At 41.2% G+C, this 1,040,268-nt stretch overlaps 8 protein-coding genes, 9 long non-coding RNA genes and 6 other non-coding genes across 40 annotated transcripts; 12 read left to right on the forward strand and 11 right to left on the reverse strand.

The window, feature by feature from the left end:
• Positions 1 to 11,318: 11,318 nt before the first annotated feature.
• Positions 11,319 to 83,686, forward strand: LOC116676215 (kinase suppressor of Ras 1-like). The gene is given in 20 exon segments (XM_032507485.1): positions 11,319 to 11,617; positions 30,543 to 30,683; positions 64,148 to 64,295; positions 66,473 to 66,821; positions 68,173 to 68,336; positions 68,468 to 68,534; positions 70,254 to 70,337; positions 70,496 to 70,557; positions 71,042 to 71,154; positions 71,340 to 71,514; positions 72,501 to 72,558; positions 72,805 to 72,859; positions 73,589 to 73,816; positions 74,788 to 74,984; positions 76,525 to 76,621; positions 77,880 to 77,967; positions 77,970 to 78,012; positions 78,391 to 78,522; positions 79,666 to 79,801; positions 80,587 to 83,686. Coding segments are annotated over 20 exon segments (2,676 nt in total). The 5' UTR covers positions 11,319 to 11,425; the 3' UTR covers positions 80,734 to 83,686.
• Positions 37,046 to 45,692, forward strand: LOC116676699 (uncharacterized). The gene is made up of 3 exons (XR_004328809.1): positions 37,046 to 37,059; positions 37,184 to 37,185; positions 45,597 to 45,692. It is a non-coding gene; the product is annotated as an uncharacterized LOC116676699 (long non-coding RNA).
• Positions 53,617 to 60,614, forward strand: LOC116676754 (uncharacterized). The gene is made up of 3 exons (XR_004328826.1): positions 53,617 to 53,733; positions 55,731 to 55,732; positions 60,601 to 60,614. It is a non-coding gene; the product is annotated as an uncharacterized LOC116676754 (long non-coding RNA).
• Positions 83,687 to 91,253: 7,567 nt separating the features above from the next.
• On the forward strand, positions 91,254 to 105,482 carry LOC116676455 (galectin-9). Of its 3 annotated transcripts, none has more exons than XM_032507543.1 (8): positions 91,254 to 91,526; positions 94,267 to 94,355; positions 96,608 to 96,815; positions 98,797 to 98,919; positions 99,093 to 99,329; positions 101,083 to 101,171; positions 102,849 to 103,005; positions 104,895 to 105,482. In XM_032507543.1, exons 1-8 carry the CDS (start codon positions 91,488 to 91,490, stop codon positions 105,039 to 105,041), a joined length of 1,089 nt encoding a protein of 362 aa, XP_032363434.1. In that variant the 5' UTR covers positions 91,254 to 91,487; the 3' UTR covers positions 105,042 to 105,482. The 3 variants fall into 3 exon arrangements, with proteins under 3 accessions (XP_032363434.1, XP_032363433.1, XP_032363435.1); XM_032507542.1 differs by having other exon boundaries at positions 98,797 to 98,916; positions 99,090 to 99,329; XM_032507544.1 differs by having other exon boundaries at positions 98,797 to 98,916.
• A 2,395-nt stretch (positions 105,483 to 107,877) lies between these two features.
• On the forward strand, positions 107,878 to 264,932 carry LOC116675997 (unconventional myosin-XVIIIa). 16 transcript variants are annotated; one of them, XM_032507433.1, is made up of 50 exons: positions 136,566 to 136,703; positions 140,132 to 140,240; positions 140,666 to 140,698; positions 141,830 to 142,094; positions 142,170 to 143,059; positions 145,755 to 145,817; positions 147,209 to 147,346; positions 148,755 to 148,820; positions 149,992 to 150,079; positions 153,139 to 153,245; positions 153,727 to 153,903; positions 155,416 to 155,626; positions 155,852 to 155,994; positions 156,461 to 156,561; positions 157,267 to 157,330; positions 158,105 to 158,249; positions 162,060 to 162,071; positions 165,029 to 165,199; positions 166,482 to 166,572; positions 167,110 to 167,302; positions 168,140 to 168,226; positions 174,515 to 174,656; positions 174,791 to 174,950; positions 176,257 to 176,443; positions 177,322 to 177,529; positions 179,164 to 179,273; positions 185,841 to 185,906; positions 192,396 to 192,524; positions 200,609 to 200,752; positions 201,471 to 201,560; positions 204,146 to 204,265; positions 210,738 to 210,849; positions 212,901 to 213,028; positions 213,486 to 213,640; positions 214,116 to 214,239; positions 215,200 to 215,307; positions 215,777 to 215,869; positions 217,687 to 217,797; positions 225,746 to 225,850; positions 227,019 to 227,165; positions 228,776 to 228,889; positions 239,997 to 240,113; positions 242,554 to 242,637; positions 246,924 to 247,061; positions 249,619 to 249,804; positions 249,944 to 250,083; positions 250,923 to 250,967; positions 257,840 to 257,962; positions 259,080 to 260,597; positions 262,013 to 264,932. In XM_032507433.1, exons 2-49 carry the CDS (start codon positions 140,202 to 140,204, stop codon positions 260,587 to 260,589), a joined length of 7,980 nt encoding a protein of 2,659 aa, XP_032363324.1. In that variant the 5' UTR covers positions 136,566 to 136,703; positions 140,132 to 140,201; the 3' UTR covers positions 260,590 to 260,597; positions 262,013 to 264,932. The 16 variants fall into 16 exon arrangements, with proteins under 16 accessions (XP_032363339.1, XP_032363340.1, XP_032363352.1 ...); XM_032507426.1 differs by having other exon boundaries at positions 141,830 to 143,059; XM_032507432.1 differs by having other exon boundaries at positions 141,830 to 143,059; positions 147,209 to 147,277.
• Positions 170,764 to 785,167, reverse strand: LOC116676769 (uncharacterized). The gene is made up of 3 exons (XR_004328828.1): positions 784,959 to 785,167; positions 701,349 to 701,352; positions 170,764 to 170,815 (listed from the first exon to the last, which is right to left on the reverse strand). It is a non-coding gene; the product is annotated as an uncharacterized LOC116676769 (long non-coding RNA).
• On the reverse strand, positions 248,379 to 266,950 carry LOC116676667 (uncharacterized). The gene is made up of 3 exons (XR_004328804.1): positions 266,845 to 266,950; positions 259,342 to 259,346; positions 248,379 to 248,391 (listed from the first exon to the last, which is right to left on the reverse strand). It is a non-coding gene; the product is annotated as an uncharacterized LOC116676667 (long non-coding RNA).
• LOC116676790 (uncharacterized) lies at positions 254,562 to 257,301 on the forward strand. The gene is made up of 2 exons (XR_004328832.1): positions 254,562 to 256,884; positions 256,915 to 257,301. It is a non-coding gene; the product is annotated as an uncharacterized LOC116676790 (long non-coding RNA).
• On the reverse strand, positions 291,808 to 368,304 carry LOC116676439 (peroxisomal sarcosine oxidase). The gene is given in 9 exon segments (XM_032507538.1): positions 291,808 to 293,976; positions 326,353 to 326,370; positions 326,373 to 326,427; positions 335,686 to 335,835; positions 341,836 to 341,988; positions 346,391 to 346,573; positions 354,981 to 355,194; positions 363,588 to 363,736; positions 368,158 to 368,304. Coding segments are annotated over 9 exon segments (1,164 nt in total). The 5' UTR covers positions 368,269 to 368,304; the 3' UTR covers positions 291,808 to 293,845.
• On the reverse strand, positions 380,768 to 385,229 carry LOC116676727 (uncharacterized). The gene is made up of 3 exons (XR_004328816.1): positions 385,160 to 385,229; positions 382,806 to 382,808; positions 380,768 to 380,781 (listed from the first exon to the last, which is right to left on the reverse strand). It is a non-coding gene; the product is annotated as an uncharacterized LOC116676727 (long non-coding RNA).
• LOC116676607 (seizure protein 6-like) lies at positions 428,740 to 746,213 on the forward strand. Its single transcript, XM_032507601.1, is given in 21 exon segments — positions 428,740 to 429,166; positions 510,863 to 511,438; positions 516,685 to 516,818; positions 603,999 to 604,188; positions 666,446 to 666,631; positions 684,393 to 684,444; positions 686,650 to 686,691; positions 686,693 to 686,721; positions 688,217 to 688,227; positions 691,661 to 691,868; positions 694,664 to 694,858; positions 696,445 to 696,583; positions 709,799 to 709,995; positions 713,741 to 713,935; positions 723,672 to 723,863; positions 730,840 to 731,034; positions 737,738 to 737,773; positions 738,022 to 738,130; positions 741,841 to 741,940; positions 742,854 to 742,862; positions 745,738 to 746,213. Coding segments are annotated over 21 exon segments (2,901 nt in total). The 5' UTR covers positions 428,740 to 429,090; the 3' UTR covers positions 745,768 to 746,213.
• LOC116676735 (uncharacterized) lies at positions 504,131 to 507,868 on the forward strand. The gene is made up of 3 exons (XR_004328817.1): positions 504,131 to 504,304; positions 507,304 to 507,314; positions 507,858 to 507,868. It is a non-coding gene; the product is annotated as an uncharacterized LOC116676735 (long non-coding RNA).
• LOC116676199 (PHD finger protein 12) lies at positions 766,773 to 781,841 on the forward strand. Its single transcript, XM_032507483.1, has 15 exons — positions 766,773 to 767,506; positions 767,803 to 767,984; positions 769,721 to 769,793; positions 769,938 to 770,391; positions 771,181 to 771,301; positions 772,992 to 773,124; positions 773,239 to 773,403; positions 773,869 to 774,012; positions 774,445 to 775,189; positions 776,626 to 776,730; positions 776,871 to 777,011; positions 778,570 to 778,665; positions 779,629 to 779,711; positions 779,887 to 780,025; positions 780,660 to 781,841. Exons 1-15 carry the CDS (start codon positions 767,441 to 767,443, stop codon positions 781,118 to 781,120), a joined length of 3,108 nt encoding a protein of 1,035 aa, XP_032363374.1. The 5' UTR covers positions 766,773 to 767,440; the 3' UTR covers positions 781,121 to 781,841.
• A 13,159-nt stretch (positions 785,168 to 798,326) lies between the features above and the next one.
• On the forward strand, positions 798,327 to 799,145 carry LOC116670971 (uncharacterized). Its single transcript, XR_004327158.1, has 3 exons — positions 798,327 to 798,421; positions 798,520 to 798,724; positions 798,923 to 799,145. It is a non-coding gene; the product is annotated as an uncharacterized LOC116670971 (long non-coding RNA).
• Positions 799,146 to 816,208: 17,063 nt separating this feature from the next.
• On the reverse strand, positions 816,209 to 816,280 carry trnah-gug (transfer RNA histidin (anticodon GUG)). Its single transcript has one exon. It is a non-coding gene; the product is annotated as a tRNA-His (tRNA).
• Positions 816,281 to 816,666: 386 nt separating this feature from the next.
• Positions 816,667 to 816,739, reverse strand: trnar-acg (transfer RNA arginine (anticodon ACG)). The gene has a single exon. It is a non-coding gene; the product is annotated as a tRNA-Arg (tRNA).
• Positions 816,740 to 817,674: 935 nt separating this feature from the next.
• trnah-gug (transfer RNA histidin (anticodon GUG)) lies at positions 817,675 to 817,746 on the reverse strand. The gene has a single exon. It is a non-coding gene; the product is annotated as a tRNA-His (tRNA).
• A 381-nt stretch (positions 817,747 to 818,127) lies between these two features.
• Positions 818,128 to 818,200, reverse strand: trnar-acg (transfer RNA arginine (anticodon ACG)). Its single transcript has one exon. It is a non-coding gene; the product is annotated as a tRNA-Arg (tRNA).
• Positions 818,201 to 819,138: 938 nt separating this feature from the next.
• trnah-gug (transfer RNA histidin (anticodon GUG)) lies at positions 819,139 to 819,210 on the reverse strand. The gene has a single exon. It is a non-coding gene; the product is annotated as a tRNA-His (tRNA).
• A 386-nt stretch (positions 819,211 to 819,596) lies between these two features.
• On the reverse strand, positions 819,597 to 819,669 carry trnar-acg (transfer RNA arginine (anticodon ACG)). The gene has a single exon. It is a non-coding gene; the product is annotated as a tRNA-Arg (tRNA).
• Positions 819,670 to 911,871: 92,202 nt separating this feature from the next.
• Positions 911,872 to 944,936, reverse strand: ngef (neuronal guanine nucleotide exchange factor). Its single transcript, XM_032512135.1, has 15 exons — positions 944,452 to 944,936; positions 938,134 to 938,239; positions 934,964 to 935,302; positions 934,448 to 934,512; positions 932,030 to 932,280; positions 931,072 to 931,232; positions 930,795 to 930,947; positions 920,782 to 920,897; positions 920,381 to 920,460; positions 919,023 to 919,175; positions 917,363 to 917,526; positions 916,114 to 916,272; positions 914,116 to 914,195; positions 913,922 to 914,026; positions 911,872 to 913,767 (listed from the first exon to the last, which is right to left on the reverse strand). Exons 1-15 carry the CDS (start codon positions 944,663 to 944,665, stop codon positions 913,547 to 913,549), a joined length of 2,367 nt encoding a protein of 788 aa, XP_032368026.1. The 5' UTR covers positions 944,666 to 944,936; the 3' UTR covers positions 911,872 to 913,546.
• A 6,667-nt stretch (positions 944,937 to 951,603) lies between these two features.
• Positions 951,604 to 961,597, forward strand: mrps23 (mitochondrial ribosomal protein S23). Its single transcript, XM_032510333.1, is given in 6 exon segments — positions 951,604 to 951,797; positions 952,984 to 953,163; positions 957,663 to 957,740; positions 957,873 to 957,996; positions 961,187 to 961,229; positions 961,232 to 961,597. Coding segments are annotated over 6 exon segments (594 nt in total). The 5' UTR covers positions 951,604 to 951,699; the 3' UTR covers positions 961,303 to 961,597.
• A 32,418-nt stretch (positions 961,598 to 994,015) lies between these two features.
• LOC116672560 (uncharacterized) lies at positions 994,016 to 994,621 on the forward strand. Its single transcript, XR_004327588.1, has 3 exons — positions 994,016 to 994,112; positions 994,416 to 994,417; positions 994,593 to 994,621. It is a non-coding gene; the product is annotated as an uncharacterized LOC116672560 (long non-coding RNA).
• Positions 994,622 to 1,040,268: the final 45,647 nt, after the last annotated feature.

Raw genomic sequence — 1,040,268 nt, forward strand, 5'->3', positions numbered from 1 at the left:
CATGTTGGTACTATATTATTGTAATCATTTGTAATTAATTCCTGTTCATTGTTCATGCACTTGTATATTGTTGTTGGTTTTGATATGGGACACTGATGATATGTGAGGGGGGGGGTTACTGGCCAACAGGCTTCAGACTGGTCTGGAATATCAGAACAGCTGTAGTTAATTTGTTTGTTTGTGGTCTTGTTTGTATTTTTTTAGTTTTACACATTTGAAGCCTTTTTATGTGTGTGACATGTTAGTTATGGTTCTAATAGTTGATAATGGTTCGGTAACATCATTATATGTAACGTTTTTGCCTGTTATGTTTAATTTATCGGCAATAAAGACAGATTTTTGTCAACAAAATGTTTTTGTGAACATCAATGACATTCAAAACGGTGATAACTGAAACAGATATACACACACCATGTATACAGGGTGTATATGTATGTATACACCATGTATACAGGGTGTATATGTATGTATACACCGTGTATACAGGGTGTATATGTATGTATACACCGTGTATACAATATGTATGTACACATGATACATGTGTATACACATATGTATTGCAAACAGACCTAAGTACTACACAGATAAGAACATCTGCCTCTGCACCACCAAAGTGAACATAAACTAACTATAAAATATATAAATACATATGTGCATTGTTGTCCAAACCCACACAATCAACAGACAGAGATCTTGGAGGTTTGTGATCAATACTGTATGGTGATGTCACCAAGTGGTGTCCCATTTCATAGGGGTATGTTTTCACCCCTACCACTTACCCCTTGGTTTCAATGGCCAAGGGGTAGGGGTAAGGGCCAAGGGGTCGGGGTAAGGGCCAGGGGGTCGGGGTAAGACGAAGGATTTGGATTCAGCCCAAATTTGACCCAAAGACACCAGGAGGGTTAAGACAAATGACCACCAGAACCTAACGGGACCTAGGAGTCATTTTGCTGGAAGGTTTCCGTCCTGTTTAATGTAATTAACCCTTGAGGCTGATGATAGCAGTGCCCTTCCCCCGCTGAAGGTTTGTTTGACACTTTCAACATGCGGAGGAGCAGGGCGGGACGTGTGTTCATGTTCCTACGTTAGATAAGCTAGAGATTTGATTGGCTGTAGGGAACTAAGGTCTCCTTCTGTGTGGACCAGGGATCTTCAAAAAGGGGGTCTGGGACCCTTAGAGCAGTGTTTCTCAAACTTTTTCAGTATTGTACCCCCTTTGGATTGGTTTTTAAGCCTAGTACCCCCTGACCAACAAAGGCCTATATAAAGAGTTAAACACAGCAGCAGCAGTGATAGATTTACTACACAAACAAAAAGATTTAAATGCTACATTTAAAATGTTTAGTATCCGTCACATCTTTATAATAATATTATAATAATTAACTCATTTTTATAGTATACATTTTTAGCAATTATGCATGATGTATTTTTAAATTAGCATTTTTGCAAAAAATGTCTAATACCCCCTGCAGTACTCCAAAGTACCCCTAGGGGTACACGTACCCCCCATTTGAGAAACAATGCCTAGAGGGTCTTTAGAGTCAATGCAACGGGGCCTTCAAATTATTGTTACTCTTTGAAAGTAAAAAAAAAAAAAGTAAGTCTTTACATGAATCCAACATATTGTTAGCAAATATAAATCCCCACTGCTTACTGGCCTACGGGTAAGGTAGTTACTAAGGTAACCAGCCACAGATATACAGTTCATCCTAAACATATACTGTGACACATGTTTAACATTAAAACATGATTTATAAAATCATGCCAACAGTTATTAGGATCTTTGAATAGCTCATCCTATGCAATAAAGGTATGTACGGTATGTATAAAGGCCTACACGTTATTACAGGCCCAGTTTAATATGCAACTTCATTTTCTAAAATAGAAGTAGTAGATGTCCCTGCTCTGTCTCTTTTTCAGTTGAGTGGTCCTTGGCTTAAAAAATGTTGAAGACCTCTGATGTAGACTAGAACTAGTGGAAGGTTTTCCCTTCCATCATAAGGATAAGGTGCAGCACCCAAGCCGTCATGGGCACCACCTACGCCGAATGAATTTAAAAATCAGTGTGAGCATCAAAACAAACTAAACAAGTTTATAAAATGACTTGAATCTAATGATTGTAGTTGATCCCCAGTGGAGTTTGGTCTTTGGTGATCTGTTGTAGCGTTTCCGTTGTATTAGACACATACAGTATATGGTAATAATAATGGTACAAAATGATGTGAATTTTCACATTTTCTGGAGATAATGCAACTTCACCCCCCACCAAATACATGCTCCCATGTCTTCCACAACCCTAGGGAAAACACTCTAATGGTATTCTGATCCATTAATGCAAAAAGGAATGAAACCAAAACGTGAAATATAAGTTCTGCTTTTTGTTTTTTTCTTCACAGAGAACACGGGATGTGATTTCCAGTGTGTGCTGTTAGCAGACAACAAAATAAAATGTAGTGGAGAGTGTGATTAGATATGTATTTGTATCGATTTAATTGTACACTTACAACTGCTCAGTGCATATTCAGGCTACAGTAAGCCTACGTTATCATATAGTAAAGAAAAGAAATATAAATCTGTGACATGAAAGACAAAAGAAGTTGCCATTATGCAATCATCCTATTTCATTTGTAACATGTCTTTGTGATCTCTGCATCATCATCATGTGGCTTCATGATGATCTCAGAGCCAGTGAAAGAGAGATGTCAACAAACAAACAGAGGAAGTGAGTAATCGCTGTGTTATGGGCTCCCAAGGACAGGAGGGTGGAGCAGGCAGAAAGAAAAACAAGCTGCAGGCTTCAAGTCTTCATTTACTGTTATTTCCAGGTGTTTTGTCCAGTCTTCTCCCACTAAGTCTTTTTTCATGACACATTATCTTCCCAGAAGCAGAACGGTCCGTGTGAGACACGTGGCGAAGCGTTAATATCCCCCCCCACAGATCAGAGGAGCTGCTGTGGACTGTGTGTCAGGAATGTGTTACGTGTCAGACTGCACACAGAATTCTGTTCAAGCTCAGAAACTAAATCAACAAGTTCCTCCTCACATCAACACAAGCTCACAGTCACAAAACACACAACTGTCCAGTGCACACCCCGATTTGTGACAATACGGACATAGCTGACATGCTTACAACTTGATGTTAGATAACTGTTACATAACTTTTTCTCTTACATAGGCAATAAAGTGTGTGTGTGTGTGTGTGTGTGTGTGTGTGTGGTGTGTGTGTGTGTGTGTGTGTGTGTGTGTGTGTGTGTGTCTGTCTGGGTGGCGCCATGCAGGCGGAGCTCTCCTCACAGAAACAACAGCATCAAACATGCCCTGGTGGAAGGCTCTAGAACAAACATGTTGGTAGCTGTTCATCAGGAATACACTGATAACCATATCTAATATAGATTTGGATTCAGTTTCCGTCATGTTAAAGTACAAATGTAAAAACTATTTACAATAGTAATGCACACGCGGAATGTACAGTACCTTGGTGATTGCTACACACAAACAGTACACAAACAAACATAAAGATTGATAACAAAAGAAGCTGTTAGTGTCAGAAAGAGGAGGCTGAGTGGGTTGAGTGCAGATTGCAAAAGAATGCTGCATGATGTGCTAGTTTCAGGGGCTGTGGAGCAGCTGCTTGTATCATTCCACTCCACACCCCTGGCAATCCTTCATGCTGACACCCTGCGGCTGAACACCCTAACCCGAGCATGTACACACAGGCAGCTGCACGGATGCAGTGAGTGAGAGGGCGTTGGCCCAGCAGAGGCTGCAGGTATTCTGTCGGCGTACATACAGTAGCCGCTCATGCGAAAGAATATCGTGAGCTCTGTTGGAGAGATAACATGACCCTCAAGATTGCTCCGTCATAAATAAGGTGGCGATTTGAGCCCGTTTTTCAGTTCTTCTCTAGGAATATCACAACCTTGTGAAACTAAACCCAGAAGCTAGAAGCCTAGATCATTCAGAAAAAAAACATTCAGAGCCATTTTCAGAAAATAGTGCTTGTAAGCCATTGGTCAAAATCTCATAAAATCTAATATCCTGTATAATTTGTATTACCAACTCACCTTAGTAGTAATGGCCCTGTGGCTCGCATTAAAGGAAGGTCATCAGAATGGTTGGTGTCTTTTTCAGTTTCCCCCAGCACAAAATGATGTTAAAATGCACAGTTAGCCCAGTAGAATAATAGAGGTTTAGGTTTAGGTTTAGTCCTTGACGCAGAGGACCGGGGTTTGATTCCAACCTGCATGTCATCGCCCTCTCTCTCCCCCTTTCATGCGGTCCTTGTGATTAAAGGTAGAAAATGCCCAAAGAATAATCTTAGATACTGGTTCCAGGCACGCCTAAAGCTCTGATCCCAGAATAGGCCCCTGGGGGGAAGACAGAGCTACGCAGCTACGCAAGGGGGTTCTTCTCCCACTGGGCACAGAACCGACTGACCATCATACTGCACAATGTGTCACTCTCCACCAGGCTCAGTGATCTCCATGTCAGGTCAGGGATATGAGCCCACGCTGAGCTACAGATGGGTTTAAAGCTCTGCCTGTGCCCCCTGGAGGCTGCACGGTTCATCTGTGTTGAGTACTTGCTGAAGTAGGAGGGTAGAGGGGTCGTGTGGGGTCAGCCTGCAGCAGTCACAGTAGAGGGCGCTGTTTTCCATTCCAACTGGCTCTTTTCAACAGGTTGGCCACCTCACGCCCACACACCTCCAGGACTTCATCCAAAGGGCAATGTAGAGCAAAGCAAATAATAATACCCTGTACCCTACACAGGAATGGGGAGCGTGGCAGAAACCGTGTATGTCCATGTTTTGTCATTTTCATTTCTTTTAAATCAGTGCTATTGGTCTCCCTTTGCATCTGTCTGTGGGTTTAACAAATATTTGAACAGTGACGAGGAAAATGTCATCTGACCTTGTCTGAGGCAAAAATAGCTTTTTTTCATTTCCCTAAAAAACAAGAGTTTTGGACATGCAAGGTTTTGTCCCTGACAGCAATGATATACTTTGTGAATATAAGATTATACTGATGGACGTGGAAACAGGCAAAGGTTACTATATCGTATCATTTAGACAAATACAACGTTTGTTTTTGTTAAGAATATCCAGAGCAGAGGCACAGGGTGCAATAGGACATGGTACCCGAAAAAAAGACATTCTGACAGACTCAAAGATCAACTGTTGTCCAACTAATGTCCAAATTATCTTGAATCAAGTCAGTGTTTCTGAGTGTTATGCATTGTTTTTGTATGACATTATTAAACGTATATGTTGTGGGTCCATAGTGGTGGTTATGTTTATGATTACTTATGTTTATTCACATAAGAGATTGTGTTTAATTATCATAGCAATGTGATTCAAAGTGTTATTAAAGGAAGAGTTACCTGTACACCTACCTGCTATGAGCAGGTTCTGACCGCCTGTTCAAGCCCACTCCTCGATGCCGTGGTTCTGCATATAGAAAACCGGGGAGCAAATAATACAGCCGTCATATTTAGTATGCTGTTTGCAATATGATATAACTTTAGGAGAACTGGAAAATTCCAGGGGCAAGAGGTGGGGTGCAGCTAACACGGGTTAAAAAAGAAATTGTCTTCCAATTACACTTCCGAGATTGCTCCGGTGCCGCAAGAAATTCAGCCGGATCATCTGAGTTTTAAGTTGCGTGACTAAAATAACCTTTGGAATGTACACATGTAGAAAATAAAAACCTACATAAAAAGGCATAATGCAGCCATCATCAGTGTTTGATTTACTAAGCAACAATATTGTAACTGAAAAACACTTAAAAGCTACATTTCAAATATTAAGAACTACTAAATTAATGAATTATAATAGTGTGAGGAATTGCTGAAAAGAATCTCACGTACCCCCTGCAGAGCTCCAAAGTACCCCTAGGGGTACGCGTAGGTCCACCCTAATTTGAAAAACACTGAACTAATGAATAATAATAGTTCTCTGCTGCATCAAACTGTCAGAGTAAATGAAACTACACTGAAAATGCAGATTTAAATGACACAAAATCACAAAAAGTAGCTAAGATGTTATTTTCTCTTTTTCCTGTCTGCAAGTCACATGGGCTCATTGCGATCCAATCAAAGCAGCTCTCTCAGTTTTGGGACAGGTGACAAGCTCTAATTTTGCACCCCGTCTCACGGCAGTTCAAGAAATAGTCTCTTTATTTAATCTATTGATTCATACAAGGACACGTCTATGTTGTTTTTTTTTGTGGTGGTGAGCCCGAATTTGATACTAATGCATTTCAATGGGAAACATTTGTGTGATCCCAGGACAACTTTATGTGTCCTGGGTAGCTAAACGCTCACACAGTGTTCTTGCCATGTTTGTGTGCTGAAGTTAAAAATGACTTCAAGATTACTTGGAGTTGGGGGACTCATGACAAGAGAAATCCGAGTAACGTGGTTTTAGAGTGAGGAGATAACCGAGGAAGGTGCCATAATGGAAGCTGAGCCTTCATCCAGTCAACAGCAGAACAACTCATCTGACATAATGACTCAGAGGCCCACTCTCTGTGCTCTTTGCACCACTTCACTTGGCTAAGTGCATAATTAGGGTGAATGTTCATGGGCATCGGAAAAACATTTTTCCCAGGGAAAATGTCATCATTCACGTCCCTTCCTGTGGAAATCCGAGGTGGGAAACTGGGGCTAGATTTTGCTAACAGAGTTTCCCAGTTGGTGACAACTGCCGTTTGATGTAGGCATCTTTGGTTCACTGAACGATATTTCAGTGACAATAAACAGTCTACTGTGGACAAACACCTCTGCCATGAGACATACACAGACATAACATGTTTCAAATTAGTCATAAATAGGCCTATGTAGAAAAAACAAAACCTTATCCGTGTCCTTTCCCGTTCATTGTCCTGCAATCAACATAAACACCTGTCCATGTGCTGTGTGTATGCTCGCATAAGAAAACAGCAGCAAATCTTTGTTATTGTGGCGTCCATGTTTTCACACACTTGATACTCTAGGCTACGCCCATCAGTTGGCGGCTGTCATGCAACAAGTTGTTATCCCAAACGTCAACATAACAGAAGAAGAACACGCATCATGTGAACGCTGGCAGTCGGAAAAACAACGTAATCACGGGGGCGGTCCCTGATATTCCCAGGTGGCATGAATGCACCATAATACTCTGCGATGACAATGTGATGTTTCACTGAACCACTGTGGTGACATGTCTGTGTTCTTCTCCCCCCTCCACAGAGAAACAGGAAGCAGGTTCAGCTAACAGCAGATGGTGGAGATTTAGGATACTGTACAGCTCATGGAGGGCTTGATCCACCGCTGCACTGGTTCAAGGACATGCCTGGATACGTGTCGTGATGTGCCATTTTAACTCTTAATGTGATTCTCCATTGACCAACTCAGACAGCACATGGCAGTCTATTCTATTTACAGTTTTTCTCAATTGCTAAAACACTAAAACCCATTGGCTGTACAAAGTTCTCAGTACCTTAAACCATTTCACATGGTTAAAACACAACGTGCAAATCTCACTTAGACTTATCAGCAAAACTCTGAACACATTCTTATTCTCAAAACCCATTCTGCATTCCAATGCACATGTCATTCATGTGCATTGGAATGCAGAATACAAATAGAGAATGTCATTGATTGAACACAATCACTCAAAATCGATTTCACTTGTTTCAAATGATGTGAATAAAGTATTTCTGATTCGGATTCTGAAACAACTAATATAAGGCAGTTCAGAGAGCAGGTATAAGGTGGGAAGGAGAAAGTCTGAGAATGGATAGGAGAAACAATGTGAGTCAATAGATTTTGACTGGTTGCAGGTTCATATCAACAAAGAACTCAAATTACAATATCACAAAGGACAAGTTTGTGAGATGCACAAATAGGTGTACAAGGAGGAGGGAAAAAAAGGAGCAAAGCAGAGTAGTAAATTCTGATCAATGAAGAGCTACTCTGATAGAACACGTTTTCGTTCATCAAAAGACAATGACCGAAAAATATGTAATTAGTTTAATTAGAGATTAAAAATGGACTTCTCCCTGAGAACGACATGTTTGTTACTATATGTCTTTGTTTTGTTTTTCCTATATGTGTTTTCTATTTTTTGGTGTATGATTTGAGAGCAGTTTAATGTTTTCAGAAAATGGAGCAAGTTTCACAAACTGTGTTTTAGCAAGTGAGAAAAACTGTAACTGTGTTTGTAAAAGACACATGTTGTGAAGACACGTTGATTTTTATGTTCTTGTCTCTTCTTGTCTCTGTCTGTGTTTGTTGTGCTCTGGTCTGTCTGGTGTGTCTGTTGTCCTATTGTATAATTAGGGAAATAATATGTGGATTGTTACTGTTCCAGCAATGCTGTTTTTGTTCATGTCCACCAAAATATACATGTCTATGCCGTTGCCTTGTTTGTCATCTGGTCTGACAGTTCAGCTGTGTGTATGTGTATTTGTGTTGATCTTAACCAACTGTTCTTGCTGTTCCTCTTTTAGCATTAGTATAATCCACTTTTTAATTGTATAGGGCCAAATATGTATATATTATTGATATCTTTTGTATCTAAAATGTACTATTTTTAAATGCAAAGATGAATTCAGTTGTTGTCACTCTTTTTTTTTAAATGTAAAACTTTAAGTGCATTGTTTCACAAAAGAAGAAAAAAAAGACACGGTATCTTGAAGTCTGGATCAACCAGAGTACATTTCCAGGATAAGTGCCTCACCTTCTGCTCTTTGAGACTCTGTTCTCAAAATTCCAACAAACAACTTAGAGTCTGCAAGCTATACACGCTGAAAATGACAAGTTTTGAAGAATATGAGGACGCTGCAACAAGGCAGGCCTGCTTGGTTCTTTTGGGGAATGGTTGTAAAGATTTTCAAAGAACATGTTTCTGGCTCTCTAACTGGGACCTTTTGGGAGTGATTGGTGGGATTTCTGTGGACAACTTACACACAGCGACACAAACGAGGTTTGACCATGTATTCAGCTAATTTAAAATAGCTCATGGTACTGTATTGTGTCAACAGTTAACTTCATGTAATATTCTATGTGGCGCATATGTGGTGTTTTTTTTGTTCCACCGTAACAAGTTTCATCCCTAGACTCTTTAGCAGAGCCACAGTCGCTGCGTCCGGAGTCCAAAACAAATGTGATTGGTTTAAAGTGGCTGTATGTAACTTTTAGTTGGTGTTGATTCTAGCGGCCGCTTTTGATAAAGAAGCGATAGTGTTTTTCCCACACCTGCTGTTGTTAAGGTCTTTTCTTTATGGTGCTGTATTACTGGTTATGGGAGGTCATACAGTTGCGGTGAATGTTTGGCATTCATTTACAATAAGAGAATAAGTTACAGATGCATCCTTGTATTTCAGGCGTTGCATACTTTGGATGTATCATGTCACTGTGTAACGGGCCAAAGCATTAAGAGTTTGTTGTAGCAACCAATGTAATAACTTAGATTAATATAGTGCATTTCATCAAAACCCACGGACGGTTTGCACAGGTACAGGGGGACGAGGGAAAAGGACATGGCAGCTCAATACGTTCGTACGCACTGAAACAAAATGAAAACCGGATGCTAAATGGAAGGGGGACGTCATTTAATGTTGGCTACTGACTACAACCACATTGTGCATTGTAAAGGTATTTAATGAATGAAATAGCCATGTACCTGAGGGCCAGTTCGGGTGGGTTTTGAATCATTTACAATCCAGTAATTGTCTCCATCTGTCATATTCCTTTTTAGTTATTCTTCGTTTGTTTCAATCTTTTCTGTGATGGTGCTTCTTCAGAATCATAAGCCATAACTACAACAGATAACTTCTAAAATAACATTAGGCCTATTTAAAGAAATCTCTTGCTACCTTTTACCTGGGTGGATACTCACAGGCTTTTCCGGTGTCACGCCAAAATCTGTGACCCATCAGAATCATAGACAGGATAAGAAATGGACAATGTGACGCCGTTGTTTCTAACGGAGACCGGTGGAGTCTATTATAACTTTTCCGGTGATAACTGAGTGTTACTGTGCAGCCTCCAACTGAGCTTGACGACGTAGATGTGACTTGGGCAACCTGTCTGAAAGTTATCTCAAGAAATCTCAATCATTCCCAGTCTTGCAGAGACAGAGAGCATAGGTATAATGAGATAACATAGGCACAGGCTAATTATTGCTAACTACAATGCTAGTCAACATTAGTAATTAAACCTAAACAGCTCATGTAAGTTCAAACAGCCTGCAAGCTTCTACTACTACTACTCTACTATGCAACAGCAAGTTGCGTGGTTATGACACAATCGTTAGCCTATTTTTACAAAAACGGCTGCTACAGAGTTATAACTTGAGATGCGAGGTAACAGAGCCTTTTATACATTGTCGTGTTTCTTTAGAAATAAACGATGGACAAATTAGTTATTCACAGCCAAAGTGATGTCAAACTGAATGGCAGTCAATGGAATGCTAAAGGCAGGTGAGTGCTAGGTCGCATAAAAATGGCGCCGTAGGAGCTACGCTTTGTCGAGGCCGGCTCACCCACTTGATCAGAATGTGTGCTCTGTAGCGCCGCCTACCTGCCGTAAATCATTTTGTAACTTCGTGGGAAAAAAATCGGACTGGGCAGAGACAAGCGTTCTTTTCACTGTTACTCTCTTTTGCTGTTACAGGTCATTTATGATCATCAGATGGAACATTACACAGTTTCAGAAACATATAAAAGTTACAGTCACAGAAATGCAAACAACCCAGAGTGTTTTTTTTCTCTCCTATCCTGTGTGGTGCACCCAGTGCTGTAGAGATTGCAATGCGAGACTAAAGAAGTGAAATTAATGTTTTGAAGATGCCTGCTTTATAAATCCAAGTTGTTTGGTGCACATTTTCACCATATATTATATTGGCTGTAGGCTATGTTGTTTTAAAATAAATTAATCTTATACTTAAAAAAAGAATTCAAACCAATGTTAATGTTAATGTTAATTGCATCAAGATTGCATTAAATTGTTACCCCAACATGGAATAGAGCTCCCCCTCCCTTACCATACATATTCCCCCTCCACTGACATTTTGTTAGAGAATAACAGATACATTCTCTGTTTTTCATTTCTCATGTAGGCTGTAGGCTAGCTCCATTACATTTTTCGAGTATTCATTTCACTGTATTTTTTTGTATCTCTCTGAGCACTTTAACTTTTTTCAGTGCTTCATAAATCTATTGCCTTAAGTTCTACCCTCAGTGTTGCCTCTATACATGTTTAAGTCGTTGGTTACATTTGTAGGTTGCAGCCGTCTTGTTGTGTCTTCGGTTAGCTCGGGGAAGGAGGCTGTGGGAGACCCAAACGCGGAAACGGTTATGAGACGATGCTGGCTTTAGAGGAAGCAGCAGTGTTCCACTCGTCTTCAGGTCGCTGTGTGACACGACCCGCGCCGATGTAGAGGAATGGACAGAGACACGGCCAGTGGAGACAGCATGGTCCACGGCAGGACAGAAACCGAAGGGGCTCAGGAGGCTCTGCAGCAGTGCCGACTCATCCAGAACCTGGTGGACATCTACCTCTCCAGTCTGCGGGCTCTCAGGACCAGTTGCGCCGCATCCAGCGACTTCACCCGGCGGGAGATCCGCACTTTAGAGGTAGGCTACGGTACGGTAGAGGAAACATGCTGCTCGCGCCCCTGCTCTGGTTCTCGAGTCTTCAACAAGTTATGTGATGGTGTTATGGTAGCTAACGGTACCGCAGACGGTGTGTTAAAAGTCTGCCAGCTTCTTGCTTGTTACACTCCCTTTAGCCTACAAGTAGGCTTGATTGGAAACGGGCGTTTCGCCGTATTCTGTCACCCATTAAATTCTGTCACCTGTCACAGATGTTCACTAAACGTTTTTCTCATTACACAAGAGGCTGCACGCATTTTAATAGGCTATTATTTGTATCTTTTGGTTACCAAAAACGTTCTATTCGTTGCTATGGTGCTAACTTAACTTAACTTAACTTTAAACAGAGTCACAAGTCTGAATGTAGGCCCGTTCCAAAGGGAAGGCTTGAGGTATCTAATGTAGCTAATGTTATTAGCTACTGAATAAGCACAGGTGTGACTAATACAATGAAAAAGGGCTGAATTCCATTTCGCTGCTTCAGTTTCAGGGTGCTGGTATTATGCACGCTGCTGGCTCACTCACTGTCACACTGGCCTGGCCTTGTTAATGTTGTTAATATGCCAACACATATTTTGTCATGTCAGTGGTGTAGGCTAGTCTACGTGGTACGCAGGAATACGCAGTATATTTTTGATATATTTTAAATTGTCATCTGTGTTTTTTTCTTTGCATAGGCAAATTAAATGTATTTTAACCGTGAATTGCAGCATAAAAATGTATCAAAATTCAGCAAATGAAGTCTTTGACACTGAAAATGTCCCTGGGGAAGGGCACCCAGACCCCCCCCCCCCAATCATATAAATAGGCTATACAGTAGCCTACAGTATACCCACTCCAATACAATAGACTACACTACTGGATGTTAGGTCTTGTGTGTCGCTTTACACTATTAAAATCTCTCAAAAAAATACTGTGGTTGCTACCAGCGCAACCTATGAACAGAGTACCAACCTTATTTATTTATTTTGTGCGATTTTAGGCCTTTATTGATAGGACATGTTAGACATGAAAGGGGAGAGGGAGGGGGCGCACGCTCTGCACCCAAGTGTCTTTGCTAGTTTAAGACCGACCCAGTTGTCAATTTTCCATCCAGCGCCCGCACCGTTTAAACGGCAAATGCACCTGTGCCCATCTCGGCGCCCATGGGCGTGCTGGTCTTACAGGAAGGTGTGTTCAGGGGTCTGTTTCAGAAAGCAGGTTTAGTGAAAACTCTCAAGTTTGTTAACCCTGAGATGAGGGACGCTCTGGGTTTTCTTTTTCAGAAAGGGAAGTTAATCAAACCTGAGAGAGGTGGATAACTCCAGCCTGTTTCAGAAAGAGAGGTAACTTAACCTCAGAGTCAGTTACTATGGTAACAGAGCCTGTGGACCTAACCTGGTCGGGAGCAGGTTTTCTTCTCTCAGTCTCCTCCCTCTGACACTGCACTCTTTCATTTCTCCATTCATTCATTCAGTCTGTATCGGGCGCATTTTGGCGCAGTTTGTTATCTGCATGGTTTATTAATGTGTTAGGCAGACTATTGAACATTTCTCAAAACATGTCATTTCCTTTTGTCGACGATCCAGTTGATGAAGAAGCTGTATTACTTGTATTACGGCCGTTGTTGAGATAAATAGAAAAGGATAATTAAGTGGCTTGTGTTTTAAATTAAGTCTGCTACTAAGGGCAATATATAAAAAAAGCATTTTAGATGTCGAGGAAATGTAACGTACGGTTTTGCAAACGGCCAACTTCACCAAACTTATTTTTTCCTGGGCGTGCAAACCGGCAAGCCAGCCGAAGGACTCCAGCATCTGACCACCCCGGGCTTTATCCCGAGGCAGAGAGACGCCAGCTCGGCAGGAAAGTGTATTTTTCTGTCCGATACCCAACTTTCGTTTAAATACTCATTTTCCCCGGGCGCGTGAACGGCCAGCAATACGCCCGAGGGACTCCAGCGTCTGATTACACTGGAGAGATGCCGGCCTGGCCGGAGCCGGGAGGGCAAAGAGCCGCTGAATACGTACTCCTGGAGACAGTCAAAACTGTTGTCACGTAGGCTACTTTGTTTGCAACACTGGAACAACAATCCACAGAGGTTGCCCACAGACAGGCTCCTACCTTAACAGGTAAGCAGATTCACTGTTGCAACCCAAACTTCCTGTTTTTCTCTATGAGGTTGTCTGCACACACGTAACCATAATCCTCAGGTGGAGATCAAACAATCAGTGGTTCCACGCCAGAACAGGTGCTTTATAGAAAATAGTATAGGGCGTGGCCGTGCAAGCCGGTACCTGACCTCAGGGGGGATCACCTCCGTACATATGGAATATGTAACGGTGGAGAGATAGTCTTGATACGACAGAGAACAGAAACAGAGTGAAAGAGATATTGATCTTCATGGTTAATTTCCTGAGCAAGATTATATCTTCTGCTTACTTTTAAGGCAAAGAGTACAACTGTTAATTTGTGCAAGTGATTAGTTTCCGAATCATTGAATAGTATGATTATGAGGGTTTCAGTTCAGAGCAGTGGTCAGTTAATGTATATATTTAGTCTACTGACGCAGTCAGTCGGTCTGCGATTGTCTGCCACACTTTCTCTCGCTGTTTTATCAAAGCGGCCGCGTTTCCTTTTTTACAAATAATGTTTCACGTTATCATACTTCCACAAGAAGCTGCTGCTCACTCTGTATGAAGTATGAACAATGCTTATTCTCCATTTTAGCATCAGTAAATCTGTGATCGACCTCGCGGTCTGTTAAGGAAAGTCGTAAATGCGCATCTATCCGAATTACTTCAGCCTGGCTCGACCTAGTCACTCCTCCTCAGACGGGTTTGGCCGTCGTGAAACGCACCAAGCCAGGCCGCACAGATTAGACTAGGTCAATCCTCGCTTTATTGGTTACCCTGGATTTATAAATTCTGCCTTTGTGAAACGGCCCCCAGGTTAAAAAATGTATAAAAATGGATTTCTTGTCTGATTTTGTGCTGGATGCATGTGAAGCATCAGAGCAGTGTGTTGTGACTGCTGCTCACTCACTCGGGCTGAGCCCTTGTTGTGTACGTGTCTGTGGTAAGAGGCTAAATTAAGCCGTGGCTCTCGCCCACGCATTCTGAGCAGGTCCTGTTTGTCGAGAAAATCAAGTGACGTGAAAGACATTTGGAGACATGCATGCTGCTGTGCTGGGGCTCACTTTACAGCTGGAAGAGCGAGGGCGGTTTGATGTACTAACTGTGGTTCATAGTTTTGACAGTTCCTTTTTTTCTTTTCCTGTCCTTTCATTTACCTCTTAATCGGCCTGTCCCCAGTCCTTCTTTGTGAAGTCATTACTGAAACCCACAGAATGTTAATGTCAGATGTTGCGGATTGGATTTTGGATGAAATTGTGGAAAATGGTGCAGGGACAGGGGACAGTCAAAGGTTCTAGAGTTCAGACAGGGGACAGTCAAAAGTTCAAGATGTCACCCATCAGTTATGTTTTTCACCACTGATAACAATAGGTTCCTCCACACTTTCACAAAGTCACAACAGTGTGTCTGTAAGCTGCTCAGTTACACAGTCTGTCTCAGCACACTACAATAAAATGCAGCTTCAATAAAACACAAAACCAGTGGTGGAACCAAGTACATTTACTCAAGTGCTGTTCTCAAGTACAAATTTGAGGTACTTTGCTTTAGTCTTTTTTTCATGCCAATTTCTACGTCCTACGCTACATTTCAGATATAAATATTGTACTTTTTACTCCCCTACATTCCTCTTACAGCTTTAATTACTTTTCACATTATTTCTGCATCACTTAGTTGATCGACAGAACAGTTTTGATCTTTTATTTTCGAAAATGTAAGGATTTTAATGCATTTTTCCTGATGATACTTACATACTTTTACTTAAGTTAACATTTTTAATGCAGGACTTTTACTTGTAATATGTATTTTTACGGTGTGGTTTTAGAACTTTTACTGAAGTAAAAAATTGGAATATTTCCTCCACCACTGCACAAAACCACCAAAAACATATATAAATAAATGTGAAATATGCATGTAGCAAGTCTTGCTGCCACTGTGGGTTACCCTTTGTTCAAACCACCGCCAAGACATTGGAATCACAAACCAAAATATTCATTTTTTGATTTCTCACATATTTACAACATAAACTCGCACCATGCGCTTCTGGTTGACCGGGGAACTCACGCACAGTCCTCTTGCTCAGAGGCATCACTTCCTGCTGTAGGTGGTGTGTGGCAGCCAGCTGAAGCTTCTTCTTCTTCTTCTTCTTCTTCTTCTTCTTCTTCTTCTTCTTCTTCTTCTTCTTCTTCTTCTTCTTCTTCTTCTTCTTCTTCTTCTTTCTTCTTCTGTGTATTTTAATGTCAGTTTGCATCTATTGCATTGCACTACCGTTAACTACTGGTGTCACATTTCAGCAACAGTTGCCAGCTAGTTACTCAGATTCTGTCCAACAACTCAGCTAAGTTAAAAAACTGCTTTGTTCACCTCCTCCACATTCCAGTATGTTTCCCAATCCAGTTCCCCTCAGTCTACATTTAGTTCAAACATGTTGCACAACCTGTTGAATGTTTCCCCGTGATGAAAAGCGTACCATTTAAGTATGCCCAATTCTCAAACTGGTGATGACTGTCTCCTCTTTCCTATTTCCACCTCCTCTCATTACCGACACACAATTGTGGATGTTATATAAATGTCTTCCCTTTTGTTGTTTCCAGTGTTGTTGCCACTTTTTTTGTATTTCCTTCCACGCAATGAATGTACTTCCGCTCAATTTTCATTTTCCTTCAGTACTCCGTCTGGGTTTGCGGTATATTCGCAGGTTTTCTCCGGCGACTTGCCGTTGCATAGTCGACAAATCACTGTATTATCAGGAGAAGCACGCAGACAGTTTTGACTTGCATCAACTGTTTAGGTTTAATTACTAAAGTTAACTAGCATCTTAGTTAGCATTAATTAGCCTGTGCCTATGTTATCTCCTTACAAATACCTACGCTTTCTGTCTCTGCAAGAGGGAATGATTGAGTTTTCTCTTTGCACAGCTACCAGAAGACTTACAACTTTCAGACACGTTGCTCACGTCACATCTACGTCGTCAAGCTCAGCTGGAGGCTGCGCAGTAACACTCAGCCATCACCGGAAAAGCGCTTCACCGGTCTCCGTCCAGAGCAACGGCTTCTGTTGGTCCATATCTTTAACTGTCTATGGGGTGTGGCCTTGACCCACTGCCATGCTGTGCTTATTTGAAAGCCATAATGTCTCTCTCTTTCTCATGGGCGGGCCAAATTCTCCGGGCAGGCAAAGCAGAGAAACGAGAGGTAACCTTGCTCCTTATGACGTCATAAGGAGCCGATTCCAGAGCGGCTCATCTGAGCTTTCATTTTTCTCAAAGGCAGAGCAGGACACCCAGGACTCGGTTTACAATTATCATCCTTTCTAGCCACTGAGGGACCATAGGCAGGCTGGGGGAACTCATTTTAATGGTAAAATAAAACTCACAAAAGGAACATTTTCATGCCATGGGATCTTTAATAACTGTGTCTATGTTTCCCCTCCTCACTGCTTGCTTGCCTTTCTAGTTCACCCTCTGATTACCCAAAATGCCTATGTGAGCAGGAACCCACATATGTACAATATTAATACCTTGTCTTCTTGTTCTTGCATGTGCTGTTATGATTTCCTGGAGCAAATCCTGTTGACTAGATGTTCCGGATATTAGACTGTACAGGGCAGCTAGAGAGTCACTACAGACTAAGGCCTTTGTTGGTCTACATTCTCCCACCCATTCCAGAGCCATCAATATAGCTCCACTGTAAATACACCTAAAGGTCCCATGACACGGTGCTCTTTGGATGCTTTAATATAGACTTTAGTGGTCCCCTAATACTGTATCTGAAGTCTCCCAAAATTCAGCCTTGGTGCAGAATTACAGCCACTAGAGTCAGTCCCACAGTGAGCTTTTCTTGGTATGTGCCATTTCGGAGTCTGTAGCTTTTGAGGAGGAAGGGGGGGGGGTTAAGGTGGAGGCTGGGGGTGTGGCCTTGACCAACTTTCACTTTGCTCATTTCAAAGCCATGATGTCTCTCTCTCATGGGTGGACCAAATTCTCTGGGTGGGCAAAGCAGCGAAAGGGGACCCATCTGAGCTTTCATTTTCCCAAAGGCAGAGCAGGATACCCAGGGCTCGGTTTACACCTATCACCATTTCTAGCCACTGGGGGACCATAGGCAGGCCGGGGGAACTCATATTAATGTTAAAAACCTCATATAATTTAAGTTTCATGCCATGTGACCTTTAACAATTTTCATGTTCTTCTACAAACTTCCCCTCTGTAACTCAGGACTACAATAGCAGATTTCTTGTTTCTGGATCCTTTGATCCAACTTTGAAAATTTGCACACACTCCTTATATTTAATTTCTTCATATTCATAAAGTTCACACACTAGATCTACTCTCTTTTATTGTCTTGATTTTAACCCTTGTGTTGTCTTCCCGTCAAAATCAAAAATCAACACTTTTGTTGACGCTTTTTAATTGATGTTTTAAACTTTTTCTTACTTTTTTTGTCCCTTTTTTCAACCCTTGATGCTTTTTTCACTTTACTACGTAACACTAACTTATTAACTTTAGTTTTACAGTTATGTTTAGGTAGAATTTATAGGAAATTATACCTATTGTTTGAGTTCGAAAAAGCAGAAATTTAAGAATTATTTAGACTAAAAGTAAAGGAAAGTATGTTGATGGATAATCACAGACTGGAATACTCTATGTCAACTTTTACTCAATACTATTTTGAAACCACTTCAATCTTTTTTTCATATGCTATGAAATTGAATAAGACACCACAAAATGAATGATCTGTACTTGCCAAAGAGCATTGTGTGGAATCAATCTTGTTATTTTGTGAAATTACAATTAGGTAGTTAAAAAAACATCGATATAGGAAAACGGGTCAATTTGACCCGAGGACAACATGAGGGTTAAGCAGTTCCACATCCACATCCTTTATCATCCACACAGGCAACACAGACCAGATTACAGGTTGAGCATATTACAGGTCTCTTGCCTGCCCCGCCCAACCACAACTTCATTTCTCTTCTCTCTCTTTCTCCCAGCAGTTCTGTCATACACTTTTTGCTGGATGAGCCCCTTCATGTCCCCTCAAATGTATCCAGTAATTTGCCCTCAGTTGATGGAGCTCTAATGGCATTTCACCTGCCTCAACTTGCAAGGCACACACTGGTGATGTTCTAACTGCCCCCGACAGGCCCTCAAAGCCCGAACCTGAATCCTATCCAGGCCCACAAGCACAGATTTGGCAGCTGACCCATATACTAAACTTCATAGTCCAACCTGGACCTGATTAGAGATACACATATCAATTATATATATCATTGCTTCAAAGTCAGCTCCCCATTTTACCCCTTACATTTATTTTCCACCTGACTCATGTTCTCTACATGTCAATTCATTCAAAATCTATTCTTAAAAAACGGAAACTCTCTAATTTCTTAAATTAACTTCTATACAATTTAACCTCATTATCTTCTTTAATTCTCTTTTTTGTAAAAAGCATGAACTTTGTTCTCTCCACTGAGAACTTAAATCCCCATTTAATGCCCCATTGTCAAACTCCTTCCTGTATTTTGTTGACTACATGCCCCACATTTCTCCCAGAGTGTAATTAGTCCAACAAGAATCAGTTGAGACCACAAACTCACCTCGCGCTGCTCTAATGAGCTATCCCCACACCTCTCTCCAATGCAGCTGATTTCAAACCACGCTCACCCCCACGATACACTTACACATATGAAGTACACGTGCATACACATACATACAAATTTCATCTAACAGTTGAGAGGGACAATAAACATGACATTTCTCAAGAGCAATTTTATAAAGAATATTTTTGGGGCTTTTCCGCCTTTAATTTTTGACAGGACAATTAGGTAAGAAAGGGAGGGACAAAATACAGGAAATTGTCCCAGATCAGATTCAAACCTTGGACCTCTGTATGGAGGAACAAACCTCTCAGTACCTGTGCGCCTGCTCCACAACTGAGCCAATCCAGCCACACGAGAGCATTTTTTTAGAAGTGACACAGTTTATACATTTAAAATAATACGGTTGTAGGGAATATGTGTAGTTGTGGAAGTCAAGTAAGTAGGCTGGCAAACGATTTTATTCACTTTAAACATTGGATAAAGCTAGTGATTATTTTCTCTAACACAGATAATGCTGAACTAACAAGCCAGCCAGCTCATTGTCTGTGACCAGTGAAGCATGTTGGGTGGAATTAGCAAGTTAGCTAACTAACTATCCAACAAGCTATCTAACAAGCTGCTACCAAACAAGCTAAGTAACGTTAACATTATAATTGCTAAGAAAGAAAATATGGAAAAATATGTTGGCATGACTAATTTATTAATGACACACCATCTGTATTAGAGAAAAGAATCACTTCATCCAATGTTTAAAGTGAATAAAATAGCCTTGTCTACTTAATGGAGTTCCACAACTAACGTTACTAAAGTGATTCAAACTTTGTTCTCTCCCACCCACCCAGCGCCGCCCCTCTTAACCCTTCTGTTGTCTTCCCGTCAAAATTGAAAAGCAACACTTTTATTGATGTTTTTTAATCACTGTTTTGTCATTGTATGTCTTTTTTCATCACTTTTTTTATGTTTGTCACTTTTTTTACGTTTAACACAATGTAACACAAACTTATTAACTTCAGTTTTACAGTTATTTTTTTTGGAATTTATGGCCAATCAGCCTCATTTATAAGAAATTATACCTTATGTTTGAGAAATTAGGAATTATTTAGACTACAATTAAAGGAATGGATGTTGATGGAGAATCACAGACTGGAATATGTCAACTTTTACTCAATACTATTTCAAAACCACTTTTTTTCAAATGCTGTAAAATTAAATAAGACACCCTAAAATTAATGAAAGTAGAGATTTGTACTTGCCGAAGAGCGTTGTGTGGAATCAGTCATGTTATTTTGGGTAATTACAATTGGGTAGTTAAAAAGATCATTGAGATACGAAAATTGGTCAATTTGACCCGTGGACAACATGAGGGTTAACAGCGCTGCTCCCACCGAACTGACTTGTATGTGTAGCAGGCAGCGGAACAAACCACTGGGAGGTGTGGTAGAAATTCTAATACCAAGGTGAGATCTGATATAAAGCTTAATTCAACCTTTCAAGTCTTTTTTAGTATTTATTATTTGCGTAAAGAAGGTTCAGTTCATCATGAGAGCTTGAGAGAATGAGCAAAGAGTCTTGGAGAATCACTTGCTTATTAACCCCCTACAAGCCGACAGCAGCAGGGAGGAGGTAAAATGAAGAGCCCTTCGTAGGTATCTGACTATCAGTCCATCTGACCTCTGACCTCCAAGATCAAAATCAGATCAAAATAGGAGTTAGAGAAAAGCCAGTCTCTGCACTTTAGATAAACAGAAGAACATAACGTTAGGCCACCAGGGTCCAAAACAGAGGTAAAGAGTTCACACAGCTAAAAAAAACAAAAACAAAAAGTCAATAGTATGATATGTTAATAGACAAATGTGTGATTTTCCAGCTGACTGCTTCTGCTGCTATTGGATAGGAGGTTGTTGAGCGTGGAGTTGTGGGCGTGAAAACCAAAACTAAAGCTTGGAGCACTAAAGAAACCTTGTTTAGTGCAACTTTATCACAAGGATTTACTCTAACTGAACCCCAAAACTGAGCTCAAACCAAAAGGTTGTAATGGCAACTTTGTGTTATATGACAAAATTATCTATTTTTTAGTATTGCTACAAAACAATGGTGTCACTAAACATAGGATAGAGTACATACATATATTTGCTGTAGTTCATTTATTGACTACTTTCCCTTGGACTGAGTGTCTACTTGTGGCACTTGGCACGCACTGACTCAGATGATTAACAAGTAGACACAAATAGAAATTTATTAATAAATAAATAAATAACAAACGCACATTTTTATTGTTTGTAGTAATTGCCATCATTATACAAGTGTTTCCTATACATATATTCAATTCAAAAAACATATCTTCAATTGCTGCATTCACACCTGCCCAAACGAATTGCAAGGGGGAAATATACTACATCTAGAACTAAATGAGGCAGGTGTGAAAGCACCCTTAGTGTATATTTGTGGTGTTGTATTTTTGGGTTTGAGTCATGACTAGTTGAGCAGAGTTGGCACCCCTGTGCTCATAATTGTTGCAGCGCCATGTCTCCCTGCTTGGCTTCACAGCACTGGGTGCTGACCCTGCTCTGTGCACCCGTCTTCTGTCAGATGTAGCTCTTTGTTCATGCAGACATGGATCCAGAACCATCAGGTTTGGTGCTAAACAGCTGGTCCAGTGATACCGGCAGTGCAGTGAAGATGTAGATGAAATGACAGATGAACGTAATTTATGTGAGGTTCCAAGTTCTGCAGAGATGAACTAAGCTGAGTGAATGGGACTAACAGATGAAGCCAACATTACGGTGGAACCTTTTCACCATGTGAGGCTGTTAACGTAGGAAGGCAGTCTATGCAAAGTGTTGATCATAGTCAGGAAAACCCCATGTGGTTTCCTAACTGCCTGCTTTTGTTTTCTCTCATCTTATTTTCCTCTCTCTCTCTCTCTCTCTCTCTCTCTCTCTCTCTCTCTCTCTCTCTCTCTCTCTCTTTGTTATAGCTGTAGTCCTACACAAAGTCATGTTGATGATTAGTTTAGACAACTGTTGATGTATTTCAAACAAATAAATGATGAAGTCCTTAATTAATTGTGAATATGACACCTGTTTGTAGTTGTTAACGTTTAAATGAGAGGCATGTTTTTGGCATTTATGTTTTCCATTGAATACCTTGGGTCTAGAGCCACACTACGGTTACAGGTTGTATGGTTATTGGGATGACAATGTTTTAAGTTGTTTATTGTCATATGCACAACAATTACAGTAAGGCATACAGTGGCAATTAAACTATTTGATCTCAGGCTCTTAAGTTAGTTAGAACATAAGGCAAAATAGTGCAGCAGCTACAAAATACGAATATTCTCTCTCTCTCCTCTCTCTCTCTCTCTCTCTCTTCTCTCTCTCTCTCTCTCTCTCCCTCTGTGTCAATTCCTTTTTCAGTTCAATTAGCTTTATTGGCATGTTTTAGTATTTCTGCATTTTGCTGGAAAAAAGTTTGTGAATCGGTCCCAAGCTTAAAAATAACTGTTTTTAGCCAGCCCAAGAATTCTAGCAACCTGTTGTTTAATCCATCAAAGATCCATCAGCATTTAGACCTTCATGTGTAGTATGGTTTCGAGATGTTTATCGTATCCAGCGGCTAAAAGACAACTGCTAACACTATAACTGAGGCTCGTTGAGACACAATGTCAAGGAGACCTGGACAATAAGGCACTGAGATCTTTTACAGCTGTTCAGAAAAACCACACAGCTGCTGTGAGAGAGCACAGCAAGCATCGGTGTCTGTTTAGAAGGGCCCTCCTTTTAGGCCAAGCCCTCATGTGACCACAGGGTTTCCACGGTGTCTGTCACTATAGCAGTGACAGGCTGATGCTGCGGTGAGAAAACAGTCTGTGTGTTCCCCCAGACGAGGAGTATTTATAGAATACACTGTCAGCTGGACAATAGATGACAGTAAGCAGAGCTGAGGGTGACGTAAAGGCACAGCAGCACACCTTTTAAAGTTCTGAAATGTATGTTTGTGTGTGTGTGTGTGTGTGTGTGTGTGTGTGTGTGTATATATATATGTGTGTAAATATACACAGTTGTGCTCATACGTTTACATGCCCATGTTTAAGTTGACTAAAAAGAGGAATAAAAAAATCATGTTTTGGAAATTAATCTTAATGCCTTAATTAAAAATTAGGTAAAATCCAACCTTTAAGGACATCGATTTTCTCTGTGAATGAATAATGTATTGTAAATAAATAAATGTTCTTCCTTAAAATAGAAGGGGCATAAGTATACACACTCCTATGTTGAATTCCCATAGAGGCAGGCACATTTTTATTTTTAAAGGCCAGTTATTTTATGGATTCAGGATACTATGCATCCTGATAAAATTCCCTTGGCCTTTGGAATTAAAATAGCCCCCCCCCCCCCACATCATCACATACCCTTCACCATACATAGAGATTGGCATGGGATACTTTCCATAAAATCATTTCTCAATGCAAACCAAACCAACTATTAGTCTAACTGAAATAACACCATGCCAATCTCTGCCAAGAGATTCCCACCCCTAATTATCGGCCGTTTTTTGGCAGTTTGCAGATTATCTGTATCGGCGTTTTATTTGCCTAATAATAAATAAAGTCAATTAAATAAAAAATGTGCTACTTAGGCTCGGCTATAGCTCTGTGACTGTCCCTCTGCTTCGGTTTCACTCACCACTGAGTCTGACTTAATGTCCCCCCCCACAACACTATCTGACTCTCTTTTAACGGGCATGATGTTGAAAGTTTTTAATTTGTTAAATAATTGCTTAAAGCATTTAAACAAAGTTTTGTGTTGAAGTTTGTAACATTCCAAAATCTTAATTTATATTTAAAGATTTTCATTTTTACTGTAAATGCATATTGGTTCCAAATATGGGTTATCGGTCTCATTAACTACTAACAAGTATCGGTCTTGAAAAACCAGTATTGGTCAATCCCTACTTATAGCACATATATAATAATGCTAATATAATAATACTGTATTCATATAGTATTTTATCCAACTCCTTAGATGTTGGGACATCAAGTGACAATGCCACATACTGATCTAGATATTCACTCTGTATTGACCACAGATGAAAATGTCTCACATTGACCAAGAATTACATTTTTTCCTAGTCTTTTAGATAGTACATCTCTGTGGTGAAGCCTGAGCGTTTCGTTGCTATCACATGTGTTAATTATTTCAAGAGTTTTCTGAGAAATCATTTCAGATTAGTGTGGAAGTCTTAGACCAAATCTGAAATCTGCAGTGAAGTCTCCTCACTCTGCATTAAATGACCTGCTACAATATTTATTAAATATTCTATTTGTGTAGCCTACATGTCAGTAAAGATTACTCTTAGTGCCATGATAGTCCTAAATGTTGTCTAAAAATGACAGGTTTCAAAAGTTGTATCAGGAATGATCAGCCTCAGTGTCAGAATAGCATCCATCAGCCTTCATAAACGTACATGCAGTTTCAATCCGGCTCATGAGGCGGCGTCACACTTACTTTGACAGTTTGATTGACGGTTTAACAGCAGACTGATGTAGACCACCACAGTCAGGGGATTTCCTCACACTGAAGTCTCATTTCTCACTACTGCTTTCTCACGCTACACTTGACATTTATGGTTTATATAACAAGCAGGGCAAGGTTTGTTTTGAAATGATGTGTCCTGTAACTTAAGTTAGTGTCTCACACAGAGCTTGAAATAAAGACCTGAGCAATTAGTTACAGAAGTAGAGACCCTCAATGAACAAAATGGAAAATACATCACCATTGTATTGATATATTAGACTAGATATCATCTTAAATTATGGATATTCTAATTTGTGATATGACACAAGTGTTGTCTTTTCCGTGGTTTAAAGTCTATATTATAGTGAAGTGATGTGATTTTCTGAACTTACCAGAATTTTCTAGCTGTTATATTGTTTTGCCTTTTCACATTATTGATAATTATTTACCTAAACTCTCATTGTGTTAATATTTTGTGAAAGCACCTATAGTCAACCCTACAATATCACTGCAATATTGACATTGATGTATTTTGTCAAAAATATTGTGATATTTTCTCCATATGGCCCAGCTTAAACAATACCAACTGTTAGGGAATACATTCAGTATGTAACAACACTGAAGTGTGTCTAATTTCTGTCAAGTAACTATACTCCTACTTGGGAGGAGATTGTAGTCAGACAAAGACATGGAAGACAAAGACAAAGGAGTCATCTCAGGTGTCTTTGTGGGAGGCTACGCGGGAAGTTGACTTGATATCCTCTTGATATCAGATATCTTACATACACTGCTCAGTGTTTTAATCTGGAAATGTGCTGCTTCTCCAATCCTGTTTGTGTATCCTCTCGGAGATACTACAATCCACTCATAAGTTCGCAACCATTCCGCAATCCAACCTTTCTTAACCATCCCACCCGTTCCACTCACACTCAACACATTGTTGGAGGTAGCCTGTGGAACTGCCAGTCTGCTACTTGCAAGACTGAGTTAATCTCTGGCTTCGCCTGCAATCCCTTAACTTCCTTGTTCTCACTGAGACCTGATTTACACCAACCAACAGATCCACCCCTGCTGCTCTCTCTTCCGCCTACTCTTTCACCCACACACCCAGACCTACTGGTCGGGGTGGGGGGACAGGCCTACTCATTAACCCAAAGTTCCACCGTTCACTCCACTCTCTTTTGAACTTCATGCTGTTACCATAACTCATCGGGTACAACTGATCATTGTTGTTACCAACCATCCACCAGGTCCTCTGGGAGAGTTTTTGGAAGAGCTGTATGTCCTTCTTTCAAACATCCCTGAAACTGGCCCTCCGCTGGTACTTCTGGGCAACGTCAACATCCAGACAGAGAAGTCAGCTGCCTTTTTACATCTTCTATCTTCTTTTGCCCTCTCACTCTGGCCTTCCCCACCCACTCACAAAGCTGACAACAATCTAGATCTCCTATTCACCAGAAACTGCTCTACATCCAACCTCGCTGTTACTCCACTCCATACCTCAGACCAGTTCTTCATCTCTTACTCTCTTCCAGGCTCACAACTATATCTCAAGCAATATTATACCTGTCCACCGCAATATTAGTTCACTCTCTCTTTCTTCTCTGGCATTATCTACTTTATGAACCCTCCCTCCATTTGACTCTTTCTTACTCATGCCAATGCTGCCACAAACTCTCTTCTCTACTCTATCCTCCTCCCTTGACTCTCTCTGCCCTCTTACATCACGGCAGACTTGCAAGTCCTCCCCAGGTCCGTGGTTATCTGACTCAGTGTGCACTGAAAAGATCTGTATGGGCAGCGGAAAGGAAATGGGGGAAATCTAACCACCCAGATGATCTGCTTACAATCTCTTCTTTCCTCCTTCGCTGCCTCTATTTCTGGAGCAAAAAGCTCTTTTTATCAAACCAAAATTTAATCTTCTTTCTCCAACCCCCACATTTTTTTCCCATCTTCTCTAACCTCTTAGATTACCCCAGTCCACCTCCCTCCTCCCTCCCACCAACCCACTTTGTCAACTACTTTAAAAAAAATAATAGATGACATACACTCCTTATTCTTCACCACACTTCCTAAAATCATCTTACCATCCACCACATCCAGTACTCTTACCACTTTCACCCCTCCAGCTCCGAATCAAATTCTTACTTTGATTACCTCCCCCGCCCAACCACCTGCCCCCTTGATCCTATCCTTTCTCACCTTCTCCAGTCTATTGCTCCTGACCTTCTTTCTTTCCTTACACATCTCATCAATATCTCCTCATCAACTGGCTGTTTCCCCAACACAAGAGTGACACCGCTACTAAAAAACAACAACACTTGACTCGTCTTAGGTAAATAACTACAGACCCGTCCCCCTTCTTCCATTTCTATCCAAAACTCTTAAGCGTGCAATTTAAAATCAACTCTTTACCTATCTCCACCAGAACAACCTTCTTGATCCCCACCAGTCTGGCTTTATGGCTGGCCACTCGAGAGAAACTGCCTTCCTTGCTGTCACTGAGCAACTTCACATTGCCAGAACAACCTCTCTCTCTTCCGTCATTATCCTTCTGGACCTTTCTGCTGCCTTCGACACAGTGAACCACCAGATCTTTATTTCGACACTCCAGGATCTGGGTGTTTCAGGCTCTGTGAACTCTTTGCTTGCATCTTACTTGACAAATCGAAACTACCGGGTAACTTGGAGAAGATCTACCTCAAAACTGTGCCCACTCAAAACTGGGGTTCCTCAGGGATCAGTCCTGGACCACCTCCTCTTCTCTCTCTACACCAACTCTCACAGCTTCTCTTATCACAGCTATGCAGATGACACCCAGCTAATTCTCTCCTGTCTGGAGTCTGAAATGCAAGTAGCAGCACAAATCTCAGCCTGTCTGACTGACATGACCACACACCATCTGAAACTCAACCTTGACAAGACTGAGCTCCTTTTCTTCCAGGGAAGGGCTCTCGTACCCAGGACCTATCTATAACAAATGGCAACTCTGTGGTAGTCCCCACCCAGACTGCTAGAAACCTGGGTGTGACACTTGAAGACCAACTCTCTTTCACTGCCAACATTGATGCAACTACCCGATCGTTTAGATACATGCTGCATAACATCAGAAGGATCCGGCTCAGGTTCTGGTTCAGGCTCTAGTCATCTCACATCTAGACTACTGCAACTCCATCCTGACTGGCCTGCCTGCATGTGCCATTCGGCCCCTGCAGCTCATTCAGAAGCAGCTTGTCTTGTCTTCAACCACCTTAAGTTCTCTCACACTACACTACTTTCTTTACTGGTTACCAATTGCTGTCCGCATCCGCTTCAAGACACTAGTACTTGCATACAGGGCCATGAACGGATCAGCCCCAGCATACATCCAGGACATGGTCAAACCCTATACCCCAACCTGCCCACTAGGGATGAGCCGAGTACTCTGCTGAAACGAGTATCCGGTACGGATAAAGCACTTTTGCCGAGTACAAGTATTATACGAGTAATGCGAGTCAATATCTGTACTCGGATTGGATAAAACTCCTCACTGACAGTGTCTGCGTTCTGTGATAGGCTAGTCACAGTGCTAGTCACAGCGCCCTCCCCTACACTTTTCTGTGATAGGCTAGTGCCAGCGCCCCTCCCTACACACCCAGATTCCTTCTGATGCTGTGTGCCGGTCCGCTCACTCGCACAGAGAACACGGAGAAGTGAACAGCTCTCTCCCCTTCAGGTCTGCGGGGCTTTTCCGTTAATATTTAGGGTTTCTTCAGCTTCAGGTTTGTTTTATACTTCGGTTTGAACTAGTACCTAGTAACCAGGAGACTTCTGGTAACGTGGGGTTTGTTCAGACATGTTTTTTTTTTAAACTGCCTGCTGGCTCTAACCAGTTTTTTGAGTGTCTGAAACTTTCTTGCTGTGTTTTGTAAAAAAAATAAAAGGTAGTTGTGGTATAAATAAATAATATTACAAATTAAGATACCCACACAAACACATTCCAACCCCCCCGCCCCTCTCTCTCTCTCTCTTTGTTTCTCTCTCGCTCTCTCTCTCTGTATCTCTTACTTACTCACAGACACACAGACACACACACTCACACATACTTGGTGTGAAAATAAAAAAGAACCAAAAAAAAAAGGTTATCACACTGATCATGGAAAAATTAAAAGTTAAAAAAAGAAAGTTATATTGAGTATGAAAACTCTTGTTCATTACATTTTACTTAATAATTGCAACCGCATTGTTGTATTTATTGTTGCAAAAGTTATATAGTTTGTTTGTTACCATGACAACACCATTGATCTGAAGCTTGATGCTGTCATGTAAATAGTTTTCTAATCAGCAATAAATATAACAGTTTCTGATCAACCCATATCAATTGCATGCTTAAAATAACATACCGGTTAAAGCCCCGCCCATTTCAAGACAACCCGACCCACTTCCGGGTTAAATCTGCCCACTTCCGGGTTAGGCCCCGCCCAGTCCGAGTACAGATACGGATACAGATAATTCATGTGGTAAACAGATACAGATACAGATACAGATAATGCTGTACTCGCTCATCCCTACTGCCCACTCCTCTCTGCATCAGCCAACCTGCTTGCTGCCCCCTCACAGCGAGGCAGAACTAATCACTCAACGGAATCCCTACTGTTTGCTGTCCTGGCTCCCAACTGAGGAGGAAAAAAACAAACAACAAAAATGTCTCTTTGTAGTTTTGTTCATCTAAAGCTAATATACTTGCACTTACTACCTGTTGTCTGGAGTTTGCTTCTGGGTTGAAAGCACTTAATCGGAAGACGCTTTGGATAAAAACGTCAGCTAAATGACCCATCCATCCATCTTCGACCGCTTATCCGGTATCGGGTCGCGGGGGCAGCAGCTCCAGTAGGGGACCCCAAACTTCCCTTTCCCGAGCCACATCAACTAGCTCCGACTGGGGGATCCCGAGGCGTTCCCAGGCCAGGTTGGAGATATAATCTCTCCACCTAGTCCTGGGTCTTCCCCGAGGTCTCCTCCCAGTTGGACGTGCCTGGAATACCTCCCTAGGGAGGCGCCCAGGAGGCATCCTTACCAGATGCCCGAACCACCTCAACTGGCTCCTTTCAACGCGAAGGAGCAGCGGCTCTACTCCGAGCTCCTCTCGGATGACTGAGCTTCTCACCCTATCTCTAAGGGAGACGCCAGCCACCCTCCTGAGGAAACCCATTTCGGCCGCTTGTACCCTTGATCTCGTTCTTTCGGTCATGACCCAGCCTTCATGACCATAGGTGAGGGTAGGAACGAAAATTGCCCGCTAGATCGAGAGCTTTGCCTTCTGGCTCAGCTCTCTTTTCGTCACAACGGTGCGATAAACAGAATGTAATACCGCACCAGCTGCTCCGATTCTCCGACCAATCTCACGCTCCATGGTCCCCTCACTCGCGAACAAGACCCCAAGGTACTTAAACTCCTTCACTTGAGGTAAGGACTCCATCCCTACCCGGAGAGAGCACTCCATCGGTTTCCTGCTGAGAACCATGGCCTCAGATTTAGAGGTGCTGATCCTCATCCCAGCCGCTTCACACTCGGCTGCGAACCGATCCAGTGAGTGCTAAATGACATGTAATGTAATGTAATGGTGTTTCTGCTAGTGAAGTGCTGGTTCCATGACACCAGTTTGTGAAGCTGTCTATGTTGTGTTGGCCTCCCCTACAGGTGAAGCTGACCCACTACATGTGGACCCAGCTGCAGTGGAAGCAGAGGGTACCAGAGAGGGAGAGACCTGAAGCTCTGTGTGGATACCCGAGACTGGAGGACTGGCTCCTAACAGCTGATCTCACACCACAATTCATACAGGTGTGTGCGTGTGTGTGTGCGTGTGTGTGTGTGTGTGTGTGTGTGTAGATTTGTTTTGCTTGTCTGCATTTTAGCGGAACAGTCTGTCCTTTATAAAGAAAACATATTCATTAGCATCGACCCCCTCTTGCATATATTTAGTTTTATATTTAATATATAATATTTCAAAGCATTTCAAATATGAATATATTTGATTGAAATGTAACTGCAATTTTGCATTGAAACGTATTTAAAAAAGTGAGAAAGCAGCATTCCAAGAACATCTGCAAACATTACCTGCACTAATCCACCTTCCACCTTCCCTTCCTCTCTCTCTGCCACCCTCAAACACACACACGCAAGTGCGCACGCACACACACACACACACACACACACACACACACACACACACACACACACACACACACACACACACACACACACACACACACACACACACACAGACCACAAACACATGCATGCCTCACTGCTGATGGCAAAGCAACCAGGCTGTCAATCTCACGCTCAAGATATCATGATTAGAGGCCTTCACACCATTTTAAACAGACCAGTGGAAATCCTACCCAGATTATTTCACTAAAAAGAGGACCTGATCCGATTAGATCTGAGGATAATTAGTCCCAGTCCATAATTTTTAACACTTTATCACTGAGTGTTAGACAAGACTCATATGCTGTACATCACAATGCTGCACTAAGTGCAACTTGCACAAACAAAGGTTTTACTTTTACTTATTTATATATATATATATATAAATATATATATACACAGTATATATATAACTTTACTTGTATTTATACATACTATTTAAGTAGTTAGAACTTCTTTTGAACATAGCCATGCTGAGAAATCCAGAGAGAGTTGTGAAGCTGATAGTCTTAATTAGCTTTGTAGCAACCCATTTGGCAACGGCTTTAATGTAACGGATGTTTATTAATATCAAAAAGTTAAGCACTACAGCTTTAAGTAGTCTGATCACACTGCCATACTTGCATTTCTTAATGAGAATAACTCTACTTATCAATTAATGTTAATAAGACAAAGGAACTGACTATCATCACACACACACACACCACATTTCCTTCAATCCCATTTCCATCAATGGGGAGACAGTTGATTGGCAGGTTGACAGTTTCAAATGCCTTGCACTTACACTGGACAATACACCCAGTTTGGACTCACACACCACTGAGACAAACACTGCCAACAAAGATTCTCTGCCATTTACAAACTTTAGGCACTCTGTTGCCCCCCCCCCACCACCTTCTGTTACTGCTTTACAAAAGTCCATAATACTCTACTGCCTACTCACTGTTTTCTCCCCATGCTGTCTGTTTCCAAAAAGGAACAAGTTGTTACATATTGCTTAGGACCCCAGTTTCTGGTTTTCTCCCCTCTGTCATAGTCATAATAATCATAATCATCTGTTTTCTGTACAAATGCATTTATGTTGTATTTAAATGTATTTTTGCTCTGGAGGCATATAAGGTGCAATCTCTGGAAACAAATTTTACTTTTTCGGATAATGAAATCCATCCATCCACCCTCTGGTTGGATCTGTCCTCCAGATATTTACAAATCCTAGTCACTTTAACTGTATAGATGAGTGCTTGTGTGGACCAAAAACATGTGCATCTTCAAAGGTTTAGGAAGGAGCAATTCCTCCTTCTAAAAGACTTTGGATACATGTTGATTAGAAATGGAATGAAAACTCAAAGCATCTCTCTTTGAATAATTAAAAGGCCTTTGTTGTGATGGGATAGTCTTGTTAGACCTAAAAACAAACTTTATTCCACAAATGGGGGATTTTTAACATATGACATGATGTGTGGCATAAAGAGGGTGTACATATTTAAAATCACCAGTAGAGGGTGTTTATTTGCCAACAATATTCACCAAAGCTGAATTAAAGAGCAACATAGTGAATGGAAACCATAGCAATGGTTACAGAGCCCAAAAACAAAAGAAGCAGTAAAATCTAGGTCCTTGTTTAGGCCTGGCTGTGTAGCATCCAAAAGTCTTCCTGTTGATTAAGATTCTTTTGTCTCTACCTATTGTATGGAAGATGGGTTGTGGTCAATGCAAAAAGGCTTCTAGTGTGTATGGTGTCCAGATAGTGTCTAGCCATAGGGTAGTTTACAATCCCTGTGCCAATGGAATATTTGTGTCCTGCCAGAATGTTCTGCAAACGTCTTTGTGTTCTTCCAGTGGCGACATTCTAACCTGTACATCACGAAGGAGATTTTACAGTTTAGGAAATTAATGGTGAAGCCCTTCTGCAACGTAAAATATATAAATGTATTGGTCTGAATTACAGTTGTGCAGTGGTAACGATGGTTACGCTTATGGGACCCTTGGGTTTTGGCCCAACCTTGTTTGGTTTGTGTTAGGTTGAAGATGGCTGTGTACCAGTTTATCTTGCAGAGTAGAGCATCTCCTGAGACACATTTTTGGGGGTTCAGGGAAGGTCTGACTCAGGCTGCGTCTAAAATTCCACACCAACAAACTATTTAGTAGCTACAATAGTATGTGAGATTTTTTTGTTGACCAAAACCTATAGTACAGTATGCAAATTACATACTATTTTCTGTAAAGTATTACAGTACGCCGGCATAAATATCCCACAATGCAATGTGGTAGTAACAACAACGTTCATAACAGACAAACAGAGAGAAACCAAGGCTCTCTGTAACGTCAAACAAACTCTGATTTACATTTATACATATTTAAAAAAAACAACTGTTGGTCTAGTTATTCACCTCATTCAGCAAGTTAAGCGTTATCTGGCAATGCCGCAAGGGTTACCATGGTTGAACGTTCCCAATGGCAAGGGGGCTCTCAGGAAGTGATGTTGAAAATTACAACTCAGTGCGTCCAAAAGATAAACACTACTGTTTATTTACACAAAAGTACAGTATGTGGAATGATAGTATACATGTTGAGTATATAGTACAAAGGAGGAGATTTTAGATGCGACCTGTTTCTCAATAACAGCCCATTTCCTAGTTCTTGGCATTTTGATATCGGTTCTAATTTGGAACCAGGTTTCAATTCCCAAAACGGTTTTTGAGTTATTAAGTTATTTCCAGCTTGTAATATGCATTCTGACATCTTTCACTGTAATAAATGTACCTACATTTCCCATATGAAAGCAGTCCCTAATCCAAACTAGGATAGAATGTTTGCAATTTAACTTGTTGTTTTTCATCTTACATTCTTACACAATCTTACATTCTTTGACAGTTGTACGACTTAGATGACCTGACTGTTATGTTGACAGTAGTGTTGGTTGGACAGAGTCCTGCGGTGTTTGGAAAAGCAGCAGCCAGACCGCTTTTTGTGATGAGCACTCACCCAAACTAGAATGTGTTGAGTCAGCTGCTCTGCAAGCCTCTGTCCCTCCCCACTTTGCTATTTATACACACCCAAACCAGCCTCTGCACATACCAACACACACACACAAACACACACAAGCGTATGCGCGCACACGCGCGCGCGCACGCACACACACACACACACACACACACACACAGCTCGGCAGACTTGAAAGCGCGTTGTAAACAATAGTGAAGACAAACACTGGAGGCAGGGGCAGAGTCGTGCCTCAGGCTGACTCAGTTTTTTTTCTGCCACTGTGTTGAGGAGGAAATGACAGGTGGGCTCAGACACACAGCAGCACACAGACGCTCAGGCTGACGGGAGCCGCTAGGCTTTCACCAACCTCACAGAATCACATGTAGGACGCTGAGGTAAGACTATCGGGCAACGATGAATTCAACTTTTTTCGGTTGCACTTTTCTTTGGATGCATACTTATTTTACCCTAGTGCCGACAGGTCTTACACCAAACAAACTTTTAAGGGATTCCACTGTTGCAGACAAATTTCCAATATGGGAATGAAATCATGAGTGTTCTGCCAGAGTTGTGTCGCTCCCGTTTCAATCGTTTGGTGCAATATGGTCATAAACTAGTCAATGTTTTCCCCGTCTGGACGTTCTGACGAAATCCAACATGTTGGATATTAGTTTGAAGTCTTGGTAGGAAAATCTTCTGGTATGTGACATTATGCCAGATTTTCTTTGGATGTGAGATGGTGTCAGACTTTAGTTTTTTCAGAGTTGTGTAGTGTATGGTAGGCATTAGGGGGTTAAAAACTAAGTCCCAAGGAGGGAAGTTTATTGTTGCTCTGAGAAAAGGGCCTTGTTTTTGTGTGGTCCTCTGGTAAATACACCATATACTAGTAAGGAAGTTCCCATACAAAGAGATGGATCATTTAAAACCAGTTGTTGTCTTCCATTGTCACCATGCAGACCTCAGTCCTTCTGTGAACTTGGCGTCTATGTTCTAATTGCATGTGTCTGTCAAAGTGACATTGTTCTGTTTCACCACTAGTTTAGAGTGATATATGTGTTGTTTTGTTTGGATGACACATGCTTTATGTATTATAGGCTTCTGAGTTGCATGCAGGTTGTTACAGTGCCTCAGTCTGTGAAACATCTGGCCACTTCCTAAACAACATTAAAATATCAAAATTTAAATTACAAATGCAGTTCTTGTTACTGTGCTGTACTCTATATTATGTTATTGGATCATTATTATTGATTGAGTAATGTGTCTCTGAGCGCTGCCAAAATGCTTCTGACCTACACTCAAAACTGTACATGAACGCATCCTGTGTAGACACACACAGAGCAATGAAGCTGCTGCTCTGCTAACGTGCTGTTCACGCTATGCCTGTTATGCTCGCTGGCTCACATATTCCAAACCTTCTCAGATTTTTTGTGTGAAATGTTTTTTTTGTTTGTTTCAAGCACTGGAACACATTTTTATCCGTAGTCATAGTGGCAACTCTCAGACAGCTTGAGAGGATATTTAACTGTTTACGGTTGGCGCTGCAATTTCAGACAGGAGAACCAATCAAAAGCATCAAACCAAGCCTGGGTTGCACACACATACAGAGGCTCAGTCCTCGACACAGTGTTCGCGGGTTTGGTTCCGACTTATGGCCCTTTGCTGCACGTCGTTCCCCCTCTCTCTCCTCTTTCGTGTCTTAGCTGTCCTATCTAATAAAGTCCTAAAATGCCCCCAAAAATTATAAAAGGACAAAAAAATAAAAAAGAACAGCACCACAGTTTACTAAACAGCTGTGGCTGGAAATGGCAAAAGAGCTTGTGCACATGAAAAACATGCAAAGCAACAAAATGAATGTTATTCTACATACAGTATAGCCTAGCTTTTTACATTGTGCATATTTCCTATAAAACACTCACTGGCACAGAACAAGCAAAAACCCAGAAGCAGAACTTTTAAATAACCCTAAGTGTTTATTTACTCCATTATTACCGGCAGAGACGAGACCAGAAGGCAAACTTAACCAACAGGGACCAGGCAGGGAATCAGAGGTTCAGTCAGGCAGGATCAGGGATCAGGTTTGAATGCTGGAGAGTTAGCGGAATGCTGAAACACAGTCTGGCAACTGAGTAATGAAAGTTGGCTGCTATAGACTACTGAAGAAATCAGGGAAATGGAAGTAGGTAAGCTAGGAACAGGTGGTAGCAAGTAGTGGAGCTAGTGGGAAAGAGGCTGGGTCTGAAATGGAAAGAAAACCAAGCCGAATGGTGGCGGATCAGGGAGGATTCCTGACAACGCCTCCTGTGTAGACACATAGATACTTTCCATCGCTCAACCTAAAGCAGCTCCCTCTCTAATAAAGCGGATTTTACTTTTCCAACACTAACACTTACTAAGTTATGTGCAATGCTGGGAAGGTTACTTTGGAAATGTCTTGAGTTAGGGTTAGGGGCTTACAAGTAAGGGTTAGGGTTAGAGTTAGTGATTACAAGTTACCCTATTTAAAATGTAATAGTACTGTTACTATTTCAATTAACATATTAAAGCAATGTAACATATTGCATGTAATTACTTTTAGATTACTTTTTTAAATTTCTAATGAATGTTTCTAATGTTCTCAGATTTTTATATGAAATGTTTTTTTAATTCTTCCAACACTGGAATGCATTTTTATCCATTGTGGAAACTCTCAGGCAGAGAGATATAACACAATAAAGGAAAGGGAAAAGCCAAAAAGAATAATATGAGCATTTTATGCAAAAATACTAATACCACACGGTAAAAGTACTCTTTTATAAGTAAAAGTCCTGCATTGAAAAAGTCTGTGAAGTAAAAGTACTCAATGCAGAAAAATCCTCACATTTTAGAAAGTGTAAAGGATCCAAACAGTGTGTTTAATGGTCCAGTCATCTCAGCTGGACTTGTAGGCAGTTATATTATTGTCTTGTTTCATTTATAATAAAACAAAAGATTTGATAAACTACTTGTGTTTTGTGTGCACAAATCGTAATGTGAAGAGTAACTAGTAGCTAAAGCTGTAGTAGAATTAGAAAGTTGCATGAAAAGAAAAGACTCAAGTAAAGTGCAAGTACCTCAACATTTGGACTTTCAACCACTGACTCAGAACAACAGTATAGTTGATGTGTCAGTGGTCTCAGTTTCCCTGGTCCAGGTCAGAGCCAGGACAGTGTGTCCTGGTCCCCAGTAGCCCTCGCTGTCCTGACCAGCAACAGCAGTCATTGTGTGAACCGTGGCTCACTTCACACTGTGAGTCACTCTGCAGGAATGTTTGGTCACTGAGCAAAATAAGTTTATAATAGGTGTCAGCGGTCGCTGTCTGTTTCTGTTGACCACGTCTGCTTAGGCTTAATTTGTCAGCATCTATAAATGTGTGTAACTAAGCATCAGTTTATACCAATCAAATGCATTATACATGCATGCATAGGCGTAATTTACAGAGGGGATGGGTAATGGGTGATGAAGTCATTAAAACCTGTCAGTGCAACCCACCTCAAAAACCTATCACAATTTCCTTTACATAAATAAAGACATTTGCACCATAAATTGTTGCAGAATGCAAAAAATGAATTTCAATTTTGCTCAAAAGTGGAGATCTCAACCTCCCAAATGTTGAACCCAAACTTATGCCCTTGTGTACATATTGTGTTTGTACTGCTCATGGTGCGACCTAATATTTATGACCTCCCGGGGATTTTTTTTTTTTTAACTCCATGAGCTTTCCTCTAGCACCACCATAAAACCAAAAATGTAATTTCTACACAAGAAAGAGCTGAATGTAATGTTCTAATCCGTAGACTGTACAAAGGTGAAGCCAAAATATTCAGATACAAGTACAGCCATCATGTAATTTTGAAGCTAGAGTCTACGCAGCGGTGATTGGGCGGTGGGGCCGCGGAATCAAAGTCACCATACACCTGCCTGACCAATTGAGAGTCAATCACAGCTGTCAATCATGGTGCTTTGCTCTGTTTTCATAGCACCAAATAACTACAAAAAACCCACATTTATGAGATAAATGAACACTTGAACAAACATCCAATGACAGAACTTATCTTTTGGAAAAAAATGTATTTAGATTTTTCAGGTTATGTCCCATCCGCTATCATGGAGGGGGCCTGGTTTATGACCTATACTGCAGCCATCCACTAGGGGGCGAGCCAGATGTTTTGGCTTCACTTACCCAGTCTATACATTAGGGGTGGAATGGTTCATGTATTCCTATTGAACCAAAACGGTACGGGCGTTACGGTTTGGTACATGAATTTACACTGAGAATACGCAGTATAAAAATAAATAAAACTTGCGCGCAAATTACCTAACATAATGCAGAACTAACTGTTAGATACACAGGTTCTTCAGGAACACCTACTTTGTAGCCCCGCCTTAGCTCTGAGGCTTTTCGCGCCGTATGTAGCCGAGCTCCGCCCATGTATGCAGTTTTAGTGAGTCAGAGATTGCAGCACTAACTGTTGCCATCCTAATGACTTTGTCGCTAGATTTAGCGACTTTTCAGACCCCCCTTAGCAGTTTTTCATTTGAAGCAACTAGTGACATATCTGGCAACTTTCTGTAGAAAAGATGCAGGTATTGTCCAGCGAGCATGCAAGGTATTTCTCTCTTGTGGACGCCAAAACAGTCTTCTGAAAGACACCGCAATGCTGACCTGGCCCTGGGCAATATATACTATATATTACTATATTAGCATTAGCATTAATTTAGTTTATCTTTGCAGATAACAGAGATGCTGTTTTTTCACTTTTATAGCTGATTGTCTTCTTTTGTTTACTAGTTCCAGATGGAGTCTGGAGATGATGATCTTACACACTTCAGGCTGTTGCAGCTAGCTCACTGGAGAGACTTTATGACACTAGGTGGTCCAGCCTGAGACATAAACAATAAAAAAAATTTTTTTTGCTTTTCCCTCTGTTGTACGGAATTTGTACCAAACCGTGATGTCTGAACCGATGAATGAACCAAACCGTGACTTCTGTGAACCATTCCACCCATACTATGCTATAAACCCTACAGACCCCTGGTCTGATCTCATTCGATTTTTCAGCTTATTCATGCCAAGTTTCAATGCTCCTTTTAATCTTTACTCATCCAGTTATGTTTCACTTAAAGCAGTTTCAGGAATGCCTTGCAAAGACACAGAACAGCTTAGACCTGGGTAATATAGAGAAAAAAAATTACATTTTTGAACAAATACATGGATGTCTATAGTGCAGCAATAATGTAGGGTTGATTATTGGTGCTTTTACTAAATATTAACACAATGAGTATCGTCATAAATAATCATCACTAATGTGGATACACTGACTAAATGGGTGGAGGCAACCATTAGAAGCGCTAGAACAGTCTGCAAATTCAGAAAAAGACACCACTTTACTGTTATGCAGCCTGTAAAACACTTTTGTCATATCACTATATTAAGATATCCAAAATTTAAGATGATATATAGCCTCATATATCCAATTCAGTTTTCAATTTTATTTATAGTATGAAATCATAACAAAAGTTATAACAATCATAACAAGAGGGGGGTTGGGACCACATGGATGCATGGTGGTAGCAAATGACGGGCTAGGGCTGTTCTTTCACTTTTCCCAATCTGATTCATGCTCCATCTAACTGGTGACCTTCCAAAGCAGCAAATGTTCAGATTTGAGAAGGTGGAAGCAGCAAGTGTTTGCCTTTTTTGCTTACAAAATGACTAAACAATTATTTGATTATCAAAATAGTTTGTTGATATCAAACTGGTTTGGAAATGTTTTTACATAGGCATGAGTGGGGGATATAGTCTTCTTCATCAGTTCTTACTAATTTAAAGTCACTGTGTTTCAGTCACAGTTGTTTGTAGCATCAAGTTTCTGTTTACTACCTTTCCTCTACAATATGAATACTTAATTATCAAAACAGTCAGTTTGTTGTTTGTATATTTTTTCATATCAGTATGCAGATGTCCCTGGTTTCTGTCATGTGTAAGTGTAGAAGAGCGGAGCAGTTCCCACAACAACATGGGTGTGACAGTAAAATGCATGACGAGGCAGAGATAAAGAGAGCTGGAGGCTCATCTGCATGATAGCATGATAAGACTCAGGTACTGCACAGTGTGTTCTACCCTTTATTTGAATACATGCCATGCATTTATTTAGATAAAGGCTGTGATCACAGTCTTAGCTAAAACAAGCTGAAACAATTATTTGATCAACCAAAAAATAATCAACAACAGGGTTTCACCCAGAAAAGTTGTTAGGTCTGGTGGCAATTATCTTTTTTGATGAGGGCCTGGCTCGGACCAGTCACAGACTGATCGAATGTAGAGCCCAGTAGTTTCTGTCATAGACAAATTAACAGAATTGCGAAATTGAGAATTTAATAAAGCTACAAGATGGATTCCATAGGGCCCTAGATTAAGTCAGTGCTAAAAGCTAACTGGATATTTGAAAAAATATGACTAGGTCTAACCGAGCCGCGCAATATGACTGTAGTTTAAAAAAAACGTCAAGTACGTAGGCCTCGTGGGGGGCATTTAAGCATGGTAGGCCACTTGGCTTGGAGCACATCGAGGGAAACCTTGAGCAACTATTTTGATAATCGAATCATTGTTTTAATCGTTTTTCAAGCAAAAATGTCAAAAGTTCTCTATTCTTTAGCTTAATGGGAATTTCTGCTGTTTGTGGCATTTTAGGCCTTTATTTGAAAGAACAGCTTGGACTCGAAAGGGGAGAGAGAAGGGGAATGACATGCAGCAAAGAGCCACAGGTCAGAATTGCACCTGCAGCTGTAGCAGTGAGGACGGAGCCTCTGTACATGGGGCATTAGATCTACCAAGTGAGCCACCCAGGCACCTCGTGCTGTTCTTTCTTTAATAGTAAAATTAAAATATTTATATATTTTACTGTTGGTCGTACATCATACATACAAATCAACATACTTGATTCAACCTACAGATTAACCAAGTATAAAAAAATAATTGTTAATAATCGTTACTCACAGCCCAAATGGAGAAGTCACTAGTGTCAAATCTGCAAACCTAACTCAAAATTATTTTCACTCATTAAAAGAAACTTCTAACCCGGAGTTCCTCATCAGGGCCTCCTGGCCTTCTGTCTGATGCTTCTTCTTTTTTTGCGATCAATTTTTTAATTTTTTTTATTCAAGCAAAAGTGCAAAGCATTGGTCCAGATAACAATAAACAGAAAACTACACTACACATACTGAAGAAGGCACAGTGCCCCTCCTACACAATCCCTCCTACACAACAAAAACAAGAAATGGGTCTCGCTGTTGTGTTTTTGTTGTGTCTCCCTGTGTCTGCAGCTTACAAACAAGAAAAACACAAAAAAACAAGAGGCATTGACTGGGAGACCGGCATAATACAAAAGGGACCAAACACACACACAGACAGAAGCAAGAAGGCTATAGCACAAGTCTACAGCATGGATTTCAATGCTGAGCCAAGTCTTCAAAGTCTTTCCAGGCACTCCATTTATGCAAACCCTGCAAAGCCTTATATATATGACATCCAAAAAGAAAGGGTCCATGTACGAATAGACAAGTCATGAGGTGGTTTCCAACGGGTTACAATCATTCTCTTGGCCGCTGTAAGTCCAGCAAAAACATCACAGTGCAGAGTTTTAGTGAGGTGAAGGGCTGACAGATCATTCAGAATCAAAACATTGACAGTAACAGGTACAGTATCATTAATCAGGGCAGATATTTTGGATGCAATAAGGTTCCAGAACTGACCAACAGGAGAGCACTCCCAGATCATGTGAAAATACAGTATGTACCTTTAGCTTTTAGTGGGCGGAAAGTGCATAAAGGGCTGTCAATTATTATCATGTGATGCATTTTCACAGGGGTGAGATGAAATTGAATAGTGAATGAAATTGTAGTGAATCTGCTGATGGTCTGGATTGCGAGATACTTCTGGAATGTTAGACCATACATCATGCCAGTCAAGATCGATACTCAGGCCTGGGCAATCGCGTGCCCAGATCCTCTCAATAAGAAGGGCAGAGAGGCCAGATAACACCAAGAACTGATGAAACCTAGATACCATACCAAAGGTTTTTGGCTGCATAGTAAATAACTTCCGGATAGGATGGATGGGAAGAGACCTCTGCCAGTGGACACTCTATGCCTAGAGTGCTGATCTCAATTGAAGCTAAAAAAAGAGGAACGTGGTAGATTGAATGTGTTTTGTAAGTCAGAAAAGGGTAACAAGCCAACTTCGCTAAAAATGTCTTCTAGACGATGATCCCCCTATGTTACCACTTTGAAGCTGTTAAAGGCATCCCTCCAATCAAGAGAGCTGTATTTTTGAATAATGGAGAAAATGTGTGCCAGTTACAAGCTATATGGCACTATGTTTCATCTAATTTCCAAGTTTTGATAAGATGAGAGATAATGGAGCCAAAGCATAGCTGGCACTGTTTGTTAGAGATATTGGCAAAAAGAACGTCATGGAGTGACCAAGGCTGTGTTGTAGCATTAAGGTATGCCAGCAAACAGACATATCTGGGTTAAACCAGGTAAGGAGGGTTCTTAACACGAAGGACCAAGAATAATGTTTAAAGTTGGCAACTGAAAGGCCACCATCCTCTTTCCCCCTCTGTAGAGTAGACATCTTGAGTCACGGCTGTTTTCCTTTACAGATAAATTTCAGTACTGCTGATTGTAATTTATGCCATTAACTAGAAGGAGGGGAAGAGAGGTAGCATAGAGCTCACAAAATGAATCCTGGGTGAAACATTAATTTTAACCACGGAGATACAGGCTTAAATAGACATGGGGAGACCGATCCATTTCTCTATATCTTTCAAAACGTTCAGAGTAACAAAATAGTTATGTTTAACAATCTGGTTTAAGCAGGGGAAGACCTCATTGGCTAAATATTTAAACTGCTTAACAATGGGGATATTAGCAAGGATGATTGAATTGCGAGCAGGATCATTTAAATGAAGCAGTGCAGACTTTGACCAGTTCATTTTAACGCCTGATAAGCATTCATACTCCTTGCAAAATGATAGAAGGTAAGGGGTTTTCTAAAACAAAAACAACAACATTGTCGCAAATAGTGAGAGGTGATGCTGTGTATTACAAATGCATATTGGTGACACCATAATCCACTGGCGAATGGCTTGAGCCTGAGGCTCTAGAGTGAGGACAAATAGTGCAGGACATAAGGGGCAGCCTTAGCGGGAGGATCTAGAAACTGGAAACAAATTCAGTACTGCCAGTCTTAGTTCCTCTAAAGCAGTGATTCTTAACCTGGGTTCGATCGAACCCCAGGGGTTCGGTGAGTCAGTCCCAGGGGTTCGGCGGAGGTCAAGACACACACCCGACTCATATGATTCGTGATGACACGCCCCGCTTGGCCATCATCAGAAGGGTTCGGTGAACGCGCATATGAAACTGGTGGGGGTCAGTACCTCCAACAAGGTTAAGAACCACTGCTCTAAAGTGATTAATTTGTGTAAGTTAGCTGATTCCTCTGCTGATAGTTGAGGCAAGTCGAGCTGATTCAACCAGCTGTCACAGTGGATTTTATTCAAAGTAACTTCTGATTTATACAAATTGGAATAAAATTTCTTAAAAGATTTATTTATTTCAACAGGGCCCTGATATTACCATTTGAGGATTAAATAGCGCTAATATCTGCGAAATGGTCACTGGATCTTAATCTAATGTCAAGTAGATGACTAGGTCTCGGTCCCTGAAAGTAATAGTTCCTGTCTCGTTATATGAATTAGAAATTCAGATTTCTGTTTCAGTGATCATCTAGTGATCATTCTAAAGCTATTTGGTCTGTAAAATTTGCTTACTAACCCTAACCCTAAAACCCTAAAAAACTTCTCGTCAACAAAAAAAGGAAACAGAAAGCACAAAATAGCAAGCAGGTTGGAAAGGGGACTCTAACCTAGTTGTGGCCTAATTAACTATCTGGAGCGTAGGCTATATTACAGGACAGATATGTCATTCAAAAACACAGTTTCTGTAATCATATTAGAGTTTGAACCATATAACACAACTATTTGGTAAAATTGGGCCAGGAGGTATACCTTAAGCCACCATCTCTGTCAAGCCGTGTTTTGAGGCAGTGGGAGAGTCGCTTACAGGAAACAGGAAACATCACTGCGTCTATTGCTGGCACAAGAAAGTTTTAAAACACCAAACCCATGCAGTGAACTGCCCTGGAGTTAGTGGACGTTATGCTGGGGAACATAATCGTGGGTTAGCCCAGTGCTTTTTGATGTTAACTTTTGATCAAAACAATTATCCTTAAAATTACTTTAGGAATGTGTTGAATGATGTTGTAACCTCATAACGTTGACGTTCCCTGCCGAGCATTAGCATGAGCTAACGCTAACGTTACTTGTCAACGTAGCACTATAAGCTGGATCTATCAATATTGAAATGTATCAATAAATAGGATCTCTGCTGTATTACTGTGTTGTAAGTGGCATGTAATCAATGACAAAATAATACAGTGTGGCAGAAAACCAGCTGTATCATGGTTACTTATGGAGTATTAGACTTTTTGTGACATTGTATGATTTAAGATGACTCTCAAACGTATCATGTGGGTGCCCGTGTTTTGAAGGAAGTTAGAGTAACGAGAGGGGTCAAAGGTTTAATGAAGCCACTTACAGGCGGCTAAATGGACTGTCCCGTCATTAAAACAAAATAAGAGATTTATCAGGGTTTGAACGTTGGTGGAAACATTTAGGATAATGGAAGTACACAACTCAACAAAATAGTATATTACAAACGTACTATAGTCGTTTTTAGGAATTTTAATGCAGAAATGTAACATATTGCTCCTTTAATAGGGGTAAAGGCAGAGGAAGTGGAGGATTTTCTCGGAGTAGGGTGGGGTGCATATGCACTTAACAACATTCCAGAAATGTGAACAGGGTAACTACAACAACTGTTTCAAAGCTTATCACTGCGACAAGAAACAAGACATTGTTTAGTTATAGTTGTTGTGCATTCCAAAATCCCTATCTCACTATCAGCTATCATATCTAGTTAGAGGCCAGCTCATTAAATAAACTGAACTTCACACCCAGCTGTTAGCAGTGTTCTGAGTTACAAAAGTAACGCAATTACAGTAATGTAATCCTTTTGTCTGTAACGCAGTAATATAACGCATTAGTCTACTAGTTAAATTCCAGTAATATTGTACTCGTTACAATCTCAGTAACGCGAGTTACAACGCATTTTAACGCAGCATTTAGTGGTGTTTTTTTTTTTTAGACTTTACCAAAGCCGCGAAACAAACTGTGAGTGTTATTTCCTGCTGCTGTATTCCATGAGGTGACTGCAGAGATACATTTGAGAGATAGATATGGTTTTCTGGAGTTATTACACTGCTTTGAAGCAAGCTGTCCGTCTCTGTGAGACGGTACGGACAACATCTGTGTCCCAACAGGTGACGGTACGTCCGCGGACAGCAGTGTGTCCGAGCTGCTGACAGATAGAAACATAATGCTGAGACTTGCTACACGTAATAGCATTGAATGTTATCAGCCTGTTGTGGAATGGCTTTGAATGACGACCAAAAACTCTTGTCTTTTACTGCGACCATTTACTGTTCAATATGTTGCAGTTTTACAATCAACAAAGTGAGCAGACCATAGACAGTTAAAGAAAGCACATGGACATGTTTTGCATCTAGCGTTTCATGTTTGTCTCAGTAACCTAGCAAAAGTACACAACAGACAACTTCCGTGTAGGCTACTTCAAAATAAAAGCACTTCCTGTGGCGGTTCGCAGTAAAACTAAATTAATGTTAAATAAAGTTGTGTACCTTTTTACATATCAGCTGTAAATCAAGTACTGTGCATAATGTAGGTGGTGAGTTTTAATCACACTATAATTGACTATTTCCTTCTGTTTTAAACTTAACACTATGTTTTTTTTTAATTCAAGTGCTTTAAAGAAACATTTTACATTACAACTGTAAGGTACTTTTAATTGAGTATTTTCATTCTCCTACTTGCCTATTGTACGTTTTACCTATCTATTTTTATAGCTGTAGTTACCTTGCATATTCATATTAATTATACAAAATATGAATAATCTATGATGTATTAAAGTGAATAAATAGGAGACTTTATTCATCTGGTGTTAAAATTCACAAACTAGCTGCAGAGTCATACTAGTAATCTATAATGTATTACATTTTGGAAGTAACTTGCCCAACACTGGCTGTTAGACTGAAATAGGAATTCAAACTAAATGAAAATGAAACCATAATGGTTTTCCCTGCTTTTCCCAGGGGAAGATAGATGTCCCACGACCTGTCGCTGCTAGTTGCTGATGCACACCATTGGCATGTCAGAAAAACAGACTGGCTGAGAGAGCGAGCGAGAGAGAGAGAAGGGGAGGGAAGTGTAAGAAGGAGGGAGGAGAAAAACAGGGAATGTGATAACAGCGCGCCGGGAAGATTTGTTGGCTCTCTGACAGTGTGTTTCCCAGCAGCCTGCTGCACTCCCGGATTATTCTACTACACAGTGCCTGGATTATGAGAGCAGGAGCTCTAATGTTCAGTAGATACGGTCAACCACATGGTAATGTACAGTAATGACCTCTGGTGTGTCTGTCTGTCAGCTTTCAGCGTGTGTAACCTTTGATAGAAGGGTTAGGGAAGGTGTTTTCTTCATTTCCTTATTTGACAGAAGTTCCGTTGGAGAGAGTGTTTCAAGTAGTTAGTGTGTGTGTGTGTGTGTGTTCTGTTTGTGCAGCTGTTTGCGTCTTGTGTTTCATTGTATGGACAGCTTTTTATTTGCTTGTTAGGTGGAGGCATATATCCAAACCCATGTGCCTGTTAGTGTGGACTTTAGGAAGGAAGTACTTTACTCAGATGTTTCTGTGTGTTTTTTGAGAAACCAGTAATACGTGTCAGAGGAAGATATTTCGATAGAGGAGGTTGGCTGCTTTCTGTGTGAGTTAGCGTCATGGGGTTAAAGGAAAGTCTTTCTTCCCTTCTCAGTGTTACCCTGTCAGTGTTCCTTCCTTTCCTTACATTTCATGCGTTCGTCACCTGTAAACACAGGGAGCCGAGGCATGCCCAGGCACTGCCCAGGTATCGGTATGCGTCAGCTTTGCAAAGTGCGAAGTCTGTTACTCCAACCTTCCTTTTTGACCTTTTTATTGTTTATGAAAGGGCAGGAAACAGGAAATCATCCTCACATTTACTGAATATGAATAGAATGCTGTCAGTCAAGTAACAATTTCACTGCAAACGATCACTTATATACTGACTTGACAGAATGAGCTCTTGCTGCTGACCCTTTATTGCCCTGAAGCACGTGTCAAACTCAAGGCCCGCGGACCAAATCCGGCCCCTCATAAATTTCAGCCCACCTACTTTTTTTTCCTTTGCTTTTTCAAAATTGTTTTTTCAAGCTTTGTTTTTTTCTGATTTTTTTCTATGATGGCTACCAAACTTCTTTGCTGACTTTTTTGGCCTTTATGTTGACTGTCAACTATAAATGAGAAGACTGTATGAGACATGCAATCATAATGTCAAAGATATTTGACTTTTTTGGTTAAATAAAAGCATGTTAATAAACTCTACATGTCTGGCCCTTGCTGGGTTCTTATTTCCAATGTGGCCCCTTATTGAAATTGAGTTTGACACCCCTGCCCTAAAGTATCATTCTCACTGAAATATCAGTTGCTACATTCTGCTCCAACGATGATTTGATGATTTTGATAATTTTTTATTATTTCTGCAAGCTTACTTTTAAGACGTGTGACTGTTTTAGGATGAACTGTGGGAGAGCTGTGTGGAGTATTAAAGTGGAACTTTATTTCCACCATTTCCAGGTGTTGGAGAGTACTGCAGCATATGTTTATGAAGTAGTATTTTCCTTGAGTGTCTTCAAAGGGAGCAGTGTGAAGTCTAATAAATGTCCTCAAGTGATGTCACGTGAGTCAGCGTTGGTTTGGGCTTAAGACTACAAATTTGAAAATGAAAAATGTTTGTGGCTGTCGCCTGCTTGTCTTCTCTGCTGCAGGTTAGCACTCTGCTCGACGCTATATTAGCTGCTACTAGCACAACAGAGCCCCTGCTTACTGAGAACATACCATGCACATAAAGCTGCTAATACTGAGCATCCATGAAGCTAATCACGGTTAGTGTCAGTTAAACTTCTCATCTCCAATCCTATCTGTACTTTTGAGAAGTGGAGCTGTCCTGTGTTGAAAGATATGCAAAGTTTCAGAATCTTGAACACCCACGGAGGAAAAAATAAATCAGCGCCTATGTTGCTGGTTTGGACTGCTCTCAGGATTGCTCTTACTCTGCCAGTCACTGTGGAAAGGAGAGAAGAGCTTTTCAAAACTAGAGTTGATCAAGTCATACCTGAGGTCCACCATGTCCCAGGAACGGCTCATTGGCCTTGCTCCATCAGTGTCAATCACTCAATAAGGGAGCAGATTTCATACAATGACATCATTCATGATTTTGCATCAAGGAAGTTTTACTTTTAGTTTGTGTTTTCTGTTCTTAGTGCAGTAGTGTAGTAATAAACTTCTCTTTAGTGTGTTTTCACATTTGTGGGATGAAGGATTTGTGCTATTTAGAATATTTATAGAAGAAGAAGAATATAATTAAATAAGAATATAAAGAAGAATAAGATGCACTAAAAATGTACTGCATAAAGGCTTGAGGTTGCCCACACATTATTGCAGGTCCAGGTTAATTGGTGTAGGCCACTTCATTTTATACACCATGTAGTAGGGGGTCCCTGCTCAGTGTGTCTCTCAGTTAAGGGATCCTTGGCTTAAAAATCATTGAAGACCCGTGGTCCAGAGGATTTAGGCCAAGCCTGATGGCTGTAACAGACCATATAATAAAGTGCTCATTTAAGTGGTCACTTAGAAATTTCCATTGCACTCCATTATAGACAGAATACCAGCTGAGGTCAGTTGCATTGTTTTTTTTAACCCGGTCAGCAGTTTTGAAATTACATTATGTGCTTACATAATTGCAAAAGGATTCTCCAGTGTTTTCTCAGTTAGTTTTTTTAAATGTTATCAGATTAGTAAACAGAATGTGCCTCTGGAACATTGGATGAATGGTTGCTGATAATGGGCAATGTAGATATTGCATTAAAGATCAGCCACCCACTCAGATCAGCTATATGTCTTTAATGGAGTGGCATGGAAATTTGTAAGTGACCCCAAACTTTTGACCGGTAGTGTATGTATTAGTCTAGTAGCCAGCCCATAGAGCCCCATTGTGAACCCGGAAATGTTGAGTACACCAAAGTTTTATTGCAGAAGTGTGAAGTATGGGTCCCCAGCATACGGAAAATGACGGATGCTAATTTGCATATGTTGAGCAATTTGCATAATTAGCATAATTAGCATATTAGCTTAATTGTCCAGTTTGACCACATATTTTGCACTGTATGGCCAATTTCTACAATATGTGAGTGGTTTTAGGGGTTTTAGAGGATGCTGATTTCTTTTCTGGCATTTTCAGATTTCAAAGAGGTAATTTTAGTACTTATTGTGATTTATTTAGGTAAGTTCCAATTACTTCAGGTGTAATTATAGGTTATTTTCATGGTAAACACAATCTTACATTTCAGAATCATGAGTGTTTTGTGAATGTTGATGCACTGTTTTAGGTTTAGTTAAGCTGAATCCCCTCCTGACACTTTTGAATATCCAATGCTTTTGGATAAATGAGAATCTTTGTTCATTAGCAAAATTTGCAGAATTAGCGGAATCGGCCAGATCGACAATAGATTTTGCACTGTGCCATCAGTTTCTACAATATTGGAATGATTTAAGAGGTTTAAGAGGATGCTGAATTCAATTCTGTCACTTTTAGACTTCAAAATGGCAATTCTATAACAAATTTGGATAATTTAAACACATTTTTTATTAACTCTGGACAAACGTTTAGGTTATTTTCATGGTAAACACTATAACCTTACATTTCAACTCTTGCTCTTTGATATAAATGTTGATAACCTAAATTTGTTGACATTTTTTGAGGTTAGGTCATGTTTTCCTGCAAATAAGATGTGGCAGCTAGCTGTTGTAGTTGTAATAAGTATGTAGTAAAGCAAGGGAGCATAGTCTAGTTTTAAAGTAGTTGAAACATTTATTATATGGAAAACTTAATCATTAAAGAAAGTAGTTTGACCAAAAAGCATGTCTTCCTTAAACAGAACGCCGGCGTTATTAACTCATAGCCATATCGAACAATTCAATTCATTTCAATTCAATTTATTTATAGTATCATTCATAACAAGAGTTATCTCAAGACACTATACAGATAGACCACACTCCAGAATTTACAAGGACCCAACAGTTCTAGTAGTCTCCTCCAGAGCAAGCAACAGTGCGAGCTAATCACAAACCACCAAACTTTAAGGAACGATAATTTTTGGTACAACATAACTTAAGTTGTGTGCTCCGCAATAGAGCTTGTCGGTACACGACTGTCCTGCGCATGTGCAAGATGTTCAAGCATGCGCAGATGATATCATGATGAACGCGGATTTATGACCTTACGATACTGCACAATCTGTTCCCGTAGATAGTTAAAGAAAGTCCGTTCACCGCCACTGGAAAGCTAACTTTCGTTAGCTGACAGCTATTCAGCTAACCACCAGCTGAGACCGCATGTAAAAGACCCTCAAAACTAAATAACTGTTGAAATATATAACAGCTGTTACGTCAGTTTTACTTTACTTGTGCTCATATAAAATACAATCACTCAATACTTGTCTTTATTATTACTGTAAAATCTTAATTTAGCTGTTGCTGCTTTCGTACTGTTTACTTTGAATAACGTTATTTTAGGCTGAATCAAACTGTCAGCTAGTGATTAGTCAAAATAGCTGTTAGCTAAATTAGCATCAGCTTACCAGTGGAGGCTAACTGTTCTCTTAGCTAATTCATGGTTCCAGTCTGCCATACCCAGCCACCAGATGTTGTCATTGCGTCCCAGCTCATTTATCATGGTTTGGCCATTGTCTGGGACAGTGGCAGATCTTGCAGCCAGCATGGGACGTTGGCTTAATTGTTACAACACCCAACATTTGTCATCTTTGACAGATATTTGCAGGTGTCTGCAAAGGACCATGAGAGACATAGAAGAAAAGGACAGAGCTCCACAGAGTAGCCTACATGCTCTCATTGACTTCACCTCTACCTAGTCGAGACAAGTCTTGAAAAACAAGCACAACAAACAAAGGCTGAGAAAACTCCTGTGTACTTTCAATGTAGGAAGTAATATCATGATGGTCAGTAAAGCTGACAGCATTGCCACTCATGATGAGGCGGATATATCACTTATAACTGTCTTTGGCTTATGGTTTATGGTGTTAGAAGTCTGGTATAATAACTAACCTACAGATAAAATGGCACAATTCTCAGCATAAATGCAATTGCAGAGAATCTGGGTGACCAATGTGGTTCCATTCTGGCCATGCATGCTCTTTCGGGATGTGATTCCACCTCATATCCTGTTGGGGAAGGGGAAGGTGACTGCACTCAATGCCATAAGAGTCGTTCCTGGTAAGCTTCTCCACTGCATTAGACAGGCAGAAGCCCCAAAGTTACAGATCACAAAAGCAACAAGGGCTTTCTTTCTGGCTCTGTACAATCAGAGGAACTTTGTAACCTTGATGCAGCCAGGTATGGAATTTACCAAAAAGCGCCTAAGGTCCCCAGCACTGAAGTCACTAGCTGCCTTCATGGAAGACGTGTCCCCCTACAGGCACTGCTATGGAAAGCAGCAGACCATCTTTACTATCCTCTTCTTTTCTGTCATCATCTTCTCCAGACCCTTCATCCCTCTCTTTGTGCTCTTGGTGTTGTATAAGTATGATGCAGCATATACCATCATTGCCTTTGCAGAAACACTAACTGGTAGGCCTACAGGCCAGACCTACAGCTGTACAGCTGCGCTTTGCTGATGTGCAAGGTTTCAACCCGGCTTTGCAACCACAGCTGACAACAAGTAACAAAGCAAGAGGAACAACTGGACTTGAATCCTGGGTGGGCATAATCAGTTCCTCTCCTTCCTTTAGGCCCGTAGTCTTGTCCCATCCAAAATAAGGTGATATCCACAGCTGGTGGATCAGGCTGATGAGGCTGCCTTTTGTTAATTCATTGTGAGTCATAGCAGTTTGCCTGAAGGTGGTAGCCAATGTGTGCTTTGTGTAGTGCGGAGTAAGGCCCTCTTGGTTAGCCTTGCGTCTGGTGGCTGACTCGGTTGGCCCAGACTCAGTTTTAAGTCTTGCATTTGGTGGAGTTTTAACTGGGCCCTTGTTGGATCTTGCAACTGGTTGACCAACATGGGCAGCCATTTGGAGGTTGCCCTAGCGACTTACAGGGTCTGTCTTGAATGGCATATATAAAGTGTATATTTGCACATAGTTCTTAAAGTCTTAAATAGCTACCCTATTAATATGTATCGTACAGTTGCAAGATCAGAAGAAGTTATTTCAAATACTTGCATTGCTTTTTCCTCCAGAAATGCATAACATTCAGCCAAACAAAGATTCATCATTTATCCAAAAGCATTGGATATTCAAAAGTGTCAGGAGGGGATTCAGCTTAACTAAACCCTAAAAACAATGCATCAACATTCACAAAAACACTCATGATTCTGAAATGTAAGATTGTGTTTACCATAAAAATAACCTATAATAATTATGCCTGAAAGTAATTGGAACTTACCTAAATAAATCACAATAAGTACTAAATTTACCTCTTTGAAATCTGAAAATGCCAGAAAAGAAATAAGCATCCTCTAAAACCCCTAAAACCACTCACATATTGTAGAAATTGGCCATACAGTGCAAAATATGTAGTCAAACTGGACGATTAAGCTAATATTGCTAATTATGCAAATTATGCAAATTGCTCAACATATGCAAATTAGCATCCGTCATTTTCCGTATACAGGGGACCCATACTTCACACTTCTGCAATAAAACTTTGGTGTACTCAACATTTCCGGGTTCACCTAGTTGGCTACTAGACTATATATATATATATATATATATATATATATATCATAGTATATGTTTGTGCTTGTTATAGGTTTATATAGGCTCAGTTTCTCGCACGTCGACAGATTCGCTACATATTCATAAACAGTTTACTTGCTTTTACTGGCTCAATATAAACTGTACTGAACTGAACTGAATATCTGAGCACGACATTATTGCAATATTCTACCGTGGGAAAAATGTGTTTTAAAAGGATGATCCTGGTCGCACTGGATTCGAACCCTCCTCATGAAAAATAATACAAAGCCGCTTTGCTATCCACTACACTATCAATAATCATGTTAATTTCCAGGTTATTACTTTGTTTGTTCTCAGTAGTAGGCCATGAATCACTGTTCATCTGAGTACTAAAACAACAGGTTACCTTGATTTAGGCTTAAAAACATAACTATATTGTGCCCTATAACCTTCTGCTACACCTCTGAGCTCTGAAACATTGGGTCTGAAACAACTGGTTACCCTGGGCTAGAAACGCATGATCTCGAAAAAAGTGAAAAAGGGAAAGTGAAAGACGATCAGCAAAACCGAGTCAGTCTTGGTCGGGCTTTCAATATATGGAGACAATTACGGGATTGTAAATGATTCAAAAACGTCCCAGAATTGGCCCTCAAGTATATGTCTATCTTATTCATAAAATAACTAGATTGCGTGATGTGTTTGTATGTCAGTAGCCAACATTAAATTTTGTTCCACATTCCATTTAGCGCAGACATGTTATGTCTTTTAGTCCGTGTTTGTGTTGGTTTACTCTTTTTTTTTTCTTTGTCCCCCTCTAAAGCGTCCTTGGGTTTTATTAATGCGCTAAATAAAACAAAGTTATTACTATGTTTGTTGCTACAACAAACTCTTAATGCTTTGGCTCGTGGCACAGTGACATAATACCTGGTCCAGCTCACGATACATCCACAGTAGGCTAAATTACCGTATGCAACACTTGAAATGCAACAATGCATCTCTAAGTTATTCTTTTATTGGAAATGAATGATTTTCTGTCTGAGCAAAACATTCACCGCAACTATATGACCTCCTAGTAACGCTAACTAAATAATCTGCCGGCTGTGACGTAGTGGTAGAGCGGTCTCCTGCCAATCTGCAGTCCCATGTCGAAGTGTCCTCGGGCAACACACTGAACCCTGAGTTGCCCTGAGTGTAAATGTGTGTGAGTGTTTATCTCATAAGCAGGTGGCTCCTTGTACAGCAGCCTTGGCCACAGTGTATGGTGTATGTATGTATGTGCGTGTGAATGGTGAATAGTTCCTGTGCTATGTAAAAGCACTTTGAGTAGTCGTTAAGACTAGAAAAGCACTAAATAAGCACAGTCCATTTACATTTAATCTACAGTAGTTAATACGCACCTTAAAGAAAACACCTTATGGGCAGGTGTCGTTAAACACTAACACTTTAGTCCAAAGCGGCCGCTAGAATGAACACAAACTGAAAGTTTGAGCTACTTTAAAGACTTCAGCCCTAGGTAGGCTGTTCTTGAGCTTGGCGTGGTTAAAATCACCTGCAATGATGAAGAACTCTTTGACCTGTAGTATTCCACTGCTGCAGAACAGTAGCCAGAAACATCATAAATGTCCGTGCACCAACCTTTGTTCACATAGACTCCCAGTCCCTGCCCTTGAGTTTCCCAGAGATTTAATTCCTGTCAGAGCATTAAAAAAACGCTTATCCATCCAGTTGTAATACAAAACCAGGTATAAAGCCCAGTCTTAACTGGTTCTGGATAAGTTATAATCATTGACTCAGCGAACATGCCTCACATGCAGTTTTCATTTTCTGGTATTCATTTTTGTATAAAGTGGAAAACAGTTGGAAAGAAAAAGCACAATGAGTGTAGTGCTTTATTTATTATTATACTTTATTAATCCCACAAGGGGAAACTACACTTTACACTCTGTGTTGTTATTAAACACAGCATGCTCAGGACCTATACATGCACTAATGGAGAGATGTCAGAGTGAGGGGGATGCCCATGGAAAGGTGCCCCAAGCAGTTGGGGGTTTGGTGCCTCGCATTGGTGCCTAGGAGGTGAATTGGCACCTCTACAGCCACCAGTCCACCACAATACTTTGGACCGTACGGGGACTTGAACCAGCGACCCTCCGGTTCCCTGCCCAACTCCATACAGACTGAGCTATTGTCACCCAGTCTATTACATTTAGTAATTATTACATTGGCCACCCAGTCTATTACATTGGCTGCATCAGCTTAATAATACAGACAAGTATAGAAATCAACAGAAATAAATAATGAGAGCTACAGTACTTAAATAAACTGAGAATAGAATCAAAATAGAAACTAAATAAGAGCATTGGGTGATAAGACTAGGGTGCACACCAGACTAATATATGATATGATTGAGTAATAATACGCAGTGTTTGTCTGTGTAGCAATAATATAATATAAGTTTGAAGTTTAAAACAATAATATTAAAACAAAAATGAAAAAGTAAGTAAAAAACGCATTTTGCATGATGAAAGAAATCTATTTCCTAGCTGCTAGTTAACTAGCTAGTGCTAGCTGTGTCCATTGTCAGCGTAATTTCCCTGCTTCCCATTCATTTCTGTAGAAGCCGCCGTGCAATGCGTTCATTGCGGGGACTTTGGAGAAGTGGGGCGTCGATTTGCCCGGTCCTCATTTGCATAAAGTTGAATTCAGCCATGCAAATAAAGCGCGTCCGGCTCTCGAAAATCTTTTAAACTAACCTTTTATTCATCTAAAATAAAGACAGATTCAGCAACTGCATGGCCTATCCTTTTCAGAAATACATTTCGGTGTACTATTTTCATAATAATAAGAGATCTTATTTCAAACGAGCCACCATGTTGGTCTGTTTTGATAGATCCGCAGATAGCAGACAGCCCCACGTGACGCGTTTGTCCAAAAGGTGCAGACATCTGGCTTGTATGAAGTGGTCAGGGAAGAATAACTGATTACTACCATGAAAACAACGCCATGAAAACAACGCCTATATGAACACATACCATAACTTAAGGTGACATTACATTACATTACATGTCATTTAGCTGACTCATTTATCCAAAGCGACTTACAATTGCTATATACTTCAAAGGTGGTGCTTTTTTTTTATTGAAAACAACATGTGGCATATAACCTACTGTAGTGTTCAATATCACACGTAACATTCTCTCTTGGAGCAAATAATCTCTCACACAATGTAACACTGTCCATCAATAAAAGGGTAAAAAAATACTTTGACAAGGAGGGGGGTAGGTGGGGGAAATCAGCGTACGCTGTGTGCTTGGTCATCAGGTGGTATTTCAGACTGGATGTGCTGCGATGATAGCTCAGTTCACAACGATACAACACACAGATCACTTTGGTCTTGTCAATGGAACCATTTGGCAACTTTTAAAAAGTAAACTTTCCATTCAGAATCTTAAAAGCATTTTGGCGTCTTGCGTTCGCCATCCACTCAAAACTACTACTCTTTGGCCGACTCGCAAGCCCAAAGAAGTGTGTGTGTTTGTTGCAATGAAGTTGTGGGAGACAGTGAAAGTTGCAAAAAAGTTGGGATTTTGTTTTTGTATAGTTCTTTAAAAATAAAAATAAAACCTGTTTTGAGGAGAATAAAATTACTCTAAGCTGAGTTTTTCTAGTAACCTTACCAATAAGGCTTAGAATGCTGCAAATGAAAGTGGCTGGTGGATTTAAGACAAAAAATAATAATTTATTGAATGAATTAAATTTAACATTTCTGTCAGTAGCTTGGTGATCTTTATAGTGTTAGTTCATTTCCTATTCTGGCCTGGGACACACATACGGTTTAATAAAGTACTTTTTGGACTTTGCCTTATCATTGCACTTACAATAGCGAGCGTAGCTGTCCTCAATTTAGGTCATCCTGTACGTCTCATCACCGTTTTTTCCTGCATCCACTGTGTGTGTGTGTGTGTGTGTGTGTGTGTGTGTGTGTGTGTGTGTGTTTGTGCGCGTGCGCGTCAGTCGCTGGGGGAACTGAGCAGAACCGCCCGCTGCAGAGACGGTCTGACATGTTTTGCACGGCCTTTCGCTGTACATTTTGTTGGTGAATCTGAGATATTCGAGTCACACGCGTCTCGTCTTCATCTCAAACACAAGAAAATTAATTTGGCGACGTACCTGTTTTGTCAACCAGTTCTCACTCCCGCTTAGTCATTGGTTCTCAGAGTCACATACTGATACAAAGTCTGGCACGTGGGAGAAGTCGCCGAAAACTCTGGTTATTGGTCAAATTTGCGTAAAAGTTGCAGTGATTGGTCAAAATGGCTGGTTGCACCAAAGTCGTGGTGATTGGTTGAATTCGCAATTGGTGCAATCGCAACATCACGAAATCTTGGAGGGACTGTTTTTCTAACGTTACTAGTTGTTGCAACAGCATGTAAAAAAAACTAGAAAGTAGTCTAGGCCAGAAAAAAAGTTAATCTCCCGGGGAAAAAAAATTGACGGCGTTAAAATGGGTTTGCGTTAACTACTGGCCGTACAGCTTAAAGATTCACTTTGCCTTCCAGATGTATGTTTAATGTTAATACATGATGCATAAATATTAACAATAATATATTTATTTTTATCCATTCAACCCAGTTTAATATGCAACTCAGTTGTATACAGTGTATGTAGAAGGGGGACCCTTTCAGCTTAGGGGGTCCCTGGCCTAAAAATATATAGGACAGTTTGTCATGTAACAGGGTTTCCGTGGGGTCTTAAAAAGTAAAAAAGTCTTAAATCTTAAAATTTCTAAAGTGTTGTTTTCTAGGACTTAAATTAATTTAAACAGGTCTTAATTTCCCCTACATCCATGTAATGCTCACTGAAATGTTTTGTTTTATTCTGTGGTGTTGTAGATCTTTCTTTTGCTCGTACGAATATAACTTGCTGTACATTCACAGATGATTATTTGTATCGCTTTTATTCAAATTTAATAAGTTTATTAACTAAGTACTTTTGTGACTCTGTATTTGGTTGTACTTTTGTCGGGAAATATATATCAAATTTCATATAGAGGTTTACTCCTTGACGGGTTCGACTCTGACCTGTGGCCCTTTGCTGCATGTGATTCTCTTCAGCTGTCCTATAAAACAAAAGCCTAAAATGCCCCAAAAATAATCTTTTAATAAAGGTCCTAACTTGCAGAAACCCTGTGGAAGGTGACCAGGGCAGTGTAGAGGCACACTGTAGAGCAGTGTGTGTGTATATATATATATATATATATATATATATATATATATATATATATACACAGTATATTATATACTATACTATATATATATATATACATATATATAAATGGGGCCCCTAAATCAGTTATATTAATTGGTTTTACGTAGATTACAACACTAGTTGGACAAACGGCAATCACGTGACCTAGTACAGGACAATAGAAGCACTCGCGGTTCTCATCCATCGCTGGCGGTGCGTTTTTACACGTGAATTTTGGCAACTATAGTTTTCCTTCAGACACTAACTTTAGGCCGGCACAGAGAACACGCCTTTATGAAATGAAGCCATCGGCCAGGACCGTTGCTTTACTTAACATCAACACTTTTTGAATTTCCAGCAAGATAAGCTCCCTAAGCTCCTCTAACATTTTGACCTCCCATGCCTTACACCATTAATCAAAGTACTCTTCTCTTGCGCATTTTCCAGATATTGTCTCATTAATTCTGTTGATAAGCTTCAGGGACCAGGTCATATGCTTGCAGAACAGTTTCTCTGTTGACTGTGCTCACTCGACCAACTAACAAGTTTACACTGTGACAAAAGTGATCAGAACTCCTCAGGCCAATGTAATGCAGCAACTGAATGCTCGAAAGCGCTAAAATAAGATTTAACTTGACATATGTTTACTTCAACCTGCAGAAACAGAGATGGTGGATAGACACAGGCGTAAACTCATTGGGTGATCCTTTCAAGCTTAAAAGTCCTGATATGTCGATGCATTGCTTGAACTTTAAGCCAGGGGTCTTCAACGTTTTCCAGGCCAAGGACCCCCAAACTGATGGCGAAATGGAGCGGGGACCCCCTAATTATATATATTGTATAAAATTGTGTTATGTCAAACTGGTCCTATAGCGCCATGTGTGCATTGATGACTGAAAGACATCTTCTGCCTCCATTTATCTGTTTACTACAGTGTGTTGAATTCATGTTAATGTGTATTTAAAGACATTTCAATTAGTGGGAAAAATTGCAAGGGGGGGGGGGAATATAAAAAAAAGTCTAATCAACCAAAACTTTCGCGACCCCCATGCAGGACCCCCTGTTGAAGACCCCTGCTTTAAGCTCTTTATTTCTGGTGTCCAGGGAGGGTTAAACAAAGCTCCTTTGCGGACATACTTGCATCAGGATCTGAGAACAGTGCACACCAGCATTTTTTGCCACTTTTGTATCCGCCACTTGCACAGCGCCCTCCAATCCAAAACCTTTATTACGTGCGCAAGGGAGAATCGGCAGTGTTCCCTCCCGTCCCGATCGATTATCTGTCGTATATACAATCTAAATCTAAAATCCACCAAAAGGAGAATAGTCTCTGTCCTCAGACAGGAGGCATTTGAGCCATGCATATTATTTGAGTTCTTCCTGAAATCACAAGTCATGTTACTGTACTTCAAACATCCCTTTGTAGTGTTAAAGAAATTGCTCCCCTGACACTGTCTTCTGACCATTTGTATGGAGAACATGACTCTGTGATGCTATGTGATCTTCTCACACTAATGTAATAAGCTACAATCTATAATTCAAAGTATTTATTTCTCACACACCTCTTTTACACCAACTTCTCACACAGTTCATACCTAACTCTGCTTTATGGGCGCTATTAGGCGCTTGAACGTCATAGCAGTTATGTCAGTTAACTAAATCTTTTTTGTATTTTTCTCTTTCCCATGAGAGGTTGGTCAAAAAATTGTCCAGTGAAAAATCTATAATTATTTCCACACACACTAAAGACAACTGCCAACCAGAACAAAAACAACATACCTAACTAACCTCGAATAGAAGCGAGAAAACACTGGTTTAGTCTATTGTACACCTCTGCAATGTATTGCCTTGTATGTGTTTTCATGTTGCACTATAAGCAAATCAAAAAATAAATAGAAATGCAACAAATACCTAAAGAAACAAGATAATTCAATATACACTAATGTCATTACAATTACTGAAGATTTGACTTTGGGTTCCACAATGGTAGCAACAGTCCTGGCAGTGATATTGTCCCAGCAACAAATCTACATGGAACAACCAGGACAGATCTCCCTGCTGCTGCTCAGTAAGGAACCACTTTCTGTGGGAACATGACATAGGGAATTCTACACTGAAAAGATGCCCATGTAATTAGTTAACTCTGAAGCCTTATATTAGTTTCAGCTGAATTTAAAGATTGCATTTTTGCTCAGAAGTTAGTTGGGAAAGCCTCAAATTCAGTCTCAGCATTGTCTCTCAGATTCATCACATGCAAATACTGAGCCTTTGTTCCCCAGCATGTCTATTTCACCTAGCCTGGACACAATGCAGGAAACAGCCAGTTGCCAGGAGATTAAGCCAATCCCTTTCCCCCATTCTCTTCATCAAAAACACACATACACACACACACACACACACACACACACACACACACACACACACACACACACACACACACACACACACACACACACACACACACACACACACACACACACACACACAAACACTAGAGCTGAGAAAACATTCCAGTAAAATAAAGCAGTGTAGGGTAAACCTTTTTTTCACAGTTTGCCAGCAGATTCCAGGAACCAGCCTTGCATCAGGTCTGGCATTTAAGAGCAATTCAGAAAACAAACTGACAGTAGGCTGCTTTTTAACTGAGCAATTTAGACCCACAGGCATTTATTGCCCCCCAAATGCCCTTTAAATGTGGTGCCTCATGCTGCTTGATACTGACTTGTTTTTATTTCTTGGTTTTGTTTGCTAAGGGCCCACTTGTTCCTCTATGACAGCCTGGCTTTTGCTTTTAATTTACACTGAATAAAAAGTTGACAGGTCCATGTTCCACAAATCCAGTCAGGTGACCCAACTTTTCACAGAATACATTCCCTTCTCCACTCGCATAATCTCTGTTGAAGCTTGTCCTGCTGCCTACAAAGAAAAGTGGTAACATACTGTATACTATAGAGTTAAATTGTCAACTGTGCCCATTTAGACCCAGTGATATACACACTTTTCTATGGAATGTAACTGGAATATGGATGGAAGCTTGACATTCAGCAGAATTAAGATTAGTAACTTTTAGACAGAATGAGGTTTGAAGAAGCAAATGCATTTTGTGGTCTACACCACACAGGAGCATGACATGACATGAGCAAGCCTGTGAAGAGAATGCCATGCAGTAAAAAGACTAATCACTTAATACTGCTGAATATATCCTACTAATGTCCTCTCACTTAACCTAAACTTCCTCCAACTCCATTCAAATGCCATTATGATGATGAGGTCACTGTTTTTCTGGTTTATTTTGGTTTTGGTACCAAATGACCTAGGTATCCATTGTATTCAACAACTACATTAAAGTAAACTCACATGGCAAGTCAGGGCGAGACTCAATTTCCAACGAAGGTATCACACATTCTTCTTCTAGAACTGTAAAGAATTACTGTTCTGTGTGTGTGTGTGTGTGTGTGTGTGTGTGTGTGTGTGTGTGTGTGTGTGTGTGTGTGTGTGTGTGTGTGTGTGTGTGTGTGTGTGTGTGTTTGTGACATTCTCACACAGTTCTGTTCTCATACAGTGATGCTAACTGAGGTAAGTAAAATGACATGTACTGAAGGTTCTCAAGTTGAACACGCTGGCATGTCTCACAGACATTTTCAGAAAAAGATGGACTTGAAGATAGAATGGTTAGCAGAATAGTTGTCCTTCACAGTGCTGTGTCAGCCTGGCTACACCACCTATTTATATTTGGAAAAAGGGGAAAAAACAGTTATTTCTTTAAAACAATCACAACCGTGATTGGTTAACCTGGCGATAAACCCAGACAGTGGAGATAGTGAAAGGGTGGGAGGGACATCCGCTGCATGGGAGTCACGGCGGATGTCAGGCCAGCAATGTTCTGTATCTGTTGAGTTAGACTAGTAGAAGAGTAGTCGGGATCAATGGAAGTACATTTCCAGGATAAAGCCTGACACCCAGGCTTTGCCCCTCACCTTTCTCTCTCTCTCTCTCTCTCTGTGCCATTCTCAAAATCCCTTTGCTTTGGGAAACAACAACAAATTCTGTTCAAGTGTGCTACAAATTGCATATACCAGGTCATTGTTCACCTAGCCTCGCTTTGTCAGACCTTCCAACACAGCGCTGCGGAAGAGGGTCTGGCTAGTCTTCACAGCATTCCGGGATGGCAGAAAAACGTGCTTTGTTTTATTTCCATTTCTTTAAACCAGTTACAATCGTCATGGGCGGTGCTCGGCTCGGTGTTGCTGCAGAGCCTCTGAAAGGAACTTGTTTTGGTGGAACGTGTACGTTCAAAAGTTATTTTAGTCGTGCAACAGAAAACCCAGATTGGATAGTCTAGCTAGCTGTCCGGATTTACCCTGCAGAGATCTGAGGAGCAGTTAACCATAGTCCTCAGAAAGCCCCCAGAGTTTAGAACGCCAACACAAAGATAGAGGAAGGTAACGGACATCTGACCAAAAAAGAGGGACATCCAGCGGAATTTCTGGCGGCAACAGAGCAATCCAGTGAAAGTGAAAACGTCATGGCTATAGACTACTGTACACCCAACTGCTCTACTTCTTTTATCATTTCTCTGCTGGACTGCTAAAGACTTTACACTCTTGTATATCTGTAGACATTTAAATTTAAAGGGGTTTACAAATAACCAAAACACCTGATGCTACATGGTATTGTCTTTTGAGATGCTCCTTGTGCTTTGTTGTGGGTGAGACTGTCAGACGTCCTGATTCCACTCCAATGATGATTGTTGAGGTTGGAATTGTAAAGCAGACATGCATGTCTTTATGTCTTGGCAGGCATGGTGAAAGTCTACCTGAAGGATACTTATTGATGCCATTTTCCTATGAATGGAAAATGTCCTCATGCTAAAAGCAACACTAGAAAACTTTTCCCGCTTCGGTCCCCATACCTACAGGTTGGCAGCGTAAATGTCCCCTTATGTCTCATTCAAACTACAGATCCACTACCCGACCTGACAAACTTGCATAGTGCGGTTTTAGCCGGTAGAGAGTGCCGTTCACCCTGTGACGAGTTGATGAACCACTGAAACGACATTAGGAACATTATTTTAATTTACAAAAAGTTCTCTTGTGTTGCTTTAAGACTCCTCACCACATCTTATAATTTCTCAATGTTCATTAATGATGCATCAGGCGTAGCTATAATTTCCGAAGTGAGAGGGACAGATTGTTCAGGAGGAGGATTTTTATTGAAAGATCCTCTCCCATTTGTCTCACCAAATCACAGATTCCAAGTAGCCTACATCTCTCATTCATGATATATAGAAACACTGATATTACCATAAACCGTTCCACACTGATTTACTGCTGCGCCTTGAACATTTTGGCTCTAATAGCCCAAATTTGGTGGCCTCTGGCGCATTTTAATGCCACTATTCTATCATATACAGTATTGCATATTGTAAGAAGTTTTCTTCCCTATATTTCTTTGTATATATTTTGAGTACCGTATATATTATTTAATTATTCCCTATTTCTATACAAGTCTATCAATCAACTGACATAAAATGAGTAACATGCATGTTGCGTAGCACACATGTTGTAAATGCGGGGTACAGAGAGCACCAACAAGAAAAGTGCATGTGACATGACATGTCCCTCGCGTACAATGTGTCCACCAAGCCTTAGCAGATCAGAAAATGGATCATTAAGCTGATTGCAGGGACAGCTACAGATGGGACAAAGATAAGAAACATACAGGAACCCAGACAAACACTCATAGTAACGTTCTATATATGCTACATATACTGCTGATCAACAGATTTTCTGTCATTAACAGAGACATCCTCCTTGTCCCCTGCAGGCTGCAGCGGGGAAGCTCTCAGTGGACGGGTTGCTGCAGAACTCCAGCTCTGAGTTGCAGGACATGATGAGACGCCTGGGCTCCAATTCAGAAGACCGCTCTCGCCTCACTGCCGCCCTCTCCTGTCTGAAGAGTGCAAATGACACAGGTCAGGGTTTCCACGAGTTTCACCATGTCAAATTTAAGATTTTTTAAAGACATTTTTAAGACCATTATGAATGATATTTAAGACCTATATCTTAACAACCAATTGTCCAAAACAATTCCCCGATTTGCTCACTGGTATTGTAGGACTGGTGTCTAGATTGGCTACAATATACTGTACGTTGTTGCATGTTTGTGGTCGTAATACAGCACATTATATTTGGACAAGCGACAGAAAGAACTAGAAGACCACAGAATAAAGAAAAAAAAACATTCTAAAGCGCTGCACGAGCATTTGAGTCAGCATTAGAGGTAGCGTTGCATTGATGTAGGAAAATGAAGACCTTTTAAAAATGATTTAAGACCTAGAACATAATGGACAGTAAGCATGATCGATCCGCGTACAGTACAGGCCTTATTTGATAAAAATCTATGCATTTTCATGTTATTTCTGACAATTTGATAAACAAAAACATATAGTATGCTAGAGTAAATGAAACCCCAATTTAAAAAAAACTGGATAAAAAACAATAATATTTAAACACTGTAGTAAAAATCACTGACTCTGTACAGTAAAACTGAGATTAGCAGTTATATTCAAGTTGATGTTCTGCTTGTTCAACGGTTGTTCGATGAATTGCTTTTAACCACATTCGAAGAGGATTTAAATAGTTATTTTTATTCTAAATTCTTATCATTTTGCTGCTGGTGATTTACCTTTGGGGCTGGCGAAAACCACTTCATGGGGGGCGCCAAAAAAAAGCCATCTTGGTTTAATATTTTACAGATACTTGATTTAAAATCAGAATAGGATTACCAACCCAGTATAGCAGCTACCAGAATGCCAGGTTCCCTGTGTGCGATTTATAGTAGGTTTATAGAAGTTTGAGGAACTGAAAATCCTGACATAATACTAAAGTCAACTAAAGTGCATTGTTTGTTTGATTTTTAAAACTGATGACACTATTCCTCAGCTGTTTTTCCAAACCTCAAAGCTGGATTGCACAGAACATTTAGCTACGAATGAGTAAGTGTCTGTAGTTATTTTATTTGTGCTACCCTGCTGGACGGCTCCTCTCCAACACAATCAACCACAACTGGATTGTTGCTTTATCGTCTGGCAGTAGTAAGGGGGGGAGACATGCAGGAAATCATCACAGGGCAGATTTGAACCCTGGACTTATGTATTTCTCAGTACATGTGTGCCTGCTCTACCACTGAGCCAACCTGGCCACAGCGCAATTTGTATCTTGTCTTAATTAATCTTAATTCATGCTATTTCAAAACTTGCATCTTCTATCTAATTTGCTACTTCCATCCATTCTAACAATGCTTTTATTCCATCTTTGGTTTTATCCTTATGTTTCTTCCCGCTTTCATTCTTTTATTTTGTATTCTTGTTTATTTTACTGTTAAACACTTTGTAACAATATTAATAAATAATTATTTTATGTAGTACTAGTACAATGACTCTTTAGTGTTCTATGCACATTATACTATAGCGTGTACTACACTTGAACTTGACTACTAGAAGGTATTTACCAAACTGTTGTTGTTAAAGGTAGCTGAATTAAATTCAGATGGGGTTATAGTATATTTAAATTATGCATTCGTTTAATACAGGTTTTTGGCAGGGTTTGAAAATAGTCAAACATTTCTTAATTAAAATTCTAGGCCTCAAAAAGTCTTGGCCTAAGAATTGTGTTCTAGGTCTTAAATCATTTTAAACAGGTCTTAATTATCCCAGGTCATGCAACACTACCTCTAATGCTCTTTTTTCATTTATTCTGTGGAGTTGTAGTTTTTTCTTTCGCTAGTCCAGATATAATTTTGCTGGGTTATGACTAGAAATGACACCAACATGCAACTTATATTGCAGCCAATCAGCTTTTGCGTTATTGGTGCGAGTCTCTTTTGGATTGTACCACAGACATAAAACCGATTTTGTTCTTTAGGTTTGGGGAAGTTTAGCGATACTTGGCTTGTAAACAACTGAATTTAGGGCTAAGTTGATGTTGTGATAAATGTCTTAAATTTAATTCATAATGGTCTTAAAAAGTCATCAATTTCACTTGTTAAAACTTGCAGAAACCCTGTAATAAAATTGATGTTATTTCACAAGTAACCATCCCAACCATGTTTACCACTCTCTAATTTGGGATCTTGACTCTTTGACTCCAGGAGTTGGCCCGAGGCCTGACTTTGGTTCCTGCAGCTCTGAGTCCCAACACGACAGTGATGCCTTCTCTCCCATCAGCTCTGGTAGTCCCTCCACCCCCCTGCCGCCCACCAGCACCCACGGCCGCTCCATCTCCATATCGGTGCTTCCTTGTTCAGATGGCGCCTTCACCCTGGAGCCAAGCCCCCCTCCGGCCACTCAAGCCTCAAAAACACGCACTACCATGCCCTCCCACACTCCACCCCAACCGTCCCGAAAACTGCTGCACCTGCTCCCCAACATCGCACTGACAAGGAGCAAGAGTCAAGAGTCCCAGCTGGCCAACCGCATCGAGGAGCCTGCTGCACACAAGTGGGTCTTAGAGTTGAAACTGCAGTCATGTGTATATGGTAAAGATGGTAGAAGTTCTGTTCTGCGTCCTTTCGCCTACTAAATATCAAACATTAATAAAAGAGAAGGACTGTTAAGACATGCATTATTGTATTCAGGTATAGCCTGTTATAAGGCAAACTTCCCTAAAAATGTGAATGTGTGACGCATGCATGTAGTATAGACTAGCTGACAAGTTCAGCTTTTAGTTCATTATTGTTCTTAATGAACTAGGAAGGAGAATGCTGGAGAAATTATTCCATATTATCTTGAAAATGTGAACAAAGTTTTCCCCATCCAACATTTAAACACACACATTCTATGATAAGCTTAGGGTCAAATGTGGATTTATAAGATGGGTGCTGGCCCCCAGTAAGAGGGCTCAGCCATGCAGCCAATTTTGTCCAGTGGCCACTTGCGGCATAACAATATCAAAAATTCCCCTGCAACAGGGAAAGGATTTTTACCCAAACAGGGAGTAGCGGAGTGGTAATCGGGAGAATCGTGACTTTTCCCAACAGGGCCGGTCTGATAATAGTTGTACATTGCAAGTTCTTAGCAACACCATCCGGCGGTCTGGTGTGCGGCCGCTAGAAAAATTGTGTAGCCTCTGCTTAACCCGTACTGCGGGCCACAGCAGCCTCTTATTTCAATACAAACAGGCTAATCAGAAAGTATGAACAAAGTGCAGGTCACAACCATGTCTAGGATTTTCAGAAATATGGGGGGATCAGTAATCGCCCCCTCCCCAAATGGCATGGCCCTGGTTGGCCCATGACGTAAAGCCATTGAACACCTTTTTTTTTTCCACGTCACGTTTGGAAGTCTGGTGGTAATGTTAACAGACAGTGTGTGAGTCTAAGGATGGAAAGGCAAAAAAGAAAAGGTAAAGGTGGCCCTGAAAAGGTCAGACCTGCTAGACCCTGCCTAGCGGGTAAAAAACACAATGTATGAGGTAGGTAGAAATGATGCCACATGTCCACTTTAAAAGTTTGTTTGGATCCTGGGAAAGTTCTGTTTCGGTACTCTATTCATATTTCAGATTCTTTTGGTTAAATCTGTAGCTGTGTGTAGCCAACTGTCTTGAGCAACCAAAGCTAGAAGTATACATTCTGGCGCAGTAAACAGCTTCAGCGTGCGGGCGTTTTTTTGTGTGTACTTAAATAGAATAGAAATGGGATCCTGCCGGCGCCACTGTCCCAAACTATATCACTATGGTTTACCTGCTTCCAATGACATGACAGTTTTTAACCCCACACCTTCGTCCTGTGCAGTGTGCCAGGATGACGTGGACTGTTGTACAGTAGTTGTGAGTTGCTCTCTGTTCTTTCAGAGCCTGTAAGAAGAACAAAGTGTTGGCTGCTCTTCATATCAACGGCTCTGGGAACCCACCGGAGGACTCGGCGCTGCGGTCACCCCTGCTGTCTGCCCGGACACCGGGCCCTGTCCCGGCATCAGCCCCATACACCATGCCTGCCGCCCCCACCCAGCTGGAAAGTGAGTCCCTGTCACAGATACTGGCTTGGATTCCTGCTCTTATTGTTCTTTGGCGCTTCTAGGATTGTTTCAGTTTTCTCCATTGTCTCTTTTTGTGTTTTTGACATACTACTTTCTGATGTTCTTCATAGATGTGACCATGCACAGGAGCTCCCCTCAGACAATGAGGAGGGACATTGGCTTGGCTGTAACACACAGGTCAGTTACTGTCGCCCTTATACAACTGTCCTGTTTAGAATCAAGGAGTTTATAGTAGAATGTGAGAGTCACTATACTTTATGCAGTGAAGTGTTGGCTCATGTAACACAAGCTGTTTGGAAACATTTTATAGACACTGAAAGGGGTACTCCAGTGATTTAAAGAGAATTTATAGTTGTATGTTAAGAGTAGGGTTTCAAAGGATCAGTTTCCAGGAGATTTTTTGACATTTGACCAAAGGGAGCCTGGGAATTTTAGAACTTTTGCATCATTTTAAGTTTATTAACGATCTTTTAATAGTGAACTCTTATTGTAGGGAAATACACAAAGGCTGCAGGCAGATAGCCAAACATAGTTTAGGAAAATAGAGTGCCCACTCCCTGGACACAGCGCTGCAAAGTGTCTGGTTGTCGCCATGAAAATAGGGCCTCCTGTGTTTGAATTTAATATATCTTTATTGTCATTGTTTTCCAACAACAAAACACAGTTTACGAGCTCACTGTCACTGTGGATGTCATTAACTGAAACGGATGGCTGCTGTTAGTTTCACTCTGTTCTTTACTCCGTCAGAACACTGGGACCCAGAATAGTGTTTTACCAGAGAGCAGTAGGGCATGTTGACTGCTAGTTTACCCAGATAGCAATGGGTTACTTTAAAACTGCAACGAAACACCGCAATTCTAATCTTGTTGTAAGAGAGATATTTCCTTCCTTATAGAGCTGTGTAGATTGAATTATTACTTTATGTTATCACTATTATTATTACTTCAACTTCTAAGAGAGATATTTAAATATAGCAGCTTTCCCATCAGTGCAGGACTCTAAAACATGATCAAGGTGGGGAGTGCTCCATCTGATGCACTTCAACAGAAATACAGAAAGTGCAAATTAAAGTACTCTAAAAGGACCGACACAACTAAAAGCCTAATTTGAAGAAGATATGCGGAGCATAGTCATGGTCCCCAGAGGATCAGCTGACCTTCCCTATTGTTCCCCTGTCACACAGGCCTTTCTGCTAGATTACTTTTTTTGCCTCAGAAGTGGCTCTAGGAATAGCTTAATCCCCTGTATGTTTTATTCTGCCCTGGGTTATATTAAACATTACAGCCTGTGGGGTCCACTAGTAGTTCCTATGTTCCTGGATTCAGTATGTAAAATATTTTGATACTACATTCATTACTACAGTGACTGAATTTAGGGGCAAATTGCCATTACGTGATAGTCTGGCCAAGATCAATAGATTTGAGATTAAGTGTTGGTCTGGGGAGTCTGCTCTATATTTTCTCTGCACAAGAGGTGTGACCAACGGGCATAGTTCCATTGACTCTGTACGCAATTGGAAAGTCCTTCAGCCAATCAGACCAACGATCTGGGGGTCGCAGAAGCGACAGCGGCATCAACGGGTTGCTGCGCTTGGTTGCACTTTGGTGGCGTTTGGTGGCCGTCGCTATGTTGAATGTAAACAAGAAGCTGCTTGGTCACTTCTCTATTGTCATGTTGTATTAAACCCGCCAATAGCACGCCAAGTAGATAAGCCAGATTGTGATTGGTCCTGAAGCAGGAGAAACATGCAAGTTTCCAGACCGAGCTGCAAGGCAAAACAAATCACTGGCAGAGTGGGTGGGGTTTACCCAGTCTTATTACGTGAATTATTCCGAATCAAATGTTAGAAGATAGGGATTTGAGTTATGATAAAGATTTTTTTTCTTTCTTTTGTAGGTTTTCAACCAAGTCCTGGCTCTCCCAGATGTGCCAAGTGTGTCGCAAGAGCATGATGTTTGGTGTCAAATGCAAACACTGCAAGTAAGAGAGTGTAAAAAAAGTATAACCTCCCCCACTCTGTTTCATTATACTTGTCAATGTCAATGTCAATTTCATTTCTATAGCACATTTAAAAACAACAACAGTTGACCAAAGTGCTGAACAGTATTTGTTATGGTCTCATATCCATCTGTTCACAGGTTGAAGTGCCACAACAAATGTACCAAAGATGCTCCCTCATGTCGGATATCATTTCTCACATGTAAGCCATGCTCAATGACTTTTCTTAATTTGACTTCACTTTTTATTTTTGCTAAGACTCTAGTAAATTACTATATGGGCTCATAACATCTCAAGAATGCTAGGAACACAATTATGCCTATAATTATCCGGGTGATTTATGTGTCTGTCTAGTGAAGCTTCCATTACTACATTAGTGAACATTTCCAGTGACAGTGAAAGCACAAATGGTTGGGTTGATCCCAATAGAAAGAGATAATAAACATATGCAAGGTGTGTGGTTTTAGATGGAAAGTTAGGATTTGATGGAGATTGATTCAAATGAAATGACATCATGGATAAGAGGCTTGTGTGTGTGCGCTTCCAGCTCCACAATGATTCAGTTTTATAAAACTATGGGAACAGGCTCTTGTTTATTGTTTTCAGACCGACTTAAAAATGTGTGAACCTATCCTTTAAGATACAATGTGATATTAAATTAGCAAATGTTTTCATGTGATTTGTAGTACCAAGGATACGGAGGGCAGAATCAGTGCCATCTGATATCAATAATCAGATTGATCACACAGCAAAGATCCCACTGCAATTTGGCACTTTACCAAAAGCAATAAATAAGAGGGTAAGTACAGGATTATTTTCTGTTAGAATATGTTTGGAATTATGTTTGGACTGCTGTTGTTAAGTTTATTCTCTAGGTAACTGTAGGAAAACATAAGAAGAAAGTGCCAAGGTTGGTGTGTAGGACATAATTGCTGGCAATGGAAGGTCCTTACTCTGTGTGTTTGTGTGTGTGTGTGTTAGCAGGAACCTCCCCCCAGTTTAAACCATCTGGACTCAAGCAGTAACCCATCATCAGCTACCTCCTCCACACCTTCTTCCCCAGCACATTTCCAGCAGAACAACCCCCCAAGTGTCAGCGCCACACCCCCACCCAACGCTTCGCCGCAGAGCTCCCGGGACAGCCGCTTCCACTTCCCAGGTCAACACCCTGTCACTGGTATCACTCACGTACACACACGTGTCTTGTGTAATGTAAGCACACTTCCAACAGTACAGGTTCTTCTTCACAACAGTGTGTCACAGCTGAGGCAACCGACAGGACATAAGTTGTTAACCCTTGGGGTTTGTGGCGCAGTGTGTACAGGGCAAAAAGAGGTAAACCCAGTGTGTGCCAGTACCCTCTGTGCGCTTTCACTGTAAATGTCAGTGATACGTTCATTTTTTTTAACTTTGCGAACATAAAGTAATGATTTAATGAAAGTAGTGTAGTACCTTAAGAATGACTACTGGTTAACTGGTAGTAGGTATTTGATACTAGTTTCATTGCCTCACAACAGACAAAAAGAAATATGTAAATGAGAACTATGAAAAAATAACGGACTTAATCAAAGATGTGGCTGAGATTCCTGATGTACGAGTCAACTCCTAAAACACTGGATCCTACATTTCCCAAAATCATAGACTGTAATTATGGACGAAGCTTCTGGGCCTAAAAAGTGAAGCCAATGCGGAAGTGCCTTAAAGCTGCGATCTCTCCCTAACATCCAGCAGAGTAATTGGTTGCAAAAAGAAGTCTGTTTTTATAGAAGTCTATGAGAAAATGAGCCTACTTCTCACTTGATTTAGTACCTCAGTAAACATACTGTGCGTTTACATGCAGTTTAAAAGAACAGTTAAATTTGGGTTAAGCCAATACCCCGATTTCTCATAACCCGGTTAACCTAAAGAACTTCAGGCAATATTTGGGTTAAAGCATAACTCTCGCCATGTGAATGTGAATGCACCCGAGTCTTTCGTTTAAAGTATAATTAGGACGGAAGCGCCACGTTTACGACTTACCATATTATCGTTTTTTGGTCAAATGGCCTTTTGAATGGGAGTGCTAGGGGCACTTCTTTGATAGCATCAAAATCACTATTTTCAAACACTAAGAAGGCTCGACACAACATGTAACTTTTCCAACAGATGTTCCTGCTTCTACATATACTGCTGTTCAACATCCTGGCAACCACTATGAGTCTGGGTAAGAGATATTTAACAACAACTTACCATATTTCATACACGTCTGCTGATATGTATAAAGGAATGTCATGTCTCAATATAAAAAATCCAGTGTTGGTCAGATTTGTATGTATATAGCATACGCAGTAGATAAATGATGATACATAGTCAATAAAACTGTAGGCTACTCTACAGTAGCCTACAGTATCTGTACAGTATGTACAGAGCTTAAAACCCTTGAAAATAATGAATGTGGTTCTTCCCTCAGAGTGTCCCAGGTGGCCGTCGCTGAGAGGCAGCTGACAGCAGCAGAGCCAGCAGGGGTGAGTTACAGCACCATAAAGAAGAAGTGAAAAGGCTTACTTATTTCCCTGTGGTATTGATAGAAATGGTACGCATATGTGGTTTACAGCACTTGTAAATGTACTGTTTCTGTCACTGCCGTATTTTGTCATCAGTCTCTGAGGGAAAGTCCCTCAGTAGTAAATTACTTTTGAACAGCCAAATATGACAACCTGTTTGGCTGTGATATAATGATGCATATAATAATGTATTTAAATACATTATGAAATAAAAAATAGAAAAGACCCATCAGGGCTGTCACATTGCGCCCAGTGAGCTGCTATAAATCCAAGTCCCAAGTCTCTGAGCTAGAGTATTTTACATATTTTATGGGAGAAAAACATGCTCTGGTTTATTGGCATTTCTTTAAAACAATCACAATCGTCTTGGGCAGCGCTAAGTGCTGGACGGAGCCACAATGCAAAATTGTCCTGGGAAGGAACTTGTTTTTCTTTTTGTTCAAAAGTTGTTTTAGCCGTGAAACAACAAACTCAGATTGGACAGATAGTCTTACCCAGTAGAGATCTGAGGAGCAGTTAAACATAGTCCTCAGAAATCCACCAGAGTTTAGGTGGCGAAGGTGGCGGACAGCTGGCCAAAATGAGTGACATCTGGCGGAATTTTTTTTTTTCCTTAAAGCACTTTATAAAGTGAGTTTTACTCCAATCGCTCACTAACTAACAGTCCATGATGGCTTCGGTTGCTTTCAGGGTGACGAGGAGGACGAGGAGGAGGAAGCAGCTGACCAGGGCGACAGTGCTCCCACTGAGCAGCCTGAGGAGGACGAGTTGGACGAGCTGCCCTCTTCCATATGCCGCCGGGGGGCCGTTGGCCGCTGGAGGGGCCCGTTCAGTCGCATGGCCAGCCAGACCAGCATCTACCTGCAGGAGTGGGACATCCCATACGAGCAGCTGCAGCTGGGGGAGCTCATTGGCAAGGTGGAGACAGAGAGGAAATCCAGACACACTAGGGCTGTCAATCCATTCAAATACGTCACCGTATGCGATTAATTGCATGATTGTCCATAGTTTAATTGCAATTAATTACAATACTCAAGTGGTATTTGAGACTGGACGTAATGGTGACTCTGTTCACATCGACCTTACATGCAAAGAACTTTAGTCTCGTCGAGAGAACCTTCTGGAAGGGCTTTGAAACTCAACTTACGGTTCAATAGACACTTTTCTTAATTTCTCCTCAAGGAGGTTTGTATATTTAGCCTTTTTGTGATGGTCTGAATAACAGGGTTGTTAAAATGAATCACTGCATCGATGCATCGCAATGCGGACTGAATGTTTCCGCATCAATGCAGAGACAGACTTACGGACAGATTATAGCCTGCTGATGTAACTTATTGATTTTCTGGGCACTGCTTTTTAGTTTCTTCCTTTTTGTCGGTTGTCAGCTGTGTTCAGACTCCGCTACATTCAGGAAGTGTCTTTTTTAAGAGCAGATACAATAAAAAGGGGAGTTCACATATGTCTGACTGTTTGAATTTGTTGATGAAAACCATGTGTAGCAATATATAATAATACTGAGGAAGTGACACATCGGGATGCGTTGTGATATTGAATTGATTTGAGTCGTTGACAGGGTAGTCGTAATCGAATCGTGAGACCAGTGAAGATTCACACCCCTACTAAATAAGTGTTAGCTAGTTGTTTAAATAAATAAAATCGGTAAGAGGTTCTAAAAAGTTGAAAAATCTAGTGAGAAAGTTGCCAAGTTGGTAACACTGTCCACAACTTTACTGCTGCATCACTTCCTGATTTCCCAAATTACGGAAATTGCGTCAAAATGTTTTATGGCGTTACTTGTTATTATTGCATTCATTTGACAAGACATACCAATATGAAATATCAACATTTGTGTGGAACACAGTTGAATTTTTTTGCGTTGTGATGTCCAGGGCCGCTGGGGCAAGGTGCATAAGGGTCGCTGGCACGGCGAGGTGGCCATCCGCCTGCTGGAGGTGGACGGCAACAACCAGGACCACCTGAAGCTCTTCAAGAAGGAGGTGATGAACTACAGGCAGACACGGCACGAGAACGTGGTCCTGTTCATGGGCGCCTGCATGGCTCCGCCACACCTCGCCATCATCACCAGGTACAGCTGCATGACTCAGCACATCTCACTTCTGCTCTGGTTCACCTTATTCCCAACACAGTTCCAATAGAAACACATGCATGGGGATACTTGTTTTTCATATTACATTGTTGTCAAGTTCAGGATTTATTTTAAGGCCCTGACACACCAAGCCGACGGCCGGGGACTAGGGGTGACAAAGGCCAACTGTGGCGTTTTTTTCTGCCCTTGTCGCCCCTGTCTGGGCCAAAAATTAGCACTGGAACGCACCATAGAGACTACAGCTGACGGCCAAGTACCACGTACGTTCTGCGCCTGCGTGAGAAATAACTCTCCATACCAGCAGATGGCGGTAATCTATTTGTCATTCAATAAAGGAAACCTTTGCTATGATACCTACAACAAACAGCGTTTGCCTGAATTATCAGCAGCAGAACCGAGCAGAGCCTACGGTCCCTCTGCTTCACTCCTTGCCGGGAAGACAGCGGGAGATGGCTAACCAGATTGTCCCTCTGCTGTGCTTTAATCTGTTCTCTCAGCAAAGAAATACAGTGGGAGCGGAGTGGAGGGACCTAACAGCCGACTGCTGGCTAGTTAGCTAACGTTACCTTGCTAATTCCACCCACACAACATGCCTTCATACACTGGTTACAGAAAATTGGCCAAAAAAATTGTGACTCAATTGGGCAAAAAAAGGCAGACAAAAGCCGAGGCGTGGCGACGGTGCGGGACACACCACACAAACAGTCGCTCACCGTCGGCCCAACTAGGACTGACGGCAGCCTTGGTGTGTCAGGGCCTTTAAGGTTTTGTTCTGACATGTAGAGCCTTGCGTGCTCAGGCTCCTGACCTGCTCCGTCCTTATATCACCAGCAGGTCCCTTAGGTTCTCTGACCGGAGGTACTGGTCATACCTTGCGTTTGATTCAAATCAAAAGGTGACCGTGCCTTTAAAGTGGATGCCCTCAACTCTGTGGAACGCCTTTCCTATTGTCATACTTTATTGTAGGGGGGCCACCAAATTATGAATTTATCTTTTTTTTTTTTTTTTTTTTAAGTTTATTTTTCTTCTAAAAATCAAAGTAGGTCTTAAGATATACATTAACATGAATCCAACATATTATTAGCGGAGATAAATCTGCTTATTAATGAAAACAAAAAGTATTTCATTTACATAACATTGATAACAGGCTTACTGTACTATAGGTATGGTAGCCATCCCCAGATACAGTTCAGATTAAGGATTTACTGTGACTTCAAAACGTTATGTACAAATAATACATGAAGATCTATACATCCATCTGGCCCAGTTCAATATGCAACTCAATTTGATACAGTATATAGTAGTTCCTACTCCGTTTCTCTTTCAGCTAAGGGGTCCTCGGTCTAAATGCGTTAAAAATTTGTGTTTTTACATTTTATTTTATTCCTCTTGTGAAGCACTTTGTGACTTTGTTCTGTAAAATGTGTTTTACTAAATAAACATATTATTATTAATACATGTGATTTGTTGATTTGCTAGTGTTTTTTTTGTAACAATGATGCATGTGTTTTCTCTACAGTTTCTGTAAAGGCGTGACTCTGTACTCTGTTGTAAGAGACAGAAGTCATATTCTGGACATCAATAAGACCAGACAGATTGCTCTGGATATTGTAAAGGTAAGCTGTGTGAGATGGACAGAATAGTTAATACGAAAGATAATCTAACATTTCAATATCAATATATGATGATTTTCAAGAATCTATTACTGTCTTGTCCTGAATGTAACCCTGACAATAGGATTTTTTTTAAGACTCATCATTTGAAATAAGACTTTATGAGGACCAAATCTTTAAAGAAAGACAACATTTGAAATAAGTCCCTCGTTTAGTTAGTAGCAGTAGCAGATGTAATTTTGATCACATATTTATCTGTCATGGAATGTAACTAAGTACATTTACTCCAGTACTGTACTTAAGTACAAATGTTGAGATACTTGTACTTTACTTGAGTGTTTTCTTTCCATGCCATTTTGCACTTCTGCTCCGCTACTTTCACATCTGACAGCTTTAGTTAATACTTACTAGTTACAAATTAAGATTTTTGCACAAAAAACACATGTAGTTTATAAAACCTGGACTTTTTCTCAACTAGGCCCATCCTCCAGCCATTAGCCCCTAGCCGTGCGCAACAGACACTAGCCAGGATGTCCTGCTACTATGCCACAATACTGTAGCCTATCAGACAAGGTATTCACAGCAAGTAACATCTCAAAACCAATGATGAGAATTGTGGTTGTGTTTATTAACTCAGCCGTCAAATAAAACAAATATCGACAATGCCATTACATCTGCATTAAAAATAAAATACAAATAATAAAATCTCACTGGCTACAGAAACCCCAAATTACACAAACTTGTAATTATAAAACATTACTGACAAATATTACTGACAACACTTCTAGAGATAAAGTAGGCTACTTGCTGTACCTGAACATGGGCATTAGATATACTGTAGGCATATACTAAAACTACACTGAGTGGTAGTTACTACCCTGTCATCTTTTGAGCTGCAACTATCGTCAACCTGAATAAACAAATGATTTTAAAGAAAGTTATTAGCTATAATTGATGACATATTATTTGTTGCTTTGTGACAAAAGAATTAGCATTGAATAACCTATATAATATAATTTTTCAATGTCAGTATTACACTTGTGGTTCATATTAAGGCTGCGAAATGATGAAAATGACTAGGCCCTATCAATTTTGTCTGTAAAGCTTTTACAAACAACCACCAGGTCTTTGCCAGTTCCACAATAGTAAACGCAAATATGAAAGACAAGGAAAAAGTGTTCAACACCATGCTCTGGAAGCTCCATGTTTACACAGATATTAAATATATCCTGCGCTCCACCTGTCCTTCACTCTTTTACAGGGAATGGGTTATCTGCATGCCAAAGGCATCATTCACAAGGACCTGAAGTCTAAGAATGTGTTCTATGACACAAACAAGGTGGTGATTACAGATTTGGCCTGTTTGGGATGTCTGGAGTGGTACAAGAAGGCAGGTAAGAGAAAAAGAAATGATCCTCTGAGCTGCGTCTCTCTGTCTGAATGATCTGGATCTCTGCCAGGGCTGCATAATATGAGGAAAATATCTAATTGCAATGTTTTGTAGTCTGCAAGATATGACTTGTAGGCCGGGACGTCTCTGCAGCACCACAATACTTCATTCAGAATGGCTTGACACATGTTTTGCCTTTGACAAATCTCCCCCCCCCCCCCGCGATTTGAATATTGCACTAGTCCATATTGCGATTTCGATCAATTGTGCAGCCTTAATCTCTGCTAAATCAGGTTTATTTTCTTCATTAGTATTGCAAATAGACAGTGTGTGTGTGTGTGTGTGTGTGTGTGTGTGTGTGTGTGTGTGTGTGTGTGTTTAGAAGACAAAATGTGTTGCGGATACCTCAGGGCTGGATCTACTACCTGGCTCCGGAGATCGTTCGACAAATGAGCCCAGAGGTCGACGAGGACCAGCTGCCTTTCTCCAAAGCTGCTGACGTTTATGCGTTCGGGTAATGACTGATTCCACTTAAACAGCCAGCTCAGGTTAATCAGGTTATATTCTAAAGTAAAAGTAACACATATTTTGTGTCTAAGTGACTGATAGGAACAACAATCTTTGACATTGGTCCAGTATTAAGTGAGATTACTGCAGTCGGCAGACAGTGAAACAAGCTACAGTGTAAGTTAATAGTGCAATTGTGCAGCTTGTATTTACCTTCAATAAAGTGCTGTTTGGCCACTGACAGGCTCGGATTAATATTCTAAGTGTCTGACAACATTATGGAAAGGATTTGTAAGGAGGTTGACCTTTCTGTTGAAGAGTAAGATCCTTTTTTTAAACATAAAAACATCAGTAAAATTGCGTTCGCTATACCCTCCAGAATCCACGTAAATGAACATTTACTTTAGCATCACAAAATAAAACTATGAATGACCTTTTTGGGTTGTTTTTCCACTTTTCTAACCATCACAACTCTTGTTTTGGTTGAAATAAACAAATAGTTTACATGTGAAAACATGTTGGCTAGGGTTAAGGTTAGGGCTAAAAGTATTGTTTTTTGAAATGGAGTCTGGTGGTTTTAACGCTAGCAACCTCAGAACTGTTTCTGGTTAAACAGAAAGATCTTTTTTAAAAGGTCTATCTCTGAAGGGATCCTTTCCACAATGTTGTCAGACACTAAGAATAATAATCTGAGCCTGTCAGTGGCAAAATAAAACACTTTTTGTGGACCAAACTGACAATGCACATTTTCCCCATGCTGCTGATTGGCTGTCTAAGGTTACACGTCACAGAGGCAAGCAGGAAAAACTCTACGCTACACAGAGACAAGGCTCACGTAGTAGATACATAAAAAGATTTGTGCTGAAATGTGTAATGCTGTCATTTCTTTTTGTTTTATATCATTGGTATTGAAAGGAGTGTTGTTCAGGAACCGGTATTGAAGTCCCCGTATCAGCACTGGTGCTGTTATCGAATATTTTTAAATGATACCCTGCCCTATACTTAATGTTCACATTTTTTGAAAACTCTTTTTCCATGAGCTTCCTACACCACTTAGCATATTTGCAGAGACTCCCCTGACATGGACAGAGATTAGGAGTAGCATATGAGGCAGTTTCCTCATCTCATCTTTGTGTTGTGTACCTTTCAGCACAATCCTGTATGAGCTGCAGGTGGGAGACTGGCCAATCACCAACCAGCCTGTGGAAGCCAAGATCTGGCTGGTGGGCAGCAGCAAGGGCATCAAGAAGGTGCTGGCAGACGCCAACCTGGGCAAGGAGGCCACGGTGAGTCTGTTACAGAGATCCTAGGTCACCATGGCTACGGCAACATCCATACGGGAAGGGAGGGATTAAACCTGGATGTGGATTTTAAGGCTGCAACCAAGGATTATTTTCACTCTTGATTAATCTGCGGATTATTTTCTGGATGAATGGATTAGTTCTTTGGTCTATAAAATGTCAGAACATTGTGAAATATGTGGATCAGTGTTTCCCAAAGCCCAAGATGATGTCCTCAAATGTCCACAAATGTCCACAACTCAAACGATATTCAGTTTACTTTCACAGAGGAGAGAAGAAACTAGAAAATATTCACAATATTCAACGAGCTGCGATCAGAGAACTTTTTTTTCATAAACTTCTAACTGAACAATTATCGTCCAGATGTCCGTTAACTTCCTCTTTCTTTGTACTGGCGTTCTAAATTCCGGTGGATTTTGTTTAACTATGGTTAACTGCTCCTCAGATCTCTACAGGGTAAATCTAGAAAGCTAGCTAGACTATCTGTCCAATCTGAGTTTTCTAAAACAACTTTTGAACGTACAAATATTCCACCGAAACAAGGTCTTTCCAGAGTCTATTTAGCGGCACCGCGGCTTCATGCGTAATTTAGCACCACCCAAGATGATTGTGATTGGTTTAAAGAAATGCCAATAACCCAGAGCAAGTTTTTCTCCCATCCCGGAATACTGTGTGTACTAGCCAGACCCTCCTTTGCAGCGCTGTGGAGGAAGGTCTGACAATGAGACGAGACTACTGTTGTATTAATCCTCCTGCTTCCATCCCAATAGGAGATCCTGTCTACCTGCTGGTCCTCGGGGGCCGACAACAGGCCCACTTTCACCCAGCTGGCAAGCATGCTGGAGAGGCTCCCCAAACTGAACCGCAGGCTGTCTCACCCCGGACATTTTGGGAAGAACACTGAGTACGTATCATAGAAAGAGGAGCTTTAGTTATGATGCAGGGTGGAGTGGCCTACAACACCCATTTACACCAACATTCAAAGAGAGTCTGCATCAGTTCGTTAACGTCATATCCATCTACATTTCCAAGTCATATAAGAAGAAATGTGATGGAGCCAAAGGATCCAATACATCATCAATCCAATGAAAAATGTTGTAAATAGGATTTTTGTAAAGAAATGTGAATATTATAAAGCTGGCCTGCTGAGTATCAACTAATATGAATGACCTTTTCTAATGTGACTGCTATTTTGTATTTTGAGAAAAGCTCTAGTAAGACTCCCACGTTGCTCTGCCAATGGATGGAGTTGTTGCTCCCTCTATGCTTCCTTCCTAACTTTTTCTCCACACACTTTCATAGGGTTTCTCACAGTCAACAGTAATATCCTCGCTTGTGTTTCCCAGTTTTACTTCAACTTCTTTCTCCTCTCTCTGTGATTTCCTCTCTTCTGGGTGCCGACCAATCCGCGTCTGCCTGTTCCTGTTGTATCTGATCTCCACGGCCTTCCTTCCATCGCGTTTTCCCCCTCTGTCCATGCCTCTTTTTCCCTGTCTGTTTATGTGCACACGTGTTTTCCACCACTCCTTTATTTCACTCTGTTCTTCTCCTGGCGAAGGCCGTGGGATCATCATTACTGCCTGAGAGATCACTGCCATCAGGGTATACACGCCCACTGTCCATACATGTACAAATACAGCAGCTGAGAGGAAAAACTCAAACTTTCTTTGGATTTGACTCTTAATATTGGCTTGAGAAAATATTGACAACACCACTTGAAAGAAAAGTTCTTATCTGGAGTGGCATGTCCGACTTGTCTTCACCTTGAGTTCAAATGTGATCTGTGTCTGAATTGATGAAGCATTCTTGTTTTCTTGACGTGTGAGCAGATCTAAAGGTATGTAGACAGGTTCTGGACAAACATTGTGTGATAGATGACTGGGTAACAGGAAGGGGAGGGTCATGAGCCGAGGGAATAGATCTGAGGCACCCGTGCGCTACTTCTCTGCACTCTGTCCAAGTAGGCTGAACTTAGAATGTTAGAACTATTGTAGCACACATCAGTCATATACCTCTTTCACACCATTGACCAGGGTTATCTGACCATTGTCCAACCCTTCTTTTGTCACTTCAAATCAAGCCAGTCAACACGGGCTGATCTCTGGTCATAACAACTTAGGTACAACCTGGGTCTCAACCCAGGAGCAATTTATACTAATTCTTAACATCTGTCTGTATGTCAGTGGACAATGATGTATCCTCATCGCAGGAAGGCTGCTGGTTGTTAGTAAGCTACAACTCTACAGTAATTCAAGTGTTGCCAGCACTCTATCCTTGCAGATTAGTTTTTATCATCCCCGGTTTTGAGATACTGGATGTGTGTCTGAGATGTAACAGTGTTTATTAGCCTCACTAGCAGCGCAGCTCCAGGAATGGCAATGCTGTGTCTTCAGACTCAAATATCTCAACAACTTTCATTTGGATTGCCATGACATTTAAATCACACATGTATGGTCCCCATATGATGAATTGTAATATTTTTGGGGATTGCTTGACATTTTGCATCTGTGGTTCACAGGGTGGGTTCCGGGGACCCCCGGGGTCCTTGAGGGGGTGCAAAGCAGACAGATAAATCATTAATTTCAGTAGTATCCAACCATAAGTAAAACAATGACAGAATGTATGACTATTTGGTCATGGAATTTATAAACGTTCTGTAATAAAACGCAAAAATCCAGTCAGATGGGTCCATTAAAGACTGATCTAGCACCATCATCGAGTCAAAATCCAGTTTCTTCATTACTTTGCTTTATGTCCAGATACGTGCAGAACTAATGACATTCCCAGCAGCCCCATCTGTACTTTGTTCCTGTCAGCTAATGTTAGCATGCTAACACACTAAACTAAGATGGGGAACATGCAACATACTTGCTAAACAATCGCATGTTAGCATTGTCATTGTGAGCATGTAGCATTCTGTAATTAGTATTGAGTAAAAATTCAAAACCTCAAAGTACAGCCTCACGGCCCTTCCAGCCCGGCTTGGACTTGGTCTGTAAAACCGTAACGTTCAGTGTCGTGATCAATACAAACAAATATGCCACTCACCTCCAAAATACTGGGATGGATCTCCAAACTTGGACAAATAAAAAAACAATATCTGAATGAAGAGGTAATGACATAATATGTGCATGGGTGTTCTGACCCTTTGAAAATTGTCCAAAATATGAATACTTATTGTATTTTGATAACCATGATCTCAGCAAGATGAGAGAGATACAACTGTCCCATGACATCATGTTTCAATGGGTCATCTTTAATGGATCATATAGCAAACAACTGTGTAAAAGCCCCCACACTGAGATTACATGAGGGGCTATGTGTTCAGCCTTATTTTGACTCCTGAGAGAGAGCAATGAGCTGAAGACAATACTGGAAATAATGCTAGAAAGAAACCTGTGATCATGCCACAGGTATGTGTCTCTCCTGTGTGCACTCTGGTACTGCATGAGGTTAGTGAACTGTGTGTGTGTGTGTGTGTGTGTGTGTGTGTGTGTGTGTGTGTGTGTGTGTGTGTGTGTTGTGTGGTAGTTTCCTCAGGCAGGAGTACAATGTATGATCTGTGAATGTAATGGGCTTCACCAGCATGATCATGAATATGATCTTATACATATATGTATATACACTGCTGGAGGTTATATTTAATATACAGTGTTTTACAAGGGTTTTAATTTGGAGCATTTTAATTGGTACTTGAGTCAAATTTGTGTATAGTTTTTTAGACACTGTGTAAACTGTTGTTGGATTGGTGTTTTTTTTTGTTTTTTAGGGTTGAGGTTTGATCTGTCGAGTATTTTTGTACATGATGTGTTGATACGTTGTAAGCTTGTGTTCTGAAAAATTGAAGATATTAAAGCTGATCTCCAGTGACCGTGTGTTCCTTTTTGTAATATTGCTATTGTATAACAACACTCTGTGTTATGTATCAGGAAATCATGATGATGCCAGCTAAATGTGCAGTACATGTTGATGCAATATTATCATATACAATATAAAAACATATAATAAGACTACTTACATCAAAAACAGTACCAGGATCAGATCTAGTTTTTGACATTTCTTACATTCAAGACCAAAATAGGAAGTAAGCCGTAAACATATCAAAATGAATTTAAAAAACATTGGGCGGTTGTGCCTCAGGTTGTAGAAGGTTGGTGGTTTGATCCCTGGCCCTGCAGTCCCATGCTGAAGTGTCCTTGGGCAAGACACTGAACCCTGAATTGCTCCGGAATTGGTGTGTGAATGTTATTTGGAAGTTTGAATAAAGTGTAAATGTAATGTAATAAGTATTTAAGGTGTAATAACAGGAGCTGTGCAGTTCATAATTCAAACCCAATGAAAGTACATCAGTATCAATTATCCAGTTGTATTTCTACATAGGAGAATGTAGGTAATATCTAGGTAAACAGAGAATGTGCCCTAATGGGCTTGCATGAATAATTGGATGGTATTCCATGCCATGAATCAATCCATATTTACAATGTGCTCGATTCCATTGTATTTATAGTGTCAAATCACAACAGGAGTTCTCTCAGGATACTTTACAGATAGTGTAGGTCTAGAACACACTATCATTTACAGAGACAACAATTTCCAACATGTGAGCAAAGTGTGAGCGGCCCACACTGGACAGACCGAGACACATTGTGGGCCCATACAATACACACACTGTGGGCACTTTATTTTTTTGAACACAATGCGTGGCTTGAAGTTTATGAGCCTAGAGAGGCTGTGTTATATTGGGGTTTGTAATTTTTGGCGTCATTGTTGTGTTATAGATATATCTTTTTATGCATGTTACAGGCTTACAAAGTGAAAAAGCCCAAAGTGCCAAAAAAAAAAAAAGCCCAAAGGGACTCACCCTCTCCAACAGAAACCACTGTTCACAAACAGCTCTATTGTAGTCCAGCCGTTGCTCCTGTGATAAACAAGCGTCACTTTGTAAAACACTTTATAGTGCTCGCCTAGTTGCTAGCGTGGCACGCCCTAATTCTCCGCTTCTGACTGGCTAGTAGTCCTTACCTAGCTACTGCACACGTTTGACTCCCAACAAAGATGGAACCGAAGTGAGATGTGTCACTCTGTAGCTAGAACAGAGAGCTCAACACACAGGGTGAAAAGAGGAGCTGCAGCAATGTGCAGTACAACCAAAACTTGGTTGTTGTTTTTTTGTTAAATTAAACCATGTAAACATGTTTTACAAACCTATTCTAGTACAACCTCAAATACAATTTAAACCTGAAATAGCGTATATGGGTGTTTAGCAAACTTTTTAAACACAACGTTGAAATATTAAGCAATCAGACTCTGCTACCAATTATTTGTCAAGCTCAAAGTTTAACTCCCGATGGATAATTAGATTTGTTGATTCCATAATAATTAGTTACAGAAAGCTGTGCGGGTAAACAGTTTATATATACAGTTTCATTATTTAAAATGTATTTAAACTGCAAAAACCCAGATTTACGGTAATCCTGAAGTGCAAATACCCAGAGTTAGACAATCCAAAATTATAACTGAACAAATACACGGGGAACAAGCAGGAAACACTCGACAATAGACGACAAACCTACACCAGACAAAGGAAGCACACAGAGACTAAGGGTACTTCCTATAGCACTTAAATTGCCTCCTCACAGCCTCCACTTGCCTTCCTTCCTCGCGTCTTAGACCCTCCGACCGAGGAGGCACGGGAGTGACACGAGGAAATCATCTAAGGACAGAGGAAAGGAGCAAATGTGTTTTGGAGGGTTGAGACCTCCAATCCTCTGAAGCGTGACATGAATTCGTCAGCTTTACAGGCAGAGTTAGCAACTCCTTCAGATGCACGGCTTCCAGGAAGGCTCGTGTTCCCTCGCCCATATCTCCTCGTTGCTCGCTCTCCGGTCCAGAAATAAGAACTTTGAGACGGCCTTCACCAAGGAGGGACAGAACAACTTCTGGTTCAGCCAAGGACCGAGGAGTTGAGGAGCTATCCCATAAGGATTATGAGATTCAGCATAAATACACAGGGTGACGAGGGACAGGTGACATGAGGGCTGATGAACAGGCAGACAATCACAGAGGCGGGAAAACACAAAGCAGGACAAGAGAAACTACAACTACAAAATAAAACAGGAAAATAAAGCAAGAAAACATCAACAAGAATCGGGGGCAAACTAAATAGAATACAGCAAAATGAACAAATGACAGGGATACAAGCAAAGCAAAGAATGAATTAACACAATAAAACAGGAAAAACTAAAACAACTGAAAACCGCAACAATGACATTCTCCTCCTTTGCACCGGGCGGCAGCTGACTGGGAAACGGTAACGTTGGCAGGGCTCCTTCCGCACGTCTGTCTTTGCTTTTAATTAATAAACTGAATGGACAGCTGTTTAACAAGCGTCTCCCGTCCTTCCTTCGACCACTTCACATCAGTTGTGGCTCCCTAGACCCTTTCGGCTATCGGGACTTAATAGGCTGAATTCATTCACAGACAGACAAGAGTTAAAAAATCTAAATTATTCACATGCACTTACAGAACATTACTGCCATACTGTATATGTATTATAAAATGACAAAACATTTGGTAACAAGTCAGGATTCACAGAGAAACACTTTCTTGGTAATGAGAGGGAAATCTGCCTCAAGAGGGAACCTCCAAATACGGGTGTATGCTCTACCGGGTGAGCTACCCAGGCGCCCGTGGATTACTTATTATATTCCCCGGTGTGTGCTATATTGCTCCTTCTCGCTGAGCCGTGGCGGCTGTGCCTACATGCACCAGGATGCATTGCGTGTGCGCAGCAACTTCGCCAAGCTGTTTCAGTTAACAAAATAAACTCACAAAATGTCAAGAACAACTTCTGAAATCACCTTTGTCGCCCCAATTCGCCGTCACCAGATGCTTCTTTTCACCTGGCAGTGAGCAGCTTCATAAGAAGGAAGTTGACTGCATCACAAATATATTTATTTATTTATTCCTCCCATAGAATCCATCTCCTTCCAAAGGGGTGCTGACAAGTTGTTAGTGCAGTGACAAAAACGAGATCCAGATGTGTTCCAGTGGAGATAATCTTAAACTCTAATCCTGGGATTTGAACCTAGATGGGTTTGGCGAGCGCTCTCCGCTGCATTCCTTTGTTCCCCTGCACTGCTTACTCCACTAACTGTCCATTTACAGTAAGAGAGTCTTTCTCTTTCGGTAAATCTGCACAGATTTAAATCTGACGTAAATCTGCACAGACTTACAGAAAGTGAAGTGAGCACCGATTGACAAAGGACGAGAAAGTTTCCCGAGCTTTGAAGCAAATTTGACATTGCAGCCAAACAGTGAAATTACAACTTCACAGACTCACTGTACACGGTGAAAGAAAAGTCTGTAAATCAGTGGGTGCGTTATTCCGAGCATCACAAACAGAACTGACTTGTTTCACTGTCAGAATTTGAATTTAACAATTAAATTCACGTGAATTATATGATTGGTTTTTGGCAGGTATTGAGTCAGTCATTATCCATGATAACCTTTTAAATGACCATGATAACTTTTAATTGTCCCTTGGCAATGGAAACACATTTTGCGAAGATTGCATTCAGCGTCTTCAGTATGAATATTTACACCATAATCACAGTTTGAAGAAATGTCTGCATTAAACAAAAGTCAACATTTCAAAAATCGGTTCACTGCATCCTTGCTCTACGCCTCTGATGTGATGTCCTCAGAAACACTGTTAGTTCTGATGTTTTTCAATCAGAAAACAACTCTTCATAAATCAGCTACATAAATATATATATTTTAAACATCCATGTGCTAGCCCAAACCATGAATGCATTCCCATTCTAAATTTCCCTAACATTTGCTCTTTTAAATCCATAATTTTAATCTGCTATCTGTTACTGTTTTATCATTTATATCATAATGTCTATCTGCATTTTGTAAATAAGGGCTGGAACCAAAGAGAATATGAGAATGTCACACGGATTTACAGTAAGAGGAAGTCACAAGAGGTCAGGAGGACTGGGTTTCAATAGCAGAAGTGTTTCAAACTGAAGTAAGGTTTGCTTTATCATTCCTGGGATTACCACTTCGCCTTTCTCGCTTTGTCACATTTGACGAGGGTCATAAAAAAGGAAGGTTTCACAATTCTCAAATGCTTGTCGGTCTTTCCTTGACCCTCACTGACCCTGTGGATGGTGATGAAACACGCCACAGTATGTCTGTATCTTATCTGCAGTCACGTTCCAGTCAGAAACATGACTGGGAGGCACATGACACTCATCAACGCTTGCAATGCTTATGTGTAGAACTGCTCTTTTACAAGTAAAAGTACCACAAGTTTATCATTGATTTATGTGCAGTTATACATTTAAACATTTTAGACAAGGTTATTTTTGCATATTCATGCATGTTAGTGTTCTTGCTTTCTTATTACTTCTTTTTAAATGTGGTTATCTACTAAAACATAACCTGATGTTACCATTGCTTTTATCATCCCAAACGTTTTGAATACTTTTTGGATAGTTTGGATCCAAAGTCCCCACATGTAGTTAATCTCTCTGAGTCAACATTCCCTGCTCCAATGACTCACTTCCTTTTCTGGCATCCTGGTCTGTCCGGGCCAGAAACCGTTGTGCAAACTGACTTTAAACTTATTATCAGACCTGCAGTCAGTGTGAGTGTCTGATAGCCTCAAACATCACACACATCTCATAGTGGGTTCATAACACGCACATGATCACTAATTACTCAAACTTTTGCCAGTTTCAATTGTTGACATTTTATATTTGTTCTGCCTTTTGATTCCTTTCCTGTTTTTGTATGTCATCATTTAAGTTCCTCCAGTCTGTGCAATGAATGACTAGGATTTCAGGGGAAACGAACAGGATGTGGGCAAGCATTGCAAAACCTGCAGCGAAAAACAAGTAAATACTTGCCCGAGTTGGGTAATCACTTACAGCAAAAATGTGTGCTTTTAAAGATTTATTTGGGCCATGTTGGCCTTTAATGGATGGGACAGAGAGAAAGTGGGGCCTTGTGGGCTTTTAAACTTGTTGCTATAATTCTTGTGAATGCTGGCTTTTTATATGGATCTATTTACAGTCTGCATGGTCTTTCAGTGATAATGTTACTTTGACAACAATACAAAGTAAACATGATGTCCACTCACTGTGTGTCATATGGTCTATGCTCATTTATTGAACATTTAATTGGATATATGCACTTTTGCACATGTGCACATTTTTATGAAGTATTATACAGTATGAAGCTGCTGTTAGGGCACCGGAGCAATGCATCCATGGGAAGTACATTTACATATAATGCAGTCAACAAGCTGCTCATTACACATCTATGCAAAGTGACAGCTGTACTGTAGAAAAGGTGTGTAGCTGAGCTCCGGTTCCCTAGAACTGTTGCACCACATTCTGCACCACATTCTGCACCACGGTTATACACCCTCTTGTTTCCAAGCCCTGGCTCAGGCGACATGCAGCAAAGGGCCGCAGATTGGATTCAAACCCGGACCACTGCCAAGGACTCAGCCTACATGTGGCACACACTCTGTGCCACCATATCTGGAGATTTCAATCTATGTAAAACACCTGACGCCTGTTTTCAAACCAACAGCCCACATAGGAAATAAATATGATGCAATGTAAGAAAAACGCAGCATCAGAGCCATTAACAGTATGGCTAGTTCAGAAGGTTCCCAAACCTTTTCATGTTAAGAACCCCAAACTGAAATAAATTAGGCCACGGACCCCCATCTGATAGGATTTATGCTTTTCCATGTTTTCATCACAGTGTATGAAACCCATGACCAAAACAGCCTTACATTCATCAGTCGTCGTGTTACTTATGAATGTAATAATAGTGATTAGAAATGATTGCCCTTTTTGCCGGGGACCCCCTGCACCCTACTTAAGGATCCCCTGTGGGTCCCCGGACCCCACTTTGAAAACCACTGGGATAGTTGCTGAGATTTCCTAGAACTGATGAGAAGACCTGCCTTTAAATTAAAGTGTGAATGCAAGGAACATCATGACACTGTGAGATTGAGTATAAGGTGACACAACTACTACCGCCACTGAAGTTTGTATGGTCCATTAAAGCTTTACATCTGGAATGACTCATTGTGGACGACTGGGACTGGGACAGTTGTCTCGGCTAATAGACACAGTAACTCCAGAGAAACACTGAGAATTACGTTTTTCACAAAGATGGACCAACAGCAGTCTTGGAAGAAGTATTCAGATCCTTTACTTAAGTAAAAGTACTAATACCACACTGTAAAAATATTCCTTTACAAGTAAAAGTCCTGCGTTGAAAATGTTACTTAAGTAGAAGTATTATCAGGAAAATGTACTTAAAGTATTATAGTGGTCAATGCAGAAAACTCCTCCCATTTTAGAAAGTGTAAAGGATCCAAACAGTTGTGTTTAATGGTCTAATCATCCAGCTGGACTAGGCAGTTATATAGATTTTTATTTTATCAGATTTTATAAACTACATGTGTTTCTTCCCCTCCGCATCAGCTCTGCCTACATCAAGCGACTCCAACTGGTCCTCACCCCCCCCGCTCCAAATCCTGGCATCACATCACTGCAGTCCTAAAACAACTCCACTGGGTCCCCATCTCCCACCGGATCACCTACAAAATCCTGGTCCTCACATTCAAAGACCTCCACCATCTGGCCCCCTCATACCTCACTGACCTCCTCTCTCCATACCCCCCCTCACGGTCCCTCAGATCTACCTCAGCCGGTCTTCTCTCCATCTACAAGTCCAACCTCCACAGTTTCGGGGACAAAGCCTTCTCCAGTGCAGCTCCCAGGCTCTGGAACTCCCTCCCCCAAGAGATCTGTGACTCTGAGTCCCTCACCATCTTCCAGTCCCGCCTCTTTACCTCCGCCTAACTGTAGCCACACTCCAAAGGGAGGGGCCCTTTTCATCTGTGCCTAAATCTGGTTTTGTTTAATTTGTCTTGTTTTGTTCAGCCTTGTTATGATTTCAACCTTGCCCTGGAAAGCAAATTTGGGTCCTTGAAAAGCACTATACAAATTAAATGTATTAATTATTATTTATTATTGTTATTATGTGTAAAGTAACTTGTAACTAAAGCTGTCAGATGAATGTAGTGGAGTAAAAAGTACAATATTTCTCTCTGAAATGCGGAGTAGAAGTAGAAAGTGGCATGGAAAGAAAAGACTCAAGTAAAGTACAAGTACCTCGACATTTGTAGCCTACTTCAGTACAGTACTGGATTACATGTACTTGGTTACATTCTACCACTGAGCCTCAACAAGCACCAGTTATCTGAAAGGCTCCAGCAAAGTAGAAGCAGGCAGAGCCAGACATGAGGATGAAGCCACAGGAAATAATGAGGAATGAGGAAACGGAAGCACAACCCTTCAAGCTGTTATGAAGTCGACCGACTTAACTTGATGAGATGCTGTTTTACCAAAAGATAACACGTTGACTCAATCAGTGCAGCCTGTGTGTAGCGGTTCTCTTGTTTTTAGCTGCGTTGCTGGAAGTGTAGTTTCTTAAACACCGCCCACTGTGGGGAAATCGAAACCTAACTGTGCATTAAAAAAAGCGCTCCTTGTAAAAGTCTCCCATTTTCCATTAGAGTCCGCTGCGCTCATTCCGCCGCTCAGCAAACCTGCGCAATTCAGTTTCGGACAACATGGCCTACAACCAGCAGCAGACACCTTTTTATAACCCAGTAAGTGATTCAAACTTGTCTTGACGTTCGTGAGGAGGCGATGTGATGATGTGTGAAGGCGCTGCTCTGCTCGGGCTGTGTCAGCTCCGCTGTCCTGTTATCGGCTGGCTGCAGGAAACAGCCGTTAAAACTCTGGGTGATTGTCAAAATGTCGACAACTTTCAGGGCCTTTTTATGCATTTACGTCTGCTCTTAAATTCGATACAATACCTATATAAACAATTAGAATAGCTTAGTAATAAACTTTTTTTGTTTGTTTCCCAGGGTAGGCTACTTATTAACACATTTTTGTATTTTGTAGTCTAAATAACGAGTCTATAGACTGCTGCCTTAACGGAGAGAAGGAAACAGCAGCTTTGCCTCACACAAAGTGTCATTTTGGCTTCAGGTGTCTGTTTGTACTTCTTTTTCTTTAGTAACCCCCTGGCTCTTTTAGAACATAGACTTTTAACATGTACAGAAGATGTTCTTTTCTACTGCATGTCCATATTCTTCAATAAAATTTGAATTGAAAAAGAAAAGGGTGTCTGGTTGTACTAACCGATGGTTTGTTCGCAGACTGAAGTGTGTCAAGGCCAAGCACTTTCAAAATAATACCTGTAATTGGATGAACCCTTTGTCTATCACATCTACCACTTACGTAGTCTACTGCGTCAGGCTAGTGAGATATGCATCCTTCCTGTCGCCATTTTGGGACTGAAGTCTCAGAGCATCATGAGCTAACATGGCAATTGTTGCCTTCACTGCCATAGTGGATTATTCCACGGATATATTAACTTACCACAGCAGCATGCCATCAGGGGCGTAGCACACATTTCTGGGCCCTTTTTTTTTCTGGGTGCTCCGTCTCCTTTCCCCCCCCAGTCTGACGCCCCTGCGGGCCTCCAGGCACCGTGGCCGGTTGGTGTAGTGAGCGGCCGCCGGCCAGTGCCGCCAAGGATCAGTTTCCATAGTGGGATATGCCATCAGCCACCGGCAAATGCTGCTGTTGTGAGCTGCATGTGGCGCCAGGGGATTACTTTATGCCCATATCACCAATATAGACTGTATATAGACATATATTTGTATGTTTATGCATGCCACCATAGCCAGTCTGACTAATCAATACCAGAAATAAGTTAACCATTTGAAAAGCATGTAACATTACACCTTTCTCTCGTTCGTTCTGTTTCTGGGATATGAGTGATGCTAAATCATTTTATATATCATCATAAACAACGTACCCTAAGCCTAAATTAATATTACAGCTATAGCTAACAGTCTGACCAACATTATTCCATAACTGAGATTTAAAGCCAACAACGTTAGGGCAATAAAATGTATGGCTACTTTACACCATAATAAACGAAAAATAAAATTACTTTTGGCATGTTTAATAGAATGTGATCACACATGTCATCATATTAAACTTAACTTCAAAAATTAACCAGGCATACGCAGCCTATGGCATGCCATTATTTCTTATTTGACATAAAGCCATTTTGAATGACTTATACTAACGTTACCTTCCACCTGCCGTCAAACGCTTGGTGTGTTGAGCGGCCAGTTCCACCAGGGGACCGGCATGTACCACAGTGGCTGACCATATTAAGCAAACACTTATGTCAGACAAAGTATATTTTATTTAAGTAATTAGTATGTATAACTAAGATGCTGAAAATTATGTATTCATTATTAGGAAAGCTAGGCCCACATAGCATAATATATGGCTTTATTAATGATTTTGTCACTTTTTCAATGTTTTTTGTTGCTTATTCTGACATTTTTGTTGCTTTCTGCAGAGTTTAGTTGCCTTTTTTGAGTTTTTACCGACGGTTTTGGCACCTTTTCCAACATTTGTTGTCTTTTAACATTCCATTCTCTTTTAGTGTTTTTTCCCTCTATTTTTTTTTTTCAAAATGTTTTTGTCGGTGTTTTTAATACACAATCTCCCTCCCCCATGATAAACCCAAAGTTGGGCCCTTGATAGGTTATATTTCTGGTGCCAAAAAGGTTTTCCTCTACAGCAGTTTCACCCTTCCTACCACTAGTGACATCGGCCACAACTCGATGTTAGTCTCACTCCTCGCTTGTTTGTATTTCCTCAACCAATCCCAGCTCTCCTGGGCAGCTCTAACCAAGATGCCCCAACTCAGAGTCATTACCTGTATCTGTGTCATGTGGGTTTCTCCACTGCTAGCAGCTGGTCCTGAGTGTATAGTTGAGTCCAATGGGAGGAGTGAAATATAAACACAGATTAGAAACGATTATGTCGCCCCATAGTCACCCAAGTAAATATAACATTTGTACACTGTAGATAGTAGAAGTAATAATGATACAACAGTGAAATGTATAAGGCTAATGACACAGCACATGGTAATAAAACAAAAGTATGTAAAAAAGGTAAAGAGATTACATAAAATTGTGAAGCAATTAGGAACCAGGTTGCTTGCCACGTGGTCTAGAACCAGCAGTATCCTGGCCATCTAGAAGCAAGAGCATGCCACAACTGTCCTAATGTGCTACGTTACCAGGAATCACATTTATTTTCATTTTTTACTTTGTTTACCAACATTCTGTGGTTGATGTTAACTTAACCTAAGATATGTACAGTAGGAACCATGTTTATCCATTTTATCCCAAAAGTTAAAGCATCGGTCGCAAATCCCAAAATTGCCTCAAGCGGCTTTATGCTAGCAGTAACAAGTTTGCAGTTAGAATGAAACCCAGCCATTAACCTGTAAAGTCCTGTTCTTTGTAGATAATCCCCTTCACTGGATCAATCCACGGTGGTCTGCAGGAGGGGAAGTCCATCAACATCAGTGGACGAGTCCTGCCTGGAGTCGATAGGTCAGACTGCTTTTCTCATCTTTTATCCTTCAGCTCTTAGTCCTTATATATGGTTGCAGTAAAGTACAAAATTTAACATCTTATAAAATATTTTAATCAAAACAAACAACCAAAACACATTAATTTTTCAGAACAATAACTTTTATTTTTGTTTCCTGAAATGCTGTGTTTGTGGTTTCCTTAATTTGATAAAATGATTCCGTTCTGATTCTTTCCTGTACTCCTGGTCCGAGCGCCGACTGTGGCGAAGGCCCTATTGAAACTGAAGGAATCCTTCCTTTCCTTTCTTCCAGCAAATGAATTGCCTTTTAAAGGGCTTACCATACTCAAAAACTCACCCAAAATTGGCGGTTGCTTCAAGTCAGAGTAAAATTTACCTATTTTAAGTGTTTCGGGAATAGGCGCACAAAAATGGCTCGCTAGCGCCCCTTACAAAGTAAAAAAAAAAATGGAACCCCTGCAGTTCGTTTAACATGGACTAACAAATCTTGGTACACATATGTAACATGTCAAACCGTACAAAGCTTATTGGAGCAATACAATAAACCCAACAGGAAGTCCACCATTTAGAATTGAAAGTTTGAAATTGCTGCGATTTTGGCCATTTCCACATGTCGTACTTTAATAAACTCCTTCTAGAGATTTCATCCAATCAACTTCAAATTTGGTTTGTGCCATCTTAAGACGTTAAAGATGAAAAGTTAATTAAAGAAAAACTATAAGTAATATGGCATGACTATGGCAGGGCGGCCATTTTGTGCAATTCACCATCAAAAGTGGGTGTAACTTGAGTGTACATTGTTCGTATGGCTCGAAACCTTTCAGGATTTGTAAGAGACCAAGCCTGACGACATATACACGTATTGGCTCAAATTCATAGCACCCCCTAGTGGCCCCCCAAACTCCTCCTAGAGATTTAATCCAATGGACTTCAAATTTGGTCTTTACCATCTCAACACCTTAAAGATGAAAATGTATTAAAAGAAAAACTTTTTGTCAAACGGTGTGAGCGTGGTGGCCATTTTGAGTATTTAGTGATCAACAAGAAAGTGGCCGTAACTACAGTGTACATTGTCCAATCTGCTTGAAATTTCCCACAATCAGCAAGGGTCCAGGCCTGAGGACATCTACATGCCGATATTGACTTTTGGTCATAGCACCCTTGGTAATAATTTTTATTTCATTGGGATTTTCAAAAGAATGAATGTAAAGACATGTTAAAGGCGTTGAGTTTCTTGTAAACTGAGTTTAAGAGAGAGTTATTTGCTTCATCCTCCAACATTTGGAAAGCTGTTGAGAAGACAATCTGAACTCATTGCCTCTTTATCAAGACCATGAGATCCAAAATATCAGGGATCCACTCATCTTAACATTGCTCCAAAACAAAACATGAACAGATTTCCCTAACATTAGTTATTTGTAGTTATTTATGAGTTCTCACTAAAATAATATGATAATAATTTGTTTTATTGTCACAACAGAGGAACATCAAAATATATTAAATTTCTGATAAAAGTGGCTCAGTGGTAGAGCGGTTGCCTGCCAATCGGAAGGTTGGTGGTTCGATCCCCACCACTGCAGTCATTGTCGAAGTGTCCTTGGGCAAGACACTGAACCCCAAGTTGCCCCCGGTGCTGCACATCTGAGTGTGATGTGTGTGAATGTTTATCTGATGAGCAGGTGGCACCTTGTACGGCAGCCTCGGCCACAGTGTATGAATGTGTGTGAATGGTGAATGTTTCCTGTAGATGTAAAAGCGCTTTGAGCAGTTGTTAAGACTGGAAAAGCGCTATATAAATACAGCACATTTACATTTACATAAATGAAATGTATAAAAATACAAACCTAAAACCCTTTCATCAAAAACACAATTACAAAAAAAGAATCAGTGTTGCCAATAGGGCTGTTGTAGAGCGCCCTCTGGTGGACAAACTATGCAACGCCAATACTCAAATGATTGATCGTTTGTTTTTATTAAATATTCAAATGATTCAGATAAATGAATATTGAAAAAAAAATGCTGAGAACGATAGTTGGGGAAATGCCTAATATCGGCCCGCCGATATATCAGTCGGGCTCTACTCCATAGTATCATTATTTTTGGTTCTATTTACTATTAGGGTAGCTTGCAACATAAAACAAAAAATAACTAACCATATTTTGGCCATTTACACAAAAATTCTTATAATAAAACAGTTTAATAGTGATAATTTCTTGTAGACCATTAAATGAGGACTTCTGCTTTTTTCCAGGTTCCATGTGAATTTACAGTGTGGTTCCAGGACCAATGCGGACATCGCTGTCCACATAAACCCACGATATGACAGCCACCCCGGTTATGTTGTTATCAACTCCTTACAGAATGGCAACTGGGGGCCCGAAGAGAGGAAGCAAAACTCGCCGTTTCCTGCTGGCTCTAACTTCAGCCTCACCGTCACAGTCACACGGGACTCCTACCAGGTCAGAAGGGTCAAAACTGTTGGAAATGAAAATGATCCACTAAAGCCGTTTTCACATACAAACTCTGGCCTGTGAATGTCCATGGCAACGGGTCCGTACATTGTCCGTAGTTCCCATTTCACACATGTAGCACACAACAGGAGATGTCTGTATCAGACGGGTTCTCACTGGAAACACTCTGGTTTAGACCAGGGGTGGCGCCTGGTAGAGCGTGCAACAGACAGGGTGCCATTACACTGCGTTACAGAGCCGTTTGTAATTTGGTCATAAAGTCTCTTGGTGATGCTTAAATGCATCTGACGGTTTAAGCATGTATGTAAATCGCCCTTCTTCTTCACCCTCGGATATTTGTTTCCCTCCTGGTGTTGTGATTGGCAGTAAATATCATCACAACAGCCACTTGTTTACTGTGAATTCTCTAGGGCCTTTTAGACCAAACGCTCGCTAGCCAAAGTTAGTGCATCTACAGCGGACTGTGCTCAAGGTTCATTCAGTTTGAAACACTGTTGTTGGGCAGCAAAAGCCAGAGGCGAACTTACCATTAGGCAAAGGTAGGCAATTGCCTTAGGCCCCAAGCTACCAAGGGCCCCGTAAAACGCCTCATAAACTTATGGTTACGATTTGTTGTCTTACTTTCACCAATTCATTATATCTCTAAACATTGATACGCTAAAGTGCTATCCGACTGTTTAATTCATGATGAGAAACTCCCCCCAGTCCCCACTACATTGGACTATTCCATTATCCTACTGCGCATCTGCGTGTGTTTGTGAACAAACGGCTCAGCGCGTGCTGTAAGCGAGGCTACAGACAGTTGAAAAATGAAGCGAAGCTACCAAAGTAGTTCTGAAAAAAGGAAGAAGCGGGAAGAAAGCAGAAAGTTTTTAGCAAAACTTCCAAAGGTATCAACCTTTTTCACGACGGCTACTGACAACACTAACATTAACGTTACTAAAGAGCATCAAGAAGCCGCGGTGCTTGCGCCAGCAATGCTAACACTGATGAAGAGTAGCAGTCACCCTAATCAATGTGTTATGATTGAAGATGATCCAGCGCTCTGGCCAAAACAGCTGTCAGACAGAGAGCGCTGCTCAATAGTGGGGACCACAACAAGTCAGGGACAGAGTTTTTTCCAAGAAATCAAGAGGGGCGCAGATTTACAAGCAGTAACAATTACATGCAAATGAAAAATGGAGAAAAGATAAGCAGGTTTTGGCTCCTATACAATGAAAAAAAAAAGGATTGAAAAGGGTGAGAACAAGGGTTGTGGAGGGCCCCATGCCTGTGTTTGCCTTAGGCCTCAAAATGACTAAATCCGCCCCTGGCAAAAGCCTTGGAAAAAATTTCAGGGTTTCAGAGCGCAGTGGCTGCGTTGCCGCTTTTGGTCTGAAAAGCCCAACACACTCTCGGCTCTATCTGAGGGAACTCGGATTTTGTGATTGGGAGCTGCACGATCCGATCTGACTGGTTTGGACATTTGCATTCCCACATACAGCTCCTCCAGGTAATGTCTAGATAATTACAGAATGGCAGTGCTTGTGTGAAAGCGGCTTTAGTTTTGTCCGAGATTTAACTACATTTACAAATCCTGTGTGTTTCTCATCTGTGAGTGCACAACAGATCTTTATGAAGTGCAGTACACAAAATTATCTTTTGTACAGAAATGACCATTCAAAGAATAATTTAAAATAAACAGAAAACATAATAAACTCTCAAATTTGCTTGCACTTATTCTTCGCTCAATCGGAGAGTTTGACAATCAGCCACAATTTCGGCCCCTTTTTCTGAGTTGCAGTCTTCAATCCGGTTGCTCATGGGATTATTTGGGGAAGCAATCAGAGATGGTAACTGGATGGAGTAAAAAACATACACTCTTTTCAGGTTGTAATTATTTCTAGAAAGATCTTATTTACGTGCAGGAAGAAATATCTTTCTTTGCTCAGAAATGACACCCAAATAAAGTTCCATATTTTCTCCCCAGCTGAACGTCAATGGCTGCCACTTTATGGAGTACAGACACCGTATCCCATTTCACCAGGTGGACACCATCTCAGTGGGCGGGAAAGTAGAAATTTCCTCCATTGCCTTCCAGAACCCTATGGTGAGGATGCTGCCACTATAAGGCATTAATGGTGTTTTATTTATGTCAATACTCTCATTACAAATAATCACAAACCTACTAAATGAATCAACATGTAGAGAGGACATGAACAGCATAACAAAAGGGGAAATGAGATTGAAGTTGTTTCCTTTTGTCTTCAAATTCCTGGACAGCAGGCATTTCCTGCACAGCCTGCATTTGCCGCTCAAGTAGCCTATCCCACCCAGGCTGGCTTCCCTTCTTATCCAGGGTTTCCCCCGCAACCTGGATTCCCATCTCAGCCTGGATTCCCATCTCAGCCTGGATTTCCAACTCAGCCTGGATTCCCATCTCAGCCTGGATTCCCATCTCAGCCTGGATTCCCATCTCAGCCTGGATTCCCCTCGCATACTGGATTTCCTCCAGCAATGCCTGTGAGTATCAGGCAGGGTGAAGTTACAGTTCCGCGGACATTTTACAGAGCTGCTCTGGGGCAGCAAAAACCTAATTGCTTAAGTTAAAGTGGCCATGCAAATAGTTTTGGTTTTATTTGTACAGATTTAGAGCATTCTGTGTCTGTATTTCCTCCATTCCAATACAGTAGAGGTGAATGGAATTTTACTACTGTGGTAGATGATTAATCCTAAAATGTTAAACATACCACTAATCTATGTTGGCTTGTCAGCTAGCTAAGTTTGGTTCTATGTGTCAACAGAGATATCAGCTTTGGGACACTCCTAAAGAACCCAAGGGCAGGTACACAGAACACAACACAGGGCATATGGTTTGGGTGGGCCCCATTGGAAGGTGTAGTGAAAAGCCTTTCATTTGAGAGGGGAGATAATGGTGCATAAATACACCACTTTCAGACAGTCTCAGCTTGAAAGCATTTGTAGTTGTTTACATGGAAAATGACAGAAGTAGTTTTATCAAGTAGAGCTTCAAAAATTAAGCGAGAAAACTATCGACAGATTAACCAACAATGATAATAATTGTAAATTGCAGCCGTAGCGTCAGGAGTGAAGAAAGAGAGCTAGAGAGATTTAAACCCTGGCTCCTGTCTCACCCCAGCACAGCTGACCGGAGTGGGAAGTGGGTGTAAATGAATGTTGGTTTCAGAAAGTTACAGAAATTGTCAGACAAAACCTGTATGTTAAGACATAGTAAAGGTCTTGAGTTTCTTGTAAACTGAGTTGAGGGGGAAGTTATTTGCTTCCTCCTGTATGCCATGGTCTTTCTCGATTGCACATGATTGTGAACAACCACATGCTTTTGCACGCTTACATGTAATAGTGCCATCAATGGTCAAAACTGTTTGGTGCTATTCATTAATTATTTGTTGATTATTATCATAATCAACGGATTAATCGACAATGAAAATAATTGTTAGTAGGCAACCCTAGTAAAAAAAAAAAGAAAAAAGAAAACAGAGCTAGATAGATATAAGCCCTGGCTCCTGTCTCACCTCTGCACATCTGACCAAAGTGTGAAGCCGGTGTAAATTGGGGAACGCCAGTTTCAGAAAGTTACAAAAAGGAGAGATTCTGAAAATATTTGACCATCTGCCTAGCAATTCTGAAGAAGCATACTGGTAGTGTTACGTCTAGGGATGCAGACTTGGACCGAAAAGTGCTAAGGCGTGAAGGCAGTGGAAGATTAAATTTTTTTTTAAATATAACAGCTTACAACAAAGGGAGTCCTGAGGCAGGCAGGCAGGCAAAAGGAGTTCCAAAACAATCCGAAAGCTGGAGAGAAGGGAATCAGAAACCCAAGGAAAGGAGAGACGTAGGGAGTAACAAGCAATACTCTGACAACAGACAAAGGACGCACAGAGACTAAATACACGAGGTAACGAGGGTGGTGACAAGGGAAGAAGAACAGGTGGAACACATCAGGGCAGGGCAAACAATCACAAAGGCAGGAAATCAACAAGACATGACACAGGAGAAATAGAGACTACAAAATAAAACAGGAAACTAAAGCAGGAAACATACACAAGGATGGAACTAGGAAAACAAAACACAGAACTAACATGAACTAACCATGGACAAATAACAGGACATTGCACCACTGTCAGTTTCTTCATCTTTGATCTGTAAATGAATGATCCTCGTTGTTAATTTAACTAGAATGGATAATAAGTGTGTTTGTCTAATTCATTCATTTTCCCATCGGGTCTCTGTACAGGCTGTTCCATACCACAGCGTCATCAGCGGTGGACTGAAACCTGGCAGGACCATCACTATTCAGGGGACTGTTAACCCCAGAGCCACAAGGTATGACTTGATTACTTATTGTTGCTGGATCTTTAAAACCAACCTTGTAGAAATGAAAAGACATCATCCCACTGAGGATTGTGTGTGTAGACTAGTTGAGTTCTTGCAGTTTTAAACTGTTTGACTATGTAGCCCCAGGCCACACTTTTACCTATACGCCAAATATGTGCAGCCACAGTCTGTCACTCCTCCACACCTCACAGCTTACCAATTACTACCCTAGTTTCTTTACTCAACTCGACAATTTCAACCAGAGAGTTTATGAGAATTTAATGGTGTCTTCCATTCATTTAAGGCAAACTGCAGGAGTGAAAATAAGGCTTGTGTGCACGCTGCTCCAGCACCGCAATAATTGAGATTCATAAAATGTTTAAGAATCTGACCCAAAAAAAATAAATATGCATATTTCTTGTAATTCTGTCTTTGTCTCAACAAAAGAGGCTAAAGTGTATTGACAGGAAAGAAGCAGAGGAGAAAACTGTGAAAACAGCTGGAGCAGGGCACATCATTTTTTGAAGGGCATAAGGCCAAACTGAGGAGGCACGATATGAAATTGCCTCAGACTATATCCTTATTATTTACAGAACTCCCAGACCACAGCAGACTTACTGTATCATGGAATACATAATGCATATTGTCAGGATCTGGTTTACCCTTCTCATGCCGTGACTGACTTGGTGTATGAACTCTGCTTTCCTTTCAGTGTTTCTGTGTCAGGGTTAGTTCACTTGCTGTGTGTTTCCTCATTCCAATAACTAGTTTTGCCAGTTTTCCAAATTTTACTGAAACAGTTTTATAATCATCATTCCAGTTGCTGCCCAGAGAAGGAAACTCAAACTTACATTTCTGTCTTGGCAGATATGTAATGAAAATTAACCAGTTCTAGGCCGGCACGATTCAGGGAAAAATATGAAACACGATTTTTTAGCTTAGAATTGATATCATAATTCTCTGCTACGATTTTTTTGACCACGATAAAACAAAACAAATTGTCAGTACCAAACAGATTTTTTTGGCACCTATAGCACATTGCGCATCACCACAAGCCTGTAAACAGAGGCTTCAATGAAGAGAAGGGAAAGCATTGCAGCGCTTGGGAGCACTTTAAAACCTATTTTATACAGTCTATGTTTAAAACTCACGGAAGAAAGCAGTAGTGTTTGTGATGCTGTCGGCTCGTAAAATTGAAAAAAGTTATTTAAAAATTAAATCGTGAACAGGATCAATCCAGATCGCGATTTTTTAACGATTAATTGTGCAGGCCTAACCAGTTCTTTTTCTATGTGTGCAGTTTATAAGACGTGTGTGAGGCCAGAGTTGGCCAATATGACAATATATACTACAAGAGGATTCAAATTTCTTAAATGTAGTATTTGCCAGATATTTACTATATACTGTAGTTGTTCTCCCTTTTCAACACCTCTGGGTGTATCTGGCCATTGTGGGCAATTCTGCAAATTAATGGGCAAGACTAATCTATATACAATGTTAAATCATATGATTTAAGCACTATTGTTATGAAGTATTTTGAAGTATAGACAGATATTGCTATAGAAAACTACATATACTAGTGCCTCAGATACACCGCAGCTCATCAGGCAAATCATACATATTACTACATACATATACTCCTGCAAAACCAGTGAAGACATTATACAACTCTGTGTTTCCTCTCAGGTTCAGTGTGAATCTGAGCCATCCCTCTGGCATCGCTCTGCATTACAACCCACGTTTCAACGAGAACGTTGTGGTTCGGAACACCAAGCAGGGGGACCAGTGGGGCGCCGAGGAGCGTGCCGGTGGGATGCCCTTCCACCAGGGGAAGCCTTTCACGGTAACACTGCAAACACTTCACTGACTGCACACACTGACCAGGTGGATGGGGAACACTGCACTGTTGCTTGCTCTGGAGGAGACTACTAGAACTATTGGGTCCTTGTAAATTCTGGAGTGTGGTCTATCTGTAAAGTGTCTTGAGACAACTCGTTATGAATTGATACTATAAATAAAATTGAATTGAATTGAAATTGAATCACTAGTGATCGGCACAAATGCGACGGGGCCAGGAGAGAGTTTGGAACAGATTTATTAACAGAAGGAGTCCAACCTGCATTAGGATCACAAATCCAAACACAAATGACAGAAGGGAAAAAAAGTCCCAAATCCAAAAGGTCAAAAATACAAAAAGAAGTCTAAAGAGAAAGCTAAAACAAGGAACAAGGGGAAAGAAACTCACAGAAAAACCTCAGGGAAAAAAATGCAGAAACACCAACAGGAACAGCAAACAACACTCGCTAACACACACAGTCACAAGACAATCTGACAAGATACGAGGGAAGCACAGACACTAAATACACAGGGTAACGAGATAACGAGAGGTAGGTGGCAAGAGGGCTGGAAAACAGGTGACATCAGGTAATCACATGAGCAGGAAAACGAAAAGGAAGTAAAACTAAAGACAGGACAAGACAGAGGCCCAGCCCTCAAAATAAAACAGGAAACAGAACATCCAGACACTCAAGGGGAAACTTAAGACAAAAACAACACAAGACAAGGGAGACAAGTAGGATACAAGCACAAGGAGACAAGATGGAACCAAATTAACGAATAAGGAGGAACAAAAACAAAGCAAAACACCCAAACCATCACAATCTTGCATCAGTAGTCCAAGTTTCAGTAGGAGAGATTCATGTCTTTTGTGGCACGCTGCTTTCCAGACTTAAGCCAGACAACACCCTATATATATCTTTGGAAATGTTGAACTCAACCCATTCAGCCTTTTTTCTTATGCAACAGTTGTTTTATATGTATATTTGCTTTTTTCTGTATTTGTTTATTTAATATTAATGTTTAATATGTTTGTTTATGTAAGCACCTTTCACCCTGGCAAATTCCACATAAGCCTACTTATTGTGGCAATAAATCCTTTTCTGATTGTGATTCTGACATGTCTACCTATCAACCCATGGGCTGCTTTTACACTTTTTGGGAATTCATGATCAATAAACCTTATTTATAGGAAATTATAGACGACCTGTTGTAGCCAATTCTGCTGTGTGCGTGTATAGCCATGTGTGTGTGGTAGGATTGTGTGTATGGTTTGTCCACTACGTCGCCTGCGCACCTGTGTGTATGTGTGCTAATCAGAGGTTAGAAAGGAAATTACAGGTAAGGGGGATGGAGGAATTAGGATCTGGGAAGCCACACGGTTTTTCAACCTCAGCAGTGTGCAAGCGATGTTTTTAGATCTAGTCTGCTCATTTTTAATCTTTCACGGTCAGTCTTTTTGTAGGTGTTTTTAAATGCGTTTATAAAATAAAAGGTAAACTTTGACATGATGGCAAACTTTATTATTTGCACCAGCAAGCGTTGGAAATGTTTTCAAATTCCCTACAGTGGCATTATTTTGTGGTCCGATTGCCACTACACTACCTCATTTTCCCAGTCAGGTTACTGTTTTATTCATTTTTTAAATGTTTATAAAACATCCAAAATTCAATCAAATTGTAGTATGGGTCTGTTCTTGTTATTTTTGGGCAATTTGCTTGAAAGAAACCAGGATTTCTGGAACTTTTGATACGGGTTAAATGACAACAGGAGGGTTAAAACCCCAATGTGTGGGACCTTGGTACTCCTAGTGGTAGTATCAAAAAAGACACCATGACGAGTTCAGGGACGCTCTTTCAAAGATGTGATTGGAAAATGTTCTCCCTTTTCTTTCAGCTGACTATCTGTTGTGAGAAACAGTGCTTCAGGATCGTGGCCAATGGGATTCAGCAGCACATCTATAAGCATCGTTTCCCTCACTTCCAACACATCACCACGCTGGAGATCGCTGGAGACATCAGTCTGACCTCTGTGATGGTGTAGAGACCCGGCACCACCGGCTGCTCTGGATTATCTTACAACAGAAAAAAACGCTTGCATTTATTCATGAATCCGTCCTAATCGATTACTTATGGCATTTAAGGGAGACTGTTAATTAGTGGATGCTGTTTATTTACCTCATGTGTATTCATGCTACAAATAATCGTTTTTTATATTATTATATGCTATACATATTCTGAAAACATTGTTTTTTAAAGGAAAACTCCAAGAAGGATTACCAAGTCCAGTCAGTTCAGGAATTAAGGAAATTCTGGTTGAATTAATAAGACGAAGAATTCCGAAGACGTTCTGTATAATGAAGTCTCAAAAAATGAATACTGTGATCATTGTTTAATTTTTGTGAAACATTCAAATTAAAGTATAGTGTGATGTGGTTTGTGTGAGGAATTCTTACCTGCTGGAACATGACTACATAAAAGGCAAGCAAATTAACATTTCTTCTTTTTCAACTTTTCCTTGATTTCTAGATTTTTATCTATCAATATAGATGGTCAACAAATTCACTGTAGCCTGTCAGAATGTAGTCTACCTTGCTACTGAGGCACAGCGGGCTTTGAGCTAAATGCTAACAAATCTTGCTATAGTGTGGTAGCATGCTAACATTCGCTCCCTAGAAACTGAGGCTGATGGTAATATCAATCATCTTGCAGGTATTAAAGCAAAGAATAAGAAAAATTGACATTTGGGAGCCTGGGTAGCTCACCTGGTAGAAGGGGGGGGGGGGGGGGCGTCCGGGTCTCCACCATAAAATATTGAGAGTCAAACACTTTATTCTGGTGAATTGTTATGCTATTTATGGTGCAAACGTCTTTATGTAAGAGAACTTAATTATTGTTCAAAACATCACATCTTCTAAGATGTTTTTCTTTTTAGGAATCATGTACCTCTCGACAACAAATCTGTTAGAGAACGAGACCTTGTTAAAGCCAGAAGCTTCAAAGCTGAAATCCATCATTATTTCTCACTTTGTGTTGTGTTCTTTAACCCTCCGAAAAGTAAAACACAAGTAGTCACAGTTCTAGTTTTCCTTCAATTTTGAGACGCCTGAATGTTTATTTTCTACCTTTTGGGGGGAGTGGGTTGTCTTTCTTTTTTGTTTTTGAGTGGGGACAAATCTACCTCATCTACATATTGGGGGGGGGGCATATCCCCCTATGCCTAATCTATGCCTATGCCAAATATCAAACGCTATGATAAGCCAATTAATAGCTCAACCTTATGCTCAAAGCATGTCCATGTCCTGGTGGTGCTAGAGGGAAAGTCAGGGGTCACCAAAGTCATTAGGGTACAACATCTAAGAAACAACAGTTTGTGCCAACCCATCTGGTAGAAGTAGAGTTATTAAAAGCAAAAATACATGCTGGTAAAATATTTACCTGCTGATGGAGCTGCAGGAAAATTCAGAGGATTACAAAAATCAGTAGGATTTATCCTCTGGGGACCATGAATAGCTGCACAGTCCTTGATCTTAATCCATCCGGGAGTTGTTTAGATGTTTCTGTGTGGACCAAAGTAACAGTGTTTGTTGTGTCAACTCTCATTCAGAGGAATTTGAGCTGAAGTCTATTTCTGAACATATGGCTACTGTACTCACACCACAAATCTCGAGGAACTAAGATCAGTGGTTGCCAAACTTTGTTTGTGTCAAGGACCCCTAAACTAAAACTTAGAAAATTAGATGTCAGACCCCCATCTGACAAGATTTAGTCCCAAGGTCCCCCATCTGATAAGATTTTGCTTTTAGATTTTTTATTACAGAAAGTGTATGAAACCCCTGACAGAAAAGGCATGCATTCTGTCATTGTTTACTTATGGATGGAATTATAGATAAAATAATTGTTACCTTTTTTAATTATATTTAGTATACCCCAATTTGGGAACCACTGGCTTAGATATTTTGGTTGAAAACTCCTTTCTGTTTTTGTGTGGGATACGAATGAGTTTGGGGAACTGTTTGAGAATAGTCTGTATTACTTCTTTTATTTTTATTTACGTAAATTTTGTTAAATAATGTTTCAAAATAAAGTGATTGACACATTATCAATTCCAAAAACGTTCTACATAAAGTATATTTTATAGTATTTTTTGCGTTATTTCCATCAGTTTATTAAATAATATTTCATGGGATAGAGCAACAATCCACAATACTCTTAAAGTTAGTGCAGGGGGACAGCCAAATTATGTAGAATATATATATATTTTTTGAAAGTTTATTTCAAAAATTAAAACAAGTCTGACAATATACATTAATATGAATGCACAATTGTAATATTAAAGATGAATTGGCCTATTTGTGAAAAAATATTGATATAGACTTCCATAAACTGTACTGCAGAGATCTTCCTTAGGGTCATTGCAGGGGGGCCTCCAAATTATGGTTAATAAAAAAAAGTGAATCCAAAACATTGTTAGCAAATATAAATCCCCACTGCTTACTGGCCTACGGGTAAGGTAGTTACTAAGGTAACCAGCCACAGATATACAGTTCATCCTAAACATTTACTGTGACACATGTTTAACATTAAAACATGATTTATAAAATCATGCCAACAGTTATTAGGATCTTTGAATAGCTCATCCTATGCAATAAAGGTATGTACGGTATGTATAAAGGCCTACACGTTATTACAGGCCCAGTTTAATATGCAACTTCATTTTATATGATATATTATAGGTGATCCCTGATCCGTCTATCTTTCAGTTAAGGGTCCTGTGGCTTAAAAAAACGTAAAAGACTCCTGCTGTTGTGTATGGAGCACTAGCATGGCTTTTGCTGTGTTGGTCTCCCAACAGCCAGGCTGTGGCTCCAGTGTATGTCCAACAGGGGCCGCTGTTTGACTACCTTTAGCTGCTGTACTGACCCTTCAGAGCAGGACTGGGAGCAGCCAGCTATGGTAACGTTAGCTAAAAGCCAGTCTGCGGCTTCTGTATCCTACGAGACGAGCTGCACCCAGCCAGTAACACCAGCGGTGCTCCATTTGCTGTAACGTTACTGGAGAACAGTGAGTATTTCTTCTTCAAATAAACATGTGATATGAGAGTGAGGGGGCACTTTTTTTTTTTTTGAAGGCAGCGCTGTTGAGACAGAAAGCAAGCAAGGCGGTCCGGCTGACTGAATCATTTTCACAGGATCCGAATGTGTTGTTCCAGGATTTGCTTCACCAAAAATGAGGGCAAAGAACTAAGGCTATGGCTTGAGACAATTGGGCTATTTAGCTAGGTAAATGGCTCGCTGGAGAGTTAAACAAAATGTTTATGAAAAATTGTTGGCTTTTGTTTTTGGAGCTTTTTTGTCTGCGGTGGAAGAAAAACGCAAAATATTTGTTATTAGGTAACGTTACCCCCACCTACGAAACGGTAGCTCAGCTAGCTAATGTAGCCCACAAGCTACACCTATTTTAGCGGTGTCATGCTTATTGTCCCCTGACTTCACATTGAACGCATAGTGGGGCTAATACATGTTGCTTTGTGTAGCTACTTTAGTTAGTTTGCCAGATGTTCCCATCGTTTTACCCTCAGCAGCCAAGAAGATAAACAGCAGAGAGCATGAAAGAGACCCTTACTGTTCCCTAACCCTGGTCATTGTAGACTGAACGTGATGCTAATGTTGATACAAAAGCTGTCCATTCACGGTGGCCCTGGTTATTATTTTTTTTTAAAGATGAATTAATGGCCTAAGAAGACCTTTTTAGGAAACTATTTGGTGTTCTAGCAAACTGGTTTGTAGATAATCCGTTAGGCAGCACTAACGTTATATTTAAAATGTCAACTTGATTGTAAGGCACTAGGTTGTCTTGTTTTAGCTACCAGAGCACTGTGCTTTTACTATGTTATTATCATCGGTGTGTTGTGCTTGCTGGGCTGAACTGTGACACCTTCTAGCTGGGAGTACGGACAGCTCCATGGCCAATATTACCTGTTCTATAATTAAAGTAGGAGGCGGTTGTTTGTTTGGGACTCCAGCCTGGGCTGCCCTGTGGAGAGCGTCACTCTGCAGCTAATGAGAAGCAGGCTGACGCTTAATATCTGCCTGTTGGCTTGTGTCAGTTTGTGGCAGGAGGAGTTCCTGATTTTTGAGGGTTTGGAGAGACTCAGTTAAAAATAAGACCAGGAATGTGTTTTGGTCCTGCCAAGCTCCTCCAATGGGCCTCTGTAATGTGTAAGAGTGATGGAGGTCTGGCTTTAACAGGGCAATCTACACATGTGGACAGTTACATGCTGTGAGACTTCTGATGTTGTTTTATTGTCTTGCAAAATTTGAAAGTGTGCAAAACATACAATACCCAGAGGCTCGTGGTAAGTTGGATATTTTATACCCTAATACGCTTGCCACTTATGCCAGTAGTTATTGCCCATTTAAACATTTGTATAACTAAAACTGGCCAATACATTGTCATAATACTGATATTATACTGACATTTCATTTCAACTAATTTCCTTTCTGAGTAAGATATCTATTATAGTTTTAAATATAAAACCCTTTTGGAAAAAGAAACCATGGTGAGGTCTTTTAAGTAGTTTAATTTAGCTAAAAAAACATCCAAAAGCAAAACCTACAGTTTACAAATATATCAAATAGAAAACAGCACCATAACCCTCACATTTGAGAAGTTGGAACCAAAGACTTTTTCCATTGCTTGCTTGATATAGCGATGAGATTCATATAACAATACTATGGGACAGTATAGGCTTCATTTGTAGGGGTATACATATGATCCAGATCGATGTATCGATTCAATGATCCATTCTCCAACATTATCGATGCAAAGTGAAAATATCTATGCCTACCTGTTTTTAGCGTTTTAACAATACATTTTGTCTGCCCCTTTATTTTAGATTCCCACTTCAAATGTATGCTTTTTATTAAAAAATAATAGTTTGTTTTTAATTTAAATGTCTGGAAGAGCTTAGTAATACAATTGTAAAATCATTTTTTTGTTGCTTTTTGTGAGTTGCTATTAATGTAACTCTGTTAAATGGGTTTATGATATTGTTTCACACCAATTGCAGGCCCCTGAAATGAATCAAATCAAAATCATATGGTGACAGACTTACCAGCAAATATTGTATTGCTGTCTAAAGAATAAATGTAATATGGTATTGTAATAAAACATATGATTTACACCCCTATTTATTTGTTGAACCTTATGGATAATTCCCTATATTTTATACAACGGTAGCTAGTCTAGTTTATTGCCTCTGGGTACATTAGGCCACATTTTTGCATAAATGCGAAGAAGTACATTTATCTATAAGATCTTTAATTCACTAGATTAGCAAAATGTTATCCATATTATCATGAATACTAACATGTTCATATTGCATTATTTATAATAGGTGGAACAACGATAAATTATTTAATCCATATTGCTCACCATTATCTTGATAAATGACTACAACAAATAAATCATTCTAAAATGATTGTAGATATTTTTTGTGGATGAAACTAGATAGCTGCAATTGGGTGTGTCTATTATTATGATATAAAGCTTAAATGTTTTCTTTTTAAATGAAGATGGCATTGCAGTCAAGAGACACAATGTCTTGACTTACATGTTTCAGTTGAGTGGATAATGAATCATCATGTACTAAATTATTGTTTCTGATTAAAATATTTTTTTTGAAAATGCCAAAAGTAACTGTTATCCCACAATATTATCATATCAATAACAATGAGGTTTTTGATTTCTATTTGAAAATAGTTTAATGTAGACTTTCATATTATAGATTTAGCTTTATAATGAGATACTCAGCGTCATGTGAAGTCAGTAGAATTTTTTCATTAAAGGTACTCTAGGCGATGGAGGGTGACGTTACTTCTTGTTGACGTTCAACGTATTTTCAAACACAACAAGACTAGCTTGCCTCTCTCTCCTCCTCATCCCGTCCCCTCTCCCTCCCTTCCGTGCACTAACCCTGTACGTGACAACAAATGTCCTAACCTAAAAAAACGTGACATCTCTTAGAGCACCTTTTAATATTTATGAAGAATGAAGTTTGACCCAGTTTGTTCTTCCTGTCTCTTTCCGCAGGGGATTCGTCCCTGTCGGTCACAACAAAGGGCCCTGTGAACTGGATCGCCTGCTCTGAAGGGAAAATAGAGACACGGTGGACGGAAACGTAGCGTCTAGTGTGTCACCATGTTTAACTTGATGAAAAAGGACAAGGAGAGGGACGGGAGTAGGAAGGAGAAGAAGGATAAGAAGGAGAGGATGTCTCCGGCAGAGCTGCGCAGCCTGGAGGAGATGAGCATGCGGCGAGGCTTCTTCAACCTGAAGAGGGAGGCCAAGCGTGAGTCCAAGAACAAACTGGAGATCTCCAACCCCATCCCCATCAAAGTGGCCAGCAGCAACGAGCTCACCCTCACGGACATCGAGTCGGACGGCTTGAGCAACCGTAGCAGCATGGTTCTGGACGAGCAGCTGAGCGCCGCCAGCTCCACTGACGACCTGAAGAGTGATGGCGGGGGAGGACAGGATGGACATCGCAGCTCAGTACGGGATCGCGTGGCTCACTTCGGTACACTTGCCAAGACCAACTCCTCGCAGATGGGTCAGATGATGAAACGCTTCTCCTTTTCCCAGAGGAGTAAAGAGGAGAGCCCTTCAGAGGGCTCCACCCCCTCCGGCCAGAACTCTGCTGCCCCATCCCCGCAGGTGGAGAGTAAAGTGTTCAGCATGCTCCGCAAGCACAGCCTGAAGCAGCAGCCTGAAGCGGCATCGGACACCAAGAAAGTCTGCATCCCCGAAGTGGTCCACAAGACCTTCCCTGCACAGCTGCAGCTGCCGCCCGTGGTTGCGCCGAGTGCGCCCGAGATCCGCGAGTTGGAGCTGCAACGCCGCAACACCGGCGACTTTGGATTTTCTTTGCGTCGCACCACTATGCTGGACCGCAGCCCCGATGGAGGCGTGTACCGGCGCGTGGTCCACTTTGCTGAGCCTGGTGCCGGCACCAAGGACCTTGCGCTGGGGCTGGTGCCGGGCGACAGGCTGGTGGAGATAAATGGACGGAATGTGGAGAACAAGAGCCGGGACGAGATAGTGGAGATGATCCGCCAGTCGGGAGACACGGTGAGGCTGAAGGTGCAGCCCATCCTGGAGTTGAGCGAGCTGAGCCGCTGCTGGCTGAGGAACACCGAGGGGCTGCGCAGAGAGGCCAGACATGTAAGCAGCCTGTCCGCTTTCTAAGTACAAACCGATAAAGCTCACTGTTCCGCTCTCTTTGCCATGAGTGGCGCTCTTGTGTTGATATCTTGGTTGAGTTTCTTTCAATCTAAAATGTTCAACGTTTTCTCACAATTGTTTTAGAGCCTAGTTCCAGAAACCTCTTTTGACAGGCAGGTTTAATTATATATTGAGGACCGGGGATCGATGCCAGTACTCAGCAGCAGAAACAACAGTGTCCCAGATTGTCAGGGATGCAGCATTTGGGTAGCTTTATTGACAAGCTGTTGTCAGTAAAGTCAGGATGTCCTGCTTACTATTTGTGACTTATATTGGTTTGGAAAGAAAGCTTCAAGACTGAATTGAGAGAATAGTCTGGTTTTATAAATTCACATTCTAGGCTAACATTTATTACAAAAATACTAACTCAGTATGACTTGTATGTTCAGTCATCTGCTGCAGCCTTGGTTGCTGCTACAGGTACTATTTCCTTTTCAGCAGTTATCATAATTCCATCTAATGTGCACTCAAAACTTACTAATAGTTACTGAACCATATAGACAAGTGCAGAAATGATTAGCCTAGTTAATTATTGAAAATGAATGTGAGTGTTTATGCTGCTTTATATTATTGTACACTATTATCTTTGGGTTTTGGACTAATGGCTAGACTAAACAAGTAGTTTCTCTCTGATCTCTGGAAAAAGTGGAAACAATTTTCTATTTGATCAATTGATTAATATTAGTGTTACTATAGAGGAACCTAGTTTTTCCTTTTTGAAGGTATTGAAACAGTCTTAAAGCCATGTAGAGTGTGGACTATCCCCGCAGTAACAGTAGCTGAGAGTCCTCCTGTAGGGCCTGCTGCCTGGCAGCATCAGAGGGCTCTGTTTGTTTGCCTCTATTGGCTTTGGTTCAAGGGTCCTTGTGACACTATCCGACTGAAAGTGACACCCCCCCCCCATTCATCACAATTGAATGAATCTGCTCTGGGAAGCAGGGAGTGGCTCGCTGTAGCCCATGTTGTTCTTCTCCTTACAGGAGACGGAAGCAGAACTGAGTGTAGAAGTTCTTTCTTTTCTCCACTCTGGCTGTTTGTCTCTCAGATAAGAGGATAACGTGTTATTGTGTGGAGCTGCTATAATGATTTCCATTTCCATGGTCTAAACAGGAAGTGCACAGCGGCGGGACCTTTGTTTACGTGTATAGGTAGGGTTGGGTCAAACAACACACACACACACACACACACACACACACACACACACACACACACACACACACACACACACACACACACACACACACACACCACCCCACCCCACCATTCCCTCCTTTTTAACTTCATGAGCCTATCTCTGCCGCTGATTTGTGTGTGTGTTAAACAGCAGGCCTGTCTGTGTCTCTTTGTCCACTTTAACAGATTTCAGCAGCTCGACTATTGGTTTAGATAAAGGAGAGCCAACAGAAAGGCCAACAGAAAGGCCATCATTCATTCCCGACTGCATCTGCCAGCTCGCATAATTCCCAATGCCAACAGCAGCTGACTGTTTTGTATTCCCGATAAAGCAATGATGTATAGAGCTGTGTATCAATCTATCAATCAATTTTTACATGAAATTGTTCCAGGTGCTATTCCAGTGTTATCCCATCAGCTCCTTAGTCGTATGCATGATTCATCAATGTGGCCATCCGATTAGCACACATGGTTTGAAATGCTGCAGTATAAGTGCCATTTTGATACTTTACTGAGTTCGGTACGGATATTAAATATGATAGAATCATTCTTTTCAGCAATAATAATAGCCTGCAGCTAGCATTTGTTTGTCATGATCTATTAATAGACAGGGCACAAAAACCTTTTGGTCCACCTGCCAAATGACTAGTGAATGTTCAAACTTTACCAGCCTCATTAAATTACCATGGTTTTTTGTTTGGACAAAGTAAAGGGCCGCGGGTTGGAATCAGACCACTGCGGTAAGGACTGAGCCTTAGCACGTGGGGTACATGCTCAACCAGGTGAACTACCAGGGAGCCATTTTTCTTTTAGGCCTTTTAATTGACAGGACAGCTGAAGACAGGAAAGTGATGAGAGAGAGAAAGAAGGAGAATGACATGTTGCAAACTGCTGCGGGTTCAAATCAAACTCGCAGCCACTAGGATAAGGACTGAGTCTATGTCCATAGGACACACATACACTCAACCAGGTGAGCTACCAGAGCATTCTAGAAAAGAAAAGCAATTACTTTTGTGAGGACAGTGTTATCATAACTAATAGAAATAATAGAATGTAAATATTAGTCTCATTGTAACAAACTGGAATATTCCTGTAAAATAAGCAGGATTGGGTTGGACAAAGCAGCATGATGGCGGTTCCCAGTAAACTGCAGCACTGTGTCAATCCACCTGAAGCTGGTGCCAGGAGTGTTCCACACAAACATGAACACAGTAAGAAGGAATTCAGGTTTAGAAGCAGACAGACCGGATGCACCAATTCTTTGAGCTATGACCAGTATGAGCAGGATGTTCTAAAAAAAGCATTAGGAAGTCTTAGGAAAGAAGGAGACATTTTCACCCTGAACCAACAAGTAAGACATTTACTGGCTCAAGTGGAGCTAGATGGGACAACACATTTTTATCAGCTATTTTCAAAACCCTGTCCATTGATAATTTTCAGCATTAAGTGATTGGAGACCTTCAAAGTTAAGATAAGAGATACTAAGGGCCCGCTGCTTTTTTAAAATGAATGACTGGTGTCCTTGTCCAAAAAATATAACAATGATTGAAATTATTATTTTAAATTAAATAATTGATTAAAAACAACATAATGAAGATACCAGAGGCAATGCATAAGCAGGAACGGTCTGGAATTGGTTGCGCCTTGGAAGGTCAGTGGCAACTAGGTCAAAGTTGATAATAATTTGAACTTTGAGTTGGGTGGCACCGCTCTCCCTCATAGGAACACATTGGAGCGGCCAGTGCAGAGCACTTTTACCATGGATCATGTGTAGGTGGCTTTACGCTGCCTGAAGGGCTGAGCATTCCCCGAGCAGAGGCCTGGTCCAGTCAAACCTGCTGGGGAGCATTCAGCTGCTGTAAATGCAGACAGAGGCCGAAGCTTCTTGAACTTCACTTCTGTCTACTGCCTCTGTTGTTTGCTCTCTCTCCTTTCTTTGAGGATTCAGAGCAGCAGGCTTTACTGTGTAGAATGCTGGTGCTTCACTCGCGTGCTTCCTGCCTCATACCTGCTCTTGTTCCTCGTGTTTGCCAGCAGTTTATCTGCGGGTACCTTGGCATTGGCTCTGTTTATAAACAGGTTAAATCATTTGAAAATTTAATTTATATTCAGTATACAGTATTTAATCAATTTAATATGTAATCAGTCTTTAATGTAGACTCATAGTAACAGAGCACAGAGCCAGAATAACCACAGAGAGTTCTTAAAGGTCCCATATCATGATCAGTTTCAGGTTCATATACACTTTTATATTTTGGATTTTCTACTAGAACATGTTTCCATGCTTTAATGTTTAAAACAACATTCTTTTTCTCATTCTTTTAGTCTGAATACACCCTCTGTCTGAAGTGTTTTGTTTTGGCGCCTGAAACAAGCCCAGTCTGCTGTGACTGGCTGGTGTTTCTGCGTCTTCTTCATCTGCACTCTCGGAGTCTGCACCGTCAGTGCAGCCGGGGAATAACTATAGCGGCACTTTCTACCTACATATAGTATAGGTATGACATCACAACTGTACAGTAGTCCTGACGGCTCGTTTAAAGGCCCCGTTTCTGAGTGGATTGAATGTTTTGAAACTTTTCAGTATTTATAGCGCTCAACCTGCTTTATAATCACTAAGACATGGAGGCTCACTTTTTACAATATAGGACCTTTCAGGTCATTTGTGGGAACTAAAAATGTAGGTCTTTTAATAAAAATATTGTAGTAATTCAAGTTGATTGAATGGTCTATTGACTAATATGTAGACATATTACTTCTGTTTATATCTAATGCTGTTGTGGTGCTTGCAGTAATAACAATCCAGTATTAGTAATAGTAGTAGACACTTGAAAGCACAGCCATACTTTCCTCTCACCCCCCACTTACCGACTCTCTTTCTCATTCACCCTCTATGCTGTCCACCATGGCGTACCCTCAACAGTGCCTGTTAACTTTGGCACAGTTATTGTTATCTCGACCCATTCAGGAAGCAATTGTGACTTAACTCGCTTCCACTTTGATTCAGACCCTCTCTCTGCATCCAGTGCTCAAACTAATTACTTAGACATCCATTTAAAATTAGACTTTAGTCATCTTTTCCAAAGTGTTAACATTTTGATGGTAAATAATAGGAGAGTGGAATTCTTTAAACGTGTGTGTCATTGTTCAGTTATGTAATAGATACTCTTCCCAAGAATATGGCTGGTAAATTCCTTTTAGGATTCTTGACAAGTAAAGCCTTCCTGCACAGATATAATATGTTAGCTTGCAGTTAATAGTTTATACTCATTCTTCTGGTTTAAACAAATCTGGAAAAGGTTTGCTGCCTCAAAGCACTTTGTGCTTGAACCTTTTAGCGATTTTGCTTCACAGCATTTCTGCCTTTCTATTTTGTAGTATAACAGGGGTGTGGTGAGCCAGCAAACACAAGGAGAAAGATAGGGGCTGATGGACCCGGGAAAATTGCGGTCATGCATCCTAAACCACCCAATCATCAGGACTCCCCTATTGAACTTAGATAGATGTAATAACTTGTATATCATTCTCTGCTATAACTAAAACTCCAGATCAGCATTTCTTCCAGAAAAGTTATTTAGCCTGGTGGCAAATTTCTTTTATGATGAGTGTTTGGATTGGACCAGTCACAGACTAATGACAGTATTGATGTAGAGCCCAGTAGTTTCTGTGATAACGGAATCTTAGATGGATTCCATAGGGCCCTACAATCAGTCAGTGCTAAAAGCTAACTGACCAAAGTCAAATATGACTCAGTGGTCCACCAAGCTTGCGGTACACTTAGGGAAACCGTGCAGTTAGTGAAGTCTACAGATTTGGAATATCTTAAAAATGGATCCCAGGTTGTGATCACTGAGGATATCTACACCGATTCAGTGGCAGAAATGCCTTGCTCTAGCTTGAGCCACCGTTTTTTGTTATGCAGAGAGGGATGATTGCCAAAGTAAGTGGCAGAACTACCCTGGGCATGTGGCACCTTTCTGATTTTACACCTAGCACCTGTCTTCAAAGTTCACATTATCTTTTTTAAGACCTGTTCAATGTCGACCTTTCACATCTCTAAACCATTAGTAGCTACAGCAACTTTATCCATATAACTCAGTTAGCCTGCTCGCTGTAAAAGGGCCCAAGGGTCAGTCTAATGTCCAGGTCATCAAAAGGGGTTGATAGGTGGGAGTCCTCATTAGCTGTTGATACATGTATATGTTGTGTTTCCACTGTATGGTACGGGCCTGCTAGACTCAATTCACTTATTTGGTACCGGTACTTTTCTCTTACTTTCAACCCCCCAAAATTGCCAATGGATGGGGTTCCCTGGTGTAATTTGTGTCAGTTTAGGGGTCCTTGATGTGAAAAAGTTTGAGAACCACTGGCCTAATATTCCTAAACTTCCCATGCAATTGATTGATTGATTGATTGAACACATACTGTGTGAATTATTGCTCAGGAAGCCTGCTTTGCTTTATATGATATATTCTTTCAATCACACTGATAACAAGCCTGTTAATTGGGATAATACAGTGGGGAAATAGTTAAACTTAGCTTGTAAATCTGCAAGAGCTGTAGACTTCTGCCCCAAACTATCTGGGGGGAGAGAGCGAGGGAGAGAAAGAGAGAGAGAGAGAGAGAGAGATCTTCACTTGTCTTAACAGGCTGACTGAAAACAACGGGAAGCAGGCCTCTCCCTTTAGGTCTCACTCTGGCATTTGTGGAATCTGCTTTGGAACAAATAGGCCACTTCCTGACCCTTTCCCCCGGGAGTTTCTTATGGAGGAAGAGGAATGAGGTTCTGAGGGCTGATGGAGGCGGGAGGGAACTTATGTAGTAGATAAAAATATTTTTTTCTAAAACATATATACATATACACACAATGTGAGGTCGGGTGACTGTGCTGCACTGTTTCTACATTATTCATCAGTTGTTTTTCACACATAGTGTGGTGAGAGTTATGTTTAAGGCCACGTTCAGAAATCACTGCGGCATTAAACAAACCCAGCATCCTCATTCATTTCGATGAGACCCGAGCACAGAAAGGTTGAACCTGGCTTGGCTTTTGTCAAGACACAATGCAACATCATCATGTTAGCCAATCAAAAAGGATTATATTATTGTCAGTGTAATAGGTTTTTTAGAGTAATAAAATTTCGGTCTCATAGAAGAAATAACCAGCAATGATTTGGTGGTCTCATGGCATTCATCTTTTGTTGTGTTGCACCCTTGCAATGTTTGTGATTTAAAAAACAAAAGACAACTACAGAGCATATGGACGGGGTATTTTGAGACCTGCTCTCAATATGTACTTTACTGTATGTACTTTAATATGTACTCAATACTTACTTGAATCTCCCATTTTTTCTGCTTCACTTTGAGACTAAATATGAACAGCATAAGCTGACGTCTCGGCATATTTCGAGCTGAAATTTGTTTGTTATTAGTGGCAGCTGGAAATTAAACAATTCTTCACATTGTTTTAAGCGGGAAATGTCACACATTTCCGAGCAGAATTGCCAACATAAAGATTGTCCTGGCTTTTATGATTGGACACAATTCATTTCTCATATGCACATCTAGGAATAGTTGACGTTCTTCCAGAATTTGTAAGCCTCTCAGTCAAACACATTTCCTGTAGCCCTTTAGCTGTGTCTTTATGATTAACTCTATCCTGTTGATCCTCTTTATTTTCTGCCTTCAGTCTGAGAGAGGAAAGGAAGTCTGAGTAATGTGTGCCCTCATGTTTAAGACTGAGTGTGCCTTTGGCCACCATTTAAATTTAAACATATTATACAAGGCTTTGGTAAAAACTTATTTTAATTACTCACAAATCAACCCCATGTCCAGTTCCTGTTCCAGTTTTCAGTCAAGACTGGACCCAAAGGGGGTTCAGACTAATTCATGACAACAACTAGAACCCTGGTGTCCAACTGTAAAGATGTAGAATGCAAGGTGCAGTGTACTTGTGTGTAGTGATGTCAATGGACATGCTAACAGACCTAAGGCTTCTGGGAATGACAACAAACAGGAATTTATGTAACCAGTAGACTGGTAAGAACGAGCCAAACCACACAGGAATGCATGGGTGTTTGTGTGGGAAAGAGCTAATATGCTTAATCATACATACTTAACCTTGCAATCAGTGCCACCTGATTCTTGTCAGTAATTTGACCTGAGTATTTGGAAAGAGAAACACTGAAGAGGAGGACATGGTTTTATTTGCGGCTGAAGCTCTACTGTGTTTCTCTATATATCGTGATTACAGTGAAATATAGCAGTTTTTATTATTTTTTTGCTTTTTTTGTTTGTTTGAATGTCAGGATTATTACTGAGAGTAAGAACTTCTTTTTCAGGGAGACTTGACCGAAACTCCTTAATCATGATCTAATATCTTTGAAAAAAATGTTTTTCAATTCATTTTTGTTTTGTGTTTAAATATTTTTATTTTATTTATATTTAAACAATGAAAAAGCAGTACACTGGGACATAGGAACGCGTCCCAGGACCAAAGAGAAAGTAAAAAAAATACACAGAGAGGAAAGACGGGGTGGGGGGGAGACCTAACAATAACACAACAGCAGGAATGGAGCTCGCCGTTCACCAGCAAGATTCCATTTTATTTATAGTATCAAATCATAACAAGAGTTGTCTCGAGACACTTTACACATAGAGTAGGTCTAGACCATACTCTATAATTTACAAAACCCCAACAATTCCAATTCCAACCCCCCCAAGAGCAAGCATTTAGTGCGTCAGTGACAAGGAAAACTTCCTTTTAGGGAGAAACCTCGGACAGACCCAGGCTCTTGGTAGGCGGTGTCTGACGGTGCCGGTTGGGGGGTGTGATGAAGAGTGGCAATTATAGCAACAAGAAAGATAATGGAACTATGACTAGAAATAGTAGTTGTAATATTTAACGGTGTAGCAGGGCATAGCAGAGTGGAGCAGGGCGCCGAGCTGCAACCATGATTTAGGTGCCCCACTAATCCAAGGAAAACTGCGGGGCAAGAAAGTGCTTTAAAGTCCACCAGTCAAGTGTCAAAACAGCTGAATACTACTACTGCACTGATGAGTGTGTCTTTTTTTATATAATGTTTGCATTGTAAATGAGCAGTAGTGTATTTTTGTAAAATTATTTTTGGGGGCATTTTTAGGCTTTTATTACATAGGAGAGCTGAAGACAGGAAAAGGGGGTGAGAGCAGGGGAATGACATGCAGCGGCAAGGACTGAGCCTCTTTACATGGGGCGCTTGCTCAACCAGGTGAGCTACCCAGGCGCCCCGAGCTTTACTGGTTTTTATGTGAGAGTTCATGGAGCAGTCAGGACGGACCAGGCAGGAGACAGGAATGCAGTAGAACGGATTGAAAGGAATGCGACGAGTGACACACACCCTCGATTTGTTTAAATAACGTCAATGCAGAGACAATGTGCCAAGTGAGGATGTAATTATCGGTAGACAGAGCAGTGGCTGATAATCCTCAGAGTGGTTCTAAAAATAAGTGTCTCAAAAATATCCACATCAAGAAAGATCTGTCTCCATTTCTCACAACACACACACACACACACACACACACACACACACACACACACACACACACACACACCACACACACACACACACACACACACACACACACACACACACACACACACACACAGGGCCAGAAATAGCTGTATGAGAATGTACCTGCAGACTAAATGTTGATAACAAAAATGACACAATGAGTGTGATTGAGTTGATGAATACACTTCTATTCTAATGAATATCAATATGCAAACAGAATAAATGGTGACATGTTTGAGGGTCCCACTCTCTCGGCAGAAAACAGGCGAAATCCTACAACTCTCACAACTGAGGAGTGAAATCCTGTCTCTGTGTGGCTGTCTCAGGCTTAGTTCAGAGAGATGGAATCAAACCAACAACAGATTAAATAAGCAGTAAGAGAGCATTAGAAATAAGTCAGAAGGGGACATGAACGGAGCCATGTTTAAAAAGAAAAAAATTTAAAAATTAAAGAAAGATTTAAAGGCGCCAGATGAAATGTTAAAGGGCCAGCAAAGTTATCACAATTCATCCTGACTCTTGAATAAATGCATAACTCCTTACTCCATAATTTCTTACACCAGTGTAGTGTTGCATGATACTGACAAAATTTGATATTGCGATATTGATTATTAATTTTGACATTTTGATACATATGTAAAATTATGGGAAAACACATAAAAATAGATTTATAAAAATACAACACAAGGTTTGCTTCAATTGACTGTCATATTGGACTGGTATAACATGAATAAATAAATAAGGATCATGTCTACTGAACAGGGCATGTTTTACTGGTTGGACAGTATAAAATAAATAAATAAAGAACCGCAACTTTTCTTTTGCTTCTCTAATTTGTTCCGTTTTTTTCTATCTATTAGTCACTCTCTCAAAATATGTACACACGTGGTACACTAGGTTCAGTCACGTAGTGGCCCTGTGCCCTGATGTGCAAGTGGCACGGTGACTGGCCAATGAAACATGATCATCATAGAGTTTCAAGCGGGCTTTAAATTAAATCACACAGCCAACGAACGGGACGCAGTGCCCCATAACATAAACAAAATATTTCATAATTATTGTGACACTTTGGATGTAATATTGTGCAACGTGATATAGCAATAACGATATTGTGTCGATATACAGTATCATGCACCCCTACTCCAATTCTTGAAGAAACTGGCTGCACCACACATGCATTCTGGGATAGGAGAGAAAACTTGTCTGCATTTCTGTAAACCAATCACAATCGGCTTGGGCGGCGCTAAGCTCCAGCCGCAGCATTTTCTTCCGAACTTGCCGTTTTTCAGCATGGAAGCTGTGGTAGCTCTGAGGTCCTGGTTGTTGTTGTTGTTTCTGGATTTGATGCAATCATCCTGGAAATGTATAGTTGATCCAGACTAGATTGTTGCATCCCTAGACAGCGTAGATAAAGCCAGTAATGTTACAGATTCACTGTCTGAAAAGGACTACAACGTACTTATTTGACATATTTGACCATCACTTGGATAATGGTAAGTTGTTAGCCTGACTTCGTCCAGAATTTTAAGTATTTGTATTCACGACAAATTGTAATATCACTGGCTGCCTCTCTTTCTATGATTGGTGAGCCAGTGTGTGATACTCTTAGTCACTAATCAGTCAGAGGATTATGTGTGCCTGATGCTTCTGATTCACCAAGCAAGAAGGCTAACACCAACACTGTTTGACTCTTAATCCTCTCTCCTACTTATTTGCTTCCACTTGCTCCCTCATAGCCTCTCGGAACCAAGTAGCCAGATCAGGGTCTCCTACCAGGTTTGACACTGTGGCTGAACCGGCTGTCCCGCTGGGAGCTAATCCTCAGGTCTTCCAGAGACAGGGATTAACCAGGGCAGCTACTGTAAGAGGGCCGGGGTATTGTTAAATGAAGAGGAGGATGCACCGGGCTAAACAGAGCATTTGCTGCCATTGATGAGCAGTAGGAGAGGAATCGTCACAAATATAATAATATCGTCATAAATATATATATATATATATATATATATATATGTACATGTATGTGTTTCCCTGGGATTTCTTCCTGCAGTGGTGCTTAAGTGTGTTTTGAAGTATGTTTTATTTAGTGCCGCCAGAAAATATTGAATGCGTTTGCTGAGATGAGAACCCATGAGACACAGTTACAGTACACAGATGTTGAAACATTTGATGAAGTAGGACTATCGGCTGCTGGCTCATTACAAACAAGTTTAGTTTAATCAATTGGTAACAGAACACATAGCATTGTAAAATCCAACCCTACTAGGCATATGCCTAACGTTACATTTATTAATTAACCGTGAATTTGACCTGATATTTACTCCTCACGTTTATACCGTGGAACCACCCCCCACACGTGCCATGCTCTGCGCTATCTCTAAGGCTTTGCTAAACTTGGTTGGAATTTGGAGAGATTTAAATCCAAGCACAGTAAACCCAATGTGACAGTGAAAGTCTGCATGTATGCCTGTTTAGGTCCCATACATTTCAATACAGAAAGGTGAAAGACTTCATATGAAATAGACAATGCGTTACGGCCATATTGACTTTTTATAATTTTTTTTAGGATGTATTTTAAACTAATATACAACATTAAACAACATTATGCAGTTAAAGGGTCAAAGTACTGCACAGGGAAATAAAATGAGTGCAACACAAATGAGTCCTGGCTTTTAAGCCCGTCAGAACATACTGTAGTGAGATTTACATGACAACATGCCCATAGCAGTTCCTCTATCAGCCGAATGTCAACATTTCACTTTCTACTTAAAGCACTTTACTCCTTATAGCAGTTACTGCCAACATCACCAAATCTCTCTGCACTTTGTTCATACACTAGTCTGAGCTTTACTCTCCAGTGTTTACCCTAGGCTCGTGGATTAGGTGCACATATGTCTTTAGGAGTTTCCTCCCTCAAGAAATTTCACATCATTTGGGACCAATATTATTCCCATATCTTTGACTAAAACATTGGAAAAGCTAAGGCAGATAATACATAAATTGCACTCAAAAATCTTTCAAAACTTGCTAAAGAAGTCTAGGTTAGATCTAAGAAAGATAATTTAGTTTTGATGCCGACAGGGATTTTACATTCTTTCGGCATAGGTTTGGGTGCTGATAAAACGGCTTGGGTGCTGCACCTAAACCTTATAAGGGAGAACCCTGCACTCATATAAAGTATGTGCCTTGAGCGTGAGTGAGATGTCAATCTGAGTTATAATATCTTCAGCAGTGTCACAAGTCATACTTCTACAACATGTCTGGACTTGGACACATGTTCTTTAATAGCCTTTCTCTTTCTATAAGTCAAGGCTTTCCCTTAAACAAACCTTGTGGTGAGGGCTGAGACCTGGTCAGGGCTCCAAGGACATGCTGCTATCTACTCTGGGAAATGTCGATGTACAGTAGGTTTCTCAGATATTTCTAGTGTGTTTCTAGACAAGTTGATTGTGTAGGTTGGTTTGAATGTGGCATTTGTCCATCTTGCTGTAACCTTCCTGGGGGCTTTGTGGGAATTTTTTCTCTGCTGCTGTGGTGTGTCACCGTTGCTCTTTTGTCTGCAAACTGAATTATTTACAGAGATGCTGCAGGACCCATGAATAATACAGAACTCTACTGAAGGAAAGACTTGTCGGAGTAAAGAAGGGCAGTCTGGAAAGTCCAGCCGCTGTTCTCTGAGAAATTACAATGAGCTGTTTGGTTTCAGAGTCAGAGGAAGTGATAATGAGGAAAGTTTCATTAAACTCAGTGTAAAGGTTGTATTTTTTTCACAACGCCCCTGTGTTGAATTTATCAAGTAGGTATTGTGTGTGTATCTTCTTCCTCTGTGCCATAGAGCACTATTGTTGTTGAAAACACATCAGTGAGCCCCACTGTTGCTCTGGGTGACAGGTTCCTTCATTACCTTTCTAGTGACAAAGCAATGCCTGGAACCATGTTGCCACACATCAAAATTATTCTTAAGAGTTTTGAGTTTGTGAAAAAGGGAGCACTTGTAGTGGATATACACTCGGTAGTGGCAGATACCACTGAAAACTTCAGTTTGATACCTAATGATTAGAAGCCCCCTGGAAGTATTTTTATTGCTAATGTTTGTGCGGAAAACAAGACCACATTTCCCATAAACGCAGTTGCTTCTTTTTCCTGTAACCCTTTCAGGAAGTAAAAACTGTGTGAGGTGTGTAGTGCAGTAGCACAGTGTCCGATGCCACTGCTCTCTGTGCTGACTGCTGCTCCCTGAAAACCACACCGTCAGCAGTCTCCTTTCTCTCCGCACAGTGACACAGCATTACTGTTAATGCACGCTGCCTCAACAGAAGCACCTGGCTGTTTCCATGGTACCAGAACACAGCCCTCATGTTTGCAGTTTGATTTGGGGGCAAACTCCATTAAAACTGGTCATTAGAAAAAGGGCTTTGTTTTTGTATAAGATAATGTATTTAATAGTAAAAGTGTAGACTGATTTTCCAGAGTAGTTGCGTAGTTATGAGGGATTCTAAGTAATGACAAATAACTAACGGCGCATCAACATGATACGCCACACACACACACACACACACACACACACACACACACACACACACACACACACACACACACACACACACACACACACACTGCTGCTGGTAGCCAAGGAGGACAAGGAGAATTAAAAACAACATGATGGGTCGCCCGGATAACTCAGTTGGTAGAACCTGCGCCCATATATAGAGGTTTACTCCTCGACGCAGCGGGCCCGGGTTCAACTCCGACCTGCGGCCCTTTGTGTCATTCCTTCCTCTCTCTCCCTTTTTGTCTTTAGCTGTCTTGTCAATAAAGAACTAAACATCCCCCTAAAAAAATCTTTAGGACATATAGGACATGATGTACTCTTCAGAAGAGGAAATTATCTTTACTTAAGTTTTTACGCGCCATAGTTGCCGGACGACACAATCTTCTGAGCATGGTCATACTGACAAATACAGAGGGTTTTGTGGAGCTTTGTAGCAGCTCATTTGGCAATGGCTTGAATGTAATGGACGTTCATTAATATCAAAATGTTCTGCCCTGAAGCTTCAGGTCTTTTAAGGTTAACCAGTAGCACCACGTCATGAAAACATGGCTGTTGTCCAGTCACTTTACCTTTGAGATGATTGCATTGACAAAGTTAAATTTACAAATAAGAAAGTCAGTTCAGTTTGCAAATAACAATAACAAGGTCCAAAACTTATATTCACAAAACCCTGTAGATTGAAGACAGAAAGTTTCACGTATGAATAGAGTGAACATTGCTGAGATTGATGCCATTTGGATATGAGACACTTTTGGTTAGTTTATAAAAATTCCTTTGGGACGCGGGGAGCTTCTCTGTCTTCTGCGATAATTACAGGCCTGCTCTCAGCCCGCAAATATCACAAATACATATATCTCATGCAAGGATCGAGCAGTGGATCAGTGACTCAATTTATTTTATCAGCTCATGGCCTACTGTTCAGAGACACGAATGAGCAGTGTACTGAGATGGCATGTCAAGTTACCCAAAATCTAGATACTGTAACTGGGATTGTTTGCTGAATGACCTAGAGACATTGTGCCCTTTCTTAACATCTTATACTGTTGTTTGACATGTCACAATACATAAATCATGCATAATCAACAGTTCCGATGTCAAGTCAACACATGTTTTGTGTTGGCGTTGTGTACCATGAGTCATTAGCCCAGACACGGTCACATGTTGTGCAGCTTTGGGATTAGTCATTGAGAAAAAGGTACCTGGAGGTAAATGTGATGTGCAGAGGTGAAATTATTACCCAGCACCACAGAGAGGGTTTGGTTCCTGGCTCCAACTTGGTTGTAGTATGAATCATTCCTTGAAGTCTTCTGTCATTTGTTTTGTAGGGGATAGAGGGTACAGGAAGTTCCATTTGCACTCCCCTCTGAACTTTTGGAAGAAGTAAATTGCAGTTTAGGTGTATGTACACCAGCCTTTCTGTTGGATAAGTGAAGCACTTTTTCTCTGATCTGGGCTTTAGAAGCAATCTGTTTTTCCTGCTACATTGCTCAACAGTACAACTGCCAGTGGCAACTCGTCAATCTCTCAACTATCCCGGTTATGAGTCTTATGTTGTTCTTTTGTCATATTTGAGAAATACAGTTCTATTTTCGTGAACCCTGCAGTTCAAATGCTCATTTTGTACTCGCCTGGCGAACTCATGCATCACTTGGATACAGGGTGGGATCAGGAAAGATACATAATCCTACATAATAGGGTGTGTTTTAGAGCCTGTGACAGTCAAGTCCAATCACATTCTCTGCCCTTAAACATAGAGCTCTCCCCGTCATGACACTCTGACAGTGTAGTTTTCACCACAGGAAACGTCTTGTTGTCTGAGACATATTACTACAGTAGTATTTGACTTGTTTAGATGTTTTGTGTTTTTTATTTGTATTTTAGGCTATACATGTTTTGTTAAATGAAAAAAAGGAACTCATCTTTATACCCCTCAAAGTAGCCCATGTGTAGCAAACATGTATGCCAAGGAAATAGAGCAGAAAAAGGAAAAACTTTCCCGTAAGGCAACACAGCAAATCACGTGATATTTTAGATGAATTGCAGGCTAATAGTAGGCTGCTGGTGGGTGAAGAATTTAGCCCTGCCAGCAAGCTGCTGAAGCCCAAAGCCAATGGACTGCTTGGTTGTTTCCACTCATGTTTTTTTTCTTCACATCAACCTTCTAAAATTCATTGAAGCCCCAAACATATAATCTTTAAACATACAGGCAAGTTAATGCCAGTCTTACGCAATCACTTACTCAACATTTACACACTCAAATCAAAAGCCACACTTCAGCACATGTCCAGTTCTACTCAGCTTATCTGCTGTGTTCAGTTTTGTTTGAGCAGGGCAGTGAATGCCTCTGTGTTTTATCTACTACTGCTCAGCTGACCTAAGCCCTGGGGCTTCTGTCACACTGTAGCAGGCTCATGTCACTGCTTTGTGTGGGTGTGTGCATTACTACAGGCTTTAATATAGCATTATAGTTATTGACTCATATAATAACCTGTCAAAATGCAAAATACCACTCTGACTCTAAGGACAGCAATGAAGCATCCCTGTACCATTTTGGTCCAAAATACTCAAATATGTTTACATCTGCAGGATGGACATGATTTTGACATTATGACGTTGTTCCTTACAGGAACTAACTGCTTGCTTGCTAAGCTAATTGCTTAAAGTGTTAAACTAAGTTTTGTGTTGTAACATTCCAAAATCTTAATTTTTACTTAAAGATTTTCATTGTTACTGTGACCGTACATACACACCGCCACCAACTTGAGCTGCAAAAAAGCTCTGGCCGCCCCGCCAAGGATGCTTGTCAAAAAGTACAGGGACGCTTTTTGCCGCTTTGACGTGTTCTCTGTTTGACCGGGAGAAGCACACACAGCCATGGCCAATACACTGACACTAGAAACCTTTATAAATTACATATATAATGACAGAAGTTGTGTTGTTAATTGGTTGCAGCGAGGTCTGTTAGCAGTTAGCTTGCTCGTTAGCCGCTGAGCCATAGAGCAGCCGCCAGACTAAACCTACTGACCCGTGCAGGATTCACTGTAAGCGGACCGTTAGAGACGATGTGACCGACAGGTAACGCTAACTGGTCCCTATGTATAAACAACGTTATATTATAAACGATAAATAACCCAGCAACAGCGATTATGAGCTTGTCCTCAGAATAAATGTTTTGGTAGGAACCAAAGATTACATCGTATGTTTCTCCGGGATCAGCCAGCGCGAAGGACGTCTATATTCCGATTGGCGGCTGGCGTTAGCCGCTGCTTGCCGCTGAACCGCATCACAGCTCATTACCATAAAGTTTTTTGATTGACGCTCAACATGCTCAAAACGCGACGCCAACAGATTTGCCGCTCCTTGCAGCTGAGAGAAGCCGGCTTCCATTGAAAATGAATGACTTCCGGTAACTTTAGACGCTCAAGTCGGTGGTGTTGTGAATGTCCGGTAAATGCATTTCGGTTATTGGTTTCATCAACTACTAATAATTGGTATTGGTATCGGCCTAAAAACAGTTCTTAATAGTCTTTTTTCAACCATGACATCATCAGGGCTATTTCTTCTGACTTGACAAAGCTTTTCCAGATTCACAGAAGACTTGTTTGTGTAGAATCTGATTAGTTTCCTTTTCATGTTCATACACATCTCTGAAGTGATAGAATTAAATCTGAAAAGCACAGGATCAAACCCTCTCATTTAAGTTATTTAGGTTAACTGAATGGTAGCTGTGTGGAAGTATCCACAGTATTACTGGAAGATGAGTTTGACACTTCTGCTGAATCCATTATGGAGTTCAATGTGTACAGAAGCTGCACCCTCATGGCTGCTGACACACATTGTCCCCAATCAGCAATACAGTCAATACCTCACATGCTTTCAGCCACTCTGTCAAAAGGGTTTTAGTCAATAGTTTGCAACTGAATCTGGCTGCCTCTGTTTGGTTTTTGAAGCACACCCTGCTCCCTTGCCCTTTGACCTACGGTAGCATGTGAAGTCAGAGGAGCTGGATTCGTAGGAGTCGCGTAAAAAAGCATCTTCCTTGTTTCGTTCCGCCGGCGCATTCCAGAGAGATTACTGCAGCCAGACAGAATTAGCATGCTTGGAGGAAACAAGAGATGACTGTGACGCTGATAGCCGTTCAGTCCGTTTATCATGTTGTGAGATGAGAGTTGTTTCTTGTTCGCTGTCCTAATCTGGTGAAACTCAACCAATCCTTAAACCAGACCTATAGCCAGACCACAGAGCTACTGTAGGGGGTTCCTTAAGGTTGTTTTTGCAGGGTTTATACTTAAATCTAAAAAGATTTTATTCACTACAATGTGTGTGTGTGTGTGTGTGTGTGTGTGTGTGTGTGTGTGTGTGTGTGTGTATATATTGTTACCAATGATTCACTTCAATATTTAATGTTTATGGAACAGCAGACGGTGACTATATCATGTCCGTTTCCAGCAAAACAGAGCGTAAACAGAAAATGCAGAAAATCCAGTTCTTGTGACATGTGCATTCTTCTAAGAAACACTTTTTGTTATATTGTCTCTAGAGCTGTTTAATTGAACTTTTGTTTTTGTTGAAGAAGGAAAAGAAATCTCAATACTATAGAATCACAATAAATGAAAATTGCAACACAAATCAAATTGGCACTCTTGTATCTTGAAAGAATCAAATCTGGACAACAGCATTTCGTCCCTGCCCTAATTCTGACTCCCTATTGAAAGATGTGAAATGCGTGCGTGCGTGCGTGCGTGCGTGCGTGCGTGCGTGCGATTCCTCATGCTAGCATCGCATGTGCACTTTTACAGACAAATACACCATGCCCCCTCTCTGACCTACATCTGCCACCCTGAACCACAACTGAGACATGAAGGAGCTCTCTCAGGCATAACACACACACACACACACAGTCTGACTCCTTCCACACAAGGTTAGTGTTTAATACACTTGGCCTTTAATTTCACTCTAAACAGGCTTTGTTGCATTGTTTGCATTGTTGTCCTGTGTAAGCCACTTCAGGGTTAAGGTAGGAGAGTCTTGAATATGCTCATGAATAGGGGTGTGATTTTGATTTTAATAAATTTTTCTCCAGCACCTTTTACCTGTGCATGTCCAAAGAAAATAACAACCTTAGACACATCGGAGCTTACTGGCTGGTTGCATGCAGATAAAGACACAAGGTTGGCAAAGATCTAACCAACAAAACTTTATGCCTCCGTGAAGTCACTGGTGTGGCAACGTGTGGGCTCCGACAGGACTCCATAGTGCCTTCAGGTGCACCTTGTTAAAGTAATGGTGCATTAAGTTGCACCATAGGAAACTCAATCTGTTGCTGCAAAGTACCGTTCTGCAATCTAGTGGCTCTTATTGTGGCATTGTTGTCCTGAAAATTAAATCAAATTGTGGATTTGGAGAATTGTGACACCCCTACTCGTGAGAGGTCCAAATAAACAAAAATGAAATCCAATCACACAAAACACATTTTGATGCCAGGTGTAAAGGGGGCCACAGACAGATGAGCAGGTCTGTATCGGTTTCATCTGTGAGCATCTAGTACAGAGATAAGCCGGGGCCATGTTTAGTCTACTTTAGGACAAAGCTTAATTGCTCCAGGTTTTGCCGGCAGCCACACACCGCAGCAAACTCTTTGTGACAGACGGTGGTAAAGTTGGTTTTCTATTGGACGTTGGAGATTGGAAACATTTGAAAAACCTGTTATGCAGTTTGACCTTCAAAAACAGCTCTCATCCTCGCTGTGCAGGAAGCTACAGACATTGTTTTTGATATGATTTAACGTAATATTTTGATTGAACGAGTTCCAAAAATGTTATTTTTAGACGCAAATTATTTGTGTCATCAGTGACATTGACTACGTCAACAAATCGTCCCAGCCTTACGACGCTGATTGGTTCGGTAAGCTGCTGTTTGGACACATTAGCGCACCCTGACAAGATGGATTTTTGTATTTGTTTATAATTTATAGAAATGTAAATGTGGTTGTTGGATTGTTGTTTTAATCAACAACCTCTGGGCAAAGTGTCTGCAAAAAAACATGTCAACGGTCATCCTAGTGGGGTTGCCAGGTTTGATCTGCGCCCTAACTTAGAAATAAGTTTTACTATGTGTCTTTCCTTGTTCCACCAGCTGCTGGTGTGTCATTCCAAAGCCGTCTACGGAGAGCCTGTCCACTCCCCATTTAGCACCATTGTACTGAATTTGGTCGCAGTTCCAGGTCGAAAGTTGAATAAACAAGTACTTATGTCCTTTCAGATTCTTACAGGTTGAGTCGTTGTTGCCCATAACACGCTAGCATTCTGCTAATGAATGCTGATTGGTCAGTGACGGACTGATTACGACCAGAGATCCCGCACAATGGCATCCGAAGCAAAAACCAGAATGTCAGAGTTAATATTTCGGTGTGGTTTTTAAAACATCAGCAGACCTCTTTCTAGCCCGTGTATTGACAGGGAGAGCCTCACCTGTCTGCTGTGTTGTCGATGCCTTGAGAGAACAAAGGAAGTGACTCGGAGCTTGTCATAAAGCATTATCTCTGGCCGTACGATGTGTGTGGCATCATTTACATTTCAAAAGGCTTTTTAGAAAAATAAGTGACTTTAAGAAAATCTAACTCCCAGTAGTGTGTATTTTCTTAGCCTCCCAACGGTCAGTTCAGGGACTGTGTTTCCATCACAACCCCGTCAACATGGGAATGGACATAAAGTGTGTGGTGTGTGTGTGTGTGTGTGTGTGTGTGTGTGTGGTGTGTGTGTGTGTGTGTGTGTGTGTGTGTGTGTGTGTGTGTGTGTGTGGTGTGTGTGTGTGTGTGTGTGTGTGTGTGTGTGTGTGTGTGTGTGTGTGTGTGTGAAAGACCGTTTGTAGAATCAAACCATTGAATTATAGCCATTTGGTAAACATTTATGAATACATTTTTGAGGAATTTGTGAATAAGTAGTCACTTAGCAGATTGTGACAGTGCTAATGCAAATTTCAATAGTCAGTAAGAAACATTATATATTGTTAGTATTCTCCTGGGGATCAGTAGATGGTCACTGGCCATTGAGGAAATGTACATTAGAATTTTGTTAGTCGTGTTGTGGCTGTAGCTCTGCAGCCTGAAGGCTGTTTTCAAACTATGTATCTGCAAACTAAATAGTTGTGACTTAGGAAAGTCGGAAGTGGGCCACTGACTTGCCTGTCCCTCAGTAATAAACCCGTGCCATGTTAAATTGAGGGATGAACATTGTCTGCGTGCAGTAGGTGATGAATTTAAAGTAAAATAAAGTATTCTCAGTTTGACACAAACTGTCATGAATTCCAAGACGACTAAAGGAGAACTCCTATAATTCTACAAATGAATATGCTTGTGATGGTGAGCACTTAGCACTGCGTAGCTGTATAACATCTAGTCTAACCATCAGACTTGGTATAATAGTTGGATGTCAACAAAGGAGACATTTCAGGTTCCTTTTTTCAGTTGTCTGTTTCGCGTGCGGAGGCGTTTCTGTTCTGTCAGCCGCACGCGAGACGGAACAATACGCCTCTGTTTGAAACAATCCAGCTGTAGGAAATAGTTGTGTCGGTATGGGAAATATTTTAGGAATAATAAGTGAGTAAATACAAAAACTGTCACTACTCAGCATACAGACATAACACAGGGGCTACAGTACAAGAAAAAACACTCAACCCCATGTTTTTTATCAAGCTGAAACTTCTTGAGCTTATCTGTGTTGTTGATCCATTATCAGTGCAGTGCTTAGTAGCCTCTACTATATGATTATTACAGAGGCGACCATCACCATACAGTTAGTGCATATCTGTCAGAAACACTAATCGTCCCCAGAAATCCTTTAAATATCTGATAGTTTCTCTGTCTGTGTCTGCGTGTGGTGATGTCTTAACACAGAGCCCTTCCCTGTCTCGACATGATAAATGCCTCTCTCAGCTCTTTTCTCTCTACACTATGCAACAACCTTGCCTTTCAGGGTGCTATTGAAGAATTTGGAGTGACGCCTAATAGGCTATTTTCAAAAAATATAATTGTGGAAAGTTTTTTTCTCTTCTGACAGCTTGTACACATGACACACTCCCTTTCCATTCATAATACTTGCAGTCACGTTTGAACACACTGTTACATCACTGCATTTCTCTCCTCGCCCTTCTCACCCCACCCTCTTCTTTAAGCTACACTCTAATTTCCCAAGACGGAGCCGTCTGTACACTGTCAGCTGAACTAAAGCTGTCACTCATTCTTTTCACGGCACAGTTTGTTGACCACACTTGATCTATATCACTGTGCTGCTCCCTCCCTTAGATTACTATGGCAGCAGCTGGGACATAATGGATAATAATGGAGGCTTTGTGTGGCTGCTGGATTCTAAAAGCTCATGGAGCTTTTCTTGGTTCTCTGGCTCCATCTTGTGGTCCATAAGTAGAGATGGTGGGAATCAAACGGAGCTGCAGTGGTTGATATCAGCTGTCTGGGGATATGTGTAGTGGGTGGATACTGCTGGGATTTAGTTTTGCTCTAGTAGTGACAGATGGAGAAAAGCTCACTGTGTTGCTTGTCTAGGAAAAACTAGTCTTGCATTGCCAGACCTTTCTCTACAGCGCTGCGGAGGAGGGTCTGGCAAGTCCATACACACCAATCTTGGATGGGAGAAAAAACTTGCTCTGGTTTATTGGCCTTTCTTTAAAACACCATACACCTATCACCATTTCTAGCCCTCAAGTAAATTGTGTGCAAGGTTGAAATTGCAGGTTAGTAAACGCTCTGTATTTGGTTTACTTCCTACATTTGGGTCAGTTTGGCAGCATTTGGGGTTCTGACTTAATGAGAAGGAAGAGGTGTTTCAGTATAAGTGCTTGGTATTCAATTTCTGAACGTTGCAGCCATTACCCAACAGTTTGGCAGTTTATGAGCCTTACGTCATAATTTTTAATTAGTCATGGTAATATCGTATACCGCGGTAAAATAGGGAGGAGGTTTGACAGTATCAAAATTTGGATACCACCTAACTTTAATGAGAATAAACCTTTTTTATATGAGGTTTTTAGTCTGCTGTAGTAGCTAAGTGTTGAGAGGCAGCATCACAAGCAGATGGTGAGCTGTTTTTTTTTCATTCATCGGCAGCAGTGAGGAAAGCCTGCGTATTATTTCCGGTAACACGTTACCATCTGCTTCTGCTTTTCTTTGCACTGCCACGCTTTAAAGGTTCAGACTTCTTCCTCTCTGCCGCATAGAACAGTTTCACACAGGAAGATGATGCAACTTACAACACATTCAAATGTGGACAATAGAGTATTATAGTCCTGTCTATCTACTTAAACACATGGTAGAAAAGCAGAGCGAGGAGAAGGTTTCATATGAGTTGTTCAGACAGCTGAGGTACTAGACGTGGGATTGAACTGCCAAATGATGACTGGACATAATGTAAAGGTACGTTGCTAGCAGCTGATTGGACGGCGCATCATAACTCTATTTCTAATTAGAAGAAATAGCTATCCAGCTAGCTGACACAGTTGTTGAGCTACTGCACTATAACTTCAGGCTGTTAAACTACAACAGTGCAGTTTAGCTTAGCCGATTTATGGGTAACCATCATTGGTAGATGAAGTATTCAGATCCTTCAGTGAAAGTACTAAAACCAAACTTTAAAAATCTTATACAAGTAAAGGTTGAATCTATAACAGCTAGTTTAATTTATAATAAAACATCACATTTTATAAACTACATGTGTTTTGTGTACAGAAATCTTAACGTGTAAAGTAACTAAAGCTTTCAGATGAATGTAGTGGAGTAAAACATATAATATTTTTCTCTGAGTAGTAGAATGTAGTAAAAGTCGAAAGTGGCATGAAATGATAAGACTCAACATTTGGGCTTAAGTACAGTACTGGAGTAAATGTACTTACTTACATTCCACTACTGGTGGTAACCATGATGCAATATATAAACACTGTCTATGAACACTGTCTGCATCTTATTCTCACAGTGTAGTGTCTTCCGTTTCCGTGTCTGTCCTTCTCCGTGTTGTTCCTTTGCATCTTGTCATTTCCCCCGTGTGTTGCCTCTAGTGCTCAAACAATTAGTCCACGGTCTTATTGTTATTTATCAAACAAAAATGCCAAACAATTTACGGTTCCAGCTTCTCTTAGCTGTGAAGATTTTCTGATTTTCTTTTGGATGTCATTGTAAATGGATTGTGTTATCTATAGGATTGTGGACTGTCAGGTCCCACAAGACATTTCAAGCATAATTTTGGGATGTTGGAAATTGTGGCGGTTACTTTTTAGCCACACTACTGCTGCTTTGTGATGCACACAGTAGAAGGAGTGAATCCAAGGGTTCACTGTGACACATGTAACATTAAAAGATGCTTTATAAAATCATGCCCACAATTATTATTATAATAGCTTAGTATTCAATGGGAAAATAAGGTATTAATGAAGGCTTTAGGCTGACCCAGACTTTACTGTAGGCCCAGTTTAAGATTATGCACTGTAGGGGGCCCCTGCTCCGTCTCTTTTTCAGTTTAAGTCTTTTTTTTCTTGATTTAAAGACCCCTGTTACAAAGTGGAGTTTTTCTGCTGATAATTTCTTTCAACTAACAACAAAAAAAAATCTCTGAGGGTCTTTCAACCTTAAGCGATGTTTTTATTGCGCCAGTTGATATCGCGATAAGGATAAAAAGCGATTAATTGTACAGCCCTACAACATGAACATTGATTTCATTGACGTTAACAGTCCCCTCAGCTGCGTTTCCTTCGGCTACACACACAGAAGCAGCTGAGATGACAGCAACTGCAGCAGCATGTGTGGGGAGCAGTGTGGCTGCTGATTGGATGGTGGAGATGGTGGTGGTGGGTTGAGGGGGGGGTTCATGGCAGACCTGTCCAGGCTAGAGAGCAGAGGCTTCTATTTTTACCCCTGCTCAACACCCTCATATCACAACAGCTGTCCCCACATCTCTTGTCTGTCCTCTGTCAGGAATAGCCGGCCTATCAGAGCGCTCCCCCTCTCCTCGGCTCTGCTGTTTCCCTTTCCACTGTGTCTCCAGCCGGTTGCTAAGATCTCCTCGACTCTGGACAGTTTTTGATTTGATCGCTGACCTGTGGGAACGATTTGGATACAGGAGTTGTGGAATTACTTCACGAACAGGTAGAACAGTGTGTGATAACTTGACGAGAAGCGGAATCTTTCGTGGAAAATAGCGTGGGTCCCCCGAGGTCCCACAGCCGGTGACACTATTTTTAGACTCCAGTTAGCTGAGGAGGCAGCTTGAGTGGTTTTTTGAAAGTAACATTTTACAATAGCAACTTTTGCGCCATTGTGACAGTTCCCCTTTTTCCTAATCGAGGTGTTAATCATAATAATTAAAAATGTGATGTAGTTTTGAAGAGGAGGATGGTTGGAAATGCAGTTGAGACTGAAATTCTAGCGTACTTCCATGTTGTGTTTTCAGTTCATCTTGAAGATGTGCAAGAACGGGCCTAACTTTACCCCCACTGGGAATTTTTGTTTTTTTAAACTACAGTTAAAGTGGGCCGGCTCGATTGGAAACTTAGACGTAGTCATAATTCCATAATTAGCGTTTAGCACTGACTTAATGTAGGGCCCTATGGAATCTGTCTTAAAGCTTTTTTTAGACTCTCAATTTCAGGATTTGGTCGATTATTCTGTTATCACAGAAACTATCTGCATTAATGCTGACATCAGTCTGTGACGGGCCCCAGCCGGGCCCTTGTCAAAAATAAAGATACTTGCCACCAGGCTAAACAACGTTTTGGGGGAACCACTGGTTTGTATGTTACTTTGACTTTGACTTTGAACAGACTTACTGTTTTTTACGAGTAGCGCTGGGTGATATGTCTGGATGATTGTTTTGGGACTTTAGGGCACATTGTACTTTAATGATTCCTCATTATCATCATCATTCTACTCATTTCTGTTGTTGAAATGTCTGATCCTAAGCTGAAGGTTTTGTTTTATAGTAATAACAAGTTTGGTGTCATGTAATGCCATGGAGCACAGTTCTTGTTTGTAATATCAGTTTGATTACTCTATGCTATTTTTCATACATCCACTATGTATATGTGATAAATCTAGGAACAAATTATTTCAGCCATATTGCCTTGTTTTCATAACTCACAGAATTATGGCCTGTTGTAACAGGACTATAATTTATTAATTAACTTCCACGTCTGCCTTTTGTGCGTTCACATTGAATATTTTTTTTTTTTCAGAAAGACAGTTAACATAATTATTCACTCTGAGATCAATTGTGAGCCTCATAAATGTGTAGCTAAAATATTATTGAGTTATCGTTAACAATTTCCACTTCAGCCTTCATAAATGTGGGACAAACCACACACTCGTTATAAATATACAATATACTCCTTATATATTCTTAACGTGCTAACTTACACTATAGTAATATTATCAGATGATCAGAACTCTTCCATTGGGTTCCCAGCATCTGAGACCTGACCCAGGACCAGGACAAATGTCCCGTTGTTTTGAATTCAGTTCTGTGTGTCGATATGTCTCACACCTTCATCGGGCTGGGCGATATTTTTGACCAAATACATCAATATCGATACTGCAACGATATTGTAGGTTTGACAATTGGTGCTTTTGCAAAAGATTTTTCACTGTGATATTTTAGATAATCATCAATAATGTGGTAAACAGTTTCAAGGAAAAAAAAAGACAAAGTAAAAAAAATATTTTTTCCAGCTTTATACTGACTGTGTTTACATGCATACAGTAAAATAGCGTGATGTTAAAACAAATTCTTCAAATTATGTTCCCTCCCTAAGTTAGTGTGTGCTTGTTCTTATTAATTTAGACAAGGTACATCAAGATATCTGAGTATGATTTCCTCTTAATATAGTGCTATTGAAAGACGATAAATTATCATACTGAATTATTGCTCAGTCCTATGCCTGAGGAGTCCCAAGTGGGTTCTCAATCATCTCTGACATGGTTTCTGCTTGGACTGTTCAGTTTGACCATGTTTTGGATCTAATTATACATACTTGAATATATTTGGGTCTCTTTCAGATGTGCCTCCTTTTTCAGGTCAGACCTCTACCCCAAATATTACCAGTCCACTACCAACTGGGATTTAGCCACTCTGCTGTTAACACTACTAAAGTAAGAAGCAGCTGCTTGTTTATGGTGGGATGCTAAGTGTGAGCTTGCTTTTCGCTTTATAGACATGAACTCTGTTGGCTCCATTCCAATGAAATGCAGTCTTCTCCTGTGTGCATTTGCTATGTGAAGTACACACTTGAGGTCCAACAGATATATATCATTCACATGATGGCAAGTAAAGCAACAGAAATGGTAATTATGAAATGTTTATATATTCAATGATTTCCATGGAGACAGTAAGGTATAATGGTTTGGTAATAAGTGTTGCTTATTTGGACATATTAGTATTAGAAACAGGAGGTTTGGGATGTGTGACTTCAGCACTGCCTTTGTGGGTAATATGTGCCTTGTTGGGTTTTCTCTAAGAGAGTAATCTAGCCCCCAGCCCTGTCTAATCCAAAAATAAACATGTTAGTCAGTGTGCTAATTCAGTGACCACTGATAAACGCCACTGACCGCGAGCCAGGCCTGGACACTGTCCCATACCCAGTGAAAGGCTAAAGGCCTGCAGTCCAAGTTGGACTTTTAGAGACCAGCTCTGCTCTGTTTTGTGTAAAGATGAATAAGATACATTAGACTTGGCAGAAATCATTGACTTAACATTTTACAATTTAAACTTCAGGCAAACCACACGTATCCTGAAACACAGTGTGACTACTATTCCTGAAATCACACTGCCTGTTTTTAGATTGTGATGAATGTATTTGTCTACTGATAGGGAGTTCAAACCTAGGAAGGACAGGACTGATCACATCACAGTCTCATTTTATCAAATCCATACTGTGCCTACTCATCAGACAGCAATTGACAGTGGTAGTTTACATGAAAGACCTTTTCAAGTTCAAAGTTGGGCTTATGTTTGTAGTTTTCTTTTTAGATGGAGATTGGAGGCTGTAGTGGGGAGGGGGCAATATGGATGAAATCATCCGCCTATGCACCTTTATTCTGTATGTTGATAATATGATGATATAGTAATTGATCTGGAAAATCATTTGAGAAACAGTTTACAGATACAGTATTTTTAATAATTAATTAACGGCAAATCCAGTTTTTATGAATATCTGACAGGTCAAAATACTTTCTTTCATTGAACTACAAATGATATAGAAACACCCAGTTATACAGTTTGGCTAAATCTATGACTGTAGACAGCTTTATTTATTGTCTAATGGTATATATCATCATGTCGGCCAACCCGAAGCTCAAGTGACATCATTTCATGGTAGTTAAAATGTTTCATTCGTAATCCCTGAGCAGGTGCTGGCGTTGGTTTGGTTAGAGCTAATGCTCCTGCTCTAATCTCCTGTTCATCCTCCACTTCTCCTAGCCCCAAGCACTGCTTTACCATCAACATGTGGCTCTGCTCACATTGAAAATGCAATGATTCTCATTTCTATTCATCTGTCTTCTTGACATTCTTCCTCTCCTAGCTCCCTTCCACCTCCTCTTCCTCCTGCTCTCATCTCATCCGTCACAGCCCATGACAGCAGATCAGCCAACATGGCATTCTCACATCGCTTTTCCTTCTGGGAGCAAAAGGGAAGTCTCATTTGGACATTTCATTAAGCACTCTCACACTGCATGGAATTACAGTGTTGTACACTGTGCATTAACATGTGTGTCTTTAGATGCGTGTGCCCTTTTGCTTGTATCACACTAAGAATATGATAGCTTTCACTCTCATCTTGTTATATGTTATAGTAGCTGGGATTCTGTACCACCTATGCCATTTTCTGGACACTTAACCAAAGAACTTCCAATTGCCCAGAGTGCATCAAATTATTAGATCTTGAAATAGTTGGACATACTGTTACAGCATGTCCAACTATTTTAAGATCTGATAATTGATGCAGTAAAAGATCAGAAAATGTGCATGTTTTGAGGTTTGCACGGTGTGATGGACAACAGCTTCATGTAGTGTTGAGGTTTTGATCTAGTTCTCCTTTTTATATCAACACATTTAGATTAAAGAAGATAACAAGCCAGGAACCAAAAGTGTAAGTCAAACTTGTGGTCGTCAGATTAATGTTAGAGCTTTCTTAGTCTGCCAGGATCAATTCAGCTCACGTGATATATTTGGAGGGAATTATGTCAAATTTATTGATGTATTGTATACATATTTTTAGGTAGACGTTGACTCATTAGGATTAGTTAGGATCAAGCACATAAGTAATTGAGATCAGACTTTGCAAAACATTACATCATTCGGTGAGGTTTGCTTACATTAGTGTTTCTTGTGGGATTCAGAAAACCCTTCTTCATACACACACAGCCGTTATAATGCACATTTCAACCTGTACATGGGTAGGTGGTTGTTGATGAGATTTGATCATAGTAGTCCAAAATGCTACAAAAAGTTTCATTCATTCACAAAAATGTTTCCCAGGAGCTAATTAAAGAACTTCATGATGCACAACAGGATGTCCTGCTTTTGGTCAAAAATAAAATACAATTTAGGAGTGTCAGCAGTGGTATTGGGTGTTAATGCGTTGCATAAAGGACCATTGACTTTGAGGATAGAAAAGAAGCAAAACTGTTTCAAAGCATATTTAAACAAAAATCATCCAGGCCTCCCTGCACCCTGCCTCACTAATAGTGGTGAAAAAATAATTGATTCTTAGGTGCATCACGATTCTCTCTAGAACGATTTGATGCTTGATTCTGATAAGTTAATTGATTATTAAAAATATTGATTAAAATGTGATGTTTTTTGTTTTAAAGTTACTGTCTCCAGATATGTACAAATCAGATTGCTGTGACTGAGAGTTAAGGAAAGGTTTTTATTTTGTAGTCATTCCATTCTTAAGCCCTAAACATGCTTGTGAAAGCCACCTTCTCTCTCAGTGATCTTCCATGTCAGAGGCTCCGTTATGTTTAAGACAGTGGAGAATTGGCTTCTTACAACATGAAACATGAGGTGGTCAGATAACATATATAATATAATATAATAATCAATTATTAACTTCAAGCATCAGGCATTTAATTGTTCGAGAGAGAATCGCGATGCATCTATGAATAATTTTCCTCCCATCCCTAGTGAGGAGTGTAGTATTTTGATGATTAAAAAAATGATGCCTGGATTTTCTTTCAATATTCTCGCTTATACCTCCTCTCTTTCCTCTGAGTAGTCTGACAGTGAAGGGCTGCCCAGCCGGGCCAAGTCTGTGCCAGCTCTAGACCCTGGCAGGGGGTTATTCCGGGCAACAAGTCCCCCATCAGTTTCCCATACTGAGTCAAAAGACCGGGTCAGGAGTCCCTCCCCACCTAAAGTCAGGACACCTGTTAAAGTACCAGAACGCTTCAAAAGCCCTGAGCCACCTTCAAAGAAGGCAGAGCAAATTAGGAGTCCTGAACCACCACAAGCTCCTCTGAGCCCACAGCCAGTTATGAACAGTGAGCGAGAGCAAAATGGCATGATGGGCAAAAGCGTGGCCAATGGTACAGCCAATGGTGATATTAACGTTCCAGGCAGCGGCACCAACCAGATGGATACTACAGAGGACAAGGGTCTGACACGTAAGAAAGTAGTGAAGGTGGTTCGTCGAGTGGTCAGGAAGGTCCTACCCGCCGAAGAGGACGAGACCACTGTGCCAACACAACCAACAGACAGAGCACCACAAGCAGCCAGGCCTACTGCTGAACCAGTTAAAGCAGTGGCAGCACCAGCTTCAGTGTCTAAGGCCCCCATGACGTCAGCGTTCTCTTTTAAACATGACGCCGTCAAAACGGAAGACGACATTTCACGAGGGTTGACAAACCTCATGGTCAGAGGCAGGACAAGGGAGCCCCGGCCACGAATATGCAGGGATGATCGACCAGAAAAAATGGAGTTGGAGAAGATAAATGAGAAGAAAGTTGTTGAGCCGCAGGAGATAAAAGAGAAGAAAGAGGACAAAACCACCGTAAAGCCACAGGAGGTCAATTACAAACCTACAAGCTCTGGTCCAGGGATACCAATTGCCAAATCTCCGGTGGTTGCTGTAAACCCAAACAGTATGGCTTCCGAGAAAGTGGCTCCAACATCTTCCAAATCGACTCATTCCAGACCCTCATCTCTCCCACCAGTTGTTGGCTTTATCCCAGCTCCTAAGCCCTCACCCTTGTCACCGCCTCCTGGCTTCATACCTGCACCAAAACCAACTGCTGCAACAAAACCCACCCCTACAAATCGTCCGTCTACCACCCCAGCGGCCCAGAAATCTTCCTCTGTCTCTCCTTCATTACGTCTCATCCCAGCTCCTAAATCCTCTCCACTCAAAACTCCTGCAAGCCCTGATCCTCCCCGTCCTACTCTTAGTCCTCTGTCTCTCCCTCAAGGAGTCATTTCAGTTCAACAAACTGCCGTCAGTCAACAAGAGGTACGCAGTCCACACTTTGCACGTCTGGTCAATATGTGGGACATTGGTGTGGAAAGCGCATGGCCAATTGAATTGCATGTTTGATAAATAAGAGCACTTTAGAGTTTGCTTACTGACACCACGTTTGTGTGTGTAACCTCGGTGTGGCACGGTTTTAGAGTCACTTGATAGCCATCGTAACCTAGCTACGGAACATGAAAAAAAGAACACAATGTATTGTTAACCTTTCTTTAGAATAACTAGGGAAAAGTTTGACACTAAAAGAATATTTTGCTGGCCTTCTATTCAACACAAGAAAGGGTTACAACATCCAGGAGTGTTACAAGTTTCTACTCAATCCCTGGAGGAAAAAAGACTGAAATTAATTTCCTCTTGACAAGTGTTTTGTAAAGTTACCGCTGGGACGCATTGGTTTTCTAGTGTGCATGCTGAATAAAGCTAGCCTGGCTCCGCCCTCCGCCCTACGTACATCCACCCAATTTTCATTTCCCTTCAGTACACCGTTTGGGTTTGCGGTATATTCTTGTGTTTTCTCTGGCCCAATTTTAACCGGTCCAATCAACGGACAGAGGGAGTGGCTGAGAACGATGACGCTTAGGTTGTGTGCTGGTTTGAGTTGTAGATCCGTAATGGCGGTGGAGAAAGATGCGAACGAAGCCATTCAGTCCGTTGTGGCAACGCTGCCGAATATCCAGAAGTTAAAGCCTGAGCAAGAACCATCTTTGCTGAGTTTTGTTGGTGGCCATGATGTTTTGGCCCTTCTCCCCACGGGGCTCGGGAAAAGTTTGATTTTTCAGCCCGCTCCGTTAGTGGTGGAAGGACCAAACGTTGGTTGGTTATGGCAGATTCAGAGTGGCTCTGGGCAGATCCAATAGTTTTAAACTTCAACAGAGTACCCGCCTTCAAGGAAGTTAACACTTGTCAATGGAGAGTGGCCAGACTCTAGTCCAAATGAAATGGACTAGAGTCTGGTAGGACCAGGCTAGAATAAAGCACCTTTGGGCATTTACTTTTGGAGTACTACGAACATGGTCTTTTCAAAACAGATTCCACCAAAACCAAGATACTACATTATGTAATAATGAGTGTTCAGAGTGTACTGTAGGAAACAAAAGTCAAGACAGTGTTTGATTTGTAAGAAGACATTACATTTTGGTCTAGAACAAGTAAAGGGTTTCAACATCAATGGTTGTTGTGTGTTGAAAGCTTGTGCTTAATCTCCAGCGGGAAAGAGACTGTAGTGGATGTTGTGCATAAGCCTGGCAAGCTAAACGTCAGTAATGAATCTAATAAAGCAAAATGAACGGTTCAGGTTAGGTCCAGGTCTCAAATTTTGCGGAACCACTTGGGCTTACCGGAGTCTTGTCATTAAGATGCAGGTTTGGGTCTCAGCTTGGTGCACAGGCAGAACAAGACATGATTAACGGACTGCCATGGTTTGTTGGTGGTCCCCAAAGGATGCTTTCTTCATGGTTTTGATAGCTCCCTGACCTTTTCTGTGGTGCCAAGACCAGATCACCATTTCCTCTTGACCAGTGTCTCGTGAAGTAATGCCATGAACTTTGTTGATAACATTTTAACTCCTAAGGGGATAAACCCTTTAGATTGTAATGACCTCATGCCTTTTTTGTATTACAACCCTTAAGACAAACTACATACAAATAAAATATATATATGTCATCTTATATGTTGTGTCTGACAGTCAGAAGATTTTAGTCTTTTGTTTCCTGGGCACTGAACAAGTCAAGTCGTTTTATTTTAGTGCTCTGGGCAAGAGTAGGAAGAATTTGTTTACTTCCTGACCATTATTTCCCCTTCTGGTGTCCTATCAGTCACAGACAATCTAACTTCCTCAACAGACTTGGTTTGGCTGTCAAAATAGCAAGTTGTTTATTTGTTACAGATTATGGAGGTTTTTGTGATTCTGCAGATTTGAGAAGATTGCTCTTTTTGAGATCTACAGACCTTAAACCACTTTCTGTTGAGTCTACAGTAACATCAAAACAGGGAGGACAGTCACCACTTTTTTCACCCATAATCAGATTTTTACAAAGGCACAGTCCCACCAGACACTGCCGCTAGATGCTCAAAGCATACCATATTTTAGCGTATCATATTTTGGGATTAAGGGATGTATTAGATAGGAAATCCATTCTTTTGCTGGAAAGATATTAACAACTGTTTGAGAAATAATTATGACACAAAGCCAACGTCCATGTTATACTTATTGTCATGATAAATATTTTTGTTGCATTAGGGTCAGGGTTTTCCCCCACAGAAATACCAATATTATATTTTCGTGGTACATTCCTTGCTGGGTTGGAGCAATTTATGTCTTGCAATTATTCTTCTCTTAACCAGAAAATGGTATTGTTGTGTGTGTGTGTGTGGCATTGGTTTTCTAGTATGCATGCTGTTTGAAGCACCTTTTGAAGATTAACTTTGAGCGTACTACTAACATAGTTTAATTTTTTTTTTTTAAAGAAGTCCGATTCCACAATAAGCTGAAATACTATGTTATGTTGAGTGTGCAGAGTGTCCTTTTTAGGAAATGCTTGAGCCTTGAGGAATACATCACATATTCACGTTTGTGACTTCTTGTTTATATGTGTGTGTGTGTGTGTGTGTAGTTATGGGCTTTGCTTCAGCTCTACCAGTGGTCTGAGTGTCTATGTGTTGCTGCTTTGACCTGTAGGAGGAACCGCTCAGTCCCACCGAGGAAGCTCAGAGACGCCTGATGAGGATCTTCAATGCCCCTGTAAATCCCCTTGCTGTCCATCTGAATATTATTAATGTCTTGTCTTAGCTTCATGTCTCTTTGTATGTTCATGTCAGCTCTCACATGACCAAAAATTGAAAAGCAGAAAATTGTGGTGCCAAAGTTTAATGTAATGTGAAATTGTAAAATTGAAAGTGTAGTTTAACAGCTCTACCAACAATGGCCTTAGACTGAGTCAAATCATACTGCTGATGTTCCCCCTAAAGAAACTGCATTACGAGCTTCACCCTATAGTTTTACAGCACGGTGGTTGTTTTGTTGTATTCTCCATCTCAGAGTTAGCTGGCAGAACGTCAGTCCCCCTAACTTTACCAACAATTGCTCCGTTGGGCTGTTAGCATTATCACCATTCCTAACATGCTTAGTTTATTGGTGTGTATTTACAGATGCTCACAGCAGAGGAAAGTATTAGCATGGCGTCTCTTGCCCTACTGACTGGGACAGAACAGTGACTCATGAGGGAGTGAAAATATAGTCCCCTCTGCTGGTGTCTGTCTCCAACGCTCTGCCCCTTACTTCTCCAGCTCGGTCTCTCTGGCTTTCATCGTGCACTCGTTACTTACTTGCCTCTTACTTATCTATTAACTATCGCTGCTCTCAAAAGTCTAATCTTAGTTTCCCAGTTTAAACTTTTTTGACTCTGCTTGCTTTTGTAGACTTATTGGAAAGTTTTTTTATACACACTATTGATGTCAGGATCCGAGCCCTGTAATATGGCGTAACTGCCAGTATTGAGTTTGGTCCAATAATTTCTGACACATGGACACATTGTCAAACTATTAGGTCTTGAAGCTTAAATTATTGTTTTGGAATGAATGAAAGCTGAACTGGACAATGTCACTCCTGAAATAGACGTGCAATCAGCTGGTTTAACTAGAGAAGATGCATCACTCTGTCGGAGATGTTGGAACTACCAAAACACTAACGTTTGTACAGTCAGTGCTGTGTTCCTAGATGTTCCTAGGATGAGTACAGACATCAGCTTGCAGGGAGAATACAAACCTGACAACATACATGTTTGTCGGTTATGTGAGTTAGTTTCTCACAGAATGAATGTCAGTTAGTGACAGCAGATATGACCTGCTGGCTACCAATGTGCTACGTACTATTTGTTTGAACTGATCTACACATCCTTATCTCCACCCAATGGTTAGTCATTGCAAATTTTCACTTTTCCATTATTCTGTCAAGTGTCCATTCTCTTTTTCTTTGTTTTTATGCACTACACTGCATTTTATTCATCCAAAGTTCCATGTTGACCTTGTCTTCTTCTTCTCCTGTTCTTCCCCTCATTCTCTTTCCTTCTCTTCTCACCTTACACACCCTGCTTTTGCTGGTTGTTGTCTCGCTGTGGTTGCTTTGTGGCTAAGCTGGAGCTGGCTGTCAGTGTTTCGTCTTCTGTCCAAGCCCCCGCTCCCGTGGCCCCGCAGCCCCTCCAGGTACCGCGGCCCTCCAGCCTTCCTCTGGGCCTCCTGGCTGGTGTTTGTACTCGTGTGACTTGTCGGAGTGTAAGGCCTGGAATCCTTCTAACTTTTCCTAGTTTTCTCATTTCCCTTGTCTGTTCTACAGTATTTCCAACATGCTGAGACCACTACAAAAAGCTGAAAGGCTATACGATTTCTTGTAGTCAGCATCCTCTTTTGATGTAGTGGATACTATGTGGATTGATCCAGCCCTTTACAATTCATTGGTTCCAGAACCACTGTTTAACTGATCAGATTTGATTATGTTTTATTGTTAGCCTTACTATGACTATAACCCTACCTGTCAATAGGAGAACTTTTTTGTAAATTTGTTGGAAATTATGAGAGAACCTGGATCTTTTCATTATTTGGTATTAAGGGAACCACATTTTAAAGAATAGTCTGAATGTTACCTTTATCAGTGGTCTTGGAATAATGATACTAATTTCATGTCTGTTAATCCAGTACAGAGATAGATCTAGGATATATTTAGCAGTGGAAAAGTATAGTAGTATATAATCCTAAGATTTTTCATTTAATTGTAACCTGATGTGCCAAAAAAGAAAGGTGAAACCACACATTATTGGTTTGAGAGCAGTTAAACAAAGACAAACAAAGACATTTATAAGTAATGGATGTATAGGTGGTAACTTTGTTAGGTAACAGTACAATGCCTAAATAAAATACCTGCTTCCAGGCTTGGTGCTAAATTACGCTAAACATGTCCTAAACATATGTTTGTTCTGGAAACAGATATGAAATTGACAGTTGTTGACTCATCTGATGCAGGGTTTGACAGCAAACCTTAACCCCTGAAGTCTTTTTGTGTCTCATATGTTACATAAAGTGAGTGTGACTTATCCAGTCAAAAGCGTTTTGGCAGATCTTTCCTTGTTTTATCATTGACATGTCAGTGCAATTTATAATGGCATGACGCAGCTTTCTCTGCACGACCCATCAGGCTGATAGAAGCAACCTGCATGGACTTTGTATCTTCTATTTTGACAGTTGGCATGCATGCGTGGCGTGTCCACACTGTTGTGTGGCTAATTGTGTTCAGCTGCTCCTAGTTTTCACTTCATGATGAATCTTTGTTCATGGGCCCAATTGTGTTTGTTGTCATGCAACCATTTCATTCCATGAATCTGTAAACATTTCACCGGTGAAAGTGTATTGTTAAATATTAAAGCAGATGTAGGATAAAGCCCATAAGTGGATCATAACAGGTCCGGACCACGCTTAAGTATAGTGAACTTGATTTCTCTGTCACAGGAGTGCCGGATAAGTAGGATGAACTACACTTTGTTAAGATGCAATGCCCGCCTACTGCTCTACATTTATCCGTGTGCTTATCTATGTTATCTAATCTCTTTGTGTAATAGTGTGTCTGTACAACATTTGTTACTCATATCTAACTGTGACCTTTGACCTCTTCATGCTGGCCAATCCCCAGGGATCAGTGGAAGAGGACCCTGTGGCCCTCCTTCTGGCATCTCATGCTGCAGCTCAGCAGCCCCAGGTCTGGCCTGCACCGTGCCTCCAGCCTGTCCCATGATCCCCTGCACTGTAGAATGCTGTGTGTGCTATGTTGTGCTCTCTCCCTTTGCTTGTGAATTGCAGTGTGTCTTGTTCACTTTTCCCATGCAAATGATGTGACATTTAGGCAGTCACCAATAGTTAAGACTCAATTGTTTCTTTTGGTTTTCATCCAAAAATATGTAGCTTTTCTTTACTTTTTTTGTGTGATGTGGTTAAATTAGGGCTGTCAAATGATACAAAAATGTATTCTGTATTGAAAGCAAAGTAATCGCACGTTTAAATGTACTTTTTAAAGGTGTTTTTTTTGTACGTTTTTAATGCTCAGGGGGTATTGGAGACTTGGCATACTCTGGTTGTAACCCAGTTCACATCGACAGTTCAATGCAGATAATTTTAGTCACGTGGAGAGAACCATCTGGAAGTAGCCTGACGTCGTCACACTCAGATTTTACTCCGAATATGATGAACTTCCCAACCTCCAATGTTGTGGGTGGGGCTAAATTCTGCTGACATCCAGGCTAATCTGGAAGGACTTTGGATCTCAATTTTCCATATAAAACACCCTTTTCTTTATCCATTTCTGCTCAAGGAGTTATTTTCCTGCTAGCCATCCCAAAGTATTGTGTGTGTGTGTGTGTGTGTGTGTGTGTGTGACTTACTCACGTGCAATAAAAAGTAGATGAGTTAAATTGTTTATTATCCAGTTCATTTTGACAGCCCTAGTTTCTTATTGTTTAGTTGTATTTTTGTACTGTTTTCACTTTTGTCCCCGTTGTGTCACTGAACTGAGGTAATCCCTGGTATGCTTCTTACCAGTGTTCCTTTTGAACCCCCTTCACACACACCCCTGAGGCTTGTTATATTGACATCTGTGTGGTTGGAAGTTTCTCACACACATGCACCCAGCACCCTGAAGGAGCAGCAGTGCTCACTAGACAATGAGACTTTTGAGTCCACCGTCATCCACTGCATGGCCATCACCTTGGCAACCTTTTTCTTTCATAACCTTTCAGAATGTGCTGGGATCAAACTGGAAGTCCTGGGGGCTTCAGAAAGACCCAGCGTGACTATGAGTGATCCAGTGACATGACAATAATTGTGTCCAGATACAGTTCAGTCATTTCTTTCTCTTTGTTGTTTGTCTACCCCAGGTGAAGACAGAAGAGCAGATCGCAGCCGAGCAGGCCTGGTATGGATCTGAGAAAGTCTGGCTGGTCCACAAAGATGGCTTCTCCCTAGGTGAGATGGGCATTTCACCGCAGAACATGTTTAACCTTTTTGTCGGCCATTTTTCTCTCACTGTTTAAAATGTGGGTTTCTTTATAAAAACAAAAAAACTGTGATTAAAACAAATTACATTTGCAATACTGACAATGTAATCATAATAAACCAACGTTATTACATTTTTTACATTACATTGTTTGTATTGGAGTTTTAAACTCCAGTGGATTTACGAGGACTATGGTTAACTGCTATTCAGATCCACCAAAACAAGTTTCTTCCCGAGCCTATTTATCAGAGGCATCGTGGCTCTGTCTGGCCCTTAGCACCGCCAAAGACGATTGTGATCGTGAGCTAGCACTAGCATGTGCTACGGTTAGCCACCTCATCTCGGCTAGTGATGTAGAAAGCCGTGGAGATTTTGAACAGCTCACTCAGAGACTGAAGGCAGAGGAGATTCAGAAACCTGTATCTCACTCAAAAAGGCATGGCTGTTTGAAGTGATGATGATGGAAGATGGAAGTTTGTAGAAGCACCAGAGACACAAAATAACACCCCCCCCCCCAAAAAAGAGGGATTTTTTTCACACTATGGGCACTTCAAGTGTAATGTTTCCCTGGCTGTGTTGTGATTCAGTTTCCCATTGGTCTTGCATCATTGGTAGATTGTAATATACTAACTTTCTTTGAAGTCTGTGTATGTTATCACTGGCGCTACCCCGAGCTGGTTATGTACAGTATTACGGTAAGAGAGTTGCTTCAACCTTTGGTTTTAGTTCAACAGATTTATTGACATCCAGATTCAACATTGAATACAGTGCTTGTTGCTTGCATTACATGTTTGTGTAGGTACATGTGTGGTTTTCTCTAACATAAAGAAATACAGAATATATAAATATAAAATGTTAATAAGGAATGCACATGTATACAAATAAAGAACAATAAGCAACTCACTCTGCAATATACATAATTGATAGGTAATAAATAGTTGCTGTGCAAACAACTAGACAATACTGGATAGTAATGAAAATTATCACAATCCAACGTAGTAAAGCATACAGGTTTCATTGTGTAGTTATATCTATTGGCCACTAGATGGCGCTCTAATGCCATAAATGAACATAACAGCAGCATGTGAATGATGCAGTGAAATGCGCTTCGACAGTGAAACCAGCAACACCATCGCGAGTGCAACAGCTGAACTAATGCTCAGCCGGATTGTAATTAACACATGTAGAACGCTGTACTGTAATGCATCCATTAATAAGCATCAACTATTGTTTTTGAATGGTACAATCTGCAGCACGTTCTTAGCATTATGGTAGACATTAGCATGCTATCCTGAACTATAACAAGAAAGATACTATCATGTTGACTTACACAAACTAAAATACATGCTAAACTAGCATGAACATAAAATTGGGCACTTACGTTCTCAATAACGCACACGGCAACACATCAGAAGATTTACACAAATAACGTGCAACTTTTAGAGCAGCTGTACTCATGTCCGCAGCAAACTACAAAAGGAAATGGCGAAGTTGCGCATGTGTGCAAATGCGTGAGTCCAAGGAGTACCGTATGCTCATCAGTCCAGCAGGGATTTTTCTACACTTTCCCTTTTAATACATCCTAACATGTGTCAGTGAGGTAGCACTGGGCGGCTGCCCCCCCCCCATCACTCCTCTGCTAATCTAAAATCTGAGAAATGTTGTGATTGGAAGGCGTGGATTGCAATCACAATCTTGGCCCAAATCCTTTTTATCTCAGTATGACAATAACAGACAATAACTAAAATGATTTATGTGGTTGTTACGGATTACTTTTCTGTTGATTGGCTTCTGTCGACTTTGAGTAATCAACAACTTTTCAGCTCCAGCAAATATAGAGGAGGGGAGCTGCATGAATGAAACGGTTTGTCCATCTGCCCAGCACTTCTGTGCAGTGTGTGGCTTCTGCACCAGTCTGTTGTTTGCTGAGAAACGCTTCCAGCACGTAACTGCCCCTACAACTACAAATCTGTCTTCACATTTTCTCCTTTGTGTAGAGGGGAACAAGTGTTTGCCGTTGAAGTTCCAAAACTTTGGAATTGGCTGCCTCTGCACATTAAACAGGCCTTCTCTCTGTCTCAATTTAAAATTCTTCTTAAAACTCACCTCTTTTCTTTGGCTTTTAACACCAGGTAGAGTGTTGATCTTATGTGTATACTTGCATATGTTTACCGTATGCTGGCAGTGCATTTGAGTTATTTTACTTTTTCAATTTATTTAATTTTTATTTTATTGTTTTTATCATTAAATTGGGAACTTAATCTTTTTGTTGTGCATTTATTGTGTTATCTGTTTATTCTGTATTATCTTTTTGTGCAGCACTTTTGTTAAAATCGGATTGGAATAGGTAAAACTGAGCCAGGCTAGCTGTCTCCCTCCATTTCCAGTATTTATGCTAAGCTAGACTAACCATGTCCTTACTCCAGCTTCGTACTCAGCACACAGACATGAGAAAGATATTAGTCTTGTTGTCTTACTCTCTAAAATAGTAAATAAGTGCATTGCCCAAAAACTGATTTCAAAAGCTTTAGGCTACATTGTGTAGTCGTCATTCGGTCTGTCTTTAGGTTTGTTGCTTGTCTCCCTTTTGGCTGTGACTTTTAATCATTTGTAAGGTTTTAGTTGTATACTCTGCTGTGCATTGTACCTGAATCATTTTTATGACCACATCCAAAACAAAAAATAAATGACAAAATAACCAAGGACTAAATAACCATTCTAATCTGTCAATCCACACATTACATGTTTTCACAGTGCTAGACACGTGTGGGATATAAAGGTAAGAAGATAATATTTTCAGTCAGCAGAGGGAAACGGTTGCATCGTCTCTTGTGATTGTAAGTGGCCTGGGAAGCTGTGCTTCCATCCATGTAGTAGTCTGCAGGCTTCAAAGTTTAAAACATGAAAATCAGGAGCTTTTCATGCTCTGTTTTTGCCTTTTTAGTTAGCCAGTTAAGATAAAGGGATGAGTGTGAGCACTTCCAGCAGGCTAACAGCTGTCCGTGTTTCTTGTCCTTTCTCTTGGCAGCCACCGTGGTGAAGACAGAGGCTGGCTCCCTGCCAGAGGGCAAGGTGAAAATCCAACTTGAGCATGATGGGACAATACTGGAAGTGGACGAGGACGACGTCGAAAAGGTGAATGGGGAGATGGCTCCAAATTGTAAATGGTGTTGCAGCAGTAGGACTCTGGGTGATCCTAAAGAATAATTTGATACACACAGTTCCATACCATGTTTATGCTCAACAAAACTTATAGCTTAACATTTCATATATTTTCAATAGACATCATCATAGAATCAGATCTCACCATGTCAAGTGAGAATGTGTATTATAACATTTCTATCAATGATCACTGTATTTTACAGTGTATCACAGTATTAGCAATTGCAAGAAATTGTATATAGAATTGTATGTACTAGTGCAGTGCCTGTTTGGAAAGGGCCGATTGCTTGGTTCCCAGTTTTTTTCTTTCACAACGTTCGATAAGGCTCGGCTGCGGCTCCTCTAGAGATGCGGCGTACCTGTTTTTTTTGCTACTAATTAATCATGGTTATATCTCTCTCTCTCTCTCTCTCTCTTTCTTTCTCTCTCTCTCCCTCTCTCCCTCCGTGTGCAGGCCAACCCTCCATCATACAACCGATCAGAGGACCTGGCTTCACTGCTCTATCTGAATGAATCCAGTGTGATGCACTGCCTGAGGCAGCGCTATGGAGGCAACCTCATCCACACCTACGCTGGACTTAATATGGTCATCATCAACCCGCTAAGCACACCCTCCATGTACTCTGAGAAGGTAAGTTTAATGATGACGGGCCAGCTGACGTAGACCCAATCACAGTGTTTGTTTACAGTAACTTCCGGGTAAAAAACCTCCTGTCCCGTTTAGCAGCGCTTAGCCAACGGAGACTAGGAACAACTGGATATACTCTCATCTCATTAATCTAAAATGCATGTTTGATGCTTTCATGTAAAACTTTGCCTAACGTTAGCTTGCAGAGCTAATTCACCTGTTGGGCCACAGACACCACCCAAACTAGCAGTCAGTCTGACCAGCGGTGACAAGTGGCTGTTCCAATACAGGGCAGAAAATAAACACATCATAAACGTCAGACAGGTCAGACCTCCGTGTTTAACTTTACATCTGTCAACGTTACAGTTACCGCTGAAAATGACAACAGAAATAAACAAGTTTGCCAAATTCACATATCTCCGCAGTAAAAATCAACAGGCATTTGTCAACCTGGAAGTCATTTTTGTGTAAGCGTGACGACGTGGTGATTTGGTCCCTAGCCCATGGTATTACAAGACATGTTCACCTATTAACTTTGAGTGCCCATGTTGTGTGAACAACACATGCAGAAAAAGTACAAAACCTTTAACTCTTCCTTCTTATTGAGCCAGTTTAACAGTTTAATGTAATTAGAAAGTTCCCTGTCATTCTACTGTGTGTGTTATGAGTTCTACCTGGCATCAAACCCATATGATAATGTCTTAATCCCATGTTGATAAAGCTTGTGGACCAGCTGTCGGGCGTGATGATTGTCCCTAGGGCTGAACAATTTGGGGGAAAATGTTTTTGAGATTTTTCTGGCAGATATTGGGATTATGGTTCAGTTTGTGATTATTTGTCTTTAGCTAAACTATAGCTAAAGTTAAATATTCACTGTGTAACAGATAAAACACCATCTGTGTTCTTGGCCATCAGGTGATGCTTCCGACTGGACGTGCTGCGATGATAGCTCAGTTCACAACGACAGATCCCTTTGGTCTTGTCAATGGAACCATTTGGCAACTTTTAAAAAGTAAACTTCCCATTCAGAATCTTATTGGCATCCATTTCTTTGGCCGGCTCGCAAGCCCAAACAAGTGTGTGCGGCGGGCCTGTTGTTTTTGTTTCCGGTCTAGCTAGATTCGCTGTGGTAGTTTTTCCAACGTTACTAGTTGTTGCAACAGCATGTGAAAAAACTATAAAGTTTGCTAGGCCAAAAAGAACGTTAATCTCACTCAAATTTACGCCGTCAAAATGGGTTTGCGTTAACGCCGTTAATAACGCCTTTAACTGACAGTTCTAATAATAATAAAAAAGAGAAATAAGATTAAATATATTTAAACTTGTTATTTTACATTTGATTAACTGCGGTCTTATTAGCCAATCGCATTCTTTCAAATCTCAATTTAGATTTGAAAACCGTTAATTAAACAAATTGAATATGTGGCTCTGTGTGTGTGTGTGTGTGTGTGTGTGTGTGTGCGCGCGTGCGTGTGCGCGTGCGCGTGTGCGTGCGTCTTTTTCCTCCCCCATCAGGTGATGCACATGTTCAAAGGCTGTCGGCGCGACGACTCTGCACCTCATATATACTCAGTGGCACAGTCGGCCTATCGCAACCTGCTCACCACCCGGCAGGACCAGTCCATTGTGCTGCTGGGCAAGTCCGGCAGCGGCAAGACCACCAACTGCCAACACCTGGTCCAGTACCTGGTCTCCATCGCCGGCAGCACGGGCAAAATCTTCTCCGGTGAGCCGGCAGAATCATGACAAAAACACAGGAACAGACACAGTAGAGGAAAAGCTAGATCTACAGTAGGCTGTGGCATGTCTCTGACATTTATGCTATCGCTGCAGTGGGAACTGATGTTTTGACATCTGCAAACTTCAAATGTCTTGTCCTTGAATATAATATAAAAACATAACTGATCCCTCCAAAACAAAAGATGACATCCGATTTGTTTTGGTGACACAGCTGAGAAGTGGCAGGCGGTCTACACCATCCTGGAGGCTTTCGGCAACAGCTCCACCTCTATGAACACCAACGCCAGCCGCTTCTCCCATGTAGTGTCCCTCGACTTTGACCAGGCTGGCCAGGTGGCCTCCGCATCTATCCAGGTAACACACACAAAGACAACCAGACACAGACACAGACCACACAGACACACACACACACACACACACACACACACACACACACACACACACACACACACACACACACACACACACACACACACACCTTGGCCCTGCAGTCCCATGTTGAAGTGTCCTTGGGCTAGACACTGAACCCCGAGTTGCCACCAATGCTGCGCCTTTGGACTGTGAATGTGTGTGAGTGTGTATCTGATGAGCAGCTGGCACCTTGTGCCTCAACCACAGTGTATGAAAGTGTGTGAATAGTGAGTGGTTCCTGTACTATGTAAAAGCACTTTGAGCTGTCGTTAAGAATAGAAAAGCGCCATATGACCAGTACATTTTCACACGCGCACACACACACACACCCTCACACACACACACAGGCAGACAGACACACAGACAGATGAAGAAACTGTGAGTGTACTGAGGGTCTCCTCCGTGTTAGACAATGCTGCTGGAGAAACTGCGAGTGAGCAAACGGCCTGAGGCAGAGTCCACCTTCAACGTCTTCTACTACATGATGGCCGGAGCCGACAGCAGCCTGAGGTGAGTCCTCTACCACTTAAAAGAATGACAGCAATACTATGAAGTCTTATCCAAGTTTACAGAGATTACAGAGGTGGTGTTGTTTTCAGTTCAGCTCTGATTTAGTTTTTTTTTAAATTTGTGTCCAATTCCAGGGAAATATTTGAGATGATTTTTAATCGGCTTTGGGCATCACAACTCATCCGACCAAGTTGGATCAAGTCTGTTGTAGTAGGGCTGAGTTAATCGATTCTCCAATTAATCAGTTTGGTTGAGTGATTTGATTAATGAAATCCTACAATTGATCTTTTAATACCTTCATTATGTTGATATTGAGTGGCTAGGTTAGATCAGTCGGTAGAGCGGGCGCACATTTTTAGAGGGTTCCAGGGTTCAAGTCCAATCTGTGACGATTTCCTGCATATTTTCCCCCATCTCTCCCCTTTCATATCTCAGCTGTCCTATCCCTAAAGGCGGAAATGCCCCCAAAAAATGATGTTTACTATAATGTCCTAATGTCAGTTTTTGTCATGTCAGGCTTTTAAAGTGTTTCATTTTGTGTCACAAATGTCAGATAGTGTTGGATAAACTGAATCAAAAGACAGTGTTGTTGAAACATGGTCAGCAACATCCAGAGGTATTTCACTGGCTCATCCCACAATCTTTCTTCTCTCTTCTTCTCTTCCTGTGTACCTCTCCCTCTCTTCCTCTCTTTCTCGCTTCCAGGACCGAGCTGCACTTTAACCATTTAGCTGAGAATAGTGCTTTTGGGATCCTACCACAGTCTAAGGTAATCACGTTAGAGACTTTTATTGACATCTTTCTTTCTTTTGTTTACAGTTTGTTTTCATTTTATGTATTTCTCTGAGCCTTATATTACAGCCTGGTGAAACAGGAGTTTTAAGGGGATATTTATATTAATATTTAGTATAGTTTAAAAAAAACGTATGAATACATATGCAAATTTTGGATGAGGTTCGTTTTTTTATTTAATTTATTTACAATTGCAACCAAAAAAGGCACTGTACTGGGCCAGACCTAGTGATTATATTACCCTATTATATTGGGCAGTAAGCCTATTTTTAATGTTTTTTCACAAATAGCCTGATTTATATTTGCTAATAATATGTTGGATTCATGTTAATTAATTCATGTATTTTTATTTTCAAAAGTTACAAAGGAACACCCTTCATTAATTTTGTCAGATGAAGATCTAGTAATATATTATTACAATATTTTTTAGCAAGTTAGACAGGCTGCTGGAGTGTCTTGCAACCGTTGACCTACCAATCCCCCTCCGCAAGCCTGTCTGACGTTGTACTGTAGAAGTGCAAAAGTATTTTTCTGTACTGTTTTTTTCTTTTTTAAATAACAATAATAATCCATTTAATTATAATTCCCTTCAATAACACTGAGGACCCACTAGGGGCTCCGGACCCCTGTTGAAGATCTCTGCTCCATTGTATCTATGGATGAACTAAATGAATGGAAGTAGGTTGCTGCTGCAACATTTCCACCTACTGTCGGGGATCTCTAAAGTTTGATGTGATCACGTCCTCTCCAGCCTGAAGACAAGCAGCGCGCCTCGCAGCAGTTCACCAAGCTGCAGGCGGCCATGAAGGTGCTGGGCATCTCCGGGGAGGAGCAGAAGGCCCTCTGGCTCATCCTGGGGGCCGTGTACCACTTGGGGGCCGCAGGAGCCACTAAAGGTAGGAACTCCCTACTAATTGATTGCACATACATCCCATCTCCCGTACATCACAAGCAACTCTGGAAGATTACGCTTGTAGGTGGAGTAAATCATCCACAACTAGCCCTTCAATCCCAACATAATGAGAACATAGACATCAGAATCCTGCTGTAGCTTCAGGTACTCCACAGCAGCCCTGTAGTATGTACTGTCTTGCTGAGGTTTAGAGGCCTTCAAGTCCAGTTAAGAACAAAGATTTGTCATGAGACGAGTGGAAACTACTTGGAATGTGCCAGTCGCAGGAAGTTACAGGCTTTTTTTTGTAGCTGGATATCATTTTAGCATCTTAAAATATGAATGAAGATAGTGATGGTGAAATGGTGCCAAAGCTGCATTTCTAGTAGAGATGAAACGGTGAAAACATTTTATTTCTCTGAATCACTACTTTATTAAAACGCTGCTCGCTCTCTTCAGTCACTCTCTACCTCGCGCCATAACATACGGTGTTCTGCTCGAGGCTGCTCGTTGATCCTCCGTCTAAAACTCTGCCATTTTAGCCAGCTGACGGTTTGAGGCTGACTCGACCAGCTGACTTCTCTATTGGCCGTTGAAACAGGTGACGTCTCTTACATTCAAAAACCAGCCTCTGGAGACTCGACCGGCTGAGTCGCAGCAACATCAACTGCAACTTTTCCCTGCAACCATCTAAAACGTTTTCGACTTGTAGCCAATCTTTGGTCTTAACTGGGCTTTAGAGAGTGAGAAAACAAACCAGAAGAAAGTCCCACTTAGATGGGGACAAACCTACCCAGAATCCTTCAGAGGACCTTGTCCGCTCCTCCTCCGTAAATGAGAATACAAAGTGTGTGTTCTCATCTTGTAATGGTGAATCCGAGTAATGACTTAATCTCTTAAACACTTTGTTCATTCCTTTTACAAAACTGATACTGTAGACTAATCTTGGGTTTTCACTTGAGTGTTGAATGTAAAGTTTGTTAGATGAACTAATACTTTATATAGACTAAAGAAATGCATGTCATCTCCTTTGTCTTTCTCTAAAAGATATAACCTCAACAACAAAAGTTGTTAAGCCCGGTGGCAAATGTCTTGTTTTCAACGAGGGCCCAGAGTCACAGACTGATGGCAGCATAATTGTACAGCCCAATAGTTTCTGTGATAACAGAGTAATGGACGGAATTGGCAAAATTGAGAATTTTAAAAGACAATAAGACAGATTTCAAAGTAAGTCAGTGCTAAAATCTAACTGGAGATTTGGATATATGACTATGTCTAAGTTTCCAAGTGAGCCGCCCCACTGTAAATGCCGTTGAAAAAAAATCAACGTCATGAAAATACAGTACAAAATAATTCCCAGTGGTTTAGGCCTGGTGGGGGGCAACCACCAGGTTTGGAAAACACTGGGGGAAACCCTGCCTCACCTCTTGATTTTTATCTCCATGCTCAGTAAACTTAACAGATTGATGTCCCATTGCCTTTTGTTAAATGGCTGGGCATGGTGCTTTCCATGAAAGGGAAAGACCAACTGCACTGCAAAATCAATTTACTCTGCAAGCTGCAAGGCTTTCAATCAATTAAAAGTTCAAAGATAGTAGACATTAGTGCTCACTTTACCATTTATTAGGCATGTCAGCCTCTTGCTTTTTGCAGAGGAGCATTAGATCAGCTGAGGATTCCAGAGAAGGGCTGGGTGTTCAGTGGATGAGTCCAATTGGACCTCACCACAAACCAAAGGGTCATCAGAAAGGGAAAAACATCACTTTGGCACTGTGACAACAGCAAATCATTTTATACCTTGTGGGTGGTGATACAATTTAATTTGGAACAATGGATCCAAGAGACAATAAGAATTGTTTTTTTACATTGTAAATGCAACTTAGTACAATTTTACCTATTATTATATGTTTTGGAGTGCAACACGTTCTTACTCTTCCTTTCTTATTGTCATACATCTGTCTCTGGGCACTCAGTTTATTTATTTCCCCCAGCAAATTGCTTCTCTGTCCCGCCAACCGTGTATTCATTCCCCTCAGATCATTACTTCAACATTAATGAAAACATGGCCCTGCTTAAATGACCAGAAACTGCTAAAAATGAAATGTAAATCCTTCTCATATCAGCAAAAAAACAGACTTGAGCTGACTTTCTTCCAACTGCCACTAGGTGTCAGGCTTGGCATGTGGATGAACACACTCTCAGCTGGCAGCACGCCGACTGCAATAGCAAGCAGGACTATGTGTTTTTCCATCAGATGCCGTTAACCTCACACAGAATTTTCATTTTGTTGAGTGGAAAATTCTGGTCACTAAATTACAAATACACATGTTCTCACTCTAGTGGGATGTAACCAAGCGCATAGTTTTGGTTGTATTGTTCAGGTTATGTCAGGGATTTCTGAGAAGTATTTCCAGGTTACTGGCATTTCCAGTAAACGTTGGAGCCTGGCTGCAGGGATTTGTGCACATTCAGCCACAAGAACATTATGGATGTTTTAGTAATTCAGTGTCTTCAGTGTTTTCAGTGTATCCCAGAGGTGTTGAGGTCACGGTTCTGTGTAGGCCAGTCAAGCTGTTCCACACCAAACTGGGCAAAGCCTTTGTTAATGGATCTGGCTTTGTGCATGGACATTCTCATACTGAAACAGGAAAGGGCTTTTAAAGTGCCACAAAGTTGCAATCCCAAAGTGTCAGGCTAAGACCATACCAAGAAAAACAGAACCAAGCCAAAAGTGTGGTAGACCACCCATATCCTGATGCATCTCATAACACAGGCTCTTTAATTAGTAAGTGATGGCCTAAACTATACCCACACTAAATTCAATGTTTTTTGCTGTATGGAGGACTGCATTTTGTCTTTCCCCCTAAAGGCTAATGTTTTATGTTATAAAAGAGAATTCATTTTTTTATGGTCTGAAGTCGAGGTGGCACACCTCTGCTATAAAACACTGCAGGGAACTCTAAGATCACACTTTGAAACATGGTGCAGGGAAGCAGGAAAGCGGGGGACAAACATGCATGGTTTTGTTGAATGATATTGGCTCAAGTTTTCTATTTTTCAAACTGGAATAATCAACACCTCGTCCAAGCTTAGATGTGTAGTTCATGTAAAACTGTCAACATGAAAACAGTCTTAGGACAGGAAAGTAGCTTGAATTTCAACAAGCAATTTGTCATATTTTTGCATATGCTGAAAGTAGCAAAAGTGAGTACACTTTAAAGCTATAGTTTGTAGTTACTGTTGCCCCCATTAAGAATTCAAAGTAATGACAACAAAACTGTTGGCGCGTCCACATGACATAAGCCTGGATATAAGTAGCCAAGGAGGACACAGATGAGAAAAAAACAAAACATGATGGCCTCTTCAGAAGAGGTCATTATCTTCCCCTGAGTTTCTGTGCTTGAAAGTCTCCGGACGACACCGTTCTCTGAACATAGCCATACTGAGACATACAGAGAGAGTTGTGTGAGCCTTAATTAGCTTTATAGTAACTCTTTTGGCAATGGCTTGAATGTAACCAACGTTCATTTATATCAAAAAGTTACGCACTAAAGCTGTTTATTTATCACAAGGAATATCTGTAACGCACATTTTCCTCATATGGTGCGGCCCTACCATCAACTGATCTAAGCCAGGGGCTTAACCCAACAGTGACATGCCTAACCTCTTCCAAAGCATGATGGTGTTTTCAGTCTTGTTTAATGGTCATGTCATGTTTTCCTGTGTCTGTGAATTGATGAATCTGTGACCTGTGTTATCTCTAACCCTCCTCTCTCTGCTTGCATGTTTGCATGCTGTGCCCTATCAAACGCAGACGGAGATGAAGGTAATGGAAAAACAACACATGAGTTGTTGACAGTTTTCACTTAAAAAAAAAAAAAAAAAACTATTTCAGAGGCTCTCTTGTTTGTATTTTGTCTTAATGCCTTTATCGTTCCTTCCAGGCCTTAAGACATTAGCATTTTTATTGTTTCAGCTCCTCCCTCCCCTCCTCTCTTCATCTCCTTTCTCTCTTGTGTTTTCGTGTTTGCTTCATGACGACTCTCCGCACTCCCTGTCTCAGCCTTTTTCTCTTCCGTGAGATGAAAATCACGGGGATCAGAACTTTGCTGTCCCTTTAAACGACAATGTCTGATGCATCCCAACGTTGCCCACATTCTACTCCCGATTCAACACATTCTCAAAAGCAAAGTAAAGCTTATTCATTTCCACTTCTCTAGTTAGTGCTTTGACTTTCTACCACAGAACTTGTATTTCCCAGTTTCCCTCGTGTATCCCCATGAGGTTTGTGCTTGGCAGGGGCTCCTGTTGATTTGCTAGCTGTGTGTCTCACCGCTTTGATTGGCTGGCTGTGCAGGCTGTCATGTTGCCTTGTGCCATTTCAACACATGGGCTTTGAATCTCATCCAGACCAAATGGAGAAGCACTCCTAATATAGACTGATAGTCAGGGAATGATCAACAGTAATTAGCAAAAACCTAAATCTGAGTTGTTAGATTTGTAATCAATGTGTTTTCCACCACATACACTACCGGTCAAAAGTTTGGGGTCACTTAGAAATTTCCATTGCACTCCATTATAGACAGAATACCAGCTGAGGTCAGTTGCATTGTTTTATTTTAACCAGGGGAGAGTTCTCCAATGTTTTATCAGATAGTTTTTGTCTTCTTCTTTTTTTTTTTATTATATCAGATTAGTAAACATAATGTGCCTTTGGAACATTGGATGAATGGCTGTTAATTAATGGGCAATGTAGATATTGCATTACAGATCAGCCACCCACTCACATCAGCTGGTATTCTGTATATAATGAAGTGGTATGGAAGTTTGTAAGTGACCCCAAACCTTTGACCGGTAGTGTATGTCAGAAAACACCCAGTTTAGCTATACAGCTTTTACTTAGTTTGCTTAAATGCCTACAGTAGTAAACATACCATGGCTTTTGATGGTTGTGACCATTTATCAAGGGGCTGATTTCCCCCTCACGGTTTAGTATTGCACTTCCATAAGTTGGGACAAATGCAAGAACCAGATGTAAAAAAAACAACAACTAAGATATGTCAAAAAACAACTGTACATGCCCATATCTATACAAGTAATAATGTGGGTTAACCTCCAAAAATTAGATCCTACACTTTTCATAATGCTGCACGATCTGGTACCAGTCAAAAGTTTGGACACACTTTCTCATTCAAGTGAATGGAAAAGTGTGTCCAAACATTTGACGGGTGCTGTATTTTGTCAAAACTGTCCCCAAGCCCAGATATTCTACTAACTTCACCCAGTCATCTTCTCAGACTTAACCGAAAAGAGTCACAGAAAACATTAAACAGCTGTTTTTACAGGCTGAATAGTCATCCTCATGACTAGTAACTTGACTTTGACTCAATCATTACATAACAATTGTAACCTACAACATTTCCAATTGCCTCTTGACGTAGAATCTCTGACTTAGTCAATATAGAAATTGACAGGATAGGGACTAAAAATAACAAGATTGAGGCATTATGGTATTGACTTTGGAAAACATTCCAACAACGCTGGATCCTACACCGCATATTGTAACGCAATGGCATCTTTCATTAGACTTTCTTTGTTTGGTAAACCCACTCCTGTGTATTTCAAAATCCACACCTCCAGAATGTAAAAAGTCACAAACTGGGATTTAAAAGAGATGTATGGGTGGGGTTTGAATGTTCTTCCAATTTTCTGCCACTTTATTATGGGTGTATCAACATTAATGTGCAGCATGGCTAAATTGGCTTTAGTTTAAAAAATTAAGCACAGACAAATTAAAAAAGAAAATGGTCCTCTCCATTTAGGAATCATTTCCCAAAGCAGGGTGAGCATCAAAGTCTGTCAGTCGGTCATTTGTAGTACACTCCTCTATACATGGATGCTATGTGATGGCATCATGATGTACAGTACGCACACAGTTAGAAAAAGAACTAAATGTTCTATGGATGGAATCTCAACACATTAGCTGTCAGTTTTCACACAACTCCCACAGTCATGACAAAATACCTTCCACTCCTGTCAGCAACAGACAGAAAACATCTCTTCTGGATACACACATGCTGTGAGGAATGCCTATCTGGGTTAAAGGCTAAGACTATGGTTGATGCTGATTTGTACTTTTACAGTGGGTTTTCAGTTCCTGTTAGCTATAGCAAAGAAAAAAGCCAAAGCTTTCTGATTTCAATTTAAGCATCTGTACTAGTGCTGGGATGTTATGTTTTATGTCCCGACTAGATTTATTTCCCGATACTTGGCTGCCGATTTGTGTTACGATTTTCATTTATTGCGATTCTAGAAGTACTGCTACTCGATAGTATTGAGTATTGCAATTTTTTTTTTAACAACAACAAAAGTTGAATAAAACACTTCTAGAGACAATGTATCATGAGACATTTTCTAAAAGCCTTTTCTAAGGAAAATGCACAGACATTGAGTCTGACATCTATTTAATTTGTAAAGAAGTACATACCATGGATTTTCTGCATTTTCCGCTTTTGCTTTTGTCACCGTCAGCAGTACCGTATAAACAGAACATATTTAGGACATTTATGGGTAAACAACCTATTTGGTGGAAAAGAATTGTCATACAAAAAAATCAAGATGCAAATGATTTTTTAATTTCTTCCCCCACCCCTACTTTTTTCCCTATTCATCCTCCAGCCTCTCTATCTTTCTATAGCTTTCATCTTTATTATCTTTCTTCCTCAGGTCCGTGTTGCATATCTTTTTTGTATTTTAAACATTTTTACTTTTTCTTTTTTTTAGCGGGACGTAGGCAATTTGCCCGTCATGAGTGGGCCCAGAAGGCGGCCTACCTGCTGGGCTGTACCTTGGAGGAGCTGTCCTCTTCCATCTTTAAGCACCAGGCCAAAGGACTGCAGCACTCCACCTCCTTCAGAGGGGGGCCAGACGAGGCCGGCCAAGGCGACAGCTCAGGTAAAAACCCAAACTGAGTCTGGGATCTCCTTTGTAAGATCATGTGCACACTAGCCTATATTGACCACGTTTCATTTATGAGATAGTTCCAGTTCGGCCGATGTCCCTCCGAGTTAGAACCGACAATCAAAATATATTTATCTTTTATTTTTGAGTAAAATTCTCATCGCACAGGGAGCTCGCCTCCCTATGTGCACATGTTCCACCAAAACAAGTTTCTTCTCAAGGCAATTTTGCAGTGGCACTGTACCTTCTTAGCACTGCCCAATGATGGTGACAGTGGTGATGGGTTTAAAGCAGGGGTCTCAAACTCAACTTACTTGGGGGCCGCTGGAAGTAGAGTCTGGGTTTGGCTGGGCCGCATCAAGTATTCCAAAAAAAAACTATTTCCTCCAAACAGGGCGTGGAACTGCCGGTGCTTTAAACCCCTAGATCTGATATGGTTGGTGCATTTCCCAACAGAGTTCACATTGTCAAACCTCAGGCATTTGCCGCAAAGAGTACTTAGCTAGCTTGACAACCGTTACGCCGCTGTCAGGAGACTACTACGGTAGCCCATAAGTGACAAGCGCAATGAGAAAAAGTTTCAGAACGCGCGGGCCGCACTAACACTTAACTTTGATGTCAAGTAGGGGGCCACAAAATATCTTCCCGCGGGCCGCAATTGGCCCCCGGGCCGCGAGTTTGAGACCCATGGTTTAAAGTATGCAAATAAACAGAAAAAGAGCACGTTTTTCTCCCATCCCAGTGTGCTGTGTGGACTAGCCAGACCCTCCTTTGCAGGGCTATGGAAGAAGGTCTGGCAATGACAGACTATGTGCACACTGACATGTTGGCTTTTCACTGAAAATCTGTGGTCAGTTGTGGTTTCCCTACCCCTGGTATGATGAACACTTTAGAGAAGTGCAGTTTAACTGAGATGATATTTCTGCACCCGTGATGAAGGATATGGGAAGCTCTTGTTCTGATAAGATCTAGTCTACAATTAGGATTTAAATCTGGGAAAGGCTTGTTAAAAAAAAAAGAAAAAGAAAACTATTAAGAATGTGACCAAACTTTTGATGCCAGCATTTGGTAATGGGCCATTCTCTGTACTAAACAAATTATGGTCCGGACCCAAAATAAGTGAGGTTTGATTTGATATTTTTAGTTAGAAAAAGTAAAAAATGTAACCATTAAACACATGTACTGGCCCTGAGCAATATCAGGTGTAGACTAGGGGATGATTAGAAGTGACTTGATTTGATGTTGTTCATCCAGACTCTGATCTGTTGTCTCTCAGGCTCTAAGGTCACAGCTCTGGAGTGTTTGGAGGCCATGGCATCTGGACTCTACTCGGAGCTCTTCACTCTCGTCATCTCCCTAATTAACAGGTAAGACCAAGCAAAATTTCCCCCCAAATATATTACTTTACTATTTGGATCCTATTGGGATTTCTTCTTCAAAAACATTCATGATGTCTATGCCATATACAGTATGTCTGTTTATTACAAACAGCTTCTTACTCAAAGTCTCTTTCTCTACAAACATTGACATAGGATGCAGATTCATACCTACTTTCTTCCCTATGTGAAGTCTTTTTTTCTCTACCTCCATTTGTCCTTTTTAGCTTTAATTTCAACCCTCCGTTCTTTCTCTCTAAACTTCTTCACTCCTGTTAAGGAATGGTTATCAAGAGCCAGTGACACTGCCGCGTCTAGGCATCTGGGAATGTTTTTGAAAGTTTTTGTGCTCATATTATGCTTTTTTTGGCTTTTTTTCCCTTTGCTTTATTGTGTCATATATCTTGTTGTGCATGTTATAGGTTTACAAAGTGGAAAAGGACTAACAGTGTTTTCCAAAGGGACTTACCATTTCCATTTTTATATATATGTCAAATCTTCATCGCATGATCTTTTTGTGTCCCTCAGGGCTCTGAAGTCCAGCCAGCACTCGCTGTGCTCCCTGCTGATTGTGGACACTCCGGGTTTCCAGAATCCCCGGCTGGCTCAGCAGCAGCGGGGAGCCACGTTTGAGGAGCTCTGCCACAACTACACCCAGGAGAGGCTGCAGACCCTGTTCCATGAACGCACCTTCGTCCAGGAGCTGGACCGATACAAGGAGGTGCTGCTGAGCACAACACTAAGCACTGGCGTGCATGGACAGAGCATACACATAATAGCACATTAGCTTTATTCTATCCTAAATGGTCGGATCGTTCGTGTTGTAACATGAACGATCCGACCAATGTAAATAGTTTTTTTTGTTTTGTTTGAAGAATATTTTTTGGGTATTTTGGCCTTTAATCGATTAACAACTGTAGACAGAAAAGGGGAGAGAGAGAGGTGTAAGACATGCAGCAAAGGGCTGCAGGTTGAAATCAAACCCTGGGCCGCTGAGGTAAGGCCTGAGCCTTGGTACATGGGGTGCACGCTCTATCAGGTGAGCTACCAGGACAACCCATTTCTGTTTTGAGATGCTCTCCTCCACCCCAATACAGTTAAGGCCAATGGAAATATATTGGTCCACGGCATTGGGAACAAAACATTTGGAAACTGGATAATCAACAGAACACACAGTGTTCAAAGGTTTTCTTATGGACTTTTAGTTCCAATGAAAACTGTTTCCATCAAACTTTTATGATTATCCTAGAATCCAGTCATCTCCATTGTTTTGGGTGGATGCTAAAATCTCAGAGTCATCGCAAAACTATGTGCATGGATAGATACCATCAGAGGCAACTTAGAAAGTCACATTCAAGTCAAATTAACGGAATTATAGTGCTCTGCATAATCCAATGAGATATATTATAGATATTTTTGCTGATTATGCGCTTATACAAATGTACACTCACACAACCCAATCTACAGTATTGAATAGCTTCAGTTGTGATTTATTGATGATCTCATCTTTTGCTGGTTAATCTTACTAACCTAAACCTTTATCCCCTCCTGCGTCTAGGAAAACATAGAGCTTGCATTAGATGACATAGAGTCCAGTACCTCACTGTCTGTAGCAGCTATTGACCAAGCCTCAACCCAAGCTCTGGTAAGCACAAGAAACATCACAACACTGTCTCTGTTTCAGGCATCTCTGTGCATGTGATGTCTTTGTGTTCTGTTCCTATCTGAAACCTGTCATGAAAGCAAGTGATGAGCTCCACAAAAAAACAGTTCTACTGTTCATCTGCTAGTTGTTTGTTGCTTACAAATTGTGACATTTTATCAAATTCAATTCCCCTAAACAAAAACAAAAGCAGGCAATGACCTTTTACATCCTGCACCTGATGCCTCCATCCAATTAGTTTGGCTCCTCTTGATTCCTTTTGGAATTCGTCCTACATAAGTGAAATTTATTGAAACAACTTTGTGATTTGTTTCCCTCTTGTTGGCTTGAAAGGGTCCCTCTCATCAGTTACTTACTGCAAAGCTCATGCAATTATTAGTGGTACAATAACACAGTATGTGTGGCAACTGGCCTTGGCAGAAAAACTTGCAGCAGTAATGGTGTATTGGCTTGAGCAAGAGCCATCACCAAGTGTTTCATAATGCCTGGGAATAGATTTTTATTGAAGCTAGTCTATATCGACAACGTCGTCATAGCAGGAAACTGCCGTGACCTAACGCAACACACACACAGAACATCAAAGGTGTGTTGTTTTTGATTCTCGGCATGTGGTTGTTGCCACAGCCAGAAGACAAATTTAGTTTCAAAAGAAGCTGGAGGCAAAAAAAAAGAAGGAAAAAAAAACGCTGGCTAAACTACTTAAACACGGCCAATCAGTAGTCTGCAGATTTTCACGTCACCTTTTGATATTGCATAAGCACGCTTGGAACCTCGACTGAGGTGGTACTATAAAAAGTACCTGTTAGCAGTAATGGAAAACCATAAAAGGTGAGTAGAGTCGTGGGGGTACCATGCAGTGGAAAAACACCAGTAGTTAGGGTTTGGTTAGTTTTAAGCCGTTTAAGTATCATGGCTCTGTGGATGGCCCTGTCGGTCTGTTGGCCAGTTGGTCCTCCACTTTGGTCTGAAATATCTCATCAACTATTGGATGGATTGGATAGATATTTGGTTCACATATTCATGGTGCCAAGAAGATGAGACATACTGACTTTGGGCTTCCCCTGATGTTTTTTTACAGCACCACCTTGAATTGCATAGATTAGCACACATAGTCATGATTTGCATAAGTCAGTTTCTACTATTGAAACCCTTACAACTATTGGATGGATTGCTGTGAAATTTGGTTCAGACATTTAATCAGGTGACACTTTCAGTTTGGCCAAAACCTTGGTGACCAATAACCTGCAAGACTAATGGCATTCCCATCAGCCAGGCTGTCCTTTGTGGTCAGTACTAATTAAACCCATTTCCACCATATGTATAAATGCGTGAATAAGCAGTTTTTTAACACAAGTAAACCTGCTTAAATTTTGCGATTGACCTTATTACCAGTGGCAGTAGATGAGTATGCCTTTCTGTTTTTTTCTGGTGTGCCAAGTTTGATGTCACGAAAGTGCCGGAAAACGGTAGAAAGCAGCATGGAGGCCAGCAGTGTTGGGAGTAATGCAATGCAAGTAACGACAAATTAATGCATTACTGTAACTGCATGTAACTCAATATTTTTTTAAATCAAGTAACGCCATTACAATTACTGAAATGTAATTGAGCTTGTTACATGTTACTCTCATTTGTGAAAAATGAACAGAATGAAGAAGACAGATGCTACTTTAGCTGCTTCTGAGCTAATGTCGCAAGACCTTATGGTGACGAAATGATACACCAATGGAACAATGAGCATTAAACCACAGCATGGCACAGTTATTCACACAGAAAATATTCTAAAAATCAGGTGGAGCTAACAAAAAACATTTGAACGTCTCTACCACAGCGTTTGTTGAGAATCTCATCTCTTATCTCTATTTAGCTCTGCCTTCTGAGGCATGTTTGTTTAACCACTTTGTTAAGCTTTTGTTAAGTCACATATTCAATTATATGCAGCACCTTTGTTTTCTCTTTTAATTAGTGTTAACACGGTAGGCCAATCATTTTTATTTAATTGGGCCTAATGCGGTAAAAAAACACTGTTAAATGACTGAGACAGTTATTTTGTATTAAAAGGGACTGTTGTACTAGTGTTTGATTTGAAGGCCTGTTGCCCTGTTGATTACAATAAATAGGTCTAAAAATTATGTTTATTGTGTTTGACTATTTAGTACTGTTCAGATTTCCATTTAAAAAGCAGACATAAAAGTATCTCAAACGTTACTTTCCATAGTAACTAATTACTTTTGATATATACAGTAATTGGTAAAGTAATTCAATTACTTTTAAAAGAAGTAAATAGTAGCTGTAACTAATTACTAATTTTCACTGGAGGCCAGTGACAATTTTACGGTATTTACTTATTTTGTACTTGTTACGCACCCAGTCTCTCTTTCAAACTGGGTAACTACTTTAATTTGGAATGATGTCCAAGACAACGATGAGAGACGTTACCAACGGAGGTGACGCGTGTCACAGCGTTGGAAAAGGGGCAAAAGTTTGTGTGTCCCCTCAGGTGTCATGTTTCCATTACTGGTGATCAGAGCTGGAGCCAATTAATACCTGTGCCTACTGCAGAGTCATTTGTCCCTGGAATGAATGCCGATTGTAACCTTTCCCACTGCAGACAAAGCCAGATGTTAGTGGGTGTAAGTGGGTTTGGCCGGTGGGAAGGGAGGCTTTAGGTCCTCTAAACCAGGGCTCTTCAATATTTTGTAGGCCAAGGATCCCTTAGCTGAAAGAAAGACAGAGTAGAGACCCCCCTACTACATATTTTGTATAAAATTACGCTGCATGTTAAATTGGGCTGGAATAAATGGATATTAATATATCAGATATGCATCATGTTTTAATGTTAAACATGCATGTAAAAGGCACAGTGAACTATTTGGCTGCCATAGTAACTACTTTACCTAGAGTAATCTTATCTTCAAAGTGTACTGTAAGTTAACTGTTTTTTTCTTTTCACAAATAGGTCAATTTATACAGTATGTGTTATAGTATAGTGGATTCATATTATTGTATATTTTCAGACATTTACACTTTTGAAAAGAAAAGATTATAATTTTTTTTAACATAATTAGGCCGGCCCCCCCTGCACTAACTCTGAGGACCTCCTAGGGGTCATGGACCCCCTGTTGAACATTTGTGATTAAACCTACGGGAATCACATTCACAAGGTTTTGGAAGCCATTTACAAATAATGTTTTCCTGCTGATGAAGGCAGACAGGTCAGAAAAAGGCTCCCATAGGTCCTTTTTTAAAGGCAACAAGAAACAAAATAGTTAGTTTTAGTTTGGAGGGCATATTGGCAAATGATTTATACAATTTCTGTGACACAGAAAGTACAACCAGAAGACAAATAGAAATGAAAAACACCGTAACTCACATTACAAAAAACAGGCAGCAAAGATAAATGTGTGCCTTGTGACTTCTGGTTAAATGACGGCAAGCTTGTTAATTTCTGCAAGGGACTCTGCACCTCACTGCTAATTAGGTTTCAGCAGCACAATACAGCCTCTCCTTATTCATTTTGAAATGCCTTAAGAGTCAGTTGACATTCATTTTTTTGTTGAAGGGTATCTATTTGCAGAGGTACCACCTCCCTATTTAGAGAGGCTGATATCTGCCAAGCACACACATTTAAGAATCCCAACAAGAGAATGGGGCCAGCCACTCTACGGTGAGACTCGTTAGAGCAGGGTGCTAGATTCAAACATTTAGACTGGCGGAAAGAACACTTTTCACTGCATTAATCAGCTGTGTTAGTGAGTAAGGGCCCACTGAATACGCATTTCCAAGCATCCAAACCATGTTTATCAAAGTTTATTGCATTTTCTGTTGTTAAGTTGCATTTTTAGACCTCCACATTTTCCAGATAAAACATTCAGGATACAATACACGTGGTGTTACCATTCATCTAAGTTTTACTATCTACAAAAAAGTATAAAGCGGGATATACTTAAGAAACTATAGACTAAACACTATACTAAACACCTTCTCTAACAGCAGTAATATAGCCTTAGAAAGTTGGATCATGTTGAAGCCAGCGGTTAAAAACAGTTGGTGTTTTATGGAACTCGGGGGAAAAACATGTCATTTCTTTAAAATGAGATAGCAATACCTAGAGCAGGGGTCTTCAATGTGTTGTAGGCCATCAACCCCTCCGGGGAAAGAGATACAGACTAGGGACCCCCTACTACTTTACATTTAATTTACATGTATTGTATAAAAATATTGTGCATGTTAAACCGGGCCATATGGATGAATATGAATGGATATTAATATATTATTTATACATCATGTTTTAATCTTAAACTTATATGTGGAAGGCACAGTGAACCCTTAATCTTAACTGTTTGGCTACCATAGTGACCACTGCACTAACGCTAAGGACCCCCCAGGGGTCACAGACCCCCTGTTGAATGTCTCTGGCCTAGATAATTAACAGATGACATGTATATCACATGTAAATGGCTTGTTGGAGTGGTGCATTTAAATCTAATCCAGGACCAGGGGCACACATTTGTTAAAGCACATTTTAAAGCAGCAAAATAATCACAGTCCTGATTATGGCCTTTGAAGAACAAATGTGTTGGCTGACAATTGACTCATTACTCGTCTACATGTGCCTAATGAAAATTATTGTATAAATTATTGTAATATAAACTGACGACATTTGTTTCTGGCACAGTTCCTGCGACAATACCAGTTCAGCTACCGAAGACACTTCTTCCATCCAGATTTCTAAATGTCAGAAAAAGATAGTTCTTGCTTGTCTTACAGCTGCAAAAGAAAACGGTAGCAGTGCGCTGGAAGCCCCCCCCACACACTTTAACCATTAAGCAGTGGCTTCTGACCTTTCTGACATAGTTAAATGAAACTTTCAACAGCCCGCATCAATGGCGCTAGACAAGGTGAATGTGTATGTGTGGCAGGTCCTGGGCAGGGCGGGGTGATATTGTTTAGCGTATATATAGTCCTTATTTCATTTTAAACCATTATAAATTTAAATTTGTCTGGGGGGGGGGGGGATTGTTACATGTATGTTCTGTTACCTGTAACATGCTGCTGATTGTGTTTGTGCTGTTTGTTGAATTAAAAAACAACAAACAACAACAACAACAACAACCAAAAAAAACCTGGGGACCCAGTCTGAAATCTACCGGAAGATAATTAGACCTGTTCCAGAATGTGGTCGACCCAAACCGACCCAAGTAAAGAATCAGTCTGATATAATGATACGTTTTAATCTTTGTACAGTGAAGAATATAAAGGTTAAGTAATTCAGCATCGAACAGAAATAAAATGGGGGAAATGCAGCACCCTTTGCCTTATTAACACTACTACTGTAGAAAGCACGAGCTAATTTGGAAGCATTAATTGAAAATAGATTGGGAAAAAAAAAGAAAAACTGCAGCATGATTTATAAGGGGGTGTTATTGCAGAATCTTAATTTCATTCTAGGAAAAGAGCTGCTTGTGAAATACAATGACATCAGTCGGTAAAGAAAGAATTGTTGAAATCTCGTCACAGTCACTGTTGATGGCTGCAAGCTGCAGAGATTCCAGCTGTGGCCAATTACTGTGAGCCTGTTGAGTGTGTCAGCTGTCCACACAGTTTGCCAGCTCACTCAGCTCTGATTTAGTGACTTGTGTGTCTCACAATGTTAGAAGTTATTAGAGCGAGGCAGTGAGAATCCCTGGCTACAGTTGGTTATATTTGCCGACATTGACTCAAATGAAGTGATTGAGTGAGGTAACTTTTAGATGGCAAACAGAATATGGCATATTCTAAAGGGAACATATTTGACTCAAGAAAGCAAAAGGGCAAAGATATCCAAAAATATATAGTAAGTAATTGTAAAGAATATTAACATGGCATAATTTCATCCTTTGGCATCAGGGCATCTGAATGAACTTGTGTACTTGAAATATGTGAATGTTTAGAAATTATCTTGCACATCATCCCTGTATACAAGAAAGATGTCAGGCTATGATTGGTCAGAGTCTAATGTGACCAAAATGAAAGGTGAAAATAGAATTAAATATGATATTGACTCGTAGTCTTTGCTTTTAGCTTTGTTCTTGCTTTTTCAATAAAACTGTTTAGTTAAAATGTATAATACCATGTCACATTTACTGTTTACCTGCTCATTATTGTATTATCTTAGGTGATAAATAATGATTTTTATACACATCTTACCTTGATTGTTTCCATTGCGTTCAAAGAGAAGTGATTGTGAAAGACAAAGTAGGGGACATTTCTGAGTGTTGGTACCCATCACAGGTACGCACACTGGCCAGGACGGATGAGGCTCGAGGCCTTCTGTGGCTGATGGAGGAGGAGGCCATTCAGCCTGGAGGTTCAGAGGAAACCATGCTGGAGAGACTCTTCAGCTACTACGGCTCTGTACAGCGAGAAAACAAAGGTGAGCGCTCAACCTGTCACCACCGGCTAAAGCAATCCACAGAAGGTTTCCTGGAGGCTGCAGGAACAGCAGACCGCACTGCTCATCCTTGTGACATCATGGAGACAAACGGAAATGTTTCTCATTTGTTGCAGGAGCCAGTCTGCTGCTGCGAGGAGACAAGCCCCACCTCTTCCTGTTGGGTCACAGCCACGGGACAGACTGGGTGGAGTACAACGCTCAGGGCTGGCTGAGCCATGCCAAGCACAACCCTGCCGCCCAGAACGCTGCCACACTGCTGCAGGACTCCCAGAAGTACGATCACACACGCAACATTCAGTTATTAGAGACCGTGGCAACAAGTAATCAGTGCTGGTCTGTTTATATACTGCACATGCATGTTTCAAAAAGTGCCCCCTAAACTGTGCTGCTGTTAAATTAAACATAACTGAAAGAATAACAAAAAAGTCTTTCTGTGCACCAGATGACTTTCCTGGAAAAAACCTGACAGACATTGAAGCCCTGTAGTATCAGTCTGACCAGCTGAAGTAATTGCTTGTGGAATTAAAAAGGTTATAGTACTAAATCATTAAAGGAGCAGTTCACCCACATAGCAATAAAAACATCTTTCACTTACCTCTAGTGGTATCTATACATGCAGATAGTTTTGGGTTTTACTTTGACTGGTTTGGACATATCTGTCTCTGAGATTTCTGCTTCCACCTTAATACAGTGACGGTGAATGGAATTATTACTATACAATAATTCAGTGTTCAACATTTAAACCACAAATTCCATTTATTTGTTTAAATAACAAATGCAAGATCATTGTAGTATGTGAAAACGAAGCTACTTTGTCTTAACTTAAAGGGAACTTATCATAAAAAATTCACTTCATAGAAGTCTACTAGCAACACCGGCACCTCCGCTTAAGTCCACTTTTCAGAGTTCAGCATTCCGTTCATTCTCGTAGTAATTCACGTAGGCAAGTAATTCAAGTATGTTTTGCTAAAAAATACAGTATGGCTTTTACAGATGGCGGGCTGTGGGGGGTAACTATGTCGTTATTCGGAAAAGGTAAAAGACCCTGCCTTGAGGTAGAAGCTAAAAGAGTTAGAGGAACTGCGGTCAGAGGAACTTAATAATCCCCAAATTTTATATGACACTATATATATGACACTATATGAAATCATTTCTTCATTTTTTGTATATTACTATATTGCTATTACTTACAGTATAACCAAAAGTTTCCAAAGTGACCATGGTGCCAGTCACTGTGCTGTGCCAACGCTGAATACAATATGTATTATACATCGGTCATTACTTAAAATTGTTAATATAGCAAAAAATTAAAAAGCAACTAATGAAACTGTACTAGCAATTAATTCTAATCAAGTTCAGACCTTTCAGTATCCATAATGAATGAGAGGTTTGAGAGCAGTAGGCTACAGTGTGGGCCAAATGATGCAGGGGGCATCCCAACAACAGCAGAATATGCCACTAAAGCAGTCCGAATAGTTCCCTGTATATTGTAGTATTAATAACTGCGATAAGAAAGAAACATGTCCTGTAAGTAATGTGCATGCAAATACAAATGCAATTCATCCTTCTGCCACAACAGGAAGAACATCAGTGGACTGTTTATGGGCCGGGCCAGCGGGGCCACAGTGTTGTCAGGCTCTATTGCTGGTCTGGAGGGCAGCTCCCAGCTTGCCCTGCGACGAGCCACCAGCATGAGGAAAACCTTCACCACTGGCGTGGCTGCTGTCAAGAAGAAGAGCCTGTGTATCCAGGTTAAACTCCAAGTGGTAAGTGGAGGAGACGCTGATTAAAACTTGTATTTCATTCCTAATAAAGGCGCTTTTTGGGTATCGGTGAACAGCAATTGCAAACTGGGCTTATGTCATTGCTGAAGTAATATACTGTGCACCTAAAATGCCCTGGATTCTTATATCCATCTATTCATACAATAAATCCCTGGTTGTGGTACATCATCCAATAAATCCACCAATCCCCAGGTTGCTTTCCTCACTGTTAATGTGAAAACTCAACCCTGTTCACAATTGGGTTTTAATACAGTACCTCAACATTCATCTGGGTGGAGGTTTAAGGATGTTAGTTTTGGGTATCAGTGCCGATACTTGTTGGATACTGAGTCTTATTCACTTGAACTTGTGCACTCCTTTAATAGAAAACAATCTACAGAAAACAACAAGTACAGTACTGTAAATGTTCATGTCATTGTTTCATAAAAGCACTACTGTAACTATAATAGAAATGTACGTTGATAAATTGAGTATAAGCATTTCAAGAGGTTTTGTAAATATACCTTGTCCGTACCCTTCTGTTGGTTTTGCTGTACCTGTTAGGGCGGGACAACCTACTCCATCTATGTTTTGTATGAGTACATAGAGCTTAGTGTGATTCCCAACATAGCTCCACCCAATTTAAACCCGACGAGATGTCTAATCAGCCAGAGTAATTGACGTGTGTGTGAGTGTGGGTGTGGGTGTGGGTGTGGGTGTGGGTGTGGGTGGGTGGGTGGGTGTGCATAAAAATACTATTGAGTCAATTTAATCAGCTGCTGTAGGTTGCATGTAGATGGTGGGTTAGTGGTCTTGCACAGACTGCCACAATGTTAGATTACACTACTCATATCTAATTTTTATCTGATATCTTTTTTTAGGACGCTCTGATTGACATGGTGCGTCGTTCCAGGGTTCACTTTGTTCACTGCCTGCTGCCCAAAGCAGAGGCAGTGAGTGGTGGAGGTGAACCCCGTGTGACGCACGGAGAGAGCCCCGACTCGGGCCTTATGACTTTGGATGTGGGCCTCCTGAGAGCTCAGCTCCGAGGATCCAAGCTGCTGGATGCACTGCGCATCTACAGACAAGGTAATAAAGTACTTGTGGAAGCCTTGCCATTTATTTTGTCTTTACTCTGAATAGTAGAAGAAATTAATGATTCTGTAGTGATGCCATCAGGGGTATCTAAAATGGGACCTGGGGTACAAACCTATAGCATACCATTTGAAAGATGTGAACCTTTGCAGGCAGTAAGGTCTAATGAAAAGATGTTATTGGTTGCATGCTGGTATATGTAGGATCTGGTGAATCTAGCTTTAGCAGTACTAGGGGTGTGGGAGGGCCAAAATGGAACTGCTATTAGTTGATATAGTGGCAGTAGTCACAGTAGCAGTAACTTCATTTATTCTTTGAATCTTATGACAAGGTGGGGTCCCACAAGGCTCTTTACTTTGCCCGATTTTATACCATTAGAATCCACCACCCCTTACCATATTATAGGTAATTTCACTCTGTGGTGAACTATTGTTACGCCCTAACCCTTTGCCATCAAAAACTGGACGCACTTTGTCTTCCTACATTTGAATTCTGATAAAGCTAAAGTATTACTCCTCATCTTGGACCATTGCCAGCTAAAACATGCACCCTCAAACTTAAGTTGTTTTGCTTACCCCTAACTACAGTCAGCAGATTTTGAGTTTTGTTTAGTCATGCTATTTACATATTAGAATTCAAACCACCTTTCGCCTTGACTTTTGCAAATCATTTACTTTCCTGAATGATGCTGCAGTTGCCCATCTGCAGTTTGTGCACAATGCAGGAGCAAGGCTTCTAATTAACACTAAACACTGAGAACATATCTCCCCAGTCCTGGTCTTTCAACTCCTTATCCTGCATTAAGATCCCACAAGTTCCACCTATGACTCAAATGTATGTTTTTTGTATGTTCTTTTTTATTCAGTTAAATTATTTTATGTTTCACCATTCTTTATGAATATTGTTGTAGATTTCAAGGTACTGTATTGTGTGTACACCTGTGAATTATGTTGTTATGATTATGATAGGTGCTATAGAGATAAAGCTTACTGACTTACTTGGTACTACAAGTCAGGATGTTTGGACCTCTGCTGCTTTGATTTCCACCATTCCACCATTCTCTTGTGAGTCTCCAAACTTAATGGAAGTAGAATCCTAACCCTATGTTAGGGTTAGGATTCTAGGTTGGATGTCCAAAGTTCCTCAAACTTAACATGCTCTCATCTGTCTTTCTGATGATGACAATAAAATATGAACTCTATACTTCCTTCCTTTTCTTGCCCAAATCATTTGAATCCAGTGATAAATTAAACATCCAGAGATAGAGTATCTGAAAGGGTTCCAATAACCTGAACTATTGCTGTCACTGTATGTCTTCATTCAAAAGTGCATGCTTTTATATCATTTAGCCCTTTTTTCCCCAATGTGAACCTCTCTTCCCATAGGCATTATTACTGTTCGTGCCCCTCTAAAAGCTTGAGAACCCCTAACATTTCCACCTTTCAATCCTTTACCACTTTTTTAATGGTCTTACATTTTTTTAAATGTCTTTTGGCTCTTTTTCTTCTGAAAATAAACGTTGACCGTTGACACGTTGTTGGCTCACCACTTGCTGCCAACACTCCTCTAACCTTGGTGTTGGGTGTTTTTGTGCTCTTCTCTCTGGTCTGCTCCCTCCCTGGCTCCAGGATACCCAGACCACATGGTGTTTTCTGAGTTCCGCAGGCGCTTTGATGTCCTGGCACCACATCTGACCAAGAAGCATGGCCGCCACTACATTGTCACAGACGAGAAGAGGGTGAGTGTTTGGCTGGGTTAGCCTGATGCTTTGAAGTACTGTTTTGTGTGGCTGGATAGTGACTGTTGATATGATGTAAACAAAGAAGTTAAAAATACACACAGGTATGATTTTGATCGTTATCTTTGATGTCATGGATGTGAAAGGATAAGGTTTTTATTTCATATTTTTCTTGTTGTCAACGAATCTAATGAAAGCCTAAAACTAACAAAGTGCTAGGCTGTAACTCAGCCCATAGGCCCGAAAAACCTGCCATGTGACATACCATGTCATCTTTAGCAACAAATGTTGCTAGACATGACAAATGCTAAACGCTAAATGCTAAACAGACAAATGTTAAGCTGTTTAAAAAAAAAAAAGCTTGTTATTTTGTTACTCTACCAACTCATAATCTGTTGGACTAATATCCCAGTTCCAGTTTTTTTTTTTTAACTCAATGTGTTCATTCTGTATGCATTTACAACATCAGATACAGATATATTATTCTGATAAAATTCCAATAAAATTCAAAATACTAAATCAATCTAACAAAGTGATTGATTGAAGAAAGATCCACTATTCTATACTGTGTTATTAGAGCTGAATAATTTGAGAAAAAATTGTAGTATTTTTTGACCATTATTGTGATTGCGATTCAGTATGGGATTTTTTTATTTTTTTTCTCCAGGTTCCTTCTGTATTATTCACAATACACAAGCATTACATTATTATATAATGCAACACAACATTGGATACAGTCAAGATTCAAACTACTCCTTCATGTAGGTCAGGCCTACATTACATGTTATGAGATGATTTCATGCATGAATTGAAATGAATAACATATATTTATTTAGCTACTGAATGTACAAACCTTCAATCACAATTGAATATCATAACTTACTAGATTCTAAGCTTTGTAAACTAAAATAAACTCATCATGACTGAACTTTAATAACATCTGAAAAAAGACAGCTAAGCACTGCAGAACATTAAAATGAAAATAAATATGAATCTTACAGATCTCCAGTCAGGGCAGTGAGTGTGTAAGTGGAGCCCAAGTTTTTTTTTTTATTGCAGCTTTTGCAATACGATAATTGCATTATATTTGAATGTGATTAATACAGTCGCGGATGAGGTTTGGGTGGGCTAATATGGGATGTAAGTGGATTATGTTATCCTATGGCCTATTAAGGTAGGTCTGTTCACATATTTTTACTAGGATAGGTTTCTGTAACATTGCCCTGACGAGCCTATGTTTTGATTCCACAGCTGTTTAGAGATAGATGGATTATAATGGTGATCTTAATTAATTTAATGCAGTAGCGGTTGGAAATGCACGCAGACCCGCCTTTTCTTTTGCCATGGATTGCGCTTAAAATATGCAAATAAGATGAATGGACTGATGCACACACGTCACACAAATATCCTTTTTGTGAACATGAGCTGAATTGATTGACTTGCTTGCTAGAGATCAAATAATTCCAAATTCCAAAACGTGCTGGTGTTATGCTAAGTTCTGCATCCTCAAGGGAATGTAACAATTTTTTGGGAAAAGTATACTATTTAGTTAATTGAAAGTCATGCTCACAGTCAAACAACTGAATAAAAGCAGAATTCACATTGGTTTAAAACATAGGAAGTCCGGCCCCATATAGATAAAAAAATAGAAGATAAAAATACTAAATAGAAGTTTGTAAATAAATAAATAACATATATGCACATGCATATTTATGATCACACTGCATTTAGGGCTGAGCTGTACAATCTCACTACCGTGGCCAGCGTTTCTGTCTTCAGTCGGTTGGTTCTGGTCACTGAATGTCTGTAAGATGGTCTCTGTTCTGCAGAAGCCTGTTAGTATTTATGGTTCTAGTCAGTGGAAGCAGGTCATGAAGAGGATGGTGTTCAGAAGTCATGTCTTTAACCAAGCCGTACTGCTGCCTGCTCCTTCATGCTCTGAAGAGACGGGAGTTGGGGATTTAAAAACTATGTAAACATCTTTGTAATCTTCATCACTGTTAATAAATCATCTTAAGGCTATTATTTTTAGAAAGTTTAGAGTAATAAATGTTTTATTTGACTCGGTAATAGTTGCATTTCCTTGTTTCCCAAGTGTTAAGGGACATGCATTATTCGGCAGAAATTACCCGTCACAGCTAGAGGCGCGTTCACAAAACGTAAACGAACTGTGAAGGTCGTCATAGGGACGCAAACGGTAGGCTAATGCAGGCAAAACACGGAAGACACAGGCATTTGTTTTCTTTAATGTAAGCCTAGTTGTGTGCACAATACAATACCAAGGACATCAGTCTGTTCACATATATTTTAGGAAGAAATGTTTGGGTAGGTTTGAGCCTACATTACCCGCCGCCCTTGGTGATTAATCATTCAGCCCTAGTGTTAATCACAGGAAGACCTTGTTCTTATGAACTGCGGTTTATAATATCTTGTCACAGAAAAAAACTAACAATTTACAGGGACATAAATCCAATTCCAAATCTGTTTAAGCCCTCATGCTCCTTAAAAGAAGCAGTTTGTAGTAAAAAAACAAAAACAATAAAAAACTTAACAATGAGCTTTAGTTGCGACATCGAGTTCTATTATCAGCTGTAATTGATAATAAATCCACCCTGGTATGAAGATTGATGAACCCTTTGTTTGAGAATTGTCAGTTGGTATGAATGTCCCAAAGGATCATCAAGAAGCATCAATTATGATTATGAAGTTGTTGTTCATGAAAACGCTAACTCTTCAATTGAATTTTATTTATAGTATCAATTCATAATAAAATTTCTCTCAAGACACTTTACAGATAGAGTAGGTCTAGACCACACTCTATAATGTACAAGGACCCAACAGTTCTAGTAGTTCCCTCCAGAGCAAGCAACAGTGCGACAGTGGCGAGGAAAAACTTCCTTTTAGGCAGAAACCTCGGACAGACCCAGGCTCTTGGTAGGCGGCGTCTGACGGGCCGGTTGGGGTTAGAATGAAGAGGGGCAACAGTTACAGTAAAAGATAATGGAACAGTGACTAAAAATAGTTTGTAGTAGTTCATGGCATAGCAGGGCACTGCATGGCATTACAACATTACATCATCATGGCTTTTACTGTACTTCTCAGCCTCTAAAAACATGTCTTCTGTGGCTCTGGAGGATCTGGTTCTACAATAATAAACTAACTCTGATGATGTCAAAACTGTTAGAATGTTGAAAGTATAAAGTCTGGAGACTCAGTATTTCTCTCTCCCTACCCTCTACATTCTTCCGGTGTGAACAGAATCTCTTTATTCCTTCTCTCCTCTCTGCGCTGTCCTCTTCCTGTTCCAAGAGCGCTCTTGTGTGTAATTAATTATGATTGCACAGGCTGGCAGCATACGGCTACTGTACTGATTAATTACCGGTAGTGGGAAGAGCTCTTTCTTTCCTCCTCGTTCTCTCTCTCTCCCTCTCCCCTCCCATTCCCTTGTCTCTTTCCACTTTTTTTCTAGTCTCATTATCTTTCCATTTCTTTTGTATTGGAGGCAGAACAGTTTAGGAACATCCCTGAGCATTTGATTAATGTCTTCTCTACATTCTGTTCAGGCAATATATAGTAGCTTTGCACAAAGGTGTGATTAGCCTGTATGAGTGGGAGGTATGGCTGCTGGAGGAAAACATCGCTACATTAAGGCCTTCTGTACCTGATGTGCAAAAATGTCTTGTCTTAAAAAGGTAAATAATGTTTTTCAGGTTATTTAGGAAACTAAACATCTGATTGGCTATGTGCCTGCCTGTTTGTGTGTTTGAGTTAAATGTGGAATAAAAAAGAATATTGACATGACTAGCTGCTGTCAACAGAAGATTTAACTGGATTAATTAAACAGATGAGTGAAATCAAGCTCCCCTCTCTTTTTCACAACACACTGGCAGCAAAGTGGCTCACAAGATTCCTTGGAGATGAGCTTAGAGAGGATAGCCCACTCAGAAAGAACTAATGGTACCCAGTTCTCTGGGGAGTCGGGAATCAACAGAGGGGAAGAAAGAAAGCAAGGAAGATGGATGAAAGGAGGCCGTCTGAGACAGTGAAGGGCGTATAATTGGAGGAATAATATGAGCAAATTTGTTTTCAGAGAAAGTGACGAGAAGAAAATATTGGTTTGCTGAGCCCGTCTAAGAAATTTTGCCAAACAAAAATCCCTGTCTTTACCGCCAACAGCCCAGTTCTGTCAGTTCCTCTTAATACAGAGTGATGCAGCCATGATTTTAGTAGCCAGATGGTGTACCCGCCAAGAGCTTTTCACACTAACCATGCAACACAGGGGAAATCCACCACTTCATATAGCATTCCTGTTGGCATCCAGTCCTCTGTGGAACCTGACATGTAAAGTTCCAGTTTGCAGTGGAGAGTTTTAGTGGTCCTCCTGCTGTGTAGGATGGCCTCTTAGGCCAGTGGTTCTCAAACTTTTTGTCCGACCAAGGACCACTTACCTAATTAAAAAAAAAAGCTCAAGGACCACCGTCCTGCGTATTTCCTTCCAATATTACACTGATCATTTGTGACGTAAATTGGAGGCATTGTCAAAAAATTCATTGCTGAAGTCCGACAACACACATCTATGCTCCTCACTATTTGGCTTTGGAGTCGCTGGCAGACAGTTTGAGAAACACTGTTTTTATAAAATTAAAAACATGATATTTTACCAAATCTACTCGCGGACCACCAGGAGTCGCTTGTTGACCACCAGTGGTCCCTTCAACCAATTTTTGAGGAATACTGTCTTAGGCTACACCTAGCTCCAGTAGCACAACTAATCCTCCGCCTTACTAACACGCCTAAAACGTATATCACGTGACCATTCAGGTATACTGGGCATGCCCCTGCTGGTGTAACAGGAAGCAGCATATACAGAATACTCAGCCAGGTTGGTGGTAGTTGCTTAGTGGCAGAAAAGACAATGGAGAAACAGCAGCAATGGCAAAAAATAGGAAGAGATATTTCTTGGATCGCCATCAAAGTGGAACTGTTACTGAAAGTAGCACATGACTACAAAGTCAGAAATGGCTGTAATGTTGAAATAATCACCAATGGTCAGTCCAGAGTGTAACTTGCTTGTTGTTTGTTTTCTTCAAGAAAGGGTCATGTGATAGGGGCATGACTAATCAGGAAAGGGCACGTCATGACTGATAAGATCCCATCAGGAGGCAAACACTGGCGTTAAAGCTATAACAATTATTGTCTTAGAAATAATTGTGATTACCAATAAACTTGTTTTTTTCCTGTTAAATTTAGAAAAATGTATTTATTATTATAGTCTTCTGGAAAAAAAGGTGGGGGTGGTTAAATCGGGGGGCTTGTTGGGCAGATTACAGGCCAGTAACACAAGCATGTTCAAGTCCTCTGCCTTGAGGCAGCTATAGCCCAAGATGTTTGGAGTTGCTATGGCTACAAGTGGCAGTTGTCACCAGCATAGAGCTCAACAGTGACCGCCCACTTTTTTAACGACTCTGGTTGCCCATTCAGTTGTTTCATTGACTTTTCAAAAATTGTTAATATAAAGAGTTTTAAATCTGGAACCAAGCCAACCAGCTACGAGATTAATGCGCATAAAACATTTGATGCTGCAGAATTTTTTGTTGTTGAAAAAGTATAGCACCTTGACCCTAGGCCTTATTCCTGTTGCCACTAGGGTGCGCTATGACGTTGGGTCAGTATCAGCCTGTAGCTGTCGTCAGGATTGAACTCTTATGAATCCTGAAAAGTTTCAAGACAATTGGACAATGTACGCTCAAGTTACACCCACTTCCTGTTTTGATGGCGAAACTTACAAAATGGCTGCCCTGCCACGGCCACGCCCTATGATGAACAGTTTTTGAATTGATTGAATCTGAGCAAGATATCTCAACAGGTGTACCAGGGGACTCACAAGAGACAGTAAAAACCAACCCTCTTAATGTTTTTGACCGCCTTTTTTAGTGGCTCCATCAGGACGTTTTCACTTGTACACATTAATATCATAAGAATACCATAAAATATACTGAACACATTCATGCCTCTCAGAGCACAAATCCTTTCCCCTTGGACACTCCATGAGCTGTAACGTAAACGTCCCTTAGCCTTTCCTGTAGCACTACACCAGGGAAAACTTTACATTTTAAACCTTACGCTCTGAGAATAGCCAGATTCAACACGTTCCTTTTGTGGAATATAATCTATTGCAGCATCAAGAAGGCTTCTGGAATGTAAGGATTAGTCTTTTTTCTCCTTTTTTAAAGGCCAGCTTTAACACATATTTATCAGAAAGTGAGATTCTTAATCCTTCAGCATCAGCCGCAAAGAGTTGAGCCCTGACAGCCAGTTTGTCTTCTAAAGGTTGGGTTGACACGATGGATGAAACCTGACAGAAAATGGACCTGAGAAGCATCTCTGTCTCACTTGTTTTGTCCCTGGAGGCAGCTCGGGGGCGGAGAGGTGTTTGTGTGTGTGTTTGTGTTTGTTGCTATAACACCAAGCTAGCATCCTTTGGGCAACCAGGTCATGTGTTCTCTCAGAGGCAAGGCTCGCTGGTTTGTCTTTATCTGTCTGCTGACTGTTTGTTCTGGGTTCCAGGCGGTGGAGGAGTTGCTGGAGTCCTTGGATCTGGAGAAGAGCAGCTACCACATGGGGCTGAGCAGGGTAAGTGAAGTCACACACGTGCACATGCACACCTTTCTACTCATTATTCAGATAAGGACTTTTAGTGTAGTGCTGTAACTTCTCCAATGATGTGATGATGTGAATGATGTTCATTAACCGTACTCTCTGTGCTGTTGATGTTCTCTTGATGGTGTTTGGTTCTATTGCAAACTCAACACTTCTTCCACAATTCTAATACCTGGCATACCAATTGTACCTACTTTGTTGCCTTCACGTTCTGTGTTAAGATACTGTCAGTGAAACTCAACACTGCACAGTATTGTTTATTCATTTTTTATGTCAATCATGCAGAAAGTGTTCGATTGACGGCAGACTAACAACAATGAAATGTACCGCAACGTAGAATCAATTGGAAATAAAACATGGATGAAAACAGAGGGGTATCACATGGAAAGCCTTCTTGTGACTCAAAGGATAATGATAATAATTTGGTGGTAGGCTTTTAATGTAAAACTTGCGCAGTGCTGTGCTGTGTACAACCGGAAATTAAGTAGTGAATGAAAGTATCCAAAGTATTTTTCTTTAACAAAAGAAAGTCGCAGAGTGCTGAGTTTGACAGTGTAGTCCTGATGCAATCAGTGCATAGTTTAACATGTGAACTGTTATAGCACATGCAATTCCATCCCAGTCTTTTTTATTAAGTACTTTTTGTGCTGGTTTCATTTGAATCCTGGTTTTAATTTTAGAAAGGTACAACCTTGAAGCCAAGTCTTTTCCTGTACCTGGCGTCAACTACTTTCCTAGTTGAATCATGTTTCTTACCTTCAAATTTAACCCTAGTTCTCGAAAATCTATGCGAGTGCATACATACTAGAGTGCGGATCGGGCCGGATTTTTCTGTCCGAGCCCGACCCAAGCCCGACAGGCATTAAGATATTTGTGTCCGAGCCCGACCAGAGCCCGACACAGTTAAAATCGCATTTGTTTCTCATAGGCTACTTATGACACATGTACGTTTGTTTGTGTGGAAAGCCGCTTTTATTAAGCAATTGTAGGAAGGCATTCGGAAATGTCAACAGATGAGCGCATCAATGCACACGGGGCAACAAGCCCCATTACCTACATAATAAGCTGTTTTAAATTCTAAATGTCCAATGCCTTATCGCGCTGATGTGACCGAGCCCGACCCGAACCCGAGCATCCTTTCTAAAAATCTGTCCGAACCCGGCCCGACCCGTCGGGTCCCGTCGGGCTCGGGTCGGGTATCCATCCTCTAATACATACCTACTAGCCTGACATTGCCAGACCAAATCGAAGTAGTTCAGGAAGCTTTCAGTTCATTTTCAATTTTAAAATGGTGTTATCAATGGCCGTAGAAAAGAATGCCTCTGGAGGACATCAAACAGAGGAAGGAAATGTGACGTAAGCGACCAACAAATGTAAACAGACTACAGCGTGCAGACATGAGCTGTGGGGGTGTCTGTGAAAGAGTGTTGCCGTTTTGCCATCAGAATAGATAGTAAATATTTAAAACAGTTCCATACCATAATCAGCCATGTTGGTTGTTGCAAAATGTGTTAACAGCGCTCCTCTTTACTAAGTTAAGTTTATGCACGCTGTAGTTTCCCTGGCGTGAGGGTGTGCGAGCCCAAAAATGACGTCATTATGTATTTTGTGTGAAGTGCCAAGGCGCCACAAGTTGTCAGTCATAAACGGTTGTGATTGGCCGGCTTAAAATCTGTTTGAATGGGAGGTCGACCAATATCTGCTTGAGCTAATTAAACATGAGCTAGCAGATTCCTATCCATCAATTAACTCTCTATAGGAATGAGCATCCACACGTTATTACTTGGAGGCAGTTGTCTGTTCATTGCAGGGAGTCCTGAAAACTGACACAAAATACTCCATGTCACATCCAATCAGGCAGACGCTGTGGCGCGCTGCATGGGCAGCTTGTCCTATCCAGACAGTTTTGGCAGTTGCATCTTTGTTGTTGCCATCAAGGAGTGTTGGCTCCAAGTCCCAACGTCTCTTTTCACTTGGTGACACTCTCAATTAAACACACAATTAGAATGTGTTTTTCCACTCTATTCACCTACCTTTCTAGCAAGACGTGTGGTGGCCATGGAGAAGTCGGTGCTTGTTTTGTTCCTGTGCAATGACAAGACTTCACACTTTCGTTCTCACTTTTAGCTGTCCTGGTGTGTTTTTGTTTTGAATCTTTTCATTTCATGATCGCTGTTGCTCTCTGTATCTGTGACCTTTGCCAAGCAGCAGTCAGATACTGCCTGACTCTAACTCTTTGAGATAAAAAACAACCTAGCTAATCACAAGTAAAAAGACAAGCTGATGGTTTTGTTAATTAGATCTTTGGATGTCTGTGGAATAAAGAACAGTAAGCGCCTTGAGCTGTCAATTAGAGAAGTTTCTTGGCAGATATCGCTGGAAGTTTAACCTTGCCTTAGTGTTGCTGCCTGTCAGTCTCTACTTGGTCTGCTACTTTTTCCCAAGTTCAGAAAAAAAATTCAAATCCAAACTTTTTTTGTTCTGTGGTGTTCATATTACTAATTTTACTAATGCCTCTTGTTTCACTTTTTTTGTACTGGCAAACAAGACAAACACAGGTCCAACCAACCCATGTGGAAGGCAAAGTGCCACCAACCCACACGCTGGGCCACTTACTCTGTCTAATTATACTGCAGTGTGGGAATCATTTTGAATAATGAATAAATGAGCTGCATCAAAGTGGAGAATGATTAATATACTGGCGCTTCACATTACTCTGAATCAGTTACAACTCCTGCTACAACTGGTACCTGCCAAGTCAGGCTGGGCAATAGTTACATACTGTATAGGGATCAACTGATACTGTTTTTTTAAGGCCGATACCAATTATTACTAGTTAAGGAAACCCCTAACCCATATTTGGAACCAATATGCATTTACAGTGAAAATGAAACTCTTTAAGTCGAAATTAAGATTTTTTGAAAAAACAAACTGTGGTTATCGGCAGCTCCATTTGAGAAACGTGGAGTTAGCAAAGCAAGCGGCCATAGTTAAGTGCATCCCGGGGGCCAGAGCGGGCAACATTGAGTCTTATTTGAAACTGCTGGCTAAGGATAAACGTAAATACAGTAAGATTGTTATTCATTACTCCCGGTTACGCCAAACGGAGGTCACCAAGATTAATGTTGAATCGGTGTGTACATACGCAAAGTCAATGTCGGACACCATAGTTTTCTCTGGACCCCTGCCAAATCTAACCAGCGATGACATGTATAGCCACATCTCCTCATTTTGCCGCTGGCTATCGAGGTGGTGTCCAGATAATGATGTGGGCTTTGTGGATCACTGGCGGTCTTTCTGGGGAAGACCTGGTCTGATTCGGAGAGACGGCATTCATCCCACTTGGACTGGAGCAGCTCTCATTTCTAGAAATCTTGACAAGTTTATTAGTGGAACTAATCCTTGATAATCCAGAGTTGGGACCAGGAGGCAGAGTCGTAGTGTACACACTTGTACACATACACGTACACATATACACACACCCACCCACACCCACCCACACCCACACCCACACACACACACACACACACACACATGACTGCCAAGATTCCAATCGTCCGTTATGTAGTTCGACCACAAGTCTGTTATATTAATTATTATCTGTTCTACTTAATACTAATTGTCACCTATGACTATTGGGTACCTTACACATTTTACCGATTAATAGGAATTGGCATGACTCAAAAATAAACTGCAGAGGCAATGTATTCTTGCTCCTTCTTCTCTGTAGCTGAGCTCCACTCTCTGTGAAACATGCAGTGGAGAGAGAAGCTCTCAGGAAATCTAAATTAATTTAATGTGAGTCAGTACTCGGTAGTACCGACGTAATTTGGTCATTACCCTAAAAGGTGTCACGTTTGGTAACCAACCCTACCCATGACTGTTCAGGTGGCTGCCAAACTGGCCCTGTGGTCCACTGCCAACTTATCTGTGGCTCTCTGCCTGATATCAATAGACGATCCCTACACTGACAAATGGGTGTCCAGGGAGCACAGCAGGTCATGTTAACCACATGTGTCTCCTCCAAGGGTAGTTTGATCATCTGCCCACAGCACTCTCTTGTTCTCCACCATCCATAATGTACTCCTAACAAGGCCTAGGTTACATTTGAAATGTTAAGCCACTAGAGCCTCTACCATATTGGAGTTCCGTTTTGACAATTCTCTTTTGGAAAACTTACTTTAGAACATGTCTCTGCAAAATGCATGCACAAAGAAGAACCTGATGTTCTTCTCAAGTAGAAATACAAGTAGCTGCATGAGAAGAAAAGCTAATTTTAATAAAGAAAAAATATAAAATTGTTACAATGTTTTTCCTTTATACAACATTGTATAGTGGTAAAGTCACAAGGTCTGCGTGCCATCTAAACAGCAATTTCTGGCCGTATTCCAAACTATACATTCTCCTTTGCTATGCCATTTTGAAGATTACAGAGTTAGGAACAGTCACATCCTCTGAAGGACAAAGGGTCAACTCAGATTCTGCTTAATGGATCTACTTCTACAAAGAGCTGCCAGCTAATTCAGGGCAGAGGAACAGAGCAATGTCTGTCCCAGAGACAAATTATCTAGACAGAGTTAGAGCCATTATGATTGGCTTTTACAGGGGCCCAGTGTCACCCCGCCGTGGCTTTTTACAGTCAAAAATGAAATTGTGCACTTATTGGCATTCAAGAAGAAGCACTACTGCTGCCCAAACCATCAGCAAAGGAGATGAAAGACGCAGAAATATTTCTGGACAAGACTATAATCATCAGGCCAGCCAAATCGCTGAGCAAGAAATTAACAAATAATAGAATATAGAATATAATAATAATAATATATAACACTTTGCAGCATTTTTAGGTGGCATGTTTAGCAGGATGGAACAATGACCTGGCTGCATGAACGGGTCTGCAGTTTGTCAGTTAGCTTAAATGTAAGATCATGCTTCGACACAACAAACACATACACACTACTGAGCCCACCTATTGGTCACCATTTGACAGATAATCTGCGTGGCATCTCTAAAAAATAATGTAACTAATCAAATTCAAGTGATTTTGCTTCACTCTGTGCTGCTGTGCTCCCCCATCCCGGTCACAACATTAGGTAGTCTCACGCTTTCATTTTAATACTTTATTCTCTCACGTCATCATTGTATCATTAAAAGACAATTTCAGAAGGGACAATGATCGTATGTTGGCCGCGTGAAATGGTGAACCCCAAAAAAGCTACTAAAAGCTTTTCAGAGAGGGCCTGATAACTATAAACATACAGTAAAACAGAAAATATACAGACACTTAAATCTCAATACACAATAGACTCAACACAGACAAATCCCATAAAATACAAACTATCCCAGTACATAGATAACCCTTAAAGGATATTCAACAATCCTATGTTATAAGCAATGTTTCCTTCAGACTTTTCTTGAAGATGTAGACAGAATGCGACAATTTCAAGTTTTTATTAGGGTTGTTCCAGATGTGTGGTCCCCTACACACTTAGGCTTGTGCACTTCAGCCTTCACATTTTGCCAGTTCAAATAACGCACTACGAAGTCTTAGCTGCTTCTGCTTCTATATTGCTGTCAGCCAAAGTGTTGTTCACACTGGGCAGCAGTAGACAAAGCATGGCCAGAGTCTGACGTGGTTCAGGAGTTCAGGAGTAGTCTAGTAATGAATCCCAGAGCTGAGAGCATCAAAGGGGCAAGCTGAAATGTCAAATCACCCACACCCTTTGTTTTCTACATGTATGTGAGCTAGTCACCGGTGGTGTCTTGATGTCCGTCATTGCGGGCTGGACAACCCGTCATGACATTTCTGTTTTGTTTCTCAGCAGGAATTGCACGTCTTGCAACTTCAAAAGAGCAGCAATTTAATCACTTTCACTTCCTGCATTGGTAAATTCCCACCCTGTTGTACATCTTCAATCTGTGTGACGCGTTAAGGATGTAAAGGATATAAAGTTATGGTATTCTGAAGCTGTTGTATACATGAAAGTGATTTAATATAATAAGTTTCCCTAATTAATAAAAAGAAGTTTGCAGTATGTGGCCACAGTATGTGTGTCTTAGTCTACATCCGCGACGTTCCACTTCCGGGATTGCTCCCGTTCCACCGGATGCCGCTCTTTTCACCTGAATGTCCTTCACCTCCCTCTTTCTCTTTGTTGGCGTTCTAACCTCCGGTGGATTTCTGAGGACTCCTCAGATCTCTGGAGGGTAAATCCAGCTAGACACACGTTCCACCAAAACGAGTTCCTTTCCGAGGCTATTTTGCAGCAGCGCTGGGGGCACCGTCAGGCGCTTAGCACCACCTAAGACCATTGTAATTGGTTTAAAGAGTTTCCAATAAACCGGAGCAAGTTTTTCTCTCATCCCGGAATTCTGGCAATGCAAGACTAGTGTGAACTCTACTTAGCATTTCTCCAAAGAAAAGAACTGTGGGACTTTGCCTTACCTCTCCTTCTCCTCCCGCAGGTGTTCTTTAGAGCGGGGACTCTGTCCAGGCTGGAGGAGCAGCGAGACGTTCAGACCAGGAGGAATATCTCTCTGTTCCAGGCTGCCTGCAGGGGATACCTGTCCAGACAGGCCTTTAAGAAGAGGAAGGTAAGGCTGCTGCATACAGTGGCTAGGCTCACAACACATCTGAAGAATCCATCATTGTAGCCTCATTTGTACTGCAGTTTAAAAGTAGGCTCATTTCAAACAGGAACACCTGTTGGGTTGTGGTAGCTGTATAGGGGAAACATCAGATACACAGGGAGACTGGGTGCCTTGCGAGCTCACCTGGTTGAGCGTGTGCCCCATATACAGAGGGTCAGTCCTTGTCGCAGCGGCCGTATGTTTGCTTACAACCTGCAGCCCTTTGCTACATGCCGTCGCCCTCTCTCTCTCCCACTTTCATGACTTAATCTGTCGTGTCAAGAAAGGCAATAAATGCCAAAACAATAATATAAAAAATAAATAAAATGTGAGACGTCTCAAAATACAAACCCATTCTCAACAAAAACAAACACCATGAGCTTTATACTGTTTTGGAGGGGTATCTTTTTAAAGGCAGTTTAGTAACTTTCTGTCTATCCTTGGTATGTAATCTGTGGCCCTAGCTTCATACATGGAGAACTCAAAGGTAGTTTTACCTGCTGGCCCCATGCAGTTAACATGGTTAACAAAATACCAGAGCTTTGCCACGTTGGATTTATATACGTTTTCTTGTGTCAAGTGCGGCTCTGTCTCAGGGGTAGAGCAGTCGCCTAACAATCGCAAGGTTGGGGGTATGATCCCTGGCCCTGCAGTCCCATGTTGAAGGTTTCTTGGGCAAGACACTGAACCTGAGTTTTTACACTGGAATGTAAACGTGTGTGAGTGGTATCTGATTATCACCTTGTACGGCAGCCTTGGCCACAGCGTAGGAAAGTGTGTGAATGGTGAATGGTTCCTGTACTATGTAAAAGCGCTTTGAGTTGGTGAGACTAGAAAAGCACTAAATAAAAAAAAGTCAGTTTACAGTCCATTTAAGATGTAAGACAGAGCTGCTGTGGAATTTGTTCTCAATTAGCTATTAGGGAAAGCACTTGGGAACTCTTCAGAGAGCACAATGCTGGCAGTGGTAAATAATTCCATCTGAGATGAACTGAGCCGCTTATTCTGTTTTTACTGGTGAGTGACTCCTTGTCATTTGCCTGGCTCCCCTCCCTGCTCAACTGATGCTTCAGATCACAGTTCCCTGGTGATCAGCCGTCAGTCTGCCGAAGCAAAAGAGGCCTGATTGGTTGGACAGATGTCAGTCTCCTCTCCACCGGGATTCTACCACTGTTCTTGTATCTTCATCAACCACTTCAGTATTGTTCAGTATTTGGCTGTGGGAAAATCACCCACCTCCCATTGTCAGTCTTATGACTGCTCATCCTTCCACTTCCTTCCTGCTTTATTGACTTGGCCATATTCAGTAACAGAATACTATATACTATTTGCAATAACATTGTTACAAAAAGGAGAGGTGTCTTTTTGCTGCTGAGCATTTAGTGTAGCATGACTTTTTACAACGCTGAGGGGGAAGCAGAACAGTAAAGTTGTGGACAAACAGATGAGCTGAAACTCTTTATAAAGCTCCGTAAATATTCAGATAATAATTCCCTACAGGTTCAAGGTAACGCTAGAAGAATAGTTGCTAGGCTATTATCCCTGGTCTCCGACATCAGCAGTGACATCACCCATTGGTGTGTGGATGGCTGTTTTGAAGCCTTCAAGAATGTGGACGTCACCAGCCTGATTGTTTGAAACTAGACGTGACGATTTTTGGGTGGAGCTGGGGAGGATGACGCGGCCAAGCCAGTGGTGTTGCAGTGGTGCTGGGCTAAGCTAAAAGAGGGAAAGCGAGTCATCTAGTGGAAATTTACTGGCAGGTAAACACAGACCTCCGGGTACTGCCACCAATAATTCATATCCTTACGCTAGCACTTGATAGCTAGCTTGGTTGACAGAACACTAAACAAGACATTTTTAGGCAAAAAAATGTTCAAGTTAACTTTGATGAAGTAAAAGCGGGTCAAAGTTTAAGATGAAAACATGGAAAACAGCCAAAAAACACGTTGAGGTCTATTTTAATGTCCACAGTGTTAGCATTGTTAGCATTGCTAAGCCTCTTGAAAACTTGAAAGAAGCGATTGAGACCATAAACTCATTAAGAAAATGTTTACAGAGTCAAGTGAAAAGTAGGCTCATTTTCCTATAGACTTCTATAGAAACAGACTTCTTTTTGGAGCCAGTGGAGTTTCCCCCTGCTGGAAGTTAGATACCATTCAGGTTTAAGGCATTTCTGCATTGGCTTCACTTTTAAGGAAAGCTTGGTCTATTATTGTTACAGTCTGTGGGTAGTGGGCGAGTGCTGTATCCTGTGTTCATGTGTCCTCTAAAGACCGTCGTGGCATTTCAGACACTACACAGTGAAATGAAATCAAATGATGTTTGAACCCATGGAAATGCATTACATCATAGCCAAATGAGCTTTCTGGGTGCTTCACATCCTGCCCTTGTAAAGGATTTTGCGTGTCTGTGTTGTTCCACCAGAGTGAGCCTGACAAGTGGAAAACATTGCTGCTGTGGGCTGACTGAAGGTGCCAGTATGTTGACTCTGTGTGTGCATTACTTCACAGAGGTTTTGATGTTACTTGTGACGGTTTCTTCATGTGAACACACCGTTCATTTGGTGCTCTGTGTGGTGTGTGTGTGTGTGTGTGGTGTGTGTGTGTGGTGTGTGTGTGTGTGTGTGTGTTGTGTGTGTGTGTGTGTGTGTGTGTGTGTGTGTGTGTGTGTGGTGTGTGTGTGTGGTAGAGATTGAGCTTTGGATCCCCGTTCTCCTTTTATTATCATTTCAGTTTATTCTTTCCTTCTGCACTGGGCTCAGGCCTGCAACTAAAATGACTTTCCAAGGGTATTTGGGTTTTTCTTCTCTCTGTGTCCTCCAGAGAACTCACTTTGAGCCTCATCTCTCGGGGTCAATAGTAATCTCATGCAATTGATGAAGTTTGGAATTGGGTTTCTTTCCTTGTGACCGTAATGTGTATTTTTTAGGGATTCAGTTTCAGGAAGATAAGAAGACACTCACACTTTAGTGGCTTTTTGATTGCACCTCTGCATACCTCACTGTAGTCATTTTACTCTCAAGGCTCTGTGGATTTTGCCCTACAGATTTTCACTTCCTGATCTCCTCACTGAGGTGAGAGCTAATTATGTAAAATGTAAACATATTGAAGTGATAATGCGGTAAAATGCTGACTATAAATAGAATTACAAATTTGCTCAGACCTAATCTAATGGCTTTATGTTGAGGCACTATGAAGAGGCATAGTGCCTCAACATAAATCCATTAGTTTGTTCCCCCATCTCATCTGTATTATTCCTGCTGCGGGGAACGTCTCCCACTTCCTTCCAAGTTCTCTCTACCGGTCTGGGTTCAAAGCACTCCGGGACATATGTGAGAGGAAGGATGAGAACAAGTAAAGGAAGAAAGGAAGGGAAGCTGGGGAAAGAGAGACTGCACCTCGCCATGGGGGAATAGACAAATAGAAGAGTTGCGCTGGCTTCATTGAAGCCCTGCAGTCTCTCCTCTCTCTGTCTCTTTGACATTCATGGGGAATAGTTGAGAGTGGAGGAGCATGGGGGAATCCACTGCCAGCCAACCAACACTGAGCCTAATTAAATAGTTGCCCAAAGACGGAACACCCCCCCCCGGCACAGGCTGCTGCTGTGCGTGCGTACTTGTCAGGTGTAAAGGAGAGGTAGAGGACATTGGAAGACACACACACGTCATTACAGTTTCTTCTTCTATTGCTTAATGTGACTACTGTTTAATTCTGCCACAAGATGCCCAATCTTTATGGTAATATTATTCATGTAAGTGTTAATGAGTGATTAGCAAACTGTGCAGTGTTTATGCAGGTGGCACCTTGTACGGCAGCCCCGGCCACAGTGTATGAATGTGTATGAATGGTGAATGTTTCCTGTAGATGTAAAAGCGCTTTGAGCAGTTGTTAAGACTGGAAAAGCGCTATATAAATACAGCACATTTACATTTACATATGTTATCATTGAACCATTCCTAGTTATTACCTTGGTAATTGCATGGTATTATATCTGTTACCTTTTTATCACCTTATTACACCAGTATTAAATCCTATTACTGTGAGTTATTACCCTGTTATTACCTTGGTAATTACATGTTATTACCTTTATATTACCTCTTTGTTTTTGTACTGTTACCCCACTATTACCATGTTATTACCGTGGTGGAATTTAAAATGCTACCAAAAAACCTTAGTGGAAAGTTTTTAAAAGGTTTTTTTTTTTTTAAATGGCAGAAACATTGGTATGCCTGGCTGATGTGGAAAGGTTGGTGCATTGATAAGAGCACAATGTAATTGTAAAAAGTGCAACGGAAACAGACTTGGCGAACAAATCGTGACATACATTTGACTTGATTGTCCACTGAAGCTTTCGCTCTATTCAAGAGACTGAAAGTAACGGAAGAAGAAAACATCCGATACAGAAACGTTATGTGTGGAGTGATTGATACATGAAACAATCCGCATCATCATAGTTTGAGCCAATGGTCTAGTAAGTTAGTAAGTAAACTTTATTTAAATAGCACCTTTTACAGACAAGAGGGGTCACAAAGTGCTTTACAGTAAAACAAATAAAAACAACAACACATGAAATACAAGCTATATTTAAAGAGGTGTGTCTTTAGGTCTTTTCTAAAAGTTTCCACAGAATCCAAGGCTCTCGGGACTAAAGGGAGAGAGTTCCAGAGCCTCGGAACCAGCACAGAAAAGACATGATCACCTCTTGTTTCAAAATGTGTTCTGGGAACAGTTAAAAGGTCTTGGCCTGAAAACTTCAGAGAGTGACCAGAAGTATTTGCATTTGTATTTTGTATTATTATTTATAAAGGACAACAAACATTGCCAGTGTTGTGCCAGTCGGCTAATTTTAGTCTTTTGGTCAGATGATTTTAGACCATGGCAGGAAGCAATAATAAAAAAAAAAAAAAACACATTAATACAGGTTAAAATATATACATAGTAATCAAAAATACACCATAGTGTGTGCAATAGATCCTGGATGTAAGAGGGAGCTTGACCTTGCAAGGCTCTATAAGTAATGATTCAAATTTTAAAATGGACTCTAAAACCAATCGGTAGCCAATGAAGAGCCTTAAGCACCGGAATGATGTGCGATCTCCTGCTGGTCTTAGACAAAGGTCTAGCTGCTGCATTCTGTACAACTTGCAGTTTGTCCATGGATGATTTGCTTAAACAAGTGTACAGTACATTGTAATAATCCAAACGTGAAGAAATAAAAGCACGAACAAGCATCTCCTTCTTTTTCTTTGAAACCACTATGTGTTACGCAGGTATACGCCTTAAGAAATCTCCAGGATTTCCATATTCCCACCTTAAAATATGCAATAATAGACAACAACATACTTTTGTGACAGAACCTTCACTTCTGATATTTGTAATCACAAATACGGGGTTGAATAATGTGACAGCAAACTAAACTAACGCCGCAGAAAATGAGAGATGCATCGACCTGCTGAGCGCGGTGCGTAGTGTGTACGCAGCAACCGGGCCAGAATGCTCCCTTCACTGCACATTTTAGACGAGTGTAAGAAGCCTATTTTATTTTGTCCTCATTGCTTTGTAGTCAACAGTGAAACTGTGAAAGCACTCTTACTGCTTTGTTTTCGATGACATTTTTTATATATTTTTCTCAAAGGATAAATAAAGGTATTTCCACCATAAAAATGTATTCTGATACATTTTCATGAATAAATGCATAAAAATGTATCAGAATGAAGGTAATGAAGTCTTTATAACCCTAGGGGAGCGCTTTCAGGCCAAAAATGAAACAGCTGCAAGCTATATAATTTGTAAAAAGGATATCAGATACGGTGGTAACTAGGGCTGTAACCATATGAAAATGAAACCAAAATCGCGACACGCAGCTCCACGAACCTGTGGGAGAAAGAAGACTGGGATGTAATCAATGACAAAACGATGCCATCTGGCAAAATGTATTACGACACCCCTCCCCCCCCAAAAAAAAGTTAGTTACAGCCCTAGTGGTAACAAAACAAATGTATACATGCATATGGAAATTCTGTCCTTGGCTTTAACTTATTAATAATCCAAATGTACAATCCTAAAAACACTTAGGCTAAAGGTCCTGAAAATTCATCCATCTCAAAGTATCGCTATCAGTGATACTGGCCCTGTATTTATCGGATCAATACCAGTATCGCAGTATAACACACAACTACCACCCAGCGGCATCTCTCTGAACAGCGCTGCTCCCACCGAATGGACTTGTGTGTGTAGAAGGCAGTGGACCAAACCACTTTACTACTACTACACAGTTTTTAAAAATGATATAATATTTCATTATTTACAATACACAGTGTGTTTTTTTAATGTTTTTTTTAAGGAAGACAACCCTCAGATGGGCTAGATCCTGACCCCCCTGGGTCTTTCACCTGCAGTCTTTCACCTGCAGTGTCTCCCGTAAATATAGGACCGTCCCGCTGTGAAGACTTCGCCTTTAAAGCAACACCAAAGATTATTTCGTACCTTAAAATAATGTTTCCAAAAATCGTTTCAGTGGTTCATCAACTTGTAACAGGGTGAACGGCACCTCTGCAAAAGCTTTGGGGCTCTCTACCGACTATAACCGCGCTATGCAAGTTTGCCAGGTTGGGAAGCGGATCTGTAGTTTGAATGAGACAATTCCGCTTCCAACCGTTTGGTGGGAACCAAAGAGCGAGTGCAAAGCTTTGGTGTTGCTTTAACCAGTCCACCAAGATGTAAAAGTAGAAGACAGAATATTAGCTGTGCAGTTTTAATAGCCAAGTTTTAGGATATCTAGTTTTCTCTGAATAGGTGGATATTACAAAGGCAACCCTCAACTACTTGTCAGACTTCTCGGACTTCTTCTTACCTCCAGCTGAAAAGTAGATTGAATATCATAACTTGAAATAAGTTTAATACTTTTTACAGCAACAACTGCTTGACAAGATTATTTATCTTGGATATAAAAAAAGTAAAATTGAATCAACCTTAAATAAGATAGGTTGCCTTTTTTCTGAGTGGAGGCCTGAGGGAAGAGTGTATTCCTGTGCAGGTCAGGGGGAGTGTGGGAATGGGACATGAAGTGTTCAAATGAAGATTAGAGTGAAATGGCCCAGGTCAGTGTTTCTCATGCTGCTCTTCAAGGTTGCTGATCTTTCCTTTCATCCTGCCACACTGCTGCCCACAGATCGTTCCCCTGCCCACCGTCGTCTCCACAGGCTTTTAAAGCAGTTACTGGTCAGAAGTTTGGCTCCGGCTACAACTGGGTCAGTTCTAATCTCATAGCCTGAAAATGAAAGCTGATTGTTCCAGTTACAAGAAAATTTCTAAAATAAATTTTAAAAAGGAGAGAGGGGTTTTCTCTGAGGAGCAACATTTCTGTATCAGGACCTCCCAGTCATGCCTGCCTTTTCTGTAGAGAGCAATTTGTCCCAATTGTGCGTTATGAATGGCTCTGACTCAGATTACCTGCAGTTAGAGAAGAATCCTCTTAATGCCTCGTCAACAAGCTGCCAGTATAACATTGATGGTTTCATTTGTGCTTGAAACGTTAGCAGTCTGTCTGAGATCCATCAGCCAAACCACATATATGTGCATGTGGTTACGTGTGTGTGTGTGTGTGGTGTGTGTGTGTGTATATGAAAAATATATATACATACATACATACATACATACATACATACATACACACACATAAATGTTTATGTCAAAGTAAAAGAAACTACTGATCATTTTAGGCATGTGTGATGACTCATCTTTCACCATGTTGTCAGGCCTCTCCTGTCTCAAAGAAAATTACTTGTGTTGGTTTGATTCTATAAAGGGCGGCTGTGTTGGAGAGTCCAAATCAAAGAACAATCTTGATTTTCATGGAAGTAGTGGATTTGCTCCACGTGTCTTATTTTGGAGGATCCCGTGGTCAGCTCAAACATTTTAATTGTTTTCACGTCCCTCATATTTGAGGGGAAAATTGTAACATTCAACAGAACACATTTACAAAAGTATAAGTATGAGATACTTAACTCTTCCTTATATTGTTGCCGGTGTGTGTGTGTGTGACAGATCCAGGATCTGGCCATCCGCTGCATCCAGAAGAACATAAAGAAGAATCGCGGTGTCAAAGGCTGGCCATGGTGGAAGCTCTTCACCACTGTCAGACCTCTGATAGAGGTGCAGCTCACCGAGGAACAGATACGTGGCAAGGATGTAAGTACACACACACACACACACACACACACACACACACACACACACACACACACACACACACACACACACACAAATAGTCACAACTGAAATAGACTTATAGAAGTCAGAATTATTGATTTTTATGTAAGTTAGTAAAATTAATTATAAAGTGCTTTTCACAGATACAATGAAACCTTGTTTTAATAGGCATAAAAAACACATAAGAGAACACAATACACAATTCAAAGTACAATTATACATAAAGTGCAGACAGGTTAACCGAACGCCAGTCTAAATTGGTAGGTCTTCATCTGACTTTTTAAAGAATCCAGCAGCGGGCCATAAGTGTGGAGGCAGAGCATTCCATAGTTCAGCAAATTATTGGATATCATCTGCATATAAATGGTATCAGATATAACATCTGTTCTTGATTTGTCCCAAGGGCAGCAAAATATAAAGAGACCCTGTGCGATCCCACAAGACCCACCCTCAAACACATTGAAACTTCTGTCAGTAAAATACAATGAAAAGAAGCGAAAAGCGTCGCCGGATATATACACCCAATCATGTAACCTTTCAATAAGGATAGGGTGGTTTCCAGTGTCGAATACAGAACTGAGGTTAAGAAGTACCAACACAGAACCCTTTTCCACGTCATATTAATTCACTTCATCTGCTGTGTGTCCCCACTATAATGTGTGTCTGTCATTAACATCCTTTGTCTTCTCCCTTTCAGGAAGAGATCCAGCACCTGAAACAGAAGCTGGAGAAGGTGGAGAAAGAGAGGAACGAGCTGAGACTCAACAGTGACCGCCTTGAGAGCCGGGTAAACACACACAAACAAACAGGAGTTGTCTGAAAATAAAAATCCATATTGAATCGTGACATTTTCTGAATCATGCACCCGTATGATTAAAGAAAGACAGATTTATAGACAAGAAGATTTATATTGTTAGTATGATATTTCAGAATGTAGGAAGACAACAAAAGCTAGACACATTACACTATAAAGGCATTTCTCAGATTAAGGGCCAAATTGGGTTGCTACAATTTTGAAAATTAAAATTCCAAATTGACTAATTGGTATACATCAAATTATCAGTCCTTTAGTCAGAAGTGACGTTTTGAGCTCGGTTGAGACCATAAGATGAGGTAATGTATCATTTTTTTTCCATTTTGTTTACTAGGTCAAGTAAATGTGGCATTTCCATCACATCATCAAATATATGAGAAAAATAAAACTTAAATAAATAAAAAATAAATCGGTACTTTTTAAAACATGTGGTGGTTTCACATGGAATATATTTTATCTTGAACTCAATGGGATTGCTGATTTTTACTTGCAAGATGAATTATAGTCATTTATGTATCTAAATTTCTGATTCATCAATCCAGCCAGGATTGGAATATAAACTTATTTTAGGTAAATGCCATATAGTATATCAAAACTGTTTTAATACAGTGATCATTTAGACTGTCCAACGTTGTCAAAAATATACAATTGCTGGATGCTTTTGTAATTTAAACAAAATGATTGACAAAATATATATGGTGATGGTGACATTACAATTCTGGTAATGACAGTTTGTTGCAGTGATGGCAAATCACTGGTCATAACCTAATGTAATTTAAGAACCTAAGTGACTTCAAACCAAAGAAAACACCAGCTAGTAATCTGTTTAAACATCAAAACATAGTTTAATCTGATGTGTTCCCTGTGAAAATGATTGGTTCAGTATAATTATAGTCTAAATAGAGTATTTAATCATTTCATAGCTATGTTGAATAATAAAAAAACATGAAACAGGAGGGCAGTTAAGAACAGGCATCAGTCTTGCAGCATGAAATCCATGTGCCCCACAATATTAGGTTACCATGGCTAGCAAATAACTTTTGATGAAAAAACAGTAGGAAAGTGGCTTTCACAAAAACAATAAATACGTATATATTTTAATATAAAATATAGTTTAAAGAGCAACTTATTGCCATCTGTTTCTGCTGACCTTTAACTTTTCACCTTGCTGCAGTGACATAGAAGTGTACTTCATGCAGTGTGTCTGTACACAGTGATAGATTGGGTGCTTCTCATTTGTCTTAAATGTTACCTCATGTCCTTACAGAAACACATTTTTAGAGAAATGTGACATCCTCTCCTCTGAACCGTCATCTAAAATTACTTTTTAAAGATATCCTCAGATTTAACTCCAATTGGAGAGAGCTCCAAAGTTTAAGAGCTACAACCTCAAAAGCCTTTGCTATTTTTGGCTTGAGTCTACAGCGAGGAACAACCTATAAACTTTTGATCAGAGGACCTAAATTTTGTAGGGCGGTTTTAACTCAAATGTTTGATTAAATATCATCTGTTTAGCAGTGATATGTCCAAGAGGAAGCATATACAGTACAAGGCAAAAATGATGGGACCAAGGACCATTCCTTGCAGAACACCACAAATATATTCCCAGATGCTGTATACCTTACAGTTTGTATTTGCATAGGTAATGTGATGTGATGTGCTGTGCACGTTACTACAGCAGCATCGGATGAATTATGAAAGTTGTTTTATGCTTCCTCTATTTGGCAGACATACAGTTACTACATATTCAATTTGAACAAGATGGTGAATCAGAACTCAAGTATAATCTAAACTGGGTAGAAGTATTTCACCTGAATTGAATCTGTTGTTTGTCAGAGCAGTCTGATCAGCTGCAGGCAGCATCTAATCACAAACAGATTTCCAATAAAGGGGCACAGTAGTCCTTAAAAGAGTTCAGAAAAGGATGATCTCTTTTATCCATGCTCAAGCTCACTCCTTCGAACAGAAATAGGGAAACTGAGACATCCTTTAATGATGCTGGACCAGATTGATTTCTGGGTCACCCAAGGAGCAAGGACACATTAAATAAGGCAAATGAGAAGCAACCCTAGTTGTATAAGGGAATGTACGGGTATTGGTAGGAGTCAAAGAGTAAAACAGATATTCTAATGGTATTTTATGTCATGTCCCTGATTATCTCCTGTATAACAACCAATATAATTTGCATATGAATGAAATGTGATTGCTCCCCGAACCTAAAACAAAAACACCCAATTTCTGACAAAATACATTGTTGCAAGCTATGCACAATAATGATAATAATCTGGGGTTGCTGGGGCTCACTTGGTAAAGCTATCTTCTACCAATCTAAAGGAGTAGTCATTAAGACTAGAAAAGCGCTATTTAAATACAGTCCATTTACATAATAAAACAGTATAAACATGCTTGACTCCTGCTGTGTGTGTGTGTGTGTGTGGGTGTGTGGGTGTGTGGGTGTGTGGGTGTGTGGGTGTGTGTGTGTGTATATGTTTGTTCATATGGATGTTCATATGTATGTCCATATGTATGTTCATATGTATGTTCATGTGTTGATCCAGATCTCAGAGCTTTCATCAGAGCTGGCTGATGAGCGGAACACTGGGGAGTCAGCCTCCCAGCTGCTGGAGACTGAAACTTCTGAGAGACTTCGCTTGGAGAAGGACACAAAGGAACTGCAGGTATATACACACACGCACACGCACACTCTCACGCTTAAGTTTAGGTTTGCCTAAAACGGTCACACACCAGGGGCCTTATTCCTCACTGTGTCCATTAAAGCACTGACCCATTCCTTCACTTGATGCTTTTTCCCCAGCAGAGTTCTATTAAGGCAAATGAAAATGGAACTACTTTATTGTGATGGCAAATAGAGATGGATAACAGTTTATTGCCCAATTAGCGCTTTATCAGTAAGGTAATAAGATTTTCTACCAAACAACCACATTCTCCGACTTCACAATGACGTTTGAAGTTAAGGCACATTGTAAAATGTAGTTTAATGTCTGCTCATCTATACATAATTTTAACATTAGCACATCAGCTTGAATTATTAAAGAGCAGAACTGTCAGCCACCCCTGCCTTTGCTCCTGTGGGGTTTTATAGTCTATAGTAATGTTTCAAAAGGAGTAGTAATGTTGTAAAATGTCATACAAAATTAAACTTGGATAATTGAAACGCTGTCTTATATTTAAACATCGCTGTTTTGTCAAGACATTTAGGCAGTAATTATTGAAGACCCAGGAGATGCTAAGAAGCTTCTCCTTCCCAAGTGTAGGACCAGCAGATTCAAGGACTCCTTTGTCCCCCATGCCATTACACTCTACAACCCCTCACTTGGGGGGAGGAGGAAATAGAGTTAATATGGTAAAGAGGACAGTACATACACAGACATACCTGGACTCACATAATTACCTGGACACTTGAACACGTGACTTGACACTTGACACACTGATAATTTATGGTCATGTCTTTATGTCTTTTTATGGCCAAATGTTTTATTATTATTATTTATCATTATTATTACTTTTATTATTGCTAACTTTATACTATCTTCTTTTCTCTCTATGCTGTATTTTCCTTTTTCTTGCTAAAAACTGCTGGTGGAAATTTCAAGTTCCTTGCAGGAGTCATCCCAAAAGGATTAATAAAGAGAAGTCTAGGTCTAAGTCTAAGACACAGTTCATTCAACTGCAACAAGGTCTCAGAGGCATACAGAATGGCCATTCAGTTGAAATGAACAGATTTCAGTTGGAGATGTTACTGTTATAAAGGCTGATGGTAACCTTTTTTTCTTTTAATCTTTTAAAATTAACAACATTACTACAGTACTAAAGCACCACAACCCAAACAGTGCTCCATGCATTTAGTGCAGGCAATCCTTGCAAGAATTTTGCAATAAATGTATGTATAGATTCTTTTCCTAATCAGGATCAGTCAAATTCTAATGGAATTGTTTTATCAGAATTTAATTGCGCAATGCAGTTGTGTATATATAATACTTAAGGCATGGGCAACAGTGTTTGTGGACTAGCCAGGGTCTGGCTAGTCCACGCATTCCCGGACGGGAGAAAAACTCAAAAAATGCTCTGGTCTATTTTTTTTTTTTTTTAACCAATCACAATCGTCTTGGCGGTGCTAGGCTCTGTACAGAGCCGCTGCAAAATAGCCTCGGGAAGGAACTTGTTTAGGTGGAGCAACGTTCAAAAGTTGTTTTAGTCGTGCAACAGAAAACTCTGATTGGACAGATAGTCTAGCTAGCTGTCTGGATTTACCCCGCAGAGATCTGAGGAGCAGTAGTCCTCATAAATCCACCGGAGTTTAGAATTCCAACACAAAGAAAGCGGAAGGAAATGGATATCCACGAAAATACATGCCAGCGGAGTAATCCCGGAAGTGGAACATCTTGGATATAGACTGCTGTGCACACAAAGTCACATAATAGTTCTGAGAAACATTTTGTGTCATTTTCTCCCATTTGTACATCTCATAAATCAATGGATTCTTCTGAAATTGTGTTGGCATTCATTCATATCCACTTCAACATTTATGTACAGTATTCTTATCCTGACACTCTACTTTTTTTCTGTAAAAAAAGTCTCTCCTACACAAACTTGTTGTGAATTCCTGGTTTCAGCCTGTGATTGCCAGCTGTTCATGAGCAGTGGTGCATTTGTGAGATTTGATCGTCAGCATAATCAGCACCTTTAAACCGCCTTAAGAGGCTTTCTGCTCCGCTTCGTTTGCAAGAGGGTTTCGTTCACAAAAAAGTTACCAAAGAGTAAAAAGAAGAATTTCAGGCCACTGAGCTTCAATTACTGCTGGCGAAAAACCGGCAGACAAAAACTCAACAAATTCAGAAATGATTAATACAGCTACAGGTGGAGCGGCACTGTATTGTGCCTGAAATACAGAAGGAACGGTTTGACATGAAGTGAGATGCTCAAAAACATCTTTCTAAATCAAAGCTGTCCCTGGCTATAATGTGAGGAGGTCAAGGGGACCTGGAGATATTAGACGAGAGAATGTTATAGCTGCCGGTAAGTGATGTTACACTGTCAGGTTTAATGGAATGCATTAAGACCCTGAGGCAGCTATGGGAGAGAGATCATTTCCCAACAACTACAAATGCTGCCAAAAGATGCCAATAAAAAAAAACTCTTAGTAAATTGGCAAGCGATGATGATGGTGAACAGAATATTAATTTTGCATTAGTCTGTGTGTGTGTGTGTGTGTGGGGGGGGGGGGGATGCGTCAACAGTTTTTTTGCCAGTTACTTAGAATTCCTCATGCAGAAACTACGCACTATAGCTTAAATTTTTTTGAAATACAGTATATTATGTATATTTTTTAATATATTTTTATATATAACAGATGTTTTGGACCCCAGGAAGACTAGCTGGTCATCTAGGTGTCTGCTAATGGGGAGCCGTATAATAAATACAAGTACAAATACAGCCCAATATCAGAAAATCATTCATTCTCTCCATACTGGCTGTAAAGGGATTCCTTCATAGAGCTACAACTACATAGTCAGAGACGGTCCATAAATGAGTTCAGCTGAGGCTAAAATTAGGCTTCAACAAAGTTCATTTTCAACAACTTTTTTTCTTCTGAATTCTCTTTTTAGTTTCTCCAGACAATGTTTCCTTGCTGAGCCACAGAGGAGGGAAATGTCCTGGTAGTTGCATGTCTGAAACAAAACACCTGCAATGGAATAACTAATTCTAACTCAGACTGCCAAGGTCTCGTGTTAGCTTCCGTTGAACATCAGAATGTAGTTTTGCAGAGGACTGGAGATTCTGTCCCCCATCTTTTACAGTGCAGTCGCTCTGAAGGGATCCCTCCAGTTGTTATAGGGAGGAGGAATGATTACACCAACCACTAACTCTTTCAATGGACTGTATATATGGCATGAAAATTTACTATTAAGATAGGCTTGAAAAACGTCTGAGCCTTACTCTAAATCCTTAAATGCACTCAATACATATTCTACCAAACGGCCAGGTCAGCCAGCGTTGCATTGATTGTTTCTCTTCTTCTGCTATCTGCCCTTCTGCTCTCTGCCTGTCTCACACACACACAAGCACGCACACACACACACACAGGCACACACACAGCGACGACTGTAATTGTGAAATGATTTTTTCAGGCCATTTCTCCACCGATGCCCTCCCCCAGCGCCCTCGATCCATTTAGTTCGGTTATTTGACATCTTTGACATGATATCTTTTTCTATTTTTATTGGGCGTTGTTGGAATAGATTTTTTTTCCTGTGACTGCTCAGATAGCATGGTGAGAGGCTGCCTACAAATAGCCAAGCTGATAGAAATGTGGGATAGATTTTATTTTCTTCTTGTGTAAGTGAGGAGAGGCACAAGGGAATGGACCAGTAACATATTTGGATAGTTCTATACAGAGTTATTGCATTGCGTCTTCTGGAAAATAAGAGCTAAAAGTTACAGTTAATGTTATCACTGTAGCATCAAAGTTTCCATTCACTTGTAAGGGACAAGTATGTCATGGCCTTTGGGATTACAGTTATTTATGTTGGTTCCAATCCTCTCAAAACAAAACTTCGCTAAAACTTATACACACATATTTTGAAATGTCACATCTTGCAGTGCCAGTTCACCATTCTAAGCTCTGCTATAGTATGGCACAGTGTGTGCCATGTTTATGAGGTTATAGAAGTTATTCAGTCACAAAGTGATTGAAAATGCACAACCAATATTGAAATAGGAAATCTAAATATCAAAATCTAAGGGGTCTAAAACATACATTCTTTAGCCCTTTTCACCTTAATCAACTCATTTTGGCTGCCACATTGCACAGGCTGACAAGGGATCTGTGTATATTCAGTCCTGTGGAACACTACTTCAGTTACTACTTTACATCAAACATGGTCACCAAATATAAAAACACCACAATATGACCATATGGCACAAAAAATGGAGACATAAAGAAACAAATATAAATCCATTAATTGTCACTTAAATTTAACCATCATTGTTCAAAACTAATAAAGCAAATAAAATGTATTTATACCTAATACGTCTCTTCTAGTTTGATATTTATATTATCTTACTAAATTAATGTTATATTTTTTACATGTATAAGTGTGAGTAGACTCTTAACGTGTTGGGCGTATAGGTCCCGGCACCGGATTTATCTTCGCCGTTTTTCGGAAGTGCTGACTTCCGTCATAAATTGCAAGCATTTAAACCGTCATAAACACGCTCAAGTCATACATCGTTAGAAAGCTTAAAGTCTCATGATTCCATCGAGCCACACACAAGCAATAAGGTGACTCACAACGGTTACAATCATGTTCTGAAGTACAGCAAGACAGACATATTCGAGTCTAAATTGAGTGTGCTTTCCTACCTGTCTGCTCGTGTCTTTATCACAGCGGTGAAAGATCGCCGAAAACGTGGTATTCCTCCTTCGTAAACATGTAAAACTATTAGAATATCCAAGCCTTGTAATCCATAATTATCTGGTCCCCTCACAATCTTGTAGTTTTCTGGCCAAGTTTCGACATTCAAAAATCTAGGTAGTGCATCATTTCTCGGTTTTGATGGCGTGTAACTTTTTCCCCTGTGCGCGCTAGAAATCATGTCGACACATCATTGTAATCTGTGGTGCCAGCACGTTCGAATGAACCTGGTTGCCAACCAATAGCATGATTCTATCAAAAGATACACTCAAACTAAACCACCCTATCGTTCAGCTCCCATTGGGCCCTCGTGGGAAAGAATGACAGTTGAAGCCACCACTTAGAAGGACCGGCCATAAAACTGGCATCGCTGTGTAGCTAGTAAAAAGACGAGTTGAATGGTACCAGACATGGCCAACAAAAACCTATCCCTGAGTTCACTCCAGCTGTCTGAAAGCCAAAAATAAGGCTGTCTTATGGCATTTCACCATTTCATCAAATTATGATTACTTATTCCTATAAATCTATGTATCTACTTATTTAGGAATGTGTGTGAGTGATGTGGATGTGTTTTTGTATTTCAGAAGTTATGTATTTAGCACTTTTTGGGCTTTTTTAGAAATAAGAAATTAGACAAACGCACAGACATATCTGTAGAAAAACATTCATATAAAATCCATTTTATAAGCAATTTTCTTCTGGATTTTTTCTGTTCAAAGTTGAGACATGTGGCTAGGTACTATTTTAGTATATAGCAGTTGTAATATGCTTACAGTAGTGATTTTTATTAATTTTTTAGATGATTTATTGGACGGAAATGAAATTCTGTGTTCTAACCTCTGTAGCTCTGTGTCAATAAGGCCATAGTGTCACAATGCCACTAGAAACAACAAGCTGAGAGTGTTAGCTTCACAATGAACTCAGGGTCATCACAGAGGGCCAAAGCATTGGAAACTGCAGCATGTTTTAGGGGGTAAAATTTAGGCGAGAAAATCATATATTTTCCAGTGTGCTTCAAGAGGTTAAAAAAAATTGGAAGTCCATAATAATAACTGGCTCCTTCACTAGAATGAAACTAGAAACTAGAATTTGCAATGAAACACTGCTGTGGCAGAAGAGCACAACCAGCATCATCATCATCAAGAATAAAGTTTGCAAGCATGACGATGAGGTCACATGCATATTAAGTAGCCAAATGGATTTGTTTTGGTCTTATAATACATCCAGAGATTTACTTCCTGCGGAGAGGATGGTTTGTTTAACCAGCAGCTAAGTTTACAAGAATTTGTCGAAATTTTAAGATTAGTGGCAAACTAAGATAAACAAACAGGCCTTTTTTGAATTCATCATTATTCTGCGGGCCATGACTGGAAGCTTTGGATGTGGCCTGCAGGCCGCCGGTTCACGATCGCTGCAGTAACGCATTAGCTGAGTGCTTTATACAATCAATTTTTCCCAAGACTTATTCTCCGAAATTCATTGGAAAAATAACACTAAGGGACCCGCCACCTGTTCAGGGCCGCATCCTCTCCTGCTGATGGGACCCACTATGATAGTCAGTTAGATTTTACTCTCAGCAGAAGACATTTCAATCCTACATCAGCAACAACCAAAGCTTTCCTCTGTGGGCCCCTGACACTTATGTGTGCTTTAATGTGCTTCGACAGATGTGTTCACGTAGTCATAGAAACCTTTCTTCTCTCTCATCCACCAGGCCAAGTTTGACAGCATGAAGAAACAGATGGAGTCCATGGAGATGGAGGTAATGGAGGCTCGACTCATCCGGGCGTCTGAACTCAACGGAGAGATGGAAGATGACGACACAGGTCAGACACAATGTGGACAAAATAACAGAAATGTCCCAGCACAGCAGAAATCTGATGAGACTTTTGATTTATGTTGTGTTGCTTAAAAAAACTCAATTCTAATTGTCGGCGAAAGCTGCTGGACACCCGCACAGGTGTTTAACTGATTAGATGTCTTCTCAAGACTGTGTGGGCGTGTACAGATCCAGCCTGAGTGACAGTTCTGTGAGTTCTGTCACATCTTTTGACAGCTTTAGCCTGAGTAGGTGTGTTACGCCGGGAACACGCTGCCCACAAAGCCTAGATTCAGCCGTGTGTGTGTGTGTGTGTGTGTGTGTGTGTGTGTGTGTGTGTTGAAAATAGTTTTTAAGTATCAGGCTGTGCTGTGGCTCTGTATTTGATTACCTACCTGGCTTGACACATTCTCTTGTGGAGATGCTGAAAACGATCACTTCAGTGCGCGGGGCCGGCCCGGCTGCTCCACTCCTGTTGCAGCTGGTGTGTACTGACAGATTGGATAACAACAATGAAATGATTTCTCAGCTTTAAGGCGCTTCCTCCGCCCAGTGTGTTTTTGGCATTACATATCCTGCTGGGGCCTTCTGCTTCGGGATCCTCACTGTGCCACCCAGTGGTCTCATTGAAATAAATGAGGAGGCTTCGTTTTGAACGCAATGCTGATGTCGCCTAATCTTAATCCTAAACAGAACCATTGCAGCGCTGCCTGGAAGGAGATGTTCGGTGCAAAAAACACCAAACACCGCTGATGTCGGTCTTAACAGACTTACAAGCTAATTGTAACCATGTTTTGGTTATCTTATTTGTCCATACTAAGAAAAATGATGCCATAATTGCCACATTTCCTGCCAGCTCAGAGTGCATCTGCAGCATGACAAATTATGGGATGGTGGTGTGACGGCTGTAAAAACTGCTCAGACAATACTCTACACTACTCAGTTGGTGATAATCTTTTGAGAGTTTTGAAAATGTTTGTATGATGTCCGACAATGCACACCTTTTACTGTTAATATGGACATGAACATATTTTCAGTAAGGGAAGTTATTTTCACTATCCAAATTAAATCTGAATTAATATTGATTAATTTGTAGATGTTTTTTTAATGGCCTTAGTAGGAAAAAAGTTTAAGAACTTGACCTGACGAGTTCTTTTCAAGTGAAGCTATATATTTATGCATATTAAAAAGATAAAAGAGGCAAATCCTTGAATGCAGAGAAAGTTTGGCATTCCTGCTTAAAAGTTTCAATGAATTGATTTTCAAAATTGCTGTTGATCGAATATCTGTCAGCCAACTAACTACTATCATTTTTATTAAATGCAACTCTACAAACTGCTGGCTCAGAAACAACCACATAGTTAAATATAATCTTCTCTGGCAGTTTCAAAATCAATAGAAATTAAAAAGGATAAAACTCTTGAATTGTCTTATCTAGGTGTGTGTTTTTACATGTGTTTTAATTGTGCATTATTTGGTTGTTGTTCAGCCTTTGTTGTTATTGTCTGTCACATTGTGACAGACAATAACATTTCCATCCATCCATCTTTCAATCAGTGAAATGACTATATTCAACACTCAACACTAATTCAATCAATACATCATCAGAGTCATGTAATACTCACCACTCTGCTGTTTCTCTGTGTAATTCCAGTCACATCTTCTTTGCTGCTTCTTTGAGTGCCGTTATATTAGTCAACTCTTTCTGCAGACAATTTAATGCAAAAGCCTACCAGGAAGGGGATTGGTTATAAGGCTTCTAATGGGAACTTCCACAACATAAAAGTGTTTACATGCTTGGCCATTTAAAATGTCCCGGAAAATCAGGATATGCAACCCAGGAAACGCATTATTCATGCAAACGTCTAAGTTTGGTATGAAATTGTCACTAATATATTTTATGACACACAGAAGTTTGGAGGTATTTATTTATTCACTGACATCCTCATTTCAAACGAATACTGTACGTTTCTGACCAATGTTTGCATTTAGGTATCTATTGTAAGCATATTCAGATGAAACACAATGAAGTTGACTGTTAACGTGATGCTGTGACAGGCGGAGAGTGGAGGCTGAAATATGAGCGAGCCATCAGGGAGATTGAGTTCACCAAAAAGAGACTGCAGCAGGAGTGTGATGACAAGCTGGAGGTGGAGCAGCAGAACAAGCGGCAGCTGGAGAGGAGGGTGAGTCTTTCACTCATCCCAAACCACTGGCCTCCATCTCTGATATAAGGACCACCATTAGCTTGATATTGTGCACTGTAGAATTCATCAATTTCTTTTTTTAAGTAGTAAAGCTGTAAATAGTATGATATAAGGCTCTACCAAAATTAGACATCGCCAAGCTACTTGTTTTATTACACCAATACAAATATTTTCACTTATATAATATGACGACAGGTTTATGTCATATATCAGATATAATGAGCTGATGATGCCAGTGATGTACTGTATGTGACCACAGTAAATTACATAATTACTAAAATTACAATTATTTATTAAACGGTTGTAATGTGAATGTAGTGTATAGATTATCTTTCTGCCTGGATGCCTCTCAAGTCGTTTGGGAACAACAGGCTTTTCATCGTGTTGAAAAGTTTTCGTCTCCAGTTCTGATTTGTCGTGTAAATGTCTTGTTCAGATCACCGACCTGCAGGCCGATAACGAGGAGTCCCAGCGAAACATCTCGCAGCTGAAGAAGAAAACCCAGCGGCTCACGTCTGAACTGCAGGACACCAAACTTCACCTGGAAGGCCAACAGAGCCGCAACCACGACCTGGAGAAGAAGCAGAGGAAGTCAGTACACACACACACACACACACACACACACACACACACACACACACACACACACAAACATGTACACGCACGTAGTATTGCATCATTCTGTGTTGCTGTAGTAACAATAGTAGCTGTAAGGAAAGAAAAACTGTATTGTGTTCCAGTATGTTTATAGCATCATGCTCCGCAGACAGAACAGACAAGTATCCAGCTCATTTGTACTGCTGCTAAACTGGACGCAAGTGCGTGCGTGCGTGCATGCGTGTGTGTGTGTTGCTACTATTGAGGGACATGCTCCTTAGCTGTATATGTGTTGCTGAATATGCATGCTGTATTTAAAGCATGTAAGATCTTCTTTGTTGTTTTCTCAGCCCATTTAAAGTTATTAGAATTTTCCAGCAACTTAGAATTAGATTTTGCTTCCCAAGTGTCATTAGAGTAGCAGTGGTTGTTGACAGTGCTGATTAGAAGAGTGTGTGTTGGTGTGCAGGTTTGATGGCGAGCTGAGTTTGGCCCAGGAGGAGGTGCAGAGGGAGAGGAGCCTGAGGGAGAAACTGGCCCGAGAGAAAGACATGCTGGCCGGAGAGGCCTTCAGCCTCCGACAGCAGCTGGAGGTTTGTGTCACAAATTACTGATAAGATGTTTTTTATGTAGTAAGGGTTTGATTTTCCTCTCTGTGGTGTTGATTTATAGTTTATTTTCCTGCCCGGCTGGTGACAAAAGTGGAACCACCCATTGATTTACTCTTCCAGCTGAATCAAAGTAGTTACATGTTATAAAAATAGGAACTATCATTATGCCTATGTAAGTATTTTAAAACAGCCTAAGGTGTAAAAAGGCTTGTTAAGATGACTTCCAGTCACTCTGTTCTGAAGTGACATTGAATTTTTGCATCTTGGTGCTCATCACATAATGTTCCACAACCAGTTAGAAAAGAAGTTTAAAGAAACTCCCTACATGTCCTTATATGACACTTTCAATATGCACACACAAATCATCAAGTTATGTAATCTCTACAACACTTCCTCCCACCCTCTGTGTTTTTAGCCCGACAGCTAACAGCTGGGCCATTCAAAAAAGGACCCATGTACGATCGTAGGCCTTCCTGAAACTTTAGTGACTTTTCTGAGACTTAGTCCAGTAATACCAAATCAATAAAACCACAACTGAATGCCTACTCTTTATTTTATCTTTATAGTCATTTAACAATTCATACATTCATGTGACATTGCTGCATACTGATAGCCCAGCTTCTCTGAAAAAAATATGTCTATAACTTGATTGTGCATAACAGGGTTGAGTGTTATACAAGCATTATTAAAAAAGGAGACCAGGCAACCCAAAGATTGGGAAAAGTGGCTTAGACCCCTAACCTCTTTTATTTGTCAGTGGAAACTTGTGGATCTTGATTACATCTATGATATTTTTCTGTGTGTGTACACCTTGTAGCTACCTGCTAAGCTGAGGAAAGAATTCCTCATTCTTCCCTCATCATGTGTATGTGTGTCTATTACTGTTCACACTGTAACCCCCCACCACCACTCTGTTGTGACTGTATTATTCTGGGGGTTCAGGACAAGGACCTGGAGGTGTGTGCAGTCAACGTGAAGCTGGAGCAGCTGGATGCCGAGCTGCACGACCTCAACTCCCAGGAGTCCAAGGATGAGGCTTCTCTGGCCAAGGTCTCTTTCTTTCTTTCTTTCTTTCTCTTTTATAATTCCTCTCTGCGTGTTATTGCGTTTATTGCTGCCTATTGCATTTTGCTATAAATCTCTTTGTACTGAAACTATGTACAGAGACTTGAAGAATGATATCTCTCAGTGCTACAGCAGCTCTATTAGCAACACAGTCAGTCCAGACAGCCAGTCTGTTATACTAATACAGGTGTACAAATACATACAATATGTCAGGTTCTGTCTGCGGTTTCTGCCTGTAAAAAGGAAGTTTTTCCTCGCCACTGTCACACCAAATGCTTGCTTTTGGAGGAATTGTTGGGTCTTTGTAAAAGGATAGTCTGGTCTAGACCTACTCTATCTGTAAAGTGTTCTGAAATAACTCCCATTTGACACTATAAATACAATTGAATTGTATTTATGTAAAATTTTTGTAATAATCATATTTACTATTTGTGTACTATTTGTAATGATCAAGGTGAGGAAGCAGCTCCGCGACATGGAGGCCAAGCTGAAAGACCAGGAGGAGGAGCTGGACGAGCAGGCCGGCACCATCCAGATGTTGGAGCAGGTACAGCCGGAGCAAAGTGCTCCTCTCACAATGTTACCTTGGGTTTCCACAGGCAGCAAAAGTGCCCCTATGTTCACCACTCTCCCAAAGTTGACTCAGAGTCAACTTTTGCAGAACGGTAGCCAATGAGAGTGCAGACTGGCAAACCTCCCTTCAATATATTGTCATTTTCCTACAGCCTACTTCATGATATGTCTCTGTATGACTACAGGGATTCTAACAGCTAGCTTGACAAAAGGTTGTCCAGGCAGTTGGTACTCCTGGTGGGGAGATATATATATATATATATATATATATATATATATATATATATATCCAAGTAGACTAAGCCAAGTATTACATGTGCTGTAAAAATGTCTGTAGAACTGAGGGCAACTGCAGAGTTGTGGATAATTCTCTTTGGGTTTGTCCGCTATAAGCAACAGCTTTCCACATTTGATTCAGTGGTATTATAAAACATTGATTATCGCAGCTTTAAATGAATATTTTACCTCAAAATGATGATTGACTACATCCACATAACTACACATGGCCTCTATTTGATAGAAAGCTGAGTGTTTTCTCAGAGTAACACACAAACACTGACAAAATGTCCTGATAGTGCTTGGAACTCTACACCACTGCTGGCTGTGATTTAAGGCTGTTGTGAATATTTATACTTATGTATTGAGTTCAAGTTTGACTAAAGCATCCCAGCCGTCGCCAGCTCTTTCTCCAGCCCGGTGTCTCTGTGTTCACTGAGAGTTAGACTACTAAAGGCTTAATCTGCTTTACTATATGTTCAAGTCAAATACTTATATTATTTACTGTATGCACATGCCTACTCCAACACTTTAAATTCATTTTGGAAATATGCTTTTATTATAAATATATGTTGTTGTTTTTTTAAACTCTTAAATATCTCATGTATGTTAAGAACGGAGCTGGAGTCTTGAGAGGGTTAGCCTAGCTTAGCATAAAGACCAGAAGCAGGGGGAACTGGCTACTCTTACTAACAACTCTTAAGATGACTAATTACCACACATTCAATATATTAAATCTATACACAAACAGAAATGTGAAAAAATGATCAGACCCTAAACTACTGCACAGCGTGGTTAATAATACTAAGAGGATTTAAATGTCTGGAATATTTTTGCACATGTTCGATTAGAGTTGGACACTGTGGTTGGAATTTGAATCATACCATTAATAGTATTTCCCTGATTTCTACATTTGTCATGACATGGCAAATATATTGCCGAGTCACATATAACATGGTCAAATGGGTTCACGAACCCAGGATGCACTGTTAAAACGTCTGTAGAACTTTACTTGGAAAATTCAAATCAACAAAGGTTTATGAAGCAAATAAACACAAATATGATTTTATTGTCCCATTACCATTCCTCTGAAAATTGATAGATGATAATGATGATTTCTCACCCAGCTTTATATTGGTTATGAACATAGTGTGAGTTGAGGGATACAGGACAGAAGCTCAGAGCAATATATTGGCTGGACAGCCACCAGCAGCCACCAGAGCATTACACAGACTGGTTAGTTATCCATGATCACCATTTATACTGTAGTTGTATTTATATATAAAAACCAGTCCTCCACTCCAGCAGCAGTCTGAGCTGTAGCCATGCTCCAACACAGAAACAGAGAAAGCCCTGTAGACCTTCCCCTATGAGAAGATGTCAGAGTTTGTTAGCAACAAAGAGAACAACAGCAAAGCACTGTGGACATATGCACATAAATTAATAATATATGAAAATAAGGTTTGAAATCAGAAAAAGGGATCCTTTGATGTACCATGCGTGTTTCTCTTTCAGGCCAAGCTTCGTCTGGAGATGGAGATGGAGCGCTTGCGTCAGACTCATTCCAAGGAGGTGGAGAGCAAAGACGACGAGGTGGAGGAGATCAGGCAGTCCTGCAGCAAGAAGGTAGGCAGCTTCATTACATGTACATGCACACATTTAAATACTGGTATTTAGGTTTGCAGTAGAGCAACAAATGAGATGCTGAATACAAAGTCACTTTAGAGCAGAGGGCTTTTTAATGTTTTTTAAGCCAAGGACCCCTAACCTGAAAGAGAAACGGAGCAGGGACTCCCTACTACTTCATATATTGTATAAAATTGATGAAACAACATTGATGAAAGGCTTACTGGCCTACAGCTTAGGCAGCCATCCACAGATACAGTTAAGCTTAAGAATTCACTGTTCCCCATTTTAACATTAAAACATGTAAATATTGCAACATTTTTATTAATATAATAATAATAGCTTAGTATTGTTTGTACCATACACAGTTATGTGTTAAGCTTTAGGCCACTCTACACATATTGTAGACACAGTTTAATATGCAACTCAGTTTTACGCAGTATTGTCACAGTATGTACAGTCCCTGACAAAAGTCTTGTCGCTTGTGTAAAAATGACCTGAAGTGCCGCTGAAATATATTTCAATCAAGATTTATTACAAGAATGGCTCATTTTAATCCCAACAGCTTTTGTAATAATGTTTCAGTGCAAAAAGAAACTGTCAAAAAGTATTCTAATATTCACAGTTTGGTAAAGCCCATTGAGTCAATTTTTGCAAAGACATAAGTGTTGTCGCCTTGTCATATGAGCTTCACCTGTGACTAATAATGGATCAATTAGGTCTCAGGTGTGTATAAAAAAAAACCCCAGTACACTAGACCTTCACATCAACTGCAACTAGACCTCTGCAAACATGCCTAAGATTCACCCTGAGACTAAAGTTTTGATTATCAAGAGGCTGAAGACCAGATCCACTGCTGATGTGGCAGACACCTTCAATGTGTCTCAGCGTCATGGACAGAGGATTAAAAAAACATTTGAAGACACTGGAGACGTTTTTACAAGCCCAGGTCAGGCAGACCCTGCAAGACAACTGCTCGAGAGGACCGTTTGTTGGCTCGAAAATCCAAGGCCAGCCCATTTTCCACTGCAGCAGAGCTCCACCAGACCTGGTCCCCTGAAGTCCCTGTGTCAACCAGAACGGTTTGTCGGATTCTGTCTTGAATTGGCCTCCATGGTCAAATCAGTGCCCAGAAGCCAGCACTAAACAAAAGACAATTGAAAAACCGTGTGGCATTTGCCAAGGCCCACAGCCTGCTAAAAGGATGGATGCTGGAGAAGTGGAAGAAAGTGGATTTTTCAGATGAATCTTCTGTTGAATTACACCACAGTCGCCGCAGATATTGCAGGAGACCTACTGGAGCCCGCATGGATCCAAGATTCACCCAGAAAACAGTGAAGTTTGGTGGCGGAAAAATCATGGTCTGGGGTTACATCCAGTATGGGGGTGTGCGAGAGATCTGCAGGGTGGAAGGCAACATCAATAGTCTCAAATACCAAGAAATCTTAGCTACCTCTTATATTCCCAACCATAAAAGAGGCCAAATTCTCCAGCAGGATGGTGCTGCATCGCATACTTCCATCTCCACTTCAAAGTTCCTCAAGGCGAAGAAGATCAAGATGCTCCAGGATTGGCCGGTCCAGTCACCAGACATGAACATCATTGAGCATATGTGGGGTAGGATGAAAGAGGAAGCATGGAAGACCAAACCAAAGAATATTGATGAACTCTGGGAGGCATGCAAGACTGCTTTCCTAGCTATTCCTGATGACTTCATCAATACATTGTATGAATCCTTGCCAAACCGCATGGATGCAGTCCTTCAAGCTCATGGAAGTCGTACAAGATATTAAATTTGGATCTCACAGCACCGCTATTTAATTTGCTGACATATTTTAGTATTTGCAGTAAATTTGTTCGATTTCTGTATAGGCGACAAAACTTTTCTCTTGCCAAAATTTGACCTTTCTGTCTTGTTTAAATGATAAATCTTGTTTCAGTGAAACTAATTTATTTCAGTGCATTGAACATCATTTGGGAGGGTTTTAGCTTTTCATATGAGCTATTTCTTACACCAATTGATTAATTAAAAGTCAGGTTAATAGCAGGGGTTTCTACAAAATAGATAAGACTTTTGTCAGGGACTGTATAGTATGCTCTATTTTCAGCTAAGCCTAGGCCTAAAAAACATTGAAGACCCCTGGAGTAAAGCCTTTACATATCCCTTTTAATGGTTCCCTACAATACTAGGTTATTAAAATTATGTTTTACATATTGATATATCATCATGTTTTAATGTCAAACACAAAGTGAATCCATAAGCGTAACTGATGACTACCATAGTGGCAACCTTACAGGCCAGAGTATCATCGATGTTGTTGAGGTTGTTGTTTTGGGAATAGGCCAATTTAGCTTTGCTAATATGTTGGATTAATTTTGATATTTTCAGATATACAGTATTAAAAAAAAAAATATGGGGGGGGGGACGTTCAAAAAAAGTGCTAAACAATAATTTGGTGGCTCCCAGTGACTCTAAGGACCCCAAGATTACTGCTATCAGGATCCCCATTTTACCTAGCGGTTCCCCTCTGATGGCTTCTGCTTGAATTTTTTTTTCTTCTGAATTGTAATGGTCAGATCAACAGGTCCAGATCACCACGCAGTGACTGAATCACCCAATTAAATGCTTTCTAATGGGCAACTCACAAGAGAGAGAATAAAAAAGAATGGTCAATATTGAAGTAGCATAGGCTGTGATATCCTGACTTTTAGTTTCTAGTATGAGTCAGAAAATGCTGCAATAGTGTATTTATTCTGGTTTGAAGAACCACCCAAAGCAAGACTATTTTTATTCAATTACAGAACTTTTTGTTGAACTGACATCATCCTTTAACTATTCCTTCACATATGTAGAACAGTCCCCCACCTCCTCTGAGAGACCTTGGGTTCCGGAAGTAAATTTCCCATTCATTTCTTCTATTGACTTCTGGAAAAATCTGTATATAAAGAGTTTTACACCATGCCTTAGGCTAACTAGCTACAGCGTGACTCATAAGCACAATTATATAATAACATATAATTTGGAGTGAAAAAACAAATTCCAAAAAAAAGTCAAAGGTACAAGACTGTGTACATATTTTCATTATTGAGCAAAGGAACTACTTATCCCATAAACCACCGCGCACCACTGAATAAAGAATGCTAACGTTTGTTTAGCTAACAGCTAATTTGGCTAACCGCTAGTTAATACAGAATATAATAACTTTAAAAGACCCTCAAAATAAAACCTGAAAACAACCATTAAAATATATAACAGCTGCTACGTCAGCTATAGCCTGCTCTTCCCTGTGTTTAGTTTGAGTTAACGTTATTTTAGACTGAATCAAGCTGTCAGCTAGCAGTTAGCCAAAATAGCTGTCAGCTAAACTAACGTTGGCTTCCCGGTGGAGGCAAACGGCAGAAGCGTAGAACAGATTGTGATTTATGCAGTGTTGTAAATCCTCGTAAAACAGGAATATCACCTCATGCATGACGGATCGTGCAGGCAGCACAGATCGGGTACCGACAGCTCCCTTTCCTCACCAGCATGAGTTCCACCAATCAGAGAAATCACTGTGGGATTGTTCAGGATTGTGGGTAGTGAAGTACTTATCCAATTTATCCCGTCTAAAAGACATTTATCTCAAAACAGGGTTGGTGCCCCATGAACTTTTGTCATCTATATGAGCACATACAATTGCTTAGTAATGTCGTAGCTGGTGTTATGTGTAGGAGCCACACTTTGGTTATCAGGGTGTTCAACATCATTGTCCTTTAATTCCACATATGGGTGGCCAGCTTCAGTACACCAACTCGTTACCTCTTCAGTAAAGTCATAAAACATAGTTATTTTCTCTTGAAAATATTTCTTTTGTCTTTCAACCCCATCCTCTGGTAAATTCAGATTTAATATGGATTCATGCATGTTATTTGCTTCCTCGTGACATTTGATGAATTTAGCCAGCTGTGAATGCACACATTTCACATTGTCAGGGGAGTCCATCAAATCACGCGCTTGTTTCATGTACCTCTTGGCTTGTTTGCATTTTAAAGATCTCTTTTCTTGACACGTTTTCACATAAAATGCCAAGCCTTTTATTGTGAGCTTAACGCCCCACTTTCCAGAGCGTGCAGACGCTGTTTCACTCATTGCACCCGCTGCAGTGTCGGACATTATCTCCTTAACTGGGAACTTTAAGACTTGTTTAACGCCCACACTTTATTTAAAGTATTTCAGAAAATACAGAGAAACATTTTTTAATTCATGACATGCCTCCATGCAGGTCGAAGATTTTATGAATGCTTGCAGTTCTAGTGAGGATTGCGCAATCTGACTGTGCGCTTTCACCCAAAAATACAAATTTCCTTTTCTTTAAAGTCCCAATGTTTCATCAGGTCAGAGAAACCAGCTGAGGATTCAGATCTTTTGAGGTTTTTTTGGTGGCCGAATGGAGACCATAATCAAAACCCTGGAGAGCATAAAATGGTTGCGCATCTGTTTGGAGCAAACATTTTCACCAAGTTGCGCAAGCTTTGCCTCAGGAATGTCGGAGGATCTCGGGAAAAGTTCAGCCCCAAGGCAATTGAAACAGTTTCTGCACAAATTTTTTGGTGGATGACTGCCTTACATCAGTAGCATCTGAGGAGGAGGCATTGAAACTTCCCAAGACCTTCGTGCCCTTTGTGCTAGAGGGGGCTTTCGACTCATGAAGTGGATTAGCAACAGACGTTCTGTGCTGGCGGCTATACCTACCGCGGGAGAGAGCAAAAGAGTTAAGGATTGGGATTTGGAAAAGATACGGTTCTTCCTGTAGAAAAGGGGACTGGGCATACAGTGGTGTTTCAGTCCGATACCTTTAAGTTTAAGGTTCGTATCCAAGAAGCAACCCTTAACAGAAGAGGGATCCTCTCCAAATGTCGTTCAATATATGACCCTTAGGAATCTTGGCACCTTGTCTGTCTGCCAAAAGATCCTTCAAGATTTGTGCAGAAAGAACTTGGTTGGGATGATGTTACCTGACTCGGCTGCACAGAAGTGGAGAAGTTGGCTGAAGGAGCTCTGTCAGCTTGAAAGTTTTTTAAAGGGTTTACAGATGTCTGAAACCTGTGGACCTTTGGGGAGGTACTCTCGGCTCGTTACACCACTTTGCAGATGCTGTGAGAGTGGCTATGGAAAAGTTACCTACCTGCCTTACACAACATTCACAGACAAGTTCACTGTGCTTTCATAATGGGAAAGGCCGAGTGGCCCCATTGAAACCAATTACCATCCCTCGTATGGATGTTGACCGCTGCCATGGTTGCAAGTCGAATGGATGGGTTGTTGGAGGAAGGAATTGCAGATGAAACTTCAGGATTCCATTTTTTGGACAGATAGTATTTCCGTACAAAAGTAATTACAATGAGACCTCAAGGGTTCGGACCTTTGTAGCCAATCGGGTTCAAAGATAATCAGCATATCAAAACCATCTCAGTGGAGATACTTTAACACCACAATAATCCTGTGACCTGGCTTCGAGGGGGTAAAGTGGCAATGCTTCTCAAGGAAAACGTTTGGGGTGTCGGGACCTCATTTTTCTTGTTGGACCGGAAGAGTGTGGCCTGAAAATCCTGATGGCTCTGGGAGAATCTTCCCGGACGCCCCTGAAGTCAAGAGGGAGCTTGTGGTGAAACGCTGTACAGGTGAAGAAAGATGGATGCGTCACCTGCTTGATCAATCACTTTTCCTCCTGATCCGTCTAAAGGGAAGAGTTTTTGGGTTTGGGATTCTTAAGCTTAGGAGCCCTGTTCTGTGCTTCAGTGGGAAGAGAAGGAGTTGAGTGAAAACTTTACTCAAGGTGGCTTGGTATAAGGACCAACAGGAGAGGACAATAGTAAGGAGATGCAGAGTATCAAGGCTCAGACTGTCTGTGATCCTCTTTAAATTGAGGATTTAGAAAGGCTGAGATGGGGGGATTAAAGGGGTTTTGTCAGAAAAAAGAGTTTTCCAGGGGAAAACTCATTATTTTGGGCCAAAGGGAGAAAATGTGAAAGGACAAGCCACATTTACAAGTTTAAACCCAGTACTTGAAGATGGTATCCTGAAGTTGGAGGACGGCAAAGCGAGCAGCTATGCCGAAGAATCTAAGCTCCTGCCATATTGTCAAAGGATTTACATATTTCTGACTCATTCTTTCAGCATATACATCGAGAGGTGGGGGCATGGTGGCCGCAACCACATGCTAGCTAACCTCAGCAAAAAATTGGATCCCAGGGGCTACTTGGCTCCACATTATGTCTACCATGAATGGTTACAATTTTTTGGCTTGTACTCCAATTGTCAATGGAGAAATTGCTTCCGGAACACGCTGTGGGCGGGACTGTTGAGCTCTACTGCTAACATGTGCAACATGTGTATTTATTGTCTTAGTTGGCTGTAGTTCATAAAACATTTTGGATCTGATGGTAACGATTTATCCTTTAATAGTCACTGGGGCCTTTATTTGAAACAGGCTTATATTAGAGACAAGCCAGTTTTTCTAATCACGCCTATGTAATAACTGGTCATATTTCCTTGAGACAAACACATCCCTGTTTTCTGACCCTTTTTTGTCTTGGTAAATTCAGCATAACGCACATTTCCAGAGATATTTCATATTAAAAGCCTTCCAGCACTTTAAAAGGCATTATGTCTCCTTTTTCCTGAAGGCTTTTAATTTGAAAGCTATACAGGAAGTGTAGGGTTGAGCTGACAGTAGCTCAACAGCAACTGTAACAGAAAGGTGAACAACTGGAAACACTAAGTGAATTCAAACACCAGTAGTGTTAAAAAGAAAACCTCATGTCATGCTGATGAATTAGTGCTTGGGAAATGTATGCTATGCTTAATGAGCCATAGCGACTGACCTTTTAGCCGTTAGGAATTTACAGCATTTGTGGTAGATTTAGTAACTGACCCTCCTGGTACACACTAAGGCATGGATATCCGACAGATTGGACCGATGTTTAGAAATGATGGTCGGTCACATCAGTGCAATAAGGCATTTGTTGTAAAATGGTGCTGCGGCTCCTTTAAGTGAGCTCTGTGTGTGTGTGTGTGTGTGTGTGTGTGTGTGGAAAGTGGGCAGAAGAGAGATCAAGAAAGAAGAAACATACGTGTAGATGTGACCGGAGCAGAGTGTGTGTGGTGTCTGAAATAATCACCAGACTGAAAGCCAAGTTCACTCATTTGCTCACCAGAAACAGGATTTTAACCCCGACGTTATTCAATTTATTACGTCAGCCCTGGAGGTAGAGAGTCTCCCCTGGTTTTCTGATCACGATCGGAGACGAAGCAAGCGGGAAAGGTTGACACATTGAACATTTTTAAATTAAACAGCTTATTAACGTGCACTTGTTGCCCCATGTGCGCTCATCTGTTGACATGTCCAAATGCCTTCCTACAGTCCTTAATAAAAGTGGCCTTTCAACACAAGAACGTAGCCTACATGTTAGGGTGACCATATTTTGATTTCCAAAAAGAGGACACTTGGCCAGCCCCGAGACACAATTTCTGACAGGCTTCTCAGAGGTTAATGAACATGCTTTATTATGCCTCAGTGTTATAAAATAACTTATGTAATAAAGTACAATTTGTAACAACCTGAAACAAAATAATATGTCTCTTTTCAAATAAATAAATAAATGCGAAATAATGTTCTAAATATGACCTATTCTGTGTCAGCTTCAAAATCCAGCTTCAACTAAATATCTCTTAAAACCTTTTCAATGTAATAAGATAAGGTTTTTCGGTGTTGATGTGAGTTTTGAGATATCCAGCACCTTTATTAGATACTGAAACATACGTGCTAGCTTTGCAGACGGTGCCCTCCGCCTCCCACTTGTCCCAACCGGGACGGTACGTGGAAGTGTTTTTTGCTGCCATATATGCTCTACTTTCTGTACTCCCGTGGGATCAGACAAAACTCTGGGTGTTTTTGTGTGTTTCCAGCTGAAGCAAATGGAAGTCCAGCTTGAAGAAGAGTACGACGAGAAGCAGAAAGTGCTGAAGGAGAAGAGAGAGCTGGAGTCCAAGCTTCTGTCAGCGCAGGACAAGGTAACTACACGTTAGAGATGTTCACATGCCACCAAGATAGCAATCATATCACAGCCATACAGGGTTAGTAGTATAGCGCTGTTAAAACATAATAACATACCGTACCAGTGTTAAGTTTGGACACGTTTTCTCATTCAATGAGAAAGCTTATCTAAACTTTTTACTGGTACTTTATATGTATTTTTTAACACACTGGTATCAGATCGGTACCCGGCCGACACGCAAGTCCAGGTATCGGAATCGGTATTGGGAAAGTTAAAATGGATCGGACTATCTCTACTACACGGTGTGACGGCTCTCAGATTGAACACTCTAGATGGTGGAATGTGAGGTGAAGTCTGAAAGCTAGAGCGCTGCTTCTGTTGCTGCTGCTGCTGCCGAGCTGTGTGGGTGGAGAAGTGGCCGTTTTATGTGATTGAAGTGAGTTATTTCAACTGACTGAATCAAATATTTATCTGACTTTGCTGACTGCAATTAGAGAGCCATCAGCCGAGTTTAGACTGACATGGAGGGAACCGAGGAGGAGCATGGCCCGCTGCAACCAAAGCAGTCACAATACATAAATATAAAACATCATGATCACAGCCCAGAGAATATTCACTCGTTGGTCACGTTGAACCCAGTGTGTGCACTTCCCCAGCAGAGTTTTGTGTAGTGACGCACCCTGACATGAAGGTCCTTTTAAATATTCAACAGAAATTGTTTCCCTGATAATTTTAAATAAATTTTCATGAAACAAAATAGTTGCCCAATTCTCTTACTTTTAAATGAATTCACAGACTTAGTCTTTTTCAGCCATCTAATCTTTCCAATCACAATGAACATTGGAAATATACATTGATAATACTGATTTGAGTAGAGGTAGTACATAAATTAATACACACACTACTGTTAAGTCAGTTAACAGTTATTTTTAATTCAGTTAATGTTTGCTGATGCTGTTTTGTTTACATTGTTTACATTTGTAACATTAATCACAATTGGTTGACAGAAACACAAAATAATGTCTTTCCATCTATATTGTATTTCCATCAATGTGTGTAAAAATATAAATCAAGTGTATTGGTGTATTTGTACAGAATGTATTTGGGCTTTAAATGGTAAAAGGATGGAGTCAGTCCCTGATGTATCAGTTAAGTCACAAAGCCTAACTGTGCGCGTTTCCCAGGTGAGGACTGGTGACGTAGATGCTGAGAAGCGTCTGAGGAAGGACCTGAAGAGAACCAAGGCTCTGCTGGCTGATGCCCAGATCATGTTGGACCACATCAAAAACAATGCACCCAGCAAGAGGGAGATCGCCCAGCTCAAAAACCAGGTACAACGAACCAAAATCCTAAACATATAGGCTTTATATATACAGTATATAAAAAGTTTGGGGACATTATTTTGTGTACTGTAAATAATGTCCCCAAACTTTTGACTGGATATGTATATACTGTATATCCATCCATCCATCTTCATCCGCTTATCCGTATCGGGTCACGGGGGGCAACAGCTCCAGTAAGAGACCCCAAACTTCCCTTTCCTGAGCCACATTAACCAGCTCCGACTGGTCTTCCCCGAGGCCTCCGTCCAGCTGGACATGCCTGGAACACCTCCCTAGAGAGGCGCCCAGGAGGCATCCTTACCAGATGCCCGAACCACGTCTACTGGCTCCCTGTGATGCGAAGGAGCAGCGGCTCTACTCCGAGCTCCTCTCGGATGGCCGTGCTTCTCACCCTATCTCTAAGGGAGACATCAGCCATCCTCCTAAGGAAACCCATTTCGGCCGCTTGTACTCTAGATCTCGTTCTTTCGGTCATGACCCAGCCTTCATGACCATAGTTGAGGGTAGGAATGAAAACTGACCGGTAGATTGAGAGCTTTGCCTTCTGGCTCAGCTCTCTTTTCATCACAACAGTGCAATGAATTGAATGTAATACCGTACCTGCTGCGCCCATTCTCCGACCAATCTCCCGCTCCATTGTCCCTTCACTTGCGAACAAGACCCCAAGATATTTAAACTCCTTCACTTGGGGTGAGGACTCATTCCCTACCTGGAGAAGGCACTCCATCAGTTTCCTGCTGAGAACCATGGCTTCAGATTTAAAGGTGCTGATCCTCATCCCAGCAGCTTCACACTCGGCTATATAAATACATAAATATTAGAGATGATGTTCCTATACCGATACCAGTATCAGAAAAGCCTAATTCTTTGATTCTGCCTAAAATGCTGGTATTGGTATCAGTGAGTATATGCACCGGAGTGTATGCACCTATCTGATGTCTACTAAAGTAGTTTATTAATGTACTTTTTCTGTTATGACTCGCTCTCAAACTGTATTTGTTTTTGTTTGTTCATGTTTCACAAAGAATTTAACAACAATAAAAGCAATCATAACACATCCATACAGGGATAGTAGTATACAGCTGTTAAAACATAATAAAATAACATTGGTAATGGATCAATACTCTGTATCTGCTGATACGCAAGTTCAGGTGTCGATTTTATCAATATTAAAAGTGTGCTGAATGGTGTAAGTGTACGGTGTAATGGATGTATAGACAGCTGAATCCCTGGATTATGTTGATGATTTTCCGGATTTAAAGTTAGTCTTTGATTTCTTGATTTCTTAATGTTTATTTGCGATGGACATCAGAATAAGGATATGCTCGGGGAGTGTAAGTCATTAAAATATGTGCATTATGTCTCTTTGTGTGGATTTGACAGAGTTCTAACTTCAAGGAGGAGTAAAAATGTTGATGCAAAGGTGGCACATGATTCTTGGGGGGCTATCACAGTGGAAACCTCTAAATGATTGTATTAGAATCACTTTTACACTATGGACTAGGACAGAATCCATTGATACTATAAAGTGAGTGTACATTTTAGTACTCTGAGCCTACTAAACCTATACGTTTCATCCATTTCTGTGTCTCTTCCAGCTAGAGGAGTCTGAGTTTACCTGTGCGACGGCAGTTAAAGCTCGTAAGTCCATGGAGGTGGAGATTGAAGACCTGCACGTTCAGATGGATGACATCTCCAAAACCAAACAGGCGGTGAGTACAGCTCTCTGGATCTTACTCTCAGCATTTAAACACGTTTCCCGCAGTGACACAACCACAGGGGGCAGTTTTGATTACAATTGATTTATGATTAGGTTTACTGCAAGTGGATGTTAAAGCAACTTGGGAAACATTTTATTTGCGCCCCCACAGTTCCACAGTGTAACTCACTTCTACACCGCTGTGGTAAATATAGACAGCCGTACACAAGCATTTGTTATGATTACACTATTTGTGATCAAAAAATAAACTTAAGAGCTAAATGTTGGACATCAAAGAGAAAACCAGAAAACAATTACTCCATGAAATATAATCCAGTTTCACCAAATTAAGAGCCACTGCCGTAAAACGTTACACACTTCTCCTAGGAGATGGTACCTGCTTGCGGTAACAGGGCGTGCATAGCCCTGTAACAGTTATAGGCTGCATAGCTATGATACTATGACAACACTAACTTTGCCATATCTCAGCCAAAATAAATGCTATCAATGCAAAACTTTAGATTCTTGTTTGCCATGATCTTCTGGAGGTCCCCAACCCATTTTACCAAAAACAAAATATGCATAACTTATGAACAGCACATCTGATTTTTACAAAATTTGGAGGGTACCATCTAGGGCAACTCCCCTAGTACGTAACATTTACAGATGGACCTGACCAAAATTTATGGAAAGAATTTTGCTGCAGTTTTTTTTTTACAATCAAAAATTGACTTTTGGTCATAGCGCTCACCACTGGCAACAGGAAATCAACCTCATATGACAAACATAATCTGATTTACACGCAACTTATAATGCGTGGTCTACATTTGGTACTGAGCTGCATCCCGTACTTTAAACATGCCCCTGTACTTAGGCCACGCCCCCTTTTATGGCTTTTGGCGGCAGTTTAAGGTAGAGTCTTGTGTGAGGTGTCATTGAACTTAGAAGAGAGTTCCTTGTTTATTGGTGATGGTTTGACCCGTCTTCTTTGCTGTATCCGCGGCTCCTTTAATAACTTATGACCCATTTGATGTAGACCCTTGTGTGAAGTATCATTGAACTCAGGAGGGAGTTCCTTATTCATTGGCGATGATTTGGCCCGCCCCACTATGCTTAAGCCAAGCCCTATTTCATAACTGGTGACCCGTTAAAGGTATAGTCTTATGGGCACCCAGATAGCTCAGTTGGTAGAGCGGGTGCCCATGTTTAGAGGTTTACTCCTCGACGCAGCCGGCCCGGGTTCGAATTCGGCCTGCGGCCCTTTGCTGCATGTCACTCCCCCTCTCTCTCCCCTTTCACAAAAACTTTACCTGTCCTGTCCATTAAAGGCCTAAAAATGCTTAAAAAAAAAAAAAGGTGTAGTCTTATGTGAGGTATCAATGAACTAGCAGAGATTTCCTTTTTTATTGGTAAAGGTTTGCCCCGACCCCTATGCTTTGGCCACGCCCCTTTCACAGCTAATGAAGTGTATGACGTAGAGTCCTGTGTGAGGTATCTCATAGGGAGTTCCCTTTTCATTGCTGATGACTTGCAGTGTCTGAGTGTCGCAAGGAGCGGTGTCTGCCAGTAACCTCGACGCATGCAGAGAAGGGAGGGCTCATCCAAGGCTGCTTGCAGCTTTAATTTAACATGTTATTTGTTGGCACTTGACCCTATACATGTTCATAGCAACAAAAATGGCAAGGCGTTTTATGATAAAGAGGCATGGTTTACTTCCTAGGCTATGTGTTTGTGTTATTACCAAACATGGGTCACATGACAGTGATATAACCAAAATATGTACCCTGGAATTTGTTTAAATCTTTAATTTTGACCAAAAGACACAATTAGATTGTAAATGGCAATTATTTCTCAGGCAACTAATTGTTTAGCAAAAATGTTGAATTGTTATAGCTCTAGGCTTGCAGTGAAAATTCCCTGTTACATGTCAGTGAAGCATCCAAATGATTTTAAATCTGGTACTTTGAGGTGAAATAGTTACATAATGTTGCTTAAAATAGGATCAAACAAGTCAAAGCTATCACAATATTTGGAAAATATCCTCAGTGGCGATGACGTAGGTTGTGTTTTTGAGGCTTTTATAAGACTGCACCATCTGTGGTGGTAGCAGGGCAGCAGGAGATATGTCAAATCCTTGCCTTCAGCCACAGATAAGGGGTTGGAGGGCACACTGGTTCCTCAGAGCCCACTTCCTTCTTCATTTTATGCTTTTTTTTTTACCATACTCTACTCTGAGGAAGGGGTATTTCTCTGCAAAAAATATAGTTTTCTCTCTTTATTCTATCTAGGCTGCTTTCTTTGCATCTCAAGTCAAAACTCAGCCTCTCCTATTCTTTTTGGACTTATATATATATATATATACACTACCGTTCAAAAGTTTGGGGTCACATTGAAATGTCCTTATTTTTGAAGGAAAAGCACTGTACTTTTCAATGAAGATAACTTTAAACTAGTCTTAACTTTGAAGAAATACACTCTATACATTGCTAATGTGGTAAATGACTATTCTAGCTGCAAATGTCTGGTTTTTGGTGCAATATCTACATAGGTGTATAGAGGCCCATTTCCAGCAACTATCACTCCAGTGTTCTAATGGTACAATGTGTTTGCTCATTGGCTCAGAAGGCTAATTGATGATTAGAAAACCCTTGTGCAATCATGTTCACACATCTGAAAACAGTTTAGGTCGTTACAGAAGCTACAAAACTGACCTTCCTTTGAGCAGATTGAGTTTCTGGAGCATCACATTTGTGGGGTCAATTAAACGCTCAAAATGGCCAGAAAAAGAGAACTTTCATCTGAAACTCGACAGTCTATTCTTGTCCTTAGAAATATAGGCTATTCCATGCGAGACATTGCTAAGAAATTGAAGATTTCCTACAACGGTGTGTACTACTCCCTTCAGAGGACAGCACAAACAGGCTCTAACCAGAGTAGAAAAAGAAGTGGGAGGCCGCGTTGCACAACTGAGCAAGAAGATAAGTACACTAGAGTCTCTAGTTTGAGAAACAGACGCCTCACAGGTCCCCAACTGGCATCTTCATTAAATAGTACCCGCAAAACACCAGTGTCAACATCTACAGTGAAGAGGCGGCTGCGGGATTCTGGGCTTCAGGGCAGATTGGCAAAGAAAAAGCCATATCTGAGACTGGCCAATAAAAGAAAAAGATTAAGATGGGCAAAAGAACACAGGACAGGGGAAGACTGGAAAAAAAGTGTTGTGGACGGATGAATCCAAGTTTGAGGTGTTTGGATCACAAAGAAGAACGTTTGTGAGACGCAGAACAAATGAAAAGATGCTGGAAGAATGCCTGACGCCATCTGTTAAGCATGGTGGAGGTAATGTGATGGTCTGGGGTGGCTTTGGTGCTGGTAAGGTGGGAGATTTGTACAGGGTAAAAGGGATTCTGAATAAGGAAGGCTATCACTCCATTTTGCAACGGCATGCCATACCCAGTGGACAGCGCTTGATTGGAGCCAATTTCATCCTACAACAGGACAATGACCCTAAACACACCTCCAAATTGTGCAAGAACTATTTAGAGCAGAAGCAGGCAGCTGGTATTCTATCGGTAATGGAGTGGCCAGGCAGTCACCAGATCTGAACCCCATTGAGCTGTTGTGGGAGCAGCTTGACCGTATGGTACGCAAGAAGTGCCCATCCAACCAATCCAACTTGTGGGAGCTGCTTCTGGAAGCGTGGGGTGCAATTTCTCCAGATTACCTCAACAAATTAACAGCTAGAATGCCAAAGGTCTGCAATGCTGTAATTGCTGCAAATGGAGGATTATTTGACGAAAGCAAAGTTTGATGTAAAAAAATCTTATTTCAAATACAAATCATTATTTCTAACCTTGTCAATGTCTTGACTCTATTTTCTATTCATTTCACAATGTATGGTGGTGAATAAGTGTGACTTTTCAGGAAAACACAAAATTGTTTGGGTGACCCCAAACTTTTGAACGGTAGTGTGTATATATATATATATTAAGGGTGTGACGAGATTAAAACGTGACGAGATTTCTCGTCAAGGTGAAAAGTTGTCTCGTGAGGCGATGTGATGTTGGATGATGGAGCGTGAAATTACTATTGAAGATCCCCCTGCCACTTTTAAATCATTTGTGTGGCAACATTTTGGTTTTCCTGCGGAAATGATAAACGGCGAAAGAGTGACAGACAAGACAAACACAATATGTAAACATTGTAAGAAAAAAATGCCGTATACCGCGGCTAACACAAGCACTATGCAAAAACACTTACAGCACCACCATAGCTCTCTACTAACTTATATAATAACTTATACTAGCTTATATTCTTGAAAAAGAACATGACCATATCTTAGGCTGTTCCGTGTAGTTTCTCTCTTTTTCATGCTTGAAGAAAAAAATTGTTTCTGTTTGCACTTGTAGTTTTGAGAGAGCAGTACTTTGGTTATTGATACACTCACTGTTTGCATTTAAAGTGTTATTTTTCTGTTATTTACACATTTATTTTATTTATACTGTTTATTTTTTTATGTTCGGTTTGTGGAAAGGAGTTAGATTTCTCGTGTGAAATTGTACAGGACAGAAGCCAGTTGGTAGAGTTTATACAAAACATTTTGCAGTGTTTGCACGTCCTTTTACTGCATATAATTCATTAAAATAGTAAAAAAAAAAGTTAAATAACATTCATCATTAATAGTTGATTTTCAAATGCACCTAAATTGTTTTGCATTTTGTGATTTTTCAGTTGATAAAAAACTATTTTCCATTTATATATTTCATCGAGGATTTCTTTAAATTTTTTTTTAAAATCTCGTCTTGTCTCGTTCTCGTGAACCCAATCTCGTGATGTGTCTCGTCTCGTGGAGTAAGCGTCTCGTCACACCCCTAATATATATATATATATATATATTTTTTTTTTTTCTGTCCTTTTGGCATGACTTTTCCTCTTACTCTCTGTATCAGTGAGGTTTAGTCTCAAATTACCAGACCTTCCTCCACAGCGCTGCCGAGGAGGGTCGGGCTAGTCCACACAATAATACGGGATGGGAGATAAACGTCCTCTGGTTTATTGGCATTTCTTTAAACCAATCACAATCATCTTGGGCGGCGCTAAGCACAGGAGAAAAGCCGTCGTGCCGCTGCAAAAAAGCCTCAGGGAGGAACTTGTTTTGGTGAAACATGTATGTTTAAAGGTTGTTTTAGTCGTGCAACAGAAAACTCCGACTGGACAGATAGCTAGCTGTCTGGATTTACCCTGCAGAGATCTGAGACCAGTCCTCATAAATCCACCAGAGTTTAGAACACCCAGACAAAGAAAGAGGAAGGTGACGGACATCGGGCTGAAAATGAAGGACATCCTGCAGAATTTCAAGCAGTCCCAGAAATTAAACCCCGTCAGTATAGGATAGTGAGTTTTTCTCCTGAAATTACTGACTGTTGAAAGTGGTTTGAACATATTGCCGGATGTAATTTGAATTAGACAGGGCACCTTGACATTTTTAACTGCATGTTTTGGAAAGGTGAATATTCTGTCGACAATGAAGGGAAGGGTACAGGTAATTGAGTTGACACAGCTGCTGGTCAGGAGAGGAGGAATGGATGGATGGATTTTGCGTGCCCTCAATCTCATTTGTTTTTCCTTTTTACTCTCTAAACTAAGATTCCTCAAAGAAGGATGCATATATACACTTACTAAAAATGTTACTGTCTTTTCTAAAAGTACTTCTGACAGAAACAGTACTCCTGTTTTTTAAATGTTCTGGAGATAAACTAACTGCTCCTTGGAATTTCTTAGTAAAAGTCAACTTATGAGTATGAGAGTATGCTTTTGCCACAAGAATAATTACAGACTTTGTTGGTTTTCAACTACAGTTATGATTCACTAATACATTTCATCAAGACTTTTAATCAAGTTGTAAGCAAATGTTTAAAACGTTTTTCACTTCCAACTGGTTTAGAGTGAATAAACTAGACTCCGCAAAGCGTAGTTTCCCCAAGTTGACGTTACGCTTGGTTTCAGATTGCAAACTGGCATGCTAAATCAAAGAGTTTAGGAGAGAGGTAGCATTGTATAAGTTAGCTACCTGTGCAGTATACAGGGTTGTGCCAGAGACATTTGGTGTCAGCAAGACAACGGTTCACCGCTGTGTATACACGGTGTGCAGGGCCAAACGATTAAAGCTGTTGAACCTACCCAACGTGGCTCAGGTACAGTCGGGCGCTTTCCCCATCAGATTGATACCGGGACTATGGTCATTTTGTAGTTATAGTCATTTTTTGAATGGTGCCGTTTCTATCAACATTTTCTAATGCAATACTTCAAGACGTGCATAAAAATACGTTAATAGACCTAAAAAGCTTGCGGGCCTAGCTCTACCTAATTTTATTTACTATTATTGGGCATGTAATCGAAAGACATTGTTACACTGGATTGGAGGAGGTTGCCCCAACGGGCATGAGGTCTGGATGCAAATGTAGCACGCCTCTAGCTCACTTGATTTAGGTTCCATACTATGTGCCCCATCTCGGGCCCCCTTTTTAGAGTACTATGAGAGCTCGCAAACACCATTAATTATGGATGACTAAGGTGTTATTATAAGACTGAAGCTGCAGCGTCAGCCCCCCCCCCCCCCCCCCCCTTTTTTTATTTAGTTTTTCCTTTTCTTTATTTATTTATCTACTTATTTATTTTTTCTTCTTTACTTATTTCATTTCACTTGACTTATTAACTGAGATATGTTACTTTTACTATTATTTTGTCCTCTACCCATTCTTTTCTCTACTGGTATCCACTTATTTGGAAACTTGGTGCTAAATTGAATATTCTCCTTCTCCAATCCCTCGTTGGACAACTACTTCAATAGACAATTATTCTTGTGAAGATCTGGACTCAAAGGGACAAACTGGGATGGAGGGGTGGGTGGGTTGAGGTGTGGGGTACCTTTCATGTTGGTTAATTTCTGCATAACACAGCCATATATTGTTTGTACATATTTGGTCCATTATGTGCTGTGGAAAATGCTACATTGTTTATGGAAAATCCATAAAAATTGTAAAAAAAAATAAATAAAATAAAAGTTAATAGAAACATGACTAATGTGTAGTGATTTTCCACGTACACACGTCTACAGTGGTGGAGTGTAACTAAGTACATTTACGTCAGTACTGTACTTAAGTCCAAATGTTGAGGTACTTGTACTTTACTTGAGTCTTTTCTTTTCATGCCACTTTCTACTTCTGCTACATTTCAGAGAGAAATATTGTACATTTGTACATATTGTACAGCTTTAGTTACTAGTTACTTTACGCTTTAAGATTTCTGCCAACAATATAACGGCCTACAAGTATTGCAGCTTGGAAACGCTTCTTGTTTGAGGTATCTTCGCCCATTCGTCCTTACAAAAGTCTTCCAGTTCTTTGAGATTTCTTTGCTGTCTGTCGCACACTGCTCTTTTAAGGTCTATCCAATGATGTTCAATTATGTTGAGGTCAGGAGATTTTAAGGGCCATTGCAAAACCTTCAGTTTACGCCTCTTAATGTAATCCACCGTGGATTTTGAGGTGTGTTTAGGATCATTATCCATTTGTAGAAGCCATCCTCTTTTTAACTTCAGCTTTTTCACAGATGGCATCAAGTTAGCATCCGAAATTTGCTGAAATTTTATTGAATCCATTTTTCCTTCTGCTTGTGACATGTTCCCTGTGCCACTGGCTGCAATACAACCCCAAAACATGATTGATCCCCCCCCCCATGCTTAACAGTTGGACAGAGGTTCTTTTCATTAAAGTCTGTGCCCTTTCTTCTCCAAACATACCTTTGCTCATTCCAGCCAAAAAGTTATATTTTAACCTCATTGGTCCACAGAACTTGTTTCCACAATGCATCAGGCTTGTCTATATGTTCATTTGCAAACTTCATACGCTGATTTTTGTAGTGAGGACGTAGAAGAGGTTTTTTTCTGATGACTCTTCCATGAAGACCATATCTGTATGAGTATCTCTTTATAGTGGAATGGTGTAGCAAAACTCCAGTGTCTGCCAGGTCTTTCTGGATGGATCGTGCAGTCAAACGTGGGTTTGGACTTGCTTTTCTCCCAATCCTGCGAGCTGTTCTGTCTAATATTTTTCTTGGTCTTCCAGATCTTGCTTTAACTTCCACTGTTCCTGATGAATGCCATTTCTTAATTACATTCCAAACAAAGGATATTGGCATCTGAAAACGCTTTTTTCAGTTTCAGTTTTCTAGACAAGTGCTTAGAAGAACCCATGGTGCTGATTGTTGGGGCAAGGTCAGATGAGTCTGGGTATTTAAAACCTTAAGACTGACATCACCTGGTCTTTCCAGACGATGATTGAGAACAATCCATGACACTGTCAGGTCTCAGCTTTCCAAAGGGGGGGGCATGCTACAAACTCTGCAGGGTGCCCAAACTTTTGCAGACGCCATTTATTTGTTTTCTGTTATTTTGAAAGTGTAAATGGTGGAAATAAAATTTAACTTTTTGTGACAAATTATACGAATGTCTAATCTGTCATGTGATGCCTTTTGGATATTTTTCCATCTTCTCTTGGCTTCTTTATGCACATTAATACAAACAAACAAATGCCCAAACTTTCGACCCCCACTGTATATATACCTAAAATAGAAGTAGTCTATTTTGAACTAAATAAAGCACTGTAAATATCTGAGCAGCAGTTGCTGGTTGTCAGATGACATGTGGTGGAGTTTAACCAGAAAAAATGAGCGCCGTGCAGCATTAACAGTTAAGTTTAGGCACCAAAACGACTTATTAAGTTTAGGGAAAAGATTGTGGTTAAACACTCCTGAGGAACAATTTAGCGCTTCTGGGATCGAAGTATTTTGTTTTCACCACAACGTGAACCTGAAAGTGCTGTGTTTTATATTGACGTCACATGCTATTTTTAAATTTGGGATTTTCCATTGAAGTTCATAAATAAGTGTTTTTGATTTGGCTGGCTGAGTGGCTTTATATCCATGGTATTGGAAGGGTGATTTGATTCTTGCATGTTTTGTTGAGTTGTGCATGATCAATTCGAGACAAACGAGACCCACTCATTAGAAAACAGCGCCATAGCATGAGTAGAGGTCAGCTTATGGTCCTGTATTGTTTCTTGTTGTTGTTTTTTTCTCAAGCCATGCAGGGCTTCATCTCAGCTATAATTTTGGTGTTGTGTGGAGAATTTTAGAATCGTATTTCCCTTTTGAAAATACAGGCTGTTAAAGACGTTTTACCAGCTGCTCTTTTTGCAAAGGTGTGTTTGAGGACAACCTCTGCAGCACACACCCAGCCTGCTGGGAACTGGTGACAGAAATGGTTATTACATAAATGGAGGCTTTTTTGATGCCTCCTCGGCCACATCATACACTGCAATTCAACAAAGGTAAAATCATGCAAATGACATTTCTTTCAAATGGTTTGCCATTCTCCCGCCGTTCTGTCGCCGTAATTGCAGTGTTTTGAGAAAATTGTCTCACATGTTTTTCGACAGCTTTATTTTTCTAAAGAAGGCCGTGGCAATCTGAGAGAGAGAGAGAGAGAAAGTCAAAAACAAAGAGCCCAGCCACGTAATTGGGTTGAGATTGCACTGACAGCCTATTGTTAAATGTGTTAAATGAAAGTTTGATGCTTTTCACTGTCCCCATTTTATTTTATATTTTTTAGTGCCCATCACAATATTTTCCCCTATGTTGCAGAGCCACAGACGCTTTTATCAGTACTTGGTGAGGCCAACTGTGACTTTAAAAAGGAAAGTGTGATATGTAAATGAATTTGCCCCAGATTCCAGACGGATATTTTAGTTACTGAAGTACACCTTGTTACGTCTCAGCAGTGGGTGGTATTAATAAAAATAGATAAGGAATAAAAAAAATTGTACCCTTACAATCCAGATCCTTAATCTTTTGATTCAGTGATTTGGGTTCATTCTACGTCCTGTTTGGACTGTTTCTTAATGCCACAGTGTCAGCACTGCTCATCTACTCGATATGGCAAATTGCTTCCTTTTTTTAATAACTCACATTAGTCATCATTTATTAATACATAGTCCCGCACCGCCAACCTCTCTTCCTCCTTTTGTGTATTATCCCAGTAAAATACAGAAATAATTAAGTGCAGTGCCTCCCCTCGGCTAAAGGTACAAGGCAGTTGCTCCCAGCTTTTAGCCTCTAATTCTATGACTGGGACCTTAACCCTCATGTTGTCCTTGGGTCAAATTTGACCCCTTTAAAAAATGTCTATTTCTGAAATGTGGGTTTCTTTTTAACCAAATTATTACAAAAAAATGGATTGGATTTCATACAACGCTCTTTGCAAATACCACTTCATCACTTTTATTCCTGAAGAAACTCATCTGTACGTTCCTGTGATCTTAACTATTAGTCAAAATAATTCATAGTTTCTGCTTTTTTAAATCAAATATTTCTATATAATATATATAATATTTCTAAATTCTATATAAATGAGGGTGATTGATCATGAATTCCAAAAAGTTCTGTAAAACTAGTGGTAGTAAGGTGGTGTCTGAAAAGAAAAAATAAGTCTGAAAAAAGGACAAAAATGTCAAATATTTGTCCGTTTTTGAACCGGGATGACAACACAAGGGTTAAATAACCGCTGTCAGGCCCTGTCATAAGAGTGGGGCTGTGTAGGGGCTAATAGAGGCACTTCTCAGAGAAAAACCTCTGCTGTGCATAGAGTGATACATCTACAAAGTCAAAACACAGCTCCAGACTAGTGTAGTGAAGACCACCTAAACCGAGACCAATTCATCACCAAGACCAGTAGGGAGACCGAGTCAAGACCAAGACTTTGGGGGGTTGAATTGCAGCTTCTTTCTGCCAGATATTGCGATTACAATTCGATTTGCGATTTATTTATTTTTAAGTTTAGCTGAAGTTCAATTTACGGTGTAAAAGGTAAAGCATGTCATGGATTATTATAATGTTCATGTTGCTAATTGCATGTTTTGTATACCTTTTAAAATAAAATAAAAAATCACAACAAAAACCCAGTCTTGTCTTGCTGGGGCAGTGGCTGTCATTTAGAAAGAGAATAGCCAGTAGAGTGTTTCCAGCCCAGCGTGGCTGATTGCCTTGCTGTGTGTATGTTCCAGCTGGAGGAGCAGCTGAGTCGTCTGCAGAGGGAGAAGAACGAGCTGCAGTCCAGGATGGAGGAGGACCAGGAAGACCTCAACGAGCTGATGAAGAAACACAAGGCCGCTGTGGCCCAGGTCTGCTTTCAACTCTTTCCCTCTTTCATATTCTGCAATTATGGCTTGGTATCAGTCAAATATTTTCAATACTGATACCAATAGTGTAAATTTGATACCGGTTCCTAAACGATACTTTTTTCAATACCAGTTTTCATAAAGATATTACAACATTATGTTGTATTTTTCAGCTCCTACTACGTGAGCCTTGTCTCTATGTAACATAGAGTTTTTCCTGCGTTTCTCTGCGAGGTGTAACGTTAGACAGCCAATCAGCAGCATTATTTAGATCCTGGTTGGAGCATGTTGTATGCTGATTGGTGCATTGATGCTGATGAGATTTACTCTTTAGGTATTGAGTGACAACCTATTTTTCGATAAGATACTGTATACTTGAGAGGCGATTTAGAGTCTGGGCCTAAAAAGGATTGAATTCAGATCCCAGCCTTAACCAGAATAACTGTATCACCTGAAAATAATGTTTGCCAATGACTGCTACCAAGCAGCTTTATTCTTTAAATGATCAATTATTAGATTAAAAATGGAACCACAATTTATTTTTATTTTCACAAAAAACTGTTAAAAAAAGGTTTTAAATTTTACCTTTTGTTAATTAACTTGGTAAAATGTTTGCCTATTATACAATTCATTTACTTGCTTCTACATACATTTACAGTTTCACCAGTTTTCAACATCTTTAAATCGTTTTAAAGCAACACTGCACAGCATTGAAATTCATTTTGTGATTTAGCGCCCCCATACAGTTTCAGAGTGTGATTCAGGCGTCTACACTTATTGGTATTTTCCACCGAGCGCATCCGCACTGCGTTCCGGAGGCGTGCAGGGAGTGAACCATTGCAGCCATTCAAGTCAGTGCTTGATACTCCACCAGCCGCGACCCTGTGCGTCCTAGAAGCGTGCGTGAAGCGGATCTCCACTCCATTAAAGATACGCGGCAGGATTTTTTCACGCGGGCCGTGGACTGTTTCTTTTGACTGTTTTGACTATCCAGTCAATTTACCAAAAGCCCCCCCCCCCCCCCACAGTAAAATCTGCAAGTCAGTCAGACGCTCCTGGTGTTGTATGCTGTGTGGTGGAGGACAGTAAAAAACAGAGGTGCGGAATAGACACGCCCGGTGAAAAATCAGGGTTAGGTTTCCCATACTTCATTGCAGCCGAAGACAGAATATAATGGCACACTGGTAGAAATCACAATTACATGCTTCTAAACCCAAACTACACAACTGGACATGTTCCAGAACCAATGTGATCTGGAATTGGGGAGAAATTAACAACATTGGAAACCGAGATAACAGTTTTCCCCGACAGCATGTAGTAGTGAAATGCCTGTTACGTAGCTTGGCAGCAAAATCCCCAATAAGGATTCTTAACCAAAAACTACACAATCAAACATGTTCCAACAAGAATATGATCTGAAAATTGGAGAAAAAATATTAACATCGGCAACCAAGAGTGTATGTGAAGTATAAATACTGTAGTAACGTCTGTTGACTGGTGTTGACACCTGCGTACACGGTTTGCCTGTGTTGACCTGTCTTCGTCTCTGCCAAAAAGTCCATACAGGCTGCTGAGCCTTTGCCTGCTCATCTGGCTACGGTGGCGGCACGACACTGGTGCGCCTCGCTAGAATGAAAGTAATCTACGACTAATACTGTACAATGTAACGTAAATAAAACAGAATCATCCATCATGTAACAGATGGATGACTTTGACTGGCTGGTGCATCAGCAAGCGGATGTTTCAACATTACCCCAATTACACACACACACACACACATACACTAACATACACACACATACATAGTCAGGCCGGCATGTTCCACATACTGTATCATGTCAAAAAGCAATCCCAAGTTTATTTGTAAAAGTTAAAATCTCTGGCTCAAGCTTTACATTGAATTGTGTCAACACGTCCATCCCTGCCGATTGAGACATTTTTGAAAAGCGGTAGTATTTTGCCAGCTAGATTAACTTAAATATAGCTGTATATGCAGGTGAACAGCAAATGGAAATGAAAGTGGAGTAAAAGCGCTTCCTTTCCATTTCTGATGGAATGATGAATGATGTGCTTTCACTGGCTCCAAATGAATCCATCTTTCCTTCCTGTCTAAATTGAAGCAGCTGAATTCCCTGTGGGACTCGCTGTAACAGAGTGCTTCATATACCGTGGAAAAAAAGCACTCCTCTCAGATATTTCACACAGGTTACATTGAAATGAGATTTACTGATATGCTTTTACCAGACTAGAAAAACCTTCCCAGCAGATTTATTTGTTTAGGTTAATGTCACTGTGATGTCATCAACGTTTACTTCATCAACATGCTATATTTTTATTCATTCTTCCATCAGATGGAATAAAAAAACTAAACATGTTTAATATCTACCCACATTATCTTGCTACTCACTGACTTTGCTTTTTTTCTGTTTTTTGGTGTTTTCAGTCAGCCCAGAATCTGGCTCAGATCAGTGACCTACAAGCCCAGCTGGAGGAGGCCCTCAAAGAGAAGCAGGAGGTTCAGGAGAAGGTAGACTCTGTTTTTTTGTTTTTGTTTTTGTTTGTTTTTTGCTCTTAGAATACCCCTATGACAAGGACAACCAGTTCAAATCTGCAGTTGGTCAGAAAGCACAGTAACATGGGCAGGTAGAGATGTGTCAGTGTCGAACGAGTTGGAGTTCAAACCCAATGTCATCTTTAAAAAGTATCCTTTACACCAGAGGAGGGAATTAGTAGGACTGGACTCCAGATATGAAGTCATTTCACATAGGGCTTTTGATTGATGCTCAGTAACTTTTTTAATTATAAAACAAAATATTTATATTTATATAAGATTATTTTTTGGGCATTTTTAGGCCTTTATTGACAGGACAGCTGAATAAATGACCCGCTGCGTCGAGGAGTAAACCTCTTTGTATGGGCGCACCATCTACCAACTGAGTAATCCGGGCGCCCAAATGTGTTGGTGATTTCTCATCTTCTTTCCCATCTGCAACTAACTTATTTTCACCGTTGATTAATCTTTTTTTTTCTCAATGAGTGTTTCCTAAAGCCCAAGATGACATCCTTAAATTTCTTTTTTTGTCCACAACAAAGATATTTAGTTTACTGTCACAGAGGAGTGAACAAGATATTCACATTGAAGAAGCTGCAATCTAAGAATATTTGTTTTTCAAAATAGTTGCTGATTCATTTAATAGTTGACAACTAATCCATTAATCTAGTAATCTTTGCAACTTTAGTTGCTGAGTTGCTAGGTTCCCAACCAAACCAAACTGACCACCAAGATAACATGCTGTCATGTAAAAGAGGGACATTTCTTTTTGTGAAACAACTATGCCATTGTTAGACTATGGAGTCTTTATTTGTAAAGATTAACAGATAATTGGTATTATGCCCTGACAACTGTCATTTACATTTTCCAATTCGTCTTTAAAAGATAAGCTACATGGTATGAAGTTTAATACAGATGATCAAATTTAAATAATCTGGTTAAAATCGAATAAAAATAAATTAAAGAAATGGGAGAATCACCGATCCTACTTTTGATTTAGAATCAAAATTTTGTGATACCCCTACTTTTCAACCAAGCAGGCCAATCATTTGCTGTTTCCAGCTTATTAAATGTGAGTATTTGCTACTTTTCTTTCATTTGATGTTAGTAAACTAATTATTTTGGGGTTTTGGACTGACCGAATCTGAATATGTTGCTTTGGTTTCTGGGGAAGTGATATGGGCAGTTTTCACGTTTTTTTTGTCAGATTGATTGCAGAAAGAGCTCAGATTAAAAATTGTCAGCATATGATGACCCCATGATACTTTCATTCTCATAATGCAGGCTAGGGCTGCACGATTATGGCCAAAATGATAATCACGATTCTTTTGATCAAATTTTGATCGCGATTATTCTCACGATTATTTGTTGATTTTAACCAAAACAAATTTTATTGTCACATAGGCTATTTATAACTGGGAGAGGGAGTGTGATGGACGCTACTCACAGAGAGACGGCTGACTCATTATGAACGGGTCCAGCACGGGTTGAATGGCGGATACACACGTCCTGTGTATGAAACGTCTGTACGTCACTGCGCTGCATTTTTATGAACTATGATATTCTGGCCATGGGTCACATCTCTGGTCCAGGTCCAGGTCCCGGTCTCGGTACAGTAGCTGCGTCTCACGCTGTTACTCTACCAACTGAAGTTAGTTGCATTCAATAACTTCTTCTGTGTTCTTCGCCGTAGCGGCCGCGATAGCAGAGTTACTATGGAAACACTGGTGCAAATACAGGTTTGCCCCTCATACTTAACAATACACAGCTGTGTTTAGTAAAAAATTAAAACTGTAGACAAATATCAGCAGTGTGGACCGGCGGCCGCTGTGTGGCGGGGCGCGGAGAGTAAGAGGAGAGAGAGTAGGACGAGAGAGCGTAGAAAGATACAACACAGGCACGGCATTACAGACGAAATGGGTCATGTAACGCAAAATTAAACCATATCCATATAAACAGCATTGCAGCGGATGCGAGGACATTAGTACCGGTGCGTCCTAGAGGAGCTAACAGCTAACAGACGCTACTAGCACCGACTAGCACTGCTCACTGCTGTTGTCAGAAACACAACAGACGGGACAAAATGTTGCGTTTACTGGTAAACTGGTAAACCTTAAGACCGACGTATAACTGACTGCTATCTGTTGAGTTTTCCTCCCGTTACTCTGTCCTCTGTGACTGTCTGCATCTAGAAACATAGCTGCACGGGGTGCAGGGAACTACTCTGACTGGCTCATGAGCAGACGGCTTTACGGAGCGGGAGATGGGCTTTGCAAAAAACACGGAGCGTTCTATGAAACGACGCTTTATAAAAAATAATCGCTCGATCACACAAATTTGATCATGGGAAGTCCAAATGGTGATCGCGATTAAAATTCCATTAATTGTGCAGCCCTAATGCAGGCCCTTCCATTCCACAGAGAAGTTTCTAAAGGTTCCTCTGCTGCAGTGTCAGTGAAGAATCCTTTTTACCAACTTGCATGAATGCGTAGCGCTGCCTCAGCCCATTTTCTGTCTTTTCACAAATACAACCCTCGATGTAATTGATGTGTCATTCAAGCGGGATTGGCAGTGGCAACATGTGACACAGATGGCCAACTTGGTTTCCCAACTCAGACAAGCAATAATGCTGAACATGCTCAAGCTGTCATCCTCGTAACAACTGCTGTAGCATAAATCTTTTTCTCCATCAGACTGTACCGTACAAATCTAACCCAGTGAAGAAGAGGGGGACAGTATACTCTATCCCCCCTTTACCTGAACAGGGGATATAATGTCTTTGTATGACCCAAGCCCTGCATTCTCCATACAATGATACTATCTAAGACCTCAATTCCAAAACAATTATCTCCACTGAGAGCAAGAGCCAATCCTGCATCTTCTCTAAAGCTAGAGAGTTGTCAACCATACCTCTGTATTCATTACAGACCTCGCCGGTTGCCTTGTGTTATTTTAAAGTAGCAATATCATGGATAGTAATTTATGAGAATCTATCACTAGGATTGGCTATCGTTATCCATACAGATACCAAATTTAAGATCCTAATGTTTTTTTGTAAATTACAGATCTGGAGTCAAGATGGAATGAGCCTAGCTTAGCATACAGACTGGAAATGGGGAAAGAACTAGCCTTGCTCTGTCTGAAGTTCAAAAATACACTAGTTGAAGTGTAGTATCTTGTTTAATTAATCTGTACACAAACAGAAATGTAAAAAGGACAATGGATACCATTGATCATCAAGAAAGTCCCGTAGCATGGACCTGTCACCATGTCCAAGTTTACTATATTTGTCTTGGGGTGGTTTTGCTTACGCTGATTATGTGCAGTTTACGTGCTGATGAACTAATGTGCCAGATCAAAAACCTTGAAATTCAAAATACTTCAAATGTTCTACCTTGGGCCATTGCGACCCAAGAGGCTTAAGGTTTCATAATACAACTAAACAGAGCAGGGGCGTAGCTCCAGCAGTCAGAGAAGAAGAATTCATAACTCAATACAATTTCCAGAGTGACTGTTTGGAGTAAAAAAAGACTTAAAACTCTGTGTGGTGAAGTGCTGGGAGTGTAGTCAATTGTGTGCACAGTTTTCTTTTTTGGACAAATAATTACAATTTCCATTTCTTCCTGATTTATTTGGAGGAAATTTTGGGTCTTCAAAAGATTGATGTCAGAGATGCAGTTTTTAAGGGAATAAAGGGGCTCAGGTCATAAGGATTAACAGCCGCTTGGAGTTGGGTTTTTATCTGTATAGCAATAGAAATTGATACAATAAAAGGCTGGTTGACATGGAGAAAATCGGAAATCACAATATTGTTAAACCAAATTTTGCTTTCACAAAATATTTTCATATCTAGATTTTAGATAAAAAATAATGTGGTGATTATTTATTTGGGAGAATCAAGTAAGTGGTTCAAGGCAAATAATAAAACAGCTAGTAAGTCTGGTAAGTAACATCCCTTTACTGTAATGCAGCCTTTAAAATAAGGAAAATACTAAACTGAAGCCATTTACAACATTACGATATCCAAAATGTAAGACAATATCTAGTCTCATATTACAATATCGATATAATATCAATATATTGCCCAGCCCTAATACAGTGCTTTCAAATGATGGCAGTCGCAACAGAAAGACAGTGCACCCAGGGCAAAACCTTGAGGCACTCTACTTGGAATATCTACTTAAAAAGCTCTGCTTTTATTCTAGCTAACAACTGGTACTAACAAATATAGTAACATAAATACATGTATGTTTTTGTCGTAGGTGCAAGCCCTCCAGAGCCAGCTGGAGTTCCAGGAGCAATCAATGGTGGAGAAATCCCTTGTCAGCCGACAAGAGGCCAAGATCCGTGAGCTAGAGACGAAGCTGGAGTTTGAGAAGACACAGGTCAAACGCCTGGAGGTGAGAGCTAAAGACAGGTGGAGGAGTGTCTGTGTGGGTAGGTGGTTGGTAGGGGAAGCTCCAGCATGTGGAAAACATGGGAAGAAGTTGGTGGGAGGGTGAAATGTGCTGCTGGGGTCAGAGATTAACTCAAGAGACAGAAAGATTATCATAAACCAAACATATATACATGTACTGTAGTCAGATATAACCATTCCTACGTTACTTTGTTCTCTAGCTTGTGTTACTCTCACTTGACAATACCATTTGTTATTGTGTAATTTTTCAAATTATTTTCAGATTTTGACTGAGACAAAAGCACAAGTGTAAGATAAGGTTACCATCTGCACACTCCCAGGGAGAAATTGAAATCCTCTCTCGCCCGCTGATAAAATGACCCTGCTCTCAATTCCGCAGGTTCAGTTTAGTAATTACTAGCTGTGCAATGTTCTCACCGCCAGGCACACTCCCTCTGCTGCTTGCCCTCCAAAGTCCAAATTTTTTGTATTTATTAAATGTGATTTTTAGCCTGTGATGAAATGTTTAGAGTTAGGAAAATACATACAAGGGTTAGACTCTGGCTTTTGTTGGGCTTTTTATGGCTTCTCACCAGCATTAAAAACTGCAGCAAGTGAATATTTCAGGTTGCCTGTGTAGTCCAAGTCATCAAAGCTGGAGGTAGCAATCAATACCAATGTGAGGAGGCATAGTACAATACCCACTCAGGATGTGAAATATGGACAGGGCTGGTGGCTAATGCAGGAGATAACTCACTGACGATGTATGCTGCTGGCATTGATGCACAGACTGAACACAGAACCACTGCAGATTTACAAGAGTCATGGAGGAGTCACTCCTGAAGACTAACATATATGTGATTAACGTCTGCTGCACCACTCCAATGCATCACTGATACAGATAAGCCATTGCTAACATTGTTGTCTGACTGGGTTTTGTGGAGGTGAAGTGTTTGCTCTTATTGTTCAGATTGTTTCAAGGCCTTCTTGGGATGTATTAGGGTTGTCCTTTACTACAGAAATTCTTAGTTGACTAACAAGCCGTTTTGTTGACTATACGCTATCTGATTTAATCACAGATCTATGAAACTGAGTTTCTCCACAAAAGAATCAAAGCACCACTTAAATCTGGTGTTTACCAGGGATTTGCTTTCTTGGAAATAAGTAATTTGGCATAAAAAAAAGCATCAAACATGACTAATTGACTAAAGAAATCTTATTTTTAGTCAACTAATCTACAAAAAGGAGGCAGCCCTAGAATGTCTCAGCTTTTTTATTTGCCCTGATTCTCATCTGGTACAGCACTGAGGTCTGAGCTTGAACTTAAAGGTGCTCTCTAAGCAATATCACACGTGTTTTAGGCTAAATTTGTTGTCATACAGCAAACATCTCCTCACTATCCACAAGCTGTCTGTCCCCAGAACACACTGTAAAAAAAAAACTGCAGCCTCTGTAGACAGCCCAGGGTCTACAAACGGCAACAAAAACAAACTGTAACTGCCTGCACCACGAGGCATACACAAACAGTGTTTCAGCGTTCCAGCCAATAACCAAAAGAAGGATTTGGGGGTGGGGGTTAGTGCGCGGAAGCACAAAAGGGAGGGGACAAGATGATGAGGAGGGAGGTGCAAGCTAGTCTCATTTTGTTTGAAAATACTTCAAATGTCAACAAGAGGTAACGTCACTCTACATCGCTTAGAGCACCTTTAATGCGAGCAGTAATAGGGAGCCAGTGGAGAGAAATGGAGAGTGGAGTGAAATGAGCTGTTTTTGGCTGGTGAAGACCAGACGTACCGCTTCATTTTGCACCACTTTCCGTGGTTTATTTTTAATTTTTAAAGTTATTTTTTTGGGGGGAATTTTTAGTCCTTTTCGACGGGACAGCTGAAGAAATGAAAGGGGAGAGAGAGGGGGAATGACATGCGGTAAAGGGCCACAGGTTGGAGTTAAACCTGGGCCCGTTGCATCAATAGTAAACCTATATATATGGGTGCCCGCTCTATCCAGGCCCCCACTTTCCGTGGTTTTACTTTGCATGCTAGCAGCCATGCCAGAGAGGGCATCTGAGTAGTCATGGCAAGAGAGAATCAGTGTACAAGAGTTGAACGGCATGCTCAGTTTGATAGGAACTGATGTTATTTGTATACTGCAAAGAAACATGGCCAAGTGACAGATGCAACTTGCTCAATGAAAGTTAGTTGGCCATCAATGGTGTGTGTATATATTATATATGGGGTGTGAATCTTTACTGGTCTCACGATTCAATTTTGATTATGATTATCCTGTTAATAAATCAAATCGATATTAAGATGTGTCTCCTCCTTAATATTATTATATACACATGGTTTTCATCGACAATATCAAGGAGTCAGATATATATCAACTCCCCTTTTGATTGTATCTGCTCTTAAAAAAGACACTTCCTAAATGTGGTCTGTTACTGCATTGATGCAGAATCGTCCCGGTCTGCATCACGATGCAATGATTCATTTCAACTACGCTAATATATATGGTATCAATCTGATTATATTGTTGAACCATCTCCCTGTATTGCTATGCAGAGCCTTGTAGCACGTCTTAAGGAGAACTTGGAGAAGCTGACAGAGGAACGAGACCAGCGCACCAGCGGTGAGAATCGTGAGAAGGAACAGAACAAACGACTGCAGAGACAGCTCCGCGACGTCAAAGAGGAGACGGGGGAACTGGCCAAAAAGGAAGCCGAGGCCAGCCGCAAAAAACACGAGCTGGTAAGGATGTGACAGCTTACTAACAATTGTCAATGAGCAAGCAGTCCAGTCAATTTAGGAGAGCCTGCATAGTATCCATCAACAACGATCAAGTGATCAACCTTTGGTCACGGTGTGCTGACTCTCATCTCATTGACAGGAAATGGACATAGAGAGCTTAGAGGCTGCTAATCAGAGCCTACAGGCAGACCTCAAACTGGCCTTCAAAAGGATCGGCGACCTGCAGGCGGCCATCGAGGACGAGATGGAGAGTGACGACAATGAAGACCTTATCAACAGGTACAAAAACACAACTCCTAGATTTGGAGTTTTTTGAAGGGCTTAGTATGAGTATCACTTGCATTTAAGGGCACCAGTGCATTAAGGGCTCAAAAAAAAGAGCTTTGAGCAGAATCTCACTGTCTACATCAGCAGATGGAGTTTGCTTCATCATGAAGATGGTTCAACTGTCATCTGAATGAAAATCAGAATTCAAATTCCCTCTCAACCTATTTGGAGAACATTAATATGATAGAACTAAAAAGTCATCTTGACTTAAGGTTGAGCTTTCAACCACATCTCACCATCTTCATCAGCAGATTGAATTTGGTCAGACATGATGATGAGTTGTCATGACAACTGAAATGATCCTTCCATAAAGCAACCCGAATTTAGTTCTGTTTTTGACTCTGAGTGTTATTATTTTCAACCAGTATAAAGTCCAGTCCTCTCTCTGGGGCTCCTTGGTAAGAAAAATGTGTACACTCTCTGAGATTCCTGCTGAACATAGTGAGAGGTCTTATCACACAGCAGCAGTAAACAGCTCTGTGAGTCATTAGAATACGCTCTGTAAGTCTTTCTTCTCTCTGTATGCAAGACAAAAGATCCGGATGAGGTGGCATGCTGAGTCAATGCCCCTACAAACATGCGTACCAAATAGTTTGCCAAAGGGAGAAAAAAAAAACTGGGTCATCCCAGCATCTGCCATGACACATATATTTAGTGAGATATTTTTATGCATCATTCTCGTTTAATGGATTTTTTTTCATTGAATCTTATTTCCTGTTCTTTTTTTCTATTGTCTTTTGTTTTTCTGTTTTGATTTCTTCTTTCCCTCCACCCATCATCATCACGACCAGTTTGCAAGACATGGTGACAAAGTATCAGAAAAGGCAGAACAGAGCGTGAGGAACCTGTGTTTTATTCTTTTCTTTTTTTGCACCACTGGGAATGATGCAGTATCTTTGAGCACTTAGTGGAGAAGTTGATAGTGGAGAAAAAAACGTTTTTCTCTGGGTTTAGTTTCGGTCCAGTTAGTCCAATCACTTCTGGCTGCCACACTGTAGAAAAGAGCTGATATTTGATGGACAAATCCCCCCTGACAGAAAAAAAAATAGAAGCAATATTTGGAATGCACCTGGCATTCTGGGCCAACTTTGTTGTTTGGTGATTTCCCTTGATTCCTGAGATGATTTTCATCTAGTATTTCCAGACATTAGCTTTTGGTGTCAGGCCCAATCTGAGAGCAATGGCTCAGTTCCAGATCCACACATGTTTAAAAATTCAAACCAGAAGAAATGTCTCATGGTAGACACAGAGATGCAGTTAATCCAAGGGGGGTGGGGGTTCCTTTGAAAGCGTGAAGGTTTGGGGATAATGCATCATCAACAGTGCTCAGAGATTTGCTCACAACCCACATTTTACTCCAATCTTCATTGCATGGCCTCACATGCTGAGATGCATGACTACCACTGACAAAATGTTACTTGAGCCCCAGCATGAAACAAGCCTCCCTCCTAAGATTCCCTGTATGGTTAACCGCTTTGCAAAGCTACGAATTGAAAGGTACAAGTGTCATGATCTCTATGGTTATCCCCCGCAGCCCAAGGTCTTCCTTACACAGCCGGGGGGGGGGGGGGCTGTCTTGAACAGCAGTCTACAACCGAGTCAGCCTCTCGCTTCCTAGGCCATCTAATTATTTCATCAGCCCGCTCTAGGGCTGGATGTGACTGTGGCTCGGTGACTGCCCTCACTGACAGGAGAAAAAAAAGGGTGTGTTCCTCATCAATCTTTGACTCGCACTTACTTAATAATGCAGAACCCTCAATGTCTTACAAAAAGCTGTGACACACACGCAGTGTTAACCTCTGGCTCCCAGCCATCCCAGTGCCCTGTCCGTGTCGAGGGATTACTCATCCGAGCGGGAGAGTGCAGACTTTTGTGTTTTGATTTGTAATGAGCTGTTAGCACTGCCACATTTGAATGAAAAAAAGCTAAGCTTTCCTGGTGTTTGAAGAAGACACAACATGCATTTCTATTTTTGTGAAATATAACTTATGTAGCTGTACATTTGGCAATGTAAATATTAACTCAATTTGTATTAAGCCAGTCCAATACATACAATCCAAAAATGCATTTATCTAATGCTGGAGCGCTTTGGGTTTAAAATATTACTGAAATTATATTGGGGTTTGGCAACAACATAAATACCTGCTCTGTAAATGACATAACTAGTCTTCTCTTGCGAGGACTTGTCAGAGCCCAAAAGGAAGACATTTGTGTTTAAATGTTTAAGCTCCACGAAAGCACCCTGTGTCTGCAGATTTCAGTCAGAATGTTGTTTCTCACATTCCATAACAGAATGTATAACTATTTTGGTAACCCTTACCCCTAACCCTAGGGTTAGGGTTAGGGGGTTAGGGTTAGGGGGTTAGGGGTTAGGGTTAGGGGGTTAGGGTTAAAAGGGTCACTTTTTATGAAGTATTCCAGTAACTAACAGTGCAGCTAATGAAAACATCTCATCAGCTTTAGCTAGCTAACATTGTTAGCAACATTATTTGCACTGGCTGGTTTCCTTTTTATAAAGAATGTTAGCTTCAGCTCGATAACTAGCTGAAAAGGACTAGTTTTATAGTTCTAACAAATTGAAATATTGGATGTAATCAGTTTTCGATTATTTTTTGACTTGCTTATAATATATATTGACTTTAGTCAGTTTACGTGGACGGATAACATGCGTTTGTCTTGTCTTACACCATAGCTTGTTGTATGGTCTTCCATTATCCAACAAGGGAAAACTGCAGGCTAGAAAGCTCATTAACTAGTCAGCTCCATTTGATATTCATGTGACTACAAAACACACCAATCCAAGAAGGATAACATGTTGAAGTGGCAACACTTATTTCCAACATAGAACATAAATTCAAACAATAGAAAATATAAAGACATGAATACAAACTTCTGCAATATATTTTATTATAATTTTTTTTTACATCAAATTACCTAAATCTAACAAAATGGCTTAAGTAAAATTTCAGTAATAACCAGCATTCATGTTACACTAAAACTCTCTACCTCTAATAGTCCCGCTTGCTTTTGCAAGGGCTGATCTACAGTATCTGTAGCACAATAAACAGCTGACAAATGTACCTTTAAATGTCAGTATTGGTCAGTATAGATGCTAAATGTTGTGGTCCGTATTCTTCAATACCAATGCTAGCAATATACTGCCTGTCCTAGTGTTTTGTGCCACTGCTGGCTTAGCTGGCAATCAAACATGTTCTCGGCCTGCCAACTCTGAGGCTTGGAGGATAAAAAAAAAAACATTACCAATGTATCTCCAAAGACCTTCTTTCTAACTTTTAAGTATTATAAAAAGGTCACTCAAAATGCAAATCACTTTGGCCCAGATATTTGGATCCACAAATGGGGATGGCTGTTGTGAGTTCAGTTGGCTTTTACTTTAGATAATATGTGCAATTCATATTGTACTGAACTCACTGCTAACTGCACTGGATGTTTTGCAGCACAGATGAACTGTGTTACCTTGTCATGTGACACTGTGTATGAGAGAGTATGAGTTTTCCAAGTGTATATTTGCTGATGGTCTTGGAGGGGATGCATATGGTTGTCTGTGCTCCAAAGCCACAGGGACTTCACTGGCTCGACAGTTTCATATACAGTGGTGCTCAAAAGTTTACATACACATGCTTAAGTTGACTAAAAAGAGGAATAAAAAAATCATGTTTTGGAAATTTATTTTAATACCTAAATTAAAAAATGAGGTAAAATCCAACCTTTAAGGACACCAATTTTCTTTGTGAATGAATAACGTATTGTAAATAAATAAATGTTCTTATTTAAAATACAGGGGTCATAAGTATACATACCCCTATGTTAAATTCCCATAGAGGCAGGCAGATTTTTATTATTAAAGGCCAGTTATTTCCTGGATTCAGGATATTATGCATCCTGATAAAGTTCCCTTGGCCTTTAGAATTAAAATAGCCCCACATCCTCACATACTCTTCACCATGCTTAGAGATAGGCATGGGATACTTTCTATAAAATCATCTCTCAATGCAAATCAAACCAGGTATTAGTCTAACTGAAATAAAACCATGCCTATCTCTAAGCATGGTGAAGAGTATGTGATGATGTGGGGCTATTTTAATTCTAAAGGCCAAGGGAACTTTATCAGGATGCATAATATCCTGAATCCAGGAAATAACTGGCCTTTAATAATAAAAATCTGCCTGCCTCTATGGGAATTTAACATAGGGGTATGTATACTTATGACCCCTGTATTTTAAATAAGAACATTTATTTATTTACAATACGTTATTCATTCACAAAGAAAATTGGTGTCCTTAAAGGTTGGATTTTACCTCATTTTTTAATTTAGGTATTAAAATAAATTTCCAAAACATGATTTTTTTATTCCTCTTTTTAGTCAACTTAAGCATGTGTATGTAAACTTTTGAGCACCACTGTATTGGAGGTAAAACAGTGGTATCTATAAGACCCAGGGACATAGAGGAGCAACGCTAAGCAGAGCATAGCAGGGCGGGAGGATCCATAGAAGCTAATGATGAATGTAATAGTGTGTAACAGAGATGTACAACCAATGGCGGCAGAATGTCACAGACAATTAATGTCTCCTCAGCACTGTGTTTGTTTGCTTCCCCCAGGCTTTCAGCAGGGCTTAACTAATGGTATGCTGGTCAAGGACATAAATTGTGTTTGACACCATGTGTGAAGCGCACAATTACATATTGCCCACAAATGTTTGGCTATAGACCTGAGAGGTATTTCTCCATGTGCTCTGAATGTGTCATGGCAATAATGTTTGTAGATGAGAGTTTTGCAGAATAGAAAATCATCTGCAAAAGAACATCTGCAACGTTTCAAAAAAAGTTCTTACTGAACGTAGCTGCAAAACATTAATTGTCAACATGTTTCATTTATTGTACTCCAATATCTGGTTGTAGCAAGGGAAAGTGTTTTAGTACAAAGTCTGCCCCCTGACCCTAGATTGCCCCCCCATTAAATGGTGTTTATCCAATCTTTTCTGAAAAGTCCAAAGTGCCAAAGACAAAGCCATTTGGCTGTTATATCGTCATAACAGTAGGCAGCACCAAATCCCCAGATTGTGTAATAGTTTTGCATGGCATGTTTTGCAAAGCTAATTACAGCTTAAGAGTCCGTCGCCCTCATCCTTCCTCCCATCCCTCCCTCCTCGTCTCTGACATGAATTCTGCCCCAGCATTACCATCTAAGGTTATTGTATTCCATAAAACCTAGCAGGCTAGGCATTTGGATCTCACTGGGCAAGCCCGTATTTGAAGTCTCCCCTTTGATATTCAGGGAGCTTTTTTCTCTGACTGTTAATGATTTTAATTATAGGTGGTACTGGGACTTTCTAAGCTTTGTGCTGCAGAACATAATGTTTTTTCCTCTCTCTTCCTTGACACGATGGGAGGCTTTCTGAAACAGATGCAGAGATGTTGAGCCACCCCTCTGATGTCTCTGTAGGACTATTAAGCTGTAACAACTTAATTTCACAGCGCCACACAAGCACTGGGCTTTGACGGCACTTAATGAGTATTACGGTCTTTTCATCCGTGTCAAATTTTATGACAAGCCCTCTATTTTACTCCATGGCTCGCAGTGGGTTTGTGAATGTGTAATGATAATTGAGAGGAAAACGGTGCAGTGCCCAGCTGTGTACCAAATCATTCTGTCAAGAACTGAATTTATGAGTGTATGCATATGGCTGTGTTTCTGTGCAGGACTGGTGATGAAAATAATTACCAGGTGAAAGAAAAATCTGGACATTTTCTGCCACTTTGCTGTGCAGTTCAAAGACATTTAGTTTTTGCCAACATATGTTTTCACTGGTTATGGTCTAAAAACAAATAGAAATAGAACATATTCTCACCCACTTTTACAATGTGTTAATCTGGTGTTGGTGGTTTCAGTCTAATCTTTATGAGCTACATGCAAGTATATCCCGATGAGGGCTGTTTAGACGGAATTATTGCAGAAATACAAGCATAAACCAGCAAGTGAGAAAGTGTGCTACACAGCTTTTACAAGTTTTACAAGAAAGTATTTGCTAGACACATAAAAACATTTGTACAATGTCCAGCGAGCGGCACTTCCTCGAAGTGAATGGGTTGATTTGTTTATGAACTAATATAGTGGTACTCCAATAAAACTCAATAAAAATCTCAATACCATTCACCTAAGTTTCCATTTTTATTACACACATACATATTCCCTTATACCTATGCATTTTAGCAAAAATGCATCATCAATACAACTCCACAAGAGTAGTATCCTCAAACACCAAATCCTATTCTGAAGCTACATTTAATCGAACACATTTGTGAATGCAAATGTAGAAAAGATGCACACAACTTCAACACAGTTGGATAGTTTAAGGCCCTAATTATTAATGAATTGTAAACTAAAACATACTCACAATACAAGGTAGGCTTGAGGAAACCCAACAAAACATGTCTAAGAGATGATTTAATGTGCAGGTGCAATGTTCTTTGGTATTACTTTGAAACTGCATTGCATATCATTGCTTTTATTGTGGCAACAGAAGGCTACGTTCACACATACTCAGGTGGTCCAGCGAAAAAACGCTACTCTTTCTATTCATTCTTTATTTTACATAGGGGTAAAAGGGGGAACTGATCAAGTTTGTTTTTCCAAAACGCATCAGTATAAGAAAATGAAATGTTGAATTGAGGCCATAGTATTGAGATTGCTTTTGTGTTTTTGGAGTGCCACTATGTCAGTTCATAAGTTGTGCAATGTCTTTGAGAGAATTAGTTTGAGCTTGAAGACTACAAATCTATAACAGAAATTCTGCGCTACAAACTGCAGGCATAGAGGGTGTGAGGGTCTAATGAAAGAGGAAGTGTAGGATCCATTGATCTTGGGGTTTGAGATGTATCAAGATAGCTCCCGGATATCAATCTGCTACACTTTCACCAAATTATTCAACCACTTACTTTAAAAAGATTTATTACACAAACCACAATTCATATTCACTTTTTTCCTTACTTTCAAATAAGTAATTTAAATAACAAAGCTGTGGACTTGTAAACCATTCAGCTTGGATGGTTGATTGGTATGCAATGTAAAAGTGTCTAGAAGAGATGCTTCTTTCCAAGATCTCAGCAATACATTTGGTGTGTATTATCAAATCAAACAGAAGTGATAGCCAAAATTATTAAAAATAAAAGCCAGTTTGTGAAGAATAAACCAAAGTTCCTGTTATTCAAGCGCTATCGTTAGATTTTGTTCCTGTCATGGTGCTTCTACGGCACTTGCAAGAGTAATGATAGAATGTTTGTTGGATGCCTGAGTGCCAGCTAACCGCAGGGCCAAGATAGCACTCCTCTAACAGTGACAACAGGAAGAAGTTGCTGTGTTGTGTTTACATCTATACAACCTCTCGTAGGCATGTTTGTGTGCTTACTGGGGCTCCTTGAGCATGTGCTGTCTTTTATCCAGAATAAATGTCACAATCCTTGTTTGCTTTCACACTTACACTTCCAGTCTGTCCTTTGTGCTCTGCCTCCACAGCTACAGAGAAATACAGGAACAATTTTACCACTGTTGACTCTCCTTACACACTAACATTGCTTTTACCTTATTTTCTCCTCTCTGAATGGCCACAATTGACTTTTTTTATTCATAACTTACTTTGGTATCTCATCTCTCCTAACTTGTTGTCCTACCTCTGACTCGTCACCAGTCCGGGGGATTCAGACACAGACTCGGAGGTGGAGGATCGTGTAGATGGGGTGAAGTCCTGGTTGTCTAAAAGCAAAGGTTCTGCCAAGAACCTCTCAGATGACGGCAGCCTCAAGAGCTCCAGGTCAGTACAAAGGCTGCGGCTATTACTACTACTACAGCAATAGTTAGTAAGCAGTCCACCTACATTTTTGACTGCTTTTGCACTCTGTGATGTAATGATTTACATGATTCGACCCAGAAGAAATAAAGCAGTCGGAGCGGGGTACGTGGCTGAAATGAGGAGGCTGCTACTACTTAAATGTATTTCAAGCTGCTTTGTCTTTATTGTCGCCCACTCTGTGAAAAGGGAACTTTTTTTTTCTAAAAACAATCCACCTCCGTGGTAGATTTATCGACATGCCCAATGGCCAGCTGGCATAGTCTACCTGAGCCGCTTGCTGAGATTAATGAATGTGTCTGCCAGCTGACAGCTTCGATTGCCCCAGATTTGTCTCCTTACCAGAAGATTTAACTTCCCTCCCCCAGTTGAGCCACTCCCAACTTTTAAAACTTTTGAGTTTTTAAGTCTCCCTTAGTTGCATTTCCCCACAGACAAACAATGACTGATTCACCGAGCTAGCTAACACTGTCCCTTGTAGTAGCTTAAAGTTCAATTGACTTTAATGGCCATTTGCACAGGTACACAAGTACATTGGCAAGAAACAAAATAGCAAATAGTCTCTTTTCTCTAAGCTGTAGCTGTCTAGCAGTAGAATGCTATTCTTGCCTCTCAAATTCTCAATAATTTGTAATAGGTTTTCCAGATGTATCGTTTATGTTCCTGCTTTTTAGCTAAATTACTATACGAATGTTTTGTTGCCATAATACATGTGGCCAAAACATTTAAATTGCTTTAAAGTTAGTTTGTAGTGGGCGGAAGCCGTGATGATTCCCATTCTTATCATTACTGTGGCCTCATCTGTCCTTGGTGGGCGATACAATGATGTTGGTGTCTTAACATTTCAGTGCAGGAAAAAAAAACCTTGTTAGTCAGTTGTCTCTAGTTGCACTCTCCTTAAACTCCTCTTTTTCATTGCTGTGCTCTCATTTGGCTACATTTCATGACATTTCTGTTATATTTGTCAAGTTTCATTCTTTTGTTTATTTTCTTCCTTCACTCACCTCCACTTGACCCACTTTGTCATTTTTGCTTCCACTGTCTTCATTCCTCTGTCCTTTCCATTGTTGCTTCTTTCTAGATTTGCTGTAAATGTAGACGCAAAGGAAGGGAAAGAGTGGCAAGAGGGTAAGGAATGGAAAGAAGTTAATAAAGAGGGCAAAGAGGTAGATCCAAGCAGGCCGATGTCAGTGATGAGCTCGCTCAGCTACAGAAAACGCTCCAACCTTGATTCCATCGGTGGCAAAGGGGGTGCCCTCTTGAGGGGGCTGAAGGAGAGTGCAGAGTCCGAAGACGCTCTATCCTTCCATAAGGCTAAACCCAAAAACCCAGATTTTCAGCACGACACCTACTCAGTCAGCTCCAGGAGGAAGTCCCAGGCAGGGGATGACATGAATGACAGAGAATCCGTCATCTCCCAGGCCTATTCAGAGGCCAACAGCCGAGCCAGGAAAGGTATGGACAGCCGCTGGGGGGACTTTGACAAAGAATCAGTCATTTCATACCCTGCACCAAGTCGAGCGTCCACACGTCTTGGGTTGAGCCCAGAGAATGATGCCAAGTCTACCATCAGCTTAGATCTGTCAAGCCCACTTGGACGCCGCCAAAGCACCTCACGCTTAGATGAGGACAGAGGCAGGCGGTTGCTGTATGGCAGCAGTCCCAGCAGCCCTTGCTTTAGCAGACGGTCTGGAGGACGCAGTCCTGGAAGTGTTAGCCGAGCTGATTCCCATATGTCGCTGGGACGCAGCTGCCGCCTGAGCGAGTTTGACGTTGATATGGATGATAGTCGCAGTGTGGCCTTCACCGAGAGGTCAGCGTACAGTCCTCACTCGTCCACTGGCCGCAGTATCTCCATGCCACCACCACGGGCCCGATCATCGACTTCTGATAATGACCCGATTGATACCTTGGATATCAAACCAGTCAGTCATCGTAACTACCTCGACCCTGACCTGGAGAAAGCCATCAATGAGGTGCTGAATTTCAAGCCGATCAAATTCAAGCGGAGGAGCTTGGAAGACTCAGAAGGTGAAGAAGAAAAATCCAAGAATGAGAAGGACAACAGCAAAAGTATCGAAACTGGAGACGGACCTCGCCCTGCTAGCAGTCTTAGACGCTCTGCGTCGGCAGTGGACTGCATGAGAGCGTCCCGCAGCGGCAGCAGCTGCAGCAGTCGCCATCGCAGCAAGAGCAAAGGTAAGAGCAAGAAGAAGAAGAGAAGCCACAGCTCCGAGTCTGACAGCTCAGGAGACAACCGTCGTCACAGCAGCAGCTCCAAGAGCAGGTCCAAGAAGTCCAAGAAAAAGTCCAAGAAGAGGGACAAATCTTCATCATCCTCCTCGTCTTCATCCTCTTCGGATTCCGAGTCGGACTCTGAGTCAGAGTCTAGCTCCGGGGCTTCCACCATTTCTTACAGAAGCTCCAGCAGTGTGAAGAGGGCACCTGTTCGAAAGGTGTCCAGCCCAGAAGATGAAGAAGAAGCTAGGCCACAGAGTGAGAGCCAAAGACACCCAAAGGACGATAAGAAGAGGAAGAAGAAAGTGGACAGCCTGGTGATGAAGTACCTGTACCGGCCGGACAGTGACTGAGGCAGGCAGTAGGTGTTTGCCTGAGACGGACTTACCTTGTTTTTGAAGCATGATGTGACCTAACCAATGAAATTGGATCCCACTCTTATCAAGCAGCGCATGAATTGTTGCCCATTCAGTCTGACGGCGATTAGACTTTTACAGTTTAGAATGCTAATATTCTAATTTTCAGGTTGCATTTTGCATTGATGTGTTTTAGGCATGCTAACAATTTGTGTTCTTTACTACTGCACCTTTTCAGTTTCAAGCCAAACATTAGTGACCACAACCTCTTTTTCTGTCTTTCACTAGTTTAGTGAGGCTTTCATTGAGGACTCTTTGGGAGCTGGGGTATTGTGAATCTTTTCACACCAGTAAGTGCAGTTGGTGAGAAGCTGCACTCCACATGAATGTTAACTCAGCCTTGAATCACTTCGAGATGTTGACTCAAGTAGAACTTTATTTTTCCCCAGAGGGGCAATTGGTTGGGCACTTTGATTTACAGCCCCAGAAAGGTAAAACTAACAGGAGTCAAATAAGAGAGGCCAAAATAAATTTCTCCTTCCAGCCTTATAACTGCAGGTATAATTAGACTCTGAACATTGATTTACACCAACTCGAAAATTCATTTGAGATGCACTGTAACAAACCCTTTGAAGTATTGACGCCATTTGAATGTAAGATAATGCTAAATGTAGACTGGTATAGGGATTGAATTTTTAATTATTTAAGTAATAATGATTATTGTAGATAATGAAAAAAATATTTGAATTATGTTTACAGGTTTAGGTTTCTATTTTAATATAGCTGATTGACTTTACAACTCTAACATTTTGAGAGGAGTCACATGTGTCACAGTGCTCTGTATTTGGTAGAAATGGCTTTGATTTAGTCCTAACCCTGATAACACAAAACAGTTCTGCATTGGTTGTACCACATTGCATGAGTTTTTGTGCCCACTGTTTGCAGGCTAACCTCACAACATGGTTAAATGTACAGATAGCGTGTGGTGGCTGTGATAGCTTAACACGCTGTAACACAAGAAGACAAAACAGACAAAACGCAGGCAAACAAAGACATGCATTTAGAAAACACAAGCAAATGGGGAAGAATTCCCAAATAGACAAATACAGAAACAATGCAACAAAACCAAAAACTCTTGGGGTCACTAAAAACTAATGAACTAGTAGATAAATGCTAGTTGTGCTAATATATCCAATAACATCAGAACCACACTGCTCATTTACAACTTAATTTAAAAGTGTCTGACTTCATCAAACCACGTGTTTGGGCTTTTGGTGTCCCCTGGAAATTTGTTCCGATGATGATATCTACATTTGCTTGTGTTTTTTTTCATTGCAGTGCATTGAGCTCTCTTAGACAGTACTGTTCGCTCACTTTTTCGATAATAACATCATCTGCTACTTGTTGTTTCCTGCTCCAGCCCCCCTGGCCGGAGACACTGCTTTGATAGATCTGATGAAGAGGAGGAGGAAGAAGAAAAAGAAGAAGGAGGGGCAACCCAGGGCTCTTACTACGCCCGATAAAGACGTGGCAGCCAAATGAAAGACGACGGCGGCGCTGTCAGCATCCACCCTCGTTACACCGTGGCAGATTGTCTGGCATGCAAAGTTGACCACAACTGTGGCCAGCTGGACACAACCACACAGTTAATAACCCACACCCTGCAGGGAAACGTGTTCCAAACACTCAGTCGCAGCTTCCTATGGCAGTTCCTCACAGGGTTTGGTCATAGTTTGACAAACTGTATAGTGTAACCTGACTGCACACACAGCTGCTCCGTTATTAACCACTTGACTTTGCTGGTTGCATGCACGCAGCTGTTTGGCTTGAGCAGCCACCCTGTTTGGTTGGAACTGAGCCAAAGAACGTGAGGTTGCAATGATAATAGATTTTTTCAGCCTCTCTCTTTGTCTTTGTCACTCTTCCTCTCTTCTTTACATATAGTACACCACAATGATATGTATTGCCATAGTACAATGTATTGCCAAAAAGCATTTGTTCAAGTATGTGTGCACACTGTTTTTACTTATTGCCTATTGATGCTGAGTCTTGACAAAAGTCCCAGCCTTTTCTTTCTTTTTTTTCCTTCTCGTCCTTCTTTCCATTTCGGGACAAGTGCCATTTGATTAAAGTGGGCTCCTCTGCAGCTTTCTTCTCTGCAGCTGTGGCATTTCATGAACTGCTACGCTGTAAACCGAGGACTCTCATCATCGTCATCTGCTCGCTCTTTGTTTGCCTGAAAAGTTTTTCTGCCTTTTGCTGGCTAATGATCTCTTCCTCACAGGGGAGGAGGGTTGCACCACTAACTGTGCCGCCATGAAAAGCAAAGCCTTTTTTTCCCATTAAACTCTTTTGTTTTTGAGGTTTGATAGATTTGTTTTGCAGAGCAAAAAAAAAAAATTAAAGCAAATTTATTTCCATGAGTTTTGAGCTTCCCTCTACAAAAGGCCTCGTCTTATGTATAATATGACTTGGTTTGAGCACTTGCCAGAATTCTTTAGTAATGAAGACACTCTGTCCTTGTGCTTGCCGTCTACACGTCGTCTGTGTTTACATTGAAGTTTGATGTGCTTTCTTTTTTCCACGGGGAATGTACTTAACTTTGGGCGGCGGCCATTTGTATTGTATCCTCAACCAGCATGTTCAAGGAAAGAATTGCTGTTATTCTATATTTTTCACAACAGAAAACATGGAAGGACGGAAACCAACGATGTGTTTCTTGACCTTTGGGAAAACTATGTTTAAATAAATACTCAAAGCTCAAAAGTCATCTTAAAAAGCTTTTTGGAGCTTTCACTTACATCTTTTAGTCTTCTTCAGTGAATGGAGCCGGCTCGAGTGTCATCACAGCTTTTAGCAGCTGTAGCTGATGGTGGTGGATGGTGCCACACCGCACACAGGACCCAAATGCTTCTACACGTCTCAGATGGATTTTTGTTGGGATAATTCATTAAGCATAGTTATACTGCGTTCGGATTTCCGGGTTTGGACTTCAGAGAACCACCGAATTCCCCGAGTTCAAGATCCAACATGGCTGCCCCGTGCATCAACAGCAGTGAAAGCTGTAGGAACATACAGTTTATTAGCACTTTTTTGTTATTTGTGTCTCACTAAATCAGTCGTACACACTCCAACTTCAATCTGTGGACATGTTGCTACGCTGTTTGTATACACAAAACAGCATACTGCGTTTTTATCAACTTGTATAGCTAACAATGGCTAACCTGGCTAGAGCTAATGAACAATGATAATCTGACTTGTAAATGGAAGTGAATGGCCATTCCCAGCTTCGGCTTCTGAGTTCAGAGGTAAATGAAATGCACTATTAGCTAGTTTTCTCCATTTTGCGCTAGCGACATCAGCACATGAGAAAATTAGCTTAGTTTATAGTTAGGGCAACACTAAGAATATATCATCAGCAACAGATCCCTACAGATTAAATATTAGACTTGTTTTCCTATGTCCTGCAAATTTTAAATAAACGGTGACCAGTGCTCAGCCAGTAGGCTCTAATGTTGTCCGGAGGAGGTCTTGTCAGTGGAGCAGTTTATGTGTCATAATTCACCAAAGTGGAATGGGAATCCTGCTGGCAGATCCACTGGTTGCAGCAATTCCCTTCAAATGAATTGACTTTCTAGGATGCGTGTCTTTTCATGATATTAGAAAAATGTAGAATATCAGCAGCCTTCTCCTGTAAAGCCTTTTTGTGTACATTAACTGTAACTTCATTAACTGGACACACGACAGCCTGTATGACGAATACTGTGAAATCATGTCCATTGTCTTTGAGGCCTGTTTGTTTGTCAGGTTGTTCTCTTCTTTTTTTAACCCAATGATGCCTCGAAACAGCAAGAAAATAGTAACTTGTATTTTCATGGTTGCTCAAGTGTGACATCTCACCCTTTGGTCATCTGACTGCTCTCTACCGAGCAGCGTTAAGATCTGTTTGAAAGCCATTTAGAGTCCAGAAGAGCTTGACATGGCGAATAGGGTCTGGGAAGAATGTGCGGATGTTCCTGATTGTGGGAGAAGTCGGGTGTTATTCTACTATACATGCTTTAGACTCGTGTCTTCATTTTTATTCTCTATGCAGTCAAGACAAGTGTGGAAATGTGTTTTTTGACCTTATTGACCCTGATAAAAGTGTCTGGCTTCAGCAGAAAACAATAGAGCAGGCATAATGCTGACTGCACAGCGTATTTATATATAAATATGTGTATGATTGATGCTAGCATTGAAAATAGTTCATGTTTATTTTCATTATTGAACAAATTGACCACTTGTTATACATTTTGCATTACAGTTTAATATATTGTAAATAAATGATGGTGATTGTTTAAGACCGTTTAAAGACTGCATTTGTCTGAGTTAAAGTGTTTTTTCTGCTGTGTGTCTGCGGGTCATGTTTCTCCATTTTCACTTCAACATGCACTTTTGCACATGCAGATAAAACAAAGGGAAATGAATGCCAGCCTAAAGGGTCACAAAACCCACTGGTTTAGTTACTTCCTTAGTTTTTTGTCATTTAAGTGACATTTTGCGCTTGAAAGCTGAGCTAAAAGAACTAGCTCAGTAGAAATCAACACATTCAGCTAGAGGCAGCAAGGTTTCTGTTGAAAAGAAATCCAGTTCACATTGTTTTTTTTTAGTTTAGTTTCAACACGTAAAAAAATAAAAGACAAATAAGGACAGGATGTACATTTCAGCAGAAGCAAGAAAACCCAACAAAAACAAAATCCTCAATCACATCTTTCAAAATTGTTGTAAAAGAAGAAGTTAAAAATAACTTCTGGTCCCACCCCCTTTTTCTACTTTTGTACTTATAAACAAACTATTTAATTCTTCACTTCTTTATAAACTGTATGTATACATAAAAATACATGCATATGCTTACATGCACATATACACATACATACATACATACATATGGTTATTTTTTTCCAGCTATCACTATTAAATCAAACCAAACAACCTATCCCAACATGATGCTGAAGGTGATTCAAAGTGCTTTCATTTTTTAAAAGCACACATCAAAGTCATGTGACAAGAACTTGTGGATGACTCCTGTGGTTATGTTCATAGATGAAATTACTATCAAGTGGGTGCCTGGATAGCTCAGTTGGTAGAGCGGGCGCCAAGACGTAGAGGTTTACTCCTCAGTGCAGCGGGCCAGGGTTTGGTTCTGACCTGCAGCCCTTTCCTGCATTTCATTTCTTCAGCTGTCCTGTCAATAAAGGCCCAAAATGCCCAAAAGATTATCTTTAAAAACAACATTTACAGGGGTTGGGGGTGATTGCTTGTCACAGCTCATAAAATCATGTGATAAATGAGGTAAGTTCTCTCTTAAAGACTTCATGTAGGATGGAAGGGAACGTTTAAAGCAACTTCTCTGGGCTCTGCTTCCTTTGAGAGCAGCTTTTAGCCATGCTAGCAGTGTGGCTCTTTGGATGGATATGTCGTTCCAATGCTTCAAACTGAAATACCTCAACTATTGAACGGATTGCAAGTACAGACGTTCATGGTCCCTAGAGGATTTAGACATGATGATCCCCTGGACATTTGTGTTTTTGACCAAAATGTCTACTACTCCTAGCCGATAGATTGCAATGACATGTGGTTCAGACATTCATGTCCCCTCAGGATCATTTGCGATATGTTATGTAATCCTTTGTCTTTTCATCTAGCGCCTTCATCAACTCAGAATATTAATTTCTTCGAACCTTGGTTTATAAGCCAATACTTGCAAAACCAACGGCATCCCATCAGCCTCAGCTGGACTTTATGTCCAGCTGCTAATCAGCAAATAGTTAGCATCTCACACACTAAACCGACATGGTAAGCATCATGCCTTATGAACAGCAGCATGGTTACATTGGCATTGTGATCATGTTAGCGTTAGTGGTGGAAGAAGTATTCAAATCCTTTACTTTAGTAAAAGTATGTAAGTGTCATCTTGAAAACCTACTTAAAGTATTAAAAGTAAAGAAAAGTCTTCCCATTTTAGAAACTGGAAAGGATCTAAACAGTTGTGTCTAATTATTTCAGCTGGATTTGCATTGTTGGGTAAACATGTGTTTTGTGTGCAAAAGTCTTGTGCCCTATCTTGCACCCGGCGCAGCGCGACACCAACACCGGCTTTGCTATTTTAACACCGACGCAGTTGTTCATTTTCCATGTGCCTAAATCGTTTACATAGCAAATGCACCTGCGCCCATCTTCGCGCCCATGGCGCTGATCTTAAGGCCAGGATACACCAACCCAATAATCGGCTGTCGGACAGTCTGACGAGGTCGGTGACTCAAGTCTGTTTGGTGTGTTCCGTGCCGTTGTCCGTCGGCCTTCATTTTGGCCAACCTGACTTGCTGGGGCGGACGGCAAGTGGTCGGACTCAAATCTGATTGGTGGAGTGCTGAACGGCTCTCAAAATCTGACAAAAATCTTTTAAACTGACCTTTGTCAATCTGAAATGAAGACAGATACAGCAACTGCATGGCCTATTTCTCTCTTAAAATGTCTTCAGAAACACATTTTGGTGAAATATTTTCAATAAATATGAGATGGTATTCCAAAGGAGCCGCCATGACAGTCTTGCTTTAAAATTCCGAACGACGGACTAGGAGCTTTGCAAAGATTTTTATATCAACGTTAAACAGGCTCAGAGGTTGATAGCTAGAACACTCTGTCGGATCTATATCCTTTTTCAGGAGTAACAAAATTAAAGCTGTATTAACATCCCTTGAGAATTCACCCTTTTCAATAGAGACATTAATCATGTCAAGAAGGAAAGGGCCCAACTGTTCCCAAAAAGATACATAAAATTCAGGGGGAATCCCAACCAATCCTGGTGATTTTCCTTTTTGCATACTCTGTGCTGACAGTTTTAATTCTTCAATAGTAATCATTATGATGAAGTTAGCTGAATCCTCTGCTGATAACTAAGGCAAGTCAAGCTGATTTAACCAGCTGTCACAGGTTGGAACAAAATGTCTGAATTTATTTATTTCGACATTGTCAGTTCCAGTACCATCTGAAGATTTAATAGCGGGAATATCTGCAAAATAATCACTGGACCTTAATCTTGTAGCGAGAAGGTGACTAGGTCTTTCAGGATGTTGTTTATTTCTTTCTTGACTAATAATTGTTCTCAGTAAAATTAGTTTGTAACAATGAGTCCAATCTGGTGAATTCTGCTTCAAGGTTTTGCAGTTTCAGTGATGTAACTTCACGTGCATTAGAGCAGAAAAGTATTGTATTGCTCCTAATAAAACCTTTTTTTGCATCCCACAATATCCTAGGGTCTTCTACAGAGCCAACTTTAATGTCTGCAAGTATCTGGAATCCTGCTATTAACTGAGTGATGAAGGATTCATTTTTCAGTAAAGAAGTACTGAAGCGCAATCTAACTGCACGTTGAGACAATTGGACAATTGTGGTGGTGCAAAGGACCCTTTTATGGTCAGACAATGCCATTAGGAATAACACCACTTTATCACTTGAATGAAATAATTGAGGGGATGCAAAAAGAAAATCTATTCTGGAAAAAGATTTATGTCTACCTGAGAAAAAGGAATAATCCTTACAGGTGGGATTAACTGCACACCAAATATCTATTAAGCCCCAAGCTGCTGGCCCATGATCTTTGCATTCGACCGATCAATGTTTAGGTCCCACACAGCATTAAAGTCTGCACCAACAACAAAGAATAGTCCATTAACTCCAGCATTTCATTGGTGAGCATACCATAGAAACTGCCATCAAAAACTTTCGGCGCATAAGCTGACACAAGGACAATTTTCATTAAACAACTACTCTACTCTACTACAATTCTGCTTGTATTGTCTGACCAACAGGATAAACCTTTAAGCAGAATATTCCGTTTGATAATAATGGCTACTCCTTTTGTTTTTGAACCTGCCGAGAAAGCAGCTGTATAATAGAATGTGTTGGCTAAATGGCCGGTATCAGTCTGTAGCAAATGCGTCTCCTGTAACAACGCAATGTCAACATTTCTCTTTTTAAGTAGGGTCAGGGTGCTGACTCGCTTGTGAGGGGCCTTCAGACCTCCACAGTTCCACTCAAAAAATGTAAGATCAACCATTATCAAAAAAGCTGCTTTCTAAATGAAAGTAGATGTGGAAAAGTATCATGCTACTGCCTTTCACTTCATTAAATCCTAACAATAGTGCATCCAAAATTAAGTCCCAAAACAGAAAGAGACAAGACAGTGACACACCAGGGAAGGCAAGAGGAGGGGGGGGGGGATATAGCCAGAAGTCTAACACTCAAAATAGGTCTGTGATCAAGATTTGACACCAGGCAGTATCAAGTAACAGCAGCCCATAGTTACCTGGTTGCAACAGCAACTGGTTCCACTAAATTGACTTTGAAATAAAGGCATTTCTTGTCTACAAAAATAGGAAATAAAAAACACAAAATAGCAAGCACATTGGAAAAAAACCTCTAACCCAGAAGTTGCCTTATTAACCTCTGGAGCGTAGGCTTTATTAAACAGGACAGATAATTTAAGTCATTGATAACAGTCTGTTATCATATTAGAAAACAATACAATAAAACTAGGACACAACAAGAGATTAAGACAAACGAAGAGCCCGTGTTCAGGCAGTTGTTTTAATCCTGATGTTCATCCACGGCGCTCTCCGTGACAGAATCCGAGGCGCCGGCTCGCGTAGTCTTCAGAATCCTTAGCGGAGGTGAAAGCCCTGTACTGGGAGCCATCCTTGATCTTCAGTGTTGCTGGGTAAAGCAGGAAAAAATCAAGACCCTTGACTTGTGCTGAGTCCATGGTTTGATAGAAGGCTTGGCGCCGCGTGACTGTGACGTTGCTGTAGTCCAAGGAAAGCGAATCTTTCTGCCCCCGAACCATGGGCGGAAATTTCCAGGCAGCCTGTAGGATCGCCTGCCTGGATGTGTAGCGGAGCACGTTGGAAATCACCGTGCGATTAGTAGTGGTGTTTTTCTTTGGGCTATCACTGTAAATTCGGGGGGTTCTCATAATCTCGATCTGAGCATCTGCCAGTTTCGGGAGCCACTTAGGCAGGGAACGCGACAGATACTGAATAGCATCAGCACCTTCTAGCCCCTCTTTTATCCCAACGATGCGGATGTTGCATCTTCGGTTTCTGTCGTCTCCAGCTCTTGAAAAACATGGCCATGACTGTCAAGAATACTTAATTTGCTTTCCACATAGTTTTTGGATTGTCCACATCAGATCTGATAGAGCCAATGTGCTGTATTTATATAGCACTTTTCCAGTCTTAACGACTACTCAAAGCGCTTTTACATCTACAGGATACATTCACCATTCACACACATTCATACACTGTGGCCGAGGCTGCCGTACAAGGTGCCACCTGCTCATCAGATAAACACTCACACACATTCACACTCCGATGCGCAGCACCGGGGGCAACTCAGGGTTCAGTGTCTTGCCCAAGGACACTTTGACATGGGACTGCAGGGCCAGGGATTGAACCCCCAACCTTACAATTGGCAAACAACCGCTCTACCACTGAGCCACAACCACAATCTGGTTTAAATGACTCTATCTAGCACAGAGTGATAGAATACTGGAGTTGGAACCATACAACACAACTATTTCGCAAAATTGGGCCAGGAGCTAAACCTTAAGCCGTCATCGCTGTCGAGCCGATCACGTGACTCTAGTGAAAAGAAAATGTGTGTGCTCTTCACAGAAAATGAGCCAACGCCAATAAGTTCAAGTTAGAAGAAATTATAAATTGCATACATTTTCTTTTAGCAAACAATGAAAACGGGTACAACAGACCCAAAGAACACACAAGGATTAATTACCTTGATGGCACCAATATGACTCCAATCCACTACCGGTTTATTGGACAATAACTAAAGAGCCCTACAGTTCCAGATGGCCTGTGTATTGCAACCAAACAACAGCATGGCAGATTTGGCATTGCTCGAAGACTTAGCAAGAACACCTTAATCTCACAATCACTGAAGCATGTCCCCCCCATTTTTCCAATTAATGATTGTTCATCAAGGGCTCCTTTAAAAGGCTGGAATATCCATTGATTGATTGACATGTACCTTATTAGGACAAATATGGGACGGCCTTGGGAGGAGCGCATAAGATAACGCACGTCCATATTCATAAGAGTCTGTGCAGGTGTGCGCCGCATAGTGTTCATCAGAATGTTTTTACGTAACATTCTGACTTTGTGGTACACAAAATCTTTCAGAATAGAATCTACGCAGAGTTTTAGAAATGAGGCCCCAGGTTTTCATAGTTTCATTGTTATTTTAACAGTGCATTAGTAAAAGGTGCCTAGACTCGCACACACGCAGGGAATGTCAACAGCACACACACATGCAAAAGATTAAGATAAAAATATTACAGTGCAAATCTGCCATCAGAATAGCAAAACGCCAATGTACAAATGCGCCTGGTTTTTAAAGGGAACGGGAGATGACACTCTGATTGGTTTATTGCATGTTATGCCCAAAACACATCTATGAATTAATAACGACACTAAGTACAACCCTTTTAACCATGCGCCTGGCGCACAGACCCTTTTTTCCACCTTCAAACTAGTAAAAGTGGATTTGGACACGCCCTAAATGCACATGAGTCATGCGCTTCACGCCGTCTGCCTAGATTGCTGAAATAGAGCCCATGATGTGTAAAGTAACTAGTAAATAAAGCTGTCACATGGATTAAATATAGACTATTTTTCTCTGGAATGTAGCGGAGTAGTAGAAAGTAGAAAGTGGCACTCATTTGTACTTCAGTAAAAGTACCTTAACATTTGGACTTAAATACACTGAGTAATATGAGTAAATTGACTTAGTTACATTCCACCACTGGTTAACATGCTGAAATAATTATTTATCTCATTTCCCCAGTGTGCCAGAGTCCAGCCTCAGAGCTGCCAGCCTGGCTGTAGACTCTGGAGTTTTAGGAACTCTTCCTGTGCCGCAGAGGGAGGAGAGGATGTAGTAGCCGCACTGACAATCCAGCACTGCTATCTGACAATCCAGCACTGCTATATTGGGCCAAGATCTTTGTGCTGTGCAACACTGCAGTACACAGGGTCATTTCCCATCCACTATGTGTTGAACCTCTGTTGAACACAGCATCGTTGGAAATCAATGCAACCAGTTCTATTTGTTATAGTGTACCGAGCACCTGGTCCATACTCTGAATTTTTATCCGAATTTGCAGAGTTTCTGTCAAACTTAGTGCTAAAAACGGACAAAGTTATTATTCTGGGGAATTTTAATATTCATGTGGACGATGAGAATGATAGCCTTAGCACTGCGTTTATCTCTCTATTAGATTCCATTGGCTTCTCTCAAAGTGTTCATAAACCGACTCACCGTTTTAACCACACCCTCGATCTTGTTCTGGTATATGGTGTTGAAATTGAACATTTAATAGTGTTCCCACAGAATCCCTTCCTATCTGACCACTGTTTGATAACTTTTGAGTTTATACTGCTGAACTACACGCCATTAGGCAAAACCTTCTATACAAGATGTCTATCTGATAGTGCTGTAGCTAAATTTAAGGATGCGATTCCGTTAGCATTTAATTCATTACCAAGTCCCAAAGTAACGGAGGACTCCTATGCTATTAGTCCCTCCCAAATCGATCATTTTGTTGATAGTGCAGCAGGCTCGCTACGAATGACTCTAGACTCTGTTGCACCTCTAAAAAAGAAGATAATAAAACAAAGACGGTTAGCTCCATGGTATAACACTGAAACTCGCAAATTAAAGCAAATATCACGGAAACTTGAGAAGATCTGGCGCTCCACCAAACTGAAACAGAAAGGATCCCTACAGGGATCGACCTTCTTGTTAAAGAGCACCATCCTTGATGTTTAACCCAAAACAGCACCGAAATCACCACCGCCAAATTCACCTGACTCCATGTAAATAAACAGTACTTTTAGCGTGTATAGAGCCAGCATATTTCCACATGTAAACGAGGGAAAAACAAGATGGTTTTTCATAGTTTTATTTAGTTTTTGTCGACTTTGAATGAAGTGTGTTTTATGATGATTATTTGCTATTACGTTGCCAGACACCTAGAATAATAATCAGAGCCTTTCCGAATACCAAAGTTACTCCTTAAAAACTGCCTCTACATATAGGACACTCTGCTCTAGTGAACATTAGTATTGAACGTAAATCATAAGTGGCAGAATCATCAAAGATGTTTGTAATTCCTCGGATCCTGGGCTGGGTTAACATTCTCAAAACCATGCAAACCCCATGTATTCATGATTTGCTTGTCTGTTGTCAAAGAAAGACATTTATGTGATCTATAATGATGGCTGTAATACCAGTGGGTAGTGTAGCAATATATGTCATTGACTGACTGACTGACTGATTGACTGACTGACTGACTGACTGATTGACTGACTGACTGATTGACTGACTGATTGACTGACTGACTGACTGACTGACTGACTGACTGATTGACTGACTGATTGACTGACTGACTGACTGACTGACTGACTGACTCCTGCCAGCATGTGTATTTTGCCGACCCACTTTTGTTACTTTTGCCAAAACTTCTTTAATGTTTTTTTTATGTTTTGTTGCTTTTGAGACCTTTTTAGTTGATTTTTACTATGATTTTACTATTTCTGACTTTTTCTTCTTTATGTCCACAAAACTGTAAGTGAGAAGACTATAAGACATGCAATGATTGATAAGATTCTCATTTTCCAGTATGGCCCTGACGTGGACTTGGGTCGTGGGTTGGTAGAATTGCATTTCCCCCCCGACTCATTTCCTGGTTCTCCTTCTCTATAAACAACATTAAATCAAGGAGAGGCTTATCTTTTCCTGCTACAGATTTCCCACCGTGGTCGGAAAGCACAGGGGAGACACTTTGTTTCTCCCACAATGCCTGTGTCAAACTGCGATTAAGCATGTCCGATGGTTATACATTAAATCTTCTACACCGGCATCAGACTTGCCAAATGACATCACATTCTCCTCTACTGTGATATACATCACACTGATTGGTTTGTCCTGCAGAGAAATCAAGAAACTGTGACACACTGCACACACACCGTTTTCACAGGAAGAGTGGAAACATGAGACTATTAAAAATCTCTTCTCAATATCTCAGTCACTGAAACCCCTCAGGACAATCCATTCCCACCAAGCATTTGTCTCGGCCCCCTCAGCCAACAGCTGCCGGGTGGGGGTGTCTGAAAGAAGTAGACGGAGGCAGCACATTCATTCTCTGCGTGGGCCTGTGGCTGGAGTGAAGTGACGTGATGCGGTAGAATCATGGGCTCATCAGTATGTGATTTCAAACAACAATGAATTGAAACAAATCACAATTATTTGAAGATGATTTGTCAGTTCATACCAGTTGAGAAGCCAGGATGTCTTTTTCCTCCTATAGGTCATTCCCCAAAATGAAATAAACTGTACGAACATACCTCTCCATGTACTCCTCATACACTGTAAGCTTTTGCCTTTAATCTGCATATTGGCCAGGTCAAACATTTTGTAATGAGCTGTTTTTGTGAAATAATGAAATATAGTAAATATTCTCCCAATTAAGAGAAAATATTCCATATTGTAAATACAATAATATATCACATATTGAGTGAAGGCCATCATGATGTTCAGTTACACCCTGAGGCCTGAAGAGAGTGTGATACCTTATTGGGTCTTAATTTAAAAAATATATTTTTATTATTATTATTATTACCCACAACCACAGACACCGGGAATCCTTAAACACCCAGTGTCAAGCTGTGCTGTCATAACACTAACATCTTCTCTCTCTCTCTCTCTGTGTGTGTGTGTGTGTGTATATGTGTGTGGACAGCTCAAAGTGTCCTTGAAGGCTAGCAGAGTGAGACCCAAGATGTAATCTTTCTTTGCTGATCAATATTCAATCTAGTATTTTGATATGTGTGAGGAATGTTCTCTGCATTTCGTCCTTCACTCAACTTCTGACTTCAGGGAGCAGAGAAAGTCCTTCTTGTGGTTTAATCAGATATGAGCATCAGGACATCTTACACTGCATCAGAAAATGTCAAAGTATACTTATTTAGAAAAGTAGTATTTTACAAAAAGTATTTCCAATGGGCATGTGCAATACATTCTTGTGTCCTACCAGCGCCACATTAAGACAGTATGCAGTCTGGGTTCAGTCTGCTTCAGTTACCTTTACACTTGCTTTGATTATGAATATCTTTTACCTGCTTTTTTTTTAATTTCTAATGGACAAATGAACGCATACAAAGAGTTTGATAAGAGTTTGACAAGCATAGAAGAATATGATAATGCAGACTCTTACGTTACCATAGAAACAGGAATACACAACTCCTGCTGAGTAGCAGCTGTCTGCCAGCTGTAAGTACATGCAACACACACAGCACATGACACAAGTAGCATATGTTTAGCTCGCAGTGCTAACTTAAGATATATTAATATTTCATATCCAGATGAAAATCCATCCCGATGGGGAGGGGGATTTGGTTCAATATGTCTTTTACTATGAGGTCTACTATTCTGTCATGACGTGCTATGTACATTCCTTTGTAGGCATAGCAGCCATTTAGGATGTGTGACAGTGTTTCAGTGATATGTTCTGAGGTGTGATGTGAGTAGAGAAAGGTTGAGTCTGGTGGGGAAGACTTGTAATTCTGGCTTCTACTGTAAATGTGAAAATGTCCTCATTGAGTGCAGAGTTCTTGAGAAATAAGTGAGACACAGAGTGATCAGCAAAGGGAAGATATGCAAGTTTTCCGTGAGGTTTCAGTCCAGTCCAGTCTGACCAGACCCCAAAACCAGTAGAGTGCGTATAGAGTTTCCCGCTGTTTTTTCTTTTGAATCCTAGGCAGTGGGGCTCTGACTCCCTGGCCAATACAACCTTGCATCTTCTTAGGTCCAGGAACAGGGAGGATCAAGGATGAAAAATAATGTCACGGGTTCTGTGTGTGTTGAATCTAAACCATTTTCGCATTGAGATCACTGTTTTGTTATTTATTTCACTTAGGACTTTCTGCTGGATGTGAGTTTTGAAGAACAGATGTTGCACTTTTGACAGTGCTACCTGTCTGATAGCCTCCAACGTCATAGTCAGAGGAAGTGGGCAAACCTAGATGTAAACTGGGATAAATATGCTGTTTACTTGTTCCTTCCATTCTCCTGCAATGTTTATCAACAGTGACAAACAATTATAAACAATACAATGAGACTAGAAACGCGTCCCAGGGCCGAAAGATGGGAGGGAGGGAGACAAAACAAACAGCAGAAACAGACACACACACAGACAAACACAAAGACAAGGGACCAAACACCTACGCAAGTTAAAGCAAAGACTGTAGCACAAGGCAACAGCCCAGACCTCAAACATTCAGCAATGCTCAGCCAAGTGTCAAGAGTCTGTCCTGGCGTAGAGAGTTCAATAAACACTACATCCAAGAAGAAAATGGTCCATGCATGGATAGACAAGTCATGAGGTGGTTTCCAGCGGGTTGCAATCATTTTCTTCGCTGTAAGTCCAGCAAATACAGCACGTTTTTGAGTTCCAGAGAGTTGAAAAGCTGACAGATCATTCAGAATAAAGACATTGACTGTAACAGGCAATGCTTAGTAACATTAAACAAGGTGGGATTTTGGATGCAACATTGTTCCAGAACTGACCAACGGGAGAGCACTCCCAGTAGGTTGGGAGCCAGAGCCTACAGCTATCAGGCTCCTCTCCTGTGGGACCAGCTCCCAGTCTGGGTTCGGGGGGCAGAAACCGTCACCACATTTAAGAATAACCTGAAATCCCTCGTCTTTGATGAAGCTTATAGTTAGGGAGTGAGAAACTGCAGCATCCGCCTAGCCAGACCCACCGGCTTCTCTTCATAGTTGTCAGATTCATCTACCATATAATCAATAATATCATAAAAGTGGGGGAGGGAGGCAGGCCAGTAAAGCCCAATCCGATCCTGTCTCTCCTAGTTGGGTTGTTATAGTTCTGGACTGCCGGGGGACTTCCTTTGACACACTGAGCTCCTCTCTCCTCTATCTTTCTATTTGTGTGCATCCCTTCCCAGAAATGCTTGTTATAAACCTATTTCTGGGGAGTTTACTCCCTGGAGTCCTTGTGTTTTCTTTTTTCCCAGCATATTTCCTTGGATTAGGATGGCAACAATATCTTGGTTGTAGCCGTGGTCCTGCTGAACTCCCTGCTACACCCTGCTACGCCCTACGATGCCCTGCAATGTCATGCTATGACATGAACTACTACGACTACCATTTGTAGTCACTGTTCCATTATCTGTATTGTGCCTATTATTGCCACTCTGCATCACACCCCCACCGGCACCGTCAGACACCAGCCACCAAGAGCCTGGGTTTGCACGAGGTTTCTTCCTAAAAGGGAGTTTTTCCTTTCCACTGTCACACTAATTGCTTGCTCGTGGGGGAATTACTAGAATTTTTGGGGCTTTGTAAATTACAGAGTTTGGTCTAGACCTACTCTTTCTGTAAAGTTTCTCAAGATAACTTTTGTTATGATTTGATGTCATAAATAAAATTGAATTGAATAGATCATGTGAAGATATGTGCCCTGTGCTTTTATTGAGCAGAAAGTGCATAAAGGACTGTTAATTATTTTCATGTGGTGCATTTTCACAGGGGTAATCTATGTCCTATGAATGAAATTGTAGTGAATCTGCTGTTGGTCTGGATTGTGTGATCCTTCTGGAATACTCCACTATCATGCCAGTCGAGATCAATTCTCAGGCCTGGGCAATCCCTTCCGGATAAGATGGATAGGCAAAGGGGTCTGCCAGGGGACACCGTATGCCTTGAGTGTTGATCTCAATTGAAGGTAAAAGAAGAAAAGAGGAACGTGGTGGATTGAATGCGTTCTGTAAGTCAGAAAAAGTTAATAGGCCAACCTCGCTAAAAATATCTATTAGACAATGAAGCTCCCTTTGTTCCTATTGTGGGACAGTTATCGACCTCCCATCAATCAGGAGTGCTGTATTAAAAAAAAAAGCCAATTAAAAGCTATATGGCAATATGTTCCAGCCGATCTCCAAGTCTTGATAAGATATGAGATAATGGGGCCAAAGCATAGCTGGCACTGTTTGTTAGAAACATTGACAAAAAGAATGTTGAGTGACTAATGCTCTGTCATATCACTTCGTGAGGTACGCAAGCAGACACATCTGGGTTAAACCAAGTGAGGAGGGGGCTTGAATCGACATGGGGAGACCCATCCATTGTTCCATATCTTTCAAAATGTTGCTTAGAGCAGCATAATAGTAATGTTAAACAATCTGGTTTAAGCAGGGGTAGATCTCAGTGCCTAAATATTTAATCTGCTTAACGATGGGGACGCTAGCAGATTATGCATTTAAATGAGGCAGTGCAGACTTATTACTTACTTATATGACCAGTTAATTTTAAAGCCTGATAAGCTTCCATACTCCTTGCATAAAGATAGAAGGTAAGGAAGAGACTGAGATAGGCTTTCTAAAAAGACCAAAACATCGTCCGCTGTGTATTGTTTTGTATTACGAAAACATATTGGTGATACCATAATCGATTGGCGAATAGCTTGAGCCAGCGGCTCTAGAGAAATGACAAATAATGCAGAACTCAAGGGGCAACCTTGGCAGGAGAATCTAGAAACTGTAAATAAAGAGGAGGAGGTGCGTCCGGTTAAGACTCGGGCTGAGGGATTATAATAAAAAACTTTTATTCAATTCAATTCAATTCAATTTTATTTATAGTATCAATTCATAACAAGAGTTATCTCAAGACACTTTACAGATAGACCACACTCCAGAATTTACAAGGACCCAACAGTTCTAGTAGTTTCCTCCAGAGCAAGCAACAGTGCGACAGTGGCGAGGAAAAACTTCCTTTTAGGCAGAAACCTCGGTCAGACCCAGGCTCTTGGTAGGCGGCGTCCGACGGGCCGGTTGGGGCCAGAATGAAGAGTGGCAATAACAAAAATAGAAAAAATTAGTAGTTTGTAGAAGTTCTTTGTAGTAGTTCATGGCATAGCAGGACGCTGTGCGGCATTACAAGGCACCAGCAGGACGTAGCAGGACGTAGCAGGACGTAGCAGGACGTAGCAGGACGTAGCAGGGCACTGCAGTGTAGCAGTTGAACATGGCATCACAGAACGTGTAGCGGGACCATGGCGACAGCTGCTACCCTGATTTTGGAGCCTCTCTGATCCAAGGGAACATGCTGGGGAAAAAAGAACATAAGGACTCCGGGGAATGACTCCCCAGAGCTAGGTTAGTAACAAGCATTCATCATACCAACATAAGTTTTACCAAGGCCCATCACCTCTAAGACTGACCAAAAATGGCCATTCAAGTCTCTCAAAGGCTTTCATTGCGTCAAGAGAAATGTAACAGTCTCTATCTCTTCATGTTGTTGCAGGAAAGAACGTTGGGTTAGGTGGCGGCATGTCCAGGTACCAGGGTGGGGGTGGAGATCCTTGTTACGACTTTGATTTAGGCGTTTCTTATTGTAATAAGTCTGTATGTCTGTTTTGTTGTCTTCAGGGCAGGGTGGAGGCTCAGGATTGCCACTGTTATTGAGAAGGACTTGAATCGCTTTAGATCTTTTATGCTGCCAAAGATATTTATTCCTGCTCACCTTCTTGCGCAGCCGGACATAGGTCACTTCTGTCTCCAGGGAGGGTAAGATGGTTTCACACAAGTAACTCAGCTGTTCGCCAATTCAGTCAGTTGTTGAAGCCTGTGTTAAAATTACGGGATCTCAGCGGAACGTCTTCAGGACTCTTGCCTCATATTTCAGAATTTGTAATCTGAAAGGTTTACTTCTGTGGCTTTCAGCAGTAAAAACCTTAGTTCTTGAAGAATCTTCTGCAAAGCAATGTCGTGAGATGGTGTTCAAGCAATCCCTGTAGGTTTTATCATGGATCTGGAAAGCCATCCAATGCTGTTCCGACAGCGAAAGGACATACTGCTGGAAGGCTTGGAAGCTCCTCTACCGGTAGATGTTCACGGAAAGGATAATAAGGTGGAAGCGGCAAGTAGGTACTCCCTGTGAGTAGTGCTTTTTTGTGTGCATGCTTGAGTTTCTCGATCAAACATATAGTCCACAGAAGTTGCCAATGTATCATAGCCACACCTATTTCATTAACGATGGCAATTACAACAGGTGTGGTTGTTTAGATTTTGCAAAAAACAACAGTTTGGTGTTAACCTGCACACCACCTGCAACCAGCTGCCATCTTGGCACACACACACACACACAGGCTAAATGCATGGGTGGTGTCGACCAGGGGTTTTTCATGTCAGCTGTTTATATTCGCCTCCCCCTGCTTATTTTGAGTGTTAATTTGATTAACTAATTCTATGACAGATTAGTTTAGTTTTAATAACACAAGGTATGTACTAAACTCACTCAGAACGTAAAAACTATTGCTGACTCTAGAACATGTTATTTCATTTTTTTTCTCCCCAACCATCTGGGGACCACCAGGAATTATCTTGCAATCCCCAGGGTGAGAAACACTGGTATAGAGTATATGATAGCCATTCCCATGCTTACTTATGTCACAAACGTTGTTGCAGCAATTTTTGGGGTTGATTCCCAGTTGTTACACAGATTCGGTGTTAAATTTAATTTCTTTTTACTGCTGCAGAATAAATAAAAAATCTTTGGAAATTCCTCTAAAATACCACATTAAAGCGTAACTCTCGCCAGAGAAAAATCCATGCTGGAATTTTATATCAAAACCTTCTGACATTTGGAGATTTCTGTAAGCACTGCATTTATTGGCAAAGGCCTACAATGGGGACTTACATCATCATACATGAATATCAATGAGCTCACACCCAATTTATGCAACTCAAAGACTGTTTAGGGCCCCTGTATGCATAAATACTCAAACACCATTTGAGAATAGGCGGACACATTTTTGCTGCAATGTTTTGCCTCAAACTGAATGGGAATAGCATAAAGTTGGCATGTGTGTAAGGGTGGAGATAAAACCCATTTTCATTGTAATATCTTGAGATCAGAGGTGAAATAACCATGGCAGTATTTCACTGGACTAATTAGTCTATATACACAATGTTCCACTTCCCTAATTGCTCTGGTGCAGCTGGAAATTCCACCGGATGTCTGTATTTTCGGCCGGATGTCTTTACTGTATGTACTTTCCTCATCCTTTGTGATGGCCTTCTAAACTCCGCTGGAATTATGAAGACTATGGTTAACTACACGTCTGCAAGGTAAATCCAGACAGCTAGCTAGACTGTCAAATCTGAGTCTACAACTTTTGAAAGTACATGTTCCACCAAAACAAGTTCCTTCCCGAGGCTTTTATGCAGAGGCACCGTGGCTCTGTCTGGCGCATAGCTCCACCCAAGACGATTGCGATTGGTTTAAAGAAATAAACAATTGCAGAATGCTGTGTGGACTATCCAGACCTTCCTGCACACAGGAAGGTCTGACAAAGCAAGATTATGGGCCAATCAACTGGGAATTCTCTTGGGCCTATTCCGTCCAGTCTGAGATTTGCTAGATTATCTAGTGGCCAGTAGATAACCTGCAGTTTTAAAGCAGCTCAGTAACTTCAGCTTGGTTTAAAGACATAAAACCGACAAAGAAAAAGACAGACATCTAATTTTTTAGGTAACACATTAACATCACATCACATTTACAGAGGGCTACTTCCAAGCAGTTTACTACACCATCTGGTAATTAGCAATAATCACAGCAGTAGATGGCCTGGTACGCAGGGAGTGATAAGAATGATTGCACAAAATTCATAACTAACAACTAAAAGAATCACCAGACCTCCATTAGATATAAGTTCATGTAAATACAGTGGCATCTGGCCAATGCATTTTAATAGTTATTAAGCATCCATAGTAAGGCAAGATGAATTCTCTTCTCCTCTCTCTCTTGTATTCTGGAAAATACGTAGGTACTGGATGGTTGGTCTCATGCAGTTTTCTCTTCATGGGTCAAACACGTTGCACTCTTCATCTGTGGCTCCCTGCCTGCAGTACAGTCCCACTGACAAGCAAAAGCCAGCAGGAAGCAACCAGAGGAAAAGTCAGATCATCTGTGGAGCTGGTAAGTGAGAGTGAATTCTCCCTCTGTGGCTCACCTATAGGGAAACCTCCCCAAACAGCAGTTGGACGGGCGGCTGCTCAGCTCCACCTCTCATACACCATCAGCTCAGCGGCTTGGCGTGTCAAACGCTGCTGTGCTGCCTCAGCACTTCCAGAACGGGGGAAATGGCAATTTCAGGCAATTCTCTCGGGTGTTAATACCTTGTATTTCACTTCTGTCTGGAATGAAATGAAAAAGTCCCCTTCCCTTAACGGCCTTTCTCTCTTTGAATTAGTTTAAAAATGAAACATAAATTATTCCAATCTATCTTTTTTTTCTTCTTTATCCTCTGGCTTGTTTTCCTAGAAATCCCTCTGAAAGATTGCAGATTACTGTCTGCAACCTTTGTCCCTTCTTAATCAAAACTACTTGCAGTATTCATGAGCTGAATGATAGAAATTGGCCTTTCAGCCACTACAGCACATCTCTGCTGGCAGGGAGGGAGAAGGAGAGGGAAAGGTGTGGAAAGACAGACTGAGCTGATGGAAGGAGGGAGTAATGACGGGAAGGCTAGCATAGCTTATCCCCAGAGAGAGACAGTGACAAGAAGATGCTGTAAAAACACGCAATGTTTCAATGTTTCCTCCTGGCTGCCTTGTAACCGAGCTCATTACCCTTCCAAATGCGGCTGCTGTTTCCCTCTTTCCCCTCGGGCTCCAATGCTGACAGGCCATCTTGTTTTTTGGCTGACTCGCAGTCGTTGCCTCTGACCTTGTGTCAAGCAAACGGCTGACAGCCCTCTGAACTGTCATCTGCTTTGGAGGGTGAAGCTGCTCAATAGTGAGGAGGGATGGGAGCATGGGGAAACTGGTCAACCTGAAGGCCTGAGGCCACAGCCTGCAGCCAGGACGCATCACTGAGAACCCTGAATGCTGTTTCCACGGGGTCTGGAATCCTCCAGTGGCACTCCAGCTCCAGGAATGGAAGGGTTGTTGTCATTGTTTCTCTCACTGTGTTTGCAAATCTCCTTTCTTTGTTTTTGTGATGTATTGTGGGTTATTGAATCTTTTTCAAATATATATATACCATTAGTATTTTTTGACGATGTTTGATTTCCAGGATTGTCTTTCTTTGTTGCTGTCTTAACCTCCGGTGGATTTCTGAGGACTATGGTTACCTGCTCCTCAGATCTCTGCAGGGTAAATCCAGACAGCTAGCTAGACTATCTGTCCAATCTGAGTTTTGACTTTTGAACGCACACATGTTCCACCAAAACAAGTTCCTTCCCGAGGATATTTTGCAGAAGCACCGTGGCTCCGTCGGGAGCTTAGCACCACCCAAGAAGATTGGGCACTGTGGAGGAAGGTCTGGCAATGCGAGACTGCTGAGTCTCTATCCCCGCAGTGCTGGGGAGACTCGGTAAAAGCAGCGTGCACACAGAGTCCTGCAGTGTAATGTGCTTTAGAGCAGGACAGGTAGAGCAGAGTCTGGAGGGCTGATGCAGGCTGACCTCATGTCAAAGCTCATCTCTGGGGTTGTGTACAAGTGGAAAAGGTCTCAGAGCTACACCTCTGCCCTCAGAAGGTCACCACGGCTCTCCACACCACACTGGAAAGTTATTCACACATCTCATCACTCGGGGGTGCATATTTACAGCTTTGCCTATTGTAAGTCATGCTTGGAAGCTTAACATGAAGTACAGTACACAGCCTTTTCGCAGTATTTAAGGTACTCTGTTCTGTGGGGAAAAAAAAGATCTAAATATTCCTGAGTACCACCCTAATGCTTGATTCTTTAACTGAAGTTGAATTTGTGCCTCTAATCCATATCAAGGCACAAGTTTGTCAGTTTGAGAACATATCTAACAACAGTGTGTAGAACATTTTCTACACTTTCTCTGGTTTCCTTATTTTTGTTTGTTTTCCATCAGCATGGGGATAAACCCACAGAGACTGTTGCGGAGGGTCAGTTATCATTCCATGATAGCATGATAGCGAGGTTATCAGAGACATGTTGTTTCCGGTGATCTATAGTCTAACTCAATTTTCAATTAAAATTCTCTGCACGTTGATTTTCTCATGCAATGCTGATATGAACAGAAAGTAGTTGTTTTCTAAGGTGGGGAAATGCATTTGCTTTGTAAAATGGTCAGCGGTATTGAATGGTGTTCTCAACAGTAAATGGTGTTTAAAAAAAAAAGATAAAGTAGATACCCTACCTGGGGAACATCTAAGAAGAGAGATAGAGACAAAACAAAAACACAGTTTGGTAATTCTTTTTATGGCTTTGCTTTAATCTTTTTTTCTGGTTTGTTCTCTTTAGTTCATAATGCTCCACTATGTTGAGTTAGTAAACACTGGCTTTGTGTCTCTGTGGATTCATTAGTACCAGCAACTCCTTCACATTGCACATGTGATCCAATATAAAATAAACCATTCATCATCATTTTAAAGATTTACAAGCCATAAATATGCCAATTTCAGAAAATGTGTGCAGTTTCTCATGCACTTAGTTATAAGAGTGTTGTCTGAATTTAGATTGATAATCCTTCATATGTGATTGGTAAATGTACATTTCCATGCTTTTTCATAAATGCTAACAAGAAACATTAATTTGTGATCTAAAGACTTGTGTATGACATTAGATGGACCGAATCCTTCTCCTGACAGTACTCTGCCGTACAAACTCAGCTAACACTAAAGGAATCCTTGGTGTTCACCGTGTACATTGGTGCAGAGCAGGAAAACCAGACACGAAGCCTGTTTGTTTGAGCATTAACGGTGATTGCTGCTAATTCAATTTAATTGTATTTATTGTATCAAATCATAACAAGAGTTATCTCAAGACACTTTACAACTAGAGTAAGTCTAGACCACACTCTAAGACCCAACAATTCCAGCAATTCCCCCTAGAGCGAACACTTAGTGGCGAGAAAATGTCCTTTTAGGGAGAAACCTCGGACAGACCCAGGCTCTTGGTAGATGGTGTCTGGCGGTGCTGACGGTGCTGCTCATGTTCACTGCTGCAACAGCTGGTATTTGGTGAAAAGGCTAATGCAGAACAATGACTTTTCTCAGACAGGTGCCACGCTCATGCACAGTCCATGGCCTTTCACTGAACTGCCAGTGAGTACAGCTCCTCCGCATACATTCCTGTCCCACTAATCAGACCTCGCCAAGACAGGCAGGAGTTACATCCTTAGGCCTAATATTTTCCTTGGAAATTGTGTATTATTTCTCCCGTCTACTATTAATCCGTTAGATTAACCATGGGGCCGGGGATGTTATCGTTCTTTCTCTCCCTTTCTTTCCTTTTGCTGTGGCACGCCTCTTCGTTTATATGCCACGGGTGAAAAGACGTCAGTGATGTTTATTTTAGAAAATGGGACGTCCTTCAACATGATGCGCTGAGTGATTTCTGGGTCACAAACCGGTGGATCGAGGATTTAAGGAGGTACAAATTTGGGCAATGAAAAGGCCCAGTTTAGCAGCGCTGAGCAAACAGGGATGAGGAACAACTGGCTATACTGTACTTTCATCTCCTTCATCTATAATGCAACGATGTTTTAATATAAAACTTTGATGGTAAAACTTTATTTGAAGAGGTGTTCACAAGACTGACTTGGCACTGTCATTATTACGGCACGACATCTGTCATGAACCTGAAGGAGTCATTTGGAATGTTCATGTTCTTATCATCAAATGCTTATATGATGGTGTTATGAATAATAGCCACAACCTCAAGTAAAGTGGAGTCTTAAAAGTTATAAGACCAGTTTGACAACAGTGAATGCAGTAGGGTGATTTAATACATTTTGAAGAGATAGTGTTAGCTTTGGGCTAACGTTTCTTGTTGCTAAAACTAGCTTACAGCAGCTTAGTAAAGTAACCGCTAACTGTAGTAAGCTGCCGTTAGCTAGCTAGTAAATTCAGTCCGCTGTATAGCTGTTAAATTAGCTGACTCAGCAATAATACTACGATTCACCATGATAACAACCACAAACAAAATGGTGGGGGAAATACTCATGCGCACATACGGCGAGTTTGAACATATATTTTGTTCAAACGCAACACAACGGCTGCTGCAAAACAGAGATAATTTGCGTTGGAGAAAACTGCTGTCTAAGTAAATGCGTGAGTTCCAATATAGTGTATTATTATCAAATTTAATAGTAAGTATAATATTACTGGTAAAATGGTATTGAACCTATAATCTATTTCATTTAGGTGCAATCCTGCCGGCAAAAAAGTACTGGGTTTAATAATACCATTCTAAGGCTTCAACACCATCATTAACAGAATTAAAATTCATAATCTTTTATTTCAAAGGGTTTACATCGTTCACCTGCAATACTGTGGAACTCCTTTTGAATGGCTCTTGCTGGTTTGTGTCCATAGAACACTACACAAATGTTTCAAACACATTTCAGAGCGAGTCACACTCTTCTGACGGCGCTTTGCTACAGTGGCTTTACTAATATGCTCCGCATCACAGGCTTAGTTACCATAGTAACTGGCGAGTGAATTTGATGGTGAAGACACGTCCCGCTCTACATTGCCTCTGATTGGCCAACCCTGGTATTCTTATACTAACCAATCTCAATCCTAATGACAGAGATAAACAAGTTTGCCGATTTCACATACAGTATCTCCAAAATTCAAATCAACGGCCATCTGGCTACCGGAGAGATTTTCCTGTTAGCGTGACGTCATGGTTCTACTAATTCTCATTAGCAATCTGGTGACCTTGCATAATTCCAGTGTAGCTCCGCCCATTATGTGTACATGGTGTTAATAGTGGTGATTCTTATTGTTTCCTACTGTATCTAATGGTGAATGAATGAATAAACCCATTGGAAACCCATTTAAATCCAAAAAGAATTAGAATTAGAATATTATTAAAAATCTTTTAGGAATTTGAGGTTTAGTCTCTTAGAATAGTATAAAATGGAAAAGTGAAAAGGCACAATTAATCCTTAGTCATTAATGTAATCAATAGTCACCCAACAAGACACAAGAATAAAAACCTTTTACTTCCAGAGTGATTGTCAGGTCTTTTATATACAAATTTATACTAGAACAGATAGCTAAAGTCAAAACATGGTTTTATCATCAGATGGGATCAAATAAAAAACACAAGCTGCTTTTTTACATCTTAAGTCAAACTATAAATATTACATATACAATTAATAAATGGACCAGTTTATATTATTTTACTACAATATTAAAAGTAGCCTAACTATTGTTTATCAATCACAGTCTCACAGAACAATAATTTTCTACTCTGCTTTCTCAATTGCAAAGCACCAGTCCATTCAGCATTTAGTGTCCAGAAATAATAATAGTTAGCATTAAATGACTCCTATATTACTCCTCATTGTCCCGGAGACCTGGTCTATCCCACCAGAGCTGTCCTTAGGTGTGCAGCAGTCGGATAACGTCTTAGCCTGTTCTGTTCTGTCCTGTGGAGTCCCAAATCCCCCGATGAGTGCACTAGTACATACATGAAGGGCCTCTGATATAATATAGACAGTTGACAATTTCAAAAAAGAGGTAGCTATTTAATCAACTTACTTTAGAAGTTACTCGACGGTCAGCAATGGAAATGAATCATGTCCAAAGCCGTAGAATGGATGTTTGGAACTACGCGAGGCTGCATACCCCTGAAGTAGGCAGCAAACAACGGACTCCAATGGGAGTGTCGCCACTCTGTCTTTCTCTATCACTCTGGTAGGCATAACTCCTCTGGGCACACCTTAAGGTTACTGTAAATATTCATCACAGCATCAACTGTGTTTGCCGTTTACTGTGTGATCTCCAGCATGTGTTTGTCTGAAACCTCCATGACAGCAGTGGCAGATTTCCCACACAACAGTGAGAAAGAATAGTCATGACACTGCGCTGTAAGCTCTGCCGAGTGAAAAATACTTCTGCTGTCTTTTTCAATCTCACTGTTGTTTTTTTTCCTTTTCCATCATCCCAATGTCACAGCAGCAGTGTGAGAGATGGTTCTAACGGTTGGCTTCACCCCCTCTGGGACAATCTTTAGCTAACCACTGGTACTCTGGTTTGGCTCTCTTTGGTCTCCTATGTACAGAAGAAAAAGGTCTGTGTATGCAGCTGCAGCACCTTGTCTCCACTTCTTCACAAATCGGGACATACAGCAGCGGTTGTCACACATTCAATTCAATTCAATTCAATTCAATTCAATTTTATTTATAGTATCAATTCATAACAAGAGTTATCTCAAGATACTTTACAGATAGACCACACTCCAGAATTTACAAGGACCCAACAGTTCTAGTAGTCTCCTCCAGAGCAAGCAACAGTGCGACAGTGGCGAGGAAAAACTTCCTTTTAGGCAGAAACCTCGGTCAGACCCAGGCTCTTGGTAGGCGGTGTCTGACGGGCCGGTTGGGGTTAGAATGAAGAGTGGCAATAAAAATAGAAAAAATTAGTAGTTTGTAGAAGTTCTTTGTAGTAGTTCATGGCATAGCAGGACGCTGTGCGGCATTACAAGGCACAGCAGGACGTAGCAGGACGTAGCAGGACGTAGCAGGACGTAGCAGGGCACTGCAGTGTAGCAGTTGAACATGGCATCACAGAACGTGTAGCGGGACCATGGTGACAGCTGCTACCCTGATTTCGGAGCCTCTCTGATCCAAGGGAACATGCTGGGGAAAAAAGAACATAAGGACTCCGGGGAATGACTCCCCAGAAATAGGTTAGTAACACACATTTCTGGGACATGGATGCACATAAATGAAAAGATAGAAAGATAGAGGAGAGAGGAGCTCAGTGTATCAAAATAAGTCCCCAGCTGTCTAAAACTATTACAGCAAAACCAAGAGAGACGAGGTAAAGAGAGCTCCAGCCCGGCCGGGCTAGAACTCTCCCCAACCGGATCGGGCTGTATGCCAAGTCTCCCTTTAGTTCTATTATATTCTTGATTATATGTTAGATAAATCTGAAAACTATGTGACTAACTACTACTCCCTAACATATTCGATTCTATGCCCTAACTAGTGTATCAAAATAAGTCCCAGCTGTCTAAAACTATTACAACAAAACCAAGAGAGACAAGGTAAAGAGAGCTCCAGCCCGGTCGGCCAGAACTCCCCCAACCGGATCGGGCTGTATGCCAAGTCTCCTTACTTTATGATTATATATAATTGAAACTATGTGACTAACTACTACTCCCTAACATATTCGATTCTATGCCCTAACTAGTTTATCAAAAGAAGTCCAAGCTATCTAAAACTATTAGTCCCAACCAACAACTCCAAGAGAGGACCTGATAGCGAAGCTCCTGCCCGTCTCTGGCCAGGAACCCCCCCAGCGATCGGCGTAGCAGTCTCCTTTAGGTTGTAGTATATAAGCTTTGATAAATGACTCTCCTAACAATATTGTATTCTATGGTAACACTATACTGTATCACCAAGGAAAGTCTTGCCTTTTAGCATGTGGAATGACGTGTGACCCCCTGAACCAGATCTCACACATGGTTCCAAAGTAGGACATGCATAGTGAACCGCATCTGCGCTCCTTTACTTTAGACTTAGAACTACCTATAACCTGCATTGGAGCTTAGTGTCTCTGCCAGGTTGTAAGGTACTATAACTCCTTAGAATAAGATGGAGCCTTCATGTTAACATCATCTGTTACTTTTGGAGACACATGCACCATGTCACCCTGGGAATCAGTTCAGTTTTTTTAGCATGGTGAAATGAGTGACAAACCATGGAAGCCAATCTCTACCAAAAAACAACAAAATGTTAAAAAATAGTGACAATGCAAATAAGTGAAAATGTTTACTCATTCATCTCCCGCCCGCTCATCATTTTAACTTCACTTTATAAAATTACCTTTTATAATCTAAATTGTGACTTAGTATGTCATAATATTGACCAAGTCGAATTTATGAGCTACTATTTCATACTTTTGTTTCAGAAATTCAAATGCATGACTTTGTATCATATATTTGACCGTGAGTCCATTACCTTTACATTATCATTTCATTAAGTTTTCTTTTCCTGGTGGAAAATGGCTTTAAAAAAAAATCAAAATAACATAAAAAACATAAACTGGATGTATCCTTTCATCCTCACTTTATACACTACTCATGTACAAATGTAAACAACAACAAACTAAAGTGTGTATCTTTTTTAAAGAAATAATGCAAATGTTTCTCATTTTACTGCTTTTATATCATAAAAGTAAAAGCCATAATCCCAATTCCACTCGCTCTCATTCAAGTTGCGTAACTATGTCTTTAAAACAAATAATTAAAGACAGTCTTGGGAAATCTTACAATTGCTATTTTTGTGGGTATCGATTTACGGCTCTGACACTGAAACAGAGGAGTTTCGTATATTTTCTTCTTCAGTTTGGACACGCACTTCCTTGATGTGAATCATCTGTTTTTCTTTTTGGCACTGTCAAAAATATGTATACATGTGGCACTCAAAGCTGTGTTATTGATTTTGACACCTTGGGGCGGTGAACACACTATCAACCTTTCAAAGATGATGTGCATGTTTGATTGTTGTAGTGGCAAGGTTATTATAGTTTTGCATTTTTCATAAGTTTTTATTCTTCTTTCGTTTTGACTTTTTGTTTTCAAATTCAGTTTAGTTTTAATTAGTTCTTAAAGCGGGTTTGCTAGTTTAGTTTAGTTTTTGAAAATGCTTAGTTTTAGTTTAGTTTGTTTTAGATGCAGTTTTTCTTTGTAATATGGGTTATTTATCGGGGGATTCGAAAAGGTCAGAAAAAGTATTGTGTATTAATAACAAAAACAAATTATACAATTATAGAAATATGTATTCACAATGTATTAAACAATAACAGGTTTGTTAAACCTTCTTCCTGATACGGACCCCGGGACTCGAGTACTCCATCACTGCCGTGTTTGCAAAACATTGCCTATATTAACATCGAGCAGACACAAAGCAAAATTAGCATTTATTTGGAGCCATGTTTGTGCCCACCTGATGAATGTCAGTCCAATATTCTCTCTTCTTATAGCTCTGATTGGTCTACTTCAGTTTCTGTGATCAGGCAATTCTCGCAACTGCAGTGCATGGCAACTCCACCAACTCCTGAGAACAAAATCTGACTCTTAAGTTGCTAAATGCTAAGCTATGATCACCAGCCTGTCTCTAAATGTGTCCCTCTGCTGTTTGCTGCTGAGCAGGTAGAGTACAGAGGGTTTATCAGAGTTTTGTCACCGAAGAAAGAGCTGGAAACCAGGCTGACGAGTGCATTTTGCAATTAGAAAACCAAAACAATGAACTAAGCTGCTAAAAAAAAGCCTCTGTAGAGTTGAGGCACGCTGCAGAGTTCGACACGATTCTCTGCGGGTTTATCACTACAAGCAACCCCTTTCACACTACACATAGCGATGTGAGTAATTGTTAATATAAAAATGATTAATGCAGCTTCTTTATGAATTATCCTTGCCAACCTGTGCTCTCGGAGCACCAAGCACTCTCATTTTACTTGAGACATGGCCATTTTTCTTGCCTCTGCAGTGCTTCTACTAGCTACTGATGTACAGTATGAACTCTGGGTTGATGCCATAGTACAATAAACGGATGCCATTACCAATTATGAACCTTGGAGAATCATGTGCAGAAAAAAGTTTGATTTGTGCAAGGCTTTGTGGGATTTTACAAGCTAGAAAATGTTCCACAGAGGTTTTTCAGTTGGCCCTGCTTGATGATTATTGGTGGTTGAATATTTGCATTTGCATGTTTAATGTAATTCTAATTTTTGCAATTTGCATAATGGCCCTTTGCTATCCATCTGAAGTCACTTAGAGGCAAGGGAGCAAATGGCTCACTGATCTCTGCCGTTTTGCTGCATAATTTTCCCATTCCCGCTGATGGCCGTGGTTGGCATCCATTGTAATAGGCCGTCTGATTAGTGATTAAAATGTTTACCGGTACATGGGGAAATAGATCCAGGCAATAGGCCACCTCTGGAGCCTGAGCACGCAGCTGGCTTCACATAGACAAATGGCTCAACGGCTGATGTCTTTTTAACCACGTACTTAGTTGGCAAAATGGTGAATGCTGGGAAGGCAGCGAAAGGGAGGTTTACTGATGCATGAAATCATACAAGCCAATAAGATTATAGATATTTTATTACCGTTTATCACAGATGGGGGAATTTACAATTGCACAACGGTGTTAGATTTGGTCAAAATCAAGGCAGTATTAGTTTATTACTAGTTCATTAGACAAGGTTCTTCTTGCTTTGGAAAACAACTAGACTTCTTATTATCTTCTTTCATTTCAAATGCAAATTTGTATGTTGGTTGGATGTCATACCGCACTGCATACTAAGCATACCATGGTGAACTGTGCAGTATTAAAACAGTGAACAAAACTATTTGGTATGCAAGTGATGTAGCTCCATATGCAGCAGCAATAGACTGCTCTCAGGTGACAGCCTGACATCTTCACACATGTTCATGTTTCACCACTATCGTACAAAGCCTTTTCATGCACTGAGAGGGATGGCTGTGCAATTTCTTTTACAAATTTACAGAGTCCAAAGCTCACATTTGGCAATGGGCTTATTTAGAATCTACTCTAATCAGTCAAAATTGGAGTTAGTTTTAGTCGTCTTTAGTAGTCTTGCATTGCCAGACCTTCCTGCACAATCCTGGCTCTGGCTAGTCCACACAGCATTTTGGGATGGGAGAAAAACATGCTTTGGTTTATTGTCAGTTCTTTAAACCAATCACAATTGTCATGGGTGGCACTGGGCGCCAGACGGAGCACCCTGCAGACATCTGATGAGCAGTTACTCATTGTCCAAACACGCCAACATAACAAAGACATCTGGCCGAAATTAGGGACATTTTGTTGTCAAATGTAAATACTTTGAATATAAGTTTATAGCAGCAGTCCTTCCCCACTCTGGCTTCCAGTGGAGGCTGGAATCTGATTCAAGACACTGGTGAATGACTCAGCCCCATCCTACATCCATCCACTCCGCTCTGCTACTCCCTAACTAGGAGGGGGGCCCTAGTACCGCTCTAAGTCTTAAATGTTAGCTGTTATGACTCCAAAATTGGGGAATGTGCTCCCTGTGACACATGTTCAGACTGAAAAAAAACAAATCAGTTCAAACTGCACCTCGGCCCATAAACAAAAAAAACTACAAACGGGACCCGTAACTATATATTTTGTATAAAGATGAGTTGCATATTAAACTGGGTCAACAATAATGTATAGGGCGGCCAAAAGCCTATACACATACCTTTTTGTGGTGCATACTATCTGTGTATATATATATATATATATATATATATATATACACATATATATATATATACACATACATACAGACACACACGTTTTAATGTTAAAATGGGGCACAGTGTATCCTTAAGCTTACTTGTATCTGTGAATGGCTACCGTACAGGCCAGTAAGCCTATCATGAATGTAGGTTTTATTTTTATAAGATACATTTATTTTTACATATTTCACTTTTTTTTTTGAAACCATCAAACAATAATTTAGTGCTTTAGTGATTGCATTCAACAGCCTAGGGCTAAAGGTATGGGGTAGATATGTGCCACCAGAAACTGAATTTGAATCATGTATATTTGAATTGCTAAACTTTAATCACTGCATTCAAAAACGGAATCTGAATAGTGCAATTCAAAATTGAATTTATTTGTTTGGAACTGAAGTCCAATAAAATTTGATCCTCACTGAAAATTCAACTCTCTATATATCTTCACATTCAGTTCTCACAATTCAATTTCAAGTTACTGTGACAGACATCAGGGTAGTTGAAGGATGAAGGGAGAGCAATTGAGCGCAGATTAATTCAGTTGCGCAGATCCACAGGACCTACGTTTTGGAGCACAGTAACCACTATGAAACGAGGAAGAAGTGCTTGCCTTGCCCAAGCCCCAAGGAACAGCGACATGTCTTAAAGAAACCATGGGCTTAGCGGTTAACGGTGAAACTGCACCCTTCTGGCCCAGAAAGACTTCAAATTTAAATACACATCATTCAAATATAAATGATTCAAATTCAGTTTCTGGTGGCATATATTTCAGCCCATGTAAAGGACCATGACGATCTCAAATCATTCAGTTACAATTAGATAAGTCTGTTAATGCTCTGAGAACCCACTCCCAAATCTATAAAGCCGATTTGGTCTTTGCCTGGAAGCGACTGATTTGGAAAGGTGAAAGGTCATAGGAGGGCACATCTCCCAGGCTGAGTTCACATAGCAGCTTGCCAATGATTGGTCCAAACTTGAAGCCGTGACCTGGAGAAAAGAATAAGAATCAGAATCAGTTAAAGGCTTTATTGCCACAATAAGTTACAACTACGTGGACTTTGCCGTGGTGCAAAAAACAGAAACAAATACATACAAAATAGCTGGTATGCATAAGAAAAGGAGGCCAAATGGTATAATTATTAACTTTATTGGTGTATTGGTTTATTAGTGTTTCTCTTCAGTTATGTAGCCAACATAACTTTATCCGTCCTCATGTCACTAACGTCACCCATCGTGGACATGCTCTTACATCAGCAGATTCTTTGAGTCGCATTGTGTTTTTTTTGCAGTTTTCTTTACAACATTGGTGATGCGGAGCCACTGTAGCAAAGCGCAATCTGAAGAGTGTGACTCACTCTGAAATGTTTTTTAAATGTTTTTGTAGTGTTCCATAGACACAAACCAGTAAGAACCATTCAAAAGGGGTTTCATAGTATTGCAGGTGAATGATATAAACCCTTTGAAATAAAAGATTATGAATTTTAATTCTGATATTTAATGATGGTGCTGCAGCCTCAGAATGGGATTAGTAGACCTACTACTTTTTGCCAGCAGAATTGCACCGAAATGAAATAGATTGGTCAACACAGACAAAAAAAGGGAAACATTAGTGTGGAAAATCTCTTAAGTGCCTTTAATATAATGTGAATTCAAGTTTATAGTAATGTACATTTCTACTAATTTAATTTAACAGATTCAATAATATATTCATGCTTTGTTTTTCTGGGTTACGGTAAAGTAAAGTAAAGTATTACTTTCATACTGGTATTTTAGTTATTGCAGCTGTATGTGTTACTCAGACGAGTGTAGTAACGTAAAGGTGCTGGTAGTAGCTACATCGGATGTAACACGGGTCTCATTTAGTGACCGCAGAGAATGACTGCTCTGGTGCTAGTGACAGACTTTTCAACAACAAAACAAACAGAGTTTTAAAGTATGCGAGGAAAACTCAGCTGAAAAAGCTGCAAGACAGTTCTACATTGACCCCAGATGAAATCGAGACTGGAAGAAAAAGAAGAATGAGCTGATGAGATAGAAACAAAGCTAGCAAGCTACCGTCTGTAACGTTAATCAGATACTGGTGTGCTGCAAAACAGCAACTTACTACTTACTACTGTATGCTCTTATGGTACCGGTACATTTACAGGGTTCAAACTGACACAGTGGTGGTGTTTGATTATTTCTGACCCAAATGGCTCTGTTGCCCTTCTGGCTGTTGTTGTATAGAGGGATATTTTTGCAAATGTTTCTTTAAAAAGTGAATGATCTGTGTCCACTGGAATGCTATGGCTTTTCATTTAAAACAGTTTATTTAAAACAATTATACTTATCAAACAGATGGTATTGGAAATAAAGGCCTGCCTCTTATAGAACCCTGCTTCAAATAAAAGCCGGTTACCTTGTGCAGTTCAGGTAAATAAAGGCCCCGGCTTTTATTTGAGGAATTACAGTATTCCATGTTTTTTTCCCAGCAAATGAATCAGCTTTTTGAGAGGCTTATCATATTCAAACTCACCAAAATTGGTGGTCGCATCAATCCTGGTGAAAATGTATATTAAGGGTTTCGGAACTAGGCGCACAAAAATGGCTCGCTAGCGCCCCATTCAAAATTAAAACAATTTAGCCCCTACAATTTGTTTAATGTAGACTAATGAAACGTGGTAGACATATGCACCATGTCGAGACGTTCAAAAAAGCTCATTGGAACTGTAGCCTTAATGCTAAAGGAAGTTTGCCATTTTGAATGAAAACTTTGAAATTTGTGCAATTTTACACGTCATACTTTAACAAACTCCTTCTTAAGATTTCATCCGCTCAACTTCAAATTTGGTCTGTGTAATCTAAAAATGTTAAAGATGAAAAGTTATTAAGAGAATAGGGCATGGCTATGGCAGGGTAACCATTTTGTGCGTTTTGCCATCAAAACAGGAAGTGGGTGTAACTCAAGCGCATATTGTTCACTCTGTGCATGAATAGGTCCTGAATATGTGTGTGTGTGTATTTCAGGCCAAAAACAGTTTAAATTAACTTATTATTATTAAACATTTCATGATTCATTAAACTCTAATCCTGAGGCTATCTAGAGACATCTTTACTCAAAATCATAGCGCCTCCTAGTGGCAACAGGAAGTAGGCCAAGTCAAGGTGCTTTACATTAACTACAAGAAGTGTCATAAGTGGTCAATTTGACCGCCAGATTCCAAACTCTATAATCTCTCATGATAAATACCAATTCTAATGCTTGTATTGTGATATCTTTAGAAAAACGAAATAACACCAAAATGTACCTCTGCCAGTTGCTACATGAACTTCCTCCGGACAATTTTATGCTGGTGTACTGGTATAGGATGTCTCCAAGAAGGATTGTATTTTTTTCTCCAGCAAAGTTATTACATATATAACCGTCATGGCTGTTCTAGTGTTAACCAACTCCTCCTAGAGATTTTATCCAATTAACTTCAAATTCGTTTTGTGCCATCTCAAGACCTTAACAATGAAAAGGTATTAAAAGCTTGAGTTTTTGTCCAACAGTGTGGGTGTGGCATGGCAACCATTTTGAGCCTTTATCGATCAACAAAGAAGTTGTTGTAACATGAGTGTACGTTGTTCAAATTGGCCGGAATTTCTCATGAATGACAATGGTCTAGGCCTGAGGACATCTATAAGCAAAAATTGACTTTTGGTCATACAGTCCCCTGCTGGCAACAGGAAATCAGCCTTATATGACAAACATTATCCAATGTACATGAAACTTACAGTATGTGTGGTCTTTGTGTGATACTGAGCTGCCCCCTATACTTTCACCACGCCTACTTACACAGACCACGCCCCCTTTTATGACTTTAGCACCGTTTAAGGTAGACCATTGTGTGAGGTATCATTGAATTCAGCAAAGTGTTGGCAGCAATGGCAGCAGGAGGAGCTGTGGGAAGTGTTATCTGACTTTATAGATATTTTTCAGGCAATGAAGTGGGCCTGACACACCTGGTGCAGCACAAAATAGACATCCCCGGCGCCTCCCCATGGCTCACCGGGAGGCTGCAGACAGAGCAGTGGAAGAGATGCAAAGAGCTGGCATTATCGAACCGTCAGATAGCCCGTGGGCCTCGGGAGTGGGGATGGTTTTGAAAAAGAGGAGCCCCAAAATGAGATTCTGCGTGGACTACAGGCCACTGAACCATGTGACCAAAAAGGACGCATCCATTACCCAAGGTCCATTAGTCACTGCACTTGGTGTCTGGCTCTGCCTGGTTCTCCTCACTCAACCTGCAAAGCGGATACTGGCAAGAGCCACTCAGCCCTGAAGTGAGACCAAAGATTGCCTTCTGTATGGACAGGGGGTTGTGGCAGTTCTGAGTCCTCAGTTTTGGCCTGTGTAATGCCCCAGCCACCTTTGATACCCTCACGGACCGGGTGCTGGCTGGCATCCCCCGTCATGACATCATGGCCCATGGGAGCTCCTTCCAAACAGCCTTGGAGTTGCTGAGGCTGGTGGCCTGAAATTACACCCACAAAAGTGCCGCTTTAGAAGGTGGAGTTTTGGGGTCACAGGCTGGGTGGAGACGGCATCAGCACATTAGAAGAGAAGGTGCATGCAGTGAGAGACTGGCCCCCACCCGCTGACCAATGACAACTGAAGAGCTTCCTTGGCCTGGCTTCATATTACAGGAAGTTTGTGCCAGGCTTCTCCTGCACAGGCTGCAGACAGAGCCCCCTTGTATCACCTGCTGCAGAAAGGCAGGGGCTTAATCTGGATGCCACAGTGCCAGCAAGCATTCAACTCCCTCCAGAAAGCACTAACAGAGGCACCCATTCACACCCCCCCACACCCCAGTTTACCGTTTATTCTTGACACAGACGCCAGCAACGTGGGCATAGGTGCAGTGCTAGCCCAGTCGGGGCCAGACGGAGAGAGAGTAGTGGCAAATTTCAGCAAAACCTTCAACACTGCGTCACACGCCGAGAGCTCCGCGCCGTGGTGGCGGCAATAAAACACTTTAAGTACTACCTGTGTGGCCGCCTCTTTACCGTCAGGACAGATCATTCAGCGCTTCAGTGGCTGATGTCCTTCATAGAACCAGAGGGCCAAGTTGCACGCTGTATTGAAATGCTGCAGTCCTATGTTTTCACAGTGGTCCACAGGGCAAGAGCTAGCCATGCCAACGCAGATGCCCTTTCCCGCTGCCCTTGCGCCCTGGGCGGGTGCCGATATTGTGAGCGTAGAGAAGCGCGTGAGCGAGAGCTCCGTATCGAGGAGGAGGCATGCCCCATGCACGAGGGGGCCGGACCAGTCTGCCGGGGAACAAGGGTGGTTGACGTGGCTGAGTTGCAGACACAACAAGAGCAGGACAGAGACATACAACCAGTGTGACAGTGGCTCGAAGCAGGACAGAGACCACCCTGGGAAGGGGTGACAGGGAGCTCCAATGCAACAAAAGGACTGTGGACAATTGTTTGATGCACTGAGAGTAAGGAATGGGGTACTGCAGAGAGCCTGGAAGGAGCCTGCCACGGGAGAGAAGAAAGGTGGCCCCAGTTCACTGAGAGACGCAGTACTGAGAACATCACACGGGACCACAGAGGCAGGGCACTTCGGAGTAGCCAAAACACTCCGCCGGCTTTGTCAGGGATTTTACTGGGGACGGGCCAGGCGGGACGTCGAGGACTTTTGCCGCCGCTGCGACCTCTGCACGGCCTATAAGGGCCCCCCGGACCAGTCTCGCGAACAACTACAGCAACAGGCAGTGGGGGCTCCCATGGAAAGAGTAGCTGTGGATGTCATGGGCCCATTCCCCCGCACGGAAACAGACAATCGGTACGTTTTGGTCGCCATGGACTATTTTACAAAATGGCCTGAAGCGTACGCAATACCAAATCAGGAAGCAGAGACAGTGGTTGACGCTCTGGTAGAGGGAATGTTCAGCAGGTTTGGGGTGACTGAAACCATCCACAGTGACCAAGGCAGGAATTTTGAATCACAGGTCTTTGCCCCCCTATGTGAGTGTATGGGCATGCATAAGACCCGGACCACAGCGCTGCACCCCCAGAGCGACGGCCTCGGTCAATCCTCACAGCGGAGCATCAACGTGACTTGGACACACACCTTCCCCTCGTCCTCATGGCCTACAAGTCTGCTGTTCAGGAGTGCGCCTCATGCACGCATGCCCTCCTCATGCTGGGGAGTGAGTTAAGGACACCAGTGGAGGTGGCCTTTGGCCAACCTTTTCCTCCAGGGAGAGACTACGCCAGGAGGCTCCAGGATCGGATGGAGTCCACCCACAGCTTTGCCCGAGACCAGCTGGAGAAAGCGGGCATGAGACAAAAAAGGAACTACAATATAAGGTCAAAGGGGAGACACTTCCAAGCCGGAGAGCTGGTTTGGGTGTACAGCCCACGTAGGGAGAAGGGCCGGTGCCCCAAGTTGGACTGTCATTGGGCGGGGCCTTGTCAGGTGGTAGAGCGACTGGGTGAAGTAGTGTACAGAGTCCAGCTGCCAGGAAAAAGAAAAAAAAAGGGGCAACGGCACAACCACTACACCCAGACACACGCGCGAGCCCTGTCAAAGCCCCATTCCCCCTGCAAATACTTCCCCAGAGACATGGACTGTCCCCCCTGTTGACACCCCTCCTCCCCCCTTCCTACCCCATGCACCTTTTTTACTGCACAGGGGCGCAGCACCCCCCACAAGGCAGAGACGCCCGCGTCCCCCACGCGGCCGCGGAGGCAGAGACGTCGGGACAAAGGACTTTGTTGAGGGGAAGCTGTGTAACGAGCTGAGTTAATGTGTCCCTGTTATTAGGAGTTCATCAGTTAAGCAAATGCTTGTGTGTGTTAGTGTTATGCACTATTTTTACCAGCAGAGGTCAGTGTGGCTCTATTGGGGGGGGGGGGGCAACCCAAGTTTGGGCCGTGGAGGAAGGGCGTTTCTTTCCGTTCTTGTGGAGTGAATGATCCATGAACAAAGAAGTTGTTGTACAGTGACCAGAGTTGAGCTGTGTTTCTAAAATAAATGCGCAGAAGTGGCAAGCCAGTCATCGCCTCCTTATTCAACGCTGCAACACAGGGGCGAGCGTTACAATATGTTCATACTTGCTGTATGTGCGAATGAGCATTTCTGCCGACCAGTTTCTTTGTGATTGTTACCATGGTGAATCATAGTATCATTGCTCCATTAATGTTGCCTTTTTATTGGGGTGGTGCACGCACTTCCCTCTGAGTAAAAAATACTCAGAGTTGATTGCAACTCAACTCAAATCAGCTGTTCTGGAACCAAAAACTTAGAGTTTCCCATCTCAGAGTAAATACACTCAGAGTTCAGGGTTAGACTCAGTTTGTCAACCCTCCATTCTGCATATTTTATATTATCGAGTTGCGTATTATACTGGGCCAATAATGTGTAGGTTGGCCAGAAACCTTGACACATATTGTTTGTATGGTCCATACAATGCTAAGCTACTATTTACATATAGCATAATGTTTTAATGTCAAATATACAAGTTGAAAGCACAGTGAATCGATTAGCTTAGCTATATCCGTTTTTTTTTTTTTTTAGCAGTCCCCCTGCAGTGACTCTGATGACCCCCCAGGGGTGGCAGATCCCCTGTTGAAGATCACTACTGTACAAGGAAGCAGCCAGCCTAACTGGATGATTGTAATACTGTAATTGACATGAGTCAACACTATATATTAGTTACAGACATTTTCACAATTGTCATTTTAATGTATGACACACTGTAGGTTCAGGTTTGCCGCATACACTTTTTATCCCTTTATACAGACTTTACACAGATCCCTTAAACCGTTTCAGAGGAATCAGCACCCTAATGTGAGCAGATCCATGCCCAGCACCTGGTAGTTGGCCTATAAATAGCCTGTGTCTCTGGGCATGTGTCTGCGCCAGGCGATGGGTTTGAGTCCCCATGTGAGTGAATATATAAAAGAAGAGCAAAGCAGTTGATGTCGATGCCTGTCACTGAGCATCTATTCACTTTAGTGAACTGGGACTAAATGATAAATTAAGGTGGATTTGTCCTTTCTCTGTGTAATGGCTTCATGTGCTCAAACCCAGGAGTTAGACAAGAGAGTTCTATTTTCTAAATGCAGCAGTCTGACCCAATGTCCTTGTTGCTAAGGTCTGAGAGGTAAATTGCAAATGTCAACAGGGCTTGAGGAATGCAGCACATTGCCATCTGACAAAGGTCTCCGAGCTCCTGTGGATTCTGCCTGGCTTTGAAGTCATAAAAGCTTGGCTCTGACAGTTTTGACCACGTGAATTTTCATCTCACCTGAGAAGGAGAACGAAAAACCTCAATAGATGGCCAAGCACACAGGGTGACTTTGTAGCCATAGCAACCCTCCCAGTATTTTCTTTAAAGCACTTGTGTCGGGCTTTGATGACAAATGCACGTAGTGAAGGCAGAGTAAGGCAACCCATTTTTTCTGTTCTCTCAGTGTCTTTACTGCTGGTGGACAATGGGCACAAAGACTTCAGATCAGCTTTAACAATGGGAACAAAGACTTCAGATCATCATTAACACTGACTAATAAACAGAATAAACTCTGGAGACATTATGATAAGAGTAAAATGCAACATTCATGTCATTTGAACGTTATCGTAAATACCAGTTTCTGATTTAAATGGTGGTCATCATTTTCCTTACTAGTTACTATAATTGCCACTGTTTATCATACCAACTGCTATAATTATTATGAATTATATTTATCCATATCTGTATATCTGTATCAGTGCCTCTGTCCCAAACCAAGTCATAATTACACTGGAAAACTTGGAGCTTAATAAGAGCTTTTAAACGAAAAAGCTAACAGACATGGATGCCTGACCCCAGGGGGTGGAAGTAACAAATTACATTTACTCTTGTCAGCTTTTACTGAGAAATGTAAATGTTATAGTGCTTTTTATCCACAAGAAATGCAGGCCCCTTGTTTACTTGTATGCTTCTTGGATACTCAGTGGATGTAACCGCTAGTGTTTTATACATGGCCACCTGCTTTACTGCAGGGGAATGCAGCAAATACATGAAAGTAGTAACTAAAGCTGTCAGATTAATGTAGTGGAGTAAAAAGTACAATATTTCTCTCTGAAATGTAGCAGAGTAGAAGTAGAAAGTAGCATGAAAAGACATAAGTAAAGAACAAATACCTCAACATTTGTACTTAATTACAGTACTCTGAGTAAATGTATTTCCAGCACTGCTGGTATGTCCTCATGCTTCACATCCTTTTTTCCACTTTTTGTATTGCAAAAAAGTGGAAAAATTTTTATTCTCTTCTTCTTTCACACGTGCAACCACCAGCACAAATAGCCATAGTGGCAGTGCATGCTGCACCCTCCAATCAATCAGCTGATTCAGAACGCTGCTGCTTGGGTCCTCACTAAGACCAAGAGAGTGGATCACATCACTCCAGTTCTGAAGCCTTTACACTGGCTTTTTGTACCTCAAAGAATTGATTTAAAAATACTTTTGTTAGTTTATAAATAACTGAACAGTTTAGGGCCAAAATACATTTCTGATCTGAGCTACTACAGTCCCTGACAAAAGTCTTTTGTAGAAACACCTGCTATTAACCTGACTTTTAATTAATCAATTGGTGTAAGAAATAGCTCATATGAAAAGCTAAAACCCTCCCAAATGATGTTCAATGCACTGAAATAAATTAGTTTCACTAAAAAAAGATTTATTATTTAAACAAGACAGAAAGACAAATTTTGGCAAGACAAAAGTTGTGTCGCCTATACATAAATTGAACAAATTTACTACAAATACTAAAATATGTCAGCAAATTAAATAGTGGTGCTGTGAGATTCAAATTGAATTTCTTTTATGACTTCCATGAGCTTGAAGGACTGCATCCATGCGGTTTGGCAAGGATTCATACAATGTATTGATGAAGTCATCAGGAATAGCTAGGAAAGCAGTCTTGCATGCCTCCCAGAGTTCATCAATATTCTTTGGTTTGGTCTTCCATGCTTCCTCTTTCATCCTACCCCACATATGCTCAATGATGTTCATGTCTGGTGACTGGGCCGGTCAATCCTGGAGCATCTTGATCTTCTTCGCCTTGAGGAACTTTGAAGTGGAGATGGAAGTATGCGATGGAGCACCATCCTGCTGGAGAATTTGGCCTCTTTTATGGTTGGGAATATAAGAGGTAGCTAAGATTTCTTGGTATTTGAGACTATTGATATTGTCTTCCACCCTGCAGATCTCTCACACACCCCATACTGGATGTAACCCCAGACCATGAATTTTCCGCCACCAAACTTCACTGTTTTCTGGGTGAATCTTGGATCCATGCGGGCTCCAGTAGGTCTCCTGCAATATTTGCGGCAACTGTGGCGTAATTCAACAGAAGATTCATCTGAAAAATCCACTTTCTTCCACTTCTCCAGCGTCCATCCTTTTAGCAGGCTGTGGGCCTTGGCAAATGCCACACGGTTTTTCAATTGTCTTTTGTTTAGTGCTGGCTTCTGGGCACTGACTCAACCATGGAGACCATTTCAAGACAGAATCCGACAAACCGTTCTGGTTGACACAGGGACTTCAGGGGAACAGGTCTGGTGGAGCTCTGCTGCTGTGGAAAATGGGCTGGCCTTGGATTTTCGAGCCAACAAACGGTCCTCTCGAGCAGTTGTCCTGCTGCCTGACCTGGGCTTGTCAAAAACATCTCCAGTGTCTTCAAATGGTTTTTTAATCCTCTGTACTTGACGCTGAGACACATTGAAGGTGTCTGCTACATCAGCAGTGGATCTGGTCTTCAGCCTCTTGATAATCAAAACTTTAGTCTCAGGGTGAATCTTAGGCAAGTTTGCAGATGTCTAGTTGCAGTTGATGTGAAGGTCCAGTGTACTGGGGTTGTTTTCGTTTGTTATTTTTACACCTGAGACCTAACTGATCCATTATTAGTCACAGGTGAAGCTCATATGACAAGGCGACAACACTTATGTCTTTGCAAAAATTGACTCAATTCAATTCAATTCAATTTTATTTATAGTATCAATTCATTACAAGAGTTATCTCAAGACACTTTACAGATAGAGTAGGTCTAGACCACACTCCAAAATTTACAAGGACCCAACAGTTCTAGTAGTTTCCTCCAGAGCAAGCAAGAATGCGACAGTGGCGAGGAAAAACTTCCTTTTAGGCAGAAACCTCGGACAGACCCAGGCTCTTGGTAGGCGGCGTCTGACGGGCCGGTTGGGGTTAGTGGAAATAACAAAAATAGAAAAAATAGTAGTTTGTAGCAGATCTTTGTAGTAGTTAATGGCATAGCAGGGCACTGTGCGGCATTACAAGGCCCAGAAGGATGTAGCTGGGCACTGCAGAGTGTAGCAGATGAACCTGGCACCGCAGAACGTGTAGCAGGACCATGGCGACAGCTGCTACCATGATTTTGGAGCATCCCTGATCCGAGGGAACACGCTGGGGAAAAAAGAACATAAGGACTCCGGGGAATGACTCCCCAGAGCTAGGTTAGTAACACGCATTTCTGGGACATGGATGCACATAAATGAAAAGATAGGAAGATAGAGGAGAGAGGAACTCAGTGTGTCAAAGGAAGTCCCCAGCTGTCTAAAACTATTACAGCAAAACCAAGAGAGACAGGGTAAAGAGAGGAGCCTGGTCGGGCTAGAACTCTCCCTAACCGGATCGGGCTGTATGCCGAGTCTCCCTTTAGTTTTATTACATGCTTGATTATATGATAGATAAATCTGACAACTATGACGAGAAGCAGGTGGGCCGGGTTAGGCGGACGCTGCGACTCCTCACTCCCTAACAATATTCAATTCTATGCCCTAACTATAAGCTTTATCAAAGCATAACCAAGAGAGACAGGGTAAAGAGAGGGGCCTGGTCAGGCTAGAACTCTCCCCAACCGGATCGGGCTGTATGCCAAGTCTCCCTTTAGTTTATTACATGCTTGATTATATGATAGATAAATCAGACAACTATGACGAGAAGCAAGTGGGCTGGGTTAGGCGGACGCTGCGACTCCTCACTCCCTAACAATATTCAATTTTATGCCCTAACAATAAGCTTTATCAAAGAGGAAAGTCTTAAGCCTACTCTTAAATGTGGAGACGGTGTCTGCCTCCCGAACCCAAACTGGAACCTGGTTCCACAGGAGAGGAGCCTGATAACTGAACGCTCTGGCTCCCGTTCTACTTTTAGAGACTTGAGGAACCACAATTAACCCTGCATTCTGGGAGCGTAGTGCTCTCGCAGGGTTGTAAGGTACTATGAGCTCTTTAAAGATAAGATGGTGCCTGACCATGAAGAGCTTTGTAGGTGAGAAGAAGGATTTTAAATTCTATTCTAAATTTTACAGGAAGCCAATGCAGAGAAGCTAAAACAGGAGAGATGTGGTCTCTTTTCCTGGTTCCTGTCAGAACACGTGCTGCAGCATTCTGGATCAGCTGTAGAGTCTTTATGGATTTTTTCTAGCAGCCTGATAACAGAGAATTGCAGTAATCCAGCCTAGAAGTAACAAATGCATGGACTAGTTTTTCTGCATCATTTTTAGACAGGATATTCCTGATTTTTGCAATATTACGTAGGTGAAAAAAGGCAATCCTTGAAATTTGCTTTATGTGGGAATTAAAGGACATGTCCTGATCAAAGATGACTCCAAGATTCTTCACAGTGGTGCTGGAGGCCAGGGTGATGCCATCCACAGTAACTATCTCTTTTGATAGTGCGTCACGGAGGTGCTTGGGCCCCAGAGCAATAACTTCAGTTTTATCTGAGTTTAACATTAGAAAATTACAGGTCATCCAGGTTTTAATATCCTGAAGGCACATTTGAAGTTTAGCTAACTGATTAGTTTCATCTGGCTTGATTGATAGATATAATTGAGTATCATCTGCATAACAATGAAAGGATGTGGAGTGGATATGGAGTGCTTCCTGATAATATTGCCTAAAGGAAGCATATATAAAGTGAACAGGATTGGACCGAGCACAGATCCTTGTGGGACTCCATGACTAACTTTGGCGTGCACAGAGGATTCATCGTTAACATTAACAAACTGAGATCGATCTGATAAATAAGACTTAAACCATCTTAAAGCAGTCCCTTTAATGCCAATTAAATGTTCCAATCTCTGTAATAAGATTTGATGGTCAATGGTATCAAATGCAGCACTAAGATCTAATAACACAAGTACAGAGATAAGTCCTTTGTCTGATGCAATTAGGAGGTCATTAGTAATTTTCACAAGTGCTGTCTCTGTGCTATGATGAACTCTAAATCCTGACTGAAAATCCTCAAATAAGCTGTTGCTATGCAGAAAGTCACACAGCTGTTTGGCGACTGCTTTCTCAAGAATCTTAGAGAGAAATGGAAGGTTGGATATAGGTCTATAGTTGGCTAAAACATCTGGATCAAGGTTGGGCTTTTTCAGAAGAGGTTTAATTACAGCTACTTTAACGTACTGTGGTACAAAGCCTGTTAATAAAGACAGATTGGTTATATCTAGTAGAGAAGTGTTGACTAATGGTAAGACTTCTTTAAGTAGCCTAGTCGGGATGGGATCTAAGAGGCAGGTTGATGGTTTAGATAAAGAAATAAGTGAATTACATTGATAAAGATCAAGTGAAGCAAAGCAGTCTAAACATATATCTGGTTTTACAGCTGTTTCTGAAGTCAATGGGCTTAACCAAGCTGTGAATATTAGAATACTTTTTGACAGTTTCTTTTTGCACTGAAACATTATTACAAAAGCTGTTGGGATTAAAATGAGCCATTTCTTGTAAATAAATCTTGATTAGAAATATATTTCAGCTGCACTTCAGGGCAATTTGTACACAAGCGACAAGACTTTTGTCAGGGACTTTACACTATGACCCCCCCATACCTCTCAGGTCATCTGGGACAGGTCTACTTTCTGTCCCCAGAGTCAGAACTAAACAGAGGGAAGCAGCGTTCAGTTTCTATGCCCCTCATATCTGGAACAAAGTCCCATAAAACTGCAGATCCGCTGCTACTCTCAGTTCTTTTAAATCAAGGCTGAAGACCTTTCTCTAAATGGTCGTTCATTTCTTTAATGTTTAATTTCTTATACTGCACTGTAACTTGTGTTTTATCTGTTTTTATTTTTAATTTTTAACTGCTTATTCTTGAGTTTTATCTGTTTTTATTTTTTAACTGTTTAACTGTTTTTATGTAAAGCACTTTGAATTGCACTGCTGCTGAAATGTGCTATGCAAATAAAGCTGCCTTGCCTTGCCATTGAATAAAATAGCCTTACTTTGTTTATTATGCATTTGTGCATTTGTTGTGAAAACAGGGCGGTGCAAAGATTCTTTAGCTTCACTGCTCGTATGGCTGTGAGAATAGCAAAATCATTGGTATGTAATTCATTTGACCAAGAGTTTAGTATTATGTGTCCTTGGATTTATAGTCCCTTTATGTCAGTGAGCTCCCCTGAAAGCAGGAAATTGTGAGCAGGATATTAATTAAAGATATAATTAGTAAAGTACATGACTGCATGAAGAGATGGAAAAGTGCCAGGAGACAATGGAAGTAACTGTAGAAGAGGAGAGGTGGAGCCATGTTAATTAGAGGAGAACAGGAGTGGAGACCCAGAGCACAATGGACGAGACATCTCATTAAAAGTTAAGGATCTACTGTATGTCCCTAAATGCATTGGTGTATCCAGCTGGACTGGAGTTCTGAACACTCACTGTTTAAACACATATCTTCTTTCTTTTTTTTGCATTTCCACCTTTTAATAGATAGGACAGCTCAGATATTAAAGCGGAGAGAGAGGGAGAGACAGGAAACAGTCACAGGGCGGACTCAAACCCTGGACATGCTGCATCGAGAAATAAACCTTCATATACAGTATGTGGGCCTGCTCTACTAACTGAGCCACATGTGCATATATTTTAATACTATGTTTAATTGCTAACGTTTTTCAGTTTATAAAATGATTTGCATTTGAGGCATTGTCTTGACGTAACTTCTATCAACACTGAAAGCTTGTTAGTAACTGTTGATGGTACAGGATATATTTTTGTGCAATTCCCAGCAAAACCTAAAGTTTTAAACAAGTATCAACCAAAAAACACTAACTCAAGCAAAAAAGTATCACCTCAAAGGTAAAACAATATGTTCTTTTGTTTACAGTTCCCTCTGTTTTTTTCTCAATGATCAGTCTTTTGCTCTCTCCCACACATTTGCAGTTGTGCTCCCAGCTTTCTCGTTTGTGCTTCCAAAGTCTTTGTTTTCAATTCTGACACAAACATCTCATGTGGACGGGTGTTACAGGGGTGCGCCCCCATTGGCTAATGAGTTTTAGGGGGAAGTTTGAGTGACAGCTCAGTGCAGCTAACCTAACATTAGAGAATCTGAGTCTGGAGGACACACAAGCCACTTTACAGCTGATTCCTACAAGATTAATATGTATTCATCATATGTAGTGTTGATCTACGTTACAAGCATGGTTACTAGATGTTGGTTGTTTTGTTGTGTCTGCAACACTTCTGAGGGTGGTACAAGAATATCACACACAACTCTTAGACGCCTGGGATCATCTGGTCTCCTGAGCTCAATGATGGCCAATGATTGGACAGTAGTAAAATTATGCATTAATTCTAAATATTGTTAAAATTTAGATTTCAGTTATCTGCTATCTTGCAGCAGTGCAATAAAAGAAGAAACTGTGTACAGATGGAACATTATCTCATGTATGTGTCAATCTTAGATATAATCCATTATATTCACAGCTTCAACATTGTACAACCTACCCTAGCTGGATAATAATTTATCATAAGAGACCATATAGCTACATTACTGACTTACTGACTGATAGCATTGTTGCTTTGCTCGGGTCCTGCAGGCTCCACAGAGAGACGAGGAGGACTAGTACAACTTCATTGAGTAAGGCCTCGTTAAGCCTACATGATTCACATAGCAAATTAGCTCAGTAATGTAGCTACAGTAAGTCAACGTTAGCTACTTGGCCTGGCTAGCATTTCTGGCTAGCAGTTAGCTAACGTTAAATGCTAACTTACACAGCTTTAACACAACAAACATCTAGTAACCATGCTTGCAACGTAGATCACAGACAATCTATATGATCAATACTTACACTTTATTAATCTTGTAGGAATCCGCTGTGGAGTGGTTTGTGTGTCCTACAAAGTCTAGCTGCACTGAAATGTCAGGTGCAGGCAGGCACTGAGCTGTCACTCAAAAACACTCAAAAAAACTTGTTAGCCAATGGGGACGCACCCCTGTAAGACCTGCCTACGCAAGATGTTTGTGCAAGAATCGCAAACAAAGAGTTTGGAAGCGCAAACGAGAACGCCGGGAGCAAAACTGCAAATCACAAAAATAATCCCATATGATGGAGGACACATAAAAAATAGGAAAAGGAAAAAATGCAAACATTTCAAAACTAACAGAAATTTGGAACTATAAATGGAACTATGGAACTATAAACCATAGGTGGCTGCATAGGGCCCAGTGACCACCAGGGGCCTCATAAACAAGCCAATTACAAATGTGACATCCTCTTTTTCATGTTCCATAAAAGGTTCAGTTTGCTGTAAACAGATACTGTTTAAGGAACAGCCTGACATTGCCATCTTACCCAGCGTTAGATGAGATGGTAATATCAGTTTCATCTTTCTGCAGTTAGTAGAGAGGTCAGGAACATCTTTGGTCTACCTAAGCAAAAATCAAAGCAAAATCCCTGCTAGTCTAACTGTAAAAACGGAACAATATGACTTCCAGTGACTTCACAGCTTTTTATTGTGGCGTGTTTATCACTTCTTAAGTCAGCAAGGTTGACATGTAATCCAGAGCTCAAATCTGACAACCCCACATGAGGGGAGAGGAACTTTGAGATGATGCATACAGTCAATATATCCAGCAGTTGCTGGAACTACTTCTAAATCATAAATGCCTGGATTTTACATTTCTGTTTGCAGACATGTTGAATCAAAAAGATAGGGTGAAATGGCAAATGGAGTTGTTAGAAGGTGGATTTTGCGATTTCCTGCCTCTGGCCTTTGTGCAAATATAGGATAATCATGTCCTGGGAATATCTCTGTAATGAATTCATGATGAAACTGATATCTCACTTGATGCTGATTTGATAAGGCGTCAGATGGTTTGTTACACAGAACCATCTGCCAATTCATCGCAAATGAATGTCCATAAATATGCCTAGAAATCATAGAAAAAAGACTTCTTTTAACTCCAGAGAAGTTTTATTTAGTATCAAACACACACACACACACACACACACACACACACACACACACACACACACACACACACACACACACACACACACACACACACACACACACACACACACAAACAAACACAGCTAACACACTGGATCCATGGCAACATTCATGTCTTCTCGCTGTCCTGTCAATGAAAGGCCATAAAAGTAAAAAAAAGTATAATATTTTAATATATTAAAAAAGTTTATTCCAACACATTGCTTGAGGGACAAGGGTTGAGTAATAGTTGCTTTTGATTACTGAATTTAGTTGGTGTTTAATTTAAGGTTCTCACTTTAGGATTGGTCAGCTCAAACACACACACACACACACACAAACACAGAGGTAGTATACGCTAATTCTTATGGCAAACTTAAGACGATGGACTCCTTAGAGTAAGGCCAGATTTTATTCCTCAGGCCACAATGGTCACAAAGATGTACATGTGTCTGGGCCACACACACACACACACACACACACACACACACACACACACACACACACACACACACCACACACACCACACACACACACACACACACACCACACACACACACACGGATGCTGCTCACTGAGCGCTGGGCTACTTGGCTCTGCCCTCCCCCTGGGTGAAGAGAGAACAAGTGATGCTGATTCATTTGGCTGCTGCTGTTTCTGTGCTGGCACTTATCAGCACACATCTGCTGCACAAGGTGCCAGATCTACACTACTTTCTGCTCTTTAACTCGTTGAGCTGTAGGGGGAGAGAGGGCGGATGAAGGTGGCCATGAACTTGCGGGTTGGACTCGAACCCAGGCAGCTGCGGTGAAGACTGACCCTTAGTCCATGGGGCGCACTCTCAACCAGGTAAGCTACCAGGACGACCCAAAGCATTTAGCCTTTAATAAATGATTGAAAAAACAAGTGCGTCATACAGTTCACATGTTAGTAGTTCTTGAGCGGGTCTAAACATGGAGTGTTTCTCTCATGTGTATTGTAGCTTGCTCCTCGGGGCCGGCTCTGCTGCTGACCATGTGCTCCCCGTGTCCAGTGTGTTTGTATGTTTTGTTCAAAGTAAAACAAGATTTACTCAGATCTGCTTGCTTTCATTAAAATACAAAACTGAAATGAAATTTCCCCGAAATGGGGAAACTTAGGTTTTTTCAACCTGGACCATAATTTCCCTTGTTTTTGGGTCTAAGTGACAAATGAAATTTATTTTTGATATCAAGTGAGAGTTCTGCAGCAGCCACAAAATGAGCTGCAATCTAATCCTATGGGCAGTGCCTGAACTAGATGTGTTATGTATATATTTACATATCTTGGTAATATATCACTTCAAATGTATTTTGTATTTTGCATTTCATTACACACATTCAGGGTTTGACATTAACTTTTTATGTTGGCACGCAGCATTTTCACTAGTAACTATTTTGTCAGAAATTCCGCTTCATTAATTGTGGTGTGATCAGAGGCAGGGGCTAAAAGGGAGGCATGCCCCACTGCCCCCCTCCCTAAAAATTTATAAAAAAACTAGTGAAACTTGTAATGAATGTGATGTTTTATTTAGCAGAATTACATGATGTTCTATACTGTCATATATTTCTTATTTTTCTACGCAGATTTTGCAACCCCACTTAAAAAAATCGTAGGAATGGCCCCTGGGTTTGATACAATTAACTTAAATAACTAGATTTACAACCTAAATCTAGACTTAATGAAATGTCGGCTCCAACACTACAGAGATGTGGTTGTCAGTGACAAACATTCAACTGTGATAAGGTGTAGAGCTCCTTTTGTTTAAAAACAGGCAACTGATTAAGATGCAGACAAGGAAAGAGCTTCTTGTTGCATAAATATTGCAGTGGCTGAGAAGATGAATTGAAAGTGGTCTGGAGCGATCGGCGTGCTGCTCCAGCGGAGTCAGCAGCTGCTACGCGCCCCGGAGATGAGAAGCCGAGCGCACAGTGGGAAATACTGTTGCCCTGCTGTTCATGCTCTTGAATTTTTTTACAATCCTCTTGTCAACGTGTTTTTCTGCCACAGACGCCCCGGCTCTGCTTCACCCGTCGTATAAACGCTGCGGCTTGCTGATCTAGTGTGCAGGATTTGGTGATCATTAGGGTTGGGTAGCTTTGATTTGATTCCAGTTCTTGGAGGGGTGGGGTTAAAACAGGTGAAGTGCTTATTTCACAGATAAGAGGGAATTTATTTTGATTGTTTTACTGGGCTTTTTCAAAACACAACCTCGCTGTCCTCTCCGCCCAACAGACAGACACACTTCCTATGCTTAGAATGACGGTAGGACCGGGTAAAAATAACCCTGCGATGAACCCTACCTCGTCGTCCTCTGCACCTGACTGAACACACTTTATTGCTAAACACACTGCAAACTCTCTTCCTCATTTACAGCCCCTCTCTTGGCTTAAAATAGCTCAATGTTGTTGGCCAGGCCGCCAGGGGCGCAACTACCCAGTGTCAGAGGGGTATGCAGCAACAATTTTGAAGCCCCCCCCAAAAAGCAATAACAAACAAAGCCATCATGTACGGTCTTTAAATAACAAAGGTTTATTTTAAAGTATATCAGCCACTGTAGGCCTACCATAATTATGAATAACATTCATTAAATATATATATATATATATATATATATATATATATATATATATATCTTGTCGTCCTATAGATCTATCTATCTATCTATCCACATACTGTATATAAATATATATTTATACACATACTGTATATATATAGCAATACTAAAAAATTAAAAGTCATTTTTAAAAGATGACATAAATAGCTCTATTTGGAAATAAATCATTGTCAACTACTGCGGTGATTTTGTAGGGGAGTGTATCTACATAGAAGTAAAAAAGGATCTTTTCTAATGTGAACCATTCTTTGTTAAACACCAAAGCATGTTTTAGCCAACTATAGACCTATATCCAACCTTCCATTTCTCTCTAAGATTCTTGAGAAAGCAGTCGCCAAACAGCTGTGCGACTTTCTGCATAGCAACAGCTTATTTGAGGATTTTCAGTCAGGATTTAGAGTTCATCATAGCACAGAGACAGCACTTGTGAAAATTACTAATGACCTCCTAATTGCTTCAGATAAAGGACTTATCTCTGTACTTGTGTTATTAGATCTTAGCGCTGCATTTGATACCATTGACCATTATATCTTATTACAGAGATTGGAACATTTAATTGGCATTAAAGGGACTGCTCTAAGCTGGTTTAAGTCTTATTTATCAGATCGATCTCAGTTTGTTAATGTTAACGATGAATCCTCTGTGCACGCCAAGGTTAGTCATGGAGTCCCACAAGGATCTGTGCTCGGTCCAATCCTGTTCACTTTATATATGCTTCCTTTAGGCAGTATTATTAGGAAACACTCCATAAACTTTCATTGTTATGCAGATGATACTCAGTTATATCTGTCGATCAAGCCGGATGAAAGTAATCAGTTAGCTAAACTTCAAATGTGCCTTCAGGATATTAAAACCTGGATGACCTGTAATTTTCTAATGTTAAACTCAGATAAAACGGAAGTTATTGCTCTGGGACCCAAGCACCTCCGTGACGCATTATCCAAAGTTATAGTTACTCTGGATGGCATCACCCTGGCCTCCAGCACCACTGTGAAGAATCTTGGAGTCATCTTTGATCAGGACATGTCCTTTAATTCCCACTTAAAGCAAATTTCAAGGATCGCCTTTTTTCACTTACGTAATATTGCAAAAATCAGGAATATCCTGTCTAAAAATTATGCAGAAAAACTAGTCCATGCATTTTTTACTACTAGGTTGGATACTGCAATTCTTTGTTATCAGGCTGCTCGGAAAAATCCATAAAAGACTCTTCAGCTGATCCGAATGCTGCAGCACGTGTTTCTGACGGGAACCCGGGAAAAGAGACCACATCTCTCCTGTTTTAGCCTCTCTGCATTGGCTTCCTGTAAAATCCAGAATAGAATTTAAAATCCTTCTCTGACCTACAAAGCTCTAATGGTCAGGCACCATCTTATCTTAAAGAGCTCATAGTACCTTACAACCCTACAAGAGCGCTGCGCTCCCAGAATGCAGGATTACTGGTGGTTCCTAGAGTCTCTAAAAGTAGAACTTTTTGTGTCTGCTGCCTTCCCCAACCTGTTGTGTCTCCCCTTTTCTTCCCTGTGTGTTGTCTGTTGCCGTGAGGGCGTTTCCGGGAGAGTTCAGAGGCGTGGCTTCCATCAACACTCCGTCTTCCACTCAGCTGTTTCCCATCACTCATTATCCCACTGCCTTTCATAAACCCGGCTGACCGTCTCCTCAGCGCCAGATCGTTACATGCATTACTGTGGTAACTAGGCCCCCAGTCGAATCCACTCGGGGTTTTCTTGTCTGTGTTCTCTGACTTACCTTGTGTTTCCTCGCAGATCCGTCCGTTTGTCCGTCAGTGCTGCCTACCATCATCTCTACCTACCACCCTCAGTCTGCGTCTTGTTTGTCATCCCCCGCTCTAATTAACCACCTAAACTGTACTCAGTCTTTGTACTTTCATTACTCTGTGGTTCGTCTACTGAAACGTTACAGAACGATCTGGCCAATATGGACGCCACAGAGGTACCGCAGCCCCCGGAGACCGACGGCATCCAGCGTGCTATCCAGTCCAGGGGACTTTATTGGGTCAACATAACCAGCTCATCCACACGCTTCTGGAGAACAATCAACAACTCTTTGCACAGGTCGCCCAGTTAACGGCAAAGTTCACGGCTGTCTGTTTCCTCACCTTCCCTTCTGCTTCCTCTGCTTCTCCGACTGCTCCCACAGACACGGTGGCTCCCTCCTCTCCTCGTGAACGCCTATCAACGCACCGGAACCTTTCTCTGGTGATTTGGACAAGTGTCGTGGGTTCCTCCTCCAGTGTGGGCTCATATTCCAGCAACGGCCACAGTCATTCCAACGGAATCATCCAAGTACACTATGCCCTGGGGTTGCTCAGGGGGCGTGCTCTGGCTTGGGCTGAGGCGGTGTGCTCCAACCGTCTACCCTCAGTATCACTTTTGACACTTTCTCTGCGGATTTGAAAACTGTGTTTGACCATCCGGATCATGTTGGCAGCGCTTCCAAACACTGTTGGCTCTCAGCAGGGAACTGAGAGCGTGGCTACATACTCCGTCGACTTTTGGACACTAGCGGCGGACTCCCAGTGGAACGAGGAGGCATTACGGGGGCATTCCTGAACGTTTTGAGTGACGTTATCAAAGACGAATTAGCTGTTCGGGATGACCCTGTAAACCTTAATTCTCTCGTGTCTCTTGCCATTACACTGGACAACAGGTTGCGGGAGAGGAAGCAGGCGAGGAGCGGCCGAGCTCACCCTCCCGGCCGGGCTGCGGCGCTGTCGAGGGGCCCCTCCCACTAACTCTCCGCTGTTACCCTCTGCCTCCCGGCTGGTACATCCAGAGAGGCGGATGAGGCCATGCAGCTGGGTCGGACACGGCTCTCTCCTGCGGAGCGACAGCGTCGCATGTTGGCTGGTGAGTGCTTGTACTGCGGCGATGCATCTCACCTTGTTGCCACCTGTCCCGCTCGGCCAAAAGGCACGACTCGCTAGCTTACGTGGGCGTTCTAGCGATCCTGTTGAAAACATTATGCCCACAGCACCCCGGTTAAGTCCTAGCCACATTACAGTCAAGACTCTCTCTCTGCCCCTCTCCGCCCTCCTTGACTCCGGTGCGGAGGACAATTTTATGACGCTAACCGGGAAACCCGTCCTGGTTTCCCCTTTTAGCCCGTGACACCCACTCCGCGCCCGCCTTTAAACGGCGATACACTCGCTAGAGTTACGCATCGCCGGCCTCTTCCCAGTCTTGCCCGGTAACCATGGGAACTATCACTTCAAGTTTTCCCTTCCCCCAAACCCCCTTTCCCTCGGTTTCCCTTGGTTAAGCCCCATAATCCCCAGATAGATTGGCAGCGACTGCTATACTAGCGGGAGTGACCGCTGCCCCGGGTTTTCGGGGCTCTCCGTCCCCCCTTTGGTGGCGTCCCCGCGTCCGGGGATCCTCCTTCTGTTTTTTCCCTCCGCCCCCTCCGTTTACTCTCCCCCGGGCGGGGGGTTTTAGTAAGGACGGGACCCTGCCCCTACCCCCCATAACTTACACTGTGCCATAACCTCGGCCTACCCCCGTACCCTGGAGTCGGCGTAAAATCTTCCCCCCGGGAGAGAGAGACATGGACTTTTATGGGTGACTCCCCTCCCGGCATACCCCGCCCGTCTCGTCCCCCTTGGGGGGCGGGTTTTTTTTCGGGGAAAAAAGTAAGGCTGCGCCCCCGATAGATTTCCGGGGCCTTTAAAAGTTTCCCCTTTAAAGAAAAACCCCCCTGCCTTCTTAACCCATTTCGGCCCCGGGGGGGGCGCCACGGTTTCTCCAAGCTGGACCTTCGAATGCGTATCACCTTCCCCGTGGCCCACGGGGGGAGGGAAGACGCTTTTAAAATACCCCCCTTGGGACTTTTCAAAATATTAGTTATGCCGTTTTTGTTTTCAACCCCCGGGCCGTTTTTCAAAATGGTAAAATGAGTTTTGGGGGATTTTTTGTGCGTTTTGTTGTAGTGTACCCGGACTTTCCGTTTTTCCTCCCCCTGTCGGACCACGTCGCCCACGCGTCAGTCCTGCGCGCCTTTTGAGAAAAAACTGTACGCAAAGCCGAAAAAAGGAGTTCCCACCGGGGCCTGTTTTCCCTTCTGGGGGTTTTAGGAGGGGGGGGCAGGGGTCAGCGGATCCGAAAAACAAGGTGTTACAACGCCCGCCCACTACCCCCAAAAAGCTGCAGGTTTTCTGGGCTTTCCCTTTTACGCGGTTATCGGAAATTTTTTCAGGTAGCGTCCCCTTTTTACCAAACTCCTCTCCCAAAGGTTTCCCTTTCTTTTTGTCCCCGTTTCTGGCAAGCCTTGGGGGCTTAAACATCTTTCTGCTCCCCCCGGGGTTAAAAAACCCGACCCGTCCCTCCTTTGGGTGGGTTACCTTCGGCCCCTTGGGGGTGCCGTCCGGGCCCAAGTTCCCCCCCCCGACCAACTGCTCACCCCTTTTTTTTTGTCTAAAAAATTTAACCCTGCAGAACGAAATAACGTGGGCAACCGGAGCTGTTTCGGTCATGGCTCTTGAGGATGGGGCCCCTTTGGGGGTGCGAGCAAAATTTTTGGTCTGACCGCCACAAAAAACCCGGCTTCATCCAGTCACCAGGGGCTCTCACTCCAAGCCGGGGGTCTGTTTTTAAGGTTCGTTTCCCTTTAGTACCTCCGGTTCACGGAACTGAACCGGACGCCCGTCCCGGCTATTCCGGGCCCGAGACGGTGCAATCCGGCGGTGTTCCTCCTGCTTTGGGGGTGCTTTCGGGGGGAACGGGCCTGGTGAAGGCTGCCCAACCTCAGGAAACCCCACCCCCCGGGGGGGGCCCTGCTAACCGGATTATTCCCGATCGGCGGGGCACAGGTTTCAGTGGATTCAAAATCACTTTCTCCTGTCACCCGGGATGCTCGTACATCCAGTGTTGAACGCCATTCTGGTGGCGTCCTGAACTGACGTTCGGGGCCCACTTTCTGCCCTTTTTTGGTCTGTGCCGGGGGAAAGGCCTCTATCGTCCGCCGCGGGCTGCTTCTACCGCTTTCCGGGTTTCCCCGTTTGCCCTGGGGCTCCGGGGGCGGCTTCGTCACCGGCCGCCCAAGTTAAGGGAAGACCCCCTTTTCTCACCGTGGTGGACAGTTCCTAAACGTCCCCTATAATTCCCAAATTACCCAGCCGTAGACGGCTGACCTCTTAGTCCAACATGTATTCCGTCTCCATGGAATACCTGTGGACATCGTTTCCGATAGAGGCCCACAGTTCATTTCTGGTGTGTGGAGGGATTTTTGTTCCGCTCTGGGTGCTTCTGTTAGTCTGTCCTCAGGGTTCCATCCCCAGACGAACGGTCAGACGGAGAGGGCAAATCAAGACCTGGAGACGTCCCTCCGCTGTGTGGCAGCACAGAACCCCACCACCTGGGTCGATCATCTACCCTGGATCGAATATGCCCACAATTCTCTGGTCACCTCCGCCACCGGTCTCTCGCCCTTCGAGGTGGCCCTGGGTTACCAACCCCCGTTGTTTCCAGCCCAGGAGAGGGAACTATCTGTGCCGTCCGTGCAGGACAACCTCCGCCGCTGTCACCGGGTGTGGTCCGAGGCCCGGGACTCCTTGCTTCGGACGTCCGACCGCAACAAGACTGTGGCTGACAGGCGCAGGTCCCCGGCTCCGCCCTTCCAACCGGGCCAACGGGTATGGCTCTCATCCAAGAACATCCCTCTTCGCACGGAGTCTAGGAAGCTCTCCCCTCGGTACCTGGGTCCGTTTGAAATCGAGGCCATCGTGAACCCTGCGGCTGTCCGGCTCAAGCTGCCTGCCGCCATGCGGGTCCATCCCACATTCCACGTCTCACACCTGAAGCTGGTGTCCTCCGATCCCCTCTGTCCTCCGGAGGAACCGCCCCCGCCTGTTCGTCTCATCGACGACCAGCCGGCCTACACGGTCCGCCGGCTCCTGGACGCCCGGAGGCGTGGGAGGGGCCTGCAATATTTGGTGGACTGGGAGGGGTACGGGCCCGAGGAACGGTCTTGGGTTCCCCGGAGATTCATCTTGGATCCCCAGCTGGTGAGGGACTTCCATAGGGACCATCCTGTTGGGGCGCCTGGAGGCGCCCGTTGAGGGGGGGTGTTTAATGTGTGTCTGGCCTTCCCCCAACCTGTTGTGTGTCTCCCCTTTTCTTCCCTGTGTGTTGTCTGTTGCCGTGAGGGCGTTTCCGGGAGATTCAGAGGCGTGGCTTCCATCAACACTCCGTCTTCCACTCAGCTGTTTCCCATCACTCATTATCCCACTGCCTTTCATAAACCCGGGCTGACCGTCTCCTCAGCGCCAGATCGTTACATGCATTACTGTGGTAACTAGGCCCCCAGTCGAATCCACTCGTGTTTTCTTCTGTCTGTGTTCTCTGACTTACCTTGTGTTTCCCTCGCAGATCCGTCCGTTGTCCGTCAGTGCTGCCTACCATCATCTCTACCTACCACCCTCAGTCTGCGTCTGTGTTTGTCATCCCCCGCTCTAATTAAACCACCTAAACTGTACTCAGTCTTTGTACTTTCATTATCTCTGTGGTTCTGTCCTACTGAAACGTTACAAGAACAGGAGCCAGAGCGTTCAGCTATCAGGCTCCTCTCCTGTGGAACCAGGTTCCAGTTTGGGTTCGGGAGGCAGACACCGTCTCCATATTTAAGAGTAGGCTTAAGACTTTCCTTTTTGATAAAGCTTATAGTTAGGGCTGGCTCAGGAGAGTCCTGAACCATCCCTTAGTTATGCCGCTAGAGGCAAAGAGATAACTGTTGTTGTGATTAAGCACTAAATAAATAAAATTGAATTCTCTCTCTCTCATAGCCATCTCCGCTAGACAGTGGGATGGTCATCTCTCTCTCTCTCTCTCTCTCTCTCTCTCTCTCTCATAGCCACCTCCGCTAGACAGTGGGATGGTCATGTCTTCTCTCTCTCTCTCTCATAGCCACCTCCGCTAGACAGTGGGATGGTCATGTCTCTCTCTCTCTCTCTCTCTCTTCATAGCCACCTCCGCTAGACAGTGGGATGGCCATGTCTCTCTCTCTCTCTCTCTCTCTCTCTCTCATAGCCACCTCCGCTAGACAGTGGGATGGCAGTCTTCTCTCTCTCTCTCTCTCTCTCTCTCTCTCTCATAGCCACCTCCGCTAGACAGTGGGATGGCCATGTCTCTCTCTCTCTCTCTCTCTCTCTCATATAGCCACCTCCGCTAGACAGTGGGATGGTCATGTCTCTCTCTCTCTCTCTCTCTCTCTCATAGCCACCTCTGCTAGACAGTGGGATGGTCATGTCTCTCTCCCTCTCTTCTCTCTCTCTCTCTCCTTTTAGACTGCTGGGGACTTCCTTTAACACACTGAGCTCCTCTCTCATCTATCTTTCCTTTTGTGTGCATCCATGTCCCAGAAATGCTTGTTACTAATTAGCTCCGGGGAGTCTTTCTCCGGAGTCCTTGTTCTTTCCCCCCCCACGTTTCCTCGGATCAGGGAAGCGCCAAAAATCAGGGTACAGCTGTCCATGGTCCCGCTACATGTCCTGCGATGCCATGTTACATCCTGCTACGCTCGGCGGTGCCAGCTCGCCCTGCGTGCCTTGTAACGCCCACAGTGCCCTCTTGCTACAAAGAACTACTACAAACTAACCCCTTCATTCTAACCCCAACCGGCCCGTCAGACACCGCCCCCCAAGAGCCTGGGCCCTGACCGAGGTTCTGCCTAAAGGAATTTTCCTCGCCACTGTCCACTGTTGCTTGCTCTGGAGGAAAAACTGGAACTGTTGGTCCTTGTGGATCTGGGTGTGTCTAGACCTGCTCTATCTGTAAAGTGTCTTGAGATAACTTTGTTGTGATTTGATACTAAATAAATTGAATTGAAATTGAATTGAAGTAAGCGCTGTGTCTAACGTTACTCTTCTGAAGTGGTTTTGGAGAGGAACATCAGGTATGAATACACTGGTTGACTAGCATGACACCATTGTATTCATATTCACATTTGACTAGCGGGACCAGCTCGTTTGATAAATTGATCTGACCTGCATGTCACACGCACAAGTAACAAACTCTGTGTATCCAAGAACAATTAAATCAGTATAAATTATGTTAGATCAGACACAAACTTCTGTAGTAGATTAGTGTTACGTTTCCAGTGTCGTGGCTCCGAACCGTAACGTTAGTTGACAGATGGACCCCTTGTTTCTTTAGGCTAACTATATTAGCTTTAGCTGGGCTGGTAGCAGCTTTCTGCGGGGGGAAATGGCCGGGAGACTTTGTGATTATGTTGCATTGATCAGGTGATTTAATTTGCATTTGCAGCGAACATAAGACACTGACAACTGTAGCTTCACTGACTACCCATCAAAACTATGCGCATAATTGTGTCAGCGGCAGCTGCTGCCTACGGTACCTTTCTACACCCGGAGAGCCTCACTTCCCATAACAATAACACCCGACAGACTAACGTCACATACACACATTGCCCAGGTGGCTACCTGTCTTAAAGGGGAAGGGTCGGTCGGTAATAATTATGTAAAAGGAGAACGGTGGAAGTTTACTTTTCTATCAAGCAGCAAAAAGGTTTTAGCGTCAACATCTCAACGTCCTCCGATGTGACTATCGCGCATGCGCACATCTCAATGTCGATACTAAAACACAATATCGTTCAGCCCTAATAAATATATATATATATATATATATATATATATATATATATATACATACATAAACGTAAAGTGCTGCAGTAACATTTCAATGAGAACATTAGACCTATTTAAAATTATTAACACAATTCTTCAGCAAATTTAAGATTTTTTATGGCCTAAAATTTCTATTCTTAGCTTGGCCGCATGTGAAGACCACATGAAGAGATAGTGCAGTATATGACAGTAGCAACAGCTGAAAAGATTTGAGTCTGTGGTGACCAGGTCCACCTCACACAAACTTCCTTCTCCCATTCTCTGTCTTTACTACAACACACAGACACACACACACACACACACACACACACACACAAACACAAACACACACGCTGGAGATGTGACGGCAAGGACCAGTTCAACGGCTTGCTCAGCGACATTAACTTGTAGTGGCCATTGTAGCTTACGGGCACCAGGCTTCCACCGCTGTGAATGGAATTTTTAGCTTTAGGAGAAGGAATTGTATCTGTTAATCCTACCGACGTAGATACTTATGCATTATGTTGTTGACCCACAGTGGTAAATTGTCTTCAGTGCTGTGCGGGTTGTTGCCGTGTTGTGATTGTTTATCATCTCAGCTCTGCTGACACAAAATAGACATGCCACTTCAAAAATGTTTCATTCATTGTCTAATATCATGTTTTCAAAAGTATGACTTTCCTCAAATTTGATGTGACATACATTTCAAGTAGGCAAGCAGGCCCATCCGGACACAAACGAGCAGGCGTATTTTACCAAGGCTGAGCCCGGGAGAGCCCCGGCCCAATTTAACCACTGCTTGTTAGATATTGTTTCATTACAGAGTCACAGCGTTTGTCGCTGTGTGTTAGTAGCGGAAAATGATAATAAACAGTGAGCGGCGTGTCGGAAATGCAATGCGCTGTGACGTAGATCCCCTTCAAGGCCAGGCTATATTGGAAGTCCCTCTAGTGGACAGAATGTGTAACAACAACCACATGCTTATAGTGGCATTGGCAATGAATAAGCCTAAGTAGCGTAGTACATCTTTATAACAGGCTGCATTTGAGCATTAAATATTAGAATAACAATAAGAAGAATATCTTTTTTTCTAAAGCACCTTTCATGACACCCAAGGTCACTTCAAAAACAAAGAAAGGACATCAAAGTTATAGTCATCTCATAAAGGAGCTGAGGTTCACACTATAGGGGTTTTTCAACTGCTGGTAAAAGCTCGACTCGACTCGCCTCGACTCGCCTTGACTCGACGCATTCTGCGTCCGTTTTCCATTGCAAAATGAGTAACGCCTCAGCGTGGCTGGTCACCATAGCTACGCGTGATGATGTAATTTTCAACGCGACTCACAACAGCACGTCGGCCACTCGCCACAGCCAGAAGAAATGTTTTGTTTCAAAAGAAGCTGAAGGAAGCAACAAAAATCACCGTTGAAAAAACAAAAGTTTGGGAATTCTGACAGAGTTCAGACGTCGATATGACGGTTGTTCGCCGACACAAAAGGGTAAGTTAAGTTTCCTGGTAACGTTAGCTAACATTTGCATGTGTTCGGGGCCCCGGTCAGTATTTACTATACGTTAGCATTATATAAAGTACATGAACTTTAGCAACCACGATTACACACCAACATGTGTGCTGTGTACTGTTTGTGTTTCCGAGCATTCACGCTTTGCAAAATCGCCGCCGCAGACCGTCTGGTGGGCAATGTCCGACCGGTGAGATCTCTGGCTCTGACCTGCTGGGCTTTGTGTAATCTTTATGAGAGTCACAGAGAGGCTTATGACAACGACTGGGATGCATCTGGGACAGCAGAGCCGGGGGGGGCACTGTCACAGGGTGCAGAGGAAGAAGACCGGGATGTGCTGGAGGGTTTGATGCGCTACTTGAAAAGCTAAATAAAAAACTTTTCTTTGACAAATTCTTGTTTTTTTTTTAAATAACAGTTTGCAATATTGGAAATGACATAAAGCCCCTAATAGCCCTTAATATTGAACAGTTGAAAAGTGAGAATAGTGCAGAGAGTAGATAATCTGTCGGTGTCTGGCTAGATTTTTTTTAAATGTCCCGTTTGTTCTGGACACACACTCCTCACTCTTGTTGCTAACAACGTAGTGATCCGACCAACCAGCAGTCTGCAGGTTTCCACGTCACCTTTTGGTATTGCCTCAGCACGCTTGGAACCTCGACTGAGGTAGTACTAAAAAAAGTACCTGCAGGTCCCAGGGACTTTTTTTTGTAATGGAAAACCAAAAAAGGCGAGTAGATCCGAGGCGAGTCGAGTAGATACCACGCAGTGGAATACCGCCATATGACATGCAGTAGGCCTGCTGAGAGGATCTCAGGGAGCGGGCTTCCAGTTCTCACGATAAAGCAGTGCAAGACCCCCTCTCCTCCTGGGTGAATGGGGCGATGCTCCTTGCCCTACAGCACTTTGATGTGTATGTAGGATGCAGTTCGTTTACAGTCACTGTCTACACTGACCATAACCCACTTGTCTTTCTGGCCCAGATGTACAACAGCAATCAGCGCTTGATGCGCTGGGCACTTCTGGCCCAGGGTTACAACATCTGCATCAAACACAAGAAGGGAGCCGACAACATTGTCGCTGACGCACTGTCCCTTGGGTGAGACTGGTTTTGGGGGTCTTGAGTGTGTTTAACTGATGGTTGTGTACTTTGTGATTATGCTCCATAGGTGTGTAAAGAGGAGGGGTTCCTTCTTATGGGAGAGGGTGTCACGTGCAGTGTTGTGCTTTGTGATTCTCTGCAGGTGTGTGTGTGTATGATTCTCTACAGGTGTGTGCTGCTGATGATGGTGCAGCTGAAGCTGATCAGTGTCCCACAGCTTAAAAGAAGGCATCATGGCTGTGTGCAGAAGAGAGAGGCTTCAGTGGAAGCCAGTATAGAGGGAGCTGCTGTGTGACCTGCTCTGATCCAATCCTTGCAATACCTGTACTTGTTGCTGTCTTCCTTTTGAAGCTAGTTTTTAGTTGCCCTTTGTTGTGCGGACACAATAAATATGCCTTATTTAACCGTTTGCTTTCTGTCCCGGGGTTTTATTATTTTAAGTTGTTTGCGAACTCCACCCTAGACTACTTTGGGTCGTAATAGGGGTTAACTGATGTAAACAAATCCATACATGCAGGACTGCTTGGTTCAGGTGGAAAAAATCATCGCCCCCGCTGTCACACCTCCGCGAGACACAGAAAGCCCAGTCCATGGTCCACAGCAAAGTCGCCAACGAGAGAAGATCTTATGTTGGCCAATCCAGCTTTCGTTTGGTTTGACTGACCGTGCATATCCAATGTGGGCAGACAGGGAAGCACAGTATAGTCAGTCCAGAGATGGGGGAATATTTTGCCATCCTTGTGAGCCATGTAGATTTTTTGGGCATATTATGGGCGTTGGAGAATGTCGCGTTGACGCAGAAGCTCCGCAGAAGTTGCACAGCTTCCCCATAGCCAGGAAAAATTCACTTATTAAGTATTTCTTCATCCTCCAGCAGATGTAGGCTATGCATGAAGTTATTGTGGGTAAGTAGTCCTACAGGTCTGGGCTGTGGGCTTAGGCTACTGCGGTAAACTTAACTTGAATCCTCCGGTCACCATGGCATCCTCCGGTCACCATGGCATCCTCCGGTCACCATGCCATCCTCCAGTCATCGGGCATCATGTCAGACTCCAACCCCGTATAAAAACAAAATACGGTGGAGAGATGATAAAATGCGTCCCTATATATAACTGTAACTATTGAACTTGAACTAAGTATGAACATCAACTAAAATATCGACGTTTTGTGAGAAAAAGTAAAATTACTGAAAATAAACAAGCCAGACGGGGCGGCGTCAATCTTGCCAGCTTTCCCGTTACCAGGCAACTTTTTAAGAATACCATTTGAATATTTAAAAAAAAAAATGCAATTCAAATGGTAATATAGAGGAGGATTGACAGCGCTAGTGTACATTATCTGTTACACACCAGCATGTTACCATTGGCATAGAGAGCGTGCTCCAATTGCATTTAGCACAAAGCACCTGTATGCCTGGTTCAGCCTCACAGAGCTTTTAGCATGGCTGTACACACTTGGTCTGCTTTATATGACTGTACAGCACTGATACACCATCTTCATAATTGCTTCAAATACATTCTCACAGTTGGAAGGCTGCTGGCATCAGCTGTTACTAGGCTACAGATTCTACTAATAGCTAGAGAAGTAAAGGAACCTTAATTCCATAGGCATAGATGGATGTAAGGGGTATTTCCCCCCCACCCCCCAATATAGAAATCTTCCCCCTCAAAAAATACAAAAGGCAACCTACTTACCAAAAAGATGTAAAAATAACCATTCATGGGGCTCAAAACATGTCAACTTTATTACAGTATTGAAGGAAAAGCAAAAGAAAAAAAGGAATATTGAATCCCAGAATTGACAAACACCTACCCAACAAATCGATATCCATATTGTCAAGTATTAGCATTAAGCCCTACGGCTTACCAGTAAATATGTTTTCCAACAATTTCAGACACAGGAAATGAAGTGTTTGACGCTCAAAAGGTTTTTGGGGGAGGACCCCCAGACCCCTGGTAATAATGGGTTAATGTGTAATGTTGAAATCTGTACAACCTTGCTTAATTCCTATACTGACAAAGACAAGTTTGACATGTTTACTTCCCCAAAATATGTATAAACCGTAGTCATGTGTTGTTGTCTGGCAAGTGGCTCTGTTAAAAGTGGGACACCGGTAATTCATCCTAACAGACATATGGTCTGGTCAAAGACAATCCTTGCATAGATTCTGTCTTTAGTTGGAGTTGTTTTTTTACGTGCATTGTGCTGTACCTGAGAATCCTGCTCCAAAACACAATGTTGCGGTAGAGGGTGGCAGTCCAGCACAAAATGATGGTCAGGAGTTAGCTGCAAAAAAAAAAACATGAAGAGATTTAAAAAAAAAAAAAAAAAAAAAGGCCCACTGTGGTCAGAACGTGCAGGGGAGAGACTTTGGCTGTTTTGAAATTGCGTTTATTTTCCCAACATTTGTTTAAATGTCTGCCTTTTGTAGTAATAAGCTCCACAAGAGATTGTGGGAGTAAATTAAGCTCACCGACCAGTCTGTCACTCTCACACAAAACACAACACACACACACACACACACAACACACACACAACACAAACCCACACACACACACACACACACACACACACACCACACACACACAACACACACACACACACACACAGCCACGGAGCAGGCAGATGTGAGGGAGTGCAGCGACTGACAGGGCAGACAGATACTTGTCTCTCTTTGACAGTCTTGTAAATGAATTATAACATGTATAAACAGTTCCATTATTTCAGTTCATAATTACTGTTGGATTTCACAAAAATAAGACATTAAGTTTCAGTTTCTTCAATTTTCAGCATCTTATAAAGTAAACAAACTAAAAATGCAAAGCTCAACAAGTTATTGTTTTCGTGATGGGAGTTCTTTTTTTTTTTTTTTTGCCCAGTGCTTTGAGAGCTTGTTCAAAGGCTCAGCTTGGCCTAGCATATTGCAGAAGAAAACGGTTTAGCTGTTTCATAGTGCATACTACCGATGGACGCAGTATGCAGTAGGTACTACCCCCCCCCACACACACACACCCACCAGCCCTTCTATTCTCTTAAAGAGATCGACACACACACCAACTATGGGGAAAGGTACGCGTGGAGCGTCTGTAGAACCAGAAATTTGGCTTTAGAAGCGCAGAGCCGAGATGGACTCTCACAGACGTACTCTTTAGCCCAAAGTTCTTGTCTGATAAAAGCACTGCAGATTGTGGACATTTAGTCAAGAGTGCTGCAGCCTTCCTTCTCCTTCCCCATCACTATATGGAGACATGACTAGTGAACTGTGCAAGTGCAGATTGTCCTAAAAACAGATTTGACAAGGACAGACATGCTCCCTCTCTACTCCTGTCAAAGTCTTTGTGGAAAATGTGTTGGAGGAGGAAAGAGTCCATCGTAGAATACATAATTCCCCCTGACAAAAGGCAACATTTTACCGAAACGTTACAGAGACATGTAATTTAACTGTCTGTCATCAGTGGTAATGGAACAAAACACTTGCTGTGAAGTAAGAAAAGAGCGTGACTGTCAGGATATTCAGGGGCACTGGACAAGGTCACAGAAATGTTTTTCCTTTAGCTTCGGTTTGTGATCATCGCGGGGAAAGCTGTCTCGCTGTGTTGCCGGAGGGCACAGACAACACACACAGACACACACACACACACACACACACACACACACACACACACACCAGAATCTATCACCTGAGAATGGCATTCAAGTATTATTTAGCAATACACTGACTACAGTCAGTCAGCAAGGTGTACACGTCATTTTAACAGTTTAAAGGTTAATAATAAACTTACACACATTATTGCACAGCTATTTTATATTAGTCAATGTCCGTTTCATTCAAGTCATTGCCTAATCTAATGTGTTAATACAAAGCTATTTAGCTCCACACCACTATCTGTGTGTCTCAGTACAGCTATGTTCAGAGGATTGTGGCGTACGGTGACTTTCACACGCTGAAACTCAAGTGACGATAATAACCTCTGCTGAAGAGTCCATATTTTTTTAATCCTCCGTGTCCTCCTTGGCTACTAGCGACTGTTTGGAGGAGGGGTGGGGGTGTTGCGCAATCACCAAAGGCTTGTGTCATGTGGATGTGCTGACGTTGTTGTTGTCATTATCTAGAATTCCTCATGGGGGAGACAGAAATTTCTCACTATGGCTTTGACTGTGTTGTTGATGATGCAGTCCTGTTACTGGCTGCTGACATCCATTCATCCATTCCAAGAGGACTGTGTTGGACCCAACCAGCAACACACTGATCATTTAGTTATTCTTAGTCTCAGCAGTAATGGGGTTAAAGCCTTACAGACTCAAAAGGGATTTTTGCACATTAAATGTTATATCTATCTGGTCATTTTGCACCACAGGTAAAGGTTAAAGGGTGACTAAAATTCCCCTCAGGGGACCATTGATATTCACAGCAAATTTCGAGTTTTTTTTTAGGGCTATCAATCAAATCAAATATTTAGTCGAGATTAATCACGATTCCATTGTCCATAGTCAACTCGCGATAAATTGCAAATTAATAAAACTTTTTGTCTGTTCTTAATGTACAAAAGTAAATGTGCTGTATTTATTTAGCGCTTTTCCAGTCTTAACAACTGCTCAAAGTGCTTTTACATCTACAGGAAACATTCAGCATTCACACACATTCATACACTGTGGCCGGGGCTGCCGTACAAGGTGCCACCTGCTCATCAGATAAACATTCACACACATTCACACTCAGATGCGCGGCACTGGGGGCAACTCGGGGTTCAGTGTCTTGCCCAAGGACACTTCGACAACGACTGCAGGAGCGGGGATCGAACCACCAACCTTCCGATTGGCAGGCAACCGCCCTACCACTAAGCCACAGCCACCCATTAACATTCAAAGTATCTTACAAAGCCTCTGAACAGCCACATAGGTGTTATCAGGGTGTTATCAGTTATTCCGGCTGATTAGACTCTGCAAAGGTTGATGATTGGAACATATTACATGAAAAGAATTCTTTCCACCAATAAGAATATTAACGCTGTCATTTGTCCCCCCTCACAGGTTAAACAATGCTAACAGGAGATTCAGGAAGATGTCAATCAATCAGTGTAGTCACCCCCACACAGTCCAGGGAAGAAGTCCAATCAACCTGAATAACTGATAACATCTGTATGGGTGTTCAAGGTCTTTACAGTCTCTATCCACTACACTGCACTTAAAGAAGAGTCATCACTTTTAAAGAACAACCTGGAGAAGAGTTTTCATTCAACATAAATTAAGACTGGTGTGTTAACTGCATGCCAAATTTATCAGAGCGCACAAGGCCATAATATCGGTTGCTGACAAGCATTAAAAGGCTATTTTTTAAACGGAGTCCGACCATAGACTGTATATAAACACAGTCCGACTCACATAACCACATAAAAACACACCAGAGCTACAGTAACTTCCAGCTTACTTCATGCAGAACAGCATCCCTGATCTGTTTGTACTGAATATTCTGACTAACTAATTAAAAACACCAGATCTGCAGCTCATTACCGTGGCGATCACTACCAAGCCTGTTTGTAGCCGGTAGGCTAACAACGTGAATTATAGTGTCGTTTTAATATGCTGCTGGTAATAGGGCGAAGCTATTCTTTTTGTTGTGGCTGTAACAAAAATTATCACAATTGCTGAATTGACAAATTGGATTGAAGATTGAGTATGAAGAGGGTACAAATGTAATTTATATGTGTATGTACAATTTATATATGTATGTACAGTTTATATATGTATTATATGTAATTAATATATTTTATATTGTTGGAAATTTTTAGATAAGGTGCTTCTGTTCACAGACATACATTGTTATTACGTTGTAATTATTAGAAAACTTTAAAAAGTGAGTGTAAAAGGAGTAAGTGCGGGTGTGCTCCTTTACCACAAAACACTTTAGGGATCGTTGCTACCCATTAAAAGCAACTTTTCAATATAGTAGGTATTTACGGAGACTGAAGATGTAAATGGAACTAGCCTCAATTGATCTGTGTTGCATAAAGTGTTGCTCAGTGCTGTTTCGACACGTGTTGTGCATGTCTGTAAAGTTAAGGACCAAAAAGCAAGGGATTTCTGCTGCAGAACTGAAGAGACGACACTTTTGGAACTTTCATCTGTATATATTCTTCCTGTAACAAGGCAGCCATATGCAATGACGTAGTTACCAGCCTGATGTTTAATAGAGTAAAAACCCTGCTGGAGTTCTGGAGCCATTTATGTTCCATAAGATTCTTTATTTGTTCTTTAGATAAATGTATCTTTAAAGGTGCAATATGTAATATAGTTACTGTATTAAATCCAAAAATGACCATAATATTTCATAAGATGTGAAGGAAACATGCTAAATTGAAATATTATCTTTTCTACAATGCTGTAGCCAGCATTTTCCTCTTTTAAAATTTCCGTTCCGTGAAGGAATATCTGTTTGTGTTTTGGCCTGTGTGTTGGTATCAACTGCCAATTTTGACGGGCCAGGTTGCCAGATGTACACTACCGGTACAAATTTCCCTTCCACTCCATTATAGACAGAATACCAGCTGATCTGAGTGGGTGGCTGCTCTTTAATGCAATATCTACATTGCCCATTATCAGCAACCATTGATCCAATGTTCCAAAGACACATTCTGTTTACTAATATGATATAATAAAAAAAAAAACTAGAAAAACATTGGAGAACCATTTTGAAATTATGTAAGCACATAACGTCATCTACAAAAACTGCTGCCCTGGTTAAAAAAAACAGTGCAACTGATCTCAGCTGGTATTCTGTCTACAATGGAGTGCAATAGTGCACAACTGATATAAATCGGAGGGCCGATATTAGACATTTTCTAATATCGGTATTGGCATTTATAATGCCTGATAAAAAAATAAAAAATGTATTCAACAGAATCATTTATAATGACAAATAAATGATTCTGATAAATAAATATTTAAGAAATAAAATAAAAATGGATGATCAACCATGTTACGAATGATGGCTTTGCATAGTTTGTCCATCAGAGGACACTCTACAATGTCCCTGTTGGCAACACTCATTTTTAAATTTTTTTAAGTTCTTCAGTTTGTATTTTTATACATATTATTTATCAGAATATATGTTGATGTTCCTCTGTTCTGTTGTGACAATAAAACAAATTAGCATATTTTAGTTAGAACTCATGAATAACTACAAATAACTAATGTTTGGGGAATCTGTTTATGTTTAAGTTAGACGTTTGTTTTTTTGTTTTTTAAATATATATCAGCTGATATATCAGAATCTCATTTTTTTAATAACCAAATATTTTAAATATTTTAAATCTTAAAAATCCTTTATCGGCCAAGCTCTAGAATGCAATGGAAATTTATAAGTGACCCCAAACTTTTGACCAGTAGTGTAGGGGAGAGCCGGGACAGTTGAAACACTTTTTAATTAAACGTAATTTACAAAGCGGTCGTATCGTACTGAAAGCTGATATTTTGTCACTAGCAACCTACATGTGTCATCTGTCAAATACAGTTGCATTTTCAGCTTTGGACAAAACCGTTCAGGAGTTATTACCGCAAGAGTGGGACGTGCGTAATGTTTCATCCGTCCCTCCTGGAGAGGACGAATGAAACAGCATGCGGGGAAAAATGAAACATACAGTTTAAGCCATATGAACTTCCCACAACTTTAATATTTTACTGTATATCATGGATGGTACTTCCAAAAGGTGTTGTTATAGATAGATTGTTGCAGGACTATGCGTCTTTGTGAATGTCTGTTAAAAACTAATTGCCGTCATCCTGAAGCGCGTATAAACGGTTATTGAAATATCATACACTGTGGATGATTGTGCTATTTTTATAGCTAGAACAGTAAGCTTTTCTATTTATATCATGTTTCTATTGTAGAAAATGTCATTTCACTAGGTTTTTACATGGGTTAGACCACTGGACATCCAAAAAATGCCTCCCAACCCATCAGTCTCATCAGGATAAAATGGGAAAACTCAACCCCCCCCCCCCTACCTGGTGGGCTCAAATATATTTTCATCTTTCTAAAACTGCTTTTCCATGTCTCACCTCCATAAATGATTGTATGAACACAGATATTTGTGCATTAACTTAAAATCCATGGAGTAACAGTCAGGTCGGGGACAGTTGAAACAGCTGTTTCAACTGTCCCGACGTAGACATATGCCATTACAGCCTGTTTTGCTTCTCATGTAAACAAGCATGAAATATGAAAGTCTGGGATTGTGGAGAACACTAAATGGTCTACCGAATAAGCATGTAGTCAAAACTTTAAATGAAAAACCATCGTTAATAATCGAAAAAATGTGACCGCTAATGAAGTTTACTAATGACCATCAAAACTCGTTTATAGGCTGTAACGCCGTGATAAAAAAAACAAAAACAGGAAGATATTTGGCTGATAGGAGGTAAACATGCTCTATGTTCAGACCTAAAGAAGTCTGTCTATCATCATTGCACTCGGAGAAAACTGGAATGTTTCATCCGTCCCGCGTTTCAATCGTCCCGGCTCTCCCCTACCTGTAAAAACGTAAACCCATTAATACAACCATGAAAGCAGCATACAAACAATGGGGACAGACTCATTCTACCTGACATGAAAAAACCTCAGTGATTCCAAACAGCTGCGTGACCTGAGATGTAATAAACCGCCGGTAAATTCTGGAGATATATAAAAGATGGAGACAGCTTAGAGCCCAGAGGACGCTGAGTTGGCTAATTTCCTCCTGAACAGGTAAGCATTCGCTTCATGCTAATTCATGACATCTACAAGGGACGGGCATTTAATGTCATTTCAACATTTGTGTACTCACATTGAATTAGTTAGAGTACAAGTTAGTTACATTCAAAAATAATTGAGATAAAGCCAGGGAAGTGATCCCAACTGTTCTTGGCTAACAATGCCATGTTAACACTGTCTTAATAATCATTCCAGACAAACACAGCCTATTCCCCCAGATCTTTACCAGGTTAGGATAGAACGTCACCCAACGGCAGTGCAATGAGTTACATGAACCAATCAATCATCATTAAAGTGTCACTTAACACAACTGAGCTTGAAGACATTGATGTGATGTTGGCAGCCTGTCTGAAAGTTGTAAGTCTTCTGGTAGCTGTGCCAAGAGAAATCTCAATAATTCCAAATCTTGCAGAGACGGAGAGCGGAGGTATATGTAAGAAGATAACATAGACACAGGCTACATATTGTTAACTGAAATGCTAGGTAACATTAGTAATTAAAGCTAAACAGCTAATGTAAATCCAGACTGACTGACGCACAGTAGAGGAATCAACGGTTATGACACAATTTTTACAAAAACGTCCGCTACGGAGCCATAACGTAAGATTAAAGGTAACGGAGCCTTTTATACTTTGTCATGTTTCTTTAAAAATAAAAAATGGATAATTAGAGTCTTTAAATGCTTTAGATTTAAAGTAATTCACTGTCAAAGTGACGTCAAAATGAATGGCAGTCACTGGGATGCTAATGGAGGGTGATGGTAGCATCAAATGGCGCCACCACACTCTACAATTTACAAAGCCCCAACAATTACAGTTGTAATTGGCGCCTTGCCCGGCCCCATTTCAAGTTCTGCTGCCAAGCGGAAAAAAAAAAACATGTCAAAGTGCTGCGGGTCAACATTACAGCCAGTCAAAATGCAGGGGACCCTCAACAGAACTTGTTTACCATTGCACATTAGCCTAGCAGCTGCTTATAGCCTAATTCCAACATAACCACACGGTTGAATTAAAGCCTGCATGTACCCTAAACAGAGCAGCTTAGGTTTGTTATATTAGAGAGAGCAACAAGTTAGCGGACTGCCGCTATCCTCTCTGCGCTCTGTCTGCTTAGCTGCTGACCGCTGTGCTGTGAGCGCCTGCCTCGGCATTGTCGGCAATCTTTTTTTTTTTCACTTTATTGAAAAATTGCCAAGTTTCCAATTGAGTGTAGATATAAGTTATTGTTAACCTGGAAATCCAGCGATCTTGTGAGAGCATAATTTGAATTTGCTCAGTGAGTTACTCTGGCATCAAGTAATGCTGCTCATTATCTATGCCCTTGTAGCCGAGCTGCACCAATCACATCGGTATATCTGATATAGGCGGGGCCAGAGGCGAGCTGAACAGATGACAGTTTAATCTACCAGTTAGCTCCGCTGGTAGCTAAGCGCATGGGGCTCCGGATACGTCATCCCATGTGTTGTTTTGATTGGTCGTTGATTGGTCAAGATTTTCAAATGCATACTTGGTGCTGCCCCTCAAGATGGGCGACTGTCATTACTCAATGCCAGACCCTTAATTTTTCAGATTTGGGTCTTGACTTCCAGGCTAATTTATTGTTACATTATGTTGTTAATACATGTTTTAAATTTGACAATGTAGTGGTACATTGCGGTCAAAGGTCAGATATTATATTGCATAAAAGTCTAGCCTAAAAATTGCATAGCAACCTTTGCTTTAAAAATATAAATGTGAAAATTGAGAAGCGAATCAAACCGTGACCGTAGAATCAAAAATGATTTGGAGAATTGTGACACCCCTAATTATAACATTGCATTATTCGATTTGGTTTAACTTTTCAGCAAACATAAAATACTGACTACTGTAGCTTCCCTACCCATGGAGAAGCATGGGCATCACTGTGTCAGCTGCTGCTACACACGGGAGCCTCACTTCTCATAACAAACCCAGTTGGACTAATGTTACGTCACATACAAACGCTGTCCACATGGCTACCTGTCTGAAAGGGGAAGGCTCGGCTGGTAACAATCATGTAAAAGGAGAATTGTGAAAGTTTACTTTTCTATCAAGCAGCAGAAAAGTTTTAGAATCAACATTGTAACGTCCTGCGATGTGACTATTGAGCATTTGCACATCGCGATGTAGACAATGAAACTAAATTTTGTGCAGCCCTAATAAGAACTCAAGCAGATATTTAAAAAGCAACGTACATATTACTTTCCTTTGTAACTAATTCATTTATGTGCAGTAATTGGTAAAATAACTAGTAACTGTAAATAATTACAAAGTGTCGGAAACACTAGCGATGACCTGCAGATGTTTTTGCTGCTGTCTTGGTCAGGACTCCCTTGTTATCCTGAATCTCAATGGGAATATTCCTGGTTAAAGAAAAGGTTATAAAATAACTAAATAAACCATATTGAACACTACATTACTTTTGCTATATAACATTACATATCCAAGATCAGAAAAGAGCTGGATGATGACAAAATCGTATTTTCCCAGCCCCTTTTCTTAGATAATACAAAAAACAGAAATAAATAGACTGAAAGCTAACAGTTGATTTTACATAGAAAAGAGAGAGTGAGACCAAAAACGAAATGAAAAGAAAATAATAATAAATAATAAATGGACTGCATTCATATTCCGTGTTACTAGTCGACTACTCAAGGTTCTTACATTTTACAGGCACCATTCACACACATTCATACACTGTTTGCCTAGGTAGCCATATAAGGTACCCTTCGGGGTTTGAACCATAATAATAATAAAAATAATAATAATAATGCTGACCGTATACATGCAGCTCTCCACCACAGCGGGTTCTGGGACCAGGCCAGGTAAACAGCGGGTGATGTAACGCTGGAGGATGTCAATATCAGACCGGTCAGTCTGCCTGTCCCTCTGGTCTGGGTCTGTCTCAGCACCCGCATGGTAACATATCTGCACACAGAGTCAAACATCATCAATATTATGTCTATATGAAACATTAAAAGCTTGGCAACCCTGCACACTTGTGTTGTCTTGTGTTTTTAAAGTTTTTTTTAAAACATTGTGGGGTTTTTTTCTTGACATTTTGGTCACTTCAACATTTCATAGTTTTTCTGACGTTTTGTCATTTTTTGAGCTTTTTCCATTGTTATAATATAGTTATAGTCAGTAAACGTAATATTACTTTTCTTCTGCCACATGGCATTGTTTTGTCATTATTTACGACCTACTTTGCAACACAGTAATACAACAGAGACCTTATTTATTGATTGATTTCAATGTTGATCAATTCAACACCAAAGATTCTTTTGTACCTTAAAATAATGTTTCCAAAATTGTTTCAGTGGTTCATTAACTCGTTCGAATGTAAAATAGGAATAATGGTAATGGTGACAGTAATGGACAATTCCTCTTCCAATCTGTAGGGGAACTGACGAGGAAAAGTGCTTTGGTGCCTACTATAAAGGTGTTGGTTGACAAGCAAGTAGCTAATGCTAGGTCTATAACATTAGCTAATTCTTGGTTGGTAACATAAGATTACGACACACTCATTTATTCTTAGTACGATTGTTTTGACCACGCTTCACAACTCAGGTCCCCTAATACTGTATCTGAAGTCTCTTTCCCAAAATTCAGCCTCGGTGCAGAATTAAAGCCAGTAGAGCCAGTCCCATAATGAGCTTTCCTTAGGACGTGCCATTTCTGTGTGTGTAGCTACTGAGGAGGAGAAAGGGGGGCCAAGGTGTAGGGTGGGAGTGTGGCCTTGACCAACTGTCATGCTGTGCTTGTTTGAACGCCATGATGTCTCTCTCTCATGGGCAGGCCAAATTCTCTGGGTGGGCAAAGCAGAGAAAAGGGGAGGTAACCTTACTCCTTATGACCTCATAAGGAGCAAGACTCCAGATTGGCCCATCTGAGCTTTAATTTTTTCAAAGGCAGAGCTTGGTTTACACCCATCGCCATTTCTAGCCAATGGAGGACCATAAGCAGGCTGGTGGAACGCATATTAAAGTAAAAAAACTCATAAAGAGGAAGATTTTCATGCCATTATATATATGTGTATGTGGATTTGCCGGAATGGGGGAATTCAAATATATCAAAATTAAGTGTTGTTTGTTGGAGCTATTCATTGTTTTGTTATATTAAATAGTTAAATATGTATTTATTTAATTTCTGTTTTACTTGACTCACACAGCTACATAAGCTCGTTTATCTCATTAGTATTTTATGTTGGTTATTTTAAGTATCTACTAGTGCTTTTGTTTTGAATGTACCACGCAGCCTTAGCCACCAGGTGAGTCAACATTTAGGGGCAATGAGGTATGTAGGAGGTAGACGCCGGCGAGGGCTGATTGTTTTTACCAGAGCCTAGAGACGCCATTGTTCCTCTGTTAAAACTTTTGCTGAGAACTGGATAGATAAACATCACAAAAGGCCACCTCTACCAGGACAATGAATATATATGAAATATGGAAATCTTGGAGCTTTCTTAGTGGGTCTACTGCGTATACCTGCGTATCACGTAGGATACACCACTGGCTAGAGTACATAGTCCCACCAATGATGCATCCTCCCCAATATATAATGCCCACTTGCAATGCTTCTTCAAACCTTAAGCAGGGAATAGCAAGAACACAAATCAATACATGCAGACAAGAGGTGTGACAAGATCTCATCCCCACGAGATCTCACAAGATTAAATGTGAGATTTCTCGTCAAGGTAAAAAGTGTCTCACGAAATCAGCAAATACAAGTGCAGAGCAGCAGCCTCGAAATTAGCAGAAGATCCCCCGCCTGTTCTCCAAAGTTGACTCTGAGTTTACTTTTGCAGAGCAATAGTGGAAGAAAAAGGCTGCCTGTAAAACCCAGCAGAAGAACATTAGAGAGTACCGCTGTGCTCCGTCTCTCCTTCTTGGCTGAGACACACGCGTCCGCAGCACGCATGGCGCTGTGGCGCTGTCTCGCACAGACCAATCTCTTTTTAAAATGAGTTGGGAAGCAGACAGAAAAACCTAACTTTACTTTTAACGATATTAAACAAAGAGAAATGTTCTCTTTTAGCAATTAATAAAATGCAAAAGATGAGAAAAGAGCACCTTCACAAAAATTGATGGTAGTTTATGTGTGCTTTAGAACGTAAACAATGTGAAACAATAGTAAAATAAGATTTATTTCTCTCTGTCTACTGTACAATGACATATTAGTACAAAACATTTGGTCTCAACTACTGCCAGAAAACGCTTGGTTGTGTTGTAACCTTGGTTCTCTGAGTGAAGAGACTCTCTCCACCTTCATACACATTTAATAAGTAACGGTGTAACTGTTTGTAATACAAGACAGAAGCCAGTCATTTGAGTTTGTGGCAAAACCATTCAGTGCTCTGTTTTCATTTGTGACTTTCAATTGAATAAAGGACAATTTCTTTTGTTATTTCTTCATTGAAGTTTTCAGTAACATAGGTTTAAATCTTGTCTCGTCTTGGTCTCGTGAACCCAATCTCGTGTCTCGTCTCTTGAGCTGGGTGTCTCGTCACACCCCTAATGCAGACACATGGTACACGTACAGGGCTGGGTATCGTTCAAACCATTTCAATACTGGTAACAATACCAACACCATAACTTTGAAACCGGTTCCTAAACAATACTTTTTTCTATAACAATTTTGTAAGACAAAAATAAATTACAACGTTACAAGTTACATCACAAATCTTAAAAACAAACAATTCTGTTCCTACTATGTGAGATTTTCATGTGTGTCTCTACGATGTGTAACATTAGGCAGCCAATTACAGACAATATTAGATATCGGTAGAAGCCTGCTGCATGCTTATTGTCTCATTGACGCTGATGAGGACCTGAAATTTGGTATTGAATGACGAGGCAATTCGGTTGGTGTCCAAAAAGTATTGAATTTGGTACCTAGCCATATACACGTATAGCTCATGCCTACTGCAAGTCAAAGAAATACAAATAAATCCAAAATACGATCCAAAGCCAAATTCCTTCAACAAAACGGTTATGAAATTAAACTGATACTTGTAGTTGCCCTCTAATCTGTGCTAAAATGCAAACTATATTTGATGCAAGGCTTCAGTAGCTTGAGTCCGACAAATTCCTCTGTCAAAGTACATAAAGAAAGCAAGTATTGTACTAAGACAGAGTCCCACAGCTCTGTTCATGCAATGCTGAATGGGATTATTTTAGTCATCTGGTAATATTTCATGTAAAGGTAAGTAATAAGGCAGAAAATTACTTGATTCATATGTCTACATCACCTTTAGTGCTCCTATCGCAAGCTTGAAAGGTAAATGACAAAAGGGGTGACTGTCATACACACACTTCCAGAGCTGCTTTTGTGTGCTGCTCCCGTCAGCCGGGTTTGACACACACTGTCTCACCAGAGAACAGAGGCACAGCAAGGAGGGTGGGGAATTAAAAGAGTTGCAGTTTTTATTTTATTCCACAGGATTTTTCTGATTTAGAAAACATTCTGTCAGGTCCATGCATGTCATGGTTCATTTCTGCTTCATTGAGGGATATTTTCCAAATTATGTTCAATGTTCCAAACATTGGACATACAGTAGCTGAGGTGACAGTGTCTCAGAGTGAATAATGTGACGTGGCATCACCATCTGTCCACTCCTCTCCTCTATGCATGTGGTCTGCTATTAGGCTGAGAACTCCTGCTGGCCCGCCATACTGCCCAAAATAGAGATGTGCCATCAGATGACATCAAACCCAGCACAACTCCCACATCTGATCTGATGTTGAGGTAGGACAAATCACATTTTAGAGTTGACTTTGCACCATTATTTAATTTCAGAGTGGACCACAATTGTACCACCGTGGCAATGTGGTTCTCAAAAGCACCATTCTAGCCGAATGATATGCTTGAATGCCAAAGCAGGGGGGTTTATTCGAAACCTGGGCTAGCAAAGTGGCTACTTGGACTGGCAGAGGACTTAAAATCAGCTCTAACCTGGTCTGCTAGCCTTTAGCCTACACCCCTGCCTTCGCTTTTGAGCCTGATCCCCAGTCTGCGAACCTCTAGTCTGCTAGCAACTAGCCTCCATTCTGATCCACTGGCCTTGGCCTTCCTGTCCTGATCTGGCTGTCTGCCGGTCCATACCCTCTATCCCCTGATTCCTCGGCCTGCCTCTTGACACGTTGAGGAGCCACCCTGATGTCTGGGGCTCATCTTTTGCGGGGAATCATCTGGCAATTTTTACGGGGTACCATTGAGCCCCAAGGAGGAGACATAGTCCCCATGGCTGCTGACACGTTGGCTCGCGCAGCATTCCAGTGCCATGGAAATCCCAGAACCAACATTGGCTGCCCATGTCAACGCTGAGCCAGAAACTCTGTTGGTCATCCCAGCCAGACATGTTACTAATCTGCTGTTCTGCTGGCAGCCTCATGCTCTACTGTCCAGTCGCCAGACTACTGCTTAACTCTCCAAAGATATGGTTAATTTCACTACAATTTTTTGATACTGAAATCGAAACATAATCAAATGTTTGTAACACACAGCTGACTTCCTGTTGCCAGTTGGTGGCGCTATGGTGATTAATCTATATTGCCATGTAGATACCCTCAGCCTGGACTCAAGGATCAAGCATGAGAAATTTGGAGCAGATTGGACAATGTACATTTGAGTTACAACGCTTTTCTGTTTCATGGTGAATGCACAAAAATGACCACCATGGCATTAGGCAAATGCTTAAAACATGATGTTGCAGCTGTTAGCCTTAGCAATAACCCCTTCAGCAACAAGTAAAGCTTTCTGTCAATCAGAAACCACTGTAAATCACAGAGAGTTGAGGCAGAGCAGCCGGAGGACATCAGAAGGAAAACCAAAAGACAGTGCCGTAAAGGGTTTCCCACTTCTCCCAGGAGATCGGACCTGCTCGCCAAAGTTACATAGTGTGTGAAACAGGTGCTTGGGGTGCGCAGTGGGAATGACACGGGCACCATTCTCCCTATTACAAGTCAGTTGTTGCTCATAAATTCAACTTTTCGTAAAGCTTTTTTTTTCCCTTCAAAAGCTACGTAGGGTCACGTTGATTATGAAGTACATACAAATGTGGCTATAATAACGAATTAACACAAATTTGAACTGATAAAAAAAACAGGAAGTTTAATTAAACTTTTACAAATGTAAAGTGGAACATTACATTGTGTTAGTATTACCAAGTACTGTTACATTCCCTTGCCTCTGTTGCCTACTGCCTGCTCTTGTTTTGGATGTTGTTGGGTTTCTCTAAATAAGATCACAGCGTATAGTCTAGACCTGCTCTTAACTGTTGTTGTGATTTGGCACTATATAATTAAAATTTAATTGAATTGCCCATCTGTTGTTGATGGGCAAGAGTTGAGTTTGCCATGTTCTGCTTTCAACGTATTTCTTTATGCATACTGTAGCTTTGAGGTTATTCTGGAGAATATTCTTGACAGTATTTGCCATTGTTTTGGATTGTTGCAATAAATAAATATTTGCATTAAGCAAGCATTTGTCTACTCCCATGACGATTAAGCACTAAAAGCTTTAATTTGCGACTGATCGTGATTAACAGCCGTAATAAAAACGTATTCTTACAATAAAAAATGTAACTATATGCTGGTTAGCAAACTGAGTTAATGGTTATAAGACAACAAATGTTTTGGTATTCTGTAATAAGTCAAATCATAAGATAAGCAGTGCTCCAGTGTGTGCATGTATCTTAATTTAATAAAAAGCTGTTTGCTTCAGTGCACACACAGCATGGGTTTAGATACTAATGTTGAATAATGAAGTCAAATGATCAACTTGAAAAGCAAATAGATGTGATAGATGAAATCACATTAAAACATAATAGATCATTAACAAAGTCTACTTTATATTATTACCATGAATTATGGGGGTCTGTACAGGATCTAGAGCTTCTCAATGTAGAATCACACTACTGTGACATACCTTCATCAGGCCTGGGTACTCGTTGGATGGGAGGCCGTAAATTTGCTGTTTTGACTCCTCGCCCTCAGTCTGCAGGAAGCAAGGAAAGCGCTGCTTCACATTGTATGAACCAGGAACCTTCTCTCTCCAGTAGCACACATTGATCTTCACCACCTACAGTAGATAAAACCAGGAAGACCATTAGTACCAGCCAAGTCCTCAGAGATCTGGCACTAAAGACCTAATGATTGACCAGAGTGTATGCCATGCATTCGTTTTGATGCCCAAAACTCCTTGATTGAAATTCAGAGGGTTCATATATATATTTATATAGATAGTTGTTGTTGTTTGTCAGTGTCTACCAAAACTGTTAACATATGACCATGACAAAAATGATTCCAATTCTTTTCTTCTGATCTGTTACCTCTATGTTAAACGATAGGCCCACAATTTTCAAGTCTGTCTTACACCACCTTATAACATTAGCCAGATGTCAATAGGTTTGCTGTAATAATTCCTCTTGTTCACACTAGCCAAACATCATCAAGTTACAAGTTACAAATGTGTGACGTATCCACTAGGCAACTCTGTTTAGTGTTCAGGCTTTTCTTGTTTTTTAATAACACAGACATACACATATCCAGTATATACATACACACATATACATACAAAAGTATTTGATCCCCTGCTGATTTTGTGCATTTGGCCACCGACAAAATAATTATCAGTCTACAATTTTAATGGTAGGTTAATTTAAATAGTGAGAGAAAGAAAAACAACAACAAAATCTGAACGCAAGTCAAAACACTTAATAAATGGATTTGCATTTTAATGAGAGAAATAAGTATATGGCCCCTCTCAATCAGAAAGATGTCTGGCTCACAGGCTGGCTTACTACAGGTAATAAAATGAGATTAGAAGCACCCTCGTAAAGGGAGTGCTCCCAATCTCAGCTTGTTACCTGACACCTGTCCACAGAAGCAATCAATCACATTCCAAACTCTCCACCATGGCCAAGACCAAAGATCTCTCCAAGGATGTCAGGGAAAAGATTGTAGAACCACACAATGAACATATGAATGATTCAGAGAACTGGGTGAAAGTGATGTGGTCAGATGAGACCAAAATCAAGCTCTTTTACAATAAATCACAATATTTCAAGCATATAATTATAGGCTGAAATTAGGGCTGCACGATTATGGTCAAAATGATAATCACGATTATTTTGATCAAAATTTTGATAACGATTATTCTCACGATTATTTGTTGATTTTAACCAAAACAAATTTTATCGTCACATAGGCTATTTATAACTGCAAAAGGGAGTGTGATGGACGCTACTCACAGAGAGATGGCTGACTCATTGTGAACGGGTCCAGCACGGGTCGAATGGCGGATACACACGTCGTGTGTATGAAACGTCTGTATCTTCACTGCGCTGCATTTTTATGAACTGTGATATTCTCGCAATGAGTCAAATCTCTGGCCAAGGTCCAGCAGCTCCGTCTCACACGCTGTTACTCTACTAACTGAAGTTAGTTGCATTCAATAACTTCTTCTGTGTTCTTCGCCGTGGCGGCCGCGATAGCAGTGTTACCATGGAAATACTGGTACAAATACAGGTTTGCCCCTCATACTTAACAATATACAGCTGTGTTAATACAAAATTAAAACTTTGGACAACTGTCACAAGTGTGGAGTGGCCCCGCTGTGTGGCCGGGCGCGGAGTAAGAGGAGAGAGAGTAAGAGGAGAGATTCAACACAGGCACGGCTTTACAGACGAAATGGGTCATGAACGCAACATTAAACCATATCCATATAAACAGAATTGCAGCGGATGCAAGGACATATAGCACCGGTGCGTCCTAGAGGAGCTAACAGCTAACAGACGCTACTAGCACCGACTAGCAATGCTCACTGCTGTTGTCAGAAAAACAACATAGACGGGACAAAATGTTGCGTTTACTGGTAAACTGGTAAACCTTGAGACCGACGTATAACCGACTATCTGTTGAGTTTTCCTCCCGTTACTCTGTCCTCTGTGACTGTCTACATCTAGAAACTAAGCTGCACGGGGTGCAGTGAACTACTCTGACTGGCTTATGAGCAGACGGCTTTATTGAGCGGTAGATTGGCTTTGCAAAAAACCCAGAGCATTCTATGAAATGGCGCTTTAAAAAAATGGATTTGTGTATTTTTGTTCATTGTTCAACACGCTCAATCATTTTTAGTATAATTGTTTTGACCACTGTTAACAACTCTTTGCTAACCCACGAATTCATCCGTAACGTTAACGGTATAGATAGCCGACTAATCTAATGGTAAAATTGTGTTAGTATTGTGTTATTTGAAGTACTAATAGTGATAACATAAAGTAATAATTCAGTCTACATAGCTCTATAAAGAAGGAAATATCTTTCCATACGCTATAAGGCTTCTGTCAAGATGAGATCTGATAACAGCTCCGGGGACACATCCACAGTCAGCCCCCAGCCAGCTAGCAGCCAGCCCGGTCAGCACTTAACTCTGGTTCTAAGGACGCTAACGGCAGTTTACTAAACCGTCCAGAAACAGACCCAGGCACCCGAGTCAGAACAGCGGCCATTTGTAACGTTACACCTTTTATAACGTTGCCTTCTCACTCCGCGACACAGGTTCATTGAGCGGAGTGTCATGATTTTGGTTTTATTTTGCATATCGTTACAGCCCTAGTTACATGTTTATAGTACAACAGATCAATACTACACCTGAATGAAAACAAACTGGCACAACATGCTGATTAAAGACTACCATATAAACCTCCATAACACCTACTCCATCCTCCTCTGGTCTTTTTTCTGTCTAATAGAAGTTCAATTACAAAAGCAGCCCTGCAGTGGTGAAGGGAGAATTGGAATTTAATGAAACGTACACATTGTTGTACAAATGATGAGGGTGGCAATAATAAGGACACATTGTTCAAGAGCTTCAACGTAATGAACTAACCATCCGTGCACTCAGTCCCAGGGACTATACAAATTCATACAGAAGTGCTCTGTCGACTCTGTGAGCTTAGAGCTTTTCTACCAGCTCACTCAGGCATGCCATTCCCCAGGCCCACCAGCCTGCTGCTAGCCTGAATCATGCAATTCCAATATCAAACTCCAATTCGCCACTCTAACAGCTGCCTGCTTGTTTTCCCATCACCTTCTCTTTTCAGGCTGTGTGGCATATTGCAAGATGGAAAAGACAGCCTTGCTGACTAAGACCTCTGAGCTGTTTAAATATGGAGGAGTAACGCTTTTGTTTCTGTGGCACGTTCAGGTGGGTATTTAAAAGGTAGGCAGTGCAAGATTGCAGTGGTGAAAGGAGAGTGAAACTGGATTAGGGATGGACAAGAGGAAGTTGATAACAAACGGAGTCTATCAAAGCAATAAGCCAGCATTTTTGTGTTTTTTGTGCATTCACTGAACAGTACAGTGCCCGTTCCAACGGGCTGATTGCTTGGCCCCCTGTACAGCTGCTTGTAACTTTCTCCACAACCACTGTACTCCAAAAAAACTTACAGAGGGACCACAAAGCACTTTGAATGCAACTAACTGTATACTACTGCCAATTGGTACTTCAGAGGAAAACATTGTAATACTACATTTACCTGACAGAGAAGTGTCAGATTCATATTCTACTCACAACATATCACAAATAAAATATAATGCATTAGTATTTCTTAAACCATCCAGCACACTGATAATGCCTCTCTTTTTACTTTACTTAAACATTTGCAGCAGAACTTTTACGGGCGGTTAGGTCTAGTGAATGTGTGTTTTTGTGGAATTGTGTGTGTGTCTGTGTTTGTGTGTTTTTGTTAGATTAATCTGGCTATAAAATTGTGAAAAATGTCTTGTTTTTTCAGTCCAAAACCCAAAGATATTTTATTAAAGATGATATAAAATATATTTTAATATTTGATAGACTGAAAACTGTTTTCTGCCATTTTGGGATGAAAAATCAATTTAACAATGAATCAATTATCAAAATAGTCTGCGATTATTTTTCTAGCAAACAACTAATTGATTAGTCGACTAATCATTGCAGCTCTAGGTATCATACATACTGTATATGTTAACCTCTTTAATTTACTTTAATTTAAACAGTACAATATTAACAAACATTTGCAATAACAAATATAATTTCAATTCAGAAGAAATCCTAATAAAATCTATTTTCGGGTGACATTTTGAAATAGAAGTTAAATTTGTATGGGTGCACACAAACAATGTAGTGGATGAAATACTAAATATTTACCATTCTTTTGTGGTTCTACCACTTGACATTTTAAGTCCATTTGGCCCTACCTTTTGTGAAAAAAAAACCTAAAAAAAACTGAAAAACGAAATGGTGCAAATCCTATTTCAAATAGAATTTACAGTAACACAAAATATACATTTTAACAAAACTCAAGGATGCTTTAAAACGCTTTTTCAAGTTGTTTTTTTCTCATCTTGCAAACCCTTATTCCTCATTGACATATACAAACTGCTGTTTGTAACAAGCTTTACAAACATTATTGCATGTGGGACACCAAGAGTTTCAATACCTCAAGTGGCAACTGTAAGCCAATGTGGGCAAGCAGTCTGTTAGCCCAGGGTCCAGCGGTGATCACCACACTGTTGGCTCGATAAACACCAGCAGAGGTTGACACTGTCACAACAGGGCCAGGCTTGATGTCTGTTACCTTCTCTTTGTCTCTTATGACCCCACCCAACTTCTGAAACTGCCCCTGGGAAAAGAAAATGACAAAACAGTGATGCAGAATTACTTTACCTCGCCTATTTATGTCAATTTATTTATATTTCTCACCGTTTATCACCGGCTGCACAACTGTACAGCATCAACAGGGGTCGCCATTGTTTTTTATGTGTATGTGACGTCAAAAACTGTAACTGGGAGTACAACGATCTGCTACGTGTTCACGGGTACCAAGTTACAAGTTTGACTGCCGTTCCAGGGAACTTTCACGGGTAGAAGGTAGTAAAACATGGGTTACGGGTTGCGCAGCATAAGCCCCCTTTCTGTTCCCAGTCTGTTCTGACTGGCTAGTGTATCCTGGTATCTGCACTCTGCTCCGCAGCCTACGCTGTTGTTTCACTAGTTGTCCTATCAGCTGGAGCTACTGCAACAGAGTATATAGCAGGACTTTGTACGCTGAAAAATCAAATAAATAAATAAATTCTTCTTCTGTCCCAGCAGTAAAGTGACCAGAAATTGGGGAGAAATGACCAACATTGGCTGCCAAGGATTAGCTAATACTATGTGGCGTTAGCATGCAGCTAGCTAATATTAAGCAGTAGGCTAACGTTAGATTATGGAACGAAGCAGCATGTTCTACTGTCAAGAATTGCAGTAAAAGGCTTCTGAACCAAACACTACCCAATCGCACATGTTTCACACATGCCGTAACACGACCCTACCCTGGACACTAATGAAATATAGCAGCACTTTCTACAGTAAAAAACTGCAGATAAGAAATACTACATAACCAAACATGTTTCAGGAGTAATGTGACCTGGAATTGGGGAGAATTTAACCACACTGGCAGCCAAGATGACATTGTTTACTGTCGTAGCATGTAGCTAAAATTTCTCTACAGTACGTTTATCTCATTATTTGAAATGTAGTTTTGACCACGTTTAACATTAAAATCTGACATAACATTGTAAGGTTGGCAGAAAATATTTAAAAGCATAATATGTCATAAGTATTCTTCCATTCATGCTACAGCCATATCGTACATGGTGGGGGGTGCCATTTTCAGGACTGATCCAAAACTTTCAGGAAACAAAAAATGGACACACTTCCACCACTCGGTGGCTCTATAGCAGAAAAAAACGTGTTTTGCCCTATAACTCCCAAACTTTATATGCACACTAAAAATACTGATATCCATGCGTTCCCTGAATTGAGCTGAATTTCCTGATATAGGCCACACCCATTTCCACCATCGTGAAAAATCGTAATTTATCGAAAACCTACTTTGCCCATCTCCTCCTAGACCGAGCAACTGATCTGCACAAAACTTGGCAGGTAGCATCTCCAGACCGACCTGACAAAAAGTATTCAAAAGCATTTTTATAGGATAAAAATTGAGCATATTACACACAAACAAATTTGTGTAGCTAACTATGAACACGCAAAACTTTAGATTCTTGTTTGCCATGACCCTCTGGAGGTCCCCTAAACATTTTATAAAACTGGCCACTAGGGAGCGCTACAAGTACAAAAAGTTTATATTTCAAGAACGGCTTGGAGGGTACTATCTAGGGCCACCCCTACAGTGGGGTACTGATTGGTCAAAGTGGGCCATGGGACCCATGTTTGGATTCACCCTTACACTAATGTGAACATCTTAACATTTACAGAGTAGATGTACAATGTGTCATAGACCTTGCCTACTAGAAATTTCACATGTGGACCACTAGGTGACGCTATGACATCAAACGTGTTGTTGCCCCACATTACAAATCACACATTAGAAAACTTTACATCCACCTGTTCCTTGACTCAAGCTGAATCACATGATATAGGCCAGGCCCATTTCTGATACAAACATTTTCTCGCTATATTGCGCAATGTGCAAAACCAACATTTTTGAATTTTGTCTTAGGCTGTGCGACCAATCTTCACGAAACCTGGCACATTGCATCTCCTGATTGACTTGACCAAAACTTTTGGAAAGAATTTTGCTACATTACAGTATGCGCAATTTGACAACAAATTTTCCACACACACATATCATATTTTATCTTGGCCAAATGAAATGTTATCAACACAGAACTTCATTGTTCAACAACAACACTATTATCCTCTGAACCACATTTGGTGAAGATCAGCCAACAGGGGGGGGCTCTAATCAACTTTTATTTGTTTTGGCCAATAACAATGCATTAAATGGGAAAATTGCAACTGCAATATCTCTGCCACAGTAAGTGCTATGATCACGAAACTTGTGAGGCTTGTTTGCCATGCTGCTCTGAGGCTTTGAACCTAATTTGATAAAGATCGGCCATTAGAGGGCGCAATAGTCAACGTAGACTAGTTTGGGCAATTTCTGGAGTTTTTTCTTCTTCTGGCACCCCGGAAACTACTGCATTGAATGATGGCAGCACCAGTTTGTCTTCACTAACGCTAAAATCACAAAAAGGATGGAGATGGACAAGTCAGACACCAGCGGTGCAGACCAAGCTAAATGCAAAACCCCACTAAAATTTGCTAAAGTTGAACTTGAAGGAAGTTAAGTTAACCCCTGACCGTATTTGAGCGACCACTTGGGCAGCAAGTGCAGGAAAAGCAACAGTTTTACTATGCAGTGTAAGCTGTACATTTTAAAGGAGCTACTTTTTTACTTTTACCTAAGTAGATTCTTTAAGAAATATATACAGAAAAGTACACTACACATACCGAAGAAGGCACAGTGCTCAAAATAGCAAGAACATAAGTCCGCGTTTTGAAACATGGCTCATACTGTATATCTTTAAATGTTATAGTTACAGATGAAAATGACAACAGAAATAAACAGTTTCACACATCTACGCAATTCAAATCAATCAATTGATTCAATTCAGACATTTGTCTATGAAATCATGTCGGTGAAATAAATGAATGCACTCATTTACAGTTCCCTCTTAAATTAACCAATAGGTAAAAAGGGCTTTTGCATCACAATGTAATGTCCAGTTTTGCCAGCCTACATTACTGCAGTGACTTGGATCAAGAATGTTATGTGGTCATCAAAGCTGGCCCCGCATACAGTCATGAGGGGGAATCAGCAGTGTGTTTTGAAAGGGAGAGCAAAAGAAGACATTAAGAAATGTGCCACTCTCAGATACCGTATTGGTCTGAATATGAGACAGGGTTTTTTTTCCTAATTGGGGTCTAGACTTTTAGCTGTTCAAGTTGCAGAATGTAAGGGACGTTATTTTAATGTTAAACAGCTGGTTCAAAAAGCAGAATTTTAGACGGAACATCAACGAGCGCTCAAGAGCATGGCAACGTAATACGGTGGAGAGAGATAGGGAGTATCTGAAGAGAGAGAGAGCCCAGCGACGTTAGAACAAAGCAGTGATTCTGAGAAATAAAATGGTTTTGCCAATTCATCACTAGAAGTGTAACTGTAGCAAGCATCTCAATATCACTAACGTTATCCACATTCATACATAGACGTAACAAATGATGTATCCAGCTACAAAAAACCTGGAAGTCGAAAGTAGAAAGGAAGTACAACAAAGCTTTGTCATGGAGATGTTACACAGTGTAAAAATGCAAACAGCCGAAGAACATACTGTACAGTGGTCCTCAAAGCGGCTGCTTCCAAGAGATGACAGGAGAGTGTGTAATTATGTGTATGTATGTAACGTAATGATGGGATGCCCATTACCAGAAAGTCATTCAGCTGAAGGCCTTGGAAATACTTTCCATTAATTTGAAAGTGACACTTTCATCTAAAAAGGATATTGAAAACGTTATTCAAAAGATGTTAAAAACAACAGCCTACCTTGTTTTGGTCAATGTTTTTATTAGAATTATTTTCAATTAAATATATTTTCTTCACGAAAACCAAAATTTGGCTTTTGTAAAGTATTTTTCCCAAAGTGAGTCTTGCAAAGGGGGAGGGTTGTCTAATAATCAGGGTCCTCTTATATTTGGACCAATACGTTAGTTAGAGGTAGACCAATTGCGACATGTATTATGATATAACACTAATGTCAAGGGGCTGTTAAAGAGTCATGGCATGCCAATGCACAAAGCAGTATTCCAGTGATGTATTACACATCTATTTCAAATTTATAATTGACTGCTGCTTCAGAGAAAAGCGGCTGAACAATCCTTTCAGTCAATTGAGAATGGCACCTCACTAAAATAACAAAGAAGTGTTTTGTGCTTGACCTGGCAGCAGCCATGGATGATTCTGTTCTCCTCCAGTGCCTTTTCTCACTGCTGATAGAGTCTAGTAATGTGGATTTATTGCTCAAAGATATTCCTGGTGTGAGCTATTATTAGATTAAAACAAAGGGCAATAAATATGTTCAGTTATTCACATATTGGTATTTTACAACCCAATTATCCAGTTATTTTGTGAATGTTGTCAAGAACCATGGGACAGACATAAAAGGTCCATTTATGTTTTGTTGGAATTTTTTTTGAATAGCATCCTGCCTAATTTGCTATTAATGCATTAAATAATGCTGGCAAATTTCCAACAAAATTGATCTGAAAGGGCCATGCCTTTTTATTTTTGCACGTAAAAGGATGTAGACACCGTGTTTCATCTAAAGGAGGAAAAAGACCTTAAAATTATTTTTAAAATCTGGATCGTTTCTGGTGAAAGAACTTAATAAACCTTTATGAGAAGCCTTCTCGGGAACTATCACCTAGTGGCCGGGTTGGCCACGGAGCCCTAAGTGGCACCTATCTCTCCATCCCATGGGCCTACCACCTGTGGGAGGAACTGCTGGGGATGGGTGCGCTGCCACATGGGTAGCGTTGACAGTCAGGGGCCTCGACCGACCAGACCTGGACGGCGGAGGCTGGCTGCCAGAGGATTGTCTATAACAAACACCATGTTCAAACCGGGAAGTGTACATGGTACCAGAGCACCCTAGGTCGAAGGTCAATGATTGATTTTATAATCATTTCATCTCATCTGAGGCCGTATGTTTTGGACACTCGGGTGAAGAGAAGGGCGGAGCTGTCAACTGATCACCATCTGGTGGTGAGTTAAGTCAGGGGATAGGGGAAGACTCTGGACAGACCTGGTAAAAACAAACAGTGCGGGTAAATTGGGAACGTTTGGAGGAGGCCCCTGTCCGACAGACTTTCAGCTTTCAACCTCCGGCGGAGCTTTTTGTGCATTCCTGTGGAGGCTGGGGGCATTGAATCAGGGAAGCCGTCCAACTTAAGGAGTCTTTCAGGGATATGCTATGCCGGAGGGATCCAGAGGCAGTTGCAAGGTACCGAAAGGCCCGAAGGGCTGCGGTCTCTGCCGTGATAGAGTCAAAGCAGTGGGTGTGGGAGAAGTTTGAAGAAGACATGGAGAAAGACTTTTGGTCGGCACCAAGGTGCTTCTGGAAAACCATTTGCTACCTCAGGAGGAGGAAGCAGGGAACCATCCAAGCTGTGTACCATAAGGATGGGATGCTGTTGACCTAAACTGAGGAGGTAATAGAGCGGTGGAAGAAACATTTTGAGGAACTCCTAAATCCAGCTTATATGCCCTCTATGGTAGAGGCAGAGCTGGAGGATGATGAGGGATTGTTGTCAATTTTCCTGGTGGAAGTCACCGAGGTAGCTAAACAACTCCACAGCGGCTCCCAAAGCCCCAGGGATCGATGAGATCCGTCCAGAAATGCTGAAAGCTCTGGGTGTGGAGGGGCTGTCTTGGTTGACACGCCTTGCATGGAGGTCTGGGATGGTACCTAGGGAGTCTCAGACCAGGGTGGTGGTTCCCCTCTTCAAAAAGGGGGACCAGACGGTGTGTGCCAATTACAGGGGTATCACACTTCTCAGCCTCCCTGGTAAAGTCTACTTCAAGGTGCTGGAAGGGAGGCTTCAGCTGATAGTCGAACCTCGGGTTGAGGAGTAACAATGCGAATTCCGTCCTGGTCATGGAACAACGGATCAGATCTTCACTCTCGCAAGGATCCTGGAGGGAGCCTGGGAGTATGCCCAAACAGTCTACATGTGTTTTGTGGATCTGGAGAAGGTATATGACCGGGTCCCCCAGGAGATACTGTGGGAGGTGCCTGTTTGTAGTATTTGTAGAAAGGAAATGGAGGCGTGGTCAGGGTGGGGAGGGGTTGCAGTTCAGCGGGCTGGGGATCTCATCGCTGCTTTTAGGAGATGATGTGGTCCTGATGGCATCATCTCTGACCTTCAACACTCACTGGATCGGTTTGCTGCTGAGTGTGAAGTGGCTGGGATGAGGATCAGCACCTCTAAATCTGAGGTCATGGTTCTCATTAGGAAAGCGATGGAGTGCCTTCTCCAGGTAGGGAATAAATCCTTATCCCAAGTGAAGGCGTTAAATACCTTGGTGTCTTGTTTGCGAGTGAGGGGACAATGGAGCGGGAGATCGGCCGGAGAATCGGTGCAGCGGGTGCGGTATTACATTCCATTTATCGTACCATTGTGATGAAAAGAGAGCTGAGCCAGAAGGCAAAGCTCTCGATCTAACGGTCAGTTTTCATTCCTACCCTCACATTGGTCATGAAGGCTGGGTCATGACCAAAAGAACAAGAACGAGGTTTCCCTGCCTCTGAAGGACCTGATGTGGAAAGACCAGTCCTACCAAAGAAGGATCCTTGACTTTGAGAAACGTTGTCTATCTATTGATCTGCGCTTGAATGCTCTTCCTTCATCCTTCAAGTACCCGCATGTCTGTCACAGTAACTTGAATTTTGTGATCTGAATTTGAATTGTGAGAACTGAATGTGAAGCTATATAGAGTGTTGAATTTTCATTGATGATCATCTTTTATTGGATTTTAGTTACAAACAAATAATTTCAGGACTATTAGCACCCCCCGTACCAGCTACCGGGGCTCCCAAACAAACTGTGTAGGGACTTTTTCAGTTTATAAAAAAATTAAAAATTTAAAAGGTTTTCATTTGAAACCTCATTGAAAGGAATTGGGGGGAGTATGTGAGTTTTTTGATGGGCTGTGGGTTTACATAAACCCAAAAAAGGTTTTGGAAATCACTGTGTAAGCTGGGGGTGGGTGTTTTGGAAAGTTTGGGTAAAATCTTTAATACAAATCTATCATTCACCTTTTAAATAGGTTTGACTAACCTGTGCAACAAATGCCACTGTCCCCTTTTTCCAAAGCTATAATTTTATGATAAATTTCTCTAATCTGTATTTAGTTTCTTGTCCGAACTGGCAGCGCGATCCGCCCCAAAGGGATTTTTATTGTGTGCTTCTATTGACTCTATGCCCTGTGAAACGCATCTTTTCTGCCAAAAACCCTTTCCCCAATACTAATTTGTTTCCTAAAAATTAATATTTCCCGGAAAAATTTTTGAACAGCATTTTACTGAGATGCTTTTTGGGAATTTTTGGAACTTTCCGCACCCGTCCCCAAAATTCATTTTGGGATTCAACGAGGTCGGGTTTCTGGTCATAAAAAAAACCACAATGGGACAAAGTTATTATTTTTTTTTAAAGGTATTTTTTTGGGGATTTTCGGCCTTTATTTTTGGCAGGGCTATGAAAAGTTGAAAGGGGGAGAGAGAGGGGGAAGACATGAGGGGGCCGGTTCGAGTTCAAACTTTTTTTGGTGTGTTTTTTTTGATTTAATAGAAATTTAGTTTCAGTCTGTATGATAATTGTAGTGTAAAGTTTAAAAATGCTAGGCAGTTTTGCGACTAAACGGAACCCAACCCTTTTAAAATTTTAAATGTAAATTTTTTCGTTGTCCCAATATACATGCACAACAATAATATAGAAATGATAACTCCACATCTAATTAGGGAGACGCCAGTGCATAGGCCTACTTCTTTTTTTAATTTAAACGGACTTAAACTACTACAATAATAATGGTAGGGGTCACGTTCCACTTTTTTTAATAAGGGGAATTTGAGCTAAACCATAAACAATAAAATTAAAGGTCAATACGTTTTATTTCTCAATATTATTGCAATAGTTATTGTAATAATAATTATTGCATTGTGAGGTTTTCTTGTCCGGAGACGGTTTTTATTTCTAGCTGTTATTTTGGAGCCCTGCAGGTAACCTCTGTGCTGGGGGTGTTGCAGAAAACCAGCAAGAATGCATTGTCTAAAACTGTTAACTGCGTTTTCTCTGCTTGTGAACTTGCGAGGTCATTCTTCCAAGAGCAACCAGCAACAACGTTCTCCCCAAGAACACAAGTTCGTTGTTTCCGCCTAAAAAGGACATTTTTCCTTGCCACTGATGCACCAAATGCTTGCCCGTGAGAAATTGTTGGGTCTTAGTAAATTATAGAGTGTGGTCTAGACCTACTCTATTTGCCAAGTGTCTTGAGATAACTCTTGTTATGATTTGATACTATAAATTAAATTCAATCTATAAGATAGAAACCTACAAAACATTTTTGGGCAAAAGCTGCAACCAAGAACACATGATTGGTCCTATCAGCAGTATCTGTGCTGTACCTGGACAGTCTTGAGTGCACGGTCAGCATACAAAACTCCAGCAGTGATGTCCACCACAGCTCCGTCTCCCTCAGCCAGGTTGACATGGGGGATATGCTGGCTGAAGTTGTCCCGGTTTAGGATCACCATAGGAACCTTGTTCCTCTGCAGGGTGTTCTTAATCGCAAGGTAACTCTGACTGCTTTCTGGTCCCATCACCAGAAGTCCTGTTTGTCTGAGAGGGAAGATCAGTGGAGATGAAGGGGGCATCTTGGCAAGAAATGGTCACGACACATTTACAAATCACAGATTGTGCATCATTGTTGGTACTAATATTAAAAGGAAAAATTTAATTTTAATTCAGGGCATAATATTATATTACAACAGTCAAACAGGGCAAATACTAAAAGAAGTGAACTTCACACTGGTTGGATACAAACATGTTTAATTCTCACTGATTAAAAGACCTATATGCATGCACAAGTGCAGTATGTATGGAGGGTCAGAGCTGAACTGGGAAGTCAGTCAGCAAAATATGATAGATGTTTCCAACAAACAGATGGGTAAAAATGGTAATATTTAAATCTTTCCTGATGTAAGCCCTGGTGTTAAAAACCCAGAAAAAGGTATTTGGAACACTACGTTTATGTGTGTGTGTGGGGGGGGGGGGGGGGGGGACATGTTGCTTACTACCTTTTACAAAGCTTTCAACCACATATCAGGGTTATGATCTGTGAATGTAAATGGCTCATGTGTCATTACATATTAGTTAATATATATTTGTTATATAACTATAAAATTACATCTACATTTCTTCTAACTTAGGTGACATTATGACACCTGATGAAGACCATGGTGAAAGCTATAAGAAAAGGTAGTAAGTGAACCTTGACTTTAGAATATGTACTCCTGCATTGAAACTAGATTTTTGGCAATTGTCCGTGTCCTGTTCCCTTTGTTGTTTCCCTTCCCTAACTTTAAACGATGTGTTGGAGGAAGTTTTTCTATTACCCCATGATTTGCTTTTGCCATTAAAGCTTTAATTAGGGCCCGAGGGCCGACAGCCGAGAATTGAAACTGAAGGAATTCTTCCCTTCCTCTCCGCCGCCAAATTAATTGCCTTTTGAGGAGCTTAGCATACTCAAAAAATTACCAAAATTGCCGTACGCATCAAACCCTGTGAAAATGTACGTTGTTTAAGAGTTCGGGAATAGGCGCGCAAAAATGTCTCACTAGCGCGCCCTACAATATTTAAAAGATTTCAGCCCTTGCAGTACGTTTGAAGTAGACTAATGAAACTTGGTACACATATGTGGTATTTTAAGATGTACAAAAAAACGTCATTGGAACCATACCCTAAACCCAACTGGAAGTCCGCCATTTGGAATTGAAAGTTGTAAATTAGTGCTAATTTGGCCATTTCCACATGTCGAACTTTAATAAACTCCTTTTAGAGTTAATCTGATCAACTTCAAATTTTATCTGTACTATCTTAAGACGTTAAAGACAAAAAGTTATTAAAAGAAAAACTTTTCATAGGGTCATAGGGCATGGCCGTGGCAGGGCGGCCTTTTTGTGCATATTGCCATCTAAACAAGAAGTGGGTGTAACTTGAGTGTACAAGTTGGGTCTGTTGGGTCTTTGTAAATACAGACTCTCCTAAAGTGTCCTGAGATAATTCCAGTTAGGATTTGACACTATAAATAAAATTGAATTGAACTGAATTACAATAGATGGCGGTCAGCACACCCCCAGTCTGAAGAAGGCAGGAGTACTTACAGACATGGAAGCTAAGCAACGTCATGCTGTGGACGGGGGCAGCAGTTAACCGTATTTTAGATGTCTGAAAAAAAATCAATATCAGTTTGTGGATGCTATATTTAGAATATTTTTAGCATTTTATCTTGCTGTCATACAACCCTTCACAACAGGGAACTGAAGCCATTATATTTGCTCTCTTCAAAGCCACCAGGGTCCTTTGACAAAAACAGTTTTTTTAAACTCGCAGAACATGGGAGGCTGCTCTACTGCTGCCTCCATTGGTAAGTTAGTTTGTGTTATTGTGTGACTGGTCGGTTTGCATTCTATCCCGTACCTATCCAGTCCCATAGCGCACCTTCTTCCAAGTCTCTATTGACATGAGCATAATTCAAACCTAACCGAAGTAGATTTGTTTGTTTAACTAATAGTGGTTAGGCTATAACCGGAGGAATAAGGAAAATAATGGCTAATTAAAACTTGGGTTTTAGGTTCCCTGCCCTCTTATATCAATAATAACAGTGAGGGTACTCAACAAATTAATAACATTACTAAAAATCAATCAAACAGGGCAAAACGTGGTTAAATAGACAGGTTGTAAACAAAGCTCCAGGTTAGTCAAACATATTTGAAGATAAATACCAATGTGAAAAGTAAAATTATCACACTAACTGTTCGCTGTAAACATCAATCAACTTGATCCTCTGCACTAGCTCTTTGCACTTACTGTTTTCTTGTGTAAAAATGAATTACTAGCATCACAACTTTGACCTCCAAATCAAGTGTTTCAGATCATCTGGGTGAACTGTTGGTTCGTTTCCATCATGTGAAAGTCTGACTGCGTTACTTTTCCCATTAAAACGATTAGTTTACTAGGGACAGTCCCCCATTCTTAACAGCTCTTTTGGTGTATACAATGTTATAAAAACTAATAGAAATTATGACCAAAGCTATAAAATGCAACCCACATTTTATGAAACTGTAGTTTTTCCTTGACCAAACCTTAACCACTAAGGTTATTAGGTATGGCAGTGTGGGTTGGTCCACCACTTTCTTCCAGACTGAAATATCTTAACGTAAGATCGATTGCCACACAATTTTGTACCAGCGGTCATTGTCACCAGATGATAAATCATTGTGGTCTGCTACTTCTGGATAGTTGATTCTGCTGTGAGAGGTATGTTGTTAGCTGGATAACACAGACTGACTCCATCCACCCTCAAGGTTTAACATTGGTTTTAGTTGTCATTTTACGACACAGGGTTACACAGTGAAATGTAAGTTGTAGCCTTTTCATGCTACACATAGTGCTGGACAATATATTGATATTGTATCAATATCAATATCTGAGTCAAGATATTGTCTTAAATTTTAGATATTGTAATATCGTAACATGGACAAGTTCCCAGATTTCTTAGAAATGTTGCTGAAATAATCACTCCTGTCATAACCTATCTTAATTTATGCATTGAAAATAACCATTTTCCAAATAAATTTAAGGTGGCAAGAGTTTATATTTATATAAATAGGGGTCCAAATCTGATCCTGGTAATTTCTACCCTGTATCTATCCAGTGTTCAATATCAAAAATTGTTGAATTTATTTATGAGCTAATAGACAGTTATTTTCTTCCAGTCAGGCTTTAGAATACCCCATTCCACAAATACCTGTCAGCTTTATCTTTCAGACTTTATTAGGAAACCGGTAGAAAAGGGGAATCTTTGTGGCATGGTGTTAATAGACCTTCAAAAGGCCTTTGATACGGGTCAGTATGATATCCTTTTGAACAAACTCAAAGCTCCGGGATTTTCTCGTACATCTCTTCAGTGGGTGAGGTCATAACTGGTTGGTAGAGAACAGGTGGTAGATGTGAAAGGGACCTTATCCTCCCTACTTAAATTAGCTTGTGAAATTCCCCAGGGGAGTGTTTTAGGTCCTCCTTTTTTTTGTATGTTAATGACATGTCGTCAGCCATAAATTGTAATTTGTTTTTATTAACAGATGATTCAGCTATTCCAGTCTCTCATAAAAGAGAAATCAGAGGTAGGAAAGGTTGCTTAGTTTAAAGCGCCTTAACCTCAGTGCTTGGTTAACAGACAACAAGCTGTGACTCCATCTTGGCAAAACGTAGTTCTTAGATAGATTCTTTTTGGGTCCAGAGTTAAACTGAAAAAATCTATGGGGTTTAGGGTAGTTGTAGGTAATGTTGAACTTACAGTCAAAGAAGCGGTCAATTACTTGGGCTGTATACTGGACAACAATCTATCAGTAGGGTTTATGGCCCAAAACATTAACTCAAAAGTAAGCCAACGAATAAAGTTCCTGGCAACAATATCCAGCCTCTTAGATAGAAACACCTTGAAAATCTTGGCCAATGCTCTTGTTCAATTCCATCTTGACTATGCCTGTTCATCTTGGTACACGGGCACTACTAAAGGCCTCAAAGACAAGCTACAAATCTGTCAAAATAAACTGATCAGAGTGATCATTAAACTCCATCGTAGAACTCGTCTTCTTCCTGACCTGACCAGTCTTAGGTGGCTCAGAGTGGAGGAGAAATTTTCCCAATTTAAACTGGGTTAAGTTAAGATAAGAATTGACCTGGCACTCAAGTATTTATGGAATTACTTTTATATAATTAGTGATACACACAGCTATTCTACTAGGGGGAGTTCCACAGATTACAGGCCCTGCCGTTTTAAAAGATGTGAAGGGGGGGGGGGGACACCAATTACGCTAACAGAGGTGCAACGTTACGAATGGTCCCTGTTCTGACTTGGATGCCTGGGTCTGTTTCCCAACTGTGGAGTAAACTGCCGTTAGCGTCCTTAGCACTGGAGTGCTGACCGGTCTGGCTGCTAGTTGGCTTGGGGCTGACTGTGGATGTGTCCCCGGGCCGGGGCTGTAATGATAGGGGATGGTTGCTAGCTGGCTGGCTGAGGGCTGACTGTGGATGTGTCCCCGGGCCGGGGCTGTAATGATAGTGGATGGTTGCTAGCTGGCTGGCTGAGGGCTGACTGTGGATGTGTCCCCGGGCCGGGGCTGTAATGATAGTGGATGGTTGCTAGCTGGCTGGCTGAGGGCTGACTGTGGATGTGTCCCCGGGCCGGGGCTGTTGTCAGCTCCCATCCCAACTGAAGCTTTGCAGTGTTGGGAGAGTAGGGCAGACAGACAGGCATGTGCTAGTTAGCTTTACCAATTAACATTAGATTAGTCGTCTATTTATACAGTTAACGTAACTAATGAATTATTGGGTTATCCCAGAGTTGTTAACCGTTGTTAAAACAATCAAACTAATAATAACAGTGTGTTGAACGATGTTGTAAACTTATGTTACCACCAATAATTAGCTAATGTTACAGACCTAGCATTAGCTACTTGTTTGTCAACCAGCACCTTTACAGTAGGCACCAAAGCACTTTTCCTCTTTGTTCCCCTTACATGAATTGTCCATTAGTGTTACAATTATTATGTCTCATTCAAACAGTGGTTAATGAACCACTGAAATGATTTTGTAAACATTATTTAAAAGGTACAATAGAGTCTTTGGTGTTGGATCAATCGACATTGAAATCATTACCAATAAATAAGGTCTCTGTTGTATTACTGTGTTGCAAACAATGCCATGTGGCAGAAACAAAGTTGTGTTATGTTTAAATGTTAAATTTTGAGGGAGGGAAGAAGATCGATAAATAATTCTCAAAGAAGACTGGCTTGCCCAGGGCCAGGCCAGCTCAGCAACGTCTTTCTCCTATCGCGTCCTGCTGTCTCTCCTTCCTACACCGGCCCCCGCACCCTGTCCCTTTCTACCTGCCTGGGCACAGTGCGGCTGCACAATGTGCACAAAGGAAGGGGCTGCTCCTCTGCTCCTCAGTCACAGAACAGAAGACAGAAGTGACTGTTTTGGTGGCCACAGGAGAGAAATACCTTGCGTGCTCGCTGGACAATACAGGGGACAGAAATTTTACAAAAATTTGCAGTCTTTTCTACAGAAAGTTGCCAGATTTGTTGCCAGTCGCTTTTGTAAAAAAAAGTAAATCTAGCAAAAAAGTCTCTAAGTTGGCAACACTGGAAACAACAGCGGAGGCTGCGATGAAGCGGAGCGTAGTTTCCAGGAAACACTCCGGCCAATCAGAGCAGACTGGGCTTTTTTTCTCAATCCGATGGTGAATACAGGTGCAGCAGCCATGGGCAGTATGAGAAAAACAAAGTGTGTTACATTAAAGCATGTAAAGATGTCCTAGTACAAACACATAAGGTTTTATCCTGAAAATGCTACATATTAGTTGCCCTTTAAAATACGGTGTGGAGGGTGAAGTGGAGTTGAAAAATGAAGCAGCTCTGTAGTCTTGTGGTACAGCAGCGGATACTTGTGTATCTCTTGGCAGACGGAAGCAGGTGGGACCGGCTGTGGCTGGGTGTGTATTGTCTTTAATATCCTTTGGGCTCTGCGCAGCCACCTCATCTCACCTATAGCACTGATGCTCAGTAGATGGGTATCAGTGATGTTCTGGGCTGTCATCCAGTCAGGATGCTCTCTATTCCTCCTCTGTGAAAGTTAACTATAACTTAACGTGGGGATTTTTCCTTCTTAAGGTTTCCTTTAGAAATAAATCTGAGCTTTCTTTATCAGGGTATTGACGTTAGATGACCATGACCATAACAAGTTCTCTGTGATGCTGAATCCAAGAAAATAATTTCCTATTAGGCTCAGTTTTGTCTTCCAAGTTACTTTGGCTAACCCAGTAATTTGCAAGCATTCAGTTAAAAATTGCACTGCAGAAGTGGCTGTGTGGTTGAAAATGTGCCATGTCAGCAATGTGACAATTACTTCTCCATCAAGCAGGTATGGGCGACTGAAGAAGAGCAATGCCAGCCATTTGGAGATTTTTGGCTTGGCTAGGTTCTTGCCCAATGCATGATTGCACTTGGCGATCAGCCATTGTCAGTGGTTAATATTACTGGGTTTCGACGTCTTCTCAGTGTACTGGAGCCGAGAGATTACCAGCCGCCACCACATCACAGAAACAGTGTTTCCAAAGCTGCTTTGTGAAAAAGCACATCAGCAACCTGTTGCCCGTAAACTTCACCAGTGTTATTTGGAGTAGCAGTGTTAGCCCCGTGTCTCTCATTAGCTTAACGGGCATAAACATAAAGAAAGCCATATTTCAATCTGCATAAGGTTTTCATCACAGTGCTGTTTTACCAACCACAGTGCTACTCTGTAAATAGAGATTTTTTTCTCACAAACAGGCTAAAAAGAAAGCTCTTGGTGTGTAGTCTAACTGTTTTAACTGTTATAGTTTGCCACAAGTCTTAACATTTCAAAATCTTGTGAACTTAGCTGCTGGGCTAAACCAACCCTCCTCTTCGCTGGATTGATAAATCCACATCGCTACTTAATATGCACGTGAATGACATCATCAGACTTGCAGTTGTTCATTCTTTCTGAACTTCACTCAGTATTTTGATATAAGGAATGATGTAACTTGTTTTGTTGACACTAGTCTGGGGAAATGTCAGGGCCCAGGCACTGAGCTTTGAATAGAAAAAAGTCATGGTACTTTGAAAATACTGCTTTGATCTAATTAACAACAATATCAGAGAAGGCCAAAATCCTCTGTGTGTCTGAAAACACCCTTGGACCACAGAGGGATTATTAAGCACGTGTATCGGTACTCGGTATCGGCAAGTACCCAAATGTAAGTACTTGTGGTATCAGTGCATCCCTATAAATTACAATTAAAAAAGTCTAGCTCATCAAAACCCCAGTGTTATAAATGGGAATGAATCTATAAAACATTTACATCTGACTGGACATGGTATGACCAGTGGACAATAATACAGCCGATCACTGCAGCTCCGGTGTTAAGTTATTGAGTCCCAGAGGGAGAGGTTGTGAAACACAGGCTCTAATTCATCTGCCTGATAGGTGGCTGACTCGCCCTCTGCCAGCAGTGCTTTCTAAAGGCTACTCCGACATCTGTCAGGAGCCATAAGGCACACACAACACCAGCTAAAGGCTTCAGCCATTCATCAGAACATTTTATGACTATGTCTCCCTGTGTGCTTGTGTGTTTACGAGTGTGTGACGGGGGAAGGAAAAGCCACGCGAATGTAGGATCGTAAATATGATACCTCATCTAGTCTAACCTGTCAGACTTGGTGATTGGTGGCACTAGTTCAGCAGCTGGATGTGCACATATGTTGCCATGTATGTGAAGAAAATAAAAAGGTTTCAGCCTTGCTCCAAGCCTATTTTCTATGGCTCCATCTGTCCCAGAGGCAGCAGCAGAAGCGGGAGGCATTGCTCACACCAGCCTTGTCTGACCATTTCTCATTGTGATGCCCAAGGGCACAGGTGGCCTTCAGATGCGGACCCATCAATCATGAGCGGCGGCTGGGTGCACAGGGCACGGGGAGGCGCACTGTCTTTCTAGGGAACATAATGTGGGCGTGGCTTGGTACCATAAACTATAACCCTGAGACATGAATAATGAATCAATGTGTTATTCAGCTCTATCGTATCAGGAAACTCAAAGTGCTGGAGGAGGGTTTGCTCACAGTTTGATAACACTGTTATATTTGTAAACACACAAATTCCTCTACGTTTTCCGTTTGAAAATCTAAGGTATAACGTGATGAAAAAAAAAAACTGCTCCACAATCAGAGGCATGGGTGCTGTCAAGGGGTGATTCAATGACGCCAGAGGTAATGAGAAAGTCATGCATTCATGGCTCCCGTAGATTGAGTTGCTGCTCTTGTGCGTACATAGCACCTTGAATGTGACAAATCCCCGTGTTCTGGCAAAGCTTTTGTTATGTTCCGTTTAATGGGTTTTCTCTCTGTGTGTTTCTGCTGACTGCTTACCTGTACAGTTTGACACCCGTCTCCCTCTCCAGCTGGGCCCATAGCTCGTAGCACTCCTCCATCATGTGGATGTAGAAGTCTTGCTCGTAGGCCTTGCGGATTATGCGGGTCTGGCCATGGGAGCTACCTCGGCTGTGGGGCAGGACAAACTGGAAAAGAGATGAACAATGGAACTTGGTTCAAATTAAATAACTTGGTTTGGGAATAATTTACACCAAAGTGGCCAAATGTCTGTGGACATCCAAAAATTTTACACACGTGATAGTTGATAGATGTGTAGGGGTGCAACGAATCACAAAACTCATGGTAAGAATTGGATCACGGTTTTGAGTCACGGATTGGATCAATTTTGGGATAAGCACAAATAGGGGGAATTTCAATGATTTATTAAAAATGTTATAAAAATAATTACTTATTTCACCAGTAAATTATTGTGGTGTAAAATGTGGTGTATGCTTACACTGCAATATTAAGCATTGTAAAGTATGTTCATTCTAGTTTTTTTAAAGTGGACATATTATGCTTTTCATATTTTCTGCCATATCTACAATGTTATAATGTTGGATTTTCATGTCAAACATTTCCATAACTTACAATAATGAAACATATTTTAGAGAAATCCCTTTAGTTAAAATGTTCATATTTCCAACCAAGTGTTACGCAACTCTAAACCGGCCTGCTAGGATTGGTAATCTGCTCCAGGTATATTGGACTGGAGTGGGGTTTTTTTTTAAGCTACTGCAGTGTTAACATTGTCGCGTGTAGCTTGATGTCAACTGCAGTAAACCACGTCATCTTGGCTGCCAGTTAGGCCTGCACAATTTGGGGGAAAATATGAATCACGATTTTTTAGCTTAGAATTTATATCACAATTCTCTGCCACAATTTTTCCTCACAAAGTGTCATATTTATTGCACACATGAACCATGAAGCATTACTGCTGAAACATTTCTGATTGGGTAGTGTTTGGTTCAGAAGCCTTATCTGCAATAACAATCTAACATTAGCCTAGTAGGGCTGCACGATTATGGCCAAAATGGTCATCACGATTATTTTCATCAATATTGTGATCTTGATTATTATCACGATTATTTGATGATTTTAACCAAACAACTTTCATTGTCACATAGGCTATTTATAACTACTTTCACATCCTTATTATGTTACATTCTTCTTATGTTGAAGTTGTATGTTGTATAGACATATTGCTACAACACATGGAAATAAAAATTGGCTATCTAAAATAAATAGCATAGGATATATATATTTATAGTTTTTTTTTAAATGTATCTCTGGGAAAGCTCTTTCACTTGTTTTCAACTATAACTGATTAAAGGAGCTAGGGAGAGAGAGGGAGTGCTACTCACAGAGGGTCAAGCACGGATTGAATGGCGGGTAAGCAGAGTTACACACGTTGTGTGTAGGAAATGTCTTTATCCTTCACTGCGCTGCATTTTTATGAACTATGATATTCTGGCCATGGTTAACATCTTGCAGGTCCAGCAGGCTCTGTCTCACACGACCTGAAGTTAGTTTCATTCAATAGCTTTTTGTGTTTTGCGCCGTGGCGGCCGCGAAAGCAGAGTTACCAGCGGAAACAAGGGTACAAATACAGGTTTCCCTCTCATGCTTAACAATATACAGCTGTGTTAATAACACTAAAATTGTGGACAAATGTCAGAAGTGTGGAGCGGCGCCGCTGTGTAGCGGGGGCTGCGCGGAGAGTAGAGAAGGAGGGTTAAAGGAGAGATCCAACACAGGCACGGCTTTACGAAAAATGGGTCAGTAACGCAAAAAATAAACCATATCCATATAACAACATTGCAGCGGATGCAGGACTTAGCCCCATTTAACCTAGAGGAAAAATTTACCGTGTCCTAGAGCTTGTGAGCTAACAGACCTAACTAAACACCAACTAGCACTGGTCACTGCTGTTGTCTAAAAAAAACACAGACGGGACAAATTTGCGTTACTGGGAAACTATAAACCTTGAGACTGAAGTATAACCCGACTGCTATCTGTTGTGGAATTTTCCTCCCATTACTGCGCGATGCAGGGAACAACTCTGACGGCACATGATCAGACAGTGGTTTACGGAGCGGTTGATTGGCTTTGCAAAAAACCCGGAGCGTTCTATGAAATGACGCATTTAAAAAAAAAAGCTCAATCACGCAGATTTGATCGTGGGAAGTCAAAATCGTGATCGTGATTAAAATTTGATTAATTGTGCAGCCCTATAGCCTAGTGCTAAATATTAAGTAGTTGCATGTTAACACAAGATGGCTGTAATCTTGGGGGTCAATGCTGGTCCTTTCTCCCCAATTTTGGAGTCAAATTACTGCTGGGACATCTCCGGTGGTGTAATATTTGGTTGAGAAGCCTTTATTGGTAATTTTTGACGGTACAAAGTCGTGCTATATACTCCGTTGCAGTAGCTCCAGCTTCAAGTACTGAAACCATACATTTAATGATCCTGTTGTTCTGGACGGAGACCAGTGAAGGAAAACAGAAGCACTTTTCCGGTGATGGCTAGGCGTTATTGCGCAGCCTCCAACTGAGCTTGACAAAGTAGTTGTTACGTGAGCAACGTGTCTGAAAGTTGTAAGTCTTCTGGTAGCTGTGCAAGAGAAATCTCAATCATTCCCAATCAGCAGAGATGGAGAGTGTAGGTACATGTTAGAAGATAACATAGACACAGGCTAGTTATTGCTAACTAACATGCTAGTACACGTTAGTAATTAAACCTAAGCAGCTAATGGAAGTCCAAACTGTCTGCGTGGTTATGACGCAATCGTTAGCCTGTTTTTACAAAAACGTCTGCTACGGAGCCATAACGTGAGGTACAAGGTAACAGAGCCTTTTATACATATGTGTTTCTTTAGAAAAAAACAATGAAAAAATGAGTCTTGAAACGCTTCAGATGTAAAGTTGTTTGCTGTCAAAGGGGCACCAAAATGAATGGCAGTCAATAGGATGCTAACTGCAGGTGATGTCTTTGTAACATTAAAATGGCATCATGGGAGCTACGCTTAGAGAGGAGAGGCTTACTCCCTTGGTTGCGGCAGAGCGCAGATTCCAGGAAATACTCTGGCCAATCAGAGCAGACTGGGCTTTTTCGGGAGGAGGGCTCAAAGAGACAGGCGCTCCCACAGAGCATCACATACACAGGGTGAATCCAGGTGCAGCAGCAATGGGCAGTATTAGAAAAATAGTGTTGTTGTTTTGTTTTTTTACATTAAAGCATGTTAACATGTTCCAGTACTAACACAAAATACAAGTATTATCCTGAAAATGCTATATAATAGTTGCCCTTTAAATCCCAGTGATGCTTCAGCCTACACCCATGCAGTTACACATAGCTTAAATTAGGGGGAAGAGCAGCACTTAGTAACACTGAGCTTTGACAGGTCAGAAATAAAACAAATCACACTACATGTGTCTTCTTTGTTCCACTACATAGATGATGATTATTTAATTCATGCACGCACACCTGTACATGTATATAGTGTACACTGTCTGAATACTTCTGTGTCCTGCAGTCAGTGGTGGAGGAAGTATTCAGATCCTTTACTTAAATAAAAGTAAATCAGAACAAATGTACATAAAGTATTAAAAGTCGATAAAAATCCTCACATAGTAGAAACTGGAAAGTTTCCAAACAGTTGAGTGTTTAATGGTGTTCTAATTTCAGCTGGACTTGTAGGCCCTTATATTGTTGGCTAGTTTCAACTATAATAAAACATCAAAGTTTATAAACTACATGTTTTGTGTGCAAAAATCTTAATGTGTAATGTAACTAAATCTGTCAGATTGTTGCAGTGGAATAAAAAGTATATTATTTCTCTCTGAAATTTAGCAGAGTAGATGTAGAAAGTGGCATGAAAAGAAAAGACTCAAGTAAAGTACAAGTACCTCAACATTTGGCCATTTGACCCACGTCTCCCCCTACTATACTTAAGTATAGTAGGGGGAGACGTGGGTCAGTTATAAGTTGTCCAATTTCTTAAATCAATCAAATTTAATTTAATTTTGGGATAGCAATGCCAGCTTTGTACTTAAACTCAACAAAACTAAATCATGTTCATGTGGGTCTATATGGATATCTTTCACGCAGGTTGTTAGCGCTTGGTTCTATTTATGTTTTTTCCTTAAAATTTTACTGAATGAGGTCCTGCCTGTCTCAATCTCAATCTCAATCTCACACACACACACACACACACATACACACACACACACACACACAATGTTAAACATTCATTTATATGTTGAATAGAGTTTCAATTTTTTTTGTCATATCTTAATTTTATGATGTAACATTTCACCCCAGGGGATGGTACAACTAACCCGGACTAAGGGGTAGAGTCCAACATTTTGCTCCTGGTGTCTGGTGTTGCAGAGATAACAGCTATACCACATATAAGCAGACACATGTAATTAGTTTGTATCACATTTTTCACGTTTATACACTATCCCCGGTCTCCCTTACTGGAGCAAATGTACATGGTTACATTCCACGACTGTCTCTGAGCAGTTCACTGAACTAACAAACAAAGTTGTGCGTGGGACACACCTGCTCCAGCAGAAGAGTCTTCTTGTTCCTCTGTGCCAGCTGATAGGCCGTGAAGGAGCCCTGCACCCCGGCCCCGATCACTATGACCTCATACTCCCTTTCAGTCGACATGCTGCCTGGATTTGTTTTCAACACGCAGGAACAGACTGTAGAAAGGATCCGCACCGGAGGGGGTGGGGTTAAAAGATAAACCATCCATTTGGGTCCCGAGTAATTCCTGATAGGGGCTGAAATCTGTGCGCCACACAGAACAAGCTTCATCAGTAAATGCCTGTGTGAGGCTAGATTATTATCCATGGTTAAGAGTATTGCTGGCGTCAGACAGTCTGATATGATAGAACCATAGACTGTATATTTATACATAGGCTACGGTCAATGGATAGGACACAAGTGCCTGACAGTCTCACCGCAGGGCAGAAAGGGTAAAAAGGGCGCCAATAGCCAACTTTTATGTGTTACTTTGTCAAACATTTTAACCCTTGTGTTGTCTTCCTGTCAAAATTGAAAATCAACACTTTTGTTGACGCTTTTCAATCGATGTTTTCAACTTTTTTCCCCCTTTTTTCAACATCCACAAGAGTGTTGAAAACACTACATAACACTAACTTATTAACTTTAGTTTTTACAGTTATTTTTTTACAGTTATTTTTTAATTTATGGTCAATAAACCTCATTTATTGGAAATTTTATCTAATGTTTGAGTTAGAAAAGCAGAAAGTAGGAATTATTTAGACTAAAATTAAAGGAATGGGTGTTGATGTCTAATCACAGACTGGAATATGTCAACTTTTACTCAATACTATTGCGAAACCACTTCAATTTCTCTCTCCAGATGCTATACAATTGAATAAGACACCCCAAAATTAATGAAAGACAACATGAGGGTTAAGTCACTACAATGTATGGAAATAAAAAAATGAACAGCAAGAAAAAACTGTATTCTAATAAGTCTAAATCCTTGCTCGTTTAATTTAATAACTCTTGCTTTGTCTTTTAGTGCTCTATCACTGTTTAGAGCTTTACTTCTCCTATTGTTTTAGCATAGCTTTCCACTAGAAATTCACAATCAGCATTGTCTATATGTGACACTTTGTCATCATTCATCATTGTGATTGTATTAACAGTTGTATACAATGCTTTCCCTGTTTGTTTTGTAAATTGCTTTGTGTGAATAAAAAACCTATAAAAAATATAATATAACAAACTTACCCTGACCCCTTCGGCCTGTTACTTTATGCTCCCCTTAGACAAAACTAGCCGTGGTGGAAAATGTTGATTGAGTAAAAGTAAATCCTCAATGGGAAAATAGTTTATTAGTTGTGAAATCAACTTTTATTTTATTTCACTCTAATATGGCAATGGGCATTAATAATAATGGTTGAAATAGAAGTTTAAAAAGTAAAATATTAAGTTAAATCAAAACAAATGCAATACTCATTGGATGTTCCTTTGTAGAATGATATTGATTTAGCATTGCACAGCATTGAATGATTGCATGTTTCTCAGTATAAAGTATTTGGGGTGGAGAGAATGTTAAAGAATGGAAGGTACAATTGAAAGAGCATTTTTATTAAGGCTGTGACTGCTAGGTTATATCTAACCGTTCAAATGTGGTGAACAAAAACAAAATATTTCAATATAAAAAATGACAAGAATTAAGTAAAGTCAGCTTTATTAATAAACCAATAGCCCAATGTATTTCACTGTCAACAGAAACCAAAAGGTCTAGATGTGACAAGCAAGACCCTGATCTATTATGTGATTTCCCACTAACAGAAAACAGGGGGGAACTGATTTATGAGTAGACTCTTATAAGATGCAAATAAACCTTCCCCCAAGCCTATGTAGTCTATAGAGCGATACATGCAGTCGGCCCAGCGCTGACACAGAGGATCTTCAGTGGTACGGATCCTCCCGTTCCATCTGACCATTTCCAGCTCTGCTGTAACTCTGCTGTGAGTGACCAAAGGGCACCTGCTACACTTACATAACCATGAATAGCCAGCTCAGTGCAGAGGTCACTCCTCTGCAGTCTCAGTTACACACCTGCACACAAAGAGGATATTATTACAGTCTAATTTGTTTGGCACAGTAGGCTAAACATGTTAATTCAAACGTGTCAAAGTTCGCCCTGCCAACTGGAGGTGTGCTGATACTGGGACTTGAGTAGACTCAAGCCCCCATTTTCATAGTCTTGCTTTGCCAGACCTTCCTCCACAGCGCTGCAAAGGAGGGTCAGGCTAGTCTGCACAGCATTCTGGGATAGGAGAAAATTCTGCTCTGGTCTATTGGCATTTCTTTAAACCAATCACAATTGTCTTGTGAGGTGCTAAGAGCCTCACGGAGCCCAGGCGCCTCTGCAAAATAGCCTCGGGAAGGAACTTGTTTTGGTGGAATACGTTGTGTTCAAAAGTTGATTTAGTCGTGCAACATAAAACTCTGTTTGGACGGAGAGTATAGCTAGCTGTCTGGATTTACCCTGCAGATATCTGAGGATTAACAATAGTCCTCAGAATTCCACCAGAGTTAGAACGACAACACAAAGAAAGAGGAAGGTAACAGACATCCGGCTGAAAAGGAAGACATCTTCAGGAATTTTAAGCGGCACATAAACAGTCCTGCAAATGAAACGTTGTGGATATGAACTACTGTTTTGATGACTTGCGACTTGACTTGACAAAAAAATAAACAGCTTTAATGACCCGACTTGTCAGTGAATGATTCAAGACTTGACTTGAGGCATGATGACTTTTTAAAGATATTTTTTTGAACAATTAATGCCTTGATTTTATAGGATGGCTGAAGACATGAAAGGGGAGATTTCCTGCCAGATGTCTAGCTAGACTATCTGTCCAATCTGAGTTTTCTGTTGCAGGACTAAAGCAACCTTTTAAAGGTACACAGGCTCCACCAAAACAAGTTCCTTCCCCAAGGCTATTTTGCAGAGGCACAGCTGCTCATTCAGCGCTTAGCACCGTACGAGACGATTGTGATAGGTTTTTAAGAAAAACAGCCATTTTTCTTACATCACAGAATGCTGTGTGGACTAGCCAGACTTTGCAGCGCTGTGGAGAAGGGTCTGGCAATGGGCCCGTTCTACCCCTTTGATTATATCTCATCTGTGTTCTCTGAGATTTGGAGGAGTCGTGGTATTTTGAGAAAAACAAAGTGATAGTACAATAGGCCATTACAAGAATAAAGTTTACCTGCACCATAGTCTGCTATGCATTACGTAATTGCTCTGCTGACACGGTAGATCTCAGACCTCTTGACAGACAACGAGCCCCGTTTGAGACACTGGTCTCTGAATGAGACAGCTGAGGGAAGTGGGTAGCACTTAACATTCCACCACTACAATAAGATGGCAATAGTGGGGTAACAGTGTGATAATAAAGAGGTGATATATAAGTAATAACTTGTGATTACCAAAGTAATAACTGGGTAATACATCACAGTAATGTAATACTGGGGTAATAAGGTGATATGAGATGTAATAACTTAAAATATGCATATTGCACGTTAAAATTTCTGACAATAATTAACATAGATGTCAGAATATTACAGTATGTCAACCTCTATTTCATATACCTAGAAGGCTACCAAAGGCATGTAACGTTGAAGATTGAAGCGAATAGTATGGAGAGATGATAACGCAAACCATGAGGCTTCCTGTTCACATTCAAATTGCTGACTAAATCCCAGGGTGCAAAGCTCCTACAGTTCTTAAAAGAACACACACACTCATGTGGGACGAACTATATTCGATATCTGGGTAATGGTAATATAGTTATATTAATGTTGTAATGATATGATAATAATGGGGTAATACATGTAGCAATCTATGTTGAGTTGGGTCTAATCATGTGGGTGTCAGGTTTTGCTGGTGGTGAACCCTTACAAACAGGATAACAGACATCAGATGAAGCCTTGTGGCCAGAAGGCACAGTCACACACAGTCACACAGTCACACACAGTCACACACAGTCACACACACTCACACACAGTCACACACACTCACACACACTCACACAGTCACACACAGTCACACACACTCACACAGTCACACACACTCACAGTCACACACAGTCACACACACACACAGTCACACACACTCACACAGTCACACACAGTCACACAAAGTCACACAGTCACACACACTCACACAGTCACACACAGTCACACACACTCACACAGTCACACACACTCACACACACTCACACAGTCACACACACTCACACACACTCACACAGTCACACACACTCACACACACTCACACAGTCACACAGTCACACACAGTCACACACAATCACACAGTCACACAATCACACAGTCACACACAGTCACACAGTCACACACAGCCACACAGTCACGCACAGTCACAAAGTCACATGCAGGCAAGCTTAGACACAGCAACAACCTACATCTTGTCCGTCTCAGTGGTGTTAGAATTGGCTCTCTGCATACAATTAAATACCTTTAAATCTTAACCAAAACTGGTTAATCCCAGACACAGGAGCTATCCCTGATGGGGGTTGAGAGATTCAAGCATTCATTCATTGATTGATTTTGTTTTCTCTCTCTCTCATTCTTTGGACAGCTGGCGCCTCAGTCTGAACAGCTCTCATTTGCAATCGATCAGTGCTGAGATAGCTCATCCCCATCGACCTCTGCAACACCAGAATACAGAGGTGAGGCTCAGTCGTCTCTGACAACTACAACGTGACCTAAAGTGTTATTCATATAAAGTACAGGACAAAAGGTTGGACACACCTTCTCATTCAATGCGTTTCCTTTATTTTCATGACCTTTCATTGGCCTGTACTGTATATATATATACATATATATTTATACACTGTATGCTGTACAATCGCTCTGCACTTTATATTTGAGAAGTAATGTTTTATTCTTCATTTGTATTTGTATATAACAATAATAAGTCTTGATGTAGTGACCTTTATTGACATCGGTCACGCATGTATAATTGAGTGAGGCTTTTATGAATAAACATGGACATAGCCCTTGCTTATAAGATTTGATTTGGTGAATATGAACCAATGCTGATCTGATAAGTGTATTTATGATGGAAATAGTCAATGCTACCTTGCTTGGACAGTGTACAATCTGAAATGACGCCAACAAAATAGATAGTTTGTTGAAATTTGAAGCTATCCCACATAAGTAGCAACAGTCAGCAGCAGCTTCAGCCAGACCCACAATGTTCATTACCTCCCAAAGTATATAAGGAGGGATATCCAGGTCTGATCATCACTTTTAATTTCTACAATGTAAACATACCTAAACATTGTTGCAATCTTGGACATTATTATATCATTCATGTTGAGATCACATCAAGAAAAATGTTAGTGTCCATAGAACTATACACATGGGTAATTGTGACCCAACTGGAGCATGTAAGGTAAACTTTTCCTACACAGGTAGAGTGTGTGCCCCATGTAAGAGTGTGAGTCCTTTTGCAGCAGCCCAGGTTTAACACCAACCTGCATCCCTTTGCTGTGTGTCGTCCCCTCTGTCCCCCTCGTCCCCTTTTTTTTATCTGTCTATACCAGGGGTCTTCAACGTTTTCCAGGCCAAGGACCCCCAAACTGATGGCGAGATGGAGCGGGGACCCCCTATATATATATATATATATATATATATATATATATATATATTATAAAATTGTGTTATATCAAACTGGTCCTATAGTGCCATGTGTAAATGTACCTTGTTATTGTGCATTCAATACTAAGATACTCAAATAATACACAGGTTCATATATTCATGCATTGATGACTGAAAGACATCTTCTGCCTCCATTTATCTGTTTACTACAGTGTGTTGAATTTATGTTAATGTGTATTTAAAGACATTTCAATTAGTGGAAAAATTGCGGGGGGGGGGGGGGGGGGAATATAAAAAAAGTCTAATCAACCAAAACTTTCGCAACCCCCATGCAGTACTCCGCGGACCCCCTAGGGTCGCGGACCCCCTGTTGAAGACCCCTGGTCTATACTATCAACTAAAGAAAAAAAGCCTCCAAAAATAATCTTCAGAAAACAAATATTTCCTCCATTGCCACTCCTCCATTGGATAATTCAAAGCAAGACACCCTTTTCACATGGTTACATTGTTCTCACATTGTCATTTGAGACATTGCTAATATCTTGGAAACAAAGGAACCTATCCAACACTCTGCTCTTGCTGTCACCAGCGTTAAAAAAAATAAATGTTTTGGTCTCTCCGGACATTCATCAAGAGTATTTCAAACACCCCCAGGTGAAAGTTTAAATATTGGTGATTCTATGGGATCACCAATTCTATTGTTCCTTTATTTCCAAGTTATTTTTCAACTTACCTGTACAGAAGAATTTTTAGATGTGCAACCTGTTTCTTAATAAAAAACGTTATTATAAAATATCTATAACAGCCGCTTAAAAACTGTAAACTGTGTTTTCCATTATTTTGAGATTCAACAAAAATTAGGTTTTCAAAGTCCTAAGTATCAAATAAAGGGTCCGAGACCTCCCAGAACCCCTATCCTTCAAACACTGGAAAGCATTATGCCATTTTGAATGCAAATGGGGGAGTTCAAGAGCTCTAAATGCTCTTAATGGGGCAAACGTCCAAGACAAATACAAGGTACTAACAACTTGTACGCCAAAGTGTTAATCCACTGCCTGGGTGCCCTTTATTGCTGCGTTTGATGAAGGAAGTTTTCACCACACCTGGAGCTGGTTATGTTAGATGAATTGTGGGTACAGTTGGCATAGTGGGAGACAGCTTCTGTCCCTTCTGTAGACAGCAGGCCGAGCAGATGGATGGGGAGGCAGGATAGACCTGCAGAGGGTCATCTGGTCAAACACCCCGCTGTTCCACCATGTCACACACACACACACACACACACACACACAGCCTCCACCCTGCTACACCACGCCACAGAACATTAACCTCACGCATCATATTCATCCCCTCTCTGTACAGCTCTACCTTAAAGGACCAAACCAGTAATGTTTCCGCACACTTTGTTCAAATTGCACATGCTTCTGTACCGTCTTCAAACTATGGAGTAGTGTTTTATGTTTGGTGATGTTTCAAATATCACATACAGGGCCTAAAATCAACACCTGACCACCCGCCAAATGCAGGTGGATTTAGCAATTGGCAGGTAACACTGTCAATCTACACATTGGCAGTTAGCCAATGACAATTGTGTGATTTATCACTTTTTTTGCAACTGTTGTTCTTTTACACTTCAAAGAAATCAGATTTTTTGGGGCTTTAGCTAAAGCTAAAAATGTGGCTGGGGTAACTGGGGTAAAGAGGCCAGCTGAAATGAACAACCAACAAAAAGATGATCATGAGTCAAAGAAAAGTAAAAGAAGATGTTTTAATACAAAGTGGATCATTGAAGACAGCAAGGTTTGTGAGTGTCTAAGCAATACAAAACAAATGTACTACAGTAATTGTCGTGTGTATGGTTCAGAGAAAGCAAAGTCAAATCCTTTTGTAATCAAGACTAAAAACTTAAAATTAGAAGTAATTAAGGACCACTGTCATCAAAAAGCCCCCTACACACGATAAATTGTAACTACCAAAGACTGCGCTTCCGGTGGAGACCGCTGCGGTCAAGGGACTGACATCCATAAAAGCAGTGCAAGATGCGACTGCTGTTTCGGAACATTCATGTGATCTCTGTTTTTCACCCTTATGAGGCAAAAATCCACCTGCCACAGTGGTTGGTCGTCAAAAATGTTAACTTGAGGCCCTGGTCACATATTACGCTTTTCCGTGTTTTCTGTCAAATCTAAAATGTTATAATGTTGGATTTTCATGTTAAAGAGGCCAAAACTTCACATGATGTGGTAAACGTATTGTAGACAAATCTCTGTGAGCTAAAACGTTATATATATTAATGTGTTATATAGTGCACATCTTTCCAACGTGGCGTAATACGTGGCGAAATCATGAACTCACGGGCCCAGGAGTTTTACGATCCCTGTGTTCCTACGCGGTAGAAGCCCAGGCTACTATTTCAGAGGATTATCCTGTACTGTGGTCATAATGTCTTCACACAGCCAGGACACTCACTGCAGGTGAAATTACAATATCTTTGAAGGATTGATGGACTACCTGTTGTGGACTATAGCTAGTATGCGTTTTCTTTTCTTACATTTGCTTTTTTAATGCATTTAGGCTATTGTTTTAGAGTTATAAGTTCTCTTCTATATGGCCTGTTGGATATGGCCCCATGTCAGATTTAATTAGCCTAGTTGTTGTGTAATGCTGGCTGTTCACTAAGCAATCTGAGTCGTCACATTGAATGTGTGCATGTATATGCCTTGTTTGTATTTGTATGTTTGGGAATAGCCTAATATACAGTATGGCGATAGCACAAAAAAGACTTCTGGAAGTCTAACCACATTAAAGCTGCGGTTTGTCATAGTTCAGAGGATGAACATAGGGTTTTTCATTTGTTTTATAACAGGGATGGGTTGCCAGGTTATGTTTTTTTAGAATTTGTTTTTATTGTATTTTTAATTTTTCAAATTTTTTTATTGTTATTCAATCTTTGTCAATCTCATAGCTTCTTACAATGCCTAACTGCTTACTCTACCACCCATATAGTTTGAGAGACGACTTTTAGGCAGTGAGTGACACAGAAAGTAGAAATATGGCAGGAGGGTCTGCAGTATGTTTTACTAACTGGAATGTTAGAGGTATGACTGGACCAGTGAAAAGAACATTGATATTTTCACATCTGAAAAGAATACACAACTCCGTGTTCAAGACCATATTTTGCTTAGAAAGGCATGGGTAGGACAGGTGTACCATTCAAACTTTAGCAGAAGACCCAGGGGAACGGCAATAATAATTCATGAAAATGTATTATTCACTCCCTCAGAAATAATTTCAGATCCTCAAGGGCGTTATATTATAGTATCAGGTAGTTTTTTTCACACCCCCGTGGTCTTAGTATGCATTTATGCCCCCAACTGGGAGGCTGCTGACTTTTTCAAGAAAATAATGACCTTGTTGCCTGATTTAAACACACATCATTTAATATTTGGTGGAGATATGAATTATGTGCCATCTGCCTCAAAGGATGCTTTCCGATCTATATCCCAAATATTACATGAAATTAATGACTCTGAATTTATCCTTATGGGGGATATGAATTGGGACTGGCTTTCTGGGAACTCTGATTGTTTTAAAGACTTGTGTAATGACCTAAATTTAGTGCAACTTATTAATGAACCAACAAGAATAAATCCCAAAGCAGAAATAAAATCTACTCTCCTTGATTTAATCATAACAAACTCTGTTTATAAATATTGTGTTTTATTATCATTTCCTTGCTACCTGGATGCCATTCTTGGCTGCAGCGAGGGTTAAGAGATGCATTATTCAGCAGAAATTACTGATGCTGCCCAAGCGTGTGCAATTTTTGGCAGGGATGCAAAATGTGGGCACAACATTAGCAAAGCAAGCTCTGGTCATGGCCGGGGGATGTGCCGTTGCTACCGGGTCTGGAGCTCTCTTCAAAGACTTAGGTTTTGAGGTTTGAGATTTTTTTTTTGAGAGGATTGTTTTTCAAACTAATAGCAAAAATTATACATTTGAGAGTTTAAAAAAGTACAGTATTTTGAGAGAGATTTTTTTTGCTATTGGTATGAAAACTTTTTCTCTCAAATATTTTTTTTTCTCATAAAACGTTTTTTGCTATCAGTGTGATAACTTTTTCTCTCAATTTTTTTTCTCTCTTGTGTAATAAAGAAACAATTCTAGCTCCATACCTCTTCTTGGGCATGTTTGAATTTGATTCAATTTAAAGTTCTTCGCCATATGCACTATAGTAAGGTTAGGTTGGCCAGGTTGAGAGAGTTTTGAACATCAATATTTAAGGTGATAAATGAAGCCCTTGATTTCAATTTACAACCTAGCCCTGCAATGGCTGTGTTTGGGGTACAAGGAGGTGATTTTGTAATGCCCAATAGTAAGGAAAGCGTTGTTGCTGTTGCAACCTTAATAGCACGAGGAAGAATACTTATAGAATGGAAATCATCTACACCACCAAAAGTCTCCACATGGCATTGTGATATTATGATGTTTTTAAAAATAGCAAAAATTAAATACTCTCTTAGAGGATCATCCAGAAATATTTACAAAAATAGGGACCCTTTACTGTCTTACTTAGAAAGACTTACTTCACTTCCCTCTTAATAACTGCTAGGAATGGTAAAGCCCAATGATTACACTAAACACTATCATGAATAATAGAAGAAAGGTGTTTTGATTTTTATTAATATTTACTTTTTCCTTTGGTTTTTATTTGTTTCTTTATCTCTTTATCTGTCCTTTTCTCAGCACAAGGGTTAGCTGTGGGTGGAATGAGGTTAATAGAAAGATTTCTTGCTACAATTGACATTGTTATGTTGCTCTGTATATTGTACCTTCTCTAAAACAATAAAAATACTATACCAGCTATGTTCTCACCAACTTAATTTATTGCATTCATTGGTTGTGATAAATTAAATAAATATGTAGACGTTGCATAAATGTATGCTAGGCTAAACATGAGCATATGCCCAGAGATTAAGGTGACCAGATTTCTCAGACAAAATCCGGGGACATTTTCAGCTCAGAAACGTATTTACCTCCAAAACAAGTAATGTTTTTATTTTTGTAAAACTTAAAACGGGGACACTAGACCTAGAGCTGTTCTCATTAGGGGCTGAGCACCCCCAAGGTCTGATCCTAGACCCACCTCTGCTGCTACTTCATACTCCACTCCACTACACCTCAGAGGGGAATGTTTCAAGATAGAAAGTCCTAATATTTCAAGATAAAAACTCTTAATATTTCAAAATAGAAAGTCCTAATAGTCCTAATATTTCAAGCTAGAAAGTCCTAATATTTCAAGCTAGAAAGTCCTAATATTTCAAGATAGAAAGTCTCAATATTTCATAATGTTGTAATGTTTACTGAACTACATTTATCTGACAGCTTTTGCTTTATTGCTCAAGGCTTGTTTCTGCAACAGCTCATTGAGTATCGGATACAATAAAAACTATTGAGGACATATTTTCCTTTGACATTGACGCAGTATTAAACGAGATCGCTCCAGTTGGCAGAAACAAGCTACAATGTAAGTTAATAGGATAATTGTCTAGCTTGTATTTACGTTCATAAAAGTTCTTGTTTTGCTGTTAACAGACTCAGATTAATATTCTAAGTGTCTGACAACATTATGGGAAGGATTTCTAAGGAGGTCGACCTTTCTGTTAAAGATTAAGATCCTTTTTAAAACATAAAAGTCCGCGAAATTGCGTTCGCTAAACCCACCAGACTCCATGTAAATAATCAGTAATTTTAGCATCGTAAAACACGGCTTCTAAAATCTCTCTGAGCACCGCTGGCTCTGGCTGCCTGGAGCCTGCGTGTGTAGGGTGCGCGACCATCGGCTACGTTTTGTCAGTTTTTTCTTTCATTCATTCCAATTTCGGGTCTGTCAGTCACAGTGAAAACCGGTGACATTTCTGGGGACAGATCCAGCCGGGGACAGGTCGCCAAAATCGGGGACTGTCCCCGGAAACCGGGGACGTCTGGTCACCCTACCAGAGATACACACGTAAAAATAAATTGAAAGGAGCCATACAGCAACCAGAAGCACCCCCTTTCCTCCTCATTTGAATTGCTGCCCTCAGGACGACAATACTGTGCTCCTTTGTTTAAAAAACACAGATCCAAGCTCTCCTTTGTTCCACAGGCCATTAAATTCCTTAATAATGAAGGTCCCGTCCGATGAATGATATATATTTTTGTGTATCTATTTTATTTTTTTCTTTCTCCCAGCTGGTCTGGAATTCTACCCCCCCCTTCATATTACTTTGGTTTATGGTATGAGTGGTGGTGTACATATGTTGTGTTTTTATTTTTTATTTTTTCCTTCCTCCTTACCTTATCTGTGTTTATGTTTGAATACTATGTGATGTGATCTTTTACTGCAACCTAATTTCCCTATGGGGACAATAAACATGAACTGAATAAGTTCATATTATTAACACAGTAATCGTTACTCCAAATCCTTTATTCCTCTCGCCATCAGGTTATTATATTTAGACAGTGGCCACTTTAAATATGATCCCTATCAATAGCTTTATTAATATGAATAATTTAAATCATACATTGTATACATCATTTGGCAGAATATATTATCTTTATCTGTATTTGAGAAACGCTCAAACTTGTGATGTGAAATTTCACTTTGACCTTAAAATTCTGGTTCTTGGGTTATAGGACTGCATGCAAGCCAAACTACACAGCAAAATGACACTATGACTGAACCAATCCACAACACAGTTATAGTAATTAGTGTAATTAAATAGCATTCTTTGGACAGCTTATCTTATAGAGAGTGGAATTTGATATAGTATGCTATTACTTTATCACACATGTACATGAGCAGAAAGATAATATTTAAGTCCTTGCTTACAGAAGAACTCATCAGGAGCAAAGTCTGGCCTGAGTAAATTCCCCCCTGCAGCTTTGATGTGTCTAAAAGCTAACATGACAGAAACCTTTGTTGAACAGAGTAGAAATTGAAGAAGAGTATATGTCTGTCACCTTTTACTTGTTAACATCTTAGTTTCTTGATTGGTTGTTGACCTGAGTGTAGCTCTAATACAGTAACAATAGATGTGAGTGCAAATTAAAGAAGTTTTACCATTAGTCAACACTTCGCAACTGGACATAACCAATTTGTCTTTATTAACAGGCTATGCACCACAGCACTTTAAAGTTGCTGTAATTAAACCTCTTCTGAAAAAGCCAAACCTTGATCCAGATGTTTTAGCCAACTATAGACCTATATCTAACCTTCCATTTCTCTCTAAGATTCTTGAGAAAGCAGTCGCCAAACAGCTGTGCGACTTTCTGCATAGCAACAGCTTATTTGAGGATTTTCAGTCATGATTTAGAGTTCATCATAGCACAGAGACAGAACTTGTGAAAATTACTAATGACCTCCTAATTGCATCAGACAAAGGACTTATCTCTGTACTTGTGTTATTAGATCTAAACGCTGCATTTGATACCATTGACCATTATATCCTATTACAGAGATTGGAACATTTAATTGGCATTAAAGGGACTGCTCTAAGCTGGTTTAAGTCTTATTCATCAGATCGATCTCAGTTTGTTCATGTTAACGATGAATCCTCTGTGCACGCCAAGGTTAGTCATGGAGTCCCACAAGGATCTACGCTCGGTCCAATCCTGTTCACTTTATATATGCTTCCTTTAGGCAGTATTATTAGGAAACACTCCATAAACTTTCATTGTTATGCAGATGATACTCAGTTATATCTATCAATCAAGCCGGATGAAACTATTCAGTTAGCTAAACTTCAAACGTGCCTTCAGGATATTAAAACCTGGATGACCTGTCATTTTCTAATGTTAAACTCAGATAAAACTGAAGTTATTGCTCTCCAAGCACCTCCGTGACGCATTATCCAAAGATATAGTTACTCTGGATGGCATCACCCTGGCCTCCAGCACCACTGTGAAGAATCTTGGAGTCATCTTTGATCAGGACATGTCCTTTAATTCCCACTTAAAGCAAATTTCAAGGATCGCCTTTTTTCACCTACGTAATATTGCAAAAATCAGGAATATCCTGTCTAAAAATGATGCAGAAAAACTAGTCCATGCATTTGTTACTTCTAGGCTGGATTACGGCAATTCTTTGTTATCAGGCTGCTCAAAAAAGTCCATAAAGACTCTTCAGCTGATCCAGAATGCTGCAGCACGTGTTCTGACGGGAACCAGGAAAAGAGATCACGTTTCTCCTGTTTTAGCTTCTCTGCATTGGCGTCCTGTAAAATTTAGAATAGAATTTAAATTCCTTCTTCTCACCTACAAAGCTCTTCATGGTCAGGCTCCATCTTATCTTAAAGAGCTCATAGTACCTTACAACCCTGCGAGAGCACTACGCTCCCAGAATGCAGGGTTACTTGTGGTTCCTAGAGTCTCTAAAAGTAGAACGGGAGCCAGAGCGTTCAGCTATCAGGCTCCTCTCCTGTGGAACCAGGTTCCAGTTTGGGTTCAGGAGGCAGACACTGTCTCAACATTTAAGAGTAGGCTTAAGACTTTCCTTTTTGATAAAGCTTACAGTTAGGGCATAGAATCGAATATTGTTAGGGAGTAGTAGTTAGTCACATAGTTTTCAGATTTATCTATCATATAATCAAGAATATAATAAAACTAAAGGGAGACTTGGCATACAGCCCGATCCGGTTGGGGAGAGTTCTAGCCCGACCGGGCTGGAGCTCTCTTTACCTTGTCTCTCTTGGTTTTGCTGTAATAATAGTTTTAGACAGCTGGGGACTTATTTTGATACACTGAGCTCCTCTCTCCTCTATCTTTCCATCTTTTCATTTATGTGCATCCATGTCCCAGAAATGCTTGTTACTAACCTAGCTCTGGGGAGTCATTCCCCGGAGTCCTTATGTTCTTTTTTCCCCAGCATGTTCCATTGGATCAGAGAGGCTCCAAAATCAGGTAGCAGCTGTCGCCTTGGTCCCGCTCCATGTTCTGTGATGCCATGTTCAACTGCTACACTGCAGTGCCCTGCTACGTCCTGCTACGTCCTGCTGTGCCTTGTAATGCTGCACAGCGTCCTGCTATGCCATGAACTACTACAAAGAACTGCTACAAACTACTAATTTTTTCTATTTTTGTTATTTCCACTCTTCATTCTAACCCCAACCGTCAGACACCGCCTACCAAGAGCCTGGGTCTGACCGAGGTTTCTGCCTAAAAGGAAGTTTTTCCTTGCCACTGTCGCACTGTTGCTTGCTCTGGAGGAGACTACTAGAACTGTTGGGTCCTTGTAAATTCTGGAGTGTGGTCTATCTGTATAGTGTCTTGAGATAACTCTTGTTATGAATTGATACTATAAATAAAATTGAATTGAATTGAATTGAAATTACCAGTTACAAATACCCTGTGGGCTAAGCATCCTCTGTCTGTAAATCCTAGTGATGTCCCTGTTTACAATACGTTATTCATTCACAAAGAGAATTGGTGTCCTTAAAGGTTGGATTTTTTTAATGGTAGTTTTTTTTTAATTAAGGCATTAAGATCAAGTTCCAAATTGTTTTATTTTTTAATTTTGTTCTTCTTTTTGTCAACTTTAGCATGGGTTCCTAAACTTATGAGCAGCACTGTATGTCGCTAGCTATAGTGTTACCATCTTCTTAATATATCCATGTTAGCAACTAATTGATAGCCCCAACATGATGTTTTAAACAAGGACCCTTTAGGTGTTCTGGCTGGTAAGTTGAGGTACCCCACAAAATAATATCTGAAAAGATATATAGAAGTTTCTCTTGCCATGCAAAGTCTATGGGAAAAGTCTTTCTGGACCAGAAGGGTGCAGTTCCACCGTTGGCCGCAAGCCAGTGGTTTCTTTATAACTTGCCGCTGTTCCTGGGAGCTTGGAGAATACAGGTGCAGCAGCCATAGGCAGTAGGGGAGAGCCGGGACAGTTGAAACACTTTTTAATTAAACGTAATTTACAAAGCGGTCGAATCACACTGAAAGCTGATATTTTGTAACCAGCAACCTACACCTGTCATCTGTCAAATACAGTTGCATGTTCAGCTTTGAACAAAACCGTTCAGGAGTTATTACAGCAAAAGTGGGACGTGCGTAATGTTTCATCCGTCCCTCCTGGACGGGACGAATGAAACAGCATGCGGGGACGAATGAAACATGCAGTTTAAGCCATATAATCTTCCAACAACTTTAATATTTTACTGTATATCATGGATGGTACTTCCAAAAGTTGTTATTATAGTTAGATTGGTGCAGGACTATGCGTCTTTGTGAATGTCTGTTAACAACTAATTCCCGTCATCCTGAAGCGCGTATGAAGCGGTTATTGAAATATCATGCACTGTGGATGATTGTGCTATTTTTATAGCTAGAACAGTAAGTTTTTCTATTTATATCATGTTTCTATTGTAGAAAATGTCATTTCACTAGGTTTTTACATGGGTTAGACTAATGGACATCCAAATAACGCGCCCCAACCCGTCAGTCTCCATAGGATAACATGGGAAAACTCAACCCCCCCTACCTGGTGGGCTGAAATATTTTCATCTTTCTAAAACTGCTATTCCATGTCTCACCACCATACATAATTGTACGAACACAGACATTTGTGCATTTACTTAAAATGCATGGAGTTCCAGCCAGGTCGGGACAGTTGAAACAGCTGTTTCATCCGTCCCGACATAGACATATGCCATTATAGCCTGTTTGCTTTTATGTAAACAAGCATGAAATATGAAAGTCTGGGATTGTGGAGAACACTAACTGGTCTACTAAATAAGCATGTAGTCAAACCTTTAAATGAAAAACCCTGGTTAATAATCGAAAAAATGTGACCGCTAATGAAGTTTACTTTTGACCATCAAAACGCGTTTATCGGCTGTAACTCCGTGATGAAAGGAAATAACAGGAAGATATTTGGCTGATAGGTGGAGGTTAACATGCTCTATGTTCAGACCTAAGGAAGTCTGTCTATCATCATCGCACTCGGAGAAAACTGGAATGTTTCATCCGTCCCGCGTTTCAATCGTCCCGGCTCTCCCCTATAGAAAAAAAGAAGTGTTTTTTCAACATAAACCATAGTACTTTCATAGTACAAGCACAAAATGCGAGTATAATCCTGAAAAGGCTAAATAATTGTTACTCTTTCATACCTTCCAGGCTATCATTGATTTCCAATTATTCCACTACAGTGTGACACACAAGATGGGTTGATTTGGCAAAAAAATACTTATACTTAACACTGGTTCTTTCATTTTGATGGTCTTTTCAGGCAAGTCATTCAATCATGTTCTAGTCAGTGTTTAAGTTCTTACTCACTACCTGTTTTAATATAGATTATATGTGTAGAACACATCCAATCACAAATTTGGGAGAAAATAACATCTGCAACCAAAATCACATGTTTCCCTGACGTTAGCATGTTGCTACATGTAGCAGTGTATGTAGTGTCAACACTGCAGCAGTGGAGAAGATGACTGTGTAAAGAAACCGGTCATTTGATTCACACGGATTATATATTTTTTTACCTCATTATTTGAAGCTTGCGTGTGTTTAAAATGAACATTCAACATTGTATCATTATATATGTGAAAGAAAATAACAAAAAGCATAATAGGTCTCCTATAAAAACGACACTGACTCACAGTTGAAAATGGGAAAAGAACTCCTTTAAAATGTGACATTTTGTTGAGATATCCATCCACCCTGTCCCCCTCCCCTCTGTATGTGGACTTTGTTGCTCTTAACGTAACCTGACTTCCTCCTTTGCTACCTTCCTGATTACTACAGCCCCTAGAGGGCTTTGTCACTTATTTCAGACTGGGGCGACATGATCCCCTATCCCCTGCAGCCATGATGTGCCTGATTTAAATGGCTTAAATAGGTCCATACATAAGGTCAGCTGAGTAATGGCAGTTTTTTTGTAAAAGGCCATTTATTATGTATGTGTCAGATTTTAGCTTTAGTCTTTTGCATTGTCTGTATCGTAGAGTGTCAGCGTTTGACTTGCCGCAGTCCACTCTGATTGCCCCTGTCTGTTTTCATCAAATCAAACTGCATGCAGAGAGACAGCTCTATTCAAATTAGAGAAACTGTACCTTTGATCTTTCTTCCCTGAGATACTAGAAAGGCTCATTACTGTACTTTCTAGAACACAACAGAGGCACATTTGTTATTACCTCCAGTAAAGGGGTCATGTTTTTGGCTCGGTTTATCTGTTTATTGGTCTGTCTGTCAGCAGGATTACTGAAACAATGCTGGCCAGATGTTGATGAAAGTTGGCGGAAGGGTAACATTATACATTATGGAGCGGATCCAAAACACGTTTATTTTTCACTTTCCTTAACATTGCAAGCTAGGGCATTTGTGCTGTATGTGGTGTCGTAATAATCTGAAAAATGTGTTCCTGAAAGAAAAACTTCACACTGCAGTACCACTGGTAGACAGGGAATGCCTTGGCGGAGGTCAGTGCTGTCTTGTTGTCCTTCTAGTTGCAGATGCATTATGTTAACTGTGCCAAAGGTTGTGTGCCCTTCTCAGGATAACCAATGTTCAGATCACTCAAAAAAAACAAAATGCTTCCATATACTTTGTCTATACCCAACATTGCAAAACCAGCCATTGTGCGTCATTACGTATGGCATGCCTTTTTATACCCATCTATTTGATTTTATCTAAAGAGCTAAAGGTGTCAGAATGAATAAAGTAGCATTTAATTGGTAAAACGTTCTATTGCACCTTTCCCAATGGTTAAAACATGCTTTAGACCTAAAAACAGAATACAAAATCAAAACATTTGATAAAAACATTAAATAAAAACAAACATTTGAAACAAAAATAAAACAATCTAAAGCCATAAAATTAAACCCTGTATAAGACATTGTGATACTGTATATGATGACCATATCAAAATGTGCTACGCCAGACGGAAGCATCAAAAACAGCATCAGTGTATAGATTATTTGTCCTGTTTATCGTATTATTCATGGGAATAAATTCCATAAAATGCTGATGTTTTTTTTGCAAAAATTTTTTTTTAACGTAGATCGATCAAACAGGTGTTTGTGTAGGATATTCTTCATATCATCATGAGAGGCAATATTTGAATTTGTTTTACACAGTGGTCTCAGTTTCACGTGTTTCATCCATATGCTGCCTGTGTCTCCGTTTCTCATTTACCCCGTTTCTGTGCCTACGCCTGGGTCAGAGTGTCTGTGGAGGACCCACATTTTCCAATCAAGTTTTGGAAAATGGGAAACTTTTTATGAATCCAATTATTGCGTAGAGAGTGGCTGAAGTCTTCTTTTGTGCGTACGCCACGGTTTATTAATGAGGCCCCGGTTCTATAATCTATGTTTATGTTTTTGGTCAGTTAGGGTACAATATAATTTTCATGCTTCTGGTGTAACGAGTCAAGGCAATCCTTTTAAGGGACTCTACAGAGACATCAAATGAGACATCAGTGTGCTGTTTATGATGTGGGAGTCATACTGGGACACTGAAATCACCATCTGCTGGCTGTAAAAGTTAATTCCCTCTGTGCACGTGGCAGAGGCTTGGTGCTGAGGCCCCAGCAGTCCACGTCCCTCAGCTGTGTGTTATATGATGAACGGTGTGCCTCCTTGCTTTCTAAAACACCTTTCTGCTCTGCAGCGGGGAAGAAAATGCAGCGTCAGGGCATTTCCACCAAGCCCTGCAACTGTCCCTGACTTCAGGGTTCCTGGAAGCAGTCTGTAAAAAAGGATGCTTTGGAAATGTCCTATTGAATACTGTTACTGAGTAGTTATTGATTTTGTAAAAAAAATGGTTATAAAGTCATTCCTTTGAATTGCTTTGTAAAGCATAAGTCCGTAGGTTTTCAAGTGTATTTAAAAAAAAAAAGTCCAAATTTGTTATCGGTTGCTGTAATTAATCGTCCACACCGGAACATCCCTTCCCAATGCCTTTTCACTGTAAATGAAAAAATGACCCACAGTCTGGAGATAATCTGAGGCTTCAGCAGGTTGAGTTAGACAAATCAAGTTAATTGTTGTGTTTCCATCAATGTATTTTAATGCGCATTTTGAAGTATTGCATTAGAAAATGTTGATGGAAAAGGCCAAATTACAAAAAAACTGGCTTGAGGTGCTTTATGCCTTTTTCAAAAAAGAGTTAAGGGAGATGAAACAGCTTTGCCTAATATGTTGTGACTTAGCAAAAATGTTGGTAACTTACATGACTATAGTCCATCGGATGGGGCAAGGTTCGGGACATGGGTCTCATCCAGTGGGCCGTACACTTGTGGCTCAAGGTGCGTAGTAGAGTTTCTGTGAGCCATTGACTGTACCTGAGCCACGTTGGGTGAATTGGCGAGTTGCATACACAGCGGTGAACAGTTGTCTTGCTGACACCAAATGTCTCTGTCACAGCCCTGTATTCTGCACAGGTGGATAACTTATACAATGCTACCTCTCTCCATTTAGCCAAAGAACTTAACTCCTAAACTCTTTGATTTAGCAAAACGGTTTGCGATCTACAACCAAACGTAACGTTCATTCGCTCTAAACCTGTTTGAAATGCTTCTAATTCGCATTTTCTTTTTTGTGACATTTTAACATTCACTTGACAGTTAGATGGAAACATGGTTATTGACTACATTTACACTGTACATAATATTCCTGGTTTTGCTCTTATTCCAAAAAAAGACCAAAACAGCCTCTAATGTATGTGGTAGCCTCCATGGACGTCATTAGGACTAACATTCAAATGATACATTAAGCTACTAAAAAGCTGGAAAGTTGGAAGTTGTACTCATATAACATCCGAGTACGTATACTCGGATGTTGGATTTTCCAAGGTCAAAGTCAGAAACAGTCCCCCTGAGTCCTCTGAGGACCCCAGTGCTGAAACAGCCCTATAAAGGTCTGGCTCTGCGAGACTACTTGTTGTATCACTACCACCTTTTATAGTTTAGTGATACCGGCAAAAATGTTCTGAAACGTTTTGGATTTGGAGCATGGATTAGAGTTTTGAGACGTTGTACATACAGTATGTTAATACCACTCTTACTGACAGACAGCTCTCTCTGCCATTTGACTGCCTAAAATAGATTATTTGGCAGAAAACCCAACTCAGTGACATAAGCTTCATTTGAGAAAAGGTCATACAACAAAAGACTCCACTGCTATTTACCTGCCATTTATGCTGGCAATGTATTCTAAGTCATGTTTAAATATCAAGAACCTCTTGTAAATATTCATGACGACAGCCCATACCAACAGGACAAGAGTATGCTCAGGAAGATCTGATTAATAACTGAAGCTTTATGAATAATGAACAGCTTCCCCTCAGTTCCAGGTAGAGAGTCTGCAGACAGCGGGGAACGTCATCTTCTTTGCTGTAGTGATAATGCAGTGGCCACGGCAGACATATGCCTCTGACCTGAAGAATAGTCCCTCCACTTTGCCTCTGCTGTGTTAATGGCCCTGTTTGACCGCTCTCTCCTGTACATGAATGAGGATTAGCTGCATCATTTTCCCTCTGTGGTGCCTATTGCTGCCAACTTTAATGGCTACTCTTTGCTCGTCAGATAGATGTGGGCTCACTGAGGGGGAACAGGATTACCTTTGCTTCAGGAGGGTGTTTATGGATAAAAGCTCAAACTGCTCAATTCACTCCCTTTATCTGTTTGTACAATAGATGCTGGCATTAAGATGCATTTCTCTGACTTTAAAGTCATAACTATATGGTTATTCTTGTATGCATAGGTTATCAATTGTCTTGCATTGCCAGGCGTATATCTCCACAGAGCATGGAGAGGAGGAGACTTGCAATACCACAGATTGATTCTGGAATAAGTGGAAAAAACTCTCTGGGTTTTTTAAACCACTTACACTCGTCTTGGGCAGCGCTAAACTCCTGACAGCAACGATAGCTCTGCAAAATAGTCCCCGGAACAAACTTGTTTTGGTAGAACATTTACATGAAAAATGTCACATATGATATTAGATAAAGTTAACTGTTCACACAATCCAGTAAAGTGAGCTATTTAAATTAAATGGATACATGGTTAAACCTCATTAGCTCTTACCAGTATATCGCTGTGTGTACTTCGTCCAATGCAATCCCACCGATCGGTCCCAAAACGTCCCAGATAGAGAGCCCTAAACATAGTCTTTGTAAATCTTTATGATGATTTCCTGAAAGAACCGAGCAGGCCTGTCTTGTTGAACCATCCGAATTGTCTTCAAAACTTAACATTTTCAGTGTGTAGCTTGCTAGCTCAAAATCAGTTTGCTGAAGCGAAGGGATTTTAAGAACGGTAGCACACAGAGAGCAGAAAGTAAAGGGCAAAGCTGACATGTAAAGTACTTCCATTTGAGGTGTGAGAGATCTCGAGATCTCGCAAGATTAAAATGTGACAAGACTTCTCGTCAAGGTAAAAATTTGGCTTGTTCGAGATAAACTGTACCTCGCCTGTAAAGTGGACAAGAGCAGGCGGCAGCAGCCGGGGGCGTTGACAAAAATCTTCTGTCAAATCGGACAGATTACAGTCGTTTCCTGCAGCCTTCAGGCTCAACAGGAAGTGACAGAAACACTCACATCCTGTTTGGTCCAATTTACTGTAACAAAATATTATCAGACCCATATATCAACTTGTACACAGTTTCGGGATTAAATTAAATGCTGTTGGAAAAAAAAAATATTAGAAAACAACAACACATGAATCGATTCTTAACCAATCAGTTGTTAGGTCAGCCGAGAACCTGGCTAAAGTCGAACGGGCCTAATGTCTCGCAATATCGGTCACAAGTGCAGCGCAGCCGGCAGACGCTAGGAGACGAGTCCAGGCATGGATTGGCCATCAGGAGTACCGATAGATCTATTTATCTGTCTAGTCGTTCTCTTGAATCAATTTGCGTGGGCTGAATGGACAGCACTTTTTTTTTATCAGCCCATAGAAAGGAGAGATATCCCATGATTGGCCCACTGGTTTGTCTCTCATCTGACAACTAGCCAATTGCATCTTTCTATGGCCCACTTCCATCAAACCATAGAAAGAGAGCGCATTTAGGTCCTGCTCACGCTGGCGGCGAAAATAACTTCTCAAACTGATTCATCTTTGATGAAACCGCAGCAGTGCATACTGGAGAGAAACTAAAACTGAAGTATTGATTTCATCACACTGGTATTGATCAATATCAATACCAATGCTGGTATCAATATTTTTGATATTTGGATCGATCGGCCCACCACTACCACAAAGAGCCAGTGGCTAGCTAAAAACACAAGATGTACACATGGCAAAGGATGATTTTAGCACCCTTGTCTAGCAGAGAGTTTAGAAGTTAGCTGTTAGTAAGCTAATGTTAGTTATGTATTAGCCAGCTAAGGCACTTGCAAACAGTACTATAGCATATTTATTTATCAACATTTACAACAACACAAGTTTTACATACTGTGTAAAATGCAGCCTTAGCTTAACTTACAGACTTATCACTAGACATCTTGATGACAGCTATGCTCCACCTTTAACCTTTAGCCATCTTGCCATAAACACAGGCTGTTATGGTTGGGGTCTGGCTGGCCGTGAGTATTTGTTCTGTTCACTATTTTTCTTAGTTTTCTGTTGGCATGCTCTGTTTTGTCCCTGCTGTTTTCTTTTTTCCTCACGCTCCCTCCTGCTGAAGCCAGCTGACTACACACACCTGAGTCTCATCCATAATCACCTCCCGCCGCTCACACCTGCCTGCCATCTCGAATCAACGACAGTATATCTACCCTGGCTCTCCATCCACTTGTCGTGTGATTGTTGCTCTATTCACACTGGTGGAACGTGCTACAAGCGTCTTGCCTTTGAACATTTTTTATCTCTGTGTTTCTTGTTACTTGCTTCTTTTGTTCTCTTCCCCAGAGTCATCACCTCCACTTCTGTTCCCGTATCCGGTCAGTTGACTTCTCCTCTCAGTTCCCCTCCCACGGCATCCTGCTTTAGCCTGTCTCCGTCTCCGTTCCCAGTTCCTGAGTCTCCTCCTCGGCTCCTCGCTCCAGTTCCTGTGTCTCCCCCTCGGCTCCTCGCTCCCGGCTCTCCCAGTTCCTGTGTCTCCCCCTTGGCTCCTCGCTCCCGGCTCTCCCAGTTCCTGTGTCTCCACCTCGGCTCCTTGCTCCCGGCTCTCCCAGTTCCTGTCTCCTCCTTTGTTCCTCGCTCCCGGCTCTCCCAGTTCCTGTGTCTCCCCCTCTGCTCCTTGCTCCGGCTCTCCCAGTTCCTGTGTCTCCTCCTCGGCTCCTCGCTCCCGGCTCTCCCAGTTCCTGTGTCTCCCCCTCGGCTCCTCGCTCCCGGCTCTCCCAGTTCCTGTGTCTCCTCCTCGCTCCCGGCTCTCCCACACTTCTCTCCCTTGTCTCCTCCCCGAGACTTCCCCAGCCTCCCGTCCTCTGCGTCCCGGCCCTTGGTGCCTGCCTCCCCCACTTCCCTTCTCCAACTTTAAAATAAACCCTTTTACTTTTTGGTGAACCGTGCATTTGAGTCCTTCTGTTCCTATCATAACACAGGCAGTCATTTTAACTCAATGAGTACATTATCATCTTATTTAGCCCAGCCTAGCCTAGCCTCAACCCAGCTAAGTATTAGGGGCTGGTTAGATAGATCGATCTCAGTTTGTTCATGTTAACGATGAATCCTCTGTGCACGCCAAAGTTAGTCATGGAGTCCCACAAGGATCTGTGCTCGGTCCAATCCTTTTCACTTTATATATGCTTCCTTTGGTCAATATTATCAGGAAGCACTCCATAAACTTTCATTGTTATGCAGATGATACTCAATTATATCAATCAAGCCAGATGAAACGAATCAGTTAGCTAAACTTCAAATGTGCCTTCAGGATATTAAAACCTGGATGACCTGGATTTTCTAATGTTAAGCTCAGATAAAACTGAAGTTATTGCACTGGGGCCCAAGCACCTCCGTGACGCATTATCCAAAGAGATAGTTACTCTGGATGGCATCACCCTGGCCTCCAGCACCACTGTGAAGAATCTTGGAGTCATCTTTGATCAGGACATGTCCTTTAATTCCCACTTGAAGCAAATTTCAAGGATCGCCTTTTTTCACCTACGTAATATTGCAAAAATCAGGAATATCCTGTCTAAAAATGATGCAGAAAAACTAGTCCATGCATTTGTTACTTCTAGGCTGGATTACTGCAATTCTTTGTTATCAGGCTGCTCAAAAAAGTCCATAAAGACTCTTCAGCTGATCCAGAATGCTGCAGCACGTGTTCTGACAGGAACCAGGAAAAGAGACCACATCTCTCCTGTTTTAGCTTCTCTGCATTGGCTTCCTGTAAAATCTAGAATAGAATTTAAAATTCTTCTTCTCACCTACAAAGCTCTTCATGGTCAGGCACCATTTTATCTTAACCCTTGTGTTGTCCTTGGGTCAAATATTACCAATTTTTAGATCAGAATTATGGGTTTCTTTGAACCAAATTTTCCCAAAATAACTTGAAAGCGTGGATGTACGTTGTATGGAAGCCACGTAAAATTTTATATTTCAATTTTATAGCATTTGAAACAAACTGCGATCCACTCAACATCCTCTGAGCTTAACTACGAGTCAAAATAATCCATAATTTCTGGGGGTTTTTGGCAAACAAAAAATAGGTATTATTAAAAAGTGACAAACGTTTCAAAAAGCGTCAAAAAACATTGGAGAAAAAAATAAGTTAATTTGCAATTTTGACCCGGAAGTACAACAAGTTCACTCTCTGGTAGGGATGCGCGAGTACAGCATTATCTGTATCTGTATCTGTTTACCACAGGAATTATCTGTATCCGGATCTGTACTCGGACTGGGCGGGGCCTAAACCGGAAGTGGTCAGATTTAACCAGGAAGTGGGTCAGATTCTCTTGAAATGTGCGGGGCTTTAACCGGTATGTTATTTAACCATGCAATTGATATGAGTTGATCAAAAATTGTTATATTTATTGCTGATTTGAAAACTATTTACATGACAGCATCGAGCTTCAGATCAATGGTGTTGTCATGGTAACAAACAAACTATATACAGAACGTTTTGCAACAATGAATACAACACATGTGGTTGCAATTATGAAGTAAAATGTAATGAACAAGAGTTTTCATACTCAATATAACTTTATTTTTTTAACTTTTTATTTTTTATGATCAGTGTGATTTTTTTTGTTTTTGGTTCTTTTTTCTTTTTATTTCCACACAAGGTGTGTGTGTGTGTGTGTGTGTGTAAGAGAGAAACACAGAGAGAGAGGGGGCGGGGGGCAGCTGACAGTAAAAAAAAAAAAATCTCCGATGGCAGAGACGCAACTGGAGTTGCATTTAAACCAAGCAGCATGTCTGAAACCCACGTTCACCAGAAATCTACTGGTTACTATGTAAGGACTACAAACCCCACGTTCACCAGAAATCTATTGGTTACTATTAGGGGTGATCCGAGTATCCGGCAGAAACGAGTATCCGGTACGGATAAAGCACTTTTGCCGAGTACAAGTATTATCCGAGTAATTTGAGTCAATATCCGTGCTCGGATTGAATAAAACTCCTCAACTGGCCGCGCAGCGCTCTGTGATAATCACAGCGCCCCCCCCGCCTACAAACACGCTCGGATCAATCACACACACACACAGAACATGGAGAAATGCGCTCCCTCTCTCTCTCTCTCTCTCTCTCTCTCTCCCTCTCGCGCGCGCGCTCCCGCTCCGTCAGGCAGGCAGTCGGGTCTGCGGATCTGTTCCGTTAACGTTCAGGGTTTCTTCAGGTTTGTTTTTAACTTCGGTTTATAATACTTACAGACATAGCAACCAGTAGATTTCTGGGGAACGTGGGTTTCAGACATTCTTCTTGTTTTAAATGCAACTCCCGTTGCGTCTCTGCCATCGGAGATTTTTTTTTTTTTTACTGTCAGCTGCCCCCTGCCCCCTCTCTCTCTGTGTCTCTCCCTTACACACCACACACACACACACACACACACACACACACACACACAACACACACACACACACACACACACCTTGTGTGGAAATAAAAAAATAAAAAAGAACCAAAAACAAAAAAAAAATCACACTGATCATACAAAAATAAAAAGTTAAAAAAGAAAGTTATATTGAGTATGAAAACTCTTGTTCATTACATTTTACTTCATAATTGCAACCGCATGTGTTGTATTCATTGTTACAAAACGTTCTGTATATAGTTTGTTTACCATGACAACACCATTGATCTGAAGCTTGATGCTGTCATGTAAATAGTTTTCAAATCAGCAATAAATATAACTATTTTTGATCAACTCATATCAATTGCATGTTTAAATAACATACCGGTTAAAGCCCCGCACATTTCAAGAGAACCTGACCCACTTCCTGGTTAAATCTGATCACTTCCGGTTTAGGCCCCGCCCAGTCCGAGTACGGATCTAACCGAAGTTAAAAACAAACCTGAAGCTGAAGAAACTCTAAACGTTAACGGAACAGATCCGCAGACCAGACTGACGGAGTGGGCGCGAGAGCGGGAGCGAGCGCGCGAGCAAGAGAGAGAGAGAGAGAGGCCGAAGGAGCGCATTTCTCCATGTTCTGTGTGTGTGTGATTGATCCGAGCGGGTTTGTAGGCGGGGGGGTGGGCGCTCTGATTATCACAGAACGCTGCACGGCCAGTTGAGGAGTTGTATTCAATCCGAGCACGGATATTGACTCATATTACTCGGACAATACTTGTACTTGGCGAAAGTGCTTTATCCGTACCGGATACTCGTTTCAGCCGGGTACTCGGATCACCCCTACTCTCTGGTAAGACAACACAAGGGTTAAAGAGCTCATAGTACCTTACAACCCTACAAGAGCACTACGCTCCCAGAATGCAGGGTTACTTGTGGTTCCTAGAGTCTCTAAAAGTAGAACGGGAGCCAGAGCGTTCAGCTATCAGGCTCCTCTCCTGTGGAACCAGGTTCCAGTTTGGGTTCGGGAGGCAGACACCGTCTCCACATTTAAGAGTAGGCTTAAGACTTTCCTTTTTGATAAAGCTTATTGTTAGGGCATAAAATTTAATATTGTTAGGGAGTGAGGAGTCGCAGCGTCCGCCTAACCCAGCCGACCTGCTTCTTGTCATAGTTGTCAGATTTATCTATCATATAATCAAGCATATAATAAAACTAAAGGGAGACTTGGTATACAGCCCGATCCGGTTGGGGAGAGTTCTAGCCTGACCAGGCTCCTCTCTTTACCCTGTCTCTCTTGGTTATGCTTTGATAAAGCTTATAGTTAGGGCATAGAATTGAATATTGTTAGCGAGTGAGGAGTCGCAGCATCCGCCTAACCCGGCCCACCTGCTTCTCGTCATAGTTGTCAGATTTATCTATCATATAATCAACAGAGGTGGGTAGAGTAGCCAAAGATTTTACTCAAGTAAAAGTACTGTTACTTCAGAATAATATGACTCAAGTAAAAGTAAAAGTAGTCATCCAAATAATTACTTGAGTAAGAGTAAAAAAGTACTTGATGAAAAAACTACTCAAGTAGTGAGTAACTGTTTAGTAACGTCTGATTTTTTCTTAACACGAGCATCAACCAGACCAAAAATACAAAATAATCATCTTTAGGCAAAGTATAGTTCATCCAATCAATAAAATAAATTAAAATTAATTTATTAATTTCAAATAGCTTTCTTGAGAGACTTGTCACATCAAATTTGGAGGATACTGCATGTGCAAAACATACTGTATGTAACCTAAAAGACAAACATCCACCTCTCCACAGCAAAAACTAAACCACCGCTACGTCTCCTCAGGTTAGATGTTGAGTTTTGAACGCTCACAATGTCCGTTTGTTTTGGTCGACACTGACGCATAACGCATAATGTAGCGCTGTTTCGCACTTTTCCTAAAAGGTAACCATGCTTTCACTATGAGGCCGGGGGGGGGGGGGGGGGGGGTTCCTCCTGGTTGCGTTGCCTTGGCGACGTATGATTCTGACGTCTTTGCTTTGCTACGACTGTAAAGCTTACCTGTCGCGCTTCTGAAACGAGTACGGTCACGTGACTGAACAACGACGTGTGATTGGTTAAGCACAGTCACGTGGTAGAGCCTTCAGCGGAAGACTCTCTCTCTCTCTCTCTGTCAAAATAAAACATTAAAATGAGACGTACGCTGCGGTAAAAACAATGACGCGTAGTAACGAGTAACAACTCATTGTAGCCTGATGTAGCGGAGTAAGAGTACAGTTTCTTCTTCACTAATCTACTCAAGTAAAAGTAAAAGTATAGTGATTTAAAACTACTCCTAGAAGTACAATTTTTTCAAAAACTTACTCAAGTAAATGCAACGGAGTAAATGTAACTCGTTACTACCCACCTCTGATAACAACATAATGATTCATTATGAATCCAGTCATTCCTGATTCATCCCTCACTCGTTCCTTAGTAATTCACATTTTTGTGCACTGTATTGTAAAGTGCTGCCATTTGTTTTCATAGAAAAAGGAAACAATTGAAAGAAAAAGCATACCCAGTCATTCTCACTGGATACCGTAGCATGTAATAGTCTCTGTTGGGGGATGGTGAGGCAGCTGTCGATATCCCTCTCTCTGGAGCTGGCAGACAGGCATAGTCTCTACTGTGGCTGCCATCCCATCAGCTTGCAAATGAAATGAACAGTATCTCTCCACTGTTTTCAGATGAATCAATTCCCATGCACTTTTGAATACATTTTCATATTTATAAATGGTTCATGCCTAAATGTTCAATAAAAATACTGTATTTATTACCTCTATCTAGCTTATTTTTCACATCTTTCCTCATCCAACATCACATTTTATACATTCACAAAAAGGGACTTTATAACAACATACTGGACATGCTTTCACCATCCTCACATAAAAAAAAACGTAATACTGACACAAATTTCTCTAAACATTTTCACAGCATGATGATATTGTTTGTGAGAGACCTTTATTCCGACACCACCATCTGGCCAGTTTACATTTACATCCCCATGTCTTCTAAAGAAGGACCTCCACTTTGAGCAGAACAGCCTCATAGAGTGTTAGGGGGGTTCTAGACTCTTAAAACCCAGTTCAGACCAAAGATTTGCATCAAGACGAGTTGAAACTTGCAACTTTTTCCAATGTGCCGGTCTGCAGAGTTCTGAGTCCTGCCAGTTCACACCAATGAAACGAAACGAGACGGTGTATCATCTCCACTACTTCTGTTCTAACTTCCGACTTTTGGGCTTTTTTTAGCTGGATATATCATTTGTTACATCTAAATATGAATGTGGATAACGTTAATGATATTGAGATGATTGCTATAGTTACATTTCCAGTGGTAATTTGGCGAATACATGTTTTATTTCTTTGATTCGCTGCTGTGTTTTAACGCCGCTGGGCGCTCCCTCTCTTCAGTCACTCTCTATCACTCTCCACCATATAACGTTACAGACTAGACTTGAAACTAGCAATTAAGACCATAAACATAAAAATGTTTACTGAGGTAATAAATCAAGAGAGAAGTAGGTTCATTTCCCCATTAGTCTTGCATTGTCAGACCTTTCTCCACAGTGCTGTGGAAGAGGGCCTGGCTATTCAACTCATCATTCTGGGATGGGTGGCTCTTCCAAATAGCCTTGGAATGGAACTTTTTGGTGGAACATGTATACATTCAAAAGTTGTTGTAGTCGTGCAACAGAAAACTCAGATTGGACAGATAGTCTAGCTAGCTGTCTGGATTTACCCTGCAGAGATCTGAGGAGCAGTTAACCATGAGAAATTCACCGGAGTTTAGTCCAACGCACAGGAAGCGTTTGGTACCAAGAATCGAGTCAAAAAAAAGGACATACAGCGTAATTTCCAGCGGCATTTTCTCATAGACTTCGATTAAAGCTTTTATAGTTTCAATGTTTTGACCAGTGGAGTCGCCCGCTGCTGGAAAGTAGAGAGAATGATCTTTAAGGGTCTTCCGCCTTGGCTTCACTTTTCAGGCCCTGCTCTACCAGCAAGGCCTGAAGACTCCACCTGCCACAGTAACTTTTTAACAGGCAGTTTTTTTTGCCTAGTGAAAAACAGGAATTGCTTCTATCCTGTCCTATTCATGGTAGCCTATTCATGGACATTGCGCCGTCATCACGTGCTGTAGTAGGGGGCCCGCCTTGATAATCCAGCATAAAGGCATCATTTCCTATCTTGTGCTGGGACACACATTCCTACGGTTTGATAAAGGACTTATTGGACTTTAACATTGCACCTACAATAATGTGCTGTCCTTAATTTAGGTCATCCTGTACATTTCCTCTGTGGTTTTTCCTGCATCCAACGTGACTGTGTGTTTGTGTGTGTGCGTGGGGGGAACAGCCGCATTTCAGCGACTTTATAGTGAAAAAACGTTACACATGTACGATGATGTTAAAATGTAAACAGGTTGGCAGGACTGTCTGAAATGTTTTGCACCATCTTTGGCCTCTACGTTTTGTTGGTAAATGTGAGATGTTTGAGTCACACATGTCATGTATCAGAAACCCGTTTGACCCGTTCTCACTCCCGCTTGGTCAGTGGCTGCACATGGGACCGCTGGGAATGGGGGGGGCCCGGCTGTCAATCATTGTCTTCCAGTGATGCGGGCCCCTGGTTAGTCCAGGCCCATAAGCAACTGCGTACCCTGCTTATTGATAGTTACGCGTCTGAATCACTCAATTCTTATTGGCTACCCGACAATGTGGCAGGTGGAGTGACAGTGTTCCCCGCCAATTGCACCCGCATATGGCAGGTGGTCAGGCCATGTTTACCAGACATACAGTCCATTTCTAGCTAGCTTACAGCTAACTTTTGTACATTTCTGTACAAATTGGCTGTATGGGAAAAAAAACTGACTGCCTTTTCTGCCTGAGCAAACCTATAGGTTGTAAGTTGTAAGATGAAGCATGTGTTATATCTTCATTCACAAATTACACAGTATCTCTTTAATACTTGCAGTGGAAACATAGAATTTTTTGTTTACTATTGCAGGCCAGAGAGAAAACGTATCAATATGCTGGTCACACTGATCACAAACAGATCAGTTCTGTATCACATGAGGGGGAAAACAGCTACACAGGAATATTTTTCACTGCACTGTGAATGTGACCGTAGAGAGCCTCGGCTATGCAGGTCACATCACATCTGTGTGGTGCATATAGAGAGAGAGAAAAAGGGCAAAATTGGCTGACCTCCGTTCACTGAGCAGTTGCATGACAACAGGATGCATGCAGTGGATACATTCAGTTGCATACCACATGAGCCCATTTATTAAAATAATTTATTAGACCTTCTTTGAAAGAACTTTGAAATCACTCATTGAACCAAAACTAACTCAGTGTCATGTCAGATATTTCGATATGTTACACACACATGAAGAAGAGATTTGACGTAAAGTTTTAATCTTGTGATGTGATCAGGCCTACAGTTACTTTGTGATGGTCTGTTTATGCGTGTCTTGTGTTCTATATAACAAGACAGCCGTGTCTACTGAGGCAGAACAAGAAACAACTATGAATAAGCAATGTGCCTATTTATACCCTGAGCATAGTGAAAAATAAAGCCTTGATTTTTCTCAAATTCCCTTGTCCTGGCAGACAGGTATGAACAACCAGAATAACTTCAGGAAGAGCTGCTGGGGCAATTTATCCTAGGTTCTGAAGGGAAATGCATTCAGCCTGACGGCATGTGTAATAGAAGCAGCCTCGACACTATAGCTTATTAAGACAAATAAGCCCCAGTGCCAGAGGAAAAGTGCAGGGGAGCCTTAACGTGATGCTGTTATTAGGAGGCAATAGAACTGAGCCACTAGCTTTACACCACACCACATCCAATAAAGTTGCTCTACTCTGATCTGAAGGGAATGGAAACATCTGTCAAGATCTGTGTACTGCCATCTAAATCCTGCTAATTGTAAAGTGAAGCAGGTCTATTGTTAGTCTAAAGCCCTGCTAGAGTCCTCTGGAGGTTGAAGCATTTAGTAGTAGTGTTGGACAGAACTAACAATATCTTAACGGTTATATTTAGAGATCTAAAGGGGCTGTACTCCAAATACTGAAAAAAAACAGGGATTGCCTCCACATGCCTTTCCCAAACCATTCCTCAATACATGAAATGCTGATGTTTATTCACGGACTCATGCACTAACACTATCAAAACAAAGAACAGAGAAGCTCAGATTACAACACACACAGAGGGAGTGTGATGCACTCTCTGCTCGGGACAACATTACTCTACTTCAGTCAGACAACTCACGATTGAACGTTTATATTGTGTTTGGCGGCCAGACTCCAACCTCATGATAAAGTAGCTTCCCCCTGGCTGGAACCTGTAGGTGGATGCTGGGGTGGGGGTGGGGCTTACAGAGCAGTCAGGTACGGGTACAGGGCGGCAGCGCCATTGACGAGCAAATTAAGTAGACCGCCAAACTGATGGGGTGTGTTTGGTAAATGATACAGAGAGTGAAACATGTCACACGTGGGCTTGATATCTAATATCTTCCTTACTTACTCTGTGTTTCTCTCTGGAAATCTGCTGCTTCTCCATTTCTGTTTGTCTATCCTCTCGGAGATAATACAAATTACACATAAGTTTGCAACATTTCCGATACCCGATCTCTCTACATTTCCGCATCCATCCGCATTTTGTCAGGTGGCCTGTGGAATTCTGTATTGTATTCTTTTCTACTACTATGGGTTGACATAGAAACGGTCAGACATACATTTAAATGCCCTCTGTAAATAGAGAGTTTTACATGCTGCCGCTTACCAGGGCAGTACATTACAACATACTTTCACTTAACTTTGGTGCAATAAAGTCTAGACTCAATCAGATGTCTGTGCTCTGCGTAACAACAGTACAGTGGAACGTTTGCCTTTAACAGATTGACAGTAATAACCTAATATACCATCATTACGGAGATTAAACTACATTCTCGGTTATATTTGTATTGAATAACGCATTCCATAAACAGAAACATGACTCTTGCAGCACACATGAACAGATGTGCAATATTAGCTCACACATGAATTAGCATTCTCGTGAATTTACCAACTGTTACTAATGTACATTCATAAATCCTACATAACATAATCATCAGACTTACTTATTGATATACGCACACAGTAGTATCCACAAAGTTAGTCCAATGAGGGGATGAAGGAAAGTGTGATAGCATTCCACGTTAATGCCCTTTTCTCTTTCGCTCCATACCTCTGTGTCCATGCCAAGGCGCAGAGCATGACCTTACCGCATGCTGATATGTTACTAGACCAGGTAGAGCGAGATGCTATACTGACAGTGAGAGAGAAAGATTGCATCACTACAAACAGGTTGCAGGTGAGGGGGGGGGAAGTAGCTTCCACTTAAGGGGCAGCACAGAACAAAGCCCGACGTAAGTGTCTTTGCTAGTTTAAGACACAGCTGTCAATTTTCCGTCCACTAGGATTAGCGTGTGTCAGACGGGGGGGCATCTCCTTGTCAACTGGCTGACACCCTCAAAGAGGCAAGACTGACCCCACTACTCAAAAAACCAACACTTAACTCGTCACTTCTGCTCCAAATCTCCAAAAGGCATCAAATGACAGATTAGACATTCGTATAATATGTCACAAAAAGTTAGATTTTATTTCCATCATTTACACTTTCCAAATAACAGAAAACTAAAAAATGGCGTCTGCAAAAGTTTGGGCACCCTGCAGAGTTAATACCTTGTACTGCCCCCTTTGGCAAGTATCACAGCTTGGAAACGCTTCTTGTTTGAGGTATCTTTGCCCATTCGTCCTTACAAAAGTCTTCCAGTTCTTTGAGATTTCTGGGCTGTCTGTCACGCACTGCTCTTTTAAGGTCTATCCATAGATTTTCAATTATGTTGAGGTCAGGGGATTGTGACGATCATTGCAAAACCTTCAGTTTACGCTTCTTGATGTAATCCACCGTGGATTTTGAGGTGTGTTCAGGATCATTATCCATTTGTAGAAGCCATCCTCTCTTTAACTTCAGCTTTTTCACAGATGGCATCAAGTACGCGTACATAATTTGCTGAAATTTTATTGAATCCATTTTTCCTTCTACTTGTGAAATGTTCCCTGTGCCACTGGCTGCAATACAACCCCAAAGCATGTTGATCCACCCCCATGCTTAACAGTTGGACAGAGGTTCTTTTCATTAAATTCTGTGCCTATTTTTCTCCGGTGGTCCATTCCATAAATACTGAACGGTCCCTAACCAATCATAGAAGTCCTGCTTAGAGTTGTGTAACACTTAGCAGAGAGTAAAAAGAAACTGTCGAAACCGGAGAGTTCACAACAGTTGGCAAACTGAACCTTTTTGCTTGCACGGTTTTCTCTAAAATGCATTTACCTCATTGTTTGAAGTTCTGGCCACGTCTTACGTGAAAATCTGACATTATAACATTGTAGATATGACAGAAAAAACAAGCACTAAGGGGTGGCATGAATCTGTAGGGATTTGGCTTATGAACCGGAGGGTCACCAAGTCCCAGTAAAATTTTAATAATAATAAATTGAATTTGTATAGCGCTTTTCCGAGCTCAAAGTCGCTTAACAGAGTAGAGACAGTGTTTAAAAAAAAAAAAAAAAAACTAAGGATAGGCAGAACAGAAAAGATGGGTCTTCAGACGGGACTGAAAAATGGTGAGGGACTCAGAGATGCGGATCTCATGGGGGAGGGAGTTCCACAGCCTTGGAGCTGCCCTGGAAAAGGCTCGGTCCCCAAAACTGCGGAGCTTTGACTTGGGGACATAGAGGAGACCGGCTGTGGTGGATCTGAGGGCCCGTGAAGGTTGGTAGGGGGAGAGGAGGACAGTGAGGTATGACGGGGCAAGGTGGTGGATGGCTTTGTAGGTGGGACCAGGATCTTGTATGTGATCCGGTGAGAGATGGGAAGCCAGTGAAGCTGTTTTAGGACCGGAGTGATGTGGTGCCAGGATGTGGAGCGGGTGATGAGACGTGCAGCTGAGTTCTGAACCAGTTGGAGCCTTTTGATGGAGGTTGAGCTGATGCCGAGGAGTAGTGAGTTGCAATAGTCGAGTCGTGAGGAGATGAAGGCATGAATAAGTCTTTCGGCAGCAGAGGGAGTGAGTGAGGGTCTGATTTTAGCAATATTTCGAAGGTGAAAGAAGGAGGTTTTGATGACTTGACGGATGTGAGGCTCAAGGGAGAGGGTTGAATCAAAAATCACACCAAGGTTGCGGGCCACCAAGTCCCAGTAAGATTTTGTGTGTGTGTGTGTGTCGGACATGTGTAACAACAAAGTGTGAAATGTAATATCTCACTGTGTATTAATATAAACATGTATTTGCATTCTAGATAATAATTAAATGTACATTTAAATTGTTGCTGATGGTATTAAATGTTTGTTTGAATAACAATCTTTTATTTATATATATATATATATATATATTATATATATATATATATATATATATATATATATAAATATGTTGCAAAGTGGGCCTTTAATGCAATGAGTGAAGCCTGTGCATGACTTGCGTTTTACATACAGAGTGCTGAATCTATGAATAGCTTATCTGCCGGGAGGCAAAGGTGCGGAAATCACAGCGAATGTGTTGAGTAGATACAACACTGTTTCTGTGTTGGAGTCTTTCTCCCGCTGTGACGTACTGAGTCATCTCCTAGTGAGGTGAGCAGCAGCTGCAAGGTTGGACACACACTGGAGGGATGTGCTGCAAAAGCTTCACAACGGCGAGCTGAGATCAGCTGCCCGAAGGGCTTCATTGGCTTCTGAGTAGCCACAGGTGCAGCAGCAGGATGACTCAAAACCAATAGATGGAAAAGACTGATAGAAGCCGGCTAAAGCTACACTGGCAAAGCAGGGAGGATGCAGATTTCCAGCACACGCTTACAGATGAGAAACTTACATATCATTCAGTGGAAAACATTTTTGACACAATGAAGCAAAAAGTGTGTTCTGTGTTCACCTTCACTTTTCAGTGTGTGGACATGCCCCTCAGTGGATTCTCCCCACACCTGACACCCATTCCAAATCAGCGCACCTGCCATTCATCACATTCATCTGCCTTTAAAGACAAGTGTGACTTTACACTCCATGCCGGATTGTTGCTTACCACCAAACTCAATTTCAGAATTATCTGCCAACCCAGCCAGACGGAGATCCAGCACCCCTTCTGCCAACCCAGCCTTCTTCAGACCCAGTACCCCTACTACCCGCTCACCCTCACTATCTCAAATAAACAAGATTCTTTTGCACCAACTTCAGTGTGCGCCTGAGTTCTGTCCCCAACCCTGACACAAAGACTGATTTAAGCACTTCATTTCCATTCTGTTTTTTCCTTTGACATGAGTTCAATAATACATATGCAATGTTAGATATAAAATGGGCATAATTTGCATACTGACCTCTTAAGAATATAAAAAGAGTTTTGTATACACAGTTTGGAGGTTTCTACTCAACAGAATGCTAATTGCTCATCAAATTTAGTTCACATGATCAACTTTACACATCATGGGCTCATTTCTAATTTTAAAGCCAGAAGAGCATAGAAAAGGGATTTCTCCGGGTGCTTGGGATTACTTCCACAGTCCAAGAACATGCAAGTTAACATTATGACATCTCTAAATGGCCCGGCCGCTGTTCAGGCTTTCTGTTTATGCTTTCTGGCCCCTGTGGATTTTGCTAAAATTAAAACTGTTAAAAAACTCAAACTAACCCAATGAGGCCCATGACGTCACATTGCGTCCACATTTGAGTAGGTTTACATGACTACATATAACCCTAACCCTAACCCTAATTTTATTTTTGAAAATATGTTAATTGATTTTCAAGAAAAAGAATAAGGAAAGAGGAGAGGGAAAAAGGAAAATAAAACCTAACAAAGAATTCTAAATATACTGAACGTTAAGAACACAGCACATCTTGGATTACAATAATATTCCAAGGTCATGGTAAGGATGGATACTATAAACAAAAACATCTTAAGATAAAAAAGATAAATGAATTTGACATCTACAAATCACATACTAATTTTCACAGTGAGGTCTTATAAATAGCCAACGTCTATGGGTTCACATTTTTAAGATGATTCAGTATTGGGTCCCATGTCTTGTCTAACTTGTCTCCTCTGTCTTCATTATAAAATCTCAGTCCTTCCAGATGCAAAGTATTTGACAGTTCTCGCCGCCACAAACTATATGAAGGCACAGAGTCCATTTTCCATACACTAAGATTAACTTTTTTGCAATCAGTCTTTTTATCCTTCTCGTACAATTTGTTTTTCAGTTTCTCTAACTCTGAGTCTCTGTCCTTTACCTTTTCTTGCGGAACGAGAAGCTTGTCTTCTGTTTCATTTCCAGGCCAGGTCTTAATGAACTTCTTCTCCAGTTTCTTCCTCTTGTCCTCCATCAGTTAGACTTTTGTCACCTTGCTGTCTTCTTTTTTAGCAAGGTCCTTGGCAAACTTCTCCTCCAATGCAAAAGAGTTTGGCTTCTTTGCTCTGCAGCAGGTTTGTGGTCTCTTTGTGCATCTGAGAGAGACTCCGTCACCTTGCTAATGTCCAGGGTTATAGTGTCCATCTGGTGGATCTGTGCCTCCATCCGGTCCACCGTCTTCTGGTATTCAGTCTGGTATTCACTCTGGCTCGCCATAGCTTTGGTAGCCTTCTGATGAGTTTGTTTGACCGTGTTGTTGTACTCTTCTATCTTCTTCTGAGGAATTGAAGACTTTTCTTCCATTTGGAGATTTCTGACTCCTTTGAAATGATGGCAATGTTGCTGTAGAAACTTCTCCAGATGGCTTATTTTCATGTTGCCTTCGTGCTGCCTGTGGCTGAAATTCTCCCTTTCTTCCAGTATTTTTTATTGCTTTGTGCCAGGCTGCGTATCTCAGCTCTCATGCGGTAGATCTCATTGTAAGCAAGATTAAGAGCATTTTGAGGAGGAGATGGATGGTGCTGAGGACTCTCTGCAGGTCTATCCATGGCACTTGAGTAGTGTGAATAAGACTTTGGTTTTCTGTGATCTGGACTGTATTTGTCTGTACTTGTCTGTATTTTGTGGATTAAATCATCTCTGTAGTAGATCAGGCTCAAGTGTAATACACGGACACTTGCAGCCCTCAATGTGAAAGGTACTTATATGCTTTCAGACACACTGAACAAAGTTCTTGAATTCTGCATACATACATGTAACGCCCTACAGCGCCTTTCTATCACATGAACTACTGCTACTACTAATACTACTACTACTACTACTAGCATTTTTCTAGTCACTGTTCCATTATCTTTATTGTGACTGTTATTGCCACTCTGCATCACACCCTCAACCGGCACCGCCAGACACACCTACCAAGAGCCTGGGTCTGACCGAGGTTTCTCCCTAAAAGAGAGTTTTTCCTCGCCACTGTCGCACTATGGTTGCTCTTGGGGGAATTACTAGAATTGTTGGGGCTTTATACTTCATAAATTACAGAGTGTGGTCTGAACCTACTCTATCCGTAAAGAGTCTCAAGATAACTCTTGTTATGATTTGATAATTGAATTGCATGAAATCCTTTGTAACTCAATGAACACAAATATTCCAACAGCTTGTTTTTAAATTCCCTGTAGAATTAAAAGTGGCAAGGCCATGTCATAATGACTTAGGTATCAGGCAGTGCATCAATAAAGGCGAAACACAAAATTTCATCAAAATCAGAGTTTTGTCAGAATTTCATCTCTATTTTTACATACTATGCTTCCCTCAATACTTATTATAGATTAAACCGACCCACCCCTACCAACCCACACCCCTACCATCCGCCCACCTCCCCCACCCCCATCCCCATTTACCTGCCTACCCCGCTCATTGCTGGTCCTCATTCACTACAGGTCGTACAAACACACACAGACACACCACACATAACCACAACAACAACAACAAATAAATTAAATAAAATAATAAAATAAAATGAAATTCTAAAATTTTAAATAATCCAACTGGAGGTCAGAACATAAAATTAAAAAAGACCTGAAAACGTACCTGTACATGACAGCTCTCTGTTAACTCATTTTATTTTGTAACACTACTCTTTTAGATTTTCTACAATGGATTGCTGCTGTTAAAGCTGCAACCAGCCAGAAGCAGATGGGCTCCCCCTATTAAGTTGGGTTCTACTCAAGGTTTCTTTTGGGAATATGGGAGTTTTCTCTTTGCCACTGTTGCCATATGGCGTGCTTATAGGGGGTTTAGGGTTAAGGCTGCCAATTTTCCGGTTGTTGTGTTCCTTGTGTGAGTGTGTGTGTGTGGTGTGTGTGTGTGTGTGTGTGTGTGTGTGTGTATATATATATATATATATATATATATATATATACACATATATACATACAGTATATATGAATTCAAATGTATTATTATTATTTTATTCTCTATTATTGTGTTCTTCCAAATCTTCCAAATGTAAAGCACTTTGAGCTGCATTCTGTGTATGAAAGGTGCTATACAAATAGCACGTGTTATATTATTATTTTTCTCCTCAGCGTAGGAGAAAAATAATAATAGGTTAAAAGGTTAAAGATATTTACTGAACTCGCCTGTCTGAAGTACAGGGGCAGGGTGTTCCACAGCTTCGGTTCATAATGGATAAAAGCAGCTTCTCCACTTTGCTTGTGGCGCACTTTGGATACAATTAAAAGATTAGCATTGGAAGATCTACGTTTTCTTTGTGGTTGAGACGATAATAAAGGGGCTATGCCATTCAGAGCTTTATTATAATTAACATAACCTTAAAATAAATTCTATAGGAAACAGGGAGCCAGTGCAGTTCAGCTAGCACGGGGGTGATGTGCTCTCTCTTCTTGGTCTTAGTTAAAAAACCCACATTATGCTCATTTTCAGGCTCATAATTGTTTTTTGAGTTTGTACCAGAATAGGTTTACATGGTTTCATTTTCAAAAAACACCATATTTTTGTTGTACCGCACATTGCTGCAGATCCTGTTTTCACCCTGTGTGTTTAGGTCTCTGTTTTAGCTACAGAGTGAGACATCTCACTTGTTTCAGCTACAGAGTCCCACTTCCCACATCCCACTTTGTTGGCAGTAGCACATGTGCAGTAGCTAGGTAAGATCACATCAGCTACATAACTCTTTCTCCAACTTTGGTCAGTACAAGGCAGGATTAGCTGGGAGACTTTATCTAGACAAAGGGCACTTGTAGAATACCTGCAGAACAGGGACATGGAAGTAGTTCTTTTGGAGATTATGATGAACAAGCTAGCATGCTAGCGCTAGCATGTGCTACAGTTAGCCACCTTGTCTTGGCTAGTGACGTAGAAAGCCGTGCAGATTTTGATCAGCTTACCTAGAGACTGAAGGCAGAGCACATTCAGAAACATGCATCTCACTCAAAACAGCATGGATAGTTTTTTTTCTCCAGGTTTGTATGTGTGTGGAAGTACCAGAGACACAAAATAACACCCCAAATCCCAGAACAAGTATTTTTTTCATTATATGGGCATTTTATAAGTCTTTAATTTCTTTATATATTTTTTGGGAGACCAGTAAAAAAATGCATGGAAGTAGTTTAACCTACTAGTGATAAAGGCATGGATTAGTTTTTTCTGCATCTTGTTGAGTTAACAAAGGCCCCACTTTGGCAATGTTTCTCAGGTGAAAATAAGATGTCTGGGTAACTTTACTGATATGGGGCTTTAAGCTTAACTCTGTATCTATCGCTTTTTGCTCGCAGGTTTCTCTATAGAGCTCCCCCTACAGCTTCGGGATAGATATTTGGCAGCTCCCATGTTTACTCGTATCTGACCCCTCCCTTGGTCAGTCTGCCGTTTCCTCTTTCTCTGTTCCTCCGAAAATGCTTTCCTAGGTTTCTTTTTCTTTTTTGCCGGCTCAGCCATGACGATAGTGTGAAAAACTCCACCACTACCTTGTTAGCCGGTTCCTGAAAGCCCGTATGTGTGCAGTGCCGTGAAGCAGTCCGTTACATCGCGAGACCTGATATCACACAATCCTTCGTGATGCTGAGGCTGGCGGTTCGCCGGCCCAAAGTTGGTTTTTCTGCTTACAAGTGCTAGTGTGAAGCGAAACAACCATCCAATGTTTCCCATGGTTCAATAAAACTGCTGTTCTCATTCCTTCGAAACTGCTTCGTAGGTTAAATATTTTTTTTGCGGCTAGCCATGGATTGTGTTAAAAATACCAAACATTGTAGGCCGATATGGATGAGCCATTTGTTTGTAAGGCTTGATAGAAATCAAAATTTAACAACAGAAGAACTTGATTTCACAATCTATCGATGTGCTTAAAGGCAAGTTCGCCGGCCAAGTTGGTTTTGCCGGTTACGGTGACTTAAACATTTAGAGGGAGCAACCATTAATGATCCAGAGCGTTCAAAGGGATAACTACATTAGTTTACATAAACTGAAGGAAACGTAAGTATTAAAATAATGTCCGTGGTGTTAGATTGTTTTAAATCATGACATAACATATGTGGAAGCGTCACAAGGATGCCAACTTTTTTTAAACCTTGGATTAACAAGAGAATAAAATTTAAAAACAAAGAAACATCTATTTTTCAATTTCCTTTCTGGCAAGTATAGACTGAACCAGAACCCAGTGAAACAGTTTTTTGCCCAGGCGGGCATCAGAACTTTATGATCAGTGGATGGCATCGCCAAATAAGCACCATTTGCACACTGAAGTGCATTTGCCTCAAACATTGAGTTTTATAATTTTTAATTCTGGACATGAAATTTAACTGATTTTAAATTTGTGTACCTTGTGACATTTATATGGGTAACGTTCAACTAAGATGTAATTGCATGGTGTCTAAATATTCAATAAATATCTATATCTATAATATATAATATTCCGTATAAATCACAGATTACCCAATGTCCGTTATAAATCACAGATTACCCCAACGTGTGCGTACATGAATCAGCCTCTTATCCCGTCCTGTACGTGGCATTTTTAACTATAAATATTCAGTCCTGACCTATAGAATAAGATTTAACAGAATTATATTATATCCAGACAAGCCTTAGTGATGAAGTTGAAGATTGTATCCCTATTGCAGACGGCAAAGCAGACGCTGTTGTGACAGCCATCAAGAATGTCATCTTAAAGAAGGATCTCCCAACAGATAAACTCTGCTGTCTCGGGACTGATGGGGCAGCTGTTATCACAGGTGATTGTGTTATTCCTTTATGAGTTGTATCCAACGTTTGTCACTAAAAATTATATTTTAATTCAAGTCATATGAATGGAGTTGCAAAGCAACTTACAGCTTCTGAAAGATTGTGTTTGTTGCTTGTTCTGTCCACTGACTGGCCCTCGCCTGTAAGGACTTATTGAATGATATGAGGTACATGGCCATTTTTTCAAGAACTTCATATATATTTCAGGAACAGTGCAAATCGTACTGCACACCCTGGGCAGCATTCACAAAAAAATAGGCCGGTTAAAGTGACAAAAACACAGAAAATAAAACATGGAATAAACGCAGTGTGGTAAATATGCAACCAAAAGCATCAGAAAAAGTTTCAAAACTAGGTGGGCCAAGGATGAGGATGCTATTTTGAAAGCGAACCCGTGTCTACTGAAATGATTTGCCCAAAATGAGTCAAACAAACTTTACTGTGTGTGTAAGACAGATAAGCCAATCAGGCTTATCTTTCCACGCATTGCTAATTTATGGCACTTTTTACTGAGCTTTGTGTCCGAAGTCTGTAGAAATAAAGTGAGTGTACGTGCTCCCTTATTGACTTTAAAAGAATAAAAAGAAGTTTATTTTTATTTTTTTAACAGGGAAAACAGACTGAGACCTTGATTTCTTTTACGGCTGTGCCCTGTGTAAACATCTCAACAAGTACAGTTTTTCAAACATACACAAACAAGGGAGGTCAGAAACATTAAAAACAAGTAAAAACAAAACAAACATTGAATTCAACAAAAACAGACAACATCATAATGATTAGGGATGAGTGAGTACAGCATTATCTGTATCTGTATCTGTATCTGTTTACCACATGAATTATCTGTATCCGGATCCGTACTCGGACTGGGCGGGGCCTAAACCGGAAGTGGTCAGATTTAACCCGGAAGTGGGTCAGGTGGTCTTGAAGTGTGCGGGGCTTTAACCGGTATGTTATTTAAGCATGCAATTGATATGAGTTGATCAAAAAAATTTATATTTATTGCTGATTTGAAAACTATTTACATGACAGCATCGAGCTTCAGATCAATGGTGTTGTCATGGTAACAAATAAACTATATACAGTACGTTTTGCAACAATGAATACAACACATGGGTCGCAATTATGAAGTAAAATGTAATGAACAAGAGTTTTCATACTCAATATAACTTTCTTTTTTTAACTTTTAATTTTTTTATGATCAGTGTGATTGTTTTTGTTTTTGGTTCTTTTTTATTTTTTTAATTTCTTTATTTCCACACAAGGTATATGTGTCTGTGTGTGTGTGTGTGTTGTGTGTGTGTGTGTGTGTGTGTGTGTGTGTGTGTGAGTAAGAGAGAGACACAGAGACAGAGGGGGCGGGGGGGCGGGGGGCAGCTGACAGTAAAAAAAAAGAAATCTCCGATGGCAGAGACGCAACGGGAGTTGCATTCAAGCAGCATGTCTGAAACCCACGTTCACCAGAAATCTACTATGTAAGTATGTTACTATGTAAGGACTACAAACCGAAGTTAAAAAAAAAAGCTGAAGCTGAAGAAACCCTAAACGTTAACGGAACAGATCCGCAGACCCGACTGACGGAGCGGGAGCAAGCGAACGAGAGAGAGAGAGAGAGAGAGAGAGAGAGAGAGAGAGAGAGAGAGAGAGAGAGAGAGCATTTCTCCATTGTTCTGTGTGTGTGTGATTGATCCGAGCGGGTTTGTAGGCGGGGGGCGCTGTGATTATCACAGAACGCTGCGCGGCCAGTTGAGGAGTTTTATTCAATCCGAGCACGGATATTGACTCATATTACTCGTATAATACTTGTACTCGGCAAAACTGCTTTATCCGTACCGGATACTCGTTTCAGCCGAGTATTCGGATCACCCCTAATAATGATCCTCAATAACATTTTTTAAATGGGCAAGGGACACCAGAGTATCTAGCTTAAGTTTAAGCTGCAGTTTGTTCCAAATAAATGGTGCAAAAGCATTGAATACCTAGATCTGTGAAGACTGCAGGCGTTTCTAATGTCATCCACATCTGTGATCTGGTGTTAAAATGTGGGTGAGATGGTATACATGGAGGTTTTTTTAAAGAAGTGCTTTGTAAATAAACAAGAGAGCATGTTGGTCTCGCCTCACAGATAAAGGGGCCCAACCCATATGTTGGTAAAGGCAGGGCCGGCCTGTGGCTTAGGCAGTATAGGCAAATGCTAAGGGCGCAAACCACCAGGGGGCGCCCGGCCTGTGCTGTACCTGTAACGTAGGGTGACCAGACGTCCCCGGTTTCCGGGGACAGTCCCTTATTTTGGCTACCTGTCCCCGGCTGGATCTGTCCCCGGAAATGTCCCCGGTTTTCACTGTGACTGAAAGACCCGAAGTTGGAATGAAAGAAAAAACGTAGCCGATAATCGCACACCCAACACAGGCTCCAGACAGCCAGAGCCAGCGGTGCTCAGAGATGTTTTAGAAGCCGTATTTTACGATGTTAAAAATCACTGGTTATTTACATGGAGTCTGGTGCGTTTAGCGAACGCAATTTCGCGGACTTTTATGTTTTAAAAAGGATCTTAATCTTTAACAGAAAGGTCGACCTCCTTAGAAATCCTTTCCATAATGTTGTCAGACACTTAGAATATTAATCTGAGTCTGTTAGCAGCTAAACAAGCACTTTTATGAACGTAAATACAAGCTGGACAATTATCCCATTAACTTAACTAGCGATCTTCTTTAATACTGCATCAATGTCAAAGGAAAATATGTCCTCAGTAGTTTTTATTGTATCTGATTCTCAATGAGCTGTTCCAGAAACAAGCCTTGAGCAGTAAAGCAAAAGCTGTCAGTAGTTCAGTAAACATTACAACATTATGAAATATTGAGACTTTCTATCTTGAAATATTAGGACTATAAGGACTTTCTATCTTGAAATATTAGGACTTTCTATCTTGAAATATTAGGACTTTCTATCTTGAAATATTAGGACTTTCTAACTTAAAATATTAGGACTATTAGGACTTTATATTTTGAAATATTAAGACTTTCTATCTTTGAATATTATGACTTTTTATCTTGAAATATTAGGGCTTTTTATCTTGAAGTATAAGGATGGATTTTTTATCTTGAAATATAAGGACTTTCTAGCTTGAAATATTAGGACTTTTTATCTTGAAATATTAGGACTTTTATCTTGAAATATAAGGATGGATTTTTATCTTGAAATATTAGGACTTTCTATCTTGAGGTGTAGTGGAGTGGAGTAGGAACTAGCAGCAGGGGTGGGTCTAGGATGATACCTTGGGGGGGGGGGCTCAGCCCCTAATGAGAACAGCTCTAGGTCTAGTGTCCCCGTTTTAAGTTTTACAAAAATAAAAACATTACTGTTTTGGAGGTAAATACGCTTCTGAGCTGAAAATGTCCCCGGATTTTGTCTGAGAAATCTGGTCACCTTAATATAACGTCACCTTAATTAAAAAACAAGCCCGACTTCTTTTACCTGCATCTAAATCTCATAATGTCAAGCGTCCTAAACTGTCTGGTGCCCAGGGGAGGAAAAAAAGAAAAGTAGAGGAGGAAAAACGTGACAAAGACAGAGGTACATGTACAGTAAAGGTGATGATGATAATGATAATATTTTGCTGTTGCAGAACAATGATTGATAATAGCATCAGCCGTTAGCATGACATAGTTGGCTAATCAATAAATAGCGAGCGCTATCTGTTAGTTTTAACATCAGTTAACTGTACAGTGATGCAAGGGGGCGCCACCTAAAATCTTGCCTAGGGCACCAAATTGTTTAGGGCCGGGCCTGGGTAAAGGGTACAGTGATGAGTGTTGTGACCATCCCCCGTGATAAACCTTAGTGCACAATGGTAAATAGCATCCAGTGATCTTAATGTGATAGCTGAAACATGCATAGAAATAATATCACAGTTATCTAAAACTGATAAAACAGTAGCATGAACAATTTGCTTTCTCTTCACAGACGACAGACAAGCCCTGTTTCTATAAAGGAACCCTAACTTGAGTTTTATCTTTTTTCCTAATTCAGTAATATGTTTTTTAAAGGAGAGCCTATCATCTAACCATACACCTAAGTATTTATATGCAGGGACTTGCTCAATTTGAATACTATCCAAACTAGTAATTGCAAGAGTGTTTTTAACTGAAAGTTTAGATCTTAAGAAAAACATAACATTTGTTTTCTTAACATTAAAAACAAGTTTAAGCTGTAAAAGTGACCCCTGTAGTATTTTAAAATCAGTAACAGTAACTGCAGAAATGCCAGGTCAGCTGTTCGAATGCACCACTGTGTCATCTGCGTGTAAATGGAATTTACAATGTCTGATATCATCACCAATAGTGTTAATATACAGTGAGAACAATAGAGGGTCAAGTATTGAAGCCTGTGGTACCCCTTTAGGCAAGTGTAAGTGTTCGGACTTGACCCCATTATAATGGTTGCCGATGTCCATCTTCGGTACTGGCTATTTTATGTATGCATGAGTGTATTGTTGTTTTTTCCATGTAGATAAAATATATAAGCTGTGTTATCAGAGGCCTGGATTAGTATCACGGATTGTGTATGGTCTGAATTTGGTGTATTATTCCCTTCGTTTGACTAATTGATGCATCTAATTGATGCATCTATAAAATGACACTGGGTTGTGACAAAATCATCATCAGCTGATTAATCGGACTCTGCATATCTTTTTTGGTGGATTAAAAGTTGGGATTTCTCCTCGGGACTACTGCAGCGACCCTGGAGCTGAACGGACCATGACAAGGTTGCGTAAGTTGCCCGTGTGGACAGTAATTAACTGCGGCTTCACGCTTCTCTATGGGGGCTTTTCTGGATCCGGACTATTTAAGTTTAAGTTTACTGAATTAATTTGTTTTGTTGGGATATTGGGGTGTTTGGGGGGAAACGTATTTAAATGTGTGGGATTCTTTGAGTGCTTTAATATATTTGTATAGAGTGGGTGTGCCCGATGTTTAATTCGTGGTGTTTCTAATAGATGCAGTTATATTCGATGATCTTCTTTTTGTTTTATTGACATGTTTATTGAGCCAACATAAAGGCAATTAGGGTGTTTGTGGTGTTGAGGGTGTTCAGGTGTTGTTTAAATAAAGTAGGTAGGACTAGACTATAGCTTTTCTTTTGTAGATTTCAGGGATCCGCCCATTACCTAAATTTTTATGCGTTGTACTTTTCCCTTGCCGGGTGAGTAAGGGAACTGTTACACTATCAACCATGACCGCCTGAGTTCTCTCTTGAAGATAGTTTTTAAACCATCGGCAGGCATCAGAACCCAATCCTAAAGCAGATAGTTGGTTAAAAAGGATAGCGTAGTCTACAGTGTCAAAGGCTTTTGACAAATCAACAAACACAGCACAGTATTTTCTATCATCTAAGGCATTTGCAGTATCATTCACAACAAGCATAGTGGAGGATGTGGTACTGTGTTTGGATCTAAAACCAGATTGATTGATGCAAAGAATACATGTTTGCAGAAATAAAAGTTTGTAACTGTTTGCTGACTAAAGATTCTAAGATCTTTGCCAAAAAGGGGAGCCTATAGATGGGTCGATAGTTATCTAAATTACTACAGTCACCTCCCTTATGCAGTGGTCAAACAAAAGCTGATTTCCACACCATAGGGATATTTTCCGTACTTAAGGTCAAATTGAAGACGTGTGTTACTGGACTAGCAATGAGAAGTGCAGTGCACAGTTGAGTAAAAATGTATCTAGATTGTCAGCGCCAAGGATTTCTTGGTGTCAATGGCGCACAGGGCAGCTGTAAAGACAGTATAATTTCTCTGTTTAAGTGAGTTAACGGTTTTCCTAAATTTTGCAGGATCTCTGCAGAGTCTGTCATAGCACTTAGAAAGTAGTTTGATTTAGCTCTTTTGACAGCTGCAGTACACTTGTTTCTCAGTTGCCTATAAAACAGCAAATCAGCTGGGGCACCTGTTTTCCTCACTAAGGCCCAGGCTTGATTCTTTTTCAGAAAAAGACTTAGATTAGTCAGATTTTTAACTCTGAGGTTGTTGAGCGGAGCATGTTTACAAGACAACTCTGTAAAAATCAAAGAGAAAAAAGCAAGGGCTAAAACTGGGTCCAGATAGCAGCATGTGGATAAAAGCTCAGAGTGATTTAAGTCAAGAATAAAAGCTTGCTGCAAGAAATGTTTAAAATTTTTCTTAGAGATTATACGGGGGCCTGAGCGTTTTCAGGCTGGTATCTAATACAAGCAATAGGGCAGTGGTCACTGATATCATTTGCAAAAAACCCACTGGCTGTGTATTTATGGGGGTATTAGTTAGAATAATGTCTAATGGAGTAGATCTTTCTGTGTTCTTTAAGTTGGGACAGGTTGGCTTTATCAGCTGAGTTAGATTTAGCTCATTACAAATGCCTTTTAATTAATCCAGTGAAGATACCAGTGAAATCCAATCCAGGTTAAAATCTCCCAAAATCAGTAATTCTGAGTTTGCATAATTAGACAAAATATCAAGGGGGCGGCGATATACCCCTGCTAGAGTTAAATGAGCGCTATTTTCAAATACCACATTCAAAACTAGACATTCATATTGGTTTGGGACAGAGGTTGACATGTACGCAGAAGTATTGAAGCAGTATTTTACATAAATCACGATTCCACCACTTCTGGTCACTAAGACCAAGAGACTGGATCACATCACTCCAGTTCTGAAGTCTTTACACTGGCTTCCTGTGTCTCAAAGAATTGATTCAAAGTACTCTTGCTAGTTTATAAATCACTTAACGGTTTAGGTCCAAAATATATTGCTGATCTGCTACTACACTATGAACCACCCAGACCTCTCAGTCATCTGGGACAGGTCTGCTTTCTGTCCCCAGAGTCAGAAACTAAACAGGGTGAAGCAGCTTTCAGTTTCTATGTCCTCATATCTGGAATAAACTCCCAGAAACCTGTAGATCCGCTGCTACTCTCAGTTCTTTTAAATCAAGGCTGAAGACCTTCTATTGATGCTGCCTTTCTTTAAATGACTAATCATTTCTTTAAATTTCTTATGCTGCACTGTAAATTTTATTCTTGTGTTTTATGTTTCTTTTTGTTTTTAACTGTCTATTCATGGTTTTTACCGGTTTTTAATGCTTGTGATTTTTAACTGTTTTTACTTGTGTTTTATCTGTTTAACTGATTTTGTGTAAAGCACTTTGAATTGCCTTGTTGCTGAAATGTGCTATACAAATAAAGCTGCCTTGCCTTGCCTTGCCTTCTGCCAATTCTATCAGCTCTAAACATATTGTAAACAAACAAATAAAAAATAAAACAGAATTACACAGCCATTATTCAGATACAACCAGTAAGTCAGCATTTGATTGAGTGACCATAATTTCAATAAAGTCCAACTTTTGGATCAGGCTTCTAGCGTTCAAAAGAATTATTCCAATGCCATTTTTAAGTGAATGCCTATCAGATGGAGAAACCAGGTTGGGCCTTAAAGCAGCGCTAGATGAACGATGGGCTTAATTTTATTGGGACAAGATTACAACTAGCAATACCTCTCTGCATGCGAGAGGACCTATTCACAATACGGTGAGTGGAAAATAATTTAGGAAGTGCAGAGAGGTTTTTAGTTTTAGTTTGTTTTATACTAGCAAATGAGGAAGTGATTAATGAAACTGGGAGAGGAGCATTAAACACGGGCTGAGTACTCCCAAAAATCCGACCTCTGAGATAGTACACATCAGGTAGTGAAGGCTCTGCATGAAGCGAGAGTCAGAGACTTGTTTGTTGAGAGAATGTTGGAGCCACACCTTTTATTATCCCAAAGAAATAGTCCTGGTCGATTTGTAAACACTAAAAAGTTATCCACAAAAGGAACTCCTTTCAAACAGCAGTAACTCTGTAGCCAAATGTGTAGTTGGCGTGTACAACTGAAGACCATATCCGTGTAGCGTGGTGATGGAAATGGGCCGGAAATAACCCACTGCTTTTCAGATTCCAGCGTTTTTATCAATGTTTTAAAATAATCCCTTAGTTTCTCAGACTGCTGGAGCTTAATGTCATTTGATCCAACATGGACAAGGACAGTTGAAGAGGCGGGTTGTTCCTGATGAGCAACGGCAGTATAAAGTTTACGTCAAGGATCCTAGATCCAGGATAACAGTAAGTTTCAGCATTTCTAATTGAAACATTCCGGACCATGGACGAGCCCACCACAAGAACAGACAGGTTGCAGATGGGATTTTTAGGTTGATGGCGGGGCCTCTCCCGTGTGATCAGCCTCCTAGTAGGTTTAGGGGGGATACCCACAGAGACCCTAGGTCTGACGGAGGGTAAGGGCTGAGACTGCAGCAGTGGCAAATTGGAGGTGGGTTCCTCCAGTTCAATCTCTTCCCCAGTTGAAGAACCTCACAAACATCTGAACGATTCCATTTTCTGGAGTAATTTTGTCTCTCTACAGCGATCCAAGCATCCTGGGGCGGTGCAGAGGGCGTGGAACAGACCAGGCCATTTGTATCACCTAGCCTGGGCCAAGGCTCAGTAGTGTAAACCGACTGTGGTTTCAACACCAGAGGCTCAGAGGTGGAAGTACTGAGCCAGGGACAGGTGACGTTGTTTTCTTGACCTTCCTTATTTGGCGCAGGACAGAGACTCTCCCCTCAAGATCAGCAATCTTCTGGCTCAGATAAAAACAGGATGTACATCCTGGAGTGAGCTTAGCCATGAACAGATACTTAATTTTTAATTTTCTCCTCCGAGTTCCGCTGCTGTCTTGTGGCTCTGAATCCCTCTTTTTCTTCATTGTTGCTTCACAGGGTTGGGGACGGCACCACGCAGATACTGGTAACAGGAAATCAGGAACTCAATATGCAGATGGCTGCACCTGGGCCTGGTGGTAGCTGGCTGCTCCTGAATTTCCAAGCAGTTTACTTTAATGCAGCCTTTAAAACCAGTAAAAGACAACACTAATACTACGATAGCTGGCTGCTCCTGAGCCTGGTGGTAGCTACTCCTGTAACTCTGCTCCACTGCTCTCCACTGCTGTCCAATGTCCAAGTTCAGGAATACAAAAGGGAAAAGGCAAAGTCCAAATCCATCGGATTTCAGATCCAGGATACAGAGCGGGAGTGGTACCGTAATGTCCAAGTGTCTCTGTCCAATAGTCCGGAGAGCCAGTGTAGAGAGCAGGAATGGTGGGTAGCAGGAGTGAAGTGGCAGCAGGAGTCAGGTTCACAGAACTGTGGCAGAAAGAGACCAATCAGAACGAACAAAAAATACAAGCGCTAGATCCAAACAGGAGGAGTCAGCAGCGAGACTATCGCCTTATTAAAGGGCAGTTTCTCTCGAAATGGCCAAGAAAGTGTTTGTGAAACTTCACTTGTTATCAAAAGTTTAAAACATAGCATTTGTTTTCATCATGTGTGAAATAAAAACTTTGGGGGAAAAAGTGCTGAAAATAAGCACTGAAAAGTGTCAAAAAAAGTGCACAAAAAGTCTGAAAATATGCCAGAAACATGGAAAAAGCACCACAAAAGCGTTGGCAAAAGGGATTAAAACTTGAAAACTTGTTTTTTATTAAAAATGACTCAAACCGATTAATCAACTCTTTTTGGCGTCCTTTTGATGCTTTTCTTAAAGTTTTTAAAGATTTTTTTTGGAACTTTTCAAAACTTCTTGATGCTATTAAAAGGTGTGATGCAGTAGTGTTTGAGTAGTAGAGCTTGTAGGCAGTGCATGCTACATGCTACATGTTGCTTCTGCTCCCCACTCTCTGCTTCCAGCTACTGCCTCCGGACAGCCCTTTGTTTTCAGGGGCGGAAAGAGGAGCCGGGTGTGTAAGCCTCCTCCGCCGGTACATAGCCTCTCAACTGCCAAGACCTGGTACACGCCTCCCCGTGGCACAAATGGTAACTGGTCCCTTGTGGTTCCAGGCTAAGTTGTACAGAATCTCGGAGCAGCAGTGGGCCCCAGAGACGCGGCATGCAGGCCCATCGATGAGTGGAAACACCCTGATCCCCGTCAACCACTGTCCCAGTTATGGGTAAATAGCCCCAGCTATATGTAAACAGTTTGTTTGCATCATCATTTAATAAATGTCACTTTATTATTATATGTTGTGCATCTCCCTCTTTTGTTGTGGCCTGTGAGCCGATCATAACAGGTTGGGGGCTTGTTTGCCGTGAGCATAAAACCAGGACATTGTTTGTGGTTTTCTTTAATTAATCTAGTTAGTTACTGGTGAATTAATTTGGTTTAGTTGAGCTAGTCTATTGTTGTTTAAATGTTAAGTTGCACTACAGTCATGTGTAATATAGTTTGATGTATAAATCAGGGAAACGCTCATTTCCATCCTAAACCCCCAAAATATAAATTGGCACAAATTATATTATATGTTAATTATAATATACTAAATATAGGTTTTTGTCCGCAGGTACGCATTGGTCATCCAAAGAAAATAATTATCTTACCTCCTGCTGTCTTTGGGGTCAAATTTGACCCATTTTTAAAAAGTTTCTAAATCAGAAATTTGAGTTTACTTCAACCAAATTGTAAAAAAAAAAAACGTAGATGGTTCCATACAACGCTCCTCACAAGTTAAATAAAGGATCCGTTCACTATTTTCATTGGAGGTGGGTGTTTTAATTTCATACTATTTTAAGAAAAAAAAACATTTAAGAACCCTGAAAAAAAGTGACAGAAATGTAGGGGAAAACAACAAAAAAGTCCGAAATAAATCAACACAGACATCGTAAAAAGTGAGAAAGTGGGACACATTCTTGATATATCCAAGGTTTGATCAAAATCTGAGACAGTAACAACGACAACCTGTAATTCCATTTTAACCCAGAAGACTGACAGCGCACAGGCACCTGCCTGAAAAATAGCCAAGACATACAGTGACTTGAATTGAAAAGTTTACACACCCATGCTAAAGGGAACTTTGCCAGGATGCATAGTATCCTGATCCATGAAATAACTGGCCTTTAATAACAAAAATCTGCCTGCTTCTATGGGAATTTAACATAGGGGTATGTATACTTATGCCCCCTGTATTTTAAGGAAGGACATTTATTTATTTACTATATATTATTTATTCACAAAGAAATTAGTGTCCTTAAAAGGTGGGATTTTCCAAATTTTTTTGAATTATTGCATTAAGATCAATTTCCAAAAGATGTTTTTTTATTCCTCTTTTTAATCAACTTTAGCATGAGTGTGTAAACTTATTCAAGCCACTGTACATGTATCTATGTACTAGAGAAGTGTGAATATTATATGAGGCCATCCTCAACCTTACAGTGGGATACTAGCTACGTAGCTAGTAATGATCACTCAGCGTGTTGTTGTTAAACTGTGTGTAAAAAGAGCGGAGCCGTTAAATCACCGGTTTCAGGTACGCACGGCACCGTCTGGATGGTTTCAAGGTAACGGTAGGTAGCTAACAGTAGCAGATCAAATCTAGAAGAAACACTGCAATACTAACATTACATTATCACACCAAGCAGAGCCGGATTAACCATTTCATTTGCCGTGGACAACAAGAGTCAAGACTAACGTTACTAACTGCGTTACGTTTTTCAGTAACAAGTAATCTAATTGATTACTCTTCCCATTTTAATAATGCTGTTGCCGTTACTGCCAAAACATGTGGCGCGTTACTATAATTGAAGCTGTTTTTTCTTCAGACCAACTTAATCGCTGAGCCGAGAGGCAAAGACTTTCTTTCTTCCTTGGTTAGTGGGCTGAGACAAGCGCATAAATTGGCTGAGGTTGAGTAAAATATCATAGTAAACCAATCAGAGGTAGAGTTGTGCAGGTGTTAAGCACGCATAGTCAGACACAACGAACAACACCAGCAAGTTGATCAATGAGAGACAGGTATGGTGTTATTAAATCGAGGGGGGGGAGGGGGGACTTTTCCAGTTAAAGATTTTCCACCGTGGTCAGAAACACTGACTTTAGAGTGGCTACTCGCTCCGTCGCTGTCACTTTCTCACTTATCCCTTGCTCTATTACCCACACACACACACACACACACACACATCCACACACACTCACACACGCCGGCTCGACGCACACACCAGCGCAAAAGAATAAACATCATGCCACTTATGTTATTTTACACTACAAAGAGTGTATATATTTGTTATTTATTTTGCTATAGTGTTTAACAAGCATTAATTAATTTTGCCCAGTTGTGGTCTGGTGAGTGGCAATAAATATCAAAAGTTCCAAAACATCTATGTTGTTATATGTATTGATCCACTAGACATAATATCAACAGACATGGCATCTGATTTGAGGCTGGCCTCACTTTGTCCCACAGCAACATTAAAATTGTTTAGATGTGTGTACATTGTTTCTGTTAATAATGTATTGTATTAAGTGTCCATTTCATTATAATATTCAGATTTATCAGAAATAATTGAACATGCACATGTATTTTAAGTTCCATTAAAGAGGTGTGGACTGGGTCACATTTGAGCATTTAAAATGTTTTAATATTTTAAAGTAACACATTAGTTACTTTCTGAAGTAACAATTAAGAATTATTAAAAGAAAACTTTTGGTCATAGGGCATGGCCGTGCGGGGCGGCCATTTTGTGCGTTTTCTTTATCAAAACAGGAAGTGGGTGTAACTTGAGTGTACATTGTCCGATTGGTTTGAAATCGGTGTAAATCAGTGGTAAAGGTGAACCTTTCCTTTCCAGGCAGCAGTTAGAAACCGTAATCCATGCCTTCATTTCTTTACGGCTGATTACTGTAATTCCCTGTATTTTTGGACTCAGTAAATCCCTACTCGCACGTCTGCAGCTAGTCCAGAATGCTGCTGCACGGTTTTGACTGGAACCCGGAAGAGAGAACACATCACTCCCGTCCTGGCTTCACTTCACTGGCTGCCTGTGCATTTTAGAGTCCATTTTAAAATCCTCTTGATTACTTTTAAGCTTTAAACGGTCTTGCCCCGTCTTATTTATTCAGCTACTCAACCGCTACACTCCCTCCCGTCCACTCCGGTCGGCTGACCAGTTGCTCCTGGTCGTCCCCGATCCAGCGGAAGCTTAGAGGGGACAGGGCCTTTTCTGTTTGTGCTCCTAAGTTATGGAATGCCTTACCTTGACCATTCGTCAGGCTTCCTCAATACCGATTTTTAAAACTCTTCTTAAAACTCATTTCTACACTTTGGCTTTCAACCCAAACTGAGACTTGATCTTATCTGTTTTTCATATAGTGTTATTGGGTAGATCTTCACCCCCAGTTTATTATTTTATGATATTATGATTGTTATTTTTATCTGTGTTTTGCTGCCTTCATGTACAGCACTTTGTTCAGCTACTGCTGATGTGAAAGCGCTTTATAAATAAAGTGATGATGATGATGATGATGAAACTTTTCAGGATTCATCAGAGTCCGCCCCTGACAACATCTACACGCCGCTATTGGCTCAAAGTCATAGCGCCCCCTAGTGGCAACAGGAAGTAGGCCTAAAAGATAAGGTGCTATACTTTAACAAACTCCTCCTAGAGATTTCATCAGATCGACTTTAAATTTAGTCTGAATCATCTAACGACCTTAACTGATGAAAAGTTATGAAAAGAAAAAAATTTTGTCAAACGGTGTGGGCGTGGCATGGCAGCCATTTTGAGTGTTTAGCGATGAAGGAGAAAGTGGCTGTAACTACATTGTACGTTGTCGTATCTGCTTGAAATTTCCCACAAACACCAAGAGTCCAGGCCTGAGGACACCTACAGGCCAATATGGACTTTTGGAGATAGCGCCACCAACTGGCAACAGGAAATCCGCCTTATATGACAAACATCATTGATTTACACGAAACTTCAAATGTGTGGTCTACATGTGATACTGAGCCGCCCCCTATAATTCGGCCACGCCCCCTTTCACATATAATGAAATGTATGACGTAGTTCCATCTTCATTGGTGATGTGTGGCCCGCCCCCTATGCTTAAGCCACGCCCCCTTTCATTACTGCTGACCCATTTAAGGTAGAGTCTTGTGTGAGGTATCATTGAACTCAGCAGGGAGTTCCCTTTTCATTGATGACGGTTAGAAGTGTCTGAGTTTCCTGCACAAACGCACGGTCGCAAGGAGCGGTGTACGCCAGTAACCCTGATTACATTTTGTGTCTGTTAATAGGCACAAAGGCACTCAAAAACTGGCCCAACCACTGCTGTATTAGCTAAGCGGAAGCTCCAAGACATAGCTGCAGCTACTCCAGTTTGCTAGCAGCAATTTGTTTTTGTTTTTGTTTTTTCTATTGACAGTCCTCGCATATTTATAGCGATCAAGATCAACGTAAACATAGTTCTCCTTTAATCGGAGAATGTTATATTTGGAGAAAAAAAGGCCTTATTCTGAATGTCCAAATCGAATATACTGTTTGCATGACTTGTATTGTTATATTGGGAATATGTATATTTGTGTGCATTTAAACATACTCACCTTCATCTTCATTCTCTGCAGACTGTCAGGATTTCTCACAGACGTGTTTGACCGAAGAACCCCAGCGGCGCCTGACCCTGTAGTAGCTTCAACTTCACCCATGGCTCAGACAAAGCAACACCAACACACACACACACACACACAACACACACAAACACACACACACAGACACTTCCTGTGTCAACAATACAGACACGTAGGGATGTTTTGATACCAATATTTATTTACCAAATCAAAGCCAGATATCACAAATCTGCCTCAGTTAGTGAGCAGTAAATGGCGAGAACTCCTTATTATATTTGTTGTTTTTTACTGAGCTCAGGACCATATTCTAAATTTTTCTCTGAATTCTCAGAGTCGTTATCAAGGTTATTAGACTACGAGGGGGTGACTGACCCTTTGGAAGCACAGAGGAGCGCATTGCACTGCACCTTTAATTACTAATATCAGACTTGGGTTGTCATGGTTCATGGCCGATTCGGTCAGATTGAGAGATGAGAGCGGCTCCGTCCAAAGTGGGATGAATGCCATCTCTCCTAATTAGACCAGGCTTTCCCCAGAATGCACTCCAGTTATCTACGTAGCCCACATCATTAGCTGGGCACCACCCTGACAACCAGCGGTGGAAGGATGACATGCGGCTGTACATGTCATCGCTGATCAGATTTGGCAGGGGTCCAGAGAAAACTACTGAGTCTGACATTGTCTTGCATATGCATATGATTAATTAATTTTACTCACCCGCTGTCGATCATCTAACAGAATTGCGACCCCACTAGTAGAGTGCTGGCTACTACGAGCTTGATTTTGATCCATGGTGCGGAGCCAGTAAAACTCTACTGCCTACAGTGGCATGATAACTAATCATAAAATCTTTCTCTAGGAGCAGAGAAATAGCTAACTTGACACACAGAACAGCAGCCTCCAGGAGACCAGGATAAGCTTGTAATGTAACTGGATAGCAACAGAACATGTGCATATTGCATTAAAGATCGCCACCCATTCGATAGTATTTGTCTTAAGGTATGAATTTTAATGGCATACTAAACACTCCTGATACGCAACAGTTTACCCCCCAGCACCTCAATGATCCAATGTGACCTTTAAAAAACTAACATGTCATTATATTAAATGAACATTATAAATGGGCGATATTGCATGATGAAGATTACGACATGTGGACCTTTAAAAAATATAAAGGATGGGTATTTTTACTTTAGATAGCTTAAGTGGCAACACTTTATAATACGGGACACAAAAATGTTACTTAGGAACAAATGAGGAATAAATGAGTAACAATTGGTTAGTTCATGATTAGTTACTGATTGACTCTGATTTAAGCACTAATGATTAGTTACTGGTGAACAGACTGGTAGCTACTGTTAAATCATTGAGTAACAAATGGTTGATAAAACGGTAGTTACCCTTTAAGTACAGTGTTTAATGCATGTTTTCTACTTGTATTTTTTATAATGTGGTACTACTGCTTTTACTTTATATTAGTAAAGCATCAGAATATCCATCACTGGGAAAAATGAATGGCACTCAACGGTTGCATGAATACTGAGAAGAAGAAAGAAAATAATTCAATTGTATTTATAGTGTCAGATCAAAACAGGGTACAAGCGGCCGAAATGGGTTTCCTCAGGAGGGTGGCTGGCGTCTCCCTTAGAGATAGCGTTAGAAGCTCAGTCATCCTTTGCGTCAAAAGGAGCCAGTTGAGGTGGTTCGGGCATCTGGTAAGGATGCCTCCTGGGCGCCTCCCTAGGGAGGTGTTCCAGGCACGTCCAGCTGGGAGGAGGCCTCGGGGAAGACCCAGGACTAGGTGGAGAGATTATATCTCCAACCTGGCCTGGGAACGCCTCGGGATCCCCCAGTCGGAGCTGGTTGATGTGGCTCGGGAAAGGGAAGTTTGGGGTCCCCTACTGGAGCTGCTGCCCCCGCGACCCGATACCGGATAAGCGGATGAAGATGGATGGATGGATGGATGGATATCAAAACAGGAGTTATCTCAGGACTCTTTATAGCTAGCGTAGGTCTAGACTACACTCTATATTTTACAAAATCCCCCCCAAGAGCAAGCATTTGGTGCAACAGTGGCGAGGAAAAACTTGAACCTGACTGTTGGTCAGCAGGTTGACCAACAGGTTGGGAACAGAGACACTGATACAGATGAGAAATTTGATTAATCATACTTATAGCAGTTGGCATGATGCACAGTAGATAGATAGATGATAGATAGATAGATATTTAATGATCCCAAAAAATGGGAAATGACAGTGTTACAGCAGCACACAAAAAAATTATAGTATCAAAACACGCAAACAAATGTATGCCTTTCTGAGAGTATTCAGTTTATGTAACGGAACGGCACTGCAGATTGGACCCAAATGCAGAGAGGCGAGGAGATAGCAGCAGTTTGAAATGAAACAAATTTAATCTGAACAAAAAGAGTCTTACAAACAGGTAAGGAGCAGGTACGTAAATCCAAATACACAGGAAACACGAGGGAGACCTGACACAAGAGAAAACTACTACAGTACAATGATCTGACAGCAGACAAGGGGAACACAAAGGCTAAATACAGAGGGTAACGAGGTAACAAACAGTACACAAGCTAAAAATAAACTCAACAATCACAAGAGCGAAAATATAACAAAACACCAAAAACCACTATCATTTATTTTTATAAGGATATAACTTTATGAGTTACGCAAGGGGAGATGCAATTATAATATTAAAAAACAGAAAAGATGACATACAGACACTCCATTAGACATAAAACCCATTAGAGCACAAATAAAACATCAACAGATACACAATCTACAGGGGTAACATGCCACCCAAAGTATGTTTTAACATTAAAACTAGTTGTTACTGCCTCCAAATTATTACTTTTTAAAAGTTTTTAGATACTAAAAATGTAATCAACAAAAAGAAATCCTGACTGTCTGGGTGGGAATGGGTGGCCATCGTCATTTACATCACTGCCACATATGTTTGTCAGGTTAAACTATGTGGGGTTTCCCTGCCACATCATTGTTTCTTTTTCAAAAAAGAAAAAAAATGTGAGGATAGGGGGTCTTCTAGTGGGGGTCGGCCTCACTTTTAAAACTTTTGTAAGGTCAGCCAGTGTTGATATGCAAATTCATTTTATACGATATATGTAGTAAGGGGTCCCTGATCAGTCTTACTCTCTGTTGAGGGTTCCTTGGCTTGAAAAACGTTGAAAACCCCTGGCCTAGTTAAAAGGCCAATTGTAATGTTTTTTTTAGTTTGGTGTGTGCCAAACTTTGAGCTTCATGTGGTTCCCGTGTGTTCCGCCGGACGACGCTAGGAGCTGTCCGTGGTGCTGAAAGCCTGAAGCACAGCCTCCCAGCGCAGAGAGAGCAGAGAGAGCAGCGTCAGCGGCTCTACAGTCCACAGGCTTCAGCCACTGGAGTCACACATCTCCGTAGTCTGTAGACTGTAGTCGTGTTGGCGGACCGACACCAAGAGCCCATCGTCTCTGTCAATGAATCCATTCAGACAGCGGACCCGGGCTGGAGTCACCGAGAGCAGCGCTCGGTGTGTGTAGTCGGTGTTCGGCGGAGCTCTCCGTATCTCAGTGCGCCAAGAGGAAAAGTGTTGATCCCAAGGACGTTCGCTACCCAAATCTCGAGAAGCGCAAAACAGAGGGGGGGAAACATGATGAATGCTATCAGAGATTATTTCCCTCTCCTGCTTGTTTTTGGGGCGGCGGTGACCGACACAGGCGCCAAAGGTAAGAATTGTCAAACATATTTACTCCCTGTTTTTTATTATTATTATTATTTTTATAATTGTTTAGTGTTCAGAGTGTTCAGAAAAGCTCTCGACCTCATTACTCCAAAATGAGCAGTTTCTGTTTTTTTTTATTTTCGCCTGGGAAGCTTTGCGTTTTCACCGTTTTCTTTTGTCAGTCCGTCCATGTGCTCACACGGCTGCTCTTCCTCGGAAAACACAAACACTTGAACACTAACAGAGATGTGCTATTTTTTCTTACATTCCAGTCAGATAATATACGCAAAGCTCACATTTAGTACCTGTCCTCAAAGCTTTTAAAGTTATAAGTCAACAATAATAACAACACATTTTATAGAATGGAAATCCCTGTCTATTACCCGTTAAAACTTCTTATATGATGCTTCTATGGTTTAGTTATCCCTGCCTCCAGTTTTTTGTTTTTAATGTTCAAGATGAAAAAAAGGAAACTCAAGCAAGCAAACAGACTGATAAAAATGGCATTTTCCAGCGTTAGAAAAAAAACTACAAGTGCTCCATATGAATGCAGCCTATCTCCTGGCGCTCTTGTCTCAGTAGTGGAATGGCTGATATTGTTTTTTGCAGCCTCCCTGCATTATTCATATCCCCTGACAAAATAGAGAAGGCTACAATACATGGGTGATGCTACAGAGTTGACTCCCTGGATATTTTGCAGCAATTTGAACAATCACTCAGCATTTTCTACATCTTTGTACTTCAAATAAAGTCCCAGGGATTATTATTAAATCAATTCTCACACTGCATAGTCTGTGCATCATAACATATTATCCACATTTTATACAAACCCCTCTTTGTATTGGACAGATGACAAGAAAAAAACGTGAAAGGAAAGAAGTTATGTGAAGACAAACTGCGGCTCTGTCAGGCATCTTTTATGTGTTTGTGTAGACACAGCTGACACCAGCTGACTCCACAACCTCGCAATTCAGCTTGTGATGGATGCTTACGCCTGTGTTTGCATAATCACCGGGGAATGTGTTGACTTGTTTTGTGCGTTCAAGTCTCTAGTCTGGCTGCTGGCGTGTTATTGAGTAGTGTGTGCAAAAAAGCAGCCGATCCGACACTTAAAAGGTTTGATGATTTTGAAGTTAGGAGGCAAATGTCATGTATAGAGTCAGTCAGTCAGAAATGCAATTCTATAGTGAAAAGTTCACACACACACAAACACACACACCTTATCCGTACATTTCCACGAAAATAGCTGTCATATTTCAATACTACTGTACATGCAGATGCAAAGCAGTAGTTTGAGTCTGTATTGTGTTCCCAGGAGAAAATTAAGTATTGCTATTGATGATCAAAAATTTAATTATGTAAGTAATTTAAGTATATAGACTAAAAGCAAGCAAGCAAAGTTTATTTATATCGCACCTTTCACAGACACCCGTTACAAAGTGCTTCACAGTCAGAAAATACAACAAAACAAAATGACATCCAATATTTTCAAGCAACAAAGCAAGGAGAAAACACCACAAGAACAAATTAAACACCAGGTATAATAAAACAAAAAAAAACTCACGCCACAAGTCTGCACATGCTACCTAAATGCCTGTCTGAACAGATGGGGTTCTAGCTTTTTTGCTCTTTAAAAGACTCCACAGAGTCCAATAACGTTAGGCTTATTAGAAGAGCATTACTGACTGAAAGGCACGGTCTCCTCGAGTCTTAAAACAAATCCAAGGTACCCTCAAAAAAACACTGAGCGGACGACCTGAGAGCTCGGCATGCTGAGTAGGGATACAAAAGAAGAACAAACATTTGAAATATAATTCAGAAATTAAAAGAAAGCCAGTGCAGGTAGATTAAAATAGGTGTAAAAGTGCACTTTAAGAAAAGTTATAAAGGGCAGAATCAAAAACAGTTGTATTGCCAAGTAGTGCACGTACAATTTGCCTTGGTGTAAGGAAGCATAAAAAATAAACACAATCCACAAGTGAAGACACATTGATTATAACATACGAAAAATATAGGAACTACATAAAAATATATTTTTGTGGGAAAGCTGTACAGTTTAGTGCAGAATGTGCAAATGATTGCTTGGGGGTGAGCAAAAGTTCACAGTATAATCTGAAGTACAAAGAATCTATGCGTGTGGGGAGATAGAGATGTAGGATGAGATGTATCTTACTGTCACCAGGGGAGATTTTGCATGGGCACAGAGTAACGCATAATATCTGACGTAGACACATGCATTAATGTGTGTGTCATGTCGGAAGGGTCCCCGGCCTTATTAATGGGGCCAGCTGCAGTTGGGAAGAACCTGTTTTTGTAATGTGAGGTTTTGGTCCTGATGGACCGCAGGGAGGTGGTTCAATCTGGTGTCCCAGAATGCAATACAAAAGGAAATTGGAGAAGCTGCTCGCAGTTGGTAATCGTTTTTTTTTTTTTTAAAGAAATTGCAGATGGTGGTGGACAGCTCCAGTCTATAAAGTATATAATAAGGCTGAGATGTGGGAAAAGAGAGTTAGAAGCAGGATCACTGGATAAATAAATGGAGTCTTCAGTTCCGGAGTTCTTCAATTACATTTTCTTCTGTTACTAGTCAGAATAGAGGAACATGGTAGTACAGAGAGAGAAAGATAAATTGACACACATACAGAGAAAGAGATTCAACAACTTTTATGTCCATCTTTTGTTAAAGTCCCGTATTTCATTTTTTGTACATTTACATTTTTAATCACTTACACATGAAGTACACAATGTCATCCGTGACAAAGAACAGATTTGCAAATTATGCACATTACATAACGGATTACATGAAAAAGCAGGGAGAAGAAAAACTTGCCATTTTCTCACTAGACACCCATATCCAGGATCTATAAACTGTAACTAATAATGTTATATATATACAGTATATCATTTTAGTTTGAAGATATTAGATAGAAAGTCTTGTGGGTTAACAGGTTGGGAAAAACCTCTCTGGCCAGTGAGTTATCAAATCATTAATAATGGCTGTTAAACAAACACCAAAAGCCAGAATGCTGTTTGTGAGTGTAGAAGGTGATTAACCAAGGGTTGTTACAATAACAGACCTGGTCTGCAGGAGTAAATGTTAGTCTGTCAATAGTCTCGCTTTGCCAGACCTTCCTGCACAGCGCTGCGGGGGAGGGTCTGGCTAGTCCACACATCATAATAGGATGGGAGGAAATTGCTCTCTGGTTTATTTGCATTTCTTTACAACCATCACAATCGTCTTTGGCGGTGCTAAGCGCAGGTGCAAAATATCCTCGGGAAGGAACTCGTACGTTCAAAACTCGTTTCAGTTGTCCAACAAAAAAACTCAGATTGGACAGAGAGTCTAGCCAGCTGTCTGGATTTACCCTACCATGATCTGAGGAGCAGTTACCTATAGTCCCTGTAAATCCACCGGAGTTTAGAACACCAACACAAAAAAAGAGGAAGGTAACGGACATCTGGCTTTAAAGAGGGACATCTTAAAATGTACTCTAAAGTTTAGCTGAATGTGAGACGTCAACAGTCTGTTAGATGGATCCCATACATATCTTTACACCTGACTTTTTTAGTATATAACTCCCTCTCTGCATTACTCTACATCCACCACACTTCAGCAACGAAACAGCAAGGTATTTTATTAATGACTAAGGTATTTTATTTAATAACTAAGCTACAAAGCATTATTACGTTATGCATTAACCATGGATAATAAATTACAACTTCTAAAACATTTATACCACTGTAAAAGGTTAGGGTTATTGGAAATCTCAAAACTAAATAACAAGCATATACGGTTTGGAAATACAATGCATAACCAAACATGCACCTTAACATTATTCATTACCAGGCCCAGTGCTGGCCAAGGGACTGCATGGTCAATCACATTGTCGGTCACATCAGTCACATTGTCCAGGCTTATTTAATATATATGATTCTCCTAATGAGTGACATTTTGAAACCCCTGTGTGTTCTAGCTTCACCGGTCCATCCAGTGGAAATATTCTCTCTGCCCAGTGTATTATTTTAGACACATTTCCACATAACTCAGCCTAACATTTTAGGTATCACTGGAAAAATTGGGATCTTGATGATAATGTGAAAAGAAATGTGGGTTTGAACAATGCTTGGCTGCGTACCACATCTTCGTACTAGTGGCTGTGACATGATTGTGGAGGTTAAGACCTAACCAGCTGAATAACTTGCTTTTCACCACATTATTTTAACATCAGCCCCCTCTGATTTAGTAATGTTCAGTGACATTTATTTGATCCGTCACTGGTGAACTTAAGTTAATAGTTATTTTACTGTTAACACACAATGGAGTGATGATTAATAACATTTACTTGTTGCTCACATCATAACATATAGTACATGAAGTATTTGTTAATGAGATATTTGGATGGTGTTTATAAAGTTGCATCTGCTGATTACAACTTGTTAATGATTTGTAAATACTTATATTTGACTGTTGTATAGATCACCAAGAAAAGATTTAATGTTACTTCATGCCTTACAAACCACTAATTAAGCATTAACTAATTATTATAAGAATTAGTTGCAACTTCATAATAGCATTGAAATAATGTTTACAGGTGGTTTACAACACAATTATTAACCATTGACAAAGTATTAACTATCTTTATACACTTTTTATTTTATATTACACGACTAAAATAATGAGGAAAATGTATAACATCATGGATCATTCATGTGGTAACAGTAAAATAACTTAACTTTGCTATCAATTTACCAATTTTATAAACCATCTAACTATGTCATTTTCAGGTTTGTGCATGTACAGAAGGCGTTATGATTTTCATCCCATCATCAGCACTGTGAGAGGCTATTCTGGCTCTAATAGACAAGTATCACCCAAGGCATGTGATACTTAGCATTACCAATGGCAGTCCTCCACCCTGCTCCCTGATTAGCCTGTAATCAGCAGTGCCAGGACCCTGCAGCCTCTTCATCTGGCTGATACTTCATGCTATGATACTGATTCAAAGCTTCGAGTCCTCACTGTCACTGATGCACAAAACAGCCTATTCTGTTAGAGCTTAACCCATAAAACACCTAGTGAACAGCATGTCTTAGACCTCTGACCTCTCTGAAAGGCGGACCGTTTCTCCGCCGGACCACAGAATTTACCAGGGGATTCTGGTGGTGCATGTTTCATACCATTATTATATAGGAATACTGGGATACTGGATGTTATATATTACCTAGTCTCACATTGCCAGACCGTCCTTCACAGTGCTGGGAAGTAGGGTCTGGCTAGTCCACACAGCATTCCTGGATGGGAGAAAAACATGCTCTGGTTTATTTGCAATCCAATCACAATCGTCTTGTGCGGTGCTAAGCTCCTCACGGAGCCACGGTGTCTCTGCAAAATGGCCTCGGGAAAGAACTTGTTTTGGTGGAACTTGATTAACCCTTTGAACCTGGTTGGAGCATTTTGCATAAAAAATGCAACCCTTTACAATCCAATCCAGTACAATATTTTTTTGGTTATTACATGTCTGCAACACTGACACTCTCCTCGGCCCGTTCATATATAGATAATTTTGTTGAAAACCTGTGGTTGTGCAGGGAAATTCTTATATCACATTGCAACAACTTTTTCTAAGCATGTTTTTAGTAAACTGTCCTGTATGTATGTATTACACTCAGAGTAGCCAGACTTATTATATACATAACAATATGACACTGAGCTTGAAGCTTTATTATTGGTATTAGAAATACATAATATATTTAGTACATAGTCATTTCCCACAGCTTTCAGCCACATTGCCTTCATCAGCAAATGCTGTTCAGCTTGGTTGTCATGGAGATGGATCAGTTGTTATACATGACCTAGGGTGGTATTTTGGTCACTGGTAAGTAACCTTGTGCTATAATTTTAGATTATCTTGTCAAAAAGATATGGCATACCTGAGCTAAGACATGTAGAGACTGTCTGAAAAAAGGAAGTGAAAATGGAGTAACACAGCCTAGGGTTTAAGGGCACCATCAACCAAACTAGTGATTTCTCATTCTTAAAACATAAAATGTTTTGATTAAACAATCAAAAGGCAGTTGCGGTCTTGACCGGTCTTGATATAAAATCCTGAGACCTCTTTAGTCTGAGACCAAGACAAGACCTAGTGAATATGCGATCGATTCCCAGACGAGACCGAGGCTACGTTTACACTGCTAGGTTATGAGCCCAAAAGTGATCTGCGTACAAAAAAGTGTTTTTATCTCCGGTAGAATAACTAATATCCGTTTAAACTAACCCTAACCTCATATCTCATCAACATTCTTCTATACTTGGCATAAACAGGAACCGCCTGTTACTGGTAGTTGCCATGGTAACGCTAGTGGCTCAAAGAAGGAGACTCCATGACCCAATCAGGCAGAGAAACATTGGCGTCGGTGTTGCCAAAGGTCTCTATTTGCAGCCTTTGAGACTGCAACACTACCCCGCAGATTCCAAACCAAAACGGGTCAGAAGTGTTTCCAAATGTCTCCGGTTTGACGCCTCTGAGACGCCAGAGCAGTGTGAATGTGAGGTGTAAACGTAGAAAAAAGGTATTTGTTTTTTAAACCAAAACGTCGAAATGTAAATGTAGCCCGAGATCTCCAAAAGTTATCTCAAGACTAAGACTGATCTTGAATACTACAACGCTGGTGCAGTGTGCAGGGGATCACTGTGCCGACAGAGTATGTAGTTAGTTAACATTGTTGCCTATTCAACTCAGATTCATGAGTGAATGCTTTACCTTCACTACCACACTCACTGCTGATTGCTGCTCTGTTACTTACCAGTTTGGCCCTCAGCAGTCATGGAGCGACTCTGCCAGTTATTGTGGACCTGAAATAGGAGCTGATGATGTCCCTAAGGTTTTGAGGTCAGACATTGGGTCCTTTTTCCTTCAGATTACTGTCCAGATAAATACGTTGGCCCTGGCTGACCCGGAGCAAGCGATTCCTCCGGAGTCCCACCCCCGGGGCCCGCTTGCATTGCCGCTGCCTGTCATCATTGTCAGTGCACTGCTGGGGGAGGTGTCTCAAACTAATGGCTGCTTGCAAGGCTGACTGGGCTGAAGGGACTTTCATTTAGGCCAACAGCAACACCTAAGTACACCAGACGTACATACACACATCCCAGGCTTCAGATTCTAAAAAAGGGGCTTTTCAGTACTGCTGGCCACAGTAAGAAATGTGAGCTTCAACAACGCAAGCACACACATTGATTTGTCTAAAGCCCTGCTTCTCTTTTGGCATTTGTCACCACACTGCTGAAGGTTTCCAACCTCAAACTGATGATTGATGAACTCATTCATTCTTCTCTGAGAGGATGCAGAATGTTCTTGAGTTGCACACACACTATACAGGTGCAAGGTTTTTGTCAAGACTTAACACCAATTTCAGTCTACATTTTTCATGAGCAATTGAAAAATTCAACATCACATGTGTGAAGAGAACAGTTCTGGAGTTGTTGTACAGTAAGCAAGGCCACTTGGGGCAAAAACAAACTGTCGTCCCCCTTTCTCACTTTGTGCATTGTTGTGTGTTGATAAGCATGCTATGTACTGCTGCATATGCCATTTGTTGTCTTATATTTCTTTATTTTAATCTTTATTTTAACACGTAAGCCAACAGAGAACAAATTCTTATTTGCAACAAAGACCGGGCTAAGATAAATCATAAACGTGCAAGACAACATACCAAAAATACAGATCAAATAAAGAGTTGATTTACATTTTTTGCAAGCTAATGTCTAAGTGGTATGGCAGTAACACAATACTTATACCACAGTCCAAGTATAATTACTTAATGTAGGACAGAGTCTATATACAGTTTGTGCAAATGGAATAGTGCAAAAGAACATTAAACAAATACGACAGCAGTGCAGGTAAGAATGTGCCACAATTCAAGCAAGAATAAGTGACGGTGCCGAAGAGAAATATACATTTTATGCAAGTCCAATGGGCAGAGGCAGATATTAGGATACTAGATACAAACTAGACGACCAATGGCATCCATTGGTGCCAATCATGTCATGCTCGTCGGCTAAATATACATAGATATATATACAGTACATTCCAAAGTAAAATAAACAAAGCAAGAACCAAACTTCTTTTATATTGCAGATATATACTGCCAGGCTGATTTAAGACGCTCAGAAAATGGAACAAAACTGGCACACCGATATAATAGTCAAAGCGTTGTCCATAATGACGGCGTTTAATTTCTGGGGTTGTTCCGGTGCTGCCGGATGTCCTTCACCTTCCTCTTTCTTTGTGCAGGCATTCTAAACACTTTTTTCGAGTAAAATTCTCATCACACACGTACGTGCACATGTTCCACCAAAACAAGTTCTAGCACCGTACATGCGTCTGGCACTTAGCACCGTCCAAGACAATTGTGATTGGTTTGCAGAAATGCCAGTAATCCAGACCACGTTTTTCTCTCATCCCGGGATGCTGTGTGGATTAGCCAGACCCTACCCCGCAAGGCTATGGAGGAAGGTCTGGCAATGTGAGACTGGCAAAAGCCGGGTGTGTGCTGGTTAAAACCATAGGCAGAGTGAGAGGAATCCCTCTGCAGTTTTGAGCCTGTCAATCACTCTGTACTGTTATTGATCAGCAGTGGAATCGGAACGGACTTCCTCAATTAGATGCTCCTCTTGGGGCATGTCAGGAGGACCTACACAGGCATCATTTCTCCTGGCTTTGTTAGATTGTACTCAGTCTAGCCCAGAACAGCAACAATGTTTGATTAGGCTTCTGTACTGAATGTACAGCCTCACATAAATGCCAGTAGTGGAAAAAGTATTCAGATCCTTTACTTCAGTTATAGTTCTAATAACCACATTAAAGTCAATGTGTGTATTTCCACGGACTGCAGAACGGCTGCTTCCTGACTCCGTCCATTATAGAATAAAGTGTCAAAAGCCTTAAAATAAGCCAAAAAATATAGTAAAAGGCCAAAAAAAAAAAGTCTAAAAAAGCTACAAAGCTACAAAAACATCAAAGAAAAGTGAAAAAAATGCCGGAAAAAGCAACTAAAACGTAGACAACAACGACAACAACTAATTAGGCCAAAATGTGTTGTGGACCTATATTGAAATTCGAAGTCCACTACATTGTTCATTTAGGGTCAAACTGAGCTGAAGTTCTGGCACATGTCTGGATTATAACCTCTATGGCCCCTTGAGGTGTTACATGTCAGGGCCCCTGTATGTTCTGTCCCATCTTTCATTTCATTTGTGTTACCTTTTCTCTTCACAACTTGTAAAACCTGACTGTGTGCAACAACACAGATGCAGAAAGCCTCCTAGACCTGAATAAATAAAGTTAAAATAAATAACATTCACTCACCCTACGATCTTAAAATAACCCACACACCAGCTGCTCGTAGCACCTGTGTTGATAAATCAACCAATGGCCCGGATGTTTACTAAAGATGGCTGGATATATTTTACACTTTTGTTCATTTTATCCTTCTTTTTACAACCAGAACACCTGTTGAAAAATCTGACAATGGGCACTCTCAGTTTTACCTGTAAATAGTTTTATTCTGTAATAGGTTTATTTACATCCAAAGACTTGTTTGTGGATGTATTTCATCACACTCCATTAGCGAGGATTAAACTGGAGATAAACTGCGGTGGTTACTTCACAGAAACTAGTCCTGGCAACAGCTTTTAACTAGACTCTCTGACAGAACAAATATGATCATTTCATAACACATTTACTGTAAACGGTGAAGCAAAAGTGCTTAAAACTGTTTTACCAAGTCACTGGGTGTGATACTCTGGCTAGATGAAAAAGGGAAAACTTGAAATCCTCTATTCACAGTTTGAGATGATTTTTGCACAGTAAGTGTTGCATCATCTTCAGATTAAAGTCACCATTGTGCCGCTCCTGTGATAAGCAACGCTCTCTTCCTGCCCCCCCCACCACACACACATGCACACCCTGTTCCCACCCCTTTCAACTGTGGTGAAGTTAGTTTGATGTTGGATATTTGACAGCTATTCGCATATTGTGCTTTCACTCAGGAGGTTGTGCTTTCAGTCAGTCTTGACAGAAAACAATACAACACCCATTTGCTAACTGCTTGGTTTTCACCTAGGGACCGTCAATAAATTACGTTCTGAACTTCATTTATTTCCTATATTTTCAATAATTTCCGGGACAATTCATTGCCCAGCAAAATTTGCTATCATGACAGGCCTAGTCTTCCAGCCTATAACCAACAAAAAGGAGTTGGTTGAGCCATCACCGCAGCAGCGTTAGCACGTAGGCTACTTCCACAATGCGCGTTCATGGCTCCAACAACTCCTTCTTGTCGGTTAAAGGCTGGAACACTGTCAGGCTTTGTGGTGCAGGTTGGCACAGTTTTTTTTTTTGTTGCTCTTTGTGGAGCCTGGGCTGTCTACATAGACCTCGTATTTTTGACAGTGTGTTCAGGTTACAGGCAGCTAGCGGATAGTGAGGAGATGTTTTCTACATGTGACAAAAAATGTTGTAGGGGAGAGCCGGGACAGTTGAAACACTTTTTAATTAAACGTAATTAACAAAGCGGTCTTATCACACTGAAAGCTGATATTTTGTCACTAGCAACTTACACGTGTCATCTGTCAAATACAGTTGTATTTTTAGCTTTGGACAAAACCGTTCAGGAGTTATTGCAGAGAAAGTGGGACGTGCGTAATGTTTCATCCGTCCCTCCTGGACGGGACGAATGAAACAGCATGCGGGGACGAATGAAACGTACAGTTTGAGCCATATAAACTTCCAACAACTTTAATATTTTACTGTATATCATGGATGGTACTTCCAAGAGGTGTTATTATAGATAGATTGTTGCAGGACTATGCGTCTTTGTGAATGTCTGTTAATAACTAATTGCCGTCATCCTGAAGCGCGTAAAAAGCGGTTATTGAAATATCATGCACTGTGAATGATTGTGCTATTTTCATAGCTAGAACAGTAAGTTTTTCTATTTATATCATGTTTCTATTGTAGAAAATGTCATTTCACTAGGTTTCTACATGGGTTAGACCACTGGACATCCAAATAACGCCCCCCCAACCAGTCTCTCAGTCTCCATAGGATAACATGGGGAAAATCGACCCCCCCTACCTGGTGGGCTCAAATATATTTTCATCTTTCTAAAACTGCTTTTCCATGTCTCACCTCCATAAATAATTGTACGAACACAGACATTTGTGCATTTACTTGAAATCCATGGAGTACCAGCCAGGTCGGGGACGGTTGAAACAGCTGTTTCAACTGTCCCGACATAGATATGACATTATCGCCTGTTTTGCTTCTCATGTAAACGAGCATGAAATATGAAAGTCTGGGATTGTGGAGAACACTAACTGGTCTACCGAATAAGCATGCAGTCAAACTTTTAAAGGAAAAACCCTCGTTAATAATCGAAAAAATGTGACCGCTAATGAAGTTTACTTTTGACCATCAAAACGCGTTTATCGGCTGTAACTCCGTGATGAAAGAAAATAACAGGAAGATATTTGGCTGATAGAAGGAGGTTAACACGCTCTATGTTCAGACCTAAAGAAGTCTGTCTATCATCATTGCACTCGGAGAAAACTCGAATGTTTCATCCGTCCCGCGTTTCAATCGTCCCGGCTCTCCCCTAGTCTAAAAAACGCGTGACATCGCTTAGAGCACCTTTATATAGCCTGTTAAAGCAGTCAGACATACTTGTGACAACAGAGAGAATGCAAATTGATCTAGTGGTGGGGCCAGAAATTAGACTCATGTTGAAAAAAAAAGCTGAATTCTATCCTCCCCTTCTGTGACATGTTGTAAAGCTGAATGACCAAGGAGACAAATGACATTCTTAGTCTGTCTGATGAACATGACAGTGACAAAAGTCTGCTAATGAAAATGCTCTTCTGTTGTGTAGTCGGTGACAGTCATTATCAAGGATTGCCAGCATTATGTTCAGTGTCGTTTTCTCTGCTGTTGATGTGATGCACTCTAGCTCCATGCCTACTACAGCTCTCGTCACCAGCCTGTCAAGTCACCCAACATCCCTCTTCTTTATGCTGCCTCCCCGGCACAACACAGCGTAGGAAAGGACCCTGGCAAGGTGGTGTGTCGGATTTGTACGACATAGCAGAACAGATTTGCATTGGTGGGGGGTGTTTGGGTCGCATAACTTGGAAGCTATTAAACCAAAAAAAGCTGTTTTCCACAGAAACTTAATGGGTTCTTAAAAATATGTAAATAAAATAGGAGGTGCAAAATATTAATTCAGAGTGAGGTGTGGCTTATTAGTACCACATAGCAGAACAGATTTGCACTGGTCTGGGGTGTTTAGAACATCTGACATACAAAAAATAAATGAAGTTCAGAACGTAATTTATTGACTGTCCCTAGGTAAAAATAGGTAAAAAAACAAGCAGTTAAGAGCAAATGGGTGTCTTATTGTTTTCAGCCAAGACTGAGAGCGAGCATAACCCGAAATGAATATCCAAATAGCTGTCGGATATCCAACATCAAACTAACTTCACCACAGTCCCCTTTCATCATTCCTGCCACAGCAGAAAAGCAATTTGTTCTTGGTGTCACTGATCTGATGCAATCAGCGCTGCTACACACTTCAAGGAAAAGTCAGCGGGAAAAGGACACTGTGTTTAATTAAAAGACGAACATTTTGTGAATGTGACAATCATATCATTTGGGGATGGAGGATTGTAAGGTTGCGTGTTCGGCACCTGCTTTCCGATTACGGCTGATTAACCTATCCAAACTCGCCCGTTGCTCTCATCAAGGGCTTTTCAGGGAGCCGGGGCTACGCTCTCATTCTAATTGTCTCCAAGCCTTTTTCCTCTTTAAAGCTCTCAATTGGAAATGAGTGTTATCAAAATTCAGCGCTACTCCCTCTCCCTCAAATGGGGGGCGGGGGGGGCTGGGTCCTTTACACACAGCTCCTGACACCTCCTGAGAGGAATGGAGGGGTGGAGCACTCTCATTTCCCTTTTCTCCGTCTATCCCCCTCTTTGCATAACAGTCCCTCTGAAGCGAGCGCCGTGCATGTGAAGTGTTTACCCTTGTCTCTGTCACTCAAAGCTTGTTTCATGAAGGCTGCATTCATCTTCTTTACAATAGCTCCTTCTCCTCCCCTGTTTGAGATTTCTCATGACAGATCCGCTCTGAGTTAAATTACAGAGGATGCAAATCACATTTGATGTGCTTCGAGCCCCACCTGCTTCATGTGTCACCGTCACATCCCACACACTGTCATCTTTAAATATCGTTTCGGCTCTCTGGTGCATTGGTCTTTGAATAACACGCCGTGATGCCAATAGTTGCAGAATGAGCAGAATGTCTCTCATTTGGTTCTAAACCTGACAATGAGAACATTCTGGGAATCCAGACACACTTGTACGTACCTTAATTCTCCAAATCATTCTGAGGTTCCCGGCTGCCGCGGTAACACTTAGAGCCAATTTTGTCGCTTGGAAATACTTTTTGGAGTTGTGAACAATTCCTGTCTGTATTCATTTTTTTTATTGAGAGAAGGTAATTATAATTTAAGACGGTTCTCTATCTTTGAAACTGCTAAAGTGAGGACTTATGTAAAGTATAGTGTTTGTGTATTTCAGTTTTGGGGGTTCAATTATGGAATGAACTGAAGGAGTTTAAAATGTGTAAGTCTCTGTTGAGTTTCAAAAAAGCTTTAAAATCTAAAAAATAATTAATAGTTATGAAGTAATGGGGTGAGGGGGTGTTCTCAAACATATTACAACTTTTTTTCTGCCACATGGCTGTTGTGTGTGGAAACTGCAAATGAAAACCCAAATGCAAACAGAAACGAAGACCAGAATGATAGTCGAACAGGTTTATTCCAGTGTCCAATGTCGGGAATGCAATGATGAAAAACCAAATCCTAAACAAATCTAACGTAATCCAGGGTCCAGAACGGGAGTGGTACCATGTCTGATAATCCAGTGATCCAGGGTGGAGAGCAGGAATGGTGGATGGCAGGAGTGAAGGTGGAAGCAGGAGTTAGGTTAACGGAAACTGTGGCAGACAAAGAACAACAAGTACAAGAAAGGAATACAAGCTAATCCAAAGGTAGCGTCAGCAAAGAGCCTAACGTCATTGTCTAAACTGTGATCTGACAAGGAGTGGTAGGTTGACCGGGTATTTGAAGTAAAGGTGATAAGATGTGATGAGCTGCAGCTGGAACCCTGACTCCTGCACACCAGGCCTCACTCCTGCAATCAAGGACAGACAGAGGGGAGGAGAGCAGAGACAGGGTGCAACCAGCAGCAGACCTAACATTAGGCTCGTTCGAGATGAGCCAGGTCTGCGCAGAATCGATCACCGGCGATCGGCGCCCGGTGCATGCCGGTTAGATTTGTGTCCGACTTGATCCCGACTTGCTCTGACGTCATGCACACGTGGGCAACGGAAATCTCACGAGAGCAAGGCGGCCGCAGTTCTGAGACGCAGGCGGCGCAGTTGCTTTTCACCGACTGCAAGAGCCAGGCGGACCCAGAGCATGCTGGGAAACGCCGGCCTCTCAGCTGATTTAACAGCTGATTGGTTTACAACATGATGACGTTTTACATAAACTTTTTATTGTTTTTGAATCGGAGGGATTTTAATTGCTATTTGTCTGATTTAAAGACTTATTCTGTCCAGAACACATGTTGTGTGACTGATAGAGACGTTTAGAAGTCAGACAGACTAATCTGATCAGATCACGGATCATCTACAGTGTGTTGTTAATTAAAATCAGCAACAGATCGAATGTAGAGCACTTTGCCAGCTACTCTGTCATAACTATAACAACTGGAGACTGTGTACCAGCTGATGTGTGGGTCTGATTATATTTTATTAAATCGGAATCGCACCACAGTGTTTTCATCACTTCCTGTCCAGCCTGAAGGAGCTGGAATCGGCTGGAAACTGTCCGACTTTACCGCAGCTTTCTGTCACCGCCCCCCGCTGCTACCGCCTGCTCTCGTCCACTTTACAGGCGAGGCGCAGTTCATCTCGAACGAGCCTAATGGCATTGTTTTGTCATTGATTACATCCCACTTTGCAACACAGTTATACAACATAGACCTTATTTATTGATATTGATTGATGTCAATATCAATCGATCCAACGCCAAAGATTCTTTAAAAATAATGTTGCCCTAATTTTTTCAGTGATTCAATAACTCGTTGGAATGAGAACTAAGAATAATGGTAATGGTAACAGGAATGGACAATTCAACTCCCAACCTGTAGGGGAACTGAAGAGGAAATGTGCTTTGGTGCCTACTGTAAAGGTGCTGGTTGACAAGTAGCTAGCAAATACTAATGTAATTCTTAGTGGGTAACCGTTCAACACGCTCATTTATTTTTAGTACTATTGTTTTGACCACTGTTAACAACTCTCGCCTAACCCAAGAATTCATCAGTAACGTTAACGGTATAGATAGACGACTAGTCTAATGATAATTTAGCTAGCTAGCTGAGCACACCCCTGTCTTCTGCCTCAGTCTCCCGGCGCTGTAAGGCTTCTGTCAGGATGAGTTCTGATAACAGCTCCGGGGACACATCCACAGTCAGCCCCCAGCCAGCTAGCAGCCAGCCCGGTCAGCACTTAACTCTGGTTCTAAGGACGCTTACGGCAGTTTATTGAACCGTCCGGAAACAGACCCAGGCACCCGAGTCAGAACAGCGGCCATTCGTAACGTTACACCTCCGTTAGCTTTGCCGGTGCCCTGCCTTTCACTTTTAGCCATCTTTACAGTTAGCTAAATTTACAAGACAAAACAGGAATAAGGCACCAAAAGGACTAATACTAATAGTAATTTAAAAGACGTGGTAGCATTGGATCTGGACGGGAAAGATAACTCTGGGAGTTGGAAGGGGTGTGTCGCGATTCCCCCTTCTGACACCGTTTGTCGCAATTTTGGTTTTATTGTGCATATTGCTACAGCCCTAAAAATCACTAGGCTTGTACTCACATATTTCAATTTAGTTTTGTTAGATTTCTGGGTGATTCTATAGGGATTATCGGATAGGCAAAAATAAGCCTTTAGGTCAGCCACAATGGCAAATTGTTTCTTTCATGTATGTTATGCAAAAAAACAAAAATTCATCATTTAATTTTTTTGCACACTAACACTTGACACTATAATTTGATTTTGTATATTTACATTTGTGTATTTACTTTGGTTTTGGTTTTTATATAAGACGTTACAGGTTTTTACCACACCCTCATATTTTTTGTATTTATTAAAAATTAGTCGTTTATGCTCTGTGAAACAAAAAAATAATTACTATTGTAGCTGGCAAGGCTGGATTACCAAATTAGTAAAATAACAACAGCCCCAGGCCCCTGAAGGCCCCAGGCTGTCAATATGGCATTTCGATCATTTACAAATGTGTTTGGTAGTATGCCACTAAAGCACAATTAATAACACTGGAGGTGTACAGCCATGCTAGCATCTCTGTGAGGCTTTGCCAAGGCATCTGTAATTACAATTCATCTGGAGTACCACAATTTATGGCAAATCCATCCAATATGTGGGATGGATACAAATTTAATCAAAACCACACAGCTCCAACCTGCTGGTGGCTCTAGAAGAAAAGTCAGAGGATCACTAAAGTCAGTTGGACAGTAGTCTCGCATGGCCAGACCTTCCTCCACAGGCTAAGCTTTGGACGGAGCCACGGTGTTTCTGCAAAATAGTCGTGGAACGTTTGTTCATTCAAAAGCTGTTTTAGTCAACAGAAAACTCAGATTGGACAGAAAGTCTAGCTAGCTGCCTGGATTTACCCTGCAGAGATCTGAGGAACAGTTTACCATAGTCTTCAGAAATCCACCAGAGTTTAGAATTACAACACAGAGAAAGAGGAAGGTAACGGACGTCCGACTGAAATGAGTGATATCTGGCAGAATTTCTGGCGGCACAGGAGCAATCCCAGATGAACAACAGCATGAGTATGAAAGTAGCCTACTAAGGAGCGTTGTTATGGTGATAATACACCGTCTCGTTTCATTGGCATGAACTGGCAGGTGTCAGAACGCTGCAGACCGGCACGTTGGAACAAGTTGAAAGTTTCAACTTTCCCTCTTTAGCACTTAGCTTAGCAACATAGCAACCATAAGCAACACAGGCTCGAGCTGTTTGCTGTATGGTACACATTGGTTGTTGACAATGTTCACATGACTTAACTACACTACCAACACTTAAAAATAGATTTTGTCAATAAGATTTTGTCAGAACAAACAACAGCGTGTGCCCCATGTACAGAGGCTCAGTCCTTGCTGCAACGGCAGTGGGTTTGATTCCGAGCTGCTGCCCCCAACTCCACTCCCCCACTCTCTCCACTTTTGCAATCCTATCTAATAAAGGCCTAAAATGCCCAAAGAATAATCTTTTAAAAAATAAATAGAAAATGCCTCTAAGAGTCACAAACATTATAAATATACAGTTTGTTGGTGTTAAAATACAAAAAAAACATGCTGACTAACATTCTGAGCAATCGTTTGACAGACATGAGAGATTTCCCTCCTGATGTGATAAAAGTGTCGGTGTAGCAGCTACAGAAGCTGTCTCAGCTCTCCTCGTGGCTCTATATATTTACACGCTCCTTTAGTGATGGAGCAGACTGTCATCTTATTATGTACTCACTGTCACAATGTAACTTGGGAAACAACGGTTCAGCACCTCGGCTTTGACAAGTTGGGTTTTGTAATCGACATCAACCGCTCCTCATTTCCCTGACGATATCTATTTCCTCCTCTGTCAACATCTCATCTGTCCTTCAGGCTTATTTTCAGCCACAACCGCACAACCCGGTCTCATGGCAATTCGTGAAATGGTCACGTTATTTTGATCTATTGATTCGTCAACAGGGACTGGTTTTCTCGTTTATGGGAACGTGACCATTTCACAAACTGCCATGAGATTGGGCTGCAGCAGCCTGCTCTGGGACAACAACGGCTGCCAGGACACGATCCGCGGTCTCTGGGGGACGCAACAACTGGGAAATGAAACGCCACACGCCGACAACAACAACGGGACAGACCGCCACACTCGGGGCGCTCTACAGCAACGGGATGGTTGTGAAAGGGGTGAATGTCCTGTGTTGTTTGACCCATCCACCACCCTAACCAACCTCGTTATGGGGATTTTTGGCTTTTCAGTAATACTCGCTACCATAATCGTGCTGTTATCACAAAAGCTGCTTCCCATTAAAATATATTAGTTTAAAATTTGTGCTCACCACCACAAAAAAACTCGAGAAAATCGTGTCCCTGTACACGAACCAATAGATTAAATAACATCACCATTTTACGGACTGCCATGAGACTGGGCTGGCTGCAGCACAGCCGCCTGCAGCACAGCCTCCAAACTCAGCTCTCAGAGCCGCATCGATCCAGCAGCATTGCTGAAAGAACCAGTGTTTGTTCAGAGGATAGGGCCTGTCCGCTCTCCTCTCGTATCCTGGCAGACTGTATTCACCTGTGTAATTGGGGCTGGCGTCTGCTGTGCATACAGAGCCAAGGGCCTCTCCACAGTGATTAGGACTCTGACAGGCCTGGCTCTCTTTTAGACTGCCGCTTGACATCCGCAGGGCGGTTTGGGTGAGGGAGGGGTGGAGGGTCATACTCTGATGCTCAGCCGTGGCAGCTAAGGAAGTTGCTCTTTCTGACTGTGTCTCTGTAAGTCCAAGTGTTTGTGAGGAAGAGAGAAGACTAACATGTGTTATTAAAGGCTGTGATTTCCTACTGTCCACGTCAAATGAACAGTTCTATAAGCTCAATGTTCCAAAGATAAGCCGAATGGACCTAGCTCAGCTGAATTCTAGCAGGGAAAGCTAGAATTTAGATTAGGGAGGAATAGGCCTGTAACAAGTGTTTAATATATTGTTTAATTGACTTTTTTTTGTTACATACTAGCCTTTTCCTTGTTTAACCGCAATACTTGAGTAAAGGTATCTTACCAGAGATCTGAGGATTTGTTCATACAATGGTAGAAGTGAGAGTCACCGTTCAGGATATTATTTAAGTAAAAGTATTAAAGCATCTGCTATTTACTGTACTTAAGTCTCAAAAGTAATTTTATGATATGAAATGTACTTAATTCTAAGAAGTAAAAAGTAAACATAATTGTTTTTTTTTATTATGAACTTTATTGTGGCTTCCTATAGTAAAGCATACTATTCAGGGTTTCCACACCTTAAACATCTAATTCAAAATCTGACATCAACAAAGAGAAAAACAGAAACAGAATATTACTTTTGTGTTCACTTCAACTTACAAAACCATGTGTTGCAAGTAACTGAGGGGATATGTAGTGAAGTAAAAGTATTTAGAAAAAGTAGTAGAGTAAGAGTTAAAGTTTCCAGAAATATAAATAGTGAAGTAAAGAACAGATAAATGAAAATTCTGAAAGGTACAATACGTAATGTATTTACTGTAAAAAATCCAAAAATGACCCTAATGCGTCATCAGATATAAAGGAAACATGCATGTAAATGCTATCTTTTCTGACAACAATGCTAATCCGAATTTCTGTTTGTGTTTTGGCCTGTGTGTTGGTATTAAATGCCTAGTTTGACAGCCAGGCCTGGTTGTCAGATATACCTGTAAAAACACAAAGCCAGCGCGCTACAGCTGTGATGTTAGTACAGCCATGAAAGCAGCAAAAAAAAAAAAAAAAGTTATAACAGTTGCGTGACCATAGATGTTACAAACCCTGGGTAAATATTGGAGATGTATTTGAAAGATGGAGACAGCTTAAAGCCCAGAGTTGGCTAAATTCTTCCATAACAGGTAGCTAAGCATTAGCTTCAGGCTAATTTATCACAGCTACAAGGGACAATGACTTTACGTCATTTCAACATTTGTGTACTCAGATTGAATTATATAGCTAGAGTACTTGAGTTGGTTACTCGCAAAAACAATTGAGACACAGCGAGTAAAGTGATCCCAACTGGTCATGGCTAATGCTGCCATGCTAAACCTGCTAACGTTCAGCTGCCGTAGCCGACAAGAGTGAGTTTTTTTTAAGCCAAGGGGTGGGTGTAAATTGGGACGAGAGGAGCATGAGTTTGAAGTGTGTTAAGCGATTGTTGCAGGAATTCTAAGCCAATAAAATGTGTTCAGTCGGGTGGAGAGGACGACAAGGTAGTGTTATTTTTAACAATTCCTACTGTAATTCTAAGCCGATGGAATGTGTTTGTCCATCAAATGCAGAGGACGGCGAGGTTGTTTTGTTTGTAGTGGTTCCTAATTCTAAGCTGAAAAAGTTTTAGACAGAGCCTCAACGAGCGCTCGAAAGCACAGTAACGTTATATTGTCAAGCGAGATGTGTGATGTGCAAGAGTGACTGAAGAAAGAGAGCTCCCAGCGGCGTTAAAACAAAGCAGTGAATCAGAGAAATAAAACGTGTTTTTGCCTATTCATCACAAGAAATGCAACTGTAGCAAGCATTTCACTATCACTAGTGTTATCCACATTCATATTTACGCAAAACAAATGATATATCCAGCGACAAACAAGTCTAAAAGTCCGAAATTTTAACAAAAGTAGCCTACAAAGAGGCGTTGTTATGGAGATGATACACTGTCTCGTCTCATTGGTGTGAACTGGCAGGTTTCAGACCGGCACGTTGGAAGAATTTGAAAGTTTCCATTTTCCCTCTTTAGCACTTAGCTTAGCAACATAGCAACCATAAACAACACTGGCTCCAGCTGTTTGCTTCTTCCTGTATGGCACTGAAGGGAGTGCACACATTGGTTGTTGACAATGTTCACATGATTTAACTTCACTACCAAGACAACGTCAACACGAGAAAGACACTGTCTATGACTGAGTGTGTATGTTTTCAAATAAATACCTTACATTGGGCTAGATAGATTAATTGCATAGATATGTGTTGAGAAGTTCAGATACGTAGCGGCTACGTGTCCCATAGATTTGATTCATACACTGTAAATAAGCGAGGGGACTGAGCAGCCTTGTTGATTACAGTACAGTGCATGTGGAATGGTGATATGTGTGATGCCCCGGAGTGTGCCGCTTTACTGTAATGCTCTCATTAGTACAGAATGCACTGCAGATGATCACAACCAAGCTGTTAATACTGAGCCGAACCATTTGCTATAAACTGTGCATGACATGAAAGCTGAGACTCTTGCAAGCTATTGTTGAAAAACAATGACAGATGGAGGAAAAATCCCGTCCACACTGACGTGCGAAATGGTGTCATGCTCCCATTTTGCCCGATTCACAACTTTTCTCTTGATGTTGTGTTTAAAAAAATATATTGTCAAAACAAACTCGAAAAAGCTCAATCAAACGTCGTAAGGCGACAAATGTTGGAATAGCATCAATAAATTCTAAAGGAAAACAAAAACATTGTCCGAAAAAAACCTTGAAAAAGGCACCAAAACACACCAAAGATTTGTCAAAAAAATAAAAGCGGCGACAAGACACTGAAAATGTCAACAAAAATGTTGAAAAAGTGGCAAAAGAAAACAGAAAAAAAAAGCAAAAAAAACTTTAGGAACGGAATTAATACTTATGTCGTATGGTTGGTGCGGGGAATTGGTGGCTTTGTCTGCTTAAAAGACATTCGGATCCAAGTGCAGGAAGGCGAGGAGAATGCAGCAGGAGAAAAATATACAAATTCAATCCAAACAAAAAGAGTCTTACAAAAACAGGTAAGCAGCAAATAAATAAATCCAGAGACAAGGGAACCACGGCAGCAAGGACCACAAATGAGACCTGACACACAAAAACACTACAATGATCTGACAAGGGGGACACCAAGACTAAATACAGAGGGTAAGAGGTAACAATAAGCAGGTGACACAAGGGCTGGGAAACAGGGAAAAGACATCAGTTAATCAGAAAGGCGGGAAAACACAGGAAGTAAAACTAAAGACAAGACAGCACAGAAAACCAGACTATCAAAATAAAACAGAAAACAGGACACAGACACTCACAAGATACCACAAGACAGAAACCACAACTAGACAGGACAAGGGAGCAACCAAGGACTAAAACACATACAAGAGCAACAAATAACACAATCACAAGGACGAAATATATAACAAAATACCAAACCATAACATTCTTTAAAAAAAATGAATGTATCGGTGCAGACTGAGGTGCTGGATGTGTTTGGGGTAAATTATATTGTTAACATTAATTCAGAACCTAGATGTTTTATAATGGTGGCTTTTTTGTGTTAAATTATAATTCATAAATTCAATATTGTTTCATGGAAATAAAGGGTGGGGTCAGTAATGAACTGACAGAATAAAATACCCCTGACAGTACACTCCAGGCTTTACTTTTTGCAGTAATAAACATAAAACATGTAAATGCAGAGCGAAGACACAGCCTCCTGTCAGAAGAAATCAGCTGCATCATTATTTGCCACAGGAGTTGTCAGGTGAGCTGCAGAGCAGCGCCTAGAGTGAAACAAATGACAAAGGCTCGGCCTTGAGAGTCTGCACTCAGACAAATCTGCAAAGTAAGACGAATGCCTGAGTCCCAGAAGAGTTTTGAGTTTTCTTACAAATGTAATAGGACTGCACAATTTGTGGAAAATATTGACGTAGGCCTACCATAGATGGAGAGAGACTGGATTAGTATCTTACCTTCTATCCGTTGACTCCTCTGTCACTGATTTTTAAAATAGTATCCTGTATTGTTGTTGTTTGCCCACTTTTTTCCACGTCTTTTTTCATCCACGTCATGAATGGACTTGACTAATCCCACTACTACCTAACAAGTATTAAGCTACACGCTTTTTAACAGTCGGCTGTTACGCCGCTTAGTTTCCCCAGGTGGCGTAGCAACAACACAAGTTTCAACTTTGCCGGGTAGACCTGACAGGAATTCAGACAAACCAAAGATAGCGATCTATTACTGCATTTTGCATTGAGTTAACAACACATAGGCCTGTTATAGCCCTAACTTAGTCTCTATGATTCAATAATGACACTGTGTAGTTTCATATTTATTAAAAAAAATATGTCGCAAGTCTTCGGCTCCTTTCTGCTCCCATTGATTTCAATGCTCTAATCTCTCTATCACGTTACCAACAGTGAGATTAACTCCCGCGGGAATCACGCGACCCATCTACTGGTTACTATGTAAGTACTACAAACCGAAGTTAAAAACAAACCTGAAGCTGAAGAAACCCTAAACGTTAACGGAACAGACCCGCGGACCTGATTGACTGACGGAGCGGGGGAGAGTGAGAGAGAGAGAGAGAGGGGGAGAGGGAGCGCAGTTCTCCGCGTTCTGTGTGTGTGTGATTGAGCCGAGCATTTTTGTAGGCGGGGGGGGGGGGGCGCTGTGACTATCACAGAACGCTGCGTATTCAATCCGAGCACGGATATTGACTATATTACTCGTATAATACTTGTACTCGGCAAAAGTGCTTTATCCGTACCGGATATTTGTTTCAGCCGAGTACTCGGATCATCCCTATGTGGCACCTTGGGGAAATGAACTGCCCACCCCTGCCGTAGGACAACCTTTGTAGGAGACTGGCTAAATTAATTCACATACATCTAATTAGCTCATACGGGCTACTTAGGTGTGTAGAAGCTAGCTGCTAGTCGGGGCTGTGAACATTAGGGTCCTACCCATTAATGGACTCAAACACTTGATTTGGCCTTGATTTGTATTATAACTCTTGTTTATGTTTGTGCAGAAAAGAATGATGGCCCTCAGAACTAACACTGTATGGTACTTTCATTTTAATTTAATTAGTTTATTAATCCCTAGTGGGGAAACTACAATTTACACTCTGTGTACACACTTTGTTAGTAATCACACACAGGCCTGAAATACACACACATGCTCACAACCTATACATGCACTTATGGAGAGATGTCAGAGTGAGTTGGCTGCCAGCTGAACCAGCGCCCTGAGCGGTTGGGGGGGTACGGTGCCTTGCTCAAGAGCACCGGGCAGTGCCCAGGAGGTGAAGTGGCATCACTCCAGCCACCAATCCACACTCTGTACTTTTTGGTCCATGTGGGGACTTGAACCGGTGACCCTACGGTTCCCAACCCAACTCTTTACGGACTGAGCGACTGCCACAAATTTATTGGATGCTCTGAACTAAAATTGCGCTTTATACCTTTTTAAGGTTCTTATATGTAATGTGTGAAATGTGTTATGTTGTTATTACATGTGTATACATTTGTATAGATTTTTATTTAATTAAAATCTAAATAGTTTTGGATTTATGATCCATCTCATCTATTTTCACTACACGGGAGAGATCCCCCCGTCCTGTTTTTTTTATGTAACTAAGTAGCTTTTACTTAAAGTACATTTTAAATGAAATACTTATTACTTTTACTTGAGAAATTTTTCAGGTATTAATTTCACTTTTATTTCACTATTATTTCATTGAAGTATTGGTACTTTTAAATGAGGACAATATTTTTGTTTACTTTTTCCACCTCTGCTAGCCGACTCCCTCAGCACATGTGATGCTCAGTGTTCAGAACCCTCAGAAACAGCCGTCTCTCCATGACATCAGTAGTTGTATTTGTTTAATTTGCAATCCCCCTTGACAGATTACCCGGCTGAGCCCCAAAAATCTCACAAGGGCAGCATGGGGGCCTTTGGGGTACCTGATCAGGGATCCTGACAAATGGAAATTCTGGTGATATTCCTCTAATTGTCATTCAGCAAAACACAGAAACGTAAAGCATGAACGAAATATTGACCATGGCTTCTTTTAAAAAAAACTGATGAAAACAGCGTAATAAATCGCAATGTGTGTAGTATTGATAAAGTAACGACTTGCTGCATTGCTGCTACAAAAAGTTGTTCTCAGTAGTGGGCATATGTTGAACAGTAATGATCTATTTTTTACAATTCTGCTTTCATGTAAATATATAATTGACTTTAATTCTTGCTCCTTATGAGGTCATAAGGGGCAAGTTTACTTCCCCTTTCTCTGCTTTGCCCACCCAGAGTATTTGGTCCACCCATGAGAAAGAAACATCATGGCTTTCAATCGAGCAAAGTGGCAGTTGGTCAAGGCCACACCCCCCGCCAAAAGCTACAGACTCAGAAATGGCACATCCTAAGAAAAGCTCATTGTGGGACTGGCTCTAGTGACTGTAATTCTGCACCAATGCTGAATTTTTGGAAAGAGACTTAAGATATGGTGTTAGGGGACCACTAAGGTCTATTTAAAAGCATCCAAAGAGCACCATGTCATGGGACCTTTAAACACTTAGTTGATCGACAGAACAGTTTTCATTGTTTTGAGTTTCCAAAACATGGAGTACTTTTACTTTTAACAATTAAGTACATTTCCTGATGATACTTGCATACTTTTACTTAACTAACATTTTCAATGCAGTACTTTACTTGTAACACAGTATTTTCAGTGTGGTATTAGTGCTTTTACTTAACTAAGGATATGAATAATTCTTTCACCTCTATCATTATTAATTCAACTTCCAATGCTACATCATGCAAGAGAATATTGTATTGTGAATGTTTCCCCTACAGTTTTGTTGACAAGGTAAATACATTTCTGATACAAATAAATTTGATTCTTTTGCTTCTTTTACTTAATAAATGTTAAGCAGCAAAATTACTGCTACGGTCCTTTAATATTTAGAATTAAACATTTGACTTTGTTTAGACATGAACAACATTTATTAGGTTATTTTTTATTATGATGAATTATGGATCATGGAATTTGAGGTAATATTTACACAACTAAAGCAGACACAAACCCAGAAAATAACAGCGTTGTTTGTCATATGACAAAATGAAACAATGCAACACGAGTCCCGCTAACTTCTCTCAGGAGTGTCATCTTTGTAAATGTGCCTGACAGCAGCCAAGAAAACCATCATTAGCACAAACTATGCAGCGAGGCCGATGGCGCAGATAAAAAACACACAATTCCTTCTAAACCGCCGTATTGCATCTGAACACCTACTCATTTGACTGCTGCCGCTGCCCCTGTTATGGGTTATTCTGGCTCATTCTTTTAACGGAGATACTAGCTTTTCATACATTGATTGAAAGCCTCATTCTCAAAGGAGCTGATGCTGAACGGCTGACAACACTATAGCCAGTAATGGCTTCTGCTCCGTAGTGCAGATGGAAGGTGCTTTCAGTGTCATTCTTCTTCAACCCTCGCATGTGTAGACCCCAACAAATTACACTATGGATCAGTGCCACTCTCTGCTTTTCATTTCCACATGCAAGAGGTCAACCGCTGAGGTATTTTTTCCGTGGGATTTTTTTCAGCTGAGCCACCATTGAAGTCTTCAATATGGAATGGAGTACAAGGCCAATCATCATTTCATCTCTGAGTATTCAATGAAAATGTGAATACAAGTCACTTCCCTACAGAGTGCTGCTCTCTCTTTATTTCTTGGTGCATTTTGTCACGTGTTTACCTTTCTTGGTTTGGTGCAGTGCACTGCAGCCTCAACCAGATTTTAATGCATATCAGCCAGGTGTCTCAATGCACTCTTTTTCTTTTCCTTTGGTTCAGTTACATGGATGGTACAATCAAATATTTAACAGTGTAGACCTGATTCTGTTAGTTTCAAAGTGAATGCCAAGAGCACTGGAGAGAGAAGTGCCTAGTCTGCAGAGGCAACATACACTGAGCAAGGTTACACTCAGCTCTGCCTTATTTTCAATAAAACATTGTATACAATTTGTACACATGCAACATATGGTTAGAATTATCATCCGTACATATTGAAGTCTATTTCAAATTAAACTGTAGTCTTGATTAACGGACATACCTTGCCAGGATAAGCCTGACTAGGCCCTTTCACAACAAAAACAACCTCTGAGCAAGCAAGCTTAAATTACACGCTGGACAATTTGGATGGTTCTTTTGGGGACATATACTGGTAAGAGCTAATGAGGTTTAACCATGTGTCCAGCTAATTTTAATAGCTCACGTTATCGCATTGTGTGAACAGTTAATTTGATATTGTATGAGGTTCTGTCTTTTTTCGGGGTGCAAATGTTTCACTAAGTTCCTTCCAGAGACTATTTTGTAACCCAGGGTGTTTCTTTCAGACATGGGTCTGGCAACGCGAGACTAAGAGGACTCTATACATGATTGGTTGAAGACTACAAGTTTGAAACTTGAACAACAAAAACAACTAATCTGGAGGTGTGTAGTTGGAAAGAAGTGAGCTTACCAGACCTGTGTAGCCTCAGGCTACATTAACTGCTGCTAGCACAATCTTTGACTGAGAATTTTTTCTAAAATGGGTTGTATGTAGATAGTAGTCTTGCATTGCGGAGGAAGGTCTGGGAAGTCCATACAGCATTCTGGGATGGGAGAAAAATGCGATCTGGTTTATTGGCAACCGGACAACCTATTGTAACAATAACCATCAGCGGCCAGTGCCTAACAACCATCTCGTGAGAGTTTGGACCATCTGGGTTTACCTTCTTGATGCAACCATAAAAGTGACTATATTTCTGGTTCTGCTGCATACATGTTTACCCTTATGTTCTTTTTAAGCTGTCTATTGGGAGTCGGACAGTGTTATTAAAGTGCAATACTATATCTGGGGAGTAGTATTTTAAAAACGGCCATATCAATATTTTTTATAATAAATATAAATAAATACAAATAATGTAATGTTTATGAGTTCATCATGGAACACAGAGAAATACTCAACAGGGACTTAAAGCGTGAGACAGAGCATGTCAACTTAACTTAACATGTAACTAAAAGCACTATCTTTCCCTAACTGTAACCAGACAGGACTCTGGTTTCAATACTTTATATGCCCGCCATCCACCGGGCAGTAATTATTATAATTATGTGTTCTTAAATGTAAAAAGGAATACAATTTAGTAGTATAAATCAGGGAGTATAGTAGTGTTGCTTAGGAGCCTGCTTGCCTGCCAATAATGTAATTTGGCTATGTTAAAAATTCAAACAATAAATACATTTGATCAGTTACTCTTCTAAGCATAATGCAAGAGATTCACTCAAGACTAATGAAATAGGAAAAACATATGAAACAAACCCCTAAAACGATGTTCAAATGAGTTCTAATATCACAGGAAACAAGCAAATACAGTATATCATGTCATAATTTAATGACTTTACATAAGGCTGAACTTCAAATTAGAAAATGTTTAGTCTCCTCACGGTTCTTTCCTCAAAGACCATTTCTTTCATTTCTGAAGGCTTTGGTGCTTACTTTTCTGTTAGAATGGAACACAGCAGATAATGGCGCAGCCTGCCGAATACAGTTCATTGTCACAAGGGTTGTAAGTGGGGTGATAGTCGGCATAGTGGACATGTTATCTGCCTTGCATGTGCTTCTTTCAGACTCCCAACCACTTCCTTCACCCTATTCCTCACAGCGTGACCTTCCCACCTTTCTCAGGTGTCTCGATGGGGGCAAATCTCCAAGGAAAGGCAATTTAGAGCAGCATTACCCGCAGCCTAGCCTCTGACCCCACACCACAGCTTTAAGCTTTTGACAGAACAGCCATGCTAACTACTGTTGGTCGGCTGGAGAAAAGAAAAGAATGCTGAAACACCAGCAAACACACACACACACACACACACCCTGGGGACTCCTTCACCTGCTGACCTCTTACAGAAAAGGGGATTATCACAGGCTGTGCAGTGAATGCTAGAATTCCATGTTGACCTTGCAGTAAAACTGCATTGTGCTTGAGATACATTGGTATTGTGCAATAACTATTCTAGTGCTGGATCCAGTCAGACATGACAGGACTGGTCCAGTTTTAAGGTTTTTCTGTAGTAGACTGAGTAAACCCCACCCACTCTGCTGGCAATTTGATTTTGCCCTGCAGCTCGGTCTGGAAACTTGCATTTTTACTTCTCCTGCTTCAGGACCAATCACAAACTGGCTTATCTACCGGGCGTGCTATTGGCGGCTTTAACACGATGTTGATAGAAAAGCGACCAAGCAGCTTCTTGTTACATTCAACATAGCGGCGGCCACCAAACGCCACCGAAGTGCAGACGAGCGCAGCAACCCGTTGATGCCGCTGACGCTTCTACGACCTCCAGATCGTTGGTCTAATTGTTTGAAGGACGATCCAATTGCGTACAGAGTCATTCGAACAATGCCATTTGGTCATGCCTATTGTGCAGAAAAAATACAGACCAGACTCCCCAGACCAACACTTACTCTCAAATCTACTGAGCTTGGCATGGTCTGGTGAGCCAGGCTATTTATGTACAACATGCCTGTAAGAATAATGTTCTGACTTTCAGTTTTTATGTGCTTACTGAGGTCTGACTGGAAGAATCAGTGGATCTCTGAAAATGCAATGACTTTGTCTTTGAATATAAAGGACCATTTTACTGTAAAATTGCCTGGCTTGCTTTCAAGCGGGGGAGTGGAGTTCATGCCCTGGGGAAAATACAGTACTTCCATCCAGGAAATGCGTGCTCATGTCCCGGGAGTCCTTCTAATCTTAAAGCGTAACGCTTTTTTCAACCTGGACCCTATTTTTCCATGTTTTTGTGTTTGAGGGACTGATAGGAACAATAATCTTTGATATTGGTCCATAGTTTCATTTTGTTTCTGTCTACTTTGAATGAATTGTATTTTACAATGCTAAAATTACTGTTAATTTACATGGAGTCTGGTGGCTTTAGCGAGTGGAATTTAACAGATGTTTTTGTGATATATTGTCAGACACAATGTTAATCTGAGCAATCTGGCAACAATTGCCCTCTCAATATTGTAGCTTGTTTCGCCACTGCCGACTGCAGCAATCTTGCTTAATACTGGACCAATGTCAAAGATTGTGGTTCCCATCAGTCACTAACATACAATAACATTGGAAAATAGGGTCCAGGTAAAAAAAAACGGTATTTAACATTTAGATAGTCATTTCGGTTCCTAAACATAACTGTTGCTGCAAAACGGTCACCTTTTGTCAGCTAAACTTAACTGCATCAGCCATTGAAAAGCCCAGCACCTTGAGGTGCACTGTACCAGGTTTACACTGGGAGCCCGGCAGTTGTAGGATATTATACGCATTGTTTTGCATAACGTTTTGTGCAATATCATATGAACCTGTACATGAGAATGCAATGGCCTAGCAGAACTGTGGTGGATACAGGGTCAGCCAACGTGTTCCAGATTGTAACAACGATGGCCAATCACATTTATTACTTTTGTCCTCTGGGCTCTGCATTTCATAATACACTGACAGTTTGGGATCCTTTGCACTTTACAACAATAATATGTTTCCTCTAAGGTGAAACTCTGAAAAGTTGCAAAATGAAAATACAGCAGCTTCAAATGCTCCTATAAGAAGATGTCAAGTTTTTGGACGTGTTGAAGATTTGACAGTTGAAATAGATGGTCCTAAAAGAGTTATTGAGCTTCACTTCTCACGGTAGGCCCACAAATAGAGCCCTCCGACTCAATACTGCTCTGTGGGAAAAACCACCCCTTAGGGAAATGTCATCCGACAGGAAGTTGAAATAGCCACCTACTTTTTTCTGAGTGTCTGCCATTACAGATGCTATTCACTTCCTCTTAATCATAATTTTAATCCTTCCATTCAAACAAATTTAACTAGGTCTTCATAATCCAATAAATTACACATTTTTCATTCATTTGATTGTTGTTAGGTAAACACTGTATATCCAAAATTGTTTTTTTACAGGAAATTTAAAAAAGGCTAATTTAAAAACATTTTATCAAGCAATTTACATGAAAGTATTATATTCAGTAGATGCAACATAACATAATAATAACATGTTAATGCCAAGATGAAAAGCTTGTAATTAGAATGGTTTTAGATCTGCCTCACCATCCACAAACATTAAACACAATTGTTGTATTACATGTAGTAAACTTTAATCTTGGCATCCATGAGCACAGCCTTGCACAAACGAGCATAAAACCTCAACCCGCTGCAAAATACTTCACAGAGAGGGCCGAGCAGAACAATAACTGTTTTTATACACAGCCTTTATGAAGCAGCAATTAGCCTCTTTCTCATGGCTCATTGAACTCACACTGAACCCACTGAAGTCTGTCTGCAGAAACCCCCATTTGTTTCTCATTAAAATGTCATTAGAGCCAAGCCACTGATTTGTCTCACCTGGGTCACTATCGCTTATCATTTGCAGTAGGAGAAATTTTGAAAGCACTGCAATACCGTTGTATTGTTGATATCATCATAGAAATTTTGTACCATCAGTTTACATAGGACCATGAGCTGTAAAACTGTAAATAAGCCTTAAAGAACAACACAGAAAAGCAATTAGACAACCAAACAGTTAGCAGAGTTAAAATGTAATATCAATAATATCTATATAAGAAAATGCTATGAGCAGGTATATATAGAAAAGAAGACAAAAGCACAGAAACTCACTTTCATTTCTCCACTAAACTTGTTCCACAATCCTGATGTCCTTAAGGATAAAACCAGTCTGAACTAATCAGTCCATACGGTAGCATTTCAGGGTGCAGCCCAGTTTATAAAGGAATAAAAGTCAAAATCTTTAAACGCAACTGCTGCAAAACACAACAACCCATTAATAAAGTAACAGCAGTTTCTTAGAACAATGGACCTAGAATCAAACCCTGTGGAACACCAGGCACAAGTAGACAATATCAACCTGAATGCTCTTGGTATTTCTGGTATGCTTATTTTATATTTTTACTTACCATCTTATTTTGGGATTGGTCTTGGATGCGCAGATTGAGTAGGCATGACCAAACACCAAATACAACAATAAACACATGACACTTTTTAGAAGACTTGGTCAAAAGCTTGGCAGCAGCATTTAGACCTCTTGTAGGCAATTCAGGGAAGTCTTACTGAGGAAAAGAAGATTGCTGTAGTCAAAATGGGAAAAAATAACAGCACAATATAATTGCATCATAAAGTATAAGGCTGTGGACAACAGATAAAGTAAAATTCACAAATGTTAATCATGTCAAAAATCAATACAGACTGATTTCTAACAAAGACCCAATTTGAGCCAAACAAGAAACTTGTGCTGCTTTATTAGAATGAAACTACCACACATACAATTATTGGACAGATTGCCTTAACTTCTCGGAAAAATTTGGTAATGGCATGAAACATGCATTTAAGGTAATGTCAATTGTAACATATGCAAGTAGTTATTGCTACTGCATTAGTTTGCATTAGTGTACGCCTTTCCTTAACATTTAGCATAATCAGAAACCTTTCTTTTCCCGCACCTTTGTGTACAGGTTTCTGCAAATTTGTGTCTCTTTTGTGAAGGAGTTCATTATCGTTAATAATTCATGTAAGGTATAACATTTGTGTTAGCAATGCATTTAATGTTGTATTAGGCTAAGTGTGTTAGCGCTCTCGGCAGCACTCTTTGCAGCATATGTAGAAAGCAGTGCTTCTTTAAACACAGTTCAATTTAATGCTCATATGGGATTCTCAACATGTTTGAACAACGGCTCTCAGACTAGAATAGTTTGCAGTGGTAATGCTGGGAGACAGTGGAGTACAGAGGTGCTTCTATTTACAACTCTTCCAGCATGACAATATGCTGTGTGTATAATTCATATATCCAGATTCATTCTAGAATAGGGGTTTAATTTTTTTTTGCTTTTGTTGTTCACCTGCTCTGATCAGAATACAAACCCGCTCTAACTCCCAACTTGTAAAATACTGACCCTTGGGCAGTGTCTCTCAGCGCCAGATACGACGCAAAAAGCACCCTTCAGCGTCTGTATGGAACTCACCAGGCAGAGCAGCAGCTTGACTGAGGCACTGTAAGATGACGTAGTATTCGGAGAGACGGTAGCAAACAGTATGAAAGCCTGAAAATCCAAGTAAAGAGGTTGGTTGGGGTGGTGGATGGGTCAAACAACACAAGACTTTTACCCAGGAGACCGGGGTTCATGTACTGTGTCATGTCCAACATGGCATAGAAACCAACATTTTATAACAGTGCATGTCAGTCAGTACGTCCCAACCCAGTGCGTCAAAAGGGATGTCAAGAGGCCCGCAGCTAAAGAAGACTATTAGCGTGAATTACAAACGCCAAAGGACGCACTTTTAACATGAATAGCAAACACCAAAGGACACAGTTTTAGCGTGAATAGCAAACGCCAAAGACACGTCATCAGTTGCCTTTTTTTTACACTATTGAAGAGTGATATTGTGATGGTATAGTTGACTTAAAATGGAGGTCAAAGGTCATTCCTTTTCAACAGTGAACAGTGCTGTCAGATTGAGTTGTTTTTTTGCATTGCCTTATCCTCTAAAAGGCTGTTTTTGCAGCAGACTTAATGCAGCTCATCTATCATGCATGAAGTAGAGCAAGAGTAAAATGATTTCAGTCAATTGAAGTATCAAAAAGAGTAAAAACAAGAATACAATTTGGTTTGATACAAAAATACAATAGATCCGCTAACTTAAAATTCCAAAAATGTCATGAAGCACAGCAACAGAATCAATCCTAGTGAGTATAATTGTTATTTAATGCAGAGTTCTTTCTGTCGTTAGCCAACACCAGGGTTTGTTTATGCAGGAGCACAGCATGTTAATCAGCGCCGTCTTGATTATGATTGGTGGGGCTGCGGGTAATGCCGTCACAATCACCATTAGCCATTTGCTTTATCATTATGGAGAGGCTTCAAATAGCTTTACTGCACAATGTTTCGGGAAAACATCATCAGCCCTGATGGAAGACTAGATTTACCCAGCCCCGAAGCAAAAAGCTCTGTAGAGATCTTCAGCATTATAGCTGCAAAAAGAGTCATTGTATTGACATCAATATACTTTACAGTCAGCACCATCCAGGTTTTTATTTCCCTCTAGATTCGAGTTTCATAATGGCTGGAAGCAGAAGATATAAATTAAATAGACTCTTCCTTGAGATGTCTGCTTTGCTTATATTAATAGCGGGGAGACCTATCTTTGCTCCAGGCAGTTATACTCGTGTCTGCTTTGCATTCATTTAAGAGCTTCTTTTCTTAGCTCACATATACTGTACGTCTCTATTGATCGGGTGAGTCAAACCTATTAGGGCTGATGGATTGCTGTCTCGGTGCTCTACCTGTCACTGGAAACGAGCTTGGTGTCAGTTAGAGGGCGAGACTGCAGTGTCAGCTGCTCGTGCTACTCGGGTCTCCTCCGGCCAATTCATGGGTCACATTGACTCCAAAGACATTTAAGCTGTAGAGAAATCAGGAAAGGAAGCACACTGAAATGTCTGCATCAAGTTCACTGAATTACAGATTTTTTTAGTCATTATGGTACGGTTATCAGTAGTATGGTGAAGTGTTTGAAATCTCTAGATACAAGAATCCCAAGTGATCATACTGTCATACAGTCATTAAATCTGGCATTCAAAGCAACTGATTCACCTTTCATTTGGCCTCATCTTTCACTGCAAGACCAATGTTTTCCACTAAGTTTCTGGTGAAATACAGTAAGTACATTCTTTTAGTTAAGTAATTCACCAGTCACTTAGTCCAAGACCAAACAATGCTGTTGTTTTAAAAATGACCCTTTGAAGTGTTAAATGTGATCTGTTTGCTTCCCTGTTTTCACATTACAGTGGGCAAAAATGTACATTACCGATCAAATTCAACGATTTCAACTATTTCCATAGATCCTATCCTATAACCATGAAAGTGATCAAGCATTGATGCAACAAATGTTTACTGTATTGTAACATTATGTAAGGTTTTGTCTAATCAAATGTTAAAAACATAAAAGAGAACAGAAATTGTTTACCATAAATACTGCAAAAGTTTTCTGTAGTACACACTACAGTAATCTGTATCCATTTGGTCTTCTAGATTTGGCCATAAGTTCTCGCCTTCATCACAATGTATGTTTTCATAGTTCATGCACCTTGGGAAAAATCTTCTTGGATGTTGAATCCAAGACATTGGTCAGCAGTGATGTCATCACAATCCTCATCCACACTATTGTTTTGTACACATTGTAATACTTGCAGTGGTTCTTTGTGGTCCTGGTGGTTTGAGCACTACTGTAAATTACCAACACCAAAGTTGTGGGTTCAAATCCCACTAAGGTCTCATAAAATCTCCCATCTTAGGGTGGTGACTCTGAAGTCTAGCATCGGACTATGATAGGCAAAATAAAAAAAAAAAGATAGTGTATTAGGCAAATGTTTCATTGACAGTTCAGTTATGAACAATGCACATAGTGTTAGTAAAACATATTTTAACAATAAAGAAAAAAATCATACACAAAGTTATGCATACTTTGTATGACCGTGGTGTATTTTATAGTGAAAGTGGTCATTCTTGATGTGTTTTTTTATACACAGTCATTGTCTGATGTACTTCGAGTTGTGAAAAGTTTAGAACGACAATAACGCAGAAAGGAAATGCAACACACGGGATCCCTGGTTACCGGGGTGAAAGTCCTGTGTTGTTTGACCCACCCACCCGACCAACATTACTCAATACCGTGATCGTGCTGTTATCACAAAAAAGGCTTCCCATTGAAATACATTACTTCAAAATTTGTAATCAAAACATAAAAAAAGGACATTTACGTGACATGTACACAAATCAATAGATTAAAGGTGTTCTAAGCGATGTCACATGTGTTTTAGGCTACATTTGTTGTCACATACAGCAAACCTCTCCTTGCGATCAGCTAGCTGTCTGTCCCCAGAACACACTGTAAAAAACACGGTCTCTGTAGACAGCCCAGGGTCTACAAACGGCAACAAAAACAAAATGTGCCCACCTGCCCCACCAAGCATACACAAACAGGGTTCCAGCTTTCCATCCCTATAACCGACAAGATGGATTTGGGGGTTGGGGTTGGGGATTGGTTAATGCACGGAAGCACAGAAGGGAAAGGACAGGATGACGAGGAGGGAGGGGCGAGCTAGTCTCATTTTGTTTGAAAATACTTTGACCGTCAACAAGTAACGTCACCCAACATCGCTTAGAGCACCTTTAAAATAACCTGACCATTTCACAAATTGCCATTAAACTGGGCTGAAACACAACACTTAATCTGCCAGCACGTTTCATCACCAAGCCTGTTGGGAACCGGTAGTCTACCGACAACGGTATCTTCACTGCACCTGGTTAGCTGACTTTAGCAATTCAAATAGGCTGCTGTTGCAGACGTGGACTAACCACAGACAGTTGCTTCATTCATGGGCTCACGGCAATGTGACGCTGTAGAATGAACATAGGGGAACGCAACGGATATTTTGCATTATTTTTGGCATTACATTTTTTTTCTGTACAGTTTTAGGGGAAACTGTATTTTAGTATATTGAAGTATATTGTGAGTGAAACTGAGAGTGCTCTGTCTTCAGAGCAAACCAACAACAACCTACATTGATAGAGGATTTAAAAACTTGTCTAGTGTCTTTCAGGCTTTGAGTGTGTGTGTGTGTGTGTGTGTGTGTGTGTGTGTGTGGTGTGTGTGTGTGTGTGTGTGTGTGTGTGTGTGTGTGTGTGGCTGCTGCTGACAGCTGTACACAGGAGGAGAGGCCATCAGCCTCATTCCTAATGTCTCAGGGTTTTATTAATCCAAATAGGTGGCACCTTACGTCGAGCCATCACTCAGCCGGCTCTCGGGAAGCTTTCCATTTAGACGGTGAAATCCCCGCTCGGCCCTCAGCTGACATAGTTCACTCTACTCTCTCAAGGTCACATCATTGCAATTGGCCTCCAGAGAGACTGTGTGACAGCTGCACGATCTCTGGAGGACACACACACACACACAGAGACAGACAGACAGACTGATGCTGAGGCAGGGATGAAGGAGACAATGATATCTGGTGTTTATCCATCACCCGAGGGTTGATGAGTTTATGCTGACTAAATCTGCCATTCTTGTCTCTGGCTGGATCTTACTTCCCTTATTTGATAGTTTCTCGCTCCCTGAACAGAAAGTTCTGGCCCTGCTTTGTGAAGGCTGTCTCAAAGTTCTTATTTATACCCAGAGGAGGGAGCAGGGAGGACGTAGGAGGGATCTCCAAAAGAGCTATGAGCGAGGATACAGAGAGCAGCTTTCCTGGAAATCGTGCAGCATAAGGAGTTATTTACTCCGCCCAAACAGCTGACAAATTCACATGACGCTTCAGAGGAAAGGACGTCTCATCCCTCTAAAAACACGTTTGCTTGTTTCCTCTCTCCTCGCATGGTTTCCTTGTGTCTCTCCCATGTTTCCTGTCCTTTTGTGTCTCCCAGACTCAAGAAGTGGTAACAGCAGGGCCACAGTGTAGATAACTCTAACAGGCCTCAGACTGAATTACAACACCTCTCCACCCATCTGAAGAGTTGTTTTCTGATTACATTGAAAGGTTTTCTCAAAGTTACTGCCAGAATGTGGGAGCCCTGGCACAAATGGGCTCATCTAGACACAATTTGAATTTCTGCTTAATCAAAAGCAATAAATAGTATTCATCAGATTTGAATTGGATTCTGTGTCTTGGAACCTGACTTGACTTAGTACTTTAATGACTTCAAATATCCCCGACTCCAAGAAATGCTGTTCAAATACTTACATACTAATTAATGTGCAACAGAATACATGTTTTGTAAGAAAGGTAAGGTTGCCTGGAATACGTTTTTTAATCAACACAATAAGGAACATCATTACTAATCATAATTTGACAAATTGTAAAATGTCGATCCTGAAAGGATCAGTGAAGCTTTCACTGACAGCATATTGTGTGAATGCTAATCCAGCAGCATTCACAGTATTGTTTTCTGATTCTTTATTCTTCAAATTTCTTTGGTCGACAGTAACTTCTGCATACGTTCAGCTACAAACAACTTTAAAATACGAAAATGTTAAGACATGATGATGGGTATTCTTCAACATTTGTTCTGCTATTAATACTTTTTAAAATATTAAGCTCATATTAAAGTTTTTTTTACAGTTTAAGTCAATGTGAGCAGGCTTCAAATCCTCTTCTACTTTAAAATGCTACTCCTACTTCATACTTTCACCTACAGACACCAATGACACGTTAAACCATTCACAAACCCTTCAGCTATTATGCTCTATTTCAGCAGTTTGATATCTTTAACAGTTTTGTGAAAATTAAGTTTAAGTTTAGTTTTCCTTTCAGGAAGTTTACAATGGGTGTGTATTGCGTGACTTACTGTGGGTGATGTCATCGCTAGAGCACAGAGCCTTAAAAAAATCCTCTCAGTCCCTTCTCTATTTTGTCACATTTATTTTGAATGTGCTCATTTAAACAGCAGGACTTAGCTTCCAAATGACAACAGTTCCAAATCGGCTTCCAGTCACTGTCAATGTTAAACATCCTTGACATTTCCACACATGCCAACAGTTTTTTTTACACATACATTTTATATCAATACGAACATTCTCACACATTTTCTGCAGAAAATGTATTTACATCAACATGTACATCTTCTCTTGCAATAAAATATCCAGTTAAACATTTTTAATAGTCATCTTTGGTACTCACAACACTTTGGAAGTGCAACGCAACAAAATGGTTAAATATCACCTCATCAACACCAGAAGTGACTCGAAACATGAGACCAGGGCCGTATTTGTCAAGCTTCTCAAAGTGCCATTTTAGTCTTAAGTGTTAAGAATTCATGAAATGTATTCCTACTTTCAAACTTAAGTACAAAAGCAAGTTATCAAATTTCTTAAAGCCAAAAACCACCCTTACTCCCCCAGTTTTTTAAGACACTCAAGAGGTTTTGCATAGTGTTCTATAGTATATTGTTAATATTGAGTTTGTAGGAATGGGGCCTTTTTTTATTCATCGCGCTCACTCACTATAAAGTCTTCATCACTCAGCTGTACCCTGAAAGGCTAGATGCAGAGATCACCTGGTGATTTAATGGAGCAGATATTGGAGTCAAGAGAAGCTCTACCTCTCTGTGAATATTTCCGGTTCAATATTGCTTTAGGGAGTACTGGTCAGCCCAAATCCCTTTGGGTCCCCCAGGGCACTCCCAGTGAATTGGTTGTGCTAGATTAATGAGCTTTAAAGCGGATCTTCGACTTGTGGCAGTGTTTGGCTTTTTGAGCGGACTGTGACCAGCTGACTCTCCCCTGAGACCTCCAGTCGGCTCAGTGCACTCTTTAATTAAAGGGAATCATTGCACAGTGGACTGATCCAAAGGGCTTTACTTAATACTTTAAACACAGCTCAATAACACTGCTGGATTTCAAGCAGAGCTCCTGAAAAGTCTACAGGTGGGACAAACATGGTACACCTTGCATATTTAACACTTAAACTGTAACAATCTTTCCTTAATTTTAAGTATGGAGTTTGTATGTGTGTTTGTAGCTGTCATTTTGGAATGAATTTTTCTGGTCCAGAAATGCAGTAAATAAGCTCCATTCAATGTCTGGACCACCCTGGCTATGGCCTTGAGAGTTGATGTTATCTGGCTATACTTACTCCACATTCCACCTTCTCTTCCCATATCTCTCTCAAACCACAGCACTCTGTCGCTATATGTGAGAATATGCCTAGACGCAAGGAAGCAGTGAAAACATGTTATGGAGTTTCACTGATTTAGGCATCCTCGAAATAAGCAAGAAAATCTGATATTTTAATGAAGCATTGTCACAGCGTGAGGGAATCATGCAATGAGAAAAACATGGTAAAACTAACCATTTTAAAAGGGGGTGTGACTTGACCTTCATATAATAGAATGCGCAGTGTGCATTCACATGTTGGTGTTATGGGTCTCACTTCCCTTTATATGCAAAGAAACTGGATGCTAAACTTTTCTGACTAAACTGTGAGCTTGTTTACAACCTGTCTGAACACCTGACCGCTGCTCCTTGCCCTGTTGAATCTAAATTGGCAATACTGCAGTTTTCTGAAATAAGTACAAGCATCACTTATAGAACAGATTGCAAGAGAAGTTACAGAAATGCCCATATACATTTTTGTGATGCTCATACTGTATGGTTTGTTTGAAAAGGAACCACAGAAATAATGAACGTAGCATTCATTACGTCACCCAATGGTTTGCCGACTGCTGTTTTGAAGCCTTGAGTTTGGCGATATGGAATTCGCCATCATGTTTTTTTGGGAGGAGTTGGGTAGTGTCACTGCCAATGTGAGTCAAGTGCAGATTTGAGTTGCGCATACTCAGACTTAAACGATTTACGGCATAACGCGTCATACCCGATGTGAGTTGAGTCAGACCGGCTTTGGTTGAGTACAGATGTGAGATTTAAAGTGCAGATGTGAGATTTAAATAGTTCACAGCATAACAGCCTTTGTTGTGTTTGATGCTAAGTTGTAGCCAGCAGTTATCAAACTTGGTTACGTAGGTCCATTTTTACTGTATTGACATTATAGAAGTCTCTTGTTAGCATCTTGTATGCTACTTTTTGCAAAATGATGGATGCTCTACTCAAATCTGCACTCAACTTACATCTGGCAGTGACAGTATGACACCACCAAACTAGTGTTGTTAATGGTTTCAATGGCGCTGCACTAAACTAAACGCTAAAGGGGAATGTTGCATGTATGGTACATCTGCATGTATGGCAGAATAAAAAGTATACAAACTTTCTCTTAAAGGGAAACTTCACCAATTAGCATTAAACTGACCGTGCTTCCCTCCCTCATGTCCCCCTGAGACTAGATGTCTCTTTATTGTGGGTCCAGAAAAAAGCCTCTGATGATGCCTCTGATGGTCATTTAGTGTCATCAGAGGCCTTTTTGCCCAGAGGCTATGAACTACAGCCAGCTAGTTCTACATGTTTTCAATCTGCCCATACGGGATGGGACTGTCACTGGCTGGTACGAGTCGAATGTCAGCCATCTTGAAGCTATCCATTGCTAACAGGCTTTCACTTTTCAGCAGCAAACTTACAAGTATGTCTATTCAAACTACTGAATTATAGGGAAGCAAAGCAAGGGCATTCTGGGAGTGTGTTGTCTTTCATACACATGAGCCAAAAATACTTTTTCTGGCTTTTTTTAGTCTAGAAGACACCAAAAAATCACATTTCTTCTACATAAATGATCCGACTTAATACTTATATTTAATTTTTCCAGCGGTAAAATATCCCTTTAAATTACCAGCTAATGCTAGCAGTAGCCAGTAGCTTGGTTGGCAGAACGCTGACATTTTTAGGTGACCAAAATGTTCCAATTAACTTTAAAGATGTGAAAATACACAGTGAGAGGGTCAAAGCATAAGATGGAAACATGAACAACACTTAAATACAAGTTCTGGTTATTTTATTGTACATAGTACACAGTGCCATGGTTGACAGTGCTGAACCTCTGTCCTGACTGACAGAAAGAAGGGGTAATGTCCCCAAAGAAGTCTTTGGGGACATTACCCCAAAGACTTCTTTTTTAAACCAGTGGAGTTGTGCCCTGCTGGAAATGTGATAGAATCCAGGTTTAATGCAATTCCGCAGTGGCTTCACTTTTCAGTCCCGGAAGCGTTGTTATTGTTAAAGTTGATGTACTGATAAGAGATGTCCTACAGATATAGGTGTCACATCAGAATGTTTATGAGTGGAAGATTTATTTTTGATCTTTGATAATCTGATGAGTAGTTTTGAAAGGACCAGAACCTATTTAATTAATTAGTTTGAAGGACTTTTAAAAACCGCATTGTTCTGATTGTGCACTGATGTTTTGTATGTGTAAACCAATTTTGTGTCAGAATGGCCTAACCTCTAGACCATTTCAATGATGACACAACGATTGCCATTGCAAAAGCCATTAACTCAATTTCCCTGATATATGCTGGAAACCCAGCATTGGACTCACAACTCTTTTGAAAACTCAGCAGGGTTAAGTAGCTGCGGCAGGGTAAAAGTGCCATAACACAGCAGCCCCTCCAGAAGTTGCTCCCTCTGTTAATCCCAGTGTAACAAGGAAATGCCAGCGTACACAGAACTGTGATCTAAGCAGCCAGCACCAAAGACATTCAAGATAAACTACTTTCTGACATTTTCAAAATCCCCGCTATATTACCTTTTTAGCAAGCGTAATCCTATGTATCAACCATGTATCAACTCACGAACAGTTGGGTTCAATATGCCACCTGTAGAGATAGCAAACATCTGCTCTCATTTTGATTTATATTGTTATTTCTAGTCATAGTTCCATTATCTTTATTGTGACTATAAATGCCACTGTTCATCACACCCCAACTGGCACCGTCAGACACAACCTACCAAGAGCCGCTGTCCGAGGTTTCTTCCTAAAAGAGTTTTTCCTTGCCACTGTCACACTGAATGCTTGCTTTTGGGGAAATTTCTGGAATTTTTAAGTCTTTGTAAATTAAAGAGCGGGGTCTAGACATACTCTATCTGTAAAGTGTCTTGAGATGACTTCTCGTTATGATTTGAAACTATAAATAAAATGTAATTGATTTGAATTAATCTCCAACAAAACCGTACTACCGATATACTTTGGCACATGTCGGCTTCTTCTTCATTTACCTGCAAAGAGTTTTTAAATGAAATGACAAACATTTAGCGTGATCGATGTATGGTTCAGAAGTCTCCAGAATGTTTAGTTTTGTAGTTGTTGAATCTGCCCACAAAAATCAGCCAGAGCTGCCATTGAATGCCTGAATGTAGGTGAAGCTAAAATCGATTATCAAGGCAGCTACTGCTGAAGGTCAGCTGCTCACAGACTAACAGTGTTCAATGTGTGGATCCTCTAGCAAAGTAAATTATGGCTTTGAAGAATTAGAGCAGCCAAGCTCAGATGAATGAGATTAATAAACAGATCAATCTGAGAGCCCAATTTGAGTCAATCTGTCTCAGTTTGTCTCAGACATTTTTATTTTTTACTTTATTTCATTTGTTGCAACACTGTAACGAAGCTTTGAAAGGTCATATTGTATGGTTATGATTGTTTTTTTATTTCTGTGATTGGAGTTCCTGCATGTTCTGCGCATCCTATGCATTGCGTTTATTCGGGAATATTCCATTGAGGAAGGTGGATGTCCTGCATAGAGCTAAATCTTTGGTTATAACAAACCTGTGTTGGGAAAGTTACTTAATATAATAAATAATATAATAAATTGCTCATCATGAGTAATTGCAAAAGTAAATGCATTACTCCTTACTCAACAGCAGAGTTATAGTGATTAGTAGCATTATTGCTTACTTTACTTTTCCATATTCAGCTTTAAGGAACACATGTAGATGTAAAAAATGAGACAGTGTGGTTCAACAAGCAGCCAGCAGCGATTTGAAGGTTTTAGGAAGGTTAGCCTCTTTAAACAAAGTGATGTCAGGTTTTTGTAGACCGTTTGAAACCCCTGCGTACGACCACTGTTTGACTCTGAAATTTTGTGGACTGCATCACGACAACTTTTGTTACTCTCTGAAACCAACAATCTGACAAACCAGCCCACTTTATGAAGCTACTGGCCAGGTGTGCATATGAGTGATATTAGGCAGAATTTGAACTTTTGTCACAAGCTATTAGTAATTCACTGCATCATTTGTCACATTTTTATGTGTGACTGAGTGCAACACAAATGTCATTGAAAGTTTAAGCCATTATCCCAATGTGTACAATCGAATCCAATGTGTACGAACATTGTGAGCCTACACAAAACCCACAGAAGCCAATATGTGCACATGTAACAACAGGGATGGAGCTCTTATACCGCTCAGCCAATAGCATGATATATAACAACAATAGTTCAACCAATGGAAATATGCTTCTCGAGGAAATCAATTTTGTGTCTGGATGACAAAACCAAAAGTATAGGGTGTGGATGTTTTAATTTAATTGTAAACATGAAGCATGAAAACAATATTGAAGAAGCTATTTATTTGACCATGTTGCACCATTATGGATTTCAATAATAAATCATCAAATGCCACTTTTCTTAAAAAGAAAGTTGGAAGAGGCAATTACACCCTGAATTGGAGAGTGCCTGCATTCCGGCATGCAAAGTAGAACAGTCTGACGTGTGTAGAAGTGTGTGTGCTCATTCTGCAGCAGTCTGGTGTCATATAATGAAGTGAGGGACAGTGGACTTGTGCGTAGTGTCACTGTGCTCTGATGCAGCACTTCTCAAATCAGAGGCTGCTCATTCATCAACATGTGTTCTGCTGCATTCTGATGTCTGAAGGGATTTAATGAACTAAAGGAGAAACATATCACACAGTTTGACGCAACTGCGGACAACAGATACTGTAATTAGCATCCATATTTATTTATTGATCAAGCAGACTGATTTACTGACGGTTATTAAAAGTCATTTCATATGCTGATTTTACAGATGGACAAGTGATTAGTTAATACCGTCAATACCGTCATTACTGTAAACTTGCACCAAGTAGGATAAAATAAAATCACCAGCAAAGTCATGTTGAGACTGAAACAGATGTGGTTCTGAAATTCTTCAGTGCGAAGTCAAATACCCAAAATCCACCCAAATACCAACTCACTTTGCATTAAAATGAATGAATAACAATTTTTAACCTGCTGGCACTTTTCCACCCACCTGTGCACCAAGCACCCGGTGGTACACAAAAATACCTCACAGCGAGGAAAAGCAAATGTTGTAGTCAGGAAAATACCAAACTTCTGGAACATTGCTTAAGCTGGTTGTTATGGTGAAAATAGAGTGCCCTTAGATTCCACAGCCATATCTGTGAGGCTGCACAGTGGTGCTCTGAGCTACATGCCGTAGTTGGCACGCTTGCTTGCTCGCAATTACAATGCCAACATGCTGATGCTAAGGACACTATAGCCAGCAAGCGTCCATCTATCACGTTGTATTGGATGGTCCACGCTGAATAATGTGTAGAACAAGCGATATGCTCCTGAAAAGTGACCACATTTCCTGTGCACCAGCTGATTCCCAATGTGGTTAACAAAGAAGGCGTCTGCGCCATGACGTGCCATACACACTCATTTATTCCAAGATGCCTCTGGTTTTACATCCATTCTCACTCCCAACTTGTCACATACTGACACTTGGTCAGTGGCTCTCAGCGTCAGATACCAACGCTAAAATCACCCCAGCATCTGTATGGAACGCACCAGGCAGGGCAGCAGCAGCTGTACGATGACGTAGTATGAAGAGAGACAACAGTAGCAAGTAATGTAAAAGATGAAAATCTGCATAAAGAGGTTGGGGTGGATAGGTCAAACAACACAGGACTTTCACCCAGAAGACTGGGGTTCATGTCCTGTTTTTGTCTCAGGTGTCACTTAAATGTACAGTTTGTATTCCCACCCACCATATTTCCCTTACCCTAACTAAGTGGTTTTACCCTGCACGTTGAAAACAGATGCTAAATCAATAACGACCAAGCTTGTTGAAAAAATACGCCAAAGGGGTACCCAGATCGTGAAATGTCGCCACGGATGGGATTACATTGGAATTAGTTGAAAGCTACCTGCATCTGACTAAAGAGAGACTTTTTGCGTCAGTAACTGACACCAATGGCACCTGACCAAGCGTCGTTGTGTTTAATCTTATCTGGCCATAGTTTGACAACACATTTATTTAGTTTTTTGTAGTGAAAGTATTGTATACATCCTCCTTTCAACTTTACAAATTAGCTGTTCCTCATCCATTGCAACGCTATCAACATGGAATAAATAGAAACAGGGCGTCCAACATTCCAAAAGAAAACAATGCAATGAAAAACTGATTTTAATTTTGAACGCTCACTCGCTTTGCTTGCTGTTAGGACACCCTGTTAGTTTGTGTGTGTTAGAACATTTGATAACTAGCACTTAACACAATGTGTAGCTTATGGGAAAGTCATTAGTTTGGAAGGCAGCGATAGATATAAAATCATTGGGATCTGTCCTCTATCTACTATAGATATCTGTATCAAATATCATAGTAGTTGAGTAGCTGTTAGTGTAAGTATTTTTACTAAAAATCCAGAACAGAACAAGGACCTCACAATTCATCAATTCATCTAGGGCAGTGGTTCTCAACCTGGGGGTCGCAAGATATTTTCTGGGGGTCGCCAGATGGTTGGGGAGAAAAAAATCAAATACCATATTCTAGACTGGGGAAGGTTCATTGTTACATTACTGTCTGTATTTATTACATTTCATGTAGAGCTTCACTTGTAAATACTTTCTGTGTTCTAGAACACAGAAAGAGGTCTAAGGACAAGTCAGAGCCTGAAGCAGATTGGACAAGGCTAGGTGCAAGCTGCTAAAACCAAACTGTAATTAAACCAAAGCATTATTTGTTTACATATATTAATCATGGCATTCATAAAAATTCACTCAAAATCAGCAGGGGGGAGAGGCATGTAGAAACAGCTGTATACACTGGATTGCAGCGTTCTTTCTCACATTGCTCCAGGATGATCAGTGGAGTGGTTTGTAATGCCCACCTCTACAGCAACAAGCAGTCTCGGAAACATGGCAAAATGGAGGAGGCTTACATGGATCTGTACTGGAATGTACAGCGCAGTAATAGATAGATACAACCAAAACATAGAGTAAATATATACACATATGGTATCCCACACAGGATCACACTTGACACAGGCAGATAAAAAAGAGGGCACACTGCTTAGCACATAGCTGCATGAGAGTCCAGGAGGCTAGAGTGACAGATCCGCAAAATCCACAATAGTAATAGTAATGTATAGTAATAGCCAAATTTCAAATTGTAATCCTGTTCACTACTTGTAAATTGAAATAAAATCTGCAACTAGTAACTCATTACTGCCCAACAAAGAGGGTAACTACATAGTTATTACTGTCACTCTCGATTTCTTCAGATGTTATCAAAAGCTCTATGAGGCCCAGTTGAGCTAAATACCTTCTCTTTTCTTGTTCAGTGGCTAAAGAGAATTTGACCCTTCAGCAGTGTCTGCAGCAAGACATTTGGCTTTTGACCAGATCTGCAGTGAACGTATTCAGCCTACCTAGCTTTCATTAAAATTCTCCACCTGTACAAAGGGATGTGTGGTAGATTTGCAATATCTAGCCTTGGAGGATAATCGTGAAATCCCATTAAGCCTCTTGTGTTTACTGAGACAAAAGCGCAGCCTTGCTTAATGCCTCTCCTGTTAGGAATCCTGTGTTTCCTGTATAGCTGTGAAAGACACGGAACTGTTGATTACCTGCTCGGTGCAAGGCCCTCTCTCTGCCATGATAAAGAAATCCTATTTTATTCCTGTAACTGTTCTTGTCAATCAATGGAAATGAAATGGTATTTTTGAAGAAAAAAATTCCACTACATATATATTGCATTATAAGGGCATTAATAAGAAATGTCTCATGCCTGGTCAAGGTATTATGCACCTGTCATGCTTTGACATATCAGCATATCAGCACAGCCATGCATGGTCATAGGGCATTGTGACTGGTCTTTTAAGTGCCCATGTAATACATTATGAATAAATATATAAATAATAAATACATTAAGCCTGTTACCATATAGCCATCATATACTTGCTAGATTAGTTTCCTCACTGGAAGTGCTAATGCTGCAGTATTCTGTTGATTTCACCCTGTTCTTTCTGAATTTTAAATGACTGAAGTGAGCTCAAATGTCTTAAAATGCTGTTCCATGTAGGAAAGGTGAGAGAAATACAATTCCCTTGCAAAAAATGATGTGGGGGAGATGCCGTAATATTTAGGTGCAGGAGAGACATGTGAGTACGAGGATGGAGGTTGTGTGGATGTGTGAATTTCTTATTTTTATTGTTTTACTCATTCTGGAAAACATCAACCCTGATCCTGACCAAATGCATGTACTTGCCTTACCAGAATGAATGTGCTCTGTACAAAATAAAAAAAAGATTTACCCATTTGGTCGTGTTCAAAATGCAAAGTGAGCCTACAGGGAGCATGAACGCCCCAATTCATCTGCATCAGTTAGATATATTATATATATATATATATATATATATATATATATATATATATATATATATATATATATATATATATATATTATTTCTGGTGCACACAGACAATTTAGCCCAATGCTGGAACTAGAGGGAAGGCCAAATCCACAAAAATTATTAGGATTCATCATCTTTGCCAGTATGGACAGAAGGAACTTACTTATTTATGTTCACACTGCTCTACAATAACATTTGCACACTCCATTGCATTAGCAACACACTCTTTTAACCCAATCTTACTTTTAAAACTAATCTTACTCCTACCTAACTTTTTACTTCTTGCACTGTAACTATGCAGGGAGTGAATTTTTTTAGACACTTTTGGACGCATCCTGAGCACCACCATCAGTTTGATGAGCACATTTGTATTGCTATGGTGATTTGATTGACCACATTACTTCTCCTCTACCACATGATCACTTCTTCTTGCTCTTAGAACATATTTTATATTTTATATGTTGTGTTATATGTTTATTTTCTCAAATTAATGAATTCTGGGAGCCTGAACATTGTAATGTACAGTACTTACAAATACACTTGTTTATATCACACATGTCATGGTGCTTATTGGTTTCATTATCTAAATGAATAACACAATTCAAATGGATAGATGTTTATTGGGAGATCTGGACAGACCATTTCGTGAAGTTTAAGTTGTTTCTGATGGCTGGAGGCAGTGTGGTTATTTCGGGGTTTTCTGAAGCTATTCGGCTGATGTTAGTGTAGATGGATTCTTGTCAGCAAAGAAAGCCAGAAGTGTTACAGGTCACTATTTTGATATTGTCGGGCAGCTAGTAATGCATGCAGGCTTTAGATGAGCCAACAGTGTGTGTGGTGCCTGCCCAGACAGAATACCAAGGCCCGGTGTGGATGTCTGAACCTGTTAGTCAGGTGATAGGACTGGGATGGACTGGGAAAGACTGGGATGATACTGGATCAGCTAAGAAATAGATGGCTGAAGAATATGACACAGCAAAAAATGCATATACTTTAAATTCAATTCTTTTGGCCATAGTTGTGGACTCAAAATACTTCACTGTTCAAGCGTTTTCTGTTTTCTCTTCACTGTACGAGCATTGCTGAGGTGTGGTGAGCTAATGGAGATGTCTTCGAGATGGGCAGGTGATGGAGTGGAGGAGCCCGCCGTGGCCCATCACTCACAGTAATGCCTCCATTACCTTGGTGTGTGTGTGTGTGTATATGTGTGTTTAAAGCTGTAAGCGTGCCTTATTCTAAAATAGACATGCTCCACAGAGCCTGGAAGGCAGCACTGCAGCCAGACTGTTTAACCCTTATTCCACTCTTAAATGTTAACGTTGTTGTTTTTTGCTTTTTAAAACCTTTGCATTCTTTGGGTATCAGTTGAATAAAATGAGTTAGAAATTAAAATCCTAAAAGGCAGAATAGAAGAAATTGTCCAGTGTTTGTTATGATGGCACTACACTACAGAAGGGTTTCCTTAAGAATGTATATGGTCAAGCCTAAACTTGTAGAAATAAGTTGATATAGTTTATGGCGAACCATATAACTATGTTGCGATATACATTTTGTGTGTGCAATATAGTTGTTTGGTTTCTCTTTTGAATATTTAACTTTTGTATATCCCTGTCATTGAAATGCTTGCTTATGAAAGACAAATGAAATGACCTTGAAATATTCATGGTGCCCAGAGGATTAACCCTTATGTTTTTGGTTTCTTCCCAGAAGTCAGCATGTATTTTATAGCATTAGGAAAATTAATATCAAGTACTGTCATGATAGCATTTAACTAGCATGTACTTTTCCAATGAAGGAAAAAACATTTACTGTTCATATTTACATTGTATGTTTACCTATTTGTCATTTATTACTGGAAAAATACTATATACACTATATACTCTTGTTTTTTATTGCAAGACAATAGACCAAAAATTAAAGGCCAAAACACAACACAGCCGAACGGCGAAAGAGTGGCCCCTAAAATTTTCCACACTAGCAGTGGCTAAACTTTTGGACTGTGTTACAATCATGTTGTCCAAAAATATACACTACCGGTTAAAAGTTTGGGGTCACTTACAAATTTCCATGCCACTCCATTAAAGACAGAATACTAGCTAATCTGAGTGGGGGGGGGGGCTGATCTTTAATGCAATATCTACATTGCCCATTATCAGCAACCATTCATCAAACGTTCCAAAGACACATTCTGTTTACTAATCTGATATCATTAAAAAAACTAACTAGAAAACATTGGAGAACCCTGGTTGAAAAATCAATGCAACTGGTCTCAGCTGGTATTCTGGCTATAATTAATTGCCATGGAAATTTCTAAGTGACCCCAAACTTTTGACCGGTAGTGTGTATATATATATATATATATATATATATACATATCTTATTAATACTATTAGTAATAAAATAGTAATTTGTGTTATTTATTTTATCAGATTGATCCAGCTTTTGGGTCCCTCCAGACCCTCACAGGAGGCGGGTGGCCTATTGTGGGCTCGCCTAAACCAATTACTCTCAAAGTGGGATCCATGGCACTCTGCCAGGGGTCTGTGAAGAGATTTTAGAGCCATCAATTTAAATTATCATGATACAACACTGTTTTTTTTTTTTTTTACAAATGGCTTCATAGTTTAAAAAATAATATAATTATTAAAATATTTAAAAACATAACAGTTCAAGGATTCATTTTTAATACAACAAATCTATAACTTCTGCCAATACGTTGAATGCATGTTTAATATCTTTCCTGTTCACAAGTGTTAAAAAATAGGCTACGTTATGTTATTCCAAGGGACATACATGAGGGGTCATCCCAGTCCAAATTGTTTTATGAGCTGATCAAAATCACCCATTAACATGTGTTTCTGATTTCTAATTCATATCTTGTAAATCTTCTTAATTTGGAAAGCACTTTGTGCTTAATGCTTGAAAAGGGCTATATAAATGAAATAATTTAGTCACAATGTGGTTTGCACGGAGTGCTGCTCAGGTGTGTAGAGAGTTTGTCCCTCCGGTGCTCTTCAGCTTGGGATCCAAGGGTTCAAGAACACTAAGGCACTCAGGAGGGTAAAGTTTAAAAGCCTTTCTTTTATTTAGTATTTACATGACAAACCATATTCTCTATGGGTGTGTAAATCAATCAGCAATAATCAAACACAATGTAAAGAAAAAAGAGCAAAACAAAATACATACCAAACATTTAAACCTCTTCGGCAGATCAGGACAAATAGATAAATATATAGTCAAAACTTCTCCATGTCTCTCAGCATTCAGACATGAGACACACCGACCAAAACAGAACAAACAGAGGCCAAACTCAACAGAAAAGCTTTTAAAGTATAAATCCAAATAAATTATGATTATGCTTATTATTATTATCATTATTATAAAGCTCTATGTTTCGTATCTAAAACATCCAAAAGGTTCTTCATATGAGCTTCCCCTGCTGTACAGTAGGTCATCTCAGTCAAGTATTCTCTCCAAATCAATCAGCTTCTCCCATCTCCCTCTTTATTTGATGTGAAGAGCTCTTTGATCTAGATCACACAAAACTGCACAGCTGGACTGCCTTCCATTTCATATTAACACGTAAGTAAAAAATAAGAACACATTTTGGTATGAAGTTGGCAGTCCTCTTGGTGCTCATGCGACCTCATTTTGACTGTATGTATTAATATATTTTTGACAGAGAAATACAGAGTATAAAAATAAAATATTCTGCTGCTAACTTTTCCCCACAAACAAAGGAGACAGCACTGTTTTTTACTCGCAGGTGTCACCTTGTCTTCTGAGGCTTCATAAAAATCTGAATTATTTATTCAGCCTGTAAGTAATCTACTCTTCTCCTTCCCCTTTCACATTCTCTTCTGTGACTTGTCATTGACGAGGAGGCAGAGATGGCAGAAGTACTCACTTCCCAAGCCCTTAAGTACAAGTACAGATACTTGTGTTAAAAAAACACTCTGGTAAAAGTAGAAGTACTGATTTAACTTCTTCACTCAAATAAAAGTAACCAATGCCAACCAATTTTTATGCAAAGCTACCTGGACCAAACAAATGTTACCAGAGTGCACGCTGAGAAACTTTAGTGGACATGGAAAAAAAGGCTCTTTATATGCCATTACCTACATTTTACATGGGTGTCTGCCAATAGGCCTAAAACATCACATATTGTATATGATTATCGTGACAGAGACTGGGACTCCAGGTTAATAAGATTTGGACTGAGTAGCAAGATGAATTCAGTTGTGATTCTGTGAGAATCCACAGATCCAGTTTCTTTTTTTTAATCTTCTCCTTAATATTTAAAGGAGTCTGCATGTGTGTGTGGGCTCAAATACGGCTTTTGGAAAGAAAATAAAGGATAAAATATGAATTACTAAACAGACTCCACAGCACATTGGCCAGGAATCATTCTTGATGCCTACTATCTCAAAGATCTCTCTCACATAAGGCCAAGAATGATTGGGAATGTCTGGCTGCTTGTCTGCTCAATATCTGTGATCTTTTTTTTTTCATTTTCAATCATGTCGCCCTCCATACTATGTGCTAACGTTACCGCCATCAAGCCGCAGTTATTTGCCGCAAATGAATGCCGCCGAATCTGTCGAGTCGTCTTAGTGATGCGCCAAGTGTAACGCACAGTATAGTCCCATCCAATAAGATTGAATTCGGTATTGATGACGCAAACAACAATTCCAGTGAAATTATTTGAAATCTGGTGAGGACTAGATTAGGACTGTTTTTAAAGCTGATTCTGGTTTTCAACTTTGCCCCAGGTGTGTCTGTTAAAACACGGACGGAGACAACTTCTCTCTTTCGAAGCTTTACTACAATCAAGCAACGTGCAACCTAGCTAACAAGTGAAGAGCACAAACAACTAAATCACTAGCTAACTTACTTTAAATGTGCAAGAACCATAGACCACAACAACAGGCGTAAATGAACTGACAACATAAGTTATACGACTTACAGTTCTCAAAGACCCACACAAACAATCTCAACTGATTCTCCTCCGGACAGCTACTCTCTTTTTCTTTTCGCTCACTTTTTTCTCCGTGTGGCGCGCGCCCGGCTCGCAGTGTGAGACACGTGGCCGCGCTATTCTCCAACATGACGACCTCTTGTACAAAACTAAAGTAACGAGCCAATTTTTTTAAATGTAACGAGTAGAACATAGCGATATTTGTGTTAAAATGTAAGGAGGAAAAAATAAATGGTAAAGTAAAAATATCAGAAAAATCTACTTAAGTACAGTAACAAAGTATTTATACTTTATTACTTCCCATCCCTGCGAGGAGGACTGTTGGTTTTTCTTTCACGTTCTCAGTAAGCAGTTTAGCTGTGAACAGCATTAGTCGTCAGATGTAAAGTTTAAGTAACAAAACTAACAGTGTTTGACCTAATTTTGTGCTATTTTATGCAATGTGGTTGGATGGTAATGTTGTAGCTGAGGAAGATTGTATGGGTTTATTGCTAAGTGGATGAGCAGCATGAGGCCGGTTATAGCAACACAGCAACATGCTAGTTATATTAGCGACGCAGTAAGCTATGCTGTGCAAAGATTGTTGACCTTTGAACTCAACTGCCAAACAAATACAAACCTCGAATTAAAATTGTTATGAATTAATACTATAAATGAAGTGGCATTGAATTGACCATTCAAATGTTTTGGAGAGATAACAATGTAAAGGTTGAATGTAGTGATGCCGGTAGATTATTAGTCTTTCTTATATTAGTCTAATGTTTCAAATGATTTTCAGCACCTTTTTCTGTCAGCAACTCTGCAGGCAGCGCTATGTCTAATGTTAACGACATCTGTACTCGTTGACTACCCATTAAGGGTAGTTGCCATGTAACATTTGATTAAGCCAAGAGATTCCAAACCAAAACGGGATCCAAAGTGTTTCCAAATGTCTCCAGTTTAGGGGCTCTGAGACAACAGAGCAGTGTGAATGCAAGGTGTAAATGTAAACCAAAACGTAGCAATGAAAATGTAGCTATTAGTGGCAAACACAGGTTAGGCAAACACAGGTTTATTGATAACAGTCCAAAGGGATAAACACAGGGCGAAGAGGAACGGTCACAGTCTCAGAATAATCAAACTTCAAAAGTAAAACTGTCCACCATCAGGAAGGAGGGAGGAGGCCAGGTAAAACAGGATAAAAGGGATGGGGGAAAAACTCATGGGGAAGAACAGGGCAGAAATTCACGAGGCAAAAACAGGATCACAGGGAAAGGGAAAAACTCACGGGGATAATTGCGAAGTTTACACAGGAGGCACAAAGACTCAACACATCGACACGACAGTAGGATCAGGCACTAGACAAAGGGAACACAGAGGTTAAGTACAAGAGGTTATTATGATCATCATTCATCAGTTAAAACAACAAAGTGTTTGCTGCAGTTATGAAGCATGCCTCCTACTAGGCTTTTCCCTGAGTGAATGTTGCTGTGTCTCATGTGAAACCGAATATCCATCAAACCAAACTTTAAAAAAAACTAAAAACAAAGTTTCTTATAAACATACTTGGAAAAATTGTGAACGAATGGCCATAACATTAACATTAAGAAAAACTGCATTGTCATATTGCAGGTATTGGTACTGAGTAAACTGACCTATAATATAAACATGGTATAGTATAAATTATCCTGGAAAGTCCAGTCTCAATCCACATAAATCATGTAACAATGCTGCTCCTTTGAAGTGCTGGATCAATTCTCTTATGTGCATTGGGCTGAGTTGTTCTAAATGCTGTTCCAAAGGTGTTGACGGTAAAGATGTTGCAGCTTATGCTATTACATTTGGACCTGATATATTGGGTATCAACATCTTGATTATACAGATAACATTGAATTCCATTAACCTACATCAGCTAAAGGCTACTCTTAATGACTCTCTGCTCCTATAAGAAGCTGGTCTAAAGCAGTGGTTCCCAACCTAATTGGTCCAAGGTACCCCACCAGCCCTGTCAGATGAACTTGGGTAAACCAATGTATGTTCTAAATGTATAACACTATTTATTTATAGAACGGTGAATATTGTGAATTATTTCATACGATTGAACTGTTAATATAAGGTTCGTTTACAGCAATCATACTACTTCTAGGCTACTACAACTAGTAAAGCTCCATGTTTCAAGATCATTAATCCATTACTTTTAGCCTACTATTTTATCCTTAGGCTTACCAATTAACTTTTAGCTATCGATTTCTACTTTTAACTATGTTAACGGTTTCTCCATTTCTTTAAGCAAGTTATTTCTACCATTTATCCATTACTTTTAGCCTACTATTTCATCATTTAGCTTACCATTTTAACTTTTAGCTATTTTAACAGTTTCTCCATTACTTTTAGCTAGTCATTTCTCTTTATTAATTTATTCATTACTTTTAGTAAACATTCTGTGCTTGCTTGCTAACTAGTTTTTTTACACTCTTACATAACTGTAACAAGTTTAAGTGTCACAGTTGACTTAATGTTAATATGTGGATGTATTCTTCCAATCAAATCATAATTACATTTTTTTAATTAGTTGAGCTACTCTACAATCTCTCCACGTAGCCCTTGGAAACTGCAGAAACACCCCCTGGGGTACATATACACCTGGTTGGGAACCACTGGTCTGTAGGACTCTCAAGCCGCAGGGCCTGGTTTTCTCTCGTCACATATGTTGCTCATGTTCCTGCTGCCCTGTGGCTTCTATGTCCCACTGGGAAAACCTCTGCTTTTTTTTAGATTGCCTGTCCATCCCTGTGAGTTTGTTTAACATGCCTTATTGTCAGTGAGACAGGAACAGAGGCCCAGGACCTGCACCTGCACAGCCTTCCATCCCCCAATCAGACTCCACACGCCAGTGCTATGCACTAACAAGCTTATTGAATTAATGTTGAAAAGCAAAGTGGGCCCCGGGCTCTGTAATTATTAATCAAGAGTAATCAGCGGAACATAATTGATTTGGTAATTGTGTTTGCTTTCTTGAGCTAGACCCTTAACTTTGCTGGCATGAATTAAGGACGTTGTTATTGCAGTTGTAGCACTGCAGAGTTATGTTATGCAATGTAAAACGGCTGCTGTTAGTTTGTAAGTTGGATACAAAACAGTTAAAATAACACAATAAGGGCATGCAATGGTAAAAGACGAAAACATACTTTAAATACAATAAAAACCTAATTACTAGCCTTGAGTGGCTTCTCGCTATTTTAAGGCACTCAACTACAGAACAGATACCCAAATATCATCAAACTCTATGAGTCTACATACAGATTCTAATATTAAACTCATTTATTAATTTGTTTTTCATGTGAAATCATAGAAAATACATCCAGTAAAAAAGTAATCCTGTCAGTTCCTTAAATGTATGCATCAAGAACCATACTAATAGTGATAAATATAGATGTGTATGATGTATGATGGCTCAGAATTTGAGGGGATACCTGGAATTTACATCAGGTGTCTGAGGTGAAAGTCTGTGCTTTGCCTTTCTCACCTCTGAGTCAGAATGCAGCGTCCAGGTCAGACCCTCGCTGCAAGTACAGCAGGAGACTTAGAATACAGCAACCTGGTCTCACAGAATTCCGTGAAATGATCATGAACGGTTACCACCGCATTACGTGGTGGTGACACGGAATACGTCAACATTCCGTGTGACCCCACAGAAAACAAGTCTATGAGAAGATGACGTAGCATTAAGAGTGATGGTATCGTGGCGGTAGCAAGCAGTATAAAGCCCAAACGTCCCGTTCTTCTTTTCCTAAACCCAACCCGCTGTTGTCCTGCCAACCCACAATCTTTTCCCTGACTTTAGGGGCCGTGTTTATTTCACAGAATTCTTCCGTGGGCCTATCATGAACTTTTCAGCCATTGAATACAGCCCTGGGGTGCTCCATTCTTAAGGATGAGGGGGGAAGAGGTGTGTCCACCACCCCTTCTTCCCACCTTGGTTCTGGGACCTGAGTCCACCTGGTTTTAACATCTGTCCTGAGTGATCCGGTAGTGAGTGGACCACTCTAAGTACTCTGGCAGTAGAATGTGTCTTCACATATGTTGAGACCACTTCTGATCGGATCTCACCTCCCCGCTCTATACTCAAACACGTACAGCATGTCCATTTGCATTTGGGCTGGTTGTGAGTGAGTGTGTTTATAAATGTCAGTCGGTCCTCTCCATAAATCATACATACATACATACACATAGAAACGTGCAATGACTAACATTAATGAAAAAAGCTGCCCATATTAGGGTATGAGGTCTACTGATGGAGGTGGGACCTGTGCAGAAGAGAAAGAGGTTTTTAAAAGGTTGGTTTGAAGTTTAACTTCTATATTACATTTGCTTTATTTTACATTTCATGTCAGCTTATAGGAGTCATGTTAAGTAACTGCAAATAAAAACCCAACATTTCCTAATTTGGCTGCTTCATAATAAAAGCATGCAAATAGCAAAATAACAAAGGACTTTTATTGTGACGAATTAAATAAGGTGTTTAATCTCCGGTCCTTGAGCTTTGTGATAATTCGGGTGGGAACTATGGTGTTAAACACTGAACTATAGTCATGGAACAGCAATCTTGCATAGCCTCCCCTCTCTCTAGGTGAACTGGCATCATTTTGAGAATTGCCTTGTAAAGAATATGTATGTGCTCATCTACTGTTATGGTAGAGTATGGTGTAGTACTTGCTTGGAGTAAAGTTGATGTCCTAATTATCTGCTTAGGAGAGTAAATGTACTGTATATCATTTGCCCGCATCAGAAAACTTCATTTTCATTGGTTCTTGTGTGCTAGTGGTGATCCAACAGGCAAAACAAGCAGCACATCCAGCTGTCACCATCGCTTGGTACTGTACTTAGTACATTTTACAGAAAATGGGTCGGTTTACATTTAAAATTCAGTTGACATTTCAAATTTAAATTCAGATTTAACATTCTGGGACACAGGCAGAGGAAGTCTCAACCCAAATTTAAACATGACTACACCATAGGACACCTTTGTCCCAATTACTCACCAGAGCTCCAAATGTGTATCTCCTGTTTGAGTGCCATTAGTTTGAAACCACGATTTCCAGATGTTTAGATACTATTGATTACTTATTCTTTTTTTTAAATTGACTTATTCAGTAGGAACCAATGGGCTTGGCCCTGAGAGACACAGATGAGGCAGGGAACTCGGAAAGTATCAAGAGACCTACTAACAGACTTTTTGTAGAATAAATAAATGTCAAAACATATACAAACTCAAAATCTCAAAATACAGCACCAGCTGCTCACAGAGAAGTTTTACAACTCTGAAAACATAGACATTTCAATCAGGAGAGACGTGTTTGCAGATATGCAAATAAGGTTAATTGTACGGCTTAATAAAATGCACAAAGTCTTTGGCAATAAGACTCATCACTATACGAATATTTCGTATATCTATATAGGGGTAGAGATCCATCAGACCCCCAATGGAATCAAGACACCGGTGGTGGCGACCAGACCGAAGGAGGCTCCGGAACGGTCAGCTGGAACAAAGGACTGGAGGTGGAAGGGGGGGTGGAGGGTTGCACTCTTTGCCTGCTGCGACAGCTGAATAGCAAAGGGACAAATAGATTTTTTAAAGCAGGGTTGTGACTCTATGATTGGCTCTTGAAATTAGTGTATGATTCTGACTGGTTTAGCAGGAAGGTGAACACCTCCAACAGCTGATTAGAGTTAGGTAGAGCATTGGTTAAGAGTTAGGTCTTCCTGATAGGACTCACACTGAGCTACATTTCAATCAGGAGAGAGTAGTTGCAGAAATGCAACAGTTATACACGCATGAAAAAATATGCATTTATTTAGATAACAGATAAATTGATTTAGGAGAGCATCGATTAAAAGTTAGGTCTTCCTGAAAGAATTTCAAAGTGTGGTGAGAAAAATAACATTCAAACTAGAAAGACCATACCGAGATGATACAGAAAGATGTTTCTTACTAAACAACGCAGACAGGAGCTGCTCATTGCTACATATGATATATATTTTATTATGACATTATATGTATACAAGTTGTCAGTGCTGGTGCATCTATTCTTCATCTTCCTGTCCTTTTACAGCTTTTTGTTTGCGCTGCAGTTCTTCCCTGTTTGATTAAACTGGCGTGCAACTGTTTTGGGAGAGAAATGTATCAGCACAGACCGCAGCAGGGTTCCCCAACTCTGCTTTCCCTTCCTTTTATCTGTACCTGGTGTGGCTGCCTGTCGCAGCCAGATGAGAGACTCGAGGGGGCAAGATTGCCTTCCCATCTCCGATTGAATCAGCGGTTGTCTGCTGTCAGTTATCTCCCATGCGTTGGGGGAAATTGTAAGGTAGTGGTGCTCGGACAACCCGATAAGACAGACAGGAAGCCACACACTCCATCCTGCCGCTGACAGGTTCCTCTAAGACAAAAGGCAAATGAAGCGTCCTTCTTTCCCCTTCCCTGCTCCTGATAAATCAAAAGCAATTTCCACATGCCGCCCACTCTTTGTGCCTAATTCAAATATTTGAATTATTCTGGTCACTGCACTGATATGCAGATTGCTTAGTGGGGGAGTATTTTAATCAGACCAGAGAGAAATACTTCCTCTTTTCATTCCACTTCTAAACAAACTCCTCTAATTGCTTTACTGTTTGAGATGATAGTTAAATTCACCCCTGAACATACAGCCGGTTTGTTTATTTGTTTTCCTCTCAGATTAATCCATTTGGCTATCCTTCTCTCACACTTCAGTGATTAAAAATTGCACTTGGGAAATCAAGGATCGCTTCCAATCTGGCTGGTGAAACAAGACTGGAACCTTGTAAGACATCAGCGCATGGCTTATTTTCCCGCTGAGTGCCCTTGTTGCCGCCAGAGTCCCTTTCTATCTTAAGTTCAAAGGTCTTTACAGCGCCAGCGTTTCATCTGGGCTCCCGCTGCCACTGGATGTTGACAGTCCTTTCCGTTCCACTCCAGTGGCTTCACTCAAATTTCACACTTGTCAGGCTGCCTGATTCCTCAAACAGCTACAAGCACATATGAGTATAACCCCCCCCCCTGCCCCCACATGCCCTATGCTGTCCCCTCTACGTTCTGATGGCTTCAGGTTAAAGCTGGATTGGTCACAACTGATCCCATTCCTGCTCATCTATTTTTAAATAACCCTATTTCAGTAACACTTTGTTTTAAGGTCCTTGTAATAAGCATTAGTTCACAGGTAATCGGCCTTTTGATTTAGTGATAGCCAAATGAAGCCTCATGGAGCTTAATGAAGCATTTTCTTTTTTTTCTGAGCCCACTAGATGGTGCTCTGTATTCAACATTAATTATCGTTCCTTAAGCCTTTTCCTTTTGACCAAGAGCGCCATCTAGTGGCCTCAGAAAATACATAAAATGGTTGCCGAAGCTTCATAAGGCTTCTTTTGGTCATCACATCAGAAATCCTTATAAGCTGCTAATTAGCATACTGATGTGTTAATAATAGCATTATAAACACATGTATTGTTAGATGAAAAGACATTTATAAGCATTTACAAGAAATGCATTTTTATGCTTTTATTAGCATTTAACTGTGCGTTCTGCATCTTCCCAATCTAAAGAATAATGCCTTGTTAAGGTTAATAAATCATTTATTATGCACTTATCACCAGTTTTTTAAATAGAAAGAGGGGAACTCATGTCTGTGCAGGAGACCAAAGACAAAAGCTGCAATGAAAAGTCTCTCTGCGCACTCAGCTCACAGTAGTTTAGTAGCTTCTAACTGAATCTCTGGGATTTGAAGTTCAGTTTCTCTGCTGCGTACTTTCAGATATGTGCTTTATTTCAGTAATCAGTATTACATGGGAGGGTGTGCTTTACTTCAGTTTTATGGCTGCATGCTTTGTAGAGATTGTGCGATCTTCAAAACTGCATAAATACCACACATAGAAGTACCAAACTGCTTTGCTAGCTCAAACTTGCTGTGCCAAAACTTCACCAAACCTCTGCAATTGTGTCTAAAACACCTTTTTCTAAGCAGTGCTTTTTTTGTGAAAGTCCAATTCATGTTGCATGATGTAGTATGTACAGTATGTTATGGGGATAGTGTGTGGCAGTGGTGGTGTATTGCAAAAAAAAAATGGAATTGGAGCACTCCGTGGCAGATAATGTTGATACCGTACAGCTTGCCTGTGATAACCACGTATCGGTCAGAAGCACTGGCACCATGTTGAACTGGTTCAAATGTTGCTTTCCAAATCTTCATGTCTGTCCCCCTTCCCTCCGCCTCTTTATCACCCTGGCCCCCCTCATCTCCTTCATCCAGCCTCCTGCCACTTTGAGATGTCTCTCCTCTCTACCTGTTGGATTGGAGAAGCCCATGGGGGGCTTATCTTGTTTCACCGGAGAGCAGTAAACACTCATTTTTGTGGTTGTCAGTTTGGTGAAGGCGGGCAGCCGTGTGGAACACAGCGCAGCATCAGCGGCATTCCCAGCAGTGGAAATAGAGCTGGCTTCCTCTTTTCTCCCTCCTCTCCCGGGGAACAATGGTGCTGCATCTAAACCTGCCACATATTGATTTAGGGGTTATGTTTTGTGTGATTTGCTAGTTCACTTTCATTTTTGAGAGTCTGTGTCTATTATCTTGTGCTCAAGCAGAGAAACGTATTACTGTACACTCTGTTTCCTTTTTACTGTTCAATAACTACACACATGTGAATACTGTACAGTACAACCTTCAAGTCATAACATCACCGATACAAAAGACATTTCTTTTTCTTCTTAACTCAAAGAAATTAGTTTTTTTTTATATGTATTTATTTTGAACATGACATTCAGATGAAAAAAGTGGATAATCCAGAAACCTTTTAATACTGAATACCAAAAATGTTACTGCATGACTTCAGCATGGGTGGAGTTAGTACCATTTACTGATGATCACCGTGAAATGTGGTTGAAATCTCTAGTGAAGATTCATTTTGTCCATGTTCCAAAAATAGGTATTATTTTCAAATTATATAATTATAATGTATTTCTTTTCACTAAAGTAAAGACCACTTAAATTTCACTTTGACTTTAACACTACGTAATTTACTCCATTGGGGGCAACATTTTACAATGATGATGATGATAAACACTTGTATGTTACATATTTGAACAGTGCAACGGTTCACCAAAAATTTGCTTTGGTGTGCACAGTACCTCTGTTTTTGGGTCTGGTACCTAGTATTTATACTTAGTGTACACAGTTTCCCAGATTTGACTCCGATAAGCTAGTGAACAGGTTGTCATTACACTAGTCTATATCAACAACGTTTCAGTTCTGGGATTGCTCCAGTAACCTTCCTCTTTCTTTGTGTTAGCGTTCTAACCTCCCGTGGATTTCTGAGGACTATGGTTAACTGCTCCTCAGATCTCTGCAGGGTAAATCCAGACAGTTATCTTTCCAATCTGAGTTTTCTGTTGCACGACTAAACAACTTTTGAACGTACACATGTTCCCGTCCCATGATGATTGTGATTGGTTTAAAGAAATGCCAATAAACCAAAGCACGTTTTTTCTCCCGTCCCAGAATCCTATGTGGACTAGTCAGACCTTCCTCCGCAGTACTGTGGTGGAAGGTCTGGCAATGCAAGACTTTGATAACACACACCACTGCCTGGAAAAAGGGTTCAAATGTGTCTACAAATTGACTTACAAAAATGCAGGGAAATAAAACCCTTTATTGTCCGTGTCACTGGATAGTTAACATAACAATCCCATTCACTGGCTCACAACCTTTTGCCGAAATGTGTATCCAGCTTCCACTCATTGGTTTTCAGCCAGCTCGTGAGCAGAAAACACTCATGCAGGTGAACGCCTCAGTACCATACTATAGGCTTTGATGATTCAAGGCTAACAGGTCCTCTGAAGGACCTCATTTCAGCTCCTAATGGTACAGAGAAATGGGTTTCAGGCATAGGAGATAGTATCTTTGTGTTTTTGTCTGGGAGAGATGAAAGGAGGCCAGGCTCCATATATGTGTCTGTGGAGATTGTGACTCACTGCCTTTTTCATTTTCACCCTATTCTACAGAATTAATGACAGCAGCTCTATCATGCTATGGACTGGAGGGTGGCGAGACAGTGGGGGTTGTGGATGAAGGAAGGGCGATTACTGTGTTGAATCCCCAAATGGAATTCTCTTCTCTTCTCTCTTTGGAATAACTTGGCGGGATTTCTCTCTCTATACACGTCCTGTCATGTCCTTTTCTCTACTTCTATTTCTAAACTCTTTACCCGAAAATCTTATTATACAGTCGGTGTTCTGAAGATTGTTTTTTTCTGCTTTGGAGTATTTAACATTAAATTAAAATGGACACTGGAAAGTACCAGGAAAGACAGAAGATGGAAGAGGACAACGACATTCAACCTGTCAAAATGCTGGCTGACATTCACACATGCCCAGAAGTTGTTTGTTCATAGTGTGTTTTGTGTATATAGTTTAAATGAAATATTTTATATTAATGAACATGCTTTACATTTAAGCCAAATGAGTTGGTGCGTGGTCACCAAAAGCTTGTATCATGTGGGCGTGCCGGCAGTTTTGCTGTCATTACTTAGAATTCCTCATGTGGGAGACAAGAATTAGGCACTATAGCTTTAAAGCAACATCTTGGGTTAGCCATCAACTAGCACATACGCATGGGCCTGCATTTGAAAAACTGCATGAGCCATACTAAGGCTAAATGTAGTTTAAGTAGGTCTGGGCTGGAACAGAGAATGTGGCAGACATATGGGGTCAGTAACATGTTAACACTGTCAGTGTAAGGTCACTGGCATTATCCTGAAATCCCAATTTCACTTTATCTCATTTTAGTGTCTGGATTTTTACATATCAGAGCTGTGGCTCAGGAGGAAGAGCCATTGTCCTGTAATGACAAGGCTGGCCGTTGGCATGTAAAAGGGTTCTTGAGCAAGAAACTGAGTCCCTAATTGCTCCCCGGGTGCTGTACATCAGCACACAACTCCTAAAGCTAGAATGGGTTAAATGCAAAGGTTACGTTTCCCCTAGTTGTGTACAATTTTCTTTCAAAAGCCTTTCACTTTAAGTAAAATAAGAAAAATAAGAAGAGTTGGCTATTATAAAATCATTAGAGGACATTACCTAATGTTAGCAAGCTAATATTCTAAATGCAGCAGTTTGTTGTCTGCTAAACAATAGCATGTGTGCACAAGTTAGCATGCTGAAATTAGCATTTAGCTCAAAGCACCGCGGCATCACAAATACACTATAGTGTTGCTGTAGACTGTTAGTATGAGTAGAGAGGCTAATTTAGAGTTTTTTTCTGACCGATAGCCGACCCTCGTTAACTGATCATAAACCAACCAGCATGCTACCAAGTTCACCCGACAAGAAGGCTTGGATATACTTTCCACGGCCACTGACAGCTGCAGATGTGCACCAGTCACGCAGCCACAGTGTTTCGTGCGTTGTCGTGGACACGCAGCCACTTTCTGAGCCGATCTCCACTCATCCACCTACAAGGTTGTCAGCTGTGTGTCTGCCTGTCTAACTTTTTTAGTCTTTGTCTTAATAGCATTGTTTTAACTGTTTAACTGATAGTATTAATCGGTCAAAATTGGTATTGTCGGTTAACAGTTAACGGGTTAATCACTAACATCTCTAATATGAGCTGTCCAAAGCTCATATTAGACCAAACCTAATGACTAGACTGTATTTATATAAATACAGCACATTTTATATAAAAAAAACTGTAGTTACCCTTTGAAGCACAGCATCAAGTGTGTATAATGACTTCATTTGAACCGTTTTGAATAAGTCTCCATCATGTAGATAATGGCCACCACGGCCATATTACACCACTATTCATGATCACAACAATAAAAATGGGTCTCAGGGTTGTGATGTATATAACTGTGTGTATGTGTGTGTACAGCATGCGTGTGTGTGATCCATCACGTTTGCCAGCAGTAAGCAGCCAAGGTGGTGAAGTGCTTGATCTTCCCCACGGCTGTGAGCTGCTGATAGGTCCCACATCCCAGCACACCACCCCTCATATTTCTTCATCTAATTGGATTGCAGCTTGTCAGCGTATCATTTGTATATGGCCACCACATCCCACCACATTTTCGGCATTCTGCCGCTGATTGCTTAGCTCGGGGCTAGCCGTAACAGCCTAAGTAATTACTTTGCTTCGTAATGTTTCCTTTCCATTCGTATTTGTCCCTTTTTTATCTTTTCACTCTCTGTCTTTATCTGTCTGCCTTTTCTCTTCCTGGTGGTTGTTTTCTTTTGCAGCCTTACTCTTTTCTCTCACTCTCTCTCCATCCCCTTCAGCCCCTAACAAAGTCAAATAGTCTCCGTCTGTCTGTCCTCTGGTGAGGCTGTCACCAGGGAACATCTTGTTCAGAGATGCTGCTGGTTTTCAGGACTGATGGAGTCGGTAGGTGGACAGATCCGAGGTGACAGATGGGCTGTGGCTGCTGGACACTGGACACAGTGCAGAGCAGTGGAGCTGACAGACAGTCTATTACATCAAAACTCCAGATCAGCACAGACTGTCAGTCAGAATAAGTCAGATAATATCTTTCATTTATTTCTAGCCACGCAAAAAGTTTCACTTTTATGTGACAAGGTTTTCAGATATCTGTCTGAACCTTTAGTTTTCAGACCAACACAATGGAGGTGACAATAATTCCCCCATGTGTGCGTACGTTTAAAAAAAGCAGTGAAAACATGTACTTTTTCTTCTTCTATGTCAATAGTCTTCATAACAACGATTTATTTAGTAGAAAGTATTTCCAGTAGATTTTTTTTATTTGAGTAAACTGACTCTTTAATCATACTTTGGTCACATGGTGTAGAAATAACCAATTGTAAAACGTTAGGAACAAATTGAAACAATTGCTTTTTTTGAGCTTTTAAACCATAATCCACAGCCTTCATTGGCCGGCTAATGAAGACCATGGTATCTGGTTAAAGCTCCAGAGCTTGTTAGTGCACCATTAATTGGGATTTTATTATCAAAACTACTACTTCCAAATGACTTTTAATGTAATTTATTGATGCAATTAGCAGTAATTATTTGGCAGATATACTCTGTATGAAGCTCAGAGTAAGTGAAGGAAAACATAATTCAGGTGGAACTACATTTCCCCTAAAACCTGGTAGGAACAGATCCAGCTTGTCGTTGGGTCACCTATTTTGATAAAATTGAAATTGGGTTTGGAATGACCAGCAAACAGAAACTAAGCAAATGATCACATCCATAGAAAGTTGTACTCACAATCAGTAGTGAACCTGATAGATTTCTTTGATCATTGTCTTTCACTTCCATTTGAGGCCGCTAAAGTGCCCATTGAGCCTTGGCAAGGCTGAAAGGATCGATGGCATAGTAACTGTTTCGTTGGATTTTTTGTAATTTCGTGCTGCCTCAGCCAAGTCTTCCTTGAAAAAACACACTCTAAAAAATATCCATGTATTCACAGTGTTTGACTTTATACTTCAACAGAAAATATACACAGAACGTGATTCACGGTTGTTTTTCTGTTTATTTACATTTCAATATCAGCGGTTAGGGAGGTGTGCCTATCAATTTAGGTTCACAATAAATGTTGGTCCCGCCTAGTTGTGCACCAAACCAAAAAGACAGGAAACTGTTTGTAAACTATTATTACACGACGCTCAATGCAGAATATTGCTGATTTGACGAATTTGAGAAATCCCACAGAACCAGAGTTTTTATATATTCAGGCTGTGAATCTTTGTTTTTCAGGATTTGCTAAAACAAGAGGCAGGGAAACTTTTTGACTTTTTAGCGCTTACGTTTACAAACTGTCAATAGAAAGCTACATGGACTCAATATACAGTCAAAATATTTGACTTCGTTTAAATGAAAACATGTCATAACTTTACATTAATGTGATCTTATTGTCCCGTGTAAACGAGTTTGCACCCCGTTTTATTGGAGTATAGTAGTTTAATGTTGTCTGTGTTGGTCATGTGTTACCCATACAGTTGGTTAGTCTAGTTTTGTAGTGAGTATACTGGTTTTTTGTTTTCCTCCGTGCTTCATACCGACCGTCCCAGAGGACCCAACCGAAAGTTTTTGTAACGTTACTGTTGTTCAGCCTCATCTGGTGATTTTTGTAGTTTCTTAAATTAAACTTCTGCTGCATGGTCACTTGAACAGCAGTAAAGGCTTCAGGGGAAAGCTTCCAAAACACTGAAGATTTGTAGTTTATTGCTTTGTCACCTTCCTGTAAGGATTTATATTAGTTAATTTCACATTTCCTCAGAGAATGACCCCCAAGCAACTGTGCTGTTGTCCCTAGGTGACTGGCAACACAGACGGGGTGAATTTATGAACGAGAGTGTGAAAGATCTGTCTCAAAACAATCATTGTTACATTTCCTTGCACGTTTGTAAGTGTGTATATGGAAATCCTTGACCTTTCCTTTTGGGTATACGGTGTATACCTGCAAATCATGTAGACTTCACCACTGGTTACACATGTACATTGTTTTGGTATATAACTAATGCTTGGTAAAGTCTAATGTCGTACCTGAATAACCATCCCTAGGATTAGTGACCGTCCCAAAAACGTTTTTAAAGTGATAGAAAAAAGCAACAAGCTTAAATGAATTAAAAACAATCTCATTGCGAATTCCTCACTGAGCAGTTGTATGGAAAGACCTTTCTTGGAATAACGGAATGTTCTGTATTTGACAGTAGTACACAACATATATAACTGTCTTGTAAGAATGCGCTGTGACATCCCTTAGCCCCAAACGGTGTTAAGGATGAAGCAGAGAGCTTGAATAATTAAAGACATCAGCGAAGTTTCAATCACGAGAGCGAGTTTTGGCCGATAAAAACGATTTCACGTAGTACAACAAAATGTTTTCTCCTGTAGACTAGCTTTAGGCACCAGTGTTTAAGAGCAGGCCATGATCTGTTCTAAACTAACGGGCTTCACATGAGAGCAGTTTTTCCTGCCAACTCACCTGTAAACAGCTGTTTGTTACTGTAGACTAGTTTCGGTTGATGTTTAACTCATGCAATTCTTTTCTATCTGTACTGTCGTCCCCAAAGCTGTCATTTTTTGCCTCACTCAATGAGCCGCTAAAGGGACTGTCCCCTCACGGTGCTCTATACCCAGCTCACAGTCACCTTTTCTCGGCTAAATGTAACTGTAAAGGCGGTAGCCTATTTCGTAGGACATCATAAGAATTTATGATATTTTACGAAGCTGTTTATGAAAATGTGTTGCCTGGGTGATACAGATAAAATTGTTTTAATCTGAATATTTCCTGATATTGAAAAATCACACAATTACATATCAAAGATTGTTTGGTTTGTGTCAAAACATGCTTGGCTTGCTCAAAATCATTCATTTGGACGAATATTATAGGATGACTCTATCACCTTATCATCAAAATATGATTTTTGCTGACATTTGATAAATAATTTAAAAAAACAGCCATACAGCGTGCTATTGTAACCCGTTTAGAGAACATACTGTATCAACACAATCTCACTCGCATCACTTCAAAAAGTGACACTTGGTCAGGTGCCGTTGGCTTTTGTTACTGATGCAAAACTACCCCGGTCACTGGGTGAAAGTCCTGTGTTGTGTTGACCTTCAGAACCCCAACCATCCTCTGTACGGGGGTTTTTGATTATTCATACTTCTCGCTACCATTGTTTCTACGGGATGGTTGATTGTTTCGTTGGTGTCAGCCGCTAATTGAGACTCTGACCAAACGTCAGTGTTTGATGAGTTGGGAGTAAGTGGATTGTATCCACAGTTCTAATATGTTAGATATTAAACATGACCATCAGAGAGCACAAAGGCTCTGGTCCATTGGAATTATATGCTTATTGTCCGTACAGTTTACACTTTGCATACAGTACATACATAGAATGGCAATGCTTTCTGTATGTAAACATACTTGTGTTTTTATGTATGGTTTTGCAGAGGTGTTTACAACCCTGCAGCTTGTGTTCAGGGCTTTGAAAAGTGCTTCTACAGGTTTTCTGAAGACCATATGAATAGAATTTCTCCCTGCTTGCTATCTGTACACACAGACTGCAGACGGCCACTTCTACTTACCTCACCATTAACCCCCCCCCCCCCCCCCCCCACACACACACACACAACACACACACACACACACACCCACCAACATCCACTTATCAATCTGTTCTCCGTTACAATTCAATCATTTCCACAGATCTGGATGGATTTATGCTAGGTCACTCATATCCAGCATGGAGAGCATTGCTTTGCATTGTCTCAAAGTACTTTTCCCCTAAATCACAAATTCTGGCATTGCTGACTGAGGCGGAAGGCTGCCAAACAATTTCCATTTGCTGTTGTTTGATAGGTGGATCCAGGCTTCTCTCTAGGGCTGACTTGTTTTTTTACATTCATTTGTTTGCCGTCGGTGGCTGGGGGAAGTGACAGATGCCAGAACCTGAGCGGAGTCTGGATCCTTGCTGATTATTGCTACACTCAGAGCGAGAGCAGGGTCCCCGTCTCTCAGCGTTTTTGGCACAAGCAGCGAGCAAAATCAAATGCAATAAAAGCATGTCTGGATTAGAGCTTGTTAAGCGAGAGAAGAGCCTTTAATTGCTCAGGCTTTGTATGGCTTCACAAAGAGCCGCTATTGCTAATCTGTAGCTCAAGGGTGAATGTTTGTGACGAAACAAGCAAAGATGTAAAGAGAGGTGAAGTAGAAAGGAAGGCATTTCAGGAAGGAGGATTTGAACAGAGTTGGCAACAAAGACACAGTTTCATTTAGCTGATGGCAGATTGTTTCATTTTCTTCATCATGACAGTGTGTGAGTTTGAGTCAGAATGCCTAGATCACACGTCAGTGCTTTCCATGGTTTGTGGAGAAACTACAGATGCTTTTACAAGGTTTTTGATTCAGTTTAGGACTTATTTTCATAGTTTTGACTGTCATACCAATCAGTTATGATAACATTGTACTCACTAAAGTAATGGCTGAGATCCACTGATAGAATATAATTAAGTACATTTACTCCTGTACTTCTGGACAAAGTTAAAGTGATTTTACTTTACGAGAGTATTTTCATTTTATGCTACTTTCTGCTTCTTCTCCCCTACATCTCAGAGGTAAATATTGTTCTTGTTACACCACTACATTTGTCTGCAGCTTTAGTTACTTTTCCTCTCCTTCCTGTCCAGTAAAAACAACGTATCGCCAGACATGTTGATGATGAATGTTTGTCAGGGATCTAGGATCACAGCTTTTAAGTCACCTTTTTTTGTGCCCTGAGGGGCAATCAATTTTTTGCAGTGGGAGCAGTAATCACAAAAGATCAATATATTACAACATTTGTCAGGATAATGGCAGGTTAATATCTGTCATGTCTCATCATTTCCACACCATGCTTGTGCTTGGTATCAGTAACTTGAGAAACTTAGAGATTTAAGCAATTTTGACTGATGGCTGACAAGCATTATTTTCTTGGTTCAGAATGTTTTTCTGAATGATCTCGGCATCTAGATTCTGGGTTTAGTATAATAATGTTGTGATGTTCCTAGAGCAGAACTCCTTCGCTCATGATAGATTAACAAAGACTTTTTTTAGGGGTGCCAGGATTAAGTTTAGGGAGGCTTTTGCACCCCCTAGAAAAGGGCTCAAAACACCCCTGATGTTTGTATGAACTGAAGGATGAAGAGTTCCTTTGTGTGTTGAGAACATTATCCTCCTTCTTAAGCTTAATAAAGTCTTTAAAAAGCTCCCTGGTTTAGCTGGAGCACCTTACAGGGCTGTTTTTCTGACACTATGAAATGTTTTTACTTTTTAGATATATGTGGTTCTCACAGGATGGCACAAACATATGATGATCTTATAGAATATGATGCATTGCTGTAGATTAAAGTAGCCAAAAGTTTATAAAAGAGTTAAAATGAACTCAACCTTAAACATCTACAGCAGTAAACTGCAACATACACATTAATACAGCGGGGAAATGAATTTACAAACAGCAGATAGAAGAGGAAAACACTGACAGGGAACACTTTACTGAAACATACACACTTTTACTTAAGTAAGGTTTTGAATGCAGGAGTATTTTTACTGTGTGGTAGGCCTATTAGTACTTCTACTGCAGCAAAGGATCTGAATACTTCCACTACAATCTGGGAGCACGGTGACATCACTACAACAAAGTGTGACAGGGCAGTGCAAAAAGCAGCAGTCCCCATGTTCATAGGGCTGTCAACTAATATTCCAAATCCAATTAATATTTTAATTGTAAAAAAAAATTAACATGAAAATAATTTTCGATCTAAAATGATCCTAAAAACAGTTGGTTCAATTGTCTCGGTGGTGGGTAATCCCTACGTCCTGTAAAGCTTAAAAATGAATTTTAAAGAAGTGTTATATTTACAAAATGATGAGGAAAATCAGCTCCTCCTAGACTTGGAATACCTAAATCTTTGTTTTGAAAACCCCCGATTTTTTTACGTGTGTCACTGCCTCTCTTATCTGCGGAGAGAAAAGGCGTCCAGGCAGTTTGTTGGCACAGACCATCGCTCCTCTTCTCTCTAAGCAGCAGATCAATGCATCTGCACTGATATGAGCTGGAGCTGCCTATTGATCCACCCAGCTCGTCTTTGTCCTCCGTCGTTATGGAGATGAGACAGTGACCTTTTTCAGAGGTGTCACAAGTGGAGAGGAGACTGTTTAACAGCTTTCAGAAGAATAGGAGCTGCAGCCTTTCAGTGTTGCTTCCAATGACTTCTATGAGCCAAGACTGGCCACAAACACTGTGTACACCATTTGTGTATAGAACAAGTACTGTGTAATGTCACTCCACTATAGTCCAAGCAATTTGAGAAATATACATTCAAATACATTTCAACTCAAGTAGAACTTTATTTTTCCCCAGAGAGGCAATCAGCAGTGATTTTTTTTCTCACTTTTTCAGCAGTAATCACAAAAGATCAATCTATCACAACTTATGATAAAAAAAAGAAAAACATGTCAGCATGATGGCGGGTTAATCTCTGTCATGTATCATCATTTCTACATCAAGCTTTGGTTTTTTATCTGTGGGTAGATCCAAGATGAGTTTGATTGTTTGCAGTAGTAGTAGTAGTAGTAGTAGTTGTACCTAAAATAGAAGTATTTTGATCTAAGTATAAAGTATCGTTCCATAGATAAAACAAAGTCAAAGCAGCAGTTGCTGGTTGTATTTAGCGGCTACCAGCGGCAGTTGTTTAGTTTGTTTGTTCAATAGATGACTGTGAGCTGGCTCACAGTCATCTGTGTCCTACTGGCGGCCAGGTGCCGATTCTTTCAGGGGCCGTTTTAGTGGAGTTTAGACGGAAAAGTGAGCGTCATGGAGTGATTACAGTTAATTTTAGGCCCCAAAATGGAGTTTTAAGTTTCGGAAAAGGATTGTTTCTTGGGTGAAAGTATTTGGTTTTTGCTGCAATGTGCAGCAGAGCTACAAGAGTTCAAGAGCTATAGCACATGCACATAGGTAACTAAGCAACAGTGGGCTCTTGAACTCCTGGCTTCATTTATTTTTTAAGCAAATAAGGACTTAATATCATAAAGATAATTTACATAGAAGCACCTTGAAATGTGATAATTTGTTGGGCTTTCACTTTTTAAACAAGGACAAACGTGCTGCGTAACTAACAGAATACATTTGTCATGAACATATTTGCTGCATATGTTTAAGATAGAAGAGATTCAGCAGCTTGTTCCAAAACCAACTTTGTCACTGTTGGATTTGACGGCTGTAATGTTTCTGTTGTTGAGTTTGCCGCAGGGAGGCTGGGCGCCTTGTGTTGGGATATATAATGCTGGTTGCCTGTACCTGCTATTATTAAGAATGCATGAATAAGTGTCCCTGGCTGTGGGTGTTAGGGGCAGAATCAATATGATGAGGGAAATTTGAAAGTGGGTAACATTTTGCTACAGGCAACACTAGATTAGGACTCCGGTTTTGAATGCCTTGCAATCAATTCTTCCTCATATACAAATCAAAAACGTGATGTGTTTATACATGAACCACATGGAAAATTCTTCTTATATTCTTGCTCCATTCAATTCTAGCTCATTTTCCTCAATTGCAGAGAGAACCACCTGTTTTATGAGCACATTTTATTGAGCATAAAAATGTACTAATGACCGTGGAGACAGTCTTTTCATACCATATATTGGCTCAAGATTCAGCTGATTTCATAGTGCTCAACAGTACCATCCACTGATAAAGACATGTGGTTGAAATCTCCTGAAAAGCTAAGTCCATGCATTTAATTATATTTTCATAGAATTCATGATAATAATTCATTCTGATCTTTGCTGTCAATTCTAGTATACAGTTATGGGCAGGGTGCAATTTGTGAAAATAGCAGAGAGGGGGATTCACACAATTCATTCCCCTTTCCAATACAGTGGATATAGAGCTACCTGGCCATGCATGCCAAAACACTTATTTATGAACTTCAATATTCAATGAAAAATGATCTCAAAATAAAAAATAGCCCAATGTGGTGTCAACACAAAACACAGAGCTTTCAAGCCGGAGAGCGGAGTCCACTTCACCGCGAAAGCAGAATACTTCACCCAGGAAAGACTTTGACTAAGACTTCTCTTTATTAATCCTTTTGGATGACTCCTGCAAGGAAATTTCAATTTCCAGCAGCAGTTTTCAGCAAAATACAGTATAGAGAGAAAGAAGACAGTGTAAAGATAACAATAATTACAAAATAACAGTAAAACCGTTGGCTATAAAAAGACATTTACCATAAATTATTAGTTAAGAGCAGTTGGAGATCCAGGTATTTATGTGAGTCCAGTATTTGTGTGTATCTACTGTCCTCTTTTTTCACCCTATTTATTTCCTCCTCCCCCCTAGTGAGGAGTTGTATAGTCTGATGGCATGAGGGACAAAGGAGTCCTTGAGTCAGCTGGTCCGACACTTGGGAAGAAGCAGTCTTCCACTGAACAGGCTCCTCTGGGTGCTGATGACGGTGTGCAGGGGGTGGCTGGCGTTGTCAATAATGTCCAGCAGTTTGTCCAGTGTGAGTGAGTCCAGCTTCATGCCGACCACAGAGCCTGATAAGTTTATCCAGAAACGCTCATTCATTCTCAGGTGTGGTTTAACCCCGATCATTTTCCTAAACTTAACAAGTCGTTTTGGTGCCTTAACTTGACGCATGACACTCACTTTTTCTGGTTTAGCTCAACAACCATGGCCCCTGAAAGGACCGTCATCTGGCAGTGCCTGTAGCCGGCTCACAGTCACCTATTGGCGGCTAAACAACTGCTGCTGGTACCCGGCGTCCAGGAGCTGGAAAATCACACCCTGGTTATGAGTATGAGGTTAATGAAACCAAATAAGATTATAATTGAATTTAATGTATTACATTAATCATAGTGCAAAAAACTTAGCATTTAAAAAAACAAACATATTAGACTACCATTTATTTTAAAAAGCTTGATAACCAGTTTCATCATAACCTTTATCTGCTACATTTATAGATGTAGAAAGAAAAAACGAAAAGAACAGCATTCAGACGTTTTTTTTCTTTTTCTTTGTTGGTTCAAAGAAGATCTGACTAAAAAGGGGAATTTTGTTATTTTTCAACCCGGACCCTATTTTCCCAAGCATTTCTGACTGGTGGTGGTCACCGAAGTTGCTCACCGAATGCTGTACTGTATAGCTGTCCACTGCTCCTAACACTCAGGATGGGTTAATTGAACAGCTCAACTACATTGTACTCTCAATTGTATGTGACAAATGAGAGTGCTCAGTGTGGACCGGAGTGCTATAGGATCCATTGCTAATTGTAGCATAGTAACCTCAACTTAAGCCTGTCCATATCCAAAGGTAACGTCTATGAAAGCTACAGGACATTTTGTTGGCTCACTATAGAAATGTGCAATTAATAAATCTTTCAGACAAGACAAAGCTAAGCTTTGTGTACTCCAAAACAATGAACTCTCTTTAATGGCGCTCCACACCACTGTCTCCCAGCAACAACTCCCCTCGCAAGATTTCAGAACGAGACTTCACCATCTTCCCATCATGCAGTCAGACATTTAAGATAACAATCTGAGCCTTAAATCCACCTAAAGTGGATGTACATTGACAGTGAACATTTGTCCTATAGGGTTACGTTGCAGCCCAGTTCACAGCTGCTGGTTCCAGTGTTCTCACTCAATACTGGACCAATTCCAAATATTCTTGTTCACATTAGTCACTTAGACACACATTCAATGGGCAAATAGGGTCATGGTTGAATCATACACAAAAGTCCCCTTTAATTAGTGATTTCCAGAGGAATTGCTCAATTCAAAATAAATAATATGTTGGTAAAAGAAGGGATGGAATCATTTCAGACTTAGTTTTTTTTGCCAGGGGGCCATTAATTGCAGTCAGCTCTTTGCCATTGTTTTTGGTTCATCAATGAAGCTTGACATGTGATGCAGAGATGTTTCACATTTCCAGCCTCACGGTGGCTCAAAAGGCAAAACTGTCTTTACGTGGGAGGCTTGTAGTGTGACACATGTGCAGCAAGTGTTGCGTTTCATTGATAATAGCTTAATAGTGATTGAAATAACAACAGAGTAGACAGAATTGAATTGTTAATGAATGAAAACAGTTTTTCTGTTAGAGACGAGTAGCTCAGAGTAGCACAGTGGTATGACACAACTCTGTTGTTGCACTGATAGAATTAGTGCTGTGGAAATGTACTCATTATATTATATTGACCAGTTAAGCCATTATTGTGTTTGTACATGTGTATGTTCAAAAGTTGTTTTAGTCATGCAGTAGAAAACTCAGATTGGAAAGATCTAGCTGGCTCTCTGGATTTACCCTGCAGAGACCATGAGGAGCGGCAGTCTTCGAAAACTGCATACGTAGACAAGTTGTGTCACAAAGTCTGTCCAATTTTTTTTTTATTTTTTATTTTTTGTCTATTTCATTGTTAAATCCACTTCTGAGAATGTTTTAGGCAAGAAATTAACTGCGTAGATACAGGCAGTGTAATAAAAATGTATGGCAAAAATTTGCTCTAAATTTGCTTCGGAGTGTAGAGGCTCCATTAACCGCCTGACGCCTGCTAGCTCTGCAGGAGTAGCTAGATATCTGGCGGCCAGTCACGCTGTGCCGACAGGAGCTCTGGGTCTCAGAGACAGGAGATGTTCATGTGTAGGCTACATGAGGGTTTATTATTTATTCTTCTCTCTCTGAGACACTCGACCAAATGGTAAAATACAAAGAACAACTTCTGGCACTGTTTCGGCGCTACAATGTTTTGATCACTTAAAAGCTACAGCTGTTAAGGTTGCTAGGCGACAGGAGCGGCTCTTCGACGCAAAAAAAGGAGAAGCGCTCGGTTCAGTATTCGTGGGCTTCACAGGCTGCAGCCGAGTGAGACTACTAAGTCTCTGGCCTCCGAAGTCTAATGCCAACACAAAGAAAGTGGAAGACAACGGACATCCGGCCGAAAAGAAAGACAATTTCCAGCAGCACCTCAACAATCTCGGAAGTGGAACGTTGCGGATATAGACTATAGTTTTGTCAATTTCCCTCATGGACTTCATGTTTCACTATTATTTGATTTAATTTTTTTTGGCATTTCAGGCCTTTATTGGATAGGACAGTTTAGTCATGGAAGGGGAGTGAGAGGGAAAACCACATGTAAAGAGCAACAGCAAAGGGTGGCAGGTTGGAATTGAACCCTCAGCCGCTGTGCCGTGGACTGAGACTCTGCATATGGGGCAAACACTCAACCAGGTGAGCTACCTAGAAAAGCTACCTAGACTTCTTCCATGTTCCTCTCTGGTACTGCACACAAAATAAGTGGTCAGCCAATCAAAATCAAAGAAATCCTATTTAAAGGCACAGGCGTTGGCTTCTTTTCCCTTCTTCCTTTCATGTCAGCAGCAAGATGCTGCTTTATCCAGTTGCTCCTCGCTAAACAGACAGAGGCTGAATAAGTGCTTTATTTTGTTCTTTTGGGATGAATAAAAGAGAATATTCCGGGGTGGGGTGATGTTGGTTACTAAAATATGTATGTGTATTTAAGCAGGACATCCAGACCAATTATTTTCACCTTCATGTAGAGCAATATGAATGCTTATTAAGTCAGACGGGTGTTTCATTTATACTGCAGTTTTCAGCCGAGTGACTGTGCATCCATGGGGAGAGTTAAAAATAATCCAGTGATCAGGCTTTGGATCCTCTCTTCCTTGCCATTCTGTCTCCTACTGTAAACTCCTCTGAACTGTAATGACTGGGATTTGTATTGGGCTCCTGGTTTATTCAAGGGGAGGCTTACATTCGGCCGTGGCTCTCTGACAGCCCAGGGGAAAGACATCAAAGTGTCCCTTAAGGTGCTTTGCCCCTTTTTCACATTCTCCCTCTCGCTGCATCACAAAGACTAGAAAACTGCTCCTGAAGGAAAGAAAAAGCAAAAGAAAGGAACAGACATAACTGTATCCTTTGTGGAGATGAACATTTACCGGGCTGAGGCTTGGACGCTGTGTCCCTGTGAGAGAGAGAAAGAAAGAGAGTACACACTGCCACCAGGATATCAAAACAGAATTACATTTCCTATGTACATGTCCCAAATATGAAGACTTAAGAACCAAATATTTCCAAAAAATTGAAAACATATACCAGGCTTTACTACCTACACTGAGGACAAAAAGATTCTGTTTTTATTATGGGAAGATTAAATCACGGCATGGCTAGCAGCTAAATATGTCTTCTCCTGCCACACTACAAGGCAAAACAAATCTTATTTTACATATTATCATTTTTATTTTTACATTATTTTTTATTATTGTTTCAATGTACCCTTTGAGGGAAATGCACATAATTTGTTTAATATCTACAATGATATCATAAGTGTCCCGTTTACTTGTATTATTATATCAGATGGATTTACTCCATGTTGTTGTTTATATGTATGTGTGTTCTTATGCTTTCAACACAGATGTATTTTTTGTCATGCCAATAAAGCAACATGAAATTGAAATTAAAATTGAAATTGAGAGAGAGAAAGAGAGAGAGAAAAATAGTCTATATGAGATAACTACGTAAAAATCCTAATTTTCTACACTCCTTTAGTTACTTTAGGGTTAGAACTTTAGAACTTTAGTTCTTAAAGGAGAATTCCGGCCAATTTTTACATTAATTTTAATCACTATAATTGTGCGGTACTTTCGATTGAAAAAAAACCCGACCTGAATTGTGCAGGCAACACGGAGTATCTGCAGCTACATATACAAGCTTCCACTGAGCTAAAACAACAGTGAATGGGGCAGGTTTTAGAGTGCCTTTGTGCCTCCTAACAGATACAATTAAAAAGTCTGTGCAACATGAATAGGGTCTTTACATGACAATAATATACGTTTTCAACTCAGACATTGTTTAAATTCGTCTCGATCCTCATGCATTTTGTGTGTGATCGATCTGGTGTTGGTGAGTAGGCTTTGCAGAGGATATGCCGATTTAAAACGTAAAGTTTAAAGCTTATGGCTTTTATGATACCTAAAAAAAAACAACCCAAAACACGTGTGATGATTTGATTTTGTGGAAAGTTTTAAACAATACAGGAAAATAATGAATAATAATAATTAACGACACTTGCACTTTAAATTGATGCAGAAAAGACATTAATTGTTGCAAAAAAATCATCAGAATGCAGAAAAGTGTTCAACGCTCAAAATTGTCTGGGGACGACAACCACACCCCGGTTTTAACGTCCCCCCCCCCAAACTCATGTGGTGGTGTGTCTTAAAGGGTGACTACACCTGGACCCTAATTTCCTGTTTTTGTGTCTAAGTGACGGTAGTTACCCTTTAATGCAAAAATTTGCATTCACATTTTTAGGCTGGTTAAAGAACCCCTGACTTTTTTATTTCCCATCTTTTTTGAAAGCAAACAGACACCCTTGACTGTGGACAGTTCCAGAGCTGTCTGCTTCCACAGCATCTGTCATGTTTCATTCACTCCTCTGATTTACTTTTAGCCAAAGGAACTGACAAAACACACTGCTCACCCAGAGATTACAATATCTTCCACCTTGTGGCAGCAGGTAAAGGCAGACCTCCAGTCAGTCACTTTGGGATTCTGTCTCGTTCATTGTAGTTCTTGTACATTTTTCTACCAATGTGTCTGATACTGTGCAAAGAGCCAAGTGTGTTTGAGAAGAGAGGTGCTGGGTGGGAAGTGGCTCAGCTACGATAAACCCTGATTGTTTGAAGCAGATAGCTATTAGCTGGCGGAGAGTGGGAGCTATTATGGTGGAAATGAAGCATTGTTAAAGAAACATAAGACTTCCCTCAGCAGATGATAGCCTCCTGAAGGGGTCTCAGATTAGATCTCACAGGTGCACTTGGGAGGGGAGCGCTGATCATTACACTGGGAGAATTATAGCGGCTCATCAAATCTCCTCAGGAATGAATATTAAGTCTTATTATGAGGATGGAAGAAGCCACTGATGTGAGCAATTCACCAGAATTGTTTGGTTTATGCGGTTTGGTTTTTTACAAGACGTTTTCAGTCTACCAATTACACAGTGGTGTAACAGCACTAATGCACTGCTCCACATAGAGAAGTGTTGGAACTAGGAGATATGGCTAAAATCCAGCTTTTAAAGATGGAGCGACTTTGCTTTGGGGAGTGCAGAGCTGTGTGAGTGAATGTTCCTGTCTCCATCCAGAAGCCCCAGACAGGTTCTCTGTGCCTTGATGTCAGAGTGAACGGGGAGAGATAAAGAGGGTGACTGAATTTCAGATTTATTCCCTGGCTATGAAGTTATACTTTCTGCTGTCAAAATCACTGCTGCTCTGTGAAATAAAACGTACATTTCAGGACTAAGATACATCAGTGACTTATTTTAAGGAGGGAAACAGAGATTTGGGGCAGGAACTATTCATTTTTATACATACTCATAATGTGGTTAAAATAAACACTACACCGCAGCAAAGTAGGAATGTCTGCTCAGTCCTTCCAGTTTTGCTGTTGACAGCATTAAGTCTGCTAATTTCCACACTGAGTTACTAAAATAATGGATTTCTGTACAGTGCGACATAATGTGCTATTCCATCACATCTAACTTTAACAATATTTGTTTGGTAACATGGACACCAAAGCACAAAAACTGAGGGGCCTTGAGGTGGCTTTTGCATTATTACACAATTTTGAAGCACTGTGTTTCAGGTGGGCCTGAGTCGTAATGCTTTTATTATTTACTTTTATTATTTCTGCAGGTATTATGCTCGCATGTAGCATATTCTTTTTAATACTTTGTAACTTAGAGACCACCTGGGACCAGTTTTCTAGGAATGAAGCTCATAGCAAAATCTACTGGAACTCAGATGTGTATCTTTTCATGTAGTGTAAGTCTATTGTGTGCTTTTTACCTGCGCTGTTCAGAATGCAACAGGATATGTGCACACAAAATGTACAGAGGGCAAGAAAGATAAGTAGCGCTAGGGACCACTTAGTAAATTGGAGGCTAGAGTTACGAACAAACTAGTTTGTGTGACGTGTTCTTCGACCACATCTAAAGATCGGTGTACAGTGGCTGTTCTGAATGGCCACATTCAAAGGCAGGACAAAAGGCCTGCCATCATACAGAGCAGGGAGACATGCTCAATTGAACGAATAGGGATAAGAGCGCATAATTTCGTCTTCTAGAAGGCATTCATGCTGTTACACCCAGTTGTTCACAGAAAGTAATATAAAGAGAACACATGAAGAGAGCTTGAAAGAGAAGTTCAAGCCCTGCTGACTGTCTTACCTCCACACGCCTGACCAATCAAGCAGGCATGAATGTGTGATTGTTGGTTTCGGAAAGTTACAGTAGTTTTTGGATGCAATCAAGCATGTGCTGTGCCCTGGCGCCTTCAGACATGTATAACTCTGCACTGCCTGCAACAGTTCTACTTGTTAAAAAGCATCAATGATAAACACACAACAAAGCTCAATGCATTATTATATAATATTATTATACAACAAGCAAACGCCATGTTGGAAAAATATTCCTGTTATAGGGTGGGAAGACCTAATTCAGCCCATTTTAGAAAATTAAAAAAATCCTTGTTTGTCCAATCACTGGAATGCATTAAATTTTATATTCCTATAACAAACAACAAAAATCCTACATCTGCCATTTTTATTTTGACATGTAAAATATGTGTGATGAGGAAAGATGAGAAAGACTATTTCATTGCCATTTTCAATTTACAAATTTGAATTATTGCCCCAGTCCAGAAGAAAAGAAATTCAGGAAAATAAATGCTGCTTTGACTTTTAAGTAAAAAAGTGGCATGTCACCGTGTTAATCTGTTAAATATTGCTGGAATGAGTTGGCTTTGGCACACTGTGATTTGGATTGAAGGCTTCTTGGCCTCTGTTGCAGATATGTGTTATGACACAGGCTGGTTGCTTGCTGTAGCATCATGATCCATCATTAAACAATTAAAAATGGGATTGGCAGCGTGTTAAATGGCTGTGGATGGAGAGGTTTGGAGCCAAAGCAGAGAAAAGGCAGGGAAAGTGAAGCCAGGCGTCTCTGCACCTGCACGGCCAAAATCTCCAAAAGGGAAAGCCTTTTCTTTACAGACACCGACTGACAGACAACCTAGTTATTGCATTAAACAAGATTAAAGAAGTACATATCAAAAGTATATTATTTATATATATATATATATATATATATATATATATATATATATATATATATATATATATATATATATATATGTATCCAACAAATTATATTTCAATTCCTTTTCAGACATTGACAACAAATGCAGCATTTGTTATCTGTTATTCTCTTTTTATTCTCAGCTGCGTCTGCCTCTGAGGACGTTCTATCTCTGACCCCGGGGGGCCCTGCGGAGAGCGGGGCCAGGCTGTACCCCACCACCCAGGACACGGGCAGGAGGCCCCCCGTTGTCACCACTGCCCCACCTGTCAATGTTCCCAACCACCACCCACTCTACAGGAATCCCCGCCAGCGTCCTCACGGTCAGCCAAACTACTTTGAACACAGTGGGTTATCCAGTTCTCAGCCCAACTTCCCCCCTCTATTATCCGGGACTCCCCTGGATCCCGATGAGAAAAGGGCTTCAGATGAGAATGCTGGAAGCGCCAACATGCAGACGACCCTTGTAAAGCACGCATCTGCAGCCACTTCTTACTCCATCACCCCTGCTACAGTCACCAGTGTGGGTTTAATAGATCCAGAAGATGCTGCAACCGTCCCCTCAGCTGCTGCTGCTGCTGCTGCTGCTGCTGCCAGGGAGGGAGATGTAGAAAGGCCTGGTCAGCCTGGGCTGGAGCAGAATGGAGAGGAAACTACCACTACCACTACCACCACCATCACCACTACCATCACCATCACCACCCCTGTGCACAGTCCAGGTAACATTAGTAAGCTTTTTTAAATATACCACATACATAAGAATCACATTCCTTAGGATAATTGGAAAACAATGTTAGGGGAACATGATTTCTGTTAAATAAGCTGCTGGTGTTTGCATGCAGTATGGGTGTGCATTTGGGTTGTGAAGTAAGCGGCCATTAAATCAGTATTCAATATGGGAAAATTAAATGATTAATGAATAGTATTCAGATTGATTGGTCTGTTTTAGTGGGTTTCATTGTTCAATAGTCTGACAGCAGTGGGGACAAAGCTGTTCTTGAACCTTGCAGTTCTTGTTCTCAGACTGCGGTACCTCCTGCAAGAGGGGAGGTGGGAAAACAGTCTTTGGTCAGGGTGAGTGGGGGTCCTTGATGATGTCCTTTGCTTTTGACAGGCATCTTTTCTTGGCCAGCTCCTGAATGGTCGACAAAGTAGTCTTAATAGTCTGCTCAGCCATCCTCACCACTCTGCTCAGAGCTTTTCTCTCTGTAGCGTTACAGTTCCCAAACCAGAGAGAAATGTTGCTGGTCAGAACACTTTCAATGGTGCCCCTGTGGAAAGTGGTCAGTATGGATGGACTGAGGTGGGCCCTCTTCAACCCCCGCAGGAAGTGCAGACTCTGTTTTACAGTCTCCCCAGCAGTCCTGTTGATGTGGATCGGGGCATGCACGGACCGATTTCTCCTGAAGTCAACCACCATCTCCTTGGTTTTCTCGACGTTCAAGGCTAAGTTATTTGTCCTGCACCAGAATGCTTAAATTCTGACCTCCTCCCTATATGCCCTCTCATCTCCGTCCTGGATAAGACTCACAACTGTTGTGTCGTCCGCATACTTTATGATGTGATTGGTGATTTTGCAAAACAGTCATAAGTCATCGGTGTGAAGAGAAGAGGGCTGAGAACACATCCCTGCGGGGAGCCATTGCTCAGTAAGATGATGATGGATGTGTTGTTCCCTACCCACACAAACTGAGGCCTGTCTGTGAGGAAATCCAGTATCCAGTTACACAGAGGACAACTCATGCCCAGTGCATCTGAGCCCATCTTGTTGACCAGATGCTGAGGAATTATGGTGTTGAATGCCGAGCTGATACCAACCAACACAAGAGAGTTCTTGTCGTCCAGGTTTTCCAGGCTAAAGTGTAGTGTAGTGGATATGGCATCCCTAGTAGAGCGGTGTGGGTGGTAGGCGAACTGAAATGGTTCCAGTGAAGGGGGAGGGCAGATGAGATGTGGTCCTTTACTAATCTCTCAAAGCACTTCATTAGTAAGGAAGTGAGTTCTATGGGCCGGTAGTCATTCAGACTAGTGATGGTGGGGGTTTTTTGGAACAGGGATGACGGCTGAGGTTTTGTAGCATGAAGGCACATCAGCTTGACTCAGGGAGATATGAATATGTCTGTGAAGTTGTCTGTGAGGACATGAGACAGTTGGGCTGCACGCTCCCTAAGCAAGAAGCCCAGGATTTGTTGTGCCCTCTTTGCCTATCTGATTGCTTTGCTCAGATTGGCTCTTGAAGACCTCAGAGCAGTGACATCCTCTGATTTGAAGGCAGAGTTCCGGGCTTTAAACAAGACTTGGACCTCTGTCGCCATCCATGGTTTCTGGTTTGCCCGGACTGTGATGTTTTTTGTGACACAGACATCACCCATGCACTTGTATCTTATGAGTATGTATCCTGATACGACATCAGCATACTCCTTAATGTCTGTGGTATGGCCTTTGGTGGCAGCTGACTGGTCTGTCTCTGAAGACAGACCAGTCAGATCATTCAAAGCAGTCCTGCAGAGCCGACACGGCTCCCCCCGGCCAGACTTTCATCTGCTTTAAGGTGGGCTTTGGTCTGACGAGGGGTCTGTATGCTGGAATTAGCATGACAGAGATGTGGTTAGATGAGCCAACGTGGAGAGAGAGAGACGGACAGACGGATGGACAGAGAGAGAGACGCACGCACGCACGCGCGCACACACACACAGACACACGTGCACACACATTCAAAGGCTACAATTACCAGTTTTCCCATATCAACGCTACACACTTAAGAGCATTTAATGAAATCTCAATTGAGGAGAGCATTAAGCAGGCAGTACAGTCTGACCACCATGGGCTATTGTTCCAGTGCTGTTCCAACTCTCTGAAGTTCCTGTCTTCCTAAAGGTGTATTTAAACTCATGCTTTAGGCGTCAACGTTTAGTGGAATCTTCAAAGTAAACAAAGATATTGCGGGCGCCCAAAAATCTCAGTTTAGACTAAATGTGTTATGTGTTTCCTTTCTCTACTGCCTTGAAAGGGTGAGCAGCACAGTTTTATCATACAGCTGCTACGTCTCCGATCATATATGGAGACAGAAAGTTGAAGTACTCCTCTGCCTGGAAAGGTTATGAGGTTATGTTGGACACTGACCTGATTGACACCTGGGTCCCACTGTCTCAACTTACATAGCATGAGTTCATAAGCTGGAAATTCCACTACACACATTTGCCAAGTACTTACACTAAAACAAAACAAAACATATTTGTGAATTTATAAGGAAAAATATGCATTTGATAATCTCATATATCCTTTTACATTTTTTAACCCCATATTTATCCCCAAAGACGGGATATTATTATATATCTACAGTGACAAATAAGAGTTATCTCGGGACACTTTACAGATAGAGCAGGCCACACTCTAAAATTTACAAACACCCAAAAATTCTAGTAACTCCCCCAAGGGCAAGCATTCAGTGTGACTGTGGCGAATAAAAACTCCCTTTTAGTCAGAAATTGTTGATATGTAAAAAATATATTGGCTCTACACATGCTAAAAGTATTGTTTTTTTAAATGGAGTCTGGTGGGTTTAGCGCTATCGACTCTAGAGCTGTTTTTGGTTAAACAGAAAGGTCTTTTATTTATTTTTTAAAGATTGTTTTTTGGGGCTTTATCCTTTATTAAAGTGACTTTGGATAGTCATGAAAGGGGGAGAGAGATAGGGGGATGACACGCAGCAAACACCCAGGCCGCTGCACAACGCCAACATGGGGCAAACGCTCTTACTGGGGGAGATAGAGGTTTTAAAAAGGCCCATGTGTGTAGAGATCCTTTCCATAATGTTTTAAGGCACTTAATAACAACTATTAACAATAATGATCTGAGCCTTTTAATTGCAAAAAAAACATTTGCCCCATAGGGTTACAATGGGGCTCGAAAGTTTGGGCACCCCAGGTAAAAAACTGTATTAATGTGCATAAAGAAGCCAAGAAAAGATGGAAAATTTTCCAAAAAATATCAAATGACAGATTAGACATTCGTGTAATATGTCACAAAAAGTTAGATTTTATTTCCATCATTTACACTTTCAAAATAACAGATAACCAAAAATGGCGTCTGCAAAAATTTGGGCACCCTGCAGAATTTATAGCATGCACCGCCGTCTTTGGAAAGCTGAGACCTGACAGTGTCATGGATTGTTCTCAGTCATCGTCTGGAAAGACCAGGTGATGTCAATCTTAAGGTTTTAAATGCCCAGACTCATCTGACCGTGCCCCAACAATCAGCACCATGGCTTCTTCTAAGCAGCTGTCTAGAAAACTGAAACTGAAAATAGTTGACGCTCACAAAGCAGGAGAAGGCTATGAGAAGATAGCAAAGCGTTTTCGGAATCCAATATCCTCTGTTCCGAATGTAATAAGAAATGGCAGTCATCAGGAACAGTGGAAGTTAGAGCAAGATCTGGAAGACCAAGAAAAATATTAGACAGAACAGCTCGCAGGATTGTGAGAAAAGCAAGTCCAAACCCATGTTTGACTGCACATCCATCCAGAAAGACCTGGCAGACACTGGAGTTGTGGTACACCATTCCACTATAAAGAGATACTTGTACAAATATGTTCTTCATGGAAGAATCATCAGAAGAAAACCTCTTCTACGTCCTCACCACAAAAATCAGTGTATGAAGTTTGCAAATGAACATGTAGACAAGCCTGATGCATTGTGGAAACAACATTTTGCCCTAATAGGTCCACAGAACTTAAGTATGGGGGGGGGGGATCAATCATGCTTTGGGGTTGTATTGCAGCCAGTGGCACAGGGAACATTTCACGAGTAGAAGGAATAACGGACTCAATACAATGTCAGCAAATTTTGGACGATAACTTGATGCCATCTGTGAAAAAGCTAAAGTCAAAGAGAGGATGGCTTTTACAAATGGATAATGATCCTAAACACACCTCAAAATCCACGATGGATTACATCAAGAGGCGTAAACTGAAGGTTTTTGCCATCGCCTTTGCAATCGCCTGATCTCAACATAATTGAAAATCTATGGCTAGACCTTAAAGAGCAGTTCGTGACAGACAGCCCAGAAATCTCAAAGAACTGCAGATTTTTGTAAGGACAAATGTGCGAAGATACCTCAAACAAGAATTAAAAGACTCTTGGCTGGCTACAAGAAGCGTTTTCAAGCTGTGATACTTGCCAAAGAAGGCAGTTCAAGGTATTAACTCTGCAGGGTTCCCAAACTTTTGCAGACGCCGTTTTTTTGTTTTATTTTGAAAGCTTAAATGATGGAAATAAAATCTAAATTTTGGTGACATATTATACAAATGTCTAATCTGTCATTTGATGCCTTTCGGAGATTTGTCCATCTTTTTTTGGCTTATTCATGCACATTAATACAACTTTTTACCTGGGGTGCCCAAACTTTTGAGCCCATCTGTACATAGCAGCCCGGTCGGTGGCTGCTGGTTACTGCGTTCACACTTAATACTGGACAAATTTCCAAGATCGTTGTTCCCATGAGGAAAATAGGGTTCAGGTTGAAAAAAGCAAAATTTTCCATTTGATACCAATTCCCTAATAGTGGTAGTAACACCCAAAAATTGAAATAGTTCTTATTAATGACATACTGACATTTCTGTTGTTCCTAATAGTCATATTGGAATAGATTAAAATGTGAAATTTGGCTTTAGGCTTTTAGCCAAGACCATAATTAGGTTCAGCTACTTTGTGTCAAAAGTTAACCTTTTGGCCTGAGTGTAGCCCAACAAGGTATTATATCTTACTCTAACAACAAAATAGAATGTTTATCTGTGCACTACAAAAGGACACATGTGATCATTGCAACAACTAAATTGATATGTTTAAGCTTAGGGAAAGATCATGGTTTAAATAAGTTAATAGCTAAGAGGTTTTGTGTGTGTGTGTGTGTGTGTGTGTGTCCATCCGAATCATTTCCATGCTGCTGTTCTTTTGGTCCCTGCAGATTCCTGCCAACTGAACCTGACTGGGCCAGAAGGATACATAGAGGCTCCACCACAGTCCAGCTCTGCTCTTCACTCCACCATTGACTGCAGCTACATCATCACTGTCTATATGGGCTATGGTGTTGAGGTCCAGGTAAGAGCAACATTCATACATTCAGCATATGATGGTCTCTTGATATTCCCCAGCAAGCCTGATGTCTCAACCATAGCAGTTATCTTGGCTGAAATGCCAGTTACATACACAAGTATGATATCACTTTTGAAATTCATGCTGTCAATGCTAATAACGAGACTGTCGGATTTGTATTCAAGGAAAACTTCTGGTTTTCATAGGAGACCTCCTTGGCTGGAGGCATGGGAAGCCTCAAGTCAAGTCAAGTCTAGCATTGTCAGACCTTCCTCCACAGCGCTGTGGTGTAAGGTCCACAACTAGAATAGGAGAAAATAGAATGCTCTGGGTTGTTGACATTTATTTAAAAGCTCCGGACGCAGCGACAGAGGCTATGCTAAATAGTCTCAGGAAGGACATTTTTTTGGTGGAACATTCCGCAAAAGAAAATACAATATACAATATAAAATGAAGTTAATTGTTCACACAATACAGAAACGTGAGCTATTTAAATTAACTGGAAACATGGTTAAACCTCATTGGTGTGACAGAAAGACTGAGTGGACTGGTTATAGTGGGACAGAGAGACTGAGTGGTCTGGTTATACTGGGACAGAGAGGCTGAGTGGACTGGTTATACTGGGACAGAGAGACTGAGTGGACTGGTTATAGTGGGACAGAGAGGCTGAGTGGACTGGTTATAGTGGGACAGAGAGACTGAGTGGACTGGTTATACTGGGACAGAGAGACTGAGTGGACTGGTTATAGTGGGACAGAGGGACTGAGTGGACTGGTTATAGTGGGACAGAGGTACTGAGTGGACTGGTTCTAGTGGGACAGAGGGACTGAGTGGACGTCGACCTTGCAAGGTAACTTAGCGCGTGATGCTGTAATATTTGTATTTGTGGCTGCAGCCGCATCAGATTTATATTGTTTATACATCTCTGTGCTGTCTATTTGGTGGATGATGTTTTTTTCTACTATTAAATCTATGAGAATTGTCAGGCTATTTAATTTAAGTGGCTTAATAATGCTTGTTGATCATGCGGTGTCCATTGCTCTTTTCATTTATTGACGCGTCACTTTTGTTTAATTGTCTGAGTCTTGCCCTGTTTTCTGGGTGTTATATTGATATTTGATACCATGTGTGCACGGGCTGACTGCTGTCTATAGAAAGGAATATATCGCTGGTTTGGACATGGTCTAGGCTTTGTGGTCTGATGTGCATGTGTTGACACAAAGAAAAAAGCCTTTATTTTGTAGCATATATATATATATATATATATATTATATAAATTATATATATTTATATATATATTATATATACACTACGTTCAAAAGTTTGGGGTCACATTGAAATGTCCTTATTTTTGAAGGAAAAGCACTGTACTTTTCAATGAAGATAACTTTAAACTAGTCTTAACTTTGAAGAAATACACTCTATACATTGCTAATGTGGTAAATGACTATTCTAGCTGCAAATGTCTGGTTTTTTGGTGCAATACTCTACATAGGTGTATAGAGGCCCATTTCCAGCAACTATCACTCCAGTGTTCTAATGGTACAATGTTTTGCTCATTGGCTCAAGGCTAGTTGATGATTAGAAAACCCTTGTGCAATCACGTTCACACATCTGAAAACAGTTTAGGTCATACAGAAGCTACAAAACTGACCCTCCTTTGAGCAGATTGATTTCTGGAGCATCACATTTGTGGGGTCAATTAAACGCTCAAAATGCCCAGAAAAAGGAACTTTCATCTGAAACTCGACAGTCTATTCTTGTCCTTAGAATGAAGGCTATTCCATGCGAGACTTGCTAAGAAATTGAAGATTTCCTACACGGTGTGTCTACTCCCTTCAGAGGACAGCACAAACAGGCTCAACCAGAGTAGAAAAAGAAGTGAGACTGGCCAATAAAAGAAAAAGATTAAGATGGGCAAAAGAACACAGACATTGGACAGAGGAAGACTGGAAAAAGTGTTGTGGACGATGAATCCAAGTTTGAGATGTTTGGATCACAAAGAAGAACGTTTGTGAGACCAGACCAAATGAAAGATGCTGGAAGAATGCCTGACGCCATCTGTTAAGCATGGTGGAGGTAATATGATGGTCTGGGGTTGCTTTGGTGCTGGTAAGGTGGGAGATTTGTACAGGGTTAAAGGGATTCTGAATAAGGAAGGCTATCACTCCATTTTGCAACGCCATGCCATACCCAGTGGACAGCGCTTGATTGGAGCCAATTTCATCCTACAACAGGACAATGACCCTAAACACACCTCCAAATTGTGCAAGAACTATTTAGAGCAGAAGCAGGCAGCTGGTATTCTATCGTAATGGAGTGGCCAGCGCAGTCACCAGATCTGAACCCCATTGAGCTGTTGTGGGAGCAGCTTGACCGTATGGTACGCAAGAAGTGCCCATCCAACCAATCCAACTTGTGGGAGCTGCTTCTGGAAGCGTGGGGTAAAATTTCTCCAGATTACCTCAACAAATTAACAGCTAGAATGCCAAAGGTCTGCATGCTGTAATTGCTGCAAATGGAGGATTCTTTGACGAAAGCAAAGTTTAGTAAAAAATCTATTTGCAAATACAAATTTTTCACCTTGTAATGTTGACTCTATTTTTCATTTCACAACGTATGGTGGTGAATAAGTGTAACTTTTCAGGAAAACACAAAAGTGTGTGTGTGTGTGGTGTGTGTGTGTGTGTGTGTGTGTGGTGTGTGTGTGTGTGTGTGTGTGTGTGTGTGTGTGTGTGTGTGTGTGTGTGTGTTCTCGCATTGGCCTACTGCCAGATGGATTAGCATTTACATTTTTTCACCAACAATAGCTCTCCAGTCGTCTCTGTGTGACGTCCATGACTGACAATACCAACTCTGGACATGTTTAAATGTATTTCCTTCCTAGCATGGCGACATGCTGACACCATAATCAATAGTGTGTGTTTGACCTATGCCTGGCTTAGTTTTTATTTATATAGACACTGTGTTGTCCCTGTGGGTGTAATGGCTCTGGACCCATTTCAACATTGTCCATTTGTGTTTAAATCAATGTCCTAGTTTAAACTGTTAAAACACTGAGCATGGTGTTGGCCTAATGTCAGATGGATAGTCTCAAAAAGCATTTTAGTTTTTCATCAACAATAGTTCTCCAGCCGTTTCTGGGCCAGCAATGCAGAGATATACAGCTTACATAGCAGCTGCTCTGACAGGAGAGCAATTAACTGTGTATTTGAAAAATGCAGTTCCACTATGCTCATCTCCCTTTTACCTACCATATGTTTAGATTTTATAAGAATTTCACCAGAAATATGTCATAGATATCCTGAAACGTTAAACATGCTTTCATAGTCACAACCAATTCGGATAAAACCAGCTTATGTTACCTCAATTGTATGACAAGATAAAAAGGCTTTGGATTTTGAGGTCAACAGGGACATTTACCTCCCGTTTAGATTATTATTTTTCTGTCAGAAGATAACATTTCATGAAACTATACGCCAATCAGTTCCTAATACCCTTGTGAATTCACATAATACATAAATTGAAGGGCTCATCTTTGACACTGGCTATTGTGTCCCAAGACCAAACTTGTTTCAAGGTTTTGATGTTCAGCACTGTAGCATCAGAGCCAGTAGAGCCAGTAGAATGCTAGCGAGAGCAATAAAGTCCAAATGATAACATCTCAATTCACATTCAGTCTGGGTATATTTTTTAGCTGAGCATCAATAAGAATCAGATTGGAGTTTAATGCCGCAGTTACTTTACATGGAATTTGCCTTGGTGATTGGTGCATGCATACACAAACAAACATATTAAACATTAATAAGAAAAAACAACAATTACAGAAACAGAGACAAATTTATGCAAAATAGCTGTTTAAGTAGTTTTAGCACTGTGTGCAATGGGCAGATGTATAGTCCAGGATGGAGGTTAGTGCAAAGTGTAGTGACTAGGGGTTTGAGGGGTGGTGGTGTAGGTGGTTAAGTATCAGTGGGGTCTGAGGCCTTGTAGGGCCTTGTTTTTTTTGGGGTGAATTTTTGGTCCTGATGAACTGCAGCCTCCTGCCAGAAGAGAAGGGTTCCAACAGTGTGTGTATGCGGTGACAGGGATTGGCTACAGTCTTTATTACCCGACTCAGTGTCCTGGAGGTGTACAGGTCCTGGAGAGATGGCAGATTGCAGCCAATCACCTTCTCAGCAAAGTGGATGATATGCTGCAGTCTGCCTTTGTCCTTAGCAGTGGCAGTAGCGTACCAGAGGGTGATGGAGCAGGTGAGGATGGACTTGATGATGGCAGTGTAGAAGTGCACCATCATAGTCTTTGACAAGTTGAATTGCTTTTATTGCCACAGGAAGTACATCCTCTGCTGGGCTTTTTTGATGAGAGAGCTTATGTTCAGCCCCCATTTGAGGTCCTGGGAGATGATGGAGCCCAGAAGCGAACAGGCTCCACATTGTTGACTGTTAGCCAAAGGAGAATTAGCTTGCAGGAGAATTCTGGTCGATTTCAACACGTAGCTCTGTTTTTTTAAAATTTGGAATGTGTCAGTAGAGGGAAAAATTAAAACAACCAGTGCTGCCTACACCGTGTTATCCTTCTGCTAGAGTTACCACCCAACAGACTTGAACAGGGCAAGTTTTAAATGTTGTTTTAGCCTCTAAACCTATTCAAAATGTCATTACCAGTGCCTACCCATGTGCAGTTATTCATTCTGAGTGAACACAGTGAATCTGACTGCTGTAAAGTGACAGAAATTTCCTGTTTCCGGTGAAGTCCAGTTGATTGTCAATCTCATACAATCCTCAATTCTTGATTACTGCAGTTTTAAAGACCTGTGGGAAGATACCTGCTTGAAGAGACATGTTTAAAATCTGCAAAAGACCTGAGGCCAAACAATTCGAAACATTTTTGAAAAAGCCAGTTGGTAAAATATCAAGTTAACAGGAAGAGGTTTTCAGATGTTGTATAATATATACCAGGTTAATTTGGTTATTTGTTAGACACACATATCCTGTCCTCGATATGGAGGCACTGACTGTTAGTCTAATTTTCTGAATTTTTCACTGAAGGATTGCAGGATTTGGTGGCTAAAATTATAGATACTACTGGTACTGGAGGGTTTGTTAATACAACAGTAGCAAACAAAGCATGTGAATTATTAGTGTTTTTAGAAATAATCTCAGAAGAACGACCGCCTTGCATTCCTCAATTCCAAATTGTAAATGTGAAGTCTCTCTTTGTAGTTGTCATAATGGACCTGGAGATTAGTTTTTTGCCACCTGCATTCCACTTGTCGACACTCTCTTTTTTTTGGATCTTACAGGTGTGACATTTCTGCATGGAGATTTTCTTTCTTGCCAGAGATAGTTTTGACCTTAAGGGGAGCAATGGTGTCAATAACAGTTAATATTCTACAATTGAAATGATCTACAAGCTCAGTTACTGAGGATGTGGAATAGAAAAACTGAATGAATTTTTCCCTCATCCTTTCAGTGATGTATCCTTTTGTAATTACCTCTGTTTAAACAACTTTGTTAACAGATATAGAGCTGTTAAAAAACACAGGAATGTCAGAGAGAGCAACATCATTCACCACAACTTGGGAAATGTTCAGACCTTTAGAGATAATTAAGTAAAAGATGTAACCCTTGTTGTGTGTGGCCGTAGTCACATGTTGAGTTATTCATTATCAAAGCCATCAAAGATACAGTACAGTTCCTTTGCACTTCTATCTTCAGGGTTGTCGACGTGACTGTTGAAGTCACCAGCAGCAATTATACAGTCTTTGATCAAAATAGCGAGCCCACCTCCTCTCGTATTAACTCTATTTTCACTCATAAAACGGAAGCCAGTGGGGGCTGACTCAATGAGAACAGCAGTGCTGCTATTCAGATCCAGCCAGGGTTCAGTTAAAAACATAAAATCAAGATTGAATAATAAAATCATTGATTAAAAATGATTGTGATTGTGATTGTGTGTTAAGAAAATTATCTGCGTCGTTTTTTGTGGCAGGCTGTAGGGGAATGAGTGATAAGTTGACTGTTAGCAGTTGAGTGTTTATTGTATTGCTGCTTCACCACTTTGTGGTCTGTTTCTAATAATAACTGGAAGGATGTAACTGTTTTGTGGACAAGTAGTGTTAATTGTAGAGGAGGAGGAGGTTATGGAAGAGTGCATCTGGGAATTGTGTTTGAGCATGTGTTTTTCAGACTGTGAAACGTCAGTTATTCCTCTGCGTTTGCAGGGCATGCTGCATATTTCCACAAAGCATCTGGCTGCCCTGTGCGTTAGGATGAATTCTATCCCTTCTAAACAAAAAGCCACGTTCCCAAAACAGATCAAAATTGTCAATGAACCCTACATTGTAAAGGTTGCAGGTAGTCTGAAGCCAGGTGTTGAGGCTAAGGAGTCTTCTAAAAAGGTCTTTTACCACATTTTCAAACCTTAAAAAGAGGAAAACTGTGAGAAGAAGACTTTTTGGAAGAAAATCATCATGAAAAATAGAAGAACAGGAGCAAGAAGGATATGCTAAGCTAAGGACAAAAAGGCTCCAAAACAAAGAAAAAAACACCAAAGGCTAGCACCGTCTCCTTCCCACTCAAGAGAAGCTGTAGTACATTAGTAAGGTGAGCTTCCTTCATACCCACAATAGTTTCGCTTCAAATTTCTACCTCAAGAAACTTGGCTTGCTCTGTGCTAACTTAATATAGCCTGGTAAGAATCAGCGGAGTCGGCAGCAGAGCGGCAGTTAAGAACTGAAACAAATATCACTGCCCGATGCGAGTCGAGTGCAGATGGGAGTTGCGCATGCGTCACTTTGCGACAAGTAGTTTACAAGATGCTGACGAGAGACTTCTGTAATGTCAATACAGTAAAAATGGACCTACTTAATTAAGTTTGTTCAGTGCTGGCAACAAGTTAGCATCAAACGTAATAAAGGCTGTCAGGTGAATGGCGTTTTGAGCTAACAGGCAATCAAACAACAACAAAATTTAGTATAACACGTTATGCCGTAAACCGTTTAAATCTGAGCATCCGCTACTCACATCTGCACTTGACTCACTCGGGCAGTGACAACGTTGTTGCAATTTCCCAGGGGAAAGCCCTGCCTCCTTGCGATTGGCTACTAAAAAGAAGTTAAAAGTGAACAAGAAAGCCTACAAACACAACAAACTTAGAGAAAACCCAGAGGCTTTTACTGCAGATGAATGCCACACAGGAGAAAGAATTAACCTATTAGCGTACACAGACAATATCGATACTTGGCATGAAGCTATCTGTGCCCACCATGACCATCATAAAAAGACAGACATGTGCAGTGGGAGACAAGGGTAGCCAACCTCTTACTGTCAATATCTACCACAATAGGGCCATGTCATTGCCATGTTTCAAGGCAACGAGGCCAGTTTCAGCTCTGTCCAAGGGGATTTCAACACCATCGAAGGGCTCTGGCAGAGAATGAGAAACAGAGACAAGACAAGATCAGAAGTGAGGAGAAGAGCAACATCAACCACACAGCGCAGCCACCAGGCGATGAGAAGAAGAACAGTCCTTAGGAGATCATTAAGGGCACAACAGTCAACTGGATAGCATTGTGCCAGATGAGAGAGTCTGTCTCTGCAAGAAGTAGAGCTGGTGGAACCAAAGGAGCTACTGCTCTCCAAACAGACATCCAGTGAATCCACATAACAACTAAGGAACAAGTTCAGCCAGGTGAGGCAGCACAGAGAAGCTCTGAGAACAGAGCTCACTGCTGAAAGAGAGGAACTGCACCTGAGAGAGAAACCATCCTCAGCCTCAAGGAGCAGCGCCACAGTCTGATAGCCTGCCAACACAAACCACAATCCTCCATCACCATCAACAGCCCCCCTCAACCTGAACCACAGCCAAATACCTCCAGCCTAACTAACACAATACCATTACAACAACCTGCAGTAATGCCCACCCTGTCCACCACTGACCCATACAGAGAGGTCACTACCAACGACACTGGGATCTCTTGCGAGCAAAAGAAAACCAGTGATGTTGAGATCATTATCCTTATAGATTCCAATGGGAAATTTGTGAAAAAGACCAGCTTTTCCCTGGACACAAAGTAACCAAAATCCACTGCCCCAGGACTGACAATACCCTCCAGCTGCTCACTGAGCCCACCCTCGGTCAGCTTAGCCACATTATCATTCAAACAGATACGAATGACCTGAGACCACAGCAGGAGAAGGTAGCAGAGTCTGTGAAGAGAATAGCACAGAGGGCTACACAGACCTTCCCCTCATCATAATCTCTACCATCCTCCCACAAAGAGACTTCCAACCCAACATCATAAATGCTGAAATCTCATGCCAAATGTCCACCACTCTACCCTTAACATTCACAGCCTTTACAGTAATGTTCACCTCTGCAAAGATACCGTCAACACTTTCGTAAAGACATTAAAAGATGTGGCTTTAGGAAGCAACCCACAACAGATGGAGCAACAGATGGAGCAGCTTCCACCCAGCCAGCCTGCAGCTGTCACCACCTCACAGACCCAGCCCCCACCACCCTCCACCTTCTCATGCAAAGGCAGCCACCCCAGGACCAGAGGAGCCCCAGCCCAACAGAGACCCACCCCACCCATATTCCCTAGGTCTCAACCTGGACCCCACCCTGTTGGTCCAGCCCAACACCACACCCAGCACCTGGGGCAGAGGAGCAATGCTGATGGCAGCCCTGCAGACCTGGGGGAGATCAAACACCTGCTTATTTTCCATATGTTGAGTATGTTGATTGTTGACAACTTTAACCAAAGATTATAATTTGTTTGACAAAGAATGTAAAGAAACTAGACAAAAGCACAGAGAAACGATTACTGTCCCACACTTGGGCAAGGCAGCTTTATATGTATAGCATTTTTCCATTTTTTGTGGAAACCCAAAGTAGACATTCTATACAGCCAGAACCACGTGTCTTTACCATCCCCACGGGCCCGCAGGATCATGTGACTTTGTGCTCTGGTTACCCACAGCCAAGAGTGGAAATACTTCTCTTTACACTACAATATAGTCGTCACTATAAGGCTTAGTTTACTCACGCCAAACTTTGCAAAATCCTGAACAGCTCCAACTGTTTCTTGTAGATTTTACCATAACACCCACGTCACACCCCTGTTGGAGAAATTCTCAAACAGATATTTGTTTCTTGTGCAGAAATATCCCCAGAATGGCTACAACCCTAATCTCACAAATTGTTAACAAAAATACCCCAAAACGCATTAAGTTACTCAGTTCACTTCATTATTTGTTTCAGCCAACAATGATAAAAATGTCCCCTGTTTTGTCGCTTAATTGTTTAGAAATGTTCATCAGAACAGTCAAATCACTGTCTAATCTTACCCTTGATCTTACCCTTGCTGATTGTCATACAGTTCCAACAAAAAACTTGAAATGAGCAATCATTTAAAGAAAGGCAACATAAAAAAGGTCTTCAGCCTTGATTTAAAAGAACTGAGAGTTGCAGCGGACCTGCAGTTTTCTGGAAGTTTGTTCCAGATATGAGGAGCATAGAAACTTAACCCTGCTTCCCCCTGTTTAGTTCTGACTCTGGGGACAGAAAGCAGACCTGTACAAAATGACTTGAGAGGTCTTGGGGGGGTCATAGTGTAGTAGCAGATCAGAAATGTATTTTGGCCCTAAACCCTTTAGTGATTTATAAAAGTATTTTGAAATTAATTCTTTAAGGCACCAGAACCCAGTGTAAAGACTTCAGAACTTCACTTAAACACTACAAACGTACACTAATAATCAAAAAATCACAACACACAAAAACAACTAACATTAATTGAGGAGTCCATAAACACAAATCAATTCTGTGAAAAATAGAAAAATATTTTGAAACACTCTATGAGCTATTACCAATCAACCCAGACCCAAATAAAACCAAACAATGACAAAATTGAATGAGCTACAATCGGCTGTAAAAGACAACCAGAATCCTCTCGACTCCATTTATTAATGAACAGGAACTAAGAGACAAATTCTGGCCACTAAAACATAAAAAAAAGCCAGTGGGCTCGATGGCATCATGAACAAAATGCTGAAATACACAAGCCCATAATTCAAATTGGCCATCCTTAAACTCTTTCATTTTATTCTGAGTGTAGGTTACTTCCCTGAAATCTGGAATCAAGGTCTCATCACACCAATATACAAATCTCGAGGTAAATTTGACCCAAATAATTACAGAGGCAGCTGTGTGAACCGTAATCTGGGGAACCTTCTTTGTGGCATTATAAACTCCTGACTCATAAACTTCCTTACAAAACACAATGTCTTGAGTAAAAGTCAAATTGGATTCGTACCAAAACGACGCACTTCAGATCATATTTATAGCCTACAGACCCTGATAGCTCAAAAAGACATTCAACGTAATTCAATTTGGCACAGTGGTCTATTCTGCAAAGTTATTGAATCTGGTGTAAGGGTAAAAAATATGACATCATTACATCAATGTACACTAACAATAAGTTAAATTCTAAATTTGGCAAAAAAAGTGAAAACAAAAACTCTGTGAAAACATTCTTCAGTCAGAAAGGTGCAGTGAGACAGGGCATCTCACTCTATTCAACATCTCTATTAACCAACTGGCAATCATCCTAGAGAAATCAGCAGCATCTGGTGTCACACTCTGAGATCAAGTTCCTGCTCCACGCAGATGACCTGGTTCTGTTGTCCCCTACAGAACATGGCTTACAGCAGAACCTGGACCTGCTGGAGCAGTACTGCCACACCCGAGCACTGGCAGAAAACACTTAAATGACAAAGACAATGAGTTTTCAAAAAACATCCAGATCTCCAGGAAATGCATACAGCTTCTCATTAGGAACACACAAATTAGACAACTCCACTGACTAAAATTATTTAGGACTGAATATAAGTTCCACTGGAAGTTTTAACCCAGTGACAATGGAGCTGAGAGAGAAAGCATGCAGGGCCTTTTTTAGTCAAATCTACATTCAAATTCCAATTAAAGTCTGTCTCACATTATTTGTATCTGTAACAGAACCAGTTCTCCTCTATGGTAGTGAGGTGTGGGGTCCTAATTCCTACCAGAATTCGGCCCATTTCGACAAAAAAAACATCAGCAGAAAGCCCTGCAATACCAAGAGCTGAGCAAAGAGAAGCGTCCTGACACTCAGTTCACTCCCTGACCCTGTTCTGCCTCAGGACCAGTCTCAGAACAAACCAATTAGAGTTAACCAAAATATAACGACATAAACAAAACTACACACAATAAAAACACAAAACAAAACGCAGTGTTATCTGGCCCTAAGGAGACAGTACAGTGTGGAAAACTACCTGACCACAGTTACTGATATTGAAGTAAGAACTACATTGACCAAGTACAAACTCAATGAGCCTTATTATATTCTTGTTTTTCTGTTGTTGCTGATATCCATCAGTTTTGTTCTCATTGTTATATTTTGTTGACATGATTGTTGCTTTTGCGCAAATGGTAATATGTTTTATTGTCTGCATTCTACTGTACAACTGTACGTTAATGTGTTAAATGTTTCCCAGTTTGTGCTTTAACAATACTGTGTCAATATGGTCATTCTAATAAAGCCTCTTTGAATTGAAATCTTAGAGAGAGAGAAAGAGAGAGAGAGAGAGAGACATGTGTTTATTTAATTCAGTATAATTGAAAAGGAAGACCATTGTCCTTCATGGCGGTTAAGTGGCCAATAACCATGCAGTATAATTCCCCACTGGACACTATCTGCCACAGTAGAGGACTCCATTGATATTTAGGCTTAGTGGCCACAACTTTACTGTCTGTCTGTGCTCTCAGTTCTTCTTCTTCCCTGTCACAGGGCAGTTTTGGAGAACTTGGGGCTCCTATTAGATTCTGTTACACTTAATGTCATTCTGTTTAGATGTTTTTCACTAAACCATACCCTCTATCACTGTTAGCTGCGTAGTACTAATTTGTGTGGTACTAATGTGCGTCGTTCCATCAAAATATCTGTTTAAATACAAATAGAAATGATCTGGTAATGTTTTCAGTTAATTTAAGGGCGTAAAACTAACTACAGTATAACTTCTTACCTTTCTATCAGTACATCTTTTTACTATTTACTTAGCTTTGTCTTTACGAGAGTTGGCGACAGGAATCTAACACCGGTTAATTAGCCGTGCGCTACCCTTGGCCATACTCGGACGCCCCTTTTTCCCTGCAGTAAAAACGCACCGCTATTAACTATAATAACAAATTGACCAAATTAACATCTATGCTGAACACATTCGGGTACTTCACAATAAAATGGCATGGTTCTACTTATCCAAATTTATGCAATAAAAGCACCTTAATGTAAAGTCATTCCACCACATAAGCGTCGCCCAAGTGTTCTTACTGCTCTCCACTCATCAAAGTCACTTTCGTACAGTAACTAAGGACTCAGCAATGCTGTGCCAAGTCTCCAAAGTCTTCCCCTGGGCTTCCCCCCACATGAACCTTTGAAGGTTCCATATACATGACATCCAAAAAAGAAAGGATCCATGAACAAACAGATAAGTCAGGAGGTGGCTTCCAATGGGTTGCAATCATCTTCTTAGCAGCTGTAAGTCCAGCAAACAGCACGTTTTTGAACTTTAGAAAGCTGAAAGGCTGACAGGTCATTCATAATCAAAACATTGACAGTAACAGGCATAGTAACATTAATCAAGGCGGTAATTTTAGATGCAATATTGTTCCAGAACTGACCAACAGTAGAACACTCCCAGAACATATAAAGAAATGTACCTTGACTTTAATTGGGCAGAATGTGCTCAAATAGGATGGATGGGCAAAGGCCACTGCCAGGGGACACCCTGTGCCTTAAGTGCCGACCTTAACTGCAGGTAAAAGAAAAAAGAGGAACATGGCAGACCGAATGCATTTTGTAAGTCAGAGAAAGGTAACAAGCCAACCTGTGTTGTTGAATAATTGGGGAAAATAGTGCCAGTTACAAGCTATATGGTAGTATGTTTCAGCTAATCTTCAAGTTTTGAGAAGATGACTCTCTACCATTGTTGTTATGTCATCTTACAGCGAGCGTTCGAGCTGCTGCTACGCCTTTGACTTCCATACTGATGCTAAAGGAGGATTTTACGAGTTGGGAGTGAGAACGGGTTGTTCTTGTACTAAACTAACTACTGCTAGTTGGTCGAGGCACCACAGTGTGGGTAAAACGTGGAGTAAAAGTGTGAACCTCCCGTGCCCTCCAGGTGAAGCTCATTGAATTGATGAGAATATTTCTCAGCATAGAAAACCAGAAAACAGGTGATCATGCACATGTGTGCGTATCAGTGTCTCTTTGCTCGTTTGTCAATTTTGCGGTTCTTCCACTAATCACGCAAACAGTATTCTAAACATTGTTGATGATTATTTTATAAAACTAAGGTTCATAGTACCTAAATTCTGAGTTGTTTACCAAATTGCTTCTGGTCACTTAGAAGGTTGCCATGGTTTCGCCATAGCAGGAGAACTGGCTTGAGACTACATGTTGTGTTGTGGTCTTGTTTAATATGAATTACTATTATTAGCTTTAGAGCTGCTGCAATATGTGTTAAGGTCTTAATGTTGTCACTGTGTGTGGCCAGCTATGGCTCACCACAGTGCACCCCCACAGTGTTAGCATACAGCACTTTGAGTCAACAGTCTCCTGTAGAAACACAGATGCATCTGTATTCTCATCAGTAAATGGCTCCAATTACTTAAATAAGACATTGAATACAGGGGTGAAGGAAAAAACTATTTTAACCTATTTTCCTGAAATGGCCCATACTATAGTAGCAAACAGCGGCCATGGGAATGCACTTTAGATTCCCAATGTCACCTCCACAAATGTGTTTGGCACATAGACAATGGCAGACGCTCCAAATGATTACAGCCACTCAATCCACTCTTGGGCATTCATTGTCGTTTTGAAGTGTCTGACCCTTTTGAGGAGGCTTCTGTGATGATTTAAGTAGTGTCCTTGTCTCTACCTGAACACCCCCCCCCCCCCACGCACACACAACATGATTAACTCCAAGAGCGTTGGTTCCTGCTGCTCATAAAATATACAATGGTCATTACGCCACTGACCTTCCAGATGCCTGGCCTAATATATTTAGGATAAAAAATGAATATGTGGTTGCAAATCATCGTCAATGATGTCTGCCAGCTCCTTTTGCTTTGGTCTGTACAGTACCGCTGTTTTTGCAGTATGGTACCTTATGAGTCATCTAGTGTTTTATATCAAGTATACAGAGTTTGCCATTTTAGGAAGAAATACATGATTTAATTTGTGTCTCATAATCCAGTATAATTACACTGGATTATTACACATCACTGTCTGAAAAAGGGGTTCAAATGCTTTCACTTATTAGTTTACAAAAATGAAAATAAAATCTTTTTGTTGTCCTTCTCCCTGGACATTAAACAAACCAATCACATCCACTGGCTCAAAACCATGTTGCTTATATGTGTATCTAGTCTCACCCTGTCTCTTTAAACTCTGGGTGCTCTGCACATTGTCCATCCTGGGACCTTCTCTTTTGGGTGTCAGTGCCTCAGTCTACATGTTGGATGTCCATCCTCCAGGAGGTTTACTTTCAGGAAGGGCAAATTCTTCAGTCAAGTAAAAAAATGTTTCGTCATGATGATTAAGGACTCAACAGTGCTCTCCTCGCAGGGACTACTATCTTTTGATTCCTGTGTTGACCAGCGTCCCCACTAAGTAAGTAGAGAAAGTCATTGGATTAGATCATCCAACAGAGATGTTTCACCCACTGTAGCTACTGTAACTTAAAAGTGTTTGACAAATTATCCTTGTGTATTCAAACCGTCCTGTCAGGTTGCAAACAGGCCAATAAGCTCCAACCATCAGAAGAGAAAGACAATACAGAACCTACGTGATGCCTAAGTACAAACACCAATTCCACTGAAGTTGTTACGTTATGTAAAACGTAAATAAAAACAGGGTAAAATGATTTGCAAATCCTTTTCAACCTATATTCAATTTAATAATTAAATAAAATTTTATTTACAGTATCAAATAATAAGAGTTATCTCCAGACACTTTACAGATTACAGACTAGATCTAGACCACACACTGTAACATGTATGTAGCTGTGACTGTGGCTACACAGCCTCCCCCGCCGGTCTAGGTGAACCCTGCAACTCCTCACTCCCTAAATATAAGCTTTCCATGATTAGAAGCAGAGATAGGGAGGGGGTGCGCCATGACTGTGGCTACATACCCTCCCCCACCGGCCTAACGGAATGCTGCAACTCCTCACTCCCTAACTATTAGCTTTATCAAAGAGGAGAGTTTAAAGTTTACTCTGGAATGTGGTGACCGTGTCTACCCCCCAAACCCAGACTGGGAGCTGGTTCCACAGGAGAGGAGCCTGATAGCTGAAGGACAAAAATTACTCTACAAAGACAAGATATTTAATAGGGATGAGCGAGTACAGCATTATCTGTATCTGTATCTGTTTACCACATGAATTATCTGTATCCGTATCCGTACTCGGACTGGGCGGGGCCTAAACCGGAAATGACCAGATTTAACCCGGAAGTGGGTCAGGTTGTCTTGAAATGGGCGGGGCTTTAACCAGGTATGTTATTTTAAGCATGCAATTGATATGGGTTGATCAGAAATTGTTATATTTATTGCTGATTAGAAAACTATTTACATGACAGCATTGAGCTTCAGATCAATGGTGTTGTCATGGTAACAAACAAACTATATACAGAACATTTTGTAACAATGAATACAACACATGCGGTTGCAATTATGAAGTAAAATGTAATGAACAAGATTTATTATACTCAGTATAACTTTCTTTTTTTAACTTTAATTTTTTATGACCAGTGTGATTTTTTTTGTTTTTTGTTTTTTTTTTTTTTATTTCACACCAGGTACAGTACGTGTGTTGTGTGTGGTGTTGTGTGTGTGTGTGTGTGTGTGTGTGTGAGTAAGAGAGAGATGCAGAGAGAGAGAGGGGGGGGGGGCAGCTGACAGTTAAAAAAAAATCTCCAATGGCAGGGACGCAACGGGAGTGCATTTAAACCAAGCAGCATGTCTGAAACCCACGTTCACCAGAAATCTACTGGTTACTATGTAAGCACTACAACCCGAAGTTAAAAACAAACCTGAAGCTGAAGAAACCCTAAATGTTAACGGAACAGATCCGCAGACCATTGACTGACGGAGAGAGAGAGAGAGAGAAGAGAGACGAGAGAGAGACAGAGAGAGAGAGAGAGAGAGAGGGAGAGAGGAGGCCGAGGGAGCGCATTTCTCCTTGTTCTGTGTGTGAGTGATAGAGCCGAGCGGGTTTGTAGGCGGGGGGGGGGGGGGGGGGGGGGGGGGCTGTGACTATCACAGAACGCTGCGCGGCCAGTGAGGAGTTTTATTCAATCCGAGCACGGATATTGACTCATATTACTCGTATGATACTTGTACTCGGCAAAAGTGCTTTATCCGTACCGGATACTCGTTTCAGCCGAGTACTCGGATCATCCCTAATATTTAATGTCTCAACATGTTCCAAAAAAGCAAGGACGGGGGCATGTTTACTACTGTGTTATCATCACCTCTTCTTTTATCAACACTCAATAATGAAGGTCACGAGAATTCAGTGTTGATTTTTGGCGTTGCCTCTTACGTGAAGAGATTTCTCCAGATTCTCTGGAACTTTTGATGATGGTATGGACTGTAGATGATGAAATCCGTAAATTCTTTGCAATTGTACGTTGAGAAATGTTCTTCTACTGTTGGACTACTTTGCTATGCAGTTGTTCACAAAGTGGTGAACCTCGCCCCCTCCTTGCTTGTGAACAACTGAGCCTTTTGGGGATGTTCCTTATATACTCAATCATGGCCAGTTAACCAGGTCACCTGTGGAATGTTCCAAACAGGTGTTTTTTAGCATTCCTCAACTTTAACAGTCTTTTGTTGCACCTGTCCCAGCTTTTTTAAATGTGTTGCAGACATCAAATTTAAAATCAGTGAATTATTTGCAAAAAACAATAAAGATTATCAGTTTGAATTTTAAATATCTTGTCTTTGTAGTGTATACAATTGAATGTAGGTTGAAAAGGATTTGCAAAATGCATTTTATTCACATTTTACACATAACATCCCAACTTCATTGAAACTGGGGTTTGTACATTATATGTGATATGTATATCAATCCTTAGTGAACTGCTTTGGCTAGAACATGTTTTTTTTCATCCCAATAAAGCAGTTCAAATCGAATTGAGAGAGAATGGGGTAGCTAAAATATTGTCTTAATGTTTATATATTTAATAATAATATTTGGACAAGTTTTATTTTGAAACTTCAATTCAAATAAAGCCACTTTGAATTTGAGAGGGGGAAAGTAAAACATTATTTTCTGATTGTTTCATGGCGGTTACATTCTTAAGCACAAATAAAGACATAGCTATATGACACATATGAAGACACATATACTGTTTTAGTGATTAGTGATAGTGTTTATCTGATTAGCAGGCAACAGAGGCCAGACCCTCTTCCCCAGAAGATAAGTAGGTAAGGGGTAAAAGGAGAAGAATGCAAATGAAGAAAGAAAGAAAGAAAGAAAGAGAAGAAAGAAGAAAGAAAGAAAGAAAGAAAGAAAGAAAGAAAGAAAGAAAGAAAGAAAAGGTAAGTGGAGAAAAAAGCCAGTGGATAAAGAGGAGGAAATCAAAAGATAAGATGAGGAGAAAGAAAAGGTCAGCAAAAGAAGGGAAGAGTGTCAGGAGAAGGAAAGAAAAGATAAGGAGAGCAAAGAAGAAGAGAAGGTGATAAGCTGACACCTGAGAAAAAATAAATGCATTTCACTCTCATCTTCTATTTACTCATTACTGAAAGTGATTCCAGTGTCCGGATGTGGCTGAGCTGCCGTGGTTAATGAATTGCTCATGGATTATCTGTCCTCTCCTTTTGTTTGTTTACGGACATCTTTAAATGTCTCTTGGCTAAAAGGTCTTATCGGCTTCTCTTAACTAAATTGAAAAGGTTCCCTCCCTGTATAAACAGATGTGCAGTTCAAATGATGTTGGCCAAGCATCAAAGATGTCAAGTGGACTTGGTCAATCAGAGCTTTTCATACACTAATTCTAATTTGTCTTTATCAAGAAATCACACTCCTTAATCTACTACAGAGTTCTTTTTTATCCTTGTAGAATCACAGCAACCTAATTTGATTGTCTTTGTGTACAAGATAAACCAGATTTTACCCTGATGCAAGACTTTGATAAAGGGGTTTATGGTTCCAGTTTGGATCCTTTTACCAGGTAAGACCCCAAACCCTGCAACAGGGGCAGTACAGTAAAGCTCTGATATCTCCCATTTAGGTGAATTGTGGAATTACCAACAAATCCTCCAAACCATACGACCATACAGGATGTTTGGTCCTACCCAACCCATAGGTTCAAGTTCAAGACCTTTATTTGTCCCAGAGGGGCAATTAGTTTTGCTGCAGTAGCAAAGAAGTTGACATACAGTACATGACAACAAGTACGACAACATCGATTAAAAATACAGGATCAGACCAAATGGGTAAATTAATACCACAACATTAAAAGTTTAAGTTCAAGTGTGCCTTATGTGCAGACGTTACCTTTTCTTTACAGAGTTAAGCAGAGAGATAGCAGAGGGGACGAAGGAGAATTTCTATCTGTTTGTTTTGGCTGGTGGCTGACTGAAGGAGGAGCACTTCATAAATTAGATTAATTTTGAACACGTTGTTAATAGGGCTGGGAATTTCCAATGATTTTCCGAATCCAATTGATTCACAAGGTCACAATTCAATTGTATTCCTGATTCACTTTTGTTTTCAATTTGATATTGATTAGATTAGGAATATTTCAGTAACCATACCAATTTAGCTTGGATAGGAACAAGATTCTACGACTGTACAAGGTTCCCTCTAACCTGCTGCATTCTTAAAAGTATCAATGTTTATATTAAGAACTAACCACAAAGCAGTTACATTAATGCCCTTTTTATTTAACTTGAACACACAACCAACACTTCAAGTTGGTACCAATGGATTCCTTAGGTCTTTTGGTTTCATATGATAAAGACAAAGATAAATTCTTAGATTTTATTAATCAATTCTGGATCGTTCAAATGAAAATGGATTTTAATCGGAAAATAGATTTTTTTCAACCAAAACGTGCTGGAAGGTTTAGGCATAAAAACTACTTAAAAAGATTGTCATTTGGGTTAGAATTAAAATCACTACAATTGTTATGCCAGTCCACTTCTATGCGTTTCCATACATGACAAAATGATGCATGTGACGCAGAACGTGACATGGTTCAGTTTGGGTTTTTACCACGTTACATGACTTCCTACTTTGCTCCCGTCATAATTATTATGTCCACTATAGGTAGTTGCCTAACGTTGAGCTTAAATATGGGTTGTAATTGCAACGTGGTCCTCTTTCGAGGAAGGATGGTCTCAGAATTACAGACAGCAGAGTTAACAGGATTCACCGGTCTAAAGTCCAAGGTTATCAGGTTCTATTTCATACTCTCCCTACAAACAGATCAGTATCTGTTGCTGATGGTTGAAGGTTGGTTTCAGAAATTGAAATACTTTTTATTTTGGTGATTCCAATGTTTAAAATATCAGAATAATTCTTAAATTCTTATCTTAAAAGTCCTCCTGTTCTTCCATTTCTTTTGCTTAAAACAGCGTGTAGCTCATCATCTCATAAACTGTGTTACATATAGATTTTCAAAAGAAAGTAGTGGGTGTATAAGTGTGTATTTAGCTTCACTGGTCATTGTTGTCATTGACTGTTATGAGAACCAGAAAACCTGCATTCTGTCAATAAGGAAGAAGTCTGAATGGAGTTAAGGAAAGTTGAGTAGAGCACGACAGGCAAAGATGCTTCATCAAGCAAACATAAGGACATATGTCAATGCCCTGCATAGACACCCACAAGACTGGTAGGAAAAGGACTCAGGTATGAGTGTTTTTGGATCTGCCTCCTCTATGTTTAAGGCTTGGCTGAGTTTAAACAAATAAAACTACTTTAGTTGAGTACAAAAGTTGGTGGTCATGGGTGAAAGAAAGCAACTGTCCAGACAAGTCTTGTACAATCGACACGATTGTGCCAAACACCAGGCTCATAACCAGAGGCTTTGCTTTACCCGCCCCAAACTTGTGCAACAGTTTAATATTTCATATTAGAAATACAAATATAAATATTTGAATACTTCAAATCACTGATTACAAATATAAAAACAACATTTAAAAAAAAATCCTCTGTAGGTTCCCCACTCTAAGCCATCAGTGTTAAAGGACATTATTAGGACGTCGGTGGTCAAGCCCTCAAGTGCACAAGTCTTCCATCATTGTAATTTACACAACAGGTATACGTACAGTATGTTACGTAACAGGTAACACGCATTTTTTCTTTGGCCTTTTCTTCCAGTTAAGGAATGATAATATTACCTTTTATTCGTTTATAATTTTCCTTTGTGATGTACTCTGTATTCAACTGTTGTATTATTTTTGTTTTTACTTTGTAAATCACTTTGGTCAACCCAGTTGCTTTAAAATGTGCTATTTAAATAAATTGACAATGACATTTGAACAAACAACCGAAAAGGAGAGTCTCAAAGAAGTAATTATCAAGACCCTAACGTCTTGTGGAAATAAGGTCTTTGTATTCTATTTAAATAGCATTAAATATTAAGAGACGTTGTAGCAGCCATTATGGTGCATGCAATGATTGTCTACTGGGAGATATGATTAAAAAAAAGACCATGGTTTTTTGGAGATAACTTTTCATAACAGTGGGGTATCCTGTTGACTCATTGTTTAGCAATGATCACAGTGGATGATGGTTCAATTCCTGATCTGTTATTTGTTGTGATGGATTCCTCCTTTGTGACCATCCAAAGGAATGAATGTGTTTCTGTCCATGTCAGTCCTGTGATAGACTGCAGATCCAGTAGCATACCTTAGGCTTTCAGTCAGGGCCTTCTGTAATGACCTCCAACACACCAACACCCCCCCCCCAAAAAAAAAAATCAAACAACCACACCGCTCACACACAGCACTGTGCATTAAACATCTTCAACCACATCAACACAGCATCACCACCTATACCCAAACAATAGCAATACAAATGTAAAAAAATACCGCTCTAACTTTATCTCTCCTAAACAGTAAATGTGCTGTATTTACATAGCGCTTTTCTAGTCTTAACGACTACTCAAAGCACTTTTACATCATACAGGAAACATTCCCTATTCACACACACTCATACACTGTGGCTGAGGCTCGTACAAGGCCGTACAAGGTGCCACCTGCTCATCAGATAAACACTCACACACAATCACACTCCGATGCACAGCATTGGGGTCAACTCAGGGTTCAGTGTCTTGCCCAAGGACACTTCAACGTGGGACTGCAGGGCTAGTGATTGAACCACCAACCTTCTGATTGGCAGGCAACCGCTCTACCACTAGCCCACTAGCTCTAGCCGCCCAGTAAGAAGTAACACCCACGCATTACTTGTAAATTAAATTCATCCTCATCGTCATAACACTGAAATTCTTCCAGATGTTCCCGTTTTTTCTCACTCTCTCATTGTGCAGGCTTGTCTCCCATCTCCGCTACTCATCCAGTTGCAAATCCACCCCGGACTCACCAACCATTGTGGGGTGTCGCTCGGATCCCTGATGTTTGCTAGCTGCCTTGGTGAAGCTATTAAGGCTGTTAAAACCTGTGGTGTTCCATGTTCCTTGACTGGTATTAAAAAGCAAACACAGCCAGCAAAATAGCTTGTTCTGCTCGGTGCTAACTGTCAGCCAGTCATAGCGGTCGTAGTTACCCTCAGTGAAGTCCTGCACAAAACCTTTGCCAGTCTTGGTCAGCCCATCCAGCTCAGGTGTAGGTCTTCATCTTAAAATAATTTCTTTCTTCTCTCCAAACGATCGTCTTGAAAAAGACACAGGATTGTTAGGAGGTGTGAAGGCAGTGGCCATAGCTAGTTCACTCTGGTTCACTCACAACCCGCTAAAAGGTTCACGCTTTGATGACATCAACGGGGGCTAGCGCCAACACAACGCTGGGCCCCTAGAGAGTTCTGTCACTACACATCAAAATTTGATTGGCTGATACACACGTCACTCAAAGCAATAATCAAATCGGAAATGGCAGCTTCATTGGAGGGCTAGCAATGCTATTAGTGCTGATCCACGGAGCTGTGATGCATTTAGATGACATGGAAAATCCAGCTACCATATTCTTTCTGGAAATATAATCGTAACGTACTGAAAAAGTAATTGATTTTTCGACACATTCATTTAACTGTGAAAAATTATATTTTTGATTTTGACAGGGCCAGCAGAGAAGGCCCTATGGCCCTGACAGCCCACCACTGTGCAGATCTAACCAGGCTGTCTGGTGAACTGCATTTATCAGTAAGAAAGTCATTTCTTATTCCATTAAATAAGAAATTAGTAGCTTCTCACTGTGCAGGTCCTGAAGTGCTGAACTCTCAGTGTATGAATCTGGATTGAGGCTGCACACAAAATGTGAAAAGTGCTGGTGGCAAAGGAGAAACGAGAGTTCATCACCGGGGGCAGTCCCGGACCCAGCTTTGTTTTCCGTCTCCTTTACCTCATCTGACCACGCTGCCCAGAAATGTGAAGCAGCTCTGGGGTCGCTATTCAATAAAATAAAAAGTACTCCAATGTCATCCGTTTCCTCACAGAATCATCCAAATAGATTAATTATCCCTTACACTTCATGAGTTCTATTATACACTAAAATAAGAAATATTACACAGGAAAACCTAGTGGGACATTAGGCCAACGTGGCATAATAGAGCCTGCATGACATCTGATAGCTGAGACATGCACTGGGACTGGGAGAGAACACCATTTCAAACACTTTCAGGTGCTCTTTCCCACTCTGAGAGTAAAGAAAATAGGCTCGTTCGAGATGAGCCAGGTCTGCGCAGAATCGATAACCGGCGATCGGCGCCGTGATGCCGGTTAGATTTGTGTCCGACTTGATCCCGACTTGCTCTGACGTCATGCACACGTGGGCAACGGAAATCTCACGAGAGCAAGGCGGCCGCAGTTCTGAGACGCAGGTGGCGCAGTTGCTTTTCACCGACTGCAAGAGCCAGGCGGACCCAGAGCATGCTGGGAAACGCCGGCTTCTCAGCTGATTTAACAGCTGATTGGTTTACAACATGATGACGTTTTATATAAACTTTTTTATCGTTTTTGAATCGGAGGGATTTTAATACTATTTGTCTGATTTAAAGACTTATTCTGTCCAGAACACATGTTGTGTGGACTGATAGAGACGTTTTGAAGTCAGACAGACTAATCTGATCAGATCACGGATCACCTCCAGTGTGTTGTTCATTAAAATCAGCAACAGATCGCATGTAGAGCACTTTGCCAGCTACTCTGTCATAATCAAAACAACTGGAGACTGTGTACAAGCTGATATGTGGGTCTGATTATATTTTCTTAAATCGGAATCGCACCACAGTGTTTTTGTCACTTCCTGTCCAGCCTGAAGGAGCTGGAATCGGCTGGAAACTGTCCGACTTTACCGCAGCTTTCTGTCACCGCCCCCCGCTGCTGCCGCCTGCTCTCGTCTACTTTACAGGCGAGGCGCAGTTCATCTCGAACGAGCCTAATGTGTCTGCATGTCCAGATACACACTCTTTTATTGTAAAGATTAAGTGTTCACTCAGAATCCTACAGAGGAAGTTGTCACAGCAGCAACCTATTAATAATTAGCAATATGATAATGATTATGAGATATTAATGGAGCCTGTTCAGGAGCACAGTCAGGAATCTGGAAAATGTAGTCAGAGCTATACATTTTCCAGATTCCCAGATTGCTTAGGTCTAAAATTCCTTAACTCAGACTATTTATATTCTAAGTACGTATTCTAGCTTACCTTGTCACTTCTGAGGGTATTGAAAGATAACTGGTATCTTACAGTCTGGATCTTACTTTTGTTGTTTTGACCATAGGTTATATCGGTTATCATACTGTACTTGTACGTACATAAACATGGCAACATTGTTCCAACAAAGTTCAGAAACACAAGCAGTCAGATGATCAGATTGTAAAAAAGCCAACTTTAATCAGTTATCCCTGTGTTGCTCATATTCAGCCCAAAAACTAGGTGTCCAAAGTTGTGGCCCGTGTCAGGGTCCTCCTTCTATTTAAGGTGCAGTAAGCGACAAGCGAAATCCAGCGACTAGCTAACAATAGGCTAATTTTACCTGCTGATAAGTGTATTGTTACCTAGCATTACATCCAGAGATGCTTCTGTTGCCTCTAACGTCCATTTCGTAGTGTCAGAGAGCAACGCAGGCATTTCAGTGGCACCGAAATGAGACACTAAATGTTTGCAGTTTTAGCCAAGCAGCCTTCTGTCTCTTGAAGGACCCCTCAAGTGGCACTCAGCTCATATTTCATATGTTTTACTGCTGCTCCACTTGGTTTTAAGCATTCATGGTTGAGCACCTCTTAATATTTTGGGTCTTGTCTGCACTCTTTCCTTCTTCACATCTCCTCCCCATATTAAGAGTGGTAGAACCTGTGAGATAGTTTAGGTTTTCTTGTTTGATGGATGTTTTTTTTCTTTGAGTCTCTGTAACAGAGTGTGTAGGTTGGCTCAGTACAGGAACAGTTTGACATTTTGGGACATATGCTAATTTGTTTTCTTGCCATGAGTTATTTGAGATTGGAGATAGCAAAATATGAAGCTACCGGTTTTAGACTGCTTTGAACAACTAGTGTTAATATTAAACTAGTGTTTATTCTGACTGTAAGCTGTAATGTGCACGTTTGTGTTTTCATCTAATGCTAAAGCCATAGTAATACAAAGCTTTAATCAGTGTTGTAGTACTCGAGACCACTTTTTAAAAGACTCAGTTTCGTCTCAGAATCAACCACATTTTTACCTGGTCTCGGACGAAGAGGACTCTGGATTTTATTTCAAGACCGTCAATGTAGGTGACAGGAGAAGAAGCTCTGGCTGTCTGGGAGCTGTCAGCTAAATTGTCGGTTAGAATATTTTATTTATTACATTTTTTAGGAGTTCATTTGCAAAACAACATCTAAAAGAAAATACACAGCAATGTGTCAATTCTGCAATGTAACGCTAAGCGTCACAGCTGAGACCACCTACATTTTTATCTGCACAGTAAGGAACCATAAAAAAGGTAGGCTGAGTGTAAGTGACTAAGCTAAAGTTACCAGTTATCGGTTGAGTATATACTTTATGGTCTGGTCTTGTCTCTGTCTCGTCCCCTCAAAGTCTTGGTCTTGTTTTGGTCTCAATACACTCTGGTCTTGGTAATGACTACAACACTGGCTTTGCGTGCAGTTTCTTTAATTTTAAACCCACGCAACAATGGAGCAAATTAAAATATTGCTTTCTATGTGGAGAAGCTCAGCTCCAAAAATATTTAATATTGCTTTAATAAATGAAAGCAACACGTTAAACAGTAGCCTAATACTTATTATGTTTTTTACTTAGGGGTGCAGGTATACATGGCGTTAATGGGGGAAGCCCCTGTGCCTTGTTATGTACTGAACTATGTCTTGGTTGGGACAGAAGGTGAGTCTCCGCTGGTTGCCTGGCAACTGGTCCTAGCCAACAAATTCCTTAGTATGGTACATAACCCTGGCTCACTAACATGTTAATTAGTAAGCTTTACAGTTGCTGATAGATGGACGTTGTTCCCTCTGAACAGAGCCAGGTTAGCTGAATGAATAAAATGAAAGAAAATGACAATTCATTTCACAGAGTGTCTTTTTATTTGTGTTTTTAATGTGTTTTTTACCATTATTTGAATTTATTTGAGATATTTCAGTATCTTCTCTGTACAGCAATTTGGTCAACATGTGTGGTTTTTAATTGTGCTTATAAGTAAATTGGCCTAAGTACTGCTACTGCTTTGAGCTTGGTCACTGCGTGCGGTGATTACTTTGACAGTCTTTTTGTTTAATGAGAGCCTCCCTGGTGTGTGCAGCCTGAGCACGAATCCCATCTGACCATAGAAAGATGAGAGCCAAGGCCAAATCTCCCAGAAGAGAGCTGGAGACAGATCCAAACAACAGTCAGCAAAGGTATAGCGGGGATAGTGCACGGTATCGACTGATGGATCAATACCCTCAACTGCTTTAGCTGAGCCAGACTCCACCTCAGTTCAATAAAGGACAGTTCTGTCTCTGTCTGGACTGATGGCAAAGATTGATTTCGAAACATTTGTCAATGCTGAGACAGTTTCCATTAGGAATATGTAACATTCACATCCTCACATCCTGTGGGCGCAGCAGCTGCTACATCACTTTTACTTATTTTCCTGCTCATCTGCGATGTGTGCAGGTTTCTTACAGGTTAAGTGTCTCTGCTTGGTTGTAAGCTTGTAATAATGAGCCTTCACAGTGTATTATGAGTGGTTGAGCTTGCATGCTGTTTCTGTAAAACCACCTAACCATGTTTGCATACCGAGGCCTGTAGGTTTATCGTGTTGTCACCTAGACTAACAATCCCATGCATGCTAAATGACAGAGGAGCTATGTAACAAGAGAAAAATGACATACTTAGAAAGGATACCTTAAGCAGAGGATAATTAATTCAACCTAAGCTGCATGCCAATGCTACATTATGCATGAGCTTCATTACCATAAACATGCATATCTCTACCCTTTGGCTCGTCCATTACTTTGTGCACTGTCAGAGAAGGAGAGGTCGACTTGGGTTTCCTCATTTCCTTTCCTTGGAGTTAATTGCATTGGTAACACTTTGAAAAAATAGCTTAGCACAAATTCACAAGACTGTAGCCACGGGCTAAACTTTGTTTGCAGTACAGGAAGGGCACATTTTATTGCCTCATTCATTCTGTTGCTATGTGTGTACAGCAGAGCATCCAGTTGCGTAAAGGAAAGCTGTTAAGTCATTGAAAGCTATTAGTGGCTTACCCGTTCTTGGATTTTTTTCCCCCACCAATACTACATCAATCTCTACCTAGGCTTCTAGAAACTACACTGATATGTGGTTATTCTGCATTTGAGATTTACGTTAAATTGCAATGTTCAGTGGCAAAGATCAGTGTGACCTTCATACAGTGCAGTTTAAAGTAAGAGGGGGAGGGGGGAGGGGGTATTAGGCATGTGAAGTGTTTGCCTTCATCAGCATCCTAGCATCCTGGGTTTCTGTCACGCCTCAAAGTCAGCAGTGACATTTAATTATTTATCTATGACCACCATTTTCAATGACCTTAAAGAAAAGAAAAAAAAAATGTCATTCTCTGTCCAATCTATAATGTAACAATTTGGGATATTCATATTAAATGTGGCCAAAGTTTCAAATAATAGGTAAACAGTTTCAACATTTTTTTCTAGCTGACTTTCTCTGTGTTCATCTTCCTCAGGCAGGGACGCTACTGCTGTTACGATGGGTGCAAGGAATGAAGACCAAAATTCAGGGAAAAGCAGGCAGGCAGGAGGAGGTTAATGTCCTGTATTTATTGACAAAAAGTTCAACCAACAGATTATGCAAAATGCAAAAACACAAAGTCCAAGAAATCCAAGAGAATACAAAATACAAAAATAGAAAATGTTCCAGGCCAAAAAACAGAGACAGGGAAAAAACTCATGGGGGAAACACAGGCCACAGGAACAGCAGAATGCAGACACAAATACCAGAGGTAACGAGGTAACAAGGAACAGGTGACACATCAGGTGAATCACATTAGGGCGGGGCAAGACAATCAGACAGACAAGAAGTAAAACTAGAGAAGGATGAGACAGAGGCCAGACTTCAAAATAAAACAGGAAACAGAACATACAGACACTCACAGGAGAACACAAGACAGAGACTACCACACAAGACCAGGGAGGAAACTAAGACACAAACACTAGGAGACAAGACAGGACAAAAAAAAAAAAACGAGGAGGAAAAGAAAACAAAGCAAACACCCAAACCATCACAACTGCAGTGTTTACATTACACAAAGTGCTGCATGCAGCTACATGCTAACGTTGGAGGAACATGTAATCGTAGCAACTGATGTTGTTAATTCTCCCCAATTTAGATCACATTCCTGCTGGAAGAGATCCGGTTGTGTTGTTTTTTGTTTAGTCTACTGACATTTTTTTTTTTAAATAACTCCACACCATACCAGAACACAGATACAGTATAAATATAGGCTATTGTATGTACTATATGTTGTCTGTGATGTCATGGATGCCCTGCACTTTTTAAGTGTGCAACAAATGTACTTATGGGTACAAATAAAGTAACCTGAACTTCAATACCTCTGAGAATATGTCAGCAGCAACATTTGGACTTTGGACTGATTACTTATCGTGAATGAGTCTATTAGGTGCCAACAGCCAAAATTCATCACAAAGGACATTCTTGTTAGAGTTGTAGGGTCAGTGTGAGTAGGCAGATAGATTGAGTTGTTGCAGTTATCCATTGCGGAGATATAATGCAAGCAAGGTCACCGCTCTACCCTCCACTTCATTGCCCCCCCCCTCCCCTGCCCCTGCGTTTGTGCCATCCAGAGTGCTTCACATCACTCAAAGATGACAATCTAATGAAAGATCCTTGTACTGAGCATGGTGCCTTCAAGTGCATTCTGCCAAATAGCTATTAAAATGCCCTACACTCTGTGATTGCCTTTCAGAGAGGAGGAAATTGGAGAAGGCAATAGATTGGGCCGGAGGATTAAAATGGTGGAAGGGTTGATTAGATAGCAGCAGCCTGTCAAGATCTCAATGACCAGAGGAAACGGGCCCCCACACAGGCTCACTGTATGAATAGCTACACTTCCTTTTCCAATGGAGCTTTTGTCTCTGTGTGTGTGTGTGTGTGTGTGTGTGTGTGTGTGTGTGTGTGTGTGTGTGTGTGTGGTGTGTGGTGTGTGTGTGTGTGCACGCGCTACAGAAGATTGTATGTATTTTTTTCTGAATTGCTTCATTGAGTACATGGCAAGACACTGTAATAGCGTTGAGAGTGAATTATGCAGTTTAAGACTCATTCACACCTGGTGTGACCAAAATGGTCTGTATTTAACAATAATACAACACCCAGTGAGGCAGTCCATCACCTTTGTCAGGGACGGGGAGAGGCTGCAGCCGCGACCATGGCAACCAGTATGTGGCTTCCAGCCACAGTTTAGACCAGGCATCTGAAGGGCCACCTTGGACCAGCTTAGTACTCAAACCCTTTTTTTCTAAAGTTAAACTATTAACTATCAGTCATGTATTTATAATACAATGTTAAGTGTTTAAAGGTTAAGTTAAAGGGAAGAGGCAAAGAGCGCCATTGTCGGCACAGTGTTCTTACATTTACTCCAACTGTTTCAGGTGGAGCTTTAAACTCTAACATGCTGGATAGGTTAATAAATAACAATGCATCATATTTTAACTGCAATATTCTGTGAGTAAAATCTGAATCTGCAACATAACCAGTAACATTCCTCGGTCAGGCAAATGTAGTGTCACATTTTCCTGAAGTATAATTACCCAGTAAGTCAGTAGTATACAGGTTAGGTTGTGTAAGCGTTTTGAGGGCTTCTGTAAGTTAAGTTATCATTCTAAATGTATAGCTGTTTGGGGCCTTTTTAGTTGGGGGCCCCAGGCTGTGCCTAATGGTGAAGTCTGCTCTTGGTGTTTTTTTTCCAGTGGACCAGAGTGTATTTCACTGGTGTTTCTGACCACGAGTAGCTGCCAATTGAGTGTATGACGCAACATGGCAGGTGTGTGGCAGGTGTGTTGCTCAGGACCCAGAGAGTGTGATGTTGTTTGTATGAGCGGTTCAGAAAGCTGAGCAGCAAACCCACAGGCCAAGAACATAGCTGACCAACTGGCTCTGTACTCTACCATCAACTTCCAAACACAACTATAGAGACAACCAGGGCTTATTTCTCGGCTTATAGAGACATTATCTGACATTTTCTGACATCACATTTTATCCCTGTGTTCTCATCTGCTGCAGTTTTAAAATAGCTGTCAAAGCCAACTCAAAAGTTAAGAAAGTCAGCAAGGTTGGTCAAACCAGGACTAGACATCTTCCCGGGTGGAGTTGAGTTTGCTGAGGAGGTATCATTGAACGGGCAGACCATAATGAGCCCAGGAGCAGGTTGAATCGATCCACACCCAGACTGGTTATCTTCCAAGTCAGAAAATGGGGTTGAATGGGGTGCAGAGTAGTCCGTCTTGGAAAAGCTTACATGTCTAGAGTTGCAGAGTTCCGTAGGCCGCAGGAAACAGGGCCTGTGCAGCAGAGCAGAGAACCAATAAGCAACAAATAAAACTAGAACTAGATTTGGATAGAGCAGTGAGACACTCGAGTCAACACCCAGGCTAACACTCGAGTTGACAGTAGGATCTGGCGACCGTGAAGTTTGGTTTGGTTTAGTTTTTTTAATCAACTTCACAACATCACATGCATAACATAAATGGTATAAAACAGACTCTGATTGGCTAACAGCTAACCAATGAGAGATTGGCCATCAGTTTCCTTTACCCAGCGCAACTTGAATAGTATGAGCTCAGGCAGCATGACATCCGACTGACCAGCTTTTGTAATTGGCCTTATTTCTCCGCTTATTTCTTTTCTGCCTTTCATCTTTACATTCACCACATAACACAAACACATATGGACCTACCATTTCAAAAAAAGGCAGTAAAAACAGTTGGGTGTGGCAGGGCACCTTTAAACATAGTGTTTTGTGTTCGAGTTTGTGACATTCCAAAATCTTAATTTTTCATTTTCACTGTAAGTGCATATTGGTTCCAAATTATCGATTATCAGTTCCAAAAACCAGTACTGGTCAATCCATTCAAGGATTGAATGAGGGTAGAGTGAAGTGTAAAAACTCAGCAGAATAAAGTCATGGCAGATTGATAGAAATCTGATGCATCACCTGCATGAGTGGAGTCACTGGTGTTATTTAAGGATCTTTATAAATTCAGCCATATTGTTGAGGAATGTCTCACAGTAATAATCACTCCGTACACTACTTAGTGTGACCTCATTTTGACCGCCCACAGTATTACATTATCCTGAATGTATTACATCACCAGTTGCTTTCAGAGAGCCTTGGTGGTTTCCATCGCAGCAGAATACTGTATCAAAGTCCCACGATCCATAGGCCAATCTCCCTTTCATCTGTAGAAACGCTGCCTGGGCCTCTCCCCCATGACTCCAGTGTTTACACAGACAGTGAGCGACTCAATGAACAGCTGTCAAACAGTTCTATAGACAGCAGCATTCAATAAAACAACCTGTGCCACTGCTCTGGAACAAGTCTATTGTAGTGGCAAGTTTATCTCTCACTCTCTCACTCTGCTACACACACAACTGTTACACATTTAACCTCTCACAGTTCTCTCTTCTCTCTCTTTTGTGTCATGGCTCCAATTAAGCAAGGCGATTCTCATGAATGAGTTTGTATAAAATTTGTAAACAATGTTTTTGTACTTAACTTTGTTGCAAAAAAAAGACATTCAAATATATAACATTAAAGACACATACTCAAAAAAACACTCCAGGGACAAAAAATAATAAATTAAAATAATAAATAATTAATCATTTTAAATAGATGAAAAGTGTTAATAACCAAATATAGAGGATGATTAAACAATATAAAATTACAATGGGACAAAATTAACATACATTGTTCTTCAGAAAGTTCACCGTACAACATGAAAGCTTTTGTGTCTATAAGAGACTTAATATAATCCTTGTATTCCAATTTATTAATTTATGTAAGTAAGATTTGCCAGATAAATCCAAATAAGTTGACAATGAAGTCAATGTTAAAATTAAAAAGATATTCTTACATTCAATATTGATAGTATAATTAGTTTTACACAATACATAATTCATAATTTGAGTCCACAAAGTAATTGAATGTATAGGATGAAAAAAAATGTAATGCATGTGTTATAGATTCTGGTTCATCATTGCAAAAATGCATTTGTTTTCAATATTTAAGACTTTAGAAAGATATAGATTTGTAGGACATATATTGTGTTCAATTTTGACATGTATTTCTTTAATTGTATTGGTAGTCTAACGAAAATGTATGCACACCTGACTACGCGACGGCATCTACAGAGCTTTGTAAGCTATCGGCGACACTTGTTAGTTGAGTTTAGCCGACAAAACGTTAGTGGGAGCCGGGTACAGGGCACAGCGAGAAGGCGGTCCTTTCAGCAGCCGCTGCAGTTGAGTTTAACTTGTTTGGTGACAACAGTAAAAGATATAGTGCGTAGTTTCAGTCGCGCCATGAGGAATTCTAAGTGATGACAACAAAACTGGCGGCCCGTCAACATGATACAACATGATGGACTCTACAGAAGAAATAATTGGCTTCACTTGAGTTTCCGTGCTTGAAAGTCGCCGGAAGACACCATTCTCTGAACATAGTCATACTGAGACATACAGAGAGAGTTGCGTGGAGCTGTCTTAATTAGCTTTGTAGCAACTAATTTGGCAAGGGCTTGAATGTAATGGATGTTATTATAAAAAAGTTAAGCACTAAAATTTATATATATGTATATGTATTTATACATATATATATATATATATATTATGTTTAGACACTAAAACCAATTAAAATATGTTTAGGAAAAACATCTCGGTTCTAGGAGAGAACACACATTTCCTGGGTGAAGTCTTGTGGAGGGGAATGCCGTTCCCGGGCTTGAAGGCGTTGTGTTTAAGGACCCACTGATATGATCCACCCCCGACATCCTACCGACGTGCTCCATAGTGGTCTTATACAGAAGCAGCCAATATGGTGCATACAGCAAAAATGTGCGTAATACATAGGAATTACAATATATATTGGTCATTGCTATATGTACAAGCGGTTCATGAGAACAGGCTTAATAAGAAAACCTTCACCAGCATGAGATATAAGCTCAGGAGATTACATGTTTTGTCAAAAAGATGGACTACCAGCCTAATATTCAAAATCTCAACAGCAACTAGACAAAAACAAACAAGAAAAATGTATTAATAATGATAAAAAAAAAAGTTATTTAATTATAAACCTGTCCCATCAGTGTTTCTCTGGAATTCAAGAGTTCTTTGCTTTCCTTAGAAGTGTATTTTGGTCAGGGTAGAAAAGCTGCTGAGATACTATTTTGGTCTTGTTGTGAGCTGAAATATGGATGTCAGATGTTAGATGTTAGATGTTTTAAATACATATTTTGATAGTGTTGCTGCTTACATAGACTATGCTCACATAGACTATGTGACTGTAGATAGCAAGGAATCCATAAAAAAACATTTGAGACAATAATGAACAAAATATTGTACATTATGTCACAATTAATAAAAATGTAAAGTACATGATGAATAAACACAATGTAGTGCAATGCGATGTCATTATGAATAAACATAATGGGTAACACTTGACAGTATTGACAGTATCAACATAATTGTTACATGACACTGTCATAGATATGACATGACACTGTCACAAACTTGTCAGAGACCTTATGAACAATTCATGAAGGTTTATGACTTCTGTCATTAAGTGTCATTCAGTTTTTGTCATGACAAGTTGACGTTGTTTGGATTGTCTTGATTATGACAACTTGACTTTAATCAAAGTGACATTACCAGAAGTTATCTCGGTCGTGACAAGCTGACATTAAATTTGTCTTTGAACAAGATAACATTACTAGAGGATGTCTTTGTCATGACAACTTGACATAAACAGAAAATCCACCTCTTTTTGTATTCATGACACGTTGACGTGTATAATTTGACACGATATTGACACTATGATTAAAGGGATATTTTACAGATTAGCATTAAGATTTGTATCAGTAGAAACCCGGTAGTAATTTCAAATGACTGTGCTTCCCTCCTTCATGTCCCCCTGAGACAAGATTTCTCTGTATTGTGGGTCTGGAAAAAAAGCATCATTTAGCATCATCGGAAGCCAGCTAGTGCTACATGTTTCCAACCCGCCCATAGGGGGTTGGACTCCTCACCTAAAACAAGCCAAAGCGAGTCGAGTGTCAGCCATCTTGGCGCTAAACCAACTGAACAAATATCACCAGCTTTTTAGGGTTTAGGTTTTTTTTGGGTTAGGTAACATAAGGTGTGATGTCACAATGTTAAAACAAAATATAGCACAACCTGATGTCACAATAACGAACAAATAAAGTAATGCAGTCTAAGTGGCTACGTGAGATGAGCACGCCAAGTGCTTATTTTTTATGCCATAATGAATAAGCATGCAGCTCAAAGCGATGTGACGATGAACTAGAAGCCGCCAAGGCTATTCTCTAGAGGCTCTAGTTCTCAAGTCTTAATTCTCCCATTGGTTTTAGTGATATTTGTGTTTTGATAAAACAGCGCCGGAACATCAGTAACAGTTCAAGCAGAGACTGGTACTGAGCACGCTAGACACCCAGAGGAATTCCAAATCAAGACCACTTTACTACAAATGATAATCAATTCAGATGAAGTTCTGTGAGAAGTTGATGTGGGAGAAGCTGCTTACATCAGACAGACACCACAGTAACTGTAGAATGTGCTGTGTAGTGTGTCAACGTGGTGAAGAGAATTTCACTCTAACCGGGCTGTTTTTCTTTTCTGTCCCTTTCACATTAATGAGAAACCTGTTGTTGGCTGATAGGAAGAGGGCTAAATACCTGGATAGGATCTTAATAAAACAGGCTCTTTGGTGGATTGTGTTTGGCAGATTATCAATCAATCACATGGAATTGTACGAGTTACAATTCCAGTGAAATGTAATCCTATCAGCTCCTTTAACCCTTCAGCAGAACCCCAGTGTCCTGAAGGTAGCGCAAAGGTGTGCTGGTCAGATTTAAGGCTTACCTGGCATCCACCTCTGAGACGTGTCCTCATGATTCCTGCTGCCAGGCAATCGCTGGGGATGAGATACTGCTGGCTCCGTCTTGTTGTCCCTGGCTCACCGGTTATTTCCAAGGCCATCCTGTTGATGGCACCTGCTTCTCCCCTGCGGGTTTGGAACCGCGAGGTGGTGTGGATTTTTCAAACCTGCGGACACTAGATTGGGCGGCGCCTTCAGCCAGTGAGGTTCAAACTCGTTGCTTGGCTTTGATTAATGCTAGATCACTAGCCAACAAGACTTTTCTCCTAAATTACTTATCACTTCACGTGAGTTGGATTTTATGTTCTTGACAGAAACGTGGCTTCATGATGATGACTTTGCGCCTTTCTCCGTACTTCTTGGTGTCTAATGATGCCGTTCAACAGCAGCACCAGCTTTGAGCTGCAGAAGTTTGAGACAAATTTTCCAATGACATTGCTGGTGGCTAGGAAGGTGGTAGGTAGGCAGACTCAAACATTTTATGCTCCCTTATTTTATTTAGTACATACACACATAATTCAACAATCAAAAAGTCCCAAAAAATAACGCATTAAACTTGTAGCAACACTAACAAAAGGCCCATGTCTATAGCGGCATAGTCTCACCTCTTTTTCCCTTGGGAGCGCAAATCCCACCTTTTATATCGGGTGGTCATTTCACACCCAGCTGCTTCAGCTCATCCCATTCTGATGCAGGTTGATCTACTCAGTAACATTAATACCTAGAAATCTCTTAACACATGGAACTTAGTTACCAGTTCACTCCTCTCCCACTGACCAGAAAACAGGTCAGGGTTATTCACACATGTATTCATAATAACCAAAAACAACCAAAAGAAACATTCCTATGAAGAACGAAAACCCTCTACTTGGTTTGGCCTGGTGATGTCATCCATGACCACCCTATTCCTATAAACAAGAAATGCTTAGGGCAACCCCTTCCCAAATAGTTGGCCTGCATGGTGGAACTGATCAAGGAACAAACAATTGTAAGTATTAACACAGGAAACCCATTAAACCATGTTTAAACTTGCAACCTAATAAAATGGAACTGAAACTTATAACTTATGACTATGTGTTTACTTTGACTTATCATATGCTTTTCTGTAGACTAACATAATGCAAACACAAACAACCCAGGATAGTATGTGGTGCACTTTTACACAAGCTAAGATAAATTACAAAAAATAAAAACTTGTATAAACTAGAAGGTGTACTATAGTTAATGACCTGTGTGGGACAAGTAGTGAGCAAAACCACTTCATCACAACCGTGTTATGTGCGGTGGTGTATCGACCTCCACAGTTTAATAAAGATTTCATCCTGGATTTTTCAGACTTTGTGGCTGGGATTGCGTTAGGATCGCTTTTTACAGTTTTCTCATTCGATTTGGAACATTTCTCCAAACTCAGGTAACTGCTCTCAAAACAGTTAAAACAGCAAACTAACTACTTACGTTGGCGAAACAGTTAAGTATTGACTGCACAATGAAACACAGCATTTTATTCTAGTACTGTATTTATTAAAATTCAATATTAACATCAAAACTAAAAGTGTGTTCTGTTGTTTCAATAACATTCAAGTGAAGATAAATGAAAATACATGTTTTTCATTAACTTATTTAATGAAGAGTTAAGGTGTATAACAATGAGTTTTCACCCCACAAAAAATAGTATGTAAATAAGTACATAGGTAAATAAAAAATGAAATAAAAATGTACTGCATTCATTGAATTAATTAATTTATTGGTCATGCCGCTCAATTATATCTGGCCAGAGAATTTCATCAACATCACAGCAAATATTTTCATAAGTCATGCATTGTGTGGAAAAAAACCCACCTTGAATGTTGTATTCATCCTTGACATGCTTATGCCCCAATATCTCCACAGGCCTCTTCCATCGCTCGAAGAAGACTTACTTGGTTGTAATGGTTGCGATCATGTACTTTCCATCTCCAAGAGGAGAAGAATTCCTCAATTGGGTTCAGGAAAGGAGAATATGGTGGAAGAAACACCATCCGGAAATGTGGGTGATTCTCAAAACACTCTCGCACTAGTGCTGAATGGTGGAATTGGACATTGTCCCAAACAACTCCAAAATTCTGCACCATTTGCTCCTGATCACTTTGCGGAAAGAGGATTACAATGAGGAGGTTTAAAGAATGTAGGAGCCTTGTTGTGTTGTGTATGATTCCAAGACAGTATGCGGGCCACAACACCAGTTGTAGAAATTGTGGCAGAGAGAGTGATGTTGCCTCCTCGTTGTCCAGGGACAGTGACTGTAGCACGATGGCCAATCACATTTCTCCCTCTTCTCATTTTTTGTGAATATTGAAGCCTGTTTCATCAATATACAGATACTCATGAGTTGCACTGCTATCCAACTCCACGATTCTCTAGAGTAAAAAGAACACAAGGTACAATACAGTAAGTTAGTGTTTTACAGTAATGGCGTTGATTGCAGTCAATACTGTGAAACTGTTAAAGTTCACACTTTGAAGCAGCAGTAGACATAGATATGCCTAACTCTTTTCACTTACAGTAGCATGGAATAGTTTATGGAAACACACTTCAAATTCAGGAAAAGTTATATATTTGTGTTGACAGTAAAAGTGCAGTAATTGGGTTGCATACACAAACTGGAATCGCAACTTCTTCACTCTAACGGAGTTCCTTTTAAAGGGCACTTTGTATACTTGCTTCATTTGGATTGCGTTTCTCCTTAGAACACAATCAATTGTGGAAAGGCTGCATTGGTGGATGTTGTTGAACAGTTGATTGTCCTGTGTTATTCTTTGTTAAATTTCTTTGAGGCGGAGGGTGTCGTTCTGGACCACCATGTCAACAATGGCATGGCTCTTGTTCAGTTGAAAGAATAATTGTTTGTCCACCTGAATGTTCTCTAACTTCAATTGTGAAAAATGTGTGGACAAGCAGGAACATTTACTGTAGAAATCTAGACCTATGTCAAACAAGACTACATGGACTCCCATTGTAGAAGTAAAATTACATAGTTACTGACCGGTTTTCCCTTTGAAATGTGTGAATAATTGAAGCTGTGGATCTATTATATATTATATATTGGGTTGAACTCTCTGCCCAGTTTCTCTCAGAGAGAGACCATGATTTATGACATGGTCAATAAGTGTGGCTCTGATTTCATTTTAAACATGTGTACCCTATTCTTCTACCTCTCCTCCCTCCTCTTACACCTTGCTTACTTACTTACTTATCTTCTTTTTGTCTTTTCTCCTCATATGTCTTCTTTGTTGATTTTTGTTCTTCATCTTTTTTTGTCATTGTTAGGAAATTGCCGTTTTCTGTGTTGAGTGCATTACTTATTTGGGGTTAATTGAGGACATAAGGTGTGCAACTGACTATTTTACAATTTAGAGTTTTGTTTGTTGTGTTTTGAAAATGGTACAGAAATGCTTGTGATCTTTCTGAAGACCAATGAAAAAGCTGCAAATGTTTTGTTACGGTAGCACAGAAGGACTCAAGTGCACAGCTCAATAAAAACAGGATTTCATAAGGAAACACGAAGGGAGTGGGCAGATGGACGCCAGGAACAGGGAAGTGGAGGACCAGAGGTTGGGCAGGAAATTCGGGACGTGAGAATATCTGGAGACCAAGAGCAAAGGAGACACGGAAGGTGGAACGTAGGAGAACCGGGAGCATGAGCCGAGGAGGAGACACGGGAGGTGGAACGTAGGAGAACCGGGACCATGATCCAAGGAGGGGACACGGACACGAGGAGCGGAGAAGGAGGCTGGTGGAAGCGGGACGCCGTGGGAGGAGGACCAAGGTTTGAAGCCAGCTGACCAGAGGTAGGAAGACAAGATGAACAGCAGGGAAGAAAACAGAGCGGCGAGTACAGGAACAGAAGGAGGTTCACCAGTGTGACTGGAGCAACAATCAGGTGAAGAGTGGATGAAGAGCTGGGGTAGATATACCGTGGGAGATGGTTGATGACAGGCAGGTGAGGGCAGCGGGAGCCGTTGATGATTGATGACAAGCAGGTGTGCGTAGTCAGCTGGCTTCGACTGGAAAGAGGGAGAAACCAAACAAAACCGGGGACAGGGCAGGCCCACAGAAAATGCAGAAAAATAGCAAACAAAACAAAAACTCAAAAACAGTTTTTCCTGATATCTTGAAAATTTGGTTGGCTGTTAAACTCCTGTGATAACATTAGGGAATTTTGTGCACAGTGTTTTGAGAAAATTGTACTTTTTGTTTTGAATTTTTAATTGTTGGTGATTTTAATATAGGCTACATGTGTGCTGCGAACCCAGACCTATGTCTAAGGATTTTCTCAATCTTATTGACTCTTTTAATCTCACAGAGTCTGTGATTGGCACGACACACGAAAAAAGACATACTTTGGACCTCATGCTGTCATATGCTTAATGTCACGTCTCTTCCCTATGTCAAGTTTCTGAGTTTAGTTGGTTTAATGTTTCCTGTTGGTTTTCCATTTCCTGTTTTATTTTGTAGTTTCTCTGTTCCCTTATGTGTTGTCTTGTTTTACTTACTGTCTTTTGGTTTTCTTGCCTTTGTGATTGTCTGTCCTGCCCTGATGTGTTATACCTGTTCACCAGCCCTTGTATCACCTGCCCCTTAACCTTTGTTTACTTGTGTATTTGATCAAGGGGTCATAAATCCAAAACTATATTGTTTTTAATTAAAGAAAAATCTATACAATTGTATAAACATCTATACAAGTGTATACACATGCAATACCAACATAACACATGTCACCCGTGATATTTTATGTTACAATCCTCTCCAAAAAACTGAACTCTCTCTTTACCCTTCACACTGCTGATACAGTTTGACTAATGTTCACAGCCCAGACTAGCAGCTGGTTTCTGCACAAGTAGCCCTAATTAGCTACTTAGATGTTCATTTAGCCAGTGTCCTACATAAGTTGTCCTACAGGTTGCTAGTGCTACACAAAAATTAGCAATGCCACAAAACATGTTGTTTTGTGACTGGTAGGCAGCCTAGATGCTGATCATTCATCACTGTAGTGCAGGGATCATCAACTACTACTGTTACTGTTACTATTCTCAATACCAAGTAAGCAAAGAACGAACTTGTGTTCTTGGGGAGACCGTACTTGCTAGCTGTACCTGGAAGACTGAACTCGCAAGTTCAGAAGAACACAAAACGCTGTTGACAGTTTTGAGACGAAGCGTTCTCCCTGTTATTGCGCAAAACCCCCAGCGGCTACCACTTTATAGTTAGCATTGATGTGTGTATTCATAATAAAGCAAGGACGGTAACCCTTCACACCGCCTTGTTGTTTTGTTTTTCAGTCTTCCAGGTTTTCATTTCAAGTGCTATTAAGTATCACGGGCCAATAACTATATACATAACGACACAACGGCGGGGAAAAAATCCTTGTAACATTGTTCGGGATTCAATTTTAATTGAAAGCAGAAAAGAAACGTTAAAATAGGCATTCAAATTATAGATGGACCGGGTAAAGTTAGTCACTGCCGTCGGTTTACTTTACCGAGAAGCAGAAGAGGAGCCCGAGAGGGAGGAGAGCCAGGATGAAGAGGACAGATATATATATGACAGCGGAAAAAAATTGTTTAAAATATCTTACAATTGTGGACCTGGCTTTGCTGCAGTGGTCTGTCTAAATGTGGGGCCAGAGGGCTCTGTCTAAATGTGGGGCCAGAGGGGTCTGTGAGCTGACTGACCGGCTCGCGAGAGTCATTCCCGGCTGGCGTAGCAAGCTCGCCCGCCGGGGTTTGCGGAGCTTTCAAACTCCGAAGGCTTTTTTATTTCACCATCAATTTTCGTTGAACTGCCTATATTCAAAATCCACACCGCTGATTTCTCGCCTTAAAACATCTTAAAAATGAATTATTGATTTAATAATAGACGTAAATTGTGAAAATATGTGTACCGGAAACCATAAGCGCTTTACACCCGAATTGAATGCTGGGATACCTGCCCGGCCAAGTTCACACAAGTTACCATCCGATGTATCCTCGGTAAAATGGGCGTGTCGAGATCACATCCGGGGATTTTAACTGTTCTTGGCGAAATGTTAACTTGTGTATTGGGTCAGTACTTTGGCCACCAAACATGACGTTTCACAAGGACACAAGGACACAAGTCCATAGAAGAACACGTAGCAGGCAGCGTCCTGATTGGTGGAAAATGCTTGCAGAAAGAAACGGCTGTTGCCAGGGAAAAATGACACTGTCAAAGAGGCTGAAGCGAAAGGTTGACGTGGAAAAGCCCATCTTTAATGATGCATTAGTCATGTATGCCTCATTTGCAATGAAACGATGCTGGTGCAAAATAACAGAACATCATCAAGAATGAAGAAGCCAAATATAACATTGCGTCATTCACATGCATATTAAGTAGCCACTGCCATCTGTTTAGGTCTTTTAATGCATCCAAAGATGTACCTCTCCAGTGAAGAGGATGGTTTGTTTAGCCAGCAGCTCAGTTTTATAAGAATTTGTCCAAATTTCACAATTCCTGGCAAACTAAGAGAAAGAGTTAGACTACAAACCGACAGATTTTGTTTTAGCTTGTTTGTAAAAATTTGCTATTTACAGAGTAGAGCTGTGTTAGTGTAAAACAGCAGAGTGGATGAGCGGACTGAGCAGACAAAGCAGATTAAAACATGGCTTTCTACAAGTTTATGCCTGTCTATGCAAGTGAGTGCATTGATAAGTATTTGCTTTTTTCTCACAAAGTTTTTACTGTATCCTTCTTGTGTGAGTTCACCTGCCCCAGCGGCCATTGGTAATTAATTTTGTATCGTTCCCCATCAAGTAGGCTAGTGCATGTTTTAACGCACACACATCTCGGCTCAGCTCTGTGAGCAGGCATCATTGTAAAGAATCCCGGCATGTGAATAGAGAAGCAACTACAGGGGGGTGGATTTTTGTTTTACCTCTGGAATGTTACCTGCTGTAAATGCTGTAAATGCTAAGTGCCAGAATGCGTTTGACGATGAGTAGTGTAGTGGTTCCGGGAGCAATTTCTTTTCAAATAATAGCACCAACTGTTGTCACCTTCTCACCAAGCTGCTTGGCAATGGTCTTGTAGTCCATTCCAGACTTGTTTAGGTTTACAATCTTGTCCCTGAGAGCTCTTTGGTCTTGGCCATGGTGGAGAGTTTGAAATATGATTGAATGATCGCTTCTGTGGACAGATGTCTTTTGTACAGGTAACAAACTGAGATTAGGAGCATTCCCTTCAAGAATGTGCTCCTAATCTCAGCTCGTTACCTGTATAAAAGACACCTGGGTGGCAGAAAACTTCCGGATTGAGAGGGGGTCAAATACTTATTTCCCTCATTAAAATGAAAATCAATTTATAACGTTTGTGACATGTGTTTTTCTGGATTTTCTTGTCATTCTGTCTCTCACTGTTCAAATAAATTTACCCTTAAAATTATAGACTGATCATTTCTTTGTCAGTGGGTAAATGAAAAAAATCATCAGCGGATCAAATACTTTTTCCATGACTGTAATCTACTGATTTATGTACAGATCACATTCAATGTTGTTATTATTGTGTGTTGATTACGATTTTTGAAGTACTGTAAGTCAAGGGGAAGTCTGTTTCGTGATCACAGAACGATTACAATAGAGAGTATTCTTGAAAAGCCAAAAATCCATGCAGGGAGGTTGGTCGGGTTGATGGATGGGTCAAACAACACAGGACTTCACCCCGTGTTACAGTTCCTTTCCGCATTATTTTCTCCCTAACCACAACCGTCCCAATGTTGTCGCCGTGTCGGTTTCTTTCCCCGTTTTTTTTTTCCTGACCACAACCATCCCGTTGTTTTGGCCAGCGTGTGGCGTTTCATTTACCGGTTGTTGCATCCCCCAAAGACCGCGGATCTTATCCCAGCGCGAGTTGTTGGCACCGTCCCGCGTGTTGTGTTTCATTTCCCCATGTCCCCCAGAGCTGCTCAGTGTCATGGCAGGTTGTGAAATGGTCACAAAATTGTGACATGTACACGTAATAAACAAGAAAGTCGTGACGTGCACACAAATCAATAGATCAAAACAACGTGACCATTTCACAAACTGGCATAAGACCGGGTTGAAATACTTCAAAAAAGTCATACATGCATTTATTACATGTAGATTAGACAACTGTGACTCTTCATTTGTTGGATTGGATCAGTCATCCCTTCCTCGGTTACAGTTTGTCCAGAATGATGCACCTTGACTTTTAACAGGGACCAAAAACCGTGACCACCAGTTTTGGCCCCACTCCACTGGCTTACTGGCTGTTACAGGTTTGATTTTAAAATTGTATTGCTTGTATTTAAATTTTAAATGGGTGCCTTCTTACTTTTTTAGAGCCTTTACATGTCCAGACACTTGTCAAAGCACTGAGGTCTTCCAATCAGATGCTCCTGGATGTGCCCAGATCCAGGTTAAAAAATAAAAGCTTGGACCTTTGAAACAATCAAGTCCTTGCTTAAGACCCACTGTACTATTACCACTATTCGTTGCCTTTCAATTAAAGTTTAGCTTTGACACCTTGTCATTTTTTTCTACTGTTGGTTATTTTGTATCGTGTATTGTTTGTGTGTATTATCATTTTGGGTTTTTTAATTTGTTAAGCACTTGCTTTTTAAATGAATACAATTGAACGGAACTGAACTCTGCATGGCCTTGCGGTCCTGTTTGTTGTTCAGCCGTACCTGGCAGTTATGTTATTTGAGGGGATATCTTGAATTTACATCAGGTGTCTGACACGGTCACAGTCTCTCCCTTGTTTCAGTATGCAGCATACAGGTCAGACCCTCGGTAATGTGGACACCTAGGAAGCTGTCCAACCTCTCCGCTGAGGACATGTTGATAATAAAGCGCATGTAGTTCCATCTCTGTTTCTTGCAAAGTTCACTATCATCTCTTTAGTCTTACTGTCATTGAGGAGTAGGTTGTTGTCCTGACACCAGCAGGTCAGGTCCTACTTTGCATCAGCACTTGACAGTTCTTAGACCTTGCCAAATGCTTCTTGGGTTGTCCTACTGAAATTGTAATTTGACTTTCTTCCGGTAGTTCCTTTAGCTTTCTTTCCCGCTCTTTTTTTATTATAGGCTCCTGCTTACAACTGTCCATGCTTTCTAGACTACAGTCCTACTTTATAGGCAGAGGTGTGTGTGTGTGTGTGTGTGTGTGTGTGTGTGTGTATGTTATGGCCTCCCGGATGGTTTTAGTAATCCATGGTTTGTGGTTGTGGAATGATTTAATTTTAGTTTTTGGGTCCAACAACGCAGAGTCTGTACTCCCTTGTGGTGGGATGTAAACCTTTGTGACGGTGGCCCATGTAAATTCCCTTGGTAGAAAGTTTGGCCTGTATTTCATTGACTATAACGCCAGCTTAGGTGAGGAAGAATGGGATGTTATTTTAAAATTTCTGAAGTCACATCAGTCCATAAGACCATAAATCACATTTCTTCCCGGACTCTTCAATTCAATTCATTCAATTCAATTTTATTTATAGTATCAATTCATAACAAGAGTTATCTCAAGACACTATACAGATAGACCACACTCCAGAATTTACAAGGACCCAACAGTTCTAGTAGTCTCCTCCAGAGCAAGCAACAGTGCGACAGTGGCGAGGAAAAACTTCCTTTAAGGCAGAAACCTCGGTCAGACCCAGGCTCTTCGTAGGCGGTGTCTAACGGGCCGGTTGGGGTTAGAATGAAGAGTGGCAATAACAAAAATAGAAAAAATTAGTAGTTTGTAGCAGTTCTTTGTAGTAGTTCATGGCATAGCAGGACGCTGTGCGGCATTACAAGGCACAGCAGGACGTAGCAGGACGTAGCAGGGCACTGCAGTGTAGCAGTTGAACATGGCATCACAGAACATGGAGCGGGACCATGGTGACAGCTGCTACCCTGATTTTGGAGCCTCTCTGATCCAAGGGAACATGCTGGGGAAAAAAGAACATAAGGACTCCGGGGAATGACTCCCCAGAGCTAGGTTAGTAACAAGCATTTCTGGGACATGGATGCACATAAATGAAAAGATGGAAAGATAGAGGAGAGGAGCTCAGTGTATCAAAATAAGTCCCCAGCTGTCTAAAACTATTATTACAGCAAAACCAAGAGAGACAAGGTAAAGAGAGCTCCAGCCCGGTCGGGCTAGAACTCTCCCCAACCGGATCGGGCTGTATGCCAAGTCTCCCTTTAGTTTATCCAGAAGAAGAGTTACCTGGGCACCTGGGTGGCTCACCTGGTGGGGCGTGCGCCCATATGTAGGGGCTGGCTCCTCGACGCAGCAGCCGCTGGTTCGGCTCCGACCTGTGGCCCTTTGCTGCATGTCATTCCCCCTGTCTCTCCTCCTTCATGTCTTCACCTGTCCTATACAAATAAAGGCCATAAAATGCCTCAAGAAATCTTTAAAAAAGAGTCACTTGGATTGGGCTGTCTGGTATTCCAAGATTAGACCGTGTGTCAGTCAAAGAAGAGACATTACATTTCCTGTTATCGTGTTGGAAACTTCCAATGGCACGAGGATCATCCAGTCTATTATCCAATGTCAGGACATTGTCTAGGATAGGGTGACCATATTTTGATTTTCAAAAAAGAGGACACTCGGCCCAGCCTCGAAACATAAATTCAGACAGGCGTTTCAGAGGTAAATGAACATGCTTTAATATGCCTCAATGGTATAAATGTTCTAAATATAACATTCTGCGTCAGCTTCAAAATCCAGCTTCAACTAAATATCTCTTTAAACCTTTGCAATGTAATAAGATAACATTTTTTGTTGCCCATAGACAGCTTTGACAACTCTCGCCCATTTTATAAGATACTAAAACATACAGTGGTGTGAAAAAGTGTTTGCCCCCTTCCTCATTTCCTGTTCCTTTGCATGTTTGTCACACTTAAGTGTTTCGGAACATCAAACCAATTTAAACAATAGTCAAGGACAACACAAGTAAACACAAAATGCAATTTGTAAATGAAGGTGTTTATTATTAAAGGTGAAAAAAAATCCAAACCATCATGGCCCTGTGTGAAAAAGTGATTGCCCCCCTAAACCTAATAACTGGTTGGGCCACCCTTAGCAGCAACAACTGCAACCAAGCGTTTGCGATAACGTGCAATGAGGCTTTTACAGCGTCCTGGAGGAATTTTGGCCCACTCATCTTTGCAGAATTGTCCTAATTCAGTTACATTAGAGGGTTTTCGAGCATGAACGGCCTTTTTAAGGTCATACCACAACATCTCAATAGGATTCAGGTCAGGACTTTGGCTAGGCCACTCCAAAGTCTTCATTTGGTTTTTCTTCAGCCATTCGGTGGTGGACTTGCTGGTGTGTTTAGGATCATTGTCCTGCTGCAGAACCCAAGTTCGTTTCAGCTTGAGTACACAAACAGATGGTCGGACATTCTCCTTCAGGATCTCTTGGTAGACAGCAGAATTCATAGTTCCTTTTATCACGGCAAGTCTTCCAGGTCCTGAAGCAGCAAAACAGCCCCAGACCATCACACTACCACCACCATATTTTAGTGTTGGTATAATGTTCTTTTTATGAAATGCAGTGTTCCTTCTACGCCAGATATACTTGGACCACACACCTTCCAAAGAGTTCCACTTTTGTCTCATCGGTCCACAGAATGTTGTCCCAAAAGTCTTGGGGATCATCAAGATGTGTTGTGGAGAAATTGAGACGAGCTTTGATGTTCTTTTTGCTCAGCAGTGGTTTTCTCCTTGGAACTCTGCCATGCAGGCCATTTTTGCCCAGTCTTTTCCTGATGGTGGAGGCATGAACGCTGACCTTAACTGAGGCAAGTGAGGCCTGCAGTTCTTTGGACGTTGTTGTGGGGTCTTTTGTGACCTCTAGGATGAGTCGTCGCTGCGCTCTTGGGGTAATTTTGGGCGGCCGGCCACTCCTGGGAAGGTTCACCACTGTTCCATGTCTTCGCCATTTGTGGATAATGGCTCTCACTGTGGTTCGCTGGATTCCCAAAGCTTTGGAAATGGCTTTATAACCCTTTCCAGACTGATAGCTCTCAATTACTTTCTTTCTCAATTTCTTTGGGTCTCGGCATGATGTGTAGCTTTTAAGGATCTTCTGGTGGACCTTACTGTGTCAAGCAGCTCCTATTTAAGTGATGCCTTGATTGTGAACAGGTGTGGCAATAATCAGGCCTGGGTGTGGCTAGAGAAATTGAACTCAGGTGTGGACAACCACAGTTATAGTATGTTTTAAGAAGGGGGGCAATCACTTTTTCACACAGGGCCATGATGGTTTGGATTTTTTTTCACCTTTAATAATAAACGCCTTCATTTACAAATTGCATTTTGTGTTTACTTGTGTTATCCTTGACTATTGTTTAAATTGGTTTGATGTTCCAAAACACTTAAGTGTGACAAACATGCAAAGGAACAGGAAATGAGGAAGGGGGCAAACACTTTTTCACACCACTGTATGTGCAACCCACTTGTCCCAAATTTCTTTTGCAGTTTTTTTTTTTTACACTTTGGCATTTTGTGTGCAATGCTGTTCCCTGCCTGATCTGCTCCCTGTATGTGCTCGTCTCAGAGCAGCGCACAAGGCAGCCTCTTGGCAATTATGTCTTGCAACAAAGTACCGTAGTATTGTGTGCAAAGCACCAGTCAATTTAAGAACACGCTTAATGGTCCCATGAAAACCAGTGAAAACTGGACATTTTCAGAATTTATAAAGCCCCCCCCCCCCCCCTGTCAGCTGGTGTTTAATCTCTCCACACTTGCCTTGATGCCTCTTACAATGCAGAGATGGACACAGAGATCATAACTGAAGTTCATCTTTCCTACTTTTTCCAATTTTTTTCTCAATGTTTTTTAGAGGTTCACATTTCAAAATCTCCACTGGCCCGTTAGCAGAATCAGCCCGAGGAGAGTTCACCCAGTGGAGGGTTGATTTTCCTATCCTCATTAGTGTCATGTGTTCGCATATTATCATCTTGTCCGAAGAAATACAACAACTGTACGATTGTATACATAAGTTTTTTAAGGAGCTGACAGGAAGGCTGCTGGACAGATCTGTGTCCTTCTAGAACATCACACTGTTTATAATAACAGAAGATGGTTGGACAGATTCAGAAAAGATGGTGAATATAATTTTAGTAGTACATCTGGTCGGTAATAAGAGCTGTGATGGTATTTTAATTAGAGAGCAGCATTTGAATGGATCTGACAGTGAAGGGTTGAAAATCAGAAATGTATGAACAATGCTATAATCATGTAAAGATTATATATTTAGAAACCTTAATTATCAAATGGCATTTCATATTCCGAGAATTTACATTTATCTTCCCACATGCTTTTTGTCTGACACATTGTCTATTCTCTTCTTTCTCCAACAGTAGTTTTTTTGGACCACTGAAGTCTGTTGACCATTTTCCATTCTGTTGCTATTAATATAAAAATTCCCTTTTTGTTTCCTTTGAATTATGGATTTAAATTGCCAAAGAATTAAAGGTGCACTATATTAAGGTGCTGTACCTGCTGGGCACTTGTGTTGACGTTCCAAGTAAATTCTAAACAAAACAGAGCAAGCTTGCCCCTCCCCCCATGTTTCTGTAACTGTCATGACTAACTGACCAACTGCCACTAACGCACCTCCCCTCCCCCAACCATATTACCTCTAGTTTTTGTTTGACGTTTACGAACCCTGTGTTGTCTCCCGAGACCGGATTTTTTCACAGTGTATTCAGGGGCAGAAGGAGAGATTCCTACGATGTGAAACAAAAATTTAATTGTTCTGAAACCGTGCAGGAACTCATAGTGCACCTTTAAATATCAATTAAGTCTGAACCTGTGTGGGTAGAAGAGAGATCAGTCGCAAGTGTTCTCTCTGTTTTTTTCTCACTTGTTTGGCTGCAACTTATAGTCCTCAGAAAAAACAGCAAAGACCTAAGAGAGGTTCAATTATAAGATTTTCAAGTGAAGCCTCTCTTAACATCACTCCGGAGAGTAAAGAAATATGGAGTTGCACTTAATTTGGCAGCGAGGGAGTCATGATTGTATCATCTGGCTGTGATAATTTGTGCCACCGCCAACCTGGGTGAAGGTGTGAAAAACATGCGCCACCATTCCTTGCTCTGAATTCACTACTCATCAGAAAAAGCAAGTGGGTCAAAAGCTAGATGTGTGTAAAGAAACTGCTGTTCTTCACTTCACTACAATTGGTGAATCTGATAAATCACAGACAAAAGTATCCACATAAAATAAATTGTTTAATGTAGATAAAATAAAAATGTATCGGAAAAAAACTAAACATTTCGGCCCCAAACGAGTGCAATGAACAGCTGTGCTCAAAATAAATACTGAACACTTACAGCAGGATTGCAGAACTTGAGCCTGAGCATCTATGTCACTAAATCATAACCATTCCATGCAACATACAGTATGTCTTTTATTAATTATATAACATACAATATTTAAAAAATGCACCACAACAACAACACCACTGTGGTTTTAATCTATAACATGTAGCCTACCTTGGTCTCTCAGTCAGTGGGGGTCCGGGACCTTGTTGGTGAAGCTGAGACTTTAGAAGGGAAAAGACTCTGCTCTACAGTCTGCTACTTTTTATTTTTATACATTGAGAATGTTAATGATAGTGTGAATCACGCTCATAATTCTCCAGCAGCGGTGCCTATGATGGAAGTTTTACGACTCTGTCCGTCAAGGGAGAAAGTGTAATGCAACCACTGACAGGGTTAGTATATTACCTATTACCTTTGCCTAAAGAGTGACCTTTTTGTGATGTTGGCAATTCTGATCTGATTTATGCATCAAATGAAGTGTGTCAATTATCAGTTTCAGTGCGTTTGTGCCTTAATCAGCGTAAGAAACACAAGGTGTGGTGTGTGAACTGGTTGAAATGTGCGTGTCTCACTGTGAATACGTGACACTTGAGAGCCCTGCTTAGAGATGCACTGTCAAACGTTAAATTAATTTTCCTAAATTAAAATAGTAATAATGAAATACATAGAAATATGATTATTTTGAATTATTTTGTGGACGTTGAACTTGACAGTGCTTTAAACATCACAGATAGTGGGGGCTTTGACCTTTACTCCTGACAACCTAGAACACACATGTGTTGCTGACAGGAAGCATGAAAGGCTGGAGATTGCAGAGTGAAGGACACAGGTCTGCTCTCCCCAGTCTCTAGCACGTCCATTGTTGGCTGAGGATTTAAGACGTGTGTTTGTGGCTGAGGTAGGCCTTTTAGATGTGCACAGTGCAGCGCTGCACTTTAGAAATTCTCTCCGCCGGGGCTTTTACTGATGTGGGTGTTTTTTATTCTGCTTTCTGTGGGCCACGCTTGATGCGTCAGCTATCAGCTCTGTGCAGCCCTGCACATAAGGCCTTTGATTCACCACTCAAAGACACACACACACACACACACACACACACACACACACACACACACTTACGCTTAATCGCACACACATGCATATAAACATGTACAGCTGGCAGAGTACGCACACCTTTGTACAGTGTCTTCTTCTTGCCCTTGACTCTTCACTGGGCTTTTTGTAAACCCCAGCCTCCTCCTCAGCCTTGCTTAAGAGAGAGGATCCTCTATGCATAAGGCATACAAATCATTTGTATGGTGACAGAATGATCATTAATGGCATGAGGAAAGGGATAGCTGCAAAGCTAGCATCAGTCAGAAATCAGGACTGGAGGTTTAGTCAAACTCTGCAGGCTCCTCTCTGCTCTGAGTTGTTTAATCAAGTCAAACTGCTCTTGTGTTAACATCTTATTAACAGACAGAAAGATATGGCAGCTCAGCTAACCTCATAGAAACATTGAGGAGAAGGGGAAAACAACACAACAAATGAAAGTTTTTTCTGTAAAAGCTCAAACACTGTTTTAAAATGAATTAAGATCTTAATGGATTTGGAGTAAATTGACTTTACAAGCTGTTACAGAACTGGAACTGGATTCTCTTACTGATACAGCTTGGAACAGTTTGAGTAGTTACAAAAGAATACGTCAGAAACAAATCTGCAACTAACTGAAAATGAATGTCTCACTAAATAGTACTCTATACTGTATATCAATATTCACATTTGCATTCGGCACCTTCAGCTCAATATTTCACCGTCTACTGTAAAGTCGCGTGACACATTGGGCATTAATATGAGACCATAAGGTAGAAATACCACCTGAGTAACATCAGTACTACAACTCTGGTGACTACTGAAGGTCTTAATTAAAGGTTGTTGAGGATTACGCACACTGAATATTGACTTTAAAACTATCTACTTTACCTTTTTATTTTGTTTTTGGCAAATGTTCACCATGGAAACTCATTTTGTAGAAGCAGACAGTCTCCTAATGTATGCCACAACACATGTAACCTTAAAGGGCCCATATTATAAAAAATATTGGGATTTGTGGTGTTATTTTGTGTCTTGGTGCTTCCACACACATACAAAGTTTGAAAAAAAACTATCCATGCTGTTTTGAGTGATACAGGTTTCTGAATTCAATTCAATTTTATTTATATAGTGCTAAATCACAACAACAGTTATCTCATTGTGCTTTCCATAAAGAGCAGGTCTAGACCGTACTCTGACGTTGTTTACAGAAACCCAACAATTCTCACAAAGAGCAAGCACCAGGCGACGGAGGCAAGGAAAAACTTCCTTTAAGAGGCAGAAACCTTGAGCAGAACCATGGCTCAGTGTGGGCAGTCATCTACCTCGACCGGTTGGAGGTGAGAGAAAGAGAGAGAGAGAGAGAGAGACAGACAGACAAACAGAGAAGAGACGAGAGAGACATGGAGAATTGTAGCAGAGGGTGTCGAGCAGGAACATGGAGGCAGCAGGTGACTCCAACCACAGATCCAGACTGCACAGCTCCAGAGCCAGAACCACCTGCAGGAAGTGATAGGAGGTGAGAGGAAAGGGGCGAGAGAGCACAAGACTCCGGGAAAGGGAAGAAGTCGAGTTAGTAACATGCATTAATGGGATGAGGTTGCATACAGATGGAGAGAAGGCGGAAGAGAGAGGTGCTCAGTGCATCATGGGAAGTCCCCCAGCAGTCTAGGCCTTAAGCAGCGCAACTAAGGGATGGTTCAGGACTTTCCTGAGCCAGACCTAACTATAAGCTTTATTAAAGAGAAAAGTCTTAAGCCTACTCTTAAATGTGGAGACAGTGTCTGCCTCTCAAACCCAAACTGGAACCTGGTTCCACAGGAGAGGAACCTGATAACTGAACGCTCTGGCTCCCGTTCTACTTTTAGAGACTCTAAGAACCACAAGTAACCCTGCATTCTGGGAGCGCAGTGCTCTAGTGGGGTAGTAAGGTACTATGAGCTCTTTAAGATAAGATGGTGCCTGACCAGGAAGAGCTTTGTAGGTGGGAAGAAGGATTTTAAATTCTGTTCTAGATTTTACAGGAAGCCAATGCAGAGAAGCTAAAACAGGAGAGATGTGATCTCTTTTCCTGGTTCCTGTCAGAACACTTGCTTCAGCATTCTGGATCAGCTGAAGAGTCTTTATGTCTTCAGTCTCTGGGTGAGCTTTTCAAAATGAAACCATGTAAACCTATTCTGGTACAACCTAAAAATATAATTATGAACCTGAAAATGAGCATAATATGGGTGCTTCAAGGTTAAACTTATTTGCCAGTTGTAAAACTGTGCCACTGAAAGTTACAGTACGGTACCAATATAGACATACGTTATAATTTGCTGTACAAAAATCATTACTGACTGCAAAACTAACCAAATAAACATACAGGGGGCTATTCAAGTATAGCAAAAAGACCCATGTATAACTTACATTTGTATTGCTCGGTTGTGAGAATTGCCACGGGGTCCATGGCAGCTATTTTCGCAAGTTTTGGAACCTTTGGTGGCCCTTCCCCTTCCACTACGTAACCAAGATGGCGACCGTTGAAGGTGGAAAGTGTCCATCGTTCCATATTCCCTCATGAGTTCACCTTTCGGGTATTCAAAGTGTTGCATTTGGCCACATTTTGAGAGTGTGAACGTACTCTGTTCTCAAAATAGCAAGTGTAAGTAGAGTAGGGCATGGTTTGAGACACAGCACTACATTTCTATTGATATTAAATTTAAAGTCTGAATCTGATGATCATACGACGAGATCTGAAGTTATGAGATTTTAAGCAGATTTATGATTTTAAATTAAAGCAATGTCCTACCAAACTTACTTACTAAAAACCTCAGAACACAAACTCTGCAGTAGTGTCCAGTGGCTTTATATGAAACTGGCTTCTGCCATTGTGAACACTGTCGATGAGAGAAGTAAGACTGAATCAAAACAACCCGTTTTCCCTCACAACTCGTCAAATACTGATGCTTGGTCAGTATCTCTCAGCGTCAGATACCGATACCAGAATCCTCCTTAAGCGTCTGTATGAACACATTGGGTGGAGCAGCAGCTCAATCGCAGCACTGTAAAATAACGTAGCATTGAAAGGGTCAACGGTAGCTAGATGTATGAAAAAATGTGTATGAGGACCCAGGTTAGGGTGGTGGATGGGTCAAACAACACAGTACTTTCACCCAGGAGACCGAGGTCCGTGTCCTGTTCATGCTGAACCCTCCTCAGAGATGTGGGGAGCTCCACAGTCTGATCATTATTTGTTGGTTTGCCACTAACAACCCTTTTCACATTACACATAGTTAAATATTGATTAGTGCAGCTTTAAGTAGTAATTTTTTTTTAATTTAAAATTTTGTTAACTTTTCATAGTTCATCAAGAATGTTCTTCATATGTATAGATATCAAATATACCTATCTAATTCTTACATACAGTTTTATCAACATAGCTCAAAGTACTTTCTCATGTAACTTAACATTGTCTTTATCTGTTTAGATCTTGATTCAGTGTTGCTCAAAGTACTTACTAACCATCAGCTGGTCCCTGTTTTTTTCCTTATTCATCCACTCATAGTTAGTTCACATTTGTATTAATTACTGTATTGTTAAGTGTTACCCTGTAATATCATTAAGGGACCCTGATATGAAAGACTCATCTGGTGAAATATAATCTGTCACTCTCTGCCTGATGATGTTAAATCTACCAGAGACATGATCAGTGCTTGGTTTACTGTGATTATTCCTTGTACTTACAGCATTCCCAGTATGGTTCCTATAACAGTCCTAGGTATTATCATACCATCACCATGTTTCTCAATTTTGCTTCATTTTGGTATCCTAGAGACCAATTTCTGCATGCAGTTCCCTGGAGAACACATATTGTATTTCCCCTCTATGTAATTTATTCTCTTCAGCCCTATTTCCAATGACACACAGGCCTGAGAATGTAAATTCCATTCTGTTTTGGTTCATACATATAGTACACTGCAGTGGGCCTAAAAATATTTTTCATTTACACCTCCACCTTACTTACTCATCATTTCTTTTTCATTCCTCTCATTCAGGCGTGTTGCACAAAACCAATTTTCTGACAGGCATGTAGGGATTGTGCTGATAATGAAACTGCAATAGGTGAGGTGAATTTTAAAACAAGACAACTGCAGACCCATAAAGTGAGTGGGTGTTCTGTTTCTTAGGAAAATGAGGTTTTAATCCTGCTGGTAAGTAGAGTATATTGAACTGGATGTAGTTCTATACATATACTGTATGTAAATGTATAAGAAAGGTTTTCCATCCCTGCAGTCAAACAGGATCGTCACTACATCCGCACAGCTCTATTTCAGTGCCTTGCTCTCAGGCTAGCTTTAGGATAGCTTTATATATTTACCTAACCAATTTCAACATGCCCCCTTTCAGTTATAAGCCAATGCTTTACAGTCCATTTCCCTTTTCCCAAGTCCTCCAAACATATTGCCAGGGGCGATTCTAGGCTCCCACCTTTAGGGGGGCTCAGCCCCTCATGCAAAAGTGTAGGTGTAAATAAAAGAAATAAAACAGTATTTTGTGATTGTTTCACAGCGGGTACATTCTAAAACACAAATAAATAACCATCAGCCACTCAACAGAGGATTTTGTAGAGATCCTCTTATGCCTACCTTAACACTAGAAGACTCTGAACAGACTCTGGCCTGAAGGCTACAAGATTAAAAAGTAAAAAGGTGGAGGTGTGGAGTTAGAAAGAAGTGAGTTTCCCAGACCTCTGTAGCCCACTGATCATCTCTGCTGCTGGCTAGAGGCTGCAGACTAATAACTGCTAACATAACCTCATTCTCCGTTGATTGGAGTTGCATTATGTCCAAAAGTGTAACATGTTTGCAATGCTAAATCGGTGGAGTATTTTTTTAATACTGTGTCCATTCCAACATTTTTCTAGTTTATTCAAATTGGGTAAACGTAACATTCATATAGACCAAATATTATTACAGCCCATGTATCAATAGCAAATTAGCAATAATTCCCATCCTCGAAAAAACGGCAATACTGTAGCAGTAGAAACTGCAGTTACAGGTCGTAGTGTCCAATGTTCTTTTAAAAATTTTCCTTGCAGTTTAGAATTTTTTCAAGATCTCCTTCATTATTTGTGCAACTATGCAAGGTTACTCCTGTCTTTGTGAAGGCAGTCTGTACCCTGAGCTCCTCTGTTCCGATGACCTTTGGCCCATCTGCATTCCTGCTGTCCATGAAACAATGATTACCTGGCTGTCCTGAGGGAAAAAGGGAATAAAACAGACAGATAGAACTCCTCTTGCCTGGTTGCTGTGACACAATGTTCAATTTCCTTTCAAACAGCCAGCCTAATCTCGAGCCTTCCTCCTTTGTGTTTGTAGCTATGGTTCTTGTGCGATAGCAACTTGAGACTGCAGGGCGACTCAAGGACAGGGTTGTGAACGCTGGCTTGATATTTTTCTGCAGTTTTTCTTTCATTCTTTCACAAAGAGAAGGCCATGTTCACTTTATGTTGTCTTTATTTCTACCCCATTAGCATAAATGCTGGATTCAAAACTATTTATTTAACTGCAAAAACCCACAAACACAAAAGTTTTTCAATGCTGACAAAAAAGAAACCTGTGCGAAAAGAACACAGTTGTTATTTCATGTTTAGCCAGATTAAATAATGCCAAAATGGCATGGATTCCTTCAATTAACTGGAGTGTCTTTCTACATGTGGAGGTGTTATTTCTGTGTGCAATGTTAAAGTACACTGCTGTTTGTATAGACTAACAATTTTCTGGCCCTTTGCCTGTCTAGGCTTTGCCTATCTAGAACCAATTAGGTAGTTGGTAGCAACAAGAACAACCTAAATAACTAGAGAAACTGGGCATGAATAATGCAATAATAAACAATTCCTCCAAACCATACAATGACATATGTAATTGGTTTCTACCCTTTAATACATCTCATTGGAGCGTTTCATAAATTAGCACAATTAGCAGTGGCAGGAAATATGACCCACAGCAGCGCTTTCCATCCTCATACCTAAACTTAAAGGGATGAAGCTTTGTATCAGTAGAAACCTGGTAGTATTTTCAAATGACCATGCATCCCTCCCTCATGTCCCCCTGAGAATAGATTAATCTGTATTGTGAGTATGAAAAAAGCCTCAGATGATGCAAAAATCATTAAGCATAGGTTGTGGACCAGCTAGTTCCGTATTTTTTTACCCTGCCCATAGGGGGTTGGACTCTTTACCCGATGCAATTCGAGTGTCAGCCATCTTGGAGCTAAGCTACAGCTCTCTCTTTTCTGCAGCAAACTTTTACTAATTTAAGAATTAAGAATTATGTGCATTCAAACTACAGTACATGTGTACAACCGATACATAGGTACAGATCAGAGAATATGCAGGAAACTTTGTTAGAGACGGAATACTCAGCAGGGTCGCCCGCTGGCTGAGAAGTCCCCTCTGGACCCCCTAACTGTGGCAAATATTTCAATGCATGTTGATATTATTCATCTGCATTGATAAAGCAAAATGAACATTACTGTCAAGCTAACAGAGAGATGGACCCCCAAAGTAAAACTCAAGTAGCAAAGTTCAATGGTTTTATTAGCATGCTAACAAACTCAAGCAACAGTGTCCAACAATCGGAACAGGAAAACATGCAATGGTCAAAATCGCAATTCACTGGTAACAGTATCCAAAACGTCAGGCAGAAGGAGGAGTCCAAAAAGAGCCAATGGTCGGAAACACACAAGGAATACAGGGAAACGCTCAAAAGCTGACTCAATGGAACAGACGAGCTTGCCCAGGGGTAAGGGGAAGACTACACTTAAATACACCAGACAGGGGAGACAATAGCTATCCATCCACACGTTTTTATCCATATTAAGTGATGAATGAATGAAAAATGCCTTATGGAATGAATGAATATTTACTCAAGTTAAATGGGTTCGGTCTCATCGGATTTTCTCTTAATCGATATACGGCTTATGCGATAAACGCTGATGGAAACGTTATTTGCCGAATAAATAATGAATTGCGATTAAGTTTTAGGACATTTTATGGTTGCATCTCGCCACAAAACAAAGAAGAAGAAGTTTTAGTTTATTTCCGCACAGTATTTCTGCTCTGTTTGCACACGTGGCGGGTGTCAACAAAGATAGATGTAAGTGGACAAACGAGGAGACAAGAGACTTTCTGAATTTAATTTATCAGGAACTTGCAAAGGAAAGGGCCGAGAAAGGTTACGACAAGCTGTGGGACATCCTGCGGAGTAAATGGAAAGAGGTCAAACAGCGAGACATGTCTCAATAAAGAGTTGTCTCGCAGCGGTGCCGGAGGGACAATAAAAGGCAATTTGGGTCATAGCAATGTGTTGATAGCGTCATTGTTTTCTTATTATAGCTTGATATGTCGCTATCAGCTGGCACATAAGCACTATTACAACTTGTGCAATATTGATCATGTGTTGGTAGACGGCGCGATCCAAAACTTTGTTCACAAAAGTTTGCTGGAATGTTGTGCGAAAATGAACGGAAACACCTTAAAATGTCTCAAATCAATTTGATATACCAATTTGATCGTAAAACAGCAGGTGACGTCAGTACGCACAGGTTTTTATTCGCTTTAAAGCCGTTGGATGGAAACACACTTTCACCAGCTTTATTCACATTAGTTTTTTTTTACCAAACTTCAGATAATTTGATTGACAAGTAGATGGAAACTTAGCTAATGACAGACATGGGAACAGAGAACACAGATTTGGTACACCTAAAATGGCATGTGGCGCCAGCCTGACCCCTCTATTTGAGGCTCTATGATGAGGCTCACGATTGGTTGTGATGGCGAGAAACAACCCACGCATCTCATTATTTTTTATTGACTCCACCTTTTCATTGGTCTAGCGCTAGCTTTCCACCGCCAGGGCTTTTTCTGCCAGCTCATACTGCCGTCAGGCCTCTGTCTTGCTGAATAACTGATTTGATAAAGAAATACAGTGTATCCCAATAAGGACCACTTGAGTCTCTCATGAATCAGGCTCAGCATTGTGAGGGTACTCACCAACTTTGCAACAAGAGCTATCTATGCACTCTGGTAATCCACAGGTTAATGATCAGGAGAATCTGTTTAAAGAATAAAAACCTAAATAATAACTTGGTTTCAAATCTTAAAAATGTCTCTATAACATGAAACATCACTGAATCGATTTGCTTAGAAGTGAAACACATCTGTAGGTGTTGTTTATGGAGCGTTCCACACTGGTTTGAGTAGATTTGTGACCAAACAAGTATTGCTAAATCCTGATTTGTGCACAGTAGAACATGACATCACCCTGTCACAACTAAGCCTGGCCCACTTCATACCAATGGGAAATAGCTGGATGAGAAAGTATGTCTTCAGGGCTTTAACAGTAATTAAATACTATAGTCTGCTATATTGAGTACAGTTAAAATGATAAAGCTAAATATGGGAAGTCATGGATTAAGCTGTTAAAATGTGTGTACTTGTGGAAAACAAATTAAAATAATTAGAAAATACAAGCACTACAATTAAAGGTAACTGTGTTGCTGTCGTGGTTAAAGTGGATTAGTGAAAGATAACTGCAGACAGTGAAGGCTACATTAATAGTTTTATCTGTGTCTGGTCATTAAGGCAGACTGCTGCACACTTCTCACTAAGACGCTGGCATGTCTCACACTGAGGCTGTGGGGAGAAATGGGAACATTTGTGCAATCTATTGCATCAATCCCTCTTGGGGAAATATGAAAGAATTCATTATTGAATTTAGTTTATTCATTATTAATGAGTAGCATACAGTCCACTAACGTAAGCTACTTGCTAGTTGATTGAAGGCCTTCCTTTTTTTACATAGCCGGAGGGTAAAGTGAAAATTGTCCATTTCTGACTGTACATCTGATATAATAAATGTTTGTGATCAAATCATTGTGATGAGCAAAATGGTTCTGCTGGTCTCTTAGCAATGCATACTTCCTTTATTTAAATTGTGTTTTATTTGATCTTAGCGTTTTGTTGTTGTTGGAAATAGGAACATTTCACAAGAAAGGTTATTTGGTCACGTGATCCTTTGGGAGCAGCAATTTGGTTTAGAAGTGATGTGACTTCATATACACAACCGTTTAAAGGTTTTCAGTCCCCTGTTATATTGACGTTTTTTCTTCTTTTCTTTAATAATAGCTATTTGAATAGAGATTTAAAAAATAGTTTAATTCAGGACCAAATGTTTTATTTATATTTGAAACAGTTTTGACCGCAATTAAAGGAGAAGGAAATGATTCAAACTTCCAAATGTCCCTACAGTGTTGCATGATGGGAGAGTACAATTTGATGCTTTGATGTTGAATGACCCTTGATCATTATTGAAGCATAGCAGTGAAATGTGGCTTTATATATAGTTTATAGTCTCCTCAGTGGTTAGATTGAAAAAGGTTAAACTGGGAACAGTTCATAGTATGTCCAGCTGATATTCCAATAGTGCTTACTCTAGACTAGTCTAAATCCACAATGTTCCACTTTTCGACCACAGGTTCGTCACCTTCCTCTTTCTTTGTGTTGGCGTTCTAAACTCCGGTGAATTTATAAGGAATATGGTTAACTGATCCTCAGATCTCTGCAGGGTAAATCCAGACTGCTAGCTAGACTAACTGTCCAATCTGAGTTTTCTGTTGCACAACTGTCGCTTAGAGCCACCCGTGACAATTGTGATTGGATTGGAAGAATTGCCATTAAACCAGAACACAATGTTCTTCCTTCCTCCAGAGCGCGGTGGAGGAAGGTCTGGCAATGCAAGGCTATACACACAAACTTACCACCTTGTATTTTACTGTAGACAGAAAAGAGGACACCCCAAATTAATGCTTCTGTTCAAGCCATACCATCTCCTGAAAGAATTGTTTAGATTTATTAAAATCTGGTCTTTTTTTTACTACAGTTATATCCGTTATGATAACATTATATTCACCAAAGCTCCAGCAGGAGTAACGTTGATGTCATTTGCTTTCAAATAGCGCTAGCAACTAATATTTGCAGACGGATTAACAGCGCACAGTGTAGCCGCTCCATTTGTTATTGCTGGCCTGAAGTCAGTGTATCAGAGAACCCTGCTGACTCTGATCTGTCTATTGTGTCAATGCTAATAAGGTTAATGACATACAAATCATGCTTCAAAGCCTACTACTCTGCTTTCTGTTGTAATGTTAAAGGTCTCATGACATGGTGCTCTTTGGATGCTTTTATACAGACCTTAGTGGTCCCCTAACACCATTTCTGGTGTTAGGGGACCATTTCTTGGTGCAGAATCACAGTCACTAGAGCCAGTCCCACAACGAGCTTTCCTTAGTATGTGCCATTTCTGAGTCTGTAGCGTTTGAGGAGGAGAGGTGTGTGTGTGTGGGGGGGGGGGGGGGGGGGTAAGGTGGAGGCCAACTGCCACTTTGCTCGTTTGAAAGCCATGATGTCTATCTCTCATGGGTGGGCCAAATTCTCTGGACGGGCAAAGCAGAGAAAGGGGAGGTAACCTTGCCACTTATGAGGTCATAAGAGGCATAGGTTACCTCCCCTTTCTGATCATAGATCGGCCCATTTGAGCTTTTCATTTTTTCCAGAGCAGGATACCCAGGGCTCGGTCTACACCTATCACTATTTCAAACCACTGGGGGACCATAGGCAGGCTGGGAGAACTCATATTAACGTTAAAAAACCTCATAGAATGAAATTGTCATGCCATGTGACCTTTAATATCTCAGTGGTTTGCATTTAACCCGTCATGCTCACTGGTGTAGCCTGATGAAGAGATGGAAAAGAAGAAACCAAATTATGCACAAGAAAAGACAAACAGCTATTCTTACACATGGACAAGACTGATAGAAGGTTTGAACCAGAGTAAATAAGTGACCACACCTGTATTTAACATGATGAAACACCACAGCATCATCTCCTAATTAGCTTAAATGAGTAATCTGATATGACACAATATGAAAGATAAGAGACGGATTCATCCACTTCTCTAATCTTTGTGTCTTCATATGATGACAGAGAGCTAACACCTGATTTGTGGCTGTCTATGATGGCAACTGGGAAATCTATACACTGCATTTTTTAAAAATGTCTGTAGAAATACGGGCTTATACACAGTGTTAACATGAAGGAATTCTCAGTTATTATTTTTCACAGGTGTTTTTCTGTATTTTGACTTTTGGAATTATAGAAATGTCTGTTAAAAGTACAGAGGATATACTGTAATTGTACAGTATATTCCATTTTTTAGATTAACACAAATGTGCGTAAACTTAACGGAAAAGGTACAGGTAATTTTCTGCCGTTTTTACACAAATTGTTTTCTTACAGTGTGTAACATGTTGACAATTTGGCCCCTATCGTTCACCTGGTGCAGCACAGTGCAAAACCTGATGCAAGTGTCTTTGCTAGTTTTTTATTTAAATTTTATTTCTAGACCGATGCAGTTGTTAATTTCCCGTCCTGCGCCCATGTTATTTAATTAGCAAATGCACCTGCGCCCATCTTTGCGCCCCATGGGCGTGCTGGTCTTACAGGGAGGTGTGTTCAGGTGAATTCTTGGCCTACTGCTATCTTGCTGCAGCAGAAAGTGATTGCGCAGTCAGTAATGCAGCATTTCATTGTTATTTTAACATCACATTAGTAAAATGCACCTAGGTTTATGCACAGTGCGCGCACACCATGCTTGTTACACACACACAGAGAAGCGCAGCAGCACACAAACATGCAAAAGATTACATATAAAAAAATATTTTGGTGCAAATCTGCCATCAGAATAACAATACGCCAAGGTCAAAACATGCCTGGCTTTTAAAGGGAATGGGAGATGACTCTCTGATTGATTTATTGCAATTTTATGCCCAAAACACACCTGTGATGAATGAAGACAGTAAGTGAAACCCTTCCGTTGTCACACTAGCATAAGTGGATTTGGACACCCTAAACGCACCTGCGCCATAAGCTTCATGCCGTGCGCCTAGATCGTTATTAACTTTTTATATTAACTTTTTGACAAAAGCGACACTGCTTATTATCTACATGCACATATACATTGCTAATTTATTTGCCAAATTAAAATATAATATAGGAGACAGATCTTTACTTATTGGTGTACTTAATGGAGTATAATATGAATGTAACATGTTGTGATCACACAGAGATACAGACTGGGGATACATTTTTTTTTTAATAAAATGTTACTCGAACAGGAGCAAATAGTGCAGTTGTTGGGTACTATTTTTAGCGGTGGATTAATCCACATCAGTATATGTGACAGACGGTGTGTGTGGGTTTGAGTCTAAATAAACCACAGTGTGTGTGTTGATGGTGATGGAGGAACATGTCACCCAGAGCAACAGTGTGGTTCATTGATGTGTTTTAAAAGAACAATTGAGCTCTATGGATCAGAGAAAGAAGATATATCAGGCTGTGATACACACAAACACACACAATACCTTTTAGATACATTCACTGTTGAGTCTGCACATGTAATTTAATATCTAAAAATAGAATGCACAAAACAACACATTCATCTTTTGTTGTTACTGTAACCAAAGATGGAGAAAATCATCTATGAGATTTATGAGAACTGTCATTAATAATTAGAGGGGTGATTAAAAGAAAGAATTTAGTTTTTCTGCAAAGTAAAAACTCTACCTGATAATATGATCTTGACTGTGGTCTTCACTTTAGCGAGACAGTTTGGACAGTAAAGTGTGATTTATGCTTCTGCTTTAAATCTAGGCTGTGACTATGTGCGTAGGTACGTGGAGATACCGACCCTACGCTGTAGCCCGTGCACTAGTGTTATTTTGTCACCTATTTTTAATTTAGTCTTGGTCTCAGTCTGGTGCCAAATGTCCTATTAGGTTTAGTCATACTCAGTCATTCACATGTGTTTTTTTGTCAAGTTTTAGTCGACTAAAAGTCTCGTAATTTTAGTCTAGTTTTAGCCAAAAGAGAACTCAGGTATCTTAGTCAAGTTTTAGTCAAAATATTTTGGTCTTTTTTTAAATACATTTTTTGTGAGATTATTTCTGATAACCATTTCGGTCAAATTGTGTTTCACACATCTCAGATATTGGTTGATTGTCATAATCACCTGACAAAATACACTTGTTGAATGATTTTTGTTGAATGCAACTTTGCGTTTTACACATGTTAGATAAGCACCAGGGCTCCTGGGCTCTACAGCACATTGTTTTGTTTTCAGCTGTTTTAGAGCTGTAGCGTGTTCTCCAGCAGGCTGAACCGGGTTTCCCCCCCCCCCCCTGCCCGGGCCACATCGCTACCTGGTTGTGTGACGGCTAGATAATTTTAAGGGGACACGCCAAATCTCTAGATGAGCCGCGGCCGAGCCACGCCTGATTGAACCACACTTAATGGGGGGAAAAAAACTGGGAACCAAGCCATTGGCCTGTTTGGAAGAGGCACACGCTCCGAATGGGCAGTGCACTACTTCTATCTCACGGTGAACAAGTAGAGACAATTGTAGATGAAAATGAAGAGAGATTTTATCTTAGTTTATATTTCATGCAAAACATTTTAGTCTTGTCTTTTTTCGGCAACAACAATGCATGTTAATTTAGTCTTAGTCAACGTTTTTGAACATTTCTGCAGTTTTGTCATCGTCTCGTCTTCCTCATGGAAAGAAAGGTTGTTGACAAACATAATTAATCTTGTCTCGTCTGATGCAATTAACACTAATGTGAATCTCTTGAAAGATGAAACTACACGTTGTGGCTATGCACGCCGCGCGGTCGTGGCTTGGTGGTGTTGCATTTCCCCGACTCATTTCGTGGTTCTCCTTCTCCATAAATAACATGAAATGGCAGTATAAACATCAGACCACTTATGTAGGCTACGGTATAATCTCTGCGTTGAGCCTCCACAGAACCATAAATCACACTTTAGTGAGGAGGACAAAAACAGGATTTTGATTGTGGCCTTTCCTGACGGGTGTGGGACGCCTCAGTCTGTCTCTGTTCTCTCACCACTGTGACCCACTTCTCCTGCTGAAACAGATGTTCCCTCGACTCCATCATTTACTCACCTCCCTCTTAATTACCGCTGTTAATTAGCAGACACACACAGTCAGACACATACTACGCCTCATTATAGGAACACACAGGGACTTTATAGTATTTCCATCTCATTATAGGGACGGTGATGTTACTTGAATATGTATAACACAGCAAGAGGCAGGTTCAGCAGATTATAGAGCTGTAATTGTGGATGGATGGATAGATGGAGAAAGTGTGATGTTTTCAAGGAGGAGAGCAATTAGAGGTATAAAGTCCTCTTAGTCCCTGCTGGGCCTGGCTTTCTGCATGCGTCACACAAAAAAGCAAGATCAACAAAGAGTCTCAGAGGAGAACAGGAGAACATGTGCCTATGATTTTGCATTACAGTGTGGCTCCCCTTCATTTCTCTCCGTCTCTCTCTCTTTGTGTTGCCGTATTTTGTTTTCACCTATCTGTATACACACACACACACACACACACACATGCACACACACACGCACACACACACGCACGTATAGATAGACTTTGATCCATTAGTCAACACCATATCCCAGGGTTCCATCTGTCCCTGTTTTGCTCTCATCCTCCATGCTGTCCCCCAAAGTTGTCAGCTTATATTTAATGAGGGAGTGCCAGTTGAATTATGCAGTTGTCTTTTGTTGCTTTTTTATTAAGTAAATTGATGTCAGAGAGGCTTTTTACACCACAGCACACAGTGTGCTCTATTCTCTGCTGCGTCGCTGCATGATATAAGAGTTTTAGTAAGGATTTTGTTATTCTGTATGTAAATATATTCGTTACATGATGGAATAAAGAGAACTATATTTCAATAGAGGGTCGTTTGGTAGTGTAACACACCCTGTGACAGCCATATTAGAAGCCCTCAATTTAGTATAGAGGATTTTGAACAAGTGATTGCACTCAAAATATACACAGCTTAACTCCTTTTGTTTTCAGGAACGGTCTATTTGGCCTTTACATAATATATATATATATACATGAATATATATATATATATATATAAATATATATACTGTATGTAAACAGTATGTATACAGTATATATTTTTTAAGCAAAGCCATGATCTGTATTTCTTGGGTAATATACTTTTAATTAATCAAATCCCTTATGTTATCCCAGCTCCTGAAAGGCCTCATAACCACATCCCTAGCCAACATATTTCTGTGCCATTTAGTTTGTTTGTTTTATTGTAAGAACTAACAGCACCCATTGAGCCACATTTTCCTTTCACAAGACTCCTACCTGAATTTCTGCACCAAATCAACCACACATTCCACGTAAGTCTTTGTCATGTAAATCTTTTGTCTTTATGCTGTGCATCAGAGTGTAAATGTGTGTGAGTGTTTATCTGATGAGCAGGTTGCACCTTGTACAGTCTCATAGGGTTAGAATTTAAACTGCATTTTCTATAAGTGTGTTAGTTGTTATAGCTAATGCATGTTTTGGTGACTATTGAGAATCACTTCTCCAGTAAAAATCATGATCATGTTGGCCTTTTAAGAGGTGTCTCTGGTGCAATATCAGCTGATCACAGTCAGCAGTGGGGGTCACCTGTTCATCCATACACCCAGACACATCAGGAGCTTTTACAGTAAACTGCACTCAAAACTATTGTAGCACATGATTTACTTTCACTTTGATCTTAGGCTGTGTCTCAAATCGCGCACTTCTGTACTAAATACTAACTTTTTGAGTACATAGTGCGTTCACATTGTCGAAGTGCGGTCAAATGCAGTGCACTTAAAATACCCGGATGGTGCACTCAAACCGGTCTCAAAGTTAAGTGTAGACCGATGGACACTTTCCACACTCAACGGTCGCCATCTTGGCTACGTAGCGGAAGGGGCGGAGCTAACAACCGTTGGAAAAACTTGATAGCGGCGGCCGAAGACGCGATAGCGAGATCGACGGAGCAATACAAAGTTGAACGTGTAAATGTATATTTGGTTAATTTTACAGTCGATAATAATTTTTGTTCCACGAATTATAACGTTTATTAGTACCGTAATTTGACGTGCTAGCAAGCCAACCTTAGCTAGCTAACAGCGGCAGTTTAACCAGATTGGCAAATAAGTTATAAGCTAACGTTACATGTGTTGTAGTATATTGTTGTTTGCGTTAAACTTTCGTCCCATTGTAGACGATTTTAGTGTTAGATGTATGATCTTAACAAGTTGTACATAATCCGACGTGAGCGTTAGCTCAGCGAAATAGCGATCAGCTGATTGCCAGTAACGTTAACAGTAGCTAATGTTAAAACGTATCCACTGTTTCTGCCTCCACCTGATGTATATCCTGTTTATACTGCCTCCCCCTGATGATTATCCTGCATAACCCGTCTCTTCAGGGACCAACGAGGAATAAACGTCCGTCATTTAGGGGCGATGATGGCCATCAGACCGTAGAAGGATCCCCTGGAGAGCCTGAAGTCCCCCCTCAGGTCCCTATCCCCATCAGACTAGCTACGGCCTGGGGGGAGCCTGCAGAACTACAAGCACATTTTTAAATAAAATTATATTAAAAGTATTTAACTTTGTCTCTTGTATTACACGTTGCATGACTGGCCAGGTCATGTTTGTAAATGAGAATTGGTTCTCAAACAGTTTACCTGGATAAATAAAGATTAAATAAAATTAAATAAAATAAATGACTGTAGCAAACATATAATGAATATAAAGGAATGGGTCTATTTAAATGTCAGGTCTGTTCCCTCTGCTTTCACTGTTGTATTGTCACTGTATGAAGACCATTTAGAACAAAAATACAACTTATATAAAAGATGTAATGATGGTTTGTCTATTAGGTAAGTTGTATGGGTAATGCTTCATAACAACAGTCTTATCTCTGGGCAACAAGAATGTCCTCATGAAACCGTTGAGCATTAAAATGAACAGTAACGTAATGAATGAATATTTACTTTACTTATTTTTAGAGCAGAAACATAAGCATATACATAAAAGAGTGGACTGCAAAGAATAGGTATAATTAATGAATTGAGAGTGCAGTAACAAGAACGAATATTACGATACAGTTGTGAGTACTGTTTGAAGCTAATGGGGGGGTGACATGACGGCGGTGTCGCAATCGTCATCCTGGCGTGACACGGAGCAAATATATCACATTTATTTTTGTTAAAATATCAAAAACAAAGCAGGAATTATTTTTCGCGAAACACAATAGCAGTCTGGAACGCTCTCCCGAGGTGAAATTCACAATTGTACAGAAGAAGAAGGGATTAAATGTGATCGTCATTTCCGGTAAGTGCACATGGAAGTGCGCGATTTGAGACAACACTCCTCTGTCAAAATTTACGCACTATGCAAGATAGTACGTAGTGCACGAAGTGTACTTCTGTAAGTGCACTAAGGGAAGTGCGCGATTTGAGACACAGCCTCAGTCTATATCAACAATGTTTTATTTCTGGGGTTGTTCCGTTGCTGCCCAAAACTTTTGCTGGATCTCACACTTTTTGGTCAGATGTCCCTCACCTTCCTCTTTCTTTGTGATGACATTCTAAACTCTGGTAGATTTCTGAGGACTATGGTTAACGGCTCCTCAGATCTCTGCAGGGTAAATCCAGACAGCTAGCTAGACTATCTGTCCAATCTGAGTTTTCTATTGCACGACTAAATCAACTTTTGAACGTACACATGTTCAACCAAAACAACAGTTTATGTGCTTCACAGCTTTTGTGCTATTGCTCTGCTTTTATAAGAGGGTGAAGCTGATGGACTGCAGAAAGTGGAATTGGCAACTATTAGAAGAAGAGTGCAAGACTGTTTAGTATAGACAGACATGTCAACTGCAATCAGTTCACTAATCACACTGTGATCTCAGCTGAACTGCAGTACAACAAAAACAACATCAGCAACCACTCCTGGAGCTTTCAAAAGGTTTTACTTGGGAACTTGTTGACATATCTCAATTTACTGCAGCCAATGGTTCAGATTTGAAAGTGTATTGTGAGCCATTTTATTATCAGAGTAATAGCTCTTTCCAGACGTGGGTTCACCCCTCATGATTATGTTATGTGAGGTACAGTTATACAGAAGAAGCTGGACTGGTGCCAAGGCAAATTGGATTACGTCTCCCAATGTTCCCTCAAGTGTTTTATTATCCCTGAGCTAAAGGCATAATGTGATTACTTGGCGATGCCCTTTGTTCAGCGCACTATTATCCTGATGCTGTGTCCATGAGTTCATTAACGGAACATTATGACTTGTTATACACAAGCACGCCGCAGAGGCCGCTGAGCTCGTACGCTATGAGTCATTCATGTTGCACTCAGGCTGTATGGACTCTTGCTCTACGTGGGTTGCAAGTAAAGTTTCACTTTTAAACAAGTGCACTGTAATTGAATAATAGACTGTACGTGTTGTATATTATATAAGCAGTATTGAGTGGGTTTAAGTGATGACAGTCATGAATTCTTCCCTCATTTTACATTTAAAACTAAAACAAACAAAAAAAGTAAAAAAAAACTTTCTAACACAGTGCCAATTTGTAAAATAAGGATGACTACCGTACATGTGAATAATATGATGTTTAGTTTGACAAATTAATCTTATTTTAAGGTTCACTTGCTAGATTTTTTCATCAACTGGTCTTCATCATTGCGGTTTGGTCAGGTGTCATGGAGATTTCCCATGCTTCATTTCCACTGCATGGCTGGCTCAACTTAACTCACTTTTGGTACCAGTATCACCTCCACATAGGCGGGATCCTCAACTGATCGCCATAGTAACAACATGTGAAACTGCAACGACAACATATTCAACGTGACACACCCTGAATCCTTCCATCTGTCTGCGTCGTCAATTTTCATGTTTACTTTACGACGTAATTTTGTGGGCTGTCATTGTGTCCAGGGCTTTAAATTGACACGCGCCAGCGTGCCAAATGCCAATAAAATGAACTTTGGCTTGTATAACGTTGTAAAGTTAGTAGCCAATTTGGCCTGTGATGAATGATGTGTCTGTTTTTTATTGGTAAGCTGCAGAAAACAATCCAAAAAGTCAGTGTGTACAGATTGGTCTGTTTTCAGGCAAGAGATATTAGCAGTTTTATGTGTTTGCCTTGAAAACTAACGGAACTGCGCAAAACAAACCAAAGTAGCTGAAAAGAATTAGTAAAGGTAGTTAGGATAAAAAGTAAAGTAAATGTTTATATTTTAATGTATATCTGCCGACCAGCAACCCAAAACATGGATGCTTAACTGTATTCAGCGATACTCATACATTTTTCCTGGAGTAAAAAATTGCCTGATGGAAAATCTGATTGGCTGCTACTAGCTACTACTACTAAAATCTGCTAGCCATGTTGGCTGGTGATCAAAAAAGTTAACTTACAGCTCCTATTATTATTTCTTAAGCTTATATGGAGATGATTAGTCACGCTTTTATTTCCTCCATCCTTGACTTCTACAATTCCCTTCTCACCTGCCATAGCCAGACTTAACTGCCAAGCTTCTGACCAAGTCCTCCAAAAGGTCTCATGTAACACCAATTTGGATTTCTTTACAATAGTTTCCTATTAAATTGAGAATCCAGCTCAAGATTCTTGTGATCACATTGGAACTACGACTGGGCCATGTGGCCAAACTGTTCTATCCCAATATAGGTTATTTATGTTGCCATAATGATACATACAGCATGTGGAAATTCTGGTAATTCAAAAGATGAATGGTCTATATATAATAATCACATAGTAAAGCCTAAGTTTGAAGTTATAGAAACTCAAAATGAAACTGGCATTCACAGACATGAAGTCGTTTTCTGTATATCAGTAGATTTATTTTAAAGAAATAATAACACTTTATGATCCAAAAACACACACCTCATATAAAATATATGAATAGAAGATTGTCCTATTTTTACGCCTGTAGAGGAGATCTATGCCGAGCATACGCACCACTACACGCTGCTCTGTTGGTTTCATTGATCATAGTGAAAAGCGTAGTGTTGGAACCATCGCTCCGTATACAGTGCGTTACACATGCAATGTAGCCAGCCCGTAACATGAACCTTTAAGGTGAGGAATGAAAAGCAAATTGCCTGTATGTGTGAAAACAGCTTTATCTTTTGTGGATTATATAGCATAATTATATCATTTTGTCATTCTTTTAGGGGGAGCACAGGGGTCACAAAAGACAGCTCAAGACTCATTCGTTCAGACTTGCTTTTTGTTTAGTTTTATTGTTTTATTCAATCAAACAACAAATCAAATTGTATTTAAAGTGAAAATTAACCATTTGACATTGTCTCAGTGAACTTTACAATTAAAGGAATACAGAAACAACAGACAGCAACAAGACAATTGAACAGCATTAAAGCAGGAGAAATAATAAACAATACAAAACCAGCAACATACGAGAAGAAGTGGAAAATAGTTGTTTGTGAAGGATGCAGAAAGCATGGTGTCTTATGGTTGGCTGTAATATAGTGGTCTGTTGATGTGGGGCTGCTGTGGCTCATTGGTAGAGTGGTCGCCTGCCAATCGGAAGGTTGGTGTTTTCACCAAATCACCACTGGAAATGTAACTAAAGCAAGTATCTCAATATCACTAACATTATCTTATTTATGGACCGTGAGTCCAATAATAAAGGCTATCGATCTATCGGTCTATCGATCTATTGATTTATCGATCTATTCATATTTAGACAAAACAAATGATATATCCAGCTACAAAAAGCCCAAAAGTCGTAAGTTAGAACAGAAGTACAAAGAGGCGTTGTTATGGAGATGATACAACGTCTCGTCTCATCTTTTTGGGGTGAACTGGCAGGTCTCAGAACTCTGCAGACCGGCACATTGGAACAAGTTGAAAGTTTTATCTTGACGTAAAATCTTTGGTCCGAACTGGGCTCAAGTGGACTTTGTTTAATCTACTGTTTCCAAGGTAAAGAATGGACCTAGACTGGACTGAGTAGCAGAGTGGTTGCCTGCCAATCGGAAGGTTGGTGGTTCGATCCCTGGCCCTGCAGTCCCATGTCGAAGTGTCCTTGAGCAAGACACTAAACTCTGAGTTGCCCCCGATGCTGCGCCATCAGAGTGTAAATGTGTGTGAGAGTTTATCTGATGATCACCTTGTACGGCAGCCTCGGCCACAGTGTGTGAATGGTGAGTAGTTCCTGTACTGTGTAAAAGCGCTTTGAGTAGTCGTTGAGACTAGGAAAGTGCTATGTAAGAACAGTCCATTTAATCTAGATTTTAATATGTCAATCTGTAACATGTAGTAACATGGTACTGTAACATGGTCTGTGACCCCTAGGGGGTCCTCAAAGTTACTGAGTCTCTTAACATTAAAACATGATGAATAAATAATATTCATTTTTTTCATCCATTTGGCCCAGTTTGATATGTAACTCAATTGTATTTATGCACAATTTATGCAGTATGGGGTCCCTACTTGATCTCTCTTTGATCTAAGGGGTCCCTGGGATAAAAAACGGTCTGTAACCAACTCATTTTGCTTTACTAGAGGAATGACCAGAGACGAGTATAAAGGGAGCGGAGAGAGCGTGCTGGTGTATATGGTGTATTAAGCTCAGATAAATAAGGTAGTGTGAGTCCATGCCGGTATATGTTAAAAGAAGAAGCTTAAAATCAGCTCTAGCTTGCACCGGGAGCCGGCGAAGATAGGCGGGTGTTATGTGATCATATTTTCATAGTTTTTTTCAGGATTCTGGCTGCAGTTTGGAATCATATTCTTTTCATGTTTTGAGCTTGATGTCCGTATTTCATGTCTGTGACTCTTGTCTTTTATTTGCACTTTCGTCTTTTATTGTGAAGCACTGTGACAAGGTGCTATATAAATAAATGTACTTAGAGCTGAGATGTCTGAGCTCCTCTTCCCATCACCTAGAGTGCATACACTTCATTTCAAAGTTGCAGACATAGAGACAAGCGGGTGCAGCTCACACACTCGCCTGCTTACTTTGTGTCTGCTTTTTGGATTCAAAAGTGTACACTATAGAGCCAGATTGGGACTAAACGTCTTTGTTGTCTGAGTTCATGAAATCCTGAGAAAGAAGCTTGTTTCCACAATCAGTTGCTAACCAAAGCTGACAAAAGATTTGTACAGTAACTGGTCAAATCTAAATCTTCGGACAGCTGCTTCTTTTACACAAAACTTGAATACAATCTGTAACAATCACTGACAATCACTGAGATCAGGTAAGAACCGACAAGCACGACTCTTAAAGTCCACAAAGGTTTATTTCTAAATTACAGAAGATCAGATGGCAAACTAACTGGCAGGGAGTCAGAGTTTAGAAACAGGATGAGGTTCAGACAGGATCAGGAATCAGGTACAAAATGCTGGAGAGCTTAGTGTAATGCAAAAGCCAATCTGACACTAGGTACGGTGCTGAATCTAATCAGAGGGAATGGGAAGTAGGTGGGTAATTGGGTGATGCAGAGCAGGTGAAGCAAAGTGGCTACTGGAAGGCAAGAGGGAGTGGCAGGTTCTGAAATGACAGTAAGAAGAAATTAGTGTGCTTTTCATTATGATAAGGTGTCTCCTCGCTTCCCTCAATCGCATATGTTCCTTGCGTCTCTTATACTATATTAGGTATTGAGTAATGATTAAAAATACAATTGTAAACCTTTAAGAAACCATTTTTAAAACATCTATAAACATTAAATGACATTGTAAAGCAACCTGTAACCATCCAGACACTGTTTATAGACTGTTTACAAACCAACTAGTAACCCTTAACAAAGTGGTATGTGAGTATCTGGTCCATCTATCGAAGGATGTTTTAAAAATGGTTTCTTAAAGGATTACAAACCTATTTTTAATAATTACCCGGTACCTAATATAGTATATGAAGGATATAATGTGTGCAACAAGAAACTGTTAATTTGCAGCACTACTAAAAATTAGTAAACATTATTAATTATAATTTAATTGTTTGTAAATACTCATGACAATTTGCTAACAGTTAAATGAAAATTAACTACAGATTAATTAACTATCAATTTACCATCCATTAATCCATAATTTATTATAAAGTGTTACCCACCATTTTAATAAAAACAGTCCCTTGTCTGAAATACAGAGAGAGTTGTGTAGAGACAGTAGTCTTAATTAGCTGAGTAGCAACTCCTTTGGCAAGGGCTTGAATGACATTGATTAATTAAAAAAAGTTTAATTGCTGATCATCTTTTTCAACTTGCCTCTATTTTCCTATGTTTTTGTGTCTAAATGACTGATGGTGTAATCCAGACATGAACTGATTGACACCTTCCTGCTCTTCATGCCCTGTGACATGTAGTTTTACAGGGCACTGTTTGTAAGAAGAAGAAGCACGTGGATGTGCATTCAGTCAGGCGGGGAGGGTGTAACCCACAATACTTTGGGGTAATGGAATTAACATGTATAAATATATATATATGTATGTATTATTATTATTAGTATAATGGTTGAATTAAATCACTAAATGCATGCATATAGACAAATTGCTAGAAAATGCATGTAAGTATGTGGGTTTGAGTAAGTGTCCAATCACAGTGAGCAAACTGAGTGACTGACATGTCTATTTAAGCCAATCAGGCGCAGTTAGGAATAAAAGCAAAGCCTACCTTTCTGAGCTGAAAAGAGCTGCGGAGAGAGACTAGCGTGACGATCGCTAACGGGTAATGGAGAAATCCTGCCGTTTTTATTGTCAAAAGCTTGAGACGTAAAGTATTTTGGTGTAAGATCTAGCGGACATAGTTGACGGTTCTTTAGTCGACGGGTCTTTGTATCCGCGCGGCCTCAGTGGAACTTGACTGCCTCGTTATTGAACCTGTTTGGCAAAGAAATGCGCCAGGAGTCTCTTCTGTGTTATTTCTTCAAATAGTTCAGCAAGTAAGGTAAAAGACCTACATTGTGAATTAAGATACCTTATCAAGTGTTGTTCGCTATATTTCTTCTGTGAAAGAGTGCATATATTAAGTACCTTTATTTTTATTTTGCTACTTGTGGAGATCTCGTGGTTGTGCTGGGTACCGCCATTTTGGGTGTGTCCAGGCTGCCCCACGGAATCGGTGAGAATATAGATGCTAGCAGACATATGGCTTGGGAAACGAAAAGAAAGAAGTCTGGGGGGTGGTCATATTGTATTGCCTCTGGCTGCAGTAAGGAACTGTATAGAGGTAAGGCAGCTGGGGTTACAACACATTTTCTCAGGCTACCTTTTGACAAGGAAAAAAACTGTCCTCAACTCATGGCTAGCTGCCTTAAAACGGGCTAGCTATGGTTACCTGTTGTCAGCATACTATCAAGTCTACTAGGCAAAGGGCTGGATGTAACGTTGTTGTCACATACACAAAACACGAACATATTCACTTACAATAATAAAGCCCAACGTTTAGGCTTTATAGTGTTCAACAAAACAGAGACTGACACACTGGGCATTACTTGAAATTGAGACTCAACACCATGCTAGATACCAAACGATCCGACCTAGGGAAAGGGCAAGTAGCTAAATACGTTGGAAGCACTCTTATGACAAACTCCCCAAGCTAGCACTCCGACCATAGACTGTATAAATAAACCAAGACTCCAATATCACAGATCGATAATAATGTGTTTAGTAGCCGCTAGCTAAACCACAGAATCCAACGTTCCTCTCTACCCCACCTGAAGCTAACTCATGTTCGCCGTCTCAGCTAAACCTCAGAATCCAACATCCCTCTCTACTCACCCTGAAGCTAGCTGATGTTCACCGTATCAGCTAAACCATAGAATCCAACGTCCCTCTCTACTCCCCCTTAAGCTAGCTGTTCGCCGTCTCAAGGCACATTGTTGATGCAGAAACAGCTGCTAGTTCTATAGTAAAAATCAGTTTAATTAAAATTTTAGTGTAATTCATTTGTAATTATCATAACCAACAAGTTATCAAAAGTTAGTTTTTCAGTTCATCTTTGAGAATTTGTAGGGTTTGATATTGAAATCCCAACTTTGGCATTGATTATTCCCCATCTTCGTACTGCATCTTCGTACTTTTATATCAAACCGAGGCCTTATGAATTCCAACCTTCCCTTTACGGCAGGGGTCTCAAATCAACTTACTTGGGGGCCGCTGCAAGTAGAGTCTGGGTTGGCTGGGCCGCATCAAGTATTCCAAAAAACCCTCAATTTCCTCAAAAAAGGGCGCGGAACTGCCGTTGCTTTAAACCCTAGATCTGATATGGTTGGTGCATTTCACAACAACAGACATCACATTGTCAAACCTCAGGCATTTGCCACAAAGGGTACTTAGCTAGCTTGACAACCGTTACGCCGCTGTCAGAGACTACTACGGTAGCCAAAAGTGACATGCGCAATGACAAAATTTTCAGAATGCGCGGGCCGCACTTACACTTAACTTTGATGTCAAGTAGGGGGCCACAAAATATCATCCCGCGGCCGCAATTGGCCCCCGGGCCGCGAGTTTTGAGACCCATGCTTTACGGTTATCGCGCGGTGCTTAAGATTCTTGAACTGAGAAAGAAGAGACACGCTAGCTGTAGTCTGGGATGGGCATCTTTTGTTCATGTAAATTCTTCCAGACTTCAGTTAATTTTCTGGGCCATGTAGTCTCTGAGCATGGTGTGGAAACAGACCCAGAGAAAATAAGTGCTCTGACCACCTGGCCTTTTCCCACCAATTTGAAAGAACTCCAATCATTTTTAGGTTTTGCTGGATATTACCGTGTCAGGACACCGCAGTGCCAAGAAGCCTTCGATCTAATCATTCAAAAGCTCAAGTCGGCTCCCGTTTTGTGGTTTGCCGATCCCAAGCTTCCATATATCCTCCCCACAGATGCCAGCTCCATTGGTTTGGGAGCTGCTTTGGATCCGATCCAAGACGGCCTACAGGAAGTTATAACTTTTGCAAGCCAAGGTCTTTCCAAGAGTAAAAAAAGGGTTTATCCTGCTCATAAAAAAAATTTTTGGGGCTCTTAAGTGGGCGGTGAAGAAATATTTGAGTACTGTTGGCCCCAGATTCCCCCAGGGGAAACTGATAGAAAATCCCACCTAAATTTGGGACCCCCGCAAGCTGGTTTTGCACAGATACAGAGGGCCCATTTTCCCCCGGGCCCACACTTTTTCCAAAAGGGCTTTACTGAACAGGGAAGCAAAATTTTGGATCCCTGATGCTTATAAAGCCGCCCGCCCCGTACTTCAGGATGACCCCAAATTTTTCCAAAAGGGAAAGGTGAGGAACCCAAAAATTTTGGGTAATTCACCATCTGCATGTGCTGACCCTGTGGTAACCTACCCAAAAATGAAATCCGGCTTTTTTGTGGAGGTATGTCCTGTTTTTAAAAGATTGTTTGGTAAACCCCAAAATCAATCTAGGGCTAAGAGCCTTTGCTCCCATGTTGCTATTCCAAAACCGTTTCAAAAAAAAAAAAGAAAAGGGTTACCTGTCTTCCTTCCGTTTAGGGAAGGGGGGGGAAGGGGGGGGGGCCGCGGGGGAAAAAGCGGGGGGAGGGGAGAGAGGAGAGGCAATGACCTGTTATTAAGAGGCCCTTTTTTCATTGGAGACTTTTCAAAGTCGCCCCAATCTCAGGACAAAATTTTCCTGAATTTAGAAATATTTTTTTGCGGGGAAGCGGGAATCGGTGGGGCCCCGAAAAATAGAGTGTTTTTCCGCCGGAGGAAAGGAAGACCTAACAGTTTTTCCCCGTAGAAATTTCCCTTACGGGCCCTGAGACCTCTACCCCTTTTGAGATTTCCCGTAAAATTTGGGTCCTAGGGGAAGGGGAGAAAACGGGGGTTTTGGAAAGCCAGATTTTAAAAATTGTCCAAAAATCCCAAAAAACCCATTAAGACAAGTTTGGCCCCCTTAAACGTTGGATCCTCGAAAGGTTTTGGCCCGAGAGTTTGCTCCATAGGGAATAAAAGCCAAAGGAGGCAATTGGGTTTGGGTGGGGGGGTTTTTTTTTCCTTGGCCCCCGATTTTCCAACCAAAGGGAGTATAGTTATAAAATTTTTAAAATTTAAACCCCAAAGTAAACATTGGTGTCCCAAAAACTCCAAACAAACGAAAATTACTGTGGAAAAGGGACCCCTTGGGAAAACTTATATTTTCATTTGGTTTGATCCGGGTGCTGATTTCAAACCCAACCCCTTTAAAAGGAGCTATCCAAATTTCCCACTGGATTTGATGAAAGTTAGAACCCCCCCTTCCCACCCTTTTGAGGCAACCCGGTGGGGGGTTTTTAAAACCCGGGGCCCCTTAAAGGGTTTGGGTTAATGCTTACAAAAAGATAAGATGCTTTGGGGAAATATTTTGTAAAGCCTCTTGTCAGCTTTACAAACGGCACAAAACCAACAAAGGGAGGGGAATTTCCCCTTTTTAAGTTAATTTTTGGAAGAAAACCTGTCAACCCGGGGCCTTTGGTCTCCCGTTTCTAACCCCAAAAAAGACCACTCCCAGTATGTTGCTGCCCTTGAAGTGTGGACTAGGGGGAAAAGCTATAAAATACCTTTTTCCAAAGGGCGGGGAAAGGGAATGCACAGCATAACAAGCCCACGGTTCGAAAAACCGTATGACAGAGTAGTTTTACACTTTGGGAGACAGAGCCCCTTGTTGCAATAAAAAGTTTTTGGGAAAAGCAAAAATTGGTGACCGGGGGAAAAGGCCCTTTTACATTGTTTCAAGGAGCGGGTTAAAACCAAAGCACCAAAAAAACCCTGAAAGCAAGGAGGGCCCCGGTGCGCACTCAAAAAAATTGACCTTCCCTGCTTTTTCCTCCCCCGGGTAAAAAGGGTTGTTTTTTCAATTATTTGAAAGAAGAAGAAGCACGCAGATGTGCACAGTCAGGCGGGGGGGGGGGTGACCCCAAACTTTGGGTAATAAAATTTGACATACAGGGTTATAAATTTATATATTTTAAATGATAAGGCCCTGAATTAAATCACTAAATGCGGCATATAGACAATGTGCTAGAAAAGGCAGGGAAGGTATGTGGTTTGGGGGTAAGTATAAAATAATAGTGAGCAAACTGACGGGCGCCCTTTTTTAAGCCAATCGGGCGCAGTTGGAAAATAAGAAACAGCCCACCTGCCTGAGTTTGAAAAAAATTTGGGGGGGGGAAGGAGACTAGAGGGACGATTTTTAAACAAAATTTCGGAAAATCCTGCCGTTTTTGCCCCAAAAGGGTTTTAAGAAAAGTATTTTGGTGAAAATTTTCTCGCGGAAAATAGTTGAGGGTTCTTTAGCGGGGGTTTTTATATCCGCGGGGCCCTTTCAGGGGAATTTTGATCCCCTTTTTATTGCCCCTTTTGGGCAACAAATGCCCCATGGTTTCCTCCGGGTTTTTTCCCTTAAAATTTTTGGACAAGAAAGGAAAAACCCCACCTACATTGTAAATTAAATACATTAAAAAGTTTTTTTTGGCTATTTTTTTCCCGGTTAAAAAGATGCATATTTTTAGAAAGGATTTTTTTTCGTATTGGGGGATCTCGTGGTTGTGGGGGACCGCCTTTTTGGGTGTGCCCAGGGGGCTACAGGGAAAGGGTTTGAGAATTTGTTTCCCGGAAAGGGCTGCACGTTTAGGGCCAAAAATGTAATCCGATTTTTTTAAAAAATTTGTGATCAGAAATTAGGGTATTAAATTTAAAAATTTCTAAGGGGGTTTACTTAGAGAAAGATTTTGCAAGCAAAGGCCCGCAAATCAAAATGACTATTTGGGTTATTATTCAGTCCCCACATCCAATATTTGCATAAAAATAGAAGTACCTAGTCAAAAACTACTTTTTAAAAAAAAAAAATTAAAATTCAATAATTTTAAACCCCTATTATTTCTTTTTAATATTTTTAAAACTGTGGGAAATCAAAAAAATAAGAAATTCTAAAATACATTTAAATTTAAAATTAAAAAAAAAGGGCTGCATTTAAAAATATTTTTAAATAAATAAAAAACAAAAAAAAACAACGAAACAAAATGAGCTGGCCTGACAGACAGGGGTTTAGGAAAGGGGAAATTTCGCTATGCAAAAAAACCCCCCAAAAGTAGCGTTCTATAAAATAAGTTTTTTAAAAAGCACAAAAAACGCTGCGGGCCGTTGAGGAGTTTTATTCAAAAAAACCGGGGCGGATTTTTTAACTCGATTACTCGTAAAAATATTTTTACTCGAAAAAAGTGCTTTTTTCCGTCCGGATACTCGTTTCGCGGGTTTCACCCCTATTTGTTACCATGGAAAAACCAATTTTGTAAATTTTTGGTCTAGTTTAAACCGAGACTTTTGCGGGTCGGCTAAAATGAAAGGGCTTGTTGGTCAATTGCAAACCTTTTTGTGGTCGCTAAAGTGCGGTGTGTTGCCGCGGGCCCTGTTTCCCGTACATGGTTTTTTGAAAAAAAAAATTTTCGTTTGTCGTCCCCTTTTTTTTTTACACCAAACGGAGAATTTGCCTCAACCGTCTACACACCCCCAAACCGATTTGAGTGCAAAAAAGTCTGGCCCCCCCCGCCAAAGCCCCCGGCTGTCAAAAGTAGGGGGAAACCCTTGGGGAAACGCTTTGGCCCTCTAAATTGGCGGCGACCCTCTGTCCAAACCCGGAAAGGAAGCCCCCAACCGCACCCCCGGGGCCCCAATACACGGGCCCACTAAAAACCCTTTAAAAATTCCTTAAAATGCAAAATTTGTTTTAAATTGGCCCGAAAGGGGTCTGTTAGCATTTAGCTCGCTCTTAGCCGTGAGGTAGCGGCATGCAGGCAGAGGGACCCGCCGGAGGGATTTAGCTAGTGACCCGACTAACCTAGGGCCCCGGATAATTGGGCCCGGTGCGGGAAATTCACTGGGGAGGGGTTTGTCCCGGGCAGGTAGCTTTAATTTGTTTCCTAGTAAAAACCCCCAACGTTTTTTATAAAACGAAAGGAAAACCCACCCAGGGGCGTTTAAAGGTTTGGCCCTCAAAATTAATTTTTTGGAGGAACAAAAAGATTAAAATGTATTTTTCTCCGGACCCGCCAGGGGGAAAGGAAATCTATATTCCGTTGGGGGCTGGCGTTGCCGGTCCCTTGCCGCTCAACCCGTTAGCCCCTTACCTTTAAATTGAAAAATTTCAACTTTTTTGTTCCACCCCTCAAACCGCTAAAAAACCCAAACGCCAAACGGGTTTTGCCGCCCCTTGCAGCTGAGAGAACCCGGTTCCTTTGAAAATAAATGATTTTCCGGTAACTTTAGACGTTCAAGTCGGTGGGGGGTTTGTAAACGAAACGGAAAAAGGGGCTTTCAAAAAACCCAAAAAAGAGGGGAGTTTTTGGGAAATTTTTGTTTGCATGAAAAGTGAGAAAAATGGAGGGGGGAACCCAAGGGAATGAGGAAAAAAAAAGAGAGGGGAAAGGGTTTTTTTTTTGTTTTTGGGCATTTTGGGGGATTTGGCCACCTCGTTAAAACCAAGAAAACGTTTGGGTTTTTTTGAAAATGGAGGGGGTTTTTTTAAAGGGCCTTTTTAGAAAATTTTTGGGGGGCCGGGTTTTTAAAACTTAGCCTAAAGGGCCCTTGATTAATTTTTTAAAGGGCGGGACAAAAATTATAAAAAGGACTCTACTTTGATGGACGTTTTTTGGACACCACCCCAAAACCCCCCAACTTCATTTAAAAAAACAGTTTTCATCATCATAAAAACATTTTCTTTTAAATTACAGAACCAAAAAATAAAAAAAACTACCCAAAACCCCGTTTGGGTCTACTGTTCCCCAAATAAAACCATTGGGTTTTGGGTTTGAAAAACCCATAATTCCCCTTTAAAACCAGGTGGAAAAATTTTGGCTCAAACCACGTAAAAAAATGGTTTTTAAAATGGTTTGGGGATTTGGTGAGGGTGATTTTGGATTTTTTTGGTTTTAAATAAAAATATTTTACTTTAAACCCAAAAGGTCATTCCTTGGGGACCCTTTTTTAAAATAAAAATTTAAAGCCTGTCAGCGCAAAAAAAAAACACTTTTAGTGAAAGGAAATAGACAATGCCCATTTTCCTTTTAGGGTTACAAAGCGGCCCCCTTTTTGGTGGTTTTCCCGGTTTTACAGTTTTCCCCGCTCAAACTGGCCCAAATTATTTGCCCCCTTAAAACACTGGTGCATGCCCAAAAATAGGTCCTGGTTGAAAAAATAATGTAACAATTTAAAAATTCCCCCCCCAGGGTTTGGGGACAGGAAGGCTTAAATGTTTATAAAAATGCACCTTATTGGGGAGCAGTTTTTCCCACACTCCCAGGACATGTCCCTCACCAGGGTCATAGGAGGACCCCCCCCATCAGTAAAAAAACCCCAACATTTAAACACAGTTCTTCCACCAAAAAGGCCGTCCCAGGATTGAAAGCACAGCCCCAACAAGCCCTCCCAGTTTCTACCACAGGCCGGCAATCCAAACGAATATTTCCCCACACACCACTCCATCTTCCCCCAACTGCGTGTATAAACCCCCCTTTCTACTTTTTAAGGGCCCTTTGCCCCCGGGCAGGGTTCAAAAGGGTTGAAATTAGTCCCTTTAATTTTCTTAGGGTTTTTTTGGCATAACGTGAAATAGGGCTGCCCTTTTAGGGCCCAAAAATGAAAATCACGATAATTTGACCCAAAATTTTAAATCGCGTTTATTTCACGTTATTTTTTGGGGATTTTAAAAACCAAAACAAATTTTAAACGTAAAATAGGCTTTTTTAAAAATGCGAGAGGGGGTGTGAGGGAAAACGTACCCCCCCCGAGGGGCTGTTGTTTTTTTTTAAAAAGGGGTTTTCCAGAAAGGGGCGGGGGGGCGGATACACCTTTGGGGTGTAAAAACCCCCCCCTGTATCTTCACTGGGGCGGCTTTTTTATGAACATGATTTCCCCCTGGGTCAACTCTGGACCGGTCCGGGCCCTTTGCCGGCCCAGGCCCAGCAGCTCCGTCCACGCTTTTTACTCTACCAAAATGAATTTGTTGAAATTCAGGAACTTTTTCTGTGTTTTTTCCCCGTGGGGGCCCCGCGATAGAGATTTTCCCCCGCGGAAACACTGGTCCAATTTACGGTTTGCGCACATATTTAACATATACAGCTGTTTTTAAAAAAAATTTAAAAAAACTGTAAACAAAGGGTAGAAGTGTGGACGGCGGGCTGGGACGCGGTGAGTAAGAGGAAGCCCCACACAGGCAGGTTTTTCCCAGCCCAAAGGGTCAAAAACCGAAAAAATTAAAACCCCATATCCTAAAACAACATTGCGGAAAAATGCAAGGAAATTACACCGGTGCGTCCTAGAAAACCCAAACAGTAAAGGGGTACAAAGCCCCGACTACACGCTAAATCTTTGCCCCTAAAAAAAAAACAGACGGGAAAAATGTTGCGTTTACGGGTTAAACTGGAAAAAATTTGGAGCCCCGGCGTTAAACCGAGTCCTTTTTATTTTTTCCCCCCTTTAACTCTGTCCTTTGACTGTCTGCATCTAGAAACTAAGCTGCGCAGGGTGCAGGGAACTACTCTGACTGGCTCATGATCAGACGGGTTGACGGAGCGGTAGATTGGCTTTGCAAAAAAACCGGAGCGTTCTATGAAATGACGTTTAAAAAAAATGAATCGCTCGATCACGCAAATTTGATAGTGGGAAGTCAAAATCGTGATCGCGATTAAAATTTGATTAATTGTGCAGCCCTAACATGCAATTAACCAATCAGTCTTATTTCCCATTCCCTTTAAAAGTCAGGCTTGTTGCTATTACGATTTGCACTGTAATATTTTTATTCGTTTGCCTTTTTGTGTGCTGTGTGTGTAACAAGCATAGCAGTTGCTATGATCTGCTAAGGCTCCCCCTTCCTTTTAACGCCTGAATAAAGACATACCCGCTGTGATAAAAGCGGAAATTCTCACCAGACATGCTGTCAACGAAGGAGACAAGCTGACAATTATCTGCAGTGTAATCACTACATTGTCCTTTTGGCTTTTTCCATATTTTTTCTTCTTTTGATTTGTGCCCGAGCAGACTTCTAATGCCATTTCTTAGTATACATGCTGATATGATGTTAATGATAAAATGTTTGTCACTGGCTGCACTTTTCTTCACAGAGATTGCTTGAACCACTGAGGTCAAGTTTTTCTACTGTGTACCTCAGGTCAACCGTTTTCACTTCACCAGAGTGCTGAATTTTTATTTATTTTTTTAACTAGGTAATTCGTGCAAGTTTAAGTGCAAACAAGCCCTTGAACTGTGCAAGTAATAACCTTTTCCTCACAAATTGTAAGTACAAAAAGCTTCACATGTCAACTTAATCTATGCTGGCTGGCGCTCCTGCACCCTGAAGTCATTTTATATAATAGGAGCATTTGATTATCTCATCTAAAATTGGAAAACTCTCTGTTTTGCTTTCTCACTCTCTGATGACTCTCTGATGTGCACAGTGTGGCAAAAATAATGGCTGCCACTCAATGGATAAACTGTGCAGAGCCTTTATTCCACTTTTGTAATTATCCAGAATAATGTGTTGAACTGCTGTTGCTGGGTGTAAATCTGATGAAATGGCTATGGCGGCAAATACATATTATGTAAATAATGGCATTTATATATGTGTTGCTGCAGCAGGCAGACGGCGGCTCTGTTTGGCATTGTATAGGGTTAGTTAACAGCATTTCTTTCTGATATGGTCACTCGTGGTGCTCTGTAATCAGAATTAAATACATGCATTTTCAAATTCAAAATCAAATTAAAAAAAAAAAAATCTTTTTTTTAAAGCATGTAAGGATTGAACTCTGGTTTTCGCTTGCTTTCAATCAATTTACAAACAGAAAAATGTAAAAAAAGATAAACCCTAGTATGGCTATGACAAAGATAAACCAACATAACTATGTACAAATAGGAAAGAAAATAAACTGGGTTACAAACAATAATGCAAACATAATTCTATGAGTGTAAAGAATGGCAAAATAAATATGGAATAATTAGAAATAACATAAAGGTAAATGTACTATTCTTAGAGTTTTTCTAGTCTCAACAAGTGTTAAAAGCGGTTTTATATAGTACAGGAACCATTCACACACTGTGGTCAAGGCTGCCGTACAAGGTGCCACCTGCTCATCAGATACACACACACACACACACACACACACACACACACACACGCATTTACACTCCAAAGGCGCAGCATCAGAGGCAACTCGGGGTTCAGTGTCTTGCCCAAGGACACTTTGACATGGCACTGCAGGGCCAGGGATTGAACCACCAACCTTCCGATTAGCAGGCGACCGCTCTACCACTTAGTCCAGTCCAGGTACATTTTTTACCTTTTTAAACAGTAGATTATACAAAGTCCACTTAAGCCCAGTTCAGACCAAAGATTTGGGTCAAGACGAGTTGAAATTTTCAACTTTTTCCAACGTGCCAATTCTCAACGGGACGGTGGATCATCTCCATAACAATCCTTCTTTGTAATGTTCTACTTCTGTAGAAGTTTTAGGCTTTTTGTAGCTGGATATATAATTTGTTTTGTCTAAATATGCATGTGGATAACGTTCATGACATTAAGATGCTTGCTATAGTTACATTTCCAGTGGCGATTTTATTTCTGATCCACTGCTGGGATTTAACGCCGCTGGGCTCGCTTCAGTCACTTTCTATCTCTCTTGTACATATAACGCCTTCAGGCGCTCCGTCTAAAACTCTTCCAATTCGACTACCTAGCTGTTTATAACATAAAGATAACATGGATTTTTGATCATTTGATTATATTTCTATAGTTTATAGCTGACTTTACAATCTGACTTCTCTATTTGCCGTTGAAACAGGTGACGTCTCTTACGTTCTAAAACCAGCCTCTGGAGACTCGACTAGCTGAGTCGCAGCAACACCATCAGCTTGTTTGAGTCAAGCTGAGAAGGGCCTATTCTCCAATGCTTGGAATCAAACATCCCTTTTTCTCGAGCCACATTAAGCAACTGTGCCTCTGAAAAATAGCTTCAGGAAGGAATTTGTTGTTGTGGAACATGTTCAAGTTCAAAAGTTGTTTTAATCGTGCAACAGAAAACCCAGATTGGACAGATAGTCTAGCTAGCTGTCTGAATTTACCCTTTAGAGATCTGAGGAGCAGTTAACTGGAGTCCCCATAAATCCACCTGAGGTTAGAACGCCAACACGATTTAAAAAGGAATGTGAAGGACATCAGGCCAAAAATGAGGGACATCTGGCAGCACCAGAACAATCCCGTAAATGTAAGTTTGTTGATATAGACTAGTCCAGGAGCTGACTGTGTAATGAGATGCTATGTTAGTAAATCAGGCGATCAATATATGCTGATTGTTCAGACTTAGTGAAAACAGCAATGACATTTCCATAGTAAATTACATTACATGTCATTTAGCTGACGCTTTTATCCAAAGCGACTTCCAAAGAAGTGCTTTCAACCTTTCTAGAATTATTTTTCACACACAAAAAATGGAAGCCATAATGTGTCTCTGAATATTCCTGACTTGATTGTACCAGCATATATACGTAAAGGTCCCATGACATGGTGCTTTTTGGATGTTTTTATATAGGTCTTAGTGGTCCCTTTATACCATATCCGAAGTGGGCGGGCAAAGCAGAGAAAGGGGAGGTAACCTTGCCCGTTATGACCTCATAAGAAGCAAGATTCCAGATTGGCCAGATCTGACCTTTAATTTTCTCAAAGGTAGAGCAGGATACCCAGGGCTCGGTTTACACATGTTGCCATTTCTAGCCACTGGGGGACTGTAGACAGGCTGGGGGAACTCATGTTAATGTCGAAAAAACTCAAAATGAAATTTTCATGCCATGGGACCTTTTTAAAGCATTAAACAGTTTTGTATTTGCAGAAAGTTACAATATAATGGAGGCACAATTGTGTCTCACAATCCTCACTCTATTGTACTGATTGAACTTTTCGTTAGGTCTTCTCTCTCAAGGTCTTTTTGCCCCTTCGCAAGGACTTTTTTGATTAAATAGGGGCCTTAAAAAGCCACCATACAGTTCTCAACTGTACTCAACTTTTTACACTCAGCCTTCTTTATGTTATGAAAAAAAACCTTCCAGTCACCAAATCCTCCCGCCAATTATCGTCTGGTTCTGGCTCATCTCCTCTCATCTCATCATATCAGGGTGTCATCAAAATGTAGAAAGTCGAAGAAAAAAATACTGGCTCAAAGATCTGACTCCAGTTTAACTCTACACTCTAATTCTCGCGTGTTGGTTGATGACACAAACGATACCAGAACTCAGAAATTAAAACTTAGACAATACATTAAAGTCAAGAACATTCAGTGAAGTCCAGCATTTAAGTTTAACATTTGTGGTTACACAGAAATAGATCCTAAGTATCCCTCATCGCAGACAAACGTTTACGAGGTACCGTTTACCCAGACTCTGTGCACCTCGACGGATCATTTCCCCTAATGTTTTCTCCATCTTTGGACACACACATGCCCTCCACCCCAAAAGGTACATCAGCCTCAAATAAGCCAAACTACAAAGAGGCATGTGAAAGGGCAGCTGTAAAAAAAAGAATTATTTATCCAAGGTGTAGATGGAAGAGATGTTTTTAGCCTATGGCTGAAGATGCGTAGGCTTTCGGCCGTCCTGATGTCAATGGGGAGCCCATCCCAACCTTTTAGGACCCAGGATAGCAAACAGTCGGGAATTCATTAAGTGATTAGTTTTCCCTCACTGTGAAGGGGCAGCAAGCAGGTTGGCTGAAGCCGAGCAGAGTTGACAGGCTGGTAAATCTGCTCCTCTGTTATGCTGCTAGTATTTTTTTGATAATTTGGTCAATGTTGGTCTCCTGCTTCAGGTCCTGAGAGACTTGGGATCCCAGAATGTGGATCTTATTTGTTTTTATATGACGCATAAATGGTCTAATTCTTACTCTGCTTTTTGTCAGGTGATGAATGTAAATCTATCTGAGGGAGACAAGGTGGTGTTCGAAGATGTGGGCCACATGGAGAACACCATGCTGGCCAATGAGTCCATCCTGATGAGAGGATTGGTTGTACGCAGCCACAGCAATCAGATCTCCATCCGCTTCCGCAGCTGGAGGTCTCAGGGTGGATCAGTCCTGCTCAGGTACCAAGGTAAGAGTGTCTTACAGAGCACATCCCACCTGCATGCTGTCAAAATAGACACAAGTAGAAAACTAGAAGTTTGAGGAAAACAACCAACCTGACATTTAAATGATTTAATGCTTTTTGCTGATTTGACATTTTTGTGACTTTAAGAAATCTTGTTGTAACTCATGGTCATGGATTTGGTCTCAGGTGTCCAGTATAATCATATATGGAATCATGTCAAACATACAGTCGCTCTGGTGATAGGTGTAATTTACGAGGGGGATGTGGGGGCTTCAACCCCCCAATAATCAATTAGAGGTGTAATGAGGTCAAAGTTTTAATGCTGTGCATGGGCAAGTTTGGACCCTTGAGAGGGGGCTCAAGCCAGGTTTAGGACCATCATAGTGTAAATAGTGTCGAAAAATGTTAGCTGACGTTGTTCAGTAGCTAGCTCAGAGATTATCAGATTTAGCAGGGAGGGTTAACACTTTTGCAAGGCACTCTATGCCTGTCACATTCTCATCCTAAAGGTCGGATCCTAGAATTGCTCCTGATGCAGTGGTAAGCAAATATTTATTGATAACGTGTATAATTTCTAAAAAAAACAAAAAACATCCCGGAATACATTTAATGTTTTGAACCTGTAGATAGTTTTGAACAATACAGCAGGTTCTGTATTCTAACCCCTTAGCCCGAGTCTTAACCGGACGCACCTCCTCCTCTTCACTTCCAGTCTCTAGACCTTCTCGCCAAGGTGGCTCCTTGAGTCCTGCATTATTTGTCCTCTCTCTAGAGCCGTTGGCTCAAGCTATTCGCCAATTGATTATTGTGTCACCAATATGCATTTGTAGTGCACAGCATCACCTCTCAATATTTGTGTACAATGTTTTTGTTTTTTTAGAAAACCCCTCTCTTCCTCACTTTCTGTCCTTATGCAAGGAGTAAAGATGCTTATCAGGCTTTAAAATGAACTGGTCAAAGTCTGCACTACGTCATTTAAATGTTTCTGCTCGCAATTCAATCATCCCCATTGTTAAGCAGTTTTAAAAATGTAGGCATTGAGGTTTTCCCCTGCTTAAACCGGACTGTTAAGCATAACTATTCTGTTGCTCTGAACGTTTTGAAGGATATGGAAAAATGGATGGGACTCCCCATGTCAATCCTGAATGTCTGTGGTTACAATGAATATTTTAACCATTTATGGTTAAATTCATTTTGTGAGCGCTATGCTACCTCTTTCCCCTCCTTTTGGTTATTGGCATAAATTACAATCAGCAGTATCTACATTTATCTGGAAACGAAACAGCCGTGACTCAAGATGTCTGTAGCTTACGCTGGAAAATGTTTGTATTGTTGCCATGACAACACCAGACGTTAATATAAACAATCTTACGATTGCTAGGTGTTTCAGTTTTATGTATTATTATAAAACATTTTTCACAGAATTTCAGGTTCTTTATTAGTTAAAGTGAGTTGTATTTTGCCCTTTAGTCTATTCAGCACAAACAAGTTTTATTTTGGTAAGCTACAAGATCAGGACCGTAAGTTTGGGACGGTAGCGCAAATGGAGAGAAAATTGGGACTGTGAAGAGCAAACTGTTAAGCTCCTGTTTTTGTTTAATTCTACTGCTGGTCTACCAGGCAACACGTTTTCACGGTGTTCCATCATACTTACACTACCGGTCAAAAGTTTGGGGTCACTAAGAAATTTCCATTGCACTCCATTATAGACAGAATCCCAGCTGCATTGTTTTTTTTAACCCGGTCAGCAGTTTTGAGATTACTTTGTGTGTTTACATAATTGCAAAGGGTTCTCCGATGTTTTCTTAGTTAGTTTTTTAAAATGATATCAGATTAGTAAACAGAATGTGCCTTTGGAACACTGGATGAATGGTTGCTGATTATGGATAATGTAGATATTGAATTAAAGATCAGCCCCCCACTCAGTTCAGCAGGTATTCTGTCTGTAATAGAGTGGAATGGAAAATTGTAAGTGACCCCAAACTTTTGACCGGTAGTGTATATAAGGAATAAAGGTAAAAAATGGACATCAGTATGACCAGGGTAGTTATAATGTCTACTCTACAGAGGAGGAAAGAGGATGGTGGCCTCTCTGTTCCCAACTTTAAACATTATTTTTGGTCATTTGTTTCAAGACCCCTCCTTACCTGGCTTAACCCAGATATGTCTGTCTGTTGGCGTACCTTATAAATGACAGAGCCTATGACAGAGCCTTGGTCACTCCATGATGTTCTTTTTGCCAATATCTCTAACAAACAGTGCCAGCTATGCTTTGGCCCCATTTATCTCTCTTTATCAAAACTTGAGATTATCTGAAACATATTGCCATATAGCTTGTAACTGGCACACCTTTTCATTATTCAATAATACAGCACTCCTGATTGATGGGAGGCCTATAACAGTTCCACAGTGGGAACAGAGGAAGGTTCATTGTGTATACTGCCATTACAACCCTGAAACTCTGGGTAGAATCTTCATGCTTACATTGTTTGCTGCTGAGACTCTTTTCACAACCCCAACCTCTTCCTTATGTGCTTAAAGGAACACGCCGTAGATCGGTGGGTCGCATTTTTTGTCTCAGTGCATGCATTGTTTTAGTCTGGTGCAACACCGGCAGCGCCACCGCTAGTTGGCGTAGCGTAGCAAATGGAATCCTATGTTGCCGGTTAGCACATTGTCAGTAAAAGTGAGCAAACAAAAAACATAAACCTAATTACTTCTTGTGGCCTCCGTTTTCACAACGAGTAAAAATAGCAATGCAGATTAACGCTGGACTATTTCCAAAGCACTGCTATATGGGCGCAGAGATCACACAGCTCGATGACAGAAGGCATCCTGCAGTCTTCAACTTTTTTCCGCTGTGATAAAGTCAACTGGGATAAACGCCAAATGGACCTATTGAACAGCTGTCCACAGAGTATGTCATTACTGTAAACATGACGCATGGTTACTTTACGGGATAGATCAACCCTTATTAGACCTTTACTCACACAGAGTTTTGGGATAGCTCAATGACTAGTAGCAGGGCTTCGGCTGTGCTTCCACCCAATATAGTCCCAAAACAATATCTGCCTAGGAAATTGTCTGGTTGTAGTCTGCATTGCTGTTTGTACTTGTTTTTTTTGTTGGCTCACTTTTACTCACAAAATTCTAACCGGCAACATAGGATTCCATTTACTACGCTGACTAGTGGTGGCGGTGCCAGTGTTTCACCGGGCTAAAACAATGCATGCACTGAGACATAAAATGCGTTGGCCCCCCAATCTACAGCTAGGGATAATAATAATAATAATACATTTTATTTATAATGCCCTTTACATTTTAAAAGGAAATCTCAAAGGGCTACAGTTAATAGGGAGTTAAAAACAGTTTCCAGAGTACGATAACAATTGACAAGCAATAATAAAACACCATAAAACTAAAATTAAGACAATGACTGTTTAAAGGAAGACCGTGACAAGCCCTTTGTCAACAAACGGTGGCGTGTTCCTTAATGTTGGTACTGTTAACCAAAATAACTGTTTTCATGGACCCTGCGGGGTGACATATAGATCCCAGTTAAGTGTGCCCCGCCACTTGATATCTTCACCGCCAAACATTAACTCTCCTCTGCTCCGATCACTCTCTCTCTCTCTGCTCACACAGCATCTCCATCACTTTCTCTCTCTCCTCAGCAGCTAAGCTGTAGATGAACTGGCGAGAATATCCAATTTTTTTATCGAAACGCAACTTTGCATGGCTGCCTGTATTGACGCGAAATATTTGCATATTGATTATTTTGCTTTTTCGCTTATTGGCCTCGCCCCCGATGGGTTTCTGACCTGCCTCCTGACAGGAGTTGGATCTACCAATCAGGTTTCTTGACCCTTGGCTCCACATGACACGCTGTTGATATTAATCTTTACAAAATACTTTGTATAAGAATATTCAGGACTATTCAGAAAAAGGGAAAATTCCTGCATTACCCTCATAAAATAACTGTCAAATTGTCATAGTTTGTAAAGAAATGGATGTTTATAAAATTGTTGTTAAATGTAGTTGTTAAATATGTGTTTGTCTTCTTCTTTCAGTCCGAGTCAATTTAATGGATGTAATCCCCCCCCCCCACACACACACATATATAATAGGGTTAAGCCTTAAAGAGCAGGTTAAAACCAGTAATAACTGTCAGCTTCTTCCAGCCTCCCTTAATGAGTGTGTTTTCATGGACCCATTGATTGGACCCCAGGCAGAACAATACAAGTTAAAGCTCCCACACCTTGAGCACAAACTTTCCACAGATGTACAGTACACCACAAAAATAAACAATTTTTGTTCACCATTAAAATCCCTCCAAAAGCTGTCGTTCCCTGCCTAGCTTTTTGTCAAAAAAACTGAAAGAAAAGGCCTGTTGATGAATACATTCAATGTTTGGCATTGCAATGTCTTGAGCAGTGAGGAAGTGCATGTGTTGGCTGCGATAGGATTCATCACATTGAGTTGCTGTTGCAACATATTGTTCCCAGGCAGAGAAAGGAAAGTGTAGGCCAGACAGCAATGGAGGAGAATGACAGACAGGCACTGTGGATATGAAACTGTGTTCATGGTTGAACATGCTCAGTACATGCTCACGCTCACTTCTGACATGCATAAAATGTTTTTGTTTTTTTTTCTAACCACAACCGTCCCGTTGTTGCCAGCGTTTGGCATTTCATTTCCCCAATGTGGCGTGCCACAGAGACCTTGGATCATGTCCCTGTGCGTCCTGTGTGTGGCGGTGTGTGCTGTTTCATTTCCCTGTTGTTGCATCCCCCAGAGCTGCCCAGTGTCATGGCAGTTCGTGAAATTGTCACGTTCGAAAGTCGTGACAAAATGTACACAAAATAAGTCAAAATGATGTGACCATTTTAGGAAATGGCGTGAGACCGGGTTGAGTTTACCATAAGGCTCATAAATCCACCACTGTTTAGAATGCAAACACAAAGAAAGAGGACATCTGGCGGAATTTCCAGCAGCACCGGAGCAATCCGGAAAATGGAATGTTGTGGATATAGACTAGGGGAAATGCATTGCTACCAAGCCATGGCTGAGTTAGCAAAGTGATGATGTTATCACTTAAAGAAAGATGATGAGGGTTAGTGAAAGGGAAATTATTTGATCTGGACTCCAGTTAAAATGTCACAAATCGATTCTTATTTCCGACTAATGCTGTAAACGCTTACCTTGTGTGCCAGCTGCATTTATGCAATATGACAAGATCATGCAAGAACCCTTGGGGTCACATATCGCACGGAAATCCTTTATATCAGGTTTCAAGCAATGAGATTGCACCACTGTCACCAGTGAAGGCTTGTCAGGTTCTGTGTAACAAACCATCAGCTTTGGTCAGACACAAGACAATGCAAGAATGCAGACCCAGCTACAGTCCGATGTATAGGAGTGCACACCACATGGAATTTCTTTGTGAAAAACAAGTTTCCACAACATCTGCATGACATTTTTTATGAAAATAATATAGTCCTTTTGAATGTAAACAAGCTGTTTCAGAGAATGGTCCACCCTGATAAAAATATGAGTGGTCTCTCTTAGTAATAAGAGGGTCAAATATACATGGTTACTATTGGTATAAAGTACCAGCGATCAACTGCTTGAGTTTAAAATTATTGGTATCAATATCTCCTTTTCAGAAGCCCACAAAAACCCTACAAGACAAGACAGTTGATGTAGATATTGTAAATTGAATTTAGGAACTGCATGCTTATTTAAATTGTTTGATTGAAAAAGCACTCAGTAGTCTTCCATTTGACTCTTGCACTGGAGGAGTGCTGGTGCGGGGATATCGTGCTAAATGTTGAGCAGCAGATGGGCCAGCTCATTCTGTTCCTTGGATAATTATAAATCATTGACATGCTGACAAATTAATTTAAAATGGGCATGTATCTAATATTTTTTTGGTTATTATGGAGATGTAATTGCAACAGGATTTCTGCATTAATTAATTATGGAAGGGAGTCAAAATTACTTTTTTATTCCTGTATTTAATTACTGCCATATCAGAAATTAGCATGAATAACAGCACACACAAATAGGTTTGGCATTCAGTTAGGTCCGTCAAACATTAAAAAGACATGGGGTGATCTCTTTAGTATCAAATTACACAGTGTTTAGGTGCCGAGGGAAGAAAAAAAAAATGTTGTCACTCAAAAGGCCGACTTTGTGTTTCAATCTTTTACATTTAGTTAGCACTAGTGATGGCTATTGATGGTCAAATGATGCTTTGTGAACCATTTTATTTATTTTATGAGGCAACTAAATGGCGCTCTTGGTTTAAAGAAAAAGGTTCAAGGAATGGGAATTCAGTATGCTTTCAGCCTTTGGTTGAACAGAGAGTGTCATACAGTAGTGGGCTCAGACAATAAAGAAAATGCTTCATGAAGCTTAATTTGGCCATCACTAATATTCACACATCAAGCAGACACCGAGCAATGCAATGAATCATTTGGAGCCATGGTTCTGGCCACTCGATGAATGGTGGTCTGGTGATGAATCCAATATTCTCTCTCATATATGGTCTCCACCATCTCCTTGGGAAAATGTATGGCACCTATATGTTCCACTTTCCTGACCAGATAGTTTGGTGCTGGGCAGATAGTGCCGTTTATCAGACCTTTCCCCACTGAAAACAGCTGTCATTGTTAATCTAAAATTACAAAAAACACTTTGTGTAGAACTTTTAAAAAATTCCAACTTTGGCTCCCCTATTAGTAAAAAAGACACTGCGGCTGACACCCACACAGAAGTTAGAAGTGCATAGACTGCACAAATTTTCAACATTGTTTTTCTACATGCCAAAAAATATCCCATTTTAATGACCTCAAAGATGTTTTGATCATAAACAAAAATGTAATGGCATTCAGGAAATGTGTTTAGCCAACCCGTTCTCGCTCCGAACGCGTAAAATATGGACGTTTGGGCAGTGGCTGTCCGCGTCTGATGTGCAGCATCTGGACGGGGTTTAGAGAGTAGTATGTAAGAGGGAATACAGGACTTTCACCCAGGAGAACGGGGTTCGTGGCTCACCTGTGTCCTTAACCATTCCGTTATTGCTGTGTGTCAAGGAAACCGCTTTCTTCTTTAACCGGCCCGTTATTCTTGCAAGTCCAAAAGTCCCCACCAATCGCGTGTAATATGGCGCTAAAGGAGACCTTTTGTTATTGACGCGAAGGACCCCTTTAGTATCAATAACGTTAGTTACTTTGGTAACTCCAGATTCTATTAGTATAGAAAACTAATAGTAGTACGCTATTGGGTTTATCCCTTCGCGCATGCGCAGTCGTGAAGATTTTCTTTCCCGCCCTAGCGCCCAGCGCGGGCCTCAACTACGTCCGCATTTACTGCATATATACAGAGCGGACCCGTTGTTCGACTCCCAAAAACATCAGCTTTTTCTTCAACCAATGTTCTAGGAGCAGGTGGCCCGGACCTTAGAGGGCTACGCCTATACTAATAGAATCTGGAGTTACCAAAGTAACTAACGTTCTATTTCGTATAGGCTTCGCCCTCTAAGGGCTACGCTATTGGGTTAGGGCGAAGCTGATGTAGTCAATGCCACCTGCGGCACAAGGTCCACAAGCCGAACATACCCCACATTGCCCAAGCAACAATGTACAGAGGCTAGTCAGAGTCACTCTTCTGAAAAAGCCTGCCTACCAAGGGCGGGGCCCGGAAAGGTTCATGTGGCCCGCAAAATGATGCGTAGTACAATGGATTAAGGGGGTTAAGCGTGATGACCCGTGCGCATGCAACGGAGAGACATGATTACCTCCGTGCATGCAACATGATTGACAATGTATGAGATAAGAGCTGTGTCTCACAAGAAATACCCAGATACAGGAGAGGTGAGACAGCAGACAGGGTCATGGCAGCATAGGTGTGAAGGAGATTGGCAACAATCAAGGCATCCTTTTTTTTTTTTTTTTTTTGGCACATTCAGCGCGGCATAAGCGTCACTGACTGTGGACGAACGCATGAGACAGGGAAGATTCAGACATATCTCGCAGATAAAACGGATAAAGGGGCCGGAGAAGCCCAGGAGGCTGCCGCGCAAATGTCGGCTACTGCCATCCCTTTAAATAGAGCCGCAGACGCCGACAGAGCCCTCGTAGAGTGCCCCCGAATGTTTTGGGGGGGGCTCTTTTCCTTTCCCGAGCTATAAGCCTGGGTAATAGCCTCGCACAGCCAGTGAGACAGACGCTGTTTTGAGAGGGCTGATCCTTGGGAGTGTTTCTCTAAAATGCACAAACAGCTGCTGAATTTTCCTGATATTTGCCGTGCGTAAAATGTATTGTGACAGAGCGCGACCGGACAAAAACCGGTGGGAAGCCTCCTCTGCACCGTTAGCGTGAGGTGGGGGGAAAAAACACCTCGAGGGAAAACACCCTTACCGAAAAGAACTAGTTAACGTCTTCGGTGTGAAGGAGGGTTTGGCTGTAAGGTGGCTGCACTCCGCCCCCCTCATGGAGAGGCAGGACGGAGAAACTGACAGTGCACAAAAAAATCCTCACTTTTTTGGCCAAAGTTAGGGAAAGGGAGAAGTGCTGTTTTAAGCGACAGCATTCTGAGCGAAGCCTGTCCCAAAGGGCTCAAAGGGGGGCTTCCCCAGAGCCCGGAGCACCAGAGCTAGGTCCCATTGGGGGGCGAGGGGGGAACATTGGTTTTTGCGCCTAACCCCTTCAGGAAACGTTTCACCAGGGGATGCGCAAAAACTGTCCTTCACCGAAACCTTTGTGACAGGATGAGATGGCTGCTGCGTATGCTTTGACTGTAGATGGAGCCAAATCATTACCACCAGAGTTACAGTAGTACGTCAGCACGAGAGGTAGGGACACGAGGGTGGGGTCTGCGTCCCTCTCTGTGCACCACCCGCTGGAAGGCAGACCAGCGGCCCTGCGTAGCCTGCTATGGGTAGAGGGGGTCTGGAGCCTGGATATGCTACCAGGCGGGGGCAAGCCTAACTTGTAAAGGTTCCCGCTCAGAAACCCAGCCCAAAGCCTCTGATTATCATGGGGGATGACTTTGGGGCACGTTCAGTGCAAAGTCGTTCTCGCCAGGATCTCCCAGGGGGAGAAACAGCAGCTGAACGAGGGGGAACCAGGACGGTCGTGCGCTCCGGGACCACCAGAACAATAACAGATCCTCCCGGGAGGGCTCCAGGAGGCGAGTGATCAGGGGCGGGGAAAAGCATATAGGAGTTTTGGGCCAGGGTTTGGTGGGAGGCGTTACGCGAGGGGAGGTTGCCCGCGCGCTCAAGGAAACCCAGTGTCACTGTGGTTCTCTCGTGAAGCGAACAGATCCACCTCCGCTTCCCCAAACCGCTCAAACGTTGAACGATAGTGGGTTTCATCTCCACTCCGTGGGAGGGCCCCCCCTCGCATCAATCGGCTGCCCCTGTTCAAAATCCGGGATATTAACTGCTTTGGAGACGCAGTGGCTGTGGCCCACAGAGGGCTTTCGGCTATTTCAAAACAGCGGCTGAGGTATCCCGCCCTGGCGGTTTATGAAGCCGCGGTGATGTGGTCCGTCCTTCCTACAACATGCCTCCCCTCCCCTGGTGTAAAGTGTTTTCAACTTCAACCCCGTGGACAGCTCCGGGCAGTTTATGTGAGGAGGGGAGGGGGCCCGGCCCCTCCCACCACCTGTGACCCACTTTCCCCCCCAGCCAGTGAGGGACGCGTCTGTGACACCGTCACATATGACGTCACTTGAGGGGAACCCGGGAAAGACGGGGTTTGGGGGACTCCCCAGTATGCCAGGTCGATTGGAGGGAATGAGGGAGGGACGCATTCGCCTTTTGTGGCGAATGGGATCGAGCCGCTGGCGGTGAAACAACCTCTGGACTTTCCTCATGTGGAGGAGACCCAGGGGCCCACCGTGTGTGCCGCGGACATCATGCCCAAGAGCCGCATAACTGCCCAAGCGCTGACACTGTCGTGCGCGGCCTGAAGCGGGACAACAGAGAAGTCAGGGCTTCCTCCCTCGGTGCTGACAGCCTGGCTCTCATGCTGATCGAGTTCATTCTAGCCCAGATAAAACTATCGATTGTGCGGGGAAAAAGGGCTCTCTTCTTCCAATTTATGGCAAAACCCGCGTTTTAGGTGCTGCAGAACCTCCATGTGTGCAGCGCCCCCGCTCCCGAGATGGGCTAGAATGAGCAGATCGTCCAAGTAAAAGAGGACTCTGATGCCCCTCTCCCGTAGAGGCTGGAGCGCCGTTTCCATGCATTTGGGAAAAGGTGCGGGGGGCTAGTGAATATCGGCACCGGTGAACTGGAAACGGGCCCCTTGGAAGGAGAAGCGCAGGAATTTCCTGTGCCTGGGAATGATTTTTGGGTGTGAAAGTAAGCGTCTTCAGATCCACGGATGTAAACCATTCGTTGGGGCGCACACATTCCAAACCCCTGCCTGATGGTGAGCATGTGGAAGGGGGCTCCATGACATACCGGTTGAATTTTGACAGGGCGAGGATGGGACGCAGTCCTCCTGATTCTTCGGGGTGAGAAAATAGTGAGAGTAAAAACCCGTTTTCCTCCCCTGGAGGGACGCGGGAAATAGCTCCGCTCGTCAGCAACCCTTCTAGCTCTGACGTCATTGCGTTGGACTTGCCCGGGATGACAAACCCCGTCCCAACCACCCCCGAAAAGGGGGCGGGGGGGAGGCGAACTGGAGTGTGTAAACCCCGTGTTATCAGCTTGACATCCACGAGTCCATGTGTTCAAGCCCAAACCATGCCGCGCTGCCACTCTGACAGTGGGCGAGCACATGTCTGAGTGTTGTTCAACCAAAATGGCAAGCGGGAGCGCAGAGCCATCCCGCCGCTGGGCGAGACGAGTGATCGGTCGCCAGCCCATGGTAGGGCTTTTTCGAAAAGGGCAGTGTGCCCCCGTCCGCCGCCGTGTGGGCGGGAGCGGGTCACTGGGTTAACCCGACCCCCGCCCCGCCGGCATCGCCGTGGGGAGGTGGTGGGACAAGGGGTCGTCGTCACCGTGGGAGGACGCTCATTCCGGTGGGCCCGCGCAGCGGGGACGCAATGGGGGCCCCGCTCGCGGCGACGGCCTTGGTGTGCTTGTGTGGGGAACAACTTCCATAACAGTGCCATGTTAGAGCAAACAGGGACCCGTTCGGCTGAGGGAAACAGCTCTTTGATGGGAGGGAGTGGCCCTTTAAAGGCCGGGTTTGTTTCCCACTCCCGCTTAAGAGGGACAGTCGATCCCCACGGCCGGTCATTCCACCGCCGTGCGCTTGCTGGGTGGCCTCGGGAGGCGGGTTGGACCAGGGGGGCCGCTCTCATGGTCCCTCCGGCCTCGGCAGGTGCGGCGGTGGCATCGTCTGGCGCTGCGGAGGGGGACCGGGTGGGGCCCCGCCGCCGAAGTTGGGAAGAGCCCGCAGGCCGATGCTGTGGGGCGCTTCCGCTGTGACGGTTCATGGCGCGGGGGTGCTGTTGAGGAGGAGCCTTCCACGAGCCGGCCTCCGAAGCCGCTCGGGTCCTCGCGCTTGATGGGATGAGACGTGGCGTCTGTAGGCGCGGCCCAATTCCATCGGGGCTATGGGACCGTACGAAGCTCGCGTCTAATGCCGCTGGAGTGAGAATGTTTGGGGCCAGATGTTTCGCGGGCCACCGTCGCCAAAGCCCTCCCACCCTTGGACAGCGCCACCGGGAATGCCGTGGTCAGGGGAAGATGGTGGTCATAGCTTACCAATCTCGTGGCAAGCCCGAGGGGAGGGCGCCGGGAGTGTGGCATCGCGGAGGGACGGCGGAGGCCATAAGGCGATGTTGTTTTGTGCCCACATTTGGGGGCCGGCAGTGACTTGAGGCGCACACTTGATCCTGGGGAGTGGAGGCGTGGGCTCCGGTGGCCGAAGAAAGTAGCTTTCGGAAGCAAATGGGAACCCCCACAGGGGAGGGTGAAGGAAAAACTGCGTCGTATCGCCTGAACCGAGTAAACGGGGCATGCGAGAGACGGGAGCCTTCAGTTCCCCCGGGTGGAGAAAGCCTCCTCCAAAATGGCCGAAGCTCCGCAAACGCGGCCAGAGTGGGGCCCGTGAAGGCGGCCCCCGGGCATAAACATCACCTGCTCAAAAAGGCCGCGGCGGGGGCTGGCAGCCCCCCCCCCGCCGGGGAGGCTATGCCTCTCAGCTCCGCCGCCTTCTTTTGATCCTCCCGGGAGGTCGGCGAAGAGAGCCTTAGCGGTGGAGGCTGGAGCCGGGTGAGGCAAAGGGGAAGGCCCCTCGGGCGGTGCCCCAGGCCGTTCGGGAGACGGAGAGAGCTCCAGCGGGAAGAACAATCCCGTCCGAGGCCCAATCCCCCCAAGGGGAAGAGGGGGACCCTCCCGAGGGGAGGAGAGGAAACCTGGGGATGGAGGCGCTGTCAGAGGGGAGCGGAGTCAGCGGACTCTGCCTTCGAAAACGCCGTCCGCCAGCGGCTCAAATTGCCGCCCGGATTCCTGTCTGTTGCCCAGCTGCCCACTCCGTCCCCGCTAGCCTGGCAAACCAGAAAAGCTTCCGCCCGCGAGTTAGCCTTAGACGACAGGCGGGGCAAAACTGGCAGGAGGCGTGGGGGTGAGGGGCCTGGCCGGCGTGAACGGCACCAGGCAGGCCTCGCAACGGGGGGGGAGGTCCGGCGGGAAAGGGTGTAGCCGGTCGGCGGAGGGGCAGACACGGGCACCCGGGGGAAGGTCTTGAGCTTGACTTCATACTGGAAATTGAAGAAAAGGGGAGTCGAACAAAAGGGTCCGCCTTTTATATATGCAGTAAATGGGACGTAGTTTAGGCCGCGCTGGGCGCTAGGGCGGGAAAGAAAATCTTCACGACTGCGCATGCGCGAAGGGATAAACCCAATAGCCCTTAGAGGGCGAAGCCTATACGAAATAGAACGACCAAAGTACCTGACCAAGCATCGGATGTTACGAGGGGCGAGTGAGAGTGTTCGATGCTCATTGTTTGTGTGCATGTGTTCTATTAGCGGTACTGCTATTTCTTTTCTTCTGAAACTGATAATCACCAGCCACATTCTACACACTAGAAATTAAATAAGTGAGTGAAATGAAAAACCCATTTCAAGGTAACAGTTAGATGTAAAGGTGCAATATGTAACACTAGGGCTGTAACGATATGAAACTGAAAGTGCAAGAAGCCAGAATCGTGACACACCCCTTCCAACACCCCTTCCAACTCCCGGAGTTATCCTTCGCGTACAAGATCACATTGCACGTTGCATTTTAAACGCTCCTCTTTTTTTCATCTCGTGGAGAGCTACACAACACAACTATATCAATATAGGACTGGCGAGTTAAATAGGCTCGGACATACGTGCTGCGGGCCACTGTGGACTTGCGTCAGTAGCGGTAGTTGTGAAAGCGGTTTCAGGAAAGTGGCCGCATGTGTCCAACAATGCACAAAACATCAACACAGGTACAAGCCGACAGCTGTCCGCGGAAACATGAGTCAGAGCCTCCCTGACGGGTGAACTGAGAGTCCGTTTCCTGTGCTTTCTTTTTTCTTTTGGCTGCCAAAAATGTACATTACTACCTAATTAATTAATTAACCTGAGTTAAACACTAGCGATCAGTAAACGGAAGGTAGTGTCTGGTGTGTGCACCAGTGTTTATGCGTTTGTGTGTTGGCCTGCCACCACATTTGGCGAGTGTTAATTTCGGACACTGCACAGTACTGTGAAACAGTAGCTCCTTAATTTATTTTGTAAATGTAAGAAAACTGGATTGAAGAATTTTCAACATGCTCAAATCATCTCCACAATGGAGTTTTGTTTTGTTTTTCAACAGTGTTTTGATACAAAGAAAACAGAAGTGTTATAGCTTTGGCTATTACTTATTTTAAATTAGGTATAGGGGTGCCGATTATGGCCAAAATGTAATCACCGATTAATTTTATCAAAATTTGATTGCGATTTTTTCACGGGTTATTTTTTGATTTTAGCCAAAAAAAATTTTATTTTCACATAGGCATTTATAATGCGAGGGGGTGTGTGATGGACGCTACTCACGAGAGACGCTGACTCATTAGAATTTGGGCCAGCACGGGTCGAACGGCGGATACACACGACGTCTGTATGAAAGTCGTATTTTCACTGCGCTGCATTTATGAAAATAGATATTCTGGCCATGGGTCACATCTCTGTCCAGGTCCAGCAGCTCCGTCTCACGCTGTTACTCTACCAACTGAAGTTTGTTGCATTCATAACTTCTTCTGTGTTTTTCGCCGTGGCGGCCACGGTAGCAAACTACCCGCGGAAAAAACTGGTACAAACACAGGTTTGCCTTCATATTTAACAATATACAGCTGTGTTTAAATTAAAAATTAATACGGAGGGCAAATGTCAGAAGTGTGGACACCCGCTGTGTGGCCGGGCGCGGAGTAAGAGGAGAGACCCCACACAGGCACGGCTTTCAGAAGAATGGGTTTTTAAAGTTAAATTAAAAACCCAAACCATTAAAGCATTGCACGGGGTGAAAAAAATTCATGGTCGTCCTAGAGGGCTGCCAACCCGTTTCTCACTCCGAACGCGGAAAATATGGACCGGTTTTGGGGAGGGCGCGGGCCGCTCTGGGGCAGCATCGGAAGGGGGGAGGAGTAGTAATGTAAGAGGGCATACAGGACTTTCAACCCAGAAACGGTTCGTGGCCCCTGTGTCCCTTGAACCTTGTTCCCGTTAATTGCTGTGTGTCAGAAACCGCTTTCTTTCCTCTTTAAAACCTCCGTTATTCTTGCAAGTCCACAAGTTCACCACCAATCGCGTGTAATATGGCCGAAGGCCCTTTTTGGTTATGTACGCGAGGACCCCGTTTACAATACTTAGTACTTGGTTGGACTCCAATTCGAATTAGTGAGAGAAAACTAATATAGGACGCTAGTGGGTTGATCCCTTCGCACGCCTGCGCAGTCGTGAAGATTTTTCTTTCCCTCCCGCCCTAGCGCCCGCGCGGGCCTCACCTACCTCCCGCATTTACCTTTACTGCATATCACCAGAGCGGACTCCTTGTTCGACTCCCAAACACATCAGCTTTTCTTCACCAATTTTCTAGAGCAGGTGCCCCGGACCTTAGGGGCTACGCCTGACTACTAGAATCTTGTAGTTACCAAAGTAACTAAATTCTATTTTCGTATAGTCTCGCCCCTCTAAGGCTACGCTATGGGTTAGGGCACCTGATGTATCATGCACCTGCGGCACAAGGTCACAGCCGAACGATACACCACATGCCCCAGCAACAATGTACCGAGAGGCTAGTCAGAGGCACTCTTCTGACACAGCCTGCCCGATACCAATGGCGTGGCCGGAAAGGGTCCTGTGGCCCGCAAAATGATGCAATAGTACAATGATTCATGGGGTGTTACGCGTGATTGACCCGGGTGCGCATGGCACGTAGAGACAGGATTAACCTCCGTGCATGCACATTATTATGACAATTGTAGATTACGAGCTGTGGTCTCACAAGAATACCCCCGATACAGATTTAGACAGCAAGCAGGTCATTGCAGCACTAGGTGTGAAAGATGGGAACACTCAAGGCAGCGCGTTTTTTTTTTTTTTTTTTGCACATGCACGCGCATTAACGCGTCACTGACGGTGGACAGAACGGCATGAAGACAGGGCAGATTCCGACATATCTCGAGATAAAGCTTATGACGGGGCACGGAATAAGCCCCGGGAGGCTCCCGCCAAATGGTCCTACTGCCATCCCTTTAATAGAGCCACAAAGCCAGACTCCGACCGAGCCCTCCGTAGATTGAACCCCGAATTCTTTGGGGGTGCTCTTTCCCTTCCGCGCTATAACCTGGTAATACCTCCACGCCATGAGACCGACGCTGTTTTGAGAGGGCTGATCCTTTGGGAGTGTTCTGCTATAAGCACACACAGCTGCTGCCATTTTTTCCTGATAGTGCCGTCGTAAAATGTATGTGACGAGCGCGCACCGAGAGACACAACCTTGGACCCTCCGCGCACCGTTACGTGAGGGGGGGGAAAAAACCCCTCGAGGGAACACACCCTTGACCGAAAAAACTAGTTAGTCTTCGGGGTGAAGAGCTTTGGCTGTTAAGGGGGCTGCACCTCCCGTCCCCTCTAATGGATGAGGCAGGACCGGAGAAACGACAGTGCACATAATCCCTCACCTCTTTTGGGCCGACTTAGGGCAAGGAGGAAGTTCGGGCTTAAGCGACAGCATTCTCGAGCGAAGCCTGTGCCAAGGCTCACGGGGGGCTATTCCCAGAGCCGGAGCACCAGAGCTAGGCTCCCATTGGGGGGGCGAGGGTGCGAACATCTGGTTTTTTTGATCACGCCTAACCCCTTCAGAAACGCTTCACCATGGGCTGCGCAAAAACGTCCTGCCTCACCGAACCTTGTCAGGATGAGATGCTGGCTGCTAGGCTGACTGTAGATTGAGCCAATCAGTTCCCCACCAGAGTTTACCAGAGTACGTCAGCACAAGTAGGGGACTACGATGTGGGTCTGCGTCCCCTCTCTGTGCACCAACGCTGGAAGGCAGACCAGCGCCCTTCGTAGCCTCTATGGTAAGGGGGCCTCTGGAGCCCTGGATAGTGCTTGCCCACTTCGGTAGGCAACCCTATCTCGTAATCCGGTCCCGCTCACACCACCACCATAAACAGCCTCTGATTATCACTGGGGAGACTGCACCATTCAGCTGCGTAGTGCGTCTCTCCTCTCCGCCACGGCATCTGCCAGGGGAGCCCACCATCACTAACGGGTTGGGAACCAGACGCGCTCGTGGCGTCCGGTCACCACCAACAATTACAGATCCTCTCCTCCTGGACGCTCCAGGGCGGCGAGTGTCAATACCGGTTTAAAAGCATATAGATGTTTGGGCCAGTTTGGGGAGAAGGCGTCTACGCCGGGGGGAGGTTTGTCCCGCTCGCTCAAGGAAAACCACAGTGTGCACGTGGGGGTTCTCTCCGGGAAAGCGCACCGAGCACCTCCCGCGGCCCCGGACCTGCGCAGACCGTTGTGACCAGTTGGGATGCAATCTCCAATCGTTGGGAGGCCCCCCCTCGACATAAGTCGCTCCCTGTTCAAATCCCGGGATAATCTACTGCGTTGATAGCCCGCGTGCGGTGCCCCACAGCAGAGGCTGCTGCTATTCTAACACCGGGCTGAGCGATGCCGCCCTGGCGTTTATGAATCAGCCGCCGTGCTGTTGTCCGTCCTTCCTACACATGCCTCCCCTCCCACTGGTAGAAGTGTTTGGCAACACCGGGCACACCGGGGACAGCTCCCAGTCTGTATTGAGAGAGGGGGAGGATGCCAGGCCCGCCTCCCACACCTGTGACGCGGCACATGCCCCCCAGCCATTAGGGACGCGTCTGTGTACACGTCACAGATACGTCACATGCCCAGGGGAACCCCGGAAAGACAGGTTTGGGGACCCCCCCGTATGCCCAGTCCCTGGATTTGGGGGAATGAGGAGGGGACAGCATTCCCGCCATTTGGTGGCGAATGGGATCGAGCCCTGGCGGTGAAACCAACTCTGGACTTTCTCTGTGGAGGAGCCCATGGACCACCGTGAGTGCCGCGTAGAACAGTGCCCAAGAGCGCTACTGACAGCGCTGACACTTGCCGTGCCGGCCTGAAGCGGGACAACAGAGAGTCAGGGCTTCCTGCCTCGTCTGACAGCCTGGCTCTTCATGCTGATCGATTCATGTGCTACGCCCAATAAACGATCGATTGTGCGGGGACAAGAGGCTCTCTTCTTCCAAGTTATGGCAAAACCCACGGTTGCGGTGTGCCAGAACCGCCTAGTGTGCCGCGCGCCCGCCCCGAGATGGGCTAGAATGAGCAGACGTCCCAGGTAAAATAGACTCATGCCCCTCTCACCGTAGAGGCTGGAGACGCGCCTTTCCATGCACGTAACGTGCGGGGGGCTAGTGAATATCGGCACCGCCTTGAACTGGAACGGGCCCCTTCGGAGGAGAAGGCGCAGGATTTCCTGTGCCTGAAGGATTTGGATGTGAAGAGCGATCTTTCAATCACATGTAACCCATCGTGGGGCGCACACATTCACACGTGCCTGATGGGGAGCATGTGGAAGGGGCGCTCCATGACATACCGGTTGAATGTTGACAGGTCAGGATGGACGCATTCCCTTACTTCGCGGGGTGGCAAATAGGGAGATAAAACCCTCGTTTTCCATCCTGGAGGGACGCGGAACTAAAAAAGCCCGCGCGGCAGCAACCCTGCTAGTCTGACGCCTTGCGTCTGCTCGTCTGCCAGGATTGACACCGTCGGCTCAACCACAACCCCTAAAAGGCGGGGGGGAGGCGAACTGATGTGTAACCCTGTGGTTATCAGCTGACAGCAAACGATCCATTGGGCAATCCCATCCATGCCGCGCTGCACTCTGACAGTGGGCGAGCACATGTCTGAGGGGGGGGGGGGGGGGTGTTGTCACCAACATGCAGCAGACGCCGAGCCCATCCCCCGCTGGTGAGACGACTGATCGCGTCGCCAAGCCATGGTAGGTTGTTCGAAAGGGCAGTGCCTGTCGCCCGCCCGGTGTGGGGCGGGAGCGTCACTGTTACCCACCCCCGCCACCGCCGGCATCGCCGGGAGGTGGGTGGACAACGTCGTCGTCCAACGTGGAGGAACCTCATCTTCCGGTGCCTGCCTCAGCGGGACCGCAATGGCGCCCCGCTCGCGGCGACGGTCCGTGGTGTGCTTGTGTGGGGTAACAACTGCAGAACATGCCATGTTTAGAGCAAACAGCTTACTGTTTCGGCCTGAGGGGAAACAGCTCGTTAGGATGGTAGGAGTGGCCGCTAAAGGCCGTTGTGTTTTTCCGAGCTCTCAGCTAAGAGGGACATTCGCTCCCCACTCCCTCAGGTGCAACCGCCACCGCTGCTGCTGCTGGTGGCTCGGGAGGCGGGTTGACCAGGGGGGGGCCCGCGCTCCTGTCCCTCCGGCCTCGTGCGGTTGACGTCCGTGTGGGCAATCGCTGTCGCTAGCGAGGGTACCGGTGTGGGCCCCGACGCCGAAGCTTGGGGAAGACGGCAGCCGCAGAGTCCGATGCTGGGGGCGCTCCGCTGTGACTGTTTTCATGGGCGACGGTGGGATGTGAGGAGGACCTTCCACAGCCGAGGCCCTCGAAGCCGCTCGCTTCCTCCGCCGCTTGTAATGGATATGAGACTTGGCAAATCTTTGGCCGGCCCAAGTAGTCCCATCGGGGGCTATGGACCGTACCTAAGCCGCGTCTAATGTCCGCTGCGCAGCTGAGACATGTGGAGCCAGATGTTTTCGCTTGGGCCACATCCCTGCCAAGCCATCACCCTGGACGCGCCAAAACCGTGGATGCCGGTTGGCAGGGGAAGGATGGTGGTCATAGCCTTCCATCTCCGTGCAAGCTCCGAGGGGAGGGCTCCGGGAGTATGCCATCGCGGAGACGGCGAGGCCATGAAGGCGAGATGTTGTTTTGTGCCCACATGGTTGCCCTCTTGACTGACGCACCTTTTCCTGGGAGAGGGGAGGCGTGGCTTCGTGGCCGAAGAAAGTGCTTTCGGAAGCAAAATGACTGAAGGGGAGGGACTGAAGAACACCTGCGTCCTTATCGCCCTTACCTAGTAAACGAGGCATAGCGAAGACGGGGAGCCTTCAGTTCCCCTCTGGAGAAAGCCTCCTCCACAAAATGGCCGAAGCTCCGCAAACTCGCCAGAGTGGGGCCCCCGTGAAGAGGGCGCTCCTGGGCATAAACATCACTGCTCAAACCGCGAGCTGGGCTGGCAGCTCCCGGGAGCGCTATGGCCCTCAGCTCCGCCGCCTTCCTTATGAATCGCCGGCCAGCTCCGCATGTCTCGAGAGAGCCCTTAGCGTGGGGCTGGAGCCAGGGTTAGGCAAAGGTGAGCCGCTCAGTGGGCGATGCCCCAGGCCGTTCGGGAGCCGAGAAGCCCAGCGGAAAGCATCAATCGCCGTCTCGAGCCCATCCCCCCCAGGGGAAGGGGACCCTCCCAGAGGGGAGGAGAGGAACCGTGATGAGCGCTGTCAAGAGAGCGGAGTCAAGCGGGACTCATGCTTCTTCGAAAACGCGTCCGCCACGTCGCCAAGTTGCCGACCGGATTCCTGTCCTGTCTCCCGACTCCGACTTGCCGTCCCACGCTAGCCTGGCAACCCGAAAGCTTTCCGCCCGTCAGTTACTCTTTAGACGCAGCGGAGCGCAAAACTGGCATGTAGCGTGGGCTGTGGAGCCTGGCCCGGCGGGAACGGCACCCAGGCATTGCCTCGCAACGGGGTGAGGTCGCGGACGATTTAGCCGGTCCCGGCCGTAGGGGAGATAACCCCGGGCAAAACCGGCGTAAGGTCGATTGAGCTTGGACTTCATCTGCGAGTTGAAGAAAATGGAGTCGAACCACGTCCGCTCTGTATATATCAGTAAATGTGGCCGTATTGAGGCCCGCGCTGGGCCTAGGGCGGGAAAGAAAATCTTCCGACTGCGATGGCGCAATGAAAACCCAATACCCCACCGCCTCCCGCCCCCCCTTAGAGGGCGAACCTATAACGAAATAGAACGACAAAGTCCTGACCAAGCATCCGAAGTTGTTATAGGGCAGTGGAGGTCGATGCTCAATTGTTTGTGTGCAGTGTTCTATTACGTACTGCTATTCGTTTCTCGAACTGATAATACCAGGCCACATTCTCCACACTAGAAATTCACTACGGAGTGAATAAAAACCCCTTTCAAGGTAACGTTAGATGTAGGTGCAATATGTAGCCACGAGTCGTACGATATGAAACTGAATGCAAGAAGCCGAATCGGACACACCCTTCCAACATCCCCTCCACTCCCGGAGGTATCCTCGCTACAAGATCACATTGCACTTGCATTTTAAGCTCCTCTTGTTTTCAAATCTCGGCGAGCTCACACACAACAATCAATATAGGACCGGCAGTTAAAGGAGCTCGGACATACGTGCCTGCGGGCCCACTGTGGCCTTGTGCGTCAGGACAGCGTAGTTGTGAAAGCGGTTTTCCAGGAGAGTGGCCGCTTGTGTCCACTGCACAAAACGCAACACAGGTACAAGCCACGCTGTCCGCAGGAAACCTGAGGCAGACCTCCCTGACGGTGAACGGAGAGTCCGGTGCCTTGCTTGTCGGTTTCTGTTTTGGCTGCCAAAAATGTACGTACTACCTAATTCATTAATTAACCTGATTAAACACTGCGATCATAACCGAAGGTAGTGTCTGGTGTGCACCATGTTATAGTAGCGTTTGTGTGTTGGCCTGCCACCATTTGCGAGTGTTATTGCGGACACTGCACATACTGTGAAACAGTACGCCTTAGTTATTATTTTGGTAAAGGTAAGAAAACTGAGTGAAGAGTTCAACATGCTCAAGCATCGCAATGGTTTTGTTATGTGTTTCAAACAGTGGGTTTTGAGACAAAAAAACCGAAGGTAGAGCTTTGGCTATTTACGTAGTTTACCTTAGGTATAAGGCTGACGATATGCCAATGAGAAGCACACGCTGAGGGGATCAAGGGGAGTGCGAGGATGCTCACATGTGGGGGGATTGGGACCCAACCAAAGGGTTATGGTCACATAGCCGAGGTATAACTGCGAGGGGGGTGTGATGGCGCTACTCACAGAGAACAAGCTGACTATTATGAGTGGTCCAGCACGGGTCGAACTCGGATACACACACGTCTGTAAGGAACGTCTGGTCTTGCCCTCTGCGCTGCATTTGCATAACTAGGATTTCCTGGCCATGGGTCATCGTGTCCAGTCCAGCACTCCGTCTCACGCGGTACTCTACCAACTGAAGTTAGTTTGCAGTTCAATACTCTTCTGTGTTCTTTCGCCGTGGCGGCCCCGGAGTCACAAACGTACCCCGCGAAACACTGGACAAACACAGTGCCTTTCATAGTTAACACTATACAGCTGGCGTTCATTAAAAAATAATACTGTAGACAAAGTCAGAGTGTGGACATCCCGCTGTTGCCGGCGCGGAGTCAAGAGGAGACCCCACACAGGCCCCGGCTTTACGAAGAAATGGTCATGTACAACGTAAATTAAACCATATCCATATAAACAGCATTGCAGCGGAATGCACGGACATTAGCACTGGTGCGTCCTAGAGGAGCTAAACAGCTACCAGAACGCTACTGGAGCTAACAGCTAACAGACGCTACAGCACCGACTAGCACTGGGTCACCGCCGTGTCCTGAAATATAACAGACGGACAAATTTTGCGTTTACTGGCCAACGGGTAACTGAGACCGCCATATAAACCTACTATCTGTTGATTTCCTCCCGTTACTCTACTGTCTACATCTAAAACTAAGCTGCGCGGTGCAGGGACAACTGACTGTGGCTCATGAGAACACGGGTTTACGTATTGTTAGATGGCTATGCAAAAACCCGAGCGGTCTATGAACGGAAGCGTTAAAAAAATAATCGCTGATCACCCAAGAGTTGATTGGGGGAATCAAAATCGGGATCGCGATTAAAATTCAATAATTGTCACCCTACTTATGTATGTTGTTAATAATTTGCATAGTAATTTGTTCTTGTGGTGTTAGCTTTAAACCACACTCAGACGGAAAAGAGGCTGGTGTCAACCAGCTAATTTCAAATAGTTACTGCGTAGCAAATTTAACATACTGGAGGAAGTCATCTGCCCCGCCTCCCCAGACTCGTAGTTTCACTGAGGTTGCCATGCTGAGGTTTAATGCACTCAAAGCTTGCAGGTTAACCAAGACACCAGGGGCTTTTTAATTGATCTCTGAGCGATTTGCACTGTTCCATTGCCTCATTCAGTAGCTGGTGCGCGGTTTCCAATTTCCAATCTACCGATTCTCTGCTCTCTCCGGTATCCCTTTCCGATTCATTCTAACCACCCTCCAGCGGAGGCGCTAAGGAGGGTAAAAAAAAAAACAGGAGGGGTCGCTTTCTTTGACTCACTGCATCGATTCTCTCGTTTAGGGAAATTACATTAGAAACCGCTAAAAATAACACTACCCTTGGTGTTCCCTCCACCGGACTTACCCACACTCCATTGTCGTAGAGATTCCTGCTCACAATTGCTAACGCACAGTCCAACTCACCGCCTCTCTTCCAATTGGTGCAGCCCCCCCTCTCTTGCTTGAATAACTCCGACGTTGCACGGCCGCTGAACAAGCGACAAAGGGTAAACGCCGGCCCCACGATCCTCGGCCCTCCGTAACGTTGCAGTTAGCAGGGTTCGCATGGCAGCGTTAGCAACCACCAGTCAGATTACTTACTGGCTGTGTCTCAATTGGTTTTTGCGGGTAACCAACTCAAGTACTCTAGCTATATAATTCAATGTGATCGACAATGTTAAATGACATAAATGTCCGTCAGTACAGTCAAAAAAATTACTGGAGCTAATGCTTACCTGCTCGGAGTAATAGCCAACTCTGTGTCCTTTTGGCTCTAAGCTATCTTCCATCTTTCAAACCTCCAATCTTTACCCGGGTTTTTAACATCTATGGTCCGAACTGTTAGAAACACCGGTTATTTTGTAGGTTGGAAGAATCCTGTTAATCGTGTTCGTTGTTTTCTGCTTTCATGGTTTTTGCATAGTGTTACAGATGTAGCGCGCTGGTTGAGTTTTTAACGTATACTGACAACCAGCCGCTGCTGTCAACTAGGCCATTTAATACCCACCAACACAGCCAAAACAGCAAATTCCGTAACAGAACCACTTATGTCCGTTAAAGAGAAATGCTGGCTTATACTTGTCAGTAAGAAAGTAGTACACTTATGATGGTCCTAATACCTGATTGACACTGGGGGGCATTTTGGATTTATTACAGTAAAGTATATTACAAAGTAGACCGTTAGTGTTTGACCCAACAACCTACCAATCAAAATGTCACTGAAAGGAAATCATCACCAACTTTAATTTTGCTTAAGAGTGTCATTATGTAGTCATTTAATTAAATCAGTTATAGATGTCCCAGTTGAAACTTTGGGCCTAACCCCACAGTACACAGCTCGGAACGGCTGGGGACCCGCACCCGAACGGCGTTGGGGTAATTTGGTTTCCATTAAAGTCAGGTGTGTACTTCACAACCGAACGGCGGCGTCCCCGCAAGATTGGAAGTTACAAAGTACAAATCTTTTTTACTGTAGCTACCAATAGATTGCTGATATTTTTACTTTACTATTATTTTTTTTTGTGGCGACTTTTTACTTCTACTCCTTACTTTTCCACAATACGGTACGTTCTACTCCCTTACATTTGACAAATTGGCTCTTTACTTTCGTTTTGTACAATCGTTGTCATTTGGAAAATAGCGCGGCGGCCACGCGCCACACACACGCGCGCGGTGCGCGCGCCACACAGAGAAAAGTGAGAGAAATGAAAATAGACTAGCTGTCCCGGATGATAATCAGCTGATATTGTGTGTGTTGCGCTTGAGAACTGTACTTCGATACTCATTTTTCCATTCACTTTTTTTAAAGCCTGTGTTTGGTCTATAGTCTTCACTTTAAAGTTATTACTATGTTTTTGGTGGGGTCTTCACATTCGGCTAGTTTGCACGCGAGCTTAATGAGCAGCAACACTTTCAACACCATCTTTATTCTCATGAACTTTGTTTTTTTTGACCGAAACTGAGATTACTGTAATTTCAATCGACAATGTGAAACTTAGCTAGCAAGAGAAAACGTTCCCGTCTTTTTTTAACAACACACCTCTGGGGCCAAATTGAAACCAGAATCAGCTTTAAAAATCCGTCCCTAATCTCGTCCTCAACTTCACATCATTTCACTGGAGTTATCCTTGTTTGTTTACATCCAATAGCCCAGTTCAATTAAATGGATTGGGAAGACATCACTGTAAACGTTCTTGACGCAAACGACTGAAGACAACTCAACAATTCCGACCATTCTTCACAGCAAATCATTGGGCTTGATGGCCGCTAATGTTACACATAGTAGTATGGGTGGTGCTAATGTTACACATAGTCGTATGGCTGGTGGCTAATAGTAGCATACATAGTATCAGGATGCGCATGTTACACATAGTACATGGATGGGCGGCCTGGATTGAAAATGAAAAACGCAAGACATCCCATCACCGCAACCTTAGCTAGAGAGATGTTTGAGACAGTAGACATCACGAGATCCTGGCCACTTGCGGGGAACTTCTTCCTTAATGTCGTGTTAAGTCCTTCATATTTAATCCTCTTCCTTTTATTTTGCGAAGCCTATTTTTGAGCACACACATAAATGTAGAATTCATTTTTATGTTAGGGAAAGATAATTATAATCAGAATCTTATTAACCTGAGTCTGAGTCCCAGTCTCTGTCCATATAATCGTGATTTTTTTTAGGCCTATTGGCAAACATCCATTTAAAATGTAGCCCTTGCCATATAAAGACCGGTACTCTATTTCCACTGAGTTTCTACCGTCTCTTAGTAACATTTGTGTGCTCAAGGTATCTTTCGCAAGGCTACTTTTACCTTTTAAGACTTTAATTAATTTTCCAGCCTGTAACTTTGTTACTTTTAACTTGACGTAAAGAAGTTATAATACTCTTCCACTTTACCGGATTATTTTAAAACAATATCTGGTCTTCACTTAATTACGGAAATGAGTACTTTTGTTGGGCCATCTCTGTTTTGTACGCATAGATAGACAAAAGGATTACTATTGCTACCTGGGGGCAATGGGAGGGGGGGCCCCTGCCATCGTGGCTCGCAGCACTCGAAACAATCAGACATTTCCATTTTGGACCATTCATAGGTACATATCTATGCACACTACATTTGTCTGTACTTCATTAATTATGTGGACCATACCATGATCACAAGTCTATTTGTTCTTTAGTGTAAACTGTACCTTAGTCAATGAGCTTTGTCTGCTACATTCGCTCTTAACCGCTGTCAAGCGGCTAAATCAAAATGTTTCAATCGTCATTCTAATATTTAAAAAAAAAAGCGTTCACAAAATTTGACATAAACCTACAGTGACTACAGTGATGAGACTAAATGTCCTCCAGTATATAAGGACTAAAGTTCACAAAGGTCCTCCTGATCTATTAGTAACAAATAATAAAAATGCTGTTGGAAGATCTTCTCTTACATTTAGCTATAGCACTGGTCAATAGGCCATCTGTTCCGTTAACTTCATTTTCTTTAAGCTTCTAGTTTGTTTTTAAGCTTCGTATTTGTAGTCCGTTACATATAACCAGTATATTTCTGAGTGACGGGGAGTTTTGTAGTCCTTACTCGTGACCAGTAATTTCCTGGGAACGTGGAGTTTTGTATCCTTACCCGTAACCAGATATCTGGTGAACGTTGGTTTTCAGACAATGCTGCTTGCTGCTTTGGTTTTAATCAACTAACCTCCCGTTGCGTCTCTGCTCTCTCTGCCATCGGAATTTTCTTTTTAACTAGTCATGTCTTAAATATCCAGATTGGTCGTCTTAATATGTTTGTGTGCATGGTCCCGGCAAAAAATCGGCAATCTTTTTCAGATATTTTTGTTTTTTTCCGTTAGCGTTGCGCTTGCGTTAAGGTCCGCGGTAACCATACCCTTTGTACAGTCCCCCACCCTCCCCTGAACCAATCGCTATCCAACTTTAACCACTTCCTCCAATGCAAGCTTGCTTCGCGGGCCGTTGTTGGCGTGGCCCGTAAAAGTCAGTGGATTGTATTTCGGCAGGGCTTCGTAATTTAATCAGCATGAACCTTCAGGTGATACAGTACTGTTGATAGCCGTCTAAAACATGGGGAAATGCAATTCCAGTGACCTGCCTTGAAACAACGATATCCTTGTTAAGGTCGTTGCCCGTGAAAATGCTTATGAATCGCACTGCTTATGTGTCGAAGAGTTTCACACTTGGGCCAATGGGGATCAGAGCGGGTGGATTCCATGTACAAGCAAAACATAGACTTCACGTAAAGCACGCCAGCAACCCGCCACGCTATTTCTGCTCCACCGTACTAGCAACAATGCACGCTACAACACTAGATTTAACATGGGAAATCGACAGCAACAACCACGCCAGCTGACCTATCGACCGTTTGTGTCTTCTAACTCTACTACACCAACACTCCGTGCTGAAGCGACCGTGACAAACAACAATTCATACAGTCAATGACGGTACTGAAGAGTTTTTCCAGACATGCAAAATAAATCCAAGTCAGGCGTGTACATCATTTACCTTTGAAGACCAGACCAGATAACTTGGCTAACTTTGGATGGCGCCATATTAAATAAAGCCTATCAACAGAAGTCCAAAAATGGCGTGGTTTTGTAATTATGTGCGAGACGATACACTGAACCAGACAACAACTCAAACAGCTGACTTGCATGTGCGTGTATCGTTATAATTGTAAGGACACTCCTGCTGTAAGGCCTTTCTCCTCCTCAATGCAAATCATGTTTTGTTTAGTTTAGATAAGAATTGTTTTCCAAGTATAATTCAAAAAGCTCATGATAACACAAAACTGAACAAAAATTGGTCCCTTTGGAAGACCTGAAAATACACACATAGATACACCACACCAACCCAACCCACCACAACACACACACACATTCCCCAACCCGCAAAACACTCATACACACTGCTGTATACTCTCTCTCCATGATGAGTCCTCCACAAAACTGACACCCATCCATCTAGCATCGCTTCTCTCTCCTCTCTCTCTCTCTCTCTCGTTTCTTTGTCTTTTTGGTCTGTTTTTAACCGACTGTTAATTTTGTGTTTACCTGGAAGATTACTGTATATTTCACTTTTTTTGTCCATCGTAAATTTGGTCTTCAATTTAATTTACATTGGTATAAAATAAAGTCTTAAATTTAATTGTTAATCCCTGTTCCACCTTGATCAGATGCAGATAATTCTGTACTTGCTCATCGCCCTAGTGTAAATGTATAGGTTAAAACAAGCGCTATGCAAACCAGCTGAATCTAGTAGTAGTGGTTGAAATGCGTACTAAGGGACTATCGTTGTCAACGTCCCATGGATATTAAAATCACCTATAATCAGTATTTGTCCTGATTTAAGACTACAACATACAACCAAAAAAACCCTGTGAGATTCAGATAAAACTTCAGACTCTGGTCCTAGAGGCTCGTTTAATTACACAAACAAATGTACTTGGCTGTAATTTTTTTTTTTGCTTCCATTATGTATTTGACGATAATCACAGGAGCGTTCCAACATTTGGATTTAAGTTTTAGAGGAATAATTAACACTGAATCAAAGATGGCTGCCGCCCACCCCCCCCCCCCGCCCCCCCCCCCACCCCCCCCCCCCCCCCCCCCCCCCCTCGTCCTATCCTCTATGAATTGAGTATTATTCTGCCTGGGAGAGTGGCCTCTTAAGACTACATGTTTCTTCATGCCCAGCCAGGGTTTCATAAAGACCACAAACAAATAGATCAGTTTTGTTATCTGATATCACAGAGATCTAATATTTACTATCCACATCTAATTTTCTTTCGTTCTAATCTTGCAGTAGGCCTTTAAGGCATGAGGAGGTTGTTAGGACAGCCCCTCTTTTGTTTCCTTGCTTTAACCAATCGGAGTGGGGGTGGGGGCGCGAGACTTGTCACCATAGTTTCTAGTACTGGACCCCAAAGCGACCAAACAGTAAGTTGGAATACAAGGGGATAATTTATTTGTGTATGCCTATGGAAGTGTTAAGTCCTATTCCTTGGGCATTGGGTGAATAGGCAGGCTGGAGGGTGGTGCAGATCCCAGAATGCATCTGTGAAGTTGTCGCCAGCAGCGTGTTAGTTTTCTATCCAGAGGGGGTCAACTGTACAACAGAGGACAGGACAGTTAGCCGACCCGCATAAGACTTTCAAACCTATAGACACAATAACAAGAGTCCTTCCCGGTTAGGCTAAGGTCCGCAGGGAACGGAGGTCTGGTCACGGCTTTGTATTGAGCATGGGGGATCCTCAGACCGGGGGGGGGGCTGATCACAGATACCAGCAGATGTGTAGTGGGAATCCAGCAGGATGTGTTTCAGGAACTCAGGACCCAGACTTCGGTTATTGCAAAATCAAAACAGGATCCAGATATGGAGCATGCAAAAGACTCAGGCATCAATACAACCAAAACTACTGGAAATCAGAGGATTTTAATGATTATTGCTATACCAAACGTAAACTGATAACGGATCTGACCAATAATGCAGACCTTCACTCCTACCAGATAGGACCTTACATTGGTGAGGAAAACCCGGGGTGGGTGCAGTTTAGACGCCACACTGTCCCCTGTCTCCAGTTTTCAGGTTTTGTCTTTGGAGTTTCCCTCCCCCAGCCACTGTAACCCCCCCATTACAAACCCATGAGCTGTGGGTTTCATTCTTCCTCCGTCCCAACCGTTCTGGTGGACATCCACACCTCCACCTGCGCCCCCCCCCCGTTGGGGTCTTCACGATTGACCTATAGCTGGGGCTATTACCCAAACTGGGGGCATGGTGACGGGCACAGGAGGCGTTCCACGCACCCGATGGGCCTCATGGCCGCGCGCGGGCTGCGGGGGCCCACTGCCTGCCTCCGGATCCCTTACATCTTCGCCTGGCACCACAAGGGACCAGTGTCCCAGGTGCCACGCGAGGCGGGGGTACCAAGTCTTTGGCAGTGGGAGAGACTTGTGACCGGCGGAGGATCCGAACACACATCGCTCCTTTTTGTCCTAACACGGCTTTCCGGTGGCAATCTGGCAGTAGCATGTTACATGTATCATTCCAGCTCTAACACTCCAACACTACGCACTGACCATCACACACGCCCTGTGACAAACATAACACACACACCCAACACACACACACACCACACACCGCAAAACGCAACACATTCACACAGACATACCGCAAACAAACACACGAGACAAGACCACCTGTACCCAACACACATAGACTACCACAACCATAGTCACACATACACCAGAAAACACGACATACAGCACACAACACATAATATACACACAACAACACAGGACAGAACACACACACAAACAAAAAAAACACGATACATCCACACACAAAACCAACTAGACACACACACCACAACACTAGACAGACAGACACACACCACCCCCATATCCGAGACAGACACACACACCGATACAAAGAGACTGCACACAACACGCAAACACACACACACACACCAACAAAGAGACTCCAAATCACACACCGACCGGATGCCACACACCAAACACCACCACAAAACAAACACAGACACAAGACAGACACACAACAGGTTGTCCGCGGGTCCTTAAAAGTCTTAAAAGTCTAATCACGTTTCCTAAAATTACGGCTTCAAAAGCGTAAATTGCCTTATTCAGATGGTAGTCTTAAATAGTTTGGTCATGTCACGTGCGAAAATGCAGGCAATCTTTTTGTCGCATATTTTTTCCCGTAAGACGTTTTCGCTGCGTTTGTCGCGGTAACAGACCCCATTACATGTCCAATATCCCTGACCAATCGCTATCTAACTTAACCACTCAACCAATCAAGCGCTTCGTGGCGGGGTTGCCGTAGCCGTATCAGTGGATTTTTAATTTTGCGGGAGTCTAATATACAGCATGGCGGTGATACCTTAACTGTTGATAGCCTCTTAGAAACATGGGGACTGCACTTCAGTGCCAAATGGCTTGAAAACAACATATTCCTTGGTCCCGCCGTGGGCGCTGGGGCCTAATATTCCTTCTTCCCCAATGGGGCCTTCGCCCCCTGTCGGCGCTCGGCCCTAATTACTATTGCTTACTTCTGGGGGCAATGGGGAGGGGGGTGCACATGCCATCGTGGCTCTCAGCACTCAAAAGAATCATACATTTCCATTTGGGGCCATTCATAGTTACATATCTATGCCACTGCTGTGTCTGTACTTCATTAATTGTTGGACAATACCATGATAAACCCAAGTCTATTGTTCTTTAGTGTAACTGTAACTTAGTTAAATGACTTTTCTGCTAACTTAGCTTTTAAACCGCATGTCAAGGCTAAATGCAAAATAGTTTCAATCTTCATTTCTAAGATTTAAAGCGTTCACAAAAATTTGAACATATAAACAAAAGTGACTAAAGTGAATGAGACTAAATGTCCTCCAGTATATTAAGGACTAAAGTTAACAAAGGTCCTCTGATCTATTAAGTAACAGAATTAAATTAAATGCGTTGGAATATTTTCCTTAAATTTAGCTATAGCACGGGTCAGATAGCATCTGTTCCGTTAACGTTCAGGGTTTCTTTAGCTTCAGGTTGTTTTTAACTTCGGTTTGTAGTCCTTACATGGGGAAAACCATTAGATTTCTGGTGAACGTGGATTGTATTCCTTACATAGTAACCAGTAGATTTCTGGTGAACGTGGTTTCAGACATGCTGCTTGGTTTTAATGCAACTCCCGTTGCGTCTTGCCATCGGAGATTTTTTTTTTTTTACTGTCAGTCTTAAATTCAGATTGGGGTAGGTCTTAAATATGTTTGTGTCATGTCACGGCAAAAATGCAGGCATCTGTTGTCGAATATTTTTTCCGTTAGCTTTGCGCTGCGTTGCCCGCGGTAACATAAGCCCATTTAATGTCCTATCCCCCGACCAATCGGCTATCCTAACCTTAACCACTTCAGCCCCAAACAAGCTGCTTCGTGGGCGGGGGTTGGCGTGGCCGTAGTCATGAGATTTAATTCGCGGGGTTCGTAATTTAGCAGCATGCAGGTGATACAGTAAATTTTTGATAGCCGTCTGAAACATGGGAAATGCAAGTTCAGTGACAAGGCTTGAAAACAACGAGTATCCTCGTTAAGGTCGGTGCCTGAAAATGCTTATAAGCGAACTGCGTATGTGTCGGAAGATTTTCAAACTTGGGCCAATGGGGTCAGAGCGGTGGGAATCGCATGTACAAACAAAAAAACAAGACTACGTAAAGGCACGCCAGCAACCCCCATCGCTAGTTTTTTGCTCCACCGCTAGCAACGATGTCAACGCTACAAAAACTAGTGTAACGATGGGAAATCTACAGCAACAACGCCAGCTGACCTACGAGCAGTTTGTGGCTTAAACCCCCAAAACCCCCCGGGCTGAGGACCGTGCAAGAAAACAATTCATACAGGTCAAATGACGGGACTGAAGAAGTGTTCCAAGCAATGTTTCCAGATCAAAGGCTTGTACAAAAATTTACCTTTGGAAAAGACAAGCCAATACGGGCAAATTTTGGATTGGCCAATAAAAAAAGCCCATACAAAATCCAAAAATGCGTGGTTTTTTAATTTTTCGCAGCCTAAACCCAAACAACCCAAAACAAAACAGCTGGCTTCTGTGCGTTTCTTTAAAATTGGGGTAAGGACACCTGCTGGGAAGGGTTTCCCTCAAATGCAAAGTCACTTTTTGGTTTATATTATTTATTTAATTTTTTTTCCCAAATTTATTAAAAAAGCTAGTAACTAAAAACTTGAAAAAATTGTCATTTGGGGAACCTGAAAACACACACATAGATACACACCACAACACACACACACACCCCACTTTTCCCACATTCCCCACCGCAAAACACTCTACACACTGCTGCTACCCCTCCATGGTCCTCCAAAACGCAACCCACCATCGAGCTCTCCCTTCTCTCTCCTCTCTTCTTCTCTCTTTGTCTTTTTTACCAAGGTTAATTTGTGTTTACTAAAGATTCTGATATTTCCACTTTTTTTTTTTCCATCGAAAATTGGTTTTAAAAATTTTAATTTAAAATTGGTATTAAAATCAAATTTAACTTTTAATACCTGTACCCCCCGATACGATGCAGATAATGTTTTACTTGCTCCCCTAGTAAAAAGAATGATGGGGGGTTAAAACGGGGCTATGCAAACCAGTGATCTAGTAGGGGGTTAAAGCAGACAAAGGCTATCGTTGTCAACGTCCACATGGATATTAAATCACCTAAAATAAGTATTTTGTCTGATTTAAGGACACACCAGAAAACAACTGGGGAGAATTCAGAAAAAACTTCAAAATCTGGTCCTAGAGCTCGGTTAATTAAAACAAATGTAATTGGCTGAAATTTTTTTCCATGAGGGGAGTTAAAGATTATACAAGGCTTTCAAACGATTTAGATTTAGTTTAAGGAATATTAACAAGCTTGAATCAAAGATGGCTCCCCCCCCCCCCCCCCCCCCCCCCCCCTCGCCCCTTACCTCTATGTTTAAAGTATTATTCGACTGGGAGGAGTGGCCTCTTTAAGACTAACATGTTCTTCATGGCCCAGCCATGTTTTCGAAAGACACACATATCAGTTTTGAGTATCGATATCAGACAGAAGCAATTTAATAGTCCACACTAATTTTCCTATTCTGTTCTATCATTGGGCAGTAGTAGTTTTAAATTTCCAATTAGGTTTTTAAATACAGCCCCTCTTTTGTTTACCTTGTTTTAACCATCGGAGTTGGGGGGGGGGCGCAGACTTGTCACCATATGTCTATACGGGAAACCCCCGAAGCAGACCAGGACAAGTAAGTTGGAATAACAGGGGAGAATTTATTTGTATATGAATATGGAAGTGGTAATCCCTATTCTTGGCAGTGGTGAAATAGCAGGCTGGAGGGTTTGTGCAGATCCCAAATGCATCTTGAAGTTGTCGGCCAGCGGGTTGTGATTTCTATCCAGGGTCAACTGTAACAGGGGAAACAGGAGGCGGGTTTTAGCGCACCCGCAGAAAGACTTTCAAAAACTAGAGACACCCAAAACAAAGCTCACTTACCGGTTAGGCTAACGGTCCGCAGTGAACGGGGGTCTGGTCCCGGCTTGTATGGAGCAGGGGGGTCTCAGGACCAGGGGGGGGGGGGCTGATCACAGATACCAGCATATTTGTTAGTAGGAAATCGCAGGGGGTGTGTTTCAGGAAACTCAGGACAACAGACTTCGTTAGTGCAAAATCAAACAGGATCAAGATGATGGGGGCCATGCGAGAAGAGACTCAGCATCAATACACCAAAACTACATGGAATCATAGATTTAATATTTTGCTATAAAAAAAGTAAACTGATAACTGATCTTACCAAATAATGCAGACTTCACTCCACCCAGATAGACCTTCAGTTGGGATGATGAAACCCTGGGGGGTTCTATTAGACTCCACCTGTCCCTGTCTCCAGGGGCAGGTTTGGGCTTTGGGTTTCCTCCCCCAGCCACTGTACCCCCCCGAGTTTACCCATGGGCTGTTGGTTTTTCATTTTTTTCCTCCTTCCCCAAACCCTTGTGGTGGGACCCACCCTCCTCCACCTGCGCCCCCCCCTTGGGGTCTTCACTATTACCTATACTGGGGCTATTTACCCATAACTGGGGCAGTGGGTTTTCGGGGATCAGGGCGTTTCCCTCAAACCGATGGGCCTGCATGCCGCGTCCTGGGCCCACTGCTGCTCCGAGATCCTGTACATCTTAGCCTGGAACCACAAGGACCAGTTCCCATGTGTGCCACGAGGGGGCGTTTTACCAGGTCTTGGCAGTGGAAGGCTATGTACCGCGGAGGATCGACACACACCATCGGCCCTCTTTTAGTCCCTAAAAACAGGGCTGTCCGGTGGCAGTAGCTGGAAGTAGCATGTACATGTAGCATTTACAAGCTCTACACTCCAACACTACTGCACACTGACGCATCACACGCCCTGTGAGCAAACACAAAACACACAAAACACCCCCACCACACACAACACCGCACACCCACGCACACATGCACACGACAACACGCAAACAACAACACAAGCAGACACACTGTCCACACCCCACATAACTAACCACAAAACCCTATACCCCACAACACACAAAAACAAGACTACATGCACACATCACAGATACACACAAAAACACAGACAAACACACACAAACAAAAAACACGAGACCCCAACACACACAAAACCACAGAGACACACACACACATCACTAGACAGACAACCCCACACCCCACAGATACTAGACAGACACCCCCACAGATACAAGAGACATGCACACAACAAACGCACACACACACACACCACACCAACAAAGAGACCAAAAACACACCCAGACACGAGAGTACACACACTCAAACACACACCCACAACCAAACACAGACACAAGACAGACACACAACAGGTGGCCGCGGGTCCTTAAAATCTTAAAAGTCTTAAATCACGTTTCCAAAAATTTAAAGGCCCTTAAAAAGCATAAATTGTCTTAAATTCAGATTGGGTAGGTCTTAAATATTTTGTGTCATGTCACGGCGAAATGCAGGCAATCTTTTGTCGAATTTTTTCCCGGTAGGCTTTGCGCTGCGTTGTCGCGGTAACAAACCCCATTTTACATGTCCTTTTCCCCTGACCAATCGGCTATCCTAAGTTTAAACCCCATTTCAACCAATCAAGCTGCTTCGTGGCGGGGGTTGGCGGTAGCCGTAGTCAGTGAGATTTGTAATTTTGCGGGAGTCGTAATATCGCATGGCAGGTGATCCCAAACTGTTGATAGCCGTCTAGAAACATGGGGAAAGGAAAGTTCAGTGACAAATGGCTTGAAAACAACGAGTATCCTGGGTTAAGGTCGGTGCCTGAAAATGCTTATGAAGCGAACTGCGTTATGTGTGGGAAAGATTTTCAAATTTGGGCCAATGGGGATCAGAGCGGTGGGAATAACACGTACAAAGCAAAAAAAACACAGAGACGGGTGTAAGGGCACGCCAGCACCCCCCGCCATCGCTAGTTTCTGCTCCACCGCTAGAAACAATGCAACGCTACAAACGCTAGATGTTTATGCGGGAAATTTACACAACAACGCCAGCTGACCCTACAGCCCTTTGGGGCTCTACGCCAACACTCCGAGCAGAGGGGACGGGGGGGGCTGAGGACCGGACAAGACATAATTCATACAGTCAAAGACGGGACGGAAGAAGTGTTCCAAGCAATGCTTCCAGATTAAAGGCTTGTACAGTCATTTACCTTTTGGAAAAGATAACCAGATACGTGGCTAAATTTGGATTGGCGCCATATATCAAAAAAAGACCTCATCACAAAATCCAGAAATGCGGTGTGTTTTTTTAATTATGTTTCGACGAACCAGACAAACCAAAAACAAAAAGCTGACTTGCATGTGCGTGTATCGTTATAAATTGGTAGGACACTCTTTGGGAAGGCTTGCTCAAGGGCAACGTCCTGTTTTGTTTATTTTTAGTATATGAATTGTTTTCCAAGTTTTTCACAAAAGCTCAGAGTAGACATCAAAAATTGACAAAATTGGTCACTTGGAGACCTGAAAACACCCATATGACACACAACAAAACACACTCACTTCCCACCCCGCAAACACTCTTAAAACCCTGCTGTCTACTCCTCTCTCCATGATGAGTCCTCCACAAACCCGCAAAACCCCTCCATCTGAGTCCTCTCTCTCTTGTCTGTTAGGCCCCAACATATAAGTCTTTTCATTTTCAAAACAGCTGGAATTGGCATTTAAATTTTTATTTTGTTTTAAAAGGAACAGTGTTTTTTTAATATTCACTTGTTATTTCACTTGATGTTATAACAATTTGTTCAAGGGACCCAAATGTTCTGAAATATTGTAATATATAAATTAGGACAGCAATTACATTTTTGTGTTATGCTTTCAGATTACACACATTAAGTCAATGTTCTTAAACTCAACCGATTATTGTCCTTTTACCATACTGTTATTTTGTGTTTACTTGGAAAGATTACTGTATATTTCCACTTTATTTTTCCATCGTAAATTTGGTCTTAAATTTCATTAGAATTGGTATTAAAAGTCTTAAAAAGTCTTAAATTTAACTTGTTAATACCTGTAGCCACCCTGGACCACAGATACAAAGAGAGACACAACCACCCCACACACACACAGACACACACACACACAACACACCAACAACACACACACACACACACACAACACACACACACACACACAGATACGAGACAGAAACACACACAGATGCAAATAGACATGCATACACACACACACACTTTCACACAAAAATTTTCAACCCCACAAGTACAAATACCCCTTTCCTCACCCAAAAAAACCCCCCTGTACCCTTTTTTCCCCCTCCCCCGTTTTTTTCCCCCCTGGGCTGGGGGGATCCCCCCAACGGGCCCCTCAGGGGGGGGCCCTGGGGTCCTCTCCCCACTCCTGCTCCCTTCCCCCTTCTAGTCCCCTTCGGGCTTTCTGGGGGCCTAAAAGAGGGATGACTTTCCTCCTTCCATTTCGGGGGAAGTTCCCTCTCCAGCGGCCTGTTAAAAACCTTCTCTAAAGAGAAACCCCTGGCCCTTTTGGGGTTTCCCGGGTTCCGGGAAAATCCCCAGCGGGGGCCTCTGGGGTTAACCAGGGATTTTTTCCATTTTTGTTTTTCCCCCCTCCTCCTGTTTCCTGAGATTTTCCCTTTTTCTGGCTCATTTTTAAAATTCCTTTTTAAGCTCGTGACCCCTTGACCCGCTCCCTCTCCAGCCAGTTTCCCCCCAACTCCCCTCCACTTTTGGCCCACTTACCTTAGGGGCATTTTCCTGACCCCCCCTTTCCCTTTTTTTCAGGACCTCCCTCCCCCGCTTCCCCTGCCCCAAAATTTCCCCCTTCAGGTTTTGGGGAAAGGGAAAACAAAGGGTCCAGATCTTTTAGGGCTTTTTGCGGGTTTTTTTCGGGTTTTTTTGACCATCTTGGTTTCAGGTCTGTGTTTCCCTGGGGTTTTGGGGAAACACTTTTAAAAACCGGGCCTAAATCCGCTGGGCCCCAAAGGGGGAACCCTTTGGAAACCCCTTTCCCAAGTTTTCCCCCTTTGGGCCTTCCCCCCCCTGTTTTCGGAGAGCCCCCCCATTTTTCTCAGTTTACCTCCCGCTCTTGATTTTTGGGCCCTTTTCCACCTCCGGGGCCAACTTTCCCCCCTCCCAATCCACGGGGGTCTTACCTACCTTGAGCTTCGTCCCTCCTTCCGAATTTCCATCTTCTAAATCCCCATTTTCTTTTTCAGACCCTCCTTTCCTTTTCCCTTCCAACCTGCCCCTTTCCATTTTCCCGGCCCTTTCGGGAAATAAAAACCCTAAAGGGGTCCAGACTTTTTTTGGTTTTTTCCCGCAGCCTGTTGCGGGTTTTTTGCCCATCTGGGATTTTGGGGGGGCCTTTGTTTCCCTGGGTGGGTAGGGGAAACCCGAGCCCAGACCTTTATCCAGCGGGGGCTCTGTGGGAAGCCTGGGATTTTCCCCCGGGGCCTCCCCTTTGGGCCCCCCAACCCCTCCCTGTTTTCGGGAGCTTCCCCTTCGGGGCTCATTTTAAAACCCTTTCCAACCCTCCTGAGTTTTGAGCCCCTTTCCTCCCCAAACCCTTTTTTTCCAAACTCCAACTCCAGGGTTGGTCTTACCTACCTTGACCCTTCTGCCTCTCCTTCGAAGCTCCATCTTCTGATCCTCCATTTCCCTTTTTTTCAAAAGGCCTCCTTCTCTCCCCTTCCACGCCCCAAATTTCCCAAACTTTCCGGTCTTGGGAATAAAAAAAACTAAAGGGGGCCAGATCTTTTATGGTTTTTCGCAGCCTTTTTCGTTTTTTTCCCCACGGGGAATTTCGGGTGCTGCTTTCCCTGGGGGGGAAAGGGGACACACTGAGCCAAAACCCCTTTATCCAGCGGGGCCCTTTTGGGGGGAACCCTTTGGGTTTTTGGTTTTTTCCCCCCGGGGGCCTCCCCCCTTTTTTAAAAGGCTTCCTCCATTTTCCCTTCTCTGCCCTGCGCCCCGTGGGGCCCTCTCCATCCCCGAAACCTTTTCCAACCCCCCCCCCATTGTTGGTTTTCATTTACCTTGAGCTTCTTCCTCTCCTTAAAAACCCCAAATTTCTCTTTTTTCCCACCTTTTTTTTAAAGGGCCCCCCTCCCTCCCTTAAACCCCCTTTCTTTTCCCCTTCGGGTCGTAGTACCGAAGGTCTGCTTTTCCCGATCAAAAACCATCTCCCCCCTGAAATTTCTGTGTTGGGGCCCCTTACTTGCTGCCCTCTCTTGCTGTTGGGCGACCCTAGGGGCTGGGCTAGCGGGTCCTCTCGGAGGGTAAAGTAAATTTCCCCCCCTCAGTTTCCCTTTTTGGGGGGAGCGTCCCCTCGCCGTCCTTCGCCACGCCGAAACCTGTTCTTTCAAGGAAACCCAAAGGTGGAAACCTTCGGGGTTTCCCGTCTCTCCGGATTTAAAGTCCATGTTTTTCCTTTTTTTTCTTTCTCTTGTTGCAATGTGACCTTTAGTTTGTCAAAGCCCAACTGTCTCTGTTTACAAAACTGCTTTTTGAGTGAATTTTCAGAACCCCTGGTCCCAGAAAATTTCATGGTCTTTATAACGACCCCCAACAGTTTTCTTATTTTTTTCCCCCAATCTAAAGGGGTTATAATTGTTTCCCCTTTTTGGCTGTAAATTCTATTGTTTCTAGGGGCCCAACCATTTTTTTTTTTTAAATAAAATATAATTTAATGATTTCTTGTTTAATCCCAAAATTTTGGAAAAGAAAAAAACATTTTAAAATAAAAAAAGGAAAATTAAAAAGGGAAGGTTTCCCTTTTTGGACAAGTCTTTTACAAAAAAAAGTACCGCCAAGTGGGACCCTTTTTTTTCCTCTAACTGCTTTTATTTAAAAATTTGGGCTTTTCCAAAATAAAAATAAAAACATGGTTTGCCCCCCCCCCTTTTCTGGCATTTCCAGGAAAAAATGAAAAAGTGGGGAAAAAACTGCAACCCTGTTTTTATCCCTCCCAAAATTTAAAATAAAAAAAGGAAAACTTTTTGGGACCCTACGGGGTCCTCTTCCGGGTTTTAAACAGAGAATTTAACAAAAAATTTTTCAGTTCCCCCCCCCCCCCTTTTTCCCCGGGCTACACCAAAACGGTCCCCCTAAACCCCTCTAACGGGCAAAATTTGCCTAGCCCCTGCGGGTTCTCTAGTACAAAAATGTCTTTTTTACCCAAATTAAATCCCTTGGGAAAGGCACTGACTCAGATCTGGATTTGGGTTTCCCCGTCATTTGTAAAGGCTCCCCCCCACTGCTCCCTTGGTTCATGGGTTTTAAATGAATGTAAAATAAAAGTCCCAGGGGGCCCTTTACCTTTTGAGGCAGTGATTTTGGGGATCTTTTCCCAAATATGTTTTCAGCGGGTTTGGCACTCTGAATTGCCCCCCTTTTTACTCAGGGTACTCAATGAAAACCCCAAACTTTACTCGGGGTCTAAAACTGTACTCATTTTACTGCTTGATAATGGGAAAAGATTTGGGGATTTTTGAGCGCTGAATGGTTTTTCCCCTGAAACAAAATGGAAATAACGGTACAAATCCTTTGTTACTGTACCCCGAAATTTTTTCCCGGATATTTTTACTTTACATTTATTTTTTGGGGCAATTTTTTACTTTTCTACTCCTTCCCTTTTAATAACAAAAATATGGGTACAAAATTTCAAACCCTCCTTACATTTTACAAAATTGGCTCGTTACTTTCGTTTGTACAAGAGGTCGTCATGTCGGAAAATAGCGCGGACACGCGCCACACTACCGCGAGCGGGTCGCGCGCCACACAGAGAAAAAATGAGAGAAATGAAAAGTAGACTAGCTGTCCGGAGGATAATCAGCTGAGATTGTGTGTGCGTCTTTGAGAACTGTAAGTCGTATAACTCATGTTTTCAGTTCACTTAAGCCTGTTTTTGGTCTATAGTTCTTCACATTTAAAGTAAGTTAGCTAGTGGTTTGGTGTGGTCTTCACATGTAAGCTAGGTTGCACGTTGATCTTAATGAAGCATCAACACTTTCACCAGCTTTATTCGCATGAGTTTTTTTTTTTTTGACCGAACTTGAGATACTGTAGTTCAATTGACAAGTGGATGGAAACTTAGCTAGAGAAAAGTCGTCTCCGTCTGTTTTAACAGACACACCTGGGGCCAAGTAGGAAACCAGAATCAGCTTTAATCCAGTCCTAATCTAGTCCTCAACCTTCACATCATTTCACTGGAGTTATCCATGTTATTGTTTACATCATCAATACCATATTCAATCTAAATGGATGGGAATACATCTACTGTACGTTGCATTTGACGCACGACTAAGACAACTCAACAGATTCAGCATTAATTCACAGCAAATCATTGAGGCTTGATGGCGCTAATGTTAGCACATAGTAGTATGGATGGTGCTAATGTTAGCACATAGTAGTATGGATGGTGCTAATGTTAGCACATAGTAGTATGGATGGCGCTAATGTTAGCACATAGTAGGATGGATAGTGCTAATGTTAGCACATAGTAGTATGGATGGCGCTAATGTTAGCACATAGTAGTATGGATGGCGCTAATGTTAGCACATAGTAGTATGGATGGCGCTAATGTTAGCACATAGTAGTATGAGGGCGACATGATTGAAAATGAAGAAAACAGCAAGACATTCCCATCATCCTCGAACCTTATCTGAGAGAGATGTTTGAGACAGTAGACATCAAGAAGGACTCCTGGCCAATGTGCTGGGGAACTTCTTCATTAATGTCTGTTTAGTCATTCTATTTTAATCCTTCATTTTATTTCCAGAAGCCATATTTGAGCACACCCATAAACGTAGATTCTTTTTATGTTAGGGTGGAAAGATTAAAAATAAAACTGGATCTGTGAATTCTTACAGAATCACAACTGAATTCATATCTTGCTAATAAGTCAGAAACTTATTAACCTGAAGTCCCCAGTCTCTGTCTAATAATCATATATGTCAGGGGTCTTCAACAGGGGATCCGCGACCCCTAGGGAGGTACTGCATGGGGGTCGCGAAAGTTTTGGTTGATTAGACTTTTTTTTATATTCCCCCCCCCCCCCCCCCCCCTGCAATTTTTTCCACTAATTGAATGTCTTTAAATACAACATTAACATGAATTCACACACTGTAGTAAACAGATAAATGGAGGCAGAGATGTCTTTCAGTCATCAATGCACACATGGCGCTATAGGACCAGTTTGACATAACACAATTTTATACAATATATATATAATTAGGGGGTCCCCGCTCCATCTCGCCATCAGTTTGGGGGTCCTTGGCCTGGAAAACGTTGAAGACCCCTGATATATGTGATGTTTTAGCCTTGGCAGACATCCATTTAAAATGTAGCCATTGCCATATAAAGACCGTGTACTCTATGTCCACTGAAGTTTCTCAGCGTCTCTCTAGTAACATCTGTGTGCTCCAGGTAGCTTTCGCAAGGCTACTTTTACTTTTATACTTTAAGTAAATTTCCAAGCCTGTACTTTGTTACTTTTACTTGAGTAAAGAAGTTTAATCAGTACTTCCACTTTTACCGGAGTATTTTTTAACACAAGTATCTGTACTTCTACTTAAGTACGGAAAGTGAGTATTTTTGCCATCTCTGCGTCCCAGCTGCATCTCAGCTCCGGAGATACGCAGCAGATACGCAGAGCTTGTAATTTTGCCGGACGCTGGAGAGTTCCGTAGCAATCCGGCACCCGGCAGATAGTGCGGGACAGGAAGTTGAGCATGGAAACAAATAAAACATCCGGTTGATTTTCAAAATAAAATAGACCGTGCTCACAGCAGATCATAGTTTGCTGCACTACACGTTGAAAACAGCACAGAGTTGTTTCCTCTCTATTCCTCTGGATGGAAACAAACTGCTGTTGGTTTTAGGGTTCTATTCTACGTTAATTTGCGAGATCTTGTGCGTCCTCGTGACTTTAGGTTTTGGTCATGGCCGCAGCCGTTCCGCAACAGATCCGGACCTGGTGAATGTTGACGGACTGCAAAGCACGGAGCCGACAAGCAGCGGAGCTGAGCCGCAGCCATTCCGCATCCTTTGGAATTTAGGGGTTAATGTTTTAGGGGTCAATGTTTACTAAAGCATCAACGGTCCGTTGATGCTTTAGTTTTATGTGAATGACATTCACACTTGTCTTCTCGTTATTCTGTCTCACTGTCCTCCATTCCAACTCACACAAAGCTGCCTAGCTTTGTGTGAGTTGGAATGATGCATTTCCTAGTTCTCTTTAAATGATACAGTTCAGTTTAAGCCATCAAATTCAGATTACTTGAAATATGTCCTGATGGGTTTTATAATATATAAACTCTTTGCAGCGTTTTGCAGTCCAGAGTTGGCTGTACAATAAAGCCTCCCTCCCTCCATATAGACAATGCCCAGTCCCACAAAGGACATGACATTGTGTGTGAAATTGGATCACTCAGTGAAGGGTATTTCCCACCCACAGTGTCCTGTCCTGTAAAAGCCTGTCACGCCCAATTATTCTCAATGAAGTCTGATGAGCGAGGCGTAGATGAATCCACTCCAGTGGTTTCTTTATTGATGTCCAGGCAGAGAGGGAGATGTATGTATTTTTCATCAGTCCATGTAAAATGCAAGACTGCTAATAGACCATTTGTCATTGTTAGCAAAAGGAAATTTCATTGTGTAATAAATATAGAACATCAGCGGGGCTGTCATGACGCAGCACAGGATTTCGGAGCCTGGTACTGGAAACTGGGGCCAATGTCTGCCATAGCAACATACTTTCCCAATGTATTATGAGAATATTTGAATGCTTTTACCCTTGCGTTGTCTTCCCATCAACCATGAAAAAAACACTTTTGATGTCTTTATCTCAATGTTTTAGAAGCTTTTTAAAAGGTGTTCTTTTTTTACGCATTTGTTGGGGTGGGGGTTCATTGTTTTGGTCACTTTTTGCATAAAGGTCATCGCTCCATCTGATGTTTTGTTGCTTGTTATGACATTTTTGTCATTTTTTGGCGCTTTTTATTCTTTTTCTTTACATTTTTTGACGTTTGCTGCTCGTGTTTTTGACAGGGTTTTTTATTGTAGTTTTTGTTCCTTTTACCAATGTTTCTTTTTTCTTTTACAGTTTCGGCACTTATTTCAACGCCCCCATATCAACTTTTTTTTTTTTTACTTTGAAAATATGTCATCTGACCTGAGGACAACATGAGGGTTAAGCTTATACAGCATAACCATAGAGCTTGACACTTTCTTTAAACAGAAGTAAAAAGAGAAAATATGAATGTACTGCTACAACTACTACAAGACCAAAAGGTTATTAAAAAGGCTACTTCAGTTTTGACAATGGAGGCATCATTCTCTCTATTACATATCAGTGTATATCAAAATTATTTGGTAACTGTTATTACACAAGAAGATAATTGCATAACATTTTAAATTAAACTGTTCAGAGAATTAAGAACATTGGAAAGAGCAGTGAAATAAAACAAAACTAACTCAAGCTCTACTTACTGGCTTTAAACTTCATCACATGAGTTGTGTTTGGACCCAAGGCACTGTGGGTATTTTAAGTCCCCAGAACTATTGTTTAATTTAACTAGAAGGCTCCTTCAGCTCATTGTTGTCTGTGTTTTCCACCATGGTCTAAAGACCCGTGAAGATTAAATCAACATGACAGGCGGCTGTTGATCGCAGGGGGTCTTTTTTTAAAAAGCCAGTCAATGTTATCAAATAAAGAGAAATGCTTTTCCCTTGACCTAAAATGGTCATAATTTGATATGACTACTTCCTTGTTCTATGAATGAAACTGTGTGAAACAGGGTAATTGAAGCAGCCGTGACCGTGCGTGTTTGACCAATCAGCGACGGTCATCCCTACAAACCCCACTCTGAAGGTTCCTCCATTACCCTCCAATCCGAAACTTTTGGGTGGATAAAAAAAGCGCAGAGAAATAGAAATAGGGAGTTTTCACACTTATAGTTTCTTTGCTCTGGTCTCAATCAGTTGATCACTTCCCCTTGGTTCGGTTTCATTTCACACATCCATCCAAGCGTACCAAAATGGGTCATTACAAACCAGGGAAAGATGTTCACTCCGCTTATTCATCATAATTGTCTGGGGCGGGAGCAAGAAAGTAAATACAGGAAGAAGGTCCTGTGTTCTGGACTAGTGCTTGTTTCTTGCATCTCCATGGTCAAACCAGATCATTTCATTTAAATAATCAGACATTGTTTTTACAGAGCGACGTTACCATGTCTGCTCTGGTCACCGAGACTCTGCTCTGCCGGCGTCTGTCTCCAACTTTAGTGGCGGCAGCTACAGTTGGCATGCTCAGCCGCAACACAGAATGCAAAGCACACCTGACTACAGGAGCCACTTAGCAAACAAACCACCTCACCTAAATGAACCGCACCAAGGATGGAAAACCAACAATTGCAATTCAACCAAACTAATTGAGGCAGGTGTGAAAGGCCCTTTAACCTGATCCATGTGGTCGAAAAGCAATGAGTTCCTCTGGAGGTTGCCAGTTTGGAGAAAGGTTCTTGAAGTTGAAAAGTATCAAAGGTCTTCATCAGCGGAAGGCATTTGCAGAGGGGTCTGTGCGATCAAAACACACACACACTTTGATGTCTGTTGTGGTAACTGCACAAACTCTGTCCATTTGACATGATTATAACACTCCAGATAGTGCTGATCATTTGTGGGTCGGGGTTGTTTTTCAATCCACTATTTTCTCAATTCAAAAATGACAATTTGAATTACAAAACCGAAAAAAAGAATGTGTGTCTCAAAGCCCCAGCTGATATCAGCCTGATGATTACAAATTCAAGCAGAAAGAATGTCAGAAAAAATGTGTGAGAAATAATACAGTGCTGTTATTGCATGGCTGGTCTTTTGTCTTCTGTTAGTTCTGCAGCTCCTGCAAAGTGACTTTTTAGCAGCTTTTAATTTGCTGCAGTATTTGTCTCCTGCTGTGTTGAGTGGCTTCATTGTAATATGGTTATTCATGAAATGGTGATAAGCGGGGCCTTATTGCATAATCTCTCTCTCTCTCTCTCTCTCTCTCTCTCTCTCTCTCTCTCTCTCTCTCTCTACTTCCTCTTTCACACACGGACAATTCCTGCTACAATTTCCTCAACAGCAATTATAAATTAGTTCAGTATGGCCATTTCTTCACATTTATATTTTATTTCTTTACTACATTCAAGACATATTTAGGCACAGGGCCGGAGTGGGGCCACTTTTCAACCAGGGAGTTTTAGGCCCAAGACCGGCCCACTTTTTCCATGGTGGTGTAAATTGAATAAATGAGGCAACAGTTTTTATTAATACCATGGTTCAACAAATAATGTAAAGGTTAAATTATAATTCACTTAAGCTGAGAAGGTAACAAAAATATTTCACAAGAATACGTTGATAAATTAACAAAAGCAGAAAGAAAGAAAGCATTTCAAATGTATCCTACTCTTCCACAAAGAGGGATATTGAACTAATGTTTACAGTTCAATTCACAGTACAGTTAGATTGTGAATAGCACCATCTACAGCATCAGTAGCAGTGCAATGGTTTCTTTTATTGTCATATACTGCTCTTTCTTTTTTCAACAATGTGTTTATTGAGTTTCATTTTAACCAAGACATACATGTAAAAAAATGCTGCTCTTTCTTACATTAAATAACTTTAATTCATATGTTTTACTCTGGTATCCTATCTACCTGTCCCTGTAGTCATGGTCTTCTCATTGCAAATTTCGGGCTCATCATTTTCAGCGGGGGACTGGCTTATCTGGTGCTCAGAAGCTACAAAATTGTTTTTACAGGACAGCGAGGGGGGAATGAAATACAGCAAAGGGCCACAGGTCGGAGTCAAACCCTGGCTGGCTGCATTGAGGAGTAAACCTCTATATATGGGCACCCACTCTACCAACTGAGCTATCTGGGTGCCCTGACAGATCATTTTACTGCATACACAGACCAAGCTTGAGTTTTGTTATCCATATTTGCATAATATTTGCAAAGTTTGCTATGAATCACCATATATTGGGTGATACAAAAAGGCCACTATTTTAATTAAATTAAATATTTTGCTTCATTAGCCAAATAATTATTATGCTAATGTTAATCATTAGTCCTAGGCCATGCCTCTCTTTACCAGTTACGACTTTGAAAATAAATCGGTAAGCTTGGCACATTTGGCAGCATCCTCAATGCCTTTTTTTTCAACCCCTTTTGGCCTCTTCCCCCCATCCATCCTCCCTGTCGAGTATTGTTACGGCCGGGCCGGCCCAGCTATATCTGAGAAAGCGTTTTGGAAAAGACGGGCCATGGACTCACCCAACTAACTCTCTTTGGGAGGGGAGAACTCACCCACATGGTACAACTTGTGCAGAAGTTACCGTGTCAGACTGCAGAAAATATGTAGCTTATTTTGAGAAAAAATAGACTAACGTGACAAATGTCAACAACAAAAAAATACCCTAATGCCGAAGAGCCTTCTCTATAGCTGTAGTCAGTGCCAGTTGGGTTACAGAGAACTAGTGATAGGCAAATGAAGCCTCATGAAGCTTCATAAAGCATTTTCTTTATTGTCTGAGCCCACTAGATGGAGTACTCAGTTTAATAAAGGGTTGAAAGCACATTGAATTGCCATTCTTTGAACTTTTTTCTTTAAACCAAGAGTGCCATCTAGTGGCCTCAGAAAATAAATAAAATGGAAAGTGAAGCTTCATGAGGCTTCTTTTGGCCATAACTACAGAGAAGGTGACATTTACATATACACATGAGGTAATTACACATGTGCTATTTTTTTGTACATGGACTTTATTTTCGTAAATATGTTTGCAAAAATCTGCTCACCATATCTGTGACTATCTGTATGCCTGTGTTCCAGGGTCAAACCCTGTTACCCAACGTTATTTGAATGAATGTTATTTGACAAATGATTAGTGATGGCCAAATGAAGCCTCTTGAAGATTCATGAAGCATTTCCTTTACTGTCCGAGCCCTCTAGAGAGCGCTCTCTGTTCAACAACAGGTTAAAAGTCGTGATCACTGTGCGATTGCTTGTATAAGAGACACAAAACTACCTAAACATAAACCTCGTTATGTTTTTAAAAGGTGTTTTAAAACTTTTAATGAACAGCTTTTATTCATGATCTGTACAATTGTAATTTGGAAAATGTCTGTCAGATACCTGATGTGGAACTTGCCTGGGAATATTTTATAATGCCTTTTCAGCTATCTGTAATAAGCATGCTCCTGTAAAGAAATTTAGGATCAGCGGAAGGAATAACCCATGGTTTACTGAAGAGTTAAGTCATATGATCAGAGAAAGAAATGTTGCATGGGAAAAGCTCAAGCCACAAATTCTACTGCTGACGGACTGCTTTCAGAACTTTAAGAAATAAATGCCACAAGCATGACCAGAAAAGCTAAATCAGATTACTATCTAAAAAATGTATCTGAAAACCTCAATAACCCCGCTAAATTCTGGAAGCAAATTAATTCTCTGTCTGATTCCAATTCTTCGTCTGCAGTCTCCCACAACATATTTTTGTAGATTCAGTTGAAATTAAAACAAAATTGACATAATTGGACATTTTAACAATCACTTTGTATCAGCTGGCTTTATCTTAAATGAGTCCAAATCAAGTTATCAGTGCTCCGACTCCAGCTCTGAAACACCACCGGAAACCTTTGTTTTTAGACCCATTTTTAAAAAGGATTGTGTATTGCTCTTAAAGCTATTGACCCAAAAAATCAGCAGGACCAGACAACCTAGAACCTTTCTATTAAAGTTGCAGCTGAATTTATAGCTAAGCCTATAGCATACATTTTATTGTAGTCTGCAGACAAATTCAATTCCTAAAATAGGAAAGCAGCCTATGTGCTTCCTTTGTTAAAGGGTGGCGACCCTTCAGATCTTCACAATTATAGGCCAATTTCCAAACTCTCTATTCTTGCAAAAATTTTGGAAGCTCAAGTAAACTGTCAATTAAAAGACTACTTGGCAGAGCACAACATTCTAACTGATGTCCAGTCAGGTTTTAGAGCTGGACACAGCACTGTTTACAGCAACTTTGCTACTATTAAATGACATCATAAATGCCTTGGACCAGAAGCAACACTGCGCTGCATTATTTGTGGATCTGTCCAAAGCATTTGACTCAGTTGACCATAACTATTACTAATAGATTAATTAACATTGGCATAGGAAACACAGCTATTACTTGGTTCAAAAACTATCTTACAGAGCGAACGCAATGTGTTTCTATAGATGGTCTTAAATCAGACTTTTTAGAAATTTCTATGGGTGTTCCTCAAGTTCGATTTTAGCCCCCATTTTATTTTCTATATTCATAAATACATTGGAAAAGACGTGCAAACTGCTAACTGCACCTTTATGCCGATGATACTGTGATATATTCAGTTGCCTCTTCACTGAATCAAGCCATGCATGACCTTCAGTTGGCCTTTCAACAGCTTCAAGTTTCTCTACATGGCCTTAAGTTAGTGCTAAATACTAAGAAAACCAAATTTATGACGTTTTCAAGGGCTCGTTCCCAATCCCCAGATAATATAACTATTAACACATTAAGCGGAGACTTAAATTTAAATGTTTCATCATATAAGTATTTAGGTTTTTTGGGTGGACAACAAACTTTCTTTTAAAGTTCATGTTGAAAAACTTGTAAAAAAGCTGAAACTAAGGCTGAGGTTTTATTTTAGAATAAAAATTGTTTTTAACATGTCAGCCAGAAAACACTTGTTCAGGCTACTTTTTTTTAAATGTTTTGGACTATGGTGATGTTGTCTACATGCATGCTGCCTCTAGTACTCTCCACCTGTAGACTCTGTGTACATAGTGCTTTGCGCTTCTTACTAACTCTTATGCACGTACTCATCATTGTACGCTGTATGAACTGGTAGGCTGGCCGTCACTAAGTCTACGTAGAACTTCATTTTTATATTTTTCTATACAAGCCATGTTGGGTAACTGCCGGCATATTTTGTAATCTCCTCAAGCTAAATTCCAGCCATTTTCTCTCCGTTCCACCAGGGGGCGCTCTTACCAGGTTCCAAGGGTTTTTACTGAGCTGGGGAAGAAAACCTTCTCTTACTCCGCTCCTTGTCTTGGAATAATTTGCAAAACTTGATCCTTTAAATAATAAGTCCCATTGAATGAGTTCAAGGCCATGTTAAAATGTCATGTAATTCAAAAATGTAACTGCCCTATGTGACCTGTCCTTTCCTCTATGTGAGATTTTGTCTGTGCTGTATTTGTTTAAATTGTAACTGGTGTGCCGTCTGGCCAGGTCTCCCTCGAAAAGAGATTTCAATCTCAAGGGACTTCCTGGTTAAATAAAGGTTAAATAAAAAAATAAAAAAAATAAAATCCCACTAAATTGCCATTTCTTGAGCCTTTTTCTTTAAACGAAAACACCATAGAAAATATGTAAAACTTCCGTGGCAATCTGACGGGTTGTTGTTGTTGACTGTCTCTCTGGCCAAAGCGTTAGATTTACAAATTAACTAGCAGCGTAATTCCCATGCTTGCAGGGCCAAAAGACTCAGTCCTTTTCATCCCCACCTCTCTCTTCCCTTTCCTGTCTACAGATGAAAAGCCCAAAAAATATTCTTAAAAAAACACTTATCGTACAACTGGATTGTCCGTCATATAAAAATCCTCAGTGGGTTGCAGGGAAGACATTATCATCAGCTTCTGATGGTTCACCTTAGGAGTTCTTCCAGTGTCCCTATCATTACTAACCCCACGTGTCCTTTCATTGGTCCGTAGAGCAGCTGGCCATCAGTGGACGAGGGCTCTAGGTGCTGCTGGGTGATTTACCTCGGGGTGGGAGGTTGAGTGCTCCACCATGTTAGGCTAATTGAAAGAGAAATGGCAGGGTGATCTTGCTATAACAACATGTCTACGTACTGCAGCCGCAGGCCGGTGCAGAGCGGAGAGGCTGCTGCTGTACAGCATAAATAAAATGGATTGCAGGGGTGGAGGGTGGGTGTGGGGATGCTACTGTATATGTCTATGGCTCATTGAGTCTCAGTGAGTGGGGGAATAAAGAAGAGGGCTGCATTTTCACTGCAACATAGATTGGGCCACAGTCTGCCAGCACTTTGTTTCTTCCCCTGTTCTTTTCCATTTGGCTCATCCTGCATCATGGCGGCCCTCTGCTTTATGTATGATCTATAGGCTCTTTCTGTGCCTTCATCTTCTCCTTCCTGCTGGCTATTTATCATTGTTGATGGCCTCTTGAGGATGGAGAGACACGAGGTGCAGCCCCAGTGGATTCTCCTCAGAGTAGCTACTGTAGGTCTTCTCCACCTCTCTCTTTGTTTTACTCTGCTCTTCTCAGACTGCTCTCCCAGTGGATCGCAGCCAAATTAGGACAATGCAGAAAACGTCTGCAATAAATATTGGCCAATTATCGGCCTGGACGATTATTGGGGCAGATACTTGGCAATTTGCAGATTATCTCTTTTCTGTGTTTTATCTGACTGATAACTGATAAAGTTATTGAATTTAAAAGTGCACTACTTTTGGTTTTGCTACAGCTCAGTAAGCAGTCTGCAACAAACTGTAATACTTGCTTTAATCATTTAAACAAGTTTTTGTGTTGAGTTTGTAACATTCCAAAATGTTAACTTTGACTTAAAGATTTTCAATTTTACTGTATATGCATATCGGTTCCAAATATCCGTCCTCTGTTTCATTAACTACCAATAATCGTTTTCAGTATTAATGGTCAAAAAACAGTATCATTTGACTCCTACTTAATATGATACACTAAATATGATTTTGAAAATGCCGTGTAAAGCTGGATGTTGTGCAATATCAGATTGCTATAGGGTTAAGTATAGCTTGAGGTGAAATGTATGGAAAATGTTTATACTAGGTTGGTATTTGCATCTGTGTCTAAGTGACCTTTTCAGACAATATGTACCGTAAATGAAGCATGACACAGATCATGGTGTCTTTTGCCCACAAACTCTGTGGCACAGAGATTCAGTTACTCCGGAGTGAAGCCCTGAAACCAAGACGATTAATCTCTGCAGTTTGTCAGCTCCTCAAAGTAATGCGAGGCCGTTGGTCAGCAGAAGAAAATGCTCTGAGGGAGCAAACGAGATTAGAGATAAAGTTTGATCCGAGCGAGCTTTTTCACATCAAAGCCATATCACAATGCGAAAAATACATAAATTCAATTTACATCCGCTAGCTACAGGGGACCATTAAACATCTCAAATTATTGCTCTTTCCCTGTGATCTACATCTGTGGCCATGAGGTGTGATGAGATACAGTGCAAGCCAACGTTTCCTCTCAGCAGTCGTATAAAGCTGGCGTTTGGCCAGTCTGGGGCTCGTGTGTTGGTTTAGCAGCTCAGAAGCAGTGGAGGAAACGGTGAAAAGCCTACTGCTGAGATTTGCACCTACTCCAGTTACTGCACTTATATACTAGGTCATTTGCGAAAGAACATTTATAAAATGTGCACGTTTATAATATAAATCACAATAGTTCCAAGCATGTAAATGTTGATAATGTTAAGTGTTAATGTAAAGATATAGTGGTACTATAAAGGTATAGTGTAAAGATAATGTTAACAGTTTTAATCTACTGTGTATGTGTTGGAAAGCAATGACCTACATTGTTACATACTGTATGTGACTGCACATTGTGTCAATGACAACAAAATTGAATTCTAGCAGTGCTATATATGTACAGTACATATTGATGATAACAAAACATTCCATTTCCTCCTGTGTGAGTAACGTTTGCAGTGACCAGCTGTTTTAGGAAATAACTGAGCCTTCTTTAAAAATAAAAATATATATTTGTGAGGTGTTTTTTAGGAATTTGATTGCACACAAGGGGTGGAGGGATTGGTTTTAGGATATGGGAATGACTGTACCCATGATCATTTTATTGATGCAACCTTGCACATATTTGCGTATTACTGTAAATTGGGTGTGAATGTGTTTGCAAAATTTGTATATTTTGATGTTTTGTACTTCACATTGAATATTTAGTGTTTTACCTACCTAGCCAGGGACTCTGGGTGGAAAATACCAGGTGTGGTACAACCCGGTGAAATGTCCAATTTTACACTGTCCCTGTTTAAATGAAATTACATTACATTTTTCAGAATGGGCTATGGCCTCTCCGGGAACCATCACCTTATCGTGGTGGAGAGGTTTGTGTGTCCCTCTGAACCTGAGGGCTGTGTTGTCTGGAGCTTTGTGCTCCTGGTAGGGTCTCCCATGCTGGTTGATGTGGCTCGGGAAAGGGAAGTTAGGTATCCCCTACTGGAGCTGCTGCCCCCGCGACCCGATACCGGATAAGTGGATGAAGATGGATGGATGGAGAATGGGCTATGGGCTTGGAGCTAATACACATGGTTGTTTTTTGACTTTTTGTGGTCCTTGTTGACAGTAACTTACATTATTGTCAATGTTTGACAGTATCGTCAACCCTGTAAAGCTAAATTAATTGTTTTAAAAACCAACACACACCACGGAAATAGTGTCTGTTTATATAGTTGATATGGTGCACTTGTCAAAAAAACCGGCTTTTTAAGACATTCAGCAGGCCAAATGAGTCCAAATGTGAAGTACTGGCTTTCATAGGTCATAAAGTTGAGTTTTTCCTGTATCAAAAGATTGTGTTAAGGAAAAACTCAGAAGCCGCACAACCCAGTTCACACACTTTAAGAAGGTTCAGGACACTTTGATGAATTACACAGGAGCATTTAATGAAACTTAACTGAGTAGAGTTTAGGATCACACAGCACAGTGTGGGTGCCATTCCAACTCTCTGAAGTTCCTGTCTTCCTGAAGATGTGTTTGACAAACTTTTTTTAGGATAAAGAAAGTAGTTTGAACTGAAGACACACTTTGTACCTTGTAGGCTATTTGCAGTATATTAGATATTTTTTTACCTAATTATTTTGCACTGAAATGACACTTGTCTGTTGGCTCTGACAGCGCTGCATCAAAGCTCTGTGCATGTCCTCACACGGAGCGGCTGAACATAGGAGCTCGGCTTCGCGGCTGAGACATGAATAAACTATTAAAGCTTTTACTCTTAAACACAAAAGGCACGTCCACTTTAATATATACTGTATATTTAAACATATCTGTGGTCAAGCTCAGTGCCACGCTATGTTACATCAACTCTGAAACTTTCTCTTTGAGTCCCTCAAATTTTGCGGTTAGTCCATGCATGATGGTGTGGCATGCTGGCGCTGTACGTTAACAAGTTCTTAAAACCTCAGCAATGGGCCTCATATCCTGAGCAATAAAGTCGACAATTCCTTTTGTGATATTATTTTTGCCTTTGGATGGTAGAGGCTTAACATCCAGCGTGGTCTGGGTGTGTCTGGGAAACGCTACCGTCGTTACGGGCGGGTGCGCCTGTAGTTATAAAACGATTATTAGATTATGAAATATGCCAATTCTGATATGTTCATAAGCCTACTCAAAACAGACAGGGCAACCTAACGCAGACAAGTTAGCTTACCGTTTTTAGGTAATATGCCATGTTTGTAGTTTGTCCTGCAATGTGCAAACTGTTGCATGCAAACATTGCATTCAACATTTTTCCGTTATCTATTTTTGTAAAATGCTGCCACACTGCCAAGGTCTTCGACATGGTAGAGGAGGACTGACTGTAAATTAAACACTCACAATTAAATAAATATTCAGCAAACCCCTAAACAAAGGCTTTCTAGTTCTTTCTTCAGTCTGTCTCCAGTGGGTTGAGCTAATCCCAAAAAAGTGAAAACAAGGTGGGGGTGTTCTGAAGACAGACTGGTCTTACAACACCCCCATTAGCAATTAGTGCTTTCCACCCATAGAACGTAACGGTCTATGCTTCCACGTGTTGAAATTAACACGTCAAAAAATTGACCAATCAGAATTTTGGTCGAGCCAGAACGGATCGACCAATAAATCGACTAGTTGAGTGGGAGATTACAGCCCTAGTAAACAAAGATATTGTGGGCGCCCAAATATCTCAGCTCAGACAATTTGTGTTATGTGTTAACTTCCTCTATGACATTGGCAGGATGAGGCAGTACAGTCTTGTCATACAGCTGCTACGTCTCCCGTCATAAATGGAGACAGAAAGTTGAAGTACTCCTCTGCCTGGAAAGGTTATGAGGTTATGTTAGACACTGACCTGGGTACCACTGCCTCAACTTACATAGCATGAGTTCATAAGCTGGAAATTCCAACACATATAGCTAATTTGTGCTTAAAAAAAAAAACAATACCTTTGGATCTTATTTTACTGATTGAACGTAAGGAGCTTTGTTCTGCATCAAGAACATTTGTAGTTAATATGATGCATGTTCAGCATCACATGATTGCAATTATTCAGTGAAGTGAAACGTGTTGACTGTCTGTTTACAGTTCGGAACATTACGCCAGCAATTTTCCTCTGAGTAAATTAATTTTTTTTTTTATCTTAATACGATCAGTTCATACGATTTATGAGTCTACAGACAAACACTTTATCCAGTGATTTGTCAAAAGAAGCTTCATCAACCATTTCATTTATTTTCTAGTGGTCTCAGGCAGTGAAGAAAATGCTTCATGAGGCTTTATTTGGTCATCACTAGTTATTTTACAATTACTAACTGTAACCAAGACAGAGAGCTTCATTTTATGTATCACTTTTGTCCTAAAACATCACATCAGCCCGTGTCATACAGAACTGTCAGTCTCTGCTGTGTGCAGTGACGTTTACTATTTACTGACAGTGATGAACATGTTTTGATATTTTCTCTTTTTGGCTCATGTTTCAGTCACGGGTAACACATCAACACTCCATAGAGCCTGAAGCACATTATACAATGCCAAGGAGCCAACGAACTAAACTACAAACTTATCACAAACAAAGCATTATTTATCTAAAACTAAACTACAAACTTATCACAAAGCACTAATTTACATTTATTATTTATATACATTTATTATTAAGAGCATTCACAATAATCCCTCAAAATCAGCAGGAGTTGATGCACTGAAACAGCTGTTCACGTCAGTTTGTAGATCTGTCTCGTTGTCCCTTCATGTCCCTGTCGCTTCCCTTCAGTTGGTGGATGAAATGGAATTAAACCCAAATGTTCTACTTCCAACCACATACTAGCAGGCCAGAGTGAGGCACGCGACACTGCCTCTGGCTCTTTTCTGCTCAGTTTAAATTTGATCAACTCGAAGCATTCAGGGCGTTACTGCAAAAACAAGGTGCTCAAAGCTTCACTGTCATTGAAAATAATTATGATACAAAGAGCTGCCCATCTATCGATTGCTTTGCTTTAGTAATATGAACAGCCCTGTTCCCATACACGCACCGTTTAATTTAGCATACTCATTTCAACATGTCACAACACTCACACCTACTTGCTTGGCTGCGGGGCTTACAGTAATCTAATGTCAAAATATTTAGACAGACAAAAAGCATTGACCAGCATTCAGTTCACCTGCTGGTATATGTGGGGTAACATAAGAGCACCCAGTCTTTCTGAAGCACACCCACAGTTTCTTTTCTGGCTACACTAGTGCTCTGGGTTAAGTTTTTAAGGTTTTCAGTTTTCAGTAGGGAATTAACCTAAAGCTAGACTGTATACTATACTGTATTACTTAAACAGTATTACTTAAACAGTTGCACATTTTGTTTTTCCATCTTGTATATATTTAAATATTTGTTCTTATATTCTTATATTTTATTCTTATATTTTGTTATTATTATTATTTCATGTATATTGTATGTATGTATATTTTGTGTGCTGCTGTAACACTTATTTCCCATTTTTTTGGGATCAATAAATATCTATCTATCTATCTATCTATCTATCTATAATCTATTTTTGGATTGCGTTTTAGGAGTTGAGCATAGCCATGGTACATCGGCAAGACATTATGAAGGACAGCAGGTGTTTCCTTTTAAGTTATTCTGCACACATTCAGAGCAAAAGCAGATGGCTTGACGGTTTTTTCTATAAATGATAAACATAAAACTACTCAAATTACAATACAGTTAATCAACATAACAAACTTAACAAATACCTAATAATACATACAAGTACTCTAACCTAAGGTTTGAGGGTTAGGTCCACCAATTCAATTTTATTGATAGTATCAATTCATAACAAGAGTTAAGGACCCAATAATTCTAGTAATTCCCCCAAGAGCAAGCATTTACTGAGACAGTGGCGGGGAAAAACTCCTTTTTAGTTAGTTCGCTAATGCTAGCTTGCTATTCCACCAACCACTGGTGGTGAGCTCCAGCAGGGTTGTGCCGTTGCTACCGGGTCTGGAGCTCTCCGTGTCCCGCTGGAGATCCCATCAGGTAACTTTTAGTGGCAAAGCTTTCAAGCAATGTTCCCACGCTGGCCAATCCCCACTGATGACGGCCCGTCTGCGGCTGCTCACCGCCAGTGTTTCAGTTGGACTGTTAAAAAGTGTTTAGATAATTAAAAGGTATTTATTTTGGGTGTGCTGCTGGTTATCTATCTATGGTGGTGACAATGGTGTAATGATTCAGATGGACTCTGAAGACAAGATGGTGCTCACCCAACTGGCCAATAGGAACGTGGCCAAGCCCATGACACTATTTTCACATCAAGAGAAAAATCCTTAGACTCAAACAAAAAATTGAATCAAGACTTTTTGAGAGCGAGAAGAACATTTTTTTCACACTGATAGCAAAAAATATATATTTGAGAGTTTAAAAAAGTTGTTTGAGAGATTTGTTTTGCTATTGGGATGAAAGCTTTTCCTATCAAATTTTTTTTTTCTCATAAAATGCTTTTTTTCTATCAGTGCGATAACTTTTTCTCTCAAACATTTTTTTTCTCTCAGATCATTTATTTTCTTGCATGCAATAGTAATACAAATCTAGCTCCATAGTCAAGCTGACAGTCCAAAACATTGCAAGCTCGTCTCAGCTCGCGACTCGGGCTCGCCTCACAGACATCTCACAACTCCTCGGGACTTGTGAACTCTCACGCGAGTCAGTCAATCGCGCAAATCAACCGGCTATGAGTCAATCTGTAGCAGACGAGCGCGTGAGCGAGCTTAGAGTAAAGCAAATCAACAACAAAAGCTATTCTTTCACTTCTGAAATAACATAGTGTTCTACACGTAGCCTAGCTAGGCCTACTGTAGGTTTGATGTATAAATGTAATGTTAAAATGCAATTAAGTCGAGTACACAGTGGATTTAAGAATAAAAGTTCTTATTCCTAACAATACTGACTCAATCGATTCAAGTGACTCGCACAACCCGATTCAGTTAAGTGAGTGACTCGGAGTAACCCGAATCCTTAAAAGGAACCGGGTTTGCCAGGCCTAACATCTACACGTCTGCTTCCTTTTTCTCTATCTCTTTTCTGCCCACTATCACAGACACAGACCCGCACTCACTGAGCTCTCTTAAAGGAGCTATTTAACAACAAATGCCTTATCGCGCTGATGTGACTGAGCCCGACCCAAACCCGAACATCATTTCTAAATATCTTTTAAACCCGGGCCGCCCCGTTGGGCACTGTCGGGTCCCGTCGGGCTCAGTTTGGGTATCCATCCTTTAACTTAAAACTAGAGCAGACTTTATTTTTTCAATCTATTATGACGTATTAGGCTCGTTCGAACTGTGACTCGTCTGTAAGGTGGACGAGAGCAGGCGGCAGCAGCTGGGGACAGGGACAAAAATCCGATCTTAAGTTGGGCACGCACAACAATAAGTGACAGAAACACTGTGGTCCAATTCCGATTTAATAGTGTTATCAGAACTATATATCAGCTTGTATACAAGTCTACAGTTGTTTTATTATTACAGAGTAGGCCTAGCTGTCTCTACATGCAATCTGTTGCTGATGTTAATTAACACACTGTAGATGATCTGTAATCTGAACAGATTTAGTCTCTCTTACTTCTAAACGTCACTATCAGCCACAAAAGATGTGGTTTGTACAAAATAAGTCTTTAAATCAGACAAGTAGCAGTTAAAATCCCTTCGCTTCAAAAATAATAAAACGTAAAATGTCATCAATTTGCGTTATTTCTGAACCAATCAGCTATTAGATCAGCCAAGAGGCCGGCATTTCCCAGCATGCCCTGGATCCGCCTCGATGAAAAGCAACTGCGCTGCTTGTGAGGTTATCGTTGCCCACGTGTACATGACATCAGAGTGAGTCGGGATCAAGTCGGAGACCAATCTAACCGGCATGCAACGTTTTACTTTGAATTCAGTCTTTTCATATTTTCATATGTCCTGTAGTCATTTTACTGTTGGTCCTGCATTGGACTTTTTTGTAGTTTTAAACTTTGTCCAATTAGCGCGAGGGTATGGCAATCAAACATGGTTCATGAGGGTTATTGTAACATAACCATCCCATTGCTCTATGCATTTTCAGCGTTTAAATGTTGCTACTTGTCTTTCTTTTTTAAGACACAAACTATTAGTGATGGCCTCATAAAGCATTTTCTTTCGTTTTGAGCAAATGTGAAGCCCTGAATTCTCTGAATTCCAACCACGAGTGCTTGTAGCCCCAGAAAACAATGAAATGGTTTAGACCATTAAAACTGTGTGTTCAGATCGATGGTGGTTTTTTTGGGCCCAAGTATCCTCACAGACAGCGGGGCAATGGTTGTTTAGGGTACCGTACGTTCACAACCCCAGAATTGACGTCTAAGTTACCGGAAGTCATTCATTTCAAGGGAAGCGGCTTTTCTCAGCTGCAAGGAGCGGCAAAACTGTTTGGTCGCGTTTTGGGCTTTTGAGCGTGTGAAGCGTCAATCAGAAAGTTGAAATTTTCAAAATTAGGTAATGAGCTTTTGGCGGTCACGGAAAGCAGCGGTACGCCAGCCGCCAATCGGAATATAGACGCTTCCGGGCTGATCCTGGAAAAACATACGAGGGATCTTTCGTTCTACCAAACATTATTCTGAGGACAAGCTATAATTCGGTCGGGGTACCTTTTTTAAATCAACGTTGTTTGGTAATAGGAACCGTACGCACCTGCCGGTCACATCCGCTAAAAGTGATCCGGCACAGTCGCTAGGTAATACCGGCCCTGCTTGCTCGCTGCACGCCGCTCGGGCTCAGCGCTAAAAGCGAGCATAGCGGGCATGCCGCGCTCCGGCGAAGCTAACTGCCCAAAAGACCCGTTTGCGACCCCAAAAAACAACTCTGTCAAATATATTCATTTATAAAAAGGTTTTAGATTGGCCGTGGCTACGTGCGCTTCTCCGGTCGAAAAGAAAGCCGCCACGTTCAGAGCGGCCAAACATCACAAGCTTCCCCGTCTTTTTGACAAGCGTCTTGCGGGGCGGCCTGAGCTTTTTGCAGCTCAAATCGGTGGCGTGTGTATCGGTAGGGTTAGCCGCCTGGAGGCAAAAACCCATTGAGCGTTTAGATCAGTCTGGGACTAAGTAAACTCGTGCAGAAATGATCGTATTAAAATAAGAATTCATTTAATCAGAGGGAAATTTCCAGCGAATTTCCAATGTGAACAGCCACAGTCAACGTGGTTCATTTTATGATCAGAAGAACAATTTTCAACGTGTGATGTGAAATCATAAAAAAAGTCATACTTCAACAAACTCAATGCAGATAAAGTGATGCTGTATACACACTCCTTTAAACTATCCATGTTTCCAGTAAATCAGGCTTTAATTCCCACTGTAGATCCCCAAAAATAAAACCCGTTATTCATAACTTCAGTAAACCAAACATGATATTATAGGTACCCAAGACAAGGGAGCAATGTAGCCCAGCAGGGGATTTTACTGCTAAGGCCAAAGCTCTGTAAAGCTCCTGTTAGCACCAGTGTTAGGATGCCAAAGTGAACCCTGATGGCTTTTTATCTTTTTGCTTTTTTTTTTTTTTTTTTCCCCCAGTAGCCATGAGTTTCCCATTTTTTTTGGGTTTTGGCCGGGAATTTTAAATAGAAACACCCCCATGGAAATGACTGCCCGGGGGATGTGGCCCAAGTCCAGCAGTTTCTGCAAGGGAGGGCAGACAGTTTTGGGAGGCTCTAATGAGAAACCTTTTAAAGGGCCCAAAAATCCCTTATCTCATTTCTGGGGGACCCATAGAGGGGGGGAACCCCCCTCAGCTCAACAAGTGCCCGGAGGCCCCCGGGGGTCCCGATTTTGGTCATTTTTGGCCAATTTTTTTTCCCAATTTTCCCTCGCCTGAAGCACCCCCTGCCCCCGACAGCCAAATAAATTAGCACATTGGGCCAAAGGGCCTTTCCAAAAGGGAACAATAAAACTAGGACTCCCCAGTGAGATGGTCAGAGTCTTTAGCAAAAAAATTTTATTAATATGTTTGGTAAAACCGCCAGGGGGCTAAAGGAAGACAATCATAGGCAAAAAAACCCAGATAGTTATGGTCACCTGAGACCAAACCCTTCAAAGTTCTGTGTGTGTGTGTGTGGGTTTTGTGTGTGGGGGGTGTGTGTTTGTGTGTGGGTGTTTTTGGGTGTTGTGATTGTGGGGTGTTGGTGTGTTGTGTTGTGCGCGTTTCCTTATTTAAACCTTAAAACCAACCCAGGGGGGAACCCTGGCCCCACAAAAACCCCCGTAGTGTTGAAATGTATTGTCCCCGGGAGATTTGTTGTTTTTTTACCTTCTTTAACCCAGACCGTTTTAAAAGAAAATTTGCCCATAAACAATTTTTTTGAAAGCAGGGCCCTTTATAATTTTTTTGGCCACATTTACCTAAATGGTCCTAAAAGGCATTTTTGGAATGTATACATGGCGGGTCTATTAAAAAGAATGCAAATAACCTTTTTTTGGGGGAAAAACAAAAGGGAAAAAAAGTGTCTCCCAAAAAACTAAATTTGTATGTTGAACGGAATTCGGGATTTTTTATAGTAGGCATCCCTTTCCCCCTAATTTGGTACAAATTTAAAACCATTTTGGTCGTTTCACAGTAAGATTTCTGCATTTTTTCTCAGGGGTTAAAAGTTTTGGGGGGGCTCTGTTCCCCGGGGCCCCCGGGCGTGAAGTATAGGAGCCCTTTTGGGGTTTGTGATTGTTCATTAAGTCAAAGAGAATTCAAAAGTTTTAAATTTTTTTGCCGGTGATTATTTCAAAATTGAGGATCTTAAATTTTTATGTTAAAATATTTAAGTTGGGGAGCCAAGTTTTTAAGGGATTTAAAACAAAAATAGGGTTTCCCCAAACATATACTGTTAAACTAGCCCCCATCAACCCCCCAAAAGATTTCCTATTTCCTGTTTTTCATTGAGAAGTTTAAAAAGGGGTTAAAAGGGCATCTTTCCTCTTTTTCCCCCCCCCCCCGAAATTTTTTAGGGTGAAATTTGCCGAAGGTTTGGGTTAAATTGAAAAGTACCCCCCAATGGAAAAAAGGGGAAAGAAGATGATTAAAATTTTTCTTGGGAAATGAAAAAAGTAAAATGGTTAAAGTGAGTGAGGCAGAGTAGACTCTTTCATTTCTCTGTTTCTATCTCTGTCTCTCTGACTCTTCCATATCTGTGTCTCTGCAGCCTTTGTGTTGAGCTGTGTCTTCCCCCGACGGCCTCGCTACGGCGATGTATCAGTGAGCAGTCTCCACTCCGGAGGCGAGGCTTTCTTCTCCTGTCTGAGCGGCTACATGCTGCAGGGCTCCAGCCTGCTGACCTGCCGCAATGCTAGCACCCCCTACTGGAGTGGCGCAGAACCACACTGCCTTGGTAAGGTCACCAGAACCGGGAGAAGAGCCAATCAAAGCTCATCCTGGATGTCCACAGCCCTCAGATAGGAAGGACAATTTTAAATTCCTCACAGAGATGTAACGTGATTTCAATAACAACACAGTCTATTCATTACAAATCTGTGTTTTCTGATCATTTGAGTCATCATTTAAAGATGACTCAAAGTAAATGCCATGAATTCCAGCTTCTCACTCAGATCTCTGATGTAATCTCACCATTGTCAGAATAATAATTAGTAATATTTTAAGCATTTTTCTTTTTCCAGACTATTGTATTCCGTTTTTATCAAATATAAAAAAAACATCTAATACAATGTTATAATGTATTACTCAGTGATGTAATACATACAATAAAGAAATACTAGTTTTATTAATACAACTGTTTATAAATTATTAACAGTATCAGCATTGCAATCATTGTGAACATAATGAATATTAGCAGTAATATTAGTGTTTAGCGTTGCTATTAGCGTATTATGAACTGTTACTTTCTTTACAATATTAGTGTTAGCATTATAATTCTAAACTAGGCTATTTAAACATATTAAAACGAATGAATGAAAATTAAACTTGAAATTGATTTTAATGGTAACAAACAATGAAATGATTATTAGCTTACATTATAATAAAAATGCTATAATTTATGTAATGTTAACAGATTATTGTTGCACATATCGTAACATTAACCTAATGTTTGTTAAAGATTACCAAAATGGTTTGCAAACCGTCACTAACATTATTTGGACGGCAATTATAAAGTTGCAACAGATGATTATAATATCAGGGTAATGGTTAACATACTTTAAAAAGCATCTACAAACATGTTTTAATTAGTTATCAGTGCACAAATAATCAATGATCATGTAATGATGGAATGGCAAAATGAATGTTACCTGATGTTTTATAAACCACTTTTTAATTATTAACTAATTAATATCAGCATTACTTTATAAACCCATGCAAACCATTATTAACCATTGACAAAGTGTTAACCATCTATCTTAATGCATGAACTAATTATTTATACTCAATAAATTGATAAAATAAAATAGTAATTGGTAAAAATAAATCATTTAATTGTTTAACACTAAAATAACTATTGACTCAAGCTTATTCAACTATAAATTTACCATTTAATAATGATGTCATAAAGCTACTACACAATACAAAACAATTATTATTTGAGTATAAATGTAATGATAAACTAATGTTTTGATTATATTGTTATATATAGCATTAGCACTAGGCCTACTATTACCATAAATATTCATAGCATTACCAACATTTTCATTGCTATTATATCTCTTTACCGTGATGATAATACTTATAACATAGATGTATTTAAAGAAATGTTTACAATATTATAATATTCATGTATATTAACGTGGCTATCATTAACAGAACTTGGCATTAGCTTGGTATATTCATGTCAGTGATGCTGACCTCTGCTTTGGTTAAGACTTACTGAGGCTGTACTGTTACTGTTCAGTATTTTCTCATTCAGTGTTGACTGTGCGTCAGTCGTTCTCTACCAGATTTTCATTTCCCACCCGCAACCACAGCATTTGGGAAATGTTTTAGAAGCTTGTAAAAACATTAGGTATGGATTTGGGGCCTTTTCATCGGTGAGACGCCCCTGGAGTCCCACGGGATGGGGGATGGGGAATCTTTTTTTCTTGTCCTATAGGCGGGGAGGGTAAAAATGGATCAGTTTCCCCCCCTGTTCCCTGACAGTCGAGAAACGGGACGGGGAAGTTTTTTGAAAAAATTAAAGGGGGCATTTTGGGTGAACCGATCTCTTCCATCGGGTTTTGTGGTTGTTGTGTGGTGTGTGTGTGGGGGGGGTGTGTGTGTGTGTGTGTGTGGTGCCTAGGGTTTTTTATGAGGACTTTTTTGCTGAAAACGCCACATATAGGACATTTTAAAATTAACGGGAAGGGCCGATGTCCTCAAAATTCGACAACGTAGAAGTGTTTCTAGAACCCTAAAAAGTAAATTCCAAAATTTCAGAAAAAAGTTTCAAGTACACAATTATTGATTTTGTTTAAATTTGTGTACGAAAAAACCCCCAAGGGGTTTGGTCTTGGGTACTGCACCCCCTCATTAATAATTCACACAATGTGAAAAATTCAGAGCTTTTGATTGGCTCCAGCCGGAAAGGGTCACATATACTGGTTTTCGGAAAGCGTGTATTTAAATTTAACAAACAGTATCATGATAAACCCAACGCATAAAACCTGCACCTGCCTTGGAAGGGGGAGAAAAGGGGAAAGACTCAACACAGTCATTTTGGTCCAAAAACCCTAGCAAACTTTTTTTGGTTGGTGCTGTTTAGGGTTTTTAAGTAATTGATAAAAATTTATACTATTTAGCTAACGAGCTAACGCTAGCTAACGTAACGGGTTGTAATCCTTTAACCGCCCAACAAATTTTTCACAGCTAGCTTAGCGCACGAAAAAGAATTACGTAACGCTAGCACGCAAGCTTTTTTGTTTGGGCAGTGTTAGAAAAGCTCTTAGTTTGGGCAGTTTTTATCTGGGAAAAGTTTCTTTAAAAGTTTGTGTTCACAAAACTATAATGTAAACTAACCCGGGAAAGGATTTATAGATTTAACCCTTAAAGAAAACATGATTTCCCGTATTTGTCTTCAGAAGCTGTATGGGCCTGTTTTAAATGAGATAAGTGTGCTATCATATCAAACTGGGGCAGAAAAATTAATGCATTCTTTTGTGTTTTGGGTGCTGCATTTGTTGGGAGGGATAAAAAAAGGCTCCAAATTTTAGGTTTTTTTTTGTTGAGGGAACCCCAGAGTTAAGAAAAAGAAGGCATTTGATTGTAGCTTTTTTTTGGGTACGTTCCTATAAGGCTGTATTTTAAAGACAAAGTCAACCAAATACTATGTCTGCAAAAGTTTTAAAAAATTATGATTTTTCTTTCTCGTCTTTTTTTAAAGGGAGTCAGCGTCGAAATGAGCCACAGAGAGCAAGTTTAAGCCTAAAGAAGGCAGTTATTTTCATCAGGGAAAAGGCAAGGTGGATTTACTATAAAAAATTAATCATTCAAAGGGGGTTTGCCGGGGGAAAAAAATGTTTCACCCTTTTAAATTGTATTAATCTATCCCACTCACAATCCTCTGTTTTTTTTAGGTCGAGGGGGGTTTTTAGTTCCCCCCTTCAAAAAGGAACTTTCTCATAGAATACGAGGGGGAAGTTTAGAAAAAAGGAGATGATACCGCTAAGACTTCCCATGATCTCTATGGTTGATTATACTACAAGGGGGAAAAACTATGGTATGTGAATTGCACATTTAATTCGAGCTTTTTTGCAATGAATTTTCTCAAAAAAACAAACTATTTCTAAAATCAATTTCAGTAGTTGTGTAGTAGTAGTTATTGTCTGGGGTTTTTATTTATTCATTCGCATAGGGCTTCTGTATTACTTTTACCTTTTCACCTTTATCTTTTCCCTTTCAGTGTGGATGCAGAAAAAGAGGGCCCCTTTGGCAATTTGAAAATGAGACAATTTAGCCCCAAATTTTTTAAGGAAAACCTCATTGGTTTTTTTGCCTAAAGGACATAGGCCAGGGGGGGAGATCACATCAACTATGGAGACTCAGATGGCGGGAGATAAAAGGGACAGAAAAAATTATAAGAGAGGTTTAGTTTTTTCTCTCTCTGCAAACAATTGGGGTTTTGTAATCTCTGATCAAAAAAGTTTGGGATTATTTGGCTTTCAGCTTGCCTACACTTTTTTCATTGAATGAAAGGGAATTTTGACTCCTGTCTGTATGCAGGCACTCAGTGTAATGGCCCAGACCCTATGTTTGGTTTCCCCCTTCCAAATTAAAAAGGGGTTTGGGTGAAGGCACTTGTAAATGTAAACAAACAAAACCCAAAATTTGGGAAATCATTAATCCAACATTCCTTTAAAAACATTGGGATTGAAAGACAACTCTTGTTAGAGCATTAAAACCTTCAACCACCCTTCATCATGGATAAAGTCTCCCTTTTTGCTAGGAAGGGGAATGAGAAGACAAAAATTCATTTGATCATGTGGGGTTTGTCAATCTCCCCAATGTATGAACAAGGGGAGCAGGGGTGAAGAAAATTGGGAGAGTTGGGGATTGTGTGTGGGGGGTTCAATTTTTTCAGAGTAAAGAAAACATTTTTTGAGGTTTTCCAAACGGGCTGCGTAAAATATGAAATTAAAAAAAGAGACAAACTCTTCCACTCCCACTGTTTTCTGTCGTCATTGATGAGGCAGAGGGTCACCAATAAGCCAATTTGATAAGTGTGGAATTTTGTTATGATACGATTTTTCAGTTTAAAAACTTTTTTGACAGGAATTTTGGGGGTACGACTAGGGCTGCCAATTGGGGCCCAAAAAATGAAACCCCTTTATTTATCAATTTTCAATTATTTGGTGATTTTTTAAACCAAAATGTTTTTGTCAATAGGATATTTAAACTGGTTTTAAATCCAATTATGCTACTTCTTATGTTAAAGTTGTTTGTATAGACCCCCATCTGCCACGAAAAGAAAATAGCCATCTTAAATAAAAACCCTAGCATATTTTTAAAAAAAATTTATTTGTGAAAAGTTCTTACTTTTTTTAAACAATAATATTAAAGGAGCGGGGAGGGGAAGGGGGTGCAATGGAGTTTAGCTACTCACAGAGAGAGGTGATTCATTAGGTGGTCCACGGGTTTTCAACGCGGGTCACGAAATTACGGTTTGGGTTTTAATAAAATCCCGTATCGTCAGGCGCATTTTTAAAAACTATAATTTCCCAGGGTCACACCCATTCAGGTCCAGCAGTTTGTCTCAAAGCATTACTCTCCCAAAACTAAAATTTGGGTTTGCGTTCAATAATTTCTCTGCGTTTTTGCCATGGGGGCCCGGGGATAGAAGATTTTACCACGGAAAAAATGGTAAAAATACAGTTTTGCCCTCATATTTAACAATATAAGGGGTTTTAAAACAATGGTCAGCTTTTGCTGAATAAAACAGACGGAAAGATTTGGGTTTTAGGAAAAACTGGAAAAACCTTGAGACGAGAAAACCAATGTATCGTTGGGTTTTCCTACGCCCCCTTGTCTTGTGTTTGTCTACATCTAGAAACAAGCTGGCGGTGCGGGGAAAACCTGACGGGTCTGAGCAGACCGGTTTACGGAGGGGGTAGAAGCGTAGAAAAAAAACTAGCGTTCTTGAAAGACGTTTTTAAAAAAATCGCTCGATACGCAAATTTGATCGGGGCAAGTAAAATTGATATTGAGATTAAAATTGTTTTAATTGTGCCCCCCTATAAAGATAACCACCTCCCAAATAGTCTAAAGTGGTTATTTAAGGGAAACATCAGGGACAGTGTATTATAACTGTGCCCTTTATAGTATGAGGAAATGGATTTATAGGGTAAATGTTGAAAAAATAACGTCTCAGTACATTCCCGGGTTTTAGTTGTGGGACCCATCTGAGGGCCCGGGTATTTGGGAAAACATTACCTCAAATAGTTTTTTTTGGGGCGGCGTTGGCTCCAGTGGGTTAGAGCGGGGGGGCCCTGCCAAAATCGGGAAGGTTGGTTTTTGGTTCGATCCCCGCCCCCCGAAAGTCATTGGGCGAAGTGCCTGGGCAAAGACACGAACCCCGAGTTGCCCGGGGTTTGTGCGCACGGAGTGGGAATGTGTTGAATGTTATCGCTAGCAGGTGAAAACCTTTTTTACGGAGCCCCGGGGCCCGTGTAGAATGTGTGTGAAGGTGAATTTTCCCTTTTAAAAAAGGAAAAGCGGCTTTGGCAGTTTTAAGACTGGGAAAAGCGCTAATAAATAAAAAGCACATTTAAACATTTACTAGTTAAAGGATTAGGGGAAAATGAAACTCCGGATATTGAGGGGTTAGCTTGTGTATAATTAGTAGTATCAACATTTCCTTAAATTTATATCCACAAAAATGAAGTGGAAAAAAAAAAAATCACAATTTGGGGGTGTTTGGGAAAATCCAAATTTTTAAAAAAACCAGGCATTTTTTTATCCCTGTGTGGATGGGTTTATCGGTTTTAATTCAGTGACAAAAGAAGACCTTTTTTCAAAAGGGGGGGGAATGAAGAAAAATAATATAACACAAGAGAAAAGGAGTTGGATGAATAGAAACTAAACGGAGGGGGGGCTTTAGGGTTTTTACCTAATTAAAAAAAAAATGAATTAACAATTTGTTAAAAACACTTTTAGTTAATTGGGGTAGTGTTTTATTACCAGTAAAGAGACAGAAAATAGTGTAATTTGTAGGAGTGTAAAAATCTCTTTGCATAAACCCCATAAAAAACTTAATAGTTTCCCATCACAGTCCCTTTTATGTGACCCCTGCCCAGAATAACCCCAAGGAGTATGTAAAATGTAAAAATGACTTGCATAACCCAAACAAACGAATAGTATCCATACACAGCCCTCTTAGGTTAACGACAGTACAAAAAACAAGGATGTTAGTATAAAGTGAAAAACCGATTGGCATACCACAAACAAACAAATAGTATCCAACCAGTCCTCTTATGTAACCCGACCAGCCTAAAAAACTGGGGAATGTCGTAGGGAAGGGTAAAAATGTTTTGCTACACACAATACAAACTTAATAGACCCCTACACAGTCTCTTAGTGTACCCGCCAGTCTCAAACTAAGGATGTTCGTTAATGTAAAAACAGCTTTCCCAAACAAATACAAAAAATTAAATAGTATCCATCCCACACCTTAGGATTCCCCTGACGTACATGCCCCAAAAAGGAATTTTTTGTTAAAGGAAAAAAAATCACTTGTTAAAAAACAATAAAAAGAAGATCCAAAACAAGCCTTTATGTTAACTGCCGAAATCAAACAAGGACTTTTTCATGACAAAGTTAAAAAAATTCTTTGCATAACAAAATCAAAAGTAAAAGGTTTTTACACAGTTCTTGGGTTACACTGACATACATCAACCATAAGGACTTTTTGTTAAAAAGTGTAAAATATTTTGCATTACCACCAAATCCCAAAGGTAATGTATCCAAAAAAAAGGGGTTTAGGTATACATAATAATGAAAAGGAGTTTTGATAAAGTTAAAAACAACTTTCAAAAAAAATACAAAAAAGTAATAACCCATACACATTTCTAGGGATCACCAAGTACATGCACATGGTTTGTATAAAGGGGGAAAAATCGGCTTTGCAACCAAAAACAAAACGTAAATTTCCTCCCAGTTTTAGTGAAATAACCTGCTAATAACCAAAAGGATGTTTTGAAAATGTAAAAAACTTTGCAAACACAATACAAAAAAAAGGGAAAAAGAGGAAAGAAAGAAGGAAAAAGGGGGGGGAAAAGTGAAAAAAGAAAAAAAAAAAAAAAGAAAAAGAAGGAAAGAAAAGAAGGGGAAAAAAGGAGGAAAAAGGAAAAAAAATTTGAAAAAAAAAAAAAGGGAAAGTAAAAAGGGAAAAACCCCGAAGAAGAAAAGGGTGGGGAAAAGGGGGAAAAAAAAGAAAAAAAAAAAACAAAGAAAAAGGGGGGGGGAAAAAAAAGGAAAAAAAAAAAGGGGGAAGGGAAAAAAAGGAAGAAAAAAAAAAAAAAGAAAAAAGGGAGAGAAGGGGGAAAAAGGAAAAGGTAAGGGGGGGAAGGAAGGGGGGGGGGAAGAAATAAAAAAAGGGGGGAGGAAAAGGGGGAGAAAAAAAAAGGGGGAAAAAGGAAAAGAAGAAAAGAAAAAAAAAGGAAAAAAAAGGAAAAAAAGGGGGAAAAAAAAAAAAAAAAAAAGGGAAGAAGGAGGGAAAGGAAGGGAAAAGGGAAAGAGGGAAAAAAAAAAAAAAAAAAAAAAAAGAAAAAAAAAAGAAAAAAAGGGATTTAAGAAAAGAAAAAGGGAAAAAAAGAGGAAAGGGAGAAAAAGGAAAGGGGGAAAAAGGAGAAGGGGGAAAAGAAAGGGGGGGAGGGATTAATATTTTTTTTTTTGCAATTTTCCGGGGGGGCCCCCGGTTAATGTGCACCTCAAAATTTTTAACATTTTTCATTAAATGAAGTGATATCTTTTTTCTGTACAAAGTTTTTTTTTTTTAAAGGTAATGTATTTAGGGGTTCCCGATAACAGTCTCGCTACAGGATTTTCGGGGTTAAATTTATAAAAAATGGTTGGAAAATTTTTTAGGGTTTTCTTTATTTGGGTGTATGTAAAGAGGATTCTTCACTTTACTATCTCTTTTCACAATTTATTTTTTATCAAAACCTTTTATCATTTCTTAAATATTTAATTTTTTTATTAGCTTTTGGATACAGTAACTACGTTTTGTTTACAGGATTAAATGTGCGTATGATTAAGTTTCTGGGAATGACTGTAAAAAAATATTCAGTGAAAAACTGAAAACCGGAAACCCAAAAATCTTACCCTTTTAAGAAAAATTAATTTGGGGTTCCCTCACTAATATCAAAACATAATTTATTTGCCTTATGGTTAATTAATGATATTTCCCCCCTTTTTATAAAAAGATAAAACGGCAGGGGGCCCCATTTGGTTGGGGCATTGACACCCTCAAAGTGTTGAAAAGGGACTTAATCTCATTTAATGTTATATTGAATAGTTTTTCTTTGCCAAAGCAGTTTTCTAGAGTTGATATTTGGGGGGGGGGGTTGGGAAAAATATCTTTTTAGGTATCAGAAAAAAGTTTAAAATAGAGTCACTGTGCTTAATGAATACATTTCTGAAAATGTTTGACAAAATTGTTGTGAAAACAACGAAAAACCTCCCCTTTTATCTGCTCCCCCTTTTTTAAACAAGTTCAAGGGATGTAGAGGTTTCCCAGGGGGGTGGTAGGACAGACTCAAGTTTTTGAAAGGGTGATTTAATCTCCAAAATGAAAATTTTAACCATTCACTTTTCACAGCAAAAAACTTTTGTTATTTAGGGTTAGCTACAAGGCCCAGCCCCCCCTTTCGGGTCAGGTAGGCAAAAAAGGTGGGGAATGGAACACCCTTTTTAAATATAAAAGAAGGGGACTTTTATGTTGGGTTTAAGGTTTTTTAATTTTAAATTTTAGTTCAATTTAGATCCAAAATAATTTAAAAGTGGTGATTTTTTTTTTTACAAAAAAAATAAAAATTCTTCTTTAAAAAAACATGAACGGGCCCCCCGGATATTTTGGAGAGCAGGCACCCATTTTAAGGTTTATCCTTCATTTTTCGTGTTTTCTTTAAAAAGGCCTAAAAAGCCAAAAAAATAACTTTAAAAAAACCCGTTTTTTCTTTGTTGTTTTTTATTTAGGTATTGGAGAGGAGATCCCCTCCCGTCCTTTCCTTTTGTCCCGAATGAAAATTCCCGTTTGTCCTCGGACAATTTATAAGTAATTTCTTAAAAAATAGTTATTTATAGTTTTCAATTATTAGGAGAACAAGGGGATTCTGTTTTCCCTGGTTAATGTTTAATTTTTAGGCCATTTTTTTTTAAATTTTAATTTTTGTCGCACTAAAGGAAAAATTATATTGGATTATATCGCACACATTAAGGTTGTTTTTCAGCAAAATTTTTTTCAAAACCTTTATCAAAACTAAACAAAAAATTTTAAAAGTTTCAAATATAATTTTTTTCAAAAACTGCAAACCGATGTGGTTTTTCCCCTAGTTCCAACTTCGAGAAAAAGTGCCGGTGCAAGGCCCCTTTTTTTTTGAATGGCTTTTTATTAAAGGGAAGCGAGTTTTGCAGGGGCAGGGGGAAAGAAAAAAACGACAGAATTTAAAACACGGATACCTCCAAATGGTCAATTGTCCTCACACGCTTGACCCCCTGAAGAGAAAAACTTAAAAAGCCTCTACCCTGCCTTAAAGAAGACTGCATTTCCATTTAAGGCCCCCTGGGAGGAACCCCCAGGCACCTCAGACGGTATTCCCTTCAAAGACGTATTTCCTCTACCTCAGACTGTAGTTTCCCCTTTCCTCGACGTATGTTCCTTCCACTGACTGTATGTTCCTCTAAACAGAGTTGTTCCCCTACCCCAGTGTTGTTCCCCTACCTCAGGGGTAGTTCCTCTGCCCCGATGTATTTCCTCCCACAGACGTGGGTTCTTACTCAGATGTTTTTTTCCCCTTCCCAGACTGTATGCTCCCAAGACTTTTGTTTCCCCTTTCACAGATGTATTTCTCTGCCCCAATGTATGTTTCCCACACAGACTGTTGTCCTGCACAGGCTGTAGTTTCTTACCACAGACGTATGTTCCTCTGCCCCAGACGTAGTTTCTCACCTCAACGTAGTTCCTTCCACAGACGTATTTCCTTGGGCCAAAAAACGTATTTCCTCTGCCCCAGACTGTTTGTTCCCCTACCCGACGTATTTTTTTCGCCCCCAGACTGTATGTTTCTTACCCCAATGTAGTTCCTCTGCACCACGTGGTTTCCCTTTTAGACGGGAGTCCTTACCTAACTGATGTTCCTTACCCCAGTGAGTCCCCTTTCCACAGACGTTGCCTTACCACGACTGTAGTTCTTACTCAGACTGATTTCTCTACCACGACTTATTTTCCCCTACACAGATGTTTGTTTCCTCTACCCCGACTGTATGTTTCGCTTACGACGTAGTTCCTCTACCTCAGACTGTTGTTCCTTACAAGACGTATTTTCCCCACCTCCGCTTTGTTCCCCAAATCGACTGATTTTTCCCCTTTCTCAGATGTATTTCCTGCCACAGACTGATGTTTTTCTACCTCAGCTTTTTCCCCCTAACCCGAAAATGTATTCCCTAAACCCGACGTATTTTCCTTACCTCAGCGTAGTTCCTCTAACACTGACTGTTGTTCCTCTACCTCAACTGTATTTCTCTGCTACAGACGTATGTTCCCCTTTCTACGCGTATTTTCCTCTAACCCGACTGTATGTCCTTACCACGAGTATTCTCTGCCTCAGACTGTATGTTTTTTACCTCAGCTTAGTTTCTTCTAGACGTATTTTCCCCTTTCCCAGACTGTATGTTCCTCCCCTGAGTAGTTCCCCTACCAAAGACGTTGTTCCCCAAAACAGATGATGTTCCCTCTACCCAGACGTATTCCTTACCCAGACTGTTTTCTGCCCCAGACCCGTTCCTCTACCCCAGACGTATTTTCCTCTACCTCGACGATTTCCCCGCCCAAACGATGTTCCTCACCCTGACTATGTTCCTCTACACCAAAATTTTTTCCTTAACACAGGATTTCTTACCCCGGGGCGTATGTTCCCCCAACACTGATTATGTTCCTCTATCAACTGTAGCCCCTTTCTAAGACTGTAGTTTCCCTTTCTAAAGCGTTTTTCCCCGCCCCGACGCATTTTTCTCTAACACAGACGTTGTTCCCCTACCTAGACTGTATGTTTCTCTACCTCAGACTTGATTTCCCCTAACACGACTGTATGTTTCTAAAACGCGATGTTCCCCTTTCCTCAGACGTTTTTTACCCCAAAGTAGTTCCCCTTTAAAACGACTGTATTTTCTCTACCCAGACTGTTGTTTCTTAACACAGACGTACGTTCCTTACCCAGACGATTTTCCTCCCCTCAGACTGATGTCCTCTGCCTCGGGCTGTAGTTTTTCTGCCCCAGACTGTTTTTCCCCTGCCTCAGAGTATGTTCTCAAAGATCTATGTTTCCCCTTTCTCAGCGTTTTTTCCCCTCCTAACTGATTTTTCCTCGCCCAGCTGTAGTTTTCCCCTTCCCCAACTATATGTTCCTCTAACACAGACGTATGTTCCTCTAACCGATGTATTTTCCTCAACAGATGTAGTTCCCCTAACACAGACTGTATGTTCCTTAAACGACTGTAGTTCCCCTCCACGACGTTTTTTCCTCAACCAGAGTAGTTCCCCACCTCGCTGTAGTTCCCCAACACGCCGTAGGTTCCTCCTCAGACTGTATGTTCCCTGTACAGAGATGTTCCCCTTAAACACGACTGAGTTCCTCACCCCAGACTTGTTCCTCAACCAGCGTAGTTTTCGTCAGAAGTAGTTTTCTACCCCAGACGTTGTTTCCCCACCCCAGCTGTAGTTTTTGCACCGATTTTATGTTCCCCTTTCCCAACGTATGTTTTCTAACAAGACGTAGTTCCCTTCCACGAGTATTTCCTCAACCGCTGTATGTTCCCCTGCCCGAGTTTTTTCTACCCAGATGTATTTACTTCCCAGATGTAGTCCCCTTTCCACAGATGTGTTCTCTACCCCCAGACTGGTTTTTCCTTTTCTGGTATTTTTTTTCCTCAGACCCATGTTCTCTACCCCGAGTGTTTCCCTCCCCCAGACTGTTGTTCCTCTACCCCTGACTTATGTTTTTCACCCTAGACGTATTTCCTCAAACAGCTGTATTTTTTTTTATAGAGTATTTTCCCCTTTCCACAGACTGTTTCCCCGCCAAGACGTATGTTCCTCTACCAAAAGACTGTTTTCCTCAGACGAGTTTTTTAACATGATGTTTTTTCCCCTAACCGACGAGTTTCCCCTTAAAAACAGACGTATGGGTTCTTACCCCAAAACTGTATGTTTTTCTACCTCAGTTTTCCTTGCCCAATGTATGTTCCTCTCCCAGACGTTTTTCTTACCTCAACTCTTTCCTCACCCAGACTGTATTTCCCACCCAGACGTATTTCCTTGCCCCGACTGTATGTTTCTATCTCAGAAATGTCCCCAAAAACAGACTGTATGTTCCCCCCAGAGTTGTTCCCCCTAACCAGAGTATGTTCCTTACCACAGACTGGAGTTCCTCTAAAAAGGGGGTGTATGTTCCTTTCTCAGACTGTATGCCTCTAAAATGACTGTGTTCCCCTGCCTAACTGTTGTTTCCCCTGCCTCAACTGAGTTTTTTTCCCAGACTGATGTTTCTACCCCAACTGAGTTCCCTCGAAACAGATGTTCCTACCCAGACTGATGTTCCCTTCCTCGATGTATGGGTTTTTTTGCCCCGACTCTAGTTCCTCTACCCAATGTTTTCCCCCTTTCCTCGACTGTATTTTTTTCTGCCCAATGTTTTCCTCAACATGACGTATTTTCCCTACCCAGACTGTTTTTTCCTCTCCTCAACTGATTTTCCCTTAAACCCAGACTGGTTTTTTCCCCTTCTCAGACTTTTTTCCCTTTCCTAGCGTATTTTTTCACCTCAGACGCGGTGTTTATTGAGTTTGATTTATTGCAGAGACTTTGTATGAGTTTCAATAATTCCAATTAATTTTTTATTTTTCATTACGATATTTATTTCCTAGAGGACATTCAGGTACGAAATTGAAGGATTTTAAAAGGTCCCCAATGAAAAGACCTCTGTTTTTTGTCCCCCAAAACAGGGGTTTTTTGGTGGATCTCCTCTTTGCTTTAAATGTGTTCCATCAAGCACCTCCTTTTTTTCTTTACCTAATATTTTTTTAGATTACTTCTATATTTAGTTGCCACACTTTTTTGACTCCATCTCCTCCATTTTTGTAGAAAGTCCAAAACGTTTTAAAAATGAAGTTTTCATTGTTTTTAGATTTTAAACTTTAAAAAAAATTTCAATTGAAAAAAGTTAAATTTAAAAAAAGGGTTTTGTTTAATGAAGTATTTTTTCTCTTTTTGCAGTTTCAAAAGAAAACATACGGGTGAAAAAAAGAGCATGGGAGGACGAAGGAGCATGACCAACCCGGTGTGCAACACCAAAACCCTATAGTTGGTCCCCTTTTTAGAGTAGTTTGGGTTCCCCCTCTGCTCTGTCTGAAAGAAAACTATTGATGATGAAATTTTTCATTCCTTCAGGTTCACAAGAATCAGTAGTTTTAAAAGGCGTGGAGGATTTTTTTTAAAAAAGAATCCATTTGGGTGTGTTTGGGGTGTTATGTAAAAAAGATCTGATGAAAACCCTCTAAAACCGATTTCACTTTTTTTTTTTGGTGTTGGTGGTGTTATGAAGAAATTTTATTTCAGGAGAAATCCCTTTTACTAGTCACAAAGTTTTTTAATAAAGAGCGCCCCAAAAAAACCTTAAACATAAAAATGATTAGAAGCCCAACCCGGAGTTTTTCAATTTTAAAAAGGGCAGAAAAAGGGGCCTTTTTCACTAATGGTTTTCCAGTACCAATACGCAGAGGGGGGAAACAAAATCGGGAAAAAGTCAGATTGGCAGGTAGTTTACAAAAACCTTTAAGTGTTGATTTACTAGGTAAAAAAAATTTTGTGCAGGGTTTTATTTGGCAGTGGATTTCCCTGAAATTGTTTTTTTCCTTTTGTTGGCTCCTGGGATTTCCCGGAGAGACGAACAAAGAAGGAAAAGGGAAAAGCAGTGGGTTCCCAAAAGAGGTTGCCGTATAATGAACTTTTAAAAGCACATTTCCCAAAGGAAAAAAGGGCCCAAGAGCATGCAAGAACGCTGAAAAATCCTGATCTGATAGCGGTCACTTCAAAAAATTGGTCTTTTTTGAAACGGGGCTCTCGAAAAGAAAACCAGCCCAAAAAGTGTTTGTTGCGTAGATGCAAGAGTTTTGTTCTTGTCTTAAAAAAGGGCAAGTTTTTGGTGCCCCAGTTTTTTTTTTAAACGCGTTTTTATTAAAATGGCATTTTTTATGACTGATGCTTTGGTTGTATAATCGTCTTTCGGGTAAAAGGATGAGGTTACCAGTCATATCCCACTAAAAGGATTATTTTGGAGACATGGCTTTTAAAAGGGGGCCCGCCTCAGCCCTGTTTGTCTATGTTATTGCTGGGCCCCTTTTTAAATCCATGTTAGCAAGACTTTGAAATTTGAAGAAAAGAATAACCAAAAAATTGGGGGCACAAACATCTATATTATTGGGATGTAATTTAAAATTTAAAAATAAAAAAAGAGAGGTTTATCTTGTCTGTTAAAACGTCCCCCTTTGTTGGTGTGTCCTTTAATGCCGGCCTTCACTTACTGGTTGTGTGGACTTTTCCTTTTAACGATTGCCCTTTAAAGCCCTCAAAGCATTTTTGGTTGGGGGTATAGTGATGTCCCCCACAAAGGGGGTATTTATAAATTTCGATTGTGTCAGGGGGGGGGGCTTTCCCTCATAACTTGTCCTCAGAAGCCATGTTGGGGTTTCTTTTTAGTTTTTTTGTGTATCAAATTGAAGTGGATTTGGTTGTATGGGTTAAAAAGTTTTTGATACCAACCCCAAACTTTTTGAACAAGTGGGAAAAGGGGGGCCCCCCCCAATGTACAAAAAAAATTTTTTGGGGGGCAGTTTCCCTTTGCAATAAAAACCCTAGGTGTGTGTGTGTGTGTGTTGTGTGTTGTTTTTGGGTGTTGAAAAAAGGGGTATTGAGGTGGATTACCGAAAAACGGGGAGGGTGCCCCCTGGGGTTTTTTCTTCCCGCCTGCTTTAATTTTAAACTTGTCTGCAAAGGGAACCCCCACACTGGACACAAAAAACACCACACACACACCCCACAACCCCACACCACCCCACACACACACAACACAAAAAAATCTTTCCCTTTGTCTAAAGGATTTCTGATTTTTGATGAAATTTATTGTTCTTTATGATGATCTTCTCCCTAATTTTTGATTCCCCTCTGCCTTTAATTAAAAACAAAGGTGATGAAAAAAGAATACAGTGCACTGAACACACTCCTGACAGGATACCCTATCTTTTTGGTTAAATTTTTAAGGCGATTTACATAGTTCAATGACATCTTTTTTCCAAAACTTTTTTTTAAGAAAAATTTGACATAAGCTACTAAAGTAAACCGTAATTAATGTTTCCAGGTTTATTATTTCTGCAACGACAGCCTTCAAAAGGGCCCCCTTGGGCTAGGGAGGAGGTAGGGGTTTTTGGGGTATAAAAACTTTTTTCAACCGGGAAGCAAAAAAAGATTAAACGGGGAAAAAGGTGTTTATGTCCTTGGGGAAGGTTTTTTTGTTTTATTTTTCATTTGTTTTTTTTTTTTGGGTTTTGATTTTTTTTTTTCAAAAATTTGTTTAGTTTGAATTGTTTTTAAAAAGGTTTCTAATTTTCCCATCCACCCATCATCTTGTCCGTTTTCGGGTTTTGGGGGGAGCAGCTCCCCCAAAGGGGGCCCCCCAAAATGGGGGGGGGGGGCTTTTTTTCTCCTTTTTTGTTAGGAAGCTAGGTTCCCCCCTTTTTCCCCCTTAAAGTACTTTTTAAATTCCTTTTAAATTTTCCCATTTTTTTTTTCCCCTTTTCACTTTCTTTTTTTTGACTTTTCATAATCAAATGGGATTCTGCTGCTTTCTTCCGACTTTTGGTACCGGCATGATGCCAGGCGAGGGGCACGGAGTGGACTATGTTGTGTTCAATTTACATGGGATGTCGGAATTCTGGGTTCCTAACTGGGTTGATAACTATATGTCAGTGGCATAGGCAGCATCCTGAAGGACTCCTCTCACCCAGCCCACAGACTGTTTTCTCTCCTGCCCTCCGGCAGGCGTTTCAGGGTCCTCCGGACCAGGACCAGCAGACTAAAGAACAGTTTTTTTCCCCAGAGCTGTCTCTTTATTGAACTCTAATCCTCATTGATCCCACTCCCCTCATATACTGACAGACTCTCCTCTCCCTCCTCACACCTGCCTCCATTTTGTTATCTGCAATATTATAATGTTCATCTGCACTGCTGACTGTTACTATAGTAACGACTGTTTACATCTGCATCTTTTGCACTACTTACCTTTTTGCACTACTTACATTTCATTTGCACTGCTGACTGTTTATTTATTTACAGTACCAATTGTTTACATTTACATCCGCACTACCGTACTTAACTGTAATATGCAATTACTTTCCACCGCACTTTAATTCGGATAGTTCTGCCCAAACTTTACCTTATTTCATTAGTATATTATGCTGTTTGCACATATCTGTAAAAAATTTGCAATTATAGTAATATCCACCAAATTCCTAGCTGTAAATCTTGCTCACAACACCTGTTATCTATATTTTGTATTCATAGGACAAACCCATCTGTAAAACTCTGTTTATAATAGTATTCTTTCTATATTTATTCATTACATATCCATGTCTTGCACTTACGGAACCATTGTATATCCTGCACTTACTGCTATTGCACTTCTGGTTAGACCCAAACTGCATTTCGTTGCCTTGTACCTGTACATGTGTAATGACAATAAAGTTGAATCTAATCTAATCTAATCTAATCTAATCTTATAAAACAGCTTTATAGTCGAAAATGTCAACTCTGAAATATATAAAATGATTTGCTCTATGAAAGACATTGACAAAGACAAAAACAAAAAGGGCATTTACTCGTTGAATTCATTTTAGTTAGTTTTGCAAACAGACATTACAGTTTTAGTTAGTTGTCGTGTACTTCCAATGCCTCGTTTTTATTTTTATTTCAGTTAACGACAATGTTTTATTTGTTATTTTGTTCATTTTTGTGTGTTTGAACCCAACCCCAATCTATTTTTTTCTAATCCTAACTTGTCATTTTGGTATTTAAACTAACTTAAATTACAGTCCACTTGTGTCGGCTAAACTCAACTGTAACAGCTCCTTATAAGGATTGTCCCCTCACGGTGCTCTGTGCCCAGCTTACAGTCACCTTTCCTTGGCAAAATGTTACTCGAAAGACCGCTAACCTTAACTGTCATGAAACCAGCTAGCGGTAGCCTATTTTTGTAGGATTTCACTCAAATTCTTGTGCATGCATTTTGGTACGATTTCATACCATACCCATTAATGAATGCGTTGTTGTTCACCAGTCTCTAATGGTATTGAGCATGCATACACTGTCAACAGTTTTCTTAAGTATGTGGTGGAAAGCAGTTTCAAAGAAAGATGTGGATTATTCTGTATCAGCGACATTATTTTTGGAAGGATATGCAGAACTATTAAACAAATAAACAGTCCTCAGTTACATCCTCCAGAGGTTTTTGAGCTTTATTAATCATTGTGAGAGACAGTGGGGCCGTTGCCTCTGCAGATGGCGCATGAGCTACAAGTTTACAGTTTATATCTGCTCCACGTGTATCCGTTTCGGAAACGCCAGACACAGAACTTCAGTATTTTTTTTTAAATTTAAGGTATTTGCTTTTATCAATATGTGCAGCAATCATGTTCTCAGATGTATTATAATTAACTAATGTCATGTTCTACAGGTGCCTGTTAGAACTATTGTATTCAACAAAGTGAAAGCTTTAAAGTCCGTCTTTGATTATAAACTCAAACATGGCTGTGATATGCCGATTCAGTTGTCGAAACAAAGATTTCTGGCACATTCCAGAAAAGTGCAGATTAACATTTAGTATTCAAGAATTTATATAAAAACACCCCTTTTTTAAACAATTTGCCCGAAATTTAGACCAAACAGTACTTGTTGTCATCCCCCTACCCTTGTATTTTAGTGAGATTTTTTTTTTTTTCTGTTATTTTCTTGCTTTCACGCAACCAAAATTTTTTCTTTTTACCGTCGCTTTGTTAAATTTCTAGGGTTTTTTTATAGTTCCACAGAAATAATCAAAGTGAGAGGGGAACACAACTCAAAAAAATCTCTAGTTAAACAAGCCTTGTGAAACCTAAATGTAAATTGTTTGGGGATTTTTGCACCTTTAATTACCCACAAAAAAGCTGTTTTTTCAGGAAAGCTCGATTGTGTGCCAAAAAACATTATGGTTGATCCCTACAGAGGTGCAGTAATTTTTTTCATTGTAAAATCAATCAAAAATTTCCTTGGTTCACTTTCCACTGTTCCCCCAATCCCCACTCTTTTTGGTTTGGAAAAAAACCCTAATCACCCCTTTACTGGAAATAGGTGGGTTTTATCCCCCTAAAAATCAATTATTTATTGGAGTTGGGGGTTTTTTGGGGATGGTGATTTTGGGGGGTGTTTTTTGTCAAAAAAAAGGGGCTTACCTTAACAAAAAAATCTCTGTAGGGGCCTTTCCATAAATTTTTCGAATTTTCAATTCAATCTGGCCTTTAAACGGGGACAAAAACACTTTTAGTGGCCCTAAATTTCCAATTTCCCTTCTGTTACCTTACAGTTTTTTTGCCGTTTTTTCCTGCAACGTCTCCTTTTTAAAGCCCCTGACACCCCAACAAAAAGGCCAAACCCCTTGGCGAAAAGGCAGTTTAATATCGTCTCCTCCCCTTGCAAAAATGCCCTTGGAACCACCAAACGGCGAATGCAATACTCTCCATCACAGGCACGGTAAACTGATTGTCCCCTAAAAATGAAACCACAGTGATTGGAGAACGCGCAGGGGTTTTGGGTTATTCCGGAAAATTTAGGGTTCTTGTTTAATAATCTCAATTTTCTAAATTAGTTCACGAAAATTTTCTGAAAAAATTTAAATGGAAATAGGCCCCTCAGTTTTAAAAATGTCTTCAGCGACAAAGGGCAGTTTTTAAAATTTTTTTCCGTTTTTTTGAGACTCTAGTCATGCTCTCCCGTCCTTTTTTTCTGGTTAGCACTTTAACATCAATTGATCATTTTGGTCCCACTGCCGGCATGCCCAAATTTCATGAGCATGTCAGGTCGCCAAAAAGAAGGCCTCCCCGGAACGGACGGAACCACCAAAAAAACTCAAATCCCCAACCTCGCCCCGACTGTCTGACGGCCCTATCGGTTTATGATCACGCCCTTTAAAACATACCAAAGTCAAAGATTTTTGTTCCACATCACTTAGACAGAAAAAAAAGGGGAGGGAAAAAAAACTGAAATCCCTTTTCCCTGGGCAAATAAAGTTTCTATGGTGATATTGTGCCTTAAATTGCCCATTTTTATCAACCCCCCCCCCCCCTACAAAGAGCCTTTTCTGTCCAAAAGGGTTTAAAACTCCCCAGGTTTTTCCTAAAAGTTTTCCCTCACCACAATGCTTGATCTTGGGGGGGAAATTCCTGAAATTTTTGGGTTTTTTTTAAATTTAGTGTGGCCAGACCCTCTACCCAACTGCCGAGAACTCTTTTTAGATTTTAAAATTGAATTGAAGTTTAATTGATTTTTTGAGTGCCTTTTTCTTCCTTCACATTCCTCCTCCCCCTCTCATTCATGGGTGGTTTTTATAGGAACGTAAGTTGGTCATCGTCCTTTCCGGGTTTTCCCCGCAACTACCAACAAACCCGCCCCCACTGGTCTGGAGGCCCCCGAGGGGCCCCGACTACTACCCCTTTGGGGTGGCGCTGGCGGGAGATGATCGGGGAAGAGGACATTCAAGATTTGTATTACAATGGTTGGACATTATAAACATAAAAAACTGAGTAATAAACTTGCAATGAAATAGTATTTTATTGGAAATAACTTAATCTGGACTGCTCACCTGGTAACGGTAAATTAAATTAATTATTTTCAGCTTTCACTGATTTTCATCTAATAAATAACCAGAGGAGAGAGAGGTGGAGAGTATTTGATTTCAAGTTGAATTATACATTTTCGGGCTTAAAAAAGTATTAGTAGGTATTAGTACTTTTACTTAAGTAAAATGATCTGAATACTTCTTCCATCGCTGGTAGCTGGTCTTTCACTTTCCCTACACAGAGATGTATCGCCTCCACCACTGCCCCATTTCATTCTTTCTCAAACAACATCATGTAGCATTAAGTATCAGGACCTGTGTTGAAAGATATTCCCATTGATAATCAACCAAGAGAGGGTTAAAAGCTGTGGAAAATAGTCTACAGTAAATGGTATCAGTGGAGAGTTTTAGTGTGACATAGGCTCACATTGCCAGACCATCCTCCATAGCGCTGTGAAGGAGGATCTGGCTAGTCCACACAGCATTCCAGGATGGAAGAAAAAAACGTGCTTTGGTTTATTGGCATTTCTTTAAACCAATCACAATTGTCATGGACGGTGATGAGCACTGGACGCAATGACGGTCCCTCTCCAAATTAGCCTCGGGAAGGAACTTGTTTTGGTGAAACGTGTATGTTCAAAAGTTGTTTTAGTTTAATTTAGATTGGAAAGATAGTCTAGCTAGCTGTCTGGATTTACACTGCAGCGATCTGAGGAGCAGGTAACCATAGTACTCAGAAATCCACCAGGGTTTAGAACGGCAACACAAAGAAAGAGGAAGGTAACGGAGAACCGGCCAAAAATGAGTGTGACATGGTCAAAACTTCACTTCAGAGCTGTACACCCTGACAAGAATCTTATTCTTATGTTTTAGACATGAAATGGTTTGATTGATGTCAATAGATAATGTCAGATTCTTCTTCTTTACTTGGGCATGTCCCTTCACTTATTCTCAATCAAGCCGCTCGTGTGTCGTACCCTCTGCTTTTTCTGTATAACATAATTTCTGAGGACTCTGCAGGGTAACAACTTGCTGTCAGCGCAGCTCATAGTGGTGACAGCAGAGTGTCATTTTAGCAGCATGGGGCTCTCGTTACAGAGGACTGAAGGAAGAGCCATAGGGGGGAAATTAACAGAATAATCCATTTTGTATTCCAGCCAATACCTGCTCCGGGCTGCTCTTATACTCCTGCTACAAATATAGACTTCATAGATATGAACAGACATCTGGACAGCTCTGAAGAAACGGAAAAGATCAGAAAGAAGTGATGATGAGGAAAATATAGAGAATTGGCACGTGGTAAAACGTGTTAGCGAAATGAGCCGACGTCTGCTGGCATTTTTAAAGCAAAGCCATCTGCTTCTATGTTCATTTTGTACATACACTCACCAAAAGGATTATTAGGAACACCTGTTCAATTTCTCATTAATGCAATTATCTTATCAACCAATCACATGGCAGTTGCTTCAATGCATTTAGGGGTGTGGTCCTGGTCAAGACAATCTCCTGAACTCCAGAATGGGAAAGAAAGGTGATATAAGCAATTTAGAGCGTGGCATGGTTATTGGTGCCAGACGGGCCGGTCTGAGTATTTCACAATCTGCTCAGTTACTGGGATTTTCAAGCACAACCATTTCTAGGGTTTACAAAAAATGGTGTGAAAAGGGAAAAACATCCAGTATGCGGCAGTCCTGTGGGCAAAAATGCCTTGTTGATGCTAGAGGTCAGAGGAGAATGGGCCGACTGATTCAAGCTGATAGAAGAGCAACTTTGACTGAAATAACCACTCGTTACAACCGAGGTATGCAGCAAAGCATTTGTGAAGCCACAACACACACAACCTTGAGGCGGATGGGCTACAACATCAGAAGACCCCACTAGGTACCACTCATCTCCACTACATATAGGAAAAAGAGTCTACAATGTGCAAGAGCTCCCAAAAATTGGACAATTGAAGACTGGAAAAATGTTGCCTGGTCTGATGAGTCTCGATTTCTGTTGAGACATTCAGATAGTAGAGTCAAAATTTGGCGTAAACAGAATGAGAACATGGATCCATCGTGCCTTGTTACCACTGTGCAGGCTGGTGGTGGTGGTGTAATGGTGTGGGGGATGTTTTCTTGGCACACTTTAGGCCCCTTAGTGCCAACTGGGCATCGTTTAAATGCCACAGCCTACCTGAGCATTGTTTCTGACCATGTCCATCCCTTCATGGCCACCATGTACCCATCCTCTGATGGCTACTTCCAGCAGGATAATGCACCATGTCACAAAGCTTGAATCATTTCAAATTGGTTTCTTGAACATGACAGTGAGTTCACTGTACTGAAATGGCCCCCAAAGTCACCAGATCTCAACCCAATAGAGCATCTTTGGGATGTGGTGGAAATCTAGCTTTGTGCCCTGGATGTGCATCCCACAAATCTCCATCAACTGCAAGATACTATCCTATCAATATGGGCCGACATTTCTAAAGAATGCTTTCAGCACCTTGTCGAATCAATGGCAATGGCATCAGCTGTTGATCCTAGATTTAAAGATCTACCCTTTCTCTCCGAAGCAGAGGACAATGATGTCTACAAGGGATGTCTACAAAGGAAATACACACATTAGCCTAAAGTGTGATTAGTAATATAATCTCCATTTAATTGGACTTGTATCTATGTACTAAAATAGTGTCAAGCACACCAGGAGATTGACCCACAATGGACATCTCAGAGGAGTAAAGTTCAATGGTTTTATTAACAAACGACAGGCAAGGAGAAATCCAAAAAAACAGGCAATTGTAAAAAATTCACGGGAACAAGGAACTATTAACACAGGAAAAAAACTCTTAAAGCTGCACACTAGGAAAACAAACGGGAAGACTGAACTTAAAAAAGCAAGACAGGAAAGACAATGAGACACAGGTGCAACACATAAGGATGGGGACAAGTAATCAAACAGGCAGGAAAATAGAAGACAGGAAGTAAAACAAGACAACACATACAAAATAAAACAGGAAATTAAAAACTAAAAGAAAACCCACAATCATGACAGAACCCCCTGCCCATGGGACGGTTATCAGAGGGTCCATGAAAAAAGAAACGTCACAGAATAAAGCAAAACAGCCCAGGGAAGGAGGAGGGGGTCTAGAGGAGGGACAAATACTGGTGCGACACAGGCGAAAGCGGGACCCAGGAACCGAGGACAATGGGACTCTGTGACAGTGACAGGCAACAAGGAAACACGAGCAGCAGTCGGCAGGTCCACCATCACGTGTCTCCGGGGGGTTGGACAATGGCAAAGTCTCTGGGAGCACGGTCAATGAAGACTCTGGGAAAACGGTCAACTGAGACAGGAAGTAAAATAAGACAACACGTGGGAGATCAGAGAGACTACAAAATAAACCAAGAAATGGAAAACTAACTGAAAACCCACAATCATGACAAATAGGATGAATTTGGGCTAAGATTTAGTGTTGGTGTACATTATACATTTACTGTAAAACTAATACTAGTTAGATTTGATGTTTTTCAGCAGCAAGGGGTGGTAAAAAGTCCAGTGGAGGAAAATGGAGGGAACTGGCTGGTCAGAGGAGGTTGATCAGACAAACTACAAGGATGGCCCTGTATCTACCCAGTCCCCCAGCAAGAGACCAATGAGCTCACGTTCTTTGGCAGACTTGCTTGGACCTACTTTTGCCTCTACCAAAAACAATGCAACGCCAAAATCTGCACATTACACTGCAACAGCTGAGGTTAAATGTTTTAGGGAAGAACCCCCTTTGCCACTTCCAGAGAATCCTCTGTTGGTGGAAGGTCCATTAACATGAGTTCTTTCAGCCATCCAAAGTAGCAAAGCGCTTTCTTTGCATTCCCGGTACTAGTGTCTCTTCGGAGAGTTTTTTCTCTTCTGCGGGAGATATTGTTACTGCACAGATAAGTGTCTTAAAGCCTGTTCATGTTGACCAGCTGGTTTTCCTTCACAAAATCCTTAAGATTAAATAAGCTTCCCTTTTCATTGATTTAATAATTAGTATTACATTCCTCAATATTTCCTTTATGAATCATGTTTTTGCGACACAAAGGGTTATGTTGGATGGATCCTGTGTATGAATAATAGTGTAAGCATTTTTTTGATGACATAGACAAATGTCCTTTCTTTTCTTCAGATTGCACCTAATGTGTTATACATTAGCCTAGATGTTACAGTCAGGGGCCATCTATTGTCTTTAACTGATTGATTACATTTTTTCCTCAATGTTTCCTTTAGGAATTGTGTTTTTGCACGTGGATGTGTTGGATGTTTTTTTTTTTTTTTTCAGATTGCACATAATGTGTTATGTATTGTGATAGGGGCTATGTATTTTCTTTTATTATGGCCCACTTAATACCTACCTGAGAACTACAATCCCCAAATAAATTTGATTTTGTTTGTATTGAATTGTTTATCTAAAGTTAATTCCTTTCACTTTTAAATCATCATCATCGTCATCAACATCACGTCTTTTTTTTTTTTAAATATTAGTTTTTCAAAATTTTTACTTTAAAAAAAATCCCAATATATGACCTCACGCACAGTTTTGAAATATATTGCAACATATCAAATCGTGACCCATGTATCGTGATACGTATCGTATCATCAGATTCTTGCCAATACACAGCCCTATTCATCACTATGAGAAACTCCTTTCACATTAACACAGCCATTTGATCAACTGGCAATAATAATAATAGTGCAGCTTTAGTATAAAGACACAGTTCTTTAATAAGTAGGAGTGGTCCTTTAAATTCCAAAGTAGCCCTTGGTCTTGATGTCATCAGCAGAAAAAACTCTGCTAAATGATTCTTTGTTCCCGTTCCTCTAGGCTGCTGATCAAAAATGGTAACAGCATAGATGCAGCTGCCCTGTATGATTCATATGAGGTGGAGTATCTTCCCAATGAAGGTCTACTCAGCACGTCCAGGCATCTCTTCATTGAGCTGACTTCAGATGCTACTGGCACATCTACTGGGATTGCCATCAGGTACCAAGGTAAGCATCAGAGCTATGGATAGTTCCAGTATAGAACAAGATGACATGGTGTTTGTCATGCCAGCGCCATGTGGGCCCTTGCTTAATATCAAAAATTGTGAAAACCTGGAGAAAACATGGCAGCAAACCCGTCAGAAAGCATTCATTATAAAAACACACAAAAGGACTTCATATAAAAAGATGTATGTTATCTCACTAATTGCTTAAGGCCAAGAACAGATTAGCATCAGTCAGAAACTTTGGCCTTCTGTGGATTCTCAGTGAATTATCGATTTAAAATATATTGAACAAAGACCTTCAGAATATGCAGTAGCTTGCTGCAGAGTGAATGGCTGGAGAGACTGACTTCCAGCTAAGATTAACTTTAGGTAATCAAGGGTGGTACAACCACAAAAAGACTGTGTACTGTAAACTGAAATAAAGAAGTAAAAAGCTCCAAACCCTTTCAAACAGTGAAAAGATAAAAGGCATTAGTGGGAGGTATCTGAGGACTGGAAGAAAACTGTTTTTAGAGAGTTATTGGCAGGTTTCTAAAAGGTGGAACTTCTGTATTAATTAAGGCAGATGTTACAGGTGTCAGATTGAGAACCCATAAGTAGAGACGAATTCCTGTAAAACAGGAGAACAATTAGACAGGAGACAAGTGCTTGCATTCAGTGCAGCTTCGCTCAGAATCTTTATTTGCTAATATGCAAAAATATCTTTTTGTTTCTCTATTTTGCTGTTCTACATTTAGCATCAACACAAAATCCAAAACAAAATACCTTAGGTAGTTGGCTTTCTCCTTACCTTTCAAATGAAACACATTCAATTTACAATTTTCAATATGTCCTTCTACATTCATCCTCAACCACTTATAAAAAAAATACCATTCAATAAACTGTTCTTCACCTCTTAATATGTAAAATAAAGAAAACACAGCTTATTCATTGCCACTAACGGTTGTACTTTGCATTTTTCAAATTGCGTGAGCTGAAGACTGGTAATGTTTTAGCTAACATATTAATTTAAAACGAGCTGCTATGTTATCACAAATATGTATTTCCACCAACCTAAAATGTGCTGGAGACAAAAATTAAGGAATATTTAAATCTTTCTTCACTCTTATTTTGATCTCAGTCCAAAGTTCACTGCCGGCGTCATCTTGAGACAACCAACAAAACGTTTCTCTACTTGTACACAAACCATATAAATGTACCATGTTCCCTCCACCAAACCAATTAACATTACAAATGTAACTGTTAAACAATATCTGTATAAGTATACACGTTTTAAAGCTTCACAAACATGTAAAACTGGAGAAAATATTAGACAGAAGACGAGTGCTTGCGTTCAGTGCAGCTTCACTCAGCTGAATGACAAAGCACCGAGAGTCCGAAACAGCGCCGCACTGCTCCTGCCGGCAGCAATGTAATGCTGTATTATAAAGAACCTTTAATTAATTAAAAAAAATTACGATTACCCACTGTGGCTCTTATCAAACATTTTTCTCTATTCAGGCTGACGAAATGAGTAGGATGAATCTTCTGAGGACCCTGAATCTCTGTACAAAATTGCATGGCAACCTAACTTTTTGTTACTGAGATACTCAGTCTGGAGCAGCGTGGTGGACCAACAGACTGACCAACACACCAACCCACTGACGTTGCCATCCCAAGAGCCGAACCACTAGCATGGCTAAAATCCTAATTTGGTCAAAGGGGACCTGGGGAAAAGCTGAAGGGAGTGATAGACAGAAACGGATGCCGTGAAGCATAGCTCAATTCAAACTTCAATATCTACTCAATTTAGGTGCAGGAGAGAGAAAAAAACTAATCTGTGTCAGAAAAGCCCCATTTCTAATATACTCTTTAAATGATCAGAAGCCATTTTCACTTTTAATTTGGCCTGAATTGCGCTTTTTTGCATTAAAACATTATTGGATACATTTAAACGCATCCATATAATCCATACATCTCTTTATATTTTTGTCTTTCCAATATGTTGCTTTTGTAGCCATTTAATGAAGGAAATCTTAGAGCAACTCTCAGCTGTTTAGGAATCTTTTGGGAATACATTATTAACTTGCAGCTTCTACTTTCATAACCTTACACGTTAGAATCTATACGATGTACGTTTTTATTTCATAGTACGTTTCATCTAATGGCTAGGGTAAGATATTGCTTAGCTTCTCTTATCTTTTGCCCTCACATTTGTCTCAGCATTCTGATCCGCAGCTCTTCTCTGGTCCACGAGGACCAAAAGAAATATAATCAGTGTAATCTTCTTAGGCCTCTGCTTCGCTGCCACAAATGAGATTAAGTCCAAAGGGAGCAACGGACGTCATTATGGCCATTAACAGGGTATAATGCTGTTTAGCGAGTCTCTAACAGATTTGATGGTTCCTCCTTTTATCCTGACAAACCATTTCCACCGTGGTGAACAGCTATATTTAAATTTTTTATAGCTGTACCAGTTAGATTGAATATCTAGATATTTTTTGCTTTCTGTCTCACAGCTGATATACATATTTGTTTTATTAAAACTTTTCCTTACTGTACCAAACAGGAAACCAGATGCCTAGAAATAAATCTGATAATAAGCCAATTTTTTTTAATAAATGCAAGATTAATTCAAGAGAAATAAATGATAAAATAACAAATTACCAACACGGCAACTCATTAAGGACTTTTATGAAAGTCATGTGGTCTCTTAGTCATATAATTGATGGGGATGTTAACTTATCAAGCATAGCTCCTCACTTTCTTTCTGATAGCTCAGTCCTTTCCACCACTGAAAATGTCTTTGTACCACAGGCTATGCAGCAGGCCACTGCTACGAACCCTTCGTGAAGTACGGTAACCTGACCAGTAGCGACAATACTTGGGCAGTGGGAGCTGTGGTGGAGTTTGCCTGTGACCCTGGCTATACTCTGGAACAGGGATCTGTCACCATTGAATGCATGGACCCCAACAATCCCCAGTGGAACGAGACCGAGCCTGCCTGCAGAGGTACGTATGTATGTGTGCGTGTGCGTGTGCGTGTGTTTGTGTATGTAAATTGACCGTATTTATATAGCGCTTTTCTAGTCTCAACAACTACTCAAAGCGCTTTTACAGAAACCCTTAACACACATTCATACATTGGCTGAGGCTGCTGAGACCACAAGGTGCCACCTGCTCATCAGATAAACACTGACACACATTCAATCACTGATGGCGCAGCATCTGGAGCAATTCAGGTTCCTGCCCAGGGTCCAGGGATCAAACCACCAACTTTCCGATTGGTTGGGGACCCCTCTACCACCTGAGCCACAGCCGGCTTTTGTATAGCTGAAAAGAAGTGACAAATCTACACTAAACACATCTTGTGTTTAATCGTTTAGGTTATACATTTTTTATTTTAGACATTTAGCTGACAGGATTTACATAAAATAAGTAGATTGGGGGTCAGTACCTCGCTCAGGGATATTTCAGCAGTACTCAGGGCTGTTGATACTGTTGTTGCAGGTTGGATCCAAATTTACTTATGATGGGTGTTTGGGTCTGTAAATACACAAGCATACAGTAAGATTTAATTAGATCAGACGGGACCCATGAACAACTTTTGCTGCACTTTTAGTCCGCCAACAAACATGCAACAATGTACCTGCTGAACTCCTCAGAGTGTTAGTAACTTCAGGACCATTAGACGTAGGTCCCATTTGCTTTAGGATCTTCTGGCTCAGGTTAAGTTGCTGTCAGATGACATGGCATGGGGTTTATTTAAACTGTTCGGCCCTCCTTGGGTACAGGTAGGTAGTCAACAGGAAAATCATCTCTGGAATTTCCATGAATATAGTCTTGGCTTTTCTACAGATTAGTTTGACCTGTTCTACATTTATAAATTGTGTTTATGATATATTATGTTATTTATCTGAACTATGATTTGATTTTAAACCCATTAAGGCCACAAGTCTCTGCAGCCAGTAACCCATCCTGCTGCCATGTAGTGCTGGGTATTAAAACCTTTTGTTTTGTTATTCCTTGTATATAAAGCTCCTGATTGAAATTTTTCAGTTTTGGACTGTGTTTTATTTCAGCCAAACTATTGTGTGGCTGCTTGTGTTGCATTCAATATTTAAGAGTTTTAGCCTCTTTTATTTAAACCTTTAGTGCGTAATTTTTTTTTATATTAATGAACATCCGTTACCTTCAAGCCATTGCCATATGAGTTAATACAAAGCTAATTAAGACTTTTAGCTTCACAAAACACTCTGTATGTCTCAGTATGGCTACTTTCAGAAGATTATGGCGTCCAGCAACTTTCACACGCATAAACTCAAGTGAAGATAATTACCTCTTCTGAAGAGTCCATCATGTTTTTTAATCCTCCTTGTCCAGTGGTGTGGTATTACTTAGAATTCTTCATCGGAGGGACTAGAATAGCTTTAGAAATATGGCTTTGCTATATTAAGCAAAGTAAGACATTAACAGTTTTATTGTTTTAATAATGGCATTGACAACCAGCCCTATTGCTCTGTGTGTTGATTAAATGAACTGTACCCTCACCATTGCCCATCTTAATACCTATGGTTGTGTATGTGTGTGTTTTCCAGCTGTGTGTAGTGGCGAGATCACAGACTCCGCTGGAGTGGTGCTGTCTCCTAACTGGCCTGAAGCCTACGATAAAGGCCAGGACTGTATTTGGGGAATCCATGTTGAGGAGGACAAGAGGATCATGGTGGACATTCAAGTGTATGTATTCAGCTTCCATATGTGCAGTTTGATCCACCGCCTCACCCTTTGCCCTTTGATACGCATAAATCTGCATAATGACAAACCTTTTTTTTTTAATCAAATCATCACCAAACCCTCTGCGTATACGTACACCAGTCCTTGGCTTCAAACAGCGCCACAGAAGCAGTTTGAAGATTACAAAGAGCTACCTCACCATGACTGGTAAAACCCATTAAAAACACAACACGCTGCTAATGAAAGAGCGCTCGGCTTGTGAATGAGATGTGTAAGTGCCACACAGAAAAAGGTTAATTAGGTGCGGCGAAGAAAACTAATTATATCAGGGAGGGTTTGTTTGGCGGTCCCCCACCACCAACACTCTCACTCCTCCCCCACTCTTGTAATGGCTGCTGTGAGGAGTAGAGGGTGCAAGTGTACAGCATGGGAGTGTGTGTTTTCTGTGATTGTGATGCCAAGGTGAAGACACAGAGCAACACACGTCGCCGTGTCAGAGCCCGATAAGTCAGTCAGCCGTAGAAAATCATTTGCCATTTGCAAGCAAATTAAGGCAAGCTCATTTGCATAGGTCTTATGCTCTGTTTTCTCTCTGTCTGTCTCTCTCTCTCTCTGAACAGCACCTGGGCTGTTGTTGTACTTTAAGAAGCATTGATTAATGGCTTCCTCTGGTTTTTGAAAGGAAGTCTGTCAACATAAGTAATTGCTGCTGTTCATGTAGCAGAGCAGGTGATTTCAGTATAGGTATCCTGTGAAAACATTTAGACAATACCACAGCCCAAAAACCAAACTCAAAGAGAAAACGACATGTGTTGTCCTCCTACTACCTGCATCTTTTTTTACCTACGTTACTTTAACTTCACAACTTCAAGGATTTGTAAACCCCCCATGACATGGTAAAGTAAATGTGTAAAAGTAAATGCACATGATCCAAAAAGCTCTTCTCCATCCTTACATTAAGTTTTAACCCTATCCCCAGACAGAACACTGATATTGGACAATTCTCCAAAACCATGACTCACATTTGGTGACAACAACTTCTTATTGTCAGCTGCATTAGATCTAAGGTTAAAGCCTTTTCTTTTATAAGTTATGTTTATGTGTAGTTATGTAAGTGTAGATACAGACAGGAAACACTACCTGACTCTCATTTTTTGCTCAAATTGGATTTGGCCGTTCATTATGAATAGAATCCACTATTTAGATCCAGTATATATATATTTTTTCATATAGGTAGACTCGTGGTGTAACCGACCATAGTTCATCCATGGTCCGTACGGATCAACACTCACAGTTTGGAATGCATGTCAACCGCAGATCAATTGCAAAGTTTTGCAAAATCTAGACATGCAAGATCCCGAGAGAAAGACTCCCAAATCCCGTACCGCTCCCGTTTTGTTCCTTATGTTGTCTAAGCAAGTTATCAGACTCTGTTGCCACCCTGTAGCAGGTTTTTTTGTTTTATTTTTTTTACGTATTTGAGTCTGGAGAGACTCTGGATTAGTATCTTACCTTCTATCCGTTGTCTCTTATGTCACAGAATTTTAAAATATTATTCTGCATTGTTGCTGGATACCCACATTTTTCCACGTCTTGTTCCATCCACGTCATGAATGGACTTGACACATCCGACTACTACCCAACTAGTATTAAGCTACACGCTTTTAAACAGTCAGATATCATGCCACTTTCCCAGTTGGCGTAGCAACAACGCAGGAGTTTCAGTTTTGCAGACCTGACAGGAAGATAGCGAGGTAACACTTTAATTGACAGTATTGACATAATCTTGACATGACACTGTCATGACCGTGTCATAATCCTTATAAACAAATCATAAATGTTCTTCGTCTGTCATTAAGTGTCATTCAGTTTTTGTCATGACAAGTTGACATTGTTTGGGTTGTCTTGATTATGACAAGTTGACATTGTTTGGGTTGTCTTGATTATGACAAGTTGACATTAAAGCTGCAGTAGGGAGTTCTGAGAAAACGTGGACTTAGCCTAAAAATTTGAACAAGCACACCTTACAGGTCCCTCTCCTTGCCCTCTGCTGCGCTACAGCCCTCCGTGAACACACAGGCTAGTAAGCAGGGCCATCGATGCTTTCCACATCCTCACGGACAATACAGGGGATTTATTCTGAGGAGGGTATAGCTGTTGTGTGCTGTGCTTTTAAAACTTTGAATACGTTATGTAAAAAAAAAATTGCTTATTTCAAATATTTCTATTAAAAGTTTTGTAAGTATTTTTCAATAAAAGGGTTTAAAATTATTTTTTATGTAATCGCTCATTTGTGAGAACAAAAGCAGCACTTTACTACACAGTACATTACTGAATTACCTTTTGGATCAATTTAAAACAGTAAACTTTCAGTAGGAATGATGAATCACTGAGGAAGCTCACTAAGCCAAGGAACAACAACATCTTAGAAATATGTCTTAGGTTTTATTTTGCATATGGGTAAAATAAATCAGCCTTTTTTGCAAAGTACTCCTGCACAAGGAAATACTGAATATTTAGATTTGGACTGAAAGACGATTCCTTCACGTGCCTCTGTGTCTGGGCCATGTCTGACCTGTTGAAGGAGCATAAAGAATTTGTGTCAGACATTTGATTTACAAATTACATCCTGAGGGGGAAGAAAACGTGTTTAAAAATAATCAAAAGTAGAATTCTGCCTTGCCAAGCATTGACAGGGACAGCGCACAATTAAACTAGTTTCACCAGAGCTACATCTATTGTGATTGACAAAAACACATTTTGGCTTACTAAATGTAGGTATCAAAACAATATTACTTATACTGAGAGTGAAGTCGTTAGCAGGTAAAGTTAAACTTCACCTGCTACAACATTCCTGCTATGTTACAAGCTAACAAGCTAACTGTTAGACTTAGCAACAAGCTACAGAGTAAACTGAGATTTTTGCTATCACCAGTGTACTGAAAGTGTACTGTAACCATCGATATCTTAGTTGTGTAGTTCTTAAAAAATGAAACAAATCAAGCAGGGATACTTACATGTCAAGCAGAAATGTGGCTAACGCTAGCTCTGAATCCGTGTTGAATCCTTCCAGGAGGCGTAGCTCCCTCCACCTCTGAAAAGCCGCTCCGATGTTGACCCTCGTTTTATTTCGGGCTCGGTTTAATTATTTCTTTTTAGCTCGCTTTTGTCATTTCTGAGTAGGTGTCACTCGAGAAATTGGCAGTTTTCCTGAAAAGTTGTTTCTCCGCGATTAGCAGAGCTGCAGTACACTGGCAATCTTGAGCTTGAACCATAGACCGTTAAGTCTATGGCTTGAACACGGTACGCGTTGTGCGGGGGAGGGGTATGAACAGTGCGTACACAAGAGTAATCGACACTGCTAAGACACTCCTCCTGGCTCTGATTGGCTGTTTCTGACCGGGAGCGATGTATTTCTCCAAGTGGCAGTAGGAGCACAGGGAGGAGCCACAGGAGCTTGATTTTTTTCACATATTATCTGTCTCATATTCTACTGTCAGTGACAGTTTTAACAAATATGAAAAAAATACATTTTTACAAAAGTTACCTACTGAAGCTTAAACCAGGATGACATTATCAGAAGGTGTATTTGTCATGACAACTTGACATTAAATTTCCTTGCAGTGTCCTTATTAAGACAACTTGACAGAGGTTATGTGTCATGACAACTTGACATAAACAGAAAATCCACCTCTTTTTGTATTCATGAAATGTTGACATAATGATTATTAAAATTAGGTGTGCAAGGTTAGACTGATCTAATGTTTATTGTCATGACAAATACATCTTCTGATAATGTCATCCTGGTTAATGTTAAGCTGTCATAATCAAGACAACCCAAACAATGTTAACTTGTCATGACAAAAAACAATTGAAACTTCATGACAAGTCATAAACGTTTATGACTGGTTTCTAAGATTGTGTTTGAACATTTGTGTGTCCAGCTGTAAAAAGTCTGCAGCTCAAGGTGTCAGCAAACTGTGGTCCAGTTTCCCAGACAATGCTCATGGGAATATACCTACACAGATGTCCACGGAGAGAAGCATTCTAATCCAGCACAAGCCTTTTCACTGTCTGAACATATGCCTAGCAGGTGTCTGAGCATGTACATGAAGCTTATCAATAGCAGCTGTTCTCCCAGAGCCCTCGGGGTTAGACAGTGTACAGAGATATGTGAGGCCTTTAGCAAGGCCTGGGTATTGGTTCCTCCTTTTGCACACAGAGACCTGTGCTTACATATCTCCTGCTCCATCTGTGTAATGGCAGGAGGGACATTATCACTAGGGTGTATCAAATGACTTTTATGGATGGCCTTCAAATGAAAGAGGAGGGAGTGAAAGGTGTAATTAAAGGGAAAGTGAGGGAATGAAAATCCCCATCTCTCCCACAAAATATGACTACTTTCCACTGCTTGTCCACAGCGACAGCCGTGGCCAGAGGCATTATGTTTTCAGGCTGTCCCTCCCCCCCATTCTTGTGTTGGCAATATCTCAATATAACCTGACACGCCAGATGGTTTGGTACACAGAACCATCTGAGACGCCGTCATTGGAAACTGTTTGGAAAAGGGCAGGTATTTTCAAAAAATAACTTGGGATTGGATGAAACATCTGTCTTTCACGTTTGAAATTGTTGTTTTTAACGAACACGGCCGTCACAGACACCTCATCCACGCCCGTAGCTGCCAGTAGTAGGTTCAATCCACTGCTGTTCTGACACAAACACGTTACTTAGACTGACAAGGATTTCATGTGATATGAGATCCCACGGTTCTTACTTGGTCTTAAATCATATTGTGAGAATTCAGCTGGCATGCAAGGTAATCTCATGAATGCCTTGAGGGAATTCCTTCACATTTGGCACAAACATCCACTGGTTAATAGTCCAGGTCACCTCATGTCTGTCCATCCCAGTCTTTTGAACCCGATATCTCAAGAATGCTGGGGGAATTGTTTCAAATTTGGCATAAATGTCCACTCAAGTATAAACTCATTACCTGAGGATGAGTCCGCCTACAGGTGAGAGATTGACCACCTAATGACCCGGTGCAGTCAGAACAACTTGGAGCTAAACGCTCTAAAGTCAATGGAAACGAATGTGGATTTCCGGAAGAACGCAGCCCCTCCCACCCTAATCACCCGGGGTGACTCCACAGTCAACACTGTGTAGTCCTGTAGCTTCTGGGCTCCATCATGTCCCAAGACTGCTCATCAAAAAAAAAAAACAGCAGAGGATGTACTTTCTGTGGCAGCTGAAGAAATTCAACCTGTCAAAGACTATGATGGTGCACTTCTACTCTGCCATCATCGAGTCCATCCACACCTGCTTCATCGCCATCTGGTACGCTGCTGCCACTGCTAAGGACAAAGGCAGACTGCAGTGTATCATATACTTGAGAGTATTGCTGCAATCGCCGTGTCTCCAGGCCTGTTGCTCAGACCGAGCGGGCATAAGATATGCCATTCCTCTCCCTTCCCGGCAGGAGGCTGCAGTCAAATCAACCAAAACCTCCCCATAAACAGTTTCTGCCCCTTACAGTCAGCCTGCAGTCAAGCCACGACCCACTGAACAAACTTAGCTGGTGTTCTACACAATTTAAAAATGTGGTGTGGGTTGTAATATCTTCTGAGCTGCTGTGTTGAAGGTGTTTGTGAAGCATCCATTTTTTCCCAAAATATACACTGAATACTTTCACATATGTCTTTACTACATACACTCACCTATAGGATTATTTGGAACACCATACCAATACTGTGTTTGACCCCCTTTCGCCTTCAGAACTGCCTTAATTCTACGTGGCATTGATTCAACTTCTGAAAGGTTCTGAAAGCATTCTTTAGAAATGCTGGCCCACATTGATAGGATAGCATCTTGCCGTTGATGGAGATTTGTGGGATGCACATCCAGGGCACGAAGCTCCCGTTCCACCACATCCCAAAGATGCTCTATTGGGTTGAGATCTGGTGACTTTGGGGGGCATTTTAGTACAGTGAACTCATTGTCATGTTCAAGATACCAATTTGAAATGATTCAAGCTTTGTGACATGGTGCATTATCCTGCTGGAAGGAGTCATCAGAGGATGGGTACATGGTGGCCATAAAGGGATGGACATGGTCAGAAACAATGCTCAGGTAGGCTGTGGCATTTAAACGATGCCCAATTGGCACTAAGGGGCCTAAAGTGTGCCAAGAAAACATCCCCCACACCATTACACCACCACCACCAGCCTGCACAGTGGTAACAAGGCATGATGGATCCATTTTCTCATTCTGTTTACGCCAAATTCTGACTCTACATCTGAATGTCTCAACAGAAATTGAGACTCATCCGACCAGGCAACATTTTTCTAGTCTTCAACTGTCCAATTTTTGGGAGCTCTTGCACATTGTAACCTCTTTTTCCCATTTGTAGTGGAGATGAGTGGTACCCGGTGGGGTTTTCTGCTGTTGTAGCCCATCCGCCTCAAGGTTGTGCGTGTTGTGGCTTCACAAATGCTTTACTGCATACCTCAGTTGTAACGAGTGGTTATTTCAGTCAAAGTTGCTCTTCTATCAGCTTGAATCAGTCGGCCCATTCTCCTCTGACCTCCAGCATTAACAAGGCATTTTTGCCCACAGGACTGCCGCATACTGGATGTTTTTCCCTTTTCACACCATTCTTTGTAAACCCTAGAAATGGTTGTGCGTGAAAATCCCAGTAACTGAGCAGATTGTGAAATACTCCGACCGGACCTTCTGGCACCAACAACCATGCCACGCTCAAAATTGCTTAAATCACCTTTCTTTCCCATTGTGACATTCAGTTTGGAGTTCAGGAGATTGTCTTGACCAGGACCACACCCCTAAATGCATTGAAGCAACTGCCATGTGATTGCTTGATTAGTGAAATTGAACAGGTGTTCCCAATAAACCTTTAGGTGAGGGTATATCGTATAAATCTGAACAGATATGGATCTAAACTGAATCTTGACTGGTCAGTGGGGACATACAACCGCAAGTTGGTAATTCTTGTCCTACATTTTCCCGGATTCCAGTCCGTATTTGTAAATCGTCTAGAAACAGCAAAGCAAGTGTGATAGCAAGTGACTCCAAACGTGTGTAAGGCTATTTAACACAGTCATACATTTATCATGCAACAATAACACTGATAAAGGTGTAATTTGTCCTGACCTAGAAAGGCTACAAAGCTAACAGGGCGAAATGTCAATTCAACTAATTGACAATATTTTTCACAATGACAGTTCATTTAGTTTATTCTATTTCAGTAACTGATTGTCCCTATGTTTGAGAATATATTGTATTGTAAGAATGATCACATAACCCCAGGTCCCAGGGGTTTCTCAACCCTCTGAAGACGAACCAATGTTTGAAAACACTCTTATCTCAAAAGAGATTTGAGGAATTTCAAAAAGCAAACATCAACGTTTCAACTTTAGCGCCAAATTATCTCTTTACACATTGCTCTTGAAAAACTTTTGGCGTCACTAAATGGAAAGCTGAGTTTGTTCTGAACATTTTAATATGACACACATGGGGATCGTTTTAATGTAATTACCCTAAAAAAAATTAAGAATATATGTGAAAATACCCTTGGGCTCAGATAAAGATAATGTTCAGGACAGCAATAAATTACATTATTCCAATTTTGTACATTCTGTACAATTTAGGTGGTTGTGATTTGGTTTAAAACAGTTATTAGTTATTGTTAAGCAATTTCATTAAACACTTTAGAATATCAATATTAGATATCTGATAGATTTAAGCATTTTTCATCTAAACATCTTTTAAAAAAGTGAAATTGACATAATTTTACCACTGTGTCCTGTAAGACACTCAGATATTCAGAAAAGCTATGTAAAGCTGCCAAGAATAGTTCCAACAATTCTCTTCCGGCATTTCAGACTTTTGGAGATACCTAAATAGCCAATCATAAACTGAACAGTTGGGGTAAAATGTGTTGCCAGTTTTCTTTGGTACTAAATCAAATTAATGTCAGGGAATGGAGGCTGTGATTTATTTATGTTTTCGACAGATGCACTGCAGAGCAACACAAAGCCTTGTTTAGCTTAATCACAACAAATTTGATGCCAGCCAATAACAATATTTCTCCATTTGCCTTGCTCCTGGAGCAGGTAAGAAGCTTTATCCGTTAGCAATGAAAAAAATGAAAAAAAACATGGAACACAATAGCCCTCATTTATCAACCTAATGAAGAAATCAGCGCAGATATGAGCGCAGAAATACTTTTACGACAGGCTTCACGTAGGATTCATGAACCAATCAGAGCGTAAGAATGGTTGTACATTGATGAATGCAGCTGCTGGAAACAATTGTAATTTAAATATTACGCCCACATATATTCAAGGGTTAGAGGCCTCGCCCTTAGAATTTACAACATGGATAAGCGACATCCGGCAAAGAAAAGGAATTTCTCTGAGGCAGAACAAGAGAAATAGAGCAGAAATGCGGTGTGGACTGAGGTTACTGCTGCAGTCAACAGTGTTTCTGCAGTAGATCGGGCTCCTGCAGAGGTTTGAGTACTTAATTATCCAATAAGTAATAAATAATTAAATATAACTTGTTGTATTCTGATTTCCAATAAGGTCAAGAAAAAATGGTCCAACATGAAACTGGCCACAAAAAGACCTCTTGCTTCAATGAGGCACAGCCAAAATCAGATGGGAGGAGGCTAGTCAGACCTCGGAGTGATATTAACGCCAGCTGAGGAGCGAGTGGCCTCACTCATCGGGTCTCCCTCCGTTAGTGGCATTTGTGGTGGGGGAGACACTGATATACCTGAGTCCGACCAGGGAAATGGTGAGAAATAGCCACAGTACACTGATTTGTTGCTTGCCTAAAAAAATAACACAAATGAAGTACATTGAATCTTTTATTTTGTCTTTTCAAAAATCAGTCAGAACCAAGCACCAGTGCTCAGGGTTCCGCAGAGCAGTATCCACACAGCCCAATGGAAGAGGAGCGCTTGTCTTCGCCCCGTCCTGGTCCATCACCATGGGCCTCAGTAATAACTGCTGAAGTCCTGGAGAGACGGGCAGAAATTTGCAGATGGATGGGTGAAATAAATCGTTCAGTTCTGGCCATTAATGACACAAAGTGACAAATGAGAACCTGAAGTGCATTTCAAATAAATAAATGATTCCCACTAAACGTTCTATAAACGTATTTTTTGTAATAGTATTCTGCTTACTATATTAGATGCCAAGAATTAGATCCTGTCTCCTTTGTAGAGCCCCTAATCATCTGGCTGTAGTTCATTGAATGGCACCCCGTTTTCCAGCACAATATAATGAAGAACCCAGCATGCCATAATTATGTTTCAGGCAGGTGTTCTCTGGAGTGTATAGCAGAGTCCCCCCGCTAACCCAAGACAGAGCCACCTTCCCTTGAGTAAACCTATGCATCTCTCCACTGTAGTCTGTGCATGTGTGCGCACTGTTGAATCTGCTCGGTTTTGGGAGTTGCAAGTGGTGATAACCTTTGTCACCTAGAGGAATCACATCCAACCGTTTCACCAAAGAACTATGTACAGCTTTTATAGTAGTAATTGTACGCAGGCTTAACTCACAGAGGAGATGACTCCGGCCATGCAGTGCGCCCTCCTGTAGATTTGTTCCAAAGCTGTTCTGAAAAATAAAAGAGTTGTGCGTTCCCCCAGGCCACCGGGCTACCATAGTCAGAACAGACATCCTGGCATCACATATGATCTGAACGTTGATTGAAGGAACGTTCTTACGATTGATAAATGCGTAATCATTCATGGATGATGGCTTCAGACGCACATGAGTACAGTCAATCGCCCCAATCACATTTGGAAACCATGGGGGTGTTATACCAGACCTGTCTCCGATCTCCCGCTGAAAGCTCCCGGTAACCAAAAACCCCAACGTAGAGAGCAACTGCATTGGCACAGGGATGTCACTGGACCGTGCCGTCTCTCTTTTAACCAAGGTTCTAAATTGTGGCAAAGCTGCAGAAGGACATGCCTCGGAAGACAAAAACCACTCATTAGCCATTGGTCACTCTCCATAAAAAAAATCAGCGCGGTCCCAAAAAACCCTCTCGCGTTTTTAGCCCGTATAGAGGTTCTCTAACAGAACCAGATCGGCCATCACTTCGGCTTCAGGACTGCAAATGCACTCGATTAAACAGGCAACTGAATAAACATGTCACCAATAACAATTCACTTAACCGGGTGGTTACACCATGAACCATTGCTAGTCACACTGGAAAACTTGCGTACACGAGGTCAGACCAGACGTGAGATTTTTTTAGCAGCCTACGCTTACATTCAGATTGATAAATGCCGAGCTTTGCGTAGGTATCGGCTTACGCCCATTGTAGGCCACGCCTGTTTTAGGTCGTACGCATGTTTCATTAATGAGGGCCAATGACTTTAGAAGACGGCACACTTCTTTTACTATGCTTGGGAGGACCAGCTATAGACCTACAGAACAATAAAATCTTTATCAAGGCAATGCCACTTTTCCAGGTCTCAACTCTCATGATGTGAGTTTGAGAGTAGGAAAGAAAGTTAACATTATGTTCATGCAGTTAAGGTTTAGGTTAAATCTGTTTTAGGATTATAGTGTTTATGGAGTTATGATTTTCGGAGACTGCATTAACCAAGCATTAACACTGTGCTGAAATACAAGCTGACAATTGCCCCATTAACTTTCATTGTAGCCCGCTTCCTTAATATTGGACCATTGTCAAAGATTGTTGTTCTCATCAGTCACTTAGACACAAAAACATAGAAAAATAGGGTCCAGGTTGGAAAAAAACAATATTTACCCTTTAATACGCCGTTTAACAAAATAATTAACAAAATAAATATATATAATATATATATATATATATATATATATATATATATATATATATATATATATATATATATAAAATATATGTGACACATTTTTAATTTAAGATTTACATCTTAAGTTGTAGGAACCAGTGTGCGTGGAGCTGAGTGCTACAGAGTATGGATGTCATAAAATATTGAGAAACAGACATTACACATGGGATTTTATGTTTAATTTTTAATGTTTAATTTTTGTGTCATTTTCACACCTGCTGAGAGTCCCTGAGCCCCCCCCCAAATTAAAATAAATTCCCTTTTTGGAGAGACATAGTAAATACTGGCCCTTGTTTATATTTGCGTCAGGTAATGTTCAGATTAGAGGCTTACAGTTCAGAGTCAATTTATTTAGTGGAAGATTCTTTCTTACAAGGGTAGGAATACAAGTGTGAGAGAGCGTGAGCGTGCGGCTATATGTGCGTCTAGCTGACAGAAGATTTTGCCTGTGGAAAGACAATCACTCCAAACTCCAGTTCTCATCTGTTAACAAACTCACTCATATTACCTTCCAGATTTTGAAATAAATAAATAAAAAGAAGTCAAAAATAAACATTTCATGCTCTGTCAGGCTTTGCAATGTGTCGATTCAATACACGCCTCTTGAACCTTTGATTTTACAGCATTCCCATAGTGATTAATAGCTCAATCTCAGGCTGGCTAATGAGTTTTATCAGAAGCCGCTGGTGATTAATTAGCGACAGCAAAGAGCATGTCACTGCTTTATTCTTCTGAGCTTTCTGCTTTATAGCTTCTATAGATAGCTTAGCCCCAGGTGACATTTTTAAACAGCTTTGAGCTTTGTAAGAGTTCCAGCTTTACAGTCTGTGGTCAAAACAGCACAAATACATGGCACTTTGACAGTTGAATTGTGACAGTAAATGTGGTTATTCAGTATGATGGTGATTCATCCATCTCATAGACAGGGATGTCTATGCTAATCACTGTCAACATCATGATTATTGTTCTCCTCGTCAGTTTGAGTCAGCCAGGATATAGCATCTCAGATGATTTAGAATATTGAGTAAATATTAGTGATGGCCAAATGAAGCCTTTTTTAGGCTTCATTTATTTTCTGAGGGCACTCAATGGCGCTCTTGCTTTAAAGAAAAAGGCCCAAAGAATGGCAATTCATGTGATTTCAAGAGGGTCAGAAAATGAAGAAAATGCTTCATAATTTTTTTATCATTTTGCCATCACTAGGAAATATTAAAGAGAAATTCTGTTTTTTGTCAAGATTATTCTGATATTTTGGCCATTAGAGGGGGCTATGATCAACGTTTCTTTGTTTTGGCCAATAACTCAATGCATTTAAATGGGAAATTTGCAATTGAAATATCTGTGCCACAGTAAGTGCTATCAACACAAAACTTGTGATGCTTGTTTGGCATGCTGCTCTGAGGCTGTGTACCAAATTTGGTAAATATATACATATAGGGCGCTATAGTCAACATAGACCAGTTTGGGCCCTTTTACCCCTTTTGTGTTAATAACTTTATAATTATAACTAGTAGAAACATACAGTCTTTTGGAGCTAAAACCTAACAGTCCAGGTTTTGTAAGAAGTCCAGAGTTTTTTGGGGTCTTTTTGCCATACTGCTACATCCAAGATTGATACACTGTGTGTAAGAAATGTAAATAGTAAATACGAGTTATAATGTTCAATATGTTTATTTTTGCACTGGATGTCTCCAAATATATATAACTGTAGATGATGTGGTGCTTGTTCGGCATGCCACTCTGAGGCTCTGTACCAAATTTGGCAAAGATTGGCCAGGGGGCACTGTAGCTAACATAGACCAGTTTCTTCTTTGGGTCCCACATTCGCGCGCTCCCCGGGTCATCGGGGGCGACTTGCTCGAGGCTCGGACCCCGTGATAACTGCTTGCAGTTCTAGTATAAACATTGCTGTCACCCTGAACATCCCAACAAACGCCCCGCCCAGGCTTTATGATTGAATTACCAATAAGTATAAGGTGATATGAACCACAAGATGTCCCCTTGTCGATAATCACATTATTATCCTGGGAATTGTTTTCTTGGTTTCCTCAGGAACAAGAAAACATGCTTCTCCTCATGAATTATGTATCAGTCTTTCTCAGTAATAAGAAACTTGGTTGAACCATGAGATATCATGGCCTTTTTGTAATTACTGATTGTGAGGTATATTATGCCTTCTTGCGTTCTGATGGGCAAAAGAGGTATGTTTATATGTAGTGTGTGTACAAAAGTGGTGTTGGCATACGTAGGTGTTACCACGTCACCTAACAGTAAAACCATAAAAGTCACTGAAATGGTTCTAATTTTTGATAAGATTTGATTCTTTGTGTCTCCTGTTACAGGTTGAACATTGGGAAGAATGACATGTTGACCTTTTATGATGGAGATGACCTCACAGCTAAAGTACTGGGTCAGTATGGAGGATCAAAGTCACGATTTAAGCTCTACACCTCCACCGCAGACGTCACCATCCAGTTCCAGTCAGACCCTGCCACTAACGTCTACGGCTACGGCAATGGCTTCATAATCCACTTCTTTGGTAAGCCATAGAACCAGTGCTCAGAGATAACTCAGCCACATAGAAATTAAAACCTCATTAGACTTTATCAGAAATCTACTGTTTTGGCAGTATGAACAGTTTGGCTTATATTCAGAAACTTTAAAATTGACAATTCCAAAGCCAAGTATTCAGTAGCCCTAGGAGTTTAATCACTGACTGTATAAGGCCCCATTGAAATAAGAATTGGCTAAGTTACTTTCAAAATGTAACATATTCAATATTACTAGTTACTTTCAGTTGAAAGTAGCCCAATAGTAGTGAAGGCAAAATTAAGCCTCATGAAGCTTTAAGAAGCATTTTCTGAGCCCTCTAGATGGCACTCTCTGTTCAACAAAGGGTTGAAAACACACTAAATTGGCTTTTTTTTTAAACCAAGAGCGTCATCTAGTGGTGTCAACAAATATTACTAATGGTTCATGAAGCTTCATTTAGGACATCACTACACAGAAGTAGTTCTGGTAAAGCACACTGGCTGCTTTACTGCACCCTTTCGTTTGCCAATAATTTCTTCCAGCACATAATTGACACAGACAAATGAGAAACAAGATGTTAATGAGCTTTAAAAGGTGTTGGAAGGAATTTCAGTTTTTTGTTTGTTTTTCTTCAAAATGCAGGGCAAGGCTAGCTGTTTCACCCGGCTTCCAGACCTTACATTAAGCTAGGCTAACCAAATCCTGACTTGTCTTTGCATCTCGATGACGTATATTTTCCAGAATGCTGAACAATTCGAAAATTTCTTATAAGTAAAGTCTAACACTTTTCTGATGTACCAGCAATGTATCATTGAATTCTACATTGGAACCCAGCTACAGAGAAGTTAGATAGATGGAGTAAGAGTTAGCAAAGCTGTAATTTGGAGAGTATGAATAAAAAAGTAAGTTAGGCAAGAGAGGGGGAGGGAATTTGGTTTTTGCAGGTATGGGACCTAAAAATGGAAGCAATATGAGGCTGACCCTTGTGTTGGCAGGGCTTTCCATCAGCACCATGATGTAGCCGGCACACTATATCTGATAGGAGTTAATGAATTCAGAGGGAAGGAAAGGCTACAGAATACAGATGATCGACAAAGAGGAATAAAGGAAGGGAATTCTTTTATTATAGTTTCTTCATGGCATTGGCAATGACAGAGATTGTTCCTTTTTTTATTGCCCAAGTGAAATTACTTTGGTGTGTTTCTCCAAATAAACTCTTAATCAGAGGGTCTGAACATGCTGCTGTGTGCCAGGGAATGAGCAGAGCAAAGCCAACAAGCCTGGCAAGTTACAGTTACCCCACAGGAGAGCTTATTTTGCTGGACAAATAATGTCCCATGAAGGTATTCCATGGTTTCAAGCTCTAATTAAAAATGTATCTTTATGGAACATTTACGCTGTATCTAGGCAGATGCCAATTATAAAAAGGTAACAAAAGAACATTAAGTCTAATTATTAGGACCCAAGCACCAGTGGCCGGCGGTCAACAAAGACCTTATTGAAACTCAAGGAATTGGTATTACTCTTAACAAATCAAATCTTTGAGGGGCTTATGGTGCTCGAAAAGTCACCAAAATTTCCACACATCATGACCGGTGAACAATTTGATATTGTATAGCTTTCATGCTTTCACAGCTTTCACAAAATGGATCAATAGAAGCTTTCAAAGTAAAAGCAGCCTACTTTAATTTTCACGTAGACTAACAAAAATTGGTACACACATCATGTAACATATTAAGACGTACAAAAAGGGTGTGTACCCTAAACTCGACAACTAACTTTTACTACAGATGTAACCCGATCAACCTCAAAAATGAAATGCTATTAACAGCGTGAGTTTTTGTCAAATATTGCAACCATGGTGTGGTGGCCATTTCAAGCATTTCACCTTGAAACAGGAAGTCTAATACTTGATAAGAATCCATGCCTGAGGACAACAGCATGCCAATATTGATTCATGGTCAAAGCGCCACCTGCTGACAACAGGAAGTCAGCATTATATGACAACGATCCTCCGATTTACATGAAATTTACAATGTGTAATATATATATATACTTGATATTAAGCAACAAAATGCATGTCTTATGCTGCCCCCATACTTTAGTTAAGGTCTTGTTCTTTACCCACATCTCCTTCCATAACTAATGATCCATTTGACATAGACTCTTGTGTAAGGCACCATTGCAATATGCAGTTCTTTTTCATTGGTGACAGTTTGCCACGCCCCTTTTATAACTCATGACAGAAGAAGTGGGACAACATTTACAAAGCCACAGAGTCCACGACGAAAATTAAGTCTAACTCTTGTGCACCGGGTCTGACGGTCGTGCAAATTTAAGGCAGCATCAACTGGCATATTGCAGTACCCGGATCCACAGGAAGGTGTGTGGGGCCGTCCATTGCTGCTTGTAGCTTTAATTATTAGACATATAGACAAATATAGAGTAGAGCAAGAGAAACGAGAGACATCTTTGGTCGTTAATCAGTAACTATGATCTTGAGAGACATCAAGTGACAGCTGAGCTTTGCAGACATTGTCCAAATGTAAGTACAAATTCTCCTAGGAAAGTCCCATTTTAAATACATTTTAAAGAAACAGTGCAAACAACTATGTTCACATTTTTTCATTTTTTAAACGCAAAAAATCTGTGATATCACTTTTAGTGCACTGTATGTAAGACCCTTTAAGACAGGCAGGGTGTGCTTGAAACAAAGTAATTTTAAGTACAATGCGGAGATGATATTGGTTACATTAGCGACTATGTGTTTTAACTCAGGGCATCTACAAATAAGTTACAGCTCACAGATATAGTGTTTCAAGGCTGCCAGGCAATCAGGGTAGCACTTGATAATTAACTGTGTAAATCAGTAGGTCAGTTCTAAAAAAAATTATGGAAAAAAAGTCAATTCGAGAGAGAAGCCACAGTCCCCCGATTCTGTTGTCAGTAAAATATTGTTGGAAAATCTGACAAGCACATCATTTTAAGCGGATGTTGGCCATTTTAGACTAGTGTGTTTGTTTGCTGAGGTGTGAGGTCAAATGATCTATCACTGTCATAACCAGTCCTTCAGTCTTTCATAACATTGTAATTGCTATTTCAGAAACCTCTACAACATTTTTCCAACGTAAAAACAGATATAAATGAAAATTAAACAGATTTTGTTTATATTTGAAGAATGAATGACAGCCCGAACTACCATCTTTAGGCTGCATCAGTGTAACACAATTGAATATCTAAAAACAGATTATTAAAACAGAAGATTTTAGGATAATCAAGATCACAAAGCTTCATCCTCTAAAGAACATTAGTCAGCTGAATTGCATGGCAATCTGAAAATGACACAAGAGATACTTTCTTAGAAAAGCTGATACTTTGGCATGAGAGTGGCTCTGAAGGAAAACATTCACAGAGGGGTTGATCCTTTGAGGAGCATGAATAATAACATCATGTAATGCATAAAATGCCAAATAACTTTCATATTAATGTGACACTTAAATGTAGATGTTCCTTGTTCACAAATAGTAAAGGAAATGACAGAGAGTAATGATCAAGGGGACCCTGAATACACAGAAATGTCCTCACAAATTAGCCAGCGATCAAGATTGCTTGCTATGAATCACAGTGTTAGGTAGATATTATTATTATTAGTAGTAGTAGTAGTAGTAGTATCTTGATCCACTCAAGCCTTACATTAATTTCCTGTCTTCCTTGCTTTCTCTCTCCCACCCCCCCTCCCCACAAACCTGCAGAAGTAGCTCGTAATGACACCTGCCCTGAACTTCCAGAGATCTCTAATGGCTGGAAGAGTACATCTCACCCTGAGCTGGTTCAAGGCACTGTGGTGACCTACCAGTGTTACCCTGGTTATCAGGTGGTGGGCGCCGAGCTGCTCATGTGCCAATGGGACCTGACTTGGAGCGGCGACCTTCCAAGCTGTGAGAGGGGTCAGTATACAAAAACACTGCCACCACAACTGAATCATGCACCTAAGATGGGAAAGATGGTAGATACTAGATCAGAGAGTGTCCATCTTGCTTTAAGCACCAAAAAGAAATCTTAACCTAAGCTAATAATTCTAAGCTAAAGAATCTTATTCTTGAGACTTCTGAGACACGTCAGGTAGCACTGACATTAACACTCATAGTGAGAGACAATGCCATTGGGCATTCAGAAATGTAATTTACTCCATTGTTATTGCTATGTTTCCCTCCTGCCCTGATTTTTACTAAATATCAATTCAGTTCAGAAGACGAGCACTGAAGCACTAGACAGTGTTAGAAATAACAGATTTTCTTTTAATTTAGCACATTAATTCAGAAAGGTTAGATAGATAGATATTTATTGATCCCAAAAAAGTGTTACAGCAACACACGTACATTAGTCACACAACACAGAATGTAAATATAAATGAGATACTAGGAAAAAATATACATACAGTATGCATGAAATAATAGGAATAAAATTTAAGAACAAATATTTAAATATATACAGGATGGGAAAACACAATGTGCAACTGCTTAAATAATATGCTAAATGTATGCTAAAATGTAAATGAACCAACTGTGCAGGTCGCACTTAGTGCAGTATTGTGGTGTCTAAAAGTCTTGTCTATCACCCAGTGATGACATGTTAAGAGTTTTATTGCCTGTGGTAGGAAGGATTTCCTGTAGCGGTCCGTGCGGCATCAAAGCTGTCGGAGCCTCTTAGAGAAGCTTCTCCTCTGTTGGACCAATGTGGGGTGGAGAGGGTGGTCAGGGTTATCCATGATAGATAACAGTTTGTTCAGTGACCTCCTCTCCACCATAGCTTCAAACGTGTCCAGTTTGCAGCCGATCACGGAGCCAGCCTTCCTGATCAGTTTATTCAGTCAGTTTGTGTCGCTGGCTCTGATGCTGCTGCCCCAGCAGATGGCGGAGGAGAACAGAGCGCTGGCCCCAACAGACTGGTAGAAGATCTCCAACATTCTGCTGCACACATTGAAGGATCTCAGCTTCCTCAGAAAATAGAGTCTGCTCATTAGGCAGGACGTCTTCCACAGCAGCGGCACCCTCTGCAGGCTCAGGTTAAAGAGGTACTGGAGAACACCAGACAGCTGACTGCTAGCAACAGACGGGGTTGTTCTGAACAAACCTCCCATGTTTATGTAGTTTAGCCAGCATTTTTTTTGCTGCTTCCAGCTCCTTTTTGAAACTGTCTTTTGGCTGTGACAAAGCAGCACACCTTTGCTAACACACACACACACACACACACAAACACACACACACACACACACACCGCAAAGAAGGCCTACAATCACTCTTACTACCTGAATAGATTACCCAAAGGAAATACACCACATAACTTCTTATTAAGACTCATTGAATAGACCTTTAATGTTTTCTTTCTCTAAAAGATAATTATTAACTGACAGGCAATGTAAGCTTGTTATGCTCCGAGCCTTGGCCTATGGGAGTAGTAGTACAGTATATTCTCCCCACAACCAGTTTTTAGGCCAATATTCCTTTTCTCAGGTACTGTTAAGAATGTTATTTGATTTTGACAACCAGAAACTGAGTTTACAGTACAACTTGAGCTGGTTACTTTTTTTAACCCAATCATATTGAAGCACAATGGAAACCTCCATACTGTCATGATTCCAGACCAGGCAGCAGGATAATAACCCAGATGCAGACAAAAGGACTGATGCATTGAAATTTAATAACCCAAAGAAACAAATCATAATGTCTTTATGATTGAGGTCGATCAAACCTATCACGGAAACACTCCTCATGCACTGGACCCTCTAAGTCCCGTACAATGGCATACACTCACCTAAAGGATTATTAGGAACACCTGTTCAATTTCTCATTAATGCAATTATCTAACCAACCAATCACATGGCAGTTGCTTCAATGCATTTAGGGGTGTGGTCCTGGTCAAGACAATCTCCTGAACTCCAAACTGAATGTCAGAATGGGAAAGAAAGGTGATATAAGCAATTTAGAGCGTGGCATGGTTTTTGGTGCCAGACGGGCCGGTCTGAGTATTTCACAATCTGCTCAGTTACTGGGATTTTCACGCACAACCATTTCTAGGGTTTACAAAGAATTGTGTGAAAAGGGAAAAACTTCCAGTATGCGGCAGTCCTGTGGGCGAAAATGCCTTGTTGATGCTAGAGGTCAGAGGAGAATGGGCCGACTGATTCAAGCTGATAGAAGAGCAACTTTGACTGAAATAACCACTCGTTACAACTGAGGTATGCAGTAAAGCCTTTGTGAAGCCACAACACACACAACCTTGAGGCGGATGGGCCACAACAGCAGAAGACCCCACCGGGTACCACTCATCTCCACTACAAATAGGAAAAAGAGGCTACAATTTGCGAGCGCTCCCCAAAATTGGACAGTTGAAGACTGGAAAAACGTTGCCTGGTCTGAGTCTCGATTTCTGTTGAGACATTCAGATGGTAGAGTCAGAATTTGGTGTAAACAGAATGAGAACCATAATGAGATCCATCGTGCCTTGTTACCACTGTGCAGGCTGGTGGTGGTGGTGGTGTAACGGTGTGGGGATGTTTTCTCGGCACACTTTAGGCCCCTTAGTGCCAGCTGGGCATCGTTTAAATGCCACAGCCTACCTGAGCATTGTTTCTGACCATGTCCATCCCTTTATGGCCACCATGTACCCATCCTCTGATGGCTCCTTCCAGCAGGATAATACACCATGGCACAAAGCTCGAATCATTTCAAATTGGTTTCTTGAACATGACAATGAGTTCACTGTACTAAAATGGCCCCCAAAGTCACCAGATCTCAACCCAATAGAGCATCTTTGGGATGTGGTGGAACGGGAGCTTCGTGCCCTGGATGTGCATCCCACAAATCTCCAGCAACTGCAAGATGCTATCCTATCAATATGGGCCAGCATTTCTAAAGAATGCTTTCAGCCCCTTGTTGAATCAATGCCACATAGAATTAAGGCAGTTCTGAAGGCGAAAGGGGGTCAAACACAGTATTAGTATAGTTTTCCTAATAATCCTATAGGTGAGTGTATATCTACAGGAGATGCCCACTGATCAATCATAACACAGAAAGTCAATAAAACCTCTTAGTATTAGATGATTAAACCCTGGCAAATGGAATCACCAAATAACTATGCCCATTATTAAAAGACTTTTTGGAGAGCAATGTACCTTGGAATTTTTGGGTTGTGACTTATTGATCAAAGCTAGATAGAAAAGTAGTTTGCAAAATAAACAGATGGTGGAACAGTGGTATAAAAAACAAAAGCGGTAAATATTGATATTCCAAAAGATAGGATCAGCAATTGCTTGCCATTTTGCTCGATAAATTACATAAAATGATTAACAAAAAAGGTGTTACGTGTGAAACTAAAGTTGAACCCAAGCGCAGACAACAACGCAGAGCCAAACAGAAGTTTAACAGGTGTATTGCAAATGTCCAGGAATGCAACAGGGCAAAGTCCAAATTCAGCAGATTTCAGATCCATGGTACAGAGTGGGAATGTACAGGTGTCCAAAAGTAGAGAGAGCAGAAATGGTGGCTGGCAGGAGTGAAGTGGCAGCAAGAGTCAGGTTCACAGAACTGTGGCAGAAAGAGACACGCACTGGCTCAAAGCCATAGCGTCAGCAGCGAGCCTAACATGGTTGTCTTGACTACAATCTGATGAAGAGTGGTAGGTTGACCGGGTATTTGAAGCAGAGGTGATTAGTGTAGATGAGCTGCAGCTGGAACCCTTACTCCCGCTCACCAGTCTTCACTCCTGCAATTAAGGACAGGGGGTAGGGGAGGGGAGGGGAATCAGAGAGCTACCTAGCAGCAGCCACAGCCGCAGTAGGCCTAACAAAAGGGAGCTGTGGCTCAGGAGGTAAAGTGGCATGTTTGAGGAGTGAGAGTGAACAAAAACAGTAAAAGTGTGGACCTGTACAGCTAAATAATGAGCTGCTATTATTGGTGAATTACAGTTATGTCTAAAATTACTCCTTTTATGCTAGCTACTGTATTTACCATTTGAGATGTGTCAAAATTATCATTGAGAATTACATCTAGTATATAGTAAAACAGTTCCCTTTGCATGTACAATGCAATTCACAAATTATAGTCTTGTTTAAGTGAGGCAAAAGGATTATTCATGAGTGTCCAAATTCACTCAATTCAATTTACTACTCACTATATATACTTGACCCATCACTTTAGTATTTTTTGATCACATTTTTGACTGTACGCTCAAGGACCTCTTGTGGTTGTAGTTATTCCAATTTGACTGCTATACCCTCATTGACTGCTAACTCATTACTCATTTTTCACCGGAGCATCTGCAAATTAATCCCATACCCAATATGTTATAATCCACTAAAGTTAGACACAATACAAGAGATGAAATCTAAATTTTTGCTATTGTTGCTGCCATCTTGACTTTAGTCTGAGAGGGAAAATTGAGTGAGGTTTAACTCTTCTTTGTTTGAGAGGTAAGAGGGAGACACCTGGAGGAGATCAGCACTCGAGTGCACTTTTCTAGTTGATGATATGAATTATATTTAACAGCCTTACACAGATTGTCTCCATTTTATAATGCACATTTTGAACATGAACTGGATTGCCACGGTACACCTGCAGCGCCACACAAGAGCCAGTCTGCATAGTAGCTGCTATGTAATGAATTAACATATATGAACATCTGTGTAGTGTCATATAAGGTGTGTTGGCCACAATGAAACTATTAAATCACACCTTCATGGAGAGATGTGACATTTTGTATGTCCAGGAGACATTTCTGGCTAAACAAGACCTGGAAGGACTAAATTCTATACATAGACTTTCATGGGGCAGGTGAATCAACAACTGACCTAAATGCTAAAGTTGTCCAAGGGAGAATTCTAGGGGGGGCAACCACGATGTGGAATAAAAAATATGACCAGTTGGTTAATGTTACAAGATTGGGAGTTGACTGGGCTACTAGGCTTGAGCTGTGTTGTAATGATAAGAAGATAATAATTTTGACTGTCTAAAGGCCATGTAAGGGCATAAAAAATGAGGATGAGTACCTCACTAGATTGGCATTTATCATGTGTTTTTTCAAGACAATTCTTCCACCTGCATCTATGTCGTTGGTGACGTGAATACTGATGTAACTGATGTCAACTCTTTGTTTGGTAATCATTTAATGCAGTTTTGTACAGACAATGGATTGATTTTATCTAGCAAGGTGCTGTTGCCAAATGATAGTTATATCAGCAAGGCCTGGCCCTCTACTTAATCTCTACTAATTAATCACCTTATTTACGCAGATGATTTGGTCATTTTTAGCCCAGATAGTGCTGGTCTCCAACAGCTTCTGAGAATATGCACACAGTATGGTGCTGATTTTTATAAAAAAAAATACAATGATTAAAAGAGTAAAATGATGATTATCAGAAGTAGAAAAGACAGGCAACCTTCCCTGACTTCTATCTGTTTGGCACTGCGCTTGGGGTGTGCAGTGAGATTACAAATTTGGGCCATATTATTGCAAATGACCTTTCTAATGATAAGGATGTCTATAGGCGGCGTTGGAAGCTGTATCCTCAAGCAAACATGCTGTGTCTTAAGTTTAGCATGTGCTCTGTACCTGTGAAGATCTCGCTCTTTAGAGCGTATTGTACACCTTGGTATACGGCCTACCTGCGGTGTCGTTATAAGCAGGGCAGCATTAGAAAACTCAAAGTGGCTTATAATGACAGCATGAGGCTGCTGCTGAGACCTCCAAGAAGCCTCAGTGCAAGCCATATGTTTGTCAGTGTCGGAGTACCTGCCTGCTCTGCTGTTTAACGTAACCTGATGTATAGATTTATCTGTAGGGTATCTGAGTCAGAAAATGACTTAATTGCTATCTGGTTAACTCTGTACGCTGTTCTGTCATATTTTCTTCCAGACTGTGGAACCATTGGCAAACATGTCTGTAAGCTAGACACTGAACATTGTAGAAGGCTTTTTATTTTAGTATTTTTATGTTTTACTCTTTGTGTTTTTGATTGTGATATGAGTCATCGAGTACTCATGAGTCATCATGACTCATGAGTACTCAATCGCGCAAACCAGCCAGCTACATTGTTATGAGTGGGTCTCGAGTCAGGGAGAAAAACAGATCCACAACAAAAGCCATTCTTTCACTTCTGAAATAACATACAATGTTCTACACGTGGCCTAGCTAGGCCTACTGTGGGTTTGGTGTATAAATGTAGTTAAAATGCAATTAGGTCGAGCAGGCAGTCTGAAACATTGCAATATTGCCTCGGCTCGCCTTGCAGACCATGGGACTCATGAGTTCTTGTGTGAGTCAATCAATCTCGCGAATCAGCTGGCTACGTTGGCATGAATGGATCTGTAGCAGACGAGTGAGTGCAGTCGCTCCTCGAGTCAGGGTAAAGCAAATCCACAGACATCCACACATCTACAGCAGATAACTTCTAAATTAACATTAAAATGCAATTAGGCCTATATAAAGAAATCTCCTGCTACCTTTTACATGGCTAAATATGCTAACACAGGCTTTTCCGGTTTTACAAAGAAATCTGTGACCCATCGAATATCTTACTGTAGCAGAATTGTATGTAAAAATAGCGTTTCTTTCACTGCTGTTTGCTTAAAGATAATTTAAGATAATTTTATGAAAAATTGGTTTTAGAAACACTAAAAAAATTCTTTTAGTCAGTTTAAATGCATGTGAGTTAATATTGGCATGCAAACCAGCATTGTCTCAATGTGCTGTATAGCCATCATGCCAAATGTGTCAATTCGACTGCAGAGGAGAGATGTACCAATGTTAATAGTACTTTGCCTGGCCCATAAAAGGGTCGATATTTGGTTTTCTTAATGTTACTCCATCATTATGACAGTCTGTGTATGTGCAGAATGGGTATTTAGGAACCAGGAGGACATAGCAATAACAAGGACAAAATCATTTAAATTTGTTAATCACAACGGTAAATGGTCTGGAACGTGAGCGGGTAATGGCAGCATTGAGAGAGAAATACACAATTAAACCAAAAATAACATGACAAGGCTTTCGTTTTCCCCAGACCTGTCCAAAGATGGGGCTGACAGGAGCAAGAAGTTCACCAGAATTCAGAGGAAACTACATGCAATTGATATTCACTTTACCCTTGCCTTCAAATGTTTCATTTGTGTTATATTATAATGTTGGTTTTGTCTTGTACACTTTGATAATGCTGCATAATGTTTGCTCATACACTGGTACATCTTTATCTCTCTGATCCCTTTTTAAATTCTAACCAGGGATGTAGTGCTGCCCGAGTGCAAGTGAAGAAATGGAATAGTTGAAGTTTGCATAATCGGGTTGAAATTCATACTTTTTTAAGAAGATACAAAAGTTACTAAATCATACGACATGCAAGAGAAAAAACAAATAGTCAAATTTTCATGTTGACATTTAAGCTGCGATAATTAATTCACAATGTCAATTCATGCATTGAGTAACATGCAAGAAAATATTCTACCTTAAAATCCACATATGCTTTTCTAACCTGACGTCGATATATTCAATAACCGACGCGATGGCGGAATCTACACATCACAATTCTCTGAATTCAACCCAAACGCTCTTTGGTGACGTGGTGGATTACGTTATTGTTGAACATCTGTCCATCAGCGTATAGTTTTGGTTGGAGCATAGTTGCTCCATAACGGATCAAATCCAGACTGAACTTACCAACCTCAAATGTTGTGGGTGCGTTTAGCTTCGGCTGGCATCCGGGCTACTGATTTTCTGTATTTTCTGTCATATCAAAAATGTTATGTTGGATTTTAATGTCAAACATTGCCAAAACAAATAATGAGGTAAACGTATTTTAGATAAATTGTTGTGAGCTAAAACATTTAGATTCTATGATTGGTCATCTTCTGCAGGTGGGCAGGGCGTCATAACTTTTCACCATCTAGTTACTCGTAACTTCCATCCGAGCACTGGCACGATGATTCGCTCGAGAGTAGAAAATCATACAATGTCCCAGACAATAAATCGAATGCTAATTTATCCAGCTAGCACACCCTGGTCTCTCTGCCTCACTCCCCCGATGCAGAGAGACTTCAGTAAGGATGACAGCCCCTGGACATATAGCTAGCTAGTTACTGTTAGCTCCCAGTCAGTTAACAGCCAGCTACAAATTACTATTTGTAGTCACTGTTCCATTATCTTTTATTGTGACTATTGCCACTTTTCATAACACCCCCAACCGGCCCATCAGACACCGCCTACCAAGAGCCTGGGTCTGTCCAAGGTTTCTTACTAAAAGAGAGTTTTTCCTCGCCATTGTTGCAATAAATGCTTGCTCTTGGGGGAATTACTGGAACTGTTTACTGGAAAGTAAATTATATAGTGTGGACCTACACCATCTGTAAAGTGTCTTGAGATAACTCGTTATGAATTGATACTATAAATAAAATTGATTTGAACTGAGAGTGGAGCCGCCTGTGGCAGAGGGAAAGGTTGCTGCGGCGATGCCCCTGGCCATTCTGGGGAAGGGGAGCGCTGCAAAGTGAGGACGTTCATCCCTATCTCAAGATCCAGTCTTCCCAGGGGGGGAAGAGGGAAAACAGGAGAGAGAACCATCTTCCGGGGGGGTCGAGTCGTCGGAATAAAGCCAGTTGAAGGGGTCCCCTCCCTGCGGATCCAGGGTGTCGTGTTGCCGGTCTGCCCAGCTGCCATCTCCCTTACCGTAGATTTGAAGCACCAGAGCCCGCCGTTTTAGCTCTTTAGAAGGTAGACGGACGCAGAACAGGCAAGAGGGCTGAGAGGAGAGCGCCGTCATGGCATTAGCAGGGCTGAGGCAGAACTCACAGCAAGGGTTGAGGTACTCCGGCAGGATGTAGCTGGTCTTGCAGCCGGGGAAGAGGTGAAAACCACTGGAAATAGAATTCTTCATTCTGCTACCGCTGAATAAAAACTGGGAGATGAACAACGGGTCCGCCAATGTTATATGCAGTATCTGCAAACAAGTTGATGCCCGTGCTGGACGCAAGGGTGGGAAAGAAAATCTCCATGACTGCCCATGCGCAAAGGGATCAACCCAACCGTGTCATCTCTTAGAAGGTGAAGCCTATACAACATAGAACAGAGAGTTTGCCTGAAGTTTGCTTAATGAATCCACCCAAGTATCAGTGCTTCGGCTTCTGTGACTAGTACCCAGTTTGTATACGGTTAGAAGATGGCCTCATGGTGTCTCATGTGACCTTGTTATTTGTACACGCTGTGACTATACAAATCAACATGTAAATAGGAAAATATTGGCGTTATTTTGTCACTTATTGGGAGCAGTAGGCTAGTTGGAGCCGGTTACCTCAGGGATCTGTAAGCTAGGCTAGCGGTGACTGTGTCAGACAGAGTTACGGCACCCACAGAGATAAGAAGGGCATGAATGGACTTATATAACTCTGGGGGATACAGTGAATAAGCTAAAGTCACAATAAGTTGGCAGGTTCTTTTAATCTTGCTATCGTAAGAACAGTGGTTTGAAACAAGGCACAACTTTAACAAACAGCGAGGTGCTGACTAGCTGGTAATATTAAATATATATATATATATATATATATATATATATATATATATAAAAACGAGGTGAGACAAAGAAAGACAGATAATGTTGTTGACAATAACCAACCTTTTTTTTTGTATTTGTCCATCTAGTGGTGTCTTGCCCTGACCCTGGAAAGGTGGATCACAGCAGACGGGTGCTGTCAGGTTCCCATTTCACTGTGGCTTCAACCATCCAGTACATCTGCAACAAGGGCTTCATTCTATCTGGAAACAGCCTGCTCACCTGCTTCAACCGAGGCTCCTCGGGCCCCAAATGGAATCAGAAACTGCCTAAATGCTTGCGTACGTACATGTTTAATTGTTTCTCAAGGCCTACGTAGCTTCACCAGAAAGACACTAAGATTCCATGTAGTTGACAGCCAGGATTTGCCTGTCTGATTAATCCCGGCCACTTCATGCAGGGATAGGCCAGGTGTAAAAGTAATAGGCAGGATTGGAACTTTTCTCTCAGTCTCTCAATTACTACATAATCACTTTTTATGTGTACAACTGAGTGCAACACCAGAGTGACTCTGTACCATTGGACAATTAGCAGTCATGTAAGCAATATAATATTAAAATTGTTTTCTTTCACATACATACACACAATTTTCAGATACAGTTTATTCAGTGTAGTACCTCTCCATCATCTGCTGCTGTCTGCAGCCTGAGGTCTGTCACATAATTAGGAAATAAGTTTTATAGAAATTAAATTCAGTCATGTGAAAAAACTGCTAAAAATACATTTTTTTTTAAATTCTGCAGTGGGATCAGACAAGTATGGCCCCTACACACTGCATTTATTTTAATTTACTGGTGACGGATGAACCCTTTCCCTCGTAGTCACTCCATGACATTTCCCTGAGTAAAATCTGGAAAGGAAATGGCAAAATAATCAGTACGTTTGTTTATTTCAACCCCTATGAATTTAAATATACTTATCATATAGTCGCTAGAGGGACTTTGGAATTTTAATGTGGTTCTGGTACTGATACTGTAGCAACAATTTTCTCCTACAGTTTTGAATTAGTAGAATAACACAACTAAACTATGTTATCTTACATCTGTCAAGTCAAAGATACTGAATATCAGCACAAAATATGAGCTTATATTGGCTTCACTTAAACATGTTTACATACACATCTTATCATCTTACATCTACATGCAATGGTTTTGTGTTGAACGTTATGGTTTATAATTTAACTGTACATATTTGACTTATCAAATGAGTCTTCCCTAATCCGTTAATTTATTTAATTAGTAACTGTGATGGAAATGTTTTCAGTCTTTTAGTGATTTGAATGTGCACCAGCTGTCCGCAGTGCCTTGACCTCTTGCCACTCCTTTTTCTGATAAAGCTGGCAAGCTAAATGTGCGTCAGTCTGATCAAAATATAATTTCCTCTTCAAACAGCCTTGAAGGCATTAACCTCATTTGCATGGATGTCTCATACTCTGCCTCACCTACTTTCCAAGTGGAGACATTTGTTTGATGGCACTGACTAATAATTAATTTAACCGGACAACGGAAATTACTTTGGAGAAGACAAGTCAGGTCATTGTTATGCATGAGATCGAGATAATGAGCAAAAGACAATTATGTCTAAAATATGGAAAATTGTACGTTTTAAAAATTCAGGACAAAACGGCAAAGAACGAAGTGTCATGATGTGAAAGTGGAACTGTCTCAGATATCACAGACAGATTTTCATTCCTAGGACTATGTTCACACTTGGTGTCTGTTTTACATCATAATCCTATGGAGTAAATCGTGAGCGCTTTTTTAAACGCCACCGCAATTTTCGCGTTTTTCTGAAAAAAAGTCCCTACAAAAAGGTCTTTTTTGAAGGCCGACCAATGACAAGCTGAGTAGCCAGACCTGTCATTTCCAAAAGAAAAAATGGATTAGGAGCACAGTGAGTTATACGCGTAGGTTCTCTTATAGTAATACATCCATGGATATGACCTGGTGCTCTCTGTACAGGGAACTCTCTTTGTTTTATATAATGTTAGCAGCACCCCTCTCTCTCCCTCTCTCTCTCTCCTGCTTAGTTAACATTAGCACCGCTCCACGTAGCGCTCTAGCTATTTAGGACTGTCTAGGCTATCTAGGATTTAGGACTACTACATTACACTCATTAAAAGACAGCTTCTCCCTACTACTTTGAGCTCTTTAAAGACTTGTAAGTACACATAATATTATTTCATTTCCTTCTATGCTGATCACTATTTAAGTTAGGGCCCCATACTGACTGGCACAATAACATTACGTAACAAATCTTAGCACGTTTTGGTGATTTTGAAGGTCAAAGAATTCTAAGTGTCTTGGTTAAAACTGACATCTAGGTATTACATTAATTATTTAATTTCCCCCCCTTTTATGTGCTGATCCAAAAATTGACCCGTCCGTGACACAATCCATGAATTCTGTTCACTTCTATTTTAGAACGATGGGAAATCAAATTGCATCCATTGTCTCATCATTAACGGAGTGGTATAGTTACATAAGAAATTAATTGCTCCAAATATAGGCAGTTTAAAACATTGTAACCATATTGTCAATTTCGGCAACCATAAGCTGATGCCTGGTAGCCATGCCAGCAACCACTTAAAAAAAAAAAAAAAAAAAAGTTGGCGTTTGTGAAAATTTCTCAGGCTCAAAATCTTATTGCTCCTGACTTAAGCCCATATTTATTCTCTGAAGAGCCTGAAAGGGGCTGTACTCGAAATATTGGAAAAAGAAACAGCAGGCTGGGATTGCACCACGCAGGTCTTGCAAACTGTTCCTTAATATATGAAATACCAATGTTTTTTCCTCGGCCACATGCCGATCTGGCTTTGATCGCCGGATCGGTTATCAAATCAAAGAACAGAGAAGTTCAGATTACAACACACACAGAAGGTGTGTGACTGGACTCAGGACTGACGCTGGGATATGGAACGGAACCAAATGCAAGGCTAAACAATAATCAGGTTTATTAAATAACAAAGAGGAAGGGAGGTGTGTGGAGGCAGATGCCAAGAACAGGGATGAGGGCAGGAGGCTGGGGTAGGATGGTGAGAGACCTGAGGACTGGAATAGGAAGACAAGGAAGCCTGGGCACGAATTGACAAACTCTCGGAGGTGCCTGACAAAGGCAAAGTTTCGGGGGGTGTCTGACAATGGCAAAGTCTCAGGGGTGTTGGGCAACGGCACAGTCTCTGGTAAGAAGGCATTGGGAGACTGGTCAGCTGACTCTGGAAAGCTGTACGTCATCTGGGAATCTGGCAGGCTGCACGTCAGCTGGGACTCTGGCAGGCTTCACGTCAGATTTTGGAAAGCTGCTAAGGACGGGCTCTGGCTCGCTGCACAGCAAAGTATCTGTGGTGAAGAGAGGTTGAAGCGGGGCATGGTGACGGGAGCCATGTTGTCCTTTTCCCCATCTGTGACTTTCATGGGACCCAGAAAAAACAGCCAGGCAGGTATCCTCAAAAAGGACTGCTGGTGGTTGGGGGTGCCCGTCAAACAGGTAGCAGTTCAATCAACAACCAAAAGTTCTGTGGAAGCAAGCAAGAAGGCAGGCTGGGATAGGGACAGAAAACCTGTAGCCATTATGCTAGTAGGCCAAGAAACAGGCAGGCTGGTGGGTGAGTCTTTAGGCTCTGGAAAGCTGAGTTCCGCTTCACATCCCACCAGCAAACCCCCAAGAGATACCTGGAAAAAGCAGGATCTTCCTTATGAAGGGAGCAAAAAGTCATCAGCTCACCATCTGAGTCCATAGGGTGAAAGAGAGGCTTGAACTCTGCTGGGTCCATTTTTTGGCTTGAAGGTTTTCCAAAGAGTTTAAAGCAAGTGTCACCAGGGTGGCTGAGACAATGATCAAGTAAAGATTGTGAGTGGATCTGGGGTTGGAATACTGGGCTTGATTGAAGAAGACTGGCAGGTGTGCGGCGGGAGAGATGATGGTAGAATGACAAACAGGTGTGTGTAGTCAGCTGGCAGCAGTAGGCAGGAGGGGAAAGGGAAACACTGGAGACACAGAGAGGCAGGGCCAACAGAGGAACTAAATGTGGAAAACTAGAGAACTAGAAAACTGGACACAAAACCCCAACCACAACAAGGACACCATTACTCTAATATTTTTACATAGCAAATGTTTGCTTATTTTTGGACATTTGTTCTATAGACGTGGACATTTTTACCTTTTTTTTTCTTTCTTCTTTTTTTATAACGTTTTTGATTCCACAGGAAATGTTACAATTAACATAAAGGGCTTATTTTTTTACATTTTCACCCCAACCCAAAGTCGCACATAGATTGTGAATTATTTGTAGACTCACAAATTTCTGTAACACATAATGCAATTATATGAATATGTGGGCTAAATGTACGCACATATGTACATATCTATACAGGGACATATACAGAAGAAATGAGAAATAAAATATAAATAAAGGAAATAAAAAGCAAGGAAAAAATTAAGGGAAAATTAAACTAGAAATCCCTTTCCTGTCAAAGCACAGCGACAATGGCACACCAACAAGGATGCAAATCGGCGCCACTATAGATCATATATTGTTTGAATTTATTTAAAGTTTACTTAGGAGGAATCAATGCTGCACATGTCCTTCATGCTGTAGTGACCTAAACTTAGTAATGTAATTAACCATGGGCCCCCAAACAGACTTGAATTTTGTCAATGTCAATTTTATTTCTATAGCACATTTAAAAACAACAACAGTTGACCAAAGTGCTTAACAGGGTCAATGTCAAATACATGCCGTGAACGCGCAGGCTAGTAAGCAGGGCCACCGATGCTTTCCACATCCTCTTGGACAATACAGGGGATTTATTCTGAGGAGGGTATAGCTTATGTAAAAAATTTGCTTATTTAAAATATTTCTATTAAAAGTGTTGTAAATTCTTTTCAATAAAAGGGTTTAAAATTATTTATGTAATCGCTCATTTGTGAGACCAAAAGTAGCATGTTACACAATACATTACTGTATTACCTTTTGGATCAATTTAAAACAGTAAACTTTCAGTAGGAATGATGAATCACTGAGGAAGCTCACTAAGCCAAGGAATAACAACATCTTAGAAATATGTCTTAGGTTTTATTAGAATATGGTCAAATAAATGAGCTTTTCAAGTACTCCTGCACAAGGAAAATACTGCATATTTAGATTTGGACTGAAAGACGATTCCTTCACGTGCCTGGGCCATGTCTGACCTGTTGAAGGAGCATAAAGAATTTGTGTCAGACATTTGATTTACAAATTACATCCTGAGGGGGAAGAAAACATGTATGTTTAAAAATAATCAAAAATAGAATTCTGCCTTGCCAAACGTTGACAGGGACAGCGCACAATTAAACTAGTTTCACCAGAGCTACATCTATTGTGATCGACAAAAAAACATTTTGGCTTACTAAATGTAGGTATCAAAACAATATTACTTATACTGAGGGTGAAGGAGTTTGCGAGTAAAGCTAATCTTCACCTGCTACAACATTCCTGCCGTGCCACAAGCTAACAAGCTAACTGTTAGACTTAGCAACAAGCTACAGAGTAAACTGAGATTTTTGCTATCACCAGTGTACTGAAAGTGTACTGTAACCATTGATATCTTAGTTGTGTAGTTCTTAAAAAATGAAACAAATCAAGCAGGGATACTTACATGTCAAGCAGAAATGTGGCTAACGCTAGCTCTGAATCCGTGTTGAATCCTTTCAGGAGGCGTAGCTCCCTCCACCTCTGAAAAGCCGCTTCGATGTTGACCCTCGTTTTATTTCGGGCTCGATTTATTTTTATTTTTAGCTCGCTTTCGTCATCGGTCTTCTTCTGTTTGCCCGTCTTTGTTTTCTGAGCAGGTGTCACTCGAGAAATTGGCTGTTTTCCTGAAAAGTTGTTTCTCCGCGATTAGCAAAGCAGCAGTGCTCTAGCAATCTTGAGCTTGAACGGTGGTACGCGTTGTGCGGGGAAGGGGTATGAGCAGCGCGTACACGAGAGTGATTGACACTGCTAAGACAGTCTTCCTGGCTCTGATTGGCTGTTTCTGACCGGGAGCGGTGTATTTCTGCAAGTGGCAGTAGGAGCACAGAGAGGAGCCACAGGAGCTTGATTTTTTCACATATTATCTGTCTCATAGTCTACTGTCAGGACATAGTGGCAGTTTTAACAAATATGTAAAAAAATACATTTAAAAAAAAGTTACCTACTGAAGCTTTAAGCAGCGATTTAAACGTTTGTAAGGTCTGTGCAGCTTTAATATGCATGGGGAGGTTGTTCCATAGGGTGGGGGCGCCCACTGCAAAGGCTCTATCGACCTTATTTTTTAGCTTTGATCTAGGGACATCTAAGAGCAGCTGATTTGTTGACCTCAGCATTCTGACTGGAGAATGATGGCATAAGAGATCAGCCAGATAAGATGGCGCCAAACCATTTAAGGCCTTAAAAACAGGCAAAAAACCTGAAAATCTATCCTATAACGGACAGGTAGCCAGTGGAGGGAGGCCAAGACCGGCGTTATGTGTTCACGTTTTTTTGTTTTAGTTAAAAGGCGAGCAGCTGCGTTTTGGACTAACTGGAGGCGATTTAAAGATTTCTGATGTAGACCCATATATAAAGAATTACAATAATCCAGCCGAGCAGTGATTAAAAGCATGGATGACTTTTTCAAGGTCTTTGGATGGAAGATAGGCCTTTATTTTAGCTATAAGTCTTAACTGGAAGAAACTGGTCCTGACAACTGCACTGATTTGTTTACCAAAATTAAATAAGTGGTCAAAAATAACACCAAGAATTTTTATACTGGATCGATTTTGGGAGGCTAAGGGGCCCAAAATAACAAAAGGGTCACCCAGTGCGTCCGAACGTCCAAACACGATGATTTGTTTTATTTTCATTCAGGGTGAGGAAGTTTAACTCATCTAGGTTTTTACCTCCTTTAAGCAGTCTAACAATGGCTCCACAGAGTCTTTGGTTATAGATTTCATAGGCAAGTAGATTTGGACATCATCAGCAAAACAATGATAGGAGATGTTATGTTTCTGATTTTTGGACATGGAATTTTGGACATTTTTATCTTGATAGAGAGATGCTAATCACTCTCAGTAGATTGGAATAACTATATGTAATTTGAAGGCAGTCTGAACAGTAGTATCCTCTTCCACTGCCCCCACTGATGTTAAAAAAAAGATTTAGAAATATTGATTGTACATTAACATATCTGACTCCATTTCCTTCCGTTTTCATTTTCTGTCTTGTCAACCTGACATGTTTCTCCTCTTCAACTCCAGCGGAGACTTTCGAGCCCTGCAGTCATCCAGGAACACCTACCTATGGGATCCCCAGCTCCAACAAGCTTCATTTCCAGGCTGGAGAGAACCTCTACTACTCCTGTCTGATTGGCCATCAGCTGCTGGGTGAGCCTGTTCTCCACTGTGTCCCTGGACACCCATCCCACTGGAGTGGGCTGCCACCTGTCTGCAAAGGTGAGGTACTGCAGCCTGATGTCTTTACTACATTGTCAGGTCAACTTCAGTTATACACAAGGCCAAATGTCCTTAAAAACCTGTTTCTTAAAATACATGATCTAACTCAAGACCATAAAATATATGAAAATATATGAAATCCTAATTAATTAATAATAAATAAATATACATAAATGTTGCAAAAAGGAACTGAGTAATTCAAAATTTTGTCCCTTAAACTGGTTTTAACCCTACCTAACTGGTAAGAAATTCTGTTAGACTGGGTAAAGGAAGCGGTCTTGATCCCCTGGTACTCTCCTTATATATTCTTCCATTAGGTCACACCATCAACAAGTTTGATGGAAATTTCCATAGTTAAGCAGATGATACACAATCATACAATCATACATATCTGTTGAGCCTCAAAACCTAATAAAAGAATTCAATCCAGAACCAGACTATGAATTCTACACGTCATGAAGTGTAAATTTTGAAAATAATAAGTTGTTAGTGACGTTAAATATAAGTTTTTCCTCGCCACTATCGCTTGCTCTGGAGGAAACTACTAGAACTGTTGGGTCCTTGTAAATTCTGGAGTGTGGTCTATACCTCCTCTATCTGTAAAGTGTCTCGAGATAACTCTTGTTATGAATTGATACTATAAATAAAATTGAATTGAATTTAAATATAAAGATTATTCAAAGTGATCCTGTCCTGAGATAAATGTGATTTATTATTTCCCTTAGCATAGCCATGGTAATGTTAACTGCTGGAGAGTGTTGAGTGTTGTTGTGCCATTCCACCAAATGGGTGCCATTTGCTTGGGTAACTCTTACAAAATAAACTTCATTTAAAAAAATCTTTTTTCAACACTGAATCTAATAACACATATTTGCCTATTCAAAATGTGTAATGGTCAATCTCAGGCAACTTTATTTGCACTAGTTGCATTTTTTTTAATTTGAGTAACTGGACTGAAAGTAACAAGACTGAGTTTTTAGCAAAGACTTGGCAAATACTTAAAATATAGCCACATGGCGTCCATGCTAATAGCACAAGAACAATGAATACATTCAAGTGATATACCAAAAATTTGTATTTTTAAAATAAACAAATGACTAAGAAGTAATAGTTTTGGTAACAGGACAGTGTGTTGAGATTTAACTTCTCAGTCATAGGTACAATATCATCAAATATACAAAAAACTAAATGAAAGAACCAAGTTTTGGTCTTCCCATGGCATTCAATAGATCCAAATGATGCATCTTTGTGTTGAACATGTCAGTAGTGGAATGAGTGAGTGAAAACCTGGGGATACACCTAAAATTAACTAACAATCCATGAACTAACTAACTAACTTTAGTACATGTATAGGTACTGAGCATGTATTTGTAATTCAGGTCTGTGTGTAAGAACAACAGAGTGTAAACTGTAATTTCCCCTTGTGGGACTAATAAAGGATACATTAATCTTAATCTTAATAAAGCGTAGTGTTGACATGTAACAAAGATAAAGATCTAAAATTTGTTAGTAGATCAATGTGCAGGAAACTTTACTAAAGACTGTCTTTTACAGTTACATTTAATGCATATTTATTAGGGCTGTAATGAACCAAAAAAAAAGGCCACTGACCTTTAATAAAATCAGATGCGGACCTTTGAGTAATAAGTTTCACGATAAAACAATGGATGTGTGACTTTTTTTTTTAAACCCAACAAATTAAAACCGAGATACTGCTGCTAGGACCTAAATGCAAGAGAGACACACTTTGTAATAAGCTTGGGGATCTGGCTCACCAGACCAAATCAGAAGTCTTGATGTCATTTTGGACTCTGATTTAAGCTTTGAGGCCAGTATTAGTAAAGTGACAAGGACTGCTTTCTCCCACCTCCAAAATATTGCCAAAGTTGGGCAATTCTTAATATAGCAGAGTGCTGAAAAATTGATTTATTCTTTCATTACTAGCAGGTTGGACTGTTGTATTTCACTCTTCACTGGCCTACCAAAATGATATGTTAGGAAAACTGCAGGTGTTTCAAAACTGTGCACTGGCTCCTAAGTTCTTTAAGAATTGATTTAAGGTACTTTTAATTTTCAGTGATTTATGTTTGTATTTGTAGTACTTTTATTATTATTATTATTATTATTATTATATTATTTAGTACGCTACATTTTTTATTATATTGTCTTTTTCAATTCCTATTAAAGGAGAATTCTGGCCAATTTTTATGTTAATCTTGATTGCTATGAATATGCGAGTATTTTAGATTGAAAAAAACAACCTGAATCGTGTGCAGGAAACACGAGCACCTGCAGCTACTTGAAAACTTCCCGGAGCTAAAACGGCGAAAAAGGGGGCCCTTTTTTAAAAAGGGTTTTGGGTACGTCAAACAGAAAAAAGGGGTTTCACCAGGCTTTTTTTAAACCCTCATAGCAGCATTCCGTGTGAAATTTGTACTCATCCCTTTTGTGTTGATCGAGGTTTGGGGCAGTTTCAATTGGGTCTATTTCCCTTACCCGGGGAAAGCCTTCCTTCCCTCCCTTTCCCAAAACAACAACCCCCAACCCGCCAGGGGGGGTGTGCTCCACCCCTTTTGAGGGAAACCCCTTTTTTGTTAAAAAATAGGTAATTGACCCGGTAGTGGTAAGACCATTTCAGCCCAAATATGTAACTACAGGGGGGGGACTAAATTGAAATGTGGCTTCACAGTAAAAATTTGCAGCTGTCCTCGCTTTTGGAGCCCCTGTTTCCCCTCTGTTTTTTTCACCTCTCGTGTGTTTCCCCCCAAACTCTTGTGAGGGGGTTTTATCGTCTGTATTCCGGTTTAAAAAAATGGGGGATGACCAAAACCCTCAAAATTAGGGATAGCCGAGTACTGGGCTAAAACTTTATCCGTACGGATAAACATTTTTTTGCCGAGTACAATTATTATCGAGAATGCGATAAATATCTTCCGTTTCGAAATTCTCCTTTGACTGTGCCCTCCATTCGGAAAAGGGCAAACACAGTGCCAGTCACAACCCGCCTCTCCCTTACACTATTCTATGATATCAGTCCCAGGGGCCCCTCCCCTACACTATTTGTGTTTGGGCTAGTCCACGCCCCCCCTACACAGACGACTCCTTCTGTTGCTCGTCCCCTTTTCGCCCCCCGTCGCCCCCGGACACGGAAATTGAAAGCTCTGCCCCTGGGTCCGGGGGGTTTTTTCTTTTTTAAAAAATTTAGGGTTTTTTTCCCAAGTTTCCCGGTTTTGTTTTGTTTTTTAACTTCATTTTAACATTTCCCTTTAAAACCCAGGGCTTCGGAAACCCGGGGGGTTTGGTTCGAAAAGTGCTGGGAAAAAAATGCTACTCGTTTTTGAAAATCTCTGCCCCCGGAGTTTTTTTAAACTGCCCTGCGGTTTAACCATTTTTTTTGAATTCTGAAATTTTCTTGCTGTTTTTTTAAAAAAAAAAAAAAGGGCAGTTGCGGTATAAATAAAAATTTAAAAATTTAAAGATAACACACAAACACATTCCAACCCCCCCCCTCTCTCTCTCTCTCTCTCTCTCTCTCTCTCTCCTCTCCCTCTCTCTTCCTCCTCTCTCGTCTCTCTCCTCCTCTCTCTCTCTCTCTCTCTCTCTCTCTATATAGCATACACACACTACCGTCAAAAGTTTGGGGTCACTTAGAAATTTCCATACCACTCCATTATAGACAGAATACCAGCTGATCTGAGTGGGGGGGCTGATCTTTAATGTAATATCTACATTTCCCATTATCAGCAACCATTCATTCAATCATCCAAAGGCACATTATGTTTACTAATCTGATATCATTTTAAAAAACTAACTAGAAAAACACTGGCAAACCTATTTGCAATTATGTCAGCACATAATGTAATCTGAAAACTGCTGACCGGGTTAAAAAAACAATGCAACTGATCTCAGCTGGGATTCTGTCTATAATGGAGGGCAATGGAAATTTCTAAGTGACCCCAAACTTTTGACCGGTAGTGTATATATCCTACTCACTCACAGGCACAGACACTCACGCATACCTGGTGGGAAAATAAAAAAGAACCAATAAAAAAAAATTGATCACACTGATAATAGAAAAATTAAAAGTCAAAAAAATTAAGTTATATTATTGAGTATGAAAACTCTTGTTTATTACATTTTACTTAATAATTGCAACCACATTGCTGTATTTATTGTTGCAAAACTTGTTATACTGTAGGCCTATATAGTTTGTTACCATGACAACACCATTGATCTGAAGCTTGATGCTGTCATGTAAATAGTTTTCTAATCAGCAATAAACAATTTCTGATCAACTCATATCAATTGCATGCTAAAATAACACCGGTTAAAGCCCCGCACATTTCAAGAGAACCCGACCCACTTCCGGGTTAAATTTGACCACTTCCGGTTTAGGCCCCGCCCACTCCGAGTACGGATCCGGATACAGATAATTCATGTGGTAAACAGATACAGATACAGATAATGCTGTACTCGCTCATCCCTACTCAAAAGGCTCTTTCGTGTGTTGTATATCTGCTATATTCTCCTAGTTACGTTACTCCAAGCTTCTTCCCTTGTGAACAACTCCATGAATAACTCAGAGTCCACTCTTCACTCTTCACACACACAATCTGCACACTACTATGTAGCTTCCTTTTTCTGCTGCATCTGAATTCACAGGAGACAGTGCGAGGCAACAGCTAGCCTTCAGTGCTGTTATTGGCTGTTAGCTGCTATGTGAGCGTGTTCAGCTAGGTTTTTTTGAAAATCATAACGCAGCAGTGTCGATCTGTGTGGTAGATTACTTAGCCGGGTAGGCAGCCTTCATTCCCGCCTTCCTCGCCTCCCACAGCCGACAACAATTCACCAATTGCATTGTATGCCTGTTAAGAGGCAGAAAGGCACTCTAAAACCTGCCCCGTTAACTGCAGTTTTAGACTTAGACTTAGACTTAGACTTAGACTTAGCTTTATTAATCCCTTTGGGATGACTCCCGCAAGGAAATTACAGTTACCAGCATCCGATACAGCATATGAAGGAGAAAAAATAAGAATACAATAAACACAAAGTAATACAATGATGCACAGGACAACACACAGTACATGTGGTTACATGAAGGGATTATTTGAGGTGACTGGGGTGGGGGGTTAAGAAACACAAAAAGAAGGTCCCCGAGGCAGTCAGTTTGGAGGCGGGTGGGGATAGGGACGGGGTGTGTATGTGAGTATGTGTGTGTGTGTGTGTGTGTGTGTGTGATAAGGTGTGAGGCGGCAGACTGTCTGTGTTGTTGTTACAGGAGTTCAGTTCAGTTTGGCCTTGTCCTTGGGAGAGATAAAGACAGCACAGGAGGAGAGGCCAGCTGCAGGTTGTTTTCCCGGACGGGTGAAGGGGTGGGGGGGGGCAAAAAAAGACAGTCAGTTTAAATCCAATTTAGGTCGATTCGGTGGTGTTTGTCCGAATCTGTGTCCATCAAATTTCCTCATCCTCAGCGTCATCCGTGCATCCAATTCATGTATTGTTTTCGACAGTTCCCCTATCTTCATTGTCAGTCCGGTGGTTGCACAAAGCAGGTCCACTGACTGAGCCCCGATGGCATCCATCCATCTCTGCGCTTCCACAGCCCGGTCTGAGATGTTATGAGACAGTTCACCGGTCTGATCAGTCCTCTGATGTAAAACCTTCAGCTCCTCGTCCAATACATTCAACCCTTTTTAATTCCCCAGACAGCATTGAGGCAAATTTTGTGGCTGCTGCCCTACCAATTTCACGATGATTTAGGGAGATTCCAAGTCCCATGGCTAAAAAAACCTCCCAGCAGAATTCCAATTATCCACAAATCTTCTACAGCTCCCACGTTCAGAACATCCAAGCAGACCGCTCGCCAATTCTCCCAAGAATCGCGAGTGTAGCCCGCAGCGTATGTTCCACCCGGTGAAGCACACTTGGTGAGAAAAACTTTCCAATAGCGCTGAGTGACCGCATGATCAATTCCATTTCGAAAGTTTCCCAGGAAAACAGCAGGCAGGTGGGAGAGAGAAAGAAAGTCTCCACACAACAAAGTAGACAAAATAGGAGATAGTAGGGGAGAGTAGGAGAGAGACTGCACTCGAATAAGTAAAAAAGAGCTAGAAAACCGGAGAGCTACTGGAGAGGCAGCCGTCTTCCACAGCGCCTACATGATGTGTTTTAGCTCAATGGAAGCTTTTACACATAGCTGCAGATACTCAGTGTTGCCTGCACCGATTCAGGTCGTGGTTTTCTCAGTCAAAAGTACTTGCATATTTCTAGTAATCAAGATTAACATAAAAATTGGCTGGAATTCTCCTTTAACTTATTTGTCTTGTGAATGTTGTTTTTTCTCTATTGTGTTGTGTTTTTAATGCCATACTGTAAATCACTTTGACAGGTGCTATACAAATAAAGTTATAATTATGTGGATAATAGCAAATGTATAAATCAATGGTTTAATGAATTATGACACTAATTTTACAACAAAATATATTTTGTGTGCTTCAAAATGTCACACTGTGCTCACTGAGTTTACTGAAGAAACCTTTCGATTAGAGTTACACATGACCTTTTGGTTCAACATGTCATTCAACAATTCAAGGGAATGAATTTTTGGGGATTTTCATCTGTGGATAATGGACGGAATAAATCAGAACAAATGAGCCAATAACTGCTTACTAATTAATTAATATTTCTACTGTATTCTCCTCAGCCCACCCAGCGGCGTCAGATCAGCACAGTTTAGATGGTAAGTTATGCCAAGAAGTTAATTTTGAAAGATATTTGTGCTAACAATATTTAATGTTTTCAGTAATTACAAAAACTAACCTTACTTTATTTTGCACATTTAAAGCTAGCTAATTGGTTACTATTGAGTAAAATCTGGCGGAGAGTTATGAAACATGATATATATACAGTAGAAGTGTTTGTTCAAAACAATACATTTTACTTGTATGAAAATAATGTATTGAAATGTCCCCTTTCTTTCTTTAAAAGTGTCTACTGCATACCTAAGAATGGAGGGGGCCCAAGTAGCATTTGCTGTCTTCATCCCCATCGTCGTCCTCCTTGTACTCGTTATGGGGATCTACCTATACTTCTCAAAGTAGGTTCAAGTGATCAGTAAAAACGTAATTCTTTTGGCATTTTATTTAAACTAATGCGGCCTCAGCTTCTCTTTGTCACTGATATAATACAAAAGATCTTGATTTTATTAATTGTCAATTTGATAGTTCCCTTTGTAGTACACTTTAATTCAGAGCATTGTTTTTTAAGTGATGTTGGAAAATAAAGGCACAAACAACGGTCAAATATTTAGGAAAAAGTTAGCATGATAGACAAAAATAGAAGAAAAACAATAGTTCTATTTATCATCCATAAAATAAATGAGATGCCTATAAATGTGAATATTTATATGGCATGCCATAAATGCTAGCAATGCACTCATTTTTTTTTTTTTTTTTTTTGTTTTATCCTAAAGAATGCAACCTGACAAAGCACCAAGCCACTGACAACATTAGCGATTAGCAGTGCAACACAGTGGGGCATTTAGGTGACAAAGAGACAGATATTTTTCTCAGGAATTGGTGGAGACCAAACCAAAGCTAAACGGGGAGTGAATATTGGACAGGTGCACAGAAGCATGACTTCAAATGAATGTTAATAATGCAAATGCACAAAAAAATTACACATACACTTACACCAAAACAATTCAATGAACACAACGTCAAGGCTCTTGACGTTCCAAAAACATTGTAGCCACATGGCCTGGTTCTGCTGTTTCTTCTCATATGCTACTAAACAGACACAAGTTTTGATACATGTCTCGTTAATTAAGTTTTTGAAAAGTTGGCAGCATTTAGATGCGGTGTGGTACGGACTGCTGATCTCTCCCTTTTGAATCTATGCCGTTCATCTTGTGATAGAGCACGCTTGTCAGTTACCACATCAAACCCTCTCCGTCTTTCTGAAACATACAAACTTGGAATCTGGCAAGAAGTCCACAGCCTGTTCTTCATACTATTGCTGTTGATAGCGTTTGCACTGCCGCTGCAGGTCTGCCTGTGCAGGTTGGTGCAGGCGGATCCCCTGGGCTCCAAGAGCCAGTGGAAACAGTGGCTGTCTCGGTCGGATGTACACCGGCCATTTACTAACTTTGCCGCCAGCTCTCATGACGAAGGTGCAATTCATAACTTGCAGGGACTCTATGCAATCTATTCATCTGTGTTGCGCTATGGTCGGGCTAATGTTAGCCTATTTAAACAAATTACCAAGCAGAAGCGGAGACTTACCATTCCGTCTCGAGGGATCCATGGCATTCCACTTCTCATGCTGGTGTTATCAGGGGATGTTCAGTTAAATCCAGGAACAGTTACTCAAAGTGCTGTGCAGGACGCCGGTGCTAAACTCCCTCTTAGATCCAAGGTAACGTCTCCCATGGAAGTGAGTAACTGTGCATTATCTGTACCTGGCATTCTCCTAAATGGAGTGGGCTCACATGTAATCAGGAACTACAGTGTTTTAAACGCACTTTCGGCACTCTCTGGGCAACCAAACGGGCCCATTGCCTCGGCCAGAAACGTCTCGAACTGTAGAAACCCTGCCGTTAAAAAACAAAAACATTTCAGACTGTCAATCATGCAACGGTTATATGGGATCCAAAGCTGAAACCGAAGAGGACTTTTTGCTGGACACTTTAACATCAGAAGTATCGTTTCAAAGACTGCGCAGCTTAATAATTTATTATCGAACTTAAACCTGGACTTTTTGTGCATATCTGAAACATGGCTAAAACAGTTAACCCCAAGTAACGTCTTTACAGTTTCTGGGTATCAATGTTTCAGACTTGACAGAACTGTGGGAAAGGGAGATGGGTGCTGTTGTATGTGAAAGATGACATCAAATGTGAACATATTTTCTTCAAAGCAGTGAGCAAACTGGAGGATGTGGCTCTGAAAATGGGCTTGTCCCAGCAAATGTTGTTCACCATAATAGGTTTTTACAGACCCCCTGCTGCAAAGAACACTTTTTATGACCAACTCAATATTCTAAAAGAGTGCAATCACAGCAAAGAGTTAATTATCATGGGTGATTTCAGTCTAAACTGGGAAGACAAGTCAAAGAGAAATAAACTAAAAACCAATATAAATAAATACCATTTAAAACCGTTAATAAAAGGTCCAACAAGGGTTTCAAACAATTCAAGCACACAACTAGATTTTATATCTTCCACTAAACCTGAAAGGATAATAAAAGAATACAATCTGATCACTGGCCTGTCTGATCATAATCTAGCTCTGGTGGCTAAAGGCAAACAAGCCACATTTGATCATAAAATCACGAAAAACATTAACCATCTCACAGGATGAGATCAATGTGTCTCTGGGGATATCCATCTTAGAATTTAGGGCAAGTTAACAGAAGACACTGCCACAATTACCTCCACTTTTTTATTGAGTCAGCCCATGAGTAAGGAAAACGTTTTACAAACGGAATAGAATATACAGAATATTACAGACCGAGGCTTCCACCTAGCTACAACCAACAAAGAGGAGGTAGAATAAGAAATTTTCTCCGTAACTCTTGAGTTGTCCTCGGGTCAAGTTGACCCGTTTTTCTATGTCAATGTTCTTTTTAACTACCCAATTGTAATTACTCAAAATAACATGATTGATTATACAACGCTCTTTGGGGGGATTTTGATGGGTAATTTTGGGGTGTCTTATTCAATTTTATAGCATTTGAAAAAAATTGGTAACAAAGTCAGAAGTCAACTGCATTGTTAACTGCATTCTGCTGGACCGTAACTGCTGGTCCAAGCCTTGCCTTCCTTTGCAACAGTCCCTGATAGAAGCCCTGTCCTGAAAGATGTTCCGCCTTCGCCGGCCTGCCCAGTCTCCAGAAGGAGTCAGCCGTGGCCGGCCTGCGCGGCCTCCAGAGGCCGCCTGAGGGGTATCGCCTTCACCACCGGCGGCCAAAGTGATTCTGCCTTTGTGCATCATCGCCAACCTCCAGAGAATGTTTGGCCCTTAGCGTCCTCCCGAGGGATTCAGCCTTCACCATCTTGGTCGGCCTCCAGAGGGGCTTAACCTTCGCTGTACTGCTCCTCCTCCAGAGGGCCGTTGCCATCCTGCTCTGCTGCCAGAGGGGTTCTGTCCTCGCTGCCGGCCTCCTGAGAGTCTTCGGGGTCCTGTCCACCCTCCAAAGAGTTTTTGCCGTCATGCTCGGCAGCCAGATGGATTTCGTCTTCGCCGCCGGCCTCCTGAGAGTCTTTGACCGCCTGCTCGGCCTCCAGAGCGGTTCCGTCCTTGATGCCGGTCTCCGGAGAGATTCCGCCCTGACTTGTGACTTTTGTTGTTCTCTCAGCCCTCCTCCAGGCCCCCTCTGCTCTTTTTTTTTTTTTTTATGGGCCGTCTGGTAGCCGTCCCATGTGGGAGGGGTACTGTCACGTCTAGTCCCTGTGTCAAGTTTCTGTGTTTAGTTGGTTAAATTTTTTCTGTTGGTTTTCCAATTTCAGTTTCAGTCTGGTTTTCTGTCTTGTCTAGTTTTACTTCCATCTGATCGAAATGACCTCAAAGAGAGGCTTATGAAACTATATTTAGTCATATGCAATTTAAAAATAGCAATCACAGGATTAGGATGAAGGATTTCATCAAACTTTGACGAAAAATAGAATTCCAAAGAGTGACCCAACCAGCAAAAACGTAAAAAATATTTGTCCTTCTGTTTGAAGAAGTGTATTTACTACATGCATGTTTCTGCCATTATTCCAGGATGATGACTTTGTACATGAATGTATTCTCTGTCTGTACTCAGGGTTCAGAGGAAGCCACCACATCTCTCCCTGTCATCCAACCTACCATATAAAAACATCACTGGAGAATCTACGTTTGACAACTCCGTTTATGAGACAACGGTGAGTCAACATACTGTATGTCTGACTGTGAAATGGTTGGCATACGTTTGCATATGTGTTTGTGTGATGTGATGAAAATAGCAACATCTGCAACTAAGATTACAGGTTTCCCTGGCATTAGCATGTAGCTACATGTAGCTGTGTATGTAATGTAAACAATGCAGTAGCGTGCCTAGAATCTGGCATGAGTTGACATCAGTTAACTGTTCAGAACACTGAAATTTGAGGTTGGACTCACAGGGATTCTTTTAAATACCTTTACCTCATTATTTGAAGCTTTGCTCGTGTTTAATATGAACATACAATACAACATTGTAAATATGACAGAAAATAAGGAAAAGCATAATAGGTCTCCTTTAAGAACTAGGAGTCTATTTTTTATTTTATTGTACTGAGTAAATTGTGATTTCCCCCTCCCAGCTCCATATCCGCCTGTCAAAACATTGTTGTTACCATGTACAGCATAGCATCCGAGCTTTCTGTAAAGTTAACTTCTGCTGCAGTGTCCCTCGAAGCTGCAGAAGCTTCAGGGACAGGCTTACAAAAACACTGAGAGTGTAGTTTAAATTTGCTTTTCATTCTCCTTTTAGTGATTTACATTATCAATAATTATGTAAAAATGTCATTTGCGCAAAAGCAACTGTGTTGTTTCCAAGTGACTTACAACACAGACAGGGTGAATTTATGAACTTCTGTCATAAAACAATCATTGTTATGTAATGTTATCCTATACATATGGAGTGAATATGTACGCCTTTTCTAGTGGGTATACGGCGTATACCTGCGGATCCCGTCGACTACACCACGGCTATACTGTATATAATCATTAAGGTACAGCACCACTCCAGCTGATGACATTCTTTCTTTGTGTTGAGTCATTCTTTTTCTTCTTTCAATGCTGGCCATCCTGAAGAACAATGAGGTGAGTTAGTCCTGAATCCTGAGACACAAAGAACAACAAACATTGAATGCATTGCGTAAACTGCAAGTTGAAGTTGATGTAAAGGATAAGCCTGTTAAAGCGTGTGTGTGTGTGTGTGTGTGTTTGTGTTGGTTGTGTTGTGTGTTGTTGTGTCTGGTGTGTGTGTGTGTGTGTGTGGGTGTGTGTGTGTGAGTGGTTGTGTGTGTGTGTTGGTGTGTGTGTGTGTGTGTGTGTGTGTGTGTAAGCCTGATATATCTTCTACCTCTGTGCCATAGAACTCAATTTTTGTCCAAAAACATCAGTCAGCCACAATGTTCCCTTATTACCATAAACACTGTAGTTTACCACAAGAGATGATAATAATAATAATAATAATAATAATCTGTTAAGTCACTATTTACTATTTATTGACGTTTCTTTTAACCAATCACAATCTTCATCGGCGGCACTAAGCTCCGCACGGATCCACTGCAAAATAGCCTCTGGAAGGAACTTGTTTTGGTGGAACATGTGTACGTTCAAAAGTTATTTTAGTCGTGCAACAGAAAACTCAGATTGGACAGATAGTCAAGCTAGCTGTCTGGATTTACCCCGCAGAGATCTTAGAAGCAGTTAACTATAGTCCTCAGAAATCCACAACATGCATCCGGTGGAATTTCCTGCAGCACCCGAGCAATCCCAGACATGCAACATCAAGGATATGGACGTTAGTCCGACAGGGTTTGTTATGGCAACTAAGGCATTCCTGTTTGTAGTGAAGTACCGTAAGCGGCAGCTGCCGTACACACAGTGATGCACCTGCTTTTCCATGTGTAGTGAACCTACTGTAGCTAGTGTTTTATGTTTGCTGCAAACAAAGCTGCTGCCAGCCAGGCTAAAACTAATATAGTTAGCCTTTAAAATCAAGGGGTTTGTCCCAAATAATGTTACGATTCCGAGCCACGAAGCTGGAACATAACACCAATCCACAACAGCAGTCTGTGTCTGATAGAAAGTACTTTACACTGATTGTGTTCTTAGATACACAGCTTGTTGCTAGTGCATGACAGCAGGCTATGCATGTACAGCCAACCACCAATCACAATCAATGATGATCAATTTATTTAACAACACAAGGCCCCGCTAGTCGACCACAACCTGAAATTTAGATGAAGCAATGTGCATGCATTACTTATATTGACTTAAGCCTGGATTAATAGTAGTATATGAATACAATCATGAGTCAACCAGTGTATTTAACTACTCCAAAATCACTTTAGAAGAGTAGTCACAGCTTACTTGCTTTGGTGTTTGGAAAGCATTAAAGTTTAACAAAGAATGGTTCTCTTAAGAAAAGTTACTTTTTCAGTTTTATTTTCTATGTAGATGTACTCTCCTACAAAATCTTCCCAGTAGTCAAGAATGTTTTATCATATCCTAATTGAACTATTTCTATCATCTTGTATAAATGAGTGTTTTTTTCATATCGCAGTATGTATCGCAAGGGGAAAAATCTAATAACATTTAATTTAATCCAAACAAAGAACGAAAAAAAGCAATATCTACTACAAAAACAAGTGAAAGTGAGATCCAAAAAACACAACTTCAATGGTGATTGAAGGTGTGTTTTTTGCTTATTGCAACTGGTGCTGCCAATGAGAATGAAACAGAGATAACAAATCGCCGACTACCCATTCATTTTAATTAAAAAAATTCCAGGCTCAGCCACTTGAGATCATGTTGCAGCTTGTATGCTGGAAAATAGCAGCAATTTATAGCACAACCTAAATCAATGTTAAATGTTTTCTTTAATTAAATGAAAGTCAGCGATTGTTGATGTATGATGATCAGAGGTGGGTAGTAACGAGTTACATTTACTTGAGTACGTTTTTGAAAAAATTGTACTTCTAGGAGTAGTTTTACATCACTATACTTTTACTTTTACTTGAGTAGATTAGTGAAGAAGAAACTGTACTCTTACTCCGCTACATTAGGCTACAATGAGCTCGTTACTTTTCTTTTTACCTCTTTGGTATTATACGCGTCATTGTTTTTACCCCAGCGTACGTCTCATTTTAATGTTTTATTTTGACAGAGAGAGTCACACAGTCACGTGGTAGAGTCTTCCGCTGAAGGCTCTACCACGTGACTGTGTTTCACCAATCAAACGGCGTTGTGCAGTCACGTGACCATACTCTATCTCAGCGCCGGGACAGGTTAGCTTTACGGTCGTAGCAAATCAAAGATGTCAGAATCAACCGTCGCCAAGGCAACGCAGACTTCTATTCTGCGCCTTCTGTGTCGACCAAAACAAACGGACATGTGAGCGTTCAACAACTCAACCTCTAACCTGAGGAGACGTGGCGGTGGTTTTAGTTTTTTCTGTGGAGAGGTGGATGTTTGTTTTTTAGGTTACATACAGTATGTTTTGCACATGCAGTATCCATCCAAATTTGATGTGACAAATCTCTTCACTTAAGCTATTTTGTAATTAATAAATTAATTTTAATTTATTCTATTGATTGGATGAACTATAATTTGCCTAAAGATGATTATTTTGTATTTTTGTCGGTCTGATTGATGCTTGTGTTAAGAAGTAAATCAGACGTTACTCAACAGTTACTCACTACTTGAGTAGTTTTTTCATCAAGTACTTTTTTACTCTTACTCAAGTAATTATTTGGATGACTACTTTTACTTGAGTCATATTATTCTAAAGTAACTTTAGTACAATTTTTGGCTACTCTACCCACCTCTGATGATGATCACACATTTCTCTTTTCAATGACCTATGATATGACATTGGTATTTCATGCTGTGTTTGGGGGAAATGTTTGACAGCCCCTGTTGTGTATGCAGCTGTCTCTGTGACCTCATGTGCTCATTCTCTTCACAGGAAACAAGAGAATACGAGGTTTCGATCTGAAGACGACAGTGTATGTTTTTCAGAATGGACGGAGAAGAAGCCTGCTGGCCTTTTCAACGTCTGTCAGACTCACACCTTTGGTGACTCCCTTCACCCTGTTCTCTATACACCGTATATATGCCTCCCTTTATTTACCCAACAGAGGATACCACACTTCCCCTGGAAAGGCTGGGCCACCGGATTATTTTTCTAGCTCTTCAACAGGAACCGTCCAGCAGCAGCAGTTTGTACAGTTTTTAATCCTGTGCTTGCATCCTGGGGACTTCTAGTGCAAAGTACCATCTCAGAAAGAAAGGAATCAATGTGAAGCTTGTGCCATTAAATGCATAGAACCACAGATGTTACATTGTTTTATCTACATTATACGTCATGTCTCCTGTCACCATTTAAAGACCAATCCTTCGATTTATGGGATGTCTATTAAGAGTGAAATCTTACAATTGAAACAACAGCATTTGCTTTTATCAGAGTATGCCAAAACACACTGACCAAAATTATAAACGCAACACTTGGTTTTTGACCCCATTTTTCATGAGCTGAACTCAACGATCTAAGATCTAAGATTTTTTCTATGTACACAAAAGGCCAATTTCTCTCAAATATTGTTCACAAATCTGTTTAAATCTGTTTTAGTGAGGAATTCTCCTTTGCCGAGAAAATCCATCATGGCATATCAAGATGCTGATTAGACAGCATGATTATTGTACAGTTGTGCATTAGGTTGGCCACAATAAAAGGCCACTCTGAAATGTGGGGGGGAGGAGTCAGAAAACAGTCAGTACAGATACTGACTGGTTGTCAGACCACCATTTCCCTCACGGAGTGCAGGACATCTCTTTCGCATAGAGTTGATCAGGTTGTTGATTGTGTTCTGTGGAGTGTTGGTCCACTCCTCTTCAATGGCTTTGCGAAGTTGCTGGATTTTGGCAGGACCTGGAACATGCTGCCGTATACTCCGATCCAGAGCATCCCAAACATGCTCAATAGGTGACATGTCCGGTGAGTATGCTGGCCATGCAAGAACTGGAATGTTTTTAGCTTCCAGGAATTGTGTTCATGCTGCAACATGAGGTGATAGTCGAGGATGAATGACACAGCTCTGGACCTCAGGATCTCGTCACGGTATCTCTGTGCATTCAAAATGCCGTCAAAAAAATGCACCTGCGTTCGTTGTCCATAACATACGCCTGCCCATACCATAACCCCACCGCCACCATGGACCACTCAATCCACACATTGACATCAGCAAACCGCTCACCCACATAACACCATACATGCTGTCTGCCATCTGCTCTGTACAGAGTAAACTGGGATTCATCCGTGAAGAAAACACCTTTATGGGTGCCAGATGTCATCAAATGTGCCATTCAGGTCGGTTACGGCGATGAATTGCAGTCAGGTCAAGACCCCGATGAGGACGACGAGCATGTAGATGGGCTTCCCTGAGACGGTTTCTGACATTTTGTCCGGAAAAAACGATTGTTGCAGCAGCTGTCTGGGTGGCTGGTCTCAGACAATCTTGGAGGTGAAGATGCTGGATGTGGAGGTCCTGGGCTGGTGTGGTGTGGTGTGGTTGCGCGTGGTCTGCCGTTGTGAGGCCGATTGGATGTACTGCCGAATTCTCTGAAACGCCTTTAGAGATAACTTATGGTAGAGAAATGAACATTCAATTCACAGGCAACAGCTCTAGTGCACACTGCTGCAGTCATCATCTGTGCCATCTGTGGCACTGTGCTGTGTGATAAAACTACACATTTTAGAGTGGCTTTTTATTGTGGCCAGCCTAAGGCACACCTGTGCAATAATCACGCTGCCTAATCTGCATCTTGATATGCCACACCAATGAGGTGGATGGATTATCTCGGCAAAAGAGAAGTGCTCACTAACAGACTTAGACAAAAAAAATTTTTGAGAGAAATAAGCCTTCTATTTATGGGTATTTTAAGCCTTTATTTATAGAACAGTTGAAGAGGGGAGAAAGAAGGGGAATGACATACAGCAAAGGGCCGCAGGTTGGAGTCAAAACCGCCGCCGCTTCGTCAAGAAGCAAACCTCTGTAAATGGGCGCGCGCTCCACCAGGTGAGCTCCACAGACACCCTAATAAATTAGCCTTTTGTGTACATATAGAAAAAAATCTTTGAGTTCAGCTCATGAAAAATGGGGGAAAAAAGTGTCTGATTTTGTTCAGTATATGTTGCTCTTTGAATTGATGTAACCTTCAGAGATAAAAAAAATAAAAATAAGAATGTGCCTTAAATAAAAAGGGCCTTGAAGGCATATCTATCCGTCTGAGAGTGACATGAGAAGTTTGATATCCTTATTTGTCTGTGTGTTAAATACAGAGCTGGACTAGAGAAATGCTAGATTGTAGTTACCAAACATAGTTTAGGGTTCTCAAGTCTCACGCATTCACGTGAGAGACATATTTCAACCAGTTCCCAAGCCACACTTATTTCTCACGCTGATGAAGTCACAAATGCACTGAAAGCGATAATTGATGCACCTGCATCAATCCCTTGTTTCACATCATTTATGAAATTTTATTCCAATCATTATTGGGCATTTTAAAGAAACTTCGGACACTCAATTGCCGTTACAGTTTGCAATATATACGCACCGGCGCTGCGCTATTCATTAATATCCTCTGCTCTCATGTTTCAACGTAACAAAAAACTAATAGAATACTTGTATTTATTTGGATAAATTTGTAATGTATCAAGATTAACCAATTGTTATAATTTCTAGTGCTGGTCAGTTATAAACGATGGTAAAATGTAACTGCTTGCAAAACCCTTGAGAGAATTAGACATTGGAAGGAGGGTGCAATATATAAAGTATTGTAATTTTTATTATAAACATTCTGATCAGTCAGGAATAGTCGTGTTTTGAAATATAAATAGCTATTTATGAGTTTTGTGGGCTAATGCACAAGAAGCCTAATTCTCTTTTACAATAATTCACAACATTTACAATCTTGGAGGCAAACTCATAAAAATGTATACTAATTAAGATCAGTTTATGTGATGGAATAGGAGCATTAAAATGTGTCAGAAGTCACCAAATTTGTGCTTTTATGGCCAAAGAAATTGGCAAATTAGGCATTTTTACCAGAGTGGTGAACCACAAAGAATCCCAGGCAACATAAGTTTTTTATTGATATCTTAGAATGACAATCTTTGTTTCATTTGTATCCAACATGTAGAATTAAAGAGACATTTTTATTTGTACTTAGTTTACCATCTTCAGTTTTGTGTAACACCTTTAATTTAAAAACATTTAGCGACGTCACATGCGTTGAATTTTTTATGAAGCAAAAGGAATATGTGCACCAAGGTAAGCTGTTGTTCACATTGCCATCGCCTGTTTGGAGATTGCGTCTAAATTCAGACCTTACTGTTGTTCACACATTCAGTATGTATCCCAGCTCGAGTGATGACAATATTAACCTATTTTTGATTCATTGTAAGTACTGATTAAGCTACTTCACAAGCATCTTCAATAAAAGTTGTTGTTCAATAAAACAATGAATATGTTGACAATATTTCTTCTTTGCTAAATCATTTGCTTGTTTCCTTGTTTGCAATGTAGGTGAGTGAATGGTTTGGATCCATTTGACTGTGTGAGGCTATTGATTCGCAGAAAGTTTAAGAAGAAGAATTTTTAATTTTTAGCGACTGTTTACTTGACAATTTTTGGTAAGTAAAAGAAAATATACACAAGGGCTGAGGAGGACATGTAATCTATCAAAGCAGATTTGAGAGTATAGAGAGACAAATTTCTATTTTGGTTTTGGCTGATTCGGAGCACCTTATTTTTAATACTTGTTAATAATGTAACCTTTGGCTGTTAAAGTGTTATTTATAGAGACAAAGCGCATTAAGTTCCACCCCCACTAAAAAGGAAAACAACTCTCTGCTCTCCATTGACTTGATTTGCGTGAAGGTGTCTCCTCGTCAATTTGGTCTGCTAGCAGACAACAGAAGAATGCCTGAAAGCTACTGTGTGGGGATATTCCCTACTAACGATACCAACAGACGAAATTGACAAGGCGGTCAACGGAGAGCTGTTTACCCCTCCAGTGGGTGTAGCCTTCAGACTATGATGCAATGCGCTCTGTCTCTAAATAATTTATGAAGGACAGATTTAATAACACTATCCCTCTTAGAAAGTCAAAACTTCCATCTTCTCAATTTGTATGCATACTGGAGAACAGCTCGTTTGGATTCTGTTAAGATCAAACCGGAGTGAACCCACACAGAGACAGAGCCAGGTCCAAAAGTTCCATGCAGACGTAGCCGTACTTTCCGGTGTACGTGTTCGGTTTGTAGTGAGGTCCATTTGTAGCATGCAGGAATGGGAGGGCAGAAGTGAAGTGATGAAGAGTCAGGTTCCAAAGTACTGAAGCACAAGAGAAAACAGACAACAGGGAAACAAAGCGTAATACTAGCGGGTTGAGTCAACAGCGAGACTGTGATCGTCTTGACCATGATCTGACGAAGAGCAGCAGGTTGACCGGTTACTTGAAGCACAGGTAATTATGGTAAATGAGCTGCAGCTGGAACCCTGACTCAGCACACCTGACTTCACTCCTGCAATAACAAACAGACAGAGGGGAAGGGGGAGAGGAGAGACAGGAAGCTACCTGACAGTAGCAGGCCTAATGGTACCACCCCAAACAATGCACAGGGGTTAACGGTCAATAATTTTAAACTGTCCGAATGTAGTTCTCCAAAGCCTCTGTCTCCGGGTGAGAGAGATTGTACAGGCAACTGGTGGGAAGAGGGGCTCCAGGCTGGAGATCAGTGGTGCAGTCGTACAGCCAGTGAGGAGGAAGACAGGTGGCTCTGTGTTTGCAGAAGACTGACACCAGGCCATGATACACATTAGGTACAGCAGAGAGATCCATGGATTCCGGTGGGGTTTGAGCAGAATACAAACAGTTAACATTACAAAACGTGCTCCAGGAAACAATTCTACCTGTAACCCAGTCAATGTGTGGATTGTGTTTTATGAACCAAGGAATACCAAGCACCAGGGGAGTCTGAGGACAGTCAATTGTGTGCAATCTAATTCTCTCTTGATGGTTACCTGACACTTGGAGACAAACAGGAACAGTCTGATGAGTAACACGAGCCATTAAAAGGCCATTAAGGCCTTTAGCCTGTAGCAGAACGTCAAGAGGAACAGTCGCTAAATCCATTTGTGAAGCCAATTCCCGATCCATTAAGCTTTCGTCAGCACCACAATCAAGCGTGCCAATAGGGGAACTCTAGGACTGCCACTGGAGGGATGCCTGCAGTTGAATGCGGGAAGAAGAGGGAGAACCCACTGCATGGCTCACTAAAACTTCTCCCATTACTGAGTCAGCACGAAGAAAAAAAATGTCCAGCCTCTCCACAATGTCCTTATTGCATAGGGTGACGAAATGTCCTCTTTTGCCCGGACATGTCCACTTTTTACGTACCGTCTGTGGCGTCCGCGGGGGGGATTTATAAGTTCATGAAAATGTCCAGTTTTCACTGTTTTTCATGGGGCCATTAAGCGTGTACTTAAATTGACTGGTGCTTTGCAGACAATACTACGGTACTTTGTTGCAAGATGTAATTCCATTTTTGGAAATCAAAATATGGCATGGAGGACAATCGTGCACGATCCACTTCCATGGCTTTGGGTTCGGCGCTCCTCTTAGTGTCTCAGGAAGTCTCAACCTTCTCAATAGGCAAGTGGCAAGGAGGAGTTGTTTGACAATAGACAGGTACCTGGAATTGACAATCCTCTCACTCTCTTCCCAAATCCGATTATTACTATTAATTAGCGTTAATGAACACTACTTGCAATGCCTCATCATTCCAACCACTCACCGCTGCCAAGTTCCAAAACTCCACCGCCATCTCCGCCATGCTGCGACACCCCTGCCAAAGAGACAACACTTAGCAGCGTCTTTGCCCCAAACAGGGTGGCCGAAAACCTTCATCTATATGGTGCAGGCAAAGTAAGAGTTGTACACGTCCGACCGTCACGTTCCCCAAGAATGGATAGAATTGATAGTAGAGTTGAGCAGGTAAGCATATCAGGATAGCATATCAGTGGTGTAGGTAAGTGGCTGTTGTTCAAACAGTAATGAACTTTGAATCTAAAAATCTAAAAAAAGTACCCATGTTTCCACCAACGCTCGGGAGCAGGAACAAAAGGTTCCCTGATCTGTGCTGGTGGATCAGAAAAAACAGGCGGGACGGGGGGCGGAGCAGCTTGTATGTCATGAACAGGAGGGTGCAGCATTATTTTGGGTGGTGAAGGGCAAATGCTTGATTAGTGAGAAGTTGCACCCGGTGGAGCAACATCTGACAGAATTTGTTTTGAATAGAATGTCATGTTGGCCTAAAATGATGCCCTGATCAGCTATGGCGGATCAAATCTGAGTGATATCAGGGGTGGCCTCTCTGTTACTGTCTGCGGTGGTTATATTTGGGTCAGATCATCCTGTGACGATTGAAGTGGAGTAACCCAAACACAGACAGAGACACTTAATTGTCAAAGTTTTTAGAAAGGGGACGCAAGTCCAGACTTTCAGAGGGGTACAGGTCCAGTAGTTCCGAGCAGACGTACCCGTACTGCATTTGTAGCGAGCAGGAATGGGGAGGGCAGAAATGCAGTGGTAGCCGGAGTCAGGTTTCAAAGTACTGAAGCACAAAAGAAAAGAGATCAGGACAGGAAAACTAACAAAAAGAGTAATACTAGCGGGTTGAGTCAACAGCGAGACTGTGATGGTCTTGACTATGATCTGATGAAGAGCAGCAGGTTGAGAGGCAGAGATGATTATGGTAAATGAGCTGCAGCTGGAACCCTGACTCAGCACACCTGACTTCACTCCTGCAATAACAAACAGAGGGGGAGACGAAGACAGAAAGCTACCTGGCAGTGGCAGGCCTAACAGATTCTCATTGCCTGAGTGGAGGACACTGAAAGCATGATTACTGACCACGGTTAATTTTTTTTCAAATATCAATTTAGCAAAAAAAGAACAAAGCAAAGGTCACAGTAAGTTTATATGGATTTTTTTTCCATGTTACATCAATATAGAAATAAATAATCCTATGAAATACATCCTGAAGTAAATAAGGCAATAAATATCGGAATTAATTTATATATATATATATGTGTGTGTATACAGGGATGTTTTTTGATCATGCACAACAAAGTTTGTTTGTTCCTCAGGATTGTTTCATTCCGAACCATGATCCTTTTCCTTTTTAAGATTATGTTTTGGGCATCTTAGCCCTTTTTTTTATAGGACAGCTGAATACATGAGAGAGGGAATGACATGCAGCAAAGGACTGCAGGTCAGAGTTAAACCTGCAGCCACTGTGTCAAGGAGTAAACCTCTATATACGGGCACTCACTCTACCAAGTTAGCTACCCAGGCACACACCATGATCTTTTTCCTAAACTTAATGAGTCTTATTTGTGCCTAAACTTAACCGTCATTGCTGCATGATGCAAATTTTTTGGGCTTAACTCCCACACTCCTGAAAGGACAGTCATCTGGCGCTGCCTGTTGCCGTCTAAACACCTGCCTCTGGTAGCCCGCGTCCCGGAGTTCTGTAGCAGCTAAATACAACCAGCAACTGTCAATCGGACACTATAGACTATGGCACTATAGACTGTTCACGTTTTACTTAGTTTAAAATAATTATATTTTAGGTATATAATAGTCTATTGGTGAAGGAGGATACATTTTGTGCAATAAAAATAATTCACTATAACCAGGGGTATGTAGACCAGAAAGGGGGAAATCACATGCATCACCCTGGCAAATGGCACCCTGTGCACGGGCATGTTCACGCACTACATGCAGATGAACAAAGCCGCTGCTGGATGTCCTGAATCGGACCTTACAGGGTGTAAGTTTCTGTGACTCACTGTACAGAGTGACGATTACTTAAAAATAGTCCTAAAAAAAGACCTTCCGCCACAGCGCTGTAGAGCAGGGTCTGGCTAGTCCACATAACATTCCAGGATGGGAGAAAAACATGCTCTGGTTTATTTGCATTTCTTTGAACCAATTGTAACATTCTTGGGTGACGCTAAGCTCCACACAGCACCCTTTGCAAAATAGCCTCGGGAAGACTGACTTGACACTGGCTTTTTTCCTGCTGCTGCCGACTGCTCCAGTCCACTTTACAGGCGAGGTGCGACTCAACTCGATGAGCCTAATCACCTTTATCATAGACCAAACATGGCTGCACGCTCTGGTAAATGGCTCCTAAAAAAAAGTCCTGACATATATTAATAATACAAGTTCATTACTTTAGTCTTATGCTATTTATTTTTAACAATATTTGTGGCAGTTATGTTCTACAGATGCCTGTTTGAACTTCAATAAAGTAAGGAAAAAAAAGTAGAATGAAATTATAAAACTCTGGGGGAAAGGAGCCATACAATTACAATCACACCATTATGTTTTTTTGTGGTGCCACATATGGACCGCATTGTTCATGACAGTAGTCCCTAATGATGGACACAAATTCCGCATCTCACAATAGTGTATTCATGCCATGTTTTGAGTATGTACTGCATTAGTCTATATCCTTAGTCTATATCCTTGACGTTCCACTTCCGGGATTGCTCCGGTGCCGCCGGAAATTCCGCCGGATGCATGTCTGTTTCCTTCCGCTTTCTTTGTGTTGGAATTTTAAACTCCGGTGGATTCATGAGGACTATAGTTGACTGCTCCTCAAATCTCTGCAGGTTAAATCCAGACAGCTAGCTAGTCTATCTGTTCAATCAGAGTTCTCCTTTACTATTTTAAAATAGCTCTGTGCAGAGCTTAGCGTTGCCCATGACGATTGTGTTTGGTTAAAAAAAAAGCCAATACACCAGAGCACGTTTTTCTCCCATCCTGGAATGCTGTGTGGACTAGCCAGACCCTCCTACGCTCCGCAGCATGGGATGGTCTGGCAAAAGCAATACTAGTAGTTTATTAATGCTGGACAATAATGCTTTTTGAAATGTAGTAACGAATGCCAATATGCTCATGCAGTTGACAATGTGAGAGTCAACGCTTGAATTAAACCAGGACTACTTGATTTTTCATCAGATATGTTGGCAGCAGCAGGTTAAGAAAAGGTCTTCAATGCCTGTCACTAATGTTTTGCTTCAATCAACAGGAAACTGAAAACGTGTTCAGTGTTTCCGCTTCTGTAGGACTAACAAGCTTGAATTAACATTGGTTTCCACATTCACAAAGCCGCCTTAAATTAAATGAGTGTCTGAATGGTAAGTTTCCACAAAATGTTTATTATAATTGAACTTCTAAGAATTGAAAATTCCAGTTTCAACTGTAACCCTTGTCTCACTAAGGTTCTGCCATCTTGTGTGGGGCATACTGGACATAGGTTTATGGAGGCTTATAACTATGATTATTTTTAATTAAAATCAATTAAAGCCAGCATAAGAATATCTGAATGTATCTATGTACACAACTTACCTGAGCAAGCTTTCCTGAAGTGATCATATTCTAATAGAACATTTCAATGTTGAGAAACCATTTGGACATCTGGTCAACACAACAGATCACTGCCTCCCTCTGCTGGCAAGGGCTACAAACTACCCATCAGCCATTAGGCAGGGATGTGCTTTGTCTTAAACACAATTTTGACTCTTACCTAAGTCTCTTACCTTAGTGCAGACCATTAGACTATTGGACAATGTTTCATCTTTGCTGATTTGATACACAGGGCTTTTACCAATCCCCAGTTTTTGTGTCCCCTATTAATCTCCTCGTGGTCTATAGCCACGGTTGTCCACTTCTGGGCTTGCTCTCGTTCTGTTGGGAATTCCGCCAGATGTCACTCTTTTCGGATATAGGTTTTTGGATGTGCGTTACCTTCCTCTTTCTTTGTGTTGGGGTTCTAAACTCTGGTGGCTTTCTGAGGACTATGGTTAACTGCTCCTCAGATCTCTGCAGGGTAAATCCAGACAGTTAGCTAGACTATCTGTCCAATCTGAGTTTTTGGTAGCACGACTAAAACAACTTTAGAATGTACGCAAGAACAAGTTCCTTCCCGAGGCTATTTTACTGTGCCACCGCAAACAAGTTATTCATTGTATTTTAGCAGAATATCAGAAGCAACATTAGGGAATAACTGAGTACGCTTTAAGTGCACTGTTTATGTATTGCTAGTAATATTGTTATTGCAATACGTACACGTTGTCACATATTTTCCTCATATTGTGCAGCCGTATATTTAACACACACACACTACAGATGTGTGTCATTCAGGTAGAGGGCTTTGGTATTCTTGGTGACAGGAACAATTGGGGCTCTTCTTGAAACATGTAGGGACTACAGACTGGAGGCGTGAGAGGGTTAGGGTAAACCTGTTCTGATGAACCATTTATACAATGTGTGAATAAATGAATAAATGGTTCATTTTTGTGTCTGACCACTTATACGGCCAATCCATTATAGGACACATTTTAAAGAAACACGTTTTAATCGCTTGACAGCCCTACTTTATATCATTGATTGCTGCTAGAGTTGGGTTGATAAACGTTTTGCTGGTCCTGTGTACAAGCTTAAACCGGTTTGATTTCATGCCAGCTGGCTGAACCAGCATTTGTCATTATTGACACATTATGGCAAAAAAGTAAGACAATAGCAACCTGTGCTGATGGCATTATGGCACTATTGGGTAGTAGCAGTGCTACATACAATACTGGTTTACTGTACTCACATCTCAATAGGGTCACTGTTATCTAAATCAAATAGCTATTTGGTAGCTTAACTCTTTTAATGATTTACTGGTGCCGTAGTCTCCCCACCATCTACATTTCCTCAAGCATTTGTAAAGCTCAAGTGCAACTGCTGAGGATCACTGACACTGTAAATACTGATGGTTATGTAATGTAGGCCTACATAGCTGTACAAAAAACTAATAGCAATATGGAGGGGACCAAAAATTCTCAAGAGCAAGTTATAAAGGGGACACAAAGATTACAGAAAATATAAAAAATATTCTAAACCTAAAACACTTTTTGTTTTTGCCCCGTTAGCGTGTGTATTGTTTTACCATTTGCCGTTAGCATGTGTATTGTTTTAACATTTAGACAGTTATTTAAAAAGATATATTATTCACAATACGCAGTGTAGATTTTAAAGATTTTGTTAGCATTGCAAATTCTTGTGGAAATGTAGCAAGCACCTATAACCTGTCACACATATGTCTAGATGTCCTTTGTAAATCTCAAACTGTTCATCTGATCTTTTTCACACTTGGCGGGTGTATTGCAGGCATAGATACATCTTTATATACAGTCTAAGATTGCAGGGGACCCAAGGGAGTGCAGTGTCAAATGTGATTGAATTTGGCCTGATGGATGTGCTAAAACAATGAACTTTGCGTTTTGGCCTGTAACTTTTTAACCCCGTGTCTCAGAAACAAAATGATTTTTTAAATGCGGTTGAATCTATCCATATAGCATCCATATAGGCATAGCAGCTGTCGCCATGGTCCCGCTACACGTTCTGCGGTGCCATGATCATCTGCTACACTGCGGTGCCCAGCTACATCCTGCTGTGCCTTGTAATGCCGCACAGTGCCCTGCTATGCCATGAACTACTACAAAGAACTACTACAAACTACTATTTTTTTCTATTTTTGTTATTTCTACTAACCCCAACCGGCCCGTCAGACACCGCCTACCAAGAGCCTGGGTCTGTCCGAGGTTTCTTCCTAAAAGGAAGTTTTTCCTCGCCACTGTCGCACTGTTGCTTGCTCTGGAGGAGAACTGTTGGGTCCTTGTAAATTCTGGAGTGTGGTCTAGACCTACTCTATGTAAAGTGTCTTGAGATAACTCTTGTTATGAATTGATACTATAAATAAAATTGAAATTGAAATAGATATTACACAGATATACAGTACACATAAAAATCATTCTGCATTTAATTCAATTTAATTTATGGTATCAAATCACAACGAGTTATCTCAAAACACTTTACAGATAAAGTAGGTCTAGACCACACACTATAACTTACAAAGAACCAACAATTCCAGTAATTCCCCCAAAAGCAAGCATTTAGTGTGACAGTGGTGAGGAAAAACTTCCTTTTAGGGAGAAACGTCAGACAGAACCAGCTTCTTGGTAGGCGGTGTCTGACGGTGCCGGTTGGGGGTGTGATGAACAGTGGCAATAGTCACAATAAAGATATTGGAACTATGACTACAAATAGTAGTTGTAGAACATCCTGGTGTAGCAGAGCACTGCGGGCCGTTACAGGGTGTAGCAGGACATAGCAGGGCATAGCAGGGCATAGGAGGGCGCGGAGCAGGACCACGGCAACAGTTGCAACCATGATGGTGCCACCCTAATCCAAGGAGACATGCTGGGTGAAAAAAAGCATAAGGACTCTGGGGAATAAGATCCACAGAACTAGGTTAATAACAAACATTTCTGGGACATGGATGCACACAGATGGAAAGAGAGGAGAGAGGAGCTCAGTGTGTCAAAGGAAGGAAGTCCCCTGGCAGTCTAGAACTATAACAGCATAATTAATAGCTGGTGCAAGGCAGACCTGCGCCAGTGCTATAAGGGTTGGTAGATCAGTCTTACAACTATGAAGAGAAGGGGGCCGTGTCTGCAGCTATGTTTATTTGTAAATTGTACTTACAGATACAAATGAATCTGCCTTTATTTGTGCATTGTTTTTCACGAGTTACAAATACTTATGATACTGTTTTAGCACCATAGATATAAGCCACGCTCATTTGTGTGTCGATCCATTTTGAATTGCGTTCAAATCAGTTTTTTTGCCACTCCTTTTACAGATTATGAGCAATCATCACCAAATTTGGTACATAATATCTCTTGACCAAGCTGGACACAATTATTTTTGGGGGATTTTTCATATTCCATACAGTTTAGCTATAGTTGGCCCTCAGAGTTGGCTCATATGCAATGGGCATGGTTTATATTATATGAATATATTCTAATTTCTAAACACTTGGTAAAGTAAACTGATCGGATTGGTTAAAATCTTGAAAATGGATTGATCAAAAGGAAAGAAGGAATCTGAAATCAGATTAGATCACAAAATCCAATCCTAGTTTGAATCTGGATCAAACCTTCAGTTTGTGTTGATCAAAACTTGTCAGTAGGATTTGGATAACTTTGATCCAAAAAAACAGGATTATCCTGAACCCAACGGGGTAGGATTTCAAGGTGGATTCCAGAAAGAAAATGTAGTAAAACTTTAAAATTGGTCAAATAATAAATTTGTATCATTTAGTGTATATACCTTTTATTTATAGTTTTGCACTTGACTTGTGTAACCGTTGTAACGGTGATGAATTAGACATAGTAGACATAGGCTACCAATTAAGCTATTCAGTATAGTAAAATAAAAATGATCTTGTCCCCATGAAACTATCCCCCAAACAGATTTCAATAACAGACTAAAATAATATATTCCATTTTTCTGTCATTCATCACCATATATAAATTTCAAAGAAAAAATCAGATGAGCCTGTCAAATATAATTTCTGGTCTCTCCTCCTCAGATGATGAAAAACCTTGAACAATCTTTATTTTGTTAACTAATGGACTTTTAGCCTTTTTTTTATCTTAGACGTTTACAAAATAGCCACAATGTATTTGTTAATGTATATTTGTTTTTTTTATTTGTTGTGGCTCAGATGAGGGCTCAAAACAAAATTATGAATGGAAGTGGGTGTTTGTGTTTTTTGCGTTTTGTCTCAAAATAAGAAACACTTGCAGTGACCCCATGTTGGCTCTTCTACCTGTTCTTACATAGCTGGTAGCCCACACTGTGATATGTTGTCCAATTTAGAAAACTGGTAATCTGGATTTGGCAATCTTGAAAACTGTATCTGGATCAGGATGATTCATATCAATGTTGTTTTGAAAAACATGATAACCTGATCCTGAATAGCAAAAAATGGGATTTCCGAATCTGGATTATTTTGATCCAGATTCAATGTTTTGACAACTGACCCTTAGTGCTATTGCAACCACATGGGTGGGAATGTTAATATGTCTGAGTGGCCTTGATAAATTTGGTGCCATCTGGTCAATAGGTGGCACTGTGGCAGCATCAAAGGAAGGAATCTGTTTGTTTGTATGTATGTGTGCATTCATCACTTGCTTTTGTATATCACAAGAGACATCCGGGGCCTGTTGCAAACTAGGATAAGGGATTAAGCCGGGATATTCAAGATATCCTGGATGAATTTAGTTTTGACTCGGTTGCACAAAACCAGATTGAATGAAACCCAGCCAAGTAACCATGGAGATTTATTCTTTGCTGGTAGCCTGGTCCAGGGGCCTGTTGCACGAAACTAAGATAAAGGATTAAGCCGGGATATTCAAGTTATCCTGGATGAATTTAGTTTGGACTCGGTTGCACGAAACCAGATTGAATTAAATCCAGCCAAGTTACCATGGAGATTTATTCTTTGCGGCTAGCCTGGTGCAGAGCAGGCTAACAGCCGGGCTAAGATTAATCCTGGAGTCTCATGTGTCAAATCAGCTGCCGCTCTGATCCGAAATAAACGTATTTAACAGTTATTCCGTTGTCTTCTGCATGTGTTCTGCTTTATTTTTATTAACATCCATTAGCCTGTCACTATTGTTTTCGCGAGTTTGATTTAAACCCTACTACAGCTGTTTAGATGGTTAGAAATGGTTGCACTGGCACCCTGATGCGGAGTGGGACTTTTCCCGGTGGGACGGTAGCCTAGTGTGTCGAGGCCGCCTGGCGTGCGGCCGCTGCCCGGTGGCCGCTGCCCGGCGGCAGACCTGCGAGTTGTGTCAGTGTCCACTCTCTCTGTAAAAGTAGAGATGAGCAGCGCAGCGTCCGTGGTCTCAGCTTCAGGTTTCTACAGGACGCGCTCCGAAGATTAAGTGTGACGATATTAATGTAGTGATGTTCTCAGATGATATTAATTGCAGACTGGTCAGAGACCAATACATTCATGATGCTTGCCCTTCTCTAGTAAAGGTTAGTTTGTGTTACTCCTTAATAAAATAAGTTGCCTAGGCCTAATGTTTTTATTATAGCTTACATTGGTTTCATAACCTTCTCAATTAGTCTCCCATCCCTGGACCAATAACGTGGCCTATATACAGCACGTATGTAGTGTAGTTATCATTCATCACACAAGGAAAACCACAATGCTTCTTAATCTTTTATTTTGGTGCGGTCACTTGTCAGAAGAATAAAAAAACATGAATATTGTTTTACATATGCTCACAGCGTGTATTGAAGTCACTTACTACTTTTTCTAGTTGTCGCTTTCTGATTGTTCTGTATGAACATTAATTGTACAAAGAATTAGATATAGCTTACAGAGATGTGTGCATATGGTTGTAAAACATATTCTCGCGTTTGAATAAGGGTTTGAAATTAAGCCTAGAGTCATTAGGGTCCATTCCCCCAGGAACATTATTCTCTCTGCTCACTTTTAAGGCAAAGGCCAAATAATAATACATTTTAGCCATAAGTGCACGTTCACGGCTTTCTCAAATAGACCACGATATCGATCACAGATTTATAAGTGCCACTTATCCCAGCTATCTCCACCTGGCTCGACATAGCTCCACCTGTTCATCCTGGCTCGGCAAACGTGCAACCGATTAAGCCAAGATGAGCAGGTCACACTAAGTCAAGCTGCGCTTTTTCACTTATCCTGGATATCTTTATTCTACTTTCGTGCAACAGGCCCCTGGAGTCTCATGTGTCAAATCAGATGCTGTCTGATCCGGCATTGGCCTACTCACTATTGTAGTCGCGAGTTTGATTTAAACCCTAGCCTACTACAGTTGTTTAGATGGTTAGGAAGGGTTGCACTGGCACCCTGATGCGGAGTGGGATTTTTCCCGGTGGGACGGTACTGTGTCGAGGCCGCCTGACGTGCGGCCGCTGCCCAATGGACACTGCCTGGTGGCAGCTGCCCGGTGCCTGGTGGCCGCTGCCCGGTGGCCAGTTCTGCGAGTCGTGTCAGTGTGCACTCTCTCTGTAAAAGTAGAGATGAGCAGCGCAGCGTCCGTGGTCTCAGCTTCAGGTTTCTACAGGACGCGCTCCGGAGATTAAGTGTGACGATATTAATGCAGCAATATTCCAAGATGATAATAATGGCAGACTGGTCAGAGACCAATACATTCATGATTCATTTTCTTGTTGCTTATCCTTCTCTAATAAAGGACAGTTTGTGTTACTCCTTAATAAGTAGGCTTAATGTTTTTTATTATAGCTTACATTGGTTTCATAACCTTCTCAATTAGTCTCACATCCCTGGACCAATAACGTGGCCTATATACAGCACGTATGTAGTGTAGTTTACATTCATCTCACCGGGAACACCACAATGCTTCTTCATCTTTTTATTTTGGTGCGGTCACTTGCCAGAAGAATAAAAAACATGAATATTGTTTTACATATGCTCACGGTGTGTATTGAAGTCACTTACTTCTTTTTCTAGTTGTTGTCCCTTTCTGATTGTTCTGTATGAACATTAATTGTACAAAGAATTAGATATATCTTACAGAGATGTGTGCATATGGTTGTAAAACATGTTCTCGCGTTTGAATAAGGGTTTGAAATTAAGCCTAGTCATTAGGGTCCATTCCCCCAGGAACATTATTCTCTCTGCTCACTTTTAAGGCAAAGGCCAAATAATAATACATTTTATTTATAGAGTGCTTTACATGGTAAGCTAGTCAAAGACACTTTACAGTAAAACCAGCACATGTATCACATAAAAACAGAAACATGAAACTAGCATATTTAAAGCAATTAAAACACAGTGTAGCCTACAACTCTGTAAAAATACTATAGACTGTAAGCTAAGTTAATATGTTTACACCCTCACACATTCAGTCTGGTCCGCTATGTTGGGCTTTTTCTCTCCGTTTGACAACAGCCGTATTTCCCTTTTTGCATATGTTGGGCGTTTCTTAATACCAAGTAGGCTACGCAAAGAACGGACTTGTGTTCTTGGGGAGACCGTACTTGCAGGTTGTACCTGGAAGACTGAACTCGCAAGTTCAGAAGCACACAAAACGCTGTTGACAGTTTTGAGACGAAGCGTTCTTCCTGTTATTGCGCAACACCCCCAGCAAAGAGAGCGCTTTACTTTGATGTGTGTATTCATAATAAAACATGGACGGTCACCTTTCACACCGCCTTTGTTGTTTTGTTACGTTTTCATTTAAAGTGCTATTAAGTATCACGGGGCAATAACTTTATAAATAACGACTCAACGGCGGGAAAAAAATCCTTGTAACATTGTTCGGGATTCAATTTTAATTGAAAGCAGAACAGAAACGTTAAAATAGGTATTAAAATTATAGATGGACTGGGTAAAGTTAGCCACTGCCGTCTGTATATGTTACAGAGAAGCAGAAGAGGAGCCCGAGAGGGAGGAGAGCCAGGATGAGGAGGACAGATATATATAACAACAGCGGTAAAAATTGCTTAAAATATCATACAATTGTGGACCTGGCTTTGCTGCAGGGGTCTGTCTAAATGTGGGGCCAGAGGGGTCTGTCTAAATGTGGGACCAGAGGGGTCTGTGAGCTGACTGACTGACCGGCTCGCGAGAGTCATTCCCGGCTGGCGTAGCAAGCTCGCCCGCCGGGGATTGTGGAGCTTTCCAACTCCGAAGGCTTTTTTAATTCACCATCAATTTTCGTTGAACTGCCTATACTCAAAATCTTCACAGCTGATTTCTCGCCTTAAAACATCTTAAAAATGAATTAATTGATTTAATAATAGACGTAAATTGTGAAAATATGTGTACCGGAAAACATTTATAAGCGCTTTACACCCGAATTGAATGCTGGGATACCGGCCCGGCCAAGTTCACACAAGTTACCATCCGATGGATCCTCGGTAAAATGGGCGTGTCGAGATCACATCCGGGGATTTTAACTGTTCTTGGCAAAATGCTAACTTGTGTATTGGGTCAGTACTTTGGCCACCAAACATGACGTTTCACAAGAACACAAGTCCATAGAAGAACACATATTGAGAAACGCCCTATATTCTTCCCCCTCCTCGTTACTTTCCATTAGAAGCTGCTGCTCATTGGGTGAAACATTTGGCGCATGCGTCTTCTCCTTCTCTGCATCAGTAAATCTGTGATCGATACCGTGGTCTATTTGAGAAAGCCGTGAACGTGCACTTATCCTGGCTATCTCCACCTGGCTCGACATAGCTCCACCTGTTCATCCTGGCTCGGCAAACGTGCAACCGATTAAGCCGCGATGAGCAGATCACACTAAGTCAAGCTGCGCTTTTTCACTTATCCTGGATATCTTTATTCTACTTTCGTGCAACAGGCCCCGGATCGACTTCGCAGTGTATTGCTGAGGACCCAAGGGAGTGCAGTGTTGTGTGTGTGTGAGAAGCAGTTCTTGAGAACACCGCAAGCAGTAAGCCTACTTTGAAGGGTCAAGCAGAGCCCAGTCTCATGGCAGTTCGTAAAATGGTTACATTATTTAATCTATTTATTCATGTAGGCCTACAGGTCACGTTAATGTCATTATTTTTCGTGGGTTGATTACGACTTTTGAAGTCATGTATAGCCTACAATGGGAAGCTTATTTCGTGGTCATAGAACGATTACGGTAGCGTGTAGTAGCCTAGCCTATTGAAAAGCCGAAAATCTGCGCAGAGAGGTGGGTCGGGGTGGTCGATGGGTCAAACAACACAGGACTTTCACCCCGGAGACCGGGGTCGCGTCCCGCATGTTGCAGTTCCTTTCCGTGTCATTCTCTTCCTAACCACAACCGTCCCGTTGTTATGATGTTGCGTGCCACAGAGACCGCGGATCGTGTCCCGGTGCGAGTTGTTGAACATGAACGTCTGTCTGTGTCTGTTATTCTTATATAGTCAAACTGTTAGTCTGATGGATTTCAAACATGACAGGTGTCTTGCTACGGACATGAGTAAACTGCAGTGCCAAGTCTGATGGGGTTTGTCAGACAGAGTGCGATGCTAGGCCTACTTATAGGCAGGCTACCAGACACTGTTTTTGAGTCACATCGTTGCATATTATGATGATGCATCAGTCCACAAAATGGTTTGTCTTTTGTATCATCAAATTATTCAATAGGAAATCTATTAGGCTACAGGAACGTCTATATGTCAGTGGGTTTTTTATTCGCATAACCGTTCAAACTTGACAATTTCTTGCTTGGGGCACGAGTGTGTGCAGTGCCTAGTTTGACGTTGTTTGGATAAGAAATTAGAAATCTATGATTGAAAGAACCACAAATAGCTTATTGCCACTCTAATTACTCCCTCCCATCCTAAAGTAGTAACTACTTAGACCTACTCCAACACTAAAACTTTGCTCATTGCGTTTTGTGGATGTTCACTGAATCTGTAAATCAACTACAGTGTTTAATTCTGAATGTAGTGTAGGATAATGTTCTGTTGCGCTTAATGTATTGTTTTCTCTGAGTTCACTGTGTAGCCTGTTTGCTTCTGCCTGATGATCTGGCCATGTCCATGGCCACTTTGACAGGGACATAAGCAGGTGGCCATCAAGTTTGTGGTCTCCTAAAGCACCAGCCCCCCCCCCGACAGTTGCACTACCCTTTCCCACCACCACCCCTTACCACCCATAGTATTCTATTTGTACATACTTTAACTACATTTATGCATACCCATATTCCACTGCTCTTCAAACTGCATATAGTTATTTTTCCTACTCTGTTACTAAACTGCAAATATCTGTCTATTGTTCATACTCTGTATCCATATTTATTCTGCTCTTATGTTACTGTTGATGCCACTGTACATATCCTTACTGTATACCATACCACTTCATTAACTGTATACTACTGTCTACTTTGCACTATACTGTTTATTCTATACTGTTCACATTGCACTTTTCAGCATTTTTGCACTTTTAGATGTTAGATGCTTATATTGTCTCTAATTGTACTCTGCATAATGACAACAAAGTTCAAACTAATCTTGATCTAATCTAAACTCCTGCTACCTGTACACAGATACCCAAATACATGTCCACTACTATCACTATTATAAATTGTTATACTACCATGCACAAATAAAAATGTCAATGAACTTTTGCTGTGTAACAATGAGCACTTACTAAAAACACACAAAAACGATTTTGCATGGGTAATGCACTAGTAATATATAATACATATAGTTACATTAAATTCATTTTTTTGCTTAATCTGTGGTTTGTGTCCTTTTCATATATTTACACAGATATGGCCCCATTGCATTTGAAGGTTTGATACTGGCTGCACTAGTTACCTGTAAGGGGCTGGTGGCGTCACAGGGTAAAGTGAATACTCAAAAAAACGAATTATATTTTAAGATAATAGTTTTTGATACATAAAAGTCCGATTTTTTTTTTTATTGGTTTCCTTACTTTAATAATGACATACCTTTTGGATTTTTAAAATTATTTTCGGTTTAGAGGAGGATCCAAAACATCAAATAAATATAATTTTGCTGTAAAACATTTTTTATACAAACATCCATTGAAAAAAAGACAGGTTTGGGTGTGCAAATGGTCACTTCAGGACGTAGAACCAGCGAAGGAACAGTAACACTATGGAAAATTTGCGAGGTGCAGGCAGAAGCTGTAGTGATTCAATTGTAGAAGCAGAAGTGACTTAAAGTAACGTTAGTCAGTATTCTGGTTCAGTGGGCTACACTACCAGTAACGCTAACGTTCGTTAGCAATAGGGCTATCAATGCAAGTAACGCTAACGTTAGCAGATATCTTCTCAGTCGCAGGGGTATGGATATAGTAAACTTAAAGCTAGTAATGGTTAGTAAAGAAGTATACCGTGACAGGAATGGTGATGTATAATATATTAGTGTAATCATAAACGGTTTAGAGAATATCTGGTATAATTCTAGTAGTAGCCGGATACAATGTACAAAATATTTTCGCTCCTTGTTTCCTCGCAATTATCTATATCCGTTCCAATGCGCATGCGCGTCCGGTGGTTCGCGGTTGCGCCAACTGGCAGAGGATGTTGCTAGCAGCCAGTGTGTAGATGTCTTTTTCACAACAATAACATCAACCAAATTTGCATCTCCGCATACGTGATTTAAGGATTATACATTCCGAAAGCTATTGGAAACCGTGCATTGGACCGCGCCACGACTATTTTCCTTCTGTATTTTTTGGCTACATCTTCTGTTGACAATGGGAGCGCAGGGGTTTGCAGATTTACAAGGCTCCTTTTTGCAGGAGCAGAAGCAAGAATCATGGCTGGCCAGCTAGGCCGCATATGGATTTTGTAGCTAACAGCAACAACCTATTGATATAAAATACTGTATATAGGCTTGGCGCGGCTCAAAAACAGTGGTATAAAGAAGCTAGTGTCTCACTTGCAAGATTATCGTTGATTTTTGTTGTCTTTTTTGGGCCCACAACACAAGCTAATGAGCTCGCTAGCTTCACAACCTTGACTGTTTAACGTCTTGCCTTCGTAGTTAGCTCCTTTAGCCAGCTAACTATAGCTAGCATTGCTTGACTAGCCACCCGCTGGTCAAAACATTTGGAAAAAGATATTTTCTACGGGATATACTCTGTGTTGTGTGGTCGGTAGGCATTTGTATTCCAAATTCCTTTTGCAGCGTCTGCATCTGGATGAATGTGGGACAAAATGGAGACCCCAACGATTGTGTACGATTTGGATACCTCTGGGGGCTTAATGGAGGTGAGGTTGCTCTGCTCAAAGGCCTTTATTAAGTGGAATATTCCCATATGCCAGTGCGTTAATGCCTTTTTTATTATAATTAATTGTAATTATCATCAGACCACCAAAGCTAGCTGTCCAGCATTTCTCGGTTAGCTAACGTAATAGTTTTGGCGGATAATGGAGGCCACAAGTAAACGTTATCGCTCTCCCCGAATGGCACAGCGGGCACAAACCTTCATATTTGGCAAGTCTTTAGACAAACAATCTGCCGGGCTCCCGTTATTTTATACTAAAGAGTTGAACAACTTTTACAGCAAATCCAAACACTGCTGGCGCCCCCGAAGTCCGAGGACGTAGAGAAGAGGAGTCGGAAGTTGGTGAGAGACGTCCGGAGGAGCGGCAGGGCCACCAACCACGACACCTGTGATAGTTGCCGGGAGGGAGGCGACTTGCTGTGCTGTGACCACTGCCCTGCAGCCTTCCATCTCCAATGCTGGTAAGTTACAGAGGCAGAACGCAAGGGGACACGTTATGCATGCATGCATACTAAGTTTGAAACAGACAAGGGGCTGCAATTCTGAGTCTGCGTTAGGTGCATGTACATGTTAACGTTAGCTAGATGAAGACTGCTAACTACTAAGGGTTATTTTTCTGATACAATTATGTTTTGCTCTTATTGATGTTGCAGTGGCATGCCCATGTAACATTTAACTGATTTTTTTTTAATTAAATCCTGCCCCTGAAGACATTTACCACTCGTTATTGTTCAGTTATTTCAGTGACATTTCAACTAAACCCAACGGTGGTTCCCCCCATATTCACACTGTAACGCCACTCCGTGCAACAGAACCGGGGAGGGCGGTAGCGAGCCTTGTGTAGCCCTTTGTAAAGTTGATTTGCAATTTACTGTGTGGCCCAGGGCTTCAAGCTTATATGCCGAATTCAGCACATATTAAAATTAAACGTAACTTGAGGTTTATTGAAGGGGTTTTGGCGAGCAAATACAACAACTGTCAACTAGATCTATGTCGGTTGACTTAAAGTAGCCAACCATTGTATTTACTTGCTCTTTGGAGAACGTGTGCCGTCAGATGTGGTGCCTCGTCCAATGTGGTTGATTATATAGTGTATTAGGGCCTCTGTTATGTTGTTACGGCATGTTAATACGACGTGCAGGGGGTAAAAGAAAGAAGTCTAGTCACGTCTGTGAAAATGGCTAGATTAAGCTTGCAGTCGGTCCTCCCCTCCTGTCGCGGCTGCAGCCAGTGGAGCCGCTGCTGCTAAAAATGGAGTCGGGACTGCCTCTGTTTACAATATGGCGACCTCCCTGCTCTTTTTCTGTATTCCACCGCCATCTTACCAACCTTTTAAAATTCAGCTAAGAGGAAAATGGTTTTAAATTCCAAGGACGAACTGTTATGTGATTTTATAAGATGAAGAAGCGCGATGGCAGTGTTTGTTGTGGACATCCCATTGTATAATTTCTCCGGTCCCGCTAAGCAACGCTCCCCGTTAAACATCTGCTTGCATGATTAATTTTAACTTTGGCATTTGGAACAGTTGAATTTAGACTGTCACTTGAAAACGGTCATGCAGAAACGTTGATCTAAATATGGTGAAGTCTGTGAATGCCTTCATCCTCACAATTTGAAATTACACTGCATATTGTGAAGAAACACGTTACTTTAATGTGTGTGCTATCTTTAAGTTAGTATTACAGAGGGTAACTTTAGATACATTTTTGCTTATGATTGTGAGATTTTAGGCTGTCTTTTATAGTCTTGGCATCCAATGTGTATTCCCCCCATGAGCATTTTTTTTTTACTTTAAACTATGGTCAACATGTTTACTTAATTGAAAACTGTGAAATTATTGAAGTTGATTAGACTATTTGGAATCTTCACACATCAATATTAACAAGTCATGTTCCAACTGTTAATAACACCATTTTTAAATTGAGATTATTTTGCACATAATTGGCATGCATTTTTCTCTGATGTAATGGAATTGTCATTCTAATCTAGATGTCACACTGGAATGTTGGATAATTAGGTGGGGAATAGAGTAACCAATACGCAATTACAAGATGTTGTATTCAAAATCCTGGTAAATAATCCATGCAACATCATCATGAAGCATAATATGTAGTCTGTATAGATGAATGTTGAATGCTAATGTTAATTAATTTCCCTGAATTATGAACCAATTCACTAAACATGTTTCTTACCACAGTAACCCACCTTTAAGTGAAGAAATGCTACCCCCAGGGGAATGGATGTGTCACCGCTGCAATGTTCGAAAAAAGGTGGGTAGCAGGTCTGCTCTATCACACACCCAATCCTTCACCAATGTTACTGTTATGCCACTGGCAATACAAAAAGAAAGGTATTTGCGTGCATGCTATTCGGACTGATAAATCTGTCTTTTGGTCTTTGTTTGCTGGCATAAGAAGCGAGAGAAGTCAGAACAGACCAACGGTCTACCGGAGAAGTCCTTGTCTAAGCGCTCTGTGTCCCCAGCCGTGGAGCTGGAGCTCAATGCCGGCCCGCTGCGGCTTGACGGCCTGCCTCCGGGGGCTGGAGCAGCAGGGCCCGGTCTACGAGTGGCTCAGGTACGCCTCTTGGACCGCCGGACCAGCAGCAGGCCAAGCAGCCGTCCCGGAACGCCCACCTCCAACACTTCATCCACCCCAACTCCCTCAGAGGAGCAAAACGATGGGGAGGAGGAGGCAGCAGAGCCCGAGGATGAAGTTCAGGGCTCAGAGCTGGAGGGTGCTATGTTATCCACTCCGGCGCCACGGCTCCTCAAGAGGCCATTTCAGCTGCTAATAGCAGCCGCTATGGAGAGAAACCCTACGCAGTTCCAGCTACCCAGTGAGCTTACCTGCACCACTGCACTGCCAGGTCAGTCAGCCATAATGAGTTCCCAACCATTAACAGTGAAATTGTACTGTATTAATTCCAACAAGTATTCAAACGTTAAAAAGTGAAGAAGAAAAAAACACCCTAAAATATTTGATGTACTTTTCAAAATTACTTTATAGAAAAACAAATGTCTCTTCCATTTGGAAACTGTGTGTAAAACTATGTTGTTGTTTTTTTCTATTTCTATATACCTCTATGACTTACAAGCCCAATGTAGATGACATTCCATTATAATAGGGTTAAATATTAAAAAATTATTCTGGTATCTTAAATGTCATGTAGGCCTGCACGATTAATAGCAATCTCAATTCACCCTGTTCATGATTTCATTTTTAAATAACTGTTTTTTTTGTTTTTATGACTTTGATTCTCATTTAATTTACGAGCCGAATGATCACAAACGCTACTACTTTCTTCTATAAGTTTTAAACATAGACTGTATAAAATATGTTTTAAAGCGCTCCAATGCTCTCCCTTCTCTTCATTGAAGCCTCTATGTTTACAGGCTTGTGGTGATGCGCAATGAGCTATAGGTGCCAAAAGGAACTGCCAATTTGCTTTGTTTTGCCATGGTCAAAACATTGTGGCAGAGAATCTGATATCAAATCCAAGCTAAAAAAAATCGTGATTCAAATTTTTCCCTGAATCGTGCAGGCCTTATGTCATGGTAAATATTCCGTTTTGTTGACTTCTCTGGCACATTGGGGAGCGTAACGATATCTGGGTTGGATTGTTTCTCAAATGTTCTTACTTCATTTGGATTTCTAGGCAGCAGTAAACGGAGGAGAAAAGAGGAGCTACTAGGGAAGCCATTCAGGAGGCCTCAGCATGAGCTGGATCCCAATGGTCTGGTCCCTCTACCAGTCAAAGTCTGCTTTTCATGCAACAGGTCAGTGCCAGATTATAGTATGCCACATGGGTGGTGGTGAAGGTCAGGGGCCTCGACGGACCAGACCTTAATTGGAGTCCAATATGGGGTTCCAGTGGGGAACTCCATAGTTTTGCCTGGGTACTTCAACGCGCAAGTGGGCAATGATGGAGATACATGGAGAGGCGTGATTGGGAGGAACAGCCTCCCTAATCTAAACCAGAGAAGTTGTTTGACTTTTGTGCTAATCATGGATTGTCTATAATAAGCACCATGTCCAAACATAGGAATGCTCATAAGTGAACTTGGTACCAGAGCACCCTTGAGCACCCAATGATCGTTCCAAGCTGTGTACAGTATGGAGGATGGGAAGCTGGTGACTTCAACTGAGGAGGTAATAGAGCGGTGAAAGGAGCACTTTAAGGCACTCCTAAATCCAGCTAATACTCCCTCTATGGTAGAGCTAGAGGATAATGGGGGATTGTTGTCAATTTCCCTGGTGGAAGTCACTGTGGTAGCTAAACAACTCCACAGTGGCAAAGCCCCAGGGATTGATGAGATCCGTCCTGAAATGCTAAAAAGCTCTGGGTGCCGAGGGGCTGTCTTGGTTGACACAGTTCTTAAAACTTGCGTAGACATCTGGGACGGTGCCTAAGGAGTGGCAAACTGGAGTGGTGGTTCATATATTCAGAAAGGGGGACCAGAGGGTGTGTGCCAATTACAGGGGTATCACACTTCTCAGCCCCCCTGGTAAAGTTTACTCCAAGGTGCTGGAAAGGAGGGTTCGGCCAATAGGAACATTGTGGATTTTGTCCTGGTTGTAGAACAACGGATCAGATCTTCACTCTCACAAGGATCCTGGAGGAAGCCTGGGAGAATGCCCACCCAGTCTACATGTGTTTTGTGGATTTGGAGAAGGTGTTTGACCGGGTCCCCCAGGAGATACTGTGGGAAGTGCTGCGGGAGTATGGGGTGAGGGGGTCCCTTCTCAGGGCTATCCAATCTCTGTATGACCAAAGCGAGAGCTGTGTCCAGGTTCTCCACAGTAAGTTAGACATTTTTCAGGTCAGGGTTGGCCTTTGTCATGGCTGCACTTTGTCACCAATCCTGTTTGTAGTATTTATGGACAGGATATCCAGTCAGGGTGGGGAAAGGTTGCAGTTCGGTGGGCTGGGGATCTCATTGCTGCTCTTTGCAGATGATGTGGTCTTGATGGCATCATCTGCCTGTGACCTTCAGCACTCACTGGACCGGTTCGCAGCCGTGTGTGAAGCAGCCATGGTTCTCAGCAGGAAACCAATAGAGTGCCTTTTCCAGGTAGGATATCAGTCGTTACCCCAAGTGAAGAAGTACCTTGGGTTCTTGTTTGCAAGTGAGGGGATAATGCAGCGGGAGATTGGTCCGAAAATCGGTGCAGCGGGTGCAGTATTACATTAAGGAAGCCTCTGGGAAGACCCAGGACTAGGTGGAGGGATCATATCTCCAACCTGGCCTGGGAATGCCTCGGGATCCCCTAGTTGGAGCTGTTTAATGTGGCTCGGGAAAGGGAAGTTTGGGATCCCTTGCTGGAGCTGCTCCCCCTCAATACTGGATACGCGGACACAGATGGATGGATGGATGGATGGATGGATGAATGGGACGGACAAAGATGTGCACAGAGACCTGACATAGTTCATATTTTGTACTGATGTTTGTGTATTTTCTCTCACAGGAGTTGCAGGTTGGCTCCACTGATTCAGTGTGACTATTGTCCCCTTCTGTTCCACATGGACTGTCTGGACCCTCCACTCACAGCTCTACCTGCTGGCAAATGGATGTGTCCAAACCACGTTGAACACTTAGTGGTAAGAGAAGTAGTCTTGGCTCAGAGCTTAACTAACTTTTGTTGTTGTTGTATTAGCCAAGGTGGTGGAACAGAATGATTAGTTTCCCATTTAAAATGTGTGTCTGATGTCCAGCTGAATCAGAGAAGCCTGAGCCTGTCCAGCCGCTGTCAGCTCTTTGACCATTTCCAGGACAGGATGTCCCAGCACGCCGTCAAGTTGGACTTCCTGCGTAGAGTCCATCGGCAGAGTACACCCAACCGTCGCAAAACCCACCAGCACAATAGGAAGACCATCAAGGTAGACTGGCTGCCTTAGTCTGGGGGTTGGGCTTTTAATGGATATCCCAAATAGTTTTTTGTGTGGTCAGCTTTGAATTGCTAAGTTAATGATGCACAGGTGGTGATGGGGAAGTTGATGTATGCAATAACTGAGAATTGTCTTTTACAATTGCCTGAACACGCCTGAACTAGAATGTTCAGGCGTGTTTTGGGTTCCTATTGTTAAATGCTGACCGAACAGAAAAGTTGGAACAACAGGCAGCTCTGAACATAACACTACAGAAAAAAAATCTTAAAATTAATTCTATCATAGCATCTGAAATGAAATTTGAGCAAGATTGTATTCATATGTTATCCTACCTTTCTCTGCGACAGGTTATCCAAATACAATCAAAATGTGAGCTACCGTGTTCATTCAGAGAAGACACAATTGATTAGGACAATTTATGGTAATGCAATTTTTAATAATGACGTTTGGACTCAGGTGCCAGATGCCATCAAGTCCCAGTACCAGAATCCTCCCCCCATGCTGCTTCCTGCAGAGGTGCGGCAGTTGGAGCTGGTTTGCAGTGGTGTGCCTGACCGTCAGCCCTCAAAGCACCTCACCACAGAGACTGAGCAGCAGGAGGTAGGCAGGCAACAACATGACAAGTTTTATCGAATACGAGCCACCTGCAACAATGGCTTAATGAGTATCATGTGTGCTCCGTATGAAACAATATGTTAATGATTTTGGCAAGTGTGTTCACCTGGTCATAAAAGACATAATTAATGTGGATTGTGAGCTGGTATGTGGAGGATGTCAATGTAAGGAGAGACATTCATCACTTATTGTTTTCTACAAGAACGGTCACGTAAAGAAATTGTGATATTTAACAGCAAAATGGTTTGAAGGTGATATTTGCCTTTATTATCGAGTCTGTGGATTCAAATCGCAGTAAAGAAAAATCATTGATTCTGTCCTGTGACCAAAATTTCTTCATTAGATAGTATAGTATTCTAAAACAAATTGATGTTTTTTTCTTATTTTGTGTATGCGTTGTTCTGCTGTGTTGAATAGTGGCTTCAGGATGTAATCGCCCTCCAGTGCAGCATCATGCGACACCTATCCATCAAGCAGAAGGCTTCATCTACAGCATCCACCTTGTCATCAGTAACATCGTCAGCAGAGTGGGTTTCTGAGCAAAAAGCCAGTCCTAAAGCATGTGTCACATCAGAGAATATGAAAACTCAGGCTTCTTTAGGAAGGACTTCTTCCCCCGACCCCTGCTCTAAACCCTGCAGTACACCTGATGACCCACAGGGGCCCCTTCTTTCAAGGGGCACCCTTGCCGTGTTGGGTGTTTGTAAGTGCAGCACAACATCATGTCAAAACTGTAGGAAACCAAACGGCCCTCTGGTAGTAGAGTGTCAGCCTCCGAAAGCCAACGGACCTGTAGACTGTAACAATGCCTCGGACTCCTGCAAGCAGGCTGAGCTGCAGCAAAGACTGAAGCCCAGCACAACCCCCCCGGATGCCGCTCCTTCCTCTGGGCTGGTGAACCACATAGGAGCAGAAATGGTTAAAAAGGAGCCTGAGAGCACTTCTGAGGCCTGTGCTCAGAAAATCTGCCCCACTGCCCTGACGATATGGCCCCACAGCAGCCAGCAGAACCACAGGAGCAACACAGAGCTCCAGGAGGAGTGTATAAGCAGCGATGAAAAACCCAGCTACACCATCACCAGCAGTGCTCGCTCAGACACACCAGCTAAAGGCAGCCAGGAGCACGATCCAACCAAGCTGGGGTCATCAGTACCCACTCCAGGTACACATTCTTGATCCAATAAACTGTTCACCGCTGATTGGCTTCCCAGGTTCATTTGAGGTTCTCTAGGAATTGCAAAAATAATTGGTAAACATTTTAGCAGCCTTTATTGATTAACACAACTAATTAGGTATTAATTTATTATTCTCACACAGCCAGACCTTCCTCCACTGCGCTGCGGAGGAAGGTCTAGTCCACACAGAACAATCTAGGATAGAAAAACGTGCTCTGGTTTATTGGCATTTCTTTAAACTAAACACAATCGTCTGGTCGGCCAGCCAGAGCAACTATGCTGCTGCAAGCTAGCCTCGGAAAGAAACTTGCTTTGGAACATGTGCACATAGGGAGGCGAGCTCTGGCTGTTGTGATGAGAATTTTACTTTAAAAAAAAAAAAAAAGGATAAGTATAATTTCATTGTTGGTTCTAGCTCAGAGGATGATCCCCAAATCAACTAGATTAGAATGCCAACACAAAGAAAGCGGAAGGTAAAGGACCTAATGAGGGACATCCGGCTGAACCTTCCGGCAGCCCCGGAGCAATCCCTTAAATGAAACATTGTCGATATGACTATGACTATTCAACTCTTCAATTGCCTGTGGAATGTGGAAAGCAAATGCATAGATGGGGCAAATTTAAAACTCAGACTACATTTTATTATTATCATAATTATTATTAATGTTGGCTTCTTCTCATAATGTTGTTGTAGCAGTACTTTGGTCATAGTTTTTCAGATAGTTTATATGCTCTATCTTGAATTTATTATACATTTAGCCAATTCTTTCTGTTGGTATGTGCTTGAGGTCATTTTTGTGTGTAGGAAAATTTAAAGTCTGCCTGAACAACAATAATGGGCCAGTCTTAGGTTGTCCAAATGACTTAATGATGGTAAAAAACATTGTCTTTTAATTGGCAAAAGCATCTACTGAGGGGTGGATTCCATATCCAACACCTGTACCTTCTGAAACACTGTAACAGTGAGTCTTGACATGTTGACATGTTGAATGGTGTTAAATGAAGTCTGTGGTCATTTTTACACCATGTTAGTGTTGACACATTTACAATATACCATACTTATACCATACATGGCACATGGCATTCTTTATAGCAGCCCACAGCCCAACAGCTCCCTCATGTGGTCACTGGCAAAAACTCCCCACCTGTTTCAAGTGTCAAAGCAAAACAAAAGTGTGATATGACAAACAAGTGAACAAGAGAAAGTGATTCAGCTGAATGTGCTGAAGTTGAAATGAGATTTGGGAAGGGATTTAGTTTGTATACAAAAACACATTAAATTGCTAAATATATACTTTAAAATGGACTGTTCAACGTAAAGAATGAATCGATAAAGTTCCCATCCACTCAAATGTACTTGAGCAATCCTCTAGATGAGTCTCCGTTCTTTGACCGCACTCTGTCCCGGCTTTCTCCTCCACAGACATAAAGGCTGGTCCTGAACTGATGGGCTCACTGCTACCAAGCACGCTCTCCTCCATTGCTAACCTGGCCAGCTGCATGAAAGATGGAAAGGATGAGGAAAGAGGTAACTACTCACCCAACAGTGATATCTGACGATACTGAATCGTGTGTGTGCGTGCGTGTGTGTAAATGTCATGTCTGTGATCAAAAGCAAAGTATATCTTCTAAGTGTGTGTGTGTGTGTGTGTGTGTGTGTGTGTGTAGGGATTGAGTTGGACAAACTGGATGCAGAGATGATCAAGCTCTTGGCCTGGCAGAGGATCCAGCAGCTCTTCCCCCCAAAAGGACCCAGCCCTCCCCCGACGACCAGCGTTGCCCCCAAAACCCCATCACCCTGCCTTGACAGTAAGACACTAACTTACCTCTGACCCTGCTATTTGTAATTAGGGCTGTAAATCGATAAAAATATATAATTATTGTCCATAGTTAACGATAATCATACTTTTTTTTTTTTTATCAGATCGAAATGTAACAAAGGGTTATTTGTCAATTATATTTGTCAAATATTTATTATATCAACATGGGAGTGGACAAATATGCTTGCTTTATACAAAAGAATGTATATTTGTCATTGGAAAATTAATTAACACCACAAAACAATGACAAATATTGTCCATAAACCTGTAGTGGGGGGGGGGGATAGTCCAATTCTGTGGTTTGGACATTTTTCACGGTGCCAATTGCAGTATGCAATACTTGCAAGGTTTTAATAATCAGAGGAGGATGTCATGTCAAATCCTTAAATACCACCAATTTGATCACTCATGTGAAGAACCGCCATCCGGAAGTTCACAAACAATATCAGGGGCAAAATACTAGTAAGCAGTCTAAACGCCAGCAGTGGCAGCAGGTGTGCGGTAGAGAGATGAAGAGTGAACATTAATAATGTTAGCAGTCCAGAGTGTGTATAGTTTATCTCTCTGTGAATAAATGCTACAACTTCTCAAGACCCATGCCACATACCATGTCTTGCTCGCTACCTGCAGCAACAACTTCAGCACAGGCTCACTAACTTAAGGTGGGCTCACTTTAAGGTGGACCAGCTATTCTCACATGTTATTTCTCCCCCTCCAACCCTAGGAAAACCTTCATTAGTCAGTCATACAAACTAAACAGGATATTTTGTTTTATGATCCTTAGTTATTGATTCAAGATGCAAACTTTTTCCACAGATGTGAGTTAAACTGGACTTTCATTAAGTTATACACTTGCTAAAAGTTATAAAAGTAGTTTGAAACTAACACTGTTAGTTTTTCATGCTGGCCCTTTAACTTGGTGAAACGCAACAACGCAGTAAATCTGTGATTTATGGGCTTTTCCAAATGTTTTGCAAATACTGAAATTCTCCTTTCAATTTTGGTGTTTACACGTGTTTGTGTGCACAAAATATGATCATCATAAAAACTTGTTCATACAGATCATATTGACACTGTTAATATTGGTAATTGGTATCGGCCAACCATTTCACATCAGTCTATTCCTAAAAAAACACGTAGTGTTCCATTGGCAAAAGAGGAAAAATCACAAAAGGCAAACCGTAGTTGCTGATGTTCAGAGTACAAGAGCTGTTAATAGAGGAAGAGGGAGAGACGTCGGTTACGCCAGCGAGGGATTACCGTTTATAATAAATGCAGCACAGTGAGGATACATACATTTAATGCACCAGACTTATTGACATGGACCTGGCGATGCGCATTCAACCCTCTATTGGACCTGTTCAGAAACTCCAGTCGGCAGCGTAGTTCATACACTTTAGAAATCATATCAGACCGTTTGCTTTAACTTGTTGACTTTGTCAGCCCTCATTTGAAGTAATTTTAATGGAATTTCATGTCTAATTTAATTTATAAATATTTTTGAAATTTTTGTTCTGATGTTTACTACCTGAACCTCTTCCTACCAGGTCAGAAGAAGGTGCAGGCCCGAGCTGTCTTTTACTCCCTGACAGGAAAAGGAGGAGCTGTCAGCATGTGCTATAGGACATTGTACATAGGATCGGGTAAGACCTTGCTCATTGAATAAACATTCACCCAACTGCATTTTGTGCACAATGGGCCGTTGTATGTGCTTCTGAAAACACTTTTGAAACAGTGCCTGAACCGAACAGATCACAAAAATACCATTGCCGATGTTAAAGAACAGCTTATTTATTGCTAAAGCCATATGGTCAAATTAAATAACTTATTTTACCAGTCAGTTGCTGTTGAAATACAAAAAGAAGAAACACTAGATGGCAGAAGGGTGCGCTTGACTTTTTCAAGGTGCACTTGAAAATGAGTTCACAAGATGCAGTTCAGTGCTACATTAGGTACCGCCAGTGTTGTTTGTCTCCAACAGGGTCCACGGTTTCTCAAAGGTCAGCTAGTCTGCTCTGTGTCTATTGTTACAGACTGTTGGGCGAGATAAAACTCCAAACCCCATTATTTTACAATAAAAATAGAAAAGTTTCCAGAAAATATTGTAAAAATTGTTGTAGCAGAATTGTGTATTGTCTTGTGACCTCCCCCCACGTTAGAAAACTCTGATTGGTACAACATTTAACAACTTTAGCTTTTTGTTGAATGAAAGAGAGGTTATTGTTGTTTTTTTAGAAACGTGTTTGTATTTCTCAAATGAAGGTATCCCAGTAAGTATTATTTTGGTATGTACCAATACTTGGGTACTGTATTGGCAACAATATCAGACGATATCCATCCCTGGCGTTGAACTTGCATTTTGGTGACAGTTGATACCTTGTATTCAAATTTTCTTTTTTTTCTTCTTTTCTTTTTTTTCTGTTTTTTTTAGACAAAAGACATGTTAAGTGTCTCCTTTTTTTTTTAAATGGCGTTGACACAAGACTTAAACTGGCAGCAATGATTTCTGTAGAGGTGTAGCATTGCATAGAAAGCCTTTCATTTGTTTCAGATTGTCATTATTGAGTTTTTTTAATAAAACTTAAATCCACACCGTTTTTGTAAAGGTGCTGACATGGACGTGTGCCTTACAAACTATGGTCATTGCAACTACATATCGGGGAAACACGCCTGCATTTTCTATGATGAGGTATGGACTTTTAAACTGCTATACTGCTTAAATGTAGAAATATGTTATTGTGCTGTACCATAATTCTCCACCTCTACTAAATAAATGGTGTTGTTGCTGGACATGGGTTAATTTGTGTGTGTGTGTGTGTGTGTGTGTGTGTGTGCGTGTGCTCGTGCGTGCGCGTCCTTTTCAGAATACCAAGCATTATGAGCTGCTCAACTACAGCGAGCATGGCACCACCGTGGACAACGTCCTCTATTCGTGTGACTTCTCTGAGAAGGCCTCGCCATCTCCACCCAGCGGGCTGGTTGCCAAAGTCCAAGGCATCATACGTTAGTAGTGTATCTTATCTCAGGATTGAAGCAGCAGCCGCTTTCAGCGACTTCAGAGTTAAAAATCATCACAGCGTACATTGATGTTAAAATGTATACAGGCTGGCAGGACGGTCTGAAATGTTTTGCACCGTCTTTTGCTATACATGTTGGTAAATGTGAGATGTTCCAGTCACACACGTCTTGGTAAACAAGGAAATTAATTTGGCCACGTATGTGTGACGTAAACCCGTTCTCACTCCATTCATTGGCTTTTAGAGTCACATACTTATACAAAGTCTGGCACGTGGGACTGCTGGGATTGGTTGAAGTCGCGGGAAACTCCGATTATTGGTCAAATTTGTGAAAAAGTTGCGGTGATTGGTCAAAATTTCGAGTCTCACTAAAGTCATGGTGAAATCAGAAAATCCTGGAGGGTTGCATTTGTACAAAAGCTGATTCTGTTCAACCTTCCGCTCCAGTTTTTTCCGGTATACACTGCGATCACCACTGCTGCAGCTTAAATGCATTACCCACATTCAGATGAATGGTAGGACTGACATCTGCTGTTTTCTCCTTCCTTTCTAAACTGGTGTAATAGTGTTGACATGTCACAGATTGTGTGTCAAATTTTCTCCCTGTGTTGTCGGTGCAGGTCGCAGTAAGAAGCGTGAGAATGACGATGGTCCCAGCTCTGTGGTGGGTGTGTTGCCGGCTGGTGGAGTGATGAGCAGCCAGCCTCAGGGTGGCTCGGAGCAGTCGTGCAGCTGTAAGGCGAGCAGCTCCAGCCTAATAGGAGGCAGCGGGGCAGGTTGGGAGGGCACCGCCCTGCTCCACCACGGCAGCTACATCAAACTGGGTTGCCTCCAGTTTGTCTTCAGCATCACAGAATTTGCCAGTAAGCAGCCCAAAGAGGAGCCGACTACAACGTCTGCCGCCAGTTGCACCACCAGCAGCAGTAGCAGTAGTGCAGCCAGCACCACTACCAGCACCACCACCTTCACACCACCACCACCCAACACTGCCACAGTGAGCATCCCTACCAGACAGGATGAGACCAACACAGAGACTGTCCCTGCCCAAGTGCCCGTACTGCGCTCCAACTCTATTCCATAACCTGCACAGGAAGTCCCGCCCTCCTTCCTTTGTTTTGCACCTTCCAAGTCACAATGAAGGGAAAGCTGCACAGCTGGTTGGTCAACAGGGAAAAGTTTATTTTTTAATGGTTTATATCTTTGCATGAACTTGAAGTATTTTTGACAATCTCTTCTGTTTTTGAATGACTGACCAGTAACCCTCTGTTCACTTCAGACCGGACTTTGAGCAAACATTATTTACCTATGCTCAAGTTTTCTTTTGCCAGTATATTGGTCATGTATGGTGTAACAATTTTTTGTCAACCCATTTAGCACAAACCTTTTATTTTGTAGTATTGAATTCCATACATTGTAATTTCTTTTGCTGCTTTTGCACCATAGGTAGCTATATATGTATGAAAACATACATGCTTATACACTATAATATGTATATATAATGTAAATATATATAATTCAGTGCTTCTCAATTGGAGAAACATTGGATTTCATGTAGATTTACCATTTTTTGGTTTTTAACTGTACAGTTCATGGAATTTGTGATACTGTGTAGAGTACCAGAAGTTTTGTGATAAAACTTGTTCTTAGTCTGTACTTTCCGCTGTAGTCCATCTGTAAATACTGTATTGTTTTAGCACTCATTTTAACATCTTGTGCTGCTCTGTATATAAGCACTCTTTGTCTGTTCCTGCTTGTCTGTTCAAACCTGTAAATACAGAAAGATTTTCTAAGAACAAACTCAATGGATTTGTGGTCTCTGTTATTTTTCGAGCTATTGTGGGTCCACTTTGGACTTTGACTTTCCACATTCAGCCTTAAGTTAAATTTGAGAAGAAATTAAAAAAAATATATACTTTCACGGCCATATTATGCATCTATTTCACAATACAACTTTCAAAAAATACATTTCTTTGTATTTTTATATCATAATCCAATGAAGTTTTCTTATTGTAAAAGAAGATATGTCATGCTTCCCTTATCTGGTACCAACAAGTAATATGACAGCCACTCGTCAATCAAATTGCAACCGTGAGTGGCATAGAGCTACCAATCATTACAGTAGGCCACATACTGATGAACGGCGCCAGATGATAAAAGACTTTTGCCAGTAGGGGGATACTGGCGGACGATTTACACTCAGACACTGCAAATCGTCACCAATGAAAAGGAAACTCCCTGCTGAGTTCAGTGATACACGCCATATACCCACCAGGAAAGGTCAAGGATTTCCATAAACCCACTATCAAAAGGGCCAGGATACGTAACAATTTTGTCATAAATTCACCCTGTCTGTGTTGCAATTCACCTAGGAACAACACACAGTTGCTTGGCAATCATTCTCTGTGCAAGCATGAAATTAACTAATGTGAATGACTAAAGTAGATATGAAACGAAAGCCAACTCAAACTAAACTCTCAATATTATCGTAAGCCTGCCGCTGAAGTCACTGCAGCTTCGGGTGACACTGCAGCAGATGGTTACGTTACAGTAACTACAGAAAATGAGCCATATGAGGCTGATGCTATACACGGTAATGTTACAAAAAAATGGATGGGTTTATCGCTGGGAGGCTGGGAGGGAAAATCACAGTATACTCACTAGAAAAACACTAGACTTCACCACTCGGCATACCAGCTGCGATAACAGGGGCAGCAACTGAAATGTTGCCTAGGACGCCAAATTGGTTAGGGCCGGGTCTGCTGTAAAGGTGTCACAGAGATGACTTCTGGAGAACCACCATAGGCATAACTCCAATATATACCTGGGATACACATGTATTCTTATTTCTTAGCATAACATTTCAGAATTAATTTTTAGGGGCCGAGCGCCGACAGCGGCGAAGGCCCTATTGGAACTGAAGGAATTATTAGGGCCCGAGCGCCGACAGGCGGCGAATAGTATTATTATTATTAGGGGTCCAAGCCCGAGGATGCGTGCACCGCGATAATCGCAAGGCGCAACCAACACTCTCCTGAGGAAGCCAAACATTTGGCGAAACGTCGAGACCGCTACTTTTAACTTCTTTGTTTTAAACCTTTTTAAGGAACCTTTTTACTGTGATTTTAACCTTTTTTAAAGCAGTGATTGCTTTTAAACTCACAGGAGGATTTTAACCTGCAAACAGCACAATTTTAAGGAGGATTGTTTTACAACCAGCCGACCAGCCAGGACACCTAAGGGGTGAGTCTTTGGAAGGTAACCATTTTGTGTGTGCACACCGAAGATCTCGGGCTCACCACCGACATAGGATGGCTTTTTATGAACTTTCAGTGCGGCTTTTTATCCCCTTTTAATTGTTTAAAGACTGTGTGAACCCAGGGGGTGTCCAAGGGGACACCTCTGGACTCGGAAAAACGGCCTAAATAAACACAAGGCCTCCAAACCTGTGAGTTTTAACTTGTCTTTAACCTCATTAACATTTTTATTCCAGTTTTAAGGAACCTGCCCCTCTCTTTCTTTCTCCTAACTTTCTTAATCCCTTTCTCCTGTCACTTCATTGTTAATCTTTATATACCAGGGTTTTATGTGGCCTATTTGAACAGGCTTTTTTATTTTTTATTTTAACAGGTTTTTTTTCCACAGGTGGTTTTCCTCCATTTTATTAGCCTCTTTTTTTATGTGCAGCCGGGTCGGCCATTTTGCGGGTCCTGTGTGGGTGATTTTATCGGCTGGGGCCATCCTGCAGCTTTGTGGCTAAATATGGCAATACCACTACACAACAGGTTTACACCGCTGGCGTTGGCTCCGGGGAGCGGGGCGGTGGGGGGGGCGAATCATCGCTCCCTTCCTGCCCTTCCCTCGGGAGCCAACAGCCAGCCTGCACCCACTACAGTTCACCATAACTATCTTCACACCAAGACATACTTCAAACTGTTACAGGCCATTCATCATTCCGAAATCATCAACCACACACTTAACACGGGCACTTTTCCTCAAGGCATGATCAAACACATCACTAGACTCACCTCCTTTATTAAACCCTCCTCCCCCAACAATAACACACTGGACTTGGTTAAACTCAACACGGACACATGGATGAACAATAACATCAGCATACTTAGGGAACATTATGATACAGTTATAGCCACTCTGCTGCAGGACCTCCCACCATTTACACAGGCATCCTTCACCAAATCCATCCAGTGGGGGAGGGCGAGGTACAGGAGGAAACTTACGACCTCCTCTGTCGCCACGCTGAGGGACCTGATCTCTAGGGGTCCCCAGACGGGGGAGGTTCCTCTTCCGCCACCTCAGCTCTCCCCTAACCACTTCCCACCACTCCCAGAACCAGCAGGTCCCCCCCTCCCCCAACACTCTTCCTCACTCCTCCCCCCCTCCCCTCCTCCTCACTCCCCGCACCTCACCCATCCTTCCTCCTCCCCTACCTCCCCTCTTTTTCCCACCTTACTTCCCGAACCTTTTCCTCCCCTTCCTTCCTCTCCCCCTCCACCAGCTCTTTCTGTCGCACAGCCCGGTTCTTCAGGCCTCTGTACGTTGGAGGTGGGGGAGTCCGGGGGGCCCGGCGGGGTGACTCGGCCTCCAATCCAGCTGCCCAAACGGAACCCGAGACGGCAAGTGAGGGTGGAAATTAACCCGATGTCCGTTAAGGAGCTCCGGCGGCATGGATTGGCTTGGGCTGGGTCCCTTGCCTGCCCCCCTGCCTCCTCCCCTCCACCACCTGACACAACCCACACTGTCCACAGTAATGTAATAACCAATGTTGCTCTCCCATGCAGTAACACCATTTCACCTCTTTCACCTACAGGATCCACTTCAGCACACATTCAGCAGAGGGAGCCAGAGCTGTTGGCTGCAGGGCCCTGTGGGGGAAACCCAACCACTGAGGTGGATGTGAAAACTATGATGAGAAAGGGACAAATGAAAAGCGAAAAGCTGATTACACCCCAAACATCTGAGTTATCCACCTCTACCCCAAACAGGGCCTCTGCAGCGGCACCTGGCTCCCTAGGGCGCCCGGAACCACACACACACCCACGCACTTTTAGAAAGATACAGGACTGGTCGCTGGAGGTGGGGAAGCGGACCCTCTTTTTGGGGGACTCCAACCTCTCACGCATCCCGTCTTTCACAGATCCAGACATACAGGTTGACAGTTACCCCGGAGCCACCTTCCACCACATAACATCCATCTTAAAAAAACTACACCCACAACCAGACACACAGCACGTCATCCTTTCAGCCGGACTCAACAACTGCCTTTCAGAACATGAACAGACCACCATATTCAAACAGCTACAGCAGATGGTAAAAACTGGTCAAACTACTTTTCCAAACGCCACCATCTACATCCCTGTAATAAACTTTTCCAACAGGTTGAATCCACGCCAGCAGGCACTACTAACCACCCTCAATAATGCAATAACCTCAAAATACACCTTCCTCGCAGAAATCAATCCACTTCTTTTCCAGACAGCCAGAGACAATATCCACTGGACAGCAGACACGGCCGAGATGTTGTTCAAGTACTGGAAACAGCAATTAAACTCATAACGGGGACCAACTGTCACAGTACAACCCCCCAGTCAAACATAACTAATCTTTCTGCTGTTTTCTCCCTCACGCCTGCACAGCTGGAGATCCTGGAGAAGGGCCTCACCTTCATCCCCACACCCAAACCTCCCACCCGGCCGGAGCTCAGGGGGGACCTACATACCTTTCACAGGAGGCTTAAACTCCTGGATCACTTTCAGGGAGGACAGAGGCGGGAACCTGTGCTCTTCACCGGACCGTCCCATTGGGAACCACACCTGGACACAATATCACCAGAAATAGCACAATTAATCAATAAAAACAACCAAGCACTCACACATTGGCGCCCCTTTCCACACAAAGCACCCAACATTAGTCAGGAACACAAACAGATTATTAATTCTTTAGGTAATAACAAACACATAGTCATAAAACCGGCAAACAAAGGGGGCCAAATAGTTATTCAAGACAAGAACAATTACATTTTAGAAGCCAACAGACAGTTAAATGACATCACATATTATAGACCACTGACTAACACATTACAAATAGAAACACAAACACTTATTAGGGATATTACAGACAAACTTTACCAAAACAAATTCATTAACTTTAAACAGAAGAAATACCTGGACGGTCCGGATGAGCCCAGGTCTCGCCTCTTTTACCTCCTCCCAAAGATCCACAAGCCTCCTGAGACTTGGACGGTCCCCTTTGTTGTTCCGGTCGGCAGACCAATAGTCAGCAACTGCGGATCAGAATCCTACAACATCACGGAATACATAGACCACTACATTAACCCACTTTCTAAACTGCACCCCAGCTACGTCAAGGACACATATGAATTTGTTAATAAAATAAAGAACCTCCAGGTACCCGGTCACACTCTCCTCTTTACAATAGATATAGACTCACGGTACACCAATATTGAAACTTCACTTGGCCTCTCTGCCATAAAACACATCTTTAATAAACACCCTGACCCATCCAGACCAGACAGCCAGATTTTACAGTTACTTCATCTCACACTCACCCGGAACGACTTCACCTTTAACAATAAACACTATCTCCAGCTGTGCGGGTGTGCAATGGGCCGGAAGTACTCCCCGTCGTACGCAGACATCTACCTGGCCCATTGGGAGGAAACAGCTTTCCATCAACTCACCATCAAACCCCTGCTTTATTTCCGGTACTTGGACGACATCTTCGGCCTATGGGACAACTCAGAACCGACTTTCCTGACTTTCCTGGACACCCTCAACTCACATCACCCTAAGATAAAACTTAAACACACCCTTCAACCCGTTACAGTGGAGTTCCTCGATACGAGGGTCTTCTTCCACAGCCCCGGCGTCCAGTCAAAGACAATAGCCACCAAGGTTTATTTCAAGGACACAGATCGCCATGCACTCCTTCATAAAACCAGCTATCACCCCAAGCACACGTACAGAGGCCTTATCAAGTCCCAGCTGATACGCTTCCACAGGATCTGCACCTTCCCGGAGCACGTGGAGGAGGCCACTAGGATACTTTTTAGTGTGATGAGGGTAAGGGGTTACTCGAGGCGCTTCCTTAGAGAGATCAAGGCGGAGGTCAGCGGCGGTCTCACAAACAGAGACCAGACCAGCACCAGTCAGCCGTCTGGCTCGACCCTCGTCCCTTTGGTCGTCACCTACTCGGAGAATCTGAGAAGCTTAATGCCAACAATAAAGAGGAACTTCCGGGGGGCGGGGGAAGAGTGCGACGTGCTGAGGGACTGCCGCATGATCTCCGCCTACAGGAGAAACAAAAACTTAAAAGACATGTTAGTTCACACGAATTTAAACAAGAACAAGGACCCTAGGGAGGCGCTTCGAGGTTCGGATATTGGTTTTATTCATCTCCCCCACATTTTTAACCCCCACAGCCGAGCTGGTTTTAGCCCTTGGCAGGTCCTGCAACACACCACCATTAATGTGGTCTATGCAATTAGGTGCAGGGCCTGCCATAAGTTTTACGTGGGGGAGACAAGAAATGCTCTTTATTTAAGGATAAAACAACACCAATACATTTTAAATAAGGGCGATGGCACAACTGTTTTATATGCACATTTTAAACTCCACGGCCCTCAAAATGTTCAGAGCATGGGCCTGGAGAGCAACAGAACCTGGACCACGGGTCAGCGTCGGGCAGCGGAGAGGAAGTGGATCCATTTTTTAAAAACCATAGACCCTTTGGGTCTGAATGAAAAGTACTTACATGGGTCCACTTCTCTTTTTAATTAAGTTTTTAGTTTGCAGAAACCCTTCCCTCCCACTGTTCTGATCTCCTCTCTCCTCAGGTTTTATCGGGACCTCCGCTGCAGTACACTAGAACCAGTCTTTTAACCCCCTTATATGTTCTCCTTCCTTTTCCTTTCTTTCTATTTTTATAACTCTCTGATTTTATGTAATGCCTTTCAGATTTTATTACTATTTTTTTCTTTTTTTCCTTTTTAGGTAACTGATTTCTGCCTGCAGGTTGGTTCCGACCTAAATATAGACAGACCTTTACATGTTCACTCTTTTAAATAAAGCTATTTACTAGATGCCTTGGTGATCCTTTATAAATTTTCATTTTTTTGGGCTTTTATATGTTATATTTTTTTATGTTATATTTTAATGATATTATTAATATTTATTATCTTGTTTTGCAACATGAATTGCTTGCCTCTGGATTTTAGCATGATGATACACATACCATTGGTTTTATGCATGCTTCTAACTTACACCACTTCTAATTTTATCCTATGATGTATTTTAAATGTTTTATTGTTATTAATTATTTATTTATTTATTTATTATTGCATGGCACTTTTTATCTTTATAAGCACTTTTTAAAGCACTTATTTACTAATTTTAATGGTATATGTACTTTTTAGCCTTAGGGGCAAGTAATTCAAACAGTATTTTAGCACTTTTAAATGTGGTTATGTCAAAAGAATATTTTAATATATTTTAATTGGATCTCTTTTAAACAGGACACCGGGCATTACATTTAGTAACACAACTTTTATTTATTTTATTTATCTTAACTGTTCTTTTCTTCTTTCGCCCCCCCCCCCTTCTCTTTTATCTATTTACAATGTATATTATATATTTGAATTATTGTAATTTTATTTATTATGGAGGGGAGAGGAGCTGAGCAGGAGTGGAGGAGACCTTTCATTTAAAGTTTTATGTTCCCTCTGTCCGTCTGATCCTGTGGTCCTTTGGCCCTGCTCTGAGCATATGGCCTTCTTTTAAACAGTTTTTTAGAACCAAATCAGGTCTTTTAAGGAAATTTTAAGTGTTTTAATCACACCGGGGGTCCCCTTGTGCCCGTGCCCCTCGCAGTGCCCATCTAGGGCGCTGCGCTCTACTCTAAACCTAACCCCTAACCCTAACCCTAACCCTAACCCTAAACCCCTAACCCTAACCCAACCTTCCCGTTGTTGTCCCAAGTCCCTTTATTGCTGTCCTAAACCCAACCGTCTATTGCTTTCCTAAACCTAAACCCTAACCCTAACCCCCTAACCCTAACCCTAACGCCCCTAACCCTAACCCAACCTTCCCGTTGTTGTCCCAAGTCCCATTATTGCTGTCCTAAACCCAACCGTCTATTACTTTCCTAAACCTAAACCCTAACCCTAAACCTAAACCCTAAAACTCTAACCCTAACCCCCTAACCCTAACCCTAAACCCCTAACCCAACCTTCCCGTTGTTGTCCCAAGTCCCATTATTGCTGTCCTAAACCCAACCGTCTATTACTTTCCTAAACCTAAACCCTAACCCTAACCCCTAACCCTAACCTTAACCCTAACCCTAATCTTCAGAGACCGCCCCGCCTTGCCGTGCCACTCTGGACACCAGCAGCCCTGTATCCCAGACTGATGCTCCTGCCTCTATTCCCCCTTCCCCTCTCTTCTGTTCCTCCATATCCCCTCATACCAAAACATTTAAACCTAATTATCATATGGCTCGCCCCACCCGGAAGGCCACCAACTGGTCGTTCCAAGGCAAAAAAGAAGTTCTAATTCTCTGCGACTCAAACATCAACAGGATCTCACCTTACACTAACCCCAAGATGCAGCTGGACAGTTATCCGGGGGCCAAACTCTATCATTTCATCGAAGTCTGTAAGAAAACTGCCCCCAATCCACATCCCAAAATAGTGATCATATCCGTTGGAATCAATAAAAAAGATGAAGACCCCAATCATGCAAACAACTCAAAATCCTCTATAAACAGGCCACAGAAACATTCCCAAATGCAGACATTTATTTCCCCATCATTAACTTCTCACCTCATCTTACCAGCACACAACAGGACAATCTTACACTCATCAATAACACCATAGCCACACATTTACCGTTCCTGGCAGAAATACCACACAACACATTCACCACACAATCGGATAACATTCATTGGACGACTACTACAGCACAGACAATCTTCGAGTATTGGTGCGAACAGCTAAATTTATAGACCAACCCAAAACCAACCCGGCCATGGCTTGCACTAATATAAGCAACCCATCTGATGACCTGATGTCACTGCTAAACGTGATCTGGACTGGACCTCCTCCTCCAACATCTTAAATTTATCTACACTCTTCAACCCATCACTTATGCAGCTCTCAGTTTTAGAAAAGGGACTCTCTTTCATTCCACAACCATCACATTTCGATTGGGAGGAATTGCACAGGGATCTCCACAAATACCATAGACGGATCAAGTTAATCAGCCATTTTCACGCCCATAACCAACCACACTCAGCTCACCCATTTACTCAACCGTCCAACTGGGAACCACTCCAGCATCAAGTCAACCCTGCAATTAAAAACCTTATCCGGAATAACAAGCAGACCCTCCGTTCATATCAACCACCACCAAAGGCCCCCGACAACTTGTCAGATGACGAGCGTCGGGCACTATCACAAATCCGACAGAACCCAAATATAATCATCAAACCGGCTGACAAAGGATCCAAGATCATCGTCATGGACAGAAGCCAATACCTCACTGAAGCCAACAGACAACTATCCAACACCGTACACTACCAACCCATCCCATCAGGTATTCAACTACAAACCCAGGCACAACTGAGGGACATTATCCAATCACTTTACAACAAGAAATTCATCACAGCAAAACAGAGAGATCACCTCTTCGGTCCAAACCAACCACGCCCTAGATACTTCTACCTTTTACCTAAAATCCACAAAGAGCCACACACTTGGACCATTCCCTACACGGTACCCCCTGGCAGACCTATAGTTTCCGATTGCAACAGTACATCTTACAATATTTCCACGTACATTGACCATTTCCTTGGACCCCTCTCGAATCAACACCCAAGCTTCATAAAGGACACTTATTATTTTCTGGACATCATCAGACCCATGTTGGTTCCCCACTGTTCCCATCTTTTCACCATTGACATAGACAGCTTATACACCAACATAAACACCGCATCAGGACTACAGGCAGTACAATCAGTCTTCAAAAAACACCCTAACCCAAGGAGACCGGAAAAAGAAATCATACAACTCCTGAAACTGTGCCTCAACAATAATGACTTTGTATTCAATAACAAGCACTATTTACAGATCCATGGGACAGCTATGGGACAACGATTTGCGCCATCATATGCTAACATTTATATGAGCAAATGAGAGAGAGAAGCACTAACTAAATGCCCATATCAACCCCTCCTCTACCTCCGCTTCCTGGACGACATATTTGGCATCTGGACACATGACATCACTCTCTTTCCGGACTTCATCAAAACTCTTAACGACCATCACCCCTCTATTAAAGTCAAATACATATTACATCCAACACAGGTTAACTTTCTGGACACCACAGTGTTTCTACAGTTAATCAATCCATTGCAGAGCTGTCTCCTCACAAAAGTTTTTTTTAAACCAACAGACACACATGCACTACTCCACAAAAAAAGCTACCATCCAAAACACACATTTAAAGGCATCATCAAATCCCAAATCATAAGGTTCCACCGCATCTCTTCTCGCCCACAGGACTTTCAGACAGCCATCACCACCCTTTTCAAAAACCTCAGATCCAGGGGTTACAGTAAAAGGTTTCTCCGCTCTGTTAAGAACAACACAATATCCGCCCTCATTCCCAATAGTTCTGCTCAACCCCCTACAACCCAAACTACACTTCCCAACCCTTAAGTAGACTCTGTTTCTAGCCCTCATCCTTTCTCAAACTTCAAACACCACCATGGGGGCGTCTGTCCCAAACCCTACCTCTTGCCTAATCCTAACCCTTGTCTCAACCCCCACCCTAATCAGGGTTTACGTCCCACCACCCTCCACTATGACTCCTTCAATCACAACCCTACTTGTCTCTCCCCTAACCCCAACCAGGGGGTGTATCCTAACCCTAACCCTAAGCCTACCCCAAAACCTAACCCTAACCCTAACCCCAACCCCCTACCTGAAAGTGCACCCTTGTCCCAGAACCCACACAAAAAATTGTCCAACCCATCAGTTTCTAGGTCTTCAATCACCCAAAACATCATACCGCTTGTGTCTACCTATTCTCAGCGCACAACCAGGTTACACTTCCATATCAAACAGAATTACACCAGCTTAAAATGGCAACATCAGGCCTTTCAGAATTACAATACCATCTCGGCTTACCGGAAGAACAAAAATCTCCAAGGAATATTAGTCCGTTCGCAGTATACAGACCACAAACCAGTCACAACCATACAACATAGCACCCTCTATAAAAACCGAAAATTCATCTTTAACCCACATGGCCAGACATCCCACCCTGTTCTTCAATCATACTCCCTGAACACCAGCAATGCTGTTTACATCATTACATGCACTATCTGTCACAAACACTACATAGGGGAAACAAAACACACCATACTCACACAGCTTAAACAACATCTATATAACATTGGGGAGGGAAAACTTGCCACACCCATTGTTAAACACTTTCAAGAACATTCCACCAGCCATCTCACCATCTCTGGACTGGAGTCCAATGACCGCTGGACCGTGGGACAAAGAAAGAGAGCCGAAAAAATCTGGATCCACCTTCCCTACAGGTCTAAATGACGTTTAGTCTCCCCAACCCACTATACCCTGTATGTTTTTTGTTATTTATGTTGCCGTTGCATGTCCCCACCTCCGCCTTCCCTGGCGGGGGCTTGAACCCTGGTCTTCCAGGGGAAAGGCATCGGAGCTTCCTCTACCTTATCTGTTTTCCTTTCCCATTTCTATATGTTCTTAGATTATCTAATTTAATTCACATATATTTAAGCATGTTCTTATCTAACCTTTTACTTAATTTGTTATTATTTAGAATTGTGTTGCATGCCCTTCATTGCCTGATGTACAGTTTTTTAAGCACTTATGTAACCCATTGTCTTTGCATGCTTCTTATCCAAATTTTATGAATTGCTTGTGTTAATTTATTATGTATCTATTTATTTACTATTCATTATTTATTCCAGTACCTCTGGAGGTGTGATATGATTTTACTGGCACTTTTATTTTGCCTAGCACTTATATTTATTAAACTTTATCAGTGTGCATGCTTATGTTGTATTACACTTTGTTTAACTTAAAACTGGAGCACTTATCTTAACTCTTCTTTTAGACCTTTTCATTGTTGTGTTGTTTCAATCTTTTTTCTTATTATATGTACTTCTTTCCCCATAAAGTAAATTCCATTCCTAACTAAAAAGACACCTTGCTTCCCTCATAATTGTACACGAAGGCCCAACGTGGTCCTGTGTCAAGCACTACCCTTTGTCCTGCGGTTCACTGGTGTCACCATGCCTGGGTCTCTTACCCTGCTCCCCTGGGTCCTGGGGTCACCAGTCCTACCCCCAAACCAGTTCGTCTGCTAACTTCGGATACACAGTCCATCTCATGAGGTTATTTATTCAAAACCTTTTTTTTTTTTCTTTTTTTTTCTTTTCTTAGATCAATAGGCCAGTGCCAAAAAAATTAAAACCCTTACAGTGTAAAACCTAACCCTAACCCTACCCTAACCCTTACCCTTACCCTAACCCTTACCCTTACCCCTAACCCCTAACCCTACCCTAACCCCTAACCCTAATCCCTAACCCTAACCCCTAACCCTAAACCCCTAACCCTAACCCAACCTTCCCATTATTGTCCCAAGTCCCTTTATTGCTGTCCTAAACCCAACCGACTATTGCTTTCCTAAACCTAAACCCTAACCCCCTAACCCTAACCCTAACCCCTAACCCTAAAACCCTAACCCCTAACCCAACCTTCCCATTATTGTCCCAAGTCCCATTATTGTTGTCCTAAACCCAACCGTCTATTACTTTCCTAAAACTAAACCCTAACCCTAACGCCCCTAACCCTAACCCTAACCCTAGCCCAACCAAAACCATCCTGTTGTTTTTTTTCCTAATCCCAACCTTCCCATAGTTGTCCCAAGTCCCGTTTTTGCTTTCCTAAACCCAACCGTCTATTGTTTTCCTAAACCTAAACCCTTACCCTAACCCTCTAACCCTAACCCTAACCCTAGCCCAACCTAAACCATCCTGTTGTCATTTTCCTACACTCAACCTTCCCGTTGTTGTCCCAAGTCCCGTTATTGCTTTGCTAAACCCCACCGTCTATTGCTTTCCTAAACCTAACCCCTAACCCTAACCCTAACCCCTAACCCTAACCCTAAACCCCTAACCCTAACCCAACCTTCCCGTTGTTGTCCCAAGTCCCTTTATTGCTGTCCTAAACCCAACCGTCTATTGCTTTCCTAAACCTAAACCCTAAACCCTAACCCCCTAACCCTAACCCTAAACCCTAAATCCTAACCCTAAAACCCTAACCCCTAACCCTAACCCTAAACCCCTAACCCTAACCCTAACCCAACCTTCCCATTATTGTCCCATTATTGTTGTCCTAAACCCAACCGTCTATTACTTTCCTAAACCTAAACCCTAACCCTAACGCCCCTAACCCTAACCCTAGCCCAACCAAAACCATCCTGTTGTTTTTTTTCCTAATCCCAACCTTCCCATTGTTGTCCCAAGTACCGTTTTTGCTTTCCTAAACTCAACCGTCTATTGTTTTCCTAAACCTAAACCCTTACCCTACCCCTAACCCTCTAACCCTAACCCTAACCCTAGCCCAACCTAAACCATCCTGTTGTCATTTTCCTACACTCAACCTTCCCGTTGTTGTCCCAAGTCCCGTTATTGCTTTGCTAAACCCCACCGTCTATTGCTTTCCTAAACCTAACCCCTAACCCTAACCCCCCTAACCCTAACCATTCCGTTGTTATTTTCCTACACCCAACCTTCCCGTTGTTGTCTCAATTCCCTTTATTGCTTTCCTAAACCCAACCGTCTATTACTTTCCTAAACCTAAACCCTAACCCTAACCCCCCTAACCCTAACCCTAGCCCAACCGAAACCGTCCCGTTGTTATTTTCCTAAACCCAACCTTTCTGTTGTTGTGCCAAGTCCCGTTACTGCTTTCCTGAACCCAACTGTCTATTGCTTTCCTAAGCAGTCGGCTGGGGGTCCGCTTCGTCGGCGGGAGCCGGCGGCTGGGGGTCCGGGTCGACGGCGGCAGCAGTCGTCGGCTGGGGCTCCGTGGCGGCAGTCGTCGGCTGGGGCTCCGCGGCGGCAGTTGTCGGCTGGGGCTCTGTGGCGGCGGCAGGCGGCGTCTGGAAATCCGCGGCGGTTTCCAGGGAGGACCGGTCGGTTACGACTCCCCGGGAATCGGTCTCAGAGGGCTCCGGGAGGGGACCGAACTCCGCGTCCACCTGTTCCCACCGCACCATCATGAGGTGCCAAGTCTCTGTGGAGTCCACCTCGTGCATGCGACAAAACGCGGCGGACATAAGGTCCGCCAACGGGTCGAGTGGGTGGAGGAGCGGCTGAAACCGATACTCCGCTGGGTCCATATTTAGGCCAGATCGTTCTGTTACGGGACAGAAAGAGGACCCAAACGCAGAGTAGTAGAATCACAACAAAGGGATTTATTGTCCACACACAGGAGAAGAACGGGGGAGGTCCAACAGAATATCACAAAAAGGCACGTGGGAAGATCAAAACTCCAAACAGGGAAACCAGGGGACACTCACGGGGGATCTGCCGGCACACCAACGGAGACACAAGGGCTGGGTAGGCAGACAGGACGGCAGGCAGATAAACTGGCAAGCAAGAGGCAAACTAGACGTCATGAAGCACAGGACAAAGGAAACACAGAGGTTAAGTACAAGAGGTAACGAGGTAATGGGGAACAGGTGAGACGTCAGGTGAATCACATTAGGGTGGGGCTGGACAATCAGACAGGCAAACGTAAAGCTAGACAAGACAAGACAAGACAGGAAGCTGACTACCAAAACAGGAAGCAGAACACACAGATACAGGGAAACATAAGACAGGATCCATAACACCAGACTAGGGAGAAAACCGAGACAAAAACACAGGGAAGGCCAAACGGGGAAAATAACCCCCAACAAAACCCCAAACCACAACATCGCCAAACAGCTGTGTGACTTTCTGCATAACAACAGTTTATTTGAGGACTTTCAGTCAGGATTTAGAGTTAATCATGGTACAGAGACAGCACTTGTGAAAATTACTAATGACCTCCTAATTGCATCAGACAAAGGACTTATCTCTGTACATGTGTTATTAGATCTTAGTGCTGCATTTGATACCATTGACCATCATATCTTACTACAGAGATTGGAACATTTAATTGGCATTAAAGGGACTGCTTTAAGCTGGTTTAAGTCTTATTTATCAGATCGATCTCCGTTTGTTCATGTTAACTATGAATCCTCTGTGCACGCCAAAGTTAGTCATGGAGTCCCACAAGGATCCGTGCTCGGTTCAATCTCTTTCACTTTATATATGCTTCCTTTAGGCAATATTATCAGGAAGCACTCCATAAACTTTCATTGTTATGCAGATGATACTAAATTATATCTATCAATCAAGCCGGATGAAACTAATCAGTTAGCTAAACTTCAAATGTGCCTTCAAGATATTAAAACCTGGATGACCTGTAATTTTCTAATGTTAAACTCAGATAAAACTGAAGTTATTGCTCTGGGACCCAAGCACCTCCGTGACGGACTATCAAAAGTGATAGTTACTCTGGATGGCATTACCCTGGCCTCCAGCACCACTGTGAGGAATCTTGGAGTTATCTTTGATCAGGAAATGTCCTTTAATTCCCACATAAAGCAAATTTCAAAGATGGCCTTTTTTTCATCTACGTAATATTGCAAAAATCAGGAATATCCTGTCTAAAAATGATGCAGAAAAACTAGTCCATGCATTTGATACTACTAGGCTGGATTACTGCAATTCTTTGTTATCAGGCTGCTCGAAAAAATCCATAAAGACTCTTCAGGTTATCCAGAATGCTGCAGCACGTGTTCTGACAGGAACCAGGAAAAGAGACCACATCTCTCCTGTTTTAGCTTCTCTGCATTGGCTTCCTGTAAAATCTAGAATAGAATTTAAAATCCTTCTTCTCACCTAGAAAGCTCTTCATGCTCAGGCACCATCTTATCTTGAAGAGCTCATAGTACCTTACTACCCTACAAGAGCACTACGCTCCCAGAGGGCAGGGTTACTTGTGGTTCCTAGAGTCTCTAAAAGTAGAACGGGAGCCAGAGCGTTCAGTTATCAGGCTCCTCTCCTGTGGAACCAGGTTCCAGTTTGGGTTCAGGAGGCAGACACTGTCTCCACATTTAAGAGTAGGCTTAAGACTTTCCTCTTTGATAAAGCTTATTGTTAGGGAGTGAGGAGTCGCAGCGTCCGCCTAACCCGGCCCATCTGCTTCTCGTCATGGTTGTGATATTTATCTATCGTATAATCAAGCATATAATAAAACTAAAGGGAGACTTGGCATACAGCCCGCTCCGGTTGGGGAGAGTTCTAGCCCGACCAGGCTCCTCTCTTTACCCTGTCTCTCTTGGTTTTGCTGTAATAGTTTTAGACAGCTGGGGGCATACTTTGATACACTAAGCTCCTCTCTCCTCTATCTTCCTATCTTTTCATTTATGTGCATCCATGTCCCAGAAATGCATGTTACTAACCCAGCTCTGGGGAGTCATTCCCCAGAGTTCTTATGTTCTTATTTCCCCAGCATGTTCCCTCGTATCAGGGATACTCCAAAATCATGGTAGCAGCTGTCGCCATGGTCCCGCTACATGTTCTGCGGTGCCATGTTCATCTGCTACACTCTGTAGTGCCCAGCTACGTCCTTCTGTGCCTTGTAATGCCACACAGTGCCCTGCTATGCCATGAACTACTAAAAAGAACTGCTAAAAACTACTATTTTTTCTATTTTTGTTATTTCCACTAACCCCAACCGGCCCATCAGACACCGCCTACCAAGAGCCTGGGTCTGTCCGAGGTTTCTGCCTAAAAGGAAGTTTTTCCTCGCCACTGTCGCACTGTTGCTTGCTCTGGAGGAAACAACTAGACCTGTTGCGTCCTTGTAAATTCTGGAGTGTGGTCTAGACCTACTCTATCTGTAAAGTGTCTTGAGATAACTCTTGTTATGAATTGATACTATAAATAAAATTGAATTGAATTGGACTTTTAATTGGCACTTTAGGGATTTATGGCTTAGACTAATGCTGTTTATGTGTAAAGGTTATATTTTTTTTTTCTGTGATTTGTCCTCAGACCTGCTGTACTTTCCTATTGACTATGGGATCAGGTCAGAGTTGACTGTGGGAAAGAGTTTTATTTGGCATTATTTATACAGGAAAAGCTGGCAGAATACAGACACAATACGCAAAGGCAGCCTTACCTTCAGACTCCTTCTACAAGGGTGAAATAAATGTTTTGTTAAAAATTAATCCAGGTTTCTTCCAATCGTATTTCAAATGAGGGCTGGCAGACTAACACTATCCTTAAAAACCTCCACAGAACCATGTGATCGAGAGAATGTGGTCAGAGGTGAATGCCAGAGTCAACTACCCTTTAAAGACAGCTTTGGTAGAGATGGTGGACCAAGAGGACGTTGATATGGAGGACAACACATCAAAGTATTGTGTGTCAAACCTGACATGCCAGCTGGCTAGGATTGGCATCACAAAAGTTACAGAGGCATGGAATGCACACAGGATCCCGGGTATAATTAATTTATTATTACTGGCTACTTTACTGTCATGATTTATTAATTAAGCAGTTTAAATCAGTTTTGCTGTTCTATAATAGATTTCAATTTGTATTGGATTAATTCATTTGTAGCTCAAATTAAACTGCAAATATATATTGAAACTACAGTACATGGGCGGATTCAACATGTAAAATATGTTTTGTTTTGCAGGAAAGGGAATACCAAATGAACTGGCTAAAGAAGGGTGTCCTGCAAAAATTCCTGCAGACCTTCTGTCTGTTGGTTCCGTTGCAGCTGACCCGTATCAGCAGGAAATGGGATCCACGTTGAAAAGGGAGTCCATTTTTGGATGTGATCCTTTCCACTCTGAAGAGGCACAACAATGGACTGAAACTGAGTTTGGTTCTCAATTTGACATGTTATCACTGTATGAAAAGGTGGTTCACTGTTACGGGGAAGGACGGACCCAAACGCACAGCTCAAGGTAACGGTATTTATTAAGGGGAAAAAGAGGGAAAGGGGAGTGGGAGGACAGAGGTGCGAGACCCGGGGATGGGAGCCAGGGAACAAGTGAGGGCTGAGGGATAGTGCGGGGAATGCCGGTGTTGAGTCCTGAGGGGACCGGGAGCGAAGGCAGGGAAGGAGGATGGCAACACGGGGTGAGGCAGGAGGACGAGTCCGGGGAGTAGGTGGCTCAGGAGGAGGCAGTGGGGGTCGGAGACTGACGCGTTGCAGCAGATGGGATGGATGAAGAGGTAAGTATAGGGAGTTAACATGCAAACAGATAAGATGCTAAGCCTTAGAGCTGTCGGTACAAGAAGTTCACCCAGGTAGTTGCGACAACGATCAGGTGAAGACTGGAGTGAAGAGCCGGAGTAGATATACGGGTGGTGATGATGATGGCAGACAGGTGTGGAAGGCGGGAGCGGGAGCAGGCTGGCAGGTGTGGAGAATAAGCCGGTTCATTGTACACGGGAAACAGGTGTGGGCGGTCAGCTGGCATCGGAGATGAGGGAGAGGGAAAAAAAAAAAAAAAAACAGCAGGCAGAGAAGCGGGAACAAAGACAGAAAAAAAAACATAAACACAAGAAAAACAAAAACAAACAAGAGGACAGACTCACGGTCAGCCGGGCCCCACCACGTCAGTTCACCATAACTATGGCCCTTTTAAAGATGCAGTTAGGTCTCTTATTGATTTCACCAGAAGTTGTGTGTGACCTGCATTGGTCCATAAAGAAGCAGTATACTTCCAAAAATAACATTTATTACAGAGGAAACTGTAAAAGTGGTTTCAGCCCATAACATAAATTCCACTAACAATGCAGTAACTCTGATTGTTTACAATGAATACACAGCACTTACAATCTTTTTCTTTGTAAATCTCTGTAAAGTCTTTGTTTTAAATGTAATTGTTATGTAACAAAGTTGAGCTTTTATCTAAAAATCAGGCTCATCAGATCACAAAAAAGAACATAACATCAGTTAATTTGTTTTATATGATTGCCATTACGAATAACTGCTCCATTCCAAATTGTGTAATAAAACAAACGACTTTATAACCTGTATTGAGCAGATGTGATAACAAAAAATGCAAACCAGAGATGGTTCGAAATGTTCCTGGAAAGCTGCAGGTTGTCATTCCAACATAACACCACAACAGATTATTATTTATTAACAAGTTAATCTTCCTCTAAGAAAACAAATTAATGAAATCAACAGCTGTGGTGTTTGCTGAAATGCAAAATTTGCAGCTTCTATGGCTTTCTAGTAACATGGATGCCATCTTGCTGAAACAATGTTACATGAGTTACTCTGTTTGTTACTCTGTTTGTATCTCCTTGAAAGAAGACAGGAAAGCAGAGAGACCCTTAACATGGTGCACCTTGGAGTCAAACTCTTGAGCTCTGCATTTCAGACATTGCTCTGCGGTTAACAGCCACTGCTCCACACATGTTCAGCACCCAACCAGAGACTCATGGGGAAAACATGGGCTCTTCCGTTAGAGCTGCAAGGTTGTAATCGGAGAAAAAAAATGCAGAATGCTATTTAACAGTTTATTTCAAAATAAAAAAAAGAACTGTATATGTACCTACTGTTAAATAACTTACACATACCTTTACAAATTAGACAGGTGAGGGCGTCCTTTAAAGTCTGCAGACAAGCATTTGACATTACTGTTGTGGTTTTGGACTTTGCAACCGAGACAGCTGGTTTATGGTTGTAGTGATGTCTTCGAGGCTCTCTGCAGCTTGCTTTAGTTGGTCAATTTTACCAATGACCTCTTGTGCACCCAAACTGTCTTCAGCACTTCGACTTAAATATAGGATCAGAAAAGGAATTATTCAAGATGTATTCAAACAGTTTAAATTTTATGAACAAATGATTGAACATCTTTCTGAATATTTTACTCTGTAATAGTGTCCACCTAAAATACTTTCTCGTAGTTTGTGAAATGTACATTTCTGTTGAGTAAATAGTCTTATAATTAAATCATAATGAATTAATTCATGACCAAGACTCAAAACAGATTCTTGTAAATTATTTTCAAATAATTATTTATGTAATGAAAAAAAAAAGCACTGGCGCACAATGTAACTCACATACCTCAAATCTGTATTTAAATTTTTACTTTCATATATGATTTGTCTTCACATGAAATGTTGTATTACCATGCTTTAGCTCTTCTTCCATTCTGGAACTCCACAAAGTCATATTCAGAGATGGCATAGATTTTTCTGGAGTTCTGTTTCCAGTATTGGGAACCTTAGGAGTCAGAAAATATTTACTTCACTTTTGCATTTAAAACAACAGTAATTAGAAAACACAAATTAGAAGCAACATTCTGATCATAAAACTTTCTTCTTGTGCCCTCTGAGTCCACTATTTCATTCCCTTGGCTGTCTGTCAGGGTAATTGGCTCATCACAGCCTAATGCATCCTTCACCTTTGCTGTTATTCGTTCAACATTTGCATCAGCTTTCAAAAAGCGAATGACCACTGTCCTGGAAGTACTGAGCTTGTCATTCACTATTTCAGCAACATGGATTGACCTGTGGATAAATCAGGTTATTTAAAATCCCACCTGTGGGCCTAAAATTATATTAACATTTTAGCTATAGAATGAAATTTTAGCAGCAGAATTCAGTTGCACATTTAACAAGTAACCTTTGGAAGGATCTTGCAGAGAACAGGCCAGTAGCTCGTGGAGTTCCAAGGGAAGGTTGTGGTATTTCAGGGGAAGCAGAAGCGTCAGAGGCAGAGCGGCGCATGAAGGCAAAAGGAACAGCAGCCGTGGGTACGACTCTGCTCGCAGGAAGCGGACTTTGATCTTGTTCCCCGTGGAACTCGTAATGACTGCGATGTATAAGATTGTGGGTGCAAAAACGTCCAGATGGCTCAGGAAATGTTGCGGTGTTTGCAGCATCTGTAATGTACAGACTGCTGCCATCAACCTGTTTAAGTGCGTAGATTAAAAAATACCATAACCTTAAAGAACATTTCAAATAAAAAGACAAATGCTAATCAGATTCATTGTTAGCTTAACAAATATTAAAACATTTAAATAAAATTTCTGAAATCAAAAATATCATAGTATGACATATTTAAACAAATGAAGTTAGATAGCTAGAAAAGTAGTATTGCTAACAATAGCATTAACTCATTCTAACTTTAAAGTTATCTAGAAACACATGCCACCAAGCTAACCAAGGCTCTGTGAACTCTAAAATAACGTTATGTTCATACTGCAAAACTAAATGTTAGATACTTATATATTGTGTAATATGTTACATAATGAACAATAACAGCACCTGAAATATCCTGCATATCTTGTCCACAGACATGTCATCATCTTTTAGTGTAACCCGTTTGCCTTCTCAAAAGAGAACATAACTTTCCATTGTTGTTTGCGCAGACATCCAAAGTAGAGAATGACAAACGGCAGCGCGCCCTCTGCTGACCGCCAAGCTTGCAGGAGTAACTTCCGGGTCACAAAAAAAAACACTGTGAAATTGAGGAATGAGACGTATACACCCGTATTTTGTTTTTTACGGTTTCCATCTATAAACTCATCAAAGAAAATCGGATAACGAGGTTGTTTTTCGTTTTCTGTTTTTTAATATCAAAACAAAAAAACGAAAAACAGGTTGTTTTCCGTTTTTTGTTTCTCTATTTACAAATGGTAATTGGGAAACTGGCTGTTTTTGTTTTTTGTTTTTTTCATTTCAAAACAAAAACCCGTTGGCCGCTAAGTACACGGACCCTGAAGGAGGCTGTGCTCAGTCTCTCCGGAGGCCGTCTCTACCCTGCACCGTCGGGTAGCCCTTCTCTCAGGTCTGTTACTGATGTTACTGTTGTGTTGGAGTAGTCCAACACAACACTCGGCAGCTCACACACTCCATCCTCAGTCCGCACACAGTGTTGATGCTGATTCTGCTCAGTCCTGCTCTGGAACCTCACAACAGGCATCTCCTTGTCCTCTTTTCTCCCCACCCACACTAATAATTGGTGACTCCATAACCAGAAACATCCGTTTCTTTAACGCTACCATTCACTGCTTCCCTGGTGCCACCACGGCTGACATTTAAAAAAAACTCCAGGACCTAATGTCGTCGCTCCCGTCCTCCATCACAAGAGTGATAGTCCATGTCGGAACAAATGACACAGCTCTTCAGCAGTCTGAGCTGACAAAATCAGATTTTAACCGTCTTTTTAACTTTTTAAAGCAGTGTGGAATGTCCGTTTTTATCTCTGGTCCCCTTCCCACAGTTGGTCGCGGTGCTGGCCGCATCAGTAGGCTCCTTGGCCTCCACGACTGGCTCCAGTCTGCCTGCAGGGCTCATCGTGTTTGTTATGTGGATAATTTTAATATTTTCTGGCAAAGAATTTCTCTGTTTACGACAGACACCCAAACAAACGGGGCTCAAAAATGTTAGCTGCGCACATACAGCATGTTGTGTGGTCCACACATGACTTACGTGAATCACTAATCATTAATGCAGCATACCTGGACACACCACCGCTCACTGAACACATCTCTTCCTCACTGCCAAAAACAACTGCCTCCACCTGCTGGCATGTAAAGCCGTCTGCTCCCAGCACTGTTCCAAAGACTTCTATTCCTGTCATCATCACGCATAGACCAGTAAACCAAAATGTGATCATCCCACACAGAAATATTAGTAATCGATTAAGAATTAGGACAACTTCACCAACTCCAGCCCCAGAACAAACTCATTTACAATGGCTCTCTTCAATGTGAGATCACTTTCAAGTAAGACTTTCTTCTTAAATGATTTTATCTTGTCTGCAAATCTAGATTTTATGTTTTTAACTGAATCCTGGTTGCAAATGAATGACTATAGCCAGCTATCTGAACTGTGTCCGCCTCAATATGATTGTTTTAGTCAACCGAGAGTCAGTGGTCGTGGTGGTGGGCTAGTGAGCGTGTTAAATTCAAAATGTCATCAAGTACGCTGTGATGAATTTAACTCCTTTGAAGTTCTCACTCTTAAAGTTGGAGGGCTGCAACCTATCATACTTGTTATAATTTATCACCCCCCAAAACAGCCTGGAAGATTTTTATCAGAACTTTCTGAATTTTTATCTACTCAGGTTTTAAATTATGACAGAATTGTTCTTTGTGGTGATTTTGACATTCATGTTGATGACCCCAACAATGTTAATGCAACTAACTTTTTAAATATGGCCACTTCTTTAACTTCAAACAACATGTAAAAGGGAAAACACATAACCGTGGTCATACACTGGACTTTTTTACCTTGGGTGTCAGCATTTCTTCTGTGGAATTAGTGGACATGACCATATTTGACCACAAATGTATGTTTTTTTAGCTGCGATTCGCCTGTTACTCAAGCCGCCTCACTAAGCTCCTTGTGTTCTTCTTCTTTAATGAACAAATTGTTTCAAAGTTTTGCGCATTCTTTCAGAGCCAAAGCCAACACCTGTCTGATTCCAAAACCAACAATCTGGTTGATCACTTCAATCATATCGCTTATTGTCACTAAATATTACTGCTCCTCTAAAGGTTAGGCCTACGTCTAAAGCTAGTAAGCAACCCTAGATAAATGACAGCATTCGCAGGCTAAAAAGGGAATTCAGGAAAGCAGAGCGCAGATGGAAAGAAATCCAGTCCTCTAAGTCCATTACCTCAGTCTGAAGGATTTATTAATTAAATACAATAACATGGTTAAGGAAGCGAGAACACACTATTTTTCTGAACTCATTACTACACATAAACACAATCCCAGTTTCTGTTTAAGACTGTGGATCAGCTGGTAAACCCACCCCTCCTTGTGTCTCAGCTAGAAGTAATGATGACTGTGAATTGTTTTTATCTTATTTTACCAATAAGGTGGTGTCAATCAGAGCCTCTATTACCCCCGCGGCCTCTTACTCAGAGGTTCCTCAACAACAACAAGAGAGTTTTAACCAGTTTTATGCCATCGACTTGTCTTAGCTTTTAAAAATATATCACAAATGAGAGTGTCCTCCAGCCCACTTGATGTAATACCTACAAAATTTTTACTGAAAGTAAAGATTCTGTTGGGCCCCCTTTGATCTCTGTTTTCAACAGCTCCCTATCTATTGGTTGTGTCCCTGATTATTTTAAAAACGGCTTGCGTGAACTCACTTTTAAAGAAACCTGGTTTAGATCCCTCCCTCCCACATAATTTTAGACCAAATTCAAAACTGCCTTTTATTGCAAAGATTCTAGAAAGAATTGTGTCCAAACAGCAGGTCACTGTACTGGAAAATAACAAAATATTTGAAAAGTTTCAGTCTGGTTTTAGGAAGTACCACAGCACTTTGCAAGACGTCCGCGCACCATGACTATTAACGGTAAAACAAAGTTACATAAGTTAATTCATAAGTACTGGCGGGCCTTCAAAGGTTACGGCCTGGTGCACTTGTGCCTGAAACCACCACAGGTGCGTTAAGTAGATTTTGTTAAATATTGTTAATACAGTTCTTTAAGGTTTTTCTGCTGGAGCAATTATATCGTTCCTTTTTTTTTTATTGAAAAAAGGTTCTCTGCTGGGGATGCCAACTGTTAGAAGCGGAATTATCCCACAGTTTGGTTTTTCTTCCTTTTCGGGGATTATAGTGTGGTTTTTTTTTTTCCATTTTATTTTATTGGGATTTGTGGGACACTCTCTCTATGGGTTCATTCTGTGATATTGAAAGCAGTAGTTTATGGCAAAGGGTCAGAGTTTTCTTTATGTGCAAGTTAGGTGCATTTATGTTGTCACTTAACTAGAAATTTCTTCCATATTACTAAAATTGAGTAGGACAGGACTACTAAACTGTATTTCATTGAATGTTAGAGGGATTAACAACCCTATTAAAGGAAAAGTTTTAACATACTTTAAGAAACAAAGCACAGACATTGCCTTTATTCAAGAGACCCATCTCACAGATATAGAACATTTAAAGTTGCGCAGAGACTGGGTTGGTCATGTATTTTATTCTTCCTTTTCATCCAAGGCTAGAGGTGTAGCCTTGCTTGTCAATAAAAATCTCAGATTTAGGCTAAATTATATGGAAAATGACAGATTCGGCAGATTAATTTTGGTGGACTGTGTAATAAATACAAACAGGGTAATACTTGTATCTTTGTATGGCCCAAATTTGGACAACCCAGAATTTTTAATGACTTAATTCTAAAGCTGGCAACGATTGAGCTCCATGTATACTGGGAGGCGACTATAACCTAGTTCTTTAATCCATTAATGGATCGTTCCTCTCCTAAACTCGCTACACTGTCCAGATCTGCGGTTGCTCTGACTCGGGGTATGAAGGAATTAGGATTGGGGGATGTCTGGCGTTTACGTAATCCATCTAGCAAAGATTACTCATTCTACTCCAATGTTCACAACACTTATTCAAGAATAGATATGTTTTTAACCTCGTACCCACTTTTGTCACAAATTAAAACTTGTTCTTATTTAGCAGCTACGATTTCAGATCATAACCCCATACAGATGAGTTAGAATTGCATCAACCTGTTTTCTCTTCTCCTAGATGGAGATTCAGAGAATATCTTCTTAGAGATCCAGAATTTGTCACTTTCATGAATACCAAATAGATAGTATCTAGAAGTAAATTTAAATACCTCCTCACACTCAAATATATGGGAAGCGCTCAAAGCTTATATGAGGGGCATTTTATTCATATATTTCATATAAATGCAAACAAAAAAGGGAACAGCTTTCTCAAATAGAAAAAGATATAAGGACTTTGGAAATTGATCATTCAAGAACAAAACGCCCAGAATTACTTAGTGCTTTAAAACAAAAACGGATTTTATATGACAACCTATATACAAGTAAAGCTGAGGCAGCAATGGCTAGAACTAAATATCATTACTACGAATTCGGCAATAAAACAAGCAAGCTACTGGCGTGGCAGATAAAAAAAGAAGACAATGAAAAATTTATTCAGAGTATCAAAACAGATGATGGTAGACATTTAGAAAATACAAAAGACATAAATTTGGAATTTAGAAAATATTATCAATCGTTATATAAATCCGAACTTCACAAAGACAGTGTAGATATAAAACAATTTTTGAATCAGTTACATTTACCCAAGATTAATATAACCGACAAAGACATACTGGACGGTGAGGTAAGTGAGGAAGAGGTCCGCCTTGCTGTTAAAGCATTACAAAATAATAAAGCCTCAGGCCCAGATGGCTTCCCAATTGAATATTTTAAAACTTTTTCAAATAAATTATTAACTCCCCTTACAAGTATGATTAAGGAGGCATTCCAAAAGACAGTACTTCCTCAATCTTTAGAACTTGCAACAATAACATTGCTTCCTAAGCCGGGAAAAGATGTACAAAAGTGCGGTAATTATAGACCCTTGAGCCTTCTCAACTCCGACTATAAGATCTTGTCTAAATTAATAGCATCCCGACTGGAAAAAATAATCCCAAAAATTATTCATGCAGACCAAACAGGCTTTGTTAAGAACCGACAGGGAGCGGACAATATTCGGAGGTTGTTTCATGTTATTGATGTTGCTAAAAGACAGAGGTACCCCTTAGTAATACTTTCTATGGATGCTGAGAAGGCGTTCGACAGAATTGAACCTGATTTTCTTTTTGAGACCTGAGAGCTATGAATTTTGGTGAAACTTTATTAGATATGTAAGAACACTTTTTAATAGCCCTAGATCACAGATCTTGACTAATGGGGTTCTGTCGGACGCTTTCTCGCTCTCTCGAGGTTGTAGGCAGGGCTGCCCAAGTTCTCCTAGCCTATTCTCCATTGCTATAGAACCATTAGCAATTGCTATCCGCTCTGATTCATCCATTACAGGTATAAATGTAGGTACAGAAGAACATAAAGTGGCGTTATATGCAGACGATCTGTTAGCATTTATATCTCAACCGTCTAAATCCTTTCCACCTTTACTGGCATGCCTTGGGACATACAGTGCAGTCTCTGGCTACAAAATCAATTACTCCAAAAGTGTAGCGTTTCCACTCAATATTACAGAACAGGAGACACAATTGCTGCCTGGTTCATTTAAATGGTGTATAGAAGGTTTTACATACCTTGGTGTTAATATTTGTTCCTCGTATGATCAAATTTTCCGAAAGAATTACCTACCATTACTTAATAAAACCAAAACAGAGCTGGACCGATGGATGGATCTCCCACTATCTTTGATTGGCAGAGTTAATTCAATTAAAATGTCTATATTACCTAAATTTATTTACTTATTTCAATGTATCCCCTTAAAAGTCCCAATGACATTTTTTAAGGATTTGGATAAAGCAATATCTCTATTTTTATGGCAAAAGAAGGTCCCAAGAGTTAAGCTTCTTACTCTACAGGCTCCCTATGCTAAAGGTGGATTAAATCTTCCAAATTTCAGAATGTACTACTTAGCCTCCCAGTTCCGTACTTTATGGATGTGGATTTATTCTAATGGTAACGATGTGAGGTGGGTCTCGATAGAACAACAAGAATTAAAATCCATTTCATTAGCAATCATCCCCTTTTTGAGTTCAAAAAGCAACTTTCTACAATTACATCAATCCTTTAATCTTAGCTACCTACAATGCATGGCTTCAGTTACACACTCTCTTGAACATTAAGATACAACTGTTGATTAACACACCACTTAAAAATAACCCCAGCATCCCCCAGCCTTTAGCAGATGGTATTCTACAAACTTGGGTCAGAAAGGGTATTAGGTCAGTTGGCGACCTTTATACCAATAATGTCTTTGCCAGCTTTGATCAATTATCTGAATTATTTGACTTGCACAGGCACAATCTTTTCAAATATTTGCAGATCAGACATTGGATTAAGAACCAAACAGTAGAAATATTTCCAAATAAACCAGAGGAAACTCTGCTTGAATCATGTTTATTGGATCCCAAACGTACTACTACAAAAGGACTTACTTCCTCTGTTTATAAAATTGTTCTTGACTATTCACCAGCTTATGACAAGCACTCAAAACAATCTAAATGGGAGTTGGACTTAAAGTGCAACTATGATGACAAAAGCTGGAACAGATTACTAAATTCTTCTCAAACTATATTAACATCAACAAAACATAGACAAATTCAATTTAATATTCTTCACCGCATATATTATACCCCACATAGGCTGAATAAGCTGAATGCTAGTATCTCTGACAAATGCCAGAGATGTAAGATGTCTGTAGGGGATCTTCTTCATATGCTTTGGAATTGTGTGCATTTGCAAATCTACTGGAATAATGTAATTCAGGCAACTTCATCAGTTTGTGGGATACCTTTAGAACCTGACCCTAGGATATGGATACTTGGAGATGTTATGTCTTTGAAATTAAATTCCTGTAAGAAATACTTTATTTTAATAGCATCATCTGCAGCAAAAAAGTGTATACTTAAAAATTGGAAATCTATGGAGCCTCCAAACCAAAAACACTGGATCAACGAACTGTTGTCGTACTGCACGCCTGAAAAGATTCTCCATTCAATACGGGGGACATTGGCTGAGTACGACCAGATATGGACTCCCTTCCTGGACATTCTTACCAGCCTAGATCTGAGAGACTGATCTGGAGTGATCTATACGGTCTTGTTTATTTCCTCTATATTTCTGTTGTATCCTTTACTCCTTTATCTGACCTTTTAAGCATATGGATAGTGCTAAATATAATGTTATTAAGTGTGTTGCTACGCATAGAGAGAGTGGGTGGGGTGGTGTATTTTTTTTTTTTTTTCTTTTTTTTTTGGTGGGGGGGGAGGAGTGGAAAAAGGAAAAAAAAAAAAAAAAAAGAAGAATATTGTATCCTTGATGTAGATTCTGTATGGACACATATTCTGAATAAACATATATATACTAAGTAAGACTTTCATCTTAAATGATTTTATCTTGTCTGCAAATCTAGATTTTATGTTTTTAACTGAATCCTGGTTGCAAATGAATGACTATAGCCAGCTATCTGAACTGTGTCCGCCTCAATATGATTGTTTTAGTCAACCGAGAGTCAGTGGTCGTGGTGGTGGGCTAGTGAGCGTGTTAAATTCAAAATGTCATCAAGTACGCTGTGATGAATTTAACTCCTTTGAAGTTCTCACTCTTAAAGTTGGAGGGCTGCAACCTATCATACTTGTTATAATTTATCACCCCCCAAAACAGCCTGGAAGATTTTTATCAGAACTTTCTGAATTTTTATCTACTCAGGTTTTAAATTATGACAGAATTGTTCTTTGTGGTGATTTTGACATTCATGTTGATGACCCCAACAATGTTAATGCAACTAACTTTTTAAATATGGCCACTTCTTTTAACTTCAAACAACATGTAAAAGGGAAAACACATAACCGTGGTCATACACTGGACTTTTTACCTTGGGTGTCAGCATTTCTTCTGTGGAATTAGTGGACATGACCATATTTGACCACAAATGTATTGTTTTTTAGCTGCGATTCGCCTGTTACTCAAGCCGCCTCACTAAGCTCCTTGTGTTCTTTCTTCTTTAATGAACAAATTGTTTCAAAGTTTTGCGCATTCTTTCAGAGCCAAAGCCAACACCTGTCTGATTCCAAAACCAACAATCTGGTTGATCACTTCAATCATATCTGCTTATTGTCACTAAATATTACTGCTCCTCTAAAGGTTAGGCCTACGTCTAAAGCTAGTAAGCAACCCTAGATAAATGACAGCATTCGCAGGCTAAAAAGGGAATTCAGGAAAGCAGAGCGCAGATGGAAAGAAATCCAGTCTCTAAGTCCATTACCTCAGTCTGAAGGATTTATTAATTAAATACAATAACATGGTTAAGGAAGCGAGAACACACTATTTTTCTGAACTCATTACTACACATAAACACAATCCCAGGTTTCTGTTTAAGACTGTGGATCAGCTGGTAAACCCAACCCCTCCTTGTGTCTCAGCTAGAAGTAATGATGACTGTGAATTGTTTTTATCTTATTTTACCAATAAGGTGGTGTCAATCAGAGCCTCTATTACCCCCGCGGCCTCTTACTCAGAGGTTCCTCAACAACAACAAGAGAGTTTTAACCAGTTTTATGCCATCGACTTGTCTTAGCTTTTAAAAATATATCACAAATGAGAGTGTCCTCCAGCCCACTTGATGTAATACCTACAAAATTTTTACTGAAAGTAATAGATTCTGTTGGGCCCCCTTTGATCTCTGTTTTCAACAGCTCCCTATCTATTGGTTGTGTCCCTGATTATTTTAAAACGGCTTGTGTGAACTCACTTTTAAAGAAACCTGGTTTAGATCCCTCCCTCCCACATAATTTTAGACCAAATTCAAAACTGCCTTTTATTGCAAAGATTCTAGAAAGAATTGTGTCCAAACAGCAGGTCACTGTACTGGAAAATAACAAAATATTTGAAAAGTTTCAGTCTGGTTTTAGGAAGTACCACAGCACTGAGACTGCCCTGCTTAAAGTCATCAATGACCTTTTAATGTCTGCTGATGAAGGCATGTGCTCAGTCCTTGTACTCCTGGACCTTAGGGCTGCTTTTGACACCATTGATCACAACATCATGTTAGACAGACTAAGGCACTGGGTGGGGATCTCTGGTACTGCCCTGGAATGGTTTTCATCCTACCTGTCAAATAGGAAGTTTTGTGTGTCTGTAAACAACTATGTCTCCTCGTTCTGTCCAGTTAAATATGGTGTGCCTCAGGGGTCGGTCTTAGGACCCATTTTGTTTTCCTTGAATCTACTTCCCCTTGGACATATTATCCATTAACATGGCATTTCTTTCACTTGACAGTCAGATCCACAGACCCTGGAATGTGAGTTCACTTAACACTGCCTTTGTGAAATTAAAATAGATGTCAAATAATTTCCTCCAGCTGAAATCAGACAAAACAGAAAACCTGGTATAGGGTCTTAGCAGTGGCAAATCAAATACTGCCATCTGCCCGGGGTTTTCTAGTAATCCATTAAACTTGGAAAGAACCTTGGTGTTTTTTTTGATGGTAATTTAATTTCGAGCAGCACCCCCACAAAACTTTTTCAATCGTTTTTATTTTTAGAAATTCATAACTAATATTGCGTTCGTTCGGATCTCTGAGGAAAAGGAGGCTGAAGGTGAAATTGAGAATTAAGAAAAGGTTTAATGCAACAGCAGTGATGAAGCTGATAAGACAAAGACAATAAGACACAAACAAACACAATAACACTGCAGCTGACAGCGGACTGATCCACGCTTCCCCTGATGGAGTCACCTGAAAGCAGTCCTGAATATCCCTAAAACACTCTTATTTATGTCCTGCACCTTGGGGCGGTTCCTTTTCACCTGGCACATTCAAATCCATTCTCATTGGTCCACTGTTGTCATGACAACATGCCGAGTGCATCTTTGCTGTCCAATGAGAACTGACCTGCCTGCAAACTCTGCACCTTTGGGGGTCGTTTTGGTTACAGAACAAAAGGTTCTGTTGTGTAAATGTGAAACTCTGACATCAACATAGTCCAATCAACATTGTATTGTCTCAGCCTAGACTAAAACCACAGGGGACAGGAGACAGAAGACCACCTTTTGTTGCATAGCAGGAAGCCCCTTTCCATATGTTAAATGCTAGACTTGACCTGTGGTTCTTTACAGTCAGAGAAAAAGAGGGGGAAGGTGAGGAACAAATGTATGCATAATTTTCTAACCTGGCTCCTTCAGACATTTTAACTTTTCTATGTTAACTTTAATGACCCCGAGACACGCCTTCATCTCATCACGCTTGGATTATTGCAATAGCCTTTTCACCTGTTTAACCCAAAAATCTATTGATCGACTCCAAACTGTCCAGAACTCAGCTGCCAAACTTTTAACCAGACCAAAGAAATATGACCACATTACATCTATTTTAGCTTCTTTACACTGGCTCCCAGTATGTTTAAGAATTGACTTTAAAATTCTATTGATCACTTTTAAAGCTCTTCATGGCCTCTCGCCTTGTTATATTTCGGAACTTTTGGTCCCATATACACCAGCACGCACCTTGAGATCCTCGGGCAGAGGTCTGCAATCTGTTCCAGAGTCTCGACTGAAAACTAAAGGGGAAAGAGCGTTTGCTGTCAGGCCCCCGAGGCTCTGGAACAGCCTGCCCGAGGAAATCAGGTCTGAGTCACTGAACTCTTTTAAGTCCCTTCTTAAAACATAATTTTATAGGAGAGCCTTTCTCGATCTTATTTGACTTTATTTTATCCCTTTTATTTTATTGTATTTTACTAATTTTATATTTATCTGTATTTAGTCTTTTCAATGTTTTCATGCTTTTATCTTTTTGTATTATTGTCTCTTGGGTATTATTGTCTTTACACTTGTTAAAGCACTTTGTAACTTGTTTTTGAAAAGTGCTCTCCAAATAAAGATTATTATTATTATTATTATTACAGAACACTTTACGCCAAAACCAACAGAGTCAGGAACTGTTTCTTTCCACAAGCAACACTCTGATAAACAGCTGACTTCTTACTCACAGTGCCAGGTTAAATTCCTGTGCAATGACCCAGCAAAAATGTCTCTAATCAGTCTGTTTACTGGTTCCACTTATTATTTAAGCTGACAGCGATGCAGGTGGATCCCCCCCTCGTGTCCTGGATTGTTGACTACCTGACTGGCAGACCACAGTATGTGCCCTGCAAACACTGTGTGTCAGACAGAGTGGTCAGCAACACCGGGGCCCCCGCAAGGGACTGTCCTTTCTCCCTTCCTCTTCACCATCTACACCACAGACTTCAACTACCACACAGAGTCCTGCCATCTTCAGAAGTTTTCTGATGACTCTGCTGTGGTTGGATGTATCAGCGAGGGGGACGAGGCTGAGTACAGAGCTGTGGTGGGGGACTTTGTCACGTGGAGTGAGCTGAACCATCTACAGCTCAACGTGACAAGGACCAAGGAGCTGGTGGTGGATCTAAAGAGAGCCAAGGCAGCAGTGAGCCCTGTTTCCATCCAGGGGGTCAGTGTGGACATTGTGGAGGATAAAAATACCTGGGAGTACACTTAGACAATAAACTGGACTGGGCCAAGAACACTCAAGCCCTCTACAGGAAGGGCCAAAGCCGTCTCTACTTTCTGAGGAGGCTGAGGTCCTTCAACATCTGCAGGAAGATGCTGAGGATGTTTTGTAAGTCTGTGGTGGCCAGTGCTATCCTCTTTGCTGTTGCATCCTGGGGCAGCAGGCTGAGGGTAGCGGACGCCAAAAGACTCAATAAACTGATTCGCAAGGCCAGTGACGTTGTGGGGGTGGATCTGGACTCTCTGTCGGGTGTGTCAGATAGGAGGATGCTGTCCAAACTACATGCCATCTTGGACAATGTCTCACACCCACTCCATGGCTTGCTGCTCAATCACAGGAGCACTTTCAGTGATAGAGTCATTCTCCCAAAATGCACCACAGAGCGCCACAGGAAGTCATTCCTGCCTGTGGCCATCAAACTTTATAACTCCTCCCTCTAAGTGTCTGACACAAGGACACTTAGAGAGGTTGAAACTGGACAATATTATCTGTTTTGTGCAATAACACTGGCTTGTAATGTGTACAATACTCAACTGCTACTATTATTATTATTTTTATATATATATTATTATGTCACACTGATCATAAAAAAATTGAAAGTTAAAAAAAGAAAGTATATACTGAGTATGAAAACTCTTGTTCATTACATTTTACTTCATAATTGCAACCGCATGTGTTGTATTAATTGTTGCAAAGCGTTCTGTATAGTTTGTTTGTTAACATGACAACACCATTGATCTGAAGCTCAATGCTGTCATGTAAATAGTTTTCTAATCAGCAATAAATATAACAATTTCTGATCAACCCATATCAATTGCATGCTTAAAATAACATACTGGTTAAAGCCCCGCCCATTTCAAGACAACCCGACCCAGTTGCAGGTTAAATCTGACCACTTCCGGGTTAGGCCCCGCCCAGTCCGAGTACGTATACGGATAAAGATAATTCATGTGGTAAACAGATACAGATACAGATAATGCTGTACTCGCTCATCCCTAATATTTACTCATCTCTCTTTATAGCTGTTAATCTACTTTGATAGCCAGTTTGTAGAGGTGTAAAGTTGGAAATGACAAACAAGGAATTTAGTAGCCAAAGAGCAGCATGAGCTAGCCAGGAGTCATACTTAGAATCTTCTGATCGTAATCAGACGCGTTATCCATTGTGCCACTAGCCCTACGTTCCCCATAGAGAATAGCTACGTTCCCACGCCATTGTATGCCCTTACGTCTTGTGAAATGTAATCAGACACATTACCCATTGCCCCACAAGCCCTAGGTTCAGAGAGCATTGGGAGTATCTGGGTTCTCACACCATTCTATGCAAACAGTTGATCTTTGTTGCCAATTGTACAGAAATCCAGTCAAATCTTTGTTCTAATCCAAAACGTGGGGCCTCCTGCAGGACCTTTATCCTGATCTGTCCAGTTTCTATCATTGTAAAATGAAGCAGAGGATGGAACAATGTACAGTGATCCCTCGCCACTTCGGGGTTTTCACTTATCGCGGATTCGCTATTTCGCGGATTTTCATAATGCATTTTTTTTTTTTTGGTGCTTGTGCTCTGCATTCTGATTCGCTAAAAACTCCCCTCCCGCTTCTTGTAATTTTAATACGAATGCAAAAGGGTTGTAACTGTTCGCAACAAGACCATGTACGGATGGAGACGGCATAGCTCTGTGGATTAAGACTGCAGAAAAAAAAACATAACCCGGATACAAACGTCAGAAGAAGAGAACACTGCAGAGCGCAGTCAGGATGCAGGGGCCCAGTCTGAAGAGCAGTGAAACGGCCTACACGTGAGTCACTGTATTTGTATACATGTAATAGTTGCTAATTGTAAAAAAAAATTTTTTTTTCTATTTCGCGGATTTCACTTATCGCGGGTCATTTTCGGAACGTAACCCCCGCGATAAACGAGGGATTACTGTAGACGCATAACAGAGATCAAGCTTCTTAAAGTTGCCGAGACCCGGATTCGAACCGGGGTTGCTGCGGCCACAACGCAGAGTACTAACCACTATACGATCACAGCCACTTGGTAGCAGTGGGGCCTTGTTTTTGTGATAGCATAGTTGGAACTCTGAACTTCAACTCTACTGATATTTTCCCGCTTTCTCTAATTGTTGACTAACAAATGAAAATTTCATGGATGGTTTATCTAGCACTGCTGATTCTGTCCTTCAGGGACAAATTAGTTTTTTCAAGGAAAGATGATTAGCAAGCAAAAACAGGAAAACATCAGCTTGATTATTGCTGTAGTTGACTGACACCAAGGGGCTTAGATAAATTTACACACATGTTGAAACAATGAGAACACATCATTTGGCTCTTCATATATGTCCATTTTCTTTGTAGTGTTTGTGTTGGGGGGTAAAGTTGGAAATGACAAACAACGGATTTAGGTGCTAAAGAGCAATCCGAGCTAGCTAGGAGTCGAACCTAGAATCTTCTGATTCGTAGTCAGACGCGTTATCCATTGCGCCACTAGCCCTACATTCAGCATTGGGAAAAAAGCTACGTTTCCTCACCATTGTATGCAAATAGTTGTGATCTTTGTTGGCAAACGTAGAGAAGGCCAGTCAAATGTTTGTTGTTGTCCAAAATTTGGGGACTCTTGAAGGACTTTTAGGCTAAGCTGTCCAGTTTTTATCAATGTAAAGTAAAGCAGAAGAAGTAGTAATTCAAAGGAACAACAGAAAAGTAGCTTCTCACAGGTTGCGTGACCCAGATTCCTAGGGGGGGTTGCTGTAGCCGCCGCAACGCAGAGTACCAAGCACTATGAGATCACGGCCATTTGGTATGAAATTGCCACGTTGTTGTGATAGCATAGTCGTAAATCTGAATCAAAAATATGCTGCTATTTTCTAGGTTTCCCTAATTGAAGAGTAACAACTGATAATTCCAGGATAGTTTATCTAGTGCTGCTGATTCGAAAAAACAAATACAGAGAAAGCTTGATGATAGCTTTGCTGAGTTAAATTGAAGGATTTAGGGCTGTTTTAGCACATGTTGAAAAGCTATTTACGCATCATTAGACTGTTCATACGTATAAATTTACTGTGATAGACAGTTTGTACCGGAGTAAACTTGGAAATGAGTATCAAGTAATTTAATAGCTAAAGAACAGAACAAACTATCCAGGAGTCATCCCTTACGTCTTGTGAAATGTAATCAGACACATTACCCATTGCCCCACAAGCCCTAGGTTCAGAGAGCATTGGGAGTATCTGGGTTCTCACACCATTCTATGCAAACAGTTGATCTTTGTTGCCAATTGTACAGCAATCCAGTCAAATCTTTGTTCTAATCCAAAACGTGGGGCCTCCTGCAGGACCTTTATCCTGATCTGTCCAGTTTCTATCATTGTAAAATGAAGCAGAGGATGGAACAATTTAGAGGCATAACAGAGATCAAGCTTCTCAAAGTTGCCGAGACCCGGATTCGAACCGGGGTTGCTGCGGCCACAAAGCAGAGTAATAACCACTATACGATCACGGCCACTTGGTAGCAGTGGGGCCTTGTTTTTGTGATAGCATAGTTGGACTCTGAACTTCAACTCTACTGATATTTCCCGCTGTTCTCTAATTGTTGACTAACAAATGAAAATTTCATGGAGGTTTATCTAGCACTGCTGATCTGTCCTTCAGGGACAAATTTGTTTTTCAAGGAAGATGGTTAGCAAAACAAAAAAAGGAAAACATCAGCTTGATTATTGCTGTAGTTGACTGACACCAAGGGGCTAGATAAATTAAACCCCATGTTGAAACAATGAGAACACATCATTTGGCTCTTCATATATGTCCATTTTCTTTGTAGTGTTTGTGTTGGGGGGTAAAGTTGGAAATGACAAACAACGGATTTAGGTGCTAAAGAGCAATCCGAGCTAGCTAGGAGTCGAACCTAGAATCTTCTGATTCGTAGTCAGACGCGTTATCCATTGCGCCACTAGCCCTACATTCAGCATTGGGAAAAAAGCTACGTTTCCTCACCATTGTATGCAAATAGTTGTGATCTTTGTTGGCAAACGTAGAGAAGGCCAGTCAAATGTTTGTTGTTGTCCAAAATTTGGGGACTCTTGAAGGACTTTTAGGCTAAGCTGTCCAGTTTTTATCAATGTAAAGTAAAGCAGAAGAAGTAGTAATTCAAAGGAACAACAGAAAAGTAGCTCCTCACAGGTGCCGTGACCCAGATTCCTAACGGGGTTGCTGTAGCCGCCGCAACGCAAAGTACCAAGCACTATGAGATCACGGCCATTTGGTATTGAAATTGCCGCGTTGTTGTGATAGCATAGTCGGAAATCTGAATCACAAATATGCTGCTATTTTCTAGGTTTCCCTAATTGAAGAGTAACAACTGATAATTCCAGGGATAGTTTATCTAGTGCTGCTGATTCGAAAAAAACAAATACAGAGAAAGCTTGATGATAGCTTTGCTTGAGTTAAATTGAAGGATTTAGGGCTGTTTTAGCACATGTTGAAAAGCTATTTACGCATCATTAGACTGTTCATACGTATAAATTTACTGTGATAGACAGTTTGTACCGGAGTAAACTTGGAAATGAGTATCAAGTAATTTAATAGCTAAAGAACAGAACAAACTATCCAGGAGTCATCCCTTACGTCTTGTGAAATGTAATCAGACACATTACCCATTGCCCCACAAGCCCTAGGTTCAGAGAGCATTGGGAGTATCTGGGTTCTCACACCATTCTATGCAAACAGTTGATCTTTGTTGCCAATTGTACAGCAATCCAGTCAAATCTTTGTTCTAATCCAAAACGTGGGGCCTCCTGCAGGACCTTTATCCTGATCTGTCCAGTTTCTATCATTGTAAAATGAAGCAGAGGATGGAACAATTTAGAGGCATAACAGAGATCAAGCTTCTCAAAGTTGCCGAGACCCGGATTCGAACCGGGGTTGCTGCGGCCACAACGCAGAGTACTAACCACTATACGATCACGGCCACTTGGTAGCAGTGGGGCCTTGTTTTTGTGATAGCATAGTTGGAACTCTGAACTTCAACTCTACTGATATTTTCCCGCTTTCTCTAATTGTTGACTAACAAATGAAAATTTCATGGATGGTTTATCTAGCACTGCTGATTCTGTCCTTCAGGGACAAATTTGTTTTTTCAAGGAAAGATGATTAGCAAGCAAAAACAGGAAAACATCAGCTTGATTATTGCTGTAGTTGACTGACACCAAGGGGCTTAGATAAATTTACACACATGTTGAAACAATGAGAACACATCATTTGGCTCTTCATATATGTCCATTTTCTTTGTAGTGTTTGTGTTGGGGGGTAAAGTTGGAAATGACAAACAACGGATTTAGGTGCTAAAGAGCAATCCGAGCTAGCTAGGAGTCGAACCTAGAATCTTCTGATTCGTAGTCAGACGCGTTATCCATTGCGCCACTAGCCCTACATTCAGCATTGGGAAAAAAGCTACGTTTTCTCACCATTGTATGCAAATAGTTGTGATCTTTGTTGGCAATCGTAGAGAAGGCCAGTCAAATGTTTGTTGTTGTCCAAAATTTGGGGACTCTTGAAGGACTTTTAGGCTAAGCTGTCCAGTTTTTATCAATGTAAAGTAAAGCAGAAGAAGTAGAAATTTTAAAAGGAACAACAAAAAAGAGCCTCCCATTTGCCGGCCCCAGATTTCAAAAGGGGGGGTTTGCGTAGCGCCCCCAACGCAAAGTCCCAAAGGGCCCTATGAGACAGGGGCCTTTTGGGTTTTAAAATTTTCCCGCTTTGTTGGTAGTGTTGAAAATAAAAATTTTTTAAATTTTTTCAATACTAGTAATTTAATGTTTCAGTTTTAAGAGTATTGTGCAGTGGGTTTGAAAAGATGATTTTAATCAGGGGGTGTGGGCCCCAAAATTTCCCTTGCTTTTAAAAATTTTTTCCATTGTCTGTCTCAAAAAAAGGTAGAAAAAAAACCCTTTTTTTTCCTCCCCCTCCCCCCCTTTTTCCCAGGGTTTCCCCCTCCCCAAAATTGGTTTTTAAAAACCAAAAGACAATTAAAAATTTAAAAAGGGAAAACTTTTGGCTCCACAAAAAGGAAGGGGGCCTCCGTCTTCACCCCCGGGTTGTCCGGGGACTGAGGGGGACGCGGGAAGGGTTTCGTTTGTATTGGGGTTGGCTTCCCCCTACAGATAATTCACGTTTGATCTATGTGTGTAAAAAACTCCCCCAAAGGAGGGGGTTTTAGAGCATTTTCCCTTCCCGATTGGAAAAAGAAAAGGGTGAACTAGATTATGTTGCCACAACAAGGGAAACCAATGAGAAGGGATTTAAAAGCACAGGGGGGGAAAAAAAGGAAACCCCCCCAGGTGCGGGGAAAAAAAGGGAGTTTTTTAGGATTTTTTCAAAAATGTTAATGGGGACCCGTAGGAGGAGCGTGGATCAGTCCGCTGTCAGCTGCAGTGTTATTGTGTTTGTATTGTCTGATTGTCTTTGTCTCATCATCTTCATCACTGCTGTTGCATTAAACCTTCACCAATTCTCAATTTGACCCCCAGCCTCCTTTTCCTCAGAAATCTGAACGAATGCGATGTAAGTTATGAATTTCTTACAATTGGTGACCCCGACGTGATTTTCTGAGGGAAAAGGACGGACAAATTCAAAAAGACTGGATCATGGTGAGTTGCTGAATTTTCACATGGGCCCGAAAAACTGAGAGGTGACCAGAAACCCTGTTTTATCAAAACACTGCATAGGAAATGTAGACGTGACTATTCAGCAGCCATCACCGCCGTAAGTCTGTAAAAGTAATGCGCAACTGAAGCAGTGTCAAGGATGAGTTTAAGCAAGTGTGTGTGTAATTGTGCATGATTGTTTGTATGTGATATATGTAATGTTTTGAAAAAAGTCCGGAATTTACGTGCACATTAGAAGTCCAATAGACGGCCAGGATTAGAATCCCGTTAAATTTTAGATTAAAAGACCGGCAAGGGACGGCGACAGAGTGGTAGTCTCTGTGAGGGGCAATTGTGAGAACAAGTCTTTTTATTAAAGCCAGTTTAACAGACTGTGAGATTGTGGGAGCTGGATTAACCGGTATTACTGTGACGATGGGTGCTGTGTCCCAGTCTAACGCGTCTTAGTTCTTGATTTGCTGCCTAATGTTACAAAAGCCTGCATCAGAGGGTTCGATTCTGAGCCAGTAAGACGGCGAATCGAGGTCACAAGAGCGGAGCGCTGTTTTGTTGTTTCTGTAACTGAGTTTAGTAAGACCTGCAACAGAGGGCATAAAAATTACAGAGCAATTGACACGTTTTTGTTTTTTGTGTACCTTAGTCTATAAGACCTGCACAAGAAGGCACAAAACCTGCGTGAAGGTTCGGTTCTGAGCCAGTAAGACGGCGAATCGAGGTCACAAGAGTAGACCTAGTCGATGAAAAATAGGAACAATTAAAACTAGGGATGTGAAACTGTAAATAAATACATGGTGCAGGTTGGCTGTGCTACTGGGAGCTTGCAGAAGGCGTTCCAAGTTGATTGATGGTGGCTATAATTAACTCTGTGATTTGTTGAACTGGAGCCATGAATGCTCTGGCAGTGTGTTTTTAAACAGGAAAGCGTTCATTGACCCTGTCCTGTAGTGACTGGGGAAAGATTTTGTTGAATAAGATGAAATTGAACTGTGAGTTTAATTTCTGATGAATTGCGGTATGAATGTGTCCTCTTGAAATGTTCAACAGAAGGTGGCTTGGTGTTGTGGGGAACTGTGAAAAGTGTGAATTGGGAGGGTTTTTATTTGATTTGGGGAATTTTTTGTACAGCATCCAGTCAATCTTTGTTCTAATCCAAAACGTGGGGCCTCCTGCAACCTTTATTTCCTGATCTGTCCCTTTTCTACATTGTAAAATGAAGCAGAGGATGGAACAATTCGAGGCATAACGAGATCAAGCTTCTCAAAGTTGCCGAGACCCGGCTTCGCACCGGGTTGGCTCTGCGGCCACAAAGCAGAGTACGAACCACTATACGATCACGGGCCACTTGTAGCAGGTGGGGCCTTTATTTGGATGCAAGTTGGAACTCTGAACTTCAACTCTACTGAATTTTCCCGCGTCTCTCATTGTTTGACTAACAAATGAAAATTTCATGGCGGTTTATCTAGCACTGCTGATTCTGTCCTTCATGGACAAATATGTTTTTTCAAGGAAAGATGATAGCAAGCAAAACATGAAAACTCACTTGATTTTGCTGTAGTTGACTGACCCAAAGGGTCTGAATTAATTTACACACAGGGTTGAAACAGGAGAACACAATCTTTGCTCTTCATATAATGTCCATTTCTTTGTAATGTTTGTGTTGGGGTAGTTGGAAATGACAACAACGGATTAGGTGCTAAAGAGCAATCGGCTAGCTAGGAGTCGCACCTAGAATCTCTGATTCGTAGTCAGAACGCGTTAGCCATTGCGCCACTAGCCCGTACATTCCAGCATTTGGGAAAAAAGTACGTTTTCCGTCACCTTGTATGCAGTTGGATCTTTGTTGGCAAACGTAGAGAATGCCATCAAATGTGGGTTGGTTTGTTGTTGTCCAAAATTGGGACTCGTGAAGTGACTTTTAGAGGCAGCTGTCCCAGTTTGTTATCAATGTAAAGTAGCAGAAGAATATTAATTCAAAGGACAACAAAAAAGTACTCCTCACAGTGCCGTGACAGATTCCTAACCGGGGGTTGCTGTAGCCGCCGCCACGCAAAGTACCAATCCCTCGATATCACGGCCTTTGTTATTGAAATTGCCGCTTTGTTGTGATAGCATAGTCAAATCTGAATCAAAATATGCTGCTATTTTTTCTAGGTTTCCTAAGTGAAGAGTAACAACTGATAATTCCCAGGATATTATCTGTGCTGCTGAAAGTCGAAAAAAACAAATACATAGAAGGCTGATGGTAGCTTTGCTGAGTTAAATTGAAGATTTAGGGCTGTTTTAGCACATGTTGCAAGCTATTACGCATCATTAGACTGTTCATACGTAAAATTTACTGTGATGACAGTTTGTACCGGAATAACTTGGAAATTATTATCATAATTAATAGCTAAGAACAGAACAAACGTCCAGGAGTCACCCTTAGTCTTTGATGAAATTATCAGACACATTACCATTGCCCCACAAGCCCTAGTTCAGAAGCATTGGCGTATCTGGTTTCACACACCATTCTATTCCAAACAGTTGATCTTTGTTGCAATGTACGCTCCTCAAATCTTTGTTCTAATCCAAACCGTGGGGGCCGCCTGCAGGACCTTTTCCTGATCTGTCCCCAGTTTTCTATCATTGTAAAATGAAGCGAGGATGGAAACAATTTAGAGGCATACCCGAGATCAAGCTTCTCAACGTTGCGAGCCCCCGATTCGACCAGGTTCTCGCCACAACGCAGAGTACAACCACTACACGATCAGGGGCCACTTGTACAGTGGGGCCTTGTTTTTGTGGATAGCATAGAGTTGAAACTCTACTTCAACTCACTGTAGTTTCCCGCTTTCTCTAATTGTTTGACAACCAATGAAAATTCTGGATGGTTTATCTACACTGCGATTTGTCTCAGATGGACAATTTGTTTTTTTTCAAGGAAAGATGGTTAGCAGCAAAAACATAAAACACAGCTTGATTATTGCTGTCGTTGACTGACACCAAGGGCTTCGATAATTTACACACACATGTTGAAACAATGGAACAACATCATTGCTCTTCATATATGTCCATTTTCTTTGTAGTGTTTGTGTTTGGGGGTAAAGTTGAAATGACCAACGGATTAGGTGCTAAGAGCAATCCGAGCTAGCTAGATCGAACCTAGAAATTCGATTCGTAGTCCGACAGGCTTTATCCATTGCGCCACTAGCCCTACATTCATCCATTGGGAAAAAAGCTACTTTCCTCCCCATTGTATCAATAGTTCTGATCTTTGTTGTCAAACGGTAGAGAAAGGCCAGTCAATTTTGTTGGTGTCCCAAATTGGGACTCGTGAAGACTTTTAGGCTAAGCTGTCCCAGCTTTTTAATCATGTAAAGTAACGCAGAAGAAGTAGTAATTCAAAGGAACAACAAAAATTGTATCTTCCCCCAGTGCCGTGACCCAGGACTCCTAACATGTTGCTGTGCCGCCGCAACGCAAATACCAAGACTCTGAATCACGGCCATTGTAGTGAAATTGCCCGCGTTGTTGTGAGAGCATATCGGAAAATCTGAATCACAAATATGCTGTCTATTTTCTAGTTTCCCTAATTGAAGAGTAACACTGCTAATTCCAGGATGTTATCTAGTGCTGCTGATTCGAAAAAACATATACAGTAGAAAGCTGATGATAGCTTTTCTTGAGTTAAATTGAAGGATTTAGGCTCTGTTTAGCCCATGTTGAAAAGCTATTTGCGCTCATTAGACTGTTCATACTAATAAATTTACTGGGATAGACAGTTTGTAACCGAGTAAACTTGAAATATTAGCAAGTACTTTATAGCTAAAGAACAGAACAACTATCCAGAGTCATCCCTACGTCTTGTGAATTCATCTACCCTTACCCATTGCCCCACAAGCCCTAGGTCAGAGAGCAATTGGAGTATCTGGGTTTCTCACACCATTCCTATGCCAACGTTGATCTTTGTTGCCATTGTACAGCAATCCCGTCAATCTTTGGTCTAATCCAAACGTGGCCTCCTGCAGACCTTCTTTATCCTGATCTGTCCATTTCTTATCATTGTAAATGAAGCGAGGATGGAACCATTAGAGGCCTACAGAGACAAGCTTCTCAAGTTGCCGAGACCCGGATTCGAACCAGGGTTGTGCGGCACAACGCAAGTACTAACCACTATACTCTCAGGCCCCTTGGTAGCAGTGTGGCCTTGTTTTTGTGATAGCATAGTTGGAACTCTGAACTCACCTTCCAACTCTACTGTTTTTTCCCGCTTTCTCTACTTGTTAACTAACAATGACAATTTCATGGCTGGTTGATCTTAGCACTGCTGATTCTGTCCTTCAGGACAAATTTGTTTTTTTCCAAGAAAGATGGTTAGCAAGCAAAAACAGAAACATCAGCTTGATATTTGCTGTAGTTGACTGACACCAAGGGTCTTAGATAAATTTAACACACATGTTTGACACATGATAACACATCATTGGCTTCTTCATCATATGTCCATTTGCTTTGTAGTGGTTTGTGTTTGGGGGAAGTTGAAATGACAAACACCGGATTTTAGGTGCTAAAGAGCATCCGAGCGAGCTAGGAGTCGAACCTAAATCTTCTGAATTCGTAGTCAACAGCTTATCCATTGCGCCCCTAGCCCTACATTCACGCATTGGGAAAAGCTACGTTTCTCACCATGGTATGCAATAGTTGTGATCTTTGTTGTCAACGTAGAGAAGGCCAGTCAAATGTTTGTTGTTTGTCCAAAAAAAAAAAACATATTGCTGAAAGGCATGTATGAGGGATTCATGGTGATTACGGTAAGCGTACCCTGACTTCATTTTCCGTTTTTTCCTAGGCCTTTTGTGTTGTTTGCGTGTTGGTAGCCTGCTCTCACGACATAGCCAGTTTGTTGTTCGAGTTGCTATTACAGCGGCTAACTCCGCTAAACACGTATTCTTATAGCAGTTCTGCCGACTCACTCACATATTCTTCTCATTTTTTTTTAGCGACCTTTTGCTACTAACAGCTGTTTTAACGCTTGGTAGCTACGCTACCATACTTTAGCTTCAGCCGCTAACGACTTTAGCCTAGCATTTTTGCTGCCCCCCCTCCTGACTTCTCCTGCGCGATTGTAGATGTTTAGTTACTCGCGCATTCTTTAGCGGTGTCACGTGTAGTTATCTTTGGACGTGGAGGCGAGGCTTAGTGAGTTAAAGCCGGATCCGCACCATTACAGATCATTCCGTCATTACTGGTAGCTAACCCCCCCCCGTATCCGGGCACGTGCCTCCTGAGCCGGAGTTAGCCTCTGGTATCCGTTCCTCGCAACTCCCGGAGCAGTCAGGACAGTGCTGGTTTCTGTGCGAGGACAGTAAGAGACAGTCGTAAGTCTTTCCAGAGTCCGACCGCCACCAAGCCTGTAGCGTTTCTACATATCTTCCCCACTCGGCAACCACCCCCGCTAGACACCAACCTCCTGGTTAATCGGCAGCTTCCATTCTGGGAAACGTGAATTTAGCGAAGCCCGGCAGCGTATTAAGTGCATCCCTGGGCTAGAGCGGCGACGTTGAGTCCTTTCTGAAACTGCCTGCTAAGGATAAACTTAAATACAGCATGATTGTTATTCACGAGGCGTTAATGACTCCCGTTTCGGCAATCGGAGTTACAAGATTAATGTTTGAATCGTTGTGACATCCGAAGTCCATGTCGGACACCGTAGTTTTCCTCTGACCTCCTGCCAAATCTACCAGCATGACATTATATGCCGCATGTCGTCATTCGCCGCTGGCTATCGAGTGGTGTCCAGATATGTGTGGCTTTGTTGATCACTGGCAGTCTTTCTTGGACTGGGGAACCTGGTCTTATTCGGAGAGACGGCATTCACCACTTGGGCTGGAGCAGCTCCCTTTCTAGAAACTTGACCTTTTATGGTGGACCTATCCTTGCCACTCATAGTGGGACAGGAGGCAAGTCCAGTCTAACCACACTTCTCTGCTCCTTATTTCCAGGTGTTACTATAAAAAATCATCCCATAGTGACGGTGTCCTGCCCCCGAGCCATTAAAATTATTTAATCAAAGGTAAACAGAAGAGGACATGCTGAAACCTCATAAAACTTAAAACCCACTGCCTAGTTCAAAGATAGGAGAATTAAATGTGACTCTTAACCAATCTCTCCTTCTAAGGGGTGACTAAAATGATTTATATCAATTCTAATATGATTTATTTTGTCTTACTGCCCTGGCTGTGTATGGAGAATCGTTAGTCTAAATGATTCCACCCCCCAGCATATTATACTCACATTCCTCGCGCGCAGCCGAGAGGTGGAGTTGCTACTTGTTCTAGTCTACTAATTAGCTCTAACCTAAACTAATTAACTCATTGGAAAGTCTTGGTTCCTTAGTCTTTCAAACCCAGTGGAAATCAATGCAACCAGTTCTATTTGTTATAGTTACCGAGCACCTGTCCCCTACTCGAATTTTTATCCGACTTTGCAGAGTGTCTACGACTTAATGCTACAACGACACATTTATCTTGTAGGGGATTTTAATATTCATGTGGACGATGAGAATGATAGCCTTAGCACTGCGTTTATTCTCTCTATTTAGATTCTATTGGCTTCTCTCAAAGTGTCATAACCCGACTCACCGTTTAAAACCACCCCTCGATCTTGTTCTGGGGTATGGGTTGAAATTGGAACATTTACTAGTGTCCCCACATTCCCTTACTATCTGACCACTGTTTGATAACTTTTGAGTTTTCTACTGCTGAACTACACGTCCGTTCGGCAAAAACATCCTATCAAGAGTCTATCTGATAGTGCTGTAGCTACAATTTTAAGGATGCGATTCCGTTCAGCATTAATTTCATTACCAAGTCCCAAAGTAACGAGGACTCCTATGCCTAGTAGTCCCTCCCAATAATCGATCATTTTGTTGATAGTGCAGCAGGCCTCGCTACGAATGACTCTAACTCTTTGCCCCGCTAAAAAAGAAGATAATAAAACAAAGACCGGTTAGCTTCCATGTATCACACGGAACTCGCAATTAAAGCAAATAATCTCGGAAACTTGAGAAGAGCTGGCGCGCCCAATTCACCCAACTGGAAATTCTCGTTAACCTGGCAAGATAGTCTTAAACGTAGAGGAAGGCCTCCGTACTGCCAAGCAAGCGTACTACTCGTCATTGATAGATGAAATAGTAACACCCAGTTTCTTTTCAGCACTGTAGCCAGCTACAGAAGGTCCACAGCTCTACTGATCCGAAGTATTCCCATAGCTCTTAGTAGTAACGACTTTATGAGGTTCTCAATGATTAAAATTATAACTATTAGAAGCAAATTCACCAAGACCTGCTTTACCTGCTTATCTCGAAACTCAGGAACGTTAGAAACGCTGTAAAACCAATACATGGTGTGACTGCTTTGCTTCACTTGATCTTTATCAATTTAATTCAATATTCCTTTCCTCTAAGCTCACCCTGCCTCTTAGATCCCATCCGACTGACGGCGACTTAAAGAAGTTTTACATTATCAACACTTCACTACTGAATATAACCAAACATCATGTCTTTATTAACGAGGCTATGTACCACAAGTACTTAAAGTATCTGTAATAAAACTCTTCGAAAAAGCCCACCTTGAGCCAGATGTTTTATCCACGATAGACCCTATATCCAACCTTCCATTTCTCTCTAAGATTCTTGAGAAAGCAGTCGCCAAACAGCTGTGCGACTTTCTGCATAGCACCAGCTTATTTGAGGATTTCAGTCAGGATATAGAGTTCATCTAGCACAAGACAGCAACTTGTTAAAATTACTAAGACTCCTAAGTGCATCATACAAAGCGACTTATCTCTGTACTTGGTTATTAGATCTTGCGCTGCTTTGATACCATGACCCATTTATATCTTATTACAGAGATTGAACATTTAATTGGCATTACAGGTACTGCCTAAGCTGTTGTCTTATTTATCATATCCCGAAATCTCAGTTGTTAATGTTACCCGTGAATCCTCTTGCACGCCAAGGTGTCGGAGTCCCCACAAGGATCTTTGCTCGGTCCAATCCTGTTACTTTATATAGGCTTCCTTTAGGCAGTATTATAGGAAACCTCCCATAAACTTTCATTGTGTATGCAGATGATACTCAAATTATATCTATCCATCAAGCCGGCTGAAACTAAGCATTAGCTAAACTTCAACCATGCCTTCAGGATATGAAAACCTGGATGCCTGTAATTTTCTAATGGTACACTCAGATCAAACTGAAGTTCTTGCTCTCGGACCAGCACCTCCGTGACGCACTATGCCAAAGTATAGTTACTCTGGTGGCATCACCCTGGCCTCCGAGCACCACTGTGAAGAATCTTGGAGTCCATCTTTGACAGGACATGTCCTTTATTCCAATTACAGCAAATTTCAAGGATCGCCTTTTTTTTTCACCCTACTTAATATTGCAAAATCAGGAATATCCGGTGCTAAAAATGATGCAGAAAAATTAGTCCATGCTTCGTTAAGTTCTAGGTTGGTGATACTGGCAATTCTTTACTATCAGGCGCTCGAAAAAATCTAACGACTCTTCACTGATCCCTAATGGCCTGCGGCACGAGTGTTTCTGACGGGATCGAGGAAAAGAGATCACGTTTTCTCCTGTTTTAGCTCTCTGCATTGGCTTCCTGTAAAATTTTAGAATATAATTTAAAATCCTTCTTCTCACCTACAAAGCTCTCATGGTCCGCTCCATCTTAAATCTTAAAGAGCTCATAGTACCTTACCACCTGGGAGAGAACTACTAGCTCCCAGAATGCAGGGTTACTGGGGTCCTAAGGGTCTCTAAAAGTAGAACGGGAGCAAGCGTTCACTATCAGGCTCCTTCCTGTGGCACCGTTTCCATTTGGGTCCGGGAGGCAGACATGCCGCGCCACATTTAAGAGTAGGCTTAAGACTTTCCTTTTTGATAACGCTTATAGTTATGCATAGAATCGATATTGTTGGAGTAGTAGTTGTCCCATAGTTTTCATATTAATATAACTAAAGGGAGACTTGGCATACCCGCCCGATCCGGTTGGGGAAGTCTGGCCCCGTCCGGGCTTCGGACTCTCTTTACATCGTCTCTCTTGGTTTTTTTGTAATAGTTTTTAGAGACAGCTTGGACTTATTTGATACACTATTAGGGCATAGAATCGATTGTTAGGGAGTTATTATCAATAGTTTTCAGATTATCTAACTATAATCGAATATAATGAACTAACGGGAGACTTGGCATACAGCCCGATCCGGTTGGGAAGTTCTGGCCGCGGCCGGGCTGGGCTCTCGTAACCTCGTCTCTCTTGGTTTTGCTGTAATAGTTTTAGACAGCTTGGGGACTTATTTTGATACACGCCTCCTCCTCTCCTCTATCTTTCTATCTTTTCATTTCTGTGCATCCATGTCCCAGAAATGCGTTTCTACCTATTTCTGGGGAGTCATTCCCCGGAGTCCTATGTTCTTTTTTTTCACCAACATGTTCCCATTGATCAGAGAGGCTCCGAATCAGGGAGCAGCTGTCCGCCATGGTCCCGCTACACGGTCGTGATGCCATGTTTCAACTGCTAATCTGTCGGTGCCCTGCTACGATCCTCAACTTCCTGCTACGTCCGCACTCCGGCTGTGCCATTGTAATGCCGCACAGCGCCTGCTATGTGCCCTAACTACTACAAGAACTTCACAACCTACTAATTTTTTCTATTTTTATTCCACCTCCGCAACCCCAACCGCCCCGTCAACACCGCCTACCAAGCCCTGGTTCTGCCGAGGTTTCCTTGCTGCCTAAAGCATTTTTTCTCCCTCTCCACTGTCGCACTTGTTGCTTGCTCTGGAGGAAACGATTAGAACTGTTGGTCCTTGTAAATTCTGGAGTGTGGTCCCTATCTGTAAAGTGTCTGAGATAACTCTTGTGTAGGAATTGATACTATAAATAAAATGAAGTGAATTGAATGAATTGATTCCCATTGCCCCACAAGCCCTAGTTCAAGACCATTGGGAGTATCTTGGTTCTCACACCATTCTATGCAAACAGTTGCTCTTTGGTTGCATTGGTACAGCAAGCCAGTCAAATCTTGTTCTAAAATCCAAACTTGGGGCCTCCTGCAGGACCTTGATCCTGATCTGTCCATTTCTTCTAGCATGGTAAAATGAAGCAGAGGAATGAACCATTTTAGAGGCCTACAGAGATCAAGCTTCTCAAGTGCGAGCACCGGATTCAACGGGTTGCGCGGCCACAACGCAGAGTACTAACCACTAAACGTCACTCCACTTGGTACATGGTGCCTTGTTTTTGTGATAGCATAGGTGAACTCTGAACTTCCACTCTACTGATATTTTCCCGCTTTCTCGAATTGTTTGACTACAATGAAAATTTCATGGATGGTTTATCTAGCACTGCGGATTCTGTCCTTCAGGGAAATTGTTTTTCAAGGAAGATGGGTGCAAGCAAAAAACAGGAAAACTCACTTGATTATTGCTGTAGTTGAACTGCACAAAGGGCTAGATAAATTTACACACAACTTTGAACAATGAGAACACATCATTTTGCTCTTCATCTAGTCCATTTCTTGTGTGTTTGTGTTGGGGGGGTAAAGTTGGCAAGTGACAAACAACCGATTAGGTCTAAAAAGCAATCCGCGCTAGCTAGATCGAACCTAGAAATCTTCGGATTCGTAGTCATACGCGTTTCCATTTGCGCCACTTGAGCCCTACATCAGCATGGGAAAAAAGCTACTTTTTCCTCACCATTGTAAATCCAATAGTTAGTGATCTTTGTGGCAAACGTAGAAAGGCCCTCAATGTTTGTTGTTGTCCAAAATTTGGGGACTCTTCAAGGACTTTTAGGCGAGCTGTCCCAACGCGTTATCCATTGCGCCACAGCCCCTACATTCAGCATTGGGAAAAAGGTACGTTTCCCCTCACCATTGTATGCACAATATTGTGATCTTTGTTGGCAAACTTAAGAAGGCCATCAAATGTTTGCTGTTGTCCAAAAATTTGTCGGGGACCTCTTGCAGGACTTTTAGGCTAGAAGCCCTGTCCATTTTTTATCAATGTAAAGTAAAGCAAAGAAGTATAATTAAAGGAAACAACAGAAAAGTAGCTCCTCACAGGTTCCGTGAACCCGATCATACGGGTTTTGCTGTAGTCCGCCGCAAAACGGCAAAGTACCAGCACTATGAGATCACGCCATTTGTATTGAAATTGCCGCGTTGTTTGTGAATAGCATATCAAAATCTAATCACAAATATGCTGCATTTTCTATGTTTCCCTAATTGAGAGTAACAACTGATAATCCGGGAGAGTTGTCTAGTGCTGCTGATTCGAAAAAAACAATACAGAGAACGCTTGATATAGCTTTGCTTGAGTAATTGAAGGATTTAAGGGCTTTGTTAAAGCACATGTTAAAAGCGATGTACGCAGCATTAGACGTTCTACGTATAAATTTCTGTATAGACGGTTGTAACGAGTAAAACTTGGAAAGGTATCAAGTAATTATAGCTAAAGAACAGAAAAAACTATCCAGTCATAAACCCTTACGTCTTGTGAAATGATGTCCAGACACTACCCATTGCCCCCAAGCCCTAGGTTCAGAGAGCATTGGGGTATCTGTGTTTCTTCTCACACCCCATTCTATATGCAAACAGGATCTTTGTTGCCAATTGGTCCAGCAATCCGTCAATCTTTGTTCTACTCCAACACGTGGGCCATCCGCAGGACCTTTATATACCTGATCTTCAGTTTCTATCATGTTACATGAAGCAGAGGATGGAACATTGTAGAGGCCAATAACCGAGATCAAGCTCTCAAGTGCTCGAGACCCGGATCGAACCGGGGTTGCTTGCGGCCAGCACCCAAGTACTAACCCCTATACTATCACGTCCACTGGTTGCAGTGGGGCCTTGTTTTTTGTGATAGCATAGTTGGAACTCTGGAACTTCACTCTACTGGATAGGTTTTCTCCCTTTTCCTCCCCCGCTTTCCTCTAATGTTGACTTACACATTAAAATTTCATGGATGTTGATCTAGCACTACTGCTGATCGTCCTTTCAGGACAAATTTGTTTTTTTTTCCAGGAAAATGATGTAGCAAGCAAACAGGAAAACATCATCTTGATTATTGCTGTAGTTACTGACACAACCAAGGGCTTAGATAAATTTACACACATGTGAAACAATGAGAACACATCTTTGGCTCTTCATAGATGTCCATTTTCTTTGTAGTGGTTGTGTTGGGGGGTAAAGTTGGAAATGACCAACAAAACGATTTAGGTGCTAAGATCAATCCTAGCTAGCTAGGATCAACCTAGAATCTTCTGATTCGAGATCAAACGCGTTACTCTTGCGCCCCTCTATCCTTAACATTCAGCATGGAAAAAGGTACTTTTCCTCACCATTGTAATCAAAATTGTGATCTTTTGTTGGCAAACGTAATAAGGCAGTCAAATGTTTGTTGTTGTCCAAAATTGGGACTTCTTGGGGAAAAAGGGACTTTTAGGCTAAGCTGTCCATTTTTTAAATCAATGTCAAAGTTAAAGCCAAGAAGTATAATTCAAAGGAACAACGAAAAGTACTCCTCACAGGTGCCCGTGACCCAGATTCCCTACCGGGGTTGCTGTAGCCCGCCGCACGCAAAGTACCAAGCACTATGAATCACGCCATGGGTTATGGTATTAAATTGCCGCGTTGTTTGTGCTAGCTAGTCGGAATCTGAATCACAATATGCTGCTATTTCTGTTTCCCCTAATGAAGAGTACAACTGATAAGTCCAGGGATAGTTTATCTAGTGCTTTGCTGATAATTTTCCGCAAAAACAACTACAGATAAAGCTTGATGGTACTGTGCTTGAGTTAAATTGAAGGATTTAGGATTTAAGGGCTGTTTTAGCACAGGTTGAAAAGCTATTTACGCATCAGTAGACTGTTCATAACGTAATAAATTTACTGTGAGACCAGTTTGTAAAACCGTGAGTAAACTTGGAAATGAATATCAGATTTCATAGTACAGAACAGAACAAACATCCAGGAGTCCCATCCCTTACTTCTTTGTGAAATGTAATCAGTGACAACATACCCCATTGCCTGCCATATGCCCTGCCCCCACAAGCCCTAGGTTTCAGAGAGCATTGTGAGTATCTATCTGGGTTCCTCACAACCCATTCTATTCAAACGTTTAATCTTTGGTGCCAATTGTACAGCAATCCAGTCAAATCTAAATTGGTTCTAATTCCAACGTGGGGCCCTACTGCAGGAACTTTAGCCTGAATCTGTCCAGTTCCTATCATGTAAAATGACGCAGCGGATGGGAACATTTAAGCATAACAAGATCAAGCTTCTTCTCAAAGTTGTTGGCCGATGAAACCGAACCCGGATTCGACCAGGGTTGCTGCGGCGACCACGCAGAGGTACTAACCACTATACGATCACGGCCACGTCCATTGGTAGCATGGGGCCTTGTTTTTGGAGAGCAGAGTTGGAACTCTTAACTTCAACTCACTGATATTTTTCCCCGCTCTCTAATTGTTGACTAACAATGAAAATTTTCATGGATGGTTTATCTAGCACTGCTGATTCTGTCCTTCAGGGCCAAATTTGTTTTTTCAAGGAAGATGGTTAGCAAGCAAAAACAGAAACATCAGCTTGATTATTCTGTAGTTACTGACCCAAGGGCTTAGATAAATTTACACAGGGGGACCACATGTGTGAAGAATGAGAACAACCTTTGGCTCTTCATATATTTTCCTTTTCTTTTAGTGTTTTGTGTTGGGTTACAGTTGGAAATGACAAACACCGATTTAGTGCTAAAAGCAATCCGAGCTAGCTCGGAGTCGAACCTAGCCATCTTCTGAGTCCGAGTCAGCGCGGTTATCCCTTGCGCCCTAGCCTACTTCAGCCATTGGGAAAAAAGGTACTTCCCCTCACCATGTCTGCCATATTTTTGTGATCTTTGTTGAAACGAGAATGCATCAAATTTTTGTTGTTGTCCCAAAATTTGGGGACTCTTGAAGACTTTTAGGCTAAGCTTTCCAGTTTTTATCAATGTAAGTAAAGCAGAAGAAGTATTACTTCAAAGAACAACAGAAAGTACTCCTCACGGTGCCTGACCCCAGATTCCTACCGGGTTGCTGTAGCCCCCCCGCCGCAACGCAAAGTACCAAGCACTATAGAGCACGGCCATTGTTGGAAATTGCCGCTTTGTGTGAAGCATATCGGAAATCGAATCACAAATTGCTGCTATTTTCTAGGTTTCCCTAATTGAAGAGTAACAAACTGATAATTCCAGGGATAGTTTATCTCGTGCTGCGATTGACAAAACCATACAGAGAAAGCTTGATGGTAAGCTTGCTTGAGTTAAATTGAAGGATTTAGGGGCTTTTTAGCACTGGTGAAAAGCTATTTACGCATCATTAGACTGTTCATACGTACTAAATTTACTGTGATAGACAGTTTTTACGGAGTAAACTTGGAAAGATATCAAGTAAGTTAAATAGCTAGAACAGAACAACCTATCCAGGAGTCATCCCTTACTTCTTGTGAAATGTAATCAGACACATTTTTTACCCATTGCCCCACAAGCCCTAGGTTCAGAGAGCATGGGGAGTATCTGGGTTCTAACCATTCTAATTCAAACAGTTGATCTGTGCCAATTGGTACAGCAATCCAGTCCAAATCCGTTGTTTCGAATCCAAAACGTGGGGCCTCTGCAGGACCTTTATCCTATCTGGTCCCAGTTTTCTCTCATTGGAACATGAATCAGAGGATGGAACAATTTAGAGGCAGAACAGAGATCAAGCCTCTCAAGTTGCCGAGACCCCGGTTCGAACCAGGGTTGCTGCGGCCCACAAACGCAAGTACACCCACTTACCGATCACGGCCAATGGTACAGTGGGCCCTTGTTTTTGTGATAATCATAGTTGACTCTGAACCTCAACTCTACTGATATTTTCCCAGCTTCTCTAATTGTTGCCTAACAAATGACAATTTCATGATGTTTATCTAGCACTGCTGATTGCTGTCCTTCAGGGACAAATTTTGTTTTCAATGAAAGATGGTTAGCCAGCCAAAACAGTTAAAACATCACTTGATTATTGCTGTATTTGACTGACACCAAGGGGCTTAGATAAATTTTACACACATTTGGAAAACAATGAGAAACACATCATTTGGCTCTTCAATCGTCCCATTTTCCTTTGTAGTTTTTTTGTGTGGGGGGTAAAGTTGGAAATGACAAACAACGGTTTAGGTGCTAAAGAGCAATCCGAGCTCGCTAGGAGTCGACCTAGAATCTTCTGATTCCGTAGTCAGACGCGTATCCATGCGCCACTAGCCCTACATTCAGCATTGGGAAAAGCTACTTTTCCTCACCATTGTTAGGCACGATTGTATCTTGTTGGCAACGTAAGAAGCCAGACAAAATGTTTGTTGTTGTCAATAATTTGGGACTCTTGAAGGACTTTTAGGTAAGCTGTCCAGTTTTATCAATGTAAAGTAAAGCAGACGAAGTGTAATCAACGGAACAACGAAAAGTAGCTCGCTCAAGGTGCCGTGCCCCACTCCTAACGGGTTGCTGTGCCGCCGCAACGCAAGTACCAAGCACTATGAATCACGGCCAATTGGTATTGAAATTGCCCCGCGTTGTGTGATGCATATTCGTAAATCGAATCACAAATATGCTGCTTTTCTATGTTTCCCTAATTGAAGTAGTACAACTGATAATCTCCAGGGATCCGTTTATCTAGTGCTGCGATTCGAAAAACAATACAGAGAAAAGCTTGCTGATAGCTTTGCTTGATTAAATTGAGGATTTGGGCTGTTTAGCACATTTGAAAAGCTATTTTTACGCATCATTAGACTGTTCATACTAGAAATTTACTGTGATAGACAGTTTGTACCGGAGTAAACTTGGAAATGATTATCAAGTAATTTAATGCTAAAGAACAGAACAAACTATCCGGATTCATCCCTTACTTCTTGTGAAATGTATCAGACACATTACCCATTGCCCACACCCCTAGGTCAGAGAGCATTGGGAGTATCTGGGTTCTCACAACCATTCTATATGAAACAGTTATCCTTTGTGCCATTGTACAGTCAATCCAGTCAAATCTTTGTTCAATCCCAAACGTGGGCCTCCTGCAGGACCTTTAAGATCCTGAGCCTCCAGTTTTTTCTATCATGTAAAATGAGCAGAGGAGGAACAATTTGAGGCATACGAGATTCACGCTTCTCAAATTGCCGAGACCCGGATTCGAACCGGGGTTGCTGCGGCCACAACTCGAGTACTAACCACTATACGATCACGGCCACTTGGTAGCAGGGGCTTGTTTTGTGATAGCATGTTGGAACTCTGAACTTCACTCTCTCTCTGATTTGTCCCGCTTTCTCCAATTGTTGACTAACAATGAAAATTTCATGGTGTTTGATCTAGCACTGGGGGGGGGGGCTGATTCTGTCCTTCATGTACAAATTGTTTTTTTCAAGGACAAGATATTAGTCAAGCAAAAACAGGAAAACATCACTTGATTATTGCGGTAGTTGACTGACACCAGGGGCTTAGATAAATTTTCACACATGTTGAACATGAAACACATCATTTGACTCTTCATAATGTCCCTTTCTTGTGTGTTTTGTTTGGGGTAAGTGGGAAATGACAAACAACGGATTTAGGTGCTAAGAGCAACGAGCTAGCAGGAGTCGAACCTAGAATCTTTCTGATTCGTAGTCCCAACGCTTTATCCATTGCGCCACTACCCTACATTCAGCATTGGGAAAAAGGTACGTTTCCTCACCATGTCTGCATAGTTGGATCTTTGTTGGCAACGTAGAGAAAGGCCATTCAAATGTTTTTGTTGTGTCCAAAATTTGGGCTCTTTGAAGGACGTTTAGGCTAAGCTGTCCATTTTTATCATGTAAGTAAAGCAGAAGAAGTAGTAAATTAAAGGAACAACAGAAAGTAGCTCCTCACAGTGCCGTGACCCGATTCATACCGGGGTTGCTGTAGCCGCCGCACGAAAGTACCAAGCCTATGAGATCACGGCCTTTGGTATTGAAATTGCCGCGTTGTGTGATAGCATAGTCAGAAATCTGAATCACAACATATGCTTCTATTTTCTAGTTTCCCTAATTGAAGATAACAACTGAATAATTCCGGATAGTTTATCTAGTGCTGCTGATTCGAAAAAAACAATACAAGAAAGCTTGAAATGCTAGCTTTGCGTGAGTTAAATTGAAGGTTTATGGCTGTTTACACATTTTGAAAAGCTATTTACGCATCATTAACTGTTCATACGTATAAATTTACTGGTGATAGACGTTGTACCGGGAGTACACTTGGAAATGAGTATCAAGTAATTTATAGCTAAAGACCAGAACAAACTACCAGGATTCCTCCCTTACGTCTGTGAATGTATCAGACACATTCCCCATTGCCCCACAAGCCCTCGGTTCAGAGAGCATTGGAGTATACTGGGTTCTCAAAACCATTCTATGCAAACGTTGATCTTTGTTGCCATTGTACAGCATCCAGTCAATCTTTGTTCTAATCCAAAACGTGGGGCCTCCTGCAACCTTTATTTCCTGATCTGTCCCTTTTCTACATTGTAAAATGAAGCAGAGGATGGAACAATTCGAGGCATAACGAGATCAAGCTTCTCAAAGTTGCCGAGACCCGGCTTCGCACCGGGTTGGCTCTGCGGCCACAAAGCAGAGTACGAACCACTATACGATCACGGGCCACTTGTAGCAGGTGGGGCCTTTATTTGGATGCAAGTTGGAACTCTGAACTTCAACTCTACTGAATTTTCCCGCGTCTCTCATTGTTTGACTAACAAATGAAAATTTCATGGCGGTTTATCTAGCACTGCTGATTCTGTCCTTCATGGACAAATATGTTTTTTCAAGGAAAGATGATAGCAAGCAAAACATGAAAACTCACTTGATTTTGCTGTAGTTGACTGACCCAAAGGGTCTGAATTAATTTACACACAGGGTTGAAACAGGAGAACACAATCTTTGCTCTTCATATAATGTCCATTTCTTTGTAATGTTTGTGTTGGGGTAGTTGGAAATGACAACAACGGATTAGGTGCTAAAGAGCAATCGGCTAGCTAGGAGTCGCACCTAGAATCTCTGATTCGTAGTCAGAACGCGTTAGCCATTGCGCCACTAGCCCGTACATTCCAGCATTTGGGAAAAAAGTACGTTTTCCGTCACCTTGTATGCAGTTGGATCTTTGTTGGCAAACGTAGAGAATGCCATCAAATGTGGGTTGGTTTGTTGTTGTCCAAAATTGGGACTCGTGAAGTGACTTTTAGAGGCAGCTGTCCCAGTTTGTTATCAATGTAAAGTAGCAGAAGAATATTAATTCAAAGGACAACAAAAAAGTACTCCTCACAGTGCCGTGACAGATTCCTAACCGGGGGTTGCTGTAGCCGCCGCCACGCAAAGTACCAATCCCTCGATATCACGGCCTTTGTTATTGAAATTGCCGCTTTGTTGTGATAGCATAGTCAAATCTGAATCAAAATATGCTGCTATTTTTTCTAGGTTTCCTAAGTGAAGAGTAACAACTGATAATTCCCAGGATATTATCTGTGCTGCTGAAAGTCGAAAAAAACAAATACATAGAAGGCTGATGGTAGCTTTGCTGAGTTAAATTGAAGATTTAGGGCTGTTTTAGCACATGTTGCAAGCTATTACGCATCATTAGACTGTTCATACGTAAAATTTACTGTGATGACAGTTTGTACCGGAATAACTTGGAAATTATTATCATAATTAATAGCTAAGAACAGAACAAACGTCCAGGAGTCACCCTTAGTCTTTGATGAAATTATCAGACACATTACCATTGCCCCACAAGCCCTAGTTCAGAAGCATTGGCGTATCTGGTTTCACACACCATTCTATTCCAAACAGTTGATCTTTGTTGCAATGTACGCTCCTCAAATCTTTGTTCTAATCCAAACCGTGGGGGCCGCCTGCAGGACCTTTTCCTGATCTGTCCCCAGTTTTCTATCATTGTAAAATGAAGCGAGGATGGAAACAATTTAGAGGCATACCCGAGATCAAGCTTCTCAACGTTGCGAGCCCCCGATTCGACCAGGTTCTCGCCACAACGCAGAGTACAACCACTACACGATCAGGGGCCACTTGTACAGTGGGGCCTTGTTTTTGTGGATAGCATAGAGTTGAAACTCTACTTCAACTCACTGTAGTTTCCCGCTTTCTCTAATTGTTTGACAACCAATGAAAATTCTGGATGGTTTATCTACACTGCGATTTGTCTCAGATGGACAATTTGTTTTTTTTCAAGGAAAGATGGTTAGCAGCAAAAACATAAAACACAGCTTGATTATTGCTGTCGTTGACTGACACCAAGGGCTTCGATAATTTACACACACATGTTGAAACAATGGAACAACATCATTGCTCTTCATATATGTCCATTTTCTTTGTAGTGTTTGTGTTTGGGGGTAAAGTTGAAATGACCAACGGATTAGGTGCTAAGAGCAATCCGAGCTAGCTAGATCGAACCTAGAAATTCGATTCGTAGTCCGACAGGCTTTATCCATTGCGCCACTAGCCCTACATTCATCCATTGGGAAAAAAGCTACTTTCCTCCCCATTGTATCAATAGTTCTGATCTTTGTTGTCAAACGGTAGAGAAAGGCCAGTCAATTTTGTTGGTGTCCCAAATTGGGACTCGTGAAGACTTTTAGGCTAAGCTGTCCCAGCTTTTTAATCATGTAAAGTAACGCAGAAGAAGTAGTAATTCAAAGGAACAACAAAAATTGTATCTTCCCCCAGTGCCGTGACCCAGGACTCCTAACATGTTGCTGTGCCGCCGCAACGCAAATACCAAGACTCTGAATCACGGCCATTGTAGTGAAATTGCCCGCGTTGTTGTGAGAGCATATCGGAAAATCTGAATCACAAATATGCTGTCTATTTTCTAGTTTCCCTAATTGAAGAGTAACACTGCTAATTCCAGGATGTTATCTAGTGCTGCTGATTCGAAAAAACATATACAGTAGAAAGCTGATGATAGCTTTTCTTGAGTTAAATTGAAGGATTTAGGCTCTGTTTAGCCCATGTTGAAAAGCTATTTGCGCTCATTAGACTGTTCATACTAATAAATTTACTGGGATAGACAGTTTGTAACCGAGTAAACTTGAAATATTAGCAAGTACTTTATAGCTAAAGAACAGAACAACTATCCAGAGTCATCCCTACGTCTTGTGAATTCATCTACCCTTACCCATTGCCCCACAAGCCCTAGGTCAGAGAGCAATTGGAGTATCTGGGTTTCTCACACCATTCCTATGCCAACGTTGATCTTTGTTGCCATTGTACAGCAATCCCGTCAATCTTTGGTCTAATCCAAACGTGGCCTCCTGCAGACCTTCTTTATCCTGATCTGTCCATTTCTTATCATTGTAAATGAAGCGAGGATGGAACCATTAGAGGCCTACAGAGACAAGCTTCTCAAGTTGCCGAGACCCGGATTCGAACCAGGGTTGTGCGGCACAACGCAAGTACTAACCACTATACTCTCAGGCCCCTTGGTAGCAGTGTGGCCTTGTTTTTGTGATAGCATAGTTGGAACTCTGAACTCACCTTCCAACTCTACTGTTTTTTCCCGCTTTCTCTACTTGTTAACTAACAATGACAATTTCATGGCTGGTTGATCTTAGCACTGCTGATTCTGTCCTTCAGGACAAATTTGTTTTTTTCCAAGAAAGATGGTTAGCAAGCAAAAACAGAAACATCAGCTTGATATTTGCTGTAGTTGACTGACACCAAGGGTCTTAGATAAATTTAACACACATGTTTGACACATGATAACACATCATTGGCTTCTTCATCATATGTCCATTTGCTTTGTAGTGGTTTGTGTTTGGGGGAAGTTGAAATGACAAACACCGGATTTTAGGTGCTAAAGAGCATCCGAGCGAGCTAGGAGTCGAACCTAAATCTTCTGAATTCGTAGTCAACAGCTTATCCATTGCGCCCCTAGCCCTACATTCACGCATTGGGAAAAGCTACGTTTCTCACCATGGTATGCAATAGTTGTGATCTTTGTTGTCAACGTAGAGAAGGCCAGTCAAATGTTTGTTGTTTGTCCAAAAAAAAAAAACATATTGCTGAAAGGCATGTATGAGGGATTCATGGTGATTACGGTAAGCGTACCCTGACTTCATTTTCCGTTTTTTCCTAGGCCTTTTGTGTTGTTTGCGTGTTGGTAGCCTGCTCTCACGACATAGCCAGTTTGTTGTTCGAGTTGCTATTACAGCGGCTAACTCCGCTAAACACGTATTCTTATAGCAGTTCTGCCGACTCACTCACATATTCTTCTCATTTTTTTTTAGCGACCTTTTGCTACTAACAGCTGTTTTAACGCTTGGTAGCTACGCTACCATACTTTAGCTTCAGCCGCTAACGACTTTAGCCTAGCATTTTTGCTGCCCCCCCTCCTGACTTCTCCTGCGCGATTGTAGATGTTTAGTTACTCGCGCATTCTTTAGCGGTGTCACGTGTAGTTATCTTTGGACGTGGAGGCGAGGCTTAGTGAGTTAAAGCCGGATCCGCACCATTACAGATCATTCCGTCATTACTGGTAGCTAACCCCCCCCCGTATCCGGGCACGTGCCTCCTGAGCCGGAGTTAGCCTCTGGTATCCGTTCCTCGCAACTCCCGGAGCAGTCAGGACAGTGCTGGTTTCTGTGCGAGGACAGTAAGAGACAGTCGTAAGTCTTTCCAGAGTCCGACCGCCACCAAGCCTGTAGCGTTTCTACATATCTTCCCCACTCGGCAACCACCCCCGCTAGACACCAACCTCCTGGTTAATCGGCAGCTTCCATTCTGGGAAACGTGAATTTAGCGAAGCCCGGCAGCGTATTAAGTGCATCCCTGGGCTAGAGCGGCGACGTTGAGTCCTTTCTGAAACTGCCTGCTAAGGATAAACTTAAATACAGCATGATTGTTATTCACGAGGCGTTAATGACTCCCGTTTCGGCAATCGGAGTTACAAGATTAATGTTTGAATCGTTGTGACATCCGAAGTCCATGTCGGACACCGTAGTTTTCCTCTGACCTCCTGCCAAATCTACCAGCATGACATTATATGCCGCATGTCGTCATTCGCCGCTGGCTATCGAGTGGTGTCCAGATATGTGTGGCTTTGTTGATCACTGGCAGTCTTTCTTGGACTGGGGAACCTGGTCTTATTCGGAGAGACGGCATTCACCACTTGGGCTGGAGCAGCTCCCTTTCTAGAAACTTGACCTTTTATGGTGGACCTATCCTTGCCACTCATAGTGGGACAGGAGGCAAGTCCAGTCTAACCACACTTCTCTGCTCCTTATTTCCAGGTGTTACTATAAAAAATCATCCCATAGTGACGGTGTCCTGCCCCCGAGCCATTAAAATTATTTAATCAAAGGTAAACAGAAGAGGACATGCTGAAACCTCATAAAACTTAAAACCCACTGCCTAGTTCAAAGATAGGAGAATTAAATGTGACTCTTAACCAATCTCTCCTTCTAAGGGGTGACTAAAATGATTTATATCAATTCTAATATGATTTATTTTGTCTTACTGCCCTGGCTGTGTATGGAGAATCGTTAGTCTAAATGATTCCACCCCCCAGCATATTATACTCACATTCCTCGCGCGCAGCCGAGAGGTGGAGTTGCTACTTGTTCTAGTCTACTAATTAGCTCTAACCTAAACTAATTAACTCATTGGAAAGTCTTGGTTCCTTAGTCTTTCAAACCCAGTGGAAATCAATGCAACCAGTTCTATTTGTTATAGTTACCGAGCACCTGTCCCCTACTCGAATTTTTATCCGACTTTGCAGAGTGTCTACGACTTAATGCTACAACGACACATTTATCTTGTAGGGGATTTTAATATTCATGTGGACGATGAGAATGATAGCCTTAGCACTGCGTTTATTCTCTCTATTTAGATTCTATTGGCTTCTCTCAAAGTGTCATAACCCGACTCACCGTTTAAAACCACCCCTCGATCTTGTTCTGGGGTATGGGTTGAAATTGGAACATTTACTAGTGTCCCCACATTCCCTTACTATCTGACCACTGTTTGATAACTTTTGAGTTTTCTACTGCTGAACTACACGTCCGTTCGGCAAAAACATCCTATCAAGAGTCTATCTGATAGTGCTGTAGCTACAATTTTAAGGATGCGATTCCGTTCAGCATTAATTTCATTACCAAGTCCCAAAGTAACGAGGACTCCTATGCCTAGTAGTCCCTCCCAATAATCGATCATTTTGTTGATAGTGCAGCAGGCCTCGCTACGAATGACTCTAACTCTTTGCCCCGCTAAAAAAGAAGATAATAAAACAAAGACCGGTTAGCTTCCATGTATCACACGGAACTCGCAATTAAAGCAAATAATCTCGGAAACTTGAGAAGAGCTGGCGCGCCCAATTCACCCAACTGGAAATTCTCGTTAACCTGGCAAGATAGTCTTAAACGTAGAGGAAGGCCTCCGTACTGCCAAGCAAGCGTACTACTCGTCATTGATAGATGAAATAGTAACACCCAGTTTCTTTTCAGCACTGTAGCCAGCTACAGAAGGTCCACAGCTCTACTGATCCGAAGTATTCCCATAGCTCTTAGTAGTAACGACTTTATGAGGTTCTCAATGATTAAAATTATAACTATTAGAAGCAAATTCACCAAGACCTGCTTTACCTGCTTATCTCGAAACTCAGGAACGTTAGAAACGCTGTAAAACCAATACATGGTGTGACTGCTTTGCTTCACTTGATCTTTATCAATTTAATTCAATATTCCTTTCCTCTAAGCTCACCCTGCCTCTTAGATCCCATCCGACTGACGGCGACTTAAAGAAGTTTTACATTATCAACACTTCACTACTGAATATAACCAAACATCATGTCTTTATTAACGAGGCTATGTACCACAAGTACTTAAAGTATCTGTAATAAAACTCTTCGAAAAAGCCCACCTTGAGCCAGATGTTTTATCCACGATAGACCCTATATCCAACCTTCCATTTCTCTCTAAGATTCTTGAGAAAGCAGTCGCCAAACAGCTGTGCGACTTTCTGCATAGCACCAGCTTATTTGAGGATTTCAGTCAGGATATAGAGTTCATCTAGCACAAGACAGCAACTTGTTAAAATTACTAAGACTCCTAAGTGCATCATACAAAGCGACTTATCTCTGTACTTGGTTATTAGATCTTGCGCTGCTTTGATACCATGACCCATTTATATCTTATTACAGAGATTGAACATTTAATTGGCATTACAGGTACTGCCTAAGCTGTTGTCTTATTTATCATATCCCGAAATCTCAGTTGTTAATGTTACCCGTGAATCCTCTTGCACGCCAAGGTGTCGGAGTCCCCACAAGGATCTTTGCTCGGTCCAATCCTGTTACTTTATATAGGCTTCCTTTAGGCAGTATTATAGGAAACCTCCCATAAACTTTCATTGTGTATGCAGATGATACTCAAATTATATCTATCCATCAAGCCGGCTGAAACTAAGCATTAGCTAAACTTCAACCATGCCTTCAGGATATGAAAACCTGGATGCCTGTAATTTTCTAATGGTACACTCAGATCAAACTGAAGTTCTTGCTCTCGGACCAGCACCTCCGTGACGCACTATGCCAAAGTATAGTTACTCTGGTGGCATCACCCTGGCCTCCGAGCACCACTGTGAAGAATCTTGGAGTCCATCTTTGACAGGACATGTCCTTTATTCCAATTACAGCAAATTTCAAGGATCGCCTTTTTTTTTCACCCTACTTAATATTGCAAAATCAGGAATATCCGGTGCTAAAAATGATGCAGAAAAATTAGTCCATGCTTCGTTAAGTTCTAGGTTGGTGATACTGGCAATTCTTTACTATCAGGCGCTCGAAAAAATCTAACGACTCTTCACTGATCCCTAATGGCCTGCGGCACGAGTGTTTCTGACGGGATCGAGGAAAAGAGATCACGTTTTCTCCTGTTTTAGCTCTCTGCATTGGCTTCCTGTAAAATTTTAGAATATAATTTAAAATCCTTCTTCTCACCTACAAAGCTCTCATGGTCCGCTCCATCTTAAATCTTAAAGAGCTCATAGTACCTTACCACCTGGGAGAGAACTACTAGCTCCCAGAATGCAGGGTTACTGGGGTCCTAAGGGTCTCTAAAAGTAGAACGGGAGCAAGCGTTCACTATCAGGCTCCTTCCTGTGGCACCGTTTCCATTTGGGTCCGGGAGGCAGACATGCCGCGCCACATTTAAGAGTAGGCTTAAGACTTTCCTTTTTGATAACGCTTATAGTTATGCATAGAATCGATATTGTTGGAGTAGTAGTTGTCCCATAGTTTTCATATTAATATAACTAAAGGGAGACTTGGCATACCCGCCCGATCCGGTTGGGGAAGTCTGGCCCCGTCCGGGCTTCGGACTCTCTTTACATCGTCTCTCTTGGTTTTTTTGTAATAGTTTTTAGAGACAGCTTGGACTTATTTGATACACTATTAGGGCATAGAATCGATTGTTAGGGAGTTATTATCAATAGTTTTCAGATTATCTAACTATAATCGAATATAATGAACTAACGGGAGACTTGGCATACAGCCCGATCCGGTTGGGAAGTTCTGGCCGCGGCCGGGCTGGGCTCTCGTAACCTCGTCTCTCTTGGTTTTGCTGTAATAGTTTTAGACAGCTTGGGGACTTATTTTGATACACGCCTCCTCCTCTCCTCTATCTTTCTATCTTTTCATTTCTGTGCATCCATGTCCCAGAAATGCGTTTCTACCTATTTCTGGGGAGTCATTCCCCGGAGTCCTATGTTCTTTTTTTTCACCAACATGTTCCCATTGATCAGAGAGGCTCCGAATCAGGGAGCAGCTGTCCGCCATGGTCCCGCTACACGGTCGTGATGCCATGTTTCAACTGCTAATCTGTCGGTGCCCTGCTACGATCCTCAACTTCCTGCTACGTCCGCACTCCGGCTGTGCCATTGTAATGCCGCACAGCGCCTGCTATGTGCCCTAACTACTACAAGAACTTCACAACCTACTAATTTTTTCTATTTTTATTCCACCTCCGCAACCCCAACCGCCCCGTCAACACCGCCTACCAAGCCCTGGTTCTGCCGAGGTTTCCTTGCTGCCTAAAGCATTTTTTCTCCCTCTCCACTGTCGCACTTGTTGCTTGCTCTGGAGGAAACGATTAGAACTGTTGGTCCTTGTAAATTCTGGAGTGTGGTCCCTATCTGTAAAGTGTCTGAGATAACTCTTGTGTAGGAATTGATACTATAAATAAAATGAAGTGAATTGAATGAATTGATTCCCATTGCCCCACAAGCCCTAGTTCAAGACCATTGGGAGTATCTTGGTTCTCACACCATTCTATGCAAACAGTTGCTCTTTGGTTGCATTGGTACAGCAAGCCAGTCAAATCTTGTTCTAAAATCCAAACTTGGGGCCTCCTGCAGGACCTTGATCCTGATCTGTCCATTTCTTCTAGCATGGTAAAATGAAGCAGAGGAATGAACCATTTTAGAGGCCTACAGAGATCAAGCTTCTCAAGTGCGAGCACCGGATTCAACGGGTTGCGCGGCCACAACGCAGAGTACTAACCACTAAACGTCACTCCACTTGGTACATGGTGCCTTGTTTTTGTGATAGCATAGGTGAACTCTGAACTTCCACTCTACTGATATTTTCCCGCTTTCTCGAATTGTTTGACTACAATAAAAATTTCATGGATGGTTTATCTAGCCTGCGATTCTGCCCTTCAGGGAAATTTTTTTTTTAAAGGAAAGAGGGGGTTGAAAGCAAAAACAGGAAAACTCACTTGTTTTTGCTGTAGTTGACGCCCCAAGGGGGTTTGAAAATTTACACACATTTAAAACCTGAAACAATCATTTGGTCTTCATTAGTCCATTTTTTTTGTGGTTTTTTTGGGGGGTAAGTTGAAGACAAAAAACGATTGGGTCTAAAAGAAAACCGGCTAGCGGGGTCAAACCCTAAAAATCTTCGGATTCTTTCACGGTTTCCATTGCCCCACTCCCCTACTTTTCAGCTTTGGGAAAAAAGCTCTTTCCTCACCTTGTATCCAATAGTTGTGTCTTTTGGCAAACTAGAAAGGGCCCCTAAAATTTTTGGTTTTGCCCAAAAATTTGGGGACTCTTAAGGATTTTTAGGCAAGCTTCCCTTTTTATAAATGAAAGAAGCAGAAGAAAAAAATTAAAAGGAAAAAAAAAAGGGCTCCTCACGGGTCCGTGCCCCAAATTCCTAAGGGGGTTCTGAGCCCCCGCCCCAAAAGTCCCAAAGCACTTAAACCCGGGCCATTTGGATTAAAATTCCCGCGTTGTTGTGAAGCAGCGGAAATCTGAATAAAAATATGCTGCTATTTCTATTTTTCCCTATTGAAGAGTAAAACTGATAATTCCAGGGATGTTTATCTGTGCTTTTTCGAAAAAACAAATCAGAAAAAGTTTTGATAAACTTTGCTTGGGGTTAATTAAAGGGTTTTTAGGGCTTTTTTTAAACAGTTGAAAACTTTTTCGCTTTAGCTTTTCAACGTAAAATTTCTGTGATAGCAGTTTTGTACCGGAGAAAAACTTGGAAAAAGATCAAAAATTAAGCAAAACAAACCCACTACCAGAGTTCCCCTTTTATCTTGTAAAATGAAATCAACCATCCCCTTCCCCCACAAGCCCTAGGTTCAGGGCATTGGGAGTACGGGTTTTTCCCACCATTCTATGAAAACCCTTTTTTTTTGTTCCCAAATTGGTCGCAATCCAGTCAATTTTTTCTAACCAAAACGTGGGGCCCCCGCGGGGACCTTTACCCGACGTCCTTTTATCATTGTAATAGCCCCGAGGGAAAATTGAGGCAAACAAGTCAACTCTCAAAGTTGCCGGCCCCGGGATTCGAACCGGGGTTGTGCGGCCAAAAAGCAGAGTAAAAACCATAAAAACGACCGGCCATTTGGGTACGGGGGGCCTTTTTTTTGTGATAGCAAGTTGGAAAACTCTAAATTTCAATTACTGATTTTCCCCTTTCTCTAATTGTTCTAACAATGAAAATTTCAGGATTTTTTATTAGCACTGCTGATTCTGCCTTGGGGGAAAAATTTGTTTTTTCAGGAAAAATTACAAACAAAAAAAGAAAAAATCACTTGATTATTGCTGAGTTTTCGACCCAAAGGGGTTTGTAAATTTCACACATTTTTAAACAATGAAAACATATTTGCTCTTTAATTTTGTCCATTTTTTGTATGTTTTTTGTTTTGGGGGGAAAGTTGGAAATGACAAAAACGGATTTAGGGGCTAAAAAGGGAATCAGCTAGCTAGGGGTCAAAACAATCTTCTGATTCTATCAAACGTTTCCTTTCGCCACTCCCCCATTTTAAATTGGGAAAAAACACGTTTTCCCAATTTTATGCAAAATTGTGATCTTTTTTGGCAAATAGAGAAACCCTCAAATGTTTGTTGTTGTCCAAAATTTGGGGCTCTTGAAAGGCTTTTAGGCAACTGCCCCTTTTATAATATAAAGTAAAGAGAAGAAGTAAAATTTAAAAGGAAAAACCAAAAAGTAGCTCTCACAGGTCCGGCCCCAGATTCCAAGGGGGTTTGTTACCGCCCAACGCAAAGTCCAAAGCACTATGGCCGGGCCTTTGGTATTAAAATTTTGCCCGTTTTGTGAAGCATAGCGGAAATTAATCCCCAAATGCTGTTTTTTCTATTTTTCCCAAATTAAAAAACAACTGAAATTCGGGTAGTTTACTATGTGCTGTTTGAAAAAACAAATACAAAAAAGCTTTGTGATAGATTTTTGGGGTTAAATTGAAGGATTTAGGGCGTTTTAGACGTTGAAAAGCATTTTCCCCCTTTAACGTTATACGTATAAATTTCGGGATAGACATTTTGTACCGGAGAAAACTTAAAAGATACAAAAAATTTTAATAGTAAAGAACAGAAACAAATATCCAGGATCATCCCTACCCCTTGTAAAAGAAATCAACACTTTACCCATGCCCCCCACCCTAGTTCAGAGGCTTGGGATATGGGGTTCTCCCACCTTATGAAAACGTTGTCTTTGTTCCCAAATTTGTACAAAAACCAGCAAATCTTTGTCAATCCAAACGGGGGGGCCCCCTGCAGGACCTTTACCCGATTTCCCCTTTTCTATCATTGTAAAATGAAGCAAGGATGGAAAAATTTAGAGGCTAACAAGAAAAGTTTCTCAAAGTTGCCGAGACCCGGTTTCCCAACCGGGGTTTGCTGCGGCCACACGCAGAGTACTAACCACTATACGATCACGGCCACTTGGTAACAGTGGGCCTTGTTTTGTGATAGCATAGTTGGAACTCTGACCTTCAACTCTACTGATATTTTCCCGCTTTCTCTAATTGTTGACTAACAAATGAAAATTTTCATGGATGGTTTATCTAGCCTGCTGATTCTGTCCTTCAGGGACAAATTTGTTTTTAAAGGGAAAAGTGATTAGCAAGCAAAACAGGAAACATCGCTTGATTTGCTGTAGTTGACTGACACCAAGGGGCTTAGATAAATTACACACATGTGAAACAATAGAACACATCATTTGGCTCTTCATAATGTCCATTTTTCTTGTAGTGTTTGTGTTGGGGGTAAAGTTGGAAAATGACAAAACGGATTTAGGTGCCAAAGAGCAACCCAAAGCTGGGCTAGGAGTCGAACCTAGAATCTTCTGATTCGTAGTCAGACGCGTTATCCATTGCGCCACTAGCCCTACATTCAGCATTGGGAAAAAACTACGTTTCTCACCATTGTAGCAAATAGTTTTTGATCTTGTTGGCAAAACGTAGAAAAGGGCCCATTTAAAATGTTTGTTGTTGCCCAAAAATTTTGGGGGGACTTGAAGGCCTTTTAGGCTAAGCTGTCCAGTTTTTAATCAATGAAAAGTAAGCAAAGAGTAGTTAATTCAAAGGAACAACAGAAAGTAGCTCCTCACAGGTGCCGTGACCCCAGATTCCTAACGGGGTTGCTGTACCGCCGCAACGCAAAGTACCAAGCCTATGAGATCACGGCCATTTGGTATTGAAATTGCCGCCGTTGTTGTGATAGCATATCGGAAATCTGATCACAAATATGCTGCTATTTTCTAGGGTTTTCCCCAATTTAAGAGTAACAAAATGTAATTTCCCGGGATATTTATCTAGTGCTGCTGATTCGAAAAAACCAAAAACAAAGAAAAACTTGGATGATAGATTTGCTTGAGGTTTAAAATTTAAGGATTTAGGGGTGTTTTTTGCACATGTTTAAAGCTATTTAACGCATCATTAGACTGTTCATACGTATAAATTTACTGTGATAGACAGTTTGTACCGGAGTAACTTTGGGAAAAGATATCAAGTAATTTAAAAGCTAAAGCAGAACAAAATCCAGGAGTCATCCCTTACGTCTTTTGAAATGTAATCAGACACATTACCCATTGGCCCCACAAGCCCTAGGTTCGAGAGGGATTGGGAGTATCTGGGTTCTCACACCATTCTAGGGAAACAGTTGATCTTTTTTGCCAAATTTTACAGAATCCAGCAACTTGTTCTAATCCAAACGTGGGGCCTCCTCAGACCTTTATCCTGATCGGTCCCTTCTATCATTGTAAAATGAAGCAGAGGATGGAACATTTAAGGCAAACAGAGATCAGCTTCTCAAAGTTGCCGAACCCGGATTCGAACCGGGTTGCTGCGGGCCAAAACGCAGCGTACTAACCACTATACATCACGGCCACTTGGTTTGCAGTGGGGCCTTGTTTTGTGATAGCATAGTTGGAACTCTGAACCCTTTAAATCTAAATGATATTTCCCGCTTTCTCTAATTGTTGACTACAATTAAATTTCATGGATGGTTTATCTAGCACTGCTGATTCTGTCCCTTCAGGGACAAATTTGTTTTTTCAAGGAAAATGGTTACAAGCAAAACAGGAAAACATCAGCTTGATTATTGCTGTAGTTTACTGACACCAAAGGGGGTTAGATAAATTTCACACTGTTGAACAAGAGAACACAATCATTTGGGTCTTTTATATGTCCCTTTTCTTTGTAGTGTTTGTGTTGGGGGGTTAAGTTGGAAATGACCCAAAAAACGGATTTAGGTGCAAAAAGCAATCCCCAGCTAGCTAGGAGTCGAACCTAAATCTTCTGATTTTAGTCAGACGCGTTTTTCCATTGCGCCACTAGCCCTACATTCACATTGGGAAAAAGCTTTTTTCCTCCCCATTGTATGCAATGTTTTATCTTTGTTGGCAAACGGGGGAAAGGCCTAAAATTTTTTTTTGCCCAAAAATTTGGGGACTTTTAAGACTTTTACAAAGCTGTCCATTTTTTTATAAAGAAGAAAAGCAAAGAAGTAGTAATTAAAAGGGAAAACAACGAAAAGTACTCCTCACAGGGCCTACCCGATTCCTAACGGGTTGCTGTAGCCGCCGCAACCCAAAAGTACCACCTAGAACCGGCCATTTGTTTTTAAAATTCCGCTTTTTTGGATAGCTATGGGAAATCTAACACAAAAGCGCTTTTTTCTGGTTCCCTAATTGAAGAGTAAAAACTGTAATTCCGGGGGAAATTTTATCAGTGCGGAGTTTCAAAAAACAAAAAAAAGAAGTTTGATATAGTTCTTGTTTTAAATTGAGGTTTTGGGGCTTTTTAGCACATTTAAAACTTTTTCCCGCACTTTAACTTTCATACTTATAATTTACTGTATAGATTTGTCCCGGAGTAACTTGGAAAAGTACAAGTTTTTAAATAGCTAAAAACAAACAAACTATCCAGACCCTCCCTTACGTTTTTGGGAAAATTAAACAGACCCCTTACCCTTTGCCCCAACCCTAGGTTCAAAGCTTGGGGAGTATCTGGGTCCACCCATTCTATGCAAACATTTGATTTTTGTTCCCAATTGAAGAATCCAGCAAATCTTTTTTCTAATCCAAAGGGGGCCTCCGCAGGCCCTTTTTACCTGTTTTCGCCATTTCATCTTGAAAAATGAAGAGGAGGGAACATTTAAAGGGGCAAAAACAAAATAAACTTCTCAATTTCCCGGGAACCCGGTTCAAACCGGGGTTTTCTGCGGCCAAAACGCGAGAAAACCACAACCTCACGCCATTGGGGTACATGGGCCTTGTTTTTGTGATAGCATATTTGGAACTCTAAACCTCACCCTACTGATTTTCCCCTTTCTTAAATTTTTTACTAAAAAAAAATTTCATGGAGGTTTTATCTACACTGCGGGATTCGTCCTTCGGGGCAATTTGTTTTTTCAAGGAAAGATGTTTAGCACAAAACGGGAAAAACATCAGCTTGTTTTTGCTGTATTGACTGACCCAGGGCTTAAAAATTTTACACCATGTTAAACAATAAAACACCTTTTGGCCTTCAAAATTCCATTTTCTTTGTAGTTTTTGGTTTTGGGGGGGTAATTTGGAAAGACAAAAACGGTTTAGGTGTAAAGCACCCGAGCTAGCTGGAGCAAACCTAAAATCTTCTATTCGACAAAAGCGTTATCCATTCGCCACTACCCCTACATTCCCTTTGGGGAAAAAAAGTAACTTTTTCCCCCCTTGAAAGCAATAGTTTGATTTTTGTTGGCAAACGTAGAGGGGCCATCAAATGTTTGTTGTTGTCCAAATTTGGGACTCTTAAAGGACTTTTGGGGCTAACTGTCCAGTTTTTATAAATTAAAATAAAGCGAAGATAATTAAAGGGAACAAAAAAATAGCTCCTCACATCCCGTGCCCCAGATTCCACGGGGTTGCTGTGCCGCCGCAACCAAAACCAAGCACTAGGGAACCCCGGCCTTTTGGTATTAAAATTTCCCGGGTTGTTTGAAGCATAGTCAAAATCTAAAACCCAAAAATATCTGCTATTTCTGGGTTTCCCCCCAATTGAAGAGAAACACGATAATTCCGGGTTTTTTTATCGTGCTCTTTCCCGAAAAAACAAATACAAAGAAGTTTTGATGAAGTTTGCTTATTAAATTAAAGGTTTGGGGCTTTTTTGCACATGTTAAAAAGCTATTTACCATCTTTAAACTGTTCTACTATAAATTTACTGGAAAACATTTGAAACCGGAAAAAATTTGGGAAAGATATAAAAAAAATTTATACTAAGAACAAACAACAATCCAGAGCATCCCTTCTTTGTAATTAATCACACATTACCCTTGCCCCCAACCCTAGGTTCAAGAGCTTGGGATACGGGGTTTTCCCCCATTCATGAAAAACGTTTTTTTTTTCCCAATTGTACAGAATCCATAAAAAATCTTGTTTTTCCCAAACCGGGGGGCCTCCTCGACCTTTACCCGATCTTCCTTTTTCATCTTTGAAAAATGAACCCAGATGGAATTTTTAAAGGCAAAACCCAGTAAAGCTTCTAAGTTGCCGAGCCCGTTTTAAAAGGGGGGGTTGCTGGGCCCCGAGATACAACCCATAATCAGGGCCCATTTGGTACGGGGGGCCTTTTTTTTTGTAAACATTTGGGAACCTGATTTAAACTCTACGATATTTTCCCGCTTTCTCTAATTGTTGACAACAATAAAAATTCAGGGGGGTTTTTATCTACACTGCTGTTTCTTTCCTTCAGGGAAAAATTTGTTTTTTCCCCAAGGAAAAGATGTTAGCCAAAACAGAAAACATCAGCTTATTATTGCTGTATTTTACCCCCAAGGGCTTAGAAAAATTTACACCATGTTAAACAAGAACACATCTTTGGCCCTTCAATAGTCCTTTTCTTTGTTGTTTGTTTGGGGGAAAAGGGGGAAATGAAAAAAAACTTTTGGGGTGCAAAAGGAAATCCGGCTAGCTGGGATCGAACCTAGAATCTTCGATTCGTAGTCAACGCTTTACCATTGCGCCACTGCCTACTTTCCATTGGGGAAAAAAGCTACTTTCCCTCACCATTGTATAAAATATTTTGTTTTTTTGGAAAACCTAAAAGGGATGTCGTCGTTTTGGCTAAAGCGTGCAAAAGCTACAGTATCTTGTATAGATTCACATCCTTAGATTCCATTTCGTACACAAAACCCTCGCTTCCATCTGTAGGGCGTTTAATAAGCACTCTTTATCCCCAAGCAGGTGTTGCGTTGACCTACGAGGTTGCGTACATAAATCCAATAAAATACATATTCTGATGTTTCAATGCCAGTTGTTGATGTATGTGACGCATAAATAAAACATTGAATTCACATGCCCTCACACAGGTGAAAAAACATTTGGCGCGTACTCTTCGACTGCTACTGCAAGCGTACACACACGATGCTATGAATTTGCGGGGTGTTCTTTTCACGATGTATTAAGTGTCATAACCAAGCATAATCAATCCAACTCTGAAACTTCCCGATGGGCAGTTTGTACGCCCGTAATTCATGACGATGGCGTTTGTACAGATCATTGCATAGTCTAAAAATTGTTGTGAGTGGAATGTTTCATGGCGTGTGTATTTGCTTACGACCCTGCGTCAAACGTCATGTGTACATATGTCAAATCAAGTCGTTTAAACCCCCGGGATGCCCTATTTGGGGGGCGGACAAATGCATTGAAGCTTTATCACAAGGTGACAGGTGATGAAAAGATTAGATATTATGATTTCACAAGTCTCTACCCACTGTCCAGGCAAAGAGAGAATATCCAATTGGACATCCCCAGGTGATCCATAAGGATTTTGCTGATATTTCACAATACTTTGGCCTTGTGAAATGTACAGTAGACCCTCCCAGAGGCCTGTTTCATCCTGTCCTCCCCCACCGGTGTCACGATAAGCTCATGTTTCCTCTTTGTGCTACCTGTTCAAATGAGGAGAATCAGACAGCACCTTGCGTTCACAGCGATCGTGAGAGACAATTGAATGGTACGTGGGTAACAGTCGAGCTGCAGAAGGCGGTGGAAAAAGGCTATAAGATAAACCGTATCGATGAGGTCTGGGATTTTCCGGAAAAATCTGACAATCTTTTTAAAGAATACGTTAAACGTCCTTAAGCTGAAGCAGCAGCGGCAGTTAACCTGGTAATGTCAAACGGAAGAATGAGAACAAAAAGTACAGTGACGACTCTTTTGCTAAAGAAGGATCAACTTGATCCCCGACACGGATATGCGTTACAAAGCGGTTAAAGCCTTAATAAATTGCTTTGAATTCTCTCTGGGGTCGTTTTTCCAATGCGTCCACCTACAGTGACAGAACTCATAACAGAATTCCAACCCGATTCTCACACTCCTGTTTGCAGCAACTATATGTGAGACAATTTCTCATTCTGTCCCCCAGAAGGTGCTAGAGGCAATGGTGAGACTAATAGTCAGGCATCCAGAATAACGATGATGTCTTTTAGGGCATCACTAACAGCATATGCACGACTACGAGTTCTATGATCTAATGGAGTGCTTTGCCGCGAGCGTGTGTTTATATTGTGATACAACATCGTTGTCTTCACAACAAAAACAGGAGAGTGGGGTGCCTCCGTAGGACCCTACCTAGGTATTTTACTGACGAGATTTAACCGAGCAGGTGTGTGGCTCTATCCCCGATAAGACTTCATACGCGTTTGTTTCGGGGGGCCAAAATGCTATGCATGACCGTACGCACAGCGAACCACCACAGTTGAAATGCAAGGGGTCCCCTCATTCAAAAAGCAAAAGTTCTCCACTTCCCGAGTCCTAATGGATTGTTAAATCATTTGGTCGCACCAGCAGACTGACGCCCATATTGTTACACTCTGCAACACCATCGACGTTGATAAAAAACAATTTCACTCAAACCATCAGTGTCCCGAAGAAATTACGTGGTATACAACAAACGTCGCGTTCTTCACGACTATACAACACTCCCTTATGGCTATTAATGCGCAACATCATACCTCATTTGACGGCAGGCTTCAACACCCTTTCAGTGTTGTCATTAGTGGTCCATCAAATTGTGGAAAAACATTTTTAGTCCGAGACATAATCGAAAAATCTGCGTCGGTTATTTCACACAAGATTGACAATATTGTGTATATATACTCATGCTGGCAACCTTTATATGAAGACTTACTAAAGAATGTAAATATCAATTTTGTCAATGGGATTCCCCATCATCTGTGACGACGCACTACTTCCCACCCCTAAATTAATTGCTAATTATTGATGATTTAATGGACTACGCTAGTTTAACATCGAAGTTCAAAATGTTTTTTACAACTTAACTGCATCATCGGAACATCCGTCTGCATTTATTTAGTCCAGATCTGGTTCATTCAAGGTAACCCAGTCTACAATAACTTGAATACTAAACTACATTACTTGTTTAAAACCCAGAGACGAAAATCAATAAACGTACCTTGGTAACAGATTTATCCGGGTAATAACAATATTTCCTGGAGCTTTTAATTATGCACTAGCTCAAATAACGGTTTTATCTTTACATGATAGATTATAAGCAAAACTCCTGATCTGTTCAGACTCAGAACAGTTTTAAAACATCACCACAGCGTTGTATACATATCGAGAAATGACGTCAGGTAATATCTTACTCTCGCATGAGAGAAAACCCTCACCCTGTTTGGAACTTCTACCAAGGCACCCCCCAGAGCTAAGTAGTTATTGTTAAGAATGCTACCCATACTTTAGTACGCCTGGTGAAATAGCTCTAACCTTTTTTAGAGGTAACATCCCCTTGACTACCAACAGTATAATTTTAAAGAGAAAAAAAGAGGGATCAGACTAGTTCAGATAAAAAAGTTTAACCATTCTAAAAAGCGGAAATCTTCATAAACGGGTGGGTTTCTTTCCTACCTCTGCTAGGCTCTCCTATACATTCTTCGTGCTCATCAAGCGGTGGTTGAGATGGAACACCACAGAAAATTTTTTTAAGTGCCACAGCATCAGTTATTGTTCATTAACATCAACTACAACATCTACAAACGGTCTTTGAGACAGTCCTGGCACACTTTTCAATCACTAGACATACAAAGGCCTGCTGAAACAATTCTCCATTATTTACAATGATTTCACCTTGATTTGTCCATGAGATTTTATCATCATTACGAGATAATGAGTCTAAAAGATACTCGCATTTCTCAAATTACGTTTAGGCATGTGTTTCAATACCTCTGATATTATATCATCTTTTTTGACCACATCTTGTGAATCTACCTTTGAATCTACCTTTGAATCTACCTTTGAATTATCCTCTGGTAGAGACAATGTGATTACAGCTTTTTCTTGTTCACCCTGCTTTACCATGGCAAGGTAACGTTGTAAAACACTTGAGTATCTTTTGGCTTTTTCATATGAATTGATGTCAAACCGCTTCAGAATTTCAGCCATTTCCTGGTCTAATTCATCTTGTGCAGACTGTCTCAAAGACCCGTTTGTAGGATGTTGTAGTTGCTGTAATGACAATAACTGATGCTGTGGCACTAAAAACATTTTCTGTGTGTGTTCCATCTCAACCCCGATTGATAAGACTAGCGTTGAATGGTATAGCAGCTCCTAGCAGAGGTAGGAGAAACCCACCCGTTTGATTGATAGATTTCCTCTTTTTAGAATGGTTAACTTTTTTATCTGCAACTAGTCTGATCACTCTTTTTTTCTTCTTTAAAAGTTTATACTGTTTGGTAGTCAAGGGGATGTTACCTCTCAAAATGTTAAGAGCTATTTCACACAGAGCGTTAATAAAGTCTGGGCTAGCATTCTTAACAATAACTCCTCTAGCTCTGGGGGCTGCCTTGTGTAGAAGTTCCAACAGTGTGAGGTTTCTCTGCATGCGAGAGTACATTATAATACCTGACGTTTCTTCGATATGTATACAACCTGCTGTGGTGATGTTAAACCTGTTCTGAGTCTGAACATATCAGGAGTTTTTGCTTTATAATCTATCAGAAGATAACCGTATGTTGAGCTAGTTGCATCATTAAAAGCCTCCAGGAAATATTTGTTATTACCCGGATACATCTGTCTACCAAGTAAGTTTATTTGATTTTTGTCTCTGGGGTTTTTAAACAATATAATGTAGTTAGTATTCAAGCTTATTGTACGACTGGTTTTACCTTGAATGAACAGATTCTGGACTAAATAAATGCAGCTGAGATTCCGATGATGCACGTACTTTGTAAAAACATTTTGAACTTCGATGTTACAACTACCGTCGTCCATTAAATCATCAATAATTAGCAAATTATTTTTATGGGTGGGAAGTAGTGCGTCGTCACAGAATGATTCGGGTATCCCATTGACAAAATTGATATTTACATTCTTTAGTAAGTCATCATATAAAGGTTGCCAGCATGAGTATATATACACAATATTGTCAATCTTGTGTGAATTAACCGACGCAGATTTTTCGATTATGTCTCGGACTAAAAATGTTTTTCCACAATTTGATGGACCACTAATGACAACACTGAAAGGGTGTTGAAGCCTGCCGTCAAATGAGGTATGATGTTGCGCATTAATAGCCATAAGGGAGTGTTGTATAGTCGTGAAGAACGCGACGTTTGTTGTATACCACCTGTAATTCCTTCGACACTGATGCGTTTTTGAGGTGAAATTGTTTTTTATCACGTCTGATGGTGTCTGCAGATGTAACAATATGGTCGTCAGTCTGCTGGTTGGAGACAAATGATTTAACCAATCCAATTAAGGACTCGGGAGTGACAACTTTGGCATTTTTTGAATTGAGGGTGACCCCTTTGCATTTCACCTGTGTTGTTCCCTGTGCTGTTCGGTATGCATAGCATTTTGGCCCCCCCGAAACAACTCTGTTATGAAGTCTTCATCCGGATGACCACACACCTGCTCGGTATTAATCTCGTCAGTCAAATCACCTAGGTATGGTCCTAACGGAGGCACCCACTCTCCTGTTTTTGTTGTGAAGACGACGCTGTCTGTATCACAATATAACACACGCTCCTGCAAAGCATCCATTAGATCATATAACTCGAGTCGTGCATATGCTGTTGTGAATGCCCCTATAAAGACATTAACATCTTTTATTCTGGATGCCTGACTATTAGTCTCACGCCATTGCACTATAGCCACCTCTGGGGAAATGAATGAGAACTGTCTCACATCATAGTTGCTGCCAAACATGAGTTGTGAGAATCTGGTTGGATCTGTTATGAGTTCTGTCACTGGTAGGTTGTTACGCATTGAAAAACGACCCCAGAGAGAATTCAAAAGCAATTTATTAATGCTTCTAACCGCTTTGTTAACGCATATCTTGTCGGGATCAAGTTTGATTCCTTCTTTAGCAAAATAGTCGTCAATGTACTTTTTTTTCTCATCTTCCGTTTTGACATTACCAGGATAACCTGAAGCCTGCTGCTTCAGCTTAAGGAACGTTTTAACGTATTCTTTAAAAAGATTGTCAGATTTTTCCGGAAATTCCCAGACCTCATCGATACGGTTTATCTTATAGCCTTTTTCCACCGCTTCCTGGCTGGAGGCTCGTACTGTTTACCCTCGTACATTCAATTGTCTCTCCGATCGCTGTGAACCAAGGTGCTGTCTGATCTCCTCATTTGAACGTATCACAGAGGATAAACATGAGCTTATCGTGACCCCGGTGGGGAGGACAGGATGAAACTTAGTCCCTCTGGAGGTCTACTTACATTTCACTCAGGCCAAGTATTGTTGAAATATCAACAATCCTTATGGATCACCTGTGGATGTCCAATTGGGATTATTCTCTCTTTGCCTGGACAGTGGGATAGAGACTTGTGAAATCATAATATCTAATCTTTTCATCACCTGTCACCTTGTGATAAAGCTTCAATGCATTTGTCCGCCCCCCAAATAGGGCATCTCGGGGGTTTAAACGACTTGATTTGACATATGTACACATGAACGTTTTGACGCACGGGTCAGTAAGCAAATCCACACGCCATGAACATTCCCACATCACAACAATTTTTAGACTATGCAATGATTGTAACACAGCCAATCGGTCATTGAATTCGGCGTACAACTGCCCATAGGGACGTTTCAGAGTTGGATTGATTTCTGCTTGGTTATGACACTTAATACATCCGTGAAAATAACACCCCGCAAATTCATAGCATGTGTGTGTAGCTTTGCAGTAGCCGTCGACAGAGTACTCGCCAAATGTTTTTTCACCTGTGTTGAGGGCATGTTGAATTTCAATGTTTTCTTTATGCGTCACATACATCAACCACTGCATTGAAACATCAGAATATGTTTTATTTGGATTTATGTACGCACCCTCGTAGGTCAACGCAACACTGTCTCTGGGGATAAAGAGTGCTTTATAAACGCCCATACAGCTGGAAGCGAGGGTTGTGTCTGAAATGGATCTAAGGATGTTGAATCTATAAACGCATCTCTGTAGCTTTTGCACGCTTTAGCCAAAACGACGACATCATTAACACAATACTTGGCCAGCTCCATATTAAGATCAAAAGTTGTACCTTTAACAGATTGGTACCAAGTCATAAATGTTTCCTTTGAATCATCGGACATGTCGGCATACCCGTAGTAGGACGGATCAGGGTGGGGACCGATAAAGTTTTCATTCTGCTTTGTGTTGAATGTGTGTGGAAAATACCCTTTTAACACATCAGTAAAACCCATAGCTGCAGGTGTTTTAGCTAGAGCCATAGGGAGAAAGCTAAATGAATCAATCCATCTTTGCATGAAAGCAGTATCAAACATTGAAATAACACGGGACCCCCTCATTATGAGTGTAGGACAGATGTTTTGCATTACAAAATGTTCCAACAATATGTAACTGTCAAACCCTGATGCATTATGTGCTATGAAGGTTGTGTGTTTATAGCGTGGTTTTCTGTAATGAGTGACGAATGACGCCACACAGTTTGGACCTGAAAAGCATTTCTTGACACCAGCTAAATCCATACTACAGACAAAATTTGCCACATGTCTGTCATCCTGGTAACGCGTCTCAAAATCATAAAAGATATAATTAGGATCGGTTTGTTTTTTCTTGACAGGTTGGATGTAGCATTCATGTTTTGATTCTATCATGTCTTCGCCGCAGTGTTTACATCTCAAGGGTTTGCAAACGTGTGCTTTTTTCCACACCTGGTAAGTCTTTCCGCAATCATCGCAGTATTTTACCCTGTCACAAGGAATAAAGTTATGCTTTGCGTTCATTAGCTTATGTTGATCTAGACAATGTTGGGATTTACATATGCGTTTACAAGTTGTGCAGCGTATGGTTGGCCCTGGTGTCTGAAAACATGCTGTGTGACAGACATTACACACCATGGTACATACATGTGAAAGATAGTTTGTGTATGTATGATAACAAGCATCACACACATATGGAGCCCCAAAAAAGGATGTTTTGTTTTTAATTAGATAGTAATGATCCTTGTGGAGATAAAGCCAGACACGCTGTGTTCATGTCTGGCTCGTCATGCGTTTTAAAAAGCTGTGGGATTTTACATCCAAAAGCGTGATGAAAGATTATAATCTTAATTTTCAAGTGGTTCTGAAATCTCTCAACGTCGGAAAATGAAACGCGGTGTGAATGTTCAAATCCCACCTCGCTATATAACTGCTTTGCATAGGCTTCCATGTCGATTTCAGGCATATTCTCGTTAGCATAGTGTGCAAGACAAACACCAAAGCAAAGACCGTCTTCAATATTCGTAGGAACAAATAACGACTTAATCTTCCGCTGTATAATTTCATCATAGCCAACAGACCCCAACTTACACCGAGCACCTCCTGACATGTTACGTGCAACTGTAACGACAAATTCTAATGCGTCATCTGTGAAAGATGTGTCATTACTCTGCAGCACCTGGGCAATTTGTTCCAGAAAGGAGTCTGGGTTATAGTCACTGTCTGCATTTAACACGGCTTGTACATCATCAGCTAGGGAAGGCCCCCTTAACACCACATTTAACACACTATCCTGAGTTGCGGCCTCGAGACCCCTGTCAATTAAACCAGTAAGTGTACTACGAACTTGTGACGGTACACTATTAATATCACCCAGATCAATACCACGCAAGTCGACGTGTTGTCTGAGTTCAACAGCATTGAAGTTAGGAATTTCTCTGGTGTTAATATCTTTTGCAACTACACCACACCCAGACTGTGCTGACACCAACGGCTGTAAGTGAGTACTGCTGGTTGATGGTACACTGTCTGGATGGGGTAGTGGCTGTGGGGGCTCTGTACAGCATGTGATTTGTGTCTGTACATTGGCTGATAATATTGCCTGCAATGGAGCACGGCTAGTGGATGGCTGATTGACGGGATATGATACATGTTGCGGAGCCTCTACACAGCGTGTGATTTGCGTATGTACATCGTTTGGTAATATCGTCACCAATGGAGCACAGCTAGTGGATGGCTGGTTGACTGGATTTAAAAATGTGGGCGCATCTTTTTTTTCATATTCAGACATTTGTCTGTTGCACTCGTCCACCAATTCATCATAATTGCATTCACTGTTTAGATCATATGGGATACCCGACATTTCATAACATTTTTCAATAATTTTTGCATGTTCATGGGCACTCTTTGGTTGTTTTTCGAGCAAAGTTAATAATGCATCATCGTCATCATCACCGGTATCCATTATTTCATCATAATTGCATTCACTGTTTAGATCATATGGGATACCCGACATTTCATAACATTTTTCAATAATTTTTGCATGGTCCACGGCACTCTTTGGTTGTTTTTCGAGCAATTCTTGTAATATATCACCTCCATCATCAACGCAGTCAGATTTCCCTAAATGATTTGATTTCTTTTTTTTTTTGAGCGGTGGATCCATTTCTGTTTAAGTTGATGATACTAATCTACAACATTAGTGTTTTCTATTTTTTTTTTTTTGATAGCTGGAACTTGATAATGTATTTTAATTGCTCCCAAAGTTGCGTTGCTAGTTCTTTTATCTGTACCTCTAATGCTGCATTTTTCTCTAAAAGATTTTTGATTTGATTGTTTGAGTGGCGTTGGATATGCTCTATTTTAACATTCAGAGGATTAATCACATGCGTCGTTAGGGCTTCTATCTGTTCCTCTAATGCTGCATTTTTGTCTAAAAGATTTTTGATTTGTACATTGCATTCCTTGGAAATATCATTTTATATTCCAGAGGATTAACCACATGCGTCCGGAGGGCTTCTATTCTGTTCCTCTCAGCTTGCATTTTTTGTCCTAAAAGATTTTTGATCTTTTTTCCGTTTGCGTCACCTCGGAAATTATCTATTTTAACATTCAAGAGATCAAATTTAGAATCGGTTGGGGTTTGTATATGACTAGTTTCACCGTAAGAATTGAGAAGATCTTCAACGTCTGACAATGTGATGGACTCGTCTGCTGATACTACTACTGATACATCCTGAACAAGTGGATTGCTGGATATAGAACTCTGATCTGACTGATAGCTACTATCACTTGATACATTCACAAAGGACTCATACAATATTGGAATGGTTAAATTACCCTCTGGATATCCTGAAGGGTGTAGAGGAAATCCACTCCCATTTAGATGTCCATCATATCCTGTCACCAGCTGCAGTGTGTCATCTCTCTGATTTTGCAATCCTTCGCCTCCAGTGATGTTTGTCACGTGTAGATCAAGTCCTTCAACACATCTGGCCATTGTTTTATATAGGCCTCGGTGTGAAACTGCTCCAAAACTTTCCACAGGATACAAGACGTCTGCTGGAGGTGTCTGCAGATAGGGTGTGATATCCTAAACACAGAAAAGAACAATTAGCATCACACAATACACACAGACAGACAGCCCGAGACACAACTTCCTACAAAAAGACAAAAGATGGGTTCCATGCACTATTACCATCCAAACAGACTAACCTTGAATGTTTGATTTTGTAATCCTTCGCCTCCAGTGATGTTTGTCACGTGTGAATCAACTTCATTCAACACATCTGGCCATTGTTGAATATATGCCTCGGTGTGAAACTGCTCCAAACTTTCCACAGGATACAAGACGTCTGCTGGAGGTGTCTGCAGATGGGGTGTGATATCCTAAACACAGCAAAAGAACAATCAGCATCACGCAATACACCCAGACAGACAGACAGACAGACAGACAGACACTAGACGTTTAAACACACCTTAATCACCACATCCTGTCTCAAGATACTGTTCCTATTTCTAGTCAGAACGTCCTGACATCTGTCCAATTGGCGAGGTGGGCAAAATTTCTTATTTGATGGTTTGTTCCGTGAAAGCTGTAAGACAGATACATACATATATGTATTAAACCATTCTACATTTATTTATTTTTTGTTTAAAAAGAAAAGGGCACAGCATTTTAACTATTGTATACACAAAGCAAACAGTTTTTTGACTCTACTATCCAACTCACCCCAATATGCCTTTTTTGTGTCCTTTTTAAGCGGTTTAAATGAGTCAAGCTGGAACACCTCACGTCTTGAAATAGATGAACACAAAATAATAATACTGTTATAACCCTTTTACACACATCACATATATTTTAAAATATGTATTATCTAACTATTTACATATACATGATTTATCTTTACCTCCTTGTATAGATGTAGCATCTGATTGTGCATAGATTCCCTCTCCAGTTGTATTATCTGTTCAAACAGACTAGATGAACACATACATAATCACAGTTTTGTTTATATTCATAAATGATTAGCTTAGAACATGCTTTTTAAAACTTTTTTTGTTTTTGTTTTTACTTACCCATGACTGGATGATTCTTTTGTCCACCAAACCAGCCAAAAATGAGGATTTAATAAGAAAAACACACGTATACTTTCAGCATATTACAGACGAGCTACATGCTATTTGAAACAAAAGTAATTAACTTACCACGAACACAAGCTAAGTTTTTTAACAGAACAGAAAAACGGAATACCATGTGGCTGTCTACGCTCTAACTACAATTCAGGAGTTTTCGTACCTTTGGTGCAGGACATTGAAGTTGAAAAAAAGTCACCACCGCAGACTTGCCCGCATACTTAACGCCAGATCCACCACCCCGCTGCGTCACGCTTTTTACGCCTTTACCCTTGCTTTCAGCACACCCACACAAAAACGCCAGCACGGATCACGCTCACAGACATACATACGTCACTCTATACTCGCAACTAGCTCTGTTAGCCTAAAAACGGAACTAAAAGTAAAATATAGCCTGATTAGCAACATGACGTTTGTGTAATACACATCGCAACACAAGAGCATCGAGTCATATACCCTAAGCCCAATAAAGGTTGAAAACCAGCGCCCTCCGAGCGCATCACACACACACACACACACCCACCCACACTCCCGCAACGATCACGCATCACAGAATACAATACATCACTCTATGCTAGCAAGCTAGTGCGTTAGCTAAACGTATAAAGTAGAGTGTGCTTATAAAGCATGACTTTTTGTGTAATACACATCTCGACACCAAAATATCAGTCTAGTCATATAACCTTAACCCAATAAGTTTGACAACACGCCCCGTCAGAGACGCATCACAACACACACACACCCCCACCACACTCCCGCAACGATTCACGCCTCACGAATACAATACATCACTCTATACTAGCAAGCTAGTGTCTGTTAGCTAAAACGGTAGAAAAGTAATAGTCTGATTAAACATTAATCATGACTTCCGTAAATCTTCTTCGTTTATGCAATCATCAAATCTCCCATCTTCTGACGACGGCCGTGCGCAGCTTCAGATAGGGGGACAGGAGCCCCCCACCAACAGGTTTAATTGAATGGGGGGAAATTGCTAATTATAGCCCCACCAACAGGTGTATTGAAATGGGGGACATATTCTAAGTATAGCCCCCACCAACTGGTGTTTGGGAAAAAATGGGGGAAATATGCTATTATAGCCCCCACCCACAGGTGTATTGAAATTGGGGAAATATGCTATTAGTACTACCCCCCGTCAACTAGTGTCACCTTTCAACTACTCCCCCTTTATCATTTGAGACATCACGGAAGGGATCAAAAGAATCTTATCCTGGAAAAGGATTTATTCTACCTAAGAAAAAGGCACTAGTCCTTACGGTGGTATTAACTTTCACCAACATCTATAAACCCCTTGTGTTGTTTGGCCCATGACTTCAGAGCATTTGTAGCCCTTTCCTGGTCCCTAGTGGACTTCACATTTGGCCGTTCATATTGGGTCCCCCCACAGCATAAAAATCTGCCATTAACAATAAGCAGAACAATGCGTTAACTCCAGCCTTTGATTGGGGAGCATATATAAAATTGCCACAAAACCTAAGCATGTACTACACAATGCATGCAAATGGATTTTGGCTACCATCTAAAATAGGTCCTGTGATCAGATGGGATACGGTCAACACAAATGGAACACTACCCATAAATATTGATTGCAAAAGCAATCTCTATCTGAACATCTGCTAGATTCGGAAAACCACTTAGGCAGTGAGCGTGCTATATACTGACAGATAATACAACTGGAGAGGGAATCTATGCACAATCATATGCTACATCTATACAAGGAGGTAAAGATAAATCATGTATATGTAAATAGTTAGATATACATATTTTAGAATATATGTGATGTGTGTAAAAGGGTTATAACAGTATTATTATATTTTGTGTTCATCTATTTCAAGACGTGAGGTGTTCCAGCTTGACTCATTTAAACCGCTTAAAAAGGACACAAAAAAGGCATATTGGGGTGCGTTGGATAGTAGAGTCAAAAACCGTTTTGCTTTGTGTATACAATAGTTAAAATGCTGTGCCCTTTTTTGGGCTTTTTAAACAAAAAATAAATAAATGTAGAATGGTTTAATACATATATGTATGTATCTGTCTTACAGCTTTCACGAACACCATCAAATAATAAATTTTGGCAACCCCCCACTCGCCATTGGACAATGTCAGGGACGTTTCTTAGCTAGAACTGAACGTATCTTGAGACAGGATGGGTGTTACGGTGTGTTTAACGTCTAGTGTTGTCCTGTCTGTCTGTCTGTCTTCTGGGTGATTGCGTGATGCTAATTGTAAAAAATCTTCTCATTCTCTTGTTTGGATATCACACCCACTGCCGACACCTCCCGCAGACGTCTTGTATCTGTGGAAGTTTTGGAGCAGTTTCACACCGAGGGCATATTCAACCAATGCCTATGTGTGAATGAAGTTGATTCACCACGTACAAACGCACTGAGGCGAAGGATTACAAAACACAACATTCAGGTTGAGTCGTTTGGATGGTTGTGCTGGAACCCATCTTTTGTCTTTTTGTAGGAATTGTGTCCTGCTGTCTGCTGTGTATTGTGGATTCTAATTGTTCGTTCTGTGTTTAGGATCTCACCCCTATCGCAGACACCTCCAGCAGGACTGCTTGTATCCTGTGGAAATGTTGAGCATTTCACATTTCACACACGAGGCATAGATTCAACAAGCCAATGTGTTGAAATTGACTGATCTACACTGACACACATCACTGGAGGCGAAGGATTTCAAAATCAGAGAGATACACACTGCAGCTGGTGACAGGATAGTTATGGCCATCAACTGGGGAGTGGATTTTCCTCTTACACCCTTCAGAATATCAGAGGGTACATTTACCATTCCAATATTGTTTGAGTCCTTTGTGAATGTATCATGATAGTCGCTATCATCAGATCGAGTTTCTCTATCCAGCAATCCACTTGTTCAGGATGTATCAGTATATAGCACAAGACGATCCATCACATTGCAGACTTTTGAAGATCTTCTCAATTCTTACGGTGAAACTAGTCATATACAAACCCCATCCGATTCTAAATTTGATCTCTTGAATGTTAAAATAGATAATTTCCGAGGTGACGCAAACGAGCAAATCAAAAATCTTTTAGACAAAAATGCAGCATTAGAGGAACAGATAGAAGCCCTAACAACGCATTTGGTTAATCCTCTGAATATTAAAATAGATAATTTCCAAGGTAATGCAAATGTACAAATCAAAAATCTTTTAGACAAAAATGCAGCATTAGAGGAACAGATAGAAGCCCTAACGACGCATGTGATTAATCCTCTGAATGTTAAAATAGAGCATATCCAACGCCACTCAAACAATCAAATCAAAAATCTTTTAGAGAAAAGTGCAGCATTAGAGGTACAGATAAAAGCACTAGCAACGCAACTTTGGGAGCAATTAAAATACATTATCAAGTTCCAGCTATCAAAAAAAAAAAATAGAAAACACTAATGTTGTAGATTGTTCGCACTTAAACTAGAAATGGATCCACCGCCAAAAAAAGAAATCAAATCATTTAGGGAAATCGACTGCGTGATGCTGGAGGTGATATATACCAGAATTGCTCGAAAAAAACCACCAAGAGTGCCCGTGACCATGCAAAAATTCTTGACAAATGTTATGAGGTCGGGTATCCCATATGATCTAACGTGAATGCAATTATGATGACATAATGGAGACCGGTGATGATGACGATGATGCATAATAACTTTGCTCGAAAAACAACCAAGAGTGCCCATGACATGCAAAAATTATGACAATGTTAGGAATGTCGGTCTCCCAGATGATCTAACCGTGATGCAATTATGATGAATTGGTGGACGAGTGCAAGCAGACAAATGTCTTAATATGAAAAAAATATGCGCCCCATTTTAAACCAGTCAACCAGCCATCCACTAGCTGGCTGCCAGGGGTGACGTATTACCACCATGTACATAACGCCAATCACACCTGTGTAGAGCTCCCGCACATGTATCATATCCGTCATCACCATCCACTAGCCGTGTCCATTGCAGGCAATATTATCACCAATGTACACCAAATCACATTTGTAACAGAGCCCCCACAGCCCACTACCCCCGCCAGACGTGTCCCATCACCAGCAGTATCACTAAGCCGTTTGTGTCAGCACAGTCGGGTGTGGTATTGCAAAAGATATAACACCAGATAACGTTCCCTAACCTTCATGCTGTTGAACTCAGACAACACTCGACTGTTCCGGGTATGGATCCTGGTTATATTAATAGTATCCCGTCACACAAGTTCGTAGTACACTACTGTTTACTTTGACAGGGTCTCGAGGCCCGCAACTCAGCGATAGTGTGTTAAATGTGGTGTTAAGGGGGGCCTTCCCCTATCTGATGATGTACACAGCCTGTTAAAGGCAGACAGTGACTATAACCCAGACTCCTTCTTCTGGAACAATTGGCCCAGGTGCTGCAGCGTTACCTGACACATCTTTTCACAGATGACGCATTAAGAATTTTCGTTACCGTTTGCACGTACATGTCAGGAGGTGCTCGGTGTAATGGGGTCTGTGGCTATGATGATTATACAGCGGACGATTAAGTCGTTTTTTTCCTACGAATTTGACGACGGTCTTTGCTTTGGTGTTTGTTCGTTGCACACTATGCTAACGATAAAGGCCCTGAAATCGACATGGAAGCCTTAGCAAACAGTTAATACGGGTGGGGATTTTGAACAGTTCACACCATAAGCGTTTTCATTTCTCGACTTGAGAGATTTCAGAACCACTTGAAAATTAAGATTATAATCTTTCATCACGCTTTTGGATTTAAAATCCACAACTTTTTTAAACCGCATGACAAGCCAGACAGGAACACAGCGTGGCTTTATCTCCACAAGGATCATTACTATCTAATTAAAAACAAAACATCCTTTTTTGGGGCTCCATATGTGTGTGATGCTTGTTATCATACATACACAAACTATCTTTCACATGTATGTACCATGGTGTGTAATGTCTGTCACACAGCATGTTTTCAGACACCAGGGCCAACCATACGCTGCACAACTTGTAAACGCATATGTAAATCCCAACATTGTCTAGATCAACATATGCTAATGAACGCAAAGCATAACTTTATTCCTTGTGACAGGGTAAAATACTGCGATGATTGCGGAAAGACTTACCAGGTGTGGAAAAAAGCACACGTTTGCAAACCCTTGAGATGTAAACACTGCGGCGAAGACATGATAGAATCAAAACATGAATGCTACATCCAACCTGTCAAGAAAAAACAAACCGATCCTAATTATATCTTTTATGATTTTGAGACGCGTTACCAGGATGACACACATGTGGCAAATTTTGTCTGTAGTATGGATTGCTGTGTGTCAGAAATGCTTTCGGTCCAAACCGTGTTGCTCATTCCGTCACTCATGACATAAAAACCCCGCTATAACCAACAACTCATCACTAGTTGCCTCAGGGTTTGACATTTACATATGTTGGAACATTTTTGTAGTGCAAAACATCTTCCGACACGCATAATGAGGGGTTGTCCCGTGTTATTTTCACAATGTTTGATACTGCTTGCATGCAAGATGGATTGCTTCATTTAGCTGTCCCCTATGGCTCTAGCTAAAACACCTGCAGCGATGGTTTTTTCGGATGTTTAAAGGGTATTTTCCACACACATTCAACACAACTGCAGAATGAAAACTTATCGTCCCCCCCTGATCCGTCACTTACGGGTAAGCCGACATGTCGATGATCAAAGGAAACATTTATGACTTGTTACCAATCTGTTCAAGGTACACCTTTTGATCTTAATATGGCAGCGGCCAAGTCTAGTTGTTAATGATGTCGTCGTTTTGGCTAAAGCGTGCAAAAGCTACAGTATCTTGTATAGATTCACATCCTTAGATTCCATTTCGTACACAAAACCCTCGCTTCCATCTGTAGGGCGTTTAATAAGCACTCTTTATCCCCAAGCAGGTGTTGCGTTGACCTACGAGGTTGCGTACATAAATCCAATAAAATACATATTCTGATGTTTCAATGCCAGTTGTTGATGTATGTGACGCATAAATAAAACATTGAATTCACATGCCCTCACACAGGTGAAAAAACATTTGGCGCGTACTCTTCGACTGCTACTGCAAGCGTACACACACGATGCTATGAATTTGCGGGGTGTTCTTTTCACGATGTATTAAGTGTCATAACCAAGCATAATCAATCCAACTCTGAAACTTCCCGATGGGCAGTTTGTACGCCCGTAATTCATGACGATGGCGTTTGTACAGATCATTGCATAGTCTAAAAATTGTTGTGAGTGGAATGTTTCATGGCGTGTGTATTTGCTTACGACCCTGCGTCAAACGTCATGTGTACATATGTCAAATCAAGTCGTTTAAACCCCCGGGATGCCCTATTTGGGGGGCGGACAAATGCATTGAAGCTTTATCACAAGGTGACAGGTGATGAAAAGATTAGATATTATGATTTCACAAGTCTCTACCCACTGTCCAGGCAAAGAGAGAATATCCAATTGGACATCCCCAGGTGATCCATAAGGATTTTGCTGATATTTCACAATACTTTGGCCTTGTGAAATGTACAGTAGACCCTCCCAGAGGCCTGTTTCATCCTGTCCTCCCCCACCGGTGTCACGATAAGCTCATGTTTCCTCTTTGTGCTACCTGTTCAAATGAGGAGAATCAGACAGCACCTTGCGTTCACAGCGATCGTGAGAGACAATTGAATGGTACGTGGGTAACAGTCGAGCTGCAGAAGGCGGTGGAAAAAGGCTATAAGATAAACCGTATCGATGAGGTCTGGGATTTTCCGGAAAAATCTGACAATCTTTTTAAAGAATACGTTAAACGTCCTTAAGCTGAAGCAGCAGCGGCAGTTAACCTGGTAATGTCAAACGGAAGAATGAGAACAAAAAGTACAGTGACGACTCTTTTGCTAAAGAAGGATCAACTTGATCCCCGACACGGATATGCGTTACAAAGCGGTTAAAGCCTTAATAAATTGCTTTGAATTCTCTCTGGGGTCGTTTTTCCAATGCGTCCACCTACAGTGACAGAACTCATAACAGAATTCCAACCCGATTCTCACACTCCTGTTTGCAGCAACTATATGTGAGACAATTTCTCATTCTGTCCCCCAGAAGGTGCTAGAGGCAATGGTGAGACTAATAGTCAGGCATCCAGAATAACGATGATGTCTTTTAGGGCATCACTAACAGCATATGCACGACTACGAGTTCTATGATCTAATGGAGTGCTTTGCCGCGAGCGTGTGTTTATATTGTGATACAACATCGTTGTCTTCACAACAAAAACAGGAGAGTGGGGTGCCTCCGTAGGACCCTACCTAGGTATTTTACTGACGAGATTTAACCGAGCAGGTGTGTGGCTCTATCCCCGATAAGACTTCATACGCGTTTGTTTCGGGGGGCCAAAATGCTATGCATGACCGTACGCACAGCGAACCACCACAGTTGAAATGCAAGGGGTCCCCTCATTCAAAAAGCAAAAGTTCTCCACTTCCCGAGTCCTAATGGATTGTTAAATCATTTGGTCGCACCAGCAGACTGACGCCCATATTGTTACACTCTGCAACACCATCGACGTTGATAAAAAACAATTTCACTCAAACCATCAGTGTCGAAGAAATTACAGGTGGTATACAACAAACGTCGCGTTCTTCACGACTATACAACACTCCCTTATGGCTATTAATGCGCAACATCATACCTCATTTGACGGCAGGCTTCAACACCCTTTCAGTGTTGTCATTAGTGGTCCATCAAATTGTGGAAAAACATTTTTAGTCCGAGACATAATCGAAAAATCTGCGTCGGTTATTTCACACAAGATTGACAATATTGTGTATATATACTCATGCTGGCAACCTTTATATGAAGACTTACTAAAGAATGTAAATATCAATTTTGTCAATGGGATACCCGAATCATTCTGTGACGACGCACTACTTCCCACCCATAAAAATAATTTGCTAATTATTGATGATTTAATGGACGACGCTAGTTGTAACATCGAAGTTCAAAATGTTTTTTACAACTTAACTGCATCATCGGAACATCCGTCTGCATTTATTTAGTCCAGATCTGGTTCATTCAAGGTAACCCAGTCTACAATAACTTGAATACTAAACTACATTACTTGTTTAAAACCCAGAGACGAAAATCAATAAACGTACCTTGGTAACAGATTTATCCGGGTAATAACAATATTTCCTGGAGCTTTTAATTATGCACTAGCTCAAATAACGGTTTTATCTTTACATGATAGATTATAAGCAAAACTCCTGATCTGTTCAGACTCAGAACAGTTTTAAAACATCACCACAGCGTTGTATACATATCGAGAAATGACGTCAGGTAATATCTTACTCTCGCATGAGAGAAAACCCTCACCCTGTTTGGAACTTCTACCAAGGCACCCCCCAGAGCTAAGTAGTTATTGTTAAGAATGCTACCCATACTTTAGTACGCCTGGTGAAATAGCTCTAACCTTTTTTAGAGGTAACATCCCCTTGACTACCAACAGTATAATTTTAAAGAGAAAAAAAGAGGGATCAGACTAGTTCAGATAAAAAAGTTTAACCATTCTAAAAAGCGGAAATCTTCATAAACGGGTGGGTTTCTTTCCTACCTCTGCTAGGCTCTCCTATACATTCTTCGTGCTCATCAAGCGGTGGTTGAGATGGAACACCACAGAAAATTTTTTTAAGTGCCACAGCATCAGTTATTGTTCATTAACATCAACTACAACATCTACAAACGGTCTTTGAGACAGTCCTGGCACACTTTTCAATCACTAGACATACAAAGGCCTGCTGAAACAATTCTCCATTATTTACAATGATTTCACCTTGATTTGTCCATGAGATTTTATCATCATTACGAGATAATGAGTCTAAAAGATACTCGCATTTCTCAAATTACGTTTAGGCATGTGTTTCAATACCTCTGATATTATATCATCTTTTTTGACCACATCTTGTGAATCTACCTTTGAATCTACCTTTGAATCTACCTTTGAATTATCCTCTGGTAGAGACAATGTGATTACAGCTTTTTCTTGTTCACCCTGCTTTACCATGGCAAGGTAACGTTGTAAAACACTTGAGTATCTTTTGGCTTTTTCATATGAATTGATGTCAAACCGCTTCAGAATTTCAGCCATTTCCTGGTCTAATTCATCTTGTGCAGACTGTCTCAAAGACCCGTTTGTAGGATGTTGTAGTTGCTGTAATGACAATAACTGATGCTGTGGCACTAAAAACATTTTCTGTGTGTGTTCCATCTCAACCCCGATTGATAAGACTAGCGTTGAATGGTATAGCAGCTCCTAGCAGAGGTAGGAGAAACCCACCCGTTTGATTGATAGATTTCCTCTTTTTAGAATGGTTAACTTTTTTATCTGCAACTAGTCTGATCACTCTTTTTTTCTTCTTTAAAAGTTTATACTGTTTGGTAGTCAAGGGGATGTTACCTCTCAAAATGTTAAGAGCTATTTCACACAGAGCGTTAATAAAGTCTGGGCTAGCATTCTTAACAATAACTCCTCTAGCTCTGGGGGCTGCCTTGTGTAGAAGTTCCAACAGTGTGAGGTTTCTCTGCATGCGAGAGTACATTATAATACCTGACGTTTCTTCGATATGTATACAACCTGCTGTGGTGATGTTAAACCTGTTCTGAGTCTGAACATATCAGGAGTTTTTGCTTTATAATCTATCAGAAGATAACCGTATGTTGAGCTAGTTGCATCATTAAAAGCCTCCAGGAAATATTTGTTATTACCCGGATACATCTGTCTACCAAGTAAGTTTATTTGATTTTTGTCTCTGGGGTTTTTAAACAATATAATGTAGTTAGTATTCAAGCTTATTGTACGACTGGTTTTACCTTGAATGAACAGATTCTGGACTAAATAAATGCAGCTGAGATTCCGATGATGCACGTACTTTGTAAAAACATTTTGAACTTCGATGTTACAACTACCGTCGTCCATTAAATCATCAATAATTAGCAAATTATTTTTATGGGTGGGAAGTAGTGCGTCGTCACAGAATGATTCGGGTATCCCATTGACAAAATTGATATTTACATTCTTTAGTAAGTCATCATATAAAGGTTGCCAGCATGAGTATATATACACAATATTGTCAATCTTGTGTGAATTAACCGACGCAGATTTTTCGATTATGTCTCGGACTAAAAATGTTTTTCCACAATTTGATGGACCACTAATGACAACACTGAAAGGGTGTTGAAGCCTGCCGTCAAATGAGGTATGATGTTGCGCATTAATAGCCATAAGGGAGTGTTGTATAGTCGTGAAGAACGCGACGTTTGTTGTATACCACCTGTAATTCCTTCGACACTGATGCGTTTTTGAGGTGAAATTGTTTTTTATCACGTCTGATGGTGTCTGCAGATGTAACAATATGGTCGTCAGTCTGCTGGTTGGAGACAAATGATTTAACCAATCCAATTAAGGACTCGGGAGTGACAACTTTGGCATTTTTTGAATTGAGGGTGACCCCTTTGCATTTCACCTGTGTTGTTCCCTGTGCTGTTCGGTATGCATAGCATTTTGGCCCCCCCGAAACAAACTCTGTTATGAAGTCTTCATCCGGATGACCACACACCTGCTCGGTATTAATCTCGTCAGTCAAATCACCTAGGTATGGTCCTAACGGAGGCACCCACTCTCCTGTTTTTGTTGTGAAGACAACGCTGTCTGTATCACAATATAACACACGCTCCTGCAAAGCATCCATTAGATCATATAACTCGAGTCGTGCATATGCTGTTGTGAATGCCCCTATAAAGACATTAACATCTTTTATTCTGGATGCCTGACTATTAGTCTCACGCCATTGCACTATAGCCACCTCTGGGGAAATGAATGAGAACTGTCTCACATCATAGTTGCTGCCAAACATGAGTTGTGAGAATCTGGTTGGATCTGTTATGAGTTCTGTCACTGGTAGGTTGTTACGCATTGAAAAACGACCCCAGAGAGAATTCAAAAGCAATTTATTAATGCTTCTAACCGCTTTGTTAACGCATATCTTGTCGGGATCAAGTTTGATTCCTTCTTTAGCAAAATAGTCGTCAATGTACTTTTTTTTCTCATCTTCCGTTTTGACATTACCAGGATAACCTGAAGCCTGCTGCTTCAGCTTAAGGAACGTTTTAACGTATTCTTTAAAAAGATTGTCAGATTTTTCCGGAAATTCCCAGACCTCATCGATACGGTTTATCTTATAGCCTTTTTCCACCGCTTCCTGGCTGGAGGCTCGTACTGTTTACCCTCGTACATTCAATTGTCTCTCCGATCGCTGTGAACCAAGGTGCTGTCTGATCTCCTCATTTGAACGTATCACAGAGGATAAACATGAGCTTATCGTGACCCCGGTGGGGAGGACAGGATGAAACTTAGTCCCTCTGGAGGTCTACTTACATTTCACTCAGGCCAAGTATTGTTGAAATATCAACAATCCTTATGGATCACCTGTGGATGTCCAATTGGGATTATTCTCTCTTTGCCTGGACAGTGGGATAGAGACTTGTGAAATCATAATATCTAATCTTTTCATCACCTGTCACCTTGTGATAAAGCTTCAATGCATTTGTCCGCCCCCCAAATAGGGCATCTCGGGGGTTTAAACGACTTGATTTGACATATGTACACATGAACGTTTTGACACGCGCACGGGTCAGTAAGCAAATCCACACGCCATGAACATTCCCACATCACAACAATTTTTAGACTATGCAATGATTGTAACACAGCCAATCGGTCATTGAATTCGGCGTACAACTGCCCATAGGGACGTTTCAGAGTTGGATTGATTTCTGCTTGGTTATGACACTTAATACATCCGTGAAAATAACACCCCGCAAATTCATAGCATGTGTGTGTAGCTTTGCAGTAGCCGTCGACAGAGTACTCGCCAAATGTTTTTTCACCTGTGTTGAGGGCATGTTGAATTTCAATGTTTTCTTTATGCGTCACATACATCAACCACTGCATTGAAACATCAGAATATGTTTTATTTGGATTTATGTACGCACCCTCGTAGGTCAACGCAACACTGTCTCTGGGGATAAAGAGTGCTTTATAAACGCCCATACAGCTGGAAGCGAGGGTTGTGTCTGAAATGGATCTAAGGATGTTGAATCTATAAACGCATCTCTGTAGCTTTTGCACGCTTTAGCCAAAACGACGACATCATTAACACAATACTTGGCCAGCTCCATATTAAGATCAAAAGTTGTACCTTTAACAGATTGGTACCAAGTCATAAATGTTTCCTTTGAATCATCGGACATGTCGGCATACCCGTAGTAGGACGGATCAGGGTGGGGACCGATAAAGTTTTCATTCTGCTTTGTGTTGAATGTGTGTGGAAAATACCCTTTTAACACATCAGTAAAACCCATAGCTGCAGGTGTTTTAGCTAGAGCCATAGGGAGAAAGCTAAATGAATCAATCCATCTTTGCATGAAAGCAGTATCAAACATTGAAATAACACGGGACCCCCTCATTATGAGTGTAGGACAGATGTTTTGCATTACAAAATGTTCCAACAATATGTAACTGTCAAACCCTGATGCATTATGTGCTATGAAGGTTGTGTGTTTATAGCGTGGTTTTCTGTAATGAGTGACGAATGACGCCACACAGTTTGGACCTGAAAAGCATTTCTTGACACCAGCTAAATCCATACTACAGACAAAATTTGCCACATGTCTGTCATCCTGGTAACGCGTCTCAAAATCATAAAAGATATAATTAGGATCGGTTTGTTTTTTCTTGACAGGTTGGATGTAGCATTCATGTTTTGATTCTATCATGTCTTCGCCGCAGTGTTTACATCTCAAGGGTTTGCAAACGTGTGCTTTTTTCCACACCTGGTAAGTCTTTCCGCAATCATCGCAGTATTTTACCCTGTCACAAGGAATAAAGTTATGCTTTGCGTTCATTAGCTTATGTTGATCTAGACAATGTTGGGATTTACATATGCGTTTACAAGTTGTGCAGCGTATGGTTGGCCCTGGTGTCTGAAAACATGCTGTGTGACAGACATTACACACCATGGTACATACATGTGAAAGATAGTTTGTGTATGTATGATAACAAGCATCACACACATATGGAGCCCCAAAAAAGGATGTTTTGTTTTTAATTAGATAGTAATGATCCTTGTGGAGATAAAGCCACGCTGTGTTCATGTCTGGCTCGTCATGCGTTTTAAAAAGCTGTGGGATTTTACATCCAAAAGCGTGATGAAAGATTATAATCTTAATTTTCAAGTGGTTCTGAAATCTCTCAACGTCGGAAAATGAAACGCGGTGTGAATGTTCAAATCCCACCTCGCTATATAACTGCTTTGCATAGGCTTCCATGTCGATTTCAGGCATATTCTCGTTAGCATAGTGTGCAAGACAAACACCAAAGCAAAGACCGTCTTCAATATTCGTAGGAACAAATAACGACTTAATCTTCCGCTGTATAATTTCATCATAGCCAACAGACCCCAACTTACACCGAGCACCTCCTGACATGTTACGTGCAACTGTAACGACAAATTCTAATGCGTCATCTGTGAAAGATGTGTCATTACTCTGCAGCACCTGGGCAATTTGTTCCAGAAAGGAGTCTGGGTTATAGTCACTGTCTGCATTTAACACGGCTTGTACATCATCAGCTAGGGAAGGCCCCCTTAACACCACATTTAACACACTATCCTGAGTTGCGGCCTCGAGACCCCTGTCAATTAAACCAGTAAGTGTACTACGAACTTGTGACGGTACACTATTAATATCACCCAGATCAATACCACGCAAGTCGACGTGTTGTCTGAGTTCAACAGCATTGAAGTTAGGAATTTCTCTGGTGTTAATATCTTTTGCAACTACACCACACCCAGACTGTGCTGACACCAACGGCTGTAAGTGAGTACTGCTGGTTGATGGTACACTGTCTGGATGGGGTAGTGGCTGTGGGGGCTCTGTACAGCATGTGATTTGTGTCTGTACATTGGCTGATAATATTGCCTGCAATGGAGCACGGCTAGTGGATGGCTGATTGACGGGATATGATACATGTTGCGGAGCCTCTACACAGCGTGTGATTTGCGTATGTACATCGTTTGGTAATATCGTCACCAATGGAGCACAGCTAGTGGATGGCTGGTTGACTGGATTTAAAAATGTGGGCGCATCTTTTTTTTCATATTCAGACATTTGTCTGTTGCACTCGTCCACCAATTCATCATAATTGCATTCACTGTTTAGATCATATGGGATACCCGACATTTCATAACATTTTTCAATAATTTTTGCATGTTCATGGGCACTCTTTGGTTGTTTTTCGAGCAAAGTTAATAATGCATCATCGTCATCATCACCGGTATCCATTATTTCATCATAATTGCATTCACTGTTTAGATCATATGGGATACCCGACATTTCATAACATTTTTCAATAATTTTTGCATGGTCCACGGCACTCTTTGGTTGTTTTTCGAGCAATTCTTGTAATATATCACCTCCATCATCAACGCAGTCAGATTTCCCTAAATGATTTGATTTCTTTTTTTTTTTGAGCGGTGGATCCATTTCTGTTTAAGTTGATGATACTAATCTACAACATTAGTGTTTTCTATTTTTTTTTTTTTGATAGCTGGAACTTGATAATGTATTTTAATTGCTCCCAAAGTTGCGTTGCTAGTTCTTTTATCTGTACCTCTAATGCTGCATTTTTCTCTAAAAGATTTTTGATTTGATTGTTTGAGTGGCGTTGGATATGCTCTATTTTAACATTCAGAGGATTAATCACATGCGTCGTTAGGGCTTCTATCTGTTCCTCTAATGCTGCATTTTTGTCTAAAAGATTTTTGATTTGTACATTGCATTCCTTGGAAATATCATTTTATATTCCAGAGGATTAACCACATGCGTCGTTAGGGCTTCTATCTGTTCCTCTAATGCTGCATTTTTGTCTAAAAGATTTTTGATTTGCTCGTTTGCGTCACCTCGGAAATTATCTATTTTAACATTCAAGAGATCAAATTTAGAATCGGTTGGGGTTTGTATATGACTAGTTTCACCGTAAGAATTGAGAAGATCTTCAACGTCTGACAATGTGATGGACTCGTCTGCTGATACTACTACTGATACATCCTGAACAAGTGGATTGCTGGATATAGAACTCTGATCTGACTGATAGCTACTATCACTTGATACATTCACAAAGGACTCATACAATATTGGAATGGTTAAATTACCCTCTGGATATCCTGAAGGGTGTAGAGGAAATCCACTCCCATTTAGATGTCCATCATATCCTGTCACCAGCTGCAGTGTGTCATCTCTCTGATTTTGCAATCCTTCGCCTCCAGTGATGTTTGTCACGTGTAGATCAAGTCCTTCAACACATCTGCCATTGTTTTATATAGGCTCGGTGTGAAACTGCTCCAAAACTTTCCACAGGATACAAGACGTCTGCTGGAGGTGTCTGCAGATAGGGTGTGATATCCTAAACACAGAAAAGAACAATTAGCATCACACAATACACACAGACAGACAGCCCGAGACACAACTTCCTACAAAAAGACAAAAGATGGGTTCCATGCACTATTACCATCCAAACAGACTAACCTTGAATGTTTGATTTTGTAATCCTTCGCCTCCAGTGATGTTTGTCACGTGTGAATCAACTTCATTCAACACATCTGGCCATTGTTGAATATATGCCTCGGTGTGAAACTGCTCCAAACTTTCCACAGGATACAAGACGTCTGCTGGAGGTGTCTGCAGATGGGGTGTGATATCCTAAACACAGCAAAAGAACAATCAGCATCACGCAATACACCCAGACAGACAGACAGACAGACAGACAGACACTAGACGTTTAAACACACCTTAATCACCACATCCTGTCTCAAGATACTGTTCCTATTTCTAGTCAGAACGTCCTGACATCTGTCCAATTGGCGAGGTGGGCAAAATTTCTTATTTGATGGTTTGTTCCGTGAAAGCTGTAAGACAGATACATACATATATGTATTAAACCATTCTACATTTATTTATTTTTTGTTTAAAAAGAAAAGGGCACAGCATTTTAACTATTGTATACACAAAGCAAACAGTTTTTTGACTCTACTATCCAACTCACCCCAATATGCCTTTTTTGTGTCCTTTTTAAGCGGTTTAAATGAGTCAAGCTGGAACACCTCACGTCTTGAAATAGATGAACACAAAATAATAATACTGTTATAACCCTTTTACACACATCACATATATTTTAAAATATGTATTATCTAACTATTTACATATACATGATTTATCTTTACCTCCTTGTATAGATGTAGCATCTGATTGTGCATAGATTCCCTCTCCAGTTGTATTATCTGTTCAAACAGACTAGATGAACACATACATAATCACAGTTTTGTTTATATTCATAAATGATTAGCTTAGAACATGCTTTTTAAAACTTTTTTTGTTTTTGTTTTTACTTACCCATGACTGGATGATTCTTTTGTCCACCAAACCAGCCAAAAATGAGGATTTAATAAGAAAACACACGTATACTTTCAGCATATTACAGACGAGCTACATGCTATTTGAAACAAAAGTAATTAACTTACCACGAACACAAGCTAAGTTTTTTAACAGAACAGAAAAACGGAATACCATGTGGCTGTCTACGCTCTAACTACAATTCAGGAGTTTTCGTACCTTTGGTGCAGGACATTGAAGTTGAAAAAAAGTCACCACCGCAGACTTGCCCGCATACTTAACGCCAGATCCACCACCCCGCTGCGTCACGCTTTTTACGCCTTTACCCTTGCTTTCAGCACACCCACACAAAAACGCCAGCACGGATCACGCTCACAGACATACATACGTCACTCTATACTCGCAACTAGCTCTGTTAGCCTAAAAACGGAACTAAAAGTAAAATATAGCCTGATTAGCAACATGACGTTTGTGTAATACACATCGCAACACAAGAGCATCGAGTCATATACCCTAAGCCCAATAAAGGTTGAAAACCAGCGCCCTCCGAGCGCATCACACACACACACACACACCCACCCACACTCCCGCAACGATCACGCATCACAGAATACAATACATCACTCTATGCTAGCAAGCTAGTGCGTTAGCTAAACGTATAAAGTAGAGTGTGCTTATAAAGCATGACTTTTTGTGTAATACACATCTCGACACCAAAATATCAGTCTAGTCATATAACCTTAACCCAATAAGTTTGACAACACGCCCCGTCAGAGACGCATCACAACACACACACACCCCCACCACACTCCCGCAACGATTCACGCCTCACGAATACAATACATCACTCTATACTAGCAAGCTAGTGTCTGTTAGCTAAAACGGTAGAAAAGTAATAGTCTGATTAAACATTAATCATGACTTCCGTAAATCTTCTTCGTTTATGCAATCATCAAATCTCCCATCTTCTGACGACGGCCGTGCGCAGCTTCAGATAGGGGGACAGGAGCCCCCCACCAACAGGTTTAATTGAATGGGGGGAAATTGCTAATTATAGCCCCACCAACAGGTGTATTGAAATGGGGGACATATTCTAAGTATAGCCCCCACCAACTGGTGTTTGGGAAAAAATGGGGGAAATATGCTATTATAGCCCCCACCCACAGGTGTATTGAAATTGGGGAAATATGCTATTAGTACTACCCCCCGTCAACTAGTGTCACCTTTCAACTACTCCCCCTTTATCATTTGAGACATCACGGAAGGGATCAAAAGAATCTTATCCTGGAAAAGGATTTATTCTACCTAAGAAAAAGGCACTAGTCCTTACGGTGGTATTAACTTTCACCAACATCTATAAACCCCTTGTGTTGTTTGGCCCATGACTTCAGAGCATTTGTAGCCCTTTCCTGGTCCCTAGTGGACTTCACATTTGGCCGTTCATATTGGGTCCCCCCACAGCATAAAAATCTGCCATTAACAATAAGCAGAACAATGCGTTAACTCCAGCATTTGATTGGTGAGCATATTATAAAAATTGCCATCAAAACACTAAGCATGTAAGCTGACACAAATGCAATTGCAAATGCAATTTGGCTAACATCTAAAATAGGTCTGTGATCAAGATTGGATACGGGGCAACACAAATGGAACACTAGCCCATAAATATGTGGTTGCAAAAGCAATCTCTATCTGAACATCTGCTAGATTCGGAAACCACTTAGGCAGTGAGCGTGAGAGATACTGGATAGCATTAGCACCTTCTAGCCCCTATTTCAGCCCAACAATGCAAATGTTACATCTCCGGTTTCTGTCCTCCATGCCTGCTAGCTTCACTTCCAGCTCTTGATAAGCTTGGCTATGACTGTCTAGAATACTTGTGTTGCTTTCCATGGTGGTTTTCAAGTTGTTCACATTAGCTCGGACAGAAACAAGGCTTTCAGTCAGTGATGCTAGCTGAGCATAGATAGCAGTTAGCTTGTTGTCACTGTCTGTAGCCATTTGTTGAATCTGAGAAAATCGTGGCTTGAGGTAGCTTTTTTGTTTCTCCAGCAATGTCTCTGCAATGGCGTCCGACCGAATGACTTTGTTCTTATCTGCCATTCTGCTTCAAATAACTCTAACAAGCACACAGTGGTAAAATAATACACAATAAAATAGAAGTACAAATTTGCAATACCACACATACACTTAAGCGCTTTGAGCAGTTGTTAAGACTGGAAAAGCGCTATATAAATACAGCACATTTACATTTATACACACACACACAAACACACACACACACACACACATTCACAGCATGCTTGATCTGTAGATCAAATCCATATATGTTATTTCTTACATTAAATTCTACAAGGTACAATTCCAGTGAAATGTAATCCCATCGTCTTCTTCAATTTGTGCATGATTCATCCTAAAGCAGAATGTGGCTGTGAAAACAACACACAGAAAACAAGTCAATGGGTTGAATGGCACCGGTACTCCAGGATGCAGCCAAGTTTTGGCAAAAAGACACCACAGCTTCCAACATCCTGCTGGAAACCAATACAGGCATGGAGGCCGCCCAGCTCACTGTCCAACGCCTACAAACTTGCTAGCAAAATGCCTAGCAGAGAACATACAGTCAGTGTTCAATCTCTTCTGAGATGGAGATGGCCTTGCTTGTGCACATAGTCAGGGTCGTAGCTGCTAAACATTTTCACATTTTACTCTGTTAGCATAAAGTTTACATTTGAAAACTTTGAGAGGCCAGGCCTGGTTAGTCCACACAGTATTCCGGGATGGGAGAAAAACGTGCTCTGGTGTATTACCATTTCTTTAAACCAATCCTCTTGGGAGGTGCTAAGAACCGGACACAATTCGGTGTCTCTTCAAATTAGCATCAGGAAGGAATATGTTTAAGTGATATAGTTGATATAGTCGTGCAACAGAAAACTCAGATTGGACAGATAGTCTAGCTAGCTGTCTGGATTTACCCTGCAGAGATCTGAGGAGCAGTTAACCATGGTCCTCAGAAATCTACCAGAGTTGAGAATGCCAACACAATGAAAGAAGAAGGTGTGGGACATCCGACCTGAAAAGAGGGACACCTGACGGAATTTCTAGCCACACCTGAACAATCCCGGAAGTGGACCCTTGTTGGTATAGACTAGCAGGAGACTGGTGAGTTGATTTTGGGAACCTGATGAGAAACATATAGTCATGAGATGGCCGTAAAGATGGTCTTGCTAGCTTGACCTCATCAGCATCACCTTTTCCTCAGTGTTTACTTGGATGTTTCTTTACTTTACTTGACTTTATTTTTATAAAGGACAACACACATTAATCAACATTTATGTAAATGTGCCAGTGTTAGCCAGTCGGCTAATTTTCAACTGTAGTCCTTTGGCCAGACTATTTTAGACCATAGCAGCAGTTAATAGCAAAAAACATTAGTACAGGTTAAACTATACAGACAGTAATCAACAAGACACTGTACAGTACTGGAGCAACAAGTAAGCTTTTTCAGTAAGCCTTGCAGAGCTACAGAAAGCAGCAAAGTCAAAGTCAAAGTACTTTTATTGGTCTCCCTAAGGAGGAATTTGTTTTGGACATTGAGTAACTTACTTAGTGTTGGAATTTAAAATGTTATATGTGCTTAAACATTGTGGGTGATTTGCATTACACATTCAAGTCAAAAGGTAAAAGCATTATTTCAGCATAAATGAAGACATGTTGGTCATGCATTAAGTTTTTTGTCATTAGTATAGTGTGTTGTTACTTTAGATGTTTTGCAATAATTCTGTTTTATAATATAAGATGTTCTGTTACATTTGTTATAATCCAGCTCTACAATGTGTCAGAAGTTGAATTGATGATGTTAGAGAACATTTGTCTCTGGTTTCCAGTCCTTCTTTATGGCCCACGATCTTTTGCTTTGCCAGTCCGAACTGAGGGTCATAAACCTTCAGTCACATTTCCCAAACTAAAAGATAACCCATTAAGCACAAAACACAATCAACCTCACCCTTTACCCCAAGAGACCCCACCCTTTGTGAATAAGACCAGGGGTCAGGAGCAGAGAGTTTAGACAAATTTGGGGTTGAGCCGTGTTGGGTTTACTCTGTTTTTGTCTCTGGGAACCTTTTAAATAAAGGTCACACACCCACATATGAGTTTTGCTCAAATTTAAATAAAACCCTGAAATGGGCGGATTTAGCTCCACAATTTTGGGGCCCAAACTGGGGCTCGGGAAGGCCGGACCCCCCCTTGATGTAACATTGGACAAATCGTCTCCACTTCAGCCCGGCACTAAAAAGAAAGAAACCCTGTTAATCCCAAAATCTGCAGCGGGACATTACAAAATCGAATTTTTAACTGCCTGTCCAAATGCTAAAATTGACAAATTTTGAAAAGATGTTTGTGAAAAATTTTTAAATTTTTTAAGGGGAAAAAGTAGATTTAAAAAAAATAGGTATAAAATGTAGTGTTTACAGTAGGATTTCCCTGGCCGGGATATTTCTCCAAAATAAGCATGAGGGGACCGTAAATTGGGAAAATTATTTAGCGGAAAGTGGGAGTTTTAAACCAAAAAGGATGTTTTCAAAGAGGGAATACAGAAAGGGTAGCCCCCAAAGGATGAATAATTTCTAAATTGGGGCATGGAAAGAAGGTAGCGTGTATGACAATGAAAGGGCTGTTTTCAAACGGGGGTAAAGGAAGGGGAGTCTGGAGGGTGAGAGTATTTCTAAATTGGGCCCAGAAAAAAGGTAGTCGGGAAAATCGAAAGGTTATATCTCAAACAGGGATATATAAGGGGTAGCGTTGGGAACGGAAGAGTAGTTTCTAAATTGGATAATAGAATGAGGTAGTCTGAATCAGATGAAAGGTAGTGTATTCTAAGAGAATACATGAAGGGGTAGTGTTCGGGTGACCGAAGAGTAATTTCTAAATTGGATAAAAGAAATGAAGGTAGTCTGATAAAAAAAAAAAAGAAAAAAAAAAGAGAATAGTATGGCAGAGGCTAAGACACAGGAGGAGGGTCTGTTGAAATCAGGACCGTATAAACCGTGGTAACGTTGAAACACGAGGCCGTGAGCACTCCAAAAGACCAGGATGTGCGCATAAAACAAGCACAGGACAATTTAGATCCTGTAGTACAAAAAGACCTAACAAATATTGAGAAGCTGTGGTTCTGTCCACTGTGGGATGGAATGCATAAATTACAGGATGATATAACTAAATTAGAGGACGATCGCCAAAACCGTGGGTCTCATATTACGTGCCAAGTTGAGAAATTAAATAATGAAGGTAGAATGTAAACATGCTGTTCTTCACGGTCTTTTAATGCTCATGCAGGGAGCAGCACACCCCATAAGGGACATTCGGGAGACAAGATAAGGAAGACAGGGTTGATAAAACACAGGGACAGAAAAATGATCAGTCATTTCCAGAAAATCTAGACATAAGACCACCACCATATTCTCCGGTTGGCACACATGGAATTTATCCGGTAGTAAACATACATAAAGGGGCAGTGATTGTGCGCAAAGAGATGAGAAAATGCGTGCCCCAGAGCCCTAAGCCCCTCTCCACTCACAGACAGCTGCTGCGAAGCGAGAGCGAAGGGACAGTAAAATATCAGGATTCTGCATTGAGACAACAAATGCAGCCAGGCTCAGAGGCTAGCTCATTCAAAAGGAAGAAAAAAAGCGTAAAACATACAGAAAAGAGACAAATAAAGAGAGGGTGTTGTAAGAATGAGGGAAAGAAGGAAAAAGTGGGTTATATAGAAGTAAGGGTACAGTTACAGAGAGGAGAAAGCAGTAGAGAAGTGTTGACTCATGTAGTAATTAAACTATTGTTGCAATATAAGTATTTGAGTAAGCGGAAAGAGGTGTTCAAAGGTAGTAGATGAGATTATGTCTGAGATCTGGTAGATTGAAGGAAAAGAAATGTAAAATTTATGATTTCACAAGAAAAAAAAAAAAGTTGTGCATAAAGTAAAGAGGGGTTGCAGTAGACCTGCAGCTCAGTGAAGATTTTGATCATAAATTACACAGTATAATGAGATATGTTCTCATGTCAGGTAACAAACTGGATAGATTGAACCACTAGGTGATAAAGTTGGTTCTACTGTTACTAGGACTACAGGTCATAAAGAACACATTAGACATTAATTAGCACAAATGTTTTGTTGCAACTTGAAAATAGAAAATTAAAGAAACATTCTTTTTGTTGTAAGTCATCTAAGTTTATTGGTTGAGATAAGATTAAAACCAATCTAAGCTGATATGAGATTCCATTCTAAGTGTATTTGATGTGGTGTTAAAATGAGCTTTTAGTGAAGCTTATTTTGTTTGTGGATTTTGTTTGTATTTTGAGTTTTCATACGACAAACTGTTTGAACTATTAAGTTGATGTGGAAATATTTTATTTGGGTGATTCTTTTCTTTTTCTTTTTTAACTTTTTGTTTTGTTGCTTTTAAGATCAAGATGTTGGTTTGTAACGCAAGACAGTGTGTTAATGGCTGAAACCACTACATAATTAGGAATAGGAATGCTGTAGGAGACATAACTCAAAAAGAGGGATACAGTAGCAAGAATACAGTGTCCATAGCATTAAGGATATTAAAACCACTCTACGATTTTGTTTTGATTTGTGCAAAAACATGACCCTTAATGTAAACTGAGGCTTAGAAGAGATAAGTTCCAAAACTCCAGTGTTTCTCTTTAGAATGTTTGTATGGATTATATAGAGTCAAACCAGCAAGAGAGAAATAATGAGTGACGTACACTAAATAAGTATGGATAAAAGAAAAGATAATGCTTTTTGAGTTCTGTTTTGTGCCACACAGAGCCTTGTTGTGTCAGAACCAGGTCCATCTCGCTCCTCCGGCTACGGGATCAGTGACAAACTGGACCAGAAGAACGACAACAACTATCACAACACCTCAGACCACAGCACAGCTAAAGACCATAAAGGTTCATCGTCTGGCTGCGATTCTTGGCCCAAAGTGACTTGAAAGTGGACCAGGGCTAAACGTTTGATAATGATTGCAACATCTGTAAGTGTGCTGTGCTGGACCGCAGAGCAAGGAGTGGGGTCCACATGCTCTGGCTGGGGCCTTGCTGAAGCTGAGGTGAGAGGGCTCTGGAGGGGTCAACCATGTGACCCTGAGATCTGCTACATCATAAAACAAAGATACTTGATCTTATCTGGAGATACAGACCAACGAGCAGCAGATGGATTGAGAAGGAGAAAGTGGGAGCAAGAGACCATCCTGGTTCTGGTACTTCGGATGCACAAGTGAAGGGCAGGCTGTACTTATAGACTCGCATTCTAAAAACAAACACACATAAAATACTGGGAACAACAACTTATTTTTACTCTACAAATTAGGTAAAGTTCATGTAAACAGACATGTTTAAAGGGTTAAGACATGTCTCAAAGATATAAGCAATTTGGTATGGAAAATTACATTTTGTAGGGCCTTATAAATTTTGTAACATTTTCATTAAATTTCCTGTTATAGTTTCAAGCAAGATCGGCGGTAACTATGTTAATACAGATGGATTAAACATAGTCCTCACATTTTTAATGAAGTGTTAAAAGATAATTCAGTAGGGATAGATAAGAAATTGCAAAGTACTGTGATTTAATTTGTAGACAATATTATGATCTGTTCACAGGATGAGTAAACATTTAGGTGGTAATCTCACAGAGTGAGATAAAAAGAGGGAGTGTAAAACTCCTTGTTTTGTTCCGGGGTGCTCCATGATTAATGCTGGGATGTTTGTCATTTCATTGTGTTCACTGAATAGGATCTCCATAAAGATGATCTCAAGAGTGTGAGATCAAAAGAGGGAAATGTTGGAATTTAAAATGTTATATGTGCTTAAACATTGTGGGTGATTTGCATTACACATTCAAGTCAAAAGGTAAAAGCATTATTTCAGCATAAATGAAGACATGTTGGTCATGCATTAAGTTTGTTGTCATAAGTATATGTTGTTTGTTACATTAAGATGTTTCGCAAAAATTCTGTTTTATAATATAAGATGTTCTGTTACATTTTGTTATAATCCAGCTCTACAAATGTGTCAGAAATTGAATTGATGATGTTAGAGAGACACATTCTGTCTCTGGTTTCAGTCCTTCTTTATGGCCCACTGATCTTTTGCTTTGCCAGTCCTGAACTGAGGGTCATAAACCTTCAGTCACATTCCAATCTAAAAGATAACGATTAAGCACACAAACACATCACCTCACTGTGACCCCAAGAGACCCCACCCTTTGTGAATAAGACCAGGGGGTCCAGGAGCAGAGAGTCAGACAAATTTGGGGTTGAGCCGTGTTAGGTTGACTCTGTATTTGTCTCTAGGATACGGTGGCCCTGAGGTGCAAAACACAACGGCAAATCAGAAAACACAACACAAAAAGAGAAAACACAACACAAAAAGAGAAAACACAACACAAAAAGAGAAAACACAATGGCAAATCAGAAAACATAGCACAGATTAATGAGACAGTATAATAGATAAAGTACAAGTTAAGTTTTCAGACATACCCAAGCAGTGCTGAGCAGGCTATATTTGACACCAGGCAAGACATTAAACATTTTAACACCAGATCAGCAGTAGGGCTGCACGGTTATGTCCAAAATGATAATCACGATTATTTTGATCAAAGTTTTGATCGCGATTATTCTCACGATTATTTGTTGATTTTAACCAAAACAAATTTTATTGTCACATAGGCTATTTATAACTGCGAGAGGGAGTGTGATGGACGCTACTCACAGAGACGACTGACTCATTATGAACGGGTCCAGCACGGGTCGAACGGCGGATACACACGTGTGTATGAAACGTCTGTATCTTCACTGCGCTGCATTTTTATGAACTATGATATTCTGGCCATGGGTCATATCTCTGGCCCAGGTCCAGGTCCAGCAGCTCCGTCTCACGCTGTTACTCTACCAACTGAAGTTAGTTGCATTCAATAACTTCTTCTGTGTTCTTCGCCGTGGCGGCCGCGATAGCAGAGTTACCATGGAAACCCTGGTACAAATACTGGTTTGCCCCTCATACTTAACTATATACAGCTGTGTTATAAAAAAATTAAAACTGTAGACAAATATCAGAAGTGTGGACCGGCGGCCGCTGTGTAGCGGGGCGCGGAGAGTAAGAGGAGAGAGAGTAGGACAAGAGAGCGTAGAAAGATCCAACACAGGCACGGCTTTAGAGACGAAATGGGTCATGTAACGCAAAATTAAACCATATCCATATAAACAACATTCCAGCGGATGCGAGGACATTAGCACCGGTGCGTCCTAGAGGAGCTAACAGCTAACAGACGCTACTAGCACCGACTAGCAATGCTCACTGCTGTTGTCGGAAAAACAACAGATGGGACAAAGTGTTGCGTTTACTGGTAAACTGGTAAACCTTGAGACTGACGTCTTACCGACTGCTATCTGTTGAGTTTTCCTCACGCTACTCTGTCCTCTGGGACTGTCTACACCTAGAAACTTAGCTGCGCGGTGTAGTAAACTACTCTGACTGGCTCATGATCAGACGGCTTTACGGAGCGGGAGATTGGCTTTGCAAAAAACACGGAGCGTTCTATGAAATATATATATATATAAAATTTGATTAATTGTGTAGCCCTAGTTACTACTGACATATGCTACTGTCTTTTCATGTGGCTCATTATGTTTGGCACATTGTCTGGGTCAGTTCTTATATCATAAGAAGGTAATACAATGTGTGATCAAGTGATGACTGATTTTTTTTTTTTTTTTCCATATTTTATTTACATTTTCAAATTAAACCGATCAACAAACAAACAAACAGGGCTCAGATGTAGCTATAGCCAGTTCTCTACAGTCATATTCAATACAATACAGAAGCAGGAGGGTTGTTAATACAGAAACATGATAGGTTACTGTAATTTAGCTTTTCAAAGTAAATCATAAACGGTTCCAGGAACGGAAAAAAGTGTCCATTTGGCCATGGGGGAGTTCTCCATCTGTATTAGGTTAGCATTTCGACGACCTACCTGAAAGGAGGGAGGAGTAGAGACTTCCATTCCTTCAATATCAGTCTCTTGGCAACGATCATTCCCAGTTCCAAGGGTTTTGCCGCATTATAGTTGGAATTGTCTTTGTTATTTGTGAGCAGCCAAAAATAGCAAGTCCAGCTTCGGGTTGAAAGGGCCGCTGATACGCTTTGGAGTACCAATCAATATTCTAGCACCAAAAGCTTGCCAATGAGGAGCAGGCCCAAAAAAGCATGGGACAGTGTACTCTCTGACACATTACATCTATCACACACGGGGAAACCAATGGATATTTCTATGCAATCTGACTTTAGAATAATGTAGGCGATGTACATCTTAATTGAATCGTGGTGTCTGCTGTTTAAAGAGCAGAATGATATTAGACAGACATGTGTTCCCAAATGGAGTCAGATAGTTCCACCCAACCTCTTCCTTCCAAGTATCCATGGTTTTTCGCAGTGTGCGCAACAATGCAGTCAATAAATAGGCGTACAATCTCGAACAAGACGCTTGGAGAAGGGAGGGCTCTTGCAAATATCATAAAATTTCATGCTCCAGGGGTAGATTTTGAAAGTCTTCAATTTTGATTGAGAATAATGCCTAACCTGCAAATACCGAAACGAAATGGAATTGGGGAAGATTGTATTTTCTTGCAGTGTTTGAATGATGCAAATTTACCGTCTACGTACAGATTTTTGGACTGAAACCAAGCCCCTCCCTCTCCAGTCGTGGTCATCAAGTCATGCCAAGGAGGCAGAAAACAATGGTTAAAACATATAGGCGTTTGTACCGACGTGCCCGGTAACTTCAGAAAGCTTCTGACCGGTTCAAGATTCTCACTGACGTTTTACCACAAAACACAAATTCTTATGGTGACCCCCGGCTTTCAAACTTGGAAAATAACATAGCTGGCAGTGAAGAATCGTTCACAGAGTTGGCCTCCATCTTAAGCCACAAAGGGGTTGTAAGTGTCTGATTATCCAAGGATCCCTGCTCCAGAACGTTAATGCCCTAACATTAGCAGCCCAATAGTAGGTGCTTAAATACAGGTAGGTCCAGCCCTCCCTCTGATCTAGACCTTCTGTAAGTGTGCCTTCGAAATTCTGGCATTCTTGCCTTCCAAATATAGGACAGGATAATTGAGTCCAGTCTTGAAAAAGGCTGCGGTGAGATAAATGGGGAGATTTTTGACATAAATATAGAAATTTAGGAAGGGAGATCATTTAATTGATTAATGCGTCCAATCATTGATAAGGGAAGAACTTTCCAACATTCAATTAGTTTTTAATTGTAAACAAAACTCTGCAAAATTTAATTTGAAATTAGTTGGGATCCTTATGTATGGTCAGACCAAGGTAGGTGAAATGATTATTAACTATTTTGAACGGAATACTTTGCAAAAACCGCAAGAATAAGACGGGAAAAGAGGCACAAACTCACTCTTTGACCAGTGATTTGTGTACCCCGATATTTTACCAAAGACTCAAACAACTCAAGAAGGGGGGAACTGACTCTCAGCATTGCATAAATACAATATGACGTCATCAGCATACAAACTGATAAGCGTTTCCACCACCTCCAATCTGAAGTCCCCTCACCTGTGGGTTTTTCTCTATATTATAGCAAGTGGCTCCAGTGCAATCGCAAGAGCGGCGGAGGACAAGGACAACCCTGCTGACTGAGCGTTGCAAGAAAAAGGGGTTGAACGATCTCCATTCGTCAGAACAGAGCCTGTTTTAGACTTAATACCATGAATTGCTCTTGAAGCCTGGGCACTTTAAGCTGCTGTGCTAAAAGTTTAAACCTGGTTGTGGCTGTGGCTCAGTGGTAGAGCGGTTGCCTGCCAATCAGAAGGTTGGTGGTCGATCCCGACCCTGCAGTCATTGTTGAAGTGTCCTTGGGCAAGACACTGAACCCCGAGTTGCCCCGGTGCTGCGCCATCGGAGTGGTGAATGTGTGTGAATGTTTATCTGATGAGCAGGTGGCACCTGTACGGCAGCCCGGCCACAGTGGTATGAATGTGTGTGAATGTTCCTGTAGATGTAAAAAAGCGCTTTGAGCAGTTGTTAAGACTGGAAAAGCGCTATATAAATACAGCACATTTACATTTACTTTATCCCCAAGCTCAAAGTGTTTTCTGCCTTAATTTCAAAAGTAGTTCTTAACTTGGCCCCTCATAATATCATTGTATTCATATTTAAGCTTCAATATCTCCTTATTGATCCGGGGATTTAGAAATTTGGTAAGCTCTATCCAAAATAGGAAGCAAGTTGTTAATTTCAAGTAACCTCCTCTCTTTCTGCTTTTTCATGGCCGAGGTATAGGAAATTATATCACCACGCAAAACGACTTTTAATGTTTCCCATAGGGTCGGTCAGAATACTCCCCTTATCATTAATTCTATAAAATCTTTCATTTAGAAGTTTTACTCTTAGTAAAGTTGTCATCACTCAAAAAGATTTGGGTTAAAGCGCCAAGACTAAGTCTGTCTTGGAAGGGAATGTTTAATGATATTGCCTAAGGGCTATGGTCAGAAATCAAAATATTTGGTATCGGAATTGGTGACTTGAGAATCAGGTTAGAGCTAGTCAAAAAATCAATGCCTGCTGTAGGATTTGTGAACATTTGAGTAAATGAATACTCTTTATTGTAGGATGCTGGACCCTCAAATGTCCACTAGATGCCTAGTTTTCAAAAAGGTTTTTTAGAAGCTTTACGGATGCAATTGCAGGGCTGGTCGCGTAGACAAATCATCTAAAGAAAGATCCAGATAGCAGTTAAAATCCCCGGCTATATTATGTTGAGTCACCATCATCTGGAAGCAGATCAAGACCTTTTGAAAAATTTGGCCGTCCGTGTTTCGGCCCATAAATTAAACAAGTATCGAGAATGATTTATAGTCCCAGAGACCATAAAATATCTACCAAGAGGGTCGTTTTTAACAGAAGTTACCTGGAATGGGATTTCTTCCGAAACAATATTGCCACACACGGGCATGTGAAGTAAATGGTGATTGATATACCTGAGATACCCAGTTACATTTCAATCTATGCTGCATAGTTGTTTTGATATGTTGTCTCTTGCAAAAAAAATTATATCCGCAGAAAGAGATTCAGGTGTTTAAAATATTCCCTCTTTTGACTACGCTGCGCGAGCCTTTTCACGTTCCATGAAATCAGTCGTAAATCTCTGTTCCTACATGCATTTACCTTGTACTTGAGTCATGTTGAAAAAATGTTGAAAAAAATACAAATGCTGTTTCAAAACCGGCTTAAGTGAATAAAACATGTACATCTGAGCGAACAAGAACAACAACACACGTACCATGGCCACCCCCCCTCCCTCACTCAGCGTCCCCGAACCTGACGCAAATCTTCCCCCCTTGGTCAACGCAGGAGCTGCGGACAAATAGTAGGCCCGACCCAAATATCACCCTCCACCACAACATAAATATAAGTTGAAAAACTGAGAGCTAGTAACACATAAGACAAAGTAAAATACGCCGTTAAAAGAAAGTGTCCTGTGCCCTGGTGCATTAATAATTGCTAGTGCCTGGGCTGTCTGCCATGGCACGCAGTCGAAAAATGGCCATCCGTGCGGCGCATTTAACACAGAGAAACGAGCACGCTCACCTTGAACAGAAATTAGAAATGATCATCACACTCTTTAACCATCTGCCGAGGTGTTACGTCCCTTCAGTGAACGAGCCGCTTCAGCTGCCATCGGATCATTGAAACCTCCGGAGCCCAGTCCTCCTCATCCCAGTAAACATGAGCCTGGCCGGGCTCACGTCACGAAAGGCACGGCGCTGGCTCATCACTTCAGCGTATAATCAGGGAAGATCAGAACTTTGTTCCCCTTATATTCCAGTGTTTGCGTCCTGCAGAGGCGAAGAATTGCTCTTTAACCTGGAAATGATGAATACGAGCCATGATGGTGCGCGGCTTACACACCGACGCTGGTTTGGGTTGCAGAGAGCGATGGGCGCGATCAACTTCACTGGATGAGGAAAGTGCTGTTTACCCAGCAGTTCAGAATAAGTTTGGAGACAAAATCGGTTGGTTTCCTTCCCTGAATTTTCCCTTATACCAACAATCTTGAGTTGTGTCTGCGAGACCGTGCTTCTAGATCCAGTAGTTTGGTTTGGAGCTGGCTGGCGTATTTGTTAAATCTTCACATTTCGTTTCAAGCACTTCCACACGCTCTCAAGCGCACTGGCGCTTGCTCTTGACTGACCATGCGGTTTTGCAGGTCAGCTTGCACAGAAAGTACAGACTGAAAACTTGGTGTCAAGGCGTCGAACGTTCATCGAGTCTCCCCAAAATCGTCTCTGACATATCCTTACAGATTGCCTTGCACATCTCGTACATGGTGGTTTGTCTATAGGCACAGTATCTGAAGCAGTGGTCGGAGGTTTAGCAGCGGGATCATGTAGAGCGGCTATCGTAGCACTAGCCCCGCTAGCATTAGCACCGCCGATGTACCCATCGATCGTCTTGGGCTTCCCAGGAGGGTTCCTTGCCGCGACATCTTCAGAGTAGCGAAGTTCAACAGATGGAATAGACGAGCGAGCAGGAAATGTCAGCTCTCAGGCAGTTTTGTCGTGGTATTTGGTGATTTTGTGTGAGTTGTGGTGGACAGCACAAGCTAAGCACTTCTACATCCTACACATGCGCACTAGCGCCCAAGGTGATGACTGATTAACATTAATGTAAATGTTAATGGGCGGCTGTGGCTCAGTGGTAGAGCGGTTGCCTGCCAATCAGAAGGTTGGTGGTTTGATCCCTGCCCCTGCAGTCATTGTCAAAGTGTCCTTGGGCAAGACACTGAACCCTGAGTTCCCCCCGGTGCTGTGCATCGAAATGTGAATGTGTACAAATGTTTATCTGATGAGCACGTGGCACCTTGTACGGCAGCCCTGGCCACAGTGTGTGAATGTTTCCTGTAGATGTAGCGCTTTGAGCAGTTGTTAAGACTGGAAAAGTGCTATATAAATACAGCACATTTAAATGTTACATGCCCTAATACCTGTTGATACTAAAACAATGCAAAGGCTCTTAAGCTAACAGTTTTGCACATATCATGTAAGACTTGATTTCTCCATTTTTTTTTTAAAAACTCTCCAGAACGTGCCATTTAATGGTTTATTTTTCCAAAATAATTCCTGGGGGGCATACCGCCAGACCCCCCTAGGGATTGCCCCCCCATCCCCCAACACATAACAAATCCCATTTTAAACCCTGAAGAATAATGATGCTAAAAGAACCAAAGAAATTGCTTTGTATGCTGCAAAATATGGGTTGGCCCCCCCAAATCTCACTCCAAGGTTTAGGGAAAAGTTGGCAGCTCTGTTGCAACACCTCCTCCTTAAGCAGTTCTATCTTGACGGAAAATGTTATAGTTGGGTATTGTTATTTCTGAGTTATTGGTGGATTTCCTAAGCCAGGATTCAGACACGGCTAAAATATCAGGGTTGGCTGAATGAGCAAGGGAGGTGAATTTATCAAATTTAGGAAGTAGACTTCTGATGTTAAGGTACATAAAGCCAAGACTTTTGTGACTGCAGAAGTATAGCTTAGAGCTTAGCTTAGGACTGGCTAAACAGACGTACAATATACCATGGGAATTGGTGTCCTGTGGAAGATGGGCTGTGGTGTTTGGGTGCAGAGAGTAAAACCAATGAAACAGAGAACGCTGTCCGCGGGTGAATGTTAACCGCTATGTTTGGGCCTGAGGACATTAAAGGTAGCTTCTAAAAACAGCTAGTTAACTAGCTAGCCAGCCAGAGGGTGGTCTGAAGAGCTGGGAGCAGAAATGGGTACTGGGATATAGTAGAGAGATAGACAAAAATTAGAATTCCAGTGATACAGCAAACAAAGTCTGGTGTAAATGTTATCCGTCTGAGGACAATGGAAGTAATTGCTAACAGAAGCTAGTTAGCTAGGTATCCAGCTGGTGGTCAGAGGTGCGGGGAAATGTTAGAAAAAGTCACAAAAATTGTAAATCCATTCCTCACAGTACAATGGACATTGCAGTAAGGTATGTGCAGCAATATACCTGGACAAAACTGGGGGCATTGAACCTGAGTGGAAAATGTTCAAAGTTTCCATTGCTGAAGCTGCGGCGGTAAGCTGTGGTCTTAGGGTTTTAGGTGCCTCAAGGGGCGGTAACCCACGAACACCCTGGTGGACACCGGTGATTAGGGAAGCCGTCCGACTGAAGAAGGAGTCCTTCCGGGATATGTTATCCCGGAGGACTCCGGATGCAGTTGCAAGGTACCGACGGGCCCAAAGGGCTGCAGCCTCTGCCGTGACAGAGGCAAAGCAGCGGGTGTGGGAGAAGTTCTGAGAAGACATGGAGAAGGACTTTCGGTCTGCACCAAGGTGCTTCTGGAAAACCGTTCGCCACCTCAGGAGGGGGAAGCGGGGATTCATCCAAGCTGTATACAGTAAGGATGGGACGTTGTTGACCTCAACTGGGGAGGTAATAGAGCGGTGGAAGGAGCACTTTGAGGAACTTCTAAATCCAGCTGACACGTCCTCTGTGGTGGAGGCAGAGCTGGAGGATGATGGGGGATTATCGTCAATTTCCCTGGTGGAGGTCGCTGAGGTAGTCAAACAACTCCACAGCGGCAAAGCCCCAGGGATTGATGAGATCCGTCCAGAAATGCTGAAAGCTCTGGGTGTGGAGGGGCTGTCTTGATTGACACGCCTCTTTAACATTGCGTGGAAGTCTGGGACAGTGCCTAAGGAGTGGCAGACTGGGGTGGTGGTTCCCCTCTTCAAAAAGGGGGACCAGAGGGTGTGTGCCAATTACAGGGGTATCACACTGCTCAGCCTCTTAGTAAAGTCTACTCCAAGGTGCTGGAAAGGAGGGTTCGGCCGATAGTCGAACCTCGGATTGAAGAGGAACAATGCGGATTCCGTCCTTGGTCGTGGAACAACGGATCAGATCTTTACTCTCGCAAGGATCTTGGAGGGAGCCTGTGAGTATGCCCAACCAGTCTACATGTGTTTTGTGGATCTGGAGAAGGCATATGACCGGGTCCCCCGGGAGAAACTGTGGGAGGTACTGCGGGAGTATGGAGTGAGGGGGTCCCTTCTTAGGGCCATCCAATCTCTGTATGACCAAAGCGAGAGCTGTGTCCGGGTTCTCGGCAGTAAGTCGGACTCGTTCCAGGTGAGGGTTGGCCTCCGCCAGGGCTGCGCTTTGTCACCAATCCTGTTTATAATATTTATGGACAGGATATCAAGGCGTAGTCGGGGCGGGGAGGGGTTGCAGTTTGGTGGGCTTAGGATCTCATCGCTGCTTTTTGCAGATGATGTGGTCCTGATGGCGTCATCGGTCTGTGACCTTCAGCACTCACTGGATCGATTCGCAGCTGAGTGGGAAGCAGCTGGGATGAGGATCAGCACCTCTAAATCTGAGGCCATGGTTCTCAGCAGGAAACCGATGGAGTGCTTTCTTCGAGTAGGTAGTAAGTCCTTACCCCAAGTGAAGCAGTTTAAGTACCTTGGGGTCTTGTTTGCGAGTCAGGGGACTATAAAGCGTGAGATTGGTCGGAGAATCGGAGCAGCTGGTGCGGTATTACATTCTGTTTATCGCACCGTTGTGAAGAAAAGGGAGCTGAGCCAGAAGGCAAAGCTCTCGATCTACCGGGCAATTTTCGTTCCTACCCTCACCTATGGTCATGAAGGCTGGGTCATGACCGAAAGAACGAGATCCAGGGTACAAGCGGCCGAAATGGGTTTCCTCAGGAGGGTGGCTGGCGTCTCCCTTAGAGATAGGGTGAGAAGCACAGTCATCCGAGAGGAGCTTGGAGTAGAGCCGCTGCTCCTTCGCGCCGAAAGGAGCCAGTTGAGGTGGTTCGGGCATCTGGTAAGGATGCCTCCTGGGCGCCTCCCTAGGGAGGTGTTCCAGGCACGTCCAGCTGGGAGTTGGCCCTGGGGAAGACCTAGGACTAGGTGGAGAGATTATATCTCCAACCTGGCCTGGGAACGCCTCGGGATCCCCCAGTCGGAGCTGGTTGATGTGGCTAGGGAAAGGGAAGTTTGGGGTCCCCTACTGGAGCTGCTGCCCCCGCCACCCGATACCGGATAAGCGGTCGAAGATGGATGGATGGATCTGTGTGGTGTATTTGGGGAGAAACAAGGAGGTTATGTAAGTGTTATAAGAGATTAATGGGAGGTTGAATCCTGTTGTGTGTTGACTGTCTAGGGCAACTACTGTGTTTTTGTTTGTAGCTTAAAGAGGCCTCACTGAGTTTATATTCTTTAGTGTAATCCGGTCTCAATATGAGTTCACAGGAAAGAAGAGTGTTAAATAAACTCTGTAAATAAATGTGTTATAGTGCAACAATGATTAATGATGTAGATCACAGTCTATTATTGCTTTTCACAAAGAGAGATTTGTGATCTACAAAACAAAATTCACTGCCTGGGCTACAGGGGGCAGTAGAGGGGAATCACAAGGGTTGTAGGGGATGTTTTGGATAAGTCAACAATGTTAAGTCATGTGAATCTACTCTACATTTGCAATTGCTTGTAAGGGTGCCTAAGACAATTGGCTGGGATTATGTAAATACATCTTGTCAAAGGGATACTTCACAGATTAGCATTAAGCTTTGTATTAGTAGAAATAGTAGTAGTATTTTTCAACGACCACGCCTCACTCCCTCATGTCCCCCTGAGACTGGATTTCTTTGTATTATACCTAAAAGCTTCTGATGACGCAAAAATTGTCATTTAGCATCATCGGTGGCCTTTTTGCCCAGAGGATGTGGACTACAAGCCACCTTGTTCTGGTTGTTTTCAACCCAACCCGCCCATAGGGTGTTGATCAGCCATCTTGGAGCTAAGCTAGAGCTCTCTCTTTTCAGTAGCAAACTTTTGCAATTATGTGCATTCAAACTACCGCACATGTGTACCACCGTGATAGATGGGTAGATTGATATTTGTTTAAACCATATATTGAAGTATGATTAACCACCTATTTACCGTGAATAATTATGTATGCTTATAATGTTCCAATGCTTTTTTAATGACATATGAGAAGTGGACACTGCTTGTGCAACTAACTAAATTCTTAGTGTAACTATTGTTGCCAAAGCAGGACAGAATGTTCTAGGGGAGAGACAGTTGCAGGGTGGGAGTGAAGGCCACATCTTATCTGGGGAGACAAGGAGAACAGGCACAAGGTTTAATGAGCTTTCACCCTGGAGTAAATAAAGAGGGTTAGACTTATGGAGGAGGGTCAGACAATTCTGTGACTGCTGCATGCTGAGTTTCATGACTTAGACTCTAGAATATTCTACTGAATGAAAGATCATTCATCAACATCTTAGTTTCTGAGTGTATTTATCTGGACCCTGAGACCGGAGCAGGATTTTAGTTCCAACAATAGATAGATAGATAGATAGATAGATACTCTATTCAACCCAAAGGAAATGTTAAGCATTCAGTAGCAAGACAAGCATAACACAAACCACACATATCACAAATACCTAAGAATAAAAATAATGACCATGGTAAGGTGAGATACTTTGGTAGACTGTGTGCAATGATGATAGTGCAAAAGTGAACAAGTGAAAAAGTGAACAGTGCAGGGATTGAACAGTGCAGTAGATCATGATAGAATATTGACTATGACTATAAAAAATAAACACAATTACCTATAAAGTAACTGACTGAATAGGAATAAGAACATTATGTCACAGGGAATTAGTTATAAGATGTAAGATGTAGATGTGATGATCATAGTCCAGGTTATGTATGAGGGCTAATATAGCAAATAAAAAAGTTGTGCAACAGACAAGTGATTTGATGGGGGGGGGGCTGAGAGAGACAGGCTCATGCTGAAAAGTAAATTTCTCCCCTTCCCCTTGTGTTGTGTTGAAGAGCTGAATGGCCCTGGGAACAAAGGACCTCCTCAACCTGTCTGTTGAGCATGACAAAGACAGAAGTCTGCCACTGAACATGCTCCTCTGTTTTATGAATGTGCTGCTCACTGGGTGCTGGTCAATGGCCATGATCAGCAGCATCCTACTCATGGTCCATTTGTTCGAAGTTGCTGTGAGCGACTCCAGCTCAAAGCCAACAACAGAGCCAGCTTTCTTTACCAGCTTGTTCAGTTGCCCAGCGTCTCTTTTCTTATTGCTCTCACCCCAGCACACCACAGCATAGAACCAGACGCTGGCAAAGACTGACTGGTAGAACATCCAGAGGAGCATACTGCAGACATTGAATTGATTGAGTTGATTCTACCTATTGTGATACAGTTCATCTGCGTTGGCTGACCAGTCCAGTTTATTGTCCACATGTATTCCCAAGTTCTTATAGGTGCAGACCCCTTCAATGGAGACTGGTGTCCGTTGTAGTTTGGATCTCCTGAAATCCACCACCAGCTCCTTGGTCTTTGCTATGTTCAGCTGCAGATGGTTGAGCCATTGTACAAAGTCATCCACCAGGTTCCTGTACTCGTACCCCTTCCCATCCCTGATACATCCCACAATTGCAGTGTCGTCCGAAAACTTCTGCATGTGGCATGACTCAGAGTTGTAGCTGAAGTCCGAAGTGTGCAGGATGAACAGGAACGGTGGAAGCACAGTCCCCTGCCATTGCAGCAGGAGCAGGGCAATCAAACCTGTCAAACTGGTTGAGCTGGTTTGGAGTCTGTTGACTCGAAGCAGATCGGAGAATATGCAGGAAATTTTATTACAGACAGAGTCAGAGATAGAATACTTGACACTCTACGCAAGCGTCGTCTGCTACGGAGACCAGCATCTCAGCCGGCGGTGTTGCCCGATGCCGCTAGCAGGGTAAGGGGACATCGACAAGGGCAGGAGTTTCAGCTAGGTGGAAAGCTAACACTAGATGGCCACCTGTCCAATCCATCCTGCTTGCAAGGGTCCGATCATTAGACAACAAACTGGACTATATCCAACTTCAAAAACTCCCAACGCCAGTTCAGAGACTGCTGTGTTTTTGTGGAAACATGGCTGAAAGACAGTGTACAGGATTCTACCTAGCTACATGGCCTGCTAGCCTTCCGAGCAGATGCTGGGCTGTGTTAACACAGAAATGGACTGGTGCAGAAATGTGGTGCTTTTATCCAACTAACCGCTGGTGGAGGTTGTGACTGTTAAATGCTGACCAATATACATTCTACACAAATTCACGGCTGTTTTTATACTCAGTGGTTTTTTTTGTTTTTTTATTATACTTTATTAATCCCACAAGGGGAAACTACACTTTTCACTCTGTTGTTATTACACACATCACACACAGGCCTGAATTACACACACATGCTCAGGACCTACACATGTACTAATGGAGAGATGTCAGTGTGAGGGGGCTGCCCATGGAAAGGCACCCCGAGCGGTTGGGGGTTCGGTGCCTTGCTCAACAGCACCTTGGCAGTGCCCAGGAGGTGAACTGGCACCTCTCCAGCTACCAGTCCACCAACATACTTTGGTCCGTATGGGGACTTGAACCAGTAATTCTCCAGTTCCCAACCCAACTCCTTATGGACTGAGCTACTACTACCCGAGACCACCACAGACCACCAAGCGCTATTGCTACCAATTTGTCTGCTGAATTTTACGGAGCCTATAATGTGTGTGCACTAAATGTAGCCTGTTTCGTATGTTGTTTTTATAAAATGTCATTTTTATATATTTTAAATGTGTAACACCATTTGGGCCCCGGTGAAACGTTTTGTGTGTATGGTTGAAATAACAATAAAACATACTTGAGCTGAGTTGAATGCCTCACTGACTATGTCTATAAATGGTAGGCGTGGCTTGGACTTGTAGAACAACAAAGGAAGTGCATTCTGGGATTTTGTGTCTTTCACCCATAGGAGCCAAGAACAAATTTTCTGGCTTTTCTCAGCCTAGAAGAGAAATTTAAAATAGATTTAAAAGAAAATCCACATTTTTACTACATAAGTGGTCCAAAGATATATTCATCTGTTAAATATCCCTTTAAGGAAAACATGCATAATGTGTTTAAAACCAGTAAACAAACATATCGTTATTGTCACAAATTTAAATATGCTTCGGCCTAGGAGGGTGTAAATGTTTACACCCTCCTAGGCCGAAAAACTGTGCCTGCCAAGCGGTGGGAAAAGTTTGTTAAACAGACCGACTGACTGCTAAAGCCTGACCAAATAAAATAAAAACAAAAGACTGTGTGTTCCTCATTGAAAACAACATATTACGATAAAAGGTTTAACTTTTACTTTGTGTCTGGAGTAAAAATGATTGCAAAATAAACACCAATTAGAAGTGTGAATAATGGTCCGATGGGGATGCAGGCAGATGTCAGCCACCTCTCCTGACTTCTCACACCTCTAAGAACTGGGAACTTATTAACACTTTCTGCATTCTGGCACCTCCTCATCTAGGGAGCTCTTTATTTTCAGATGTTTTGGAGAGTGATCATATGGTAAACAAATTAATGACCTGCCTTATGAACATGCTCTTTGTTTAAACTTATCATTATAATGATTAATTAAGAAATTGTGTACCCTGAAATAACTTAATAGAATACCTTAAAGTACTTAATATGCATCCCAACTGTTCACTACTGACAACATTGTACTACTACATTTAGCTGACAGCTAAAATTAACATAAAGGTCCTCTGTTATATTAAAGCACAACATTGAGTTAAGGGCTGTTGAAATATCTTCCAAAATTTAGCTATATTGTCAGATAGGCATCTAGTGTAGAACCTTTAATCTAATTTCATATAGTTGGGTAGTAAGAATTCAAAAGTTATAAGAAAATGGTCTGATAATAAAGGATTCTGCGGAAATACTATTAAATCTTCTATTTCGATGTCATATGTCAGCACAAGGTTGGGGGTGTGGTTAAAACAGTGAGTGACCTTATGCACACTCTGACTGAAACCAATTGAATCTAGTAGTGAGTTGAAAGCAATACTAAGACTATCACCGTCAACATCCACATGGATATTAAAATCACCTAGGATAAGTACTTTGTCTGATTTAAGGACTACACCTGATAAAAACTCAGACAATTCAGAATATGGACCTGGAGCTCGGTAAACAACATCAAATATAATGGGCTATACTGTTTTCCATTTTGGATGTTGAATATAAAGAACAAGGCTTTCAAACGAGTTATAATTTAGTTTAGGTTTAGGATAAATTAAATATGGCTGCCCCCCCCCCCCTTGATCTGAGCCTCTAGGAATTTGAGTATTATTATGACAGGAAGGAGTGGCTTCATTAGACTAACATATTCTTCATTGCCCAGCCATGTTTCAGTAAGACACAATAGATCAATTTGATTAACTGAAATCAAGTTGTTGTTTACCAATACTGCTTTAGAAGACAGAGATCTAACATTTAATAGTCCACAAATAATGTTTCTATTCTGTTTTATCATCGCAGTGGTAGTTTTAATTCCAATTAGGTTGGTGGTTTAGCTCCTCTTTTCTTCACCTATGATTTTACCGTTCTGAGTTGGGGGACAGACACTGTGATTATGGGTCTATGAGTGGGCAAAAGCTCCAACGGAAGCACAGAGGAAAGCATTGCACTGCACCTGATTACTGATATCAAACTTGGGTTGTCATGATTCATGACAGATAATAGACTCTGTCAGATTTTTTGTATATGAGAGTGGCTCTGTCTAGAGTGGCATGCATGCCGTCTCTCCTGATCAGACTAGTCTTTCCCCAACGCCTTCCAGTTATTCACGTAGCCCACATCATTAGCTGGTCACCACTCCGACAACCAGCGATTGGAGTATGACATTTGGCTGTACATGTCATCGCTGATCAGTTTTGGCAGGGGTCCAGAGAAAACTACTGAGACATTGTCTTTGCATATGCCCAAAATGAGTTTAACCCTATAATTTTAGCCAGCTGCTTTAGATAGGATTCTACATCACCTGCTGATATACAAACAGCGTGTGAAACGGTCATTACAGAATATGGACCAGAAAATACAGCCAGGCTCAACTTCAGCTGAAAGAAGGACTTTTGAAGAAAAGGGAGGCTTTTCTTAAGGTTTTGACCTCAGAGAACCTGGAAGACTTATGGAGGAGAGGAGAACACATCTTGGCAGGGCATGAAATCAACACCCGCCAAATGCAGGTGATTTTTGCAATTGGCGGGTAACATTGTCAATCTACCGCCATGTTGGCTGGTAGCCAATGAGAGTTGAGTGATTCACACGCGTAACTATCGGTAAGCAGAGTACACAGTTGATTACTGGCCCAGCAGTCCCACGTGCAGCCACTGACCAAGCGAGAGTGAGAACGGGTCAAATTCATTTCCTTGTTTCTGACATGAAGACGAGACCTGCGTACAGCAAAAGATGTCCTGAGAAAATGTACATATTTAAACATCAATGTACATGCTACGCTGTAACGTTTTTCACTATAAAGTCGCTGAAAGTTGTTTCTATCCTGGCAACTCGCTGTTTCGGGCGGGGCTGCTGCTCCGTTCCCCCCACAACTGACGCACACACACACAAACACACACAATCACACATGGTGCATGCAGGAAGAAACGCAGATGAGATGTACAGGAAACCTAAATTGAGGAAAACTACATTATTAAAGGTGCAATGATAAGTTAAAGTCCAATAAGTACTTTATCAAAACGTACGAATGTGTGTCCCAGGCCAGGATAGGAAATAATGCCTGCTTTTCACCTTTATGGAAAGGATTTCAGGCCCTGCATCTTGGTCACCCTTGAGACCAATGTGAATGTGCACTTGATGAGCTGGAAGTACTGCAGCAGGAGGAATGGAGGTATATGAGACACATGACTTCCCGGTTCAGAAGAAGAAGAAGAAGAAGAAGAGAGTGCGTGGCCTTTTCTGTTTCTTGAAGATTATCACATGTTGCTTTCGTGTTTCCACTAAGCAATAAATCACAGTACTCCCTCTGCAATAATATTGTTAAAATCATTCATTAAAAACTATTATTTTTAAGTCATTAACCTTTCTCTCTGTAAGTATTGTTTACTGTTTTTGTATAGGTGTAAATTTTGAATAAGAATCCATTCAACATGCCTCATGAATACACATGAAAACAAGTTAAATCTTACATAAATGGACATCGGTGTCCAAAATAATTCCCTCATTTTCAACATGAATTTAAAAAACCTCAATTTACATGAAACATATCTATAGTTGGTTTGATTCAGGTAGCATCTTTTAAAATAATCTTCAAAAGATGTCAGTCAGCATTTCATTCCGTTGCTTACATACAGTATATGCGACAAAAAATTCAACTGACTGTAATGGACAGTAGATGTATCCATGTTTCATATTTTTAATATTTTATTTTTAGTTAGTTAGCTAAACGCTTCTCTGGTTCAAATGGCCTACATTGCAACAAGGTTTGGATTACATAAGATTTTCCATTGTCTGTGTGTGCGTCCAGGCAGGTTGACAGGTTGGAATCTTCTATCACAGCTTGGCGTTAGTCTCAGTGTTTCTGGGACTACCGTTTTTTTCACCTGGAGCCTATTTTCCTATGTTTTGTGTTTGATGTGACTGATGGGAACAACAATCTTTGACATTGGTCCAGTATTAAGCGAGATTTCTGCAGTTGGCAAAGGCAAAGAAATTACAATGTAAGTTAATAGTTCAATTGTCCAACTTATAGTTACCTTCCCAAACATGCTTGTTTTTCCACTGACAGGCTCAGATTAATATCCAAAGTGTCTGACAACATTATGCAAAGGATCCCAACAAAGATAGACCTCTATAAAACCATTTTTGTTTAACCAGAAACATCTCTGAAGTTGCTTGCGCTAAAGATTCCATTTAAAAACACAATACTTGTTGTATAGAGCCAACATGTTTTCACATGTAAATTGTGTTTTATTTCAACCAAAACTAGAGATGTGATAGTTTAAAAAGTGAAAAGACAACCCAAAACGGCTTTTTATAGTTCTATTTAGTTTCTTTTGATGTTGAATGAAGTGTATTTTACGATGTTAAAATTGCTGTTATAAACATGGAGTCTGGTGGATTTAATGAACACAATTTTGTAAGTGTCCATCCATCCATCCATCGTCGCTGCTTATTCGGTGTCGGGCCATGGGGAGCATCTCCAGCAGGGGAATCCAAACTTCTCTTTCCGAGCCACATTAAGCAGCGCTGCCTGGGGGATCCCGAGGCCTTACCAAGCCAGGTTTAAGATACAATCCCTCCACCTAGTCCTGGGTCTTTGCCGATGCCTCCTCCTTGCTGGTCGTGCATGGAACACCTCCCAAGGGAGGCGCCCAGGGGGCATCCTTACCAGATACCCAAACAACCTCAACTGGCTCCTTTTGACGCAAAGGAGCAGCGGCTCTACTCTGAGCTCCTTACGGATGACTGTGCTTCTCAACCTATCTCTAAGGGAGACGCCAGCCACCCTCCTGAGGAAACCCATTTTGGCCGCTTGAACCCTGGATCTCGTTCTTTCTGTCATGACCCAGCCTTCATGACCATACTGTAGGTGAGGGTAGAAACTAGGGGTGATCCGAGTATCCGGCTGAAACGAGTATCCGGTACGGATAAAGCACTTTTTAAGTATTTTTTTTAAGTATTATATGAGTAATATGAGTCAATATCCGTGCTCGGATTGAATAAAACTCCTCAACTGGCCGCGCTGCGTTCTGTGATAATCACAGCGCCTCGCCCCCCCCCCCCCCGCCTACAAACACGCTCGGCTCTATCACACACAAACACAGAACATGGAGAAATGCGCTCCCTCTGCCTCTCTCTCTCTCTCTCTCTCTCTCTCCCGCTCTGTCAGTAAATCGGGTCTGCGGATCTGTTCCGTTAACATTTGGGTTTCTCAGCTTCAGGTTTGTTTTTAACTTCGGTTTGTAGTCCTTACATAGAACCAGTAGATTTCTGGGTGAACGTGGGGTTTGTAGTCCTTACATAGTGACCAGCAGATTTCTGGTAAACGTGGGTTTCAGACATGCTGCTGGTTTAAATGCAATCCCGTTGCGTCTCTGCCATCAGGAATTTTTTTTTAACTGTCAGCTGCACACAGCCCCCCGCCCCCTCTATCTCTCTCTCCCGCTCCGTCGTCAATGGGTCTGCGGATCTGTTCGCTAACGTTTAGGGTTTCTTCAGCTTCAGGTTTGTTTTTAACTTCGGTTTGTAGTCTTACATAGTAACCAGTAGATTCTGGTGAACGTGGCTTTCAGACGTGCTGCTTGGTTTAAATGCAAACTCCCGGTGCGTCTCTGCCATCGGAGATTTTTTTTTTTTTTTTACTGTCAGCTGCCCCCGCCCCCTCTCTCTCTGTGTCTCTCACACACCACACACACAACACACACACACACCACACACACACACACACACACACACACACACACACACACACACACACACACACCCCACACACACACACACAACCCCACACACACAGTGTGGAAAAAAAAAAATAAAAAAAAACCCCCCAAAAAAATCACACTGATCATAAAAAAATAAAAAGTTAAAAAAAGAAAGTTTACTGAGTATGAAAACTCTTGTTCATTACATTTACTTCATAATTGCAACCGCATGTGTTGTATTCTTTGTTGCAAACGTTCTGTTTTATATTTTGTTTGTTACCATGACAACACCATTGATCTGAAGCTCGATGCTGTCATGGAAAAATTATTTTCAAATCAGCAATAAATATAACAATTTTTGATCAACTCATATCAATTGCATGCATAAATAACATACCGGTTAAAGCCCCGCACATTCAAGAGAACCCGACCCACTTCCGGGTTAAATCTGACACTTCCGGTTTAGGCCCGCCCAGTCCGAGTACGGATCCGTATACAGATAATTCATGTGGTAAACAGATACAGATCAGATACAGATAAGCTGTACTCGCTCATCCCTATTTGGGAATATAAGAGGTAGCTAAGATTTCTTGGTATTGAGACTTTTGATGTTGCCTTCCACCCTGCAGATCTCTCGCACACCCCCATACTGGATGTAACCCAGACCATGATTTCTGCCACCAAACTTCACGTTTTCTGGGTGAATCTTGGATCCATGCAGGCTCCAGTAGGTCTCCTGCAATATTTGCGGCAACTGTGGTGTAATTCAAACGAAGATTCATCTGAAAAAATCCACTTTCTTCCACTTCTCCAGGTCCATCCTTTAGCAGGCTGTGGGGCCTTGGCAAATGCCACAGTTTTCAATTGTCTTTTGTTTAGTGCTGGCTTCTGGGCACTGATTCGACCATGGAGGCCATTTCAAGACAGAATCCGCAAACTGTTCGGGTTGACACAGGGACTTCAGGGGACCAGGTCTGGTGGAGCTCTGCTGCAGTGGAAAATGGGCTGGCCTTGGATTTTCGAGCCAACAAACGGTCCTCTCGAGCAGTTGTTTTGGGGGGTCTGCCTGACCTGGGCTTGTCAAAAACATCTCCAGTGTCTTCAAATGTTTTTTTAATCCTCTGTACTTGACGCTGAGACTCATTGAAGGTGTCTGCCACATCAGCAGTGGATCTGGTCTTCAGCCTCTTGAATCAAAACTTAGTCTCAGGGTGAATCTTAGGCATGTTTGCAGAGGTCTAGTTGCATTTGATGTGAAGGTCTAGTGTACTGGGGTTTTTTTTATACACACCTGAGACCTACTTGATCCATTATGTCACAGGGAAGCTCATATGACAAGGCGACAACACTTATGTCTTTGCAAAAACCAAGCTGTGAATATTAGAATACTTTTTGACAGTTTCTTTTTGCGCTGAAACATTATTACAAAAGCTGTTGGGATTAAAATGAGCCATTTCTTGTAAATAAATCTTGATTAGAAATATATTTCAGCGGCACTTCAGGTCAATTTGAACACAAGCGACAAGACTTTTGTCAGGGACTGTACTCCAGTCTGCGGCTGAGTTCTGTCTCCCATTCCTTACACTATAACTCATCTGCCCCATTAGATAACCACTATTAGTCTCTATCAACTCAACAGTCCAGAATAATTATTATGATTTCCCTCACTTATATATATACTATTAATAGTATTTATTTACAAACACATCTATACTTGCCTGGCCTCTCTGCACCTTATCCATTATGCAGACCCAATGTAATTGTATAGTATCCCTCCTTTTTAAGTGCATTTGTATTGTATTGTGACTGTATAGGTCGGCTGTGGCTGTTTGTGAGTGTTTATCTGATGAGGAGGTGGCCCCTTGTTTGGCAGCCTCGGCCTGTATATATAAGAAGCTATATAAGAGCAGTCAATTTACATTACTGGATCATATTTTATTTTATTGTACAGTATTAATACAATTTTATGTTGTAACTGTATTTAAGTACCTGGTTGCGAAGACACTTTTTTTTCCCCACAGGGATTAATAAAGTAATTTAGCACATTGACTCTTTTGAAAAAGGCAAAAACCACCTCAAGGGAACATAACATAACATTTTTTTCAAATGTTATGGTTTCCATAAACATTTTCTAATGCAATACTTACAAATGCGCATAAAAATAAGTTGATGCAACACGGCTTATGTTTATTCTATACTGGGGAAAAATTGACATGAAAAAATGAGGGGGTGCCCTGGTAACGCATCTGGTTGAGCAGGTACCTCCACGTGCCATAGCCCCAAAAATAATCTTAAAAAACAATATAATTAAAGCAAGTCAAGCATATCTTTAATTAATGCTTTTTTATGAACAATAATTTAATCTTACAAAATAAAATAACAATTATTTAGTAATTATTAGCTTGAACATCACATGTTTGCATTACAGTACACATGCCATATTTAAAGACACAAGGCTTTACAATCATGCTGATCCATAGCTCATAGTGTTGATACATTTTATACAGTTACGACATATTGCAGTTATTTGGCATTAAATTGTTGTTCAGGATTTATTTATTCTGTGTGTGTGTGTACTCCTGTTATATTGACTAAAGTGATATTCCAGTCAGTATTAAACACCGCAGGCTTAAAAAAAATTTGAAGTTGCTTGGATACATGGCAGGTAGAAAATCAGGAGGACAAATTGTAAACTCAGTCCAAGCTGCAATTGGTAATATATTAGTTTACATAGCATCAAATAAAGAAACTCATATCTGTCTTCGTTGCATCACCTTTCCAAGTACATGTCACTATAAAACTGCAATCATTTTCTAATGTCTTTGTTACATTTACACATAGCTCTATGTTATGAACAAATTAACTCTACAAGTTCAATGAAATTTATTTAATCATATGCAGTGATTGCTGTGAAATACTGTTGTCCGCAGGGGGTAAAGTGGGATCTGGCAGGTGGGGGAACCCTAACGTCCAATGCATAGCACTTAAAGAAAACTCAGTTAGTTAATAGTTTACCACTCTCGTTATTGTCCTTCTAAAACAGTAGTTAAGAACACCAGGAACATTTGCCAGGAGTTGAGTTTTCATTAAAACTACATTATGACTTTTTGGCTTGCTTCTTCTTCTCCATAATTAAGCAATTAATCTTTTACAGCCAGCAATCAGGTCCGGCTGTAGTCAGTGTTTCACACTCAACTAGATTTGGGTGCTGTATCACTTTAGCTGACTAATTTTTCAAATATTCATAGACAGATTTTTAAAATAATCATTGCTAATTTTTATACAATACAATTTTATTAGACATTTAAAGCACCGATTTTGATTTTTGCAGCTTGTTTTATTTTGTCTAGTTGCATTTGTGTTGTGGGATAAAAGATATTTTACAATTAAATTAACACATTCAAATTTTAAAACGTGCCCATGCAGATGAGGAATGTTTAGTAGTGATGGGCAAAAGAAGCCTCATGGAGCATATTATTTATTTTCTGAGGTCACTAGATGCCACTCTTTTGTTTAAAGAAATGGCTTAAGGAGTGGCAACTCAGTGTGATTTCAACCTTTTGTTGACCAGAGAGAGCCATCTAGTGGGCTTAAAAAATACAAAAAATGGCTCACAAACCTTCATGATGCTTTATTTGTCCATCACTAATGTGTACAGTACCTTTACAAGATTTTTAGGATTCTTGCCATCCTTGCACACAGCTCCTTACGAAACACAGAGCTTTCCTCCATGCATTACACACCACAGTGTTTGGGCCTACAAACACCTTCAGTAGACATTTATATGAGACATGCAGCATTGCTTGTACAAGGTTATTGACTCAAGCACGTTGATCATTTGGATTTCTAAAAGTGAAAATCAAAAGGACAAAATGCCATTGTATGGGATTTAAGTCACATGTATCCTGATTAGTTCTTTTAGTGCACATTCACCACTGTTAATGGTGACATTCATCACTTTTACTGGTTCACTTATTTACTCTACTGCTCTCCCTCATTTGATCAATTCAAGGGTTGGAGAAGTTGGAGGCCCGTGGGGTTCGTCTCCCCACCCTTACACCACTCCTGGTTCCAGTTGGCGGGCCTCCTCCACCTTCATGGGCCTGCAGAATTCTGATGGCCTCTCTCAGATTCTGAGCTCGGACCTCCTTGCTCTGGATCTCCTCTACTACTCGACTAGGGAACCAGCCCCTTTCGCCATCATGGAGCCTTTCACCCATCATCCAGCCTGTGATACAGAAGACCCATGATGGCCATGAAGATGGAAAGAGAAGACAATGTACAAGGTAAAATGTCACTCACATTTTAATCATTTATTTATTTTACAAAGAGAACAAACAATCTCAAATGGGATTATAGAGCAGATTTCTGCCTCTACACACCATCGTCTGTTCTCTCTAGGAGGTTCAAAACATCAGCCATCTCAATGGAGAGTTCATCTGGTTCCTGAGACGAGTACGACTGAATACACTGCACCTGTGGAGAGTCTGAAAAACATCACAGATAGTTTGAGTTCACATCTCCACATTTGCATGTTGAGGGCCGTACAAAATGGTGGTGTGATATTGTGTCTCACCTGGTTGGTGGGCACTAGTAGACATAAAGCGTGTGCGTCGGTTAGGAGTAAGAGCACACATCCATCGAAGCTTATCACTCCTGTTTACAGAATGCCATTGATGAGTAACCAGTAAAAGATACATTTTTGTCTAGCAATACACCCTCTAAATTAAAACCTCACCCTGTCATATCTAGCATCTGTAATGTTTTGAAGAAGGTCTCTAAAGCTTGTAATATCAAGCTCTATCTTAGTTCTGAATTAACTCTTTTTTATGGAATTATGGGCTAGAAAAATGAATTACAACCAGGGTGTGATTTTTTTACAACAAAACAAAATATGCAAGAAATAAATCCCCCTTTCAATACCATAAATATAGAGTCACTCGGCCAGACATGCCAAAACACTTATTTATCATCTTCAATATTCATTGGAAGATAATCTCAAAAATGAAATAGCACAGCGTGGTGTCAACAAGAAACACAGCACGTTCAAGCCGGAGAGCGGAGTTCACTTTGCGGCAAAAACACTGGGAAAACCCAGGAAACACTTGTTTGTTCAACTTTTTTCCTAAACTTAACTGTCATCGCCGCATTACGTTCACTTTTTCTGGATAACTCTACATCACGGCCCCTGAAAGAACCGTCATCTGGCGGTGCCTGTACCCGGCTCACAATTTTCTGTGTTCCAAAACCTAATATATCTTATTCTACTCTGCCACAGTTGTCCAAAAAACTGAAGAAAAAAAAACGTATTTTCCAAATATGAAAATATTTCAAATTTGATACATATAAACAGCGTTCGGTTTGAATATTTAGAATAATTTAATTTGTGGTGAAATTACAATTCACACTCTGTTGGCAATCCCTGCACAGACAGGCCTGAAATACATACATGCTTATGACCTATTCATGCACAAATAGAGAGACGTCAGAGTGAGTGGTCTGCCAGTGCTGGGCCTGAGCGGTTAGGTATGTGGGGGGGACGGTGCTAGGCAGTGCTCAGGAGGTAAACTGGCATCTCTCCAGCTACCAATCAGCACTTTGGACGGGGACTTGACCAGCAACCCTACGGTTCCCAGCTCAACCCCCTACGGACCAAGATACTGCCTCCCCTAAATAATGATAACTTCTGAACTGGATTGAGCATTTTCTTGATTAAGAAATATGGGATATTCTGGTATTATTCTGGTTTTAGATGCAGTTTTGGAAAATGTATGCAACAGAATCCGCGTCTCAATCTGGGTTTTTGCCGCAGTTTGAACAATCCTGAAATGCCCATTAAAATGTTTCATATTTGATCAGTGTGAAACAGATGTACTAATATTTAGATGTGTGAATCATATGTGTATTCTCTACATAAATATTTACATGACTTACAATGATTGTTTTTTTATAAAAGTGCTTTCTGAACAGTTCAGAAGATGAATTTAATAACAGTTAAAGCTATAGTGCATAAGCTATCGCTTCTGTTGTCCCCCATGAGGAATTTTAAGTTATGACAACAACACTGCATCCACATGACACAAGCCTTCCGTAACCGTGCAAGCGCCATCCTCCACGCAGTTGCTGGTAGTCGAGGAGGACACGGAGGATTAAGAAAACATCATGGACTCTTCAGAAGAGGTAATTATCTTTACTTGAGTTTCTGCGCACAAAGGTCGCCGGACGACAACAACTTCAAAACACAGTCATACGAAGAAATACATAGAAAGTTTTGTGGAACTGGTAGTCTTAATTAGCTTTGTATCAACTCATTTGGCAATGGCTTGAATGAAAAGGATGTTCATTAATATTAAAAAGTTACGCACTAAAGCTTTAAGCTTCCCGCTAAGATTACATATCTGCTATCACAAAACGGCATGGTTTTCACAAACAAACCCATCCAGAGTTTGCAAGGAAGCAGAGCAAAGCCCATCTCTTGATCCCCTCTTTTCATTTTATCTCATTATCCTTACCCACATCTCATCAACAACCACTAGTATGTAAACTATGAGCTGATTGTACTTCAGATACTCACATGCTGCAGGTCTTGAGCATGTAGCTGACTGGACGCTCCTCTTGGTTCTCCAGCAGTTTAAGATTAAAGACATTGGCCAGTAGCTGGCCCTGGTCTTCAAGATCTTCAGTCCTCAACATGGCCCGTGTGCATGAGTCAAGAACCTGGAACTTCTCCCCACTGACAACAAGTTAACAACCTAAATTAACCTAAACAATTGTAGTGTCGTTGAATTATATTGCATTATTCTGACCCACACCACAAGTTGTCACTTATAGGGGGTAGTTCATACAAAAAAATATTCTAGCTTGATCTACCTAATCTGATGAAAAAATTGCCTTTAAAAGGTAACTTTAATCCGGACCCTATTTTCCCATGTTGTGTCTAAGTCACTGATGGGAACAAGGCAATGTTACGTTAATGGGCAATTCTGCACCTTCAATTTATGTCCACAAAAACTGCTTGTTTTGCCACTGACATGCTTAGATTATTACTCTAAATGTCTAAAATCTAACAATATGGAAAGAATCCCTATAGCGATAGACTTTTTTGTTAAAGAGTAAGATAATTTTTGTTTAACATAAAAACATCCCTGCAACACTACCACTGTGTGTGTGTGTGTGTGTGTGTGTGTGTGTGTGAGTGGTGTGTGTGTGTGTGTGTGTGTGTGGTGTGTGAACTCCTGTTGGATTGAAAAAAGTAATTTCCAATCAAAATGTATACTTTGAGTATTAAACACCGTAGGCTTAAGAAAATTACTGCCCTTGCTTGGGTACATGGTAGGTAGAAAATCAGGAGGACTGTTTGGGACAGTGTGCAAATTGCAAACTCACTCCAATGTGTGTTGTGTTGTGTTGTGTTGTGTTGTGTTGTGTTGTATGTGTGTGTGTGTGTGTGTGTGTTGAGTTGGTTCTACTAATGCATGTATTACAAAATAGGCTTGCACCATCATTTATTGGGAAAAAACAAGCAATTATGTCAAATCAGATATTCAGCACCACCTTATAGCCCAAATAAAATGGCCCTTGGTTTCAAAACCACATTTTCCACCACTTTGATGATTCGACTGAGAATGGAAGTCAAATTGGGCTCCTTAGATAGAATTATCAAATAGCCACCCTTAAATGAAATCCAGTTCATCACCACCACTTACTACATCTTCCATGATAAAGTTAAATAAACCCCTCTCTCTCACTGTTGTATTAGATTGCATTTGTTTTAAGTGTATATAATAAATGGGCAGCTGAGTGTTTCATTGGCAAATGCTTACCTTGAGCTGCGCTTGGTGACCAGCAGCAGATTGTTAAAAAGGAACAAGTACACCGGTTGGTAAAGCTTACGACTCCGCATGGTCCTAGTACTCTTCGGTCCAGCCATTAGCTGCACTTCACCCTTCTTTAGCAACCAGCGCGAGTGGGAAATGATGGGCACAGACTGCAGAGGACAAATGATGTTTATACATTTCCTATACAAACTATATTTTATAGTTCCTCTACAGTGCAATGGTGATGATTTAGTTTGTACATCATTTGGTCTATTTAGACGTTAAATTAATCGATTAGTTGATTGGTCTATGAAAAAATGGTTAAAAATCAGTTTTTCCAAAACCCAAATGTCTTGTTTTGTTCAAGACATCTAAAAAAAGATCCTCAGGTTACTAGAGGAACAAGGAAATTAAAACATATTCACATTTAAGAACTTGGAATTAGGGAATTTATCATTTTTTTCATGAAACAATTATTAAAAAAGGTTGTTTTTCAATTATATATATTAGTATGACAACTGATTGATTTATTAACTAATTCTTGCAGCTCTACAGTGAAAACAGTGTTGGGGTCGGTTAGTGGAGTGTGACAGTGGAACATCCATGCTCAAGACATGTTACTATCAGAATCAGAATCAGAAATACTTTATTGACCCCCGAAGGGAAACTCTGTGTTACAATTGTGTTACTATGGCTATTTCTTCACAAGTGAATAGGCTCAGAGTGGTTGCTCTGGTCCCAAGCAACTGTTGATCTCAGCAATCCCTTATGAATTTCAGAGGGACGGCATAATTCCATTATTCTGTCATTCTGTAAATTCTGAAAGACCGTTAAAACTGAAAACCATGAGCGAGCACATTTTATCAGAATAAATCCACGCGATGACAGTTTATCACTATTAGCACTATTTGCAGTGACAAATGGCTGCTATTAGTAAAACAGTGAGACTATAACACAGGGCTCTTGTGCTCACATAGCACATGGATCTTTGCCTCTCTCCATCCATGACAAACCACTACCTAGTTATTAGTGATGGCCAAATGAACCATTAGTTGTATTTGTTGAGCCCACTAGATGGCTCTCTTGGTTTCAAGAAAAACTTCATCAAGGCGTTCTTTATTACTGACACAGTAAGCTATCCTTACTAACATTGTCAACACAAGGGTACCACGTCTTCAGACCAAACAGCATACACTCTTTAGCTCTTCACTAAACGGCACTAAAGCCCTCTATTGGTCACAACATGCATTAGCAGGTGCCATAGTCTCCACAAAATACATTCCCTCTTCAATTTAAACTACCCAGGAGTTCACTGTGACCAAAAATATTGTGAGATACAGATAATGACAAAGAATGAACCAGGTCTGAAACCGGGCCAAAGAAAGCCGGTTTTATCAGATACATTTTGCAAACCTTTGAAATGGGACTTATTTACTTATGAAAAGTCTTCAGGCTTAGAGAAGGTGCTCTCTTAATTGGGACACAACTATGGTCTGATCTAATCCCCTTAATCCTGAACAGATTTTGATGACTTTCTCCTTCCGCTTTGTTACAGCTACATAAGCAAAGAAAAAGCTGGGCACAAAATCTGCAATGTGCCATCATGAAAAACAAAACTATGTGACTTCCTTACATTCAAAATGCAAGACAATAAGACTTAGATTACCTTGGATTTGAACTCCAGTGTTTTCTCAATGCTGATTAGCTCCTCAGTGCGACTCATTTTTCGCACCCCCTCATTACACTCTTTCACAATCTGAGGAAGAAATAAACACACACCATAAATCCATAACCTTAGAACATCATGTGATATTGTATTCTATTCTTTATCTCTTACAGTTGGCTCTAATTGTTATGGAATGTATTTTTTCAATACTAAAACTGGAAAAAAAAAAATAAGTAAAAGTTTGCTGCATTGCTCCTATTTTGGAACACAGTTCCTAGAGAACCCTGGCTGGAAGCCAGGCCTGAATTGCAGATTTAGTTCAGACTCGTACACAGATTAGGTTAAAGTTTCTCATTTACCCGCTTCCCATCTATTTCTATGGGAGCAGCCGTGCAATGCATTCTGCTAGCATCCCAGGGACTTTGGAGAAGCAGGGCATTGAGTCACTCATTATTTTCAAAGCCCATAATTATTCATTATTTTTAATTCATGTCTGGTGTAAAGACCATTTCAAACTATATAAAAAAGTCTGTATCAAAAATTGTTAGCATCCCTGCCTTTAATAATTATCTGAGTTATGTGCCAAAATAAAGTGTAAAGGCAGCTAATGGTGGAGGTCCTCTCCACTCACTCACAATGTTCATTGTTGATGCCATAGTTACTGCAAATGTACTGGACAATCGAGGAAAAAAATTGTTACTTTCAACTGCAGCCTGCCCTGCTAAAATGGCAAAGAAAAGAATGACTACTGCTGAAAAAAGAGCAACTAAAAAGGCTGCAGATACAGCTAGACCTAGCCCTGAAGGCAGGGGGAGGGGTTAGACGGAGCCCCGAGGAAATGCTACTTTTAAATCTTGCTAGCTTTTCAACATCCCCAACCCTTCCTTTAACAGTGTACTCAGCTTGAGTACATACATATCTTTCAAACTTCTCTAAAACCAGTAATACAGGAAATGATTTAGCCTAACTAGGTCTTTCGACTGAAATCAGCCCTGAGTCAAAAACATGTAAAGGCTGCTGTTTACTTTCCAAAATAAATATAAATATTATTTGATCACAAAAAAATAAAAAATAAAAAAATAAAAACATGCAAAGGCCGAGTTTGTGGGGAGCTTCAGAGTAATGGTTTCAGATACTGGTGAGACAATGAGACACACACCAGGGAGGTTTCAGACACCAAAACACTGTTTAACTCTAAGTAAAACTGTTTTACAAGTTTGGAAAGTTATATAGGCCACAATCATTTTATCCTTCATGTCAACAATCAATGTAAATTACATGTTGATGTTAATGATAAAAAGTAATATATTATGATGACACTGCCTCACTGCTGTTCTCAATCTCAATTTGAGCCTCACCCTGGACAAGCCACCTGTCCGTGCCCCATGTTTTTTTATAGCTTTGCTTCCCTCTCTATTTTCGTCGCTTTTTCGGGTTTCTTTTTGGAGAAAAAAAAATCAAATAAAAAAACAAAAAGCCTAAAAAAAAGCTTACGTGGCACAAAAACCCCAATTCGTACGTAACTTAAAAAACATATAAAATCAACCCCCATACCAGCCTTTTTACTTCATATTATATGTATCTTTTAGTTAAAAAAAAATTTTGTATTGGGGTTTTTATTTAGAAGGTGGAGGGAGGGGATGACACAAAGCAAAGGGGTATAGGTGACTCAAACCCCGGGGCCCCGCAAAAAATTAGGGCCCTTAGGGCCGGCTCGCCCCGTAATAAAATGTTGTTTTAAATCATTATGGCCCATCACTTTTCGGGAAATTGAGCCTTGTGATCCTTGAAAGGAAGGGTAGGAAAAGGGGAAAAGGGCACCCTGAACGTGGGGGGTTTCCCCTGGCCATGGCCCTCCCGAAATCCTGGTTTCCTCTCGGACAGTCATGTTAAGACAAAACAGCTTTTTGGGGTCATACAGGCCTTTCAAAAACCCATTCCTCTCTTATCTTTTATGTAGTGATGGGGGAAAATGAAAAAAAAAAAACTATTACACAAACCCAGGGCAGGTTTTTGCGATATCTAGGGTAAAAAATCCCCGGTGTTCAAAGGCACATTCATTTAAATGATTTTAAAACATCCATTAATTCCTACCTGGGGATAGCCAGAAAATTTGCAAAGCATTAGCTGGAAACTAGGTTACTTTTGAATTCAGGGACCAAAATCCCTCTTTGGGAAAGTCCAAAAAAAAACCCTCAGAGAAAAAAAATGGCGGGCTCGAGGAAATATCACAAAAACCCCCGTTTAGGGGGAGTTCTTGGTTTTTTGAAGGGAAAAATATGGTGGCTGGGTTACAAACTTTCTCAAATTACAGCTAAACAGCAAATTAAAATGTTTTTTTGAAAACATTTTAGGTGAGAAATATGCATTGTATGTGATCAACACCGCCTTGTTTGACAGTTTAATTTGAGTTTTGTTGTGCTTGACGGGGAATTCCAGTTACGTCATTCAAGGATGACGCACCTCCGTCAGTCATTGTCATTGTTTTGATGGAAATGGGTTTGAATGGGAGGGGGGCCAGACACATCTGCCACAGCAAATAAAACATGAGCTGGCAGAGCTGACTTCCAGGCTTAAACTGTCCTTCACAATAAGGGCAGTGTTTAATTTTGTATTGTCAACAAATCCCATGAAAAACCAACAATGTATTAGTTTAATGCTCATCACTTTCTGACGTTCCTATACAAACAAGAGGAAACAGAGCATTTTTTGGGGGACTATATTCAGTGGTGATTAATCAACATTTTGTGCACTAGTGAGTATTTGTGGCAGCAGCAACGGGGGATGGCCCTATTTTGACCTGGTTAAAATCCTATCTAAGTGATCAGATCACAAGTGGGCCGCTAAGTACAGGTGTGAACACACTCAGACCACATTCAGAGGTGGGCTGGACCCATCAGTGTTTCACCGCCATGAGTCTATGAACAAGACAAATGTCGGTGCTTATTTTACATCTGTAATAACAGTAGGACAGTTGTGTGTCTGTGGTTGGTTCACGTGTCTGTTTTTACAATAGGACAGTTTATTGTCTGTTATCTAAACTGCTAAAGTCAGCTGTTAATGTAAATGGACTGTTCTTATATAGTCTCAAGGACTACTTAAAGCGCTTTTACATAGCACAGGGACCCTTCACCATTCACACACATTCATACACTGTGGTCGAGGCTGCAGTACAAGGTGCCACCTCCTCATCAGATAACCACTCACACACATTTACACTCCGATGCACAGCATTGGGGGCAACTCGGGGTTCAGTGTCTTGGCCAAGGACATTTCGACAAGACTTTTGCACAGTATACACATATACATATATATATATATATATATATACATATATACTGTGCAAAAGTCTTAGGCAGGTGTGAAAGTCTTAGTCTTTTTGGCTGCAACTCTTCCATATAGACCACTTCTGGCCAGACTTCTCCGGACAGTAGATGGGTTTACCTGGGTCCCACTGGTTTCTGCCAGTTCTGAGCTGCTGGACATCTTCCGAAGGAAAATAAACTGTGTTTTTAATCTGCTGCACTAAGTTTCCTTGGCCAACAACTGCATCTACGATCCTCAACGTTGCTTGACTTTTTGCAAGTGTACCTGTAACAATTGATGCTGGTTTGAAGGCAAAGGGTAGTAACAATTGCACGTTCTGTGATTTGGGTCTCAGCCTGCTCCGTAGTTTGGGAAATCAGGAAGCGATGCAGTGGTGCAAACAAGAGCTGCATTTACCGTCAGCACGCTGACCACTGATAGTGCATGCAACATGACTGCAGCAGCCATACAACTCCTGTTGGAGCATATGCCTTACGTGGCACATAGCCTCCACCGAGCCATCACAGTTTCTATCACACTATATTTATTGTTTGTTTGAATTCATTTTTTCTGTCACCATGTTTTGATCACATTTAGAAGAAGGGGATATTTTTGTGAGCCTTTATTTTTTAATATATCTATATGTATATATTATTTACCAGTGAAAATTGTGCCAGGTGAGCTACTAACCTGAATCAAAAATACTATGGAACAGCTTAACCATATTTAACCAAACAAGAAACCAAATGGAAAGTTTTTGAGTATCTATAAACCTTTGAGGTGACGCCCAATGAAGAGCAGCAGCATTTCCTTGTAAGGAAACACTGACAAACTTTTATAAAAACAGAGCATCTGAAAAAGGATGGTAAAACAACTTCCTGATTTTAACCTACAGTAGCCTGAATTGTCAAACTTGGCTACACAGGAAATATTTTGATCAAGTCATTGTTGTTTTTTGTTATTTCATGGGACTTTTGTTTACAGCAAGAAAAACAAACTTTAAAGGTACACAGTGCCCTTAAAAATGGGTGGCCATTCACAAAACATCAAGACACTGATTTGGACCTATTTTATATACATTTTGTTATATAATTTTTGTTAATTGGCCTGAACACGCGTGGTGGTTCGAGGATCACCTCTGAGCTGTTTTTAAAAAGGGTTTTGCTCCTGTACGTCAATGAGCTAATGTGAAGTGAAAGAGCAAATTAGCTTATCTTTATATACAGTATGCAGCCTGGGAATTAGGGCTGGGCACTGAAAAATACTTTTTGGGCACCAAGGGAACTGCTTCTACCGAGACCGAATGTGATGGGCTGTCTACATGTCGTAGAGGCCAGAAAAGCACTATACAGTATTACCCTTGTGTGTGTTGTTGTGTGTTGTTGACCTCGAGAAGCGTCACAGTGGAAAAATTAAGATTTGTGCCATAATGTGTAATATTGTAGAATTGATTTTATTGTTTAAATTGATTTTATTATATTGATATAAAAAACTATTGTTCAAGAACCAGTATTGAACTGAAGGTACCGGTATCAAAGATGTTTGCACAATACCCAGCCCTCCTGGCAATAATCTGTCTAGAATGGAAGTGAAAGCATTGTTAAATTCTAGCAGGCTGTATGAGAAAGGAACATGCTTTATAGGTGAGAGAGAAAAAAATTAAACTGTTCTCCTCCCACGTATCATAATAATTAGTCGCTGGGGTTTTCAGTTTTTTTCATTTTCTTCCTAAGCTAATACTTCTACCTGGCAACTCCGTCACTGATGTGATCGTATGTGATTATTAACTAGGCTTGGCACTCCTACCACCCTTATGAGTATGATCAGACTCTTTTGCCAAACCTTCTGAACAGACTTTGCATAATGTACTTTCCATCCTCTAAACAGATGGATAATGACATCTAATAGACATACATTCTTAGTGGTGCATCTACTAAAAACAAGCCTCAGATTTCAAAAGTGTTTTCCAGTAGCTGGCAGAGAGCCCATTCAGTGCCTGTTATTCCAGGGCACCTGTCCTCTTCAGTGCGTGGGAACAGCAAACTCTCACTTAGGTATGTGTGGTTTATTAAGAAGGACATACGCATTATATTCATAGTCAACCACACCCTGCACATCACATTTGTCATGATGTAAAACAAACCTGTTCTCTACTGAAAAGATGGGCTGACAGCAATCGCAGACATAAAAAAATAGCAATGCATGAGGAATGACGCCTCTTATTCTTTCTCACAGACACCTTTCTCTCCAGGCATGTGTTCATAATTATCAGTAGTCAGACAGGCCACTGTATTGTTCTGAGCAGAGGTCTTGTTTTATTTACTGCTTTCGAAAGACAAAAGTACTGTCCAGTATAAAAAGTCACAATATATTTTAATAAATCACCACCATTAGCTTCAATAAAAAACAGCTACCTGACTCATATACAGAGACCGTCAAAATATTGAACGGTAAAGCCACTGGGAAGTGCCTTAAAGCTACATTCTATCTAATTTCCAGCAAGGGGTGACTCCACTGGTAGCAAAAAGAAATCTGTTTCTATAAATATTTATTGGAAACTTCCCCTTTCTTGTGATTATTCCCTGTTATAAGGGTTTTATATCCCTTTATCTTTCAGAGGGTCTTGGAAAAGCTTAAATTCCTAAGGACCCCCTGTACAACCTCTCATTTAAAACACATACAAACCTAAAATAAAAAAATTTTTCCCCCACACATTTTCAATTCAGTAACACATAATGCGATGCCATCAGATACACGGCTTCATAAATAAGAAATGTAAAGTGAAAAGGAATTAGTGAAAACTTTTGGAAATTTGCAGGATTTTCCTGACGGGAAACCCCCCACTCTGCCCGGGAAAATTATTTTTCCCCGCAGCCGTCTGGAAACCTGCATTTAATCTCCCCCCTTTGTTCACAATTTTTCAGGAAACCCAAACACAAATGGCTTTTCTACTGGCAAACATAAGCGGGTTAAACAATGACGTAGAGAAAAGCCCAAACAGTTCTTTTTTTCAGCAAGTGGGGGACCCAAAGCCACCGAAAGGGAGCAAAAACTTGGTTTGCTGTTTTTCTACATGATGTGGGCTATTGGTTTGGGGGACTTTTCCATTGGCCAATTGGGGGTAGCCAGCCCAGGAATTCCATTTATATGGGCAAATAAACTGTCCCCCAATAAAGGGGTAGTGATGGGATTTAAATTTTGTAAGCTTTTTAAATTGTTTTTTTTTTAACAAGGTTTGTAATACGTAAATAGAATGCAGTTTTGCTCCTTTTTAGAGCCAAGGAAGTCCAGCCTACATTTTGATAAAGGAGACAGTGGTGGGTACTGAATCCATAACCAGATATACATCTTTGGGCGGAGTAATAAACTGCATCAAGTGGCTTCAATGTAGAGGAAGTGACATTCATTTAAATTAAATCATCATAGTTCAACACTGATAGAACGTAGCTTGAAAAAAAAACAGTAGCTCTTTTCCTACAACTTTGGGGAAAGCATGACTTTTTTTTTTTTTTTTTTTAAATGACAATTTTGGTTTTAATTTATTTACAATTTATGCCTAAACGAGAAACTATGCATCATCTTAGGACACCCTGGCATAGTAGATGAGTTGTCACTTTTCGGAATAATAAAAGGTGAATTTCTTTGGGAAAATGTGACTGGCAGTAACAAAGTGTTTAAAGTAGAGATGTTCCGATCGATACCATTTTCGGAAATGCCTTGATACTGCCGAAAACGCTGCATCGGTATCGGCGAGTACTGGAGTACAGCACCGATCCGATACCAAAATAAACCATTAAAAATAGGATCTATTTACTGGTTGCCGTTAGCACGGACACAGTTCTTCTTCGCCACTCTTAAAATAGTTGCGCTGCTGTTTTAGAGGGGCGAAGAAGAATTGATCGCCTAACGCCTCCTTAAAACAAGCTAGCGTTAGCGCATCATGTCGGCAGTTTGGCAGTACTTTACCGTGGATGTTCCCACCGGTAAGACGGCAACATGCAACATATGCAAAGAAGCAATTTCAAGGGGTGGCACGAGTGTTGCAAATTTCAGCAGCAGCAACTTAATTAAGCATTTGAAGACGCGTCACGCTAAAGAGCACAACGAATTTACGAAAGCTACGGGGGGAAAAAGGACGAACTGCAGCAGCAAACTCTGGAAACTGCCTTCCAGCGACGAGATACATTCCCCAAAGACAGCCAAAAAGCAACAACGATAACCAACAAAGTTTTGGAGTTTATTGTACTAGATTACCAACCCCTGTCTGTTGTCGAAAATTTGGGATTTCGCCACTTAATGGAGCATTAGAAGCCAAGGTACGGTTTGCCAGGTTGTAAATATATCTCCGAAACTGCGCTACCCAAATTATACGAGACAGTTAGGGAACACGTTTCGTGTATGCTTGGGCAAAGACGTGCATGCAGTCAGCTTTACCACGGAGATTTGGCGCTCCGACGTGTGCCCCATGTCTTTGCTAAGTTTAACGTCCCACTGGGTGGTCAGAGAGTCAACGTTTACCCCTCGAAGTGCGGAGCTGCACGCCCCCGAGTTCCGAGGGTCACATACTGGCACATTAATTGCCGAATCAATTGAGGGGGTTCTAGTAAAGTGGAAAATCCCCAAGTCCAACGTTCATGTTGTTTTACATTTTTATACTGTTCTATTTAAAAATATATGGCTTCCATTTGCTGTATTAATTCTTGTTTTAAAAAGTGTTAAACCTGCGCCAGGCCTTACCACAATGATAATACTATCACAGTCATTTTTTTTTTTTTTTTTTTTTTAAACACACTGGTATGGGTACTCGGTATCGGCCGATACCCACAGCACAAGTATCGGAATCGGTATCGGGAAGTAAAAAATGGTATCGGAACATCTCTAGTTTAAAGATATTAATACCTCATTAGAGACAGTGACAGAATCCTGAGTAATCTGATTGGATAAGGATGAGGAAGGGCTATGAGATGATGAGAGCAGGGGTGCTCATTACTTCGATCACGATCTACCGGTCGATCGCAAAGGCAGTGGGGGTAGATTGCATGGCATTAAAAAAAAAAAAAGTGTCAGCCTATCATCCATCCTCACTATGCCAATATACCATTTGTCACTTGACTGACATACAGGACAACCAGTCTAACGTCTGATTTCTTTCTGACACATGGGTCAGCACTCAGCACGCATGTGCATGCAGCAGCGGCAAAATCCCAGCAAGCTAGTGAGTTGCCGAGTTAGCCTAGCTAAGTTATTAGACTTCTCAGACTAAGACTTCTCTATATTAATCCTTTTGGGATGAATTTCTAATAATCTAAAAAAAAAAAAAAAGGTATAAAAATGAGTGGGGGAGCTGGACCAAGTAAAAAGCCAAAAACCTACCACTTCCATACATAATGGGAGGAGGACTTTTTTTCATAATGTTTTTTCAACAATTCAAAGTGCATTTGCCTCATCTGCAAATCTACCATTGCTATTCAGAAGAAGGAAAACGTGGAGCGGCATTTTCGGACTGTTCATAAAAGCTAAGACACTGAATTCCCTCCGAAAAGTGAACTGAGAAGGAGAAAAGGTGAAAGAACTAAAATCCCAGTTGTCTGGACAGCAGGCCTTTTTCTCACAGCTTACCACGAAAGCAAAGACTGCCACCAAAGCATGGTTCCGGGTGAGTCACATCATTGTTAAACACAAGAAATCATTCCAAGACGGAGAGATGATTAAAGAGGCATTCGTTGAAGCGGCTGATTCGTTGTTTCAAGACTTTAAAAACAAACCTGACATAGTATCTTCAATCAAATCTCTCAAGAAGTACAGTTACACGGCGCTGTGAAGCAATGGCCGAGGATGTGACCAAGAAACTTAGGAGGGATATCGCAGACTGCGAGTGTTTCTCACTGCAATTAGATGAGTCTACAGACGTGAGTGACACAGCCCATTTTTTTGGTATGGTGTTTACCGATATGACTCCAAAAGAGGAGCTGTTAGCAGTACTGCCCATGGAAGAACACACGGGGAGAGGACAGTTTTCAATCTTTCAAAAACATTATCAAGAAAACTCAGCTTCCAGTGTGCAAATTGGTGTCCATTTCCACTGATGGTTGGCCGCTCGAATGGATTTATTGCCAAATGCAAGGAGGATGATGTCTTCCCCGACTTCCTCAATTACCACTGTATAGACCAACAAGCGTTATGCACAAAAATGCTCAACATGAAAGTGATAATGGATGTGGCAACAAATCGCCTGTTCTATTTGCGCCAGATCTCTTCAAAGACGGCTGTTCCGTGTGCATCTGGAGAAGGCGGACTGTGACCACACTGAATTGTTGCTACACACTGACGTAAGATGGCTTGGTCAAGGGAAATTCTTGCAAAGGTTTTGAGAGCTCTGTCCAGAGATTAAAGAGTTATTCCTTGTCTCTAAACATGCAGAATACAACCAGCTAAATGACTCATGGCTCAGTGGCTACTAGACTTAGCATTTTTAACCGATCTGACCAACATGTTGAATGAACTTAATGTTGAACTGCAAGGAAAAGACAAAACAGTGGTCAATATGATCAGCTCAGTTAATGCGTTCAAACGAAAAAGGCAACATCTGTGCGCAAAGCTCCAGCGCCATGATTTGACAAACTTTCAGAACCTTATATCAGAACTGGAGACACAAGGGAAGGCGTGTGTGCAACTTGACAGTGGAAGCTACACAGAGCAGATTGAAAACTGTTTTAAAGTCTGTCAGACTTTAAAAAACGGTTTCAAGACTTTGCATTGTTACATTCATGTGCTACCCTTTTCAGGAAGATGCTAAGGTGGATTTGCTTGCATCAAAAATTGCAACACTGTTTCACCTGAACTTGTCTGGAATGGAGGATGAGATCCTGACACTGCAAGCTGATACTGAGCACAAGTCTAGGGCTCATGGACAGTTTTGGAACTTGCTGACAGAGGAAAAGTACCCCAACATGAGGAAATGTGCTACCTCCTTGACCGCATTGTTCGGCTCCACTTATTTATGTGAGTCAGCCTTTTCCCATGATCATTTGGAAATGTGCTTGAGGCTGGCTTTCAGCCGCTACTGTCCGGACTACGCATCCCTGGCTGATTCCATTCAGGGCTAATCATCAGAGTGAGGTGATGACAAAAAAATGTAAAGTTGTATTGTGCATATGGGTTAATGCAGTTATGCAAGGTACACCAACTTATATTGTACATATAATTTTCAATATATTTTTAAATAATTATATATAGAAATAAATATATGTTTTGGCATTTTTATAGTAGGTAGATCATTTTCACTTGGTCATTTTAAAAGTAGCTCGCAAGCTGAAAAAGTGTGGTCACCCCTGAGATAGACTTCCATAGCAATCAGATAAAGAAAAATAGTAAAATGATGTTGCATTACGAATTGCAAAAAGGCACTTATTTCTGGGGTGTCGGAAATGCTTCCAATCTGCACCCACCCATGTGCTTTTTTCCAGGAAATACCACTAGAATGTAACACGCCAGCGATATCCGCAGTAAACCAAGGGTTACTTCTGTTCTTTATTCCTAACTTTCTTTGCCACATGGCATTGTTTTGTCATTGATTACATCCCACTTTGCAACACAGTTATACAACAGATACCTTATTTATTGATATTGATTGATTTTTATATCAATCAATCCAACACAAAAGATTCTTTTGTACCTTAAAATAATGTTTCCAAAATCGTTTCAGTGGGTCATTAACTTGTCAGAAGGAGCCATAAGGATAATGGTAATGCTAACAGTAATGGACAATTCAATTCTCAACCTGCTGGGGGAACGAAGAGGAAAAGTGCTTTGGTGTCTACAGTAAAGTTGCTGGTTGACAAGTAGCTAATGCTAATGTAATTCTTGGTGGGTAACATAAGATTACGACGCCGTTCAACACGCTCAGATACTTTTAGTATTATTGTTTTGACCACTGTTAACAACTTTGGGCTAACCCACCAATTCATCAGTAACATTAACTGTATAGATAGACGACTAATCTATTGGTAATTTAGCTAGCTAGCATTCCCATGTCTTCTGCCTCAGTCTCCCGGCGCTGCAAGGCTACAGTAGGGATGAGAGCTGACAACAGCCCTGGGGATGCATCCACAGTCAGCCCCCAGCCAGTTAGCAAACATCCACTATCACTACAGCCCCTAGGATACATCCACAGTCAGCCCCCAGCCAGTTAGCAAACATCCACTATCACTACAGCCCCTGGGATACATCCACAGTCAGCCCCCAGCCAGCTAGCAAACATCCACTATCACTACAGCCCCTAGGATACATCCACAGTCAGCCCCCAGCCAGCTAGCAATCATCCATTCTCATTGCAGCCCCGGCCAGGGGACACATCCACAGTCAGCCCCCAAACAGCTAGCGAACATCCCGGTCAACACTTAACTCCAGTTCTAAGGACGCTTAGATTTAAGGATCAAAGGATGTATTTATAAAACAAGTACTCACAAAATGCGTCTGTAGTTCTTCTCCTGGTACACCTGGTTAATGACGTATTTGATGAAGACACTGAAGTGTTCCACAGCGTGGTGGTAAACAATGTCACACACATCAGGGATCAAAATTGACTTCTCAATTCGGTGCTCAAGATCCATCAGGAACCTAAAATATTAAGAGACCATTATCCAGGGATATGGAGTCAAAGCTTGTCTGCTGGACTGGAACTTGATGTATGATCAGACTCCCAATCATTAACTGATTTGTGTTAATCAAGACCTTGTCCTACCTTTCACTGGCTTTCATGACTTCCTCGATGTTGGAGAACAGAAAATGCACATCGGATTGGCTTAGAGTGTTGATTAAAACAGGGTCACGTAGGAAGTGAGTCTCCAAAATTTCCAAACTTTTGTAGTATGATGCTTCTGAGGTAATGAGCTCAAATGTCGCCTAGACAGAAAAGCAAATCATAAAGACACAATAATACTAACCGAGGATTCCTACACCCAGTCGACAGTTGATATGATGAAATTCAAAATTCTGATGAAGTATGATGCCCTGCTGGTGCAATTGGCTAGAGCTTATTGTTTTCATTTGACAGATTTTCACTTGAGAAACTAAAAATTTACCAGATTTAAATGGAGTAATTACTTTTGTTGATGGAATCCATGTGGCTTCACAATCTGTTTGCATTTATATTCATAAAGCATGTATCACAGTGTTATTTTTGGAGCAAGGCAGCTGCTCAATCTTGTTGGCTTCTCTTAGCTGTATATATATATATATATATATATATATATATATATATATATATATATATATATATATATCTTTAGCTCTAAATGTTGGCCATGCCAGCAGCATGGCTCTAGGGATTGCAGAGTTAGCCGTTCTGTCCATTTTGATCTAGACTAACATTTATTATTAACTATTGGAAGAAAAACATTCATGATCCCCAGATCATGACATTTATTTTCTTTGGTGATTTTCTGTTTTCCTCTTGTGCTACCTTGACATTGTGGGTTTATAGTGTTAGTCACACAAGTACTTGATGGACTGCCATACGGACATGCATGGTTGCCAGAAGATGTTTTTGGCTTTAGTGATTTCTTGACTTTTCATCAAGCACCATCAGCTGGTCAAAGATGTCACTCATCCTGTGAAATATCCCTAAAAATCTACTAAATAACCTTTAGTGTGACCTATCATGGTCCCTAGATGATTTGTATCCACTGACATTTGCTCACCTCTTGCATTATGATTTCTTTCTGCGGTAACTGCATAAGTAGTCCGCTGGCCTGCACAGCTTCCAGGTTCTGCCACAAGCTCAGTGACCGAGAACTGTTCCTCAGCTGCAGCTGTAACACTGGAGGGGACGTGACACCAGAGCCTGCCACCACAGTCTCTGGTGTGACCCTTGGACAAAGGTTCTCACGCTGCCGCCGTTGCTCGATCTCCTGCTGCTTGGAAGTGTCCCGGTATTCCTGGTACAGGAATGCTGAAGAGTCAAAAGACAATGAGTCAGGCATGAGGTAAACATATAGAATTTTAACTTTTTGTTATTTTTTATAGCCTAGATAACCACTGTGCTTAAGCAGTTGTATTTTTAAGTGGAAAAATAGTTGGGCAAACATCTTTGTTGGACTTGGACACCTCCGTTTTTCGTTATAGTTATAGTGCTCAATTCCTATGTTTGAATGCACTAGCTAGGTATGTTTGCCCAATTTTGTGTCTATATAGGCTAAATTTCACCAAAGGGAGACAATAATTAATAAATTAATATTTAAAATGTGCCAACTGCTTTAATTCTTCTAAATTCTTATTCTAAAGTCTTTTGGCATGTGTATCTTGGGGCACTGGGTTATGTGAGTGTGAGTCTTTCCCCACATAGCAGCTGCTGGAGCCAAGCACAATTAAAACACCATTTTAAAACTGTTCTATCAACCACTGACCTTTAATTGTCAAACAATGATAAATAACAGCAACAACTGAAGATTGTATGTCATGCGTGAATCCAGAACTTTATTATGGATTGTATGTGGTATTTCTTTTTCTAATCAGTTCAATTTTATTTATAGTATCAATTCACAACAAGCGTTATCTCAAGACACTATACAGATAGAGTAGGTCTAGACCATACTCCAGAATTTACAAGGACCCAACAGCTCTAGTAGTTTCCTCCAGAGCAAGCAACAGTGCAACAGTGGCGAGGAAAAACTTCCTTTTAGGCAGAAACCTCGGACAGACCCAGGCTCTTGGTAGGCGGTGTCTGACGGGCCGGTTGGGATTAGAATGAAGAGTGGCAATAACAGTCACAAAAAATAGTAGTTTGTAGTAGTTCTTTGTAGCATAGCAGGGCACTGTGCAGCGTTACAAGGCACAGCAGGACGTAGCTGGGCACCGCAGCGTAAGTGTAAGGTTATATAACGTAATTTGAACAGATATGGATCACAACTTTTTACTTGTATTTACCCACGGGTCAAACAACACAGGACTTTCACTCAGGAGACCAAAGTTTATGTCCTGTTGTCCCGTGTGTCACTTAAACGTACATTTTGTAACCCAACCCACTGTCTTTTCCTAACTATAACTAATTGGTTTTACCTTGCACATTAAAGAATGAAGCCAAATCGGTCCTTACCCAGGTGACGCATGACAAAGAGCAATTAAAAATGATGCCAAAGTGGTACCCAGAGAGTCAAATATCGCCGTGGCTGGGATGACATTGGAAGTAGTTAAAAAGGCCCCTGCGTTGCTAAAGGAGACTTTTTGCGTCAGAAACCAAGGCCAAAGGCACCTGACCAAGAGTTTGTTTTTGTCGGGCTGGGAGTGAGACTGTGTTGGTATTTACTATAGCAAGCATTAGCAACTGGAGGGTTAGAGACAAAACCGGAAAGACACAAGCTGTGTCGAGTGTCATAAGGTTAATAATGTAATGCCAGTGTGTGTGTGTGTGTGTGTGTGTGTGTGTGTGTGTGTGTGTGTGTGTGTGTGTGTGTGTGTGTGTGTGTGTGTGTGTGTGTGGGGCAACATGTGATTAGTGAATAGTAGGTTTGCTCAAGTTTATTTAACTAAAACTTGCTGATAACAACATCCGATCTTTTCAGGGAAGATTGGCTTTGTGTATATCAAGAGGGAAGGTGACTTTGAACAACAGGGGCCTGTTGCATAATCTCCCTCAGTCATATACTGCAGATTGCTTTGGTGGGCGGCAGAACTGGACTGAGACTTACATAAGAGAGAGTGAAATGCGCATTGATAGCCAAAGAAATGCACAGGTTGAAGGAAAAAGAAATAGGAGATATGAATCTATCCATCTGTATCTATATCTGTAAACTATAGATATAGAACTTTTTAGCACAGGTATTTCTTGCAAATAAACCTGTTAATCCTGTGTACACACTGAACACCACTATGTTGAGTAGTCTGTCAGAGAGGCACTCAACCTTGATGAACGTGTCAGAGATATGCAGTAACAGATACAGCTCAGCTACAGTACTGATGCCTTCCATGAAATCCATGTGCTGCATACGTTGCATATGTGAACGTTTGAATCTCACCTATGTTCAATCTTAGTCATATAATATAATATCAAATAAAAGATGATTTGGTAGTTACAGCTCTGGAAGTGGTAAAAGTGTGTGGAATAAATATGCTACCCTCACCGATGTTTTTGACGATGCTGAGGCTGTTGCAGATTGTCTGGGAGCGAGCTCCATTGCTTAGAGACCTAAAAGGAAAGAAAATAGGAAATATGTGTTTGAGAAGGCAGCCAGGTGAATGAATATATTCACTTTATGCTCATTTTACTATTAAGAAATGATGCAGCAGTGCTGTTGGTGCATTCCAACACACACAGATCAATTATCTGCGCATCTCTGTCTTCTCTATCAAACCCAACAGAGACATTCACAAGCCATTTTTGATACAAATATGAAAATATCCATCTTTACATTCATTCTCTAGCCACACAATGAGTAACTACTCAATCACTCCAATTTCTCAATTTTCTCGTAACTCAGTGTTTTGTCATTTTGTTGCTTACAAGCTTCATTTTTATTTGCCTCTTTTGGGTTTTATATCTGCCATATCTGCTATTTACAGAGTTTAAGCTTTATAAAAAAAGAACCTTTATCATTTCTATCCTTTCCACCTCTGTGTCCAGTATAAGAAGATCTGACCTGAGGTTGGCGTTATCCTGGTCTGCGCCATTAGAACTGGATCGTTGTGAGCTCATGGTTTTCCCACTGACCTCCTTAACAGTGCAAACTGCCGCTGTTTGCTCCGACAGCTTTTTTATATCCCCGCTATGAATGTTGTGTGTCCGGTAAGTGGTCATGTCAGCTGCAAAATCTTGAAGCTTGCTGTTGGAGGCAGCGGATATGTCCATACTCCTCCCTCCTCCCACTCCTCTTCTCTTATCCACAGCATCACTGTTGTACAGAGCATGTCTGCTGCTGGCCTCCCCATTGCTTGGCAACACAGTTTTGGAATGATGTAGCTGTGGTGAAGGCTGAGGACTACATTTGAGAGCCAAAAACACACTTTAGAATCAAATCTATAGCAGCTATTTTCATCTGCGCCTTCACCTAGAAACTGAAACTCTTCAAATTGCCATGTTGTAAGGCCATGTTAATCTGTCTTCATACATTGTTAAATTCCCTTTACCAACATCTGGAATCCTCAAAAACTCATGCTAGGCTCCTTTTATTGACTTCTCTTCAGTGTTCAATACCATTCAGCCCTACTTGTTGGCTGAGAAACTTCAGTCTCTTTTTAACTTGAACCCTAATTGGCTGGATACTGGACTTTCTGTCTGCGCAGTGTGCTAGGGTTAATGGTGTCTTAGCCTCAAAAAGCCCTTACTTCTACAGGCTCTGCTCAGGGCTATGTTCTTTCACCATTCCTTTTTATTTTATACACAAATGACTGTAGGAGTAAGTCTGAGAATAGGCACTGTGTGAAATTTGCAGATGACACTGTTATAGTTAGCCCTCTGAACAATGATGAGGAGTGGCATGGTCCTTTAGCTGATGATTTCATTGCGTGGTGTTAAAACTTCTATCTGTCTATCAACGTTTCCAAGACAAAGGATATGATTATTGATTTCCGTAGATCATAGCACAGCGTTTTAAAACTGTTATTCAGAAGATGACTGTTGAGACAGTAGACAAATATAAATATTTAGGAACCATTATTGACAGCAAATTATCTTTTGAGAGCAACAAAAGATGGTGCCTGTAAAAAGGCCCAACAGAGACTTTTCTTTTTGAGAAAGATGAAATCATTCAGTGTGTGCAGGACTCTGATGACTTTATTTTACCAGTATTTTATCCTTTTATTTATTATTCTTGTATTGTGGTGTGGTACAGTAGTCTTTCATTGACCAACAAGTGTAAGCTAACAAAGCTGGTAAACGCAGCGTCTAAGGTGGTTGGGGCACAGCTACCACAGCCGCAACACAGATAAACGGGTCAGGGGTAAGGCTAACCAAATTTTAAACTGTAACTAACCAAAGCAAAACCGTGTACACCATATTTATGACCTAATCTCTATAAACAGATATCTTTGTATGGTATAATGATTTTGACATTGGGAGCTTTCTGGTTACCGTTTGTAGTCGGAGTAGTATTTAACAATCAGGTTTGAGCGGGCTTTGGTTGCATGCAGGTTAACATTCTTTGTGAAAAGCAAAAGAGATTGTGAACGTGACTTGAAGCATTTATTCAGGTGTCAAGTCTAATGTTTTGACAATACAACCAGTTCTCACTCCCATCTCATAAAATACTGGCACTCAGTCAATAGCTGTCAGAGTTGGATAACAATGCAAATTCCCCCTTCAGTGTCTGTATGGAACAGGCAGAGCAGCAACTCCACCAAGGCGCCGTAAGAAGACGTAGTGTTATGCTATGCGCAGGGGCGGATTTAGTCATTTTGAGGCCAAAGGCAAACACAGGCATGGGGCCCTCCACAACCCTTGTTCTCACCCTTTTCAATCCTTTTTTTTTTTTCATTGTATAGGAGCCAAAACCTGCTTATCTTTTCTCCATTTTTCATTTGCATGTAATAGTTACTGCTTGTAAATCTGCGCCCCTCTTGATTTCTTGGGAAAAACTCTGTCCCTGACTTGTTGTGGTCCTCACTATTGAGCAGCGCTCTCTGTCTGACAGCTTTTTTGGCCAGAGCGCTGGATCATCTTCAATCATAACACATTGATTAGGGTGACTGCTACTCACGGGGTCTAGTTGCTGCGGTGGGTAGCTCCTCTTCATCAGTGTTAGCATTGCTAGCGCAAGCACCGCGGCTTCTTGATGCTCTTTAGTAGCATTAATGTTAGTGTTGTCAGTAGCCGTCGTGAAAAAGGTTGATAACTTTGGAAGTTTTGCTAAACACTTTCTGCTTTCTTCCCGCTTCTTCCTTTTTTCAGAACCACTTTGGTAGCTTCGCTTCATTTTACAACTGTCTGTAGCCTCGCTTACAGCACGCGCTGAGCCGTTTGTTTACAAACACACGCATATGCGCAGTAGGATTATGGAATAGTCCAATGTAGTGGGGACTGGGGGGAGTTTCTCATCATGAATTAAACAATCGGATAGCACTTTAGCGTATCAATGTTTAGAGATATTATTAATTGGTGAAAATTAAGACAATAAATCGTAACCATAAGTTTATGAGGCGTTTTACGGGGCCCTTGGTAGCTTGGGGCCTTTGCCTAAGCCCGCCTCTGGTTATGAGTGGTAGCGAGTAGTATGAAAGACCGCGTAGGGAAGTTGGTTGGGGTGGTGGATGGGTCAAACAACACAGGACTTTAACCAAAGTGAACAGGGTTCATGTCCTGCTCTTGTCCCGCATGATATGTTACTATGTTTAACACCACAGATGTTGCTGTCTATTATAAAGTCCTAATATCATGTTTCCTTAACAAGCTTACAGGCAAGAAGCCTATATCTCTGGTTTGGCTTTAGTTTACTGGTTTTATGAAAAATAATTGATGGAATGACTTTGAAGATTTTTTTTTTGCACTTTACTCATATTCTTAGAACTTGGACCTTTCTTGAAATTAAAAGGCATTAGTCCTCTCAAAGAAATGGGTTTTTGTTACTCAAGCATATTGATACCTTATAGCACACTCTTCTAGGTATAACTGTATACAAGGTGATTGCTCTTGCAGTGGCAATGACAGAGAGACTGTATCTGCTTATCACAGACATGATACGCCTTTGAGAGTCTGAAAGTATGAAGTATAAAAGTGGCATGTGCAGTGTTTAAACAAGCACCGTATGGACGTGTTTGTTTTCTGGGCGTGTTTGCTTCAGTGGTAGGGTTGGGCAGTGAAGGCATGAGGACTCACCGTCTAGCCCCGGGCAAAAAAGGTGATTTGGGGGGTAAAGGAGTATTTGGGGAGAGGAGTCCTGCTCTGTTAGACGGACTGGGGTCCAAACCAGTCTTGGGAGAATCTGGAAAGAGAGAGAGGAATAGAGAGAAAAGCAGTCAAAAGAAGAAAGTGTCTAAGTGTCAAAGGACGAGCAGTTATTGCATGCACGCACACACACACGTTAGTAGCAATACCTTGGTTATGCAAGGGATAGTCTCAATCAACAGAAATACATTTCCAGGATAATTGCATGAAATCTGTCCCTCATGTTCTGGTCTCTGTGTGTTTTCAATCTCAAACTCTTCATCAAGAAACTTTGAGCTAGCAAGCTAAACACTGAAAATGGCAAGTTTTGAGGAACATTTGGATTGTGCAAAAAGACAGGCTGGTTTGGTTCTATAAGTAAATGATTGGAAATCTTTACAAAGAATATGTTTCTTGCATTTACTCTCTAACTCTAAAACTAAAAAACTAAAACCAATTGGTACACAGCGCAAAACAGCAAAGGACGTTAAACCATGTATACAGCTAATTTAAATAAAAGGTAAGTAAAGTAAAAAGTAAAGTTTGTGTTACTGTATTTTGTGACCAGTTAACTTCATTTAATATTGTATGTGGCATTTTTTTCGTTTTAAATACCTCTATTTAAAACTGCTGAAGGTTGGATTTGGACCCGGGCCGCTGGCAAAGACTTAGCCTACATTGGGCGCACGCTCTACCAAGTGAGCTAGAGGCTGCCCCAGAAGAAAACAATTGGAGCTGACCGGAACCACAGGGTAAAAAACACTAATTATTTTTAACTTTTCTTAAAATCGCGAGAGGGCATCTGTGTTGCATTAATGTGGTATCGAAATAATTGGAAAACATTTTTCCTGAATGGCAAGATTCACCCTGCATTGCAGTAACATTGTGAGAAAGGACATGCCTTTTGCAGAGGTCTGCGCTCTCTGAGTATAGATCCATGCTGCTGCTAGATGAGTTTGACAAAAAGTGACTTTGAACCGGGTACAGAGCACAGTGAGGTGACGGTCCTTTCAGGGGCCATGGCAGTTGAGTTTAGCAGAGGGAAAGTGTCATGCAGCAACAAGAGTTAAGTTTAGGGCCTAACGACTAGTTAAGATTGGGGAAAAAGATTTTGGATTAAAATAATCCTCTGGAAAGTCTTGTGCACATAGTCAACAAATCACCGTTTTGTCAGGAGAAGCTCACAGACAGTTTGCACATCCATTAGCGGTTTAAGTTTAATTACTAACATTAAATAGCACGTTAGTTAGCAGTAATTAGCCTGTGTCTCTGTTATCTCCTAACATATACGTACGCTCTCCATCTCTGCTGATTGGGAATGATTGAGATTTCTCTTTGCACAGCTACCAGAAGACTTACAACTTTCAGACATGTTGCTCACGTCACATCTACGTTGTCAAGCTCAGTTGAAGGCTGCGCAGTAACACTCAGCCATTTCCAGAAAAGTGCTTCAAATATTCATTGATGGTCTCCATCCAGAACAACGGTATCTGTCGGTCCAATTTTTTAACTGCTATTACTGCCACCTAGACTGAGGTCGCTGATTGCTCAGTAGCTTTAAAGGAAACCCACTCACAAAAGAAAGGAACCCTGTACAGCAAGTTCTTACATCAGCTCATTTAGAACTATAATTGGTAACACTTCACAAGTTTTCTACATAAGAGGGACAAGAACCCTAACCCTACGGACTGAGCTACTGGCACTCATAGTAAATAAAACGTGTTTTTGTCACGGTTTGAATTAGACGAATTAACTAAAGATGTATGCATTGTTTAAGATGTTATGTCCCCTAGTCTGGCTAGTCCAGACAGCATTTTGGGATTGGAGAAAAACATGCTCTGGTTTATTGGCATTTCTTTAAACCAATCCCAATTGCCATGTGCGGTGCTCAGCATCGAGAGGAGCCACGATGCCGTTGCAAAATAGCCTCGGGAAGTAGTGGTAATTTTGTCAGACGAGACAAGACTAAATATGTTCATCAACAACCTTTTTTCCATGATGAAGACTAGACGATGACAAAACTACACCAATGTCCATAAACTTTTACTAAACTAAACTAACATGCATTGTTGTTGACAAAAAAAAGACAAGACTAAAATGTTTTGCACAAAATAAAAACTGGGCGGGTGAGGGTGGAAGCCCGGTTTAGCCTGCTGCAGAGGCTGCTACAGCACGTAGCAATGTAAGGAAGGAAAGAAGTGTTGGCAAAGCTGTTCTTAAACAGCTTGCAGAGCGGCTGGAGAAATGTATGCAACTGCTGGCAACAAAGTGTGCTGTAGAGCCCAGGAGCCCTGGCGCTTATCTAACATGCGTCTGTACGATTGTATTTGCATGAAGGAAGAAGCTCGATATAAAACCAGACGTGTTTAACAAAGTTGCATTCAACAAAAATCATTCAACAATTGTATTTTATCAGGTAATTGTGATATTTAACCAGTATTTGAGATGTGTGAAACACTATTTGACTGAAATGGTTATCAGAAATAATCTCAGGAATAATTAATTTTAAAAAATACTCAAATATTTTGACCAAGATACCTGAGTTCTCTTTTGACTGAAACAAACCTAAAATGACGAGACCTTTAGTCGTCTAAAACTCAACCAACAAAAAAACATACGTGAATGACTAAATATGACTAAAATGGACAAGAATATTAAAACTCGTAGTAGGCCTAGGTGCCTATGCTCTTTAACCCCTGCGCACACACATACCTTCACTTGCACATAAGTTACATAACCAGTTGTTAAGACTGGAAAAGCGCTATATAAATACAGCACATTTACATTTACATTTACATAACCATGCACATGGATGAAAAAGTTGATCAAAAGATATAGTATGTTCAAAATAAACAAGGATATTTTTAATCATTGTCAATAACTAATAATTTCTATTCTTACTGGCTTGTTCCAGAATAAACAGACTTTGAACTTTCTAGAAAAAAGCTTGTTAGTAGACCTTTTATCTAGATTTTTTTTTGGTCACTATTATTTCCATACTATAATTGGTTCCTAACCACAGGGCCACAGTATCAGGCCATGGACCACAAGACAACAATATGATTTGGTAAATAAAACTTATTATTACATTATTATTATTAATAGAGTAATTATTACATAGATTTACTACTAATTTGGAAAAGTTCAGAAATTATATTGGCAAACCTGATAATAATATGAAAAATAATAATTTTGAGTCACGTTTAATTTGTGTGAAGGTGGAAACTTGAAACTAATTAACACTGAGGCTCATTCTTTAAGATCTGTTTAATCCACATTTCTGGACTACTCATACATTTTGTTCACAAAGAAAATTAACTTATTAAATTATTAAACTAAAAGTCTGTTAATACCACAAAACAAATTCTCTTGTGTGTGGCAATGTACAATACATCTTTTCATACCAGTGATTCTTACGTGAGGCTTAATAGTGTAGTTTCCATCAACATATTTTTATGTGCATTTTGAAGTATTGCATTACAAAATATTGGTGGAAATGGCAAATTCCATAAAAAATACTCAAATTCTCAAAAATAAAAAAATTACTCTTGCTTGAGGTGGTTTTGCCTATTTTGAGAAAGAGTTAATGTGCAAAGTTGGAAATGAAACTTTTTTTTAAAGCTTTTCCGAATAAGTTGTGACAAAGCGAACATGTAACTCACATGACTATAGTCCTATCCATCAGATGGGGGAAGGATCGAGATATGGGTCTCATCCAGTGGGCCGTACACAACGTGCGTATGGAGTTGCGGTGCAATGTAGCCTGTGCCTCAGCCACATCCGGTAAATTGACAAATTGGTTCAACAGCTTGATCGTGTGGCCCTGCACACTGCATATACGCAGCGGTGAACAGTTGTCTCGCTGACACCAATGTCTCTGCCACAACCCTGTATTCTGCACAGGTGGCTAACTTATACAATGCTACTACTTAGCTCCTAAACTCTTTGATTTAGCCAAACGGTTTGCAATCTACAACCAAGAACTTTGCAGAATCTAGTTTATTCGCTCTAAACCAGTTGGAAATTATATAAATTTGCATTTTTTTTTGGAGAAATTTTAAAAGTTTCTTTAAATTTTGCTTGACAATTAGATGGAAACATGGCTACTGTCTATTTTCCTCTTTCTACACATAATACAGTAAATAATACAAATGAGAAGTTGTTAGAAGCCAGACACTCTGGATGAAGCTAAACTAGCTCTCCCTGCCTCCAGTGTTGAGCTAAACCTGTCAATAGAGGCTACTAACCTTAAAGAGATAAAAATGCAGCAATCATCTTGTCTACTGTTACCCCTGGTAAGAAAGACAACAAGCCTGTTTCTTCCAGTAGGTATATTCCTGTTAGACGCTTCATCATTAGCTTTTTATTCTCTACCTACGTTGGATTTTTTGGGGGAATTCTGGGAGTTGGATTTCTGAGAAAAGATTATTGCTGGATTAGTAGGTTTTCATTCAGCCGCTGAACAGACGTCTTTTTTACTCGTGAATACAGTGAGAAATCAAAGTTGAATGTAACACAGTAAGCAAAGCTAAATCTTAATTGGCGGTGGCCACATTATGGATTGATCTGGCAATGTATGATATTGTACAAAAACTTATAATGATGACTGATCATATGACAGTTTAGTTTAGCTGTCTTTACAGTTAAATTTAGCTGAGAAAAGGTGACTGTGAGCCAGCTACAGAGCACCTTTAATTGTTGGTCCTTTCAGCGGGCATGGTAGTTGAGTTTAGCCAACAAAAAGTAAGTGTTGTGGCAACGACAGTTACATTTAGGCACCAAAATGACTAGTTAAGATTAGAGAAAAGATTGTGGTTTGAATTAAAACACTACCACTCCTACTACACAAATACATATTTCCTGGCTAAAAGTCTTGTGGTGTCCCTGGAACGCTTACTACACTCCCAGGGTTGTAATTGCTGTGTTTTATGACCCATGCATCTACCCCGACCTCTCTCCAATGCAGACTAGAGTGCTCTTATACAGCAGCAGTTACTGCGGTGCAAACAACAATAAACACATGGAACACATACAAATTACTTTACTTTTTGTAGCTATATGTACAGGGGGTTCATGAGAACAGCCTGCTTGATAATCTGGATTTTGTGACATTTTCAACAGGCCTCACTGTTTTACGACTTAATTTTACTTTTTTATTAGTAAGGCTGACCTGTCTAGTTATGTATTAAGTAATCTCTTTAATCCTTCTCTTTGAGGCCTATTTGAGATGCTGGGCAAAGTCTAAGCTCAACACTTTATTGTTTTCTTTGGTGTGGCTCTATGTTCCGGATTGAAACTACAACAATACAATTTGTTGACATTAATTATCACTGTCATTCAGTTTCTGGAATTGTCCTACAGACTGTTGAGTATTGATCCGTACAAAGCAGACAACTTTCCAAATAATTTTAGACCCTTATATCAACAGTATATCGGGAATAATTTGATGTTTCATTTCAACATTTTAACTTTTATTTGTTTTTGCTTTAAATTTTGAGTTAGAGGTTGACCTTTGGAAAACACAACTATCACTTAGACAATTGGGCTGTTCAAACAAAACTAGTTTCTCAGGTTGTATTCATGTAGATGTAATTTGAAGGATAGGAGTACCATGTCTTTGTTTCACTTCCAATAAAATCCGCATCAACTGCCAATAGGATAAAATATGTAGAGAAATAATATAAATGTGCTGTATTTATATAGCGCTTTTCCAGTCTTAACAACTGCTCAAAGCGCTTTTACATCTACAGGATACATTCACCATTCACACACATTCTACACTGTGGCGGGTGCCTGTACAAGGTGCCACACTGCTCATCAGATATACATTAATACACATCACTAACTCCGATGCGCAGCACGGGGCAACTCGGGGTTCAACGTCTTGCCCAAGGACACTTCGACAATGACTGCAGGGGCGGGGATCGAACCACCAACCTTCCGATTGGCAGGCTCTACCACTGAGCCACAGCCGCCCAGTACATATATATAGTACAAAATACTCCATAACCAAAGCAGAGACAGAACTAAATTTCTAAACACGCTGCAGCAGTGTGATCTTCTCCAATGAAGCCTGTAAATGACTCTTTGACTATGCATTCAATTGAATTAGTGCAATTATGTTTGAAGTAGGCTACATGGTGTTGCTTTTGGACCAGAATAGTCACTTTAAATGTTAATGAAGACAAGAGGCTGTTCTCACCCAATTTGAGGTACAGTAGACATACAATGTTAAATTGCAAGCCCAGCAGAGGCCTGGTGTTTTCTTACATTCAGACTGCTCAGATGAGACCAGCCTCTTCTTTCTCATTGATCGGTAAAAGCGTGAGTTCCTGCGGATAGGATCTCTGTTGAAACCAACACTGGAATCATCCTCGTCATCCTCGTCCTCATGGCTGGGTTGGACCAGAGCTGCTGGATGCTTCTCTGGGGTTTCCTGCGACTTGTGCCCCCACTTGCCCCTAAACAGGGCAGTCACAGACATAGCAAGTAATCCCTTGTCCTTTAAATTTGGTAAATCCAGTTTGACTTCGAAGACACTGACAGAAAGAAATCTGTCATATTTAGCCAGAATCCAGAAACAAATCCATGACTAGAAATACAATTCTGGTGAAAAATAAATCTCTGAGAACAAAGAAAGTGGTTTCTGGGCCCTGTGTCCCTCCTGTCAGTGGAACAGCAGTGTTGTTAGCTACACATGCAGTCTGTGAACCCAGGCGAGTGTGTCACCTACGTCAGCCTAAGCTTTAATTATTGCATTTATGACTCTCTCTCCTTCCTGCTAGTTGTCCCTCCTCTCATATGTTCCCTCCCTCAAGTCCCTTTCTACACCACCCTGTTACGTGTTGACATTCCTCTACTCAACCTGGCCTTACCGGCCTGCCCTTCTCATGGTTCTAAACCCCTCCCTGTAGTGGAACCTGAAAAGTCACCTGCTGACAACCATTGTGTTTACATTTCCCTGCTTTCAGAGTTTCTCAGATCACTCTACAAAACCTGTCTAGGTTTTGGGCTTTCTATTCAGGTATTCAGGTAAAAGAAGAGAACAAATCACCAAAATATATTATGAAAATATGGCGTGCTTTTTCCAGGTGGTGTATGCTATTTTCTTGTGTGGAACAGTGTGTTCTAGTGATTGTGAAAAGTTCCAGGTCCTGTGGAGCCTGGGCCCCATACAGTAGTTTTTTTATCTGTAGTCAGCTGACAAGGAGAGTTTAAAGTTCACTTTCTATTATTTTTCCTCGCAGCAATAAGCCTGCCTGTGCTGCCTCTCAAGATCACAGAGTTCTGAAATCAAACAAAATACTGTGCAAAGAGTCTGAGCGCATTTCCTGGATTGTTGTCCATTGTGGCCTGATGTAGACTGGTATTTGAGTTAAAAAATAAAGAAAAGGGGTAAAAATAGATTTGGTAAGAGCACCGTGATTTTACTCCGATTTAAACAGACAGTGTTTTCTGTGGGTTCCAATTAGATTAGATTAGATTATACTTTATTTATCCCACGACGGGGAAATTCTGTCGTTACAAGTAGCAGCATAGCAGCAACAGCAAAAAACAGAAAAACAAAACATAACACACAAACAGTAAGCACGAAAGAAATACAAGGCAGAAATACAAGGCAAGAAATACAGGCAAGAAATAGACAATGAAAATATGGTAGACTGAGTAAGTAAAATGCCGTCAAACAAAAGGAATTTTAAAGTGCGGTTGCCATGATAAGAGAACAATATTGCGGTGTAAGTGACGTTAAAAATTAAGTTAAGTTGAATGTGTAATTAGAGCAAAGAAGCAAGAGTCGGTAGCATAATTTAAATTATATTAACCTGAGACCATAAATATTGAAAAGTAAGTACTTGTAATAAATAATATAAATACCAATATTAAAGATAACAGAAAGTGTGTGATGTAGATGGGAGAAAACAGGAACAGAAACTACAACACTATCAGGTAGAGCAGGTGTTGTAGAGTCTGACAGCGGCCGGATGAAGGACCTGCGGTACCTCTCCTTCTTACACCGTGGGTGTATCAGTCTGCTGCTGAAGGAGCTGCTCAGGGACCCCACAGTGTCATGTAGGGGGTGAGAGGTGTTGTCCATGATGGATGTCAGCTTGGCTAACATCCTCCTCTCCCCTACTTCCTCTATGGGGTCCAGAGGACAGTCCAGGACAGAGCTCGCTCTCCGATCAGTCTATTGAGTCTGCTCCTGTCCCGGTCCGAGCTGCCCCCCCTCCAGCAGACCACAGCGTAGAGGATGGCAGAGGCCACCACAGAGTCATAGAAGGTCCTGAGGAGAGTCCTACACACTCCAAAGGACCTGAGTCTCCTCAGCAGATGGAGCGACTCTGGCCCTTCTTGTAGAGTGCTTGGGTGTTATCAGTCCAGTTCAGTTTATTGTTTAGGTGAACACCCAGGAATTTGTAGCTCTCCACTACATCAAAGTCCATCCCTGGATGCTCACCGGTGAGAAGGGGATGTTTTCCTCCTGAAGTCGACTATCATCTCCTTTGTCTTGCTGGTGTTAAGCTGAAGCTGGTTGAGCTCACACCAGCTGACAAAGTCCTTGATAACCGACCTGTATTCCAGATCGTTCCCCTCAGAGACACAACCACAACGGCTGTGTCATCAGAGAACTTCTGGATGTGGCAGTGGGTGGTGTTGTGTGAAGTCCGAGGTGTAGAGGGTAAAAGGAAGGGGGAGAGCACCGTACCCTGAGGGGCACCTGTGCTGCAGTGCACCACGTCAGACACACAGTGATGGAGCCTCACATACTGTGGTCTGTTGGTGAGGTAGTCCGTAGTCCATGCAGCCAGATGTTGGTCCACTCCGGCACTCTCCATCTTCACTCTGAGGAGCGAAGGCTGGATGGTGTTAAAAGCACTGGAGAAGTCGAAGAACATGACTCTCACAGTGCTCCCGCTGTCCTCCAGGTGAAGCAGCGATCTGTGCACAGGTAGATCACTGCGTCGTCCACTCCAATCCCAGGCTGGTAAGCAAACTGCAGGGGGTCCAGCTGTGTGCCCACCAGGGTCGCAGGTGACGCAGGATGATCCTCTCCATGGTCTTCATCAGGTGAGAAGTCAGGGCAACAGGCCTGAAGTGGTTTGGCTCCTTGGGTCGCGTGACTTTGGTACCGGGACCACACAGAGTCTTCCACAGGCTGGGACCTTCTCCAGGCTCAGGCTCAGTTGAATAAGTGCCTGAACACACCACAGAGCTGGTCAGCACAGTCCCTGAGGAGACTTGGCTGATGCCGTCCGGGCCCGGGGCCTTCCTTGCCTTGAGCTTCTTCGTTGACTTCTCACCTGATCATCTGTTTATGGAGAAGTGGGTGGAGGATGACTGGGGTGTGTGGATGGTAGGAGGTGAGGGTCTCAGGGAGGGGGAGAGGGGGTGGTGAACTGAAGAGCGGGAGAGGGGAGGAGCGGGCTGGTGGGTTCATTGCTGATTGCGGGTCGTTGAAGGTGGCAGGCTGAGGAGGGGAGGGGGGGGAGGAGAGAAGGCCAGGGAGGTGTGAGGTTGAGGTGTGAGATGGACTGAGCGGTGGAGCGGTGGATGAGCTAGCAAACTGGGCTTTACAGTAATCAAAATGGACTGTTCTTATATAGCGCTTTTTTAGTCTTAACAACTACTCAAAGCACTTTTACATAGTGCAGGAACCATTTACACATTGTGGCTGAGGCAGCCACCTGCTCATCAGATAAACACTCACACAGCATCGGGGGAAACTCTGGGTTTAGTGTCTTGCCAAAGGAAACTTCAGCCAGAGATCATACCACCAACCTTCTGATTGGCAAGTGGCCGCTCTACCCTTGAGCCATAGCCACCCCGTAAAGAAAAGAAAGAAACTACAGAAATGCAAATCAGTATTAGTAAAGCAAAGCTCAAATGTTTATTCTGGGAAAAACAAGAGTGGAGACAGGGACGCTTCTATACCAAATTCAAATGAGTGTAAACATTTCTAGGGTAGGTACCGGGCACAGGAGAGAAGAAACTGTGTTGAAAAGGTTGAGGTTGGGGCACTGTACACTAAACTAAACACTGAAAATGCTAAGAAAAACACCAAACAGGCTTGTGTGAGGAATGAGAAGAATGGGTAGAGCATGTATTTCTGAGATGTAGAGGGTATGGGACGCAGAGAGAGGTGATGAGGAATAATCTCAGGGAATTAGGGGTGCAGGAATTCACATTTAAAGGATTACTTAGCATGGGTGAGAAAGCATTGTTGCAGCCCACTTTCAGCATTTTTGAGGGACACAGGGGCTTTTTATAGGTTAGGCTGGATAAGGATTTTAAAGGACTAGGTTATAAAACATAAAGGATATAGTGTGTGCGTGAGTGCGTGCGTGCATTCGTGCGTTCCTGCATGCCTGCAATGTACTGACTGGAATATTTTTAAGGAGTCTTGTTCTGACATTACTGAGTTCATTTATGTTGTCAGTTGCTATGTCTCCTTTTGTGTTAAAAATGTGATCCCTGACAAAATAGTAAAAGTGTGTCCAAACAGCCGTGGGGGACCAAATCACCAAAAGTGTTGCTAAAACCATTCTCAGTTTGAGCTGTTGAACTCAGGAAAGACGTACAAGGTTCCTCTGTGTAAATAACAGGCATAAGCACTCATTTGTTGCTCTCGCAGTTAAGCTCATTAATGAGCAGCAATGAACGTATGACTATGAATTCTTTAATGTATATCTGTGACTGTAATGGATGAAAAGGATGAATGAAATTGTTTTTAATTGTTTTTTGTTTTCTGAAGGATGGCTTTTATCTTATTTTAGAATAGAAAATGGTAAATCTGCAATTTGATCAGCCCTTTGAGTAGCCCATATGTTGACTGTACACTTGTCTTTTAATTGTTTTAACCCTGTGTGTCATTGTGTCTGTAACTCTTGTAGCAAAGCTACTCAGTGTCCAAAACAAATTTCTCCTTAGGGAGACTAATAAAGGTACTTTGACTTTGACTTTGACTTTGACTTTGACTTAAGCAAGAAGAGGCCTGCATTTAAGGAGAACTATTTAAAAGTGAAGTGAAGTCTGAGATTAAGAGAGCTAAACTCAGGTATAAAGATAAAATATAAAGGGAGGTGAGACATAATAATCTAGGTTCAGCCTGGAACAGCATGAAAACGGTTGTGGGTCTGAAGAGGGATAATGTGCTAAGGTTGTTTTAGATGTGACAGACAGCTTGCACAATAATTTAACAAGTTTTATCTTAGTTTTAGTTTTAGAGATGTTATTTTAGAGCAAAAAACAAACCTTTCCGTTAATTTTTTTGTGCAGAGCAACTAGCTCCCGTTTTTTCGTACACAACAGAGAGTGGCAATAATTTGTAAATAATTCAACTGTCATTCCAGTAGCTAAACACAAACAGGCTAAGGTGTTAAATTACTTAGTCATGAAGTATTTTGAAAGATTACTGAAAAAAAATAGTTTCTAATAGAAACAGAGAAGCTACTTGACCCGCTACAGTGTGTTTACAGATCTACAGTAGACAAGGGGTAAAAGATGCTGCGACCACTCTGCTTAGCATGCTATTCAAACACTTTGAGGGCACCAAAACACACGCTAAAATTTTAGTTGTAGATTTTTTATCTGCTTATAATACAATAAACACAAAATTTTTATAGACAAGCTTTTAACCCTTGTGTTGTCCTGGGGTTTTCAAAGCTTTCTATTTCAGAAATATGGGTTTCTTTCAATCAAATCGCCCCAGATTAACTTGGATGCATGCATGTATGTTGTATGAAACCAAAGAACGTTCTTCACAGGCAAAATTAATGATTACTTTCATTGAATTTTGGGTGTTTTTATTCAATTTTCATAGCATCTGAAAAAGGTTTTAAAACAGTATCCTGACAAACTTTGACGTAAACCAGTCTGTGATTCACTCAACATAGTCTGATCTTAACTATTCAAGAATCAAGAATCAAGAACTTTATTTGCCATTTGTGTTTTCACTCATAGGAACTCTTGTGCAGTAGTTACTCAGAGTCAAGTTGAGTTTAAAAAGACACACAAAGCATTTGCATTATAAATAAGTAAAATTTCACAAAGCTAGTAAAAAGTACCAATAAAAATAAATAAATTGCATTCCTAAATTGCAAAAAATAAATCATATTGCCCTGGCCCCTAAAGACAACCCTTATAAAGATATTAAAGTGCACGGTTATTATTAAAAAATAGTAAATAAATAAGATGCACAGGTGTATTGCACAGATATGTTACGTTACACACAGCAAAATATTTCATTTTATTTTGGCCAAAAGTCTCACTGCAGCTGGAAAGAAGCTCTTATAAAATCGTGTTGTCTTTGTGATGATGCTGTCCGCTCGCTTGTGCCTAAGATTATATTTACAGTTTTTGTGTACGAGCAGGGGGTGAGCTGGATGTGATGTGTCCCTAATAATTCTCTCTGCTCTTTTCTGGCAGCGCTTTGTGTAGATTGTGTCCATGGAGGGGAGTTCTGTTCTAATAATCCTCTCTGCAGTCTTTATGACTCTTTGCAGAGCCTTCCTCTCTGTCTGGTTGGTGTTTCCGTACCAAACAGTGATGCCCGTAGTGAGGATGCTCTCTATCAGTCCTTTGTAGACGAGGGTGAGAGGGCGACAGTGCAGACCAGCTTTCCTAAGCAGCCTAAGCAGCCTGCAACTATTAGTCAAAATAGTTCATCATAGGTATAAAGTCATTTAAATTAGATTTATTGACCAGGAATTAATAGTGGAAGACAACACAAGGGTATTTTTTTGGGGGGAGGGGCATTTTTAGGCCTTTATTTCCACAGGACAGACAAAGCCATGAAAGGGGAGAGAGAGGGGGAACGACATGCAGCAAAGGGACACAAGTCAGAGCCAAACCCACAGCCGCTGAGTCAAGGAGCAAACCTCCACATATGTGCGCCTGCTCGACCAACCGAGCTAACCCGGCCACAGACAACACAAGGGTATAACTTCAACCTTTATTTTAACCTGGTGGGCTAGAGCTTGAGAGAGTGAGGGTCTAAGGGTGCTTGTCCGAGATCTCACCATCTAATCAACAAAATAATCTTACTGACCTGTACAAAAGACAAGTGATTCAAAACGCTAAAGTCATCCTGTCAGTTAGTGTTCACCCCCTTTACTCCGAGTTCCCCCAGTCAAGAGCAACAGGTAGGGTCACTCATTCAAACCGACCGCCATCTCTAGCCTTCTGGACTCAGGTCTGTACTAATAGCCTAGTATAGGCCTACTCGGGTCCTGATGTTGATAATGGCGATGATGATGTTGATGATGATGATCATTTTATTTCTATTGTAATTCTTAGTGTTTGTATATAGGGCATTTGGTAACGTTTCAGTCTAATTACTGATCATGGTTTTAGATCTGTAGTGTTTGGTGGGAGTTTTATCTGACCCACAGTCCGGAGCAGAAGGTGGCGATAATGCACCAATGAGACGGATGCCAACTGCCGTAAAACACGAAGAAGAAAAGGTGTCGCAAAGCTTATACTCTGCCGAAAATCCTCCAAAGAAGACATGACTTTTATATGCTAGCAGAAGACTATTCTTACAGCTGTAGAAACTGTCGATTAAAAACACAAATGGCTGGCAGCAGACTAGAGAGGTTTGGAACTGTATTCACCCGGTAAGAGAGCAGCATTTTACGTTATGCGTCAGGTCTGGTCTTGATCTATTGAAAGCCATCTGCTCACGCGGAATAAAAACCATGCTGGTTAGCACAGATTAACGATACGTGTTATCTGGAATACGTCATGCTGTTTCATTGAATTAAAAACGGTGTTTTTCAGCAATCCGTAAACTTAATCAAGCAGATGTTGTCATTAGTTGGCGTTGTCCTTCACACGTTAACGTCACGTTACGTTACCCTTTGCATTGATGTTATGCGCTCAGGCATCACTGACTGTAAATAAAGTTGGACCAAACCAAGCTAAAATGAACAAGTAGTAAATTGTTATATGTAACATATTAAATATAATTATTAATTTTAGTTTCCAAGAGCGGTAGATACGGTGTGATGACATCATTGACATGCGACCAAGACTGGAGTCATATTTGCTCTGTGTATTAAACTTGTCAGAAAGGGTATTAGAAAGGGTCCTAAACTCTGACGACTGAGTACTAAGTGAAACATAAGAAAGTGAAAAGACCGATGAGCGTGCTGCTGTATGTTTTAAAATGTAATTGTGTATTTTACATGTATTTATTATTTGCTTTTAATATGGTAATGTATGAACCAGCCACCAAGGGAAAGTCAGACTTACTAGGCAATTAATCCTTTTCTGATTCAGTGCTGGCTACTGAGAGTAGCTAGTATATGCAGGGTGTATGGCAATTACTCTTAATAGTAAGATATAGAGCAAAGTATATAATTCTTAAAATTATTACGCACAAGAGACCCAACTTTTTCCTCTTGAGCAGTTTTTGTTGTTGTTGCTTTGTACGGACCATCTGTGATCTCAGTAATGTGGTCATTATGCATCTCTGTGTAAATCTCTGCTTTACAATTAATACAAATTGAATCATATTTTTACTATTTATGATATCTTGTATATATTTTGCTTTTATTCCGATTTTTTTCTAGTTGTCTGTGTCTACGTTCTGTTAACTTTGTTCTATTCATTCCATTTTTATTTTTTATGCACACTGCTCAAGATTTACAGTGTACTCTGAGCCCAATGACGATAAAGATCTATCTATCTATTAACTCATAATGTGTGTGTGTGTGTGTGTGTGTGTGTGTGTGTGTGTGTGTGTGTGTGGTGTGTGTGTGTGTGTGCGCGTGCGCGTGTGTGTGCATGCATGATGGACAGGGTTCGGGATCTGATGCGATCCGGGGTCATAAAGCCATCAGAGAAACCCATCTGGTATGATGTATATGAGGCTTTTCCACCGAAGAGGGACCCACTTTATGTGAAGCCACACACCAGACCCAGTACCAAGAAACGGGAAACTGTTCCTGAAATCTTCTACAAAGAGGATGAAGCTAGAGCGTAAGTCAATAGTCCGTAGTAGGGATTCAACCAATTATTGACCTGGACGATTATTAGGGTTGATATTGAGCAGTTTGCAGATTATCATATCTGTGTTTTATTTGGCCGACACAGTTAATTAATAATAAGGGCACTTCTTTGCCTCCTCTACAGCTCTGTGTCTCACCCCCCGCTCCTGTTTGACTCAACGCTTTTGGTGCTTACCCAGTGCTAGTTCCAGCTCGGTTCGGCTTGACTCGGCCACGGTGCCCGTCCTCCTTTTTTCATAGCAGATAAAGTGTGGCTGGTCGTCTTAGCGACACCGCAGGACACTGCTGTGACCTAGTGGGGCGGGCACACACACACACACAAAACGTTGACGGTGTGTTTCTGATTCTGGGCATGTGGCTCTTTCCACAGCCAGAAGACAAATTTTGTTTCAAAAGAAGCAGGTGGCAAAAAAAAAAAAAAAAACACAGCTGGCTAAACTACTTAAAAATCATTTGAAATTGGGAAAAATTAGAAGTTAAAAAAAGATAATAAATGGCAATATATTGCAGAACATTGCAATATGTTTAAAATCGCGATTAATATTGTATCGTGATGATATCGTATTGGGAGACGTCTGGTGACTCCTACCCCTATGGGTCGCTAGCAATGATGACGCAGTGATTAGTGACGATTATCTCCGACCAATCAGTAGCCTGCATGTATTCACGCCACCTTTTGGTATCGTCTTAGCTCATTTGGAACCTCGGACGGACGTGAAACTAAAAATAGTACCTGTTGGCAGGTACCAGGTACTTTTTTCATAATGGAAAACCAACAAAGTCGAGGTGAGTCAAGCAGGTAACCTGTAATGGAAAAAGTCATGTCACTGAAATGTTTAAATTAGTATTTTTCATCCGTTAACATTATATATAACATTTACATAGGATATTTTTATGCAAGACATATACTTGTATTAGTGTTTTTGCACTGTGGCATTGCTTACTTGAGTTTGAGTACATAACATTCCAAAATCTTAATCTTGATTAAAAGAGTTTTATTTTCACTGTAAATGCATACATACAAATATCTGTTATAGATTTCATTAACTACTAATAATCGGTATCGTTGTCGCCCATTAAAAAAACAACATGGGTCGACCCCTAGTGACCACCTACATGCTGTCTTTGTACATTTGGTGAAAAACACACATGGATCGGGTGTGTTGTCATTTCTCAGTGGTATTTAATTTAGAGAAACATGGCTTCTTTACCACTGCTGTCGGTTTTTGAAAGGTTTTATTTTATTTTTATCGATGTGTTTTTTTACGACTTGACTTGGAACAAAGATGTGCTGTATCATAGCTGAGATGAATGACGGTCAGTGGAGTTTATACTTCTTCTGGCATATCATAGTATTAAGGTGTGGTAGTTGTTGGAAGCAAACGGTTGCTAGGAATCACCTCCTGTATGTGTCATGGCACTTGAATTTACCGGAACCCTGATAAACTCAGCAGCCTGTTTACCTAAATGAGTCAACCCATTGTTTAAGAAATCCACCTGGCTTTTGTTTTGTCACAACTCACTAACTGTTTATGGATATACTGCAGTGGCAGCATAGATCTCAGTTGTCTCACAAACCCACATTTTATCTCGGTCTTACCCATTACCAGTGCTGGAGGGAGGTTCACGCCCACTCACTACCAAAGCAACACTGTAGCTCCCCTAAAAACGTCTCATCAATTAAAGCTAATGTGCCCATCTATTTCATATTAATGAACGTCTGTTACATTTAAGCCATTGCCAAATGAGTTATACAAAGCTAATTAAGGTTAGCCACTCCACAAAACTGTCTCTGCATTTCTCAGTATGGCTATGTTTACAAAATGCTGTAGTCTGGTGACTTTCGCGTGCCAACCCGTTCTCACTCCGAACGAATAAAATACGGACGTTTGGTCATTGGATGCAACAAAAAAAGCCCCCTTCGTCATGTGTGTAGAACGTACTGGGGAGAGCAGCATGTAGACGGGGTTTAGCAAGTAGTATGTAAGGGGGAAATTCCACGTAGGGAGGTTGGTCCGGTGCTGGATGGGTCAAACACAGGACTTTCACCCAGGAGAGCGAGGTTCGTGTCCCGCGTGTGTCCTTAACTGTCCCGTTATAGGTTGCGTGTCAGGGAAGCCGCTTTCTTCTTAAACCTGCCCGTTATTCTTGTGCGTCACGAAACCGTAAGCCCACCCACAAGCTTTTCCTTAACCTAACAGCGTCCAATAGTCCCGACCAAGCGGGTTTAGGAAAAGCGTATTATATGACGCTAAAGAGACTTTTTGCGTCAATAACAATGACAAAGGCACTGCCCAAGTGTCTGTATTTTATGAGATGGGGTGAGAATGTGATGTGTTTTTCATCAACGCTGATAAAGGACCACAGCTGCATTCAACTTTGGAGATGAGGAGGACATTGCAAGATAAAACTGTGTGGAGGAGGGGTGGGCCGCGAAGGCTTGTATCATGTGGATGCTCCAACAGTTTGGTTGACATTACTTAGAATTCCTCATGGGGGAGACAGAAACTATGCACTATAGCTTTGATTTAGATATGAAACATACACTCACCTAAAGGATTATTAGGAACACCTGTTCAATTTCTCATTAATGCAATTATCTAATCAACCAATCACAAGCCAGTTGCTTCAATGCATTTAGGGGTGAGGTCCTGGTCAAGACAATCTCCTGAACTCCAAACTGAATGTCAGAATGGAAAGAAAGGTGAGTTACTGGGATTTTCACGCACAACCATTTCTATGGTTTACACAGAATGGTGTGAAAAGGGAAAAACATCCAGTATGCGGCAGTCCTGTGGCCGAAAATGCCTTGTTGATGCTAGAGGTCAGAGGAGAATGGGCCAACTGATTCAAGCTGATAGAAGAGCAACTTAAATTAAGTATGTTGACTGTACACTTGAAAAACACTTTAAAAACTGAAATAACCACTCGTTACAACCAAGGTATGCAGCAAAGCCTTTGTGAAGCCACAACACGCACAACCTTGAGGCAGATGGGCTACAACAGCAGAAAACCCCACCGGGTACCACTCATCTCCACTACAAATAGGAAAAAGAGTCTACAATGTGCAAGAGCTCACCAAAATTGGACAGTTGAAGACTGGAAAAATGTTGCCTTGTCTGGTGAGTCTCAATTTCTGTTGAGACATTCAGATGGTAGAGTCAGAATTTGGTGTAAACAGAATGAGAACATGGATCCATCATGCCTTGTTACCACTGTGCAGGCTGGTGGTGGTGTAATGGTGTGGGGGATGTTTTCTTGGCACACTTTAGGCCCCTTAGGGCCATTGGGCATTGTTTAAATGCCACGGCCTACCTGAGCATTGTTTTTGACCATGTCCATCCCTTTATGGCCACCATGTACCCATCCTCTTATGGCTACTTCCAGCAGGATAATGCACCATGTCACAAAGCTTGAATCATTTCAAATTGGTTTCTTGAACATGACAATGAGTTCACTGTACTGAAATGGCCCCCACAGTCACCAGATCTCAACCCAATAGAGCATCTTTGGGATGTGGTGGAACGGGAGCTTCGTGCCCTGGATGTGCCTCCCACAAATCTCCATCAACTGCAATATGCTATCCTATCAATATGGGCCAACATTTCTAAAGAATGCTTTCAGCACCTTGTTGAATCAATGCCACGTAGAATTAAGGCAGCTCTGAAGGCGAAAGGGGGTCAAACACAGTATTAGTATGGTGTTCCTAATAATCCTATAGGTGAGTGTACATATGTGTCACCTGAGTGCTTTCTTACTGTCTGGAAACTAACAAGCCTGTTAACCACTTTTTTATGATTTATAGTTTAGTCAGCACCACCTTTTTATAATTTGGAATCATCCATAACACTATTCAATGCTCAATTTTTTTTTTCTCTTGTCCGGTCAGGCGATTACAAATTCTGCTTGCCCAAAGTCAATTTTAACTGGCCCCTTTCATTTTAAGGAAAAACATTTAAAAAAAAAAAAAACTTTGAGGAAAAAAACCCTCAAATAGCGTTAAAAACAAACAAACCATAAAAGCACTGTCAAAAACTGTCCAAAATGTCAAAACAAAATTGAGAAGAAGTGAAATGTTGAAATCATCAGAAGCCCCAGCTCAATTCTTGATTGGCGAAATGGCACACTTAAATTAAATGATTATGATATGATAATGCCTGAACGAGCAGGTGCGTTGCTATATTTACTTATTAACATGGTGTTCTACTTGCCCCGGGCCATCTAGCAACCCTTATTGTTGAGCCATGCACATAATTAACACAACAAATAGTTGAATCATTGGGAAAAAAGTGTATTTTTCCTATCCTGCCATTCTTTATTCACTAGTTTCATCACTATTTATAGTGATTTACAAATGAAATTGGCTGTTTTACTTGAGCTCATCTGGATTGTGAAAGACATTGGATGTTAATCAGCTGTTGGTCATATCAGCATTAAAAGTTGCCAGATGTTTCTGTGTCTGCCTTTCAGGAAGTTCTATGAGCAGTATGGGACGGGTCTTCGGCCTTTTGATCTGTCCAAGTCAAGCTTTATTTCTACGTGTCAGAGGTATGTAGTGATTGCATGCCAAGTGTAAAGTTGACAAAAACAAAGAAGTTAAATAAGACATTACTGTATTTTACGCACATTTCCATGCCAATATTACTAAATGTTTTTCTTTTTTTTTCTTTCACTTTGCAGGTTTGTAGACAAGTACACAGAGTTGCAGAGCCACAGTGAGCTGGATGGCTCGGCTCTGTTTGAGGAGACGGGGAAGGCTTTACTCTCGGAGGGCATCGTGCTGAGAAGGAGAGGGGCGCCTCCGGTAAGAGTCTTATTATAAGTATTAACTAGGGCTGCAACCTGAGTGGAAGCAGCTTTCAAGGAGCTGCTGATACAGACATGATTGATTTGCAGCCTTCTAATTGTGTAAAGAGATGTTTCAACACTTGTCTTCATCAGAGTCAACATGGACAAAGACAAAAGGCAAAAACATTGTTAACCTAGAACAGGTGTTCCAGGGTTTCCCCAGAAAAGTTGTTTAGCAATGCGGCAAGTGTCTTATTGTGACGAGGGCCTGGCGCAGGCCAGTCACAGACTTTAATGTAGAGCCAAATGGTTTCTGTGAGACGGAATCGCAAAATTAGATTAGAAATATAATTTTAAAAAGCCATAAGACAGACTACATAAGGTTTTACATTAAGTCAGTGCTAAAAGCTAATTGAATATTTGAAAATATGACTACATCCAAGTTTCCAACTAGTTTAATAAACGTCTTAAAAATACATTACATACAAAACAAAATTCCCAGTGGTTTATGAAGGATTTTATGGTGTATTTTCTACCACTATGTGCATATTGACAATAGTAACTCCCACCTTTGGATCAACTATCCCAACTGTTCAACCAATTTTCCCATGTAGTTGCACACCTGTTCTAGGTTGACTGTACATTTGGCATGCACTATACAATAAAATCTGTGACGTGCATTAACATCGTTCACTATGACTTGCGATAAATAACAGGGTTTCTGCAGTGTCTTAAAAGGTCTAAAATATCAACATTTTAGGCCTTAGAAAGTATTAAAATGTGCTAAAGTATTTTGTTCTAGGTCTTAAAGGAGAATTCTGGTTTATTCCAACCTGTAGCTCTGTTGTTTATTAATTTGGAGTGCTGTCAGTAGAGAGAAAAATGAAAACAATTGGTGCTGCCTACACCGTGTTATCCTCCTGGTAGAGTTAACGGGCTTAAACAGGGCAACTTTTAATAGAGTTTTTAGCCTCTAAACATGTTTAAAATGTCAATAAAGTGCCTACCCATGTGAAGTGATTCCTTTCAAGTGAACACAGTCAATCTGACTGCCGTAGATGTGACAGAAAGGCATGAATTTTGTACAGCTGTGTTTAGTTCTGGTGTTGATGTGTTACCACAGTGCTTCGGGACCGTCTACAAACTACAACACAGAAAAAAGATACAAAAATAGGCATATGCTTATTTTTTAAAAGTAAGTGCTGTAGTACAACTAGCAGGAGATAGTTAAAACATGAGGTAAGTTTGGAGACACTACCTTATTTAATCATGTAATTGATAGCCTACACATTTTAGTTTTATCTCTTTTCTGGGTTGTAGTTTGTAGACGTCTCTAAGCACTCAAACTGACCGGAACTAAACATAGCTGAATTAGCAGAACTTTCCTGCATTTCTGTCACATCTACAGCAGTCAGATTCACTGTGTTCACTCGGAAGGAATCTTCACATGGGTAAGTACTTTAATGACATTTTGAACATGTTTAGAGGCTAAAAACACATGTAGAACTTGCCCTGTTGGAGCCTTTTGGGTGGTAACTCTAGCAGGAGGATAACACAGGGTAGGCAGCACCGATTGTTTTCATTTTTCTTTCTACTGATTCTGTGTATATAATTCGCTTTATATGTACAGGTTATTCAATTTGAATACATGTATTTACTTTGCAAGCACTTTAGTGACTGTGCATTTTGTTTTACTTTTATGTCGTCAAATAGTACTTAATTTTCATTTATAATGGTTAATAAAGGGCTTTTATTAGTCCTAAATTTGACTTGGTAAAACTTGCAGAAACCCTGAATAAACAAATGTTCAAGTGTGCATATTGGCTATACATTTCCTATGTAAGGTGGGTTGTCTTTAAATTCAGAACTAGGCCTGCACAATTTGGGGAAAAATATGAATCACAATTTTTTAGCTTAGAATTGATATCACGATTCTCTGCCATTTTGTTTTTCTCGCAAAGTGTAATGTTTATTGCACACATGAACCATGACAAAAGGGGTGGTGATGGTGCAGTGGATGTGGTCTGGAGTTTGATTCCCACTGCGATACATTAATCAATGTGTACCTGAGCAAGACACTTAACCCTTAGTTGCTCCAGAGGCGTACGACCTCTGATATATTGCAATTGTAAGTCGCTTTAGATAAAGCGTCCGCTAAATGACATGTAGTGTAATGTATTGTAACAAAATGAACTGGCAGTACCAAACACATTTTTTTTTTTTGGCACCTATTGTGCATTGCGATTTTATAACGAGGAGTCATGCAGACCTATTCAGACCTGGTTTATAATTCAGTAATAAAGTATTTAGCATTGTTATATTCTAGCAAGGCTAAATGTTATTTGTAGATGGCAAAAACTAGCAGCCATGTAGGGAGCAGTTAAAATAGAAATAACTTTAAAAGACATGATCACATGACCTACAGGAGATCAGACAAAACACCATGGCCTTATTCTGTTTGCACAATTAAAGGCTACTTACCTTCACCAACCTCATCACAATAAATAAAAAATATTATTACAAGAATATATCTTGATCAACCGTTTAGTTGCCATACTTTCTTTCAGCTATTCACCAGCTATAATGTTAGCTGGCAGTTCAGCTGTGTGGCAAAACCTGTAAGCAGAAACTATGCACATGGTTGAACTTTCTTGAGATCTGCAGGATGGAGGCTCCATCTCCAAATTCAAATATAAAGTGACGTTCAGCAAGTGGAGCATCACAATCAGAAATAGCAATAACGGCCCAACAGCAACGCTCTTGTTTCTCAAACCAAAGAAATAACATGTCCAACTGGATTTTATTTTTTTGCCAGTTATGTTTAAAATCAAAATTGTGAATCCTGGTAAAAGCCAAGAGCTACAAAGACTAGTCAATACATTTATGTGAATATTTTTGAGTTTCTTCACTCCTTTGTGACAGTAAACTGAATAAATTTTGAGTTGTGGACAAAACAAGACATTTAAGGACGTCATCTTGGGCATTTTGGTAACACTGATCCACATTTTATAGACCAAACATGTAATCCATTAATCGAGAAAATAATTGACACATTAACCGACAATGAAAATAATCCTTAGTTGCAGCCCTAGAAAGTTATGTATTTGTATGTATTTCATGAAAGTTTTCAATATTAAAATCAGGAGAAACCTTCAGTCCCATATAATGTTGCAGCAGTTGATTACAGTCCTGCCTTTAACCAGCAGGTGTCAGCGGAGTCCAGGGATCCGGTGCTGGACCTGAAGCTGACAGAATGTTGGCGGAGCAGCAGTCCGTCAGTGCTGACAGCGAGGAGACAACACACAGCACACACACACCGTAGGGCCCATTGAATGAGCTGTGGTTGTGTTTTTGCTGCTCCTCTGGAAGGGACTGTCTTTTTAGAAACCGCTTTAACTCAACCACCAAGTCGTGACATGACCTGTTTCCATGCCAGCTTCATGTTTTCTAAACTGATGTCACGTTAGATGTCAGTTTCCACAGCACTGCACCACCAGAAGGATTTTGTCATTAAAGGATAAAAAGAACAAACAGTCCAAGCACATACATTATTTATTTACGTGTATGTATGTAACTGTATGGAAATGTCAATTAAAGTTAATCTTATTACATGTTAATATCTTGTGGGCTTGTTTAGTGTTTTACTTTTCCAGCAGAGAGACACAAGTTTGTAGACTAAAGAACTTTAGTCACACTACCTGGCTGGAACATGCGCAGTCTTTAGTTTAGTTTATTATTTTATTATGCCCCTTAATTCATTGTACAGTAAAAGGAGCAGCTTTAGCATCTATGGCTAAGTTCCATCTGTAGTCCCTGGCCAGCTGACAATAGGTATCCCAAAATATGGTTGACAAATTAAAATAAATTAAATTACATTTATAATGACAGCAAGCCTAAGCAAAAAGGATTAAGACATGCAAAGAAGTGGCACAGATCCAAGCATGCACAAACAAGCAAGCACAGATGATGGCAAAGACATTAAAGCAGTCCATGCAGTAAAAACAATACAAAGACGAGAATAGAGAATTGTCACAGAGGCCACATTGAAAGGACTTACAAGACATAACATGCAGGCAGGCAGCATGTGTTTACATGCACGTAATATTCCGTTTTTTTCTTATTATGACAGGCAACATTCCAACAAAGCTGTTGGCTAATGAAAGTCCTCAAATTTCTCATTAATATGTAGCCGTACAAAAAAAAGGATTTTTTTTCACCAGTGGCAGTGGGCTTGTTAGACCGTGTGAATAAAGCATCCCTCTCTTCATTCCGTATCAAATTTGGAATATTGTCATATTCGGAATAATAATGGAATATTGGTGTCCATGTAAACGTACTGAGTGACCATGTCACATCAAACACATATCGCATCTGACAGATTAATGTGTGAAGTTATAGTTATCGAGCAGTCGTGTTTTAAAAGTGGAATATATATATATATATATAAGTATTTGCTGCTGACTGTCTAATATATTGTTTCATGCGTTTGAGCCCACTTTAAAAAAAAAGTTTTTACAGTCAATAATTTGGTGGAAGATTTTTCTCCTATCATACAATTTACCTTGACCACTAAACAGATACTTTGTTCAGAAAATAAAATGAAACTTAAACCCAGGGAAGACAAGGATTATATTATCTTCATACATAATCCTCTTTGCTGAAATGTGGTTTTCCACAACCATCTTCAAATCACATTAAGTACCATGCAGGTGTTTTTTTTTTAACCCCATATCAGCTGATCAGCATTAGTGGGATTGGTGTTAGTGAGTCCATGGTGCTGAGAGTTAAATGTATCCAGGGCCAGTGTGTATAAAGCTGCTCAGTGATGAGTTTAGAGTGCTCCAGTGTGACCAGCAGATGGCAGCACAGGAACATAGAAACTGGATTATAAATTAATTAACAACGTGATGAATCAAATGTGATAGAATGATTATTCTCTTTTGTAAGATGTATTTGGGGGTATTTTAGGCCCTTATTTGACAGGACAGCTTAAGACATGAAAGGGGAGGGAATGACATGCAGCAAAGGGCCACAAGTTGGAGTCAAACCTAGACCCGCTGCATCAAGGAGTAAACCTCTAGATATGGCGCCGCTCTACCAACTGAGCTATCTGGGCACCCTAGAATGGTTATTCTTAATGCTCATATTATCCACCTGTATTTATAATACAATCAATACTATTTATAATGGCAGGGCTGTGAATAAGTGGGAGCAAGATCAAGAACGGATAAGAAAGAAAAAAATAAAGGTCTTATACATTTATAAACCTGCCAAAATACACATTAAATACTAACTTTTAGGTCAACTGCTGTGTTCTCAGTTTCATGTATTAAACATTGAATTAAGCCTTTAATTAACAAACATGTCAAACCTTGTTTTGATGTGATTTTCACTTCAAGGTTAATTTGGGTTAATCTATCCTTGAAGTCATTTAAAACTTGAATGAATGATATCCTACATAGTATGTCTGATACTGCCACCATAACTATAAAGGGAAATATCTTTTAATAAGTTTTCACATGCTTCAATATAGGAGTCACTGCAGTCTAAAGCAATCACATTGAGACATCTTGAGACATATTGAGAGCTTCTTTATACAAAGCTCATTCCTATTTCGTACTGTAACTGTAAGTTTCTTTGACTCAAGTCAATGTTAAGGACCATTTAAATACCAATTACATGTCCAGTCTGCATTTATCGAACCCTTTACAAAAAACTTTCTAGATGTAAGAAATTATCAGAATAATACATTGGGCCTAGATATCAAAAACTTTAAATTGTAATCCCATTACTTTGTCCTTTTCAGTGGGGTAGGAAGAAAGTTGCCTGATCACAGAGGATATTGTGAGCAGCTAGTTTAACCTCTCAACACAACGCTATTGGCAATTAGAAAGCTCATCAGGGGTTATGCATAAGAAAATATGTCTACCGACTGTCATGTTTATGCCCATTTAAACTACAGACTTGGTAGTCTTGACAAAATGTATGTGGTGGAAATTGGGAATATATAGTATGTACAAAATATTTAATTTGTGTTACATAGGTCCTCATCAAACAATGTCAGATCCAGCTTAGATTTCAACTTGAAACCCCCTAGAACTACAGAACGTTCCCTGTGCCTTTAACCAATCATAAGGCCACACCACAACAGATGTGGTGTTACCAGTAGGTTTTCATCCTTCCTGATAAGTACTCTCACAAAGAAAACTGTCAATCTTATTCTGAACCTGAAGAGATGATATTGTCATCTTACTGGAATGACTGATTGTGAGACAGATAGAGAAAGCAATCCTGCAGTTAATAGCCTGGGCCCCAGCCTAACGAACACAGAGGAAGATAGAAGGGGAAAGCAGAGAAAGGAGAGGAGCTCACAGCTATCTGCCAGCATCATTCATCTTTGCATTGGAATGGTGGTTTTGGAAAAGGTCCGGGTTTGGTCCAGTTTTACACTGGAGCACATTCTTTCTTTTACATTCTCCACCTCACATTGTGCTATGTATTTATATTTTAAAACAGTTTTTGCCCTGCCAGGCAGTAGTTCTGGGTTCAGATAACAGAGGAATCAATCATGACTCGTCATGGTTCCTGAAATCCTGACACGCACACAGAGACATGGCTAAATTAACCTGGAAGGGTTGCTAGGGAAAACATTGGCTGTTTGGCCATTTATGACCCCCCTTCCAGTGCATACAGCAGACTACACATAGTAGCTTTTTAATCTACCCAGAGACCAAAAACTAAGCCGTAACTAGTGCTAACATAATAACTGCAAGTTGCCCAAACACAGGTTTAATTAGAAACATACACTGTTATGAAAAAACTCAGGAGTGATTCTGGATAGGTGAATAATGTTCTGGGAATCTCCATCAGGCATTTATCTCTCGGTGGAGCTGTCAAGGTTTGGGTTAGGCACAGATATTGATAACACCATAACAAATATCCATACCTGAATCTTAGTTTGCAATTTTGGTCTCTCTCTATCTGGGCTAAGGTGTGTGTGAGGCCATATTACCATTTCCACTGACCTTTAATAGGAGATGGTCTCAGAACATAACGCTCTCTAAGCATGCAGCTGCTTAGACTCCCTCAGCGTCTACAGACACACACATACTGTATGTTTATACATGAACACATGAAAGGTTTGGTTATTAGTATGGCTGAATATATATTCTCCTTCTCTGACTTGTTGTTAGGTCTAAAGAATGACAGGCTTAGACCAAAAAGTGTGGAGGCAAGGAGGCAGTGAACAGGTAAAGAAAGTTAATTGAAATGAAAAGGCTTACAAAGAAAGGTGTCCTGAGGCAAGCAGGCGGGCAAATGGAAGTACAAAACAAAATCCATAAAACACTGGAAAACACTAGAAAAACAAAAACCACAAGGACAAAGACACGCAGGGGACGACACTGGGAGAAACAACGATGAACCAACAAGAGACAAAGAAAGCACAAAGACTAAATACACAAGGTAATGAGGGTAGTAACAAGGAACAGGTTAAGGGAATAAATGACAACATAAAACAGGAAACTAAACGACATGATAGTGGGAATAACAAATGCTGATTACACAAACAGGCTGACAAGGAGGAGACAAGCAGGTAAGGACTACAGAGACATGTTTAGCAAAATACATCCCTTTTAATAACATAACATAATTCCTCCTCTAAAGACTAACATACTGTATGAGCAGATGACTGCTTGATTTTTAACTAGATATAAAGAACTATCTCATTTATAGTCATGCCTTTAGAAAAAGACATAAAAATAGACTAATTATTTTGAGTTCATCATCATGTAGACTGTGCCTCAAAGTGGAATAATTGTTTCTTCCTTTTCCATCACTTATGATAAGGCCCAGCATGCCACTCACTTTGAACGACAGCTGTAATATAATGTAGAGTGCAGGCTGGGCAGGATGTGATGGATCATGTGTCTTTGTTCACATTTGATAGACCAATATGCATGCAGTGTATCATATTATATAATTGGCATTTGTTATCATGGTTTGGTTTATTTCTTTAACCAATTAAAAATGAACACTGAACAAATAAAAGTTATGTGGATCATATGCTATGGCCTAGACAGCTCCCAGATCTCCACCCAACTAAACAGCTCTCAAATTAAGTGTTATAAAGAACTCTCCCTCAGTATCATCACAATATCAAATAAGGGAATGTTTTTGGGAAGGATGAAGGCCAGTTCCCTTCAACAGTGGTCCTTATTTTGATCTCATCCACACACCTGTAAAATGTTTTTTTGTGTTTTTTGTTTGTTTTGCATGTTTTTTTGCCAGGAGCGTAACGTGGGGACAGGGTAAAGATCCCTTTCCCTACTTTCTACACCCCTACTTCCAACACTATTGCTTGGAGCACACCCATCTTCAAACTCTACCTTCATTTTGATATCAACTACACACCTGTAAAGTTTCGTAACTACACCTTGCACTGTTGTGGCGCTATCGCAGTGACAAACTCTGTCAGACAGACAGACAGATTCTTGAAGAGATATTTTATCCTACTAATAACCTGTTTTACTTCACAATTTCCCTCAAGCCTCAACAGTTAAGGTGTTTCCTTATTATATGGATAAAAAAGTAAGAGTAGAACATATTGTTGTGGTTTGGGGTTTTTGGTTGGGTTCATTTTCCCTTATTCATTGGCCTCCTTGTGTTTTTGTCTGTTTTCTCTCTGGTCTTATGTTGCTGGTCCTGTCTTGTGTTTCTCTGTACCTGTTTGTTCTACTTCCTGTTTTATTTTTTGTCAGTCAGCTTCCTGTCTTGTCTTTTCTAGTCCAGCTTTACTTTGTTTGTCTGATTGTCCTGCCCCGCCCTAATGTGATTCACCTGACGTCTCACCTGTTCCTCATGACCTCGTTACCTTTTGTATTTAACCCCAGTGTTTCCTTTGTCTCTTGTCAGATCATTCTGGTTCGTCTGCCTGTTGTTCCTCGTGGTACAGTTGTTCCTGTTACCGACCTTCCCTGTGAGTTTTCCCTGTTGTTTCCTTTCTATTGTTACCTGGCCTTTTTCCCGCCGGACCTCTGTTGCTTTTGTATGTTTCAGGACTCTTGGCTTTTTCACCGGACGTCAGTCGCTTGTGTTCCTTGTGGATTGTTTTTTCATTTTTGTATTGGACTGTGTTAAATAAACCCCTTGTTTACCGGCTCCCACCTGCCTCTTCGTCTCTGCATTTGGGTCCTCATTCCTGCCTCCCCCGCAACAGAATGATCTGACCAGAAAATGGACCCAGCAGAGAGACGTCTGTTTGAGGCTAAAGTGGCGGAGTTCGACCAGACGGTTACCAAACTGGTTGGCTCCAGTCCCAGTCGGCGACCTCGCCTTCTGGAACGGATCGCCACACAGCAGGGGTGGTTAAAGGAGAGGCCGTGGGTGAGCCACTTCGTTCCTCGTCTTGAGGAAGTCAAACTCCGACTAGAGACTTTTTTACTCACGGCGCCCGATGACTCGCCCCCTTGCCCGGCTACATCAAAGCCCACCAACACCATTGCGGTTGGAGCAGCGTTCCTGACCCGGCCACCAGCGTCCCCTGACCACACCACGGACCCCCTCGGAATGGAGTCAGGGACGTGCAGCTCGCTGTTTGAGCATTTTCACGGCTGGCTCAAACGCCAAGAGGAGACGGACGGATGGTCATTCGAGGGAACCCGCCTGGCCGTCTCTTCCGGGAATCAGGGTGGCCGTAGACGTGGAGGAGGACGTAAGGGGACCCTTCGCCTTTCTCGGTCCCCCACTCCAGCACCTGTGCAGACCAGCCTCACGGAGCCTGCGCCCAGTGTCCCGGACCCCCAGCCGCGGACCCCCGCCTATGACGCGGACCCCCAGCCGCGGACCCCCGCCTATGACGCAGACCCCCAGCCGCGGACCCCCGCCTACGATGCGGACCCCCAGCCGCAGACCCCCGCCTATGACGCGGACCCCCAGCCGCCGGTACCCGCCGACGAGGCGGACCCCCAGCCGTCGGTATCCGCCGACGAGGCAGACCCCCAGCCGCCGGCTCCCGCCGACGATGTGGATCCCCAGCCAGCACCCGCAGAGGTGGATGCCCAGGGAGTGTGCACTGGACAGTCCTCCCTGGGATCCGCCTCGGAACCCCAGCCGGTCCATGCTAAGGCTGTCTCCCAGGGAGTGTTCACTGACCAGTCCTCCCTGGGAGCCACCGCGGAACCCCTGCCGCCGACTGCCGCTGACGACGCGGACCCCCAGCCGGCGCCCGCAAAGACTGTCTCCCAGGGAGTGTTCACTGACCAGTCCTCCCTGGGAGCCTCCGCGGACCCAGATGGTCCGACCGGCCCCCTAGTCCCAGACCGGCCGACTGTCCTTCCTGACCCAGACCAGCCGACTGTCCTTCCTGACCCAGAAGGACAGTCAGGTTCCCTAGACCCTAACCGGCTGACTGGCCCCCTTGACTCAAACCTGCCAACCGGCCCCCCTGACCCAGACCGGCCGACCGGCCCCCCTGACCCAGACCGGCCGACCGGTCCCCCTGACCCAAACCGGCCGACCGGTCCCCCTGACCCAGACCTGCCGACTGGCCCCCCTGACCCAGACCAGCTGACTGGCCCCCTAGATCCAGACCAGCCAACTGTCTCCCCTGACCCTGACCCACCGACCAGACCACCCGACCCTGACCAGAGGCCCAGCACTTCTGACCCCCGGCTGGCGCTCGGTGGCCCTGCCCTCCAGCCGACGGCCAACATTTTTGGCCCTCGGTCGGCAGTCGGCGCCCCCGACCCCCAGCCGGTGTCTGGGCCTCCACCCTCCCTGGGCATTGGCTCCTGGGGTCCCCCCGGTCCCGGTTTCTGGGGTCCCCCGGGACCCAATCCCCTGGCTTCCTCCGGTCCTGGCCTTGGTCCCAGGCCCGCAGGAACCCCTGTCCCCCATGTTTTTGCTTCTCCTAGTCCTAGTCTCCCTGGTCTTGTGTCTGTCCCTGTCTCTGTCTTTGTCCCCGTCAATGTGTCTGTTCCTGTCCCCGTCTCTGTACCTGTTTGTATCCCTGTCCCAGTGCTTGTCCCCGTGCCTACGTCTGTCCCCGTGCTTGTCTCAGTCCCTGTGTTTGTCTCTGTTCCAGTCTTTGTCCCTGTCCCGGTCACTGTCTCTGTCCCTGTCACCGTTCCTGTCCCAGTCTTCCTCCCTGTCCCTGTGTCCACTCCGTCCAAATTTGCCGCCACAACCGATCCGTCTGTAGTCCCACCGTCTCCGTCCACGTCCCGTCCTGCCCGGTCTACGCCTGTCCCGTTTCCCAGTGGGTCTTCCGTGCGCCCCTTAACGGGTGCTTCCGTGAGCCCCTCCGCGGGCTCTTCCGTGAGCCCCTCCGCGGGCTCTTCCGTGAGCTCCCCCGTGGGCTCTTCCTAGTGCGCCCCTCTGTGGGCTTCTCAGTGTTCCTCGTACTCCTAGTGCGCCCTCTCGTGGGCTTTTGTAGTATACCCGTTCTTGGGTCTCTAGTGCGCCCTCTTGCGGTTTGTTTTTGTACGCCCGCTCTCGCGTTCCTAGTGCGCCCTCTGTTGGGCATTCTTATGCATCCCCTCGAACCTCCTAAATCTCTTCTCTCGGTCCCTCTTCGATCCCTGTGTTGGTGAGTCACCCACATTCTCTGTATCTCTCTCCCCTTCTCTGTTTTTGTTGTGTATGTCTCTCTTCCGTCCCCTGTGTCATTGTTTCCCTCGCTTTGGTCTCTTGGTCTGGTCCCTCTCCTTGGTCTGGTCTTCTTTCGTTCCATCCTCCTTCTGGTTGCCTAGTCCTCATTGTTTTTTTTTTTATTTTGTTTGTTGTTTGTTTATTTGTTTTTTCTCTCCCTGCTTCGGTTTCTTTCGGTCCCGGGCCTGTCTGTCTCCCTCTCTGTGTCTAGTCACGTCTCGCTCTCTTTTGTCTGTCTGGCTTTTTGCGTCTCGTCTTCTCCCTTTTTGTCTCTCCACCCTACTCGTCCAGTCTCTCTGTGTGTCCCCTGTGCTCGGTCCCACTCCCTTCCTGTGATCTCTTTACGTTTTCACTCTCTGCCCCTATCTCCCTGCGCTTTCCTCTCTCCATGTGTCTGTCTGGGTCTCCGCATTCCTCTTGCTCTGCCTGTGTCGCTGTCTCTCCCACACCAACCCTCTCGCTGTCCCTTTCGCTTTGTTTTTTGTTTGTTGTGTGGGTGTCCTCTCTCTTTTCCCTGTGGTCTGTCTGCTCTCTGGTTTCAGTCCCTTTTTTCTGCCTGTTTGTGTGGGTGACTCTCCCCCGTTCCTCTCAGTTTCTAGTGTTTTTTTGCCTTTCTATCTAGGGTGCGCTGTCCCTGTCCCTTGCTTGCTTCTCCGCTCCTCTTCTCTGTTCTTCTCCTCCTAGTCCTCTCTTGTCTTCATCCCGATACTCGTCTCAATCGCCCTGTCTCTCTTTTCTTTCTGTATCTGTCTGTCTTGCTCTCTGTGCTTCTCCCTCTTTTGGTGTGGCTCTGTGTCTCACTGTCTTTCCTGGTTGTATCAGTCTCTCCCATGTCTCTCTTGGTCCCTGTGTCGGTCTAGTTCACTCTGTCTCTGCGTCTTGCTGTCTCTTCCTCTTTCTATGTCTGTCTGTCTGTCCTTGCTCTCTGCGTCTCGTCCCTTTCTCTCCCTCTGTTTGTTTTTTGTGTATCTCGCTCTCTTTCCGTGTGTCTCTGTCTCCTACTCTGTGTCTCTTTCTCTGTCTGTGTCCTGTCTCTCGCTCTATATCTCTCTCTCTGTACCTACCCCTAGTTCCTTTTCGGCTCCCTTTCTCTGTCCCTCTCTTCCTATCCCTCGTTGTTTTTTGTCCCGCCCTGTCTCCTTGCTCTGTTTCTTTGCTCTCTTTTTTCCTCTCTCTCCTGTTAGTCCTGCTCTCTGTGTCGTTTCCCTCTGTCCCTTTCATCCCCTGAGGTTGTTGGTCTGTCTTGTTCGTTGTGTCTCTCCCTCTCTTCTGCCTGTCGGGGTGTGTGTCTTTTTTCCCTGTCGGTCCGACTCTTTTGTCTTCTCCCCTTTTACCCTTTGGTTCCCTGTGTCTTTTCAGTCAGTCTTGTCCTCTGTGTCTCTCTTTCCGCTTTGTTCTGTTCGTGGTCTGTCTCTCCTCTCTTTCTGTGTGGGTCTCTGTGTCGCTAACGCTCTGTCTCTTTCTTTCCCTCTGTCCCCCTTCGTTCCCTGTGTTTGTCTCTCTGTCTCGTCTTGGGTGTCTTTCTCTCTCTCGTGTTCCTTCGCTCTCCCCCCTGTGTTCCTACCCTTTCTTCTCGGTTTCCTCTCTAGTCCCTGCTCGCCACCGGTCTCCTCCCTTCCTAGTCCCTCCTCTCGCTCCATCCTTCTCAGTCCCTACCTCCTTCCAGCCTCGCTCCCTCCTTCCCACCCCTCCTCTCGCTCCCTCCTCACGGTCACTCTCTCCTTCCCATCCCTCTCTCGGTCCCCTCCCTTGTTCCCTGTTTCGGCTCCCCTTTGTCTTTTTTTCCCTGTGCTCCCTGTTTGCCTCTGTCCCTAGTGCCTTTGGCCCCTGGTTTCTCCGTCCCTCATCCCCTCTTTCCCAGTGTCTTCCGCCCTCTCTGGGTTGCTTTTTGTTCTCTTGTTGTTTTGTTTGGTTTTGTTCCTTGTGGATTGTTTTTTCATTTTTGTATTGGACTGTGTTAAATAAACCCCTTGTTTACCGGCTCCCACCTGCCTCTTCGTCTCTGCATTTGGGTCCTCATTCCTGCCTCCCCCGCAACACATATTTGCAGTTGGCAACTTTCAGCAGACAGGCTTGGTTCAGGACAAACCTTTTATGCATAACTGTTTCAACAGATTTTAATCAAATTTGGTAGAAAGTTCACCTTTGGCAAAAAAACAAAAAGACTGGTCTGTGTGGGTGCTTGATTAAGTATTGAGTTATACCGTGTGTAATAAAGATTTGCATCTGATGGAATATCACTTTCAAGCACTGAAGCCTTCAGTCAACCTGTATAGTGCAGCTCATCACACTAAGCTGTAGACTGGTCCCTCTCAGAACAGAGCACTACTTAGAAAAGTGGGGACATATACTACATTTCACATACTTTCATCTCTAAAAATCTATATTCCCTTCTCCACCTTTTGCAACAAGTTTATATAACTTGTGAACACTGCATAACCTTCGCAGATATGGCTTCTAAGGCTACAAAGCATAATAAAAAAGAAAATGCGCCATAAACAATGTAGCCGCTAGCGATCTAAGCATGGCTGCACTGACCAACCTGCTGGAGGTCCACAAAGCCGAGATTTCTGCTGAATTTAAGACGACCATCCCTGCCCTTGAGTTTAAAATTGACCTGTTGCAAGCAACTGTGTGTAATCACGGGCAACGTGTTACTTTGCTGGAGTCCAATGCTGTCAGGGTAAACCTATAGCCTTTTATGAAGTTATGGAACAACCTATCAAGATATCATGAACAAGCTATAACAGTGAGGACTCAGACCTGCATTCCAGTCCCCTGCCAGGCTAGTGATCACAGCAGAGGACAGTGACAGAGTTTGGCTATCATCTGTACAAAAAGAAAAGAAAAAAAAGCAGAGTTTATCTTGGCCTGAGACACCTAGCATGGTCTGATACGGTAAATCTTATTGGCTTGAATGCTAACTAGCTGTATTGCAAGCTAGGGCTGCACAATTAATCAAATTTTAATCACAATCACGATTTTTTTTAAAAGTGTCATTTCATAGAACACTCCAGGTTTTTTTGCATAGCGCATCTACCGGTCCGTAAACCCCTGCTCATGAGCCAGTCAGAGTTGTTCCCTGCATCGTGCAGCTTAGTTTCTAGATGTAGACAGTCACAGAGGACAGAGTAACGGGAGGAAAACTCAACAGATAGCAGTCGGTTGTAGGCATAGACCGTTTATATATATATATATATATATAGTCTATGGTTATACGTCGGTCTCATGGTTTACCAGTTTACCAGTAAACGCAACATTTTGTCCCGTCTATGTTGTTATTCAGATAACAGCAGTGAGCAGTGCTAGTCGGTGCTAGTTAACGTCTGTTAGCGGTTAGCTCTTCTAGGACGCACCGGTGTTAATGTCCTTGCATCCGCTGCAATGTTGTTATAAGGATATGGTTTAATTTTGTGTTACATGACCCATTTCTTCTGTAAAACCATGCCTGTGTTGGCTCTCTCTCGTCTTACGAGCCGCGCAGCCCCGCCACACAGCGGCCACCGGTCCACACTTCTGACATTTGTCTACAGTTTTAGTTTTTTATTAACACAGCTGTATATTGTTAAGTATGAGGGGCAAACCTGTATTTGTACCAGTGTTTCCATAGTAACTATGCTATCGCGGCGGCCACGGCGAAGAACTCAGAAGAAGTTATTGAATGCAACTAACTTCAGTTAGTAGAGTAATAGCGTGTGAGACGGAGCTGTTGGACCTGCAAGAGATGTGACCCATGGCCAAAATATCATAGTTCATAAAAATGCAGCGCAGTGACGATACAGACATTTCATACACACGTGTGTATCCGCCATTCAACCCATGCTGGACCCATTCATAAAGACTCAGCCGTCGCTCCCTAGCCCTTTTAATCAGTTATCATGTGTAGAATATCCTACGCTATTTATTTCAGATAGTTATTTTAATTTACATCTGTTGCAGCTGTATGTCTATACAATATACAACTTCAACATAAGAACAATGTAACATAATATAGATGTGAAAGCAGTTTAAACAGCCTATGTGACAATAAAATTTGTTTTGGTTAAAATCAACAAATAATTGTGAGAATAATCGTGATCACAATATTGATCCAAAAAATCGTAATTATCATTTTGGCCATAATCGTGCAGCCCTATTGCCAGCTCTGGCTAACGCTAAATGAATTAGAGCTTGGAACTTGGACTCCACTGCTGTGTAATGGTTTTATGTTGTTCTCTGCAGTCATGTTTTTTTTTTTGGGGCCAATTATCAGCATGGTGGATAATGCCTCTAAACTAGAGCTGGCTGCAGATTTTTTATTTCAGTAGTTTCCTCTTTTTCTTTTCTTTTCTCTCCATAGTGCTTACTATCAATACTATTATTTACAGTGGCATTGGATCTCTGAGGTGTCCTCCGGTACTATGCACTTGCTCTCCAATGCAAACTTTAATTTCCTCAGTTAACTGATGTTTATAATATTTGAATGCATATCCACCCTGTTTCTTTAGGGGTGCTGTTCTTTTGTGTATGTATGTATATAGGCCAGAGGTGATTTCTTTAAGACTGCAAGGGAAGCTTAGCTTCCCCTAAAATGTCAAAAAATGAATTGTCAAAAATGTACTATTGTGTTAACATTTTATTGACTATAAAAAGTCGCCAAAGCTATTTGAGCTCAGCCCCATCATCATCGCTGATTTTGCAAGTGTTGATGAAAGACAAACTGCTACAACCTATTTCTTGGTATTTGCTTGGCTTGCTTTCATACAATTATACACCACATTCCTTGTTTCAGTTTAACCTAATTCCCACATTTCCTCCTTTGAGTTCAATATTGTTTTGTTAGACGACGCCACTACTTCCATTGACATCCATTTTTCGCACGGCAGTCAGCCTTCTAAACTCTGGAGATTCAACTTCCATTTGCTATGCAAGTCCAAATTCTCTGAAATTCAGTTTTTCTTTACTTTGATTTTTCTAATGACACGCCAGACATCAGTAACAATACACTGTGGGAGACCTTTAAGGCTTATATACAGGGCCAAATTATGTCTTTTGTATCCTACTTTGAGAAGTCAGAGCAAGCAAAATCAAGAGAAATATCAGACGATATCCAAAGATTTGACATTATTCTGCCAATCCCTCTGCTTTGATTTATAAAAAGTGTCTCCTGCTTCAATTGGAATGTAATTTATTACCAACGGGTATGGTCAAGAAGGAACCTTTGCAGACAAAATAGCAATTTTTTGAGCACCTAGCATTAAATCTCATTCAGAATTTTTTTTGACAGATTCTGCAGTAAGGGCAATGCGTTTTCTGATTATTTTGCCAACCTTTACCCTTCTGAGTCCTCCCCTCATGACTGGAAGGTCCTAACCGTCTTGATCATCTAATAAATCCCCAGGTTAATAAAGAGCTTGCTGCTACTATTGGTGCACCCTTAACTGTTTCTGAAATAAAAGATGCTATTAAATCCTTACCAAGTAAGTCCCGATGGCTATACTACAGAATTTTACTAAGCCTTTCCTTCTATACTTGCCCAGAGTTTTCAATACAGTGGTATTGAATGGTCACCTACCCCTCAAGTTGTTGGAAGCCTTATTACTTTATTGTTAAAAAAAGGACAAAGATCCAATTCTTTGTAGCAGCCACAGGCCTATTGAAAGGAAAATCATGCCAGCTCTGACAGACCCTGCAGACCTGCTCTATTTCTGGAAGGCACTCCAGGAGGTTGCTTAATTTATTTTTTTCTCCTCCCACTCATTCGCCACAAATTGAAGTTGAATGGCATTACCTGTTTTATATACGTAAAGGTCCCGTGGCAAAATGCCACTTTATGTCATTTTTTTCTGAGTTTTTTTTTAACATTAATATGCATTCCCCCAGCCTGCCTATGGTCCCCCAGTGGCTAGAAATGGCGATGGGTGTAAACCGAGCCCTGGGTATCCTGCTCTGCCTTTGAGAAAATGAAAGCTCAAATGGGCCGACTGGAAAGTTACCTTCCCTTTTTCTGCTTTGCCTGCCCAGAGAATTTGCCAACGCGCAAAGTGGCAGTTGGTCAAGGCCACACCCCCACCCTCCACCTTGCCCCCCCTCTCTCCTCCTCAAAAGCTACTGACACAGAAATGGCACGTCCTAAGGAAAGCTCATTGAGGGACTGACTCTAGTGGCTGTAATTCTGCACCAATGCTGAATTTCCGGAAATAGACTTCAGGTACAGCACGGAGGAGGTCTCGGGGTAGACCTAGGACTAGGTGGAGGGATTATATTTCCAACCTGGCCTGGGAACGCCTTGTGATCCCCCAGTCAGACTTGGTTAATGTGGAAAGGGAAGTTTGGGGTCCCCTGCTAGAGCTGCTGCTCCAATACTGGATAAGCGGACGAAGATGGATTCAGATACAGTAATAGGGGACCACTAAGGCCTATATACATAAAAGCATCCAAAAAGCACGGGACTTTTAACAAATTTGGTCTCAGCCCAGAATTAGGCTCCTTTACACATCCCCTGTTGCATCAATCAATGTTAATGGTATTAAATCCCGCCTATTTTCTTTGTCTCGTAGCACCCGTCAAGGTTACCCCTTGTCCCCATTGCTGTTTGCCCTGGCTGACAAACCCTTAGCTATATGGCTCTGTGCTGAACGTAACAGACGTTATGGTGTTATTGCCTAAGTTTCTTTATGCCTTCCAACACATTCCCATACTTATAAGTAAGTCATTTTTCTCTTCTCTAGAGTAGTTAACACACACTTTTTTATGCTGCGATGGGTGTGCACGCATTAGGAGAACTGTCCTCCAACTCCCCAGGTCTAAGGTAGGACTAGCTTTGCCAAACCCTTGTCACTACTACTGGGTCTACAACATAAGTAGACTTCCATTCTGGAGCACATACTTTATAAAGTACAGATCAATCAGCCTCAGTGGGCCCATATAGAAACTTTCTCCTCACATCTCCCGCTTTGGTCGGTGGTCTGCTCCTTTTGTCACTCTCAATTAAGTAATTCTCTTAAAATCCATTAGTGAGAAATACACTTAAAGTCTGGAATCAGTTTAGGAAACAGTTTGGCCTACACACTTCATCAGGTTTTGCTCCAGTCGTTCACAACCATTCATTTCTCCCTTTTTGCTTAGACCCAGCTTTCCAGATCTGGTCAAACAAGGGCCCGCTAACAATCAACAACCTCTATGCTGACAGCGTTTTCTATTCTTTTTCAGATTTATGAGCAAAGTTTAAACTTCCAAATAGCCATCTGTTCCCCTACTTTCAAATTCAACACAATTTACAATCTCAATCACCTAACTTTCATTACCAACCTCCAGGGGCCAGTTGTTCAAAGGTAAACTGATCGGATGGATCAAGTCTTAAAAATGGGTTGATCAAAGGGAAAGAAGGAATCTGAAATCAGATTAGATCACGGAATCCAATCCTAGTTTGAATCTGGACCAAACCTTCAGTTTGTGTTAATCAAAACTTGTCAGTAGGATTTGGATAACTTTCATCCAAAAAAACAGGATTATCCTGATCCCAACAGGGGGTAGGATTTCAAGGTGGATTCCAGAAAGAAAATGTAGTAAAACTTTAAAATTGGTCAAATAATACATTTGTATCATTTAGTGTATATACCTTTATTTATAGTTTTGCACTTGACTTGTGTAACCGTTGTAAAGGTGATGAAGTAGATAAAGTAGACATAGGCTACCAATTAAGCTATTCAGTATAGTAAAATAAAAATAAAATAAAAATGATCTTGTCCCCATGAAACTATCCCCCAAACAGATTTCAATAACAAACTAAAATAATACGTTCCATTTTTCTGTAATTCTTAACCATATATAAATTTCAAAGAAACCATCAGAGATGAGCCTGTCAAATATAATTTCTGGTCTCTCCTCCTCAGATGATGAAGAACCCTAAACATATTGAACAACTGCGTATCTGGATCAGGATGATCCAGTCCAATGTGGCTTTGGAAAGCATAAAAGTAAGACAGATAACCTCACCCTGAGTAGCAAAAAATGTTAACCCCCATTTATGGCGCATTCATGTGCAATCTGCATATTAATTTAAAGGAGGATGCAAGGCTGGGTGAACAATTTATCACTCAACAATGATAACAATTTATTTCTCAAAACAATTCATCGAGTGGAGAAGAATGATTTCTGGGTTCATATGGAACGGTCTAAACCAAGGGTTAGACTCACTACATTGCAATTACCCAAAACCAATGGGGGACTAGCTCTGCCAAATTTAGAGAGTTATTACAAATCAGCACAACTGATATACTTAATTTACTGGTGTGATAGTGCTAAATGGAAATTGTTAGATCTGACTCAACCGGATATTCCCCTCCAATCATGACTTGGAGAAAGAAATCTATATTTTATCACAAAAAGAAAAACTGAACTGTTGGACTAGAACACGCCTAAACAATTGGTTTGACAAATCCTGCAAGTTAATTTTGTGTAATTAATTAAGATGGTTGGCATATGATAAAGACTTCAAACCAGTCCAGATGGATGGGCAATATAAACAATGGTCATTTAGAGGTATAACAGCATATTGTCTCATTTCTGACATGGGGGGGAAATAGACCAAGCTGAGTCATGCGTTTTTAATGTAGATTTTGCCAGACCCCCACCCACGTACCTGCGTACGTGCGCATAAGATTAGAGTGGATCATTTAAACTAAAATGGTTTGGCTGAAAAGGGGCATTCCAGGCCTGACTGGGCGGCTTCCAAATACAGAAGACGGAATTTCCGAAAACATTCAACAAAGGAGAAGTGCTGTACAAAACAATTGCCCAAAATTGCCAGCCATGTAAGACGTCCCCTGAATCTATTAATGAATGGAACAGATAAGCGCCTCTTGTTAATAATTTTACAGTTGCCTCATTGACACAAAAAAACAAAAACAGAATTGTTTCCTAGCCCAATGTTTACCCAAGAGAATGTGGGCTACAATAATAGACATAACTTCCAGTAAGGCTGTTGAGGATCCACTCCTCGTAAAATGTGTAATTCTTGTTCTCATTATTGACGACCCCCCCACGCCCCCCACCACACGGAAGGCACAGCATCAGATTAAGTGTTGGAAACGAGTCCCGAAAAAGTGAACAGCTGTTCATATTGAAAAAAGAAACACAAATATATCCATTGCATTTTATTCCACTGTTACAGTAAATAAGAGAAACAGCTGATTGAAGTTATGCAAATAGATCAATCTCAGCTGATTCCCATATATGTAGGAAACACACTCAGCTGTTCTTTTAGGTTCTTTCAATCTCATGACCAACTGTTTTTACAGTATTCTTCATACGTTACAGTAAGTGAGTGTTGTACTTTGACAGCAAGGATTAGAGTAAACAAAGTCACATTCCTGGGAATTCAGTTGTAGCTGGAAAAGGTAGCAGGAAAGGTAGCTAAACAGTAGTGTGTAGATCGTGTGTGTGAAGAGTTATTCATGGAGTTGTTCACAAGGGAAGAAGCTTGGAGTAACGTAACTAGGAGAATATAGCAGATATACAACACACTAAAGAGCCTTTTGAGGTTGATGGTCGTCCTTATTTATTTAAAACCGAGAATACAGACAAAAAACTCGCCTCACAAGAGTTGGAAAGAACCACACAGAACCACATAGTTACATATTGACTGAAATGGTCTCAACCACTACAGTGCTCAACTACCTATTTTTGAGGAGGAAATACGCTCAATTTGTCGGTGCAAAGGCATGGAGGACACCCACTACACCCCCCGGCGCACGGGGGATTGTTGTCGGCTGCGGGATAGGAATCTACCACACAGCCAGTGTGTAGCCGGTCTAATAGGGTCAAACTGTACAATTCTGTTTCACAGGCCAGTAAAAGATCACGTTTGGTGTGTGTGTGTGTGTGTGTGTGTGTACACACTGTTATACTGATGTGGATGAAATGTATCTTCTCTAACATTCCCTCCGCAGCAATGTCCTTGCAGTGGCCCAGGTGCAGGATAAATGAAACAATAAGAGGCGTGAAAGTGGTAAATTCACAGAAGTGAAACGGTCACTCATCGAGAGAGGTTTCAAGGGTTGGATTTGCAGTGTCACGCCCCTCCAAATAAGCCCTCGATAACAGCAAACTGTATACATCAGTGAGTCCCCATGACAACTGAAGAGGAACAAATGTCATGATGTGCACTGGATGAGTGGCAGGCATCTGCTCCTCTTCATCCACAACCACAGCCAGTCATGGCAAATACCACATCATACAGATGCTCCCGGTCCAGAGAGAGGAGGGGGATGACACAGTCAGAGGTCTGAGCATTCTAAGCTTTATGCCCTGACACTCATTCATTTACACTCATCAAGTAAGTTTCCAATTTGGATCCATAAAAACATCTATCTTCATATTCAGTCCTATTCGAACTTCCATTTACTTACCTTATTTACAACCTGCCATTGTCAATGCAGTTTGTAATCGTTTTATATTTTTCTCTTGTAAACATTAGTGTTTTGTCGAGACTAGTGGTGTTTAAACGCGTTATTAACGATGTTAATGCAAACCCATTTTATTAATTGCGATTTTTTTAATCAATGTTTTTATCACGAGAATGTTCTTTTTGGCCTTGCAAATATGGGGCGCCGTTTGTAAAGCGGCTCGTGCTGAAAATAACGGCAACATTTTGTCACATTTAGCTTTAAATAATGTTTAAAAACCTGGTATGAAATTTTGAGGGTCACTTTCTTGCACATTTACAACAATATTTGTCAACTCGGAAATATTTTAAATAGTTAAATCCAAATATTAAATGTTACACCTAAATGTTAAATGTATATGCTAAATCTAAATCTAAATGTTAAATCTAAATCTAAATGTTAAATCTAAATATTAAATCTAAATCTAAATGTTAAATCTAAATCTAAATGTTAAATCTAAATATTAAATCTAAATCTAAATGTTAAATCTAAATCTAAATGTTAAATCTAAATATTAAATCTAAATCTAAATGTTAAATCTAAATCTAAATGTTAAATCTAAATCTAAATCTAAATGTTAAATCTAAATGTTTTGGGTGAAACTATTACTATATATATACTATATATATACTATATTTAGCTAAGATGCTAATTAAATGTCGGTAACCGGAAGTACCAAAATAAAAGCTCGAGGAGGTCAGTGTATGTTTATAGTGTCAAATAACGAATAAAAATCCTCTCATCGGGAGATATGGACTCTTGAACTTGGATAACCGTGAAAATAACTACCTAAAATAATAAACACAGTTGGGGAAAACTGTATTTGAAGAGTACGAGTTTTTAGTGTCACTTTTATGAATGGTGTGGGAATTATAGCCACTATAGCCAGCCAAGGGGGGGGGCTCACTTTGACTGGTCTGTCACGTTCGCTTGCATTAAGGTCAGCAAGAGCCTATCCCCGGCCGCCCCCGACAAGGCACGGTACTGTTGGCCATGGTCACTGTGCGTAATGTCTAACGAATCAGCGTTAGCCGAGAACATCGGCAGATCCGTCCCGGTGGCTGTACAAACTAATTCAACAGCAACAGCGACAGCCTCAGGGCCACCGCAGGCCACCCGGTAAGCATGTTTTCCAAATCACGGAGCTAGCATTGTCTTGTTGTCAAGGTAGTAGCAAATCTCTACTGGCTAGCTACCGTTAGCTAGTTTAGTTAAGTTAGCCTTGACAACAGGGTTGCTAGCTCCGTGATTTGGAAAACATGTTTACCGAGGTGGCCTGCGGTGGCCCTGAGGCTGTCGCTGTTGAATAAGTTTGTTCAGCCACCGGGACGGCTCTGCCGATGTTCTCGGCTAACGCTGATTCGTTAGACATTTCGCAGTGTCTTGTCAGTGCCTTGTTGGGGGCGGGCGGGGATAGGCTCTTGCTGACCTTATTGCAAGCGAACGTGACACACAAGTCAAAGTGAGCCCCCCCCTGGCTGGCTATAGTGGCTATAATTCCCACACCATTCATAAAAGTGACACTAAAAACTCAAAGTACTCTTCAAATACAGTTTTCCCCACCTGTGTTTATTATTTTAGGTAGTTATTTTCACGGTTATCCAAGTTCAAGAGTCCATATCTCCCGATGAGAGGATTTATATTCGTTATTTGACACTATAAACATACACTGACCTCCTCGAGCTTAGATTTAATATTTAGATTTAACATTTAGATTTAATATTTAGATTTAACATTTAGATTTAGATTTAACATTTATATTTAGATTTAATATTTAGATTTAACATTTAGATTTAACATTTAGATTTAGATTTAATATTTAGATTTAACATTTAGATTTAGATTTAACATTTAGATTTAGATTTAACATTTAGATTTAGATTTAACATTTAGATTTAATATTTAGATTTAACATTTAGATTTAGATTTAACATTTAGATTTAGATTTAATATTTAGATTTAACATTTAGATTTAACATTTAGATTTAGATTTAATATTTAGATTTAACATTTAGATTTAGATTTAGATTTAACATTTAGATTTAGATTTAACATTTAGATTTAGATTTAACATTTAGATTTAGATTTAGCATACAGATTTAACATTTAGGTGTAACATTTAATATTTGGATTTAACTATTTAAAATATTTCCAAGTTGACAAATATTGTTGTAAATGTGCAAGAAAGTGACCCTCAAAATTTCATACCAGTTTTTTAAACATTATTTAAAGCTAAATGTGACAAAATGTTGCTGTTAGTTTCAGCACGAGCCGCTTTACAAACGGCGCCCCATATGCAAACTTTGTAATATTTTTTTACATGCTGTTGCAACAACTTGTAATGTTAGAACAACTACAACACCACACCAGATCTAGCTAGACCGGAAACAAAACAACAAGCACGCTGCACACACTTGTTTGGGCTTGCGAGCCAGCCAAAGAGTACTGTGAGAAGCCGAAATGGATGCAAATAAGATTCTGAATGGAAAGTTTACTTTTTTAAAGTTGCCAAATGGTTCCATTGACAAGACTAAAGGGGTTTGTGTGTTTTGTCATTGTGAACTGAGCTATCATTGCAGCACGTCTAGTCTGAAATACCACTTAATGGCACACAGCTGATGCTAGTTCTCCGCCCCCTCGTCAAAGTATTTATTTTTCACCCTTTGGACACTGTTACACTGTGTGAGAAATTATTTGCTCCAAGTGTGAATGAATGCTACATGTGAAATTGAACACTACACTAGGCTATACGCCAATGTTGTTTTCAATTAAAAAAAAACATTTGCACAAAGCAAGCAGATCCCCTTTTCCATGTTGATAAGAGCATTAAAATGAGAAAAAATAATGGGACAAAAAGAAATCCAGGGACATTTAGAGTAGATAAAAATTTGCAATTAATTGCGAGTTAACTATGAAATGAATGTGATTAATCACAATCAAATCTTTTAATTGTTTGAAACCACTAGTCAAGACTGAAGGCAGCATATTACTGCACTAGTATTACAATCAATAGATTTTAGAGCATTCTAGAAATACATTTCTTCAGCTAAACCTATTGGTAGATATGTGTTGCCTCTTTTAGGAAAACTAACAATTAGATTTAATCCTTAAAATAGATTTTTGTGATACAATTAACATACGGTTACTATTTGCCCTGCATTGCCAAATATCCAAATGGGAGACAAATTAACAATAAACAGTGAACACATGAGTCAGGTAAAAGGCCTCTTCCCTACTTCCTACCTCCCTATTACCAACACCAAAACTCAGACCACACCCTTCCTCCAACTACACACCTGCAAAGTGTCTTGACTGCACTGTTGTGGCGCTATTGCAGTGACAAAATATGTAGACAGACAGACCGACAGACAGACCGACAGACAGACAGACAGACGGACAGACAGACCCTGTCAAAGTATTAAAATCCTCAAGTAGTTCCAGCAACAGTGATGTCTCCTGGACCACCCACACACCCACAGATTTGCCTAAAGTAAAACAAGTTCACCGTGTTTCAAATTATCTTACTGTCTAAACTTGGAGTCTGTCTGCTACAGCTTGTGTGTGTGTGTGTGTGTGTGTGTGTGTGTGTGTGTGTAAAAAAAACATAAGGTAATTTGCTGGTGCTCCCATTTCCCCCCATCTTCCTTTGGAACGTTCTTACAGGAGAATTACAGGAGAAATAAAGGAGACGTACATGAGTACTACAGGAGAAGTACATGAGTACCAGAGGTGGGTAGTAACGAGTTGCATTTACTCCATTACATTTACTTGAGCACGTTTTTGAAAAAATTATACTTCTAGGAGTAGTTTTAAATCAATATAATTTTTACTTTTACTTGAGTAGATTAGTGAAGAAGAAACTTACTCTGACTCCGCTACATTAGGCTACAATGAGCTTGTTACTTTTATTTTTACCTCTTTAGTATTCTACGTGTCACTGTTTTTACCCCAGCGTACGTCTCATTTTAATGTTTTATTTTGACAGAGAGAGAGTCTTCGGCTAAAGGCTCACCCACGTGACTGTGTTTCACCAATCAAACGGCGTTGTGCAGTCTCGTCACGTGATCTTACGCAATCTCAGCAGCGGGACAGGATAGTTTTACAGTTGTAGCAAAACAATAATGTCAGAATCAACTGCTGGCAATGCAGACACAGACGAGAAGGAACACCCCTGGCCTCATATTGAAAGCATATTTACCTTAGTAAAAGTGCGAAACAGCAGCTACATTATGCGGTGTCTTCTGTGTATAAATCAGACGTTACTCAACAGTTACTCAGTACTTTTTTACTCTTACTTAAGTAATTATTTGGATACTACTTTTACTTGAGTCATATTATTCTGAAGTAACAGTACTTTTACTTTAATTTTTGGCTACTCTATCCACCTCTGAGCACAACTACTACTACAGGAGAAGTACAGGAGTAACACAGAAGAACTGCAGGAGAACTACAGGAGAACTATTTCAATTCAAATTTTAGAGTTATCGCAAGACAACTTCAAGACAGAGTAGGTCTAAACCTCACTATAATTTATAAAGACCCAAAACTTGAGCGGTGAAGAAACCTCAGACAGACCTAGGCTCTTGGTAGGTGATGTGTGACGGTGTCTGTCGGTGTCGGCAGTGGTGGAGAAAGTACTGAATCTCAGTACTTAAGTAAAAATACAAATGACCAGAGACACATTTATTTTAGAAAAAGTAGAAGTACCACAATGACAACCCTACTTAAGTAAAAGTAGAAAATACCTAATTTTAAATGTACTTTAATTATTACAAGTAAAAGAACTTGCATAACGAATTATTCTCTTAATCCTATTTGCATATTACCATTTTAAATGGGGAGGAGATGTGAGGAAGTCCAGCCAAATAAGTAAGATTTGAACGAGTCTAATGCTGCCTGGCGGAGGAGTAAACAACGCTGTGGAGAGAAATACTGTAGATGGCAACTATGATTTAAAACTGGAAATAATAAAAAAAAAAACATTTTCATTTTTACTGGAGGCTGTAAGACAAATGTGCAGGAAGACATTTTGGCAGTGGGAAAAACTGATCCAAAAATGTAACAGAACGTTGTAGAATTGTAAAAAGTATAGATAATTGCTGCAAAATGTAATGAAGTAAAAGTCAAAAGTATGCATTGTTATGTAATGTACAGATATGTGAAAAATGTACTCAATTACAGTAGCAAAGTATTTTTACTGTGTTCAATTCAGTTCAATTCAATTCAATTTCATTTATAGTATCAATACATAACAAGCGTTTAATTCCACCACTGTTGTTTGGGGATGTGATGAACACTGTGCCTTCCCAGCCGCTGATTATGATTGGTGTGTTATTGCCCACTGGAGCATAACAAATCTGTTATGTTGTTTTGCTCGTGAAAATTTCCACACACACACAAAAGCAATTATCCATCATTAATTTTGTGAGCACAAGTAAGAGTGCACCTGCTGCCTGTGGCCTACATTTAATGCAAGTATTCTGAAGGAGTCCAGAGGCTGGCAATTACATCTGATGGCTTTCTACCTGCCACCATTAGTCTGCTTTGTGCATTTAAAAATGTACTAGTGCTAGTACTAGTAGCTAGAGTATTGTATATTGTTTTATTTAAAATTTATAATTACTGCTTACAGGACTGCCGGGAGAAATTGTGGGAGGTGCTGCGGGAGTATGGGGTGAGGGGGTCCCTTCTCAGGGCCATCCAATCTCTGTATGACCAAAGCGAGAGCTGTGTCCAGGTTCTTGGCAGTAAGTCGTACTCGTTCCAGGCTCTGGAGGGTTGGCCTCCGCCATGGCTGCGCTTTGTCACCAATCCTGTTTGTAATATTTATGGACAGGATATCGAGGCGTAGTCGGGGCGGGGAAGGGTTGCAGTTCGGTTGGCTCGGGATGTCAACGCTGCTTTTTGCAGATGATGTGGTCCTGATGGCGTCATTGGTCTGTGACCTCCAGCACTCACTGGATCGGTTCGCAGACGAGTGTGAAGCGTCTGGGATGAGGATCAGCACCTCTAAATCTGAGGCCAGGGTTATCAGCAGGAAACCGATGGAGTGCTTTCTTCAGGTAGGGAGTGAGTCCTTACCCCAAGTGAAGGAGTTTAAGTACCTAGGGTCTTGTTCGCGAGTGAGGGGACCATGGAGCGTGAGATTGGTCGGAGAATCGGAGCAGCCGGTGCGGTATTACATTCCGTTTATCGCACCGTTGTGACGAAAAGGGAGCTGAGCCAGAAGGCAAAGCTTTCGATCTACCGAGAAATTTTCGTTCCTACCTTCACCTATGGTCATGAAGGCTGGGTCATGACCGAAATAACGAGATCAAGGGTACAAGCGGCCAAAATGGGTTCCCTCAGGAGGGTGGCTGGTCTCCCTTAGAGATAGGGTGAGAAGCACAGTCATCCGAGAGGAGCTCGGAGTAGAGCCGCTGCTCCTTCGCGTCGAAAGGAGCCAGTTGAGGTGGTTCGGGCATCTGGTAAGGATGCCTCCTGGGCGCCTCCCTAGGGAGGTGTTCCAGGCATGTCCAGCTGGGAGGAGGCCTCGGGGAAAATCCAGGACTAGGTGGAGAGATTATATCTCCAACCTGGCCAGGGAACACCTCGGGATCCCCCAGTTGGAGCTGGTTGATGTGGTAAAGGGAAGTTAGGTATCCCCTACTGGAGCTGCTGCCCCCGCGACCCGATACCGGATAAGCGGATGAAGATGGATGGATGGAGGGCTGCTAACTTACGTTTGATGAAAAAGGGGGAAGTGCAGATACCGGATTTCTGAACAATTTTATGTATTTACCCTTTTTTTTTCTTTTTTTTTGACGAGCACACGATGCCTGTCAACCGTTCCACTAAAGATCCAGTAGTTGAGGGCATTGCTACTATGCAGTGCTCTTGCTACTATAGAACGTTAACAAAGATGCAGGTTTGTAAATTGTCCTTAGGGGTGTTTTTTCCTTTTGTTTCCTGTGATTATTATCCAAAAAACAATATTACAGTGGTGACTGGTCATCAGGGGCAGGTGGGGCACAGCCTCATCTCTTGTCAACAGAAAGAAATGCAAACAAATTTATGTTATTTTAAATTAATTCAAGCTCATTATCATCTAAAATTTATTTTATCTATCTATCTATGAATAACGTCTTCCTAAATTGCCATAATTTGTCGTAGGGTTTTCATTTTGCGTTCTGCACTTGCTTTGATTAAACATGGTGTACAGGTTAGATAAGAGGCTGATTCACGTATGAACACTTGTGGGTAATCTGTAATTCATAAAGGGAACATTGCTTACAGACGTGCATACGCACGGTTTTATAAATCTAAATTTTTTTGCCGTACGGCATTTTTGACTTTAGGGTGTACATACACTTTTAGTAAGGATCCTACGCACAGTTTTATAAATGAAACCCCAGAGGTCACAATGCACATCCGATTACCCACAAGTGTGCATATATGAATCAGCCTCTTATCCCTCCATGAACTTGCCCATTTACCGTGCCTTGCGAAAGTATTCGGCCCCCTTGACCTTTTCAACCTTTTGACACATTTAAGGCTTCAAACATAAAGATATAAAAAATTTATTTTTTGTGAAGAATCACCAACAAGTGGGACACAATTGTGAAGTGGAACGAAATCTATTGGATATTTTAAACTTTTTCAGCAAATAAAAAACTGAAAAGTGGTGCGTGCAAAATTATTCGGCCCCTTTACTTTCAGTGCAGCAAACTCACTCTAGAAGTTCAGCGAGGATCTCTGAATGATCCAATGTTGTCCTAAATGACTGATGGTGATAAATAGAATCCACCTGTGTGTGATCAAGTCTCTGTATAAATGCACCTGCTCTGTGATAGTCTCAGGGTTCTGTTGAAAGCACAGAGAGCATCATGAAGACCAAGGAACACACCAGGCAGGTCCGTAATACTGTTGTGGAGAAGTTTAAAGCCGGATTTGGATACAAAAATATTTCCCAAGCTTTAAACATCCCAAGGAGCACTGTGCAAGCGATCATTTTGAAATGGAAGGAGTATCAGACCACTGAAAATCTACCAAGACCTGGCCGTCCCTGTAAACTTTCAGTTCAGACAAGGAGAAGACTGATCAGAGAGGCAGCCAAGAGGCCCATGATCACTCTGGATGAACTGCAGAGAACTACAGCTGAGGTGGGAGAGTCTGTCCATAGGACAACAATCAGTCGTACACTGCACAAATCTGGCCTTCATGGAAGAGTGGCAAGAAGAAAGCCATTTCTCAAAGATGTCCATAAAAAGCCATCTGGCCACAATGCAATACGATATGTTTGGCGTAAAAGCAACACAGCTCATCACCCTCAACACACCCTCCCCACTGTCAAACATGGTGGTGGCAGCATCATGGTTTGGGCCTGCTTTTCTCCAGCAGGGACAGGGAAAATGGTTAAAATTGAGGGGAAGGTGGATGCAGCCAAATACAGGACCATTCTGGATGAAAACCTGTTGGAGTCTGCAAAAGACCTGAAACTGGGACGGAGATTTATCTTCCAACAAGACAATGATCCCAAACATACAGCAAATTCTACAAAGGAATGGTTCACAAATAAACGTATCCAGGTGTTAGAATGGCCAATTCAAAGTCCAGACCTGAATCCAATCGAGAATCTGTGGAAAGAACTGAAAACTGCTGTTCAAAAACGCTCTCCATCCAACCTCACTGAGCTCGAGCTGTTTTGCAAGGAAGAATGGGCAAGGATTTCAGTCTCTCGATGTGCAAAACTGATAGAGACATACCCCAAGCGACTTGCAGCTGAAATCGCAGCAAAAGGTGGCTCTACAAAGTATTAAAGCAAGGGGGCCGAATAATTTTGCACGCACCACTTTTCAGTTTTTTATTTGCTGAAAAAGTTTAAAATATCCAATAGATTTCGTTCCACTTCACAATTGTGTCCCACTTGTTGGTGATTCTTCACAAAAAATTAAATTTTTATATCTTTATGTTTGAAGCCTGAAATGTGTCAAAAGGTTGAAAAGTTCAAGGGGGCCGAATACTTTCGCAAGGCACTGTATAACCATAAATAGTCAATGTAAAGCACCTTATGAATGTTGATGTTAATGACAGTTGTTCTTTCATTATGGCGAATCATATTTTGTGATCAAATTTTTGATTTAAACAGCCAAACAAAAGTGCAAAACATTGGTCTAGACGACAACATAAAGAAAAGTACACTACACACACCAAAGAAGGCACAGTGCACCTTTTCCACAAGCCTTTCTTGCAATGTTTTGCAAAAAATGTTTCACTTCAAAACAAAGAGAAGAATACAGAAGGAGGGAAACAACAAAAACATCTAGCTGCAGCTCACAAAAAAGACACACAGAACGACCCGAAACAGCCATACAAATAAAAAAGGGCTTGACTGGAGACAAAAGGGACCAAAAAACACACAGATAGAAGTAGAACGTTCCCAAACACGCGGGGTTTTTTGGATTCGAAATGCGACCAAGTCCCCCATATAACACATCCAGAAAAAGGGTCCTTCCAAGTTATGAGGTTTTCCCCAAAAAGGTTGCATCATTCTCTTGGCCACTTTAATCCAAGCAAAAAGAATTTTTTGATTTTAAAAGCGAGCGGGGGGTTCCAAATCTTTCAAATCAAAACCTTGATAGAAAAGGTACATTTCTTTAAATCAGGGCAGATTTTATGGTGCTACTTTTCCCCAAAAAAAACCCACGGAAAAATCCCAACTGTAAAGATACTGTTGTTTTTGGGTTTTTAGTGGGCAAAATACAAAAAAGGCTTTTTTAATGGTTTCTGTGAGTTATGTCCCTGATAAAATTTGAGTAAATCTCTGATGGTCTGGATTGCGTTAAATTCGGGAAATGTTGGACCATACTCATGCCAGTCAAGACTGATACTCAGGCCTGGGCAATCGTGTACCCAGATCCTCTCAATAGGAAGGCCAGAGTGGCCATTTATCACCAAGAACTACTTAAGCCTGGATACCATACTTCAGGTTATGCTGTGAGTGTTGATCTTAATTGAAGGTAAAAGAAAAAAGTGGAACGTGGTAGATTGAATGCATTTTGTAAGTCATAAAACGGTAAGAAGCCAACCTTGCTTAAAATGTCTTTTAGACAATGAACCAGTGGCGTAGGAAGAAAAAGTATTTTGGGCGGGCCAGTACAAAAGAGAGGTGGGCCATTTTCAATGCAATGACCGGATCAAAGAAATAGAAAAACTACGTCAATCACGTAACTGATTAGCATAAGTTATCTTCTAATTTAATGTCATCAAACGCGTTTCAGCTAGAAGCCATCATCCGTGTTCACGTTTTTTTAGTACGTAGGTATGGGCTGAAATGTGTGCCAACAGAAACTGAATTTGAATCATTTACATTTGAATTTGAATTGCTAAACTTGAATAATTGCATTGAAAAACTAAATTTGAATCACTATTTGAAATTGTATTGTTTAATTTGAATCATTGCATTGGAAAACAAAATTTGAATCACATAATTTGAAATTGTATTGTTTAATTTGAATCATTGCATTGGAAAACAGAATCTGAATAGTATAGTTTGAAATTTAATTAATTTGTTTGGAACTGAAATCCAATAAAATGTTAAATGAAAATTCAACTCTATCTCTTCACATTCAGTTCTCACAATTCAAATTCAGTTCACAAAATTAAATTTCAAGTTACTGTGACAGACATCAAGGTACTCGAAGGAAGAGCAATCGAGCACAGATCAATAGATAGACAACGTTTCTCAAAGTCAAGGATCCTTCATTAGGCTCATTCGAGATGAAGAGCGCCTCCCTGTAAAGTGGAGTAGAGCAGGCGGCAGCAGCAGGGGTGGTAACAAAAATCCAGCCAATTTCAGCAGCCTTCAGGCTGAACAGGAAGTGACAGAAACATGGTGCGATTCTGATTTAATAAATGTTATCGGACCCACATATCAGCTTGTACACAGTCTTACAATGCCCAGTGGTCCATTACTGACTACGCGCCTGCAATAAACTATAGTGTAGCCACGATCTTTGCCATGGGATTCAATGGGAAACATAGCCTAGCTAGCAGCTCCTCCTAAAGAGACCCAGAGTCTGTGAAAGGACAGGCCGGGCGGCGATGTAGCAACACAGGCCGCTGTGATGGTGCTTATGCACACCAACAGACACAAAATTTGCATCATTGTGTGTGTGTGTGTGTGTGTGTGTGTGTGTGTTGTGTGTGTGTGTGCGCGACCCACCGGCCGCGGCGGCTCTGGGGCCTGTGCTGCCTGTGTTGCTGCATCGCCGCCCGGCCTAGATATTGCCTAGAGGGAGCATATAGAAGGAGAATAGAATTGGTCCAAGCACTGAGCCTTGTGGGACGCCATGGCTTACTTTAGCATGCCTGGAAGATTTATTGTTACTGTTAACAAATTGAGATTAATCAGCGCAATAAGACTTACACCAGCTTAGTGTGATTTCTTTAATGCCAACTGCCTAGTGTTCCAGTCTCTGTAACAGGATGGTATGGTCAGTAGTGTCTAAGAGCCAGTAAGACAAGTACGGAGACAATTCCTTTGTCTGCAGCAGTTAGAAGGTCATTAGTAATTTTCACCAGTGCCATCTCTGTGCTATGATGCTTTCTAAATCCTGATTGAAAGTCCTCAAATAAACTATTGCTATGTAGAAAATCACATAACTGATTAGCAACTACCTTCTCAAGGATCTTGCATAGAAAGGGAAGGTTAGATATAGGTCTATAGTTTGCTAAGGCCTCAGAATCAAGGGTGTTTTTTTTTCAGAAGAGATTTTATCACAGTTACTTTAAATGACTGCGGTACATAACCTGTTAATAAAGACATATTGATAATATCTAGCAGTGAAGCGCTAACCATGGGTACAGCTTCTTGTAGCCTCGTTTGGATGGGGTCTAAGAGGCTTGGCTGATGAGACCTTTAACATTAATTGGTGAAGGTCTATAGGATAAAAGCAGTCTAAGTATAAGTCAGGTCTTGTCAATCTTTCTAGCAGTCCCTGCATTTAAAGGTGAACCGTTGAGGGCCTGAGGTGATGAATTTTATCTCTAATTGTTATAATTCTATCATTGAAAAAGCTCACAAAGTCGTTACTACTCGGAGCTAGGGATGAGCCAAATACTCAGCTGAAACGAGTATCCGGTACGGATAAAGCACTTTTGCAGAGTACAAGTATTATACGAGTAATGCGAGTCAACATCTGTACTCGGATTGAATAAGTCTCCACTGACTGTGTCTCCGTTCTGTGATAGGCTAGTCACAGTGCTAGTCACAACGCCTCTCCAATACATTATTCTGTGATAGGCTAGTCCCAGCGTCCCTCCCCTACACTATTCTGTGAAAGGCTAGTCCCAGCGCCCCTCTCTACACACAAAGATTCCTCCTGTTGTTGTGTCCCACTGGCTGTTCTCACACACGCTCAGGACACGGAGAAGTGAACGTCTCTCTTCTCAGGTCCGCAGGGCTTTTCTGTTAACATTTAGGGTTTCTTCAGCTTCAGGTTTGTTTTATACTTCGGTTCAAACTAGTACTTAGCAACCAGGAGACTTCTGGTAACGTGGGGTTTGTTCAGACATAGTGCTTGTTAGAATGTGACTCGGGTTGCATCTCTGCAATCATCTTTTCTAATCAGCAATAAATATAACAATTTCTGATCAACCCATATCAATTGCATGCTTAAAATAACATACCGGTTAAAGCCCCGCCCATTTCAAGACAACCCAACCCCTTCCGGGTTAAATCTGCCCACTTCCGGGTTAGGCCCCGCCCACTCCGAGTACAGATATGGATACAGATAACTCATGTGGCAAACAGATACAGATACAAATACAGATAATGTTGTACTCGCTCGTCCTTAATATATACCCTTCTTATCTCCGTCCGTGTTGTAACTCTGTCTGGTGCACCCAAGGGGGTAAGCCTCTCCTCTGTAAGCGCTCCTATGGCGCCATTTCACCCACCGTTAGCATCCCATTCACTGCCAATTATTTTGACGCCACTTTGACAGCAAATAACTTTACATCTGAAGCGTTTAAAGACTATTTGTTTGTTGTTTGTTTCTAAAGACCCATCAAAACGTATAAAAGGCTCCATTACCTTGTAGCTCACGTTATGGCTCCGTAGCAGACGTTTTTATAAAAATAGGCTAACAATTATGTCATAACCACGCAACTTGCTGTCGCATAGTTGAAAAATCACTGTATTGTCAGCAGAAGCTTGCAGACAGTTTTGAAATACATTAGCTGTATAGTTTTAATTACTAATGTTAACTAGCCTGTTAGTTTGCAATAATTAGCCTGTGCCTATGTTATCTACTAACATATACCTACACTCTCCGTCTCTGCTGATTGGGAATGATTGAGATTTCTCTTGGCACAGCTACCAGAAGACTTACAACTTTCAAACATGTCCCTCTACGTCGTCAAGCTCAGTTGGAGACTGTACAGTAATGCCAGACTGTGCCATCACCGGAGAAGTGCTTCTAATGTCATTCACTGGTCTCTGGGCAGTCTATGGGCGCACCCACCGCTAGTCTAGCTTTCAGATTCTGGAGATAACCGGTTGCAACTGTCACTCGACGATGTAAGTCAAGTGCAGATTTGGGTCGTGCATTAGCTCAAACTGCCATTCCAAAGACAGCCTTTGTTGTGTTTGATTGCTAGTTTGTAGCTAAGCTAGCAGTCATTTCAAAAACGTTTTCGCTATCTAATATTGTTTGATTGCTAACGTTAGCTCAAAAACCATTCAACTGACAGCCTTCGTTGTGTTTGATGCTAACTTGTAGCCAGCAATGAACAAACTTGGTTAAGTAGGTCCATTTTTTCTGTATTGACTTTACTGAAGTCTCTCGTTAGAATCTTATATGCTACTCGTCGCAAAGTGCCACATGCGCGACTCAAATCTGCACTCGCCTCACATTGGGCAGTGACAGCGTATAGCCTACAAATAACAAGGTCACAAGGCACAGCCATCTTCTAACCGTATACAAACTATGAACTATTTTCTCAGAAGCTGAAGCACTGCAACTTCTGCTACTTGGGCGGAGTGATTTGCTAGCAGCACACGAGAAGCCCTGTGGTGATGAGCAGAGAGTAACAACGGTGCTTTTCAATTCAATTCAATTTTATTTATAGTATCAATTCATAACAAGAGTTGTCTCAAGACACTTTACAGATAGAGTAGGTCCAGACCACACTCCAGAATTTAAAAGGACCCAACAGTTCTAGTAGTTTCCTCCAGTGGAGGCAGTGGCGAGGAAAAAGTGCCGTTTAGGCAGAAACCTTGGACAGACCCGGGCTCTTGGTAGGCGGTGTCTGACGGGCCGGTTGGGGTTAGAATGAAGAGTGGAAATAACAAAAATAGAAAAATAGTAGTTTGTAGCAGTTCTTTGTAGTAGTTCTTTGTAGTAGTTCATGGCATAGCAGGGCACTGTGCGGCATTACAAGGCACAGCAGTATGTAGCTGGGCACTGCAGAGTGTAGCAAAAGAGGAGAGGGCTGTGCCTCATGTGACCTTGTTATTTGTACACGCTGTGACTTTAAGTTGTGGGTGCGCCAGACAGAGTTACGACACGCAATGGAGAAGGGTATTTATGGACTTATCTAACTCTGGATACGGTGAATAAGCTTAATTTCAAAAACTGCACAATAACAAAAAACAAACTGGAATAGCCCGGCTTAATCCCTTATCCTGGTTTTGTGCAATAGCTCCCATGAAGAATCACAAAGGTGTTGTTAATTTCTCTGTGTCTATCTAACTTATGTTTTCTGTCTTTATGTCATCTGTTATTGCATTTGTCAGTGTATATTTCCATGTGCAGACTGTAAAAACAAATGTCCCTCATTGGACTATCTATCTATCTATCTATCTATCTATCTATCTATCTATCTATCTATCTATCTAAATGTGATTGGGTTGTGTTGTGTTGGAATAAAATGTATTTATATCATGTGTGCTCATAAACATTCTATTCACGTAGTGGATTATATTAATCATGTGTGTTCAATTCATTATATTTTGAACTAAAGAGCAAAAGCATTACACATAGTCTGCTTGGTTTCAGTGTGATTATTGGGTTCACTTCTAAAAAAGAAGCATGTAGTTCATAAAGTTTACCGTGACCTTATGATAAGTTGTTTGGTACAATGTCCAACCATAGCTCTGCCGAGTGAGTTAATTCTGAAAAGCAGGGCCAAGGGTGGTTAGGGACACGTCCTGTGTTTGGGTGAAGATCCTCTCCAGTATCAGTCTGAGACCTGTTATCTATTTTGCAAGCCGAGCTCTGCTAGACACTAACCGTCTGGAGACAAAACACAGCACACAAACATGTCACGCGGTAGTAACTGAACTGAACTTCAATCCACAAACCTAAAATACATTAGACACAACAAGACATGTTGCTGTCCCCTACAGCTGGAATGTAACCAGACACAAAGTAATCACATCATTGTAAAATTTACAGAGGATCTCATTTCATAAGTTGAGTGGGAAATGCATTATGTCTTCCCAAATTTTGTCCCAAGAGTAACATTAAATATTAAAGCAAGGAAGGAAGGGAACATTGATAAAAGGGCCATTACTAATTACAGCTTTGAATAAATAATGTTACCTCATCTGGATCTATCCATCTTCTCTCCTGCTGTCCTTTCTTCCATTTCCTATGCCATCCCCTTTTATGCTTCTCATCCATTGTTCCAGAGTTTCAGATTTTGTGATGATATAGAAATACTTATTTTCTTTCTCTCAAAAGCAGCAGTGGGATATAAATACATACAGTATGTTTAGAACTATAGAAAGTCATGCTTTTGGCAGGGTGACTGCAGCTTCATGTTTCTTCTAATTTCCTCTCCCTCTTGCAAAGCTTTAAATCCTGAGATGTATTAAAACATAAAATTACAGCTTCTGCTGTAATGTGCTATGGCTCTGCCTTGACACATGGGGAAAGGCCAAAGAAGAAAAATGCCCATCACACAGTAACAATAAAAATCCATATCCTAGCAGTTACGTCACAGCTACTGTCTTTTGCCACTATCTCCATCTGGCTTTGGTCTGTGGTTGGAGGCTGACCTGTGGTTGTCAGGGATAATCGTATCTGTCTATGGTTTAGGAGAAGCACAAAAGAAGCCAGGACACAGACGAAGGTCTGACAGGCTGGACTGGCTGGGCTGTCTTGTTGCAAATGCCGTTGCCATGACAATGATCAATGGCAGTTGTCTTGTATGACAGAGAGTCATGGGTGGACTGTTAAATGTTGACGTGTCTGACGGATGATGGACAGTCTTCTGTTAAGATATGCTCCCTGTAGTTACTGTGGCCCATCTTTGTCTGTGCTTTAGGATTACAATTTCAGTATTATTCAACGGTCTGGACTGTTTGATTGGAAATGCAGCACTGAATTATTGCTTCTATGTGATAATGTGACAAACCTGAAAGCCTTATGTGAACATTTCTATGTTTCAATGGAAGCCACTTCAACGTTATCGGTGATTATACAATACAACCACATAAATGTGCAGTACTTAAGTGATGAATTAAAAGGTTGGTTCACTCAAATTACAGATGACAATTGGTATCTAATTGTGATGTTCATTTTTGCTTATTTGTTAAATGGAAAAAATTGAAAAATAACAATTAAAATGCTCTTTTCCAAAAACAACTGTACTTCCTTTGGCCATACAGGTGTGCCGTAGGGATGAGCAAGTACAGCATTATCTGTATCTGTATCTGTATCTGTTTACCACATGAATTATCTGTATCCGGATCCGTACTCGGACTGGGCGGGGCCTAAACCGGAAGTGGTCAGATTTAACCCGGAAGTGGATCGGGTTCTCTTGAAATGTGCGGGGCTTTAACCGGTAGGGTGATATCAGCTAAATTGGGCCACTTTTTGGTAAATCAGTTGGGAAAATAATATAATACTATATATGCCTTTTCCAAGTGTTTTTATGATTACTAATGACTGTTTTTGATCATTTTGTGTTGAAATTATGTCATAAAATATAATTATTTAGGCCCTACAGTTCTTGAAACATCAACTGTGCCAACTTTTTTTGCATAAGCAGTTTCAGGTAAAATGGGCCAGCATCTAAGGTAAAATGGGCCAGCTGTTTCAGGTAAGCATTCGGCCAGTCAAAATGCAAAGGGAATGGTAATTTATCATCAATTTTAATTTCAAAACAAATATTCATATGTGCCATTAAAAACACATTGTGGGTACAAACTCACATATTCAAATGTGCAATTAAAATTTTTTGGAACAGCACAGATCAGTGAATAGATCAGTGTCAGATCAGTGTGTGTGTGTGTGTGGTGTGTGTGAAGAACACATTTTGAACGAAATGCGCAAACTACAAAAATTCATACAAAACTGGTAACTGATATATTAAACATTAAAACATTGATATCATTAGTGTGTGTATGTGATGAAAAGGTGTTTCAAAGACAGTCTTTGCAAATGAAACCATCGTCAGCACAGATCCCATTCTCTTCGCCACAGGTTTCGTGAAACCAGGCAGAACAAGGGTCACATTTTACCCATTCCTCAGTAGCCTTAGGATCCTCTGGGTCACCATAGTGGGTGTTGCAAACTTTGCAAGGTGACTTGCTTTTCTTTTCCTGCTTTCTTTTCCCTTTTGGTTGCTTGCTGAGCGGGCACTTGCTGGCTTGCTTAGCTGGTTTCTTGCTGGATGTTTTTTTTGTGATATAGTCAATGTGTTCCTCACTTGAAAGATTATATGAGGGTGGCTTCATACGTTTTCTGATGGCTCTCTCCCTTTGTGGCACTGTGATCAAGTCAGTGAATGTCACAGACTGAACAAAAAGAAAATGACAAAAAGAGCCTATGTTATTGCAAGACATAGGATAATTATTTTGTGTACATTTTATATGATTAGGGACTAAATTGTGTGTATGTGTGTGTGTGTGCGTGCATGCATGAATGTGCATGTGTATGTTTGCGTGAGCATGCATGTGTAACATGTCATGTAACATGTCAAGTTTGAAAGTAGTATAAAATATCACTTACTGTGGAGGTGGAAGTGTCCACAAATCCGGGGAGTGTTTCTTCCTGTGGTGTGAACTGGTTGAAGATATCATTATCTTCCTCCGGTACTTCCTCCAACACAATCTCTTCAAACACCACCTTCTCATCTGGAAAAAAGTACAGTGGTTCCACAGGTAGCAGGGGTGTCAGGAAAGCAGAGGACTGAAGTCTGGCTGGCGGATCGGCAGGCGACTGAGGTCTGGCTGGTGGATGGGAGGACTGATGTCCAGAGAGTAGAGCTGATGGCTGGCGGGCAGAGTGGGTCAAGGTCAGCAGGGGCGACCATGGTCCAGTGGGCGGGGTTGGGAGAGACTGCGGCCTTGTGGGTGAGGATGGTAGCACTCTTTCGGTGGTCTTGCTGGGGGCAAAAGCAGTCTCAGGGAGGATGTCTTTATTGAGTGGGAACATCCCTGTCCCCCGGAACCCTGCCTGGGCATTTTCAACAGTGGCAGCCTTTGCCCAAGCCCTGCTGAACACCGTAAAAAAATCCATCCTTGACAGCTTCTGCCCCGCCATCATCCTCGTCCACTTCCTGCCTTCCTGGTCCCAGTGGTGCTTCAAACTCTTAAAGAGGGCCTTGTCTGCCGGTTGCAGCGCATGGGTTGTGTGGGCAGGGTAGCACATTATGTGCACATACTTGCTCTTTAGTAGCTTAATAAACTCCATGTTATAGACATGGCTACTGTGGCCGTCAAGGAGGAGAAGGTGGGGCCTGGGGTCATCCTTAGGGAGGGACTGAATGAACATTTGACCCCACTCCAGAAAGAGGTCAGAGGTAATCCAGCCATTGTCTGAACACCTTACGCTGGTGTTCTCCGGGCACCCCTGTAGCCACTCAGAACGAACACGCTTCCCCTTAAAAATAATCTGTTATGCTGTGATTATCACAGAACTCTGCGCGACCAGTTGAGGAGTTTTATTCAATCCGAGCACGGATATTGACTCATATTACTCGTATAATACTTGTACTCGGCAAAAGTGCTTTATCCGTACTGGATACTCGTTTCAGCCGGATACTCGGATCACACCTAGTGTGCCGTTTGCTTTGAAGCTACATTGCTGGGGGAAACCACTTACAGTAAAGTGTAGCAGTGGCAGCGTTTTTTGTTTGGAAAGTTAACTGCGTAACATGGCTGGAAAGAGCTCTAAAACTCGGAATACTATTCAGACACAACTGCGGCCTGGTTCTCAAACCACAACCACGTCCTCGGGTGAGCCATCTGTTGCTGCAGAGGCCGCCTCTACGCACGCTAACCTTGACATTGCTGCCTTCAAGCTCAACTTGCTGGCCTTGATGAGGAAAGATATTGCTGATATTTTTAAAAAGGAACTCCAGGATACTCTTGGGGATGCTTTGTCTACAATCAAGCTCGACCTGCAAGCGGTGAAGTCACAGCTGGCGAATGATAAAGTTGCTACCGATGCTACCATATCCAAGCTAAAGGGTACGGTTGGAGAGATGGAGCACGCACTTAGCGAGTGCTCCGATGACATCGCCGGGATGAAAACTACTATCGATTGCCTCTCAGCTACCGTGGTCAAGCTGGAAAATAAATAGGAAGACTTGGAGTCCAGATCACGGCATAACATCGTTAGGATAGTGGGAGTACCGGAGAGTCCTGACACCTGTACCACTGCTGCTGTAGCCTCCTTACTGAAGGAAGCGTTCAGTCTGGAAAAGGAGCCGCTTTTGGACAGGTCCCACCGGACCCTCCAACCCAAACCCAAGCCTGGTGATCGTCCAGGAGTCATTGTGTGCAGATTTCATTATTACAGTGACTGTGTTGACATTCTGTGCCGCGCTAGAGAGCTCCGAAAGATTAAAGTCAGAGACTTGACCGTCTCACTCTTCCCGGATCACACTGCCGAGATAGCTCGGGCTCGGGCTGCTTTCAATGAGGTCAGACGCCAACTTCGTGGCATTGTCGGTGCTCGATATGGTCTGATTCATCCAGCGCAACTTTGCATCACACACAACCGTGTTGAGAAGGACTTTGTTTCTGCGGATGAAGCCAGCGACTATGTCAAAACTTTGATTTCTGGGTGAGCTCTAGTAGCTTTTCAGATTTTTGTCCTATTATTCCTTAGTTTGTGGACTCACCAGCCTTATTTACCTACCTGTTCAGTATTAGGTGGTTTTATGGCATGCTACACTAACTAGGTTAGTGTCACTGTTTGTAGCAGTTTTGTTTTTCTCCTTCAATCTTACTGTGTATGGTTAACAAGGCCTTACTATATTTTGTATTTTGTACTTCAGATATGATCAGCACTACCTCATTTTATGCTTTCTCCATCTGATCGTACAGGACTGAGGGCCTACTATTATTTGTCATTTTGCATTTTTACTTGCTTTACTATATTCATGTGCATACTGTTAAACAGTGTTAAGATCGGCGGGAGTTTTTTTTTTTCTCTCTTACCTTTGTCCAGGGTGTCAGACACCAAACAAGACGAGGACCACAAAAGCGTCACGTTCAATAGTTTATTAAAGGGTTGGGGGTATGGGAGTTTCAGAGGTACCAGGAAATCCAAAAATCAGCACATGTGTAGATCCCCGGTAGAGAGCAGGAGCTGGATGATCCTAGAAGTCCAGAGCAGGAGAACACGGAAGCAAGTGAGCGGATCCGGGATCACCAGTAGAGAGTCAAAAAGGCTTTTCCCAAAACAGGCAGGTAACCGGTACTGGTAGCAGACGATCTGACAAGTGAGGACTGAAAACAAGGCGTTATATACAGGACATGATGAGTGGTGAATGCAGTGCAGCTGTAACGAGGGTGAGGCAGAGCAGAGCAGAAACAGGTTGAAAGTCATCAAACCCCAATCAGCGTGTTTCCAGGCAGAGAGAGCTCATGACAGAACCCCCCCCCCCAAGGGACGGCCCCAGAAGTCCCCAAGAGAACCACCACACCGGGAGGGCGGAGGGAGCTGGCGGAGGGTTAAAACTCCTCCGAGAGAACACCCTCATCCTCAAGAGAGCTGGAGGTCACGGACCGAAGACGGACAGGCACCGAAACAGAGTCAGGGTCAGGCACAGGACAGGGAGCCGGGCGGGTAGGACGGTTAGGGACCCCTCTGGGGCGGCCCCTACGGATGGCAGGTTGGCCAGGATGCATGCGTGGAAGTCGGCGACGAGTGTCCGGTCCAAAATCCGACAGGCAGCACCCAGGTTCTCTCCTCCAGGCCCATAGCCCTCCCAGTCGACGAATACTGAAGGCCCCTACCTCTCCGTCTGGACCGAACAGGCGTCGAACGTGTACACCAGCCCACCGTCACGAGGCAGGAGGAGGAGGCGGAGGGGCCACGGGAACCCAGCGGCTTTCATGTGTTGGCTTGACTTTCGAACATGAAACGTAGGGTGCACCCTCATGGATGTCGGCAACTGGAGCCGGACTGCGGTAGGGCTGATGACCCTCTGGATAGGTATGGGCCGAGGAATCGAGGTGCAAGCTTACGTGATTCCACCCGCAGAGGGAGTCCTTGGCTGACAGCCACACCTTCTGGCCAACACGATAGATGGGTGCCGGCGTTCTTCGGCGGTTAGCCCCAATAGCATAGCTGACAGCTGACTTAAGTAGCGTGGCACGAGCTTGTGACCAGGTACGACGGCAACGGCGGGCATAGGCGGGCAGACGGGCAGGACACGTCTCCTTCCTGGCTGGGAAAAAGGGGGGGCTGGTAACCATACACACACTGGAAAGGTGACATACCAGTGGCGGAGCAGGTGAGAGAGTTGTGAGCATATTCTATCCACGTCAGTTGTTGCGCCCAAGCCAGAGGTTTGCGAGAAACCATGCACCGCAGCGCCTTCTCCAGCTCCTGGTTTGCCCGCTCGGACTGCCCATTGGACTGGGGTGGAACCCAGAGGTTAGACTCACTGTGGCCCCTAGCAGACGGCAGAACTCCTTCCAGAATGTAGAGGTGAATTGCGGGCCTCGTCAGAAACAACATCCCTGGGCAGCCCGTGAAGACGGAAGACGTGGTCAAGAACAGCCTGGGCATCTCTCTGGCCGATGGCAGTTTAGGGAGGGGATGAAGTGTGCCATCTTGCTGAAACCGGTCAACCACAGTGAGAATGACCGTCATCCCACCTGATGTGGGAGGCCAGTTACAAAGTCCAAGGAGACTTGGGACCAGGGTCGTGTGGGCACAGGCAAGGGCTGGAGTAAACCAGCGGGGGGCCGAGCGAGGACTTTTTTTGATTGCAGGTGGGCAGGCACGGACGAATTCCTGGACATCCTTTCTCAAAGAAGACCACCAGAATCGCTGGGCAGGAGATGGCAGGTGCGGGCGGAGCCCGGGTGGCAGGCAAGGCGGGAGTTGTGTCCCCACTGTATGACCCGACCTTCAAATTCTCTGGGAAACGACCGTCCGGGCATGCACTGGGGCTGGGATGCCCCCCGGGGGGCCTCTTGAATTCCACCTCGATATCCCGTCAGGGCAGCTCCCAACGCAGGGATCAGGCAAATTGATGCAGGTTCCGGGGAAGGGGTGTCATCCTTCGGGAACTGACGGGAGAGCCGTCCGGCTTGGTGTTCCGAGAACCGGGCGGTATGCAGGTGAAGTTGAATCGGGTGAAGAACAAAGCCCAGCGGCCCTGTCTGGGTTAAGACGTTTTGGCATTGGGGATGTATTCGGAATTTTTGTGTCAGTCCAGACCAAAACGAACTTGACCCCTCCAGCCAGTGACGCCACCCTCCCAGGGCAAGCTTGACAGCCAAACAGCTCACGGTCTCCAACTCAAAATTGCGCTCTGCAGAGAAACCCGGCGAAAAAAATGCACAGGGTTGCGCTTTTGTCCTCTTCTGCCCGTTGAGAGGTATGGCCCCGACACCCCTGTCTGAAGCATCCACCTCGACAACGACTACCGGCCTTGAGGTATGAAAGGCGGTGTTGCCTCTGGGGTCCAAAAAAAGGGTGTTTAATGCTGGTCAGAGCTGTGAGGGAGCGGCGACGGAGCTGTAGCTCCGGAAATTTCCGGTAAAATTGGCAAAACCGAGGAATTGCTGCAACATCTTGTCTATTCCCCGGACTGGCCAGGGGGTGACTGCCGAGACCTTTGGGGGATCCATCTGGATATTGCCTTCAGTGACGTGTACCCCCAGGAATGACACAGCCCTTAGCATGGAACTCACTTTCTCCGCTTTGACATAGAAAGTTCTCCAAATCGACAGGAACCAGCTGGACATGACGATTTGTTTAGACAGAGTTCTGGAAATATTAGTTTGTCATCCAGGTACACGAAGACAATTTATTCAGCATGTCCCCGACACATCATTTACCAGCGCCTGGAATACCGCTGGGCGTTGGTGGGGCCAAATGGAAATTACCAGGTCCTCGAAATGGCCGTGTGGTGTTTAAATGCGGGTCTTACACTCGTCACCCTCCCTTACTCGCACTAGGTGGTAAGCTTTCCCTAAGGTCCATTTTTTGTGAAAACAGTGATCCCTGAGCAACTCAAAAGCGAGGTGAGTAAAGGCGGAGAGGAAGACGGGCGGATAAGTCCACTGCCAGGGAGTTCCTGACGTACTCCTCCATAGTTTTTCTTTCAGGGGGAAGTAAAGTAGAGGTGACCTTTTGGGTGGACAGTACCAGGGGAAGATCAATGGCACAGTCGTACGGACGGTGTGGGGCAGTGATGGGGCTTTGGTCTTGTTGAACACCTCTCGGAGACCATGGAAACAGCCCAGAACATAAGACATGTCGGTGGCAATGCTGGGGGTACTGAGCCGGAACAGCGAGGCAGCACGCAACAGGTCAGTTGGCAGGTGACCCCCCACCTTTCACATTTCCGGAGCCCAATCGAGGTGGGGATTGTGGAGACGGACCCAAAGGGGTAACCCAGGATTAGGGGTTGGCCGGGAGAGCTGACATGGAGCGATGGTCTCACATGGTTTCCTGCACCATCAAGATACGGGAGCTGTGATGCTGGTAACCGTGCCAAATAAATGATCATCCAGGGCCCGGGGTGGAACAGGAGTGGACCAGCGATGTTTTCCAAGCCGAGCTGACGAAAAAATCCCCTGTTCAAAAATGTTTGGGTTTCTGCCCGAGTCCCCAAGCTGCCAGAGTGTGGGGAGAATCAACAGTGGGAAAACAGACTTGGATAAGGGTTTACGACTGATGGAGGGCGGAATGTTCATTGAGCTCATCCGGATTCCTCCTACCCTCCGGTGAGCTCCCGGCTTTTACTGGACAGGTGGCGACTCAATGACCATCCCCACCACAGTACAGGCACAAGTTTTGGGGGTGAGGCGTCGCTGGCGCTCTGCAGGGTTAGGAGGCGCGGCCGATCTCCATCGTTCAGACTGGTCCAGCTGGCTAGATGGGTGGCGGGTTGAGGGCAGAAGGGCATTGGGACGCTCCGTGTGCTGTGGGTGGACCCTGGCGCCCTCTCTCCGACGGGGGGCCTGAATCCTGCGTCGATGCGGACAGCCAGGGGAATGGCTTCATCGAGAGTGGGTGTTGATCATGGGGAAACCAGCTCGTCCTTTACGTAGTCCCCAGGCTGTGGGGAAGCTCCACCAATGCTTCCATGTTCCCCGGACTCCGACTGCCACATTCGAAGTCAATGGAGTAATCCTTCAACTGTCCTTCTACCTTGGCGAATACTCATTAGAGTCCGGGTCCTCGGCAGTTGTGGATTCCAAAACAAATACCTTGAGCATCTCCTCTGCGAATAGGTTGAAGGTCGAAAATGCTGGGGTCTGGCGCTCGAACCCCTGCCGTTCCCCAGACCCCGAGCTCGGCCCGTCAGGTGAGTAATCACGTAAACCGACCTTCGCCCCTTCAGTGGCAAAAATCCTGGGTTGCAGGGTGAACGGACACGGCACTCGTCAGGAAACGCTCGTACCTGGGTTGGGTCGCCGCTGAACCGTTCTGGATTGCCGATCCTGGGTTCTGGGACACCGACAGCCGTGGCAGTATGGGACTGGCAGGAGACTCGGGTGCTGGCCGGTTGAGGCTGACTGGAGCTGGCCGGTGGGAGCAGGCAGAGGAGAAGGTTGGTGAGAAGTTGAATATCATTGCAATTTGTTGTTGCTGCTGGAAACTGCGACGCTGTTGGAAGCCGGGTTGGAGTAGAAGGCAATGTCAGCCGTGTTGCGATCCACCTCTCTCTCTGTCTCTGCCAGGCGTTGCATGGCGGTGGGTGGTTCTTTAGCCGTCGGTTTCCTGCTGTTATGACCGGGGCGCTGGGTCCCATGTTTGGTCAGATCGTACTGTCGACACCAACAAAACGAGGACCACAAAACGTCACGTTCGATAGTTTATTAAAGGGTTGGGGGGATGGGGTTTCAGAGGTACCGGGAAATCCAAAAAACAGCACATTGTAATCCCCGGTAGAGACAGGGGCTGATGATCCTAGAATCCAGAGCAGAGAACACGGGAAACCAAGTGAAACGGATTTCCGGATCACCATTAGAGAGTCAAAAGGCTTTTCCCAAAACAGGCAGGTAACCGGTACTGGGACAGACGATCTGACAAGTGAGGACGGAAAAACAGGCTTATATACAGGACATGATAGTGGGGAATGCGTGCGCTGGTAGTACGAGGGTAGGCAGAGCAGAGCAGAAACAGGTGAAAGTCATCAAAACCCCATCCCGCGTGTTGCCAGGCAGAGAGAGAGCTCATGACACAGGGGTCTCAAACTCAACTTACTGGGGCCGCTGGAAGTAGAGTCTGGTTTGGCTGGGCCCATCAAGTATTCCAAAAATACCCAACTATTTCCGCGGGCCGCACTAACACTTAACTTTGATGTCAAGTTGGGGGCCACAAAATATCATCCCGCGGGCCGCAATTGGCTCCCGGGCCGCGAGTTTGAGACCCATGCCTTTGTCTATTCTGCATGGTCTCCAGGTTGTTAAACGCTATTGTGGACAACTTTTGGTTATTGTGGGAAACACTGCTGTCTGCTTTGTTTTATGGTTATATGGGGACTTTGGGTGTATTTGTGTTTAGGGGTATGTTGGGGGGTGGGTGTTCCACCTCCGCTCTCTATGACCATTTCCATTCCTCTCAGATTTATCAGTTGGAATATCAGAGGTATGGGGAATCCTGTTAAGAGATCTAAGGTACTTGCGCACTTGAAACGTTTAAACTCTGATATAGTATTCTTGCAGGGGACTCACCTGTGCTTCAAAGATTACCGTAGGTTACATTGCCCTTGGGTGGGTCAAGTTTTCCACTCAAATTTTAATTCAAAAGCTAGAGGAGTCGCCATTTTAGTTAGCAAAAAAGTTCAGTTCTCATCCACTGATGTTATTGCTGATGGCAGATACCTCATGGTTTGTGGTACTCTGTCACAAAAGAGGGTTTTGTTTGTAAATGTATATGCCCCAAACTTTGATGATGTTGAATTCGCTAACAGATTGCTGAGTAACATTCCCTTCTTAAATACACTCCTGCTGATCTTCGGTGGGGATCTAAATTGTGTTTTTGACCCAATCTTGGATCGTTCTAATCCTCGAAATCTGACTCAATCTGCTATGTCTATAACATTCTCTGATTTTATGAAACGGAATGGTCTTGTTGATCCATGGAGATCTCGTAACCCCACCCTTAAAAAATTCTCTTTCTTTTCCCAGGTGCATCATTCATATTCTAGGATTGATTACTTTTTTATTGACAGTACGCTTAATGCAGGTGTAATTTCCTCTGACTATTTAGGTATTGTAATATCTGACCATTCACCTTTATTATTAGATATTCAACTTTCTACCTATAAACGTAGCCCACCACTTTGGAGATTTAACTCTCTTCTATTGGTAGACAAAGAATTTTGTGAACTTATTTCAAATTCTATTGATGAGTTCTTGTCTTTCAATCAAAATGACTCCTCTTCCTATTCATTGCTGTGGGAGACAATTAAATGTTACCTGAGAGGTCAAATTATTTCTTACTCCGCTCTTTCTAATAAAAGGATTAATGCAAGGCTTAATGCACTCCCATCTGCGATTTGTAACCTTGATCAGACATATGCACTGAACCCTTCTCCGGAACTACTTAAGCAGCGTCTTGATTTGCAAGCATAATTTGATCTCATTTCAACTAAAGAAGCAGAGCACTTGTTACTACGCAGCCGTGGCTTATGTTATGAACATGGCGACAAGTTAAGTCGGTTACTGGCACATAAGTTACGACGACAGGCCACTTCCCGTTTGATACCTAGTATTTAAAACACTTATGACACTATTACTACAGATCCCTTGGAAATTAATGCTAGTTTTAAATCATTTTACTCTTTATTATATAAATCTGAATTTCCTACAGACAAATCTAAAATGGACACATTTCTCCACAACCTCTTGAATCCTGTAATTGATAACAATACTGCCAGGCATTTGGACTCTCCACTCTCCCTTGAAGAAGTATTAAATGCAATTAATGCTATGCAATCTAACTAAGCCCCAGGCCCCGACGGGTTTCAGATTGAATTTTTTAAAACAGTTATTGGAAAATTGGCACCGCTACTTTTATCCGTATTCAATGAATCCTTGGAAAGTGGTTCTTTACCATCAACCTTGACGCAAGCCACTATTGCTCTCCTTCTCAAAAAGGACAAGGATCCGACCTCCTGTGCTTCCTACAGACCATTGTCTCTGCTAAATGCTGACGTAAAGGTGTTGGCTAAAGTAATTGCGTCCCGCTTAGAGAATGTTCTTCCTCATATAATATCCGTAGAGCAAAATGGTTTTATAAAGGGACGTCACTTGTTTTTTAATACCCGCACACTGTCCAACATAATTTACTCAAAATATTCGGCTGAACTTCCGGAGCTTGTGATTTCTTTAGATGCAGAAAAGGCATTTGATAGGGTAGAGTGTGAGTACTTGTTTGCAGTTTTAAAGAAATTTTGATTTGGTGATACATTTATTTCTTGCATTTGCCTCCTTTATTGTCTCCTAAGGCCAGTGTCAATACTAATGATGTTTATTCTGATTACTTTGCACTTGAACGCGGAACTCGCCAAGGTTGTCCTTTATCACCTTTGCTTTTTGCTATTGCTATCGAGCCTCTGTCTATTACATTAAGATCTTCCCTTTTATTCAAAGGAATCACCCGTAATGGTCTTGAATATAAATTATCGCTTTATGTGGATGATTTGTTATTGTACAGAACTGATCCTACACTTTCTAACCCTGTTGTTTTAGGTATTCTGGAGAACTTCAGCTCCTTTTCAGGTTATAAGTTAAATTTGGGGAAAAGTGAGTGTTTCCCTAATAATACTGCAGCATGTCATATGCAACAGTCGGATTTGCCTTTTCGATTTAGTCCATCTGGGTTTAAATACCTAGGTATTAACGTGACTCGTTCTTTATCTAGTCTTGCATCTGCAAATTTCACTCCCCTTATCTCAAAGATTACATCCGATATTCAAAGATGGGGTTCCCTCCCCCTTTCATTAGTTGGCAAGATCAATGTTGTAAAAATTAATATTTTACCAAAATTTCTATTTCTATTCCAGTCAGTTCCTCTTTTTTTGTCAAAACATTTTTTTGACTCACTTGATAAGACAATCTGTTCTTTTATTTGGGGCGGGAAATCTCCTAGGATTTGTTTGACGTTACTGCAGAGATGCAGACTTAGTGGAGGACTTGCATTACCTAATTTTTTTACCTACTATTGGGCAGCTCACATCCATAAACTTTGCTACTGGTTAAAAGACCCTGGATCTTCTTGGTGCAAATTGGAACTATCATCTTGTAGGGGCTCTTCTTTACCTGCTCTACTTTATTCCTCTTTACCTATAAAACCTTCTTTATATACTGATAATCAAGTGGTTCTTGATTGTCTACAATGTAACACCAAGACAATGAGACAATGTAATTCCAAGATGGCCGCCACCAGTCTGGGTCTTTGTTTGTGTGCTTGAGCTGAGCTACTCTTTTTATGTGTTTTTTGCCCTTTTTATGTGTTTTTATGTCCTTGGCTTCTGCAAATCCTAACCAAGGAAAGAAATCTCTTCCTAGAGACTGGTGCTTGCTGAGTATCTTCGTTATACTTGGATCTATCTTAAAAGGAGAAGGACTATTGTCACTGGCCTGCTGAAAGAGCTGGGGGAATTTGAGGTCTGCTTTGTCTTCTGGGGATCTGCTTCACCTGACTACTGCTGGATGGCTTGTAAGGTGACCAAAACTGATCATTTTGGAGCCATTTGATCGGGTTGGGGCCTGGTTTGTCCCCCCGCACCTGGGTAGTAGCTTGAAACTATAGCTTGGATTAGCTTAGCCATGCTCTTCCTGAAAAACAGAAATGGGGGACTTATGTTTTACCCCTGATGCTGCCGCGGGGTTAAACATCATTTGAAGCGTCTCATTTTTAAATTAAATCAAAACGGTTTCAGGATCATGAAACCTGCGTGTTATCAGCCTTTTGGACCGGTAAACCCTAGCTTATTTAAAAGATTCTCTAACTCTGCACGGGCCCTTGAATTTTTGTTTCCCAGCCTATTTTTATAAAAGCACAAGTTTTTTAATTTTTATTACTAAAACCCGCATTTAAATGATGGTTTTAAGTAAACCCACCCCCGTTTTTTTACACAAATTTGGGTGAGTACACTGCAAATTCTCATTCTCCCTAAGGATGCTGCAGCTATCATCAGCTTTCCACCTCCCAGAAACAACACCTCCCATTTAAAACAAATGGCCCCCGTACGCTGCTAAAGTGAATCCTTAAAAAACTATTTTAGGAAACATGGACTCTCTCACCCGCAGCCAATGACTGGATGAAAACATCGGGGAAACCAAAAGCTATTGTTTTACTATTTTTGGTTAGGGGAAAAGTACACCAAAAATCCGGGGGCCCTGATGCACTCAAAATATATTTTCCCCCGTACTTCAAAAACAACCCGGACTTGGAATCATGCTTTTTAACGTTAGAAGCCCCTTCCAAAAAAAGGGGACACAAGACTGGGTTGATGCAACGGGGGACCCGGGTTTTCAAAAACCGGTTAAAATCTCTAACAGACAATTTTTGGGCTATTGAGGGCTAAAATTTTTTTCAGAGAAATCGTTAGGAAAAGGGGGGGAGTTGCTATATTTAAAATCAAATTTTTTAAGCTCAGGATTGTCATAGTAACCCAAAAACAATTTGATTTTGGCACGAAAGAAAATTTAAAAAGGGATCCCACCTGATTTTTGTTGGCTGTCGGGCCCCCCCCCGTACAAAAGAAACTTTTTCTTCTCTCTATGATGTTCTATTACTTTTAAAGGATCTAAAGTATTAAGGGGTGACCTTAATGGATTGGCTTTCCCCTCCCTCTAGAATATTAAACCTATCTGCTCCTAAATTTCACAACACTTTTGAACCCCAACAGTACCCCCCCCAGAATCATAAAAATCACCACTGTTGGACGTTTCTTCAAAAAACCACATAAATCCACGTCTGCTTTTTTGAATTGCAGTGACACGGGCGTTTGCTTTAAAGAGACAAAAAACCCTAAACAAAAACCTCTTTATTTTTTTTAAAAGGTTTTTTAAATTTTTAATGAAAAAGTTTTTCATGATCTGTACTTTTAAATTTTGGAAAATGTCTGTCGATACCTGATTGGACCGCCTGGGAATTTTTATAATGCCTTTCAGCTATCTGTAAACTGCCCTGAAAGAAATTTAGGACAGCGGGAATCCCCGGGTTTTAGAAATTTAAGTCAATGTCAAGAAAAAATTTGCATGGGAAAAGCTCACAAAAATTCTACTCTACGGGACGCTTTCAAAACTTTTAAGAAAAAAACCCAAGCAGGACCAAAAAGCTAAATCAGTTTACATCTAAAAAATGTATCTAAAAACCTCAAAAAACCCCGCAAATTCGGGAAGCAAATTTAAATTCTCGTCTGTTCCAAATTTCGCTGCAGGTCCCCCCAAACTATTTTTGTAGATTCGTTGAAATTAAAAAAAAAATTGACATAATTGGACATTTTTAAAAATCACTTTTTATCAGGGTTTTTCTTAATGTCCAAATCAAGTTATCAGTGCCCCCTCCGCTCGAAACACCACCGGGGAAAACCTTTTTTTTTTAGCCCTTTTTAAAAAGGTTTTTGGGATTGCCTTAAAGTATTACCCAAAAAATCAGCGGGCCAGACACCCCAGAACCTTTCTTTTTAAAAGTTTCAGCGAATTTATAGCTAAGCCAAGCTACATTTTTTTTGTAGTTGCAACAATTTAATTCCAAAATATGGAAAGCAGCCTAGTTTCCTTTGTTAAAGGGTGGCGCCCTTCAGATCTTTACAATTTTGGGCCCTTTTCCCAAAATCTTATTCTTGCAAAAATTTTGGAAACTCAAAAAACTGTCAAAAAATTAAAAAAAGACTCGGGGGGCAAGCCAACAATTTGCTACTATTAAATGACATCATAAAAGCCTTTACCAGAAGCAAAACCGCGCTGCTTTTTTGTGATCTGTCCAAACATTGACTCAGTTGACCATAAATATTATAATGATTAATTAACATTTCATAGGAAAAACAGCTATTACTTGGTTCAAAACTTTTACGAGCGAACGCAAGTGTTTTTAGTGGTCTTAAATCAGACTTTTTAGAAAAATTTTTTGGGTTTTTCCCCAAAGGTTTGATTTTTGCCCCCTTTATTTTCTAATTAAAAAACTTGGAAAAGACTGCAAAATGCTAAAAGCACCTTTTGCCCCGATACGTGATATATTCGTTCCCCTTCCTGAATCAAGCCCTGCAGACCCATTTGGCCCCTTTTCCACGCTTTAATTTTTTCTACATGGCCTTAAATAGTGCTAAAAACTAGAAACCAATTTTTGACGTTTTCAGGGCTGTTCCCCCCCCCAATAAATACTATTAAAAATTAACGAAGACTTAATTGAAAAAGTTTCCAATAATATTTAGGTTTTTTGGGTGACCCAAAAACTTTTTTTAAAATTCAGTTGAAAAACTTTTAAAAAAGCTGAAACAAGGCGGGGTTTATTTGAAATAAATGTTTAAAATGTCGCCCGAAAAAAACTTGTTCAGGGTCTTTTTTAAGTGTTTTTGGGCTATGTGATTTGCTACACATGCGCCCCAGACTCTCCACCCGTTAGCTCGGGTACCATAGTGCTTTGCCTTTTAACTAACTTTATGCAGTACCTTTAGGGGCCTGGATAACTGGTAGGGGCCCTCCTAAGTTTCAGACAAAAATTTTTTTTATTTTTTTTATAAAGGGCCTTTGGGTAAACGCCCGGCAAAATGTTCTCCTCAAGTAAAATTCCAGCCCTTTTCATCTCCTTCCACCAGGGCCTCCCCGGTTCCAAGGTTTTTTACACAATAGGATTTATGGGATGGTTCTTGATAGTTTTGCCAATTTGTCATCTCGTTAAAACTCCCTGTTACTCATCTGTTTCGTTATTTTCAAACTCGCAATTTTGTGGCTAAGTGTTTCCCTAATTTTCCTTCTTTCCCTCCAGAGCAGCGGTGGAAAACCATGCTTTCATTTGTCCCTCATCACAGAGGTACCATATCAAAGCTATATGACACTATCTTATCTTTTAGTGACCACTCAAATGATAAACTTAAATGTACATGGGAAAGGGAACTGGGTATAGAAATACAGGAGGAGTCCTGGGAACAGGCAGAGATGGCAAAAGTACTCACTTTCCGTACTTAAGTAGAAGTACAGATACTTGTGTTAAAAACTACTCTGGTAAAAGTGGAAGTACTGATTAAACTTCTTTACTCAAGTAAAAGTAACAAAGTACAGGCTTGAAAATTTACTTAAAGTATAAAAGTAAAAGTAGCCTTGCAAATGACAACCATTTTTTATGCAAAGCTACCTGGAGCACACACGTTACTAGAGCACGCTGAGGAACTTCAGTGGACATGGAGAACAAGGTCTTTATATGGCAATGGCTACATTTTAAATGGATGTCTGCCAATAGGCCTAAAACATCACATGTATGATTATTATGACAGAAACTGCAATGATTTGCTGTAAATGCAGAATGCTGAAATCTGTTGAGTAGCGTCAAATGCAACGTACAGTAGATATATTCCCATCTATTTAGATTGAATATGGTATTGATGACGTAAACAATAATAAGGATAACTCCAGTGAAATGATGTGAAAGTTGAGGACTAGATTAGGACTGGATTAAAGCTGATTCTGGTTTCCAACGTCCCCCCAGGTGTGTCTGTTAAAACAGACGGAGACAACATCTCTCTAGCTAAGTTCCCATCCACTTGTCAACTGAACTACAGTATCTGAAGTTGGTGAACAGGTGAAGACCACACCAAAACCACTAGCTAACAGATAAAGAACACACCAAACCACTAGCTAACAGGTGAAGAACACACCAAACCACTAGCTAACAGGTGAAGACCACACCAAACCACTAGCTAACAGGTGAAGAACACACCAAACCACTAGCTAACAGGTGAAGACCACACCAAACCACTAGCTAACAGGTGAAGACCACACCAAACCACTAGCTAACAGGTGAAGAACACACCAAACCACTAGCTAACAGGTGAAGACCACACCAAACCACTAGCTTACAGGTGAAGAACACACCAAACCACTAGCATGGAGTGAGCAGAACCATCTCCAGCTCAATGTGACAAAGACCAAGGAGCTGGTGGTGGATCTAAGGAGAGCCAAGGCAGCAGTGAGCCCTGTTTCCATCCAGGGGGTCAGTGTGGACATCGTGGGAGGACTACAATACCTGGGAGTGCACTTGGACAATAAACTGGACTGGGCCAAGAACACTCAAGCCCTCTACAGGAAGGGCCAAAGCCGTCTCTATTTTCTGAGGAGGCTGAGAGTCCTTCAACATCTGCAGGACGATGCTGAAGATGTTTTATGAGTCTGGTGGCCAGTGCTATCTCTTTGCTGTTGCATGCTGGGGCAGCAGGCTGAGGGTAGCGGACGCCAACAGACTCAACAAACTGATTCGCAAGGCCAGTGACGTCGTGGGGGTGGATCTGGACTCTCTGTCGGGGGTATCAGATAGGAGGATGCTGTCCAAACTACATGCCATCTTGAACAATGTCTCGCACCCACTCCACGGCTTGTTGCTCAATCACAGGAGCACTTTCAGTGACAGACTCATTCTCCCAAAATGCACTACAGAGCGCCACAGGAAGTCATTCCTGCCTGTGGCCATCAAACTTTTTAACTCCTCCCTCTAAGTGTCTGACACACACACACACACACACACACACACACACACACACACACACACACACACACACACTTAGAGAGGTTGAAACTGGACAATATTATCTGTATTATCTGTTTTGTGCAATAACACTGGCCTGACATGTGTGCAATCTCAAATACCACAATTATTATTATTATTATTATTATTATTTAACTTTTCACCATTCCAAATCCTTAATTATGTGAATTATGTAAATAATGTATAATAACATTCCTTTATGTAAATACCGTACGTATCCAATTCCTTATATTTCTTTATTTCTTGTATTTCTACTCTATTTATAATATTGTGCAACTACAACACAGAGTTTCCCTTCGGGGATCAATAAAGTATTTCTGATTCTGATTCTGATTCTGATTCTAACAGGTGAAGAACACACCAAACCACTAGCTAACAGGTGAAGAACACACCAAACCACTAGCTAACAGGTGAAGAACACACCAAACCACTAGCTAACAGGTGAAGAACACACCAAACCACTAGCTAACTTGCTTTAAATGTGAAGAACTGTAGACGAATACAACAGGCATAAGTGAACTGAAAACATGAGTTATACGACTTACAGTTCTCAAAGACGCACACACACACACACACACACACACACACACACACACACAACACACACACACACACACACACACACACACACAATCTCAGCTGATTATCCTCCGGACAGTGCTTTTTCTTTTCTCTCACTTTTATCTCCGTGTGACGCGCGCACCCGCTCGCGGTGTGAGGCGCGTATCCGCGCTATTTTCCGTCATAACAACATCTTGTACAAAACGAAAGTAACGAGCCAATTTTGTAAAATGTAAGGAGTAGAAAGTACCGATATTCGTGTTAAAATGTAAGGAGTAGAAGTAAAAAGTCGCCACAAAAATAAATAGTAAAGTAAAGTAAAAATATCTGAAAAACCTACTTGAGTAGAGTAACGAAGTATTTGTACTTCGTTACTTCCCATCTCTGGGAACAGGCCATAGATAGAATACGATCTACCACTTCTTGTGCTCGTCTCGGACTTATTCAATTTAAGGTTTTATATAGGGTACATTTCTCTAAGTTTAAACTATCTGAACTCTATCCAGAAGTGGAGGACAAATGTGATGAATGCCATGGCTCTCCTTGTCACCTTAGTCATATGTTTTTTTCTTTGTCCGGATTTGAAAGTTTACTGGGAGGGTTATTTTACTACTATGTCCTCTGTTCTTGGAGTAATTCTCCAGCCTTGCCCTCTGGTTGCTATATTTGGGGTTCCTGACCCCTCTCTTCCACTTAACCCTACACAAAAAGACATTATAGCTTTCACATCCTTGCTAGCAAGGCGCTCCTTATTGTTACATTGGAAGTCTGCCAAATATCCTATCTCCCGGTTGCTCAAAGACGTCATGTTTTTTTTTAAACTTGAGAAAATTAAATACACGCTGAGAGGATGTACAGTCAAATTTTCCCATAAATGGCAACCCTTTATTTCCTATTTCACTAATTTAGAAATACTACCCCACTAAATGTGTGCCTGTTGTTGTTCCTTTGTTTCTCAAAAATTAACCAGTAATATTTGTGTCGGTTGTGGTGAGCTGAGTGGGGGCGTGGGTGGCGGGTTGTTCATTGTACACGGTACTCTGTATGAACTTAAATATTTTCTCCTACATTCTTTTCAGAGCGTTTTTTTTAATTTTTGTTTATATGTGTGTATGTGTCCGTGTACATATGCATATATGTTTAAAAAAAAAAAGAAATGGTAAATTGTATCTGTGACTGTAAGTATTGTAGTGCATATTTACAATAAAAATATTACAAAAAAAAAAAAGATTAACAGTTTTTTATATTCTGAGACAGGATGTTTTCATAAGGCAAGAATGTATAATTGTCGGTGTAACGTTACCAATGTTGCTTTAGCCCATGCTTTAGATTCTAACTCTGATGTGATTTTACACATGGCGAAACAATGCCTGTCATCTGAAGAAATCTCTGCACACATATCACACAGGAAAGTGGTGGCGCAAGAGGATTTTCTGCAAGAAATGTGAGGAGATTTTGCACTGAAAATGGCTCAAGCTTGATGGGACTCCCTGACGCACATTTGCAGTTGGAGCTATAACCGAGGTTTGAACCTGCTTTATTTTCTTTTTCTATTGATTTGTGTGTGTGCATGTTTGCCTGTGTGTTAGTGCTTGTGTGTCTGTCTGTCCTCAAAGTTTTCTTGATGTATTTGATGACACTTTTTTATTTTTACAGAATCAAGTGTATAACTTTCTTCCTTAAATGTCTTTCTTTTTGTATCATTAGACCATGAGCTGTTACAAAAAGGTTTTCATCAGCAGCTGTAGTTTATTTTTGTGGATGAGACACAGCTGATCTTGGGTAGAGAATTAAAAAATTGATGTGTATTTGGAAATCTCAAATTCTGGATGACAAAATAAAATGGATCCAGAATTATCTTTTATTTGAGACAATATCTATTGCATACTTACTCATACAAACAACACAACAGAATCCTTGCTTGATGGTCTGTAGCTGTGTATGAGTCAGGATAACTGTCTGAGTGGCAGCCAGGTTGGTGAGCTCTCTGATTGCTGCAGTGATGTCTGGTTGGCTCTGGGATGCCAGTCCCAGCTCTTCTAATTTCTCAGTGACCTCTCCAATGCCTGCAGCTTCGTCATTTTTTGCGGCTGTTACAAGGAAAAAAAATCCCTCAAAGCTATCAATGCTACTTCACCCATAGCCTAGACATATAGTATATTATTATCTACCCATGTAGGCTGAGTCCGTTGCAGCAGTCCAAGTTCAAGTCCGACCTGCGGCTCTCTGAGTGTCATCCCCCACATCTCTCCCACCTGTCCTGTCTATCCACTGTCACTATCAAATAAAGAAGAAAGCCCCCCAAAAAATAAGAGTATGTACCTAAAATAAAAGTATTTTAAATTAAGTAAAGTGCTGTAATTTGAACAGTCTATGCATAGAAAGATTAAATCTGAGTGGCTGGTTTTATTCAGCCGCTACAGGGCTTCGGGACCCCGGCTACCAGCAATAGTTGTTTAGCCACCAACAGGTGACTGGGTAACACTTTATAATAACCATCATTAATAGATGATAACTTGATAGTTAATTAATCTTTAGTTAATTGTCATTTAACTGTAAGTAAACTGTCATTTTACTGTTAACAAACTACAAACAAATAGTAGTAGTGCTGAAAAATTAACAGTTTATTGTTACACACATTATATACCTCATATACTACATTAGGTATTGAGTAATGATTAAAAAATATGTTTGTAATCCTTTTAGAAACCATTTTTTAAACATCTATAAACATTACATAGATAGATGGACCAGATATTTCTAACACTTTGTCAAGGGTTACTAGTTGGTTTGTAAACCTTCTATGAACAGTGTGTGGATAGTTATTATAAAGAAGATTACGTAGCATTAGGAACGACTATAGTAGCAAGTGGTATGAAAGCCCAAAAATCTGCATAAGAAGGTTGGTTGGGGTGAAGGATGGGTCAAACACAGGGCTTTCATCATGTTTCTTGTGTAATGTTTCCTAAAGTTGCTTTCTTCTTTTCTAAACCCAACCGTCCCGTTCTTCCTGCGTGACACGGAACTGTAAGCCCACTCACGACTTTTTCCTTAACTTAAGGGGCCATGTTTTTTTACGGAATTCTTCTGTGGGCCCATCACAGAATGTTTTGCGATTTCGTGATACTGACACAGATTTGGAGATGAAGGGCGGTGTTCATTTCATGGAATTCTGTGAGATAAGGTTGCCTGGTGACAACATTCCCCAATGAACAACTAGAATTCCTCTCCCGTAGCCTTGTGGCCTGGCAGGCAAGGGAGAACAAGAGACAGGTTTAACACATATTGGCAGAGAAAGGTAATCACACGGGTGGGAAAGCAGAAGACAGGAAGTAAAACAAGACATAACATGGGTGAACAGAGAGACTACAAATAAAACAGGAAACTAAACATGAAACCAACACACAAGGAAAAACACAGAAGACAGAAAACAAGAGATGTGAAACAACAAGGAAACAGAACAAATAAACACAATAAAACAAGAACAAAAACTACAACAGAAACCTACAATCATGACAGTCCTTTCAGGGGGCATGGTAGTGGAGTTAAGCCAGAAGGAGTGAGTGTCATGCAGCAGTGACAGTTAAGACAAAAACAGTTAAGGCACAAAAACGACTAGTTAAGTTTAGGAAAATGATAGGATTTGGAATAAAAAAATCCCAAGGAAGCAACATGAGTTTCCTGGGAAAAAGTATTTTGTTTTCACTGCAGAGTATTTTGTTTTCAAGCTCTCCAGCTTGAAAGTGCTGTGTTGTTGTTGACACCACGTTATGCTGTTTTATTTTTGATATTATTTTCCATTAAATATTGAAGTACACAAGTGTTTTGGCCAAGTGGCACTATATCAATGGTATTGGAAGGGGGATTTAATTATTGAATGTTTTTTTTGTTTTGTTATGTATGGTCAAAAACACACCCCTCTCTGCCGTTTACAATACAATCCCCTTATATATATATATATACATACACATATACACGCACACAGTATATACAGTGAAAGAGGTGTGATGTAGACATTGGATGCTGGCTCTGCAGAGCATTCACGCTGCTGGACGTCACAAGCTGAAAGAAACTACAGTCGGCTCTAGATCAGAATGCTGCTGCGACAGATGTGGTCTTATCAACTCGGACTGGGTTGCCTGATGTGTCTGATTTTGAAATACTCAAACCAGCCAATGATTCGAGGTTGGTTACTGATGATATGCCAGTGTACCTTTGGGTGTATCTCAATATCAAACAGTGTCTGATTGAGATCATGTAGCTGTCATGTCTGCCATATGAGAATCCAGCTCTCCTTTGGTATAATGTCTCATTGAGGCACTACTTATCATATTCCTCTGCATATATAATAATCTGGCTGATCTGACAAATCTCAGACTCGCTGCTGTATTATAGTAGGATATCCTCTCATTCTCATCAATGTTTAATGCAGTCTTTTCACATGATCAAATTTCACAAATAGCTGGAACGTATCTATTTCCTTGGTTGAGAGCATAATGGGGGTATTTATGGTGTTATATTGTTCCTTTATTAAGCAAACAAAATATTTATTTAAGAGCAGCGCTATTGACACTTGCAGTCAATTTTTTTATTGCAAATAAAATTAATTTTTGCTTAAAAATGTATCCAAAAGTTTTGCTAATGAACCCAAAAGTTTGTTTCCTAATCCAAAGGTTTTGCTGTGAATACAAATGTTTGAGTTGAATTTCTTGGGAGGGACCTGAGCTGAACAATGCAAGACACATCTCTATTGGCCAGTCTCGACTGGAGAGACAGCTTGGCCACGTCCAGAGAGGAGGTTTGAAGTCCATGGAGAAGACAGATAATCAATGTACAGGTACAGTGGTGAGAATAAGTTTACACACCCATGCTAAAGTTGATTAAAAAGAGGAATAAAAAAACATCTTTTGGAAATTGATCTTAATGCCTTATATTCAGGGAATTTAAAAAAATTTAAAGACACCAATTTTCTTTGTGAATGAATAATGTATTTATATAAATAAATGTTCTTCCTTAAAGTACAAGGGGCGTTAGTATACCCACCCCGTGTTAAATTCCCATAGACGCAGGCACATTTTTATTTTTAAAAGCCAGTTGTTTCATGGATCCAGAATCCAGGATACTATGCATCCTGACGGAGGACCTTGGCCTTTGGAATTAAAATTACCCCCCATGATCACATTCCCTTCACCATACATAGAGATTGGCATGGTGTTATTTCAGTTAGCTTAATAGCTTGTTTGATTTGCATTGAGAGATGATTTATGGGAAGTTCCCCATGCCATTACTCTCTCACGGTAGCACGTCTGACTCAAGATCATAAGGTTCTGTGTTCAAATCACGTCAATCACATCAATATTTCTGGGACACCTCTAGCTCACCTGGTAGAGTGTGTGTGTGCCCCATGTAGGCTGAGATCTTTTTCTGTTGTGGTTCTGGATCATGGGATAAGCGGGTTGGTCCTCAACCACAAGATTAGTGATTTGATCCCTGGCTCAAAGAAGCATGCATTTGACTCTATGCAGCTGTCTGCACCAATGAATGCTTGCATTTCAGACCTGTCTCATGGGTGTAAATGAGATCTTAAGCATTTATTCACGCTTCTAGTCTATTTTTTCCACAATTTATGCATTAACGTGAGGTCATGCGTGTATGCTGTTGCAACATCTGGCCAACCTAATGCTGTGGCCCAGAATTTTAATTCAATTTCAATTCAATTTTATTTATAGTATCAATTCATAACAAGAGTTATCTCAAGACACTTTACAGATAGACCACACTCCAGAATTTACAAGGACCCAACAGTTCTAATAGTTTCCTCCAGAGCAAGCAACAGTGCGACAGTGGCGAGGAAAAACTTCCTTTTAGGCAGAAACCTCGGTCAGACCCAGGCTCTTGGTAGGCGGTGTCTGACGGGCCGGTTGGGGTTAGAATGAAGAGTGGCAATAAAAATAGAAAAAATTAGTAGTTTGTAGAAGTTCTTTGTAGTAGTTCATGGCATAGCAGGACGCTGTGCGGCATTACAAGGCACAGCAGGACGTAGCAGGGCACCGCAGTGTAGCAGTTGAACATGGCATCACAGAACGTGTAGCGGGACCATGGCGACAGCTGCTACCCTGATTTCGGAGCCTCTCTGATCCAAGGGAACATGCTGGTGAAAAAAGAACATAAGGACTCCGGGGAATGACTCCCCAGAAATTTTAGCCTTGGTTTACAGCTACATGACTGAAGAAGGCAGAGGGTATTGGCAAAGGCACTTTCAGTCCTTGGTCCAAAGTTACATCTAGGATCCCCCCAAGTAGGGATAGATGTGGTGGTTGAGCAAAAAAACATGTGATTGCCTCTTATTATTATAACCTGTTTGGTGACTAATTGTCCTACATTGCCAAACCTACAAATGGGTGACAAATTAACAAATAATTAATTAATTACACTGCGGACACCATTCCTCAGACCTCACCCATCCCCGACCAATTTGGCCTTCATGTTGATATCAACTACACACCTGTAAAGTTTCTTGACTGCATCCTGCACCGTTGTGGTGCTATCCAGTGGTATAGTCTACGTAATACGCAGGTATATGGAGCATACCCACTAAGAAAGCTCCAGGATTTCCATATACCCACCTAAAATTGTGCAATGGCATGTAACAACATACTTTCCATTCTAATTTTGATATATTTTGATTTGTCATGTTTGTTTTTTGTTTTTTTCGCATCGGCTAAATAAAGATATTTAAAAATATAAAAGTGTTTCAAAATGCACACACACACACATGGGCACAAACACACACACACACACGCACACACAGGACTTCATTTTATCACAAATGGACATCTATATTTTCTAAAGAAGCAGAACTAAGGAGAAGAGACCACACCTCTGTTAGTAAGAATGTTGTTACACACTCATAGTTTAGCAAATCTTCAGTAGTTACTGAACGCTCCTGTGATGGTTGATTGGGACCCATAATAAGTGAGCTTTGTTATTAGCAGGTAGTGTCAGGAGTGTGTGTGTAACAAGAGGATGGGTCTGCTGCAAACAGCCATGCCCTGCAATCAACTGATTTCTGAGAGCGTACGATCTGGAAAATGATCCACTTCTTTATGTAAAAGTAAAGAAGGATGAACTGTGAGGCAAAGCAGTCTTGGCATTAGTGTGAGAAGCAGGGGGCTGAGCACACATACCTGGGGGACGCTGGTGCTGAGTTTGGTGGCTGTTTGGTGTGTTGTTACCTTATCAACAAAGAAGGCAAGGAACTTGTTACAATCATCTGTGGTTAAACATGGTAATTCTTTTTGAAGAAGAAATTAAGTTAGCAAAGTAAGGAGTACAGGCTTACTTTACTAGTGCAATACAATAATAAAAGAGATCTTTGAGATACAGAGAGAGTCAGGATAAATAAATAAATTATTCTCATTTACTTTTACTTTGACATTATCATTGACTGGGGACATCAACTTGGAGAGAAGCATGACAGAGGAAGAAAAAACATTGTTCATCACAAAGAGCACAAAGACAGGCTGTACGCTGGCTCACAGAGTAAGCCTTCATACACGTCCACAGCTACACAACTGAAGCAGCATGCTTTTAATGCACATTGGAGAGCACAGGGCCATGTCAATCGAGTTCTCGAGAGGCTTCCCAGCACCTGCAGTCATTTGTCAGCCTTTTTAATTGGTTCTCATCTGTCAGCTCTTCTGCACTATTTTCCACTGTTGATACAGATGCAATACACCACGTTTTCGAGAAACTCAATAAAGTCACAAACAAGCTCAGATCAAACACTTTCTCTAGGTAGTGATGAAGGGTGTGCTTGCTTCCATTTTGTCTACAAAAACGTCATGTAAATGTACTGTAGTCAGGTCCTTTGTACACAAATATCTGAGAAACGGTCTCAGACATTGGTCTCTTTCTTACATGAAATTGTTGCAAAAGACCCAACAATCATTTAAGTTTCTTAGACTTAATCAGACTGTCTCAATTCAATTGCTATGGAACTGCCATTGTAAAACCATTCATTATTTTGAGCGGACCTTTTGCCCATTAAAGTGGAGAGACTTGGAACATAGAAATAGCAGTTTCGACAGTGTGTTTATTGTAGATCAACCTTGGGTACAAACCACATTTGTTCATTTTCTTATCTGTACAATAACATCAATAACGATGGCAACCAAGAATGTAGAAATTGTAATTATTTGGCATAACAAGTCCAAAACTGGTTTGTGAGGGTGCCCTCTTGAGTCTTACACTTATTACATAATGCAGAAACATTGAGAAACATCTTTTCTGACTTTAATTTTGAGTAATGCAACCTGTTTATTACTTTAAATTGTATTAGATTATGTCTCACATTCAATGAACACTTCTGAATGTTAACAAAACATGATTCCCAGAAGTCCTCAGTGAGGGGCACCCCCAGTTCTGTCTCCCATTTAGTTCTTAACCTATCTGCGCTGACTGGTTCATGGCTGATCAGTGTTGGGTATGAGATTGCCACCGCAAAGATGCAGACAGGCTAGATCTTATAGAATGACGGATCTGTAGATATCGGAAAAGGTGTGAGGCTGGGAGGCTAGATTTGTTCCTTAACTGCTCAAAGGACACGAGTTGCCCCCCTTGATACAAGACCTTCAAACATTCCACTCCCATTCCCTTCCACAGAGCAAACACAGAATCCATCCCTGAAGGTTTAAACGCGTGGTTGTCACAGATAGCCCTGTCTATGAACATATCTGGGGCTTTCAAGTACCGGTTAATCTGCTTCCAGACTTTCAAAGAGCTGTGTACTAGAAAGTTCCCTTCATATAAAGATTTGTCCGTCTTAACAGGGCTGTTCAGTAGTAGTAAAGTGAGGTCCCGCAGCAGACTGATTATTCTATGGGAAGCAAGGCAGGGGGTTGCCAACAATGCTCTCAGTGAATTTACCACTTCTCCAGAAAGTTATCATTTTTTATTGTGCGGCCCAGTAGTAGCTCCTGAAGTCTGGGAGACTAAAGCCACCCTCTTTTTTTGTTTACATAGGTGTTTCTTGTTTATTTGCACCGCTTTATACCGCCAAATAAAGGGAATTATAATAGAGTCTAATTTCTTAAAGCTCTGAGGAAAGCATGATGGGATTGACTGAAACAGATATAAGAATCGCGTGAGAACCACCATCTTAATGGCGTTTACCCTCCCAACCAGTGACAGTGGGAGAGTCTTCCAGAAATCTATGTTCCGCTTCAATTACGTTATGTTTAGGTTCCAAATCTCTTTGAGTAGCCGTGCAGGTTTTCTGGTAACAGTCAATCCCAGATACGTGAGCCCGTCCATAGTAACTTTAAAGGGTACCAAGTGTTACGATTTCGTTTGACCTAGAACACAGAGATGCAAAACCAGGAATCAGAATAAAGTTCAGGTATTCAGTTTTAATGTTCGTAGGAAAAACTCCAACAAGGGTGAAACATGTGGCAGGTTGGCGTGGGGTGGAAGGCAGTTCGGAGGAAAACAGGTAACAGCTGAATCTGCACGGAGAATATAGGTTAACACAAGGAAATCCACAAAAGCACACTAAGACAACTTATACTTCAACTGGAGAGCCTAGTTATCACAATGGTGTATGTAACGATCTGGCGCTGAAGAGGTGGTCAGCCCGGGATTAAATACTGCAGTGGTATGATGAGTAGATGGAAAACAGCTGAGTAGGTGACGGAGCCGCGGTGAGTAGCCACGCCTCTTGACCTCTCTTATCCAGGAACACCCCCTCAGGCAATGACAGACAAACAAGACAGACACACAGAGGAAAGGAAGAACGAGACAAGTTGGGGGAATGCAGCAGACCACAACACCAAGCTCATAGCAGAGCTATCTTGATGCAAATATACAGGCATTAATTCGCTTTTATCCCAATTAATTTGAAACCCTGAGAAAGTGGGTAAACAGCTCCTAATTGCAGGTAATGACTCACATGGGTTAGCCACATAGAGAAAAACGTCAGCAACATACATCAACAGATGATGTTTCTGCCCCTTTATGCAGACCGGTGCTATTCTGGGGTGTTTTAGTATGCCTGCGGCTAGTGGGTCTATGGTCAAGGCAAACAAGAAAGGGTAGAGAGTTTCCCCCTGTCTGGTGCCTCGGAATAATGGGAACTGAGGAGAAATATCCTGGTTTGTGATCACACTAGCTGTAGGGTGAGCATATAAAATCCATATCCAGTCAATGAACCCCTTCCCAAAGCCAAAAACCTCCAGGGCTTCATACATATATGGCCACTCTATCTGATCAAAGGCCTTCTGAGCGTCCTTGGAGATCAAACTGTCTCTGTATTTGAGATTTGGCATATATTTGGTACTTTTTTGAAGAAATGTAAATAGTTTGTGCTTTGTATGAGTTATTATGTTTATTTTTTGCATATACAGTGGTGTGAAAAAGTGTTTGCCCCCTTCCTCATTTCCTGTTCCTTTGCATGTTTGTCACACTTAAGTGTTTCGGAACATCAAACCAATTTAAACAATAGTCAAGGACAACACAAGTAAACACAAAATGCAATTTGTAAATGAAGGTGATTATTATTAAAGGTGAAAAAAAATCCAAACCATCATGGCCCTGTGTGAAAAAGTGATTGCCCCCTAAACCCTAATAACTGGTTGGGCCACCCTTAGCAGCAACAACTGCAACCAAGCGTTTGCGATAACGTGCAATGAGGCTTTTACAGCGTCCTGGAGGAATTTTGGCCCACTCATCTTTGCAGAATTGTCCTAATTCAGTTACATTAGAGGTTTTCGAGCATGAACGGCCTTTTAAGGTCATACCACAACATCTCAATAGGATTCAGGTCAGGACTTTGGCTAGGCCACTCCAAAGTCTCCATTTTGTTTTTCTTCAGCCATTCGGTGGTGGACTTGCTGGGGTGTTTAGGATCATTGTCCTGCTGCAGAACCCAAGTTCGTTTCAGCTTGAGTACACGAACAGATGGTCGGACATTAATAATAATAATAATAAATTGAATTTGTATAGCGCTTTTCCCGAGCTCAAAGTCGCTTAACAGGGTAGAAACAAAAAAAAAACTAAGGATAGGCAGAACCGAAAAGATGGGTCTTCAGACAGGACTGAAAAATGGTGAGGGACTCAGAGATGCGGATCTCATGGGGGAGGGAGTTCCACAGCCTTGGAGCTGCCCTGGAAAAGGCTCGGTCCCCAAAACTGCGGAGTTTTGACTTGGAGACATAGAGGAGACCGGCTGAGGTGGATCTGAGGGACCGTGAAGGTTGGTAGGGGGAGAGCAGGACAGTGAGGTATGACGGGGCAAGGTGGTGGATGGCTTTGTAGGTGAGGACCAGGATCTTGTATGTGATCCGGTGAGAGATGGGAAGCCAGTGAAGCTGTTTTAGGACCGGAGTGATGTGGTGCCAGGATGTGGAGCGGGTGATAAGACGTGCAGCTGAGTTCTGAACCAGTTGGAGCCTTTTAATGGAGGTTGAGCTGATGCCGAGGAGTAGTGAGTTGCAATAGTCGAGTCGAGAGGAAATGAAGGCATGAATAAGTCTTTCAGCAGCAGAGGGAGTGAGTGGGGGTTCTGATTTTAGCAATATTTCGAAGGTGAAAGAAGGAGGTTTTGATGACTTGACGGATGTGAGGCTCAAGGGAGAGGGTTGAATCAAAATCACACCAAGGTTGCGGGCCTGGGGAGATGGGGAGACGATGGTGCCGTCAATTGATGAGAGTGGGTTGTTGGCTTTGCAGAGAGTGGATTTGGAGCCGATGAGGAGGAATTCTGTTTTATTGCTGTTAAGTTTGAGGAAGTTGTGGTGCATCCAGGTTTTGATTGCTGACAGACAGGAGTTGATGTGGGAGAGGGGGGGATTGTGGGGGAGTTGGTGCTGAGGTAGATCTGGGTGTCATCGGCATAACAGTGGAAGTTTAGGTTGAAATGGCGGAGTATCTGACCAAAGGGGAGGAGGTAGATGATGAAAAGAAGGGGGCCGAGTACGGAGCCTTGGGGAACGCCTTGGGTGACTGAAGCAGTAGCAGAGATGTGGTTATGAAGGGAGATGAAATGAGATCTGTCAGAAAGGTAGGAATGGAGCCAGGTGAGTGCAGTACCTTCGATACCAAGGTCTTTGAGTCTGGTGAGCCGAATGTTATGACTCACCGTATCGAAGGCTGCACTCAGGTCAAGAAGAAACATTCTCCTTCAGGATCTCTTGGTAGACAGCAGAATTCATAGTTCCTTTTATCACGGCAAGTCTTCCAGGTCCTGAAGCAGCAAAACAGCCCCAGACCATCACACTACCACCACCATATTTTACTGTTGGTATAATGTTCTTTTTATGAAATGCAGTGTTCCTTCTACGCCAGATATACTTGGACACACACCTTCCAAAGAGTTCCATTTTGTCTCATCGGTCCACAGAATGTTGTCCCAAAAGTCTTGGGGATCCAAGATGTGTTGTGGAGAAATTGAGACGAGCTTTGATGTTCTTTTTCTCAGCAGTGGTTTTCTCCTTGGAACTCTGCCATGCAGGCCATTTTGCCCAGTCTTTCCTGATGGTGGAGGCATGAACCCTGACCTTAACTGAGGCAAGTGAGGCCTGCAGTTCTTTGGACGTTGTTGTGGGGTCTTTTGTGACCTCTTGGATGAGTCGTTGCTGCGCTCTTGGGGTAATTTTGGGCGGCCCGGCCACTCCTGGGAAGATTCACCACTGTTCCATGTCTTCGCCATTTGTCGATAATGGCTCTCACTGTGGTTTCGCTGGATTCCCAAAGCTTTGGAAATGGCTTTATAACCCTTTCCAGACTGATAGATCTCAATTACTTTCTTTCTCAATTGTTCCTGAATTTCTTGGGTCTCGACATGATGTGTAGCTTTTAAGGATCTTCTGGTGGACCATACTGTGTCAAGCAGCTCCTATTTAAGTGATGCCTTGATTGTGAACAGGTGTGGCAATAATCAGGCCTGGGTGTGGCTAGAGAAATTGAACTCAGGTGTGGACAACCACAGTTATAGTATGTTTTAACAAGGGGGGCAATCACTTTTTCACACAGGGCCATGATGGTTTGGATTTTTTTCACCTTTAATAATAAACACCTTCATTTACAAATTGCATTTTGTGTTTACTTGTGTTGTCCTTGACTATTGTTTAAATTGGTTTGATGTTCCGAAACACTTAAGTGTGACAAACATGCAAAGGAACAGGAAATGAGGAAGGGGGCAAACACTTTTTCACACCACTGTAGGAGAACTGTTTTAGACAACACAAATGCGTGTGTAACATTGCTGTGGGTGTAGTGTCGCAAGTCAGCATCATATTCTGATAGCAGAGATTATAGCTCCAAATAATTACCTCGATCCAGGGACTCTTCCCCCTTGTCATGTCCCCTGAAAGACAATTCTTGTTGTCCCAAAAAGATAACACAATCAATAAGGCGCTTCAGTACGTCCTGTTTTTTTTCTCACTCTGTCATTGTGCAGGCTTGTCTCGTCTCCGCTGCTCATCCAGTTGCAAATCCACCCTGGACTAACCAAAGGTCTTCAAATGTACCACCATTGTGAGGTGTTGCTCGGATCCCTGATGTTTGCTAGCTGCCTTTGTGAAGCTATTAAGGCTGTTAAACCTGTGGTGTTCCATGTTCCCTGACTGGTATTAAAAAGCAAACACAGCCAGCAAAATTACTTGTTCTGCTCGGTGCTAACTGTCAGCCAGTCATAGCGGTCGTAGTTACCCTCAGTGAAGTCCTGCACAAAACCTTTGCCAACCTTGGTCAGCCCATCCAGCTCAGGTGTAGGTCTTCCTCTTAAAATAATTTCTTTCTTCTCTCCAAACGATCACCTTGAAAAAGACACAGGATTGTTAGGAGGTGTGAAGGCCGCGGTCATAGCTAGTTCACTCTGGTTCACTCACAGCCCGCTAAAAGGTTCACGCTTTGAGGACATCAGTGGGGGCTAGCGCCGACACAGCACTGGGCCCCTAGAGCGTTCTGTCACTACACATCAAAATTTGATTGGCTGATGACACACGTCACTAAAAGTTATAATCAAATGGGAAATGGCAGCTTCATTGAAGGGCTAGCAATGCTACTAGTACTGGTCCACGGAGCTGTGATGCATTTAGATGACATGTAAAATCCAGCTACCATATTCTTTCTGGATATATAATCGTAACATACTAAAACAGTAATTGATTTTTTGCAGACATTAATTTAATTGTGAAAAATTATATTTTGGATTTTGACAGGGCCAGCAGAGAAGGCCCTGATGGTCCTGACAGCCTACCACTGGTCAATGACCAAAGCTGAGTTGACCAAAATAACAAAAATTAGACTATATGCTGAAAGCTTCTTGGCCTATGGCTTCACGGACAGCTTGTGGGACACAGATACCCATCATCGTGGGTTGGCTTAAGCTAGTGATGTCCAAGTGAAGCTTCATTAGCTGTTAGTTGTATTTGTTGACCCCACTAGGCAAGGCAAGGCAGCTTTATTTGTATAGCACATTTCAGCAACAGGGCAATTCAAAGTGCTTTACACAAAATCAGTTAAACAGATAAAACACAAGTACAAACAGTTAAAAATCATAAACATTAAAAATTAATAAAACACATGAATAGACAGTTAAAAACAAAATAGAAACATTAGGACACATAAAACAAAAAATAAACGTTACAGTGCAGCATAAGAAATTTAAAGAAATGAGCAGTCATTTAAAGAAAGGCAGCATCAAAAAGAAAGGTCTTCAGCCTTGATTTAAAAGAACTGAGAGTAGCAGCGGATCTGCAGGTTTCTGGGAGTTTGTTCCAGATATGAGGAGCATAGAAACTGAAAGCTGCTTCACCCTGTTTAGTTCTGACTCTGGGGACAGAAAGTAGACCTGTCCCAGATGACCTGAGAGGTCTGGGGGGGTCATAGTGTAGTAGCAGATCAGAAATGTATTTTGGACCTAAACCGTTAAGGGATTTATAAACTAGCAAGAGTACTTTGAAATCAATTATTTGAGACACAGGAAGCCAGTGTAAAGACTTCAGAACTGGAGTGATGTGATCCAGTCTCTTGGTCTTAGTGAGGACTCGAGCAGCAGCGTTCTGAATCAGCTGTAGCTGTCTGATTGATTTTTTAGGGAGACCTGTAAAGACCCCGTTACAGTAGTCAAGTCTACTGAAGATGAAAGCATGGACCAGTTTTTCCAAGTCCTGTTTACACATAAGTCCTTTAACCCTTGATATATTCTTAAGGTGATAGTAGGCTGACTTTGTTATTGTCTTAATATGGCTGTTAAAATTCAGGTCTGAGTCCATGACTACACCCAGATTTCTGGCTTTGTCTGTTGTTTTTAAAATTGTTGTTTGAAGCTGAGCGCCGACTTTTAATCATTCCTCTTTTTTTCCAAAAACAACCACCTCAGTTTTTCCTTCATTTAATTTCAGAAAGTTCTGGCACATCCAGTCGTTAATTTGTTCGATGCACTTAGTCAGTTTTTGTATTGGACTATAGTCCCCTGGCGATAAGGTTATGTAAATTTGTGTGTCGTCCGCATAACTATGGTAACTTATTTTGTTTTTCTCCATAATCTGAGCCAGTGGAAGCATGTAGATGTTAAACAGAAGAGGCCCCAGAATGGAGCCTTGCGGAACTCCGCACGTCATATTTGTACGCTCAGATGCATAATTACCTACAGACACAAAGTAATCCCTATTCTTTAGGTAGGATTCAAACCAGTTTAGTACTAAGCCAGAAAGGCCAACGCAGTTTTCCAATCGGTCTATTAGTATGTCGTGGTCGACCGTCTCAAATGCAGCACTGAGATCAAGTAATACTAAGATTGAAATTTTGCCATTATCTGTGTTAAGGTGGATGTCATTAAAGACTTTGACAAGAGCCGTTTCAGTGCTGTGGTGTGGTCAGAAACCCGACTGAAAGGTATCAAAACTGTTGCTTAGTGACAAGAAATGGTTGAGTTGTTGAAAGACTACTTTTTCAATGATTTTACTTAAAAACGGAAGGTTTGATATTGGCCTATAGTTGCTCATTAGTGACTTGTCTAGGTTGTTCTTTTTTAAGAGTGGCTTGATTACTGCAGTTTTCAGGGCCTGTGGAAAGATTCCTGAAAGAAGAGATGTGTTCACAATCTGTAGCAGATCAGAAGTCAAACAATTGGAAACATTTTTGAAAAGTCCCGTTGGTAGAATATCAAGGCAACAGGTCGAGGTTTTCAGATGTTGAATAATGTCCTCCAGGTTTGTATGGTTGATCGTGTGAAATTCTGTCATATTGGAACTATTTTTGCTTGAACACTGTGACAACACATATCCTGAACTTGATATGGAGGCACTGACTGTCTAATCTTTTGAATTTTGTCTTTGAAGAAGGAGGCAAAGTCATTGCAGGCCTTGGTAGATAAAAGTTCAGATGCTACTGGTACTGGAGGGTTTGTTAACCTATCAACAGTAGCAAACAAAGCACATGAATTATTATTGTTTCTAGAGATAATATCAGAGAAGAAGGACCTTCTTGCATTCCTCAGTTCCAAATTATAAATGCGAAGTCTCTCTTTATAGGTGTTATAATGGACCAGGAGATTTGTTTTTCACTAGATGGCACCCTTGGTTTAAAGGAAAAAAAGAATGGTAATTCAGTGTGTTAGCAACATAGAGAGTTAAAGAAATGGACAAAGCGACGCCGTAGACTTCCACGGAGACCAGTTAAGTCCATTAGAAGCACTTTTCCAGTGATGGCTAAGTGCTGTTGTGCAGCCTCAAGCTGAGCTTGACAACGTAGATGTGATGTGATCAACCTGTCTGAAAGTTGTAAGTCTTCTTGTACCTGTGCCCAGAGAAATCTGAATAATTAAACCTTGCAGAGACGGAGAGTGTGAGTAGGAGCTTTCCATGAGCGTAGGAGCAGGAGCAACTTTTGGTGAGTATTCTGATTAATTATTTTGTCATTTTGACTGTATGCCTCTATGTCCCCCTGATTGTCTGCAAGCTTCTCAGTAATTTATCTATTGTGCAACAGGAAGTTGTGTGGTTAGAACCCAATCGTTAGCCTATTTTTATAAAAACAACTGCTATGGGGCCATAATGTGAAATACAAGGTACAAGCTTATGGAGTTGTGTTTCTTTAGAAACAAACAATGGACAAATAGAGTCTTTAAACACTTCAGATGTAACGTTATTCGCTGTCAAAGTGATGCCAAAATGAATGGCAGTTAATGGATGGATTATTCTGATTCTGATTCTGAACCTTCAACATCTAACATGGAAAACATTACAGCCAATTATATTTGGTGTTTACCAAGCTGCAGGTCCATATTCTGAATTTCAACTTTCCAAAAGCATTTAATTTAATTATTTTCCTTAACATAACAGAGGACCTTTATGTTAACTTTAGTCCCTCCCAAATTGATAATTTTGTAGACAGTGCTACAGCCTTACTACGGACAACTTTAGACTCTGTTGCTCCTCTCAAAAAGAAGATGATGAAGCAAAGGAATCTTGCACCTTGGTTTAACTCAAGAATTAAAACAAACCTCGCGAAAACTTGAAAGTTGAAAAACTTGAAATTCTTCCAAACTGGAAGAATCTTTGGTTTAGATTGGCAAGACGGTATGAAAATGTATAGGAAGGCACTCAGAAATGCCAGATCAGCTTATTACTCATCACTAATAGAAGAAAATAAGAACAACCCAAGGTTTATTCTCAGCACTGTACCCATGCTTACAGATAGTCACAGCTCTATTGAGCCATCTATTCCTATAGCTCTAAATAGTGACAACTTTATGAAATTCTTTAATGTTAATATTATAATAACTAGAGACAAAATTCATCACATTTTACCCTCAACTTCTAACGGTTCACCTTTAAATGCAGGACCGCTAGAAAGACCTACAAGACCTGACATATAGCTTACAGCTAACCTGACTTGGACTGCTTCTAGTGTATAGACCTTCAACAATTATTGTTAAAGGTCTCTTCAGCTAAGCCATCTACCTGTCTCTTAGACCCCATACCAACAAGGCTATTCAAAGAAGCGTTACCCGTGGTTAACACTTCATTACTAGATATGATCAATATGTCTACATTAACAGGTTATGTTCCGCATTCATTTAAAGTGGCTGTGATAAAACTACAGCCAACAATAGACCTATATTCCCTTTCTATCCAAGATGCTTGAGAAGGTAGTTGCTAATCAATTTTGTGATTTTCTACATAGCAATAGTCTATTTGAGGACTTTCAGTCAGGATTTAGAATTCATCATAGCCCAGAGACTACTCTACACTGATGAAAATTACTAATGACCTTCTAACTGCTGCAGACAAAGGACTTGTCTCCGTACTTGTTTTACTAGATCTTAGTGCTGCATTCAACACTATTAACCATACCATCCTGTTACAGAGACCGGAACATTCATTTGGCATTAAAGGAATCACACTAAGCTGGTTTAAGTACTATTTGTCTGATCAATCTCAATTAGTTAATGTTAAAGATAAATCCTCCAGGTACACTAAACTTAGCCATGGCATTCCACAAGGCTCAGTGCTTGGACCAATTCTATTCTCCTTATATATGCTTCCTCTACGCAATATTATTAGGAAACACTTTACCGTAACTTTCGTTGTTATGCGGATGACACCTGATTATACCTATCAATCAACCCAGACAAAACCAGTCAGTTAGTTAAACTTCAAGTATGCATTAAAGATATAAAATCATGGATGACCTACAATTTTTTGATGTTAAACTCAGACAAAACGGAAGTTATTGTGTTGGACCCTAAACACCTCCAAACCCCATTATCCAAAGATATAATTACTCTGGATGGTATTGCCCTGGCCTCCAGCCTTACTGTCAGAAATCAAGAAGTTATTTTTATTCCGAACATATCCTATAACGCCCACTAGTTGCAGCCCGGCCCACCTGCTTCTAGTCATAGTCGTCAGATTAATTTACCATATAATCAATTATATAATAAAAGTAGAGGGAGGCAGGCCAGTACAGCCCGATCCAGTTGGGGAGAGTTCTAGCCCAACCAGGCTCCTCTGCTTAACCTGTCTCTTTTAATTATGGTGTTATTGTTTTAGACTGCTGGGGGACTTCCTTTGAGACACTGAGCTCCTCTCTCCTTTCATTTGTGTGCATCCATGTCCCAGAAATGCTAGCTCTGGGGACCTTATTACCCGGAGTTCTTATTTTGTTTTTCTTCCAGCCATCATGTTACCTTAGATTAGGGTGGCACCAAAATCATGGTTGTGTTACAGGCCCTAAGTATGAGTGAGCTGTTAACAGATAAATATGCCCTGTTTTGATTCAAGAAAGGGAGATACAGGATATATTAGTTGTGTTTATTCAGCAGGCTGTCCTCTGTCTTCATTAACAGGATTTTATAACTTTGTTTCTCTTTTTCTCTGTGTTGTCTTCCCTTTGACCATGAAAAACGTTTTTCCCCCTTGTCTCAACATATTGTTGCTTTTTACACAGTTTTTTAAATGAAGTTTCTGAATTTTTGATTTTTTTTTTCACTGATTTTGCCGCTTTTTCCAACAATTTTCACCCGTATTTCGAGTTCCTTTATTTTGGATACAAAAAAACAAACTTTGAAAACGGGTCAAATTTGACCCCAAGACAACATGAGAGTTAACATACTTTGCATCTTTCCTATTTAACTTCTTGTTCACTTATTTTAAATTTGCCAATCACATTTCAACACAAAATTATCATATTTTTGATCACTGAAATAACTGTATATTCTGTGAACTTACCAATCTGTTTTTAAGTCACATAGTACCGAATATTACTAACATTGTTATAATAATCTTTATAAACTCAAGCATGTTAACTTACTTCTCTTTTCACCCTTCATAACACGTTTGCCAAACCTTGATAAACAATACATTTTTACAAATACACATTTATATTATCAGTGTCAAGGAGTTGTAGTAGGAATAAATAAAAGTACGACATTACGGCCGCCATCTTGTGACTTTGTTTACACACTGGAGCAAGCAAAACTCTGCTAGTGTACAGAAATTACAAGTTTCTAACACTAATAAAACACACATTTTACACCTCAAACTTTCTCAGATAGTGTTCCAAATGATTTTATAGTGCGTCAAAAACATATTTTGGTGTTGTAACACACTTTTGATTCAGGAAAAGAGAGACAGGATACATTAGCTGCGTTCGTTCAGCAGGCTGTCCTCTGTCTGAGGGATGGAAGACTAGGCCGTTGTCACAATTAGCGCTCACTAGGGATGAGCGAGTACAGCATCATCTGTATCTGTATCTGTTTACCACATGAATTATCTGTATCCGGATCTGTACTCGGATTGGGCGGGGCCTAAACCGGAAGTGGTCAGATTTAACCCGGAAGTGTGTCGGGTTCTCTTGAAATGTGCGGGGCTTTAACCGGTATGTTATTTAAGCATGCAATTGATATGAGTTGATCAGAAATTGTTATATTTATTGCTGATTAGAAAACTATTCACATGACAGCATCAAGCTTCAGATCAATGGTGTTGTCATGGTAACAAACTATATAGGCCTACAGTATATAACAAGTTTTGCAACAATAAATACAGCAATGTGGTTGCAATTATTAAGTAAAATGTAATGTACAAGAGTTTTCATACTCAATAATATAACTTTATTTTTTTAACTTAAATTTTTTTATTATCAGTGTGATCATTTTTTTTTTTATTGGTTCTTTTTTATTTTCCCACCAGGTATGTGTGAGTGTCTGTGCCTGTGAGTGAGTAAGATATTTGTATGTATATATATATATATATATATATATATAGAGAGAGAGAGAGAGAGAGAGAGAGAAAGAGAGAGGGTGGGGCGGGGGGTTGGAATGTGTTTGTGTGTGTATCTTAATTTGTAATATTATTAATTTATACCGCAACTGCCTTTTATTTTTTTATAAAACACAGCAAGAAAGTTTCAGACACTGAAACAAACTGGTTAGAGCCAGTAGGCAGTTTAAAAAAAAAAAAAAACTCAGACGGCAGAGATGCAACGCGAGTAGCATTCTACCGAGCACTATGTCTGAACCAACCCCACGCTACCAGAAGTCTCCTGGTTACTAGGTACTAGTTCAAACTGAAGTATAAAACAAACCTGAAGCTGAAGAAACCCTAAATGTTAACAGAAAAAGCCCCGCGGACCAGAAGGGGAGAGAGCTGTTGCAGTGTGCGAGTGAGCGGAGCAGCACACAGCAACAGAAGGAGTCTGTCTGTGTAGGGAGGGGCGCTGGGACTAGCCAATCACAGAATAGTGTAGGGGAGGGGCGCTGGGACTAGCCTATCACAGAATAGTGTAAGGGAGAGGCGTTGTGACTGGCACTGTGACTAGCCTATCACAGAACGGAGACACAGTCAATGGAGAATTTCATTGAATCCGAGTACAGATATTGACTCGCATTACTCGGATAATACTTGTACTTGGCAAAAGTGCTTTATCCATACCGGATACTCGTTTCAGCCGAGTACTCGGCTCATCCCTAGCGCTCACCTAACGATACTCCCCTTTGTGGCGTAAGTGCATATTTACTAGGGATGAGCGAGTACAGCATTATCTGTATCTGTATCTGTATCTGTTTACCACATGAATTATCTGTATCCGGAGCCGTACTCGGACTGGGCGGGGCCTACACCGGAAGTGGTCAGATTTAACCAGGAAGTGGGTCAGGTTCTCTTGAAATGTGTGGGGCTTTAACCGGTATGTTATTTAAGCATGCAATTGATATGAGTTGATCAAAAATTGTCATATTTATTGCTGATTTGAAAACTATTTACATGACAGCATCAAGCTTCAGATCAATGGTGTTGGTCATGGTAACAAACAAACTATATACAGAACGTTTTGCAACAATGAATACAACACATGCGGTTGCAATTATGAAGTAAAATGTAATGAACAAGAGTTTTCATACTCAATATAACTTTCTTTTTTTAACTTTTTGTTTTTGTATGATCAGTGTGATTTTTTTTGTTTTTGGTTCTTTTTATTTTTTTATTTCTTTTATTTCCACACAAGGTGTGTGTGTGTGTGTGTGTGTGTGTGTGTGTGTGTGTGTGTGAGTAAGAGAGAGACACAGAGAGAGAGGGGGCGGGGGGCAGCTGACAGTAAAAAAAAAAAAATCTCCGATGGCAGAGACGCAACGGGAGTTGCATTTAAACCAAGCAGCAAGTCTGAAACCCACGTTCACCAGAAATCTACTGGTTACTATGTAAGGACTACAAACCCCACGTTCACCAGAAATCTACTGGTTACTATGTAAGGACTACAAACCGAAGTTAAAAACAAACCTGAAGCTGAAGAAACCATAAACGTTAACGGAACAGATCCACAGACCGAATTGACTGACGGAGCGGGAGCGAGCGAGAGAGAGAGAGAGAAAGAGAGAGAGCGCATTTCTCCTTGTTCTGTGTGTGTGTGATTGATCCCAGCGTGTTTGTAGGCGGGGGGGCACTGTGACTATCACAGAACGCTGCGGGGCCAGTTGAGGAGTTTTATTCAATCCAAGCACGGATATTGGCTCATATTACTCGTATAATACTTGTACTCGGCAAAAGTGCTTTATCCGTACCGGATACTCGTTTCAGCCGGATACTCGGATCACCCCTAATATTTACACTTGTAAAATCAACAGAAAAGACACGTAAACCTGGTCTCTTTCACAGAAAAATACATATAACAAGATTGTAAACCTCAACAATTGTCACAGTTGCAGATGTCACCGTAGTCCTGCTACACAACTACTATTTCTTGTCACTTTATTAACAGTTAGCATTATCTTTTATTGTGACTGTTATTTTCACTACTCATTACACCCCCAACCGGCACTGTCGGACACCGCCTACTAAGAGCCTGGATCTGTCCAAGGTTTCTTCCTAAAAGGGCGTTTTTCCTCGCCACTGTCACACACACTAATTGCTTGCTCTTGGGGGAATTATTAGAATTGTTGGGGCTTTGTAAATTAAAGAGCGTGGTCTAGACCAGTGATTCCCGAAGTGGGGGTCGGGACCCACAGGGGGGTCGCAAGCCAGAGGGGGGGGGAGGATAGTTGATTTCCAGAAATAAAATAAAAATTCAAAAACGATTAGAAATAGTATATGTTAGCCATTATTTTAACACAAGATAAAACTAGTGGCTACATTTAAAATAAAACCAAGCAAATAAATAAAAAGGGAACATCTCTTTTGATTTGAAACAAGGGCAAATCATCTGACATCCGAGCTGGAGGACGCATTGGTTGAACTGTCAAGCGACCGAACCTTGAAGACAGCGTTTAATTCTAAGACGCTGGCTGAGTTTTGGATTTCAGTTGAGAGGGAATACCCACAGCTATCCAGGGCAGCTTTGAATGTGCTGATGCCGTTTGGCACTACCTACTTGTGCGAAAAGACTTTCTCGGCACTGATGTACCTTTAAAAATAAATAGAGATCGCGATTGAATGTGGAGGATGATCTCCTAGTTGCGGTCTCCAACATTAAACCAAGATTGGACTTGCTGTGCTCCAAACATATTGCACATCCATCTCATTAGGTGAGGTTAAGTTCAAATTGAAGTAATGAGTAAATTACTGTAGAATAATGTTATGGCTGTTGTGTTATTTTGTGTTGTCAATATGCTCTTGTTTGGATATGCCTATAGTGCGTGCGCGGTTGTGCGCAATGTTTATATAAGTTTATAGTGGGGGGGTTTTACATCTGAGTGCTGACCAGACCAGTGAACTGTCTAGTAACATCTCAGACCGGTCTGGGGTAGCGCAGAGGACACTTTATGACTTGGATGCACGTATAACGCTGAGGAAGAGTGGAATTGATTGACGGACATTGAGTTGGTCAAATTTCGCCAAATCAACCAAACTTGAGAGTTTGGGAATTACTACAGAGTTCAGAAGTTGACGCAACTATTGTTCGCCGACACAAAAGGGTAAGTTACGTTGCCTGTAATGTTAGCTAACATTTGCACATGTTCAGGGTCACAGTCAGTATTTACTATACGCTATACAAAGTATTACTTGAACTTTAGCAACCATTGTTACACACTAAATATGTATGCTGTGTACTGTTTGTGTTTCAGATCATTCATGCTTTGCAAAATAGCCGCTGCAGACCATCTGTGCTGTGGCACCACAGCAGCTCTGCAGCAGCATGCACGAAGCTGCAGCCTGGTCCAACAATTTCACAGACGCTCAGACCCCACATGATTTTCAATTTTAAGGTTGGCATCTTCAAGATTGAATGTTGCTTTGGACACACTATGTTTCTCTCACTATGACTCTAGAGTCACTACTCACTCTGAAGTTAATCGCTGTCACTCTCTCACTTTCTTCCTCGCTCTTTCCCCCACTCCACACACACACACACATGTCGGCTCTATGCACACACACCAACACACAAGTATAAACTTCAGGCCACTTACGTAGACTATGGTGAAAGCTCTGGAAGCTTAAGGGTTAGGGAAAGATCATGGGTAGGGTTAAAAAATGCACCTTTAATTGACATGCGTCTCCTGTGTTGTTTGACCCATCCAACAACCCAACCTCTTACGCAGAATTTTCGGTCTTTCCTATTACTCAATATTGTTGTCACTATTCCTACTACTGTAAGTTATCTTGCAGTGTCGCGGTCGATATGCCCTGTGTGTTCCATACAGAGGCCAAAGGGCGATATGTGCATCAATATCTGACCATTGCAACAGTCCATGAAAAAAAGCTTCATAAAAAGTTAGCAACTTCTGTTAAAATGATTTAAATGACTATTTTCTATGGTACACATGAAGACACATGAAGTAGTACAAGGTACAATTTCAGTGAAATGTTATCACATTTCATTTGTTTGTGGTAATCTTACTGTTGCAAGATGAATATCATGAATATGAATAAAAACATTGTCCCATCTTCCTGTTGATTTCATGATGTTCAGCAGTAAAAACATTAGTTAAACTGATTGAAAACAGCTTTATTTAATTTTTTTAGACAAACATTGATATCTGGACCAGAGTAGAGGATGGAAACCTTTCACAAACATCTTTTATTGTCTTTATTTGAAAATACAAATATAAAATTATACTTTCCACATCTTGGATGTGAGAGACACATATCCACTTAGTTTTTTTTTCTTCTTTTTTTTAAATTTATATCAGGGCTTGAGCAAGCCATACATGAAGACCTGAAAGATGTTTTCAGTCCATTCAGTCAGCTTTCACAGTAAGAAGTTTAACTCTAACAGAAATGGGCAAGTAATAGGGACAAGGCAATCAGATATCTCCAGATAAAGGAAATGCTTTTACTGTTACACAATAAGACACTAATTACTGCATAACTTCTAAAAACATGAAACCTTCAAGTTGGTGTAGAGTTGTGCCACTGTTGTTAACACTTTGAAAACTTTTTGTATTGCACCTTATACTTTTAATTCAGCATCACTCCATTTGCTTCATTGGAAAAGTTTAGCTGTGAGTGTTGGCTATTCATAAAGCTT

This window comes from Etheostoma spectabile, chromosome 3 (assembly GCF_008692095.1).
Source record: "Etheostoma spectabile isolate EspeVRDwgs_2016 chromosome 3, UIUC_Espe_1.0, whole genome shotgun sequence".
In the NCBI taxonomy this organism is placed as follows: domain Eukaryota; kingdom Metazoa; phylum Chordata; class Actinopteri; order Perciformes; family Percidae; genus Etheostoma; species Etheostoma spectabile.

Bases quoted from the DNA above. Each gene is read 5' to 3' on its own strand.
- LOC116675997 (XM_032507426.1), top strand. From the start codon at position 140,202: ATGGCATTCTCACATCGCTTTTCCTTCTGGGAGCAAAAG. The intron at 156,562-157,266 runs GTGAGTCCTCTA...TCTCGCTTCCAG, and splicing joins GGAGCCGACAGCAGCCTGAG to GACCGAGCTGCACTTTAACC. The intron at 192,525-200,608 runs GTAAGGCTGCTG...TGTGTGTGACAG, and splicing joins AGGCCTTTAAGAAGAGGAAG to ATCCAGGATCTGGCCATCCG.
- LOC116676455 (XM_032507543.1), top strand. From the start codon at position 91,488: ATGGCCTACAACCAGCAGCAGACACCTTTTTATAACCCA. The intron at 91,527-94,266 runs GTAAGTGATTCA...TGTTCTTTGTAG, and splicing joins AGACACCTTTTTATAACCCA to ATAATCCCCTTCACTGGATC. The intron at 103,006-104,894 runs GTAACACTGCAA...CTTTTCTTTCAG, and splicing joins ACCAGGGGAAGCCTTTCACG to CTGACTATCTGTTGTGAGAA.
- LOC116676199 (XM_032507483.1), top strand. From the start codon at position 767,441: ATGTGGGACAAAATGGAGACCCCAACGATTGTGTACGATTTGGATACC. The intron at 767,507-767,802 runs GTGAGGTTGCTC...CAACTTTTACAG, and splicing joins CCTCTGGGGGCTTAATGGAG to CAAATCCAAACACTGCTGGC. The intron at 773,404-773,868 runs GTAGACTGGCTG...GTTTGGACTCAG, and splicing joins ACAATAGGAAGACCATCAAG to GTGCCAGATGCCATCAAGTC.
- ngef (XM_032512135.1), bottom strand. From the start codon at position 944,665: ATGTCTGTGACTGCCCTGTTTAGGGGCAAGTGGGGGCACAAGTCGCAG. The intron at 930,948-931,071 runs GTAGGACAAGGT...TTAATATTTTAG, and splicing joins GTCATGAAAGCCAGTGAAAG to GTTCCTGATGGATCTTGAGC. The intron at 914,196-916,113 runs GTGAGTATCTGA...TTCTGTAAACAG, and splicing joins ATGCTCAAGACCTGCAGCAT to GAGTGATAAGCTTCGATGGA.